The sequence below is a fragment of the Ambystoma mexicanum genome, chromosome 2q (genome assembly GCF_040938575.1).
Source record: "Ambystoma mexicanum isolate Mex_15411 chromosome 2q, UKY_AmexF1_1, whole genome shotgun sequence".
Lineage (NCBI taxonomy): Eukaryota > Metazoa > Chordata > Amphibia > Caudata > Ambystomatidae > Ambystoma > Ambystoma mexicanum.
The window spans coordinates 740,446,095-741,599,527 of record NC_090924.1 but is presented as its reverse complement, the minus strand read 5'-3'; the positions used below and the strand labels follow the sequence as shown (position 1 = coordinate 741,599,527).

The following is a 1,153,433-nucleotide window of genomic DNA, read 5'->3' as shown; positions in this document are numbered from 1 at the left end:
CTGCCCACTTTGTTGTGTGTTGTGTAGCAGTATTCCACTGGGTCGCCGCTGGGCTGCTGCGCAGCGCCACCGATATGTATCTCCTCTGTTACCCATACCGCGTTGGCCTCCGCTTCGGTGTTTCGTTTGCTTATTCGCGCTTGCTGCCCAAGCCCGATGCGGCCGAGTTGGTCTGGGGTGTGCGAGGCCCCACGTGTGGCCCACCGCCTCATCGGGCCCCAAGCAAAGGCAGGCAGTTGGCTCAGAGCCGTGGGCATACTTACAGTTCCAGCCGCGCCGGCGGCCTCACCTCAGCTCCCGCCGCTGGTCGCAGCACCGCAAGGATCAGCCAGTGCAGACCTCGGTGTGGCACCAGGCCCTACTTCAGCCACCCACGCGGCAAAGCCAGCCCAATAGGAGTAGGCGCTGCCTAGATATGCATTGGGTCTTTTCTCCTGCACCTCCTCTCTCACCCGACTCCGGCCGCTGCCCTGTCCGTTGCAGGATTATCGCGGTGTGTAGTTGCCCTTAGTTGGCCTTCTCCGTATCCGAGGAGTTGTGTCCGGGTCTCGGTTTCTCGCTACGTTTGAGTTCCTGCCCTCTATGGTCAGCCAGATAGAGTGTCAGCGGTGCAGCCCTGATATCTTCTGGTACTGGGACGTGGCTCGCGCCTCCGCCCAGTTTTCTCCACGCTGTAACTTCGCCCAAACTACACCGTTTTGCTCAGGATTTTCTCTGTATTCCGTCAATGTCTTCAGCTGCGCTTTCTACCCCTTTTTATGTTTAGTGGGGTGCTCTGAGTAAGCATAAATTTGATGCGGATGATAGCTGGGCCGGAGCTCTAGATTCAGGGGCCATTTTCGCCATGCTCAACAGCAGTCAGGCCTCCTTTTCTAACTACTCACACCTGTCTCCACTTGAGACTCCCAGGAAGTATAAAAGGCGGAGCAGGAGAGCACACTCTGAGCGAGATGGGGATGCTGGAAGGTGTTGAGACAGCAGAGGAAGATCAGTTGGGGGAGAGACCTGTACCTCCAGGAGGCAATGCAGTGAGGGGAGAGACCTGTACCTCCAGGAGGCAAAACCAGGGGCAGCTGGGATCTCCTGGCGGTGCCACACCAGCGCTCCTCCCCTGGGCCCAGCAGGCAAAGCCAGGTCTCTGAGGGACAGGTGATGAGGCCCTGACCTAAGGACACATCCCCCTTGAGACTCCTGCAACTCCCTAAGACACCAGACTGCTGTTTTGGGGAGCTTTGAAATAGGAGCGAAATATATTGCAATGCATTCTGGGCCTGGAAGTCTAAAACCGTTTTTTTTTTTTTACTAAATAAGTGTCCGCACCTGGAAGACGGAGACGCTTAAAGCATTGTCGAGAAGGTCTGAGCCTGGAAGAGGGGGGCCTGGGGCTCTGCACCCAGCAGAGGGAGAACCTGAGAGTGCAAAGGTCTGAGTCCGGAAGAGGGGGACCTGAACTGTAAGAAAACCCAGTGAAGGATCAGCAGCAGAGTGGTCCGGCGCCATGTGGGTGCTCATTCAAAGGACTCTGGTTGGTCCCCTTTGTTAAAACTGCAAATACCCAAAGGACCTAGGAGAGGCCGGCGTAAGAAGTCAAAGTGGTCCTACAAGGGTTGAGCAACAACCCTTGTAGACTCAAAAGACTTTGACACGCTGAGGAAACAAAGTGAATTGCGTTACTGGAGGCAAATGTGAATCCAACTGAGGGATGCCTACGAATTAGGGTGACCAGTTACAACCCTGGGGACATTGTGTTAAAAGAACTACATGAATCCTGGCTGGGGGCTTTAAGGAAAGCCTTACTCGAGGCTGAGACCCGGACTTAGATAAGAAGTGAACATAGGAGGTCTATAGTGATTTTCTTATGAACTGTGGCAAGTGTGAAGCCGAAGGAGGGCTGCCGAAAGAAAGCTAGGGCAAGGGAACCATGCTTTTCTGATGAGATGATAGAATTGTGAACTGTGTTAGAAAGGCTATGTGAACCAAATGGAGGGATGCCAAGAAGAAAGCTAAGGGAAATGAATCCTGCATTGTAATAAAGCAAAGTGAACACTGTAACGACAGATGAGGGATGTCCACAGTGAATGCTTGTTTAAAGAGACATTGAGACTCTTGAATGGTACAAGTTGCACTGGTATTTTGAATGAAGGGCCATAGTGCACCCACATGAGGGAGGCCCACGTTGCAAGAAGGATTGGAGCCCGGTTGAAGGAGATCCAAGGGTGAAGGGAAATCACCCGACGTGAAGATTACTGAAAGGAACCTTTGTTTTTGTTGGTTATGGCATATCAGGCACACTCTGAGGCAAGAGACTTTGGGCCTCATCACGAGTTGGGCACTAACCCCGGCAGTATTACCGCAGGGGCTATTAGCCCCACCGCCAACCCCCCGATGCTATTAGCGCCGGATCACGGGTTTGGTGGAACGGTAAGCCCCCATTCCCCATTGGGCCCATTTGGGAATTTCCCATTTCCCATTGGGCCCAATGGGGAATGTTTGGCGCTATTACTGCCACCGGTATTACCACCAGCATTAATAGCACTGACAATCAGCAAAATCACAGCAGATTTGCCCCCAGCTCAGAGCTGGGGGTAAATCTGCCATGCCTGTGATTTGGCGGACCCTTAAATGCAGCAGAAATAGCATTGCGAATATTGGCATGTCCAGACTTGGATAGAATTGTGAACGTTAGCCTGCGTCACATCTAGATAGGACTTTGAATGTTAGCATGTTCACACTTAGATAGAATTGTGAATATTGGCATGTCCACACTTAGATAGAATTGTGAACATTGGCCTGCGTTACAGCTAGATAGGACTTTGAATGTTAGCATGCCCGCACTTAGATGAAAACTGAATGTTAGCATGCCCGCACTTAGATAGAATTGTGAACATTGGCATGTCCACACTTAGATAGAATTGTTAATGTTAGCCTGCGTTGCATCTAGATAGGACTTTCAATGTTGGCATGCCTGCAACTGGGTAAACTTAAAAGTTGGCATATGCCACACTTAGAGTTGTGGATATTGGCCTGCGGTGCATCTGGATGGGCCTGTGAATGTTGGCATGGACACACCTAGATGGAATCCTAAGCATTGGCCTGCGCCGCATCCAGATAGAGTTGTGAGGGTCAACAGGTGCCACACTTGGACAGAACTGTGAATGTTAGCATGCTAAAGGTCAGGTAACCCACTAACCAATATAAGCTCAAACTCTGCATACTTATCTCACTCAAAAACTCACACAACCATCTCTCGCACAACAAGCCGCACGCACTTCACAACACTGCAACACCACATAAGCCGGAGCAACAGCACACATGGACTAACACCGATCCAATACCCGCACCGAAGCTCAGCATCTGGTGTATACCGAGTTGAAGCTGCCAACAGAACACCACTCCTCTCACTATCCTACTCCCTCTTCACCTTACTAACCAATCTCACCTTATCATTTACAGATCCGCCAGAGCACCTGGGGACCAATTCCGTTGGTGACGGTGCCCGGTACAAATACCTTTAACATTTAACATTTAACATTTAATGGTTACCGCCAAACTCGTGATGAGGCAGTTTGTATGCAGGGGCGTTGCTAGGGGGGGGGGCTTGGTTGTAGCCCCGGATAGAATCTCAGGAGCTACAGCCAAAAGACTAGCTAGCCCCCAGTCCCGACAGTTCCGACATCAGCATAGCCCCGGGTCTTTTCCAGACCTAGCAACTCCCCTGTTTGTGTGAAAGAGACTTGGCCACAGAAGGCCCAGATATTTTGGAAACTAACTGTAAGCTCATGCTGGTGATGCCCAGGAGTGTACTGGGCTTAGGCCCCACCTTGTCACATGATAGAAAACGTGGGGAAGGGAAACCCCAGCTAAACCATCCTGACTTATCATTTGTGAACATTTCTTTCTTTTCTTGTAAACACTATCCCACACTATTTGTATAACTTAGCAGTAAGGATTGGCAATAGGTCTTTTTTTAGTATAGGCCCTTTTATTTAACAAGACGCCACTAGGACTGCCTTATTATTATTTGATGGTCGTAGCTTGCTTCCATTTTAGATTTTGGTTTAGATTAGGTGTTAATCTCACTCACTTTACTGTTTAACAAACACCCTTGAACTGTAATCACTTGTGTCTGTTTTACTGTTGCCACCATGAGTTCCTTACAATTCACAGTCCCTGTCTTCAGAGCTCACTTCGCTCTCAGCACCGCTCCCAGCCGCTCCCATCTATATATAGTTTTTATATAAAATGTATGTTCACTTTATATCAAAACTGATCTAAATTAGAAAACACTTTATATCCAAACATTTTTTATATCCTGTTTACATCAAATTTATATTAAGTGTATATTAAAGCACATCAAAAGGGGGACAGACTAAGAACGGAAGCAGGGGGCATGACCACCTGCCAAATACTGACTACCCCACGCCCCTTTTTCTTCTGTGCGCCTGTGATAACAGCTAGAAATTAAACTGTATTCACCCTTTTCAAAATTTGCAAAAAAGAGCTAAACATATGTTCGTGCATGAAGACAATCCTAGTTTGGATGCATAGTAAGGGCCTGATTTACAAAAATGTTTTAACATGGGAAAGTCCCATTGAAAACATTTTTGTAAATCAGGCCCTTAGTGTGGTTATTCTTCCTCAGACATACAGTGAAAAGCACACTGCAACTTCAAGCACTTAAAACATTGGTTCAAACATTTCAAACATTTATGGAAATTTGAGAGTTCTCGAGGAGGCCCTAGAGAACTCTCAAATTTCCACAAATGCAAGCAATACATTACAAGTAAGCCAGAACAATCAATCACACAATCAAATCTAATCCCCTACACCCACAAAGGCACGTGGCTACCTTTAATATACCCTAGTGCATAATCCTGTTAAGTGCAGCCATAAAACCACAACTGATCCAACGTTAAACACCTCTTTATCTAACAAACTGTACTGTACAGTATTACCCGCGACCTAAGGCCACGTGAGAAAATTAATATTGACCTGCTATCACCATTACTATTTCAGCCGCAATTTTACTGCCTTCTCCGCCCCACCCCTTCCGGAAAATATTGGTACAGTCTTATGTGTCTTAGGTATAAGTGGCCGTCTTCAGCATGGAAAAAGCCTACAATCGCAAAAAATGCACATGCCTACTTGTGTAGCAGAGTGCGTGCTTGTGTATAGAAGGCATATGTTATATTTTGTCCAATATCTTATATATCCGCTAGAATCTAACTAGCACGATACAAATGTTTCTAGTTCCTACCAGGCTGAACTAGGTGACTTCTATTTCTGTTCTGCTTCTGTGTTTCCCAGGCTAGTGTTGCATCTGCTCATGCATGTGGCAGCAGATAGAATGATGGCTGAAATGATGCGTACAGCATGCATGGTCTTTGTGTTATAATTCCTTTTGGGCAATTTAACATCACACAAGTTGTAGATTTTGATATCTTTTATTGGACTAACTGAAAAATGTATGCAGAGCTGGAACAAACCATTAGCTTACAATGCCTCTTCATCACACGTTGCAATGTGAAATGATTTGTAAAGGAAAACCACTGCCCAGATCCTTCTCAGAATGAAAAAAAGAACATTTCATTGGCTGGAAGAACAGAATGAATGGAATTTGGGTCTGGAATTGTTTTCTTATCTAAAAGGCCATACAAACTCCTGGAAGTAAATAACACAATGGGTTGGAAAAAGTGCACATTCTGAGAGTTTCATTTAACAGAAAAAGTCAAAATAACTGATTATTTTCACATGTAACCATTAGGTTAAGTGCATGCAGTCTTAAGGTGGGCCCTGCTAGTTTCCTAAAATTATTTTTTTTTAATAATTCTGTTTATTACGTTTTAGGAACATAAACAACAAGATAAACATGAATCAAAGGTATACATCAGATCATGGTAGCAAGGCAGTTTTCAAAAGGCAAAAGAAACCCAGTCGGGTCAGGAACCATCAGGCATGTGTGGGATAGGGCAGGTAACCAATGTTAACAACTGTACATGTCTGTTTTCAACGACAGATTTCAGTTAGCGTCCAACCAATTACCCCATATTTTCCCGAATTTGCGGGGGCAACCCCGTGCATTATAAATCCGGCGCTCCACGGCCGCGCATCTGTCCAGCTCATTGCTCCAGTGGTTCACGGATAGAGGGTCGGCAGAGCCCCAGCTAGCCGCGATCAATCTTTTGCTTGCCCCCAATGCCAGTGTCAGAAATATTTTCTCATATTTCGATAGGTCCACTTCACCTCGGATTCCCAGCAGTATCATTTTGGGGTCCCTGGGGATTGTTGTCGCCAGGGTGTCTGCGATCTTGTTGATACAGCTCTCCCAGAAGACCTGTAAGACTCGGCAGTCCCATAACATATGGTAAAATGTGGCGGGTTCTGTTTTGCACCTGAGGCATGTCCCGTCTTCCAGTCCCCCCCATTTGGCCATGTCAGTGCGTGAATAGTATGTGCGGTGGAGGATCCTCAGTTGTATAAGCCTGAGCTTGGAGTCTATGCCTATTTCTCTAGGGGACATCAATGCCTCTACCCAGTCTTCTGGTTCCATTAGACCTATGTCCTTTTCCCATTTTTCCTTGAGCCCATCTAGCTGCGTCGCCCCAAAGGAGTTGAGAGCTTGATAGAGCGTGGAAGTGACCTTGGTGACAATGTGTTGCGAAAGGATGTTGGTCTCAATGGGAGTATAGGGGGGTATAGTTGTCGTATCAGGGAATTGTGTGCGGATGGCGTGGGCCAGTTGCGCATGTCGAAACCGGTCCATGGGAGCAAGGTCGAATCGCTCCTGCATGGTCTCAAAGTCAAGGAGGTGGCCGTCCTGTATCACATGCGCTAGTGTATGTATCCCTTTCACGCACCAGTGGCCGAAGGGGCCCATCTTAACAATTTCCGGGAGGAGTGCGTTGTGCCATAGGGGTTGGGATAGTGTCGGTTTACCTTTCCAGCCTATTAATTTGTGCGCGTCCCGCCAGGCCCGGCTAATGTGGCGTGTCATTTTGGGTAACAACGGAGGTTGGTCGTGGGTGGCGTACAGAATCTGTAGTGGGGTTAGTGGGGTCATGCTTTCTATTTCAAGGCGGATGTGGGGGAGTGTGGGCTCTGCGTGTATCCAGTCGTTTACCACCCCAATCTGGGCTGCAAGGTAATAGGTGCGTATGCATGGCAGACCGATGCCTCCCTCCCACACTGATCGCTGTAGCGTTTCAAGGGCGATCCTGGGTTGTTTCCCTCCCCACAGCAGAGTGCGAAGGCGTCTGTCTATGAGTGCGAAGGTGTCTCGGGGGATGGGAAGGGGGGCGTTTTGAAGTACATACAACAGTCTGGGGAGGGTCAACATTTTGAATAGCGCCGCTCTGCCCATTAGTGATAGTGGGAGTGATTGCCAGTGGGAGGTGTCCCTATTGAACCGGTCAATTATTGGTTGTAAGTTGAGTTGCAGGAACCCACCCAGTGTCGGGTCGAGTCTTATGCCCAGGTATTTGAGTTCTCTAATGGAGACGTGATATGGGCAGGATTCAGGGATCGCAGACTCGTTTCCCTTGACCGGGAAGTAAATGGTTTTGGTTTCGTTAACCTTAAGGCCTGCAAAGCGCTGGTATTCACTAAGGATGCGGGAGACAATCGGGCAGGATGTGCGTGGGTTACTGAGGTATATGAGGAGGTCGTCCGCGTATAGGGAAAGTCGGTCCTCCCCCCCCCCGGCCAGGCAAACCCTGACCAATTAGTGTTATTCCTAAGCTCAATTGCGAGGGGTTCTATGGCCAAGAGAAAAAGCAGCGGGGAGAGGGGGCACCCCTGTCTCGTACCACGACCCAGGGGAAATGATCGGGAATATCTGCCGTTCACCCTTACCGTGGTCTCCGGTTGTGCATACAGGAGTTTAACCCACGATATAAACGTCTGCCCCAAGTTCATCCGAGCCATGATTGCCCACAAGGCCTCCCATTCTACAGAGTCAAATGCTTTTTCAAAGTCCACTGCCAGGAGGGCCAATGGGGCTGGTATTTCCTTAGCTCTGCTCAGCGCCAACTGGACTCTGCGCAGGTTCATGCGGGTGGATTTGTTGGGCATGAATCCGCATTGGTCGGGGTGGACCAGGGCCTTTATAACTTGCAGCAGTCTGTTGGCTAGTATTTTTGCGAGGACCTTGGCTTCGCCGTTGATCAAGGATATTGGGCGATAGGAGGCACATTCCTCCGGGGGTTTCCCGGGCTTATGTATGACTATTATGCATGCCTTCCTAAGGTCCGGGGGGAGTGCCCCCAGCTCTCTGCTGCGTAGAAACATGCGGTGCATGTGGGAGGGCAATGACCCGCCAAGGCATTTCCAGGTTTCTGTAGGGAACCCATTAGGACCCGGGGTCTTCCCAGGTTGGAGCTGTGCGAGCGCCTCTTGCACCTCGGTGACAGTGATTTCGGCATTCAGGAGGTCTGTTTGGCGCTGGGAGAGCTTCGGGATCTCGATCTGGTCAAGGTAACATGCGGGTTCGGAAGACTGTCTCTCGGCCAGTGGAGTGTAGAGTTTCTCATAGTAGGCGGCGAATGCCGCAACAATGTCCGCGTCGTCTGTGAGGAGCGTTCCGTCTGGAGATGTTATTGCCCGCACATGTCCCCTGGCCTGTTCGCGCTTTTCCAACCAGGCCAGTGTCTTATTCGCCTTGTCGCCTCGTTCGTAGATTTGGGTCCGGACTAACTGATGGGCTATTCGTGCATTGTCTAGAGCCAGGTTGCGAAGGGCCTCTTGTGTTGTGATCAGCTCCTCCTTCGCTTCTTGGGTGCCGTGTTTTAGGGTTTGCCGTTCGCACTCCAGGACACGTGCTTCTGCCTCTTTGATCTTTTGGGCTTGTCGTCTTTGGTAGGCCGAAACTTCCGAGATAGCCTCCCCGCGGAGGACAGTCTTATACGCCTCCCAGAGTGAGATCGGGCAGTCCACTGATCCTTCGTTGTTTTCAAAATATTCTGTTGTCTTCTTTTCCAGTTCCTCCGCAATTTCGGGGAGACGTAGGTGATACGTGTTCAGGCGCCAATTACGATCCGGACCACGGCCGGAGTTCTTCATGGACAATAGGAGCGGAGAGTGGTCAGAGATACCTCTTGCGAGGAATTCCGCATCGAGGAGCCTGTGCTGTATATTGCGGGGGATGAAGGCATAATCGATTCTGGAGAATGACTTATGGACGCCTGAGAAGAAGGAGAACCCAGCCTTGTTGTTGTGGAGCGAGCGCCATGCGTCCGTCATACCCAGGGCTTCGGCGAACGTGGCGAGTGGTGTGGGGGTAGGGCAAGTGCCTGACCTCCTGTGAGACCTATCGGCTGCAATGTTCATTACTTCATTAAAGTCCCCGCCAATCACCCATACATCGGCCTCATCTTCTAGTAATCGGCTCTGTAGCTCGGAGAGTAATTCTTTCGTTTGTGAGGGAGGTGCGTAAATTGCAGCAAGGCCCCATTTCTCGCCCCAGATATCGGCCAGTATCATGACATAGCGGCCCCGGGGGTCGGTCTTGACCTTCTTGACCTGCAGGGGGACTCGCTTGTGAACCAGGATCATCGTGCCCCTGGCTCCCGTTGTGAATCCAGCCTGGAAGGCGTGGGAGTAGTTGGATCTTTTGAAGAAGTGTGTGCTCGTACCAAGCAGATGTGTTTCGTTTAAAAGGGCTATATCGGGCGAGTGACGATTAAGGTACTGGAGCACTAGTCTTCGCTTTATGCTGGAGCCGAGGCCGTTGACGTTCCAGGAGAGCACAGTTATCTTGTTGGAGTCCATTCTATCTGCGTGGGGCGCATATCTGGGCATCGAGGATCAGTGGTAGTCTTGTGCGCTCGAGAGATGTATGGCGTTGTGTTTTCGGGGGAGACGACCGGGGGTCGTCTCGGGTTGGTATATCTGCTGCCCGGATGATGATTATGTCTGTGATCTTGCCCACAGATTGTGTTTGATTCCTTTGCCAGTGCTACGATATGACTCGCCTTCATGTTTCTTGATTCGGTTTCTTTACAGTCCTTGAATTCCCCCCCACCCTGTACTTCCCCCCCAACTGGGAGCACCTGTCGCCCAAACATTGAACTTATAACTTTATAAACTTCTTCGGGATAACCCGGCTGTGATAACGCGCGCTCAGCCTTAGGGGGCGGCGGCCGCTAGGTGCTCATTTCCATTCTACCAATCTGCAGTTTGGTCCCTTCAGTACCGGGTATTCATCCTTTTCCCGTAGGAGTTCTTGACGCGTCGTCTTCCGCATCGGACGGGGGGTGAGGGGGCGAAGGTTTCCCAGGTCGGGGTCGCTGCGCGGGTGGGCCCGGTAGCACGCGTCTCCCACTGGGGTCCGTGAGGACATGAGTTTCAAGCCAGTCCCATGCATCTTTGGGGTTGTAAAATAAGTGAGTAGCGCCCTCATACTGGACTTTTAGCAATGCCGGGAAGAAGAGGGCATATTTGATGGATAGTGACTGGAGCTTCCTCTTGATGGAGTCAAAGGACTGGCGGGCTTTTTGGACTTCTTTCGTGTAGTCAGGATAGAAGCCGACCTTGTAGCCGTTGTACGTGATCGGGCCCATGGCCCTTGCCATTTGTAGGATCGCATCACGGTCGCGATAATTCAGTAGGCGTGCAATCATTGTTCTGGGCGAGGCACCCGGTGTTGGTCGGCCGGTGGGGACTCTGTGTGCCCTTTCCACCGAAAAGAATTTAGATAGCTTCTTCGGGGCAAAGATATGAGTGAGCCAATCTTCTAGGAAGAGTTCTGCGCTGGGGCCTTCCTCTTTCTCTGGTATACCAAGGATCCTGAGATTATTGCGTCGCGCCCTCCCCTCACTGTCTTCGGCGCGGTTTTCCAGTTGGGTCACTTTTTGGGTAATCGCGGTGAGCTGTTGTTCCATGCGATGGACTGCATCTTCAGTGTTAGACACCCTCTGTTCCGCTTCCCCCACCCTGGTCGACAAGTTGCGGAGGTCCTGGCGTATAAGGGACACCTCAGAGGATAGGCCACCTATTTTTTGTTCCAAGGACGTCCTCGAGTCCCCAATCGCTTTCATAAGATCTGACAAAGAGATAGAAGGGTCTCTGAGTCCTCCAGGGTTACTCTCTTCTTCTGGGGGTTGAGGTTCGCGCGGGGGCGGGGCCCCCACGGTGAAGAGGTCCATCTTGCTCTGTAGTGTTTGCCTCTTGGTTTTCTCCTTTCCCATGCTTCGGTCGGGCTCTATAACGTTGGGATCTGGCTGCCCTCCTTCGGTGCGCACTACGAGCCGCCGCCAAAGCTGCTTTTGGTATGGCCGCAGTGTCGTCGCTCAGCCTCGCTTAGTTGCTTGGTGTATAGTAGGGATGACGTGGGGAGGACTGTACCCCTTTTCTACCGCCGTTATGGGCCTGTTTCCACTATATAGGGTGGCCCTCCGTGAGTACTGCGTTTCGGGCGCTGGTTTAAGCCACTCGGGGCGGTCCCAAGAGGGGGGCAGGGCAGGTCTTAAGGTCCACCATGGACCGGGGGGGAGGTCCCCCACCCTCTCAGTGTGGCTGCGTTTGTGGCTCGTGGGTCTATGGTGCAGCTGTGCTCTGTGTCCTCTTGCAGCAGGCTGGTTGCCAAAAGGGGGTCGCGGGGGGGGGGGGAGCAAAGCAAACATCCACCCCCCACACCCGTGTACCTTGCCGCGGGTGCCTCTGGTTGCAGCTTGTCCTCCTTCAACGGGGGAGCGCAGCTTTGGGCTCGTGCTGCCGCTCGACCCCGGGTATTGTAGTCCTGCCGATGAGGGGGCCCCACTGGGAAGGCTGGCGATGCAGAGTCACAAGTGGATCGGGGGGTGTGTGGGCAGTCGGCGGGGCCTTGATCCAAGCGTCGGCCTCGCCTGGGAGCCGCAGCAAACTCAGCGTCTCCGGGGGGGAGGGGCGATCCTCTACTCCCGCCCGCGCCGCGATGGCCGCGATTCAACCGCCGGCGGTCCGCGGGCTGGTTCCGGCGTCTCCCGCTCCGATTTCCCCTCGGAGTGCGGCGACAGCAGCTCCAGCGGGTCCGCCGCCGTTGGCGGGCGGTTGAGGCGAGATTGGTTCTCGTGGAGTGGAGAAAAATCAGGATAATAGTAGCGGCCGCCGGGAGCCGTTGAGTTTAGTCCCGCATGCGTCGCGCGCGCATGCGCAGTCTTTCCTAAAATTATTGATGTTATTTTAAAGGGCGTATTGAAGGGAGGTGTTTGAAAACGCATAATTGGGAAATAGTGCAGTTTGTAGTTTAATCACAGAGGGCTTCATCACGAGTTGGGCAGTTGCCCTTAAATGTGGCGGTACCTCTATTACTTCCACATTTAAGGGTCTACCCAATCACAAGTCTGGCAGCATTTATCTCCAGCTCTAAGCTGGGGGTAAATGTGCCAACTTAACGCCCATTTTTGGGTGCAATTAGAGCAGCGCTATTACTGTGCGCTAATTGTGCTGAAAACGCCCCATTGGGTCCGCTGGACCCAATGGGGAATACCCATTACCTCCCAACCCTGGATCCGGCGCTAATAGCGCCGGACCAGGTGGCGGTAACGCTATTAATCCGGGCGGTATCCCGGCAGTAATTCTGCCGGGATACCACCCAACTCGTGATGAGGCCCAGAGTCTACAAAAGTGTTTTTCAGCCTCTACGTAACATCAGGGCATTTTAGTGATTGCAGTGCAGCAGCTAACACTTCCTTGGCACTACATAAATGTTCTCTGACGTTTAACTGATGTTGCCAATGTTACCTCACTATGCCTGAAGCTTCACAATGGTTTCCAGGCTTGATACAGTGTGGCAAATGAAAACAACGTTAACCATTTTCGGACGGTGTCTGCTGTTATCTCAGCTTGTCTCATGCTTGTTAATGGGTGCCAAATTTGAGCTTAGATGCTCAAGATTTCCATTGTTGGTGTCCTGTGCTCCTCAAGCATTAGGGATTCTGAACAGTAGTGTCTGCTAGCTGTTAGTGAGAAAAAGTGCTGGCGTGTGAATTCAGATGTTCCGATGTGATTGCACTGCTGAACCTGGACTCAAAGATGGACATAGTGTATCATAAATCCAATACTGATGTTAAGAGCACTGTCTTTTAGGTTAAGCAACTTCAGGATCTGGAGCTCCCATGTCCTTCTGTGTGAGGCATTTGAGAGGCCATCTTTTAAATCCATCACTGATAGATCCTGCAATTAATCCTCATCCTGTGTGAAGTGTCATCCCTCTGGTGGTTCAGTTTTGTGGTTTGTGATGGTGTTTGTATATAAATTCATACTTTCACGCAGCTCTTTTGCAGGTCTCACCCGCGTAATTCCCTTGAATGCATTTCTTCCATTGGATGAGGTATCCAAAATTGGATGATCCGCAGATGTATGTCCCTTGTTATCTGTATTGTTCCATTCTGGGGGGTTGTTATGGCAGATCTGGTGCAAATATGTTGGCCTGTTTTGCATCTCCTGATGTTGCAAGGGTACATTCCAGGTCTTCCTTGTTCTTGATCTAGTCGAAATGTACTCCTGATCAAAAACTACTCTAGCTTTCTCGGTTGCATGTATGCAATTAGGGGAACTTCTTTTCAGATGTCTCTGAGTTCATCATTTTCTTTTCTGGAGCCGCAGCACCACTCCCACATGGTCGCCCACCTCACATCGGCCCTGCATTCTACTGCAGGCTGTCCTGCAGACCTGCCCGCCAAGCGCCGTGATTGGCTGTGCCACCCTCCACAATCAACTGGATCCGGGAGTCCACCGGCACCCATTCAAGTCCCCCATGTAAGGCCTGCCTCTGCCTCTCTACGCCTACCGAGCCGGTGTCCAGCTCTCCCCTCTGCCTCCACCTGCTCAGGCCTTCTTTCAACCATCCTTATCCTCCTTGCCAACCAAGTGTTTCCCCATATTTGTCTTCTACCATCTCTGCCGACATCCCCCCTCTGGCCATATTCTCATAACCCACTCCCTTCTAGCCTCCCCTTCACTCTGGCCGAATGCCTTGACTTATCTGCAGGCTCCTGTGACCCGCTCCGAGCCTCGCACTGGTCCTGCCCGCATTGCTCAACCCTGCGTGCCACGCATATGTTCCATAACCCCCTTCATGCTAAAACACCAATGCTGCCAGCCCTTACAAAAATACCACAGGCCCCTCCTGCCTCACCCCACCCTTCGAACACACTCCTATAAGCCTTCCCCCACTTGTCTCCACCATTTTCCATGCTCAGGCGCATCTAGAGCGTAGAGGCTCTCATCCCACTCCACCACACCATTGACTCCATGCTCGCACCCAGTGCTTCCTGACACCAGAAACAAACACCTCTGCCCATGCACCACCCTCCCCCATGAACATACATCCCCTCACCCTTCCCAAGCAACAGTCCCGCCAACTTCACCCCACATCTATCCTGCGCACTCATTAATGCAAAGTTTATAATTGTGCACCAAACTGATATCAGAGACCTTATCACTCATAACAACCTCAACCTCCTTGCCATAACAGAAACATGGGTACATCCCACCGCAGGGCCCGTTCGCTCCATTGCCATTCCCACTGGTTACACCATCCTCCATTGCAACCGCCTCTTAAACAAGGGTGGAGGAGTAGCCATCATCCACAGGGAAATGCTGACCATCAAACCACACTCAACTAGTGCCCCCCTACCCTTCACCTTCTCTGTGCCAAGCTCTCCCTATCTCCTAGCATTACCATCACCCTTCACATTGTCTACCACCCTGCTGGCCCCTCTAAAACCTTCAAAGACGATCTCTCACAGAACCTAGGCACCAACGCATACCAGCCTCCAAAATACTCCTCCTAGGAGACTCAACTTGGGATTCAATGATCCCTCTGACGAAGATGCCCTCTCTCTTGCCAACTCCTTGGATTCCTTAGGATTCATATAATGCATTACCGGCCCATCACACTCACTATGCAGAACAATAGACTGGCTTGCTGACTTAACTGCAGCATCATTGTCACCTCCAACACCCCATACCCTTGGACTGACCATCAGATTATCACCTTCAACCTCCCCTCAGACCCACCACAGACCACAGCCATCTTCCCACTGTCCCCAGCAACCGCACGTTGCTCCCACAACCTCACCAAGGAACGCCTCCTCCACCTGCTAACTGCACACTCTCCCATCCCCTCTCATCCTCTAAACCCACTGCCTGGTCGACATCTACAACGCTGCCATCTTGTCAGCAGTTGACTGTATCGCCCCGCTCTAACCCGGCAAGGCAAAACCAACAGCTCATAAAAACCCATGGTTCACCCCTAGATATCAAACCCTATGAGCCAAGAAGCACTCTGTTGAATCTGACTGCCACCAATACCCCACAACCACAAACAAAACAGGTTTCCACAGCATCTCCAAAGAATATAAGCAGGACATCCATAAAGCCACAGCATCCTCCAACAGAATCTCAAAAGCCCAATCCCAATCACACAAACTGTTCACCATTCTATGTAAATTTGAAAAGACTATCACATTCACGGCAAACTTGATCAAAAATTATGCCTGGTGCCAAAAAAATCAGTACACTCTCCTGATGTCACAGTTTAGACAAACTTTATAAAAGGATACAGCCGTGTAAAGGATACAGTCAGCATCCACTTTCGGGCAGCCCTTCTGCTCTGGGGTATCTTGAACGTGCAGTGAACCAGATTCTTCCGGGACACCTTGCGCGTGATGCTAAACAAGACTTCCCCCCAAGAGCATACATAGCCTGTAGGAATTTAACTATAACTAACAGGCCAGGGGCTTGAGCGAAAAGGCAGGAGCAGCGACAACAGAGCTAAGGGAGCAAACAAAACAATGATTCAAAAGAGTAACTAAGGTTACCCAAAATGCAGCGACCAGCCACCCACAATTACCCTCTCTTACCTGCTTAGCCAGAGAGAAATCCCACAACCTTATGTAAGTCCAAACACACCACGGCAACCAGGTGATGCAGGAAGAAAGTCCCAGTTGGTAGAAGTTAGTGCAAAGATTCACCTAACCCGAACGGCACGAGGGCGCAGCTAGTGTCCAAAAAGCAATCCCTTATTCCATTCAGCAAAGCGTCCCTGAAGTGAAGGTAAGCAATCCAGATAGTGACCAGTAGAATCAGGAGAGCGTTCATATAGTCACGTTGATGCGTGGAGCGATGTGTTTTGTGACAAAATGAAAAGTACCATTAAACAATCCAGAATGCGTAGATAATGAAGGGGAATTAGGAAGTCCGTCAAGATAGCAGCCAGAGGGGACAAACGGAGCTTAATTGGAAGTTCAGTGATGGGGAAGCAAATCCGAAAGCGTCACAACAAACAGGAGCAGGAGAGAGCAATCTGTGTACAAAGCCAGGAGTTCGATTACCAAAGGGAAAACAGTTGAGGGTTTTGGCGCCAGAAATGGTAAGGGAGGAGACGTACGGAATAGTCCTTAAAGCATGAGCCGGGTCCAGGAGATTTCAGAAAACAGGATAACGAGAATCGGGCACTTAAACTAACTGCTTAGTTTTAGGAGCACCCGTTGCATGGACAAGCTGAGTTAAGTACGATTATCTTTCCCAGGAGGTCCGACGCGTTGCCGGCGTGTCACGTGATCGCAAAAAGGGGAAATGCTGGGAAATGTAGTGCGGCGTGTCCCGCGACTTGGAAATAGTCGCCAAGGCAACTTCCACATGGAAACGGATGATCCGAGTCATCCGTGTGCAGGAACGCGGGGCATGACACCTGAACAAAATCACCACCCTCCGGGGAAAAATTAAAAAGAAGCAAGCTGTCATCCTATCAAAATCATCCACTACTGACCCACCTCCCATCCCCTTTTCACTCCCCCCAACCTCCTCCATCCCCTTCAGTTTCCACCCTGTTACAGAAGCCAAAATCTCCAAGATCATCGCTGGTGTTAAAGCTTCACACTGCCAATGAGATGCTTGCCCTGGTCCACTCATCAAGGAGTGCTCTGAAGCCCTCATACCAATGATCATATTGATTGTCAACTCCTCCTTCAACACCAGCTCAATCCCAAACAAACTCAGGGAGGCCTGATCTTGCCTCTCATTAAGAAAGCATCCCGTGATCCCACCACTCCAACCAATTTCCACCCCATCACCACTGTCCCATTCTTACTAAAAACCGTGTACCGCAACGCCTACATCCAAATACAAACCTACTTTGAAAACAATAAAATCCTCAGCATGCGCCAATCAGGTTTCCCCCTGGTCATGGCCCGGAATCAGTGCTACTTGACCAGAAAAATAAAATAGATGATATTCGTGACTCTGGAAACCTAGCCCTCTTACTACTATTTGACCTATCGGCTGCATTCGACCTTATGAACCATCAATCACTCTGCCACCATCTCTGCTCCGCCACCAACTTCTCCCTTGAGGCAACACATTGAGTTGCATCATTCCTCGCAGACATAACCGCTTGCGTCTTCACAGGAAATGCATCTGCCCACCCTACCCCAGTACCCTGTGGTGTCCCTCAAGGGTCCTGCGTCCCCCCAACTTCTATAGTATTTACACTAAACCTCTCTTTGATTGCCTAGACAACCTCGACATTTTCTACACTAACTACGCCAAAGACACCAAGATCCTCCTCCCCCTCTCAGACAACCATGGCACAGGCACCATCAACAAAATCTATAATCTAGGATAGAATCCAGGCATGGATGGCCGCCTACCAACTCTGCCTCAACAATGATAAGACAGAAATCCTCACAACTAGCCAAGCTGGACCCCAGCTTTCGCATCTTCACCATTGATGCCTTCACCATCCCTGTCTCCTCTTCCATTAAGACATTGGGCCTCATTACACAGATGGCGTTAAGGGATTACCGGCACTGGTAAGGGCACCGGTGCCGGTAATCCCTTAGTGCCATACTACGAGGTCCCTCAGCGGGTCCCGTCCTTAACGTGTGGCCAGACCACACGTTAAGGAAGGGACCTGCTGAGGGACTTAAGGGCAAATAAAGGTACCGCTAATAGCCCTATGGGGGCTCAAATGGGAATGGGGAAGGGCCTTGGTGAATGGGGAATTACCGCCCCGCCAACCTTGGAATGGGGCGGTAATTCCCCCATTTACCAAGGCGGACTCGGTAAAATACCGGTGGCAACCATGGCGCTAATAGCGCCATGGTTACCACCATCCGTGTAATGAGGCCCATTGAGCGCTTAACTTGACTCCAGCCTCAGCATGACCCATCAGGTCAATGCAATTGCCTCATCAGCAGCATACATCATAAAACTCTTAAATGCCACCAAACCCTTCCTCTCCACACAGGACAACCTAAATATAGTTAGAGCTGTAATCAGTTCATGTCTTGACCACTGCCATTCGCGCCGCCATGAACCTTGCTAAGAGGGACCATGTATCAGTTCACAGAAGATCTGCATACTGTTTAGCTGTAAGAGAACGGATAGACTTCAAAATTCTCTCTATCGCCCATTGATGTCTCTCAAACCTACCTCTCTCGGAGAATTACCAAAACTACCTCTACCAGACCTACAAGATCCATCTACAGCCATTGTTTGACCAAACCAGGCTACAAGCGCACAAGACCTGGGGGCTTCAGCTTCCCAGCCACCACTGACCGTCTCTTGCATGCTCTGCCACAAAACCTGCATTCTGAAACATCCTACTGGCCGTTCAGGAAACAACTTAAAACTAGACTGTTCAATGAACTCTACTTCTCCATCCCTGTGATCCCCTTTACACATACCCCCCATACATCTCTGTTTACTTGGTTCTACAACCAGCGCATTGATGCCCTGGGATTTTGAGTGCTTTATAAAAGAAATAATAAATAAACAAATCATCCCTGTAATATATGTTAAATAGTGTATTATATATTTATAAATAGTCAAATCTTAAGTGGGGAAGTGTAGAGTTGGGAAAAGTGTCAATGGAATGTTAAATAGGTGTAAGGTATTAAGTAGGTAAAAAGGTGTAAGGGGAAGTGCCCTAGTGTGAGGTAGTGGGCGGACACGACAGCCTGCCCGATGCCCGATGCCACCAGGGAGATTGAACCGCTCACCGCTCACAGAGGCCATGCTCTGGCCTCACACTCCACGTGGGTGGTACTTGAGACCCTGAAACCCCCTCAAGGAAGGTTGGGCTGACATAGCAAATCCCTATTTTGCTGGTACTCTGGTGTTTGTTTTCATTAGTAAGGTAAGAACTCAGGTTGTAGCTCATCTCCTGTTAGCAGCAATTTTAATTATAAATGCAGCAATCCCCCTCCCTATCCATCCGGTCTTGGAGGGGGATGCTGGTTCCCATGGGGACTGTTCCTGGTCTGTGGTGAGGGAGGGGTACACCCTTAACCAAAACGGGGCCAGAAAACAGGGGCTACAGTTCGAAGGTAGTGCCGTCATCACAGCTCAACACCTCCATGCCACGGGAGGTATGGGCAGTAATGAAGACTGCTGTTGCAGCTAGGAGTCTGGGCCCCAGAATGCCTAGCAGGAGGCACAGGGCAGCAGAGCATAGCATGCTGATTCAGCTGTAGTTACTTTTGTGTTTGACCGGGCCTGAATACTGACATTGCTTCTGGTTCTCAATTGATTCTGGTGCATTTCCGGATTGTCTCCTTGTGCACCGACCTGCCCTGAATACCTAGCTAGCTCCTGGTTCTCGCTTGATTATTTGGCACATATCCTGATTGACTCCTTTTGCACTGATCCCGCCTGTCTACTGCACCTTGTTTTCTGGATTTTTTGTCATGGCTTGGTGACCGCAGGGTTTTCCCCAACCCGCGGATACCTTACCTGGAAGTTCATTCCTGCTGGCAATGTGCTAGGTCCCTGTTCCCTCTGCAGACTTTCTCATGAACCTTAACAAGGTTTTCTCCTGGAACTTGTTGGGTTAGCTCATAAACTGTGTGGGAGAGAAATCGCTTTACCATGAGCTGTGATTACTCCTGGTACCGATTTTAAAATTGGACTACTCTAATTTGAGTCCCTGACTAGAGTTAGATTGTGTCCTTGTGCTGCTTGTGAGTGCACTGCATCCACATTTGTTTATTATGTTAGACCTCATGCTATCTGAGGCAGACTCCCTGTACTTTCTCCTTGCCTGAAAATCTGACTGGTTCCGCAAAGCTAAGTCCCTGTCTGTTAATGGGCTTTTGATTGGTAATGAAAGCCATCTGTTGTAACGGTTCAGTACAGTTCTAGTTATGCGAACACCCACTTCTTACAATAATCGTATATAATAAAAGGCCAGATGTATGTTTGTCCGATGCAGTCACCTGTTGTCACTGCTAGAGGGAACTGTTGCCTTAGAGTATACAGTGGTCCTACTGTTTGTCCGATGCTGAAAAACTACTGTATAAGATTACATTGAGATACACCACATAATATATTAACACTCTGATAATGTCTTTCATTAAGCACTTTGGTCCGGGCACACAGGCTTTCACACTAGTTAGATTATATTTGGTAAACATGTCCCAACATGCTCCAATCACAAGAATGTCAACCTATGCCTCACTGATAATCCCCAATGCGGGTAAAATGGCCTGTTCTATCATATTGGTAATACATTTGATCTGAATTTCAGAAAAAAGTCTACATCTTTCCATATCGAAGACATTGATCTGTGGATACCCTTCAGCATAAGGAATCATACTCCAGATATTATGTGTTTTGTTATCACCATAAACCTTTAAATCCAACCCCGATGCAGCTGGGTTTTGGTATGCGATTTCAGATCATGCCTTACATAGCCAACATCTTCATGAACAAGCAACTAAACCATCTTCTCAATAATTCTTATCTCTTTCTATTTTCCACTTGCCCGTTAGATCATCATAGATTATTTGCTTTAAAGGTTTATTTTAATGGCAGTACACTTAGCATCTCAGAACAATATTATCTCTTCCTCACTTGAGGGCTTAGCTAAACAAAAAATCTTTTCAGAATGAAGCTCACCATTTGAACAATGTATCTCATATTATCCACCACATGATTAATTAAGCAAACCCCAGCTTTTTCATTGAAGATTATAGTGGCAGTTTTTTGTATTAATCTTCCAATGAGGTACTTTAAAATAAGTTAAGACTTCATTTATATTATAGTATATATATAGGAGAGAGGCCAGTAAACACCCATGTTTATTACCGTTATTAGTCATTATTGTATCAGTTAAACCCCCCTTCTTTGGGCAGTTTAACCGTCGTCCAACAATTTGTAAGGGGCTCAATGAACAAAAATAATACATTTTGTGTGACACCACATTTTACTATTTTTTTCCAAAGCATCACTCAATCAACTTTCTCAAATGCATTTGACAAATCATGCACAATATAGGGGGATGTATATTTGTGGTTAAGGTGATATATAGACAACACATTAGTGGAATCCCTTTTACAAAACCACACTTGGTGAAGAGGGATCAAATTATTTGCTTTAAACCAATCAAACAGAAATCTTAGTATGTATTTGCTGTTTGCTCACACTAAGGAAACAGTCTACCTATGAGTTTGATATTGTTTACACTGAATGTTTATACTATGCCTTATATCTGATATTTAAACTAAGGATGTATTTTCACAATCCTCAGTCACACAATCTCTATCGTTGCTGTAAACATATAAATAGCTGGGAGGTCTATTGAATCCCAATCCAAGATGGCGGCCACATGATGACGCGATCGCATGTAACAGACACGATTGCGTCATCACGTTAGTATAATATGCAGCCATTTTGTTAGAAAGGCGGTTATCATGCCGCAAACTTTACGAACTGAAAAATAAGAACGGGAAACCAAACAGAAAAATAAGATTTTAATCTTGAAGGTAAGCTTCAGATTAGCTAATACGGCTTCACAATATGTATATGCTGCAAACACTAGGAACAGTTCAAAGGATCTAAATATGGATTAGACTACAACTAATCCTTTTGACACTTGTGTCTTTAGGTATAAATGCTTTGAAGAACCACATTATTGGAAAATGATCTGAATTTATCAATTTGGAAAAGCAATGACCATACTTAATAACGAAAGTTTAATTACACTGTGTCATGAATCGACTAAATACATTGACTAAGTCCTGGTACCAGACAACTGCATAGTATATTGCTACTGAATGTGATAGCCCAAAGTTAAGAAATCAGAACTAAAACACATTATTATATTTTAGGAAATGTCAGAATAATGACTAATACCCTCCTTAGGAACCGCTTCAATTTTTTTTAAAAAAGCAGAGAAACACGTGTCGAGGGGGACACTTGTATCATTTACTTTTTCCAAAAGTGTCACAGAGTTTTTAAGACTCCTTTTTGTTTTCTGCTAGCAATTATCAAAGTCAATACAGATAAAGGGACATTGTGTAACGTCATGAAATAAAAATGTAGAGTGGCGCAACCTATTGGATCTCATCTCCTTCTTTCTGAATATTTTGATTTCTGGTCAGCCTCAGTTTCATTGATCCGAGTGCAGCCTATCTCTTACAAACAAGGAAAAATCAAGGAATCGCCAACAGTTGTTGCAAAGCTGACCTGCTGTCTAATATAATCATAATATAACATAATTGTTAGGTGTTAGCGCTCTATCATCTTCTCCTTCGCAGGTATTACCTTTATTCAGAGTTATCATGTGAAAGTTCTCATAATGCAATTTATTTTCAAAGTCTCTTGTTTTACTAACACATTCAACATGGTTGTTAAGTTTTTACTTTGATGATCTGATCCACTTAAAATTTATAGTAGAACCAAGTTATTGTTCTCTACTAATCTTTCTGTAGGAGTAGAGAAATATGAGAGTAAATGGCATTGCAGCAAAAATATCGAGTCATCCAAAAAAGATGAAGCTATCTCTTTAGTACAATTTGCAGTATGAATTTTTGTTGTATGGAGATAATGAAGTCATTGGATCTTCTAACGCATCACCGGCTACTGGAAAAATCAATATTTTCATGGTGAAGTATAACTTGTCAATTCCTGATCATTTTCTTTATTCGCTGTATTACCTTTGCATTTAATGGGTTTATAATCAGTTAAAGTATAATAACCAAAATATTGTTATACATTTATACAATGAATTTGGGTGCTATTGAACCTATTTACTATTTTTGATGAATCTTTTCCCCCTCACTAGTGGTCTTTTTTCACTCTTGTGTTGGTATGATATGATAAGAATGATATCTTTGATTAACCATAGTGTTATGGATCTGAGCCAAAAACATTGATACTTTTTCACTTTTACTTAAAGGTGCTGAAAAAGTGTCAGATTCCACATCAATTAACCTTTCCCCTTGCTTTTATAATTTCTAAGGGTTTAAAAAAGAGTATATTTTATTTTGCCCTTTGATTGTTACCACATTCTGAGAATTTACAACTTCCTCCAATCCTTTTGGATTAGTATGATAGTTGCAGTTTAAATAATCATGTATATTAGAATAGAGTTGCACTTTCCCATTATTGGTCTGTTGCGTAAATTATGTATGACCATAGTTACGTTAGGTTTTATGTGAGGAATGTGAAATGATACTTTTCACAACTCCCATTGAGCTTAGTTTTTTGCACAACAGGAGTTGCTAAAAGGATCTCCTTGCACTCCCTTTGCCCCTGCGGACTCTCTAGGGGACACTTCAGGAGCACCTAACAATAAACCTCACTCAACTTCTCCACCCTTCCCACCGGCTCCATCTTTCACACTTAATTTTTTTGTTTTAGTTAAATGCCTTGGTCTTTGCAAAGGAAAACACAATAAATTCCTAATTTAACAATTTTGTTCTCATCCTATTTCGTGCAGATCAACACTATCAAATCACCACAAATGAAACATTTCATATAGAGAAAAACGACCCTACCCTTTTTTTAACCAATTTAAAAATGAAAGCTTATTTTCATTTAAAAACACTATAGCCTACCAACACCCTAAAACGATCATGGGAAAAAGTGCTTTTGCAGAAGAAATGATGATAAACATGTTTGAAAACCCTACTTCTATTTATTGAGGCTGCGAGCCGAACCACTCGACAATGCCTTTTGATGCAGAAGAGAAACGCTCAACTAACTTGAGAAACTGCTGCAGTCCATCTCCTCCCCAGCATTTAATAAGATTACTTTTAAAATCAAAAGTCACAGCTGAATTCACACCTTTAGATTCCTCGGCTTGTGTTGGTCACCAAAACCAGCTAGCTCCATCTAAATCTATCGATGAGAAGATCCGAAAAACAATGCAAATAGTTGGTACTATTTACATATGCTGTAGCAGGGCTCTCCAGACCAGCTGAGTCCTACCCCCACCCCTACTAGCTGCCTGTAGCAAGTTTGGAAGCTACAGACAAAAACGGAAGTAGCTTTTGATTCAAGTAAAATCAACAATGAAAAATAAAGTTAATGCTTCTGCGTGACAGTGGATATGGAATAAACTTCAAAGTTCCAGAAATGAATTGAACAAGCTTATCTGAACAAACTAGAACATTGGTGAAACAGTGAACCCGTGTTAGGATCAAAGAAGCCAAAAAGAAAATCTTACTCCAGATTGCTCCAGACATCAACAGCCAACAACAGCAGATGACAGGTGAGGACACTGACTGGCTTGAGCACTTCACTGTGCCTTTCTGAATGTAAAAATGGTATCCTTCACATTCATCTTGCCTCCAGGCATCATCTCCTGTCTCAGCTTCCAGCTGGATGATCCCAGGGCTGCTTAATCTTTCCTCTGAGTAGTAAACAGCAGCACAGAACACACACTTGCATACACTAATTCCCCTTCTCCACTCGGTCATTCAAAGTCTGATAAATACAAGACTAGCCAGAAGGAGGACTGGGATGAGGAAGAATAGGACTCATAGCAATGAAGATTACTGTTAAATAATCTGGCATTACCACATCACCCCTCTTCATTGTTCTAGCCCCTTATCATCGAGGACATACAAAGGATGTGAGAGTTGTGTATTAAGAATAGACAATGACACAATTTAACTGCACACATCGAACTTATGCAAAAAGACAAAAAGATAAAAGAATGCAAGAATATAATATTAAAGGAAGACCTGGTGAGCAGTGGAGCCATGGTTATTTGAAGGGTCTACACCTAACTGTAACCTATAATGGTGAAGAAATCTCGATAATGAATCCAATGTGTGCGTCCTTCAAAGCAACAACAGTCATACACTTTTTACCTCCTCCACCCAAAAGGCAACGGAACTGTTAGTGAATCTACCCTGGAGAGACATGTGTAAAGGAATACAGTGTTGGTCATACAAGTTACCCAAAGAAAGTACAAATAGACCAAAGAGATGCCAGTTTCCTTAATGAGGGACTAGGAGATCTCCTTCCCTTGTGCCCTAGGCCAAAATAGAGAGATAATCCATCAAAAAAGTGAAAAGGAGCAATGCCATCAAGGAAAAATAAAGGAGTGAAAGAAAGCAACCCCAAACCTGTTAATTTAAGGACTCAAACCTTTACGCATAAATTCAGAGTTCTAATTGGTATAATAGTGTAATTGACCCCTGGGGGGGCATGTATTGGGACAAATCCACTTTTATTATCCATATACATGTGAACAAAAGAAAATGGTTTGTTGGGGATTCCACAAAAGCAATCTGAACACGTGTTTCTCACATCTAGTGTGTGTTTACAGAATGTTTAGCAATGTGTGTTTCTTCATAAAGGCTATTTAACTCATCACAAACATTTAGAGGCCGATTCATGGAATAATTAGCGCGGCGCAAGTGGGCAAAAACGTGCGAATCGCAGTGGAATAGCGAAAATCGCAGTGCAATTGCGAAAATCGCACGAAAAGCAGCGCACGTCGATTCATGGAAGGCCGTGCGCGAGAAAACCAGCGGATGTGCGATAAAAAAGTGTGCGGCGCACGTTGGCGCACAGGCCATCTAACAGCGTGCGCCAGGTCACAGCGAAAATCGCACAGGCCACAGCGAAATTCGCACATAGCGCGGCGCACGCAACAAAAGTAGGCGGAACACGGGCGTAACACTCGGAATGGGGAACAACTTGCCAAAACGTGGGCGTCACGGGGGAAGTACAGGGCACAAGTGCGCGGAACGCCCACACGCTCGCCTACAACACGTATTCATGGAATAGAATAGGGCAAAAAGCGCACGCTCAAACCAGCGCACAGGCACAAACACGACCGCCACAAGAAAGCAGGCGGTAGCGTCTCTGCGGCTGTAAGAAATGTGCGCCAAAAGGTGCGCCAACAAATAGCACCTATATACTGCCATGATGAATGTCCCATACTGTGGCCCTCCAGGAAAAATGACGTGCAAAGGGGTACCCACAAACACGGACACCCGCTGACAAAAAATACGTGTGCGTGTATACCGGGGTGCGCGGGAAGTCTAACACGCGATTTCAGCAGGGTACATGCATCACAGGGGTTCGCGTGAAGTTATTCACGCGATCGGGCCTGGGGGAGCGGGCTACGTGTATTTCAGGGGTTCGCGTGAAGTTTCACACGCGATCGGGTCTGGGGGAGCGTGCTACGTGTATTTCAGGGGTTCGTGTGAAGTTTCACACGCGATCGGGCCTGGGGGAGCAGGCTACGTGTATTACAGGGGTTCGCGTGAAGTTCCTCACGCGATCGGGCCTGGGGTAGCGGGCTACGTGTATTTCAGGGGTTCGCGTGAAGTTTCACACGCGATCGGGCCTGGGGGAGCGGGCTACGTGTATTACAGGGGTTTGCGTGAAGTTCCTCACGCGATCGGGCCTGGGGTAGCGGGCTACGTGTATTTCAGGGGTTCGCGTGAAGTTTCACACGCGATCGGGCCTGGGGGAGCGGGCTATGTGTATTCCAGGGGTGCGCGTGAAGTTCCACACGCGAATAGCCAGGGCGCGTGTATTTCAGGGGTGCGCGGGAAGTTCCACACGCGAATAGCCTGGGGGCGCGTGTATTCCAGGGGTGCGCGTGAAGTTCCACACGCGAATAGCCTGGGCGCGTGTATTTCAGGGGTGCGCGGGAAGTTCCACACGCGAATAGCCTGGGCGCGTGTATTTCAGGGGTGCGCGGGAAGTTCCACACGCGAATAGCCTGGGCGCGTGTATTTCAGGGGTGCGCGGGAAGTTCCACACGCGAATAGCCTGGGCGCGTGTATTTCAGGGGTGCGCGGGAAGTTCCACACGCGAATAGCCTGGGCGCGTGTATTGCAGGGGTGCGCGGGAAGTTCCACACGCGAATAGCCTGGGCGCGTGTATTCCAGGGGTGCGCGGGAAGTTCCACACGCGAATAGCCTGGGGGCGCGTGTATTTCAGGGGTGCGCGGGAAGTTCCACACGCGAATAGCCTGGGCGCGTGTATTTCAGGGGTGCGCGGGAAGTTCCACACGCGAATAGCCTGGGCGCGTGTATTTCAGGGGTGCGCGGGAAGTTCCACACGCGAATAGCCTGGGCGCGTGTATGTCAGGGGTGCGCGGGAAGTTCCACACGCGAATAGCCTGGGGGCGTGTATTTCAGGGGTGCGCGGGAAGTTCCACACGCGAATAGCCTGGGGGCGCGTGTATTTCAGGGGTGCGCGGGAAGTTCCACATGTGATTTGACAGTGTGGGTCCTCCCAGGTGTACCCTGTACACCCTCCACGGCCCCTGCAGGCAGCCCACACCACAGGGGACTACCCTGCATCCCTGGTCATGTCCCGCAGGCAGCCCACCCACCATGGGCATGCCCCCCAGCAAAGGCACATGTCTCCTTGAACTAATGAACACCAACTCATGTCCCCTTGCACCCCCAACCCCCAGCACTGTGGGGCACCTGCCAGCAGGCCCCCACCCATGTCCAACTCATGTCCCCCACCACCCCCACCCCCCAGCACTGTGGGGCACCTGCCAGCAGGCCCCCACCCATGTCCAACTCATGTCTCCCACCACCCCCACCCCCCAGCCACCAGGGGCACCCTCCACCAGGCCCCCACTCATGTCTCCCACCATCCCCACCCCCCAGCCACCAGGGGCACCCTCCACCAGGCCCCCACTCATGTCACCCACCACCCCCACACCCCAGCCACCAGGGGCACCCTCCACCAGGCCCCCACTCATGTCACCCACCACCCCCACCCCCCAGCCACCAGGGGCAGCCTCCACCAGGCCCCCACTCATGTCACCCACCACCCCCACCCCCCAGCCACCAGGGGCACCCTCCACCAGGCCCCCACTCATGTCTCCCATCACCCCCAAACCCCAGCAGTGCAGGGTCACCCTCCACCAGGCCCCCACTCATGTCTCCCACCACCCCCACCCCCCAGCCACCAGGGGCACCCTCCACCAGGCCCCCACTCATGTCTCCCACCACCCCCACACCCCAGCAGTGCAGGGTCACCCTCCACCAGGCCTCCACTCATGTCTCCCACCATCCCCACCCCCCAGCCACCAGGGGCACCCTCCACCAGGCCCCCACTCATGTCTCCCACCACCCCCACGCCCCAGCAGTGCAGGGTCACCCTCCACCAGGCCCCCACTCATGTCTCCCACCACCCCCACCCCCCAGCCACCAGGGGCACCCTCCACCAGGCCCCCACTCATGTCACCCACCACCCCCACCCCCCAGCCACCAGGGGCAGCCTCCACCAGGCCCCCACTCATGTCACCCACCACCCCCACCCCCCCAGCCACCAGGGGCACCCTCCACCAGGCCCCCACTCATGTCTCCCACCACCCCCACCCCCCAGCCACCAGGGGCACCCTCCACCAGGCCCCCACTCATGTCTCCCACCACCCCCAAACCCCAGCAGTGCAGGGGCAGCCTCCACCAGGCCCCCACTCATGTCACCCACCACCCCCACCCCCCAGCCACCAGGGGCACCCTCCACCAGGCCCCCACTCATGTCTCCCATCACCCCCACACCCCAGCAGTGCAGGGTCACCGTCCACCAGGCCCCCACTCATGTCTCCCACCACCCCCACCCCCCAGCCACCAGGGGCACCCTCCACCAGGCCCCCACTCATGTCTCCCACCACCCCCAAACCCCAGCAGTGCAGGGTCACCCTCCACCAGGCCCCCACTCATGTCTCCCACCACCCCCACCCCCCAGCCACCAGGGGCACCCTCCACCAGGCCCCCACTCATGTCACCCACCACCCCCACCCCCCAGCCACCAGGGGCAGCCTCCACCAGGCCCCCACTCATGTCACCCACCACCCCCACCCCCCAGCCACCAGGGGCAGCCTCCACCAGGCCCCCACTCATGTCACCCACCACCCCCACCCCCCAGCCACCAGGGGCACCCTCCACCAGGCCCCCACTCATGTCTCACACCACCCCCAAACCCCAGCAGTGCAGGGTCACCCTCCACCAAGCCCCCACTCATGTCTCCCACCACCCCCACCCCCCAGCCACCAGGGGCACCCTCCACCAGGCCCCCACTCATGTCTCCCACCACCCCCAAACCCCAGCAGTGCAGGGGCAGCCTCCACCAGGCCCCCACTCATGTCACCCACCACCCCCACCCCCCAGCCACCAGGGGCACCCTCCACCAGGCCCCCACTCATGTCACCCACCACCCCCACCCCCCAGCCACCAGGGGCAGCCTCCACCAGGCCCCCACCCATGTCTCCCACCACCCCCACCCCCCCAGCACTGTGGGGCACCTGCCAGCAGGCCCCCACCCATGTCCAATCCATGCCCCCCTGCACCTGGGTCCCAACATTCCCCAATCATGTCCGTAATGCCCATCCTCCCCTGCCAAAAGGCCCAACCAACTATCACACCCACCCACATATCAAAGGCAATTACATGTTACACCCCCAATTAAAATAATGCAATTGAACACATGTCTGTCACACACAATGGCTGCAAGTGAATGACAAAACACCCAACATGACATGCCTGAAAGCAATGAGATGATACGATACATTGAAGAATAAAAAAAAATATGTATTGAACAGCAAGTAGAATGGAAATGAAATAAGAAAAAACACAAAGCAAATCAAACAAAACAAGATGAATGTCCAAGAAAATAATCTGAAAAATTAAAATAAGCCAATGAAGAACCATGAAGAAGATCATCCTGGGTCCATGAGCCCAACCAAATTAAACCTAACTATGACTACTAACTAAAAACTGAACTATATACAAAAAAGTGGTGCATTGTCCAATCGCAACCAAAAAAAAATCTAAAAAACAAAGGAAACCTAACCCTAACTATACAACTATATACAAAGGCAGCAGGCTATTCGGACGGCTCACTGGTTGTTGTCATGGGCCAGGGCATCATCGAACTCCTGGTCAATGGCTTGGAGGCGGGCATGTTCCCTGGCCCCGAGGTCCCGCAGGGATAACGCAGTGTCAAGCTCAAACTCCCTGCGAAGACCCTCGAGGCACTCAGCCCGCCTCAGCGCCCTCCGCATGGAGTCCTCCGCCCTGACCATCGTGAGCCGTTCCTCCTCTGCCCGCTGCCGCTCCGCACCTATCCGCTGGCACAACCGCTCCCACACGGAAGCCACTCCCATTCCAGGGTTCTCCTGCCCTCCGGCCGATGCCTGCACCCCTGATGTTGATGGCCCCGAGCCATGATGCCTCCCACGTTGAGCCTGCTGCTGCCTCCGACGCAACTGCCTGTGCCAGCACGACGGCATCCAGGCTGATGGAAACCACTGACGCCGTCGTGCACGTGCCCTGCCTTATGATGCCGTCACATCCTCCATCTGCTGGGGTCCAGTTGCTGTGGTGTCCACCCCTGCTGGATCTCTGACTCCCGACTGTGGCAGGGATGGGATCCCCACCGAGCTGGCTGCATTGGTCGGGGCAGGTCCACAGGGGGCCCTGGTGGCATCTGGGCTGGAAGACGGCAAGGAGAACGACTGGTGGATAGCCTGCACAGAGGAGGAGAGGGCCGCCACATTGGCCAACACATGCAGGAAACCCCCGAACATGGCCGATCCCAATTGGGCCACGTCGGCACGGTGCACTTCGTGATGACGTGCGTGCTCCTCCCGGGAAGCACGCACGGCATCACGAATCACAGTCGTGCGCATCGCGACCCCAATCAGGACCTTCTCCGCACGGCCAGGGGTTCCCACGTCCGCAGGTGGAGGGGAGTCAGGTGACATGGACATCCCCTCTACCTGCGGACAGGCCTGGGACGGGGCATCCCTGCTGGTGCATGGTGGTGCACTCACAGGGTCAGGGACAGCGACATGCACAGGCCCCTCCACGGTGACCTGTGCTGCCTCCTGCCCCTGGCCCTGGACTGCACCACTTGCACCAGCAGGGATGCCCCCACCAGGCCCCATGTGTGCCCCAGTGGCGGCCTCCTCCTCCTCTGTGCAAACCACCAACCTGGAGGAATCCTCACCGTCTCCCACCGTAGCAGGCCCCTGTGGGGGCTCACCCACCCCTTCCGCTGCAGCCGTGGGGGCATCCCCGCCGCCTTGCTCCACAGCGCCGTCTCCGCCCTCTTCTTCACTAGCCGCTGCGTAGAGGGAGACAAAGAACACAAGCATCAGGGCACTGTACAATGGTCCCCTAGACAGGAAGCAATAGCAGATGAGCACCACTGTCAAAGTACACTTCCATCATGTCCCTCCACAACACATGGGTCAGTCCAGGCAAAACACACACAGTAACAGGCATGGTGCATGCCATGGACATTTCCATGCATGTCCAATGGACTCTTGAAACATTCAATGATATGTAACTCACATGCATCATGGCTCATGCCTATCACATGCACACACTTCACCTCAGTCACATCCATCTGGCCCCAAACACACCAAACACAGCGGATACAAGGGTAATTTGGCTGCTTTACTGAATCTGTGCATTGTCACACACATGTGTCATGCATCCATGGCATGCACAAGTCACAGACACGCAGGTCAGGCACACAGACATGGCTACCATATATGTACCTGGCATCAGCACCCATCCCTCACCCCCACCCATGTCCAGGTACAGAGACTGGCATGCTCTCATGTTCAAAATCTGCATAGGGCTCCCCATGCGGCATTTCAACACATGCAACAACCATGTGCATCACACATCACTGGTCGCACATGCATTACCATGATGTCCCTGCACACATACATGCATACATGGCCTATGGCACACATACAGGCAAGTATCATAGAACCAGCACACCGCAACATGCCCTGTCTCACACAGTAATGCATGGACACTTACCGCTCAACTCCAGACGGGCCTCCCTCTCAAGGATCTGGGCGTGGAGCGCTGGGCGTACGCGTTCCAGGACCCTCATCTGGATGGAACTCATGTGGCCCCGGCCCCCCTCCACGAGGCGCCGGGCCTTCACAAGGGTCCTGGACCTCAAGTCCTCCCAGCGCTTCTTGATCTTCAGGACGTCGCGGGTTGCCACCCCCTCCGCGTTGATGGCAACCACACAGTCGGCCCAGATCCTCTGCCGTCCTTCCTTGCTGGCGCGGGACGATCCAAAGAGGGCATCATACTGCCCCAGGACATGCTCCACCAGGACACCAACTTCGGTGACAGTGAAGCTGGTGCCCCTCTGCCCCTCTGGCCTGGGGTTGCCACTGGTGCCAGATGTGGAAGTGCCCGACATGGCAACCCCAGAGGCAGGTGTGGGTGGGCAACTGGGTCCTGGGGCTGGGCTGTGGAGCGATGTAATCCCAGTCGGGAGTCTTCAGTTCCAGCAGGGGTGGACACAGCAACTGGACCCCTGCAGATGGCTGATGTGCAGGCACCAAATGGCAGGGCACGGTGGCAGCAGGCAGGCAGGCAGGCAGGCAGCAGCAGATGGCACGTGGGAGGCTGCTCGGGGCACTGGGGGGCAGTAACTCGGCCTTCTGGGCAGGAGCGTGGTCTTCTGTGTGTTTTCGCGTGGCCAGCTTGATACGGAGTGATTTGGCACGTGAAAATCCTGCACGTCAGCGTGAAATCCGAGGAAAGGCCCTTAGCGCGTAAGCGCGTCAGCACGCATACGCGATTCCATTGGACCACAGTCCCTCAGCGCGTAAGCGCGTCTGTGACGTGACCCGCACGGGAGTTCCCCACTCAGCACGTGATGACGGGGCACACGTGGAGATACTGCACGTCAGAGTGTCATCGCGTGTAATTGGACAAAAGTGCGCGTACACGCGATTGGCCTATGTACGTGTATTTAATGGGTGCGCGGGCACTTACACACGCAAGTACGTCAGCGAACCTGTATCCCGTGGTGCGTGTGAATTTCCACACGCTATTGGACTGGGAACTGGATTCCAGGGGTGCGCGGGTCACACGCTGTATCCCGTGGTGCGTGTGAATTTCCACACGCTATTGGACTGGGAACTGGATTCCAGGGGTGCGCGGGTCACACGCTGTATCCCGTGGTGCGTGTGAATTTCCACACGGTATTGGACTGGGAACTGGATTCCAGGGGTGCGCGGGTCACACGCTGTATCCCGTGGTGCGTGTGAATTTCCACACGCTATTGGACTGGGAACTGGATTCCAGGGGTGCGCGGGTCACATGCTGTATCCCGTGGTGCGTGTGAATTTCCACACGCTATTGGACTGGGAACTGGATTCCAGGGGTGCGCGGGTCACACTCTCGCCTAGAACACGCGCAAACCATAAATTTGCGGACTTTAACAATAACAAGCTCAGACGCCAGGATGAACATACCGTTCCTAGCAGCAGTGGCAGTGGGCTACCAAAGGAGGAGGAGGAGGATAGTCAGGGCCAGAATATTCACACCCAGAACCAGCCTTTTCGGGATGCCTGATGACCAGGTGTATGGGAGGTACAGGTTTCCACCACACATTATACTGGACCTGGTGAGTGAGTGGGAGGATGACCTCACATCACCCACCCTGTGCTCCCAAGCACTCAGCCCCCTGGAGAAGGTCCTCAATGTACTGCACTTCTTAGCCACTGGATCATTTCAGCGGACAAGTGCCATAGTGGGTGGGGTGTCACAGGCCACCCAGTCACGCTGCCTACACCAGGTCTTGAACATCATCACTGCACGCCCATCAGTCCGCAGGCACATATACCTGCCCAGAACACCTGCAGAAAGGCATGCTGCCGCCCTGGATTTTTACGCTGTGGCACGATTCCCCAAAGTGCTAGGTGCCATCGACTGCACCCATGTGGCTCTACATCCCCCCAGGGCATCTGAGCACATCTATAGGAACCGCAAGCACTGGCATTCCATCAACGTGCAGGTAGCATGTAATGCCAAGGGAATCATCACCTCAGTATATGCCAACTATCCCGGCTCCACCCACGACAGCTTCATTTACCGAATGTCCACCCTAAGCCGGGACCTAGAAGCTGGGCGGCATGGCGATACATGGCTGCTTGGTGAGTATGTATGCCACTGCACATGCATGCATGTTGGATACTGAGCAAGGTCACAACCCCACTAATGATACCAATCACCACCTCCACAGGGGACAGTGCCTACCCTCTCAGCCCCCACATGATGACGCCAATTCGGAACCCCACCACGCCACCCCAGGTAAGATATAACACAGCCCACATTACAACCAGGGGCATAGTGGAGCGCACATTCGGAGTGCTAAAGTCACGCTTTCGCTCCCTTGACCGTTCTGGCGGGCAGCTGTTATACGCTCCCCCAGTAGTGTGCAGGATCATAGTGGCAGCATGTGTCCTGCACAACGTTGCAACACGCCGGGGCCTGGCCGTGGACATGGTGGTGGCCCCACATCCCCAACCACATGCACAGCCGCTGCGCATGGGAGGGGAAAGGGCACGGGGGGAGGCAGCCCGTACACAGCTAGTGGCTAATTACTTCACATAGAAATCACACCCCTGTGGAGTGCACACTGCCCTGGCACATTCCATCTGACAATCAATGATGACTCAACCTGACACTGATCCTGAATGTCTGGAGAATGAACCGGGAATACCATGTCAGCCTGAGATTGTTCACCTGGAAGTGTCACAATGTGTGCATCCCTACCCACACAGACACCACCAATGCAGTTTTGTGAAGTTACACATTGAAGCAGCTAAAATGAATACCCACTTGCAAAATGCAACAGGAGGACAGTGCCATGTCAGCCAACCCAACCCCAGCACCGCCACACGACACACCGTGCCATGTCATGCTAATTGCAGGTAAACAAAGTAATCCTCACAACATGACATCAGTCTCACTATGTACAGTGGCACTATTAGAAACCTGCAACACCTGAAATGCTCACAGCAATGCCGGACCAACAACATACTTGAGCACGTAGTACCATTAACATGACATCACAAATGTTACATATTAGTAGTCTCACCACCTGGAAATGCCTGCACTCCCACCACTACCAACTGTGCAGTGTTGTCGCCATGTAGAGTTGTAGGTGCACTGCTGCCAACATGGACCCCATCTCCAGACTAGAGGTCCTTGTGTGGACATGAGGAAGGGACCTGCTAATTGGGAGGTAGACACAGATGAAGAGTTACACATCAATGCAACATGCAGTGTACAACACAACAGCAATATGCACTAGGAATGTATACACAGTATTGACTACAGACTGCCCACACAGCTCATGGGAGTCCAACGTCACTGTGTAATTCACTGTCACTTGGGCACACCCTTTGCAAGCCCATGGAAACGGGAAGCAGGAGGGGTGTGTGTGACTCAAACCCAAGCATCTGAACCAAATACATTACAAGCCTGCATGTGCCCAGCCACAATGCAGCGTATGCCCACAGGAACCACGGAAGCCAACAGATCGTCCCAAAAAAATTGGGAATAAAAGAAATCAAAATAAAAATAAAAATAAGAAACAATCAAAAATGGCCATTGATGGGCCCGGGGGGGTTGGGGAGGCCACCCAGGAGGTCCGAGGACAGGATGCACACCAGAACCCACCTGCGTGGATCCTGGGAAGATAAAACACCTCCATGGGCTCATGGCCCACACGGCTACCCTATTGTGGGAGTATCACTGCTGTCGCTATTATCACCCTGTGCAGCTGCATCCGGAGGTGGTTGCACTATGGGAGGCAGCCCACGCAAGGCCCTAGTCTGCTCCTCCATGGCTGCAAGCATGCGGGTGTGGTAGGTCTGGTTCTGGAGGATGAGTGTGCGGAGGTCCCCATGCAACAACTCACGGGATGCCCGGACCTCCGCCCTCGTTGCCTGCATCTCAGCTGAGAGCGTACGGGTGAGACGCTCCAGCTGCTGTTCTGTCCTTTGGTGTGTTGAAGCCTCAAGCTCAACAAGAGTCGTCCTGAGGTGAAGGAGCTCCTGCCTCAGGGCTTCCCTGTGGCCCTGGGACTCAATGGAGATGGCCTCCTGCAGAGTCGCCAGTGCCGCCCGCCTGTCCCTGTTGGACCCCAACATGTCCTCCCTGTGTGACTGGCAGATGGAGTCGGTTGCCTGCTCTAGTCGCTCCATCAGCCTTTCTGGGGGGACAATGGAAGTGGCCACCCTATCCATGGCCTGAGCCATCATCTCGGATGATGCAGCCTGTTGGGTAGCCATACCGTAAATGGATTGCTCCCATGCGGTATTGCCAGGTGGCGTACGGCCACCACGTCGGCGGGCACCACACCTGTCTGGGGCAAGGCGAACTGCGCCTTGCTGTGCCGGCACTGCCTGAGGCTGCAGGACTGCATTCCCCCTCTGATCTGCTGGCCCAGGAACAGGATCAGATGTCGCGGAGTGTGACCCTGCATCCGTAACCACCGAAGGCATAGCTGCCAACACTGACATCCCCATGGAGGGTTCTGACCCTGGTGCAGGTGGGTGAGACAGAACAGAATCCCTCCCTGGAACACTCACCTGCGACGGCACGTAGGTCTCATCCGAATCAACACCTGAGTACAGCTCGGGGGAGGTGCAGCCAGAGACACCCCTTGAGAGCACGACCTGCAGCACTTGTGGGTTCTCCCCCACCACCACACCATGTCCCTCACTGGTGGTTGGTCGGCCCTCGGACCCCTCCTGGGTCTGCACCATCTCCACAACCCCAGCAGTATCAGGTGCGTCTTCCCCTGCAAAGACATGAAAACAAAGAAATGGAAACAGGCATTAGCACCATGGCACACATTGAGGGCTGAGAAGCAAGAGAACCAGTACTTGATTGACACATGTCCCACATGACTAAAACCCTCCCATGCATGCACCCTCACTGCGTATGAAGTGCAGGCAAATGGCACACACTGATGACACCAAGATGGAAGATGAACACATTTTCTGCATGCTGCCTGGCAGTGGCATCACACATTGGCCTGTGATTGGCAGGTGAAACACACATGCCATCACACAGATGGCATGTACCATTGCTATTGAGTGAAGATGGAGAGGAGGGCAGCACCTATTCATTCAGTCCAGTTCCCGCATGTAATTGCTTTTCTAATTCTAATAGGTCAGATTTTTCACCTGGAGCTGCCAGTCTGAAATGGTCCAATTGCACAGGGACATGTGTGTACAAATGATATCCAGGTAACAAAGTCACTCCACTTTACCATACCCATGTCAGACATGTGACTACTGGACAGCGACATGCCTAGTGAAAGTGGTGGAATGCAAACAAACTGACTGAATGAACAGTGAAAAAGAATCAAATATGTTGTGGCAAGGTGACACTTCAAGGGCAACTGGCGTGCAGTTGGGCTAGATGTCTACTGTTGGCAGAAGGGATACTGCTATGGCCAAATGCAGCTGCGCAGGAAGGATTGCATGATGCACATGGCTGACCCATACGACTCAGGCGCACACACTCTCACCTGGCACCCGAACAGAAGCCCTCACACACACACCATGCACATGGATGACACACACATGCATGTGCACTCACCGGACAATGCCTCGTAATCAGCCAGATCTCCCACGCCTTGGATCTGTTCCTCCGTGACGTAGGTCCCAGCGACTGACTCATGTGGAGTGAGTTCCATGTCTACTACTGGAGACCCACCTCCAGTCACTAGAGTTGCGGCATGACTTGAGGCCAGCTTACTCTTTGCCCTGCGCTTTAGGTCATTCCAGCGCTTATAGCAATCATTGGCTGTGCGCCTCACGATTCCAGGGGCACTTACGATGTCCGCAACGGTCTGCCAGTGTGCCTGGCGTTGTGCAGGTGTGGTCTTGGATCCTGCAACAATGACCATCTCGTTGTCATGTCCGGACACATACTCGACAAGTGCATTCAGTTCGTCATCCGTGAAGCTGGGCTTCCTGGACGGGCCGGACTGTGTAGCCGTGTCTGGGGCATCAGCCTGTGCCGGACGAGCACTCTTCCTCTTCTGCTTGGAAGGTGGTGGTGATCCTGAGTGTCCTGCGCCGCTCTGGACACTAGGGGCAGGAGCCCTGGTGGACTCTGTATCAGGAGTGTGGGATTGCACACTCAGCATGGGAGTTGGTGCAGGCATTGGCTCTAGTGTGATGGTGTCAGGGGGAATGTCAGCAGCATGGACTAGGACCGACACTGTCCTGGCTGGGTGTGTGAGGGCTGGGGTGGATGGAGCCGCAGCTGCCCCTGCAGCCTCTCCGCCCTGCCTCCTTGGTGCAGCAGATGACCTTGCTGCCCCAGATCCACGTGGCATGATGGCATCAACGTGCACCAGCGCACGTGTCGTAGCCCTGCTGACCTGGAAGTCAGCCATGGAGTCAGCCAGGTCTGGTGCCACAATGGGCTGGTCCAACAAGGGCTGAGCATGGATGGTGTCAGCCACATCAGCCTCAATGGGAGGAGGGGAGGGGGTGGATTATGGGTGCCCGTGACTGGTCCTCCACACATGGGGGGACAGGCTCACCCTGCAAGTTACGACCACGTCCCCTACCGGATCCACCACGGCCACCACTTGTGGCTCTTCCACCTTTGCCACCCTTACGGAATCCTCGCCTCCCAGCCATGGCACTGATGTTAATGTGCGTATGGGAGTGGATGTAGACTATTGTCCTGGGCAATTGGGGGTCAAAGGGGTTGGGTACCAGATGGTAATTGTACCCTAGTGCTCTAGCAAGGCTGAATGTAACCCCTGGGGAAAGAGGACGGGTCACGCAACGCACAGGAGGCCCAAAAAAGGGAGATGACGTGCACGCAACCCCTCCTAGACCACGTGTGCAGAAAGAAAAACCTGCACTACGCTGTGGCACCCAGAAACACAAGAATGAACGTATGCGTGTCACACGCAGCCTAGAATGACCTCTGAAGGGGTAGGCTACACACGGGGCAAGCACAGATGTTAGATACGTGCGTGACTCACCGTCTGCCTGGTAAACGAGTGTGTAAAAGGAGCACGTTTGGTTGGCAACACCCCCGCCAAAAGAAGATTTGTCCGCTGTCTGAGGAGACAGGACAACAGTAGAAGGGAACACTGTTTGAGGGAACAGGCCCAGGTAAACCAGTAAAAGAGAAAAAAGAGAAAAAGCTGTCAGAGGTAACAGGGAATACGAACTTGAAACGCCGTGAAGTAAATCGCGTGTGAAACGACAAGAAGTACAGAATTCACCCACTCGCTCTCAACGAAAAGCACGTACAAGGAAAACGTGTTCTACACCTACCTTTTATACAGGCCCACACGTCCAGCGTCACTTACGCGGCGTGTACGCGCTAGGGCCATTTCCACCTATTACATGCTTTGTCACTTCTGCGTGTAGGGCCATTTCCACCAATCACACGCTTTGTCACTTCTGCGTGTAGGGCCATTTCCACCAATCACACGCTTTGTCACTTCTGCGTGTAGGGCCATTTCCACCAATCACACGCGATTACACTCTGACGTGCAGTCTTTCCACGTGTGCTCTGTCATCACGTGCTGTGTGGGAAACACCTGTGCGGGTCACGTCACAGACGCGCTTACGCGCTGAGGGCCTTTCCTCAGTTTTCACGCTGACGTGCAGGATTTTCACGTGCAAAATCACTCCGTACCAAGCTGGCCACGCGTACGCACACGGAATACCACGCTCCTGCCCGGAAGGCCGAACTACTGCCCCCCAGAGCCCGAGCACGCTCCCACCTGCTGCTGCCTGACTGCCTGCTGCCCCTGCACTGCTGGGGGGTGGGGGTGATAGGGGACATGAGTGGGGGCCTGGTGGGGGCTGCCCCTGGTGACTGGGGGGGTGGGGGTGATAGGGGACATGAGTGGGGGCCTGGTGGGGGCTGCCCCTGGTGACTGGGGGGGTGGGGGTGATAGGGGACATGAGTGGGGGCCTGGTGGGGGCTGCCCCTGGTGACTGGGGGGGTGGGGGTGATAGGGGACATGAGTGGGGGCATGGTGGGGGCTGCCCCTGGTGACTGGGGGGGTGGGGGTGATAGGGGACATGAGTGGGGGCCTGGTGGGGGCTGCCCCTGGTGACTGGGGGGGTGGGGGTGATAGGGGACATGAGTGGGGGCCTGGTGGAGGCTGCCCCTGGATGGTGGGGGGTGGGGGTGGTGGGTGACATGAGCAGGTGTGCAGGGTAGTCCCCTGTTTTGTGGGCTGCCTGCAGGGGCCGTGGAGGGTGTACAGGGAACACCTGTGAGGACCCACCCAGCCTAATCGCGTGTGTAACTTCCCACGCACCCCTGTAATACACGTACCAAGCCAAATCGCGTGTGAGAATTCCCGCGCATACCTGAAATACACGTACCCTGCTGAAGTCGCGTGGAAAACTTCCCGCGCACCCCTGAAATGCATGCGCCCAGGCTATTCGCATGTGGAACTTCCCGCGCACCCCTGAAATACACGCGCCCAGGCTATTCGCGAGTGGGACTTCCCGCGCACCCCTGAAATACACGTAGCACGCTGGGAGACATGAGTGGGGGCCTGGTGGAGGGTGCCCCTGCACTGCTGGGGGGTGGGAAGGGTGGTAGACATGGGTGGGGGCCTGGTGGAGGCTTCCCTTGGTGGCTGGGGGGTGGGGGTGCAGGGGGACATGGGTGGGCGCCTGGTGGAGGCTGCCCCTGGTGGCTGGGGGGTGGGGTGGTGGGAGACATGAGTGGGGGCCTGGTGGAGGCTGCCCCTGGTGGCTGGGGGGTGGGGGTGGTGGGAGACATGAGTGGGGGCCTGGTGGAGGCTGCCCCTGCACTGCTGGGGGGTGGGGGTGGTGGGTGACATGGGTTGGGGCCTGCTGGCAGGTGCCCCACAGTGCTGGGGGGTGGGGGTGATAGGGGACATGAGTGGGGGCCTGGTGGAGGCTTCTCCTGGTGGCTGGGGGGTGGGGGTGGTGGTAGACATGGGTGGGGGCCTGGTGGAGGGTGCCCCTGGTGGCTGGGGGGTGGGGGTGATAGGGGACATGAGTGGGGGCCTGGTGGAGGGTGCCCCTGCACTGCTGGGGGGTGGGGTGGTGGGAGACATGAGTGAGGGCCTGGTGGAGGCTGCCCCTGGTGGCTGGGGGGTGGGGTGGTGGGAGACATGAGTGGGGGCCTGGTGGAGGCTGCCCCTGGTGGCTGGGGGGTGGGGGTGGTGGGAGACATGAGTGGGGGCCTGGTGGAGGGTGCCCCTGCACTGCTGGGGGGTGGGGGTGGGGTGGTAGACATGAGTGGGGGCCTGGTGGAGGCTGCCCCTGGTGGCTGGGGGATGGGGGTGCAGGGAGACATGAGTGGGGGCCTGGTGGAGGCTGCCCCTGGTGGCTGGGGGGTGGGGGTGCAGGGGGACATGGGTGGGGGCCTGGTGGAGGCTGCCCCTGGTGGCTGGGGGGCGGGGGTGGTGGTAGACATGGGTGGGGGCCTGGTGGAGGCTGCCCCTGGTGGCTGGGGGGTGGGGGTGGTGGTAGACATGGGTGGGGGCCTGGTGGAGGGTGCCCCTGGTGGCTGGGGGGTGGGGGTGCAGGGGGACATGAGCAGGTGTGCAGGGTAGTCCCCTGTTTTGTGGGCTGCCTGCAGGGGCCATGGAGGGTGTACAGGGAACACCTGTGAGGACCCACCCTGCCTAATCGCGTGTGTAACTTCCCACGCACCCCTGTAATACACGTACCCAGCCAAATCGCGTGTGATAATTCCCGCGCACCCCTGTAATACACGTACCTGGCCAAATCGCGTGTGATAATTCCAGTGCACCCCTGTAATACACGTACCCAGCCAAATCGCGTGTAAAACTTCCCGTGTACCCCTGTAATACACCTACCCAGCCAAATCGCGTGTGATAATTCCAGCGCACCCCTGTATACACGTACCCAGCCAAATCGCGTGTAAAACTTCCCGTGTACCCCTGTAATACACCTACCCAGCCAAATCGCGTGTGATAATTCCCGCGTACCCCTGTAATACACGTGCCCTGGCTAATCGCGTGTAAAACTTCACGCGTACCCCTCTAATACACGTACCCTGGCCAATCGCGTGTTAAACTTCCCGCGTACCCCTGTAATACACGTACCCTGGCTAATCGCGTGTAAAACTTCCCGCGTACCCCTGATATGAACGTTACCCGCTTTGCGTTCCTTGTTTGGCAGCCCTGTAAACTGGTCCAGGGTTAGCGCAGCCCTTTGCGATGATTTAGCGATTTTGATGGCTTTTCCTTGCGCGAGGGCGTTCTTGGGGGCGTTACTGGCGCTGCTGCAGGGTCGCTGCGATACTCTGCGCCACGGCTGGTTTGGGAGCCTAAAATCCATGAATACGCTGTGCGCGGAAATCGGTTTTAGCGCACGTGCCTGGCGCAGACAATCGCACGCGGACACTCTGCGCCAGCCGCTTGCGACACTTTTCTGCGAAATTCTATGAATTACCCTGTATGTAGTAAATTCAAATGAGTGTGTTAAACAGAAGTTACATATTGAATGTTAGTGATGAAATAAAAAGTTACACGAAACAAGTTGTGTATAGATTTACCAGTCCACTGTCTGATGCGCAGGGCAGAGAGCCTGAATGTACAGCCATGTGCATGAATTCATCCTGCCAGAGTAAGCAGATATTAAACAAAATGGAAGACATTGCAGGCCCCTGGGGGACGCCACAAGAGAGAGGAAAAGAAGCTGAAGGAAAAAGGGGTAACAAAAGGGATCTGACAGGAAAGAATGTAACCAGTCAAAGAGCAGGCCACCAATACCAACCTCCCTCAGGCGTTGTCAAAGAATCCCATGGTCAATGGTGTCAAACGCTGCGGAGAGGACCAACAAAATGAGGTCACCTACACCGCCCTGGTCTTACAGAAGAGAGAGGTCATCAATGACCGAGACTACCACTGATTCTGTACCCATCAAGGGGCGAAACCCTGATTGAAAAGGATCCAAGATGTTCTGTGATACCAGCAAAGCTCTCAGCTGTTGTGTCACTATGGCCTTGGCCCTTGAGGATCTTCATCAGGCCACGCAGTAGCCAAATGAGCTGAAAGTTATCTGGCATAGCTGGATCCAGGTAAGCCTTTTTCAAAAAGGGGGAGACCACAGTATGTTTTAAAAAAAATAGGAATACCATCAGCCGCATAGAGTAGTTCACAGCACCCATCAAGGACAAGTCCCTTATACCGCTCATTAATGACATCTTGGAAGAGGTTCAAGGGGCCAAGATATTCATCAAGTTAGACCCAAGGGGATCTTACCATCTACTAAGGGTACGCCATGGAGACAAATGTAAAATCATGTTTCAGACCCCTTTCGGATATCATGAAAACCAAGTGATGCCCTTTGGCCTTGTCTATGCCCCTGCAGTATTTCAAAGCTTCATGGACCATACCTCTTCTGACTTTTTATATTAGTCCATGATCGTATACTTGGATGATATCTTAGTATATTCTACCTCCCACATTCAACATAATAGACAACTACATGAAGTTTTACAGAGACTCCAGAAAAAACACCTCCTGTCCAAACCTGAAAAGTGTTAATTTGAGACTACTTTAGTTCCCTAACATGAATTCATCCTTTTAGATCAAGACATAAGTATGGACCTGCGAAAGATTGATGCAGTCCTAATACTGGCCACACCAAGTGCGCGAAGGACATACCTTTTAGGACTGTCCAACTTTTCATGTAAAATGTTGCCCATCAACAGACTACTACAGAAAGGAGTTGCCTTCAAATGGGACATTGAAGCCAACTCCGCCTTGTTTCTCTCAAAAAAGCCTTTTGTATTTCCCCTTTTTCTCTGAACTGGGTCAAGACAGGCTATTTATTGTGGAGACTGATGCCCCTGACTGCACCATTGACGCAGTTTTACTTCAAGTCGCCCTTGATAGTATCGAACATCCAGTTTCCTATGTGTCGAAGACTCTATCTCCTAGCGAGAAAACTACTCAGTACTTGAAAAAGAACTGCTTGCCATGAAACACGCTTGTACCAAATGGAGACACCTTCTATTAGCTTCCACACAAACATTTGAAATCAGAACAGATCACAGGAATCTGAGAGTCCTTCAGCAACTCGAATGTCGAACAGTCACCGGGCTAGGTGGGCATATTTCTTTTCTCAATGTGATTTCACTGTTACTTACATCCCGGGAAGCAACAACCTACTTGTTCATGCCATATCTTGCTGCGATACCACCCTGGAATCCCAGGACATTCCATCTGAAACTCTCCCAAAGGATCAATTAGTCATCTACACCACATCATCCTTCCCTGAGAAGGTTAGAGAAGCCTTCATTGAATGATTCATCTTGGACAGCCTTGACAGATGAGAATATGGAGTTATAGATAGACCTGTCTTTAGAGGAAACATTTTGGTGATACCTACCTTTGAACTTCAACAAGTCTTGCACTGCTGTCATGACACCCCCATAGCTGGTCATCTCGCTATGCCCGCTACCCATCATCTCATCTCATGTGTGTTCTGGTGGCCTAAGGATGTATAGGATTACGTCACCACATGTACAACCTTTGTCTGATGCAAGACTGTCTCTTCTAGCCCCTTAAGGAAGCTCCATCAACCTCCCTTACTTATGGGTCCATGGCAGACGATTTCTACTATATTCTACAGGCTTTGCTATTGACTTACCTAAATCTGATGGTTGTACAGCGATAATGGACACCATTAATTCATTTTCCAAGATGGTACACTTCACGCCCTTAAGAGGCCCTCCTACTGCTCCTGAAATGGGTAAGGTCTTTCTAAGACACATATTTTGTCTTCATGGCATCCATTCTACGATCATCTCTGCACGAGGATCTCACTTTACTTCCCACTTTTGGACCACCCTCTGTAAACTTCTTGGTATATCTGAAACACTTTCTTCAGGTTACCATCCGTATTCTACTGGTCAAACTGAAAGACTACACACAAACATGAAACAATATTTACGCTGTTTTTTGTCCATTACCAACAACAATTGGGTTGAACTACTTCCTGCATCTGAATTCGCCTTCAATAACACCATACACACTATTAGCAAGATTATCCTTTTTTATTGCTCCAATGGATACAGCCCTTGTATTCTTCGTTTTGCACAATAGATTCTATGAATATGCCTTCCCTGGATTCTCTTCTAGATGCCATTTCTAAGGCCCACAAAGAAGGAGGCCCGTATCTGGACAAAGTTTTATGTGGATAGGAGAAGAGGTGAAATGCTCAAATGGGCGATCGGTACCTGTGTTTTCCTGTCTACCAAATACCTCCCAAGATGTTAACGTAAACTAGCTCAACGTTCAATTTGCCCTTTCCCTATTGTTCAGAAGATCAACCTCGTCACCTATAAACTACAGCTGCCGGTGGCACGAAGAAAGATCACACAGTGTTCAATGTTTCATTGCGGAAGGAATGTCTTCGCTTTGAATGCTGAGAACACCCTATACATCAGGCGGCCACAGTCTCTACAGAGGACTTCTATGAAGTGTCCAACATCAGTGATTACAGATATAGGAAGGGCTGTTTACAATACATCAAGGATTGGAAGGGTCATCCTCTGGAACAAACTTGGGTACCTGCTTTACACATATGTGCTGACCACCTCCTTAGACAGTTTCATGCTTGACATCCTTGGAAATCGGGTCCTTCCCGCCTGGGAGGGGGGCTTGCTGGCACTGTGACCCGGTGGTCACTGTGTCAACATTGAAAACAAAGGGCGCCATACGCCGGTGCCATTACATTGTTAGGAAACCGCAATGTAGTGGTCTAGTCATTTTCAAGATGTCACCCGCTATTCCCCAGTCCACTACTTCAGTCTCGTTTTGAACTGCGACCAGAGTGTTACAACCATCTTCTGAAGCCTCCTTCTACCGAAGTAGTCTCTGTCCTGCTTCATGTGTCCCTTTTCCTCTCTATTGCTCATTCCCTTTGGTCCTTCTTGTCTTCCATTCCTCCTGAGTCCTTCTTCCTTGCTGTGTCATTCTGTTCCGTGCATACATTTATCTTCCTCCTGGATATCCTGCACTAATTGATTCTACTGCTTCCACCATCAGATTGTTTTTTTTGTTGGTGTCTCTGGCTTTTCCCCTCGAAATTTTCCTGCTTAATTCCGCCTTGCCTCGCCCATAAAACGTGTGGTAGGCTAACAAGGTGATGGCTGGTTAGGATCAACCCTTTCTATACTCTGACCACCAGCATTCCTGGAATAAGTAGCCCAAGACATCAGCATATCCAGGACACAGGGTAACTTAAGAGCCCTAAATGTGAGACTTGCAGCAGTGGATTGTAATTCAAGTATCTTCTGCTCTTGCCAGTTTAGCCTACAGTAGCTTGCAACAGGTGAATGAAATTAAGGTCTTTCCAGCTTGTACCAGCTTGTTGCTAGTGAATGTATTTAAAAAACCTCCCTCAGCCCTCTGCTCTTGGAAAACATACATCTACCAGAATGCATCAGTTGGTTTAACCAAAACACGTTATTAAGCATGAAATTAGTTTGGTCCAAAATGGCAGCATTTAAACAGGTAAATGAATGTCATGGTAGTTTCTGGGTTTTAACAAGGTTGTCATGCTCTAAACAAAGTTCATTAATGGGTGGCAGGTAGCAGGAGGGTAGAATCCTAAAAAAGATTTGTATGATTTTGGTACTATTCAGGTGTTCAGAGATGCGTTCATTAGTAATCGGTTGTAGACGGCAGGTGTTTTATGGACGCATAGCTGTTTATAGATATCTGGTCGGTATGGGTTGTTGTTTTCTTTTAATAGGTGGTTGAAGGTTTCCTCGCTTATTGGTTTAAATTGGTTGAATGTTTATTTATTTGCATTTTTAAAGCACTCACACAGCCCGGGGGCATCAAGGCGCTGTTACAGATTTATTTGTTTTTTTGTTTTGTTGTCTTAGTTGCACATTTATAATGCACTTAAATACCCAGAGGTTTCTACGTGCGGACCTGGGGATCGAACCTGTGTTGCTTTGTGTCGTCTTGCTTCCAAGGCAAGCACGTTGCCACTGAGCTATCCTCCCGGGATGTTGCGTTGGTTATTGTGGCCCTGGCTTCTGAGAGGGTGCTGTTTGTGGGCCTGTTGGATTGACTGTATTTTTGCTCTACGGTGACTAGTGACGTCACCCTAGAGCAAAAATGTCACATAACATTTGCGAGGGTACAGTGGTATTGCTGCATGAGGTTGGGTTTTTTATTTACATTATGATTCTGTACATTTCCTTTTGTGGGTCTTATGCCGATTGAATTCTTCCAGCGTAGTGGGCTTTTGTTGCTTTTCAAAACTGCCGATTTGTACAGCCGAATTTGTCGTTGGTAGTTAATTTTGCCCAGTTAGTTGGAACTGTTCTTCCATGTCTTTTCTAGTTCACGGTTTGTTTTCTTGAGTCGTCTAAGTTCCTCTGTAAACCATCAGGCCGCTACTTTATTCGGTGTCATTTTGAAAGTTTTTTAGAGTGCCAATTTGTCTAACGTGTCTTAGATCAAGGTGTGGAGGTTCTCTTCAACATAGGGGGTCATTATGAGTATGTTAACGACACCGGTAAGGGAGCTGCTAAGGTACCAGGGAGCTAATAACAGGCCCGCTATTTGCGGGCCCGTTATTAGCTCCTTCCCCATTCCCATTGAGCACTATGGGGGCTCGAATGGGAATGGGGAATGGTTTTCAGAATGGGGACTTACCGGATCCTCCGAGGTTGGAATGACCCGGTAAATCCCCATTCCGAGAACCCGGACCAGGACACGAGTTTGTAGGCAGCCATGGCACTAATAGCGCCATGGCTACCTCCAAACTCGTAATGACCCCCATAGTCTGGCATCATTTTGTTTAGTTGGAAGGTATTGGGTTTGGTGATTTCTAGTAGTTGTGTTTAAATGTCTAAATCAAGCCTTTTCCAGTTTCGCTGGTCGTCAGTTGCTTTATGTTCGTCGGTATTATATGGGTTGTATGGCCTCGCAAGAATGAAGAGCTGATGTAGTACCTGAGAACAGTTAGGCATGTTTTGAAACTACTGTACACACCATGTCAGCCATATGCTTCCCAGAAACGAACCACATGTTGCTCATGTGCTTTCACTGAGGACACCACCAGTGAAGAGGCAGGAACATTGTACTTAAGAATAAGTGGCATATCTTCTCCTGCAGCAAGCCTCAATGGCCACAGCACTGTGAACACCACAACCTCCAGAACCTCAGCACTGCACCTGCTGCCCAAACAAATAACCATCCACTTTCACCGATCTAGAGAGGAGACGCCCTGTGCCTATCATCCTCCTCTTCGGAGTGATTTCACACTATATTGGCGATGAAACAATGGGAGATGACTCTGCCACTCCACTTGTCACACTTAAAGGTGTAGGATTATATGATACTCACGGAGGCATAGGGGACACCAATGTTTGGTCCCCAGATGACCTCCCATGACAACATCCACTCTGACATAGGTGTCACCACCAGCTCCCAGCTACTATGGAGGCTCATAGCGCATCTAGTAGAGGATAGCCAGATGTATGGGGTGATGTCAGTGAAGCTCAAAACCAGCCCATCATCATGTGCCGCAGTGAAATGGAAACAAGCCTCCAATTTCAAAAGGACATACCTAATGATCACCTGCTAGAGCTGTGCGACATAAGCCAGGCCATCTCAGAGCATGCAAAGACAATGGGCAGGCATTGTTTGCAACTCTGTGGAAGAGTTGACAGCCTGGTGGGGGCAATAATCCTTCAGAGATAGCACATCCTAGAGAGTTCTGACGCCACTAACAAAGGCTTTCATTTGGTGTCCACCATAAAGGAGAGAATGGAATGGCCCTACGTCCATATGGAGTTGATGGTGCCTGCCAATTCCACACCCTCTACCTCGGTGAACATGACAGAGGAGTCTGTGTTTGGCAGTCCTTGCCAGCGCTTGTCTGGTGCTTCTCCTCCTCCTCCTCCCAACCCACCTTGGAAAGCAAGAAAACATGCGGTCACTAATCACTTGATATGACTTAAGCTGGATGTGTTGTGGGGGTTAGCAAGAGGGATGTGATGAAGGGGTGTTTTATGGGTGGTGGGATAGAAGGAAAGGAATGCAGGAGTGGCTTTGAGGTGTTCGGGGAGAGGGAGCAGCTGCAGTAGTGTTGGTGGGTGTTTGGGGAGGGTGAGCAGGTGGACACGGGTGTGGGGGAATGTTTGGGGAGGTGCAGGGGTGACGGTGTGCATTATAGCACTCATATATTTGAGTACATAGGAATAAGTGTCTTTCGCCACATTTTTGCATCGCTGGCATCATTTGGAGGTGTTTACTCTTTTATTAATACCAGGCTTAGAGTTCATTGCCTGTTAATGATATGTGTCAGGTCATATGTACATTCACTGCATGGCCTGATTGGCTGGCATGGCCCGATTGGCTGGCAATGATTTCCTTTCATTTGTGCTTACATAGGTACATCCACATGTATGCGTCATAGATTGAGGTGCCAAAGATGACTGTATCTTGTCCTCCTCTCCTCAAGATGGTAGTAGGTATACGCTCCCAAAACAGACAAAAATGTAACAAAACCTAAGCCTATTGGTCTCCCTTGAAGACTGCGGCAGCAAAGCTGGAGCGGTGGATCAGGCCAAGGATGCAGCTGTGCAATATCACAGGGGGATTGAAATCAGGATCCACTCCTCAGAACATGAATTCCTGCACATTGTATCTCATGCAATGCTGAGTCAGGGATTTCCTTGTATGCCCGGAAGTCGGTCATAAAATGGTGTATGGATGTACTTAAAACTAAGGAAGCATCTATAAGAGACGCACGCGAGAGGAACACAGCATCTTGGCAATGTTCACAGTGCAACTCTGCAGCTTTGCTGAAAGATCCGTTCCCGTGAACCTGTCCCATGGAAAATCTTGTAATTGGAATACAACAATTTCACATCACCCCTTATACCCTTCATGGATCGGGGTAGGAACAATGGGCCTCATTACAATTTTGGCAGTATTTCGGTGGTAAATCTACAGAAATACTGCCAAATGGAAATTACTGTTACGTGCCAATTGGTCCTTTCGCATTTACTGTGGGATTACTAGTGGCGGTAGGTTGGTGTGAATCCCCATTTTTGGAGAACATCGGATTTTGGCTGAATTAGCGCAAGCAATAATTCAGATGATTTTTTGTGGCAAGGTGATGACGTATTTACCTCCAGCTTTTTGCTGGTGCTTTATACTCCACTTTAGCACCAATCTCATAGTACAGCGGTACTGTACTGTGGCAATAACAGAATTATCATCACCTTACCTCAGTTGTTTCAAGCATCGTCATACTTGTGATGAGGGTCAATTTTTTTCACAACTAGGCACATAAGAGTGTGAAACTTTGCTTTCGTTCCACCTCTTCAGACGATTCTGAGAAGTACCCTCTTAAACACTTGTATATTCAAGAAATCCCTCTTCATTCTAGCCTGTAGAGGAACAGGTTAAAGGAATTTGATACACCTCCTTGGGATACCAAGGTACCCGGATCATCCGTTCCTCTATCTTGCATCCCCTGTGGAGTTCGTCATTAAACAGTGACAGACCAAAATACTGAATGAACCTTGATCCACCTGCATTTCAGACCAAACTGTTCCATTAGGTAAGAACAGGTCTGGCGGGCAGATGCTAGCAAGAGGAGGGTTGGTGTATAGTGAACCTATGCTGGTTTGTCCTTCAGGTCCCATACCACTACATTGCCTGAAGGGGGCGGGTGAATCTCATTTACAAAAGCGAGACTCTCAGTGCCTTTGCTTGGCGATTATCTCGTTCCTTTTTTTTGTTTTTTTTTGTTTTTTTTGTGTTTAACAAAATTAATTGTTTTTACAAAAACTGCTGATTGCTGTATTACTTCAGGTCTAGCCTGTTGACCCCCTGTTTCCTTTTTTTTGTTTGTTCATTTACTCATTTATTCTTGTACTTCTTTTTCATTTTCCATGAATGTTTCAATTTTTTCTAGTGCAGTTTGTAAGATTTTGGTGGTAGCAATTGCCCAAGCAGTCTTTTGGCCACCAATCATGCGGGGCCACCAGGTCGATTCTTCTCTATCTCCATAGGGCTCGAGAACCAACTTTAGGTAGCTTTCTCTTGCTGTTAGCAGTGCCGGGCATGAAGTTGTTAAGTGGCGGATGGATTCAACTTCGTCCTTCTGTTTGCATAGTCTGCAGACATTCGAATTTGAGAGCCCTCTGATAAGACGGATTTCATTGGTCGGAAGTAGGTTCAGTCTCGCTCTCAAGAAAAGATGACGGAGCGGTTTGCTGGGGAATTTTTTGTATATTTCAGCTGGTTCATTTATTTTTCTAACAGAGGGTGGAAGATGACTTAAAAGTTTGTTCTTTTCCGCCCTTTCTTGAGTTTTGATCCAGTCTAATTCCTTTAGCTTTTTTTTAATTCTGAGCGGGTTTTGCAGCAGCTCCTCTTCAGAACATACAATGGACTCTAGTTTGGCCTTTTTCTTATCTCGTTCCTTTTTGGGTGCAAGATAATCAGGGAAACAGATCACTGAGTGGTCCGGGTGTTTGTTCTTCTCTAGTTCCTGGGAACTCTTCGACCATCCCAGGTAAGGCCAAGCAGGTAGGAGCCAAACAGTAACTGACAGTGCCAGAGGTAACTGCCCATGTCTATAGGCAGTAGTAGTTCTGATAGGTGCCCCTCTGGGGACTCAGTGTGTTTTCTCTCCACACACAGATCTCTGTGGCAAGCGCATAACCTGCAATCCCATACCCACTTATGCTGGCAGTAGCTTCATACATGCCATGGTCGTATTCAATAATGCCAACTCACAATTCCCATCGGTCTTACCCCTGGTGTGGGGAAATCAGACCCATCCATACAGATACACACACAATGTTTGGGTGGCGCTAATCCCTTAGTTCAAAGGTCTGCGTTTACCAAACACTGGGGCTCATTATAAATTGGCCGGTGCAGTAATAACGTACCAGTATTAATTTATACTGGCATGCTACCACACCGGCCAACTGCATGTTTGCTGGTGGGGCACCTGATTTACCTCCAGTTTATAGCTGGAGGTAAATCAGGTGCCTTACCGGCAAAATTCACCGGTATATACTGGTGCCGGTAATAGGGACTCCATGGACTCCATGGAATGGGGATTTACAACCGTTGCCGGCAGCCGCGCTCACGATCCGGATGTCGACAAGGCTCAAAAGAAGAGCCATGCTAATCAGTTAGAGGACGGGCAATCGGGCGCACACTAGCGTTCGTGCTGCCGGCTACCCAGCACCATACAAGACTGTACCAGCTCACCCTGGCACGTGCATAGATTAAAACAAAAATTCTTTGAGCAGGCTCTTTATGGGCTCACCCTAAAAATTGCCTCCCTTTTTACTGTTTTACAGAATTTGTGAGACGCATTACAAAAGCTGCACATTAAGCTACCCGGCCTACCGTTTTGCATCTGCCAGAGTCTCCCATAAGGTAACCATCAGTAACTTTTACAAAAAAGTCTAACATAGCCAAAATAGCCGTTATGACTGTTCAGACATCTCTAAATTCTCTCAAATTTTTATTGATTGTCTAAATAACTAGAAAGTATTTGTGATTAAGACTAAAGAAAAGGAATTATAGAAACCTCAAGACTTAAAACCCATTTTGGTTTTCTTTCTCTTAGGCAGATGGGATGTTGAACCCAGTGCCCCTCATAAAACCTTGATCTCCTTTGAGACAAGTTAAAGAATCACGGTCCTGAAGAAGATGAGAAATAGTAATCATCGAAACCGGTCGACCACCTTTTAACCAGGGATATCCCAGAAACCAACCCGGGATACCCGTGAACTAGACATTGCTCTATGGATGAAGTTCCTTGTTTTTAATTTTCTACGAACACTCTGTTCATTTCTTCGAAAAATCGCAGAGTGACCCATAACTCGGGTACCACACACTTCTTATGAAGGTTAATAAAATCAGAAATAGCTCCTCTCTGAAATGTGGCCCCAAGTTTTGAAACAAAACCGCTGACTCCTAAAATGAGCAGTCTAACACACCCCATGCCCAAGGACAGAAATCCCCATATATTATGAGGAATCTTCTGTGAAAAAAGCTATTTGAGGTTACCCATTAATTGGTACCAGAATAAGAATCAGCCTCCACACTGAAAAAAGTGGATTCCAAAAAGTGTTCATGTGTGTTAAAAACATTGTCCTAAGTAACACTTTGGATAAAACTTTGAAGTATAATTCATCGTCTCCCTGAATGTGATCAAGTGGGGAAATCAGACCCATCCATACAGATACACACACAATGTTTGGGTGGCGCTCAAACCTTAGTTCAAAGGTCTGCGTTTACTAAACACTGGGGCTCATTATAAATTGGCCGGTGCAGTAATAACGTGCCAGTATTAATTTATACTGGCATGCTACCACACCGGCCAATTACACGTTTGCTGGTGGGGCACCTGATTTACCTCCAGCTTCTAGCTGGAGGTAAATCAGGTGCCTTACCGGTAAAATTCACCGGTATATACTGGTGCCGGTAATACCGCCAAATCCCCCCATGGAGTTCAATGGGATTCCATGGAATGGGGATTTACAACCGTTGCCGGCACTTGTAATCCAGCTGTAGTACTGCCAGACCGAGTGCTGGTAATGGAATACAGTTTTCCAATATCCTGCCAGATTTACCACCAGGATACTGGCAAACTTGTAATGAGACCCACTGACTTGTAATTCGGCCATCTCGTAGATTCCATTGAGGAAGCAAAGGTGGCTCATCCTCATCACCGTCACTGTCAGATGGGATAGTTACATTGGGTTGAAGTCAGGCACAGGGTCTATTAGTTTCCTCAAATATGAGCAAGAGGACATGGTCCAGGGGAAACCCACCTGCACTCAAAAAAAGTAAGAGTCCAGAAACGTGACAAAACTCTTTATTAAAAGCTTTCAAAACAGTGATCAAGAAGTGGATATCACATGATTGCCAATCCTCTCTCACTGTTAACAGGCATGTCAAGGAGGTTTTAAGGCACAGTGATGCCATAAACAAATGATACATTGCAAAAACCTAAGACAACATGGGATTGGTTAGTGAGGTAGAATACATATAGGATGTATATGGGGTTAGTAACTCTATTGGCTAAACTGTGTCTGGTGGCTCCTCCTGTGACCACCTCCTAAATGTTGCAAACACAGGCATGTCAGGCTAGCACATTTCTATTGGGTCTTGCAACAAAGTGTGAACTAACCTGGATGGTGGGTAGGGATTGGCCATTGTGGGCTTTCTCAGCCTGGGAAGGTTACCAGCACACAAGCACAATTAAGGGTGGGGATAAGGACCCTAGGGTGCCGCCTGTTCCAGTAAAGCTACGACTCTCTAACACCCCTTGCTGCGAGCAAGGACATTGAAGCTTTCAACTTCATGCTGTATTACCTTTGCACCATCTGTCTTCTGTTGAGTGGGAACAACGGTCTCTGTCTGGTTTGAATGAATAGACTTTGTCTTCTAGCTTCAGATCACGTGTGCAGGGACCACAAACTTAATTTTCCTCCACACATTTATGACGATTTTCAGCTTTTACAACTGCAGGTGTCCTATCTCTTCTGCTAATGTGCAACATTCTCTCCCTCAGTGTCCTTGGCAAGCACAATGGCTTCACTGACAGCCTGGTCTGCATTTCTCAGTGAAATCAGTGTGTCATGTCTCTCCCTGTGTTCTTGAGCTTCTTCGGTGCTTTTCATTCACTTCAATGCAACTGTGGCTCCCATCTTGATTTACATGGCCACTCATGTTAGTTGCATTCAGCATCAGTAAGCAGTTATATGTATTCTTGCGTGATTGGCATTTCTGCTTAAGAGAGATAAGGTGTATGTGATCAATATCTTAGTGATTATAAGCATGTTCTTCGTGTCTAAGAGCAGTTTGGCCTACATGTCTGTGAGGCTTTGTGCAGCGAGGCATGTGCAGGGGGTCTAGTTTATCTCCTGTTAGTTATGTGGCACCACTGACATCCACATCTTCAGGCCGTCCCTCTTGCCAACCCTCCAGCCACTGTCACCAGGCACTCCCTTTTGCCATTCCCCCAGGTTCCAGGTACTCCTTTATTTACACCCCCCTTCGCCAGGCACTCCCTCTTGCCAACCCCATTTGGCCCCAGGAACTCACTCATGCCAGTTCCCTTCCTCCCATCACACCCTGGCACTGTCTCTCTACATTTTACCCACCAGAGATGGTTGTTGTCCTCTGTTTGTGGCCATGTACATAGGCAGGGAACTGAAATGCCCTACCATGGATTCATATGTGGACCCATGGAACCTGGCAAAGCAGTAGGTGATTGTCACGTCCTCATCAAAGGTCATCCATACATTTAGGGTGTGGTGCTGTTTTGATTCGCCAAAACTCTGCCCCTTTCATGTGGTAGCATGAAAGGTACATGTGGACAGTCCAGGGCACAAATGCTGTTTCGGAATTGCGGTACATTGTAAAGCGACCTTTTATGGCATTTATGTCCTCTGGAGCAGAGCTGCTGCACACCACAGGAGAACTGTTAAACACTTGTGTGTACATGCATGAAAATGCTGGCTGTACCAGGCCATCCTCTATGCCAACAGTGTGTTGAAAGGTGTCTGTGGACAAAAAATGGAGTATGTCACCAACATCGACAGAGGGTGTATGGCAGTGTTTATGGTTATTTGGCTTTCAAGGTCCCTCTCAATACACTCGAGATGTAGATGATGGTTGGCCTGTCCATGTGGTAAATTCACAGGATATGTGTGCTGGTTGGGATCCATGGGCACTGTTTAACCAAGGGTATTGTAAGGAATGTTGGGGCTACCAGCAGCCCCTCCTGCTACAGCCATCATGAGGTGACCAATAAGCCTTGATGGTGTGGGTCTCTGATATGATATGATATGGCATTTGTAACGCGCCAATACACAAGGGTTTCAAGGCACGACGAGGCAGGGGGGGGAACAAGGGGAGACAGATAACGATCCTACTAGGCCAGGTGTCATTCAGATCGCGCAAGTGCAAGGGTAGAGGGGAATGGGAAAAGTGCAAGGGGAAGGGGAGAGGGGAAAGTGCAGTACATGGTTAGTAGAATACAAGAAAATAATAGGGCCAGCTGGTGGCAAGTGCAAGGTAAGTGCCGGGAGAAGGGGCTGTAGGAAACAGAGACAGTCCCGTAGTGCAGGTAGGCAGTGCAGGGAAGAGTGGCTGGGCCAAGGACCGAGATCGGTGAGTGGCCCACTGATTGCAGGGGAACCATTAATTCTGAACTAATACCATGCAGGGAGGAACTATGGTAATCCTAGTTGGTGTCCTCAGCTAGACACAATGGGCCTCATTACACGGAATGCAGTAAGGGTGTACCGGTACCGGTAAGGGCACCGGTACTGGTAAACCCTTACCGCCTTACTACGAGGTCCCTTTGCGGGACCCGACCTTAACGGCTGGTTTTACCAGCCGTTAAGGATCGGGCCTGCAAAGGGGCCTTGGTGCTAATTACGGTACCGCAATTTGCGGTACCATAATTAGCTCCTTCCCCATTCCCATTGAGCCCTATTGGGGCAAAAATGGGAATGGGGAAGTGTCTTGGTGAATGGGGAATTACCGCCCCCACTCACCTTCGAGTAGGGCAGTAATTCCGCCATCCACCAAGGAGGACACTGTAAAATACCGGTGGCAACCATGGCGCTAATAGCGCCATGGTTACCGCATACCGTGTAATGAGGCCCACTGTCTGAATTTATTGTATGTGTTGTTTCATTTCATCACGTGTCTCATGCCATTCTACGTTTCATTTCACCATGTGTTGCATTTCATCATGTGTCCTTATTCTTCGTGTTTCATTCGTGATTATGGTTTCATTCATGATTAAGGGGTCAGGTCTGGAGTATGAGAGTAGATGGGCAGGAGCAGGTACATTTAAGGAACTAGAGACAGGCGTTTAAGTACTGGGTTATCAGGAACTGCTAGACTGTTTTGGCACAAGTGAGTATAGTTGGGTGTATTAGGGTGTATATGACTTTTTCCCAAGAAATCCCCCTACCCATCCCTTCATGTTACCCTAACCCTCTTTCTGTTGTTCCTCCTTTCCCCCTAACTAGCCACAACCTCTCCCTAATGCCCTTCCCCATTGGCTGCCTCATGGTGACCTGTACTGCAAACACCGGGGACCCGTGCCAACCAAGGTGGGAGGGTCATACTGCATTCGGCTTCTGTGGCTAGGGAGGGGTTGTGGATACCCCTTTGGGTGTGACAGGTATGTGTGGTCTGAGCATTGTCTTCCTTCCTTCCCAGGCCCTCTGTAGCATAAGCACTTCATTTCGTCTGCCCTCAAACAGTAGGCGGCGCTCCACAAAGTATAGTGTGAGGTCTCCTTCAGCCTGTATGTCATATGTGTCTTTTGTGAGGTTTGGGTAGGCCTTTTCCATCCTTGGGAAAGATCAGCATGCACCTATGTCTCATTAGACACAATGCAAGACTCATTTCTGCCTTCTATAAGGTGGAGGTGATTTTTGGAGGTGTTTTCTGTTCTATTTTTGTTGGTGTCAGTAGTTGGAATCGTGCGATATTCACTGCATCCATTGTGGTAGGTTCTCCACATATAGTATTCTCTAGTACTCCTCAAATACAGGATGTGTTGTGTCCAGTCACGCTGTATGTCCAGATTTGGTGTGGGTCTTGGTATTGTGTGGATTGGTAAAACATGCAGTGCTCATAAATACGCCATGTTTTACCATTATCACCAAACTCATAATCAGACACATAGTTCACGGTTCAGCTTAGTCCAGGATGGACTTGTCTTGATCCCTACCTTGACACATTCTCAGACCATTCTTTATATAACTCTTCGTCGGGTGACACTTTCATTTAGTTAAAGAAGGTGCTCCCCTCGCAAAAATCAGGATGGTATCAGCCTCAGCAATGTGCAAGTCTATGGGCCTCATTACACGGTAGGCGGAGAACCATGGCACTATTAGCGCCATGGTTCATGCCAGTAAAATACCGGCACCGCCTTGGTGGAAAGGGGAATTACCGCCCCATTCCAAGGTTGGCGGGGCGGTAATTCCCTCTTCCACCATTGCCCTTCCCCATTCCCATTTTTGCCCCATAGGGCATAATGGGAATGGGGAAGGCGCTAATTATGGTACCGCAAACTGCGGTACCGTAATTAGCTCCCTGGGTCCCTTTGCGGGTTGGTTTTTAACGCCTGCAAAAAGCAGGCGTTAAATTCCCCAACCCGCAAAGGGACCTCGTAGTAAGGCGGTAAGGATTTACTGGTACCGGTAAAATACGGGTACCGGTAAACCCTTACCGCCTACCGTGTAATGAGGCCCAATATCTTGAAAGAAAGCCATGTGACTTGAAAAAACAAGGAAAGACCACTGCTACAGGGTAAGGTGGGTCCATCCTCTTGAGGGGAAGTGTGATTTGACTTCACAAAGAACAGTTCTAGAATGGTGAAAAAGGTTGCAAAAAGTAGTGGAACTGTTAACAGTAAATAATAAAAGGAGTGGAATGATGCTCCCGACCGTTCCTACTCACTTCAACCACTGCCTAAATTAATAATAGCCTTTGAAATTTGTCAGAGCAAAATATCTGTAATTAGTGCTAGAGTAATCGGATGCATTATTACACCTTGGTTCTGAAAAGCTTGTACAACTTTATGATTTCAATAAAGATTTCAAGGCCTAAATAACTTTGCAAAAATTAATTAGCAGACTTTGCACCTTAAAATGCCCTTGATCAGAAGCCAACTCATTTAGCAATTTTGTACACATATTTTGAGTGTAACAAGAAGTTATTGGTACCCAAGGCATAAAATGAGCAGCAAAACAGCATTTTTGTGAACTTCCGAAGTAAAATATTAGTGAGCTGCATATCTGTAAAATATAGGTTTAGCTGCACGAAAGGACACAAAAAAAAATAGATATGATCTGGTATTGTAGTAGTCATTTCTATAGCGCCTTTTCCCATTTTTATGGTCTCAACACACTTTGGGCCTCATTACGAGTGCAGTGGTAAGGGGTTAACGGCACCGGTAAGGATGCCGGTGCCGTTAACCCCTTACCACCGCATTCCGAGGTCCCTTAGCGGATCCCACTAAGGCCGGCTGGTAAAACCGCTAAGGGATCAGGGAGCTAATAACGGGCCCGTAATTTACGGGCCCGTTATTAGCTCCCTCCCATTCCCATTGAGCCCTATGGGGGGCTCAAATGGGAATGGGGAAGGGTTTTTTGAATGGGGACTTACCGGGTCCTCCAAGGTTGGAATGACCCAGTAAGTCCCCATTTAGAGAACCCGGAAACGACTTTGGAGGCAGCCATGGTGCTAATAGCACCATGGCTGCCTCCAAACTCGTAATGACTCACTTTGTCCTAGGAACACCCTCCACGACCGTAGTTAAGGTCTGGGGAAATTTCAAAGAGGGGATGTGTTTGTGCATTTGGCCGGGATAAGGACTTAGGAGGGCTGGAAAGTATACCACATTACACCTGCATGTGCTTTCATATGATAAAAAGGCTCTGAACACAGTTTTCAGTGCAAGGCTCTGTGCAGCTGGGTGTAATCATTACTGCACATAGCAGTGTCCCCATAACCTGTTCTGTTTGGCCCATCTTGTGCTGTGTAAAGAGAGTTTTAGAAATGTCATGAATAAAAAAGTTCAATATGTTAGAGGAAAATCCGAACTGGAGACTAAATATAGAGTATGTTGCTGCTGCAGGCAGAGTAATTGGCAGCTTCAGAGGCACAAGATGGCCCTTGCCTGTCATTGATTGCAACTGATTTCAATATAGCAATAAATGTCACTTTCTGGGGGTGCAGGGCAAGCAACGGCGACTCAGCCCGAACCAGGTAGGCCCAAACACAGTGTTCTAGCACTACCCGGTTACGGGAAGCAGGCTTTGCATGAATCACGTGCACCTGTTTCCCGTAAGAACAAATTACAAACCAATATATCTGCGAGTGTAATTACCTTTTCCAGGACCGGGAGATGGCCAAGAGATGCATAGGTGAAAAAGAGGGGAGGTGGGGGCGTGTGGTCTGGTGGTGCCCGGTTGGGTGGTTAAGGTGAGGGACTGCAGTGGAGACTTGGCCTGGAGCACCATCACCAAGATGAAGGCCAGGGTTGAGGAGCAGTGAGCTGGTTACTTGCGGATTCCATCTATTTGCTGGCCTCTTGATTGGCCAGCGCCACTGATATTTCATACAATCATAATGGAAGAGCAGAGAGAGATCTGGAGAGTAAGTATAGTGTATGTTTTTGCAGTAGGTCTGTACACGTATGTACACAGGATGGGACTACTGATTGAGACTTCTGGGCTCATTGCAAGTTGGCCGGTACACACTAAAAGTGCCAGTAATAAGGTTTACCAGCACATTTACCTGATCAGCCAAGCACAAGTATGCCGGTAGGGGTGGAGGCTTTACCTCCAGCTAAAAGCTGGGAGTAAATCTGACCCCTACCGGTAAAAATGTGCCTTTATTACTGGTAATACTGTGCCGGTAATTGTGTCAAAATCCCCCCATGGATTCCTATGGGACTCCATGGAATGGGGATTTACTGTGAATACCGGCACTTGTAATCTGCCGGTATTACCGGAAGACAAGTGCTGGTAACACTAACGGCATTTGCCGGTATTCCAACAGAATTACTGCTGGAATACCAGAAAACCCTTAAAGACGCTCTTTGTGTAAACATCTAGTTAGCCTTCTGTATTCATTGTGTAAGTGGAAAGCAAAGGCTAGAGACTAAAGGAGGATGGCATTGTAGCAGGTAGAGAACTGGGAAGACTGGGAGGAACATTGCAGTTTGCTGACATCTGTCAATTTCAGTGTAGCTGGTTTAAGGCGATAGGTTGATGACGAGAATGCCACAGAGTTTGGAATCAACTTATCACACAACTAGGTTTTCCATCAAAAGCATATGTGATAATGTAGACTTTCAAAAGTGTTCTCGCGTGCTTGTCAAAATGATACTGGGTTCCTGATTCTTTCTTTTTGGGGATTTCTGCTGCTCTAGCCTTGTGATTGGCCATGACTTCTGGTGATGCTCCGACCACCAGAAATGGGGACTTTGGCCGCCATACAGGAGGCAGCGTGCAAGGCTGGCTTTGAAGGTGCTGGTGGTTGTAGGGGCAGCCAGTGATGAGCAATGAGACAGCTTTCTGGCCTATCTGTCTTTTTGCGCATCTCAGGCAAGATGTTCAAGAAGCTCCAGCTACAGACACTTGGTACTTTGTTTATTCTATACTGCTTAGCTGGATTCCAAACTTAATACTCCATAGCTAGCACAGCCATTTTCTAAACCACCAAGGATTTTAATATTCGCAAGTAACTGATGGTGACCTGTATGTCTACTTGTAACAAACGCTATGTACAGTTTCATTGACCACTGCATACTACAGCCTGAAGACTGTTCTCCAATGCTGAATTTCACATTTATTGATAAACCGAGGAATCTTGGTCCGAAAACCTGTGGCAGAGTTCTCTATTGTTTACGGACCATTACAAAGAAAAGCGTCCCATCTCTGGCAGAGACAAGAGAGGCTCTGCAGTTCTTGTTTTTATTTCCGATACTGTTGAAGCATTTAGGACATTTAACAACCTATGCCTGACCCGGCGCATCTTCCACCACCAGAACATTGGTTTGCAAAACCAAATGCTTAGCTTATAGCAAATAGAAAGTCAGCCTCTCTGGAAAGCAGCAAGACCATTCAGGAAGTTCTTCCACCTCTGGTTTTTAGGTCTGATTGTGAGTCTCAATCCATGACTAAATATATGGGGCCTCATTACACGGACGGCGGTAAGGGTTAACGGTCACCGTTAATGGCAACGGTGACCGTTAACCCTTACCGCCGTACTACGAGGTCCCTTTGCGGGTTGGTGCTCTAACGCCTGCTTTTTGCAGGCGTTAAAAACCAACCCGCTAAGGGACCTCGGAGCTAATTACGGCACCGCAAAATTACGGTGCCGTAATTAGCGCCTTCCCCATTCCCATAGAGCCCTATGGGGCAGAAATGGGAATGGGGAAGGGCAATGGCGGAAGGGGGATTTACCGCCCCACCGACCTTGGAATGGGGCGGTAAATCCCCTTTCCGCCAAGGAGGTGCCGGTAATTTACCGGCATGGTCCAGGGTGCTAATAGCACCCTGGATCACCGCCTTCCGTGTAATGAGGCCCATAGTCTCAATAATCAAGAGACAAGATATTTATTACTGAAAAAGTTCTGCTCAACCACAAACCTGGAGGTCACTTTCATCCAGAGCCCTGTCAGATTTTGATGCCAGCTGTTGACTATGATATGATATGATAGTTTATTTATATAGCGCCTATACACAATGTGTTTCAAAGCGCTTCAAGGCAAGGGAGGGAACAAGGGAAAATAAAATGACATTCTTACAGGCCATGAACAGTAAGGATGTGAAATTAACTATCATACTCGGCCTGATGACATTTCAGATAGTGCAAGAGCTAAGACATAGATAAGGAAGGGAGGGGGAGAATGGGGAAGGAAATGGAAACAGACAGGCGACTACCGTACTAGGCCTGACGACATTTCTGGTAGAGCCGGAGAAAAACAAGAGGTGAGGGAGAGGGGTGCAGAAAGGTAGGGTGGAACAAAACAAGCGACTATCAAACTAGGCCTGACGACATTTCAGATAGTGCTGGAGGAGGGGTGGGGAGAAAAAAACCAGTAAGGGTAGTGGGGAGGAGACAGACAAGGTTGCTATCATACTAGGCCCAGGGACAATTCTGATAGAGTAAGTGCATAGAAGAAAGTAAGGGGAGGAGATAGGAAAAGGGAGAAGGGAAAGGAGGAGAGAACAGAGAGTTAGCAGTGAAAAGAGTGGAGAAGCAAGAGGGGAGAGTGAATACAATGCAGAAGTCAGTAGTAACACATAATGTTGCAAGCCAGGATACAAGATGAAGATGGGAACAGCATGATTCAGGGCCACCATGAGTCCAAGATGCAAAGGGAGTGCAGCATGAGAGTTGAGAAAGGGTGACGCACCGTGAATGAATGAAGTCCATAAAAGTCAAATCCAGCATTGGCCACAAGACGGTGATGGTGAAACCAGAATTTATCAGGACAGAGTCCTGCAGAAATAGGCTTTAGGGGGGTTAGGGGGGAGCAGGGTAGAAGAATCAAGCAAAACAGGCAACACCTGTGTGCGAGAACGGTGGGTGCACAAGGGACCATCAGGGTGAGACCAGAGTTGGTGGGGATGGCCTGTGGGGACAGAGGGAGTAACACATGTTGGTGCATGCTTACCTGCTGTCTGAGCAGGGGGTCGGGCCCTGGGTCCTCCTGGTCCGAACAGGTCCAAACAGGAATTGCCCTTTTCTTCGTCTGCCCCTCACTTTGCACGCCCGGGCGAGAGACGCCCTTGATCGAAGAGTTAAGAGCAGGAAGGAAGCGGCAGCGCTAAGAAGGTGGGTGGTGTTTAGGCCACGTGACCCTGATCCACTTGCACCTGCTACCCATCTGCAAAGTAAAAGAGGCTGTAGGGCTCCTTAAGTAGGGAAAAAGAGCAGCAAGCAGGAAGGCACCAGGTGGGCGGGGCTTGCTAAGTGGTGAAAAAGGGAGGCAAGCAGGAAGGCACCAGGTGGGTGGGGCTTGCTAAGTGGTGAAAAAGAGAGGCAAGCAGGAAGGCATCAGGTGGGTGGGGCTTGCTAAGTGGTGAAAAAAAGCGGCAGGCAGGAAGGCACCAGGTAGGTGGTGCTTAGGCCGGTGACCTAGATCCACGTGCACCTGCTCTCCATCTTGAAAGGAAAAGAGGCTGGAGGGCTCCTTAAGTAGGGAAAAAGAGTGGCACGCAGGAAGGCACCAGGTGGGCGGAGCTTGCTAAGTGGTGAAAAATATTGGCAAGCAGGAAGGCACCAGGTGGGCGGGGCTTGCTAAGTGGTAAAAAAGAGAGGCAAGCAGGAAGGCATCAAGTGGGCGGGGCTTGCTAAGTGGTGAAAAAGAGCGTCAGGCAGGAAGGCACCAGGTGGGTGGGGCTTGCTAAGTGGTGAAAAAGAGAGGCAAGCAGGATGGCAGGAGGTGGGCAGGGCTTGCTAAATGGTGAAAAAGAGCGGCAGGCAGGAAGGCACCAGGTGGGTGGTGCTTAGGCCAGGTGACCTAGATCCACTTGCACCTGCTCCCCATCTGCAAAGGAAAAGAGGCTGGAGGGCTCCTTAAGTAGGGAAAAAGAGCGGCAAGCAGGAAGGCACCAGGTGGGCGTGGCTTGCTAAGTGGTGAAAAAGAGAGGCAAGCAGGAAGGCACCAGGTGGGCAGGGCTTGCTGGCAAGCAGGAAGGCACCAGGTGGGCGGGGCTTGCTAAGTGGTGAAAAAGAGCGGAAGGCAGGAAGGCACCAGGTGGGTGATGCTTAGGCCGGTGACCTAGATCCACTTGCACCTGCTCCCCATCTGCAAAGGAAAAGAGGCTGGAGGGATCCTTAAGTAGGGAAAAAAAGCAGCAAGCAGGAAGGCACCAGGTGGGCGGGGCTTGCTAAGTGGTGAAATAGAGAAGCAAGCAGGAAGGCACCAGGTGGTCGGGGCTTGCTAAGTTGTGAAAAAGAGCGGCAGGCAGGAAGGCACCAGGTGGGTGGTACTTAGGCCGGTGACCTAGATCCACTTGCACCTGCTGCCCATCTGCAAAGGAAAAGAGGCTGGAGGGCTCCTTAAGTAGGGAAAAAGAGCGGCAAGCAGGAAGGCACCAGGTGGGTGGGGCTTGCTAAGTGGTGAAAAAGAGAGGCAAGCAGGAAGGCACCGGGTGGGTGGGGCTTGCTAAGTGCTGAAAAAGAGAGGCAAGCAGGAAGGCACCAGGTGGGCGGGGCTTGCTTAGTGGTGAAAAAGAGAGGCAAGCAGGGTGGCACCAGGTGGGTGGGTCTTGCTTAGTGGTGAAAAGGAGCAGCAGGCAGGGAGGCACAAGGTGGGTGGTGCTTAGGCCAGGTGACCTAGATCCACTTGTACCTGCTCCCCATCTGCAAAGGAAAAGAGGCTGGCGAGCTCCTTAAGTAGGGAAAAAGAGCGGCAAGCAGGAAGGCACCAGGGTGGTGGGGCTTGCTAAGTGGTGAAAAAGAGTGGCAAGCAGGAAGGCACCAGGTGGGTGGAGCTTGCTAAGTGGTGAAAAAGAGTGGCAGGTGGGTGGTGCTTAGGCCAGGTGACCTAGATCCACGTGCACCTTCTCCCCATCTGCAACTGATGAGTTATTGTTTGGTAACCCGCTGTAGACGGCATCTGTCCTCCAGCCTTTAATTCCATAACGGGGTAAGCACATTATGACCCTAGCAAGCCTGGCTTCATCAGTACTGGTGCAGAATAGAACCCCCCCCCCCTGTTCTTCCCCTAAAGGTACAATGTGGCTTCATCGGGGGCGTTAAAGGTGTTAAAGAACATATGACGGGTGATGAGCCTGTCCCGCCAGAAGGCAGTCTAATGGTCCAGGCATAGTCGGTGCAAACTTTATGAAGAGGAGTAATGCATGTGAGGTCCCCAGTCACCAAGCCTGTGGACTAGGAAGAATTGCTGGCAAAGATGCCAATAGCAGATTACACATCAGACAGCTCAGTGGGTTCATGAATCCGCTACAGAAATTCATTGCTTCTCAATGAAATAAGTGTCTTCAAGTTGGCTAATTGTAACAACTCCACTTTATGGCATTACAAAGACTCAGGACTCTGTCAGAGAAGTTTATGTTTTTTATGTTATATGTTATTTGGACCAGCTATAATGTGACTTTTTCCATTTCTACGGCCAAATGACAATTTCGGTCCTGCAAGCAAAGGAGATGGAGTTGCAGATGGGTTAGTGGTCTCACAGGGATTATAGCAGAGATTGATATCTGATTGGCCAATAATGACCTTTACCTCCATACAGTGTTCAGCGGGCTGGCCTCTGTTTCCTACGTGCAGGTGAAAGCAAGGTGTGTGTGATGTGTGATGTGTAGTCAGGCTGCCACTGGGGGCAGGCGTTCAGCACGGTGAACCCACTGGCGGTGTCAGTAAGTGTGGACAGCATGGTGAGTTGATAGGAGTTGGTGGTAGACGTCCGCAGAGTACTTTTTCTGGGGGATGCATGATGCAGAAAGGCAAGCGAAAGGCACTAGAGTAGCAGGGATATTGGTTAGGGCGGGAGTTTGAGTGTTAGATGGCAGTCACAGAATAAAGTTGCATAGCGTGATATGGCTCAGTAACGTCGCCCGAAGCAGAAGTCTTCAGCTGGTGGTTGAATCCACAGCACACAGCACTAGGTATCACAGTATAGCAGGACATGGCAGATAACGGCACTTCATGACACTGCACGTTGAATCGAGGCATGCCATGAGTCTATAGGGTATTAGCATTATGAAATATATTCTGAACTAGTACATCACAGGAGATCGTGTCATACCGTACCACAGCCAAACACAGGATTAATTCGAGCACTGCAGCTGCTCCAAGCATGACATTATCCTTCACGACAGGTCTTATTGTGAAGAGCCTCACAGGGCAGGCCTAGCATAAATACACATTGTGTACAACTGCAAACATGGCAAGGCATATCGTGCCATAATATGGCACAAAATGCCATAACGAGGCAAAACCTCAAATGTAGAATGATTGAGAGTCTGTGTGAAAGTCCATGGGCATATGTGAATGTAAAGATCTATGCCCATGTTCAAAGAGTCAGGGCAAGGAGTGTATGGATGCCCGGGAGGTTTGACTACTTCAAGTAATCGCATGTAGAATATAAGGATTATGAAATAATCATAAAAGGCAGCAGCTCTATCAACAGGAATGGAGCAAAAGAGGGCTCCATCATGTCTGGACTGCAGTGGACGTCAACAGCGAATTGGCTTTACAGACTGTGCCATGCATTAGTGGGATAAGTGCTGGACAGGGATACAGCCAATATACTGTTCTCAGATAGGTACAAAATAATGATATTGCATTTGGGGCTTTCCAATGGCTGAGTGGGTCTCCAGACCCACTACCCAGTTGTCAGTTTTACAGGAGGCATCTTTCTATCAGCGGGCCTCTTCACCCCGCTCAATTCTCCTGATCGTGGTCATGACGTGCTACTGTCATCATTGCAGGGTCCGGGCCCTGTAGAATAGCTGCTGCCTCCTGACCTGTGAGGGTGACCCTTACCTCCCATATGGGAGATATACCCTATTAAGAGATGAGTGAGAGAGTGGACGTCAGATTGGTTCAGACTGGATGGCTAAATTCCCGGTTGCTACTGGTTTGTGGGGTGTGAGTGTTGCTGCTGGTGTTCAAGGTTATTAGGGTGAGCTTGGTGCTGTAGGTATGCCTAGTCATGTTGGCAAGACTGATTAAGGTGTGTTGGGGGCTGTAGGTGCAGTGTGTTTCTGGTGCTGCAACGAATGATGAAAAGGAAATACAAATAATAACAAAAAAGAAAAGTGAAGTACAAGGAGGCAGAGGTAAATATGGGCAAACATTTTAATAGGGGGATTCCCCCTATTGTGAAATAAAAAAAGGAGGGATATAATAAAAAATAAAAAACAAATCCCAAAATTCAGTGAGATAACTTGAGGCGAAATGTCCAGAAAGGCATTTAATAGAGCCGGCTTGAATTGAAATGGCTGCACCGAGTTGAGCTTGATGTGAGAATGTTTTCATTGAGATGCAAATACAGCCACAGTAGGTGGGCTTGGTGGTGTAAGTGAGTGAGTGACTGTAGTTCTGCCGAGTGGTTTAAGTGTGTGAGTGAAAATAGGTGTGCGTGAGGCTGCAGGTGTGTTGGGGTTGCAAATGTTCAAGGTAGGTTTGCAGGGTGATGCTCGTGGTATTTGATTAATTACAAAGGAAGTTCATTGAATTGTAGCATGGCCTATTACTAGAAGCAGTAGTAATCAGATGCTTTGCTTGTATGGACTACCCATGTCTCCAAGAAACATTGCTCGCGCCACTTCCGTCATAAACGTTTATTCGAAAGGCGGCCTGTCCAGAAACGTTGTATGCGCTTATTGCGCAGACGTGGAGGAAGACAGGGTGCAAGGTAAGGAGGTGGAGTGGGACAGAGGGGTGTGTGTGTGTGCGTGCGTGGATATTAACTATTTCAGTAACCAAATAAAGACCTACGGTATAGACTAGAGTGTGATAGAAGCAGGTCTAATAAGATGCTGTCACTGGAAATGTTTGGGTTTTAACTATTCAAGTACCCACACAATTTGCTATGATATAGGCTAGAAGGTGCTCTGCCAGCTATTCTCAAGAGATCAAGTGAGCGTCTGGGAGCTTGGTAAGGACCTAGAAGTCGGCTCCAGTGTGCCCAGTTCTCTCCAAGTGTGAGTTATGAATCCAAGATGGTGGCAAGCCAACCTATTGGCTCAGATGCAAACCATGAGGGAGTCAGGCACAGGAACACAGTAGGGAGGCTGCTGATTGGCAAAAAACAGCCAATCATGATTAATGAGAAGACCCACACCTCACCCCTTAAGCAAGGCAAAGTACATGAAGGTTGGATTACCCTACCCTACGGAAACTAGTAAAAAGCTGTGGGGCTCTGGAGAGAGTGAAATTGCAGTGAAGGGGGCTGGAGCAAGGGTTTCAGAGAGGAGAAGGTGAAGCTGGAGAGGAGTGCAAAGGGAAGGAGACTATAGAGGAGGAGGTTATGTTGGAGAGGAAATGAAAATGTTGAAGAAAGGAGGGCAGAAAGTAGGAGGTAATGGTGGGAAAGAGAGGATGATGTGGAGAGAGGAGAACAGAGGGGAGGTGGTGGAGCACTAAGAGAAACCCATTGAGGGGAAGGGAAAGGTGACCAACAAGACGGGGGAGATTAAGGAAGGGGAGGAGAAACATTTGGGCGGGGTGGTGTTAAGGTATAAAGAGAAGGTGAGCAACAAGGACGGGGAGAATTAGGATAAGAATAGTAGGTGGAGGAGAGCCGTAAGGGGGAAGGAAGGAGTAGAGAAAGTTGAGAGTGATTTCACAGGAAGAGAGAAGGCAAACAGCACAAGAGAGGTTCGAGCCTTTGCAAGAAAAGTAGAAATGCGCTGAGCCTGACAGGAGAGAAGTGAGGAGGAACAAGCACAGGTGGAATGTCAAGAAGGTGGTGGAGAAGAAAAGAATTAAGCGTTACTACCCTTTCAGCAGGCCGGATAGGGTATCGGCCCGGGGCCAGAGTTGAAGGCCTGAGTGTAGTGAGGGCATTTAACAAGGGTCTCCGGGCTGATACCACCTGATCTGGCATGCCAGAGAGGGTAGTAATGCTATTATCACCCCAGCTTGCCTTTCCAGTAACCCATGGTGCTGAGAGCAAAGTATTTCATATGACGGCAGATAAAGTAATAGTGTCTCACTTAGGAACAAGACCGTGCTGGAACATGGAGGAGATAGAGGAACCCTGGATGGTGGGAGACAGAGACGGCTCCTAATGAAAGGAAATAACTAAGATCCTGCACCCAGCCCCTCAACCATCTTTAGTGGCATAGAGCTTGGTGGAAAGTCCGAGACCTGCCCTGAAGGCACACATCCATATTGCTTGCTGCTGCCGAGGCCTAACATCTAGGCATACCAAGGCCTTAGAGATGGTCCCAGGAATAACATAAATCAAGGACCAGAAGAAGCATGCTATGACCAAGAAAAGTCATAACCAAGAAGAAGCGTGTGGCCACTTAAAACCTCAGACTTTTCCGGACCAAACCCCACACAGAGAGGCTTCGTATGAAAACAACAGAACTGCCATCACAAAGACTTTCTGCTATGTGGAGACCATTGAGCAGCTATCCCATGTTTACGTTGCTTTACCTTTAATTAACCCACACCACGCGGTGAACTTTTATTTTTATCCAGTCTTGTAGATTTACAAGAAATCACAGAGGAGTCATCCATTGTTATGCTGCTTTGACCATAATCAGCCCAAAAGGAAGAATCTACAAACTAGTGGTGAACCCCAGAAGCCACATCCCCTGCGAATTCCTCGTAGTGGCAGGAGGGAAGCCCAGGGGCTCAGAGATGGTCTCTGGGTATCATCTATCTATATGCTGTTTCCATACAGCTAATGACCATCCTCAATAACCACTTATATAAAATACTAACAACTACTGTCTGTGTGTTATTGATCTTACTCAGCCTTGTGACATGTCTTAAGCAATATGTTCAAAAACACGTTTTTGTTAAATGTAAATCTTGGAGGACTGCTAGGCATACATAGGTCAATCTGCCATAAGTCATATTAGGGGGTTCACCAAAAGGAGGAAGCAGAAGACAGGTAGGTACAAAGGCATAGGCAATGGGTAAACCCAGTAAAGTTATTGAAGCAATACGAAGCCGGTCCTGAAAAGAGGGTGTTGAGCAGGATCTGGGTGGGGTGGCAGGGTAAAGTAGCCTATTTCCAGAGGGTAAAGTATAGTCCATCAACTGCGCTGTTTGACTACCTAATTTTATTTTTAAATAATGTGTGTTCTATTTTCCACTCCGTGCCACGAATCGGTGGCTTGATCACACTGTAGATTGTAGGGGTATCAATATCGGAACATATGAAAGTCTTTTTGTGTAAGCCTTATTTATGGATGCCTGAGGGCCCACTTCTGAAGTTGCATGTAAACCCAACATGATCCTCACCAATTGCCTGCACCACATTTCTGTGGTGGGAAAAGGAGTGGTGGGGAGATGTTCTACTGCGGTGCACGCAAAGGTTGAGAAGAGGAAGTGACGGGTTCTGGCCCACAGGGCCACTTTCATAAGAGCAACAGTTTTCATATAGGACTAAAGTGTTGCCAAGCATTGGAATCATCTGCTGAAACACTTTGGTTCGTATTGAAAATTGTCGCTGGCAGTAAAGGCTGGAAATATTGAATCATTAATGCACTATTTAGTACCATGCTGTTAGTAATAGTCTGCAAACACATGCTATGGTAGTGACTTTTTCAGCGCTTTCCTTCTATTTGTATTGTTTCCTTCTGCATCAAGAAGCCCTGCTGATCCACCCCCTCACTAGCAAGACAGCTAAAAGGGTGCTGTACTTTAATAAAACTATTGCAGTTAAACAGGCACACAATGAGGAGAGGACCTTTGCACAGTCCCAGCTACGAGTACACTGGTCACTTGGGCATTTATAGTGTCATCAGGCAGGACACCACATTCTGCTTAAAAGTGGCAGATTGCACCATTTCCTGCTATATTCAATATTAATCAGAACGAGGTGTGTAGAAGAAATCAACCTCTGGACTTGAATCTTGGGTGAGGCTAATTTGGAAAATCTTCCATAGCAGCATTGCAGGTGAGCACAGGCCGCACACAGCCCCCAAACAATCCCAAGAGTGTGTTCCACGTGCCCTTTGTCCAATAACTTAAGCAGGTTTCTTGATACATGGACACTAATTCGAGGAAGGGAAGATTGTATCACATCTATAGGCAGGATTTCAAGACTTCCCATTGGTACAATAGTACAATAGACTTCTATGAAGAGATGGACAAACCTGGTCTTTCAGGGTCACTCATGCTGCCTTCAAGAGACAACACTGGTGTGTGTGTGTGTATTCATGATGTAATCAAGGCTCACATTTTCTGATCATTATTTGTTTGAAGAAGTTTCAGTTAGTGCATAGTTGCACTGCTGGCAGAGTAAATGAGGTTACAAGAAGGCGTGCTGAAAATGCAGAAAGCTAGCATGAGCATAAAATATAGCTTCAACTCACTCATTTTCAAACGATTCAAAATTGACAGGCCGCTTCAGGGAATTAATGTGCGCTGAAATTTTCGGCGCAAGCGTGCAAAAGCGTGCGAAAGCGTGCGAATCGCAGTGCAAGTGTGAAAATCGCAACGAAACCCGCGGACAGTGATTCATGGAAGTCCGTGTGCCTGTAAATCCCTGGATGTGCGCTAAAATTCTGCGTGGCGCACGCTGGCGCACACGTCTCCAAACAGCGTGCGCTAAGCGCACAGCGAAAGCGCACATAGCGCAGCACACACAACAAAAGTAGGCAGAACAGGGGGCATAACACGCGGAATGGGGAACAACGCGTGAAAATGTGGGCGTCACATGGGAAGTACAGGAGGCAAATGTGCGGAACGCCCACACGCGTGTCTACAACACGTATTCATGGGATTGAACAGGGCTAATGCGTGCGCCAAAAAAGACGCACTAATCCGGAAACACGTACGCCAGCAGGAAGCAGGCATACGTGGACCCGTGCAGCATAAAAGTGCGCGCAAACAACAAACAAGCTCAGACGCCAAGATGAATATACCATTCCTAGCAGCAGTGGTCATGGGATACCGCAGGAGGAGGAGGAGGATAGTCAGGCCCAGAATTTTTACACCCAGAACCAGCCTTTTTGGAATGCCTGATGGCCAGGTGTATGGGAGGTACAGGTTTCCACCTCACATAATACTTGACCTGGTGAGTGAGTGGGAGGATGACCTCACATCACCCACCCTGTGCTCCCAAGCACTCAGCCCCCTGGAGAAGGTCATCAATGTACTGCACTTCTTGGCCACCCGATCATTTCAGCAGACAAGTGCTATAGTGGGGGTGGTGTCAAAGGCCACGCAGTCACGCTGCCTACACAGGTGTTGGCCATCATGACTGCACGCCCATCAGTCCGCAGGCACATATACCTGCCCAGAACACCTGCAGAAAGGCAGGCTGCCATCCAGGATTACTATGGGGTGGCACAATTCCCCAAAGTGCTAGGTGCCATTGACTGCACCCATGTGGCTGTACGTCCCCCCAGGGCATCTGAGCACATCTATAGAAACCGCAAGCTCTGGCATTCCATCAACGTGCAGGTAGTATGTGATGCCAAGGGAATCATCACCTCAGTATATGCCAACTATCCAGGGCCCAACCACGACACTTTAATTTACAGAATGTGAACCCTAAACCAGGACCTAGAAGCTGGGCGGCATGGCGATACATGGCTGCTTGGTGAGTATAAATGCCACTGCACATGCATGCATGTCAGATACTGAGTAATGTCACAACCCCACTAATGATACCCATCACCATCTCCCCAGGGGACCGTGCCTACCCTCTGAGCACCCACATGATGACGCCAATTCGGAACCCCACCACGCCACCCGAGGTAAGATACAACACAGCCCATATTGCAACCCGGGGCGCACATTCGGAGTGCTCAAGTCACGCTTTCGCTCCCTTGACCGCTCTGGTGGGCAGCTGTTATATGCTCCCCCAGTAGTGTGCAGGATCATAGTGGCAGCATGTGTCCTGCACAACTTTGCAACACGCCGGGGCCTGCCGGTGGACATGGTGGTGCCCCCACATCCCCAACCACATGCACGCCCGCTGCGCATGGGAGGGGAAAGGGCATGTGGTGAGGCAGCCCGTACGCAGCTGGTGGCTAATTACTTCACCTAAAATCACACCCTTGTGGAGTGCACACAGCCCTGGCACATACCAGCCGACAATCAATGATGATGACATAAGGGACACTCAACAGTCACAACCATACCATCCTGAGATTGGTCACCTGGAAGTGTTACATTGTGTGCATCCCTCCCTACCCAAACACCACCAATGCTGTGTCATCAAAAGACATACATCTATGCTGCGAAATTCATTACCCCCTTGCTAAATACAACATGAGAACAGCGCCATGTCACCCAACCCCTCCCCAGCTCCACCACCAAACACACCATGGCATGTCATGCAATGTGAAAGCAAACAAAGCAATGCACAAGACCTGACACAAGTGTCACAAAGTACACTGTCCCTAATGGAAACTGCCCACACACAATATGCTCCCAGTAATGTATAACTAACAGCACACATTACCAAATACTTACCATCAAAACAATGCTGCAACACACCATGGAAAAATGCAAAAACATGACAGTACTAAGTTCAATTAGTGGTAGTCTTACAACCTGAATACACCAGTACATCGACCCCTTACAACTGTAGGGTGTTGCTGCCACGCAAATGTCTCAGTGTACTGCATACAACATGAACTGCATCTGCAAAGTAGACGGCCTTGTGAAGATGGATGGAACCTGCAGATTAGGAGGAAGACATGGATGCACAAGCACATATCAATACACCATGCATTGTACAATACAACAACAATATCCACTAGGGATGTCTACAAAGTATTGACTACAGACTGCCCACACAGCTCATGGGAGCCCAACGTCACTGTGTAATTCACTGTCACTTGGCCACACCCTTTGCAAGCCCATGGAAATGGGAAGCAGGAGGGGTGTGTGTCTCACAAACCCAAGCATCGAACCCAAACTCAGGACAAGCCTGCATGGGCCCAGCTGGAATACAGTGAATGCCCAGGGGAGCCACACAAGGCAACACACTGTAAAAAAAAAAAAATCAAAAATCAAAAATGGCCATGTGAGGGCCAGGATGGGGTGGGGGAGGGAGGTTCGAGGACAGGGTGCACACCAACACCCACCTGCGTGGATGTTGCGGAAAAAAAATACCTCCTTGGGCTCATGGCCTGCACGGCTATGCCATTGTGGGAGAACTGCTGTCGCTCTGCTCATCCTCTGCTGCTGCAGCAGGAGGCGGTGGCACTATGGGAGGCAGCCCACGCAAAGCATGGTATGGTCCTCCATGGCAGCAAGCATGCGGGTCTGGAAGGTTTGATTCTGGAGGATTAAAGTGCGGAGATCCCCATGGAGCACATCACGGGTTGCCTGCATTTCTCCATGCATGGCCTCGCGTGATGCCCGGATCTCCTCATGTGTTGTATGCAGCTCAGCTGAGAGCAAACGTGTGAGCTGCTCCAGCTGCTGTTCTGCCCTAACATTTCAGGAAGCCTCAAGTTCAAGCAGACTCTGCCTGAGGTTATGGAGTTCTACCCTCAGGGCTTCCCTGTGGCCCTGGGACTCTATTGATATGGATTCACGCAGAGTCTCCAGTGCCGCCTGTCTGTCCCTGTTGGACGGCAACATGTCCTCCCTGTGTGATTGGCAAATGGAGTCTGTTGCCTGCTGTTGTTGCTCCATCTGCCTTTCAGGGGGGATAATGGAAGTGGCCACCCTCTCCATTGCCTGAGCCATCATTTTTACTGATGCTGCCTGTTGGGTTGCCATACCGTACATGGAGTTTTCCCATACAGTATTGCCTGGTGGCGCACGGCCACCGTGTCGACGGGCACAACACCTGTTTAGGGCAAGGTGATCTGCACCTTGCTGTGCTGGAACTGCCTAAGGCTGCAGGACTGCATTCCCCCTCTGATCTGCTGGCCCAGGAACAGGATCAGATGCTGTGGAGTGTGACCCTGCATCCGTAACCGCCAAAGGCGGACTTAGCAACACTGACATCCCCATAGAGGTTTCTACCCCTGGTGCAGGTGGGTTGGACAGAACAGAATCCCTGCCAGAAACACTTACCTGCGACGGCACATAAGTCTCATCATCCGACTCAGCACCTGAATAGAGGTCTGGGGAGGTGCACCCAGAGGCACCCCTGGACAGTATGGTCTGGAGTAACATTGGATTTTCACACACCACCACACCACATCCCCCACTGGTGCCCGGTCGTGCCTGAGATTCCTCCTGGGTCTGCACCATCTCCTCAACAGCACCAAGTGCGTCAACACCTGCAAAAACATGAAAGACAACAAATGGAAACAGGCATGAGCACCATAGCACACACATAGGCCATGACAAGCCAGAGATCCAGTACATGATTTACACATGTCCCACATGACTATAACCCTGCCATGCCTGCACTGTCAAAGAGTTGGAAGTGGAGTCAAAAAGGCAGACACTGGGGAGAGCAAGATGGAAATGCAACACATTTGCAGCATGTTGGTTAGCACTGGCATCACACATCAGGCTGTGAGTGGCATGTCCAATACACATACATGACACATGCCAACACACAGATGTCATGTAGCATAGCCACGGTAAATTACAAAACTACAGCAATATGTCAGTGAAAGAGTACTGTCACACATCCATGTCACATCGACATGATGCGAAGATTGATGCTGAATAGTGTTGCAAAATATGCATGTGCCACACACTGAAACACATCCAGTGTCCAATAACACAGTCATTCTGGGCTGATCAATGGTTGGTCACTTTAACATTACAGGAAACATCTGTCATCTTCCACATGCAAACAGGCCCTAATAAAAAAATGTCTGCAGCCCAATACTCCATCGGCCTGAATGGTGTAATCATTAACATAACCAGGTAAAAGTAGTGGCCCAGTGTGGGCTGTAAACAATGACCGAAGCATATCACATATGTTGCAATAGGGCAGAATAATGCATACAAAAAATGGGAGAGTGGAAACAATCAGCCTGAATGAACACTTACAAAATCTGACCAATGTAGTTGCAAGATGACAGTTCAAGGTAAAGTGCACTAATCTGGGTGTAATTGGCAACTGTGGGCAGAAGGGATACAGTCATACCCAAATCCAAGGCACGTGAATGTATGGGAGGAAGCAAATGGGTGACCCATAACACTCAGGAGTACACACCCTCACCTGGCACTCAATCAGAACCCGTCACCCAAACAACATACACATGGATTACACACACACGCATGGGCACTCACCGGACAATGCGTCGTAATCAGGTAATTCTCCCACACCTTGGATCTGTACCTCTGTGACGAAGGTCCCACCAACAGACTCATGTTCAGTGAGTTTGTCATCCTCTTGTGGAGACCCACCGCCAGTCACCAGAGTAGCGGCATGATTTGAGGCCAGCTTGTTCTTTGCTCTGTGTTTCAGGTCATTACACCGCTTGTAGCAATCATCAGCTGTGCGCCTCACAAATCCAAGGGCACTTATGCGGTCCGCGATGGTCTGCCAGTGTGCCCTACGTTGACCAGGTGTGGTCTTGCACCCTGCAGTCACCAACATTTCGTGGCTATGTGCCGACACATAGCTCACAAGTGCATCAAGTTCTGGGTTATTAAAGCTAGGCTTCCTTGACGTGCCGGAGTGTGTAGCCGTGTCTGGGGTCTCAGCCTGTTGTGCCAGAGCTCCCTTCTTCCTCTTTTTCAAAGGTGGAGCGGAGCGTGAGTGGCTTACGCCGTTCTGGTCCGTAGGGGCAGAGGCACCGGTGGACTGGGTAGTAGGAGTGTGCGAATGCACAATGACCATAGGCTTTGGTGCAGGCATTGGCAGAAGTGTGATGTTGGCAGGGGGAATGTCAGTTTGATGGACCTGGACCGACACTGTCCTGGCTGGGAGACTCAGAGCTGGGGTGGATGGAGCTGCAGCTGCCCCTGCAGCCTATCCACCCTGCCTACTTGGGGCAGCAGATGACATAGCTGCCCCAGATCCACGTGGCTTGGTGACACCAACTTGCACCGCCACACGTGGACTAGACTTGCTGACCTGGAAGTCAGCCTGGGAGTCATCCTGTGCCAGGTCAGGTGCCACAATGGGCTGCTCCAACAAGGGCTGAGCTGGGATGGTGTCAGCCACGTTTCCCTCAACCATGGGGGGGGGCATGGGTGTCCCTGATTGGTTCTCCACACATGGGGGTCTAGGGGTACCCTGCAAATCCCGGCCACGTCCCCTACCGTGCCCACCACACCCACCTTTTGAAGGTCGGCCACCTTTGCCTCCCTTACCGCTTGGTCGCCTCCCAACCATGACACTGATGTTGTTGAGCGTATGGGAGTAGCAGTAAACTATTGTCCTGGGCAATCGGGGGTGGAAGGGGTAGGGTACTAGATGGAATTCGTACCCTAGTGCTCTAACAAGGCTTTCTGTGACCCCTGGGGGAAGATGAAGGGTCACACAACGCACAGGCAGCCCAATACAAAAAATAACGTGCATGCAACCCCTCTTAGACCACGTGTGTGAAAAAATGAACCCACACTATGCTGTGGCACCCAGAAACACAAAAATAAGCGTATGCGTAATACATGCAGCCTACAATGACCTCTGAAGGGGTACGCGACACATGGGGCAAGCACAGTTGGTAAATACGTGCGCGACACACCGTCTGCCTGGAAAAAGAATGTGAAAAAGACACGCGTGTGCACGTTGGCAACACCCCCGCCAAAAGAAGAATTGTACACTGTCTGAGGAGACAGGACAAAAGAAGAAGTGAACGCTGTTTGAGGAAACAGGCCCAAAAAGAATAAAGAACGCTGTCAGAGGTAACAGGGAGTACGTACTTGAAACGCTGTGAAGTAATCGCGTGTGAACCGACAAGAAGTACAGAATTCACCCACTCGCTCTCCACGAAAAGCACCTACAAGGGAATGGGGTCCTACATGTACTTTTTAAAGCGGCCCACACGTACAGCGTCACTTACGCGTGTACGCGCTAAGGCCCTTTCCTCCAATTACACGAGCTGACACTCGGACGTGCAGTTTTTGGACGTGTACGATGAACATGCACCCGTGTTGATGGAAACGCCTGTGCGCATCACGTCACTTACGCACGTAGGCTCTTTCCTCGGATTACACGCATCCACACGTAGACGTGAAGTTTTTCCATGTGCGCTGCCACGTCACGAGGGAAACGCCCGCGCGAGTCACGTCGCAGAAGCGCTTACGTGCTAAGGGCCTTTAGTCCAATGAAACCGCGTACGTGTGCTGATGCGCTTACGCGCGAAGGGCCTTTCCTCGAATTACACGCTGACGTGCAAGATTTTCATGTGCCAAGTCACTCCGTATCAAGCTGGCCACGCAACAACACACGGAAGACCACGCTCCTGCCCAGAAGGCCGAATTACTGCCCCCCAGAGCCCCGAGCACGCTCCCACCTGCCATCTGCTGCTGCCTGACTGCCTGCTGCCCACGTGCCCTGCTATTTGCTGCCTGCACGTCAGTTGCTGTGACCACCCCTTCTGGAACCGAAGACTCCCGACTGGGATACCATCGCTCCACAGCCCAGCCCCAGGATCCAGTTGCCCACCCACTCCTGCCTCTGGGGTTGCCATGTCGGGTACGGCACCACTGGCAACCCCCAGCCAGAGAGGCAGAGGGCCACCAGCTTCAGTACCAGGGAAGTTGGTGTCCTGGTGGAGCAAGTCCTGGGGCAGTATGATGCCTTCTTTGGAAGTTTGCGCGCCGACAATGAAGGACAGACCAGGATCTGGATGGACATCGTGACTGCCATCAACACGGAGGGGGTGGCAGTCCGCGACTTACACCATGTCAAGAAGCGCTGGGAGGACTTCAGGTCCAGGACCCTCAACAAGGCCCGGCGCCTCTTGAAGGCAGCGGATGCCAAGGTGCGCCGGGGCCACCTGTCCGACCACCAGATGAGGGTCCTGGAACACATATGCCCAGCGCTCCACGTCCAGGTCCTTGAGAGGCAGACCCGTCTGGAGTCGAGCGGTAAGTGTACATGCATACTGATTGGACGCTGTGCGTGTGGTGGTGTGCCAGTAGTGTGCAGGTTGCACATGTGTTTTCGTAGGGCCATGTAGGGATGTGTATGAACAGGGGCGTGAGGCTGCCACATGTGAGTCCTCTTAGGTGTGAGACACATCGATGGTGTATGTGTTGGTAAGCATGCTGTGCAAATGCAGGTGTGGTAGCACACATGTTTGAATTTCTGTGTCTGTACGTTGGCATGGTTGTGGTGTCACACATGGATGGTAGTTACTGCTGCATGTATCGGCACTGTGTACATGTGCATGTGTGTGTATTTGACAAGTGTGCAACTGTGATGCAACATGGATGCACGTGACACTGATATGTAGAAGGCTGAATGCCAGATGTGACATGTATGGCGATCGCATCAATGCGACAGTTGGAGGAGATGTAGACATGCATGTAAGTGTGGTGGCATGTGTGCGTGTCTAGTGCACTCTGACATGTGTGTCGTGGAGTGTGATGCCATGTCTGAAGTTTGACACTGCCACACATGTGCAACTGTCATGTGTGTATCAGTCCATTGTACAGTGCCCTGATGTCTGTGTTTTATCACTCCCTGTCTGCAGCGTCAACTGATGAAGAGGACAGAGAGGTTGCTGTGGAGCACAGCGGCAGTGATCGTACCACCAGCCGGAGACACAAGGCCCGGCTCCCCTCCCAGATTGTCATCTCGTCGGGGAGTGAGGAGCCTGGTGCCCCGTCCCAGGCCGCAGCTGCCGAGGGTAAGTCCAAGAGGCAGAGGTTGGAGGTGGACTCCTCGGCAGCAGAAGGGGCAGCTGAGACCCCACAGGGTCCAACGGAGGAAGATGGCATGGAGTCATCCAGGTTGGTGGGGAGTTTGGTGGAGGAGGAGGCCGCGGAAGGGACACACACGGGGTCTGGAGGTGGGGATTCCACTGGTGCTAGTGGTGCGGGGCAGGGACAGGAGGCAGCACAGGCCGCCGCGGAGGTGCCTGTGTGTAATCCTGTCCCTGATCCTGTCACTGCATCATTTGGCACCAGCAGGGATGCCTACGTCCAGACCCGTTTTCAGGGAGGGGGTGAGTGCACGACAACTGGCCTTCCTCTCCCTGCAGACGTGGCTATCCGGGACCGTGTTGAGCCTGTCCTGAGTGGGATAGCATTGCGTCAACGGGGCATGCGAGGTGACCTGCAGTCTTTTCGTGGAGAGACTGCACGTCGCATGCCTCTTTGGCCACGTTGACCTACTGGGACGGGTCACCAGTGCTGGATTCCTCCGTGTGCTGGACCTTCTTGCGATCCCATCCTCACCTGAACCCCCTACGTGCCAGTCGTCCTCCATGCCATCTTCCCACCCATGTGTCACCTGGGTACCCTGTGGAGCTGCCCCTGACCCAGCGGCCAGGCTGGTGTAGGACACATCCCTGCCACAGTCGGGAGTCGGACGTCCAGCAGGGGTGGCCACCACGACAACTGCACCCCAGCCGGGGGAGGACGTGCAGGCAGCAAGAGCCAGGGCGCAGGCACAGGCACAGCAGCAGCAACATGGTGGGAGCATGATGGCTCGGGGCCTTCAACATCGGAGGGGCAGGCATGGGCCATAGGGCAGGAGGACCCCAGATTTCAAGTGTCTTCCGTGTGGCAGCGGTTGGGCCACGCCATAGATGCGGAGCGGCAGCGGGGGGAAGAGGCACGGCTCACAATGGTCAGGGCGGAGAACTCCATGCGGAGGGCCCTGAGGCGGGCCGAGTGCCTCGAGGCAATTCGCAGGGAGTTGGAGGTGAACATGTCGTCGTCCCTGCGAACCCTCAGGGCCATGGAAGAGGACTGCCTCCAGGACATTGAGCGGGAGTTCGATGATGCCCTGGCCCGGGACATCAATAAGTGATCCGTCGGACTAGCCCGCTGCCATTGTAAATAGTTAGATAGTGTTAGGTTTCCTTTCTGTTTTTGTTTATTTTGGGGCGATTGGACAATGCACCACGTTTTTGTATATAGTTCTTTATTAGGTAGTCTTTTTTGTAGGTTTCATTTGATTTATTGGGCTCATGGACCCTGGATTGGTGATTTGTATATAGTTGAACAGTGGATTTATTATTTTTTTTTCATTTCACCATGGAGCAATGGATTTCACTTATTTTTTTCTCTTGGATTTGCTTTGTTGGACTGAGACTTTGGACACATTTTCATTTGGATTTCTTTGGATTCTGATTTCATATTTTTGATTATTTTCTGGACATGCTGCGTTTTATTTCTTCTTCACATTATTGTGTGTTTTCTTTTCATTACATTAATTTTGGATTCAATACATTTTTGTTTCATACTTCGGTGTGTGGTATTCTCTCATTGATTTCATGCATGTCATGATGTGGGTTTTCACATTCACTTACACCCATTGTGTGTTTGTGACGGACATGTGTTCATTTACATACTTGCCATTCGGGTTGTATCATGTAATGGGCATTTCTATATGGGCGGATGCAATACTTGGTTGGGTCTTTGTGCTGGGGTTGCATGGGGTGTGATGTGGCTGGCCATTAGGCCCATGATTGAGGATCGTCATGACGTGGGGGCAGGGGGACATGAGTGGGGGCCTGCTGGCAGGTGCCCCTGACTGCTGGGGGGTGGGGGTGCTGGGGGACATGAGTGGGGGCCTGCTGGCAGGTGACCCTCACTGCTGGGGGGTGGGGGTGCTGGGGGACATGTGTGGGACATGAGTGGGGGCCTGCTGGCAGTGCCCCTGACTGCTGGGGGGGTGGGGGTGCTGGGGGACATGAGTGGGGGCCTGCTGACAGGTGACCCTCACTGCTGGGGGGTGGGGGTGCTGGGGGACATGTGTGGGACATGAGAGGGGTCTGCTGGCAGGTGCCCCTGACTGCTGGGGGGTGGGGGTGCTGGGGGACATGTGTGGGACATGAGTGGGGGCCTGCTGGCAGGTGCCCTTGACTGCTGGGGGACTGGGGGACATGAGTGTGGGCCTGCTGACAGGTGAGCCTCACTGCTGGGGGTGGGGGTGCTGGGGGACGTGTGTGGGACATGCACGGGGGCCTGCTGGCAGGTGCCCCTGACTGCTGGGGGGTGGGGGTACTGGGGGGCATGAGTGGGGGCCTGCTGGCAAGTGACCCTCACTGCTGGGGGGTGGGGGTGCTGGGGGACATGTGTGGGACATGTGTGGGGGCCTGCTGGCAGGTGCCCCTGACTGCTGGTGGTGTGGGGGTGCAGTGGGTCATGAGTGTGGGCCTGCTGGCAGGTGACCCTCACTGCTGGGGGGTGGGGGTCCTGGGGGACATGCGTTGGTGATCAGTAGTGCAAGGTGACATGTGGCTTGGCTGGAGGGCATGCACACGGTGGATGAGCTGCCTGCGGGACATGACCAGGGGTGCAGGGTAGTCCCCTGTGGTGTGGGCTGCCTGCAGGGGCCGTGGAGGGTGTAGAGGGAACACCTGGGAGGACCCACACTGCCAATTCACGGGTAGGACTCCCCGCGCACCCCCGTAATTCACGTACCCCGCTCTGACAGCAAAATCACATGTGAAACTTCCCACGGACCCCAGTTATACACGTACCCCACTCGCACAGGGCCAATCGCGTGTGAAACTTCCCGTGCACCCCCGAATTACATGTACCCCACTCGAACAGGGCCAATCGCGTGTGAAACTTCCCGCGCACCCCCGAATTACACGTACCCTGCTCCGATCACATGTGAAACTTCCCGCGAACCCCAGGAATACACGCACCCCACTCCCACAGGGCCTATCGCGTGTGAAACTTTCTGCACACCCCAGGAATACACATACCCCACTCAAACAGGGCCAATCGCATGTGAAACGTCCCGCGAACCCCAGTAATACACATACCCCACTCGCACAGGGCCAATCGCGTGTGAAACTTCCCGCGCACCCCAGGAATACATGTACCCCACTCCCCCCGGGGCCAATCGCATGTGTAACTTCCCGCGCACCCCAGTTACACATGTACCCCACTCGCACAGGGCCAATCGCGTGTGAAACATCCCACACACCCCCGATTTACACGTACCCCGCTCCGATCGCGTGTGAAACCTCCCGTGCTCCCCAGGAATACACGTACCCCACTCGCACAGGGCCAATCGCATGTGGAACTTCCTGCGCACCCCCGATTTACACATAGCCCGCTCCGATCGGGTGTGAAAACTCCTGCGCACCCCAGGAATACACGTACCCCACTCGCAAAGGGCCAATCGCATGTGAAACTTCCCATGCACCCACGAATTACACGTACCCCGCTCCGATCGCGTGTGAAATCTCCCGTGCACCCCAGGAATACATGCACCCCACTCGCATAGGGCCTATCATGTGTGAAACTTCCCACGCACCCCCGAATTACACGTACCCCGCTCCGATCGCATGTGAAACCTCCCGTGCACCCCAGGAATACCCGAACCCCACTCGCAAAGGGCCTATCGCGTGTGAAACTTCCCACGCACCCCCGAATTACATGTACCCCACTTCGATCGCGTGTGAAAACTTCCCGCCCACACCCAAAATACACGTACCACGCTCCGATCGCGTGTGAGACTTCCCGCAAACCCCAGTAATTGATTGATTGATTGATTTATAGAGCGCCTTACACCAAGGCACTGTAATACGCGTTCCCCGCTTGTCGTGTGCTGTGTGGCGGCCCAGTATACTGGTACAGGGCTAGCCCAACCCTTTGCACTATATTGGGGATTTTGATGGCTTTTCCTTGCGCGAGGGGCGTTCTTGGGGGCGTAACTTGCACTGCTGCAGGGTCGCTGCGCCACAGTGCGCCACGGCTGGATTTGGTAGCTAAAATCCATGAATACGCTGTGTGCGGAAATGGATTTTAGCGCACGCGGCTGGTGGAGAGATTTGCACGCGCACACTGTGCGCCAGCCTCGTGCGCCACTTGTGCGCTGAATTCTATGAATTACCCCGTGAGTCTTTTCTACCGTATATTATGCCTATGCGTTGAATATAAAGCCCGGTTCTCTCTCATTGGTATGCTTTTTCTCATTTCCGTTTGATGTCTCTAAATATTACATTTCCCATCTGCCTTCTTTAGGCAATCATTTAGAATTGTGTTTTTCCTCCACAGGTGCAAAGAAGAAAAAAGTAACTCAACCACAGAACAAGACTTACGTTATTTTGCACAAGCCACAGTATCGGGCCTGAGTTGGCCCACCTATAACCTGAATCTAGAGCGGTCAAGTTGCACGCATCTGTCTACTAGGGCTGTAAAATGCAGTCATATATGTCATCGCATATGAACATTGCCCCATGAATGCGCAATGCCTATGTGCTGACAAACTCGTGACAATTCATATAAATATATATTATCTATGTGTCCATCATGACACCAATATGCTACAAGTTCCGAATCCTTATTTACTGTTCTAAAACCTAACCACTAATATATCATTGCTCGTAGGGCCAATGTGCAACAAAGCTCCATTTATTATGCAACATTTGAGCAATTTCTGAAATCAGACGCCTTCTTCAGGACAAAAATTCTATGCAATGCATATTTGGGGGAAAAAAAGTATTATCTATGAACTGATTCCCAAAACAGAGATCATGTTGGGTGCAAAGAGGCAGAAAACTGTGACTAGTCATGGTGGCAAAATCCCATAGAGGACCTGATTGATAAGAGAAGGTTGCAGCTATGAGTATCGTGCCCAATAAAACATCAATAAATGCTGTGGGAAAACCTGATCTTGGCCCATCCACCTTAGACCCTTGCATTAGGCCACATTTAATACCATGGCATTAGGTAGGTACTTGCCAGTCACTGCTATCCTGTGCCCAGGTAATCACACCATGTTCCAGCTGTTACCATCTTATGGCCAGAGAGTGCCAGTCTAGCAGTGCCTAGCAATTGCCTATCTCATGCCCACACAAAAGCCAAAACTGTTGGCTTTGGCAACGCTTGTTTCAAGTGGATGAGCAGGAGTTGGGAATCCACTTCTGCTAATTGCAATTGAGGGGCAACGATGTATGGACAATGTTAAATATGAATGACTATTATTTTGGGAAATATTTTTCGCCTTAATTGTTTTTTCAACTCTATGGTGAGAATATCAGGTTTTTTATAAAGCACTTAAAGCCAGATTCTTCCCGTTTCCAAGCACTGTAGTAATAGCAGTATTATTACCCAATATAATGGTACTCAGCGCATCAATCTAGGCTGGATAAAGTAAGAAGGCAACTTTGATAGCTCTCAAGCCTTTGCCCTGTAGGCTGTACATAAGTGCTAGACGTCAGAGCTTAGTTCACTGAGCTAGATTGCTACCACTGATAATCATAGCAATTAAATATCTGTTTAGTGTACAAAATCATGAACTATTAATTGTCTCCGTTTTCCCAAGTGGAATATTTGGCACCTATTATATTCATGTGCCAAATGTCTGTAACCATACTCGCATGGCAGAAAATATGCACTCAATGCCAGTGCTGGCGTTGAAGGCACACATTTAAAAGCAATATGATTTGTTAGAGCAGATGTCTAAAAACTCAGGTATGTTTATGAAATACGAACCATGGCCAGGCCACGAGGGAATGACATATGGGCTACTGCACTGCTGCTGTTTACATTTAGTTTCACGCGTTTTGCCGCCGCTCTTTTGCTGAAAAACAAGGGGACTTCTGCTCGCTCAAGAGGACGGGAAATACCACACCTGGAGCTGCAGGGAGGCCCTGCAGTGGCTGAGCAGTGTGCGCTAAAGGGGCCCAGAATACAATAGTGCATCAGGTTCCTAGAAAAACTAGAATTGTAATCATTAAAGTCAAATCGTAAGCTTACAAGTTGTGTTCGCCTCAGTGGTAAAATGGACCAGGCAGTTGAATATTTGCAACGTTCAGTTCCGGGGACAGACATAGTTAATTTATAGGTTGACCATTTTTGACTCCTCAATACGCACTTCACCTGCTCTGCTTCACTCTTATCAGCCACTGTCAGGTCAGCATAGCTCTCTGATGTTTTAACAATTAAGGCCTAATAATATAAGGGCGGGAAGTATCATCTACACCTACTGTTTGCGATGAGGATATTTAAGTCACTGAGTAGTTTTGTAACTAAATAGAGAGATGAGGATGAGGACTTGTATTAGGTCACAAACCCCCAAGTTGTTTTACAATATCCTGTCCACTTGCTGGGAGGAAATGTATTCCTCATAAGGCAAAGAAAGCTGCACCATCACCCCCCTCAATACTTGGTCTCTTCCAATGGTTGATGCATATAATCAGTGTAGAGTCTGTTCAGGTGAAGGTGAAAACAATACTATGCAGCTTGTAATGTGTGCACAACATATTTTAATCTGTCTAATACAATGCATTTAAAAGCCTTTTTGTGGTTTTAAATAAATATATAACTATTGATGGGTAGTTTTCAACTACAGGATATTCTGCTAAGGGGTTCCTAATGACATTTGATAGATGACTTCAGCACAGCTTGAGTTGTCTATGATGTCACTCGGAACGCCGAGGTGGAACACACTCCATGGTTGGAGCTACCTGGGTATGATAAATGTTGTTATTGACCACATGTGTTCCTTTTCCATCCACTCTGCTGTTCCCAATGACCAGAATTGCAGGTGCTGAGGAGGGAGATTGATGAGGGGGAGATGCAGTTTGACGCGGCTGCGCTTTCTCAGTTTCCCTTAGGTCTTGGAGACACATCCCTCGGCCATGACAGAACAGCAGTTGATTATGAATTCCATAGTTCTCTGCAGTCACATCACAGCTGGAGGGTATGACATTTTGAAAAGATAATAGTTGCTTATTGTTTTCAATGCAGGCCATAAAGAACATGCTAAAAGATTCTTGCTCTCCTCCATTAGACTTTAGTAATGCCCAAAACAAACATAATACCATAAACAGTTTCTTATGAATAAAAGACGGTCAAGTGTCCTAGAAAGCTACTATAGTAGAAGGGAACCTGACATTGCTCCAGGGGCAGCTGGACTTCATTGCACTAGCAGAAACATCAAGCATTGAGCTGTCACAGCTAAACTCTAAGCTTCAGAGACCTGCTCCAAGGGCCCGGAAGTGCCAGTTAAAGTCTGAACACAGAGAGGACATTCAACAAGGTTTTCATGCCCATACTGCCCAGTATGACCCAAGGATGTGATCTATAAAGCTATTACCTGTCCCACGTTTGATAGAATAAAGTACATAGAAGTACATAGAAGTTCACCACACACATCTGTCTAGGTGGTCCCAGGAAATTGGCTTTGGCTACACTTCACGCTGCCAGTAGACTTTGAATGTTGTGTTCTGAACAAAGTATGAGCTACATGAACCAATCTATGAACTATACTTGTTTGTGTAGCCTAGAGATTGCCCAATGAGAACACTTTGTGAACATTCCAAGGGTTAAAGTATTGGCACCGGATCCAAGCCTGTGCTACGAGCAAGCTCACCACTGCTCGCAACCCGCCCTCTGCCTTCCTGCAGCTTTCCCTTCCACTCCCCTTTTGTCACTACCCTTAATGGCTCCCAATTAACTTTCGGTGTTCCAGTGCCACCGTGCAGCTCCTCAAGAGTCCCCGGAGCTGCCATCGGAATGGTACCGGGGCTCCTCATGGTGCCCAACCCTCCATTCCCATGCAACCATGCTGAGCTTGCTGTACCCACTATTCCAAACACATACATTGCTGTCTGCACACCGTGTTGTAAACCTGGGACCAGATTACAGCACGTGTGCACCGGTGCAAGTACAATTTTGCACTGTATTAGCAAAGGGGACACGTTTGCCCTAGTGCAAATAATATTGGGGCCATATTAGAAAACATTTGCCCCATGGCAAGTGAAATTTTGCATGCATTATCACTAAGGGAAAAACTGCCAAACTGCAAGTACTTTCAATGCATTTTTGTACCAGGGCAAACGTTGCCCTAGGGCTAATACCATGTAAATTGCTCTTGCACCAGTGCAACGCTCTGTGATCTGACTACTGGGGTGCTAATAGCCATAATCCCTGGTTCCCCAGGATGCACCTGGTAGTAATGTCCCAGGCACCCCCGTAGAGGCCACTGCTACACTAGGAAATATTAGCTCTGGCCCCCGACTGTTACCACCAGGTACAACCTGGGGAACCAGTCATTATCACTAAACTGCAGTTGGGTAATGGTCTGATGTAGAGTAGTGATACCTCTACGATACTGTAATTTAGACATTGTGTACATGATTTTATATGGATATTGAAAGTGACACGCACACTGTACATTGTATCCAGTCCCTCATTCAATAGGTCTCATTATCTCGCAAGTCTGTGGCACTGATTTTAAGGATCTGATCAGGATGAAAGTCTGAGCTGGACCTGGATTCATTAAACCTGTGACCTCTGGGCGGGAGGTCAAATGAAGGATCTTGCTATTGTATCTTTGGTTGACAAAGAAAGCAACAAGGAAAGACGTTTTAGAATATGGCCTTACTTGTAGCCTGTGCTTCCGTCACTCGCATTTGGTTCATTTGGTGCTTTACATGCAGATATTAAATATCAAGAGACATGAAACATAAATAACAAAGGAAATGTAAGCTAGCATTGTCAAAGCCAAGTGTTTTGGCAGTCATGTAAAATGGAACCTCAAATGCTCCAATAATGGCAACATATGGTTGGTATAGTCGCCATATGGTAAGTGATAACCCCACGTACACCGCTCCTGACGATGCATGCTGTTATGTTTGCAGGGGTGTGACAGGGGCCCCCGCCACCATTCACACGTGCGCTCACACACTCGCACAATGAGCCACGCCGGAGACGTGTGACTTGCTCGGGTCCCCGGTGGCGACTGCCAGCGGACTGTCTTTATTCTCAACTGCGCATGTGCGAGCCTCAATCCCGCCCACGCATGCGTACATTGGCGTATTCACTACGCAACATCCCTCCCTTTTCCCTTGAACAACAAACATTATCAAACATTAGAATCAACAGTGTTCTATTCCAACTGCAACTGACAGTGTGCCACGGGTTACGAGGCAGGGTCCATGATAAAGTCTTGGAACCTCTGTGGCGGCTTGCGCCCCGCCCGGCTTGGGTACCTGCGTGCCTCAACATTGGGCGTCTCTGGTGTCCCAGGAGTCTCTGGCGGTCCATCGTTTCCCTGTGGCACTTCTGTATCCAGACCAGGGCCTTGCGTGACGACTTCTTCCAGGTACGCCGCTCCTATTCGCTTGAAAAACGATACGTTCCTGGTGACTGTCCATTCTGTGTTGGCGGCTGTGACCATAGACCCCTTGACGTGCGTCACTCCCAGTGGTTGTGTTTCGTAGGGCACCGACAGCTTTCCTTCAGGTCTCCGATTCCGCACCAGCATGATGTCTCCCACTGCAATCTCTTTCTCTGGTAATCCTCGCCGTATTGTCTCTCTTTTGTACTGAGTGGCCCTCTCCATTCACACGTGGTTGTTGTCGATCTCTCCCGGACGTTGCCCTTCCACTTCCGTTAACAGTCCCCTTGGTACCCGGTCGAAAAGGGCCTCCGCAGGAGCGACTCCCGTGGACTGGTGCGTCGTTGTGCGGTATTCTCGGAGAAAGTCAAACAAGTTGCGTTGGAGCTCTTCCCCCTGTTCATCGATATGCGGAACACTTTGTTGAGCGTTCGCATGAAGCGTTCGACTTCTCCGTTCGCTCTTGGCCAAAGGGGAGTGACTTTGCGATGTTTTATCCCCCTTTCCTCACAGTAGCAAGCAAATTGCTGTCCTTTGAACAGTGCTCTGTTGTCCGAGCATATCTCCAGGGGAAAACCATGGGTGGCGAACATCTTCTCCATGGCTAAGATGGTGTGGTCACTGGCCATGGATTCGACCAGCTCCACCTCTGGATATCGCGACCACTGGTCTGTCACCACCAGGAAGTGTGTTTCTCTGCCCGTGGATCCGAAATCAGCATGCACCGGGCCCCATGGGCGGTCACTCCGTTCCATTGCCTGAATAGGTGGCCCCCTCTCCACGGGACTTGCTGCTTGGCAGGGAATGCAGGCCCTCACGAATTCTTCGACCCTGCTTTCCAGATCAGGAAACCAGACCTTCAACCTAAGCCGTGCTTTTGTCTTAGCCATCCCCTGGTGACCTTTGTGGGGGAGCTGCAGGACTTTGTTCACCAGTGTTCTTGGTATCACGATCTGGTGGCCTCTCAGCAGGAGACCGTCATTTGCAACCGACAGCTCATGGCGCGCCTTCCAGAGCGCTTGTAGGTCCTTCTGCGCTCCTACATTTCTCCGGGAGTTATTCTGGAGGACTTCCCACCACTCCCCACTGGCTACAGCTTCTTTCATTACGAGGAATGCCTTGTCTTTGTTGGATTCGTCTGCAATCTCGTGGCGCGCTAGGGAAACAGGCAGTGCCGACTCAACCACCAGGTGTATAGCCTCTATGCAGTCAGCCACTTCCTGCGAGTCTCTGGGTCGTCCGGTACCCGGATGGCGGGACAAATAGTCTGCCGGGTTGTGTGTCCCTGGGTGGTAGAGTAGCCTGACCCCATATTCCATAAGCGAGAGCATCCATCTTTCTATGCGAGGCGGTGGTTTGGACGATGTACCTGACAGAATCGGGATGAGAGGTTTGTGATCTGTCATCACGACAACTGGCTTCCCTAGGATGTAGATCCGGAAGTGTTTGCACCTCCACAATATGGCTAAAGGCCTCACGTTCAATCTGAGAATATCTCCTCTCTGTCTTGGTGAGCGCCTTGCTCGCGTAGGCGATGGGTCACATGGTCCCCTGATGGTCTGCCTGCATGAGGACTGCACCCAGCCCCACCGGGCTGGCATCGACCACGATCTCCGGGTTGAAATAGGCCATGGTCTCTTGTCCGGACAGGGCATCCTTGATGGCCGTGAACGCCCTCTGTTCATTTCCCGTCCAGGCCCACGCTATGTCGTTTCTGGTCAGAGCCCTCAGGGGTTCCGACAAGGAGGCTAGGTCACGAATGAATCGTCCGCAATAGTTGACCATCCCCAGGAAGCTCCTGATTTCTGCTGGGGACGCTGACGGTGCTGCCTCTCGAATGTCTTTCACCTTTTCGGGATCTGGGGAGATGCCACCAGCGTGGAATATGAATCCAAAAAATTCCAGCCTGTCCTTCAAGAATTCACACTTTTCTTTGTGCAGAGTCAGACCGAGGCAGCGAAGTCTCTCGAGGGTGTTTTCCAGGCACTTTAGATGTTCTGCCTCTGAGCGTGCAAAGACCAGGATGTCGTCTGACATATTTATGACGCCCTTGAGTCCTGACAGGGCCCCCCTGATGGCATTTTGGAAGACCTCTTCTGCGGACGAGACCCCGAAACTGACAGGCCGATTCATGGAATAATTAGTGCGGCGCAAGTGGGCAAAAACGTGTGAATCGCAGTGGAATAGCGAAAATCGCAGTGCAAGTGCGAAAATCGCACGAAAAGCAGCGCACGTCGATTCATGGAAGGCCGTGCGCGAGAAAACCAGCGGATGTGCGATAAAAAAGTGCGCGGCGCACGTTGGCGCACAGGCCATCTAACAGCGTGCGCCAGGTCACAGCGAAAATCGCACAGGCCACAGCGAAATTCGCACATAGCGCGGCGCACGCAACAAAAGTAGGCGGAACATGGGCGTAACACTCGGAATGGGGAACAACTTGCCAAAACGTGGGCGTCACGGGGGAAGTACAGGGCACAAGTGCGCGGAACGCCCACACGCTCGCCTACAACACGTATTCATGGAATAGAATAGGGGAAAAAAGCGCACGCTCAAACCAGCGCACAGGCACAAACACGACCGCCACAAGAAAGCAGGCGGTAGCGTCTCTGCGGCTGTAAGAAATGTGCGCCAAAAGGTGCGCCAACAAATAGCATCTATATACTGCCATGATGAATGTCCCATACTGTGGCCCTCCAGGAAAAATGACGTGCAAAGGGGTACCCACAAACACGGACACCCGCTGACAAAAAATACGTGTGCGTGTATACCGGGGTGCGCGGGAAGTCTCACACGCGATTTCAGCAGGGTACGTGCATCACAGGGGTTCGCGTGAAGTTTCTCACGCGATCGGGCCTGGGGGAGCGTGCTACGTGTATTTCAGGGGTTCGCGTGAAGTTTCACACGCGATCGGGCCTGGGGGAGCGGGCTACGTGTATTACAGGGGTTCGCGTGAAGTTCCTCACGCGATCGGGCCTGGGGGAGCGGGCTACGTGTATTCCAGGGGTGCGTGAGAAGTTCCACACGCGAATAGCCTGGGCGCGTGTATTTCAGGGGTGCGCGGGAAGTTCCACACGCGAATAGCCTGGGCGCCTGTATTTGAGGGGTGCGCGGGAACTTCCACACGCGAATAGCCTGGGCGCGTGTATTTCAGGGGTGCGCGGGAAGTTCCACACGCGAATAGCCTGGGCGCGTGTATTTCAGGGGTGCGCGGGAAGTTCCACACTCGAATAGCCTGGGCGCGTGTATTTCAGGGGTGCGCGTGAAGTTCCTCACGCGATCGGGCCTGGGGGAGCAGGCTACGTGTATTCCAGGGGTGCGTGAGAAGTTCCACACGCGAATAGCCTGGGCGCGTGTATTTCAGGGGTGCGCGGGAAGTTCCACACGCGAATAGCCTGGGCGCGTGTATTTCAGGGGTGCGCGGGAAGTTCCACACGCGAATAGCCTGTGCGCGTGTATTTCAGGGGTGCGCGGGAAGTTCCACACGCGAATAGCCTGTGCGCGTGTATTTCAGGGGTGCGCGGGAAGTTTTACACGCGAATAGCCTCGGCGCGTGTATTTCAGGGGTGCGCGGGAAGTTCCACACGCGAATAGCCTGTGCGCGTGTATTTCAGGGGTGCGCGGGAAGTTTTTCACGCGAATAGCCTGGGCGCGTGTATTTCAGGGGTGCGCGGGAAGTTCCACACGCGAATAGCCTGTGCGCGTGTGTTTCAGGGGTGCGCGGGAAGTTTTACACGCGATTTCTGCACGGTACGTGTATTTCAGGGGTGCCGGGGAGTCCCACATGTGATTTGACAGTGTGGGTCCTCCCAGGTGTACCCTGTACACCCTCCACGGCCCCTGCAGGCAGCCCACACCACAGGGGACTACCCTGCATCCCTGGTCATGTCCCGCAGGCAGCCCACCCAACATGGGCATGCCCCCCAGCAAAGGCACATGTCTCCTTGAACTAATGAACACCAACTCATGTCCCCTTGCACCCCCACCCCCCAGCACTGTGGGGCACCTGCCAGCAGGCCCCCACCCATGTCCAACTCATGTCTCCCACCACCCCCACCCCCCAGCCACCAGGGTCACCCTCCACCAGGCCCCCACCCATGTCTCCCACCACCCCCACCCCCCAGCCACCAGGGTCACCCTCCACCAGGCCCCCACTCATGTCACCCACCACCCCCACACCCCAGCCACCAGGGTCACCCTCCACCAGGCCCTCACTCATGTCACCCACCACCCCCACACCCCAGCCACCAGGGGCACCCTCCACCAGGCCCCCACTCATGTCTCCCACCACCCCCACCCCCCAGCAGTGCAGGGGCAGCCTCCACCAGGCCCCCACTCATGTCTCCCACCACCCCCACACCCCAGCAGTGCAGGGGCAGCCTCCACCAGGCCCCCACTCATGTCACCCACCACCCCCACCCCCCAGCCACCAGGGTCACCCTCCACCAGGCCCCCACTCATGTCACCCACCATCCCCACCCCCCAGCCACCAGGGTCACCCTCCACCAGGCCCCCACTCATGTCTCCCACCACCCCCACACCCCAGCAGTGCAGGGGCACCCTCCACCAGGCCCCCACTCATGTCTCCCACCACCCCCACCCCCCAGCAGTGCAGGGGCAGCCTCCACCAGGCCCCCACTCATGTCACCCACCACCCCCACCCCCCAGCCACCAGGGTCACCCTCCACCAGGCCCAGACCCATGTCTCCCACCACCCCCACCCCCCAGCCACCAGGGTCACCCTCCACCAGGCCCCCACTCATGTCACCCACCACCCCCACACCCCAGCCACCAGGGTCACCCTCCACCAGGCCCCCACTCATGTCTCCCACCACCCCCACACCCCAGCAGTGCAGGGGCACCCTCCACCAGGCCCCCACTCATGTCTCCCACCACCTCCACACCCCAGCAGTGCAGGGGCAGCCTCCACCAGGCCCCCACTCATGTCTCCCACCACCCCCACCCCCCAGCAGTGCAGGGGCAGCCTCCACCAGGCCCCCACTCATGTCTCCCACCACCCCACACCCCAGCAGTGCAGGGGCAGCCTCCACCAGGCCCCCACTCATGTCACCCAGCATCCCCACCCCCCAGCCACCAGGGTCACCCTCCACCAGGCCCCCACTCATGTCACCCACCACCCCCACCCCCCAGCCACCAGGGTCAGCCTCCACCAGGCCCCCACTCATGTCTCCCACCACCCCCACATCCCAGCAGTGCAGGGGCACCCTCCACCAGGCCCCCACTCATGTCTCCCACCACCCCCACCCCCCAGCAGTGCAGGGGCAGCCTCCACCAGGCCCCCACTCATGTCACCCACCACCCTCACCCCCCAGCCACCAGGGTCACCCTCCACCAGGCCCCCACCCATGTCTCCCACCACCCCCACCCCCCAGCCACCAGGGTCACCCTCCACCAGGCCCCCACTCATGTCACCCACCACCCCCACACCCCAGCCACCAGGGCCACCCTCCACCAGGCCCCCACTCATGTCTCCCACCACCCCCACACCCCAGCAGTGCAGGGGCACCCTCCACCAGGCCCCCACTCATGTGTACCACCACCCTCACCCCCCCAGCCACCAGGGTCACCCTCCACCAGGCCCCCACTCATGTCACCCACCACCCCCACCCCCCAGCAGTGCAGGGGCATCCTCCACCAGGCACCCACACATGTCCCCCTGCCCCCAGGTCCTGACGATACTCAATCATGGCAGTAATGGCCAGCATACCCAGCACAAACACCCAGGCAAGGATTGCATCCACCCACATAGTGAATGCAATTACATGATACAACCCCAATGGCAAGTCTGTAAATGAACACATGTCCGTCACACACACATACTCAATGGGTGCAAGTGAATGTCAAAACCCATATCATGACATGTATGAAACCAATGAGAAAATACCACAAGTGAAAGTTAAAAAAACATGTATTAAAGATGAAAAATAAGTTAAAAAATCAAACATACAACAATGGGGATAACAAAATAAATGGTCCATGTCCGAGAACAAATGTAAAAATAAAAAAACAAAGTAATCCAAAAACAAATGTTGTCCAAAGCAAAATCATGTGGAAGTAAAATAATGAAAAACCATTTCCTCATGGTGAACACAATAATTAATAAAAAAAATGTTTCTTCAAAAAGCAAACTATATACACGAAAATTCCAGGGTCCATGAGCCCAACACCATAAATGAAACCTACTACTACCTAATGAAAATAATATATACAAAAAAGTGGCCATTGTCCGAGCGGTCCAAAAAAATAAAAATGAATAAAGGAAACCTAACACTAACTAACTAAATAACTATATACAAAGGCAGCGGGCAAGTCCTGCGGCTCACTCGGTGATGTTGCTGGCCAGGGCATCATCGAACTCCATGTCGATGTCCTGGAGGCGGGACTCTGTCCTGGCCCCGAGGTCTCGCAGGGATAACCCCATGTCCAGCTCAAACTCCCTGCGAGCTTCCTCGAGGCACTCAGCCCGCCTCAACGCCCGACGCATGGAGAACTCCGCCCTGACCATGGTGAGCCGCTCCTCTTCCGCCCGCTGCCGCTCCGCACCTATCCGCTGGACCAACTGCTCCCACACGGAAGACACCACCATCCCAGGGTTGCCCTGCCCTCCGGCCGATGCCTGCCCCTCTGATCTTGAAGGCCCCGAGCCATGATGCCTCCCACGTCGAGCCTGCTGCTGCCTCCGACGCCACTGCCTCTGCCAGCACGACGGCATCCAGGCTGATGGAAACCACCGACGCCGTCGTGCACGTGCCCTGCCTGATGATGCTGTCACATCTTCCATCTGCTGGGGTCCAGTTGCTGTGTTGTCCACCCCTGCTGGACCTCCGACTCCCAACTGTGGCAGGGATGGGATCCCCACCGAGCTGGCTGCATTGGTCGGGGCAGGTCCACAGGGGGCCCTGGTGGCATCTGGGCCGGAAGACGGCAATGAGAACGACTGGTGTATAGCCTGCACAGAGGAGGAGAGGGCCGCCAGATTGGACAACACATGCAGGAAACCCCCGAACATGGCCGATCCCAATTGGGCCACGTCGGCACGGTGCACTTCGTGATGACGTGCGTCCTCCTCCCGGGAAGCACGCACGGCATCACGAATCACAGCCGTGCGCATCGCGACCCCAATCAGGACCTTCTCCACACGGCCAGGGGTTCCCACGTCCGCAGGTGGAGGGGAGTCAGGTGACATGGACATCCCCTCTACCTGCGGACGGGCCTGGGACGGGGCATCCCTGCTGATGCATGGTGGTGCACTCACAGGGTCAGGGACAGCGACATGCACAGGCCCCTCCACGGTGACCTGTGCTGCCTCCTGCCCCTGGCCCTGGACTGCACCACTTGCACCAGCAGGGATGCCCCCACCAGGCCCCATGTGTGCCCCAGTGGCGGCCTCCTCCTCCTCTGTGCAAACCACCAACCTGGATGGCTCCTCACCGTCTCCCACCGTAGCAGGCCCCTGTGGGGGCTCACCCACCCCTTCCGCTGCAGCCGTGGGGGCATCCCCGCCGCCTTGCTCCACAGCGCCGTCTCCGCCCTCTTCTTCACTAGCCGCTGCGTAGAGGGAGACAAAGAACACAAGCATCAGGGCACTGTACAATGGTCCCCTATACAGGAAGCAATAGCAGATGAACACCACTGTCAAAGTACACTTCCATCATGTCCCTCCACAACACATGGGTCAGTCCAGGCAAAACACACACAGTAACAGGCATGGTGCATGCCATGGACATTTCCATGCATGTCCAATGGACTCTTGAAACATTCAATGATATGTAACTCACATGCATCATGGCTCATGCCTATCACATGCACACACTTCACCTCAGTCACATCCATCTGGCCCCAAACACACCAAACACAGCGGATACAAGGGTAATTTGGCTGCTTCACTGAATCTGTGCATTGTCACACACATGTGTCATGCATCCATGGCATGCACAAGTCACAGACACGCAGGTCAGGCACACAGACATGGCTACCATATATGTACCTGGCATCAGCACCCATCCCTCACCCCCACCCATGTCCAGGTACAGAGACTGGCATGCTCTCATGTTCAAAATCTGCATAGGGCTCCCCATGCGGCATTTGAACACATGCAACAACCATGTGGGTCACACATCACTGGTCGCACATGCATTACCATGATGTCCCTGCACACATACATGCATACATGGCCTATGGCACACATACAGGCAAGTATCATAGAACCAGCACACTGCAACATGCCCTGTCTCACACAGTAATGCTTGGACACTTACCACTCAACTCCAGACGGGCCTCCCTCTCAAGGATCTGGGCGTGGAGCGCTGGGCGTACGCGTTCCAGGACCCTCATCTGGATGGAACTCATGCGGCCCCGGCCCCCCTCCACGAGGCGCCGGGCCTTCACAAGGGTCCTGGACCTCAAGTCCTCCCAGCGCTTCTTGATCTTTAGGACGTTGCGGGTTACCACCCCCTCCGCGTTGATGGCAACCACACAGTCGGCCCAGATCCTCTCCCGTCCTTCCTTGCTGGCGCGGGACGATCCAAAGAGGGCATCATACTGCCCCAGGACATGCTCCACCAGGACACCAACTTCGGTGTCAGTGAAGCTGGCCCCTCTGCCCCTCTGGCCTGGGGTTGCCACTGGTGCCAGATGTGGAAGTGCCTGACATGGCAACCCCAGAGGTAGGTGTGGGTGGGCAACTGGGTCCTGGGGCTGGGCTGTGGAGCGATGTAATCCCAGTCGGGAGTCTTCAGTTCCAGCAGGGGTGGACACAGCAACTGGACCCCTGCAGATGGCTGATGTGCAGGCACCAAATGGCAGGGCACGGTGGCAGCAGGCAGGCAGGCAGCAGCAGATGGCACGTGGGAGGCTGCTCGGGGCACTGGGGGGCAGTAACTCGGCCTTCTGGGCAGGAGCGTGGTCTTCCGTGTGTTTTCGCGTGGCCAGCTTGATACGGAGTGATTTGGCACGTGAAAATCCTGCACGTCAGCGTGAAATCCGAGGAAAGGCCCTTAGCGCGTAAGCGCGTCAGCACGCATACGCGATTCTATTGGACCAGAGTCCCTCAGCGCGTAAGCGCATCTGTGACGTGACCCGCACGGGTGTTCCCCACTCAGCACGTGATGACGGAGCACACGTGGAAATACTGCACGTCAGAGTGTCATCGCGTGTAATTGGACAAAAGTGCGCGTACACGCGATTGGCCTATGTACGTGTATTTCATGGGTGCGCAGGCACTTACACACGCAAGTATGTCAGCGAACCTGTATCCCGTGGTGCGTGTGAATTTCCACACGCTATTGGACTGGGAACTGGATTCCAGGGGTGCGCGGGTCACACGCTCGCCTAGAACACGCGCAAAGCATAAATTTGCGCACTTTAACAATAACAAGCTCAGACGCCAGGATGAACATACCGTTCCTAGCAGCAGTGGCAGTGGGCTACCAAAGGAGGAGGAGGAGGATAGTCAGGGCCAGAATATTCACACCCAGAACCAGCCTTTTCGGGATGCCTGATGACCAGGTGTATGGGAGGTACAGGTTTCCACCACACATTATACTGGACCTGGTGAGTGAGTGGGAGGATGACCTCACATCACCCACCCTGTGCTCCCAAGCACTCAGCCCCCTGGAGAAGGTCCTCAATGTACTGCACTTCTTAGCCACTGGATCATTTCAGCGGACAAGTGCCATAGTGGGTGGGGTGTCACAGGCCACCCAGTCACGCTGCCTACACCAGGTCTTGAACATCATCACTGCACACCCATCAGTCCGCAGGCACATATACCTGCCCAGAACGCCTGCAGAAAGTCATGCTGCCGCCCTGGATTTTTACGGTCTGGCACGATTCCCCAAAGTGCTAGGTGCCATCGACTGCACCCATGTGGCTCTACGTCCCCCCAGGGCATCTGAGCACATCTATAGGAACCGCAAGCACTGGCATTCCATCAACGTGCAGGTAGCATGTAATGCCAAGGGAATCATCACCTCAGTATATGCCAACTATCCCGGCTCCACCCACGACAGCTTCATTTACCGAATGTCCACCCTAAGCCGGGACCTAGAAGCTGGGCGGCATGGCGATACATGGCTGCTTGGTGAGTATGTATGCCACTGCACATGCATGCATGTTGGATACTGAGCAAGGTCACAACCCCACCAATGATACCAATCACCACCTCCACAGGGGACAGTGCCTACCCTCTCAGCCCCCACATGATGACGCCAATTCGGAACCCCACCACGCCACCCGAGGTAAGATATAACACAGCCCACATTACGACCCGGGGCATAGTGGAGCGCACATTCGGAGTGCTAAAGTCATGCTTTCGCTCCCTTGACCGTTCTGGCGGGCAGCTGTTATACGCTCCCCCAGTAGTGTGCAGGATCATAGTGGCAGCATGTGTCCTGCACAACGTTGCAACACGCCGGGGCCTGGCCGTGGACATGGTGGTGGCCCCACATCCCCAACCACATGCACAGCCGCTGCGCATGGGAGGGGAAAGGGCACGGGGGGAGGCAGCCCGTACACAGCTAGTGGCTAATTACTTCACATAGAAATCACACCCCTGTGGAGTGCACACTGCCCTGGCACATTCCATCTGACAATCAATGATGACTCAACCTGACACTGATCCTGAATGACTGGAGAATGAACCGTGAATACCATATCAGCCTGAGATTGTTCACCTGGAAGTGTCACAATGTGTGCATCCCTACCCACACAGACACCACCAATGCAGTTTTGTGAAGTTACACATTCAAGCAGCTAAAATGAATACCCACTTGCAAAATGCAACAAGAGGACAGTGCCATGTCAGCCAACCCAACCCCAGCACCGCCACACGACACACCGTGCCATGTCATGCTAATTGCAGGTAAACAAAGTAATCCCCACAACATGACACTAGTCTCACTATGTACAGTGTCCCTATTAGAAACCTGCAACACCTGAAATGCTCACAGCAATGCCGGACCAACAACATACTTGAGCACGTACTACCATTAACATGACATCACAAATGTTACATATTAGTAGTCTCACCACCTGGAAATGCCTGCACTCCCACCACTACCAACTGTGCAGTGTTGGCGCCATGTAGAGTTGTAGGTGCACTGCTGCCAACATGGACCCCATCTCCAGACTAGAGGTCCTTGTGTAGACATGAGGAAGGGACCTGCAAATTGGGAGGTAGACACAGAAGAAGAGTTACACATCAATGCAACATGCAGTGTACAACACAACAGCAATATGCACTAGGAATGTATACACAGTATTGACTACAGACTGCCCACACAGCTCATGGGAGTCCAACGTCACTGTGTAATTCACTGTCACTTGGGCACACCCTTTGCAAGCCCATGGGAACGGGAAGCAGGAGGGGTGTGTGTGACTCAAACCCAAGCATCTGAACCAAATACATTACAAGCCTGCATGTGCCCAGCCACAATGCAGCGTATGCCCACAGGAACCACGGAAGCCAACAAATCGTCCCAAAAAAATTGGGAATAAAAGAAATAAAAATAAAAATAAAAATAAGAAACAATCAAAAATGGCCATTGATGGGCCCGGGGGGGTTGGGGAGGCCACCCAGGAGGTCCGAGGACAGGATGCACACCAGAACCCACCTGCGTGGATCCTGGGAAGATAAAACACCTCCATGGGCTCATGGCCCACACTGCTACCCTATTGTGGGAGTATCACTGCTGTCGCTATTATCACCCTGTGCAGCTGCATCCGGAGGTGGTTGCACTATGGGAGGCAGCCCACGCAAGGCCTTAGTCTGCTCCTCCATGGCTGCAAGCATGCGGGTGTGGTAGGTCTGGTTCTGGAGGATGAGTGTGCGGAGGTCCCCATGCAACAACTCACGGGATGCCCGGACCTCCGCCCTTGTTGCCTGCATCTCAGCTGAGAGCGTACGGGTGAGACGCTCCAGCTGCTGTTCTGTCCTTTGGTGTGTTGAAGCCTCAAGCTCAACAAGAGTCGTCCTGAGGTGAAGGAGCTCCTGCCTCAGGGCTTCCCTGTGGCCCTGGGACTCAATGGAGATGGCCTCCTGCAGAGTCGCCAGTGCCGCCCGCCTGTCCTGTTGAACCCCAACATGTCCTCCCTGTGTGACTGGCAGATGGAGTCGGTTGCCTGCTCTAGTCGCTCCATCAGCCTTTCTGGGGGGACAATGGAAGTGGCCACCCTATCCATGGCCTGAGCCATCATCTCGGATGATGCAGCCTGTTGGGTTGCCATACCGTAAATGGATTGCTCCCATGCGGTATTGCCGGGTGGCGTACGGCCACCACGTCGGCGGGCACCACACCTGTCTGGGGCAAGGCGAACTGCGCCTTGCTGTGCCGGCACTGCCTGAGGCTGCAGGACTGCATTCCCCCTCTGATCTGCTGGCCCAGGAACAGGATCAGATGTCGCGGAGTGTGACCCTGCATCCGTAACCACCAAAGGCGTAGCTGCCAACACTGACATCCCCATGGAGGGTTCTGACCCTGGTGCAGGTGGGTGAGACAGAACAGAATCCCTCCCTGGAACACTCACCTGCGACGGCACGTAGGTCTCATCCGAATCAACACCTGAGTACAGCTCGGGGGAGGTGCAGCCAGAGACACCCCTTGAGAGCACGACCTGCAGCACTTGTGGGTTCTCCCCCACCACCACACCACGTCCCTCACTGGTGGTTGGTCGGCCCTCGGACCCCTCCTGGGTCTGCACCATCTCCACAACCCCAGCAGTATCAGGTGCGTCTTCCCCTGCAAAGACATGAAAACAAAGAAATGGAAACAGGCATTAGCACCATGGCACACAATGAGGGCTGAGAAGCAAGAGAACCAGTACTTGATTGACACATGTCCCACATGACTAAAACCCTCCCATGCATGCACCCTCACTGCGTATGAGGTGCAGGCAAATGGCACACACTGATGACACCAAGATGGAAGATGAACACATTTTCTGCATGCTGCCTGGCAGTGGCATCACACAGTGGCCTGTGATTGCCAGGTGAAACACACATGCCATCACACAGATGGCATGTACCATTGCTATTGAGTGAAGATGGAGAGGAGGGCAGCACCTATTCATTCAGTCCAGTTCCCGCATGTAATCGCTTTTCTAATTCTAACAGGTCAGATTTTTCACCTGGAGCTGCCAGTCTGAAATGGTCCAATTGCACAGGGACATGTGTGTACAAATGATATCCAGGTAACAAAGTCACTCCACTTTACCATAGCCATGTCAGACATGTGACTAGTGGACAGCGACATGCCTAGTGAAAGTGGTGGAATGCAAACAAACTGACTGAATGAACAGTGAAAAATAAGCAACTATGTTGTGGCAAGGTGACACTTCAAGGGCAACTGGCGTGCAGTTGGGCTAGATGTCTACTGTTGGCAGAAGGGATACTGCTATGGCCAAATGCAGCTGCGCAGGAAGTATTGCATGAAGCACATGGCTGACCCATACGACTCAGGCGCACACACTCTCACCTGGCACACAAACAGAAGCCCTCACACACACACCATGCACATGGATGACACACACATGCATGTGCACTCACCGGACAATGCCTCGTAATCAGCCAGATCTCCCACGCCTTGGATCTGTTCCTCCGTGACGTAGGTCCCAGCGACTGACTCATGTGGAGTGAGTTCCATGTCTACTACTGGAGACCCACCTCCAGTCACTAGAGTTGCGGCATGACTTGAGGCCAGCTTACTCTTTGCCCTGCGCTTTAGGTCATTCCAGCGCTTATAGCAATCATTGGCTGTGCGCCTCACGATTCCAAGGGCACTTACGATGTCCGCAACGGTCTGCCAGTGTGCCTGGCGTTGTGCAGGTGTGGTCTTGGATCCTGCAACAATGACCATCTCGTTGTCATGTCCGGACACATACTCGACAAGTGCATTCAGTTCGTCATCCGTGAAGCTGGGTTTCCTGGATGGGCCGGACTGTGTAGCCGTGTCTGGGGCATCAGCCTGTGCCGGACGAGCACTCTTCCTCTTCTGCTTGGAAGGTGGTGGTGATCCTGAGTGTCCTGCGCCGCTCTGGACACTAGGGGCAGGAGCCCTGGTGGACTCTGTATCAGGAGTGTGGGATTGCACACTCAGCATGGGAGTTGGTGCAGGCATTGGCTCTAGTGTGATGGTGTCAGGGGGAATGTCAGCAGCATGGACTAGGACCGACACTGTCCTGGCTGGGTGTGTGAGGGCTGGGGTGGATGGAGCCGCAGCTGCCCCTGCAGCCTCTCCGCCCTGCCTCCTTGATGCAGCAGATGACCTTGCTGGCCCAGATGCACGTGGCATGGTGACATCAACGTGCACCAGCGCACGTGTCATAAGCCTGCTGACCTGGAAGTCAGCCATGGAGTCAGCCAGATCTGGTGCCACAATGGGCTGTTCCAACAAGGGCTGAGCATGGATGGTGTCAGCCACATCAGCCTCAACGGGAGGGGGGGGATTATGGGTGCCCTTGACTGGTCCTCCACACATGGGGGGACAGGCTCACCCTGCAAGTAACGACCACGTCCCCTACCGGATCCACCACGGCCACCACTTGTGGCTCTTCCACCTTTGCCACCCTTACGGAATCCTCGCCTCCCAGCCATGGCACTGATGTAAATGTGCGTATGGGAGTGGCTGGAAACTATTGTCCTGGGCAATTGGGGGTCAAAGGGGTTGGGTACCAGATGGTAATTGTACCCTAGTGCTCTTGCAAGGCTGATTGTAACCCCTGGGGAAAGAGGACGGGTCACGCTACGCACAGGAGCCCCAAAAAAGGGAGATGACGTGCACGCAACCCCTCCTAGACCACGTGTGCAGAAAGAAAAACCTGCACTACGCTGTGGCACCCAGTAACACAAGAATGAACGTATGCGTGTCACACGCAGCCTAGAATGACCTCTGAAGGGGTGGGCTACACACGGGGCAAGCACAGATGTTAGATACGTGCGTGACTCACCGTCTGCCTGGTAAACGAGCGTGTAAAAGGAGCACGTTTGGTTGGCAACACCCCCGCCAAAAGAAGATTTGTACGCTGTCTGAGGAGACAGGACAACAGTAGAAGGGAACACTGTTTGAGGGAACAGGCCCAGGTAAACCAGTAAAAGCGAAAAAATATAAAAAGCTGTCAGAGGTAACAGGGAATACGAACTTGAAACGCCGTGAAGTAAATCGCGTGTGAAACGACAAGAAGTACAGAATTCACCCACTCGCTCTCCACGAAAAGCACGTACAAGGAAAACGTGTTCTACACATACCTTTTATACAGGGCCACACGTCCAGCGTCACTTACGCGGCGTGTACGCGCTCGGGCCATTTCCACCAATTACACGCTTTGTCACTTCTGCGTGTAGGGACATTTCCACCAATTACACGCTTTGTCACTTCTGCGTGTAGGGCCATTTCCACCAATTACACGCTTTGTCACTTCTGCGTGTAGGGCCATTTCCACCAATTACACGCTTTGTCACTTCTGCGTGTAGGGCCATTTCCACCAATTACACGCTTTGTCACTTCTGCGTGTAGGGCCATTTCCACCAATCACACGCTTTGTCACTTCTGCGTGTAGGGCCATTTCCAACAATCACACGCGATTACACTCTGACGTGCAGTCTTTCCACGTGTGCTCTGTCATCACGTGCTGTGTGGGAAACACCCGTGCGGGTCACGTCACAGACGCGCTTACGCGCTGAGGGACTTTCCTCGGTTTTCACGCTGACGTGCAGGATTTTCACGTGCCAAATCACTCCGTACCAAGCTGGCCACGCCTACGCACACGGAATACCACGCTCCTGCCCGGAAGGCCGAACTACTGCCCCCCAGAGCCCCGAGCACGCTCCCACCTGCTGCTGCCTGACTGCCTGCTGCCCCTGCACTGCTGGGGTGTGGGGGTGGTGGGAGACATGGGTGGGGGCCTGGTGGAGGGTGCCCCTGGTGGCGGGGGGGTGGGGGCGGTGGGAGACATGAGTGGGGGGCCTGGTGGAGGGTGCCCCTGCACTGCTGGGGGGTGGGGGTGATAGGGGACATGGGTGGGGGCCTGGTGGAGGGTGCCCCTGGTGGCGGGGGGGTGGGGGTGATAGGGGACATGATTGGGGGCCTGGTGGAGGGTGCCCCTGGTGGCTGGGGGGTGGGGGTGGTGGGAGGCATGAGTGGGGGCCTGGTGGAGGGTGCCCCTGCACTGCTGGGGGGTGGGGGTGATAGGGGACATGGGTGGGGGTCTGGTGGAGGGTGCCCCTGGTGGCGGGGGGGTGGGGGTGATAGGGGACATGAGTGGGGGCCTGGTGGAGGGTGCCCCTGGTGGCTGGGGGGTGGGGGTGGTGGGAGACATGAGTGGGGGCCTGGTGGAGGGTGCCCCTGCACTGCTGGGGGGTGGGGGTGATAGGGGACATGGGTGGGGACCTGGTGGAGGGTGCCCCTGGTGGCGGGGGGCGTGGGGGTGATAGGGGACATGAGTGGGGGCCTGGTGGAGGGTGCCCCTGGTGGCTGGGGGGTGGGGGTGATAGGGGACATGGGTGGGGGCCTGGTGGAGGGTGCCCCTGGTGGCGGGGGGGTGGGGGTGATAGGGGACATGAGTGGGGGCCTGGTGGAGGGTGCCCCTGCACTGCGGGGGGGTGGGGGTGATAGGGGACATGGGTGGGGGCCTGGTGGAGGGTGCCCCTGGTGGCGGGGGGGTGGGGGTGATAGGGGACATGGGTGGGGGCCTGGTGGAGGGTGCCCCTGGTGGCGGGGGGGTGGGGGTGATAGGGGACATGAGTGGGGGCCTGGTGGAGGGTGCCCCTGCACTGCTGGGGGGTGGGGGTGCAGGGGGACATGAGCAGGTGTGCAGGGTAGTCCCCTGTTTTGTGGGCTGCCTGCAGGGGCCGTGGAGGGTGTACAGGGAACACCTGTGAGGACCCACCCAGCCTAATTGCGTGTGATAATTCCCGCACACCCCTGTAATACACGTACCTCTCCAAATCGCGTGTGATAATTCCCGCGCACCCCTGCAATACACGTACCTGGCCAAATCGCATGTGAGAATTCCCGCGCACCCCTGTAATACACGTACCCAGCCGAATCGCGTGTAGAACTTCCCGCACACCCCTGTAATACACGTACCCTGGCCAATCGCGTGTAGAACTTCCCACGCACCCCTGTAATACACGTACCAAGCCAAATCGCGTGTGATAGATCCCGCGCACCCCTGTAATTCAAGTACCCTGGCCAATCGGGTGTAGAACTTCCCACGCGCCCCTGTAATACACGTACCCAGCCGAATCGCATGTAGAACTTCCCGCACACCCCTGTAATACACGTACCTGGCCAAATCGCATGTGAGAATTCCCGCGCACCCCTGTAATACACGTACCCTGGACAATCGCGTGTAGAACTTCCCACGCACCCCTGTAATACACGTACCAGGCCAAATCGCGTGTGATAATTCCCGCGCACCCCTGTAATACACGTACCTGGCCAAATCGCATGTGAGAATTACCGCGCACCCCTGTAATACACGTACCCAGCCGAATCGCGTGTAGAACTTCCCGCACACCCCTGTAATACACGTACCCTGGCCAACCGCGTGTAGAACTTCCCGCGCACCCCTGTAATACACGTACCCTGGCTAATCGCGTGTATGACTTCACGCGTACCCCTGATATGCACGTTACCCGCTTTGCGTTCCTTGTTTGGCAGCCCTGTAGACTGGTCCAGGGTTAGCGCAGCCCTTTGCGATGATTTGGCGATTTTGATGGCTTTTCCTTGCGCGAGGGCGTTCTTGGGGGCGTTACTGGCGCTGCTGCAGGGTCGCTGCGATACTCTGCGCCACGGCTGGTTTGGGAGCCTGAAATCCATGAATACGCTGTGCGCGGAAATCGGTTTTAGCGCACGTGCCTGGCGCAGACAATCGCACGCGGACACTCTGCGCCAGCCGCTTGCGACACTTTTCTGCGAAATTCTATGAATTACCCTGTGAGCCTTTTGTACTGGTATAGCCCCTCGTGAGTTGTGAAAGTGGTAATATACCTCGACTCGGGGTGGAGCTCTAGTTGGTGATAACCAGATCTCAAGTCCAGTTTCGAGAAGACCTGAAGTTCGCCAACAATGTCGTCTAGGGTGGGCGTAAGGTGGCGTTCTCTCTTGATTGCTACATTGGGCAGCCTCATATCCACACAGATGCGTACGGCGCCCGGCTGTGGGGCCACTACAATTGGGGAGACCCACGGGGTAGGTCCTTCCACTCTTTCAATAATGTCTAAGTTAACCAGTGACTGTAGCTCTTTCTCGACCTGAGCCCGCAGATGGAACGGGATGCAGCGATGTTTGAGCGCTGTCGGTCTCACTGACCCATCGATGTGCAAACAAATGGGGTCGGCCTTTAGTTTCCCTATGCCTTCGAAAATCGTCTCAAAGCGGTGCAGCAGACGTTCCAGATCGGCATGATATACCGCCAAAGTGAAGTGCACAATGTTCAGCGCTTCTGACGCGACACAACTTAAAAGGGAATGTGGGCTTACGCTGGTGACAAAGAACCTCGCTTTAATTCTGTTCTGTCCATGAGATATTGGAGCCACGAACACTCCTTGGATGGGAAGGGGTGCATCTCCTCCAAATGCGTATATCCGTGCTGTGGACTCAGTCAAACCTGGCGGGCCTGGGAGTGCATTGTAGTGTTCGGTAGCTAGCACACAGACAGATGCCCCGGTGTCTATGAGGACCGGAGTAGGGACTTCTCCGATGAGTACTGTACATTTTGGTTGTCGACTTTCGCCAAGGCCTTTGGCAATGCTGGAGATGAAGAAAATGTCCTCTTCTTCCTCTTCCTCTTCTGCGATGTTGAGGTCTTGCATACTCTGTTCAACAGCCGCTACACCCATCACTCTCCGAGCGTTGCTTCTGCCAGCTCTCTCTGACCCCCTTGAGGCCGCTACTGGTGTCGCTGCCCTGCACACTCTAGCATAGTGTCCTGGTGTGCCACACCGGCCACATACCCTTGATTTGGCTGGGCACTCACCCACGTGCAGCAGGTCATACCCGCAGTAGGAGCAGGACGGAGCAGTGCTTGGTGTCGTGGAGCTGTCCCCACTCCTTGGTGTCCCCCTAGCTCTCCCTGGATCAGAACGTCCGATCGCAAATGCCTCTTCCTCCTTTCTCGAGTGCGTGGCTGCATCCATCTTCGCCCCCCTGGCCTCAGCCAGTTCGTAGGCTCTCCCCATGTCCACAATCTGCTGCAGCGTCAGCCCAGGTTCTCTTAGGACTTGTCTCCTCAGTTTCCCGGAACTGCACCCTTGCAGCAGCTGGTTACGAACCATTTCTTCTTCATTCGCCCACCGGCAGGAGCTTGCTAGGTACCTTAGCCGCGCACAAAACTGGTCTAGCGACTCTTCTTCCAGTTGCTTTTCGGCGCTCATGACAAACCTGTCAAAGTCTACATTTGCCATGGGAAGAAAGTGGTCTCTGAGCGCTTGTTTTACTGCGTCATATGTGACTACTGGGATGTTGAGCGAGTCATATATTCTGTGGACCTCCGTCCCTGCCGAGTATACCATGATGGCTATCTTCGCCTCATCCTCTATTTCCCCCGAGGCTCTGAAGAACATTTCTAATTTTTTGACCCACAGGAGCCATTTCGGTCCTAATTTGGATGGAGGGCCCGAGGTATTGAATTCGGGCAAGGGAGCCAAAGTACTGTGCATCCTGCGTGGGACAAGGCCATGGCACCCTCTTGCTCTCCCTCCTCACCCATTGTGATGTCTGGTACTCACAGGGGAAAGTAGTCCTTCGTGGGTGTCGAGGTGGTCTGGCCAGGTGGGCCCACTTGCGACACAGTGTCCTCCTCCGGCACTCCTTCCCGACTGGTTCACTTTTCTTTAATGCCACAGCTCTATGGCAGCACAGGCTGTGTAAGTTCCACAACTTGGTCTCGAAAGACAGACAAAATGCAGCAACCACTGCGATCTGCGTGTGATACAAAATGGTGGTCGGCCGTGCGTGTGGATCCGTGCCGACACGGAGTGACGTTTTTCCCTCTAACGCCATCGGAGTGGAGAACTGCTTCGGAGTCGTCCTCATCGCCAATGTTATGTTTGCAGGGGTGTGACAGGGGCCCCAGCCGCCATTCACACGTGTGCTCACACACTCGCACAATGAGCCACGCCGGAGACGTGTGACTTGCTCGGGTCCCCGGCGGCAACTGCCAGCGGACCGTCTTTATTCTCAACTGCGCATGTGCGAGCCTCGATCCCGCCCACGCATGCGTACATTGGCGTATTCACTACGCTACACATGCCACATAGACTCTCAAAAAACCACAATAACTTACTTTATAATACTTTTAAAGAGGTGAACACATTAATGTATATATAATCAGGGAATCTATGAGCAAGTTGTGAGTCACACGCATGCCGTATTCCTGGGAACTCTACTGTGACAGTTTTGCCTGGCAGTATCCAGACTTGCAATCTATGAAGAAACTCAATTTTTAAAACTACTTGTAAATATTCTTTTTATATACATGTATATCAATGTAACTTACCGAAAGTAAACTAGTGGAAGAAACACATCTCTGTCATCGACTTGATGACATGCAAACTAAATAGTGTCTGTGTGTGTGTTTGATGATCTCACTGTCATCGATTTAAATTTGTTTTTTTTTTTGCGGCACTAGTGAGCCTGCGACTAAGATGGGCGCCCTAGTTTGAGCTCCACACGGACCATCTGGTGGGGCGCCCTGAAATACATCCACCGGCAAGAGCAGCTTAATCCAACAGCAGGGGCTTGTGTCTGATATTGTAGCCCAGCTGCTAACGGAATTTGACAGCAGTCGGTGGCTGCGAGGGGTGCCTGCAGTGAGGAGGAGGCCGTGTGGGACCGCTCGTACTAGTACTTGGTGCCGGAAATCAGCGAGCCAAGAGAGTTGTGGTGTTTGGTGGTGGGGCCCGGGCTGACGCTGAAGACAGGCTGGGTCTGCAGTGCTACACAGACGGACCTCTGGGGTGGGGCAGCCCTGGGCCGCCTGCAGCAAAGTAAGGAGTGTGGCTGAGGATACCGGATACTGCTGGTGCAGTTGCTGGGACGCATATCCCGGCTGGGCTCTGGAGCCCGGGGGATCTCTTCTGACCACATTTGAGGTGGGGGCATGGGTGGGTGCGCCACCACCGAGAGCGGCCTACATCGAACACTGGGAGCCAGCTGGGGTGAAGCAGCTCACCGCATACGATGGGAGGCGTGCTGCCTAGAGTGAACAGCGGTACCCAGCTTGTATACGCAGCAAGCAGACAATTCAGACCCACGGGGTGAATACGTTGGAGTAACCGCTCCGCCAAAAATAACTCTGATGCATACTTGATCCCGATGGGGACCATAAACACAACAGTGGATGACTGAGGCATAGTGCGTGGTGCGATAAGAACTGGAGCCGTACCTAACAGGTGCTGGGGAGGAACATTGGGTAAACATGGCACTACGATCCTGAGGTGAGGCGCAGTGCTTGCAGAAATTTGGAAGGCCGGTAACAGTTGCTCCAATTGTTCGGGCCCCTCCCCCTGGGCACCCAGATTTTCAGGACCTGCCTCCTGTGGACGTGGGGTAGCCTCAGCGCTCAGGCTGGACCCAGGGGGGCCATGGGTCTGTCGGAGATCAGTCCTCGTGAGGGGACAGGTGTGGGACTCACGGCGCACCTCTGGCCCCCAGTGGGGTGAGCATGCCTGCATTTTGGTGCTTGGGGAAGACTGCCATCAATTCATCTGCCACCCTGATACAGTCTGGTAAACCATAACTGCAGTAGTCCCCCGCTCTGCCCGTGCACGTGGCAGGTGTCAACACAGACTATTGAAAGCTGGCACTGGATGCACTGGGCAGAACCCTCGCCCTGGCCTGCCCGATACCAGCTTAGCCCAAACAGGGCAGCGAGGCAAGCTTTCTGGTCATTCTGTGCCCAGCAGGTCTGACTACTTCCAACATCGGACCTGCTTCCCTCTTGGCCTTGAACCCCACGCTGATGGTCCCAAGCTCCTGCAGTGGCCCTGGAGGGCTGACCTTAGTTCTAAGGGGACACCACAGCCATATGTGAACTGACCTGACATGGCTGCTGACCAGGGAGCAGAGAGATAGTACAGTACAGATATTTGTCTGACCCTCCCCCTCTGGGATTGCTGTGGGCGGTCCTGGGACCTCACTGCCGGGGCTGTGCTGGGCATTTCCAAATGGCTGTACCTCTCATAAGGTGCACACTGTCGGTCGCTGCCCCCCCGCGGAAGAGCTTGAGTCCATCACTGCTGAGTAGACTCTAGATTGCGCTGTTGACTGCTAGATACCGACTGCTGTGGTCTTGGGGGCACCAGTGATTTTTCTGGGTGGGGTGCCCCGCTGGCAGCCACTCTGGGTTGCAGGGGGGGCCAAGAACCACATAGCCAAGGGTAACAAGCAGCAATCTCGATTGCCTTTTACCCAGAGGGAAGGCCTTAGCAGTGGGTGAGAGAAGATGCTGTCACTCTGTGACCAAACGTAGAAATCCAGCTTGTCGGAACGCAGAGAGGGTCCCGCAGGGTCCACCACAGGGGCGCCAGCCTCAAAGCTTGGCCTGGTGCTGACGGAAATGAGGTCTGACTTTGCATCTCTTAATACAAAACTTGACAGCATGGCCTACAAAGTAGACCGCATGCAGGAAAGGATTGAGAAGGAGAGTGGTCGTATCTCTGAGGCCGAGGATCGGATGGTGGCCATAGAGGACTCAAGTACGAGACTACGCAGGCGATTCATTCCCTGCAACGGGAGGTCTCTGCAATAGAGGAAAAGAATGAGGACGTGGAGGCGAGGTCCTGGAGGAACAATATCCGGGTGGTGAGGGTCCCGGAGTCCATACCGCAGTTCATCTGGGAAGTGCTGCAGACGCCCCCACTTTTGACCCATTTCTTGATCGGGAGGGCGCATAGGGTGTTGCACGTGGCCCCCAGACCTGGCTAGAGTCCGCACCCAAAAATAGCACGTCTCCAAAAGTACAGGAACCACAACACTATCCTTAGGAGGGTCTGGGAACTGGGCGATCTGACGTACGAGAACTTCCGTGTGTCGTTTTACGCAGACTTCACCCCAACAGTGCAGAAGGCCGGTTTGTCCTTCCTGGCGGCAAAGCAGGCTCTCTGAGAGAAATGGCTGCAATATGATATGCTATACCCAGCCAAGCTACGTGTACAGCATGGAGGCCGAGTGCATTTCTTTGCAGACCCGTGAGCAGTGCACGACTTCCTGGAGACGCTGCTAAAGGAATGATCAGGATACTGTGTCTCCAGCTAGGGGTCTCCAGCATGGGAATACCCCAAAATTACATAACTTGTGAGATGAAAAGAATCATGGTTTGGTGATCAAAATAACCGTGCTGCCTTTGTGAATTGTTCTCAGCGACTTGTTCCAAGTCTCTGCCGGTGGGTTATACATTAGCGGGCCCATGTAATGAATTAATCCAGAAGCAAAGTTAAATGGGCAATGTAAACGTCTCTCTCCCAGGTCCTGGAGCGGGCAAGCCTCTTAGTTGTGGTGTCCGGTGTCCCCGGAAACAGCCAAAGATGGTTGACAAGTTGGGGAGAAATGTGAGGGGGGTCAATCCACTGCTAGTTGGGGTGGGAATTTTTGTTACTTGGGGAATGTTTGAGGGTATGGGTGGTGGGGCAGGGGAATGCTGGGTATTGTATTTCAAAATGGTACACGTCTAAGGTACACGGTCTGCTGTGGTGAGTGTGAGCAAATACACACAGGAGCTGGGTGGACTCATATGAAACAAGGCAGGAGAAATAGCTAGCTGCAAGGTCATTAGCTTGAATGTAAGGGGGCTAAACAATCCCTGCAAGACCCGCAAGGTGATACAGTATTGTGAAAAGTATGGGGCAAAGACAGCCCTCCTACAGGAGACCCACTTGGTTGGGAAAAGTAATGAGGGGGTGGCTAAGTCCTGGGCGGAGTGCAAGTATTATACCTCCTATTCCACATATTCATCTAGGTCCATGATACTGATACACAAATCGCTCCAGTTCCGTACCAAGAAAACAGTGGTTGATCCTGCTGGCCACTTTGTGATCGTTTCGGGGTGTTGGGGCTCCATGTCGCTGACATTTGTTAACCTCTATGGTCCAAATGGGGATGGCCCATCATTCTTTGAATCTCTGCTATCCCTTTGCCAGAAATATACACATATCAACCTGGTCTGGGCGGGAGATTTTAATTTAGCTCTGAATCCGTAGAGGGACAGGACGACAGGGGGCACCTGACCAAGGTCTAGGGCTGCTGAGATGGTGAGGAACTGCATGATTGAGTTGGAGATGGGTGACATGTGGCGATTGCTTTTGCTAGAGGGTAGGGAGTACTCTTTCCACTCCACAGTCCATAACACATCCTCATGTATAGACTACGCACTTGCAAGTCTCCCCTTGGTCCGTATGATGGCTGACTGCTCCCTCCTCCCTAGGACGCTGTCCGCCCACTCACCCGTCGTATGGTCCCTGGATATGGCAGGTGAACCCATTCCCCGCCCTTTTTGGAGGTTCAGAGCGGCCGCCCTACTAGACATAGTATTTAAGAGTGGAATACTTAGCCTGGTTAAACAATACTTTCAGGAGAACCTCGGATCAGTTCCAACAATGAGCACCACATGGGAGGGGTTCAAACTGCTGCGGAAGGGGGGGTACCTGTCACTGGAGCTGGGGATCTTGAAGACAATCCATAGGCAACTATCAGAAACCGAAGTGGAAATTAAGGACCTTGAGAGTAGGGTGGAGGTCGTGGGTATGCTGCATATAGGAGTAGTAGATCACTTTAAAAGACCTGGCTGACCGGGAGATCAAAAACCTGGTGCGCCCGGAGATGGCACGCTGCTACAGGTAGGAGAGTAGACCAGGCCGGCAACTTGTGGCAATGATTCGGCGAGAAAAGGGAGTTGCAAGTATTGCTGCCATAGGAAATGAAGGCAGTGAGGTAGTGGTTAAGTCAGAAGCTATCGTAGACATTTTTCGCCAATACTACGAGTGATTATATGAGTCCAGGGGATCAACCCCAGCCTCGGACTTGGTGCAATATGTACAGGAAGCGTCTCTTCCCACACTGCAGTGGACATGATCGCAGCCCTAGCTGTACCTATTACGCAAGACGATATCCTGCATGCTATCCGCACCTTCCTGTGGGCGAAAGGACGACTCCTGGTACGGACGGGATCACTGCTGAGTTTTATAAAGAAATGGGCCGGAAGGAAGCCGGAATCTTGTTAGCTGTCTGGGAGGAGGCGATGAAGGTAGGGTATCCCCCTTCGACTATGTGGGAGGCAGTGATAATCCTGATACCAAAACCTGAGAAGGACCCGCTGGAGTGCTTGTCATACCACCCCATTTCCTTGCTTAATCTAGATAAGAAGATTTTTGACACAGTGCGGGCAGACCAGCTACTCCCGTATGTTACCAGTCCAGTTACTAGTCCATACAGACCAGTCAGGTTTCATACCTGGGAGGTCGACTTCACCGAATTTGCGCAGACTCTTCACTATCCTTGCCCAAATAGACTCCAGTCGCAGCGTTGCTCGATATGGAGAAGGCGTTCGACTCCGTTCTGCGGCCGGTGGGTGTCTCTGGGTACAAAGCCCAAGAAAACATGAGGCAGATAAACTTACCCAGGCATAGCCAAACTGATACAGAAGGTCAGTTCTCATCTGAGATTGAGGAGTATTCACCTCTATTACACAGAAGGAAAAGTGGCTGAGCCACTGTGTCCTGGGAAGTTAAGAATAATCCAGTGAATACTTCCGACCATGAAAACTCCCTTGATGAGAAAATTAGGGAGTTGGACTTTGTGATTGCAGAGAAACCATCTAGCTCGCTTCGCTGGAGAAGAACATTCAAATCTTCAGCCCAGGAGCGTCATATTAAAAACCTCCTTACAATCATGGAGATGGGTGAATTTTCCCAGACTATATGGAAGGGGTGATATTACAAAGTTGAGTCAGTCTGAGGAAGAGACTGAGTATTATCCTGTGCCAAAAGGTGACTACAGGGTAAATGACGCTGAGAATTCACAGCGGCACAGGCAAGAGGAGTCTAGACCCTGTGGTTCTGGGAGGCATTCCCAGTCTCATAGAGATAGGGAGCGCCTAGAAGACAGGCAATGGAGTACCAATAGTAGCTCTGAGTCAGAAGGTGAAATGACTCAGGTGCAGAGAAAAAGGAATACAGGGAAACAAAGGAAGGGTTTTGTCAAAGACCCAATTAGACAGATCAAGGCCAAAAAGAGCTTCATGATCCCCTACCATAAAAATACCAAGTATTTGGTGTGAGGACATCTAGAATTGTATGAACAAATGATATCCTCATTTGGAATAAAAAATGATGTAAATTGTATGGAGTTTGTGAAACAGACATTCTCTCCTGAGTACTCCAGTTTCTTTTCGGGACTGGAGGACCAGAATCATCATATATGGTCCACCTATAACAAGGCCATTTTGAAGAAAAAATCCAAACACAGGAACCCACAAGAGGCCCGTAAGGCTGCATATCATTTGCAATGTGGGGAGGGTAAGGCATCTAGGGAGTTTGTGCAGGAGTTAAAGCAGGCATTTGCTCCGACTTCCTGGTGAGTGAACACAAATAGTAGGGAATTCATAACTACATATTTCCATGCGCTCCCAAGATACATTATGACTCAGTTGGTGCGTGATTTTCATAAGCACAGGACCCTGGATTGGGTGATTGAACAGGCCACCAGGATCTATGAGGTCCAGAAGCCGACAGAGTGGAAAATACCCCCATAACCCCTGCACCATCTAACACCCCTGCTGCTGCTAAGGTGGAGGAGGTAAAAACGTCCCCTCCATTGGATCTGCAGACAGGGGCCTAAAAACACTCCTTCTGCCAACAAGCAGAATGAAAGGCGGAGGAGACCCTTGGACCCAGCCCAATCAAATGGTAGTCAGGCAGGATCTCAGACCAATGACCCCTCTGACCCTGCCACCTATTTAAGTCCTTGGTACAGAGTTACAAACCAATCCTGGGGTATGTATACACTCCCCCCGCCCAAGGGGGGGGGCAATCAGGTAGGTACTGCCCCTGGAAACTTCCCACCAATCTTCCCTTAGGAGATAAATATCACTCCACCTCCCAACCTGAACATTTTCCCCAGATATCCCCCAAACCAGAATGTCTCTCTCTTCGGTTTCAGGATATAGATCCCTGAACCTGGGAGAAGGGAGATTCAGGATGGAAAATTATGGGGGAAATTTCCAGTACCTGTGCTACTCTGGAAGAAGGAACAGTTACCCTTTTCGGGTACAGCAGGGGTATGACTCGAGACCTCTCTACAACCCAGAGAAGGTCTCCCAGCTGGAGCGACAGGTCCAGCAACTGACCGACGACCTGGGGTGTATGCTGATGGCTCAGTCCAACCCTCATGCTAACCCTACTTCCCAGAATGCCCCAACACCCAGGGCTGATGCCCTAGGGGGAAATGACGGGAGGAAGCATCCGACAAACCTCAGGTTCCTGAGGAGGGGGGGCCGGGTGGAGGAGAGATGCCAAGTACTAGAGGAAGCTTCCTTTCTCACTCACACATAACCCCCAACAAATTGTCAGCCTGAAAGCGACTCTTCTGCCCCCAAAATGTTAGAGCCCAAAAAGCAAAGGCTAAGTAGAAGAGGCCAAAGAAGAACCCACTTTGTGATCGAGCTCAAGATTATCCCCTTTGAAAGAGAGTAGTCCCTGGAGGACTCCTGTAAGCAGACCTTCTCTTTCAGAAACATAGGGATGCCTCCCAAATAAAAATGGGTCCCAAACGTCCCTGAGTGGGACAGGCTAAGAATGGAGACCGATGCAAAACAAGAAACTATTCAACCCCTAAAATGTGAGCCAGATAGAATAGAAACAGAGGTGTCATTCCCCCAAAAAGGTTCTGAGAACTGCCCCCAGGAAAAGGAGGACAGCAAAGAATCAGAGGAGAAAGTGGATTCCCCTAATCCGCCCATTCTTAGTATTAATATTTTATTTACAGACTCTGACATTTGCCTAAGATCACACAGTGTTGAAGTTCAATATTAAGAAAATGACCGCCAGGCTGGCAAATAACTCACACTTTCTTTGCACAGTGGAGGAGAAAGAAGGCAGATTTTACACACCGGTAAGGGTGCAGGCTAGTGTGAATTACTGTATCCCAAGCCACCCTCCTGTCCAAAAAGGCATTTGACCAACTAAACTCAGGACGGGGGAGGGCCACCAAATTCCCCCGACACCACTTCCCGCACAATTCCAAAATGTTGACAGGAATGACATTTCCGTCTGAGGGGCTGCGGATCTGGAAATAATAATTAGGGGACATCGACTGAAACATCCGATGATATTCGTGAGTCCGGAGGGCACACCTTGTTTACTGGGGAACGATCTCCTGAGGAGGCTATCACCTCGGATCAAGTTTGCAAACAAGGTCCTCTGGACCCAGACTAACGGGCCGATAAAATTAAAAGAGTACCAGTTATGCACGCATGAATGGAATCTGTCATTGCATTCATCAACTTTTTGAGAAAGTAGAATTTAATTTCAAGATTGACCAAGTCCCAGACCTCACTGTCATCTCTGTAGGAGAACAAACTGGTGATGGGAACCCTTCTCCATTCTAGAAAATCAATCTTCCTCCCAGTTTTAAGTGGCAATCCACACTGGAAGGGGACACCCTAACATTTTACACTAGTCCAAAATCAGAAAAAAACTTGAGTGTGTGAAACCAGACAGTGAAGAACTTGCTCAAAGTCTGAAGCACAGTTGTATTTCCCTATTCAGTTAAAAGAGGGGGGAAGAACCTGTGCTCGCCAGAGTATGCCCGAATAATGGAAGGAGCTTCATCAGCGGAGGATTATTCAGTAAACTCCCAAAAGATCAGACCACTCCCACATTTAAATTGATTGACACATGGGAACTAGGTCTGGAAACCCCATATTCCAAATATCTCCTGCCTAGCAGGTAAAAGCTCAAAATGTTCATTGGCAAAAAAAGCATAAAGCATAATTGTTGGGTTGTGAGAGAGGTCCCTTCTGACTTTTATTTGGGAAGTGACATTCTCAACCGATTTGCAATCAATTTGGACCTTATTAATACTAAAGCCTGGTCCTGACTGGGGGGTAACCCCATGGGCTTTGACAACACCGAAAAAGCATTCTGGCCAGCTCAATTGCTGCCTTGTGCGGTTGAAATTCAAGTGCGAGAAGAGGTTAACATCCCAGGACAGGTGAAACAATTCACTATTCCCCTCAAAATTAAGTGACAGACAGAACCTCAAACATCAGGACATCTATATAAATTTAAATTCCCCTCTCCAACAAAAAGGTTTATATTTAAGCCCGACACCTCTAGTAGACCTAGTACACACCACCATTAGAATATTGGTGGATAACAGTGACCCTCAAAGTATACTTTGGGCGCAGACACCATTATTGGAATGGCGGTTGATGCCCAACATTATTCTATTGATTTAGGTAATGAAATCATGGGACCAATCCCAAACAACTGTTTCAACATCAGCATCTGGCCCCCACTCACATGTCACCACTCCTGAAACAACTGCACTGGCTTCTGATTGAACAATGGATTTTGTTTAAATCTATGTGCTTGGTGCACCGAGCCTTCTATAAGGTGGGAGCGGAGTATCTTCAGGAGAAATTTGTTCACTATGTTCCTGCTCGCCCCCTTCGCTCACAGGCTGACTTACTACTTTCGGTCCCCCGTGTTAGACGGACTTGAACCGGCGGTCATGCTTTCTCTGTGGCCGCCGCAAAAGCATGGAACAAACTGCCATGGTCCCTCCGTGTGACCCCCAATCACTTGGCCTTCCAGCGTCCCTTGAAGACTCTTCTCTTTTAAATCGGGTCTGCCTCACCTGCTCCTCCTAGCGCCAAGATGCCTTCGGGCGTACGTGCGCTCTATAAGATCATATAACATAACATAACAACAGTATTCCTCCAGAAAAGATTTTTACCAGGCATGTGGGGAATTTCTTTGTGTACTGTTCCTGCCCCTACGGGGGAGAAGAGGTGACATCAGGAGGAAGGAGGTAGTGTTCAGGGTCAAGGACCACTACCTCGAATCCCTGGAACCTACTGTTCAGGTCAGCAACGTCAAAAGAGATCTCTCCACCCAACTGGAGGATCCTGATGAAATTGCCAAGCCCAAGGTCTTTCCAGGTTTCAAGCAGATGGTTGAGGAAAGGATCGATCTTGCTGATGCCTGTGAGACCGAGGAGCAAAGACAAAAGCAGAAACAGGTCTTCCTGGAATTCCAAGATAGCTTTTCAGTGGACTCATATGACTGTAGAGGCACATCTATTCATTCAACCACCAAACCACGGACCCTGAGTTGGCTCCTGTATTTGTGAAACAATACTGGTTACCTCTCACATCCATGGAATCCCTCACACAGATTATTAGCTTATTAAGAATTTAGAATCCTGTGGGATAGTTCGTCTGATCCACAGTAGCTTCAAGAATCTGGTACTGGGGATGCTCAAACCAAATGGCCAATGGAGACTATGTGCAGACCTGAGGGAGATGAACAAACGGGTCCACATGTCAAGATGGCCTGTTGCCTACATCGATCAGGGGCTGGCACAGATCCAAACGTCAAAGGTGTAAACTGCCATTGACCTGACCAACGGCTACTGGACAGTAACCGTGAGTTGGGAAGACCAGTATAAGCTTGCCTTTACCTTTGACGGGCAGCAGTACACCAGGACCCGAACCCCCTTTTGATACACAAACTCTGGCAATTAGTTCAACTTCTTTCTACATAAGGCTATGCCCGACTTGGGTGAAAGGAGAAACCTGGCCTATGTAGATGATGTTCAGGTCAAGAGCTCAACTGTGGAGGAACATACAGCAGAGATCTGCTATGTTCTAAGCCAGTTGCAGAAAACGGAGCAAAACTGTACTTTCAGATGGCACATTGGTGTAAGACCCGAGTTAACTTCTTAGGGCACAAGATCACCCCTGAGGATCTTAATCCCCAGGCAAAGAAGTTGGAAGCCTTAATGAAATTGAAGACCCTACTACTCTGCGAGAATTAAGAAGCCTTCTTGGGCTCACTAATTATAGTCAGAAGTTCATTGAAGACTAGGTAAACAGTGTATTGGTGGGCAAAGGGCCTGTGAATGCGCTCTGCCTACGTCTAGAGTATGTGCGGGAATGAGCTGCGTTGCTAGCATCAGGAACCAGGCGTACCCACTTACACCTGGTAACGAAGAAATGCTATAACAATGTGACACGCTTATCGCGCTCTTCCCTTAAAGAGTTTTTTCTTTGATCACTTAATAAATCACATGAACATTGATTTGTATTCAATATTTAATCAACACTGTTCTAATGTTGTAGTTCCCTATCTTCTTTTAAATATGCGCACTGTTAGTGGCGCGTGATTCTCTCAAGTAGCTCTTGTTAATGCGGGTGCAAGAGCGTGATAAGCGCGTCACATTGTTATAGCATTTCTTCATTGAAGACTACGTAAGGGTCCATTTATTAAAGGCCGGAGTCAAGTGGGGTCCGGAACAAGCCGAGGCAGTTAAACAACTGAAAATAAGCCTTTCCAAAGCTCCTTGTTTGGCTTACCCCATAAAGAACAAGGAGTTATTCTTGGAGACTGGGTTCTCGGATACTTGCCTAACAGCGGTGGTGTATCAAAAGCATGATATGTTCAATAAAGTCATCTTGTATGCGAGCAAGACTTTGTCCTCTGTGGAGGAAACATTCAATGCCTGTGAAAAGGCACTCCTGGCAACGGTGTGGGCATTGAAAAGTTATCTCCCATTCATCCAGGGGGAGCACATCATTGTCGAGACTCCTCACCAACCCTTGCAATATCTCCAAAGTGACAGAATCTGGGCGGGGAATGTCAGTCATTCCAGAATGACTTCATGGATTATGTCCATTCAAGGCTTTCCTGTGGAGATCAGATATGCCCAAAACAAGAGTCCCCTAGCGCAAGGGCTGGCGGACTTGCATGATTGTGCTCAAGTAAACTGTCTCGAGGACAAAAGTCTAATGACCAACAACAACAAGGTGGCGTGGAGAGGCGTGGCCGGAGCTCATGGAGTGAGGCTGCGACAGGGCTGAGCTCCCGTCCTGAACCTAACATTGATCTTTGAATTCGCCGACAATTACAATTAATCCGGCTAAAAACAGCAACGCTTACTAATACAAGTGCCTCTGTAACTCCCGACCGAAGATCCGAAGAAAATCAGAGCCTGCATCCAGTCAAACGGGACCTTTGAATGAGGCCCAGGGGTGCCAAGGAAATGGCGACCTGAGAGAGGAAGAGGGCTGCTGCGGGGGAGGAGCTCATCCCGACATTTGGCCCCAGCGACTCGCCGAGCGGCGACGGCCCGTGGCAACTACCGCAGGCTGAGACCGGGATTGATGGTACTGCGGGGGTGGCGGACTTGAGCTGGCCTGCTGAGGAGCGAGAGCGGTCTTGCCGCGAGTGCCAGACCCGCTGCGACTTCCCCCCCCCCCCCGGCTTGCCACATCGGCAGAAGAGGCCCGCGGCTGGGCCGGGGAGGAGGGACAGAGGGGGTGCACTGAGGTGAGCGGCGGTGCAACGGCCGCCCCCTACTGCACCCGCGCAGCCCGGAGGCTCACGGGGAAGCGAGGAGTGGGCGAACCGCACAGAGGTCATACATGCAGGTAAGTGAAAGTGCCGGCCGAGATATACAAACTGAACAGAAGCGAGCGCTGGTGCCCTGATGAGCGTGAGGACAGCCGCGGCGGCGGGCAGAAGGTGCATTGTGGGCACAGGAGGAGTTCCGTGCACCTTGAAATAACACCCACCCCTGGGAGTGACTCCCCACCCAGCAGGCCCCCCACAAGAGATCAATAAGGGCTCTCGGCGAGCATCGGTTGGCCCGGGCAGCATGGACATAGTGAGGGCCCAATACCTCGGAGCACGCTTAAGACATCCGAGAGATACAGCACACAGACACGCCCACAGAGTGTGAGGGACCCCAAAAGGCTTGCAAGCCCAGGTCATACTGGGAGCCAGAGGCAATAAGGAAGACCCAGGTATCCAAATAGCACAAGCTCTGGCACTGCGGCAGTGGACCTACACCGGAGTGGGGGAGGGAGACACACCGCACAACACCAGGAACTACCTTGTCGAGCAGCGAACTGCAGCGGAAACCATTAAACAACCTACACAAGACACTGCAAGTTGTCCTCCTCAAGGAACAAAACCAAATCAACAGCAATAATGGATTCCTTCACGGTGGCAAGACCCAAGCAACAAGCCTACCATGAGACTAACACACAGGCGGAGTCACCCCCATCTGAAGACGATCCCAAGGACACACAGGTACTGCAAGCCATCCCAGCACTCGGGACATTTATTGATACTAAAATAGAAGAAGTCAAAGCTGACATGCAGCTCATGCGACAAGATGCCAGCAACCTTACAGAAAGAGTGACCAAGGTGGAAGCAGACCTGCAGGACACCACATAGACCACCTCAGACTTGAAGACTAAGGTCCACAAACTTGAAAGGCAGGTTGCAAGATTAGAAGCAAGATCGGAGGAGGCGGAGGGGAGGGCCCGACATTATAATATACGCATACTGGGAATTCCGGAGGACATCGAAGGAACCAACCCGACCAAATACGTGGAATCCATGATACTACAGGAAATTGGGCCCGGCAACCTCTCTCAGGGATTCTCAGTCGTGAGAGCCCACAGATCCCTACAGAAAAGACCTCCACCAGGGTCGCACCCATGCCCAATGATCGCGAAAATCCTACATTTCCGAGACAGAGAAATCATACTCAAATTCTCAAGAGAGGGTGGCGAGATTAAAAGGAATGATGCCAGGATCGTCATGTATCCTGTTTATACCCCCAATGAACAACGAGATAGAAATTCCTTCATACCAATCAAATCCAGATTACGAAAAACTCAATCTCAAATACATGTTGCTATACCCCTCACGCCTCAAGATACTCTACAAAGGGAAAACGGTCTTCATGGAAACCCCGGCTGCGGCCAACATATGGCTGGAGCACAACAACCTGGCAGAAGGCGATGAACGCGCCTTAAGGACTGAAGAGCTAAAATCATGAATCACTAATCCCGCACATCAAGAAACTTCAAGATCCGACAATGCAGGATTGCACTTAAAAGACGATCCTCCGTCACGATGAAAGAGGGATTTCAGGTGACCACACATGAGCATTGCTACGACCGACCCCACCGAAACCTGTGCCGGCCTGTTTCCAGCACTACATCCGCATCAAGCGACCTGGATAGGCCCACGAGATGTGGAAGCCCCTGAGCGTTGCCCCCTCAATGCAACTGCTGGGGGCAGTTCATGGTTGTTTTGTGTTGTTAACCCACTTACCAGAGTGGAATTTGAAACAGTTAGAATGTCTCAGAAATCTAAAACAGTACCTGCAGCGAGGGCACGGGGGAGAGTCCCGATCACCATGCAAGAGAAGAGGAGCAACAGGGAACAAACACTTGAATTCCTCCCTGAACTAACATGGCCACACGCATCAAGATCTTAACCTGGAACGTGAGGGGACTAGGTGCCTATCTTCGTCAAAACAGGATTAAATCCTACCTACATAGGAAAAGGATCGGACTGGCCCTATTGTAGGAAACCCACCTAACGAACGAGTCCATCGCAACACTACAAACTCACTGGGGCGGGCAAGGATTCAGAGCCACATACTCCAAATATGCCAGAGGAGTGTTCACATGGATCAGCCCTCAAATCCCCTTCCAGCTAACTAAGGCTGAATCAGATCCTGAGGGATGGTATGTGATATTGTGGGGACATATTGAGCAAACCGAAATATGCACTGTGAACTCATACCTCCCCAACAACAACACACCAGCAAACTTAAACCTGATGTATGCCAAAATCACACAATATAGGCATGGTTTTTTCATCTGGGGGGGTGATTTCAATTGCGTCAGCAACCCAGAACTTGACAGATCCCACCTCTCCCCGGCGGGTAGCCAGCATCCACCCCAGCACTGAATACCATGCTGAACTGCCTCGACTTGGTGGACATCTGGCGAGAGCTACACACGGATGATCGGGGCTACTCTTTTTACTCGGCTCCAAACAACCTCCACACCAGGATCGACTAAGTTTTCACTGGCAAAGAAAACCTGCCCCAGATTGAAACGGCACAATACCTGGGTTGGACCATCTCAGACCACTCACCATTAATGGTAGAGTGGAGCATCATGGGACCCAGACCCCCAATACCCACATGGAGAATGCCCATAGAGGCATTAAAAGACCCAGCATTTAGAGAGGACCTCAGAGATTCCCTAGAGAATTAAATAGCAGTAAATATGGGCAGTGTGGACCACCTAATCATGTTATGGGATGCCCTGAAGGTAGTTATGCGAGGAAAAATTATAGCAAAGGCTGGAGGCATCAGGAAACAAACATACAACAGAGCTAGAACAGTGGGAAAATGAAATTGAACAACAGGAATCCGGCACCCAGGGCACCCAGCAGGAGGAAGACAAACTGAAGCAAATCAGAACCGAGTGCAAAAAGCCTTTGGACAGACTATCCAAGTTTGACTACACCACCAGAACCAAGAGGGCACACACCGAAGCAGACAAGCCCAGCAGACTTCTAGCCTGGCTGTGCAAAAGAGAACACCCTAAGCACCTAACCACAGCTCTGAAAAGCAGAGATGGCACATTGCATCAAACCCAACAGGGCATCAACGACACTTTTAAGCTGTTCTACGCTCAGCTGTATTCCCATGACGCCCTGATATCCCCGTACGAGATCTTGGATACACTAGAGGAGATAGGGCTGCCCAAGCTAGCACCCATGCACAGAGATCTCTAGATGCGGACATTACCACGGAAGACATATCTGAAGCAATTAAGTCCCTGGCCACGTGCAAGGTTCCGGGTAGTGATGGGCTACCTTCCGAATTCTACAAAACTTACGAACCTAACCTAACCCAACTACTCCACGAGGTAGTTCAGGAGGCGTATGAACTGGGGATCTTGTCTGGGAGCATGCGTGAAACACTAGTGATCCCGGTGCTTAAACCCAACAAACCACCAAAAGATTGTGACTCCTACCACCCACTTGCAATGCTCAACTACGACGTAAAAATATTGATCATGATCCTAGCCAAGCGGCTCTCTAGGGTAATAGGAGAAATAGTGCACCCATATCGGAATGGTTTTGTGCCAGGCCGTAACACCACTGCTAATCTCCGCAGACTCCAGCATTTCATGTCCCAGATTACTCGAGACGAAGGATCCAACACCCTGCTATCCTTAGACGCCAGCAAGGCGTTTGATTCCATCTTCTGGGAATGGCTATTAGCGGTCCTCTGGAAATTCGGGTTTGGGGAAAAATTCATTAGATGGGTCAAAGTACTCTACACCAAACCAAAGGCACGAGTGAAATCTGGACGGCTTGTTTCTGCCGCATGGGATGTACAGAGAGGCACCAGGCAAGGATGCCCCCTTTCCCCCATGCTTTACATACTGGGGCTTGAACCCATTGCCATCTACTTCAGAAAACAGTTCTTCGTCGCAGGTATACGACAGGACGGGGTAGATCACATAATCTCCCTGTACGCAGATGACGTCCCCCTCTACGTAAGAGACCCACACCAGAACGTTCTGACTATGCTGGAGGTCCTCGACAATTTCGCCAAAGTTTCGGGAATACGATTCAGTAGACACAAATCCAGTCTCTTTCCATTGGCTGGCCTCAAAGACAAACACATTGATGACCTACCTTCACTGGAGGTGCAATGGCAACTGTCCTCATTTCGCTACCTCGGAGTCAACACACTACATACACCTGAGCTCATGCATGAAAATAACACCTTGGCGGCCCTGCCTCCTCTACGCAAATCAATAGGGTTCTGGTCACGACTCCCCCTGTCCATGATGGGAAGAGCGTCCATCATCAAAATGATTGTTCTCCCCAGGTTCCTCTACGGATTCCTAAATGTGTATTACTACATCAAAGCCCCCTTTTTTCGCTTACTCAAGACAATACTCAAGGACTTTCTATGGGGCAGAGGCAGACATAAGATGGCGCTAACCACATTGACCCTCCTGCACAGACAGGGCGGCATTCAACTTCCAGACCTGGAGAAGTATTACCTGGCAGCCCAGCTCAGCTTTATAGCCAAATGGTTGGTTGATGACACTACCTCGGAAGCAGCATTACTGCAACGCCCAATCGCCCCAATCCGGCTGAAGGAACTCATTTGGGCACCACAGCACCTCCCAAGCGAAACACCTTTACTGGCCACCCTGGGAAGACAAGTATGGCACACAACAAAGTCACTTCTCCACATTAAGTATGTATACACTCCGGACATCCCGCTCCTCTTGGACCTGTGTCAGAATAGCGTCGACCTAGCAACCATCAGGTAGTGGGAGAGAAAGGGCGTGTACACATGGGGAGAGTTATACAACGAGGGCTCCTTCCATGACTTCTCCTCAATGCAATCCGAGGAAGACATACCCAGCAGCCAGTTCCTGTGGTATCAAAGGATTCAAAGGATAGAACGAGCAAAATGGGACATGTTTCTTGAGGAACCTGCGCCCAACCCCTTCGTAACACTACTGTACAATCTGGGAGAGGGCTGGAGACCGGTGACCCAAATATACAGCCACCTAATAGACAGGCCTAATCCCCGTAGTCCTGACCTAAAACTCAAATGGGACAGGGATCTGGGGTGAGATATGACCGACGGAGAATGGGAGAGAGCTTTGGCGTTCCCCAAGGAGGTATCCAGGAACTCCAGATTCAGATTGATCCAACTGAAGGTGCTTTACCGCTCCTATCTAACACCGCATAGAATATCGAAGTTCAGCAAGCAGCCCCACCACAACAGCCCATGGTACAACAGGTACAAAGCGGATCTTCTACACATGTTCTGGGAATGCACCAAGACCCAGCAGCTTTGGGCCGAGGTAGAGCAAACCTGCAGGAAGGCAGGTATGACCAGGTACGAATGGACCCCCGGCGAGTGTCTCCTGGGGACTTACCCCAGATTAGCCAAAATAAAACACACTGTAAATCTCATGGACATGGCATGTATCCTAACCAAGAGGACCATCGCAATGGCATGGAAGCGGCCGGGCGGCCCGAAATTCCAAAAATGGCACAGTGAACTGGAACGCTGGGTTGGGGCGGAAACCTCAGCCTGAGAGGACAGCGTCGATAAATCCCCAGTGGATGCCAGTCAGGCACTGGACGACTGGAAGGCCCTGACATGGGCACTGTTCCACCCCGCCAACGACGAAAAGCCCCCTTGAATGATTTACCCCCACGCTATCTGAACTGACCACCACAAAGTCACTAAAACAGACGATCGCCAAAAACAGAATTAATCTCTAAACTGCATGCTCCTTCTCTCCCCCCGCGGCCCTTGCCCTCCCCACCCCATCCCCTGCTAATTCTCCCAAACCAAAATATTCTTCAAACATTAGGAGACAGTTACCGTTACAGTTAACCGTTTTATGTTAATGTTGTTCAATGTTTAATTTATCGTCTGGCTTCATACTGATTTGCATATAAAATGCCGCAGTTGGCAGCTACTGTCACACTGCTGTTGTACACGTAAGAAATGCCAATAAAGAAATTTAAAATTAAAAAAAATTAAAAAAAACAACAAGGAGGCATACTTAACTTCTCCACACAAGGTCTATGAAGAAGACACGTGTCAGGGCATACCCACAGTTTATGTGGATGTGTGCTCCTACCATGTTGATAACAACAGGGAAAAAGAACTAGTGGCTGGCATTGGGAATGCCAAGGTGAATGATACCCCAGAACCCTCTAATGGTTACAAAATAGGACCCCGAAGTAGTCAGGTTGCAGAGTTAATGGCCGGTCATCAAGCCATCCTCACTGTAGCGCACCACCAACTCAAAGAACTGGTCATAATCACAGACTCTGATTATGTCAGGAATGGGTTTGAGGCGCACCTAATTAACTGGAAGAATTGAGGCATGCTTTATGCCAACAATAAATGCTTAAAGCATGCCAGACTGATCCAGTCAATTGACGGTCTGGTGACCTCCAATGAGATGACCATTTTTTGGAAGAATATAAGAGGTAATTCCAAAATAGAGAGGCCAGATAAGACTGGGAATGACCTGGCTGGCCAGCTGGCTAAAACCAGAGCCCTGCAGGGAGATTTCAAAGAAACAGAATCCCTGCTAGGGGAAATCCAAGTTGCCACTGTCACCAGGTCACATACTTGTGAGAATATGAGAATAGTGCACTCTCGACAGCCCAGTGGAGTAAAGATACACCTGATGTAGATTTGATCCCTGCACAGAAAGAGGAACCGACCATTGGAAAATTCTATCAACACATTTAAGACCCCATGAGCTTTTCTCTAACAGAGTCGGATTACACTGGTAAAGAGAATCTCTGGGGGGTGTTGAAGTTTTCCAAGATGTTTTGGATCCAAGAAAGTTTGTTGGTAAGGAAAGCCCTATCTGACTGTGACCGTTGGGTGGTACCTACCACATTCAAAAGCCTGATGTTGAACCACGCCCATGACGCGGTCACTGCCGGTCATAGGGGATTTCACATGACATTAGAAATCTTGTGCAAGGTTGCCTACTGGTCACACATGCGCCAGCATGAGCAGACACTGATAAATGTGTCCACTACTCATGAGTACATAGAAAATTTAAGGAAGCACCTCCAGCATGCTTTTGCTTGGGCTCAACACAATGTAAAAAAGTCGACTGACGGAATGAAGACCTATTATGATCTAAAGACCACCAAGAAAGAGTATGAAGTAGGTGAAGTAGGTGTTCAATTTTTAAAGGAATCAGGCCAAGGAGTGGAAATGTCTTCCATCTGTAGAAACTGTAGATAAAATATCACCTGTTGCCTACAAGATCCGCATCCCAAAAGGAAAACAGAGAAGAAAAATGGGTCCACATCAATCAGTAAAAAGCTGTCATCCCAAACAAGCTTTTCGACCGATTGAAGAGCCAAATGGAGGTTAAGCAGAGGAACCATCCGAAGAGTGAAGACCCCGGATGGGGACTTATAACAGGTGAGTAGTTTAATTAATATTCTTGAGAAATGTTTTAAAAAAAATGCATTGAATTGACATTCTGAAATGTTGTGTCTAGTGTTATGTAAAGGTTTCCTCTTTCAAATGGATGTCTTGAAATTTTATATCTATTCTTATGTAATATTTTTCTCTCAAATGTAATGTCCATCTTCTGGGGAAATATGTTGTGTTAAAGTACTGAATCTCTCTTTTTTCTATTTGCTAGATATATACCTTAATTCACTTCCAACCTGGAGGCAAAAGGGGAGTCCGGGAAGGACGCCAGGGACCCTGGAAAGAAGGAAGAAAGTAGGTGCTTTGCTACACTCCCCAACGCAAAGACGGAAGCCAGGGCTGGAGTGCCCACTGCCTAATGGAGGAAATTGAGCCAGAAAGACTCCAAAAGAAAGCAAAATATAAGAAGAAAAGGGGACATTCGGATGAAAACCGCAGTCTGCCTGCTCTTCCTCATGAAAGAATCATGGAAGAACCGGAGGGGCATGTGGGGTTTGATCCAAGGCCCCAACAAACAGAACTGAAGGGCCCACTGGAAAAATGACTGGTCAGCCTTCATAAAAAAGACCTTCAGATGGAAACTGTGCCTATTAAGGAAGGCTGTGGGGGTTTATGCAAGCAACACAAATAAGTGCTATGTGAAAATGGCCTATCTATCATTACAAAAGTGAAAGCAGCCTTTTAATTCACAGTGGGAGAAGAAATGTGATGCCCCCTTTCACACGAAAAGCAGGATTTGCAAACACTGACACAAAAATGGCTTTGCATGCGTGTTTACAGTTTTAAAGCAAGACATGAAAAAATGTTCCCCAGCTAAGATAAAGATGACAGGGAAAAGACATAATGTGTGTTGGCCAGATGCAATATGTATTATGCTTCAAATGCAAAATACTGCCAACAAGTGAAAAGAAAAGGGCACTTTATTTCCATTGGTCACATGAAAATTTAATTTAGGCCTGAGGCAGACCCTTTTGCTTTTTTTTGGGCAGACTTCACAAAGGACTTCCCCACTGCAAGCCTGGCTTTTGCATCCCAGCTATTTACAACTGCAATAATGTTTCCCCCAGACCGGTGGTCTCTGAAGGCTCATTTCGGTGAATGGCAAAGTGCCAAGCCGGTGCATGACTGGAATGTGGGAGGCGCTGCAATCAAGAGAAGCTGAACACTAAAGAAAATACAAGAAAACAGAAGTTTTTTCAGATCAAAATGGTGGTACACTTGAGATAACAGGGCAGGATGCACAATGGCAGCAGGGCCTGGTGATATCACTAGCTCATTATCTGTAGTGGGAGATCTCTGTATAGCTGATGTCTCCCAAGCATTTACGACCGGCAGCCTACCAACTTCAAACAACAAAGAGGCTAAAAAAAAATGGTTGAGGAAGCTCTGGTCACATGCTGTCCAGGAATGGCAAATGGCCTGGAGGAAAGGGAGTTCGCATTTGCATAACATGAAGATTTCCCATTAGTTTAAAAGCACTATCATAACTTATGCATATTTCTCAGTAACCAAAAACTTTACTGCATTCATTTGTGCTTCATTGTTAAGATAAATTCCAGGCGATTTTGTTGAAATTAAATTCATCCACCTGCGACTTAGGGAATTATAATGGCAAGCTAAAATGTGTTCCTAGCTGCTCGGAACATGTCCCAAATGTAAAAGTTGACAAACAGGTGGAGGTTAATATTAGGCATTTGGAGTGTAAAATTATATGTTCCTAACTATTATGCTTTTTGTATAAATGGTGGGAAATTGCCCACGCTCCTAAATTCCCCATGATTAGCTGAAGCAGAATATATATATATATATATATATATATATATATATATATATATATATATATATATATATATATATATTATGGCAGTTACTAACTAGTAAATGATTAAGTAAATTATGAAGTTTTGCCACATAACTACCGTTTGCCAAAAAGTTGACACTAAAAAAAGGGATTTCAAATGGGAGTTGCCATATTTATGTGCTAGACTCCTAAACCAATCCTTAGAGAGAGGCTGTACTTGGGGAAAGAGAGAAGAGTAACTGCCCAATCCTGATTGTGAGAATTCTTGCAGGACACCACCCAATATTGAAATCTTGATGGTGTCATCACTGGTATATAAAGTGGATGCACTAGGAGAGAAGGGGAGGGATGCTAAAAGTTACCACTTGACAGCCGGAAGGAATCTCCAAAAGGAGATTTTGCTGAAATTGCCTCTGGATGGAGCTGTCTATTGCTGGGAAGGTCTAAAGGCTGACTGGGCCTTATGGCGAAGACCTGGGGACCATCCTTGAAAGTGGAGTGACCAGACCCCTGCCCTGTCCTCCAAGAGGGTCCTGAAATGCAGCTGTCTTTCCTGTACGTTAAACAGAGGTTTTAAATGTAACTGGAATTGAGCCATTTAATACCAAAATGTGGAGGAATCTGTTTGCTTTAAAATCCTTTCCCTCTATAGTGTGGGTGGGGGCACAAAGCTGTGTAGATCTTTAGCCTATTTAACTAAAATTATTAATTTAATTGAACAAACCTCATTCCCAGTGTGCAATGAAAACTATAGACTGTTATGTAACTGAGTAATCCTATTTTGCCTGTTAACCGTAACTTCTTTTAGGAAGAGGGGTTTATTTGTCCCTAAACTAAAACTAAAACAATCCCTAAACTGCTAACATCCCCAACACCGGCTTTTTAGTGGAGGGGGGTCAGAAAACTCAAAATTCCTAAATCATCCCATTTTATCTGTCCGACTTCCCCAACACAGGCACTGAAGTGGAGGGGGGTCTGAAATCCAAAATTCCCAAATCATCCCAATGTTTCTGTCCAGCTTCCCCAACACTGGCCTTTAGGAGGAGGGGTGTCTGAAATCCAAAATTCCTAAACCATTCCAATTTTTCTGTCTGACTTCCCACAACACAGAGCAAAGTAGGGGGGTCTGAAAAACAAACTGCTAAATCACTCTGGGCATCATCATGAGTTGGGCTGTATCCCGGCTGTAATACCGCCCGACAGTAATAGCCTCAGCACCGACCAGCAGTGGTATTACCGCTGGATCATGAGTTAGGCGTCAATGGTAAATCCCCATTGGATCCATCGGGGCATTTTCGGCCCTAATTCTGTGGGCTAATACAGCCAGCGGTAATACCACCGAAAACATGGAATTTTCACCTCCAGATACAAGCTGGAGGTAAAACAGCCCATTTAGAGCCCAACTCATGATAGGGCCAGCCCTTCAATGCGGCGGTAATACCTTTACAGCCGGATTTAAGGGCTGCAGCCCAACTCGTGATGAGGTCCCCTGTGCTTATTTTAAAGCAAAAGTGTGGGTGAAATAAGGTTTAAGTTACTTACCTGTAACTCTTGTTCTCCAGCATGGTTCTGGCATGGATTCACATGCTCATGAATATTCCTCGTCGTCAGGCTGGGAATCCCGAGAAAAAGAAAAAACAGTTTCACTTTAGCTTTAAAACTTTTTTTCTCCTCTAAACCAATCACTGTCCTCTGGGTCCTAGTACCCCCATCCAATGACAGTCCTCTCCCTAAACTCCACCCCTGGTGGCCATGTTCGGATTTGGTAAGCACGTAAAGTGGCAGTATGAACCAAGTAGGCCCATCAAGGGGAAAGAGGGAGGGTTCCTATGTGAATCCATGGCAGACCCCTACTGCAGAACAAGAGTTATAGGTAAATAACTTAAAGCTTCTCCAGCATGGGGTCTGGCATGGATTCACATGCTCATAAATAACAATTACACAGCAGTACATATACACAACCACGGAAGGTGGCAAGGCCCAACAGAAGCAATAAACACTTACCCCTGGAAGAGACTCACCTCAAGTGAACAGGTTGCGTAGCACCACTTGGCTGACCCAGGACTCCTCCCAGGAATCCCTGTTGATGCAGCAGAACCTCATGAAGGTGTGCGTGGACCTCCACGTAGCAGCCCTGCAGATGTCTTAAAGGGGCACACCAGAGAGAAATGCTGTCATTGCTGCAATGGCTCTTGGCCAGCCTGGAAGAGGCCTGTTAGCCAGCGGATGACAGTGCATGATGCAGCCGGTGAGCCACCTGGAGATGGAAGCCTTTGACAATGCGTTTCCATGATTCACAGGTCCAAATATTTGAAGTCTTCTGAAAACTCTTTGTGCGTGCCACGTAAAACTTCAAGGCACGAGCAACATCCAGCGATTGCAGCACCCTCTCCGCTGGCAATGACGGGATCGGGAAGAAGGCAGGCAACACCAAATGATCATTGAGGTGGAACTCCAACAGCAATTTAGGCACAAAGGTGGGGTGTGTAGGCACCACCACCCTTGTTGCGTGGAAGGATGACTATGGCTGTTTGCAGGACAGGACATGAATCTCTGTGACCCACTTGGCCAAGGTGATTGACACGAGAAAACCTGTCTTCCACAAGAGGAATTTTAGGGGAAGCTGATGCATTGGTTCAAAGGGTGCCACCATGAGTTTAGTCAATATCACATTGAGTTCCCAAGCTGGAGCCTTCACCAGCTAATATGTTTTGAAGAGGCCCCTGATGAACTCCTTGATGAGTCTATGAGACTACAGGGCAGGCCAACCCGGTGTCCTGGTGTAACGGGATATGGCGGCCAAGTGCACCTTGATAGTGGCGTGAGCCAGTCCAGCCTTGGCCAAGGAAAGCAGGTATGGCAAGAGCTGCAGGGCTGTGACACACAGGGGAGTGATCTTCTGCACCCAGCACCATACAGAGAATCGCTTCCATTTATGGCTGTAGCACTTTAACGTGAAAGAGGCTCTGGCTTTGGCCTGGATGTCCTTACATTCTGTTGGCAGAGAAAAAATTCGAAATTCTGGGGCTGCAGGAGCCAGGCACTGAGGTTCAGTGACTTTGGGTCGTGATGTAGAATCGCTTCCTCTTCTCTGGTAAGATCGGGAAGTAGCAGCAGCCTGATGGGTGGCCCCATCAACAGGCATAACAGATCCGGATACCATATCTGTCTCAGCCATGTCGGAGCGACAAGTACCATCCTGCAGTGACATTGTCTGAGTGTGTTGATCACTTGTGGCTGGAGTGGGTAAGGAGGAAGGTGCAAAGGAAGAGTCCCTCCCATGGGTATGAGAAAGTATCCTCCATGCTTTTCAGATGCGGGAACCTGCTGGCGACCTCTGACACTTGGAGTTCATCGCCGTTGCAAAGAGGTCGATCTGGGGCTGACCCCATTAACCGAATGGAATAACCACTTGGTCCTGGTGAACCTCCCACTTGTGTCAAGAACGTAGCTCCCTTATGAGCAAGTCTGCAATGGTGTTCTTGGCGGCCGCCACGTGGAAAGGGATGAGAAACATCTTCTGACGAATGGCCCAGCACCACAGCTTCTGGGCCTCCTTAGAAAGAGCTGGAGAGCGCGTCCCACCCTGCTTCCGGATGTAGAACATGGTGGGGGTGTCTTCTGTGAAGATCCTCACCACCTTGCCCTTCAGCAACAGCAGGAAGAACTTGAGGGCCCAGAAGATGGCCCAAAGCTCCAGGACGTTGATGTGAAGAGCATTTTCTTCTGGCAGTCAGAGGCCTCCAGCATGCAACTGTCCGGTGTGGGGTCCCCAACCTTCCAGGGAAGCATCCATGGTGACAGTCTCCTGGTACGGCAGGACTTGGAATAGAGCCCCTTCTGAGAGGTGCAGGGGCACGTCCCACCACTGTATCGCCCGGCGGACCTCCTCATTGAGGATGATCTTGTCCATCCAGAATCCTGAGACCGGCAGTCACCTTGCATCCAGAAACTCCTGGAGAGGTCTCATCTGCAACAGTGGATGAGGTTGATGCAGGAGGACATCATGCCCCGCAGCGACTTGCCTGCTCACACTGTAACTGAGCGCGCCGCCGACCGGTGCTGTACCTTCCCCATGATGTCTACCACTATCTCTTCCAAGGGCAATGCCAGACACATAACTGTGTTCAGTTGGGCGCCCAGAAACAGAGCGTTCTGTGATGGCTCCAAGCAGGACTTCAGATAATTTATCAAAAATCCCAGATCCGTCAGCAGATGGATGGTCCTCGTTGTGTGTCTGCTCACCAATGTGTTCAATCAGACGAGCCACTCGTCCAGATAAGGGTAGACGTGGATGCCCTTGAGATGAAGGTGCACTGCCACCGGAGCCAGGCACTTTGTAAAGACCCTTGGGGCCGAAGGGGAGCGCCTTGAACTTGTAGAGTTGTCCCTGTACCATGAACCGCAGGAATATGCAATGCTTCCAGTAGATGGGGATGTGGAAGTAGGCTTCCTCCAGAGTCAGAGATGCCGGGGAGTCGCAAAGCTCCAGCTGGCCGAGCATGTGCTGCAACATGACTATCTTGAACTTCTGGCACTTCAAGTACTTGTTGAGGCATCTCAGGTCCAGGATCAGCCTCCACCCTCCTGTCTTCTTTCAGACCAGAAAGTATCTGGAGTACACTCCAGAGCCCCAGTGGTGGGCTCTATCGCCCCCTTCTTTAACATGGCGTTGAACCTCCAGCAGCAGCTGCGCCACATGCTGTTCTTGCCGAACCACAGGGGGAATATGAGGACACCTGCATTGGAGCTCCAAGGTGTGCCCCTGTCCGAGAGCATCCAGCACCCATCTGTCAGTGGTGATGGTCTTGCATGCGCTGACGAACCTCGCCAGCTAGTCTCCTACTGGGGTGCACAAGTGGGGGCTCAAGTCCACGGGCAGTTCAGGCCTGTTTTGTTGTCAAGTCCAGCCTTGTGGGCAGCGCCGACGCTGTCATCCGGTACCATACACCTGTGAATGACCCCTGTAAGCCTCTTGCATCGTGGAGCAGGAAGGTTGTCGATAACGGGTGTTTTTTCCCTTGGAGGACCTGCCAGACTTTCCTCTTGAGTTAACGAAAAGGACGATGACCGACGTTGCTGCAGGGTACCCAATGAACATGCCGTCTCCGTGTCTGTCTTGATCACTTGCAGGGACTCATCCACTGCCTTGCCAAAAAGGTTATCACCATCAAATGGCATGTCCAACACTTTGGACTGAACGCCCGGCCTGAAGTTGGTGGCTTTGAGCCATCCCTGCCGCCGAAGAGACACTCCGTTGCCCATTTGCCGGAAACCTGTGTCTGTAATGTCTACTGCCACTGTAATGGCGTGGTAAGAAGTCCAGAAAAGGGCTCAGTTTATACCATAGTTCCAGTCATAGTGGGAAAAATGGCTAGGGTGTTAGCGGCTTTCATGATGCTGGCAGCAGTGTATATGACCCTTTCCCAATCACATCCAGCTTCTTCCCCACCTGGTCTGGGGGCACCGTGGACGAAGACGACGGGTTTGCCGACCGTTTCCTGGCTGTGGCTGAGACCACAGAGTCAGGTGAAGACTGGGACCTTAGGCACTTGGAGGCCGAGTCCGGGACCCTGTATTTCTTCTTGAGCATATCCCACTTGGGTGGAGTGGTGCTCGGAATACTCATTAGGGCCAAGGCCTCCTCCCAGATATCGTCCAGCAAGGAGACAGACATGATGGTCTTCTGTCTGGACTCACATCTTTGGTAAAGGAAACCTTCCTTTTTAGTCTCATTGGGTACCAGATGAAACATTTCCGAGGGCCTGGACATCATAGCGTGAAATGAGCCAATCTCATCTGGTCCAGAGGCCCTGTGGAAGTCATCCGTGCCCAACAGTTCCCTGTCTGCTGTTACAAAGTCATCTGCCTCATCAGTGTCCGAGGCCACTGTATCCATGCCTGTGTCCATGTGTGTCGCTGAGTCCCTAGTTAGAGTCAAATCCTGAGGGGGAGGTGTCGGTTGATGCCTTGGACATTGTGGGTCCTTTGCCTTGCACTTGTGCCGGGGTGGGCTCCCAGCCTGCAGTTTTGGAGGACTCCTAGACAGTATACGGCCAGGTGTGGAAGGCAGTCTCTGCTGGATTTCCAAGACCAGCATGTGCAGCGTTGTCAATATGTCCAAGGACATATCCCTCGGTTGAGGCGTGAAAGGAACGAGTGGTGGAGGGTCAGGACCGATGCCTCTTCTTCAGCGAGACAGTGAACTGGACTCCCTTCGTGTGGACCCCCACTGAGACGGGTCCTTTACCCCCTTCGTGGTCCAAATAATAATCTTCGGGCAGATCACCCTTGTCTGAGCTGGTTAAAATCTGCACCGGCTTCTCCAGGGCAGCCTTTGGGCCCGTACCCTTCTCAGGTTCGGCAAGAGTTCTCTCTCTTTCTCTCTCTCTCTCTGTCTCTCCTCCCCCCCTCCCCACAGGGGAGCTGCCGCCATTTTAGGGTCCTTCGCAGGCACCGCAGCAGCTGCCTCAAGCCTTGGTAGCATTGACACTCTAGGAGTATCTGTCGTCGTGACCGTGGTCACCACCATCGTGGCCAGCCCACCCCCCCTTTGACAAAGACGTGATGGCCATCGACGAGAATACCCGCCACATACCATACAGAGAGCACGGAAGAAAGCCAGGCATATAAACAGAGAGCTTTGCCTTACTCCACTCCCTAGAGAAAAACAAGCAGACAAGATCACATGTCAGTACTTTCACCCCTCTTAGCAACCTACTAAGAAAGATGATACCCTTCAAACAGACACTTTCAAGCCAGCAAAACCACGATTTACCTTCAAACGCAGTAGAAATCTCAAAGACCGCCTAGTACACACATGAGTAACCTAAACCACCAGCTACCACCCAAACTACTTTATGGCATCTTCCTCCAGTCATCTGTCATCACAGATGCAGTACTTGCTCTGTTTGCTGCCTTACTAAAGACATGAAAGCAATTGACCTTAATGAGACCACATGGAAATTCAATACTTTTACCAACTGCAAGACCAAATGGTCAGTATACGGCATCAAATGCCCCTGTAGCCTCCTATATGTGGGTAAATGCAAACAGGAAATACGTCAACGTATATGTGAGCACAAATCATGCATCAAAAACGACGTTGATGATAAGCTCATGGTGGCTCATTTCAAGGCCAATAAACATCACCATACAGACCTGTTTTGGTTTGTAATACAGACAGTCCCTTTCAAGGAGGTGACCGTGATCTCATGTTGTGCAAGCTAAAGCAAAAATTGATATATCGTCTGGGCTCTGTAAAGAAAGGCCTCAATGTATCCATAGAATGGAATCTCTTTTTCAACTAAGCCACTTCCCAATACTGAGCCAGTAGCCACATCGTTCCTAAGCATGATGTTGCCCGACACATTGTTACGTATCATATAGGCTTCGATCACTGTTTTATGTATAATACTAAAGCCACACATCATCACGATGTCACCTAACAGATGAGTATGCTTTTGTTACACATTTTATCGCATAGGACTAGATTGAATGCAACGCTGTGTCGGCATTTGGATGTGGTCTTTCCAACATCTGTTCTCTTTTGCAGTACTGCCTTAACTGCACTTTTAATGCAAATGTCCTAATGTTTTTCTGTGTTCTGTACGAGGACTGATTCCATGTTGTATAATGTGCATCTTCACACCACCCGGATATACACCATGGCGGTGTCATTACAGTATATGGTCCACTCTTTACTCATCTCATAGATATATGTTTTTTGTTTATCATTCAAACAACATTCGATTCCTTCTAATTATTGTTGATGGAACAACATGCTGTTATCTGTATGTGCCTTGACCAATACCTGACTTGCAGTACCTTTCTCAACCACTCATGTAATGTTACTGCTTTGAATGTACAACCAAACAACAACATCATTATATGTCACCTTGCAATTCTTTCCCCCAACATCATTCTGGATGCACAGTTAGAACATGCCCACCTTGTGAACCCATTGCCAACCAATTTGGAGTCCAAACATAGCCTTCACAGCCTTATCCAATAACCCTAGCAAAGAGCAGTAAAACACAGCTCTCAGAACATTATTATCCTTGTGAATAAAGCTAGGTGCGATCATAAAAAGATCCCTGAGGTTTCGCGCATGCGCGCACATCGAGCCACTGATCGTTGGACCCTGCAGCTCGCCAGCGTTTTGGTAAGCACCTTCCCGACACCGCATTGCATCACCGATCGAGATTTGTTGTTAATCCAAGCACTTCATCTTGCCCTCCTACTTTGATCTAAATTGCTAGCCATATATCAATCCGTTTTGATAGTTAAACACCACGTTGAATAATTGTTGCAACACAATGATCCAGTTGCTAGGCAATATCACTCATCCAGCTATTAACTACTGCATGCTCCGAATCCTACCAGACTTTTTCACACCATATCACAGCACTTAATATGCCTTTTTCCCAATCACCAAGCCACCACTATTAGAGGGTGTCTACGTGCACCAGCCTCACCACGCTTGCCAAACTGTGCTACTTGATAATAGATACATCTTTTGAGATATTGCACCGAATCTATTTTTTTCAAGCAGCGTCACACTGTTGGGCTTTTTTTTAATAGATGTTGAATCTGTCTGAAGACACCATGTAAAAGCCGATTTTACAATTACAAATTGCCCTACTTTGTCTACAGCACTATCTGTGAAGAACCTTTGTCTTCAAGTGCCCTCCAGGTTTCCTTGTACGTGTTCACGACGCCACCAACAATTATCAACTCGTGCAACCCTGTTTGGAAAACCAGGTACATATTGTTTTCTCAACTAACTCATAACTGACTTTGGCTAATGATATACTTCACAAGCAGGTCCAACTTTAGCCCACCCGCCCCAGCACACAACAACCAGGAAAGCCACTATAACACTATTGCTCACAGGTCATTCCCTGCCATATCACGACACTTTGTATGCCGCCTCTCCACTTAACCACCTAGTCATCACAATTAGAGGGTGCTTACGTGTACTAGCCTCACCACGCATGCCAAAAAGTGTTATTCGACAGTTTTGAAGTTCTTGCACCTAATACATCTCTCTGGGGCAGAATTATACTGGTAGGCTGCATGGCACCTTAATTAATCAGTTCGTACACAACATAGATGAGCTGCATCTAAAAATTGCTCTGTTTCGCCTACAGCACTACTTGTAAAGAACCGTTGTCTTCAAGTGCCCCCCGTGGTTCATGCGCACGTGTTTATGACGCCACCAACAACTATCAACGCGTGTAACTCCTTTTTGGAAAACCAGGTACATACTGTTTCTTCAAGCAACTCGCAATAGAGTCCAACTTAAGCCAATGACTTACCTTACAAGTAGGTCTAATGTTAGCCTCCTTTTCCTCTATAGCAACCATTAGAGCCTCTAAGAAATGTCTGCCTGTACACGAGACAGCCTCTAGTGACCCAGTCTCAAGACCCCACCTGACTTGTGTAGGTAGGTGTTAACCTACAGTCCTTCTTCCAACCCTATATTAGGTTGTTTTGATCAGACTCCTATCATTTCTCTCCTTTTAAACAACATTTTATACTTGATTATATTTTTTAGATTCAATAGACACATCTGCTTCTACAAGTCCTTTGCTAACAGCATCCCATAGTGCCCTGAAGACAGTTCGGAGCAGTAGACAATCTGTGTCACTTTGAGAACTTGTTTCAAAATTACTTCCGAACCAGAAACACCCACTCTTTTGTATCGACAGTAGATATGTGCTGCTAATGTTTTGACAGTAAATGAATGATCACCTTTTGTGCTACTAACCACACCATATACAGAATTGTATATTTTTTTGATCAATGCATGACCAAGAGTCTCGTCCCCATTTTTTAATATGTATCTTTAATGTGAATACATTTGGTTTTACCAGTATTACTCCCACTATGTTTGTGTGATCAAATGGCTAGTTTATAATAATACCTAGCTTTCTGTAGGCTTCCTTACACCTCCTGTGCGTCAAATAGAGGGTTAGCCTTTGCCTCTATGTCCTTTTGTCCTATTACTTACCCTCTAGAGTCAGGCCCCCCCACGAACAAAAAAGAGGGTTCCCATGCCCCATTTTTTCTGCATGTGAATTCATGCCAGACCCCATGCTGGAGAATTGCCATATGCCTTTGTTCAAATCTTTAAACCAAACTGCTAGCCTTTTAAGCGTGCAGGAAAATCCAAATTGCACATTGCATATGTAAATTGATTTTGTTCATTGTTAGTTATTTCTTGAAGTGAAATCTGTAGAAAGTAAAGTATTGTGATTTGTGTTTTTCCCAAACAGCTTGTGTAATTTATTTATGTAACAAGAAGTTTAATTGTGAGCCACAAAGAAGGTTGAGTGTGTCGTTTTAGTGAGATCTCCATTATCTATCATTCAAATAAATACACATATATTTCCTGTACACCAGCCTGGTTCTTGGCTCATTTTTTGTTCAGGGGGATGGATCCAAAGGGTATGATATCAATCGGAAATAGTGCTGAATCAAGAATTGACATTAAACAGTTAGTCGTATGAAACCTTGATTTGGGAGGGCAGTACCTTTCCAGTTTGTTAGTGGCCTCTCAAACTGTTATAGAGTGTTTAGAGCTGGGGTTTTGGATTAGTAAGGTTAATGTATTAGTAGGACATGGATAGATTTTAGTCATGGAGGTTGTTTGTGAACTTGCACCTGCCACGTTAAAGCCACTGTTTTCAAGCAGTCTGTGTTGCCCGAACGTGTACACAGACTGGGCTTCTATTCTGTGGAGAAATCCTTAGATAGCGTGCTGAAGTAGGGTGAGCCAGGGCTGGTCAATGGGCCAGCTCTTGCTGGGTCCAAGATCTGGCATCAGATGTCTAGCCGGATATGGGGACGCGGCCTGCCTCAGACCCGGCCCGGTTTGGTGCCTGGCGCTGCACCAGAATCACAAGGGTTGCTGGCAGTTCGTAGAGGAAGCTAACCCCTTGTGGTCTGAAATACTGCATCAATAAATTCTGATGACAGCTCTTAACATGCTGCTGGCACCTCCATTTATTTCAGGAATTAAAGTGGCTAGGCGGCACGCTGCTTCCTGAGCTATCTTTGCTCCCCTCGTGGTGGATTCAGTTTTAGCATTGCATCTAGAGGAGTGGAGGTCACTAAAGCTCACGCAGCACTTTTTTCCTTCATCATCACTCCTGGACTTGCTCTTTCGTCACATATCCAGCTATACATGTTTGCAGCAAAGCTAAACACATGACATTCTGCAGCAAAGCATGGTGGAGAGAGGGTACATTTTTTTAGTTGGTTGTTCTATGGGAGCTGAATTGGATTCTAGTATTTGTAGTCTCCACTCTCAGTCAAGATGGGGGGGAATGTCACAATTGTACACATTTTGCCTAACATATTTCTCCTTATGTTTATAAAAAGATGGCTTGAAAAGTACACAAATCATAGTAAGGTAAGCACACAAATATAAATCCTTAAATATATTTGTGTGTGCGTACCTTACTATGGATTGTGTACTTGTCAAGCCATCAATATTTGCCCAGGGTGTGGCAATCCTGGAGACTGGAGCAGTTATTTTCCCTGACTGGGCCCTGTGCTGCTTTTTAGGGAAAAAGCAAAGGATACATGTGGGTCGACAGTGTTGCTCTTTTCAGAGGGTAGACGAGCATCCCTGGGTGTATTTGAGGCCAGCAAACTTGCACGAGTGTTTGGCTACCAGGACATCATCCAGGTTGTCACTTTGCTAGTGTTGACACTTACCCACAAGACCACATAAAATTGGCATCAAAGCACGTTTCATATTTGGAGATTTGTTTTTCATGGAATATTGCACTAGATTGCTGGGTTTAAAAGGTGAGGACCTTGTATACTTTACCATCCTAGCTATAGCAAAGAAGCAGCATGAAAGAAATTGCACCACTTTTTAAACTATTGTTTTGAACATTTCCTTTGAGCGCAGTTCAACTGCCAGCTCCCCCCCCTCGGACCTCTGCATCCTCAGAGCTCCCCCCTTCGCAAAACTGCCCCCAACCCAGCCATTGTGGTATCCCCCTTTAAATGTTTTCCATTTCCACCACTGGGGTGACCCAGTGACTCCCTGTCGCCGTTATAACATTTGAAACAGTTTTAAAAACGCATGTCAATAAGGTTGCTCTGAATATTAAAAAAAAAAAAAACAATTAAGAAAACAAAAGGGATGAGAGGGGCAAAATCTCTGCCTTCCCCATGAGGAAGAAAGAGAAAAAACAACCGGCCCGAGAGAAACCTAATTCAGTCGACCTTATCGACAAAGGCCTTTAACAAGGAAAGCAACGTTTTCACATGGAACCGTCATGAGGACACCACAATTCCAAACTGCAATTGCAACTACCTAGCACATTCTTGGAGATCTACTGTTGCTCAACTTCAATTTACCAAACGGACTTCTTAGCTTATACCTAATTCAGTCGACCTTATCGACAAAGGCCTTTAACAAGGAAAGCAACGTTTTCACATGGAACCGTCATGAGGACACCACAATTCCAAACTGCAATTGCAACTACCTAGCACATTCTTGGAGATCTACTGTTGCTCAACTTCAATTTACCAAACGGACTTCTTAGTTTATTTATTTATTTTATTTTAATTTATATAGTGCACAGCAGCTCTGGGGCATCGTGGCACTGTTACATAATATTTGCTTAGTACATGCAAAGGTGAATCAAACACTACAGCAAATAGACAAGAAATGCATACATTACACTGCATCAAATAGACAATAAATAAAAATACAGAAGAGGAGGATGTGTGTGTTCTTAGTTCCAGAGTAATGGCATCATGTGCCAGTGAGATCGTTGCCAGTTGCATGGGGATGACATGGTTAATTGAACAATTTGGTTTTTAGCAATTTGCGGAAGACGTTGTACAATTCTGCATTTCTGAGTGCAGTGGGGAGGGCATTCCAGTTCTTGGGGGCTAGGTGTTGGAAGCTGGAGCCTCCTGCTGTTGCCCTTTTGAAGGAGGGGACAAAGATCTGCTTAGAGATGTGTTCTGGTGGGTCTGGAGGAAATGTTGCGGGTGATCCTTTCTGAAAGGTAAGGAGGGGCGTTAAGTGACAGGCACTTGTGTGTGATGGCCATTGTTTTAAAGAGGATGCGTTCTCTAATAGGTAGCCAGTGTGCGTCTTTCCTGGCCTGGGAGATATGTTCCCTTTTGGAAATGCTCAATGTTGCTCTAAGGGCATTGTTTTGTGCTACTTGGAGCTTATTGAGGTTTTTGGCAGATGTGCCAAGGAAGAGTGCATTGCAGTAGTCGAGCTTGGTGCCTACTGAGGCTCTGGCAATTGATAGGCGGTTTTTGATTGACAGGAATGGCTTGACTGCGTTGAGAATTTTTGTGGTGAGAGCAGCGGAAGAGGCTATAGCACTAACCTGGCATGTCATGGTCAGGGAGGAGTCAAGGTATACACCTAAGGTTTTTACTAAAGATGACACAATAATAGTGGTATTGTCAATGTTGAAGGTGCTTTATTGGGGGGAGAGTTTCTTAAGCATTTCTTTAGTGCCTACCACAAGGATCTCCGTTTTATCTCAATTGAGACAGAGGCCATTGGCTGCCATCCATGTTTGAATGGCCGTGTAGATATTGGTTAGCGCAGTAGCGTCTTGTTCCTATATGCCGGTTAGGGGAAGTAGGACTTGGGTATCGTCGGCATAGTTTGTGTAGGCTATGTCACACCAATCCAGGTCGTTGAAAAGGGGAGGGTAGTTTGGGCAGTTCACAAACCTTGTGGAACTCCACAGTGTATGGTGGTGGGAGAGGCACATGCAGAGTCGGAGAATACTCTCATGAGTCTTCCTTCGAGGAAGGACTCAATCCAGGCTGTGGCTTGTGGGGAGAAGTGGGTTGTGTTTATTAGTTGCATGCTGAGAATATCGTGGTTGACAAGATCAAAGGCAGCTGACAAATCTAGCAAAAGGAGAAGTGCCACTTTGCCTTTGTCCATAATGTCGCCCAATTGGATTTTAAGATAAAGAAGGGCAGATTCTGTTCCATGGCCTGGGCGGAAGCCTGATTGCCTTTTGCCTAGGATCTTGTTTTCTTCTAGGAATTTCTGTATTTGAGTGTATGCCACCTTGTCCAAAATTGTATGCAAGAATGGGACGCTGGTGATGGACCTGTAGTTGTTGGCTATTTCAGGGTACACAGATGTTCTTTTTAGAATTGGGAAAACCCATGCTTCTTTTAGGCTGTCAGTGACTATGTTGGTTTTGAAGGATGCATTGATGAAGGTTTTTAGAAAAGGAGCAAGGGTTTGACTAGTTTGGCTGGGCAGGCATCACCTTTGCAATTTTATGGCTTAATTTTGTTGACGATATCTATGACTTCAGATTCAGTGACCTCCCTGAATGAGAAGGGTTTTATATTGTCCGAAGTGCTTTTGATATCGGGACAGGAGGCTAGGTTGATCTGTTTAGAGAGGTTTTTGTGATGCTCATTTATTTTCTTTTGCAATAACTCAATTTTATTTAACAGAGCTGTCTGTACGTTGGTACACCATGCTTTGTCTTTAACGATCTCTTGAGATTTAGTGGCTGGAGTGGATAGTTCTTCGAAGATGGCAAAGAGTTCTTTGGACTCGGAAGTGGCGTTGGTGGTGCCTTTGTTAGAAGAGGAGGATTTGGCCTTCATTATTGCTTTCTTGTATTGCGTGGCTAGAGTCTTGTAGGAGGATAGCGTGGATTCCTGTGGGGAGCCTAGCCATTTACTTAGGGATTTGCGTTTTTGGGTATGCAGTTCTTTCAGTTCTGCGGAGAACCAGGTATTGCAGTGTTACATTTTTTGGGCTTTTTTACTTTGTAGCGGTGCAATGGTATCGACCGCCGTGGTCAGAGTGGCGTTGTAGATGTCAGCCAGTACTGAAGGGTCTGGGGATGTAGGGAGGTTACGTGTTAGCAAGTCTAGGTGAAGGAGGATCCTTTCTTTGGTAAGGTTCCTTGCACTTCTGGCTAGCGCAGGTGAGATAGGGCTGAGATTTGTAGGTGAGTTGGCACTGGTTGGTATGAAGAAGTGTATATGATGGTAGTCAAATCTTCTTAGGTATCTGAATGGTTTGTAACTTGAAAGCCCAGAACTGGAAAAAATGGTGTCCCTGTGTCATCTGACTGCTCTGCTTGCAGGCGTAAGCAAGCCTCCCTCCCTCTTCCTGCTCCCACCTGTGAGGCTAAGAACCTCAGGGTCATCTTCGACTCCATACTCTCCTTTTCTTCTCACATCTCTGATGTCTCTAAGAAGTCAAACTACCAACTTCACCTCCACAGAGGTATTCTTCCTTTCCTCTCCTTCCCCCAGAAGCTCACTGTCTCTAGAGCTCTGGTTCTCTCTAGGCTGGACTACTGCAACAGCCTCTTTCTAAATCTGCCTGCTTCTACTCTCCATCCTCTGCAACTCATCCAGAACAGGACTGCAAGACTTGTGCTTGGCCTCAAGCCCAGGGATTGTCTCTCTACAGTACTGAAATCTCTGCATTGGCTCCCAGTGGCTGCAAGGATTAAGTGCACAAGGCATTCTGGGCCCTGGGGCCTAAACACCTCCAACTCTCTCTTCATAAATACCTTCCTACTTACACTCTTCGCTCCTCCACCTCCAACTCCCTCAGGGGCAGTCACTTCTCCAAGCAACAAGTTGGTGGTAGATCTCTTTCTTCGGCTGGGGCCTCCCTCGGCAACAGCCTCCCTGCCTCTCTGAAGGTCGAGGCGAACCATTTACGGTTCCGGAAGCACCTCAAGACCTTCCTCTTTGCTTCTGCTTTCTCTCTTCCTCTCCCCTGCTGATTTCCTGTCTGATACTGCACTGGTAACCTGGCTACCCTCTGATTTCGGGCCCAGGTCCCTACCCACCCAGTTGTACACCCGCTCTGCCTCTTGGCAACCCTTGCACTTGGGTCTGTATCTGTAACCCTACAGTCCCCCTACCTGCACTTTTGGACACCTACTGTCTGCACTTACCCTTGCACATGCCACCTGCTCTCCACACTTCTTGTTATTGTTTGGATTCCATGTACAGCACTGCCCCCTCTCCTTTGCCCTGGCACTTTCCCACTCCCCTGTCCCCTGCACTTGCGCGATCTCAGCGTCACTTGGCCTAGTAAGATTGCTGTCTCTGCCCCCCTTCCTTCCCTTGTCGCGCCTTGAAACACGCGTTACAAATGTCATATCATATCATAACAGATTGTAATGAGAAATTATAATGTTCTACCTCTGGTGAGAGAGAATGGTTCTGGCCCATTCATTTTGATGATCACATCAGTAAGGCATGCGTTAATAGGCCGTCTGCGGTCTTTCGCATTTGCATCGTCTAGTGCTAGTTTACGTAGTAAATCTAAACATATCGAGCCGTCTGCTGTCTTCAGGTACGGAGAGTTCGGGAGCATGCGGAAAAGGGCCGCTTTTATGACGTTATAGCGCAGATCTGCACAGCCTTACAGCGCTGCAGCTGCTTTATATGGGACAGATGTTATGAGCGTGGCTTCAAGCCTGGAGGTAAACCAAGCTTTATTGGAGGGGCCGAGTTTCTTCATGAAGATGAAATCATGAAAAGGGACATGTGGCGAAGCAATCGGATGCCACTATCCCGTCGGACCTGCACATTTTAAGACTAACCGAAAACAATTGTGAAGTCTAGGATGAAAAAAAATGGAACACTGAAACCTGCACAAAAAGCAACACCAGAGAAGGTCTGTATGCATCCAATCAGCCTCCTTTGCAACAAGGCCAATCGGCAACAAATTGCTACATTTGAACCTAGAATTTAGTCAATTTGGGACACATTCTACCTACAGAACTGCGCTAATGCTCGGTTTCAAAGTGAAAATATTGGCAGCATTAGTATTTACAACCATAATGTTACTTTTGGGTTATTATTTTGAAACTGCAGTGTACACATAACAGGAAATCAAATGCGTGAAATTAGTTGCAGGTGTTGCCTATAATTGGCGCACACTATGGCTGCATTAGCAGGTGTCGTCTCTTGCTAAGGACTGTTTGGAGCTGTCCCTTCCCAGAGCCAATGAAAAGTTTACGTCAGCGGTAGCTCTTCAGAAATGAAAGCCATGTGTGCAACTGCTGGAAAACCGCTGCCTATGGGGAGCCCTCACCAGATGAATCCATGCAGCCCGCTTTCACAACCAGGCAGAAGACTTGCCTTCACGCCTATGATTCTTATTTTACTGAAAATAGCAAAGATCTTAAGTTGGTGGCCTTTACAATCGTTAGTGTCACATCACAAGGGCAAGCTTAACCTTGCAAGTGGTTAGACGCAACCAGTCACATGAACATTTGTCGGTGCCTCTCCATTCGATGAATTAGTCTGCAATTAAAGCATTGCAGACTAATTAATCTAATGGAATGGCGCTCCCGCAAGATCGCTGTTGCCAGACAGCAGCTCCGTCTTGTTCTGCCCCAATTCCTCCCCTTATCTGCCCTTTGTTAGGGAGAATTCTAAGAAATGTACTAATTCCCTTCTACCTTAGAGACCCGCAGCTCTTTTGCTGGACTTTAGGACTTTTTATCTCTTATGTAATATTAATGTGATTTTATTTTGCTGTTCTTTGACAAGTCTGACAAACTCCATGGGCCTCATATGTCACATAGCACCTACACTGCAGTAGCACAGGGAAGTCTCCTAGATTTCTCAAAGATTTAAATAACTTCTCTTGGCGAAACTACTGTTTCCAAGAGCAGTGAAGTGAAATTGACTTTACTTTCAATTTGTAACGTTCTAGACCCAGCACACACTATGTTACAATAGAGTGCTGAAGGGGTTACTTAGTATCCCCTTTGTCTAGCTTCTCATGTAACATTTTTATGTTACCCTACCTACAATTAATGGCTGGTGGCAGTGGTTTACTTTTTACTACCATTGTGTTTTTAACACAGGCTGTGTTCGGAGCCACGGTAAGGCACCCATGGGTGACATTTCATCAAAATAGCCCCGGTCTTCTTCTTTCGCCATTTCTTGGCAGGAAGGTCCTTCTTGAGATTTACTCTGCGCACCAAACCAGGTTTGGTCTCTTTGTTCATTTGGTCTTTGGCGGGATTCACGAGTGAAGCATGCCTCTGGCACCAGTATGTATGGCAGGGGCAGGAAGTGAGGGAGGTGCCTGAACCTCCCTGTGCTTAATCCCCTTGGTTACAGGAATGCACCCAAAGGTGATTGACCAGCTGGCTGTCCGGCAAGGACAGTAACCCAGCTGTGTGATTGACATCTAGGCTGGAATGAATGGGAGAAACCTGCCTCAAATGCAAGGCTTTTTGACTTGGAAGGCAGAGTCGACCACTGGACGAAGGATCCGAAGAAGAACTTGGAAGAGACACCTGCTGCAACTCCTGGACCGTTGGATTGCCCGGTGAAGCCCTGCTGTTGTGCTGAAGCTCCGAATTCGCCTTGACTAGAGAAGTCCTACAAGGACAATTTCTCCCTTTGGGTTGGTGGGACCAATCAACTCCAAAGTAAGCCCGTCTGGACATCCTCTCGAAGCTGGTTGTATTTCCACTGAGTTGCTGCTGGAACCAAAGAGCCAGGGAGAGGAACAGTAGATTGTGTGAGTTGCTTTTAAGTCGGACCCGAGCGCTAGGAAGATCCTCCGGACTTCCCTGTTACAGGACTGACCAAGCCTGAGCCACCTCAACAGAGTGCTGGACCCCTACACACATTGTGCAATACATTTTACCCTTCTGCAAAGAAGATCTCCATCTCCCCTTGACTTTGTCCTGGTTCCCTGAGAGACTTCTCTTTACCTCTGACTTTGGAAGGCGTTTAAAAGTACTTGCCTGTTTATTAGTTATTTGTTAACCCTTTGTTTTATTCCTCTATTTTATATTTTTCACCTAACATAGTATTGCTCTAAATGTACCAGTGTTAAATCAATGTCCACGGTGTCCTAGCTATTTAAGTCACCTGAGGGTTAGGAAGTGTATGTGTGCCAGCCACAAAGGTTGTCATATGATTTAGAGAAACTAAGAGTGTGTTTTGAAGTATATTTAAGTGCTACATGTTTTGCTCCCTTTCTGAAGAAGACTTATAAAATGGACTATGAAATACATTAATAATTATTTTATCAAGAAACCCTGTGTGTAAGTGTTTATTTGGATAACTGTACTGTGAAACTCTGTGTCACAATCTTATGGCTCACATTGACCCCTCTTGAGATAAGACTGGCTGCTCGACCACACTACCAACCTGTGTAGTTCAGACTTATACCAAAGGCTGGGTCCCTATTGCCAGGAGGTCAAGGTTATTGTAGTGCACCCAAAGGGTACTGCATACAAACTTTCCTAACACTGGAGGCAGGCGGTGAGGATCTATTGTAGAGTTGTGACAGAGTGTTTGCTTTACTTTTGTTCAGATAAAAACCTTCACAAGGTTAAGCTCCACTAGAAATAGCAATTGTAACATGCCTAGTATGGATAACGTCAAGCAGGAACCTCTGCTCATTCTAACAGTAGAACAACTGAAAGAAACGTCAGGAATCTCCCTGTTAAAGGAAAGAAAAATGAATTGATGACAAGGTTGTTAGATCACCATAGGTTGGACAGTAGGCCTGTAACTCCTACTACTCCAGAAAATGTGGAAATTGATAGTGAGGATTATAAATAAGAGTCTCACTCTAATGTCTTAGAAGAGTCAGGAGAGGGAGAGGAGTCCCAGGATAGGAACCCCTCTATGACTCAGCCTGCCCTTTTACCTCAACCTGTGTCCACTGCGACCCCACAAGGTCCATCACTGAGTCCAGAATATGTGTCTCTTGAAAAAATGAGACTTGAGTCAGAATTCATAAGAATACAGGCTCAAGCTGGAGCCAAACATCAGGACACCAAACTCAGGGAACTAGAAATGCAACATGCTTTTGAAATGAAAAGAAATGTCTCTCGAAAATGTTTCTATCTCAGAGTCCTCTAGGTCTTCCAGTCCAAAAGGCCTTGCCTGCCCAAAGAAGCAGTGAGTATGTATAATGCAAAACTTGATATTTTGGATTGGTTGAGTGCTTTTGAACACAATCATGGGATTCATGGTCTCACAGGGAATCGGCAGATTCCTTGGCTGTTGTCTAGGGTTCCCCAGGTTGCAACTGATGCTGTAATGGAGGTGGGGGAACTTGAAAGATTGGAGTATGAGAATGTGGAACTAGCTTCGATAGCTAGATTTTGGAAAACTCCTTCCCAGTCATTTAAGAGGTTCAGGACCCTGGAAAAAGACTGATGGTACCCCTTGGGCTACCTGGGTGTGTGAATGTTTGAAAAACGTAGATGGATGGGTTAAGGGTTACAGAGTTACAGAGATTTCTCATTTGATGGAATGAGAATTCAATTTTTGTTAGAATCTATTTTTGATGCCTGCTCTCCTGAGCGGAGACAGCATTTGGCTGACTCAAAAGAGATTGATCCCAAGAAGCTAGCAAAGGCTGCTAACTTGTGGTTTGCCAACAGGGCTACTCACAAGGATTCTGGGGCCACTCAAAAAAACAATGAGGGGAAGCAGCACAAGAAAGATGACAAAGAGAATTCTAAAACCTCCCACCCAAAAGAGGGCTACAAACATCAGAAGGGTAAACCATTTGGGAAACCAGGTCAGTCTAGTGAGACCTCTGGTGCCACACCAGAGGGAGGTCAGCAGAAACCCCCATTCCAGAAAAACACTTGGTAAATGTTATGCTTGTGGGTCTACTAACCATGTGAAAGGGGATCCCAGATGCAAGGGTAAACCTCCATTGGCGCACAATGCCTCCTTAGCCTTCACCCCTGAGGGAGAAGTACATATGGCAAGTGGAAACTTTCATCTATTGGCGGAAGACCCCATTGGAGTCTCAGCCAGTGTGTCTTTAGTGTCCCTGGGTCTGTGGGAACAGCAGAATGTAGATGTGTATAACTCTATTCCAGATAACACCAAGGAATATTACAAGGACAGTGTACTTGTTAATGGTCAAGGGGGCCCTGCCATTAGAGACACTGGGCCCAGCATTACTGTAGTTGGTGAAACCTTTTTCAAACCTGAGGATGTTGCTAAGGCAATCAAAGGTCCCACTAAGCTTGCTGTAGGCCCTATGCAGATGGCTCCAATACTACCAGCTCTCATCCAGTGCAACAATATGACTGTAATAATACCGGTCAGTGTTCAGAATGAGGTGCCTGGGAGAGTCCTGTTGGGGAATGACTTAAAAGCTCTTGGAGTTGTATCAAGCACCCCAGGCTTCCCAGTAAAAGGAAGCAGGAGCAGACTAGGAAGGCCAGAGAGCTCATGTTGGATGACTCTCAATGGGTTGTTACAAAGGTACCTATAACACCCAGTCCACAGGAAGAACAAACTTCTAATTCCAAGAAGAAAGAGACAAAGGGGAAACCCAATGTCTCAGGAAGAAAGAAAAGTATCACTCCTGTGCACAGAACAAGGACATCCCTGAGAGGACAGTCCTGGGTCACACCTGTGAGCCCTCCACCAGCTGCGGCTGAGTGGGAGGACCAACCAGAGGATGTTGAAACAGTCACTGGTGAAACAGAACTGGAAGAAGAGCTTCCCCCTGTTGGAGATCTGGATCCTAAAGACCATGCTGAGCTGCAGACTTTGCTTGCAGAAGGTGGACCCTGATGGGCAGACTTCAGCAGAGGTCAAAGAGTGTCTGACTCTTTAAGGGCTTTGCCAACAGGCAGCTTACCAGCTGGAAGGGCAAGAGCCAGGGAAGCACAGGCTGTACTGGGAGGACAGACTCCTTTACAGTGAGCCTATAGAGTCTACCCCAGGGGACTACAGAAGACTTGTAGTGCCTCAGGAGGTGAGACCCCCGTTTCTACAGTTAGCCCACGAGATTCCTTTAGCTGGTCACTTAAGCTTTAAAAAGACCAAGGAAAAGGGGGGGGCGCTGTTGATCGCACACGGGACTAGCTGCCTAAACATCAAGCTCATCTCCAGCTCACATCCTAAGCTATCAAATATCCTCCATGGAGCCACCCAGAGAGACGAATCCACTCGGAATAGATTCATAAAACATGGCAGTTCCTCCTGAGAAACTCTGAAGCAATTCCGACGAGGCTGCGCTGAAAAATCAGTGTGACAACATCTGGTGGACACTAAGAACGAGCGGACGCCGGTGGTGGGCACCATAGTGAAGCAACTCGAGTCCGCAGGAGAGGAAACCATCCCTGGGCCGAGCAGTGAGAGGAGCCCAGGATACTGCCGGACTGTGGACACATGACATGCCCTCTTGAGTGAAGGATGGCTTGCACAGTGATCATGGGGTTAACAGCAGCGTAGCTACCCTACACACTGCCTCAATGTTACGCGGGCCACGACCAACAGACCCTGATCCAGCAGCTGGTTCGAGCGAGAATTACAGGAGCGTGGAACGGTGCAGCGGGCGCACATCCGAAAGTGCGGCTCCCCCCGGAGACACAACAGGGGGGAGCTTTAAACAGGACACAGGTCAATGCATGCACTTGCCTGCATATAAGATCTCTAGACCGGGAAGGGGTGTGAGGTACTTATTCAGCCTCCGGAATCCTTTTCGTCCCCATGTGGACCCTGGCGGGAGCCACCATAACAGACCTGAACCCCCCCCCCTGCTGAGACCCGTGACTGAGCAGACCGTGTGTTATGAGTGGGGCCTGGAGGCCAGACTGTATCACACCCCGGGCGGGAGAGTTTGCCCCCTGTTGAGTGGGAGAAGACCCTGTAGTTTGCGGAACATCGGTTGTACCTGCAGCTGCATGAAAGCGGCAGAGCACGGACAGCGCCGGTAAGACAGCCTCATTTACATCTCATAGCCAAAGGGGAAGGAGGCCACAGTCATCAAGCTTAGGCACCGGCTAAACCCACAAAAAAAAACACTGCCACCATACGCATATCGTGAACCCGGTACGGTGCCACGACCCACAGGCTCCTAAAACTTCAGGAGGCCCCAAACATTTGCCACAACAGGGAAGCATGTGAACATGTGACCAGAGGGGGGAAACAGTCTACCCGGCGCATTATATGGGCGAGATATTGTGCGGCCACTGCAGCATTCAGACACAAGAGAGACATAATTCACAAAACTGTGCAGTGAGCCGCCAGGTCCTGAGCACAACAACTGAAGTAGTGGACGACTTCCCCACCACACCGCGATAGACACCACCTGTGGTGTGTGTAGGCTCACATCAACTACACCTGGGGTAACACGAAGACAGCATCTATCCACTGTCACCAGGCATTGCTAAACTGGAAATGCACAGCCCCTAAATATCCGTAAGAATACAGCATCAGAGCCGCAGTCCTGCGCCCAGACACCCACCTGCACAGCTTTTGGACAGACAGGTGGAACACAGACTCGAAGGGGACTCGTTACCAGCTGTGCCGCATAGACGGTGACAATGATAACCTACATGGAAGCCAGGATATAGAGCACTGTACTGCAGTGCTCACTCAACCCGGGTGAGGTGGGTCACAGTACAGAACAGCGCATCAAAGAGATGACTAATACACAACTGGCAGAATACAGAAGAGACGCCGAGCTGGACGACATTGCTCCCTCCTGAGTTGCAAACCACAACAACCTGCACAGAACAATATCAGTTCTGAGCCACTAATCCACGTCATAGTGCGCCCGCTGTGGTGATACCTACATCCGCAGTGTACAACGCACACCTGTACAGGCACACCTAGTGAAATATACCCTGCTAAAGGAAAGGCACCAGTGGAATACTCCTGAAGGAGCATGACGACAGACCGAGATCAGGACGTATAGGCGGCTTCAAATATCGCCTGAGAAAAGCACTTGTTGGCCCACGTGGCTGCAGTACAACCAGACAGAGGCCACAAGGCTCCACTAGGCAATCTGTGAATGGTAAAATGCCTGTTTTTGATACGTGGAAGAGCACAGTCCATTTCACAGACAACACCACATGGGCTGAAACAAGAAGAAAGGCGCAGGTGCTAAAAAGAAAGGCCCGATAGACTCCTTCATGCACTCCCAGCCTCAGGGACCCACTGCAACGATATCGGCAGCTATTAACACTCACACCGAGATGCCCGACGACTCAAGAGAAGACCGCCTGACGGCAATAGTGCAGAATGGTTTCACAGCAGTAAACGTCAAATTAGACGATATAGTGGCAACCATCGGCTCCCTCAAGGCAAGGGTGAACGAGAAAAGTGCCTGTACTACCGAAGCAGAAGGCAGGATCAGCACGAATGAAGATGCTATAGCCCAGCACAGCCGAGACATAGCACAACTTAAAGGGGACTTATCCAAGATGCAGAACAAATGCAAGGATCTCGAATCGAGATCCAGAAGAATCAACATACGGATAGTCAGGGTCTCAGAAGTCTTCTGCAAAGGTCCAATGGAAGGTCACGTAGAAACCCTTATGAAATCCTTGTTCGGCACAGAGTCTTTCTCTGAGCATTTTGTTGTTGAGAGAGCCCACTGCACCCTTGCCCCGGTTCCCACGCCCAGAGCACCGCCCCGCATAATTATTGCCCGCCTCCTGAACTACAGGGACAGAGACACTATACTCAGACTGGCCAGAGAAAAAGGAAGGCTACACTAGGAGGAAAACAGAATTCACATCTACCCAGATTTCGCAGTCAGCGTACAGGCACAGAGGAAATCATATGAACCAGTCAAGAGACAATTGTGGTTGCGCCATGTCCTCTACGCCTTGATCTTTCCGGCCAAAATGAAGATTCAACGCAGGGGAAGGGCACACTTCTTTGAAACCCCATGGAGTATGTAGAGGCCCTCATCCCGCTACAGCCCAGAGTCCGTGGGGTGGATCAGAACATGAGACCCCAAATGGGCGAGGAACGACGTGACCCTGCGGACTGATTGACACAAAGGTCGATATCCTTTTTAACAGTTGATTACTTGTGATATTGGGTGGTTCAGACCACAACTTGTAAATGCCGGATCGAGAGGGCTCGGGGGCGGCAGCTTTGTAGCCGCTGCAAAGAAGCCCCAGGAGTACTCCACAAGTTAGAAGGGATGCATCATCAGGTCGGGGATGTTGATGCGGGATCGGGGTGGAGGGGGGAAGAATGTTGGGGGTTCTACAAGACATATAAAGGGGGGTGGGGGAAGTTGGGCAGTTTGGGTCCTGTCAAAATGGTTAATTGTATTAAAATGTATGGTCACGCCGCTGCAGGCGGCACACATTTTGTAACGACAAGTACGATTGAAGATCACCGAGATCTGCACATATGGCACATAACAATCCAGCAACCAAGGGGCTAAGTGTAAGAATTCTGTCTTGGAATGTCCAAGGGCTTAACAACCAGACAAAATAAAAATAAGTTGGCGCATACATCGCCAGACATCACCCACACATCCTGATGTTACAAGAGACACATGCACTGCGTAAAGTAAACACTGACCTTATCCCAAACTGGGGCCCATGAAGGTATTGCACTGAATACTCCACTCAGGTTAGAGGGTACTCATACTAATACACCCCTCATTGGGCTTTCAATGCACGAAGAGCACAATAGACCCCCCGGGCCGTTATGTGATGGTGTGGGGCAATATAGCTGAGAAGGCAGTGGCTCTAGTTAACACCTACAGGCCAGACATAGACAAACCCGATTTCTACATAAACGTCTCAAATGTACTTGCCCCGGTAGATGACACGTGGATATTGCGGGGAGGCGACTTTAACACCATTTTGGATGTCTCCCTCAACTGATCCTCTAATAAGCACAGGGAACCCACCAGGGCGGCCAACACTTTACACCAGATTTTACTGCAGACACCCCTCATCGATGCGTGGAGGACACTACACCCACTAGAAAGGCAATATTCGTACTATTCCTCTGTACATGATACTGAATCCCGCATTGATTATTGGCTTATCTCCTCCCATCTCTCCAATATGTTGATCATCTGCGATATACACCCCCGTATGTTGTCGGACCACTCTCAGATACCCCTGGAGGTGGAAATACAGGATGTGCAACCACCAGTTTGGAGATGGAGAATGCCACCCGCCTGCAAGACCAAAATGTAATAGAGTCACTTCACACTGAGATTGGCGAATTCTTCACTATAAACAAGGGCTCTGTAGACCGACATGTGACACTTTGGGAAACTTTCAAGGTCTGGGTAAGGGGGGTCCCAATGTCTAAAACCACTGGGTTACTGAAAACGGTTAGATCGGAATTAGCAGATGTGGAGAGGCACCCGCTGGAACTGGAACTAGGATATAGTGAAATCCATGGGAAAAAAACCCTTGCGGGAATCAACAACTTGCTGCAGGAATTTAATAAGTTGGTGGTCAGGGAAATGAAATACATGGTAGCCCCTGAACGAGCGCGCAGATACGGTGAAGGCAATAAGGCAGGGCGCTCCTTAGCAAACTTGCTGAAAGCTGAACGACATCATATACCCATCTCTAGCATAAGTGAGAAAGATGGCATCGTAATTACTGGGAGGACGGTATTAATCAGGAATTCACCTTCTACTTGGAGCTTTATGCAAACCGAGATGTAAAATCCGACATGGAAATAGAAAACTATGTAAATGGTAATGTCACTACCTAAAACAAACCGGCCTAAAGACATATGGACTTCGTTCAGAATATACCTATGTGATATGATCCCAGAGGAGGACAGTCCTGTAAGACCATAATTTGGAATAACATTGTATATGTCGCATAATATATAGTGTGAGTGCCTATCTTAACTGTATACTGCCCTGCTGTTTTTCCTTGTATTGATGCAACAAAGTGACCCACAATTGAAAAATAAAGGTTTTAAAAAAAAGAAAACTATCTAAACGTATTAACCCTCACCAAACTCCCTTCAGAAGACAACCTTGCCCTAGGCCAACCGATCACATTTGAGGAAATAACGGAAGCAATAAAATCCCTGACATCTGGGAAGGCGCCTGGGTCGGACGGCTTGGGCGTGGAATTATACAAGGAGTACCACACCGAACTCGCCCCGATATTGCTACTAGTCTGGGAGGAGGCGATGGAGCGGGGAACTCTGCCAGAATCTATGAAGGAATCTTTTATAACAGTGCTACTGAAGCCCAGACGCCCACCCCATGACATGTCTTCATATAGGCTCCTCTCTTTAATTAATTCTGATGCAAAAATATTTGCTAAATTACTGGCTACCAGGCTCCTACCGAACATGCCCAGGTTGGTCCACCCTAACCAATTTGGCTTCATCCCAATGAAGTCGACTGCGTTGAACCTACGCAGATTATTTGGGTTTATGGCACAGATCAATCCGGAGGCGCAAGCGGCGGTAATATACCTTGATGCCGAAAAGGCTTTCGGTTTTGTGTCCTGTGAATACTTGTTCACTGTGCTTGGGAGATTCGGGATGGGCCCTTACTTTCTCAAATGTGTCAAGTTATTATACACTGAACCTAGAGCCAAGGCCCTCACCAACCGTACTGTCTCCAAAACCTTTCCACTGGGAAGGGGTACTAGACAAGGCTGCCCGTTCTCCCCCATCCTGTTAGCTTTGACAATAGAACCAGTAGTGGCTGCTATCAGATAACACCAGGGACAGAGAGCAATTAGAATGGCAGGGTTGATCCAATAAATTTTGTTATACGCAGATGACACGCTACTCTACATCCCAGAACCTAAAGCCAACCGCAACCCCAAAATGGGGGTCATGCATGAGTTTGCAGAGTACTCAGGCTACAAGATCAACAACTCCAAGCCTGAAATTTCCCCATTGACGCCTGTAACCAAATGCCCAACCAACACGTGTGGCCTCAAATGATCACCTACACAAATACGATACCTGGGCATCCTTGTGTCTAGGGATAAAATATCCCTGTATACTGACAATCACGACCAGCTTCTACACACACTTGCAACCAAACCATAGTTATGGACCAGACTCCCCATATCATTGGTAGGCCGTATCGCAGTCCTGAAAATGGTGGTCCTCCCAAACTCCTGTACATTTTTGATAGTTTGCGGTCAATGGCCCCTTCGTTCATATGGAATGGTGGATCGGCCAGGATGAAGTGGGAGAAACTGGTCGAGCCATACAACACAGGGGACATTGCAGCACCTGACTTCGAACTATACTATTTGGTGGCACAAGCCCAATACACTAAGCACTGGTATGACCCACTGGACACAGCACCACATATCCCGATAGAACGCCACTCTGCTCTCCCGATCGACCTTTGTTCCATCATTTTCAAAGTACAACATGAGGATTTTTGTAAATTTGACCCTGTAAGAACAACTGGCCATGCCTGGTCCATGATCTATAAACGATTGAAGATAGAGACACCCTACGATCCGGTCACCCCCTTCTGGAACTTCCCTGGTATTCCGCCGACATGCGATGCAGATATACAGAGGATGTGGGACCCCAACAGGGAAATAAAAATGCGGGATAGGTTTCCAAATGGGAAATATGTGACCCTGGAAGACTTTGTGAACACTGTTGGGGGAGGACAACTTAGAATGCTCCAATACCATTGCATGAAAGCAGCATTCAGCGACAGATGGACGCTATTTCCAGACAAACCACCCTCACATGAATTCTTACAGTCCTTAACCTCCGGGGCCGTACCCAGTGTTTCCAAATTATATGCCACAATACAAACACACACACCCTCACCCCTCACTGAATATGGTTAAAGCCACCTGGTAGACAGACATGGGGATCACAATCGCAGATGAGAAGTGGTTAAAGTTCTGTCAACTGTCTAAGACGGTATCACTTAATGCTGGCCTCCGCCTGATCCAATGCAAAATATTGATGAAATTGCATTATATGCCAGCCAAGATGGCCAAGTTCACAGAGAATTGCACTCGGGGCTGCCAGAAGTGTGGGAACCCGCTGGCGGACGCGTTCAACATGTGCTGGGCCTGCCCACTGATTACTGGGTTTTGGAGGGAGGTAGCTACAATCATAGAGGAAATAACACAGATTCCGGCCGTTCTTACAACTCAGAAATATTTGTTCGGGGACATAAGGAAAACAGCGGAAGTAACAAGAAGACAGTTTAACGTGTCTTGGGTGGTAGCGAAAAAATGTATACTCCAAAGTTGGAAAAGCCCTCAAGCACCACGCATAGACCACTTCCTTAAGGAACTCACGTATGTAAATGAATGCGAGGAACAGTACGTTATGACACTGCCTAGAACGAGTCGACCTAAAGACATATGGACCCATTTAGAATATACCTCTGTGAATTGATATCTGATGAAGGTTCTCCAAGGCCCTACTTTGAAAATGCCTGGTATATTATGTAATGTGAAGTACTTGCCTTGTTTATGTACCTCATATTTATATTGTGCTGTTGCAAAGTCGTGACTATTAATAAATAAAGTTTAAAAAAAAAAAAGAAGAGCAAGGAAAGGATTTCTCTTTATTTCTACTGCCCAAGATGGGGTCTGGTGTAGATAAATTCTGTAGAAGCTAGAGTGGAGCCAAGAACGTGGCACTCTTGGTGCCTCTCCCAGTGGTGGGAGTTCCTTGTGAGAGGGTAGGGATTAACATTGTTGGTCCCCTAGACCCTCCCCACATCTCCAGGCATCCGATATATATTGGTTGTGGTAGACCATGCTACCAGGTATCCTGACACAATACATATGAGAACTGTTACTGCTCAGACAGTGGCTAAGGCCCTACTTGGTATGTTTACCAGGGTAGGTTTTCCTAAGGAGGTTATCTCAATCAGGGGGACCAATTTTCTGTCCCACTACATGCAAGCCATGTGGAAAAATTGATGAGTGACCTACAAGTTCTCAACAGCCTACCATACCCAAACCAATGGGTTGGTGGAGATGTTTGATAGAACTATGAAGAGCATGATCGGTGCTTTAAAAGAACCCCTTAGAAGAAAGTGGGATCTTGTACTGCCATGCCTTCTCTTTGCTTATAGAGAAGTCCCTCAAGAAGGGGTTGGCTTCAGCCCCTTCGAGCTTCTCTATGGTCATCCGGTTAGAGGTCCATTGGCCCTAATCAAGGAGGGGTTGGAGAGTGCTCCTTCCCATACGCCACTGAGAGTCACTGACTTTGTGTTAGGTCTCCGAAGGAGAATGACACACATGATGACAGAAGCTTCAGAAAACTTGAAAGCAGGTCAGGCTCTGGTTAAACATCGGCATGACCAGAAGGCCAACATGGCTGAGTTTACTCAAGACCAGCTAGTTCTAGTTATGGTACCTACAAGGCAGAGGGCCTTACAGGACAAATGGATTGGACCCTTCAATGTTGTGGGCAAACTTGGAGAGGTCAATTATTTGATGGACTTGGGCAATCCCATGGTGGCCCCCAGGGTCTTTCACACCAACCGCCTAAAGGCATGTGTATCCAGACCAGAAATGGGAGCTTTGCTCTTAACAGCTGATCAAGAGGAGGAGGAGAGTGAACCTCTGCCTGACCTTCTCAGGTGACAGCCTTTAGATGGAAAAATGGAAGGAGTTAATCTATCTTCTGATCTGACTTTGGACCAAGAGGAGGAGTGCAAAGTTCTGTTAAATCAGTTTGCCTCCCTGTTTTCATTGACACCAGGTGTGACCCCTTGGGGCCAGCATGATATTCTCACTGGTGACTGTCTACCTGTCAAAATCAGGGGGTACAGAATGTCAGGCCATGTAAGAACCCAAATAAAGGAAGAGGTCAAGACGATGCTTGATCTCAGGATAATAGAGCCATCTACAAGTCCATGGGCTAGTCCTGTTGTACTGGGAAGGAAGGATCCAAGGAGCTGAGATTCTGTGTGGACTGCTCTTAATGCAGTCACCACGAATGATGCCCATCCTTTACCCAGGACAGATGAACTGGTGGATAATCTTGGCTCAGCCAAATACCTCAGTACATTTGACCAAAACTCAGGCTATTGGCAAATAGCTCAGACAAACCATGCCAAGGAGAAAACTGCATTTTCAACCCCAGGAGGCCTCTACCAGTTTGAGGCAATGCCTTTTGGACTAAAGAATGCACTTGCTACATGCCAAAGGATGGTAAATCATGTTCTGAATGGGATGGAGGACTTCTGCATGGGATACTTGGATGACATTAGTGTTCAGCCATATTTGGAAGGAACACATTGACCACCTAGGATATGTATTGCAGGCTCTTGAGCAGACCCAACTGACCATAAAGGCAAGCAAATGTCAAATTGGTCAGAGTAAAGTGGTCTACCTTGGACATGAGGTAGGGGAGGCGAAATAAGGCCACTGCCTAGCAACGTGCAAGCTCTACAAGACTGTGCAACCCTACTACTCAAACCCAAGTGAGAGCCTTTCTAGGTCTCACTGGTTACTATAGGAACTTCATAGAGAACTATGGGATCATAGCTTCTCCCTTGAATGTGATCTCCTCACCCAAATTCCCCAAAAAGGTCAGGTGTAATGAGGAGCGCACAAAGGCATTTGAAGGACGTAAGAAAGCCCTTTGTCAAGTTCCAGTCTTGAGAGCTCCTGACTACAACCAATCCTTTATTGTACAAACTGATGCATCCAATACAGGTATAGGTGCAGTTCTGAGTCAGCTGGATGAGAAAGGCAGGGAACACCCCATCTGCTTCATCAGTAGGAAACTGAAGGACCGAGAAACAAGGTGGGCAACCATAGAACGTGAATGTTTTGCCATTGTGTGGTCTTTGAAGATGTTTACACCATAGTTGTATGGATCTACTTTTGTAATTCAAACAGGCCACCAACACTTGAGATGGTTAAAGCAGATAAAGGGGGAGAATCCTAAATTGTTAAGATGGTCAATCAGCCTTCAGGGGTTTCATTTTACTATAGAACATAGGTCAGGATGCAATCACCAAAATGCTGATGGTCTCTCCAGAAAGTTTTACCAACTGGAGTAAGGAGATTCATCCAGAAGTGGATTACATCCTCCTGTCCCTTAGTCGGGGGGTAGGGGGGGGGGGGTGAGTGTTAGGGAGAATTCTCAGAAATGTGCTAATTCCCTTCTACCTTAGAGACCCCCAGCTCTTTTGCTGGACTTTAGGACTTTTTATTTCTCATGTAATTTTAATGTGATTTGATTTCGGTGTTCTTTTTGACTTTGGAGTCTGACAAACTCCATAGACATCCTCTTTACATGGTGTCACACAGCACCTTCACTGCAGTGGCACAGGGAAGTCTCTTAGATTTCCCAATGGTTTACATACCTTCTCTTGGTGAAACTACTGTTTCCAAGAGCAGTGGAGTGAAATTGACTTTACTTACAATTTGTAACTTTCTAGACCCAGCCCACACTATCTTACAATAGAGTGCTGGAGAGGTTACTCACTTCCACTGCAGTTGCTGCTGGAACCGAAGGGCCAGGGAGAGGAACACCAGATTGTGTGAGTTGCTTTTAAGTCAGACCTGAGCGCTACGAAGATCCTCCGGTCTTCCCTGTTGCAGGACTGACCAAGCCTGAGCCACCTCAACAGAGTGCTGGACCCCAGAAGCAAGGAAAGTCTGAAGTGGGATCCGAGAACCGCAGTGTTACTATTTGCTGTCAGACGCGAGGAGCTGAAACACTGGAGAACCGCTGAATTGAAGTTTGCCCATTGCTGCCGCTGACCACCACATTGCAGAGCAGGAGACCCCAGATGTCCTCCCACTTGTCCCCACGACTGAGGCTCAGGAACAGCAGGATCTTCAGAGCTGCACAAGAACAGAAGCCAGCTGGAACCATTTCTTCTAACCAGAGGTACTGTAAAGTCTAAGAGAATGCACCTCTTGTTGTGTAGCCTTACTTGCTCTCAGACCTGTCTTGGGTACCTTGCAGAATCGCTAAAGCTTTGCCCCACACAAGCCTCTCAGCTTGTGGCCCTTCAAGTGTTCTATTTTCTACAAACCTTTCTACAAACATTGTGCAAGACTTTTTAGCTACCTGCAAAGAAGATCTCCAGCTGCCCTTGACTTTGTCCTGGTTCCATGAGAGACTCCTCTTTACATCTGACGTTGTGCTTTGGAACGTGTTTAAAAGTACTTGCCTGTTTATGAGATATTTGTTATCCCTTTGTTTTATTCCTCTATTCTATATTTTTCACCTAACTTAGTATTGCTCCAAATGTACCAGTGATAAATCAATGTCCACAGTGTCCTAGCTATTTAAGGTACCTTAGGGTGCATGGGTGTCATCCGATTTAGAGAAACTAAGAGTGTGTTTTGAAGTATATTTAAGTGTTACATGTTTTTCTCCCTTTCTGAAGATGGCCTATATAACTGACTGTGAAATAAATTAATACTTGTTTTATCAAGAAACCTTGAGTGTAAGTGTTTATTTGGAGAACGGTACTGTGAAACTCTGTCACAACCTACAACCTTACTGCTCACATTGACCCCTCTTGAGATAAGCCTGGCTGCTCAACCACACTACCAACCTGTGTAGTTCAGACTTGTACCAAATGTTGGGTCCCTATTGCCAGGAGGTTAAGGTTATTGTAGTGCACCCAAAGGGTACTGCATACAATCTTGCCTAACCCCCTTGATGACAAACCCTTATGTGAGAAGTTTCATTTGCAGTTAAGAGGTGCAAACTAGCTAAAATTTTACGCAATGGCCAAACATGTCATAACATCTCTGTTGACAACTAAGCAATAGTCCTAGACAGCGTGGCGATTACACAACTGCCAACGATTTCCTTTACTACTACCAACACGCCCTGGTGGATTGAGTTGGGTGGGACTTGTGCACGATTTTACACTTGCCCCAGCGTTACTGTACAAACAAAGAGGAGGGGGGCCAACACACACCCATGGCGGACACTGCTCTCTACAGCAAAGGAATCTGGCAGCTCACCGTCTAACCCCCATCCCACTGATGCCCTAATGTAAGGGTAAAGGTTCTGAATAGCAGCCAATAAAGGCACATCCCTTCTCTCTCAGCACAGACCACAGTTTGCAATGGCAAGCGCTTTTGAACGGAGATCTATAAATATGGCAGAGACACTAACTTGTTGCAAAGACACATATTTGGCCAGTCTTACAATCAAACTGACACATTGGTCTATTGTGCTCATACCAGGGGAAAACCCAGCTTGGAGGTGATTAATAATACTGTTCTCTAAAGCCTAATCTTGTAGGTGGGTCAACATCACTTTTGCATACACTTTGCCCAGTGCATCCAAAAGAGATATGGGTCTGTAGTTATCCGGATTCTTATTGTCACCCTTCTTATACAAATTAATCATTATGGTGTTGTGCCAAGATTGCGGGACATCCCCTATCCCTGTCACAAAATCGAACACACATTTCAACAGTGGGGACCATACATGTGGCTCATCTTTCAGCAAATCAATAGGAACTCTGTCAGTCCCAGGAGCTTTCCACCACCCAAACCCTTAAGGGCCTCTTGCACCTCACTAATTGAAAAAGTAGCAATGCACATTAGTGTGTTGCAGAGGTAGTTACTGTTGATCGCCCTGTTAATTTTTGTAGAGCACATTAAAATGTTTGTACCATATATTCGGGGGAATATTACATGAAATTAGCCCCGCTGATTTTGATTCTTTACCACCAAAAATGTTCCCAAAATTTACTTGGTCACCTGTTTCGCTGCAAAGTAACAGTTCCTCCCATTTGCTAGCAGTGTACTGTGTCTTTTTTCATGTTACCATTAATTTATATTTCACCCAGAGAATTCATAAGTAGGGTTTATCAATCACATTTTGATTTGTAAGGTAAGAGGTCATTATTGAAGCAAGCTGTCATCCTATCTGTGAACAGGACTCCAATGCGGGGGTTGGGGGGAGAGGGGGTATCTGCCATACAAATGTCCTCAATGCAATGTATCAATGCTTGCATAAATGCGTGGTTTAATCACTCCTATTTCTAGCACCACCCTTTTTATCCCTTTTTTCTATTCCCAAGGCAGTGAACACACTTCTACTCCTTAGACCTCGCAGTTTGCTACCTTGCCCGCTCAAAACCTACAGCACAGCTTAATGGGTAATGGTCAGTATTACTTCGAACAATCACCTCCATATGTGTTACCATCTCCCAGCCAGCCATACTGATTAGGACGTAGGCTATCCTTGAGCTGCCCATGTGGCCTGCATATGTTACTCCTGGTAAGACCCTCCAATTACAGGAGCGCAAACCCACCTTATACATTAGCCTAGCTACCTCTAGAGCACCAGGATGTGTCCTGGCAGGCTTAGCTGTTTCTACTTTGGGAATCCCATGCGCTGTATCTTGATCGTCCCACAGACCGGCCAGTGCTTCCACAGGTTCAAATTGTACATTAAAATCGTCCGTAGCCAAAACCACCAGCCGATGATTGTTAAAAGGCTGAGCATTTTTAATGTGACGACACATTACCTTAAGACTTTCCAATGGTGCATTCCCTCCAAGCCTGTTATAGATGTTATATATCAACAAACGCCTCCTGTTACTCCTAGTCAACTATAGGCACATTAGCTCATTAGAACCCAATGGGATCATTTTGGCCACAAAATCTGCAGCCGGGATAAGAACATAGACAACCCTCCCTTCAGCCTTCCTCTAGAGCCTTTGTTAGCGTTCAGGCAAAAGGAGCCAGACCCCCATAGTTTAAAGGGGCTCAAGGCCCATGTTTCCTGGAGGTAAACAATGTCAAATTGGTGGATAAATCTAACCCAATCAGGGTCTGCCAATAGCTTGTTAACCCCTGCCACTTTCCAGCATAGTACCTTTAGACCCCTGTTATCATCAGCCTCCGTTGATACTACTCGAGGGGTAAGTGAGGGGTCATGTTGCCTATACTAGGCCGTCAATCCACATTGTCCAATCCCCTCCTCCTCCCCACTACAAACTATGCAGCATTACGCATCCCGTCAGAGGTCCCCTTATTATAATAATGATCCACAAATATGGACAAGCGAAGATTCAAATATCTGAACAGTAAGACAAATCATTGTTATACGTGAAGTAGAATGCTGAACAATCTGATGTGAACTAAGAATGAGCTCCTTAAGAATCCTTAGGAATTATGAGTATAGGAACAGAAACATGTTGAGCGAATAAGGATGAATTACAATCTATAGTGTAATATGTTGTAGATTTATCTAAATGATTGTATGGGTCAATCGAATAAGAGTCACTGGGCCTCATTACAACATTGCCCGTCCGGAAACAATGGTGCCAGTAAGCTTACCAGCACTGTTGTTTCAGGACCGGCAAAGTACAAGTCTGCCTGCCGGAGCTGCTGCGCCAGACAGGACGGACCCTACTGGGCACAGCGGCCATGGTAGGCAGACTTTCACTTCTTATGTCCTATGGGACTCTATGGGAATGGGGCACAACATTTTACCGGCGCCTGAATTTCCGGCAGGGTTGAAATCCCCCGGTGTTACCGGCAAGCCAGGCACCGGTAAAATGTACAAGTCCAGCAGCAACCTGCCAGTTTTACCGGCACAGTTACCGCCAGACTTGTAATGAGGCTCACTGTTACATAAATGTTTAGTACATTTAGTTAATGTGTGAATATGCCAATTTGCACAGTGTTAAACAGTGACCCAATCCATATGTTTTTAATTTGCACACGGATGTACTGTTGTTGGGGACAAACTCCCAGGTAGATTTGAGGGCCACTAGGAGTTCGCAAACTCTTGGAAGGCCAAACATCTTCCCCCCCCCCCAAAAGGAACGTAGACCCAGCCAGACAGCAAGTTGAAACTGCAGTATGTTACGGCAAAAACCAACAGGCATCAGTACAAGGATAGAAGGAATCCGAGGACCACTCAACGTCTCCTGGCTCGCAGGCCAGTTTTGTCCTAAAGTTGTGTCATAGTGACACCACAACCTGGGTCCCTCTCCAGAAAACCTATTGCACTACTGGATTGGGTACCGAGTAATAGTCCAATTATAGTGGACACTATACATGTTAATCTACTGGATCTCGCATGTCAGGTGGCTGGCCTGGTCCATCCCCAAATTGCTATCTCTAACAATGTTGCAGTGTCAGGGTCTTAGCGTTGGTTCTTGCCCGTTGCTGGCCACCCCTAGGAGCCTGAACTGTGATTGGCTAGAGCTGACCTCCCCAGGACTGGGATCCGCAAATGTTCTCAGCTCTTGGTGTACTGTCTCAAGGTAATAAGAACGACTATATGCCTGGACTGTAACTTGTGTGTACCATCTCAGACTATGAGAGTGCTTGTTCGTCTCGTGCAACACTTGTCTCACATTGTAACATCTTTGTTGCAAGCTTCTGTCTGGCTGTGTGGGATCAACTCTGTCCATCGTTTAAGTTGGCCATGTCACATGTTCGGAGACCATGAATAGGAGCTCCTCCGCTCTGAATTATGAAGAATTATTAACATTTATTGCAGCTGTTGTTACTATCGTTCAGAGAATGGAATGTCACTCATATCTAGTGGCCTTGGCAGCAGGTCCTGTCTCACATGTTTGCTCTTGTCCATCCTGAATTCAACTCAGCTCAGCACTTGCTAAGATGTTGGTGTGGCCTGCTGTAATTTTCCTAAACCATTATGCGATTCCTTCAGTGTCCATGCTATTCTATATTCTCAATATGTTAGTCACACGTGGCTCTGTCAGGTCCCATAGGTGCACCTGCAGTTCCATGAGGTTATTTGCATTTAAACATCTGCAAGCTTCACTCAGGATCTCTTGCTTTTTGCGGTTTCTGAGTTGTTGCATTACGCTATTGACAAAATAATGAAAGCAATGACAGTATGTATATGTATCTGTCCTCAAACTATAGAACTGTACTCGTGTTCTTCATGTATTCGAGTGTGTGTTTGTGTCCCAATGTGCGGATGGCACATGTGCTTCCTGTCCAAGACTGCTAAGTAGTGGTGTCTCCAAGGATGTCAGCAACATAGCTTCTTGGTACTTTAATCAATACTGTCAATTGAGGTCTCTTTAGTTGCAGACTGGGGCTCTTCGTCCACTCTGGGGAAGATTTGCACCGCTCCTGGTCTGTAGGGTTGGCTGAGTGGGTACCTCTCGACACTCTTGTCATATTTTTGTCGATCACTGAAGCACTAGGAATTGGTCTGAAAAAGTAGGGCGTTCACGGTATCTCCTGTCCTTCTTCCGTGTCAAATACCTTGAAGGAGGGGGAGGAGGGGGCAAATGTCCCCATCACTCTTCAGTTTCCCCTCTGGTCGACTTGTCGACCACATCCTTTCGCCCTGGGCTGCCATATCTTCACTTTTCCTCCAAGGTGTCCATAATACGTTGTGTGGTCATCAAACGACAAGTGCATGTAACAGCATACTCCTTCAGGGTTGCACCAAACCCACTTCCCTTCATAGAACTTTGGATCATGCGGATTGTCCAGCTTTATGGCCCCTGCTGGAAATCGTTAACACTGCGCAATCTTCGATCTCAACTTGCCTCGTTCTGCAATCTCATCTTTTGTTCACATCCATCAGGATCTGGATTCCAATTGCCTCTTCTGCTGTTGTCCTGAACCTTGTCATGCAGATCTTGATCTCGCACACTGATGCTGCTCCCAGCACGAGTGCTCCTGCTATCACCTTCAGTCCGTCTGACAGCCATGATGGAATCCATGACCATAGCCGGTCAAGTGGCACAGCGAGTAAAGCGCTTGCTTTGACATTCATGCAGAGCCTGCTAACGCAGGTTCGAATCCCGGCGGGGCCAAACTCAGCCTTTCATCCTTCCGAGGTCGATAAATGAGCACCACACACCGTGGGTAATAATAAGCAGCGCTCAGATACCTGAGGGTTTGTAGCGCTAAATAAATGCCAAATTATTTTTATTATTTATATATACGCTAACCAGCTCTTGTCCTTCCCTGTTTCTCGAGCTTCCTCTTCCATTTTTGCATGCATTTGAGCTAACTGCGCTACTGCATCTGAGAGAGTTCCGTTATCTTTGTCGTTAGCTGGCAAAAATGTGCAACAGGAACTCTTGATCTTTGCGCAAACTCCTCCTTCCATAGCTGTGAGGAGATCCAGAATATACCTATTCTGGAGCGCCACCAACCTTATTGCTCTGAGCCCATTCACTGTAGAGCTAATCGTTACCATCAGCTCCCAATGAGTGATCTGTAACCACTTGGCATTTGTGTACATTTGTACTCCTGGTATTACTGATGCAAAGAACATTTGTGTTCTGCTAAACAGTTGGTGTTCTGCTGGGATCTTGTCCAGTGCCATTTTTAATGCCTCCGAGAAGTAATTCCCCCCTCTTTTCACTCTGCTCAATCTGGCTTGCTTCTCCGTCTTCTCTATCTGGGCTGTTGGTGCCACTTTGACCGATCTCCTCCTTTTCTTGTTGTTGCTCATCTGTGGGAATTCATCAAGTTTTACATCCTTCTTGGGTACAAACATCGAAGGCCTGTTGATGTGTCCCAACAAACATATTCCTCCCCACTTAGGTGGCATCTTCTCATATGCCTTTGATCCACATGCCCAGAAGTGATCCATCAGCACTGCCGTTCCTACTCTCATGACTGTAATTTGTTCAATTGCCTTGCATCCTACGTTCTCGCCAACTTCAACATCGCCATTCTTCTGATAGCACAGTGCTGGTGTCTTCAGGGGAATTATTGGCATTGGACCAGCTTTGTTCTCCATGATTGTCAGCAACTTTGCGCTCGCATCCCATTCCTTCAGGCACTTGTCATTTTCTTCCTGCATCATCCCTTGCTTCCCACCACTCCATCTTGCCATCCATCGTTAGTGTACACATCCATACACAAATATCTTTGGCCTTTCCTAGCAAACACGCTCTCCTCCTATCTCCTTCACACTTGTCCAGGGACATTGTAAATCCTTCAATGTGATAGTCTTTGTTTCTCACTTTTCAGGTCCGTCCGTTATGTACTGCAAACCCTCCTGTAGCTGCCAATAATTGTTCCTCATGTCTAATGTCTTTATGTAATTATCTTCATATGGGAATGTCCCTTTGGACATCAGTCTCAATGTTTCTTCCCTTGAAATCTTTCTTGCATTAGCACCATCGAGAGATACATCAGGCACTGTGCTTTTGCTGCTGGTATTTCAATTGCTATGAACATTCTAGAAGCACTAATGGCGTAGGGGATCAAAGAGCAGATCTAGCAGCTCTCCCGGTGGTTTCCTTACTTAGTTGGTGTTAGATACTCGTGCTGTGTCAGTGAGATACATGTCAACTCCCTTCATGTCTGTGTCAACACTGCACTTACCTCTCCTTACCTTATCAGCAGTGTCTTCTCATCTAACTGACATGGTCGTCCCTCCTGCTTTGGTCAGGGAAATGTTAGTATAGGGTACAGGGGTAGTGCTAACAACAACATATAATTGCCAAAATTCAAATCCCATCAAGTCACTGGGAATTAATAGACACACCATGATAATAATGTTCTTTATTTTTTCTTTCATACCCACTTACGCTGCTTGATCAGTGCAGCCCGGTGATGAAGTTGACCACCTGAAATTCCCAAAAGAAGGTGTTACTGTGTTAGTACTTGTCAGTATCCTCAAGCCCTGAAAATCAAATAATCACTAATGGCGAAGGCAAAGACCTCCTCCAAGACCTTTCTATTGAGGGGTCACTCAATGTAGCCAACACTGGGAATTCACTGTGTTCAAGTTGTAGGTATGTTTGGGCCAAATACTCTACAAAGACAAGATAATATACTGCAGGGGATCGTGCTCTGAATCGTCTGGGTCTCCTTATATAGTGCACAAACTGGTTAGAATACCTTTCGGGGTGATGGATGGGAGATAACATCAAGATAACAACCTATACAATCCCAACACTCACGTCAACCTGCGTGTGCAGTAAGGAAAAATAACAGACAGTGTTTCATTCATCAATATGTACAAGTGTTCCAGTAGCCACCTATGCTGCTTGGGATAGTCGAACCATGGGAACTCGATGAGGTCCGCACACACTTGTAGTTCATCGAGCTCCTGAACATTGGCCCTGTCGGCCACTGAAACTCTGTTGCCAAGTGAGGCCACTGCTTTGTGGGGCTTGACGTCTTGAAGGGGATTCCAGATGGACTTCCCTACTAATTTAACAGCTCTGTCTGCAACGGCCTCAAGCACATGAACCGAGGCCCATTCCAGCACCTCAAGAAGTTGCGCAGGAGAACTAGATCTCCCACTTTCAGAGAATGCTTTAGTTCATTGTCTTGTGGTGTGTCATCACTGTCGATGTCTTCGCTGTCTTGTGGAACCCCCCCTGGATCTGCTGTATCTGGCAAGAGATAAAAGAAGGACTAGAAACCAGAGAAGTAATGTACTCTTACATTTCCTGTCCTAACACATCTGCACTGTTCTCACAATCTTTCAATGCTCTTATGGGAGGAGCCAGGGGAAGATGCATGTGCCGTCCTGTCACCACCTTATGCAGCACTAAATTGTGGTCGGAACCTGGCTTATTGAGCATTTCAAAAAAGGCCAAAGGTAAACAATATAGCCAGTTCTTCTTGGTGCTATGCTGAGTTTTGGCTATGCACTCCTTTAGGAGTCCATTCAAGTGTTCACACATTTCATTTGCTTGCGGGTGGTACACACAGGCAAATTTGTGCTTGATGCCTAGCAAGGTTGTGATGTGCTGAAACAGTTCATTGGTGAAAGGAGGGCCGTTGTCAGACCACAGGACCTCAAACGCCCAGTCACGGGAAAGCTTCCCTGACCAGAAGCTCTGAGGGTCAGCATGTGAGCAGGGACCAGGCTCTAACCACCTAGAGAATGGGCAGACAACCACTATCATGCAGCGGTAACCTTGGCAAACTTGAACCATGTCCACATAGTCCACGTGGAGATGCAGCAATTAGCCCACAGGTCTTGGTATGACTCTTGTCACAACTTCCAAAGTATGCCCTGCTGTAAACTGCTGGCAGGTCAAGCAGTTACTTATGAAATCAGCTACATGTTCATTCAAATTTGGGCAACACCATGTTTCTCAATTACCTCCTTCCCTGTGTGTGTTGGATAATGCAATTGTGCTAATGTGGTCTTCAATAATGCTAGTGGCATGACCACTTTCCCTGTATTGTTCTGTCACCATAAGGCATCTGTTGGAGACATGGAGGATCCTCTCCTTACCCACAGCTCCTTCTCCTCCGGCGGTGCAGCTCCCTGCAGTTCCATAATCTGTGTCTCTGATAGTACATTGTAACCTTCCCTCATCACCATGTTCCTCACTCCTCCCTGAGCCTTTGGTCTCTCCTTCAGTTCCCACAATTGTCCAAAATATGCTGAACACTTTGCCTCATTATCTGCTGCTTCATTTTCTCTTGAGTTAGGGTCTTCCCCCTTTGTGTGGGCCTGACACTTCACTAGTGCTACCTGTTTAAGATATGCAATCACCTCGATCAATTTGCCCAATAATAGCGCATGCTGCACTGGGGTGCCGTCTGCTCTCCTGAACCCTCTCCTGAGCCATCGCGCCAATCCTGAGTGTACTGTTGACATCACGTAGGCTGAGTCAGAATAAATTGTCACATACTTCTCTATGCTGTGTTCTAGTGCCAATATAAGAGCTACTAGTTCTGCTGCCTGTGCAGAGTAATTAAATGGTAGTCGCATCCTTACAACCACCTCGCTTGTCCCATCCTCCTTCAGTCTCACCATTGCAGTCCCAGTACATCTGATCCAATCAGTTTGATCAATTGTTGTTGAACTGTCAATGCACAGCATGTCTCCCCATTAAAGTGCCTCCTCCTCCACCTTGCGAGTCTCATTTAACATCTCTATGTTCTTTGTGCATCATGGGCATAGTCTCCTGCCTTGAGGACATCTGCCAAATAAATTGCTGGATTTACAGTCTTACACCTTACTATCTTCAGTCCTACATTTGATAGTATCACCTCATACCCTGATGCTCTGTGTGTGGTCACCCTGCGCTTTGGCTTATTCACTATTGCAAAGAGGGCGTGCTCCACGTACAATGTGGTGGTGCACCCCATTGTCACTGCTGATGATGATGATTTTTCCACTGTGAAGGCTGCAGTATCTGTTCACACAGATACTTTCCTCTAATCACTGGGTCAAGTTGTCCACTGTAGTAAGCAATTGGCTAATGGCCCATGTTTTTATTCTGAGTCAGTACCACCTTCATCACTACACTGTCAGTGTGTGAAAATAAGACAAATTTCTTCTTAGAGTCAGGGGTCCCTAACCCTGGAACAGTACTTATGGCCTTAAATTCTTCAAAAGCCTCAGTCATTTCTGTGGTCCATGTCAGTGTCTTTGTTCCCATTTGTGCCTCTTTCAGTGTGCCTAGTAGTGGCCTGGTGTATGTTCTATAGTCAAAGACCCATGCTCTGCAGTAATTGCACAACCCCAAAAATTGTTTCATTTTCCTTACTGTCGTGAACTGGGGTGTTTTGCATATTGTCTCTGCTCTCTTTGGGGTAATGTGTCGGCTGCCCTTAGATACCATCTGTCCAATGTACAGCACCCCCTTTCGACAGTACTGTAGTTTTGCCTTGTCCACCTTGTACCCTTTGTCAGCTAACATGGTCAGCATGTGTACAGAGTTCCTTCTGCACTTGTCTTCTGCCTCACTGCAAATCAAAATGTCGTCTACATACCGTAAAACTGTGCTTTCTGTCTGTATGTTACTTAGATTCGTCTGTATCACTCTGTTAAAGATAGATGGTGACTTGCAGTACCCTCGTGGTAAATGAGTGTGTTTGCACTTTTGGTTTCGGTAAATGAAGCTGGTCAAGTCTTGTGAGTCTGAGTGTAGTGGCACTGAAAATAATGCATTCTTTAAATCAATGACTGTGACACAGGTGGTTTCTGCTGGAATGCTGCACAAAATTGTTGCCGGGGTTACTGCTATAGAATACTCTGCTTCTACAATGTGGTTAAGAGTTCTTAAATCCTGAATAAAATGCCATGACCCCCCCGTTGGCCTTGCACATGGGGTACACTGCTGTGTTGCATGGAGATTTTTATGGTACCGGAATGCCTCTGTCAATCAATGCTGAAATTGATTCATAAATGCCTTAATCTGCTTCCTTGATTAGGGGTATTGCTTTACCCTCCTGGTTTCAGTTTAATCATCACTTCCCTATGCTCCTATACTCTTTATGCAGCCCATGTCATAAGGACTTGTGGTCCATAAACTGCTGGGCACTTTGGCCTTGTCCTCCTCTCAAAATGAGTGTGGCGCCTCCAGCGCCATATCCATTCTCTGTGGCAACCTCCCTGTAATGTATCTGTAACCAGTATGTTACTCTCATTTCGAACACCATCTCCAATTCCCGTCTCTCTTCTCTGATCAGCTCACCATCTGTCACTGTGGTTACCCTGCACCCTTCTGCAACTGCAATTATTGCTCTCCATGCCCTCCCAGTGTCATCCACCCCGTGTACTGCAATCCAATCCTCCCTTGCCAACACTGCCTCTATCTCTATGGACACTATTGTTCCTTCTGGATCGTCCAGTGGTGTCTCTGGCCTGAACAGGTATTCGCTTGGAACTCGCCACGCCTTCCCTGAAATGCCTGGCATCCATGCAATGGCAATGGCAGTCCCATATTTAAACATCTCTGGGTCCACTTGCACCCCCCTGTATACTGCGCATCCACAATATGCTTGCCTGATCTGCTTTACATTTAACATGTGTATGCTCTTTGTCTGTGTGCTTCTGTGGCCGTACTGAGGTCTCACCCCTCCTCTCTCTAATAAAGGCATCTGTGAATATGCCTTGACCTCCTCAGGTGTCCTTCGATACAGTCTGATTTGTCGAGGCCCCTCTCGTCCTCCATGTCTCTACATATATCTACTGGTTCCAATGTGGGCACTCTCCTGCTATCGTCATAGGCTCTGGACAATCGTCCTCTCAAGCAGGCTATAGCCGTCTCCCCTCCTTCATCCTGTGAGATCCCTTAGTCTATTAACATATGTGTTGTGTGTGGTGCAAAGGTCGTTCGTCGGCTGTCTGCTCATCTGAATCGGCCCCTCCTTCTCCTTGCCTGTGGATCCTAAATTCCCATGACGCCCTTTTGTCTGTCCCTGTGGACTGTGACAGGCCCTGTTCCCCCCCTCTCGTCCCTGCTGTGTCTGTCATCATTGTTGGATGCTGTGTCCATGTTACTACATAAAACATCAGCAAAATGTAGTCTCCTTGATGTCAAGTCTGTGTTAGGTTTCATGCTAAGATCGATGTCCACTAAATCATATTTGCTACCTTCTGCTCAGCCTCTAATCCTGCTCCTCTTCCCTCTGTCAAGCTCCTGCCTCGTGAGTTTGTTCTGTCTGGTTCTGTTAGTCTGTCCACCTCCTGTTTATTCCTTTCCCTATCCAATGCTGAATGCGTCTTCATCGCCCTTATTGCTCGCTTGTCCTCCTCCCTGCACAATCGTTCTCTCGCCAATCTTGCCAACTGTGACTTTCTCTGCTCCCTCTCTGTTAACATGCGTTGTTCTTGCTCTAATATTTCTCTCCATCTCAACGTCTTCTCCAGTTCTCTCCTTTTTCTCCCTCATCTCCCTTTCCGCTCTCTTGCTTTCCTTGAGATCCCCCTCTATTCTTTCTTCCCGCTCCTTTCTAAATATTCCTTCTCTTCTTCCCTTCTTTGATCCCTGTCTTCCCGCTCCTGTTTCTTCTCTCTTCTTCTCTGTCTGTTTTAGCGCTCTAATCTCACTTCGCTGTCCTTCTCCCTTCTATCCTCATCCTCCATTAGTTCTGTTCAGTCCATCATTTGCTGTCCCTCTTCAGGCTTTCTATTGCCTCAGTCACCCTTTCTTCCTCCCCATTTGTCTTTCCTTGAAGCTTTAAGAGTACCTGCGCTGCTATCCATTCGTTTATGCTCATACCCTCGAAATCCTTCTTCGCACGCTGCTGCGTCTCACTGCTTGCCCCTGCATCACTAGCTAGCTGACCTGCGACTCTCTGCTTATCCTCTTCAGTGTATGGTGGTGGCCTATATATCGGATTTGAATACCCCTCTGCTGCCCTTGGTTCCCTCATTGGATACATTCCCTGTTAATCATCTGTGTCATCAGATACCACACTTTGAGGGGTAAGAGGAGGTGCAGAGGGATGGTCCCTTGATCCTTCACCTCCTGCTGGCTTAGCATCCACTGATGCCTCGCAACATCCCCCTCTCCCTCCTGAAACACCCGCCACAACTCAAATATAGACATGCGTTTGGTTGATTTCTTCCCCTGTAGGCACCCTGTATGTGTGTCAATAGTGATTGCTGCACGTCTTTGGAGAAACTTCCACAAGGTGGCCGTGGTGTGGTTAATTTACCTTCTGTATTTTTGGACCATTCTATACTATATTTGCATATTTTTTCCTTACAAGGTGGAAGTGTCTTACACAAATGCTGAAGGGGAGTAGTCCCCACCCACTGTTACCTTGATACATTTCAATATCCCTTTACCTGACCTCTAGTGAAGTGTTTTGATAATCCACTGTTCAGGGATAAAAAGTCACAATGCAGTTATAATGCTTTCCAGTTTCTACGAGCCCCTCTGTCTCTACAACTTATCAGGCGTGCTCTGCGCACCGTCCCTCCTTCACAATTGCCTCCTCAAGCACACAACCAGAATCCTGCACATTCGCCTTCCGCGCATCACCACTGGTTCACCTCGTCTGCCAATCCCAAGTTCTCAATGCTAGCTCCTCACCGTCTCAAATTCTGTGTACTATATTCAAACCTAAGGGTGACGTCACCAAGCTATCAACACAGTATAGGTAAATCAAATATCACCCACACAAAACCCCCACATCTGTATTCCTGCTCTCCAGGTAGAGTGTACCAATATTCTCTTGTGATCAAACTGCACCCATTGTGTCGCCTAATGTGTGAAACGCCTCTCTCCAGGAGACTTAACCAGCCAACTCACCTTCTGCAATCTAGGCTAGCTCCCTTGCTAACTCTCACGGAGATACCATCATCTATGACCCGAGCTAAAACGCCCAACCCACAGGAATACCCTACTTACATAACTTTTGTCATCCAAGCCTTTAAGTCAATAGTCTAGGTTATTCACCAGAACCTTTGACCTCGAAGACCCAATGTGCCCTAAACATAGAAAAGGGACTTCTACCTCCGCTCCTGTCCCTACTCACTACAGCGACACAAAACAATACTATAACACTACGAGACTATACTCAGTACCCTCCCTCACACCCATAGTTGCTGTCGGACTGGAATAATTACATTCCGTGCTGTGCTGGTGCTGCTTGGCTGACGGCTACCCATCAAGCTGCTCGCCTCTCCAACCTGGTCTGCCTGGACAACTCACTGATCTTGGGCAAGATGATTTCCAAGGGGCTCCCGACAACCTTTAAATATGGACACGTTTTCCCGTCTTTCTCGAAATATGTGATGGTCCTGCAGCCTCTCGGGTTCGTCGGTAAAGGAGTCGACCTAGTGCTGGGTTGGCGCAGCCAACCATCCTCTGGTTACCAACTTGAAGGGCACAAACTCCCAAGTAGATTTGAGGGCCACTAGGAGTTTGTAGACTCCTGGAAGGTCTAACACCTTCCCCCCCAAAAGGAATGTAGATCCAGCCAGACTGCAAGTTCAAACGGCGGTTTATTACAGCAAAAATCAACAGGGATCAGTACAAGATTAGAAGGAATCCGAGGACCACTCAACGTCTCCTGGCTCACAGGCCAGTTTTGTCCTAAAATTGCATCATAGTGATGTCACAACCTGAAAACCTCCAGAAAACCTATCGCACTACTGGATTGGGTACTGGGTAATAGTCCGCCTATAGTGGACACTATACATGTTAATCTACTAGCTCTCACATGTCAGGTGGCTGGCCTGGTCCATCCACAAATTGCTATCTCTAACAATGTTGCAGTGTGAGGGTCTTACCATTGGTTCTTGCAAGTTCCTACCCACCCTTAGGAGCCTGAACTGTAATTGGCTAGGGCTGGCAACCTCAGGCCTGGGATCCGCAAAGGTCCTCAGCTCTTGGTGTACCTTCTCAAGGTAATAAGAACTATGTGTCTGCATTGAAACTTGTGTGTATCACCTCACACTATGAGAGTGCTCGTTCATCTCGTGCAACACCTGTCTCATGTTGTAACATTTTGTTGCAAGCTTCTGTCTGACGTTGTGGGATCAACTCCCTTTCCCATCACTGGTTTCTGTCCATTGTTTTAGTCGGCCGGGTCACGTGTTCGGAGACCATGATTTGAAGCTCTGAATTATGAAGAATTATTCACATTTGTTGCAGTTGGTGTTACTGTCATTCAAGGAATGGAAGGGCACTCATATCTGGTGGCCTTGGCAGCGGGTCTGTCTCACACATTTGCTCTTGTCCAGCCTGAATTCAACTAAGCTCAGCTCTTGCTTAGAGGCTTGTGTCCTGCTGTAATTTTCCTAAACCATTATGCGATTCCTACAATGTCCATGCTATTCTATATTCTCCATATATTAGTCACACGTGGCTCTTTCAGGTCCCATAGGTGCTCCTGCAGTTCCATGAGGTTATTTGCATGTAAGCATCTGCCAGCTTCATTCAGGATCTCTTGCTTCTTGTGGTTTCTGCGTTAAGCTAATGACAAAATAATAAAAGCAATGACAGTATGTATATGCATCTATCTTCTAACTATAGAACTGTACGATCGTGTTCTTCATGTATTCGAGTGTGTGTGTTTGTGTCCCGATGGGCAGATGGTCCATGTGCTTCCTGTCTAACGCTGCTTAGTAGTGGTGTCTCTAATGACGTCAGCAACATGGCTTCTTGGCGCTTTAATCAATACTGTCAATTGAGGTCTCTTTAGGTGCAGCCTGGGGCTCCTCGTCCACTCTGGGGAAGATTGGCATGATTCTGGTCTGTAGGGCTGGCTGAGTGGGTACCTCTCGACATACTTGTCAATCACTGGAGCACTTGGAATTGGTCCGAAATAATATGGGTGTTCACTGTATCTCCTGGCCTTCTTCTGCGTCATATACCTTATAGTAGGGGGAAAAGGGGCAAATGTCCCCATCCCTCTTCAGTGTACCCTATTTGCACCAAGCATTATGCACTTTACAGATGTAAATAAGGACGTCATGTCAAGTGTCTGCATCAAGCACAATCACTATGCACTTTATGGAGGAATATTATAGATAATGAAGTTCCTAGACCTTTTAATCCTCTTAATTGTATAAGAGGTGTTATATAATAGACATTAGGCTTTGGATTAATTTAGGCTGCAAAATCAGAAACATGCAACCTTATGAGGCTGAACACCTTTTGCACAGGCACCATGCACTTTATACGTGAAACAGTAGTATAGGTGGATTCATAGCTGGGTTGCAGGTGAACAGTATAAAACGTATGGGTCATCATAATCTTGTACATAGCACACTACTATTTTGACAAAAAAAAATGGTTGTTGTCAGGGATTAGGAGAGACATATTTGTGTTTATATATATATATATATTCAGTGAAAAAACTTTGTTAAAGGGACATTATGGTTATGTTGCGCTACTAAAAAACCTATGAAATTCAGTGAAAAAACTTTGTTAAAGGGACGTTATGGTTCCAAGTAAAACCGAAAAACCCTTGAAATTCGGCAGTTATGGTAAGCTAAGCAACCATAACTCACGCCACCACCGTGCACTGCTAAGCCTAACACCCAGGACATCAAAGATGACATCACAAATGTCAATGATGACATCACTGATGATGTCACATGTCTGACTACCCCTTTTTTCCTTTGCTGACATATTTAGGCCACATGATTTTCTTCAGTAACAGTCAGGAACTAAAAATTGTAAATGTACTATATTTGTAGACTTATCCTTCAAGTATGTTCTTACAATAATTCCCTTATAGTCCAGTCATATCATATGAAACATATACATAGGGGAAGACACAACCTTGAAATACAGCAATCCTTTTTGTGCATTAAAATTATCAGTAGAGTTATCAGCACTTTCTGATAGTTTTGATGTTTTTTATTACTGTACTTTCCCTGTATATGCTCATATTTTTATATGTTGTACTCACACTATTTTCCTTAGGGTCCAGACACATCATGTGATATATATAGATAGGGTAAGTAACAGCTTTGAAACAGAGCAATCATTTCTCTGCATAAAGGTAATTAGTTAGGTTATGAACACTTACTGCTACTATTGCTGTTTTATTTCTTACTTCAATTCCCTTGTATATACTCATATTTGTATGTGGTGTTGTCTCTTTGTGATTTGTCTATAATAATGCATTTATGTAGTAAGTGGGTTTTATTACCAACTTATCACAAGTTTTACTGTACGCAAAACTAATATGAAAACAGTTATCATTTCACTATTCAACATGGCAAGCGTATGAATATTGCACCTCCATCATGTATGCTGCACACAATGCCTATGTTTCTACATGAGTACCTTAGTATACTGGATTGAAGTTAATAATAGAATGCTATTTATAACAATGCATGGCTTAATGCACTGATTAGCACTTGATATTTATTCCAATAATCTTTGACACTTTTTTAATTAACATTACACTAATAATCCCTTGTACAGACTTTTCATGAAAGGTAAATGCACATGTGATGTCATCAGTGATGTCATCAATGACATTTGTGATGTCATCTTTGATGTCCTGGGTGTTAGGCTTAGCAGTGCAAGGTAGTGGTGCGAGTTATGGTTGCTTAGCTTACCATAACTGGCGAATTTCAAGGGTTTTTCGGATTTACTTGGAACCATAACGTCCCTTTAACAAAGTTTTTTCACTGAATTTCATAGGTTTTTAGTAGCCCAACTTAACCATAACGTCCCTTTAACAATGTTTTTTCACTGAATATCATAGGTTTTTAGTAGCGCAACTTAATCATAACGTCCCTTTAACAAAGTTTTTTCACTGAATTTCATAGGTTTTTAGTACCACAACTTAACAATAATAACTTTGACTTTATGTACATGTAATATGGAACATACTGAACCCCTTCTACTGAATTTGATGTCCCCGAACTTTTTTGATGTCCGCGGACATGTTCGGACAACAGTACCACTACCTAAAAACTCTGGGAGGGTATGTTTAATTGTTAAAGCAGCACACATACATATTATATGTAGTAATACATAAGAAATGTAACCCACATATGTAACACACTAACCATTCATTTAAATAAAATATGTTCTAAAATGGAATATAGCAAAAAAAGATAAATTGTCTTCCAACAAAATTACCTCACAGACACTCCACAACTAAGAGCAAGACCAGACCTACAGAGTACTCAGAACATATCTTACCCGAAATAGTAAGTGTACTTCATTTTACTCATATATTTATAAACTTTCTGTATTAGATTAAAAAAAATATATTATCTTTTTTTTTCTCACAGAAATGTCTAGTACTCTGGAATGGCTAGAGGAGCATTTCCCACATGAGGAAATGTCAGAAGATAGTGAAACTAATGGTACACACTTTACAATATAAACCATTTAATTATTATTATTTTATATACATTTAACATATATATATATATTTTTTGTACAGAGCATACCAAAATAGAAAATACCTCTGAAGAAACTGTTACGGATAACACTCTTGACAGCATAAAAGAAAAAATTGATATATTGTTGACCAATTTTAATAATTTGAAAACTTTTGTTGAGGAGCATTTTAAAACGAAAACCTCATACCATTGTCCCACATGTACTTGTCCCCCTTCACCATATCCCAGTCAATTATCCCCAAACCCTCTCCATAACCCAAAACGTTTTGATGAGACTTCCATCCCTTCTTCACCTGATACCAATCATGTTGAAACCCCTAATTCTCCTGTTTTTTGTTTCCGTTTCTGCCTCACCTTCTCTGTCATGAATTGTTAATATATGTTAAATAAAGTTACATTTTTATATTGTGTTGTAATTAGTTTCAGTTAAAAAAAAAAAACAATTTAGGTGTCCGCAGACAGCGCGGTTGTTCTGAAATGTTCGTAAATAAACGAAAATGGAGGTGTCCTGAAGAACACTATACCTGTCTATACTGTTCGCTAGCAAGTTGAAACTGTTCTAGAACACACGCGATGTCCTGAAATGTTTGTAAATAAATAAAATGGGGGTGTCCTGAAGAACACTATACCTGTCCGTATTGTTCACTAGCAAGTTGAAACTGTTCTAAGAACACAAGTGGTGTCCTGAAATGTTTGTAAATAAACGAAAATGGAGGTGTCCTGAAGAACACTATACCTGTCCGTATTGTTCGCTAGCAAGTTGAAACTGTTCTAAGAACACAAGTGGTGTCCCGAAATGTTCGTAAATAAATGAAAATGGAGGTGTCCTGAAGAACACTATACCTGTCCATAATGTTCGCTACCAAGTTGAAACTGTTCTAAGAACACAAGTGGTGTCCTGAAATGTTCGTAAATAAACGAAAATGGAGGTGTCCTGAAGAACAGTATACCTGTCCGTACTGTTCGCTAGCAAGTTGAAACTGTTCTAAGAACACAGGCGCTGTTCTGAAATGTTCGTAAATAAACAAAAATGGAGGTGTCCTGAGGACGCTATGTCTGCCCGTATTGTTCGCAAGGAAGTTAAACTGTTCTAAGAACAAACGGTTGTCCGTAACTGTTCGTTTGACGTGTGACACACTTAATTACTTCAGGACCCGAACAGTGTCCGTAGAACATCAACGTGCATGCGCAAACCAATGTCCGTGCATTTGGTGTCCTGAGGACAGCCGCTTCCTTTGCGAACATGTTCACGAAGCGATCATGTGACCGCGCCCATGCTGATCGCGTGTTCTGAATGCAGACACTGTTTGTGTCCCCGAACAATTTAAAAGTACATTTTCAAGTAATCCACAATATTTGTCAATAAAAACTCACCATAGCAAAAGTCCAACATACTAATCCTGAGTTTCTACATACTTTTTGAAAGTTTTTGAGCCTTTTTTTGTGTTCGATCTGTCCGCAGACAGCGTGCATGTCTGTGAACCGCGTACAAGCACCCCTGTAAAAGACCACGCCCTAGAGCTTATTCTCATTGTGTTTCTGGCTATTCTTCAGAGCACAGCTATTTTTCCTGCAACTTGCAGATTACACCATCATTGAGATGGCATCCATGGCTGCACTACTGCCACCTGGTGCTGCACCTGCTTCAGCCCCACCCCCACCCCCTCCACCACCACCACCTCCCCAAGGGCCTGAAGAGGGCAGCAGGAGTGAGGATGCAGAGGAGGAAGAAGATGACGAGAATGAGGTAGTGGAAATCCATACTACCCGCACTCGTCATGAGTCTTGGGTGTGGCGGTTATTTACAATTCATGGGGATGGTCCTAAGGCTCGTGCGAACCGAGTCACCTGCAATGAGTGCAAAATGGTACTCAGTCACGGGAGGCATGGTTCATACAGCTTTGGGACCACTACCATGAAGCGACACCCAAGGTCATTTCACTCTGGGGCCATTCGCAAGGTTGTACCTTGCGAGGAGCGTAGTAGGTTGATTTCCTCTACTTCATCCTCCGTTTCTAATCCTGTCACCTCAAGGAACACCTCTGTGGGACAGCATCTTCCTCAAGCTGCCTCACAGGCCATACATAATGCTGATGACCCTTACCTTTCGAGGGTCACAGTTGTGTGTATGTACTGCGACACAGTACTCTGCAGGGGGGAGCGACTTCGTAGTGCTTTTGAGACTATCGTCTCAGAGCATGAGAAGACCTGCTCACTACCCAAATAAAACCCACTCTACATCTTCCTCTCTCAGCTCGCCCTTTCTTATCCCTGTGGTTGGTGTCCTCCCCTTTCCCCTCCTCTCCTAGTGTGTTGTGTATAAAAAACCCACAAAAATATAAAATAACAAAAATCAAAAAGAAATAAGGCTCTTTTCAGAGCCGCCTTTCACAGTTAAAAAATAGAAGTGGAAATAAATGAAGCAGGGCCCTTTGTATTTTTTAGAAGTCCGCGGACATCTACATTTTTTGGGGTGCTACCCTTTCAAAACCATTGCAATTTCCTCTGGGAGGAAGTGGTGGCTCTGAAAAGAGCCTTTGGGTGGTGTTTGTGTTTCAAAAATTATAAATACTCAACACCTACTTCAAAATGGATGCTGTCATTCTAAAAAAGGTTGCAATGCATTTTGTATGTTTCTTAGAAAAATCTGATTGCCAGCATAAGTTAGATGTACTCCATCTCTGCGAAAAATGTCTGTGCTACGAAACATAATATTTTCATTGTGAAAAGAGGACATGCCAAAATCTCTTAGAAAGGCAGAAACAGCCTTATTGACATTGTGCCTTGCTTTCTCCATTTGTGGACCAAATGAAGAAGAACAAAGCCACATTTGTCTCTGCGCAATCTGTGAAAAAATTACTTGAGAATTTGGAAACATGTCCATGACCTTCCCAAGTCCTTCTTTCATTGCAAATTGCAAAGAAATTCCAGACACATGTCCTAAACTGTTGCCTCCACAATGAATTATAATTATATCTGGATGCTGCTCTGTCTCCAAAGTAGCACAGAGAGGTAACAAGTCCAACCACTTCATTCCACGTACTCAATGCCAGTTTAATTCCACATGCGGGGATCCAAGATCTACAGCTACTCCACAGGTTTCTGCATGCACCTTCAACCAATGTATCCACGAGTCTCCCAAAATCCAAACAATCTGTTTTCTGAAACACATAGCCATATCTATCTGTTCTTCTCTCAGAAAAAAGAGTATCTGAGAAACTCTCTCCTGGCACAACACACCCACTATACTTTCCTGAGCAATCCCTTTCAGTGCTCATTCTCATTTGCATGACTTCTGAACCCAAAAATCCCTGGATGTAACACCCGATTTCCGCGAACTACCGCCATGTCCGCGGACATATCGTAACATGAACGGCCCTTCTACCATTTCCAGTTCACTCTCTGTGCCATTCCCTCATTGGATGTATCTAAGAAGTCACATGACCATCCACCAATCACATTCAAGACCTTTACATCTAACTGCATCATCATAGATCAGCACTGCAAATGTACTGTGAATTTCTGAGTACAAGTGTCATGTCATTGGCAAGCACCATCTACAAGAAATACTGTACAAGTCTCCAGGATTTCTACTTGCAGCTCCATACATATCCATATGCATGAACACAAACTACAGGTATGCATATTTTCTATACAGTACATGAACACATTTTCTAACTGACATTTAGCTTGTATAATCTGTAAAATGAATCTACTGTCTTTTTTTCAATCTCCTAAAATCAACTGTCACTTACAAATATTTATACTATTTAATTTCTTTATATACACACACACTCAAATCATGTTAAACTAACATTTTTGAAATGTAATATATAAACTACATATAGTCAAACAAAATTGCATGCACACTATGTTCAAATCTCAAACAATAATACTTGTACAATTACATATTTTTTAAAAATGTCTTTATTTATTTGATTACTTACATTTATATAGGACAAGCAGCCCATTACATTGAGGCACTATTACTTGGAAGAGCTTAGTTACAGGAATAATGGTATTCAGTGGTACATTATGAATTTCACAAGACATAGTAAAGATATTTTGTTTGCTACAGTTAGTCATTGCAATACAATTTGTTCATTAAGAACATATCATATGTATTCAACTGGTGCAACGTATCTTATGTAAATAAAATAGTTTTAATGGTTTTGAAGAAGGCGCTGAGGATTTCATTAAAAAAAATCAATATCTAAATTAAAAACAGTGCTATATAGAAATAAAATTACTAATTTGTTTCTTTTACAATTGCAGTGAAGACCATTCTCCTGAAAAGAAGCAACCGAATTTCAAAAGAACTACTAAGAAGTAATCTGCTCATTTTAGAAAATAAGTAAGTAGAATATCACCATAATATTTGTATTATTACTCATACACACTAAGGTTAATTCATGCAATTTCTGTGCCTAAAAATAGAGATTCTGCACCATTCTGTCCAAAAATCCTCATGTCTTAAACAGCGATTTACAGCCAGAATGGCCCACAAATTCCTATTTTTGACACACAAATTACCCAAGTCAACCGCTAGAATTTAGATGTTATAGAACAAACAACTGTTTTAATTGTATAGCATTAGATATACTATTTATACTTCTCCACACCACTAGCTTACTTTTTTCTGTCATCTGAACCCCAGTTTAGTAACAAATTAATTCAAGAATACCCATCCCTACTAGTTGTAGTTCCCAATGCACAATCACACACCATTACATACATCTTTATCATCTTACTCAAACACTCATGCACACAGCCCACATACATTGCAGAACACCACAACCCATACCTTCTTTATTTTTTTCAACAGACCCTAAAGAATGCCTACCAAAAATCAAGTCCGTAGAAAGCAACGCAGAAGTAGAGCAAATGAAAATAAGTGTCCAACATAAGCATCAATCTCTAGCACAATTTGTAAAAAAAAAATGTTGAAACAAAACAGCTAATACATTCATTTAGTGAAACAAAAGAAGTTTCAAGTACAAAAACTTTGCCTCCTCTATCAAAATGTAAACCAAACCAAAAAACAATTAGCAGAAAATCAGCTATCACTACAGATAAAACTGCTTCTTTAAATCTTGATATAGTTCAAAGTAAGCATACCAAGAAAAGTATTTTAGCCAAAATGTTCCGTCACAAAGTTCTTCAAAATCTTATAAAAACAGGAGAGAAACCAGGTTCAACGCTTAAAACCTATCGTAGGAAATTAATCTTAGAAGCGTTGATAGACAGTGAAATTGTTCTCAAAAGAAAGTTATTTATTTTAGTGTTAAACAAAATGAAACTGCTAACAAAACTAATAACTAAATTACAAAAAAGACTTCTCAATAAACGAAATGTCAACAGAAAGAACTTCTTAAGTATCTGCATGGGTGAATGGAGTCACACTACAAGCACAGAACCATACTTTAATGAAGAAGCATGCAAACAAATACAATTGCCATACATAGCAGTGGTCGAGGTTATGAAAAAGTTAATACCATAATGGAACAAGAAGTACTCCTTACAAAAATATGTCCTGAAAACTTAGAATTACCCCTCCATTCAACTAAATCAGAATGTCTAGTGTACAAATGGCCATGCACGTCAATGTGCAACATTTCCAAACAATTTTTCAAGTCTTTACGCCAATTCCTCAATCAATATGTGAAAAGCAAAGAGAAAATGAAAATTAAACTACTGCAAAATATGGATACCTGTCCAGTACGCAAGTACACAGGACTACAAGGACATTCATTGGCCTTCATTACAGGACCTACTTGAAAAACCACCTTCCATGATATCAAAAGGATATCAACACATCATTCAACTATAAGAAATCTAGTTTATAAACTGTACTATGCTAAAGGTCCTGCTTTAGCACTAGCCAATTTAAATAACATTCTTCTACATGGTACAGCAAAAGACCTACTAGATGAAATCGACTATCCAGAAAAAATATTTTGGAAGTGAAACCCACTTACAGAACGAAATAGCTGTAAACCAAATTAGTAACAATTCTACACATGGCAACCTTTTACTACAGACATACAAAAAATAAATACTAACATTTAAAAGTACATCAGCTGAAGTACCAAACCATATGTGTGTATGTTGCTGCAGAACTTTTTATAAAAGTAACACAAAAACTGTAGACCTATCATACAAAATAGAAGACAATGAAGATTCTAAATGGTTTGAATTAGCTCTCTACCTTATAGCAGAAAACAAATACGAAATAACTGACCCCGTAATACTTTGTAGTTACTGCACTACAAAACTTGACAACAACCAAACTCCTTCACGTGCTATCACAAATATTTTGGAATTATATCCACTACCAAAACCCCTTCAACAACTTAATTTAAATGAGAGCATCATAATTCAAACAGTGCACCCATTTCAAGCAATAATACGCCTTCAACCAAAAACTGCAAAATTACCTCCCTCTGAATTAGTGAAAGGTATTCATGGAAAAGTAGTGTATTTACCATTAGATCTAAAAGAAAATGTGCACACTCTAGGAGTGCAATGTTCAATTCAACAATCTTTAATTATCTTGGTAAATGGAGTACCTACAAAAGACAAAAAAAAATGGCAACAGCTGGTAGATTTACATAAAGTTAGAGAAGCCTTGCAATATCTTAAAGAGAATAATGAATATTACAAATAAATTAATATTGAAGAAAACTTGAAGGATACAACTGAAATAATTCGAGACAAGAAGCTGGTCAATTTGAGCTCCTAGATCCTGCTACAATATCAAACACTTTAGACCATTATACAATTCATCCATTGCACTCTAATGACACCATAGAAGATGCACTGGAAACGTACCAAATGCGTCAAACAAAAGGATCACCAATCAGCATATGGGAAAAAAGTACAGAAGCACATGCTTTTCCTCTACTCTTTCCTACTGGCAAAGGAGGAAGGTACGATGATAGACCTATTCAAATATCAGCATCAGAATACCGCTCATTAAGGATGTATTCTGAAGATCCACATTTTGTCTAAATCTGGGAATACATATTCCACCTACTCTTTGAAAGTGAACTTGCAACTTTATGTTACGGATTTGCACACATTAAAATCAGGGTCACACTTTCAAAATATGACAGCTACTCAATTATTACAAAAAGTGTAACAAAAAGATGAGGTTTTACAATCAAATATTACAAATCTATTAGCAAATATGCGTGGTACTAAAGAGTATGGTTTCGACGTTGTTCTCTGGATCCTGTTAATGTTTCAAGATATTTTCACCATCGCTTCATTGCTATGCTACATTTTATTTGTAATAAAACTGTTCCTCCCCTTGGAGAAGTGCAACACTTCTTTTGGAGAAAAGAATACCGAGCCAGAGGAGCACCACATATCCACATGCTTTTATGGATTAAAGATGCTCCTAAATTTGGTCAAGACAGTGATGCCACTGTTTTACAGTTTATTGAAAAATATGTCACTTGTGAAATTCCATCGGAATCCAAAAATAGTGATCTTTATGCACAAATTTTACATTTTCAAAGACACAAATGTGGCAAACATTGTCATCGCAAATACAAAAACAAAGGGAAATACTACACCAAATGCCGATTTGGTTTCCCTAGACCAGTTACAAATACAGGTCAAGTGAACAACCTCATGTCTTCAGTTAGACATAGTGTTAAAGGTAAGTCACCTAAAAATACATATTACATAAAAAGAAAAGAAGAAGAAAAATGTATCAATGATTACAATGCAATCATTGCCCACTTATGGAATGCAAACATAGATGTGCAGTACATTGCAGACAATTCTACTGCAGTTGCACGATATGTCACAGCATACTTAACCAAAGTAGAAAAGAGAGAGTTGCAAGACCTCTGGAATTACCTGTCATCAGATAAAACAGTGTCTCAAAAACTATAGAGCTTGGGCATAAAAATGCTGTCCCATAGAGAATGTGGATCCTATGAAGCAGCTGATCGTTTAACTGGTACTGCACTGTATGGCAAATCTGAAAATATAGTATCGCTAAGTCTTGGTCCAGCTAAATCTAGAAAAAGAGTTCTAAAATCATACGAAGATATAGAAACAGTAGCCAAACATGATCCCAACAGCCAAGACATTTTAAAAAACAATTTATTGGACATATACTACCCAAACAGGAGTACCACTTTGGAAACCATGTGTCTATACCACATAGCCCAAAACTACACATACAAAAATAATATAAAACCTGATGAAAAAAACGGTAAATACAAAGTGACAAACTGTTAAGGCAGCTTAGTAAAACTCACCAAACCAAATTTAATTAATCATATCAAATTGTCATTAACAACAACTGAGGAGTCAACAAGACTCCTCAACATAAAGAAGTATATTACATGTCCCTGCTACAACTCTTTAAACCATGGAGAAAAGAAGAAGAAATACTAGATAACTAGGACTCATGAAGACGCTTTCAAAGCAAATGAAAGCACTATAACTGATGTAAACTTTACACAGTACAAAACAATGTTGCACAATGAACAGCAACAGGAAGAACTACTCCAGGCACAACTAGATAAGGACACTCCTGACAGTAGTCAACCTTCTGTAACAGGAAGCCAAGAACCACTGGGAGAGCCACTAATAACAAATGAGGCAGAATTAGCTATGATAGAAGTAGAAAACACCATGTGTCAGTATGAAGATAAAGAAGACTTAACTATACTACAATCAAAACTAAACAATGAGCAACATAGCATTTTTCAAGAAGTAAGAAAAGAAATTGCACATGGTGTACAACATGAAAACAAAGAATGCACCTGCCAAAATTACAAACCTATACTATTGTACGTCAGTGGTGAAGCTGGTTCTGGCAAAACATTCCTAATCAAAATCATCAGTAAGTTCCTTCAACAACTGACAAACAACAAACTGTCAGCTGTTGTCACTGCCCCCACAGGTTTAGCTGCCTACAACATAGGTGGTGTCACTTCACAGGGATTACTACTCCTGCCAATAGAACACCAAAACAAATTAGACTATTACAAACTTTCTACAGAAGCTGCAATGGAACTACGCAGAGTATTGAAACGAATGAAAATGCTTCTAATAGATGAAGTGAGCATGGTGTCCAACCTAATGTTGGCTTTGATTCACCTCAGATTACAAGAAGTACTCAAAACAAACTATGAAGAGCTCTTTGCAGGAAAACACATTATTGTTTTCGGAGATCTTCAATTGACACCAGTAAAAGGTGAGCCTATTTTTAAAACATTAGGACACAAACTTTGCCGTAAAACTGTTGCCAGCATTGGAAATGTCAACCTTTGGCAACATTTCCAATACAGAGAATTAACAGAAAACATGCGGCAATCTGCAGATCTCACTTATGCCAACATCTTAAAAAGTATCAAAGTTGGTATACTTTCTAAAGAAGCAGAAGCAATATTAAAAACCGGGCACATTCATGCACTTGTTGGTGATAATGCATGTGCTAAACAAAACAAAGGGACTATTTGTGGGAATTCCAAATGTGGGTTGCCCAAAATCGTTGTCACACTAAAGAAAACACAGTTTTATCGAATGGGACGGGTTTCAAAGATCCAGTTGGTCTGACTGCGCTTTCCAAATCGTTTCTGGTGCACTGTGTTGTGCTAAAAAACACATGCTCAACCACTTTGGTTTTTGCATGTGCTTGCTGCCATACAGATGAAAGTTTAATTAATTTTAATGGGTTTTCTCTGTGTTGGCAGGAGCAGGTTAAGTCTAAAAACAAGGAAGAAATTTCTTCAGTAGATTTCTCTCTGGAGGTTATTCACCTCAAACAGGAAGGACCCCTAGGTGCTAAGTCTGGAGGTCCTTTTTCAGAACGAGATAGACCTGTGCGGATAGCACTGTGCACTAGATCTGGTCGTTCTATAGCCGACCGGTTTCTGTGGAACAAGATGGATGAGCCACATTCATCAGGGCTAGACCAGGCATCTAGGTATATGCCCGCTGTTATTCATATGCAGGTGGTCCTGCGAGAAGCAACCTCACGTGCGCGGCTCGCAGGACCACCAGAGACGTTCGCTCCAGGTCCCAGGCCGTCTCACCCCCGTGGAGAGCATCTATACCACACGGAGAGGGGAGAGGTACTGAAGTTAAGCAGACATCGCTGCTGCATATGAATAACAGCGGGAATATACCTAGATGCCTGGTCTAGCCCTGATGAATGTGGCTCATCCATCTTGTTCCACAGACAAATACTAATGCTATTTTCTTTTATCACAGAAATGAACAAGAAATACATGTACTCCAGTTACTAAACCAAACAGTAAGTATATTATAATAAGTACAACCATCGCAGCATATCACACCTATAGTGGCTTATAACTTTGTCCCTTATAAATTTGTTTTTGACTCAAAGTTATAAGCCACTATGAGTGTGATATGCTACGGTGGTTGTGGCCAGGGCATAGAGTCTTGGGTGCATGGCCAAATGGCCATTTTGTTTATTTACGAACATTTTAGGACACCACGAGTGTTCTTAGAACACGTGGCCAAATGGCCATGCACCCAAGACTCTACACAACATTTAACCTATCTCATACTCTCCCACCCTCCCCAAACACTCTTACACACCAACACACTCTACTAAATACAAATTTTAAACCAAGTTTCACCGCACTGTCCGCGGATGTCCACAAATCCAAGATGGCGGGCGCTACCGAAAATCTGACGCGCTTCACGCTCCACGTCGTCCAATCAGCAAACACGGCGCATGTCTGCGGACATCACGCAAGCCGATTGGCCAATCAGGACACTGTCCGCGGAGCAAACAGGGAAGTGTGTCCGCGGACCGAACACATATCACTAATTTTTTATGACCTACTTTTTGGTCATTTAAAAAAAAACTACTGGACGGATTTTCACCAAATCTGCAAAAGCACGCTTTCGGGACCAAGCCGCTACTCCTGGTCCAAATTTGGTGAACATCCGTCCAGCGGTTTTGGCTGTAGGCATGAGCAAAGTTTTTTCCCCATTCAGTCTATGGGAAAAAAAAAGTTTTGGTACCCCCCCTATAACTTTGCCCCCCTGGACGAATCCTCACCAAACTTTGCAAAACAATTCAGAGTGGGCCATGTACTTTTTTGCAAAGTTTGGTGAGGATTCGTCCAGGGGGAGCAAAGTTATAAGCCGCCCAAAAAGTGCTCTTCCTATGGAAACAGCAACTTAACCCTAACTACATGGCCACTACCGTGGCCATGTAATATATATATATTCACTACAAAAAAAACTTTTTTGAGGGGACGTTATGGTTAAGTTGCCGTACCAAAAACCTGTGCACTTCACTACAAAAAAATGTTTGCCCTCCCCTTTATGCTTCACATTAAAAACAAAAACAAAAAATGAAATTCGCCAGTTATGGCAGACTGAGCCCCCTTACTTGTCATCACCACTGTGCGCTGTTAACACTAACACCCAGAACATGAAAGATATCATCTCAAATGTCACTGATGACATCACTGACGGCATTACATGTTTAGCCCCTTTGTTTTTGTTCCCTGCCATATATAAATATGTACATTTCTAAAAAAACTTTGTTAAAGGTATGTTATACTTCACAGTGACACCAAACAACACTGCACATTCCCCCATTTTATTAAGCTTATCAACCATAACTCGCACCATCTACGTGCATTGCTAAGACTAACACCCAGGACATCAAACACAACATCACAAATATCATTATCGTTTTCCTCCCACATTGATGTGCAAGACGACGTCAACCGTTATGATCTACACCAGTGGAAAGGATGGAATGTCACTTTTTATGACGGCAGAAGCGTGTCTCTTTGGGTGACAATGAAAATTTGAAAGGCCACGTTGTTTATTCACACACAGAAAGCAAGCGGTGCTGCCAAAGTAGTCATTTTTCTCCCACATTGATGTGCAAGGCGGCGTCAACCGTTCTGATCTACACCAGGGGAAAGGATGGAATGTTACTTCTTATGATGACAAAAGCGTATGGACACAGAGGGCCGACACGATCATCCCAGTGTATTATGACGCTCAGACAACCGGAGATAAACAATTGGAGTTGACGGGTGCAAAATCCGTCACTCGGTAGCTGTAATCCGTGACAATGACAATAGGGAAGGAAATATCTGATGGGGAAAATGGGAAAAAAAGATGTATGAATACGCAACCTTTGGATAAACCAAAGTTATGACACAACATTTTTATTGAAAATGTAATACAATAGGACGAAATGCAGTGGGACCCTATGTAAGGCAACACGTGCAATGTCCATATTGGGGTTAGAAAATGGAACGGTATTGAAAGATGGAATGTAGTTATTAAAGGAATGGTTTGGTCAACATTTTTTATTGCCCCTACGGGTCCGCCATGTGTTTTTAAGCCTAAGTCGCTCGATTTTAGAAAAAGTTCCTATGGACCTCACCCGAGTTTTCGTCCATTAAACGCACACGAAAACAGGCATCAGGGAGCTGCCATTTTGTGATAATCCTATCATTTCCCCCATCGCCCTGGCTGACCTGCTTTTGCGGCACTAAATCATATCCCCCGCCCCTGAGCCTGACAGTATCAAAACATTCATATTCCCCGCCTCTCTCCATGACGTTTCTGTGCTGCGTAGGCAAACGCGCCCAGTAGTCTTCTACGCGACTTCACACAGAACCCGGAAACCAACACAGATCAACTCACAACACAGCGTGCCACAATTCAGAATATGAAACTGTACTTTAAAATCAAACAGCAACACGGTACATTTGGTAAAGTACATTTATTTGACATTAAATGTTTATAGAATATTCAGCAATTGACATATGAACTTGGAATGCCATTTTCTTTTATCTCTATCTGAAAATCCGTAAAAGTTTATCGTGAGTCACGTGCTGTTCCTTTATGGTACACAGGGTGTTGGTTTTCGTTAAAAGAAGCACTTTGGTTGCACGTTGAACCGCAAGGTTGTTCCATCAAGTAGGCACTAGGCCAGCATAAAGGTTGATATGTTGCTTCTAGCCGCTAGTACCGCGTAAGGGCAAATGGGCCCTTGGTGATCGTCCCATAAAATCATCAAAGTGGTGCAGTTGATTACAAGAAGCTGCAGCTGGCGGTTGAAAAAACCATCTGCCGGGGTCTGAAACTGGTGGCAGTAGCAGTAGGGAAGGATATACCTGTTTTGAAAACATAAAATTTATAATTAGTCTCGCCAGCCGATCTTTATTAATATTATTCATTTTATTTATTACGGCCGAGCTGAAACTATTTGCTTTCAAGGATAGTGCAATGGAGTATGTTTGGCTCTAAAATCAATGCGAAAAGTAACGAAATAAATTGAGGTTAGCACACAATGAGAAACGACTGTTTGTCTACATGCGTGTGGAATGTGGACCTGCATGCCCATGTGCCCGCTACAAGGACGATCCCACACACGTTTTCCTAGCTCTTCATTCATTAATTTATTCATGCATCCATTCATTAATTCTTCATTCCGGTATAAAAGCATCTAAAGAGTTGCTTACATTATATTTGCAATTTCCATTGTGTCTCTGCGTAATGCAGTCCGTAAATCCCACTTTGCTCTTGACGATTTTTCGTATACTGAACTAACATGAAACTCGGTCTAGTTTCAGAATTTTCTGCCTTATCGTCTCTTACGTTATTTCACCCCCCCTTCAAATGAAGTTCTTTCGGCATGGTCCCTGTCTCTCAAGGTCAAAAAACAATAGAACCTTATACTGCCAGTGCGAGTTGTGGGCCTCTTCAGGGCGCGAGCTGAAAATCAAAGCTGCTGACCTTCACTAGAAATTAGCATACATTCTTTCTTTGCAACATCCCGTAGTAAAGCCATCTGTGAGAACTTGAAGTTTAGAATCCATTTATGTACTGCGCCTCAATGTGCAAATGTGAACTGGCTTCTCTCCCATCTGCAACGGCTCGTTTGGCATGTTCTAAGGCCCCCAATTTTGTCCTCGTTGTCTGCGAGCTTTGAAGCCCCAAAGAACCATAACTATTGAGACTTTACATTTTTGGGGGAAGGTCAGGGAAAGTATAAAGTACCCGAAGAGTTGAGTTGAAAGTGAGATTTATTGTTTTTTTAAAATTATTTGCAATACGCAAGCCTCCCCTCGGTTAACAGTGCGCAGCATTTACATGAGATTGCTAAAATTAGTTACATCAACAAAAATATATACATACACATATAGACAAGGTCAGCAATATGAGGTGAATAGAGAGAGAATTCAAAGATGACACCCAGGTTGTTCGCCACCCAGGATGGTGAAGGTAGGGGTTAGGGTTCGCGTACTTTGTATGTACACTGTACAATAACATTTATTTACAAAAAGACAATCGTATTACAATTATTTAAACCGGGATTTGTACTTCACAACCAGCTCTCCTTTGGGTGGACATGGCACAGTGGCAATGTTGGGTGGCAATGGATCAGTGCTCTGCTCAGAAACGTTCAAAATTCCATATCTGTGCTTCTCTAATACAGCAACAATAAGGCCTTTGACAAAGTCGAACTCCATTTCCTCATAGACTGGTTTGATCACCCATTGCTTACTTCTTTTTGAAAAGCCCTTAGTGTAGCGAGGCATCCTTACATTACCCGTAGTCCTAGATTGTTCACGGCCGAGATTCTCGTTATAGGCCAAGACGGCAAGTAGAGTCCTATGTCTCATGCCCTGTATGCTGAAATGCAAGAGTTTTATCGAAAACAATCTTCTCAATGGCTTTGTGTCGGTTAAGATGGATTCAACCACTTCTTCCGTGCCTCCACAGGGGACAAAGGGCCATGTTCACATTGGTGGAAATGTAGGTTTTCTGACCAGCGGTGCACGTTGGTACAGTGTTGCATCAGTGACAGCCATTTTTCAAGTAGTATTTCCACTGACCCTTCACAAGTTTTGGAGCTCCACCAAAGATGGTTGCTGATAGACTGGGACCACTCTGAAATACTTTCCAAACCTTTTTTTTTCCCTGCAGCCGAGATTTTCTTATTGATTGATTTAGCAAGATGCCATACGTCAAATTGATGTTTAATATGTGGGAACTGCTCTCTCATTGTCTTGGCAATTGAAACATGTCTGTCCGTGGCTATGAGGTCGATGTGCATTCCCCTCGATTGTAGATATTCTACTGATTTTATAAATCCTAGTTTCTCCATGGCCACTGAGGATGTACATTGTGTTACCTGCACGACCACCGAACTCACAATTTTCTTACTATCCATGTCCTGAAAGTGGTAGGTGCAGTACTTGGCAGAGAATCCAGGGCTGTCGCACTGTCCATCGCCGGCTAGCCTGAATCATTTGCCTTTGAATGTACTTGCTAGAGACAATTGTTCAATTTTCCAAGCATCACTAATGGCCGGAAACAGATAATCATGTTGGTATTTGTAGTAATGCGTTTTTTAAATTAAATGGAATCCCACAAACTGAAAGAAAGACTATAACTTTCCAAAACTGGAGCCACTAAAAAGTGATGCAGCTGCACACAGTAGATTGCCTGCTGGCAGTTTCCCCAGCATCGGTTGTGCAGACCATGAGAACGTACGATTTAATCTACAGGCGGCATGTATTGTGACGTTATTGCCTTGTTTTTGACGAGTCACATGAATCAATGGCTTCGCACATACTTTCCCTCTGATGGAATGCCCACATTTCAGCATACTTATAATATCCATCAAACAACTGTCGAATACTAGACTGTCATCCTGTGTCAAAGTTGTTTCAGCCTGTGACGTTGAGGACATATCACCACATTTGAAAGAAATATTGCTGCTATCAAGTTCCGATGCGTCGGTGAATGCTGCTGCTGGTTCATTCTCTGTCATTTCAACATCTGCTACTTCAACATTGATGGGAGGACACAATAATGTTGACAGCTTTTTTGGTGGCAATTTTTTGGCGGGTGTAGATTGTGTGAATTGATCTGTGACTACTTCAGAGCTATCTTCAATGCATCCAGTATCATGCAGTTGTGGTGGTGCGGTCGCACTGTAGCAATGGTCCTTTACCACTTTACTGGATTCTCCGGACACATTCATTTCATGTTCTGGCCATTGGACGTGAGCATCTCTAGTCTCAACACGCGGCGTCTGAATTAATAGTTCCTCCATAGTGTAAATGGTCTGGCAAGCAACATCTCTCATTCGCTTCACTGTCTGTGTATGTATAGTTCGGACACCCACGGGTAACCAGAGGACAGATTGGAAAAGGGATGTTCAGTTTAAACACAAGATAAAGTATAGTACAATTGACTGGAAAAAAACATAAAATAGTCCCCAGCACAAAAAAATTATGAACTGTTTGTAGCTAACCTTACTTTTGTTTCTTTTCTTTGCAACTTTTTTGACTCGACCATCAACATCTGCACGCTGTTTCTCAGATTCGTATCCGCATTTCTCCCCTTACTCTTGCGCTGCAACGACTATATTTTCTGTATCTGCATAGACAGCATGGAATGAGGCTCCACCGACTCCCTGAAACATAGTATTTTCATTACTGTGTATCAAAATATTGTTAGCATAAAACACGCGAGGACGAACACACAGGTACATCTCAATAGCCAAACACGATTTAAACATTGTGTGGAACAATCAAACGACAAGTATTCGAGCACTGATGACCTAGTTCGATGGAGCCGTCAGTATCCATACCTCTGGCACTGCATGGACTGCCACGAATGATTGTATTGAAGAGGAGGCATCAGCAACTCCCTGAAACACAGTACTTGCATTAGTATGGTTTTCAATATTGTAAACATAACACACACTTGGGGTCGACGGCACAGGTACATCTAAAGAGATAACAACAAATGTTGCATTGTCTAAAAGAATCAAGGAGTATTTAAATATGATCAGATTTAATCGACTTATTTCTCCGATTTCTTTACATCTGCATCATCTAAATGGGATCTTGTGATTGTAGTGGAAGCTCCATCGTCTCCCTGAAACACAGTACTTGCGTTAATAGGGAAGAAAGTATAGCAAATGGAATCACGTTATATGATCACGCTCAGTGGAGCTGTCAGTATCCATACCTCGTGCTGCTGAAGAATATCTAGGGCTGTTGTCAAAGTGGTGCGCACTTCCGAAAGTTGTTGCGCCGATTCGTATCCGCATGGTCCCGCTTCCACCGGAATTACTTGAATGTCAGGCTCTGCATCAAGTGCGTGGGTTGACGCTTCAACAACTGCCTGAAACATAGTATTTGCATTAGTATGGATTACAATATTGAAAACACAACACACACTTGGGGTCGACCACACAGGTACATATCAATGGCTAACCACGAATGAAACATGGTGTAGCACAATCAAACGACAAGTGTTCCAGTCCTGATGATCACGGTCGATGGAGCTGTCAGTATCCATACCTCGTGCTTCTGAAGAACATCTAGGCCTGTTGTCAATGTGGTGGACGCTTCAGCATCTCCCTGAAAGACAGTACTTGCATTAGTATGGATAACACTAATTATAACTGAAAACAAATACCAGGGGACGACAACTAAGGTGTATATCAATTGGAAAGCACTAACCAAACAATTTGTAAAATAATCACACGATACATAAAAACAATTACTTGACATGCATAAAACAAGTCTGTAGCGTAATAACCAAGTATGATTACCTGACACGCGCTAGAAGTGGTTGATAACTGCGGGCACGTCACGGATGTAGAATGTTCTTGCTTCAGATTCAGTGGATAGTCAAGCAGTTGTAAAGGTAGATTATTGTTTGATGATGAAATGCAAATATTAAAAAATTGCCATGTAAACCGGCAGAATACTTGAGAATAATGCTATTGAAAATGCGCAATATAGTACAGTTCCCTGTGCCCATAAATAGATTTCCTTTGGGAGTTATAAAATCGAAAAATAATGTATTGATAAATGTCATTATTCTAAAAGTTATACACTCATATCAATATCGAAAGTATTACAAGGTAGCATTACAAGGGACACAACACCTAAAATATCAATTAATCCATTCGGATACCTACACACTACCGCAAGGCCTAAAGCTAAATCCGGACACTTGACACTTGACTCACCAGTGGCGGAATGTGGACGAATAGAGTTGGAATAGCATTTGCGAGCAATTTTCGTGTCGTTCGCCGTTTATTCTTCTTTGTTACCCAAGATGTGGCGTACATGTTCGAGGAAAAGTGCCAGCTGCAGATGCGGTATCAATCACCCCTCTTGTCCTCTAAGATTTGTTGGACTCTACTTTCCAGCTCATCCAGTGAATATCCGCAATCCATTCTCTTATTCGATCAACAGTTTTCGGGAATACATGCATTGCAGTGCCTTCAGATTTAGCATGGGTCTTCGAAGGGCAACCGCTAATCGAACAGGCAGGCATTGTTGAAAATTCTGAAAAGTAAATATCAAGATTATTATAAAAGCTTGATGAACAAAAATGTCATAAAAAAGTAAATTAACCATACCATGGTCGCCGGAACTATACCAGTTCATCATGTGCGGCTTAGTATTTGCATAAATTACATAAATGTTTTAAATTATGTGACTAAACTCTGAACATATGACTCGTCCTTTGGATGTTCTGTCTTGCACGAAACATGCTTACATTATAGACTGGACCCCCGAAGGATGCAATTCGATGACAACTGACACAGGTGAAAATAAATAGATTTATTGATAGCATAACTATTGAAACTCAAGTCAATAGCAATGAGACCAATGACCATAGCTCTATTCGGTACTGTAATCGCAAATAGATAGAAATGTAAAAATGACCAAAATAGGACTAGGATACATGGCCTTACCTTGACCAACAAACAGTTGGATTCAGCAGGCCGAGCAGTATGTTGCAGGAGAACAGGTAGATGGCCACAGGTAGCACACTGACGAGTTTGCTCGAAACGCTCACAGATAGCACGACGACGAGCAGATTAGCATAGATCTCAGTGCTTCTCAGGTAGAAGGTTCAGGAGTTGACTGCAAAGCACAAAGATGTTCTCATGAGACATATCAAGTGGTTTATAAAGTATTAGAAACAGGGGTGTGTTTGCGAATGAATGACGTGTGTATGTCGTGGTATTATGTGGATATCAGGGGGCGGCTTGCCTCAGGGGAGGCCTGCCTGGAGACACAGGGTCTGAGGAGGCCATGTGAGCGATGGCCCCTAGGCGTGGGATACCTTTTGAAGTGCACATGCTGTTTGGCACCTTGGCCGTTTGCGCCGTGACAGCCCCCCATGCCAGCGCTCATCCCCGGGTGCGAACCGACCGCCTTTGATAGAGGGGGTGGGATGGATGGGCCTGGGGCGTGCAGATAAGGCACAGGAAGACTGCTGAATGGAGACACACTTATGTGGATTGCAGGGTTCGGCCTGCTCAGGGGAGGCCTGCCTATAGACACAGGGTCTGAGGAGGCCATGTGAGCGATGGCCCCTGGGCGTGGGATACCTTTTGAAGTGTACATGCTGTTTGGCACCTTGGCCATTTGCGCCCGTGACAGCCCCCCATGCCAGCGCTCATCCCCGGGTGCGAACCGACCGCCTTTGATAGAGGGGATGGGATGGATGGGCCGGTGGGCATGCAGGCAAGTGTGTGGGAGCGAGGGGCTATCAGGCCCCTCTCATCCTTTACTTCTCAGTAGAAACTCAGACCAAGTGCCTCCAGTAGTCGGTTCGCCCCTTGCTCTTATGTGATGTTAACTTTGGTTGACATTCTCGTAGATGGGACCGCTGAACAGGACACGGGGCATCCATTTTTGTACCCCCTTTCCAATCCATCTTGGTGACCAGGCCTCACTGCGCACAGCACATGTCCCCCACCCTTGTTCCCTCTCTGACTGGAAATCTTCAGAGGTATTTGCAACAGCTAATAAATGTAACACATCACTCTTCCTCTTCGATCACTGTCCTGCATGTGAACCAGCCTGAACTAAGCACATAGCTCGTTCATCTCCACAAATGTGACCTCAATACCTGCATGCATTATTGAGAATATATTATGTTAGCTTAGATAGTGACCACCCTGCTTCACAGCAACCTGACCTTCACTCATTCGGAGCACAGATGTCTGACGTCCATCCTTGAATGGAGACACACTTGATTCATTTAAAAAAAACGAAACAACCGTTGTTAAAATATATGTGGTGTTTTATTTTGTATCTTATTTTGATGACACAAAAATACAAGACTTTACACATTGTACAGGTCAGGTTGCAGCACAGTGAGAGAAAATCCCCTGTACTGACCGCTGTCACTTGGGAACGTTTCTCTTATGGCACGAACGACACAGGCGGGTATTACTCTTCGAACGCGGCGTCCAAGCCTCCCGTGAAGCCACCATGTAAAGGAACGATAGGCCACCAGCCTTTACCACCTGTGAAAAGGAATGAAACAAACTGTTTTTAAATGACCAAGATAAGTTTAATAAACGTTTGTTGTCAATGACAATTCTTGTAACTAATGGCATTCTGCTCGGACAAATGCTATCTAGACACTGCACACTATTGAACGACTTTCATGCGTTACAATGATATGTATATGTAATTTTGGATACAGTAGAAGACCATGAAATAGGAGTAGTATGACAAGCAGAGTATACTTACTCGTTACTCGGATTACGAGGACGAACAGTTGCGCGAAGTTTGTGCACCATCATTATCCTCAACACGGACCGTGTGAGGCAGGCTGCCCTGAAGTCTAGCAGCAGGTTGATGCATTGCGGTCGTGGCTCGCCTTCCGAAATGTAGGCCACGCATCCCGAGTTTTCACAGCAGCAGCAGTTCTCGTCCTCGGTTGGCATTAGCTTGCACCGATTGCAGTGCATCAGGTGGAAACACCGTCCATGCGACTAGGTCCAGGCTCTTCAGCTGTTGAATCGTCCTCCCAACTGCCGTCCGAAGACCCATCGTTTTCGCGTGTTTCCCTTTCCAGTAGTTCCTCCTCGGTATACTCGGGCTCGTACATGTAGGGCATTATTGTAGCCATAGTGTGTTAAACTAAAATAATTTATAGCGGTGGTACTCGTATCTGTTCACACGGGCTACAAGCAACGAAGGTAGCTGACCAGAGCACAGAAACGAGTCACAGAATACTCAAAGTAACACAGAGAGAGGAATGGAATCGAAAATCTGCTGCTGTGTGTTGTGAAACGGTCTGTTTATACTTATTGAGGAAAGAGGCGTCCTGCCATTTCCATGGCGACACATCATTAGCTGAAGCGCAGCAAATGTTGACACGAGACGTGCTTTGGCGTTGTGAAATGGGCCATACGCGTCTGCTGATGACAGGTTCAGGGGCGGGGGATATGATTTAGTGCCGCAAAAGCAGGTCAGCCAGGGCGATGGGGGAAATGATAGGATTATCACAAAATGGCAGCTCCCTGATGCCTGTTTTCGCGTGCATTTAATGGACGAAAACTCGGCAAGGTCCATAGGAAATGTTTCTAAAATCGAGCGACTTAGGCTTAAAAACACATGGCCGACCCATAGGGGCAATAAAAAATGTTGACCGAACCATTCCTTTAATAATAAAATTATTGTGTGGAGGTAGCAGCGCGGTATAATGGCAAACAAAATGTGTATCACCATGCAACCTTACTACAAAACAAAATTTTAACACATTTTTTAATTAAATATTATTATAAATTGGGAAAATATAGTGGTATCCTACAAACGGCAACAATGTGCAATGTCTATAATGGGCAAAAACATGGCACCGGAACATTAATCTTGTGAATCATTAGGGATTTTTTTTAATGCAGGCAAAGTGAAGAAATAACGTCAATGTGCTATATAGTTGGCAGACAGAGACTTACATGATTTGGACGGCCTCCATTGCATGCGCTGCAGGCAGACAGTAGTGTATGGGGATCAGTAGCTCTTCGGGAACTAATTTTGCATGGTCGGAGCAAATGTTTTTGAAGCATAACCTTATCAAGCGATATGTTTTTCAAACTGTTACTCCCTACATTCTTTCTACTCTTTCCCTGTACGTCAAGGTTAAAAAACAAGGGACCCTTATGGGTGTCGACAAATATGCGGCGGTACTGAGCTCGTATTGAAAACAGAAAATGCAGTGGCCTTGACTCTGAATGCAAATACATTCTCATTTTGCAACAACATATCAGCGGCTATTCATGACAATGGCTAATCGTCGACACGTGCAGAAGGGCTGTGTGTATGAAATAGTGCAGGTGGCAGTCTCAGATTTCAAACAGTAGGATGCCAGCCTGACTGCAGTAATGATGTGTATGTGTTCTAAAATGAACGCAGTAAATTCATTTCGTACAATGAGTTGTAAGGCGCACCGTACGGTATGACAGTGCTAACAATAATTATTCAATATTTGTTTTTCGTCTACCATGTCTCTCTAATTTTCACCTTTCCAAACAGTGTTCCATAAGTGCAACAAGTGCATTGGTGTCTTCTTGGGTTAGGTTTGTTAGCGCCGATGTTTGCGTTCAACAGAAAACGAAGTAAACATGGCGGCCGTATCGAAAGATGACACACTTCACGCTGTGCCACAGCCAATCGGTGCAAGCGCAACATGGTCGCGGGCAGCACGCCACAGAATAGCCAATTGCAATCTTGTCCACGGAGCGAGCAGGGAAGTGTGTCCGCGGAGCGGACATAGATCTCACAAATTTTTTACATACATACTTTTTGTTGGTTTTTCAGGGAACTACTGAATGGATTGTCACAACATTTACAAAAGCACGCTTTTGCGCCCAAGCCCCTGCCACTGGCGCAAATTTGGTGCAAATCTGTCCAGCGGTTTGCCCTGTAGCCGTGCGCAAAGTTTTCCCCCATTCAATCTATGGGGAAAAAAGACATTTTGGAACCCCCGCTATAACTTTTCCCCCCCTGGACCAAACATCACCAAACTTTGCAAAATAATTCAAAGTGGCCCATATACTTTTTTTGCAAAGTTTGGTGAAGATTAGTCCAGGGGCAGCGGAGTTATAGGCCGCCCAAAAAGTGCTCTTCCTGTGGAAACAGCAACTTAACCATAACTACACGGCCACTACTGTGGCCGTGTAATATATATATATATATATATATACACACACACACACATACACATATATAAATCATCTATAGTAGGGCATTATCTTTTACACTATGCACTTTACTGAGGTGAGGTTTGAGATAATGGTACAGGCTAGAACAGGTTGGGACATGTATTGCTGGTCTGACAGTGTAGGATCACAAAATTCAGCATAGGTTTAAAATTAAGGTTACATCTATAGAGGCCTTTCCACTTACTAAAGATACGTTGTGTTTAAACAGGTGAAAGATAGGGAGTGAATAGCCTCAGGTAAGAGCTAGCCCAGTACCCAAATGCGTAATGCATGAAGCAACAAATTTAACATTGGGAACTAGGGGTCAGCCCTCCCCATCAGGTTAATACCACGCAAGAGTAAGATTATGGCATTAGCCAGGTTAGATCTATGAAACACAGGCAAAAAGCACTTGATTATAGCATGTTAATTACCGTCTACAATATGCAACTGCATTATGCAGTGGCAAGGCGATAATATTTAAATGTTCAGGCACTCTATGAATGAAACCTACGGAAACTGTGATCCCACCAAATCAGACCAACAAGCTTGTGTAACAATGGATAACAAACATGTTCCAATATGGCGCTCAATGTGTTCTTTGCTAAAAATGAGCAAGTCCTAGAAGGGTGCACGAAACATACAATGCACTCTAGTATGGCTAAAAGTATGTTCTCTGCAGATGTAAAGTGTTTAATCCGACGAAGCCTGTCTAGGGTAAAAACGCGTTCTTTGTGTTGTTATGTTTGTGTTGTCCACATGAAGACAATCAAGAATATATTTAACTTCTGAAGGGGTCAGAGCCTTTTTAAATCAACTGGAGCGAGTGCTGCAGCTTTTCAAAAGAGGAGGAATCTTGTTGCACCTATTATACATTTAGTTAATGCACTGTGTATCTGGTAGCACAGATGTCCTCACTAATGTATGTAGGGTGAAAGAAAACAATTGTGCATGTTACTCTATGGGCATTTTTCTTTGAGTAATAAAGTTGCGAAACGTTTGTCTTAAAAGGTATTAAAAAAGAAAACAATATTTTCAAAACATGATTTTCTATAGATTTTTAATTAATTATTGTGGTTAATACATTGATTTGTGTATCTAAGATTTCAATAGTAGTAAAATTGTACTCAGAATTATAAAGACTACTGTGGCGGGTAGGAAGTAGAAGGCGGGCACTTGAGTGACATTTGCGTGTGATTTGTTAAAACATTAAGAATAAGGCCCATCTTTCCCTGTCGCTTGTGGGGTTTGCCACCTCATATAAATAACTCAGGGTGCTTGTCAGTCATCAGAATGTTCAAAATGAAGATGTACCCCATCCAAAACTTATTCTAACTGACCCCACCACTATTTCACTAACTTAAATCCTCTTGTGGCAATGTCTGTGTGTTCCATAGCTCTTCTTACTAAGATATATTCAGACAGTCTCTTGTCACCTCCTGGCCAAGGTTCTGTAGTTCTCTTATAATGTACTTAGGTTTACTCTCCCCTCTTTGGATAGTTATTCCACAAGGCTCCGCAACTGTCTTTCTTATACTCTCTCCCAGGTGTATTTGGCTTTCTGATCTCTGTAGTTCTGGCCTTTTTCAGTTGGCCATCCTTTGTAGCAACGTGAGCCTTCCCCTTTCCAGGCGTAGCTCAGTTTGATGACTTCTTCTCTGTCCTACTTCGCTTGACTTCAGTTCCCATTTAAATTCCCATCCTTTTTCCTAGAGTGTTTGCCTCCAGTGCTTAAGACCTTCTCTTTCAGGTTTATTCGCCATTCTCTGGAGCACCTTAATACAGTTCAACTTTACCAGCTTTCTACTTAGGGACTGGTCACTTTCACTGGGACAAGTTTCTCTTAGTATCCATTCCTTAATACCTTCTCTCTCAGGCTTATTTGTTATTCTTGTGGTTACATTCATACAGTTCCACTATACTGGTGTTATTTTCAATATCTCGTCAATTTCACTGTGAGGAGTTTCTCCTCTTAGATAGCTATGCCCCGGTGCCCTACCGGTACTCAAGTTTTCCCTGTTCCTTCTGTGTTCGCAAGGGAACACTCGGGCTCACTGCTCGCTCTGGTTCTCTTCCTCTACTCGCGGCTTTGGCGTTGGTGGCGTTGGTATCTCACACTCAGATCTCTTTCTTTTTGTGACCATGTTGCACTACGGGTCGCAAGGTCTCTTGTGGACTCTCTTGCTTGGTAGTTCCGGCACTGTTCAGCAGGTTGACTGCCCAACACAAAGTGCTTGTGATCATGCCACCATGGGGATAATGCTTCCCTTCTTCGTTGCTCTCTCCTTAGAAATGCTGGGTTTCTTGCGTTTCCCTGCTGCCTAGGACTTCTACAAAAAACGGGGGCTCCATGGCTCTCCTTGTCTCCGCCTCCTTCCGACGTCCCCTCATAAGGTGGCTTCCTAGTTACGCTTTTCTCTCTCTGGTTGTGCTTCACATGTACTCAGCGTACTCCTCTCCTCCAGCCGACTTGTCTCAGGTAAATGCTAGTCTCCCCTTAAAGAGACATATCCTCCTTTTTGTGCACACTGGGAGGTTTTAGTTTTATCTTCAGCGAAGTCCCGGAGCTTACAATGTTTTTTACATCTGGCAATCCCATTTCTGCCATTATGGTGGATGGTCTAGGAGTTCCTCATGGGTACGGGAGTCCTAGTCCCTTAATGGGGAGTCTCTCCCAGTGAGATCCCACTTGGCAAGACCATCGGAGGAGGGTTTTGCGGTGCAGGCTCACTTCCCTAGGTTCAAAAGGGGGAGGTTCTCCCTTGGGGAGAAGGGACGAATGCCTTTGATTCATCACACCACTCATAGGCTATATTATGATTTAAGTGGATCAGAGTTAGGGACTATCTTGTTTTTATGTTTATTTGTATTGAGAGAGGGCATTACTACATACATGTTCAATTCCCAGACTTATATAATTGTAGCAAAACGTTATATGACAAAGGACATCTTCCCCTTAATAAACAAGGAAATACCTGGAGATTACTTTTTAAAGTTAAAATGACCATCTGTAAAAAAGAAAATGGAAGTCTATAAACATTGGGAATGCCAACGTTAAGGTTTGATCTGTTATATCATTAACACTAAACAAAACATGTAATAAAATACACCATTGTTGGACCCTTAAAGCACCTTAAAAAATAACATATGGAAAAGTAACATCAGCATATAGGTACACTTTTACAACAATCCGCCAGCAACATACATAGCAGACATACAATACATTCTACAAATAGACATTACCATTTAAACAAAAATGTATAATATACACCTTGCATTAAATGATCTCATCACATACACCCACAATTACTAAAATCACTAACTCATAACATATATTCGCACTAAAATCTTCCTAACACAACTCACACCAAACAACAACTAACACTAACATTCCAGCATTCAAAATCTAACAAGCTAAAAAAAGGGAAAGTTAAGGTTCAAAACATGTCGATTTTAATGTTTTTATTTTGTCATGTTTAGTTCTGTCAGTTTAGTGACCTTGGCTTTCCAAAAATCAAACAAATTCTTCACTGATATGTTTATATGCACATATGAAGAAATCATTTCATAGACATGTTAAGCAAAAACCTTATGATTGTAGCACTGTGTTCATTATTTTGCAAATGGACGACTACAAGGTGTTATACTGTACTTCTAAAGTCCAAAACAACTAAGAAAACCTGCTTGATGAGGCTGTCTGTTTATTCAAAGAAATGCTGCTGGTTTATAATGAGGTGAAAACCCGAAGTTGTACAAGAAAAGCAAACAAGGCCTTTTTAAGAAAGAGGGCAATGTTGTGATTGACTTTTTCCTTTAAAGAATTCACAGATATGGCAAGTAAAGCTTTGTGGGGGTTTTCTTTACAGGTGCATCCTCTCTCAGCTATAAACACAAGAATGTTAGCATCCATTCAGAGAACTACTCGCAGGTAATGATCACTCCAATAGACCATTACATATGTGTTACTAAGTATTTACTAGCTAGCATGAGGACGTGCCTGCAGGTTTTGTCAGATAGACAGGCCTGTAGCTAACTAGACCAGGCCCCACAAGGCCTTTTGATGCATCAGGCTTTCCAGGAGAGTTCCCGAATTTCAGATCTTCCATGCCATCACTGTCCTCAAGGTAGTTTTGTATGAGTGATGATTCCTGCTCCAGGAACTAGCCCCATCTTCCCACCAATACTCCTTACCGTCCCTCTTTGCCATCCCATCCGGACTGCATTTTGGCCAAGGTGATAGCAGAACTTTTCTGCAATGGATGCATCAAGCTGGTGACATTTCTAAAGCTACTTTGGTGTTATAATGTACAGCGCTTTGGATTAAAGCGCTATATAAACACAATAAATACAAATACTTTATTCCCAAGAAATGTTCTGGTTTGAGGCCTAATCCCCTGGGACAAAATGGCATGCTTAAGGCTGGGGGATGGCGATGTGATGAATCTTGGGGACGAGGAGCACCACCTGATACATGATGCAGGCCCTGTGGAGGTACATGGTGTATCCGAAGCCCGTCTCTAGCCTTGTGAATATGGCAAGCCCTGGTAGCTAAAAATAACGTGCTTGTGGCCCGGGAAACCTTCACCTCATGGACATAACACAGAGCTTCAGCTAAGGATCAAGCTGCTCATGTACCCATTGCTAGCTATCCACAAGCCACATATGCAGTGTTAATTGCAAGAAAGAGGTTTGAGAGTGCTACTTGAGGAGTGAACTGTGGTCCCGCGACAAATCTGAACAATTAAATTTTACAGAGAGGGAGAGCAAGTTGATGAGACTAGCACACATGAACCCTTGCATGCAAGTAGACGGCATACACACGTATTCAAGTTGGTGGATGCATAGGTTATAGTTTCAAGTACCAGAGCAGTAGGCTGGTCCATTAGCCATATGGTGTCACCTGGGTAATCAATAGATTGGAGGAAGCAATATCAAATCATAGGACATGCTCACATGGTGAACTCAGATGACCACACATACAGCCTGGGCCCAGAGGGAGCAACCCTAGGTGAAGGGGTGGGGGAAAAAGACTACAGAGAGTGGTGCGGATTAGAGAGTAGCAGTGCTGCAACAAGATAAAGATGAGGGCAGGAAGTAGAGTGGGGAGAGAATGGATAGGAAGGGGGAGAGGAGGGAGCATAGAGAGGAGGAAAAGGACGCGAGTGACAGTAAAGATGGGAAGGAAGAGGATCAATATAGTGGAGAGGAGGTGAAAAGAGAAAATATAGAGGGGGTGCGGAAGAAAGAATGGGAAGGAGGAGGAAGAAGGAGCAGCCAGCGAGCTATGCAAAAACATTGGGGCACAAAAGAATCCTACCCTAGCGAAGGAGGCGAGTCCTAAACATAGAAAAGATCTAAGTAGGGGGGTTGGGGGGGGGGCTCAGAGCAAGAATGGGAAATGTGTGCCACTTTATTGGGGCCCAAACAGCAGCAGCTATAGAGAGGGTGTGAGGAGTGATGATTTAAAAGACCCATGCCGAAAGAGGCTTAGATGGCCCAGAATGTGAAGTACTTGATTCACATTGGCTAAACGCGGGACCTGAACTCCATTTTTCGCATAAGGGAATCCCTGCAACACTCATGCTGCATCTGTAAGATTACCTGGTCACTTCACGGGCTCTGCGCCATCAAAGCCCCGATAAATAAAAGTATCATTGTTTAATCATTTCATCGACGAACGGTTTTTGTTAACTAGCAGACTTGTAATCAATTGATTTCCATTGTATGCACTCCGAGCCCAAGCACACCCATCAGTTTTAGCCTCAGCACTTCCTAGCAACGGCCACTTAACTCTGTAGACCCTATTTAGTAGTCACATATTCCTTTATCTCACTGCTCCGATACCAGCAACTAGCACTGAGACATCGCCTTCTCTTTAGATGGCACGTCCCACCTCAGAGATCCAGATCCTTTGACTACGGATATTCAATCTTTCCCAGTTCCAACAGCAGGACCTGGTCCATTTATTGCGAGACGTACGTTCAATCTTGTCTATTTACTCTTTTTCTTATGAACAAACATTATTGTAAGAAGATTCAATCCAGCACTACAGCCAAGTCAATGCCTAGCCTGGGATACTGAATGAAAAACCCTTATTGATATATCTTTATGTCCAGGTTCATATTCTGGATGACAATCCCTATATAACACCCCTCTCTTAGAATCCCCCTAACCCCACTGAGCCAAGAAGTAGTTCTGTTTTGCAAGTTTAAAAGGTTTATTTGAGAAAAATTAAACAATATATATATATCACACTTTTATGATAAATTAATAATTAATATCACACTTCAGAACATGAGCAGGTAACAACAATGGGTAATGTTCTACTAATAAACTGATTTGGTTACTCGGGAGTAGTATAAAGGATGAGGTAGCACGCTTGGGAATAGGAACAGAAGAATAAGGTGGTAGAGAATGCTTTATCTAGTTTCAGATGGATGCAATGTTGAATGAAAATGCAATACAGAAAATACTCAATATGATTTCAACAAACAATGTAATCACTTTTCTCTGGCAATCCACTCCCCCCCCCCTTATGCAATGTAAGGAAATGAAGAGGAGAGCCCACAGTTCTTAGAAATGCAATCAAATGTAATTCAGTTCACCCCAGCAAGCTTAGACTACAGAAGTTTGAAACACAGGCCCAAAATGCTTTTATATGTGCTGGCAATGAAGTGATGAATATGCTGAAAATGGTTTTAATTCCCTTTAGGAGGTTCAGGGTGAGTGAAATATACTTGGGATGAGTTCAGGCTCACTTTAGCAATGACCTAGGATTAACTAGCAGGTTAAACAAATTTTTGGCAAAGGAAAGCAAGGAAGCTGCTGTTTTCACACGTGGCTGGATTTTTAACCAAATCGCGAATCGCGGCAAAATTCGCGAATGTGTGAATCGCGATTACGGCAAAAATATAAAAATACAAGTCGGTTCTAGGTTTGTAGAAAAGCTGAGATTCTAAGCTTTCAGAGGAAAGTTAAAGCAAAGTTATAAAGTTATAGACCAAACGGTTCCAAAGATATGAGCGATTTTGTAAAGGTCGTTTTTTGAATTTAAAGTAACTCAAATTGACAGGTGACAGCTTTTGAAAGGACAGGTGACAGCTTTTGAAAATGACAAGTGACAGCTATGCAGCTTCAGAATTGACAAGTCACAGTTATGAGGCAGTTCTACTTAGGTTAAATAGATTGAATTATATCACTTGAAACTAAGAGATTTGGTTTCACCCCGTCCTAGCTGTACTCACAATGTGTTTTGGAAGGTCAAGGTCTCACGGATCGGGTCAAGATGGATTTGGGTCTGGTTTCGCCCCGGACGGTCTCTGCGCACAGCACTTCACAGCGATCTGGTCTCTGGTTCTGTCCGGCACCGGTTCTGGCACAGTCTGGTCTCTGGGTACAGCGTCTCAGCACAGCTCCTGGATCTTTCTGCACAGCTTTCTCTAGACACAGCGCTGATCTGCACGGCTCCTGGATGCTGCTACCGCTGTTAGGTTTGCTGGATGCTGAGGCCTGCTGAGAAGAGTTCTCAGTCTGTGGGTTTAGGCCCTTACTTTGAGTTCTGGATCAAGTTCTTTGGAGTTTTAAAGTCCAAGTGTTGGATCTGGTATCTTCTGGATGTTGTGTGGTCCGGCAGAGCGCGTTGCAGCAAATGGATTTCAATGTCTCCATCTGGGTTTCAATGTTCCTTTTATATGTTTTGAAAGTGGTTGTGTGCGCAGCATCACTAATCCAGCCCCTCTCTCAATTTATCATTGGTCAAGCTTTCCTTTCTCTCTTGATTGGGGGAAAGAAGTGGAGTGTCAGAGCGATGTCATTATATGGCCTGCAGAAAGGACACTCCCCTGTCAAATTGCACACTAATCTATATTTTATCAAAATACACATTTCTCAAATACATAGTGGTTTGTCATTGCATGTACATATTACCTATCACATGAGGTAGTCTCTGTCCCAAATCTGCTCTTCCTGAGGGCTTGCATTCAAAAATGGCAACTTATTTTTGATTTTAGTAGGTTATGCAACCTTGGTTCTTCATTAAAAGTTAAACACATATACACAGGCTGTCCATACCTACTCCAGTAAATTCCCATATCTCTAGCTTAAACACAGAGTATGTGGTGTCAATAAATAGCAGGGTTTTGCCCCAGAACATCACACAAATTGGAGTTTGGGCTTGAATCGAAGGTACATTTTTTAAATTAAGGCTCTCAAAGTTATACATTCCTGTCATTTGAATACAAAGAGTTATCAGTATTTTTATAAACTGTATTTTTACTGCAATTCAGCTCTCAGAGTGTTAGTCTCCTCCTCCTAGAGACTTAGGTGGGTCAGAAACCATGCCTCTGCTGGCAGGCAGGCTTTTGTTGACAGGAAACAGTCAAAATCAACATATTCTATTCAAGTGCAAGAGTCTATTGTGTGGTCTCTGTGAGGCTTAGGTCAGCAGGGGGCCACTTTGCATTAGGTTATTATGACCATGTGATATCCTGGGCTGTGGTGTGAATCTCTTGAGGTGAGAGGGTTTCCCAGGCTTCTGGCCTTTGGGAACAGCAGGTGGCTAATTTTTGATTAAAATGCAGCCTTTGAAGTCAGCTGAGTCAAATTCCTTTGTCAGCAACTGCACTCAGTTCTCCTGTCAGTGTTTAGACCGCTAGCGCCGCCTTGAGGATTTTGTTGGTACTGCATCCATTTTTGGGATCTTTCTTGGATTAATGCATTCCAAACAGGAATGGTTCTTACATGGTAGTAAATAATCCTTGCTTAACATTGTTTTGATGGGGCTCCTTACAGTAAAATGGTTATGTGGAACCCCACAAAAGGGTTGAATCTTTAAAGTGGTCCGATGAGCCACGATTTCAGCAACTTTTTGACATCAGTAACAGTGGATTTTGTTAACAAAGATCTTTCTTTACACTGGTGGGTGGCAAGTTAGGTAACCATTTTGGTGTGCGCACAAACTGCGTGGTTCTCCTGGATTCTGGCGCACATGTGGGCTTTTTGGCCATCTTGGATTTTCTAAGCCCACAGCACCAAATGTTGCAGCATGATAGCTCAAGACACCCAACAAGGCCCCCCCACCCGACTGCACTTTAAATCTGAGTCGATGGGGAGTCGGGTGCAAAGAGTGTTTTGACCCACGTACTGGTATGTCCGCATAATCTTCTTCCAATTCTGCAAATGGCACAGTTCAGCATCTTTTCCTCCCTCCAGTCGATCAATCAGTTCTCCTTGCTGGTCCTGATGGGGGGATTGGGCGGTACCCCGGGCCCCTCGGGTCTCTGCTCCCGGTCTCCGGATCGTCCTCCTTGGCCAGTCTCCAGGTTTTCTTTCTCCTAGGACGACAAAGGAAGAGCGGCAATACCTATTCATGGACATTTCTCCCCCACCATTGATATAGTGGGGTGGCATATATATTTTAGAACTCAACAGATATGAACATGCACATTTTTTTAAATTAAGAGACAGGAACACATAAACTTGAGAAACACAGAATTTGATAGGCTATATGTAGGATCTTTTAGGGTTGGAATTGAATTACTCTGGAGCGGTACCCTCTGGGATTACCGAGGACTCCTCCAGTTGCTGCAAAGTGTGCCTGGGATGGCAACACTTCAACTGGTTTATGTGGACCCACTTGTCTTCCCCTCTGCCAAACCGCCTTTTGGGATGCGGATCTTGTAGGCCACAGGGGAGATCTTGTCTATAATCTCAAAGGGTCCCTTCCATGTAGGCAAAAATTTGCGCCGTCTTGCCTGGTTTCTTTGGAAGTTGTATAAATAGACCCGGTCCCCCACCTGATATTCCTTCTGGGAAGTTTTCAAGTCATAGTGGGTCTTCATGCTATCAGCTTATCTTTCTAGATTCCGCTGAGCATAAGCAAAAGCATGTTGAAGGTGTTTCCTTAAATTCTCTACATACTCATGAGTTGTGGAGGCATTTATCAGTGTCTGCTCTTGGGTCCTGTAGAGCAAATGCTGAGGAAGCACCATCTTGCGCCCAGTCATCAACTCGAATGGTGACATTTTGGTTGCAGATGAAGGGGTAGATATGATGGCCATTAGGACCAGAGGTAATCGGATATCCAGACTTGGCCCAGAATCTGCCACAAACTTTTTTAAGATGCTCACAATTGTCTGGTTGTAGTGTTCCACTGCTCCAGAAGAAGCTGGCCTGTAAGCAATGTGTAGCTTTCTCTTGACCCCCAGTATCTCCCACATCTTTGTCATCACTTCACTGGTGAAGTGGCTACCTCTGTCTGACTCAATCCTTTGAGGTAGACCAAAACGGGAAAAGATGTGGTTAATCATCAAGGCAGCGGCCGTTTCTGCCTTGCAGTTTGGGGCTGGGAGACATTCCACCCACTTGGTAAACAAGCATGTCACAGTCAACATGTACTTATTCCCCCTAGCAGAGCGAATCACGGGGCCTACAAAGTCCATTTGTAAATCTGACCATTGGAGTGTCATTCCCCTCTTTTGGAGAGGCGCCAGGTGTGTGAGGGATGTTGGCTGAAATTGTGCACACACAAGACAACCCTTCAAATATTGGTTGAGGTCCTGGCCCATGTGTGGCCAGTAGGCAACCTCTCTTAAGATCTCAAGTGTTGTATGAAACCCCCTATGACCGGCGGTAGCCGCATCATGGGCGTGACTTAACATCAGGCTTCGGAAGGAGGTAGGAACCACCCACTGATCATGGCCAGCTTGGGATTTCCTTACCAACAAACCGTCTTGGATCCGGAACATTTTTGGACATTTCATCAATACTCTAAGGTCCTCTTTCAAGTTGTAATCGGTATCCGTCAGGGGAAAGTTCTCATGGTCCTCAATGTGTTGGTAAAATTTACCAATTATTGGATCCCCCTTCTGAGCGGTAATCAAATCAGCATCAGGGGTCTCCTTACTCCATTGTGCAATTGAAAGATCACTGTGAGCATTTGTCTGGGACCTAGTGATAGCAGTGACCTGGATTTCCCCCAACAGGGACTCAATCTCAATTAGATCCCCTTGGATGGCCCCGGTTTTGGCCAGCTGATCAGCTAAGTCATTTCCAGTTTTGTCTGGTCCCTCTACTTTGGAATGACCCTTGATCTTTTTCCAATAGATGGTCATCTCATTCGAGGTGACCGGATCATCAATGTTTTGGATCAACTTCCCATGTTTCAAGGGTTTGTTGTTAGCACATAACATGCCTCTGGTTTTCCAATTAACCAGGTGCTCCACGAACCCGTTCCGTACATAATCAGAATCTGTGATTATGACCAGTTCGTGGAGTTGATGTTGGACAGCAGTGAGGATGGCTTGATGCACAGCCATCAATTCTGCCACCTGACTACTTCGGGGACCAATTTTGTATCCAGCGGAGGGTGCTGGGGACTCATTCACCCATGCATTCCCTACGCCGGCCACCAGTTCTTTCTCCCCATTGTTGTCAACATGGTAAGAGCATCCATCCACATAGACAGTGGGCATTCCCTCACACTTGTCCTCTTCAAAGACTTTGTGTGGGGAATTAAGGTATGCCTCCATGTTGTCCTTGATTTTTAGACCTAACCCAGACGTCCGGCTCGAGCTCCCAATTTGTAAGAAGATTCAATCCAGCACTACAGCCAAGTCAATGCCTAGCCTGGGATACTGAATGAAAAACCCTTATTGATATATCTTTATGTCCAGGTTCATATTCTGGATGACAACCCCTATATAACACCCCTCTCTTAGAATCCCCCTGACCCCACTGAGCCAAGAAGTAGTTCTGTTTTGCAAGTTTAAAAGGTTTATTTGAGAAAAATTAAACAAAATATATATATATATATATATATATATATCACACTTTTATGATAAATTAATAATTAATATCACACTTCAGAACATGAGCAGTTAACAACAATGGGTAATGTTCTACTAATAAACTGATTTGGTTACACAGGAGTAGTATAAAGGATGAGGTAGCACGCTTGGGAATAGGAACAGAAGAATAAGGTGGTAGAGAATGCTTTATCTAGTTTCAGATGGATGCAATGTTGAATGAAAATGCAACACAGAAAATACTCAATATGATTTCAACAAACAATGTAATCACTTTTCTCTGGCAATCCACTCCCCCCCTTATGCAATGTAAGGAAATGAAGAGGAAAGCACACAGTTCTTAGAAATGCAATCAAATGTAATTCAGTTCACCCCATTTGGGGCCTTTGGAAGGTACCAGCTTTCTGGCGCTCCTGATCAAACGCTGCCTGGGTATCCAGGTCTTTCAGGATCAGTTTATTGCTCTCCTCTTTCTCTCTGTCTATTTGGATTTGCAGGGTGGCTACCTGCTCTGTGCATGCCCTGTTGAAATTGATCTGTTGCTCCAGCTTTTTCTGGCTCTGCAGTAGGGAGTCCAAACTGTCTTGGCGTTCCTTCTGCAAAGCCAGAATTCTGGTATCCTGGTCTGTCTTTTCCTGTTGCAGTATATCCATGTTCTCTTATTTTAATGATATACTGCCTACTATCATTTTCTGACTTCTGGCTACTCTGCAGCCTCTGCTCAGAAGAGACCAGGTCAGATTGGACCTTCTCTAACGCCAGCAGTTGCCTACTTGCCAGATCCTGGCTTTCAGTATATTTATCCTGCATGTCTCCCATATATAGGTACAGGTATGCCGCTATCCTGGCAATCTTATTGTGTTCATCTTTGGCTTTAGGAGCCATATATAGTTCACTCAGGGCCACATGTAATGGACCCTGATCTCTCCATATGTCTGACCCTGTTTCAGTGACCTGTTGCGTGATGGCCTGCAACCAGACCATTTGGTCCTGGTGAGTCCACTCACCTCTCACAAATAGCTTATGTAAGAGGTGCTCCCTCGCTATTTTCATGTCTACCAAGGTCGTCATTCTAGAGATTGATCTCTGTCCTGACTTACAGAAATTATTATTTTATTTTTGCAAAACAGACCTTTTCCTTAGAGTGTCCCTTTGAAGAGTGCTTTACAGCGTAAAACAGCTTGGTGATCCGACCGGATGTATGTATCCCGTCAGTTAGCACACTGTATTAAGCTGCACAAGTGATAGATCTAACCCAGACGTCCGGCTCGAGCTCCCAATTTGTAAGAAGATTCAATCCAGCACTACAGCCAAGTCAATGCCTAGCCTGGGATACTGAATGAAAAACCCTTATTGATATATCTTTATGTCCAGGTTCATATTCTGGATGACAACCCCTATATAACACCCCTCTCTTAGAATCCCCCTGACCCCACTGAGCCAAGAAGTAGTTCTGTTTTGCAAGTTTAAAAGGTTTATTTGAGAAAAATTAAACAATATATATATATATATATATATATCACACTTTTATGATAAATTAATAATTAATATCACACTTCAGAACATGAGCAGTTAACAACAATGGGTAATGTTCTACTAATAAACTGATTTGGTTACACAGGAGTAGTATAAAGGATGAGGTAGCACGCTTGGGAATAGGAACAGAAGAATAAGGTGGTAGAGAATGCTTTATCTAGTTTCAGATGGATGCAATGTTGAATGAAAATGCAACACAGAAAATACTCAATATGATTTCAACAAACAATGTAATCACTTTTCTCTGGCAATCCACTCCCCCCCTTATGCAATGTAAGGAAATGAAGAGGAAAGCACACAGTTCTTAGAAATGCAATCAAATGTAATTCAGTTCACCCCATTTGGGGCCTTTGGAAGGTACCAGCTTTCTGGCGCTCCTGATCAAACGCTGCCTGGGTATCCAGGTCTTTCAGGATCAGTTTATTGCTCTCCTCTTTCTCTCTGTCTATTTGGATTTGCAGGGTGGCTACCTGCTCTGTGCATGCCCTGTTGAAATTGATCTGTTGCTCCAGCTTTTTCTGGCTCTGCAGTAGGGAGTCCAAACTGTCTTGGCGTTCCTTCTGCAAAGCCAGAATTCTGGTATCCTGGTCTGTCTTTTCCTGTTGCAGTATATCCATGTTCTCTTATTTTAATGATATACTGCCTACTATCATTTTCTGACTTCTGGCTACTCTGCAGCCTCTGCTCAGAAGAGACCAGGTCAGATTGGACCTTCTCTAACGCCAGCAGTTGCCTACTTGCCAGATCCTGACTTTCAGTATATTTATCCTGCATGTCTCCCATATATAGGTACAGGTATGCCGCTATCCTGGCAATCTTATTGTGTTCATCTTTGGCTTTAGGAGCCATATATAGTTCACTCAGGGCCACATGTAATGGACCCTGATCTCTCCATATGTCTGACCCTGTTTCAGTGACCTGTTGCGTGATGGCCTGCAACCAGACCATTTGGTCCTGGTGAGTCCACTCACCTCTCACAAATAGCTTATGTAAGAGGTGCTCCCTCGCTATTTTCATGTCTACCAAGGTCGTCATTCTAGAGATTGATCTCTGTCCTGACTTACAGAAATTATTATTTTATTTTTGCAAAACAGACCTTTTCCTTAGAGTGTCCCTTTGAAGAGTGCTTTACAGCGTAAAACAGCTTGGTGATCCGACCGGATGTATGTATCCCGTCAGTTAGCACACTGTATTAAGCTGCACAAGTGATAGATCTAACCCAGACGTCCGGCTCGAGCTCCCAATTTGTAAGAAGATTCAATCCAGCACTACAGCCAAGTCAATGCCTAGCCTGGGATACTGAATGAAAAACCCTTATTGATATATCTTTATGTCCAGGTTCATATTCTGGATGACAACCCCTATATAACACCCCTCTCTTAGAATCCCCCTGACCCCACTGAGCCAAGAAGTAGTTCTGTTTTGCAAGTTTAAAAGGTTTATTTGAGAAAAATTAAACAATATATATATATATATATATATATATATATCACACTTTTATGATAAATTAATAATTAATATCACACTTCAGAACATGAGCAGTTAACAACAATGGGTAATGTTCTACTAATAAACTGATTTGGTTACACAGGAGTAGTATAAAGGATGAGGTAGCACGCTTGGGAATAGGAACAGAAGAATAAGGTGGTAGAGAATGCTTTATCTAGTTTCAGATGGATGCAATGTTGAATGAAAATGCAACACAGAAAATACTCAATATGATTTCAACAAACAATGTAATCACTTTTCTCTGGCAATCCACTCCCCCCCTTATGCAATGTAAGGAAATGAAGAGGAAAGCACACAGTTCTTAGAAATGCAATCAAATGTAATTCAGTTCACCCCAGCAAGCTTAGACTACAGAAGTTTGAAACACAGCCCCAAAATGCTTTTATATGTGCTGGCAATGAAGTGAGGAATATGCTGAAAATGGTTTTAATTCCCTTTAGGAGGTTCAGGGTGAGTGAAATATACTTGGGATGAGTTCAGACTCACTTTAGCAATGATCTAGGAGTAACTAGCAGGTTAAACGAATTTTTGGCAAAGGAAAGCAAGGAAGCTGCTGTTTTCACACGTGGCTGGATTTTTAACCAAATCGCGAATCGCGGCAAAATTCGCGAATGCGTGAATCGCGATTACGGCAAAAGTATAAGTTTAAGCAAGTTTCTAGCCCAAACGGTTCCAAAGATATGAGCGATTTTGTAAAGGTCGTTTTTCGAATTTAAAGTAACTCAAATTGACAGGTGACAGCTTTTGAAAGGACAGGTGACAGCTTTTGAAAATGACAAGTGACAGCTATGCAGCTTCAGAATTGACAAGTGACAGTTAGGAGGCAGTTCTACTTAGGTTAAATAGATTGAATTATATCACTTGAAACTAAGAGATTTGGTTTCACCCTGTCCTAGCTGTACTCACAATGTGTTTTGGAAGGTCTAGGTCTCACGTATCGGGTCAAGATGGCTTCGGTTCTGGTTTCGCCCCCCGGACGGTCTCTGCGCACAGCACTTCACAGCGATCTGGTCTCTGGTTCTGTCCGGCACAGTCTGGTCTCTGGGTACAGCGTCTCAGCACAGCTCCTAGATCTTTCTGCACAGCTTTCTCTGGACACAGCGCTGATCTGCACGGCTCCTGGATGCTGCTACCACTGTTAGGTTTGCTGGATGCTGAGGCCTGCTGAGAAGAGTTCTCAGTCTGTGGGTTTAGGCCCTTACTATGAGTTCTGGATCAAGTTCTTTGGAGTTTTAAAGTCCAAGTGTTGGATCTGGTATCTTCTGGATGTTGTGTGGTCCGGCAGAGCGCGTTACAGCAAATGGATTTCGATGTCTCCACCTGGGTTTCAATGTTCCTTTTATATGTTTTGAAAGTGGGTGTGTGCGCAGCATCACTAATCCAGCCCCTCTCTCAATTTATGATTGGTCAAGCTTTCCTTTCTCTCTTGATTGGGGGAAAGAAGTGGAGTGTCAGAGCAATGTCAATATATGGCCTGCAGAAAGGACACTCACCTGTCAAATTGCACACAAATCTATATTTGATCAAAATACACATTTCTCAAATACATAGTGGTTTGTCATTGAATGTACATATTACCTATCACATGAGGTAGTCTCTGTCCCAAATCTGCTCTTCCTGAGGGCTTGCATTCAAAAATGGCAACTTATTTTTGATTTTAGTGGGTTATGCAACCTTGGTTCTTCATTAAAAGTTATACACATATACACAGGCTGTCCATACCTACTCCAGTAAATTCCTATATCTCTAGCTTAAACACAGAGTATGTGGTGTCAATAAATAGCAGGGTTTTGCCCCATAACATCACACAAATTGGAGTTTGGGCTTGAATCGAAGGTACATTTTTTAAATTAAGGCTCTCAAAATTATACATTCCTGTCATTTGATTACAAAGAGTTATCAGTATTTTTATAAACTGTATTTTTACTGCAATTCAGCTCTCAGAGCGTTAGTCTCCTCCTCCTAGAGACTTGGGTGGGTCAGAAACCATGCCTCTGCTGGCAGGCAGGCCTTTGTTGACAGGAAACAGTCAAAATCAACATATTCTATTCAAGTGCAAGAGCCTATATTGTGTGGTCTCTGGGAGGCTTAGGTCAGCAGACCAGGGGGTCACTTTGCATTTGGTTATTATGACCATGTGATATCCTGGGCTGTGGTGTGAATCTCGAGGTGAGAGTGTTTCCCAAGCTTCTGGCCTCTGGGAACAGCAGGTGGCTAATTTTTGATTAAAATGCAGCCTTTGAAGTCAGCTGAGTCAAATTCCTTTGTCAGCAACTGCACTCAGTTCTCCTGTCAGAGTTTAGACCGCTAGCGCCGCCTTGAGGATTTTGTTAGTACTGCATCCATTTTTGGGATCTTTCTTGGATTAATTGTCATGATCTCTGCTTCCAAAAGATCAGGACTTGCCCAACTCCCTTGGAAGCAGACCCATAACCCCGGTTCCGAGTGCCAGCCAGTCCCAATTGGGACCTTTTGGACCCTGTCCTGGCGCCAGTGGCACCAGGCTCATAAAGATGCCAAGTCCCAGCGCTGGAAGTCTCATAATGCTTGGGTGGACTTACCTGCAGCAGACCATGCTGCTTACTTACCTGCCAGTTGAACCCCTGATCCTCTTCTGTTTGGGACTACTTTTCCTGTTGGGTGGGGCAGGAGCCACTCCCTAGGTTCAGAACACTGGAACTCTTCTGGAAAGCAGGAACTCTTTTCTTACCTAGGCGTGGCTGTGGAAGGAGACACCTAAGCACTACAGGAGGCTATTTAAACCACACCCGATGGATGAATCTTGCTTTGCGTTATTCTGCATTCTCTGCAGCAGAACGCTCATCGTGTCTTCTGCTTCTGATCCTGGGCCTAAGGGAACAAAGGCTTACCATCCTGGAATCCAGTCTTCAGCAGCACCTGTAAAGACAAAGAAAGAACAGGTTAGCACTACGATCTTCAGTGGCAGCGCATCTCTTACCTAGTCCATCGGCTGTCACCAACGCCTCGCGCTGCATTCCGGCATCTGAAAGACAAAGGCTTACCTACTCTTCGCATGCTCCGGAGGTCTTCGCACTGCATTCCGGCATCTGAAAGACAAAAGCTTACCAGCTCTTTGCACGCTCCGGAGGCCTTCGGCGCTGCATCCCGCATCTGAAAGACAAAAGAAGGTGCGTTTAAAGACATTGGGCAACTTTATTACTCACGTGCCATTACTCCTTCCCACGCCGAATCCAGTGGGTATTCCAGCACCCTTCAGCTTCTCTAAAGCTCCGAACTTGTACCTGCAAGATAAAAGGGACAGTTAGTGCGCATCGTGAAGCAGGCTACAAGCGCTTACTTACGTGCTTCCAGGCGCTTCTATTCCTCACGCGGGTTTGATCCTCAATTCTCATCAGCCCGCCATCCGCCATCGCCGGAACCCTGCAAAACAAGAGATATCATTACAAAAGACTTTTAAGACATTTGAAGTGCCCAGAACTTACCGTTCGTGCAGTTAACGACGGACAGCAGTCCTCTGAGGTCAAGAGGCCTGCACCCTTATCCAGTGAAGAAACTGGTTACGGCACCCTGCCCCGAGGCAGATGGAGAGCCCGGCGTTCACTTACCTAAGGTGAGGGTGTTAACCTTTGGGGTTCTACAGGAGAAGAGAAAGGGAAGAGGAGAGAGGCACCCAATAACCCCAGTTCATTAATCCCATATTTTCTATCTGCAAACATCTTACTCTTCGAGTCAGACATACAGTGCACAAAGGTCCAGCCCAAAGAGCCAACCGTGTGTTACACATCACCTTTGAAGATACGGCATTCACCCAGTCAAGACCGGCGCCTCTGCGGGAATCAGGTGAGCGTTACAGAACGCAAAGCCAATCGCAAAACTCCCACCCAGGTACTATGGAAACCTCAGATACCGACCAGCTAGCCCAGTTACTTGGGGAACTAAGAGCAGAAGTGCATGCAGCCCGTCAGGAAACGAATGCTCTAAGAAGGGAACTGATTATTTCCAAGGAGCGAACAGACGATCTCGCTAGACAATTGCTACAGTCACAAGCCGGACAAACTCCGTTACCCGCATCAGGGGCAAATCTTCCTTCAACATCCTCTACGAACCCAGTGCAGATCAACCTACCTGGGAATGTACCTCTGGCTCCGCCCGAACGATTTTCTGGTGACCCAAAGAGGTTTGCAGTATTTATTAATCAGTGCCGGTTGCACTTCTTATGCCAGCCAGCAGCCTTTCCAACTGATCAAGCTAAGGTAGCTTTCGTGCTTTCGTACCTTAGTGGCAATGCGGCAGACTGGTCGATCCCTCTAGTTAATCAAGATGATCCGGTTCTCCATGATTTTCAAGCTTTTCAGCTCAGTATGGAAAAACTGTTTGCAAGACATTCACAGGGGCAGGCCTTGGACAATGAGCTCCTTTCATTGCGACAGGGTAATCAAGACCTTTTGGCTTATATTGCGTCTTTCAACAGACTGATAGTGGAAACTTGATGGCCTGAGGACAAAAGGATTACGCTGTTTTATAGAGGTCAACGTGGAGAGCTCAAAGATGTGTTAGCCCAAGTAGTGAATCCCCCGCAAGACTGTTCGGACTATATTGACTTAGTCGTTCAAATTGACCACAGACTGCAGAACAGGAAGGCCGATCGTTCCAAGTTTGATGCTCGAGCATTTTCCAAACCACCAACTCCTACCAAAGGAGTAGACTCCGGGGAACCCATGCAAATAGGGGGCCTGAAAGGACCACTAACACAAAAGGAGCGGCAAAGGAGAAAACAGCTGCAATTATGCCTCTATTGCGGAAACTCGGGGCACTTTCTTCGAGACTGTCCGGTGAAACCAGCCAAGAAGGCAGTAGGAGCTGCAGTTACCAGGGTCACAAACTCTGAGCAGGGAAACGACCTCGCCCGACAAGAATAGAGGTCCTCTTGCCGAGCGTTAAAACCAGTTCCGTGACCTCGCATTTCGTGATACCTATGGTCCTCATTAGCCCTGAACATCCGGATCGATTACATGCGATTGAAGCTTACGTCGACAGCGGTGCCATCGGCAATTATGTGGATCATGAAATGGTTTTGAGGATGAATCTGACTCTTTGTCCAAAGGCTGTAAAGGACGTCATTACTACGGTGGATGGTACGGAGATAGCCTCCGGACCAGTAACGCATACCACCCAAGAAGTGACGCTAGTAAGTCAAGATGGACACCATGAGAAGATCGTGTTCGATGTGATCAAGGCCCCCCAGTTCCAGATTATTCTAGGAATTCCTTGGTTAGAGAAGCACAAACCTCAGATCGATTGGCGAGCAAGAACGGTTCAGTTTCCAGAATGTGTCTCTACTTGTCACCCTCGACCTGGTGTTGCACTGGCAGCAATTTCCTCGGAGGCTCCTCCGTTACCTCCTGAATACCTAGAATTCCAAGATGTTTTCCGGAAGGATCAGGCTAACTCTCTACCTCCTCATAGGTCTTATGACTGCCAGATAGACCTGATACCTGGATCTACTCCTCCTTGTAGTAGAATTTATGCCCTCACCGAGCCTGAGAATCTTCACCTCCGACAATACCTGGATCAATACCTAGCGAATGGGTTTATTCGTCCTTCCAAGTCCCCTGCTTCCTCAGCTTTGTTCTTCGTTCCAAAAAAAGAAGGGGACCTTAGAACTTGTATAGATTATCGCGCCCTGAACCAGATCACCGTTAAGAATAGATATCCGTTACCTTTGATCCCTGAACTCCTGGACCAAGTCAGAAAAGCATGCATATATACAAAGCTGGATCTTAGAGGAGCCTACCACTTGGTACGAGTAAAAGAGGGCGATGAATGGAAGACGGCCTTCCGCACCAAGTATGGGCTATTTGAATATCAGGTCATGCCCTTCGGACTTTGCAATGCCCCGGCCGCCTTTCAATATTTTATGAACAATGTCCTCAGAGAGCTCATAGATGTGTGTGTTGTTTACATTGACGACATCCTCGTTTATTCTTCATCGGAAACTGAACATCGGAAACACGTGAAAATGGTCCTCGAGAGATTGCGTCAACACAAACTTTTCGCTAAGTTGGAAAAATGTGTTTTCAACGTGACTGAAGTTGAATTCTTGGGATTCATATCACCTAGCGGAGTGCGTATGGATTCAAAGAAGGTCGATGCAATTCTCAAATGGCCATCGCCATCCTCCGTAAAAGGTGTTCAAAGCATGTTAGGCTTCGCTAACTTTTACCGCAGGTTTATCCCCGAATTCTCTCGAATAGTCCAGCCATCACCGCCTTGTTAAAGAAAAACAAACGTTTTGAATGGTCTACCGAGGCGGAATAAGCTTTCCAGAATGTGAAGACTAGATTTATCTCTGCACCGATCTTAAAACATCCTCGCCCAGAACTCCCCTACATCGTTGAAACTGATGCTTCGAGCCTTGCCATGGGGGCAGTTCTATCACAAAAGGACCCAGTAACCAATCAGTTGCATCCCGTGGCATTTTGGTCCCGCAAATTCTCGCCTCCTGAAATCAATTACACTATTACTGATAAGGAACTTCTAGCTATCAAGTCCGCCTTTAAGGCTTGGCGGCATAATCTTCTGGGGGCCCGACACACCGTTACTGTGATTACAGATCACCGAAACCTGCAATATTTGAAAACCGCAAAAGCTCAATCCTCTAGGCAACTCCGTTGGGCACTATTCTTTGCCGAGTTTGACTTCATAATTACCTATCGACCTGGTACAAAAAACGGTAAAGCTGATGCCCTTTCTCGGATGGGAGTGGAAGAACATTTGATCAATCTTAAACCTGTACCTATCATTCCCGAACAAAGAATTCTAGGTGTAATCGCCACACAATCCATAGAGGAAGTTAAGCATAAAGCCAGGCTACTGGTAACTCCAGCAGACATACAGAATTGGCATCTGCAGGGAAAGGACTTTACGGTGAAGGACAACCTATTATATTTCCAAGAACGGTTATACCTGCCCAGCACAGATTTACAGAAAAAGGTAATCTCTTGTTATCACGATTTTTTAATGGAAGGACATCCCGGTATGACCAAGACCTCGGAAAAGATCAAGCGCTACTTCTGGTGGACGTCTTGGAAAAAAGATATCAGAGACTTTATAATGTCCTGTGGAGTATGCGCCCAAAACAAGAGTCAAAAGGAAAAACCAGCCGGCCTCTTACGCCCTATTGACATCCCGCCTCGCCCTTGGCATACGCTTTCTATGGACTTCATCACCGATCTACCTCCATGCTCCGGATACAATACGATCCTAGTAATCGTGGACCTATTCTCCAAGATGGCGCATTTCATTCCACTCAAAGGCTTACCAACAGCAGCAACTCTGGCCCGAGAATTTCTCGAAAACATCGTCCGACTGCACGGTTTTCCTTCAGTTCTAATTTCGGATCGAGGTAGTCAATTTATTTCTCATTTTTGGCGAAGTTGCTGTCGGTCGGCTCAAATTGATGTGAGACTTTCGACCAGCCACCACCCTCAAACCGACGGACAAACCAAGAGGACCAATGAAACTCTGGAACAGTATTTGCGCTGCATGCTACAACAAACTGAAAAAACTTGGAAAGATATCCTTTGGATAGCCGAATATGCCTACAATAACTCTGTCCACTCGGGAACTGGGAAGACCCCGTTTTTTCTTTTATACGGTAGTCACCCTCGAACCTCGGAGTTGGATCCACTCCAAGATCTTGGAACACCAGAAGTAGACCACCTGCATTCTACAATCACCCAAGCCTTTAAGGAAGCCGTTTCTCACCTTCAAAGGGCTAAAGAACAATACAAGAAAGGAGCAGACCAACATTGGAAGGAAGCCCCCCAATATTAAGTAGGAGATCAAGTCTGGTTATCCACCAAATATCTACCTCTAAAAGGACCACGCACATTCAACCCAAGATACCTTGGTCCCTATTCCATCACTACCATAGTAAATCCAGTAGCGGTCAAGTTGGACTTGCCCCCTCACATGAAGATACATCCGGTCTTCCACATCTCTCTATTAAAACCCGTGCAACCTCAAACCCGACTAACTACATCTCCAAAACCTATTCTAGTTGATGGAGAACTCGAGTTTGAAGTCAAAAGCATCCTGGATTCCAAGATCTCCAAATCTAAACTATTTTACCTGATTGACTGGAAAGGCTACGGTCCCCAAGAAAGATCCTGGGAACCTGCAGAATATGTCCACGCGCCTCGTCTAATCAAAAGATTTCATCGAACATTTCCTAACAAGCCCAAACCCCCGGAGAAGCCCGGTTTGGGAGGTGCCTTCAGGGGGGGTGCTGTCATGATCTCTGCTTCCAAAAGATCAGGACTTGCCCGACTCCCTTGGAAGCAGACCCATAACCCAGGTTCCGAGTGCCAGCCAGTCCCAATTGGGACCTTTTGGACCCTGTCCTGGCGCCAGCGGCACCAGGCTCATAAAGATGCCCAGTCCCAGCGCTGGAAGCGCCGGGCTCATAATGCTTGGGTGGACTTACCTGCAGCAGACCATGCTGCTTACTTACCTGCCAGTTGAACCCCTGATCCTCTTCTGTTTGGGATTACTTTCCTGTTGGGTGGGGCAGGATGGCTCTCCTGTTGGGCAGGTTGGGCAGGTGGGGCAGGATGGCTTTCCTGTTGGGTGGGGCAGGACCTATGGAGTGGCCATAGGTTCAGAACACTGGAACTCTTCTGGAAAGCAGGAACTCTTTTCTTACCTAGGCGTGGCTGTGGAAGGAGACACCTAAGCACTACAGGAGGCTATTTAAACCACACCCGATGGATGAATCTTGCTTTGCGTTATTCTGCATTCTCTGCAGCAGAACGCTCATCATGTCTTCTGCTTCTGATCCTGGGCCTAAGGGAACAAAGGCTTACCATCCTGGAATCCAGTCTTCAGCAGCACCTGTAAAGACAAAGAAAGAACAGGTTAGCACTACGGTCTTCAGTGGCAGCGCATCTCTTACCTGGTCCATCGGATGTCACCAACGCCTCGCGCTGCATTCCGGCATCTGAAAGACAAAGGCTTACCTACTCTTCGCATGCTCCGGAGGTCTTCGCACTGCATTCCGGCATCTGAAAGACAAAAGCTTACCAGCTCTTCGCACGCTCCGGAGGCCTTCGGCGCTGCATCCCGCATCTGAAAGACAAAAGAAGGTGCGTTTAAAGACATTGGGCAACTTTATTACTCACGTGCCATTACTCCTTCCCACGCCGAATCCAGTGGGTATTCCAGCACCCTTCAGCTTCTCTAAAGCTCCGAACTTGTACCTGCAAGATAAAAGGGACAGTTCGTGCGCATCGTGAAGCAGGCTACAAGCGCTTACTTACGTGCTTCCAGGCGCTTCTATTCCTCACGCGGGTTTGATCCTCAACTCTCATCAGCCCGCCATCTGCCATCGCCGGAACCCTGCAAAACAAGAGATATCATTACAAAAGACTTTTAAGACATTTGAAGTGCCCAGAACTTACCGTTCGTGCAGTTAACGACGGACAGCAGTCCTCTGAGGTCAAGAGGCCTGCACCCTTATCCAGTGAAGAAACTGGTTACGGCACCCTGCCCCGAGGCATATGGAGAGCCCGGCGTTCACTTACCTAAGGTGAGGGTGTTAACCTTTGGGGTTCTACAGGAGAAGAGAAAGGGAAGAGGAGAGAGGCACCCAATAACCCCAGTTCATTAATCCCATATTTTCTATCTGCAGACATCTTACTCTTCGAGTCAGACATACAGTGCACAGAGGTCCAGCCCAAAGAGCCAACCGTGTGTTACACATCACCTTTGAAGATACGGCATTCACCCAGTCAAGACCGGCGCCTCTGCGGGAATCAGGTGAGCGTTACATTAATGCATTCCAAACAGGAATGGTTCTTACATGGTAGTAAATAATCCTTGGTTAACATTGTTTTGATGGGACTCCTTACAGTAAAATGGTTATGTGGATCCCCACAAAAGGGTTGAATCTTTAAAGTGGTCCAATGAGCCACGATTTCAGCAACTTTTTGACATCAGTAACAGTGATTTTGTTAACAAAGATCTTTCTTTACACTGGTGGGTGGCAAGTTAGGTAACCATTTTGGTGTGCGCACAAACTGCGTGGTTCTCCTGGATTCTGGTGCACATGTTGGCTTTTTGGCCATCTTGGATTTTCTAAGCCCACAGCACCAAATGTTGCATCATGATAGCTCAAACGTGGGTCAGGACACCCAACATTATCTAGGTAACCTAATAGGTCCCCCTTTCTCTGTAGACGCTGCTACGGACGCCTTTCAACAGGCTGTTTTTTCAATTTTCCCAAGTTCACCGCGGACACGACCAAGGTAGGCCCTTTGCTCGCAGCTGTTTTTCCACAATTTAATCAATTGTGCAGTCACTCTTCCCTGACACATGTCTTTCTATTTGTCATCTGTCCCACTAGGCATCCATACCTTATTGGCCAACATCAAATAACGTCCTGATGACAGTTCGGACCCTTCATCTGTTTAAAGCTAAATCTCAATGAAGGCTGACTCCATCCCGAACCAGAAACATGACTATGTGTCAACCCTCACTTAACTGTGGAGTAAAAACATTTTGTATTTGGTTTGTTTGCCCGTTAGGGCTCACATGTGTTTTTTAAGGTTAATTTGTGTATTTATGAACCTACCGTTTTTAAGATGTGTGTCTAAATTCATGAATACATTTCAAAATTCTTTCATCAAACAACTCTTTGTGACCTGTAACAGCTAGTATTTACATAAACTAGCTAACTGTCTCTTAGGCCTACCTATTTCTGCACGGTGAACAGGGGTAGCTAATGACTCAATGCTTTGTTTTCCTTCATGTCAATTGCCTTTCCGAGTCAAGCCCCCCTTCAAGAAAAAAGGCCCCATTTTCTGCCCTATTTTGACCCTATTCCCTGATCTGTCTACTTGTGTCATAAACGAAAATTTTTGAGAAATGGCATGTGGGTAATTGAGTGGTAGTGAGGTAAGGAGAAGCATGCATTTCCATCTATACTAGCTACAACATATTTGGAACCAGCAATTTCCTCAGGTGCATTGACAGTTAGCTCATGGAGTCACACCTGTGCATCTTACTGACTTTGCAAGCATTTCTAAATCTAATTTGCACCTGGAGTTATTTAAAAGTTTGAAAATCTTTGCGAGGCAAATTGGATCCATCTCAAAGAACATAACAAAGGTAAGTAATGTGTTCTTTGCCCAACACAACATATAATGAGATTAGCATAGCTACATTTAGGTATTTTCTCAAAATAAATGTGGTACAGCAGATGTCCTCCCAATGACTTGGCAAAGCAAGTTATTTTCCCTATATAGCACCCGTGCATGTTTTATTAAGATCTCCCTGCATGGTTCATTGTTGTTTTTGATGTTTTGTCTTGATGAGTATTAATCCCAAAAGCCTATCAAGCATGTAGACCCAATGTGCACTCCAGCTATGTAGGTCCTGAAGGCAATGGTTGCACCCTGTACCAAATGTTGCCAAAGATGAGTAACACATCTACTTTTCATGTTTGTGGTTATGTTAATTGACTTTAAGGAGTCAAGCATAAGTGCTGTCTGGGGAGGAGTCTACTGGCTGTTCCTAGTAAAGTTTAGAGGCGAGGTACTGAAATTGGATGGAATGAATTCCCTCTGATTGGGGTTTGGGAACTTTACTCTCAGACTAACTTCCCACATAATAGGGAGGTGCTGTCTGAGTTACTAGTATTTGCATGGTAGAAGACGCACAAATTTAGAAAATGAATATGCGCGCTGCAAGGCCTTCATCATAGCAAGTCTTCACCTGGGACCCAGAGTGAAACAAGGAATGGAGCTTCCTTCTCTTGCCTTCTCTTGCCTCAGCAGGACTAGCTGGGATGAATGCCTAAAGCCCTTGTGCTACCAGAGACCTTTCAGCTCAGGTCAATGAATTGAACTGATTAGTTGGATTGTGGGTGCAAGAATTGAGCCAGCCATAACTGGCAGAGCCCGAGAGCTGCAGTTACAAAGATCCTACCAGCCCACTATAGCTCTTCTGGTACCTTAAAGTGTTTTCCTATTTTCTCTCCATCACCAGCATCCATTTCCATCTAGTCCAGAACCATTGACACTACAGCCAATCTGATCATGTGCCCAAGTCCTCACCAGTATGCTGACCCTAGAAGACTAGGCCTTTCACACAGCCAATGTTCCTGAGCCTCATTAACCCACTGCGCCAGACCTTGATAGCCCTTGACCCCAATGAGCTGAGCACTTGACAGCTCAAATTTCCTGTAGAATCCCAAAATCTTCAACAATTAATCTAATAAGCAACCTCAGGCAGCAAAGGTAGACGTATGATTTATTTCCATACAGCTGTGCAGAAATGGACAGGGAAACTAGTATAGTATCCTGTCTCAAGATTGCGGCCACCGAAAACAGAAAACTCAGTGAGTTTATGGAGTTTTATACAATGAGCCTCCTACAGAAGTCATTACGACAAATTTAGTCAGTTACAAACAATTAACTTCCTAAAGGAGCATCCTCTGGCCTAGGATGGCATGGTCTTACAGCAAGACCTATACAATTGTCCTTGGCCTTCCCACATGATACATAACAGAGGCTCCAGTGGATTTTTCCATCACACATAATCAGACCTGATCATGCAGTTAGTGCCCACATGACCCCTATTCAAGTTCTCGGGCAGCTAAACAAGCCTTCATGTGATGACATGGGGGTGTTGTTGCGTTACCTGCGCCTTGGATCAAGGCTAACAAGTTCTTTCCACACCACCTTGCCAAATATGGCTGCAGTCACCACATCATTCCCCAGTTATGGCTGCATTTCCGCGCTCTGTCTGTGGCTCATGTATGGCCTTGGTTCATCAGAAATAAAACATTGTCAGATTCAACAGTAGATACCCCAAAACACTGAACCACAGGATACCGACCTAAAACTTTGAAAACTCGATACAAGTAGGGTCAAAGGGACACAAGGTACCATCCACATCATTATTTTACTTTGTACCTAAATTCAGCCGTTTCACCCAAATACCAGACAATGGGAAACAGATCTTCACATGGTGACAATTAAGAGTGAGACTGTGGGGTCTCATCCCAAAAGCACATGCAATTTGGGAATCACAGTACATACCTCACCATAGACCCAAATGCTAAGCAAGCGCAACATCAAGACAGGCTAATTTTTTTTAAAAAAAGCACATCCCATATAGAATTTAAATCATAATGAGTGAAAACAATTTTGAAAGCCATAAGTGTCACATGATTACCCAAAACTACAATCATGAAACACAGGATGCAGGGAATACAGTTAGAGAAAACTGAGAAAAATAAACATTGGCCATACAACTTGGGGACAGGCATCTTCAGGAAGTGGCAGAATATCCACATAAGGAGGCGAACATGTGCTAATGAAAAGAGTGGGTCACCAGCAGCAGAGAGCACACACATCTGGATAGGTACCGGAAACAATGGAACACAGGCTAAGGGAACCTGGGGTAGAATAGGCATGGGAGTGGCATGGTTACATGAGAAGCAAGGAGACGATTTTCCAGTGAGTACGTATGTCATGTGCCCTGGAAACCTGGAGTGGTGAGACTCACCGGCTGTGATGAACCGATTGGCTTTTCTTGTCGCTAGAGTCAAGGACGGTACCATGGTGGCAAGTGTCTCTCCCCAGCACAGGAGGGTCCCGTGTACCGTTGACATCTGCTGCAACACACATCTGCTATTGCTCACATTCTTACGATTCCTTCCATGGAGGTTGCCCAGGCCTGTGTTGGAAAGGCCAAGGTAGAGTCTTTCCTTCTCACCCTTTCGGTTGTGGCTGCCTTTCTCATCCTCTTGAACTGCTGTGCCGGGTTAGCCCTCTCGTCATGCGGTCTGCCTTTCACGTATTGTGCTCTCGTGTTCCACCTTTTATCCCTGTGGGGAAGGTAAAGGGCCATCAGGTGTGTGTAATTCAGGTCAATGGCTTGACTTTGCCTGATACTTGTGTTAGGACATGTCAGGTAAATGGCTTTGGTGTTAGTCAGTTGTCTTTCGTGGTGTGCGAAAGTGTTCATGTCGGAACAAGGGGGATAGAGTGTTTAAGTATCCTACATGGTAGGATGGGGAAAAGGTGTTGTAAGAAGGGGGATACCGCGTCTCACCCGTCGGCGTCCCTCCACGAGGACCCCCCATCCAGGTGATCCTCCCTCACTGGTCGACCCCATGAACTGGATCCAATATTGATGGCCAAGTCCTGGCCACCTGGATGACCGATCCCGGGGGACTAGTCAGGGAGACCCATTCAAGTTTCTCACAGCTTGCTCACACCATGTGTCAAAAATCGGTGGACTCACCTTTACATATCAGGCAAGTGTGTGGTGTTTTTGTGTCTTTCATACGAAGTATCTGTGGAGTCATGTACACCCGGTGTATAGTATTGAATTAGTTTAAAATCGGCATTGCGTGAAACCTTTCAGACTCCAGCACAAATGTTGGACCATGTTTTCTATTCTAACAGCATTCCCACCAAATCTTGTTCCCATTTCTCTTAACCTTAAGTGGAGGGGGGAGGGGTGGTTTCACACTCTCTTTCAGCGCTGCATATAGCTTGTGATCGCATGTCTCTCTGTTCCTGAGGATGACTTGGAGAACTGGGGGGTTCCTCTGGAATGGATTCCCACATACTAGCTAGGGCCCTTGTTGGTCTAGCAAAATTTAAAAACTGCCCTCCCGCCCCCAGCATGTGATATCTGTGCTGCACCCATTCTGACAATGACATAAGGAGGCCCCCTTATGATTTTCAACATTTTTATTCTACTTTTGTGTTTTATTTTAACATAATGATTGAGAAATTGTCGTAAGGATTTGAACTACTGTTGGCGCACATTGCATATTGTGCTGCATGTCTATTTGCACGCTGGACGACTGGTCTGGACAGAAGGAACAGTTGCTTGAAAATTTGTTGGGTAAGATTTCTCTAATAAGGTTTCTTTTGTCATAATGGTACCTGTTAGTATTCCATAGCCTTGTCCATTATTGTATATGGTAATTGAGTTTCTTTGTTCTTGTTTATATGTATCCTCATTGCAGTACGGTTCTGCAATACTGGTGTCAAACCTTCAATCAATATTGTCATTGCGCATGTGTAAAAGTTGGTTTTGTAGTTTAATTTAGTTAGTGGTTTCATTCAGTTTAAAAGTAGTATAAAACAAAATCTTTTTAGTTTGAATGCACGGTCATTCAAAGCTTCAATGATCATTTATTCCTGGTAGTTTTTAAGTGCAGAACGTGACTTTTCAAATTTTCTTATGAGATTCGCAAGAACTCTGTGCCAGAACATTTTCTGCAAAATTAATGTCCTTGAATGTCTTACTGTGGCTATATCGACATTGGTAGACATTGGTAGATATAGTTTGAGGTTGATCTTGAGGTGTAGTTTCTTTACTACATATTTGTTTACATATTTGTTTATTTATATTTTTTGAAGGTGGATATTACTTTTGTAAGTGCTGACTGTTGTACTTTGCATGAGTGCAGTTACTTGTTCTGTTGCTTTTAAGTTTTCTATAAATTGTATTAGTGGAGGGTGACTATATGACTTTATCGGCTCTATCTCTTCTTATTTTTTAGCATCTGTTACAAAAAAGGAAGTGTGTATTTTAAAGTTGTCGTCGGTTTATGTGGGCGTTATTGTATAGGGATGAGGCTTCTGTGGGTGTAACTGGAGAGGATGGATAAACAGTGGTGTATGATTGTGTAGTGAGATATGGAAGTTGAATGCCTAGATAGTGGGAGGCATGTAGCCAAATATTTGGAGATGTAAATATGATGGGTGCAGTACTAAAGGTTGGTACAGTGAGAGGTTGCAGAAAGTAAGTTTTTTTAAAAAACAATTATTTTCTTAACCACAATATAACATACAGACTTCCATGTACATTTGCATGATCATATACTGCCAGATTGTGTCTGCGTAATCCCCCCCAATTGCCCCCTCCCTCGTCCCAGCCTATTTTGCCCACCTTATTCTTCATTGCATCGACTGCTCCTTATGCACATTGACTTAATCTGCCAATCATGACAGGGCTTCTACTGCCCTTTGCATTTCAGCATGCCTTGAGGCCATCATTTCCTGCACTATCTGCTTCCATTACTCTAAGTTCGCATTATGTTCCCTCTGGCATCCGCATGCCACCTCTTGCCATACTGTGGTTTCTGAAAGTGTCAATTTCTTAAGGTCGCTGAGCGAGGCGTATGTTATGTTTTGTCCTTCATGCCCACTGTTACCACTCCCATGGGCTCCCAGTACCTCCTCACATTTAATCTGAGTTATGGTACTTCCTCTCTTAATGTGACTAGTGGGATCTGAGGTGAGTAGGGTGTGTCCTTCTCAAACAAGCGCATGGTCCTACGCCATACTGTCTTGCCTAGTGTCAACAACAGCGGGAGTTGCAAAATTCTCTGCACCGCCGTCCATATCACCTCCTTTAGATAAAATGGGGTACATGGAGACTGTAGAAACCGCTTTTAGTGGGACTGCTGGTCCAACAACCAACTCATAACGTACTTCAGCTGGCACGCCAGAAAATATTACTCAAAATTGGGCACTTTAATAACTCCCTGATCATACGGCATCTGTAATTTTGACAGTGCCATCCTGCATCTGAGTTATTCCATAGAAAGCTACAGCATATTCTATCAAGTTTCTTGAAAAAACCTTTAGCTATATTGTGCAGGATGTTCGTAAAGAAATGTAAAAGCCTAGGGAGTACCACCATCTTTAACAATGCTGCCCTGCCCATCACTGAGAGTGGTAACCTGGCCCAGAATTCCAGAATGACCCAGATTTCTCAATATTTCCAATCGTGTTCTGTGCGTATTCTGTTTTAGGATCATGAAAGATGTCTACTCCCCGATATCCAAATGAAATTGCTTCCCACTTGATCGGCAGTACTGGTAATGTATTCAGGGGTTTCCCTTTATACCCAGCTAATGGGAGCAAACAAGATTTCTGTGCATTAATCGTGATGCCGGATACATTCGCGAGCACGTCCAAGATATACTGCAAGTTGGTTTCAGGGTGCTGTAAATATAATAACATGTCATCGGCGTATAGATAAATCAGATTATCGGTGCCCCTTACTGCTATGCCTGCTTCACGATATTCTTTTCTAAGATATGCTGCTTGCGGCTCCAAGGCCAAAATCAATAACATAGGTGACCATGGGCAATCCTGCCCTGTGCCTTTCTCCAGCAGCCATTGATCCAAGATGTGGGCTCCCGTCTTGACCCTTGCTATTGGGCTGCTATACAGTAACCACACCCACCTTATGTATGTGGGCCCTATGCCGAACCTCTGCAGGACCGCAAGCAGCCATGGCCATGTGACTGAGTCAAATGCTTTTTCCGCATTTAATGAGGCCACTGCATACTGACCTGAACTGTTTTGGGTGTGATCAATGATATGGTGTAGTATCCTTAAATTGCATGCGATATTCCTGTCTGGGACGTATCCTGACTGGTCTGGGTGTATTAGCTTTGATATTGCCAGTTTAAGCCTGTTGTCCATTAAGGCCGTTAATATTTTCTCGTCTTGGTTAAGCAGAGACAGGGGTCAATATGATCCGTAGTGTGCCGCTGGGTTATTGGGCTTCAATAGCGGAACAATAACGGACTCTCGTAACAACATTGGTAACGTGCCGATTTCAAGTGCCTCATTTAACATGGCTAATAACGAGGGTACTACATCCGTTATGTATTCTTTATAGAATTTGCTGGGTAATCCATCCGTCTCAGGGGCCTTGCCAGTCGGCAACCCTCTGATGGTATTTTCCAGCTCCTCTTTAGTTATGGGGGCTTTCAGCTGGTTCGCTGTCTCTGCATTTAAGTGTGGGAGATCTATCTGTTCCAGGGCTTCATCTATGCCCCAGGCTTGTACTGCCGATGTTTCAGTGTATAGTGTCTCACTGTATAGCACTTGATAATACTCCTGAAAGCGCTTTCTTATGTTATCCTGCATCCTATGGACCTCCTGCGGTGATCTTGCTTATCATTTCCTGTTTGTGTTCGCTTTTGCACAACCAGGCCAACAGACGTCCCAGCTTATCTCCTTCGGGATGTTGCCTTTCTACATATTTCCTGTAGTTCAGCATGCCTAGTCTGTCCCAATGCCCTAAACATTCCTGCTGCAGATGAGTGACCTCACTGGCCTGGTCCTCGGTAGTGTCTCCTGCATTCTCTAAGATTTCCAATTTGGTTTCGGCCCTATGCAAATCCCTTTCAATTTCAGCCTGCATTCCTTTCGCTTTAGCTATCGCTGTCCCTCTTATCACTACTTCAAAGGCTTCCCACAAAGTGCCTGCCGATTTAACACTCCTTGTGTTGTTTATAAAATACTCTTTCACCCCCTCTCAGGAGTTCCCTGAACATTAGATCTTTTAGAGATTCACTTCTAAGCCTCCAAGTCGGTATATGTGGTCTGCGTGGTGGGGGGGCCCTGCCATGTGACCACCAAAGAAGCGTGGACTGATAGTACCCATGCTTTGTATTCAGCGGTCTTAAACTTAACCAACATCTTGTCTCCCGTGAAGACAGTCTAGTCTGGTATCTAAATCCTTGGGTGTCGTATAATGGGAATAAACTCGAGCTTGTGGGTGTAGTGTTCTCCATATGTCCGCTAAGTTGAATGCTTGTAACAAAGTATTTAAGGCCTTAGCCACAGGGCTTGGGTGTTTCTGCTTATGGTCTGATCTATCAAGTTCTGGGTGCAGTGTACAATTGAAATCTCCTCCCCATACTACTGCATCATCTCTAAATGAGCCGATACAGGGTTATAACCAGCAAAAATCAGCTGCTGTATCGTGATATGGTGCGTAAGTGTTCATAATACACATACCTCCCTGCACTATAATTAACCGCCCCCCCCCCGTCCGCGAAGGTCCCAAGAACTTTAAATGGTATCGTCAGTGCTATCCATATTAGGACTCCTGTGGCGTTTGCAGAATACAATGATCCCCACGTTGTCCCCCTTCATTTTTGGCCTAGAACAGACAGTTTCTCTGGTGTGAGAGGAGTCCCCTGCAGGAGCGCTATATCAATTTTCTGACGCCGTAAATAAGTAATTACCCTCTGTCGTTTAATGTAACTATTTAGTCCCCTGACATTCCATGAGACTATTCCAAGTTCACCCATCATAAATTGGAGTTCCCCCGTTATAGGTTAGCGGTCCTCCTTGTCGCAGCAGTCCATCATACATACTATACATTTCTTGTGTGTATCCATAGGCTAACCCCCAACTAACTACCCCAACTCCCACTCCCCCCACCCAACAATTGCCCAGCTCAATACCTTGTGCTCAGGCATCCCTGCTTCTCACCCCAACCCCCATTGCTTGTCCTGCCGTCGGAGTGGAGCAGGCGTATACGTAACCGTTAGTATCCGTAAAGAATCCACTCTTCAGTGAAGAACACCTCCCCACAGTGCGTTCCCGTATGGGAACTACATCACTGGCTCCTGTTTCCGCAAAATTATTGGTGCCTGAAAATTGTTCAAACTAGAAAGTCGCTCCTCACCGCAAGCCATGTGCTGGGTCCTGCAACCTCCTTGCCAGTCCTCTATAGGTTGCTGTGGTGAATCACCTTTGTCCGGCGTTCGGTCGCCCCTCCTGTTGGCATGTTTTCCGCATCCATACATTTGTGGGCATCCTCCGGGGTATCAAAGAAGATGGCCTTTCCTCTACTTATTACTTTCAGCCATGCCGGATACATCAGCATGTACTTGAGGTTCGCCACCTGCAGCCTCCTCTTTACTGATGTAAACTGCATCCTCTGTTTTTGTACCTGCAGAGTGTAGTCTGGGTACGTGGTAATAGTGGTTGAAGCGCGCTGAATCGTGCCGCCTTTACGGAAGTGTTCAAGAATCTTTTCTCTATCTTTGTAATTTAGAATCCGTGCTATAATGGGTCTTGGCGGAGCTCCCAGTGGCGGTTTCCTCATCAGGGATCTATGTGCCCTTTCTTCAGTGAAGCCCTGGGTAAGGGTACCTGGGCCGATTTCTTGTAGCAGCATAGTCTCAATGAAATTGGTGGGGTTTGTGCCTTCCTCTCCTTCCAGGAGTCCAATAATTCTGACATGGTTACGTCTGGCTCGACCTTCTCCATCTTCCACCCTGCCATCCAGGTTCCTCACTTGCTGTTGTAGTATTGACATGTCTCTCGAGGTGTCCTTCAGGCTAGCAGTGTTCACTGCAACTTCCTTCAATAGGGCTCTGGTACGCTCTGCAAGTGATCGTACATCTTGCCGCAGGAGGTTAACATCCAGGCTGATGCCATCCATTTTGGACTCCACTGCTACCTTCAGGGCTACTATGACGTCCAGAACTAGCTGGTCTCACTTCCTTTGGCACTGTTCTCCTTGTGAAGGTGGCGTTGCCAGCGTTGCATTCTCCATCACACTTGTAGATTTAGTTAAATTGTCTAACGTAGGTTGCTTTGACATGTTCTTCTGCGCCTTGGACACCATGATTAGTTAACTAAGTGCCACCCTCATTGTTCGCCGTTCCGCTAGTCAAGTCCTATTATTGGATGGAGGCTGCCTCAAACAACTGGTACTGTAATGTTGTCGTCCCTGATGTGTACCGAGTCATTTGCCCCTGGTCAGCGCACCCTGTCCCGATCAATGGCTGGCGTGTTATTACCCTGCACAGAGGTGGGTTATTGCCCAATTGCGTATCACTGTTACGCTCACTTGGTATCCACGGAGACGCTCTGATGCCCTGGTTGCCGGATTTCCCCCCGGATGTGCTCAATTCGGGATGATGTCTTCTATGGCAGGTGGGCCTGAAAACACAGGAGCACTGGACTTAGGCACAGATTTTGTTTCCTCCCACCAGCCCCTTGGACTCGACCTGATGGCCCCCTCCTCACCTTGTTATGATGTCTGGCGTGCTCTCCGTCCTGCTTTCTGCGCAGGGGCGCGTAGTTTTCCACGGGTTGAAGCCACCGAGTTAACTTCACTGGTGCCAACCCATTCAAGTGTCTTTTAGGAGGTAAGTTTGATTATAGCAGTCTCTGAAGGCCTTTGCTTTTCTTTCGTGCTATTAATGTCTTTCCCTGATTGTTTCCCCCTTAGGTGTGCAGAGGTTCGCTGGGTGCACTGCTTGGGTCAGGCTCCTGCCGGGATTTATGGACACGGAGCGTATGAAGAAAGGTAGGTTCAGCGCGAAGTGCGGCGCGCTGTCTTTTTGGGCTAACCTGTATTATTTATTCCTTTTCAGGTCACAATGGTCTTTCGGGCGTGCAGTGATTTCCGGAGCGGAACCGGCCAAGATATGCCCCGCCAGGTGAGGTGGTTACTGTTACTGCTGTGATTGCCGTGAGTAACCTGTTTAACGTTGTCCCTTTTTCTCTCTCCCCTCCAGGTGCTTCGTTCCGGTGCGTGCGTGATGTCCTGAAGATGCTGCCAACGGGATGGAAGACCGCGAGCAGCCAGGATCGAAGGATGGAAAGCTGCAGGTAAGCTGGGACTGCTAATGATGTTCTTTTGTCTCCTCTGCAGGTGGTCTGCGATTACAGGAACGCCGGGTGCTGGTCTCTGAACACGATGAGCGTCACGCTGCTGACTGGAGAATAACACGAAGCACGTTCTTTAGCTTGGGTGTGGTTTATAAAGCCTACCCCTGTAAAGTAGTCCAGGTAAAGTAGTCCGGGCTACCACACCCTAAAACACTGCACAGCACAGTCTGGTTCTTAGGGACTAGACTGTGTGGGTGTCTCCATGTTGGCTGCAGGCTTCCACACAAAAAGTAGTCCCCTCAAGTCCCATTCCAACTATGAGCCTGGCGCCAAAGGTGCCAGGACTGACTCCAGGAGAGTCCGTGGTGATAATGTAAGGCCCTTAGGGCCCCAAATGAACCCCGAGTCCTAACCCTACCTGGCATGTGACCATGCCAGTGGGGTTCTGGGTCACGGATCGTGACAGTCACCCCCAAGGCGGTGTCCATTGTACTTTGATCACACCCAGCCTGTGGCTCTTGTGCCCTATTGGGCCTCTGTTTGCCCTGCTGGCCAATTTGCTTTGCAGCGCACTCCTATTGTTCCGGCGTGTTATCCCGTGTGCCACCGCTACATTACCGGCACTAGACTACGTGCACTTATTATTATCATGCCTTGATTTGTGGTCCAGCTTGTGCCTCTGCTAGCCCCCGCTTTAGGTTCTTGTCTGCAGGGATGTGGATTGCAGCGGCCTCCAGCAGCTTATCCTTCGATAAACCTTTGGTACTCTGCTGACAGGGGAATTGTAAATGCTCCCGTCCCTTAATACATCAACCGTGGTCAGCATCCTCTCTTTATAGTCATTCTTAGGGTGCCTGTTCTGGTGGCGGGAAGGGGCGGCCGGAGGGGGCGATACCAGGAGTCTCCTTATTCCCTATGTGCACCCTAAACCTCACACAACGCACCAGGTTGTCTGTCTCTGCCATAATGATCTGCAGGGCAGCCTGTCTCAAAAAATCACAGCCCCCCCCCTCTCACCATACTTCCTTATGTGGTTCAGCCGGAGCACCCCCTGCAGTCACGACTGCATGTGGCACTCCAGCTTGTGTTTACTCAGACCGCGCTGCCGGGTCGTTCCTGTCTGGGCGTGGACTGCAGTAGCACACTGTCCATATCGGCGGATGGGTGGCACTTTATTTTACAGTCCTGTTCCTGCCGACAGGGGTCTGCTTCTGTCTATGTGCACCAATGGACCCCTCCGTGGTCCGCCTCGCACAATATCTGCGTCAGCGGATTAATGTATTTTATCATGCAGTCCTTGGACCTCTTGCATGGGCCTGCTTCACTGTTGTGTACGAATGGTCCCCTCCGTGGTCCACCTCGCGCACTATGTTCGTCAACGGCCGAGTGTCTATTGTTTAATACTTGCTACGCAGGCAGGGGCCTTCTTCTATCTGTGCGCTCCAATGGTCCCCCCTGTGGTGAGCCTCACTTTCTATTTGCATCAGCCCATGGGTTTATATTGTTGTGCAGTCTTTACGTCGCATGCCGAGGCCTTCTTCCTCTTTGTGCACTAATGGTCCCCTCTGCAGTCCGTCTCTCGCCCTATTCACAACAGTGGATAGGTGTTTCGTGATTGTTAGTTCACATCCAGCGCACTCGGCCCGCTTTCACCTTTGCATACTGATGGTTCCCTCCTTGGTCCGCCTCAGTGTTACTCTGAGGTATGAGTTCAGTGGCAGGGACCGGGGGCCTTGTCTGGCACCGGGCACTCCCGTGCCTTCATGCCCTTTGTGTTCCCTCCAGCTTGTAAGGCACTGCAAGCCCACGCTTTTGCTCTGCCGGGTGGCTCTTCAGACACGTCCCTTACCGCTCTGTATGCAGCTTCCACGGCGGTTGTTGGCACCCACACTAGTCTTCCTTTCTGCCTTTTGGGTCACAGTGCTCGGCTTGTACAGAGTCTACTCCGTCCTCCTCTATCTGCTCAACTCAGAGCCACACATCTCGTGGTGGATTTACAGCAGGGGCCAGCCGGGCTCCTCGGATGTTCACTCGCCACTCCCTCTTTGTCATCATGGCTTTGTTCTACTCATACGCTGGCTCAAGCCGAGCGTCCGCCCTCTTGTGTTCGCCACTACGGGCTAAGCTCCCAGCTTTTCGAGCCTGTGCTCGGCTCTCCGCCACCTTTTGTTTTCGCTCCCAGCTCTGCCAGCCCACTTCAGATGTCTGTAGTTGTGTTGGCTGGAAGCTTCCCCCGGTAATGCCGGTATTACAGACCAGAATCGTTCAGGATCAGCAGGAGCTGTAGGAGAAGTGCTCTTACCACGCCCCCTCCATGTTTTAAGTAAAGGTTACTGTTGTATCTAATGCATTTTAGCTGTGCATGCTGAGTGAGTGAGCTGTGAGATCATATGGGAATGCCATGAGGTATGTGGAACTTGGGTGTGTTCTGGGTTCCATGAAGGTCAGTTGGGGACTAGAGAAAGAGACCAAACTATCAGGATGTACCTGCCCTGTTCTCCTGCAACCTTCCACTCTGAATCGTTTAACTAATAAAGACGTTTCTCTTGTTATACATACCTGCATCTGCCTGGTCCATGCTTGATGTCTGACTCACCTGTGACCCAGGTACATCAGTTACATTGTAATAGGGAAGAGTGGTGTGGAAGAAGGATGTGGTGGGGAATCTGTACAGATAATTTGGCCATTTGATTTTCAAGGTTATGTAATTTTTGTTGCTGTTTTCTGCTTTATGTCCCTTGTGATTATTTTCCAGTGCTTTTTCTTGCTCTACATTGTGGGCTATAAGATACATAAGAAAGACATAATTTAATAACTTAGGTATAACATGGATTATTTTATTGGGTTGTGTGAGAAACCTGAGGGGATCCTCGCACCTGCTTCCCATGGATTCCCTTCTCAGGTGGCCAGGGTAAGGCTATTGCTTTTGGATCCTGACCCTGGGGATGGAGCAGCGAGGGAGGATCACCTAGGTGGAGGGTCCTTGGGGAGTGGGCAAGTTTAGGTGAGACATGCTATACCCCATTCCCTTATCAAAATGAAGCATCGGTACCCAAAACCTTTATAGGTTGTCAGCCTCACACTGTTCATTCAGATAAATCTCTGCCAAATACCAACGTGAGGAGAAGAAAAAACAGGGTTGTGAATAATTCCTTTTATGCAACCCTCCCAAAACACATCTCTGGTACTGAGACGAAGAAGAGGGCTGTGGAGGAGTTCAAATGGAGAAGCCAGACATGCCCCTTTAACTATGGTCAGGCAATTGGACTAAATTACCACTACCTATGGTCACTTAGTAAGAACAACAGACATATAAATGCAGGCTATTCACAAGAGGGAGACACAGCAAGCTGGAGCAGGGAGCCGGCTGGAGCTGGAAGCTGGTGGACTGGAGAGACAGGAGCGGGAGATGTGTGCATGGGAAGCCGTGTCAGGCAAGGACCAGAGACGCTGTGGCCAAGGCAGGCCTAGAGAAGTTCGGAAAGTCCTATGCCCCTCCATGTCAGGCGCAAGCAGGCGCTGTGGACGCCGAAGCAAGCAACTCTCCCCGACCTACGAGAGAGAAGAGCAGAGATTGTGGAAGCGGGAAAGGCACAGCGTGGAAAGGAACGCACCTGACGGGAGTTGCCACTTGAAACTGATGAGCGCAGGTGGGAAACACTCATACCGGGGCGCTGCAAAAACCTGAAAGAAGCCTTTCTTGAAAGTCAAACGTTTTGGAAACCGATATAAGCACTTTTGAATTCTGAAGCGAGTGCTTGTTGGGTTCACGGGTGAAACAGATGAGTTTTGAATAATGAATGGACTGAAAGCATTATTGAATGCTGTACAGAATTAAAGCAACATGAAAGTATGATTGAATAAGCATTTCTGAATGCTGCACAGAGACAAAGGAGATAGTGAGCATGTGTTGGGTGGAATAAAAGCAACGTTGTGCAGGTGGTAAATACCACAGAGTGAAATAATAGTGTTGGAAAATCAAGTAAAATCCCAAAAACGTTGCGAGAAGAGAAACAAGTATTGACACAAGCCAAGTGGTCAAGGAATTACAGGTTAAGAGGACACCTGTATTGGCAAGAGCCAGAGAAGTGTTGAAAGTGTAACAAAGCGAACGGTGACCAAACTAGCCACAATAAAATGGTGGAAGAAAATAATCCTGATGCAAGAAATCCACTTCAGTGTCAAGCAAAATCAGTGGACAACTGTTGATAAAACAGATGGCAAAGGATTATTGGTGACCTGTAATGAGTGGACCGTGTGGTCCGACAACCGCACCTAGACTGAGTGCCGTGCATGAAAAATAGACGAAAGGAGCAGGAGTCAACAGCGTGAATATCAAAAGGAGCAAGGCAATGAAAATATAAATGGAAAGACTGATGGTGTAACAGGCGTGTGTTGGTAAACCAGAGAAGTTACACATGGTAAGAAGGTTGGGGATCCCAATCCGTGGAGAACTGTTTTGGTTTTACACTTTGGACCTTCTATCTTAAACTTTGGGAAGGGAAACCCCCGATACTTTGTGGAACTCTCCTGAACTTGGGGAAGGGAACCCTAAGAGTTTTGTGGAACTGCTTTGAACTTGGGGGAAGGAGAGCTGAAAAGTGAGCCAGGAGCTGGAAGAAGCTCAGAGCTTTATTTGGAACACTATTTCTATTATTGCTGATATCCCTGCACATTATTTAGCTTTAGTTGTGAGGGCAAGTATAGGTTTTGGACACGGACAGACTTTCATGTTGAACTTTCTGACTCAGACTTTCCTTAGTTTCTTTAGGTAGGAAAATCCCACCTTAGCATAGGGAAAGTTAGGCCTTCAACCATCCTGATATTTAAGTTAATAAAACCTTTTTGTTGGAATTTTGAATCTGCTGTCTGTGTCCTGCTTCTTGATGCCTTCACAGTGTAACACATATCAATGTATTTACCATTAGTACATTCTTCATGAATTATCTCTTCTTTGGGAAAGTACTGCTCCAGCCACTCACGTTTGCTTGCCATTTCTATAAGAATATATAATGGATATGTTTAGTTATAGTAATAATGTTTAGAATAAAAAATAAGGTATTGTTTACTAAGCTGTGAGACAATGTTCTGTTCTGTTAGATTGTTGTACTTCTGTGTGTGAGGTGTTGAAGTTAATTGTTGACATAATGTGTGCAGTTATGCGAAGTGTTTGGTATAATCCACAATAGAGTAATTATTTATAAATGAGTTTGTTATTGTGGCAGGCATAATTTTATATGCATCTACATTTGGGTTGTATTAATTGTTGGTAGTGTTGCTTTATGTATATTTTTTGTATGAAAAGAAAGCAAAAAAGAATATTGTGTTGTCCCCTCTGATTTTCAGTACTATAGATATTACCTGTCCCCAAATACGTTCACAAAGTGGCAATACTGTCCACGGACATCATATCTATTATATGGCAGGGGAGAATGATTTTTAGATATAAAGATTAAATATAGAAATTAGGAACTTACAGGAAAGTAAGCAAATGGTATACATTTATGAAATTCAGTGAAAAAACGTTGTTAAAGGGACATTATGGTTGTAAAGTAAAATGGAAAAACCAGAGAAAGTCACCATTTATGGTAAGCTATGCAACCATAACTAGCGCAACAACCATGCACTGATAAGAATAATACCCAGGAAATCAAAGATGACCTCACAAATTACAAGGGAAATTATTCAGAGCCTTTGTTATCTCTGCTCTCTAACAACTCACTCCTCTTTACCTGTACAGTTTTATCCAGGCAATTTTCTTGAATTTGTGTAGATATCTAGTGTCTGACAAGCTGCATTAATAGTTTTTAACAGAAAATCATATTGCACCAATTCCCTATCATCTGGTAATGTAGTTTGAACCTACATTTTAACATATGGTGCTAAGCACGCAATATCGAGGGGGCAGGAGTAGAGGTAAGATTATGTATATTAGGTTCTGCATTATAAAGACTCTCAAACAACTGGTTATTTGGCAAACGTGAATGAAAACTATCTGTGCAATTACGATAATAGTTGTTGGTCTACCACACATTTTCTTATATTGTTACACAAAGTTTGCAGCAGACTTCACGAAACACACTCTCACCTCTCCATTCTGTATATTATTGATTCTAGTTTCCCCTAAATGCAATGTTTCTTCCCCTACTGATCATTACAAATTCACAGAGTTCCGTTCATCCCAAGAGGTGATCAAGCGCTTTTTGTTTCACACAGGAATATTCCCAACCATTTAGCTCTCCGATGTACCAACCTGAATAAGTAACGACAACTCTTGTACATTCGAACGCTCCCTCTTTATTAAATATGGAGTAATAAGATGTTTGTCTCCTCCTAATGTTGATTTTCTCTGTTCAACGTTGTTTCCAATGGGGAATCAATCAAATCTGGATCATATAAATCCGGGGCATTTCGAGTTCTTTCCAGTGATAATCTATCTGTCCTGTTCACATTCTTTCCAACAATTAATCACTCGCTTCTATCCCAGTTTGCTTTGTGGCTTTTGCCACTCCCCGCCTTCTTTGATTGCATCCATCAGTCACCAAGCTTAAACTTACCACTGCCATATACATAAAACCAAAGTTACCAAAGTTATTTCATCAACACAAACTTGCCAACTACACCAACAGTAGTAACTGCATGCCAGTGCTTTTCAATTGGCTGTGAGCAGGTTTTGCAAGCACCATTAGAAGAGGCTGGCTGACTTCTGATAGAGTTCAAAAGGACCGTCAGATCAGGTACACTTTTCCTCAGATATAGGCAAGAAGGTCCACTCCAAATTTCATCAAGCATCAGGTAAATGGACCACTTCTAGATTTAACAAAAGGGTTGTATGTTCAATAATGAGCAAACTCACATTCAGTCTGCAGAAGTCACTGAACGCTGCATACCACAGCATTAGCTGCACTTCACTGCATTTTTCCTCGGAGAATAAGAAAATGCCACTTGATTGATCACTCATTTAAATCATGGGCTAATGCTTAAGAAAACAAAGGAGATAATACGGATTGCGTTTGGAAGCACTCCCTTTGGAGTATTTACAGTTGCCACTGATCCACAATACTGCTCTATGCTATTCTCCAAGACTAAAGATACACTGACAGTGAGACATATCCAATGAAGATACCATTTACCTTGATTACTTCAAATCAAAACTGATCGCACACTTGGAAATATTGATGGCATACCGGACATGTTTGTTGATTTATAGACAGACATATGGTTAGTACTGATCTCAGCAGAACCTTCTTGTGTTGGGAGAACAATGCATAACCTCTGAAGAGCCATATCCCAAGATCTGGTCATTCCACAGAATATTAATACTGCACAATGAAGCAAGGTACAACATGGTTTAACAACCTGCCCTTTAGTAAAGAGTAAATAGACGTGCCAGGTTTTTTGGATGTCATTGGGGACACATTTTTCTCAGCCAGGAACAGGGGAATTACATTTAAAATAATGAACGGGGATCACTTCACTCCGACCTGACTTCATAGGCTGGGTATTGCTTATTTGGCAGAGTGCTGAAGAAGTGCGGCAGAAGAGGGTTATGCAAACAAACATCTTCTGATTCTGGCTATGGACACAGCCCTTTTGGCGATAAGTAAAAAGTAAGCTATGCTCTGTGTTGAACTGTCCATTTATGGCTTATGTAAGGGTGTTGAAGAAGTAAGCTGACACAAGGGTGGCATGTTTGTTGCTATAGACGTTTATTGATATAAAAGAAACCCTCACTATCCCTATCAGGAGTGTCCCTGCCTCAAACGAATACTAAAGGATCTGTCAGTATGTCCGTCCAAATAAAACTCTGCCGTGTCACAACATACTTCTATCCCTTACACTACAACTGAAGACTAATATGAATCAACAGAAAGGAATGACTCCCTTCTCCTGGTATATGGGTAGTGTTCCCAAAAATGTAAACAAAAGCATTGGGGGAATGACTCCCTTTCCCTGGCTGGTACTTCCAGTACTTTGCACAGTTAAGGTTCTGGACCAGGAACAATGGCTCCCTTCTTGCTACTGGTCTGCACTTTCCAACAGAGCTCACAGACTTCCTTCCCCTTCCGTCTCTTCAGCGTACTTTAAAGTATTCAGGTTTCTCACCACAATGACTCCCTTCTGGTGCTTGGCAGTTCTTTTACAACAGTTTTTTTTTTATTCTTAGTCTTCTTTCACTGGATCCAACTTCTATCGGGGTCCCAGACCCTTTTCGGGTGGTAAGTAGACTTATCCCTGCCACTGGTATGAGGAAGATTTCCTTGGATGTACTCTTGTATTTTGTTCAGGTCCCAGACCCTTATCGGACAGTCAGTGGGCTTATCTCTGCCACTAGCAAAAGGAAGATTTCCACGGCTGCTCTCTTCGCTCCCCCCACATTCCTACTGGTCCACCAATGCTTCCCGTTATCTACTGGCACTTGCTTGCACTGTGTCGGTCTCTCCACGGACTGGGGATGGTCTCTTTTCCCGCCTCCTGCAGCCATCTGCTTTGTCGCTGCTTCTGCAGCTGCTCCGCGTGTTCTGGCTTCTTGCAGTCTCAGCACCATTCAGGGACTACTTGGTCCACCTTGGTCATGCCACTGCCTCGCCTGATTCCCGCTGGGTTCGGTCCCGCTATCACAGGACCAGTCATGGACTCCCTCAGATACTTGCTGGTGCCCTCTGCAGAGCCCTCTCTTCAGGTCGAGTGCAGACTTCAAAACCCCTGGGTTCTACGACGCGGAGGAAAAGCGAAGACCTGGAGTCCTCCTTCTCTTCCTATTTTATGGGACTTACTTCGCCCCAGCATAACGTCAACACCTGTTGTCAATGGCTCCTGGGCATTCCTCATGCTTCCTGTGAGCCACCTTGTCTCAGAACTAGGACAGTCAGTAATCCTCATGTTGATTGTGCTCTTCTTTGTACTAGTACTTTCTGTCTTCGTTGTACCCAGCTGACCCTTATTGCCCAGCTATCGCCTGATCTCCATCACTCCTTTCCTGGGCAAACTCCTGGAAAAGCTGCCCATCTCACAGCTTAACCTTGACACCGATTCTGTTGGTTGTCTCCATGACCATCAGTCCGGCTTTAGAGCTGCCAAAAGCACAGAAACTGAACTCCCGTGAAGACCTTCTCTCCAACCTTGACTCTAACATCCCCTCTGTCCTCATTCTTAATCTCTCTTCTGCCTTCGACAGGATCAACCATACCATCCTGCTCAACTGTCTCAGTGACAACCTGGGTCTCACTGATCAGGCTCTGGCCTGGCTAACTTCTTTCCTCTCTGATTTACCCTCCAAGGTCCAAATTGGGTCCTTCCTTTCCTCTCTCTCTCTCTCTCTCTCTACCTGCGGTGTTCCCCAGGGGTCGAAGGGGTCTAACCTCTTACCCTGGCTTTTCAACAAATAACTGGCAACTCTTAGCCAACGCATTGCCGCTCTCTGCTCCAATTTTCATTGCTATGCGGATGACAACAAATGTTCAGGCTTCCCTCGGCCACCTCTTCTTCTCTCATCTTGGATTGTCTGTCTGCTATTCAGGAGTGGTATGCCGCCAAAGATCTCTGCCTTAATGCCAGCAAGACAGAGATTATCCTCATCAGCACACCATCGCCCTGCTTTCCTGTAACGCTCGGTCCGGCCTCCCTTAGCCTCGCAGGTAGAGTGAGAAGAGGGCCAAGAACCTCTGGGTCATTTTCGACTTCACGCTTTCCTTTTCCGTCCACATGTCTGATGTGTCTAAAAAGTCAAACTTCCAACTGCACCTCCTCAGAGGTTTTCTGCCTTCCCTCTCTTTCCCCCAGAAGCTCACACAGCCTCTTTCTAAATCTACCTGCTTCTACTCTTCGCCCTTTGAAACTTATCCAGAACAGGACTGCAAGACTTTTCCTTGACTCAAGCCCTGGGATCGTATCTCTCCAGCCCTGAAATCTCTTCATTGGCTGCAAGGATTACATTCAAGACTCTTTGCATTGTCCACAAGGCTTTCTGGGGCCTGGGTCCAAAATACCTTAAACTCTCCCTACGTAAATACCTTCCCACTCAAGCTCTTCGCTCCTCCACCTGCCTCAGGCACCCCTTGTCTGTGCCATAAACCTAGCACTGCCACTTTGCCACTTGATGGCTACACTACCACTTGTTTTTTATCCTTGCTCAGCATTTTCCACTTCTCTGCCCCCCTGCACATGCGCGGTCTCATTGTCACTGGGCCTAGTAAGATTGTTGTTTTGTTCCCCTCATTTGCCTCATTGCGCTCTGAAACACTTGTGTATGAGCGCGATACAAATAAAATATCATATCACACTCCTGGAACTACAGAAATACATCCATTTACTTTAAATGTAGTGGTTTGAAATGGAGGGGGGGCTAAGGAATGTGGGGGTCGGATGTAACCAAGGTGGTCAGCCTTAACCCCATAGGGGGAGTCCCTCCCGCATTAAACGAACCCTAGGGGGGCTATTGGGTAGTGGCGCACCTCGTTAGCCTCATGGGAAAGGGCTCGCCCTCGGGGAAAAGTGACAATACTTGGCAAATCATCGTACTAAGAACTGCAATTCTTAGACATTTCAAATGCCATTCTGTTTTCTACTCAGAAAGCTATACTGTTGCGTTGGAAAGATGCTAAAAAATGGGCATCAACCCTAACCAAATATATGGCAGAAAACTGCCTTTTGAAAAATACCTGCCGCTGATCAAGTAAAAGCAGAGAGATCTATACGATCGAAGAACACAGGACGGTTTATCATATCAACATTTACAGATTTAATTCAAAACGGTAATACAACGCACTTGGGAATCAGAAATTGTAGTCTGTATTTTTCAGGTTTATGCAGTCACTCAATGAGGTTGAAATTGCATTTACATTTGCTATGCATCTTCTTCTTTTCTCATAAAGGTTGATTGCATTTTGCACAGATATGTTATTTTTTCTTATGACTTAGATGCATGTTATCATAAAGAGTAACACTAATGCATATGGAACACAGGAAATGTTCTTTGGGATTATCAAGCCCCATCCACTAAGTGCAGTTCCATATGACGTACAAAGCCAAACTTCAACAGACGGATATTAAATAATAATTTGGATCTTGACATATGAATTCTTGAAAATTAAGACCAGGTGAGTGGGAGACCCTGGGACCGCTTTGAGGTATTTTAAAATAACTATTCAGCCCCAGCTGCCCGCGTGCAGCCTTGCCCCCTCTTCCCTTCCCGACCAGCTTCCTGTGTTTTCACACCTTCTCCCGCCTCCCAACCCGCCCCCCCAGTGATTGGCTACCGCCTCACAGCAAATGCAGGCCAGCCACCAGCCGCCTCACCATTCTTGAAAATTAAGACCAGGTGAGTGGGAGACCATGGGACCGCTTTGGGGCCATTTTAGAATAATGATTCAGCCCTAGCTGCCCACGTGCGGCCTTGTCCCCTCTCCACCTCCCAACCAGCTTCCAGTGTTTTCACGCCTCCTCCCGCCTCCCAACCCACCCCCCCCCAGTGATTGGCTACCGCCTCACAGCGAGTGCAGGCCAGCCACCAGCCGCCTCGCCAACCTTGAAAATTAAGACCAGGTGAGTGGGAGACCCTGGGACCGCTTTGGGGCCATTTTAAAATAACTATTCAGCCCCAGCTGCCCACGTGCAGCCTTGTCCCCTCCCCCTCCCAACCAGCTTCCTGTGTTTTCACTCATCCACCTGCCTCCCAACCTGCCCACCACCCCCACCCTGTGATTGGTCACCTGATAGACAAATCTGAAATCCATAGGGCAGCCCTCTGCCCGGCAGCCCCTTCAGCTAAGGGCCCCAAGGCAAAGGGCGGCTCCAGGAGGTGTCGGGCAGGTGTCAGCAGGGGAAGCCAATGAAGCCAGCAGCCAAGAGACACCAACAAAAACCATAAGTGTGGCTTGGGTGGGGTGTAGAGTACTCTACTCCAGAAAGTCCCCGTCACTTTACCTTACCTTTTCATAAAGTACACCACCACATACTTACACCATGCATATTTAGAGAGATTTCGGTCCACCGATCGAAATCTACGCATGACTGGACTGTAAATGTTGTTTTTGCATTATTTAAGGACATAATTCCCATTGTTAGCACATGCCACACCTAGATGGAACCTGAATTGTTAGCATGCGCCACACTTAGATGGAATCCTTGAATTTATTCTGCTCACTTCTAGATATGATTGTTAATGTTAGCATGTACCACGCCTAGATGGATTTCTCAATTTTATCTTGAGTCACATCTAGACAGGATTATGAATGTCAGCATGTACAACACCTAGATGTAATCCTTGAATTTAGTCTGCGTCGCTTCTAGAAATGATTATTAATGTTAGCATGTACCACACTTAGATGGAACAGTGAATGATGACAAGTTTGACATCTAGACAGAATTTGAAATTAGCAAGCGCCACACACTCAGATGTATTAGTGAATGATAGCAAGCTTCACACCTAGACATAATTGCAAGGACAGAAAGACCAACTAACCAATCCACTAACAATTTCATCCCTCTGCATACACCTCTCAAACTCTAACCAAACACAACCACAAGCCTAAAACGCAGCAATCCGCACAAACTTCACTACACTGCAACAACAAAACAAACCACACAGTCTTGCACAAGAGCAAACGACGACTACCGACCATAAAACACCCCAAGCCCAGCCAACGGACCCACCGGGCTGAGGCTGCCAACAGCAAATCACTGCTCTCGTGCACTTTTCCCGCTTATTCCCACTAACTTACCCCCCATCCCCCTCTCTCCCTCTTTCAGAGCCACCAGAGCGCCAGCGGACCACTCCGGTGGTAATAGTGAGCGGTACAAATAATCTTTAACATTAACATATATAGGTAATTAACTGTACCAGATTTATTTAATCATAGGATACAATCATTGTGTTCAGACTGTTCCAAATCAAGTGTATTGCTTTGTTAATCTTTACTTACTAAAAATGCAATCAACGCACGCTAAATCTCCAGGGAGCAATGTTCTACTACGACACTCGCATAAATGATGCCATTTGCACAAACATTTTCTCCTTAAACAAGGAGTCCTAGGCAGAGGGAAGACTAAAGTCCTTTCTTCCACTTCATCTTTCAAATAACTTTAATCTTAAGGTTAGTATAGCTAATGCAGGTGGCAATGCAGTACTTTCCCAAAGTATGGAAAGATATCCTGGTAGATTACCTCATATCCACCCCTTGTTATTTAGTTCTTGATAGAGAAGTGTGGGAGAGCCAGAGGGTGCATACTCACCTGCGGGTGAAGTTTTGTTTCAATCAGAAAGCATATCTAGCACTATCTTATCCAGAATGTAGTTGCGAATATGTGCTGCATGAGACGAAACAGATTTAGCATTAATGAGAGCACATCTAATAGTTTCTCAGTAACTCTTTGTGAGTGTAGTCGGCATAGGTTGAACTACCCAAAGCCATTTAAAACACATTACAGTCATTAGCTACATTTTGGCCACTGTTCAGATCCAAAACATGTGCCTCGGATAATGTAGGAAAAACCGTTACTCTATTTATTTTATTTGAATGTTTACCCAACGTTGCACCTTACAAAGTTCAAAAGGTAAGGGGTGAAAGAAACGCTACAACATTTTCAGGATAGGATAGGAATATCAGGATAGCAGGCGAGAAGGGGTTGGCTGGACTAGGTGTGGGGAAAGAGGTATGGCTCGAGGCTTTTTCGGAAAGTGAAGATGTAGGGTGCTGTAAGGATTTTATTAGGGTGTTCCAGACTCTTGGTACGCCCATTGGGTGAATGCAGTTTTTTTGTGCAGGCTAGTTTGCACAGTGTAGTGCATTTTGGTTAGCTTGTCTGGAGTTTGTGTGGGTTATGGATATGAGAGATAGGAGGTTGATGGTTGTAAGGGGAATGACATTTATAGAATGAATAGACAAGATCAAAGAAACTCCAAAGGAAAGATCCAACAGGGCGATACACTCTACAAAGCTCTATGAATCTTATACTTCAGGTGATGGTCTATTGCCCCAAAGGAACTCAAAAGTTCAGTGCATATGTGGCGAAACCTCCAAGGGTAGTGAGCAGGCGCTGGGTGGCTCTGCACATCCTTGTTGGCCCAGTCCCTCGGGAGGAACAAAATGCGGTTAGCAGGAGGATGCTGGGATGTGTAATTCATAGATGGGGCGGCCCGCACCTTCGCTGCCCAGGCTTCGACTCTTTGGAACTCTCTGCCATGTACAAATCAGAATTAAGCTGACCACAATATTTTCAGGAGACGCTTGAAGACCTGGTTGTTCACCAGAATTTGACTCTTTACTGCCGGCCTGCAATTTGAGATCTGTTTCCTGCGCCTTGAAACCTCGACTAAGGCTATTCTGTTGTGCTCTACAAGATTTTTACCTACTGTGATGATTCAGCAATGATTCCACCACAAAACCTGGCCTGGGACCTTTCTCATGTGACCAGGTAAAGGCAGACGCTTCCTGATCCAGACTCTCGGGTTGGTGTTCTGTGGGAGGATCACATGGGGAGGAAAGCAGGTCAGGAGGAATGGAGACCCCCTTGTTTAACTTCCCCTGAAGCCCCACTCTTCTAATGGCTTATTGCAGTACAACAGAAGAAAATCTCATTTTCCCTTTAAGGACTTCAAATCCCTGAATTCCCTAGGTACTTGATCAAGGAAGAGGGCTGAGGAGGCACAATGTTGTAGGTTTGGTCAGTTCATTAGTCTAGATGGCTCACACCTGAGAAAGACTGGGAGGCTTAAACAATCCTTCAGGTGCAGGCCATAAAGAAGAGGTTGACTCTGCTAGTAGAGAGCAGAGGAATTCAGAAGCAGAAAGCACGTTGTTCGAGTTGGCAGCCTGACCAGAAGCTGGGGGAAGGAGAGGACGCCGGGACCATTGCAAGGCAGATTCCAGCTGCCGGTCCTGAGAGGGTCAGTATCCCCAGAAACTTGAAGTGCAGGGGATGCGCAGTGGGTAACATGCAGAAGGAAGGCGTTCCCCCTTGTGTCACGCTCTACAGAGTCTGCGCAGCATGAACGGTGCAGGAGGATGTTTAGGGTGGCTGGCGTGCACCTGTGATCCTCAACGCTGTGTCTGCTGGCTGACATGCATCAGGGTGCCTCCAGAGCAAGAGAGACGGTCCAAGTGGAAGCGGTGTGAACAAAGGCAGGCTTACCGAAGGGGTTTGCTGCATCGTGAAGAGCCGGAGCAGCAGAGGTCCTATGGAAAGCAAGGGGAACAAAGGTGCCCGTATGAACCGGTGCGTGAACCTGGAGCACTCTGTCCCCGTTGGCAGGCTGGAAGCAGGCGTGCGAGTGAGAGATACTTGCGTAGTAGAAGAACGAGTGCAAAGCAGCGCTGGCATGTGAATGAAAGTAATACACACGCTGGATTTGTATACTGAACAGTTACAAAATCACATAGGCAACACTTGTATGAGAATGAAAGTGGTTCCCAAGCTATTTTTGAAAATCTAGCTAGGGAAAAGCAGTGAAACCGAAGTGGGAGGTTTTGAAAACACAACCAACACTGGGGGCAACTTTATTGGAAGTTGATGTCAGTAAGCATTGCCCAAGCCAAGAGCGGATGGAAATAAACAAACATTATCTGCACAATATTGTAAACAGCAGAAGGGTGCAAATGGAAACAATGTAAACTCTGGAACTAGGTGCCCACATTACATACAATATTGGGAATTGTACATATTGGGAATACCACAGCTTGTCCAAATCAGGGGATGAGGTAGAAGGAGACCCTATCCCTTTCAGTCTTTGGTTGTTTGTGAAGTGGGGAAAAAAAAAAGAGTATCAACAAGGTTACCCTTCTGGGAACAAGTGCCCAGAAGGAAGGAAACATCAATCATATAAAAGTGTTGAAGGATATCAATGTAAATCCTGTTTTCCGAAGAAGGTGCTGAAAGTCTTAAACTGTCCTCTGTTGAATGTTGTGAAGCTTTTGAATCATCTTGTCAGTTGACCTCGAATATAAAAACACTTGTGGTGAAAAGCGGTTTGGCCAAGGAAGTATACCTGAATGGCAAACCTTTGAAGATTGTAGGCCTGACAAGGAAGCAGGCCGAGTGAAAATTGGCGAAGTGTTATAAGGTGTTACTGACAGACATTGTTTGTTTTAGTAGCGGTAGAAGAAGAGCCAAGCATGCTGTTGTGAAGAAGCTATATTTTCTGGAGTTGTTAAAGTGGCAAATCCTTCTGACCAATATAAACATTACTGCTACTGACAAACAACTTTTGTTCAAAGAAGAATCTTATAATTTGTGTGTTGGAACTTTCTATTTACAGGTTGAAGTGACATCAGAAGATATTGGAACTTTGTTTTGCGAACTTGGATTTCCTTATGTTCTTTTCTTGAACTGGAAAAACAGAATCACGTTTGAAATCTGGGGAAGGGAGTTCACCCAGGTTGTAAAGACAAACTTTGGTTATTCTATTAACTTAATTATTATTGTTTGAACTGCCACGCGTTTGATTGTTTATTTATTGTATGTATAAGTGCGAGGGCCAGATAGCCTTTGTTAGAGTGTTTTCCTTTAGTTTATTTTAGGTACCGAAATCCTCTTCAGGTTAGGGATAGTGAGGCGTTCATCCAACCTTACATTCTAATAAAATGGCAAATGTTGAGATAACCTTACAAAGTGGTCCGCATCACATTTCTTACCCCTCACACTACATAATTCCCTTTCATCGCTGGGTCTGAACATCCCCAGCTACTAAATTCATTGTTCATACACAAAGTAAATCAAAACATTCACACTGGCAGGGGCAGAGACTGTGGAGGACTGTCAAAATACAACTTAAAAGAAGGGCTTACAAAATGTTATTTTCTTGTCAGGCTATATGATATGATCTGATAGGTTATTTATAACGCTCTCAGTACCTAGAGGTTGCTAAACGTGGACCCGGGGATCAAACCTGTGTTGCTCCGTGTCGTCTTGCTACCAAGGCGAGCACGTTGCCACTGAGCTATGCTCCCAAGACAGAATTAGTGTTGCAAAAAAAAAAAATGCATAGTGGGGCCCTATTTACAATGAAAAATAGGTGTTCCTGTCTTGGAATTATCTAAATAAAAGGTGTCAGGAATAGTCAAAATTAGAAAGTGTCAGGGATGTTGGTACATAGAAATCACAGAACTCCTAGGATCTATAAATCGCCAATCGGTACTTGATGGATGGCGCTTAGTAGGCTTTTCAATCCTTACAATTAAGAGGGAGATTTAAATCAATGACCTAGGATATTTCTCAAGCAGAAAAGGATGTTGCACTTCTTTAACAATCTATGCAAAAGCGGTCAGGATGACAAAGTGAAATGTTTCTCTCTCTTTTCTTGTCAATAGGGATACTGGTTTCCCTCTGGATTACTACTCTTTACAGTCCCAGAGATATAGCGCCCAGAACGCTTCTTTATCACAAACAGCCTCTTTTTTGCTTTCAATTCTCCCTACTGGGCTACTGGTACATACTCTACAGTGTCCCAGGGATATAGCACCCAGCACTTATCTTCAGCACAAACACGGTCTAAAGTTTATAGCACAAAGCTGCTTCTTTGCCCCAATCACACTGCACAGCTCGCTATTTGTAATCTAGCCAGGGTTATAGTGCCTAGACCACCTTCTGGTTCCAAAGTGCCCCTCTCGCTGCCAGCCAGCAGTCCCAGGTTCTCTCTATGAAGCTCTGGGCATTCAGCCTATAGAAACACCTCAGCCATTTCCAGTCCTCAAAGCATCTCTGTGCTCCTCTTCTCCTTCAGTGCGCTGAGCCTGTGGAGGTGGTCTTGCCTCAAAGCACCCTTGAACTCAAGCTCGCAATCTCTGGGTAGGCTATGCTTTCTGTTAGTCTCATCTGCCTTAGCTGTTGTGGGCCCCTGGTGTCTCGAGGCTTGAAAAGCCTTGATGTCCATCTGGGTTTGGGCTAAGTCCCAGCATGTCCACCCTCGCAAACTGCACTCTTTTGGTGTCTCTCTGGGGTTAACTTGCCCTGCTGGTATCCAAATCTTGATTTCTCCATCGGGTGTTAGTGGGAATCCCTTGGGTTGCATAGGGGAACCCCCCAGGTCACGAGTTTCAAAGCAGTCTAGTGGGTTGCACACAATATCTAACACTCTGACCTGTTTTTTGGTGAATAACTTCTGCTAGTCTCTCACTGGCCCCCTGCGGCCTGTACTTTCCGCCCCTGTCCTTTCACTGCTCTGAGTGCTAACAGTAATGGCCTCCTTAGCCTTCGGCAACCCCTCCTACGTCTACATCCACAAGTGGGGCCCAGGTACGTCTTCTCCTTCTGCCCCCGACTCCTCGGGGAGGACATGATGGTACAGAGGGGAACTCTGCAGCTCCTGTGCTGCGTCTGGTTTTGGGAGGGAGTATTGCACCCGATTACATCTGGATGTCCAAGCATACGGACGAGTGAATCTGGAGAAAGGACGTCCTATGAAGTATAATATGAGAATATGGATGTGGCCAAATATCATGAAGTTGGCATGGCTACTGATCTTGGGAAAGCGGGTCTCCGCCTCACTGTCTGGTGGCAGCCGCAGAGCACGTGCAAGCCAAGAGGTCACTTGGGAAGAAGCAGGTGAGGTATGGCGGATGATGACCAGCATCCTGTCTCCCTGAGAGAATTCTCTGCTCGGAATGGTGATTGGCAGCCCCCATCGAAGGCCTAACACTGCACCTTTTTAGTGGCAGCCTTCTGAAGGCTCTTGGAGATCTTCTCCGAGTGACTTTCAGGGTGAGGCCGGCGACGCTGTTATCATCCCCCGTCTACGCAGGTACAGCCAAGACCCCTCATCTCGACCATCAGATCCTCAATCGATATGCCACCTGGCCAAGAGACCCCGCAGCGAAAGACTGAGCTATACAAGAAGTGAGCCCACCAGCTGCTGACTGCAAGATAAGGGCGCGCATCAGGCCTATGGTGTAGCTACCCCTGCGCACCAAGAAACTACCCCTTCATTGCGTTCGGATACAAAGGTTCACAAACAAGTTACTACCCAATGCACCTCAATCATTGCCTCACAAATCATTCCAAATATTGGACCAGTCACTGTTTTTTTGTTTAAACAAATGGCAGGTTCTGTTACGTACCCGCAACGCATGAACAGACGTGTAGCAAGAGCCCAGCGAATTCCCATGCTGTCAAAGGTGATTGCCGAACAAAAGAAGGACGGAAAGTGCTATTCTTAGCGTTTCAGTCCGCAAAACGGATACACTTGTAATGCCCCGTGACTACTTACAACAAACCACAGGGACACGTAAGTAATACGCATGCAAAAAGCATCAGACTAGCCGGCTGCGGAAGAAAAATAGTATTAAAAACAGAAAATGTTCATACTCAGTGGGGAAGGAAAACACGTACTTTTTTTTTTAATACATAGAGTGCCATCTTCTGGACACTTTTAGAATCGCCTGCTCCTACAAATGATAGTAAACTGTAATTTCTACAATTGTATTTTTACATATTTTAGCGAGCGTTACATAAACAGGCGTTTACAATATTCACAGACACACAACTCCTTCAGTGTCACTTATTTTACAGTCATTGACAGGTGACAGAAAATGTGTACATGTATTTACAAAGCAAAAAGGATTAAAACATGTAAAATACTGTTCGTGATTGTAAAGATGTGCATCGAAAGCTAGAGTTTCAGCCTGGAGTCCTTGGCCTGCAGAGCCGAGGAGGCCAGAGCAGCTCTCTCCTGAAGTAAACTGGCTTCTTCGGCGCTTTTCTGAGCACGAGCGTTCTTCAGAAGAAAGTGTGTGATGAAAAGCTTCAAGCCTTCACGCATCATCGCCAACTTGGGTTTGTCGGACACCCTAAAAGGTTATGCAAGAAGAAATGTCACTGACAGCGGACAAACTAATACGTTAAACATTGTTTTGCTCCAATTAGGTTTTCATACAACACTTTCATCTTGATGGTTCGGGGAACCGTGAGCCTGACTCAAATCCCCCCCCCCCAATGATATGCTATGATATATGGCATTTATAATGCGCGTATACACAAGTGTTTACACATTGGCAAACGCACAACTTTACCTGATTTACCACTAATGGTGACGAAAGGAACTAAGAAACACGATATTGTTGACGAGCGTACATTGGATTACAAAGCACCGAAGTGTTTCCACTTCTTTCACGACACAGACTCCGGCATCAATGTAATCGTTTAGCAGCCTCTACTCGTGGCTGCTGCAATGTTGCATACATATTCGGCGTCTATAAACAAAGCGGGAGCACTCAAGCCACACGCATCCTCGCTTCGGTGGTCGACTTGCACCGTATGGAATCACTTCTAATTCTGCAGTGGCTCCGAATTATCATGACCCCACTCTGCCCTGCTGCACGCTTATGGGATATTGCTCCTAGTACTGCGCAGAAAGAGCTGGCTAACTGTGCTTTTTGCATAGACTTGCATAGTAGCGTGGCAGCTGAGAGGCTGGATGGCCGATAGGGGTTTATAATAGCATTGTTACATATATTGTTCTTCCCATTCTACTGGTGTCAGCCTCTTGTAATCCTGAGGAACCAGAAACATTATACCAAGAGCTAGCCATCACAACTGCTGAATGTGTCACTAAACCCGCCAAAGATGTTACACAATCGGCCCACGCAAAGGACTCTTGGTTCGATAATAAACGCCAGGCGGCAAAGGGAGCTCTCCAAAGGGCACTGGAAACCGAAACAGACAAACATCAAATAGTAACGCTGCGATGAAGCTACACGCAATGGATTAGCCGTAAAAAGCCAGAGGGTGAAAAGAGAAACAGGAAGGCTCCCAGGTGTGCTACTGACGGCAATGGCCCTTAGAGGTTTTGGAGGTAATCGCCAAATGGCCCGGAGGGAGGATAGCTCGGGGGCAACGCGCTGGTCTTGGAAACAAGACTGCGTCAGCAGCACCGATCTGATTAATGGACCTGCTCTTATAGGACGCAATCCAGCATGAAGCGCTAAATAAGGACCGAATTTAATTTTGAAATATACGGGTCAGCTCAATATATTGGCCTTGAATAGAGACTTCAACATCTATGGATGCATGGTACAATAATTTTAGCAAACTCTACGTGCCCGAAAATGTTGATAGTATAGTGCCTTATGTTTGAAGTATAGATAACTGCCACGGAATGGGAGGTACTCCGCTTTATTGGCACAGCGATCAGGCAAGGGGTTTGGGTCCCGGTTTTTAACTGTTTTGTTCAATAGAATGAATACATTAAATGACGTTCCAAATAGTTGGATTGGAAAGAAGCAGAACTAGTCCCAATCTTTAACAAAGGTGACAGACTGCGCCATGCAGCTCTCGGCCAGCATCTCTAGCTGATAGTCTTTGCAAGGTCTATGGCAGCATTTTGCTGAGATACGTGGAAGGAAGGCTGAGGGGAGGAAAATTCAATTTGCGCTGAAATAGGGGCACGTTTTAGAAAAGCCAGGAGCATGATCGATCGGGCTATTTTATTGTTCAGAGTTTTAAGTAAGTGCGTTATTTTAAAAAGTGAAACGTTATATGTTGCTTTTATAAATTTGAATACAGCCTTCAACCGAGTTAGTCGTAATATTTTATAAATTGTTCTGGAAAGTTTGAAAGTACAAATAGAAATTTTAAATCCTATTCGCAGACTATATAAAGATAAACCTGCTGCCGTTCACTACAGACAGGGGCGGGCGGGGTACCGGGGTGGGTAGACGTGACTACTAAAAGATTTCCCATCACAAGTGAGATTAGGGCGGGGTGCATTTTGTCCCCAGTGCTATTTTTACATATGTATAACTAGCAGTCGGACTCTTAAACTTGAATTTAATTTATAAAGCGCTTCACATCAAAGCGCTGAAAATCATTATTTAAAAAACAATACAAAATTAGGTGTAAAATGACATGTAGACACAATATTAAAAACCAAGCAGATGGTCTTTAAGACCAGAGAGAGAGCGGGAGTGAGTTCCAATGTAAAGGGGCCAAGAGAGAAAGCGGTCCTGGGCACAAGGGGGGGCGAGGCACAATTAAGAGGAATAGAGACGGAGGACGAACAGAGCGAGGTGGAGAATAAAATGAAATCAGGGAAGAAAGGTGTGGGGTGGGCGGGTCTGGGGGTAAGGCTGTGAAGGGACTTAAAGACTATGCTGAGAAAGTTGAATGTAAGAAGAGAGTGAAAAGGCAACCAACAGAGGGAAGAAATAACAGAGGCAATGCAATCTTAAGGGGAGAGTGAACACAGAAGACAAAAAAGTGAATTATAGATAGATATTAAGGCATTAAAATGAGTGATAGGGAGATGAAGAGAAGAGAGGAGCAGTAAAAGAGCCTGGAAATAAATAAGAGGCGATAAGGACCTTGGGTCGCATGAATTGGAAGATATGTTTGTGCGTTCTGAATATTAAAAAGATGAAACCTGCAGGCACGAGAGAGAGTGGCGATATGGAGAGCAAATGAAAGAGAGGAGTCTAAGTGAACACCAAGGTTGCGGGCAGAAGGACAGCCAGAAAGGGAAGATGGAGGAAAAGACACTGAAGCAGGAGGCAAAGGGGGAGAAATGGTTGAAGCAGGGAAAAAAAAAAACTTCAGTCTTAGAAGAATTGAGATAGGGATCAGCCATCCAGCATTGGATGGGCAGGAGGTCAGAGTAGCGTGAATGGAGGAGGTGAAGGCTGAGAAAGACAGAAAAACATGTGTCATCAGCGTAGAAGTGGTGGCACAGACCAAAAGAAGAAATAATGGCGGCAACAGGGAGGAGGTGGAGAGATAGAGAAAAATAGAGGACCAAAGACAGAATCTTGGGGAACACTGTGGTGGAAACGGAGAGTGGAGGAAGATTTACCAGCCCAGGAAACAGAGTAGGTGCAATCAGATACGTAGCTCTGGAACGGATTTAGGACAGTTGCAGAGAACCTGAGTGAAGGAGAGAAGAGAATGGTCTAGCGCACCCACCAGGCTGAGGCCGCCAACAGCAGCATATCACTGCACTCTTGCACTTTTCCAGCCTCCTCCCACTAACTCACCCTCCTTCCCTCTTTCAGAGCCGCCAGGGGACCACTCCCGTGGTGATAGTGCGCAGCACAAATGTCCTTTAACTAGATCAAGCAGAATCAGGAGGCAAGATTGCTTGGAATATGCATGCTGAAAAGTGTAAGTCACAGTCTGAGAGCAGGGTGGTTTCTGTAGAATGACAGGAACGGAAACTGGATTGAAATCAGGGATGAATAGATTAGAGGAAATCAAATAAGAGACTTGAGAATAAACAGCATGATCCAAAAGCTTTGAAAGTTAGGGGAAAAGTGATAGGGGACAGAAATTGGAGGGCATTGAACAATCCAGTGAAATTTTTTTAAGGATCGGAAGGATAGTGGCATGTTTAAATTTGACTGCAGAAGCCCTGTCAATTGCCAAAATAAAACTAGGCATCTTTGTCTATGCTGATCACGTTGTCATAATTTCAAACATGCTCATGGGGTAAAATAAAAGTGCAACAAAAGCTATTAGAAGTGGCATCATCTTTCTGTATGGAAACAAAACGTATTATCCACTCCAGCAAGCGTGGGGTTATATGTCTATATGTCACCACTTTGACAAAATAAATCAAATTCATCTCTTCAAGCTGTCCCACAGAAGCACGTCAGCAGTTTTGATTATTTAGTGGTCTGCTTTCAAAATTATGCTAGTTAGATGTCCAAAACAGGCTAACGTGAACACATTTTGAAAAGTCGTAGTGGGGCATTATGCTCACTCAGCCATCAACCGGGGAGCAGTACACCATTGTTAACAATGAACAGCCTTGCTGCATTTTACGACAGCGAAATACAAGGTTATCACAGTGTATGTAACCTTTCTAAAGTTGGAAGTAAATTTCTGAAGCAAACCCGTAGTCTCCCATTAAGCACTCCTTCAGTCTCATTGTATTTGGAAATACGAGGTGTCCCTGCAAACTATCAAATTGCTTTCAAGATAGTTTTATATTGGATATGGTTTAAATCGACAAAAGAATTGCCTCTTGATAAAGAAGCAATGTGGGATGTCATTAATTCGCAAGGTGGTAGTAGCTAGAAGTAGTTTAGGCATGTGAAGAAATTATAAGTTACTCATTGTAGTGACTAACATAACTCCTAGTCCATAGTCCCTTTTCCTCCATGCTGCATGGGCGTCCTTTGCTAGGGACGGGAGACAGAACCCTTTTCACCGGAAAACATCTTCTTCCCCTTTAAATTTAGAGGTGTGCGAGGGCGCAGTCATGGGTGCATGCACTCCCCCGACTCCACCCACCGGCACCACTCCTCACTCACCTTTGACGCGTCGACAATATTACCATTGCCTAATGGCACCAGTTTTATAAAGGGGGAGGATGGTGGGACGTATGGAAGAAAGGGGACTATGGACTAGGAGTACATTAGTCACTACGGTGAGCCGTCTAGGTATGGATAGACATGGGGACCTTGGGCCCCGAGAAGGGCTGCCACTGCATTCATGAGCCTGGTAAAGACCCTGGGGGCTGAATTGAGGCCAAAGGGTAGAACTTGTATTGGAAATGGAAGCCCATGATCCCCAGGAAGGACCGATGAGGCTACCACATCGGGACGTGCAGTTATGCATCCTTCAGATCAAGGGAGCACATCCAGTTCCCCTTGCACAGTGTCTCAGCAATAAGTGCTGGGGTAACCATCTTGAACTTTTGAAGAGGGAGGGAAAGGTTCAGGGTGGAACAGTCCAACACAACTCTCAGGCCAGCCTGGTTCTTCTTGTGTATGGTGAAAATCCAGGAGTAGAGGCCCATACCCCGCTGGGAGGCTGGGACTTCTTCCACTGCCTGGCTCTCTACTAGCGATTGAATTTCCACCAACAGAGTCGTCGTGGGAAGGAGAGAGGAGAGGGAGGAACCAGTAGGCGGTAGTCCTTGGATAGGATCCAAGGGTCTGCGAACCTCACGCACCAATAATGTGTGTGAATGGCAAGCCTGCCCCCACCCACCGGAGACACGTGGACCCGGAGCATCATGCATTTTTTCCCTCTGAGGCTGGGGCTGAGGAGGGGGACTGAAAGAAGCCCTTATCCAAGCTTTGTACTGTTTGCAGCAGTGCTGACTTGGAGAGCGGTCCAGCTGCCTGGACCTTTGTTCCTGGAAGCCCCGGAACCCACCAAAGGCCTACCCCTTGTCGGAACACTGGTGTGTCTGGCTGTACGTCTTGGGCATGGACTTTGTGAGGATAGATAAGGATTTTTCAGTCTGGGAACTGTTTTTCTTCTTATCAAGTTCCTCATCAGTGGTGGAATGAAAAAGGTTGCTACCCTCGAATGGAAGGTCTAATATGTGTTCCTGGACGTCCGGGTTGAACCTAGTAGCCCAAAGTCAGGCAGTCCTTCTCATGTCCATGGCGATGCAGATGGCACAGCCTGAGGTGCCTATATGTGCCACAGTGGACTCCATAATGTCTTGAGCCACCATCTTTGCTTCTGCCAGCCCTGCCTTGAAGTGCGCCTGACTCTGCACCGCAAGTTCCAATGCTATTTCCCACCAAAGCCTTTAACGACTGCAAGCATAGCGTCTGCATTTGACTGACAAAGGTGCAGTGAGGTGTTGGAATAGACCTTCTTTCCATATGCCTCCAAGATCTTCTCCTCCTTGCCCAGTAGCGCCAAGGACGAGGTAGGCTAGGAAGACTGCGGCTTGGAATAGATTGAGGCCCCAGCAGTCAACGAAGAGTGAGGTTGAGGGTGTGACGACAGCAAGAGTTTATCCCCCTCCAATTGCCTGTACTTGGCGTCGAGGCACCGGTTGGTAGGCTGCAGCAAATGGGGTTTAAGCCATCCCTTTTGGCCAAGGCGACAACATCCTTCTGCATAGGAATCCCTGTTCTAGCCGCAGGGCGCAGAGTGAGGGCCTCGGCCAGGACCCCCGCCTGTGGTTATTCAACCTCGGGTTGTGGAAGCCCCAAGTATTCGGCCAGACCTGAGAGCTGTTCATGGAATGCCTTCTCTGAAAAACGGAGTGTCGGGGTCCTCCTCCTCATCAGTGTCCACCAGGGTGTCCTGCTGGTCTGACACAGGTGGAGGATTACTGGGTGCCGCTATAGTAGGTGTGATGACCAGAGGCTGCTGTGGAGGCTGGTATGGAACTACCTGGGGTGCAGGTGGCAGAGGCGCCGGCACCGTGGGGAACGGCGCAGGCAGCTGAGGCTGCACAGGGGTCTGAGGCACTGGATGACTATGGGCGCAGGTGGTGGGACAGGGCAGGAGGTAACATGTCCCTGATCACATCCCGAAGGATGGTTACCATCTAAGGGGATCTCATAAGCGTGAGGAATTTCTCAAAAAAACCTGTCCTCACAGCCCGGTGGGTGCTAGGAGGCGCAGGAGTACGGCCCTGAGGTTGCCGAGGTCTGGGCATACTCTGCCTTGCTGGCTGCGGGGTGTATCTGCCCTGCAATGCAGAAGCACATGCTGTAGGCCACGTACCTGGAGAAGACCAGTCCCACCTCGAAACTTGTTCTCCCACCTGCTCCCCAAAAGGGGGTGGTATCGGAAGAGCAGCCATCTTGTCTGGCGTGGAGGCCATTTTGTCAGGCTGCATGCCACGTGCCTGCGCCGTGGTGCTCGTCATGCTGGGCCCGGCCTCCTCCAGGACTCTTGGCCGTGGAGCTTGAGGCCGACCATGCACCTCAGGACGGGGCCTGGCAGGCGTTGTGCCCTTGGCTGCGTCGCCAGTAGTGCTGCATTCAGGCTCCACCGTCAGACATTTGTCTGGTAGTAGGGCGTAGCCCCTCGGGTGGACACCCGGTAAAAGAACCCTGCGGTCCCTCAGCGACATCAACGGCAGGATCAAGCGAAACCTCGGCCTGGCGGCCGGTAGCTGAAGCAGCCTCGGTACCTGTGCTGGTGCTAGAACCTGAATGGTCCCTCCCGCTCGAACGTTTTTTGGAAGGAGTCGCCCTTGCGGAGTGTAGATGAAAAAAGTGGCCCTTCCTTGGGCCTAGACTTGTGCTTGATGAAGTTCTTCAAGTCCTCTGGAGGCAATCGTTCAAAGAGTTCCCTCCACTGAGCTAATCTGGTCTTCAGAGCGTGCGATGTAAGCGCGTCACAAGTGGTAGAACCCTCCCAGCCATGATCGGGGCCAAGGCAGCGGAGGCAAAGAGTGTGGGGGTCGGACGGAAGGAAGAGCCCTTCAGAGGCTGAACACCTGCTGAAGCTGGGGAAAGCAGCCCACTCCCGTCGTGGAAAAGAGGACTGAGGAGTGGCGCTGATGGGCTGAGTCAGCGGAGTGCATGCTCCCAGGGCCACGTAACCGCACGCCTCTAAATATAAACAGGAAGAAGATTTTTTTCTCCCGTGCCTGGCAAGGGACGTCCATATAGTATGGAGGAAAGGGGACGGGAAGTATTAGTACATCTTGGAATCTATTAGCAAGTGTAACCTGCTTCAGGAATCAAAGGTAATCCCAAGAAAGAAACAGAGAAGTAAAAGATTAAAACATTTCATCTGGAGAGTACATTTGAAAAATCATTCACATTATCCAGTGTTGAAGGGTATCTTGTACATAAGTCTTCCTTTTCAGACAAACAATATCTGGATGACATTCTACCTACCAGGAAAAGTGTTTCATATCTAAATCTTAGATTGCATATTTTTCCTGTGCCTGAGCACAGGTGGTGTATTTATGACTCGGTCAGATCCTGCCCTTCTTGTGCAGCTACAGTTGAAAGGGAGTATCACTTTGTGCTAGTTTGCCTGCGATATGAGTTCAGAAAAAGAAGGATGGTGGCAAAGTTTATAAAATATTGTGCAAGATCTTCTACCAGGGTTGGATGGGTCATACATTTGTCTCGGGCATGAATGAAAAAGTGGCCCACAGTTGCAAATGGCAATTCATTCGTTTTGTGACACTGATTGATTTGTACCCAAGGGTGATGCAAATTGTGCATTGTAAAGAATATTTATTCAGCAACACTGGTCAAAACTAGTAGCCCCATAGTGAAGTAACTCATCAAACTGGCCCATAATGACCAAGAAAGTGGCCCACTTTGACCCAAAAAACTGGCCCACACCAGCATTTTGCTTTTTTGTTTTTGGCCATGGGCCTATTGCCCTATCAGCCAGTCCGAGCCTGTCTGCTACTGATGCATATGTCACATGTGAGTCAACACTTCACCCAAAAGTTATCACTGTTTGTAGCATCATTGCCATTCCCTGGTATTTGCAAATGAACAATTTGAGAAATATGAATTGTGAAATATAACTATGGTGTGTCACACAAATATGCACTTTACCTTCAGCTTGTTTTACTGTATACATCTTAGAAATATGTATTTGCATTATTTTCAACCAGTTTTATAGTGTAGAAATGCTTGAAATATTCATGTGTATTGCTTTTGCTTGTGCTTGTGCTTTTATGGCTAATTACCCGAAATAAAGCAGATTTGACTGACTCCTCCCACTGCTACACTCTTCCAACCACTGCTACTTTACGCCTCCTGCTGGTGCTACACTCCTCCCTCGCCCTGCTGCTACACTCCCCCTCTGCCTGCTGCTACACTCCTACCTCCACCTCCTGCTACACTCCTCCCATCAACTACACAGAAACCTTTCTTTCACCCAGTATCAGCCTCTGCACATCCCCTCCTTACATTAATGCCTTCTACTCACATGACACACAAACACATACACTCAAACTGCAGAAAAACGTTAACCCCTAATCCAATTCCGCAACTGCTCCAACACTCCACAACAAGCCCCTAACTCCTCCCTTACTCCTGCTGCTGGTTGTCCTCCATCTCTGACCCCACCCAGAAAACCCACACTTCCTGCTTCCTGTTCCTGCACCGCACACCTCCCCAAAAGGTACTTTTCCTGGCCTTAACTGCATTATTTGCAGGTGTGGATCTTGGCTATTGTTCAGCATGTTTGACCTTTTAGATCATAATGGTTTCCTTTGAGGGTGGGGGTCACCACACATCCCTAGGCATTCCCGTACAATTGGATTATTTGTGTGGATATTGTTTTCATCCCGTTTTAGTTTTTCATACGCGCATAGGGGAGAAAATCAGACTTGAACATTATGCTATAATATACAGTTCCCTTGTGGGATATATTATGCTGGAGAATCTAGATGTAAAGCCAAGTAAAGATGGAATTAACACCCTTCAACCTTAAGAACCAAGAATTTGAAGTGGTCAGTCACCAAGCACGTTATGGACTACAAACATCAAATGACTGATGCAGTTTCAATCATATTCTCGTCATACCAGTGTAACAAAATCTTCTTGATCAAAGAGAAGCTTTCTGGGTCGACTGGCAACCCACTGTTATACTAAGGGAAAGAATGAGCAAAAGTGATTGGAGGTCATTACAACCTTGGTGCTAAGTGCACCAACTTTACCACCATGGTGTAAACTCCGTTTACACTATGGTGGATGGCGGATTTACCGCCCCATTCCAAGGTGAGTGGGGCGGTAAATCCCCATTTCCCATTTTTGCCCCATAGGGCATAATGGGAGTGGGGAAGGCGCTAATTACGCCGCCGTAAATTACGGCGGCGTAATTAGCACCATGGCGGGTTAGCGCCATGGATTTTAACGCCTGCTAAAAGCAGGCGTTAAAATCAGAATCAGGCGTTAACCCTTAACGCCGGAGTTGTAATGAGGGCCATTGACATTGCTTTATCTCACTGTACTTATTTAATTGCCTTCTTAATTCAGATGTTGGTTAAGCATGAAAAGTTGACATTCCCTACATTTAAGTGACATGTAGTGGCTCACTGATCTACATTTGTGAAGGCTCAATTCCTAGAGGACACTTTCATGCTTCAAACTATTAAGTGGACAATTAATAACCCAATCTGTGTCTTTCATGCAACATTTTATTGAAGGACATTCATTCTGTATCTGTTCAGGATAGACTTTCTTTCCTGAACTGAACATGGTTTCATCACCTCATGGGAACGTACGAGGTAAACATTGAAGTTGTTTATGTTCCTCCCCGTAAACATGTGACTTTTTTATATTTAAATTCAAACATTGTGATATTCTTGCAGTGGCTTCCGGTTATACCTTTATAGTGAAACCGACGTTTCCCACCACTAAAAACCCATCCCGACTGTTTCCAATTCTTTTTAACCCTTTACCCCACCCTAAATGCATTCACTATAAAAGTTTTCAATATAAAACATTCGATATATGGGGATTCAATATACAGGATTCGATATAAACACTGTATACCATGGATTCCGTGTTATTTGTGTACTTCGTCTAATGCTTGATGTAATTTGTTCAATTCATTGACTTAATTTTGTTTTAATTGCCTCAGATCCTTTGGCTCATATTTTGTTTCGTTTTTGTATTGTAACATTTCCTTACTTTTTTCTGGACTCACTAGCCTTCATTTCCTTGTGACAATGAAATCCATGGTTTTCATATAAATTCCTGAGCCACGTATTGGAGTTAGAATATCATCTATGCAGCTGTCATTTGGTTTATAAAGAGACATACTTTTGTCCATACTGTGTCGGTTACAATGGTGTTCTTAATGGTAAAAGTCTTGTTTCACTACTTTATTGACTTGCTTCTGTTACACAAGCACAATTTAATTTTCTTTGCATAGGACTGCTCTCCTTATAGAATGTTTATATTATGTACTTATTTATAGTGCTCTCACCAAAATGCTGGAATTCAATGCTATACATTTGAACATTCACTACAAGAATATGTACATTACATTGAAATAGGAGTGTTCAATTGCTGTTTAAATTCATTTCAAGTGGCTAAACATAAGGTACTTTGTATTTAGCAAACCTCATAGCTGTAGTCTCCACATCTTTACGTTTCTAGCTCTTGATAGGTTATTTCGGATACGCTTTCTGCACACAAGTTTGGTAACGTTTTGCCCATCATGGGTGATGAGACACCAACAAAAGATACATTCTATGAGACAGGTATGGGCGCTGCCTTTTTCTCTTGGCCTAACAGCGCTTGTAAAAGGATGTAAAATCACAGTGCCTTACCTATACGTGCAGTCTTCATCTTGTATTCTTTTATCATACTCTTCAGTTTCAATTTCTACTTAATAGTATCTAGATTCAGTAATCCCTCTTGTAGGCCACACAAAATGGTTAAGATGTAATACACACATGGACAGGTAGGGCCTTTCTATTATACTATTTGGCTACAGGGTACATATCATGCTGTGTTTTCCTTGTGTAGGGGTTCGAGTACGTCACACTGATGGTCTGTATGAATTGCCAATTAAGGGTTATTTACCACAGCAATATTGACTCGTATGCCTGCAAGCACGAATTATGTGCCCAAGCAATGTGAGGGGTGTATAAGGAGAGCCGAGGGTCTCCTGGGATGCTGCATTACCCATTGGTGCTGGCAACACCATTATAAACAGCTGCCCAGGTGCTAGGTGGCCAGGTCTGGGGCAATCAGCATGCCCACCTCTCCAGCTCACTGCGGCACCGTCTCATGAAATTGAAAGGGAGAACAGATTTCAATGTCTCAGCCTCCAAGCGTCTTCAGCTGGACATCAGAAGCAATGCTTTCACTTCTGGCTCTCTAAGGAGCTAAAGTAATTTGCATTTACTTGCCTCAGTGATCAGACCCTGCCTTTAATGATGCCCAAGACCTTCCTAAGCTTCTTTACACCCCTGCTGAACATCAAAATGTTATCTTGTTAGATCAATGTGCCTGGAATGCCCTTAAATAGGTATGTCACATGCCATCACCCTCTGGAAAAATGATGCAACCAACGTGAGACCAAAAGGCATCCAGCAGTAGAATTACAGTCCAAAAGGGAGTTCTTGATGATGGCAGATGTTTTCAATCCTGTCAAGGGCATCTGATGGTAAGCGATGGCTAGATCTAAGGTACTAAAAGATTTGCTCCTTGCATGCAATTTAACATCGCAGTGATGACTGGTATGAAAAATGTATCAACTAGAAAGTTCTTGTTTACATGTCTCAAATTCATGCACATCCAGATTTAGACATTTTTCTTAATGGCCACTAAAATAGGGCTTACCCACTCAGGAACTTATGGATTTGTGGACACTCATGGAAGAGTCACTAAAGCTCCTTTTCAACTTCATCTCTCAAGATAAGCAGTACTCCTCTGACTTTGTGACCAATTGGTACGGGATTGGTAAGGCTCCTTCTCAGAGTATCAACCAATGTCTGTATCCCTTCAGTTTGCCAATTTAATTGCAGAAACTCCACGGTACTTCTCAGTCCAGTCCCCTTTGGCCCGGCACATTATTCAGGGTCCTTCAAGACTCCTTTTGTACAGTTCTGTTGATAGGGGTCAGACTCAGTACTGGCTCCATGATCTTGGGGGTCAAGTCTTATGTTTAGGGCTGCTTGGATTCTCCAACCAAGAAGGTTAATGCCTTTTTCGGCAACAAACCTTTGCACGTGTAATCATGTGTTTTGAGGCATGGAAATGGCCCAAAAATTACAATTTGGAACCATTAAATCCAACATATACAAGGGGCCTCATTACGACTTGGGCGGTAACGGTAACGCTATTAGCGTGGCCGGTATTAGCCCTACCGCCGAACTCCCCGGCGCTTATAGTGCCGGATCACGAGTTCGGCGGTAATGTAAGTCCCCATTCCCCACTGAGCCCATTCAGGAATGCCCCATTCCCCATTGGCCTCAATGGGAAATCTTTGCGCTAATACCGCCAGCGGATTTCCCGCAGGCGGTAATAGCGCGAATATTCGGCGGATTTCCCCCCAGCTCAGAGCTGGAGCGAAATCCGCCAAAGCCCTGATTCGGCGGACCCTTAAATCCGGCGGTAATAGCGCTACCGCCGGATTTAAGGGTTACCGCCGAAGTCACGATGAGGCCCAAGGTCTCTGGCCCCAAATTGCTTTGCAATTCTGTACCCCTGGAGAGATTTCCATTTCCCTTTTGTTATTATAGCGCATGGGGGCATCTGTCAACTATCACGACTGTGGGTGTACTGTCAATTGATAGAACACAACTAGGGTAATTTAAATGCAAAGGCTCTTCAGCATGTTCTCCAGTGCTTGTTACACATTCATCAGCCAATCTGTCATTTTCTTGGACACAGGATATACTTTTGTTCCTCTGACATACAGATGTTAAGTGACCCTTACTTCCAGTTTGCTCACCTCTGCCTCAATGCTGGACAAGAACGTGAATTTAGCGAAGTACCCTAGCCTCCTGCAGCAGAAATACTTTTTCCAAGTCGGTGGGTATCCAGTTCTTCTGCTTTTCCCGCCTTTCCTGTGGTCTCACTGGTTTTCCAAGTAGCGGTCTCACTGCTCTTATTCACTATATTGACTTTTATGTTCTGTTCTGTACTGTCCACTTTCGTCTTTTCCTCAACAGCTCTTGGCCATTGTTCAGCGTGATGACCATTTAGATCATAATGGTTTCCTTTGAGGATGGGGGATCACCACACAACCAGAGGCATTCCTGTACAATTGGATTATTTGTGTGGATATTGTTTTCATCCCCGCTTAGTTAATTTGGCTCTACCCCAGACCTGAATTTGCAGGATAAGGCAGGCTTGCAACGGGCAGATACATAATCCGCAACAGGCTTGTCTGTTCTCTGATTTTGTGAATAGAAACTGTACCCGTTGGCGGCAACAATTGTTTTGGGCAATAGTTATCCAAATGTTTTAGTGTCACCTTATACATGCTCATGTCACTCCTGCTCATATCGGTTGCAGAATATGGGGTCAAAGGCTATCTCCTGGTATTTCCGTGATCTTTCTGGACTGAGGTAATTAAGCAGTAGGCACTTTCCATGTGGTCAAGAGCATTTAAGAAATGTTTTCAATACTTCTTCCATTTCCCCCAAAGGATTGATGTGTCTCTCCCCCCCACCCCCTCTCCTCTGGGTTGACAGGAAGTACTATGAGGGGTGCGCCGTCAGAGATTGCATGTTCAAAGAGTCTACACTATTACCACTTATGGAGTCTGTATTTTATTGCTATGATCCTCCCTACAAATGTCCTGCTTCAATAGTGGGTATGACGTCTTGATAGGGAAATATATTTTGTTCTTTCAGTATTGCAATGTTTTACTGTAATATCACAGTGAAAGATTGTAAATTGTGGATTCTTGGTAGTAGGAGGCGCTGATTTGATAATGGCTGCTGCAACAATGATTGGGATCTTTGTGCCACATACTGAACTAGCAGGAGAAGTAGGAAGGAGGCGCCTAAGTTGTGGTGCCATGCGTACCAAGGTCCTTTCGCTTTATTCCTCAGGGCTGACAACGAACAAGAGTAGGGCTAAGGTGGGGGCGGGAGGGGCACATGGATGCACTGGCAGTTCACGTAATGAAACTTTGTAAAATGCCCCAGGGGTACCTTCATGCTCAAGGACAGTGATGGGGTAAGGTATGCAATGTACGTGCCAATGCAGGGTGAAATAAAATCCTGGGTGGGTCTGTGGCCCGGTAATGGCAAAGCAATGTGGCAGGACAGTACTGGGGTTCTCCCTCACTTGGCTGCTGTGCCACACCTTGGGAGGCATCAGGAAGGTGTGCTGCACAGATTGGCTCTTTAATCTCATCACCAAATGCGGTATGCAGGCACACTAAGTAAATAAAAGTTTATTTTTTGATACAGGTTAAGCAGCCCTCCAAAGCTGCAGGCTCACAGCTTCGCAAGCACTCAATTACCAACTCAGGGAATCCTGGTTCCCCTCACAATCTAGAATGATGGGAAGAGAAAGTAGGCAAGGAGGAAGTACAGTGTGTTACATGGACATTGAGTCCATCAACAAATGCTGTAGAGTCAGCCAAGACTACGTACTATCCCACTGACCTTTCAATGCATACATTAAACCTGTGGGTGATCTCATCATCCTGCATGCCCACATTTTTCAAACCTACACAGATAATACAAAGATAGCCTTCAGTCTTCAGGAATCTGCACAGGTTCACCATCATATCCTGGGATGCCTGCTCCGGATTAAGGATTATATGACAACGTGAACTCTGCCTGAAGGCTTTGACAGATCTGACAGATCATCTATTTTGATAACTCCATGCCCTCTGCCCTACCCTACACATGGTTACCCGTCCTTGTATTCCCTCCCAGACCGGTCTCATCGTCAGCTTATACAATCATTTGTGCTTTCCAAGCCAGATTTATGAAGTTAAAAATACTTTTCACTTCCATCTAAACGTTCACTCTCTCCTCATGTCCCAAAGAGTTGAGGCTCCTTTACTATGGTATTCTCATGCCTTAGCTACTGTAACAGTCCCCTCTCTGGGCACTCAAATAACCTCACACCAACTACAAGTGATCGAGAATAAAGCAGCTAGGCTGTTATTGGACCTCAAACCAAGGGTATCATGCCTGCTCTTCTATCCCTGCATTTCCTCCCTGTCAGAGTGGCATGCTTTGGCCTCAAAGTTCTCTGTCTTATGCCTAGAGCTTATTGGAACAAAGCTTCTCAGACAGAAAGTAAAACAAAAGAAATACCTGCTTTCCAGGTATTGGAGACACTCAGAATCCAAATCATGAATTGCTCCAGCCTATAGGAAAACAAAAAAAACAACTGGGAAGCAGAAGGCTGGGTGCAGCGGATCCTGCCTCTTGAATAGCCTGCCAGTCCCCATCAGAGACTGGGCGAACCACCTCTATTCCCGTAGAAGACTCAATACCTTCATCTTTAGTAAATCCTATGGTCCAAAACCGTGAGCGTCAGCCATATGGACTTCCTAGCCTTGTAAACTTGCCTGGCCTTATTGTTTTGGCACTTGTTTTATCTATTCTGCTCTTCCCCATCCCACTGTTTTACGTATGTGTGAAATGTATTAAGTTCTTCTGTCCATTTAATTCCTGTTGCACTGAACTGATATAAATAAATAAATAAATTAAATACAAATAAATAAACGTTTCCTGAGCCTGCCAAAGATTGGACACACAAAGCCTTTTCCTTTGCTCTGAAGGCGCTACGAATGGCGATGCTTTTTTTTTGGCTATTGCCTTATAAAAACCCAATAAAATAAATCAATTTCCTCGGCACTAGGCTTCATGTCCAATAGGGTGCGTGCGAGCAAAGCTATTCGGTGCTTACCAAGAAATGAACTGTACAGCGAAACCATTTACTTCTCCACCGAGATGTTCCAGCCACCAATACCAAATAGCCCTTGAACACCTTGAACTACTTAGTCCGTTTCACGGGAGATTTCCCCAGGCACTTGCAAGATCAAGTGAGTTGGCACGAAGATATAATTCATGTTTACGTGTTTGTACTGCTCACTTGCTTTATGCAATTCACCAGGCACCTTGATTATATCACAATGTCCGCTTGTGTGCACCACTGTTTTCTTCCCCAGTAACTATGAATTTTGTTGATGCAATAACACAATCCTTCTTTCTTCACTGCAGCTGAAGTTTGGCAAAGCTACCCCTGTAGCATTGGTCTGGGAATGTTGAGTCACAATGGCTTCTCTCCCCCCACCCTCACAGGAATTAATATAAGCCTGCCGAGTTTCCGATTGGTTGGGAACCAGCTGTCACTCATACTCCACACAGGGTTGCTTAAGGCCTTTCTCTACCCACCCCACCCCTGATTGGCTGGGAATTAATTGCTGCTGCCCCAATGAGGCTACTACCCTTTACAACTAGGCCCAACTGTCCTCATTGTGCCCTCGGCAGCCAGGTTGTCGTCCTGCGTCCCTGCCACAGCATAACTAGTTTCACCAGGGGCGCTCCGCCACCCACATCACACTTACTGGGCTTGTGGGGTGTCATGGCTCTCCACCGTGGAAAGCCCATCCTTGGAGCATGGACTAGATCCGGAATTGGTGTTTTTTCCAGACGCACCTCATCTGTACACTCCCACTCAAAATATGTTAATCATCTTCCAGCACACTGCACTATGCACCTCCTGCCATCCTCATCACCAGCAATGTAGTGCTGACACGGGAGGTAGCCAGTAGCCGCAAGCAGTAATTTATTAGCAACCACAGCAACATCCCACATCAAGAGACTAACATCATACAATGTTTCCCAACATTCTCACACACCATTCCAACAAATGTGCCCACCAACTAAACCACCACCTGCCCGAACAAGCCAACAACATACTTTGCCTTTTTTTCTCCAAGATAAAGCAATGCTTACCCCCTTCATGCTATCGAGTTAATTAATTTTGGTACCATTAAAGATGGTAAAAACAAATATTACAGACCTCAAAAGCGGAAAGAATCCAGCATTAAGCTGGGTGAGCAGAGTGAGAAGACTTTAATTTTGTGTCTGAATTTTGTGTCAATTTTAATCAAAATCTTGGTGGGAGTGAAACAGTTCAGACTAATTGTAATATAAATCTGACCAGTGCAACTGCTAAGAAAAAGGACAGAAACAAAGGCTAATATGGTGTTAAAGTCGCATTAGAAATTACATATTGGCACCTTTAAATAGTTTATTTGTAATGGATTTGCTGATAACATTTTCAGATTCAAACGTCCAGTACATGCAAAACTTAGCGTCCTAATGATAGCATTGTGATTTTGCCCATTTTCCCATCCGCTGGTTTTTAAAAAAAATATATGTATTTTCTGAGCAAATGTTTTCTATTTTAAGGTGTTTGCTGCCATGCCAGTACAAGAAAGATGGGTTTAAATTGTGCCACTGATTAAAAGAGTACACATTTTATACTAAAATGAGTAAAATGTTGTTGATAAAATCATTGTACTACATTCACACAATTCATAACGTGAATGCAGTGAAGTAACCATGCAAAGGTACCAATTGAGAATAAAATCAATCTCTTTCTTTCTCAAAATAATTTTAAAACAACTTGTAATGAGGCTCTCTGCTCTGATTTATAGAGACTTCGAGTTCTCCATAAGCATCTTATAACTGCTCAGTTCTTCTCCATGCAGACTGCTGTGATGAAGACTTCTGTCTGAGTTTGGGGACCAGCAGTGGATGTTGGGCATATGGGCGCTATCAGGAGCATTCCCAGGTCACCCGAGCTTTGTCACTGTCACATAGCAGCGGACAATCATATTACAACCCCACAGATCGGTCCTGAGGGTGTAGAATTTCCCCACACTGCTAGACTAGTAGGGCAGGCTAGGTCCAAAAGCTCTTACTCAGCCGTCCCGGACCATGATGGTACCCAGTCAAACACTGTCGAACCAATCACTGGGCTGGAACGCACCTTCCTTGTTCATTCTTTCTCCGAGGTCGTGTAACACAGCAATTGCATGTGATAGTGTCTCGTTGTCAGCATCTGAAGAAGGTATAAAAGTGCAACATGCGCTCCCGATTTTTTGGCAAACACGGCCTTCCATTGCTGTGAGGAGGTCCAAAACGTAGCGGTTCTGAATCGTCATTAACCGCCAGGCCCTGAGTTCTACCTTGATGACATTGAACCCCTCCTCAGTGTCGCTGGCCAATTGAATCAGCTCCCACCTCACGATCTGCAGCCATTTGGCATTTGCTCGAGTTTGGATACTTGGTATGAGTGATGCAAAAAATGTCTATGCTGGATTAAACAATTTATACTAGGACCTTGGCCACTCCAATGGAGGGCGGTGGCTTTGGTGCACCTGATTTCCTCAGATACTAGTTGGTAGCACAACTCCAATTCCCTTCACATTGGTTCAATACGGTGCCCCCCCCCCACATGTCAGGATCGAAAAATTGATGGTCAGGGACCGGGACTTTCGCTCCCTAGTTATTAAACCCATTCCGAAAATCCTGGATTCACTTGACCCGGTGGCTTGCACGTCCCTAGCCCTAACTAAGACATGGAAATTACTAGGCATCGCCCACCCCTTCCATGGTAACCTTCCACTTTGGAACTTCCCCCAGGAGGTCCCACGTGTACCACCGTTCATAGTGTGCTGATGGGCCGAGGCAGGGTATGAGCTGATCCGAGACATCTTTGAACAGGGTAACTTCATTGAATGGCCAGACCTCCCATTGGCCCTGAGACATAAGCCGTCTATATGGCTCCAGTACTCGTCCCTTCGGAAAACCCTTAAGTGTAAATGCCCCACTTTTCCAGCGATGCCACCAGACAATCCTGCAATTGCAGAGCTAACCTCCCCCATGCCCACGAGGGGTAAAGTATCCAGACTCTATACCATGGTTCAAACCAGGTCTACCCCTCTATTCACCAAACTGAAACACGCGTGGGAAGTCGACCTGGGGATGGAAATGACCGGCGAACGTTGAGCCCGTATGTGTGCACGCATACATGGGGTATCCTTCAACTCCCGATTCCAATTAATTCAGTTTGAGGTACTTCATAGATATCACTATACCCATTTTACTCTGCTGGCTTCAGCCTACACCACCTACTCATGCGCAGTGGCTTGAAACACTTGTGTATAGGCGCCTTACAAATGCCATATCATATCAGAGCGGTCACTTGGGCCTTAGACTTTGAAGAAACCTGGGCCATGCTACAACCAACTCACTCAAGACCCAGAGATATTTGGCTCAAGTTTTGATCCTATACGTCTTCTATGGACTCTGTGTCGGACACTACATCTCCAGCTCCCTCTCCTCATCCTCCCCGTTCCCACCCTGAACTGCTGTCTCTCCAGTCCCGCACCCACTCTGTATATGCCCCCTATGTGTATAATTTAGATGTAAGCCGACTCAGTGTACCTGTATTATTTACACTGTTTCTGTTTTGTACCTGCCTTGTATGTTGCTCACCTGTTCCTGTGCTGCCAAGCTCAATAAATAAAAGTTTTTTTAAAAAAAAGAAAATGTATACTGATCCGGAATTGGAGCTAGAAGGTTGGAGTAGTCTTTAGAGAGGTAATTGGATGCTCTTCTTTTGCGCAATACCTTATCTTGCAGTTTCTCTTCTGATAACGCATTACAGATGGGGGGTTCTTTGTCTGTTGACTGGGCTGCCGATGACTGGGCTGCCGATGACGGTCTGTCCGGGCACCCTCTGCCCCCGGACATGGCTCTCAGGAACCACCATCAGGGCAGAATGCAGCGATGCCAGAGCACAATCGCCCCTCTATGATTGCAGGAAGGTGCAAGCATGCCTGGTTGCCACACACCCAATAATTGTCCATCAAGGCAGCAGTTCCTTTTCGCATGTCAGGGATAACAAGTGTTCTATTGCAATGCCAGTTTGATCCCAGGGGCACCTTTCCTTCTCCATGAAAGCAAAGTTCGAATGTTTCTTCACGCTGTATTTTGATTGGTTTTTCAAGAGCTGTGATCCAATTGAGCTTTGTGATGTGTTTCGACCACGTTCCAGCACGTGTCTTCCATCCATTTCAGTCTTTCATCCGTCTGTTTGCATAGTGCTTCAGCCTTGCACATCACTGTTGCGTCATGCCATTTGCTTTCAGTAAACATTGTCCCTTTTATAGCAAAGAACGGCTCCTTGAAGTATGTGGCACCTTCGGGTTTCTTCTTGCATAATTTTTCGTCAGGAGGGAGTAATTGTAGTTTCACTGTGTGTGCCTGGAAGGTACTTCGAATTCTACGCAATGCAAGATGAAGGAGACACTAGGCTCCCACTATAGGAGTTTCCTGTGGTACTAAAATCTCAGGTGTTCCTGATGCGTGGGGAATCAGTGAACACACCGACAGCCTTCATTGGTAGCCTGCCTACGGTGATGCTCATATCGGAGTACCATTTGTTAGACTGTTCTGGGTGACGGGGGTCTTCAATTGTATCTAGCCCCAGTCCATGGTAAATATATTTGTGCTGTTGTATTCCCCTTTCCCTCCTCCCTTTCCCCCCTAGGCCATCGTGGACATGCATAGCGTTTTGGAAATAGATGGGAAAAATACCGGTGTTCAACATTTCCTTTCGATCATTATTATACTGCCAATACTGTGCATTTGGAGGGGTAGTCAATGTGGTAGCTTGGGACATAGTATACATAAACTCGACATTTGAGATAGGATCAGAGGTTGTCTGAGTGAGTGTGTGGTACTGCAAATGCTGGTGAGGTTGGTTGGTAGTCATCATATACATATATTACATTTTCACTGACATTCGTTATGGGAAACACCGGCTGTGGTGCTTTCATTGTGCGGTTCTTATGCAATGTTGTGAGATTTGCAGAGGTATTATGGTCCCATATCAATTTTACCCCATACCATATTAGCTGAGTTCCCTCTTATATCAGTCCCCCCCTTCTTTTACATCTCCAATGATAAAAGAAACGCTCCAATAAACACCTAACCATAATAATAAAACAGAAAAAACAATGGCCGTAAAATAAAGGCCACATTCAAAGAAGTACGCCCTAGTGGCACTAATGTTGTCCCTACTGCTATCTAACTCTTTTTGCTGTGTTCAGAGGCCCTGTCCCTGCCATTGTTGCTCCTACAGAGTGGAATAAAACAGGTTAAGCACACCTTTAGTCCAAAATCAATCATATTTTTAAAGAATATTTTACTAGGGATAGAGGAGAGAGAGAGAGAGAGAGAGAGAGAGAGAGAGAGAGAAAGAGAGAGAGAGAGAGAGAGAGGGGGGAGGGAGAGAGAGAGAGAGATACTGTTTCATGTACACATAATATATCTTCATTATTGTTTTCCTTCTTTTTTCCCTATGATCACAAATATGTTACTATCTGATGGGACACTCCTTATTACTGCTATTCTCGTCATTTCAGTACCATGACAGCCACTTTTTCCCTACTCAATATCTGTCACAATATCTGTCACAGGTTTCCCCCTTTCTCACCTGAGTTTGATGTTTGCTGGAATTCTTGGAAGGAGTCTTCTTGCGTACGGTTCGGGTTTTGTACAACGGGTTCCAGCGTGCGTTCAGCATTCTATGTCCAGGATCGCCAGGAATCTCCAGGAAGTCCAGGAAAGGAAGGAGGTGTACTCGGAGGCGGGTAGACGGAATCCGGAATGTAAGACAGGATAAGGAGGAAGGGAAGATAGGAGGAAGCGAGGGTCCGGGAACCAGGAACTACAGAGTTCAGTGAAGGCGAACTACGGAGCACACGTCTAGCCACAGCGATCAGTAGCGTTGAGACGCACGGGGGCGTGGCTTCTTTATAGAACGTGCTACATCTGACGTGAAAGCTGGTAGACAGCGTTCTGTGTTTAACGGCCATGTTGGAAGTACAGCAGAGTGTAAGCCCCGATGTGTCAAGGACCAGGAAGTCCAAAAGGGACGTATAGGACGGTTCATGACAATATCCTCATTAAGGCACTGCTACTTCATGTTCCTCTGGCATTACTGATTGTGGTGCTACGCAGTCATGTGCTTTCCTGACATCTGATAGATGGATCTAGTACTTCAGGCCCTTCACTTTTACTGCTGAAATCACTTAATAAGGGCTGTGAAATCTTGGAGATTTCCATCTTCTTACAAAGCTGCGTACGTACACCAATTCTCCTGGCATTGGGGGTTTTGCTGGGCTGTCAACCGCAGCTGTTGCTGTGTCTGTCTCGTCCTACTTTGTGAAGGGCCGGGCAATTTGTTTAGCAATGCTTCTTACCGCTCGTGTGAGCTGTTCAGATACTCCTTAAACGACTCACCTAATATTGTTTTGTAAGTATCCAATACTGTTCTCACTGGTGATGGGTGTTTGCATGCATCTTCCTGTCACTATCTCGTGGGGGGACAAGTGGTGGTCTTTATTAGGCTGTGTGCGTATTTGGAATAGGGCCAACGGGCAAGCAATACACTCAATTCTTTTTAAGAGTGTGGCACAATTTGGATAGTCTTCTCTTAAAGAGGCAGTTTATCTTCTCGACAACCCCATTCGCTTCTGGATGATAAATTGAACACATTTTATGTTTTATTCCCAATAGTGTAGTGACCTCTTCAAATAAGTCATTAACAAAATGTGTTCTGTTGTCGGAGCATATGATGTCACATATTCCACAGCGCGGGAACACTTCTCTTACCAAAAATGTTGCTGCGCATTTTGCATCTGGGTGTGCACAAGGTCCTGCTTCCACCCAATGTGAAAAGGGGCAGACCACCACTATTAAGTATCTCGCTCCATTGCATCTTTATCCCATGTCCGCATAATTAATGTGCAGCTCAGGGAAAGGTCCAATGGGGCGGGTAGTGTTCCTTCCAATGTTCGAAGTGTCATTCCTAAATTGTATGTTTGGCATGTGACACACTCTATTGTCATTTCATTGAGGTGCTTGTGGAGGTTTGGAACGAACCGGTCCTCCTGAATGTCTGCAGCTATGTGCTGTTTTATTGTGTGGGCAGGGAAATGCAATTGTTGGAATGCTATTTGTAACAATTCTACAGGCATTACTACTTTCCGTGTTGCATCCTGTCTCCCTAGGAGATCCGTTGGCGATTGTGTACAACCCCTTTTTAACCACAGGTCCTGTTCTGCAGGTGGAGCTCTCTTTTTAATTCTATTATTTGTCCTATAGGCAAAGCATTATACCCGTCCTCCTTCTCCTCCTCCTCTTGTCTACTGTTTTGCACGCATTCTGCAGGCAGTGTTTTAGTAAAATATACTGCTTCTTGTGCTGCAGCATCTGCCGCTGTATTTCCCAGTGATATTTTGTTGTTTGTGTGGGCTTGGCATTTTGCCAGTGCTACTACAGATCGTTCTGCAAGTGCTTTAATTAGTTCGTTTAACAATTCTGCCTGGTGTACTGGTGACCCGTCTGCCCTCCTGAACCCCCTTCTTCTGCGGGACAATCCAGCGTGCACCGTAGTGGTTGCGTATGCTGAATCTGATTATATCGTTACCGCACAGCCTTTTGCTGCACGCAGAGCCTCAATTGGTGCTACCAGTTCTGCTGCCTGCGCTGAATAATGCATGGGTAATGGTTTTGGACCGAAATCTCATACTTCCCTTTCTCCAATCTCAATACTGCTGCACCCACATGTTTTTCCCCAGTTTCTGGACAAATTGATGCTGACCCATCTACGAAGTACACTTTGCCCTCATCTAATGCATTCTAACTTGCTTTGAGAAAGTGGCCTCCTTCACCTTCATAAGGTGAAGGAGGCCACTTTTTTTGTATGTCATCCACTGTGCATTACTCTGAGTAATGTAGCTGGGTTCACTGTTTTGCAACGTACTATATGAACAGTTGGGCTTGAGATTATTATTTTTGTATGCTGTTGCTCTTTGTGTAGTGAGTGAGGATTTAGATCGTTCAAGGATGGCGAACAAGGAGTGTTCCACAAACAACGTGATGGAGCAAACCATCACAATTGTGGAGCTTTTCTCAATCGCGAAAGCGGCGGCTACAAGGGCCTGTTTGCACGCGAACTGACCCTGCATCACTGAGTCAAGAGTTCTGCTGTAATAAGCTAATGGCTTATGTCCCAAAGATGTTTTTTGTGTCAGTACTGCTGTCATTAACGTTCCATTAGAATGCGGGAACAGGAAAAATTCCCCGTTCATAGTCAGGCATTGCAAGGAAGGGTGCTGTGCAAATTCAGGTCCTTTAACTTGTTAAAGGCTGTGTGCATTTCAGGGGTCCAGGTTTTGTTTTCTTTTTGAGCCTCTTTCAGCCCTTGCAGTAACGCCTTGTGTATGCGGCATAATCTAGAATCCATGCTTGGCAATAGTTGCAAAAGCCAAGGAATTTCTGAACGTCTTTCACTGTATGAGGTCTGGCTGTAGCACGCACAGTGACAGCCCTGTCTGCTATTACTCTTTTGCCATCTTTGGAAATGAATTGACCCAGGTACAACACTTCTGCAAGACAGTATTGAAGTTTATTTTTGTCCACCTTATATCCCTTGTGGGCCAGTAAGGGGAGTAATTCAAAAGAAGCTTTCCTGCACATTTCTTCTCCTTCACTACATATCAGTAAATCATCAGCGTACTGGATGATCGTACTTTGAACAGCAATATCGCTAACGTCTTAGTGCAATATTCTGTTAAACATGCTCGGGCTTTCGCAGTTCCCCTGGGGCAGTCTGCAGTGCTCACATCTCTTCCCCCCTAGGATAAATGCTGTCAAGTATTGTGACTCTGGATCGAGGGGCACTGAGAAGAAGGCATTCTTTAAATCAAAGTAAAATGTGTTGCCTTCTTTGGGATGCTACACAAAATGGACGCAAGAGGGAACACCTTTTGGACAGTGTCATTAAGTGGGTGAAGGTCCTGCACCATCCTCCACGACGCCCCTTTTGCTTTCTTAATCGGATAAATCACAGTATTGCATGGGGAATTGGAGGGGAGAATGGTGCCCTGCTGCAGCAGTGCATATATTGTTTTTTATTCCCTCCTCCGCCTCCCTTGATAGGGGGTATTGTCTCACTCTGGGCAGGACTGTTCCATTCTTCAAATTTATTTTTACTGGGGTCATTTCTTTCAGCAACCCAGCATCATGTGGGTTTGTGGTCCATATACTTGAGGGCACTTGTTCCAAGTCTGAGTTGCAGAATGACGGTGGTGCGTCGACAATGGCCAAGAGGAGGTTTGTCACTTGCCTATTCTGCACCATTACATCACAATGCATGTATATTTCCATTATTATCTCCCCATCAGTGTCACTGTTAGTGAACAACTCCTCATCTGTCAAATCCTGCGAGTCTATGTTTGGGTCCATGCATAACACTGTGCGCCATTCACACCCGTGCATGTCCAGTCCAATCGCCACAATACCTTTTGTTGACACCTGTACACCTTGCAAATCTAGTGAGGGGACTGTACCAGATAGTATTTCAGGGGTAGCCACTGGGCAGAAAAAAAGAAACGGAGGGCACTCTCCAGTCTTTTTGCATTATTTCTGGCACTACTCTCACCAACACTTGTATGCCATAGATAAACATATCCCCATAAATGGGAATTCCTCGCACTGCTGCTTCATTTGCTAATGTCTGTATCACTAACATTGCTCTAAGAGTGCACATACCGGGTGTGGAGCACACCACGCCCGGTCTGTAAATGCTATGGCCATGTTGAGTTTGCTGAGGAGGTTTCTTCCTAAAAAGTTTACAGTTGAATTTTTGTGGTAAAGTAGGTGTGCTCGTACCGTTCTTCACCCCACTCTTACATCCAAATCTTCAGTGTAAGGAACCGTGACCACAGCCCCAGAGAATCCCTGCATCTCGTGATGTTTGCCCGACAGCGGAAAATTGCCTTCCCATAGACATGATTTCTCCGCCCGAGTCCACCATAAAGATGAACTGTTTGTTACCTATCTCTGCCCCCACCAATGGTTCCTCGTCTGGGCATAGGGTAGTTGACAGGACTGGACACGCAAGAGCTCTCTGCGGGCTGTCCTAGTCTGGGTGTGTGTCTGTTCCGGGGCAAGAGAAGACGTTGTCACCGAGCACACACGTTCCTCGAAATGGTGCTGGTGCGCCATTGGCGGTTGTAGCGAAGGGGTTCGTGTGCTTATGTGTCATCTGGTTTTGACGAGTGAGACATGTATGCATGTTTTGTGGTTGCTGCCATTAGGCCCTTGTGTGTGTGAGCTATCATGCTGTTCATTCTGCCCGTAACCTCCCATAGGTAAACCATACGGGCTGCCTGGGTGTGGGTGCCCATACTGGTATCCATTTTTGTACCTCTGATCATTTTGGTAATTAGTCATAGGGCGGACATGACATTCCCTCGCAAAGTGGCCCCATCTCCCGCACGACCAACATGCACCCTGTCGTCCTCCCCTAGTCACTTTGCCTCCATACCCTCCCCTGCGCTTCCTCTTGCAGGCCTCCCTTGCCACTGGGTTCCTGCATACTGCTCTTCTCCGCCCCATTGTTCCTGACCATTGTTTGTCCATGTAGCTGCCATTCTAGCCTGTAGTGCTACTGTTCCCTCCCCCTCTTCTCCCTGCCGCTCCGTGGGCGGTCCTGCTGTTCACGCTGCGACCTTCACCAACGTACTCTGTACCAGCTTTGCCTTGTCGGCTAATCTTCTTTGGGCTATTTCTTTTTCCCTTTCTTTGATCCTCCTGCAGTTGATCCTCCTGTACTATGATGCTGTGTATTTCTGGCCATCCCTTGGCTTCTATCCCAGAAATGTTATCAAGGGCCTTCTATACCTCCTTTGGGAGGCCTTTTTTGATAATGAAATATAACAGGGAGGTGGACTGGTCCCACGCTGTACCAGTCTCTGCCCGCCACATATCCTGCATCCGAAGAATGAACTGTGGAGCCTCTTCCACGTCCCACATAGTGCATTGCATGACAGAATGTAGATCTGAAGTGTCGGGGAAGGTTCTCCTCAATGCATCCCATACTTGTGCTCTAACATTGTTAAAAGATGCCCCATTATGTCGATCATTGCCCATCGTTACCGCTGGGAACCCCACCTTCACCCACACAACATCTGCCTGATCACCCACAGCCGATACCAGGAGGGTTTATATATCCCCTATGGCAGGGGGACCCCTGCTGTGTTTTTCTCAAATGGGTATATCCATTTTACCTCCCTCCCTGAAAGTGGAGGGAGCGCTTTTAATAAGTTTGTTTTGTCCATCAACACCCAAGGAACATAATGGGGGCGTCCTGCTCCTTTGTGAATGAGAGGCATTAGCAATTTTGACCTAACCTTTCCTCTACTTACCTTCGCTCCTTTCTCTTTTGCTATTGCCATTCACCCTAGTCTGGTACAGAGCCTTCCTTCCAACCCTTCTTCTCCTGCTTCCGTCGCTTGTGGAGTTGCCCACTGTATCTGTTGTATTCCTCCCACTGCTCTCTCGTCTGACTCATCAAAGTCACTCCAACACTCCTCTTCCCTTTCAGATGCTACTGTGTCGTATCCCACACTTACTGTTTCTCCTTCTCGCTCCACCCGTACTGTTTTAATTGGTGCACTGTCTATTCAAAAAAGGAAATCCCCGGATTTCCATTCATCCTCTAATAACACGGTGGAACTTTGTAATGGGGGCAGCAACTGTGGGTGTCCTTCACCCTGTGGTGGCAATGTTGTTTCGCACACTGTCCACAGTCAGGATAGCTCTGCTTGTGTTTGTCACTAATATGTCTAAATCTTGTGTCGTTGGTCCTACGGGAGCAGTACTAGTTGGTGCATATAAACCTACAGGGGCGCTATAGGAGATCGCTGGAACATTTGGGCGAGGTGGTGCAGTTACTGGGGTGGCCGGTGCACTTGGCTGTGGCAGGTAAAATGGATCGCAATACCCCTCAGTGGGTCTTGTAAGCACCAGGTATAATTTCTTTGGTTCTGCCCCCCCTTTGTCCTCATCTCCTGCCTTGCCATTTGACACTACTGGAGCCTCTGACTGCTTTTCCTTGTTATTTGTAGTGGGTGTTTCTTTGAAAATCCTCCACAAATCCAACACTTCTTGTCTATTCTGGAGCTGCTTCCCTTTATACTTAGCCATTAAGTACGTTTCTACATGGTCCAATACTACTTTGTCAAAAGACCCTTCTTCTGGCCAAACCCGGGGTTGCCCCTCCCCTTTAACTTCTGTCAACCACTGCCCATGATACTTCTTTATTTTGTCACTATAGAGGGGGAGGTGCTTACAAATATGTGGAAGTGGCGTGTCCGCACCCATATTGTCGCTATATTTGCTCCTCCCTCCTTAGTGTGCATAGGTGTGCCCTCATTACCTCCGAACCTTTATTTTATCACTTACACTTTTTATTCTGCACTTAAATCAATTACTTATACATTGCAATGATAGACATATAAAAATATAACAAACATGTAACCAATTAACGTAGGATACAAATTGACAAATATACTAACATTGAACAGAGGACATAATACCTTAAAACAGCCCCCTCATCTCCCAAGCCCCTGCTTAATTAAAAATCTGCTTTCTCCCATTCACACTCAACATTCACACCATCTCCGCGCCTCCTGGGCCTTCCTCCAATAGGTTATAGATACTAAAAAGAAGAGCTAATACTATTTTCCCGAGCCTACTAAATATATGAGGCTCCTCCTTTGATCTTTTTTCCTCACTTATATTCCAGCACTGGTCGGGACAATGCTATACGGTGCCGCCTTCCACCCCCTTTCGGAGATAGGTTCCTGTATCTCCTCTTACTTCATTACCTTGTTCATAAAAAACCTAATGGCCATGAAAGAACAACCAAACCCCTCTGCGTTGCACAATCACTCTGCTCACTCGCATTCAGCCCAACCCATAATGCTGTTCCCCTTAACAAATCTGCTCCATGCTTTTCAAACTCCCACCTTTAATTCTTCTTGCAATCAACACTCTAGTGTCCGTGGTATTCCGAGAGCCTCCGTTCGCGGTCTATCCAGAAGGGTGGCCTCCCCGGCTCCGGCGAGCAGTTGGGTAGTCACAAAGCCAAGACCCACAGAACCTGCTCAGGAGTGTATGCTTTTTGTAGAATTCTGGACAGCTGTAGGTGGTGATGGCCCTGCCAGAGAAGCCCTGGATCTCGCTGCAGTACAAGGACGTCTAGAAATAATCACGTCAGACTGGTCACCACCTTGAAGGCGCCTAGTCCCAACACGATACCAAAAGAAGCCAAATAAAGGACACACTCCACTAGGGAATGAGACCAGGAGATGGATTGGAAGTTGAAGAAAGTTTTATGCAAGATAAAGTTGTGCATGCAGAGAACTCTGCTGCCCTGAGAGGGCTCTGCTAAACATTACACAGGCAGCACATTATAAGGTTTGGAAACATCACTACTAACGCGCCACTATAGGTGCATAATACTTGAACACGATAGGATAGACATATGGTTACATTATATGAATATACGAGCCGGCCACACAGGATTGGTTGGTAGCTGGGATGTTCTGTGGGCAGCACGTGGGTCAGCTGGACTCGTCTTCGCGGGGTGAAGGTCAGACTCACAGAATGCAACAATTCTGACTGATCTATTCTACAAGAACAGGCACTAAAGACATGAGACAACTGACCATCATAAACGGTTGACATTAACGGGGGTGCTGTCAAGTCCATTCTGACAAGTATATGGTTAATCTACCTTTTACCCATAAGGACCCATAAACCACAGTACCCCGACCCAGGTGTCCCCTTTGGGGGTTTTGATCTTTCTGATGCCTCATGATATAAATGGACATATGTTGTTTGTACAACAGATATATGGTGTGGGAGATTACGGCTGTGGTGGGTATTCATTTTTGGCCACTACAAAGGGCTAGATGTATATGTGCATCAAAGATATAGAGGGTCAGTGGCTCTGTAAACTGTAACCTCAGACGTTGGAGTAGGGTGAGCACAAGCAGGTTTGTGGAGACAGATTGGCACGCAGGCCAGGCATTGCTCCGGTCACACACAGGGCAGTGAGCTCATAGGAAGAGAAAGGATACTGGGTATTTGTAACAATACATGGCTGAGCTTCCATGAGAAATGGGATTGGGCAGAGCTGTGAAGGGGGAGGCTGGGCTCTCTGGGTGCGGGGATGGACAGAGGGAGGGATGGCCTTTTAGAGATCATTGTATGGCCTAGAAAAAGATGGTGTTTGGGGTGGCACAAAATGGAGCCTGTATGTCTCACCAAATGGTTTTGTTTACTGTCTTATTTGTGTTAATACTTAGTCCAAATCATAAAAACAGATGAACAAATGCGGGGATGTCTCCCACCATTGGGTAAACATGAGATCCATTTCACGAGGGAATGTCGAGGGGGTCAGACAGTCCTTTCCTCCCCAACACCCTCAAGAGACTCTATAGGGAAAATCTGGTGCACTCCAGCCCCAACAGAGAGCCTGAAGCTCTCCCTAAACAGGCGGGGGAAAAAAACGCTTTGCCTTTAAGTGAAATTATTTCCCTGCACTCAATGATGGTGGCAAGTGCTTGGCTACATCTGCAGCTGCAGCTTCACCCAGCACATCAAAGGACTCACTCTGTGGTTCAGCTGAAACAATGCTTTTCAGTTAATGACTTTGTGAACAGAGAGTGCAGCACAGGAGGAGGATTGAGGAATTGGCCCCTGGCAAGACATTCTCATGCTGGGGAAACAATGTTTCTATTTCCCTCCAGGCGTAGTGAAACGCATTGTTGTAAAAGCATAACCTGTGCGTTTTCAGTCTTTAAAACACATGCTGAAAATATCAAACAGCCCAGCACAGACGGGAGGGTGAATGGAGAAAGACAAGAAACTAAGATGGCAGGCAGGCCAAATATAGATTTGGGGCAGCCCACTATGCCCAGAGCAGCTCTGTTAGCACTCAATGACAACAACCAATCAATCCTTATGCAATGTCAGACTATACCCATATATAGTCACCCAACAAATGTCTGCTATTACAGCTTCTCAATGAGTATACTGCCATTGACATAGCGTTCTTAGGTTGCTTGCTTGTTTCAGATCTCCCTTCTACTTAGCACCGGCATGCACATACCCTATCGGTATAACATTAAAAGGGGAAATTGATAGGATGGTTGTGGTGGTTTCAGGCCATCGGACATTGGCAGTCATAAATAACCAACAACCATATATGATCATGCTCTAGCTGGCTGTGCTTCACTTGGCTTGTGTTGTTGTGGTATGTATTAAGTAGTCACAATAGTTCCATTGTTGCACCTTTTTTATCCCTTAATGCCTCCACCTCTCAAAGTTTCTCTGTGTTTGCGTCAGATCTCATATAGTTACTTGTGTCAGATCTCTCATGGTTGCTTGCTTCAGATTTCCCTCCTGCTTAGCATTGGCATACACCTACCTATCTGTACATGATTACAATGAGAAATTGACATATTTGAGGTGGTTTCAGCCCATTTTATATTGCCAGTGAGAAATAACCAGTTCATTCTAGCTGGCTATGCTTCACAAGATGAGTTGTTGTGGTTGGCCTGTGATAAGTTATGTAGTCTGAGTGACTTAATAACATTTTTAATTTTTATAAAAAAACTTTTTGGTGTGTAGTTACAGAGTTTGATATTTGATTAAATATGCTGTTTTGAGGGGTATCTGACCAAAGGTACCGTAACACACAGGCAGAGTGATTCCTAAAGTCGAGAAACGAACATAGGTCTTGTATGGGGATGAATCTCTTGGCCTTTAAACACACCCCATAGTCTTTCATTGTGGCCTGTGATAAGTAACATGAATATACCTCTACATGTACGAGTTTTTCTGCAAAATAAAATACAGGATCATTTGTTCTGCATAGAATAATTTCGAAGAGCTGTAACTAACCAGGTTTCTATAAATGAACTAAACGCTAACTTCTGTAGAATCAATCAAAAATTAAAATGTTAGTCTTCCTGTCAGGCAAGGAAGTCATTTAGGGGTTACCAGGGGTCACAGCTTCGACCCCGGAGGTCTCTCTTGCTACCCCTAAAAAATATGTATATCTTGTTTTAATGGACGCTCCTGGGCTGTGGCCAACGCCATGTGGCTCTTTGTTTCTGTAGTGGTTGGCTTTCTTGTTCAGGCCTAAAAAAAACCAGGGTATTCCACAAGTGTAACACCTTGAGCAGTCACCCTAAATAAGAAAGAATGGGAATAACAAATAACTTATCTTTCTGGAATTCTATACAATAATTGCTAGACTCATTAAACGTTTATTTCAGGTATTTCTGGTAACCTTCAGGGAGTGCGTCACTGATTTAGTCTGTTCGTAAACACCCCAAATTCACGGGGGCGCTGTTGAGCGCGATACAAAATGGCTGCCTAGAGCGCGAGCTCCATTCCGACAAATATCCTTAATAAAAACGATCCTAACTTGGAGCACCCTGCAGATGATTTTGAAGAGTGGAGGCTGTAGCGGAACAATCCTGCATTCAGCGGCAGAAATCCGGAAGAAAAACGCTGTTGTAGGACGGAAATAGAGCGCACGCAACTGTTGGCGGTGAGAGTGGGAGACGCGGGCCGCCTCCCAGATCCACGCGGATATTGGAAGCAACCGCAGACGCTCTAGCCGGCAGACCATAGAGGTTCGGCGATCCAACACCAACAAGCAAGTGAATCGAAGGACGCTTCATACAAGCTGAGGCGGCCGACGTGTCGGTGGTGGGAAGGAGAACAGCGAAGGTACGGCAGGAACGGGAGAGGAGTGTGGACGGCACATTAACCCTGTGAGACGGTCAAGCGGCACGTACCGAAACCGCCATTAAGCCACGTGTTGTGAGTGCTGCGAGGAGGAGGTGGTGCTGAATAGACTGCTGGCCCTAGCCACGAGGACAAGCACTAATGCCTGATAAACCGACAAAAAGGAGCAGGGGCTAGGAAAAGGGGCCCAATGGACTCTTTTCATCAGCAGCCAAGGGATGGACTCGATGGCAGAAACATCCGCTGCCCCCAACGTCAGAACTGAAGTTGTAAGTGAGGTCGACAAGCTAACCACGATTGTACAAAATGGCTTCCTTGCGATAAATGTGAAACTGGATGACATTGTCTCAACTATTGGGTCATTGAAGGCCAGAGTGGATAAAGAAAGCTCCAGAATAACAGAAGCTGAAGGCAGAATTAGTAACAACGAGGACACTATCGCAAGTCATAACGCAATTAAAAAACAACTTTCTCAGAATATAGTCTAAATGCGAGGATTTTGAATCTCGTTCTAGAAGAAATAACATAAGAATGGTTGGGGTATCCGAAAAGTTCGGCAAAGGAGCAATGGAACAACAAGTAGAAGCTCTCCTACAGACCCTCTTCGGACCTTAAATTTTCTCAGAACACTTTCTGATAGAAAGGGCACATCGCACACTGGCTCCAACACCAACACCAGGGGCGCCGCCCCGCACGATCATAGCGCGCCTCCTAAATGACAGGGACAGAGATGCGATTATCAAAAAAGCTTGTGAGCAAGGTACACTACACTATGAGGAGAACCGTATCCACATATACTCAGATTTTTCGGCAGGCGTACAGGCCAACCGACGATCCTACGAACCAGTGAAAAGACTTTTACGAGCACGCCAGGTCCAGTATGCATTAATATTTCCTGCCAAAATGCGTATTCAGCACGGAGGAAGAGCACATTTCTTTGAGAATCCGGCGGCTGCAATGGCCTATATCGTGTCACATATACCTCTGCCCCCAGTAGGCCGAGGCTCGGGTCAAAATGGCGGACCTCACCCCGAGGCGGACTGATGATACTCTGATGCAAGAAGAACCAAAGCACATGCCTACCACAAAAAACGGAACAGGAATAAGACAAAACAAGCGGTGGTGCACCACAGGAAAATGTGGAAGTCGGACTGAGAGCTCGAACGGGCGGTCATACAGCGACAACATGGCAACCCCAGGAGATCTCCAACAGTTTGTAAGGTTAAATCATCCAGTTGGGGCGGATGATGGGGGTGGGGGTTGGGGGGGAAGGGGAGAAGACGGACCTTTTGTTGAACAGTTGAAAAGTTGCTTTGCTGAAGGTCGCACAGATAATTGCACTATGCATGTTGAACGGTATTTGGATAACACTGCAATGGTGAACAGATACCATGGCGGGTGGCACTGACAATGGCAAAGGGATGAAAATCAGACTGCTGTCATGGAACGTCAGGGGGCTGAACAATCCCTCCAAAACTAGGAAAATAGGAACTTACATTACCAGACACTCACCCCATATAGCCATGTTACAGGAAACACATACACAGGGCCCCAGCAACGCAAGTATACTGGCCGCATGGGGCAAGCAAAGATACCACACAGAATATTCCACTCAGGCACGAGGAGTCATGACCATACTACATCCATCACTGGGATTCCAGACCAAAGGACATAAAGAGGACCCCCTGGGGAGATATGTACTGGTTTGGGGAGAGGTTGCGGGGAAATCGATTGCATTGGTTAACACTTATGGCCCCAATATAGATGACCCGGACTTTTATCTCAATATACTGGAATTACTGATTACTCTTGATACTACTAGTATTATCTGGGGGGGGAGATTTCAATTTAATACTAGACACAAATCTAGACAGATCCTCCAGAGCCAAGCGGGTGCGGTCTAAAGCATCTATAGTCCTAGATCAGGTTATGTCACAGCTGATGCTACGAAATGCCTGGAGGGCACTGCATCCAGGTGCGAAGGAGTACACGTACTACTCGAGCATACATGACTCGGAATCTCGTATAGATTATTGGTGGGTATCGGAAGACATGCTGGGAGGGCTAGAAAGTTGTGAAATATACCCACGAACATTATCAGATCATTCCCCAGTATCCCTGGACTTAATGTTTGGGGATGTCCCAAACCGCAGAAGAGATGGAGAATGCCCATACATATACTCAAAGACCCTAATGTTACAGAGGCATTACATATAGAAATGGAAGAATTCTTTAACAACAATATGGGAACAGTGGATAAATATTCAACAGTATGGGAGGCTTTCAAGGTCTGGGTAAGAGGAACTCTGATCTCCAAATCCTCGGGGCTGCTTAAAGCGGTGAGACAGGAACTAACTGAAACGGAGACGCGACTTCGGCAATTAGAGAACTCTTATAGCGAGACCCGAAATAAGGATACTTTAGCTGAAATAAATCACCCCCTAAAGGAATTTAATGAGCTGGCCACAAGAGAACTGCAATACATAGCAGCCCCAGCATGGGCACGCAGATACGGGGAGGGGAACAAGGCGGGAAGAGCTCTGGCCAACATCATCAGGGCGGACCGCCAACACACTCCGATAACATGCATTGAAAGCACGGAGAGTGAATTGGTGACCGGGGGTAGATCCATTATTCTTGAATTCCTGAAATTTTACCAGAAACTGTATTCAAATACAGATGAGAAAACTGTACCTGAAATACAAGCATACTTGAATGACCTGGAATTCCCGACCCTCCCACCAGACACAAAACTGGCTCTTGATAGCCCAATCACAGAGGAAGAAATCATAGAAGCCATAAAAGCATTGCATTCAGGAAAGGCCCCGGGATCTGATGAGTTGGAACTATGCAAAGAATTTGAAAAGGAACTTGCCCCAATTTTGTTAAAAGTATGGGAGGAAGCGCTGAGAAGCTGTAATAACAGTACTACCGAAGCCCCGCCGTCCCCCACAGGATATGTCATCATACAGGCCACTATCACTCATTAACGTCGACGCTAACATTTTCGCTAAAGTCCTGGCAAATAGACTATTACCAAACATGCCGTCTCTGATTCATCCGGATCAGAACGGATTTATCCCTACAAGATCCACTGCGTTCAATTTGCGCAGTATGTTTGCAATAATGGCGCAGATCGACCCAGAGGCTCAAGCTGTAGCGGTGTCACTGGACGCCAAGAAAGCATTTGATTCGGTGTCCTGGGTGTACCTCTTTGAAGTATTAGGAAGATTTGAAATGGGCCCCAATTTCATTAGCTATGTTAAATTATTGTACAGAAAAACCGGGGCGAGGGTCCTTACAAACACTGTGGTCTCTGAGTTCTTTGCATTGGGCAGAGGTACCAGGCAGGGTTGCCCATTCTCACCAATATTATTTGCACTGACTATTGAACCAATGGCCATAATGATTAGGCTAAAACACGGGGATAAAGGAATAAGAATGTCCGGCCCGCCCCAATCGATCTCGTTATATGCAGATGATACTTTACTGTACCTTAGGAACCCTGAGACTAACCTGATTCCTGTAATGCAAGATATAAATGAATTTGCTAAATACTCGGGATATAAAATAAATAACGAAAAATCCGAAATACTACCGCTGACACCTCAAACCACATGCCCGGGATCCACTGGAAACCTTAAGTGGGCAACCGGACACATTCGATATTTAGGCGTGCTGGTGTCTCGAGACAAAAAAACACTCTTTGCAGACAACTATGAAGCAATAATGCAGACTTTGAAGGCAAAATTCCAAACGTGGGCCAAGCTACCCATATCCCTGAATGGCAGGGTTGCGATCCTTAAAATGGTCGTACTCCCCAAGTTACTTTATTTATTTACTAATATACCAATCTGGCCAGGCAAAACCTTTTTTGAGAAAATAAGAACAATGGTGGTCTCCTTTGTGTGGGACAGGTAAACCCCTAAAATGAAATGGGGAAAAAGCACAAGCGCAGTTCGCGAAACACTGGTATGACCCCGAGGATAGATCGCCCCATATATGGCTTGAGAAGTTTGCGGCACATCCGATAGACCTCCGTTCTATAATATTTTATTCTCAAGACAAAGATCATTGTCCCTTTGACCCAGTTGGGACCACTGTACGCGCATGGAAGGCATTATATAAAAAACTGAAGATAGATACCCCATACGACCCAGATGTACCCCTTTGGAAATACCCCGGTATACCACCCACATTGAATAAGACAATACAAAGACACTGGGACCCAGACAGGGAAATCCAAATGCGAGACATGTTCCCGAATGGCAGATTTGTAACGCCCGAGGAACTCAGGGAGGCAATAGGGGGGGGACCAACCAAAACACTTGAATATCATAGGATGAAATCTGCATTCAGTGCACGCTGGCCACTCTTTCCGGACGAGCCACCATCCCATCCTTGTATACAAGCCGCCACATCTGGTACGGGCTGGGAGTCTCTAAACTTTATGCACTGGTACAACTACACACCCCCACCACAATTCAGGTAAAAGCCAAATGGGAAGAAGACCTGAACTTAAATATCCCGGATGAAAAATGGGTGAAATATTGTATGCTTACCAAAGCAGTATCCATGAACGCGGGGCTAAGACTTATTCAGTTCAAAATCCTAAATAGGTTACACTACACTCCTGCAAAGATGGCCAAGTTCTCAACGACTCACTCTGGGGACTGCCCTAAATGCAAAGATATTGGGAATGCCCCGCTGTTGCTGCATTCTGGAGAGAAGTGTAGGAGATGCTTGAAGACATTACACAAATCCTTGCGGACATGCATCCATCAAAATATTTGTTCGGAGACATAGGAAAACAAGGTGAGAAGATCAGACGGCTGTTCAATGTTGCATGTGTTGTAGCCAAAAGGTGCATACTGAGATGTTGGACAAGTACCTCTCCGCCAAAAACTGAACATTCTATTCGAGATCTGGCCTACGTAAACGAATGTGAGGAACAATATACCATGACTGTGACAATGAGATGTCGCCCCAAGGACATATGGGCCACGTTTAGAATGTACTTATGTGAAATGGCCTCTGATGAGGAAATGTCTGTGTAAATTGTTTTGTGATACCTGAGCTATGTCTTTAACAACTGTTGAATTGTATGTACCGACATATGCAGGTGCAATGAGTTTAATCTGTGTTGACCTTGAGTAATAAAAAGAGTTTAAAAAATAAATAAACACCCCAAATTCACAATGCGGACAAAAAGCATTTAGAGTAGAATTACCATCCGTATCGGACTATGTATTTTTCTTTTTGCAAGTTGCAGCTATAGCATGTTTTTTCTGCCGTCGTCTCTGTTATAATCATTACAAGACATTCCATCTCGACGCCCTCGGTCACTTGACAACATCCTTGTGCCTAAAAGCCTGTGTACAGTGTAGAAATGTTTGACTATAGCACATAAAGTGGCCATTGATTTCATAGTGCCACAATAAATGCTTTGTTGTAATGTGTCTATCTTGCCTATCTCCCTGGCATGCTGTTCAGGATGTTTGTTTGCATATATGAGGTAACGAGTGCCCAGAGTACGGGATGCCATGAGTGCTCTGCTTTTCCTGCGCTACTCTAAATTCTTTAATACACAGTTATGAACCCTCCCAATTGTATGTATTTTGCCAACCTCTGAAGTCTGAAAATTAGATCCACGCAGCCTTGACATGTGGCCAACTTTACACCAGACCTGCAGATGTACTGGCCTGCTGTTAAATCTGTTACCAGTTTAATGGTATCCACTACAGAGTGTAATTTGCTTTCTGACTTTGAGAACATTCAGATATGTAATTGTTTATTTCACTATAGCCAGTAAAATAGCTCAGGGGGGTGAGCGCTTGCTGCAGCGATGCGTGTGTGATCTGCAGGTTGCAGGTTTGAATACCGGCAAGGCCAACTCAGCCTTTAATCTTTTAGAGGCCGATAAATGAGTACCAACACAGGTTGGGTGATATTGTATGTATATTTGTTCTATAAAATGCGCTTAAGTGTAAGTGCTAAATAATAACAAATCATTGCCATTTGGCCTTGGACGTCTGCTTGCAATCACAGCAATTTGGTAATATGGGCCTATACACAATGATATTAACGATATATATAGTGATCCATTCTTGTATGAAATGTTTATGGCGCCTATACACTTGTGTATAGACGCCATACAAATGTCCAATAACAAAATAATTATAGTGATATGGTCACCATATTTTTCGGAGTGCACTTCGGAACAATGCCATGTGATGCCACTTTGTTTTGCCATGGGGTGAAGGGTTGTGTTACATGGCTTCCCGTGATGTCACTTCGGGTTGGGTCCAAATGACATCACTTACTGTGATGTCACTTACGCTACCCCTGGCATTTTGGTGAAAGGTCAATGCTGGCAGGTTTAGGGTCTGCGACATGGCAGTTTCACACACATCTCTGCGTGAGGGGCATTAGCCACCTGAGTTATCTTTATGGGTTACCGTGGCTATGCCATTCTTACATTGCGCTTTACCTCTTTCACCACATGTCTGGAGTGGTTGCTATTGTTGCAGCACCCACCTGCTCTTCTTTAGCGCCTAGATGTCTCTGGGTTATGTGTGCGTTACAAATGTCAAATAAATAAAATATTACATCCATCTTTCTATTGCAGCGCCCCAGCCCTTCGGGCCAGTGGATGTTGACCTAAATTAGGACTTGTATCAAGAACGAATGAACGCAGGCGAACGAACACCCGCAGACACGCACCGCCCCCAACTATTCATAGACTTAAAGCAAACTGTGAAAGAGACATTTCTATTTAGGACCTATAGAAAGGGGAACATAAAGTGTGCATATATTCTGAAGAGGATAGAGCTGTGGAATTTAGTGACCGCAAAACAAACTGCAAGAGCACTGTAAACTACTGCAAACACCACTTTATCATCAATGACTTGCCTGCCAAATATGAGAGAAAGATCCTCAGCTTCCGTTTCCATTAAAAGTTTATAAAGAACTTGCCGCAAAAAGGAGACCTTTGTTTTATTCAGCTCACTGAACTCGATTACCTAGGCAGAGAAGGAAAAAGAGCTATTTTAAAAAGATTTGGTAATTTTACTGCAGCTGTTTTATTATTTTTTTTTACAAGAGAAAATCTTAAAATCATCCAATTTAATAAATGTCAAAGAAATATGCCCCTGGACAAGTACAATTTAGCCGCCTTGCAATATACAGATTATACTACATCATTTTACAATACACCATTATCTATAAATTCCCTCTCTGCTTTTAACCATAAATTAGGGTTTCACGGCTTTCCTGCAAACGTTCAATTACTCTCATCTGAGTTATGGATCCCGCCCAGCCCGCACAAAAGAAAAAGGGCTCCCAACACCTGCGATGATAGATAGAACTGCGAAAAACATTACTTCAATATACAATACTCAGAGGTAATTTAAAAAGTAGTAAAATCGGAAAACTGCCCAATTAGGTGAAATATAAAATTAATGCCAGGTGAACCAGTGTCAACACTTATTAAAGTCATTGTTGGATGTTAAAGTGGCAGTGCTGGCTACATTTTGCAATCTTTTAAACTGTATGGAAGAGAAATCTGAATCAAGTTACGGCTTTTTGACATTGCTGCCTTTTAAAAGGAAGTGGCACGCAATTTAAATCGCTCCTGCCAGGGTGGGACTGGGGCCTAAAATTGACTCGGGCACCAATGGAAAAGTGGCCCACAGTCGCAAATTGCAATTCGTTCCTTTTGTGATAGATGGTTTGAGTAGCGGCCAAGAGGGAATTTATTGGTAAACTGTTGAAAATGGGGCATTTTGAAGAATATTTATTCAATACAACTGGTCAAAACTACTCGCTGCACAGTGCAGAAACACATCAGCCCACTTTGGCCCAGAAACTGGCCCACTTTGACCCAAAAAAAGAGGCCCACACTAGTACGTTTGCCCGGTATTTCGGGCATTGCACTGTAGGCCTGCCCACTGCCCCAAAATGAATAAGTAGGGCGCTGCAACTAAATTCCTACTGAGACACATTCTAACACTAGCTCAAGATACAATGTGAACGTGCAGGAAACGCCAAGGAAGAAGATCTTTGAGGAGGATATCAAATCTATTGATTAGGGAAATTGTAAGTTACGTTTCCACTCCATCACTTCAGGCAATCTATTGGGCAAATTGTTCCACCTTGCCAGCACATACATGGTTAGCTATTCATTGTATGCGCTTAGACGGTGTATAATAATGATTAAACAAAGTGGCTCAAGAACTGCTGCCTTGTAAAAGGTCCTCCTTGGTGACACATATGAGGGGTGTGGGGCAGCAGGAGTTCAAGCCAGCATAGCCAGAGGAGAAGGATCATATGAGCTGTGGCCTGAAACATCTGGAGGGCCACAAGTTGAGCACCCATGGGACACTGCAAGCAGCCTGCTGACATCAGAACTCTTCCTCTAAGAACATCTTAAATTGAAGATCTTTATGATGAAACAATACAAGTGCTAGGATTTTGTTTCACAATGTTTAATGGGGCCAACCTGATATTTAAGCAACACCTATCCTGCCAATTTCTTCCACTAAAAAGCGCACTTGTGTACTGAGAAATCTGCAAAGGAAGGAATTTCAGCAAAGACACATGAACAGGAAAAAGCTAAAGGCAATCATGTTGACTTGTGTAAAAGTCCAGAAGTAAAACATTGTAGATTACCTTTTCAAACATACAAATGAAAATTCTAGTTCACTTTCCTTTCTCCAAAAACGTAGGATGTTTTTGTCACTAATTCAATTGTGGATATGTTCTTGACTCGACCTTCTGTAACCATAAACCTTGTGTATACAGACCTGAACTGATTTGTTCTTTAGGCCACTGGGTTCTTAGAGGTTAAGTCAATTAAGTACAATGCTGACTGGACAGGAAAGTGCGTCCAGTCCGCTCGTCTTGCACCAAATGGAAAATGTCCTCTGCAACAATCTTCACAAACAACTGGGAAAGGACCATGATTAAGGTTCAATTGAACAAAAGTCTCAACCAGAGCAATGAAATGGTCATAATGAACAATGCTTGGATGGAGAGCAGCAGAGGCAGACAGGAGGGCCTATCTAAGACATGTATAGCAGTGCCAAGAGTCATATGCCACACGGTATACAGTCTTTATAATGAAAAATAAATAACAAAATAACAAAAATATATGTTGGTGTGGGGTAAAGGGTTAAATCTTGTGGATGGGGTGGGTTTTTAGCATAGGGAAACAGGAGTTTTGGGGGAAGACCCCTCCGCCCCCCACCCCTCAAATAAGACATATAACCATGCCACAGTGGAAATGGGTGTCGGCAGGATCATGGCCAAGCCTCACATTCTGGGTAGTTTGTTCACAACTTTGTAAATAATGTGAAAAGGAGTAACCACAAAGCACTTCACTCAACCAATCCCGCCGACCCAATGGTCGGCGGGATTGGTTGAGTGAAGTGCTTTGTGGTTACTCCTTTTCACATTATTTACAAAGTTGTGAACAAACAATGAACTTTCCAGAAAGCATTGAATTTAGCACAAGATGAAATGTTTTAAGACTCTAAAAAAGATCGCACAAATCTCTAAAAAGCACGCACAAATCTTTAGGTCTTTCTACGAAGACTGCTTCATTAACAGACTCACATTTTGAGCCCAGTGTGGATGCTTTGGCCATAGGGGCAGCATCACAAGAACTATTTATAAAAGGAACAGCTGTGTCCTCCCATACTACATTGCTTGTAGGGGCCAAATTATTCTTAAAGATTGCTGTATGCACAAAAAAAGAAAGCTTTATGCTTGGAGGGTGAACCCTGGAAGCTTCCCTCAAGTGTGAAATGGATACTTTTTAAATTTTTTTTACACAATACCTTCTTCATGCAGCAGGCTAGGCTCTGTGACAAAGGCCAATATCGGAAGCTAGGTGATGGGTGTGGGGAGATCCTAAAGGCCGGGGACTGCCACCCGTTCTGTGAGTCAGGCTGTTATCACAATATAGACAACCCAACAGAATGGCAGATCATGCAAGTTTGTAGGGCTACTATCTCGGTTGTTTGCGGAATAGTTACCATCAGGAAAGCTGGTTCATTGAAAGACACGTCGGAATGTCTTGCTCACCTGTTTGTGGGCCCCACACGCATACGATTGCAGGTCCCGCGTGTATCAGAAACCCCTAGTCGAATAAGTTACTTTCTTATCTGGTAACGTTCTTTCGATGGGATGGTCCGACGACGTATTCCATATCTATGACAGGTAATGTCCACAGCTGTGCTGCTTCGGAAAATTTTTGGCGTCTGCGTCCTGCGTCGATAACGTCGATGCGCCGTCCCCGAGGACCTCCTCCGACGGCACCCGATGTGATAAGTAGGACGCACGACGCCCATAGCCTCAGTTATAGTTTTTTCCCAGAACGTGTTCCACCAGTTTTCTGCCAGTCAGACACACAAGGCCTTGCTGAATGCAAGCTGCAATCGCAACAAAAATTCTGCAGCGGGGAAAGCAGGGAGGGAGCGATATGGAATACGTCGTCGAAAGAACGTTACCAGGTAAGAAAGTAACTTGTTCTTCGAGGGGATTGGGTCCTCCGACGTATTCCATATCTATGACAGACTCCCAAAGCAGTACCAAGCAAGGAGCTGGGAAAGAATTTAGAATACAAATTTAGCATGCCCAATCAAATTGCGGAATAGAGAACTGCCTTGCCAAAGGCCAGATCTTGCCCTCTGATGGAATCGAGGGAATGGTGACGTACAAAAGTATGTACTGAAGCCCAGGTGGCTGCATCACAGATGTGACGAATAGGAACTCCCCTCTGCAGGGCAGTAGACGCAGCCACTCCTCTGGTAGAATGGGCCCGCAAGCCAGCCAGAGGGTCCTTACCCGCCAAGCGGTAACACTCGGAGATAGCTAAAATAATCCAACGAGACAAAGTCTGTTTCGTCACAGCTTGTCCCAAACGCTTTCCAACGTAACCAATGAAAAGTTCATCGTCCACTCTGACCCGGGACATGCGCGGGATATAAAAGCTCAACGTTCTCCTAGGATCAAGCCTATGGAGCCTCTCCTCTTCCTTAACAGGATGTGGAGGAGGATAGAACGCCGGAAGAACAACCTTCTGGCTCAAATGAAATTCCAAAACCACCTTCGGAAGAAAAGAAGGACGAACTCTAAGGACAACCCTGTCCTTGTGAAACACAGTGAAGGGTGACTTAACTGAAAGTGCCTGTAACTCACTCACTCGGAAGTAACCGCAACTAAAAACACAGTTTTCAGAGTTAACAGCCTCAAAGGGCAAGAATGTAAAGGCTCAAACGGAGCACCCATAAGAAACTTAAGAACAAGGTTCAAATCCCAACCTGGCACCAAAAAAGGTGACGGAGGGAACACATTAGTGAGCCCTTTCAAAAACTGCGAAATTAAAGGAATCTTAAAATATGAACACTCTTCAGACGAGCGCTTAAATATGGACAGCGCCGCCAGGTAACCTTTAATGGCCCCCACTTGCAAGCCCCTGTGGGCCAAAGAAAGCAAAAAAGACAAAACCATGGGAATGTCTCATTCAAAAGGATCCACAATCTGAACTCTGCACCAGTCGCAGAACTTTCTCCAACGGCAACGGTACAGAGACTTTGTTGCCGGCCGCCTGGCCGAGAGCAACACCTCCATCAAGTCTTCAGGGAGGTCCCAAACCTTATACCTCAACCTTTCAGAAGCCAAGCGTGAAGATTGAGGGATCTGACCTCTGGATGGAGAACCTGACCCCCCCTCCCGTGAGAGCAGATCGTCTCGCTAGGGAAGACGACGTGGAGGGCAGATGGACAAGTCTAGAAGGTCCGGGTACCACGTCCTCCGGGCCCACGCCGGAGCAATGAGGATCATCCGGGAACCGAACCTCCGTAACCTCCGCAACACTTGCGGGATGACGGGGACTGGAGGAACCGCGTACAGCAGTGGGAATGACCACTCCACCACAAATGCGTCTCCTAAGGCTCCTTTTGGAGGAAATTCTGCGAGCAAAACCTTTCGCACTTCCAGTTGACACTGGAGGCGAAGAGATCCACTTGAGGGGTCCCCCAAAGGGCGAAGATCTCCAGGAGAATCTCCTGAGCCAGCTCCCACTCGTGAGAGATCGTGCTCTGCCTGCTCAGAGCGTCCGCCGTCTCGTTGTCGTCTCCGGCCAGATGAACTGCCGAGATCGAAACTTCCTGCTGGATGGCCCAGAACTCGAGCTGCATCGCCTACCTGCACAGCGGAAGTGACCCTGCCCCCTCCTTTTTGTTGAGGTAGTGCATGGCCAGTGTGTTGTCCGTCAGAATCAGGACACGCTTCCCGCGCACAGTCGGCAGAAAAGCCTTCAGGGCAAGCCTGACGGCCCTCAGCTCCAACAGATTGATATGGAGTCTGAACTCCGACGGAGACCAACGGCCGCTGACTGTCAGCTCGTTGGCATGAGCTCCCCATCCCGTGAGGGATTCGTCCGTCACGATCGTCACCTCCGGCCAGGGCAGTCAAAATGGGGCACCCTTCATCAGATTGCCCTCGACGGCCCACCACAGTAGGTCCCGGGCTACCGAGGGCGGCATCTGAACAGGGTCCGACAGCCTGCTGGAGGACTGAGATCACTGGAGCTTGAGTGCCCACTGCAAAGATCTCATCCGCAGACGAGCCTCTGACACTAGAAGAATGCAGGATGCCATGAGGCCGAGCAGTCTCAAGAACTCGGACGCTGAGAGAGTCTGGGCAAACTGAAACTTGTGCACCATCTGCTGAATGTGAAGAGCCCTCACCTGAGGAGGAAAACACTGCCCCAGGGATGTGTCGAGCACTGCTCCGATGTACTGGAGCCGCTGCGTTGGTGTCAAATGGGACTTCTTTAAATTGAGGGAGAAGCCCAGCCTGTGAAGGGAGTGGCAGGTGACGGACAGATGATCCAGGACTTGCTCGGGAGAGCTCCCCCTGATCAACCAATCGTCCAGGTAGGGGTAGACGTGAATCCCCCTTTCCTGAGATGCGCTGCCACCACCACCATGAGCTTCGTGAAAACCCTCGGGCGGAGGTCAATCCGAACGGCAGGACCCGAAACTGAAAGTGCGAGTCGCCAACCGTGAACCTCAGGTACTTCTTGTGCTTGGGATGGATCGGCACATGGAAGTAAGCATCCTTGAGGTTGAGAGACACCAACCAGTCCTGAAGTTGAAGGGCCTGGAGGACTTGAGAAAGAGTCACCATCTTAAACTTGTCCTTCCTGAGGAGTTTGTTCAAACCACGCAAGTCCATGATGGGTCTCAATCCCCCGTCTTTCTTTGAAATCAAAAAATAAGGGGAATACCATCCCTTGTCCCTCTCCGCTACAGGCACCAGTTCTATGGCGCCTTTCTCCAGCAGGGCTTGAATTTCCTGCGCAAGGAGCGAATCCGGACTCTTCAAAGAGAGGTTCCCTGGTGGATTGTCGTGAGGCCTCTGCCGAAAAGGAAGACAGTAGCCGTGGGTTATGATCTCCAGAACCCACACATCCGAAGTAATGGCTTGCCACTCTACAAGATGCTGCGCCAGCCTTCCCCCAACCGGCGAACCATGGGACCTGGCCTCATGACTGAGTGGTAGCCGCTGCGGCGTTGCCTGAGGGCAAAGAGGCAACTGCCCGAGCGGCCTTGGCACCTCGAGTACCTTTGTTTCCACCTCTGGCACTCTTACGATGGCCTCTTTGACTGCTAGCTCCTCTCGCTTTACTGAAGGACGAGTAATAGTGAAAGGAACCTCCCCTCCATTGCTGTCCCCTAGGACGAAAAGGCGGAGGTTGGCGAACTGCAGCGCCCAACGACTTCGCTGCAGCTTTGGAGGTCTGCAACCTCTCAAGGCTCACGTCAGCCTTGCTGCCAAAAAGGTGTTCACCGTCAAAGGGCATGTTGAGGCGGGACTGCACATCAGGAGCGAACCCAGACTTCCTCAACCACGCAAACCTGTGCATTACGGTGCTCGCCGCCATGGACCGGCTGACACAATCCGCCAAGTCCAAACCCAACTGAACGGCCTCACACATGGCATCCTTGCCATCCTGAACCATAGCAAGGAAACCATCCTGTTTGTCCCCTTCGGGAATATGATCAGCCGCTAATGCAACACAGTTTCACAGTGTGTGTGTGAAACGAGACAAGGCACATATGGAGTTGGCTGCCTGAAGCGCCATACCCCCAGAAGAAAACACTTTCTTCGCCCAGCCGTCAAAATGTTTGTCGTCCCTATCCGGAGGCCGTAGCCGCCTGCACCACCAAACTCTCCGGGGTGGGGTGCCTAGACAAGTAGCAGGGGTCGTTACTGGCTGGACGGTATTTTCGCGACAAAGACTTGCCCACTGCCGGGAGACTCTCCGGAGCAGTCCAAGCTGCCACCACCCTTCTCTGCAAAGCCATATGAAAAGGCAAAACCGGGTCAGTGGGTGGACCGAGACCAAGGATGTCCGTGAGATCATCCTGAAGGAACTCCCCTGGGGGAGCTGACCAACCCAAGTACTCGGTAACCCGAGACATAAGGCGCCGATATGACGAATCGGCATGAGTGCCAGGCTCCGGCCGACAAAACTCCACCTCCGGAGAGGTGTCCAGTCCACTGGCATCATGCAGACTGCCTCAGGTCATCAAACTGACTATGGCCCGAGATAAGGTCATCCGGAACCGTAACCGGAGCCTTCATCACCCTCTGAAATGTACTCCAGGCGGGGAAAGTAAGACCTCTGCGGACCAAAGCAGTGCCGGACCTTAGCCATAGCCTTTTTAGGGACAAACCCCGTGCCACGGGGCCCCTCCGACACCACCGCCTCGAAAGACGTTGAGGGCGCCGAGCGAGTCGGCATCGACAGAAAAGTCACTGAGGGCGCCGAGCGAGACAGAAAAGGCGTCGACGTCAGCTGCAACGCCTTCGGCATCTGCGGCGTCGACACAGTCCTCGAAGCCGGAGCTCCGAGCGTGTCTCTCGACAACCTTGGCACCGACGGCGTCGACGACCCCCTCGAAGACGGAACCTCGAGAGAAATCGTCGACGTCTTCTTCGAAGACGGCACAGGATCACGTGGTCTCGAGCGAGTCGAGGACCGGAACCTGGAACGGGCATGGCGAGAATGGCTACCCTTGTCCGAGCGGGACCTCTCCCGCGAGCTGTGCCGACCACCCAAGCCCGAAGGCGTACGGGCGGTGTCTCTCGATCGGTGCCGACCGACCCCACTCGGAGGCGCAGACCGACCGGTGCCCTGCGATTCCAGAATCGCTAGCATCTGCTTCCCGAAGGAAGCCCATTCCTCCGGTGTCGCTTGCATGGAGGGATAAGCGACCCGCCGATGGGCGGAGTCCTCGGAAGAGGACGGGGAAGGCAACCTATGCCGGCGCTTCCTGGAATGCCTAGAAGAGGTGGAGGAGTGGCGAGACCGACTCCTGGAAGGAGACCCACCGGACTTCCGACGACGACGCAGAGATTCACCCCTCGAGTCATCGGTCGAAAGCCCAGCTGTGGACATTACCTGTCATAGATATGGAATACGTCGGAGGACCCAATCCCCTCGAAGTACATATTCATAAAAGGAATGAGAAACTAGTAATGGAAGTCAGCAACGACAGCCACAGACCTCAATTTGAATCCAAAATGTGAGATGAAGTTGAATTACCTTAGGCTAGCAGAGCCGCAATGCGGCCTGCCAGACAATTCGTAAAACATGCTGGGACTGACATAGTACCAAGCTCCCCATCACAATAAGCGCTTACACGTTGAGTGCACCAGAGCGAGAGCGAGAGCGAGAGGACGGATGGGAGAGAGGCGGAGAGCGCAGAGCAGAGAGGGAGAGAGAGAGTGGGATAGAGAGGGTAGAGGGGGGGAGTGGGGAGAGGGGAAGGAATGGGGAGGGCAGAGAGAGATCGAGAATATAGTGTGCGGCGAAGCAGTGAGGAGAGCAGAGGTTGGGGGAGAAGTAACACTAGAAGTGAAGGAGGGAGAAGCAAGAGTCGTAGTGAAAGAGAGAATTAACAGTGAAGGTGAAGGTGGCAGAAGTGAAAGCAGAGGGCAAGGAGGGAGAGTTAAGACCGTAGGAGAGAGCAGTGTAGCGCGTTGCAGAATGATGAGGGGTTAATGAGGAGAGGAGAGAGGAGGTGAAGGGCAGTGAGTTTGAAGTGGTGAGCAAGAGGAGAAGAAAGGCCCCAAAACAGAGGTCAGGAAGAAAGAGGGGCGGGTGAGACCTAAGCTTGTGGACAAACTCTTCAGTATGTGGAAGAGAAAACTCAGGAAGGCTACTGGGAGCCTGAAAGTGGGGATCAAGTCTGTAAACCCCAGAATCAGCCGATATTTAATAGCCTGAAGCATGACCCAAGTACAGATGACCATAGGCACACCAAGGGAGGTGGATGCAAGGTATATAAAAGGAGACAACAGTAATCAAGACATCCAAATAACTTTAATGCAAGACAAAAAAAGACTCGACCAAAGACCAAGAAGGACGTGTGGAGGACTTTAAACCCCAAAGCCCTGAGTGGCCTTGATGATGCAGAGGCGTTAAGGGAGAGTGTGAAGGACTGAGACCCACTGTTCTAAGAGGAGCCTAACAAACCTGCACTTTATTTTGAGAATCCCACCCATTGAGCTCAGGGAAACCGAATCTCTTACTTTTCAATTTTCTTTGACCAGGAGTCTTTCGGAAATCAGCACAGAGTTCAACAGAACAGATGGTAACCAATCATACAAGCCTCACCTCAAGCATACTTGTAAGAAATGCAATCTGTTCTGCTGTTCCAACTAATCACTTGTATCTATTCCTGAATTAGCAGATTTGCCTATAGGACTAAAAATGTGCTTAAGCTCAGCCAAGTATGTTAAATTAAACGTTTAAGATCACAAAGAAAAATCCTTGCCTCAACAAAATTTTGGTTAGAATGGTAAGCTTCATGAGTTACAAAATGAGGAACCAGTCCTGTCCCTTCAGACACCAGGGAGCCCTCCCTCACTAGACAGAGCATAGACAGAGCGTAACCAAATACGACAAGCCATGTTCACTGCAACTCTTCTAAACACGGTCTCCGAGTCTTTCCTCCATTGCAAGTGTTTTCGGACTGAGCCTGCGGACCAAGCAGGGATTCAGAAAGCTCAATGGAATAACTCTTGTATTCAGAGTGTAACGCTAGTTCCTCCGGCAAGGAGAATTCCACAGTGAACTGTGGGGGAAGAAGCACATACTGGCACACTCAGTTCTGCAATGAAGGAACCATGAAGCTTCACTGCACTGCTCCTCAGGCATGTCAGATACTTAGGTGATCACTAGAGGAATTGCAAAGACATCTCTATGGTGAGGACCAGATGCTAGTTCATCCATGCTAGTTCATCCACACCAAGACAGGAACGCAAGGAGCAGCACCACAGAAAAGGAGGTGAAGTGGTTCCAAAATCGAATGCTCTGGCAGCACGGTGCAAAGGGGACAATGGGACTACGGACCAAACTCAACAGGCCAGAACACTCAACAGGTGCACAGAAAACATAATGCAGTGATAACCAGTTTATTCCTGAAACTGCTGCATGTACGAAAAGTGAATTCCAAAGACCACGGCAAATTGAGAATGCATTTGATCAGTGAAAACCTGCATGTTGGGAAACTTTGTTCAATGCCATAACAAACTAAGTATTTGATCATTTAACTACTTTATTATTGAAACATTAAAGCCTGGGAAACTGGGTGGTAATACCAACAACAAACAATTTCAATTGCGTGGGAAGCTGGGTTTCAAAAGCCTACAGTGAACTGAGAGAACAACGGAAGACGGATAAATCACAGATCGCTAAAACCAGTCCCAAGCCCTTTCAGAAAGATTAAAATACCAACTGGACAATGTGATGACACACCGAAAACCAAAACACTTCCTTATCCACATCTGGCTTAATGAAATGACGCGTAACAAACTCCTGAGTATGTCACATGAATACACTATCATCTGGTCTGTCATATAAAACACATGTATTGGTCTGGTCCCGAGAAGCGCTAAAGAAGCAGTAGTGGGTAAGACAGGGTGTGGTGATGTACCTTAAAAGAGTTAGAACAGTAACATCCATTTCCGAAGCGGCGAGGATTCATGGCCTAGAATGGTAGGTGACTCTTTACACCTCAAGGATCCTATAATCTACATAGCCGCTGAGCATATTAGAGAAGTCGCATTAAGTACACAGAGAGCAGAAACAACCCCTCCCAGGGAACTGGCCCTTTATTCAATTAACTTGTCAAAGCTATCAACCTGCTCTTTTTCCTGGTTACTGGACTGAGCACAGGTCTTCACTTCAGTGGAGTTAAGACAATAAGAATACATGGATTACCACTGAAAAAGATGTAAGAATAAAATGCGGAATAAGGAATTTACTTAAAGTGACTCGTGCTACTAGAGTAAAGCACTGGAAAAATGGAAGTACGCGTGCAGAAATGGCTCAATCCATAAGCATGTTCTGCCACCGTGCACAAGCAACCAGCCACCATAAAGATGCGCCAGCAAATGCCTCAACAAGCAAGAATGTGAGGAGGGTAGCTGGGCTGTCAGTGGTGAGTACGACATTGGCCTACCAGGACCAGAGTGACTAGAGAGTAGTTTACATGCTCAGTCACTCTGCTGATTTTTTTTCTTTCTTTTTTTACGAAAAGAAAACTTCCTCGTTTCTTCATTGCTTCATAACAACTTACCAGCTAAGTAATACAAATGAGAAACAAGCCTGTTGATGGTTAGGGACAGGGCTAGGGAAAGGAAAAGAGAAGGGGAAAGAAAAAGAATGGCAGAAATGTGTTGGAGGGCCACAAATAGGGTTTGCATTAGTAATATGCAAAGTGTTATGGCTAGAGTTAGAGGACTAATACACAAGGAAAAGTATGAATTTGTAAGGGAGAGGTAAGCACAGAGAAAAGAGTTGGATATCTGGCGCCCCTTCCAATATAAAAAATAAGAAAATAGTTCAACAAACATTCCATCAAAAAGTGAAATTTTTTTAAAAATGTGTCAGTATTTCCTCAAAATTACACAGACCCATTAACTTTTACTTATTTGTGTTATTATATGTGTGTAGTTCTATTAAGCGCAGATCAGGCAGGCGCTTGTGGAATACAGATGAATTGGTAATTTACCGCGAAGCAGTAAACCATCTGTTATCCCTGAAAGGGGCGCACAGTGTCAAATGGGTCACACATTTGACACACACACTGAGTGTGTTGGGAATAAGTGACCTGAGAAACTACCCTAGATCCTGCCCCGGTGTAAGGTCAACGAACCTGAAGGAGGTGATAAAACAAGAATAAGAGAGAGGTTAAGCTGCAATGTTAAAGTTAGGCCCAGATTACCTATCTCAGTGGTCACTAGACGATCGGTATACCTATCTTGACTACATATCGCCCCCTTTTGAACAATCGCTATATGGGATTCTGCAGACTGCTTCCTTCACCAGAGGGTAGCATGAAAACACTTCTTCATTGTGTCCCATGTGTAAATCAGCAGACAAAATGCTAACTCGCTACTTACTGGCATGTCCCTGTACAATCAATCTGAGACACTGTTATTTGAAGCCAGTATTAAACTAAATGAGGATTCGTTGCACAGGCCATTAAGCTACTGAGAATCTTTACAACCACAAGTTATTTTTGCAACTGCTAGATATACTCAGAGTGTGGTTGCACAGATCAAAGGTTTTAAAGGCCTTAGGAGCAGGAGTTCAGCTTTTTCAGCCTCATAACACTGACACTGGTGCTGCGAGTTTTCTCTCCCCACCATTATCTATGCAACCGACCATCAGTGGTGTTTTATGAACTATGGCCCATTGTCAATGAGGTTTTACTCTGCGAGTCTATTTACTTCGCTGGTATCCTTGCATTTAATTATAGCTGCCATTTCATGAATGAAGACTTATTTGATAATGTTCCATTTTTTTTATTACATTTTTAGTCACTCGTACATCTATGAATTTTACCAAGATAATTGTAGTGTGTTTTATTGCTGTATAACTTTAAGGTTTTCTACAACCGAATAAAAGTCTGTTCGATTGATTGCATCCGATAGCTGTACAAAGAAAGACAATTTGCTGAAAAAGTAATCAGTGATTATGATAAAAAACATATTTACAAATTAAATATGCGGTATAACCAAAACACTAAATTGATCAATTGAAAGCATTAGAAACCGCTAAGAAAATTATACGATTCAAAAGGTAGTGTAGGAAGAAAGGTGAGAGAGAGTGGTTAGATATGGTAGGAATTCTATGTCAAGACACGTCGGTTCCTATTACGCTTTAATTCTTTAAATACCACTTGGGCGGCGTACAATCACAAGTTTAATCATCAAAGCACTTCTATTTCTATGAAGAGACAGTCTTTCCATGAAATTGACTACCATGACCTCAGCTGTCATGTCCTCCAATCAGCGCTCTCTCTTCTTCCTGATCTTCCTCTTTCTTCGCTGCACCTTTGACAATAGAATACAGTGATTTTTGTGTTTAGAGAAAGTTATAGTGCGCTTAGAGCATACGCTGCATGGCTCGTTGTGTGCTATGCATCACAGCAGCGCTGCGATTTACTTGCAGGGCGAAGCTGCAAAGACCTTGCTTGGGGCGGGAGGACGAGGGCCGCCGGGACCGTTTTACATATTTTTGGGCGCCCGTCGAGTTCCCTCCACGAATGAGGGTGCGGAGTGTTCGCCTCCTCCCATTCTACCGGCAACAGCTTCAGCGAGACCCATAGTATTACTGAGAAAAAAAGTGCCAACGCCACCTGCTGTCAAGTTATGTGTATATATTTATATACACATAGCGAAGCACTGATAGAGACGTTGGCGTCACCTGTTGAGTACAGGATGACACCACACTTGCACAACAAGGTAAGTTCCTAAAACTGTCAAATAGCTGGTGAAAGTGGGCAGCAGTACTCTGCTGGGGTCACAGCGTGCCCTTTGGAGAGATTGAGAAGTAGCGGACATGGCATTTGCAGGCGAATCATCTTCAGACCCCAAGTCAGCTGGAGAGTGTCCTTCCAATGTGTGCTGGTTACCTGATGAGCAGAATTTGCTGCAACATGTGCTTTGGGAGGGCTGGCGCCACTTTCCTGCAAAGCAGTCCTTTCTAAGTGACTGGTTGTCTTTTTCCCAGGGCCCCAGGGCTTTTCGCCCCACGCACACAGAGAACGGCATGTTGTCGAAAGATCGTGCTGCCAAGCGCAGAGTCCACAAGGCGATTCAAGCCATTACACCACCCCTCGCGGCTCACTTCCCAAACGCCAGCATAAAAACTCCCACTACTCCAAGCATCTGCTGCAGTCCAGATGTTGCGCTCACCGCGAGAACGTACCCTCGAGTCCAGAAGAAGATCAACAGGGCGATGAGACCAGCAATACAATACGGGTGATGAAGAGTCAGTGGTGTCAGTCAGCTCAGACAGCACGCAGCAGCGCAAGAGACCACTTAAACGCAAGAGGAACAAGAGCTCCGCCGGGCAGTCAGAGGGTGAATTTGATCCCGATATCCTGGTCCACCCTTTGTCATCCGAGTGGAAGACCCCAGCCAAGGTAGCGATGTATCTCAGCAAGCGCCACTTACCAAAGAAGCATGCAATTAGCTGAAGGCAGAGTGCCCCAGGCTCCTCCCGCCTGACAAAGCAGCTTACAGCCCAGTGATCAACGCAAAGATGCTGACATTCATGGCGAAGTATGGCAAAGACATCCGCAAGGGTATAAATCGATCATGGTCCACCTGTCAAGACAAGCTGCTGTACATAACAGGTCCATTAGCAATGATCAAGGAGATGGCGGAGGAAGCCAAGGAGACAGCCGCCCCCATCGCGCCGGCAGAGTGGGCCCAGTGAGGGGCATGCCTGGTAGGCAATGCGAACAGCACCATTGCGGTAGAGCGGCACAGATCCATACTCGTCAAGATCAACCAGAAGCTGGGAGAATTGACGTCTTCTGAAGCAGTCACTACTGCAAAGGGCTGCCTGTTCGGAGAAGCATTTATCAAGGACATGACTAAGTTTGTCCACACCTATGCAGTCCCGGATAAAGCACAAGCTTTCCTTAAGAGAGTTTTTGGACAAGCCGGCAAAAGCATTGGCTGCTCTGCCAACTGAAGAAGCAGACATGGGCCTCCCTACAGAAGATCCTGGCAGCAGCAAGACTCAAGGAGACCCAACGCGAGGCAAGGGACGATGCTGGAGTGGTGCCGGTGGCGCCGCAGCCCCCAGAGTAGGTGAGCGCACACCCCTTTAGAGTGCAATATTACCAAAAATTGGCAGCAGATTAGCCACGCATTTAGATTGGTGGCGCAAGGTTACTGGGGATGCCTTGATATTGTCTCAGGAGCCGAGCCAGCGCGTACCGCCCCTGCCCTTAATTTTCGTGGACCAAGATCAAGGGCTTCAAGGCGAGGAGGTAGTCAAGCTTCTAAAAAAGGGGCCATCTGTCAGGTTGCAGATGGAACAGAAGGGTTCCTAAGCAACCGCTTCCTGGTGAAAAGGAAGGACAAGGTCAGGCCAGTTACAAATCTCAGGGAACTCACTAAGTTCTTAACTTACAGACATTTCAAGATGGAAGGGATACATCTGCTATGGGACATCCTGCGAGAGGGGGATTGGTTGGCACATATAGATCTGAGGGACGCCTATCTAGCTGTTCCCATTTTTGAAGCTCACGGTCGCTACCTGCAGTTCGACTAGGGAGGACAGAGGTGGCAGTTCATGGTCCTGCCATTTGGCTTATCTTCGGCTATTTGGTGCTTCACCAAGGTCTTGAAGCCAGTGCTGCTGTTTCTTCGGTAGCAAGGAGTGAGACTGATCATTTACTTGGATGATATCTGCCAGATGGCGCAAGACGCTGTAACAAAGAAGCACGACACCAAAGAAGCTTGTAAGAGCTTTATATAAGGCCCCCGGAGGTGAGGACCGCCAGTGCAGAAATGACTGAGTACGTTCTCGGGTGAGAGCGTAGGAGCGCGCGGGCATTCCAATGGAACACGAGTACATTGAGAGTGTCTATAACATCATAGCATCTCCTTACCTATGGGAAAGAAAGGGACGGAAGGAAGGGGGGGAGAGGAACACAAGAAAGGAGAGAGAGAGAGCTAAAGGGTAAATATGGAACATTTATGTGGCAACTGCTGGTTAATAGTAGATGTAGTCGCTGTTGAAATTTTCGGATGATCTTCCGATTTCTTTTCGACAATCTCCCGACAGATGCTTCATCGTTGTCGGAATGGAGCTCATCTTCCATGTGCCTGTGATATGACGTACAATCAGGAATAAGGTATTTTCTTGACAATGTGCCACAGTTAATGTCTTTGGATGTGCTGGGTCTGCAGATGTCGTTTGTTATTTTCACAAGATCCTCTCCAGACCATCTCTTTCCATCGTCCAATACGACAGATTTTCCTTGACAACGTGTGACTCTTTGTGGAGACCTGAAATTGGATTCGCCCAGGAGTGTTTTCTTCGGTTCTTTCACACAAACCCAGTCTCCTTCTTGAATGGACATTTCTTTTACTCCATTCCTTGAATCATAATATGCTTTGTATTTTTCTTGCTTCTCCTTCACAGTTTTCCGACTTTGGTCTATATCCATTCTTGCCTCACCGGTATCCATGAAGATCCACGCTGGCCTCAGTTGGTTGGATGCGACTCTGCCCCGCATCATGGTAAGGGGCTCCACGTTGGTGGTGGTGTGTTCGGGTTGTTCTGTACGCATATAGAGCTTTCTTGAGGGTTCCCCTCCACGGAAGGGCATTTGCTGTGGCTAGTTGGACTACACTCTTCACTAGTCTATTTATTCTTTCCACCAGTCCATTGGATATCGGGTGGTACAGGGACGTTGTGATGTGGTTGATGGATCTGTTTCTGAGGAACTCTTGAAATTCTGATGATGTAAACTGGGACCCGTTGTCCGAGACCAGGTCTTTGGGGTCACCCTCTCTGTTAAAAATTTCAGTTAGGAAATCTGTGACACTTTTTTGTGGTTACACTCGTTTCCACTACCCCCATTCAGTCCATTTGGAGGTATAATCTATGATCACAATAATGAATATTCTCACTGCCTCTAGGTTTTCAAAAGGGCCCTTGATGTCTATTGCAAGTTTTGACCATATGTTTCTTGGGGGCTCCATAGGTTGAAGGGGGGTCTTCCTTAATACCTTTGATTTGTCACTGGTGGCGCAGGCGGAGCAATTTTTGACTACTTCTTCTGCTTATTTCCACATGTTGGGCCACCAATAGTTGTTCCTCACCCTATTTTTTGTCAAACTCCTCCCTAGGTGTCCCTCGTGTGCCGGATCAAGTAGTCTCTTCCTAAGTGCCACAGCTGGAATTACTCTGTTGCCTCTATAGATGTGTTTTTCATCCATGGATATTTCCTCCTTGAAAGGTGCAAAGTCCGCTAGATTTTGCCCAACTCCTACCCAGTCATTGGCCACGGCTCTCCTGATTTCTTGTTGTTCTAAGTCAATGTTGGTGATGCTTCTCCATTCATCTGTGGGAATGGCGGGATTGATGACGGCTATGATGTCCTCATCAAGAAATTCAGTCTCAATGTCTTGGGTGTCTTGGTTAGCCGGTAACCTAGAGAGGCAATCGGCTACTTGGTTTTGCGGACCAGGGGTGTAACATACTTGAAGATTGTATTGCATGATGTCAAGGAACCAACGTCTAATCCTTGGTGATATAAGGTGCAGTGTTTTGGATTGAAGGATATTCACCAAAGGTTTGTGGTCTGTTTTGAGTAGAATGGGCAGACCCCAAATTAGGTTCCTGAAGTGTTGTAGAATCCATTTGACAGCTAGGGCCTCCCTCTCGATGGTGGAATAGTTCAACTCGGCACCTCTTAACACCCTTGATGGAAAGGCGATGGTCACAGTCCTTCCATTCTGTTTTTGTTCCAGGACCCCACCAAGCCCGATCTCACTGGAATCTACTGATACAATTGTCTTAACTTTATAGTCAAACATGCTTAAGGCTGGAGCTCGATTGATATCGGATTTGAGGTCTTCAAACTCGTTTTTACATTCTGTGGACCAGTCAAACTTGGTTGTTTTCTTCATGAGGTTCCTCATGTTTTTTGTTTTGTTGGCATAATTACTTACAAACTTGGAGTAATACTCCGTCATGCCGAGGAAACTTCTCAACTGATTTTTATTTTCGGGTTCGGCCAAGTTCAAGATGGTGTCCATGAGTTTCTTCTTGTGACTGATGCCTCTGGCATCAATGGAATGGCCGAGGTAGGAAACTTGATTACACTTTATGTTGCATTTCTCCAGCTTAAGGGTGAGCCCACTTTTTTGGATCACCTGTAGGATACCCATAAATTTAGCATCGTGCTCCTCTTCTGTTTTGGCAGATATGAGGATGTCGTCTTGAAAACATTGTACTCCATCAAGGCCTCCGAATAAGTGTGACATTAACCTCTGGAACACCGCCGCCGCGAGTCCAAAGGGCATTCTGTTGAACATGAACGCTCCCAACGGTGTAACAAAGGACGTGAGGGCTTTTGAGTTCTCCTCCAAGGCAATTTGGTGATATGCCGAGGAGAGGTCCAGGGTGCTGAAGTATTTTGCTGGCTTCATGGTTGAGAGAAGTTCAGATATATTGGGAAGAGGGTGCCTGTCGATCCATATGTTTTTTGTTCAGGTCCCTCAAATCGACACACATTCTTATGGAGTTGTCAGGTTTTCTTACTAAGACGATCGGGGCGAACCATTCAGAGCTTTCTATGGGCTGGATAATGTTCTCATTGCACAGACGTGCAAGTTTGTTTCTCAATGCTTCTTTAGTTCCGAAAGGAACTCCACGGACTCGATGGGCCACAGGAATGGCACCCCTCTTCAATACAATTTTGTGTTGGAAGCCCTTGAGGAGTCCAATTCTGTTACAGAATACCTTGGGGAATTGTTCAGCCAAAGCAGATTTAATGTCGGTGTTGCTTTTGAATACACTCAACACAGGGATTTCTTATCCAGGGTGGATTTTCACTTGGAGGGCAGCCTGTTCTTCCCAGCCTACTACTGAGGATCCGTTCCTGGCCACGAACAGTTTACTGTATGTTTGCCTGTTATGGAACCTAAGCTTAATCCAAGTATACACAATGTCGATGGGGGTTTTCCCATAACCCGTGGCTCTCACCAGGGAGTTCCGTAAATCATGGATTTTGCCAGACAGCACCTTCAGGAATGTCTCGACATCTACCATGGTGTAGGGGGAACCTGTATCCACCATCACTTATAGAGGTATGTCATTCACGTATATGTTGACCCAGGGACCATTGCACTCCTGTAGAGAGGGGACAGTGAGGATTTGTACTTGTGGGCATGCTTGATTGATGGACAACATGCTGTCAGACACTTGATCGCTGTCCACTGTTCTCACAGACCCAAATTTGCTGAAAGGCCGTCTGGTGACATTACCAAATCTACCGGATCTCCCTCGGGTATTTCTACAGACTTTGGCAAAATGCCCTAGCTGGCCACATTTGTAACACTCAACATTCGTTGCGGGACATATCTTGCCAGTGTCATGGTGTTCATACCATCCGCATTTTTGGCAGCATGCAGGATTTTGACTGTCATACATTGAGACTCTCCCTCTTCCGGTGCTGAACCTTGAACTTTGAGGCGCTTTTCTCACAGCTGCCACCAGGGTTTCTCCAGAGTTGACTTTGGGGCTGACCTCTATAGATTTCACTTCAATATTCTCTCTCTGGACCAGCCTTTCTTTCATGCAGTGATCTCTGAATTCCATACTCCTCACTATTTCGGTGGCTTGGCCCAGTAAGGGATTCCTTGTCTGCCATAGCCTCTGCTGTATGCGAGGATCGGCCACCTTAAGTACAAGTTGGTCTCTCAAATATTCATCACCGACAACTGTGAAATGACAAGTGGATATGAGCACCCTGAGGGATGCTAAGTATGAATCAACCGATTCACCCTTCAATTGCTTCCTGGAAAATAACTTGCATCTCTCTAGCACTACATTTGTCTTATTGCCGAAGTGTTTGGTGAGCTTGGCTAAGGCAGTGTCAAACTTGCGGTTGCCATCCCCTCCAAAATCGTCAGGCTCCGGGAGTGCCCTAAACAATCTGAGAGCCTCTGCCCCTATGCAGTTTAGAAAGGTTGCTTCCTTGAGGTCATCGTTGAATTTATTACCCCCAATGGCTCTCAGGTAGACCTGGAAGCCGTCGAACCATTGTTCCCAGGGGCATACCGGAGTTTCAGGGCAGGGGAGAAACTTCGCAGGATGTGGTATATTCTGCATGCTTGGCAATGCGTAAACTGTTGCAGGTTATCCTTGTGCCATGAAAGGGTACGAATGAAATGAGTGTCTAAGCCGTGGTGTGGACAAAGTTCAATGGTTGTCAGCTGAGCCTATGTTGTTCACTAGCGGCGAGAGAAGGGCGAGCGGCTGGCACGTTTGCGAGCAGCAGCAAAACCGGGACAGGGAAGAGCCACCACTGAGAGGAGTCAAGGCAATTGTGATTTTTGAGAGGATTCGTATTGACACATGTGCACATTCATGCAGGTAACTTTGTTCGCACTCCTGAAGTGTGAAACAACTGATTTCTGTAAAGCAGGGAAAGCCACACCCTTCTTTCAGCAAAACTCCGGTTTTAATGTTGAGTTGAGATAGGCTCGCGGAGGAGAGTAGGGCGAGGGAACCACAAATGGTGTAGTGCAGAGCCAGTGGGCGCAAGGCGTGCAATGTTTGTTGTCTGTTGGTTTTACTTAATGAGGCGAGCCGGCTCACGTGTGTGACAGTACTTAGTAGCAGAAAGCGAACTCTGTGGCATTTCGTTGCTATGGAAACCAAGGCAGAAATACAAAATGGTTGTGCGCAATCTTACGTTCAAAGGTCCTTTCCCAGAATCACCGTTGGCGGTGATTCGTAAGATGCGCTTATAGTTCTGCGGCCGGGCCCCTCGCAAACCCTCGAAATTAATACAAAGGGTTACCTTAATCAATGCGGCGCCCACCGCTGGGTTGTCTGCAGACTGGGATCGCTCTCCCGGTGCAGCCGGTCAGGATAGGAGGTCACAGCAGACTGCGGCGCCAAGTGCTGCCGTGAGCGTGAGGCTGCTGTTTGCAGGGCTGGCCGTCGGCGCATAAGACGCACTCCGGGGGCCACAGGGGTGCCTCGTCGCCAATTGTAACAAAGAGGCACGACACCAAAGAAGCTTGTAAGAGCTTTATATAAGGCCCACGGAGGTGAGGACCGCCAGTGCAGAAATGACCGAGTACGTTCTCAAGTGAGAGCGTAGGAGCGCGCAGGTGTTCCAATGGAACACAAGTACATTGAGAGTGTGTATAACATCATAACAGACGCCCAGTTACTGAGAGAGCAAGTAGCAGAGACGACAGAGCTCCTGGGGGAGTTGGGATTCCTAGTGAACTGGGAAAAGTTCTGTTGGGGAGAAGTTGACCCCCACCAGGGCTTCTGGGGGTCCCAGCTATGGGAGGCCCCAACACCTCGCATTTTGCCCAAAGAAATGCAGCAGAGTTCCAAGCAAGCAGCAACATGTTCCAAACTTAGTTTATTTCTGGGCAGCAAAAAAACACACAGAGGGCTTTGTGCACAGCAAAATTCCAGGCACCGTCTCCCCAGGGCTGGCTTGCGAGCCAGCTTTGTAACACACTGCAGGCTGACATCACAGAATTGGACCAGCTCCCAGAAACCTATCCCATCCTGAGATTGGCTGCTAAACTGATAGGTTATCTATTGTACCTCTATAGGACGCCTGATCATTGGTCCTCTGGACCTTGGTGTCAATGGGCTGGTTTAACTGTGCCTCCCCCATTACCTAATTCTAAAATTGTTGCATTGTGAATTTGTTCCCATTAGTTTTAGCTTGAACAAGCTTTTCGCCCCTGGGCCCTCAGCATTCATTGGCCAGAGCTGAGCCATTCTTGTTACAATTATGTTTCAAATGATGTGTGGGTCTTGTGAAAATGTCTTTCGTTACCAGAGAAAAAACACTGGGCCCTGGATGTTCTACTCTGACTTACTCGTATTTGTGAAGAATTAAAAATGCTTGTCTGCCAGAGTTCACGGTCATTCAAGGAAAGGAATCTTATCTTACTGTAAGACCATGGGCTGCTGCTGGGTTTGCGAGGCGCATTGCTGAAGTCAGCACGAATCCCCACTGCGGCTGGTGTTCAGTGAGACATGTGTATTTTACACTGTTGCATTAGATTAGGTTAATTCATCTGAGCATCTGCAAGCTTTTAAACAGGAATTCTTGTGTTTTGTAGATTCTGCTATTGCTGCATTGAGGCTAATGTAGCATGTAGGTTGCAATGTTGGTGAAGTGGGTGTCTTTCAGCATATTTGTCACCCATGTCCGCACTGGATCCTGGTGCAATGATGAGTGCGCTCCTTATTCTTCCTGCTGTTCTGTCTGTTGATGTGCCTGGGGTGAGGGGGCAGGAGTTTGATCTCGATTTTCCCTCTTCAGTTCAAAGTCAAGCCATCTCAGAAGATGGAGTTTCTAGATTTCGCGATAGACCCCGTGAAGGGACCTTTGAGCTTGCCACTGAAGGTGGTCAACAACATCAGGAAAGACCTCCCGGAGGTCCTGAGCAAAGACCAAGTGTCCCTGAGGGAGCTAGCGAACATAGTGGGGAGGCTCTCCTCCTCCATCCAAGTAATTTTCCCGGGGCCTCTGCACTATCAGGAACTGCAGCGTCTAAAGACACAACACCTTCGAGAAGGGTTCTCTTACGAGCAGAAGGGGCCGCTGACGCAGAAGTCGAAAACTGAGCTGAGCTGGTGGATCCAGCGCATGGAGGCATGGAACGGGAAGGCCATTTTCTGGTCTCTCCCAGACATGATAATATATTCGGACGCCAGCCACATAGGCTGGCAAGCGAGATGAGGAGTGGTCATGACCTGGGGTCATTGGTCCTCAAGGAGAGCAGACTTCATATAAACTGTCTGGAGCTCCTGCCTGACGAGTGACAGGGTGCAGAGTTGCATCCTACTCAGAATGGACAACGTGTCGGCGGTCCGATATATCAACCGACTGGGCAGCACGAGATCCAAGCTGTTAGCGGAGCTGGCCAGGGATTTTTGGCACCTCTGTCTGGACAGAAAGGTCAGCGTCACGACAGAATACCTCCCAGGTTTGGCCAATCAAGTAGAATTGGAAGGACTCTAGCAACTGGCTGCTGGACACAGCAGTCTTCTGCAACCTAATGAGGCTGAGAGGGCCATGCAAAATGGACCTATACGCATCCAGGCTGAATCAACAGCTGACTCGCTTCTTCAGCTAGAGGCCTGACTCTGAGGCAGCTGCGACAGACGCATTCCTTCAGCAGTGGGGTCTGGGCATGGATTACGCTTTTCCCCACTTTGCGTTGACTGCCAGGACATTGGCGTATGCAAGGTGCCAGAAAGTGAGGCTGGTCCTAGTAACACCGGCCTGGAGGGGGTGGGGTGGGAGGGGTGGGGTGGGGTGGGTAGAGCCTGGTTCCCCAACCTGCTAGACCTCTCGTTGCGACACCACGATCCTGTTTCCCGACAGGACAGAGCTTTTCCTAGATCCGACAAGATGGTTTCACCCGCTGATCATTCAGAGATGCCTCAGTTTGATAGCCTGGGTGATTTCAGGCGATCCTGGAGACGGGCAATCCTTTAGAGATGCCGACAAGCTCATTGGGGAGTCCTGGGCACCTAAGACAACCATGGCATACAAGTTTGCTAGGGCCAAGTGGAGTAGTTGGTGTCTGGCGAGGGGCATACATCCCGCTTCTGTGGATGTGACTCCTATTGTTTATTTCCTAGCAGCCTTGGCAGCTCAAGGCAAAGCGTACAGGACGATAGGTGAGCATGCGCTGGTGACGAGGCTGCTCAAAGGAGTAAAAGCCATCCGACCTCCGGGACCAAAGTATTCGAGGCTATGATATGATATGATATGACATATAACGCGCCTATACACAAGTGTTTTAAGGTGCAACGAGGCAAGGGAGGGGAACAGAGGGCAGATGAGACAACGATCTTACTAGGCCAGGTGAAATTGAGATCGCGCAAGTGCTGGGGAGGTGGGGAAGGGGAGAAGTGCGAGGGGGAACAGGGAGCGGGAGGGGAAGTGCAGTACATAGGATAACAGGAATAAATAGAACAATAAATAGGAACAATAAATAAGAAGTGTGGCCAGCTGGTGGCAGGTGCAAGGGTAAGTGCAGACATCAGGTGTCAAGGGCTGGTAGGGGGCTGTGGCATACAGAACAGCCCCAGAGTGCAAGGGTTGCCAGAGGGGCATGTATGTAGACGTAGTACTCCGGTTCCTGCAGAGATGGACGGATAATTCCGAACTATTCAGGAAAGAGCTTTCGGCAAAACTTGCCATGCTGTTCGGCCTGGTAGTGTGCAAGAGGATTTCAGATGTAGGGGCCCTCGAGGTGGAGGCCAGGCCTTTTCCTCCAGAGGGAGTTACCTTCCACGTGGGGAAGAGGACTAAGACAGCTATCAGCACAGTATCATTTCCAGCTTTTGTGGAGCAACCGAGGTTGTGCCCAGTCAAGTCCCTGAAGGAATATAGAGGACAGCAGCCCTCCTGCCAGCGGCAGAGAGCAGGTTGTTCATCACGTTGCAGAAACATTTTCAAGGAGTATCAGCCGCTACATTAGCTTGCTGGGTAAAATGGATCATGTCCCTTTCTGGTATTGATGTGGAATGCTTCGGCTTGCACTCGGCGTGCAGGGGCATGGCCTCCAAAGCTTTCATCTGTGGAGCGTGCCTGCAAGACATTATGAAAGCTGTAGATTGGTCTAATGAGTCGACTTTTAAGACCTTTGATTTAAGCCAGTGGAACAGTGGACCTCCTATGTGGTAAGTAAGCTTTCAACAAGCATAATACAAGTTGATGTGTCTTGACATAGAATTCAAATTTCCCATACTATCGTTACAGAAAGTCATAATTCTATTAAAGACACAGAGGTGAAGTATTATCCCACCCACGTTATCGCAAGCTGCGAGGAAGACCAGGCATAGGAATAGCCAAGCGTTGCCCGAGGCACGCGCGTAAGAAGAGAATGGTGCAAAGGTGCAAGGTCAACGGTTCTGATTACCCACTCAAGAGAATGCCGAGTGCTGTATTTGTCCTTTTCCAGGCGCAGAGGTGAAGCCTGCAGGTTTGTGAACTTTCCACCCGAGGTGTAAGAAACTGAGTTGTTAGTAGCATATGCCTCGTTGGCGTGGACAGTTCATTGGTTTGTTCTCGTTGGGCCACGTTGGCTTCAGTCCTAAGAGTTGCAAAGCGCTTCAGAAAGAGGAAGATCAAGAAGGACAAGGAGCATTTATGAGGAAGAAAGAGCAGATTGGAGGACAGGAGCACATGACAGCTGAGGTCATGGTATTCAACTTTCATGACAAGACTGTCTCTTCATAGAAGTAGCAGTGCTTTGACAATGACACTTATGATTGTACGGTGCTCAAGTGGCGATTAAATACTTCGCTGATGTGCCTTTAAAAAAATTATGACTTGAAAATCTGAATTGGTCCACGATATGAGATAAGAATACAGGAGAAGCTTGGTTTTTTAAAGCGCTGGCCAGACCTGGAGTGCATGTGCAAAGCGGCTGCTTTGGTTTGCTTTGTGGTGTGGCTTGACAACGTTATGAGGTTCTTTCCTCTAGTGAATTCAGTGAACAGGCTGGTTGTGAGAGAGACAGCACCCGAACGAGCGAAGCAGGGAAGGAAGGGGATGTAAACATTTGGCTGCAGGGTGGAGACCTGAAACTTGATCCCTTCAGTCCAGGAGCTTGGAGCTCTTTAGCTAGGAGCGTTGTCATTTCCTTCTCCTCTGTGTTGGTGTTAGGTTGAGTGATTAAACACCCTGTGGTGGGATGAGGTTGAGGACGGTGGAGCGTCCCTTGTGGGGCACCTGGAAAGTGGGACAGCAGCGGGGCTCTTCCCTCAGTACATCACCCTGTACAGAGCCGATGTCATTTGAATGCCAGAACAGGCTGCACAGACAAAACCAGTCGCTCCATAGCTCTCCCAGAGCTCCCTGGGCCTTTAGCGGTGTTAAGGATAGCGGCCGGACCAAGATCAGAGCATAGGGCACCACTGGTGGATACCGTGCATTGGTGGTGAGCGTGGTTTGGGTGGACAGGGTGCTGGCTTTGGCAGTGTGTTCCTCTGAGAGCTGTTATTGTAGATGGTGCAGTGGTTGTTGCACATCAATATTAGAGTATTCACAGTGTCTGAGATTGCTCGGAGTGCTGGAGTGCTGTCACCGGAGGGCTGGAATGATCAGTTACTATTTTTGCTGCTATTAAAAGGTGCAACCTTCAAGCTACTGCCACATATCACAGTGAGTAGCCTATTTTCTCAAGCTATCCAGATGTATGAACTACACGGCAAAGCAATGTCTGAGTTGCCTTCAGATATCTCTCGGATCTCTGCAATGGATCAGGCGAGATCCTTATCTCTCCAACTGTCTCCTATTGACTGTCAGCACTCAGATTTTTTTAGGTTCCAGGTTTCTGTTCTCTTTGATTTTCCTAGAACTTCAGCGCTCTAGCTACATCCAGCAAGTGCAGAGTCCTCTCAGCCGGCGACGAAGGAGACGGGAAGAAAACTGGCAACACCAAGGGCTTGTTGAGGTGGAAGTCCGACGGCACCTTGGGCATGAAGGAGGGGTGCGTCCTCAGCACCACCCTCGTGTTGTGAAAAGTCAAGTATGGAGGCTTGCAAGACAGGGCCTGGATCTCTCCCACTCGTCGTGCAGAGGTGATGGCCACGAGGAATGCTGTCTTCCACGACAGAAACTTCAACAGCACTGAATGCATAGGCTCGAATGGGGCCCCCATGAGCCTAGTTAGCACCACGTTGAGCTCCCATGCCGGGGCAGGGGCCTTCACCGGCGGGAATGATCGGTACAGTCCTTTCATAAATTCCTTCACCAGTCGATGAGACCACAAGGACGCCCGTCCTGTAGTTCTGGTGTAACGTGAGACGGCAGCCAGATGTACCTTGATGGAAGCGTGAGATAGGCCAGCCTTGGCCAAAGACAATAGGTACGGCAATACTTGAGGGGCCGTAATCCGCAGAGGGTTAATCTTCTGTGCACGGCACCAGACAGAGAACCTCTTCCATTTGTGTCCCTAGCACTTGAGAGTTGAGGATGCCCTGGTCTTGCAAGAACCTCTCTGCAGTCGGCCGGGATGTCATATCCTCCAAACTCTAGTGCTGCAGGAGGCAGGCCTGCAAGTTCAGCGACTGTGGGTCGTGATGGAGAATGACGCCTCCTTCTCTGGAGAGAAGATCTGCGTCCGTCGGCAGCTTGACTGGTGTGGATGCTGACAAGTCCAGAAAGTCCGGGAACCAGATCTGCCTGGGCCACGCCGGTGCAACGAGGATCATCCTGCACCGGGACCTCTTGAGCTGGTTGACGAGCCGGAGTAGCAATGGCAAAAGCGGGAACGCATAAAGGAACAGGCCGTCCCAGGGGAACGAGAAAGCATCGCCCATGCTCCTCGGTTGGGGAAACCTGCTGGCGAACCTCCGGCACCTGGAGTTTGCCGCCGTCGCAAAGAGATCAATCTGGGGTTCGCCCCATCGTCGGAAGAGTCGGTCCACTTGATCCTGGCGCAGTACCCACTCGTTGCACGAGCGCAGCTCTCTGCTGAGTGAGTCGGCGATGGTGTTTTTTATCCCTGCCAGATGAAAGGGTACCAGAAACATCCCTTGGGCGACGGCCCAATGCCACAGATCCTGGGCTTCCTTGGATAGGGCAGGGGATCTGGTTCCGCCCTGCTTCCGAATGTAAAACATCGTGGTGGTGTTGTCGGTGAAGATCGTCACCACCTTGCCCTTGAGGGACGGAAGGAAGGACCTGAGGGCCCAGAACACTGCACAGAGCACCAAGATGTTGATGTGGAGTGTGTTCTCCTCCGGCAGCCAAAAGCCTCTCGCGTGGAGACCCCTGGTGTGCACTCCCCAACCTTCCAGGGAGGCATCCGTCGTCACCGTCACCTGGTGGGCCGGGGCTAGGAAACCTGTTCCCGCCGTCAGATGAGAGCGGATACCCCACCATCGTATCTCGCCTGACGGAACGCTTCGTCGGGTGGGATCCTGTCCTCGAAGCTGCCCGTCGGCTGGATCCGGTGGGCGTCGAGGAATTCTTGCAAGGGCCACATCCGAAGTCTGCAGTGGCGCACCAGATAAATGCAGGAGGAGATCATTCTGAGGAGGGACTTGATAGACCTCACTCTGGCCACGTCCGTGGCCAGCAGACGTTGCACCTTTCCCAGGATGGTCCTTATCCTTTCCTCCGACGGGGAGGCCCGCCGCGCCACTGTGTCGAGCTGTGCTCCCAGAAACAGGGCGACTTGCGACGGGACCAGGTGGGATTTTGGAAAGTTGATGGAGAACCCCAGGTCCGTGAGCAGCTGGACGGTCTTCGCAGTGTGTTCCACGGCGAGCTCCTTTGTCCTTGCCCGTATGAGCCAGTCGTCCAGGTAGGGGTAGACGTGGATCCCCTGCAGGTGCAGCTGCGCCGCCACCGGTGCTAGGCACTTGGTGAACACCCTGGGCGCCGATTTTAATCCGAACGGGAGGGCCTTGAACTGGTAGTGTCACCCTTTGACCACGAATCTGAGGAACTTTCGGTGGCTCTTTAGAATAGGGATGTGGAAGTATGCATCCTCCAAGTCCAACGACGACAGGAAATCGCCCTCCTCCAGCTGTCCCAGCACGTACTGGAGGGTGACCATCCGGAACTTCTGTGCTTTGATGTATTTGTTCAGTCGTCGCAGGTCCTGGATGGGACGCCATCCTCCTGTCTTCTTCTTTACGAGGAAGTATCTTGAGTAAACTCCGGAGCCCGAAGCCTCTTTGGAACGAGCTCGATGGCACCTTTCCTGGGCATTGCCCTTACTTCCAACAGCAGTTGAGAGACGTGATGTTCCTTCCTGGCCACGGGAGGAATGCAGGGGCACTTCTTCTGGAACTCGAGGGCGTGCCCCAGGGCCAGGGCGTCCAGCACCCAACGGTCGGTGGAGATGGACTCCCACACGCCGACGAACTTCGTCAGCCGGCCTCCCACTGGGGTGCTTCGGCGGGGGCCTGACCCGACGGTCGGTTCAATCTTGCTTGGAGGCCGCTTTGCCTCCTTGGCCACCTTGGTGACGACAGCTGGATCCACCTGACTTGCCGCGTCCCCTGTAGGCCTCCTGCGACCAAGATCTTGCTTCTTGACGGTACGTAGCGGAGCTGCTGCCGGCTCCCTTGGAGGCACCCTGTCTGCCTCCGGAGCTCCGAAAGGACGGCCGTCGCTGTTGGAGCACACCCAGTGCACGGGCCGTCTCCGTGTCCGTCTTGATCGCCTGAAGGGACTCATCAACCGCCTTGCCAAAAAGGTTGTTCCCATCGAAGGGCATGTCCAAAACCTTGGTCTGTACATCCTGGCGGAAATCCGTTGCCTTAAGCCATCCTTGTCGTCTCAGGCAAACGCCGTTGCCCAACTGACGGAAACCGGTGTCGGCGATGTCCGTAGCCACCGTAATGGCGTGGTCCGAGGCAATCTCACCTTCCTGTAAGATTTCCAGGGCCTCAGCCCTCTTGGCGTCCGGAAGGAAGTCCAACAGAGGGGCGATCTTGAACCACAACTCCCCGTCGTAGCGGGCTACGATGGCCAGGGTGTTGGCCGCCTTGATGGTCGTCGCTGCAGATGAGATGACCCGTCGTCCCATCGCATCCAGCTTCCTACCCTCGCCGTCCGGCAGGAGGTTGAAGTCGAGGCCGATGCCCCCCCGCTTTCTTCTTGGCCGCCGCCGAAACGACCGAATCCGGGGTAGGTTGCGCCCTAAGGCACAAGGGGGCAGTGTCGGGGACCCGGTACTATTTCTCGTACCGGTCCCTCTTCGCAGGAGCCGTGGCAGGGTTCTTGAGGAGGGTGAGCCCTTCATCCCAGATGTCATCAAGAAGCGGTACAGCGAGGACAGTCTTCCTTTTAGCCTTGCGCCGTTGGTAAAGGAACCCTTCCTTCTTTTCTTCTGGGCAGAGCTGGAAGAGCTCGGATGCCCTAGAAATCATAGCATGGAAGGATCCAATCTCGTCAGGTGGAGACGCCCGGGCAGGGGGCGACGCGGGACACGTCCCTTCGTCATCCGTACCCGTCGTAGTCGTGTCCATGCCTGTATCATCCCCGTGCGTAGTGGACCAGGGGGAAGGCAGAGAAGGCCGCAGAGGCGGGAGAGGAGGCCTAGGATGCGTCCTCCTCCTCTTAAGTGGTGGGCTCTCCGAAGGTCCTGGCTCCGGTTCCCCGGTCGGGTCTGGCTCAGGTACCTCCGTCGGGGGAAGGGGCAACCTAGTCCTTATCTCCGAGCATAAGGACTGGATGGCAGACAAAATGGCCGCCGAGGTGTCCTGCGGCGCCGGAAACGACAGGAGCGAGGGCTCTTGAGGAGCCTCGTCTGCGACACCGTCGCTCTCGTCGTCGCCCTCTTTGGGATCCCTCCCGATGGGCTGGGCTTCTTCCACGACTTGGATGAGCTCCTCTTCAGTGGTCGTGTTCGTATCCACGATGGCCACCAGCCCCTCCCTCACCCTTTTCAACGAGGACTTCGTGGGGGTCTTCTCGATGGGCCTGAAAGACGACTCCCTTCGCGGTGGCAGGGAGACTCTGGTACCTGAGGGCGCCTCCACTGGTGTAGCCTCCACAGGCTGAGCCAGGGCCGCGGCGACATCCTCAATCGAGGTCTTAGCAGGGTGAATTAAGGCCAACGTCACCTTCTGTACGCCTGGGGCCTTCACCTTGGGGGGAGGGTCCGAGCCTCGCTCCCCCTCTGCCGGAATCTTCGAGATTGACCTCTCCAGAAGCTTCGCCGGGTTCTCGGACTTCCTCTTACCCGAGCCAGAGCGTTGGCTAGTGGTTGATGGCGCCGGGGAGGATGCGCCCTGCCTGGCAGCCAAGGAGCCCGACCGTTCGGCGCTCCCGGTGCCCTCGGACTTGCGGTGCTTAGCCTTTTGTTGGGCCCCCGTCGCTGGGGCGCCCTCACAGGACTTAGAAGACCACTCGGACTTCTTTTTCTTCTCGCCCGACGGGCTCTTACCTTCCAGCCAGTTGGCGAGACGGAGGTGGCGATCCTTCATGGTCCGCTCCGACATGTTCCCACAAAACGCGCAGTCCTTTTCCTTGTGCGTCTTGTCCTCATGGAGACAGTAGAGGGATAACGAATGCTCGTCCTCCTTGAAAACGTTCTGAAGCTGGCATCCAGGGCAGGTCCTGAACAGCTTCCCAGGCGTCAAGCTCCCTTTCTCCTGGGCCATGACTGGGGTAGGCCTCGGAACTTCTGGAATCCTCCAAAAGCGTAACTCGACGAAATCTTCACCCTTGAGGGGCGTAGAAACTCCGAAACGGATCCCCGTTGATCGGATGTAGATACGGTGGAGCTTGAGGCTCTATTTAACCGAAAAAATTAGAAAATCTCCTGAAAAAAGCGCGAAAACGCAGCAAAAGCTCGAGAGCTACAGCACGAGGACTCCCAACACTTGAACGTGCGGTAAAAATCTGAGGATGGCTGCCAGGGGCGGGGCTTAGGGAGAGGGCAGTCATTGGCTGGGGGCAGTATGACCCAGAGACCAGTGATTGGTTACTACTGAGAAAGACAGATCAGAAATGAAACTGATACTGATTTTTTCTATACCGAGGATTCCCGGCCTGACGATGGGGAATATTCATGAGCATGTGAATCCATGCCAGACCCCATGCTGGAGAAGTGAAGTTATACCAGTATACACCACTAAACCCTAAATTAATTAAATAGTGGATATTATGTAGTAGCAAGGTTAAACACTGAGTCTTAAAACCAGTGATCCCACTGTTGAAAAGACTGAAGGGGGGGAGTGGAGGGTATCTGTACTTCTGCCAGATGGTTGGGACAGAGCACCCCCAGCCAAGGTTCTCTATATGGTAGCTTGGACGAGCAACCAAGGTTTAAGGTCTCAGGAGGTGATGCAGGCCGGTTGGTTCTTAAGTATAGTGTGTCCCCCATGCCCCACAAAGGAATGTCCACACACTATGTTAGGTGATAACACAGCTTCTTTTGATAAAATAAGGCTCAGTAGAATATATAAATACTGACACTTTGTACTTTAGCAATTCGATTCAAATAATGGCAATATGATATATTTAGACTCCTCAAAAATGCACCAACTGCTGGCAGTCTTTAAAAGCATGTGAAGGGCTAAGCAAGGTGTAACGTCATAGATCAAGGAAGAAAGGCAGATTTGTTTCAGAACATTGGCGGTATATGCTCTATAGACTTAAATAGTGATACTGTGTGAGGATCCCCTCATCCGGCCAATCTGTAAAGGTAAAGTTGAGGAGTACTTTATCTTGTCTATTACAGCCCAGTCCAAATAAGTTCAATAATGTCCTGCTTTTATTTTTATAGGTTCTACCACTCCAAAGTACCCGAGATGCCACTGGAGAGCTACATCCATGACGAATCTGGGACCCCTGGATGATTCCTGAGACTGGAAGACACTTGTCACAGTACCTTTGGTGCCTTGGCAGGCGAAGTGGTGGAGTTTCCTGGCATTAGTCGACAGGACCCCCTTTGCAAGACAGAGGCCAAGAGAATCGGAGGAACCAGACTGTGTCGGAAAGGCAGCAGTTTCGTTCTTTGTGGTGGTCTCAGTTGGCGGGTTGTTACACCGGCTGTGGATGTCCCACAAAGGCGAAACTTGCTCTGGACTCTGAAAAGGCCTGGCTCAAGAAGTTAAGACACCTGGGGACCTTGGATGACTTTTAGTGGCGACGGGTGTAGTGTCAAAAGTAGGTGTCGTGTTTCAGGATTTCGTGGTTTACAGAATTTTGGTTCTTCGGTTCTGCAGCCGCAGAAAAGACCTCAAGATGGCTTCTGGCGACCTGGACTCGACCACTGGACTGGGCTACCCTCACCAAGGCTGGACCCTTGGGATGTCGTCTTCATATTCTGGTGGTAGGAAACCCACCAGCGGACTTTCCTGTACACACAGCGAACTGGGATCTTCTTCAGCTGGAAAAAGTGGTCAGATGTTGTGTCAGGGATGTCCCTTGAAAGATTCTTTGATCAAGTGGAACATTCGCAGCTCCGGGTGTCAAGCAGCACCATGCCAGGGTACACCCTCTTCTGGGTGGTAGACAGCAATCTGGCTTTCAGCGGTCCTGAACACTCTTCTGAACCCTGGGCGACACCAATGGACTTCTTCGGATCAAAATGTCCAAGCACTTCTCTTCTGCACTCACAAAGACCCCTTCTCCGGATGGCAGGCACACAGGACGGGCTTCCAGGGTGCTTCTAATGAAGAGTAGCAGGTGCACGATAGTCCCTCATGGCTTGGGACGGGGTCTCATAACCAGGTCCTGTCTTGATTCGGTCGTTGGTTCAACTCAGCAGTCTTCAAATTCCTTGAAGAAATGCAGCTGCAGACTCCTTCCTCCGATTGGACTCAGAATTCAAGATTCAGGTTTCAGCTTCAGAACACATTGGTGGGGGAGAAGTCCCTAGATATACACATTTGTTCCCCATTAAGTCAGGCTGAGCCAGACTCAGCCAGCCAATCAGTCACAAGTGCATTCATGCAGGCAGTCAGCAAATCGAGCTCACAGGTATTCAGGCCATTCAGTTTACCCAGACACTGAACACAGAATGTGGATCGGAGTAAGCACCCGGCCATTCAGACTGCATTCACACCAGTTTCAGTCAGGGCTGTCTCAGGCATTGTTTCATACAACCAAAACCAGACACCCACAACACAGAATGTGGTTTGACTTCTCACCCCATTCATACAGGTGCCACCCCAAGGGTGTACCCACAACACATAGCCACTGGGAAGGCTCCAGTCAGTCTGACAAGAGGCAGCCCCATAGCCACATATGGTCTTTCCAACACCCAATCAGGGAGAAAGGGACAGAATCAGGGTTTCCGAGGATTTTGGGAAACAAGGTGAAAAGGCAATAGAAACCAAGAGGCTACAGTGGGCATCTTGCCTTTGTCCAGGAATCCATTGAGGCCCTGTCCCTCCAAAAGGCATTTACAGCATCACACTATGGAAGATACAAATGCTAGAGAACAGGAGTTACAGAGAAGTAACATTCATTCTCCAGCATTGGTTCTTTCATAGATTCACAGGCTTTGAATGGATTACAAAGCATGACCATATAACCATAACGGGCGGAGGCAAGCTCCTTGTAAGATTCACTTACCACTGGAGACCTACTAACCTCACACAAACAGGTACGAAGAACAGATTGGCAAACACTGGACTCTGCCGCAGAATCCCAGTCGATACAGAAGAATCTACTAAATGTGTGGCACATGGCTGCCCAGAAAATGTCTAGCAGGGGTACCAGAAAAAAAAGTCGTTTTAGCGGCCACTGCTCTGGTAGAGAGAGCTCTGGGTCTGCCAGGGATAGGCCTGCCAGCTTGCCTGTGGCAGAATTCGATGCATGCTGATATCCATCGGGAAATGGAAGGCTCGGAGAGTGCTTTCCTTGCTCCAGAGGGACCAAATCGTTATGAAGAGCTGAGGGGTTTGACAGAAAAACCTTGTGCGGGAGACGTAGTACTTGAGCCTACACAACATCTAGCGAGTGTAATGAACACTCAGCTGGAGATGTAGGGATAATGCGCATGATGACCTTGGATTTGTGTAATTATAAGTAGGGTGCATCGGCAGAAAGAGCTTGTATCTCGCAGACTCAGCGGGCCGATGTTATGGCCACCAAGAAAGCGTTCTTCTTGAGAGAGGCTCTGTGCATCGGCTCAAAGAGTGGTTTCATGAGTCTGGACAGGACTGCATTGAGTTCCCAGGCCGGGGCAGGTTTCCTGGCAGGCGAGAAGGAACAAAATAGCCCTTTTTTGGAATTCCTTCACTAGTCTGTGTGACCAAAGGCAAGGAGTGTCAGGAGCACGATTGTACCTAGAGATGGTGATCAAATGCACCTTGATTGAGGAATGAAAATCAAAGGATTGGCTACAACCCTAACGAGCCATCTACCACAACAATGAATGGATGTCCTCCAATTTTCAAACTGCCTTTTTCTGGTGTCGCAGGTTGGCTAGAACTGGTCAGAATGACGTAACCACAACCCAATGTCACCAAAGTTAAGTAGTAATATTGCAATGACCACTTGCGCCATACCACACTTGGATTCGGGATATTATATTCAATGTTACATTGACTCAATAACTGCACCAGTCGGTTTTGAAAAATCAGTACTTAGTAGCTTTACTGGACAGCCAACACATGTTTTGACCTTGTTAGACAAGGTCTTCCTCAGGGCAATTGGTCTATATGGCCATTTGCATCAATTACCGCTCAAAAGTGGGGTTTGAGTCCCTTAGTTCACTTGCTCTCGGGTGTTAACATATAGACAATACCTCCTTCCTAGAAACCTCAATGATGACATATGCTGATGCAAAATCTTATCCAAGTTCAATTCCAACTCCAAAATCCGTTGCATCGGGCTACTTAGGCCCAGTCACCTCATGGGTGTTTCACTCGCAGCAGACCTATGTCCATGAAGATCCACACCTTTCCACAGAGTCGCAGGAGGAAGGACTTGAGTGCCCAGAACACAGCCTGCAGTCCCAGGAGATTGATGTGAAGATGTTGGCATGAAGGTCTCCTGAGTGAGCTCCCCAGCCATCTGGAGAGGCGTCTGTGGTGATGATGATCTGGTGATTGGGCAGCCTGAAGGGGGCGCCCCCCACCAGGTGTGCCTTGATGGATCACAAGCTTAGACTATCCCTGAATTGCTGTGTGAGATGCGGTCCTCCCAAGACCCAGAGACTTGCACCAGAGTGTCTATGACCTGCTGTATAAGGCGCATGCGCAGTCTGCAGTGGTTGAGTAGGGGGCTGCATGACGGCATGAGCCCAGTAGGGACTTGTAACTGCGGACTGACACAGCAGAGGAAGTGGCTAATTGGTTCACCTTGCAGAGGAGGGCAGTCGCCCGCTCCTCAGACCGAGTTGTGGTGAAGGATAGGGTGTCGAGTTCTACACCTATGTAGAACGCTTGCTGTGAAAGAATGAGGCACGACTTCTGGAAACTGATTAAGAAGCCGAGGGACTGCAAGCAGCGGATGGTTTAGGACGTGCTCTGTGCAGTTGCGGTGTACTATGGTGTTCTTATCAACTAGTCGTCCAGATATGGGTAGACATGTTATGTTATTTTAAAGGTACTTATATAGCGCACTGTCACCAACGGAACTGGTGCCCAGGCGCTCTGGTGGATCTGTAAACAGGAGGAGGGCGGGTAGGGTTAGTCAGGAGGAGAAGAGTGGGAGAGGTGATGTGCTGTTGGCAGCTTCAGCTCGGTATACACAGAGTGCTGGGCTTTGGTGCAAGTATCGGATCGGGCGAGGCCTCGTGTGCTGTAGGTGCTGTATGTGTTGATGCAGTGTGGTAAAGTGTGTGCGGACTGCTGGGAGAGAAATGGTTGTGCGAGTTTTGTGTGGGTTGAGTATGCAGGAAATTAAGGGTTTGGTTAGTGGGGTCTGTATCCTGGTTCAGATACTTCTGGTTCCATGTGAGCTGTATCCCTGTGGGTGGGGTTGTTGTTGGTTACTTATGGGCTGTCTCGCTGCGGTGGTGCTGCGCGTATCCAGCTGGATCATAGTGAGTCTAGTATGGGGTGGTAGGTGTGTCTGAACTATTTCTTCGGGTGCGGACCTGGGATGGTGCTATCTATTCTCTTGTTATCTAATGTGACACTGGTCAGTTGAAGCTTTGAATGGTTCAGGGTTGGAATGCTGTTGATGAGGCATTCTAGTGTGTCAGTCTTGGTCAGCCTGTGTTTTCCGTCGTCAGTTTCCTCCTATCATGACTGTCTTCAGTTTATTCTTTGGTTTCCGTGGGGTGACTTCCTTAGGGCTATTGTTAAGTTGTGGTCTGTGTGTGATGGCGCATTGTGCTTCCCGCTGTGTCTTTTTGAGCATTGTGTAAAGTGGGGCCTTTTTCTGTTTCTCACGCTCTGGATAGAGCTAATGGTACGGGGTTTCCTATTCCCCAGCTGTCTGCTGTGATTAGGTCTGTTGGCAATGGCTATAGTTTAGCACATGAGTGCCAGCTCGGCATATATGTGCCAGCACTGGAGCAAGACATTTGGGAAACACTTGTGGGGCTTACCGTAAGCCTGAAAGGAAGAGTTTTGAATTAGTAATGGGCTCCGGCCACTACAACCTGAAGGTAGCAGCGGTGTGAGTGTTGAATAGGGATGTGAAGGCATTTGACCTCTAGGTCGAGGGATGCCAGGAAGTCTCCCTGCTGCAGTTGAGATGGGACCTGGTGCAGCATAACCATGCAAAATGTCTGTGCTTTTAGGAACTTGTTTAGCACCCTTCGGTCTAAAATGTGCCTCCGACCCCCTGACTTTGTAGACACCCTTTCCTTGCTGTGCAAATGGGAACGTCTCCACGGCTCATTTGGACAGTAATGCCTGTACCTCCCGCTGCAGCAGATGAAGCTGCTCTGCCTTGCATGGCAGAGGAATGTTCCGTGGTGTTTTCACAAACTCCAGTCTATGTCCCCACTGGACGAGGGCTAGCACCAATTCGTCTGAGATGATGTTTCTCCACTCCTGGACGAATTCCGACAGTCTGCCTCCCACTGAGGGGCTGATGTGAGAGGAAGGGGCACTTCGTGGGTCAGGGCTGCTTTGACGAGTGGCCCCTGGATTGCGAGGAGCTGCCTCAGTGTTGAGTACCTATGTAGGACAGGGTTTTCTTCTGTACTGGTCTGTGGACGTGTATGACAGGGTCTTGTATGATGCAGACAGATAGGAGGGATGGTAGTCCCGTGATGTCCTGCTGAAACGGGATTTTCCGGTCCGAAAGGACTGGAGCTTCTGTTGTAGCATGCCCAGAGCGCGGGCAGTGTCTGTGTCAATTTTATAGACTGCAGGGTCCCATCAACCTTTTTGCCAAAGAGATCTACGGCATTGATTGGCATGTCCACCACCTTGGATTGCACCTCTGGATGGAAGACTGTTGCTTTCAGCCAGCCCTGCCTTCGCAACACAGCCCCTTTTCTGAGCTGGTGAAAGCCAGTATCAGCAATGTCTACGTACACCAAGATGGCATGGTCCGAAGTATACCCATCCTTGTGGAATATTACCTGTGCCTCCTGTCACCTGTCTTCAAGGAGGAATTCAAGAAGATATCCTAACTTGAACCACAACTCAATGTCATATCTGGCGAGTATGGCCATGGCGTTTGCCACCTTGATGGTGGTGGTGGCAGCCATGGTGGTGGCTTTCTTCCCGAAAGGCACTGAAGAGTTTACCTTCCTTTTCTGGAGGGACAGATCATGCCAAAGATGGGTTGGGGGAGCGTTTACAGGCCACTGTAGACATCACTGCATCAGGTGTGGGTTGTGTGCACAGGCAGACATGCACAGCCTGAGACCCTGTATTTTTATTTGTTTTTTGATCAAACCTGTGTTTCTTGGCGCTGTGGAAGGATGGGTCATGGGTTCGAGGCCTTCTTCAAAAATATTTTCTAGGAGTGGTATAGACAATATAGACTTTCTATGTTGTTCCCTCCATTGGTATAGGAGACTGTCTTTCTTCTGTTCCTCCGGCGAGAGACCGAAAATCTTTGCCGCTCTGCCCATTAGGGCATGGAAAGACCCGATTTTATCGAGAGGCGAGTCCCTGGTGGGGATCTCCTTTGGTTTGCCATCTGCCACGATGATGTCATCATACTCATCCATGTCAGTAGCGTGGACAAACACTTGATTGGCTTGCATGTTACGATCAGTGTCGATATCTGTTAACTGCAACGGCTGTAGCAGTTGCTGGTGCTCCCTAGCATGGTGAGGCAGTGCAGGAAGACCACTAGGGATTTTGTTAGCAGGCGTCTGCGGTCCAGCGGCGGCAATGGTGACGGCAGTGGTGATGACAACCTTTGTTGAAGAGTAGACACCCAAGTGGTTAATGTATTAAGAATGTCCAAAGAGAGATCTCTGCAGGCGTCAGTGGAGGTGATACCCTGGTAGGTGGTAATGGCTCCTTATTTGGCCTTGGCCTCCCCTGGGGCCGTGTGTGTGTGTGCAACATTTGGTGGGGGAAAATCAGCAGGAGGAGGAGCACTGAAAGGCGAGAATTCTCCTTCTACATCATCTGAGGACATAGAGGATCTGTCGGTTGTACTGGGTCCAAATGAGTCACCACAGCAGAAAACTGCAGCTTTGCAGATCCACCTATTGCCAGGGGGTGAGACGTCCATGGAAGGGCTGCCAGCGCAAAGGGTTGTGCAACCTGCAGACTCTGGGAAACGCTCACTTTCTTGGAAGTAGTAGGCGAGGACACCAAAGTGTTTACGGCCATCGACGGTTGTGGCTTAGTCGGCAGGGTGATGTTCGTTGACAATGTTTTAGTCATCAACAAGGTCGGCTTGGTGGTCCAATAGGTTATCTTGGTGGCAGCCGAAGAGAAGTACTTTGCGGTCGTTGACGGGGTAAAAAACCTCCGCAGTGTGGGTGCCATCAACAAAGGCATGGAGGACGGTGTAGCTATACTTTTGTCCTTGGAGGACATCTATGTAGGTCCACTGGTTTTGGACGTTGATGGTCTCGAAGATTTGTCAGAAGATTTTGATGGTGCCCTTGGCCTGTCTTTAGGAGGGTCTTTTATGTGCCTTCTTCCTTCCTATTGCGGCTGGCTTGTCGTGTGATCTTGACCTCTTACTAGAGGTGGTTCGCTGGGTAGGCCTACCCTGCGTAAGTGAGGCATCACTCCGTAATGAGGCAGAGTCGTAGGTCCCCCCCCCCCCCAACGTCATCAAGGCACGCGACCAGCCTGCAGCGGCAATCCCCCATGGTTTTATTAGAAAAGGATTAGGAAATGTTAAAATCCTTGACGCAATGGTGCGGTTGAAGACAGTACAGGCAGTCATGAAGGCCCTCCACGAAGACCTTTTTGAGGCCTCATCATGTGCAACCCTTGAAGAGGCTCTTCCCATTACTTTCAGCCATGGTAGTAGGCCCAAAACGATGCGGAAAGCGAGAAAATGGGCAACCGTAGGCAGTGAGGGCCCCGGTTGATTGCTACCGTTCCCGCAGATGAGGATGTTGACGACCTCATTGAAGAAAGTACAATTAAGATTTTATAAAAATATATGTAAAAAGAGAGATTTTCGAGGACTCCCACATGAAAGGTGCGGTAAAAGAATTGAGGCTGGAGCTATGGGAGGTTTTCCAATTGGCTGCGGGCATTAGGACGCAAAAGTGAATAAACTAGAGCCCAAAAGTGACTGAAATTCAATTAAAGTTTAAACTGCTCTATGTTACTAAGGATTCCCAGCCTAACTAAGGAGAATATTCACAGCATGTGAATCTGTGAAAGATCCAATGGTGGAGAAATTTAGAATTTGACAAACCTTTGTTTAAATGTTTCTCATGGAAAAAGATCCAGAGTTTGACAAACTTTTCTTTAAAACATTCTTCTGGAACGAAAGCCAAAACGTAAGGAACTTGTTTTTAAAAACGTGCTGAGGAAAAGGAAACCGTATGAAGTATATTTATAAAGATTGAGAACCTGCAGAGAGGCTTAGGACTGTATTGTATTGTGAAAAAAAATGATTAACTTTTAATGAGTGAACTGGAGAATAGATCCAGGTGCCTCCTCCTTTCTGTTAACGTTTCTTAAGTGGTAGGGGCGAGTTAGCAGAATAGGATTTGGACTACGGCTGTTTTTCGTTTGACAAGCACCATTAGTTTAAGTTTCAAGGTAGGGATCGTCCCTCTTAGAGGTAGGACTGGATTGGCATTTTTCTTTTAATAAACACCCCATAACATGTCAGTCAATAGTCCAACTCCTTCTGCTGGTTCGCCATAGCTGGGACACAAGGGCCAAGTCCTGATTGAGTGGTAAGAAACAGAACAAACATCCTGTGGAAAGCAAGCAAAAAGATAATTGTTCTGGGCCACCTGAAAACTCTTCAAATCATAAAATGTTTGACCTCTATATATCTTGTATGGTCAAGTGTTTGTCATGATATTAGCAAAACAGAGTCCTAAAACAAAGACCAAGACCACAGTTGGGCAACATGCCCCACCGCATAGCGCGAGAGAAAAAATATCAGCGGAATCGGAAGGGTGTCCTGATGGAGCTGCTGTGCTGGTATACGCGGCGGCAGTTGAAAGTCCAAGAATGCAAGTTGAGATGAAAGGAGTCACAGTGTTAGGGAGAATTCTCTGTTTAGGCTGAATTTCCCTACCTAGTGAGTCCCCCAGCAGCTTTGCTGGATTTCTGGGGTTTAATTTTTTTCTCCTGCCAAGAGTGAGACTCTTTTACCCTCACTCTTGGACATGTTGAAGTGTGTTTTCTTGGTTAAACCTTGTGTTGAATGGGCTATGGGGTCTTTTACTCCATAGGGCCTCATGTATTTTTGTGATGTGGGTCACACAGCACCCTCTGTGCCGTGACCCAGGGGTGTCCTAGGGACTCCCCAACATAGACTCCATACCCTGGGACTGACTACTGTCTCCCAGGGCATGTAAAGTCACCAAAGACTTTGCTAGTCTTGAATCCTGAACAGAACCAGTACAAACCATCATATTGTGGACGTACTGGCTGGGGCAATTCGATTGCCCCAGGGTCTGTTAGTCGAGGGGGCACGTCTCCGTCCCCCCTGATCGAGTTTTGGCTGGTGGCAGTGGAAACTACTTTTTATATTCGACCGCGAATATTTCCCTATGGGATTTCCCATTGTTTTAGGCTAACACATTTAATTATTTATTTACGGTAGCCTTAAACATACCACCGGTTTATATATTTATTTTTATAACTCCGGTTGGGACTTTTTGCCAAAACTTGATTCTAAAATGGCGTTGGTGTTCGCCTCTGTAACTCTGACCCAAAGTGGAGCCCTTTGTTCCACTTTTGGCGGGCTTCTCCACAGAAGCCCTCCAAAGTGGTGCCACTCTGTCTGGGGTACTTAGGAGGGGTGGAGGGGGATTTAGGCACCCTGGACTGAGTTACCTTGGTAACTCAAGTCGCACTCCGTCCTGATTGGCCCAAGTGGTGAGCCGCCCGGCTCACCACTTAGCATGGTTGAGTGACAGCTAGGCTGGGTGAATGGGGGTTTGCTGCATAAAAGCAGGGCTTTGGGGACTGGGACTTCAGAAGTCGCCACAGGACCAAGAATCCGACGAGGGAAGAGCTGAGCCGACCTGCTTCGACGACACCACCCGGTGGAGCCCTGCTGAACCGTCTCACCACTTTTTTTTCCCGACGACCGAGGAGAACTCTTAACGGAGTGGCTCCTTCCCTTGACTGGTGGGGACAACCAGTTTTCGCCTTCTTTCCGTTCTTTGAGGTATCTCGTGGCCGCCTTGCCTGTGCCAAGCACCCCGGCAACCGGAATACCACACTTTACCCCCATACCGCGAAAGTCGGCACCAACCCTTTAACCGGAGGACTCCGCGGCTGGTTTCTTCCCGGGCAGTGCAACGACCCTCTTCTTCTGCTCTTCAGCGAGAACTTCTTCTCCCCTGACCGACGTCGAGCCCTGCTGCCACTGCCTGGAACAACTGCCACCGCTGGAGGATCCTTTCCGCTTAAGGTACTGTGTTCTGCCTGGCTTCCCTTGCTACCGACTGTACGGGGTAGATTTAGTCCCCGGCTTTCGAACCTGGGAGTGCCTGGGACACTTTGGCTAAACTTTCTGAGCCACTCTAACCTCTTTTTGACTCTTTGCAAGACTTTGAATCTCTAACTAACAGTGTGATCTTGGGCACATTTTCGCTCCGGCTACTCTAAGAGTGGGCCCTGCCTAGTGACTTTTGCTCACCTGTGACTTTATTCTTCTGTAAGCCTATTGCAAGTGCTCTGGACCTTAGAGTGGTGTGTCTAACCCATTTCTGCTTTTTCTCTCCCTTTCTTGGAAACTACTAGAGTGTCATCTAACGTTAAGCACTCACCTCTGTTTTAATTAAGTGGTGTTTTACCTAGAGTTGTCTAGATAGGAGAAAGGATTGAATCTACTTTCATTATAACTGTGTTGAAGTGCTTTTACTATATTTTTGCTAGAGTGTTTTTAACTTATGTGTATTTTAAATAAATAACTATATACTTTTGAAACCAAGCTCTGGTCAGTGTTTGCTTGTGCTATTGTGTTTTGGTACATATTGTGTATACTTTACATACTGCCTAACTCTTCTTGAGAGAAGTCTGACTGCTCAGCCACAGCTACCAGGTAAATCTGGGTGGTACAGACTGCTACCAAAGGGGTTTACTGCTCTACCTGTAGTCTTAAATCTTTTGCAGTGTTCCCCAAGGGAACTGCACAGGTTTCTGCCTAACACTGGTGTACAGCGGTGGGATTTGTATTGAGTATACATTTTATTGTGCTTTAGATACCTTAGTGCAACTAACCACAAAGCTTAGCACTGAAAAAGTAAAACCTCTAACATGTCAGTTATAGAAAGCTATAGTCAAGAGTCCCTTGCAGCCAAAACTGCTGATTGTTTAAGAGTGCTCTGTAAACATAAGGATCTCCTGACTAAGGGCAAGAAAATGGAGCTGATTGAAAGATTGTTAGCTAACCAAAGTCTGGGTGATGGTTCAGAGGAACCTACCACTCCAGCGACTGTAGATGACAGTGTTGAAGTTAACATGGAGCAAAATGTTGATGTTTCTGAGGAAGAGTCAGAAGAGGAGGGTGAGGCTGTTGTAACTGTCCCCCCTAGGCCTCTGCCTGCTCTACCTGCTGTACCTACTGGACCTTTACCAGGTCCCACATTTAGTCCTCAGTACTTTGAACTGGAGAAAATGAAGCTAGAATTGGAGTATAAGAAACTTAATGCTCAAACTGACAAAGAACTAAGGCTAAGGGAAATGGAGCTCAAGTATGACTTAGAAATGAAGAAATTATCTGTTGAGAATGTTTCTCTCTCTGGCTCCTCTAGAAGTTCCAGTCCTAAAAGACCCCGGATGCCTAAAGAATTGGTTGGTATGTATGAGCCTAAGTTGGATGTGTTGGATTGGTTGTCTCTGTTTGAATATAATCATGGGCTCCAGAACATCACAGGAAATGACTTACTCACCTGGTTGTTCTCTAGGCTTCCCCCTGTTGCAACTGATGTAGTAATGGAGATGGGGGAGGAGGATAGGAAGGACTATGAATGTGTGAAACTAGCTTTGATAGCTAGGTTTGGGAAGACCCCTTCCCAGTATCTTAAGAGGTTTAGGAGCCTCAAAAAGCATGATGGTACCCCTTGGGCTACCTGGGTGAGTGAATGTTTGAAAAACTTAGAGGGATGGATTAAGGGTTACAAGGTGAACACTTATGAAGGTATGAAGAATTTGTTTATGTTGGAGACTATTTATGATGCCTGCTCTCCTGAGCTCAGACAACACTTGGCTGATTCCAAGGAATTGGATTCCCGGAAGCTAGCTAAGGCTGCTGACTTGTGGGTTGCCAACAGGGCCACTCACAAGGATTCTGGGGTAACTCAGAAGAAGGATGGGGAGAAACAGCCAAAAAAAGACTCCAAAGAGAATTCTAATAATTCCTATCCCAAAGAGGGCCCCAAACCACAAAATAACCAGGGTAAGCCCCAGGGTAAACCGAATCAGGCTAGTGTACCTTCTGGCCACAAGCCAGAAGGAGGTCAGAACAAGCCACCCTTCCAGAGAGCATTTGGACAATGCTATGTCTGTCAGGGTACTGACCATATCAAAGGAGATCCCAAGTGCAAGGGTAAACCTGCAGGGATCAGTACAGTCTCCTTAGCCTTCACTCCTGAGGATGAAGTACAGATGGCTAGTGCCCACTTTGAACTCTTTGCTGAAGAACCCTTGGGTCTTCAAGCAACTGTAAACTTAGAGCCTATGGGTCTGGTTAGTCCCCAGAATAGGGTTGTGTATAACTCCCTACCTGTTAACTCTAAGGTGTATTATGTGGACAGTGTTCTTGTCAATGGCCAGGATACTCCTGCCAGGAGAGACACTGGGGCCAGCAGAACAGTAGTGGATGAAAGCTTCTTTCAACCTGAGGATGTGGCCAAAGCACCCAAAGGTCCCACTAAGATGTCTGGAGGCCCTGTCCAAATGGTTCCTATTCTACCAGCCCTCATTCAATGTAACAACATGACAGTAAGGATCCCTGTCAGTGTTCAGACTGAGGTACCTGGGAAGGTCCTGTTAGGGAATGACCTAAGAACTCTAGGAGTAGTGTCACATACCCCCAGGCCTCCCAGTATGGAGAAGCAGAACTTAACCAAATTGGCTAGACAGGCTACCTTGAAGGACCCTTCTAAGCCTGTGGGACCCTCTACTGAGAACCCCACTACAAGCCCTGGGTTTAGTAAGTTGACCTCTGACCCAGGCACCTTTCCGGATAGTATGCTAGGAACATGGGAGCCCCAACCAAGCTCCATCATTGTTCCCCTAGTCTCAGAGTCTCTGACTCCCCCTGCTTCTGAGGAAGAGGTGGCTAGACCAACTAGGCCCCTATCTGGACCTGAGAGAACTGGTAATTCTCAGTGCTGGTGGAAAACCAGAAAGGAAAAGTCTAAGGCCAAAAACCTTCAGACTGTTGGACCTTCTACTGAAGACCCCAACTCAACTCCTAATATTAGGGGGGAAACTCCTAAAATAGGTAAGGGTAGATCTAAGAGGAAGGGGAAGCAGGTACATTGCCTAACCCCAACCCCTCCAACCAAGAGGCCTAAGACCCAACCTGCTCCCACAAGAGAGGTGGTGAGGAACCTTGGAGGCCCCTCTAGATCTAAGGGAATCCTTTATAAGGACCCCTTCAAAAAGCCTAACATAGGTTCAGAAGTTGTCCCAACTTCTGAGGGACTGGTCAACCAGATCCCCTATAACAAAAAGACTGATGTTCCTCAAAGGGTTTGTAGGTCCTTTAGCTTGCAAAAGAAAACCTTTGAGTTCTCCCTTAAGCATAGGTCAAGGTGTCACCATCAAAATGCTGATGGACTCTCTAGGATGTATATCATCGACTAGAGGTATGAGGTTCATCCAGGAGTGGATTAAATCCTCCTGTCCCTTAGTCTGGGGGGGGCGAGTGTTAGGGAGAATTCTCTGTTTAGGCTGAATTTCCCTACCTAGTGAGTCCCCCAGCAGCTTTGCTGGATTTCTGGGGTTTAATTTTTTTCTCCTGCCAAGAGTGAGACTCTTTTACCCTCACTCTTGGACATGTTGAAGTGTGTTTTCTTGGTTAAACCTTGTGTTGAATGGGCTATGGGGTCTTTTACTCCATAGGGCCTCATGTATTTTTGTGATGTGGGTCACACAGCACCCTCTGTGCCGTGACCCAGGGGTGTCCTAGGGACTCCCCAACATAGACTCCATACCCTGGGACTGACTACTGTCTCCCAGGGCATGTAAAGTCACCAAAGACTTTGCTAGTCTTGAATCCTGAACAGAACCAGTACAAACCATCATATTGTGGACGTACTGGCTGGGGCAATTCGATTGCCCCAGGGTCTGTTAGTCGAGGGGGCACGTCTCCGTCCCCCCTGATCGAGTTTTGGCTGGTGGCAGTGGAAACTACTTTTTATATTCGACCGCGAATATTTCCCTATGGGATTTCCCATTGTTTTAGGCTAACACATTTAATTATTTATTTACGGTAGCCTTAAACATACCACCGGTTTATATATTTATTTTTATAACTCCGGTTGGGACTTTTTGCCAAAACTTGATTCTAAAATGGCGTTGGTGTTCGCCTCTGTAACTCTGACCCAAAGTGGAGCCCTTTGTTCCACTTTTGGCGGGCTTCTCCACAGAAGCCCTCCAAAGTGGTGCCACTCTGTCTGGGGTACTTAGGAGGGGTGGAGGGGGATTTAGGCACCCTGGACTGAGTTACCTTGGTAACTCAAGTCGCACTCCGTCCTGATTGGCCCAAGTGGTGAGCCGCCCGGCTCACCACTTAGCATGGTTGAGTGACAGCTAGGCTGGGTGAATGGGGGTTTGCTGCATAAAAGCAGGGCTTTGGGGACTGGGACTTCAGAAGTCGCCACAGGACCAAGAATCCGACGAGGGAAGAGCTGAGCCGACCTGCTTCGACGACACCACCCGGTGGAGCCCTGCTGAACCGTCTCACCACTTTTTTTCCCGACGACCGAGGAGAACTCTTAACGGAGTGGCTCCTTCCCTTGACTGGTGGGGACAACCAGTTTTCGCCTTCTTTCCGTTCTTTGAGGTATCTCGTGGCCGCCTTGCCTGTGCCAAGCACCCCGGCAACCGGAATACCACACTTTACCCCCATACCGCGAAAGTCGGCACCAACCCTTTAACCGGAGGACTCCGCGGCTGGTTTCTTCCCGGGCAGTGCAACGACCCTCTTCTTCTGCTCTTCAGCGAGAACTTCTTCTCCCCTGACCGACGTCGAGCCCTGCTGCCACTGCCTGGAACAACTGCCACCGCTGGAGGATCCTTTCCGCTTAAGGTACTGTGTTCTGCCTGGCTTCCCTTGCTACCGACTGTACGGGGTAGATTTAGTCCCCGGCTTTCGAACCTGGGAGTGCCTGGGACACTTTGGCTAAACTTTCTGAGCCACTCTAACCTCTTTTTGACTCTTTGCAAGACTTTGAATCTCTAACTAACAGTGTGATCTTGGGCACATTTTCGCTCCGGCTACTCTAAGAGTGGGCCCTGCCTAGTGACTTTTGCTCACCTGTGACTTTATTCTTCTGTAAGCCTATTGCAAGTGCTCTGGACCTTAGAGTGGTGTGTCTAACCCATTTCTGCTTTTTCTCTCCCTTTCTTGGAAACTACTAGAGTGTCATCTAACGTTAAGCACTCACCTCTGTTTTAATTAAGTGGTGTTTTACCTAGAGTTGTCTAGATAGGAGAAAGGATTGAATCTACTTTCATTATAACTGTGTTGAAGTGCTTTTACTATATTTTTGCTAGAGTGTTTTTAACTTATGTGTATTTTAAATAAATAACTATATACTTTTGAAACCAAGCTCTGGTCAGTGTTTGCTTGTGCTATTGTGTTTTGGTACATATTGTGTATACTTTACATACTGCCTAACTCTTCTTGAGAGAAGTCTGACTGCTCAGCCACAGCTACCAGGTAAATCTGGGTGGTACAGACTGCTACCAAAGGGGTTTACTGCTCTACCTGTAGTCTTAAATCTTTTGCAGTGTTCCCCAAGGGAACTGCACAGGTTTCTGCCTAACACACAGAGCATCAGATACAAAGCCTGCAAATAGCAGTGATTATGAGGGGAGGAACACATCCAGATGACAGGAGAGTAAGACTGCGCAGAATAGGATTAAGACAGAGGTGCTGAGGGACCAGATGCTTGGATCATGTACAGACACCAACATTTTCCCTGGCCTGAATGAGTGTGCAAGACCAAACCAGGAGATGGAGAAAAAACAGTGAGCAGAGCGGTACAGGAGAGAGTGTCACAGACGCCCACCCAAAAGAGAAGATGACCAAGGGCAGGGCCACTGCACATAAGGGAGACGTCCAAAAAAAGTCAGAGTCAGCCCATTTAAGATAGCAGCTGAGAAAGACTAAATGAAAAATGTTGCATGCTGGAACCTGGAGAGAAATTTCCTAGAGCCAATTAAGAAAGTGAGTAAGTAGAAACAGTGCTTTTTGAAACTTGAAGGCTAAGTCCCTAGGTTCAAATATGAGAGTGACTGCAAGAGCAAGAGGCTGTAACATGAAAGGAAAGTTCAGAGAAACAAAGGAGAAGGTAACAGTATGAAGAAAAGCTTCATGCTGGAAAATTGATGCAATGTTCCTGAAGCCAATGGAGAAAGCAATAATCTAATAGAAGTGTTACATGCGGGAAGTCGAAGACAAAGTTCATAGATCCATTAAAAATGTGATTCGAATAACTGTGGCTAACCAGACTTCAAACTTTAAAATTCCTGTCGAATTGACAAACCATATTTTACAAATTATTGTTGAACTCTATTCTTTGATGTCATAATGTTTAATTTTTGTCCCACTGCTCTAGCACACTGATATGATATGGCATTTATAACGCGCCTGTACACTAGTGTTTCTAGCATTGTATGCTTCCTACTACGCCATACAATCGGAGACATATTTCTAAGATGCTTATTAGGGGAGGCATTACGCATGATCTTCCCTCTGGAGGTGTGAATGGGCAAACCCTCAGGAGTGAGATGTGTTGTGAGAAATACTGATTTGCAGATGCTGGCCTGTTTTCTGCAGGCGTCTTGCATATAGGCGGTGCAACAGAAGGTATCTTCTACAGCACCAGAACAAGCTCTAGTAAGGCTGGGCAGACGAACACGGGGCTTGCTTCTAATGAAAAGCTCCCCTCACCCTCTTCCTCCTACCACTTTCCAGACCATGCCCACACACTGACCCTCTCAACTAGAACCCTCTGAAGTCCTCTCCTCCGAGTGTTGTGTTATATAAAACACCAAATAAAGTAAACATTCGATTCTAACCTTCAATCTAATAACATTCATACCCACAAAATATTTTGTGTACAGATGAGTTTGCTCAGAGCGAATGCTTAACACTACCAACATTGAAATCAATCACATGAGGAGTACTTAAGGAGGGACAGAGGAACAGAGTACCAGAGGAAGAACATGCAGAGTTTTCCCAGCAGATAAATGAAGACTCAATGGAACTGAAAAAGTGAGTGAGCCGGAGGTCATTTGCTGAAAGAACTGAACTGTTACGATCGTGGGTAAAAACAAGGATTTTTTAAACTGATTTCTTTACTGCAAAATGCGGGGAGTAGGGAGTTGGGAGTTGGGAGTTGGGCAGGGACGCCTCGCCACCCCCATCTCACTTGCCCTCAATCCCCCTGGTTATAAAGCTGACCCCAACCCACCTGTTAGCGGGAAAAATAAATAAATACATTTAAAAAAAGAAAAGCAGTAAAAACAATTCACCACCAACGTGGTGCGTTCCGAACAGGAGTTGGCTGGAGGTTAAGATTGACAAAATATGGAATGAATCACATTCCCATGAGGGAACATATATAACACCCAACAGAATATTTCTCCTGGATTCAATCACCACAGGGCCCTCTCCAATTGTACCACGGTACATAATACTTGAGAAGAAAGCCAAACCAAGCAGATGTTAAGAGGATGCTAACGCAGACCAATAATAAAAAGTAAACATTAACTGTTCATTTGCTATAATAGCATGTCCAAAACTGGATCTGCTGACCTTAAAGACAGAAAGTTGCAGCGATTTCGATTTCAGCAACTGAACTAGTAGCTGCACCAAGCTCGAGAAGGCTGTGGCTGTAAGGTTTTCCAAATCACGAAATTTGTCCCAAACACTGAACTGGAACGTCATCTAAAATATAAAAAAAAACATGATTAGGGCTAGCGTGATATGCATACCATTGAGCACTCATTTGCTTGCTTATCCGCTGGGAACTTAAATAATATTAAAAGGAAATATACTGTTACATTAGTGAGGTCAGACCGACACCAGTCCCTTGCAGGCCTCAAAATCATCACTCACCACTAGCTATTGGCTAGTGATGATTGACTCTTGACAAGTAATACATTGTGTTATGTGTGCATTTCGAGAATTACAACTTGGCATTTTTACTCGTGGTCCCATGAATGCTGTTCCCCTCACTTTGAAATATAGTCCAGAGACAACCTGCTTTGGCTTGGACTTCACTTTTAGAGACATGTGTTCCAAGTAAGAAGAAAAAACAGTGCTGATCAAACGCTGTGCTGCTGATGGTAAGATTTTTACCCTGGTGACCACCTTTGATGGATTATGCAGTCTCTGATCCTAAACTAGCCTTCACATTGGTCATTCCTCTTTAAAAGCAAAGATATTTTAAGCTGTCAAAGCTCCCTTCAAAATATTTCACTTTCATACTGGGAATGCCCTTGGTCAAGGAAGTCCAGGTGCATTACAACTCTTGATCAGGCTTGGTCCCAGGCCACAGACATTTTCTCTCCTCAGACCGAAACCCTGCTTTTTCATAATCATGAAAAAGATGCACTTCTGCCCATAAAGTATGCATCAAATAAACACCACATTAAAATATTGCAACATACATACATCTGCTAGCATGATAGCACCACATCGATCTTCACGTAGAGAAATACAAAGCTGATGGCACACATTTAACATCAGACCTAATCAATCAAAGCTAGCAGCTCAATTCACATCACTAATGCTATAGTACTATACAATGTAATTGCTTGACAAAATGTTTTTCACACTGGCTCGCACTTCATCAAGGAATACAATTCTCGTTTCACCCCAAGGCAACACGCTCTTTTTTTCTCCCAATGATCCTCAAATCGTTTGCTTTGTTATTTAAAAAGGTTAAATGCAGTGTGATAACTTGGTTGTGGCAGCATCCTGTTTGCAATTCTCCCAAAGACACAAGACTAAGGACAAAACCGGCCCAACCATTGATAAACTGTCAAAAACATTTCAGATATGTAATATGAAACTCAGGTGTTTCTCAATAAAGTTAGGCAGGAGAGAGGGACAGATTAATCTGAATCTTGCGAGTACCTATTTTATCCATAGGTACTGGAAACACGGCACACAGTGTTTCGTTGATGCTGAATATCTAATATGGATGCTAAAGAAATCCAGGGGCAAACACAAACACGAATAAACAGATGGGCCTAAGTGTGAAACTGTGGTTTGCAGCATTGTGATGTTGTTTCCATTTAGTATTTTATTGTATGCAATGCTTTTTCAATGAATTGTGGAGTCTTGATAAGGGTACGAAGGAGGAGACACGCGTAGAAGTTCATCACACACGTGGTAAAAAAACGATTTGTCTTTAAAATCGTGGCGTTAACTACAAAACATTGTACTGTTGCTTATCTACAGTTCGGAAAAAAAATTAAAATGCGATAAAAACTGGTTGCAATTCCGAAAACTGGTAGGGTGCTAAAGAAACAAAAAAGAAAAACATCATTAAAGGGAATTAAGTCTCATACGCTACTGTCAGTGTGATTCTCTGGATTTTGGTATTTTATATTCATTTTGAAATATGAAACAATAACTTATTAACTTTGGAAAAGTCCATATGTCTGGCATTGTCTATTTATAGAGAAAGAAAGTCTGTCCTGCCAGCGCTTTGCCCTGGCCAGTATAGTCAATGGTGAGGGATCATGAGGGCCACTGGTTGTCCCGCACTGCTCTACAGTTACAAAGACAGATGTATTGACTCTGTCTCAAATTATTTCCTGCAGCTTTCATCCACTGTGCGGATTTTATTATGGGGCACTACATAATAGCTTGTGCAGTGCAATCCTACTGCTGGTCTAGGCCCATGGTTACACGCATCTAAACAAAGAAGTGCAAAACTTTCTTAGAATAAAAAGACATTGCGCTGTTCCCTGAATGTAATATCAAAGACATTTGTTTAAAAATAAAAAGAAAACACACGCTGTTATATGACAATTAAGAACACATCTGCTCACCATTTCTAGTGTGATCACATACATCCACGGCCATGTCTCGCTTTGCATTATCACAATTAGCTGAGCTCCCATGTGTGCAGGGTAGTGAGTCAATCAGTTTAGCTCTCATATTGTTGAAGCCTGTTAACATGACCTGCAGAGACAGACATCTGATGGCTAAGAGCACAATACCTCATGTCCAGTACAGGAAAACGGAATTCCTACATGGCCTTTACTGCATTGGAGTAATCCCTTGGAGGAAAGGTTTAAGTTATGTACCTGTAACTATTGTTCTCCAGCAGGGGTCTGGCATGGATTCACATGCTCATGAATATTCCCAGTTAGGCTGGATATCCTTGATAAAACAAAAAACAGTTTCACTTTCACTTAAAAACTAGTTCTCCTCTAAACCATGCACTGTCCTCTGGGTCATACTGCCCCCATCCAAGGACAGTCCTCTCCCTAAGCACCGCCTTTGGCAGCCATCTTCAGAGTTGGTTTGCACGTAAAGTGGCAGTATGACCAAGAAGAGCTGCAGAGGGACCAGAGGGAGGGTTCGCCTGTGAATCCATACCAGAACCATGCTGGAGAACAACAGTTACAGGTAAGTAACTTAAACCTTCTCCCCCATGGAGTCTGGCATGGATTCACATGTTCATGAATAACGAATACACAACAGTACAACATTACACAACCATAGGAGGTGGCAAGGCTCAACAGAAGCATTTAACACTTTCCCCTGGAAAAGACTCACCTCAAGCAAACAGGTTGCGTGGCACTGCCTGGCCGCCTCTGGACTCCTTTCTGCAATCCCTGTCGACGCAGTAGAATTTCGTGAAGGAATGCGTGGACCTCCGCATTGCAGCCCTGCAGATGTTAAGCAGAGGCACACCAGAAAGGAACGCTGTCACCGCAGCGATCGCTCTGGTAACATGGGCTCTCGGACGGCACGTCAGAGGCCGGTTCACCAGCCGATGACAGTGCATGATGCAGCCAGAGAGCCATCTTGAAATGGAAGACTGCGACAAGGCCTTCTCATGGTTCACAGGACCAAAGTTCAAACAATTGAGAAGTATTCCAAAAACTCTTTGTGCATGTTACATAGCACTTCAAGGCACGAGCAACGTCCAGTGAAAGCAAGGTCCTCTCTGCCGGCATCAAAGGTTTCGGGAAGAAAACGGGTAACACCAAGGGCTCGTTGAGGTGGAATTCCGACAGAACCTCCGGCATGAAAGAGGGGTGTGTACGCAGTATCGCCTTTGAATTGTCAAAAAGTCAGATATGGTTTCTTGCAGGATAGGGCCTGAATCTCACCCATGCATCTGGCAGAAGTGATGGCCACAAGGAACGCTGTCTTCCATGAGAGAAACTTGACTGGGGCCTGATGCATAGGCTCAAAAGGAGCCCCCATGAGCCTCATCGGAACCACATTGAGTTCCCATGTCGGGGCTTGAGCCTTCACCGGTGGGAAAAAACAGAAAAGTCCCTTGAGAAACTCCTTCACGAGTCTGTGGGACCACAGCAAGGATCTCCCTTGTGATCAGGTGTAGCGTGAGATGGTCGCCAGATGTACCTTGATGGATGCCTGAGCCAGTGCAGCTTTTGCCAAGGACAGCAAATATGGAAGAATCTGTGGCACCTTGACCCTCAGAGGGATAATATTCTGTGACCGGCACCATGTAGCAAAACGCTTCCACTTATGAACATAGCACTTCAGAGTTAACGATGCCCTGGCCTTGCCGAGGACCTCCCTGCAGTCAGTTGGTAACTCATAACCTCCAAAATCTAAGGCAGCAGGCGCCATGCCTTCAGGTTCAGCGATCCTGGGTCGTGATGAAGGATTGCACCTTCCTCTCTGGTGAGCAGATACGGAAGCACTGGAAACTTGACTAGAGGCGACGCTGACAGGCTAAGAAGATACGGATACCAAATCTGTCGGGGCGATGAGTATCATCTTGCACTGACACCGAGTGTGTTGATGACACATATAAGGAGAGGGAATGCGTACAGACCTTCCCACAGGAAACTGGCAAACCTCTGGCATTTGGAGTTCGCCGCCATGGCAAACAGATCAATCTGGGGCCGGCCCCATTTGACGAACAGGAGGTCCACCTGATCCTGATGAAGTTCCCACTCATGGCAGGAGCGCAGTTCCCTGCTGAGGGAGTCTGTGATGGTGTTCTTGACTCTCGCCAGGTGGAGAGGGACGAGGAACATCCCCCTGTCCGCTGGCCCAGTGCCACAAGTGCTGGGCTTCCTTGGAGAGTGATGGGGATTGTAACGCTCACCTGATTCCCACGGAGGCGCAGGTCTGGCTTCGAGTGCTGATGCTTCTTCAATGGTGAAGCGCAGGACTCTGAAGATGGACAGGAAGGGCCCTCTACTCTGGCTTCTCCGGCTCGCAGGAATATTCCCCTGTGCGTGAAAAGTGAGTGTTACCTACTGACTGAGTTATGCCTCAGCATCCCACTCTCTTCCAACCCTCCACGATACCCTTCCACGATTCCCTGTGAAGTCTCACCTTAGGGTCAGGAAGGATGAGTTCTCCATCCTGCTTCTGATGCAGGGGCGCGTTGAAACCCAGTTACTTCACTGGATTGAGGATTGGTGGGAGTTCAGGTAAGCTTGACTATTCAGGTAAGGCTCTGTAAAAGTTCTGTTGCAAGTTCAAAAGTCCAAGCTTAATAATAATGTTCATTGTCTTTTGCAGCAAGCGCTAATGCTTATGTCTTTTTTCCCCTTAGGGGCCGGAGTTCGGAATGCCGGAGATATGGCACCGACCCGAAGTGAAACGTGCAGTTCCAGTAAATGGCAGGTTAGATCTGGATGAGCGCTCGGGAACTGTCTTTGCATACGCTCATTCAATGTCTGTCTTTTTTCCCCATAGGGGCCGGGGTCAGGAAAATGCCTGGAAGCGGCAAGACCCGAATTGAAATGGGAATGACCCAACAGGTAAGTCTTATTCCCTTCCTTCTCTCACCTCTTATTCTTGTCTTTTTCTCTAGGCTCTGGGAAGTGGCTGTGTATCCGGATGATCGCTGCTGAAGATGGAGGAACCCAGGAAAGGTGAGTGAAATGCAGCGCTGCAGCGATCGTAACGAAATGCTTTTTAAAAAATAATGTCTTCCCTTTCAGGATCGTCGGTGATGTCTCCGTGGTGCAGTTTAGCTGGTAAGGTCTCTTGTCTCCCTTTGCAGGTGACCCAGGATGCTGACAGGCGTGGCTGAAGTCCAGATGCAGGAGCTGACACGGTGAGCGTCCAGCTGCGAGGAGCAGAACAACGCGAAGCGTGAGTTGCTGATCGGGTGTGGTTTAAATAGCTTTGGAAGAAGTTCCCAGTGTGTATCCTTCCATCGATCAGGTATGTATCCTTCCCTGACCACACCCGGGTGGAAAGTAGTCCCACAGGTAAAGTAGTTCCATTCAGGCCTCAAGAGGGCCTGGATGTAGCAGCATGGTCTGCATCAGGTAAGTGCACATTAAAACACTTGAACACATGCCTAGCTTTATGAGCCTGGCGCCTAAGGCGCCAGGACAGGGGTCCAACATGAGCCTGGCACCTAAGGCGCCAGGACTGCGTCCAAAGGGCCCCAGCTTGGGCCCGCTGGCACTCTCCTGGGGGAAATGATGCCTGCCTCTGGGGTTGCTGGGTCGGACCTGGCTCCTTGGAGGTAGGCATCATGACAGTACCCCCCCTCAAGGCCCCTCCCAAGGTTCTTCCCTCCGGGGGTTTGGGCTTGTTCGGAAATCTCCGGTGAAACCTTTGCACTAATCGAGGTGCGTGGACATGGTTACTAGGCTCCCACGATCTCTCCTGAGTTCCATATCCCTTCCAGTCAACAAGATAGAAGAGTTTCGACCTTACCACCTTGGAGTCTAAAATGTCTTTAACTTCGAATTCTAATTCCCCTTCAATTTAAACTGGATCTGGAGGCTTGGACAATCGGGTTCCTGGTTGTACTGGCTTCAAAAGTGATGCATGAAAAACTGGATGAATATGCATGTTGGACGGTAGATCCAGTTTAAAGGCAACTGGGTTGATTATAGCTTTGATGGGATAAGGTCCTATGAATCTGGGATTGAAGGTTCGCGGGCCCTTGAGGGGTAAATGTTTAGTTGCTAGCCATACCTGGTCTCCTACTTGGTAAGGAGGAGTTTTACTTCGGTGCAAATCAGCGTTTTCTTTATAGTTTTTCTTGGCTTGCTGTAAATGAGTTGCAGCTTCTTTGAAGGCTCGGGTTATTGTGGAATGCAGATGATTTACTGCGGGCATTTCCAGGGTCAGAGGTGGATCTAGGTCACAGGTCCGAGGATGGTGACCATACAAAGTATAAAAGGGGGTTTGTCCGGTTCCAGAATGCACTGAATTGTTGTATGCATATTCTGCGATCCAAAGGATGTCTTTCCAATTTAACTCGGATTGGTGTAACATGCACCGAAGATATTGCTCGAGAGTCTGATTGGTTCTCTCGGTTTGTCCGTCGGTCTGGGGGTGGTGTCTGGTGGATAACCGCACATCTATTTGTGCTAGTTGGCAACACTTCTTCCAAAAATGTGAGATAAATTGACTTCCACGGTCCGAGACTAATATGGAAGGGAAACCATGTATGCAAACTATATTCTCCAGGAATTCCTTGGCCAAGGTGGAAGCTGAAGGCAAACCCTTTAAAGGGATAACGTGGGCCATTTTGGAGAATAGGTCCACAATTACAAGGATTGTGTTGTAACCAGCACAAGGAGGCAGATCTGTTATAAAGTCCATTGACAGGGTGTGTCATGGCGCCGGTGGAATATCCAAGGGTTGAAGTAGGCCGGCTGGCCTCTTCTTTTGAGCCTTGTTTTGGGCGCAAATTCCACAAGACAGTACTTTATGTCTTTTCTCCAAGAAGGCCACCAGAAGTGGCGTTTGATTTTTTCCTCCATTTTAGCGATACCAGGGTGTCCTTCCATTAAAGATTCATGATGATGGGCAATAACAAGTTCTTGCAATTCTTTACTTGGCAGAAACAACCGCTCCTGGAAGTAGGGTAAGTCATCCTTAACGGTGTAATGAGGACCCTTTTGACTCCATTCCAGTAAGGTTGAAGAGTCTAGAAGTTGTTTTACTTGCGTTTGGATGTCCTCAATAGTTTGCAATGAAGTTAAGCCTAAGATTCTATGCTCAGGTATGATGGGCACAGGTTCTAAGCTCGAATTAGGTTCTTCCATGCCAATCCGGGATAAAGCGTCCGCTTTTCCATTCTTGCAGCCAGGGCGATAGGTAATTACAAAATCAAATTCCGCAAAGAATAGAGCCCATCAGAGTTGTCGTGAAGATTGAGCTTTGGCCGTTTTTAAATACTGTAAGTTTCTGTGGTCCGTAATTATGGTGATGGTGTGTCTTGCCCCGAGAAGGTAGTGACGCCAAGCCTTGAAAGCAGATTTGATGGCCAGTAACTCTATCGGTAATTGCGTAGTTGATTTCAGGAGGAGAACATTTTCTGGACCAAAAGGCCACTGGGTGTAGTTGGTTAGTTTTTGGGTCTGTTTGCGACAGAACAGCTCCCATGGCCGAACTGGATGCATCGGTTTCCACTATGTACGGGAGATCTGGGTGCGGGTGCTTCAATACAGGTGCAGAGGTGAATTTGGTTTTCAGGTCCTAGAAGGCTTGTTCGGCCTCAAGAATCCATTCGAAGCGTTTGTTTTTCTTTAGGAGAGCGGTGATGGGTTGGACTGTTCGGGAAAATTTCGGGATGAATCTTCGATAGAAATTGGCTAAGCCGAGCATGCTCTGAACTCCCTTCACCGAGCTCGGAGATGGCCATTTGAGGATGGCGTCCACCTTTCGCGAGTCCATTCGGACTCCTTGAGGTGTCAGCATGAATCTGAGAAACTCAACTTCTGTGGTATAAAAAACGCATTTTTCGAGTTTTGCAAATAATCTGTGCTGGCGCAGTTTCTCAAGAACTGCCCTAACATGTTTTCTGTGATCAGATTCTGAAGAAAAGTACACCAGGATGTTGTCAATGTAAACAATGACACAGACATCGATAAGTTCCCGAAGAACATCATTCATAAAGTACTGAAAGGCGGCAGGTGCATTGCACAAACCGAAGGGCATCACCCGATATTCGAAGAGCCCAAACTTGGTGCGGAATGCAGTCTTCCATTCGTCGACTTCTTTTATGCGCATCAGGTGATAAGCTCCTCGGAGATCTAACTTGGTGTACACACAAGCGTCTTTCACCTGGTCGATAAGCTCAGGGATCAAGGGCAGAGGATAACGATTCTTAATCGTTATTTGATTTAGGGCGAGATAGTCTATACACGTTCTAAGGTCGCCTTCTTTTTTCGGCACGAAGAACAGAGCTGAAGAGACAGGAGACTTGGACGACCGAATAAAACCATTGGCTAGGTACTGATCTAAATACTGACGCAAATGCAGGTTCTCAGGTTCCGTAAGAGCATAAATCCTACTACAAGGTAGTTGAGCATTGGGTACCAGATCGATTTGGCAATCATAAGACCGATGGGGAGGTAACGTGTTAGCCTGTTCTTTCTGAAAAACTTCTTGGTATTCTGACGGTAGCTGTACAGGGGTGGAAGTTGCTGAGGCTAGACCCATAGCTGGATTTCTTGGATAACAAGTTGGTTCACAATCAGGAAAACTTATCTTCTTTGCTCGCCAGTCAATTCTGGGATTATGTGTTTCTAACTAAGGAATTCCAAGAATTACTTGAAATTGTGGGGCCTTGATCACATCAAACACGATTGCTTCCAGATGTCCATCCTGACCCACCAGTGTCACTTCAACAGTGGAATGCGTTACAGGCCCTGAGGCTATTTCGGTTCCATCTACTGTAGTAATGACATCTTGGGTTACTTTCGGGAGGAGAGGAAGCTTAATCCTGGAAGCCAATTCACGGTCTATGTAATTCCCAATAGCTCCACTGTCGATGTATGCTTTTATAGCATGCAACTGCTGAGGCTGTTTTGGGTCCACGAGCACCATTGGCATGACAAAATGCAAGGTCAAAGAGTTAGTTTTCAAGCTCGGCAAGCGGACCCCTACGCTTGCCGGGCTAGGTCGTTTCCCGAATCAGGTGTCACTAATTCGTTATCAGTAGCTCCAACCACCTTCTTAAGTGGTTTAACTGGACAATTTCGAAGAAAGTGACCGGAAGTCCCGCAATACAGACAAAGTTGCATTTGCTGCCTTCTCTCTCGTTCTTTCTGCGTTAATGGTCCTTTAACACCACCGATTTGCATAGGTTCAGATACGTCGGTACTCTTGGAGTTAGCGTGGGTTTTGATCGGTGCTCGGTTTTCATACTTGAACCGATCTGCTTTTCTATTTTGAAGTCTGTGATCAAGTTGAACCACCAAGTCAATGTAGTCTGCGCAGACCTGGGGTGGGTTTCCTATCTGAGCTAGAACATCCTTAAGCTCTCCGCGCAGGCCTCGATGAAACAATGTGATCCTTTTGCTTTCTGGCCATCCAGTTTCCACAACCAGTCTGTTAAAGGTGGCTATGTAGGACAGAAGATCCTGATTACCTTGTCGTAAGGATAGCAGTTCGTTATCAAGGGCCTGTCCTTGAGAGTGTCGAGCGAACAATCTTTCCATGCTGGCCTGGAAGCCCTGAAAATTCCGGAGAATGGGATCATCCTGATTTACCAATGGAATAGACCAATCGGCAGCACTGCCACTGAGGTAAGATAGTATAAAGGCTACCTTGGTCTGGTCGTTAGGGAAGGCCCCGGGTCTGCATAGAAAGTGTAAACGACATTGGTTCATAAAGACGGCATATTTCTTGGGATCCCCCGCAAAACGTTCAGGCGGGGCCAAAGGCATGTGTCTCCGGAATTAGGTAAAGGAGTGTGCCCTGCCTGGGCCTGTAATAACCTTTTGGCTAGGTCATCTGTTCTTTCCTTGGATAAGATCAGTTCTCTTTTGAGAGCGTTAGTCTCCTGGCAGGCTGAGTGCACCTCTGCCCGTAATTCCCCCAAAAGCTGGGCCAGCTGGTCAGTCTCGGAAGTCTCCATAGCGCCCGGGTGGGAAATTGTGGGTAGGCTTTGCGTTCTGTAACGCTCACCTGATTCCCACAGAGGCGCAGGTCTGGCTTCGAGTGCTGATGCTTCTTCAATGCTGAAGCGCAGGACTCTGAAGATGGACAGGAAGGGCCCTCTACTCTGGCTTCTCCGGCTCGCAGGAATATTCCCCTGTGCGTGAAAAGGGAGTATTACCTACTGAGTTATGCTCAAGCCTCCCACTCTCTTCCAACCCTCCACGATACCCTTCCACGATTGCCCGTGAAGTCTCACCTTAGGGTCAGGAAGGATGAGCTCTCCATCCTGCTTCTGATGCAGGGGCGCGTTGAAACCCAGTTACTTCACTGGATTGAGGATTGGTGGGAGTTCAGGTAAGCTTGACTATTCAGGTAAGGCTCTGTAAAAGTTCTGTTGCAAGTTCAAAAGTCCAAGCTTAATAATAATGTTCATCGTCTTTTGCAGCAAGCGCTAATGCTTATGTCTTTTTTCCCCCTTAGGGGCCAGGGTTCGGAATGCCGGAGATATGGCACCGACCCGAAGTGAAACGTGCAGTTCCAGTTCCAGTAAATGGCAGGTTAGATATGGATGAGCGCTCGGGAACTGTCTTTGCATACGCTCATTCAATGTCTTTGTCTTTTTTCCCCATAGGGGCCGGGGTCCGGAAAATGCCTGGAAGCGGCAAGACCCGAATTGAAATAGAAATGACCCAACAGATAAGTCCTATTCCCTTCCTTCTCTCACCTCTTATTCTTGTCTTTTTCTATAGGCTCTGGGAAGTGGCTGTGTATCCGGATGATCGCTGCTGAAGATGGAGGAACCCAGGAAAGGTGAGTGAAATGCAGCGCTGCAGCGATCGTAACGAAATGCTTTAAAAAAAATAATGTCTTCCCTTTCAGGATCGTCGGTGATGTCTCCGTGGTGCAGATTTAGCTGGTAAGGTCTCTTGTCTCCCTTTGCAGGTGACCCAGGATGCTGACCGGCGTGGCTGAAGTCCAGATGCAGGAGCTGGCACGGTGAGCGTCCAGCTGCGAGGAGCAGAACAACGCGAAGCGTGAGTTGCTGATCGGGTGTGGTTTAGATAGCTTTGGAAGAAGTTCCCAGTGTGTATCCTTCCACCGATCAGGTATGTATCCTTCCCCGACCACACCCGGGTGGAAAGTAGTCCCACAGGTAAAGTAGTTCCATTCAGGCCTCAAGAGGGCCTGGATGTAGCAGCATGGTCTGCATTAGGTAAGTGCACATTAAAACACTTGAACACATGCCTAGCTTTATGAGCCTGGCGCCTAAGGCGCCAGGACTGCGTCCAAAGGGCCCCAGCTTGGGCCCGCTGGCACTCTCCTGGGGGAAATGATGCCTGCCTCTGGGGTTGCTGGGTCGGACCTGGCTCCTTGGAGGTAGGCATCATGACAGGGATTGAGTACCCCCCTGCTTCCTGATGTAGAACATGGTGGTGGGGTTGTCCGTGAAGATCCTCACCACCTTGCCCTTCAGAGACGGCAGGAAGACTTGAGGGCCCAGAACACTGCTCGTAGCTCCGGGATGTTGGGTGTGCAGATCCTTCTCCTCCAGAAGCCACAAGTCTCTGGCATGTAGATGTCCGGTGTGCGACCCCCCCAACCTTCCAGGGAGTCGTCCGTGGTAACCGTCTCCTGGTATGGGGGGTTTTGATCCTGTGCCTTGGGCGATGTGGGCACAGACCCCCCACCACTATCGCCCACCGGAACTCCTCGTTGAGAGGGATCTTGTCTGTGAAACCTCCGGACACCTGTATCCAACGGGCATCCAAGAATTACTGTAGGTGTTGCATCTGCAACCTGTAAAGAGGGACGATGTAGATGCAGGACGTCATCATGCCCAGTAACGACTTGATGGCATGCACCGTAGCCGTTTTCACTGACGACAGCCGCTGCACCTTTCCTTGAATGGCTGCTAGTCTCTCCTCCGAGGTAGATACTAGGGAAGCCACTGTGTTGAGTCGGCGCTGAGGAACAGCGTGTTCTACGATGGCATTAAGCAGGACTTCGGATAATGATAATGTTGTGTTATTTATATAGAGCCTTTATCCAAAGTGCTTTACAGAGCACATATTTACATACACACAATATCACCCAACTGAAGTTGGTACTCATTTATCGCCCTCAGAAGGATGAAAGGCTGAGTTGGCCTTGATGGGATTCGAACCTGCACCTGCAGATCCAGCTCAGATTGCAGCAGCGAGCGCTCAACCCGCCGAGCTATCTTACCGGCGATAGTTGACAGAGAATCCCAGATCCGTTAGCAGTCAGACGGTCGCCTTTGTGTGTGCGACTGTAAAATTAGATCATATTAGGGGGGTGTTTTAGATAATATAAATTCTATGGGGTAGCAACATATATGTGCATTTTTAAGGTTATATAGGGTTTTGTCTAATGGGGAATTAGAGAATGTTATGATCTCATATGTTAATTCCACAGGTTTACCGCAATAAAAACATGTAACTTGTATGTGTAAGCCGAGCGAATGATAGTTTTCAGTTCCAAGGAGTGGACTACGCTCCCCGGCCAGGTTTGCATGTAATAGATCTTGCTATCCTTGCAAGAGCTTGCACTTGTTATTTGCTACATGGATTTTCCTGTTCTATTTTGGACCTGCCCCACAAACAGACCACAGCCACTGTGTATGTGTCAAAGAAAGGAGGTAGTTTACTCAGTTGGTATGAACAAAGTGAGATGGGCATCATCATTGATCATAGTGTGCCAGGGCATGTTGCTGCAGTAGAACGGAGGCAGGCAGGTAATCCAGGAGTCTTTAAAGATTCTTTAGGACGCTTAAGAAATTTTCATCACAGGATAAAACTGAAAGAAGGTGTGGTTAGTATGGCAGCTAAAGTGAGGAACATGTCAATAGCTTTAAGAGAGGATGTCACATCTGATATCAAAAAGTGAATGAGAGATGGAGAAATAGAAGTTGCGGAGGCGTATGAGTGGGTGTCCCTGTGGTAGTGGTAAAAAAAGCCAATGGGCAGGTTAAGTTGTGTGTGGACCTCAGGGGTCTAAATCATTTTGTGGCAGTTGAAAAGTTCCCACTCCCCAATATAAGGGAGCTTGTTAGTATGGCAGCCAGAGGTAAAGTGTTTAGCACACTAGATCTAGCGTTGGCTTACCATCAAGTAATTCTCCATCCCAACTCCCCAGACTACACCACGTACATTACACATGGGCACATTCAGCATCAAGAGGATGCCTTCTGGTCTCTGAAGACTCTTTCTTCTAAAGAGTGATGCATAGCCTACCGGGAGGTATAAAAGGAGTAGAGTACTTCCAAGAGGTTTTGGTGACTGTATCCAGTGTCGAGGAGCATAATCAAAGACTTAAGCAAGCGCTCCAAAACCGTGCAAGTGCTCGTCTCACTTTGAGGAAGGAAAAATTCTGTTTCAGGGTGCCAGCGATAGATTATCTGGCAGGTAGGCTCAGCGAGATAGGCCTTGAAACCAAGGATGCGTTAGTTAGGGCCATGGTGAACTTGGAGCCGCCAAAGGACAAACAAGGAGTGATGTAATTTCTAGGTATTGTGGAGTATTACTCCAAGTTTTTTTAGGCACTTTTCAGATCATTGTAAGAATATCAGGGTGCGATGTAAGAAGGGTCTGGAATATAATTGTACAGGTGGTTGTCAAAGTGAATGTCAACACATTCCTTAACAAGTAAGGAATGTGTTGGCAGATCTTCTCTACAGATCTGGGGAACAGAGCCAAATAGAGGATGCAGAGGTACTTGAAAAGTGTGAGGAACAGGTATTTCGAGCATGTGCCATAGTGGAAAGAGGCAGATAGAGAGGATTTGTAACTCCATAGAGTCAAAGACTTTGCGCAGAATTGGGCCGGTTGGACTATTGACGACAGGCTAGGGGCATTTCACATAGGGGCACTACACAGAGTTAAGGATGAGTGGAGGGGGGGCGTGGCCAAGGAGCCATGTGAGAGGACGGGATTTCCAGTGGGCTCCTGTAGATCCTACAATCATCCGGAGAAACATAGTGCAAAACTGCAGCATTCGACACCAAAACATAGGATTGTGCATGGGAAACCTGTGAGAACGAGGAGGTGCACTGCAAACTTGATCCAGAAAAGGGAGAGAGTAACGGTGTCCAGGAGAAGTTGGCGAGAGGTGGGCAGCTGGATAAAGGAAGATGGCCGCCGAATGAAAAACAAAAGACAAAGGACCCGTCGCGGGCGCAGGAAATGCAAAGGCAGCCCCGAATTACTACACGGTGCCCTGGGAGGCACCGGACTCTTGTATGCACATGGCCTTGGACGGCGCATGAAGAGTGAACGCCACGCACACACGGAATTGAAGCACAGGTCGGAGGAGGCTGGGGGATAAAAGGCCTCCCGAAGTGTAAGGAAGCTGAGCTAGTGTCTGGAGCGTGCGGGGCTCACAATCGATATCTTGCGGCATGAAAAGACGAAGCGGAATAGCAGTAGTGGGACTCGTAAGGAAGGCTCGGTCTCATGACGGCGGAGACAAAATGGCGAACACCTGCAGACAAAGGGAGGCTAAGTAAGGCGAAGACGGACATGGACGGTCACCGCAGCGAAACATATATCAAGTCGGGCAGTACCAGCCTGAAAGCCGCAACATATTTATAGCGAGGAATACTCCGACTCCAGCTGGCCCTTAGAACACGCACGCTACGGTGATACATTGTCGAGCGACACCACGGTGCTACATTGTTACGAGGGGTAGACTGGGCTTCTGCAGAGTGAAGCCCGGGGAAGTAACAATCACAGCGCGCCTGAAGACACTGCACGGTGGAGCCCTGGCACACGATCCAACCCAGCAGCACTGGGACAAGAGGCATGGGAATCCGACACAGGGGGGAGCGGACCAACGCTGGCATATGAAGGAGACTGGCACACAGAGCGGAAGGTCACTGGAACGCAGAGAAACCACGGATCACCCCCACTCAGTCGGAGGATATCTGCAGAATGTAATATAATAACATCCAGGGCGACGACCCGCAAGTAAATTAATAAGCCACGAAACAAGTGTCGCGGACGCGGGAAGACACGTGGTGGGGTGCCCTAGGCGAACAATGCAGCACTAATAATAACAGCAGATGTAACAAACTGCGGTGGACCGGAGTGAAATTACACAAGAGCAGGGCGCCAACATTATGCAGCAGTTAAACCTAGAGTGAGTGCTGTGAGTCCCAAGTGCAGTAATAACAAGGCGCACTGTTAAGAGTTACGGCAGCCAAAGACCCCAGATCACTTGTGGATATGGGGATGATCCGAAAGTGACCGAGATAACGAGAATGCACTTGGTAAGTGCTCAGTAGCACAAGGGCAAGCTGCTGGGCACATCGTAGCAGGCGCGCCAACACAGCAAGCGGACGGAGGAGATGACGGCAGCGCAACACAGGGCACAGAGTGAATGGGAAGCTATGCGGTGCCACTAACAGTGAGTGCGGGCCTGCGGAAGAATCCACTAGAGCCAACCTGCAAGAAACGGCACCAAAAGAAAGGGAAGCACGGAGGTACACTTGAGACCTCACAGCAGACTCCCATCCACAGGCACAAACAGGATAACAGAGTGTAGACACGGAGTGTGCTGGCGCCCAGACTGTGAACTGTCGTTGCATTTGAGGTCACAAGCCTCTGCGAAGTGGCCATTTTGGCCAAGCAGGAGGCGCAGCATCGGCGCCCCAAACAGCAGCTGCGTACATTGGCGCTGGCCCCCCGATAAGAGGCGGATAGCCCGAGGCAGGTTGTTATTACGCGGGAGGGCACAACCCATTGCAGCATTAGACGGCTGGCAGAGCCTTTGAGATTCTGAGGCCCCCAAGCTTGGGTAAGGCCTAGGGCTCTGGAACAGAGGGCGTGCCCTTCTCCCCCTAACTGCAGAGCATAAGGGGTGGGCTGACCCACAACGTGCGGCTGCTAAGTCATGTCTACTAAGCCTTCGAGGCAGAAAGTGAACCAGCCCACGCTGGACGAATTCACCAGAACACCGCCCGGCCCGGAAGGTGCCAGAAGCAAGGACAAGCCCCCCACAGGTAGCATGGCCGCTGCGGGCACTAATCAAGAGGTCCTGGCTGCGATTGCGGACTTGAAAGTAGACTTGAAAGCGGACTGGGAGGCCAAGCTCGAAATAGTTGTGGCCGAATTAAAATCAGCGCTGGACCTTAAGGTTGGTGAAGTGCAGGAGGAGGTGAACCTACTCCGACAGGACGTGAGGGCCCTGTCGGAGCGTACGGAGAGCCTGGAGAAGGAGGGGAGTCTGAACACAGCGGACTGTGCCTCACACAAGTCGGCACTGCATGCCCTGGTGCAGAGTGGGCAACTTGGAGAGTAGGGCGGAGGAGGCGGAAGGACGCGCCCGAAGGAATAACATCCACATTGTGGGTATACCGGAGGGAACGGAGGGCCATAACCCCACGGAGTTTGTCGATGGCATGCTGCTACAGGAGATAACCGGAGGAATTCTGTCTCAGGGATTTGCTGTGGAGCGGGCACACAGGGCCCTGATGAGGTGGCCGCTGCCGGGCAATCCGCCTAGGCCAGTTATCGCCAAGATCCTCAACTATCGAGACTGGGAAAGGATTTTGGAGTACTTCCGTAAGGGTGGAACTATTAAGCGGGGGGAGGCAAGCATAACCGCCTACCCGGGCTACACCCTGATGGTGCAGCGGAGCCGAATGAACTTTGGGGCTGTTAAAAGGAGACTGAGGGAAGCGGGCCAGAAATACATGTTACTTTATCCTGCGAAACTGAAGGTCTTTCATAAAAACAGAACTTTGTTTTTTGACACCCCGGAGGATGCCATGGGATGGCTGGATTCGCAGGGATGCCCTCAGGAGCCCGACATCCAGGCGGACGAAGGAGGTAGACGAGATAAGTAAAGTGTTACGACAGCGCTGGCAGTAGGTGCGGCTCTGGACTATGGGACTTGATTATAGTCATTGATGTGGCCCGTTAGCAGACGGGGTAAGGGTAGTATAGATATGTATGGTGTGCACTGGGACTGTAGCTTTAATAAGGGGCCCAGCGGGGCTAGTCCTTACACTCCCATTTAGTACCAATAGTTAAGTGGCCATTAGGGCGCTTCACCCTACTGGGCTCTGTGTGCATCAGACAGGGCTAGATGTGGGGGTGCCTGAGATCCAGGGATGGAGCTGGGCAACAGTTGGGGAGGGAGTTATTGGGGAAGGGATGGGTGGGGGGAGGGGTGGGAGGTGGGGAGTTGGATGTGTACATAGTTTCTAGCGGGTGTTTTTTTTAGGTTAAAGGGGGTTGGAATTTGGGAACGAGCCTATGTAGACGAGTAGAGACCTCGGAGTCGGACTGCGCCTGTGGGAGGCGGAAAGACACTCGGAGAAGTCATGGGGGACCTTAGAATAATATCGTGGAATGTTAGGGGGCTAAACAGTTATTTGAAAAGGAATAAGGTTATGCTTTACCTGCGCAGGCATAAAATAGATATTGCATTGCTACAAGAGACCCACCTGACATGCGAGAAAGCGGATATGATCGCTGGGAAGTGGAAGGGAGTGATGGTGGGCTCATCTTACTCTGCTTATGCCAGGGGCGTGCTCATTTGGGTGGCACCGCATGTCCCTTTCCAGCGGTTACAAGAGGTGGCAGAGGCGGACGGGAGAATGGTCATTCTGAGAGGGCTAGTGGAAAATAGGGAAATAAGCATAATAAATACATATGCCCCGAACCAGAATACAGCAGCGTACATTAGGACGTTGTGTACTAACGTGAGCAAGTGCGTGGGGAGTGCCGTGATTTGGGGGGGGTGATTTCAACTGTGTGTTGGACCCAAGGGTAGACCGGTCAGACGGGAAGATGGATAGACCAGCTCCTGCGGCCAAAGCGCTGCAGGCATTGCTGAATGATTTCAGGCTGGTGGATGCATGGAGAGCGTGTCACCCCCTAGTGAGGCAGTACTCTCATTATTCTGCCCCGCAGCATCTGCACACTAGGCTAGATTATTTCTTTACTACGTCTGAAGTGACAGCAGAGTTGGTACAAATAGAATATAAAGCAAAGGTCCTTTTGGACCACTCGCCCCTGATTCTCGCTTGGCGTTTCAGCCCCTTGAGAGCGAGGATTCCGACGTGGCGCCTGCGAGCTGAGGCATTGAAAGACCCCCTCTTTAGAGAAGATATGAGGGAGGAGATTGTGAATTTTTTTGAGGAAAATACAGGTAGCGTAGACTCAGCGGGAACGCTGTGGGAGGCCTTTAAAGTTGTGATGAGAGGGGCAGCTATCGCTAAATCTAAAGGGCTACAGGGTGGCATTTTGGCTGACCTACGGGAGACAGAAGAGAGACTAGAGGAGGCTTTGAGAGGTGAAGACGATACTGGGGAGAAATTAGGGCTAGTGCTTATGCTGCAGCAGAAATGTGCGGAGCTCTGGGACAGATTGTGTAACCTGAATTATCGGAAATATGTAGAGAGGCAGCACGCGGGGGGGGATAAGCCAGGTCGACTCTTAGCATGGTTATATAAGAGTGAGAACCCCAGAGTCACGATTAGAACTATTACAAGGGAGGACGGTAGTGTGGCAGATACTCAAGAGGGAGTTGACCAAGAATTTGTGGACTATTACAAGATATTATATGCAGACCAGGGGGAAAACTGCCGTGATACGATAGTGGAGACAGTGGAGGATATCGGGCTGCCCAAGATAAGTGAGGAGGAGAGAGAAGAGTTGGATGCACCAATCACCCTGGAGGAACTGGGGGAGGTAGTGAGGCAGTTACCCACCAGCAAGACGCCGGGGACGGATGGACTCCCCAGTGAATTTTATAAAACATATGCGGAAGAGATTCTCCCTCCGCTGCTGGTAATGTTGAATGAAGCATTTGAGACAGGATATCTGCCAGAGTCACTGAGGGAGGCGGTCATAATACCGCTTCCCAAGCCCAATAAGCCTGGGCACAGCTGTAGCTCGTACCGCCCCTTATCAATGCTTAATCAAGATGGTAAAAAATTGACGGCTGTATTGGCAAATAGGTTGAAGAGGGTGATTGGTAGATTGATACACCCATATCAGACGAGATATGTCCCGCACAGGAATATTTCGAATAATCACAGGCGACTTCAGCGAATCATTGAGGGCAGCAGTGAACACACCGGGGAAATGGCGATAGTGTCCCTGGACGCAATAAAGGCCTTTGATTTGGTTAAGTGGCCATGGTTGTTGGCGACCCTAGAAGGTTACGGGCTGGGGCCAGGATATGTACGGTGGGCGCAGATCTTGTATAAGGCGCCGCTGGCCAGGGTCATGACAGGATCAGTGATATCGGAAAGGTGCCAGCTAGGTCGGGGCACCAGACAGGGTTGTCCGTGGTCCCCAATGCTCTATATACTCGCCCTGGAACCTCTAGCGATATACCTGAGACAACAGTATGACACAATAGGCATTGAGGTAAAAGGGGAAAACATTTGATCTCTCTATACGCAGATGACATGTTGCTGTACCTGAGGCACCCGGAAGAGAATCTCCAATACATCCTGGAGGTAATGGATAGATATGCGGGTCTTTCCGGTATAGCAGTGAATCCCCAGAAGTCAAGCATGTTCCCGTTGGGAAGGTATCTGGGGATCCCGGCGGAGAGGTTACCTGTATTGCCGGTGCCATGGGCGGTTGATACGTTCCGATATCTAGGATTAGATATCTATCACACTGTGGGAGAAGCGCATAAGCATAACACTGAGATGGTGCTGGGGAAAGTTGAGAACTGCATGCGGATTTGGGTGAGGCTGCCCTTAGCTATGATGGGGAGGGCAGCGATGCTCAAGATGGTGGTCCTGCCTAGACTCCTGCACTATTTTGCGAACATTCCATACCTGATACCCAAGAAGTTCTTCACCAGACTGAACAGTATGTGTAGGGATTTTTTGTGGCATGGCACACGGAACAGAGTGGCATTGTGGAAGCTACAGAACTTCCATGAAAGAGGAGGGATAAAATTACCTAACTATGAGGTGCATTATGTGGCAAGCCAACTGCAGTACGTCGCTAAATGGCTTTCTGATGAGGAAACCTCTGAACACAGGTTGTTTGGGCAGGATTGTACACCCTTTTACTTGAAAGAAATGATGTGGGTACCCAGAGCCGAACTGAAAGAGCGTCCGGCGATGATGTTGCTTGGGTGGCAGGTGTGGCGTAGAGCGTGTAAGATGTTAGACAATGCAACTCCATGCTCCCAGCAGATACCACTCGTTACATTGACGGGGGCGGATGTACAGCTAAGGAAGATAATCAGGAACCTCTGGGAGCCGGTGGGGCTTGCAACCATGGGAGACATTTGGCAGGAGGGCTCAATTGTTGCCTTTGAGGAGTTGCGGGATGTGTCTGGGTTGCATGCGGGTCAGTATATTACGTACTATAGACTGGTGCAGAGAGTAAAGGAAATGTGGCCTGAAACCGTGCTAGAGGGAGAGCCAGATGCCACAGTGGATATGATTTATGACATAGCGGAAGGGGGGCATGAGATATCCAGATTATACGAGATGTTGATGCTTAAAGTGGGGAAAGAGATCACCCAACTGAGATTGGATTGGGAAACTGAAGTGGGGACCCCGATGGAAGACAGGATGTGGGAACGGGTGCAGGGGTATCATAAGAAGGTGTCTAGAAATGCTAGATTAAAACAGATACAACTGTATATCACGCATAGGGCATATATGACACCCCAGATGATATCGAGGTTTGCGAATACAGGTCGACAGGCATGCCCCAAGTGTGACGAGGAGAATGCGGGCATGGTACACATGTTCTGGTCGTGCCCGGTCATTGCACGATTGGCGTGAAGTGGAAAGTAAACTAGCAGAGAAGGGGGTCAAGATGGTAGTGGACACGGTGTGGGCTTGTTTGTTAGGGGTGTTCCCGAGGTCTGATAAACTAAAACATGTGAGCAAACTGAAAGACTTAGCATATGTGCTGGCAAAAAGAAGAATAGCCATAGGATGGAAGACATGTCATAGACCACGGGTGGAGGTGTGGTGGAGGGACTTGCAGAAGTGGGCGGAGGCAGAAACTATGGTATGGCAGGAGGCTAGCAATGTCAGGGGATTGGGGGGTACGGAGTCCCTGATGGCCTGGAAGTCACTAATAGCGGAACTGTTTGGGCCACTACCGGACCCAGTTGACTCCACGGGGATGGAGCATCTGTCACAGGATGGAGTAACGGAGAATGAAGATGGTTAGGCTCGGACCGGGGGCGGGGGGGTGGGGGAAGCAGCATATTGATGCTAAGTGTATGTTGTTTATGATGATTTATGTTTTGGTTGTTTGGTGTGTATTGTTTAGTTGAATTTAATCAAAATTATTCACAAAAAAAAAGGATGAGTGGAGTATAGGAGGAGTTTTTTGTGAAAAGTGGGACACTTAATACTCCATTGGCAGTGAGGCCAAAAATAGTGGAAGTAGGCCATGAAGGACATTTTGGGATGACCAAGACGAAGGGTAGGTTGAGAGCTGACTATTGGTGGTCAGGGGTGGATGAGGAAATAGAGGAGATTGATAAGGGTTGTGCCACGTGCGGAAAATCTGATAAGCAATTGCTTACAGTCGCTGTACAGCCGCTTAGGCCCCTGGAACTACTTACAATGCCATGGGAGTTTGTAGCTTATTCTAGGTCCCATTACTCGGGGGAAGGGCAAGAAGAAATATCTCATAGCGCTCATGGATCACTATTCAAAATAGGTTGTGGTGGAGTTCGTTCTGGAAGCAGATTCAAAGGCAGTGGTGGTATTTCTCAATAAGACTTTTCAGAGGGAGGGCTTTCTGAAGAAACTCCTGATGGACAATAGGATCTAGCTCACCTCAACAATCATTTAGTCTTTTTTAAGGAGCATTGCGGTATACCACCACAGGTCAGCACTCTACCACCCAGAGACCAATGGTGCAGTGGAGCGCTTCAACCGCACCCTGATGCAAGGTATAAGGATGTTGAAGGAAAGGTGGTGTTGGGAAGAGACCATATGTTAGAAGGCATATGCATATAGGTTGTGTGGTGAACCAGAAGGGGGACTCAATGGGCCATGTTAAAGTTTTATTTAAATAAAAAGGAAAAACGCTTACATTGCCCTAGAACTATTAGGGAGTTTCAAGTCCAAAGTAAAAAGTCTTCAGTCCAAATCCTAAACAACTAATTGGCCCTACAATTTTGGTAAATACCTAACTACAAAGGAAAAAGGCGAGGCTTGCACAATTGCCCTAGTAGGGCTTCTGCCTGGCCCAAGCTCTGTTAGACTTGTTTTCAGTCTTCAAAGTTCATTTTTCACTACAGGATATCCTTCCCAATCTTTGGATCAAGTTATGGCTTTTAGTCTCTCCTTTTAACAAAGAAAACTGTCTCTTGGAGCAACCCTTTCCATAATTCCAGGATTTCTTGGAAATAAACACTTTCACCTTTGAGGTGCTGGGACTCTCTTAAAGTCCTGAGGTCCTCAGATAGGTTGTTTTTCTTTCACCCAAGTTATTTCATATAGGGCAGCTGTCCACTGTGACAATTCACCTACTCTCGTCACTTCTGCCCAGGGGGGAACCCCTTTCCATATGGCTACGGAGGTGAGGCTGCTACCCAATAGACCCCCTAGGATTGGTTTAATGGACGACAATCTCATGTGGAGTGACCCCCCCCCCTCTGGGGACAAAGGCAATCACCTGGGGTACAGCCCATTGAATGTTTTCACTCCCCAACATTCCCTAGCCCTTCCCACTGTTGAAAGTCAACCCATGTACTATTGCCATAACAGAGATAAACCTACAGCCAAAAGCACTAGGACGCAGAAGAACACAGGTCTCATGTCTTCCATCATGTGGGCACTGAGAGGCTCTTTTTCTTCTCACGCCGAATGTTAGAAAACAAATTAACTATACTCCTACTATACAGCTGTTTATCACCCATACCATGCACTTGGTAGGCTTAATAAAACAGACGCACAGGAGGTTCCAGGGCACTCTAACCTTCACCCGCACATGTCACTCACTCCCTCCACGTCATCCGACTCCCACGTCTTTCACCCTCGTTTGAACTATAATGTATCCCTTCCAGCACCTCGCAATACAAATCACTTAATTGTTGCTGCAACGATACATCCTGTCCATCCTCTTAGAACATTTCAGGACTTGTTACTTTGGGGTTGATGGTCAAAGGGCACCTTGTGTCATGGAATTTGGGAATCTTAGGATTTAGTCAGCTATATGGGCTATAACTTGTGGTCACTCAGGAATGGGCTGGGTCCTGCTTTGGCTGAAGTGAGACAACATGCCCAGCAGGTGCCGGATGCGGATTAAGGCCTTGTAGGGCACATTCCGTTTGGGTGAAAGACACATCTTCGCAACACTTTCAAGAACAATGGACAAACAGTGTGGTGGGTTGGGGTGCGAACTGTCCTCATGGGAGCTCGGGCATGACTGGAGATTTCCATTGCCTTGTGGATTTGTGCCTAGTGCATGCAATGCCGCCTTTACAGTGCTTACCGTGCAAGCCTTCTCTTCTACCTAAGAATATTAATATTTATGAAAAATAGTGATGCCGCCCGCGCCTTGGGCCACACCATATGAATATGCTATAATTGATGTTAGCATGGGGTCTTACTGGATGGGAAAGCGCTCCTTTCACTTACCACCCGATTCATTACAATGCCCTGAAAGCATCTCGCTTTACTTTAAAGCGCCTGGGTTGGGGGATGGGGCTGTCCCCTTCTCAACATTCCCCCCTTTCGTTACTTCTACAGTAAAAAATTCTGGAATTGCTCTGCGCTCCCACTCCCAGTTTCTACATCCACATATTGCTTATTCCTTTTTACTGGCACCACGCCCTACGCACTGATTGCAAACTCTCCCCCCTACGTGGGTAATCTTCAAGTGAACAAGTCATGTAAATGCATCCCCACTCCCCCGCCAGGTCCACCCAAACCTCTGTGTAGTTTTCTGGATCAGGGGGTTGGGAAATGACAGTGTGGTATAAAGGGTCAAGTTAATCTCCATACGGGATGAGACACATTTCATACTTCAGGTCACCTAGTGGAACATCGGTTTGTACTTCAATGCTTTTTGTTTTGCGAGGTGCTTTTGCTCATAGCCATGATGGGGCCCCCGTTGAAAGGCATGCTAAGCCAAAAATTGTCCTGAATTCCTCCCTCCTTCTTCATGCGAACACATACGCCATGGACAGCTGCAATGATGTGGGATTGTGATGCATTTTCTGCGTCTTCTGGAGGTACGAACATGCAACAGGAATCCCCAATTATCTTGCAAACCCCACCCTCCGTTGCTGTCAACCTATCTAGCACATATCTATTTTGCATTGTCATAAGTCTTAGCGCTCGTAACTCAACCTTCATCACACTGAACCCATTCTCTGTTTAGCCATTTGGCATTGGCTGCCACCTGTACCCGTGTCAAGAGTAGGGAAGCGAAGAAGGATTCTGCTGAGCTAAACAGCCGATACTCTTCTGGTATCTCGGCAAGCAAAATGGAAGAGTCATTAGATATGTAATTCGATCTTTTCATCCTCTGCGGTTGTTGGAACTGTTCTTTTCCTAGCCGGATGTTGGGCTCTTGCGTGGGCACCAAGCTATTATCTTCAGTTTGCATTGTGGGGAAACTCGTTGGCCCCTCTGCAGGCAGTACACCCTCCCGTTCAGGTGTTCTTCTGGGATTACTAATAGCGCTGAAAGCAATGTGGGCAGCGAACAATAGCCCGTCCATGACGCTGGGAGGTGCAAGTAAGCTTGACGACCACAGATCCACAAGTAATCCATCAATGCCGCAGTTCCTTTCTTCATGTGTGCGATCAAGAGTCTTATTACAATGTTCGTTTATGCCAACAGAGACTGTACCCTTGCTGCGGAAACAGAGTGTGTATTCTTCCTTGTGCACCTGCACCGGCTTGTCCATTGTTGCAATCCATGTCAGCTTTATGATATGCGCTGTCCAGATTTGTGCACAGAAGTTGATCACTTGTGCTATTCTTTACTTGCTGTATCTTACCAGTCCTTCTGCCAAGCAAGGTAGTGTGCTGTCCTGCCAGTTATTATTGATATTTTCCGTCCCTTCACCATCAGATAAGAGGTACAACGTCCTTTCATCGCCGGATGTATTTTTTTTTAACGCAAATTCTTTTTCGAAAAAACCCATCTCATTTTTTAGGGGGGTAGTAAATTATATATATGGGGTGTGTGTGTTTGGGAATAAAAACAAATTAAAGAATATGGGGGGTTTGGTGGGGGGAACCCATCGAAAAAACATCCCGAGATGAAATGACATGGAACCCAGATAAGGTAACTCCACACACTTGATGTTCCTTTGGTCGTCGGGACACTTAACGAAATCTGGGCCCACCATTTGCAATTCCCCAGTGTGTGCATGGAACGTTCCTTTATTCTGCATAGCGCAAGATGAACCAGGCATTGTGCATCTATAATTGGGAATGCTTGCGGTACTAACACCTTGGGAGCCCCTGACGCGTCTGGAATGAGTGAACACACATAACAGCTTCCATTTACAGCATTTCTCCCCTAACCACCCATATCAAAGTACCAGGAATTAGAGAATTCGGGGTGATGAATATCCTCAATCACATCAAAACCCAACCCTTGATATGTGTCATACTTTCGTTGTACTTCTCTTTTCGTTCTTCCATGCACATTTGCAAGGATAGTCGCTTTAGTAATACTGTCAGAAATACCATAGTATCCTTCCATAGTCGGAGATAATTCCCTATTTATTGCAACCAACATGTTCTCTACCTCCTTCACAGACGGAACTTGCATATTGGAGTCATTGAGGCTATTACCATTGTTATTATTGAATTAACTCATTATTGACATTTATATGTATTGTTCCATTTGGATAATTACAATCTTTTTCTCCCACTGCCCCCTTTGTAGGACCTCCCTCTATAATATTCTCCCCAATACACCCCCAGTAATATTAGCAATATCCTACACAATCCTCCAGCAAGTGCTAACCAACAATAATAGATATATTTCCATAGTCTTTCATTTGCATCTCCACGCCTCAGGTCCTTACTTAACAATCTATGTGCATGAGCTGCGACCATCTTCTTTCCACCTGTAAAAGAAGGACAGACGCACAAGATAACAAAAGGGAGGGACGCACGAGACGTACACTGTACAGCACAAAAAGAAACAAGAGGAAACACTGGGGAAGTAGGGGGAGAGAGAAAGAGAAAGAAAGAGAAAAATAGTGAAAGAGAAAGAGCTCCTAAAAGGATAAAAAAAGGTGTGGTGTTAGCAGCTGAATGTTGGCCTGCCACTTGAGCGTGCCACCACACCCGTGTCCCCTTTGGGCAGGCCGATAAGGAGCTCTGGGTAAAGTTACTGTCAACCCTGTTTTTAGGACAACTGGAGCACCACTGTACTTTCGGGAGGTGCCCTACGAGCATCAGAGAGGTGCACCCAGTAACGCAGCTACTTCACTTTAACCGCGAGGGGAGTGCAAAACACCTCAAATGGGCCTTGGAACGAGGGAATGTTCCAGCGGCGCACAAAGTTTCGGACCTAGACATAATCCCATGGTAGCAGTGGTCTAGCCGTTATATATTCAGCATCTGTTCCTGTTGTCTGTGCAGCATAGGGGGGGTCTATGTAGTCGCAGTTCTGGGAGGTACAATTTGGAGTCGTATTAAATGGCCCGAGTTAATGTCATCAAATAATCCCTGAATTCCACTCCTAACACTGCTGCAGTCCTATGCGCATCCGAAAACCCTTCTCACAGGGGACACCGCGAGGATGAGCCCAGCCGACCCAAGTGGAGGTAGATCGACGGAGAAGAACCAGACAGTTATTGCTTGGCATCCCCTATGGAGCAAGCCCATGTATATGGTGCCACCAATCAGGAGCACCAAAATGTTTCTTATAGAAATGGCCATGTCTGTGCTTATTATCCTTTGTTCAATTATCTAAGAGCAGAGCGCTCGTGGGCAGCAGAGTCCTTTGCTGGCACTTGAATTTTGTATGAGTAAACCTTGTTATCCTTCAACAGCTATCGCTTGTCCTCTTTCCCTAATGGGTTGTATTTACTCTGGAGTGTGTGTGTCGAGGTCTATGCCTTCATTTGGTGAACCCGAGACCGGGTTCCTCAGCCCCCATACTGGCAGCGACATCCAGATGGCCTCCCCGGAAGGGCCGCAGCCACCTACAGTGACCAGTACCCCAAAACGCATACGCAGCAGAAGTGGTCCTTGTGGGTGCCAGCTTTGCAAATATCCCACCTGCTCGTTGGAGCCGGGTAAGGCCCCAGGGAGAGACCCAGACCTGTTGTGGGTTACCCGCAAACAGAAGCTGTTGGAAGAACGTGGTCACGTGAGTATAGACTGCAAGGAATAACCATGCCTGGGTAAGGGTATGGAGCAGTATCGTAGAGGGGAACACACGATAGGTGAAAGTGGACGAATCATGTGGATTTTTTGAGTGTTGAGGTTTCTCTTTTATATATGACCCTTTTCTTAAATTCATTTATTAGTTTTAAAGTTCTACGAAAAGTACAAAAGAGTAAGGAAAGGGAACCTATCCAGTCAAGGATAGAAAGTGGCAGCCACAGTGCACTGTCCCGACCAGTGCAGGAGAATAAAAATACAAAGAAAGTGTAGGAGCCCGTATAGTTAGAAGGCTCGGGAAAAGCGGTAGTGGTTGCCGTTTTAGCTTGTTATTTTAGTTTGTTGTTTTCAGCGTACTTTTTTTCATATGTGCCGAGGCGGTCCAGGAAGAGTGTGAATGGTGTGAATGGACAGTGAGCAGAGGAAGTGTGGAGGGAGTGAATGTGGATGCTCCAAGAGGGAACAAAAAGAGTAATGTATACATATGTTTCAATATAATTACGATTGTGACAATATTAGTTGACAATACAGAAGATAATTGTGACGTGCATGTAATAAGGTTTTTTTGATTGACAGCACATGACATTGAGTGCGGGCTGACGGCGAAAAACCCTATGCACATACAGAGGTGCCACACCTACATAGACAACGAACATGGGGACAGACACACCTCTAACAGTCAATGGGTGACAGAGACTAAAGGGGGGGGGGATGCCTCACTCCTGGCTAGAGAAGGGATCGTTCGATAAGTGTGCGTTGGATCATATTGCAAGGTACCTAACTGCTAATACAAGGGGAGGCAATTACAGAACCGGGAGGAGATATTAGATTTGTGCGGATGTTTGAGGAAACAGAAACCCCCCCAGGTGGGAGGGATGACACAGGAAAAGGAGACAGTGATGACCAGGAGGAGGGTGATAAGGAGAAGAACCACCAAAGAAACTTTATCCGTTATTAACTAAACCTGCAGTGGGATACACAAACCCCACTTATGTCTCTGGGGGAACAATGGTAGCCGACCACAGTACAGCTCCGCCCCTCCGTATGTAGTACCGCCACCCCTGCAGTGTCCACCCATACAGGAGCGAGTGCAAGAGATCTTGAGGTGGCACTGTCCACCACACGTACACAATTAGCACAACTACGAACTGCATGCGAGAACACAAGGGCGACGGAGTACAAGTGCTGCCCCCAGACACACCCTCACCACCTGGGGAGGAATGGAAATCAGGGGACTTCATGCTCACGATTGATAGTGCACCCATATGGGCTGTATGCGTGGAAAAGGAGGGGGAAACAGACAGCATGGGATATGAGAATGTATGATCAAGAAGAGGGGATGAGGAATATTGGAGCAATTTTCGAGGATACCGAGGAAGGGGCAGTGGGAGGAGTAGAAGAGGTACCTCTGACAACACCAAGAGTGGAACGTTTTTGGGATGGGAGGTTAAGGGAGTGGTTTGGGAGAATAGCTTTCAGGTGGCCTCAAAATTGGAAAAGGAAAGCCAAAAATGCAAATGCCCCTGATCCACAAGGGAGCAGGCCGGCCACAATATGTCCCCTGGGCATCAATGGATAACAACAACCTTCTCAAGTGCCTCCCCCACTCATGGCGGGGGCGGGAAAGTGGATTTTCGTGTTTGAAAAAACACACTGCAGGGGTGCCCCTTGCGATTGGAGACATCAAATGTCTATTGGTATTAGCAGTGGGAGACCAAGCAGACTCCATGTGGGTGAAAGCGGGGTACCCGGGAGTGACACAGAGTAATGACTCCCACGATGGGGCATCTTTTAACAACATTAGAGCACATGTTTGGGATGTGCTGCGGAGGATCTTCCCTGATACTCCCGATTTACAATCTATAATGCAATGCACAATGCAAGATGAGGAAGATGCTGCGCAGTACATTCTTCGGGTGCAGGAGTATGGAGATTAGAGACGGGCACTGCTTGGGACCAATCAACGTCCTTGTTTTACTTTATTGTGAAACGTGGGCTCCAAAAGGAAGTACAGAAGGCACTGGACAAGATAGCGGGGGTGGAAGCTAAGGGCTGGCTAGAGATTCAGAGCATCATAGTCCACCATTGTAGGAGGATCAAAGAGCGAGAAAAAAACTATTCAAAGACGACAGGCAGAAGAAGCTAAACTAGCTCAGAATAAACTAGTGAAGGTAGCCACAGTGTCAGTAGCACCACCCCCAGAACAGATGGGAGAAGATGGGTGTGCCACGGTAGCAACCCAGGCGAGGATGGCAGCAGTGTGGGCGGACAATGGTCAAGGACAGTGGGAAGGAAATCAACAATACGCAGGACCCCAATTGCAAGGAGGGCAACAAAGAAGACGAGGTGGGTTCTGAGTGCAAAGAGGAGGGGGCTATGGGAGACAAGGACAGCAATGGGGCAGCCAGGGACAATGTTGGTCCTGCGGGAGGTGGGACCATTTTGCCAGAGAATGCCGTAATAGACCAGGAGGTAACTATAACTATAATCAACCGCCCTACGGGGGCCTCCACCCTGGGAGCTCACAGGGACCCAATCCAGGGGTACAAAGTGCACCAAGCATATACGCAGTTACCTCTCCGCCCCCAACCACCTACCGCCCTCCACCTCAACAACATCAGTGCCACCCAAACGCACAAGCTGAGGGAAGCAGGCACCCTTTCGCCACTGCACCCAACGGTGCTGTGGCCCCCTACTAAGGAGTGTCAGTTGTGGGAGGGAATCCATTCAGACTAGGACAGCCCACAGGGAGCACTTGCGTGTCCAGTACTATCGACGACCTTACATCCAGAAGAGGAACCACTGGTGGGGGCAGAGATAGGAAATAAGCAATTCATCTTAATGGTGGAATCATGGGCGAAACAGTCATGCTTAAACAAAGTCGACTTCCTGCTATCAGGAAAAACGCGACACGCAGGGTTTTCTGGGGCTGTAGTAACGGTTCCCTATACAGAAGATTTAGATAAGATTGGAGGGAAAGTTGTACGAGCATCCCTCCTTTACTACGACAGCTCCCCCATCAATTTACTGGGTCAAGACCTAATGAGCAAATTAAACATTACCATATAATTTACAGATAGAGGGACTGTATGCACCACTCCAAGAATGTGCTCCTTCCAAGCTATGCTGGCAATACACACAGTGGCTAATGAGATGATGGTGAGAGGGATCCCTGTAAAGCCCAGATATGTTTGTGTATGGCATCAAAGTGCTTGCCAGAGCAGTGCTCGAAATCACAAGGAAGGAATGGAGAGTACCTTCTGACTTCATTTTTCGAACAGTAGCACTCTGAAGTGGTTTCTGGTACTATCTTGTCCCTAGACTTGGAAGGATTACGGGTGTCCGCAAAGAGTATTGTTGTACTAGGAACAGACATCCATGGGTGCCAATGGCGCACAGTGGTCTGCATTGACCCCAATATACTCCAACGTGAGTTACATGATGAAGAATTTTTTGAGGACGATAACAATGACGGGGAAATAGTGCTTGAGATCTGCATACCTTGTTAAATAATGGTACAATACCGAAAGGTACAGCGTCCCTGCATGGCTATTGTCAGTGGGCCACTCCCGTTATGAAGTTGACCTGCAGTAGGTTCCCCCACACTTATGGACCACCAACCCCAATGATGTAGGGATGCTAAAAGAAGTGACCCCAGTAAAAATAACACTCAAACAGGTGCAGTGCTACCAAGGGTCAAGCAGTATCCCCTGTCCAGAGAAGCGGCAGAAGGAATCCGGGAAACATTGCACACCCTATTACAGCAAGGGATCATAGGGCCATCCACTTCACCGTGCAACACAGCTATATATCTGACCAAGAAAGCAACAGGGAGTTGGAGAATAATCCAAGCCCTGCAGCCTCTAAATTATATTGTACAAAAAGAGTTCCCTCTTGTCCCTAATCCGGCATCCATCCTATGTAGCATCCCGAAATGGGTCACTGTTTTCACTGTAGTGGACCTGAAGAATGCATTTTTCTCAGCCCCACTCGCCCCAGAATCAAAGCATTTGACAGCATTTACCCTGGGAGGAAAGAGATATGAACACCATTGCTTGCCCCAGGGTTACTGTGAAAGAACAGAATATTACATGAAGACCTTGGTAACATTCAGGTGCCCAGCAAGATTATTCATTATGTAGATGACCTACTGGTCTGTAGCGACAGTGAGCATACTTGTCGCAGGGACTCCATTGCCCTACTCCAGTTGTTAGCACAGAAAGGGTACAAGGGAGATAAAAAAAACTCCAATACTGTCTGCAAGAGGTACTCTACCTTGGCCAATTGATCTCTAAAGATGGTAAAAGAATCATACCTGGCAGAGCCGCCACAGTGCGTGCAACTCCCACCCCAACTACAGTACAAGAAATGCAAAAATGTTGTCGAGCATGGATCCTGGACTATGCAGCCTATACAAGGCTGCTCCTGCAAGGTCTCAAATAGGCGCAGAAAGAGGGAACTCCCATTTCATGGACAGCAGAAATGATGACAGCATTCAATGACCTGAAACATTTAATTTCCACAGCTCCAGTTCTCGTGACCCCAGACTATAAACAAGAGTTCTACCTATTTTCGCACTCATATGGAACCCTCGTGACTGCAGTGCTCACACATAGAGCTCTATGGGTCACAAGCCTTTGTCATATTACAGCAGCACACTCGATTCTGTAATGTAAAGCCAGTTCGCTTGCGAACAGGCACTGGCTGCAGCTGCCTTTGCTATTGACAAAAAGTCCAACAATCATGATGGGATGCTCGGTAACATTATACGTCGAGCACTCACTATTTGCAATATTGGATCGCTCCAAATCCACCCTGACTACACATAGCGTCTGTTACGAAATAATCTTGTCCAAGCCAAATATTCATGTGGTACGGTGTAGAACAGTAAATCCTGCCATCTTCCTAACTGAACCATGTACAGCTGAAGACATGCAGCAGCATGATTGCGCCACATATGAAGGAGAGGAGGATGATATCCCCAAAGCAAAAGACAGCGCCATAGAAGAAAGGGAAATATTTTTTGTTGACGGATCAGCATCAATTGACCAAGAGACATGAGAGAAACATGTTGGGGCGGCTGTAGTGAGATTGGAGGAAGGGGAGTACGAAACACTCATTATGAAAAGGTTACCCAGACACTTCCTGCACAAAGAACTTGTAGCATTGATAGAGGCACTAAAAACAGCAAAGGGGTGTTGCATTACAATTTATTCAGACTCTGCATACGTCATCACCACAGTGCACGCAGGTCTATCCAGATGGAGAAGGAGAGGATTCAGGAGGGGAGATGGGTCTCCAGTACAACATGCAGAATTACTGAACACATTAATCACCGCCCTTGCAGAGCATTCACTGGTAGCAGTAGGGCCTCTGCTAATTACTTTTGAATACATTTAATTTGAATAATAGCAACTGTGGACTAATTGAAGATTATTGCAGCTGCATCTCTTTAATGAAAAAGAAAATTATCTACTAGAGACTTTATATTTGCAGTAGTATTTACTACACAACGGGCATCTCCATGCTCAGTGAGAGTTTCACTGAGCAACCCTTGCCTGTTCTGTTTGTTGTGACTAAGTTTACGCCACATTTGCTGGATGGCGCCCTAAACCGCAACTAAAGACCCATCACAAATTCATAAAGCTTTATTAGCTGAAGCGGTGCCCGTCCCTACGCCATCTCTTCTTGATCACCCAATTGCTACACAAAATTGAGGTGGAGGCACACAGAAAATAAATGTCATTTGGAGACATTGCAAATATTACCAACAAACATGCAGACACCCTTGGATTTTCATCCGAAGAAGCAGAGGCCATTCTGAATTTGATATCAGACTCAGTACAAAAATGCCATTGAAGAAAGAAGAGATGGATGGAGCACCAAACACCTTTCCTTCTGGTTGGTAGAGAAGCAGAACTTCCCCCATCAGACTTTTCAGAGCATCAAAAGATGCTGGTGTAGAGCTTCCATGATCCTCCTTAGATCACTTGCCTCTCTTTGATGCTTCTGTATTCAATCCAAACAATTAACAAAGCTCCCCGTGGAGTGTGTCTGCTTTATGCCAAACTAGAGGGTAAAGGATAGCCCTATTCACCAATCAAACGCACAGAGCATTCAAACTTTTGGGGTCAGCCAACCAGTTCTGGCAACCACACACATACCTTTATGGGCATTCTCCCAGGCAAACTCAGAGGATGTGGGTTCCAGAGGAATCCCAGACAGACAACACCTGTAATCACTTCGAGGTAATCTCACATATCCCTCCGAGCTCCTGGCCGGTGCTCACCTCAGACAAATAACCTTACATTGCCATTCCAGTTCGAACTCAAATCCCATTCAAGAGCAACAAATTAAATGTGCCCGCTTACAGGATTTCACAACATTAAAGGCTCCTTTCTTAAGCCCCCATAAAGAAAAGGCTTCCTGTGAGCTGAAATGGCTACACATTTTGCAGCAGCCACTGTACTAAAGTACACCCAACCAGAACTAGTACAACTGTCAACATCAGGTTACTGACCCTGGGTAACTAGGGGGCATCTTGAAGGCAACCCTCACCTTTAGGGCCCATAACAATCCATAATGGTCCCCAAAGGGCCACCAAATTAGTTGCATCATAGTATCTATCTATCTAGTTGTATATATAGTGCTAACTCACCCGCAGGCATCAAAGTGCAGAATAACAGTTGATATTATCTCACTGCGTGGTACTCAATTTATCAACCTCGGAAGATTGAAAGGCTGAGTTGCTGGGATTTGAACCTGCAACAGCAGGCTACACACACATGTCAGCGGGAGCGCTCAGCTCGCTGCGCTATCTGACCGTTCTTATGGAGAACCTATATGGGTTTCACTGGAGTACAATTTTGAGAACATCATAATAATTAAAGTGTGGCGGGAACTCACAAAAGTGAGCAAAAGAATAATATCTTCATTACATTGCATTCCTATCTTGTCCAGGTGCTGATCTTTATTTAGCAGCACAAAGAAAGAAGTTATTGAGCCATTATACCAAAGAGACAGTGTGGCCCCAAGAGAAGATTTAGCCTTACTAAGCAAAAACAAGGATATCTTTTCAGTGTGTAAAAGTCTGTAGCAGGCACCAGTTCCTAACACACTGATTGCCCGAATTAGGCTTTTGCCAAATTTGCAATGCCTCTGGGAGCACAACATTCTGCAGTGGCATGGGTAAGCTATAATAACCAACCACCTTGTTTTTGTCTCTTATTTTTAAACTTAATTTATATGAAGAAAATGTTCATCATGGAACAAATGGGAATTGAAGAGGTAAAACGCACTCTATGACAAACTTTGTGTGCCCTAATATTAGATATGTCCTAAGGACATCTCAACAGACTAAAATATTCTAAAAGGTACAGAGTAATGAGGTAAGAAGGAATTATTGTTTTGTGACTAATGTGAAGGTTGTAATGTCCTCATTTCGTATACTAATACATGCCCTTTATTTTTTTGTTGGTCCTCTATCAGGAAGATGTCCCTTTTAGTTTGGGCTATTAGGTGGCTTAGTCACCTATAAGCTAAGACTTGCATAAGAGTGTAAATAGTGAGAAATTGCATACGAGTAGGCACACAAAGCTTGAAGGAGTTTGGTTATTTGCCCACCCATTGACTGCCCATGGCCATCCTAATTCCATTTTCACCAGAGTGGAGAATAATTTTTTCACTCTATTGATACAATATGGTATGGCATTTATAATGCCCCTGTACACAAGTGTTTCTAGGTGCCACTAGACAAGGGAAGGAGGACATAGGGAGGACAAGACAAATGATGCTACTAGGCCTTGTGTCATTCGGATTGTGCAAGTGTGACAATAGAAGTGCAAGTGGAAGGAGAGGGGGAAGTGCAAAGGAGAGGAAAAGGGGGGATGTGCGATCAGGGCTGCATGGCTCAGAGTAAGTGGAGCTAGGGAAGCGCGGCTCTAGGTAAGTGCAGGAGGCAGGGGGGCTGTAGTGGTTACAGTTACAGCCCCAAGTGCACGGTAGGCCCAGAGGCAGAGCAAGGCAGACTGGTCATGGAGGAGCCTGGTACCCAGGTTGAATCAGGGGTACAAAGAGACCTTTATGTCCCATATGTTAGGGTGGGTGCCTTAATTTTGTACAACAAATACATGCCACAGGGAAAAGAGGCCATAACGACGAAGCAACAGTTTTCCCTGTCCTGCTAAATCACCCGCCTTATTAGTAAGCACGCTGACATTCGGGGCATCCTTTGCACTATCATTCATGTTAAACCCCAAGTATCTGTAGGTATACACCCATAGAATTGTTAAATTGTTCAGATGCCAATTATAATTACATTTCTTTTTCGACATAAAGGACTTCAGAATCAGTACATTTGATTTTGACACATTTAACGTTAGATTATTTTTAGAGGCATAAATCTGGGGCACATTTAGCTGCCTATGCAGACCCACTGGCGTTTGGTGAACCAAGGCCAAATCATCTGCATATAGTAAACAAAAAATCAGATAAACGTTAATATGTGGAGGAAAGGCCTGTGCTTGATCCAAAGTCTCTTTTAGATCTGAAATAAATGGTTTAAATAAGGCAGGGGCGAGGATGCATCCCTGCTTTAATCACCTAAACGTTGGAATTGGTTTAGAGAAATTCCCATGCTGATTTAGACTCACTTGCAGAGAGGTACAACTATACAGTTCAATTAGAATTTCTAATAAGTAAGCTGGACAATTCCAAGTCTGAAGCTTTTTCCACAGCAATGCCCGGTCTATGCTGCCAAAGGTCAGATAGATCGCTGATCCCTCACTCTTGGTTCTTTTTAAAAAGATTTCAAGAAGCCACCAGGGGGCGCACAGGCAATGGCTGCCTAAGTGCGTAGCTCCCGCCGTGACTGGGCTTCGGCAAGGGATTGAGCCCCCCCCCGACCCTCCCGGCGGGCCCGCCCCAACGATTTCGCCGGGCGCCCCCCCCCGAGCACCTCGGGAGCGAAAGAGCGGCTCTCGAGGCCCCCGGGAGAAGGAAGATCGGGACTCGGGACTTGCGCTGGGAGGGGAGCGCGGCCCGGAAGGCCACGAAGACAGAAGAGAGGTGGGCCCCGCCCACGGCAAGACAGGTCCACAGCCCGGCCCGCCCTCCCCCCCCGCGACGGGCATTGTTTCCCCGAGGACACCGCCGGGGCCTGGGAGACACGCCCTCCCCCCACGCTCTTCGCCCCGGCCAGGCGGAACAAGCCTGGGGACTCTCCCTCGAACAGGAGACGGCGGGACCCACCCGGAGCCCGGGGACCCGTGGCGGGCTCTGGGGACCCGTGCCTTCCCCTCCACCCACGAAGACCGAACGAGGCAGACGGAGCGAGGCGAGGTGGGAGGCCCCCCCTCCACCCCGGATTCTCAAACGCGGGCTGCCATAAGCCCAACGAAAGAAGAAGGCGGCAGAACCTCAGGAGGCCCGGGGACCGCTCCCCGCGGGCGTGCGGGCCTTCGGATCGCTCTGGAGGTGAGAGCCGCCCCCCCCAGGAGGATCTTCAGACAGGGGGGTTACCAGGGTGTGAGGCCCCCGCCTGTCGTAGGTGGGGCGTGTGCCCGCCCGGGGGTGGCCCACCACTCCCCCCCCCCAGTAAAAGCAAGCCACGGACGAACGGCTGGGACTCCGCTGGGCGGGCACTGGCTCTGGATCGCCCCCTCCCCCCCAGCGGAACCTAAGAAACCCACGAAACTGACCACACGGGCTATCGGGCCCCCGGCGCTCCTCCAAAGGGCACCCAGCAGAGGCCCCGATCCCCCACGAGGAGTCTGGACAGGGTGTGAGGCCCCCACCAGGTGACGGTGGGGCGTGTGCCCGCCCCCCCGGCAACGTTTTACAGCCCCGGCTGGTGTCGGCCCGGGACGGGTCCGCCCGAGGGGTCGGTCCCTCGGTCTAGGGGGCCCCCCCCTGCGGACGTCCCTGGGAGAGCGTTCTCCCCGCTGGGAACATTGAGGCCCAGACAGTGGACCACGGGAAGGCACCTGATGAGCTGGCGGGAGTCACTGCAGGAATATCGCTTCCAGGAGGGCAAAAAAGGCGACAAAGGTACAAGCCTGAAAAGAACCATGGCCCAGTCTGAAGACGCAGCCCCCTCCTCCTCAGCCATGGAAAGGGGCTTCGCCTCAATTTTGCAAGATAAAGGACATGCGTTCGGATATCGCACAGAAGTTTGAAAAAATAGACCAGAGGGTGGAAAATATTGAGGACAGATTGCTCCAGGTCGAGATGCAGCAAACAACCTCAGCACCCCAAGAGATTCAACTCAACATGAGGTTGGAAGCCCTGGAAAAGAGGGACGAGGAGAGAGCCCGCCAGATGGACGATTTCGAAAACAGGGAGAGGAGGAACAACCTCAGGATTTTCGGGGTGCCTGAAATGGAGGGGGAAACGGAGAGGGACGTCACCAGAGCGGTGCGGGACATTATCACTCTACTGTTTGCGGAGGAGATGACCACAGAGCCTACATTTGACAGAGTGCACAGGGCGGGGGGCAGAGCGGGGGGCCCCCGTTCGATCTTGGCACGGTTCCATTACTACTCGGAAAAAAGGTGCTGGAGGAGGCCAGGAAGGCCCGAGAAATCACTTATAATAACGCCCAGGTCTCCATATACCAGGACCTCTCCGCATATACGTTGGCAGCTGCTAAAGGAAAAAGGGATACGCTATAGATGGGGCTATCCCTTCTCCCTGACATTCGAATACATGGGCCAAAGATCTACCCTAATCACAGAAGAAGACATCCGCGGTGCGATCCAGGAATACGTGGTGGACACGAGCCCCCGGAGGGGCCCTTCGGGCCCAGGGGGGGGCGACCCCGTGGACCCCGGCCCATCGAGAGACAGGAGAAAGAGAACCGGGTCGCGAAAATTTAGGAAAATGAATACTCCATCTCCGGCGAAGGAAGGTGTTCGGAATGGTTCCGAGGACTGAGAACGGACTCGATCCGTTATGACTCAAAATGGCACTTGGAGGAGTCGGAGGTGTATTCGCTATCTGCATCCCCACGATCAGCAAGTATATGGGTCTCACAAAAGGAATGCAGCCGTGGGAGGGTTGGGGGGGCTCAAGAAGATCAGCTTTAAGGGTGATTAGCCTGGCCACAGGGGGCAGGCTGGTGGTTCAGCCAAAAGCCAGTGTTGGCGGAACTATTTGGCTGGACGCCGGGGAGGGGGGAAGGGGGTACACGAGAGTTAAAGGGGTTCAGTTGGGAGTTGGGGTCGGGGGGCAGTTGGGGTTATGTTTCATGCCCATCCGGGGGGGAAGGGTGGGGGGAAGAGGAGAGTTCAGAGCACAATTCAAGGAGCATTCGGGATCGAGCATTACAGAGTCGTCGACAGTGCGGGAAAATTACTTTGACCATGGCTGAGAGTCTGCCGGCCCTGGGTGTGGGCTCCCTCAATGTCCGGGGCTTAAACTCCCCCACGAAACGATCCCTGGTTAGTAGGGAGTTCCGAAGAGCCAAGCTCGACATCCTCTTCTTGCAAGAGACCCATTGGCCCCTGGGGAGGGAGCCCAAATTGCGGGGTGGTGGGATTGGGGAGGTCTTCAGCGCCTCCCACAGGGGAAAGAAACGAGGAGTGGCTATACTACTAGCTAGAGGAGTCAACTTTGAAAAGGATACCACATTGAAAGACCCGGGGGGCCGCTTTCTGCTAGTCCGGGGAACCCTGCAGGGGGCCCCACTCACCCTAGCGGTCATTTACGGTCCAAACGAAGGCCAAGCACAGTTCTGGGAGGAGATGAGGGAAAAAATACAACTCTTTGTTCACGGCACGCTGGTGGTGGGTGGGGATTTTAACATGGTCCTGGACCCAACCCGGGACGGGAAGCGAACAGGCCCCCAGACCCTCAGGGCAGCAGATGAAATCATGGCCCGAACCTTCCAGAGGGTCAACTCAGAACTAGGCTTGGTGGACACGGTCCCAACCCCCAGAGCCGAGACCCCCTCCTTTACGTACTACTCAGCAATCCATACATCGTTCTCCAGGATAGACTACATCCTGGTAGACGAATCCTTGTCCCCATTTATATCTGGCTATGGGGTGGAGCCGGTCCCCTGGTCTGACCACGATCTAGTCAGGATTACTATAGCAAGGGAAGGGCTGAGTGAATGGGGGGGGAGATGGAAGTGTAATGACTTTCTTCTAAAAGACGATGTACTAGCGCAGGAGATACTTGAGGCCATCACCGAATTTTTTGAGTTTAACGACAATGGGGAGGTAGGCTTACACACCCTTTGGGCCGCCTTCAAGGCCACCTTACGAGGAGTCCTGATCAAAATAGGATCCCGGGAAAAGAGGGTAAGGGCTATCCAGGAAAGGGACCTGAGGGAGAAAATTGCCCAATTCCAACCAGGGGGTTCCCCGGCGGAGCCCTTAGACTGTGACAGGATGGCCGCCCTGGCCGATTATAGGCTCCAGTTGAAGGAACTCCTACTCCAAAAAACCGAGAGAAGTCTCCAGCTGGTCAGACAGAGGTACTATGAGAAGGGGGACAGGGCGGACAGGATCCTGGCCTGGAAGCTGCGAGAGGTCCAGAAAAGCAAAATGGTGAGAGCGGTTAAAAATGAGGAGGGGAAACTAGGCCAGGATATACCCCACATAGGAGAGGCGTTCCGCAGATACTATGAGAAATTATACTCATCCGAATATAATGGGGATCAGGAGGAAATCGAGGGGTTTCTAAACTCTATACAGATCCCGGCCCTTTCCAGGGAGATGGCAGAGGGGTTGGAGGGCCCGGTGACCGAGGATGAGGTGGAGCGAGTGATTAGCGGCATGAAGGGGGGTACCTCCCCGGGCGAAGATGGTTACTCAGTCTCCTTCTACAAAAGGTTCCGGTCCACCCTGGCCCCGTACCTGGTAAAGGTGTTCAACGCAGTGCTGGAGGGAGGGTCTCTCCCGGACTCCATGATGGAGGCGATCATAGTGGTGCTCCCCAAGGAAGGTAGGGACCCCTCGGAGTGTGCCTCCTACCGCCCGATATCACTGTTGAATACTGACGTGAAGATTTTGGCTAAGGTGATTGGGAGGCGAATAGAGGGGGTCCTGCCGAAACTGGTCCACGGAGACCAAGTGGGTTTCATAGGAGGTCGTCAGGGTGCAGACAACATCCGAAAAACTATAGACTTGATCCACCATGCCCAGAGGGCTGATCTTGACGCGAGCGTCCTATCCTTGGACTCTGAAAAGGCGTTCGACAGGGTCGAATGGAGATTCATGGCACTCACCCTCCAGAGAATGGGCTTTGGACCACAGATACGGGACTGGGTGGCCGCACTTTACAGGGCCCTGAAGGCGAGGGTTCAGGTGAATGGCAGGCTATCGGACCCGTTCTCCCTCTCGCGGGGAACCAGGCAGGGATGTCCGCTTTCCCCCCTGATCTACGTTCTTGCTATGGAACCCCTGGCCATCGCAGTCAGAGCTCACAGAGATATCAAGGGGATCGAGAGAGGCAAGGTGGAATTTAAGCTATCCCTCTTCGCAGATGACATCCTGGCCTACCTGGTGGACCCGCGGCGCTCGCTTCCCCCCCTCTTGTCTCTGTTGGCCGCATTTGGGCGCTTCTCGGGGCTCAAAATTAACACATCCAAATCGGTCCTCCTTCCCATGAGAACATTAGACCCGGGTCTGGACCCCCCCTGGACAGGTTGGAGGGGATAGCAGTGGGGAAGGCCGCTGTCCGTTACCTGGGTGTCCTCATCCCCAGGGACCTATCCAAACTCGCCCCTATTAATTACGATCCTGTGATGGCGGGGATTACGGCAGACCTGAGGAGATGGGGCTCCATGATCTTGTCCTGGTATGGCCGCATGACGGCAGTCAAGATGAACATTCTACCAAGGTTGTTGTATCTCTTTACCTCGCTTCCCGTTGTCGTCCCTGACCAAACCTTCAGGGTCCTCCAAAACGCGGTCCGTGAGTTTATATGGCAGGGTAGGACACCGAGAACCGCAAAAAATGTCCTGACTCTACCTAGGGAGGAGGGAGGGTTCGGGCTGCCAGATTTCCAACTCTACTATCGTGCCGCCCAGTTGAGGGTCCTCCTGGAACATATGAAAGAGGGGCTGGGCACATATTGGTCCTATCTGGAGGACATAGATGCCCATCCACTAAAGGTCCGGGACCTCCTATGGACCCCGCGGAAATTTATCCCGAATAGATTGAAGTCCCACCCAACATTAGGCGTTCTCTGGGCGATCTGGCGGGAGGGCCCCCAGACAGCACACTTAACGTCATGGCCGTCCCCGATGTCCTCTCTATGGAGCCAACCCCTCAAGTTGGGCAGTAGGGGGTTCCGCTGTGCACAGTCCTGGTCCGATTTGGGAATGGAATGGGCAGGGCAGATGTTCAGGGAAGGAGAATTCCTACCATACGAGGAACTGAGGGAAGCCCTTGGTCAGGGGTCACTATCCATTTTTGAATATCTCCGCTTGAAGGGCATCCTATGTGACCAGGCCTGGGGCCAAGACTTGAAAAGACAACTGTCCCCCTTTGAGAAGTTCCTTGATACAGCATCCTCCAGGAAGGGGGCGGTTTCAGGGATATATAAAATTCTGAACACTGTTAATTTGGGAGAGAGGAGGCGGTTCCGCTCTTATTGGAACGAGCTGGCAGGGGAAGAGATCTCGGAGGATGCATGGTCCAGGATATTTAAAATAGCATTCCACGGGAACTTATTTACCGCGGACATGGAACACAATTTTAAAATCCTCCAAGGATGGCACAGAGACCCAGCAAAGTTGTCAAAAATGTTCCCCGGGGTGTCCCCAGCATGCCCAAGGGGCTGCGATCAGGAGGGTTCGAGGGCACACATGTGGTGGCACTGCCCGAAGGTACAGGCATATTGGGAGGAGGTAAGGGGCTGGATCGCTGAAATCTCTGAGGAAATGCTCCCCTAGAACCCTCTGACCATGCTGCTGGGCCTCCCCCCAGAGGACACGGACACATTGAGGTATCCAAGAATGTGGGAAACAATGCTACGAGCGGGTAGAGTTGCCCTCGCCCAAAAATGGAAGAGCCCAGAAACTCCCTCCAAGGTGGAATGGCTAAAGAAGGTCAAAAATATGTTCTTGATGGACAAACTGACGGCAATGGTGAACAATGTCCCGGCCTCCTTCCAAGCGGACTGGTACGGGGTGCAACAGACCTGGGGATGGGATGTCCATTGATCCGTAACGTGGAACTGGGAAAGGTGTGGGTGCCCATGGCCCGGGAATCGGCAGACGAACAACAACCATACGAGAAGTCAACGCTCACGCTCGCTTCTAAGCTCCAGACTAGAAAAGCTTGCAGCTCAAAGCCCCGATGTGGGGTTTTTGTTCTTTTGGGTTAGGGGGGTGGGACTGCATTGGGGTGGTGGGGGTGGGGGGGCAGAAGCCTTCGGGCCCGTCATTTGATTTCATGAGAATAAGCTTGATGCCCCACTGTTTGTCTAAGAAAATGTTAATAAAACCAAAGTTTAAAAAAAAAAAAAGATTTCAAATAAAACCATTCAGTGAGGTACTTAGGCCCTTTAACCCAGACTGATGAATATCAAATGTCAAGCTTTGCTTTAACCATTCACTCAATTTAGCTAAAATCAAAGATGCAACATTTTATCCAGGAGCATCAAGTAACGCTATGGGTAAATACTTCTTGGCACATGTTCGATCTCCCTTTTTAAAATAGGTATCACGATTGCAGATTTCCAAGACGAAGAAACTGGTTTATCACTCAAAACTTGGCAGAAGATCCTGTATAAAATGTCCATCCAAAGATTTAGTTTGAAAGCCCATCCGGGCTAGGCACTCTGGAGTTGTCCTCTTTCTCAAATGGCAAGGTCCCGTCAGGTCTGATCTCGGATCTCTGCACTCCAAAATTGCCCACCTCTCAAGAAGTTAAAGCACATTGTCATTAAAGCAAGTTTATTTCACAGCGGCCACTGGGGAGAGGCTAGAGAACTGCTTGTAGATTGAACTAACCTCGGTCTTACTGAAACAAGGAACAGATAGTTTCTATACATTTCCAGAACAGTTAACACACTCCCACATTTCCCCCATGTTCCCTTACAAAGCCATCACCCAAAATACAAATGGTTAAGCCCTATACAAGGAAATCTAGACCCCACAATCTCATTGGCTGCCTTCACTGTGGCACCATCCCATCAGACATACAATTTCATGACATTGCAAATGCAACACCAACCCTCTTTTTGGGTTTCTTCCTGCAGCACACACAACCCTAACATGGGGCATACAATACAGTTTTAGTGCTGATTCCACTTGGTCACAGACCTGCATTGCTAAATCTGACATGCATGGTTTATGTATTGGCACTTCACTTTATGAGGCTATCGAGAGCTAGCAAATGGATCCTTTGATCGGGCACCAACAACAAACACGCAAACACCCTGAGTATTTATTCTTGGCGTCCTCTCACGCCCTTTCAATATGCGACCACCATTTCAATGCATCTGGCCTACAGTCCCATTATAGCCCTGTAGTCATCGTCGCTTCCAAACACCCTTCTACGGTTTTAGCCACTAACACCAGATTGACCCTCCGAGGGGGCAGATGCTTCTTCGGTCACTCTCACAACAATTTCCAAGTTCAAAACCCTGGACCCATCGCTCTTAATTCTATTTCAGCTCCAAATAGCCACTCCATGTTGTTGCAGCTGCCCCTGAGCCAAATCGATACATTCCCCCTTAGCTAGCCAGTCTTTCAAAAAAGCTTGCTCCTCATGTATTTCCCATGTGTGCATGTTTATATTTATGTACGTGTGTTCAAAACAGATGCATCCCCTCATAATGGAATTCCCATTCAAGACCCTTTACCCACTTTGTATGAAGCTCTGCACTTTAAATCTCATTGGCCTCAATTGCACAATGTGCTCCCATATTATGCTACTACGTGTATTCAAATTTAAATGCATCACGATAGACACAAAGACACACTAAAGTAACCTTTAAGAAACCTCAATTAACTTTTCTAGATACATGAAAAACTGATAGATTGTAACAATATTGCATCCATGCTTGCCCAATCATAACATTAATATGGTGCACACAATGTAAACCTCTCCTATTCGAATCAAATCCATCTACCCCAACAGTCCAATCCATGCTACAAGATAGGAGACTAAAGCTAGTTTCAGGCTGAACCTTAGCAAAAATATTTTGAAAAAACTCGACCCAAGCAGGTCTCAGATACCATGTATATCTACAAAGCCAAATGCGGAGTATCACATACCTTTATTAACTTCCATATTTCTGCTGTACGTCTACAGAGGCTATTGCTTTTAACATTACTTCTGCATCTTTCTGCGCCATAAAAGCCTTATGGCAACAATGCTCATTTTCTTATTTCAATTTCAGCTTTTTGCTCTCCAGAATACGTACAGAATTTAATGGATTATCAACATTCCTTATCAAAGCCTGAGAGCCCTTTTTGTGCTGAACAACCGAGTCGAAGGAATGTCTATGTTTGTAATAAGGTCTAATAGATGCGGGCCATTTGGTCAAAAATAAACATAGAACCATTACATTGCTCTCAGCTACAACCTCTTTCACCACACTGGCTCTGCCATACACTGCAGCTAAACTAATATTTAGTTTCTGCACACTCTCTTATGCATTTATTTTATTTAGTGTTTGCTTGTTAGGTGCTTATACAATAAGAATATACTATTTCAAAGCGCCCACAGAGCAGGGAGGGCGCAAGGGTGGGAAATACATTACAACACAATATATAAGAGCAGTGCGTGGGGAAAGAGGGAGAGGGCCAAACCTACTATGCCTTGTGAGTATTCAGAACGTGCAAGTGCAGAAAGGACTTCTCTCGAAATAGGCTATCAAGTCACCAGAGTCTAGTGAACCCTAGCAGAGAAGAACAATGATTGATCACATATAGAAGGCACCAAGAACTCCTGAGTGGAAGTTTATTTCTGAGTGATTCTCTAAATTCTTGATAGCAGGAAGCCTCAGGAGAGCTTCCAAAAGGTCAAGGGTTTCGGGTCCTGAATGTGTAAAGGACGACGCGATGTGTGTAGAGGCTAGAGCCCCATCTTCTGATCTATCCCCCATTTTACATACCACGCTCACGTTTGGTCTAACAGAATGCCCAAGGGTCAAGTGGTTCACTGGTATCCCCTTCTTGTCTTTATTCTTTCGAGAACTCTCTGGGCATTGACCTGATAACAGGAATGATGGGAGATACAGGGCATTTCCTTGTAGTAGGCCCCAGAGGACTATAGGGGTGAGCTTTGGTAATAGCCTGGGTCCAGAAGACCTTAGAGCACTTGTGTGCTACCTCAGATAATCCCAAAATGCGAAGACTCAAGGTTGCCTACAGTAGAGGAGCGGTCAGCTCCCGAAAGCAGAACAAACCCTTTGTAACAGACATACAGCCCATGCTGCGAGGTGCTGAATAACAAAATCGCAGAAGAATGTATCTTTTTGGAACCTATGAAGTAGTCGAATAATGCAGGGCAGAAGCTGAAACCTGTCAGCAAATGTGTAAGTTTGTCACTGGACGCATAGAGTATCCATCGATATTTGGGGCTCAAAAGACTTTAATCATGGCAATCAGGCCACACGAGGCGTAATGCACGCAAGCCAGACGGTGAAAACTATTGACCTTGAAGATATTGGATGGAGGTGATGTCTAAACAAAATAAAAAGGCAGGGAGAAAACTGGCTGTTGTGTAAAAAATACATCGTACCCCACCAGAGAGAAAAGCAGTGGCAAATGAAGCCAAATGACAGTGTAGGTGAGTACATGTGTGATTGCCTACATGCATGTGTCTCACTTTCCCATTCAAAATTAAATATTTTATTGCGCAAAATTCTCCAGTGCCACTTCTGTTGACCAGCATCCCCATAAGTATTGGGGCAGGGCGACGGGATGAAGGATTCCTAGGCTTGAGCTTTCAAAAACCTCATAGAATAAGACAGCCTTAGGGGCAGAATCACATGCAAGTGTGATACTTGAAAACTCTGTGAAGGTCAAGTCGATGCTGGAAACACGTTTCAGGCTGGAGGTAGGTCACCAGGCCTGGTGAGTAGAGGAGCATGACTGGCCTGCACAGAAAGTAGAAAGTGAAGAAAGGCCAACTTGGATCATGTTATTTTGTAGTTTGTTGTCTTCAAGGTAATAAAGCAGACAGTGTACACATCAGAAGTCATGAACTTAATATATATCCCCAATAAACAGGCCTCTGATATAGGATATGGCAGAACACCTGCTAAAAATAAGAATGTCTCAAGCCCAACGTGCACTGAAAAGGTCTGCTTAGGCTCTTCGGGTAAGCAGGTATTGCAATAAACACAGAACTGAACAGACTTGATGAATAAGGAAAGGGAATAGATGCCGTACCTATCAGTGACTAATGTACATACATGTTTTTTTATTTTAAATAAAGCTGTTCAAAGCAGCCACACGTCCATAGATCTTGACGCTGCTACGGCTCCAAAAAAGCATCAGTACCAGTTATAAACATGTCTGAGACTTTTGTTTATCATTTCACCACCAGGTGGCCATTTGCCATTCAATCATGGTAGAAGCACCCGCACCTTCTAGAACCGCTCTGGCCACAAGCGAGTCATGAGGGGCCAGGGGATTGTGATGTAGACATCCTTACAATCACATACATGTTCATACATCTGTCGATCTCTGTAGCAACAATAGCTCCGAGGCTTTAAAGCCAACCTGGTATTCCAGTGATACGAATTTAGCCTGGTGTGAGTCATTAACTGGGTGAATGACTGTGTGACATCAAAATGTATTTGGTCCCACGATTCGGTCCACCCCATCTTATAAGGAGATGGTTTTTCCACAGTCCTCTAGTGAAGGATGTGAAACCATCAACGCCTAATGGCAAATCAGGGTTCAAAGAAAAGGGTAGAACAGACCTCTCTAATGTAGAAGGTGTGGCTGTGCAGCCAGGCTTAACTAACAGGATGGAGGGAGGCTAGTAGTACTTTAATCGGCATAATTACCCGCAAAAACAGCACACTGCAATACCTAGAACATAGATATATACATTTTTTTTAAATGTCCGCTTATTAAAGCATTATAATATTTTCAAGAAATACAAAATGAAAACATCACAACAAAAATACAATCATAAACCTTTCACCCGTCCCCATCTACCTCACCCCAGCCCAAACCAGATCCAGAGTATTCTGTGCACAGTACTAGAGGATCAATAGTATTAGACGTACAAGAGCGCAATCGGCTCTATGCAGTCATTTCCTTCACCACAGTGATCTCCTTCCCACATCCCTCCAATTCGAGCCATCTAACATTCTATATCATTCTCGCGTCACCATTTACCAGGTCGTACATCAAGAGTACACGGTGTGTTCTTCGAACAATATTGTTGCAGAAAGGGTGCCCACTATTTCCCTCGAGGGCCCCCAAACCATGCAACAGGGTCCTAGTAGTCTCCATATTAAATAGCTCCCCTGGTTTAAGTACCCAGTCACCCTCATTCAGCAAAACATTATTTTTCCATTTCATTGTCAAGCAAAATCTAGCAGCCAATAACCAAAAATTTACCCAATATAAGAGAGGAGCCGAACTGTCATGACACTTCTCCAAGCCAAATAGAACTAGCACTGGGTTAATTTCTCTACCTGTCCCCTCCAAACTCCTGATAAATTCCAGCACTTCCTTCCAATAGCTCTGGGTCTTCTCACAAGACCACCACATATACCGTAAGAAGAAATGCTACCTGTGAGAAACCGGACTGTGTTCTCCCACCCACTCCCTTGGGATCTTCCATTCAGGTGGCCAGAGAAGGGCCTTCACTCTTGGATCCTGACCCTGGGGGTGGACAAGTGAGAGAGGATCACCTGAGTAGAGGGTCAGGAGGGATTGGAAGGAGGATACCCAACGTCGTGACATAGTATTACCCCAATCCAAAAACTACCTCAACCTACTCTCCCTCGGCCTTTATGGGGTGTCTCCAATCTCACCCCATCTCCCCTCCCCATGTCCAACAAATACTGAGACGAGGAAGAGGCAACTAATATATTTAAAGAATACCCATAGGAATAACATGGAAGGAAGGGAAACCTACCCTAGAAAGAACTCAAGTTTTCCCACTAATAGAGTCAGGCAGGGTCAGGCATTCAATAGTAACTATTCACACCTGACTCCACTTGACTGGTCTTTTTGCTATAGAAGGTTTTGTCTTACACAAATGGATGAGCGAGTAGGAGAGCAAGCAAAAGAGCGAGTTGGGAGGAGAGCCAAGACGCCAGAGCTGCCAGGACCAGAGCCCAGAGACCCGGACGCCGAGACGCTGATGAAAAGCTGCAGTTCGCAAGAGCAGAAGTGTGGCGCGGGAGCCATGGGCGTAGGACATGGGGGGAACAGGGGGACAAAGCCCCCCCACAATTGTAAGTGGGGGGGGTGTGATGTCATTTATCCCCCCCCAGAATAGGTTTGGTGTGTCGTACAGGGCAGCCCTCTCCCCCCGACCCCCAAAGCATGGGGGCAATACCCTGGGGGCAGATGGGTGATCAACTGGCCCCAGGGAAGGGGGCAAAAAAAAATAATATATAAATTAAACATAGTTTGGGTGGGGGTGCATGTGGGTGGGGCCACTAGCCACCAGGGATTTTTGCAAGGGGGTGGCCCCCCCCACCCTTAGTGGATGGGGGGACCTTATGTAGCCCTCCCTGGGGGCAGATTTCTGCCCCTAGGAAGGGGTACATGAGATGCCCCCCATCCATTTGGGGTGGTGTAGAGAGGCCACTGTAAATATTGGCAGAAACCCCCCCCCGCCCAAGATTGGGGCAGTACGTTTTGACCCCCCTGGGGGCAGATGGCAACACATAAGTGCCCATTTGCCCCTAGAGAAGGTGGAAAAACATTTTTTTAAAACCATTATTACAACTTGTTTTTGGTGGGGATGAGAGGCCCGGTGGGGTCCACTAGACCACTAGGAATGTTTTGTGTGTGAAAGGGTGCCCTCTCCCCCCAACCTAAGTGGATGGGGGGCACCTTATGTAGCCCTCCATGGGGGCAGATTTCTGCCCCTAGGAAGTGGTACATGAGATGCCCCCCATCAATTTGGGGTGTGGGGAGAGGCCACTGTAAATATTGGCAGAGCCACTCCCCAAGCCTGGGGCAGAACGTTTTGCCCCCCCTGGGGGCAGATGGCCACACACATTTGCCCCTTCCCTAGGGGCAGATGGGCACAACAAAACATTTATTATATCTTGTTTTGGGTGGGGGTGGGGTAACCGGGGGGACCCACTAGACCACCAGGATTTTTGGTGTTTGAAAGGGGGGTGGCCCTCTCCCCATACCCTGAGTGGATGGGGCACCTTTTGTAGCCCTCCCTGGGGGCAGATTTCTGCCCCTAGGAAGGGGTACATGAGATGCCCCCATCCATTTGGGGTGGGGGGAGAGGCCACTGCAACTATTGGCAGATCCGGCCCCCAAGCCTGGGGCAGTACATTTTGCCCCCCCCCCCCGGGGCAGATGGCCACACACATGTGCCCATCTGCCCCTAGGAAAGGGGCAAAACAAAAATAAAACAAATTATAACTTGTTTTGGGTGGGTGTGGGGGCCACTGAACCACCATGGATGCTATTAGTTGGAAGGGGGTGGCCCTCTCCCCCCACCAAAAATGGATGGGGGCATCTCATGTAGACCTCCCTGGGGGCAGATTGCTAGATTGGGGTTATCAGTGGGTTAGCCTTTTCCCTTTGCGCCCAGGTAGGTGCACGCACACATATGAGGTACAGTTTTCATCGAGACACCTGTGGGAACGCGGGAAGGTAGGACATCTGTTGTTGGCGGTATGTTTCGGTGGGTGGGCAGAGGGAAATGTCTCTGAAATTTGGTGGTCAATTTTCAGACATTTCACTCTGGACACCCACCGAAACACGGCTCCAACAACACATGTCCTACCATCCTGTGTTCCCACAGGTGTCCCAATGAAAACGGTACATCACATGTGGGTGCACCAACCTGAGCGCAAAGGGAAAAGGCTAACCCACTGGTAACCCCAAGCCTTTCGGCAGAGCAGATTTTGCTCATGTGGACAACGTACAGATTTGGGCCTATGGTGTCGAAGCCACCAAGGAAAACAGGGAACCTCATGCATTTCCGAAAAGAGGACACCCGTGGGAATCCACAGAGGTCTGACTTGCGCGAATTGCCCCAGAATGTATTACCCACAATCCCCGGCAAAGTCCGAAATGTTACGACCGCCTTCATTTGGGGAAAAAAGGGTCCAAATTTGGCCGAGATATCTTATGTAACAAAAAAGTTACAAGAGATTGAATGGCGACATACTGAAATCACCAAAAAAGGACTTGGCAGAAATATCTATGGCAGTTAAGGGGTTAAGACGGTAAATCCCCAGAAGAGATCATTTGTAAGGTAGCTCAGTGAGTTAATGCTCCAAATGCAGATTGTGCACAGGAATATGTAATACCTGTGTTCAGCACCTGCCTTAATCTTCCGGTGGGATAATATGCAGAGTGAATGCATTCAGCTTCCGATGCAACACAGCATTTTCCAGGTCAATTGGTTCAAAAAAAGTGGTGGAAAACACTATTACTGTCGCTTTTTCTAATTGGCAGGATTTCCGTGCATTTTCTGGGTGGAGTTCGGGAGCCTAGTGGACACACCAGGACCCCCTGTATTTCCTCGCTCGACCAGACAAATGCAGCCTTACTGCCAGCATGGATTCTCATGCTGGAAATAAGGAAAGGGATTCCTCTGGTATCTGCTTGGAAATTAAACCTTGTAAAAGTGGGCAGAGTCTAGAGGAAGCCATTGTCAATTCCGCCAGCAATCGCTAATTGTGCGAGGTATTTACACTCTTCCAGAGTGGAAAAGCAATGTGATTTCACCTGCCTTTTGCGCTAAAATCTTCAATTTTATGGCAGAAAAGTAAAAACTTGCGCCAATGGAAGTGGTCCACTCTGTGCAGTTTACTTTGCCCCTTGATGCTTGTGGGTTTTGCGTGATGCTACACATGTAATAAATAAATATATTTAACCTGACCCCAGATAAATGGCAATTCGTGATCAGAATGAGTGAGCATGACATGTCACTGCTAAGAGGGTGTCCTGTGCTTCTTGAGTGTTGGCAAATGCCCTTAATTGCCATCTCACATTAAACAGTTGCTTAAACCCATCAATGTGGATTGTGCAATAATAATTCGACAGAGGTTTTTCAAATGGCCAATTTAGCTCTTTGGGTGAAATTGTCAAAGTGGGAGAATATTGCCCAGAATGTGCCACTTTCTCTGCAGAGTGAATTGTGCCCACCCCGAGGAAGAAGTGTGAAAAACCCACAAGGGCACCGTGCCCTACTCTTTCTGTGTGCGTCTTCCCACAGGGTGACAGATGCCGACTCAGACATGGGTAAGTCTCAGGTGGCAAGCCTTGTACCCTAGTTGATGTGGCAAAGCATTCCAGACTTCCGAGGCTGATAAAATTAGTAGCATTGAGTTACATGCCATCTGACAGGTATGTGTGATAAAGTTGCAACAGTGCTGTTAGTGGGCTAAAGCAGGAGGTAATGTCTGCCCACCCTCAAAGGGTACGTACGACCAAAAGTAATAGGCCCCTCCCCCCATCATGGCTGTAAGGGCCAGGCTCCAAACCAGGGCAAGAATGCCCTCCAATCATCCATGCCAACAATTAGGGTACCCCTCATGCTCCAGGAACCCTGTTGAGCAACCTCTGTGCTTTCCAGGTGATACTAACATTATTTAAAGCCAGATGTCTAAAAGGTAATTGCTTCATTGCAGCTGGAAATTAGCTCCTGGCGTGATCAAAATGTCTTAACCATCATCCCCTTCATTTATAAGCAATATGTGTGTTCTCACGTTTCTTCATCCACTGAATTACTGTTAGAAACAAAGGCAAGAGTTGTGTCTCTTGTGTAGGCATTAGGAACGCAGTTGCCAGCCTCTGGCATAATATGCCCATGTTCTTCCAATATTGGCTAGCTGTTGCCCTCTTATGGCCAGGTAGAACCATTATGGCAGTGACTGGCAAATGCCTTTCCCCGGCAGACAGTAAAGCGGAAATAAGAGGCCAATTCAAGACACGGAACAAATAGCAGTTAAGACAGACTGCAGCTGCCATTGCTGTGTTAGGGAGAATATGCTGAGTGTTCAAGCAAGGAGGTATGTATTAAGCAAGCAAGCAGTGAGACAAGGGAGAGGCAAAGAAAGGCCAGAGGGGCTCTTTGAATAGTGAAATAGGGAAGAGGACCCATGCTCTGCCGTCCTAGTAACATGTGAGAGAATCAAATAGAGCAGGCTTTGCAGCAAATGCTAAACGAGAAAGGAACAGTGTCCAGCCCTGCATTCAGAATAACAAAGGCAAAGAAAGGCTAAGCTCTAAAGCCAGCATGAGATGGAATAAGAGGGACCAGGCTCATCGTGAGAGGCTGGCCCGGCCCTCACAGGAGCGCTAGAGGGGCAGCCCACATAGCGGGCTGCCCCTCTGGCCACCCCCCCGGGTCCTCATACACCCCACTTACTAGGCATACCCCGGGTCCGACGCATCCGGCCACGGACCTGGGGAGTGTTTATAAGGGGGTGGGCTTGTGTTCGCTCATGCTCCTTGTTTGCTGTACCGCCCACCTCCCCGGAGGACAGTCAAAGCAGCAACATCACACACCTGGTCCCTCTACTCTAATAACAGGGCTTACTCAGAGGTACAAGCAAGATTTTCTCTTTCTTTGAAACCGCCATCCTTCCATTCCAAGAGACACGCACGTCTCCTTGCCCCACACAAAAAAGTAGCAACTTGCAGTTGGTAGAAAAGGCTGCAACTCCTTTATTTGGCAGGAATCCACTTACACGTGATCTGCCTCTTAACAAGCTGGCATCCTAGCTGTGGCCCACTGGAAGTAATTGTTATTTCCTCTCTCTTACCATGAGCTCATAGTCAGATGACAAATCCAGAAATGCAACATATAAAGACATGTTCTTTGCTGCTGCATCCTTTAATTTTATTCAGTTTTCTTTTCTTCTTTTCTCTTGTTTTATACAGTGATGATATTTGTAATTTAATACGTACTGCTATTTTAATTTTAATGTTGTGAAAAGTCGAATTCTTTGACTAAAACACAATAAATAAATAAAGAAAGCAAAGTCCCCAAGGTGTCCCCTGTCCCCCCCAAATCTTATGTGTCTCCTACGCCCCTGGCGGGAGCTGTGTCTCCAGGGAGACCAGGAGAGTCTGTTCATGGGAGCCCAAAAAGGAATTCTGGTCTCCTGCAGACACTGCAAATGCGAGTGCTTGTACCCCCTGGGCCGGCGAGGCAGCCTAGGAGTGTCCAAGGGGCAGGCAGTGAGATACTGACCTCGGAATGAAAAACCGTTGTGAAGCCGAACCGCAGAAGTCAGCCCAGTGAGTCTGAAAGTATTGCAGAGCCGGGTTGTTAAGGGCGCGAAACAAAGTAGCATTTGAAATGCGTAAGAGAGCGGAGCTCATTTGTGTGAGTGTTCGAGTGAAGTTAAAGGGAAGACTTCAATGATGGAAAAGTAAAGTGAAAGTAACAGTGTACGCACGAAACTAGGGAGACACGCGTGTGCAAAGTAATAAGTGGAATCAAGTTGGACACTGAATTGATACAAGTAAAAGGGGCCAGGAGCCCATGGAAAAGGTGCAAGAGGCATGAAAGGAAAGAAAGTGAAGAAGCGTGCAAGAGGCACAACAAAGAGGAGGAATAAAGGTCAGTGGAAGTGTGCACAACAAAGGGAAAGGAAAGCATGAAATTGGTGCAGGAAACACCTGAAGATAAAAAGTGCAAATAGTAAGAAACCAAGAGAGGGGCAAATGGTCAGAGTGGTCGCGCTGAGGAAATGAAAAGAAACTGGCATTTTCGAAAGCCTCTGATTCTACCTCATGATAGGATAAAGGTATAGCCTGACCAGCTGAATTGGTGTTTGGAACTAGAGTGGCCTAAGCTTGCGGAAAGGTGCCCTGTGAAGCCAAAAGGGACTGTGATATATTGTGTTTTGTTTTGAAAGCTGAAGAAGCATGAGCTTGGGGGAATGGACCCTAAGAGGCCTATTCAAAAAAGTAAAGTAAACAAGTTGAAACTTGGGGAAGGGAATCCCAAGGAACTCAAGGACACTGAAGGTATTTGACATCAGTGTACGGGTGTCTTACAAACAGCCCTGTTGAGTGAAACCATCTTTGTGATACTGACCAAATCGCACCTGGTGAGAAGACCACCTAAAACCAATTCTGGTTTTGCAATTTTTGTTGAACCACCATTTTTCCTTTAAAAAACAATAAAAAAATGTCCCATCACATTTTTGGAAAGCGTGAGGAAAAGCATATTTTTAAACTCAGACAGGCTTATTTTGGACTATTAGACAACGAAGGCCATTAGAAACATCAGTTAAGGGAACTGTTACACTCACCTGGTATCCACAGGGACGCCACCCAGCCGGGTTACTCGCTGGTATGCTTCTCAGCTTTGCCCTGATCTGGTGTGCGGGGAAGGTTCTGCCTGAAAATACAGGAGGACTGTGTTCAAGACTGACCGACTGGGGTAAGTATCCTCCCTCCACCCCTGTATTATTTCAGTCCCTCTGGCGCCTAGAATTAGGTACGCTCTCCGTCCTGCCTTCTTTGCAGGGGCGCATTGTCTTTCATGGGCGAGTGCGGTCCAGTTACTTCACTGACGCCGGCCCGTTTGATATTGTTCAGGTAGGTCTTATTGCTGTTCTTTAGTTTTGTTGCTATCCTGCATGCCTTTCTTTGTTTAAAATGTCTCTTTTTTTCTCCCTTAGGTATGCAGAGCTTCAGCGCGGCGAACTGGCTTGGTTGAGCCCCGCTGGTAAATGATGGCGCATTAAGAGCGCTATGATGCGGTAAGTAAGCGCTATGCGCAGCGCTGCAAAGTCTTGCCTTAGCTAACCTGTAGGTCGCTGTGTTCTTCAGCGCGAGTGGAATGTCCGGAGTGGTGCCTGCCGAGAGGCGACCAGCTAGGTACGCCTTTTGAGCAGTTCGTAATTTGTAAATGTCTCTACTGTTTTCTTTAATGTTGCCTCTATCTTCCTCTTTCAGGTCGTTCTGTCCGGAAGGCGTGCAGATTCGAGGAAGCTGTTCTCAGTAGCTGCGAGTGTTTAAAGATGAAGACTGCAGGTAAGATGCTGCTGCTAATGATGTTCCTTTTGTCTCCTTGCAGGTTCTGCTTCTCCGAGGTTCGAGGGAATAGCTGGACACGGTGAACATCACGTTGCAAGCTGCAAAGTAACACGAAGCGTGTTGTCTTGCTCGGGTGTGGTTTAAATAGCACCAACAAAATAGTCCAGGTAAAGTAGTCCCTAGGCTACCACACCCAAAACACTAGACCGCATAGCTTGGTTCTTAGGAACCAAGCTATGTGGATGCCTCCATGTTGGCTGACAATACAATAAAGTATTTCCCCAAGCACATTGTTTTTCATGGTGCATGGGTCACCAGGACTGGCCCCATGAGGGCTTTTGAAGAGGATGCCAGGCTCTAGAGGCCCGAGTCCTGACTCCACCTGGCCAATGGGTTTGCCAGAGGGGATTTTGGGAGAGGGTTGTGACAGGAACCATCTCTTTAGAGTTAGGGCCAGTCAGGCATTCCACCAACCCAGGAACCTTAGCAAATAAAGGTTTTAAAACAAATGTTTCTGAGTCTATGTCTCTCTTAATAAAAATAATAATAATTTAGCATTTGTATAGCGCTACGAACCCTCAGGTATCTGAGCGCTGCTTATTATTACCCACAGTGTGTGGTCCTCATTTATCAACCTCGGAAGGATGAAAGGCTGAGTTTGGCCCTTCCGGGATTCGAACCTGCGTCGGCAAGCTCTGCACAGATGTCAAAGCGAGCGCTCTACTCGCTGTGCTATCTGACCGGCTCTTGCCATGCCTGTCTCACATACCACATTTGCTCAAACAAAAGGGACTCATTGTCTGGACCATTTTAGAAACTTTGACCAGATAATACTTCCACCTGTGCAGAAATTATTCCATGCAACTTAAATTGGCAGATGAGTGATGTCTTATGTGCCCTGACACACAGCAGCTCCAATAATTCCCCCCTCTGTTACTATCCCCAGGTCTTTCTCCCATTTACTCTGTAGTCTCTCTGAACTGTCCCCCTTTGCAAGGATTAAGGTAGTATAAATACGTGAGATAAGCCCTCAAGATCTGGTCTGTGTGCTTAATATCTGTTCCATTGGAGTAATCCCTCTGGATTCCCTTCTTCTACTTCTGAGCTGTAAGCACGCCCTTGAGCTGCATGTATAGGAACGTGGACAGCTTTCCGATGTTCAGGCATTCTTCAAATTGCTGAATAGTGATAAACTGGACATCCCGCCACAACTGTCCAGGCCTTTCCAACGCCACTTCAAACCATCCCTGGAACCGCAGTGGCTGTGAAAAGGCTTCCCTAATCGGCAGAACCCATAGATGACTGCACGGGGAAGGCCATGATTTAACGTTTTCTCATATTTTTCAGCAGCTTCCAGATCGCCCATAGCATACCCAGTATGGGATATGCTCCTTACTTTTTTTCTGTACTTTCCCCGCCGGTACCAATAGCCAATCCCCTTCAGTGACCGGCCGCAACCAATGGTTTTCCAAGAAGACCCATTGCTTAGCAGTGTCGGCCCAAAGGTGGGGCACTATCGCTCTCATTTGAGAAGCCCTATATTTGGGAGTCACGTCAGGCAACCAAACACCCGCCTCAACATTTGCGGAGGATCAGCGCATCATAAGCACGCATTGTTTCTTACCTTGCCACAGGAAGTGCAAGATGCTACTCTTGGCTTCTTTCAAGGAGAGTTCTGGGACCCTAACCGGTAACATCTGAAACAAATATAGGATTCCTGGGACTATATTAATTGGTAGTACGTTCAATCTACTCATTCATGACAATGTGAGAGTAGCCCATTTACCCAGATCTTCAAATATCTTTTACCAATAAAGTTGGAAAATTTGCCTCAACTAACACCTCCAATTTTCTTGTCTCCATTACCCAGAGGTATTTAAGGCTGTTTCTCAAACTGGAACTCCTTTAAATCATCAACAGCACTGTCGCAGTCCCTGCTGAACTGGAAAATAAAACGGATTTTTTTAACATTTACCTTAAACCCTGACAGTGCACCATACCTCTCGATTACCAACAGTGTCCCTGGCATGGACTCCCGGGTTCCCAGAGATGAAGCATACTTTCATTCGCGTACATTCCAAGTTTAAATCTCCTGTCTTACATGCATTCCCTTTATACCCACATTTTGTCGTATGCTTTCAGCCAGCAGCTCCAGCGACTGACTGGTCCCCCTTAGTAGGGCAAAGTCACCTTGACTTCTTCCCATTCACCACCACCCATGTTTTGGGATCTGAACATAAGGTCACTATTTTGTTCAGAATTCCCTTGCCAAATCAACATTTTTCAACACCTCATATAAAAAAGAACTATATTCACTCGGGCGAAAGCCTTTTCAGTGTCGAGTGCCAGTAGTATCGGGTCCTCTTTGTCCCCTCTAACAAGGCTCATCAGTCAGGTTAAGCGTCTTTCTCAGTGTATAAGCACCCTGCCTCCCCGGAATGAAACCAACCTGGCCCAATATCACTAATCTTGGGAGTAAGCTCTTAAATCTGGATGCAAGCGTCCTTGCTAAGATTTTAGCATCCACATTCAAAAGGGATATCGTTTTTTAAGATGAGCAGTACTGCAGATCTGTCCCTTTGTTGTACGACTTCAATCAGTTCCCTACCGAGCAAAGGTGGGGCAGTCCCTTCTTCCAGAATGTGGTTAAATAACTTGGTTAAGAATGGCACAACTGACATACACTTTTAATAAAATCACGCATTATCTATTGTGTCATATAAGCATTTCGGTTTAAACAAATCACAGACAAACACAGTGTGCATGTATAAAAAGATAGCAATTGTCAGTGAAGACGCTGCCCACTCATAATAATAGATAGAGCAACTACTCAGTAGGTAGAGACAATACCAACAGGCTAAGCGGTGGAAAGAAAACCTAGACAACAAAAACATACCTTTTTACAGTCATGAAGAGGAACCAAAATGCCCCACAGAAAACAGTCGCAATGATTTCCCCTCAACTCAAGTACCTAGCAGCATAAATAGCACAAATGTACTCTATCCATTAATATAGCTCCTAGAAGGAGGAAAATAAGTTACTACTTTAGCAACCTGCCCCAGTGGGCCACTAAAATGTAAGACACAATTAGACTTATTGCACCACGCCCACAAGGTCTCATTACCCTCTTAGAAGTAGTACATACAATCAACCAGAGGTTAAACACCATAGCACATAGTTTCCACAGACAGGAGTGTGATGCATAACATCAAAAACACATTTAAAATGAGTGGTACATGGTAAAATTCCAGATCTAAAGGTCAAGGGCAGTACTTTTTATCCAGGCATGAACAACACAACATTAAGAGTTGATAGCGACAAAACAAGATGAGCTGAGTTGCTCCAATTAGGAGATGTATCACCACTGTATGGTGGTATATACTGCTGCTCACTGTCATCAAGCAAAGAACATTTAGTGATATCACAGATACATCACCAAAGCCATTTTTAAATGGAGCAACATTGGCACTATCTGCGGACATCTAAATGAATAGCCCAGTCGCCCCTTGGAAGGGAGCTTCTTTTGAATTACATTGTTTCATTGGGTAGATGGGAAAAACAGCTGAAGGGAGAAGCTTTGGTACTGCACCCTTTTAGATTGATGTCACTTTTTAAAGTGATCCGGAATAACACAATGATTTGTTAAACTTGGGGGATCTGCAAACTTTGACTGTCGAGATGTTTCAGAATAAACTCCAATCTGCCCAAGCCAGCATTGTCAATGATGTTACAGGAGTTGTAGTCCAAAATATCAGGACAGTCACAGTCCACAGGTCCCCATGTAAAAGACAGAACTAGTTTTGCTGGTAGCAATGTGAATAGAAGTCTTGCATGATATTGTACGGTGCAATGAGATTATCACTGTGACGTACAAGGATGGATTGTTCATCTTGTACACCTCTCCTGGCTTTATTTTCATATCATTGGTGGTGAAGCATTCAGAGGTTTTGCCTCTAGAGGGAGACAAGTGGTGCTGGACTAGATTCTCACACCCGACAAAGCATTTTTGGAAGGACCTTTCAAGAAAAAATGTTGCTGCTTTTGTTTTACTGTCTTTAAGTAATTAAAATACAAAAATTAAAATACTAGTTGCAGAGTACAGTACTGCATCAGGCCTTGCAAATTCTTAAAAATCCCACTAGACCTGCTGGGGCAAGTTCCTAAGTTTACATACTTGACCTAAGAGGAATACACTTGCCCCAAGGTGACTGGTGACAAAATATTTTCCAGTGTTTTTTGTAAAATGGTGCATGTCGCCATAGTCACAGTTCATCTACATTGCTGATAAGCACCACTTATTCTACCCATGTGGCTGCTTCTGCACCATTATATTCTTTTGCTATCATGCAGCGCCGTTCCCGCATGGCTGCCCGCATCTCTTGAATGCCTCTCACTGTGGTGCCTGGCCTGCTCCCACTGCCATTGGCTGGCCACCTTCTCATCAACCAATCCTGCCAACCGGGAGGCAAGAGCCGGGCCATTTGCACTAAGGCCAACAACGAAGGCCCCTGTCTTCTCTTCATCCGCCGTCTACAACGAGGAGCAGCTGATAGTGCTCCGAAGCAGGAGGAAGCAGCATGTGGAACCTTGGCCAAACATCGTGGCCTCAGGCTGGGTAAGCCTCATCCCACCAGTGGCAGCCTCGCTCCACATTTGATAACCGCTCTGATTCTACTTCTAAAGAATCGTTATCCACATTGCTGATAAGCACCACTTATTCTACCCATGTGGCTGCTTCTGCACCATTATATTCTTTTGCTATCATGCAGCGCCGTTCCAGCATGGCCGCCCGCATTTCTTGAATGCCTATCACTGTGGTGCCTGGCCTGCTCCCGCTCCCATTGGCTGGCCACTTTCTCATCAGCCAATCCTGCCAAATGGGAGGCAGGAGCCGGCCCATTCGCACTATGGCCCACAACGAAGGCCCTTGTCTGCTCCCTATCTGCTGCCAGTTCGTTCTGAGACCTTCTTTAGCTCCCTCATGAATGTTCTAAGAAGTCAATGCCTCACATTGCAGTGGACCCTAAATTTCAATGACTCTTCGCCCCATCTACCTTGGGTTAGTTCCCTCTGTCTGCTCCTTCCCTCTTTCCACCCTCCTGATCTATTCTACATCGCGTCTATCTACCGTGTCCTATACCTTATGTTGTGAGTGAGTTTCAGCTTGTTTTCATTTACTGTTGCAAACGCGAATTTGTCCTACTTTCAGTGGCTGCTGCCAACTCAAATTTAGCCTGTCTGCAACTACTGCTGCAAAGTCGAATATAGCCTATTTTTAGTTGCTGTTTGCCACTCTGAACTTAACTGGTTGTAAACTGTTGTCGCCAATTTGAACTTATATTTCTCCCTTGCTTATTTTCACAAACTTGGTCTAGTGAATGCATTGTGCTATCCTACCATGCTGTTTCTAACTTGATCCCCCCCCCCACTTGATCCCCCTTCGCTGTACTCCACCCATGGCACTTACTGTTTCTCATATCTTGTCAAATATTTTTCATCTCATCACCACATGATCTGATCCAGCCGCCCTGCAACATGAGGTCAGGCTTTCCATTTCATGTACTTGGACCTTGCCATTTGTAACTGCATGTTCTGATGTAGCCACCTTGCAACATGAGGTCAGGCTTATCCCTATCATGTACCTGGACTATCCATTTGTAACTGCCTGTTCTGATGTAGCAGCCTTGCAACATGAGGTCAGGCTTTCCCATTTCATGTACCTGGACTTTTCATTTGTAACTGCATGTTCTGATGTAGCCGACTTGCAACATGAGGTCATGCTTATCCCGATCATGTACCTGGACTATCCATTTGTAACTGCCTGTTCTGATGTAGCAGCCTTGCAACATGAGGTCAGGCTTTCCCATTTCATGTACCTGGACTTTCCATTTGTAACTGCATGTTCTGATGTAGCCGCCTTGCATCATGAGGTCAGGCCTTCCATTGCGTGTACTTGGTCCGTAATGCACTTTGTAACTGTTGTAACCACATTCTTAAGCTTAAAGCGCCCAGATGCCTCAGGGTTCGATGCACTACGACATGCATTGATGTAGCCGCCTCGCAACATGATGTCAGGTCTTCCCATTTCATGTACTTGGACTTTCCATTTGTAACTGCATGCTCTGATGTAGCCACCTTGCATTATGAGGTCAGGCCTTCCATTGATTGATTGATTGATATTTTATTTCTATTGCGCTCATACACAAGTGTTTCAGAGCGCGACAAGGCAAGGGAAAGGGAACAGGGGAGAACAAAAACAACAATCTTACTATGCCCAGTGACATTGAGAACGTGCAAGTGCAGGGTAGAGGGAGAAGGGGGAGAAGTGCATGGAAGGGGGAACAAAAGGAGAGTGCGGAGCGAGAAGGAAAAAACAAAAATAATAATAAAATAATAAATAAAAAGGCAACAAACAATGGGAGTGCAGCCAGCAAGTGGCAAGTGCTGGGTTTATGGCAGCAGGCCATGTAGGTCTGAAAGTGCAGGAAGAAAAGGGGAGGGCTGTATGGGTACAGATACAGACCCCAGTGCAGGGGGTGGCCCGGAGGCAGTGCGTGAGAGTGGCAAGATGAGCAGGTACCTGGGCCCATAGGACGGCCAGGTGATGGTGCCGAGGGAGAGTAGAATCAACAGGGGAAGAGGGGAGGAGAAGGCAGAAGCAAAGAGGAAGGTTTTGAGGTACTTCCGGAACCGGAGATTGCGTGTACTTGGTCAGTAATGCACTTCGTAACTGTTGTAACCACATTCTTAAGCTTAAAGCGCCCAGATGCCTCAAAGTTCGGTGCGCTATATAAATGTCAAAATACAAATAAATAAATACAATATTTGGTGCAATGCTGTTATGCATGCAGAGTGAAACTTTTATTTGCCATTTACTGTGCTTGCAGTAAATGAAAAATAAGTTTCTAACATCCCCATACTGGCCAGCACAGACGAGTATCATGCAAATTGTACTCGCCCTTCATAAAAACTATTCGCCAATGCTAGCGTGCTAGTAGATTTTATGAGCCCTGTGTATGTGTGCTTATGCATACTTGGATCAGAAATTACAGTCATGGCTTGGGCTAAGGGTTCAGTGCATTCACTTGCTAGCTGGACTTAAACACTCCATTTATTGAGATGCATAGAGATCACTTTAAATGATTCCTCCACCGATCAAATAGCACTGGTTCTGAAGTGCTTGACAAGCAACGTCAATTTTGGGTTAAATATTAAGAACCACAATAATTGGAATGGTACCTCTATTGTGACTTTTTTTTTTTTTTTTAAATGTGCCCTAGGTTAGAGAGAATTCTCTTATAAGGCTAATTTCCCTTACATATAGAGTCCCCCAGCAGCTTTGCTGGATTTGAAGGGTTTATTTTTTTCTCCTGCTAAGAGTGAGACCCTTTTTTCCCCACTCTTAGACAGATTGCTGGTGTGTGTTTTAGGCTATCTTGTGTGCTTCTGGTCTATGGGGTCTTCTCACCCTCATAGGAATCATCTTTTCAACATGTGTGGTACACAGCACCCTCTGTGCCGTACCACAGGGGAGTCGTAGCGACCCCCAAACAGACTCCATACCCTGGGACTGACTACCGTCTCCCAGGGCATGTAAAGTCCCCATTGACTTTACTAGTCAATTCTTATGAACTAAACCAGTACAACCCATCTTACTATGGAAGTACTGGGAAGGATTAATAGTTTTTCCCTAATGTTCATTTTTGAGGGGGTACCGTACAGTCCCTCTCTCAAAAGTTTCTGGCTGGTGGCATTGTTTACTACCATAAATATTCGACCTCAAATATTTCCCTATGGGATTTTCCCATTGTTCGAGGCTACCACTTTTACTGACAGCCTCTAACATACCGCCAGTTTATTTTGATATTAACTTTACTCTGGTAGGTTTTTATTGCCAGAACTTTGATAATATTTCTTTCTCGTGTCTTTCTCTACAATCCTAACGCAGGTCGGGGATCCTTTGTTCGTCCTTTTGGCGGGCTTCTGCACAGAAGCCCTCCTCTGGGCGCCACTGAGTCGGGGGTAGACAGGATGTGTGGGAGGGGGAATAGGCACCCTGGACAGGGTTGCCTACGCAACCCAAGTCGCACTCTGCCCTGATAGGCTGGGGGTTTCTCCCGCCAGGAGAGCCACCCTACTGTGTGAGTGACAGCTAGGCTGTATGAATGGGGGTCTTGCTGCACAAAAGCAGGGTCCTGAAGACTAGAGGACAAGACGTCGCCACTGAAACTAAGAAACCGAAGAGGAGAGAAGCTGAAGACATCTGCAACGACTGAACCACCGGTGAAGCCCTGCTGCAGATCCTCACCACTTTTCTCCAACGACTTGAGAAGATCTTCCTCGGAAAGAGTCTTCTTCCCTTGAGCTGGTGGGGCCAACCAGTTCGCCAATCGCCTTCCCGGACCTGCCTTGGTTGACTCGCCCGTGACAAGCACTAGGAGACCGGATAGCCAGGCACCCGTCCACCCAGACCGCGATTTAAAGGAGCTACCTTTTATTCGTTTGGCAGCACCGCGGCTGGTTTCATCCCTGGGCAGTGCAGTAACTCAAATCTTCCTCCATGACAGGAGCATCTCTTCCTCTGCTGGATCTCCCGAACTGCAGGAACTGCCAGGAACTACCGCCACCTCTTCTACTTTAAAGGTTCATTGTTCCGCCAGGCCTCCCATTTCGTTGGTTATCGCTAAAGGTGTTTTAAATCCTTTACTTACCTACTGGGTTGGCCGCCCCTCTCGTCTAACATTGTCTTTCACCTTCTGCAACCGCCTTTTTGAATCGTTAAACAAAGACTTGACTGTAGCTACCAGATCATTTTGATCCTGGGCACATTGCCTTGTACCATTGACACTGGCACAGGCCTATTGACTCAGGCTAAATCTGTTACAACTGCCCTCTCTAGATTGATTCTCACCTAGAAATGTGTTGGTGCACCTAACTCTTATAACCACCTTTTCCTTCCCTCTTTTTAAACTTGTCACCTCAGTATTGCATATGCTAAAGTACTGCCTTGCATAACTTGTTCACAATCTACTTGGGAAGTGTTGCTGGTGTGTTAAAGAGTCTAAACCTGTATAACTTGTCCTTTCCCTCCCTTTTGAGAAATTGTTAGAGTGCCATTTCTGCTTGGTTTTCACTGTGCCGTTTTGCTCAGTTTTCACTCTTGCTCAAACTTGTCTACAATTTAAATAGGGAGTTGTGTATACTTTTCTTGACTGATTTAACTTGCTTTAATAATAGTGATTTGTGTGTGAACATCAAAGTGTGTAAAATAAATATATATATTCTTTTTGATACCAAGCTTTGGTCAGTGTTTCCTTGGTCCATAGTACTGTAGTCCTAATGTGTAAACCCTGAATACTGCTCATCTCCCTCTTGAGATAAGTCTGACTGCTTAGCCACAGCTACCAACTCAATCTTTGTGGTATGGACTGATACCAAAGGGGATTTTCTTGCATATAACTGTAGTCTTAATCTTCTGTAGTGCTCGCTAAGGGAATTGCACAGGAATCTGCCTAACACCCTACAGTTTAAGCATTTCTTAAAGTACCTTCAAAATCTGGTGGATGTGGTAAACTCCAGCAGAGTGCTTAAAGGAGAGTTCCGGGACTTTTTTTTTATTGTCCCTACGGGTCGGCCATGTGTTTGTAAGCATAAATCGGTAGATCGTAGGAAACTTTCCTATGGACCTTACCCGACTTTTCGCCCCTTATCGCACTCGAAATCAGCCTCCATTTTGTGATAATCCTATCATTCCGCCGCATCGACCTGGCTCACCTGCCTTTGCGGCACTAAATCAAATCCCCCGCCCCTGAGCCTGACATCAGCAGACGCGTACTGCCCATTTCAAGCACGTCTCGTGTCAACAATCGCTGCGCCTCAGCTATTGACGTGTTGCCATGGAAATGGCAGGACGCCTCTTTCCCCAATAAGTATAAACAGACCGTTTCACAACATACAGCAGCAGATTTTCGATTCCATTCCTCTCTCTGTGTTACTTTGAGTATTCTGTGACTCGTTTCAGTGCTCTGGTCAGCTACCTTCGCCGCTTGTAGCCCGTGTGAACAGATACCAGTACCACCGCTATAAATTATTTTACTATCTTTACCGCACAATGGCCACAATAATGCCGTATATGTACGAGCCCGAGTACACCGAGGAAGAACTACTGGAAAGGCAAGCACGCGAAAACGATGGGGATTCGGACGGCAGTTGGGAGGACCAGTCAACGGATGAAGAGCCTGGACCATGTCGCATGGACGGCGTCTCCACCTGGTGCACGTGCAATCGGTGCGAGCTAATGCCAACTGAGGAGGAGAACTGCTGCTGCCGTGAAAATTCCGGGTGCTTGGCCTACATTTCGGAAAGCGAGCAAAGTCAGCAGGAAGGCGAGCAAAGTCCGCAATGCATCACCGAGCTGCCAGAGTTCAGGGAAGCCTGCCTCTCACGGACAGTGTTGAGGATGATGATGGTGCTTATGCACGAACTTCGTGGCACTGTTCGTCCGCGTAATCCGAGTAACGAGTAAGTATACTCTGTTTGTGATGTCAGTGATGCCACCACTATTTCATGGTCGTCTCCCACATATAAAATTACATTTACATATCATTGGAACGCATGTAAATTGGTTCCATATAGTGCATTTTCTAGATATAATTTTTTTCTAAGAAAAATGACATGTGTTACCTGAATCGACATTGATAAGAAAGTTTGGTCAGTTTAATACAGTTTGCATCTTTTTTTTTCACAGGTGGTACAGGCTGGTGGCCTATCGTTGCTTCACTTGGTGGCTTCACGGGAGGCTCGGACACCGCGTTCGGAGAGTAATACCTGCCTGTGCGGTACTTGCCATTAGACAACATTTCCCCAGTGACAGTGGACAATACCGCGGATTTTCCCTCGATGTGCTGCAACCTCAACTTTACAATGTGTAATGTTTATTATTTATGTTTAATTAAAATCTAAAATAAAGCCCAACATATATTTTAACAATGGTTGTTTTGATTTTTTAAATGAATCTAGTGTATATTCTCCTGGGAGGGTGAGGTATTTATAAACTCACCCCCCTGCCTTCCATGTAGTAGATCCTGCAGCCATCCTCTTACATTCAGTTAGATGGCCTCTCCTTGGTGAGGCCCTGCGGCAAACGGGTCTTGTCTGCACGACCACCGCCCCGATCCACCCCCCGCCCTATCAAAGGCAGTTCGCACCGGGGTACTTGAGCTGCTGGCAAGTGGAGCTGTCAGGGAGCGATAAAGGCCAAGAGGTGCCAAAGACCATGTACACTTCAAAGTGGTCTATAGAGCATGGGTTTGTTGTTCCCATGTCTACCTCCAGACCCCGTGTCTCCTGCCAAGCATCCCCCTCACGCTGGACGGCCCCCTGCAATCCACATAAGTGTGTCTCCATTCACGAGTCTTCCTGTGTCTTGTCTGCACGACCACCGCCCCGATCCACCCCCCGCCCTATCAAAGGCAGTTCGCACCGGGGTACTTGAGCTGCTGGCAAGTGGAGCTGTCAGGGAGCGATAAAGGCCAAGAGGTGCCAAAGACCATGTACACTTCAAAGTGGTCTATAGAGCATGGGTTTGTTGTTCCCATGTCTACCTCCAGACCCCGTGTCTCCTGCCAAGCATCCCCCTCACGCTGGACGGCCCCCTGCAATCCACATAAGTGTGTCTCCATTCACGAGTCTTCCTGTGTCTTGTCTGCACGACCACCGCCCCGATCCACCCCCCGCCCTATCAAAGGCAGTTCGCACCGGGGTACTTGAGCTGCTGGCAAGTGGAGCTGTCAGGGAGCGATAAAGGCCAAGAGGTGCCAAAGACCATGTACACTTCAAAGTGGTCTATAGAGCATGGGTTTGTTGTTCCCATGTCTACCTCCAGACCCCGTGTCTCCTGCCAAGCATCCCCCTCACGCTGGACGGCCCCCTGCAATCCACATAATGCCACGACATATACACGTCATTCATTCACAAACACACCCCTGGTTCGAATTCTTTATAACCCACCTCATATTTCTAATGAGAACTTCTTTGCGCTTTGCTAGTCAACCCGTGAAGGTGCTGGTTATCTGCTCTTCGTCTCTGTGAACTTCCGTGACCACTTTGAGCAAACTCGTCAGTTTGCAACCTGTGAACTGCTCCCTGTTCTACGACAAGAAACTACTCTGATCCCTGCATCTAACTGTTTGTTCGTCAAGGTAAGTCCATGTACCATAATCATTTTGCGTCCAATTTTTTAATTTATATCTATTTGCTAGTAGTCATCAAATTGCATCCATGTTTTCTTTTCGTTCACGACAGTACATGCAAGGAACTAGTCACATGTTCTGAGTTTAGTCAAATTACTTTTTCTATTTTTTGAAAGTTATTGAAATACTTATCCGCATGTGAATAACGTGTATAGTTCCAAGAACCAAAACGGACCTTGCATTGAACCTTTTATGTGTCATTTACTGTTTTAACACATTGGTATTCATAGAGAATTGTTGATCTTTACTTTTCAGAACTTTCCATAATGCCTGCCTGTTCCATTGGCGGTTGCCCTTCGAAGACCCATAACAAATCTGAAGGTACTATAATGCATGTTTTCCCTAAGACAATAGATCAGATAAGAGGATGGGTCCGATATTGCGGATATCCAGCCTCTGAGCTAGAAAGTAGAGTCCTAGAAGTCTTTGCGGACAAGAGGGGTGATCGATACCGCATCTGCAGCAGGCACTTTAGCCCAGACATGTACTCCACATCATTGCTAATAAAGAAGAAAACACCGCGAGCGAGGCGAAAATTGCTCTCAACCGCTATTCCCACTCTATTCGTCCACATGCCTCCACTGGTGAGTCAAGTTTACGGATCTAGTTCTCGGCCTTGCGGTAGTGTGTAGCAGTAGCTAACAATAATTTCCCCATTTATGTATCCACTCAATATGAAGGCGGAAGATTCTCCATCCGTGTCGTTATTGCAGTCATCAGCCACTTCAAGCGCCTATCGGGTAATCTTACTTAGCTATTCTGACACTGACTTGTTTTAGGCATGTAAATCAATAGTTTTAATTGATCGTGTAATTATTTTACCTAATGGTACACCCTTGTACTCGTCCTCTAGTCTTTGTTTTCAGTTATAATTATTGTTATCCAAAATAATGCAAGTACTGTCTTTCAGGGAGATGCTGAGGAGTCCAACGCATTGACGACAACCGTAGATGTCACTCAGATGCTCGAGGTACGTTTCTTTCGTTTTTAGCCATTGATATGTCCTTCTGTCGTCGCCCTCCTATTTGTCTTCTTTTTTCAATATTGTGTTCATTACTAATGAAAGTCCTATGTTTCAGGGAGTCGATGGAGCATTAGTCCAAGTAGAAGGGGGAGCATGCAGTTACGGGTCGGCGCAACAGCTTGCAGAAGTGTGCACCGCAGTTACATCGTCCCTTGATGTTCTTATGCATTTCGAGGTATGGATACTGACAGTTCGATCAAGCGAAATCATATGACGTGATTACATCCGCTATACTTCCTTCTTTATTAACGCAAGTACTATGTTTCAGGGAGATGACGGAGCTTCTTCTACAAGAACATCACCCCTAGTAGTTGATGCAGATCTCTGGGTGGTGACACTTCCAACGATCGAGCAAATCGAATCATATTTACATATCCATTATTTATTTTAGACAACTGATCATTTGTGCAGGTCTATTTAGATGAGCCGTTGACGCCTGCTCAAAGTTTATGTTCTTTTTAACAAAATAGAAAAGCATACTAATGCAATTACTGTGTTTCAGGGAGTTGCTGAAGCGTCATCTTCAATAATATCATCAATGGAAGTCTATGCGGAGCCCGAGGTATGGATCTTGACAGTTCAATCTAACTAGATCAACAATGCGTGAACTATTGTCGTTTGAATGTTCTACACAATGCGTTCATTCGTGTTTTGCTATTGAGATGTACGTATGGGTATTGGTCCCCAAGTACATTTTGTGTTTTCAATATTATTATACATACTAATGAAAGTTCTATGTTTCAGGGAGTCGATGGAGCCTCAGTGAGTGATGGATGTGCTTATCATGAAAATATAGTCGTTGCAGCGCGAGAGGAAGTGGAGACATGCACACACGAGTCGGAGCAACAGCGTCCAGATGTTGAAGTTCGAGGCAAGAAAGTTTCAAAGAAAAGAAAGCAAAAGAAGGTTAGTGTCCTGTTCACTATATTATGTTGTCTTTCACTGTCAATAGTTCAATACTGTAAGTTGTGTTTAAACTGAACATCCCTTTTCTAATCTGTCCTCTAGTTGCGAGTGGGTGTAAGAACTAAATCTACACAGACAGTGAAGCGAACGAGAGATGTTGCTTGTCAAACCTTTTGGCAGGGACTTGAGACTGGAGATGCATCGTGCCAATGGGAAGAATATGAAGTGATTGACAACGGAGCTATACCACCACCAGCCATTGATAGTGAATGTCCTCCTGGTAGTTTGGATGCAGTCGGAGATCAATTCACAGAATCCACACCCGCAAAAAATAAGAGCGCGCGAAAGTTGAAGACATTGTTTTTTTCTCCCATCTCCGGACAAGGAACAGATGTTGCAATGGAAGAGAATGACGTGGACGACAATGAAACACCATCAATATCACTCAGCATAGCGGAAGACGATATCAGAGATTGTACCTTTCATGCGAGTGACATGTCCTCAACGTTACAGGCCGAACCAGCTGGGATGCAGAGTGAAAGTATAAGGAAAGAGGCCAAATTCATTGTATTCGATAGCTGTTTGATGGATATTATTATGATGATGAAATGTGGGCATTCGGTTGGTGGGGAAGTATGTGGGGAGCCATTGATTAATGTGACTCGTGCAATTCGAGGCACTAACCTTAAAATACATGCCACCTGTACACAATATCATCCGTTCGCATGGTCTGCACAACCCATGCTGGGGCAACTGCCAGCAGGCAATCTACTTTGTGCAGCGGCCGCACTTTTTAGTGGTTCAAGTTTTAAAAAGTTACAGTATTTCTTTCAGTTTGTGGGAATCCATTTCATTGCGAAAAGTCAGTTCTACAAATACCAAACCGATTATCTATTTCCAGCCATCAGCGAAGCTTGGAGAATGGAAAAAATGTCAATGGAAAGTACATTCGCGGGCAAACGCTTCAGGCTAGCCGGTGATGGACAGTGCGACAGCCCAGGATTTTCAGCCAAGTACTGCACCTACCACTTTCAGGACATGGAAAGTAAGAAAATTGTGAGTTCGGTGGTCGTGCAGGTGTCACAAAGTACATCCTCAGTGGCCATGGAGAAAGTTGGCTTTGTAGCATCATTGCAAGAACTACAATCGCGGGGAATGGTGATCGACCTGATAGCCACGGACAGACACGTTTCAATTGCCAAGACAATGAGAGAACAGTACAAAAATATAAATCACCAATTTGACGTTTGGCATCTTGCAAAATCAATCAATAAAAAATTGTCTGCTGCAGGTAAAAAAAAAGAATTGCAAGGTATTTCACAGTGGTCCAAGTCAATCAGCAACCATCTTTGGTGGAGCTCAAAAACATGTGAAGGGTCGTTGGAAATTCTACTGGAAAAATGGCGGTCAGTAATGTTGCACTGTAGCAACGTACATCGATGGTCGACAAATGAGCATTTCCACAAATGTGAACATGGCCATTTGTCCACAGAGGAGGCACGGAAGAAGAAGTGGTTGATTCCTTCATCACCCACTCACAAAGCCATTGAAAAGATTGTATTTGATAAAACTATAACAAAAGCTTTGAGGGGACTCACGGAATTCTGCCACACAGGAGATTTGGAGGTGTTCCACAATATGTGCCTCAAGTACAGGCCCAAAAGATTGCATTTTGGCATGGAAGGCATGATAAATCGGACTCTTTTAGCGGTCTTGGCACATAACCATAATGTTGGCCGTCAACAAAGTAGGACGACCGGAACTTTAGGGACGCTTCGCTACAATAAGGCCTTCACTAAAAGAAGTAAACAATGGGTGATCAAACCAGTGTTTGAGGATATGCAATATGAGTTTATTGAGAGACTTATCGTAGATGTCCTCGATAGGCACATACATGGAGTGGTGAACGAACCTATGCAGGGGACAACTGCATTGCCACCCAACATTGCCTCTGTTCCATGTCCACCTAAAGCAGAGCTCATTGAGAAATACACATCACGGTTTAAATGATTGTAATTTGATTGTCTGTTCTCTCGAGTCTCCTCATGTTGCAGGCCCATTGCAATTAAACCAAACAGTAATATAAATCATTTTTACAAAAATTATAGAATGTTTCCGTATTGCAAAAACATGGCCGACCCATAGGGACAATAAAAAAAAAGGCACGCAGACAAGATGTCCCTAAAACTAACTGCAGCTAACTAGAAATGTGTGCTCGCTCAAAGTGAAGGTCAGCTGCTTTGATGTTTTGCTCGGGTGGCGGAACGGCCCACGACCCAATATAAGGTTCTATTGTGATTTGACCTTGACAGGCCGGGACCATCCTGAAAGACTAAGAAAAGATAATGAATAAAATTTCAGAAACGAAACGATGAGCCACGTTCATTAGAAGAAGTAACGTCGGCAAAGAAGGAGTGGTGTTTCGGGTCTGCCCTACACAGAGACACAATGGAAAATGCAAATATAATGTAAGTAACTTTTGATGAGTTTATACCGCAATTTCATTACTATACAGTGGCTTTAAAGACGGGTTCAGTTGTACTTGTTCGTTCTATGTGGCATATTGTTTTCTACCGCGCACTATCTTGAGGAGAAACATCTGCTTTTACTGAAGCACCTCAAAACCTTCCTCTTTGCTTCTGCTTTCTCTCTCCCTCTCCCCTGCTACAACTGGTCCACTGTCTGCGACCTCAGTCCTGGGCCCTTCCACTCTCCACCTGCACTCCCCCCCCCCTCCATGCCTCGCCACGCCTTTAAACACTTGTGTACACCCAGTAGCGCTGTCCTCGCTATGAAATGAATAATTTTAATAAGGATCTGATGGTGAGACTAATTTCATTTTTTATGTTTTTAGGTACATCATTCACTACTGTCTGTGTCACGAGTACCAGACACCGGCGGACGGCTTCTACAGCCGCCAGTTGCTTCTCCGCGTGAACAACGTTACCACCCTGACCATTTTATGGGACGATCGCCAAGTACAAGTATGCCCTTACGCGGTACTAACGGTTAGATGCAACATACCTACCATTGTGGTGGCCTAGCGCCTCGTTGTTGGAACAGCCATGCGATTATCAGTGCGACAGAAGAGCTTATTTTTATCGTAAACCAACACCCTGTGTACTGCACACGAACATCGCTTCCCTCAAGACGAACTAATTTGGATCGAGAGCAAAGAAAAATGCAAATCGCTGAATATTCTCTAAACATTTGATGTCCAATAAACGTACTTTGCCAAATGTACAATCTTGCCGTTTGCTTTTAAACCACGGTTTCACATTCCGAATTGTGGTGCTGTATTGTGAGATGCTCTAAGACCCTGTGTACAGCAAAGGACCATCGCGTTCCTCAATACGAACTTTTTGGAACATGAGCAAATAAAAATGCAAATCGCTGAATATTCTCTAAACATTTGATGTCAAATAAATGTACTTTACCACATTTACAATCTTGCGGTTTGATTTCAAAGTACAGTTTCATATTCCGAATTGTGGTGCGCTGTATTGTGAGCTGATCTGTGTTGATTTCCGGGGTCTGTGTGGAGTCGCGTAGAAGACGCCTGGGCGCGTTTGCCTACGCAGCACAGTCACGTCACGGATAGAGGCGGGGAATATGAATGTTTTGATAAAGTCTGTTTCAGGGGCGGGGGATTTGATTTAGTGCCGCAAAGGCAGGTGAGCCAGGTCGATGCGGCGGAATGATAGGATTATCACAAAATGGAGGCTGATTTCGAGTGCGATAAGGGGCGAAAAGTCGGGTAAGGTCCATAGGAAAGTTTCCTACGATCTACCGATTTATGCTTACAAACACATGGCCGACCCGTAGGGACAATAAAAAAAAAGTCCCGGAACTCTCCTTTAATACAGCCATTTTTCACATGGGAATCAGTTGATGTCAGATGTGAACAGTTGGTGAAGGGTTGTGAATGAGGGGAAGGCAGCTTGAGCACTTAAGAACAGTGTATTAAGCTTCGACATTACAAAATCAAGAAAATAAAAATGCATTAAATATAAAAAGCTAATAAAGGCCATCAAAGGTGAATATGGAACTGAAAAAGAAATAATAATACACGTTAGTTGACATAGGAGGTTCTAAATGTGACGATTAACGTGGAGGAGTTTCTCTTAGCACACATTTGACTTTTCCTCTCATCATCTAAACCATGTGATTAGGTGCATCCAGGATTGCCTATGACACCAGTTTGCTTATTTTAATGCTGTAGTTCTGTAATAAATACAATTAAAAAAAGGGCATTTGCAAAAAGGCGTTAGCGGAGGTGGCATTCGGACCCAACTCTCATAACTTCTCATCTTTCAGAGGCCATGTCTTAAGCACTTGCTAATCCAACGTGGTGCGAGTAAAGCCCACAGAAGCGCAGATGAACTTTAGCACATCCCCATACTTCGCCATGTACACAATAGGAAAAAGACATTAATCAAGGAGAGGTCAATTAACGGGACAACTGACAATTGGGGGGTTAGATTAAGTTAAGTATGGACATGGTCGTCGTCTTGCAGAGGGGAATTTACCTAATGCCACCTGCATTCATGGTATAATAAACAGATACTTTACCCTTTGGTATTACTTGGAGCAATTTGCCCTACACAATATTTCACAATAAAAAACACCAATACATTTAAAAATCATTGCACTGAATCTGAAAGGCAAATGTCTGCTTTGGTGCTGTTCTTGTTGAGCTATTGGGTGTCTGGGGTGAGTCTGTTTGTGAGTGGACCGAGGGAAATGGAGAGTAGTTAATATGAAAGATTCCCTTTCTGGTGATTCAGGTACTCTTAGTCATCCTTCACAACTTGTTGGGAACGGCCTGCATGCAAAGGCAGGCTGGAAAGCCAACTACAAAAAGATGCCATCACTTTAATCCACCGTGCCTCTATCAGTGCGTCAACTAACTGCCAGCCTCAGCGCCATACCTTTTTCAACCATTCCCCTAAGGCAGTTGTAGCACAGTATATGCTGTTGGGGATGGGTGGGTGTTGGGAATGGGGAAGAGCAAGGATTAAAAACCTGAATCATCATGAGGGTACTTTTTTCATTTCTCAAACTAGACTAAAAAGTCAAACTATTGGGTGGAAGAGAAAACAGTAAATGCATAGCAGCCTTCAAGGTTACGAAGCATGTCATAGCTTAAAGGCGCCGCCCCACAAGAGGAAGTGTTCAATGCATAATGAAAAGGCCAACAGTGTCACCATGTAGCTGCTTTGTAGATCTCTTCAACAGGTGCATGCCTTTGAAACAAGCCCGGCTCCAGCAGAGTGGCCAGGCCCCCCAAGGTCATCCCCTGCCCCCGCCCCTAAGAAAGGAGGCATTGTAAGTGGAACCTGAGGGAGTGGAGACATTGGGGGTCTGTGAGGGTAGGGAGGGACGGTATTTCACTCTAAACATGTGGCAATGGATAGAGATTCGCATTCTAATGGGCTGGACTGAAGGAGGCCTGGCCAGGATTGGTTTGCTTGTCCTGGACAATGATCTATGCCCTATAGCCATGAAAGCACAAATGACCAGGGAGATGAAGGGCCATTTCCACCTCTAAGTGAGGTAGCACTTACTCGAGAAGGCTGCATACAACTATTTTCTCAAGCCTAAAGTCGCAAAGTTGGTTTCTGTAATTTAAAGCACGTTTATTTTTTGTGGGATAATAGCATTTTTTCACATAATGCTTAATAAAATGGTTAACTATGTCAAACAATAAATGCCAGGTGATGTTGACTGCACACAGGTGTCTGCAGAAGGTGCATCAACTGACTGGGGACCCGTACAAATATATTCTGCTGCATTAACTACTTGAGTGTAAGTGAAAAAATAAGGTTGGTAGTAACAAAAATGTAATTCTGGAGGAGAGAGCAGTATAGTGAAAAAAAGATGGATGCAGGGCTTTGAATTAAACATTACCACTATAATTTCTTTGCACAACTGTCCTGCCGTTACAGAAGGGGACAAGTCATTAGCAAATGACTCTTGGTCCTATAACCAAAAGGTGCAGATTAGTCTCAGTTGTTAGGCCATGTACCCTCTGCACTGGAACACAAGCAACCACAGACCATTTTTGGCCTTGTGGTCTAGCAGTTTAGGCAGGGCTGCTCACATTAATGGCAGGGCCGCTCACATTAATGGCAGGGCCAAGGCTGATTTGCAGACAATGTTATGGAGGGCTGACTAGAGCAATGCTGGTGGTTATGACTGATTCAGAGACAAACATGCATCCTTTTTTAGTTTTGCCTCCTATATGCAAGTCAGAACTCTTGCAGTGGAATACAGATAGGATGGAGATAGGATGTCAGGAGAAGCACACATCCTATGGGCGTGTTTGGTCATTCATCCCCTGAATGACTAGCAATGGCTATGTGAATGCCTATGGCATTACTACCAACTACCTGCCCCTCACTGCCAAAACTTACACTTTGGGAACTCTCGGTGCAAGTTCTATCACAAACTAGCACCAATCTTTGTGCTGTATAGGAACTGCCAGTGTTATATCTAAGCATTCTTTTGAGTGTTTAATTACTTAATTGCCTCCGTAAATAAGCTCCTGGTGTGATAGAAATCTCTTAATGTGCGTCTTCAGCCAGTTCATTTTATAAATAACTAGCAAATGGTGCCCGTACTTCGCACGGGTTCTGGAGACAGACATGATAACACTCGTCAATTGTTGACAATCGCGGAGCAGACGTGGAGGGGAGCAGCAAAATGGGACATTCTGTGTTCTCTCCCAACTTGTCGCCTCACCCTGTCGCGGTGCAGTATGTTGCAGTGCATTGTGGTGCAGATATTTCTGAACCAGAGTCCTCAGGCCTTGAAACGTGGGTTTTGAGCCAGAACAAAATCTTTTTCCTGACCTCGAGACGGTTAAAAATAGCTGTGTCCGGACATTCTATGACCACATTGAGGTTTTGCACGTTGCCGCGTGTATATCTCGGAAACGGTGCATCCTAGGGCCTGGAAACGTGGTTGACCTTGAAATTCTGTTCCTCATGTCCTGACACTTGAAATTAGCTCTGCCTGGTCTTTCTACGACCACCTTGATGTTTCGGCGCTTCCAGCCAACCGTCTCATGTGCGCAGAGGCTTAAATCCATGGAATGGAGTGGGGTGGGGTGTCCACATGTTATGTAGCCAGTGACATCCGGGAAGTCCTAACAGGTAACTGTGCAAAATATGGTGCAGATTGGCTGAACGGTGTGGAATTGTATGAGGAACTAACGAAAAAACAAAGATTTTCCTAATATATATGATACATTACTCACCGTAATCGTATTTCTGATGCTTGTATCTGCTTAGATTCACATGCTGTGCATAGGCCGACATCTAGTAGAAGCTGCAGAGTATTACAGTTTGTTTTTCGAAACTCGAAAATGGGCGTCGACACAGGGCGTGCCAGTAATACTATCCCTAGTGTGACGTCCACTGCACCCTAGATCCCTCACGCGTCTAGGATCCTCAGATTGTATTTTTTCTGACATGAGGTAGCATGAGGAGTAGCGCGAGTACAGATAATCCAAGCCGATAGATAGAAAGGTAAGACTACAAGCAACCATGCGCCTTCTCTCAGAGGGGAGGAAGGGTGGGTCGCATGTGAATCTAAGCAGATACAAGCATCAGAAATACGATTACGGTGAGTAATGTATCCCTTCTGAGGCTTGTGGAATCTGCTTAGATCACATGCTGTGCATAGATTAGCGAGCAGTACCTGAAGGAGGTGGGATGTGAGAAGGGTCATGAGCAAATAAGTGTCTTAGAACCGCTTGTCCCACTTGTGTATCTGCCTTGGAATGAGTGTCAATGCAGTAATGCTGAGTAAAAGTGTGAATAGAGCTCCAAGTAGCTGCTTTGCAAATGGTGTCAAGGGGTACATTTGCAATGAAAGCCAGAGTGGCCCCAATGCCTCTAGTAGAGTGGGCTCTTGGCGTGAAAGGCAGAGTTCTTTCAGAGAGTGAGTAACACAGCTGGATACAGTTATTAATCCACTTCGAGATGGCACCTTCAGAGACGCGATCCCCCTCTCTGCCTGTCTGCCTGTAGCTACAGAGACAAACAGTTGATCTGTTTTCCTTAGTGGTCTGGTTTTATTTACATAGTAGAGGACCGCCCTACGCACATCTAGGTTGTGTAGTTTCACCTCAGCTGAGCTTTGCGGGTCCTGGAAGAAAGCCGGAAGCTCGATGGACTGGTTTACGTGGAATTTAGATATAAACTTAGGTGAGAACCTACGGTGTGTGCGTAAAACCAGTTTGTCTTTATGGACAGTAAAGAAGGGATCCTGCACTGAGAGAGCCTGAATTTCACTGACCCTTCTTATAGGAGTAATAGCTACTAAGAAGGCCGTTTTATAAATCAGGTGTTTGAGACTGCTTTTATGCATGGGCTCGAAAGGGGGACCCATGAGCTTAGATAGCACCACATTAAGGTCCCACCCTGGTGGTGGGTTTGAAATAGGAGGGTGAAGTCTCTTTACTCCTTCCATGAAGGCTTTAACTACTGGTACTTTCCACCACAAGACCTTGTTATGGCAAGTGGTGTATGCCGACAGGGCTGCCAGGTGTACTTTCAGTGAGTTAAAAACCAATCCTGCATCTAGCAGGTGGAGCATGTATGTAACAGTAGAAGGAGAGCAATCAACTGGGTTGATTTGTCTACTCTGGCACCAGATAACGAATCTCTTCCACTTGTCAAAGTAACAGTGCCCTGTGTTTGGTTCCCTAGATTCCTAGATTCCTTTAGGATGTCCAGGATGTCCATACACCTCTGTGGTAAATTGAGATGTCCAAACTCTACGACCTCAGGAGCCATGCTGCCAGGTTCATTGAGTTGGGTTGCTGATGCACTGTTTGACCTTGGTGCTGGGACAGTAGGTTGTACCAGGCTGGAAGTTTGATGGGCTCGCACACCGCCATCCGGCGTAGGTGTGGGAACCACGGTTGTCTTGTCCACAAGGGAGCAACTAGGACGAGCGTCATCGACTCTCTGTTCATCTTGTTCACCACCTTCCTGATGAGGAGTTGGTGGAAAAGCGTACGCAAACATCCCTGACCAGTTCAACCACTGGGCATTGTCTGTTTTCGCTTGTGGCGAATAAATCTATAGTGGGGAAACCCCACTGAGAGAAGATATTTTCTATGACCTCTCTGTGTAGAACCCATTCGTGTTCCTCTGGGAGGGAGTCTCTGCTCAGAGCATCCGCTAGGGAATTGAGCTCCCCTGGAACATGTTGTGATGACAGGAAGATGTTCCGTCTGAGTGCCCATATCCAGATTTTCTGGGCAAGGTTGGACAGATTTGGGGAACGAGTCCCTCCTTGCTTTTTCAGGTAGAACATGGCTGTTGTGCTGTCCGTCCGGATTTGCACTGACAGGTTTAGTAGGTGGGGCTCGAACGCTTGAAGCGCTCTGAATACTGCCAGAAGCTCTAGCAGGTTGATGTGGTTCTTGGCCACTGAGGGAGACCAGAGACCCTGAGCTGTGTGGTGGAGATGGTGAGCTCCCCACCCCGTCAGACATGCATCGGTAGTGACTACTGCCTGTACCTCGGGATCGTAAAAGGGTTTTCCCTGTGCAAGATTCTCTCTTGTCCACCAGTGAAGGCTTTGTACTAGTGTTTGGCGAAACGACCACTAGATCGTCCCACTGACCACTTGCCTGAGACCACTGTTTCGCCAACCATTCCTGCATGAGACGCATGCGCAGGCGCACGTGAGGGACCAGGTAAATACATGACGCCATCATGCCCAGTAAACGCATTGCTTTGAGTACCGTTATTTGGTGACCGGACTGATATTGCGGAATTTGCAGTAGTATATTCCGAATTCTTTCGTCCGAAGGAAATGTCAACCCCTCTTGAGTATCTAGGATTGCTCCTAGGAACTGTTTGGAGGTGCTTGGCACCAGGCTTGACTTTTTCTCATTGATTGAGAAGCCTAATCCGTGGAGGAGGTCGATAGTCCTTTGAATGTTTGTCCTGCAAATTACTGGGGTTTCCCCCGTTATAAGCCAGTCGTCCAGATAAGGGTACACCGGGATTGCCTCCCTGCGTAGGTGTGCAGCCGCCACCGCCAGTACCTTGGTGAATACCCTTGGTGCCGAAGCTATCCCGAAGGGCAGTACCTTGAATTGGTAGTGCCGACTGTCCACCTTGAAGCGCAAGTACCTTTTGTGCGCTGGGAACATGGAAATATGAAAATAGGCATCTTTCATATCCAAGGTTGCCATATAATACCCCTTTTTTAGGAGGGGGATTACCTCTTGACGCACAGTCATACGAAACTTTTGGGGCTTGACATACTTGTTGGCAGGCCGTAAGTCCAATACTGGGTGCATTGTCAAATCTTTTTTTGGCACAAGGAAGTAAGTTGAATAAATACCCTTGTTTACCTGGTGTCCCGGGACAAGTTCTTCTGATGTTCTAAAGAGTGTACCCTTTGTCGTGGAGGATGATTCCGGAGACGCTGCAGTAGTTCTATACAGTACCCTGTGGATACTGTTGACAGCACCCATCTGTCTGATGTGATCCCTTCCCAAGCCTGGGTGAAGTTGGAAATGCGTCCCCCTACTGGGGTTGCGTGAGAGGGGACCCTGAACTGAGCGTCACTGCTTTGGTGGAGGCGTGCCACCTCCTTTGCTGGGGCTGCCTCTGCCTTTACCACGTCCTCTCCTATTACCCCTGCCGTAACCCTGGGTAGACTGTTGGCTGTTGTTCCACTGTGTACCCTGCCCCTGGGAATAGTTAGATCCTCTCTGTGAATTTTGGCCGCAAGGGCGACGAAAATTACTATTCCCTCTCTGGTTAGGGGGTTTATTGGTTAATTGGCCAAGGGACTTGAGTGTCTCGAATTCGTCCTTGGCATTTTTCAGTGCGTCCTCGACCGCCTTACCAAACAGATCGGCTTCCACCGGTTTGTCCAATAATGATGCCTGGGTTTCTGCCTTAAAACCAGACTGCCGTAACCATGCATGTCTCTTGATAACAGTACCTTCTGCTATCAATCTGCCTGCGTTGTCCGCGGCGTCAAAAGTTGCTTTTAAAATGCAACCAGACACGGCTCTACCCTCTGCGGAAATCCGAGCTAACTGGCCCTTTAAGGGTTCCGGTGCAGAGGCTATGAGTGCCGCAACTTCTTCCCACTGATGGCAGTTGTAGCTGGCCAACAGGGTGGTGGAGTTTGCAAGCCTTGCCTGATAGGCGGACGTTGAGGCTACTTTCCTGCCGAAACCATATAGTTTTTTGCTCTCCTTGTCTGGAGGAGCTTCGGACGATGACAAGGGTGTTCCAGCCCTCTTACGAGTGTTAGTGACAACTAGGGAGTCTGGCTTCAGATGTCCTCTTATATAGAGAGGGTCAGACTGGGCTGCCCTGAAAGGTCTTTCAACTCTGGGATTGACTGCTCTGGTGAGGTTCGGGTTCACCAGGGACGGGTCTATTCTTTGCTGAATAGACTTGAGGATAGGGATGGTCTGGGCAACAGGCCTCCTTTCTCCTACTAACTCCTCGGCGAAGTCCCTCTCCTCCTGGACACCGTGGGTGTCAATATGGAAATGTTCTGCTGCACGTGCGAGAACCTCGTTCAGGAGGGGTTGGTTATCGACAGGGGAGTCGGTAACCGGGGCTTCCTTTTCTACCGGGGAATCTACTCTGTAGGTTTCAGGGTCTTCCTCTTCCTGGTCCTCATCGTCCCCATAGTAGCCTGTCCCGGTTTGCTCTTCTACCATGCCAAAATCTTGGTCCTTACCAAAGGAAGTCTCTCCTTGATATAGTGAGTATGGTTGTACCTCGAAGGGGTCTGTAGACCTCATCGGTGTCTCAAACCGGGGCTTCTTACTCGGGGGGATAGGATCATTAGAGCTTGAGGCTGTAGCCCCTTGTGGATCATATGAAAGGAAATGGTCTGGATGTTTATCGTAAAAGTCTGCCAAGGAAGACATCCTCGACATGACCCTATCTATGTCATCACTGGACCATTTTTTGGAACTGGGAATGACTCTCTCAGAAAGTTTTGGAGATTTATCTTGAGTAGATTTGCTCTTTGAAATATCAGCAGACCTGGCCTTGTCTGCCTGTTTAGGAGGAGTGGAGTGTTTTACAGGTGTGGAAGAGTGCAGAGGCTGCTTCTTCTGCTCTTTTCCCCCCTCCCCGTAAGTGGAAAAGTGTTTTCCCTGTCCCTTTGTGGCTCCGGAGGTTTTCGGCGCCTGGCGTCGAGGATCGGGGGTAGAGTCCCTGTCCTTCGAACGTCGGGCCGTGCTGATCTTGTCTGCGGGCTCCGACTCCTGGTGTGCGGCCTGGGGATGGAAGTCGTATTCGTCTTCCGACGATCGAACTTCCGTTAGCCTAGGGAGCGAGGCACTCTTGGCAAGAGTGGATGATTGCCTGGAGTCATGCAGCGATCTCGATCTCAAACGCCCAGAGGACACCGATTCGGACCGTTCTGTTTGTACCTCTTTCCGAGCACTCGACGTTGTTGAGTCTCGGTTGGACTTTGTGTGTTTAGTGTGTGTGGTGTGTGAAGCGCCTGTGTCGCCGGGGGTCTTCCCCATAGCCGCCCTGTCGGACGACCTTCCGAGGTCGGGGACCTGCGCTCGACTGTGTTTCGACGCTGTAATGCCCTCGCCGTCCGAAAGCACGGCGTCGCTGCCATCGCTGAAGGCACCCTCTACTGCCATGGCCGCCTGCCTGGCGTGGTGGGCCCAACGCTTTGTCGAACGGTCCTTAAGTGTCTTAGGTTTAAACCTACTACACGCTCTGCAGTTCACTTCGGGGTGGTCCCTCGGCAAGCAGAGATTGCACGTGGCCTGCCTGTCGACCCAAGGGTATTTGCGATTGCACTTGGGGCAGAATTGAAAAGGGGTACCCTCCATACGCACCTTGAGGCAGCGGGCTGTTAAGTGAAGGAAATGTATAAGGTGTACCTATATACCAAGAGTGTAGAGTATGTCCAACCCCCCACTCTCCCTACTTGCAGAGGCCTTCCAAGGCCCGGGCCGAGGACAGAGGCCTTCCGAGGCCCAAATCCGTCGTGCAGCAGCCGACGGTCGATTTCTTCTCCAGCCGGCGTCGAATGTCGAAGTTCGACGTTGGGATGGGGAAGGATGTCAATTAATCAATATTTTAGCAAAAGTATGGCTAAGGCCAGGGGACTCCGCAAAATGCTTTCGACCAGTATGGTGGAAAAAAACAATCTGAGGATCCTAGACGGGTGAGGGATCTTGGGTACAGTGGACGTCACACTAGGGATAGTACTACTGGCACGCCCTGTGTCGACGCTCATTTTCGAGTTTCGAAAAACAAACTGTAACACTCCGCAGCTTCCACTAGATGTCGGCCTATGCACAGCATGTGATCTAAGCAGATTCCACAAGCCTCAGAAAAATATATATATATATATAGAGCGAGAGAGAGAGAGAGAGAGAGAGAGAGAGAGAGAGAGAGAGAGAGAGAGAGAGAGAGAGAGAGAGAGAGAGAGAGAGAGAGAGAGAGAGAGAGAGAGAGAGAGAGAGATCGGTCAATGCCTGCCCCTTGCACTGGAGTCCTGTCTAAAACAAGCATTTGCAAAGCCAACAGTTTTGGCTTGCGTGTAGGTATTAGACATTTGCCACGCAATGACATCATATGCCCAGGTGCTCACAAAGTTCCCCAGCTGTCCCCATATTATGGCCAGGTGTTACCCTTATGGCAGTGACTGGCAAATACCTATCCGTGCCTAATCAAAACCCCAAGCTGTTGGCTTTGCCAATGCATTTTGGTTTCCGTTTTTCTCCCCAAGTAAAAGGGCGTATGCTTGGATGTGGGTGTCTTGTTTGCTATGCCTAGGGAAACAAGCTGCACCTCACTGAGTTGATCCAACAAAGCCTTACCTGAAAATGACAAGGCTAGGATGGCAAGTATGGACCACATCCAGATCATCTTTTCAAGCATGCTTACCAGTGGGGTTCCAACCTATGTACAATGCATCTTTTTCTGTGTGGAAGAGTTGCCTGAACTGCCAGGACTTTTCGTGATTCAAACGGATAAGTACTGAACTGACAACCTCATACTGTTTGAGTAATTTAACAGTGTTTGTATGCAAACAAAATAAATCATGTGTTTTGTGGGTCTTGTTTGGAAAGTATAATGAAATTCCTGCGTGTTGGGTTTTTAGGAAGTGCCGGAAATAGAAATTATTTGCTTTGGGACTCCATCAGTGATTGTGGGAGGGGGTTGGGAGGATTGCTCCCACCACCCACTAAACCTTTGACTCTCAGAAAATGAATCATGAACACTTGGAAAATAACACAAGAGCGAGGGCATTTCCTATAATGTTGCTGGCAAAATATAAAATATGAACATTTTAAAACAAAAATACAGTATTTAAATATTTCCTAAAGAGTGCAATCAGAGGTGGATTTCACATTTGGACAAGGGACAACTGGCCATACCCCTTCTCCTTGCTCTGCCTCTCTCCCCTCAAACACAGTCAGTGCTGAAAAGGTCATCCCATTGAGGTCTTATTTTTTTAATGTGTCTCAGAGGAAGATTATTTACAACAGGAAGTGATTCGAGATGGAAAAAGGTAACTGGCAGTGACCATGGCTGTGGCATATTTTTCTTAAAATTATATAAGGTGTGATTGTTGGGCAATTAGAAATTGAGGTGATACAGAACAAGCTGTGTGAAACAATGAACTTGCATGACATTTTTTGTAAATTCTCAATTTCTTTGCTGGAGCTTGTAGGCTTCCATTAAGGATGAGTAAAATAAAGCACCAATTTTAGGGGGTCATTTTACCAAGTCAAGCAGAGCTTTTGACACTTTTTATGCGCTGGAGGATTTTGTATGATTTGGCAGTCAAAGTTGGAAAGCAGAGCGGACTTAATACGTTTATCTGCTCTTACAGGTCCCCCTGCCCGATTGCGGGAACCCAATGGATTCCTATGGAATCAGATTGACTTTTACACCTGGTAAAAGCAGGCAGATTCCAAAAGAAACCACCGTGGATGGCTCCCACAATCATTAATTGTGGGAGAGATTTACACTTTTCCAGACATGTAGTAGAAAAGTGAAGATCAAAGGTGATATTTGACAGTGTTTTATTCTTTACTATTCCAGTACTTGGTGGAAACACTTTGCATGGAGGGGTCCTTTTGCAAAATACTTCAAACACAAGTGGTCCTCTCAGTGCAATTTAAGGTTAAAAACAAAAAGGACTCCCTTACTGTTTTTTATCAACATATTTCCACAATGATGCATACATTGTCAGGTTGGTTTATCATGTGACTTTTTAAAGTAATCTGTATAAAATAGAGTATTATTTTAGGTATTCAAAACCAAACTTCAACGCATATTTGTACCAACTTGAGCTTGCAAGATGAGTGGTCAAGTATCAACATTTCAGGATAGGTTCAAATTCTGGCTTTACCACTTAACCAAAGTGTGTGATCCTGGGCAAATCATGTAATCACACTGTGCCTTACATACCAACATTAGATCCCCTAGAAGTGATTGAGTTCATAGTATAAGCTATTTAAGAAAAGTCTCACTCATGGTTTGAGAGATGGGCAGCGCATGTGTCAGGACCGGCCAAGAACACACCTATCTTTCTTTGAAAATATCAAGCCACATTTATTCAACAAAATTGTTAAATTCAATAGCAAATCAAAGTAAACACATCAAACAAAAAACCCTAATGGACAATTAAATATAGTAACCAGTAAGTAAACAGTATGTAGCAGACAATGGCATATAGGGAAGTGGCAGCGGAGAAAGGGCCCCTACTCCCTGCCAAGCCCCACCGGGAGCGATACCAGGAAGACCAAAAACCCTAAACCTGCCCCATCAGCCTCTGGACCCCACGTCTCCCACCCTGGCTCTCTCCCCTGCATGCTAGCACTCTCTTGTGCAATCAACTGAATTAAAATGTTTTGCAAAAACGCAACAAAAAAAGAAATTGTGCGTAAAATGTTTCTTTTGTAAGAAACAAAATGTCCTATTCCTTGCTTCAGTATACTGGAGTGGGGGGGTGGAGGGGGATGTCTTTCGCAACAAGGTGGTGGAACCACAAGCACCTCCCCCAAGGCCTACTGGGAGTAGTCACAGTGTTCAGGGAGGCATTGTTGAGAGCACACCATCTGAGATGGAACAAACACTGGTGTCTTGTTCCTCAGCCCTTGCAGAGGAGGAAGCATCTCCCTTGATTCTCCCCAGCCAGGCCAAGAAAGACAAGGTAAGGGTTTTTGTGGGTAGTTGGGAGTCGAGATAAATGGTAATGGTTGTCAGGGGGAGTTGATGGAAAGTGACTGGGGAGGTGAAAGGTGAAGGAAAAGTGGATATAATAGAAAGGGGAGAACAGATGGCAAGGAAATATAGGTACATTGATGTTGCAAGACTATTTTCCTTGATTCTCCTGTGCTTCGTACTGTTTTATAGAGCTGTGCAAATGCATTTATTTTGGATCTGGGAAGACATTTTTTATTGAATTGCGGATCTGGGAAATCTGGATTAATGTCAGCACTTTGTTTAGGGTACTCCTACACCAAATGGAAATTGGGCCCCCTTGATCACAAACCTGGCCCACCCAGATGTAAATTCCTGGAGCCGAGCCTGCTTTGAAAAGACAGTTATGTTGCCTTGGCTCTTGTGGAGTCCCCACATCATCTCCACTGCCCCAATGCCATACTCTTTGGAGACGCAAGACACTAATAATCTAGCGATGGAGACCTTCGCAGCATTAATGCCTGGAGTTAAATCCCCTAAGTAATGAACAAACAGTGTAAACGCTGAAACGACCAAGTGCATTCTTCTACATAGAACCTCAAATGTCTGGAATTATCCAAGTTATGAAGAATTTCCTCCCCTGGCGAAGAACAATATCTCAGGAGGAAGACTTAAAAAAGATTTACATCTAGGCTGAGATGAAAATGGGACACTAGTACTGGGGGAAAGGAAAAAAACTGTACATAATATCACCTTATCTATATGGAAAACTAAATAAGGTTCTTCAGTCGATAGAGCCTGCAATGAATTAATTCTCCTGGCTGAAGTAATGACCACTAGGAAAGAAGTTTCCCAAATTAACAAGTTGATGTTGCAGAAAGCTATAGGTGCAAATGGTCTGTACATTAAAGAGACTAGAACCAGGTTCAAATCCCATTTGGGAGCTGGTTCCACGACAGGAGGATGTAAGCATAAGATACCATCAAAATGCTGTTTAACAGCCTCCTTAGGGAGACAACACCTTTTTTTGTCTGGTCTTTTAAAGTATGCACCGATAGCTGACAAATAGTGCTAACACGTGTCCACTAACGCCCCAATACAAACAAGGTATCAGGTCAAGGACTTGGTTATCCTCTTCGTAAATACTGAGATGAGCAAAGCTAACTTTTCAGGGACCAGGTTTTCAATGACTGTAATGGGAGGGAGAGATGAAGAATCTGGACCACCAGACCTACAGTTCGAGGGAGATCCATAGTGCCCTATAGTGGCATGGTCTGAAGATCAGGAATCTGTGATGATTCACAGGATAAAAGCCCTTCCCAGTGAGGCTAGATTAATGAGGCCACTACCCAATAGTCCCCCTAGGGCTGATGGAAAGCGGGACCTCCCAGGGAGAGAATCCCCCCATGGGGATAAAGACTCCCATTCCCTGAAGGACCTCCCTAACCCCTTTTCCCTTGGGACCAAGTCCTTATAAGAAATCCATTAGAACACTTCTTTCTGTTATGTTAATGTCTATTCTGCCCTTGATTCAAAAATGAATATGACCAAGACGAAGAAGAGCCAAAGAAACCTGTAGAGTAATAACAGTTTGCTTTAACATAGTAGTGAGAAGCGTTGGCCCCAAAGAGGCATAAATATTATCTTAACTGTCAAAAAGGACGTTGACTTTACGCTGGGTAGGATCCAACCACAGGGAATAAAGAGCAAGAAAGGACTGGGAAATAGAGAGAGCAGCGGCTTGAAGCCTGCCCAGCCCAGGAAGTTCGAACCAGGGAACACTAAGCAGCAAGAAAGCTGATCCCCAGTGGCCAGGACATCCAAGAACGGTCGGCAAAGTACTGTGGAGGAAGCCAAACTCCTGAGCAGTGGCGTGACATTGGGGAGGTGGACCGTGTGGTCTGCAACTGAGCCGGAGCCGTGTGGCCCAAGTCGCAGCGTAGCGGCAAGGATGAAGCGGGGAGCGCGGAGTGAAGGCCACGGGAGGTGCTCAAGCAATGCAAGTAAGCCCATCACCCCAGGAAGAACCAGCGACGCGGCCCTGACACCTAACAGGTAACAGGAGTAGCAGGAGACATGGTAGGGGCTTGGGGCAGCTTTACAGTCAAGAGAACCTCTGGACTAATCTCTCTCGTCACAGTAGTGACACCCAGAGTACCAAGAATCAAGAGCGTCGGGAGTAATCTCCCTTGTCACAATAGTGATACCCAGAAGATAGCCTTGGGAGTGATCTTCCCTCATCTCAGTAGTAAGATCCAAGGATCTAGGGGTCAAGAGTGCATTGGGAGTTATCTTCCTCGTCACAGTGGTAATCCAAGTAAGAGTAAAGAGGATACTAGACAGCAAGAGCTGTCTGGAAGTTATCTTCATAACGTCATAAGACAGGGAAGAATTGCTGTAACTAATGCAAGCTTTCAGGAGCCCTTGGGAAGAAGTGAAGAGACCTTTGAGGACTATTGAAAAAGTTTATCCTAAAACAGTCCTCAAGGCTGTGCAAGGCGAGTCATTCTCCTGACCATACTCTCTTTGTTGAAACAGAAACTAAAGCAAAGGATTGTTGGAAAAGAGATAAAGACTGAGCCTGTTCTCCAGGAGAAGGGAGTCATTATCCTGGTACTATTTTCCTTAGGATGCTGAACCTTTTTGTAGATTAGTAGTAGGGTTACAGCAGGTTTTTGGATAGAGGACAGACACTTTTTATTTGGCCAAACATCCAGACCAGCACCTGCGATATTTGTTTAGGTAGGGATAAGCCCTTAGAGATAGGGAGAGGTAGGTTATTTACTTAATGAAACTTTGTTGAGACATGTCACCCCTTTGTTCGACTCCTTACTCCACCACACCACAGATCCAGATCTGACATGGCTACAACAGAACCACCAGGATCATTATTGACTGTCTCCAGTTCAGGAACCTTCCTATCTCTCATCTGACTCCCCTAAAATCCACCTACCACTCCTCTATCCGTACTCTATGTCTCCTCAGCCTTCGAGAGTATTTCTACATCACTCTCTCAACTCGGCTGGCTCCCATTCCACTCAATTGAAATTTCAATTCCTCTGCCTTGTCTACAAATCTCTCGATGACTTCACCCCCCCAATCTTTCCTCCCTCCTCTCACTCTACTCTCCTTCCCGCCCTCTTCGCTCAGCTGCCCAATACCTTCTCACTGTACCCCCAGCCCCTTGTGCCTCCTCACGCTTCTGCTCCTTCCAACTCTTGGCCTCCCTCCACTGGAACTCCCTTCCTCTCCCTATCTGTTCCTCCCCCACCTACCCATCTTTCTGCTCCTCCCTGAAAGACCTTCTTCACTCCCCCCTGACTCTCCTTCCCTACCTCTCCCCTCCCATACCCTCCCTTCTTCCCCTCCCTGACTCCCCCTCCAGATGACCATATTGGATGCTGTAACCACCCTAGGGCATTAAGACCTCCGGGATCTTCCCCCCTCCCATTTTTCCTCCCTTCCTCCCTCCCTCGAGCAAATTGTTCTGTATACTGTACCACTGGTTTGTTTCAAGTTTGTAAATATGCTTCTGTCTTTTTTGTACTGTTATAATGTAAAGCGCTTTGGAGTAAAGCACTATATAAACTCAATAAACATAAACATAACATGAACCTCAATAAAACCCTGTGAATGAGCAGAGGCAGTGGAAAGGCATATATAGACATTTGTTCCATCAGTCAAGAAGTGCATCTCCCAGAGAGTTTTCTCTCATTGCCATCTGGCATGCATATTGAGAACCAAGTGCATTCCACTGAGTAGTCAATAGATCCACTCGTGGATGACGCCAAGTAATGAAAATCATCTATGCCACCGACTGGTTCAAATACCATTCGTAAATAATATGAAGATGCCTGTTCATTGAATCCACCATCACATTTTTCATCCCTTCCAATTGGTACACAATTAAGAAAAGATGGTGCAGGAGGGTCCAATGTCAGATCTATTCACTAGTATGTAAAGGGGGCGAGATAGGGCTCCCCCTGTGTTGGTTTATAAAAACCATTGTTGTGATGTCTTCAAAAATCTTCACGACCTTTTCCTGACTGATTTAGAATGAGGTTTAGTCCATTTCAGGAAACACTACCATCAGAGAACTCTACCTCGAGAGAAGGGTTCTAGCTTGATGTGAAGGAAGTTTGAGAAAAAAAAACAGCTGCCTCGGTAAGCTCCAAAGCTTCCATTTCCTTAGGAATTTCTCATTTTATTGCTTAATTGGAGACAATAGAATCCTCATCATCTGTGTAATGGGTCTCGGCATCACCAGTAGTATTCTGCCTCTTACTCAATGGCTCAGAAGGAGCCCCGTCAGTAATAAGATCAAGGGAACCCTATAGCGTTTGAGGCTCTGCTGCAGGAGTCAGGTGACATAGAACAAGCAGCGAGTAAGGGCACCTTCATAGTAACCACAGTTTAATTGCAAACGTTAAACAGCATCGGTCTTGGGGCCTGAACGTTTGTTAAAAACATAGCCAACGGTCGATCGGAATTAAAGGACACCAGAGATTCTTCTGGGGATAATTGGTGAGAAAACAAACATGTGGAACCCCCTGACAGGAGTACTACAAAAATCCTCTGGAGGAACAGAAAACTGATTACTTGCATCAAAACACTCTGAATCTTATCAGGCTTACAGAAGCCGAATCCTTGGGACAAGTAATCCCATCCGCTACCAACATGCTTGTATGCTCCTTCGGTAGACAACCGGAATACGTGTTTTCTTTCCTATTGCGTTTTATTATGATCACACAGATTTAGAACCCACTGTTACTGAAAACCCATGAAAAGAGGGCTCTGGAAAAGAACCTCTCTTCAGCAAGGGAGATTTAGCCGAGCCCTGTTCAACCCCAACATTAAACAAGCCTGTTCAGGGAATCCCCCTGCTGCATTTCTTCTCAGTGCCATACCAACATTATCTTGTCCAGTATGACAAGGGCATCTGGTACTGAGGCATAGGCAGTACCGATTACTTCCAACTGCCAACAAAAGGTACTTGTCTGCTCTCCCCAGTAGGTACAAAGGTACCTCCTAGGGAGGTAAAGGGGCCTCACAAGAGGGTGTTTATGTATGCCTCACAGAGGGTGAGGGAAGGGGACTCTCTATAGGTTACCTCCCCTCACCCTCTTGTGAGGCAAAAAACCTTGGTGTCATCTTTAACTACTCTCTCTCCTCACATCAAGGACCTAGCCAAGAAGGCCCACTATCAGCTGCACCTCCTCAGAGGCATTCTCCCTTTCCTCACCTTCTCTCAGAAACTCAATAGGCATCATTATAAGTTTGGCGGTAGCCTTGCCGGTAAAACCGACAGGCTGCCGCCAAACTTGCAATTTTTACCACCACCGGCGAATGGGCGGTTACCGGATCATTACGGCCCGAGAGACCCAGTAATTGCCCTTTCGCGGATGCCGGAATAAAATGTTCCCCATTCCCATTTGAGACCCATAGGGCTCAATGGGAATGGGGAGGTGGGAGGCACCGGCACCCTTCGTGAATGGTGCCGGTGCATGCAACATGCTCAGCTCGCAGGTGCCGGTATGCCCGCCAGGTCAGACCTGGCGGACGGGAAGGCAGCCGCAAGAAGAACTCGTAGTTTGCTGGTCCGGTAACAACGCTACTGGCAAGCTTACCAATACCGTTGCTACCGGACTGGCAAACTTGTAATGAGGCCCAATGTCTCCAGAGCTCTGGTTTTCACTGGGCTGGACTACTGCAACAGCCTCTTTCTCAACCTCCCTTTATCCTCCCTTCGCCCCCTTCAACTAATCCAGAATAGGACTGCGAGACTTATCCTTGGCCTCAAGCCCAGGGACCGCAACTCTCCAGCCCTAAAACTCTTCACTGGCTCCCGGTTGCTGCTAGGATCAGGTTCAAGACCTTCTGCATCATCCACAAGGCTTTCTGGGGCCTGGAACCTTGCTATAACCAACTCTCTCTCCCTAAATACCTCCCTACTAGAGCCCTTCGGTCCTCTAGCTCGAACTCTCTGCAGATCAGATGCTTCTCTAAGAAGAGAGTTGGGGGTAGATCTCTCCTCTGCAGGTGCCTTCCCCTGGTCTCCCTGCCCCTCCCAGGCTAGAGCCAGATCACTGTAAGTTCACTGTAAGACCCTCCTTTTCTCTTCGTCCTTCCCTCTCCCCCTCCCTCTCCCCTGCTAATACCCCCGTCTGCCGCAGCGACTGGCTGCCTGGTTCCCTCTGAGTTCTACAGGGCATCAGGCCCCCCCCTTGCCAGTCCACCCCCTCCTCGCACTTGGCATGGGGACCCTCACCCCCTACCCCCCCATGCAATCCCTGGCACTTGCCCTCCTAGCCTCCCCTTAGCACTCACCCTCTTCACCCCACATCCCCTCCTTTTCACTTGCACTCTCACCACTTACCTTGAACTTCCCCTCCCACCCTTGCACTTCGCATTTTGTGTAGACCGGCACTATCCTCGCACTTCTGGTTACTGCACTTGCAATCCAAAATGTCACAAGGCCTAGTAGGACCGTTGTTATCTTTCTCCCTTGACCCCCACACCCCTTTGTCTTGTGGCGCATTGAAACACCACTTGTTTTATAGGTGCCTTACGAATATCCAATAAATAAACCACCATGGGGTACTCCAAGATTAATTTGGCCAGATGAATGTCCTTCTGAGCAGCCATGTGAACAACCTGAAACTTGGGTTATGGTTTTCACACCGTACAGAGGCACGAAGAGACTGTCTTTTTCTTTTCTTTTAGACAGCTTTCCGACTCAACTGCAGACCCAGGCTGTTCCTAAGCAAGTGAGAATGAGGGAGAGCAGAAGATAGAAAAATGCAGGGAAACGAAAGTTGAAGGGAGGAAAAGGAGTGAGTAGTTAAATGATCCCTAAAGTGAGCTTTAAGGGCTGGCACCCAGATTCATTAAATTAGCAGGCCCCTTTGGCCCGTGTGTGACATGATGCTCCTGCCATAATGGCCTAAGATTGAAACAGCTGACATCTTCACACAAAAAGGCTGACCTTCCTAGTGCACGCTGGGAGATTTAAATAACCTATTTATATTTTTTTTTTAAAAGAATAAATCTTCATTTCTAGCAGTTGCATTGAACCACGAACATCTCGAACAATGGAAATGTGTGATCAAGCAACTTGGTTGAAAACTCCTATAGCAGACAACGTGAACCAGAGTTGACGCAAGACAACTCCTCACCAAAAGAAATCAAAATAGAAACAACTGACTAATTCATCCCTTCTCCCCAGTGGGGAGCCACCCCCTTTGAGGTTAGGGAGGTGAGCCAGCAGTGCAATACCCTCCCTAAGGGTCTGGGCAAGTGGGACCTCAGTGGGAGTGACTTCCCTCTTGGGGACAAGGACTCCCATTACATGAAGGAACTCCCAGTCCAAACAACCCTTTCTGCACATATGGGATTGGAAAAGGCCTTGGCATCTTCTGTTATACCTATAAACAACAAAGAGCCTTCTTTCACATTATTGGCTTCAGGTAATGCTGAACATCCTCTGAGGGCCATGATCAAAGAAGATGGGCTCAATCTTGTTTGTTGCAATGACGTGCATAAGAGCAGTGCGGGCTGCAAATGGAGAAGAGGCTCCTACAGAGGGAGGAGAGTCCTTGCTATGCAGAGGCGAGCCGCTGTGGGGACACTGTACTGGAGGGTTGGAGTGACGCGGAGCCAGCATTGATGTGCAAGTAGCGAGACCCGCTAGCTGGAGGCTGCGAGGCAGGCAACCTGACTGAGCAAGTGGCTCCGGTTAGGGAAGAAGCAAAGACCGGAAGAGAACCATCTTCCCTGGTGGCGCGATCACTGGTAAGCAGTGGTGGGCTTGGCACATGGCAACCAATGCCGAGACCAGGAGCGAGAGCGGAGCCCGGATCCCCGAGATCCACGAAGCAAGACTGCTTGCTGAAGAGACAAGAACCCAGAGAGAAGCAAACGCTCCCAATGCGAGGACGCCGGCGAGCTTTACGAACTCTGGGTATCAAGAGGGTTGAAATCGGAAACCATACAAACGCCTGGGGGAATGAGACCGAGCCCTGACACAAGGAAGCTGCCAAGATTACCAGAAGCTAAGAGAATGTAATAGTCACCCACCCTGTGTGAAAAGGGGTGAAATAATCATATGCTTTACATCAAGGGTGGAAAAGGCGACAAAGGGTAAAGCAGAGTGAAATATATGTGAATTACGAGAAGCAGAGAGAATTCATTAGGCAGGTAAAGCAGAGTGAAATATATGTTAACTTTATATGTCAAGTTTGGGGAAGCCGGCAACAAGATGAGAACCTAAGACAAGCGAACGTGCATTCACCCTATTTCTTTTGGTTTTGGACCAAGACCCAATATAACTACTGAAGAATCACAGGACTTTGGAGAGTCCCTGTGTCACGAAGTGGGACAGAGAAGTGTGTTCAAAAAGTATCCTGGAGGGATGTGACTACAAGTAATCTCTGAGAAAAGAAAGAAGAATTATTTTACCCAAAAGGAGGGGAAGAAAAAACAACCCAGAGGACATTTGTGTATTTATATTGATGAAGCCTATAAGAAGTTTGGGAACTGTGACAAAATATTCCCAAAGAAATTTAAGGCTGAGGATAAGTCAATCACGAGTTGGGCCAGGCAGAGGCTTACTCTGAGGCTGATGCACAAGCCTCCATTTTCCATTTTAGTTAGATTTTCTAAAGTAGTAGGGCCAGTTAGCTGTTTAGGATTTGGACTTTGGACTATTTTGATTTGGACTTCGACGAGCACCCTTAGGTTTGGTTTAGAAGGTAGGAAACTTCCCCTCTTAACGATGGGATCAGGCATGTTTCCTTTCATTTATATAAATCAAGTTGAGACATGATCCGCTGTAGTCCGAGTCCTCTTCCTGGTTCGCCACAAAACACTATATAGCTAAAGGCAGGAAGAGCACAGTTAATTATTATTATGCCTACCTCCTTCCTGGGGATAACTATAGACCAGTATTATGATTCACAACAGTCACCCAAGTTTGGGATTTTATAGCAGCTACTGGTTGATGTTAAAAATCATATCATGAATATTAAATGATAATTAATTACAACTTTATGAATACGACTAAACACATAATTCAATCAATATATTATTATGACCTCATTGTATTCTTCTTCTTCTGTGGACATGTGGGTGGAATTTCAAGAGAAAGCATTTTATAAATAGAAAAACTGATTAATAAGGTCTTCGGATAGTGGGTAGTTAAGGTTGGAGAAATTAGCAAAGCTCTCACCTGGAACCTTCGGTCATATTCACAAAACTTAGCAGACAGGAACGAATAGAAAGGGTTGTAGGTCTTCTCCTGAAGGCAGCAGTCAATGAGAATATGAACAATCTCACGCTCCTGCTGATCCTTAAGGCCGAGTCTGCATAATGTGAGTAAAAACAAATTAGAGCACATTTACTCGTTACAAAGATTCTCTATTTTAAAGAACAGTAGCTAACGAGACTGCACATCATTGGTAACTTATATTGTTTGCTCTACATGTATTTGAAGTGTACTTTCATCAGAAAGGGTCATATTTGCATGTTCCACTGCATCAACAGGCACTTGTCTCGTAAAATGTACTTTGAACCGGCTGGGGAAATAATGCTTCTGGTACAGTAAAGTCACTCCAAACCACGAGCATCTGGGTGTTAGGTAAGCAATGAGGACAAGGTTTGGGCTGGGCAAAGTCAATCAATTAATATGCAAATAAACAAAACAGGAAACAGGATATGTGTTGGAGATGGACCGCACTTGGGAATTCATAACAGACCTTTCCTCGCCTGTATAGAAAAACCACACTCCATGTACGATAACCCTGCCCATATTCAGATTTTGGCAGGTGCAAAAGAAGGTGGCAAGATGAGCCATAAGAGGGTTATGTGGGAGGGTGGCATGTGAATCTATGAGAGATACCCATGCAGGAGAACAGGAGTTACAAGTAAATAACTTATTCCTTCTTCAGCATTGGATCTTTCAAAGATTCACATGCTGTTTGAAAAGATTACAAAGCAGTACACACACAATACCAATAACGGGCACAGGTGAAGCTCAGCTGAAGGGGAAACACCTCAGAAAAGATTCATCCCACCCAAACAGGTTGGGCAACACTGCTTGGGCAACCCTGGACTCCTCACTGGAATCCATGTCGACTCAGTAAAACCTTGTGAAGGTATGCACTGATATAAACGTGGCAGCTCTGCAAATGTCCAGCAGGGGAAACGCCAGAGAAGAAAGCTGTGGTAGCAGCCACAGCCCTTGTGGAATGGCCTCTGGCCATGCCTGGAAGGGTTTGGGGTTGAAAGACTGAGTTACAAATGTCTGAGGACAAAAGACTGAAGATTATTTTTTTCGAAAATAACCTTCAGTCTTTTCTCCCCTGAACATTTATGACTTGGCAAAACCCCTCCATTCGTGTGGGTAGACAAGTCACCTTGGCAGACGTCACCCTCTGTATCAGTATCCGTGAGTGTAGCAGGAGGAGCAAGCGCATGAAGGGCAGGCAACGCAGGCCAGAAGAAAGCTCCTGTTGTGGAGGCACAAATGGGGCAGGAAGCCTATGCTGCAACTATGATGACAAAGACATTTTGCAGGCATTCTTTAATAAACCAATTAGAAAAATGATCAAGTATTTTTAACCAATACAGTAAATAGATCAGTAAAAATGTACAATATACTCACACTGTACATTTTTACTGTATGCAACATTAATCTCTTCCAAATTATAAACCGTGAATTCCAATAAAATAAAAGTAATTTAGGAAATAAATCGAATCTGCTAGTGCATTTAAATGTCTTCTATCATTATTGGCATATACTACATGGATATACTACCCGTGTAAAAGCCTGTAAATAATGTTATAACAGGCTAGTTGTGACAAAACTACTGACCTGTAATAAGAAAATGACATCACAAATGTCCTATAACAGTTATTACACTTCAGTTGTGATGTCTGTAAGGAACTCATGGCGGCAACAGTAAAGACAGACAAGTGATCACAGTTCAAGGGTGTTTATTAAACTATGCAGTGGGTGAGAAAATTGCCTAATCTAAACCTAAAGCTAAGATGGGATCAAGTTACGACCATCAAATAATAACAAGGCAGTCCTAGTAGCGTCTTGTCAAATATAAAGGGCCTATACAAAAAAATATTATTGCCAATCCTTACCACTAAGTTACAAAACCTTAGCACTAAGTTACAAAAAGAGTGTGGGATAATGTTCACCAGAAAAGAAAGACGTGTTCCCAAAATGATAAATCGGGATGGTATGGCTGGGTCTCCCTTCCCCACGTTTCAAGCACGAGACAAGGTGGAACTCCTGAGCACAACACACTTCTGGGCCTCTCCAGGATGAGGCTCACAATTCCAGTTCTACAAGTTGTAATGTGCTTCTTCCCTCAGAACATAGAACCAGGACATGGAATGTTATCAGCAAGGCATGGAATGTTATGTTCTGAGAAGGAGAGCGTTTGGAGATCAGGGCTCAGGCAGGATATGCGGAAGGTTTTATGCTGTGATCTTAAACAATAAAGTTTGTTTAGTAACTTAATGTGGAGCAGCCTCATTTCACTGGCGGAGAAGATCAACCCTGGAGAGCAAACCCCTAGCCGGGACCTCCGACACGTGTCTACTGCGAGCGTCTCTGATCATTTTCCATCCCATGCTGAGAAGGGAGAGCAGAACTAGCACAGATCGGTGTCCAGCGGACCAACGCTGGCCCCCCCGGTGAAGGGTCACAGAGCGCAAAGATAGCAGTGAGTGCGGCCCCAACCTGTATCAGAGCACCCATTGGGCGTTCCCAAGCGAGCGACAGGAAGAAGCAGGAGTTTGGGTTGGGGGACGTGTGTCCGTAGGGGAGCAAACTACCCTAACACTGAGGGCACTGTGCGCATGACCAACTGCTAGTGCGGAGGGTGAAGGTGCGCACACCCACATGATACTCTGCGCGTGAGCCCACACGCAACACAGAACAGCTGACCTCAGTGTTCAGCGTATGGAAATTCGTCCGCTTTAAAGACTACAGCGTGCCTTGGCAAGTTTTGGGCACTAGAGGAAGGCACCTAGCAAGGGCTTCCATAAAACACACAGAATGGCAATATTGTCCTCAAGCGCATTAGTGTCAGTACTCAAAAGTTTTGTGCGCTCTACAAAAAGACAAATTATTTAAAAAATAATTGGTGCAGCCCAGATCGTGCACCAAGTTAATTAACTATAACAGACTGTTGCAAACACTGGAGTTTTCATAGAGAAGAAAACTATTGACTCTCCTTGTAAATGGCTATGTCGGGTGTTCCGGGTCCCCCAGTCTTCATACCAAGCGCGGGCCCCACCAGGATTAGGTGGGCTTCCGGGAAAAATGTTTTTTTGCATTATGTAAGGGCAGTCTGTGGGAACACCATATCGGCAGAGCGGAAAGTATCTCTTTTAATGCACTTCTTGGGGTACGAGGGCCAGCAAATCTACGAAACCTTGCCTGAGATTTCTGAATTGGATGAGGAAGGTGGCTCCAATGAGCTTGATGTGGCCTTGCACAAACTGGATCTCCATTTTAACATTAAGACTAGCACTAATCTGGAGAGATATAATTTTGGCGGGAGGGAACAAGGAGGAGAGTCCGTAGAGGGGTGTTTAAAGGCTTTATGACATTTGTCCACCAGCTGTAAATTTGGCTAAACGTTGGATGAACACATAAGAGATCAATTTATGATTCAATGTTGTAACGATAAAATAAGAGAAGAGTTATGGCTCAAGGATGAATCTAGTCTGGATGAGGTGGTGTCAATAGCAAAACGAGTAGAGCACACCATGACATGTTTTGCCAAACTAAACAAAAAGCAAAATAAGTGTGTTGCCAGTGAGATATTAAGGGTGGGGTATTCAGGGAAAGAGAGCACCAATGTAAAGAAAAAATATATAAAAGGTAATGGACAAAGGTCATGGGATGTTTCAGATGGTAAAATTGATAAACAAAAGCTTCCAAGACGGAGGAAAGGCTTTGCTTTAGATGTGCCAGTGCTAACCACATGCAAGCTCCCCAGTATGTCCAGGGAGAAGAGTAACATGTGCCAAGTGCAAAAGGTGGGGTCACTATGCTAATTGCTGTAAAAACGATTCACCTGGAGGTGGGAGAAAAGTGCTGTATGTGAATAAGGAGAGTCAGCAGCCCTCAGGTGAAGAGGAAGAACTAGTAGAAGTGGTAACATTAAACATGGTCATGTGCAATGAAGTTGATGATTGTGACAGTCCATTCACTAAGATCAGAGAGAATGGAAGGACTGCACAGATTATGGCAGATTCGGGAGCTAAATTGTCGTTAATGTCACGCAAAGTGTAAGAGAAGGAGGTGGGTGGAAAAGTGGGTGAGCGGTTACCTTCAGATAAAAGGCCCGGTGGGTACAATCTAGGAGAGAAAAAAATGTGATAGGATGTTTTATTGCCCATCTACAATTCAAAGGAAGAGAAACGCATGGGAGGGTTTGCGTCAACAAGAGTGGCAAAATGTTACTAGCATGGAGAGAAGAAAAGGGGCTTAAAATAAGACTGGATCCCAACACTGATGAACAAGTATTGCACATGGGCGAAAATGTTAGCATGGTAGAATGATATCCAAAGGTATTCTCAAAGGACATTGGGTGCGTAAAGGGAATGATGCATAGGATTGTCCTCAAGGAGGGTAGTTTACCAGTAGCAGTTACAACCTGTGCCAATGGTGTTGAGAGATGGGGTAAAACATGAACTAAGAAAATTGAGGAAATCTGGTGTAATAGAACCCGCTGGAAGTGTTGAATGGGTCTCTCCTTTGGTAGTAATGAAAAAGACGAGCAGTGATTTAAGACTGTGTGTGGACTTAAGAGAACTGAATAAATGTGTGGTGGCTGAGAGGCACCCTCTCCCAAAAATGACGGAGATGTTGGTGATGGTAGGAAAGGCTAAATATTTCTCAAAGTTAGACATGGCTACCGCATACCACCAGGTAAGGTTGGATGAACGGTCTAGGGTGTTAACTACCTTCATAACTCATGAGGGGAAATTTAAATTCTGCAGGATGCCTTTTGGTCTTGTTTCGGCCTCATCTGTTTTTCAGAAGGTAATGGATAAGCTTCTAAAGGATGTTCCTGGTGTGCACTGTTTCCAGGATGATATTCTAGTCGGTGGAGAGAGTTGGGAAAAACATGAGGAAAATTTAAAGAAGGTTCTGACCATTCTGGAAAAGAGTGGGATCATGTTAAAAGCTGAAAAGTGTATGTTTGGAAAGGAGGTGGTAGAATATTTAGGGCATGAAATATCAAGCGAAGGTTTGAGGCCCAAGAAAGAGTTGGTGGATGGGATCAAGAAGATAAAATCCACGGAAAGCAAAGGTGATTTGAGATCTTTTTTAGGGATGGTAGAGTTTTATCAGAAATTTGTGTACAACTTTTTAGACAAAATCATGAAAATGAGGAGTTTGCTTAAGAAGGTTGTAGAATTTGTGTGGGATGTGGAGTTTGAAAGGGAATGTCAAAAGATAAAAGGGGAGATTGACATGGCAAGACCGCTGGCCATGTCCAATACCAGGAGGAGAACATCATTTCTGTGGACGCCAGCGACTCGGGTTGTCACGATGCCTGCCCCCAGACATATGGAACAGATCCATCTATCCAGGGAACAGACATCCATGAAGACCCAAGAATTCCCAAAACCCCGTCTAGGGGCTATATGGGTTCAGTCCTGGCGCCATAGGCGCCAGGCTCATATTGCCATCTTTAAATTGTGCAGGTCATCCTGCAAAGAACTCGCATACAGGCCATCATGAGGCCATGAAGGTACTACTTTCCTTTAGGAACTATTTTACTACTTGGGTGTGGTACTGGAACTCTTTACCTAGGAACTACTTTTTTGATGCTATTTAAACCACGCCCGAAGAGCAGCACACGCTTCGCGTTATTCTGCATCTCAGCAGCGTAACGCTCACCGTGTCTGCAGTCCAGTATTCAGTCTACAGTACACCCGTTTGTGTCCGGAGCCGATCCTAGAGAAAAGGAAAGAAGAAGAGAAGGTTAGAACAGGAAGATTCCCATTTGGTCATCATCTTCTCCTGGAGCAGCCGCACCTGTGAGAAAGGGAAAAAACATTTAAAACAACCGCGTCGCATTGCCAACTGCAGCGCCGTGCCATACTCACCTATCATTAGAGCATCTTCACGACCCAGCGCGGTGGCCGTTGAATTGCCGCTCGCAACATCAGCATCTGAAAAAACAAGAACAAAAAAGGTGAGTGGGGTTCCGCCGAAGGCATTCACTTACTTACCGCAAGATACTTACTTGGCATATTACCTCTCGAGGCAGCGCTGGTCACCATTCTTCATTTTCGCAAAGGCGCCGCACCTGCAACGAGGATAACTATTGGTTAATCGCACTTAGAACAATATTACTTGCTAAACAGTGCTTGGTGCAAATTGACTCTTACCAAGGCGCTACCTTCATCCATCGAGGCGAACTCGCTCCTCGGACCATGCTGCATGGGGAAAGGTATGAAAGGAGCATGAGTGAATAGATAGACATTTGAACTCTAAAAGAACTATACATTTGGTTTACACGCAACTTACCTCAGAGTCATTATTTGTCTGGAACTCTGCCAAATACCTTCGGATCAGTGAAGTAACTGAAGTTCTACGCGCCCCTGCACTCCAAACGCAGGATGGAGAGTTCATCCTTCCTAACTATAAGGTGAGACTTTACGAAGGGAAATACTAGAAGTTTTCGGGAAGTTGGTGTTCGTCTTAACCCCTCTACCAGGGGTGGCTAATTCCCTTTACTGCTTCTAGGAAAATCCTCTTGCGGGCCAGGCAGACAAAACTGAGTGGGCAAGTCCAGTCGATCATCACTTCGCTACGAGCCACACTGGTGGAGACCGCAGCAGTCCAGCTTCGTTCGGTGCCCCCGTGGAATCCAGGTGAGCGTGACAAGGGTATCGTGGCAGTACAGATTATGGAAGATGGTCGAGAAGTAATTGTGACTCATGCGTCAAGGATGTTGAGAGGAGCAGAGAGGAATTAATCAGTTTTAGAGAAGGAGGCTTTAGCCTGTCACTGGGGTGTGGATACATTTCGAAATGTTGTGTGGGGTGCTGAATTGACCATCAGAACTGATCGCAGGCCATTAAAGGTAATCTTTGAAGAGAGGGGACTAATGAAAGTGCTAGGATGCAAGGGCATATGTTTGTCATGGAAGTGATTCCTGGTAGGGAAAACATTTTGGAAGACGGTATCTCGAGACTATACAAGATTGGGTGAGGTGATGATGAATGTCAGGTGGAGGATGTGATTACCGACACAGTGTTTGTGACTCATGATGGAGTCGTGACTCAGGAAGAGTGGCCAAGGGCATTGAAGGAGGAGGATGTGTTTAAGAAAGTTGTGCAATTTGTACAGGATGACTGGCTGGAAAAGAGGTTACTCAGTGGGGAGGAGAGCAGTTTATGGCAGGTGAAATCAGAACGGTGTGTGAACGGTGTGTGAAAAATTGTATCTTGTACATGTGGGGCAGAACAGTTGTGCCTCAGGCCTTGAGGAGGAGGATGGTTGACATTAACCATGAGGGACATATTGTAGTTTCCAAAACCAAAGCTGTTTTGAGTAGTGAATATTGGTGGCCTGGCTTTGACCGAGATGTGGAGAGGATGGTGGGAAGGTGCATTGAGTGCGACGCTTCAGGAATGGGTATTGTGGCGCATCAACAACCAATGGTGAAAGTAGACACTACAGAGAAAGTGTGGTGTGACATAGCACTGGACATTCTGGTCCCGTGGATATGGGGAGTGGACGTGGGAAATTCTTTGTGATAGTTGATTTGTTTTCACGGTCGCAAAGTTCCAAATTGTGCGAGATATCTCGGTCCAAGCAATGGTGGAGTTCCTAAAGTGCCTGTTCGAGAGGGAAGGTTTGCCCAATTCTGTTCTGACTGATAATGGTAGACAGTTCATTGGAGAATGCTTCCAAGAGTATCTTAATTGTTGTTGGGTAAAGCACAAAAGGACAGCAGCCTATCAACCACAAACCAAAGGAATGGTGGAGAGGGTAAATTGCTGTGTGATGGAGGCAGTGCGTATAGCAGGAGCATGTGGAAGGGATAAGAAGGTGGCTGTCAGGGATAGATTGTATGCCTTGCGTCTGGCACTACATGCATCCACTGGAGTGAGTCCCTTTGAATTAATGAGAGGAAAGAAACCCAGCACAAGGATAACACTTCCCTGGCTGGGCAGAGCACAGGATTCTGACCTTGTTGTGGAAGAGTTGAGTGGGAAGATGTATAAGAAGAAAGGTGAATGGGTGAGCAAGATGAATGAAAAGTTGGGCAGAAGAAGGGTGGAAATTGCTGCGGGTTACTGGGTGCGTATCAAGAAAGGGGTTGTAAAAAGAAAAGGAGATCATATATATTGCAACCCGGTTCAAGTAATGGAGATTCTGAGAGAACATGTACAGTTGCCACGGCTGAAGGCCATGGTTAGTGGGCCTAAAAGAAACGTATTAATGCAACATGTATAGTAGCCACAGCCGAACGCCGAGGCCACTGGCTATGGCTGAAGGCCATGGCTAGTGGGCCCTAAAGAAACCTGCTGGTGCAACATGTACAGTGGCCACGGCGGCCATGGCTAGTGGCCCCAAATAAACCTATTAACGCAACTAGTATAGTAGCCACGGCCGAAGGATGAGGCCACTGGCCAGGGCCAGAGGCCATGGCTAGTGGGCCCGAAGAAACTACATTACAACAAAACCCTTGAAATTCAGTGAAAAAACTATAGGTAGGAGACAGTTAAGGTGATCAGATTTAACACAACAAAACATGTATAGCAGCCACGGCCGAAGGCAAAGGCCATTGGCCACGGTCGAAGGCCATTGCTAGTGGGCCCCAAAGAAACCTATTGGTGCAATATGTACAGTGGCCACATCCGAAGACCATGGCTAGTGGGCCCTGTAAGTAACTCATGGTGACAAGAGTAAAGACAGACAAGTGATCACAGTTCAAGGGTTTATTGAACTATAAATGCAGGGTGGAAAAACGCCTAAACTAAACCTAAATCTAAGATAGGAGCAAGCGTCAACCATCAAATGAAAAATAAGACAGTCCTAGTGGTGTTGTGTCAAATAAAAAGGGCCTATACTAAGAAAACCTATTGCAATTCCTTACCAATAATTACAGAAAGGGTGTGGGATACGGTATCAAAATAAAGAAGAAAGTGTTTACAAATAATAAGTCAGGATGTGATTGCCTCGGGGTCCCCCTTCCCCATGTTTGTTTGCATGGGTCAAGGTGAGACTGGAGCACAGCACACGCTCGTGCCTTCCCAGCATGGTTCCATATCAGCTATCAGGTTCTTTCATGGTTAAATCTATTTACAATGAAAAGTCTCTTACCTTCGAGGACTGAAGTACTCAACAAACAAGCACTGAGTTCTGTTCTACAAACACCTTGGGTGATGGCTTCATCCCTGGGCCCCCCTCTTCTGTACGCTGACCCCTCAGAAGACGTATTCAACAAATTAACAAGACTGTTCCTTTCTCACCAAACTTTGGGTGGTAACTTTCCACCCATGGATCTCCATCGGCTGGGTAGGGACCCTAGAAAACAAGGGGGACACTTCCCTTCCCCTTGTTTTACAATGTTTCTCGCTTTCACAAATAATGTCTTTTTAAACAAGTTTCCAGCATTTGTGCAGCAGAAGGTTAATCGGCTTCCCTCTGCCAGGTTCGCGCTCGCCGACTTATGTAACATACTGTTCATGTGCTTATTTTCAACATGCAGGATTCACTTCCCTTAGTTTTCATAGTTCCCCATCGGTCAAAGACTTTCAACAGTACAGAGGATTTTACGAGATCCCTGTATGACGACTTTGACCGTTCTTCGCCTCTTCCCAAGGCCTTCTGGTTACGGTAGTCTTTTTACTGTTGGGTAATCGCCCAGAGTTTCCTCCGGGAACACCCACGTGGTGTCGGACTCCTCTATCTTTTTTTCCCCCCTCTTTCTCAATAGTATACTTTTGCTTTTCAAAGTTCAATTTATCCTTCGGCTACTTTTCATTCAACACAGTTCGGTTTCTTATCGAAACTCCCCTCGACTCACTGGCTGTGATGAACTGCTTGGCTTTCTGATCTCTTGGAGTCAAGGTTTTTACCACTGAGACCAGCGTCCCTCCCCGGCATGGTAATCAGCGGAGGACGGTCTGGCATACCGGGCACATCTGTTTCAAAACACGCTGGTTATTGTTCGCTGATTTATCGATCCCTCTGCGGAGGTTCCACGTGCCCTTGTTGTAAAGGGCAAGGCTGACTCTCTCCTTGTCTACCGCTCGGTCTGTGCCGTCGTTCTCCTCCTCTTGAACTGCCGTGTTGAGTTAGCTCTTACGTTGCCTGACCCTGGTATTGGGACACGTCAGGTAAACGGCTCTGGGGTTAGTCCATTGCCTTTCGTGTTGTGCGAAAGTGTTTGTGTGGAAATGGGGGAGAGGGGCAGTGTTTTGGAATATTCTACATGGTAATATCGGAAAAAGGTGTTGAAAGAAGGGGGATACCGCATCTCACCCGTCCGTGTCCTACTCCCATTTCCCAAGGACCCTCCCCATCCAGGTGATCCTCCCTCATTGGTCCACCCCCAGGAACTGGATCCAATAGCGATGCCCGTGTCCTGGCCACCTGGATGACAGATCTCCGGGGACCAGCTAGGGAGACACCGTCAGGTTTCTCACAGCCCCCAAAGAACCCATTGGTGCAACATGTACAGTGGCCATGGCTTGTGGGCCCCAAAGGAACCTATTGGTGTAACATGTAAAGTGGCCGAGGCCAAAGGCCAGGGCTAGTGGGCCCCAAAGAAACCTATTGGTGCAACATGAACAGTGGCCACGGCCGAAGGTCATGGCTAGTAGGCCCCAAAGAAACTATAGTATAACAAAACACTTGAAATTCAGTTAAAAAACTTTAGGAGAACGTTAAGATCAGATTTAACGTGAAAAATACGTAGCAACAAAACCTTTGAAATTCAGTGAAGAAACCTTTGTAAACAAAGAGCTATCAGATTTAACACAAAAAAACCTAGGTTTCAAAATAGGTCAACCAAAATATTCAAACTTATATAATCAGTAATGTCATATATGATGTAATTATTGATCTCATCAGTGAAGTCATGTATGATGTCATTAGTGATGTCATCTGTGATGTCATCATTGTGGTCATGCGCTTCACAACAGAGGGCGGCATAGTTAAGGCGGACAAGCCTGAAATGCAAGTGCTGAATTTCAGGGGTTTTGATGCATTAAATTGGATCACCTTGACTCGCTCTGAACCAAGAATTCTCAATAAATGTATATATGCACATACATATACAGGGTTGCAACTTTGGATCAAGACGTGGGCTCATAGTGCCCAACTAAAGATGTTCAGCCAATTCCTGCTTTGGAACTCCCATCACTTTCTATTTTGGTAATTCAGCGTTTCCTTTTTCCATTATCAATACAGTACTACAAAAAACAGAATTAAAAGTGCTGTGAACTAAAAAGCCAGGACTGATGAAACAATTCTCACCGAAAATCAGACAACTAGAGAGCTTTATGGTCTAGATATATGCACGCTAACACAATATATCAAACCAATACATAGGTAACCAGAAGGCTTTATGTAACTGACACAGCACATTTATTTAATAAACAAGTGCACTCTGAGGAGCTGTGAACCTGGTTAATTTTAAAATAAATTGGTTTTCAGCATAATACCAGAGATTTTCAAAAAGGAGCGTGCAAGACTTGTAGAATAGCGCCCCAGAATAATTGTGTCATCTGGTTACCCTATCCTCTAGTCACTCTTCAATGTTTCATCTGAACAACCCTTAATAACCTGTGTACACCCCCTCCCTCCATCATGTATTTTAGGGTTTGCCCATAAAATGTCAAATGAGACATGCTTAAGTTTGTAAAGGTATGGTGTCATACTACAGACTTGTTGTTTTGGGTGAACACTCTCTAACAACTTTAACTTTTGCTGTATGATGAATTTCGGAATAATTGCCAATTTAAAAACAAAGAAAAAAACAAAAACGAATTGGTCAGTCTTGGGTCACTTAGTCTTGGCAACAGAGCAACAGAATTGTGATGAAAATAACAGAGAATTGGGAGTCTATCTTCACTTGTCATGGTCATGTGACACAATCCCCCAGCACAACAGGACAGGTATGTAGAAAGAAAGTGGGCGGATCCGGAAAGAATTGCACTGCCAGAGAATGAAGAGCGGCGAAGAGACCAAGATGAAACTTTGGATTTAAGAAACAGCCTATGTCAGAAATGCCAATAGCATAATTGAAGACAAGGCGAGCACAGTACCAGATGTGCTCAGAATAAGGAGCCCACCTGCTCTACACACTACATCCATTTCTCACAATTTCCCCTCCCCCTCGTTGGCTTCAAAGCTCTGGGTCCGCTAAGCATGTCGATATGTCTCTGCAAGGATTGTCCCGACGGAACCTGTGGTACAGTTATACAGGAGATCCTCCTCCAGTTCTTCCACTGCATTTCAGGCACCAGTGAGACGTTTCTGCAAGGTCCCATCTGGCATACAAGATTCTATGGCAATGGATGGTACGCTGTCTTTCCTCTCTGCTTTCTTCCAGAATCTCTGTGAGGGTGTCCTCTGATATATGGGGCCCCACCGTATAGGAGGGCACTGTGCATTGCGCTTTCCATCTTTTGGGTTACAGTGTTCTTAGGATTCAGACCCCGATTATCATTTCTTAAACATGCTGTCCTTGCCACTGACTTCATGTATGGCAGGGGAACTGGGCTTAAGGAGAGAGGATTAGGAGTCCTATAATATCCAGAATTCTTAGGTGCTATTTTCTCTGATTTAGAGAGGGGATGTGAACTAGAAGGGAGAGACTGCAGATCCCACCATTCACCACCTTCAGGTGACTCTCGGCTCTGGCCTGAAGGCTCTCAAAACCTGGCTTTCCTGATCCAGAGCCACTCAATGCACTTGGATGGGGCCAGGACTCCCACTTCGTCACAGAACTGAAAAACGTCACCTCAACAATGCTGATCCCTGGGAATGTGAAGGGCATGGATTAAAAGATTCACTTGAGGAACGTTTGCCCTGGAACTTGGGGAAATATTCCAACTGAACATTTAAAACGTGGTGGAACTGAAATGCAATGAACCCATGAACTTGGAGGTCGAGTACCTGGCGCCAACTGAAAGTCACTAAACTGAGAAATGAATTCTGGAAATTATAGGCAAAGTTCTAATCAATTTGGATCAAGGGAATGAACAAAATAATATTCAATTGGGACTTAGAGGCCAAGTCCCTTATGCCACCGAAAGTGAGATGACCCAACAAGTACGTAAAGTCAACGTCCCTACTATTACCTCAACATCTTTATTTCACATTCTGGGCCCGTTCGAAAAAACAAGGCAATTCTAGGCAGCGATCTACATTGCTAGCTGCAGGAGTGCAACGTGGGGTGGCGGGATGTGGTGGACAGGCTGATATTACAGTGTTTAATGCAAAGAAGGGGCTGCCTGAGTCAGAATACATTTCGCGCACTGGCTCTGACTGCTATTCCCAAGTAAAGAAATGAAAAAAGCTATATGAATGTCGGTTCAATCATGTTTTCATTCAGAAATACAAAACAAAGAATGGGACAAAAACCCAGCAATTAAAATCAGGAATATAAACAAAAAGAGCATGAACATGAAAATATTCCACTGATAGCTAGGTGAAAATCTCAACCTCATGTCAATCCTCTTTAACGGATGGCAGGTGAGTAGTGCTAATTAAGTATGGCCGTTACATACATCAACTAAATGTTCAAGTACATTAGGTATATTGATCACGTGCATATTATTAAGAGCAGCCTGACAATTACAGATTAAAGCATACAAAGACTATTAGTCCCTTCCCAAGCCACCTAGACGAAAGGCTCTAAGAGCCAACAAACATGTAATGAATGTACATGTTAGAGAGCTCCTGGGTAATTTGATAGATTTCTTTTCACTTAGTGGCAAGCGTTTTAATGCAAGGCCCTACTCCATTAGGAGTCTGCACTTGTCTATCCACTGTAATGTGTATTCAAGACAATTTGTAAAAGCTGCTATCAATATGCACACAGCTGAATAAAAAGGATTGTGATTGTGATTGTTTCGTGCTTGGAACCGCTCCCAGACAACACTGTTTAGCCAACATGCCAAAGAGCAAAGTACTTACTTCAGAAGGTTTTCAAAAGCATCCAGAAAATCTTCACTGCTCATCAGAACACAGAAGATATTCCTCCTGATATCCGTGTTCATTCGCTGCTTTCGCGCAAGGGCCATCATCTTAGAGCTTGCCTGCAATGCAATAGTAATAGAATGCTTTTATTGCTCTGGTAGGGCTCCAAAGAACACCAGTCCTGGTCAGGTTACCAATTAGAACACATCCGACTCTAAAAAATGAAGCATACTGCAAACGCAGCTCTCAAACAACTGCAACAGTTTGCCCTTCTCTATTTAGCAGTTAAAATTGTTGGTTAACAGTGATCAACAGGGTATCTATCATTCATGAGTGAGCTGCGTCTCCTTTGAATTCCCTTATCAATCCTATTTTTTGGCTTCCAAAATGAATTTATTTTATCCTTATTGAAGAATATTTTTTTACCGATTCTTGTGCATTCATCAGGGTCAAAGGCTGTGTGGTCATATCTCGTGAGAGGATGAAAAGTCATTTTAGGCTTCTTCTTTGGAGGCCATCAACATCAAGTGATGTCCAATGTCACATTCGTAAACTAGGATTTTGTCAAAATTACATCAGTGGTGCACTTTGGGAAGGGTCTAACGAGCTACCTCTGGCTGGCGAGGGAAGCCACCGACCTCTGTGCTGGCCAGTTAATTTACAGTGGTTTTTGTCATGCCAGAGGACCAAGGGAGGTCAATCTGAGCTGCCAAATGCAGCAATCCACACCCACGCATATGCACTTTCAGTTTCTGTGAGGATTTAAAAACAATGCAACCAGGCGCTGACCCTTTAAACCGATTGAAAGTGCCTCCACAAACCAGACCCTCAAAAGGACCACCTCTGGGGGAAAAACCAGTTTGCCTCATTGACCAAACCAAAGGGTTCACCCAGCTAATGTGTCCTACTACAGCAAACCCCTGTGCCCACTCTTTCCTGCCTTGCAGCCCTTCTTCACTACCATCATGATCATGGCTGGGAAAAGCTGGAAGACAAAGTTCTCAGATTATGTGCTCTGAATCCTTCTGGATGGAATCAATGAGGAGGCAAGCTCTGAGTCAAAGACTTCGAATCCTTTGACAAATGTTCTTCCCAAGTTGCATGAGGCCTTACTAGTCAGCATGGAGCCTGCGACCCTGCAACATGGAAGATCTAAAGCAGCCATGGAATCTGTTGTATCTGCAGCTGGGTCATGGAACACAGAAGGGTGCGCATAACCACCTACCACTGGAGATCCAGCCATCGGAGGAGCTACCCATGGTAATCACGTATTGGATGGGGCCAGGGGGAGTTGGTAGGTGGTAGGGGGCCCACAGGACTTGAAGGTCAGTACAAACCAATACACACAAAAACACGAGCCCAACACAGTCCTACTTGTTTTCATCAATGTATAGGTTTTGTGTTCCTTTAAGAAGCTACATGCAATCCAAATGCTTTCTCGAGAGGCCCTGACCCGAGATGTAATAGAGGCATAACTAAAGTGTGGAAAAAGGCAAGGGGTGCCTTCTCCCACATCCACCAAATTTCAGTGAGGGTGTTTGAGAATTCTCTGCATGGTGAATGAACCTCATACAGGAATTCAGAGCCAGAGTTTCCATCCAGGGACCAACTTGTACGGAATCCTCATGCCAGCCCATGGGGAGCAGTATTCTGCTCTACATTGACTGGCTTGATTTCTGTAGACTGTGCCTGGCATTCCTGTGCTTGGGTAAAGAAGGTGGAGTCCATGAAAATCAATGATGCCTTTATGGTCACTATATCATGCTGCCTGTAAATGCATAGCTCGGCCACATAAGTGTCAATGCGGCAGAGATCCCCGAATGATTTGGCAACTGTACGATCTGTCATCTTGTACAGGGATGAATCAGAATCCACATACAAGGGTAGACCTTACAGACGTACAATGACTTGGGCTCAATTCCTGGGAATTTTACTGGCTCATGAAAAAGAGACAGAGACCCTGGACAGGTATTGGATGGGAAGGGGAGCAGAAAGGAAGAGAACACACATGGTGAGCCTCAGTGAGCAGGAAACTGGGAGGAGTCCATAATGTGGTAGCCTAATGTGAGACAAAATGGGAATCTTTTCAGTGATCCTTTGAACTTTAGTCTATCTGTATCTTTGTGTAGACAAAATGGGGGAGAGTTCAACAAAGATGAACCTCGACAGTGCAGATCATATGATTTTAAACTGGTGTGTAATATGTACACATGTATGCCCATGTGCATACTGATGTCATACTATCACTTATAGGTGTAACACAATTACCACAGAGCAGACACTGGCAGTTTTATTCATTTGGGGGGCGGGGGGGTAATATAATGCACCTCTTCTAGAGCTGCTACAGAGTGCAGATGGCCTACCACAACACCTCAGTAGTAAGCCACATTTCGAAGTGATTATATCGTGAACAATTACAAAGAGGTATTTTTCAGAAATTTACATTGGAAAAAATACAATTATTTGTAAATCTTTTTAAGTGGGGGGATCCCATCATTTCCCTATGCTTATAACCCTACCTCAACCCTCTCCTCACCCGTTATTACCCCACCCCCATATACATAAAGAAAATGAAAATATCGGTATTTTGTTGCCAATTGTCTCTGAAAAATATCTCTTTTTTCGCTGAAATCACTGGATACCCTTGCTACACAGGCTGAAACCTTTGAACCCACCCTCCAAAATCTCCTTTCAAGTGAGTCAGCCATGAAGGCAAGTAATGGGGTGGATCTGGTGGCAATGTGCAGCTACAGGAGCATGAATAAGCAGTCCACACCAGACCTGAGGCATATGTTATCACTTGCCTGCTGGAACTATTTCCCTGTAAAGAAATGTTCTTTGCAGGAATGTCATGCACGGGCGCGAGTTCCTACAAAAAAGTGTTACTTCGGAGACTGACAAATTCCATCTGCTGGTTTGTGTCAACTGGTCGCCCATGTACTCCTGGACGGGTCTCATTATGAAATCAAAATGAATGAGATTATAAAGAAAAAAGATGTCAGGATTCCCAAAAGGGTATTACATGCCTTTACTGCTGTTATTTAGGACTTCATACAACGATCTCCTGGGCAATACAGAACTGCAACTCTAAGTATAGGCCTGTACCAACCGTGGTAAGTAGCAATGGCAGAGCAGCCAGGCTTATCTTAGGAGAAAGAGAGGGCTGCAGGAAGGTACAAAGAACTTGTAGCATAAAGAAACACCTGCACACATAGTTATGTAAAAATAATGGTTTATTATCTATTTACATAGGTAAAAAATTATTTAGAAAGGCAAGTACTATCATAAGCAATAAACACCAGAAGTATTGTATTGGTTTAATACTGTAAGTAAACCACAGTAAAAATGACGTATAGCATGGCAGTATGCAATTGACAGTAAGGAAAACTACTTTGTAGTAAATTGAAGATACTTTTTAGAATAGTATACACAATTGAAAAGGTAAGTAAGAACTTGGCAATTACTTTTCAGAAGGGCAGTATATCAATCAAAAGGTGAGTAATAACTTTGTAATACTTTGTTTTTCCGTTGATAAAACAACACCAACACAAGGTAAGTTAGCATATGTCATTTCCCATCTAATTCCGAGTCTCTTTCAGGGTCAGAATGGGGATCGAAAAGGCAGACACATGCTGAAGAAAGGTCAAGAGTTCATGTGGAAATCTTCTGTAGCAGTTAAGTAACAGTTCTTGCAGGTAAAATGGTTCAGGGACTTCATGGGAGGCTTCCTGAATGCGCGCCGGCGTTAGGCCTGGGTGAACGTGTATGGGTGAACTTCGAAATGTACGAATCACCACCCCAGACACACAGGAGCAGCACAACGACTCCGGGTAAGTATTACTTCGAGTCTCACAGTACCTCAGTAGTGAAGAAGATGATGCAGGTGGACGCCCTCACAATGCAGCAGCTACAGGACCTGGTCTCTGGATTCTTGGTCTTCAGATGAAACACTGGATGGGATTTTGCATCAGCAGTTGAGTGGAAAGGCTCTCAGCAAAGGATTCTTCATTGCTTCCCGTGGCTCTGTGGTTTTGGTGCCTTTTCTAGGACACCAGATGAAGAACGGTTGTTGTCTGAACGATTCGCTTCACTTTCTCAGTCCAGCACTCTGGTGATGGGGCTTCAATGAGTGGAATCCTGCCTGTGGAAGCCCGGAAGGAGTCCACCAAAGCTTCAGAGAGATTTATTTGGAATATAATGCACAGTACTCAGGCTCAAGGTCCCAGGGTATTGGCGGTTTGCAGCTCAGAAAGGTCACAGCTCGTCGTGGGATGGTTCGAAAGGCAGATCGTCTTGAGACTGATTGGTCCCTTGGTCATACCAGTCCAAGGGAAGGAGGCGTCCTCTTTGGGTCTCCTCTGTCGCATCAAAGGAAAAGGTCAGCACAGCAGCTCAGTAGCCATCTCTGGTCATTGGAAGTACCTAAAGGCATTTTCTCTTCTTCTTCATCGGATTAAGCTCCAGTAGTCTACTTGTCTTCAGCCTCAGGATCCAAGCCATTTATCCAGTAACCCAGCTCATGCTACATTATCAAACTTTGGGGGGTGGTTGTCCTTTCAGGAAAGCCAGCCTCCCAGTTGGAACTGGTTCCAGGCAGGCATGCCAGAAGACAAAGGACAGCACAGTGTTGGACTCCTCACTCATTTCCTGTCTTCACAGGCACTCCAGAGCCTCGGCAAGCTTTACAAAGGATTCCTGCCAAAGCCAAAAGTCAAACCAGGACCTCCCTGACCCAGCACAGCCGAAGAAGGACCAAGAAAGTACAAGCACACAAGAAATGGCAAAAAAAGAATACATTCACCATTTTGGGTCAATGGTGACCCTTCTGTGTATTGCCTGTCTGTGAACTCAGCCTCCAAGTAAAAATGACACAACAATCAGTAGAACAGGTCCACTGCCACTAGCCATTTCAGGTATGCTTGTCACTAATAGAAATGTTACAGGAGCAGCGAGAAAGGGGATACAGTGTAACCCTCAGCATTCCACATAAGGTGGGGTGGGGTGATCTCACAATATAAAATGTAGAAACCATAAAAAGTATCCGTCTTGACTTGCGAACATTCATTCTTACAAGGAAAATAAAAGAACATACAAAAGGGCTCCCAGCAACACTGCACAGAGAGTGTTGCAACATTGAAATGTAGATGTCCCAAAAGTTTGAGGAAAGAATGATTCCGAAACAATAAGGTATGTAGAGAGACAGAAGGGACTCCCATAGCCAGAGTAAAAGAAGGGGTGAGTGGGGGAAAAAGTTCCCACTCACCCAGGAACATAGATTAAAAATAAATCAAGTCCAGCAAACTGTGCTGGGGGGCTCACAAGTGAGGGAGATTTGGCATAAAATGAAAAATCTTACCCAACAACTGCCAAAGAGGCCCCTGTTGAGAAACGCATATTGCTTTTTGGCAAAACTTAATTCTCTCATGGGACTTTTACATGAAATCTGTAGACCTGCGAATGGGAGATTTTAGAAATTGCATCAAGTTCAAAGATACAAAAATGGGTTTTCCTTCACGTACGCTGCTCTGCTATTGGCATTGGAGTCAAATCACCTAATGTGTCGCTTTATAAGTCTGTGCATGTCTTACCATTCCCTACACAGGTGTTTTGCAAGGTACGTGATGAACTATCAATAATCTTGATGATGTATACACCTGCCAGGTATACAGACAAGAAAGGTCATTCTTCTGAAGGGATTTTCATATTATGCAGAGAAATCAGTCTGATCTGAAAGGACATCCGTAATGATTTTCGAGCTGTGAGCCTTTACAGATCAAAGAATGGACAAAACAATTCCCTTGTCAATGGTATGTAGACAAAAGTGAGTCAATTCATCAAAAGTCGGAGTCTATTGGAAAAACCCCTATGCATATGTTTAGAGATGTGTTTCATTATCTTACTAATGCAGTTAGTGGTCCACTTCTTGGTGCTCATAAATTGCTGGGCAAAAATATGGTTTCTCCACTCTGCTCTCTTAATTCTAGCTCGATGCCATGCAGTACAAGCTTTTCTAAAACTCCATAAAGAGTCGCAAATAATCTACCTGCTGCGTCTTGACACACAAGAGATTTTAGGAGATCTGGTCTGAAACCTTAAACTCATTGAGTGGAGCCAAGCAGCATGGGCATCCAGTGTCCACTAGTGCAAAAAGATGGGATTCTGACCCCATCTAGCATACTCCTTTGCTGCTGGTCGGGTGGTGGGAAGCACTTAACTAAGCAGTCAAGCAGATCTATTGCAATCCTGACTGGGCGACACCAAGAAGCTGTACATTTCTCTTGACCATAAACCTGTGGATATAACAACAGGTCCAGCTTTATGCTGTTGGTGTTCTTGGTCATCCTGAAAGACAAAGTTCAGGTACCTACATCAAATGGTGGGTTCCTAATCTGAGCAGCATGTGCAGTGGTAATGGCAGTGGGGGACTTGCAGATCACTGCTGCATACTTAATTTGTGAAAGGAACTATTCTGTTTAAGTGTGGAGCAGCCCTTTCACATTAGAAGGTAGGGACAACAATCCAGTCGCAACTATCCAGGAGCACCGAGATATGTACAGATGGTACGACTATAGCACAAACCTAGTTGGGAAGCAATGGAACCCTCTAAAATTGTTGATGTTGAATGGGAGTCCAAATGGGGTTACTGCCTGCAGTTCCCATTGTGCACAGATATGCTACTGACATGTCTTGAACACCGAGGACTCCAGTTCTTTTCCGAACTTCAGGAGTGATGGATCCATGCGTAACTGGAATGGGGTGCTATTCCAGCATGCATGTCTGTGGGTATTTTCTTTCCAACACCAATTATTTTCCAGTTTAGAGATATTGCTGCTTCTGGAGTTGGCTTGGCTTCCCGAGATCATCAGTTTAGCGGCTACATACTGGGGTGAATGAGTTCCAATAGCCTTACATGTAATATGTTTCTCAAAATCATCTGAGATGGCACTGGTAGCCAGTGAGGGAGATGTGATCAAATGTGTTAATGTAAACAATTAGTTGGACTGTGGCATGTTGGACTGCTTTGAGTGGTTCAAGGGTAATGGTATTGATGCGGGGCAGGAGTGCATTTCCTTGGTTGAAATGAGAGCAAACTAGCGATTGCACCTCAGTCCTCAATTAAGGGCGTGGTAGAAAAGGCTTGATTTTACACAACAATGTAAATTGGTACAAAGACATTGACATTTTCCTGGTGACTTGCTCTTTGAAGTTGAGGTTGTAGGTGATCATGAAGCCCAGTGATTTGCCATATGGGGCAAGCTTTGGCATGAATACTTTGAGATTCATGTTTGCTCCACTGGATAGATGTTGTATCGTGTGCGCAAATGCTGACTTGAGTCAGTGACAGGTTTATGCAAGGGAATGGAATGTTGAGGGTCCTGGATGAAGGTGTTCCGTATGAGCCAGTTGGTGCCTCAGAGCTGCATCAGATGTTCTGCTATGTCCCATATCTTCTCAATACACTCTACCAGATTTTTACCTATCAATCCTGTAACCCAAGAAGCAAACAAACCTAGGTGGACTAGTACCTGGGACTCTTGCCTCATTTGTGCACTCTGCTTTACTCCAAACAGAGACAACCCTTCAGATAGTAGATAGAGAACCAAATCGGAAGCAAGTGGTGGCAAGGTAAGCATGTCTTTTCATACAGATGTCTGTGGCTGCTGTCTGTCTGTCATGTCTTTATCAACTTGCAGTTGCTGAATAGCTCCCCAGTCCTTTGAGGAAGCTAGGAACAAGCATACGACGGAAGCATGTGAATATACAGGGCAGTGGTCATTACAATTACCGCCGAGGCTACCCCCGACGCGGCACGCCGTTGTCCTTCCGTGCTCGTTGGGGGTTGCCATGGAGACAGTGGCCCAGGACTACGTTTCCTGTAATGACTGCAAATACGACCAGGGTCACGTGGGACATCACGTGTCACTTGCTCCACAATAAAGCCACGCCCCTAACAATGCTTCAACGTTTCTGGCCCTGTTTGTTTTGCATCAGCAGTGGCGTTTTGTTCTTGCTTCAGTGATTTCCTCGTTTTTTACCCTCGGCCTGTTATTCTGGACTCCCGATTCTTGCCTCACCCTTCGGAATGGTTTTGGAACTTTCATTCTCGCCTCGGACTGCTCACGACCCACTCTTGGCCTCTTGTTTTTGCTCTCTCAGCCATCACGCTACCGACACGGACCGCTCATTCGTCTGCTCCTGGATTTTGAATTAGGTGATTCTTCTTTGGATATTGTACTGTTGGAAAAGGCGTCCTCGTGCCGGCGGAATTAGGGTAATAAGTGCTGGACTACAGATTGCCTCATAGCACTTGTGGACTTTAGGCGTCCTCCTGCCGTCGGGCATAGGCTTTTCCTCCAACATTAGGAAGGACTCTACCATGAACACCCTTGTATACAAATCTCTTTGGTCACTCTGATAAGCTTTAACATTCCTTGGGTTTGCTGATCATGTTATTTGTCACCCAGTAATAATAGTCTTTTACCACTTGCATATCGTTCTGACTGCAGGTTGGTTGATAGCACACCCCTGGCTGTGTATACTGGTGTCATTCCCTGTTCCGTTTTAGTAAGGTTCTTCCATTGTTTCAGGTTAGTCTGGTTTTGTACTTGCCTGGTCTGTATTACTCTGTACTGAATCTGTACTAATCCAACCTTTTGCTTAGCAGCCAGCGGGTTCCAGTGTGTCCACTCATCTTCCAATCAATAGAACCATCAGTCTGTCCTTAGGTACTCCTGAGAGTTTCACTGGTTGGAAGAATTTGTCCGCTACACGAGTCCAGGTTTTCCGCTATTATTGATTACGAGGTTGATCTGACACCATGACAATCAAGGGATTTTCCCTCGGTGTTTCATATTTAGCATCCAGGTATTTAGAGATGGCTTATTCAGAATGAGGTGTAACCTACTGCATCAGAGCCGGTTCCCATCACAGATTAGTCCATAGCAAGAAGGGGATAGGCTTGACTTGACACAAATGAAGCTTTACAAAAAACCCAGCTGCCTCTGGTTTCTCCACTGGAGAAGCTCCAAGACTTCCATGGCCTTGGCAGTGGTCCCATTATATAACAAAGTGGAGGCATAGTAGCATCCCCAGCGTCTGTGTCATTGGTCTGAGCCTCATTAGTAGTCTTCTGCCCTCTTAGGCAAAGGCTCCAAAGAAGGAGCTCCATCGGTAATTCATCAGAACTGTTGTATACCTCTGTAAAGGGCTCTGTTATGTATCTGTATTTGTGTATACCTCTGTAAAGTGCTCCGTTCTGTATTTTTGTATACCTCAGTAAAGAGCTACGTTGCTTCTCGAAGCTAGGTCCGTGCTCAATAAATACCATAATAATAATGGTAATAGGATCAACCTAAACCTGCTGAGTTTGAGGCTCCGCTGTAGGTGCCATGTTTTCTTTAATCCTCTCTGCAAGTACTTTCAGGGAAGGATCAGAATGCATTGTTTGTAGCAACATACTTGTGATATTTTTTGATGGGTCTGGAGTGATATGCTCTTCCTGTGACCGCAAAAGTAAATTAGAAAAATCTGTGGTTAAAGCACCTCAATGTTAGCTATAAACAGGGTCGATGGTGGCTCAGTATTAATGGAAATCCTAAGAGAAAACAAAGGTTTGGAACCCCTGACAGGAATACTAAATAACTTGTCTGGAGAAACAGTAAATGGAATACTTGAATACAAGTCCTCTGAGTCGAATATTGGGCTTATAGGAGCAGACTCCTTGGTACAAGCAGTCTCATCCCGTACTTGTGGACTTTTTTAATTTGTCAGTACAGCAGCAGGCTCTTTCTTTCTTTGATATTGTGTCTTCTTTCGACCAGTACAGATTGTGCCGATTCAGGAATCAACCATAACAGGATCCAAAGGGGGAGCCAAGATCAACCGATCCTTGAGAAGATGGCTTTTGAACAGAACCTCTTCACCAGGAGGGAATTAGCCAAGGCCTAACAAATTCCAACATTAAGCTAGCCTGTTGTGGGCATGCCAGAGGCTTCCACTCTTCTTCTCAGTACCAACATTAACTTGTCCGACGTGAAAAGATCATCCAGTCCTGAGGCACCGACAGTAACAGCTCTTTCTCCCCAAGAGGGACTTGTGTTTTCCCACCCATGGTACTCAAAGATGAATTTGCTGGGAGAAATGTCCTCCTAAACGGCCCTGTGAAGACCCAGAAACTGCAGCCGTTGGTCCTCACACCTGTTGAGGGAGATGGCCCCAGAGTACGTAGCTTGCAAGACATGGTTCTGCTGTTGCTCATTTTGGCTTCTTTGAGGTGTCTCAAAAACCGTCTCCTTTGGTACCAATCCCAGCTGTTACATGGAAAGAAAGAGATTATTCGGAGACCTAGGGTGAATCCCCCCCCCCCCTCACACACAGGGCCCCAGCGGTGTTAAGGGTCGGCAGCACAGTTCTGATTCCTACACCACATGCATTGCTTGAAGCCGGTGATGTGTGGAATGTTATGTTATGATGATTTATACTGTGCACCGTTGCCATTTGCATGGTCACCAGGTGCTCACGTGGCTCTGTAAGAAAAGTGGGTGGGGTTGGTAGTGGGTGAACAGGGATAGAATAGAGGTTCTGCTCTTTTCTTGATGCTTCCAGAACCAGGAGAAACTGGTGTCTGTGCATGCGCTTAGTTGTGTGGACTGTGCTTTTTGTGTCTGGGGGGGGCTTGGGGGGGGTGTGACGCCCAGTGTCTGGGTTGTTTGAAACTATTTGCTTTTGTTGCATGGTTGGCGGTGGGTGTGTGGTTTGCAAGTTTTGGGTGTCTAGTTTTTCTGGCATGAGAAGTATGATATGGGTGTGTGGTGGTGTTGCTTCTTTAATCCATCTTGCCCCATATGGCACATGCTGAAATGTAGATTGGAGAAAAAAGCCTTCCCAAAAAAGAGTAGCAAAGTCTGCAAAGCCTCAATAAAAGAAAGCACCATGGAGCAACAGCTAACCAATCTTTCATATTGGCTATAAAAATCAAGAACTGTGAGTTGCAGTTGGGTGGCGCACCAATCAAGCAGAGTTTTTCTCAAAGTGACAGCATCTTTTTTAGAACGCATTTCAAACTCCCCTGCAGAGACAGGCTGTCCCAACAAGTTGGGAACAAGGCAAAGCAGTATGACTGCTAAGCACTATTATCTTTGGCATGTATATGGAATATTAACCTGTGCTTTATGTTTCGCTAAAAGATATATAAGGGAGGTATGACTAAAGGAAATGAGAGAGGAGGAATGTTTTTGAGATATTTACTTTTAAGCTCGGGTGTTCTGGTTTACTGTTATTGACTGATGAAAATCAATAAAAAAAGGTTTTGTAAAAAAATAAAATAAAAATAAGACAAAAAAAAGATTCCAGAGGGGGAGACCAATTACAAGGTTAAGCAAATAAACCATTTCATGAAAAAAAGCAACTGCAGCTGAAATACTATTGAAAAGAGTAGGAAGAAGGAACACAAAAATAATGCCATGAGCTTGTGTTTCCTTCATTTGATGATGCAAAAGCTGTGCATCATGTGATATCTCCCAATGGTCATAGCTGAACTGTGGCCCCTCACCAATAGAGGCCCCCAACAGGGAAACAATATGTTATTTCATCGATTCATTATTTTACCATTTCTTCAAAGTTCTAAATCGGCAACTATATCTTGTAATTCATGATACCCAACCACTCTTCAAATCTTATGACACAAACTGTCTACCTGCAATATTCATGAGCAAGTAGGTCAGATTATTGGGGCTAAAAAGATTGGATTAGGATTTTATCCTCAACAAGCAACAATGTTTCTGTTTGATCTTTCTATAGTTACCAACTTACAAACCTTCAGATACTTCCATGAATTATTGTATGCATTCATTTATTAAACCTTATACTGGCCCATTCTACTTAATCTTACACAAAAACATAATTGAGCCATCTGTTTTAGGAGCTCAAAAAACGGGAAATAATATTAGTTAGAAAATGATGCCCAACCAAATGTACTCCAAAATACTAAGGTTACCCAATATTTAACCTAAAATGGGTCAGTCAATATGTTGTATGTGCTGACCAGAAACAGATGGTAATGGTAAAGCAACAATGCAAGTTTCTAGCATCAATTGCAATAGGGGAATGGGGACCAATACACAACCAGCCAGGAGCCTCCCAAGATGTTCCAGCAGTAAGTAAGCTAAGCAACAACAAAAAAAAAAAAATCACATTGCATGTGAGATAGGTGCTCATTTTCTTCCACAATTTGATTAATTAAAAAATAAAAAATAAAAACGTATAAGCATACTTTTCCCTCAGGTAACTTCGGCTGGCCGCTGCTGTTGGATTGTCCAATCATTGGTACTCCACTCCAAGATGATCCTACAATCCACCATCGTCCAACCTGCTCTGCATCCAGGAGGTTCTCCAAAGAGACACGAAGTTGAGTGGCACTACCAGATGTAACGTTGCTAACCTTAAAGGCAAAAACAGATACGAAGTAAGGTGTGCTGTTTTTTTCAAAGTTTTAGGTTATACATCACATTTTCAATCGGTACCAGAGTATAGTTTAAAACACAGATTGCACATTCTATTACAATTGAAACGCTATTATTAACAAGCCCTAGGACAGAAGTTGCTTTCTACTTCGATATCTTGTAAACGGACTAAAATTACTATATCATCCTTAAGCTATTTTGTAGTTTGGTTTCATTGAAAATCTATTTCTGAAAGACACTTGCAGGAATTTTACATTTGGCTTTAAGGGTGGATTGCAATTTGAGAGATGTAATTAAAGCCTACCTTTAGTAAAATTCTTGGTTTCAAATGGCAGCAATTGCTCAGCATGCCTCAGTAGGATCATGACTCAGATGTAAGTTCAGTTGGTATACTGCTGAGGAAGCATACTGAGGGGCTCAGGCAAGTGATTATATTAAATTTGCTTGAACTGAAAAATCCAGAGCCATTTGTCTCAACTCTGCAAGTTAGGTTTCATCAAATTTAACATAATCAGAGGATATTGTGACTTGGCTGTAAACCCTTTCAATGGTAAACCTTGATGCTAGTCAGTACATAAGATTATGGTATGTACTCGGTAGACTGACACCTCTTCACAAGTGATTGTGTTAATGAAGAATGAGTATCTGACTACATGGCATAGAGTGGAAGAGGACGCCAGAACATCAGAATTATCCAATCCTTTCTCACACCTTAGTCTGAGCTCAGCCATCTTTGAGCAACGGTCAATTGGCACTGTGGTGGGTTACGCTAAAAATCACAAGTTACTCACTGCAGTGACTAACGTACTTCTAGAACATAGTCCCCTTTCCCCCATAATGCATGGGCGTCCCTCGCCGGGGACGCTAACTGAACCTTTTTCACCCAAAAAAGTCTTCCCTCTTTAAATTAACTGCGTGGCCCGAGAACATGCATTCCCCTGACTCCACCCTCTGGCCCCACACCTCAGTCCCCTTTTGACATGTCGGCTGCCTAACTACGTTCCTCTTTTGAAAGGGGTAGGATGGTGGGACGAATAGAGGAAAGGGGATTATGGACTAGCAGTATGTTAGTCACCACAGTGAGTTACTTGTAATTACTCCTACGTCCTGTCCCCTTTCCTCCATACTGCACAGGCAGTTACCCCCGATTATAGCCCAAGGGAGGCGAGACGCTGATGAGCTTAAGAGAACAGGTTCCACAGGACTGCTTGCCCGAAGGCCGAGTCTGAGCGTGCACTGCCATTTAGACAGTAATGCTTGAAGAATGCTGAGGGGGTAGCCCAGGCAGCCACCCTGCAGATTGTTTGCCACAGCACATGCCTCTGGAAGTCAACCACCATGGCCTTGGCCCTGACCGCATGAGCATGAAGATTTACTGGTACCTCCTTATGCTGGTCCTTGTAGGCCTCCTGAATTGCCGCCACATCCACCTAGCTATCGAGGCCTTTAACGCCGAACAACCTGGCTTTGAACCACCAAAAAAGATGAATAATGCATCTGACGTGTGGAAGCCTTTCGTCCTGTCCAGGTACAACTTCAGGGTTCTCCTGACATCAAGACAGTGCAATACCTTTTCTGCCTCGTCCTATGGGCTGAGAAAGAACGTTGGTAGATATATGATATGATAAGTCATTTATAACGCGCCTGTACACAAGTGTTTTTAGGCACGACTATTCCTCGTTGAGTATAAATGAAGACACCACCTTCAAAAGAAACGAAGGGTGGGTGCGGAGCACCACCTTGTCCGGATGGCATGTGCTATATTGTTCCGAGGCCAAGAGGGTGTGAATCTTGCTGACCCTGCATGCTGCAGTAAGGCCCACCAGAAGAGCTGTCTTAATTGTGGCCATCCTGATGTCAATGGACGCAATGGGCTCGAATGGTTTACATGCCATGGCGCTCAGCACCACATCGAGGTCCCAGACCGAGTGTGGACGTTTGACACAGGGGTACAACCTTGTCAGACCTGTTAGATGCCTCGTGACCACAGGGTTGGAAGTGGAGAAGGAGACTGTCTGATTTTCTGTAAGCTCCCATCGCTGCCAGGTAGGTACGGCACGTGTCGACCTTCACACACGACTCAACCAGATGTGCAGAGAACAACAGCACCTGATCCAGTGTGCACTCCAATGGGTCTACACCCCTCTGCTTGGCCCAGCAGCAGAACCTGTCCGGGTACATTTGCTCTTATATTGTGCCTTCTGGTGGAGTCACTTCTTGCCTTTTGTATTATCATCAGGTTGTCCTGATACAGCTGAAGGTGCTGCAGGGTTACATGCTCGGAACCAGGCTCCTAGGGCTAATTTCTTCGGGGCATGGTGAACCACTGCCCCCCACTGGAAGAGGAGTGGGACTCCCCCCCCCCCCCCCCACCCCCGTCTGCCAAAGGCACCAGGGTCTGGGTTGTGAGCCTCATGAGATCTGAAAACCATGGGCTGGCCGGCCACTGCGCCACTATCAGAATTAAACACAAGGGCCGAGCTTCTCTGATCTTGCAGATGACCTTGTGAATTTGTGGAGGTGGGGGGAGAGGGGGAATGCGTAAACTCACATCCCGTCCCATTGCAGGTGTAGGGCATCCCCTAGTAAGTCTCTGCCCATGCCCAGCCACGAAGCAAAGCTGGCATTGCCGGTTCTGTTCCGTGGCTTATAGGTACATGTGGGGCTGGCCCCAACTCCTGACAATCTCCAGCAGGACCTGTGTGTGTCCAATTGCCAATCATAGTTGTCAACACCCAAACTGCTGAGCCTGTCCGACTCTAGATTGGACTCCCCCGGAAGGTGGATTGCAGACAGCCATATATTGTGGGATATAGCCCATTCCCAGATCTCAATGGGAAGCCTGCACAGGGGGGAGATCTGGTGCCTCCTTGATTGTTGATATAATACATACAAGTGGAGCTGTCTGTCAGAATGCAAACAGAGCTGTCCTTGACCACCTGTAGGAGGACCCCGAGTGCCAGTTGGATGGCCGTTAGTTTGAGCAAGTTGATGTGACTCTTCCTGTCCTCCTTTGACCACAGACCATGTGCACTGTGGTCGCCGAGATTGGATTCCCACCCGTGCAGGGAGGAGTCTGTCGTGATGGCATGGGTAGGGTAGGGGCTGTCTGAGTGGTCTGCCCACCACAGGATTGGTCTCTTGCCTCCATCATACCAAATCCTGGTGGAGTTCTGCCGGAATGGTGACTGAAGTTGCCTGGGCGGCCCCGGCTCCTAGTTCCAGGGGGCTGCAAGGTGCATCTGAACCCTCCTCATTTTGAGCCTTGTATGGCGAACGACCAGCAGGCACGCCGCCATAATGCCCAAAAGATGCTGGAACAAGCAGGCTGAAGTAGTCAACCTGCTGATAAAATGCCCAGTGGCTGCATGCAGCGGTCCAACCCTCTACAACTTGGGGAAAATCCTCTAGTCCTTGGCATCCCAATTCAAAACCAAGGAAGACCAAGGCTTAGGTCGGCTGGAGCAGAGACATTCTGTGGTTGATGGAGAAGGAACAAGTTACTTCCCTGTAACTGTTGTTCTCCAGCATGGGTCTGGCATGGATTCACATGCTCATGAATATTCCCCGTCGTCAGGCTGGGAATCCTCGGTAAAGAAAAAATCAGTATCAGTTTTGTTTCTGATCTGTCTTTCTTAGTAGTAACCAATCACTGGTCTCTGGGTCATACTGCCCCCAGCCAATGACTACCCTCTCCCTAAGCCCCGCCTCTGGCAGCCATCCTCAGATTTGGTAGCATGTAAAGTGGCAGTATGACCAAGTGAAGAGCCGCAGAGGGGTAGGAGGGAGGGTTCGCATGTGAATCCATGCCAGACCCATGCTGGAGAACAACAGTTACAGGTAAGTAACTTGTTCCTTCTCCAGCATGGGGTCTGGCATGGATTCACATGCTCATGAATATAAGAATACATAGCAGTATACACATGCACAAGCACGGGAGGTGGCAACAGGCTCAACATTAAGTAACACAACACCTCAACATTAAGCATCTCTTACCTCCTCACCAGGCCCACCTTCAGGCGAACAGGTTGCGCAGCACTGCTTGGCCGACTCTGAACTCCTCCCTGGAATCCCGGTCGACGCAGTAGAACTTTGTGAAGGTGTGCGTCGACCTCCACGTAGCAGCCCTGCAGATGTCCAGCAGGGGCACACCAGACAAGAACGCCATAGTAGCAGCAATCGCTCTGGTCGAATGGGCTCTCGGACGGCCGGGCAACGGTCGGTTTGCCAACCGGTGACAGTGCATGCTGCAGCCGGAGAGCCATCTGGAAATGGAAGCCTTCGAGAGTGCCTTCCCTTGATTCACAGGTCCAAAGTTCACAAACAGCTGTGATGTCTTCCGTAAACTCTTTGTGCGGTCCACGTAGAACTTCAGCGCTCTAGCTACATCCAGCGAGTGCAAAGTCCTCTTGGCCGTCGATGAAGGCGAACGGAAGAAAACTGGCAGCACCAAGGGCTCGTTGAGGTGGAAGTCCGACGGTACCCTGGGCATGAAGGAGGGGTGCGTCCTCAGCACCACCCTCGTCTCGTGGAAAGTCAAGTATGGAGGCTTGCAGGATAGGGCCTGGATGTCTCCCACTCGTCGTGCGGAGGTGATGGGCGCAAGGAACGCTGTTTTCCACGACAGAAATTTCAATGGCGCTGAATGCAGAGGCTCGAATGGGGGCCCCATGAGCCTGGTCAGCACCACATTGAGCTCCCACGCCGGGGCCAGAGCCTTTATCGGCGGGAACAACCGGAACAGTCCCTTCATAAATTGCTTCCCTAGGCAATGAGACCACATGGATGACCGTCCCGCAGTTCTGGTGTAATGGGAAATCGCTGCAAGATGGATCTTGATTGAGGCGTGAGCTAGCCCCGCCTTGGCCAGAGACAGCAGGTACAGCAGCACTTGAGGGGCCGTAATACGCAGAGGGTTAATCTTCTGTGCACGGCACCAGACAGAGAACTTCTTCCACTTGTGTCCGTAGCACTTGAGAGTTAAGGACGCCCTGGCCTTTGCAAGCACCTTCTTGCAGTCCGCCAGGATATCGTACCCTCCAAACTCTAGTGCTGCAGGAGCCAGGCCTGCAAGTTCAGCGACTCCAGATCGTGATGGAGGATGACGCCTCCTTCTCTGGAGAGAAGATCTGCGTCTGTCGACAGTCTGACTGGGGGGGACGCTGACAAGTCCAGGAGGTCCGGCAACCAGATCTGTCTCGGCCACGCCAGTGCGACGAGGATCATCCTGCACCGGGACCTCTTGAGTTGGTTGACGAGTCGCAGCAGCAACGGCAACGGGGGGGAACACATACAGGAATAGGCCATCCCAGGGGAACGAGAAAGCATCGCCCATGCTCCTCGGCTGGGGAAACCTGCTGGTGAACCTCTGGCACTTGGAGTTCGTCGCCGTCGAGAGCAGGTCGATCTGGGGTTTGCTCCATCGTTGGAAAAGTCGATCCACTTGATCCTGACGCAGCTCCCACTCGTGGCACGAGTGCAGCTCCCTGCTTTACTTTACTTTATTACATTTATATTGCACGACCATAAACCTGTATGTGTGAGGGCTCGGACAAAACAGATAAAGACTTGAAGAAGCCGGGGAATCCAAAATCGGAAAGTTATAACTGAGGTTCAGAGACTACTACTTGAAGAGGAAGGTTTTAAGGCCCTTCTTGAAGTTCCTCAGGGCTACAGAGTTTCTCAGCTGACCTGGAAGGGTGTTCCAGAGAGCCGGTGCTGCAAAGGCGAAAGCACCACATTGTGCTTTTTTGGTTTTAGATTTGGGCTGGTGAAGCAGATTCTGATTATTGGAGCAAAGATTTCTGAGGTTGGATTTTATTCCGATATACCCTTGTAGGTAAGTGGGCATAGTGCCCTTAAGGCATTTAAAGGTGATGACCATGAATCTGGAGGTTATTCGTGGTTCCATGGGCAACCAATGCAATGCACAACGTGCTTCCGATAAATGTGCTGTCATGGGTTTTGACCCATGTTGAATCAATAGACTGGGTAGATGTGGGGATGAGCTGTCGCCGCCCATTATTCTATCCAGGAACGAACTAAATCAATAGACTGGGTGGATGTGGGGATGAGCTATCGCCGCCCATATTCACGCCAGAATAGGAGAACTGCGCAGTTGGCACGAGACCACTCAAAAGATACAACCTTCTTGTGGGGAATTCATTTTCTTAACCCCAAAAATGGTTGCATTACCAGTACTCACCACTATCAGAAAGCCGGTGTTTTAAAACCACCAGACTTTTGTGTAAAACTGAACAAATGAAACAAAACCAGACCAAGGAAAGACTTGCTAAGAGGTGGATACAATGTAAAACTATATTCTGAAATGACTTGAAGGAAGTAATTATTTAATGTATATGTAAAAATTGTCAGTTTGATTTGAATGTAGAAAACTGGGAACAAAAAGTGACATTTAGCTGAAACCTGGCTTAATGAAACTGAATTCTGCCTGACAACTACCCCCGACAGGAGTTGATACTGGATCAACAGCTGTGTTCCCAGGCCTGGCTGCCAGGCCTGGCTGCATCCTGAGGTCACATGGCCCTGTTGATTAGATTAGGGGTGGAGCAGCTGGGGACTACAGGGAGTTGAACAAAGGCCTGTCCTGGACTCAGGCAAATGTTATATTGGGGGGCCGTAAAGTGGCTTCCTCTTAGGGGAAACTGGGAGGGGCAGTGCCTCTGCTAGCAGCTGAGCTTGGGGGTAGTGTGTAAACCAGTTATTTCACCCTGTGATGTGGGAAGCCACACCCCTTTTTGACCAGGGCATAATTTTAAAAAGATAGATAACTCATAGTGCGGACTTGTCAGAATTATATAAGTAATATCATTATTTTTGTGATTTTTCTGTGAACATTTTGAGATGCGTCAGGACCCTGTGGTGTATTCTGGGGGGTTGCTAGCGGAAAATACGGTCTCACTCCAAATGTCTGCATGTTAAAAATCTGACACTTCATCAATTAATGTCCATACTCCTTGCGCACATGTGTGTAATTTTGGGTAAATGTCCGATATTGCAAAACCAGTTAAAAAGCGCAAAATGTTGTTAGTTTTGAATGCAAGCCCCCACGAAGATCAGAGGCGGATAAGCATGGACCATAAGGAATATATAATGTGTACATGTAATTTCAACAAATTGTATATCTGGGAAGGATGTATTTGAATCAAATATAGATTTGTGGGCAAACTGACCAGGGGAGGTTCCTCTGACCATAAAACCTACAGCATCACTCTGACTCACATTTCCTTCCCCCAATCAAGGGAGAGAGGAGGAATTGGCCAATGATAAGTGAGAGGGGCAGGTTTAGTTATGACCAGGCACACATCCATTGTCAAAACACATAAAAAGAGCCACTGGAAGCTAGAGAGGACATTCAAATCCAGTTGCTGCGGAGCGTTTTGCCGGACCACACAACATCCAGAAGATACCAGTTCCAGACTGACTCCAGCTACATACTCCAGGACCTAGAACTTATACTTTAGAACCTAAATCAGAGGCCTAAAACCACAAGCTGAGTTCTCTTCACCAGGCCTCAAATCATTGCAAGCTACTCACAGCCAGGCGAGCTGCTTGAATCCCTTGCCAAGAACTTTTGCCAGGACCAGTGCAGAGATCCAGGAGCCGTGCAGAGACCGCTGTATCCGGACAGACCAGACCAGAGATCCAGAGTGACCCAGACCGCTGTGAGCAGAACCAGAGAGCTGACCCAGATCACTGAAGTGCTGAGACCAGAACCTGAGTCCAGTCCAAAACCTGACCAGATCCGTGGCGAGGCCTATTTCAAATTTATATTGTGAGTACCTAGCAGAACTGTGCAGAACCAATCTCTTAGTTAAAATAATCTAATCCACACTATTTTAACCTAAGTAGAACAGCCTCCTAGAAATTGTGTCATCTGTCATTTGTAAAGCTGCATAACTGTCACCTGTCAATTCTGAAGCTGCAAGCTGTCACCTTCCTTTCCTCTGAACGCTTAGAATCTCAGCTTTCCAACGAACCTAGAACTAACTTGCTACTCCTTATACTTCTGCCGTAATCACGATTCACGCACTCGCGAATTTTACCGCGATTTGGTTAAAAATCCAGCCACGTGTAACCATCAGCAGTCATTTCTTTCCTTGCTAAAAATTTGTTTGCCTCTTAATCACCATCTCTGAATCATTGCTAAAGTGAGCCTGAACTCATCCAAAGTATCTCTCACTCACCCTGAACCTCCTAAAGGGAATTAAAAGCATTTTCAGCATATTTCTCCCTTCATTGCCACCACATTCAAAGCACTTGGGCCTGTGTTTTAAAACTCATACCGGTTTTCTTTAAGCTAGCTGGGGGGGAACTGAATTTCGTATTGTATTTGATTGCATTCCTGAGAACTGTGTGCTCCTCTTTCCATCTACTTCCATGTCTTACATTGCATAGGGGAGGGGGTGAATTGCCAGAGAAAAAGTGATTATATTATCTTTTGCTAAAATCATCTCAAGTATTTCTGTACTGCATTTTATTCCTCATTGCTTTTCCCTTGAAATCATTTTTGCTACTTGATCCATCCTATACTAACTCCTCATTGATTATAAAGAAGTGTGTTAGTGTCAGATTACCCATTGTTGATTAACATTATATTTATAAGGGCAATATCGATTATTAATTTATTATAAAAGCGTGGTATCTATATTTTGTCTTATTTCTCAAATAAACCTTTTAAACTTGCAAAACAGAACTACTTCTTGGCTCAGTGGGGTCAGGGGGATTCTAAGAGAGGGGTGTTATATAGGGGTAGTCATCCAGAACTCATGAACTGGACATAAAGATATATCAATAAGGGTTTCCATTCAGTATCCTAGACTAGGCATTGACTTAGCTGTAGTGTTGAATTGAATCTTCTTACAAATTGGGGGCTCGTAGCCGGGGATTCCGGATTAGATCTATCACTTGTGCAGATTAATACAGTGTGCTAACTGACAAGATACATACATCCGGTCGGATCACCACGCTGTGTTACGCTGTAAAGCACTCCTCAAAAGGAAAGGTCTGTTTTGCAAAAATAAATTACAAACTTCTGTAAGTCAGGAAGGAACTCAAATTCCAGAATGACGACCTTGGTAGATATGAAAATAGCCAGAGAGCACTTCTTACATAAGCTATTTGTGAGAGGTGAGTGGACTCATCAGGACCAAACGGTCTGGCTGCAGGCAATCGCGCAACAGGTCACTGAAACAGAGTCAGATATATGGAGAGATCAGGGTCCATTACATGTGGCCCTGCGTGAATTATACATGGCTCCTAAAGTTAAAGATGAAGACGACAAGATGGTTAGGATAGCAGCATATTTCCATCTATATATGGGAGCCATGCAGGACAAATGTGCTGAAGGCCAAGATCTGGCAAGTAGGCAACAGATGGCATTAGAAAAGGCCCAATCTGACCTGGTCTCTTCTGAGCAGAGGCTGCAGAGGAGCCAGGAGTCAGAAAATGATAGTAGGCAGTATATCATTAAAATAAAAGAGGATATGGATATACTGCAACAGGAAAATCGGACCAGGATACCAGAATTCTGGCTGTGCAGAAGGAGCACCAAGACAATCTGGACTCCTTACTGCAGAGCCAGAAAAAGCTGGAGCAACAGATCAATTTCAACAGGGCATGCACAGAGCAGGTAGCCACCTTGCAAATCCAACTAGACAGAGAGAAAGAGGAAAGCAATACATTGATTTTGAAAGACCTGGATACCCAGGCAGAGTTTGATGAAGAACACCAGAAAGCGGGTGCCTTCCAAAGGCAAAGGGACGACCTGGCGGCACAGATGCAGACTCTTAGTCAGGAAACGGATACCTTAGGCCCAGTACTCCAGGACCAATCAGGAGGCACAGAGAGAAAATGAGGCTCTCTGTCAGCACAATGATAGGCTCCAGCAACAGGTAGCGATGCAGGAGAGACTGATAGAGTCTAGTAAGGCCTTAACTGAGGAACTGAAAGCGCAGGCTCTTGCATTGCAACAGGGACGGATAGAGACCAGGTTCGCTGGGAGAGGGAGACTCCTGAGCATAACCTCAGGTGCCCTAGTACCAGAGGCCTTCATATCTCTCAGTCCCTGGACTCTGCCAACCCCATGTCCCCTGGCGCACATGAGCACCAGGCCACAGGGATGGCAGATTACTATCCAACCAGAAGTATGGGGCTCATAGGCCAGTACCTCCCAGGAATGAAGGGGCAGGCATCCGGGTATGGGCACCCAAGCACAGTGCAATTTAGTGGGGAACCCCAGGAGAGTAGGCCCATTAAGGGCATCCTGAAAACTTCTGCCCAGTTAGGACAGTGGGGGGGGGGGTACCCATCAAATCCTGGCAGCAAGGAGGAATCTGAAGACTCCTCTGAACGGCGCAGGACACAGGAGACCAGGTCCTCACATTCTGCCAGCCATTCCCAGGCTCGCAGAATCCGGGAAAACCTGGAAGATCAGACCGGCACCTCTGGGAGCAGTGCTTCTGAGTCGGAGGATGAATGGACCAGGGTTACCCGAACCAAAAAGGCCAATAAGGCAAAAAGGGCCTTGCTTAAGGACCCCTTAAAGCAGATCAAGGCAATCAGGAATGTCATCACTCCTTATCATAAGGACGCCAAGTATTCCGTTTGGGAACACTTGGAGCTCTATGAGCAAATGATGGAGACTTTCCATTTGAAGGACAGCAGTAGCTGCATCCAGTACGTCAAATGGACATTCTCCCCAGAATACTCCAGTTTCTTTGCGGGGCTGGAGGACCAAAATCATTTAAGATGGTCCACCTATAAGGCGGCCATCTTGAAACATTTTTCTGTTCACAGAAATCCTCAAGAGGCTCGCAAGGCAGCCTACAATTTGCAATGTGGGGAGGATCAGGCCCCACAAGAGTTTGTGCAAGAATTAAAGCGTGCTTTTGCGCAGACCACCAGAAGGGTAAGCACAGACAGCAAAGAGTTTGTCAATACATTTTTCCATGCTCTCCCTAAATATATAATGACCCAGCTCGTGAGAGATTTTCATGAGAAAAGATCTTTAGACTGGGTCATTGAACAGGCTACCCAGATCTATGAGGTGCAGAAGCCTATCGAAAATAAAAATAACGTGCCGAAAAACCCCAAAACCAACAGCACCCCTGCTGCTGCCAAGGTGGCAGAGGTAAAGGTTGCCCCCGTTTTAGATTTGGAGATGGGGGGCCTAAAAACCTGCCTGCACCAAATAATTCACAGCCCAGAAGGCCCTCGGGCCAGTCACAGACAGGGAGTCGAGGAGGTAGTCCCACAAATGGGGTCCCCCGCTCCCCTGACTATGTAAGTCCCTGCTACAAGGGAAACTGACCAATCCTGGGTTATGTGTGGACTCCTCCAGCCCAAGGGGGGGGAGGGGGGGTGAATCCAGCCAAGCACCTGACCCGGGGAACTTCCCTCCTAACTTCCCCCAGGAGGGCAGAAATTCACCAAATCCTGGGCAGAACTTTTTCCCCAGGTATCCACCCAATTTCCAGCCCCAAAATCATCCATCCTTCTTTCCCCAATTCCCTGAGCCCAGACAACCTAATCCGGGAGAGGGGAGGCCAAGGGTGGAGGGGTACCAAAATCTTCCCAACCAGGGGTACTACCAGAGAAGGGATAGCTACCCTTCCCGGGATCAGCCCAGGGGAGAGAATAGAGCCCCGTATCAGCCTGAGCGGGTTTCACAACTTGAGCGCCAGGTCCAAAATATGGCACGAGATCTGGGTCACATACTGAGGGCTCAACAGAACCCTCAGATGAGCATGCCACCGCAGAATGCCCCAAACTCGGGACCTGGTGCTCCAGAACAATGACGGGGGCAGCACCCCGATAGCACACCGGTTCCCAGGGAGGAGGAACAAGGGGAAGGGGGGTGTAAAGCCTTCGAGGACGCTTCCTTCCCAACTTGTAAACAGCCCCTGGAAAACCAGGAACCGGAAATAAAATCTCCTGCCCCTGAAAGCCTGCCTCCCAAGGAGCAGAGGGGGGGTAGGAGAAACAAAGGACCCAAACAGACCCACTTTGTGGAGGAGGTACAGGTCTCACAATTTGAGGGAGAGGGATCCTCAGAAGATCCTGGGAAAAGGATCTTCTCCTTCAGAGATGGGGGAACTCCTCCCAAAGAAAAATGGGTCCCAAGGGATTCCAATCCAGACTGGGGAGATATGGAGACTGAGCTACCGCCGCCCATCATCTCATCCTAGAACCCACAATACCGAAATCCCCTGGTTCAAACCCATCCTGGGGACTGCCTCCAAAAAGGGGGGGCGGACCAGAACCGGAACCAGGGGAACCCACAATGGCTCTGATCTCCAGTTGCCAACTTTTTCTTTCAGATTCCCAAGGCTCTCCACAAAATTCTGCCCAAATCTCTTCGCTAGCAATGTCCAAAACCAGAAAGTTAGCCCACCAGTTGTCCAAAAATGTGCATTATCTGTGCCCCCTTGAGGAGAAGGAGGGAAGATACTATGCCCCGGTACAAGTACAGGGGCAGGGTACAATTTTGGCACTGGTGGACACTGGATCCCAAGCTACCCTTCTGTCCAAAAGGGCCTTTGAGGAACTAAATGCAGGAAGGGGGGAGAATTACCGAATTCCTCTCACCTCTCTTCCTGGACAACTGCAGAACATTGACGGGAAGGAAATTCCCGTTGAGGGGACTGCAGACTTGGACATTAAAATTGGGCAACACAAGGTGAAACACCTGGTCATAGTAGTGACTCCAGAGGGCACCCCTTGTTTACTAGGGAATGACCTCCTGAGAAGGTTGTCACCCCTAATAGATTGTGTAAACAAGGTCCTCTGGACCCAGACTAGCCGACCAATAAAATTAAAACAGAATGTCAACCATGTTAGTTTAAACGGCACCTGCCACATGGTTGAACAAAAATCTGACCAAGTAGAATTTCACTTCCAGAACAACCAAATTCCAGACGTGACAGTAACAGCAGTAGGACAACAGACTGGTGATGGGGGGTCCTCTCTATTTTTGAAAATCAACCTTCCTTCCAGTTTAAGGTGGTATTCCACACTGGAAGGAAACACCCTGAAATTCTTTACTAATCCACAATCAGAAACTCCCACTTCTATAGTCCAGAAAGATGTGAAATCAGTTCAGAGCCTGGCTGATATTCAGCAAATTGGAGAGCAGTTGTTCATCCCTGTCCAGTTAAATGATGGGAAGGACTCTGTTCTCGCTCGAGTGTGTGTGAACAACGGTAAGAGCTTCATCAGCGAAGCCATGTTCCGCCAACTCCCAAAAGATCCAGCCATGACCACATTCAAACTGATAGACAAATGGGAAATGGACCTGGAAGCACCTAATTCCAAACATCTCCTGCCAAGCAGGTGTATGCTCAAAATCTCCATTGGCAACAAGAGCAAAGTCCATAATTGTTGGGTCGTGCGAGACGTCACTGCCGCCTTTTACTTAGGTAGTGACATTCTCAATCGCTTTGCCATTAGTTTGGACCTAATAAACTTCAAAGCTTGGTCCCGATTAGCGGATAATCCCATGGGCTTTGATGATCCAGAAAAAGCATTTAGGTCAGCTCAATTGCTACCTTATGCAGTTGAAATTCAGATCAAAGAGGAAGTCACCATCCCAGAAAGGACCCGACAATTCTCCCTGGAAGTGAAAGTTAAGAGGACAAAAATGGCAAAATCCTGATGCTTATATACATCTAAATGCTTCTCTCCAACAGCAAGGGTTGGGGGTAAACCCAACACCATTAGTCAACATAGAACATGACACCATTCTAATAGAGGTGGATAACAGCGACTTAAAGAGTATTACTCTAGCCGCAGGCACCATTATTGGAATGGCGGTTGATGACCGACAATTTTCCATTGATTTAGGAAATGAACTGTTAGGACCAATCCCCAAGGACTGTTTTGACAGTGACAGTGATGACAATACAACACCAGACAGGATTTTCACCCGGCATGGGGGGAACTTCCTGGTGTACACTTCTTGCCCTTATGGTAAGGAAGATGTGACTTGTGACTTCAGGAGGGATGAGGTGATTTTCCAGGTCCATGAGGGCTGCCTTTCCCACCTGAAGCCTCCAGTCCAAATCAGCACTCTGACCAGGGACTTCTCCACCCAGCTGGAGGAGGCCGCTGAGATAGCCAAACCAGAAGTTTTTCCAGGCTTCAGGCAGATGGTGGAAGAGAGAGTCAACCTAGCTGATGCCTGTGTGACTCTGGAACAGAAGCAAAAGTTGAAACAAGTTTTCTTGGATTTCCAAGATCTCTTTGCGGTAGACTCATATGACTGTGGTCGCACCGACATCCACACCACAACAATTCCCACGGACCCTGGAATGACTCCAGTGTTTGTGAAGCAATATCGCTTGCCTCTCGCATCCATGGAGTCCCTTACTGAAATAATTAAGAACCTAAAGTCCCGGGGAATAATCCGTCCAGTCCACAGCACTTTCAATAATCCGGTGCTGGGAATATTGAAGCCAAACGGCCAGTGGAGACTCTGCGCCGACCTTAGGGACCTCAACAAACGGGTCCAAACTTCCCGATGGCCTCTGCCCTACATTGACCAAGGGCTGGCCCAGATTCAGGGGTCACAGGTATTCACAGCAATAGACCTGACCAATGGATACTGGACCGTGCCTGTCAGTAGGGAGGACCAATACAAACTGGCTTTTACCCTTGGGGGCCAGCAGTACACATGGACCCGGACTCCCTTCGGATACCTCAACTCCGGCAATGAATTCAACAATTTCCTAGATAAGGCCATGCCCAACCTGGGTGCGAGGGGTAACCTGGCTTATGTAGATGATGTCCTCATCAAAAGTTCATCTGTGGAGGAACACATAGCGGAGATCCGTTATGTTCTGACATAGTTGAGGGTGTAATGCTCACCTGGTTCCCACGGAGGCGCAGATCCTGGCTGGACAGTTACCGTGTCTTCAATTGAGAAGCGCAGGACTCGGATGGTTCTCTGGACCGGACCTCCTCTTATGGAATGTCTGACTTGTAGAGTAAGGTGTCTGCAGGCGGAAGAAAAAGGGATTAATGGCTGGTTGTTGGTTGGGCTTCTCCTCCTTATTCGTTTTTTCCCTGAGGCCGCCCAAAGTCTGAATGAGCTCTCACCTTAGATATGTAAATGCTGGGCTCTCCATCCTGAGACTGATGCAGGGGCGCTGGGTTCCAGTTACTTCACTGGGATTGCTTTAAGTCTCTTGTAGCCTCAGAGGGTTTAAAGCTGCTGAAGAAGCAATGCCGTTGTTTTCTGCACGAGCGGATGCTGGTCGGTTTGTAAAGTTCGAGAGCACCTTTTAATGAAGTCTTTGCCTTTGTTTCTTAGGTGCCGAAATGCTATATGCGGAGCATACGGATGCACGTAAGTATCAAGGTCCGTGCACGTGGAGGAGCATGTAAGTAATATGCTTGCTGACAGGTTTATTCGCACCTCTTAATGTCTTTTTCTTGATTTGCAGGTGCGGAGATGCAGCAGAAGAGGAGATGGCGAGGAGCGCACAGCTCCGGTAAGTGAAAATATAATTGTGTCCAATTTCCCCTTTTTTTGAACTAACCAGAGTTCTTTGTCTTGCAGGTAGAGGCCGCGGGATTCGGGAGATGCCGTGGATTCAGGTAAGTAAGCGCGGCTGCTAAAACGTTGCCCTTTGCTAACCTGATGTTCCTTTGCTGACAGGTGCGGCCGGAGACTGGATCCCTGGATGGTAAGTGAAGATCTGACTTGTTTTCACAGGCTGGAGCAGAAGATATCACTAGAAGACTGGAGCTGACTCGGTGAGCGTCCCTGCTGCAGATGCAGAATAACGCGAAGCACATTCTTCCAATTGGGTGTGGTTTAAATAGTGTTGAGGTGATTAGGTGTCTTCCTCCTCAGCCTCGCCCAAGAGAAAAAGAGTTCCTGTGTTCCAGAGTCAAGGAGTGATGCCAGCCCCACCCAGGTAAGAAAGCAGTTCCAGATTGGAAAAATAGTCCCACCCAGCAGAAGGCTGGAGCTTCATTTTGCCAGGACTTGTGAAGGTGAGTATGCAGCATGGTCTGCTACAGGTAAGTCCACCCAAGCACCTTTACCCAAAGTATGAGCCCGGCACCTCTGGCGCCGGGACCAGTGATTCTTATGAGCCTGGCGCCAACGGCGCCAGGACATGGTCCAGAGGGCCCCGATAGGGGTCGGTTGGGACCAGGGGCGGGGGTTGTGAGCCTGCTTCCGAAGATGTTGGGCTTGTCCTGACTCCTTGGGAACAGCGCTCATGACAGAGGGCCGCCGGAGCAAAACTTTCCTTTCAGAAAGCACAGTGGTGTAGAATCCGTGTTAATTTCTTGGGGCATGAGATTACTCCTCAGGGTCTCTGTCCCCAAGAAAAGAAAGTGGAAGCACTCCAGAAACTGAAAGACCCCACAACTCTGCGGGAACTAAGGAGCCTCCTTGGACTGACTAATTACAGCAGAAAGTTCATTGAAGGCTACGCAGAGATCACTAGACCCCTGATTCATCTCTTGAAGGGGGGGGTCAAGTGGGAATGGGGTCCAGAACAATCCGAGGCAGTAAGACAACTCAAAAGAAGCCTCTCACAAGCGCCTTGCCTAGCTTACCCTGTCAGAAACAAGGAGTTCTTCCTGGAGACGGGGTTCTCTAATACGTGCTTGACGGCAGTATTATACAAAAGCATGACAAGGTCAATAAAGTAATCTCCTATGCGAGCAAAACTTTATCCTCTGTGGAGGAAAAATTCAACGATTGTGAGAAGGCACTCCTGGCAACGGTGTGGGCATTGAAGAATTACCACCCGTTTATCCAGGGGGAACACATCATAGTGGAGACTCCACACCAGCCTCTGCAATATCTCCAAAGTGACAGAATCCGGGCCGGAAATATGAGTAATTCCCGAATTACTTCCTGGATTCTGTCAATGCAAGGCTTTCCTGTGGAGGTCAGATATGGCCTAAACAAGAAGAGTCCCCTCGCGCAAGGTCTGGCTGACTTGCATGATTGTGCCAGAGAAAACTGTCTCGAGGACGAAAGTCTAAAAATCAAGGACAACATGGAGGCATACCTTAATTCCCCACACAAAGTCTTTGAAGAAGACAAGTGTGAGGGAATGCCCACTGTCTATGTGGATGGATGCTCTTACCATGTTGACAACGACGGGGAGAAAGAATGGGTGGCTGGCGTAGGGAATGCATGGGTGAAGGAGTTCCCAGAACCCTCCGCTGGATACAAAATTGGTCCCCGAAGTAGTCAGGTGGCAGAATTGATGGCTGTGCATCAGGCCATCCTCACTGCTGTCCAGCATCAACTCCATGAACTGGTCATAATCACAGATTCGGATTATGTACGGAACGGGTTCGTGGAGCACCTGGTTAATTGGAAAACCAGAGGCATGTTATGTGCTAATAACAAACCCTTGAAACATGGGAAGTTAATCCAAAACATTGATGATCTGGTCACATCGAATGGGATGACCATCTACTGGAAAAAGATCAAGGGTCATTCCAAAGTAGAGGGACCAGACAAAACTGGGAATGACTTAGCTGATCAGCTGGCCAAAACCGGGGCCATCCAAGGGGATCTAATCGAAATAGAGTCCCTGTTGGGGGAAATCCAGGTCACCGTTATCACTAGGTCCCAGACAAATGCTCACAATGATCTTTCAACTGCACAATGGAGTAAGGAGACCCCTGATGCTGATTTAATTGCAGCTCAGAAGGGGGATCCAATTATTGGTAAGTTTTACCAACACCTTGAGGACCCTGAGAACTTTCCCCTGACGGATACCGATTACATTGGGAAAGAGGACCTAAGAGTGTTGATGAAATGTCCAAAAATGTTCCGAATCCAAGACGGTTTGTTGGTAAGGAAATCCCAAGCTGGCCATGATCAGTGGGTGGTTCCTACCTCATTCCGAAGCCTGATGTTAAGTCACGCCCATGATATGGCCACCGCCGGTCATAGGGGGTTTCACACAACACTGGAAATCTTAAGAGAGGTTGCATACTGGCCACACATGGGGCAGGACCTCGACCAATACTTGAAGGGGTGTCTTGTGTGTGCACAATTTCAGCCATCATCCCTCACACACCGTGCGCCTCTCTAAAAGAGGGGGCTGACACTGCCATGGTCAGATTTGCAAATCGACTTTGTAGGCCCTGTGATTCGCTCGTCTAGAGGAAACAAGTACATGTTGACCGTTACATGCTTGTTTACCAAGTGGGTGGAATGTCTCCCAGCCCCAAACTGCAAGGCAGAAACAGCAGCTGCCCTGATGATTAACCACATCTTTTCCCGTTTTGGTCTACCTCAAAGGATTGAGTCAGACAGGGGTAGCCACTTCACCAGTGAAGTAATGACAAAGATGTGGGAGATACTGGGGGTGAAAAGAAAGCTACATATTGCTTACCGGCCAGCTTCTTCTGGAGCAGTGGAGAGATATAACCAAACCATTGTGAGCATCTTAAAAAGGTTTGTGGCAGATTCTGGGCCAAGTTGGGATATCCGGTTACCTCTGGTCCTAATGGCCATCAGATCTACCCCTTCATCTGTAACCAAAATGTCGCCATTTGAGTTGATGACTGGACGCAAGATGGTGCTTCCCCAGCATTTACTCTACAGAACCCAAGAGCAAACGTTGATAAATGCCTCCACAACTCCTGAGTATGTGGAGAATTTAAGGATACACCTTCAGCATGCTTTTGCCTATGCTCAGCGGAATCTAGAAAAATCAGCCGAGAGCATGAAGACCCACTATGATTTAAAAACTACCCGAAAGGAATATAAGGTGGGTGATCGGGTCCATCTATACAATTTCCAAAGAAAGCAGGCCAAATTTTTGCCTACATGGAAGGGACCGTTTGAGATTATAGACAAGATCTCCCCTGTGGCCTACAAGATCCGCATCCCCAAAGGCGGTTTGGCAGAGGGGGAAGACAAGTGGGTCCACATAAACCAGTTGAACTGTTGCCATCCCAGGCACACTTTGCAGCAACTGGAGGAGTCCTCTGCAATACCAGAGGGGACCGCTCCAGATTAATTCAGTTCCAACCCTAAAATATCCCACATATAGTCTCTAAAATATTATACTCTTGTAAGCCACTGTCTTTGAACGATAACTTGTATCTCAAAAGTAAAACGTTAGGTATGTTAAAGTATAAAATGTATATGTCTGCCACACCATTAATAGTGGTGGGAAAATGTCTACGAATAGGTATTGCCGCTTTTCCTTTGTCGTCCTAGGAGAAAGAAAACCTGGAGACTGACCAAGGAGGACGACCAGGGACCGGGAGCCGAGACCCGAGGGGCCCAGGGTACCGCCCAATCCTCCCATCAGGACCAGCAAGGAGAACTGATTGATCGACTGGAGGGAGGAAAAGATGCTGAACTGTGCCACCTACAGGATTGGAAGAAGATAATGGGGACATACCAGCGGAAGGGCTCAAACCCTCCTTTGCACCCGACTTCCCCTGGACTTGAATCAAAGCGCAGTCGGGCGGGGGGATTTGTCATGGGTTTTGACCCATGTTGAATCAATAGACTGGGTAGATGTGGGGATGAGCTGTCGCCGCCCATTATTCTATTCCAGAACGAACTAAATCAATAGACTGGGTGGATGTGGGGATGAGCTATCGCCGCCCACATTCACGCCGGAATAGGAGAACTGCGCAGTTGGCACGTGACCACTCCAAAGATACAACCTTGTGGGAAATTCATTTTCTTAACCCCAAAAATGGTTGCATTACCAGTACTCACCACTATCAGAAAGCCGGCGTTTTAAAACCACCAGACTTTTGTGTAAAACTGAACAAATGAAACAAAACCAGACCAAGGAAAGACTTGCTAAGATGTGGATACATGTAAAACTATATTCTGAAATGACTTGAAGGAAGTAATTATTTAATGTATATGTAAAAATTGTCAGTTTGATTTGAATGTAGAAAACTGGGAACAAAAAGTGACATTTAGCTGAAACCTGGCTTAATGAAACTAAATTATGCCTGGCAACTACCCCCCGACAGGAGTTGATACTGGATCAACAGCTGTGTTCCCAGGCCTGGCTGCCAGGCCTGGCTGCATCCTGAGGTCACATGGCCCTGTTGATTAGATTAGGGGCGGAGCAGCTGGGGACTACAGGGAGTTCAACAAAGGCCTGTCCTGGACTCAGGCAAATGTTATATTGGGGGGCCATAAAGTGGCTTCCTCTTAGGGGAAACTGGGAGGGGCAGTGCCTCTGCTAGCAGCTGAGCTTGGGGGTAGTGGATAAACCAGTTATTTCACCCTGTGATGTGGGAAGCCACACCCCTTTTTGACCAGGGCATAATTGTAAAAAGATAGATAACTCAAAGTGCGGACTTGTCAGAATTATATAAGTAATATTAATATTTTTGTGATTTTTCTGTGAACATTTTGAGATGCGATAGGACCCTGTGGTGTATTCTGGGGGGTTGCTAGCGGAAAATAGGGTCTCACTCCAAATGTCTGCATGTTAAAAATCTGACACTTCATCAATTAATGTCCATACTCTTTGCGCACATGTGTGTAATTTTGGGTAAATGTCTGATATTGCAAAACCAGTTAAAAAGCGCAAAATGTTGTCAGTTTTGAATGCAAGCCCCCAGGAAGATCAGAGGCGGACAAGCATGGACCATAAGGAATATATAATGTGTACATGTAATTTCAACAAATTGTATATCTGGGAAGGATGTATTTGAATCAAATATAGATTTGTGGGCAAACTGACCAGGGGAGGTTCCTCTGACCATAAAACCTACAGCATCACTCTGACTCACATTTCCTTCCCCCAATCAAGGGAGAGAGGAGGAATTGGCCAATGATAAGTGAGATGGGCAGGTTTAGTTATGACCAGGCACACATCCATTGTCAAAACACATAAAAAGAGCCACTGGAAGCTAGAGAGGACATTCAAATCCAGTTGCTGCTGAGCGTTTTGCCGGACCACACAACATCCAGAAGATACCAGTTCCAGACTGACTCCAGCTACATACTCCAGAACCTAGAACTTATACTTTAGAACCTAAATCAGAGGCCTAAAACCACAAGCTGAGTTCTCTGCAGCAGGCCTCAAATCATTGCAAGCTACTCACAGCCGGGCGAGCTGCTTGAATCCCTTGCCAAAAACTTTTGCCAGGACCAGTGCAGAGATCCAGGAGCCGTGCATCCGGACAGACCAGACCAGAGATCCAGAGTGACCCAGACCGCTGTGAGCAGAACCAGAGAGCTGACCCAGATCACTGAAGTGCCGAGACCAGAACCGGAGTCCAGTCCAAAACCTGACCAGATCCGTGGCAAGGCCTATTTCAAATTTATATTGTGAGTACCTAGCAGAACTGTGCAGAACCAATCTCTTAGTTAAAATAATCTAATCCACACTATTTTAACCTAAGTAGAACAGCCTCCTAGAAATCGTGTCATCTGTCATTTGTAAAGCTGCATAACTGTCACCTGTCAACTGTCATTTTGAGGTTACTTTAAATCCGAAAAACTACCTTTATTTAATCGTCCGTATCTCTGGAACCGTTTGGGATAGGAACGAAATTTAACTTTCCTCTGAACGCTTAGAATCACAGCTTTCCAACAAACCTAGAACCAACATGATACTTCTGCCGTAATCACGATTCACGCACTCGCAAATTTTACCGCGATTTGCGATTTTGGTTAAAAATGCAGCCACGTGTAACCATCAGCAGTCATTTCTTTCCTTGCTAAAAATTCGTTTGCCTCTTAATCACCATCTCTGAATCATTGCTAAAGTGAGCCTGAACTCATCCCAAGTTCTCTCACTCACCCTGAACCTCCTAAAGAGAATTAAAAGCATTTTCAGCATATTTCTCACTTCATTGCCACCACATTCAAAGCACTTGGGCCTGTGTTTTAAAACTCATACCGGTTTTCTCTAAGCTTGCTGGGGGGGAACTGAATTTCGTATTGTATTTGATTGCATTCCTGAGAATTGTGTGCTCCTCTTTCCATCTACTTCCATGTCTTACATTGCATAGGGGAGGGGGGTGAATTGCCAGAGAAAAAGTGATTATATTATCTTTTACTAAAATCATCTCAAGTATTTCTGTACTGCATTTTATTCCTCATTGCTTTTCCCTTGAAATCATAAAAGTATTTTTGCTACTTGATCCATCCTATACTAACTCCTCATTGATTATAAAGAAGTGTGCTAGTGTCAGATTACCCATTGTTGATTAACATTATATTTATAAGGGCGATATTGATTATTAATTTATTATAAAAGCGTGGTATCTATATTTTGTCTTATTTCTCAAATAAACCTTTTAAACTTGCAAAACAGAACTACTTCTTGGCTCAGTGGGGTCAGGGGGATTCTAAGAGAGGGGTGTTATATAGGGGTAGTCATCCAGAACTCATGAACTGGACATAAAGATATATCAATAAGGGTTTCCATTCAGTATCCCAGACTAGGCATTGACTTAGCTGTAGTGTTGAATTGAATCTTCTTACAGTGCCCTGTAGGCAAGTCCAGAAATCACTCTTACCGCTCCATTTTGGACCACCTGAAGGCGGCTGATCGTCTTTTTTACTAGAACCTGCTACTAGGCTACAGCAATAATCTAGTTTTGATCCTATGATAGCACGAGCGATGGACTCTGCATTAGGCTGAGAAATAAGTGGTTGCAGGTGGGACAGCAATTTAATGTAGTAGGTAGCAGAGGACACAGTACTAGCCACATAAGGCTTCATGTTGAGCGATTGGTCCAGAACCACCCTTAGAATGTTTACCTTGGAAAGAGTGGGGATTAGAGCATCTCCCAGCTGAAAATGTTTATAAACTGGGTCTAATTTAGCTAGGATACTATCAGATCCCACAACCATAAATTCCATCTTTCCACGGTTAAGAGCAAGATTGTTCAACATCGTCCAATGTTCGATGATGGTGAATATGCGGTTAAGTTCTCTTTCGTCCTGGTCATGCTGGCCCATAATAGGGATGACACATTGTGTGTCATCAGCGTAGTTAGAGAATAGTATGCCCTCATGGGGAAAGAAAGGGGTCATGAAAATGTTATAAATGCATGGCGACAAGCTGGCTCCTTGAAGCATTGTTGGCACATACTCTACTGGATCTATTAGATAAGAATGAAAGTAGCCAATTAGTGGCAGCCCGAGAGCAGTTGGCTATCGACATAAGCCTTTCTGCCAGTATGGCGTGATCGACAAGGTCGAACGCTGCCGATTGGTCCAAAAAAATAAGGAGAGAGAGCTTCTGGGTATCCAATCTTTGGAGAAGTTGTGATTTGAGATCCAATAATGAGGTCTAGGTACCGAAACCTTGTCTGAACCCTGACTGAAAGGGATTGAGGATGGGGTGGGAGTTGAGATGTTGAGCCAGTTGAATATAGGCAACCCGGTGCAATATCTTTAATAAGAATGCAGTATTAGTTATCGGCCTATAGTTCGTAGGTATATTTTGATCCAAATTGTTTTTTTTCAGTAATGGGGTAACCCAAGCTTGCTTCATGTCATCTGGGACCATACAATTCCGAAGTGAGGCATTAACAAATTTGCATATGGCCTGTATCAGAGTTGGGAGACATATTTTAATAGTAGAGGCACCTGGATCCCCTGTGCAATTAGTTGCTTTAAGTTTGTTAATGATGGAGGCTAGCTCCTCCTCTAATATGGGTACAAAATCGAAAATGGGGATGTCTGGATCCCTAGTAAAGGTGTTACTGACTATATGGGTACCCTGTGTGTCAAGAGCACTTTTTTTAGTGGCTATGGATTCTCGGATACCATCCAGTTTATTTGTCATGGCATTCTGGATGTTCAAGCACCAGTCATTTTTAGTTATCATCGATACTATAGGTTCTGGAACAGCCTCCTGTTCTTTCAGAATTTTAAATAATTCCTTGGAATTTGAGGTTGCCTATAAAATTCTAGAGTCCAGGTATGATTTCTTGGCTTCCGTGATAATTATTTTATAGTTGTTGGCGGCTTCTTTATAGTTAGATAATGCTATGGGTGATTGATTAGTTTTCCAGATGTCGAATAACTTGAGGGAGGCAGCTTTTAAAGATTGAAGTTCAGAAGACAACCATGGATTGGTTAGTTTCCTTTCTGATGAGTTCTTTTTAACTTTCATGGGTGCGAGAGAGTCAGCTACCAGTTTAAGGTTGGAGCTAATTCTCTTAGAGAGGGCGTCAATGTCGTCTGTCTCTAGGGTATGTAAGGTCTGAGTGGTGAGGGCTTCTAGTTTATCCAAAGTGAGGGATTAAGTATTGCGATATGCAATCGCTTCTGAGTGGACTAACTGAACTTTGGTGACAAACGGTACAGTGATCGAGAAGTGCACAGCATTATGATCCGACCATGGACAGGGAGATACCAATACGTCATGATGAGGGCTATTGATGACTGCTACACAATCCAGGGTATGTCCTAGGTTATGAGTAGGGACTTGAACAATTTGTGTGAAGCCTAGATCTGTGAATGACTGCGCTAATTCAAATGTGGTCTGGTCATCTGGATGACCCAGCCAGTAGTTGAAATAGCCAAGCACTATGTAGCGGGAATTGGGTTTCAATATTGGAAGAAGATAACTAGCAAGTTCAGTACCAAATTTGCCTAGGCATGATGGGGGCCGATAGATAAGGACAATATTCACAGTTGTTTTTTGAGTTCATTCCTATTTTTGTATGAAGGAAATCTGTTCCTTCCATGGAATGTCCCTTGATTTTCCAAGTTAGTAGAGATTTCCTTAAGATATAGGCAACCCCACCCCCCCTCCCAGTGTCTCTATCCTGTCTAATCATACAGTATCCCTCCGGAATGGCAAGCTGTAATGAAGGTCCTGAAGCTGCAGAGCCCCATGTTGCTGAGTGAGTCGGCGATGACGTTCTTTACTCCTGCTAGGTGGAAGGGCACCAGAAACATCCCCTGGGCGATGGCCCAGTGCCACAGATCCTGGGCCTCCCTGGACAGGGCTGGGGATCTGGTGCCTCCCTGCTTCAGGATGTAGAACATCATGGTGGTGTTGTCGGTGAAGACCCTCACCACCTTGCCCCTGCGGGACGGGAGGAAGGACTGAGGGCCCAGAACACGGCTCGGAGCTCCAGGATATTGATGTGGAGTGACCTCTCCTCAGGGAGCCAAAGGCCTCTCGCGTGCAGATCTCCGATGTGTGCTCCCCATCCCTCCAGGGAGGCGTCCGTCGTCACTGTCTCCTCATGTACCGAGGTCTGAAAGTCCTTGCCCGCCGCGAGGTGCGCACGGGTGCCCCACCATCGGATCGCTTGGCGGAAAGCCTTGAGTGGGACCCTGTCTTCGAAGCTGCCCGCCACTTGTATCCAACGGGCGTCGAGAAACTCTTGTAGAGGACGCATCCGTAGCCTGCACAGGCACACCAGGTAGATGCATGAGTACATCATTTCGAGCAGGGACTTGATGGACCTCACCATGGCCATGTCCGTGGCCAGCAGGTGCTGCACCTTGCCCAGGATGGCCTTCGTCCTTTGCTCCGACTCCGAGGCCAATCACGCCACTGTATCGAGCTTGGCTCCCAGAAACAGTGCGACCTGCGACAGGACCAGGTGGGATTTCGAGTAGTTGATGGAGAATCCCAGGTCCGTGAGAAGCTGGACGGTCTCCACTGTGTGCTCGACGGCGAGTTCTCTTGTCCTTGCACGGATGAGCCAATCGTCCAGGTAGGGGTAGACGTGGATCCCCCGCAGGCGCAGCCATTGGGTAAATACCATGGGTGCCAACTTCAGCCCGAATGGCAGAGCATTGAATTGGTAATGCCGCCCCTGGACTACGAATCTGAGGAACCTTCGGTGCCCCTTTAGAATGGGAATGTGGAAGTACGCATCCTCCAAGTCCAGCAATGACAGGAAGTCGCTCTCCTCCAGCTGTCCCAGCACGTGCTGGAGGGTGACCATCCTGAACTTTTGCGCCTTGATGTATTTGTTTAACCGCCGCAGGTCCAGGGTGGGGCGCCAACCGCCTGTCTTCTTGAGCATCACCCTTACTTCTAACAGTAGTTGAGGGATGTGATTTTCCTTCCTGGCCACAGGAGGAATGTGGGGGCACTTCTTTAGAATTTCGAGAGTGTGCCCGTGAGCCAGGGCATCCAGCACCCAACGGTCGGTGGAGATGGACTCCCACACGCTGACGAACCTTGTCAGCCAGCCTCCCAATGGGGTGCTACGCCGGTTCAGTCCTGCTTGGAGGCGGCCTTGCCTCCTTGGCGACGACAAGATCCTCCTGACTTGCTGCGTCCTCTGTAGGCCTCCTGGGACGAAGAGCGGGCTGCCTGGCGGTACGTCGAGGAGCCACCGCTGGTTCCCTTGGAGGCACCCTGTCTGCCTATGGCATTGCGAAAGGGCGGCCATCGTTGCTGCAACACTCCCAAGGCCCGAGCCGTCTCCGTGTCGGTCTTGATGGCCTGAAGTGACTCATCCACTGTCTTTCCAAACAGGTTGTTCCCATCGAAGGGCATGTGCAAAACTCTGGTTTGCACGTCCTGGCAGAAATCAGTTGCCTTGAGCCATCCCCGCCGTTGAAGGCAACCATGGCCCAACTGGCAGTATCCGGTGTCAGCGATATCAGTGGCCACCGTTATGGCATGGTCCGACGCCACCTCACCTTCCTGTAGGATCTCCAGGGCCTCCGCCCTCTTGTCGTCCGGTAGAAAGTCCGGCAAGGGAGCGATCCTGTACCACAGCTCCCTGTCGTAGCGGGCCACAATCGCAAGGGTGTTGGGCGCCTTAATTGTCATCGCCGCAGACGAGATGACTCGTCCCGGCGTCTAGCTTCTTTCCTTCGCCGTCCGGTGGGGAGGTCGAAATTGAAGATGACGCCCCAGCCGCCTTCTTCTGGGTTGCTGCCGAGACGACCGAATCCGGGGTCGGCAGCGCCCTGAGGCACAACGGGGCGGAATCGGGGACCCGGTACTTCTTCTCGTACCGGTCCCTCTTGGCAGGAGTCGTGGACGGGTTCTTCAGGAGAGCAAGTCCCTCCTCCCAGATGTCGTCAATCAATGGTACCGCGAGGACAGTCTTCCTTTTGGCCTCGCGCCGCTGATATAGGAAACCTTCCTTCTTCTGTTCCTCCGGGCAGAGCCGAAAAAGTTTGGATGCCCTGGCAATCATGGCATGGAAGGAGCAAATTTCGTCGGGAGTGGAGGCCCGAGGGAGTGGTGATGGAAGGCCTATCCCATCGTCACCACCGTCGTCATCCGTCCCCGTCATGGCCGTATCCGTTCCCGTGTCCTCCTTAGGTCCAGGGGAAGGAGGTGAAGGCTGAGCGGGCCGCAAGGGCTGGAATGGTGAGGGGGGGTGAACTCTCCTCCGCTTGTTTGGAGGGCTTCCCGACGGGCCCGGTTCTGTGGGTCATCTGTACGGGTGAGGGGCACAGTCCTTATATAGTCCCCATCTCCGTGCATACGGTTTGGATTGCCATCAAAATGGCCACCGAGTTGTCCCGAGGCTCGGGCACTGGCTGTGACGGGCGCAATGGTTGCTCCTCCTCCACGGGAGCCTCATCGGCACCACCGTCGCTATCTTCATCCGTGTCATGATGCCTACCCCCGGAGCACCAGGCCAGGCCCAGCACCCCCGGGAGCAGGCATCACGCTCCCGGGTAAAAGCCCAGCGGCCTTTTACAGGGGCTCTTTGGACTCTGTCCTGGCGCCGTTGGCGCCAGGCTCATGTTGGACATCAGTCCTGGCGCCATAGGCGCCAGGCTCATAAGGGGTAGTGTTTGGTGCACTTACCTGAAGCAGACCATGCTGCACACTCACCTGATGCAGACCATGCTGCATGAAGAACCAAGCCAAATGAGGCTTAGGAGGGACTATTTTTTCTGAAGGAACTATTTTGTTACTTGGGTGGGGCTGTGGAAGAATACTCACCTGGAACTTCTTCCAAGGCTATTTAAGCCACGCCCGGACAGCCACACGTGCTTCGCGTTGTTCTGCATCCCAGCAGCTGAACGCTCACCGTGTCGGCTCCTGCACCTGGACTCCAGCCAGGCCCGCCTTGAACCTGGAACACCTGTAAGGGGAATAAGAGAAGAGAAAGGTGAAAACCAAGAACTTATTCAACCTTCTTACCTGCATCCGGAATCTTCACGCCAGCATTCCTGAAGGAAGACTTCCATTTAAAAGCACCGCGTTGCTCGCTGCAGCGCCGCGCTTCACTCACCTGTTCCCGAGACGCCGCCCGGCTCCATCGCGGCTCTCAGCACCGGTCGCCACTTCTCTGCACCTAGAGGAGAGAAGAAGAGACAAAAGGTGAGCAAGGGAACACAAGAGGAAAGCCGAATTTTCAGCCATATTATTTACCGGCTTTTCTTGGTGAACTATACCACATTTCGGGTCGGCGCCGCATCTTTGGCAGGTACCGCAACCCGGCCCCTATGGGGAAAGGACAAAAGACATTACTGGGGAATTATAAAGAAATTTAGAGGGGTCGCCCTCATCACTAACTCACCTGATTTTACCACCGGCAATTTAACCCCTCAACGCATCGCCTTTGTTCTGCACCTGAAATAAAGGACAGAAAAGACAACATAAAAGGAGGCTCATACTTGAACATACTAACGGCGTATCACTCAGAAAAGTCAAGTGGATTTGCCAGCGCCATTCTGAAAACCAGTGAAGTAACTGGACTAACGCGCGCCCCTGCACCAGAAGCAGGATGGAGAGTTCATCCTTCCAAACCATAAGGTGAGCTTAAACCGGGGGTTTTGGAGGAAGTCGGAGAAGAAAGAAGGGGGAAAGGGGGAAGCAAGCACACTATTCAGCAGACAGTTAATCCCCTTTTTCATCTGCAGAAGGATATTCCTACGGGCCAGACAAGCAAGATTTGGGGGTCATGTTCAATCGGTGGTCCGAATTCTGCGCATCATGCTTGAAGAGGCCACAGCAACCCAGACCAGCGCCTCAGTGGGAGCCAGGTGAGCGTAACAATCCGCCTTCTCAGGGTTCCGGACCTCCTCGAGCCTCTTGTTGAGGCCCTTCACGACTTCAACCAGCTCCTCCTCAGAGGCTGTATCCGTGTCCGTGACAGCCACCGGCCTTCCCCCCCCTCTTTTTCCACCGGGGTCTTCATGGGGGTCTTATCGATGGGCTGAAAAGAGGATTCCCTCTGTGGTGGCAGGGAGACTCTGGGCCCTGAGGTCACCTCCACTGGGTTAGCCTCCACAGCCTTCGCCAGGGCCGTCGCGACTCCCTCAATAGAGGCCTTTACAGGCTGGATCAAGGCCTTCACCACCTTGGGCGCGCTTCAGGCCTTCCCCGGGGCCTCTCCAGAAACTTAGCCGGGTTCTCGGATTTTCTCTTCCCTGAGCCAGAGCGTTGGCTCGTGGTTGATGGCGTTGGCGAGTGTGCGCCCTGCCTGGCTGCCAAGGAGCCCGACCCTTCGGCGCTCCCGGTGCCCGCGGACTCGCAATGCTTTGCCTTCTGTTGGGCCCCCGTCGCAGGGTGCCCTCACATGACTTAGAAGACCGCTCGGACTTCTTCTTCTCACCTGCTGAGCCCTTCTCCAGCCAGCTGGCAAGGCGGGTCCGACGATCCCCCATTGTCCGTTCCGACAGGTTCTTGCAAAACACACAGTCCTTTCCCACGTGCGTCTTGTCTTCATGAAGGCAGTAGAGACATGTCGAATGCTCATCCTCCTTAAAAACATTCTGTAATCCGCATCCAGGGCAGTTCCTGAACAGCTTGGATCCGGGTGTCGAGCTTCCCTTGTCCTGGAAATTGTCCACGAGGTAGGCCTCAGATCTTCTGGGATCTTCCAAGAAGCATAACTCGACGTTGATCAGAAGTAGAAACGGTGGAGCTTGAGGCTTGATTGACCAAAAAAATGAGATAAAACTCTTTGAAAAAATGCAAAACACAGAAAAAGCTCGAGAGCTATAGCACGAAGACTCCCAACACTTGAATGTGCGGTAAAAATATGAGGATGTCTGCCAGGGGCGGGGCTTAGGGAGAGGGCAGTCTTTGGCTGGGAGCAGTATGACCCAGAGACCAGTGATTGGTTACTACTAAGAAGGACAGATCAGAAACGAAACGGATACTGATTTTTTCTTTACCAAGGATTCCCAGCCTGACGACGGGGAATATTCATGAGCATGTGAATCCATGCCAGACCCCATGCTGGTGAACCCAGATCGTAAAAGATGTCCATCAGTCTGGAAGCTGTATTCCGAACCTCCCCAGGGGATTCCGTCCGGACCAACCAATCTTCGAGGAATGGGTAGACATGGTGGCCCACTGACCTGAGTAGCGCTATCACCGCGTTCATGAGCCTCGTGAATAGCTGTGGGGCTGAACTGAGATGAAATGGAAGGACCTTGTACTGGAAATGGGAGCCCATCACTCTGACCCATAGGTAGGAAGGGTTGGGTTGCCAAATTGGGACGTGCAGATATGGATCCTTCAGGTCCAAGGAGCACGTCCAGTCTCCCCCACACCAAGACTCCGCTACCAGAGTTGGCGTAATCATCTTGAACCTTTGGAGGGGTAGGGCGAGGTTTACGAAGGATAGATCGAGAACCTCTCACAGGACTGCCTGGTTCTTCTTCTGTATTGCGAAAATTCACCAATAAAAGACCAAGCCTCTCAGAGAGGGAGACTTCTTCTACTGCTCCACCTATTACAAGTGTATGAATATCCACAAGGAGAGCTGGTGTCCCGATATGAGGGAAGGGTGGTGACAACAGGGGTTTTGGGGGGAGAGGTAGGCGTAACCCATGCGAGACTACTGATAGGATCCATGGATCAGCGAAGAAAGTCTGCCAGGACTGAATGCAAAGAGCAAGTCGGCCCCCCACCGGAAAATCGTGGACCTTGATGACAACATAATTGCTTTCTTCCCTCTGAGGCTGGTGCCTGGGAGGGGGACTGTAAGAAGCCCTTGTGTGAGGTCCTTTGTTGCTTGCGCCTGTGTAAGCTAGGGGACCTGTTAGGCTGCCTGGCTCTCTGCTCCTAGGAGCCCCTGAATCCTTTGAATGTTTTTTTCCTGGTCTGATCGGGCTTGCCCCTGACCGTATGGCTTGGATGCAGGCTTTGCCAATGTAGGCAATGACTTGACGGTTTGAGAACCGTCTTTTTCTTGTTAAGTTCCTTGTCTGTGGATGAATGGAACAAATCTCCCCTTCAAAAGGGAGATCTAGCATATGATCTTGAACGCCCGGGTTAAATCTGGTAGCTTTGACCCACCCCGTCCATCTCCCATCAGTGAACATGCAAATGGCCCTGCCGGCTGTGTCGATATGGGCCACCGACGATTCCATGATGTCCTATGCCAGTAGCCTGGCCAATCCTGCCTTGAAGGATGCTTGTCTGTGTACTGGAAAATCTGGAAGAAAGTATGCAATTTCCCTCCAAAGTCTCTGATTAATAGTGGCCGGCATTGCGTCTGCGTTTGCTTGCCGCAGGTTCAGGTTGGCGTTGAAAATCATTTTATTTCCATAGGCCTCCAGAGTTTTCTCCTCCTTACCAAACAGGCCCTCGCTGAAGACGAGGCATCTGGATCCTCCTCCTTGTCTGTATCCCCCTGGTCTGTGGCCCCTTGGTCCGAGGGTAAGGGGCCGCGCCCCATTGGTCTGCAGGATCACTGGGCAGAGTTGCTGGTGGACCTACCGTGGTCTGAGGCGCCGGAGACAGCGCTGTGATGCTAGACTGCGTGGAAGACGGGGGCCGGTGTAGACAGGGAGAGCACTAGGACTAAGGGTGGAGCCGGCTGCAGCTGAGGAGCCAGAGGCTGTGGAGGCGTAGGTGGAAGCATCTCCTTAATAATCCCTTTCAGGATGCTCCCCATTTGAGGAGACTTCATCAAAGTAAGACATTTTTCGAAGAATCGTTCCCCGCGCGCTGGAGATGCACGCTCCTGCACAGGTGCAGCCAGCGTAGACGGTATGGAGGGCTGAGCTCTTCCCGTGCCATGCCTGCACTGTGAGTAACTCGCACAAACAATGAGGGCACCCGGTTGGCTATGCACCATGGTATCTGTGGCGTGAGCATGGGGGACCATTCCACCCTTGGAGTGAAGTCCTGCCCTTGGGGTTCGTTTGAGTGGCGTGCTTTGTGGTGAGATGACATTTTGTCAGCCTGAGCAGCCATATTGTCCTGGACCGATGAGCATAGGATCTGCATATCCATCGAGGGACTGGCTCTGGCCCCTACCGGTTTGCTTGACAGCATAGTTTCGGCCTTCTCTGCACCTCAGGTGTGGCCACAGTAGGCTTACCGACCTCGGTCATGGAGCCAGTAGTGCTGCTGCGTGCAGGCGCCTCCTCAGGCCTAGGTCCAATACTATGGCGAGCCCCTTGGAGGATTTACCGGTATAAGAGCCTACTAGCCCCTCAGTGTTGGGACCCGGTGGATCCGTGGATCCCTCGGCCATTGAGCCTTGGTACCCTGACTGGGGACAGGACCCAAGCGGCCCCTCCCGCTTGGCTGCTTCCCTGGGAAGGAATCACTGTTGCGGGGTGCATTTGAAAAAAGAACACTTACCTTGGCCTTTGCTTTCCTGTGCACGTACTACTTGATGTGCCCCAGTGGAGATCAAGCAGACGGCTTCCTCTGCCTCGTGAGCTGGTTTTTGGGTGACTGTGGAATAAGGGCTTTGCATGCCCAACAGTCGTCCCAGCTGTGATCTTCTGCGAGACAGTGAAGGCAGAGAGCATGCAGGTCCGACGCAGGAAAGGATCCATCGCAGGGAGGGCACTTACTGAACCTCTGCCGGGGCGGAAATGCGCCGGGAGGGGTGAGGCACCGGAGGCCGGTGTATAACAAAGTTCGTAGGAATGATAAAATATAAGAACAAATGGGAGGGACAAAGGGCCCTAGACGAAGAAAGAAAGGCGTGGAATTAAGAGGGAAAAAGGACTCAACCACCTGCATAGGTAAAGTAGGTACGCTTCCGTCGACGCAGAAGATGACTGGGGTGTGTCGCCGGAGGGCGGAGTCAGGGGAGCTCATGCTCCTGGGGACACGCCCCCACGCACAGCTAAATTTAAAGAGGCAAGACTTTTTTGGGTGAAAAAGGTTCAGTTCCCGTCCCTAGCGAGGTACGCCCATGCAGTATGGAGGAAAGGAGAGAGGACGTAGGAGTATGGATCAGTAATCCAGACATAGTAAAACATCTGCAAAGAAAGTAGTCTGTGCAAGTTGTGTATTGTTTGTAAACAAGATAATGGAAGAAAACAAATGGAATGATTTCCAAAATTGTCCAGAACAATAATAGCTGCAATGGTGTGAAAACATAATTTCTAACATTGTTTACAAAAGGAATGCACTATTGAGCATCAACCACAAAAGTCCTCCTCTTACAGAAAATAGAAATGGAGCTACCTACTGAAGGAGAAGTACCAGAATTAAAACAATGACATGACAGGGTTAATTAACATTTAAAGAATAAATATTTATTTGAAATATAAAAAAAAGAAAAAAGAAAAGAAAATTGAGAAACAGGAATCATGGATGCATTTAAGATTACGCACCCATACTCGAAACACTATCCTAAGCTTACAGAAAATAATTCAATAAATGTATCAAAACACTAAACATCAATAGTATTCAACCCTGGTTGTGTTAGCAAGCAGCAGAAATGGAGTAGTCAAATCCCTGGTGCACTTCTCTGTGACACACAAATATTCTTTAATAGCCTGAGTTGAACAATCATAAACCCTCAATTTCAGCTAGATTTATGCTTTGGAGAGAAGGTAACAGCATCGACAGTGTCTTGTCTTGGGCAAGAGCTGGAAGGAAGGGAAAGCAAGCCAGAAGAATGCCTGCTCCAGTGCCACTGGGCTGCAGACCGGCGAGTCGGTCTGGCAGACCTGTACAGGGGAGCTGGACTGTGTACTGCTGAATGGGCTCTCCCGGCAGGGTGTGCGAGGTGGCGATGGCAGTGATACTGTACAATGGTGCTTAGCATTAAGTGGCGGCCAGTAAGGAGAAGGATGAGGCTTAGATAAAAAGGATCCTTACGCCATTGGTCCCTGAACATATTTGTAGGGCAGTAGGCCGCCACAGGGGCTGACCCTCGGCTACTCTCAATTTTGCGAGGACAGTGGTACAGCAGCGACATCAGTTGGGTGCCTTGATGGGGGCCACAATTGTGGTGTTAAGAGTGGACAGTAATGAAGAGGTGGAGGCACAATGAAATAAAGTAGACCATTTTTCTTCTTCATCTGTAACCAAACCTCCCCCGCCCAGTGGATTGGCAGGACTACATGCCTATCCTGGGGAGCCAATACTGAGCTGGTTTACTGGACTCTCTCCTGGGGGGAGAGTGGAGATGCTGGGATACAGGTGCTGCACCTAGATGAGGGTGGCAATTGAGGTGAAAGTGGATGCCTCCTCCCCCTCATTCACTGTGCATGATATCCTTAGAGCTGGTGGCAAGGACACGTGAGCACCTCCGAGACTGTGATTGGTGTGTGGATGGTTCCTAACCTTTTGCCAGCAGAAGGGATCATGTAGCGGGCAGAGTCCCCCTACCGGAGATGACATGCAACAATAATACTGGGGATTCCTGGACAAGACAGTGGACAGATCTCTGCACCCAGGTCGATGTGGCGGATGCCCATTTTGCTGAAAGGAGGGTGCCTGTAGTAGGGGGAAGCTCCCATCCCGGATTTGACCTGCAACAAGAACTTAGTTGTGTTCCTGGACAAGACAGTGGGCATATCTCTGCACCTGGGCCCACCCTTATGTCAAGGGATAAGCACAGATGGACACCTTGTCAATAGTCACCTCCAATGTACCAAATCATCCCAAAATCTCTCTGGAACACAGTTTCTGGCCCAGAGCCAAAGTCCCATTCAATTTGGGACATTCTTAAGGCAATTTAATATTCCAAAGACACCACGGGGGCTTAGATCGATGCTGTGGGTCTGGTTGCTGGACTGCTTAGGCAAGATCTTCATAATGTCTCATGCCGGCAAGGCAGAAAAACATATCAACAGTAAAAGACAATGATAACCCATAAAAAAAACTGCACATTCTCCTATATAAGATTCTTGCACTGTAAGAGCAAGCAGAAGATCTGGATGGGCAATCCAAACAAAGCAATGTCCAGATTGTTTGCCTCCCAGAGCCATAGACCAAACTGTACTTAGAGCACTGGTTCCCGGAAGGTGATGAGACCTCATGGTCACATTTTTGTCAGTAGAATGGTCTCAAAGGATCTCCATGATTACAACTAATTGTTTTTGTCGAATTCCGAAACATCCATTTTTTTTCCCTTTTAAATGCATTTCACCGCAATTTAATGCTGGGGGAAGCCCCCTGCAGCCCCTCCCACACACCCCCACTTTAACTATTACCCTAACCCAACCTCCCATACATATTGAAGTGAAATGCATTTTAAAAACCCCATGTTATGGGATTTGAAAAAATGGGATTGAATGTTTTGGTAAAATACCGTCTCAAAGGGTGACCCAAGTCCCCGCTGCTCCCACTCCCAGTAGTTCACCAAAACCAGTGGCTGCAAAAATCCTAAAGTACTGGGACCTTCGGCAGGTGGTGTGTAAGAAAGGGAACATGGAGGTTGATGGAAGCAGAGTGGTGTGATTCCCAGATTTCATAAGAGCTACCCAAATGTCCAGGTAAGCTCCATAGCATAAAACTTAAATATGCTATGCAGTAACCAGTCACACTTAAAACTGTGGAGGATAGAGAAACCTTATGTTTTAAAGTTCCATAGGATGCCAGTGACTAGGCAGATCTAAGGCGAAGGATGGGTGGTGACAGGGCAAGAAGTGGTGGTGGCATGAGGGGTAAGAGACGTGGACATGGAAGACAGGAGGATACATCCAGAATTAACTCCACTGGGCCTGAAGTTGGGGCCTATCTCTAGTGGGGAAGTAGGGACCTGTGAAGATGAACAGAGTAGGGCAGCTGACCGGTGGAAGGAGGACCATCACTCATCAAGCTATGAAGATGGCAGAGTGGAAGCCGTAAACAAGCTTTACACCATCACATTTGTTTTCTTTATTCCTGGTTGTCTTAGTGTTACATCCATACATTGACTAATGTAGAAAGCATTTAGAGGGACGCAGATGATCAAGGTTCGGAGGAAGAATGGAGCGGATGGTGGGGAAGGGAGTATGCCATTTAGTTTGGTTGTTTGTTTAACAATGTCTTTGAAACATGCCCCCGAAGGCAGCTCAAGTCTGGCGGGAGGTAACAGATATAAATTGAGAGAAGTTAAATGACACAATCGACACATACACATGATACATTAAAGCAGCTCACTTCCATCTCATGGAATACTAATGGCCTTAATTAAAGAAAAGTAAAACGGGCACAATTCTGCAGATTCTGGAGCTACCGCTGCAGTGGTGCTGCTCTAGGAAATACACTTGGAGGGGACACAATGTAATTTCCTCAGAAGAAAGCAGAATCTGGTAATGGGGAGCACAGGAATTTACAAGGACTCTCGAAGCGTGGTAGTATTGGTACATAGATCCTTGCCCTTTAATATGTCTGCTATTATCAGGGATACAAGGGGGCGATACATTCTGCTGACTAGGAAGAAATGCTTACCATGATGAATTTTACACTGTCCCATCTCCATCCTCTTGGAATGGATGTGTTGCAAGAAACCCAATAACTACTAGTGAAATACAGTGCTGAATTAATGTTATTAGGAGGAGAATTCAATGACGCCATGAATCTGAATTTGGACAGATCTTTTGTGCAGGCAAGGGTGGGCCCACACCAAAGAAGACTGTTTTATCATCTAGACTAGGAATCTTGCTGATATATGGAGGAAAGTCCACAATGAAGAGAGGGGTGGTTTCCTTTCACTCAGGGGGAAATTCAAAGATGTAAGGACATCCCTCTCATCTACTCCCCTTGGGTCTTCCTCTCAGGTGAGGGAAGGGCAATTGCTCTTGGATCCAGACCCTGGGGGTGGATATTCAAGGTCCTTGGGGAGCGGAGGCAAGGTGCCTGTAGGTGAGGCATGTTATCACCCTTTCCCTTATCAGAATGCACCCTACCCTCCCTCCACCCTTGTAAGATTCTATCAGTTTTCCCCATTGTCATACACTCCAACTGCCCCATATGCATATCCCTTTAAGACTGGGACAAAGAAGAGTAAAGTCCTTTGTCAACAAGCCCCTATTGGGAAATAAAAGAGGACACATGTTGTAGCAGTCTGCTCACTGTCTGTTTCACTGGGACAAAGAAGAGGCAACTAGGAGTAATGCACACTACCCTCTGTGCACACCACATTGGTACTGGGACAAGGAAGATGACTGTAGAACACTACTATGATGGTCAGGCATGTCCCAATGAAAGAAGTAATCATGGTCTGGCAAAGGTCTTGCACCTGCAGTCAATTAAGAGTTTACAGGTGCTCATAAAGAGAGGCCGGTGAGAAACACAAGGAGATTTATCTGGGCAGGAGAGCGCGGCAATCAGAGGTGGAGCAGGCAGACAATGCGCCGGTTAAAAGGATGCCGATTACTGCAAGGAAGCCAAAAAGAAGCTGAGGCCAGAGTGAGCTATGAGAGGGTCAAGAGGTCTGCAGAGCCCTGCGCTGTGTGTTCCCCATTGGGAATGGGGCACACAGACGTCTCCCAAATGCCACTGACAGCTGCCGGAAAGTCTGAAGGAAGCAAGCGCTGCTTGCTGGAGCTCGCGGAGAGAGAGAGAGCCCGAGAGGAGAGAGCGCGAACCGTAGAAGAAAAACAAAGCACCCGGAGGAGAGACGCACACCAGTGAGTGGCGGGAAAAGATCACTCAGGCTAGGGGTGCTCCTGGGGCATGGTGTGTGTAATGGCTGATGCCGGTCAAGTAAAAGTATGCAACAAATCGGTCTGGAGCGCAAATGTGAAATATTGAAACACGAACAAACAGCAAAGTATTTACCAAGTTATTGAATACTGAACTAATGAAAGAAATTTACAATGTATATGAAATACTACACGATGTGAAAGGAAAGTGATGAAAAGTTCCAAACGCATTGAAACCAAGTAAAAAGCCTTTTTGGAATGGAGTAAAAGTGCAAATCAACTCCAAGCAATTACCGAAAGCCTGGGAGGCAAATGAAAAGCATATGAGAAGCACTATGGGATAGTGTGAAAGCAAGGTGGTGACAAGAAGAGATACCACGAAGTGAGGTCTGTAAAAGTCATATGTTAGCAGAGTTAAAAGGCTGGCCATGTAATACAAGTGTACATGGACAAATGACAGTTGCAGAAGGAAACCTGCGTTGACAAGGAAGTCCAAGGAAAGTCACTGAACATTACAAAGTGCCAAGGGTTATCGGTTGCATGACCTGTGATGGGTGGACTGTGTGGTCCGACAACTGCGCCTAGACCGAACAACCCCTACCTGGAGCGAACCAAGCAAAGTCAAGAGGCTGAAGTGGTTTTGCCCAATAAATGTTCACGAGAATAAAAGGAAGGCAGATATAAAAAGTTAATGAAAAGCCTGAAAGGTTATAAGATAGATTTGCTGATAAAGTTGAATTGAGTGAAGTGCAAGTCTAGAGAACTGTGTTGTCCTTGTGGAAGGAAACACCAAAGACGTTTTTTGGAACTGTTTTGAACCTGAGAAAGGGGAAGCTGAAAACAAGCCAGGAGCTCGAAGAAGCTCCAAACACTATTGTGAACACTGTTTCTTTGGTTGCTGACATCCCTAGACATCCCTAGTATATCTTTAGTTGTGAGGGCAAGTATAGGTTTTGGACACAGAGACTTTTGAGTTGAACTTACTCAAACAGACTATCTTTAGTTTTTTGAGGTAGGGAAATCCCATATTTGCATATGGAAAGTTAGGCGTTGCTCTATCCTGACATTTAAGAAATAAACCTTTGCCTTTAGAAAAAGTGAATCTGTTGTCTGTGTCCTCCTTCATGATGCCTTCACATAGGGTCCTGGAGGTAAGATACGTGCCTAGTGATATATCTGACCATCTCCTCTCCTTTTCAGACTCAGTGGATACTTATGAGACCCTTTGTGAAACATTCAAGACAGAGCATAGGGAAAGGGCTAAATCCACCCTTTCTGCCACACCCATAGATTGATATAAGTTACAGGGCTTGAAGTATACAATAGAATGTTTAGAGCTGGACATAGCCACCAAAAATACTCTGGAAAGCCCTAACAAACTGCTCAAAGTAAAAGATCAATATAAAAATGTGCATATGAATACAGCAGAACATGGCTATTGGGAGGTTAGGGATAGAATATATGAGATGGGAGACAGGGCTGGGAAATTGTCATTTTTGTATAAGAGAGAAGAGGAATTCTGTTGGGTTTAGGTTATTGGTACCCCTTGGGGAGGTACGCGAACTTCAGATCCAGATAGCAGAATGCAAATAATCACAGTCAATTGTATGAGAACAACCAAGCTGTACAAGTTGCTGACATAGAGGATTTACTTAAGGATGTGCAATTACCACAGCTGACTGACTCACAGGTACAGAATCTGGAGGCTGATCTCGTGGTGGAAGACGTGGAGAGGGCAATAATGAGGTTACAATCAAAGAAAACTCTGCACCGCATAGGTTTCCCAATTGAGATTTGGAAGCATGGTAGGGGTGGGGAGGGAGTTTGTGGTGGAATTAGTACACATACATTAATTATGTTTAATGCCAGTTGAAAGAGGAATGACCTAGGGATCTAGTCATTAATAGAAGAGGGAAGCCATCAAAGGCATTCTCCATGTATCATCAGATATTCCTCCTTCATAGAGTCTCAGAAATTATTGCCAGGATTTTGCCAGAGAGACTTTTATCAGTAATCCCAGGAGTGGTTCATACGGATCAATGTGGCTTTATCCCTGGGTGGGCCACAATGATGAATGAATATGATAAGGTTACACAATGCATTATGTGAATGAAACTTGATATAGGGCGCTCTGGTCATCATGTCGCTTGATTCCCAGAAAGTTATAGATTGATCAGCCGGCAGTACCTGTAAGTGGTAATGAGGAGAATTGCGTTAGGGAAACATTTTATGGCCTGGTTACAACTGCTGTATAGCAAATAACAAGCAGCCATGAGCGTTAACAGCCATACCACATCTTGGTTCCCACTACAGCGTGTTACTTGACAAGGGAGCCACCTCTAATCGTTATTATTAACAAGAGCAATGGTACTGTTGGCCGAAAGGGAGGGGAGGGACTCTACTGTGAGGGGATTTAGATGGCCGGTACTTTGGGGGGGGGTAGGAGGAGAGTGAATAGGATGATTGAATCTCACTTTATGAAGATAATCTATAGATATTCCCAGGTGGCCATAGGTTCTCTGGACACAGCGTTATGGATATGAGGAGGGAATGTGGCAAGCACAGCAGTCTCAATATCAACTGGGATAAGTCTGTCTTATTCCCTGTGCAAGGAGGAGATGATGCCACGCGAGGTTGTTGTCTCTTGCAAATAGCACACAATTACTTCACATATAAAGTCATTGAAATCTGTGCGGGTAGAAAAGACTTCCTTGCTTAGAACCTGGACCCCGTCCTATACAGATTACAAGAGGACACACGTCATTGTGCTATACTATTCTCCATATTGGGGTGAAAAGGCTTATTCAAAATTATCTCTGCCAAGGCTGTTAAATGTTCTCCAGAACATGCCAGTGGCGATCCCAAGGGCGGAATTAGACATCATTAAGGGTATGGTGAGGAAAATATTATGGGCCTTCCTGTGAATGCTTTCCCATTCAGTATGGGAGGGAAGATTGAGCTCAAACACATTTCAAATTATGATTGGGGCTCTCAGTAAGGAACAAATGGCTACATAGGGATAAGAACTGCTTGCACCTTAAACTGGAAATCTCCCAAATGGGCAGATCTACACCACTGTACAGGACAACGGGAAGACTTCTTCTGCAGGGAGCAAGTCTCACCAATAATTCCCTCGAGTACTTTATTTTGAAACCTGCCCATATAGTGCGATTTAAGTATCCTATTTCCACACTGCATCTTTGACATGAGGGTCTGGGGGCTCATCCCACCCTGTGTAAAAGCTCCCTTGAGTAATAAACCTTGTGTCAAATTTTAAATTATATCAGCCTACATTCATTTTAACTTGCTGTCTTCCTTCCTAGGCGTTCAGGCGACAAGTGTGTGTGACATCACTTCTGAACTCCATAGGGGCATCCAGCCAATGGCACCCCAGATCAGGGCGGAATAGTGAAGGGTGAAGACCAGCTGTTGACCAGCCTCTTTGCCTCCTCACCAATGAGCCTTTGCTTCTGCCTTTCTCCCTACAAGTACCCAAGCTTGCTAATTATTATGCTATCTCTCCACTCAGCGGTACTCACCTATAGTGCATTCACTCCTGCTGATCTTCCTACTCATCTCTCCCTATCCTTTCTCTAATCATGCTAAAACTTCCTCCTTTCCTATCCCTATCATAAAACACATATCTCGAAACTCCCACTACTTAATCTTTCAAGCACCTCCAACTTCCAACAAACAAAGCCGACATGCTAACCATGCCTCCCTTAAAACCTATCCAACTTGCCACTATTCATTTGAGACTCAACTTCTCTGCTCTTCCTTACTGCATCGGTTGAAAATTGCACTCCGGAATGCTCAGTCTATATACAACAAAACATCCCTTATAACAAACTACATTCACGCCAGAACTCCTCCCTAAAACCTCCATGCTAACACCGAAACCTGGATTTCTCCATCTCACACTGCCACTCTGGTAGCCCTACATGACTCCAAACTATGCTTCTTTCACTCTCCTGATTTGACTGGCAGAGGTGGAGTCGTCTGGCACCTTCTCTCTTCCTGCCTCAAAGCCTCACAAATCTCCAATACCACGTCCTCTCCTACCCAGTAGCGGTTGGTTAATTTCTTAACTAGTGTGATGTAAATGTATGTGCCTAATATGCATGAGCGACCGAGCACAGCAAGGGAGCCCAAACCAAACCAGAGGTGTTCAGGAATTCTCCCCCCCCCCCTTCTTAAATGGCGCCCCCTCTCAGTAAGAAAATATTAAAAATAATGGGTTAAAATGGTGAATTCTACAGTGCTTTGTGAAGAACTGGATAGAAAGCCACACAGTTTGCAATGAATTTTGTATGGTAGTACATGAATAAACCCAATAGATACAAGCTACCAACAGTGCCCAGAACCATTTTCCAATGACTTTTCATTATTACTTTGCCCACAACATATTCTAGTATACAACATAGGTTCATGCAGGCTGTCCCCTTGCATGTTCAAGCATGCTGCACCAATATATGCTGATATTACCGATGTAAGGACTCACAGCCAGTTAAAACATGTCATGACACAGAATAAAAGTTTATTCAGCTGGCTAAACTGGCTTACATCTGGCCTTCATCTTCACTTTAATAGGACCCCGCTACCACACCAGCTTGGGGCAGCGGACCCCTATTAAAGTGAAATTCTTCCTGCTCCAGCACTAGAGCGTTGATCTTTTCACTTTAATAAGGCGCCGCCAGCTCGGAGAAGCCTTGCAAAGGCTTCCCCGTGCTGGTGTGGCCTCGGACCCCTTTATAAGTTAAAAGCTTCCTGCTCTAGCACTGGAGTGTGGAGCTTTTCACTTTATTAAGGTGCTGAAACTAGAGCGAGCTGGGCATGCAGTCTGATCCAGTGAAGTCCAAAAGGTTTGAGAAGCAGAAGCAGCAGGCAGGAGGAAGACGGCGCACAGAGACGCTGGCCCGGTGTGTGTGGACTGCAGCATGGCGAGGGAGCCGGAGAAGCAATGCCTGCATTCTGCAGGGGAGGACCAGCAAAGTGCTCATTCCCTTGAGGCCAGTGCTGACCCCAAGGATGCCTGAGGGGCAGGTGGGGAGACCCCAACCTCTATCCCACACTGCCTGAAGGAGCTGCCTCTCTACGAGACGCTGCCTGGTGAGTTTCAGGAAAGAATGTGATAGAAACCCCGGGAGCGTGCGTTTAGATGGGAGCAGAGCGGGAGAAAGGCACGGACAAGAAAGCAGCATATAAATCGTAAAGAAAGAAAAGTGTGAACATAAAAAGTGACAAAAGTGAAAAGGCTGGGGGCGTGGCCTGGAGCGCCGTCAATGAAGACGCTCCTTTGATGGCGTCCGTGGGACGCCCGCTGCATATGGCTTAAAATGCAGCAATAATGCTCTGCCGCACCGCGTGAACTCCTGGGGTGGTCCATGAAGGCTTGGAGCACCGGCTGCCCGTGCCCTACACATCTCCGAGGCGGCAGCAGTCTGCACGAGCGAAGGTTTGTCCCTGCGGTACGGAGGCTTCAAGATGGCGGACGGACCCGCTTGGCTCGGGATCGGCTGGGGGAGGGACGGAGCAGAGAATAAGATTCGCCTGCCGTGAGACCTTCGGCGGCAGCTGACCACTGGGCACCGCTCACTTATGAGCCCTGACACCTCTTCGGAGCTGCTCCCTGGCCCTCCCCTCCTTTCCCGCTTCAGTCGGCGGCCAGCCCGCGGAGCTCCATCGCCACCCAGTCAGCCCTGACTCTCTCTCCCCATAGCTCCCCCTCCCCTCCAAACCACTGCTGTGGCTGCCTGGGGGACTAGAGCCCTTCACCGCCCATGCCCTGATCGGGTGTCCCACCCCCCCCTGCTCTGGCAGATGGGACACACCTGCTCTCCCTCTCCTCGCACAGACCAGGGAGGCACTGAGGCCACTTCCCGCGCTCCCTGATCTGCCCGGCCCCTCTCTCCTCCTCCTCCCTGGGGCGCCCGGCCCACATCATCCTGCGGCGGCACACCTCCAGATTGAGGGGTAATGGAGGGGCAACCCTACCAATCCATGGGCTACACAGGCAGCCCCCAAAAGTAACATAACCCCTGCTGACTCAGGAACCCCTCGCCTGGTGAGAGGTGCCGGGGAGGTGTCAGGAGGCCACACTTGGGGTGGGGGCAGGAGACGACCCCCCACGCAATGGGTGACGGCGGGGGTCTTCCTCGGGAGCCCCTGGAGGACATTTCATGACACTTCGCCACCTCTCTGAATGAGCAACCAACGTCCACCTGGAAACTCGGTGCCTTCCTAAAGGAACTCAGACTTGAGATTGAGGTAAGCCTGCCTCGCATGCGAATCGCTTGACCCCTCTCCTCCCTTCTTCTCCCTGAACTCTTCCTGGGGCACCCCGGCCCACAGCCCTGATTCCCGCGGATAGAGCCTATAACCCACACGGGTGGCACACCGTAAACTCCCGGGCGACTTCCGAAGCAACTCGCCACTACTGCTACAGTGCTACCTGCGGCCGTTGACCCGCCGCTGTCAGCCAACACAATGTCCAAACAACCGAAATCCACCAAGACCTCGGACATAGCAACAATGCTAATGTCATCCGACAAAGCGAAGAAACAAGACCCCCACCCCTCCGCTTCACAGGAATCCCTAGACAACAAGGGACCTTTGGCGACTAAAGAGGATATCCGTGAATTTATGACTGACATTAAAACAGAATTCCGGTCCTGTATGACAGAGTTTACTACCAAGCTAGAGAGCACCGACAAAAGGGTCTTAGAGGTGGAACAGAGACTGTGAGAGATTGAGAATCGCACCCAAGACCAGACCTCAGCCCTAACCAAGATCCAATGCTCTATTAGACTTTTGCAAGACAAGTGCGAAATCTTAGAATACAAGCAGGCGGACCTGGAAAATAGGGCCCGGCGCAACAACCTCCGAATTCAGGTGGGTTCCTACATCAATCCAGGACAAGGGGTTGGCTGAATACGTGGGCCTCTTTTTCCAAACTCTCCTCCCTGACCTGGATGACTCATAACTTCTTCTAGACCGCACCCACAGGTTGAGCCCCCGCCGCGGAGTGGAGTTGGACGCCCCGCCCGATGTTATCACCAGGGTGCATTTCTTTAGCACAAAGGAAGCCATTTCGGCAATAAGCCGCTCCTGAGATGAAATCACCTTCCAAGGGGCCGCCCTCCAGATTTACCAAGATCTATCTCCTCTTACTCGCCAGAAGAGGCGAGCCCTCCACCCGCTAACCACTCTCCTTCAAGCTCAAAAAATTTGCTACAGATGGCTTTTCCCCACAGCTTTGCAATTTTCCTACAAGGGCACACTAAGGAAAATTAGCCACCTAGGCGACCCTGAAAACATTTTGCATCCAGACTCCTCCGGGCCCTCGCCTCCACCTGCCACTGTGGCGACAGCTGACTCGGCCCCTATGGCCTCTCCTAAGTCCAAACAAAACTCGTGGTCAAGGGTTCCGAGATTCAGGAAGAGGAGATGATCCGGCGCAGTCCCATAATGGAGTCCCTTGTACTCTATGACCCGACTCACGGGCCCGGCGCCCTGGAGCCGACATCACCTGCAGGAACACAGACGAGCCCCATCTCTAATGCAGTGGGCCTCACCCCACGGTCCATGCCCAGCTCCGAGGCACAGTCCACCTATGAGTCCTTGGAGCGATCCACCAAGACGGTTTGTAATCCTAGCCATGTTGGCTACACACTGTTCTATGGCCCCGTTGGCCAGGGGAGGTTTTGAACCCATAAAGGGTCCGCTGTCCCCAGTTAAATCTTGGACTTCCCGTTGGTGGTCCGAGCAAAAACCCCAAAGGCAGGTTAATAAATGGTCACATATCCCACGACATGATGGCTGACCCTTCTGCAGCTCCCCCCCCTTCCTCATAACTTGTTGGCGACTCCAGATCTTGCCCCGGAACATCAGTCTCTAAAGTTTGTCTCCCTGAATGTCAAGGGACTGAATTCTCCAGCTAAACGCAAGTCAATCTTACAAAAACTCTAGAATGACACTGCTGCAGTAGCTATGCTACAGGAAACTCACCTACTGCCGGCAGACCTCGGACGCCTACGCTCCCGAAACTTCCCGAAGCAACTCTTCACATCCGGGAACTCCAAAAGGGGTGGCATGGCAATCCTATTCAGGAAGGGGCTGAACCCTCAGATACTGGACTCCATAAACTGCCCGGAGGGGCGGTACATAGCGGTGAAGTGTCTGCTGTTGGGACAATTATACTCCATAGTCTCAGTATACGCGCCAAAATCAGGCCAGGCGCCTTTCTATGAGTCGCTGAGTACAACTCTCTCTCCCTTCTTGGAGAGCCAGATAGTGATTGGCGGTGACTTCAATGGGGTCCCGGACCCCATGAAAGACAAGTCGCGTCCACCCTTTGCCGGGGACCTCGCTACAGCCCTAGCTCTCCTGCAATTATTTAGAACTTTAGGGGTAGTGGACTATTGGAGGGTACTCGACCTGTCTGAAAAAGACTTTTCTTTCTATTCTTATGTTCACAGGACGTTCTCCAGGATAGATCTTCTCCTAGTATCTCCGCAAATCTTCGCCTTCACCAACGATGTGACTATGGGCTGCAGGATCCTGTCTGACCACGCCCCGGTGACCCTGTAAATCCGAGCGCAGGGACCACCCGATCCCCAACAGCGCAGCTGGACACAATATGACCCAATCCTTAATGAGATGCCACTCAGATGCGATTGCAACTACAATTAACAACTTCTTTAAGGAAAACTCTAGCGGGGACACCTCCTTCGCCAGCAAATGGGACGCAATGAAGGCAGTGGTGCGGGGGGAACGGATTGCCCAAGGGGTGGCCTATCACAGGCACAAGCGACAAATTTGTCAGAGCCTTGAGGAAGATCTCGAGAAAGCAGAAAGGATCCATAAGGAGAAGGGCTGGACGCCTAGAACACAACGAGCTATCCGGATAGCGCAATAGAAAATCGAGGCTCACTACGCCGAGCAAACTGCCCACCAAATGGCAAAAGCTGAACAGTTTTACTATGCTAAAAACAACAAACCGAACAAACTACTGGTGGCCAAACTTGCCAAGGCAAAAAAGGAATAACACGATCGTGGGCATGCGGGACCAGCATGGCAAAACCCAATACGCTGACCAAGACAAGCTACGGCTCGCAACGGCCCACCTAACTCCCGATACGAGACATAAAGGAACACAGGAAGTACCTGCGGTGGGCGTGCGCTCCCCCGACTGAAAAACGCAGCTTGTGACTCTTTGGAGGCGCCGATTACTGACGAGGAAGTGGACGAGGCGATAAAAGCTCTTAAATCCCGGGCCCTGGCCCAGACGGATACACAACCAGGTTCTATAATATTTTCAAACCTCAACTATTAGCACCTCTGGTACAGCTGTTTAATTCATTCAGGACCACAGGCACTATAACCCCGTCTATGCAAGAGTCAATCACAGTCTTGCTGCCCAAAGCCGGAGGCGACCCGAAGAACCCTGCATCATATAGACCCATCGCCCTACTCAATATAGATGCCAACATATACTCTAAAATTCTAGCAACACGCCTGTCGCAGATTTTGCCGGAAATAATCGGCGCCGACAAGAGTGGTTTCCTCAAACACCGCTCAACAGCCAACAACATCCGTAGAGCCTTGGACCTGGTGGAACCTGCCTCCCGAGACTCCCGGGAGTTGGTGCTTCTGGCCCTGGATGCAATTAAGGCATTCAACAACCCTTCTCAGAGTTAATGGCACCCTCTCCTCCCCTATCAGCTTAACCTGTGGAACCAGGCAAGGATGTCAACTGTCACCACTCCTTTTTGCATTAATTATGGAACCGTTAGCCCAACGGATCAGGCTGAACCCTGCGATCAAAGGCTTCCAGTCGGGCGCAGCGCACCATAAACTGGCCCTCTATGCGGACGACGTCCTTCTGACCATTACGGAACCCCATACTTCCCTCCCCCAAGACCTGGCTGAGATTGAAAGCTATGGAAAGGTCACGGGTTTTGCCATCAACTTCCGGAAATCAGCTGCAATGGGAGTGGGTCTGTCCCTGGAGGACCGGGAAGCCCTAACCCCGCTATGCCCAATACAATGGACGACCAGGGGAATCAGCTACTTAGGAGTCCAGATCCCAGCTAACCCTAAAGAGGTCTATCGAGCAAACTTTCCTCCACTATTCACAGACATGGAGGCAGACTTAAAGCGTTAGGCGGCACAAGGCGTAATGGGCCGCATTATGGACTGTAAAATGAACTTGTTACCGAGATTCCTGTACGCTTGTTCCTCGCTCCCGGTACCAATCCCGGCGCCAGCCCTTCAAAACCTAAAGAAGAAAATGTTGCAGTTTATTTGGCGGGGGAAGAAAGCCAGAATCCTAGGATCACGATGGTAAGCAACGCAAAGCTCGGTGGCCTTGGAGTCCCAGACGTACAGAAATACCAGATGGCGGCCCAGCTGGCCTGCATTCAATCATGGCAGATACTCACCAACCGCCCCAGATGGGTGGATCTCGAACAGGCGCAGCTACCTCTCCCACTACGCTTTCTCCCACACATCCCTCCTCCGGAACGCAGACGGTGGCAGGAACTCCTGGCGACCACCAAACATACCATCTCTGTCTGGGACAAAGCGCTGAAACAAAAGATTACTCCGGTGGGACTCAGCCCCTGCTCCCCGGTGTTTAGGAACCCAACTTTCTCACCCGGTCTGTCCACCCGGAACTTTGGGTCCTGGATCGCGGGAGGCCTGGAGACCCTGGGACAACTCTTCGAATGGGGACAACCTTGTACCTTTGAGCGATGTAAAGAACTCTTTCAACTTCGGGAACACGACAGATTCACATACATCCAGTTGCGCCACTGGTGCCCTCACCCACAGACCCGCCAGGCAGCTACCCCCCACCCCCCCCACAGCTATTGAACTGACCCACAATGAGCTCCAAGTCCGAGGGAGAATCTCTACTCTATACAAACGCCTCCAAAATGACTTTTTAATCTCCAAGACCCGGAATATGGCCCAATGGGAAGCGGACGCGGGCCACCCAATCAAAGACCGGCTATGGGTTGACATTTGGTCCCAGGCCCACACCTCCTCATCCTGCATCACAAACAGAGAATGCGCCTACAAGATCCTCCTCCGCTGGTATTACCCTCCCCTAAGACTTCACCATATGAATCCCACACTTGACCCAAAATGCTGGAGACAATGCGGCCAAATAGGGTCCTTCTTTCACATGTGGTGGTCCTGCCCGAAGGCCCCAACCTTTTGGAAACAATGCATAGCGACGATTGCAGACATTACTCAGGTGCGGCTGCCCCTAGACCCCGATCCCATTCTTCTTGGTGCTCTGATCCCCGTAACCTACCCAAGGTCCGGACCCAGAACCAAACTACTATCCCAATGCTTACTGGCGGGCAGAAATGTGATAGCCCGCACTTGGAAAACAGCAGAAGGCCCTCTTATGCCTTTCTGGTGGGTAAAAGTCTGGGACATCCTGATCGCTGAGAGGGTGACGGCTGCCAGGGCAGGCCACCTACACCGCTTTAACAACATTTAGGGCCCGGTCTTAGACTTTGACCAGAACTTTCCGGCCCCGACATACAAGCCACAACTAGCCAGGAGAACTCTACGAGATGGTGATCCCCAGCGGGGACGGGAAGAGGGACCTTAAGACCCGGGGGAAGGGCGACCAACTGTATTGTTTTCATGCCACGTCACGATTGATCAAGCCTTGTATTGTTATAACCTGTCTGTTTAAAATAAACATATTTAAAACAAAAAGTGAAAAGGCTGAAAGTGCAGCAAGGAGACAGAAAGCAAAAGGAAGCTTGCCAGAAAAGAAGATCAGGATCAGGACAAAAGGCAAATAGAAGCCCGATCGAAACTTAAGATGAAAGAAAGTGGAAAAGAAACAGTGAAGGGCCCATAATAAGAGGGCATAGGAAAGGTAAAGAAGAGTGCTTGGGGCACGCAAAGGAAGGTGCAAGTGTGCACAGAACCAAAAGAGGGTGCACAGAAGGAAAAACAGATCAACTAAGTGCAGCGGGCGCGTTAAAGAGGATGCAAGTGTGCACATAAAGGAAAGCAGAAGAAAGCAAAGTGTCAGGGGCACATTAAAGAGGATGTAAGTGTGCACGAAAAAAAAAGCAGAAGAAAAGGAATGCAAAGAGCATCAGAAAGAAATAAAGAGGTAATAGAAGAACGGGAGAGCCAAGGGAGGGGCAAGAAGGTCACAGTGGTCACGCCAAAGAAAAGCAAAAAGCATGGTGTTTTTAAAAGTCTCCGATTCTAACCCATGAAAGAATGGTTTATTTGAGAAACCAAAAGGTGTCTTCACTTGATAATCCCTGGGGATCTGTGTCTCAGGTGGCCAGGGCCCGCTCATCGCCTTTGGATACAGACCCTGGGGGTGGACCACTGTGGGAGGATCACCTTGGTGAGGGATCTTCAGGGAGTGGGGGGTGAGGCAACCAATGGCGAGACGCAGTATTTCCCCCTTTCTTGTGCCCATACTACATCCTATTTTATAGGATTCTCCAAAATCCCAACTGCGCCCCCCCTTTCTACACAAACACTGGGCCAAGAAAGAGGACGACAAGAGTAAAGAGGCTAAGGAACAAGTTACTTACCTGTAACTGTTCTTCTCCAGCATGGGTCTGTCATGGATTCACATGCTCATGAATATTCCCCATCGTCAGGCTGGGAATCCTCGGTAAAGAAAGAAAATCAGTATCAGTTTCGTTTCTGATCCGTCTTTCTTAGTAGTAACCAATCGCTGGTCTCTGGGTCATACTGCCCCCAGCCAATGACTGCCCTCTCCCTAAGCCCCTCCCCTGGCAGCCATCCTCAGATTTGGTAGCACGTAAAGTGGCAGTAGGACCAAGTGAAGAGCCGTAGAAGGGAAGGAGGGAGGGTTCGCATGTGAATCCATACCAGACCCATGCTGGAGAACAACAGTTACAGGTAAGTAACTTGTTCCTTCTCAAGCATGGGGTCTGGCATCGTCTCACATGCTCATGAATATAAGAATACATAGCAGTACACACATGCACAACCACGGGAGGTGGCAAGGCTCAACATTAAGCATTACAACAAATCAACATTAAGCATCTCTTACCTCCTCACCAGGCCCACCTTCAGGCGAACCGGTTGCGCAGCACTGCTTGGCCGACTCTTGACTCCTCCCTGGAATCCCGGTCGATGCAGTAGAATCTCGTGAATGTATGTGTCGACCTCCACGTAGCAGCCCTGCAGATGTCCAGCAGGGGCACACCAGATAGAAACGCCGTGGTAGAAGCAATCGCTCTGGTCGAATGGGCTCTCGGACGGCCGGGCAACTGTCAGTTTGCCAACCGGTGACAGTGCATGATGCAGCCGGAGAGCCATCTGGAAATGGAAGCCTTCGAGAGGGCCTTCCCTTGGTTCACAGATCCAAAGTTCACAAACTGTTGTGATGTCTTCCGTAAACTCTTCGTGCGGTCCACGTCGAACTTCAGCGCTCTAGCTACATCCAGCGAGTGAAAAGCCCTCTCAACCGGCGACTAAGGCAACGGGAAGAAAACTGGTAACACCAAGGGCTCGTTGAGATGGAAGTCTGACGGCCCCTTCGGCATGAAGGAGGGGTGCGTCCTCAGCACCACCCTCGTCTCGTGGAATGTCAGGTAGGGTGGTTTGCAGGAGAGGGCCTGGATCTCTCCCACTCATCGTGCGGAGGTGATGGCCACAAGAAATGCTGTTTTCCACGACAGGCACTTCAACAGTGCCGAATGCAGAGGCTCGAAAGGCTCCCCCATGAACCTGGTCAGCACCACGTTGAGCTCCCACGCTGGGGCCGGAGCCTTCACCAGCAGGAATGAACGGAACAGTCCTGTCATAAACTCCTTCACCAGGCGATGAGACCACAGAGATGATCATCCCGTAGTTCTGGTGTAGCCAGAGATCGCCGCTAGATGTATTTTGATGGAGGCATGAGCCAGCCCCGCCTTGGCCAGCGACAGCAGGTACGGCAGCACTTGAGGGGCCGTAATTCGCAGAGGGTTAATCTTCTGTGAACGGCACCAGACAGAGAACCTCTTCCATTTGTGTCCATAGCACTTGAGAGTTGAGGAGCCATGGCCTTTGCAAGCACCTCCAGGATATCGTACCCTCCAAACTCTAGTGCCGCAGGAGCCAGGCCTGCAAGTTCAGCACCCGCGGGTCGTGATGGAGGATGGCGCCTCCTTCTCTGGAGAGAAAATCTACGTCCGTCGATAGTTTGACTGGGGGGTACACTGGATAGGGCTGGGGATCTGGTGACTCCCTGCTTCCGGATGTAGAACGTTGTGGTGGTGTTGTTGGTGGTGAAGACCCTCACCACCTTGCCCTTGAGGGACGGAAGGAACGACCTGAGGGCCCAGAACATGGCTCAGAGCTCCAGGATGTTGATGTGGAGCAACCTCTCCTCTAGGAGCCAAAGGCCTCTGGCCTGGAGATCTCCGATGTGCGCTCCCCATCCCTCCAGGGAGGCGTCCGTCGTCACCGTCTCCTGATGTGCTGGGGTCTGAAAGTCCTTGCCCGCCACGAGATGCGTGCGGGTGCCCCACCATCGAATCGCTTGGCGGAAAGCCTTGTTGAGCGGGATCCTGTCTTCGAAGCTGCCCGTGGCTTGTATCCAACGGGCGTTAGAGGAACTCTTGTAGAGGACGCATCCGTAGCCTGCACAGGCACACCAGGTAGATGCATGAGGACATCATTCCGAGCAGGGACTTGATGGATCTCACCCTGGCCACGTCCGTGGCCAGCAGGCGCTGCACCTTGCCCAAGATGGCCTTCATCCTCTCCTCCGACGGAGAAGCCAATTGCGCCAATGTATCGAACCAGAAACAGTGCGACGGAACCAGGCGGGATTTTGAGTTGTTAATGGAGAAACCCAGATCCGTGAGCAGTTGGACGGTCTTCGCTGTGTGTTCGACGGCGAGTTCTCTTGTCCTTGCACAGATGAGCCAATCGTCCAGGTAGGGGTAAATGTGGATCCCCCGCAGGCGCAGCCGCGCCGCCACTGGTGCTAGGCACTTGGTAAATACCCTGGGCGCCGACTTCAATCCGAATGGCAGGGCCTTGAATTGGTAGTGCCGCCCTTGGACGACAAATCTGAGAAACTTTCGGTGTCCTTTTAGAATGGGGATGTGGAAGTAAGCATCCTCCAAGTCCAGCAACGACAGGAAGTCTCCTTCCTCCAGCTGTCCCAGCACGTGCTGGAGGGTGACCATCGTGAACTTTTGGGCCTTGATGTATTTATTTAACCGACGCAGGCCCAGGATGGGTAGCCAACTGCCTGTCTTCTTCCTGACATGGAAGTACCTTAGTACCTTGAGTATACTCCGGAGCCTCTTTGGGACGAGCTCGATGGCACCTTTATTGAGCATCGCCCTTACTTCTAACAGCAGTTGAGGAACGTGATTTTACTTCCTGGCCACGGGAGGAATGCGGGGGCACTTCTTTAGAAATTCTAGAGTGTGCCCGTGGGCCAGGGCATCCAGCACCCAACGGTCGGTGGAGATGGACTCCCACATGCTGACGAACTTCGCCAGCCGGCCTCCCATCGGGGTGCTCGGGTGGGGGACCGACGCTACGGCCGGTTCAGTCCTGCTTGGCGCCGGCCTTACCGCCTTGGCCTCCTTGGCGATGATGACGAGATCCTCCTGGCTTGGCGCGTCCTCTGTAGGCCTTCTACGACGAGGAGCGGGCCGCTTGGTGGTACGTCGAGGAGCTGCCGCCGGATCCCTTGGAGGCACCGTGGCTGACTCCGGCATTCCGAAAGGGCAGCCGTCATTGCTGCAAAACTCCTAAGGCCCGAGCCGTCTGTGTCGGTCTTGATGGCCTGAAGTGACTCATCCACTGTTTTTCCAAAGAGGTTGTTCCCGTCGAAGGGCATGTCCAAAACTCTGGTTTGCACGTCCTGGCGGAAATCTGTTGCCTTGAGCCATCCCTGCCGTCGAAGGCAAACATTGTTGCCCAACTGGCGGAACCCGGTGTCAGCGATGTCTGTGGCCACCGTCATGGTGTGGTCCGACGCCACCTCACCTTCCTGCAGGATCTCCAAGGCCTCCGACCTCTTGTCGTCCAGTAGGAAGTCTAGCAGGGGAGCGATCTTGTACCACAGCTCCCTGTCGTAGTGGGCCACAATCGCTAGGGCGTTGGCCGCCTTAATTGTCGTCGCCGCAGACGAGATTACTCGTTGTCCCATGGTGTCCAGTTTCTTTCCCTCGCCGTCAGGTGGAGAGGTTGAAGTTGAAGCCGTCGCCCCCGCCGCTTTCTTCTTGGCCGCGGTGAGACGACCGAATCCGGGGTCGGCTGTTCCCTAAGGCACAAAGGGGTGGAATCGGGGACCCGGTACTTCTTCTCGTACCGATCCCTCTTGGCAGGCGTTGTGGACGGGTTCTTCAGGAGAGCAAGTCTCTCATCCCAGATATCGTCAATCAACGGCACCGCGAGGACCGTCTTCCTCTTGGCCTCACGACGCTAATAGAGGAAGCCTTCCTTCTGTTCTTCGGGGCAGAGCTGGAAAAGCTTGGATGCCCTGGCAATCATGGCTTGGAAGGAGCCAATTTCGTCGGGCGGGGAGGCCCGAGAGAGTGGTGATGGAAGGCCCATCCCGTCGTCACCACCGTCGTCATCCGTCCCCGTCGTGGCCGTATCTGTTCCCGTGTCATCCCTAGGATCAGGGGAAGGAGATGAAGGCTGAGCGGACCGCAAGGACTGGAAAGGCAGGGGGGGATGAACTCTCCTCCGCTTGTTTGGAGGGCTTCCCGACAGGCTCGGTTCTACTGGGTCGTCCGTTGGGGTTAGAGGCAACCTCGTACTTATCTCCGTGCATACGGTTTGGATTGCCATCAAAATGGCCACCGAGTTGTCCTGAGGCTCGGGCACTGGCAGGGACGGGCGCAATGGTTGCTCCTCCTCCACGGGAGCCTCGTCGGTGCCACCGTTGCTCTCTTCGTCCGCCTCCTCGGGGTTCCTCCTTTGGGACCGGACCTCCTTGAACCTCTTGTTAAGGCCCTTCATGACTTCAACCAGCTCCTCCACAGAGGCTGTATCTGTACCTGTAATGGCCACCGCCCCCCCCTCTTTTTCCATCGGGGTCTTCACGGGGCTCTCATCGATGGGCTGAAAAAAAAAAAAGAGGATTCCCTCCGTGGTGGCAGGGAAACTCTGGGCCCCGAGGTCGCCTCCACTGGGGTAGACTCCACAGGCTTTGCCAGGGCCTCCGCGACTCCCTCGATTAGAGGCCTTAGCAGGGTGAATCAAGGCTTTCACCACCTTGGGCGCGCTTGAGGCCTTCACCTTGGGGGAGGGGGAGGTGGAGGTCACCGCCTCGCTCCCCCTCGGCTGATTCCTTCAAGAGTGACCGGGGCCTCTCCAGAAGCTTACCCGAGTTCTCGGACTTTCTCTTCCCGAGCCAAAGCGTTGGCTCGTGGTTGATGGCGTCGGTGAAAGCGTGCCCTGCCTGGCAGCCGAGGAGCCCGACCCTTCGGACCTCCCGGTGGCCGCGGTGCTTTGCCTTCTGATGGGCCCCCGTCGCCCGGGCGCCCTCACAGGACTTAGAAGATCGCTCTGACTTCTTCTTACCTCCTGCTGGGCCCTTCTCCAGCCAGCTGGCGAGGCAGATCTGACGATCCCTCATAGTCCGCTCCGGCAAGTTCTTGCGAAACGCACAGTCCTTTTCCACGTGCGTTTTTTCTTCGTGAAGGCAGTAGAGACATCTCGAATGCTCATCCTCCCTGAAAACATTCTGTAATCTGCATCCAAGGCAGTTCCTGAACAGCTTGGATCCGGGTGTCGAGCTTCCCTTGTCCTGGGCCATGTCCACGAGGTAGGCCTCAGATCTTCTGGAATCCTCCAAGAAGCGTAACTTGACGAAACTTTGCCCTCGAGGGGCGTAGAAAATTTCGAAATGGGTCCTCATTGATCAGAAGTAGAAACGGTGGAGCTTGAGCCTCAATTGACCGAAAAAATGAGATTAAACTCTTTGAAAAAACGCAAAACGTGCGGTATAAATCTGAGGATGGCTGCCACGGGAGGGGCTTAAGGAGAAGGCAGTCATCGGCTGGGGGCAGTATGACCCAGAGACCAGTGATTGGTTAGTACTAAGAAAGGCAGATCAGAAATGAAACTGATTTTTTTCTTTACCGAGGAATCCCAGCCTAACGACGGGGAATATTCATGAGCATATGAGTCCTTGCCAGACCCCATGCTGGAGAACACTTACATATCTCATTGGACATGTCCCGTTAATCAGGTCAGGCAGAGTCAGGCACTTGACCTTAATCACATACATCTGATACCCATTAGCTCCCGCCTCACGGCTAAAAGGCGGAACAGAGAGACACTTTGAGCAAAGTGAGACATGAGAAGGAACAGATCTTCTGTGGTGAAGGCAAAGCCACTGGAGCAGGATGACCGTTCGAGGGACTAGAACGAGGGATAGAGAGACCCTGAAGATCCCTGCAAGAGGTCGTTGCATACAGGAAAACGTGAAGGATACAAGAGAAAGCCAAATTCCAGAGGAGAATAAGCCTGCGTTGTGTTTCAAGGATGCCAGCGACCCTCCCAGGCGAACAGCAAAGTTGGGAAGGAAAGGCCAAGCCTGTGGTATCAACTTTGACTCGTGAATCAAAGCCACAGAGAAAAGAAAGAAATGCACACAACCGGTGAATTCGTGAAATACATGAAAGGTCGGTTTGTATCAAGGAAAGATTGAAGCCGCAAGAGTGTATTTTACAATTGAAGGTTGCGTGTGTGGCGATGAGACGCGAAAGAAAGCACATCAGTAATGAACTTTAAAGATTCCGATAACTGTGAAGCCAGTGATACAGAGTAGCACAGTGGTCCAGAGAAAGGAAGTAGCTCACTCTAAAGTCTCCGCAAAATGTTTGATGTCTTGTTATAAAGCGACAAGTGAACAAACTCAGAAATGTGCAATGGTCAAGATTAATCCCGCAGAGAGGAGAAGTTAAAAAGTGATTGTTTTAAGAGAAAGATCTCTTTGAACTTTGCTGATTGTGTTATGGAACTACCAAGAGACACTGGCGAAAATACTTTAAGGGAGAGATAAAGTGAAAGTCGAAGTGGTCCTGCAGACGTCTATGGAAAAAGCCTTGCACATTCGAAAGTCTTTGACATCAGTGAAATGTCCGAGCCCGACTGAGGGAGACCTGGAATATGAAATAGGTTAGGGGAAGGGAACCCCCAATGAATGTGAATAAAGCTTGGGGAAGGGAACACCTGCAAGTACTGTGATTGCGAGCTCCGAGCCAAACTAAGTGAGTCCTACGTGAACATTTGGTGAACTGTGAAAGAACTTTTGGAAAACTGGAATAAGTGACTTAAACATGGAAGGCCAAGCGGGCCTCGACCCACGTTTTGAACAGCCTTTTTTTGATAACCTGAGCCAGAGTGTGTCATCCTGTCTACGGGGGCCACCTTACTCCATGCTGTCCAATGTGGGGAGGAGCGCTGACTCAGCCACCTTGATCCTTTATGTTATAACACTGACTTTCTTTTGCATACACATTCCCCTTTACACATTTTTTGTAAAAGAGATAGGGCAGGCATTCGTTTTTGTTAGTATAGGCCATTTTGATTTGACAGACTGACTACGACTGTATTTTCTTTATTATTTGATGTCAGAGACTACTCCCATCCTAGCTATAGGGCAAAGGAGGAGTTTTTCCAAACCCCAAGAATTTAATAAAGGTTTTCAAATGTGTAGCTCATGTGTCAAAGTCATACTTGTGATACCATACCCATTTTACACAAGGTGTCAGCAGAAGGTGGATACTACTCAATTGATAGACGTTGAAAACCCATGCGATTATCTTGATACCACTAGAAGGGGAGACAATAATCCATATCCCTATCATCCAACAAGATTTATTCTTTCAAGAGCAAGTTTTATTAGATACCGTTCCTCTTTCTCATTACCACATACAGCAGTGGGATCGAATAGTCCTAAAAGTAAGATCATCTCAGGTTTTTATTAGACCTAGTGCATTAAGCCCCCTTTTCCAGAACCTTTTTTCTTGAATGCCGAATTACTCTCTGGATCAAGCTTGTCGGGTATAAATCCCGATGCTCTGAGGTCTCCTTCTCAATCAGTATATTATTTTGTACTGTTGGGAGGAGACCTCAATGGCTAAGTGTATAGATGAATTACCATGTGCACCTTACAGAAACGTGGTTAAACAATGTAGCTGTGAGGAAATGGGGAGTGGGGACTACCCTTGTTGCTGCCGGAGCATGGAAGCTCTGTGTGCGGGCTGCAGCAGCCAAAAGACTGCACTTCACATGAACACCATGGAAGGTTGGCACGCACGCAGGCGCACATCATTATTCCTATAAAGCCCCTCCCCGGCCCGTGCTGCTTGTTGGTGATTTTGGCTTTCTGCAGGCACGGGCCGGCGGAGAGCGGCGAGAAGCTGTGCGAGGGCCAGATGGAGAGCGGGGCATTTCCCTGTGGGGGCGCGCGGCAGCGCCACCCGGACCGCTGGTTTCCTGCTTCAAGGCTGGAATTTCAGAGCCTGGGGAGGAGGCGGTCGCCCCTCCCCTCCCCCCAAGCCTCAGTCAAGTTCCCTCATGTTGTGTGTTCTTAGTATCTCCTTGTGAAAGAGTGGGGGAGGACTACAGAGTTGGCACTTGGCCCGACTGAGCTGTGGGGGAGGAAACGTTTCATCTGGCATACGAAACGTTCCCTCGAGTGCCCTGAATAGGCACATTGAAAACGCTGCAAGTTATGTATGCTCAGGACATGGGCTACAATGCAGCAACGTTAGTTTGTGTGTTGCAAGGTCTCAGCACTGCATTGGGGCAACAGTAAGGCCAGAAGGGTTTTTTCACACATTGAACTTATTCCCTGCTTTACGCTACGTTTTCAGTACATGTTAATGTGTTCAGCAAAGGACTCAGGTGCTGAAAGATTACACTTGTGTTTGTAACTGTGTTCATGTAACTGTGTTCATGTATTGGCTTATGCAGGGTTCCCTGGTGCTATGTGCTTGTTGTGAAGTACTAACTGTCCGTTTTTCCACGTGAGCAAAGTCCTAAATTAAGGAGGAGTGTTCTCAGGCTTTGTCAAGAGAGTATTCCAGGAATTGGGAGGTCAGGTGAAGCAGGAGGCTGCTAGTGTTTTCATGATTGATGTTGTATGTACCTTTCCTTACTTCTCCACTACCCATCCTTTACACAAGAATCCTTACTCTCATTCCAAACACCCCCTTCTCTATCCACAACTTCTCCCTAATCCTCTTCCCCCCCATTGGCTTGCTCGAGGTACCTGTGTTAGGGAGAATTCTCTGTTTAGGCTGAATTTCCTAACCTAGTGAGTCCCCCAGCAGCTTTGCTGGATTTTTGGGGTTTATTTTCTTCTCCTGCCAAGAGTGGGACTCTTTTACCCTCACTCTTGGACATGATTTGAGTGTATTCCTGTGACTTGTAATGTGCTTATGGGCTTTGGGGTATTTTTCCCCATATGCTATCATTGGTTTTTTGTATGTGTGTTACACAGCACCCTCAGTGCAGTAACACAGGGGTGTCATAGTGACCCCCAACAATAGACTCCATACCCTGGGACTGACTACTGTCTCCCTGGGCATGTAAAGTCACCATTGACTTTACTAGTTTTAAATTGTGAACAGAACCAGTACAAACCATCATACTGTGGAAGTACTGGTAGGGGCAATTAGATTGCCCCTGGGTCTGTTTGTCGAGGGGGTACTGTCCCGTCCCCCCTCGCCGAGTTTCTGGATGGTGGCAGTGGATACCACGGAAATATTCCACCGGAATATTTCCCAATGGGATTTCCCATTGATTTTAATGCACCACTTTTTGGTGCAATGTTAAAGATACCGCCCGTTTATTTATTTAATATTAATTCACCGGTTGGGATTTTTTGCCAGAACTCGTCGCCAAAATGGCGTCTGGGTTCACCACAGTAACCCTGAACCCGAGTCGAGCCTTTGTTCCACTTTTGGCGGGCTTCTGCACAGAATCCCTCCAAAGTGGTGCCACTGTGTCTGGGTCTACAGGATATGTGGGAGGGGGATTTAGGCACCCTGGACTGAGTTGCCTTGGCAACTCAAGTCGCACTCTTGTGTGATTGGCCCAGTGGTGAGCCCCCCGGCTCACCACTTAGCATGTTTGAGTGACAGCTAGGACTGGTGAATGGGGGTTTGCTGCATAAAAGCAGGGCTTTGGGGACTGGAACTTCAGAAGTCGCCACAGGACCTAAGAAGCCGAAGAGGGAGAAGCTGAGCCGACCTGCCACGACGACACCACCAGTGGAGCCCTGCGGGACCGTCTCACCACTTCCCAACGACAGAGGAGATCTCCAGTCCGGAGAGTCTTCTTCCCTTGACTGGTGGGGACAACCAGTTTTTGCCTTCTTTTCACCTCCCTGGAGCATCTCGTGGCCGCCTTGCCTGTGTCAAGCACCCCGGCAACCGGAATACCACTTTTTACCTCTACCGCGAAAGAGGGGTAACATCCTTTTAACCGGAAAACTCCACGGCTGGTTTCTTCCCTGGTAGTGAAACGACCTTCAGCCTTCCTCCACGTCGAGATCTTCTCTTCCTCTGGAGGACGCCGCGACTTGCACCCACTGCCAGGAACAACTGCCACCGCTGGAGGATCCTTTCCATTTTTAAGGTACTGTGTTCCGCCCGGCTTCCCTTGCCACCGATTGCACGGAGTAGATTTAGCCCTCGGCTCTCGAACCTGGGTTAGCCTGGGACACCCTAACTAAACTTTTCTAAGCTTAACAGAACTTTTCTACTCACCTGTAAAGACTTTGGAGACTTTGGGACATTGTGTGATCTTGGGCATATTTGGCCTGGCTCTCCCTAAAGTGGGCCTGGCACTGAACTTCCTTGCTCCTCAATAGACTGCCTTCTCTAATACTTACTGTGGTTCTCTGAAAAGTGTTTTGCTGTATTGCTTTCTTAATTCTGCCTTTTTCCTCCCTTTTTAAACAATTTGTTGGAGTGCCATCTAACGTTAAGCGCTCACCTCTCTCTGGAAATAAGTGGTGTTAACTAAGACTTGTCCAACAAATAACTAGGGATGTATATATAGTAATTAGGACTGTGTTTTGAATTTACTTACCTTTTTCTGTGCTAGTGTAATTTTACAAGTGTATCTTTTAAATAAATAATTATATACTTTTACACAAGCTCTGGTCAGTGTATGCTTGTGCTACTGTGCCTCTGTACCTATTCTGTATGCTCTTTATACTGCCTAACTCTTCTTGAGGGAAGTCTGACTGCTCAGCCACAGCTACCAAGTGAATCTGTGTGGTACAGACTGCCACCAAGTGGGTTTACTGCCAAACACCTGTAGTCTTAAATCTTTTGCAGTGGTCCCAGAGGGAACTGCGCAGGTTTCTGCCTAACAACCTGTTATTCTGAATCAGGAGCCTGTGCCAACCAAGGTGGGAGAGGTCAACTGCATTTGGCTTCCGTGGTCAGAAAAGAGTTGTGAGATACTCCAGGGGTGTGACAGTAGCATGTTGCAAGGTACAAGTAACAGAAAGGGTAAGAAGTGGATCAAGTTCCTGAGAACTTGGGACTTGGCAATGTTAAATGGCCGGAGAAGGGGTGACATCCCAGGAAACTATACGTGGACTGGGAATAATAGCCAGTCGACGTTGGACTACCCGTGCCGAATGGCTGCTATCGAATTTAAGGTGATTGCTAACGATAGCAGTGATCACGACATCTTCGCATTTACTCTTATCCTCCAATCCTTGGCCATTAAGCTACGGGGTGAGGCCGGGATGTTGCCAAACCATGGGGGCAGCTCCATACGTTGGACCACTAGACAAATACATAAAGTGGGTGAGTATATAGCAGACCTTTCCAGTGAGGCCATTGAGGGGTTGGGTCTTCTTAGTCCTAATCGCATAGAAGCATGGATTAAAGAGATAACAGAGAAAACTGGTTCCTGCACCAGGGGCCCACTTACCAACTGTGCGTAACCAGCCAACACATTTGATAGTGCCATTAGAGACGCTAAACGTTTAATGCGCAGCAAACTCAGGGTAGTACAACGTATTAAGATCCCAGAAATGCAGATGTCCCGTAGAGTGAAACAGATTAAAAGGGATTACAAGTGCTGTCTTAAGTGTTGGAAACGATCTTTACAAAATGCACACTGGCAAAGTATGTTTACGGTGCTATGTAGTGGTAACTCTAACATCATATGGGCTGTGTTAAAGGCTAGAGCAGATCCCAGAGCCAAGATACTTAACCCCATACAGGAAGTCAGGTGGATTGGTTACCTAAAGGAGAGAGGAGGTACCTCAGTTGACGCATCGCTGCCCAACTTTATGCTGAAGAGTTGGCAATTGGAAATTGGAGTAGATGCTATTCAAAATGTCATACAAAGTCTTAAGGATTCTAGGGCTCCTGGCCCAAATGGCTTGGCCAACCTTGTCCTAAAGCAAAACCCTGGTAAGTGGGCTGGAATCCTTAAGATTCTATATGATAAAGTGTGCAGCGAGCATCTGATACCAACCTCATGGCAGCAGTCTGTATTGGTGCCGGTGTATAAGAAAGGGGACAGGACCATGCCGGATAACTACAGGCTCCTGTCACTCTCGGATGTTTCCAGGAACATTTTCTCTATATTTGTACTCAGGGCCCTGCAGAGTTGGATAGCAAGCACACAGCTACTTCACTTTACTCAAATACGGTTCCGACCTGTATGTATGTCATGATGCCTACCCCCGGAGCACCAGGCCAGGCCCAGCACCCCCGGGAGCAGGCATCATGCCCCCGGGTAAAAGCCCATCGGCCCCTTATAGGGGCTCTTTGGACTCTGTCCTGGCGCCGTTGGCGCCAGGCTCATGTTGGACATCAGTCCTGGCGCCATAGGCGCCAGGCTCATAAAGGAAGGTGTTTTGTGCACTTACCTGATGCAGACCATGCTACAAGATTCAGGCCTCCCTGAGACCTGAAAGGGACTATTTTTTCATTCGGACTATTTTTCCACTCGGGCGTGGCCAGGGAAGGATACTTACCTGGAACTACTTTGGGGGCTATTTAAGCCACGCCCAGACAGTAGCTCACGCTTCGCGTTGTTCTGCATCCAAGCAGCTGAACACTCACCGTGTCTGCTCATGCATCTGGTCTCCAGCCACGCCCGCCTCGATCCTGGAAAACCTGTAAGGAAAGAAGAGAAGAGAAAGGTGAAAACAAAGAATTTTATCAAACTTCTTACCTGCATCCGGAACCTTCACGCCAGCGTTCCTGAGAAAAGACTTTCATTTAAAAGCATTGCGTTGCTCGCTGCAGCGCCGCGCTTCACTCACCTATCCTCAGGAGTTCTTCTGGCTCCACCGTGACTGTCTGCACCGGTCACCACATCTCTGCGCCTAGGGGAGAGAAGAAGAGACAAAAGGTGTGCAGAAGGAACATATGAGGAAAGCCTAATTTTCCACCTTAACACTTAACGGTCTTCTGTTGGTGGATCATTCCTCATTTCGGGTCGGCGCCGCTTCGTTGGCAGGTACCGCACCCCGGCCCCTATGGGGAAAGGACAAAAGACATTACTGGAGGAATATAAAGACATTAAGAGGGACCGCCCCCATCGCTAACTCACCTGAGTTTACCATCGGCAATTCAATCCCTCAACGCATCGCCTTCATTCTGCACCTGAAATAAAGGACAGATCACAGGTTAGGAAGGCAACAGAAAAGGAGGCTCAACACTTGAACTTTTGTAATCTTCATACTTACGGCGTTCCGGTCGGAAAAGTCAAGTGGATTTTGCCAGTGCCATTCTGAAAACCAGTGAAGTAACTGGACAAACACGCGCCCCTGCACCAGAAGCAGGATGGAGAGTTCATCCTTTCAAACCATAAGGTGAGCTTCAACCGGGGATTTCGGAGGAAGTTAGAGAAGAACGAAGGGGGGAAGGTGGGAGCAAGCACACTATTCTGCAGACTGTTAATCCCCTTTCTCATCTGCAGAAGGATATTCCTACGGGCCAGACAAGCAAGATTTGAGGGTCCTGTTCAGTCGGTGTTCCGAGTTCTGCGCATCACGCTCAAAGAGGCCACAGCCACCCAGACTAGACCAGCGCCTCCGTGGGAGTCAGGTGAGCGTTACAATGTAATAGGGTACATAACCTGAGGATCATGGATGTGTTTTGTGCAGCTTCTGCCCCCGTGGGGTCCACACTATATGTCATTTATATGGACTTTTGGGCGGCCTATGATGGTGTGAATCGAGGGAAGCTGTGGGCCAAAATGGAAAAATGGGGGTGCCCAGCATGGCTCCTGAGTGTCCTTAGGGGATCACACCTAAATACCCAAGCCAGAGTTTGCTTGGATGACCAGGGTGCAATGACAACTGCTGCAGACCTTTAGGGGTGTCAAGCAGGGCTGTACTATCTATACATGGCTGACCTCCCTAGGTGCTTTAAACCAGGGGTTGGATGTTTCCCCAGGATTGGTAATTACCCTATCCCATGCATGTTATATGCAGATGATTTGGTTATGTTTAATCGTACATTCATGGGTGCTTGTGCTATGTTCAATATTCTAGTTAGTTACACAAAAGCCAATGACCTAACAATTAACATGTGAAAGACGAAGGTAATGACAATCTCGTCTAAGAGAGTTCAGCACCTGAGATTTGATACCAGCCTAGGGACCCTTGACTATGTGGACTCATACCTCTACCTGGGTTTGGAGATGAGTGCCAAGGAACAAGTTACTTACCTGTAACTGTTGTTCTCCAGCATGGGTCTGGCATGCATTCACATGCTCATGAATATTCCCCGCCATCAGGCTGGGAATCCTCAGTAAAGAAAAAATCAGTTTCAGTTTCGTTTCTGAACTGTCTTTCTACTAGTAACCAATCACTGGTCTCTGGGTCATACCACCCCCAGCCAATGACTGCCCTCTACCTAAGCCCCTCCTCTGGCAGCCATCTTCAGATTTAGTAGCACGTAAAGTGGCAGTAGGACCAAGAGAATAGCCGCAGAGGGGTTGGAGGGAGGGTTCGCATGTGAATCCATGCCAGACCCATGCTGGAGAACAACAGTTACGGATAAGTAACTTGTTCCTTCTCCAGCATGGGGTCTGGCATGGATTCACATGCTCATGAATACAAGAATACATAGCAGTACACACCTGCACAACCACGGGAGGTGGCAAGGCTCAACATTAAGCATTTCAACAACTCAACATTAAGCATCGCTTACCTCCTCACCAGGCTAACCTTCAAGCGAACAGGTTGTGCAGCACTGCCTGGCTGACTCTGGACTCCTCCCTGGAATCCCGGTCGACGCAGTAGACTCTCGTGAAGGTGTGTATCGACCTCCACATAGCAGCCCTGCATATGTCCAGCAGGGGCACACCAGACAGGAACGCCATGGTAGCAGCGATCGCTCTGGTCGAGTGGGCTCTCGGACGGCCGGGCAACGGTCAGTTTGCCAACCGGTGACAGTGCATGATGCAGCCGGAGAGCCATCTGGAAATATAAGCCTTCGAGAGGGCCTTCCCCTGGTTCGCAGGTCCAAAATTCACAAACAGCTGTGATGTCTTTCGAAAACTCTTTGTGCAGTCCAGGTAGAACTTCAGCGCTCTAGCCACATCCAGCGAGTGCAAAGTCCTCAAACCAGCGACAAAGGCGATGGGAAGAAAATAGGTAACACCAAGGGCTCATTGAGATGGAAGTCTGACGGCACCTTGGGCATGAAGGAGGGGTGCGTCCTCAGCACTACCCTCGTCTCATGGAATGTCAGGTATGGAGGTGTACAGGAGAGGGCCTGGATCTCTCTCACTTGTTGTGCGGAGGTGATGGCCACAAGAAACGCTGTTTTCCACGACAGGAACTTCAACGGTCAGCATCACGTTGAGCTCCAACGCTGGGCCGGGGCCTTCACCGGCGGGAACGAGCGGAACAGTCCTTTCATGAACTCCTTCACTAGGCGGTGCAACCACAGCGACGACCGCCCCGCAGTTCTGGTGTAGCGGGAGATAGCCACCAGATGGATCTTGAAGGAGGCATGCGCCAGCCATGCCTTGGCCAGCGATAGCAGGTACAGCAGCACTTGAGGGGCTGTGATCCGTAGAGGGTTGATCTTCTGTGCACGGCACCAGACAGAGAACCTCCTCCACTTAGGTGCATAGCACTTAAGAGTTGAGGACGCCCTAGCCTTTGCAAGGACCTCCTTGCAGTCCGCCGGCATATCGTAGCCTCCGAACTCTAGTGCTGCAGGAGCCAGGCCTGCAGGTTCAGTTATCTCAGGTCATGATGTACAATGGCGCCTCCTTCTCTGGCGAGAAGATCTGCGTCCGTCGGTAGTTTGACTGGGGGGGGACGCTGACAAGTCCAGAAGGTCCGGGAACCATATCTGCCTCGGCCAGGCCGGTGTGACGAGGATCATCCTGCACCGGGACAGTCTGAGTTGACTGATGAGTCACAGAAGCAACACCAACAGTGGGAACGCATACAGGAACAGGCCGTCCCAGGGGAAGGAGAATGCATTGCCCATGCTCCCCGGCTGGGGAAACCTGCTGGTGAACCTCCGGCTCTTGGTGTTCGTCGCTGTCGCAAATAGATCTATCTGGGGGTTGCCCCATCATCAGAATAGCAGATCCACTTGATGCTGCCGGAGTTCCCACTCATGGCACGAACGCAGCTCCCTGCTGAGCGAGTCGACGATGGTGTTCTTTACTCCTGCCAGGTGGAAGGGTACCAGGAACATCCCCTGGGCAACGGCCCAGTGCCACAGATCCTGCGCTTGCGTGGATAGGGCTGGGGATCTGGTGCCCCCTTGCTTCTGGATGTAGAACATTGTGGTGGTGTTGTCAGTGAAGACCCTCACCATCTTGCCCTTGAGGGACAGGAGGAACGACCTGAGGGCCCAGAACACGGCTCGGAGCTCCAGGACATTGATGTGTAGCAACCTCTCCTCCGGGACCCAAAGGCCTCTTGCGTGGAGATCGCTGGTGTGCGCTCCCCATCCTTCCAGGAAGGCATCTGTCATCACCGTCTCCTGATGTGTCGGGGTCTGGAAGTCCATAACTGCCGCTAGATGCGCGGTTGCCCCACCACCGGATTGCTTGGCAGAACGTCTCGTTGAGGGAGATCTTGTCTTCGAAACTGCCTGCTGCTTGCATCCAACGGGCGTCGAGGAACTCCGGCAGTGGTAGCATCCGCAACCTGCATAGGCGCACGAGGTAGATGCACGATGACATCATGCCGAGTAGGGACTTGATGGACCTCAACTTGGCCATGTCCATGGTCAACAGCCATTGTACCTTTCCCAGGATGGCCCTCGTCCTTTCTTCCGACGGAGAAGCCAATCGCGCCACTGTGTCGAGTCTGGCTCCCAGGAACATGGCTTCTTGCGACGGTACCAAGTGGGATTTCACAAAGTTGATCGAGAATCCCAGATCCGTGAGCAGTTGGACAGTCTGAGCCAATCGTCCAGGTAGGGGTAAACGTGGATCCCCTGCAGGCGCAGCCGCGCCGCCACCAGTGCCAGGCACTTGGTGAAGACCCTGGGTGCCGACTTCAAACCGAAGGGCAGGGCCTTGAACTGGTAGTGTCGCCCTTGGACCACGAATCGTAGGAACTTTCAATGTCCTTTGAGTATGGGGATGTGTAAGTAGGCATACTCCAAGTCCAGCGCCGATAGGAGGTCACCCTCCTCCAGCTGTCCCAGCACGTGCTGAAGGGTGACCATCCGGAATTTCTGGGACTTGATGTACTGGTTTAGACGACGAAGGTCCAGGTTGGGTCGCCAACCGCCAGTCTTCTTTCGGACGAGGAAGTACCGCGAGTACACTCCGGAGCCTCTTCAGGATGAGTTCTATTGCGCCCTTTTTCAGCATTGCTCGTAACTCCAGAAGTAGCTGTGGCACGTGATTTTCCTTCCTGGCCACAGCTGGTAGACGGGGACACTTTCTTTGAAATTCCAGGGTTTGCCCATGGGCCAGTGCGTCCAGCACCCAACGGTTGGTGGAGATGGACTCCCACACGCTGATTAATTTCTCCAGCCAGCCTCCCACCGGGGTGCCTGGGTAGGGGCCCCGACGTCACAGCCGGTTCAATCTTGTTTCGCCGAGGCCTTGGCGACGACGTCCTCCGGCCTTGCTGCAGCACCTGTAGGCCTCCTGCGACGATGAACAGGCCGCTTCGCGGTACGAGGAACTTCCACCAAATCCCTTGGAGGCACCTTGAGGCTTGCCTCCGGAGTTCCGAAAGGGCGGCCGTCGTTGATGGAGAGAACCCAAGGCCCTGGCCGTCTCAGTGTCCGCCTTGATGGCCTGCAGTGACTCATTCACTGCCTTGCCGAACAGGTTGTTCCCGTCGAAGGACATGTCTAGTACCCTGGTCTGAATGTCCTGACGGAAGTCGGTGTCCTTGAGCCAACCGCATCGGTGAAGACAAAACCCCATTGCCCATCTGTCAAAACCCAGTGTCGGCGATGTCCGTGGCCACCCTAATGGCGTGGTCTGACGCCACCTCAACTTAAATCCAGGAGGGGAGCGATCTTGAACCACAGCTCCCTGTCGTAGCGCCCTACGATCGCGAGAGCGTTGGCCGCTTTGATGGTCGTCGCCGCCTATGAGATGACTCGTCCCATGGCGTCCAGCTTCTTTCCCTCGCCATCCGGTGGGGGAGTGGAAGTTGATCCCGTCGACCCCGCCGATTTCTTCCTGACCGCTGCGGAGACTACCGAATCCGGGGCCTGTTGAGCTCTAAGGCACATTGGGGCGGAATCTGGGGCCCGGTACTACTTCTCATACCGTTCCCTTTTCGCAGGAGCCGTGGATGGGTTCTTGAGCAGCGACAGTCCTTCGTCCCAGATGTCGTCCAGTAACGGTACTGAGAGGACGGTCTTCCTCTTGGCTTCCCGTCGTTGGTAGTGGAAACCCTCCTTCTTCTGCTCTTTCGGACAAAGCTGGAAAAGCTCTGATGCCCTGGCGATCATGGCGTGAAAGGAGCCAATTTTGTCTGGAGGGGAGGCCCAGGCAGGGGGTGATGGGAAATCTGTCCCGTCGTTGTCATCCGTCCCCGCCGTCTCCGGTCCCGTCTCATCCCTCGGTGGAGGGGAAGGAGGTAAATACTGGAAGGGAGGGGGAGGATGGAGTCGCCTGAGCTTGTTCGGGGGGCTTCCCGACGGTCCAGGCGCCGCTGGATCGTCCGCTGGGGGGGGGGGGGGGAGGGCAACCTTGTCCTCATCTCCGTACACAGGGTCTGGATAGCCATCAAGATTGCTCCTGAATTGTCCTGTGGCATAGGCATCGGTTGCGACGGCTGGGGAGTGGGTTCCTCCGTCTCCTCCATGGCCCGCGGCTCGTCAGCTCCACCGTTGCTTTCTACGTCCGCCTCATCGGGATCCCTCCCATAGGACTGGACTTCCTCGAACTTCTAGTCAAGGATCTTTGCGACGCCAGCCAGCTCATCTTCGGAGGTGATATCTGTGTCCGTTATGGCAACCGTGCCCCCCTCTTTCTCCTACCGGGGTTTCACAGGGGTCTTCTCGATAGGCTGAAAAGATGATTCCCTCTGGGGTGGCAGGGAAATTCTAGGCCCGGCAGTCGTCTCCACTGGGGTAGACTCCACCGGCTTTGCCAGGGCCGCCACGACTCCTTCGATCGAGGCCTTTGCCGGGTGAATCAGGGCCTTCACAACCTTGGGCGCGCCTGAGGCCTTCACCTTCTGGGGAGGGTCGCTGCCTCGCTCCCCCTTGCTGTCGCCGTCGGGATCGACCGGGGCTTCTCCTGAAGCTTACCCGGGTTCTCCAAGTTCCTCTTCACCGAGCCAGAGCGTTGGCTCGTGGATGATGGCGTCGGTGACATAGCGCCCTGCCTGGTAGCCAAGGAGCCCCAACCACTGGCGCTCCCAGTGCCCGCGGACTCGCAGTGCTTTGCCTTTTGTTGGGCCCCCGTCGCCAGAGCGCCCTCAATGGTCTTAGAAGACCGCTCGGACTTCCTCTTCTTCTCACCCGCTGGTGGGCTCTTACCCTCCAGCTAGTTGGTGAGTTGAATGCGACGATCCTTCATTGTCCGTTCGGACATGTTCTTACAAAACGCACAATCCTTCTCCGCGTGCGATTCGTCATCGTGAAGGCAGTAGAGGCACAGAGAGTGCTCATCTTCCTTGAAGATTTTCTGTAATCCGCATCCAGGACAGCTCCTGAACAGCTTGGGTCCAACAGGCGTCGTGTTTCCTTTGTCCTGTGCCATGTCCACGCGGGGTAGGCCTCAAAGATCTTCCGGAATCCTCCAAGAAGAGAAAACTTGACAAAAAGTCGCCCTTGAGGGGCGTAGAAAAATTCCGAAATTCCGAAACAGGCCCCCATTGATCAGAAGTAGAATCAGTGGAGCTTGAGGCTCGATTTACCGAAAATAAGAGAGTAAACACTTTGAAAAAAACGCAAAACGCAGTAAAAGCTCCAGAGCTATAGCACGAGGACTCCCAACACTTGAAGGTGCGGTAAAAATCTGAAGATGGCTGACAGGGGAGGGGCTTAGGTACAGGGCAGTCATTGGCTGGGGGCAGTATGACCCAGAGACCAGTGATTGGTTACAGTTCAGAAACGAAACAAAGTGATTTTTTCTTTACCGAGGATTCACAGCCTGACATCGGGGAATATTCATGAGCATGTGAATCCATGCCAGACCCCATGCTGGAGAATAGGGCCTACACGGAAATCAAAGAGGCTAAGGTTATAAAGGCTCAGCGTTTCACATCATTGGTATAAAAATGCGCCATTAAAACTGTGGGTTACATATTAGATGGAACAATTTCCCTGTACACACAATGCTTCTGTCCGATGGTGCTATATGGACTGGAGGCACTGAGGATTGGAGTGTTCAAGTGGTTGGAACAACTAGAGGGACACTTTTGGAAGCACTTACTAAAATGTAGTCCCTCCGCCCCTATAGAGTATCTCCAATTGGTTGGTCTCCCTGAAGGGACAACAGATGGTGGCTCAAGGCTACATTAAAGGACACAGACGGCCCTCGCTTTAGGCAAAGCGAAGCTGAATATGGTAAATGAATGTCTAGGATGTATGAGAGGATTGGCTGGTACCCCGATTTTAAAAGTGGCACTAGGGTCCACATACTCAACCAATTGTTTAAAAACAAATTGAGGAATTGGGATTGGATTAATAATTATTTCCACTTGTCTACCCTACGTAGTTACAAGTCTGCAGCTAATGTGACACACACATATCTACAAACACAAAGATACATACCTGAGCCAATGTCCATGCCCTGCTATGCATACCTTTCTATTGAAATTGCAGACAAACCAACTGCCCCTGTTAATATTTCTTGGCGCTAGGCTCAAGACACCGGAGGAAGACAGGGCATGTCGCATATGTATGGTACCTGGGGTCCTGAAAACGCCTAGGCATGTCTTTACTGGGTGTAAACTACTTGGCCTGGTGTATATGACAACAACAGGCAGTTTTGTGCACGACTATGAGGCGATAAAGCAATACGCTTTCTGGAACTATTGTATTAACACTGAGTCGGAAAGAGTCAAGACAGCGTTGTTTCGCTTGTGGAGCTATATTTCTAAAATACTTGCGGACATAAATGCAGAAAGGTCACAATGTAAGCTATTGAGCTACCCATATAGGTGTAGGGCAATGGAATTGCTACCCGCAAAACTTAACCACATTGCTAAACTAACTTACTTTAACATGGAGTATATCCTGCTTGATTGCTTTAATATTTTTAGCAATATTTATAGAGCATTGAACTGGACAGAACCTTACCGATTTTAATTGTAAACACTCTTGATATATTATTTTACCCAATTTATTAAATTGTATAGATTCCAACTTCGTAGCCATGTAGTATGGTACACTCATTGGTAAATGTATTGGTCTTAAAGCACTGGTTTTAAGGCACTATGTTGAATTGCATTGAAATATGCTTTGTAACTAAAATAAATCTGCACTCGTAAATTTGATTGTACTTTTCTGTGCATATATATGGATATATATGGTTAATTTTTATTATTTATTTTATCACTATAAATTGTTGTGTTTTGCAAAATTTATTTTCACTGTATACAGATGAATAATGATATTTAACGCTGAATTATCCTCTTAATCAGGCTTGTCGGGTATAAATCCTGATGCTCCAAGGTCTCCTGCTGAATCAGAATCAAGCCACAGAAGTCTAGAAAGTTCTGAAACTTCCTTGGAAGAAGGGGAGACCATTTATTTTTCAGAATTCGAAGGTACGACAGAGGGAACTCTCACACATCCCCCCTCCCGAGAATATGGCCTCAACAGTAGATGTGCTAGCACAACTGGCAGCCCATCAGAAACAAGCCAAAAACCGTCTCCAATGAAGCTTAGAACAATTACTGGCTTTACAAATCAAACCCCCATTACCTCACAGGGTATTGCAACCATATCAAGATGGAGAGGAACTGGGGAATTTCTTTTTGAATGGCTAGCAGAGCAATTCAGATGGCCTGAAAATCTAAAAATGTGTAAATCTCCCGGGGGGGGGGGGGGGCTTCACCTTTACCTTGATTAAAGAGTGACTTCTTAAAAGAATAGGTCAGACCAGCAACTTCTACAGGCGAAAATGTAAGAAGTATCTGACTGAATACAATAGAAACCCCATTACAATTAGGAGCACAAATAAAAAATACAATGGGCCTCATTGCGAGGAAGGCGGCAGAGGGTTAACGGCGCCGGTAGAGCTGCTGGCACCGTTAACCCTCTACCAGAGGTGAGGTCTGGGGGCTCAATGGGAATTGGGATGTATCGGGTCCGGGAAAGGGAATTACCGGGCCCTCCAAGGTCGGAATGGCCCAGTAATTGCTCATTTCTGGAACCCAGACCCGATATGGGGGGTAGCGTTTGGCCGCCTCCATACTCTTAATGAGGCCCAATATCTTTGTGGGTGGCTAAAATAAATCTGGATTAACTGATAGAAATGATGACCCTGGAACAATTTGTTAACTCCTTACCTCCTTATTTACAAAAGGCAGTGTTGCAACTAAATAAACCAAGTTTCATGATAGTCACTGAAACGGCCCAATCCTGTTCGGAGGCAGTGAAAAACTTCCATAACCTGCAAAGAGGAGAGGATAGAAAAGATCAGAAACCATCCTACCGCTCTATGCTACGCACATCAGAGCAAGGTGGAATCTTTTCTAAACCAAAAGAATGGATGATGAAAGAAATGGTAGAATGGAAAAGACTAGAACCTAGACTTCGAGGGGAGACCAGAAGAGAGGAGTCAAATAGCGTTCCACCTCCTCCCCTATCTGTTTCTCAGGCAGAGAAACCGGTTATATCGCAAGACACTGTCCAAAACAGCCAAGGGAAGAACCTATGGAGATAGGATGTCTGAGAGAGGAAGAATGGGAAGATCCAGAAGAAATTACAGAATCAGTTAGCATATGTTTGTGTCAATCACCAACAGAATTCACCTATGAAACGGCTGTTAACGGAAAGGTGGAAAAAGCCTTAATAGATTCCGGTAGCAAACAAACCACAGTAAGAGCCGATCTTGTTTCACAAGCAGACCTTGAGAAGTCACCCCTCATTAGGGTTACTTGCGTGCATGGGGACAATGAAATCTACAACAAAATACCTGTGTCGATTAACATTAGAGGGGAGCCAATGGTAATTTCTTCAGCCGTTATCCCAGGGCTTCCAGAATAGGTTCTCATAGGCAGTGACTTCCCTAATTTTTCCACCTTCCTTCAAGACCAAACCCCCTCACCATGCAAATTCTCACCTTAAACCCAATGGCTAACTGATTTTTGTTCTCATACCTCTCCCACATGGGACTAGACAGAATTGAACTTCCAAGATGAGATGACCCACTGTGAGTCCACGGTTAACTCTGATAACGAATACTTAAAGAAGCAAACAACTCACTCAAATTTGATGGGATATTCAAGAAATAGTACCATCAGATTCCAGTGCATAACAGGGCCAAAGAAAGAAGAACAAAGAAGTGTGCAATGGTCCCTGCACCTTTCATCTAACAGTTCTCTTCAAAACCCTAGAAAGGGGAAAGTCCAGAAGAGAACAGATACGGCCACATCACATAGGGGAAGTGTATGTGAGAAACCAAAGGGCATTTCACTTGCTAGCCCCTGGGGATCGATCTCCCTCTCTCTCTCTCCCTCCCTCCCTCAGGTGGCCAAGGCACAGCCATTATCTTTGGATCCAGACTTTGGGGGTGGACCAGTGCGGGAGGATCACCTGGGTGAGAAATCTTCGGGGAGTGGGGGTGAGGCAACCGATGGTGAGATACTGTATTCCCCCTTTCCCTTCCCCATACCCCATCCTATTTTATAGGAGTCTCCAATGTTGCCACTGGGCAACTTTCTACACAAACACTGGACTGGATCGAGGAAGGGGGCGCTGTTGCGCACACTGCCGGATGGGATGGAGCTGTGTGTGTGAGCTCTGCAGGCAAGCTGAGGCCCGGGGTTCATAACTTGTACAGCATCGTCCGATTTTGGACCAAACTAACAGAAGTGGTATATGAAGATGGCGCCAGCTTGTCTACCAAAAATAGAGCTGTTTGTGAGAAATACTGAGTTATTTGCATGGCTCTGAGAGGCCTACTGGATAGCCCGGGAGACCGCGGGTGTTGAGGAGCAGCGGCGCCACTTATGGCCGCAGTGCGGAAATCAACGTGCTGCTATGCCCTTTAACTCTGCTCGCCCGAAGCTCAGCAGGGGCTAGAGACACAATATTGAGGTTCTCCAGCACAGGAGGCACGCTCCGCTGAAGGTGTGCATGCGGGCGCTCCGGTAACGCTACTGTCTAGCGCCTGCACACGCACGCACCATATGGGAGGAGTTTCTTACCTGTAACTCCATTTCTCTAGCGTTGGTATCTTTCATGGATTCACATGCTGTGAATATTCCCCGTCGTCAGGCTGGGAACCTCTGTGATTTTAACCTAGCGTGTTCCTATGGAAAACATTGACACTTCAATGTCCTATCAACGTCCTTTTTGGGTGCCTTAGTCCCCACCAATAGGAGGTAGGGTATAAATAGACCCGTCCTGCGGCTTCCCTTCAGATTTTAACCTCCAAAGTAGAGGGAACCCGAACCAGGTTTGCCTGCAGGGGCGGCCGGAGGGCGCATGTGAATCCATGAACGATACCAACGCTAGAGAAATAGAGTTACAGGTAAGAAACTCCTCCCATATGGTGTGTGCGGGTGCAGGCGCTAGACAGCACCCTGCAATGCATGCCCCCCTGTTTCCCAAGATAAAACATAGTGGTGGTATTGTCTGTCAACACCCTCACCCCCGAATCGCGTATGCGCGGCAGAAACGATTTTATTGCCCAATGTGCCACTCTCAACTCAAGCACATAGATGTGGAACAGAGACTCCACCCGAGACCACAGGCCTTGAACCTGTGAGCCACCGAGATGCGCCCCCCATCCTGTCTGAGAGGCATCTGCCACAATTGTAAATTGGAACTCCGGTTCCAGCAACGGCATGCCCCGAACCAGATTGTCTGAGCACTGCCACCAGCGAAGAGCTTCCACCAGATTGCTCTTGATCACCACCTTGTCGGACTACGAGCCGTGACTCTGTGCCCACCGGTCCGCGAGGAACTCCTGCACCGGCCTCATGAAGAGATAACAGTTGGGCAACAGCAGAATGCATGACGCCATGGCCCCCAGCAGTGACATGTAGGTCCAGACCGACACCCTTGCACCAATCTTCCACACTGCCGCCCTTTGCCGGAGCTTCTTTACTCCCTCGCCCAAGGGCTTCACAATTCCCAGATGAGTCGGAAACTCTGCCCCCAGAAACACCAAGTCCTTGGAAGGCGACAGAAAGGACTTCTCAAGAGTTTATGGCGAATCCTAGCCGTTGCAACAGCTGCATGGTAGCGCCGAGACTTTCCTGCACCTATCCTGGCGACGAACCCCACATCAGCCAGTCGTCCAGGTACGGGTATATGTGATGACCCTCCTGTCGGAGCCACGCCGCCAAACATTTTGTAAACGTCCTGGGGGACGTCTTTAAACCAAACAGGAGTACCCGAAACTGGTAATGATCTTCTCCTAAGACAAACCGCAGAAACTTGCTGTCGACGCATGGGAAAAAATCCAAAGACGACAAACTCGTTCGGCTGTACCGACCGATTGACTTCCTGAAGAGTGAGCATCTTGAACTTCAGGCGTTGCAGAGTCTTGTTCAACGCCCGAAGATCCAGAATGAGTCGCCACTTGACGTGTGGTTTCGTCACCACAAAGTAGCAGGAATAAACCCCTAGGCCTTTCTCGGCCACCGGAACCAATTCTATAGCCGCTTTCTGTAGCATAAGCACAACCTTCTGCCACAGGATGTGAAGGTGTGGTTGCACGCATACAATGGAGGAATGGAAACCGGGGAAAACTTTAACTCCAGCGAGTGGCCCAGACGCACTGTGTCCAACACCCAACAGTCCGATGTAATTTTGCACCACTCGTCCACGTGCATCGCTACCCTGCTGTAACGCTCACCTGATTCCCGTAGAGGCGCCGGTCTTGACTGGGCGTATACCGTATCTGCAAAGGTGATGTGTAACACACGGCTGGCTCTTTGGGCTGGACCTCTGTGCACTGTATGTCTGACTTGAAGGGTAAGATGTCTGCAGATAGAAAATATGGGATTAAGGAACTGGGTTATTGAATGTCTCTCTCTTCTTCCCTTTCTCTTCTCCTGTAGAACCCCAAAGGTTAACGCTCTCACCTTAGGTAAGTGAACGCCGTGCTCTCCATCTGCCTCGGGGCAGGGTGCTGTAACCAGTTTCTTCACTGGATAAGGGGAGCAGGCCTCTTGACTTCAGAGGACTGCTGTCCGTCGTTTACTGCACGAACGGTAAGTTTCGAGTAATTCTAATGTCTTTAAAGTCTTTAGTAATGATGTTTCTTGTTTTGCAGGGTTCCGGCGATGGCGGATGACGGGCTGAAGTGAGTTGAAGATGGAGCCCGTGTGATGAATAGAAGCGCCTGGAAGCACGTAAGTAAGCGCTTGTTGCCTGCTTCACGATGCGCTCTAACTGTCTTTTTATTTTGCAGGTACAAGTTCGGAGCGGCTGCAGGGTGCCGGAATACCCACTGGGTTAGATATGGAAAGGAGTAATGGCACGTGAGTATTAAAGTTCCCCAATGTCTTTAAACGCACCTTGTTTTGTCTTTCAGATGCGGGATGCAGCGCCGAAGGCCTCCGGAGCGTGCGAAGAGTTGGTAAGCTTTTGTCTTTCAGATGCCGGAATGCAGTGTGAAGACCTCCGGAGCGCACGAAGAGTAGGTAAGCCTTTGTCTTTCAGATGCCGGAATGCAGCGCGAAGCGTTGGTGACAGCCGATGGACCAGGTAAGTGAAGAGCTGTCACTGAAGACCGTAATGCTAACCTGTTCTTTCTTGTCTTTATAGGTGTTGCTGAAGACTGGATTCAGGATGGTAAGCCTTTTTCCTTAGGCCCAGGATCAGATGCAGAAGACACTGAGGATGCAGAATAACGCAAAGCAAGATTCATCCATCGGGTGTGGTTTAAATAGCCTCCTGTAGTGCTTAGGTGTCTCCTTACACAGCCACGCCTAGGTAAGAAAAGAGTTCCTGCTTTCCAGAAGAGTTCCAGTGTTCTGAATCTAGGGAGTGGCTCCTGCCCCACCCAACAGGAAAAGTAGTTCCAAACAGAAGAGGATCAGAGGCTCAACTGGCAGGCAAGTAAGCAGCATGGTCTGCTGCAGGTAAGTCCACCCAAGCATTATGAGCCCGGCGCTTCCAGCGCTGGGACTGGGCATATTTATGAGCCTGGTGCCACTGGCGCCAGGACTGGGTCCAAAAGGTCCCAATTGGGACTGGTTGGCACTCGGAACCTGGGTTATGGATCTGCTTCCAAGGGAGTTGGGAAAACCCTGACCTTTTGGAAGCAGAGATCATGACACCTGCCCCCCAGCAGATTGTCCTGAAGGCAGCCATTGATGTGGTTTAGCCTGCCTCCCCTTAGAGGTGGAGGGCTGCTCACCCCTTTTCCGCTGTGTCTGAAAGTCCCGACTCTTTTGCGCCGATTGCGCTGATCTCCGATACACCTGGGAGGAAAAATTCCGGTCTCTGGTCGAAGAAAACCGGGCATTACCCGAAGCCCCCCGGAATGGTCGAAAGGAGCGAAAGAGCGCCCACTCTGCAAAGCCCCCAATGACTGAGCAGTCTCAGTGTCTTCCTTCATCCCTTTGAGGGCCACATCAATTTTCTCGCCAAACAACTGCGACCCCTCACAGGGCATGTCCAGAACCTTATAAAGCACCTCCGGGTGAAAGTCTGTGCACTTAAGCCAGGCTTGGCGACACAGCACTACGCCGTTGTTAATCTGCTTAAAGCCGGACTCCGCCAGGTCAACTGTAATATTAATACTGTGATTGGAAGCTTCCTCCCCTTCACGCACCAAAAGCATGGCGGTCTTGCGGTGCTCCTCCGGCAGATGTTCCAAAATAGGTGCTAGCCGATGCCACATCTCGCGATCATAACGTGCCATGATCGCTAGGGAATTGGCCCCTTTCTCCGTCGTCGCCCCAACAGTCAAAACCTTCTTCCCGAAGGCATCCTTTCTCCTGGCTTCACTGTCCGGCGGAGTAACACACTTGTGCTGACTCCGTGCTTTACGGCTGGCCACCGCTGACACCACAGACTCAAGAGTGGGCTGCGACACGAAGCACTTTGGGGTAGAATCCGGGGCTTTGAACTTTTTCTCCAGCCTCCCTTTGACAGCCGGTTCCGAAAAGGGATGCTGCATCATGCGCAGACCCTCCTGCCACACGTGGTCCAGAATAGGCACAGAGAATACCGCTTTCCGTCTCTTGCCCATGTAATCAAACAGGAAACACTCCTTCCGTTCTTCCCCAGTTGTCAGCCCAAATTCCACACACGCCTTCGCCATCATGGCGTGGAACGCCCCAACATCATCGGGAGGGGAAGGCTGCGCCGGACTCCGAAGCTGTCCCACGCATCGTCAATCGTCGGCGATGATGAACCAGTAGACATGGTGTCCCGAGGCACACTATCCGACTCCGATTCCGGCAGTTCACCCTCCTCAGGGTATGAACGTGGACGATCTTCACTCACAGGCCGCGGCACCGGCAACCCAGCCGTGGCCGATGAACGCGGCGGAACACCAGCAGCGTCCATGACAGGCCCCACCGGGACCCCACTCAGCGGAGGCAACCTCGCATCCAGCTGGCCTAGCAATGATTGCAGCGTGGACAGAACCTGAATCGACAGCATAGACTGCGGGTTCAGCATTGGGTAAGTAGCAGGACCAGCACCCACATCCACCAATGTCGACGGTCCAACACTCTGCAGTCCCAAGGCCGACGGGCCCAACACCGGCTACCGGTCGTCGTCCACCTCTGAAGACACCGAAAAAGCTGCCGTTTCTTGATGTAGAATGGTGTCGGGCAGAAGCGAGTCAAAAGCGGAAGACTGCCAAGCCCCACTCGTCAGAAACAAACCGTCCGTGTCCATCCTCAACGACGAGAAAAGCATCAGGCCTTTATCCAACATCGTTGTCGCCGTAGCTGATGACACAACCGTCAAGGACGGAACCCCCCCACCCCCTCCGTCGACGCGGACATCGTCGGGACCGCCACCTGCAGTGTAGATTTTGCAGGTGACCCGGCCAGCATGGCAGCGCTGGACCGGTGCTTCGAGGACTCCCTGCTAGAGGACCCCCGAAGAGGCATGCTTCGAGGAAGAGTCCTTCTTGGCCTTCTCCTGCGACGCCGACTTCTCGGGCCTACCACCAGACCCTCGGGAATGGTCCGACCGACCATGCTTGGACGAAGAAGCCCCCTTCGACAACTGCTTACTCAAAACGGATCTACCGCTCTTCCCCACCTCAGACACAAGCCTAGGACGGCATTTCTTAAATGGAGGCTCGGCTGAGACCGCCCAGTGATGCTCTGCCGACTGCACAGGCCACTCTGAGGACAGGCTCCAGACTGACCCCACCTCCAAGGCCGGGTAGGTGCCCTCATTAAGCCAACAAAACAACCGCTGATTGCGGTCCTTAAGAGTCTTTTGCGAAAACCCTCTAAAGATCTCGCAAGAGTCAGCAGAGTGATGAGGGTAAAGGCAGTAGAGGCTATCCATATGCCCGTCGCCCTCATACACCTTCAACCCACAAGTGGCACAGGGCCGGAACAGAGACTTCTTCGGAGCCCCAGAAGCCATCTCAATACCAATAGTACACACACACTTGAAAAAACACAACGAACACGGGGTGATCCCAACAGTTTGGAGACGGTTGAAATCTGAAGGGAAGCCGCGGGGGTGGGGCAATTTATACCCTACGTCCTATTGGAGGGGACCAAAGCACCCAAAAAGGATGTTGATAGGACACTGAAGTGTCGAAGTTTTCCATAGGAAAGCGCTAGGTTAAAATGACAACGGGAGAATGAAAGGACCCAGACATCGCTTAGTACAACCTTCTATGGACACCATTGTCAAAGGTGAGGCTGGCCCACGATCACTCCCTGAACTAAGCATACAGTGTACCCCCACGACCAAGTGTGCCACTGGCTGCACCATCGGCCCCAAGCAATGGGCAGAAATAAGACTTGAGATCCCTAGCATACCACATCACCACCTGGGATAAGCCCCCGATCAACACTACAGCACGGGCCCTCCATTGTACTCGCTGGCCCCTTCTCCCACGCGTGCACTGCAGCCCATAGGCACGGAGGGGGACTCGCTAAACTATGTGCGGGAGTCCGCTGAGGACTACGGAGCTCCACTGGGGGGACACTGCAACACCCAAATGGGGCGGACTGGACCCCTTGGATGACACGGAATCACATGGAGAAACGATGAGACCAGCCCGCGCCGCAGAGATGTTAAGCGCCGACAATAACAAACGCAGGCGACACGAACGATGCTGCAGGGCGCCCGGAGGGGTCAACAGCTGGAACCTGAGGTCCCACACAGGCCACAGCAGCAAAACGGAAATATAAAAACTGGTATGAGATGAGCTGCTCCCCCCTGCCCTACATGACTTGCAGCACAATGTTGGAATAGTCCACCCAGGTACACAGAGCACCAGCATGTTAATGACATATTACCGCCAACAGCTCATCTGAGCACAACGTTGCCCACCCGCACCCACCAGCGTACTACGCCACTTGAACAAGGCAGCAACTGGAGACGGGGGCCGTGTCAGGGCAAGGAAGCCAGGCCTCACACTACACGGAGCGCCCCCAGGCAGAAGGAGCAACCCTGTGCTATTTCGTAAAATGTAAGGAGGCTTAGGCATACCACAGAGTTGGAACACAGCCTGTGCCACAACCATACTGCAGCCGAATTGAAGCACCAAGAGTGATCAGGACTGCGGGAACCTGAGACCCGGGCACGATCAACACAACAGACCTCAGAGGTCATTGAGATGCAGGCAGAAACAGGCACATGAATTATAACTAGAGCGGTACATGTCCCTGGAAAGATACACCCCACCCTTCAAAGATCACCGCGCCCATATCACAGAAGCAAGCAGCGAAGTATGGCCACTACCACAAAAATGAGGTGGTAGTTACATTTTTAGGGCAGACCGCAGACACCCAGCACGGCTGAGGCGGGGTGTTGCATATAAAGACTGCGACAGTGCTCGAGACTTGCAGCCCAGAATCCAAAAGGCCCAGCACTCCATCTCAACGGGCCCGTAAGTTACATTAGGACCAAAGTGACACCAAGACCATCAGCGCATAGCCCCACAATCCTACTGAGCATTCCCCTTCCCCAGTTGGTGTGGAAGAAGATAAATAATGCCCAAAGTGGCTATGCCCAAAAAAGGAAAAGACGCCATTGAGAAATGCACGCCAGACCCCAAAAGCAAGTGACAAGAGCAGCACCTGGTCTTTGCCTCAATGCAGCAAGGCTTTACAGCCCTGAACGATAGATTAGACGGAATCAACACAAACGTAACCACGGTCAGAAACCAACTTGAGAAAGCCACCAACCGCATCACATAGGCCAAAAATCAGATCAGCACCACGGAGGACGTGCTTGAGTCGTTACGGAATACTGTGACAGAAATGGCCAAAGATCTGGGAACAGTGAAGCTGAAATGTGAGAATTTGGAAGCTAGCTCCCACCGCAATAATGTGCGCATAGTGGGGATGCCGGAAGATGCGCTGAAATGCCTGATGGAAGTAGCAGTGGAAGAATTACTAGGGACTTACTGGGCAATCCTGGCTGGTCCTCAAACCAGGGGCTTACACGAGACCCATTATAGCTAGACTGATGAACTATAGGGATAGGGATCTGATCCTCCGGACAGCGAGGGACAAACAGGAACTAAAGCTGGGCTCAAGTGTCATCCGATCTTCCCAGATTACACGTTGGCTGTTCAACAGGAGCGACACTCATTTATAGGCGTCAAGAAAATGCTATGAGAAAGGGGAGAGCCCTATGCAATGCTGTATTCTGCTAGACTCTGTCTACAGCATAATAACAAAACATACTTCTTTAATTTTCCTGAGGAAGCTGCCTCCTTTGTTGATTCCAGCATTCCAATTCCAGCTAAGCAGCCGCTCAGAGCCACCGGTGTAAATGACGGCGTCACTACCAGGACGGGAAGGCTCAAACAATTGATTTAATACCACAATTCGAAACAATGGACATAAGGCTACAGTAGCAGATGCCCAAGATCTGTATATTCATTCTTTATATATCCTTTCTGTGACACATTACCATACTACTGAATGCCTCTGTTCATAATGTGTACTGGAAGCATTCATGTTGGAACCTAATGGACAGCCACATTATGTTCCCTGCCTCGGCAGCCGCGGAAGCGCCCCCCGATGCAGGTGCACGGTTTTGTTGAGAGGAGTGGGATAAAGGTAATCGAGGTATGCCCTGTCTGCATATGCTCTCAGGGTCCTAATAACCACTGACTGTGTTGTGCCTTATGGTCGCTCCTAGACCTCACTGTAATGTGTTGCACCTCCTGGTAGCTCATCTGAGCTCTTGCCTCCCGCTGCTCGCCAGCCACATTGACATTCCCTGGTACCCTAGGTTGCTCCCTAGCTTTCCCAGAACCTAACCGTTCCTGCCCTCCTGGACCACCCCACCTAACCCGACTGTGCCAGTAGCGTACCGCAGTTTAAAATCATGCTTCTAGCGTCTTCAAAGCCGGCCACTACCACATAAGTACTGAGCCTCCTTACTATCATGACTCCTGCACCCTCTGCCACGTGCCCACCCAAAGACAGAAACATGAGACTAAGGGCTAGACTATCCCAGCTACATGAACCTTCATCCTATCACACTTTTAGGGGCTATACCAACCAAACCAACCTAACCAACAAACGATCTCAACACCCTAAGCCCGCTCCACTGACACCAGGCGCCTTACCCACCAAGCAGCCACTGTCACAAGCCACAACCTCAACCAAAAAAATACAACCCGCTACCACCTTACCAACTAGCACCCTGCCACTAACTGCCGCCCTCATTAATGCCAGATCAATGGTTGCCCACGCTACCGAGATCTCAGACACTCTAACAAACGAGAACCTAGATGTACTATGCATTACTGAAACCTGGCTCCATGAGGCTGCTGGCCCCGCCATTATGCTAGCAATACCAGACGGCTACCAACTGCTAAGAGCTGACAGACCCAACACTAAAGGAGGTGGCCTTGCCATTATCCACAAAGCCAACCTGCCTATCCGTCTAGCCACTACCACGCCACTCCAGTCTTGTGAACTCCTCACTGCCAAACTCCAACTTTCATGCAACCGCACTCTTACCATCCATGTGATCTACAGACCACCTGGACCATTAGGCACCTTCGAGAATGAACTAACCAGCATCCTAACGAATAATACAAAAGACCATATGCAAATCCTACTATTAGGAGATTTCAACCTTGGTTTTAACGACTGCAACGACAAACATGCCACATCTGTCGCTGCACTACTGCATGACTACGGACTAACGCAAAAAGTCACCACCCCCACCCACTCCAAAGGCAGAACTCTTGACTGGGTTGCGGACCTGAACTGCAACACTAGCATCACTAATATAACCCCGCAAATATGGACAGACCACCATCTAATTTCATTCTCCGCCGCACTTGACCTTAACCACCCTAAACCTATAGTAATGGCCCCCTCACACCCCACTAGAAGTAAAAAAGAAATTTCAGCAGAACAACTCCTTCCACATCTCCTCCCCACCCTCAATAACATAGACAACATTACAGACCTGACCTTACTTGTAGAAACCTATAATAATACCATGACCATGGCATTAGATCTGATAGCCCCCACCAAAATCCGTAAAGGCAAACAACTCTCCCACCTGAATAACTGGTTCACACCCCAACTGAAAGACCTCAGAACTCAAAAAAGAAAACTGCAATCTATATGGCGACATTCGCCCTCTGAGGAGAACAAAATCAAATTAGCCACCCTTGCCAAACAATATAAAAAGGAAATCATTAGTACAAAAAAAACCACTTACAACGACAGGATAACCAAAGCCAAATCGAATACTAAGGAATTATTCTCCATCCTGCGGGAAATGGAATCGCCCATACCACAAACAGACAATATCCCCAAAAATAAACTCTGGTGCACTAACATACAAAACGCCCTAGCAGGAAAAATCAGCTCTCTCCAAACTAAAATTGCAATTAAAAAAGCCGCCTTGCTAGTGCCACCTGAGCCCACCCCCAAGGCACAGCCCGCCCCTAACCAGGCCGCTAACACTCCACACCCCTTCAGCTTCAAACAAATAACCATACTAGAGACAGAAAAAATCATACTCTCCCTAAAACCATCCAATTGTAAAGGCGATAGCTGCCCTCCGCAAATTATAAAAGATGCAGCGAGAGACCTAGCTCCCTTCATCTCAAAACTGATCAACGCCTCCTTCAAGACTAACCTAGTGCCCAATAACCTTAAACAGTCCTGGGTCCTACCCCTGCTAAAAAAACAAACTCTCGACCCTTCCATCCCGACAAACTACAGACCCATCACCACCATCCCATTTCTACTTAAAATCATCGACAGGGCAGCCTACCTGCAAATCCAGGACTACCTTGAATCCAATAACTTACTTGGCTCACGACAATCTGGCTTCCGACCCCTCCACGGCACTGAAACAGCCCTGATTGACCTCAAGACTCAAATTGACGAGTTGAAGGATAATGGAAAATCAGCTATGCTACTCCTCCTTGACCTATCGGCAGCCTTCGACCTGGTAGATCATGCAGTTTTATGCAATCACCTCGGCTCTGCTGCCCATTTCTCAAGCGATGCCATAACCTGGGTTCAATCCTTCCTTGCTAACCGGACTATGAGAGTCTTCTCCCCCCTTGCAGCTGCTGATCCCATACAAGTCTCCTGCGGTGTCCCCCAGGGATCATGTGTGTCTCCTACTATGTATAACATCTTTACCAAACCCTTGTTTGACAAGTTGGATAGACTGGGTGTCATCTACACTAACTATGCAGATGACACTCCCCCTTTCGGGCAACTTCTTGGAAGACTCAGCTTTGGTAAATAAGATATACCTCCTCATTCAGGCATGGATGGCATCCCACGGCCTGTGTCTGAATGACGACAAAACAGAGATTCTGATCCTCGGCACAGAGACAGCAATTAAAAAACTAGACCCCAACTACGCCTCATTTAACATTGACAACAATGTCATCAAAGTGATGCCCGCAGTCAAAACCCTTGGGGTCTATCTGGACTCAGCACTCACCTTCAAGCAACAAACTAATTCCCTAGCCTCCTCCACTGCCTATACTTGTAAACTGATCCGAGCATGTAGACCATTCCTAACGGAGGCCAGCTGTATTACCCTAGCTAATGCACTTATCATATCTAGATTGGACTATTGCAATGCCCTATATGCTGGATCTAACAAGTATATCCTCAACAAACTCCAAACTCTCCAAAATAACGCTCTTAGAGTAGCATTAAACTTACCCAACAGAGCCCATGTCTCCACCGCCAGAAGGAACATCCACTGGCTCAAAATTAATGACAGGATCACCCTCAAAACTATCTCACTCACATCCAAATGCCTCAACAATATAGCTCCCCCCTACCTAGTTAACAGAATCAACAAAAGAACCTCTAATCGCCCCACAAGAATATCTAACGCCTTCACCCTGCTGGTGCCCAGATATAAAAAAAGCACAGCTGGCGGCGCCAGCTTTCCAGTCACAGCGGCCCAAACTTGGAACAAACTCCCCCTAGAACTCAGAAAGGACCAACCTTACCCAAGTCTCAGACGCAAGGCACTCTTATGGCTACGATCTAACGACATCTAAGGTGATCCCCCTCCGCAACATTTCCATTCGCCTGAGAGACACCCTCTTGACTATGCCCTGCTAACTTGTCCCTAGGTACCCCTACCCCCACTGCCAGTACCCAGCTACAAACTGCGGCTGACCACCACTCAGCTCCTTCTTGCTTCCGACACTTGACAATCAACCGCACTAGTTCTCTCTTACTGCACACCTCACTGAACTGTACCACCTTCCACTCTCTTTCCGTTTTCAACATCTGGCATTAACTGTCCAACACATGCAATCTATAATGTTTCTGAATCTGCTCCTACCGCTTACTTCTGTGTTTGTCACTGTAACCAAGTTCTCAAGTATTCTTGTAATGTTTGCGCCCAGCTACCTGCGGGTTTGGTTTTGCGCTATATTAAATAAACAAACAAACAAACAAAGGTGGGGGGAAATGCATAGTTGATGTTCGACATTGGATGGGGTATGGCTGAAAAGGGCTCAAAAGGATTTACACTAACAAGCTGGAACGTGAGGGGGCTGGAGATGCCAGTGAAAATGCGGAAAATAATGTCTTACATTAACAGGAAGGACGCCCAGATCGCATTCCTCCAAGAGACACATCTACTGGGATACCAAGCGGATAAGTTTGCTCCAGGATGGGGCAACCACCGCTTCTATACGTCTTACTCCAGCAGGGCACAGGGGATACTCATTTTGATACACAAAGTGCTACCGTACACACACTTAGCTGCTGTGAGCAACACGGAAGGATGGTATGTGATAGTCTACGGGAGACTTGCTGAAACAGAGGTGCTTCTCATTAATCTCTATGGCCCAAACAAAGACGAGCCCGACTTCTATACCAAAATCTTTCAGAAGTGCGCCAAATACCCCACCGCTCACATCATCATGGGTGGAGATTTTAATACAATACTGTGCACTCAATTGGACCGTACGTCCAGCAGCCCCAGAACACTCATCCAAGCTGCGCGCACAATACACATGCATATAGCCGACCTGAATCTGCGCGATGTATGGCGATCCCTGCATGGGGAGAGGCAGGCATACACCTTTTACTCCTCTAGGATCGACATGTGGCTGACATCGCAGGGAGTGCTAGGTTGTGGATCTGAAACAACAATATTACCCAGGATGCTATCGGACCATTCCCCGGTCCTGCTGTCCCTGCACATCCCCAGATTCTCCCCACGGAGACCCCCTTGGCAATTTAAGGCAGCAGCATTAACAGATCATGTGTACAAGACAACCCTGACCCAACACATTGCAGAATATTTCGAGAACAAGGACGGCACGGTTGAGAGTCAAGCGACTCTGTGGCAAGCCTTCAAGGTATATATAGGGGGAAGGGGTTTGCCATGTCGACAGAGCCGAGAGTCCTTAAAAATATTTGCAGGGATCTTGGGAGGCGTGAGGAAAATATAGCAAAATTGCAGGAACAATATGCCATTAATCCAACAGCCCAAATTAAACTAGACGTTAAACCTCAGCTAGAAGAGGACAAAGAAGCAGCAGCAGAACGGGAAATTCGCTAGTTTGATTGGCCAGCGGGAGCTCAGCGGTACAGCGAGCAAGAGCACCCGGGTAAACTCCTAGCTAGGATGGTGAGGGGGAGCATGGCAATTCCAACATCCCTAGTATAACACGTCCAGACAGAGTGGTGGTCACTGATGCGGAAGAAATAGGGAAGGTCTTTTATGACTTTTACGCTGCCCTGTACTCTCCCCAGAGTTTGGCCACAGACGACGAACGAGATAGATATCTAGCCGGGATTCCCACTACTCTCTTGTTGCCCGAGACAAGGGATGCCCTTGAAAGTCCCCTGACACAGTTGGAAATAGCCAAAGCCATCAAATGCCTCCCAAACAGGAAGGCACTAGGGTCTGACGGACTGGGTGCCGAGTTCTATAAAGAGTTTGCCACAACCTTGGTGCCTCGACTTCTCGAAGTCAGGACCGAGGCTCTGGAATCCGCTGAATTACCCGAAACAACACAAGAAGCAATCATCACTTTACTGCTAAAACCCAGGAAGCGACCTGTGGTTCATACAGACCCCTCATTAATAAACACAGATGCGAAGATATTCGCTAAGATATTGGCCACACGATTGAACCCTTTAATGCCACACATGATCCACGAGGACCAAGCTGGCTTTGTCCTTGGTAGATCCACAGTGACTAATATCTGGTGCCGTTATAATATTATTGCATCGATACCTAAAGACACACAAGGGGTGGCGCTGGCATTGGACATGCAAAATGCCTTCGACACGGTCTACTGGCCCTTCCTGTTCAGGGTACTCAATAACTACGGATTTGGGCCTAATTTTGTGAGATGAGTACGGATACTTTATACAAACCGTATGCCAGAATCAGTATCAACGGAATCCTATTGGTGATCCTGGAGTTGGCCGGTGGCACCAGGCAGGGATGCCCACTATCCCCATTATTATTTGCACTGCTTATAGAACCACTCCCAGATCTGCTGAGAGCACGGCATAGTAAGATGGGAATTTCCCTGGCGGGCAGGATAGAGATTATTACGCTATATGCAGACAACATAGGGTTTTATTTAAAAGACCCTGAAAATACCCTTGGCAGGGCGTTACGATCGGTAAAGGAATTCAGGAAATATTCTTGGCTGAAGCTAAATTCGTCTAAATCCGAGATCTTTCCCCTTACTGATGCCCCTCAAAAACCTTCAGAGCTACATGGGCTTTTATGGGCCCCCCTACGGGTGAAATACCTGGGCGTTAAAATAGCATGTAATACGCAGATCGTTCGCGCTTCAAATTATGCATTAATTATAGACGTGCTATGTGCCAAACTTGAAAGGTGGCGGTCCTTACCTATCTCGCTAATGGGCACGCTTGCCCTGGTCAAAATGATCATCTTGCCAAAAATATTCTATTTGTTCAGCACTATCCACGTATGGCCGGGCAGGTCATTTTTCACTAGAATTCATGGCATTTGTCTGGAACGGGCAACCCAGAGTGAGCTGGCATAGGCTTACCCAGACATACCCACGGGGCAGCCTATCTGCTTCAGATTTTGAACTATATTATATTGCGGAGCAGGCGTATTATACCACATATTGTATAGAGGGGAATCCCCGTGCACCACACGCTGCGATCGAAACACATACACTTGGCCCATTGAAACTTCTCCATAAAGCTGCAGAAGCCAGAATCAGAAATGACAACACTATTAACACGGTATTGGTGACAACCTCTGTCTGGACCAGAATTGTTGGCCATCCGGGGACACGAGATCCTGTATCATCCGAATATGCCGCTATGGGAGGCTCATTATCTCCCACCCACACAGGATAAGATCCTCGCCATGCATTGGAGGGAAAGGGGGATACACAGGTTTGGAGATCTATTCGTAGATAAACTGTTCGTCAGCTGGGAAGAGATCAATAAAACCATAGGGGGGGAACCCTCTGCAGAAGCTGCAATACCTAAGATTGCGGTCGGCCATGGCAGGAGTATGGGAGGTATTCCCTATTGATCCCCAAATACACCCCGACTTAGGGTACATGTTCCTCGCCAACGTAACTAAGACATATCTCCATATTATATAAAATTGTGCAATCCGTTAAAGAGGCATTACCACTGGAGGACAAATGTAAATGGTAAACTGATCTGGGTCACACTATCACAAACCAATGGGCAAAACTGTGTGCGCTAACAAAGACTGTCTCCTATAACTCACGCTAACGACTAATACACTACAAGGATTACACAGGGCCTACAACACCATGGGCAGGATTAGAACTTTATACCCCACGGCAGATGGGAAGTGTCCTAGATGCGGGAACGAGGAGGCTGGCATTCTCCATATGTTATGGTCTTGCACGCGCCTCTCCAAATACTGGGAAGATGTGTGCAACGCACTTGAAGAAATGTCGGATCATCCTATTGTGTGGGACCCGGGTATATGCATGTTAGGCACAGTAAGTAAAATTAATCCTACCTGGCATAAACTACTTAATCTCGGTCTGATACTAGCAAAATAAACAATATTAATGCGATGGAAAAGTTTGGACCCACCCACAATTAATGACTGGGAGAGAGATATGATGTGGGCCAGCGACTGTGAGGAGGTGTATGCTGGCTTATTACCCGTGCACAGCCGCTCCAGAGACATATGGAGCAGATATAGACAATACTTGTCCAATAAATGTACAGGGGAGCAGGATTCTGAGGCAATGTAATATGTATCGAAGTGTACCGGCACTTTGTAAAGCAAATGATAATGACAAGGAAACAGAATGTCATGTAATGTTGTTATGTCTGAATAAGTTAAAATAAAAGTTTTTTTAAAAAAACACTGGGCCGAGGAAGAGGAGTACTGAGAGTAAAGAGGTTAACACTTACATATCTCATTGGACATGTCCCATAACTCCGGTTAGGCAAAGTCAAGCACTTGACCATAATCGCATACATCGGATACCCATTAGCTCCTCCCAAATAGATAAAAGGAGGAACATAGAGACACACTGTGAGGAAGGTGAGGCACGAGAAGGAGCAGATCTTCCGGGGCGAAAGCTAACCCACTGGAGCAGGATGACCGATCGAGGGACTACAGCGAAGGATAGAGAGACCCTGAAGATCCCTGCAGGAGGTCATTGCCTCTGGGAAACCGTGAAGGATACGTGCAGAAAGCCAAATCCCAGCTGAGAAGAAACCTGTGTTGTGTTTCAAGGATGCCTGCGACTCTCCCGGGTCAATGGCAGAGTTGGGGAAGCGAGGATATTCCTTTGGTATCAACCTTGACTTGTAAATCAAAACCGCAGAGAAAAGAAAGGAATGCACACAAACTGTGACTTAGTGAAAGACATGAAAGGCTGGTTTGTGTCAAGGAAACATTGAAGCTGCAACATTGTATCTGAAAATTTAAGGTTGCACGCATGCTGATGAGACACGAAAGAAGGCAAATCAGTAATGAACTTTAAAGATTCTGATAACTGTGAAGCCAGTTATACAGAGTAGCAGAGTGGTCCGGCAAAAGGAAGTAGTCCATTCGAAAGTCTCCACGAAATGTTTGATGTCTTGTTAAAAAGCGACAAGTGAACGAACTCTATAATGTGCAATGGTCAAGATTAATCCTGTTGAGAGGGGAAGTTAAAAGGTGATTACTTTAAGAGAAAGATCTCTTTGAACTTTGCCGATTGTGTTATGGAACTACCAAGGCCAAGTGACACTGGGGCAAATACCATAAGAGAGAGATAAAGTGAAAGTCGAAGTGGTCCTGCGGAGGTCTATGGAAAAAGCCTTGCACATTCTAAAGTATTCGACATCAGTGAAAGGTCCGAGCCCGACTGAGGAAGACCTACGTGATGTTGAATCAGGTACTTTTTGTGTTGCGAGGTCCGAGCCCGACAGAGGGAGACCTACATGAACTTTTGTTGAATTGTGAAAGAACTTTTGAAAAACTTGAATAAGTGACTAATGTGGAAGGCCAAGTGTGCCTCGACCCACGTTTTGAACTGCCTTTTTTTATTCCCTGAGCCAGAGTGTTTCATCCTGTCTACAGGGGCCGCCTTACCCCATGCTGTCCAAAGTTGGGAGGAGAGCTGACTCAGCCACCTTGATCCTTTATAACACTGACTTTCCTTTGCAGACATTAGGTTTTGTTAGTATAGGCCATTTTGATTTGACATAAACTGACTAGGACTGTGTTTTCTTTATCATTTGATGGTAGAGAATGCTCCCATCATAGATATAGGGCAAATTAGGAGTTTATCCAAACCCCAAGAATTTAATCAAGGTTTTGAAACTTGTAGCTCTTGTGTCAGTATCTTACTTGTGATACCATGCCTATCTTACATTTATGAATTTAAGACGGAACTGTAATAAAACATATGTTGCATTTGGAAGCTGGCAGAGGCCTTGAGCTTGGGGAAGGAAGGAGACTCAGAGAGGCCTATTTAAGAAATCTAAGTACATCCGGATAAAGAACTAAGTTTTGTGTTTCAAAGTTGAAAGGGGCCTGAGCTTGGGGAAGGGAACCATAAGAGGCCTAACCAAGACTAAATCAGAGACTCTAAGTTTTCTTGAACTGGTAAAGAGGATTGAAGCATGGTGAAGGAAACCCTGGAAAGCTTACAAAAGAAAATGTGTTATTTTTTAATCGCATTTTGAAACTTGATGAAGCTGAAGCTTGGGGATGGAAACCCCAAACAACTTTAAGACATTTGAAGGTAGTTGGAATAGCTACAAGGGACCTGTGGAGAAGCTCTTATGAATAGCTCTATTGATTGAACTTATTTGTGTGACATTGACCCAACAGCATCTGGTGAAAGACCACCGGAAACCAATCCTAGTTTCCATTTTTGCTTAACTGCTATTTTTCTTATTTTTGAAAAGACTTCCTATTACATTTTTGTATACAGTGAGAGCAAGCATAGGTTTAGACACAGTCGGACATTTAGACAACAACGGCCATTAGAAACATCAGTTGAGGGAATTGTCCCTTTAGAGTTAGGGCCAGTCAGGCAATACACCGACCCAAGAACTTCAATCAATAAAGGTTTTTGAACGAACCCACTTGAGTCTGTGTCTCTCTTGATAACATGCCTGTCTCACATAATCCATAACCTACCGACGCACACCAGGGTTAACTATTTGGATCTCTTATTTATCTCCACCTCTCTGTCTGCACTAATACTACTTCCACGCCACCCCTATTCGCTCACTCCATTGTTTCCACCACCATCTCTTTTTCACCACTTGCACCCACTTATTACTAAAAGGAAATGTAAACCTTCTGCCATTCCTTCCTTTCACCCTGACCTACAGTTCTCTCTCTCCTCCTTCACATCTGATGCCTCTTTCACTAACGCTGCCTTTTGCGTCTGAGATCTAATGCTGGTCTCTTTGTTTTGTTTTTCTTGTGGACTAAAAATAAAGTGAATAAATGCCCATGTCTTCCTGATGCTGCGGGTCAGGCTTGATGGCGTTCTTTTGCAGTAGACCCAACACTTCTTTCTCTAGCAGCTCGAGGAATTTGTCTCTTGCGCATTAGTAGGTTGCACAGTTTTCAGATAAATTCTATGCAATAACAATGGGCTACCATGCCTAACACCCACTGGTCTGTTGTCATAATCTCCCATGCGTGGGTGAATCTGTTGTGCATTCCCCTACTGTAGGAGCATGGGAAGGGATCTGTAGGTTTGAGTCACTGTTTAGAGGACAAGGACGCTCCTCCCGAGTCCTCATGAGGTTTGTTCCCTTCCTGTTGATTTCCCCCTGCATGCATGGCGTGAGGGAGTAGAATACGTGTATTGGCAGTATTACTGTGGTTGCTAACCTGCATACCACCCTCACCAAGCAATTTGGTTTGACAAGTAGCCCCTTGTTTGGAGTGGTATACCTGGGATTTGTCACAAAGATTTAAGGGTATCATGGACCTACTTTGATCTTTCCAGCACCTCGCCCACTGTGTTTATAAAGAGTTGAGACTCTTCAATTGGTTTATCTAGCAATTAAGCTTGTCTCTCTGCCTTGAAACCTGTCCCCCAGACATGTAGTTTGAGCACCATAGCTTCTACAACCTGGTGCCCTGCGGTTTCAGCTGTGTGTCGTGTTTCTATCAGCAGTTTCAGCTGTATGTTGTTTTTCTAGCAGCTGTTTGCTTCGCTTAAGGATTTTCTGGAAGTCTCCCTAAAGACCTGCTGGGATTTTCTTGTTCAATTTCTCCATGTCGGACCATTGATAACATTTATATCTAGTCATAGGAGACATGGCATTGGTTGTTTTGATGCTATATGCTGCTTAAATTACTCCTTTCCTACAAAAAGCATTGATGCATCTGCTTTCCCTGTCTGGGTGTGCTGCGGGACGGTCATGGATAGGTTTGATCTTTTCTGATCAGTAAATACTACCAATGAGTCAGGTACTAGCTGTCCCCTAATGTATATTGGGTCTGTGGTGGAAGGTTTATGTTTCTTCTCTACCCTCCGGTGAACAGCTTTTGTTATGGAGGGTTGATTTATTTTCTTTATTGAGACTAATAGAGTGGTACAACGAGAGATATTCTCCTGCAAGATATCCTCAATAAAATCGACATCCTCTGTTGTTTCCTAAGTGAGGATACCAAAACATTTTGCAGCTCGCATAGAAGATCCATGTACTTGAAATTGTTCTCCATTGGGGAGAATGAAACTGGGGGTTCCTCTTTATCTGGTGACACAACGTAGCCATCCGAGTCCATGTGATCCTGGAATCCCTGAAGTGAGTCACTGTCCCCTGTGTTGCCATGGTATTCCTGCTCTTACTCAGGGGCAGCCTGTTTGTAAATTAGTGCCTCGGACCATGCTTTCTTTGTAAGTGGTTGCTCATATGACCAATCTAATTGCCTTTTACCTCTCCTTTCCTGCTGTTCCATGAAGGAGACCATCTTTGACATGGTGTCCTTGAGATCCCTTATGGGCCACTCTTTGTGGCATCGAGGAGTATCCGGTAGAGGTTAGGATAGCTGGAGTTTCCGTTTTTAAACATTCAATCAGATATTACTTTCCTCTTCAGAGTCTGTGGTGTCTACCAGGGCTTTCTGCCACATTACTGCACCGATTGTTGATCCTCCCCATGTGCAGGCCTCCTTAACCAGTTTAGAAAGCCATGGATTTGTCTAAATAATGGGAGTGTGTTTTGAAACCCTATTGTCAGTATGTCATTGGTTATGTTTAAAGCGTGTGTCTTGTTTGCCTTTCTCGTCTCGAGGCCAACTGCTCTCCATGAGTAGGAGACTGAAGTGTCCTTGTGCATATGAGTAAATGCCGACTCTTCTTTGCCCTGGTCTCGACTTTCATCCTAATGGGACTTTTGTTTGTGCTTGTGTGTCTTTGCAGTCTCACGACTGGATGGGGACACCATAACTCGTTTTGCCAATGAGCCATCGGAGCAGGGGATCAGCCACAAGGCCTTGCCTACTGCGGTGTCTTTGGTAAACTGGTAAAACCTTGACCTCTAGTTCCAACGTGTGTATGCAAAACCTAGCCTGTGCACATTCTGCCTGCATGGCGTATGCCGCACAGCACTTCTGGCGTGCTCTGAGTGTTTTGGGTTTACATTTCAGGCATAACCGACAGTGATCCTTGGTGTGGTCCCATGGCAGGCGACTACTGGCAACTTTTTGCGTGTCCTGCCCTGGCAATTTTGAATTACATTGCAGACAAAATTCAAAAATAGTGTTTTCTATTTGGGAGTAGACAGAGTCCTATTGTAGGGAGGGGAACGGTGAATAAGCATTCTCTAAGCATAGAAAGTGTATAAAAATGCTCGTCTCCACTCTCGGCACTGTACGCCTTGTAGTGGCCGCGGTAGCTTTTCTCAATGTTTCTTTGAGCACTCTGCACTGAAAAAAGGCATTTTCATGTGAAATGGCGTACAACCTTTCTTCTCCATCATGATGTTGAATCTGAGAATGTCAACGCGTGAAGGATCATGGGTCTCTGTACACTTAGGATAGGGATATAAGGCCAGGCACATCAAACCGCCTACTTTTCGAATTCGAAAACATAAATGTAGTACTCTGAGCCAACCACTAGATGGCGGACTATGCAAATCAAAGCTGGCTCACAAGCTCCAGAAATATATATGTACCTCAACATTTGCCCTCGCCAATAGCCATTGGCAAGTGATAATTGACTCTCTTGGTGACTAAGAAGTGGTGTGGTGTGTGCGTGTGGAGAACTGAGGTAGCAAGTGATTTTTGATGGCTGGCTAGTAGCTTGGAACTTGAAATTTAGTGTGGAACAAACCCAACAATGCTAGAATTTGACATTAAATCAATGTGAAAATGAACACACTTTGGAAGGCTATGCATGCTAATCTTCTCATGATGAAGATGGTAAAGTAGAAAGTGGTAGCACTCTTACCCGTGATCTCTGCAACTTCCTCAGTTTCTCCACAGGTTCAGGGTCATAACCTGGGATTTTTCGCATGTCATTATTCTTTAGTGCCAGCATTGTCTCCAACATGAACCGGACCTTAAAAGAAAACAGCACAATATAACAAAATGCCTATTATATATGGCTTTCTGCAGTAATGGCTCACATTTAAATCATTAGTAAACACCACGCTGTCAGTTAAAGAAACACCCCTTTGCAATACCTTAAGGATCATCAAGGCAACTTTTAATAGCTCCTTCAGCAGCAGATGAGTACTATACACAATATGCATTTGCCGTGAAACATTACAGCACACTACCACACATCTAATAAAGCACAGATCAAAATTGCAGGGAAACATTTTGCTCCAATTTTAAGCCTACAACTTAGTGCGTGACACCAACCAGGATCGACTTTTGACTCCTCAGGTCAACTGGTGCCACATAAAAATGCCTATGTGATAATATGAATCCTGCAGAGTCATCACTGATTCCCAGCCTAAAGTCTCCTCCCATGTGGCCAGGGGAAGATAGCCGCTACCTGACCTGATACTGATCCTGGGGGTGGGGCTGGTATTCTGAGGGTGGATCACATGGGAGGAGAGGGATGTCAGGGGAGATTGGTGACTCCACAAGGAGAGAAGTGATACAATTCTCTTTATTGTAAAGAGGATCCCTTAATTCCGGAATTCTTGATGGCTTGCTGCCATTACTCAAAACCATCTGATGGCAAAACATTGAAAACTATGTTGTGAAAACACAACCCTATTCAGTCTGCATGCGTACATGATGAACCTAGAGTATATGAAAGATCTGATTTTTTGGTGATTGTATTTCAAACACAACTGTTCAACAATGTGATCCAAAATCATTTGAAACTTATTGGAACTGCAAGTCCCAGAAAGCTTTAAGTACTGTGACGAGAAGGAGGCATAAGGAGTTCATGTGTCCCTGTGATTGCCAGATGTCGTGCTACACTTTTGATGATTCATATTTGCCACCTTAATTTGTTTTTTCATTGCGGCAGCATGTTCTTGCCTGCGCTGTACTTGGCGCGCTCTCCATAACGCTCTCTCCCATACACCCACGATGCTAGCAAGCACACTTCCAACATGGCTGCCTTTTGTGCTGGCACCAGAGTTTCTGTCCTCATCTTGCCTTCCCCGCTCTGATTGGCCCACTTTCCCATTTTAGGGACAATCAGGAGTGCAGGCCCCCAAAAAAGGCCCATACAAAAGGCCCCTGTCGGAGCATGATGGAGCTCCTCTAAAAAACATTTATGGGACTTTCTAAACTCATGACTCCACTTGATGTTTCATCTTCACTGGTAATCAATATTAATGCACAAGGTTCCAACTTCCTTGACTGGACATTATATTATTATTACTGTTGCATGCGTTCTCCCCTTTGTCCTTCGCTAGATGCCCATCTACCCCTACCCATACCCATACCAACACCATGTTGGCTTGTGTGAGAAAATCGAATCTTGGCGTTCTGTGATCTATGCAAGCATTGTCCTTTTGCTTAGAGTTCCTCCATTTGCCATTAAGGGGGTTGAGACACTCCACCCACAAGACCTGTTATAGCCCCCCCCGTAACATGAGGTGAGGCTTCGCCAGTCCTTGTAATCAGACCACTGTATGTCTGTAATCATATGCTTATGCGTCATGCACTTTCTGTAACTAGCGCCTAGATGCCTGAGGGCTTTGTGCGCAGAAATAAATGAATAAATAAAAACATAAAAAAATGTGGATGAAATGTGACTTTGAAAACAATGTGCAGTCTATTTGTTGTCAACCTAGTCAACTGCGCAGGACATTTAAATCTCCAGATCAGCTGTGGCAGATAGAACGAGTGGAATGTTAAGTACAAGAAGAATGAAGGAAGAGAGAGAAGGCAGGCTGCAGAGTGCGCGGAGAAGGAAGCATGACCGTTGGCTGAGGAAAACCCATGGGGGGCTGGGGAAGAAGGAGACATGCCTCCCAGAAGCAGGTTTGCGGCACTCAACATCGGAGGAGAGGAACTCCGGGAGAGAGGGAGCAGACTCCTGGCAGCAAAGGACCGCTCTGGAGAGCCGACAGGGACCCAAAGAGACTCTGCCCAGAAGGGGATGCTGGCCCCTCGTTAGCACATCTCAGTCGACGTATGCTGAACCGGTGAGTCAGCCTAGCAACGAAGGGGGGGCCAGGATATGCACATATGCTAAAAAGCATTTTGAAAGTACTTTTGAATACAGAACAAATAGAAGTCTAGTGAAAGGAAAAGGCGATTATGGTTCAATTATCCTGACAGGAGAGGTCAGTTGGGGGAAATCTGTGACCAACAGTGCCTAAGCGAAAAGACATTGCCAAAAGAACAATAGGGGCACATTTGGTGCAATTCTCCTAGACACAGGAGGCCAGTTGGGGGAAACCGGGAACCAACATTGCCTAGAGCCAAAAGAGATTGTAAGAGAATTAAAGAGGCACATTTTGTACAATTCTCCTGACATAAGGTGTCAGTTGGGGGAAACCTGGAATAAGCGTTGCCAAGAGACATTATAAAAGAGGTTGACAAAAGAAGCTTGAACAAACCCTCATAAAAGGGATACCAGCATGAGGGATAATGGCGCAAGTGCTCACAACAAGGGTTGTGCCGGGGGCGCTGTTGAGCAGCCAACGGATGCAGACGTAGTTCTCTGCTGCTCCTTCTAGGCTGCTCGTAAACCTGCAAATATCCTGATCTTAACCCTAAATTTACTTCAGAAAGAAGCCACTTTCAAAAAGCAGTGAGGACTGACTGCATACTACCGAAATCTGGGCGAAAATCGGAGATTCCTTGCTGCAGAAACACTGACCAATGGCCTTGGCGGCGCAGCGCGGGAAGGAGGCTGAACACCAGCGCCGAAGTGAACCCAGCTGGCTGAAGAACAGGAGGACAGAGACTCCCCAGAGAAACAGCACGGCATCCTCTACCAGGCGGCAGGGAACACAGTGAAGGACTCCCCTCCCTCCCCGGATCCCAGCGGACCACGCGAGGTGTAGCCGAACGGCAGGGGCCTCAGAGAGAGGGAGATGCGACATGAAAGGAGACTGTGTAGCCATAAGGGACACCGCGCCCCGACAAGGGAGCCTGAACGGCAGACCTGGGCTGTCAAGTCACTCCAGGCCACCACTCCCCTCTAACCCCCCTGCTGGACCACACCATGGGCGGCCAGGGTGCTGCAACCTCTGCGGGGATGAAACGTGGCACAGAGAAGGACCAGGCAGACTCAGGTAGAACACCGACTGCCCGCATCAGATCCTAGGCCCGCGGACCCGGGCTGCCACGGCCCCCCAGGCACCATTCTCCTCCGATCCTGCCAGACTGCACCGGGGACTGCCAAGGAGCCGCTGCCTCCGAGGGGGTCAGGCGCGGCAAAGGAGAAGACTGGGCAGACCCAGGCTGCCATCCTCCTCTGACCTGGTGCCTCCGAGGGGGTCAGGCGCGGCAAATGAGAAGACTGGGCAGACCCAGGCTGCCATCCTCCTCTGACCTGGCAGACCATGCGGGTTGAGGCCAGGAAGCCCAAGCCCAGGCTGCCACGAGCCTCAAGACCGTCACAGCGACGGCACACAGTAGACACCCACCAACCCCCCCCGGGCCGCTGGAGAGGCAGCAGAAGACCTCCTGGACAGACCAGAGGGCGGCTGGGACGCATAACGGCACCGGAGCAGACAGGGAGAACCAGAGCTGCAGCACACAAGTAAGGGGGACAACCCAGGACTCGGGAGGGGGCGCAGTGCCCTTGAGACAGCACCTGCACAAACAGGGCAAGGGGAGGACCGGACCCACGGAAGACAGTGAAAGGCAGAGACCCGGGGGGGGGGGGGGCACAGCGCGAACAAGAAGAGCTCCCTAGCATTAAAGAGTCCACGGAAGGCATACAGGCCTTGGGACCCCTCCCTCTATTATGTTTATTGACCTGAAGCGGCCAAGAACATAATGGGGCGACCACTAACAGCGACCCCAGGATCCCCTGACACCATCACCGTGTCCATAATACCCTTGGATCTGGGACACTAGCTGGGGCTGCACACCTGGCCCTGAGGGGCGTGAACTACCCCCCCTCCCCAAATGGGGCAACACATGCTCCGCAAGACCCCAGCACAGAACAAAATAGACAGATACACCATGTCTGTCCCGGCGAAGGTCCCCACCGCCGCTGACCACGCTGGAAAGGGCACTCCAACTAGCGAAACAAGTAAGGCACTGTCATTCACAGACATAATGACCGCCATTGGGGAGTCAAGGACATCCGTGGAAACGAAAATAGATAGCCTGTCCTCAGAGGTCTCCTTCCTCTGCCAGGACTTGCGGAACTGGACATCTCGTGTGGGGGAAACTGAGCAGAGAATCTTCGACGCCGAGGACACGGCCCAAAGAGTGGAGGAATGCCTAGTGCAGGTGGAGAAAAAACTCACCAACCTCGAGGCCAGGGCTGAAGACAGCAAAGGCCGTTCCCGGCGCAACAACCTCTGCATCGTTGGGCTCCCGGAACGGGAGGAGGGTCCGTCCATGGAACTCTTCTTTGAAGACTGGCTTGCAGACCTAATGGCTCCCCAAAAGCTTTCAAAATTCTTCTCCATCGAGAGGGCAATTACTGTTCATGGGAGTGCCCCCATGAACAGTAATTGCCAAACTCATGAATTACCGAGACCGGAACACAATCTCCCACAAGGCGCGCTCAAAGGGCCCAATCACATACAACGGGAACCGGATAGGGTTTTTCCCTGACTACACGCGAGAGGTCCAAAAGGCCCGCCAGTCCTACAACTCCATTAAGCGGAGCTGGCAGCATTGAGCATTAAGTATGCACTTTTCTTCTCCGCCACACTCAAGCTGTATCACAACAATACCGTCCATGTGTTCCAAAACCCGAAAGAAGCATGGGACTGGCTCGAAACCCATGTTCTATCCTCTCCAAGATCCAGAGACCACACACAGAGAAAGGAGAATGGCCGCATCACCCCGACTCCGGGTCAAACACCCATCCCAAGCATGGACAGCACAGAGGATAACTTGCCTGGTGGAAATGGAAAGACTTGAGAGTCAAAGGGGTACAAGATGACCCTCAACGGGCCGAGCCGTTCTGGGGGATGTTGCATATCATTCCCCTCGCTCTTCCTTCCTGCCTAAGCAAGAGACGCCTAACATGTGGGACACATGTACTCAAACGGGCAGCCCAGGATGGGTAGACGAAGCAGCGACCTAACCCCCTGGGGAGCTCCCCGAGCAAGTTCTTATTGTTTATGGTTGTAGGTTTGGTGACAGGTACTTCCGGTTGGGGGGCGTACAGGGTGGGGGGAGTTCACGGGTGTTGGCCAACAAGCATCGTAAAACCTGATGCTAAAATAGCGGGTGTTATGGGCGCTAGTTGCGCCGTGACAAGCGATCCGGTGTTGCAGATACCAGAGAATGTTTCAGTTCATAAAGTGCAGTGTTTTGGTGGGGACGGGATGGACATTGGCGTGACTTTGGGGGGTGCAGTGGGGTACACACATGGACCACACAATCCTCCTTGATGGTCGACTTAACTCAACACATTAACGGGCCGCAAACCGGTCAGTTGTCTTTGCTGGCCTGGAATGTGAACGGCCTTGGCTCAAGCATCAAACGGAAGTTAATACTGCAGTACGTTAACAGACACTCCCGAGGTGTGGCCTTTCTCACAGAGACCCACCTGGCTGGAACAGAATGCAGGTTTTTCAGGAGATCCAACTACCCGCAGTCATACCAGGCGGGATTCTCAATGGGCGCTAGGGGCACAATGATACTTTTCCACAAGTATATCCCCTTTCAGGTAAAAAAGGTCCGAACCGACCCTATGTAGCCCTGGGAGGGGATTTTAACGAAGTAATGGAGGTAGCCAGAGATAGGTCACACAGGGGTGCCACAACTCGGGAGGGCACTGCACTCTACAGATTCACTGACTCCACTGGGCTATTGGACACTTGGAGGGATCTACACACAAATGAGTTTGGGTTCTCATTCTACTCCCACGCGCACAAAACAATGTCCAGAATTGACTACATCCTCATCACCCAGAACTCATCCCACAGACTCATATCCGTGACCCTCCTGGCCAGAGGAATCTCAGACCACTCTCCCCTACTACTGACCCTAAAGAGCAAACACCAGAAGCCAGACACCACCTGGCACCTGAACGCATCCTACTTGGGGTTCCCGGAGATAGCTGAAGGGCTGACAAACAAAACCAATGAATACTTTGAGCTCAATGAGGGCTCCGTTGATTTTCCATTCACGACCTGGGAGGCCTACAAATCCGTCCTTCATGGGGAAGTTATTTCCTTGGTGACCTCTCACCGACGGAACCACACTCGGGAACTCACATAGGCGGAGGGACAGGTTTCCGAACGGGAGGCACAATTTTTGGAATTAGACACCGAAGCCTCACAAGAGGCCCTGGAAACAGCACAAGAGACCCTAAGAACCTGGCCCTAGAAAACACTCGGACCGCCCATTGGTCGATCCGGAGCCAGATCTATGAACGGGGGACAAGGCGGGGAAAGCACTGGCCTGGCTGGAGAGGCGGGAGTAACGTAAAGGGCATGTCTGAGCAATTTGAACGCTGAACGGGGATCTGTTGACGGAGGACTCTGACATAGCGGACACCTTTACCAACTACTACAAGCACCTCAATTCCTCCCCCCCATGGGTGGGAGCCCCGAGACTGAGCACTCGAATTTCCTCGATACGATTAAACTCCCGCGCCTCACCACACAACAGAGGGAAGCACTTGACCTCGAGTTGACGGAAGACGAATTACAATCTGCGCTCACACAACTACAAACTGGAAAAACTCCGGGACCCAACGGTTTCCCAGTGGAAACTTGGAAACGCCTTGGCGGTTCACTAATTACACATGTTCCTCCGGAGCAGAGAACCTGGCGCCCTCCCCTCCCAGACCTTAGGGAAACCTGTATTGTGGTATTGCCTAAACCGGGCAGTCCCCCAGCACAGTGCACCTCATATAAGTCCATTTCACTGATAAACGGGAAGGCCAAATTCCTCGCCCGAGCCCTAGCCAACAGGCTACTAGGAGCAATCGAGTCTCTGGTCCATCCCAACCAGTGCAGATTCATGCCTAATAAGTCCACCCGCATGAATTTACGCAGACTTCAATTTGCCCCAGAGATACCTGACCCGCTAGCCCTACTAGCGGTCAACTTTGAGAAAGCATTTGATTCTGTGGGGTGGGATGCTCTGTGGGAGATCCTGGAACGAATGAACTTTGGACAGGGCTTCATCTCCTGGTCCAACCTTTTATATGAATCTCCCGTTGCGAAAGTTAGGGTGAATGGCAGACAGTCTAAGTCATTTCCAGTGAGGCGCGGGACTAGACAGGGCGGCCCCTTCTCTCCCCTGTTCCCCCTCGCAATAGAACCACTTGCGATCAGGCTCCATGCGGACGGCGATTGGTTGGGATTCGTTTGGCATGGGGAGGGGAAGACCGACGATTATCTCATTTACCTCAGTAAACCGGCAGTCTCATGTCCTGTGGTGTCTCAAATCCTTACGGACTACCAACTGTATTCCGACCTCAGGGTGAATACCCAAAAAACAGTGTTCTTTCCAATCCAAGGGGGAGTGAACACGATCCCTGACCCCTGCCCATACCCGGTTTCCATCCACAGTTTCATGTACTTAGGCATATGACTTGGTGCCTCGCTAGAGGAGTTCCTCCAACTGAACCTGCAGCCGGTCCTGGACAGGCTTGTCACAGACGTTTCCCACTGGCAATCCTTACCACTGTCCTTAATGGGCAGGGCCGCATTATTTAAGATGTCACTTCCGAGACTACTATACGTTCTATAGAACGCCCCATTACCCATCCCCCCTGGTATCTTCGCATCAATAGACAGACACATACGGACTCTCCTATGGGGGGAAACAACCTAGAATTGCCCTTAAGACACTGCAACGTTCAATTTGGGAGATAGGGATAGGACTACCATGCATCCGCACATATTATCTTGCGGCACAGACTGGGGTGGTAAATGACTGGCTACATGGCAACAGCGCACTCCCCACATCAGTACCCAGCTATCCGCTATGCACCCGCTTTCCCCCCTCCAGGTCCTGTATGCCCCCTGAGACGGAACGGCTAAAACACCACGCATGTCACTTCATATCCGTCGTACATGGGAAGAAGCACACAAACACACTGGCTGGGGCTCCAGGCCTACACTGGCCCAACCCCTATGGCACAATGCACACCTCCCCGAAATCCAAAAAATGGGGCCCCTGGGGAACTGGGAGAGACTCGGGATACACACATTGGAACAAGTGATTCAGGGGGGGCGCATGGTTGAGTTTGACACCCTTAGGGAGCACTTTGACCTGAGGCCTGGCGACTGCTTCAGATATACACAACTCGTTCACGCCATGAATGCACAGTTCCCGGACCTGGGGGAAGTCCCGCCTTGCTCCCCTTGGAGACTAACGTCCTTGCAGAACGTATCCCCTCCAGGCTTACCTCCACGGTAAATCAGGCTCTCAACTCCTTCGGCACCAAAGAACTCACCACACTGAGGGAGAAATGGGAAAAGGACAGACAAGCTGGAACAGGAGGAATGGGTGGAAGCTTTGATGTTCCCTCGCGAGATAGGCATAGATGCGAAACTACGCCTAAGCATAGATGCGAAACTACACCTGATCCAGCTCAGGATACTGCACCGATCATATTATTCCTGCACCATGCTGGCTAGATGGAGTGGGGCGGGCGTGGAGGTCTGCTTTCGATGCAAGTGCGAAAGGGGAACCTTCTTCAACACAATTTGGGATTGTACTGTGGTACAGACTTTCTGGGCAGGTTGCAATCGCACAATCTCCGCAACGGTGGGATCCCATATACCACTAGACCCAAAGTTGATACTGCATGGGATATGTGGAGAAATGGGCCTCACTAAGCATGAAAAACTGTTCACGGCCGTGGCACTGGGGGCGGGCAAAAGGCTGATCGCTGCAAATTGGGGATCTGCTGCAGCACTGAGCCTAACCCGATGGTCTAATGATGTTACCAGGTGCTCTTCCTTGTGTTATCTGTTATGAGTTAAAGTACTGACTAAATCTGATCTTATTCAGAATATCACATAAGAATAATCATTGGGCATACTCTCACCTTGGCAGACAGCAAAGTATCCAGTGGAGGAGGCAGACGAAGCAGTGAAGGACCTCCCGGACAGCCCTCCCCTCCTCACCTCGAAATGTACAAGAGAGAGAGAGAGAGAGAGAGAGAGAGAGAGAGAGAGAGAGAGAGAGAGAGAAAGAGAAAGAGAAAGAGAAAGAGAAAGAGAAAGAGAAAGAGAAAGAGAGAGAGAGAGAGAGAGAGAGAGAGAAAGAGAGAGAGAGAGAGAGAAAGAGAGAGAGAGAGAGAGAGAGAAAGAGAGAAAGAGAGAGAGAGAAAGAGAGAGAGAGAAAGAGAGAGAGAGAAAGAGAGAGAGAGAGAGAGAGAGAGAGAGAGAGAAAGAGAGAAAGAGAGAAAGAGAGAAAGAGAGAAAGAGAGAAAGAGAGAAAGAGAGAAAGAGAGAAAGAGAGAAAGAGAGAAAGAGAGAAAGAGAGAAAGAGAGAAAGAGAGAAAGAGAGAAAGAGAGAAAGAGAAAGAGAAAGAGAAAGAGAAAGAGAGAGAAAGAGAGAAAGAGAGAGAGAGAGAGAGAGAGAGAGAGAGAGAGAGAGAAGAGAGAGAGAGAGAGACAGCCAGCCAGGGAAACCCTCTGGGGAAAATAACCATGAGTTGAAGCAGATTATAGAACTTCGGAATCAGGTCTTGAGGATTAATGCCGCCGACTGGATAATGCAAAGTCTGTAGCTTGAAAAACTTCCTCTAAGAGTGAAAGACAAAGAATTGTAAGTACACTCCCAAAGAGAGAAAGTGAGAAAAAGGCGGAGTCCACAGAAGCTAGAAAGTTAGACCTCACCTATTGATATTAAACAACCCTAATTATGTTGCAGGAGAAGGATCCAATCCCAGAAACCATACTGACTGGAGCCTAACGCCCTCGGGCGAAAAGGGTCCTACAAATATAAAGAGAGGTTAAACTCTAGAGCAACAGGTGCTGAAGGGGACGTGAAGGAGGAAGACCACCTAATGACCGAAAGGTGAGAACTCACTTTGGGAAGGAAGCTGAGAGGATTAAGCCATAATACATGGGAACTAGGTTGAGCAAAATGGTTTGGCTGAATGATGGTAAGCGGGTGGAGCCACAGAGAGAGATTGGCAGGAGAGATCCGCTGAGAAAACCTAGACAGGTGGGAAACACAGAAATAACATTACGGAAAGGGGAAAGCCCAAGGGAAGAGAGGATATTTGAAAACCCTAGATACGAACTCACGGAGCGCCGGTGAACACAGTAGCGACGCATTGAAAAGCTGCTCCTCTGTCAGTATATGTAATCACATGAGCAATCACTGACGTCTCTTGTGGACGTGACACAGCTGCACTGCTGCATTCTGAACAGTTCACCAGACCGCCAACCATATTGGACGTGCTCCTCAGAGTCAATCCACATAGGCGACTGCGCTGCCAAAGTGACCAGCGTCCAAAATGTGTAACACCTTGGAGCGGCGAATTTACACAGCAAGAGGCTGTCCACGCAAGTTTCAAAAGGTCTGGGGAAAATGGATGGGCAATCAGTGAGATCCACTCCCTCTCACTCCTTTTCCCCCCCCCACCTTCTTTTCTCCCCTTCCCCCCTCTGCTGCCCTGGGCAACCCTCCGCCCACATACGACGCAGCCTATGCTGCAACATGACTATGTATCACTGAGTTAACTGCCTTTTGCTCAACTCACCTGTATGTTCCATGCACCTGTTAAAAACAATAAAATGTGTTTTTTAAAACTAAACAAGGGTTGTGCCACTGAAGAGATGCAATTGTAAGAATACATAAGAAGAGAGTGATTGTTGCAGAGAAGCCTAATACGGGTATCAGGTAGTGAAACCTTATTGGAAGGGGATACTTGGCAGGAGAGTACACCAGGAGATATAAGTGAACCAAAATGGGGATATTCCTTGCAGGAGTGTAAACCAGGATATCAAGAGCTTTCAGATGAAGTGAGAGGTTCCCTGGCAGGAGAGAGTACCAGAAAACTTACTTTAAGAGTTTGTGTTTTGAAGAGGGACTTGGTCATATTAAGTTCTTGTTTCAACTGAACATTTTGTCAACCAGAAGCTATAAAAAGAGATGGCATTTACCATGCTTGAATCATTGTTATGAAAAAGACATTTAGTTGAGCCATTCTGAAAAGTAGAAAAAAACCTTTGTTTGCATGATCCCGACCAGCGTTGTGAAATGAACATTTGTGGTATCATCCTGAGGAAAGTATTAGGTGAAAGAGGCATTTGTAATGCCTTTATGAAACTGGTCTTTTGATAAGAACATTGTGAATAATTTACCTGAAGCAATCCCGGGTAAGGGAGACAACCCTGGATACATGAAGCATTTTTGTTGAACTTCTATGTTTTGGGTTGTTGCACTTTTCTAATAAGGTGAACTTTTAAAGATTTATCTTGCACTGTTTGCTTGTATATGTTAGTGTGAGGGGCACATCGAGTTTGGACACAAGGTCATCCTGATTTTGTTTTAGTTTCATAGGAAGGGACATTCACGTTAGGATAGGGAAACTTAGGCCTTCACCCAAAACCCATTTTCTTTAATAAAACGGATAATGTTGAGAATAATACCTCTTTGTGTCCGCCTCTCATCGCTGACCCCTCACAGTGACATTAGCACTGTATGCTTGGAAATGCATATAAAGGGGCATAAAGCCAGATCTAGAAGACATTTAAAGCATAATGGGTCATATATAATGGACAATAAGTGGCAATACCATTAAGTTGACACAGCAGCACGCTACGTATTGGCTGTTCAAGGTACAGAGGTAGCTCCTACACATTTGGTGATGTCTGACATCTGGGAGCTGCTTTTAGCATATGCTCATCACATTATTATTTTGATTCCCAAGCAGGGAGTGTGTCTAGTCTTTTGACCACATACCTTTTATAGGAATATAAAAAATACTGATGCCCAAAGATCATTTTTTTTTTTTTTTATTGGTTTATACAAAAACCTTTAAAAGGCAAGGCAAAAACAAAAAAAAAACAAAAGGACACAATTCATCCATTTCCACATTCAGAAACATACATGAGATCACGTTTCAAAATACAGACATAAGAGAGGAGAAGTCCACAGCAAATGCCAAGGGAACCTTGACATGTAACTCTAGGTGAGCTGTGTTTGATAACAAGCCATGTGAGCCTGTACCGTCAACCTTCCTCTTCGGTGTTCACTGAATCAAGGCTCGCTTCAATTTCATGCAAAAACACGGTTAGCACCCTTGTCAGTTTTGTGTTGGAACCGGAATACATCAGCTGCCACCATTCTTCTGCATTCCTTATTGTGTGTTCAGAGACTATTTGTCCCAGATGTTTAGTTCTTTGTGGTTTAAGAATGGGCAGAATAAGACAAGGTGCTTGAGTGATTCAACGCACATTTTGTAATACATACATACGGTGATCGAGTCAGCTTTTCCTGTCCAGTTCTTTGTCCTTTCTTTAGTTCTGAATAGGTTTAGGCGAAATCTCATGTATGTGGCCCTTTTTGTGTTGTCCGGAAACAAGGCTACATAGTTTTGTAGTGTGTTGAAAGCTCGTGCCTCAGGTGGAGCATCCTTCAATGCTTTAGACATTCTTCTGTCTTCACTAGTTAGAATCCAGTCTGCTTCCCAGATCTTTTTCTTCACCAGATCTGGGTTGTCCTGTAGAGTTTTGATATTCGTTCCATAAGTGATTAACAGTTCTTGGCATCTTTTGTACCACAATGCTAGGAGACAGTCTGGGTTGGCATTGCCAGGATTACTTAATATTTTAAATTGAGGTGCTGTTACAGGCATCACAGTTTTCCTAAATAGGGCCAAGGTGTTCCACAGGATCCTAGCTTCAAGCGAGATCAAGCCTAACTCGTAGCGTATGCAGGATGTGGGTGTGCTGTTCGGAAGATGTAAAATTTTTACCCAAAAAATGTGTTCTAGGGTTGACCAAAATTCAGCCGAGCATCCAAAGGCGTTCTCTGCGCCGTATATCAAGACTGGAACAACCTTCTGCTGATAGAAGGCTATCACTGGCTTGAGTGAAAACTTTCCGTATTTTTTATTTAGTATAGATGCTTGGGAAGCTAGTTGTCGACATTTAGTCTTCGTGATCTCCATCCAGGGGCTATCGTTTATGTTTGTGTTAATGTGCATCCCAAGATATCTGGTACTTTCCACCGTAGTAAGTGTTTCCTTTCCCAGGTGCCATCTGAATTTGTTATTTTTCCGGTGGCATCCAGTATGCAAATTCTGTAGTGTTAAGATTTCACTTTTTATGTTGTTGATGAGCAGTCCGTTGTTTTCCACGTAACGTTCAACTGCATTTATTTTACGCTGAAGGCCGATTGGGGTAGAATCCAACAAGATCAAATCGTCAGCATACAACAGCCAGCCTAATGCAGAGCCGTGTAGCGTGGGGGAGAAGGATCGTGGCTCATTAATTGCGGAGCCAATGTCCGAGAGAAAGAGGTTGAAGATGATCGCCGCCAGAGGACAGCCTTGCTTGACACCACAAAAAGTGTTAATTTCTTCTGTGAGCAATCCACCTTGGTCAAGGCGTACTCTGATGGTGGTGGCAGAGTGGATTTCTTTGATGGCGGCTAACAGACTCTCAGGACACCCCCAATTAAACATTTTTGTCCACAGTAGCTCGCGATCGATGGAGTCAAACGCATGGGAAAAGTCTATCAGAGCAAGATAGACCTTTCTCCCAGCTCTAATGGCTTCCATTTTCAGCAGATTTATCATTAAAAGGTTAAGACCGCAGCCGACCCCCTTTACGAAGCCTGTTTGTCTTTCATCCAGGTGACCACTGTCAACAATCCATTGTGAGAGTTTTCGTTGCAGCATGGTTGCATACACTTTGCCCAGTACATCCAAAAGAGCTATTGGTCGATAGTTTTTTGGCTCGAGCCGATTTCCTTTTTTGAAGATGGGCACGATTATTGCTTTCTTCCAAGACTTTGGGGATTCTCGTCTTCTGCATATTCGAGTGAAGAGTTCCTCACAAAAGTCCGCCCATAGCTCTGGATTTTGTTTTAGGGTAAAGTTAGTCAGACCATCAGGTCCAGGAGCCCTTGAGGCACTGGCGTTCTTGATTATCTGTAGTATGTCAGCTTTGGAGAAAGTCAGGTCCCATTTGGTTAAATTTGGTGTTATAGGGGCCTGACAGGTGCCTTTTTTACTGTACAAGTTTTTGAAGTGTGATGACCACCTTGCTGCTGGTACCATATTTGACATCAATGCGGATTGAGGAGCCCCTTCGTTGTTTAGAAGTCTCCAGAACTCAGCTGAATTTTTATTGTTCATTTTTTGCATCATTAATTCTGCATCGTTTTGGAACATAATGGCTTTATGGGATCTTATCCAATTTTTGTATTTCTGTTTTGCGACGCGTTTTTCTCGCGCTGAGTCTATGGAGTCTCTGAATCTCAGGCGTCTGATAGAGGCGCGTAGTTCTCTCTTTTTTCTCATGATCTCAACATCGAATTTATGTTTGTTAGCAAAGCCAAGGTTTCTCAGTCCCTGTTTTTTTTCCACAAACAGATGTAATAAATGTGCGTATTCGACTCCACAATCCAGTTTGATGAAAGTTTCTGAGATTGTGGAGACTTCACAGAGAGCAGTGTTAGTCTCACTCTGTTTGGCTCAGCCAATATCCGATGTTCCCATCGTTCTTGTGGCAGTTGATTTACGGCTGACAAGGTGAGAATTACCATGTCGTGGTCGCTTTGAGTCATCGGTATTACCTCGAGCGACTTGGTGGATTGTTGGATCTTTTCTGAGGCGAAGAAGTAGTCCAAGATGGAATTCTGATCTGCTCGTCGCCACGTAGGTTTTGCTGGTATATCACCGACAGAGTTTCCATTGAGCATTGCTAAGTTTCTAGCTTCCATTTCCCCCATCCATTTTGAAGCCACGTTGTTAGATACGTACACAACTTCGTTGTTTTTCATTCTTGTTGCCAAACAATTGATATTCAGGTCTCCACAAATTATTATGTTTGTTGACTCATTCTCAAGTAAGAGGTCGTCGATTTTAGATGAGACTAAATCTATGAAGGAAGTTGATCCAGCCTGAATGTGATTCCAGTATATATTGAATATGTGGAAAAGAGTCGAGTTGTCAGATCGAGACCCGTCTGAAGCTATCGTTGACAGAAGTATAAAGGGCGATAGGTTTAGAGAGTTAGTAATACGGTAGCCCGAGCTCTTTTTTACAATTGTCAACAGACCTGCCATTGGTCTTCCTCTAGTTTTTTTAAAGGCTGAATTGAAGGCCACTTCATAGGTATCCATAATTGGGCAACTCGTCATCCACGTCTCTTGAAGGCAGACCACATCTAGCGCGTCCAGCCAGGGTTCTACAAATAGGTGGGAGAAGCCCCTGGTGTTCCAGGATCCGAACTTAAATTCCCGAGGCTCCTCTACCATTTGGCGTTATCGTTTTGAGGGTCTGCCTAATGCTTCAGCCAGCCAGGACCAATCCTTTTGTATTCCGCTTTGGGCTTGTGGGCTTTGCGAGTCACCAAGACTCGGATCCGTCGTGCCAGCTCCTTTAATGGTAATTTTGATGGTATCCTCTGTGGGGAATTTCCCTGGTACAGGCTCAGGGGAAAGATTGGCCGTTGTCTTTTTCATGGGTCCAGAGACACGATGCATATCACGTTCTGACAACGATTCCACATTTCGGGAAAGCTCATTTTCCTTGGTTTTGTTGGAAGACAGTGGTTCCTGGTAGAGCGAGTCGCGTTTAGTTTTTTGAGAGTCTGCTCTGTGATTGAATTCAGCTTGCTCAGACACTTCTGAGATGTCAAAGCCCATAGACATGAGAGCGGGGCCCGCATCCAGTACAATGTTCAGAACAATTCTGGATCTAAAGTGAAGGATGATTTTATCGTCTTGATCCTCATTTGTGAATTCCACAGTCTTGATGTCCTCAGAACGTATCGTTCTGAGAGAAGGCACGTATTGAAAGAGGCATAGCACGTTTGTGCGATTTAAAATGAGTTTCTCTCCATTTTCTATACGTTCTAGCCTCGCCTTGTGGGGAGTTTGACTTTTGTCGCCAGCGCTTTTATTCGTCCAGTTCGTTTTGCGCCATTCCATTCTCTCATGGCAAAGCCGTGTGTCGAAAGTCTCGTTTCTGGCCAGTCCTACTCTGTTAACGTCGTCTTTGTTGTAGCCAAGGTCATCCAAAAGTGTATCTTTTGATTTATTGTGAGTCCACAGGCCCTCTTTGAGAGCATGCTTCCTTTCTGACGATGGTTTAGACAGCGTCTGAGATTGAGCAAGGGCATTTCGCCTTTCTTCCAATGTTTTGAATAAGGGACTTGAGGGAATTTTGTGAGGCTCATCTTGTTTAGTCTTCTTTTCAAAGAGAGTGCATGTTCTTGCCGCGCCAGCTGGGATCTGGATAAGCGCTGAGTCATTTCCGTCACTTGACACTGCCGGCTGTGCATCCACAAGTGAGGTATCCTCAACTCCCGTCTCAGAAACCTTCTCCTCTGAATCCAAGTCTTCATACACAGACAGGTTAATTAAGTCGATGGATTGATCCTCGGTAGGTTCAGGGAGAGGGACAGATTCTACAGGCTTTACAGAGGTGTTTGCAATGGTAAGGTCATTTTTCTTTGTTGAATCTCTGTCGTCTGTTCGAGTGCTATTAACAGTTACATTGACAGTTTTGAGATTCCGAAGGAATTTTCTTGAGTTGTTACCAATTCTTTGGTTTTTAGTTCTTAGATTTTTAGTTTTTTTCAGCGGTCCTGGATTGGGCCTCTTGTGATCTACTTTCAGGGGAACAGTTCCCTTGAATATGTCAAATATTTGGTTTTTGGGCTCTGTTGTTTCTGGAATTAGTATCACCTCAGGAGTGCGGGGGGCTCCCTTGTCGATCATGGTTGCCAAAGAGGAGGGTTTTTGGGGATCCAGTGTCGCCAGATTTTTAGAGCCCTTACTGGTTTCCAGGACACTAGCAAAGTTCATTTGAAGAGATGCTTTGGTTATTGTTCTTTCATGGCTGGGGCCCAAGGTCTCATTCATAGGATTTTCAGGCACAGGTTTTGAGCCTTGGCTGCCCTGAGTATCAAGCACTAAGGGAAGCGGCGAGTTTTTTTCGCTACTCGGATTATTGGCCTCTCCACTATTCTGAATTGTTGGTGCAGTTTTTATTGCTTCTGTGATTTCTCTAGAGTTGCTGAAATTGTCCAATACCCCCATGGTAGGGTGGAGCACCAGCGAGCCAGTGACTATGTCGGAATTTCTCATTGAGGTGTCGGACGGAGAATCCATGGAGATTTGCCACTTGTCGGTTTGTTGACCCGCTTGGTGCTCCCGGCTAGGATGCCGATTTGAATCCTGTGTCGTCATGTGACGATACTTTAGCACGCTTAGAGCTTCTTTCGCTACCTCTGCAAGGAGTTTTTTTATCCAATTTGTTGTTTTCTTTCTGTTAGAGTTTGCAAGGCGGCGGTCAAGTTTGTTTTTATTGTTCCGTTGTCTTTTCTTTCAGCGCGCAATTCTTTTTCTATGTTGATTATCTTTGAATTCATAAGCGCCACTAAAGTTGTCAGGTCCTTCACATTATCATTTAATTGCTCATAGAGCTTTAGAAATGGAGCAAGCGAAATTCCAGTTGCTGACATTAAGACCGATTGAAGGTCTTTGATAAAGTTCTCGTCAAGCCTGGCTTCTGAGTTGCGGACTTTTTTGTGTGATTGAGTTTTGGATCTCCTGACTTTTGGAAAGTCGCGTTCTATAATTGAAGAAGCAGTTGAACTAATCTCGGAAGAGGATGAGGTGGAAGCGTGAGAGTCACGCTCACAAGTGTTGTGTGCGAGATTTTGTTTAGCACTTCTGAAGACAGTTGGGCGTGTTGTCGCGTTTGCCTGTCTTTGAGGGGCACGAGCCTGAGAACAGGCTATACGGGGTGAAGCCGGACAAACAGCATCTTCTTCATTTTGCAGAGCGATTTTCCAATCACGCAGAGCATCAGAATTTGTGATAGCCCAGTCTGCCCCTGGCTGAGTCTCACGGTTGGGTGCCATAGGCGTCCGCTGATTTTGCTGATTAATTGTGCTACGCTCTCCTCTAGATGTAAAATTGCAAATTTTGTTTATTTGGGAAAAATCTTGCAAGGTTTTGTTTATTTCAGAGAGATCATGCAGAGTTTTGTTTACAGCTTCTGTCGAGACTCTTCTATTTTTAGGGAGTGCTGGTGAAGCGCGTCCCTTGTTTGGGACAGATGAGTGCTTGTCAAGGATGCAAAATACTTCGTCTTCATCTTCCAGCACAGTGTTTGACTTGACAGGGTCCAGTTCAACCGTTCCGTGTATAGAGTGGCCGTATGATTTCTTGGTGGGCGGGAGTGATGAGGTGCGCAGTTTTGACAGAAGGGCCTCTTTCCAGATTGGGTCCGGGCTATCATCACAGTTGCCATTATTTGTGCATCCTCTCATAGTGTGGGCACGCCACGCCAACACCATCAATTTGGGTAGTTTATTTGAAGAAGAGTTTATGGAGTGGGCGTCAGTGAGGAGAGCAGCGTTCAGATCGCTTGGGCGCGGACTTGCCGCAGCCTCAGACTCTGTGTTACAGGCGTCCACCTCGGTCGGCACAGCAGGCGTGGCGACAGGCACACGAAAATCAACTCTGCGTCTTACCTCTCTCTCAGCGCACACGGAGCTGACAGTTGGATCAGACGCCGTCAATCTGACAGACGAGGCAGTCGAAGGCTCGGGGTGGGAGGGTCTGCTCCAGGGATCGCCCGCAGGCAAAGAGGCCCCAACTCCCGCCAGAACTGGCCCAACATATCCCAGGGGGGGGGTGATCCCCAGCCCCACGCGGTCATCCATGCAGCCACCCCCACGGCCACCAAGCGTACATTCCCTCTCACCTCGCTCAGCTGTCCCACCACTCGCCGAGCATAGTGACGTCACACTCGGTGCGCACTTGCTCGCGTCAATGGCCGGTTTGTGTAACACGGGGGGAGACAGGTAAGGGGGATCGAGGGGTGAGACGGGCCCTGCTAGGTGATTGTCACTATTGTCAGTATTTGACAAGTCCACTTGCAGGGTAATGGGGGCTATTGGAGATGTAGAGGGTGTGGAAAGTAAAGAGTCTATCGTTGGAGTGGCGGTACATACTGCTTTTCTCCTTGTGCTTTTATTCTTCAAACACATCAGTGATGATACCACATCTTCAGGTTCTCCCACAAAAGTTCCGGTACACTCACTTACGATGTCATTATGTCTAATCAGTTTTGTACTTACTCGTTGGCCAGTGCTCGCGTCAGTCAGGTTAGATGTTGATGCGGAGGTGGAGTTCCAACGTCGCAGTTGCAGCCTTGTGTGGGGAGGAGAGGGCAAGCGGTCTCCTGTTTTCTCGCGTCTGTGCGATGGTCCATCCATTACAACAGGCCCACATGCCCTCGCCCGAACACCAGAACACCAAAACACACTGCGCACACCGCGCGCTCCGCGTGTGCTAGGGGTTTTAAGCTACTTCCTCCTGGAAGCAGTAATGGAAATGGCAAGCAGACTTCCAAATAGCCGAGAAGCAGCAGCAGCAGAAAGAGCCGGGGCAGTCTCAGGCTCACCAAAACACACTGCGCACACCGCGCGCTCCGCGTGTGCTAGGGGTTTTAAGCTTCTTCCTCCTGGAAGCAGTAATGGAAATGGAAAGCAGACTTCCAAATAGCCGAGAAGCAGCAGCAGCAGAAAGAGCCGGGGCAGTCTCAGGCTCACCAAAACACACTGCGCACACCGCGCGCTCCGCGTGTGCTAGGGGTTTTAAGCTACTTCCTCCTGGAAGCAGTAATGGAAATGGAAAGCAGACTTCCAAATAGCCGAGAAGCAGCAGCAGCAGAAAGAGCCGGGGCAGTCTCAGGCTCACCAAAACACACTGCGCACACCGCGCGCTCCGCGTGTGCTAGGGGTTTTAAGCTACTTCCTCCTGGAAGCAGTAATGGAAATGGAAAGCAGACTTCCAAATAGCCGAGAAGCAGCAGCAGCAGAAAGAGCCGGGGCAGTCTCAGGCTCACCAAAACTCATCTCTATGCCCACTCTCCGCGAGTCAGCGGCCACCGGAACCCGGATGTCGCCATGGCCTAGAGCCGGATTTAGAGAAGGTAGATGTGTGATGGGGCTGGGGTTTTTAGCAGGCTGGATGGAGTGAAGGTGGTGTGCAGGGGTCAGAGGTGACCAAGGGTGCTGGTGCACAATTGCAATGGTGCTGCAAGCACAGGGGAAGCAGGGTGGATCGGGAAACAGCTTAGAGGTGAAAGCCCAACAATGAAGCAGAATCACACCCGCAAAGGGGAGAGAGGAGCTGGGTTCTGGGAGGGAAACCACCCACGTTCTGCACAATCCTGACAATTGGAGCCCACTGGAGGTGGCCTTAAAAAGCCAGTCTTTTTGGGGCGCAATGAACGGGTGGCCTAAAAATACCAAACGGCATGAAGGTATAGGTCTTGGGAGACAGTATCAGGATCTTGGACGTAATATGTATTGTCATCTGGATCATATTGGTCATTCTGGAAGCTATCTTCAGGAGGATCAGGCAAACGCTGCCTAGGTGGAAAGGAAACATGAGCCCCTGGAGAGGTGCCTTGGGGAATTAGAAGGCCTAGGACAGTCATCCATAGAAAGTTGCCACTTAAGAATGTCGTCAAATTTGCCACTCTGACATCCTATTACGCAGGCCTCAAATCTTTCCCAGGTCCATTCAGAAGAAGAGGGATCTTTGGGAGGGTTGAAAGATGATACAGAGGGAACAGGGTCCTGTTGTAGGGCCTGTGACAGAAGTGGAGAGGCTAGGGAAACCCCACAGGCAAAGGAGAGTCCTTCTTTGGGCCGGAGCCATGAGAAGGGGCCTGGGAAAGCTTCTCCCGGAGTTTCGGGAGTGTTTTACCAAAAGGTGCACCTTTTGGCACGTCTTGACGCCTCTGCAACATACACTGAAGTTTTAGGGGAGGCACCCTCTGAGGCCGAAGACTTAGGACCCTGTGCCTGCCGTGATGGCAGGGGCGCAGCGGGCCCTGAATCGCGAGGCTCAGTAGGCTCTGCTGAAATCTTCGAGGGGACTATGGGCGGCGATGGCTTCTTCGACAAATCCGTCTAGGTAGGCCGAGGGGTTGTGTGCTGTGCCTTATGTGTAGGAACTGTGCCTTTGTTACTGGGTTGTGATGTCTCAATCGCACTGCCGGTGGCATGCTTATTGGGGCTGGGGACGTGCATGTGGGTATCATAGACACCACGGATACGTCTATTGGCTCCAAATCGGAACTGCGGCTGCATATGGACTCCTCGTCCAATGCACCAGCAGGAAAGTGACTCTCACCCTACATGGCATAGGCCGCCCACCACTTGGTATGCCTGTCTTTGACTGAAAGAGCTTATCTTATAGGCCTTGCAACGCTGTTCATCGTGGTCACGAAGGAGGCACCGGTTACACTCCTTATGAGTGTCCTTCCGCAGGAATTTACTGTTGCACGACGGGCAAAATTTAAAAGGATTTAAAACTAATTTAAGTTTTTGGTGATGGGGCACTGCGCTCTCCTAACATCAAATTGTATTTGGACTTTATTGCAGTGGCGATATCCTTGATAGACAATAGTGAACCAATTATGGATGAGATTTTGGATGATTTACGGATTGAAAGCACTGTCCTGATAGATACCAATCTTAAACCTAAATCCAAATGTATGCCACCGGCACACAAAGTTGTCTAATTGACACATTTTACCAAGCGGTAATCAGTGACATACACAAACTTCTATATAAAAAAAGCAAGAGGGCAAATACATTTGTAGAATGTAAATTATTGATTTGGTGTATCGTGCGCTGCCTAAAGATTGTATGCACCAATTATGAAACAAACTCAATTAAAGTAAAGGCAATTTTGCATCAATAGTTGGTTTACTTCTCGAGAATGTCAGCCGACACGTGTTTCGACCTGGGTCGTTTTCAAGGCTGACAGATAGTCCATATCACCAAAAATGTTCTAAGCATACATGTAATGTTCAAATAAATACAGTAACGAGACAGATAGAATGAAACGTTATAAATCAATCAAAATATATCCTAACATAAGTGAATTAGTTGTACATTAATGGTGAATTCAAACAAGTTTTACATACCCAATATCAGCCCACGGTTGGAAAGGTATACAGAAGCAGAAGGAACTAAAATAAGCATATTAGCTTGAATTATTCCTGATTCAACTGAAGTATTGAATAAATGTTTCAAATAAGAAATGGGGGGTGAAGTGAGAGAAACCCGGTCCATACATGGCCACTAAGTGATACAGTGACTGAGTTAAAAGAGTTTTAACGTCATGTTAATCACAAGTCCCGAGTGTTTACCATTAATTCCCAAATAAATGTGAAATCTGGTGCTGGCCCAGATATCCACATAGAGAATATATAATTAATGTTATCCGGGTCTGACATCCTGGGAATGTTCTTTGTGCTAGGCGCAACAATGCATCCGTGGATTTCAATGCTAAGGACTGTCCTATTTGTATGCTTGAATTTCAGGGGCATCTAAATCGATTAATGCACACGTGCAGCTGAATTTTGAAGAGTGTATGACAACACCAGCTTTTCAGCATTAGATTCTGCTGTTGTCAAATATAATGCACCTATACCATTTAAAGGTAGAACTTGCTTCCTTTAGCATATATCAATCTCCAGCCCCTTTTAATTATATATTCTCTATTCTGATGGCAATTTTGCTAATCTTGCAGGTAAACTGGTATCCTATACAAGAATTACTAATGCGAACAATCCATTATCCAATTATATATTTCTTCTAACAGACCCATCAATGTATGACTTCTAATATATATTGGCACTCATACTAATCTGTAGTCTTGATATTTGATACCTGAGTTCAGGATTTCAATCTGTCAGTATTTTTCAGATTTAACCATTGGAATTCTCAGAATAGGGTGAGCCCCTACAATAGGTGTACACTACACCCATCCTATGACACCATTTTCATCACATGGTACAGTCCATACAAGTTTTTTTAACAATCACACCAGTGACCACTGCACCAAGCACTTTCCCATGCATCATCCATATAATCCTTCAATTGTACCACAAGATTTATTAACCATAGATGGTTTTATGGGTTACACGTCTCGATGGCATGTCTTACCATTCACTAGGTGTTTCTCTAATCTTTTTGACACAATAGTTGGTTGTTTATAATTTACAATTATACCTTGTATTTTGTTTTCTTTAGGATTATCTTATTGAATCAACCATCCGGTTCCATCCCGAAATGTGGTATGTATGGATTTTTGTTTTTAACATTTATTTCCATTTGCTTTTGTTTATGCATAATATACATTGGATGTAATGTCATCATGCAATTTTGCCAAAACAATAATGTCTTTTGTTGTACTATACACAGCCTTGAAAACGACCACGTAAAGGTCGAAACACGTGTTGGCTGTAGTATCTAACTGACTTGTGGAATAAACCACTGTACCAGCACAACAGAACTTGTTATTCTACATACTGCTCACAACTCTGATCATTTATCTGAACGCAAATTGCCCGACCCATTTTTCAATTCCTCTGTTTATATTTGTACAGATCATAGTGGGTGATCTGTGGGATAAGGGTATTTTTGAACATTAGACATACTTCCTCTGCCTTGTCTTTAAATCCCTCTATGGTCTTGCCCCACCTTACCACCTTTCCTCTCCTTCCATTACCCCCGTGCCCCGTCCACTTTGTTCTGCTGATCTCTTCCTTCTCAACTCTCCTCCCCTGCCCTGTGCCCGATCCCACCTCAGATCTTTTCAACTTCTTGCCCCTTTCCAATGGAACCGTCTTCCCCTCCCCATACGCTCCATCTCCTCCTACTCCTCCATCTGCACTTCTCTCAAGTCTTATCTCCTACAATCTCCATCATAATACCCGAGCTATCTCTTTCACGTTGGTCCTACATCGCTTCCTACATTTTTACTACCTCCCCCACCTCGGTCCCATTCGAGTTATGTAATACCTTACTGTTCAAGTAAATTGTTCTACGTGCTGTTTTCTGATACATGTTTCATTGTTGCTAATGCTTGTTATGTATTCTTTTGTCCCCATGTAAAGTGCTTTGGATTTAAGTGCTATATAAATCCTAATAAAATACAAAAATACAAATACTTAATTGCAAGGGTGGTCAACAGCGCATAGGAACTCAGATCGAGCCCACTATTTCTAATTCACTGTAGTCAAGAACTGGTTCAACACTCAATTTACCAGATTCGGAATTATGAGTAATATGGATATAATCCTTGCAATAAATATTTGTCAATTTGAAAGAAATGGTTTTCACCTGAATCAGTATCCGTAAAACAATACACCAATGACATAAGCTAAGGGACACCAAATAGCGCTCTGCTAAAATATCACGTTTTTTTCTGTTGTCCCATTGAAATGTATTGATCAAATCATTGGATCATTCAAAATGTTAACAGCCTAATCATGGTTAACTGTTAAGAAAATACCAAATTTATTATAAAGTGCACAATTCACCCGGACAAGTAAATGGAGGTTGCGCTAAAAAAAAAAGTGTAACATCCTGACGGATTGCACCTTACCTAATTGTGCATAGTCGCAGGGAATATCCCTGCTCCGGTGCGCGTGTAACACTGTATCGCCGCCATAAGTACAATGTGAGCAGTGAAGATTTACGTCTGACGTATCGCACACCATCTGATTGCTGTGCGAAATGTCAAACGCATGGTGAGCGGCTGAGATCAAGCACCTTAAACCTGCATGCGTACCTCTCGTATTTACATTCTATATTTGTCGTTCTGGGTCTCTTTTGGGTAGACCCAATTTTGAATTGGTGACGCAGCCAGCCATTTCTGAACTTAATAGTGGTAATAGAGCTCTATAGGGTTTGTACCCATTTATATCATTAGGCATATACATTTGGTTACAGTTTGAATCATGTGGAAAAGGTAGCGATCAGAAACCTGCAAAAAATATGATGATTTGATTATAAAAGAGGCTGATAAAGGGGGCAATATAGTGGTGCTTAATAAGTACGACAATATCCAAATGGCAGAAAGGCACTTGCAGCAACCCTGTTACATCAAGAATTTGTGAGGCAAACCGTCTGTGATTTCAAAGAACTCATAGGGAAATTACATCGATTACAATTGCTAACAGATGATGAGTTGGTATTTCTCATGCGTAGGAAACCTTGTATTCCAACCATATACTTTCTCCCCAAGGTGTATAAAACGTAAATTGACCTTCCAGATTTATGTCCAATTGTGAGTGGTAATGGACGATAACCGAAAATGTCATCATTTGTAGACTTGATGTTGATTGAGACCTGAAGTTTTAAAATTGAATTCTTATATTAGAGACACAATGCAGGTGCTCGACATCCTAAAGGGGATTTAATGGAATGAGCAATTGATATGTGAAGGCGCTTACACATCCATAGATCACCAATTAGCTTTGAAAACGATTAACTACTTTCATAATAACAAATCTGCTTGTTACTTGAATAACTATGATGAAGGCATTTGTGGCTTTTACTCTTGACCATAATATATTTATTTTTGCAAACACCACGTTTAAACAAACCAAGGGGGTGATGATGGGAGCATTCTACGTGCACTCCTTGGCAAACCTCTTTATGGGTGAATTATGAATACACTCACATGTTGAAATATCCACAAGTGACTGATAAAGCACTCATTTAGACCAGGTACATTGATGATATTTTACTAAACTTGAAAGGTACGGAGGGCGAGGTAAGAACTTTCAACCAATATCTCAATACCAACCAATTGTGTTTAGAATTGACCCTGGAAATGAGAACCACCCATATCACTTTTCTGGATTTGCACATTAATGTCAAAGATGGTGAATTATGCGCACAGACTTTTAGGAAGGAAACAGAAGTTAACTATTTTACACTCAACAAGCTGTCACAAGACGAGTCTAATTGATAACATACCAAAAGGGGATTTCTTGCGTGCTAGAAGGAATTGCAACACACCTAGTGATTTTAACATTGAAAAACTACTGATTGAAAAGAGATTCTTGGAAAGGGGATATCCTAAGAAAAGCGTTGACGAGGCTAAGGAAAAAGCTAAACATATCGACAGGGAAACGCTGCAAAGACCAAAAGTTAGATCTCAGATAGAGGGCAATAGGCTGAGGATGATTACACAAATTTCAAGGGACAACAAGTAGATACAAAAAATGTTTAAGAAACATTGGCCAATTTTGCAACTGGATGATGATCTGAGAAGGTATATTACTGACAAACCTGATTTTATTTATACCCAGGCTATCACTTTGAAAACCATTTTTCACAAAGAGGTTTCATAAGTGGGAAGCCAGTCAAGGGATTTAAGTGTATGAACTGCACCATGTGCAAACATGCCTTAAGTAACATACAAACTTATGTCACTGGAGGTAATCAAAGGGTACAGATACAGGATAGAGAATTAAAATTCGTATTAGGGAACACCTTAATATGATCCTGAGAAGAAATTGCCACTAAAGGTACATTGGACTTTGGAGCATCAGATGGACAAAAAACGCCAGATGAAATTCATTGGAATGAAACACATACACCCAAGCATCAGATAGGGAGACCGTGAATTGATCCTGAGACAGGAATAGGCGAAACTCATTTGCAAACTACAAAGTACAGTATATGGGTTAAAGAAGGATACTGAGTTGCAAACATTTATATAAGGATGGATCTCATTGAAAGGGGCCCTTAGGGGTCCCTCGTGCTATGGAAACAAGGTAATAACCAAACACGAAAAGATGCGCCAGACACGAGGTTCAAATTCCCAATGCTAGGGTTTATTGCAAGCAAGAATAGTCCCAATTGGGGGGGCGTGGCTACGAGAGCCATGTAGGAGGACGCGTTCCAGCGGAGCTCCCGAGATCCTGAACAGATCCGGGCAAATCAGTGCAGTACGACCGCTTATTGAATACCGACGATATGCATGCCAGCATGTGAAGGTGCTACCGAAGTACTGTGAACTTTTGGAGGTCATAGCAGCTACGACGGCTAAGATCGGAGAAGAAAAGTCGAGAGACGCTGAGAACAAAGGGCGACTCAAAATGGCCGACATAGGCCCGAGACGGGATTGAAAAGAGTTGCGGGAAGACCTAATCAGATCAGCGTGCAGCGCGCCCACTCATCATTCGGTAGACCTGCACGTCCTCAGAACCATGTCCAGTAAGGCAGTGCGACCTAAGGCGAAACAGCCCACGCTGGACGACTTCACCAAAACGTCCCCGGGCCCGGACGCTACCAAGAATAAGGATGCACCGGCCGTGGGTAGCGCGACTACTTCGAGCTCTAACCAAGAAATCCTGGCAGCGATTGCGGACCTGAGAGCGGCCTGGGAGTCGAAATTGGAATTAGCTGTCTCTGAATTAAAAACGGCATTGGACCTCAAAGTTGGGGAGGTCCAGGACGATGTCAATCTACTGAGACAAGACGTTAGGGTTCTGGCGGAGCGCACAGAGTCCCTGGAAAAAGAAGTCGGCCCGAATACGGCGGACTGCGCCACCCACAAGGCAAAACTGCACGCCCTAATCCAAAGGGTGGGGAACTTGGAAAGTAGAGTGGAGGAGGCGGAAGGACGGGCCCGTCGCAACAATATCCGCATTGTGGGCCTACCGGAGGGCCGTGACCCTACTGACTTTGTTGAGACTATGTTGCTGCAAGAGATATCCGGAGGGGCCTTGTCCCAAGGCTTTGCAGTAGAGAGAGCACATAGAGCCCTAACGAGGAGGCCGCCTCCCGGAAACCCGCCCAGACCCATCATTGCTAAAATTCTTAATTATCGTGATCGGGAAAGAATATTAGAACATTTTCGAAAAGGAGGCACGATCAAGAGAGGAGCAGCAAACATCACGGCGTATCCGGATTACACCCTAGCTGTGCAGCGGAGCCGCATGAACTTTGGGACGGTGAAACGGAGGCTGAGAGAGGCAGGTTACAAATATATGTTGCTTTACCCTGCGAGGCTGAAGGTCATACAGGCGCATAAAACTTTATTTTTCGAGACCCCAGAGGACGCCATGGAGTGGCTCGACGCACAGGGGTGCCCTCAAGAATCGGCGGACCGGCCCCAGAAGGACTCGGAGGAGCTGCGGAAGACGTAAAATGGCGCAAGATGGCGCGACTCATGGACCCTGAGACTTGATTATAGTCGGTTCGGAACCTTCGGTATGGAAGGTCAGTTGGTTGTACTGTTTGTCACAAACATTGAGATTATCATTGAACGGGAGCCCCATGGAGCGATACTCTCTCCCCACAATAGTTTAGGTTAGGTGGCCATTAGGGCGACCTCACCCTACTGGGCTCCGTGCACGGACCGGTGTTTGCGGAACCAGATGTGGGGGTGCCTGAGCTCTTTTGTTGAAGCTGGGCAACAGTTGGGGTGTGTGGTATTGGGGGGAGGGTGGGAGAGAGAGGGGAAAGGGAGTTGGAGTTTGGTTGTGTGTGTGGTTAGTTTGGGAATGAGCTTATTCGCGGAGTGGCTGCAGTGGGACGCCTTCTGTGTCATGAGAACCGCTGGAGGTTCCCGTAGATGGGGTGGGAAGACACATAGCTGCCATGGGTGACCTCAAGATTGCCACCTGGAACGTCCGAGGCCTCAATAATTACCTGAAAAGAAATAAAGTCATGTTGTATCTTAAACGACAGAAAATCGACATTGCCCTACTACAAGAAACGCACCTGGCCCAACATAAACTAGACCTTGTAAAGAAAAAATGGGGTGGTACAGTAGTGGGCTCCCCGTACTCGGCCTATGCCAGAGGTGTGCTGATCTGGGTGGCCCCGCATGTCCCACTCAGAATTGTACGAGAGGAGGTAGACACGGAGGGTAGGCTGGTAATACTGAGGGTACTGATTGAAAACAGAGGACTGAGTATTATTAATACATATGCCCCCAATCAGAATACTGCTGTATACTTCAGGACTCTATGTACACGCCTGGGCCTGTGCGCAGGGGAACCGATCATCTGGGGGGGGGGACTTTAACTGTGTTCTTGACCCCAGGATAGATAGGTCCGACAGTAAAGTAGACAGGCCCACCCCAGCGGCCAGGGCTCTACGGGTACTATTAGACGACTATGGACTAGAAGATGTCTGGAGATTGAAACACCCCACGGCCTTGCAGTACTCTCATTATTCGGCCCCTCAACAGTTGCACACGAGACTAGATTACTTCTTTGCTACGCCAGAAGTGGCGATAACAACTACACCGGTTGAATACAGAGCGAGGGTCCTGTCGGACCATTCGCCCTTGGTGATGGCCTGGCAATATGGCCGCCCCAGAGGGCGGATTCCAACATGGCGCCTTCGGGCGGAGGCGCTCAGAGACCCGGTCTTTAGAGAAGATATTAGAGAGACGATTACAAGGTATTTTGAGGAGAACACGGGCAGTGTGGATTCGGCTGGGACACTTTGGGAGGCCTTCAAGGTGGTAGTGAGGGGCGACGCTATTTCTAAATCAAAGGGCCTTCAGGGGGGGGTTTTAGCTGAGCTGGAGAAAGTGGAGAAAGAATTGGAGCGTGAATGTACCAGAGGGGGAGGGGACACAGACCTAGTACTCGAATTACAACAACGATGCTCAGGGCTTTGGGAGCGGCTTTGTGACCTCAATTACAGGAAATACGTGGAGAGGCAACATGCAGGAGGTGACAAAACTGGTCGCCTACTGGCATGGCTTTATAAGAGGGAAACCCCCAGGGCCCCGGTCATGATGATAGAAAGGGAAGACGGAGAGGAGGCTCACACTCAGGAGGAGGTTAACGCTGCTTTCTTAGATTATTATAAAGCGCTGTATGAGGACAACGGGGAAGACAATCTGGATAAAATCAGGGACACACTGGAAGATATAGAACTGCCCAGGATTAGTGCAGAGGAAAGGGAGGAGTTAGATGGCCCCATTACGCTAGATGAACTGGAAGAAGTGGTGAAAAGGCTGCCTACTTGCAAGACCCCGGGCACTGACGGACTCCCGAGTGAGTTCTACAAAACGTATAGCGCAGAGATACTCCCCCCTATGCTGGAGATGTATAACAAATCATTCGAGGGAGGCCGATTGCCAGACACGCTCAGAGAAGCGCTGATCGTACCACTACCCAAGCCTAACAAGCCGAGACAACACTGTGGATCGTACAGACCGCTGTCGATGTTGAACCAAGACAGTAAGATCCTGACAGCGGTCTTGGCGGACAGGCTGCGCAAGGTCATCGGCAGACTGATACACTCGGATCAGACAGGATATGTCCCTGGCAGGAATATAACTCATAATCACAGGCGGCTCCACCGAGTGATAGAAGAAGGGAACAGAAGAGATGAGGAAATGGCAGTGATCTCCCTAGACGCAGTTAAGGCGTTTGATTCGGTGAGGTGGCCGTGGCTGTTTGCGGTCCTGAGGGAATATGGTTTTGGGCCAGGCTATATCAGATGGGCGAGACTACTGTATAGCCAGCCAACGGCTAGGGTGCGTACGGGATCAGTGATATCCGATAAGTGGCACCTAAGTAGGGGTACTAGGCAGGGATGTCCTTGGTCCCCGATGTTATACATATTGGCCTTGGAACCTTTAGCGGTATATCTTAGACAGCAATATGACCTGGTAGGCATCGAGGTGGGAGGAAAGAGCCATTTGATATCCTTATATGCCGATGACTTGCTGCTGTACTTAAAGTATCCGGAAGAGAACCTCCAGTATGTTTTAGAGGTCATGCGGAGGTATGCCGAATTGTCCGGCATAGCGGTTAATCCCGGCAAGTCGAGCATGTTCCCCCTAGGGTACTATTCGAGGGTCCCCACGGAACGCTTGCCGGTATTGCCCGTACCATGGGCAGCCGAGTCCTTCCGATACCTCGGAATAGACATATCACACTGTGGGAAACGAACATCTGCATAACACCGAGGTTGCTGTGGATAAAATCCGTGCAGCTATGCGATTTTGGGAAAAGCTGCCGCTAGCGATGATAGGGCGAGGGGCGTTGCTTAAAATGGTTGTCTTGCCTAGACTGCTGCATTTCTTCAACAACATACCATACTTAGTAGCTAGGAAGTTCTTTACCAAACTCGACAGTATGTGCAGGGACTTCCTATGGCACGGCACTCGCAACCGAGTGGCGCTGTGGAAGCTACGAAACTTCTACGATAAAGGAGGGATTAAATTACCACATTTTGAGGCCTATTATGTAGCGAGCCAATTGCAATATGTTACACAGTGGCTCTCTGATGAGGAATCTCCCGAGTCCAGCTTGGTTGGGACAGATTGCACCCCGTTTTATTTGAAGGAGATCATCTGGGTCCCTAGACAAGACTTAAATCTTCGCCCTGGTATGCTATTACTTGGGTGGAAAATGTGGCGTAGAGCATGCCGGCTACTGGAAAGCCCGGATCCATGTTCGCCGCAGGTGCCACTGGTTGCCTTGACTGCGGGGGATGGTCAACTTAGAAAAACGATCAGAATGTACTGGGAACCGGTTGGGTTGGCCACGTTAGGAGATATATGGCAAGATGGGGCCATCAAGGATTTTGCAGACCTAGAAGAAGAAGCTGGGTTACATGGGGGCCAATACGTTACATACCTCAGGTTGGTACGGATTATCCGAAAATCTTGGCCTGAGACGGTGTTAGCGGAGGATCCGGACACCCTGATTGATACAATATATGACATATCGGAGGGCGGACACGAGATCTCCAGATTGTATGAGGTGGTGATGTCCCGAGTGGGACAGGACTTGACAGACTTGAGACTAGAATGGGAAATGGAGGTGGGGGTTCAGATGGGATGTGGGAACGGGCTCTGGGATATCATAAAAAAAGTGTCCAGAAATGCTAGATTACAGCAAATCCAACTATATATCACACACAGAGCGTATATGACCCCCAAGAGAATAGCTAAGTTTGCGAACTCGGGCAGGCAGGCATGCCCGAAATGTAACGAGGAGGACGCGGACATGACGCATATGTTCTGGTCCTGCCCAGTAATCGAAGTCTTCTGGAGAGAAGTGTCACATAAGTTGGCTGACAAAGGGGTCCCGATAAGCATTGACACGACCTGGGCTTGCCTTCTAGGGGGGTTCCCCAGACCGAAGAACACCAGACATCTTGGGAAACTGAGAGACCTAGCGTATATACTCGCTAAGAGGAGGATAGCCATGAACTGGAAGCAATGCTACAAACCTAGGATAGAGATGTGGTGGAGGGATCTCCAAAAATGGGCGGAAGCCGAAACCATGGTCTGGCAAGAGGCATGCAGTAAATGCGGGGAGGAGGATGTGGGCAACCTAGTAGCCTGGAGGTCATTGGTCACTGGTCTGTTTGGGGTTCGAGGAGAACCTACTGCCTCGGAGGAGGAAGTCACCCGGCCACACCAGGTCGATACGGAACTACCCTGTGGATGAGCTCTTGGGGGGGAGGGGGGGGAGTGTAGTGTTGTGTTTTGTTAATTGTTTATTGTTTTATTGTATATAATGTTACAAGTTTGTCTATACTGTTTTCACTTAAAACAAAATAAAAATATATTTAAAAAAAAAAAAAAAAGAATAGTCCCAATTGGTCAATTCTGGTCTCACGCCCCGCGACGTGAGTTTCCTAGACCTCGAGGGACGCAAGAGAGCGAATTACGTACACCAGTTACATATATACAAAATGCATATCATACAATCAGCAATGTCATGTTTAACACCCCCTTTGGTTAGCTTCTTTGAACTCGGGATGACGATGGACATTTCCGACGGGTATGACAATTATGACACTTTCGATGTCTATTCTAGTAACAATGTGCAATTTAGAAAGTGCGGAGGCATCTTTTAGTTGTTGAACAGAACACAGAGGTTCTGTTCTTGGAAGCAAGCTGCACACGGGGGAAGAGCCACATTCCATACTTTGCTATCTATGAGGTACTATTCGTGTCCTGGGAGCCGACACGCTCTAAAGGGTTTTGCGAAGGGGGGCCGTAGGAAGAGCATAATTCAAGCCTTCAGCTGTTTTATTCTAACATATTCTACCACCGTACGAGACTGGCTGGCAGCTGTGAAGTGATTAAATGCCCTGCAGCTCTCTCCCAAGGCTACAGAGAGGGAGCGTGGGCATTCCTTTCTGAGCTACTCATGAGGAGTTTCAACAAACTCCTCAGTCCCGCGACCTTGTCCTTTCATATTCAGACAACAATGTTAACAGTTGAGCAGAGTAAGCAGAATTCGCAAGAATTGCAAGCTGCAAAGCAGTTTAGACAGAAAGCAATGAGCAATGGTTAACAAGCAAAATGGCGATTCTTGCTACGTTTAAAATGGCCGCTTGTTGGTCAAGCCTAGCAGTCTATATTGCTATAGTTCGGTGCATAAAACGGTTGGCCTACGGCCATCAAGTTACGTCTGTCATTCAAATGAAGAGTATTCACTTTTCCAGATTGACAAACCCTCCTTTTGGCCGTATGCCAAACGTCTTATTCATTCATTGAATCCTCCTCCAATGAGGATAAGTCTGGGGTATCTATGTCTGAACCATCTTCATCATTAATGTCTATAGCCATGAATTGTTTTACTGTTTTTGTTTCCTCAGTGTCGCTGTTATTTTGGCCACGCTTTTTTTTTCCTCTCGACACCATGTGCATACATCACTTAGTACATCCATCAGTTATTTCAGTGCAAACTATTGGTAAGCATTGTATGCAACAGCAACATGTTATGAATATCCCAAGTACCATCATTAGTATCGAAATTAACTTCCATCCCCAAGACCGCAATAATACCCAAAACCAAGATCCTATCCCCCAACCCCCTTCTTCAGTAGAGAGTGTGGAACTTATGACATGTAATTTCCGGATTGCTTTAAATATCGTACGGGAGTAATCATCTATATACACACAGCATGCAGTTTTTACGAGTTTGCAAACTCCCCCACGATCAACTAATATTATATCGAGAGCCATCCGGTTTTGGAGTGCCATTAGTCTTATTCCTTTTTCTTCGAACGTCATATTCAATAAAATATCCGTTGTTGAATCTATTGTTTTTTTAATATTCCAGACAGTTTTCTTATATTGTAAGAATGTTCTATTTGGGACAAGAATGGTATAAATGATTTGGCTATATCCATTGCTATCATTCCTCCTCGCTACTCCTTTGAGTTCTACCTTTTGTTCGTCTGGCTACTTCTGCTGTCTCCAAGAGGAACACTCGTGGAAACAGTAGACCTAGGTAGCATGTACCTCCCCAGTTCCTAGGTAACCAAGGATATGCTTTTTCACCACATATAAAGTAAACAGGGTCCCCTACGTACACAGGTTCTATTTCGTGTTTTAAAACCACTGTGTTCAGGCAGTTGCTAAACGTTCCTACTTTATAGGAACCCTTTTTCTGTAAACATAGGGGAGCAGTTTTTGGGCTGTGATCCACTGTATAGCTAGGGGGCACAGCATCTTCATTCCATTCATCCCTCATTCGAAATGTCATTACTGATGTTTTTCTGCTGGCGGGGTTGGTCTATTTTGCCTATGTAATCTATCTAGTCTTGTTATCTTTCGTGTATTCTTCCTCGTGGGTTCTAGTGAAAACACGCGAGCTTTGTGGAATATGGAACAACCCACAGGTCTCATGATCACTTCCTCAAATTCATTCATATTGGTCTCATCTAGCTGACCCGTATTACTCTTGTTCCATTTCCCAAAGAACATTGCACTCAATGTTACTTCGCATGAATAAATCAATGGTAACGGTTGTACATACCAGCCTATCCCTTTCCCACCATGCTGTGGTAAATGGGCGCAAACCCAGCAATCTTTTTTCTTTAAAACCTCATGGGTCATGTTCATGATGAGCAACAATGTATTGTTGCCGTATCCTTCTCTATGTCTCTCTTCCATTGGGGGCAAAGTACCAATGATTATATGAACCGGGCTTTCAGTAGCTGCTTTTGGCAAAAGTGTTTCTAATGGGTGCGCGTACTCCAGGAACCATAGTGTAATAGCTGTTATTGTTGGTACTACCATACTTAAGAAACACATCATCAATGTCCAAATCAGTACCTTATTTCTTTTACCATGATTTTTCCCTAAATTTACAGTCTCTAAATCTATCATCTTTTCAGCAGGGGTGCAGGAGGCTGAAACCGGTCTTGACTTGTTCTTCATCGTCCTTTTTGCTGGCAAAGTTCGTCGCAAATGTCTCTCGTTCTCGATGCCAGAAAAGTTCAACGAAAAATGTCACAGTTCAATTCTGCCAGCCCTTTCACAGCCTAGATCACTAATCCACTCCGAACAAGATTAGTTGTTCTTTCTCCCACTGCTCAGACAATTTCTGAACAGTTCTTTATTGATAGAGTACTATGTGCATCCAGCTTGTCCCGCTCTGGCTTAGGACACATGTACTCCATCAGCCTTAGTACTTATGTGCGTCCAGCTTGTCCTGCTCTGGCTCCTGACACATGTACTTTTATATGCGCACCGAGGAGCCGTGAGTCTTGAATTGTCCGACTTGCACAACTCTCACACTTATCTCCTCTACGCCCCTGGCTCCTACTCTGTCCGTGAGTGGAACCAAAGGCAAAAGAAAAGCACCAAAGATCTGTGGATCACTTTGCCTGTCGACATCGCAAATTATACCGATTCACTCCTGGTATTGTATGATCCGTGAATAGTGCCGTTGCACTTCCAGTATCAGGCTCAGTGTCAGCCTGTGGCACAATGATGGGTAGCGATGAGCGCCGTGGCAATGATGTAGTTTCTTTCTCTGGCTTTGGTGCATTTGTAGAAACTGGTGGGCGCCAAAGGGGTACGCGCGTTGTTTCTGCTCGTGTTTGCAATGCAAGGTTTTTTTTCGCTCGGCAGTGATGTTGTTTCTGCTGAGCAACGTTGGGGCACTTTTCGCCCTCTCCCCTTACTGGCAGCCTCCTCAGGCTCTGTTTCGAGTTTCACTTCTCGCTTGTTTCAACTTTCACTTCTCCCTCAGGCTGATGCTGTGGCAATGGACTGGCAACAGTTTCTTTCGTTTCCGAGACCGTTTCCTTTCTCTGGTCGTCGGAAGTTGTCAGCAGTCCTGGGAATCTTTTTGCATGTGTCGCGTGGATCCATGCCTTCCGTCCGTCTACTCGGATGGCCGTTTGCGTCGCCAAAAGTACTTGGTAGGGGCCGCGCCACCTGGGTGCTAATGATGTCTTCCGCTCAAAGTTCTTTATTAAGACCCAACTTCCAGGCTCCAGCAAGTGCCCCGGTCCGGTATATCGCACTGGTAACGCCTCCTGCACCTGCTGATGAATCAAACGCAACTTCTGTATTAAAAGTCCACAGTACGTGCTTAACATAGGATGCTCGACTTCACAATCTTTTGGGCTGCGGTGCGCACCACACATTTGCCGGTCTCCCCATTATAATCTCATAGGGGGAGAGCCCAGTCTTAGCCTGCACAGATGTGCGCATGCACAATAGCGCTAGGGGTAATGCATCCACCCAACTCAACTTGCTCCCAGCGTAGATTTTAGCTGTCTTTGACTTTAAGATTCCGTTATGTCTCTCCACAAGCCCGGCAGAACTGGGATGCCTGGAACTGTGGAATCGCTTCTCTATCTGCAGACCTGCACAGATCTGTAGCACTACTGCGCCCACAAAGTGTGGGCCGTTGTCTAACCACAGGACACGGGGCAACCCAAACCGGGAGAAATACTCCTTTAACATTACTTTTGCCGTTGACATGGCAGCACAGTCTTTTAAAGGATATGCCTCCACCCACTTGCTGAATGCACAAATCACCACTAACACATATTTGTAGTTCTGGCACCTTTCCATTTCTATGAAATCAAAATGGACCACCTCAAATGGCATAGAGGGTGGGCCGAAACTACCTACTGGAGTCACGGTTTCCTTCTCTACATTGTGTTGCAGGCACGTAATACAATTCTGCACTAGTCTTTCTGCATTCTTTTTTTATGTGCTCATTTTACCATACTGTGGATAAATGCTGTACCATCTTCTTCGCGCAAATGTGGGTAGGGCTATGCGCCATTGTAACCATTGCGGTTACGTAACAATTTGGCAACATCCAGTTCTTGGCCTCTTTGTCCACCCAACATCCCTCCAAATCCAACTCAGCAGAGCCCTCAGCCCACCCCTGAATCTCTTCGGTCGTGGCCTCAGCCTGCATTTCTTTGACTGTAGCAACTCCATTCTCTATCATACAAGGTACTTCCTCAGTCTGTACTGTCATCATTTTATTTCCCACACCTGTGGCTGTTTGCTTTGCAATCCTGTCTGCAAATGCGTTCCCCTCTCCCACTTTACATGTTACTTTTTTATGCGCCTCGCACTTCACTATAGCTAGGCGCTTTGGAAACGTGAGTGCAGACAACAATCGCACAATCAAAGGGTCATGCTGAATCCTGGCTCCATGTGATGTCAAGAAACCCCTCTCGGCCCAAAGTCGGCCAAAGTTATGAAACACGCCAAAGGCGTACTGGCTGTCAGTATAAATATTCACGTTTAAATTCTCGGAGAGTTCACAGGCTCGGGTCAGTGCTATTATTTCTGCGGCTTGTGCCGAATTGTAGGGGATTCTTCTGCTTTCTACAACACTCTATAGGGTAGTTATTGCATATGCGGCCGTTGATGTGCCGTCAGGTAATTTAAAACAAGAGCCATCACAAAATTACTCCCCATCTGGCTCTTTCTGTGGGATGTCGCTCAAGTCAATTCTTCCCTTTGTTTCTTCTTCAGTGACCATTAAACAATCACGGGGTGGTGATTCGTTGTCACCAATTTCTGCTATGGGCAGTGGCATTAATTCTGCAGGATTCAAGGCGCTACACCTCATAATTTGGATGTGGGGTGCAAACAAGATGAGCTCATATCTTGTCAGTCTAGCTGAGGTGAGGTGTTGCGTCTGTGTCCTATTTAATAGAACGTCTATAGCATGTGGCACCATCAGAATTAAAGTGTGCCCCAATACCATTCCTTCCGTTTGTTTCACTGACGCAGCAGCCGCTGCGACAGATCGGAAACATCGTGGTAGTGCGCGCACTACAGGGTCCAGCGCGGAAGAGTAATAGCCGCACGGCCTATTTCCTCCACCGTGTTCCTGTATCAAAACCGCCAATGCACATCCTTCACTCTCACTCACAAATAGTCTAAAGGTATTTTTATAGTTAGGAGTGCCTAAAGCTGGCGCAGCACACAATGCAGCTTTCAATTGCTCAAACGCTTTCTGACATTCCTCATCCCACTGTAAAGGCATCACTGCATCCTTTTTAGTCAACTTTATCATCGGCTTCACAATCAACGCAAAATTACTGATCCACTGCCGACAATAAGAGGCCATGCCTATTACAGCTCTCACTCCTTTTTGAGTTTTTGGAATAGGCATACTAGAAATACTTTCTATGCGTTCTGGTGTTAATTTTCTCCCTTCTTTCGAAAGTAGGTAACCCAAATAAGACACCTCTTTCTGATTATACTGGAATTTCTTCAAACTTGCCTTGTGACCATGGGTCGCTAAGTGTGTCAATAGTGATATAGTACTTTCTTTGCAGATCTCTTTCGTGTCAGCAGCTAATAACAAGTCATCTATGTGCTGCAAGAGTACGCAACCTTCGGGTAATTCTAGCATGTCTAGCTGCTCTTTTAGCGCTCTGCTGTAAATGCTCGGGCTTTCTGTGTATCCTTGTGGAATGCGTGTGAATGTGAATGATCGACCTCCTAGAGTGAACGCGAACAGATATCTACTGCTTTTATCCACTGGAATGCTAAAGAACGCGTTCTTCAGATCAACTACACTAAAGTATTCTGCAGTGGCCGGTATCATTGTCAGTATCGTTGTGAGATCCGGGACCAAAGGGAATTGTGGGTCTACCACTTTGTTTAATGCGCGCAGATCAATTATGAAACGATAGGGTACTTCATTGCCTCCTTTCTTGTAAACTGGAAGAATCGGGCTGTTACACGTGCTACCTGCAATTTCTTAAACCACCCCCAATCTCACCAGGTCAGTAACAATACTTTTTAATCCCTTCTCACCTTCAACAGAAATCTTATACTGGGGAATTCGTGGTAGTGTAACACCTTCTTTCAAAGTTATTTTTGCTGGCTCTATTTTCAAGCATCCTACATCGTTCTCATGCATTGCCCACAGACAGGTTGGTACTCTACTTAGCTCTTCTGGTAACGCTTTTGACATAAATTCCGTCACTGGTATATCGTGAGACCACATCGTGAGGAACACCCCATCTGCCGTACAATGTATGACTGCCCCCAATTTTCTCAACAAATTTAATCCTAGGAAGTTCTCTCCACAATTTTCTGTCAAAAGAAATGGACACTGTTCTGTAAATGGTCCTATTGTAATTGGGACAGCTTCGGACATGGGGTTAATTACTGGTGTACCTGCGAACCCTACAGAAACATTCTTTTGCCCCGACAGTGGTATCTCCGGAACCAAGTGGTGGTCTATCGAGCACTTCTGTGCCCCTGTATCTACAAGGAAATGGTGCTCCTTATTCCCAACTCTTATTTCTACGTAGGGTCCTCTCTGATTCACGGGAATAGACACTGGTTCCGACCTCTGCCGTGGGCTGTCCTATCGCGAAAATAACACATCGTCCGATGTGTAGTCACCGCTGCTGCTATAATACGTGTTTGGCTGTGTATCAAAAATATTCCCATTTCCCCCCCCCCCCCGATGTCCTCCACTCTGATCATTTCTCTGTTGGCCCTGCCCACCCTGACTTTGGTTCGAAACACTTTGGTTCAATGCCTGGTTCTGTTGCGCTTGGTTTTGACCATAGGATTGGTTTTGAGTACCTCCATTGGTATATCCCTGCTGCTGCTGCATGCTATTTCTGCTTGGGCCGTTCGACCCCTGATGTCCTCTATGAGGCCTTCTCTGATCAAACCCACCTCTATTCTGTAGGTGCGGGGATTGCGCTCGCCAGTGTCCTTCCTCCTTACAGTACGCACATTGATTTACTCCCAATGACACCCCATGCATATTATTCAAATTTCCTCTGCCTTGTGCATTTCCTCTACCTCTATTGTATCCAATGACCTGCTGCATTAACACCCTTGTTTTTAAATTTACTCTATCCTTCACCTCTCTTTCTTTCGCCACATTTACCCTGTTCTTGTAATACTGGGCTATGTGTAATATCTCACTCACCCGTTTTGCTGCCCAGGAACTTTCCGACGTCATTAACATACCTTGAATTGGTGATATTAGCCCCCTCACATATTTATCAACAAATAGCCTTTTCCCCGACTCGGTGCTCATATCCTGCCCACTGATGTCTGTGAATACTCCTTCAAATCTATTGAAATAATCCGTTACTGGCTCATCCTTGCCCTGTACACATGTAGTTAATTTGTCCCACTGAATCCTTTTTGCTGGAATTATTTCCCTCAATCTCTGCATTATCCGTTCTAGTAGATCTGCCATGCGGGTTCCCGGATTTTCCCCTACTTTCCTATTTTTGTCCTCCAATAGGAACTCCACCCATGTGGTGCCAAAAGCCCCCACATCATCTACCGTCCTCATCTGTTTCCATTTATCTGCTGGCAAAATGACTGGGAAAATCAAATCTATATCGCTCATAGTAAGCACTGCTGATCTCAGGGTTGGCTCTACTTCCTTGTAGAAACCTTCTGGATTCTTTCTTATATCGGGAATCGTCTGTTTTATAGTATTCACCTCTTGCCTGGAAAAGGGGACATGCACATACTGGGCGGTGAAATGGGCTGGTGCTACCTGCGCTCCTACTGTACCCGTCGCAGGGATCTCTACTTTTGGTACAAACGTGGGCGGAACCTCTCTCATCGGAAATGCCCCACTCATGATCCCTCCCCCTTCTCTTAGGTTCAATAGTATTCCTAAGTCCAGTGATAAGCCCGTTTCTCCTGTACTTCGCTCGAATGCTCTCTTGTATACCGCTAGTATCTCAGGTGGGCTGGCCTTATTATTTTTTATATCCTTCTCCATCAAATGTCCAGCCATCGATTGCAGTGCTTTTCTTTTCTTTGGCATGGAATATTCGTCAAATATGTCATGTATGACCATTGTTGGGATACTAGGAATCGACACCCATTTTATCGCTTCTCGTATACACACTTTCAGCTTGTCTCCCCTCTGTACAGATGACATTGGATGTCTCCGCTGTATGTATGATTCTACCGTCCCTCTCCCCTCTCTTTTAATATCCCAACCCCTGTATCCAGGTGCAGCAAACATTTCGGCATATTCATTATCCAACTCATTTTTAAGATCAAAAAGTCCATTCACATGTTCCTTTACTTCTTCATCTTTTATTCTACAACATGCTAATTGGTTCAAATCTAACAATCGTTGTGGCGGTAATTTGTCAAGTAACTTTTTCCATTCTCCCACCAAGAATTTCCCCATGCATTCCAACACTACCTGTCTCTTGTTGCTTCTCCGGTACCCATATAATGAGGCCAATGCTGCTGTCCCATCATTTCTTTCTATGTACATTTCTGCCTCTTGCCGTAATTCAATCTTTTTTTCTTTGCTGATCGCGCTTCGAGTTACCCGTCCAAATCCTGTTCCTTCAGCCCCGCCTCTCGCCTCCCCGGTCTCAATTTCGACTTCGGGACGGATGGTGCTGAATCTGTCTCTGGAGCGGGAGGTGCGGATGGGACAAGTGACACAGGTGGCATCTGTGAAGGGCCTTCCTGGATGCTGGGAAATTGCGAGTCCGCGGTCTGCGCTTTTGGGAGTGCTCGAGCTGTGGGTGGGGCTTGGGTTAATGCTTGCGTGAGGGGAAGTGCTTGGGCTACGGTAGGGGGTACGAGAGCTACTGATTGGGCCTGCGCAGTCACTACTGGCGTGTTTGGTTTCGATTCTGGTTTTGGGCCCCGACCCGTGTTAGTTAACAAATGTTCCATTAATTCGTCTGCTATGTGTAGTTCCCGCATCCGGTATATTCTTTCTATGTTCATTTGGTCACGTCTCCCTTCCCGTCTTAGACTTGCCGTCCACTCCTCCTCCTCCTTTTCTTCTGCTACCTCAAGCTTTGTTTTGTACCTACGTGCATGCTTCTCTCTACTCCTAAGTCGGAGCATTGCTTCCCTCCTCCAATCTTTGACAGTCTCAAAAGCTGCGGGTCGCAATTTTTTCCTAATTAGCACCCTTTCTAGGTCATCTATCCTCGCAATCTCAAAGCTACCATTAATCTGCCACTGATGGTCGGGTTGCTTTCTAGTTTGCCTATGCCAAATTTCACAAAATATTATCGCACCCACACCATATTTTGCATACATGTCATAAACCGGCATTCCCCAAGGCGGTGCACTTTGGCCATATTCCAAGGACTGTCTACCGCTGCTGAAAAGCCCCGTTATGTTTCTTTAACCTTCCCCTTTGGTTAGCTAACCTTTACCTGGACGTTTGAATTTGCAAAATCAACACTCTACCAAAAATCAGGTTTTTATTTGAATCGGGGAATGACTCACCTGATAAAACAAGTCGCCTGTCCTAACGCAACCTCTCCCAACGTTGTGTCTGCGCTCCTCTGGCTTCTACCTCATTTCGGGACCCTCGCCTCCTTTGCCCCCTAGCCCGGTACGTCGATCAGATGTGTGCAGATCTGCGGAAGGAATCTCTCCACACTTCTACAGGGCGCCCCGTACACTTCTTGATCCCGGCTCGATCGTCCCGTCCTCGCCATTCTTCTGCCTTTACTCCGTTACAACGTATACGATGGGGCAAGTGGGGGAGGGTCCCTATTCGGGCGCCATCTTGAAAGGGGCCCTTAGGGGTCCCTCGTGCTATGGAAACAAGGCAATAACCATACACGAAAAGATGCGCCAGACACGAGGTTCAAATTCCCAATGCTAGGGTTTATTGCAAGCAAGAATAGTCCCAATTGGTCAATTCTGGTCTCACGCCCCGCGACGTGAGTTTCCTAGACCTCGAGGGACGCAAGAGCGAATTACGTACATCAGTTACATATATACCAAATGCATATCATACAATCAGCAATGTCATGTTTAACACCCCCTTTGGTTAGCTTCTTTGAACTCGGGATGACGATGGACATTTCCGACGGGTATGACAATTATGACACTTTCAATGTCTATTCTAGTAACAATGTGCAATTTAGAAAGTGCGGAGGCATCTTTTAGTTGTTGAACAGAACACAGTGGTTCTGTTCTTGGAAGCAAGCTGCACACGAGGGAAGAGCCACATTCCATACTTTGCTATCTATGAGGTACTATTCGTGTCCTGGGAGCCGACACGCTCTAAAGGGTTTTGCGACGGGGGGCCGTAGGAAGAGCATAATTCAAGCCTTTAGCTGTTTTATTCTAACATATTATACCATCGTACGAGACTGGCTGGCAGCTGTGAAGTGATTAAATGCCCTGCAGCTCTCTCCCAAGGCTACAGAGAGGGAGCGTGGGCATTCCTTTCTGAGCTACTCATGAGGAGTTTCAACAAACTCCTCAGTCCCGCGACCTTGTCCTTTCATATTCAGACAACATTGTTAACAGTTGAGCAGAGTAAGCAGAATTCGCAAGAATTGCAAGCTGCAAAGCAGTTTAGACAGAAAGCAATGAGCAATGGTTAACAAGCAAAATGGCGATTCTTGCTACGTTTAAAATGGCCGCTTGTTGGTCAAGCACAGCAGTCTATATTTCTATAATTCGGTGCATAAGACGGTTGGCCTACGGCCATCAAGTTACGTCTGTCATTCAAATGAAGAGTATTCACTTTTCCAGATTGACATCATGATTACCAAAAAGAAGGCAGGTAATGATGTATAGTATTCTGTAGGAATGTACATTAATGAACAATCATATGATCTAAGATTATGTAATAATACTTTATGTTGTGATTAGGAGGCAGCTGCATTCACCAACCATTACTCATATTGCATGCACAATGGGGTGCCTGTGAATGATTATTATGAAATATTTCTAGCAGGACCAAATAGGAGACTAATATTAGGTTGCAACATTGTAAGTCAATGAATAGACAATTCATATTTTAAGGGATTGCCATTTCGTTCTTAGCGAAATTACATGTTATGGGAAGACAGGATTACACTTATGAATAGGACGGGTACCTTTGTGTAAGAATAATTCACATTATGGAATACCATCACTCACGGACGCGTTACCCCAAAAACAGGCCGGTTTTTATATAAATGGCTGATGAACGCGGCAATGCGATGACTTCACGATACGAATGACATCACTTTGCCAAAACGCGCCACAGCGTAACACTATAAACTATGTACAATAAGATAGCAGCAGCGATCCAGAATGCGGGACGCTGCTGCAACTGTTGAAAGAATGTAAGACCTGAAAGGTAAGGTTAATGGTTAGGATAGAATTTCTTGGCGATGTTGCCTTGGTCCACCCTACTACTTACGAAGGTGGACTTTTGCACCATTTCAGATGTGAATGTTTAATGTGGAATGAAACAAGAAGTTACTAATCAGTGCTGATGAAGTCCAAATTGGAAGATTCACTTAAGGTACAATATGATTTAAGATGGGCTAGCTTCAAGTCAGCATGTAGATTATTGGTATCCAATAAAATGGGGTCTTCACTTTTGTGTTTTTATAGATTTTCATGCAAACCTTAATATTGAACATATTGGAAGAATGGATACTCTATATATACATAGTTGCTTGCAACAAGGAATCAGCTAACCACAGGTATACACTTGCTCACAGTTACTAAAAAGGAACCTCGCAACTAGTGCAACTTACAGATTATTCATATCTAGAAGTACAATTGGAATCTAATTAGCTAATATTTTCTTGTTATACAGCAGAATACAGGAGTACAACTGATTTTCTAATACTGAGTGGAATGGATCCGTTATGGTTATATTTTAAGTGGTGGTTGGAAGTACATTTAGTGAGGTAAGAAATGGGTGCAACACCCACTATTGACTTTTCATATGGTCTATGTTACTGATCACAAGGGAATAGGTGTCAGAAAGGTTCACATGTAAACAGTACCTTGTGTCCAGATTGTATTAGTGGGTGCTGGACAGTGGTGTGGGTTTGGAATCGCAAGTAGACAATATAGTTAGATGATATTAGTATTTTGTGTACAGGAATGAAACTGGGCATGGACAAGTGTCAGTAGGCAAAGTAATAGTGTGCCATTGTGAATGAATTGTTGTAGAATATTTGTTTTTTTTTCCTTTTTATCTCCTGTTATTGCCTCTTAAAACCATTTGTTATTTTCTCTCTTTTTAGATTACACTCATAAAAAGAACTGTGGATTAACAGGGTACACAATGTGTAAATGGCTGTGATTAGGATTTTATGCCTATTTTGATTTTGTGCTTTCAGGAGCTAAGTAACATTGCTAAGAATTTCATTGTGTGGGTATATTAATCGATTGTGAAAATACTGCCTGGATAAAGCCCTGATGGGCGAAACATTTGCACATGCTCGCTAATGAGTTAATGTAGGTTTTTGATGATTTTTGTTGAGATTATAAATGAACTTTTTTTTTTTAAACCACAGCGCATGGAATTGTCTGGATTTGATTTAAAAATGTTAAAGGAGTTTGCTGCATAACAGACGGAAAAAGCAACCAGACGCAAAAAGGGAAAAGGGGAGGGGTAAGGAAAATGCATTCTCAGGGAGAATAGTCAGTAGAAACGTGTCCCCACTCTCCCTACTGTAAGGCCGGGCCGGAGGCCCAAGGTCGAGAAAGAGAAACATCAGTCAAGTCGCAGGAGTCAGCAGGACGTAGAATTTGCAAAACTGGATCAGCTGTCTTGAGGACGCAGTAAACAGCAATATAATCTTGATAGTCTAGCTCCGCATTAAGCGACCGACCAGAAAGGTGGGAAAAAACAATCTGGGGAACTAAGGCGGTGAGTAACTTATAATTACTCTTACGTCCCGTCCCCTTTTCTCGTTACTGCATGGGCGATTACAACTGAGTGTAGCCCCAGGGTGGAGAGGAGACCCTTCTTAAGCAAACAGGTTTCCAAGAACCATCTGTCCGAAAGCCAGTCTGATCTAGAGCCGGCCTCCAAACAGTAGTGCTTGCAGAAAGCCAAAGGGGTGGCCCATGTGGCCACCCTGCCTATGACTTGCCGGGGGACACGCCGCTGGAATGCGATGGCCGTTGCTTTGGCTCTGACCGCGTGGGCGTGCATGTTGGCCGGCAGTGGTTTATGCTTTACCTCGTAAGCTTCATTGTTGATGGCCAAGACCATCCAACGGGCTTTGGAGGCCTTGGAGGCCTGATACCCCGGTCTTGACCCACCAAAGGTGACAAACAGTGCATCCGACTTGCAGAAGCCCTTGATGCTGTTTAAGTAGAATTTCAGGGCACGCCTGACATTGAGGCAGTGTAGAACTCTGTGCCTCGTCTTTAGGCTCAGCAAAATACATAGGCATTACTATTTTATTTATTTATTTATTTTTACATTTATATAGCGCACATACAGCCCAAGGACATCTGGCGCGGTTACGTGTGGCAAGCTTAGTTACAGAGGAAACCTATGCATGCGAGTCATTTAAAACTTGTCAAAGCAGATGAGAACAATAATGAAGTACATACATTAAGACATTACAGAACATGTGGTGAAGGATCACCCATTGGTTGATGTTGGTCAGTACTGGTCAGTGCTTTCTGTAAAGAGCAGTGTTTTCACAGCTTTGCGGAATGCTAGGAGAGAGACTTCTCTTCTCAGGGGTGGTGGCAGGGCGTTCCATCGCAGAGCTGATAAGTATGGGAAGCTAGTGCCTCCGGCTCGGGCTCTCTTGACTCTGGGGATTCAGAACATGTTTGCATAGGGTGTTCTGGTCGGTCTTGTGGAGACTGTAGGGTGTATTCTCTCAGAGAGGTATGGGGGCAGTGTGGTGGATACACTTATGAGTAAGGGCAAGGGCTTTAAAGAGGACTTTTTCTTTAACTGGGAGCCAGTGCACCTGTTTCCTGGTGGCTGTGATGTGTTCTCTTTTCGGGATTCCAATGGCAGCACGCAGAGCGTTGTTTTGTATTACTTGTAGATTAGCCATGTTTTTGGTGGAGGTACCAGAAAGAGGGCATTTCAGTAGTCCAATCTAGATCCTGTAAAAGCTCTTGCAATGGTAATGCGGTTGTTTGGCCGCCGCCGAGGAGGAGGAGGCGATAGCATTGACTTGCCTGGTCAGGGTTAAGTTGGAGTCAAGATAGACACCCAATGTTTTTACTGCGTTAGCCACAGGAATTCTAATGCAGTCGATCATAAAGTGACTGAACTGAGAGTCGAGGATCTTAAATGTTTCCTTGGAACCTACCAGGAGCAATTCGGTTTTGTCAGAGTTCAGATAGAGTCCATTGGCTGCCATCCATGCTTGGATAGTGTTCTAGATGTCGTCGAGTGTCTTGGAGTCGGTGTCACAGTCTCCTGTCAGCGTGAGGAGGATCTGGGTATCGTCGGCGTAATTAGTGTACGAGATACCCAGTAAGTCAAGGATGTGGAAGAGGGGCCGTGAAAAGGTATTATAGAGGGTGGGCGAGATGCAGGATCCTTGTTGGACTCCACATACAATGATGATAGGTGAGGCTGAGACCAGGTCAGAGAAAACCTGCATGGTCCTTCCTTGCAGGAAGGGAGAGATCCATGCAGTGGCTTTGGGTTAGAACTTGGCTGTGGCGGATAGGTGGTGGCATAGGACCTTGTAAGGACAAGATCAAATGCCGCCGACAGATCGAGGAGGAGGAGGAGTGTGTGCTTCCCTGAGTCTCTCGCATCATCCATTTGATTTTTTAGGTCGGGTAGGGCAGTCTCAGTCCTGTGCCCAGGCTGTAAACCGGATTGGCCGCTTTGTCCAGTATCTTGAGCAGGAAGGCAACCGTGGTAATGGGCCAGTAGTTATTCGGTGCAGAGGGGTCAGGGGTAGGTTTTTTGATGAGGGAGCAGACCCAGGCTTCCTTAAGGCAAGAAGGGACCTTGCCGGTAGCAAAGGAGGCGTTCACAAAAGCTGTAAGAAAAGTGGTGAGAGGGGTTGTGCAGTCCTTGATGAGTGCAGCTGGGCAGAGGTCACCTTTGCAGTTAAATGGCTTGATGGATTTCATGATATTGATCATGTCACATTCTTTAAATTTCCTTGAAGGAGAAGGAATTGGAGGTGGCTGGGGGATGAAGGGGGTGGTAATCTCGAAGCAAGGGAGGGGGGAATATTCAGGGACTGTCTTGTCTGGTTGTCTGTATTTTGGTTTGGAGGGTGTTGAGCTTGCCGATCATGGCTGTTTGGATTCCGTCACACCAGGTCTTGTCTTTGGTGAAATTCTGTGGAGTGGGCGTGGGGGTCTCTAAGTCCCTGAAGATGGAGAAGATCTCTTTGCTATTGGATTGGGCTTCCTGGATCCTGGTTTCAAATGAGATGGCTTTGTCACGCATGATAGCTTTTTTGGACATTTTGGCCCTTAGTTTGAAGTCAAGTTTTGCTTCATCTGTGTGGGTGGTTATCCATAGGGATAGGGCTGCACGTTTCTTGGATCGTAGTACAAGGTCGTCTGTGGTGAACCAGGCGTTGGTGTGGCTGGTCTGTTTAGCCTTGCGTGGTTTAAGAGGGGCAATAGCTTCAACTACCGCTTTGATGGCTATGTCATAGGTGCATGCTACGATCTCTGGGTCGGCCGAGAAGGGGGGCCTGAAGGCTGGTCCCGATAGGAATGGGAGAAGATTTTCTTTAGTGAGTTGCCGAGAGCTTCTGGAAAGGGCTTTGGGCAGGGGTGGTGCCAGGATTTGCTTGTTCCTGGCAGTGGGGATACTAAAGTGAATAACATGGTGGTCCGACCATGGGGTCGGTGAGTTAGCTGTGATAGTAATGGGGCATTTGTTTTGGGCTATCAAGTCTAGGGCGCGGCCTTGAATGTGCGTAGGTCCAGTAATAGCGTTGGTGAACCAGAGGGTCTCGAGTGCAGTGTTGAGTGACTTGGCTGCAGGGTCATTAGCGTGACTGAGCCCCATGTTGAGGTCCCCCAAGTAAGATGGCTTTTATTGATTGTTTTAGGTTGTCAGAGAGGTGGTGAGTGAGGGCTGCTTGAAGTCGCCTACGGGCCCTGGTGGTCGGTAGACAAGATGTAGAGTGATGGTGCAGTGGTTGGATGGGTTAATTTTGGCAAAGAGGTAGTCGATGATGTTGTTTATGTCTTTATCTGTTTTTCTGATAGAGAGGGATTATTTCGCTATCAGAGCTACTCCTCTGCCCATAGTGGGGCTGTCCTGTCTGATGATGGTGTAGCCTGGCAGTAGAGCTAAGGTTAGTGCAGGGCCTGAGGCCTCGTGTAGCCATGATTCGGTTATCATGAGGATATCTAGATCATGAGTAGTGATGAGGTCATGGATATCTAGGGCGTGAGCATTCATGTAGCGGGCATTAATCAAGGAACACCTTAAATGTGAGCTGTCATGATTGCTCTTAGTGGTAGTTGCAGCAGGGGCATCATGGGGCATACAAGCAGCACCAGTGGCATCAGTAGTGGTGGTCATACCAGGGTCATCATGGGGCATACATGCGGCAGCAGTGGAATTATTGCTAGGAACCACATCATGGGACATACATGTGGCAGCAGTGGCATCAACGGCGGTCATCATACCAAGGGCATCATGGGGCATACATGTGGCAACAGTGGCATCATTCTTAAGAATCATTTCATGGACACTATTTCTTCGTTCAGATGGAATGCGGAAGGCACCTTAGACAGGAATGCTCGGTGTGTCCGCAGGACTACTTTATCCTTGTGAACCGTAGTATAGGGCTCTGAGGCGACCAGTGCCTGGATTTCACTGACTCTGCGAGCCGAGGTGAGGCAGACTAGCAAGGCCGTCTTAATGGTGACCAGCCGGATGTCCGCGGACGCCATTGGTTCAAAGGGTTTGTGTGCCAGGGCACCCAAAACTATGTTGAGGTCCCACACTGGGTGTGGCCTCTTGATGGGTGGGTAGAGCCTGGCGAGTCCCGTCAAATGCTTCTCGACAGTCGGGTTGGAAGAGGAGAACACCTCTTCCTCTGAGTGTCTGTAAGCCCCAATGGCTGCCAAGTAAGTGCGGCAAGTGTCTACCTGCACGCCCGAGTGGGCGAGGTGCACCGAGAAGGAGAGCACGTTGTCCAATATACATGCAAGGGGGTTGATATCCTTAGAGTGTGCCCAGTGGCAGAACCTGGTCCACTTGCTCTTATACTGGATCCTGATCGCTTTGCACCTAGCACCCTATATGATCTCTAGGTGCCCTAGCGTGACCTGCTCAGGAACCACGCTGTGAGGGCTAGTTTCTGTGGCGCAGGGTGGATGACCCTGACCCCCTGCTGCACCAGTAAATGGGCTGGGCCCGTCAGAAAGGCGAATGGGTGGTCGCTCCGAGAGGCTGAGCAGCTCCAAGAACCAAGGCCTGGCTGGTCACCATGGACCTATTAGAATGACGCTGAGTGTTTGGCCGAATGTGGCCACGAATGTTGCTGCAAGGAGTCTGCAAGGAGTCCGTTTACCCTGCAAGGAGTCTGTTTACCCTGTTTTTTTTTCCTGGAGGAGGAGCCATCTGAACAAAACACTCGCCACTAGCGGATCGTTGCGGAATCTTTGGCCGAGTGTTCGGCTCGAGTAGAGCTTGTGGAGCCCCCAGCAGAGTTATGCACATGTGTGATACAGAAAACATGGAAATTATGTCTGATTCCCCCCCGACGGAACCAACGTTAGAGGCTTCTTCTATAGCCAGTGATATGGACGCTACGAGTGAGGCATTTAAGGTGAGCGATATATGCAATACAAACTCCAAACTGTCCGTATGTCCGCTGAACAATTTGCATATTATTATTGCGGCTCAAACTACCTCACCACACATGACCGCGCTACCGACAGTGCCTTCCCAACCTTGCAGGTCCCCCAATTGTACAAATGAAACACTTACATATCCACTAACTAATCCGGCTTCACGCCCCGGCAATAATTACATTAATTCAAGAAACAAGAGCGCTGTGCAAATCACACCAACTGTTCCCTCTGCTGCGCGAGTTTGTGACCTCAGTGCATATGCAATCAAAAAAGATGGCTGAAAACATTGACGGTACAGATGGCAATGACAGCGTAAACAGCAAACATATCTTGGAAACACGGGCCACAAACAAATACACCTTTAATAGTGCCCTTAGACTTTCCGGCAATTGCACTGCAGCTTAATGACTTATGTAAGGCAACTGAAAGTATGTCAGCACACAATCAAAACTCAGTACGGCACAAAATGATGCGTTGCCGGCTATTGCCGAACACATCAGAGTTGAACATAACGCTTCTAAAACTGAAACAAATCTGCCTCTTCCTTATCCAGCCAAGGGGTAGAGAATGTGTTTTTCTTCAACGTTTGAAAGAGTGGCTGACCTCAATACTGCCACACCCGCTCTCTTTGCTGTTTCTGGTGAAAATCATCGATCATTTGACTTTGATATAATGCCGCAGCAATTAGAAGGTCAAGCCCAAAGATGCCTTAATGATCCATTGCTAGGAGGCGGAAAGTCAAAACATCGAGTTCTCATGCCCAGGAAACAGCTGTCCATGCCTTACCATCTTCCTGAAAAATGTATATGGCATACAGGACGACATGAATAAGGGCACCCGCCGTACCAGGAGAGGCCACCACAAAGTAACAAACACTTCTACACTACTTGTTTGCACGCCTCACCATTAGGTGACCCAGAAGTCTCGGACCAACAACTGCTAGACTCGGCTTCAAAATTGGAAGCCTTAGAAAGCCGTTTGAAAAATAAACCAGTGGGCGCTACATATTCAACGCAGCCACAGAGTTCAAGCATCTTTGGCCTCAATTCAAAACCACGTAAGGCACCTGCTTACGCAACAATAACCTCACAAGAGAGTTTTCTGGGGAAACCAATCACCTTACTAAGGGATGCCTCGAGTCAGGCCTCAAAAGAAATTCACAAGACAATGCTACACAAACTGCATGTGCATTGGGAAATGATACTCATGATAACTCCCCCCTTTAAAAGTATCTACGGAAAACAACTTTGCTATAATATAGCAACCATGTCTGCTGTCATGGCGCCATTTATGAAGTTTTACGAACAATTGGCAGATCAATTGAAAGATCAGACGACGGTGGTAGCCATGATGACCTCAAAAATGATATTAGTTGAAGCCTTCATTACAGCCATAAAAAAGGACCTTGACATGAGCCAAGCGAAAGTGGCAACTCTGCTTTATACTATCCTTGATCCCATCATCAAAGATAAAGAAAACCACCGGTTATCAAGACCTTTTGAATCAATTGATGTTGATTCAAGCATTCACAAAACTAGTCAACAGCTAACAGATCCATTTGAAATTTCAGAGCAAATTCCAACAGGGACTATTTCAGACCACAAACCCAAGGATCCCGCGATTAATGCCATTCCACCTCCTTCTGAAATTAATGACACACCTGAAATCAACACGTTGCATAGCAAGGAAGTTATAATGGGATCAGTTGCAGCACATGGCATAGGTCTGGCACAAACTTCGAGTGACAATTTGTCTACACAAATATGTCCCATTTTTGTTAAAGGAGCAAAGTCAATCAATTTAAAACCGACAACCAAAAAAGCCAGAAGTAGGGCAAATGTTAAAATAAAAGCACCAGATGCAAAGAAAGTGCTTACCATTCAAAATCCAAAGGCACAAGTATCAAGTATCACTCTGCCACAGACTAATCTAATACACTTGCATAAGCAAAATAAACAAAAGAATGACACCCATGAGTTTTCTGGAAAAATGATGCAGTCCATTCCAAAGAAAATAACAGCACCGAAAGTAATTCATGTCGGATCCTCACACAACAAGCATGATAACTGTATCAAACAAAACCGATTTGAAATGCAGACACAACCAATTAACATCCAAAAGCGTTGTGAAATAGAGGAAATCAGTGAAGACATACAATCACCTAAGGACACAAATGGAAAACAACAGAGTTCACAAGACATGCCTCGCCAATTCGTTGATATGGAAAACTTAAGTGTGCTGGAAGAAACTGTCAATGAATTTGATGATTCAACATGTGACATGATGAACTTGTCAACTTATTCTGTAGATGACTGTACATTGTCGAGTGATGATCTTGAAGACGAAGAGGAAGGCAATGGGAACGCCCCTACAAACCAACTAAATATAGATGATTGTCAATCGAACCCACAAATCAATTCTGATCAAACAAGAGCTCCAAAAGCACCATTTCGATTACACAGTCCTTGTCAAACCCCACACCTAACGAGGCACGTGACCTATGTGAGGAGTTAAATACTTTAATTCAAAAGACTTTGAAAATAAGTAAACCGGTGCCTAATATACAAAAAGACAGTCTCAGATAAGGGGCAAAAAAATTCTGCACCAAACGAAGCAGTTTTGAATCCTGCCCCCAGCAAACAACAATATGCACAATGACTCTGAGGCTGATCTTACCGAGGACTGCTACCAAATCTCGCCTCTAAAATTACCATCCCTCTCACCAAAGCAAGCGGTACACAAATCACGAAGTCTTGGATTAAACTCCAACTACCTCGAAGATGGACTTCTACTTGAAAGCATGAACACAGAAGAAGATGGGCTGATCATGAATCGAGCCAATGTCATTAGACTATTGCACCATATCCCATCCCTTCGGCTATTAACATCTAATGACATAGCGAGAGTTGAATTTCCGGAAGAAAACACATTGTTCCGAGTGCTTATTTACCCAATGACTCCTCTAATTACACAAACCTTAAAACAGGAAATATCCCAATTAAGATCACTAGGCTTTGACCTAGCTGAGTCGAAAATAGCACGTGGTCCACCGAAAAACATCCATTCCTCTACAGAATGAATCCAAATTCTGAACAAAAAACCGCTTATGGCCGTTCAAACAAATAGCCAGCCAGAAATCATGGAAGGAGGTATAGCACAAATGACACCTACGACCGACGATACTACAACAACGATCGGCATCGAAATTCATCTCATCATGCAGATCGTTATAAGTCGGACAGATCTAACACACACCAGCGGAGAAACTCCTACAAACATAGAAGATCACCATCGCTACATCCGAGGCCTGGCCACAGCCAAGAAAGAGCTTCTAATAAACACGAAACAAGGCTCTCAGTGGTTGGCACAGAAGAGAACTGGAAATGGCTTATGGGGCTGGTGGCTAATAAAATCAAGATGCCATAGGATGAACTCCCACCAACACTGACAACCCTAACTATAGCATCATGGAATACAAGGGGTTTCAATCATTTGTTTCAGGAAGGATCGGATCGAAAATCATGACATTTTCTGCTTCCAAGAAACATGGATGCGCATTCCACCGATTGTCGAAGGCTATTCAAGCCACCTTAATCCAGCAATTAAAGGGGCTACTGGCAGACCAACGTCAGGTTTACTTAGTCTCATTAACAATCAGCTTGACTTTACAGTAATCACAGAAATTATGCCATCCTCCTTAATTCAAATCATAGTTGGATCCATTCAAACTGCGGCACAACAAACGAGGAAAACACTCATAATCCTGAATGTGTATTGGAATCCTGCCTCTGTTGCAAGCATACATTTTCCAGACCAGATTGAAAAATGGCTAGTGCATTGTAAACAAAAATGGATAGATCCATGGTTCATTATTTGTAGTGATTTCAACTCGAAATGCTGGGATCAATCTAGAGGCCTCATAATACTCAATAGCTTTTCATTAACACCACCAGAGAAGTGAGGCTATCAGTGGCACATCGTCATGAATGCAAATAAATTTAACATACTGAATGGCAATACTACTGGAGACATTCCAGCTAATATCACCAGAAAACAAGGAACCGGTGGGCATGGGATCGATTACATTTACATCTCAGCCGAACTGATCGCCGCAGAAAACAAAATGGTGGTCATACGAATGGATAACAGTGATCACAATTTACTATCAGCCAAATTATTACCAACTCAGAATAACATAACCTTCACAAACATGAAGTTGGTAGAAGTCAACATGGGAAAAAATTGAATTAAAGTCCCGTCCACTCGGCTCCCTCTATTGACTGAAGATTCCTCCATTCTTGTAAACCACCTGATCTCAACCGGTGCCAAAGAACCTCTGAACTACCTTGGACCGTTCAGAATATATGAGAAAAAATCAAAATCCTCCCATTTGAGTTCCATTACACACCGGCACGCCTTTGACCATCAAGTGATCCTTCGAAAAAAAAGCATTGAGGAAAGGCTTAAACGAGCTAAATAGTAATAAATCAGTTTTAGCCTCGAGTAAAAAAAAAACAATTACGACAGCAATATCGGAATTGGTTGCGTCTTTATAAAAAGACACTAGACCGCAATGATGCAGAGAAAACGTTATATAACATCAGATCATCTAATACCGCAGACATGTGGAGATTGATAAATCAATTACAGGTAGATCAAAATTCCCTGACGTCAACACCAATTCTTCCAGGAGCCTGGATTTCTCATTTCAAGGCAATCTTCTATCAAGAACAGGATGACATACCAATGTCACAAAAAAATAAGAAATGGCACCTAATAGATACTTCAACAGACACCATCGAGAATGTCATCAAGCAACTGTCCAAATCAAATGCATATGGCCCAGATGGGATAAGCAATGCTGTTTTCAAAGAGAATCCACAGGAATGGGCCAAACTTTTATCAATTCTATTCAATTACATCACATCGACCCAAAAGATACCAACTTCATGGAAAGAATCGATAATTATACCTATTCACAAAAAGGACAATCGTCAAATTCCAGCTAACTATCGCACTATAGCATTGTTAGATTCCATGGGCAAAGTATTTGGCAACTTGGTTCTTCAAGCATTATGAAATTGGGCAACATCATCCGGCCATTTTGACCCATGGCAATCAGGCTTTGTTCAAGGTATTGGGACAGCGCTCAATATATTTATCTTAAACCTGTTGAAAAGCCGCAAGGAGATCAGTAAAATTCAAAAATATACATAGCTTTTATTGATTTAACTCAGGCGTTTGACAGCATCTCGCGCCCTAAGTTATGGACTAAACTAGAACAATGGGGCTGTCCTGCTTCCTTCACAGATCCCATTAAAGAATTTCACCATCATACCACCCTAAGAGTCCGGCTGAATAAAACAGGCTTACTAACTGAGCCAATTCCAACCAATAAAGGCGTCAAACAAGGCTGCCCGATGACCTCTGAAATATTTAACATCTTCATCTCCGACATCGACTCTGCAGCTAATAACATAAGATGCTTTCCACCATCTATAGCACACATCCAAGTTAGCCGCTTAGTCTATGCAGATGATGTGGTTCTTATAGACCAGACCCCAATTGGTCTTCAAAGACAATTGAATGCTTTACAACTGTACGTCGAAACCAATGGACTTCTAATCAATCCGCACAAATCTGCCATCTTACCCTTTGGGGTTCAAAAGAGCCAGCTGCGAACAAAAACGATGCGTTGGTCGCTACTGGGAACAGAAGTACCCGTAGTACAATCCTTTATATCTAGGAGTTTGTATCAACACAAGTAAGATCGACGCTCCACGACTGGAAACACTAAGAAAGAAAGTGATGAACCTCACAGGTTTAGGAAAAATCATTTTGAAGCGCTATTGTGGCTTTAGTCTAATTCCGTTGATTAAATTTTATAAAGCCAAGGTGATTCCGATTCTCACCTACGGTGCTGAAACTTCTTTCAATTTCAAAGTTAAAAACTGGGCAATTCTCGAAGGTCATTTTTGGAAAAACACCCTGCGCCTTCCGAAAGGCACGCCAATACAGGCAATCCGCAGAGAACTGTGTTTAACCTCTTTGCTAGCCATTGTAGAGTGGAAAACATTGTCCTTTTACAGAAAATGCATTGAGGAAAACCCCAAAGGGGGTTTTAAATGTCTAAAAAAAGCCCTTATGGAAGAACATGACCCACTTCTGACTGCATGGAAAGCCGAATGTCAGACTTCTTAACATCACAGGAGAGCAAGTGGACATTCTCATCAGTAACCCGGACAGAGTAAAATAAAAGCTATATTCCTGTGACTGGTTCAGGACTGAGAATGAATGGCTAACCTGCAAAACTTATGGGAAACCATGGGAAGACAGTAAAAAAACAAATTCCCTACCTAACTACCTGAAATTGTTTCCCCATTGGTATTTCAGAGTTCAATTTCTCCGATTTCGACTTAACCTGATCAAAACAAGAGAAACTACATGGACACGAAATCATGCTGCGCCCCTGAATTGTAGACCATGTCAGGATCCAGAGTCAATAGAAAATCTGTATCATTTGATGATGGTCTGTCCAACTTTATCATTGCAAAGGAACACCCTCATGATCCCGATCACCACAAAGTACGGATACAAATCAAAGGAGCTATGGTGGAAAATGTTACGATCTGGGGAAAAAACATCAATATCCTTGGCCGTAGTCAAACTCTCTATTGCCATCCAGAAGCAGCTATCAACACTTGAAGATCTGTGACCTTGATTCTGGACGTTAATTGAAACTTATGTCAATAGAACTGTTTTTTTTCCTCTCTTTTTTATGGAGTATACTTGATAAAAGGTTGCCAATTGCATAACCAAATATCAAATAAATTTAAAAAAAAACTAAATAAAAATGACGCTGAGGTGGCGGGACTCTTGCATATCACTGTGTGTATCAACGGTGTGGGCGGGAAGGCGTATGCCGACATGCAGTTCCACTGAATCTGAAATGCGTCACCCAGGGAGCTGGGGCCCTGTCCCTGGCAGGAGGCGTACTGTTGGCACTTCCTGTTGTCCCAGGAGGCAAAGAGGTCCACCTGGGGGTGTCCCCATCTGCTGATCTCTTGCAGTACAAGGTCGTTCAGTTGCCACTCGTAATTGTCCGCTCGCAGTATGCTGAGCCTGTCCGCCTCTGGGTTGGATTCCCCCGAAAGGTGAACGGCCGTGAGGTAGATGTTTCTCTCAAGGGCCCATTCCCACATGCTGACTGGCAGTCTGCACAGTGGAGGTACGGGTAGATGTGATGGCCCCGAGGAGAGGCGCCACTGTATTCATCAGCCTGGTAAAGACACTGGGGGCCGAGTGGAGGCCGGAGGGAAGCGAGATGTGTAAGTACGCGTCCTTCAGATCCAGGGAGCACATCCAGTATCAATTGCACAATGTCTCCGCTATTAAAGCTGGCGTAACCATCTTTAATTTTTGTAGAGGTAGGGAGAGGTTGAGGGTGGATAGGTCAAGCACAACTCTCAGGCCCGCCTGGTTCTTTTTCTGAATGGTGAAAATCCTGGCATAGAAGCCCAAGCGTCGCTGGGAGGCTGGGACTTCAACTGCCTGGCTCTCGACGAGCGACCGGATCTCTGCCAAAAGAGTTGCTGTCCCAATCTGTGAGAGTGCAGGGGAAGAGGGAGGCTGGGATGGGTAGGCGGTACCCAGTGGATACTACAGAGGATCCAGGGGTCCGTGAAATTCTGGAGCCAGAAATGTGCATGGAGAGCAAGGCCGCCCCCCACTGGACACACGTGGACGCGGAGGGGCATGTCATACCTTCATTCCCTCTGGGGCTGTTGCAGGGCAGGAGGACTGGAAAAAGCCTTTACTCCCGCCCACCTTTTTGTTGCTTGCGCTGATGTTGGGTCAGCGAACAAAAGCTGCGGAACTCTCCGTATGTACGTCCCTTCTCCGAGCGCTGCTGTGACTGGGTGTACGTTTTGGGCTTGGTCATTGTAAGGATGGATAAAGACTTCGCCGTTTGTGAGCTGTTTTTCTTTTTATCTAGCTCCTCGTCCGTGGTGGAGTGAAAGAGGTCACACCCCTCGAAGGGCAGGTCTAAGATGTGTTCCTGGACATCCGGGTTGAATTTAGCAGCACAGAGCCAGGACGTTCTTCTCATTTCCGTGGCAATGCAGATGGGCCGGCCAGAGGTGTCAATGTGGGCCACGGTGGACTCCATGATGTCTTGTGCCACCCTCTTGGCCTCTGCCAGTCCCGCCTTGAATCATGATTGGCTGTGCGCCGGAAGCCCTGGGAGGAAATCTGCAATTTTCTGCCTAAGCCTCTGGTTAACAGCTGCCAGCATAGCATCTGCGTTGGCTTGACGAAGATGCAGAGTCACGTTGGAATACAGCTTCTTCCTGTACGCCTCCAAGATCTTCTCCTCCTTGCCTAGCAGCGCCTCAGACTAGGAGGCAGAGGACGACTGAGGCTAGGAGTAGAGTGATGCCACAGCAATCACATAGGAGTGCGGCTTAGGATGGGCCGATTGCAAGAGTGTATCCCCCTCCATCTGCCTGTACTTGGCATCCAGGTGTCGATTGACTGGCTGGACCAAGTGGGGCTTGAGCCAGCCTTTTTTGACCAAGGCGACAATGTCCTCCTGCATCGGGATCCCTGTTCTAGCTGCGGGACGTAGCATAAGGACTTTGGCGAAGACCCCCTCTGCTGGTTGCTTGACCTCGGGTTGAGGGAGGCCCAGCTACTCGACAGCCCTGGAAATTGTTTGTGGAAGGCCCTGGCTGACGAGGGTGTGTCAGGGTCCTTTTCCTCGTCTGTATCTACCTGTGGGTCCAGTTGGTCCGGCACCGGTGGAGGGGTGCTGGGAGCCGAAGGCTGATGTGTGAAGACCGGAGCCAGAGGCTGCAGCTGAGGCTGGTACAGAACGGCCTGGACTATCGGTTGGGGTGTGGGAGCAGGTAGCAGAGGTTGCACAGGGACCTGCGGCATCGGAGCCATTGGCGGGAGCACGTCCCTGAGGATGACCACGTCCCCGATGGCGTCCACCATCTGGGGAGATTTCATGAGCCCGAGGAATCTTTCAAAGAACCTGCCCTCACAGGCCTAAGGGGTAGTAGGCGATATTGATGTGGTAGCGGACGGCTGCTGGAGATGTTGCATGCCCTGCCTATACGGACACAACAGGAACCTGCCCTGTACAAATGAAGCATGGGCTGTAGGCCATGTACCTGGTTGACACCAGTCCCACCTTGACACTCGCTCCTCCACATGCTCCATTCCTTGGTGCGGTATTGGACGGGTGCCCATAATGTCTGACATGGTAGCTATCTTGTCGAGATGTCTTCCATGTGCCTGCCTCGTGTTGCTTGGCTCACTGCACCCAGCCTCGTCCAGGACACTCAAGTGTGGATCATGAGGCCTACCCTGCTCTTCAGGCCGAGGCCTGGTAGGCGTTTCGCCCTCTGCTGATCTGCCGGTAGTACTGCATATAGGCGCCCCCTCGGACATGTTGCTGCTACTAGGGCATGGCCCCTCAGGTGAAGACCCGATAAAAGAACCTTCCGGTCCCCCAGCACTGTCACTGGGAGGATCCACTGATCGCTCTGCCTACTGGCTGGTAGCTGAATCAGCCTTGGTACTCGTGCTAGTATGAGAACCCAATAGGTTCCTTCTGCTCGGGCGTGTCTTAGGAAAGGAGTCTCCCTTGCGGAGTGAGCTGGAAAAGAGTGGCCCTACCTTGGGCCTAGATCGATGTTTGACGAAGTCCTTCATGTCCTCTGGAGGCAATCTCTGGAAGAGCTCCCTCCACCTGGCTAGTCTGTTCTTCAGAGACCTCGAAGAAAACACGTTGCACGCGGTACAAGCTTGCCAGCCGTGGTCTAGGCCAAGGCAACGTAGGCAGAGGGCATGGGGGTCTGAAGTCGGAAAGAGCCTGTTGCAGAATGGACACCTGCTGAACCCTGTTGAAGTCGACATGGGCCGGGGAGGAGCGTGGCGCCTGAGGACCGAGGACCTGAATAATAAAAAGACAAACAAACAGAAGAAGTTCCCGTCGATGTGGAAAAGGTGACTGAGGTGTGGCGCCGGAGGGCGGAGTCAGGGCAGCACATGCTCCCAGGGTCGCACCCCCGCACGCCTCTAAATTTAAAGGGGAAGGTGTTTTTTTCTGGTGAAAAAGGTTCTGTCTCCCGTCCCTAGGAAGGGACCTCCATGCAGTATGTAGGAAAGGTGACAGCGCGTAAGAGTACTGTGATGTATGAAAACCTCAAGACGTAAAGAAGAATACAGGTGAAGGGAGCTACCCCCAAGCACCAATAACTTAATCCTTGAAGAAACCTTTGTTTAAGTCATTTATCCTTCCTTTACAAACACTTTTTTCAAACCACTGCAAATTAAAGACGCTTTCCTTTTTAACCTTCGAGCTAAGTTTCTAGTGAGTGGGTCAGAATAGAACATTGGACACAGGACGTTTTGTTTTTGACATGCTGACTCCTCACAGACTACTAGGGTGGACTTAAAGACCGGCTCTTGAAGGAAGGAGCCCGAGCTACTCTGGGTCACACAGACAGACACGTTGCACAGATTGGAAGCAGGATTTTGCCCAGCCCCCGGACGTTATAGGGAGGCAGGCGCACACTGGAGACGCCGTTAGACGCTGTGAGCTGTGTAAATATTGACTTGTGGAGCATTGCGTCACAAAGAGGGCTTGGAGGCGGGTCCGCAGGCGTTATAGTGTGCTGCCATACTTACACTATGCAGACCGTGAGGACATCGCTATGAGAAAGGCACCCTAATTGAGGAAGCATCAGCAGACGGGGCGCGGGACAATCTAGCTGCCGTGTCAGTGTCCCTGAGACACATGCAGGAATTCAAGTAGACCCCTGCAAAGCCAAGACGAGCTAAAACGGATGTCTTTGCGAAGAAGAAAAAGTTAGGGGCGGCCACACCAGGCACGGACGAGTGATCTTATGGGACAATATTCAGACGCAAAAAGATGCAGACACTAGGTTCAGGATCTCACAACAAAAGTGCAGATGTTCGAAGACCGAGCAGAAGATGCAGAAAAAAGAGCGAGGAGGAGTAACATCCACATTTTCGGCCTACCAGAGGTGGAGGAAGGCAGTGACATCACCATGTATGTGAAGAATATGTTGCTCCACAAGACTGGCCCTGGGAACCTGGGGCAGGGATTTACAGTGGAAAGAGCCCATAGATCACTGGCGAAAAGACCTCCCCCAGGGGCACCACCGCGGCCGATCAAAGCCAACAACCTACATTTTAAGGTTGGGGAAAAGATTTTTGCCTGAAGGAAGTGAGATCCAAAGGGTTTCAGTCAGACTGGCTATCCAAATTATGCCTTACAAGTACAGAGGACGTGAAGTCAGTTTGTCCCTTTACGAAAGACACCAACGCAACAAGGCATCAAATACATGTTGCTATATCCGGCAAAGTTAAAGATGTTGCATGACAGAAAGGCCCTTTTTGTTTTGATACCCCAGAGAAGGTTAATACTTGGATGGACTAGAGTCCTGGCACCCATTGTGGAGCAAAGGCACATTAAAAGAGGCTAGAATGTCGCAGAAGATCCAGAGAATGATACAGAACAAGACGAGCATGTGTATTATCTGAAGTGCACCGGTTCAGGATTGTGCTCTAGACCAAGGACTACCTCTCATGAGCAGTTAGATCCTGTTTTGTGGGGTTTTGCAGGGGTCCCCCTGTTGCACTATTAGGATATCGGAGGGGGATATCCAGCTGTCAAGTCCTACAGAAGGAGGTGTGATAAATGATGGTTCAGCCTGAATAGGTTTTGGTGTGGTGTGTGGGAGGGAGCAAATCCTGGAGCTAATGAAGCTAATGGGGTTGGGCGGATAAGGATAAAGGGAGACAAGTTGGGTGCCTCTCAATGGCATGGGGAAGAGGGTTACAGTGATATGGGAGGTGGAGGGGATGCACTAACTCGGTCATATGGCAGATCCTTTGAGAGTATCCTCCTGGAATGTTAGGGGACTAAATCGCTACATTTAACATATGTGTGGAGAAACAGGCAAACATGCCTGGGAAGTGGAGAGGGGTAGGATTTGGGTCCATCTACTCTACCTATACCAGGGGTGGTGTTTTTTAGGGAGCACCAACAGTGACTTTTAGGGTATTGGAGGTTAGCAAGGATAATGAAGGGCGTATGGTTCTGGTGCATGGCTACGTTAATAACAGAGGGGTGTCTTATCAACATTTATGCCCCTAATCATGATGCATCCTCCTTTTTCACCTCCATATATGCTAGACTGGCTCCTTCTAGGGGACTGATGTGGAATTGTACACTGAATCCGTTCCTAGATAGGTCAGATGACAAGTACAACAAGCCGGCCAAAATTCTGAGGACATTGCTAGAGGACTTAGAGTTAAAGGATATTTGGAGGTGGCTGATGGGTACCAAAAAGTAATTCTCATATTACTCGAGGGTGCACAGAGTTTACACGTGCATTGACTATCTCTTCACCAGCCTGGAACAACTGGGGGAATGTATAGGTGCTTCATACAAGGGGCAATCACTTACGATCATTTAACCCTGTTTGTGGAATGGCCAGTACATGTGGACCCCTTGGGGATTATATGGCGGAACAGACTGAAGGCAAATTTAGGGCAGGCTTTAAATGTGTTGGTGTGAGGTGCGGCTATAGCAAAAGCAGGGGGGGTACAAAGGGAGATTGACGAGTCCATCAGACTCGGAGGAACGGACTAAGCAACTATAGAGTATGCATCCTCAGAGCACCAGTATAAAGGAGGATCTCCTTGCACTCAGACCAGAATGTGTAGAGCATTGGGGAGATACAACTATGCACGGCATACAGAAAGGCTACATGGACAGCGTGTAACGCTCACCTGATTCCCGCAGAGGCGCCGGTCTTGACTGGGTGAATGCCGTATCTTCAAAGGTGATGTGTAACACACGGTTGGCTCTTTGGGCTGGACCTCTGTGCACTGTATGTCTGACTCGAAGAGTAAGATGTCTGCAGATAGAAAATATGGGATTAATGAACTGGGGTTATTGGGTGCCTCTCTCCTCTTCCCTTTCTCTTCTCCTGTAGAACCCCAAAGGTTAACGCCCTCACCTTAGGTAAGTGAACGCCGAGCTCTCCATCTGCCTCGGGGCAGGGTGCCATAACCAGTTTCTTCACTGGATAAGGGTGCAGGCCTCTTGACCTCAGAGGACTGCTGTCCGTCGTTAACTGCACGAACGGTAAGTTCTGGGCACTTCAAATGTCTTAAAAGTCTTTTGTAATGATATCCCTTGTTTTGCAGGGTTCCGGCGATGGCGGATGGCGGGCTGATGAGAGTTGAGGATCGAACCCGCATGAGGAATAGAAGCGCCTGGAAGCACGTAAGTAAGCGCTTGTAGCCTGCTTCACGATGCGCACTAACTGTCCCTTTTATCTTGCAGGTACAAGTTCGGAGCTTTAGAGAAGCTGAAGGGTGCTGGAATACCCACTGGATTCGGCGTGGGAAGGAGTAATGGCACGTGAGTAATAAAGTTTCCGAATGTCTTTAAACGCAACTTCTTTTGTCTTTCAGATGCGGGATGCAGCGCCGAAGGCCTCCGGAGCGTGCGAAGAGCTGGTAAGCTTTTGTATTTCAGATGCCGGAATGCAGTGCGAAGACCTCCGGAGCATGCGAAGAGTAGGTAAGACTTTGTCTTTCAGATGCCGGAATGCAGCGCGAGGCGTTGGTGACAGCCGATGGACCAGGTAAGAGATGCGCTGCCACTGAAGACCGTAGTGCTAACCTGTTCTTTCTTTGTCTTTACAGGTGCTGCTGAAGACTCGATTCCAGGATGGTAAGCGTTTGTTCCCTTAGGCCCAGGATCAGAAGCAGAAGACACGATGAGCGTTCTGCTGCAGAGAATGCAGAATAACGCAAAGCAAGATTCATCCATCGGGTGTGGTTTAAATAGCCTCCTGTAGTGCTTAGGTGCCTCCTTCCACAGCCACGCCTAGGTAAGAAAAGAGTTCCTGCTTTCCAGAAGAGTTCCAGTGTTCTGAACCTAGGGAGTGGCTCCTGCCCCACCCAACAGGAAAAGTAGTCCCAAACAGAAGAGGATCAGGGGTTCAACTGGCAGGTAAGTAAGCAGCATGGTCTGCTGCAGGTAAGTCCACCCAAGCATTATGAGCCCGGCGCTTCCAGCGCTGGGACTGGGCATCTTTATGAGCCTGGTGCCACTGGCGCCAGGACAGGGTCCAAAAGGTCCCAATTGGGACTGGCTGGCACTCGGAACCGGGGTTATGGGTCTGCTTCCAAGGGAGTCGGGCAAGTCCTGATCTTTTGGAAGCAGAGATCATGACACAGAGGGACACGCCTGGTAGGATGCTAACATGGCTTTGCCGCAAGGAGATAGCCTGCAGTGAAATTACTGAGGTGGAAGATGAATGTGGCACATTATAGAGGTTGCAGCAGGACATCAATGATATATTACAGGGTTTTTAATTGAGACCTATATAGCGAAGGAGTGACTAATCAGCAAGAGATCAGGGAGACATTGTCCCAGATAGATTTGCCAGTCATGGAGCATGGGCAAGCAGAGATTTTAGGAGAGCCAATCACAAAAGAGGAGCTCACCGCAGTAATTTGGGCATTGTCAACAGGCAAAGCGCCAGGGGGGGATGGTTTGCCAGTCGAATTTTATAATGAATTTATAGAGGAGGTGGCCCCAAGGTTGCTGAAAACCTTCGAAAGCACTTATGAGTTAGGGAGTTTACCACCGAGTATGGGAGAATCTATAATTGTTCTGATACTGAAGCCAGACAAGTCGATGCTTTGCTCTAGCACGTTGAGCGTCTTTTGTGCTAGATGGGGTTACCAATAAAAATAACAGACCAAATAACCGGACAGACTGAAAGAATACAGCAAATGACTACTTAGTCTCATTTTAATAAAAAGCAGGGCAAACCGGCAGATATCGGACTGATGCTTGCACACCCACACACAAACTTGATTACAGAGGTTTTAAACCCCAATATGTGTCATCTATGACGTCATTCTACGTGGCAAACTATAAAACCTATTGGTGGGAGGGATTGGTTAGGGGAACATATCTATTTATAGAATACATGGGGATTAGTACACCACTGGCTGTCTTATTTGTAAGACGTGCCTCGAACAACCTCTAAATATGTACAATATTGAATATAGCGGACAAAATAGCAGCGGATTGGTCTATGCAACATTGAATAGCAGGTTACCACATAGACCCACCGATTGGTTGGCATTCTCACCCAAACTTGAACCTTCGGCTCGTTAGCAGCACGTAAGCAAAGCTAAACCCAGGTGCTCGAGTCAAGTCAGATTACGCCCCACTAACCTAATAAGTCCATCATCTCTCATCAGTCCAACCATGAGCCAAGGTTTCCCCATCTGTAGCTGACCTTACAGCCTGGAACATTCAGGGACCTTACAGACAATCCTGGAACATTCAAGGGAGTGTCAGCACATCACAATCTTCATCCACAGCCTAATGAGTAGTCCTTGTTTTTGACTTCAGAATCACGTGAGAAGAGACCACAAATGTGTCAATTTCGACAAGACAAACACAAGTGATCACAGTTCAAGGGTGTTTATTGAAATTCAAATGGATTGGTTGAACGCCTATCTAAACCTAAATCTAAGAATCTGAGCAAGTTACGACCATCAAATAATAATAACACAGTCCTAGTCGAGTCTCTGTCAAATAAAAGGGCCTATACAAATAAACCTATTGCCAATCCTTATTTCTAAATACAAAAGGGTGTGGGACAATGGTGTATGCAAAAAGAAAAGTGCTCAAGAAATCATATGTCGGGACGGTTGAGCAGTTGGCTTCCCTTCCCCCCCACCCCCCCCTGTTTTCAGCATGGGGCAAGGCGGCACTTGCAGGCTTCGCACATACTTTGGCTTCTTGGCCACAAGGTAACAATTCAACATGTAGGCATCAGGGCCTTCCGCCAAAGTCTCTCTCCCAACGACAGTCTGTTATTGCCATGGGCCCGATGTAACAAACAAAACACAAACGTTCCTTTCCTTTGTCAGGGTTTTCACGTTCGCAACTGTGGTCTCCCTCGTTCAAGCTCAGACCACGGGTCCCCCTTGTTCGGGCTCAGACCCCTTTTCCACAATGTACACAATTTGTCTCCCTTGTTCGGTCTCAGACCACGGATCACCCTCATTCGGGCTTGGATCCTCTTGATATCAGAATCAAATACTTTCGAATGTGCGATGGGTTTTGCTTAAACCATTGCAGGACCACTTCGATTCACTTCACAAAATTGTATTTCACATCAATCTTCTACTTTCGTTTGTCTTTGCAGGATACCTTACAGAGACCTTCAAGTAAGCACATTCATGGTGCCGGACCATTCTGTCAACGGTATTGTATTTTTCCTTCATCAGCAATTTAGCTTTATTCGTGTATTTCATCACATCCGTTTAACAATGTTCTTTCCAGTGCTCGTTATACAATGTTGCCACTTGCAACCTTGACTTCAACACAGAGCGGTCCTTGCATTGGTCTCCCCAACTCACCAGTTGTGTTGATCTCTTTGTTGCTTCTTTGTTCTTAAAGCTAAGGATGATACCATGCTGCTCCTCCCCACCTTGGTCAGTTACGAGGGAGGGCCTTCGATATCTCCGACACACAATGCAGGATTCTTTAGTCTGGTTTCCTGGCCTTACACTTTCTGTCTTGAAGGTTTCTTGAAAGCAACAGTGTGTTGCTGTAAAGGTTAAGGGTAATTCCCTTCTTACGAACCCTTCATGATTTGCCGTCTTTCTCCCCTCGTTCAGCTGCCGACTCGAAACTGCTGTTCTTTCATGTGCTTTGCCTCACTCAGAGTGTGCTCTTGTGCTGCGCCTTTTATCCGTGTGGGGAAGTTTAATGGAAGTCAGGTATGAATGATTGTCAGTAATTGCCTGACCACAGTAGCGGGACATGTCAGATACACTGCTCAGGTGTGAGTGTTTTCTCCCAGAGTGGGCTATCCGTGTGAAAGTGTTGGAGAAGGGAAAGGCGGGGGGGTTTTGAGGGTGGGGGGGTGGTGGAGGAAGCTGCTACGTATACTACCTGGTAGGATGGGGTAAACATGTTACAGGGGGAGGGATTCCGCGTCTCGCCATTCGGTGTCCCACTCCCCTTCCCCAAAGACCCCTCACCCAGGTTGATCCAAAGGCGATGGCCATGCCCTGGCCACCTAAAAGATTTGCGGGGACTAGTGGGTGAGACACCTTCTGGTTTCTCACACAGCTCCCAGCTTGTAATCTGCAGCCACTTGGCGTTTACTGTAGTCTGTAGTCCTGGCATAAATATAGATGTCTTTATCATTGTCGTCTTGCTGAACAGTTTATGCTCATCTGGAATATCTTCCTAGGCCTTTATTGATTTTGATGAGAAGTAATTCTCCTTCTTCAACTGGCAGAGTTTTAGCAACCTCTTCCTCTCCTCTGATGTTCATTCATTTTTGGAAATCCATCAATGTTGAGATTACTTTGAGCAATCACTAATGATGGAACATGTATTACTACAGTGGAAGATATTCCTTCCCAATTCTTAGGCATCTGCATGTAAGCTCTGGATCCAAAGGGCCAATATCGGTCCATCAGTACGGCAGCTCCTCCATTCATTTCTGGGACCTCAATTGTCGGTCCACATCCTTTGTTTCCTCCAACCAGGACCAGGCCTTCATTCTTGAAGCATGTTGCTGCATTATTTAGTGGCATTATAGATACTGGTCCTGCTTCATTGTCGACCCATCCTAGTAACTTAGAGTACTTGGCCCATGATTATAGGCATTTGTCATTCACTATTTGCACTATGCTTACTGGTTCCTTATTCAATAAGTGCGCAGGGCAAGATAACGGTCCTTCCTCCCATCCAGTACTGTTGGCAATACGTCCATACACCAATAGCCGAGGTCTCTCCCAGCATCCTGGTTCTCCTGCTCTTTCAGTCATATCTGAGCAGTCCATCCTCTTCATCTGCACATTTTTTATTTGTTCTCAAATCTGGGATGGTGTAAGGGAGGCATGGTATCACAAGTATGACACTGACACAAGAGCTACAAGTTTCAAAACTTTTATTACATATTTGGGGTTTGGAAAAACTCCTACTTTGGCCTATATCTATGGTGGGAGTAGTCCCTGCCATCAAATAATAAAAGAAAACAGTCCTAGTAAGTCTATGTCAAATCAAAATGGCCTATACTAAAAATAAACAAATGCCTGCCCTATCTCTTATACAGAAATGGTGTAAAGGGGAATATGTATGCACAGGAAAGTCAGTGTTATAACAAAGGGTCAATGTGGCTCAGTCAGCTCTTCTCCCCACGTTGGACAGCACAGAGTAAGGCGTCCCAATGGTTATCAAAAAAAGGCAGTTCAAAACGTGGGTTGAGGCCCTCCACGTTAAAGTCACTTAATTTTCAGTTCACCAAACGTTCTTTCACAGTTCAACAAAAGTTCACGTAGGTCTCCCTCCGACCTCTCAACAAAATGTACCTGATTCAGTGTCACGTAGGTCTCCCTCAGTCGGGCTTGGACCTCGCAATCCCAGCACTTGCAGGGGTTCCCTTCCCCAAGCTTTACTCACATTCGTTAGGGGTTCTCTTCCCCTAACTTATTTCATATTCCAGGTCTCCCTCATCCTTTCACTGATGTCGAAGACCTTTGAGTGTGCAAGGACTTTTCCATAAACTTCCGCAGTACCACTTCTACTTTCACTTCAGCTCTCCCTGATGGTATTTGCCCCAGCGTCTCTTGGTTTTGGTAGTTCCTGTGAGAAACCTGAGCGTGTCTCCCCGACTAGTGTCCGGGGTCTGTCATCCATATGGCCAGTACATGGCCATCGCTATTGGATCCAGTTCCTGTGGGTGGAGTAGTGAAGGAGGATCACCTGGATGGGGGGTCCTTGTGTAGTGGAAGTGGGACACTGACGGGTGAGACACGGTATTTCCCTCTTTCCGACAACTTTTCTCCAATTTACCACATAGGATACATTAACACTTTACCTACCTTCCCCCCCCTTTTCCCGCGCGAACACTTTCGTAGATTACGAAGGATGACGGACTAACACTCGAGCCATTTACCTGGCATGTCCCAACACCAGGGTCAGGCAATGTCCGGCAATTGACCAGAACCACACACCCGGAAGGCCTCTTCCCTTCCCCACAGGGATAAAAGGTGGAGCACAGGAGCGCAATACAAGCAAGGCAGACCGCACAACGTGACAGCTAACTCAGCCCGGCAATTCAAGAGGAGGAGAAAGACGGCACATACCGAGAGGGTAACAAGGAGAAAAGTTATCTTGCCCTTTCCGACCAAGGCCTGCAGAAGGAATCGTAAGACCGCGAACAATAGCCAGTGTTTATTGCAGCAGATGCCAACGGTACGCAAGACCCTCCTCCACTGATAACCAAGCCAGGGAGAGACGCTTGTCTCTGTGGTACCAACCTTGACTCCAAAGAGAAGGAAAGCCAAGCGGTTCATCACAGCCGGTGAGGCGAGGGGTGAGTTGATAAGAAACCAAACTGTATTGAACGAAAAGTAGCAAACAGCTAATTGAACTGTGAAAAGTTAAAAGAAATATTGATGCTGAGTGGGGGAAAATCAGCAACAGAGGAGTCTGGCACCACATGGGTGCTCACGCAGGAAACTCTGGGCGATTACCCAATTGTTGAAACTACCATAAACAGAAGGCCTTGGGAAAGGCAAGAAGGGGTCAAAGTGTTCATACAGGGGGCTTGTTAAGTTTCTCTTTACAGTCGAACGTCTTTGACCGACAAGTGATTGTGAAATTAGGGAAGTGAATCCTGCATTTTAAGAGTTGAATGGAAAAGGTGCGATTGACAAGATTGGCAAGAGTGAACCCGAATGAGGGTTGCGAGTAAAGAGGGTGCGAAGTATAAGGTCGCGAAATACAGTGTGTTGACAAGAGTGAACCCGACCGAGGGATGTCCACAGTGAACTGTACAAAAAGACATTAAGATTGTGAATGTCGCAAAGAAGATTTTGTTGAAAGCCATAGTGAACCCGTTCAAGGGAGGCAAACAGTCAAGTCAGATCAGAGCCTGAAAGAGGGGGATCCAAGGATGAGACGCCAACACCCACTGACTCGTCAATAAACAAAGACAAAACATGAGCAGGGTCTTAGCCCGGAAGAAGGGAAGCCCATCAGTCAAATAAAGCAACAGGTCCTCGAAAGCAAGAGAACACAAAGATCAGGGGTCCTGGTATCATTAAGGAACTTTCTAGGGATCTGCACCCGGAAGAGGGGGATCCAGGGGTGAAAACCTTTGCCCAATGTCAATATGAAAAGGAACTCTGTCATTTGAATACATCAGGCCCACGGCGACAAGAGACTTTTTGGGTCAAAAAAAGACAACCACTGATTGCTGAAATTGGAGCTGTTAGCTTATGCTGGGAAAGCTCTAGCGTGTGCTGTGCTCCAAAGTTCTACCTTGTCCCATGCTGAAAACGTGGGAAAGGGGGGCCCCCAAGCACTGCATCCTGACTTATTTGTGAACACTTCCTTCTTTCTTAAGAGCATCATCCCACACGTATTTTTGTATTTAGCATAAGGATTGGCTTAATGCACTTTAAATTATCCAACACTTGGCTGTTGCAGATGTTTTCTTCTTCTTTAATATAAGAGAAATATGTCTCATGGACATGGTATATCCATCTGCCCCCCTTTGTGCTTTGCAGCTATTCCTTAAAAATAGCATCCGTGACCCCAGCCCAACAGAGACTCCTCTTCGTTTGGCACACTCACACACACAAAGCTGTTTTCCAACATCCCCTGACTCTGCAACCTCTGAGGTAGCTGAATTGAATCTGAACACGAGCCGGTGCCCATCTTCCAATTATGGCCGTCCTAGCCACGTTATATATTCCTCTATAGTAAGCTTCTACAGGTCTCATCTTTCTTGCCTTACTGCGTATTTACACTTATTGGTCAGCAAGTTACTTTATCTTCTTTTGCATACATGATTAATCTTATTTCATACATGTTTCTCTTGTTGCTTTCAGTTACATCATCACTCTTAAGTATTTTCATATAGTTTCAGTATGTCTTCATGCATCTTCTTCATGACGTCACTCTGGCCTCATCAGATTTCACACAGCGCTCCATGATGTCCAATTGTGCCTGCTGACATCCTTCTACACAATATCCTTCCACTCTCTCAGTGTGAGGATACATTTGATACGGTTGTCTGAGTGCATATCATCTTTCATACACTCAATGCAGTATAGGGACAACACATGGAGTCCCATATAGGGCTCTTCTCCTACTGTTCCAATATGATGGCAGTGAGGGGGCGGGAGCTAGGGAAAATGCGTCCAACTGCTCCCCTACAATGCGTAAATGGAGGGCAGAATGATGTAGTATATTTGGTGAAGGTGAATATACTTCTCAAAGATTCACATTTGGACCAGGGACTACATTTGATTTTGTACTATCAACAAGCAACTTAGTTTAGTTTTGGCTAGTAAGGTAACTCCCCATTAGCAATAGAGTTAGTGAGGTGTTTTTACTTTGAAGTTGAATAAAGTTACTTGAAACCTATGTCCTCTGGTCCAAGTCCTTCTGGCTTGCCACATATGGTGTCGGAGGGGGATCGGTACCACTTAATACAAAGATGGGATCCATGCTAGTTTGACGCTTACGCTTGAATGCTAACATTCCCAATCAGGCTACCCCACAATCTTTAGGGTTTCACACGTTTAGCACTGATCAGGTACATATATCCCCTAGGGAAAGGTGCCCAATTCCCACATACGTTAACATTTCCCCACGTAGAGGGACATATTTGTCTGGCAACCAAATTTGAACTCACATGGCAACATTCCCTGTATGTTGCAGTGGGAGTGGTAAATTCTGACTATAGAGGGGTGCTCAAAGTAATCCTGCATAATCATGGAAACGACCCCTATGTGGTCAAGGTAAAAGGTGCAGTGACGCAAGGGATATTAGAACAAGACTTAATTGCGGTTCCCCAGAAATTGAGAAATTAACAGAGACCCTAAGAGGATCCCTAAAATGTGGAGAAGTTGACATTTCCCTTGTTAAACCCTTTAGACCAGAATGCGAATCCCCCCCCCACCCCCCTTCTTTTCCTGACCTGGCTTTTGCCCAAAGAAATGACCCGGTTCGTACAGAAGCCTTCGGGAGAGTCAGAAGATCAGGGTCACAGTCAAGCAGGACAATAAGCCCTTTTTCATACAAAGGGCTTATTGTATTGATGGGATACCATGAGAGACAGCCTCTACAGAACCCAATTAGTAATCCCCCAGGAGTCATGGGAAAAGTATTAGAGCTTGCCCACTTTACAGCAGCTAATCAGGGGATAGGGAAGACACAAAGTCAGGCGGTACCTCGATTTTGGTGGCCTGGGTTGTATTTGGCTGCATAAATAATGTTGCTGCATGTGACCTATGCCAGAAAACGTCAACTACTCCAGTACCACTATGCACCATTACAACCACTCCAGATTATTGAGGTTCCATTCTCCCGCATAGCTATGGACATTATAGGATCTTTAGAAACATCTAATTTGGGGAATACATTTGTATCAGTTATAGTTGACTACACAACCCAAAGCATTTCTAATAAGGGTGAGGGGGGGGAATAGCTCAGGTGCAATGTGTTTGTCTTGGAAGCAAGACAACGCAGTGCAACACAGTTGTGAATCCCGATCCTGTGCTTAAAAACCAATCTCTGATATTAAGCTCGGTATAAAAGAACAATTATAATTATAAGGAATAACACCAGACAACCAATTTTTGAAACACCTACTCCTCTTTCTCTCTCTGTGGAATTCCCAAAAGAGGTCCTTATGGATGGATCATGGCACCACCTTCATGTCCAATCTCATGCAGAAGGTAAAAGAAATGCTGCATATCAAGAGCTTACGAACCTCGGAATATTACTCTCTGACCGATTAGCTTGTGAAGCTATTTAATCAGACTCTCAAGGTGATCCTCCACAAACTAGTAGAGACCGATGGCCGTAACTGGGATGTAATAATTCCATGGGTTCTTTTGCCATTAGAAAAACCCCCCAGGCATCTTTGGGATGTCCCCCATTCAAACCATTGTTTGGGAGTTAGCCATAAGATTTCTTAGACATGCTGAGGGAACCTTGGGAGGAAAGGAAAGAGGCTAACTTACCCATCTCCCAGACAGCCCAGAAGCTTAAGACTCATATGGCCACAGTCAGAGAAATTGCAAAACATCATCCAAGTAGAGCCCAGGAACACCAAAAGGCTCTACATGATAAACAGATTGTGGCCCGGTCCTAGACTCTGTTTTAGTACTGTTACCAACATCAGAAAACAAAAGGGTCTCCAATGGTATAGCCTTGATAAGATTTTAGACAAAAAAAGGTCTCCTAAAATAAGTGGTCGCGCAGCCAGAACGACGTCAAAAAATTCAAATCCATCACATCAACCTCTGAAAGGGGTGGAAGAGCCTTCCTTAGAGAACACTACTGTTACCATCGCCACTCTTAAATGTCCAAGAACAAAAGATTCAATTAATTCCCAAGAACCTACCCCTTCAGCAACAGGAAGGCCTCCGTGATCTATTACAGCAATTTCTGAAAGACTTCTCTGAAGAACCTGGTCGAGTACGCAACTGCTTCCATTTGATTCATATTCAACCAGGACAAATGGTCAATTTAAAATCATAAAATTCCGGATGCTCAAAGAATTTATTAAGGAAGAGTGCTCATCCATGCTGAAGGCAGATATAATCAAACTAGACTTCTTATACTTTACTCTGATTTAGCAGAAGGCATACCTTGACGATGTGGTCATACATATTAACGCCTGGCCAGAACATATGCACCATATACACGAAATAACTTGTGCCTTTCAGAAAGCAGGCCTGTGCACAAATCCCCCAAAAGTCACTTTGCGCAATCAGCAGTGCAGTATCTATGATACTTTGTGGGAAACTGGTTAATCCAATCCCAAGCTGAAAAGGTCAAGGCTGTCCAGTCATTACCAATTTCCAAGAGAAAACAAAGTCTCTGAGCCTTCCTAGGACTGACAGGATATTACCAGCGGTTAATTCCTAACTATTCTACCCTAGCCACCAGTCTCACAGATAAGTTACAGAATTCACAACCACAAAAGCATGTCTGAGGGAAGGCAAACCAGAGAAGCTTTGAAGGCCTGAAACAAATACTCTGTCAGGAACTTGTGCTAAAGATGCCCGACTTCAACCAGGACTTTATACTGCTTTCCGAGGAAAATGAAAAAGTACGACATCTGTCCTATTTACAAGCAGAACACTGTTTTCTAGGAAACAGGCCTATGCCGCAGTCGAGTTGGAAGCCTTAGCCATCAAATGGGCAGTAGTCAGCCTTCAATACTATTTGACGGGAATGAAGTTCCGACTGGTGACCAACAATTTACCCCATAACCGGATGATGCGCAGAAAATATAAAAATCCCTGGGTTTTGAGGTGGTTTTTGGATCTACCCTTTTTGATTTCCTCAGCTGTTTCACACTTATTTCGGAAGGGGAGGCCCCTCACTTATCAAGCAATCGACAGGAAAAGATCTTAATGAAAATACTCCACAACATACCAAACAACTACCAGAGGGACAGCCGTAATAGGACCCAAAGACCAAATACATAGCGTGATCAAGACGGAAACACCAGGACGACCCGTCAATAACACCCGGGCCGAACCATAGCCATTCCTGACAGACCTAGTCACAGCAGATAGCAAGGGAATAGGGAATTCCCATCCATTAGCTCCCAACAATAAGCATTCACATTACACAATGCTCCTCAAGAGATGGCTCTCAAGGAAGTCACCCCTCGGAACACTTAAGGACTAACTGAAAGATAGTCATGATAGGAGGAAACTAACGACGGAATACACAGGCTGACCAAGACGGAAGCACTAGGACGCCTCATCAACAGCACATTGACCCTGAACCACTCCAAGCCATAACAGACCACTGTCACTATAGATAGCAAGAGAACAGGTAGCACCAACCTCAGTTCCACCCCCGAAGGAAAGGTTCAGACTTACCTATCGCCCGATATAACACTGACTAGGATACAGCTGGATCCGATCCGCACCATTACACACCACAGTGAAACGGCCCATAGGGAAGTAGCAACAACCCTACCCACAGGGATACAGCTCAAACAGAACAAGAAATATCATAATCAGTATACATACCTGTGATGCTGGAAATGCATCAGAGGGACAGAGCCTCCGTATCCTTATCCTTTACTGCTTTTAATCATGTGTTCTGTCGTGTTTTCCGCGCAGGAGTTCATGTGGGACTCCTGGCGGTGCAGCTCTCTCTCTTATGGTTTGGTGAACAGACCCATGGGATACCCTTATGGCACCCATGGGTAGACGTACAACCCTGTACCCCTAGTGTATGTTTTTGGGCACCTGTGTGTGACCCACAGAGCAGGGTACGGGCTGGTGGCAGCTCTGTGCTGAAATGACTGGTGCCCTGAGCGTCCTCGATTTTGGGATGCCCAGGCCCTGTCATTGGAATCGGTAGATTCCCGATGGAGACAAAATGGCCCCCATGGCCTCTTGCCTTCCATCACCTGTTACCTTGATCTTCCCGAAGTCCCGGGAAGCCCTGCCTCTGTCCCTTCCCCCTGACTGGCTGTTGGGTGGAAGTTCCATATATGGTAGTGTGGGGAAGTGCCGACCAGACTGGCTGCAGCCTTCTCAACGACCGTATGTTGTGGGTACACCTGTGGGTGGGACCTGGGTGAATGGAGTGTGTGACGAATACGCATACTGTGTTGTGATTGTCTAGTATCTGGTGTTTGACACAATGATTGAGACAGCCCTGCCCAAAACTGGTATGAATGCAGCTTGGAGTGTTGAATGGCTCGGTACTTGTCCCAATACACATAACTTGTTGCGAGTGTCTGGAGAGAAGTGAATGGGCTGAATACCTTGTGTGCCTGATTGGCTGCCTGCCTGCCTGAATGCCTGTGGTCGTGATTGGATGCTCAAGTATGACCCAGCAGAATGAATGGGAGATCAACAGTATATCTGGGGACCTCTCACTGCTAGGAATCGTGTTCGGAAGCTGAAGTCCACTATGACGAGTAACTGGAGTAACTGAAGCTTAACCTTGAGCCCTGCTGGACGAGAAGAATTGCTGTTGCTCTCCTCTGCAATCTGAAAGCTGTTGTGCCACAAGAACTGACCCAGAGAGGACCTGGTAAGGGACCCTCTTCCCAAGCTACGAGGGACCATCGTGCACAGCTGATCTTTTCCTACGCTCCCTGGTAGACAGACCTTCGACAGGCTGCCGACGCGATACGGGGATTGCTGCGGAACTCCAAGGAGAAGCGCCCGGACTGTTGTCCACCACTGTCGCCGACCGCCATCGCCGACTGGAGCCGCTGTGCTCCCGTTGCCTAAGAACTTCATTGATCCAAGGACGCTCTCGTCTGCATCGTCGCCGCTGTATCCTGCCGGAGAAGGCCTGACCGTCGACGCGCCGAGGAGCATCCACCGGTGGGTTTCCCGCCACCCAAAGACCACAAAGACGCCGACGACTCGACGCCCTTGCTGGCCACAGTTCTTCAAACTCTTTGACATTGAGGTGCCCCGCACGCCTCTTCCTTGCAGGACGTTTACGCTTCCCCATCAACGAGCACTGCTAGGAACGACGCGACCACTTCACCGTCGTAGCTCGACCTGTTCTGCGTCGGACGTTCGATGACCCGGGACTCCTGCCTTAATGGGAGGGCACTCAAGAAGGGTTGTCGATTTCCCCGACAAGGAACGCTACAACGCCAAGGTACTTTGGGGTTGTAAACTATTGGAAAGTCTAGTAGGAACAATATATGGACTGGGCTTGTATCTTTCTTCTACAGGTTGTCCAGGTGGGGGGATCTCCACACAGAACTGTGTTTAATGGTAGTTACCAGTATTCTGCCAATTGCTCAACCATCTTGCTTTTCCTTCCTCTCTCTACTGCTGGTTTCCTCTTTATTTTGATCTGTGTGTCATTCAGACCGTATGCACTTTAATAAGATCTAATAACGTTAGTGGTACCACTTTAGAATTGTACATATTTACCATTGTGGATTTTCGGAGTACAAAGTGAAGTTATCGTGATCGTGTATATGACTTTGAATATTAATTATATAAAGACTGTTTTAACTGATACAATGTGTGGACATTCCTTCGTGGGTGCTCGGGGACTACACTGTACTTAAGAACCAGCTTGCATCTCCTCCCGAAAAGCTAGGCCTTGATTGCTCGGCCACAACTACCAATACTAGAGAATCTTGGCAGGGGTCTCCGTGTCTCTCTTCTACCATATAGAGAGCAGGAGTGCAGACCCCTCCTCCGGTCTTTACAATACCCACTAAACCAACCTTCATATCTCTGCATACTCGAACCACATAAAACTCACACAACCATCTCTCTCCCAACAATCCGCACGCACTTTACCACACTGCATCAACAACACATAAACAGCACCTCCAGCACACAAGGTCTCGCCCGATCCGATACTTGCACCAAAGCCAAGCACCAGGTGTATACCGAGCTGAAGCCGCCAACAGCACACCACCTCTCTCACTCTCCTACTCTCGCTCCATCCGATTAACCCTACCCGCCCTCCTTGTTTACAGATCTGCCAGAGCGCCTGGTGACCAACTCTGTTGGTGACAGTACGCTATATAAGTACCTTTAACATAACAAATTAACAGGAGGGGTATGTGACAAATTTGGAGACTTCATCCCTTCTTCCCTAGGGGGAGCCACCCCCATAAGGCTTAGGAGGTGAGCCTGCTAAACAAACCCCCTCCCCTAGGGGTTTGGGAAAGCAGGTCCTCAATGGGAATGACTCCCCTCCAGAGGACAAGGACTCCCATGGGTAACTTCCTATACACAAGATATTGTCTGCCTATATATGAGTAAGTAATGCTGACAATAACTCTTTGTGATTGGCTCAAGATAATGATGAGCCTTGCACTTGTTTGACAACCTGTGGTAAACAATACACCGTCTCGTTATAGGAACAAGAATAAAGGACCAACGACCCTTGAGTGGAGGAGGAGAAACCACATGCAGGCGTGAGTATGTCTGCGAGGGGCATAGCTGTGCTGAACAGCAAAGCCGGCTGTGGCGCAGAGCGAGGCCAACGCCGAAGGGAGAAACCGCCGTCCCGCTTCAGACACGTACTGAGCCTGAGAAGCCAAAGCGAAGCTTACCTGCAGGCACAACTAAGCAGAGGACGTGGTGGGCTAGTGCCCGCATCCTTAATGTTGAAACCAGGAACCGAGGGAGGAGTGAGTCCTCAGGTCCCATCGAGAGAGCGTAAGGGTGAGCAGAATATGAAAACCGCTTGTATCCAGTCCAGAAGAACGGCTAGTCGTGGAGAACACCACTGATATAGAAAGACACACCCTGACTAGAGCAGACCCTACAACGCTGAATGTACGTGGGTCACCCAGATAGGAGAAAATAAAGAGCGAGTGGGAAAGAAGGAAGGAGTGTCCTAACCCCATACTAGGGTCACAGAGGCCGGGAGAGAGAGACTGAACGAGAGAAGCAGAAGGGTTAGGGAAGCCTGAGATACCTGAATAGGATACACCTACAGAGGGTCACAGAAACCCACAAGAGCTAAGAGAGCCAGAAGAACAACGGGGGTTACCGATACTCCACAGAACAAAGAGAGAGTCATTGGGACAGAGCAACCCAAGGTAGCCAGAGCAGACCAATAAACAAAGCGAATAACAGTTACGAGGGGAGCACAGACAGCCATACCTGAACCAAGTGGGGAGAGAAACACACAAGTGGTGGAGAGGGATCAGGGAAATATCTTTCATCTAAAGAAATGTGGCCATTTTGTTTGTTTTTTTGGCACTCAAGACTTTTTGTTGTTGGACTTTGGGAAACTTTAAGGAACTTTGATGACTGACGAGAACTGTTGTATTTGAGAATTGTTACTTCTAACCATGTGATTCAGACCCAGGAGAGATTCCTGGGACAACCAGAGACATCTTTGGGGAGAACCGAGAGTGCAGGACTAAGTGGTAAGGCCAGTTTAGGGGATATATTTGGACAGAGGACTACTTTGGATTTTGGACTATCAACAAGCACCTTAGTTTAGTTTTGGTTAGGAAGGGATAGGTTTAGTGAGGTGTTTTTACTTTTAAGTCGAATACAGTTACTTGAAACCAATGTCCTTTGGTCAGAGTCCTTCTGGCTTGCCACAGTTCTCAGCGATACTATATCATCATGTATGCAAGTCCAACATAAGAGTCCATTGACCCCCAAGCCACATGTACACATTTGTCAAAATTACAATTGCATGGTTCCATTGGAAGGCAGTTCATCCTAATACGCAAGGGGATCAGTCCACATCTAGGTTCTCAAATTAACAAGCCAATGCTCTCATAACTATTGTCAGAGAAGGGGAGGCCTAAACAGAAGAGGCTATACAGTTACATTTTCTGGAGTTAGAAGATAATATGCAGGAGAAAATGGGGAATTACCTTTTTTAGCAAAAGTGTTCAAGTTTTTGTATGCATCCAAGTACATCTATGAAACTATCTGTGAAAATGGAGAACATCTTGGATACTCACCTTCTAAGAGATCTATGTATAGTCCTCTCCCTAGGACCAGTGCGTTGCCTTGGAATGCAGGAGCATATGCTGGAGTCTTGAGCCTTACCAAATGTTTTACCAGCTGAGTTTGAATGAAATGCTCCCATTAATATAGGAGAGCATCTATAAACTTCCCCATTAGTTTACGTTGTCTCAAGGACATGATTATGTCTGTAATATCAGGTGAGGGGTAAGGCTCCAGTAACCAGTTTCCGGTACCCTGGTAAGTCATTATGACAAGGGTCCACCAGCTGTCTCCAATCTGGAGGATAGGCATCTGTTTTCAGGGGGAATGATTGACCTCCAATGGAATGTCTACATCTCTTGGCTTTGACGATTCCTCTTCTAGAGTGCTTCCTTTCTTTATTGCAATCCAACCAGCGGGTTGCATGTGAGTTTCTGCGGTTCTCTTCTTCCTGTACCCTCGTGCCAACACCTGCACATTCCATTCCAAGACCTGCATTCTCGAGCCCAAGATTACACCACAATGCATCCACCTTCCCACAAATGAACAAGCCCAGAAAAAATAAACAGAACATGTCGCTATTAAAAAACACACACCACATTAACATGCCCCTATGATAACATACAGAACATTTTCCCCTCCGCCCAACTAAACACGCCCATAGATGATTGCAATACTACATTTTTATAACAGTACTGTATGTGTTACTTTCACAAATAGTCATTCCACCTTTTCGGGAGACAGGTTGCCTGTTACTATGTCTGACAAACACCCCTCCTTGCAGGCCCCTCACTGGGTGTCACCGAAACATCGATAAACGTGTGATGGGCTTCACCTCTGGACCTTTAGTGCCCCTGTTCATGTAACTTAACAAATGTCCTTGTGGCCACACTTCCCCCACCTTCTAACGCCACGTAACCACCAACATTTTCTTTGGTCCCACTCTCACGAACATTTTACAGTTCACCTCAGATTGCGTATGAAGACCAAATCCCCGATATTTCACTTTTGTTTAACCACCTTTTGATCTCAATCAGATCATTCCATATAATACAGTATCTATCCCCTACATTATTTGCCACCTGTCAATATGCACAGAATTTGCTAACCCGACCCAGCTCGGACACAAGGTAGCATCTGGAATTCTTCACTTGAGAGAGACAAATGGTACTTGCATGGTACAATACCCCCAATACCATCAGTCTCATAACCTTTCTCCAAGGTAACCACACCTTGCAAGCTAACTGGAGTCCATTTGCCCTTTCTACAAACCCATTTGGCCGGGGATGATACAAGTCAGTCCTAAAATGCTTAATGGCTGTTCTCTTTAGGAATACCTGCATCATCTCAGACAAATTGCACAGTATTGTCCGCAGATATTTCTTGGGGGAAAACCGTCCCTATAGAAAATCTCCTCAAGAAATGTAATTATTTCAGCCATGGTAGCTTCCTCTACGATCTGCCATTCAATCCATTTAAAGTGGTAATCCACCAGAACAAACAAACTAAGTGCACTACCCAAACCCTTGTATTAAACCCATTACATCTACAGCTACTTTAACCCAGGGTTCAGAGGGTAGCAGAACATGTCAGAGGAGGGATGTGGGGATCCTGCTAATGTCTCGTGGCAAATTCTAAACTGACTGTCCACTGTATGTATCAATGCCCCACCACCAAAAATGTTGGCAAAAAGCCTCCTTTTTGTGAGATTCCATCCCCAATGCCCCTTGTGCGCTAACCCTATGATGCACTCACGTATCCCAGCTGGAGCGATAATTTTACTCACTCTTCTAAGCTTACCATCTATGATCCACAATTCATCTTCCACCTCATAGCATGCCCACACTCACTATCCAAGATGGCTTTACTGAGCAATCCACCTTAGTCCCTTCTTTGATACACTCAAGTGTGTTATTCTCGCCTCAGCTTGGCCCCATGCTTCAACAGTAATGGCTGCTAACTCAATGCTTGCTATCACTATTTCACAGTCTGTTTCCCCCTGTTCCTTTACTTCAACTTGGATAGCTCTGACAAGGCGACAATCAGCGGCTACATTTGATTCGCCAGGAAGGCAAAGTACAGTAAAATCAAAACCCTGCAACTCTTACAGCCATCTAGAAATGCAAGGCGAAACATTCCTCCATCACGTACTAGAAAATATTTGTACTAGTGGTTTGTGATCTACTCTCCCTATAATGTAATGCTCCAAAGAGAGACTTTGAAATAGTTGACAGACTAAGACACAGCTAAAACTTCTCAATCAATGAGTAGCAAACTTAAGATTTCTTGAGGCAAAAGGGGCCATGCTCTCTCCTAAGGAACCTGCTTGAGAGAGAGTGGCCACGAAACCCGTACACTGACATCTACTGTCAACATCTATGCTTACACCTGGTACGAAACGTCCCACAATGGGTGCCCTAGCTGGGTCATCTTTAATGTCTTGGGAACACTTGAGCACACTCGCCCAACCAGCTAAAGTTCATCCCCTTCTTCAAAAGGAATCTGAGAGGAGTTGATTTTGTGACAAAGTCATTAACAAATCTGTGATACAATTCTGCTAATTCCAAGAGCGAAGCTGGTCCTTATCACCTGGGGCTAGTGCCCCTTTAGTCACCTCAACTAAGCTGGTACAGGGCCATAAAGCAGCTGTTGGAAGAAAATGTCCTAGATATTCAACTTCCAGACCTCCCAACTTGCATTTTTTCTCCTTTAAATGGTCAACCCAGTCACTGTCGATCTATCCAGAACTCTTCTGAGTGCTGCATCCTCTCTGTAGACTAGCACATCCTCTTGGAAGACCAATACATTGGGCAAATCCCTAAGCACCTTCTGCATGATCCTTCAGAAGACCTCTGCAGCTGATACCAGAAGGAATGCAACAAAACATGAAGGGTCCTAAAGGGGTGATAAAGGAAGTAAGATGAAGCAACTCTTTGGCCAAACTCTGATGATAGGCTGATGTGAAGTTCAGCACGCTGAACATTTTGTCTGACCCCATCATTGAAAGAGCATCTGGTATATTTGGGAGGGGATATCTGTCCATCCAGATAGAATTATTGAGATCCAGTAAGTCTACACCATACACATAGCTTTCTGTACGGTTTGGATACTATTATCACTAGCGCAGGCCCTTCAGAATGTTAATTCTCCTTTATGCCCCCTTGTAATACCAGGAGATCCAATTCTTGCCTGAAGTTTTTATTTTGTGTGGTATTGGGCGAACATCGTCTACTGCAAGTATGGCATTTTCGTTAAGCATCATACAATGTTCATAATCCTTCAATTAGCTCAGGTTCTCAGGATAACTCTCGTACCACACATTGCTTAGCTCGGACACTGATAACCGCTTGTGCACTCAATTCTCTACCCAAATGTGTAGTTTCTCCTGTTCCTCCCATCCCAAGAGAGTAACACCTGCCTGCTACATATATCCCAGCTATGCACCCTTTTCCTTTGTCAGATATATTGGCCTAAAATCTTCTAACTAGGTCAATTGTAATGTCCCCATATGAAACTTGATAGATCTCGGGGGTAGAAAATCTTCTAAATCTCTCATCGGCATATTGTTGTAAGTCTCATTAAAGAGAATAGTTCGCAATTATCCACTGCTCAACTTGATAGCAATTTCCTTATCCATTTTGAAAATGTCCATTGGCCCCCTAGTCTTCAGTGGGAGGGATATTTCAAATACATGTCTTCCCTTTTCTTGTTTGAATTCTTCAACCAACTTTACTGTATTGTCTATGCCCTTTTGCACAAAGAACTCTGAGCACAGGTGACCAAAATATCCCGGTTTCCTGCAATTGAGGCATACTGCCGTTCGGGTCGGGCAGAACTGGCCTGTGGCTACATGTCAAGGAATACCACATCTGAAGTATTTTACTTTTTTATTTGCCTCATGTACTTTCCTGTCTGCCAGCTTGACTGGGCATACAGAATTGTGATCCTGCTTGTCCAACTTAATTTACTTCATATACTGCTGTTTGCAATTGTCATCGCCTCGTCCAAGGATGGATCTTTGGCCAAGAGACATTCCTGTATTTTGATATTGTTTGTGCACCTTACCAACTGGTCCCTTATTAGGGAGGACGCAATATCGCCAAAACTGTATGAATGACTGAGAGCCCTCAGTACATAGTTAGCAATCGGTTTATTTGGAACTTGCCTTCTCTGGCAGAATCGATGTTGATCAAAACCTTTTTCAAGTTTGAAGCCAAAATGCCTTACGAGCAGTCATATACTCATCCAGATCTCCAGGACCTTGTTCTGCCCATTCCGGTAGCCCATCATAAATGCTGCACCCTTTGCTGCCCAGGTTCTGTAGTAGAATGGCTTCCTACCTGACTGCAGAAAAGCCACCCACCCCCAATAGCAACCAGATATGTATCGAACATTTTTCTATACCTTTTCCGAAGAATGGTTGGTGGTCTTGAGTCTGCCAGCAAGGATGGCATTGGCGGTGGCATACTGGAGTCAGCCATGGCTTTTTTCCTCAATTGTATTGTTAGTTGTGTGTGAAATAGGTAACATAGGTCCTTCTTTTGATCTGTCCACACTATGTCTACCTACTTTTTGTGTGTATTGCTTTTAATTTCTCTTACCTTTGACCAAAATCTTCTGTTTGTTACTTATAATTAATATTCCCTCTTTCTTTTTTTCTTGAATGGTTTGGCTGTTATTAAAACAACCTTTCAAATTCATTATCGGGTAGCATTACTTCATTTTAAGAAAAACACGTTTTTCCTCCCAACAAATTTTTGTAGAATTAAACATTATTACATTTGACGAATTACAATGTTGTGCTGTGGAATTAAACTGGTTGATATACTTTTGCAAGATACAACCGTATAACATAAGTATCAAAACATTGATCTTGTACAACATCTAAAACATGTACAATAGCAAGTACTATCAAAACATTAAAATATGTCATGTACAGTAAGACAATTACTAAAACTGACAAAGATAAAATACAGTAAAGTTAAAAGGCAAATCGTTCAAGGTTGTAATCTGTGATAATAGTTGTACAATATTGTGTTCGTCAAGGCATATCCTTTAAAAATTCAACTATAATATCATGGTATTTCTGATATCTCTAAAATCTATTGGGAGTTTTTAAGGCTAATCTATTAGCAATTGCTTCACTCAGGTGAGTTCAAGGGAATTCAGAAATTGAACTGTGGCTATTCGTAGAGTAGTTATATTTGTACAGAAAATATGTTTCCATGTCGACTCACTTGTCAAAATTTGAAATTAAGTTGCAGCTTGAAATATAAACAAGGTTTCGATGTTAGGTTTGTACATTATGCTATCAAATGTTATAGAGTTTCCCTCTGACCTTCAACATGACAGAAGCAACATATTTTCATGCTTAAGAAGGATTCTTCGCCGTGCTAGAATATCTTGTTGGCCATAAATTGAGTCTGAATCTAAGAAATTGATTTCTCATTTGTGCAGTAGGACTTTTAATTAAGTATTTTTCCATTTGCCAAAACTTTTTTTTCCCCAAATGGATTAGATCCAAAATTTAAGTATGTATTACATTTTGCCAGCGTCATTATCCAGTCAACTTGATATAGGTTTTGTTGAGCTTGTGCTGGGTTTTGTATTAGAAGTGCAATAGATCTGTCTGCATCTACTAAGCTGTCCAAAATGTAATTTCTCCATTTGGAGAGAAAATCATGTTCAGATGTTAGAAGATAAGACCCCAAGGTATTTAGTAGATTATGTGTGTTCCCAGCTCGCAGACACTTCCTCAAAAGGGAGCATAGCTTCCACATGTATATGACATGTAGAGACAGAGCTCCCAATTCGAAGCGCATCATTGATATTGGAACACACGATGGCAAGCTTAGAACGTTCCACCAAACTTTGCTCTCAATCTTATTCCAAAAGGGTTGTATAATGGGATATTTTGTCTCTGCACCGTAAGTCAAGATAGGCACAGCTTTCTGATTGTAATAGATAAGCACAGGGCTACAGGAGAATTTCCCATATTTGTACAATATCACTCTAGCCTGCGATGTTACAGCGATCAGCTTGTTTCTAATAATAATCAGATATGATTTCTCATTGATTTCGTCGTTAATATTAATGCCGAGGTATTTATATTGGTGAACATTCTCTTATTTAGTGGCTTGCAATATCCACAATAGGGGCTTTCGTTTGCTCACAGAACTCTTTACACACTGCATCGTCTGAGTGTTTTCTAAATTAATTTTCATATTTTTCTGTGCATAAAGACCAAATGCGTCTAACAGTTTTTGAAGACCTCTTGACGTTTTTGACAATAGAATGAGTTCGTCAGCATATAATAACCATGCAACTGGCTGGTTTCCCAACTTTGGAGCATCAGATGTTACAGAGAGGAAATCTTCTTTTATGTCGAATATAAAAAAGTTAAACATCGAAGCAAGAAGGCACCCCATTTTGAGGGCTCTGTGGGTGGGAAAGGAAGGAGAGAGGAGGCCATCAAGGGTCTTTCGCACTTGAACTGAGGTGGATGTATGCAGCAGTTCGATAAGAGACCGTGTAGAGATTGGACATTGTTTCTTTCTTAATTTCTTAAACAAAGGTTGCCTGTCTATTGAATCAAACGCTGTTCGAAAATCTACAAAAGCAAGATGTAAAGCTTGTTTTTGAATAATGCATTGTGCTTGGAGTGCATGGAGAGCTATAGTGTTTATGGGAGTACCTAGGCCTGCAACAAATACTGTCTGATGTGGATCTCGATTATTGGATTGCAAGGTTCGGTCATTCAAATCACAGAGTATCAGCTGCGCAAAGATCTTGCCTGGTGCATCCAGGAGGGCGATCAGTCTATAGTTCAAGGGATTTTGCCGATTGCCCTTCTTATACACCAGAATAATTACAGAGTGTGTCCAGGATTCTGTTAACTTGTTTGTATAGTTTATATGAGTAAACAGGTTAAACAAGGTCTGTGTACACGCTTTGGGATGTTGTTTGAGCATGGCGTTGGACAGCACATCAGGACAGGGATTGACTGGCTTTATTAATAAGATGTTCATTATCATTTTTATCAAATTGTAGCTGAAATTGACTCGGCAAATGAGAGGTATAGTTTGTAGTGAATTGTATGGAAAGGGCATACAATTCGGTAAAGTGTGTCATCCACTTTTGTGCCGAAACCCCATTTACCTGTACTGCTAATTATGTTTGGGGATTAACCAAACTAATTATATTCCAAATTTGAGCAGTGTTCTTATTATCAATTGCTCTTAGCATTCTTTCACCATCATTTTGGTATCCCATAGCTTTTTGAGCTCTCGTCCAATTCCTATATTTAATTTTGAGTGTTCTTAGTGTTGAGGCTCTTTGTTTAATTGGTAACAGCATAGTTATTCTTTTTTCACGGCGCTACAGGGCTTTCCTTTTCTTCACTACTGGATCAAATTTTTGAGCATTTTGAAATATCCTTCTTGTGGTTCTATTACTTCCAATTTTAGGGTTGTAGCCGATCAGCATATTGGAAAGGTTTTTCATATAGTGATTTGCCAGATAATTCACAGCGTTAATTAAGTCATTAAGATTTCCCAACAAACGTTCTGTCCAACTAAATCTGTTCTGACCATTGTTAATTATCAGAGTTCCTGGCACCCTACCATGAGAAAGCAACTTGGAAGGTAGTGGAACATCCCATTTTAGTGTTGATATCTCATGATCACTTTTGGATTGAGATTTTATATGAAATTGCTCTGCCATTGCAAATAATATCAGGTCAACATAGAGGTAATCAATGATTGCTTTACTAGCCCCTCTCGTCCATGTATATTGTGGGGGATTGTCTCCAGGTAAGGCGCCATTCAGCATGATCAAGTTTCTAATTTTGGTGAAATTATTCCATAGCATCAATCTTGGATTCTGTTGGCTTATCTTTGAATCAAAACAATGTAGGTTCAGGTCCTCTTCTCCCCTTATAATTATGTGTGATATATTTGAGTCAAGAATTATCTTATTAAATAACATGTTTATATCTTTTTTTTTTTTTTTTAAATCGGATGTTGGAAATTCCAATTGGATTCCAGAATATGGTGATTACTGCAATTTCTATGTTGTGATGTTTCATTTTCACTAGTTGCATAAATGCGATTTAGGCGGCCCATGGTTCAATTAGCAGCCCTGTACTGATTTTGGTAACTGTCATTAGCCCAGAGATGGGTGTTCTCTTATTTGCCAACTTGGCAGCCTGTAAAATTATGTCATGGTTGTTCCACACCAGAGTTTGTTAACCACGTTTCTTGGAACAAGATTATGTCGTATGTCTCTAGTTGACTTTTGTCATTCCTCAATAAATGCGTAAAGCCCCTCATATTCCAGCTGGCTAATGTTAGAGATTGCATTGATTCATTTGTGTTATATTTGTTTTGAGGAACTGGTTGGGGCGGGGTTATCCTGTCGCTGGACCTCAGCGCCCTTGGTTATGCTTCTGGATTGGCTTATCAGGGTCGCACGGGAAAGTAACAGCGGAGTACTTGGTTCCTCAACTCCGCTTTGTTTAATGCAAGTTTTGTGTTGTTACATTGGCTTATTCCCAAGCGCCCACATTTTACCAAAAAGGATGACAATGACTCCCTTCTTGGTGTTCAAAAACTCCACATCTTGTGGTTTTATTCTTTCAGTTTTAGAATATTCTGGTGCCCTATGTGACATAGAAGGGAGTCATTGTCATCCTTTTTGGTAAAATGTGGGCGCTTGGGAATAAGCCAATGTAACAACACAAAACTTGATTCATTTGTGGCTAGTTATGGTTTGGTTCCGCAACAAATGCAAGGATGTTGAACTCTATTAGTATTTGTATAAACTTGCTTATCCATTGAGGTTTGATTTTGTATAGAGTTATACAGTCTTGCATTTGTGAAGGGCCAACCAGAGTTATTATGTGTCTGTTTCTGAGTATCTAGATGGACTTCAAATCCCAAAGCAAATAGTTCAGCGTTTGCTAGCCAAAATGCATTAAAAACCAGTCTTGAGCGAATCCATAGTCGCCAGGCCAATACGTTTTTGTCATTTAAGAATTAAATATGGTCTAAATCAATTGAGCTAAATTCCTCCAAGTTTGATATTTCAGAAACAATTGCTAATATGCTTGATCTATTTAGGTCGTATCTTGGGTAGGGTGTAGGGCGACAGTTTATGAGATATTGATCATTATAAGGGCTCTGTGGTTGAGTACATTTATTTCCATTCTGCAAATTCGCTTGTACATTAGAACCCTGATTTATCTGCGCAAAGACACCCTCCTGTGGAATAACTATTTTGTGTGTTAAGGTAGGTGAGTTGTTCAAAATCATTATTGTATCTTTTATAGTACAGTGTTTCGTTTGCTTAGTTGTACTTAATTAAGTCTCCAAAATAGGTTTACAGGAGATTGTGAAGTGAGAAGCCATGTAATTATCTACTGCTTTTTTTAATTCATCCTGTCTGATTTCATTCAAGTGTTTATCACTAACATTTTCTCTGACTATTGGCTTAAGTATCGGCATCTTCACTGCAAGTAAGTCGCAGTCGATTGCTGCTATTGTTAACTGACTTGGCTTTTTTGAGATGTTTTGTTCCAAGCAGGATTTATCATTATCATGTGGTCTCATAAGGTCCCGTTTGTCTCATTTCATTTTGGGTCACAGATTGTCTTAACGGAGAGTCCATATATGAGCTGACTGCTTTTCTTATTTCAATGAGTCTGGATTCTACTTCCAGACTTTTCACGGAGCACTGATTTGTTTCTTTTTCTTTAGTCATTTCATCATGCTGTTGAGAGGATCCTGCAGCTTTCATTTAATCTAAAGGGGTAGGGGCTAACTAGGGAGCTTCTCCTGTCCTGTAGGCTCTTTTCTGATTTGTGACTTTTTGAGAATATTTCTTAATTACAGCTTCTGATGCTATAATGTTATTCTTTTTTGGTAAAGAAATGGATTTAAAAAACTGCTTAGTTACTGAAGCAGCTGCTTTTTGTGGAGTTTTTAAGGTTTTGATTTTTTCCTTGATTCAGTTGAATGACCTTTGTTTTGCTTTTGTTTTTATTTTTGTCTTTAACCCCTTAAGTGCCAAGGATGAGCTATCTCGTCCTTAACATTATGTTTGTGTTGCCAAGGACGAGATAGCTAGACACCAGGGATTATGATGAATGGAAGAGGCCTGTCTGCTTTGCAAGGAAAGCAAGTGCATTGCTGGGTGAGGATCGCTGGATCTACGCCTAGCAATGGCACGGCACATTGGTGTGCTGCTTACTTCCAGTGCACAATATTCCGACAGGGGAAGTGAGCACCATAGTAAGTGTGCATTGGGCATTGTGAAGGAATGAACATTGTGACTACCCCCCAGTGCTCAGTAGCGGAAGTTGAAGATGGGAGCATGGCAGAGTTGGTTGGTTTTTGTTGGGCTGACACGGATGATAAATGTGTTTTTTTCCGTTTATAGGGTTTGTACAGTTCAAGCTTCTCCTTTGTTATGCAAGTATGGAATTTGCATTTTTACAACATGGTATATTTAGCAGGGGTGAGGATTGTTAGTTGGGTGGGTGGGAACAGGGGCTGGATTGTTGGTGGTGTGAGCGGGAGTGGGTGCTTGGCAGAGTTATTGTGGTGGCCTGGGAAACACTTGCAGGGGCAGGCCAGAAATTGCCCCCCATACCAGCTGAACAGTGCTGTTCCCCTGGGAGGGCAGTTTGCCACTATGCCATCTGCACAATGTTTAGTTTGTGGTGGGAGTTTCCATACGCCATTGGTCTTATTCCCATTTCCTAAGAGTGTGCAGTTCGCCCTTCATTGGTGGTAGATGACTGGGATGGGCCATGCATCTGGTTGAAGAAATCGAAAAGTTTGCAGATAGCAGCATGAAAGTTTGGATGTGTTATTGGTGGGCTGAGTACAGATTGTAATTCTTTTTTGTTTCCTTTGCAGGTGTGGCTAATCGAAAGCTTTCGCTGACTTATGTAAGTAGTACGAAATGTGCTTTTCTTATTATGCATTGTAATGTGGGGGTGGATGGTTACTGTGATGGGAGGGACTGTGGCTGGCGTGTCCGTGGTATGGGTGGGAACGGGTAGTGGGAGGTAATGTGGGCAACGATGGGTGTGCCCTGAATAGAGGATGTTGGCTGCTTTGTATGAATAAAACCTTTAGTAAACATAATGACTACCACTTTCTGAAACATGTTTGCGCTAGTAATGCAGATGTTAATTTCTTCTGAGCATGCAATGCACGCTTGGTATGGAGCGCTTTCCTTTTATTGGAATGGTCACCATTTGTGTCGTCCAAGTCAAGCAGTGGTCCCAGTCAACACCGCCAGGGTCCCCATCCTTTACCAGGGGGCAAAGCTGTAACGCAGGCCAGACAGAGGTCCAGGACAGTCGGGGTGATGTAGCTGGCCTTGGGCGCCTGTCTCCCTTGTGGGTCTTTCATCCCCCAAGTTCAGTAGCGGTAGCAGGGAGCCACGGCAGGGTCCCCGTTCCTTCCTGGAGGGGAAAGCTGTAGCACTGGCCAGCCAGAGGTCTAGGATGGAGAGGGTTGTGTCTGACCTTGGGCGCCTCTCTCCCTGGTTGATCGACTGCCCCCAAGTTCACCAGTGGTCCGAGGGAGCCCCAGCAGGAACCCCATCCCTTCTCGGAGTGTAGGGCTGTAACGTAGGCCACCCAGATGTCCAGGGCAGTCAGGGGTGATGTTCTTGGCCTTAGGTGTCCATCTCCCATATGGATCAACCGTCCCAAAGTCCAGCGGCGGGCCCTGAGACCCCCGGCAGAGTACCCATCCCTCCCTGGAGAGAGAACCTGCAACACAGGCAAGCCAGAATTGCAGGACGGTTGGGGATGATGTCCCCTGCCTTTGGTGTCTGCCTCCCATATTGGTCGACCATCCCCCAAGTCCAGCAGCTGTCCCAGTTAGCCCCGGCAGGCTCCCCATCTTTTCCCAGGCAGCAAAGCTGTAACGCTGGACGCCCGAGGTCCAGGACAGTCAGGGGTGATGTCCCTAGCCTTTGGGCACCCGTCTCCCATGTGGGTTGACCGTCCCAAAGTCTAGCGGCTGTTCCAGGGTGGCCTGGCAGGGTCCCCATTCTTTCCTGGAGGGGAAAGCTGTAACGCAGGCCACCCAGAGGTTCAGGACAGTCGGGGTGATGTCCCTGGCCTTGGGTGCCCATCTCCCATGAGGGTCTCTCTTCCCAAAAGTCCAGTGATGGTTCCAATGACCCCGGCAGGGTCCCCATTCCTCCACGGAGGGAAAAGCTGTAACGCAGGCCACCCAGAAGTCCACGACAGTGGAGGGCGATATCCCAGGCCTTGGGCCCCCATCTCCCAATAGGAAGGGGCAAAGTGTCTGACCGAAGCCACAAACGGCCTGGACAGGCACAGACAGGCCCTTGCTCTATGGCCCTTGAGGCGTACGGGTTACGCCTGACGGTTCGGGTGATTGGTGAAAATAGTGGCATCAGGCCAATCAGAACCTGCTATTCAAATAAACAGGAAGCAAGGCGAGGATCAGGGGCTAATGCCTGCAATGCACCACATTGAAGGTGTTGTAGCCGGTGTAGATAACGCTGAGGGGGGCTCCGCTGGTCAATGAAGCGAGCTGGAAGCAACACAGTATTTCAGGACTCCTCGCACTCGTTCTGCATAAAACAGCAGATGTTGCCGTAGAACGTAGATGATGGTGAGAGGGTCATGCCCTCTCACTTCGACAACGTGGCTGCAGAGTGAAGATCAGGCAGCACAGACAGGCCCTTGCTCTACCGCTCTTGAGGCATATGGCTCCCGCCTGACGGTTCGGGTGATTGGTGAAAATAGTGGTGTCAGGCCAATCAGAGCCTGCTATTCAAATAAACAGGAAGCAGCTAGGTTTCAGGCAACGCTGCGGTCACGGCTGCCGAAATTGGCGTCGCCTAGCAACAGACAAGGCAAGGCGAGGATCAGGGGCCAACGGCTGCAATGCACTACGTTGAAGGTGCTGTAGCTGGTGTAGAGAACGCTGAGGAGGGCTCCGTTGGTCAATGAAGTGAGTTGGAATCAACGCAGTATTTCAGGACTCCTCACACTCGTTCTGCACAAAATAGCAGATGGTGCCAGAGAGCAGAGTAGAACGTAGATGTTGGTGGGAGAGGACTCATGCCCTCTCACTTCGATGACGTGGCTGCAGAGTTTCCATGTCCTGTACCATCCTCCAGTACTAGATGCACCCACCTATCCAAATAAAGAATGTGGTAACATGATGCAAATAAACAGCATCATATGTATGTAAGCCTCCAAATGATCTTTTACCTTTCTAACAGAGCACCATGTGTGTCTCCATTTCACTTTTTCCATGCCATGTGCCATGTCCAGAGCACGAAGAAACCACGCTATGCGACATTGTTATGGCATATAGAACTCACAATCAAGGTGGTTCATGACTGATGCTCGAACTAACCATCCTGATGAAGGTAACACTTACTTTTATCCCACTGAAACCGATTGATGACATTAATGGATGTGTGAAAGCATAAACGCACACCAGGCAAAATAACAGTGATAATGGTTTTACAAGTGAAGGCTATTCCCCCACTTGCTGTTTTCTTTCTTTGTCAATCAATAATTTCTTTTTTCAAAGTTTCTGTTTTTAATAGTTATTGGTACAACGGTCACAAATAAAAAGGACATAAAACCAGTTGAGAACCAATGCAATTTCAGAAGTAGGTCAGACAAGGATAGCCTCTCTCGGTCTTTCACCTAGATAGGCGGCCCACCACCACGACTAGGGATAGCACACCATAACACAGGGAAAGTTAGCATCTGTGTAGGGGCATTTACCTAGTTGACCGGTTTACTAAATAAAAGTTAAAATTCCTCTCTCCATGATACATTTAGGGCACCAAAGAGGTAACGTGCCTTGCCCTACAGGCCCAATTGTTTGTTTTTTGTAGAAAGAACTATGAAGCATTGAATCATATGGCAGTTTCTATTGATGTTACTAATATGCATCAACAGTATTGTGCCAAGAAAAAACACACTAGCAATTCACCATCTGTTTTGGATAAATACACATGATGTTCCTAAAAAATGTCATCCACCGTGAATCGTGGCTATAAATTACACATACAGTCCCCAATATGAATTACCATGTATCTGAATAAGGCTACAAAACCCCCAATTGTAAATAATTCTAATATGAATGTAGTCTTAGTACTGACACTAAAGTATAAGCTGTAATGATATGTTTTACATAAATGAAAAACATTTAAAATCACAACATGGAAAGATATATGTAATACTCAGTGTTTGTACAAAGGTTGAGTGCAAAAATGTATATCGATAGAAAAACGCACATGCACAAATAAGATTCTTAAAGCTGATTGAAATCTGCATAACTCTGTATTCAATATTCAGATTCTGATATCGGAGAGGAATTTCAATGAACATTGCCCATTATCGATAGATAGTTTACAGAAAACATGTTAAATCTAGCTCTGCGTTCTGCGAGGGGTCAGTAATGCAAGGCAGACAACTGCTTGTAGTTTTCTCAAGATTAGACATTTTATTAAAGGAAAGGTTGCAAATAAATCCCTGCTTGTCCTACTCTATCAGGGAATTCCCTACCTGGTCTAAAGGCTAAGGGAATAACTCCTAACATGGAAAATCTGGCTAAACCCCAAAAACATTCAAAGGAAATCATAGAAAACAAAGCATAAACAATATTTGTATGACCTTCACCTGTCATAGGTAAATCCTTTAGTCAGGGATTTCCCAAATCCACTTTCCATAAGCTCGAAAGAAAAGTCTTGAACCAGTTCTTGTTATTTCGTCAAAACAAAAGTGCAAACAAAAATCCACTGGCAACACATTATTTAGCTTTCCGTTGAAAAGATCCCCTTCCAATTCCAGCCAAGAAAATAGCACCAATGGTAATCCTGCAGATCTTCTTCCCAAGATTATTTGATACAGTTCAAAGAATAGGTGAACAACTTTTTCTCCTACAACTTTACAATTGATTAGGACCTCTGAAGTAGATTTGGTATAATTGTCAAGATGCTTCTCTTTGGGTTGTTGCTTTCTTCTTGACAACCACCCTTCTACTACTGGCACCGTGAGAACAGACTCCTTTGTTCCACAGTATGCCACTACTCCAACCAACTTCAATGTTGCAGCTACTGACAGTTTTATACACCATCGCAGTTCAGGTACGTCTGCTTCAAATTGTATACTTCAGAATTATTAGGCATATAAAGACAAGGCACTCTTCTTTCCTATCCACCAAGAAAAGGGCAGCCTCTTTGTCTCTGCTGTCTGCCTTACTGTCACAAGTATTACCTGTCTCTGCCCCAATATCGATTTTCTCTGAACTTCAGCATTACAGATTATTTTCTTAATCTTCTTTACAAACACCCAGCTCCCTTCCCACCTTCTTGGTTCCAGTAACTACCCAGAAGCTGTATTGCCACTCTTCCAGCTTCAGGGAACAATGCCATACGTGTATCAGAGGGCACTGGACCTTTAACAACCTTGCAGATCAGATGGATGGATTTCAATAGAACTCGTTTCTCTATGGACAGGGTTCGCCTCTTGGCTTGGTTAATGCTTGTTCCCGTCAGTACAACAACTTCTAGACTTAAGGAATAATTGTTTAGATCTATAAGGTTCAGTCTTCAAAGAAAAAACAGATTTAGGCAAACACAACCAAGATCTTTAACCTTCAAGGGTTGTAAGTGATTATATTTCCATGTAACATCACAGAGAGGATTACAAACTCCTTTCGGAAAATACAATTGGCCACACGCTGTCACCCTTTGATTCTGCATTCACCTGTAACTCTTGTGAAAGTTAATGTTAGCTTTTCGGAATGGTTTCTAGCAGGCATTGCCTTTCTAATTAGAGATATGCGACCATCAAGCAACAGTAAATTGTTCAACAAGTGAAATGAGATGCTTTTCTTCTTAAGCGAACACTGCGGTTTACAGATTTAGTGCATGTGTTACATTCCCATATTTAGAATGGATTTTTACGACTATCAGTTTATACTTGCTTTTGGAATTACGCAAGTTACTTTAAACCTAGTAACAGTTACGGCAAGGCTTGCTGAATGAACCTCAATGTCAAGCTTCACTCACCGGCTCCAGGAACACTGCGGTTGCGGCTGCTTCACTTTCCTGACTTCTTCAGCTTCTACAACTGCTTTGGGCACACTTGGGACCCAAGCCTTCTGAGGCACGGGTGTCTCCAGTCCGGCCTCGCCAATTGGGAGTTTCCTTCACTCAGTCCCTCTGCTTGCCTGCTGCTACGGGCCTCAGGCTTCAGCACAGTCACGCTAGGCGCACATTGGGAAACTCCACTCTCAGCACGTCTTCCTCGGTGCAGCCACGGACAAGCAGGTTTTGAGATCACAGGATCCTCTCAGAACTTGCAAGCAAAATCTGCTGTCTCCATGTTCCTACACCCTTTCTGTGATCACACTTCCTCATTGGATTGCCAGCATCGCACTCTTCTACTACTACTGCTAGCCTTCCAACTCCTGCTCCTTCCTTCTCTCCTCTCCTCTCCTCTCCGGCTGCAGCCTTTTATGCCTCACGGGTTTGGCAGTTTGCTTCACGTGTGAGCCATTAGTTTCAATTGCCTGACCCTGGCAAAGGCTGTTAGGCTTACTTGCCTGACATCTACATCTGCCTGCCTCTTCAGCCCTCTTTTTCGTCACAGTCAATCTAGGATTCTGGGACATGTAGTTTACTTCATCAAAGTTAGGTTTTTCTACTTCTTGAGTAATTTTAAGGGTGCATTTAATTACCTTAGTAATTTTAACGGAGGGGCTGTAGGTTTTAACTTTGCTAGAGGAAATTAGTTTAGAGAAGACCACATTTCCAACGTTCCTTGTAATGTACCCTTGGTACTGAGAAGGGCATTTGATTTTAGGATTCTTTCTTTTGGTATTATATGCTTCGATATTACAACCTTAAGGTTTACCACCTTAGATTTAATAAGAGGATGAGAGACATTAAAATGGCAATACGCCATAACCTCTTCTGGCATAGTGATAAGAGTCTTCCTGGTAGAGGAAAAATACTGTCTCATATCTGTAAGGAAGGAATGGTATCAAAGTAAGACGGACACAAGTGATCACAGTTCAAGGGTCTTTATTAAACTGTAAAATGGGTGCGATAAAGGCCTAATCTAAATCTAAGAAGGGAGCAAGCTACGACCATCAAATAATAATAATAATAATAATAAAACATTCCTAGTGGAGTCTAGTCAAATAAGAAGGACCTATACTAAAAAACCTATTGCCAATCCTTACCGCTATTCTACAAAATAGAGTTGGATAATGTTCACAAGAAAAGAAAGAAGTGTTCACAAAGGAATAAGTCGGGATGTTATAGCCGGGATCTCCCTTCCCCACGTTTTTAGCACAGCGGAACCCTTGAGCACAGCACACTCCTAGGTTTCTCCGGCACGAGGTTACAGTTCCTATCATCAATATCGGGGCCCTCTGTGCCAAAGTCTCTTCTATGCAGTCTCTTGCTTCAGAGTGCCCGATATGCCATAAATCACAAAACAAAAGTTCCTTCTTTTTATCTTCACGTCGTGCGATTACTCTTCACCCTTGGATCCCCTTGGTCGGGCTCAGATCCTTCTCTCAACGTTAGCCTTCCTCAGTCGGGCTCAGACCAACCACTCACGTTGGACATCCCTCAGTCGGGTTCACACTTGTCGTCACAATGTTCACGGGTGTATTACTGCTCACCCTAATTCGCAGGCATCCCTCAACAGGATTCACATTTGCCAAAATATACAGTGCACTTTGCTTTACCACAATGCGGGATTCACTTCCCTTACATTTCTCCTGGTATCCATCCATCGGGTTCACATAACCATTTTAGCATAGTTCAACAGAAAGTCATTCTATACCCCTTAGGTTCTTCACTTACCTAAGTCCAGATCTTAGCCCCCAGTCAGGCTTTCCCTAAATCGGGTTCACATTTGCCCCATTAACACAGTTCACTTTGCTTCCACGAGATGTCAAAGACTTTCAACTGTACCAGGGGTTTGGCTTGACCCTCTTATGACCTCTGGGTAGTTTTAGTTTCAACAATCATAGTTCAATACTTTCCTTGTTCAGGAGAGGTGCACCAGCCAGAGACCTTCGAATAAGTGCCCCGTGGCACAGGACCACTGTCTCTGGTGCCAATTTCACTCACAAAGTTTGCAAGGGTCTCCCCCTTTGCCAGGCTCGGACCCCTCTTAGGGTTCCCAAAGGGCCTACCCTCTACCGGGATCGGACCCTGCTCCCAAAAGTTCTCTCCAAAAGTCCACAACGGGTCTCCCTCTGCCAAGGTTCTTAAAGATCCTCCCTCTGCCAGGCTCGTACCCGCCTCCAAAGCTCACATGGGTCTCCCTCTGCTGGGCTCGGACCCCTCTCACAATTCACAAAATGGGCTTTGGCACTAGTTCCAGAATGCACTGCCAGGATTTTGGTCCCACTTCTCAGCTCCTCAAAAAGGAATTTTTGGCATTGGGAGCTGCTGGAGCTAAAAGGGTATATTGTTCTGAGGTCAGGGTCTCTTCTGCTGACCCTCAGAGACCTGGGTTCGCCTGACTGGCCCAGGGGAAGAGTCTTCCTGTGGGGACTACCAGGCAAACCCAGCTGTCCCAGATCTTGCCTACTGGAGGTACAGCTCCCTCTCGACAGTGCAGACTCTCCTGGACTCACAGGGACAGTGTCAGGGCGGTTGTCTCCTCCCTCCAGGTCTCCCTGGGTCTGTGCAGCTCTTCTCGTCTTCCTCTGGCTTCATGCACCTTCCAGCATGCCCAACTCACACAAAGTGTGCTCTCCTGCTCCGCCTTTTATACTTCCTGGGAGTAGTGATTGGATTCAGGTGTGCATGGTTGCAAGGGAATGCCTGACCCTGCCTGTCCTTGTTAGCGGGACAACATGGCGGTCATCCATAGGAGTTAATGGCATAGGGGTTCCTATGGGTAATCCTTATTCCTCCTTGTGGCTTCCTCTTCATTGCAGTATTTGTAGAACAGAGTGAATGAAGGGGATTCTGGGAAATGTAGTGAGTTGTGTATTTTGGGAGCCGAATATTTATAAAAAGGTTTGTCAACAAAACAACAGTGATTATGGAATTTGTAGAGTTCAACTAAGAGGAGGATAGGTTATTGTCAGAAAGAGGGGGACAGATGTATCGTTGTGGATGAATGGGTATTCTCCTGTCTTTTCTTAAAGGAAAGCATTGGGGTAGGATGGAACTGTGGTAGCAATATCCTATAAAGACTGATGGGTTGTCGGGTAGGGGTTTATCACAGAAAAGGGGACACTACGTCTCCCCCGAGTGTGATCCTTCCGCGGTCCCCAAGGGCCCCTTACCCCAGTGATCCCTTACCCCGGTGATCCTCCCTCGCTTGTCCGGCTCCAGGATCAGGATTCTAGCGAGATGACCCTCCCCATGCCACCTGAACAAAGGATCCCCAGGGTCTACCAGTGAGAACACCCCCAGGTTTCTCACACATCCCACAGAAACTCATTACCCTGGGCCCAGTCTCCACCTAGGTGATCCTCCACCCACAGGGTTGGGATCTGGAAGCGCCTGCCTTCCCCTGGCCACCTGAGAGGAGAATTTAGGCAGGATTTCAGTGAGGGGTCCAAAGGATTCTTCTCAATTCATACCACAGGGAGCTAATGCGTCTAAAAGTTCGATCCAATAGACTTGTGACTTGTAGCAGATATTGTTAAGTCATCCACCTCTCTTTGGGATTGTTATGTGTTCTAATATTAAAAACTGCATCTGGTCAACCGAATGGTGTGCCTTTAAAAAAAAATGTTGCGCTACCAGTGACCTATCAGATCTGGTTCTAACATTGGATTTGTATATTCTGGCTACCGTATTTTGGCATTTCTGGTTGTCATCCAGACACAAAAGATTCCACACAGGCACCTAATACCATAGACAAGAAAAATCAGATGTAGTAGAATGATTCAGTAGAATCTTTTTGCCACTGTACGGATGGCTAACAAAATGACCTCTAAAAACATTGTGACAGTATTGGCAATTATTGCAAGGGAGTGTACTCCTTGTAGTCAATCCTTTGCGATTCCGAGGGGCAATTCTAAGCCCATAATAAATAATCCCTTACTAATTTAATGGTGGGGTCATTAAATAATTGAACAAGAGTTGGATCAAGCTTCAACTTGTTCCAATTACGCTTCAGGATATTTTTAAACTTGAAACTGTGCTGAGAGTATGTGGGTCACAGAAACCAAATTGGCTTGCGGGTGTTTGGATGCTAATTTTAAGGCTGTTTCATGAGTAACTGCTGATGCTTTATCAGCACACTCTTTCACTAATTCCTGGGAGTAACTTTTCTTGAAAAATGTATCTTGTAGGAGAATAGTCTTTCGTGTGTATTACTTATCCTCAGAAATGATCCTCCTATAACGTAAAAATTGATGGAATGGTGTGCTCTCAATCGTTTTCCTTGTATGTAAGCTTGATGATAATAAAATAATGTTTTTGTCTGATGATTTACTGTAAACAGTAGTATGTAATTCTACATTCTTATTATATACCTCAACATCCAGAAATTGGATGTTGGTGGTGCTAAAATTAGTCGTGAATTTAACCCTTGGCGCTAGACGGTTAATAAACTCAAGTTCATCAAACCATCCAACGTACTACTTTTGAAAAAGTAATGGCACCATGTTCTGTAGGACCTTCAACTCAGAACCATGTGTTTTGGAAGAAGGTCAGCCGCCACCTGGGCAATGACATTTTACCTGCTTAGTATGCTGTAGGTGAAATATCCATGCTATCAACAAGATCTAAATATACTCATACTTTGTAGAACCAATGCCAGTGTGGTCTTAGGTAGAATGCCTAGTACAGTCATGTTTAATTCACAGATAAGTCAAGAGATAGATATACTATGTGCTGTTAAGGAAGAGGTTCATCATGAACAGTCTAGTTGCAAAGACACATGCTCTTAACAAATTGAAAGAGGGTGTAGGAGATGGCCAATGCGTACCCCAGAGGAAAGGATTATAAAATGCAGGACCTACACTACTTACACCCAATGCTCTAGGTGACTGATCATACTACAGAGATAGGCCAGAGTGAAGTCAAATGGGGACTGCAAAATACTCACAGAAATAGTTAGAGGTTTATGCACTCAAGTACATTCATAAAACAATTACCAACTGAATGTGTTGGTGGGGAAAAACAAAACACTCAAGGCCAATACGATGTTAATCCGAACTAGTTTCTTGTAAGGATGTTAGTCTTATTTGTATAACAGGGGTAGGGAGCTCCTTACATTGAAAAAGTACATATGTTGTACAGATGTATTTTGTATAAATGTAACCAACATTTTTAAGCAACTGTAAAAGGTTACCATACATGGCACAATATGCAGGCTCATAGAACAAATTGTCACAGAAACCCTTTAGCTTTCTATCAAAAAGCACAAATGATTCCACAAATCAAAGCAACCCCTCATTCATGCTGTGAGGAGTAAGGACTGGCTGTGAGGAGTAAGGACTGGCTTGTGAAATATTTTGTTCAGCAAAGGAGAATAAGCAAAAGTAGTACTTTCCTCTTGTGAAAAAAAAAGAAAGACAACCAATCGTCTGGGGCTGGGAAGTGCATACTGTGTCTTCATTCTGTACTTCACAGGACATTAAGAGATTAAATGAAACTGCTGCATGGCTCTGAGGCTCAATTTGTCTGCAGGATCTGTGCTCTGGCATACCAAAGGAAGGGGGCTTGCAGCGAATACCACAAATCAACTGCTTCAGAACTGATTGTTGCCATCGGTCATTCCATTAGTAGCATCAGATGTTTAGGGATATGTTTTAAGAGAAATTATCCGTCCCATTCTCTTATCTTGCACACACAAACTAAACAAAAGATCCTACAAGCCACAATAACTATGAACTAAATGTTAACAAAACACAAAGAAATGCAATTCGCAACACTTTCAAGAGATTATTTCAAAGTGGATAAATGTCGATGTATGTGGTATTACTGTCTGGGGTTGCTGTTGGTACACTTGTTCAGAGGAGAATTGCCTAGCATTTCGGTGCTGGACTGCCCCAGGGCAGGGCAAAGACTGATATGCTTTGGATATTTCTCCTCTGTGAAAGATAGTGAGCTGAAGAATCTGGGTAAGGGCCTCATAAACGGGACTAATGTCCAGCAAAGGGACTCCCAGGACCCCACTTGTTTTGTGGTATTACTGAGTCAGGTAATCATTAAGAGAAGACAAAAATGTCAATGTCCTTATCATTAAATGTAAAAGTCATGCCTTACAGGTTCCACACGCAACAAACAACAAGAAAATAAACATTTTGATAAATAAAAGAACTGCATTGCAATGTTTCCACATACCCTTGATTGATCCAGAAACATCTTCCCTGCATTGTTCGCTTTGTTCTGGGCTTCGCCAATCAACTCCTTCAGTGCCAAAGCATCATCTTTCCTCAGCAAAAAGCCCACATTTTTTAGCAACAGCAAAACCAGTTCAATATCCCTCTCACTGAAAGTGCCAACAAGCTTCTTCAGAATGTCAAAGATCAGCAGCGATTCCACCACATGGAAATTATAGAGATGAGCCACCAAGATGAGCAAATTATCACACTCTTTTCCAATGCTCCCAACTTTATACAGTTCATCAAACTTCTTCACAAAGGACTCCAAAACATGTGCTCCGACCTGTAATGAGAACCAAAAATTATAACTAGTTAATAGTCATGGCTAAAGACTGAGTTCATGTTAGTTTCAATGCCGTATTAACAGGATAATGATAAACATTTGCAAAGTGCAACATTCGGAATAAAGATGATCACTCAACACCATGTCCAAGAAAAACAGATGGCAGGCAAAGTAGGTAGGGACTGATATCTCTCATAAATGTGTAAAAAACATGAGACAGTTGTCACAAATATTTAATATGCATGTTCAACTCAACGTATGCACCTTTTCAACTAGCAATACAATCAATCAAAACCATATAAGGACTACTGAATTGACAGAAAAGGGTCTTCATTATTGATTATTCTAACTCTGATGAGTAATGTAGAATTGCTTTTATCACTCAGGCTGGATGTTCAACATTTTCAGCAAACTGTTTAAGAGAGAGAGATTCAGGGAGGACACTCGCTACAAGACCAAAAAGGACTTCAAGGAACCACAGTGCAACACTCTCTGGGATGTCAGCAGGGATGGTTGCATTTTCTCTCACACCGACCATAAAGGGACAGCCAGGAGTGTATGGAACATTCTTGAAGAAGGATCAGCACTTCCTGGGATGCCACACTTGCAGACTGCATGAATTCAAGGATTGTGGGGGAGACACTTTGGAGATTGGGAAATGAAGAACAAAGCCATGAAAGCAAGAACAAAGGAGTTGTTCACGAGGAGTCTTGCCTCTTCAAGTGTTGCAGAGCATGCGTCAAACTGAAGTACTACAAATATTCTGGTAAAATGGAGAACCACCAGTCAATGTCACTTTTGATATTTTGACATTTCATCAATATCGATATTTCAGAAGGCGCTGGTCTCTCTTGCGACCACCTTACTCCTCTGCCAGATCCTTTGTCTTTTGTTTGAATGGCTTTCTACAATCCTTGAACCCATAGTTCCTTTTCTTTTCTTTTGTTTTGCATGAGCGCTTTTGGCTGCATTTACTTTAACATCTCCCCTCAGCTCAGCTCATTTGGAAAATGTCCTTGTTTCTCGCTTGCCAAATTTCGGAGAGAAAAAACTAATTAGAAAAACATACATTTGAGGTTTCTGTGATGAATCAACTTCTGGGGCACCAGTGGTTCAGGAATGAATATCGGTTTCTAAACGATCAATCAGCCCCACACCTCTAGTACACCAGAAGGGATCCGGACAGATTGGAAACATAAGTCAATTATGAACCTCCTTGTCCAATTTTGGCAATGTGGACGGAACTGCATGCTCATCTTCGAAAAGGTTGTGGAACGTTGGTTAGTTGGAACACAGCGAAAATACAATTATTACCCAATGATAAAAGGGACTGTCCAGTCAAGGTTGTATACAGATATCCTCATTATTCTCACAACAGACAGTTCTAGCACACTACAAAATGCAACCCCACCTTGAGAAGGAATGCAGAGGACAGACAGTTTCAGAGAAGAAAAAAGGGATGCACTCTGGATACTGACAGGTGGGTAGTCGGTATAGTAATTCATTGCAACAGTTCAAGGATACTTGGTTTCAACATAAAGGGAGCAATGAATCATAAAATTTCACTAGGGGCCTTCGGAGAAGGACTGGGGGACAGAACCAGAATGTACCTTTTGCTGTAGATGTTCTTGGGGTTTGACAGGGTCCAGCCAGTTTCAGGGCACTTTTGCGACAGAGCTCAAGACGGGAGACAGCTGCAGGTATCAGGCAGGAGGCAGTTAGGCAAGCGAGGCTGTACGGACGGCTGCAGGCTGGCCTACATGGCGGCTCAGGGTCAGGGATTGTCTCAGTGCTGGCCGGCGGTTCTGAAGCACTGGCCGAGGCGTCTCGGACGGCTTTAGCGACTGCGGCATTACAAGTCAAAGGTGCAGTCAGTTGCAGCTCAATGGGCTTGACTGGCTCCAAAATGTCATTTAAGGCAGACATTGGTAGATGCTTGTCGATGCACTTCTCCTAGCTTCTTCACTGGGCTTGTGTCGTCCTTTAAGGCGGACGGCCCAAAGGTGAGGAGAGTGTTGCAGGCAGCTGCCTTGTCCTCGGATTGGTTCAGAGACTCTCTGGCACTTCCCACCTAGGAAGCTTGCTGCAGAGCGTAGCAGGGCACGCTGTGTGCTGGCTGGGTACCAGTTCTGGAGCCGACTGAGGGTCCTATGGACTCAGTATCTCCCTCTGTTCCCTGGGAGATGTTTAGGTGAGGGATTGCGCTTCCTTCTTGGAGGTCCTGGCCTTCCTTCACTAGCGGCAGATTTAAGGCAGACTGTACCTTCAGCCAGGGTCCAATGCAGGTATTCTTACTACTCCTTGCAAAGTCTTTAGATGGTCTGCCCAAAAGAGCGGCTCAACCGTCATTTAAAGCCAAATGGGCCACAGTGATTGGTGTAGGCTAAGCCTACCTTAATGTTCCAATCCTGGTTCCCCACCAACAATATCCTGCATGCATGAGGTCATAACCAGAGTGCTTTGCAACATAAAAGGTAAAGGGGTGAAAACATGTAATGCTAATTCACTTCCTGTCTGTTGTTGATCAAAGGGTCTCTCTGTGGTTCTGATTAAATCCGCAGGTCTCCCTTGAAGCTGCGGTGGGACCCGACTTTCTGGCGCCATCAATCCACATTCTCGTACCTTCTGAATGGGGTCCCCTGCAGGGAGGACTATTGTAATATACGCAGTCCCAGACATGGCATTTCACTGTCCATTGATACTAAGGGCAGGAGCTGGCTTCAGGTTGACACAGTGCATATCAAAGGTTGTTGGAGTTTCCCGTCTCCTTGGTTAACCTCTGCAGCCAGGCCCCATGTGGGCCTGTTTGAAGTACACTCAATTAGTATGTTAATAATGTTAAACGCTGAGATCATCTGCAGGGCTAAACAAAAGGACAGGGTGGACCCATGAAGCCTTTGTTAATTAGGCTGGCCATGGCAGGAGGAAAGTTTGGCCCTCCCCTTTCTGAGATGCATTTTGTACTCCACCAGTCAGATCCCAACAAAATATGACAGGGGGGACTACACCTGTAGGATGAGTCCACCCAGAGTATACAGGTCTATGGGTATGTCGTGCGGTGAGCATAGGAAAATGTGCGAGGATCAGCCCTACACAGTTTCCGGAGGTTGATCTACCATCATTCAATATAAAAATTTCAAAAAAAGCCCAGGTGAGCGCTCACCCACCGTGCAGATGGTCGAATTCCTCACACTGTGTCTATCAATGTTTCAGTAATGTTTCTTAAACAAATTATTAAACTTGTTTATTTTGTATCATGAAAGCATGCAATGGTAACAGAACCGTTATTCAATGGCTTGCACAGAGAATTTTGGAACAGTGACTATCCTTGTTCTACTTTTGACAAGTCTGGCGCCATGAAGAAACCAAACTACAAAGTCATATCATCGTCAAGATAAGTAGTCTTTATCATGCGTCCATTAAAACGAAGATTGACACTATGTGACACACTTAAAATACAGACGAATAGGCATGAGAATGTGTCAAAATTCAGTGGGAGAAGAAGCATCCATCTTTAAGGAATGTCTGGGCTCCATCAAGAGTCACATAATGACAGTGACGTTCCTCTGGAGCAATCATAGTAGGAGGGCACTCAACACATTTCCAGCACAGCAGCATAGTGAATGGGGCTCTGACAAAGGCTCGGATTGGTTTGTTCTCCCACCTCACTCCAATGAAAAAGTCCCTCCAATTGAAGTATATTGATAGCAACCAGCAAGGTCTCTCTAGCCGCCTTGCATTTAAGCAGGGCTCAATTCGGGGTTTTGAACACACAGTTTTTTCTGACTGCTTCCAGAGACTAAGTATTCACTTCAGTGGAATGAGCCACCATCGCCACACCATCCTGAAAGCATGGCTCCATCAGGAACCTCTGCTACTATATTATTGCAGCCCGATTCAGTAAGCAACCAAGTCTGCATGGGGCACTTCAGCAGATTAAAATCAATGCCACAAATCTACCAAGGTATTGCTGTACTAAGTTCCTTCAAGGTGATATGATAGAATAGGTTATTTATAATACGCTTAATACCCAGAGGTTTCTAAGTGCGGACCCGGGGATCGAACCTGTGTTGCCCCGTGTCATCTTGCTTCCAAGGCAAACACGTTGCCCCCGAGCTACTCCCAAGACATGGTGTTTTGAGCGTGCCAACTGTTATTTTCTGTAAAGTTGGTAAACACACATAGAAGACTATTTTTGATGCTTTCAATTTGCCTCCCAATTTGCTCATCCTCAGTTGTGTAATTTTAATGGCTGTTGCCCTTTTTAGTTTTGGCTATTAGGTGGCGCTTAAAGCGCCACCTTTAAGCCGAAACTATTGTCATTTAAATAAGAGCTTTAACATAAGAACTTCAAATAGGGGCTTTGAATGAGGGGTTCTAATGCTTTTCAATGCAGATGACATATGAGGATGGATTTGGGTTGTTTGGCTATGTGTCCCGCCCATTTAACGCCCATCTCCAAGTGAAATCTATATGGTTTTCGTCCCATTCCCAACCATCTTCACCTTAACCACACTCCTTTTTGCGTGTTTTACCTGCATTTGTATTGTGTGCTGATTTTGGCAGCCATTTTTACTTCACATGGTGGCCGCCATCTGTTAATGTTAATAAATGTTATTTGACTTGATTGATGCTAAAAAAACATTAACTACACCTTTTAATTTATGTTTAATATTTTAATGTATTTTGTATGAAAAATAACTAAGTTACTTTATAGTTACGTTTTGATCTACAATGTCTCTCAAAATGTCCATGGACTTGCTTGTGGGTGTGGTGTCTAGTGTTTTCTGCTGTAATACCCGATTGGATAAGCTGTATGTTAGTAGTCAGAAGGATGTAATTGGATCTCCAGTCTGTGTTTGTTTCCCTCACACAGCCCTTTTATTTCAGCATTAGAAGAGAGATGGAAGGCTTTTTATTTTGTAGTTATTTATAACCTCCATGCCTGTTGCTTATTGGTAACTGGCTCCCGAAGGCTGCTTTTATTTTTCAACTACTCCAACATCCCTCCAGTCTGCCTGCCTTGAGTCACTGGTGAGAAACCAGAGTGTGAAACTCCTTCCCTCTATCGAGAGCCTGCAAGAAAGAGGAGAGGAGAAAAAGCTTGAAGAAAGGGGCACACGCTGGGGCTTCCCCAGCCAAGCAAAATTATCACCCTGTGACTGTCTCTGGGAAGAAAGCACACCATGCAGCAGCAGGGTAAACAGAACCGGTCATCACAAACTACGTCATCAAAACTAGAGCATAGAAATATATCGTATTTTGATGGAATCAGACATACTGATCCTTTGTATGATTCATACATTTTATATTGCCAGCCCATGCCTCCCATTTAGAGGATTTGTCTGACCCAATATGGAGGTGCTGCATTGTGCCGGCATATAGTACAAAAAGAACTATAAGCCACAGAAGACCAACTCACAGTGCTTTTTCTGTTTACGAGTATCCGACTAGCCAATTGAGTGTCACATAAATGGCAATATTCGCGAAGCTGCACGGAATTTGAAGCAGGACGAAGGCGGCCAGCAGGTACACTATGCCACGGCAGTGGTCGAACTGGGAAGAGACCTGTCTAGGCACCTCTCCAGTTTGTGCTGGCCGAAGGTCCTTCAGCCCAAGGACAAGAAAGAGACTGCAGCATTAGCCCTACAACCAAACTAGTTACACATGGAGTCGTTTAATTCAACTCTGTTGAATATAAAACCAGGCTCCTAAAAAACAAAAAAACTCCTACTTTGCTTGAAGTGAGCTGTGCAACCGGCTATCCCAAGAACATCCTGAACACATTTATAGTGTGTCATCAGAGCATTTTTCCAGCGTGGTGGGCAGCTGAAAGGCTGGAATTTCCAAACACACATTTGCAAGCAAATCTTCACCCACTCAAGTAGCAGTATGGCGTCCCTTCTAAAGGCTTACAGATACATGACTTCTGCTAGCGTGGCATGCAATAAGAACCAAAAAACGGGAATGGTTTACTTCAAGTAAAGTATCTCCACACCAGTCTTAATTTTATTACACAACGTTTTCTGTTTCTGAAAGTGGTGAAAGTAACAGTGCTCTCCATTAAGAGATGTGGTTTGGGATGCATTATTTTGTGTTGTGGGACCGACAGTTTTCTTTCACAGTGTGGGAAATAAAGCTATAGTGGTATTTATTTAGCTTAATTTTCAATAAAGTTTTCGTGTCTGGTCTGTCTATTGTCTCTCTTTGTGCATTGTCACTCTGTCTCTGCGCTCGCTCGCGCTCTCTCTCTCTCTCTCTCTGCATGCTCTCTCTCTCTCTCTCGCGCGCTCTCTCTCTGCGCGCGCTCTCTCTCTCTCTCTGCGCGCGCTCTCTCTCTCTCTCTCTCTGCGCGCTCTCTCTCTCTCTCTGCGCTCTCTCTCTCTCGCTCTCTGCGCGCTCTCTGCGCGCTCTCTCTCTCTGCGCGCTCTCTCTCTCTGCGCGCTCTCTCTGCGCGCTCTCTCTCTCTGCGCGCTCTCTCTCTCTGCGCGCTCTCTCTCTCTGCGCTCTCTCTGCGCTCTCTCTGCGCGCTCGCTCTCTCTGCGCTCGCTCTCTCTGCGCTCGCTCTCTCTGCGCTCTCTCTCTGCGCTCGCTCTCTCTGCGCTCGCTCTCTCTCTGCGCTCTCTCTCTCTGCGCTCTCTCTCTCTGCGCTCTCTCTGCGCTCTCTCTCTGCGCTCTCTCGATCTCTGCGCTCTCTCTCTCGATCTCTGCGCTCTCTCTCTCTCTCTGCGCGCTCTCTCTCTCTGCACGCTCCCTCTCTCTCTCTCTGCGCGCTCTCTCTCTCTCTCTCTGCGCGATCTCTCTCTCTCTCTCTCTCTCTCTGCGCTCTCTCTCTCTCTCTCTCTGCGCTCTCTCTCTCTCTGCGCGCTCTCCCTCTCTCTCTCTGCGCTCTCTCTCTCTGCGCACTCTGTAGGGAAGGCATGGTATCACAGTATGACACTGACACAATGGGTACAATTTGTAAAACTTTTATTGAAATTGTTGGGGATGGAGAAACTGCCCTATAACTAAGATGGGAGTAGTCTCGACCATCAAAAAATAAATAACAGTCCTAGTGGAGTCTAAATCAAAAATGGCCTATGCTAACAAAATGCCCCATCTCTTGTACAAAAAAGTGTAAAAAGGAAAAATGGAGAGACCCCTAGGGGGCGCGGGATAAGATGGCCGCATAGTATTGCAGCTCCTGCTACCTCCAGCAAAATGGAGATGAGATTGAGCGTTTACACCTGGGAAAACTGAATCGTAACGCATCCATCTAGAGAGGATGACATCCCCCCGGTGCCCCATTAAGCAAGTCGAACGAGACACCCTCTCGTGAAGTTGCAGGCATTGCCAATAGAACTCCCCGATTCACACTTTGTATAACTTAAAAAGATGATGGTACGGTTCCTGTGGCAAGGGTAAAAACAAAGTAGCCTACAGGCTGCCGGTCCAACCCAAAGAGAAAGGAGTGGGGTTACCCGAGATGCGCCCATATTACAGAGCTGCCCAATTCAGGGCCCTTATTCCCCACCTACAGATGGACGGAGATAAGCAATGGGTGGTTATAGAAAACATCCCGTTCTGACCAGTCACCCTGGGAGAATGGCTCTGGGCAGCCCAGGTTAGGGTTCACCGGCATAAGATCCGGGGCCCACTCTGGAGGTTGTGGAGGATCAAGACAGAGATGAGCAGGGTCACGATGTGGCCTTCACCATTGAGACACATATGGTCCCCCTCCCCCCGATATATGACTTCATACCGGATCATAAGAGATTTCAGGGCTGGGTTGAAGCGGGGCTGGAACGGGTAGGACAGGTCCTAAAGACAGAGACATTTGTGGAGATAACAGAACTGGAGGAATCTCTGGGGATGGAGAACATCTCAGTTTTTAAGTACCTACAACTTAAGGGGTTGTCGATGTTAGAAGAGTGGAAGGAGGGGTTAGAGAGGGAACTAACACAAACAGAGAGGTTGTTGGATATGGAGAGGGGGACAAGGGAGCTCATATCCAGAATGTATCAAGCATTGCTGGAAGCAAAGGGGGAAGACATTACTAAGAAAAAAAAGGGGCAGTGATATGGGGCTGGAAATGGACCTGGAACAGCGCAAGAGGTTATGTCTTAATGCACACCGTACATCAGTGTCTAGTCAATATAAACTACATGGGCTCAAACTCCTGTACAGATGGCAATGGGACCCAGTGCAGATATCAAAGATGTTTTGGGGCCAGACCCTCACTGCTGGAGGAGATGTGGGCAAATGGCAGACTACTAGCATGTATGCTGGGCATGTGATAGGGTGCATAAGTACTGGAAGGAGGTGCTGGGATGGATGAAGGCACTGGAGGGAATAGACAGGGACCATGGACCCCTTACTGGTAATGTTTGGTATGGAAACAGAGGGGGAATGGACTAAACTTCTACACATGCCACACTACCTACTGTTGCCAGCCCGAGCATGTCTGGTTGGGGGCTGGAAGAGAGAGGAGCTCCCAAAAGAAAGGGAATGGGCTTTGAAGGCACTGGACCTATACAGAATGAAGGAACTCGCCAGACAACTACATGACCAGACCCCAACAAGGGCTATAGAATGGGCGGCCTTTCTGGCAAAATATGACCCTTATAAACCATAGCCGAAAGGAGGGAGGGAAGACAGGAAGAGAGAGCAGTCTGGCACAAAACAGGGAAATTTGAGGGCCCAGTAGAAACATGGGAGAGCTGGTGAGGCGAAACGATGGAAGTGCCCATGAAGGGACAGGGGTGTGTACAAAACGGGAGTGCCCCAATCGGGACCCGGATGATGTAACCCAAGGAGAGTGCGTGGTAGGGACTTTTTTTTCATCTATGAGTGTAAAAAAAGCAATGGGATAAACTGGAATACGGTGACCAGAAAAAACACTGAGGTGACTGCCCTTGAGCCACAAAGGACCCAACGATAAAAGGGATAGGGGAAGGAAGGAGGGTGCGAAGGGTAGGGGCGTTTAAGTTTCTTGTTGGGGGGGAGAGAAAACAGAAAACCTAAATGCTGAATGTATGTTTGGAATATTGAGTATGTTGTAACAATACAAATTCACAAATAAAAAAATATATTTGAGAAAAAAAAGGAAAATGTATGCAAAAGGAAAAATCAGTGTTCCCATGAATAAATGTGGTTGAACCGGAGCAAGGCTGTCCCTGCAGGCAGGATGACACACTCTGGCTCGGCTTCCAGCACAATAACCAGTTCCAAAACGTGGATCGAGGCCTGTCTGGTCTTCCACATTTAAGTCTCTTTTCTTGACTTCCAAAATAAGGTTTCAACCAAAATGTTCCCTCTGCGGGGCTCAGACCTCTCATGATTAGAGTTCAACACAAACATGTAAGGGAGCTCCGTTCCCCAAACATACTTCACTTCAGGTCTCCCTCTGACGTCTCAGCACACTTTCAGAGGTCGAAGACTTTCAAATGTGCGTGGCGTGGCTTTCTTTACAGACCACTGCAGGACCACTTTGACTCAAAGTTTACAGTTCAACATTCACTTTCCCCTTCTCTAGGAGTTAAATTTCTGTATTTCAATGTTGCTGTTCATTCGCTTTATCACTTCACACAATTTACTTTTCACGAAGACTCTCGAATGGGCTACTTCCGTTACTTAGTATTGCTGATTTCATAGTTGTCTTTTACTTCGAAGTTAATTCACAGGCCTGCCTTTCCTCGCGTCTCATTCACACATGTGCAGCCTTCACTTGCGATTATAATGTTGCTACTTCAAACTATAACACACACCGGTCTTTCAGGTTGCTTGCCAACTCACCAGCTGTGTGCGTCTCTTCTTGGTTTTGCGATTCCCAATGCACGAGTCAAGGTTAGTACACAGGTTTGGCCTCGCCTTCCGAACTCTGCCATTCACCCGGGAGGGGCGCTGGCGTCCTTGAACCACAAAACAGTCTTCACTTGTGGGATCTGGCCTTCTCCACAATGTCTTTCACAGCCTGTCGAAGGAAACGACCTCCAATAGGGAACTTTTGGAATTTTCTACCTGCTGCTCTCCCCCCTTGGTCTGTCGCTCTGCTCCAGTAGGTTTGCCTTCGTCCCGGAAGCCCTGCTCGTACTCGTGTTCTGCCTTGCTCCGAGTGGGTCTTTGGGTTTTGCCTTTTATTTGTGTGAGGAGAGCTAATTGATATCAGGTGTATGCACTTGGAATCAAGTGACTGACTTTGTCTGACCCGATTAGCGGGACATGTCCAGTACGATGTCTGAAAGTTAATTTTGTTACTCTCAGTCACACTCTTCCTCAGCCCAGTGTTTGTGTAAAAAGGGGGCAGGGGAGTTGGGGCCTCGGAGCATCCTAAAACATAGGATGGGTTGGATAAACAAAATAGGGGGGAATACTGCGTCCCACCATCGCCTGCCTCACCCCCACTTTCCGAAGACCCCTCACCCAGGTGATCCTCCCGCACAGGTCCACTCCCAGGAACTGGATCCAAAAGTGATGGCCGTGTCCTGGCCACCCGCATGGCAAGTCCCCGAGGACTAGCGGGTGAGACACTGTTTGGTTTCTCACAGCTCTCTCCCTGTGCGCGCTCACTCTCTGTGTTCTCACTCTCTCCGTCTCTCTCTCACTCACTCTCCCTGTGTGCGATGTCTCTATCGCACTCGCCGTCTCTCTCACTCTCTCTGTGTGCGCCGTCTCTCACTCTCTCTGTGTGCGCCGTCACTCCCTCTCTCTGTGTGCGCCGTCACTCCCTCTCTCTATGTGCGCCGTCACTCCCTCTCTCTGCGTGCGCCGTCACTCCCTCTCTCCGAGCGCCGTCACTCCCTCTCTATGCTGTCACACTCTCTCTATGCTGTCACACTCTCTCTATGCTGTCACACTCTCTCTCTCCCTCTGCTGTATCGCACTGTTTGTGCTGTCACTCTATATCTGCGTCCATTCACGCTCTCAATTGCTCTTTGCATTACTTCCTCCTCACACCCTTGAAGATATTCCCTCTTGCACCCTTATTCCATCTTCTCCAACTCTCACCTTTACTTGCAGCTCTTGTTTTTCTTTTCAATCATCCTGTCACAACCTCACTTCTTCGTTTACCTTCCCACTCTCACCATTTCTTGCTAATATTTCCGCTTGCTCATCATCGACCCTCTCTCAATAGATTCCTCCCTTTATCTATTCCCCTTCTCAGTCTCTTGCAGCCCTGTGTTCCTTCTCACATCCTCCACTGAAACGTTGCGCTCTTCTCCATGCATATCGATACCCTTAAATGCGAAGGACAGCAGTAAACGCCAAAACTATTGGCTTTGCCAATGCTTGTTTAGTCTGTTATAACATTGAATACATTCCTGGTTTTTTGGAGGTAGGATTTCATTTAGTACTGCATTTAACTCTGCTACATTTTATCACCAGTTGCAACACATTGAGCAGTTTTGCATTCATGCTATCTTTTCAAACATGCTTTGAGACTGGCTTGAAGAGACTTCCAATCATCTATTCATTTCGGAACTGTGCAGCGTTTGGGCAGCCTCAGAGCATGTGGGCAGATGCGAGAAAGTACACAAGGGTGGTAAGCACTATCAAGAGTTTATAAGATTGCAACTGCCAAACTGATTTGAAAATAGACATCTGCTCGTGCATGTCATCCTTCAAGTCTGCTTTACATTGTTAAATGCACGTAGGTTGGGAGGAGCCCACAGTTGGAAGTGGGTGTGGCCATCTAAAGCTTGGGTGGGGCGAGAGAAATCCTCGCTCGCTTGTACCAGTATTCACTCTAGACTGCAAAAATGTGTCACACCCAATATGATCACAGATGTACAAGCAAACAATATTCAAGTCTGTGGTGTACAACACTATGCATCTACACAAGAGAAACTATGTCACAAGGCGCATCCCATTTCATTTTGAACGAGGTGTGGTGTCCAAAAGTTGTACCGCAATCATCAATCTTTTACCCACAACTGCCCTATATTAATCCACCCCAAAAAAGGTACGGATCTAAGATTTGGTGTCCCACAAAAAGACATAGGTCGTTAGTGTCTTGGTAGCCATAGTATTGATTTCCTTACCCTGAAACGACAGCTGAATGCCTGCTGCTCTCCAGGATCAGCACTATTAATCTGCTGATATTCTCCCCAATAAAGTGCAAAGATATATTAGAGGGACTCACTGGTGCCAGGTATGGCTAACACTTGAAAATCAAGCTTTGGCGTTATCTGCAAGTTATAGGCATTTCTACTTGTACATATGAACATTATGCCCCCACAACATTTTGCTGACCAGAGTGAGGCCAAGCCATGCACTCTAAAGTCCCACCTGCAAAGGGAAAGATCGCTTGCTCCATTTCATCATTGCTTTGTTGGTTCTCTAGAACACCATCCTTGTAGCACCCAGATTGCTCCAAGTCTCTGTCAGTTTAGGAAATAACTGAAGACCTGGCTCTTCCAATAACAACAAAACCTAGATTCCAGCTATCTTGTGAAAACCCCTTCAGTATATTGTACTATGATAAGTATAACTAATGCTTACTTGATGACTTGTTAAATTCCTGATACCAATGTTTTGCTTTATGATCTTATATGGTGCTCTGTTGGTTCCCGGATAGTTTCACACTATAAAAATAAATAATAGTAATAGCACACGAAATTCAAAATATGCAGAACCCTGAAGCAGCATTTGAGAGGCACAGAACGATAAATTAGGGCTTGGGATTGAAAGGGGCTTAAATCTTGAGAGGCACTTCAGCATGAAATGTGCAGAACCCTGAAGCAGTGAGTAGCTCCTAAAGTAACACTTCAGAGGCTTTGAACTCTAATGTGATGTTTGAGTGAGAGGTATGGAATCCTTACATTACTGTGCGGAACCCATACTGATTGAGCTAAAGATGTGCGCTGACTCTAGAAAAATCTCAGAGACATACAAAATCATGGAGTGACTCTGAAACTTGAGGGGAGCACTAGAACCTGTGACGGGAAGAGATAAACATGAAGAGGTACTAGGTAAAAAGAAATCTCACATAGAAAATGAAATGAGGGTGCACAGAAACTTTGCTGGGCTGTATGTGACCCCATTGTCAATAACATCCTAATAAATGGATAAAACCTATAAAAGAAGACAGAGCTGCCAGCCTGAGGCTCCATGTCTAGAGGCAAAGTACAACACCTGAAGTAAAGTTGTGATGAAAAAGAAAACATGAATCCTTTTGTCGACATCTCCAGCATAAGTAAATTGTTTTTAATATTGTAAGTAAAAGCTACTTCAGAAAAAAAATCGGCAGACTGGGAAGTCATCGTTTCAAGAGACTGCAAATTATTTTTTTCTAAAAAAGAGAAACAATTGACTACAATATGGCCGATAAGATGATTTGAAGAAACCGAATGCAAGGCAATAATGATGCACTTACATTACTTAACTACGTTGATTCAGAAAAATAAAAACGCAAATTATTCAAATAATCAGGTACTGACTTGTTTAAATACCATTCTGTCACAGTGGATTTGGAATTTCAAACACAACCTGTCATTGCTTATCTGGGGTTTGGACTTGGCCAAACAGATGGATTAGACATAATTAACTGTGTTTTACATGCTTTTAGTTTGATATGATATCTTTTATTTATATAGCGCTCGTGTTTCAGAGCGCGACATGGCAAGGGAGGGGAACAGGGGAGAACAAAACAACGACCTTACTAGGCTCCGTGACATTGAGAACGTGCAGGTGCTTGGGAAAGGGAAAGGGGAAAAGTACTTAGAAGGGGGGAGAAGTGGAAAGTGCAGAGCAGAGGAGAAACAGATAAATAATAAATAAATGAAATAAATAAATAATAAAGGCAGTGACGGTGGTAGTGCAGCCGGCAAGTGCTGGGTTTAAGGCAGCAGACAGGGTATGTCTGGTAAGTGCAGAAAGAAAAGAAAGGGAGTAGGGGACTGTATGGGTACAGATCCAGACCCCAGTGCAAGGGGTGGCCCGGAGGCAGTGCAGGAGGTTGGCAGGGTGAGCAGGTACTTGGTCCTGGAGGACAGAGGGTGGTCAGGTGCATGGTGCAGAGAGAGAAACAGATAAGCGGGGCAATGGGGGGCGAAGGCAGAAGCAAAGAGGAAGGTCTTGAGGTGCTTCCGGAACCAGAGATGGTTCTCAAGTTTCAGAGTGGCAGGGAGGCTGTTCCAAACAGAGGACCCACCCGAAGACAGATCTACCCCCCAGCCCATTTCTTAGAAAAACGACTGACCCTGAGGGAGTTAGAGGTAGAGGAGCGAGGAGCTCGAGAAGGGAGGTATTACGGAGGGATAGTTGAAGGTATTTTGGATCCAGGCCCCAGAAAGCCTTGTGGACAATGCAGATGGTTTTGAACTAATCCTTGCATCCACAAGGAGCCAATGAAGGGATTTCAGTGCTGGAGAGATACAATCCCAGAGCTTGAGGCCAAGGACAAGTCTCACAGTCCTGGATTAGTTGTAAAGGGCGGAGAGTAGAGGCAGGTAGATTTAGAAAGAGGCTGTTAAAATAGACCAACCTAGAGAGAACCAGAACTTGGGAGACAATGAGCTTCTGGGGGAAGGAGAGGAAAGGCAGAGTACCCTCTGAGCAGGTGTAGTAGGAAGTTTAGATGTCAGAGATATGGACGGAGAAGGAAAGTGTGGAGTCAAAGATGACCCTGAGGTTCTTATCGTCGCAGGTAGGGGTAGTTTTAAACACTTGGTGCTCATCGTTAATAAGACCTATACAGGCTGTAAATTGCTGCAGTCCAAAAGGTAGCCCTGCAATTTTCATACTTACCTGTCGCCACGAACATAAATGATGTAATACTAAACTATATAAATCAATAAGTTAAATCAAGGAACACAGGTATGTAATGATAAATAGGTGCAACATTACAAATAAGTAGATTAAATTGAGAGATACAAGTGTCTGGGGTGAATTGCCCTCAGCACATATTCAATCACTGGAGCTGCATTAGTCTGGTTTTCATTCTGGTGATCTTGTGAGAGCTATCAGAGAAACACTGGAGGAAATCAGAAAAAGAGCCAATGACCAATACTGCAAAGGCAGAGGGGAGCCGGGAGGATGCTGCAGAGACACTGAGTGCAGATAAAGGTCACTGATTGCCATAGAGGCAAAAAAGTTCAGAGCAAGTGCTACAAGCGGATTGAGCGGTAGAGGATACTGCGATGAATCAGTGATGATTACTCCCAGAAACCTGGTCTGGGACCCTCCTCATGTGGCCAAGGAAAGGTAGACTCCTCCTGATCACAGACCTTGTGGTGGTGTACTGTGGAAAGATGACATGGGGCAGGGGCAGACCAGGAAAACTGGGAAACCCCCTGTTTAGCTTTACCTGCAATCCCACACTTTTAATGGCTGTTTGCCCAACTGCAGAAGGTGAAAGAAACACCTTAGTTCAAGAGGACGACAAGTCCCATAATCCCATAACTACTGGGATGAGGAATAGGGCTGAAGAGGCATGCTATAGCAGTAGTTAGTAGTAAGCCTAGCAGCCCACACCTGAAGGAACCTGGGAGGCATAAAAGGCCCCCCTCAGGTGCAGGCAATTGGAAGTAGCTGAAATTGTGACTGGAATGAGAGTTGTAGCAGTAGTAGCAGAAGGAAGAACAGGGACGTCATTTAATGTGGTTTTTTTTATTGAGGATCCTGGGCTGTGGCCAGCAGCATGTGGCTTTGTTTCTGGAGTGGCTGGTTTTCTGATAGCTATAGCAGTCAAGATAGCTCAGTGGGTTGGGCGCTCGCTGCTGCAATGTGCGTGTGATCTGCAGGTTCGGCTCCCTGCGAGGTCAACTCAGCCTTTCATCCTGCTGAGGTTGATAAATGAGTACCAATACAGGTTGGGAGATATTGTATGCATATTTGTTCTATATGAAGTGCTTAAGTGTGAGTACTGTATAATAACACCTCATCGTTTGGCCGTGGACGTCTGCTTGCATTCACAGTAATTTGGAAAATGGGCCTATACGCGCTGATAATAACGGTACATCTGGTGATCCATTCTTGTATGAAATGTATATCACTTTACAGTGATATTGTAACTATATTTTTTGTAGTGTACTTAGAAACAATGCTATGTGATGCCACTTGCTGTTTTGTCAAGGAGTGAAAGGCTGTGTTCCATCGTTCCCTTGATATCACTTTGGGGTGGGGTCAAATTACATCAATTCCTGTGATGTCGTCAGAGGTCAAGGGTCGTGTGATGTCACTTCTGCTACCCCTGGCATTTTGGTGAAATGATGTCCCTGAGGAACAAGGTATGAGGCTGGCAAACCAAGCAGACGTGGGAGAACAAAAGAGACGACAAAACATGGACACAGCAGATTTCACCTGAAACTGGTTGGACACAGACAGCAAACCACAAAGACCATTAAAGTTCACGAGCAATTGTGCGGACACGAGAGCAAACATATGGTTACGAGAAGTGAGTCAAAGAAACTGCTGTATGTTAAGTGGTCAGGCAAGTGGAGATATTTCAGGAAGCACACTTGGGGACGAGCCTCCACCTCTTCCACCTTGATTTACATCGTTGTCTCTAGAAATATCCTCCGCTACATTCATACCTTGGTGATCGGCCCCATTGAAAGTAGTGATCATGCCCTACTAAAACTAACCTGGAATTCATGGACCAACAAATCTGCAAATCTTTCAGTGGGAACACAAACGATAAATCAAGGGAGAAACAGATAAAAAATTGCACAGAGAGACGTAGAAGTTATTACATCCAGATACTTCGAATTGGTAAAGATGGGCAATCTGGGTTTGAATTATTCCCACTTTAAGTGACTATAGAAGAGGTGAAAACAGGATTCAGATGTTCGCAATTTAATCCCAAGCATCCATATAGCAAAGTTGTGGTTGAGCAGAGGAAACTTCTCAGATCAGACCTTAGAAAAGAAAAAAGAACCAAAAGTCTGTCAGCGTGCGCAGACCTAAAGAAAAAGGAAGCAATGATACAAGAACTGGCTAAAAAAATTCAAAATGATCCGATTCCATGAGGAGGTGGAGACGATGCTGAGAGCAATTTGTAAAACGAACTCAAGAGACACCGTCACTCAACAACCACACCACTGCTCGGCAGCAAGCGCTCTTAAGCAGTGGGGTTACAGAAAATCACTGGATCGAGCACTAGACAAATGTTTTAACTGCAACCTTTAGATATACTGATAGGGTGAGCAAAACATCTTCTGAACCTTGGTCTTTTGAAATTGAAAGTGAAGGCATCAAAGATCGAATATCAAAATTAAAATCCTCACATGCACCAGGGCCTGATGGTCTAACAAACTACATGTTAAAAGCCGCCACAGAGGCATGGTTTGTATTATTTATTTTATCCTTAATTAAACAGATCATGAACATAGGAGATCTGCCTCCCTCTTTGACCACAGCCATCACGGTTTCAATTTTTAAGAAGGGAGACAGATCCGCTCCCAGGAATTACAGACCTATCGCACTCTTAAATGTGTTGGGTAAACCTTTTGTGTCCATCTTCCTCAACATTCTTACATTTTGGGCAAATAAAGAAAATCACACTGACCAGAGACAAATGGGATATACAAAAGGAGTTGGTACCAAACTCAATCTTTACTTGTTGAATGTCCTAAAACTTCTAGCCATCAAGACCAAAACCAATTAAGGTTTGGCATTTGTTTATCTACAACAGTCATTCGACAGTGTAAATAGAAATAAAATCTTGAACAAGCTCCGATCCCTGAATTGCCCAAAAGACCTGCTTCGGGCGATTGAAGCTTTCCACACAAACACCTCAATCTGTATCAGACTTAATAATGAGGGCGCGCTATCAAAGATATCAAGACTGAAAGAGGAGTAAAGCAAGCGTGCCCACTAGCGTCTGCACTCTTTAATATGTCCCTGTCAGTTTGTACGCTAGCTTAAACCAGGCCAATGCATCCCCCCCGACACCAAGGATCAGCGGGCGTGCCATTTCTTGGCTACATTGTTCTCTTTTTATTCCTAGGAAATGTTTCAAGATGTTCCATTGAACGTTAATGAACTCAAGTGGTTTGTGTTTTAACGTGTAAAAAGTTTGTAATAAACTAATCACTAATAAAACAAATCTGTTGGGTCTGCATACTGTAAGGAAGGCATGGTATCAAACAGTGAAGACAAAAGTGATCACATCTTAAGGGTGTTTATTGAATTTCAAATGGGTTGGTTGAATGCCCATCAAACCTAAATCTAAAGATGGGAGCAAGCTACGACCATCAAATAATAATAACTCAGTCCTAGTGGAGTCTGTCAAAATAAAAGGGCCTATACTAATAAACCTATTGCCAATCCTTACTTCTAAATACAGAATGGTGTCGGATTACAATGTATGCCAAGGAAAAGTGTTCATGAAATGATATGTCAGGATAGTTGAGCAGTTGGCTTCCCTTCCCCACGTTTTCAGCACGGGGCAAGGTGGCACATGCAGGCTTTGCACACACTCCGGCTTCTTGGCCACAAGGTAACAGATCAACACATAGGCATCAGGGCCTTCCACCAAAGTCTCTCTCGCAATGACAGTCTCTTATTGCACAGGGCCTGATGTAACAAACAAAACACAAAAGTTATTTTTCTTTGTCAGGGTTTTCACATCCACAAATTCACGACTGGTCTCCCTCCTTCATACTCGGAGCTTAGGTACCCCTCACTGGACTCGGACGCCTTTTCTACAATATTCACAACTTGGTCCCTCTCGTCCAGGCTCAGATCCTCTTGAAAACAGAATCAAAGACTTTCGTACAATGGGTTTTGCTTAAACCGTCGCAGGACCACTTCGATTCACTTCACACAATTATACTTCACAACAGTCTCTTCTCAGGATGCCATACATAGACCTTCGATTGAGCACATTGATGATGTCGGACCACTCTGTCAACAGCATTGTATCTTTCCCTTTTAATTTCAAACATTGACCAGCAATTTAGATTTACCCATGTCTTTCATCACACACTTTTAACAATGTTCGTGCCACCGGTCATTTTACAATGTTGCAGCTTGCAACCTTGACTTCAATGCAGACCGGTCTGGCATCGGTCTCCCCAACACACCGGCTGTGTTGATCTCCATCGCTTCACTGTTCTTGGAGCCAAGGACGATACCAAGTTGCCTGCTGCTCCTCCCAGCCTTAGTTACGCAGGAGGGCCCTCGATATCTCTGACACACAATGCATGATTCTTCAGTCTGGTTTCCTGGTCTTACGCTTTATGCCTTAAAGGTTTCTTGAGAGTAACTGCTTCCTGCTGAAAAGGTCAAGGGTGTTGCCCTTCTCACGAACCTCTCGTGCCTTGCTGTCTTTATCCGCTTGTGCAGCTGCCGACTCGAAACCGATGTACCTTTGTGTGCTTTGCCTACATCAGAGTGTGCTCTCGGAAGTCAGATGTGAGTGATTGTTGATAACTGCCTGACCATAGTATTGGTACATGTCGGGTAATTGTAGGGCAGTATGGTTGTGACAGAAAAGAGTGGTATGGCCTGCGCAGTTAGGTGAAGGAGGGGCCCGGATGACACACCAGAAGGCCGGACAGAGTCAGGCAGTTCGTGAAGCAGTCCCACCTGACCAGAGAGGAAGTAGCGTGGCGTCAACATGAAGCATTGGCCTCCACTCAGTTGAGAGAGGAAAGTACCGGTTCAGAGAGAGAACTGCAGCAGGACATTCCTGGAGACCAAATACCTGCAGGTGAATATTATTGGTAAATAAGAATTCACAGGGATAAGGAGAGATACAGGAGCGCTGGACAACTCCGGAGCAACAGAACAGTGGTTTGGAACATAACTAAGTGGTAGGAGGCAGTTCATAGACAAAGAACAGCAGTGCACAGGGAGAACAACGAAGCAAGGAAAGGAGGTAAAGGGAATGGAGTGAGGCAAAAGAGGAGAAACCAACCCAAGAGGGGATGTGTAAAAGAGAAAGCAGATGAGAGAGGAAGTGTGAACAAACTGCCGGGCTGGCAACTGTGGCAGAGGTAGACAGGTGGTGCCAGGCATTAGAAAGAGTTGGCGACAAGATCAATAAGAGGAGGCCAATGACGAAAGCAAGCAGGGCTTTCCAGTTGGCAGGCAGCGGCAGCTCGCATTTACTCCTCATGAGATAGGCCTGGTTGCTCAGTCACACTACCAACTTGTGTAGTACAGACCTACAGTCGGCGGAGTGAGCTGCAGAGTGAAGCCTGCAGACTGTGGCAGACCGTGGCCTGACCGGCGCCTGACCACGATCTACAAGACCAAAACTACCAGCATTCAACGTCAGGGATCTACAATCTCGTGCAGAGGAGGCCGTCAAGATGACCTCCTCACTGGACAATATGAAGACACCACCTCCATCGAGTGAGCCGGTAGTGGTTGCAGGTATGGCGCTTTTGACCTCTTCTCTTTCGGCAGTTGCAGGCGCCGCAAGGTGTCCCTTTGCCTCTGGTATCTCCCCTTCCCCAGCTTTCCCTCCGTCGCCCTCCCTCTTCTTTCCTAAATCTTCTATTCCTGTAACCCTCCCCCCAACTTCTTCCCCCCTCCTCGCTCCCTGTCCCCTTCTCTCCGCCTTACCTGCCCGTCTGCCGGCGTGAATGCTGAAGATAACCGTCGGGTGCTCCGACCGCCGAAAGATTATCTAGCGGGAAAGCCTAACTCTAGGAGGCGAGGAGAAAAGGCTTTGGTACCAAAGAGAGTACCGAAACGTACCATCTGCTCAGACGAACCCAAACCCGCCACGGACTGTAAAGCAAAGAGTGCAAGGCTCGAGGTGAACATCTCCAACCGCGGCGACTCAATTGCTGAGATTGTCTCGACACCGCTCTCGGGGACGCAGGGCAGTAATCGACAAGTAGAAGCTCTGCCTGCAATATTCCCCCGAGGCGAATGTGTCAACCTCCAGGCGCCCAGGCCAATCAGGACATATTGAGCGAGATGAAATTGCCACTGGGCCGCGCTCTCAGATGATTATGGACACTGAAGGCGAAGTACCTCAGATCCATAATAACGTAGAAAATGGACAGGATGAAATGGTTCACCCATTAGGGGGATCAGCAAAGATTGTTTGTGCTGCTTTAGTGCACAGCACATTAACATTAGAAGACAGGGAGAGTATTACAGTCTTGTCCCACATACCAACCCTGGCCCCCCATGGGAAATAATGAAGACCTGAAGAAATGTAAAATGCTGCTCCGAAATCTTGCCGTACACAATCCTATCTTGGGCAAATATAATGATGAAATTGAGCTTGCAACTGAATCGGGTACTCCCTTCAAGAACTCAAAAGGTACAGAAATGCCTGCAGTTGCTTGTATACAAATGAGGACTATATCAAAAAGGATAAAAGGAAAGCAAGGAGCACAAAACGAGGTCCAACATTACCAAATTCCAACGGTGAGTACGAAAGCGCACTGATACAATCATACTAAAGGGAGAAGACGACCGACCTCAAAACCAAAGGTCCCTTTAAGTAAAAAATGGGCCCAAAACCTGGACTTACAAAAGACTGCACAGCGGTAGCTCTGAATGACTTTTTTAAGAAAAAGACGGACCTCCGCTTTAACCATCAGCAGGAGCTATCAGATTGTGAAATTCTAGAGAGTTTGGTCGAAGCAGAGGTAAATCCATCAACTGCGGGCAGTCTAACTACGAAACAGGCAGACGGGGTGCCGCCACTAAGATGGCATTACTTAAACAAATCTGTGACGAGGGTCGAAAATCTTGATCTGCCGGAAGGAATTATGGTAATAAGTAATCATGAAAAATCCCTTGAGGAATCAAGACTGGAGTCAGAGAGTACTGAAGTGTGGAACCTGAAACGAAAGCCTAATACTAGTCTGCACAAAGCCCTTCCTGAGCAACGCTATCATATTCCAGAGCCACGAAACAGAGACTTGGTGAACGTGGAAAAATATGAGACGTAGACAGTCTTCACTCAAACATCAATGACAAGAAGCTCTGTGCAGTCAAAGAAAACTGACCAAAATCTCTTGCAGAAAGATAATGATAATAAATTGGCCAATACGTCGCCGCTGACTTATATTCCAACTCCCATGCGGAAAATTAGTAAAATCCAACAATCCTCTCCGCAAAATGTTACTCGGCAAAAGGTGGATCTTGCAACTATAATGTCCACAGTAACGATTGCCATGGCCCCGTTCACAAAGATGTATGAGAATATTAATGACACGCTGCGTGACCAGATATCCATGTTGGCTTCAATGCAATCAAAACTACTGTACCTGGAAGGTTATATTATGGGATCCCAAGACTCTGAATTAGGCAGAAGAGTGAGCAGGACAAAGTTGACCGATACCTGCCTATGTTCCCAACGATCCGAACCTCAGCCAGCTACTGATGATTTTTTAAATCAACAGTCGCAACATACCACCGGCCCATCGACACCCTTGTCAGACCACATAGGTGAGGCAGTCAGATCGACATCTCACCAGGACAGAGCTCCTGACACACAGACTTGTAAACAAGGGGCTGAGCCTCTAGAAGACGCCATCATTGCCATTCTAGAGGAAGAAGAAGAACATCCAGAGACAACTCAAACTGTGGATACAGAACCAGTGGAGAAACAAAAGTTAAACCCCTTTTCTTACACAAAGAATGGTGAAGGTGGGAGAAGATCAAATAAAGGCCTTGTCAGAAATTCTAAGAACTTCACCTATGGCATATTCACTCAACAAAAATCGATTGTTTATCCGTTACCCGAAGAGGAACGATAATATGCGACAGGCCACACCAGTTTCTCAAATCCAGCAGAAGCAGCTAAAGGTGGCCACCAGGAGAGAAGGCCCCTCTGCAAAAAGCGAGAAGAAAGTCTCCTCCCGCCAGAATTGTGAACCAGAAAAACGAGCCTATTGTGCTAAGGAAATTAAACCTGTCTTTGTTGTTGAAGAGCAGTCAGACTGGAGTATTCTGACAGTAAATGAAATAGGGTTCGAAAATAACCCAAAGAAACCAGTAAAGAGAAAAGTGAACAAAGAGATCACAGATTTTGCTAAAAATTAACCTCCAAACAAGGTAAAAATGTACGACATCTCTGATTCGCTATCGATGTCCTCGGAGGAAAGCCAAAAACCTCAAAAAGTGGAGTTTGTAGACATTACAAAATCGAGGTCAAATGTCCTTGAAGAAAAAAGATCTGACCGTGTACGCAGACCGAGCACAAATATTTGGAAGAGAAAAACACGTGCATACACCTGTCCATTCTCGAACCCATGGTGAAAATGAAGACCAGAAAAAGAATACAAAACCTAAATATGAAAAAGAAAAAAGGACCACAAACTCATATCTTCAATAGGTTTCTCAGGTGAACAAGAAGAGGAAAGAAGAGAAAGTAGTGGAAACAGATAGAGAACGGAAAAATGAACCTAAACAAATTGTGAGTGCTCATACGCTAAAGTTGAAAAACATCAACCGAAAACAGGAAGGTCTAACTATGAAGAGAAACAACATTATTAAAATCTTAACACAAATTCCAAACCTGAAGCACTTAGAAAATAAAGATCTCTGGATGGTGGAACCAAGTACCTCAGGAAGAACTGATTACTCCTACATTCACCTTACTTCGGAAGCCACCAAACTTTTCCTACTGAGAGAATAAGAAAATCTGCGATCAGTGGGCTTCGAACTAACAGATATCAGACGTCCAAGTGAACAAGTGATCTCTGTAAAAAGGATTGAAAGAGGAATAAGTAACCGAAAGGATACTCCGAAGCTGAACAAAGAAAACCGCACTCACTTCATCAGCAAAATGCGTCATGCCAGACCGTCACAGACCACTCAAACAACAAAAAAGTTTGGAATGTGTAGCGTTAATCAGAGTGATGGAGAAAGACTGGCGATAAACCTTCAGACCGATTCAAATAGGGAACGGACTTCCGACCAGAGCAAATGTTTCCAACAATCCTCTCGCAACGTCCAAGTTCGAAACAACCATGGAACTTCTGGGGCAAATCAAACTGAACCATGGACCTGGCATAAAACAGATACCAATTCCAGGAAAAATCACTAGCAACGAGTACCGGATAAGAAGAACCACCTTCAGATACATCAGGAAAATGCCAAAGAGTTGCAAATACCCCTGTTAAACCCATTAAAATTTGGTTGTTGGAATACGAGAGGATTTGCGCACCTCACTAAGGAAACCGATGTCAACCTGGGAAATTTTGACGTCCTGTGTCTACAGGAGACCTGGCTAACCACCAAACCACAGCTGGATGGTTATGAAATAATCTTCACGAGTGCCAGAAAAGGAGTAACAGGATGGCTCTCAGCTGGTCTAATAACGGCGGTCAGAGCTGGCTCGGGCGTGGAAATTTCTGATATTCTCACGACTCCGTACTGGATTCAGGCCTTAGTACTTACAAGAAAATCTACTCCTACTGACCAAACGGAAACTACATTCCTTCTAATAAATGTGTACTGGAATCCTCTGATAATAACAAATGAAGATTTCACAAATGAATTTCAAAATGTCCTGGACGAAGCTTTCAAAAAAAGGACTGACTACAGTACAATTATAAATGGCGATTTCAACGCCATTTGCGAAGGGATCGGAAATCGCTCTAACACGCTAAGTCAAATATCCCCAGAACGGGAGAGAGGAAAACTCCTCGATAAGATAATGTCGGACAGGAATATGTATAACCTTCATTGGCAACGTTCTAAAGCAAACCTTTTGATCCCGTCATGGCAAAGAGGTGACCAAACAGGCACAATAGACCATATATTTGTATCAAGAGATATCCTGCCGGAGATCCGCTCCTTTGTGATCAGACCTACAACTTTTAGCGACCATAACCTCTTAATAATAGAAGGCTGGTCGGCTAGACTACAAAAGATCTCGTACCCTATGTCCCTTGAAATAACGGAATAAGGTAAACGAGTTAAGATATCTGACAAGGGACTGTTGGAACTAGAAGCACAATACACACGATCCCGAATTAAGATCTCGACAAATACTAAAAGGAACGGAATCGACCTGGACTACACACCCTTATTAACCAGATTCCTTATGGCTCCAGCTAAAACATCGATTTTAAAGAAAGATCATTCACACTTATACAGCAAAGAACTAGTAGAGAAAAGGAAGGAGCATAGAAGACTTAAAAGACTATCAAAAGGTACCATCTTCTGAGAACCAGCAAAACTGGTCAAAGGCAGTGTGGGATTACAGAAGCTGGCTGTTACACCACCGCCATAAACTATACTTGAATGACTCCCAACAAATGCTGTCTGCCATCTGTGGAAATAAGCCAAAGGAATTCTGGAATCTAATTAAGGGAACACAAACTAACATCAATGACAACATCCAGAACAACGTGGGAGAGACCCGCTGGATTGAGCATTTTTCAAAACTATTTGCACCAACCGCAGAAGTGACCACAACCAAATCTTTTACCAGAGATGGCCGGGAAAGAAACACCACATGGAACATCCCCGATGACAAAGATTCCATCTTAAACAAGGTAAAAAAATTGAAAAATTCGAGGGCACGTGGTCCTGACGGCATCAGTAATCTGGAACTCAAAAAACATCCTGAGCTGTGGGCTAACTTCATGAGCAAACTTTTCTATAATTGCAATAAGACCAAGGCAATTCCACCGACATGGAAAAAAGCAAACATCGTCCCCATTTTCAAAAAAGGTGCGACTGATGACCCAAACCAGTACAGACCTATTGCCCTCTTAGATGTAATGGGGTAAGTCTTCTCGTCCTTTGTACTGGATGCATTTCAAAACTGGGCTCGTTCTGCCAACGCACTGGATCCCTTTCAGAATGGGTTTATCAGAAATTCTGGAACAACCACCAATATCCTGCTAAAAGGCTAAAGTCCTCCAGGGCGGCCACCCAATTTACATTGTCTTTATCGACCTGGTCCAAGCCTTCGACCAGGTCGACAGGCAGCGTCTTTGGGCGAAACTGGAAATAAAAGGTTGTCCTAATGAAATCCTAAACCCTGTAAGGGCCTTACACCAGGGGACTTCTATACGAGTGCGCCTTAGTGCAGACGGCTGATTGTCTGAGGAAATTGGCACAGCACGCAGAGTCAAACAAGGCTGCCCCCTGGCTCCTTCGTTATACAACTCCTACATTGCAGACTATGGAGAATCAATCCAGACGCTCAGACATTTTCCACCTTCGCTGGGCGGTGAAAAAATTGATCGTTTATTATATGCAGACGACATCATCCTAATGGATTTGACTCCAATAGGCCTCCAGCACCAATTGGATAACATGATATCCTATATGTCAGAAAACAACCTCCAATTAAACAACGAAAAGACAAAAGTGCTCATATTGGGCAGGCCCGCAAAGAAGAAGCAAAAACCCATCTGGCATTGCGATGGCAAGAACTTAGAAATAGTCGATGCTTTTAAATATTTGGGAATAACAATAAGCAACAACAAGGACGAAAAGACCATGCAAGAGACACTCTGGCTAAAGCTAAAAAACCTTACAGCACAAGCAAAGGCTGTTGATAAGAAGCATGGCCGCTTTTCGATTATGCCTATTCTAAGATTCTATAAATCAAAGGTTGTCCCCGCCTTAATTTATGGCACGGACGCAATGCCATTGATTCCGAATACCATATGGGAGAAATTTGAAAGTTTCTTCTGGCGAAACGTACTTGGCTTAGCAACATCTACACCGATTGCTCTAATAAGGAGGGAGCTCTGTACATCATTATTACTGGCAATAAAAATGAGAGCCACCTTGATGCTATATCGGAAAGTCATCAACAATCCGGAAGCCCATGTGTTGGACCTTATACGAAAAGAACTTGTGGTTGCCGGAAATGTGATGCTCGCAAAATGGGAACAAACAAACTTAGCGATCTTAAAAGAACTGGATCTGTCGACCGAGACACTCTTTCAAAATCCAAACAGAGTGTCGAAAAAACTGTTTGAGGCAGATTGGATCCACACCCAAGAAGTGGCACACACGTATTCCCTGACAACCAACTTACCAACCGCCCAGATGAAACTCAACGCTACACGTGGTTACCTGCACAGCTTCCCAGATAAGAATCTTGGTCGTACGTTCCTAAGATTCAAACTAAACCAACTGAAAACCAACGAGATCCTGGCAATTCGCAAACAAGCGCCTTCAAACACCTGTCGCTTCTATAAATCAAAGGAAAATATAGAAAGCTCAAAGCATCTGATAATGGAATGTTCTAGCTTAGAAACTGAAAGGTCGCGTTTTCTTAGGGATCCACTGAAACACTACTCAACCCTTGACGGAGAAAAGCGATGGTCACTACTGACCAATGGGAACAATAAGCGATGCGTCATAGGAGTGGCCCTGTTTCTCAAGTCTTTAAATTTTTGACCTTGCAGTTGTAGAATATGTCCTGAGAAGATGGCTTTTGGGAAGACATGAAAACAAATCCATCGAAGGCTTACCGTCTTTCTGTACGATCGGACTCAGGATTAAGGATCAAGAAGAATAAGTCAAAGACTAAACAAGGACTAGATTATACGGAATTTTGCAGATAGGATTCTGCAAATTATTTCCTGTATCTTTTTGTAAAAATTGTTATACAATTAAATAAAAAATAAAAATAAAAAAATAAAAAAGCAAGCAGGGGAAGGAAAAAGAGTAGACCAGGAGGGATGAGAGATAATGGGAGGGCAAGAAAAGCATTGAAGTGAAATATGAGGCTTTTGATAAATTTGGGTCTGGTAAAATATGAATCTGTAAAATCTATAATAAAATCATGTCTATACTAAATAGGGACACAAAATACAAATGGAGGGTTAGTGTTAAGCCTATAAGAGCCACTTAGTGTCTCAGGTACCTGAATGCCCTCCTTCTCAGGGTTGCAGAAATATTGGCGTTATTGTGCATTTGGAGGATGAGTAACAGAAGGATGTGTGAAAGGAACTGCAATCTGTGACAAAATCAAAACGGATTCGAAGCAAGTACCCATACCACCCAATGGGATGCCAGCACATATTACGTTGACCAAATATAATAGTGCAGCATGCAAATATTTAGAGGCATGACGCAATCTTACACAGGAGAATCAGCTTAGGTATTTCCTGGCATATTTCATCTAGACTGGCTAGAGAACTAGAAGCGTGCATTAGAATCATGAAAGAGAAAGGTGGGCCCATAAATAGTGGTGGTGGGGATCTATGCCACCAAGTATGAGGAGGCATCCAAGAGACAGAAAGCATCTACAACTAGGGGGTAAAGGTTTCCAAGACAGGCTTACACACTTCATTAAAAACGTGATGAATAAAGGGTGATCAATTAGTAAAAGAGAAGCAGAATGAGGAGACTGCATGTGTACCCCTGCAGACAGTTACAGCAACTACATGCCCTCTCAGACAGCAGGACTACAGCAGTCTTAGGAACCAATCGTCCATCAGCCCATGTCTGCCCAAAGACGGACTGCCACTCAATATCTGCACACAGATTCCCTTGTCTTTCAGATAGTTCTATGTATTTTCAATGAAGCGCAGTACCCCGAAACCAGAGTCCCCAAACTGGACGTTTTGAATCCCAACCACTGACCTCCCCTCTTAGCTGAATAGATTCTGCTCCTTTCCTCTCACCTTTTATGGGGGTTCTGCCCTATAAACACCTCATTCCTCCTATCACTTCTCAAAGGGGGACACAACCCCCATACCACCAACCCCACTCCATCTCAATGTGGCCTTTCAACCATTTCCCCATATTTCATCTGCCCTCCCTCAACCTCAACAGTCACACACTCATGCCCTACCCGGGCATCTGCAACATTTGGCTCTTCAGATGTTTTGGACTATAACTCTCATCAGTCCTAGACAGTATAGTCAATTCTGAGGGGTCAATCGAGTTGAAGTCCAAAACATCTGGAGAGCTGCAGGTTGTAGACAACTTGCCCTACCCTCTTGCCAACCCACACCATCCTCTACTTACCTCATCTTCTGTGCCACCATGTTCCCTTTCCTCCTCTGCACAAAGTCATAGAAAGTGAACTATGCTTTCTAGGATTACGAGTTCGGCAAGAAGATGGGTTAGATGAATCAGTTTTAGCCGAATAGGAGTAGAACCTTTAAAGACACCCAGATGAGGTAGGGAACACCAGCCTATGCCCCAGCACAGATGCCTTGGGAGTTCTGCCACTAGGTTTTCAAGGATACCCATTTTGTTTCCAGCCTCACTGACGAGAAACGGCATCAATTGTGGGAGGTATCATCTAACATTTCAAGCACCTTAGAGCTATGTGCCCGAGACAGGAACAGGCACAGATTGTGGAGTACAACCTAGTGACATACACACCCCATGGTCCCCTGGTGACTTGAACTTGGTTACAAAATTCCTGAATATTAGGGAGGAGCCCCTGAGATTTGTCAAAGAGCTCCAGGCTGTTATCCAATGTTACAACCCTGCTTGGGCTTGGGCTAAAATTAACCAGCTCATCCAGGTAATTATGCCGATGGATGTCAGACAGACACTAGTGGATCAGAGTCTGTGGCCAATTGCAGAACGAGAAATGGGAAATTGATTAGAATAAGCACTAAACAGACTGCCTCCGAGGTATGCCCCTGGAAGACTGAATGGGACAAAACTAATAAATGCAAGCAAAATAAAGGGGAAGACCCATTTGAAAATTGTATTCAGTCATGATTTAAGCATAGTCAAATCGGAGGCTACAGCCAAAGAGGCAGTAGCCAATGCATTTGTTACAGGGCTGCAACGCAAGCTCCAGGCCTAGCTAAAGAAGACAAAATCAATTGTTTTCTCAACTCGTGAAGGTGGCAAACCACTGTGTTGCTTGTCACGAGCAAATGAAAGAAAACAGAACAAGTTGATGGCTTTACAGCTGCAGAATCTCAAGGGGCATGCCCCTTCAGGGAGGAGGGGGTCATTCAGCAGGGGCTGTCGGGAAAGAGGCTTAGGCAGGGCAAGGGATGTCCACAGGAGGAGACTTCCCCTGTACACAGCATGTATTGTAAGCAGGAAGGCCACTGAAGATTAAATGCCAATATAGACCATACACTGAATAATCTGCCTCCTCTCCCAAAGCAAGACACTTTTCCTAATCCCAATACCCCCAAGTTCAGACCAAATAAACCGACACACTATAAGATGAACAACAATACTGAGGAAGGCAGAGAGAACACCTAGCCATGAATCCCTTAATTTATGTAGATCGAATGGCCCATATGTTCCGTGCAAAGTCATTGGGTAAACGATTTCATGTTTAGTTGAGTCTGGAGCTAGCAGATCAGCAATCCATTCTGACTATTTCCCATCCTTTCCCCTGTCCTCCAAGACTATTAATGCAGTTGGCATCTTGAATAAACTTGTACCACACCCTGTCACTGAACCAGTATCCATTATGCTGAGACATAGAAAAAGACAACCATGCTTTCTTAACTAAGTCCTTCAGCCGCAGTGAATTTATTAGGTAACAACTTGCTATGTAAACTAAATTATACCATACACTGTACACCATATAGTTTTCTTGGATAAACCCGGCATAAATGCAGCACCTCCACAACCCACGGACCCTGCAGATGAACAGTTCTCCATAGTGTGACACCAGCTGTTACATTCAGTGCCCGATTCCCTTTGGTACGCTCATGTCAAAGAAGCAGAATCGGTTAGGATTAAGGTAGGTCAGTCCAGACGATTACCCAGAATTTCACAATATTCATTATGCCCAGAAGCGTAAGAAGGATAAGTACCTGCAATAGGCTTCTTATTGATGCAGGGAATAATAGTACCAACAAATAGCTCATGTAACACCTCAACATTGGCAGTTACGAAACCAGGGAGAGATGCATATAGCTTTGTTCAGGACCTTAGAGTAGTTAATGTTGTAGTTATACTAGCTTTCCTAGTAGTGCCTAACCTAGAAACCATAATCTGTTGTATTCCCCACACAATCATACACTTTACAGAAGCAGATCTGTGCTCAGCATTTTTCTAAATACCTATACAGCCAGGCAGCTAATACCTGTTTGCATTTTTTAACCACGGAAGTGAGTAAACATGGACTAGGCGCCGACATTAGTACACAGAATCGCACACACACACTCTCAAAACAGTTTAAGATGGACTGTTCAATTTCATGGACAGTCAATTTTCATTCAGTACATAGATGATCTCTTACTTGCCACCAACTCCTACAAAGCTTGCAAACAAGACATTAGCGTAATATCAACTGTATTAGTTAAAAAAGGACACAGAGCATCCTGATACAATTATGTTAAAGAAGAATCAATTAGGTAGAACACAACCTTATTTTAGGGCACATATTGAAATACTTTGTACAGAAGCTGTTCTTAAGTTATCCAAACCCCAGAGGATAACACAGATGGGAGCATTTTTAGGGTTTACTCTAGGCAGTGGATATTAGGTTATGCTGAAAATGTAAAACCCCTTCAGCAGTACACTAGGAGTAATACAACAGAGCCCTTATAGTGAACACCAGAAGAGGTATATGATGAATCTAAAAAAGGACCATCATATGCGCCAGCATTAGGGCTGCCAGATTACAAAAATAAATGTACACTGTAATGTCATGAAAGTTATGGATTTTCAAAAGCCGCCCTCACATAGGCACACAGACACAAAGAATGACCGAATGTGGATTACTGTACAGTCTTAGACCCAGTTGCAGTGGGGCTGCCCTCATGCCTTAGTGCTGTTGGAACAGCTTCCAGAGCAGCCCAACATTGTCAAAATATAGTGCTAGAATCACATTTAGGTAGCAGTCCCCCAAGCCATAGTCGTTTTGCTACTGAAGTTAAAAACACACAAGTCCCTGTCACAATCTATAAAGTTGAAATACAACTGTTAAATTCATCAAATGCAACCCGCCACATGGCCCAGTACTCAATCCAGCCTCTCGATACTCCCTAACCCTACTGGATAGAGATCCCCAGGAGACTTGTGACTGTGTGGCCACCACAGACTAACTTCTTCAACCAAGGCAGCACCTATTTGATACACCAATTCAAAGTAAAGGATTGTTGTACTTTGTGGGCAGATCTTGTTACAGGGATAAAACAGGTTGACTAGTGGCTGGGTCTGCTGTTAGTTACTCAGTGGACTTAACAGAGTAGTAGTTTGCTGAATGTTATTTCAGCACCAGAAATAGGTACAACTGATACCTGCATGCAAATTGGATGAGCAACAGACAGTCATCCTAGTCATAGATCCATCAACGCCTTTGGTGTGGTACATGATTTTGGTCAGTTGTGGCAGCAGAGAAGGTTCTTGACATTGGCTGTTTTTCCATTTCAAAGCAAAACACCTAGAAGCACTGATGCTGTCCAAACAGATCGCCATTATAGAGTGCGCAGGACAACAACCTCGAACTACAAGGTCTCTCACAGAAATGCATTGGCAGATGCAGCAGCTAAACAGGCAGTCGTTGGGGACTCTCAGGCTGATGTCTCAAGAATAAAATGTGTGCACAAGCACCTCCATTTAACACCTTGGAAGAATTAGCATATATTCAGGGCCCTGTCCCTAAAACAGAGAAAAACTAATGGACAAAGAGGGTATGTCGTTTGCACAAGGATCCCCTTTGGGAGTACGAGCATGGTTGCATAGTCAACAAGAAAGTACTTTTTTCTTACCTGGCTTGCATTTATCATGAACTCGCTCATGTAGAAAGGAGAGTATGATTTCAAGCCTCAATCAAGACTGGTATGCCCCAGATTTTTCTGCTGTGGTTCAAGTGTATTGTAGACTGTGCATCATATGCCAGACAAATAACATGGGGGGAAAACTGTTAAAACCATGTCAGGCGCAAAACCGCGGTCCTATGGGCGTTTCGTAAATCTGCATGTCAACCGAGTACCGCTTCCGAAATGCACAAATGTTTCTATATATATTCTCACAAAGGTAGATACTGCAGGCTGGGTTAAAGCCTTCATGTGTGCAGATACCGTTGCCAAGCTATATTACAAAGGAATTTTCGAGTGCAGTAGCTAGGCCGCTACCTCCACAGACCAACAAAAGGCTGCGTCCGTAGGTGAACCTGTATGGGCACAGCCCGAGGAAAAGCCAGAAGGCTTTGATCCAGTTGAGGTAAGTTGAGGTGGTGAGGGGCAAAATGGATAGGGAGATCGGTAGAGGGGTAAAAGACCATCCTTGCGGGGGAGGCTAGCCTTTTCAGTTGTGTTCCACAAGGTCTGTCTTTTGTTTGAGGGATTTAGACCTGAAACTGAATTTTATTTTAAAAAATGGAATTGCTTGCCAGCATAAACAGCGATAGAGGAACTAATTACACTGGCCATAAAGGAACTATGGGCTGCCCCCGATTATCTAGCACAAACTCCACTATCCACACCAACCGCAACTGCAGAGGAGAGGCCACTGGAGTGCTGGACAGTAGGTGAGTGAAACTCTGCTCAAAGATTGGTCTCAAGTAGCTTGATGAACTACCATTGGTATTTTTAACATTTTCAGTACATGAAACTGGAAACCATAGCTAAGTCTTCTCCTCAATGTCCAGTGCATCTTCCCTCATCAACATCAGTCAATAGCACATTTAATAGTGTTCAACTGATAATTATGTCATTAAGTATTGTAAAAAAACATAGCTTTGATTAAGCGTGTCCACCTGAAGGTACAGGATACTTTACTAAAAGAACAAGAGGAAGCCTGCCACTACATCTAGCTCAAAGAGTATGTGCTTGTCAGGGAGTTTCAACCAAAACAATACTGGTACAAAGTTGGTGCAGATCTTTTCTTAGCATAGGTATTTATTTGGAATGCAATAAAAGTAAGAGGGGGCCGCCTGTATGCATGCCCTCACAGCAAGAGAAGATTAATACCAGAAAATGTAGAGCGTGCTGATGATTAGTGTTCTGGGAGGACTTTGGTATTTGCCTGTGATATTGAATGACATCTGTCAATGGCAGGAGCAAGTAAAACTGCAGAGGCTATTAAGGTCAACAAGGAGAGTTAATTTAACAAATATTATCACAACATCTGATGTTATGTTACTTGCCATTTATATAGCGCCTTATGTATCATTGGTATGACTTCAAAGCACTGGTAGGTTGAACGCCCTCGGGAACCGTAGTTCAAGTCAGTAGAGAGAAGGAGTGTCGTATGGTGCATGGGTGCACCGGATATGTGTGCAGCTGGTGTGTTTGTTGGATTGTAGCTGCTTTATAGCGATAGGTGTGGTGTTGATGAAATCAGTTGGATGTGTTCAGTCTGGTGGGTGGACACCTAGACTGGGTTCTGGCTGCGTTAGGCCTGCGGAACGCCTAAGCTAGCCGGAATGTGCTCAGCTAGCTGTGTTTTATTAGGGTGATGAGGTGTTTGTGGGGTCGTGTTCGTATGAGAACAGCTAGGCCAAATTATCAGGGTGTAGCGGTGTTCTAGTTGAATGATGGTGTATAGAAAAGAGTAAGCATAGTGGTGTGAATGGTGGATATCAGTACCAGTGCCTGAGACCGGGCACGTGAGCAGGACAGTGGGGACGTACATAGCGACATACATATATATATATATATACAGCATCAGCTCCATGCACTTCTTACGTTCCATCCACTGGGTCAGTTTCATCCACTGCGTCTGTTCGATCACTCCATTGGTTCCATCCTTTCCATCCACTCCAGCCACATGTCCACCTGCACACACCATTTCATCCGCACCTACCACTTCATGAGTTCCAACAGTATTACCTTTCCCATCCGCACCAACCATTCCCATCCACGCCAACCGGTTCCATCCGCACCAACCGGTTCCATCCGAATCCTTCGGTCACATCCACTCCATCAGTCGCATCAGCTCCATCTGTTCTTTCCACCTCGTCTGTTCCGTCCGTTCCGTCCATTGTCTGTTCCGTCCGTTCGATCCATTCAGTCCGTTCTGTCCACTCTGTCCATTCCATGCGTTCAATACATTCATATGTTCTATTCACTCCATTCCATCCCCTCCCAGGCAGTCCATCCGCCCCCCCAGGCATTCCATCCCCCCCCCCCCCGAGGCATTCCACCCCCCCCCCCGAGGCATTCCATCAACCCCGCCAGAGGCGTTCTAAAAGCCCCCCCAGAGGCATTCCATCCGCGCCCCCGAGGCATTCCATCCACTCCCCCCCAGGCGTTCCATCTGCCCCCCCCAGGCGTTCCATCCGCTCCCCCCCAGGCGTTCCAACTGTCTCCCCCTTTGCCCCTCCGAGGCGTTCCATCCGCCCCCGAGGCGTTCCATCCGCCCCTGAGGCGTTCCATCCGCCCCCCCCGAGGCGTTCCATCTGCCACCCCCAGGCGTTTCATTCGCCGCCCTTCTTCCCCCAAGCATTGCGCTCCATCCGCTCCATCCGTTCCATGCACACTTCCTTCCATCGAGTCCCTGTGTGCTATCGACTCCCTCGGTTCGTTCCACTCACTCTGTTCCATTCATTTTCTCTGTTCTATGCACTCCAACCGTATCATCCCCTCCCTCTGTTCGCTCCCCCTTATCCTTTCTGTCCGCCTTGTGGGATCACGGTGAGCGGGTACAAGGTGATGAGCGTCCATTCCATCCGTTCAGTCCATCAGCTTCATCCCGACCCTTGGATGGGGGCAGAGGTTTGACTCTCAGGTGGTTAGTTTCGTGTGCATCATTAGGGTGATCATTGGGGTTAAGGGAAGAGCCATGTTTTTGGATGTGGATGTGATGTGGCATCATGGCCATGGTATCGAAGATGGTTTGTGATGTCACAGCAGGGAGGGCAGCCCTACAGATATGGGTCTATCGAACACTTTTATTCCCTAAAAATAGGAAAATGCGCCCAATTTCTTTTTTTATTTGTTGTAAAAATACACCCAACAAAAAACGGGAAACAAACACATAGGACATTGTGCACCTGCTTTCAGCCACACCGATCCATGAACATGTTTGGAACAGTAGTGCACGTAGCAACCAAAGATGAAACTGCTATTACTGCCTGATCAGAAGAAAAAACATGTATCTTTTAATGAGTATGAATAACTAGGTGCAAAGGAATCATTATTACAAAAACCTTCCTGTTTCACAGTTAAGACATATTTTTTACTCGCTTACAAAATACTTGCATTGGGAATTGGACTTACATTTTTACTCCCTAAAAAATCATTTTTCTCCCAACTTTCAAAAAATAGGGAGCAGTATACACCTACTTCAAAATCTTGTCTGGAGGACTAAGGGAGGGGCATAAGACGTGGAGGGCACATGGGAGTGCATAGTGGATATGCTTTCGGGGCTTATACCATACCTGCCAAGTGCAAGGAGGGGAAATTTGGGGCCATTTGTTACGCACTTCCAACGAGGACTACACCAAAGCTTTAGCAGCAACTGAATCCTGATTGACAGCTGTATCAATCCATCAGCCTCTGGCCCCCATTACTGTTTTCCATATTCCAAGTGTCTCAAATGAACATTTGTCTAATCTGTTTTCCTATTTTGTTTCTACTATACATTTCACAGATGGTGATCGGAGAGAGTCGTTATTTGGAACAGGAACATTACCTTCTGGGTATTGGTATGGGGCATCACACTTCGAGTGGTATCCTGACAGAAAACAGGGAGGCTTTATTCTCAGAAGCAGTGGAACATGGTGGCCACATCATGATTTTGTGATGTCGAGAGTGAAGAAATAGAAGTGGTTGGTGGAAGTTGATAGGAAAAATGACAACGATTGCCATCACATAACCATAGGGAATAAGACGGTATTGGAAAGGATATGTGCAAGTAAGCCTTACTTGTATTATTATCATGATGTCAAACCACAAGATTATTATTGCTCTTTAGTGCAGGCATCTGCTTCTCATGTTATGAATGCGAGTTCAAAAGTGTGAAGTATCACCCCAGTCATCATGGTCAATCACATGCTCCTGGTCTACCTTTCAGGTAACTTTACAGTTCCCTAACGGCACGAAGGGTGTGGCCATTCATGTAGCTCAATGGCGGCAAGTACTTCAGTTCCAGAGATGTATGAGAGATCTGGGGGATGGAACATGGAAAGGTGCAGAAGCAGCACTCGAAACATCAAGCCTGTATCAGGGTCAGTCACTTAGTGACCATGTGAGTAGTTTAGAAGGGTAACTGGGCTCATCAGAGAGGCACAATTAATGAACAGTGACACAAATGTATAGAGTTAAGAATCATATGTACAATAAGCTCACTGACAAATCAACTGGTAACAAATCTGAACTATTAACACTGCAAGAGCTGCCCTGCAGTGGGACTTTGCATGTGCAGAAGTTCAAGAGTTTCTAAATAGTTTGTGAGCATCCATGAAAAATGTAGCACCAAGCTTTGCTGCAAGAGATTAGTAAGAATTCGGGGACACCGGAAGATCAGTGGCCCTGGAGGAAGATGTGGAAGTACAATAGCTGAAGATGTCGAGTGATGCTGTGCACCTTCCAAGCAAGAGGACACATTGAGTCTGGGGGACGACCCGTCCGATCTTACATGGTCCCTGGGCTGGCTGAAGTTGGGACTGGGGAGCGGGGGGGGGCTCACATATAGCAGGAAAGTGAAAGTTCTAGGATCACAGGCACAATACTGGACGAGTGCACCGGGAATAACCTCAACATCTGAATAGGATTAGGAATGGATTGGTTATTACAGCCTGTTAAACATCCACAGTTGCAGTGTCTTAGTAAGCTAGCTAGAGGTCAGGTGATGCTAGTTTGTAACAGAATATGTTGGTAGGGACACATGGGTTGTTTGTTAGAGCCAACGGTAGTTACAGCTGGATGACCTGAACCGTGCCAGTTGACATTCACACAATGCGTTCTGTCCAATGGGGAGGTCCGAGATGGTAACTCTCAAACCTGATTTTAGCAAAATACTGGACACACTTAATACTTAGAAATAAGGTTTGATAAAGAGAAACTGGCTTTTCAGATTGCCCACAAGTATTCCTTCTGATGTTATATGCATAAAAACTGAAAGTGTGCAAGAAAAACAAATCACTGCCACCATAATAAATCATATACTCTTTTCTGCTCCAATAGCAGGTCCAATAATCTGCTGCTGTAAGTGTAAAGGGAATAAAAGGAAGAGCAATGTGTATATGTGCATTTTCTCTAGCTTCTTCCAGGTAGGGTTAGAATCTTAACACCTACCCCCCTCAAAGCAACCAACTTGGAGCTTGGCGAACCACCAAATCAGATCTGTAAAAGGGCCATTTTCAAACTATTGCTGTACTCCGACTGCATACATTTTGTCTTTCTTCTAATTTTAAGTAGGGTTAGAATTGTAAACCCGCCGCCCCTTCATTTCAAAGCCACCAAGCTTGCAGCTTAGAAATCCCCCAAAATGCATGCACTTATCTTGCCGCTTGAAAACCCCTTTGCAACCCTTTCTGCAGCTCCTTACCTCCATTCTGCGACGCAGCTGCTAATGGAGAGACTGAAAAGAGGACTGCCTTATTATTCCCGATTTGTATCGGTTTCCTGTTGAACTTCTCCCAAGTCACTTTGGGAATATAAGCTACTTCGCCTGGGCATCCAATCGCCTCAGCATCCTGAGCAAAAGGCAGACACAGCAAGGGAAGGAGTAAATATTTTCTTTCTGTAGCCACCGTTTGTCACTGGGTGCTACAAACAGGGCACAAAACATAAAGAGCTATATCTGGCGAATATCAAACCTAATATCAATTACTGATATATATACACACGGGTATCAATCAATGAGTACAAATCATTCACAGATGGTAGGTATTCAGATAGTAACACATGTATTTGTGAAAAAGAAACCAAAGAATCTTTTGGCTGACACTTGTACAATGTTTCACGTAAACATACATCAAAGCAATTAACTCGTTTAAAAAATATAATTTGTTCTTTAATGTGGTCAGTGAAAAATAAGTCCACTGTTCGAAAAAAACACTAATTATAGAATGTCTAATGTTGAATAATATTTATTTGCTGCACCAAAATCAGCCATTATGGAAAATATTTAGATCTGGTGGCCATACTGATGGCACAAAAGCACATTTTGAAGGGCTCCCTGTAAATTGGCTAAATATCAAAACCTATACTATCTTAATCCTCCTGAACCAAGTTATATGACATGCATTACTCAACGTAATAGCATTTCTGATGATTGTATCGGCTTAGATTCACATGCTGTGCATATAGTCCGACATCCAGTGGTAACCGCAGAGTATTGCATCTCGTCTTTCGAGGATCGAAAGGGTACGTCGACATGGGCGTGCCTGAAACACTATCCGTGACGTGTAGTGTAGTGTACCCAAAATCCCTCACGCGTGGAGGTCCCTCCGATTGTATTTTTTCTGCCATGAGGGAGCCAAATGACTATCGTGATGGAGTACATAAAAGAGAGAAAGTAGTAAGACATCTACGTTCCTTCCACCCGAGTGGGGAGGAAGGGTGGGCGCATGTGAATCTAACCAGATACAATCATCAGAAATGCTATTATGGTGAGTAATGCAAGTCTTCTGATGCTTGTTAATTTGCTTAGAATCACATGTTGTGCATAGACTAGCGAGCAGTACCCGGAGTTGAAGGTGGGTTGTGAGAAGGAACAGTAGTCAAAAGATGTCTTATTAGCTAGTCCCACCTAAGAATCAGACCTAGAATGAGTGTCTAGGCAATAGTGTTTTTTAAAGGTGTGTACAGAAGTCCAGGTTGCAGCTTTGCAAATGGACTCTAGGGGAACATTTGCAATGAATGCTATGGAAGCCCCAGTGCCTCGAGTAGAATGTGCTCTAGGCTTGAAGGGCAGCTCTCTTTGCGAGAGTGTGACAGAGTGTGATGCAGTTGACAATCCACCTTGAGACGGCTGATTTAGAGACAGGATCCCCTTCTCTACCAGGTGCCACTGAAACGAAAAATTGGTTTGTTTTTCTCAGTGGTTTAGTTCTTTGCAGGTAAAACATGACTGCCCTGCACACATCCAATGTGTGTAGGCTTCTTTCGGGCCACGTCAGTGGGGGTCTGGAAGAAAGTAGACAGCTCTATTGATTGGTTCACATCAAACTTGGAAATAAATGTAGGCGCAAACCGAGGCTGAGTGCGCAGAACCACCTATCTGTATGGACTGTAACCAAAGGGTCTAGTACTGAAAGGGCCTGTAGTTCACCAACTCTTCTTATAGAAGTGATGGCCACTAGGAAAGCTGTCTTATGTGTAAGATCCTTGAGACTTGCTTTATGCATAGGCTCAAAGGGAGACCCCATAAGTCTAGTCAATACCACATTTAGGTCCTATTCGGGAGTCGGGTTAGAAATGGGGGGATGAATTCTTTTAGCCCCTTCCATGAAAGCCTTAATAACTGGTACTTTCCACCACAACATCTTCTGTTGTGATGTGGTGTAGGCTGAGAGGGCAGCTAGATGAACTTTCAAGGAATTAAAAACCAGACCTGAGTACAGTAAGAGAGTCAGGTACAACACAATATGTGTAGGAGAGCAGTCAATGGGATTGATGCTCTTGGAGCTGCACCAGATAAAGCGTTTCTATTTACTGGAGTAGCAATATTGGGTGTTAGGTTTCCTCGCCTCCCTAAGTATGTCCATGCATCTCTGAGGGAGTTGTAGGTGCCCAAACTCTATGACCTCAGGAGGCAGGCCGCTAAGTTCAGGGTTTGTTGGCATGGGTGAAGTGTTTCTCCCTTGTCTTGAGATAACATGTTGTAGGGACAAGGCAGTTTCATTGGAGGGGATAGGGACATCTCCATCAGATGAGAGAACCAGGGTTGGCGGGCCCACATGTGGGCCACCAATATCATGGTGACTGGTTCCTGGTGCATCTTGTGCACAATCTTGTTGAGTAGGGGATTCGGGGGCATGGAAACAAATTTCCCAGACCATGTTATCCAGAGACCGTACCTCTTGGATCGGTTCTGGGGGTATCTGGAGGCGAAATCTTGGCATTGACCGTTCTCCAGAGTTGCAAACAAGTCTATCTCTGGGAGTCCCCATAGCGCGTAAATGTTAGAGACGATGTCTTCGTGTTGTCGCCATTCGCACTCTACAGGCAGTGGGAAATCTCTGCTGAGCACATCCGCCAGAAGATTGATTTACCCTAGAACGTGTTGGGACAACAGGAACATCCTGTGTTTGAGAGCCCATTTCAAAATTTTCTGGGACAGCTTGGATAGCCCTGGAGAGTGTGTGCCCCCTTGCTTGTTCAAGTAGTGCATGGCAGTGGTGCTGTCTGTGAGAATCAGGACGGTCTTCCCCTGTAACTGTGTCTGAAAGGATTACAGTGCTTTGAATACAGCCAATAGCTCCAACACATTTATGTGGTTCGATGCTACTTCTGGGCACCACATGCTGTGTGCCGTCTGCTGAAGCAGGTGAGCCCCACCCCATGAGAGGGGAGTTTGTTGTGAGAGTGGCTTCTACTGCAGGGGTGGTTAAGGTTTTCCCCTTCAAGGGGTTTTCCCTCGACCACCACTGCAGAGAGAGAATGAGGGCTGGTGAGACAACCACCAGATCGTCCCATGGTCCGCTGGCCTGACACCAGTGGCTGTTGAGCCACTCTTGCACAGCGGACGCATGCGCAGACGCGCGTGAGGAACTAAGTAAATGCAGGACACCATCATTCCTAATAGTCGCATGGCTTTGTGTATGGCCACCTCTCGACCGGCTACATATTGAGGGATCTGAAACAGCATGTTTTGAACCCTCTCGTTGGAGGGGAAGACAAGGCTGTCTTCTGTCCGAATCAGAGCCCCTAGGAACTGTTTGACTTGACTGGGGTCTAGGCTGGATTTCTTCTCGTTGATGGTGAATCCCAGGCTGAATAAGAGGTCTATCGTCTTTTGGGTGTTCAATAGCCATGTTCCATAGAAATCTCCTGTTATGAGCCAGTCATCGAGGTAAGGGTAAAGCGGAACGTAATTTCTGTGCAGGCGCGCTGCTGCCACTGCCAATACTTTCGTAGACACCCTTGGTGCTGAGGCAATGCCGAAGGGGAGTATTTTGAACTGATAGTGCTTGTCCTCTATCATGAACCATAGGTATTTTCTGTGTGCCAGCAACATTGAAATATGAAAGTGTGCATCTTTCATATCCAGTGTTGCCATGTAATCCCCCCCTGTTTCAGCAGAGGGATTACCTCCTGCAACGTGATCATACGAAACATTTGCGGTTTGACAAATTTGTTTGCTGGGCGCAAATCTAGCACAGGGCGCAAAGATCCTTTTCGGGTACAAGGAAGTACACTGAATAAATACCCTTGTTTACCTGTAGAAGAGGAACGACTTCTATGGCGCCCTTTTCCTGCAGGATCTCGACCTCTTGCAGCAGGATACGTAGGTGTTCCGGAATAAGGGTGTCTTCATTTTGGCAGTCTGAATTGAGGTGGTCGGCATCATTCTATGCAATACCCATGGGTCGACGGTCTTGAGCACCCACTGGTCTGTTGTGATCCCCTCCCATGCATGAAGGAAAGATGTTAAATGTCCCCCGACCGTGGAGGGATGGGAGGGAATCCGGATCCAATGGGCATTTCTGACCTGAGGCCAGGGAGCCTCTGGGGGTGGAATTCTGGCCTCTACCCTTTCCACGGCATTGTCCTCTAGGTAGATACGGGGTGTTGGTGTTGAAAACTTGAAGACCAGTTGTTTCCTGAACCATACAGGTTTTGAGGGGAGCGAGAATGACCATAAAAGGAACGACAAGAGCCGCCCCCTCCCTGTTGTGAATGCCTTTGGCCGGGGTTGATTTGCTTGCCTTCCGATACAATCGCGAGCAGCTTAGCCCTTATTGGTTTGGGGAGCTCCTAAAGGCCCTCTTGCAGCAAATTCCACTGTACATCCGAGTAGCTAGCCAACATAGTGTTGGTTATTCGGATGGAGAATGCAGCAGCAGTCGTAACCCTTTTTCCCAGTCCATACAACTTTTGGCCTTCTTTATCAGGTGGTGCCTCACCTGTAGACAGAGGGACACCTGCCCTCTTCTCTACCCTGGGATTAACCGCCCTGGTCTGGGCTGGTGTTAACAATGAAGGCACCAGACCTCTCTTGATAGAGTTCAGCAAGGGAATGGCCTGACTGGCAGGAGACTTTTCCTTCAGTATGTACTCTACCAAATCTGAATCCTGCACAGCCTCCTGTGTGGCTATCTGAAAATGTTCAGCCGTCTTCTTTAAGATGGCGTTAAACACCATTTGATCATCCACCGGTGAGATCTGGCGGAGAGTATTATACTCCCTGTTTTTAAACTTTGAGAGTAAATATGATTGAGAGTAAAAATTACTTTTCTCCTTTGCAAGAGTAAAATGTATGTGGCATCCAGCCGACGCATGCACAAACTGTATGGAAATCATTACCGTATGGCAGCTTTCTGCACTGACAGAATACGCCTTTCATTATTTCTCTATGGTCTGGCCATTTGATCTCTGCTGTATAGATTTAAATGTTGAAACACAAAAACCTAGCCAATTACATAGTAAAGTAAACATGAATTGTATTGTGTGTTTTGAGGTTTGATAGCAGAATTGTAAAGTCCTCATTTTCTGGAGCTATTACTACCTAATGGTAAGCCAATGTTATGATACAACAGTGCAGCGAGGCAAGGACTCCATGCTAAATTCTATATCTAATCTAACGGTCAAATGGTTATTTATATATCGCTTTTGGCAAAGCGATGTACATAGAACATATTTATCACAATTATCACCAAACCAAAGTCGGTACTCCTTTATCGACCTTGAAAGGGTGAAAGGCTGAGTTGGACTTGCCGGGATTCGAACCTACAACCTACAGATCGCGAACATATTGCAGCAATGAGTGCTCAACAGGCTGAGCTATCTTATTGGCTAACATCCTTCAGAGGTCGGTTAACTGAGTATCGACTGAGGTATAATAATCACAGTACCTAGATGTTGGACAAACCATTCATGAAGCACTGCATGAAGTTAAATACCTATCTGGATTATCACAGGCACACGTTTTGCTGAGTTTTTATTTCAATTACCAATGTAAGTTTCATTTGTTTGTTTTTGAACAGCGCTTGCACTTCCTGGAGAGTCAGGTTTTGGATGTTTTAATTGTTGATTTGTGTAATGACAATCACTCACCCTTGAGCAAAGACTCTGCTGCCACTGACCATTTATAGTACCCCATTGACTGCACGGTTGAATGGATGTAAACTAGACTGTGCATAGTCATCATTTTACACACTGTTCTTATAATTAGAGTGTAAATTAAATTATCAGTGTAAACATGATCTGCCTCTGCATGATTATGCACACAGCACCAGAACTCTGAAAAATACAATTGTGCAATACTGGTTTGCTTTCACTGGGGAAAAAAAAAGCATAATTTGTTACAAAATATTAATTCTCAATTGCAACTTAGTTTTCCATCTTATTAATTAAACAATCCTAAAATTCTAGGGAAATATGCACAGTGCTTCTAAAGCTGAATGAAAATCAACTATTCCTTTTATCACAGTGTGCAATTTCTTTTTTTGAGAGCCTTCAGAGAAATGCATTCTGTTTCAGAGGTGGCTTGCAATTACATCCATGTAGATAAAAATCAAAAGAAGCCTTCTGGTTTCTGTCAAGTAGCCTGACCTTTGCACTGCCCTCTGCTCTAAACCTGTGTGTAAATGTACACAGGAAAATAATAAAGCTGTCGTATTTGCAAGATTTTCATGAGTAAAAAGGCCTCGTACGCACCTTATCGGGAGGCCTGCTACCAATTATCCATGGGATAAGCAGGATCATCAATAGGGTCCCCAAAGGGATCATCATCCTGTATGTTGGTAATGATAGGCATCTCGGCATCAGTAAGGTCAAAAACGTTCTACTCATGAGGATCTTGAAAGGTCCTCTGAAACTAAGCCATAGTCGTTTAAGGAAGCTCCTCCTGAGGCCTCTTGAGGGCAAACCTCTCTGAAAAATCAACAAACCTCTCAAGTCTGTTCATGCACCCCTCGAACTTCTCCCTGGTCCATGATGATGAACCAGAGGAGTCCAGGGGAGGAAAGGGGTCTTCTGGACTATCTTCCTCTCCAGAACGTCGAGATGTTCGTTCTAAAGTGTTGGATAAAGACAAAGGGCTCTCAGAGTACTCTTTTCGAGGCTCCGGGCGTAGTGATGTGTCTCTAGACGCGTCTTTCGGCTGTTCTATGTGTTTCGACTGTTCCTTTTGTTTAACCGCTGAAGCGCTCCTCGCGATACTATCGCTGATGCTCGGGGTTTGAGGGAGGTGTGACTGTTGAGCCGGTGGCTGCACCACTGGGGCCTTAAGCAGTGTTGGAGCCTTCTTCTGAAGCGTCTTGACGGCCGCATGTGATTTGGTGCTAGCGCCCTTATTTTTGGATTGCCTGGGCGCATGCCGCGGTTGCGGGGAGGGCTGCCGATCATAATGGTCAGCGGGCACCGCCAAACTATCTGACGTGTCCGATTGCACTTTGGAACGCTTCGTCTGGACCGCCGAAGCAGAACCTTGGGTTGTGTGCTTAGTGTGGGAATCGGGTGCATCCCTGTCGCCGGGATGCATCGTCCGCATAGCAAGACTCACGTCATGCCTATCAGGGCCGGGGACGGACTATGTGGATCGAGAACTCTCCACAGTCGGGTCAATGGCTTCCCAAGTGGAGCCTTGGTCATCGCTAATCCCTTCGTCACACTCGGAGGCTGTGGCGGTGGGGCAATTACTTTCGGCCTGTGACATAGCATAGGCCGCCCACCTCTCCAAACGGCGCTCCTCAGAGGGCGCTAGAGAGCCATTCAAGATGGCGGCTCACTAGCGAGCTCAGTGCGGACCCCGGAAAACATCATGAAAATATTGCTCATTAAGCTTCTAAACTTCCCTCCAGCAACTAAGTGTGCTGCCTAAACCCCCCTGGTAGCCCCGAGAGCACACAGCTGGGCTCCATGTGCGGCACCACTCGCCATCACACCGACCGATTCAACAAGTGGTGGGAGAAGGGCCCCATCCCAACAGCAGCACTGCGCGGCAGCGACGCTGGAGCCGGGCACCAGGCGTGCCATACCAGCGGGCCTCCTCGGCTACGGCCCCTGCCGACGCTCCACACACCACTAGTGCAGCGCCCAAACCTCATCTCAAGCATCCCACGAGGCAGAGGGATGAGCCGCCAACAGACCAGCACCCGGAGGAAGCACACAGCAGTCCGAGCCCGTAACAGGCGCGGCGGAGGCAGTGGGGAGCCCACCAGAACAGGCGAACAAATTAAGACCCCCAGGTGGAGAGCAGCACAGGGCGTTGCTGTGCACTGTCCACCCTCCAGCGTCACACGGCATTGGATAGGTAATGAGGGAGGCAGAATCCACTGCAGCCCAGGGACGCTACATTTCAAGCACCAGGTAGGAACGGCGTTGCGCCCGGCCTCACCTGTCCCGCTCTAGGACGTTCCCCAGGGCCAGCAGTGCATGCGGGTGGAGGAGGTCCGGGAAGCAGAGCTGCCCGCTCCAGCAGTCATTGAGCCCTCAAACCTGAAAACCAAACCAGGAACCCGCCCTAACACCAGAAATGGAACAAGACAACATACCCCCAAACCCTCCATATACAAGAAATCCTTCTTGACCTAAAGGCAGGCATAGGCAATCTTGACTCGAATATTGATACCCTGTTGTCCAAAGTAGACCAAATACAACACCGTCTCGACAAACATGGTGAACGGTTGGACACCGTTGAACAGACCAAGGTAACATGACTAGAGCGCCAGGTGAAGGAAATCGTAGCTAAAAACGAAGATTTGGAAGGGCGCACCTGTCGAAACATCAGGCTGGTGGGGGTAAGAGAACAAGCAGCCCCAGCAAAGATGGAAGACTTCGTGGAACGGATGTGCAGAGACATTTTTGGAGCGGCCGCTTTCTCCCCGCTGTTCGTCGTGGAAAGGGCACACAGAATACCAGCTAATCGCCCGATCCCAGGGGCGGCACCTCGTCCCATCATTGCCAAACTACTAAATTTCAGAGACCGTGACCTAATACTCAGGTTGGCCAGAGATAAAGACGACATTCAATGGAGACAAAATCCTGATTTTCCCAGATTTCTCCCCAGTGGTACAAGCATCGCACAGAGCCTTCGGAGGGGTGAAACGCCGCTTACGAGAGGGGCAAATACAATACTTAATGCTGTTTCCAGCTGAACTGCGCATCCTCCATTCAGAAAAAACACAGTTCTTTCTGTCCCCCGAAGAAGCCAACTCCTTCCTAAATAATATTTGGTGCTGCCCACTGCAAGAATTGCCTAAGCCACAAAGAAGAGAGAAATGGGAGAGAACCACCATGAAAATAATCAACAGACACACTTAGCACCATGTTAAAACCCTGAGAAAGAAGCATGAGCACACAATCCCGGTAAATACTCCGGGATCAGCAGTTCTTGGAGGGCACTAGCACCCCGAGCACAGCACTGTGTGTTACTACAGGGGGAGGGATCCACATCGGGCAGGTTGGAAGTTGCCCGACAGGGGGGAAGTGACAGGGGTTGGGGGAGACCGAACTCAAGTTGGGGGAAGGGTTTCCAGTTGAAACCAGCAATCTGAAACATGCACCAACCAGAACCAAGACATCCTGGACCCACACCCGACCAAAACCACCTACCCCTCACATCAATCGTCAAGGCAGCTAAGCCAAAACAATCTATGGCCAGGGACGACCACCCAACCCCACAAGGTCAGTCGACTCAAACCCACGCAGGTAAAACGACAAAAGGAACCCGGACAAATTCAAACTAGTCACATGGAACATTAAAGGAGGCAACCAGCCAATCAAAATGAGGAAAATAATTCAATACCTGTGTCAGCACAAAATCGATGTGGCCTTCATCCAAGAGACACACCTACACCCCACTTCAGAAAACCATTGGGCAAGAGAGCGGGAAGGCCACAGATATTTTGCCTCTTTTTCCTCTTACGCCAGGGGCGTGGCCGTGTTGATCAACAAAACGACCAACTTCAAGTTAAATACAGACCCAAAAGGACTCCGAGGGCACAACACTACTAGTCCACGGAACTATCGATGGGGAAGAATTTATCCTGATCAACTCCTATGGCCCCAATATAGACAGCCCCAACAACTTTGACTGGGTACAGACACACCTTGAATCTAACAGAGAAGCCACAATAATCTGGGGCGGCGACCTCAACACACCACTTGACCCACGCAAAGATAAATCACAAAGAACAGCGTCCTCACCCTCCAAGGCGAGTTTACAAGTCACAGAAATATGCAAAGCCTTCAACCTCAGACATCGGGAGAAGCAAACACTGGGATTCCCAAGAATAAACTTTCTACTCCTGGGTCCACAAATCCAGTTCGAGACTCGATTACATACTCATATCAGCACACAGTAGACTCCACTGGGGAGTCTGCCAGATCCTGCACAAATCATTCTCGGACCACTCAGCAGTCACCCTTGAGTGTATGACATCCCAAAGTAACACCACTACGCCCCAATGGAGGTTTAAACACAGATCCCTCCTGAACCAGGTCTTGGCCGACGAACTACGATCTGAACTGACAACCTTTCTCCAAACAAACCAAGGCAGGGTGTCATCAGCGGGTACACTCTGGGAAACACTCAAGTGCTTCGTCAGAGGAGTGAGCCTGTCTAAGGAAAATAGAACCTTAAAGTTGATACGAAGAGAATTGTCAGCAAGTGAGAGTCCCCTAAAAACGCTCAAACAGACTCTTGTCCGCAAATCACCCCAGCACGCTGGCAGCACTCAAACTAGAACTGGAATCCTTCAGAGCAGCAGCAGAGCGAGAAGTCAAGTTCCTAACGAGGCACCACAAGATCCGTCAATACGGCAAAGGACAGAGACCCGGAGCACTCCTAGCCAGACTAGTCACAGCGGAGAGGAAGCCCACGACAGTTGAATCAGTTTTAGACCAATCAGGCAATCTCGTATACTCCGATGAAGATATCGTAGAAACATTTTGCAAGTTCTACCAGAACCTATATGGTTCCCATTACATCATGGACCCCAACAAAATAGCGCAATATCTAAACACAATAGAACTCTACTGGACAAACGGCGAACTTCGGGAGCCCCTGAATGCACCCATCACAAAAGAAGATATCCTAGAAGCAATTAAAGAACTACCAAACACCAAAGTCCCTGGCCCAGACGGCCTGGCGGGCAAATTCTACAAATTCTATGATCCTCAACCTAGTCTGGGCGTGCAAAGTTGCCTGAGTAGCGCACAACACCATGATTCTCCCCGTAACACAGGGCGGACTTGCCCTCCCAGACCTAGAGAGCTACTACTGGGCAGCACAGGCACAATACCTCAGCCACTGGTATGCTGTACAATTTATCCGACCCCACGTACAGATCGAGAGAGCCTTTGCAACTCCCCACCTCCTCCGAGCGATCATCTTTGGCCAACAACAACCACCTTCAACACCAATGAACACCACTTACTCTACTTACGCAATCTGGAAAAGAATAGCCAAAAGAAGTGGAATCCAGTCCAGATATTCCCCTCTCCTCCCAGTGAGAAGCATACCGGGAATTCCAATTACGTCGTAAAAAGTATTCCAACAATGGACAAAACAATTACAAATTAATACGCTAGGTGACTTCTTTCCAAATGGAACATTCCTTTCCATGCAACAAGCTCGTGAAAAGGGCTGTAATAATGCCTTAGATGCCTTTATCTACTACAGGATCCAGCACACCATACAGACCGTGATTCCTACCTTCACACTTCAACCCCCAACTTGGCCACAGCTACATGGCGCAATACAAGCTCAAGGGGAAGGCCGACTAGTCGCAAACATTTATAAAGCCCTACTGGCCGAAAAACACTCACGCTGCCCAAACTCCAGAAGAAGATAGGAAAGGTCCCTAAATACTACGATATCCGAAGAGGATTGGGCATATGTACGAAGACTCACTAAGAAAGTTGCAATAAAACACAAGATACAAACATACACTTCAACTACGTCCACCAAACTTACTACACCCGAGCAAAATTACATGCCCAGAGAACAACGATATCTGCTGCATGTACCCGGTGTGGCTACCCAGAAGCAGACTTCATCCACCTTGCATGGTCATGCCCCGCGATAGCAGCATTTTGGAATTCTGTACTAGAGAAAATTTCAGCAATAATCGGGGTACAATTGAGCCCCGACCCGATGCTGACTTTGCTGAGCCTAACCAACCAACTACCCGAACACGGCAGGAAATTGGCAAACCTGCTGCTTGTCCTGGCACGCAGACGAATAGCATGCAACTGGGGGAGAGGCCCACCACCGAATACACACCAATGGTTACGAAACGTCACGTACTGTCAAGACGTTGAATCCAGCTACATTAGGACATTACCTCTCCACGCCCGTCCCCCAGGCATCTGGGGCCTGTACATATATCTAATGACAACAGATGAAGCGCTATCTCAGAATCCAACTCCAACACTAAGCCAAAATGAATCACCAGAGACTGAGACAACACCATCGGATGCTGCACAACAATCAGACCCGTCACCCCAAAACATCACGGCCGACCGCTTGGCAGAACATGAGAAGAGGCGGGAAGAAGAAGAGGGAGGGGGGTCAAGGGAGACTTGGTTTATGAAGACCGGTGCATGGTCTTGATGTTTACTGTTTAATTGTGTTGAAAACCCAATAAAGAATTTTTTTTTTTTTTTTTTTTTAAACGTCACTCCTTAATAGGCCGTAGGGGTTTATAGGCCGCACAGGACGCCTTGTTGCTGTCGAGGGGAAGACAATTATTTCACCGACAGAGCCTGTCTTTCCACGGGTATTTTGCCTTACATGAAGGACAAAATCTAAATGGAGTCCTGTCCATAGCGCAGGATCCTGATAGAAACGACAAACCCAAGGGAACAAAGAGAGGGGAAAAGGAAAGGCATTCTTGAAAAGAATATGACCACCTCGACCCCACTCTCCCTACTGTAAAGGCCGGCCAGAAGGCGCCGACCGGATGAACAGCTGTCGAGATTCCGTCGTCAGCAGTCTTCGGCGGTGGCACAGGAATCAGCCATCGAAGGGAGTGACAATGAGAATAAACGACCGAAGGTCGAGAAATATAACAATAACGCAATGTTTTATGAAGAGCTCTGCATTAGAGCAACCAGACAGCTGGGCAGAAAAAAACTGAGGGACCTCGACGCGTGAGGGATTTTGGGTACACTACACGTCACACGTAGGGATAGTGTTACAGGGACACCCATGTCGACGTCCCCTTTCGATTCTGGAAAGACAAGATGCAATACTCTGCGGTTACCACTGGATGTCAGACTATATGCACAGCATGCGAGTCTAAACAGATTAACAAGCATCAGAAATATACATATTGAGTATCATTGAAAATGTATGCAATAAGGATTCTAACACTTCGTTATAATGTCAGTGTGGGTCAAGTGGGTGCTTCTTCCTCCAGCCCTAGACTCTAGTGCATTAATGCTGGTTGTTGTGAGGTGTCATGGGGGTTATAGATTGTTCAAACCTCTAATATCAACAGATATCATGCATCCAGTGCTCAGCTGATGTAAGTCACTAACCCATATAATTAGTGAATACTAGTTGCAAGGCACATGGTAAATGTACAGATGGTTATGACACAGTGAAATGTAGACTAGTTGGTGGTGAAGCATGTAGCTTCTTTTCTAATGTTACATTAGTTAATAGAGGAAATATTGCTGGAACATTACACATACATAGCAGATCGATGTGATCCAGATGGCCTTATATATACAGCGAGTACAGTACTTCATGACAACAGGTACATTGTTGATTCCACATTCAAAACTGAGTTAAAGAAACACATTTATTTCATGTTCTGTATTGAGGAATCCTTAGTTCCTCTGCATTTACAAATGAGTCAATTCCATTTGGCGTAAATTAAGTGTACGGTTACCCCCGCTTTTCTTGGTAATTGCTTTAAGTAGCCCTATAAATTGGATTTCTCTCTTGTCTGACAGTTGGTGATTATTCTGCCAGTGTTGTGCAAGGGTTAGCCTTGGGTCCTGGCTGCTGAGATTAGCCAGATGTTCTTGGATGGAAATTCTATGACAAGACAGGAGGCTCGCATTATGCTTTACTTTCTTTTATTTGCTGCCACACCAGCACTTTAAAACTTAACTTTAATACTGCACATTTATGTTCTTACAAAACCACAGTTATGGAAAACGAAAATGGACCAGTTTAAACATTTGTTTCACATCTGAATGTGATCACTGTAATCACCCGGGAACTACTAGTCCCATGATACTCATGTCTCTGGTAGTCCAATCCTATAAGCTCTGCACCTATCAGAGGGCAGCCTCCTGTATAAGAACCCTTGTGCCCAGGTCCTTTCCTCTTTCTTTTTGCTGCCTGAAATAACTGACATTTTTCTCTATCTTTGCTTATAGAAGGATTGTTAGTCACGTATATATTTCTATAATTTCTATAATGTGTATATCAGTACGGCATTACACCGTAGCGTGCATGGAATTAGTTTCATTCTCCTCAAAAGAGTTTACCTGAACGCGTAGCGCGAGCGTTGCGCAGCGTATCACATTCAGTTAGCGCGCGTTAGACTTCTTTCACGAAAGTTCGAGTGTTGTGAAGAGCGGGCGAGGGCCGGAGCCGCAAGCAATTCCGCTCGCTTCAGGCTGCCGAGCCCCACGCTCTGTAATAATCGGCGCCAGCAAAGTCGGCGGCCGTTAGGACCCGTGGGAGCGGGAACCCCTCAGGTTTTCCCAGCTTCCCCAGGGATTCTAGCTTCCGCTCACATTGCACCTGCAGTCGCGTATGAGGGAAGTAGTTAACCAGAGCTCCAGATTCATTTTGAAAAAAAAAAAAAAATATATATATATATATATATATATATATATATATATATATATATCTTTTGAATACTTTATAAATCGCAAGAAGCGGTTTACAGGCACACACTACATTAATCCTCAGACGTGTGTAGAGCCTGAAGAGCCTTCATCTGCAGACTTCCACGCAGTTGGCCCAGCCAACACCTCGATTATGGCTCAGTTTGTCACCCCCACCAACACCCCCTTCCACTTCTCCGGAGTGGAGTCAAGAAGAGTGGGAAGAGGATCCTTCCCAGCAAGAATCAGACTTGACAAAGAGTTTTAAGAAGGTACTCGGAGACTCCTTGCAGCAGGCGGTCTCTCAAGGGGTGCAGCCCATTACAAAGAGATTGGAGACTCTGGAAATGATAATGGCTGAACAAAAGAAACAGATCACAGCCAGGAAAAGACGGGCTAGTAGCCCTGATGAAGGAACGTCAGCAGGACACCCCCAAAGAGGGGTTGAGAAGAAGGGGTGTAAAGTAGCCCGGAAGAGCAAGCACTCTTTGACCCCCCCCCCGGGCAACACTGAAAGGGTTAATACTGTTCCCCAATTGACAGGCGACCCTGTCGCCAGGCTTAAAGAAGCCTTTCTGGCAAAGAACAGAGACGGCCAGGATAGACCCCCTACCCCAGGGGTGTACAATTTAGGGGATGATGACGAGGGCTATTCGCCCGATGATGAAGGGGGCGAGGAAGAGGAAGATATCAGTAAAGGTGTGGAAGACCCTCAAATCATAGAAGATACAGCAGACATGTTCGACCCTGAAGCCATCCGGCACCCTAAGTCGTCAGAATGGGTACCTTCCCCTAGAGTGGCACTTTACATGGCTCAGCATATCAGAAAACCTCTAGAAAGAGAGGTAAGATCGAGAATGAGATCTGAGTGTCCTAGACCAGAGCTGCCGAATAAACTAACAGAAACCCCTGACTTAGACCCCAAGATGGTTACGTTTGTGACCAAAACAGCTAGAGACGTCAGGAAAGGTGTGGACCGAGCCTGGAAAGGATGTCAGGATAAGCTCCTAGACATTTCAGGTCCATTAGCAAAACCTCGCTAAGACCTCGCTAAGAAGTCAAAGATACAGGTACGCCAGTAGACGCAACCGTCCTGGGCAACTGGGCGCAAAGAGCAGTATGCCTCTTGGGCAACGCCAATTGTGCCTTATGTTTGGAAAGAAGAAGAGGAATCTTATTGAAGATTGACAACAAGTTGAGCGACCTAGCCACCTATGAAGCTGGTCGAAGGCGCCAAAGGTCTGTTGTTCGGTGAGGCGTTTGCTAAAGAAATGGCGCAGTTCGTAGGAACTTATTCCGCTTTAGAGAAGGCCCAGACTTCCATCAGAAAAATCTTTCCAGGGTGGATTTTTGCCGGGACCGGACGACATAGGGGTCGCTCGTCCGGTCGCTATAACTCCCAACGAAGGCCCTACAATCAGCGCGCCCAGTACTGGGACTCCAGACAACAAGACTCCTTCTTCCCGGCTAGATCGAGGTTCCCTAGAGGCCGCAGGGGAAGAGGATCTTACAGACAACCAGGGGCAGCAGCCGGTGAGTACACCATGTTGGAGTGTAGGAGGAAGAACCCTCCACTACCTGCGCGAATGGCAAGCATTATCAAGCGATGCATGGGTGCTACAGGCAGTAACAGGCCTACAGATAGAGTTTATAGGTACGCCAGTGCAGAGAACAGAACCCCGCCCCATAGTTATGGCGCAAGAGGAAGCAGCGCTCCTGCACAGCGAACTCAGCAAACTAGAAAGCAAAAATGCGATATAAATTGTCTCGAGCTGTTAGCGGGCTCCTTCGCAGTGCGCGCTTTTACGAAAGACAAGGTGAAATGTTGCGTACTGCTCAAGATGGACAACATCTCCGCAGTGCGATACATAAACAAATTGGGAGGCACAAAATCCAAAATGTTAGCCGAGTTAGCAAAGAATTTCTGGCATTACTGTCTTCAAAACAGAATCTCCGTATCAGCGGAATACTTACCAGGAAAGCAGAACGAAGTAGCAGACTGGAATTCACGTTATCGTGTGGACTCCAGCGATTGGAAACTACACCCCCAAGTCTTCCAGCCATTACAGAATCTATGGGGGCCCCTACACAGATCTGTTTGCGTCCAGACTGAACGCCCAGACATCAAGGTACTTCAGCTGGAGGACAGACCCGGATGCAGCGGGCACAGATGCCTTCCTGCAACCTTGGGCAAGGGCAGTACATTATGCCTTCCCGCCGTTCATTATGATCACGAGAGCTCTAGCGAAAGTTCGCAGAGACCAAGCAGAGATTGTGATGGTGCTCCCCCTATGGAAGGCACAGCCTTGGTTTCCAGTGGCGATGGAACTTTCTACGGATTTTCAGAGGATAGTGCCTCAGCTGCCGGACCTTCTTCTCGACCCATCCAGCCATCCTCACCCGCTAGTGGCCGCGGGCTCGCTACATTTGATAGCATGCAGGGTTTCAGGAAAAGATGGGACTTGCCAGGAATTTCACAACTCGCTGCAGATTGCATCAGAGACTCCTGGGCGCCTTCCACCCTTCGGAGCTATAGTGCGGCATGGAATGGGTGGTCCGGGTGGTGTTCGGAGCACAAGTTGGATCCCGTTTCAGCCCCTTTAGTAGAAGTCCTCAACTTCCTAGCTTTCAAATTTCAAGAAGGCGGCACCTTCAGAACGGTGGGAGTGTATAGGTCAGCCATTTCAGCGGGCCACGATGAAATAGACGGTACCGCAGTAGGCGAGCACCCAGCAGTTGTACGTCTACTCAGGGGGATGAAGCTCAAAAGACCACCTATGCCCAAGTACAAAGTGTTGTGGGATGTTAGAGACGTTTTTCGCTTCTTTCTTACATGGCCCGATAACGAGAACTTGTCACGATCACAGTTATCGGGAAAGCTAGCCATGCTGCTTTGCCTTACAACCTGTAGGAGAGTTTCTGATGTCAAAGCTCTTGAAATCGATAGGAAAATATTCTATCCGGACGGCATATATTTTACCATTACTAAAAGGACAAAGACAGATTTGAGAGTGATTGACTACCCGTACTTCACTAGTAATAGAAATCTTTGCGTAGCGCAATGTATCAAGGATTATGAGAAAGCAACAGCGCATATTAGGCCACAGGGAGTGTCCCAGCTACTCATTGCGCGCAGGAAGCCCTATCATGCAGTATCATCAGCGACCATTGCTAGATGGGTGAGAGAAATAATGCATTGGGCAGGGATTGACTTGTCTCTTTTTGGCGCGCATTCAGCCAGGGGGGCGATGGCTTCAAAAGCTTTTACTACAGGAGTGTATCTACAAGACATTATGAAATCAGCAGATTGGTCCTCTGAGTCGACCTTCAAGACATTCTATTTTAAGCCTGTATCTGAGATACCTAATAGGGTGGTGAACAGCGTTGAGCAAGCATAATACGAGCCTCCTGTCTTGTCATAGAATAAAGATTGCCCACGCTATAAGCTCAGGAAGTCTTCATTCTATTAAAGACAAGGAGGTGAGCATTATATCCCACCCAGAATAGTAACATATCAGTTGCATTGTCATGTGGTTAACTTTGTAACACCGTTGCTCATTCCCACCCTCATAATGACTCTCCATTCCTTTTAGGAGATACCAGAAAACTACAGGATGAAGAAACTCGCGGAATTGAGGAAAGTTATTTCAAGTTGGTCGCTCCGGTGGCGAAGAGACTATTGAGCTCAAGGGACAGACACAAAGAAAGAGGAAAGGACCTGGGCACAAGGGTTCTTATACAGGAGGCTGCCCTCTGATAGGTGCAGAGCTTGGAGGATTGGACTACCAGAGACATGAGTATCATGGGACTAGTAGTTCCCGGTTGATTACAGTGATCACATTCAGATGTGAAACAAACGTTTAAACTGGTCCATTTTCGTTTTCCATAACTGTGGTTTTGTAAGAACATAAATGTGCAGTATTAAAGTTAAGTTTTAAAGTGCTGGTGTGGCAGCAAATAAAAGAAAGTAAAGCATAATGCTTGCCTCCTTGTCTTTAATAGAATGAAGACTTCCTGAGCTGATAGCGTGGGCAATCTTTATTCTTAGCTGCCTTATAGTGCTCCCAATGTACAATTCTTTGCAGGTGCTTATGATTGCGTAAGCCACATGTGTGGTCTTGCAATTAATGAAGTCTTTTATCATGATTTCCCCTCCATGCGTGGAGGAGAATCGGTCACAGTTTCCATGTGCATATTGGCACATGTTCCACAGCGACAGAAGCCAGGTGGTGGTGTCAATCAGTTGGTGCCACTGCCTGTTTTGGACATGTTGCTGCTTCAAAATGAGTGCCAGAGCAGGTTTCTGATGGTCAGTGCTCTACTGTAGACGAATTTGGGTCTTGAAGATATGTGGCTAAGCAAGTCTTTGCCAATACATAGTAGATACCAATGCTTCTGAACAGTTTTGTGCAATGTGTGAGCATCACTTGAGTATTGTGTGATGATACCTGTTGTGTGTTTCTTGGGTTGGTCTTGCAGTTTGGGTTGCAGGACCTTTGACCTTGTGCGTGTATGGACAAAGACTTTCTTAACCAAATATCTCCCAGACCCAAATTCTCAGTCTGAAGGATGAATCAATTTGTAGTGGGCTGAATAGTTTTATTTAACAGTTTTTTATATGAATACAGCCAGGATTGCATTCGTTTGGGATTGCTTCATGGCCACGGTAAGAGGGGAGCTCATTAGTAGGACTGCTTACTACAGAAAACAGAGTGTAGCCGAGATAAAATCCTTGGAGGATGCATTAAGAACACTTTTTTTTTGCACTTAAATGGGCAGATGAGAATGATGGATTAGAAATCCATAAACTTCATTAACAACTTCTCCAAACGGAGAGGGGACTTTTTCACAAGGCAAACATTTTGGCATGGGGGGAAATTAGCGGTACACTGTAGGCTTATTTGCATTGTTCTGTAATTAAGAATAGAATACGTGATGATGGTACTTAAGTTCTGATGACTAATGAAATATGCAAAAGTGTTCAACAATATTATGAATCTCTTTATTCTGAGAATTTGACACCTACTTATGAGGATTTAGAATCCTTTTTTGAAAGAATTAACCTAAGCAAGTTGATGAAAGCAGATAGTTTGGGGCTTGAGAAAGAGGTTTCTGGTGCTGAGATTCTTTTGGCAGTCAACTGCAAATTAATACATTTCTGGGTTTAGATGGCCTTTCTGTGGAATTCTACCATTAATTCTCTAATTTACTAACTCTGATTTTATGCACTCTATATAATTCTCCAATTGCTTAAAGAGAGTGGTGGTCGACAATGAAAGAGCACTTAAATAATTTGCTTCCAAAACCTGGCAAAGATCACTCTAAATATGAGAATTGTCATCCAATATCACTACTTAATGTAGATATGAACATTTTAGCAAAGGGATTTGCAAACAGGTTAAGTGGTTATATTGTGGAAGTGATTCATATGTCACAATCTGGTTTTGAGGGCCAAGTTAACAGTAAGTTGCAGACATAGTACAGACCATTGGCGGAAAATGTCATGCACTAAAGAAGAGTGTTGGTTGTCGCAGGTTTCCCTCTTATATTGTGCTTGTCCAATAATCAAGAGTTAAATCGATACAAAGATGAGGTAAACATTCTGCGCCAATTCCCCAAAAAATGTGTCCCAATGGGTGTAAACTTAGTTAAGAAATGAAAATTCAAATGGTAGTACAATTATAAAAAATAGTTTTGCTTTATTCAGCTTTCTTCTTTTACAGTTCTTATTTAGTTATTTAACTTTTGCTTTGATTTTTTTGTTGACTGTTTTGTTGACTGGTTATCCTTGTTAGGTTATCCTCATGTGTCTATTTGATTGATTTTCTTAAATCTTTGTCATTTGATTATCTTCATAACTATCCTCTAAACATGTTTCACCATCCTGTGTGCAATGGCTCTTCAGAAGAAGAAAAGCAATGCTGCTATATTTAGAGTAGATTCAATATAATGTATGGCTTCTTATTGTCCGTTGATAAAAAAAACAATAATGTCATTCAGACAAAGGTAAATTAATGTTGCAAATTAAAGTATACTATTGCTACTACCAACAGAAAAATACTATATAATTGTTTAACTCACCCATAGGTGTTCTTGACCTTTTATACCAACAGAGATTGAGGGGATTCCCTGGTCAGGTGAAAATGCCAGTGAGATAAAATAGAAACATAATTGGCTGTTAGGTTCCTTTTTAGCACATTCTAGCATCCCTAATGCCTTAGAGCTCTTTGTTATTGGCAAAGTGGAATTACCTTTCAGGATAGAATAGACAGACAATGGATTGTTTTTTTTCCAGTCATTTGCTTTCCGATTGCTGATCCTTTTGGATGCGGCATTCTAAAATGCCTGCTAATTATTTACGGTAAGAGTCCTTCGCATGATGACCTATTCATTAGTCATGCGACTTTCGGCCATATTGTTAGTCAAAAAATGATAGTACTTTTAAACTTGTCAAGAATTACGTGAGCAGTATGGAAATAAGGAAGGAAATTAATCGTGCAAGTTTGATAGATCATTTGTTTTGACTTAAGATGATAACTGGCATATTTCTGAAGGGAATAGTTTAAAAAATAGTTTTTACGTGTCTGATTTCATGAAAAGGTTCACGAGGGACTTAAGTTATTGTCTATTGTCAATTATTACTAATATGTAATACTGTAATATCAGGTATATTTTTTACATAAGCTCTTGATATTAGGGCTGATCTGCAGCTGTTCAGTTCTTATTATTACATTGTGGGTATATTGTATACATTAACATTTTCCAAAATATCTTAGCAAAAAAAAAACTTTAAAAAATCACTAAAAGTTTCTAAAAATTACATAATGTAGCAAAAAAGCTACAAAAAGTTTTACAGTTTATTTTCCTGGTTCAAGCCAGATAAACATGTGTCCATGATATGTATCCATTATGCCTCTCTATGGTGGGGAAGTCATTCTCTATTCCCACCCCTGGGCAGGTGGTGAATTATTTCCAGTCCAACACATTTTATTTCCAATTTGCCATTTAGGTGTTGTGAAGTATCGACCTTCAGGCCTTTCTATTAAATTGGAATTTAGGGGGGCCCATATAATACTTGCACGCAACTTTAACACCCACTGCATCCAGAACAAAAGTAATGGGGAAGGGGAAGATTGCAAAGGATTTCCCCTAGGGGAAAAAGGTGGCTAGAATTCCTACATGACTGGGACATCTTAAAGCTGCAGCAAACCGCACGCACTTCCCCACACCGCAACAACCACACCACACAAACCCCCACACAACAGCACACGACGGACTCAGAACCGAATACCACACCAATATGCTCGGCGAACGGTGTTAACCGAACTGAAGCTGCCAACAGTACTTCACAGCTTCCTTTCTCTTCGCCTAACCTACCCTCCCCTTTTTGTTTCAGATCCGCCAGAGCACCAGGGGACCACTCCAGTGGTGATAGTGCGTGGTACAAATATCCTTTAACGTGAACTTCAAAATGACAAATAGGGCGAGACCACCAGTGGTCGCTAAAGACAATGGTGGTCTGAGGTGCTGGTCCGCACCTTGAGGGAAGAAATAGAGATGAAAAAGAGCACTTCCAGACGGGAAAATTAAAAATAAAAAGGACAGATCGCACCCCGAAATTGAGGTGAAACGTTAGAGAGACGGGGAAAGAAACTTGGTTGAGGTGAGGAGGAGAAATACAGAGGTTGCTATCCCCCTCCAGGGGTCGGGAAATTGCCGTCAGACGGAGTATGCAGTGATAACAAGAGGGACTACCCCGGGAGGTCGTAGCTGAGAGACAGTGGTTGTAAGCGGTGACTAAATCGGAGCTTCCAGGAGACAACAACATTGTGTAAAAAGGGACGGAGTAGAAGGTTCTGCAGGTACGCCGGGAGAAGAGAGAGGGGGCGAGACCAGGCGTGCGGAGAAGGCAGAGGAGCTGCAGCCAGCAGTGCGTGTCATACGGAGGAAGCACGGTAAGAGGGGCTGTGCTGAATACGACACTGGCGGACCTCTATGAGGGGGCCTGTAGAAGCAGTGCTGCAGCAGTGGGAGACTCCCGGGAGACGGGGAATAGAGCTGAAAAGCAAGGGGTCCCCTGAAAGAGACGCTACCCAGTGGGTGCTTGGAAGGGGATCGCCGGTCCGCTGCGTGGGAACCGTGGCTCTGAGGGAGCTAAATGAGCAGGAGCAGAATTAGACTGGCAGGCTGCGAGTACCAGCAATGCCACTGAACGAAAAGGAAGAGGACGGCTGTCCACGTTGGAGAGAACTACTATATGCCCAAGTGAGATCGGAGCATAGGTACCGAGGAGGTGAATGGTTGGTTTAAGCTTGATCGGGTGCAGGGGAACGGGTGCCAGTGCTGCGGACCGCGTCACCCTGTGTATGAAGATGAGGTTTTTTTTTAATTATTATTATTATTTTTTTTTTTTTTAAGGGCGCACCAGCCAGTAGTGGTTCTCCCATTGCAGGCGCGGAAGAGAAGGCCAGCCAAAGAGTAAAGAGGGAGGTCTGGTGAAAAAGCCTGCTGAGTCGCAAGAGTGGCGATCAAAAGGACCAGATGTATGAGGTGAGGCGCGGCAACAGGTGAAGAGAGAGGCCTGCCTCCACATAGGATGCGAGAAGATAAATAAATACTGGCATGCTTGAAATGAGACTGAAAGGGTCTATCCCGACCTGGAAATACAGAGGACCTGTAAGGTCTGGATCTAGACCCCGGCAAGGTAAAGAAGCTAGGGTCCCTGAGGCTTGAGGAAGGACTTGCGCAAATAAGGAGCCGGAGACAGTTATAACAGGGAGCTTTGGGGTGACCCTGACTAAGAGTGAAGAGCAGGAAAATAAAACAAAAGGTTTTAGGGCAAGAGCGAGAGACAAGAAGGAGATCAGCCTAACATTGAAAGACCTAGAAGGGAAGAGACAAATATATGTAACCCCCGTGCCGAGAGGGGGGATACAAAAGCTGCAAAGCTATAGCAGAGACCAGCAAACTGACTCAATATTGCAAGTAAGGGAACCAATAGGGAAGAGAATGGCTGTGACAAAGGAAGACATTGCTGGAATCTTAGCTGAGATAAAGGCGTTACGATCAGACATTCAGACATCCATATCGGAAATAAGGGGAAAAGTGGATCGGATGGAGGGCAAAGCTGAAAATCTGGAGAATAAACAAGCCAATATTGATCTAATAGAAATGAAGCTAAATGCGAGAATGACAGACATTGAACTACGTGAAGAGGAAATTACATTGAAAATGGATGACCTCAAAAACAGGGAGCGGAGAGCGAATCTTCAGATTCTGGGGCTGGCGGAGAAGGATGGGGAAACCCCGCAGCAAGTTGAGCAGAAGGTACAGGACATTATTAACCTCTTATATGAAGCAGGAGGAGGAAAGTCGGTGGCAATAGAAAGGGCCCACAGAGGGGGAAGAGCATTTGGAAGGGGCCCGCGATCGATTGTGGTCAAATTTGTGAGCTACAAAGAAAAAACTGAAATCTTGAGCGGAGCTAAACAAAGAAAGGAAATTGAGTATCAAGGATCGAAGATTAGAATATATCGGGATCTTTCAAGTATGACCCTGGCGAGAAGGAGAGCATGTAGACCGCTCACCATGTGGCTCAGGGACCGAAAAATTAGATACAGATGGGGCTAGCCGTTTGGCCTTACGTTTGAATATCGAGGTGAAGATTACAGGATCACCACTGCGGAAGAGGCTACCAGGGTTCTAAATGGACTGAAGGAGACAATGGACACATGTGGCCCGACAGGGCCTCAGGAAGGTCCAAGTTTGCAAATGGAGGGACAAGGAAGGGGCCCACTGCAGCAAAGGGCGTAAGTCGGAAGAAAATACTTTAAGCCAAGCCCTGTGTCCCCGGTGAAACTATGAGAAGAAGGAAATGGATATAGAGAGAAAAAACGGAACAAGACGGGGTGTGAAATCCTGAAACCCTGAAGGGTTTAATGATCTGGATAGGTGAGATAAATATAGATTCCCTGTAAGGAATGCAGATCAGAAACTCCGATGGCCCTCAACTGGAGGAGGGCGTCTCCAAGAAGGGACCTAATGCAGCCTGCATGGGCTGTGGTTCAGTTTATTTGGTTTATCCAGGTTGTGGTTAGGGGTTAAAAGGGGGGAGGGAGGGAGGAAGCGGGAGGTGAAGAGAACAACGTGGAAGATAATGAGGTTGGGGCGTTGGTGGGGAGGTCCTAAGGAGAGCAACAATATGAAATGGGATCTGACGTAGTAATGGTGCAACAGAAGGGGCCAAGAAAAGAGAATGGTGCTGAAGGTAGGGACCTTGAATGTGAAGGGGCTTAATTCCCCGGCCAAGAGATGCCTTGTAAGCAGGGAATTTGCAAGGGCAGAGCTGGATGTCCTCTTTGTTCAGGAAACCAGACTAAAGGTGGGTGAGGAGAGACCCATAAGGGGCAAAGGGGTGGGTCAAGCTTATTGGGCCTCAAGGAGCCAAAAAAAGGGGGGAGTGTGGGTTCTCCTAAGTAAACGAATCAGGATGGAAAATCTGACGGTGGAACGCTCACCAGCGGGCCGCAGAATAGTGCTGAGGGGGAAATGAGAGGTAAGGCGAATTACATTGGTAGGAGTTAACGCTCCTAATCAAGGGCAGGGGGCGTTCATTGAAGGGGCCTTGGCGGCATTGGGAGGGAGTGAGGAGAATCTGGTGATAGTAGGGGGGGATTTTAATACCTGGGCGGACCCATCAAAGGATAGAAAGCAGGCAAAGACCCAAATTAAAGGAGTCCAAAAGGGGGAGTCCAATAGATTTGCTACCACCTTGCTCGAGGAGGGGCTGGTTGACATCTGGAGGGAATGCAACGCGGGGGAAAGGGGCTATACCTTTAAGTCAGAGGTCCATGAAACATTTACGCGAATTGATTACCTTTTGGTTAATAAAGAGCAGTGCTCCAGTTTACAGTACAGGAGGCGAGTATTTGTCCAGTGGGATGGCAAGCATAGATGTTAAGGGGATGGGTCACAGAAACAGTAAGTGGAAATGCAATGACTCTTTGTGGTTGGATAAGCTTTATGAGAAGGAATTAAGAAGGGCTATAGAAGAATATTTCCAAATTAACAACAATGGTGAAGTGGAGATGGCTATGGTATGGGATGTGTGCAAAGCGGTATGGAGGGGCCACCTCATAAGAGAAGGACCAAGGAGAAAAAGGGAACATACACTAACTGAAGAAAAGCTGAAAGGGGAAATAATAATGCTAGAGAAGAAGATGCATGCTCTAGGGACACACCATAAAGAGCATCTAAGGGCCCTCAAGGAAAAGCAGGAAGAATTGAAAAAGTTGGGACACGGGGAGGTGATAAGAAAGTTGAAATTGCTAAAACAAAAATGTTATGAGAAAGGGGATAAGGCGGATGGAATGCTTGCTTCCAGACTTCGGGCTCAGAGGATGGAGAGGTGGGTGGAAGCCCTTCAAATGGAAGAGGGGGGACTATCTAGAGAAACACAGGATATAGCGGACCAATTTGCCAAATATTATGCAACTCTATACAGGTCAGAGATGGAGCAGGATGAGGAAAAAAATGGGGGAATATATAGCAAAGCCAGGCTTGACGCGATTACTGGAGTCTGAAAGAGCCAGGTTGGAAGCGGATGTAACTCCAGCAGAGGTCCCGGAGGCCATAAAGAGATTGCCGCCAGGGGGGGGGCGCCTGGGGAGGATGGGTATGGTATGAGGTTCTATAAACACTTTGGGGACATCCTGGCGCCATACTTAGCGAATTTGTTCAACGACATACGTGAAAGGGGAGTTGCGCCGCAATCATTTTTCTGAAGCAATTATAGTAGTTATCCCTAAGGAAGGAAAGGATCCCAACTTATGCAAATCACATAGGCCGATATTGCTCCTCAATACGGATGCAAAAATCTATACAAGGGTTTTGGCCACGCGAATGGAGGGTATTATGCCACGACTGGTTCACCCAGACCAGGTGGGGTTTATAAAAGAAAGGCAGGAGGCAGATGCAATACAGAAGACTCTAGACATAATGGAGTATAAGGTGGGGGAGGAGGGTGATCAGGCGCTTTTAAGTGTGGATTCCGAGAAGGTGTTTGATCGCGTGGAATGGAGTTTCCTATGGGGGTGATGAGACATGGGGTTTGGAGAGGCATTTTTAAGGGGGCTCCAGGCATTGTATAGATCTCCATGCGGGAGGGCGGTGGTGAATAATCAGGTATCCCAGGAGATACGTATGACGAGAGGGACAAGGCTTATGTCCCTTGTCACCGCTTTTATATGCGATTTATATGGAGGTGCTTGGAAATAATATAAGGGTGGACCCTACTATTAGAGGGATAAAAGTAGGGGCAAATGAATATAAATTGGCAATGTCTACTTTATCTGGCGCATCCATATGAAGACACCCCAAATATCATTGAATTTATTAGGAAGTTTGGGAAAATGGTCTGGTCTTAAAATAAACGTGGATGAGTCCACTCTTTTTATACAAAACTGTGGGTGATGTTGCAAATGGTAGCCCATTAATAGGGGGAATCCCGACGAATTATAAATCTCTTATGTATTTGGGAGTCAACATTGCAAGATCTACGAAGGAACTCTTTGAGGCTAATTTCCCACAAATGGTTAGAAAAGTTAAGAAGGATATGGATAGATGGACACGGTTAACCATATCGTGGTTGGGTCGGGTTAATGTATTAAAGATGGCGGTGCTGCCAAAATTACTTTATCTTTACCAAATGCTCCCTATTACTGTCCCGAAAGAGCATTTTGTGGAAATGAAGAGGTTAATTAACAGGTTTGTCTGGCAGGACAAAAAAACAAAGAATAGCCTATGAAATCCTTGCCAAGCCGAAAGCCGAAAGAGGAAGGGGGAAGTGGGTTTGACCGACATGTATGAGTACTATCGAGCTTCCCAGTTCAGGGCGCTAATACCTCACTTAAGGGAGGAGAACCAAAAACAAAGGGTGACGATTGAAAATTATAGAATGAGACCAGTATAATTTGGGGAATGGCTGTGGGCCCCAACAAAATTCTTCCCGAGTAGTGTAATTAACCATTTTGCGTTGGGTACCCTCTTGAGGCTGTGGTGGAATAAAAAGGAAATGAGGAGGCTCACAACATGGGCGTCGCCGATGAGCTGTATATGGGCTCCCCCGATCCGAGATGAAGTAAGCGATCCTTTGAGGTTTCAAGGCTGGTATGTATTTAAATTTCTTCAGCTGAAAGGTGTCCTGATGGCGGGTAAATGGAAAGATCAATTGAAGAGGGATCTCACCCCGATGGAAAAAATACTCAGTGAATGGGTTAGCACGAAAGGTCTTATATCTAGATTATATGCAATCTTGTTGGACGCAAGAGAGACTAAAGCAGAGGGTCCGAGTAAAAAGTGGGAAAAAGACATGGGGTTTCCGATCCCTGATGCTCTGTGGTCCCGAATGTGCATGCCGGCGCATAAGACGTCCATTTCAGTACAACATAAAATGCACGGAGTGAAGTTACAGCACAAGTGGCAGCTAGACCCTAAAAGACTTTCCAAGATGTATGCTCATATAAGCCCTAAGTGTTGGAGGGGATGTGAGGTAGAAGCGAATTATTGGCATGTATGGTAGTCTTGCCCGAAGTCGCAAACTTATTGGAGGGAAGGTTTGAGCTGGATCAAAAAAGTAGAAAGGGTTTTGAGAGTTTGTGATCCGAGGTTGGTCCTTTTTGGTCTTGAACAGCATGGCACTCGATGGGAAATGGTGCCACATATGGTGCATTTCCTCTTGCTGGCAGTGAGAGCTTTTTTAGCAATGGAATGGAAATCGGAAACCCTCCCAACAGAGCAAAGGTGGGCCAAAAAGGCCAAGGAGCTCTATGAAATGGAGAACTTTACAGCTCAACTTCATGATATGGCCTCTGTTAGGGAAATGGAGTGGGTCTCCTTCAATGAAGTATATAAATGATGGAAGAAAGGGGGCGGTGTGGGGGGGTTGTTGCTACTTTTCATTTTTGAATCCCCAAATGAGGTTATTTACTTCCTGTTGTTCCTTAGCTGGAGATGGGATATAGGGAGGGTTGGGGGGAAGGCATGGGGGGGTGGTCTGTTTGTTGAGGGGGTTGGGAGGTGTTGGCTATTGCAGTGATGTTGTCTCACGGTAAAAGTTGAAGGAAAAGGATAATAAAATTTAATTTATGAAAAGAAAGGGGAAATAGAGAAAAGGAGGGATAGGTGCAAGACTGTGTTGACGGGGAATGGGGGAGCTATGTTATTAATGAGACATTGTTTTATTGTTGATGTTTACTACAAAATGCTAATAAAATAAAAAATAAAAAAATGACAAATAGGTCAGTGGAGGGGGACGTTCCACCATCAATAACCTGGCAGCAAGGCAAACCAGCCTCCACAATTGATTACATTTTTCTGTCACCCGACCTATTTCTATGCTGTCCCTCATTGAAAATTAAAAAGGGGGGTACAAGTCATCATGCCCGCTTGGAGCTGGTGCTCGGCGCGTTGACCATTAAAAGCATGGATAGGCATCCTCAAGCAACAATTACTAAAGGGAAAATTCCACTGGTTAAATATTACATTTATGGTAATTGGTTGTACCAGAAAAAGCCCTAGAAGAAAACTGTCATCCATTAAAAATCATAGAATTTATTTGGTCTACCATTTCACAGAGCACAGGGAAGTCAGGTAATCAGGCCTCCCACTGTCACGCATTTGATGAGGAAACTTGAGAGAGAAAATAATTTTAAGACAAAGGCTTACAAAATTGGGGAAGTCGACTCTGAGCCCTGAGAGACACAGCAATGAAGCTAAGAAACTAGTGAATGAGTACAAACACTGGTCAAGAGGGCAAATAATAGTACGACTCCAAAAGGATGGCGAGCTGATGTTGGGCCTAGTCTGCAAAAGTAACTTGGGAAACTTTTGGGCAGTAATCAACCTGCTAGAAACATACCAAAATAGTACCCAAAGCAACCTTGTTCCAGAATCTAAGTGGACTGAATATCTTACACAACACCTTAAGAATTCATCCACTGAAAATACGAGAACGTTTGCAGATGTCCCCTGGGTAAAACACTTTGATGAATTCGAGATAGCAGACCTAATAAACAAATCCCCATCATCTAGAGCGGCCGGCCCAAATGGGTTGACATACCAGGTCCTACCAGGTCCTAAAAAAACAATGTGGACCTCTGGTCCAGGTTGTTGAATTGGCTTTTCAAAAGATAGTGTAAAGAGAAAAGTGTTCCCTCCATCATGGAAAACAGCCATTATCATCCCGTTTATCAAGGTGGGTGATTGGGTGAATCCAATGACCAATCGCCCTCCTTGACATTGAGATTAAACAATTTATGAGATTGTTGCTGGCAGATCTGGAGCACTGGGTTGAGAGGGAGCACATCCTGCCCAAGTTTTAAACAGGCTTTAGGAAAGGTCTATCAACTGCCCTTGATGGGTTAGTTTTGAGTATTGTTAGTGAGAAAGCAAGGGAAAAGGGAGATTCCCCATTGTATGGGGCTTGGACAGACATTGCCAAAGCTTTTGACCAGGTAAACAGAGACAATCGGTGGAGTAAGCCATCAAGATGGGGGATCCTGGCACATATCTTGGCCATACTAATGGAACTAGATAGGGACACTACAATTAGAGTGAGACTAGACGAACAAGGCCATATGTCAGAGTTCATTAAGGTGAAAAAAGGAGTTCGACAACGGTCATGGGAGCGCCTCTCTTTTTCAACCTCTCCCTGTCAGATATGGGAACATCACTGGATGCCGCACCATTGGCCAGCCCAACAATTGATGATAGTAAAATCAGTTGGCTGGCTTATGCTGATGATATTGTCTTACTTGATAAAACAGCAGTGGGATTACAGCGGTTATTAAATGCACTATGAGAGTATGCCAAGCTTAATGGTCTTTCCATTAAAACAGGAAAATCGAATATAGTGGTGTTTAGAAAGGCGAGAAGGAATATCTAGTATGTACAATGGTCACTGGAGTGCCAAGTAATACCAAGAGTGCAGGAAGTTACACACCTGGGCTATATAGTGTATACATCACCAACCACTGGGCAAGCGGAAATGGACGTAAATGGAAAGATCATGTGCTTGGTTTCTCAAATTAAGAAAATCTTTGCAAAATATTACACATTTTCAGTATCCTTAATAAAATATTATGTGGCTAAAGTAGTTCAAATGTTTTTAAATGGGTTAGAAGCCAAACCTTTACTCTGGAAGACGTACTGGCAAAAATGGGAAGGTTTGACCCGTCGTTTGAGGTACAAACTGGGGTAGAAATCTTTGGGATCCTTGGTGAATTAGAACATAGCTTCTTTCTATCAATTAATCATAACATCGCAATCGTATACATTGTACGCAGATATCAAAAACTACCTCGAGTAATCTAAATCAGCCATATTAAATAACTTGGACTCCAGGGTAAGCAAGATCCTCTCAAGTGCAGACACAGATCCTGAGACACTGATTGTCAATCCCCTAAAAACTAAAAAAGCAATAGAAAGGATGGACTGGATTAAAACAATTGAAGCTATGCGTAAAGCAACTTTGGCAAGCTCGCTCTCAGCATTTGATAAAAAGTTGGGGTTTGTACCAAGATATTTTAAGAAATTCCCTGATTGGAGGGTGAGACAAAACTTCCTTAGGGTTTGCTTTAATCTAGTGCAGACTGGAGAGGTCCTCTCTAAATGGGGGCAGGGGAGGTGGCACAAAAAATGTGTGCTATTTTTAAGGATCCTGAAAAACAGACACTAAGACATCTATTGATGGAGTGCGAGAGTACTTGGGATTCAAGAACGACGATTCTACAACAATTTGTAGACAGATGATGGTATCCTAACAGAAATGTTTTGGGATAGGTTGATATGTGGTCATGAGACAGCCCTCACAATACAAGTGATACAGGTCCTTCATAATAGCAATGTCATTATTTAAGTACAATTTTTTCCTGGTTTCACTTTTTCCTCTGCTTCCCCTTTTTGGGAATTGGTTTTTATTAAGTAAACCATTTTCCCTTTGAAGGTGGTAACTCCAAGTAAAGAGTATTTTTAGTTTTTCTTTTAATCTTGTGATGTTTTATAGGATGTTCAATGGATTTGAAGCAATTACGTTGAAATAAAAAAGAAAGTTGTAATGAAACCAAAAACAAATAAATAAAAAATAAAAAAAGAAGTGAAATGTTCCCCCAGTGGCCCATACCTTTGTTTTTTATGTTTCTCATATATTCTTGTGGACCCTCGATTTGGCTATGACAATATAAGAACATTACTCAATATACTAGGCTCCAAATTTGATCTAAAATCAAAAGCAGCATTCATTTTTTTAGATGCAAAAAAGGTATTTGATAGAGTTAATTGGAAGTATTTGTCGTTCACATCAGGTAAAATGGGGTTTGGTAAGGCTTTTATTAGTATGGTTAATTGCCTACAAACTGGAGCTTTGGCTAGGATTTAGGTCAATATTACTATGTCAGAGTCATTTCGGTTGTATAGGGGCACACGGCAGAGCTGCCCCTTATCACCTTTTTTTATTTAATATTGCATTGGAGCCGTTACATTAATATGCCAGAAAGTAGGGATTGAGATTTGGACCTGTAGACCTCAAAGTTCTGGCATATGCTGGTAATTTAGTGATTGCACCGTCTGATCCTTGTATCTGTTGCCCAATTTTGAGGGATATTTTGAATGATGTTAGTATATTGTCTGGTGATAAGATTCAAATGGACTAAGAGTGACATTTTCCCATTAACTGAAAGGTACTGTCGAGGAGATTTTGAGAGTTGCGATTGTAAATGATCAGATAAGGGTGTTGTATATTTGAGAATAACCTTGGTGCAAGATCGGGCGGGGAGGGGGCATGGCTTAAGAACCATGGAGTAGGAGGTGATTCCGGGTGCTCCTTTGGATCCTTCATTATCCTGGAGAAAAGCTGTGAATATATGAAGAGCCAACGTGTGAAACAGGAGATGCAGGCAGGTGAAGTAATGCTGGAAAAAAGGGGCAACATTCTCTAAGGATGCACAGTACAGCCCAGGAGATACAGACCAGAGAAGGAGCAAAGCATTCCTAGGCAATAATATCAAGATGGCGGCATTGGTCATAACAAAGAACATAACAGACGAGTCGCCATCAGCAAGCACAGAGAAGCATTAGTGCTGCATCACGGGAGAGAGGAGCTCGGAACCCTGCTGTATTGAAGGTGCGAGCGCGTGGGGGCATAAAGCAGGCGGGCGAAACATAGCAACGACATGTACAAGTGCCCCCGCAGTGATGAGAGTGAGGTTTATAAGACAGGGACGTAAAGCAAGGCTCAGACACGGAAGAACGGGAGCAGTGTGACGGTGCGCTGAGCTCCTGAGGCCGCAGGCAGCCACGTAGTGCAAGGAAAAAACACAAGGCAGTGCAAAAGAAGGAGCTGATGCTATAAGGAGCGGCAGAGTTTGCAGGATACATTAGTAGCACCAGCAGCACCTCCGGAACGTTATAACATCCTGGACGCGGATACATTGTGACTGCAGGCGGGTTGGTAAGGCTGGGATCGGGCGGACAGACAGACTCAATAAAGCACTGCCATAGTGGACGGCAAAGTGCTCACGAAGATCACAGTGCGGAAAAGAGGAGCCAGCGGGGAACGGGTTGGCTTCCCAAAAGGCGTGCCCGAGTAAATACAGGGGACACCGGTCTCAATAACTCCTCCCTGCAGAAAGGGAGAGACTGACACACTAAGGTAAAACGTGCGCCAGTGCTGAGTGAGAAGTTTCGATGCAGAATTCGTGCATGCACAGCATGAGCACTGCAGCTGTCCCGAACGGAGGTAACGCAGAGCTCCCACCAACAGCAGTTGGAAACAATATCTTGTGACTGCACTGCAGCTCGGCCCGGGAAGACTGAAAGGGCCAGAAGCCACAACGACGAAAGGGTGTCATCCCAGATCACGGGCCCCACATAACCCACCTTGGACGTGGCAGGCTGGCACAAGCCTGTTGCCGGACACAAACAACCTGAAATGCGGAGGTAGAACGTGGTGCTGCCTAAGTTCGAAGGTTCCACACTGAGTGGACGCAGTGTCCTGGGGGCGGTGTCACAGAAGGGTGCCAGTAAAGGCCCAAGGAGCCTTCAACACCCAGAGAAGGGCTGCAGCACCTGGTTGAGAGGTCAGCAAGATAAGGGGTGGAAGGCTGGGGGAAGAGGATCGGGACAGTGCAGTGATGTATTTGGAGGAACACCTTACGCTGGTGAAGTGAGAAGAGGAGAAAGGGAGCAAGGATAGATCAGCTCCCCTAGAACAAGCAACCCCGTACCAGTAAGGACAGATACCCTCACCGACAGGGCACAGACACACGGTTATAACCTGGGAACCAAAGGGATCGGGCTGTTGGCATTTACTAGAACATTGTAGACCCGGAAGTGAAATTCAGCACAGAACAGACGGGGAGATCCAGAGGAATAAGGGGAGATATGAGCATCAGCGGTTTGAGGAGATGCAAACATTGCCAACAGACACCAGGATAGACTTACAGAACGACTCGCAGAAACAGTGGAAACACTGAGGGCACCGACATTGAGAACAGTAACAGATACCCCACAAGTGGACGGGGCTAGTAGAGCACACCAAGGAACGACAGGCTTGCCATGAACTAAAGCCTTTTCTGGAAGGGAGTCAACCCAGTACTGTGTAGGGCAACGGAAATAGGGCCAACCATTAGCAAGACCGAAACGTACAAGGACTGGCACTGAGTCTGACTCAACGGAAGAAGGCGCTGCTGGATAGGTGGGCGCAACTATGGCATCCAAGCCAAATAAGAGCAAAGGGAAACAGTCCTCAATAGATACAGTCACCAAACCTGCACAAACAGCAGGTAGCGAGATGGCGACAGCACAGGGGGCGCAAGGCGATGGGGCACCAGGAAGAAGCGATCAACAGATACTGGAGGCCATAGCGGAACTGAAAGCCACACTGGAATTTAAAATCGACGCAATCAGCAATGACATGAACCTTTTAAGGCAGGAGGTCAGGGCGTTAGAGCACACCGGGACTTTAGAGAAGGAGGTGCAGGTGAATGCAAGCAGCTGCAAAGAAAACACCCAGGAAGTGTCCATATTGCAGCAACAAATGCGGAATCTGGAAGGCAGAGCAGAGCAAGCAGAAGGACGGGCAATGAGAAGAACAAGTTACTTTCTTACCTGGTAACGTTCTTTCGATGGGATGTTCCTCCGACGTATTCCACAACTATGACAGTAATCACCACAGCTGTGCTGCCTCTGGAATTTTTTCAGCGTACGTCAATACGCTGTCCTCGCGGGCCTCCGTCAAGGGTCGACGTCACCGGATGTTATATCTAGGACGCATGGTGCTCGTAGCCTCAGTTGTACTTTTTTCCCAGAACGTGTGGCACCAATCTCCTGCCAGTATGACTGCAGAAAGCCTTGCGGAAACGTAAGCTGCAATAGCATAAGACATTCTTTAGAGGGGCAGGCTGGGAGGGTGCGATGTGGAATATGTCAGAGGAACATCCCATCAAAAGAATGTTACCAGGTAAGAAAGTGACTTATTCTTCGAGGGGATTGTGTCCTCCGACGTATTCCACATCTATGAGAGACTCCCAAAGCAGTACCCAAGTATCGAGGTGGGAAAAGAATTTGGAATTTTAGAATGCCCAATCAAATTGCAGAATAGAGGACCGCCTTACCAAAGGCCAAATCTTGCCCATGGATAGAATCCAGGGAGTAGTGTTTTACAAAAGGATGGACAGAGGCCCATGTGGCTGCTTCACAAATATTACGAATGGAACACCCCTCTGCAGAGCAGTCGAGGCAGCCACACCCCTAGTAGAATGGGCCCGTAAGCCTACCGGAGGGTCCTTACCCACCAAACGGTAACATTCAGAGATCGTCAAAATGATCCATCTGGACAAGATCTGCTTGGTAACCACTTGACCCAAATGCCTTCCAGCGTATCCTACAAATAGCTGATCATCCACTCTGACCTGGGACATCCGTGAGAGATAGAAGCTCAAAGCTCTCCTCGGATCCAACCTATGGAGCCTCTCCTCTTCCTTACCAGGATGCGAAGGAGGATAGAACGCCGGAAGAATTACCTTCTGGCTCAAATGAAATTCCGACACAACCTTCGGAAAAAAAGAAGGACGGACCCTAAGGACAACCCTGTTCTTATGGAACACCGTGAAAGGTGGCTTGGCAGATAGTGCCTGCAACTCACTCACTCTGCGAGTGGAAGTAACCGCAACCAAAAATACAGTCTTAAAGGTCAACAGTCTCAAAGGACAAGAATGTAAGGGCTCAAACCACAACCAAGTTCAAATCCCATCCCGGCACCTGGAACGGGGACGGTGGAAACACATTAGTTAGTCCTTTTAAAAACTGAGAAATCAAAGGAATCTTAAAATAAGAACACTCCTCAGACGAGCGCTTAAATATGGACAGCGCCGCCAGGTAACCCTTAATGGTACCCACTTGCAGGCCCTTGTGGGCTAATGAAAGCAAAAAAGACAGAACCACAGGAATTGAACACTGAAAAGGATCCACATTCTGAACCCTGCACCAGTCGCAGAACCTTCTTCAACGGCAATGGTACAGGGATTTTGTTGCTGGCCTTCTGGCCGAAAGCAACACCTCCATCACGTCTTCAGGGAGATCCCAATCCTTGTACCTCAACCTTTCAGATACCAAGCATGAAGGTTGAGAGACTTGACCTCTGGATGGAGAACCCTACCCCCTCCCATGAGAGCAGATCATCTCAATAGAGAAGACGGAGTGGAGGGCAGATGGACATGTCGAGAAGGTCCACGCACCACGCTCTCCTGGCCCATGCCAGAGCAATGAGGATCATTCAGGAACCGAACCTCTGTAACCTCCGCAACACTTGCGGAATGACAGGGACTGGAGGAAACGCGTACAGCAGTGGGAAGGACCACTCCACTATGAACGTGTCCCCTAAGGCTCCTCTTTCGCACTTCCGGTTGACACGGGTGGCGAAGAGATCCACTTGTGGGGTCCCCCAAAGGGTGAAGATCTCCAAAAGAACTTCCTGAGCCAGCTCCCACTCGTGAGAGACCATGCTCTGCCTGCTCAGAGCGTCCGCCGATGCGTTTTCGTCTCCGGCCAGATGAACTGCCAAGATCGAAATTTCCTGCTGGATGGCCCAGAACCAGAGCTGCATCGCCTCACTGCACAGTGGGAGTGACCCTGCCCCCCCCCCTTTTTGTTGATGTAGTGCATTGCCACTGTATTGTCCGTCATGATCAGGACATGTTTCCCCCTCACAGATGGCAGAAAAGCCTTCAGGGCTAGCCTGACAGCACGCAGCACTAACAGATTGATGTGGAGTCTGGACTCTGACGGAGACCAATGACCGCTGACTGTTAACTGGTTGGCATGAGCTCCCCATCCCGTGAGGGATGCGTCCGTCATGATCGTCACCTCCGGCCAGGGTAGCCAAAACGGTGCTCCCTTCATCAGATTGCCTTCGTCGGCCCACCACAGAAGATCCTGGGTGACTGAGGGCGGCAGCTGAACGGGATCCGACATCCTGCCGGAGGACTGTGACCACTGCATCTTGAGAGTCCACTGCAGAGATCTCATCTGCAACCTGGCCTCCGGCACCAATAGAATGCAGGATGCCGTGAGGCCCAGCACCTCAAGAACTCGAACGCCGGGAGACTCTGGGTATGTTGAAACTTGTCCACCATCTGCAGAATGTGATGAGCCCTCACCTGGGGAGGCGAACACTGCCCCAGGGATTTGTCGAACACTGCTCCGATGTACTGGAGCCGCTGGGTAGGTGTCAAGTGGGACTTCTTTAAGTTGAGAAAGAAGCCCAGCTTGTGAAGGGAGTGGCAGGTGATGGACAGATGATCCAGAACTTGCTCGGGAGAGCACGCCTTGTTCAACCAATCGTCCATGTAGGGGTAGACGTGAATCCCCCCTTTCCTGAGATACGCTGCCACCACCACCATTAGCTTAGCTTGGTGAAGACCCTCAGGCGGAGGTCAATCCAAACGGCAGGACCCAAAACTGAAAATGCGAGTCGCCAACCGTGAACCTCAGGTACTTCCTGTGCTTGGGATGAATCGGCAAATTAAAGTAAGCATCCTTGAGGTCGAGAGACAACAACCAGTCCTGAAGTTGGAAGGCCTGGAGGACTTGAGAGAGATTAACCATCTTGAACTTGTCCTTCCAGAGGAGCTTGTTCAAACCACGTAAGTCCATGATGGGTCTCAATCCCCCGTCCTTTTTCGGGATAAAAAAATATGGGGAATACCATCCCTTGTTCCTCTCTGCTACAGGCACCAGTTCTATGGCGCCTTTCTCCAGCAGGGATTAGATTTCCTGCGCAAGGAGTGGATCCGGACTCTTCAAAGAGAGCTTCCCCGGTGGATTGTCGTAAGGCCTCTGCCGGAAAGGAAGACAGTAGCTGTGGGCTATCATCTCCAGAACCCACACATCTGAAGTAATGGCACGCCATTGTACAAGATGATGCGCCAGCCTTCTCCCAACCGGTGAACCATGGGACATGGCCTCATGACTGAGTTGAAGCGGCTGCGGCAGTGCCTGAGGGCAAAGAGGAAACTGCCGAAGAGGCTTTGGTACCTCGAGTACCTTGTTTTCCACCTTTGGTACTCCTACGTTGGCCCCTTTGGCTGGCAGCTCCCCTTGATCTACCAAAGGAAGAGTAGTATCGAAAGGAACCTCTCCTCCATTGCTGTGCCCTAGGATGAAAAGGAGGTTGACGTACTGCAGCGCTCAATGACTTCGCTGCAGCTCTGGAGGTCTGCAACCTCTCAAGGCTCTCGTCAGCCTTGCTGCCAAAAAGATGGACACCATCAAAGGGCATGTTGAGAAGCCAGGACTGCACATCAGGAGCAAACCCCGACTCCCGCAACCACGCAAACCTGCGCCTCACCGTGCTCGCCGCCATGGACCGGCTGACACAGTCTGCCACGTCCAGACCCGACTGAACGTTTTCACACATGGCATCCTTGCCATCCTGCACGAGGGCCAGAAAACCATCCCGTTCCTCCCCTTCGGGAATATGTTCAGCCGCCAAAGATACACAATTCCACAGAGTATGAGTGAATCTTGCCAAGGCAAAAACAGAGTTGGCTGCCTTTAGAGCCATACCCCCAGATTAACATACTTACTTCACCCAACCATCAAAGCGCTCGTCGTCCCTATCCGGAGGGATGGTATGGTACGCAGCCTGCTTTGCTAGGGCTGTAGCCGCCTGCACAACCAAACTCTCAGGAGTGGGGTGCGTAGACAGGTAGCAGGGATCACCACTGGCTGGACAGTATTTTTTTGGTAGCGATTTATACACTGCAGGGAGACTCTCCGGAGCAGTCCAAACCGCCGCCACCCTTCTTTGTAAGGCCATATGAAATGGCAGCACCGGGTCAGTGGGTGGACCTTGGTCCAATATATCTGTCAGCTCATCCGGCAGAAAATCCACAGGTGGAGCAGACCACCCCAAGTACTCAGTCACCCTCAACATGAGACGCCTGTACGAGGACTCGGCATGTGTACCAGGCTCAGGCCTGCCAAACTCAACCTTCGGAGAGGTGTCCAGACCACTGGCATCATGCAAGGATTGACGCAGGTCTTCCATCTGGCTGTGATCAGACAACAGGTCATCAGGAACCTCAAGAGGTACAACCCCCTCATCTGACCCTTCTTCCACCTCTGAGATGTAAACCAAAGGCTGGAATAAATCCCTGGATGAGGGTACAGAAAAAGGCTCAAACACAGGTCTCACTGATTTACTGAGGGCCTTCCTCGAAGGTTCCACCGCTCTCCGGGGTACCTCCGGCAAATTCTCCTTGAAAGGCGTCGAGGGCACCGATGGAATCGGTGTCGGCCGAGGCGTCGACAACTTTGACAACGGCTTCAAGGACTGAGCACGAGCGTGTCCTTCGACAGCCTCGGCGCCGACGACTTCCTCTGAGCTAGAGCCTCGAGAGAAACCCTCGACAGACATGGCACTGATGGCATCTATGCCTTCTTAGAAGGCCTCACAGGCTCCAACGTTCTCGAGGGCGTCGAGGACCGGAACCTGGACCTGGCACGGCTATGGCGATCAACACCTTGTCTGATCGGGACCTTGCGGGCTCCAGATGATCGCGCCGACCGCCCGAGCACAAAGGCGTGCGAGCGGTGGCCCTAGCTCGTTCCTTGTCAGCTTCTCTCGAAGGCGCGGACGGAACGATGCCCTGCGATTCGAAAATCGCCATCGTCTCCTTGCGGAATGAGTCCCATTCCGCTGGCGATGAATGCTTGTTGGGACAAGCTACCCGCCGTCTGGCGGAGTCCTCTGAAGAGGACAGGGAAGGCGACCGGTCACGGCGCTTCCGTGAGTGCCTAGAAGAGGCAGAGGAATGGCGGGACCCACTCAGAGAACGAGACCCCCCTGGACTTACGCCGACACGGAGAGTCGCCCCTCAAGTCGTCGGTCGAAAGCCCAGCGGATTTCGACTTATGGGGTTTGGAAACCCTACCTACAGACAACTTCTTCCGCAAGGCCTTGGACGTCAAGGACTGGCATTTATCGCAGTCGTCGGTGGCGTGGCTCTCGCCTAGACACCAAAGGCAGACGTCGTGCAGGTCCGTAAGAGACACCTTGGAACCGCAGTCCCGGCACTTCTTGAAGCCCGACCTTGGGGTAGAAGAAGACAAAGACATATTCTCACTATCCAAGTTAGAAGAACCGATTCACCAGGAGAAGAATCGAGCGTGCCGAGATTCAGAGGCGAACACATTCGCGGAAAAAACAGAACTGAGGCTACAGGCGCCGTGCGTCCTAGATATAACATCCAGTGACGTCGACCCTCGACGGAGGCCCGCGAGGAGAGTATCGACGTCATCGACGCAGGATGCCTACGCCGAAAAGATTTCTGCGGCAGCACAGCTGTGGTGATTACGGTCATAGATGTGGAATACGTCGGAAGACACAATCCCCTTGAAATAATGTGCAAATCGTTGGGCTGCCAGAAGGAGAGAAAGGTCCAAATCAGACGTAATTCATCGAAAATATGTTGCTGCAAGAGATAGGAGCGGGAACACTTACCCAAGGCTTCACAGTGGAGAGGGCACGTAGGGCCCTGGCATGGAAGCCGCCACCTGGAGCACCACCTCGGCCAGTAATATCCAGGATTTTAAACTACAAGGACAGGGAGAAGATCCTGGAACATTTTCACAAAGGAGGTACAATCAGCAGAGCATCAGCGGCCGTATTAGCATACCCGGATTTCACTTTCCTGGTTCAAAAACAAAGGATGAACTACGTGGCAGTCAAGAGGAGGTTACGTGCGGCCAATTTCAAATACATGCTGTTGTATCCAGTGAAACTTAAGGTCCTATACAAAGATCGAGCTGTCTTCTTCAAAACTCTGGAAGAGGCGGACAAATGGATGGGCACAGTGAATGTGCCGACGGAGAAAGTGGACCAAGTGGGAGGCGGGAGTGATAAGTAACCTGTGTTATTGAGCTAATGTATATTTCAGATGCATACTTGATAGTTTAGAAGTACTGGTAGCGTAAGATAGGTGAGAGGACAATGAGCTAGACAATATATATGCTAATTGCAGGAACCGCTGGTGACTCCCCGCGAGAAGGGGTACCAAGATATTACACTACAACCCACGTTAGATAGGTTAAGATACTGGTAGCACAGTATCCTCCCGCTGCACTCTAAATACCAGCATTCGCGCAGGGATAGGAGGCGGATTTGGGGATGCCTGAGCTTCAGATTGGGAGCTGGACAAAAGTTCGAGATTGTTGGGAAGGGGTGGAGGGAAGGGAGTTGGGGTAATTAGAGGGGAGATGGCCTACAGATATGCACAAAGAAGGAATAAAGGTGACTAGGTGGAAGTGGCTACGAGAACCAAGAAGAATGATGGGGGAACTTAAAATAGTGACCTGGAATGTCAGAGGCTTGAATAGCTATATTAAAAGAAACCGGGTAATAACATATTTGAGACGCCAAAAGGTAAGATATAGCCTTCCTGCAGGAAACCCACTTGACTAGAGAAAGACAAGACACCTTGGCAAAGAAATTGGGAGGACTGACCTTATGCTCAACATATTTAGCATATGTGAGGGGGGTTCTGATATGGGTGGCACCAACGGTCCCATTTAAGGTCCTGCAGTCCCTGAGAGATACAGATGATAGGATGGTAGTGGTATGGTGTAGAACAAGGAAATGTGTGGTTAATACATATGCCCCGAACCATGACACGGCAGCCTACTTTAGGTCCTTATATTCCAAGATAGAACCGCACAGGGACTGTGCATTGATATGGGGAGGGGGGGGTGATTTTAATTGTACGCTTGATCCAGTGATGGACAGATCAGATGACAAATTCGCACATCCAAACCCCCTCGGCGCGAAAGCTTTAAATATGCTGGCATGCACATATAAATTGTCAGATATATGGAGGACACTGAACCCACAGGGTAGAGGGAACACACACTACAATGCTCCTACGAACCTCTATACGAGGCTAGACTACATGTTTGTGGGGGAAGAGAATCTAGGAGAATTCATAACGGCAGAATATAAAGCAAGGGTCCTCTCAGACCATTCCCGCCTGGTAGTAACTTGGCAGATCCTCCCCCTTTGGTCCAGGATTCCAACATGGAGACTGATGGTCGAGGCACTCAGAGATATAGGGTTCCGTCAAAACCTAAGGGAGGAGGTATTTTGAACATAACACAGGAAGTGTGAAATCAGCATGTACACTGAGAGGCCTTTAAGGTGGTGGAGAGAGGAGCGGCAATGTCGAAGTCAACAGGGATGCAGGACGACATAGTATGGGATTTACAAAAAACAGAAGAACGATTGGTAGCCTTAGCGCAGACAGGAGAAGGGACCCTGGAGGAGGCACAAGAGGTGACCCGCCTACAACAAGAATGTCGGAAACACTGGGACAGGTTGAGCAACCTAAGCTATAAAAAAATATGTTGAGAGACAACATGCAGAAGAAGACAAGCCGGTGCGATTGTTAGTCTGGCTTTATAAAAGAGAGAGTAAACGGGAAACAGTCAGAGCGATTGTGGGGATACACGGAGAGGTGAGAAAGACACAGGAGGGGGTGAATACATTTTTTTATGATTATTATAAGCATTTGTATGAGGAGACCTCAGACTGTGATAGGTCGGAAGTACAGGAAGCATTGTCTGAGATCAATCTACCCAAGCTAAATGGAGAGGAGAGAGAGAAGCTCGAGGTCCCCATAACGATAAAAACTAGAACATGTGATCAAAGAACTGCCAACCGGCAAAGCCCCAGGAGCGGATGACTCCCCAGTGAGTTCTACAAAGAATACAGGGGGGAGATCCTAATTCCACTACTGGCAATGCGGAATGAAGCACTGGACACTGGCAGATTGCTCGCAACCTTGCGAGAGTCGATAATTATCCCTCTCCTTAAACCCAATAAGCCGTATACAGACTGTGGCTGGTATAGGGCCCTTGCGTTACTGAACCGAGACGGGAAGATTCTTACAGCAGTAAAGGCACAAAGACTTATACCAGTTATAGCCAAGCTTATACACCCGGACCAGACAGGATACGTCCCGCATAGGAATATTACTAACAATCTGAGAAAACTGCACCACGTAATAGACTGCACCTGGGGAGAGACACAGCAGTTTGTAGTGGCGTCTCCAGATGCAGTCAAGGCATTTGGCTCGGTCCGATGGCCCTGGTTGTTTGCGGTGCTAGAAAGGTTCGGCACTGGGCCCACGTACATAAAGTGGGTGAGAATGCTGTATACAAACCGATAGCCAGGGTCAAGACGGGCATGGTCATCTCAGAAAAATGGCGATTCGGCAAGGGCACGAGGCAGGGATGTCCGTGGTCTTCGATGGTCTTTATCCTAGCGCTGGAGCTACTAGCAGCCTACTTGCTAGAAGAACACGGGGGGGGGGGAATAGGCACTCAGGGGGAGAGGCATTAGATTTCATTGTACACAGATGACATGCTCCTGTACTTGCAGCATCCTGAACCAAATTTGCAATATATCCTAGACGTGATGAAACGATATGCTGCCTTATCAGGCATAACGATCAACCCACTGATGTCGAGTCTGTTCCTGCTGGGAGGGTGCATCGGAAAGACTGTGCACACGTTAGCAGCACTGCTAATAAAATGGACGGCAAACGCATTCCGGTACTTGAGGGTGGATATTTACCATGATCCTAAGATAGGGCACGCACAGAACACGGTGGAGGCCGTGAACAAAATCGAAAACTCCATGGCCTTTTGGGCCAGGTTGGTGTCGTCCAGGATGGTGCGCGCAGCATTGCTAAAGATGGTGGTGCTACCGAGGCTCCTGCATTACTTTGCAAATGTCCCGTTCACAAAACCGAAATCGTTTTTTAAAAAACTGAATGGTATATGTGGGAGTTTCCTCTGGCATAGTGCAAGGGGCAGGGTGGGCACTGTGGAAACTCCAGAACCCAGGAGATACCCAGGTTGTTGCGGAGGCGAATGAGGAAGATGGCGTGGTTGACTGTGTGGAACGCAGAGGATAGATTGAGCAGAATGAGGACAGAAGGAAGGTTAGAGTCGCGATTAGACAGCAGGTCTTCACCGGTGTTCAGGAAGCAGTTTCCATGCTTCTGGCCACACTGAAGCCAGACTGATGGTCATGGAGACAACCAAAAGATTCAGTATGGAGATCAAGCTGGGAGATGGCCAACATTACAAGGAGTTTGCCCAGGAAAGGAGTGATGGGGATTGGGCTGTAGTTAGCCGGAGAGGAAGGATCGGCAGAGGGCTTCTTAAGAAGGGGTGCACAAGGGAGTGCTTAGGGGACAGGGGGTTCCTATGGCAAAAGAATGATTGCAGAAATCGCACAAGGCTGGAGTAAGAGTGTCGATGTGGTCCTTGATGGTTCTGGATGAGCAGGGGAGAACCTGCTTTGACGATATTTCATAGATCGGACTTGTCTAGAAACATTGTCAAGGTTGAACAGGGGAAAGAAGGAGAAACGGCCAAAGAGGGGCAGGGTTGGGAGAGGAGGAGGAGGTGGTAGAGGAAGAGAGAGGACAGGAGTATCCCCATTGGGGAGATGGGGTGGGAGTCTCTCCCGGTGAGGTCCTGCTTGCCTCAACCCCTAGGGAAGGTATTGATTAGTGGGCTCACCTCCCTAGCCTCACAAAGAGTGGCTCCCCCCTGGGAAAAGGATCATTCCTATGTCCTCTCCTATTTAGCCTACATTTTGAAACCCTCACACAGACTCTTAGCAACCACAATCTTCACTTTGAATAATATGCAGATGAAACACAAATATACTCCCAAATCTTCTCACCCTCATAACGGCACATCCTCAGACACTATCATCACCTGGACAGCCACACGTTCTCAAACTCAACCCACCCAAAACGGAATAACTCCTAATCTACCCCCCCCACCCCAGGTACAAACCCAACCACCACCCATGGTTCAAATAACTCGGCAAATGCAACCCACAGATCTCCCTCGGTAGACCAGTCAAATCCCTAGGCTTCACCATTAAACCCCACCTATCTTTCACACAACTCACAGACGCCATCCCCAAAACCAGTAACTACAACTACTATACAAAGTAAGACACATGGATCCCCCGGAGGACTTCCGTATGTACCACAGTCCAGGCACTAGTGATCTACCAGCTGAACTACATAAATGCTATCCTGACTGGACTCCTCAGTAACACTTGTCCCCCCAAAAGCCATACAGAATGCAGCAGCAAAACCAAAGTCATTCTACACCTACCCAAACACTTGGACACTACCCCAGCTCTCTCCCAGCTCCACCCAGAGAATCACTTTCAAAGGACTTACATCATATTGCGGGCTATTTACCTCAAAACCCCATCCTATATTTACAACAAACTGAAACCCTTCGCCCATACAAACATCAGGCAAGCCAACCAAAATCTTGTGGGCATTCCACTCAGCAAGCGAACCTGCATGCACAAACAGGCCATCACCCAATGGGCACGGGGAACCTGGAATGCCCTCCCACCTCATATCAGTGCCGTACCTTCCATCAACACTGTCTAAAAACGTACCTCTTCCCCCGCACCTAACCAGCCAGCCCAGCACCCCCCTACTACCTTTGCCCATCCTAACATTCCTAACCTGTTCTGAAAACATGTGTACTTCTTTTTCACCTCTTTCCTTTTCAAATGTTGTAACGTGCTCCAAGACCTTCTGTGTAGGGCTCAATAAAAGTTTTAATAAAATAAACTAAATAATAGCTCCAGACCTCCAACCAGTACCAAAGAAATTTCATTTTATTCTAGTGTCACAATTGACCATGATATATGAGAGTGAAAGCAAGCTGGAAAAGGTATACGAGACCCTGTTGAAAAGTGAAGTTTAGAATGTAATCGAGGGGATTAATAAAGTTCTGTTAAAGTAAATCTGGTTCCGATTAAACCCTTTTCTAAATCTAAGAGGGCGAGGGACAAGGTGCACTTTATTCCAAAAAGGAAAATATGGGTGCAGATTATTTCCTTATGCATTTATGATTGGGTTACATAAACATGTTCAATTAATTTAAGGTCGGAATATTTTGGTTGCTTTCTTTCTAAGCTCGGAGGATAGCTCAGGGCCAACACGTTTCTCTTGGAAGCAAGGCAAAGCAGAGCAACAAAGGTTCGAATCCCGGTCCCGCACCACGCTACAAAAGAAAAAGATTAACTAAACTAACAATTTCTCTTTAAAGCAGACTCATTTCAAATACATCTTAAATTGACTATGTTGGCTCTTAGTAGTGCATGTTCTGTGTCCCTGTTTGGTTTGTCATTATTTACACAATACCCTGCATGTCAGAGCCTAACCTGCACAACAAAGGTGGTCTAAATGCTCACCTGGTTCTGTGGCGAATTTGGTGGCATAGAATAGTGCTGTACGCTATGGAAAAAGTAGGGTCTCTGTGCTTTAGTGCAAGGGAAACTCCTACGCTTGAGCACCTGACAAGCTAACTATTGGACAGCAATATTGTTGTGAGTCTACCTTCTGGGTGAATCAATGGATCAATGCTTATTACCATAGTGTGTATAATAAACATTAGATGCTATCAATATCTTCCCTAAATAGTTATATAACTAACCTAACAAGTGCTTGCACGTTCATAATAGTGTCTTTTATACTCGTAAAAATAAACCCATTAATAGGGCTCTCACGCTGTTTAGCATTTGTGTTTATTTACTGTCATGTAGTGATATAATATGAGCATTAAAAATAAAATAGTCAAACAATATACAGTTACTGATATCAGCAATAAAGTAGTTGAGTTCAGCATTCTACTGTTCTTTTCACTTTTACAATTACCAACAACCAATCAACAAATGGAAGAAGCCACTGTGGCCCAGTAAAACTTAAAATTGTACTCCCATTTCTTATACCGTGGATTGGCAAGCCAGGGGTCAGGTGAGGTTATACAGACCAGCCTCTGGATATCCCATTAGGTAGAAATGATTCTCTGTCAAAACGTCCATGGCTTCTATGGTCAGTAAACTAAATAACCTAAAAGCAATCTAGAGCCATGGATCAAAAAAGATTACAGATAAAGCATTTTAAATCCCCCTGGAAAGGATTCCTCTCGCTCTTCCTCTGTGCTTTGATGTTATCCACTTGCCCTGGCCAAAGAATTATAAGCCAACACAGGTTATTTATGAACACTGTGCCAAAACGTAGTACGACCCTAAACTCATTGTGTCCCTTGCATAGGGAAGACTGAAAGGCTGACCTACCAAAAATAAATCATAGTGTTTTTTAATAGGTCTCCTGTGAAAAAAGAAAAATATATGTTGAAAAAAGATGGATACAAATGGCTTATTTCAGCCCACAAAATAGTGAAACAGTCAAAACGTTAGAATTTGCAAAATTTGGCAAAGTGTTCATTTTCTGCCCCACGAGCAGTTTACTGTCTCAGAATTAAGGCATCTGAAAGCTCTTTGTTGCTCATTTCCAAGGCAGTTGAACTTCTGTCTCCAGATTATTGAAGCTGGTATTATAAATTAGAATTTGGAAAAATGTGCAAAGTGACAATTTTTAGGATCATAGACAGTTTACTATGTCATTGTGGTGGCATTACAGTGTTGGTCTGGGTATTAATATTTCTAATTGCTTCCTGGCCAAGGCTTGCCAAGAACCTGTGGGTCAGCCATGTCCTCTAAGCCCATGACCCTTTGTGGTCCACAGTGGCAAAGCCTTCAGTAAAAATGTCCCTGTTAGCCAATCGAATTCCAAAAGATAATGATGTAATTCATGTAATCAGTACAAACAGTGGAACTGACCGTCTTATTTAATTACATTTGAAATTAAGCCCATCTTGTTATCAGTCGCTTACATGTGAGCTGGCATGTTCAAACAAGATGGGCCTTTTGCCAAATGGTACAAGATGACAATGTTACTCATAACATATTTGTGGCTATCAAGTTGCATTAATTAAGCGTTTGCATGGGTTGGTTTATTTACATTAGCTTGAACGTGTGTCTTCTTCATTTGGAGAAACATCTTCAGATGTGGATATGCTTGCAGCCCATATTGCGTTTGTTTTGCAATTTACAAGTGAATCTTTTCAAAATATTGTTCTTGTTTAAAAAATAGTGCGTTTTGTTTCGTAAATGCTGTGCTTTCTGTGATGTTTTAACCTTTTAACTGCCATGGGTTTTCCCCCCCAGTGCCAAGGCCTTTTTTTGGTGATTTCGGTATTTCGCCATTCAATGCCTTCTCATGTTTTCTCTTTCATTAGCCCCTTAAGTGCCAAGGACGAAGTATCTCGTCCTTGGCAACAGGGAGGTAATCCCAAGGACGAGATACCTCGCCCTTGGCACTTAAGGAAAATAATACAAGTATGCTGCCCTGTAATTATTACAGCAAAGCAGAGATCATTTTAAAAAAAACATTTTCAAGCAGAAGTTAGAAGCAAGAACTTCACACAGATCTTGTGCTTTTCACATAGCGAGAAAAAAATGCATTTTTAAATGCACCACAATTTTTGTGGCTTCCAGTGAACAAAATTAACCGGGTCATGCATTTTGAAAGTTTAAGTAATATTCAACATATTTTTAATTGTGCTTTAAAAGAGGTTAATTCAATAGTTGGAATGCACAAGTGTAAAATGTATCTCTTTCAAAGTCAATAGGAATATTACATTTGTCAAATGCATTCCTGCCAAAGTCAATAGAACCAGTCCATATGTGGCTGCATGCTCCATGTGACCTGGCTTGGCGTTTAGAGCTATTCAAATAAAAGGTATATAATGCAATGTATGACATTTCTCTTTCCTGCGCGGCAAGACTCAAAACTGCTAACTTGCGCTTCCCAATGTCAAGGTCTTTTGTAAGCATGTGGCATACACCAGTGTAAACAAAAACGTTTAAAGTGGACATTGTGAAGGGATAAGAAGCGGTGCTATGATAGGCGGGTTTGGTAAATTCCATTCTGCAGGAGCATTCTTAAGATCATGTAATTAGTTTGACGGTCATCAACATTGACTAAGGACTACTAGGTAAAAGTTTGATTGCACTTTATGGGGTGGGAGGACCTTTCCACTATGCAGGCCGAAGACATTCCGTTCCAGAAGGTTCTTTTTAGGTTTTATTTTCCTCGCATGACTGTGACAAATAAAGGTGGATGTCTGAAGAACAGGTTGTTGCAGTTTGTTTCAGCACGCTGAAGAGGTTTTCCCTGGTCTTTGTGTTGCAAGAGAAATAATGCAGTCTGTGCTAATATTCTCGGACAGCACCTAGCTTTGCTGAATCCAAGCTCACTCTTTACCAACCCGCTCACAACTTGAGGTCTGCATCTGCAAATCATTCCATAATGGAACCACAAATATGAGGTTGTTGTTCCCGTTTTCATTGCAGGCTCCTCTGCTGTAGAGCATCCTTACTCTTGCTGCAAATAACACTGACAATTCACCTGAAGTTCTGTAAATCATTGAAGACAGTCACAGGACCCAATTTGACTTCTATCTCAGTTTACAAAGAGGTCAGCGCTAAGGGGCCACAACTGGTGAAGAATTTTACAAGTCACTAATGACATAACAAAAGTACCGGACGTATGCTGCCAAAAAATCCAATGCACAGCCAGAAACGGTTCAATTATCTGGGTTTAGTCTCAGGATTAACTTTGGATTTAAACAAGTGAAATTTCACACAATTTTATTTACAAATCAATGTAATGTTCTAATGTTCGATCCTAAAAGAACCACCTTTTGTTTTCCTTCAGCTTGCCCATGGAGGGACTCTTAAACATCGGGGCAAATAAGATATTTTACGGTTTTCCTTATGTAAGTCAACCTACCGATTCTTAATGCTTGGTAGCACATATCCAAAGTAAGTCATGAATTCGATTATTTTTAAACTGCTTCACAGAGAATTGCAGAAACTAAATGCAATAAATGTGCCTATCACTCTTACTGTGGGTGAGTACAACAATAAAAGACTGATGACAATCGCAGACCTTCTCAAACCCATCAAATTGAAGATGTAGTGTAAGTGCTCTTGATAACCGGTGTTCCAATATTCGCGACAAGAAATAAAATGCGTAACCCTTTTTTTTTTTTTTTTTAAACAATTTTTATTATTTTAAACAAACAACACTCCAAACATTACAACCATTTCGGACGTACATTTTCAAATTGAAATCATTACATTATTCACTGCTCTTTTCCGACCTCCCCCCTCCTGCCCCAAAACTTTGAGCCGTCGTTTCCGTGCCATCTGCCTGAGGATCTTCAGGTGTCTCAATTATCATTATCTCATCCTGGACTTCCATATCATGATTAACCTGGTGGGGGTTCGCCATTGAGGTCACCAGTTGCCTCCAGGCTATCAGGAGGCCTACCTCCTCCTCCCCTCCTCTGGTGACTGCTTTGCACCAGACCGCTGTTTCTGCTTCTGCCCATTTTAGGAGATCTGCCCACCACATCTCTACTCTAGGCCTGTGGGCCGCTTTCCAACACATTGCTATTCTGCGCTTGGCCAAAATATAGGCCAAGTCTTTCATTTTGCTAGTATGTTTTAGGGTACGTGGCCTAGGGAAGCTCCCCAGCATGCATGCCCAAGCCGACTCCACGTCAAGCACCACCCCCCGGCTGGCCATTTTCGTCTTCAGTTCTACTCAGAATCTCTTCACCTCTGGGCAAGCCCAGAACATATGCAACAGCCCCGCCGTCTCCTCCTCTCCGCACCTGGGACATTTCTGTATAGCTGAGCCACCAAACCTGGCTATTCTGCCGGGGGTCAAGTACGCTCTGTGGGTGATATATAACTGGATCTGCTGGAGTCGCGCATTCCGGGACACCTTCTTATGGTATCATTGGGCTCTATCCCATTGCCCCTCTGTCATGGGTTCACCCACCTCCACCTCCCAGTTAAGCCTCAATTGGGACAACTCCTTCCCCGCCTTCGTACTCAAGAGTTTGTATATCCAAGATATTTCGTGCCCACCCTCTGAGACATCGTACATCACTTCTAAGGTGGCATCGGGTTCTTCTGCAAGTACTGTTTCAGGCCACCTTTCCCTCACCCGTTTCATGATCCTGGTGTAAGTGATATATTGGCCCCTATTCACCCCAGTCTCCTCCAGCAACCTTTGGAATTCTACTGCCTCCCCCTCCTGCCATATGTCTCCAAGGGTAGCCAGGCCCACCGGTTCCCAGCATCTGCGGACCCCTTTGATCAGTTGGGAGTCTTCACCACAAAGCACCACCAGCGGGGCCTGCAGGGAGAGCGGGTCCGGGTCCCCCACAGTTCTCCATGCTCTACGCCAAACCTCCCAGCCCAGCCTCAACAATCGCCCCATCTTCGCCACTTTTGTCTTATGCAGCCATATTGTCTTTTAGAAAGTATGGGGACGAGTCGCCCCGCAAGAGCCTGGCTTCCACAGAATCCTCTGTGGCCAACCATCTGGATACATATAATAGCTGTAACGCCAGGTAATATAATTCAAAATTCGGTAGGTTTATGCCTCCCCTGTCACACGAGTTTTGTAATTTCCACAGGGCCACCCTATTCCTGGAATTATGCCAAATGAAGCCCCTGCACTGGCTATGAAGTTTAGCAAAGAAGCGTCTGGGCAGCAAGAACGGGACATTTACAAAAAATGCAGCCGTCTGGGCAAAACCACCATTTTGAGCAGCGCTGCTTTTCCCATCATGGCCAGGGGTAGTTTGGACCAGATCACCATGCTATTTTTTATGCTTTCAACAGCTTTCTCTGTGTTGTACTTGTGCTCTGCCTCAATCTTATGGTATATCTTTATGCCTAAATATCTAAACGTCTCTGTCTGCCAGGGTATCTGTAAAACGGGCAGTTTTTCCTGTGGAACACCTTTGTACCTCCCTAAGGGGAATATGCTGGACTTCGCAGGGTTTACTGAAATGCCAGAAAGGGCTGCGTAACGGTCCATCACTTCCAGCACATATTGCACGTTTTCCTCTGGGTAGCGCAGATAAAGGAGCATGTCATCTGCGTAGAGTGATATCAAATGCGTATTTCCTGTTGTTTGTATCCCCACCTCCCCGTATTGCTGCCTTAGGCAAACTGCCAATGGCTCCAGAGCAAGAATATACAACATGGGCGACCAGGGGCATCCCTGCCTAGTCCCTCTGCGGAGTTGCCACTTATCAGAAATTATAGTACCCGTTTTAACCCTTGCAATTGGGGATATGTATAACATTTTGACCCATCTAATATACCCTGGTCCTATCCCATACCCCTTCAGGGTCGCCATCAGCCACGGCCACCTCACTGAGTCGAAGGCTTTGACCGCGTCCGACGACACAATGGCCAGTTCGCCCGGGTCTTTTTCAGTATGATCGATAATGTGGTGAAGCCTCCTATGGTTATCCGTAATATTTCTGCCGGGGACGTATCCCGTCTGGTCCGGGTGTATCAACTTTCCAATTACTCGCTTAAGCCTATTGGCAAGCACCGCCGTAAGTATTTTGCTATCTTGATTAAGCATCGATAAGGGTCTATAGGACCCACAGTCCGCATTCGGCTTGCTCGGTTTCAGGAGCGGGATGATTACTGCTTCACAGAGAGATTCCAGCAGTTTCCCTTGTTCGTAGGCCTCATTAAACATAGCCAGCAGTGGCTGGAGTAGCTCCTGCTTATATGCTTTATAATATTCACTGGGCAACCCATCCGACCTAAGCGCCTTACACGTGGGCAGATGTATGATCACTGCGTCTAGTTCGTCTGGGGTGATTGGGGCCTCCAGCTCCGCTCGCTCAGTCATCTAAGGTGGGAAGCTCTAAATCTTCTATCGTGTCCTGCATTTCTTGACCCACTTCTCCGCCTGCGTCCTCATGCAAGCATTTATAATATTTAAGGAACTCCTGATTTACTCCTTCCTGGGTGTTACAAATCTGACCTTCCGCATTTTTTACTTCTCTGATCACCAGTCGGGGTGTCTCATTTTTGTACAACCAGGCCAGTAGCCTACCCAGCTTGTCTCCTCCCACATGTTGCCTTTCTATGTATTTCTGATAATTTAGCTTACAAAGTCTATCCCAAAGTTCACTGCTAGCTCTTTGTAAATCTCTTATCTTAGCGATATTCTCCCGGGAGGCCTCCCCCTTCGCATCAAGTCCTCTAGCTCTCTCTCAGTTTCCTGAAAATCCCGCTCTATACCCCCCTGGAGCCCTCTTGATTTCGATATGGCCACCCCACGCACCACCACCTTAAATGCTTCCCATACTGTTCCCATGGATCGTAAACTGCCAGTATTAATAACGAAATATTCCTAGCCTCCCTCAGGTCCTCTCGGAATCCCGGGTCCTGTAGGGCCTCAGTTCTGAGCCTCCATGTCGGGATTCGCGCCCTGTGGGGGCGATATCGCCACTCCACGACCAAGGGCGAGTGATCCGAAAGCACTCTAGCTTTGTATTCTGCGCTCGCCATTTCTCAAAGTGCGGAACCCTTATGCACATGCTAGAACATTTATGTTATACAGAGTGATCCGAAAGCACTCTAGCTTTGTATTCTGCGCTCGCCATTTCTCAAAGTGCGGAACCCTTATGCACATGCCAGAACATTTATGTTATACAGACTGCTCAAGTGTCCAGACCTCGACCATGAGCAGCACCTTCCACAAAGAGGACCTCTGATTAGGTGCAGAATGATGTGAAGATCGCCCATGTAATGCAAAACACTTATTTTCAATCTCTGCAATTGCCAGCTACAAAATATTTATGCATTGCAAGAAAAAATGCTTTATTTTTTTAATCAAAATGTAAACTTGTCAACAAATACACTACGCGGTATGATCGTTCTGTTCTCTACCACAGTGTAATTTGGTGTGATAGCGCACTAGGCTTTTTATTAGGAGTTTGGTGGATTCTGCAAGAAAGTCTCCACATACAGTAATTATAGTTAGTGCATGCAGAGATCAGAGTGTCCCTGTCCAATTGTGGCGTTAAAGTGGCAGTGAGATATTGAGGTAATGGAAAGGATTGTTAAAGCAGTAATATAATTTTCACAAAAACAGGACAAGAGAAAATGGCGGGTCAAAGGCCATTTTAAAAATCTGAATCCATTTTGAATCTTATCTTTCCATCATCCATCAGTCAGAAATGAATGGCCAAAGTGGCTCTGGAGGTGATGGAGCAGGCGCTGTTGACAATACCTACCACTGCGTTCTATGATATGCAGCAGGAGGACCAAGTTGGGGAAGTTACAAAGGAGGCACTATGGTCATTTGGCCACCTCATTTTTCAAATAACCGACCGGAAGCGAGCACTTGAGAGGTAACTTGGGATGCATCGTGACAATTTCGAACCAATACCATCGTTGAGGGGTTGAAGCGGTGCAATGTCCTTAAATGGCTTTTACAAGCACCTGTTGCACACCACTATAAGGAGTCCACAGGAAGGGGTGAAGTTCCACCATTTCCTTCACTCCTGGGTAAGGAGGCCTCCTCGTTTATCTAGGATGTGGCAAGCTTTAAAGGAAATGGCGACCTAAGGGTCGGAGCTGCAACATCTGCAGCTAGTGGTGAGCACATCTGTTGCAACCCCACTAGTATAGAAAATACACTATACTCTAATTCCGACGACATGGCATCTGGTGATCCAGAAAGCAGTTCTATCTAGCAAGCCCTAAACTGGAAAGCATCTGTCTAACCCAAACATGCAAACCTGTAACAAGTCTGGGGAATATAGTGTCAAACAAAATAAAACTAAATAGGCCAGATGGCAAGTCATGGCAGGATCAACCTCTGCAATCCCCAACTACATGTCACCATCTATTTATAACAAAATAAAATGTTATAAAGGCATTTTGTTCTGCAAAATATAAACAACTGCGGGAAAACGGAACAGAAAGGTTACTGGGAAACAATTGAAAACTCCAGCAACTTTGCATTCTGCTGAACTGTCTGTCCCCCAGTACCAAAATGATCATCGTTTTAGGACTCTTGATTAAGCAAAAATGTACCATTTTCTTTGATCATCATCCTGACCAGAGTCAGGACTTCATTTAGACTGGCTGCAATGCGGCTAGCATCAGTAACTAACAGCTATGTTGAGCACAATGTGCAGACCAGTTACAAACATGCTGATACAGGGTATGTATAGAGTTCAGGGCTAAACACTTCAGTTGTAACGACAGACGGAGAGGCCTCCAATTGCTATCTGTGTCTCAAGTGTATTCAGCCCAGGTATGTACAGACACTAACTCTGAACCACCTACATTCGCAACAGATTCAGCCAAAGCAAGACTGCCAGGACACGCTTCAGCCAAAACAGAGCCTCTGGAAAAGGTGCTAGGAGAGTGGAGACTACCTGCAGACACAAGCACCACAAGACAGCCACAGCTAGAACAGTTGGAGGAGATGTGTGGCATCGAGAAGGCAGTGGTGAACTGTTGGGAGAAGAAATCTAATAAATGCGCTAATTCCCTTCACCTTAAAGACCCCCAGCAACTTTTCTGGATTTTGAGGACTTGATTCTTTTAGCCTTTTTTCCCCACTCTTTCATGTATTTTGTGTGTGTTTTACTCTTGTCTTCTTTGATTATGCAGTTTTAAGATAACTCCATAGGCATCTTTTCATGTGTGTTACACAGCACCCACAGTGCAAAGACACAGGGATGTCTTTTTTAGACTTCCAAAAGGTTTAAATACCTTCGCTGAGATAAACTACTGTTTCACAGAGAATGTAAGGTTAAATTGACTTTACTAGTCATTTTAAATTCCTAGACCCAGCACACACTTTCTTCCTATAGAGTGCTGGAGGGGTTACCTCGTATCCCCTGTGTATATAAACTCATGTAGCAGTCAAATGCTACCCCTTCCTATCGAAATGGCTGGTGGCAGTGGTTTTACCATGATTTTTCCCGACCGCGAACATCGGTAGCTAAAAATCGCGGGAGCCATGTTAGATGGCGCCTTAAGCCCCTTTGTTTAAACGCGTCCCTGTCTTCTTTTTTCGCCATTTCTTTTTGTAAAGTTCCTTCTAGAGTCTAGAGGACTGAAGACCGCCTCTGGCGTCTGATTGTCTGGGGTGGGTAGGAAGTGAGGGAGGTGCCCGAAACTCTCTGTGATTAGTCTCCTAGGAGGCCCAAATGCACTCTGACGTGATTGGCTGGCTGACTGTCCGGCCAGGACAGCCACACTGCTGGGTTAGTGGCAGCTAGGCTGGAATGAATGGGAGAAAACGGTTTAAAAGGTGAGTCTCTTTGACTAGAAAAGAGAGTCGACCACTGGAACGAAAGAACCGAAGACGAGCTGGAAGAGGACGGCTGCTGTAACTCCTGGACTGTTGGTTTGCCAGTGAAGCCCTGCTGCAGGTCCGAATCGCCAAGTTCATCTCGACAGAGAAGCCCTTAAAGGACGACTTCTCCCTTTGAGTTGGTGGGACCAATCAACTCGTAAGCCTCCTGGATACCATTCTCTAAGCTGGTTAGGTTTAACCAGGGAGAAGGACACTAGCTTGTGTGCTTGACTACAGCTACTCAAACTGAAGCGACTCCATTTTGTCAGCGTTTTCCGATGATCCCGTGCAGGAGTCCCCCTACGTCCTTCCTCTTTTCCCCCATGACTGAGGCTCAGGAACAGTGAGATCTGCAGGAACTGCCAGCAACCAACGTCTTCAGCTGCATCTTTTGCTTCATATTAAGGTACTGTGCCAAGCCGATTTGAGAGAACGCATCTGTCGCGGTGAAAGTTCGTGGAACTTTCCCAACTTGCAGGCCTAATCAGCTTATGACCCAACAAATTATTCTTTTTCCTACAAACTGCTTCTGATAACACTGGCAAAGATTTTCCATTTACTACAAGAACTGCTCGTTCCTATCCAAGACACTAGCCCATTGACTTTGGCCTAGGCCTATTGAACTGAATCGAGTCCTCTAGTGAACTGAAACTATTTGCACTGCCTAAGAAAGTATTTGTGATCTATTCTATTAACTTGTGCCTTTTACTCCCATTTAAAGTAACTGTAATGCCATTTTGGTCCTATTTCAGGGGAGCCTAATTTACTCAGAAACGTATTGGTTTGGTATTGAAGTGTATAATATTAAGTTGCATCCTTCTAGTGAATGTTTTCTAAATGATTGTGTAATAAATTAATAAGTGTTTTACCATGAAACCTTGTGTGTAAGTGTCTACTTGAACCACTGTGATTTTAAGACCTATGTGTAACATCCTTGTACTGCTCACATTCCCTCTTGAGATAAGCCTGGCTGCTCAGCTCACTACCACAAACTGTGTAGTACAGACTTATACCAAAGGTTGGTTTTGCTTACACCTGTAGTCCTAATTGTATGTGGTGGTCCCAGAGGGTGCTGCATGCAATTCTGCCTAACATGAACTAAAGAGGAAGCTGGGGCTGTACCTTTCCCTAGCATTGCAAAGTAAAGGAAAAAGCAATGGCAGCAGCAAGTCAGCAGGCAGTGAAGAAAGAAAGATGCCGTGGCTCTGGTTTTGCCCTCCTTTCTGGCATCTTGGTAAGGATGGAGTAGGACCTGAAGACTGCTCTATACAGATCCACTCTATCTCTACAACAGAGAACAACGATCAGAATACTTGTTAGAATACATATGACAAACTCAAAATGATGATGAATATGGTTATATATACAGTAAATAAAGGGTGTGGGCTGAACATCCTAAATAAATATAGGTTTATCATTATGTGTAGCTACATTAAAAATGCATTGACAAAGACATGTTTGGCTTTTCTGTAGGCATGGGATAGGCATTTGCCAGGCACAACCATGAGGGTACTACTGGTCCATAACATAGTTGCAGCCGTAAAAGGTGTGATTACCTAGGCATTTGACAGCAATGCCTGGAAAATCCCATTCTTAATCTTATACACGCGACAACATTCTTGGCATTGTAAAAGATTAATTTTAACAGAAATACATTACAAGGAACAGATATAAAGGCACACGTGGTTAAGACAATTGTATTATAACCGTTGCATATTTACAGCTGCAATGAACCCATTAACTCTCAGCAGACTGCGTGGAAAGAACACTGGCAGGCCTAGGTTTGATGTTAGCTTGACTGAAGTAGTTCACAGAGATCCTAGCACTGTCCCACTGGCCACCAAATTATAGACCGAAAGGAACGTCCAATGCCTGCTAAATGTGCAGCTGTGTATTTCTAAACTCGCTGCTCTAGCCACATACGCTATTTTGACTTTCTATGTTGCAGTAGACTCAAACACTTCAGTTTATAGTACAGCAACACGTTCAGCTGTTCTGCAGAAGTACACCGTTTATAACGGTCACTCAGCTCAAGCTCATCGGCAATAGAACATGCTGAAATATCTATGGCACCACGATAACCGATTTTTCTATTGCCAGAGATTGTTCGCTATCTGAAATTGTGCTACCACCACACAGCAGGCACACTGTTCTTTTACTAACCAGTGCCGCAACTAAAAATGCAAAGCTGTAGCGATTTAAGGTCATACTGCATTTTGAACCATACACCAGAGCTCAAGGGTAAGGGTACTGTCCTGCACGCTTAAATATTCTTCCTCGCTCATACATATGCTCACGTTGCCGTCACTAATTTCTGCTGGGACTGTAGGGAAATGTTTGTCTGATGTGGTGTTTTGGGTATGCAGTTCGTCCTTTGGTCAACTCAAAATGCTTCAACAGCTGTGCTCATTGCTTGGACATCGCTAGCAAAATGTGGCACCAAAATATGTTCCCTAAATCAGGTAAAGGTTATGCCGGTGGGAAAAAAGGAAGACTACCAAATATATAAGAAACGTCACTGCTACAAGACCACAATCACTGTATAAAACGTATACTCCCTTGAACGGGGGTGGAAGACAGGTGGATAAAAAGCTACAAATGTTTACAATAAACACAAGAAATAAAATGTACTGCACTCCAATGTGCACGTTTATTAAAATTACAATGAAGAAAAGTAGCTGATAGAACAGCAGCAGACTTGAAAAAATAGCTCAATTTGGCCATGTCGAGCCATTCAGTTGGCTTCTGTCGGGAGAAATTCTGCTGCGCAACTATTGTTACAGAGTATTAATGTCAGGCTTCACTAGAGGAAACGCGTTCTTATTTTATAATTTATTTAATTTTTGAATGTATGCTGCCATCATTGTACGGTAACATGAAATGCAATAGAGACAGAACAGCTACAGAAAAAGAATATAAATTGGGAACGCCCCCACATTACCAGTGCAAACAATTCCAAGTTAAACGAAATATGACAAGCATAATGCCCTAAATACTTTCCCCACACCCACACTAAAGTGCCCAGCTTCCCACCATTCCTTTGCACTTGGTTTCCTAGTACATTTCCATCGTCATTTTCTTCAACTCATTACCCTCACTGCACTTAGTAGTTGAAGAAGGTGTATCCTTTAGTTAAGTTTAATATGGATATTTTTTCACGTGAATGCGACAGCAGCAATCTTTGAAATGACTTCGATCATGTTAACCTCGTCCCAGGAGAATAGCTCAGCGGCAGCGTGCACGTCTTGGAAGCAAGACGACATGAAGCAACAACAAGTTCGATCCCCGGGTCCGCGCTGGGTGTTTAAGCACGTTATAAATACTTAACTAAGGCAAAAAAAAACACAATTACGCAACTAAGAAAAACAAACGATGCCTGCGGGCTGTGTGAGCGCTTTATAAATATAAAAGAAAAAAAGTAGGCATGGAGTGTCTGTTTACATGTTTACTAACGGACTTTCTGGTCCTTTGACATGCCCCGCCCCAGGACTAAACCATTGTTTTGGGGGTTAATAAAACAGTCACATCAATTGAGCTCTGTATACAGAACCAATGGTGAATTACGGACCCAGGATCATGCCCTCCCAGTTGCACACCTGCACTGCCTCCTGGCAATGCCTGCACTTGGGGATGTATCTGCAACCCTACAGTCCCCCTACTTGCACTTATCCAACACCTGTTGTCCACACTTAACCCCTGCACTGCCACCTGCTGGCCGCACTTCCTCTCTATGCCCTGATCCTATGTCTCACACTTCTCCCCCCCCCCCCACCTTCCCCTGACACTTTTCCCCCTTCCCTCTCCCCTGCACTTGCGTTTCTAATATCACTTGGCCTAGTAAGAGGGTTGTCTTGTCCTCCCTTGCCTCGTCGCACCTTGAAGCACTTGTGTATATGTGCGCTATTAATAAAATATCATATCATACAGAACCCATGGTGAATTACGCAGCTGATAGGTCACAATTTGAAGGAAAATTGGAATGTTCCTCATTAACTTTATATTTATAGGTTCCCATCTCTTGCAGCTCTTGCTTACTGTCTAACTCCTTTCAGACTCCCATCTTTTACACCACAGGGAGTTTCTACATCGTCCTGACTGTTCTGTTCTTTTTGGCTGTCTCTTCACTCTCAGGGTCTTTACTGTTCCTATTCTCCGCCAACATTAATACCTACTATTTGAGCACTGTCCCCTCATCTCTCAGGCATCCCTAACTCACTGCCCAAGATTTTGCTTAGAAGCACCTTTCATCACAACAATTTCTTCTACTGTGCCGACTCCAAATATTGACTCCCCCACATTCAAAAACCACGTATGGTTGACCTGCAAGGTGAAAATGGGCCATGCACAAAGACCATTAACAGTACTTCCAGTCGCATAAACGTCCAACTTTTTGTGTTACTGTGTAGAATGCCCGAAGACCAGACCATAATGAAGAACAGCCATTTAGAGGAATAGATTAGAGGTCATATTTTTCATCTCTTTTTGCATTTGTTACTTTCTCCATTTAAAGTGAAAATATAGCCATAAAGACATTACCTCAATTCCAACTGTATGATGAAGGATGCTAACCAAAAGGACATGTTCCATCATCAGCCGGTCAGGCATTGTGGCGGGAGTGACACAGGCATCCATTAGAATATTTGTTAGTGTTTCATTCATGTCGTTCCTGCTGTGCGTCATGTACAGCTCCTCCAACTGTCCACTAACGTAGGCCATGTTTGGTTCACTCAACCTATGGAGATAGGGGAGAAAAATAAAAGCATATCACCATTTTGTATACCCATCCAAGAAGACAAAATACAAAAGGATAAATTGGAGAGTTGGCCTGAACCACTAAGCCAAATCCATTTAAAAAGTCATAGTCTGACAAACAGACTTCTGCCCTGCAAAAGTACAAGAATGAGCAGAGGCCAAAGCGCCTACTCGGCCCTCACACTTTCACAAACCAAGAGCCAACTATCAAAGGAAAAACATTCAAGATTAATAGATATACCTCCTTTGCCTTTTGTGGTAACGTGGGCTGAGGGAAGACTATACCCTCAAGAGTGGTGTGAATGTGGTACAGTAGCAACCCAAATACCAACGTATAACAGTCCAAAATAAAGGAATGACCAATCAGGGTTCTATAAAATGAATTAAACACACCATGGGCAATAATACCCAACTAGAAAAACACTACACAAAAACCCACCCGAGGAAAGAACACATAATTAGGAAAAGTTGCAAGATGCAGCACTTGGAGTAGTTAATCAAGGGTATAAGGCAAGTAATAACCACAATGTTTTTTTAAAAGGATATTTTCTTTAGTGCAAAAGGGATGTGACCTAACCAGTTTTTAGGCACCAAAATTACTAGAAGCTTTCAATTCCATAATTTTTAAGACTGATCCGCCATTAAAGAAAGGAAAAATCGAATTGCAAATCAGACTTGGTCCGGCCCCAAACGATCATACCCCAACTCAAATGTCTAGGTTACAACCCTTCTTCATAGAAATACAATACACTCTAACTTGGAACCCATGCCTGAGCATACACGTACCCACATAGTGTGACTCTGCAAAAATAAAGAGATAAAACACTGAATTAGTTATCCCTAGAATGGAAGCACCTATTTTGATTTATTGCACAAAACGTTACAAAATGCAGGCATGGTCGATTCCAACACACAAGCTAATCAATCACTACATGGTGTCATTGAGATATCCGCAGGGATCGAAATGGAGATTTGAACCCTCTATCGTGCATCATGAACTTACTATTCACCATTATTCAGATGGCACCAGACGTCACAGACGACCTCAAGCACATACAAAGTCTCAGACGTTGCAAGTTTTGTTTTTTTAAGTTTTAATCTCTTGCTCTCAAGATTTGGCTGGACAATGTGAGGGTCCAAATCCAACCACCTTATCTCTTACTTTCTCTGTGGTCTTCTAGGTTAATCCTAGCCCGGGTCCCACAAGAAGAATTATCTTAAGGAGAGGTGCCTTCCAGTCAGTCAATCTGATATCAGTCTTTCTTCACCTCTTACATTCTTGCACTCCTTGCCCCGATGTTCTTTCCTTCTTTTTCCTTCCCCTACTGTCATCCCTTCACTCCTTCCCACTCTCCCCATTCTCTCCCTGTGTGTCCCCAATGTTCTTCTGCCCACTGCCACTCTCCCTCTCGACTTCCGTCTCCCTTTGCAGTGCTTTACACTATACTACTCTCCACTACATTCTCCTTCCACTACATTCTCCCCAAACTCCTCTCCCCCCACTAAACTATAACCCACCCACAGCTTCTCCCAGTCACCCTACTTCCAGCCACCTTCTCCACCCAATCTCATTGACGTCCCTACTCTCTCACATACCTTACACCCACTTCACTAAAGCAGCTCTCAACCCACTACCCTTTCCTAATGCAGGTCTGAGAGCGTTCTGCAATGGCAGACCAATAGAAACAATTTTAGAATTTGTTATCGTGATTGAAGTTGCTGGTCTGTTGTGCGCAATCTTCCAGTGGGTTTACGTTAGTTGTCGCCTCTCTCACAGGTGAGCAGTCTGATCAGGTCTCCACCCTAAGGAATCCTGGCCTCAGCGGTCCTCTGGGACAAATGGAAAAACCCTGCCAGCATGTGGTACAGCAGTAAGAGATAACAAAAAAAGTGGTATTTTACATTTTCACCCAGGCACACACAAAAAATGACAGAGATTGAGGCCCTCCAAACTCCCTCACCCAGCCTCAGGAGTAGGACTGGCTCTAGCAAGCACCACTAGGCCTTCTGCCCCAGGTTGAGAGGTATCCCCCCCCATCCTTCCTGGACAGGGTCAGCTACCTGACGCTATCACACCCCTCCAACCTTTCACCCAAGTCACCCTCTTGCCCAGGGTATCTCACTACCCAAGGTTAAGGAAAAGAGCCTGTGTCTGATCTTTTCTCCCCATTTAACTTTCTGAGACAGAGATCCAAAAGAGAATCACTGTCCCTAAGTAAACCTCTTCAGGGAATACTGGCAGGACTTTCATTGGCATTGCAAGATTTGTCCCTAATGCTCAGATCTTCAACATGGCTTGAAGGTAAAAATCAGCATCTCCACACAGGGACCTTGGTTGAAGTTCTTTCAATGCTATCACGTTAGCCCAAGTGGCAGCCCGCTTACTTCCCGAAAAGAAAAGGGCCCTAGCTGGGATCCGCTGCACTCTTACAGGCATGTTTAACTTTCGATCAGACTCACCTGCAGCATAAACTGTCCAGGTGGGCGACACCAGCACATCTTCCTTGTCTAGAACAGGTCAGGCAGAAATTCCGGATTGGTTAGTTATTCCGCCCATTTAGGGGTTGTCTCATCAAGAGGTGAAGTTGAACCCCTGGGTTCATAAGCCTGATCTCCATAGGTTCTTCATTGGGTTTTTCTGGGAAAAACCTTGTGATATGCCCCGGTTTTCCACAGGTATAACATCTTATTACTTAAAGAAGTGGACTGGACCAGGGTTTCTCCACTCTGCTGCTAAGGAAGTTCTAATCTTTGTTTCTGGGACAGGTTGGGCAGGACTAGATTTCCAAGGGCTAAACACCGTTCTCTCCCCACAGTGCCACCTTTCATATTCCTTGGCCCAATAACTGGTTCCTGTGAGCATAGAGCTTTCTGGTGTACATTAGCCGTTTGGATTCCTTCCTCCAAGGATGGCTCATGTAGCTCCTAAACCACTTTTTGCAGGTATGGGGCAAGGAATCTCCAAAGTGTTCTAAGACCAACATCTCTTTGGCCTCCACGTATGTTTTGTTGTTCAATCATTTGTTCAATAGGTCCTTCACTCTATAAAGCAACTGGCGGTGAGTTTCACCTAGTTGTAATTGTTGATGTACTCAAAGCCTATGGTGATCTCGATCCGGCCCCAGCTCTTCATTTGTCCCGTTGGGGTTTGAGGCTTGAAAGGCTTGCTGGGCTAATCCAGTTAGAAGAGAGGAGACATAGCAGGGCAAGCAATCTCAGTGCCTGCCTACGATCTTGGCCAATCCCTCAAAATTCCAGAGGAATGTCGCTGGATCTTTCCAATTACTCCAATTTTCTAGGATTGTAGGTGTTACCATCAGTTGATCCAATCTCTTATTGATACCTCCTTGCAAGGCCATAAGGTCTCTTGATGTTGATGGAAAATAGCCAGTTAGCTTTCTACTGGAGCATGTTGCCAATCAGTGTTGTTGCAGCGTCTACTGTCTTGGAATTGGGACCCTCGTTGGTGGTGCAAGTGTGAGTCACAGTCTGAGATTTCACCACTATTGGAATGTAGCACTGCTCAGAAGGCTTGGCAGAACACGTCTGCTGGCTTGAGTTTGTTTAAAATCGATTCGTTTTTTTTCCCCTGGCCTCCCGTATCTGTTATAACATATTCTTTGGTTCCTCTGCCAGAGTGATGGATTCCGCTACAAGGTTTACTCTGGTTGGTTAGGGTACTGTCAGACCTGGCAGAAACCCCAGAGTCCTCCGATTCATCTGGTAGGGGTTCTATCCTGGAGGTATTTTAGTGCCATTGCCACTTCCCAGATCTCTGAGTCGAGGGTTTCAGTGCTTGCAGTCACCCAGTAATCTCAAGCTTCTGACTTCCCATCTATTTTTCTCTAGTAGGGCAGACTCTGTTTCAGGGCTTGATGAATCCCATGAAGACATCAATTGTTGCAGGTGCCCTCCAGAACACACCAACTCTCGACGACAGTCGAAGGGTTTCAATTAAAAGTTTTAATAGGGTTTAACGAAGGACTGTCCCTTTCTCTCGCTCGTCTTCCTCAGGTCTCCCTTCACCCTAGCCCAGACTATCCCCAAATCCCAAGGTGGTCCCTAGAGATCATTAACCCCTAAAGTCTAAGATCTGGCTTGCTGGTCGGAAAGGCCTAAAGGCAACCACCTTATCGCTCTTAATACCTCCATGGTATTCTAGGGGATGAATCCTAACCCAGGGTCTCACAAAAGGATCTTAAGGAGAGGTGCTTTCCAGTCAGTCTGTATCTCTCACGCTCTTGCACTCCTAGCCCTGATGTTCTTTCCTTCCTTAGCCTTCCTCCTACTCTCCTCCCTTCTCTTTTTCCCCACTCTCTTCCACTCTATCCCTGCAATGCTCTTCCACCTTCCACTCTCCCACTCTCCCCCTCTCTACTCTCCCCTACCCCTCTTCCCCCATCCCCACTGCTCTACACTATAGTACTTCACTCTACTCCGATTCATTTACTATACTCTTCTCCCACAGCTCTCCATCACACTCCTTCCACTACACTCTCCTCCCACACCTTCACTTAGTCACACTTCTTTCACTCTCCCCATCACCTTCTCCACCTAATCTCATTCAAGCTCCTACTCTCTGAAAGAGTCTTCTTCACTCACCTTGCACTCACTCTCAAGTACCACTTTCTTTAATCCTCCTCCATGCTCCGCTGCACCATCCTTTCTCATTCTGGTCTCTAGGTCCCCTCTTCTTCCTAGACCTCACCCGACCAACCCACACAGCACAGGTCCGCTGGCATTCTGAAATAGCAGCTCACTACAAACAAAGTACATTTTAGAGTATATATTCGTGATTGAAGGAGTGTCTAGATTCTCTGCCTATTTTTACACAATTTTCTGCTGGCTGTCTGTCGCCTCTCTTACTGTTGAGCCCTCTGGTCATGTCTGTACCACAAGGAATCCTGGTCTCTATGGAACAAGAGAAATAACACTTGCACGCCTGTTCTATGGCAGGCAAGGAGAAGCAAATGTAGTACTTTGCGTTTTCAACCAGGTACATGTAGAAGGGACAGAGACTGGGACCCTCCCAACTCCCTTACCTCACCCTACCTCTGTGGCAGGAGTGGCTCTGGCAAGCACCTTGCTATGCCACCTGCCCCAAGTTAAGAAGGGTCCTCAATCCTCACTTAACAGAGTCACGTGCCTGACCCTTTCACACTTATTTTACCTTTAAGTTATGTGGCAGGTCAGAAGAAGGACGCAGACACTGATTATTCATCTCACTAAAGGTTTTATTAAACAAAATAATAAATGCCTAGCTCAGCCTATACTATGGGGTTTCCCTACATAACAAAACTAGCTACGGTGCTCGTCAGTCATCAGTGAGAGTAAACAGAATCTGTCCACCACCTGATCTAACCTGTTCTGACCCGAATACTATTATAATAACTAAAGGCAGGAAAATGACTCCATTCTCCTGAAGGATTCTTTTTCCACAAAGTTCATTAACCTATCCTCAAGTAGTTCCTGGTGACAGTTTTTATTAATTCATGCAGCTCAGTTACATGGTTCACCTCAGAGTCTTCTCTCTTTGGTGACTATTCTCTGATTCTTACTTATTTTTCCCTTGAACCGTTTTACTTATCGTTTTCCTTCTCTTTTCACAAGGTAGTGTTATCCAACACTTAGAGTTCTCACCTCAGACTTTCTGATCTTCGGTATATAGTTCAGTCTTTGTTTTCCCTTTGGACTTTACTTTTAATCTTGGTTTCAGCCTTGTCTTCAGGCTTGCTATTGTATTTGTGCATCTTCTCTTTAATTAGACCTTCTTTGTCTGGTCCAACATTAATACAAAGATTGCAGTCTTTGGGCTTATTCTCTCTGTTACTTTGCAGAGAGCGAAGGTTTAAAGTTTTCTCCTTGACTGGGATGAGTATGTGTACTCCCATAAAGATTCTCATCCACTTCTTTAAATGTCAGTACTTTATCTTGACTGGGACGATTATGAGCATTCTAATAATGATTCTCCGTCCCCCCTACCGGGTCTCCAGTCTTCCCTGTTACCTGCAGTCGTTAGGGATACGTCACCAGGTTTATTATTCTCTCTGGTTTGTCAGGTTGGCCTCTTGTGATCCTTCTGCTGCTCTTTCTTCATGCGGCTGCATAAGCAGTCTCCTCATTATTCTAATTAACAGTAGATTCCGTGTTTATGTTGGCAGAGTGGTATCAGCATTGTTCACGGGACCTCTGGTCCACCACGAGTCTGTTGTGGTCACACCACCACTCTCTCTCACGCTCTCTCTCTGTCTCTCTCTCTCTCTCTCTCTCTCTCTCTCTGGGTTGGGACACCACGCGTCTGTCTGGGTTGTCCATGAAATAACCAAAAATGTTAAAAATGAAAGGAGAAATGACCAAATGTTGGGGTCGAATAACTAATTTTTGTACTTTTCTTTTTTTGATAATGCAGGGGGAGACCCTCACACCACCCCTCAAGTCCCTTACCTTAACGAATACTCTTACCACCCCACCCAACTATTATTTACTTAAAATATACAAAGATCCCTCCAAAATTAGATTTTAAGAACCCTCATTAATTTCTACCTTGTTTTTTTTGCATCTTGTCATTTCTATGGATAACGTCCAGCTTGGTTTCTCTCTTCTGTCTCGTTTCCAGATGCTGTGCATCTTCTTCTGCAGTTGGCTTCTTCGCGGCGACAGGACGCCGCACATCCAGCCTTTGTGTGAGCGAGCAGGCCTATATTTAACTTGCGGGCTTCCTCTATCCTTCTCCAGTCTCCAGTCAGCTCCCCTCTCATTTATACTCTGTGACTCAGGAAATGTAGCCAAACAGGGACTTTGGGCTAGAGTCTTGTACTACCAGTAAGCGGTTCAGGAGGGAGTCACAAAGCACCTCTCCATGTCTATATCAAACATTTCCATCACATCAGGTAGACCCAACAACGTCCGGCCCTTTTCCCCAACTCCAATACCTAAGCTCTTATAGGTCAGTGGGGTGGGGGGGGTGTAGGGGAAACCACGGCAACAGACAGCAGAGCAGTAGACCCGCCCTCAGTATCATAACCACAGAGCAGGAACTATTGTAACACTACTCAGGATAGACACACTCGGCATCCTGAATATCAACAAACACCATTGGGCCACATATTTCCACAATCACCCCCCCAGTTCTTCACTAAAGGGCACCAGCACATAGGAAGTATATACAGAAATACCCCTACCTGCCACACCTTACTTTGGGGGCAGGATACAGCAGTCGGGACCCTATCAGTCACACTGTCATATCCACCAACAAGGTGGCTGTCACGCTCACCCGATTCCCACGGAGGCGCAGGTCTGGCTTCGAGTGCTGATGCTTCTTCAATGGTGACGCGCAGGACTCTGAAGATGGACAGGAAGGGCCCCTCTACTCTGGCTTTTCTGGCTCGCAGGAATATTCCCCTGTGCGTGAAAAGGGAGTATTACCTACTGACGGAATAAAGCTCAAGCCTCCCACTGCCTTCCAACCCTCCACGATACCCTTCCACGATTCCCCGTGAAGTCTCACCTTAGGGTCTGGAAGGATGAGTTCTCCATCCTGCTTCTGATGCAGGGGTGCGTTGAAACCCAGTTACTTCACTGGATTGAGGTTTGATGGGAGTTCAAAATAAGCTTGACTATTCAGATGAGGCGCTGTAAGAGTTCTGTTGCAAGTTCAAAAGTTCAAGCTTAATAATAATGTTCATTGTCTTATTGCCGCAAGCACTAATGCTTATGTCTTTTTCCCCTTAGGGGCCGGGGTTCGGAATGCCGGAGATATGGCGCCGAACCGAAGTGAAACGTGCAGTTCCAGTAAATGACAGGTAAGTTCTGGATGAGCATTCAGGTAATGTCTTTGCATTCGCTCATTCAATGTCTTTGTCTTTTTTCCCCATAGGGGCCAGGGTCCGGAATGCCAGGAAGCGGCAGGACCCGAAATGAAATGGGAATGACCCAACAGGTAAGTCTTAGAAGGAAACTGAGCTTTTCCTATTTCCCTTCCTTTTCTCACCTTGTTTTCTTGTCTTTTTCTTTCTAGGCTCTGGGAAGTGGGTGCGGATCCGGATGATCGCTGCTGAAGATGGAGGCGCCCAGGAAAGGTGAGTGAAATGCAGCGCTGCAGCGATCAAAGCGAAATGCTTTTAAAATGATGTCTTCCCTTTCAGGATCGTCGGTGTGATGTCTCCGTGATGCAGCTTTAGCAGGTATGGTCTTCTTTCTCTCCAATTCTCTCTTATCTCCCCTTGCAGGCGACCCAGGATGCTGACAGGCGTGGCTGAAGTCCAGATGCAGGAGCAGACACGGTGAGCGTCCAGCTGCGAGGAGCAGAACAACGCGAAGCGTGAGTTGCTGATCGGGCGTGGTTTAAATAGCTTTGGAAGAAGTTCCAGGTATGTATCCTTCCACCGATCAGGTATGTATCCTTCCCCGACCACACCCAGGTGGAAAGTAGTCCCACAGGTAAAGTAGTTCCATTCAGGCCTCAAGCGGGCCTGGATGTAGCAGCATGGTCTGCCACAGGTAAGTGCACATTAAAACACTTGAACACATGTCTAGCTTTATGAGCCTGGCGCCTAAGGCGCCAGGACAGGGGTCCAACATGAGCCTGGTGCCTAAGGCGCCAGGACTGTGTCCAAAGGGCCCCAGCTTGGGCCCGCTGGCACTTCCCTGGGGGAATGATGCCTGCCTCTGGGGTTGCTGGGTTGGACCTGGCTCCTTGGAGGTAGGCATCATGACAGTGGCATGATCCAGGAGAAAACACATAAGGCACACAGTGCGACACCTGTATGCTAGCAGTGACCCTTGCAAACGTCCACTCATAACCAGCAAGGTCTATACATATTGCCAGAAACAACACAATATGCCCCATTGAGCCGTGGGATCCCATATCCACAATGTGATCCCTGCAGAAGCTTACAAGAGGAATGGAATACCCAATGCAGCAAGAGACGGAGGACCAACCCTGAATGTAAGATCCCATATGCCGTATGCCAGATCGTAACTGCATAGACGTGCCGGTGAGAGTAAGGAGCTCTAGGCAAAGACATGATGGGAGCAGGTGCAGCAAGGAGCTACCGCAGATCTTAGGTGACTTTCCCCTCAATAAGAGAGCACACAATGCTTTTGAAGACTCTGGGCCAGGCCATGGACTCATGGGGAAAATGGCGATAGAGTCGACAACTCAGAAAAACCTAATACAATTCCCAAAACTGATCAAGCAATACCAGGGCATGGAAAAGACAAAACCCGAAGGCAAGGCCTATAATAATCTTAAGAATCTAGTCAAGATAGACCAGTCACCCAGATCAGAAAGTCAGCAAGTCAGCAGTCGCTTGGGTGAGGTGTGGAGAACAGGAGGGCAGGCACCCAACCACGGAGTCACAACCAGAGTAGGAAGCAACCCTGAAACAACTCATGACCTGCAGGAGACAGCTGTGTGACCTTAAGAGCTAGAGCCGGAGCAAAGAGATCAGGGTTACTAGGCCAACTGAAGACTGGTACCAAGTGGTGTATTTGGCACTGCATCCCTACCAAAATAACAGCATGCTTCAGAGAGGAAGAAGTGAATGAGACGAGAACTAGGAACTTTTCCCATGGATGGATTACAAATGGAGTGGTCAATTCTATATCCCCTAGGTCCCGCCTTGTGTATTCAAGAAAGAAATGTCAACAATGTCAAGATGTGAGCTGCAAGCTATATCCCTGAGATAATACTTAAATCTGAGACAGAGGGAACGCAGTAGCTCTCAAAGATAGAATTAATGAAGAGGCTAGAAGTTCATGCCTTTCCTGGACCTGGACTGTTCGGAGACATTAACATCCCTTCCTTTGATTGATCCAACCCCCATCCTAGAACCTATATATGGTTATCACAGTCTACACCTTGGTGAGATTACCTATCTTCTCTCAGAGGAAGGGATAGGAAACAGAAATGAAGGTGGTTGTGCGCTACATCGTTGAGACTACTTAGATTACAGATCCTGAGGGAGACAAGTATCATACTATACAGTTAACGTGCATGCACTGTAGTTTGTCCACGTCCATCTTTTGCATAGATTGTTACTTGTACTTCATAGATAAGACCCTAGTAGTTCTTTGCTTCTATCCTACGCTACATCCTAACAGAAAAAGAAACCATGAAACATTTCCTTCTACGTCACATGCTTCTGTTGATCCACCAGAGCTAACTAGATGGCATACATAGGGTGACTACCATGGTAGTCTAGTTTGCTGGATGACTTCTTTCAACATAAACTAAACGGTTCCATGTCTTAAAAATCAGGGCAAAAATGGCGGTGAATACAAAATATCGCAGCAAAATTGCTGTGGTTTTTTGCGCCACAATCATGTAAAGGATGCGGGGGACACCCTGCAACCCCTGTACCCATTATACCATTTAATGGGAGCGGGGGACACCCCTGCAACCCCTGCCCTCCCTTAAATGGTATAATGGGGTACACCTTTACCGGGTCAAACCACGACATTTTTGCCGCGATTTTATTACCCGATACCAACTAAACTCACTCAACACAGAGTTCCTTCTTTACTGAGGAGATTTACAGCTTCCCATCTAAACCTGGCATAAGGATGGGTGTTTTTAACAATATTGAGCCTTTGTATAAAGGATTCAGCTTTACTCTTGATGCAAAATGGACGAGTTGGTCCTAAGTCCACAAACTCTAAATCATAGTGTGCATCCTTGCCGCTTCTGAAAACATAACTCTGCTACAAGAAATCGCTTGTCTGCAGTAAAGCACAGAAACAACCATAACAGATGTAGTGATCCTCCTCTTCAGATGACTTTCCATATTAGGAACGTGAGTTTCATCTAAACTTGTTGCATCCTGAATGCCAGTCTTACTCAGCAGAGCATTTGTTAGTTGCAGCAGTGTATTACCCTTGCCAATTCTGTACTTGATATTAGTCTTGTTAGAAAAAAGATAAACAACAGCAGCAGCAGCCTAAAAAGAACCATACAAATATAAAGAGGCTACGTGGCACAGAATTGCAACAGACGGCCATAATGCTGCGAATAACTTTCATAAACCACAGAAGACAAATGGGAATCTTGCCACTTTTTTCCTGTAGACAGTGCGTTGGTGGATTTACATGAGCCGAAGGTGGCCTACCCCCTTTCCAAACGCAGTCTGCACTCCCACCATATCTAGTGACAGCCCATGTCTTAGCGGGTTAGGGGTGAAGCTATTCCACCACTTTTTCACCAGTCAGAGTTTGGTTTGGCGATCCATGCCTGGGCTAACATCCCCGATCACTTTGTGCTGAAGACCTGACCAAGTAACATTTTCAGAACACACCCGATTAATTAGCCTTTTAAAAGGGGAGTGAACTTGTAACAAAGGCACTGGCGTTGTTGATCAGATCAAGGTCAAGCTCTTTAACTTGCCCTTTGCGCACTGTGAACATCTCTTTATCTTTACAGACATCTGTTGTTAAACTCTAAAGTGGGAGCAGATCACAAAAACAAATCGGTTTCAGAAAACATTTTGCTGAGCGTACCTACATAACTTGAAGCAACCCAAGATCACTGAGCTACATTTTGCGAAAAAGCAAAGAACAAAAATGTTTTTATGCAAATGGTGAAAACGAGAAAAATGTACTAGAGAGATTCTACATCTTCTTTTAACTTTTTTAAATTGCACTACCTACCGTGCCCGATACCTTTTCCAATTAACATCTTATTTGCATGCAACTAAAGTATCAGTCTGTATTGTACGGATCAGTAAAGGCTGTTAGGCAAATCAAGAATAAAGGATGACAATAAAAACAAGTGTCTTGAGTTCTAACGCTCACAATTGAATCCCTCTAGGGATGAGCTGCATCCGTTCCAGGCCGCTTTAAGTTTGTAGTTTGATATCAAATCTGTTTGCAGCTGGCCTTTTTAACCCTGTTCTCCACACCCCATCTTTTTGGGAGCAATCTGCTGACTTCGACACCCGTTCTGGGGCATTCACAGGGCCTTCTCCTTATAGCAGCACGTCAGCAGAATTACTTTTGGCCACACTGCAATGTGCCGAGCCACGCTCCAGCTCTGACTCAATCTCATTATCATTGAGCTATCATTTGAGGAATATTTTCCAATTAAAAAAAGGAAGATATTTTGAAATATGTGCAGATTTTTAATTAAAGGATTCTTTCAATACGGTTTCAATGATAATTAAAACGTCCTCTGTAAATTCAAAAAAAAAAGAAACAGATATTCTGTTTCAAATCAAAAGCTCAGGGGAGACAGGAAGAAACCTGAATACATGAAAATGTGTTGATTGGGGGCCGCGGGTCTCAGTATATTTGATGCTGGTTTGTAATGCAATGTACACCAGCCTTAGACTGCTTCTGAGCGCTATGCAAAGAATAAAGGTGGGGACTGGGAGTTGAGGTGAAAGAGGGTGAAAGACTTAGGCAGGAGAAGAAAAAAGCAAGTTAAGAGTTCTAGAAAAAGCAGGCATCTTTCAGAGATAAGCATAGGTCACATTCTGTTTGCCTAGAAACTTTATATAGTTCATATAAGTCCCGTAGGAGATCTAAATAGGAGTAGCAGCATACACTTAATATTTATGCTTTGTTTGGAAGTTTGCTGGAAGAGGGAGGCCTTTAAGGCATGTCTGAACTTTAGGCTCCTCTAAATTCTTCCTGAAGTTATAGAATTTGTGGCCCAAAGTGGCCAGATTGCTGCCACCATACAATGCTTTATTTGCTTACTGCTGGATGGCGCCTTCCTGCATTGGATAATTTTAGGGTTCTTGTTCGTAAGTGGTGGGTTACTGGTTTGGGTATGTACTCAAGGCATTTAATAAGTAGGGTTGACGAGTGATTTTGAATATATCCATTTGATTAATATGGGGCAGTTGCAGTGCTTTGGGGATGGGTGCAACGTAGTCCTGGTAGTCGGATATTAAATTGACTGCTTGATTTCGAAATAGATGTATTCGCATTAATGACTGTTTAGGAAGGCCTGTCTGAAGGTTGCTACAATAATTTAATCAAGGTAACACTAAGGCTCCAAATCGTGGAATGCATCACAACAACTACACATCTGCACAAAGATGTTTAAAATCATGAACAAAATGAGAAATCCAGGAGGCCACCAGGGGGCACATGGATGGCAGTCACATGAACGCACTCCTCCGTTACCCAGGCCACCTTGAGTGATTTGCCCCCCACTCATTGCCCCACAGGTGAGGAGCAGACCCCTGCGGTGCATGTTTGAGCAGGCAGACTCCACCGTGTGAAAACCCGAAGGAAATCACACCTGGCAAGGGGGAGATCTAGCTCTATCCCTCCCACGCTTGCCGGCGGGCAACAGAAACGAAGAGGAGGAGCGGGGGAACGGTGCCGGAGCTCCGGCGGTATAGGCAAAATAGGACACTGAGGGGGACCGCCAGGCTCCCACGCCCTCTCCAGTCCCAGAGGTGTGGAGGTGAATGTGTTTTACTCCACCGCCCACGTTATGCAGGGCCATCAGCAGGGCTTCGCCCCTCCCCCATCAGTGTTGAGAGGAGGAACGAACCGCAGGCCCTGAAAGACACGGTGGCGGCTCTCTAGAGTCTCTGCGGATTAGTGGCATAGCCGACATCCGGCCTCTCAGCTGGGGATAGCAGCTGGGACCCCTGTGGCTAGATGGGAAACACGGCCAAGGATTGAGGGATAACCTGGACCACGCAGTGTACAAGGACTGAACAAAAGCGGACAGAGGACCAAAGAGGGCCCAGTAGAAAGGTGCCCAGGAAAGGTGCAGTGAGGCAGCGAGGTACATCTGGGCCATGGGGCCACAGGGACCATTTTACTTCCCTCCTGCTGGAGTGGGCTGAGACTGTGAGCTGCTACTGACCAAGGGGCCCACCAGCTGATAAGGGGCAGGATTCCAGAGGACAGCGCGGGCCCGAGAGGTGAGGAGACCAAATGCCCTGAAGGTGTAGGCCCCCAAATAAAGGGGCGTGTGCCCGCCTTCAGGGGTGGATGATCAAGTGGTGGAGAGCAGTCTGGAGGGGCTTGGAGGACCTTGGTGCAACGGTGGTGGCCTGCAGGAGGATCCCCCGAGGCAACAGTCAGGCCCGGTCACGATTTTGGAAGGAAGGAGGGTGGCACTGACCCATGGGGCCACGCAGGTGACCCTAAATTGGACCGAAAGAGGAGGTGCATCACGGGAGGTGTGGGGGCCCAGTTCTGGGGAGTGTGCCCGCTTCCCTGACTCATTTGGGGATAAGTGGATCCAGCGACATACTGGCAGCTGGAGATTGGTGGAGGAGCTGTGGGCCCCTGAGCACGGGGCGTGTGCCCGCCTCGCCCCTGGAACATAGGCCCGACTCCCTCCAATTGGGTGGCAGAGTGGAACACTCCCCTTGGGTGACCTACATTCTGGCAGTTCTTCATTGAAGGGGATCCCGTTGAAGGGGAAGCGCCCAGACAGACTGTAGCCCCTGGCGGAGCGTGTGAAGAAGTGAGTCCTGGTTGGGATGCTCCGATGAGGTGTAAGGTTCTATGGAGGCCAGAACAATGCTGGTCGCATTTGTGTACCAGATCCCGCGGCCTCCTCGGAACCGCGGACGATGGCGACGGGAGGAGAGGAATCGATGGCACCTAAAAGCGATGTGGCGTCCGTTCTCAATGAAATTAGGAGCATGAGGGTTTATATTGGTGGTATGGTGGACAAGTGCAACGTGCAAATGGACAAGATGGAGGAGAGACTACAGGCGGTTGAGCATAACCAAACATCCTTGGACACTCTGGAGATGCAGAGGGACATAAGGATAGTGGAAATTGGGTAAAGGGAAGCGGAAATGGTCCTGAAGATGGACGATATTGAGAATCGCAAACAGAGAAATAACCTGCGTTTCTTTGGATTACCGGAAGCAGAGGGTGAATCGGAGGGTCATACATGACATAATTAGGGTCCACTTTGAAGATTGACTCCATTGATGAGACGAAAATAGAAAGGGAAGGGGCCCGAGGTCAGTCCTGGCACGTTTTCATAGCTAACCAGATACACTCAAAATTCTGGAGTTGGCGAGGGCCAAGGGGCCCGTATTGCTGGGGGAGGCCAAGATCATGATTTTTCAGGACATGTCGTCACTGACCCTTACAAAGAGAAGAATATCTTCCCTTCACAAAATGGCTAAACGAGAAAGGAGTTCAGTAAAGATGGGGATTTCCGTTCTCCATTACCTTCAAAGTGGAGGGCCTGAGGTACTGTCTTGCTTCTGAGGATGAGATAAACAAAACAATTGGGGAGTTGGTGGGTGGGGGCTCATGCTCACAAAGGCACATCAAGGGCCCTCGAAGGAAGGGGGTCGCCGGATCAAGGAAGTTTCAGAAGCTAAATATCCCCCCCGACTGTCACACCCTGAACACTAAGGGGGCCAGGGTTAAATACCAGCCGTAGCTGAATGTTGGTTGTCGGTTTGGTCGTCGCGTTGCGGGGTCTCGGGGGGCAGGGGGGTATAAAAGGGGGAAACAGCTACCTTGGGAGACCAGTTTTTGGGGTCCCATTGTTGAAGCTGGGCTATTTGGGACCAATGGGTCTGAATTCAGATACAAGTTTGGAACGTCAGGTGAGGTTGGTGGTATGGGTGAGGGCTTTGGGGATTGAGGTGACATGAGCTGGGGCCTGGGTTTCAGGGCTTGCTTGTTGGTTCGACACTCTTCTAGTGAACATATCTGGAGGGGGCTGGGTGCCTAAGGGGAAGAGGGGTGGGATTTTTGGGAGTCAATGGGGTTTTGAAATGTCTTGATCTGACACTCATATATGCACATTTCCGCTCTCAGAATGCACAACGGGAAGGGTCACCTCCCATGCGGTTAACTAGATGGCAGACAAAACAGAGCTATGGCTGATTCAAAGGTAGGTGATGGGGCGGACACCCTGAGGGTATGCACGCTGAATGTGTAAGGGCTGAACTCCCCGTCCAAGAGATCTCTGGTCGCGAGTGAATTTAGAAGATCAGGGATGGATGTGCTATTCCTCCAAGATACAAAACAATTAAGAGGTGAAGAACTGGGGGATCCTCTGTAGACAGGTGGGGGAGAGAATATTGGGACTCGGATAACAAGGAAGGCCGGGGTTAGGATTCTGGTCCGAAAGGAGCTCTGACTGGAAGTCACGAAAGTGTGGTCCGATGTTGTGGGAAGGGCGGTTCTGGTCTGAGGTCTGATTCGGGGACTCTGGTCAACATTTTCCACGATGTACACTCCCAATCAAGGTCAAGGGAGGTTCTTGGAGAGAACCCTGGAAAAAATAATGAACAAATGGGGTGGGGGGGCGGGATGGGCACTTCAGATTGGGAGGAGAACTCACTATCAGGAGGGATATCAGCTTGGACCGGCAGTCTGAACACCCCGGGGAGCAGGAGCCCAAAATCAAGCGGGCTGGGAAATGGGTATGCTGATGGAGCGCTATGGGGATGCAGGATATATGGGGGCACTTCCACCCACGGGACAAGGGGTTCACCTTCTATTCCACCCCACATGGAACTTTTTCGAGAATAGACTACCTTTTTATTTCAAGGGGTCTATGGGAATCCGCACCGAGGTCAATCATCCATCCTACTAGTTGGTCTGATCCCGACATGTTATCGGTCGATATTGGATTGGCTGGACTATGTCCCAGAGGCTCGTAGTGGAGGTGCAACGAGTCCCTATGGAAAGATCCATGTTTTAGGGAAGAGATGAAGGGTATCAAAGAGCTTTTTTAACTGAACGACACAGCGGAGGTATGTAAGCACATTGTCTGGGATGCGGCAAAGGCTACATGGAGAGGGACACTGATTAGAGAAGGGGCTCCTAGAAAGAGGGAAAGCACACTCATGGAAAGAAGATTGAGGGACAAAATAAGGGCCTTGGAGGAGTGGGAGCACAGGTCTACAGAGGGTAAAGGAGATCTTATCCAAGAGGCGAGGGTAGTGAGGGAGGAACTGAGAATCCTAGAGGAAGGAAAGATAGTTTGCAACCTACAATTCTTGAAACAGAAGTTTTATGAGAAAGGGGATAAGGTGGATGCCCTTTGGCAGCTAGGCTAAGGGGTCAGCGGGCAGAGAGGTGGAGGGAAGGGAGGACCCCTGAGAGATCAGAAGAAGGGATGCAGGAGGCATTTGCGTTTTTTTTTATAAGGACCTATACAGGAGTGAAGGGACAGCGGTCAGTGAGGAGTTTGGGAGCTACCTGGCGGAATCTAGTCTCCCCCGGCTCATAAAACTGGGATCAGAATGCCTGGAAGCTCCAATCATTGGTCTAGTCTTGGTTGTAGGTCATTTGGTCGAAAACCAAATGATCGAATGCCATTTGATCGAGAGTCAAATGGTCGAAAAAATGGTCGATTTTTTAAAAAATTTTTAATTTTTTAAGGGGGAGTTTCCCCCCCAATCCCCTTTTTACCAAACAAAACTAAAAAATATATATAAATAAATAAATAAAAAATCGACCTTTTTTTTTCGACCATTTGACTTTCGATGAAATGGTCATTCGATCTTTTATTTTCGACCATTTCACCGGACACCCTATTGAGCTGTTGGAAGTTGGATAAAGCTCCGAGGGGTTTTATAAGTTCTTCCTACCAGCTCTGCTCCCCTTCCTAACATTGTTTAATGATATTCTGACTAAGGGGAAAGCACCAGACTCTTTTACGCAGGCTCTAATCACGGTGATAACGAAAGAGGGAAAGGACCCCCGCGCGTGTGGTTTATATCGTCCGATTTCCCTGCTAAATATAGATGCAAAAATGTACGCCAGAGTACTAGCCGCAAGGCTGGAGGGACATCTCCCGAGACTGGTCCACTTAGACCAGGTGGGGTTTGTGAAAGGGAGGCAAGGAGCTGACACCATGAGGAAGATGCTACACTTGATTAACGAAATGCAGGGTTGGGAGGTTGGCCCCACACTTCTTTCCGTAGATTGCGAGAAGGTCTTTGACAGCGTGGAGTGGGGTTTCTTGGAGGCGGTACTAATCAAGTTCGGGGTCAGTAAGGGAATCCTAAGGGGTATTATGGCGCTCTACTCCTCCCCCAGGTCATGTGTCGCTGTGAATGTGGGATGCTCACAATGGTTTAATTTGGAAAGAAGGACAAGGCAGGGGTGCCCACTCCCCCTGACTCTATTTGTGCTATCATTGGAACCACTGGCCAACAGGGTGAGGGAGGATGATAGAATTGAGGGAATTAGGTTGGGCGAGAAGATGTATAAGGTACGGTTATATGCGGATGACATGCTCCTCCACCTAGTAAACCCATTTACATCGGTCCCAGCAGCGGTGGAACTGATTGAGTATGGGCACCTGGCAGCCTTTAAAATTAATTAATTTATTTATTTTAGCATTTGTAGAGCGCACTACAGCCCACAGGCAACGAGGCGCTATAAGGACCTTTTAAGAAGGCTTGCTTGAGGGTTACAGTAAGCGGCCCCAAAAGGTATGTTTAAATAAATTCGCTTATGCGCATTTGCATGGTTACAGACGATACAAATTGATCGTTACAGTTAGTTACTAATATTCTTGTCTAGGTATATAGTCTCCTATACATGGTGAATACAGTAATAATGCATACCTAGAATGACGGGCTCTTTAGATGAAGAGCTTGGTTTTTAAGGCCTTGCGGAAGGCCGTGTGTGAGTCGATTGATCTAATCTGAGCTGGGAGGTTCCATAGGGTAGCCGCCATGATGGCGAAGCTGGTGCCTCCTGCACGCATTCTCTGTGTGTGTGGAACAGTGATGCGGTTGGCATAGGCTGCCCTTGAGGGTTTGGCGACTGTGTCTAGTTATCCTCTGTGTCAGATAGGGAGGGGCTTGGTCGTGAAGACACTTATGTGTAAGGGCCAAGGTTTTGAAGACCACCCTGTCCTTGATTGGAAGCCTGTGTACCTGCCTTCTGATCCCTGAGATGTGTTCCTTGCGAGAGGTGCCAGTAGCATCTCTTAAGGCATTATTTTAATACTTAATACTTTAATAATTTAATTAATACGGGCAAGTCTGTACTGTTTTCCCTGGATAGAGGTAAGGATCTTGGACGCTTTAACCCACTGGGCATGAAGGTTAGCGTGGGGTCTCTGAGGTATCTTAGTATCAATGTCACAAAGCTGGAAGGTTTGTATGAAGACAACTTTCCCCCTCTAATGACAACCCTGGAGAAAGACCTGGAAAAATGGAAGGGACTGACCATCTCTTGGATGGGACGGCTGAATGCTTTCAAGATGGTAGTGCTCCCTAAGATTCTGTATTTGTTCCAGATGCTACCTTTTCAGATTCCCGACCAATACTTCAGAGTGACAAAGGGGGCTCTTTTACGGTTCCTGTGGCAGGAAAAGAAACCCAGCGTCTCTAGTGATGTTTTGAGTCTTCCAAAGGAAAGTGGGGGTGTTGGGCTATATATATTTATACTACAAGGCCACCCACTTGAGAGTGCTGATTCCACACCTTAGGGGACAGAGGAACCTACAATGGGTGGGACTTGACAACCAATACTTAGGGCCTGCTACGGTGGGAGAGTGGCCATGGGTACCTAGGGCAAAGTTATTGCAAAATATATGCGAGCACCCTATCCTGGGCACTATCTGGAGTATTTGGAGACCGGTTAAGTGATGTCCGGGGTAACATCGTGGCCTGCACCCTTAGGCCATCTTTGGATGCCGGGAGTCCGGGATGAATTCCCGGATCCCTCCAGATTCCAGGCATGGTATGAGGCGGGTCTGGAAAGGATGGGGCAAATGTGGAAAGATGGGTCATTTGTTACAGTTGTGGAATTGGAGGAGGCCCTCAGGATAGGTACACTCTCCCCCTTTTCGTATTTGCAGCTGAAGGGGGTCTTGACTAAGTAGGCATGGAAAAGTAAGATACAGAGAGAGCTCACGCCCTTTGAAAAACTATTGGATACACTTACAGAGTCCAAGGGAGTGATTGGGATGATGTATAGGGCCTTGGTGGATACAAGAAGGGGGTCGGTGGATGGGTTGAGGAAGAAATGGGAAAGGGACATGGGGATGGAAATAGACCCCGAAGTATGGCTAAGGATGTGTCGGTGGGCCTTCAAGACCTATTTCCTGCAAATATAAATTGCACGCTATAAAGCTGTAACACAGATGGTAATACGACCCGGTTAGGCTGTCAAGAGTCAAGATGCAAGTCAGCTGTGTTGGCATGAATGTGGACTGAGAGCCGAGGATTGGCAGAAGTGGTGGGGATGCCGGGAGGTCCAGTCTTATTGGGATGAGGTTTTGAGCTGGATCAGGGATCTGGATGGGGTACATAGAGGGAAGGCTCCTATGCTGGTTTTTTTCAGAATGGAAGAAAGGGAGGGAGAATATGTTCAGGTGCCACGTATGGTACATAGCCTTCTCCTGGCGGGCAGGACGTTCTTGGCAACACGTTGGAAGGGAGTTCAGCTGCCATGGAAGAAGGAATGGATTAACGTAGACCGAAATATATATGTGATTAGTAGATAACAGCGGCCCTCCATGGGGGGCAGGGGCGGAGGCGTTGGGTTAACAGCAGTTAGTGGGATTGTTAAGATGCTACCTTTGAGATGTTGGTAATGTGGTGATCTGCAATGTGGCTGTGTAGCCTTGTTTCTGTTATGCTTAAAAAGAGTTAATAAAGCAGAATACAAAAAAATGATGGACTTCAAGATGGCCGCTGACACTAGACAGACAGGTCGACAGCGCTCCGGAGCCCCACAGCAAGACAACGCGGTTCCACCACTCTGGGGAACACCTCTGATAAGGCTATGGGACAAAAGGAGTGCGTGTGGAGCACCTACGAGGCGAGAGAAGGAGCGTGGCTGGCCCGAAACACAGGACAGCAGGGGGCAGAGTCACAGACTACGTGCCCAGTGAAGGAAACAGCAAGAACGGACAGCCGCAGGTGAATGAAAGTGGCCGAGCCGAGGAAGAGGCAGTAGCACCCAACTACGGCTACAACACCAGGACGGGCCGGCACTGAGGGAAAGCGGACCCGAGAAGAAAAGCGGGACATTGGCCGCCAGGCTCGGGAAGAGGAGCAGCCTAGAGGGTGAGCTAGCAACTCTGAAAATAGGGAGGCGGTCGGAGGAGCACTGCCCGGTACACAGACACAGCGGACGGCCCGGACCCCTGCGGCAAGCTCCGGTCGAACAGAGGACAAGGACAGCTGAGGCGACCATGCCTGCTAGAGAGGAACCACATTGCAGGCGGGCAGAAGAAGCGTGCTAGAACAAGAGGTGAGAGCCCGGGGCGAGGGAGAAAGGCAGTGGAGGCCAGGCCGTGGTAGAGCCCGAAGAAGGTGGCGAGAGGCCCGCCCCGGCGAGGGAATACGAACTTGAAGAGCAGGCTGGAGCACCGGAGCTGAGGAGGAGCCCGGGCAGTAACGGAGCAGCGGAAACCACGAGAGTGAGGCACAACAGGTGAGCCTCCCCCCGGGGCACAGGACACATTCCCAAACTGCACCAAAGGGAGGGAGAGCCCAGTAGAGGAGGGCATCCCCTCACAGGGCATCCAATGAGTAAGGCGCCCCACAGGGGCCACAAACAGAGGCAACCCCTCCCCACACATGGGGCCCCCAGGGGCAAGGCCCCTGTGAACTTGGGAGGATAAGCACCCTGAACAGAGGAAGGGACACCCGGCAGCCAAAGCGAGGAGCAACAAAGGCAGCGCTCATGCCTAGCTGCCCACCCCCCAACTAAACGGGGGTTAGAGGGGACTGGGCCGACGAAGTACAAAACACAGTAGACTGGCAAGGGGATCGAGGGCAGGGACAGCCCGAACTCCTCCAAAAAGGAGCAAAGGCACCAAGAGCCAAAGCACAGTAAGGACTACATAACCACTACCCAAACACTGTCCAGAGGGGAATACTCCTGACAAACAGAGAAGAGGGGACCACGACAACACACCGGAGCACAACTTGCATGAAGTGGAGGGCACCCAAGGCGGAGGCAACCCCAAAAGGGAAGAGGGGCACCAGATTACGACAGAAGCACAGGAGGGGCCCACCCACGGCCTAAGCGGGGATACCCCACAAAGAGGAGGGGTAAAACAAAAGCGCACACGAAGAGGAACTCCTCCCCCGACCACCCCTCCTCCAAAAGGGCACAGCACCCCCCAGAGGACATGGATCCAATGGCACAAATATCATATCAGGACCTCCACAGAGAAGAACAAGTTACTTTCCTACCTGGGAACGTTCTTTCGATGGGATGGTACGACGACGTATTCCATATCTATGACAGGTAATGTCCACAGCTGTGCTGCTTCGGAAAATCTTTGGCGTCTGCGTCGATGACGTCAATGCGCCGTCCCCGAGGACCTCCTCCGACGGCCGACGTCACCCGACGTGATAAGTAGGACGCACGACGCCCATAGCCTCATTTATAGTTTTTTCTCAGAAGGTGTGCCACCAGTTTTCTGCCAGTCAGACACACAAGGCCTTGCGGAACACAAGCTGCAATCGCAAAAGAAATTCTGTAGTGGGGAAGGCAGTGAGGGAGCGATATGGAATACGTCGTCGGACCATCCCATTGAAAGAACGTTACCAGGTAAGAAAGTAACTTGTTCTTCGAGGGGATTGGGTCCTCCGACGTATTCCATATCTATGACAAACTCCCAAAGCAGTACCAAGCAAGGAGGTGAGAAAGAATTTAGAACACAAATTTAGCATGCCCAATCAAATTGCGGAATAGAGGACTGCCTTGCCAAAGGCCAGATCCTGCCCTCTGATGGAATCGAGGGAGTAGTGACGTACAAAAGTATGTACTGAAGCCCAGGTGGCTGCATCACAGATGTGACGAATAGGAACTCCCCTCTGCAGGGCAGTAGGAGCAGCCACTCCCCTGGTAGAATGGGCCCGCAAGCCAGCCGGAGGATCCTTACCCGCCAAGCGGTAACACTCGGAGATAGCTAAAATAATCCAACGAGACAAAGTCTGTTTCTTCACAGCTTGTCCCAAACGCTTTACAGCATAACCAATGAAAAGTTGATCGTCCACTCTGACCCGGGACATGCGCGAAATATAAAAGCTCAACGCTCTCCTAGGATGAAGCCTATGGAGCCTCTCCTCTCCCTTACCAGGATGTGGAGGAGGATAGAACGCCGGAAGAACAACCTTCTGGCTCAAATGAAATTCCGAAACCACCTTCGGAAGAAAAGAAGGACGAACTCTAAGGACAACCCTGTCCTTATGAAACACAGTGAAGGGTGGCTTAACTGAAAGCGCCTGTAACTCACTCACTCTGCGAGCGGAAGTAACCGCAACCAAAAACACAGTTTTCAGAGTTAACAGCCTCAAAGGGCAAGAATGTAAAGGCTCAAACAGAGCATCCATAAGAAACTTAAGAACAAGGTTCAAATCCCAACTGGGCACCAGAAAAGGTGACGGAGAGAACACATTAGTGAGCCCTTTCAAAAACTGCGAAATTAAAGGAAACTTAAAATAGGAACACTCTTCAGACAAGCGCTTAAATATGGACAGCGCCGCCAGGTAACCTTTAATGGTCCCCACTTGCAAGCCCCTGTGGGCCAAAGAAAGCAAAAAAGACAGAACCATGGGAATGTCACATTCAAAAGGATCCACATTCTTAACTCTGCACCAGTCGCAGAACTTTCTCCAACGGCAACGATACAGAGACTTTGTTGCCGGCCGCCTGGCCGAGAGCAACACCTCCATCACGTCTTCAGGGAGGTCCCAATCCTTATACCTCAACCTTTCAGAAGCCAAGCATGAAGGTTGAGGGATCTGACCTCTGGATGGAGAACCTGACACCCCCCCCCCTCCTGTGAGAGCAGATCGTCTCGGTAGGGAAGACGACGTGGAGTGCAGATGGACAAGTCGAGAAGGTCCGGGTACTACATCCTCCGGGCCCACGCCGGCGCAATGAGGATCATCCGGGAACCGAACCTCCGTAAACTCTTCAGTACTTGCGGGATGACGGGGACTGGAGGAAACGTCTACAGCAGTGGGAATGACCACTCTACCACAAACGCGTCTCCTAAGGCTCCTTTTGGAGGAAATTCCCGCGAGCAAAACCTTTCGCACTTCCGATTGACACTGGAGGCGAAGAGATCCACTTGAGGGGTCCCCCAAAGGGTGAAGATCTCCAGGAGAATCTCCTGAGCCAGCTCCCACTCGTGAGAGATCGTGCTCTGCCTGCTCGAGCGTCCGCCGTCTCCGGCCAGATGAACAGCCGAGATCGAAAATTCCTGCTGGAAGGCCCAGAACTCGAGCTGCATCGCCTCCCTACACAGCGGAAGTGACCCTGCCCCCCCCCTTTTTGTTGAGGTAGTGCATGGCCACCGTGTTGTCTGTTAGAATCAGGACACTCTTTCCACGCACAGTCGGCAGAAAAGCCTTCAAGGCTAGCCTGACGGCCTTCTGCTCCAAAAGATTGATATGGAGTCTGGACTCCGACGGAGACCAACGACTGCTGACTGTCAACTCGTTGGCATGAGCTACCCATCCCGTGAGGGATGTGTCCATCACGATCGTCACCTCTGGACAGGGCAGCCAAAATGGGGCCCCCTTCATCAGTTTGCCTTCGACGGCCCACCACAGAAGGTCCTGGGCTACCGAGGGCGGCACCTGAACAGGGTCCGACAGCCTGCCGGAGGACTGAGACCACTGGAGCTTGAGTGCCCACTGCAAAGATCTCATCCCCAGACGAGCCTCTGGCACCAGAAGAATGCAGGATGCCATGAGGCCGAGCAGTCTCAAGAACTCGGATGCTGGGAGATCCTGGGCAAGTTGAAACTTGTGCACCATCTGCTGAATGTGAAGAGCCCTCACCTGGGGAGGAAAACACTGCCCCAGGGACGTGTCGAGCACTGCTCCGATGTACTGGAGCCGCTGCGTTGGTGTCAAATGGGACTTCTTTAAATTGAGGGAGAAGCCCAGCCTGTGAAGGGAGTGGCAGGTGACGGACAGATGATCCAGGACTTGCTCGGGAGAGCTCCCCCTGATCAACCAATCGTCTAGGTAGGGGTAGACGTGAATCCCCCCTTTCCTGAGATGCGCTGCCGCCACCACCATGAGCTTGGTGAACACCATCGGGCGGAGGTCAATCCGAACGGCAGGACCCGAAACTGAAAGTGCGAGTCGCCAACCGCGAACCTCAGGTACTTCTTGTGCCTGGGATGAATCGGCACATGGAAGTAAGCATCCTTGCGGTCAAGAGACACTAACCAGTCCTGAAGTTGAAGGGCCTGGAGGACTTGAGAAAGAGTCACCATCTTGAACTTGTCCTTCCTGAGGAGTGTGTTCAAACCGCGCAAGTCCATGATGGGTCTCAATCCCACATCTTTCTTCGAAATCAAAAAATAAGGGGAATACCATCCCTTGTTCCTCTCTGCTACAGGCACCAGTTCTATGGCGCCTTTCTCTAGCAGGGCTTGAATTTCCTGCGCAAGGAGCGGATCCGGACTCTTCAAAGAGAGGTTCCCTGGTGGATTGTCGTGAGGCCTCTGCCGAAAAGGAAGACAGTAGCCGTGGGTTATGATCTCCAGAACCCACACATCCGAAGTAATGGCTTGCCACTCTACAAGATGCTGCGCCAGCCTTCCCCCAACCGGTGAACCATGGGACCTGTCCTCATGACTGAGTGGTAGCGGCTGCAGCGTTGCCTGAGGGCAAAAGAGGCAACTGCCCGCAGGGCCTTGGCACCTCGAGTACCTTTGTTTCCACCTCTGGCACTCTTACGATGGCCTCTTTGACTGCTAGCGGCCCTCGCTTTACTGAAGGACGAGTAAAGCGAAAGGAACCTCCCCTCCATTGCTGTCCCCTAGGACGAAAAGGCAGAGGTTGGCGAACTGCAGCGCCCAACGACTTCGCTGCAGCTTTGGAGGTCTGCAACCTCTCAAGGCTCTCGTCAGCCTTGCTGCCAAAAAGGTGTTCAACGTCAAAGGGCATGTTGAGGAGCCGGGACTGCGCATCAGGAGCGAACCCAGACTTCCGCAACCACGCAAACCTGCGCATTACGGTGCTCGCCGCCATGGACCGGCTGACACAATCTGCCAAGTCCAAACCCGACTGAACGGCCTCACACATGGTATCCTTGCCACCCTGAACCATAGCAAGGAAACCATCCCGTTCGTCCCCTTCGGGAATATGTTCAGCCGCTAATGCAACACAGTTCCACAGAGTGTGTGTGAAACGAGACAAGGCACATATGGAGTTGGCCGCCTGAAGCGCCATACCCCCCGAAGAAAACACTTTCTTCGCCCAGCCGTCAAAACGTTTGTCGTCCCTATCCGGAGGGATGGTAGGATACAACGCCTGCTTTGCCGGGGCCGTAGCCGCCTACACCACCAAACTCTCCAGAGTGGGGTGCCTAGACATGTAGCAGGGGTCGCTACTGGCTGGACGGTATTTTCGCGACAAAGACTTGCCCACTGCCGGGAGACTCTCCGGAGCAGTCCAAGCCGCCGCTACCCTTCTCTGCAGAGCCATATGAAACGGCAAACCGGATCATTGGGGGGACCAAGATCAAGGATGTCCGTGAGATCATCCTGAACGAACTCCCCTGGGGGAGCAGACCAACCCCAGTACTCGGTGACCCGTGACATAAGGCGCCGATATGAAGAATCGGCATGAGTGCCACGCTCCGGCCTACAAAACTCCACCTCCGGAGAGGTGTCCAGTCCACTGGCATTATGCACTGACTGCCTCAGGTCATCAAACTGGCTATGGCCCGAGATTAGCTCATCTGGAACCGGAACCAAGCCGTCATCAGAGCCTTCATCACCCTCTGAAATGTACTCCAGGCGGGGAGAGGAAGACCCCTGGGGACCAAAGCAGTGCCTGACCTTAGCCAGAGCCTTCCAAGGGGCTAACCCCGTGACATGGGGCCCCTTCGACACCACTGCCTCGAAAGGCGTCGAGGGCGCCGAACGAGTCGGCGCCGGCGTCGACAGAAATGGTGTTGATGTCGAGCGAATCGGCGTCGACGTCAGCTGCAGCACCACCAGCATCGGCGGCGTCGACACAGGCCTCGAAGCCGGAGCTCCGAGCGTGTCTCTCGACGACCTAGGCACCGACGGCGTCGATGACACCCTCGGAGGCGGAGCCTCGAGAGAAATCGTCGACGACATTGGCGCCACAGGCGTCGACGTCTTCTTCGAAGACGGCACAGGATCACGCGGTCTCGAGCGCGTCGAGGACCGGGACCTGGAATGGGCATGGCGAGAACGGCTACCCTTGTCCGAGCGGGACTTCTCCCGCGAGCCGTGCCGACCACCCGAGCCCGAAGGCGTACGAGCGGTGTCTCTCGACCGGTGCTGACCGACCCCACTCGGAGGCACGGACGGACCGGTGCCCTGCGATTCAAGAATCGCTAGCATCTGCTTCCCGAAGGAAGCCCATTCCTCTGGTGTCGCTTGCATGGAGGGATAAGCGACCCACTGACGGGCGGATTCCTTGGTAGAGGACGGGGAAGGCGACCGATGCCGGCGCTTCCAGGAATGCCTCGAAGAGGCGGAGGAGTGGCGAGACGACTCCTGGAAGGAGACCCACTGGACTTCCGACGATGACGCGGAGAGTCTCCCCTTGAGTCATCCGTCGAAAGCCACGCAGACCTCGACTTCCGGGGCTTAGACACCCGGCCTACCGACAGCATCTTCTTGCGTTCCCGCAAGGCCTTTGCCGTGAGCGACTGGCAGTCGACACAGTCGTCCGTATCGTGGGCCTCCCCGAGGCACCAGAGGCAGGCGTCGTGCGAGTCTGTGACCGACATCTTGGACCCACAGTCCCCGCATTTCTTGAAGCCCGGACGCGGGGTTAAAGACAAAGTAGACATCGCCACGAACAGGTCTTCACAAAAAACTGAACAGGTTCAACGAACCGAGAATTGAAAACAGCAAACTCCAAAGAGTCGAGGCATACCGAGATTCACGAAGCGAACACGTTCGCGGAAAAAACAGAACTGAGGCTATGGGCGTTGTGCGTCCTACTTATCACATCGGGTGATGTCGGCCGTCGGAGGAGGTCCTCGGGGACGCGCATTGACATCATTGACGCAGGACGCAGACGCCAAAGATTTTCCGAAGCAGCACAGCTGTGGACATTACCTGTCATAGATATGGAATACGTCGGAGGACCCAATCCCCTCGAAATGCTCTCTCTACAAATCACGTTAGCAAGAACATTTCAGGACCAATTTCAGCTGATAAGAACAGACATTAACCAGGCCATGGCGGAGATGAAACAGGAAGTGGGGCAACTGGGAGAGACCTCCTGGAAAAAGGCCTACAGGAGGTTGATAGAGAAACAATGCCAAACAGCGAGGCGATCGAAAGACTGGACAAGGCAACGCGAAACCTAGAACTCAGAATCGAAGACATGGAAAATACATCCAGGAGAATCAATATTAGGCTGAAGCTGCTGTCGAAAACAGTAATGGACAAAGATCTGAAAGGGACTATACAGGAGATCTGCACACTCACTAGGAGAAGAGAAACCAGACAAGGTAGAATCGGACAGAGTCCACAGAGTGGGACGCTTTAGCAGGAGCCAAAACACTAGACCAAGGGATGTGCTAGTGGCATTCGTGAGATACGGCCAGAAGGAGGAAGTACTGAAGGCAGCCAGACAAAGAACCAGTAAAACACAAGGGACAACAAATAGAGCTGTACCAGGACCTAGCTAACAACACCCTAGTGAAACAATGCCAAATGGGGCCGGTCCTCACAATACTCAAAGAACGAGGGATCAGATACAAGTGGACTTTCCCCTTCGGCCTTATCTTCGACTGGGCAGGCTCACAGAAACGAATAACCATGCTGCAAGACGGGCGGACATCCTTCACATCGACTTGGAGCAAGAACACAGAATAGACAGACCAGAGAAGTTACCCGAGGCAGGAAACAGACCGAGACCCAGACCATGGGAATGGACCACAGTGGGTGATGGGAGAAAGAGGAGGTCCACGCTAAGGGGCACCCCCCTGGAAGGAGAGGGGTGAAGAGCAAATCACAGAGGAGGGAGAAGAAACCAGCAGGAAGATACCCAGAATAGGTAAATAGACAAAGGGTCGGTGGACAGAAAGGAAACTAAAGGGGCAGAGGGGTGAAGGGAGCAAACCACATGAAGTTAGTAAGGGTGATGAGGCCCGAGGGGAGGGAAAGGGAGGGACGGACTGGGGAGGGAGTCTCCAGGGAAGGGGGGTGGAAGGGATTGCCAGGGGGTATGGGGGAGCAGAGGGGCAAGTTAAGGAAAAAGAGCAGACAAGTGCAAAGGGAAGAAGGGAATCAGGAAAAAGGGGCAAACGGAGAAGACAACAAAGGGGTCCACATGGGAAAGTGAAGAGGAGGTAAGGGACGAGGGGGGATCAGAGGGGGGGGTGCCCTGGAACACTTGCAGAAGTAGGAAAAACGTAAGGATATACCGTTCAAGTGGGTGACTCACAATGTCAGGGGGTTTAACTGCCCCTTGAAGAGGAAAAAGCTAGAGAAGTTTACAAGAAAAGAAGGACCAGACTTCCTGGGGCTACAAGAAACACATCTATTACACAAGAATCAGACAAGGCTTAAATTGCGTGGATTCAGTCAAATATTCCAAGCCTCAGGGATGACTAAGACAGGGGGGGTAGCCCTGGCTATCAAAAACACAGTGGACTTCAGAGCAGAGGAGACATTAAGGGATAAGGGAGGCAGATACATAATTGTGAAAGGAACACAATGGGACATCCCGCATACACGATAGCGGTCATCTTCGCACCAAACTCGGGCCAAGAAACATTCCTGAGGCGTTTCCTGGAATACTGGATGAAAGCGTGAGGGGCCAAATGATTATAATGGGGGACTTTAATATAGCCTTGAGAACGGGATAGCTCAGGGGGTAAAAACAAAGGAGGGGGGGTGGTAGCCTCGACAGAACTGAGGGATAGAATGGCACAGTTGGGCCTGAGGGACGTGTGGAGGGAACTGAAGGGAAACGAGGATAGATACACCTTCCTTTCGGACGTGCATGGAACGCAATCAAGAATAGATTATATATGGGCTACAGCGAGCCAGCTGGGAAGGGTCAAGGAAATAAAGGCGGGCCCCATCGGAATAGCAGATCATAAAATCGTCACAATGCAATTTGAACTAGGGAACAGAAGAAAGGGGGGCATGGGGCTGGAAATAACCAAAGTTCCTCATGAGGGACCCCAATAATTAGAAAATAAATGGAGGACAAGATGAGGGAATTCTTTGAGAATAATAAAAGGGGGGGGCACAAGGGAAGACACCATATGGGACGCATTTAAAGCCACAATGAGGGGGAAACCCATAGCGGCCAAAACACAGAGAGAATGACAACTGGGGGCACTGGAGACACAGCTAGAGACTAAGGTGGAGGAGGCAAGGAAGAAGGCGGGAGAAACACCCAATAGATCCTCCCTTAGGGAATACAGACGGGTGGGGGCCCAACGAACAAAGAGAGCGGAGGGGGCATTACTCTTTGTCCGCCAAAACCTTTATGCGAAAGCAAACAAGGCAGTCGCCCCATTAGCACGCCTCCTGAGCGGAACAGGGACCAAAAATGTGATCACAGTACTAAAGAGAGAAACAGGGGAACGCGTCACACGCACTGACGACATCCAAGAGAGTCTAGCAAAATTCTATGAGACACTGTACATATCACAGAATCCCCAAGCCCACGTGCAGGAGGAGTTTCTGGAGAACAACACTATACAGAAAATAAGTAGGGAAGTCCAAGCAGCATACACTGAGAGATAACAGAGGATGAGGTGAGGAGAGTTATCGGAAGCTTGTCCACGGGCAAGGCCCCGGGCTCATAGTGCTATACGGCAGCATTTTATAAAACCTTCTCCGTGATCTAAGTACCCCAACTGACACACCTCTTTAACACATTTAAAAACGCAGGACACACAGCCCCGTCCATGGAAGAAGCCAAATTTACCCTAATTTTTAAACCTAATAAAGATCCCACAGAGCGAACATCCTATAGGCCAATCGCACTAATCAACATGGACGCAAAAATGTATACCAAAATCCTTGCGAATAGACTAGAGGTGCTGCTCACAGACCTGGTCCACCTGGACCAGGCGGGCTTCATTACAGGCAGGCAGATGGCAGATAACATACTGAGGGTAGCACACCTGCTGGAAAAAGTGAGGAAAACAAACACCCCTGCGGTGCTCCTATCACTCGATGCCGAAAAAGCATTTCACTGGGTGGAGTGGTCTTTCCTGTTCAAGGTCACGGAGAGGATGGGGCTGTGGGGTAACTATTTGAAAATGGTGCAGGCCAACTACAAGGGACCACTGACACGGGTGGCAGTAAACGGGACAATGTCACACCCATTCAAACTGGGAAGGGGAACGAAACAAGGATGTCCTCTTTCCTCGTTGCTATAAGCAATCTACCTGGAACCCCTCTTGCAGGCAATACGGGAGGCAGATGGCCTCCATGCCATCCCATTTGGAGGCAAGCATGATATGTTGCTCACCCTGATCAAACCCTTGGAATCAAGCTGGGCTAGTAGGAACCTCTTAGAGGAATTTGGGGAGGTGTCAGGGCTACGTATAAATACAGGTAAATCAGAGTTGATGAGCCTCACCCTGGGAACAGAAGATCATAGCAGGCTGAAAGAGGCCACGCCGTTGAGTGGCGCCCAGGAGGGATTAAATACCTGGGAGTACAGATCACCCCAGCGCTCACAGAGTGGTATGCGGCAAACTATTCCCCCTACTGAAGGAAATAAAGAAGGACCTCTACAAATGGCGGAACCTCAGAATCTCATGGCTAGGGAGACTGGCCGCAGTGAAGATGGTCATGCTGCCACGTATGCTGTACCTCTTCCAAGCAATCCCCCAAGCTTCTTCTTGGAGGTGCAGACCCTGACAAACGACTTCTTATGGGAAGGCAAGAGAGCAAGGATTAACAGGCACTTACTTATGGCTCCAAGGAGGGAGGGGGGCTGGCCCTTCCCAACTTTCAACAGTACTACGAGGCTACCCAGCTAAGGGTAATTAGGGAGTGGCTCCATGAGGGGGAGGAGAAACAGTGGGTCAAGATGGACATGGCAGTGACAAGACACGATTTGAGAGATGTACTCTGGCTAACAAAACAACACAGACTGAAACATATGTACGAGAGCTTCATCACTAAATTAGTGGCAGATAACTGGACAGGCTAGCAAAAAAACAGAGAATTACGACATTCCATCTTCAATAACAGCGATTTCACGCCTGGGACAGAGAAGGGCGCATTTAGGAATTGGCAGGAGGGAGGATGTAGGATGCTGCGAAATATGTTTTCGAGGGGTGGAGATCTTCGCCTTCACAGATTGCAAAAAGGAATTTGCAGTAGGGGAGGGCGACAGGCTTCGATATGCCCAATTACGTCACAGGCTATTACACCCAACAAACAAGGAGGCGGCCACCAGGAAGGTGACACTGCTCGAAAAATTCCTACTGACAAATGATGGGGCTAAGGGATTGATCTCCAACCTGTATATTATACTAGACAAGGCCACTCCGAGACAGCATTGGACGTACGTGCGTAGATGGGAGCAAATACTAGGTTGGGACATAGAGAAGGAAGAGTGGGAGAAACTGTGGGGGAAGATTCCCAAGCTAGCAAGAGCAGCTCAGGTGCAAGAGGCCTGATACAAAATACTCTATATGGGTGGCACTACACGCCAGCCCGCCTTCATAGGATATACCCAGGGACATTAGGGGAATGTTGGAAGGGGTGTGGGAGAGAGGGCACAGCAGAACATTTATGGTGGAGATGCCCAAAAATTGAGCCCTTCTGGGAAGAAATGCAACAGGCACAGGAGCAGGCATGTGGGACAGGGGGGAGCAGACCTCCGGAACAGATCCTGTTGGGCCTCAGGGGAAGGGAGGCAGCGGGGGACCTAGAGCTCAAGAAAAAGCAAGAGTGGTGCTTACCCTAGCGGCAATGACTTTAATTGCACAAAGATGGAAGAGCCCAACTATACCAACAATCCAGGACTGGCTGCGTAAAGTGTGGGAAATAGTAGCCATGGAGTGGGCCACATACGCCATGAATGACGATGTGCAGAAATTTGCAAAGACAGGGGAGAGACTATGACCTTCCTCAAGGACGATTACAGGGCCGTGTGATGCCCACAGCACCTCAAATTATTGGACCTACAATGAACTTATTGAAACTGCTCACACAGAAGCGACATAGGGAAGAACTTGAGAATGCCTCTACGGGGAGGGAATGGGAGAGAGAGCGGACAATGTTGGGGTCTATGTTACATGTTGTGAACTTAATTTTTTAAAAAAAGAGAGAAATCCAAACCCATGCAAGAAAACTGATAGCATCACAAGAACTACACAACTAAACATTTTCAAAACTAAGTCAAAGCCATCAAGCCAGCCACAGGTGCATTGGGAACAAAGAGGAAAGAAGAACAATCTCAGAAAGATCCTAGGGCAAACCCACCATTGCTCCATTTCTTCAAAACCCAAAACTGTAGCAGAATTGACTGGTAAAGAAAAGCAACAATAGGCTTGCCAGCTGTCCTCTGTCCCCAGAGAATCTAGAAATACTTTCTTCTCAAGGAAATGCAGGCAAACTTTACTGGGTACTCATGAACTCCTCATGGATGACAGGAATCGTACAATAAGACTTCAAGGTGGCCCACACAAAATAAGCTGCTCAAAAACATAACAATCCTAGAACCTCCAAACACCCCAAGCTACGGACACGTTGTGTCAAACATCCTGGGCCACTCCCAAGTAGGATTCAGACCAATGAGAAAGAGAAACAACACACTTATTTATATGGGGCAACGAAAGGACTGATGCCCACAACAACTATGCCCTAATGCTTTTAGCCATCGCTGCAGCATTCAATACAGTAAACCACTCATCACTAATCAAAAGGCTCAAAGAAGGAATAAGGAACAAGTTACTTACCTGTAACTGTTGTTCTCCAGCACGGGTCTGGCATGGATTCACATGCTCATGAATATTCCCCGTCGTCAGGCTGGGAATCCTCGGTACAGAAAAAAATCAGTATCAGTTTTGTTTCTGATCTGTCTTTCCTAGTAGTAACCAATCACTGATCTCTGGGTCATACTGCCCACAGCCAATGACTGCCCTCTCCCTAAGCCCCGCCTCCGGCAGCCATCCTCAGATTTGGTAGCACGTAAAGTTGCAGTATGACCAAGTGAAGACCCGCAGAGGGGTAGGCGGGAGGGTTCGCATGTGAATCCATGCCAGACCCATGCTGGAGAACAACAGTTACAGGTAAGTAACTTGTTCCTTCTCCAGCATGGGGTCTGGCATGGATTCACATGCTCATGAATATAAGATTACATTAGCAGTACACACATGCACAACCACGGAAGGTGGCAAAAGGCTCAACATTAAGCAATACATAAACTCAACATTAAGCAACTCTTACCTCCTCACCAGGCCCTTCAGGCGAACAATTTGCGCAGCACTGCTTGGCCGACCCTGGACTCCTTCCTGGAATCCCGATCGACGCAGTAGAATTTCGTGAAGGTGTGCGTCGACCTCCACATAGCAGCCCTGCAGATGTCCAGCAGGGGCACACCAGACAAGAACGCCGTGGTAGCAGCGATCGCTCTGGTCGAATGGTCTCTCGGACGGCTGGGCAACGGTCCGTTTGCCAACCAGTTGTCACCGTGTCGTGCTGTATCATGTCGTGCATGATACAGCACGGAGAGCCATCTGGAAATGGAAGCCTTCGAGAGAGCCTTCCCTTGATTCACAGGTCCAAAGTTCACAAAAAGCTGTGACGTCTTCCGAAAACTCTTCTTGCGGTCCACGTAGAACTTCAGCGCTCTAGCTACATCCAGCGAGTGCAAAGTCCTCTCGGCCGGCGACGAAGGCGACGGGAAGAACACTGGTAACACCAAAGGCTCGTTGAGGTGGAAGTCCGATGGCACCTTGGGCATGAAGGAGGGGTATGTCCTGAGCACCACCCTCGTGTCGTGAAAAGTCAAGTATGGAGGCTTGCAAAATAGGGCCTGAATCTCTCCCATGCGCCGTGCGGAGATGATGGCCACACGAAAAGCTGTTTTCCACGATAGAAACTTCAACAGTGCCGAATGCATAGGCTCCAACGGGGTCCCCATGAGCCTAGTCAGCACCACATTGAGCTCCCACGCCGGGGCTGGGGCGTTCACCGGCGGGAACGAGCGGAATAGTCCCTTCATAAATTCCTTCAATAGGCGATGAGAGCACAAGGACACCCGTCCTGTTGTCCTGGTGTATCTGGAGATGGCAGCCAGATGTATCTTGATGGAGGCGTGAGCTAGTCCAGCCTTGGCCAGGGACAGTAGGTACGGCAGTACTTGAGGGGCCGTAATCTGTAGAGGGTTAATCTTCTGTGCCCGGCACCAGAGAACCTCTTCCATTTGTGTCCGTAACACTTGAGAGTTGAGGATGCCATGGCCTTTGCAAGAACCTCTCTGCAGTCGGCCGGTATATCGTATCCCCCCAAACTCTAGTGCTGTAGGAGCCAAGCCTGCAAGTTCAGCGACTTCGGGTCATGATGAAGAATGGCGCTTCCTTCTCTGGAGAGAAGATCCGCGTCCACGGGCAGTTTGACTGGTGGGGACGCCGACAAGTCCAGAAGGTCCGGGAACCAGATCTGTCTCGGCCACGCCGGTGCGACGAGGATCATCCTGCATCGGGACCTCTTGAGCTGGTTGACGAGCTGGAGTAGCAGTGGCAACGACGGGAAAGCATAGAGGAACAGGTTGTCCCAGGCGAACGAGAAAGCATCGCCCATGCTCCTCGGTTGGGGGAACCTGCTGGCGAACCTCTGGCACTTGAGTTTGTCGCCGTCGCGAAGAGATCGACCTGGGGTCTGCCCCACAGCCTGAAGAGTCGATGCACTTGATCCTGGCGTAGCTCCCACTTGTGGCACGAGCGCAGTTCCCTGCTGAGTGAGTCGGCGATGGTGTTCTTTATCCCTGCCAGATGAAAAGGTACCAGAAACATCCCCTGGTCGACGGCCCAGTGCCACAGCTCCTGGGATTCCTTGGACAGGGCTGGGGATCTGGTTCCACCCTGCTTCCTGATGTAGAACATCGTGGTGGTGTTGTCGGTGAAGATCCTCACCACCTTGCCCTTGAGGGATGGAAGAAAGGACCTGAGGGCCCAAAACACTGCGCGGAGCTCCAAAATATTGATATGAAGTTGTTTCTCCTCCGGGAGCCAGGGAGGCATCCGTCGTCACCGTTACCTGGTGAGCTGGGGTCTGAAAGTCTGCGCCCGCCGTCAGATGAGTGCAGGTGCCCCACCACCGGATAGCTCGTCGGAAGGTCTCGTTGAGAGATATCCTGTCCTCGAAGCTGCCAGTCGCTTGGATCCAGCGTGCGTCGAGGAACTCCTGCAGTGGACGCATCCGAAGTCTGCACAGGCGTACCAGATAGATGCAGGAGGACATCATCCCGAGAAGGGATTTGATGGATCTTACCCTGGCTACGTCCGTGGCTAGCAGGCGTTGCACCTTGCCCAGGATGGCTTTCGTCCTTTCGTCGGACGGCGAGGCCAGCCGTGCCACTGTGTCGAGCTTGGCTCCCAGAAACAGGGCGACCTGCGAAGGGACCAGGTGGGATTTGGGGAAGCTGATGGAGAACCCCAGGTCCGTGAGTAGCTGGACGGTCCTCGCTGTGTATTCTACGGCCAGCTCCCTTGTCCTTGCTCGGATGAGCCAGTCGTCCAGGTAGGGATAGACGTGGATCCCTTGCAGGCGTAGCCATGCCGCCACCGGTGCTAGGCACTTGGTGAATACCCTGGGTGCTGACTTTAATCCGAACGGGAGGGCCTTGAACTGGTAGTGCCATCCTTGGACCACGAACCTGAGGAACTTCCGGTGTCCTTTTAGAATGGGGATGTGGAAGTAGGCATTGTCCAAGTCCAACGACGACAGGAAATCATCCTCCTCCAGCTGTCCCAGCACGTGCTGGAGGGTGACCATCCAGAACTTCTGAGCCTTGATGTACTTGTTCAGTCGCCGCAGGTCCAGGATGGGACCCCAACCTCCTGTCTTCTTCTTTACGAGAAAGTATCTTGAGTAGACCCCGGAGCCCCGAAGTCTCTTTGGGACAAGCTCGATGGCACCTTTCTTGAGCATCGCCCTTACCTCCAGCAGCATCTGGGGTACATGGTTTTCCTTCCTGGCCATGGGTGGCACGCAAGGGCACTTCTTTAGAAACTCGAGGGCATGCCTCTAGGCCAGGGTATCCAGCACCCAACGGTCGGTGGAGATGGACTCCCACACGCTGACTAACTTTGCCAGCCGGACTCCCACCGGGGTGCTTCGGTGGGGGCCCGACGCCACGGTCGGTTCAGTCCTGTTTCGAGGCCGCCTTTGCCGCCTTGACCTCCCTGGCGATGACGGCGGGAACCTCCAGACTTGCCCCGTCCTCTATTGGCCTCTTGCGACGAGCCGCTTGACGGTAGGTAGAGGAGCTGCTGCCGGAACCTTTGGAGGCCCCTTGCTTGCCTCCGGTGTTCCGAAAGGACAGCCATCATTGCTGGAGAACTCCCAGAGCCCGGGCTGTCTCCGTGTCCATTTTGATGGCTTGCAGGGACTCATCGACTGTCTTCCCAAACAGGTTGCTCCTGTCGAAGGGCATGTCCAACACCTTCTACGTCCTGGCAGAAATCCGTCGCCTTCAGCCATCCACGCCGTCTGAGGCAAACACCGTTGCCCAACTGGCGGAAACTGGTGTCAGCGATGTCCGTCGGCACCGTTATGGCGTGGTCCGACGCCCCCTCGCCTTCTTGCAGGATTTCCAAGGCTTCTGTCCTCTTGTCGTCCGGCAGGAAGTCCAACAAGGGAGCGATTTTATACCAGTTGCCGGTCGTCTGTGCTCTAAGGGATAGAGGGGCCGCGTTGAGGACCCGGTACTTCTTTTCGTATCGGTCCCTTTTTGCCGGACATCGTGGACGGGTTCTTCAGGAGGGAGAGCCCCTCGTCCCAGATGTCATCCAGTAGAGGTACCGCGAGGACCGTCTTCCTCTTGGTCTCTCGACGTTGATAGAGGAACCCCTCCTTTTCTTCGGGGCAGAGCTGGAAATGCTTGGATGCCCTGGAGATCATCGCATGGAAGGATCCAATCTCATCAGGCGGGGAAGCCCGGGGAGGGGAGGACGACGGGAGGTCCACCCCGCCGTCGCCGCTCTAGTCGTCTGTGCCCGTCATGGCCGTGTCTGTGGCCGTGTCATCCCCGCGGACCATGGATGGGGAGGAGGGTTGAGCAGGCCTCGAGGGATGGAAGGGTGCAGGAGGATGTGTTGTTCTCCTCTTGGGTGGCGGACTTCCTGACGGCCCTGCCCCTGGCTCCTCCGTCGGGCCTGGTTCTGGCTCCCCCGTCGGGGGTAAAGGCAATCTAGTCCTCATCTCGGAACATAAGGATTGAATTGCCATCAAAATGGCCGCCGAATTGTCCTGCGGCACGGGCTGCGACGGGCACAACTGTTGGTCTGGGGTCCCGTCGGCACCGCCGTCGCTTCCGTTGTCCCCCTCGTCGGGATGCATCTCGACGGGCTGGTCCTCCTCCATGCCTGCGTCGTGGCTCTCAGGGGCTTCGACAAGTTCCTCCTCGGAGGTTGTGTCTGAATCCACGATGGCCAGTGCCCCCCCTTTCTCCGCCGGGACTTTCCTGGGGGTTCTTTCGATGAGCTTGAAAGATGCCTTCCTCCGAGGTGGCAGGGAGACTCTGGGCCCCGAGGCCGCTACCACAGCTGTAACCTCCGCAGGCTGCGCCAGGGTTGCCGCGACCTCCTCGATAGAGGCCTTGGCTGGGTGAATCAAGGCCTTAGTCACCGACTGCGTGCTTGTGGCCTTCACCTTGGGGGAGGGCTCCCTGCCTCTCTCCCCCTCAGCCGAAATCTTCGAGATCGACCGGGGCCTCTCCAGAAGCTTGGCCGGGCTCTCGGATTTCCTCTTACCCGAGCCAGAACGTTGCTCGTGGTCGATGGCGCCGGGGAGGATGCGCCCTGCCTGGCAGCCGAGGAGCCCGACCGTTCTGCGCTCTCGGTGCCCGCGGACTCGCGGTGCTTAGCCTTCTGTTGGGCCCCCGTCACCGGGACGCCCTCACAGGACTTAGAAGACCGCTCGATTTCTTCTTTTTCTTCTCACCTGACAGGCTCCTTCCCTCCACCCAGTTGGCGAGACGAAGATGGCGGTCCCTCATTGTCCGCTCCGACATGTTCCCGCAAAAAGCACAGTCCTCCTCCACATGCGTTTGGTCCTCGTGAAGACAGTAGAGGCATAAGGAATGCTCGTCTTGCTTGAACACGTTCTGCAGCTGGCATCCAGGGCAGGCCCTGAACAGCTTCCCGGGCGTCGAGCTCCCTTTCTCCTGGGCCATATCCGGGGTAGGCCTCAGATCTGGAATCCTCCAAAAGTGTCGTTCGACGAAATCTTCACCCTTGAGGGGCGTAGAAACTTCCGAAACGGGTCCCCGTTGATCGGATGTAAAGACGGTGGAGCTTGAGGTTCAATTTAACCGAAAAATTTGAAATTCTTTGAAAAAGCGTGAAAACGCAGTAAAGCTCGAGAGCTACAGCACAAGGAGTCCCAACACTTGAACGTGCGGTAAAAATCTGAGGATGGCTGCTGGAGGTGGGGCTTAGGGAGGGGGCAGTCATTGGCTGTGGGCAGTATGACCCAGAGATCAGTGATTGGTTACTACTAGGAAAGACAGATCAGAAACGAAACTGATACTGATTTTTTTCTGTGCCGAGGATTCCCAGCCTGACGACAGGGAATATTCATGAGCATGTGAATCCATGCCAGACCCCATGCTGGAGAACAGAAACAACCTGACTACCGCCCTACATATGACCTTGGACAACATAATCAGAGAACCACAAGAGTAAGCACTGCTGCTCCAACAAATACATGGCAGCAATCATGGGACTCAAGAAGAGATCATTAAGTGCTTAAACTACAAAGACAACAGACAAATAATCTTCAAACTCACAGCCAATAAAGACACATATGCCGACTTCACAAAGATGCCTCGAACAAGTGAATTCATTGATGATGAGAAACATCAAGCACAACCCTGACGAGAAGGAATCTATGATTGCCACTGCCAACGCTACACTTCACGCAACAATTTCACAATCTGAATAGATGGGCCAGAGACATTGAAAGTGTTCAGGAGCTAAGGGTTTCAGATGGAGAGCTAACCAATCCAGAAATCCGAAATAAATGCCAAGTGCAAAAAGTACTTTTTTGTTACCTATGCTCAATTAGGCAGATGATAGACTGCCACCTTTCCACATAGACCCCTTTCAGTCAAAAGAAGAGCTGTCAATAGCATATACTGTGGCTTTCCAGATAATGTACTAAAGGAACTAAAAACGAATCTAGAACACATCTGCAAGTCTGTTACGGAGACTAAATAGGAGGAACCAGATCACACCAGCAATTAAGAAAGCTCCACTAGCTACTGGTCAAGAAAAGATTATATTTCAAAGCGCTCTGCATAACCCACCATGCCATTCAGGCCATGGAGGTGAATTCATCAGAGGGAAGTTCATCCTATACCACCCTAAGAGAGCTTTAAGAAGCTAGCAAACCTAACATTCCAACGAGAAAAAGGCATGGAGACACTGCCTTTTCTCAACATCACGGACAAACTCTGGAACTCTATTCTAAGGGGAAGTTGCACAATCCAGATCACCTTAGATTCTGGAAATATTGAACACCTGACTGTTGAATAAACCATAACTAACCACGACCCATTCAAAGATTCATCTACAAGCACAGGTACCCAACTAAATACAACATACAGACGCAGGAGAACTATTAACTACAGAATGTCTCAAAGCATAAACTCTCGGCAGATCAAACACCAAGAACATGCAAATAAACCCCCTTGGACTCAAATTGCACACCACGCCTCTCATCACAGGAAGCCCAAGGATCTTAACGATAGGCATAGGGTGAAGTACAAGGGAGATGCCCTTCTGGGAATCACTGCAAGAGGTAGACCCTGGCGGTTACCACAATATCTAGTTCAGGTATCTCCAATTGATTCCAAGGTAACCCAAACATAGGGGTGCTCTACGGATACCTCACCCTTTGGTGTCACCCACTGACCTAGCCCTTAGACACCCACCCGCTTGCCCCAGAATTTCCCACATCAAAGTGCATCCACCATGGCCCTTTTATAACCATATAACCAAATATATTTGTGCCTACCAAGAAAAATAAAATTCTACACCGGCAGGGAGTGATCATCCAAACTTTAAAATGGCTATAAGCCACCTTTCATAAAAATGCTTTACCTGTTGATGCAGTGAAATACAGAAGCGTGCTTGGATTTTAAAATCCCACCAAAAATTGTCGTAATTTTTCTGGTTGAAAAAGTACTCATAAAACATACTTGGACCCACAGATCTTCAGATTACACATAAGTACAGACCCTCAAATTCAAAGAATAGCTACGTGTGGGACATTTTTCCAACTCATTTGATAGAAAATGCGAAAGTTCTCAATCCAAGTAAGTGGTTATGGTCAGCGCCACAGAAAACCTTGAAAGGTTTATGGGGATTCTGTGAACAGCACATAAGTACATATCTACATTGCTGCATATTTAGAAATGAACTGATTAAACAAAAAGTGAGTCTATGAAGAAGATAAAAAACGTGTTCACAATGTTGTGCATTTTGATTGGCCAAAAAGAATAGGAATCAGATAAAACATAGATCATATAATCCCTGGCTAGGTTACATCATGTGACGAATCCGTAGATTGCGTCCCCTTTTCACTAGAGGGAGCCCCTTTTCATGACAACAGCGATGAGTATCCCGAGGGAATGCTGTCTTCTGACAACACATCACCATCCCACAAACACTCCTCCTCTGTCCCCCTTCACCTCTACCAGACTCCCCTAGTGTTGAGAACGCAAAAAGTACTGGGGCGAGGAAGAGTCCAATTGACTCACTAGTAGTCCTCAAGATCAGTCCGGATACAAAAAAAGAATCCAGCTGACTCACTAGGAGTCCTCAAGATCAGTACCGAGACGAGGAGGATGCACAAAGGCATAATGATTTCCTCAATGAACCAAATTGAACTGTCTAGTGGTTGCCAACTTCCTACTGGCCAAGTTAGAGCAGGGATAGAAGAGGGAAACCAGAAAGTATTGTCAAGCTCTCCCTGGAAGAGCAATGAGCAGGAAAACAGTGTTCTCATGAGAAGGGACTGTAAACTGGTTTGCCTGCCAGAAAGAGGGGGAACCATTGTGAGCTGGCAAAGTACAGAGAGCTGGAAGAAGTTGGAGAGTTTATTACTGGTGGAACTAAGGTCAAACCCTCCCTCAAGGAACAAAGAATGGGGAAGCTCTGCTGTGAGAGAAGGGGTTGCAGACCAGTTCGCCTACCAGAAAGACAAGGAGCCGCTGCAGACCCTGTAACACGGGTGAGACAGAAAGCAAGAGAAGAGCCCCAAGGACAGCAGCAAGAGACTGATGAGTACCCAGAGGAGGGTTGGAGGACCGGAGAGGCTGTCGGGGACCTCGAAAGGCAGAGAGATAAGATAGCAAGGGTCTGGGATCCATGTGTGAAATTGAGTGGCAGTACCTGGGAGGTTAGTGCACCAGGCTGCCACATTCCCAAAAAAAAAGGAAATAAGGGTCTGAGACCCACCTTTGAAGCTGAGGTGCATCCAGAGCGATCTTCTTCGTGCCAGTACCTGGAAGGGTAATGCACCAGGTCTGCAAGATTCCCAGAGAAGGGTCTTGGACCTACATGAGGAACCAAGATGTATCCAGGGGCATCTACATTGTGGTGGCACATGGGAGGTTGGTGCACCAGGGCTGCCAGATTCCCAGAGAAGGGTCTTGGACCTACATGAGGAACCGAGATGTATCCAGGGGCATCTACATTGTGGTGGCACATGGGAGGTTGGTGCACCAGGGCTGCCAGATTCCCAGAGATGGGAAATCAGGATCTGGGACCCATACCTGTTTACTTTAAGTTGTGTTATGAAGAGCAAGACCTAGCAGGAGAGTGAACTAGGGTTTTGCCAGAACACTGGGAGAGAAGCCAAGAGAGGAGAGTCCCTCTGAACATTGTGAAACTTTAGAAGACCCGGGAGGAGAAGCATACCCGTTGGTGTTGCTTTGGAAACCTTGTGAAAGACCCAAGAGAGGAGAGGCATGCTCTTAACATTGTGGAACGCTTAAGAAGAAAGGGAAGGGTGTCACTCCCCCTGGTGGTTGTGAGGCCTGTCTAACATCAAGAGAAGGGCGACCTTCTCTTGAACTGTGGTCAATGACAGAAGTTGGACCTTTCTTTTGCACTTGTTTTGAACTATAAGTGTTATTTTCGCAGTGGAACTTTGCTTTGCACTTTTTGATGAAGACTCATATCCTAGGGGAGGGAACCAAAAGCTCAGGAAAGAATCCCTTGAAGCATAGGAACTGTGAGTCGTCCAGATGAAGGGAGCCATTCTCCTTGACCAAGAACATTGGCATATTAGTTAGTTTAGTTACAAGAGTAAGGGTTGGAAATAGAATTTGACACAGGACGAAGGGCGGTTTATTTCTTGGACATTCTGACAGTTTCCTTAGTTATTTTTTTAGGCAGGGAAACCCCTCATAGTTTTTAGGGAGCGATAGGGTTTTCACTTTATTTTTTATTAAATAAATGTTTATGCCAACAAACATGACCATCCTGTGTCAGTCTCCGATCTCTGCACCTTTACAATGGGTCAACATTAGATCTTCTATAGGGATTCTAGAACAGCAATATTCACAAAAAGTTGGTAATACAGAGTTATAGTGACACGAAAAAAACATTCTTTAACAAATTATAAAAATCAAAACACATCTCTCAGTATAGTCCTGTATAATGAATATGCTTTGCCACCATTTCATACGCAAGCTTTTGGTGTTTCCAATCTTAAATACCAGGCCATATTTATTCCATAACTCAAAGACAGATGCACTTAAAATGCCCATGTTCGAGTATAGATTTGGGAGCATTTGGAATGAGTCAGTACAACGACAGACCGATACTCAGAAGCACAATTCTGGGTGTCTGCTACTCTAACCTCGCTTCCAACCTTCCTTTTATTCGGCCTGTGCCATCCTTCATTGTATCCCCCAAGTAAACTGTAAAAAGATATCCTGAGGTGGAACAGGCCAAGTTTTTGGATGAGACAAAGGGCAGGCACCCACTTTTTGCTTCATTAAAGTGGGAATCAAGGAAAAAAGGTTAGAAAAAGGCCTCAACCTTCATCTTTCCCTGACTAACTCAATTTCACAATTAGGTATTCCCAGAACTCACATGCTTAAAAAGCAATCTACACTCCTACATCATGCAATCTAACAATGCAACTCTATGAACATGGACGGAAGAAGAAAAAAGTGTTATTTTCAGAAAAGCGAGAACTGCTGTTTGCAGGGGAACGAAATCCAAAGGGGGTTGGGTGGCTTAGAGTCTAGACAGATGTTGGCACCAAATAACCAACCACCCATCTAGGTATAGCCAAAACACAAGATCATATCCTTAGCAGCTTTTATTGGCCTGGGATATATAGTAGATTTAAGCACTCCTGCTAGATTGTGCTTATTAGCTAGAAACCGCAAGGATATACCCAAGGCTCTATTATAGCCATTTACAACTACAAGGTATCCATTTGAGTGGACCACTATATTTATTTATTTGTATAGCGCAAACCACGCCCAAGGGCAACCGGGTGCATATCTTAGAAGAACGTTACAGACATGACATATAGTTACAGTGGTCACAATAAATTGTGAACAGAATATACAATTGACGTTACAGTTCAGAGCAACAAACAGAGCAGTAGTGAAGGAGCAGAGCATATTAAGGACCCATTGGGCCAACCAGGATCAGAAGAACGGTTGTTAGTGAGATGTGGCTAGCCAGAGCTTGGCTTTGTGTTTGAATAGGTTGAATGAAGGTAGGTTTCTGATAGAGAGAGGTCCGGTGTTCCTGAGCTTGGCCGCCAGGACTGGGAAACTGGCGCCCCCCGCAGATTGGAGCTTGTATCTAGGGATCGCAAGATCTGGGGATTGTGCAGATCTGAGTACTCGCGATGGAATACGCTGTGTAAATCGTGAGGCAAGGTACGTTGGGCCTGATGGTTTACGCATTTGTATGTGAGGGCCAGTGCTTTGAGTGAGATTCTTTGGGCGACAGAGCCAATAGAGGCTCTTCCTGGTGTCTGAGATGTGAGCAGAACGGGGGATATTGAGGGCCGCTCTGATGGCATTATTTTGGGTAATCTGAAGTTTATTAAGATTGCCCTGGTTAGTGCCTTGGTACAGAGCATTGCAGTAGTCCAGTTTGGACATAACCAAGGTCCTGGGCAGGGTGATGCATTTCTGAGTGGTAAGGAATGGGCGACAGGCTGAGATCAATTTGCAAGTGTAAGCAGATGCGGTAGCTACTGCATTGGTTGAATACGAATTGTTCGTATTACAACTGTTCGAATGACAATTGACCTTTTCACAATTGACCGAATTGTGAAGGTCAATTGTAACATATATGCGGGGGGAAACCCCCCACCCAACCCAAACCCGCCCAAAACTAAACTAAATTCGGTCAATTGTTCATTCGAACAATTGTAAACAAACAATTTGGGTAATACCACTGCATTGATTTGCCTAGTGAGAGTCAAGGAGGAGGAGTCCAGATAAATACCCAAAGTTTTAGTATCTTTGGATACTTTAATTAGGTTACCATCAATGTTAAAGGAGCCGAACAGAGAACTCAGTTTGTTGATTCTGTGTTGTGTACCTAGGATGAGAAGCTCAGTCTTGTCATCGTTGAGGCACAGCTCGTGTTGGGCCATCCATGCTTGGATGACAAGGTGGATATCATTGAGGGCTTTGGAGTCGGCATTGTAGTCACCAGTGATGGGTACGAGTATCTGGGTGTCATCCGCGTAATCTGTGTAGGTGACGCCCAGATAGTCAAGCACATCAAATAGTGGTCTGGTGAAGACATTGTAGAGAGTTGGGGAGACACAAGACCCTTGAGGGACTCCACAAGGGACTGGTGTGGGATCAGCCGATGAGGATGGAGAGAAAATTCATGTGCCTATTGTCAAGGAATTACCTGATCCAATTGGATGCATTGTCGGAAAAGTGGGCGGCGGATTTCAGATGCCGACATAGCATTTGGTGATTGGCCAAATCGAAGGCCGCGGATAAGTCCAATAGTAGTAGAAGGGCCAGTTTGCCGTTGTTGTTAATGTCCTCAATTTGAGTTTTGAGGTCTAAGAGAGCCGTTTCAGTCCCGTGCTTGGGTCTGAAGCCAGATTGTTTTGAGCCGAGGAGGTTGTTAATTTCCAAATAGTTCTGAATCTGCAGGTATGCTGCTCTGTCAAGTATTTTGAGTAAGAACGGTACGGTAGTGATAGGTCTGTAGTTGGTTGGTGTTTCGGGGTCTAATGTCATGATCTCTGCTTCCAAAAGGTCAGGGTTTTCCCAACTCCCTTGGAAGCAGATCCATAACCCAGGTTCCGAGTGCCAACCAGTCCCAATTGGGACCTTTTGGACCCAGTCCTGGCGCCAGTGGCACCAGGCTCATAAATATGCCCAGTCCCAGCGCTGGAAGCGCCGGGCTCATAATGCTTGGGTGGACTTACCTGCAGCAGACCATGCTGCTTACTTGCCTGCCAGTTGAGCCTCTGATCCTCTTCTGTTTGGAACTACTTTTCCTGTTGGGTGGGGCAGGAGCCACTCCCTAGATTCAGAACACTGGAACTCTTCTGGAAAGCAGGAACTCTTTTCTTACCTAGGCGTGGCTGTGGAAGGAGACACCTAAGCACTACAGGAGGCTATTTAAACCACACCCGATGGATGAATCTTGCTTTGCGTTATTCTGCATCCTCTGCAGCAGAACGCTCATCGTGTCTTCTGCATCTGATCCTGGGCCTAAGGAAAAAGGCTTACCATCCTGAATCCAGTCTTCAGCAACACCTATAAAGACAAGAAAGAACAGGTTAGCATTACGGTCTTCAGTGACAGCTCTTCACTTACCTGGTCCATCGGCTGTCACCAACGCCTCGCGCTGCATTCCGGCATCTGAAAGACAAAGGCTTACCTACTCTTCGTGCGCTCCGGAGGTCTTCACACTGCATTCCGGCATCTGAAAGACAAAAGCTTACCAACTCTTCGCACGCTCCGGAGGCCTTTGGCGCTGCATCCCGCATCTGAAAGACAAAACAAGGTGCGTTTAAAGACATTGGGGAACTTTAATACTCACGTGCCATTACTCCTTTCCACATCTAACCCAGTGGGTATTCCGGCACCCTGCAGCCGCTCCGAACTTGTACCTGCAAAATAAAAAGACAGTTAGAGCGCATCGTGAAGCAGGCAACAAGCGCTTACTTACGTGCTTCCAGGCGCTTCTATTCATCACACGGGCTCCATCTTCAACTCACTTCAGCCCGTCATCCGCCATCGCCGGAACCCTGCAAAACAAGAAACATCATTACTAAAGACTTTAAAGACATTAGAATTACTCGAAACTTACCGTTCGTGCAGTAAACGACGGACAGCAGTCCTCTGAAGTCAAGAGGCCTGCTCCCCTTATCCAGTGAAGAAACTGGTTACAGCACCCTGCCCCGAGGCAGATGGAGAGCACGGCGTTCACTTACCTAAGACATCTTACCCTTCGAGTCAGACATACAGTGCACAGAGGTCCAGCCCAAAGAGCCAGCCGTGTGTTACACATCACCTTTGAAGATACGGTATACGCCCAGTCAAGACCGGCGCCTCTACGGGAATCAGGTGAGCGTTACATCTAAAGTAATTTTTTTTTTAGGAGGGGGATAACCCATGCGTCCACTATAGACTTCATTGGACAGTTGAAGCTCTTAAATTGATGCAAATACATTCTGGTCATGTTGGATTATGCTATGCAAAATCCCCAGGTTTTTCTTATTACGAGTAATAGCTACTACAACATCCTGAAAGCTGCAGATCCACGTTTCACGCAGGAATGGTTCCCCCTAGTGTCTTGAATGATTAAGGGTATCATATATGTCAAATGTCATCAAAGTTCTAGGGGTAAAAGCCCCCCCATACCTCCACACAAAAACAGTTTTGAAAAAAAGTTGACTAAAATACTCGAACATATACTATAAACGTTTGTTGATAAATGCATTCAGAAACAGGAACCACTCTTTCTTTCAGTCTTGCTCACAGTATTAAAGAGCTTTTTACAATCGAGTTGTTCTATTGTCAACAATCCTGCAATGTACTTAAGAACGGAAAGATCAGGAACATTATCACACCCTTACAAATTTTGTATAAAATAAAATGTCAGCTATTAAAAGGTACCATTAAGAACATTTCAAGAATGTGATGCCTGACAAGAATAACTAGCTCATAGCCCAGTGCATAAAGATTCATTGAAGTAATAGGAAAGCTAAAACTATTGCACACTTCCTCCCAATCAACAACAGAAGAGCATCCTGAACCACAGAAATATGCTGAAGGCCTTCAAAGAAAAAGACTGTGAAGAGACCGCATGCCCCACCATCACAGGCTACAGAATGCACATAGAAGATCTTGAGCCACTGTAGATCCCCCACCGAGATGCCTGAGCTACGATTCCAGTGGAACTAACAAAATGCCAAGTACAACTCCTGAAGAGATTTCTTGGTGAGTTTCACAACTTTTCGGACTAATCTGTTGGGTTAAAACTATACAACATTGTAAATGATCATCTCCAGCCATAGTGGTCTAAAAGACAACACACAGACTATGTGAAAAAAGTAGATCAGTATAGAAAGGTTGAGAAAATGCTCAACATGGGAGTGACCGAGTGTTCCTCACTGTCAGTTCTAAAGATTGAAAAAACATGGAGATTTTGGGTCGATTGCCAAAAATGAAATACCGAGTTCAGGTTCGATGCATAACACATGCCAGGGATAGACTAACCTTTTCAGTGTTTAGGCAAGCAGTGACTGGGTATATGAACAAGGACTAATATTGAGCCCCCTTCCTCCAGCCAATAAAGAAAAGCTAGCCCTTGCCACACCGAATGGACCCGTCCTCTTTAAGGTCCATCCATTTGACCTGCATGGTGAGCCAGCCACCTTTCTCCACCTAACACGTTTAAAATCCAAAGATGTTAACAGTGCCTATTAATATGTACTGAAGACATTCGATTTTATGTCGGAAAACGGGGAAAAAAATAGCAGATAAGGAGACCAGCACAGAGAGAGAGTGATTTGTGCACTGTGGTGAACCAGAAAAAGGACTCTGACTAAAAGGTGCCATGTAAATTGGATCTTTATTTAAATAAAAAGAAAACGCTGGGTGGGGGATGACACGGAATACAATGTCATACATATGGAGAATAGTTGAGAACCTGGGGAAAGAGGTGCTATTCAATGAGTAGACTAGAAGTCTGTATCATTGTTATGTTGGTATTGGGATTCCAATGTATGTTTCATGCTGCACGGCCGGTACCTAAAAATATGTTTGGATTATGAATCTGCAGTAACTAAATAAACAAATACTAAATAAATAAAAAGAAAACGCCCATCTATCCCTACTGCTATGAGGGAAGTTCCCTGCCTAACCAGCTAACAGTAAGGTGCTCTCCAAATTGCCCCCCCCCTAACCCCCAAAATTGTCCTTCGTTCCAAATCCCATTATCTAGCCGGCCCTACCACTTAGGAAAACTAACAAAAAAAGGAGACCAGAGCAATAGCCTCTGTCCTTGGCTTCTGCCTAGTGCAATCACTTGGATCTCTTTCTCCAGTTCATTTTTAAAAGCTCATCAGTTGTTCGCAATACAGTTCAATACAGTTCTCAACCTCCCTGCAGGTTTTGCGTGCCAAATCATAATTCCACATTGTTCCCTCGTTTCAGGAAGAAAAGGTTTTCTTATTAGGATACCGCTATTTCCTACTTGGTGGTTTATAATGTTCTGGTTTGGTGTTTAATATCTTGAATCATCTAGGTTCTCTCTCTCCAGTTCTGCTCTTTATGTTTCGTACTTCAAGGGCTTCCCAAAGGCCTCTTGCCCTCAGACAGGCTTACTTCAGCGGGACCTCAGTGGAGTGTCTGCCCATTCAGATTGTTTCGGCTCCCGTAACCCTTGTGGCCTTCCCAGCTTTTAAGGTCTCTTGTTTTTTCAGGGCTCTCAAAAGACCTGTGGGGCCTCTGATATGCTTGCTTTATCTCTATTGAGGTTTATCTGGCTCCCTTAATGCTTGCTGCTTTCCATTCTCGATTATCAATGGTCACCCCTCTCAACCGTGTTACCTCTTTGGGAGCCTTTGCCTCCCTTCCGCTGCTTGGCAGCTAATGCGCTTCACATGCGTAGCTCGGATCTGATCTCTCCTCTGCAGTCTGGTCTTGGCCTCTCCTCCGCAGTCTGGTCTTGGTCTCAGTTAACAGGCCCCCAAGACACACCACAGCTTCAGTGTGGTTGCGCCACCAGGCGATACGGTCGCTTTACTGTCCCGGTCTCCTTCTTGTCCCAGGCTTCTTTGCTGGTCAGGACACCAGCATTCTGGCATCTTGCGAGCATCTTGTTAGCTCTCCATGCTACCGCTGACTCTAGCGTGGCCCTGCCCATCCAGGACACCATCCAGTCAGAGGCTCTCCTCTGCATAGGATTCTCTCTTTGCTTCCACGTTCCTCATAGTTTTATGTATGTCATTACAAACAAAAGGGTTGTGTCATTGCTCTTTGACTGTGGATGTCAGGCGAGATCCAGCATTACCTGAAGCCAAAGAGATTGAAGAAATGTCACTATTAGAAGAGTCCAAAACAGAAGTAACAGTCTTTCTGATTCCCATGTAGGCAGATAATGTACTCTGGACAGGGAGTTCCTTACCGTAATGGAAGTCCCTGTCCCCAAGAGTTGAGTGACTCCCAGTGAGGTCCCACTTGCCCAGACCACTAAGGAGGGTCTTGCTGAGCAGGCTCGCCTCACTAGCCTCAAAGGGGGTGGCTCCCCTCTGGGGGAAAAAGGATGAATAGTCCAGATTCATCAGAGCACATTCAAATAAAATCTTCGTCACTTAGGCAATCGGATCCAGATATTCTGGTACCAAAGTCAGTAACATGTCACTTCAACTAATCCTTTAGACCTTCTTTCATTCTCGTGCATTTCTCTGTGTTTAATAGTTTTTACTAAGTGATTTCCTAAACGGTTTAGTAACAATATATGGTAAACATATTTTGCATTTTAACAAATTAACAATTATACTTTTTTTCTTTTTTGGAGCATAAAACTCATGAAGATTGATAACAACATTTAATAAAATAAGTTAAAACAGTTATTTGATTAATTGATTAACTAAGTTTTAGACAAACAGGGGGAGACACACAAAACACGACAGAAGACAATAGGGAAGGAAAGAGGTGGGGACATCAGTGAATGAAACATTGACATAGCCTAATCACGATTATTGACATACTGAACAAATACATTCCAATTTTTGTTAAATTTGAGCGAGCAGTCATTAGTATTTTCAATCCGATGAGTGGATCAGATAGAATTCCACCAGATATTATAAGATAGATTAGAAGTATTCTTCCAGTTACATGTAATATTATGAAAAGCAATACTGACAAATAAGTTAAATAATGTAGGAGATTCAATGTGACATATAATCGGGTTAATAATAGAGCCAATCATAAGGTTTGCAAGAGACAAAGGTTCAGTGAAAGATGAGGTTCACGACAAAACCAGCAATTGTTAGATGAGTTACTTGTAGCTTTGGAAATTCGCTGGGGTGTAAGGAAAGCACGGTGTAGCATGAATAAATGGGTTAGGGTAAGATTGGCAGCTATAGGAGGTAGAGTGACATTTTCCAAATTTGGATCCACAAATCTGGGGTAGGCTCAAAGTTCCAATCAATTTCCCATTGTCTGGTAATATTCGATGTTAATATGTTGGGAGAGGGGGATCATTTAGGAATGCATAAAATGTGGCTTCTTAATGGAAGGGTTGCTGGTTAAAAATGTCAGAAATGAGGTAGGGGACTTTTGGGTCATCGAGGGCAGTGATTTAGTTATAGCTTTGAGAAGGCTTGTGTGAAAGCGAAGATCAGATTCTGGGATATTGTATTGTGTACAAATTTGAGCTAAAGGGATTTCTACGGAATTGTGGAGTAATTGTTTGATATATTTAATGTTTGATGAGTACCATCTATAAAAGGTAGTGGTATTAGATCTGGTGTTACTGTGTTTATTGAACCAGAGAAAGATATCTCCTATACTGGTTTCAAAGAAAGAGTTGGCAGGGAGTTTATTCCAAATAGATTTTAAAAAGTGCAAAGAAGAAAATTAGGTAATATTAGGCCATGAGGAAGTGATTAAGAAATGGGAGATGGAGAGCAGGGAAATACTGGATTCTATACTGACCCACAAAGGGTCGTTTTCAAGACGGGATTCATAGTTTTTTAAAATAGATAATTGCTTTAGGGTGAAGGCTTTATAGTACAATTGAAATTTAGGAAATGTAACTCCACCTAAATGTTTAGGGAATCTTAGTTTGTTGATAGCAATTCGTGCCATTTTATTGTTCCATAGGAATTTAAGAAGTAGGGAGTCAAGGTTGTTTGTAAAAACTAGTGTGAATTGCGACAGGGATCATAGATAAAAAAAATAGAAGATGTCGGGACTGATCATTTTTATGGTATCAAGACGACCCCACCAAGATAAGAAAAGAGGTGACCATCCAGAGATCATTTTTGCTACTTTATCTATTAAGAGGTTGGTGTTAAGGGTAATAGTGGTGTGAATATCTTTGGCAATAGAGAGGCCTAAATATTTAATGTGTGAGGGTTGCCAAGACATGCCAAATCAGTTGGGTTACAAGCGTTAGTGAGCGGCATAATCTCAGATTTGTCCAAATGTAATCAATAGCTTGAGACAATGGAGAAGTCTTTAATGGTAGATATTAAATGCTGAATGGAGGAGCCAGGGTTAGAAAGAAAGCAGAATGTCGTATGCATATGCAGATAGCTTTATTTCTATTTTATTAATGGAGATACCCATGATATTGGTATTGGTTCGAATGCTTTGAAGGAGAGTTTTAAAGCAAGGTTAAACAATAAGGGTGAGAAGGGACCTCCATGATGAGTGCCTCATTTTATTTGGAAAGAAGAGGAAAGAGAATTGTGAATGGGAATTCGAGTGGTAGGGGATGAATATAATACACGGACCAGATTAATAAAATAAGGAGAAAAGCCATGCCATTTTAAGGAATGAAACAAAGGTCCAGGATACATGATCAAAAGCTTTCTCAGCGTCAAGGGCTAAGAGGGCATCCGAATTCTAGGAGTGAGAGCGAATATTAAATTAGAGCCTAGTGTTAGATGAAGCGTAACGATCTTTGATAAAGCCAGATTGGTCTGAGTTAATACGTTTAGGAAGGTATTTATCTAAATGCTTAGCCAGGATTTTAGCAAATATCTTTGAGTCGAGTTGATAAAAGAGATGGGACTGTAGTTTTTAACAAGAGAAGGATCTTTATCGGGTTTAGGGAATAATACAAGTAGCACGAGCTGGGGCTTTGACCAGATTCAACAAAGTACGAATATAATTGTAAAAGTGTTGGAGCAAAGAAATCAAATGTTTTATAAAAGTCTGAAGTGAAACCGTCGGGACCTGGAGCTTTATTGGGTTTGAGATATATTATAGATTGCTTAATTTCTGTTATGGATATAGGGGTGTCAAGATGGGAAAGGTTAATGGGATTTAAAGATGTATTTTTATTTTTTTCAAACAAAGAGTGGATTTCAGAAGTCTTAATGGAGGTATCAGAGGAATAAAGGTTGATGTAAAAGTCTAGAAAAGCTGCATTTATATCCTTTTGATTGGTTAGTCTATTGCCATCAGAAGAGATAATGTGGGTGATGAGTCATTTTTCCTTTTGCTTTTTTAAATAGGATGCTAACATTTTGCCTGTTTTGTTAGATCCACTGTAAAATTTTGATTTAGAACGCAGTATAGAATTGGCAGCTTCTAGAACTGTCAGCTAAAGGAGATGGCAGCTTTAGGGCTCTGCTCTGCTCTGTCCCTGCGACCCTGAAAATGTCAGAAACTGTTTCTATTGAAATGACAGACCCATCCTCCTCCAGAAAGTCCAGGTAAGGAGGTGAATCACCAGAACCTCAGGAGAGAGATAGCCAGCCTTCTAAGAGAGTTAAAGAGGATTTCCTGATCATCTGGGGAGCTGAGGGTCAATCTGCAGAAGACAGAAGACTATCTGGCAGAAATTATGGATCCTGTTTTTTTGTCTATTGGGAAGATTAAAGAAACTGTTCTGGATATGAAGAATTATCAAGCCCTGGTTAAAAAGAGGGCTGAAGTATTGGAAACTAGAATATCTGTATCTGATGACCGGCTCCATGAATTGGAAGAGAAGGTTTCTAAGTTATCCCTGTCCCTGGATGTTACCCAGAAGAAGGTCTCTGACCAGGAAAATTATTCTAGACGCTCAAACCTAAGAATCACAGGTTTTCCCGAAGGGGTTGAAAACGGGCGCCCAGTTGTTTTTTTTGCAAAAAACCCTTCGCAAATTACTGAATTTGCAACCTGGAAAAGTATTGGAAATTGAGAGAGCGAACTGTACCTTGGTCCCTAAACCTACCTAAGGCCAGCCCCCAAGGGCTTTTCTTGTGAAACTGCTAAGATTCCCCACCAAGGAACAACTGCTCAAGAAAACAAGAGAATTGACAAACCTTAAATGGAATGAGCAGAAAGTAATGCTTTTCAACGACTACAGTAGTGACATTTCACCCCTGAGAAAGCTTTTTATGGATCAAACAGACTAGCAAGGGAAAACAAATCTTACTCATTATATGGTCTATCCAGCCCTTTTTAAGGTTGTAGTGGAAGGAGCGACACACGCCGCCACTGACCATCACAAAACCAAGAACTTTTTTAATGCCTTCAATGCGGGGAAAAAAAGGGAAAGCTCCCCCCTCAAGGGCAAGAAATTGGCGTGTACACTTGATTTACTTATTCTTGAGAGTTTTTAGTAATAACAATATAACATGTACTGCTTTTCTCCTGGTGGTAAAACGTTACTTTGCTTTTTTTTTGTTTTTTACGTGCTGCTGCCCTTACAGAAATTCAGTTTGACTATCTCCCTCGAGCCTCCATTGAATCATCATATGTCCCTTTCTTTAATGTGCTGTTTCCGTACTCTTAATCCGGAAGCCCTGGTGAGGACGAGAGCATTGTGGGTAACTTTGCTGCTGCGGGTGAACAGAAGTGAAGAAGCTGATCCGTCCCTGTAACTGCTGGGATAACAATGAACGTTACGTCTTTACGTCGGAGCAGGAGCATTTACCATGGCGGCTCCCTGCCTATTGGCACAACAGTGTTGGAACGTTCGGTCGTGTGTCCATATTTGTGCTGTCCCGGTGAGCACCCGAAGAAATCAATATGCGCGGGTGTACACTTACCGGATTTATTGTTTTAATGTCTCCAATGCGTATTGTAAAGCGTTCGGCGCGCTATGAAATCCCAATTATTGACTTGGGCTTTAATTTCAGCCAAAACTCGTAGTCGCAGCAAAGGTGCAGCTAATTGCCCACATCGTTACCGGAAATAAGCTCGAAAATATTCTCGTTTTGAACCCAACTTGATGCAGTGTCCCTGGATCTCACTTTTGTTTAAGAAAGCCCATTAGTTATTTCTGCAACGTCACAGGCTCATGCTTTCCTAGACTGCTCAGATGTACAGAGGTGCATTCCATGTTCTCGGGCCACCTACCAGGAAAGACTGGTGTTACCGGTATACTACACTTTTGTGTATCACTTTGATGTTCTCTTGGAGTCCTATGCATTGGGAAAAGAGCCACACTTGTTGCTATGAACAGTAGTTATGTTTGCGGAAACCAGAGAGCTGTTTTGACTTTCTACTGCAAACAAGATGAGAATTTCAATAGCAAAGTAAAAAGGGGGGCAGGAACGGTTACTGCTGCAGTGCAGAGTTCTAGTGCTCATTCATATTCCCCACTCATGACTCTTCTTTTGATTTAGCTTATGTGAGATTATTTTCAGTGACTCATACGTTCACTATAGTTTACATGCCTTATATCTACCCAGTTTTAGCCTTATTTGAGCTAAGTCTGCGCAAGTTTGACCTGAAAACTGCTGCATATATATAGTATCTACTGTGCTTTAACACTTTCCCCTTCCTCTATCTATTTAGCTGAGAAATGCTGTTGTTGATCTCAAAATAGATAAGTATGTAATATTTAATCCTCCTAAACCCCGAAAGTGATGGAACACACCCATATGATCGTTAAAAAAATGTTATTTTTGGGTTGACTGCGAATTTAGGTGGCTACCTTATGAACTGTGTCATGTTAAACTGTGCTGGGGCTTTTGGGATTCCTCCGCCTCCTGAGAAAGGGTGGGCTACACCCCGAACTGTTGATTTGGGATGACTGGTTTACAAAGCACCCATAGTGTTACATGGTAAGGCGGCTCATTTATAAAGTGCACGCATGAAAATATGTAGGCTACCGTCTTTAACCTTGGAAATACATGCAGTTTCGGGCAAGCGTGGTCTTGCATCGGTTCTAGTCCCAAATTACCTTGCCACTTATGCAGTTTTGAGAGATTTGAAGGAGTTAGTCCTGTATAATACAGACCGTGCAGACACCTAGGCCTAATTAGATTCATTTGGTTCAGGAGATTCTGGATGCCTAACTGTATGTACTTCGCTGTGACAAAACTTTGTATACCGTTGGCTGTAGCCTTGCTATGGAGTGCACTGTAAAACAAGATTTACGGCTATGAATACCCTTTTCAATTGTGTAAGGGTTTTTTGACATTTGTGGCCACCTGTTATTTGAGAGGGCACCCTCGAAAATATTTAGAGTATGTTGTTTTGGGGAGTAGAAAGAGCAGCCTTCTGTTAAAGGGAGTGATTCAAGGTATGAGGAAACATACTGGAAGAGGCGTACGATTACTCAGGATGGAGAGTTGGGTTGATGGGTCTTTTCTCAGGGTGAAGCACATTTTTGGTCACTCCTTTAGCAGGCATCATCATTCTGATAACCAGGAAGGGAAGCCTTGTACGCTTTTGGGCCCATAACCGACACAGTGAAGTGCCAACATCTATGTTACCATTAGTGTGCTATTGGGGTTTGGACTGACATATATTTGTATGTAAAATAAACATAGAATAGGTACCGGTGATGTTTTTGAGGATAAGAAGTCCATGGGAAAATAATGGGACTTAGTCAGTGGTTATATTCCTGCGGATGAAGAGTTTGTGTTGTAAATGCTTGGAGATGGCTGGCCTCGTCATGATAGATTTAGAATGGAATAGGATATAGGAGGAGGAAGAGAAATAAACTTTATTTTATTGTTAGTAGAGATTGCATTTTAAGACTAAAGTTATCATCCTAGATAACAATGATATACTAAACAAGTTTTACATTTGTTTATTAGCATTGTTAATGTATGGGGCAAAGTGGTTATTTGCTCTCTTTTTTGCAGCCCTTCTGCCATGTTCAGATTTCCACTCTATTTTACTTACCAATATTCTTATTTTTATGAATTATTTACTTTACCCTTAATCTCTTCTAACACTTTTTTCATTGCGTTTCGTATCTTCCCTTTTTGTCTTTTTCATCCTTATAGGGAACTGGTCTTTTGCATTAATATTGAATATGTTGTAGACTGGATTTAAGCTTGCTCTCGCGAGTTGAGACCAACCTTGTGTTGGAGTCAGAACTATAGACATCTTGTTGAAGGTATTGATCCAGGGTGATGTCTGCTCTTTTTCATGCCTAAATGGTTGACATTTTAACTTTTGCAAGTTGAAACGTAAAGGGAATTAATAGTCCAATAAAGAGAAGGAAAGTACTTAATTTCTTTATGTAGGGAGAAACCGGATATAGTCTTACTACAAGAGACTCACTTCCAACATGATAAAACAGAGTCATCGCAAATTCATTTTTTGTGAAGGAGTATTCGAGTACATTCACGAATAATTCAAGGGGAGTAACTATTTTGTTTAAGAGAAATTTGAAGCTCTCCATAGATAAGGTGAAAATTGATTCGGACGGAAGGTTTGTAGCTTTAGAACTATTGGTGGAGAATGTCTGTCTTATAATAGTCAATATTCATGCTCCCAATGTTGGGCAAACTGATTTTTTTGGAAGTGTGGACGATGTCCTAATGGAAATGGGAGATGGTGCAATTCCAAGAAGAGGTGATTTTAACACTACTCTGGACAAAGTGTTAGATAGATCGGAACTGTCGTGGTCATATGCAGAAGAGAAAGCTAGAAAGGGTCTGTTCGGTCGTAGTTTATGCAAACATGGGATCTACAGGACATATGGCCTGATCTGAACCCAGATAGCTTTCACTCTATTCCACATAACACTTAATCTCGGATTGATTACTTTCTAGTGAGCAGAGACCTTCACAGGAAGGTGAGGTCTGTAAGAATGGGGGAGGCAGCGATTTCTGATCATGCTTGTCTCTTTTTAGAACTTGGTAACTCCGTGGGTAATGCTAGGAAGGGTAAGCAATAGAGACTTGATACCCGATTGCTTTCTGATGGCTTTGTTAAACAGATAAGCACTGACATTTCACTCTATTAATGATAATGTAGGATCAGTAAGTAACTTGAGAACTGTTTAGGATGCGCTGAAGGCGCATTTACGTGGTAGTATTATTAGTTATGCCTCGTACAAAAAAAAGAAGGCTGAAGCTGAGCATAAGGAGGCTGAGTGTGCTTATAAGCGCAGCATTGAAACTCATAGGAGATCCCACTCTGACACATCTTTATCTGCCATGTTACTAGCCAAACGTGTGTTGGACGGTATAATTCATAAAAAAGCTGAGAGGGATGTATATTATACTAGTCAAGCATTCTGCGACAGAGGGGATAAAGCTGGGGCCCTGCTGGCTAACAGATTGAGAGCTAGAGATTGTGGAAGACAAGTGCTATCTATATCAGAGGGTAATGGATTACCTATGAGGAAAAATGAAGAGATATGTGAGGTGTTTAGGAAGTATATATACCTACATACCGGTTCCCAATTCCAAAATTAAATAGTGGTGATGTGATCTCTTTAGATAGAGAAAATTCAGTGCTGAAAGTTGTGGATGCCATGAATCTCTTCACCAGCGGTAAATGTCCATGACCGGATGGTTTCCCAGTCGAATTCTGTGTTACATTTTGTGCTACAGTAGCACAATTCCTAGTAGATCTCTTTAGAGAGATCATTGATAATGAACAGGTGGCTGACTCCATGCAGGCAGCAGTTAGATCAGTGATCCCCAAACCAGGTAAGAGTCGGTCATGTTGCAGTAATTACAAGCCGATTTCCCTTCTGAATGTTGACATTAAACTCTTGGATAAGATTTTTGCAGTTAGGATCAATCCCATGCTCCGAAAATAATTCATCAGAATCGGACGGGATTCATTGTGGGGAGAAATAGCTACAACTACTTAAGGTAACTTTGTGATGTTATTTCTTTGAAGTGTGATTCCTTGGAACTCTATGCAGCTGTCAGCATTGACACCGAAAAGGCGGTTGATAGGGTCAATTGGGTTTATCTGCGACAAGTGTTAATTGAAATAACCTGTGGCCCGGGTTTTTTAAAATTATTTGCTGCCCTTTATAAAGATGCTTCAGCTAGAGTTTCAGTGAATGGATGCCTGTCGAACAGCTTTCAAATTTGTTGGGTAACTAGCCAGGGATGCCCCTTGTCTCCACTTCTGTTTGCCTTTTTTTTTTTAGCCCTTGGCGACTGCAATTAGAGAGAACGCTGATTTCAGGGGAATCCTAGTGGGTGATGGCCTCTCCGAAGTTCTTCTCTACGCTGATAACCTTTGTTTTGATGTCAGACCCTGCATCTTTGTTTAAAGAATGAATCTCGGTTTTGACAAATTTTGGCACCGTTTCAGAATACAAAATTAATGTGTCCAAAACGCTCGTCTTTCCCATATCGAGTTCATGCCAAAGAGGTCTCTTTAAGGTCGGGCGAGGAAGCTGGGCGGATAAGTAAGTCCGATATTTGGGAATACAAATATCTAGGCGCATAAGTAGCTCATTAGCAATTAATATTGGGTATAAGATTGAAGAATTAAAAACGCTATGCTTACAATGGAAAAAGCTGAAACTTACACTCTGGGGAAAAATAAACGTTATTAAGATGACCCTGCTACCGAAGCTTCTCTGTTTTCAGTATGCTCCCTCTTCCCCGAACAGGATATTCGGGTTGTGACATGAACAAAGTTCTACATAATGTCTTGTGGGGGAGTGTGAAAAAGCTGATTCCTATGGATGTACTTATGAAGTCGGTGGGTTTGGTTTGCCCGACATTGTCTCTTACAAAAGAGCTTTCTCATTAAGAACGTTACATTTTTGGATGAGAGGAGATAAGGTCGGATCCCCCAATTGGGTTTGCATAGAGAAGAGTTTAGTTTGTCCAACCCTTTTAGACTGTCTGCTCAGCATGGAAAAGAGAATACAACTAGCTAAACCCCCCCGTTCAGACATATCTCGAAAGATTGGAAATGTGGAGGCACGGAATGCCATTCTCCTGGCGCTGTTAAACCCGTCAGACGACAAGCCCCTGTGAACACTAGAATGTTATTTTTCATTGATCATGTATTCAATTGGACTCATGTTTATATGTGACACCCTTGATGATACCCTTTCCCACACACTTGCTTGAATTGGTCTCTTTCTTTGGATGGCCAGAGGCTATGGACATACCATGGATGGAAACTTTCCCCCCTAGCCCCTGGACTACTTGCCCGAGGACTCTAGGATGCCCTGTTTTTTGTTGGATTACCTTTCGTTTATCATTACAATTTGTGCTTTGCATGCTATGTCATTAACAGCGTTTCTGTTTTTGTTGCTCATATGATATTGTCTGTGGATATTGTATTGCGATTGCCTATTACCAATAAACTGAGTTTAAAATATAAAATGTTTAAAAAAAAAAAGGTTTTAGTGGCAAACTAATCAGGCTGGCCCTAAAATTTGCCAATGGGTCCACCAAGGTCCACCCATACAGTTTGTGTATTAGGGCTGGCTGGGGCAGTGGACCAGTCTAAACTAGACCACACGGCATCCAGTCACATTATCAGTTGGAAAAAGTCGATTTAAAAAATATAGTTTTTAAAAATGTCGTTTTAAAAAACATCTTAATATTGTGATTGGGAACAATTACATGACTGGATACCATTCTAAAGTAAAGGCGTTTGGTTGGGACGGTTTTGGAAAGGGACAGTAAGGTGGGGGGGGTCAGCGGGACTCTGGGATGGATTGTCTGAAGGGATAAGGATGGGCATGGGAAGAGGCAAGGAAAAAGGATTCGGTGGTTTCATCCGTAAAGAAAAAAAATAATATGAACTACATTAGGCAAAAAATAATAATAATAAGTGTGCAGAATAAGTTAACATATATTGTTTAACTGTTTTGTTATGCCATACAAATCCACTAGATGGCACAACACAACGGATAAACAATATACAATGTAAATGTCTAGTAGTTTTTCAAAACGTTATGGTTGATTCGTTAGTTGGTTTTAAAGCTTTTTTCCAGCAATTTAATGACCTATATCCGACCAAAGCATTACAGAGGCGCAGGGTTGAGCGCAGAGTGGTCCAGTGTATACACAGTGGGCATTTTAGCCTTCCTTAAGGTTCCCACAACAGGAATGGCCCAAAACAAAGTGGCTGAGTAGGACAATAAATGTGTTAGTAACCCAATGGATACCATATATTAGGCTACTAATGAGGAAAAATGGGCTGTACCCTTGGTGAAGCCAAAACTAAGCCACAGCTGCCACAATGCTACTTCACAACCCATGGGTATGGCGATATACTCACTCAGGGGTTGAAATGGGGTGCTCAAAAAGCAACACTTGCTAAGAGCAATCTGGTCTACCATAGATAGGGCAGCATAGGAAAAAGGGCTGCATTGGCAAGGTGGCGTCAGTAGAAGTCCCTCTGGCTGCAAAAGTAAGGTCAAAGATCAAATGAAACCAAAGGAAAAATGAAAATGTTTAGGGGTGGGGGATCATAGCAGAAGCCCCAAAACAGAATTCTGCCAGAGGCTAGACTTATACAGAACAATATAAAGTAGGCTCCTAAGGACAGTACTTGCTGCTTTGTCCATTTCCAATTGTGTAAATGGCATCCTGACCAGTGGTCTTAGTGTACGAAAAGAAGTAGTGGAACTATGTTCCCTGGTGGCCTGCCCCCACTCCCCACAAATCATATCCCCACTTCCCCTCCACACACAATACAAAGCCCCAAACACTTGCACCTGTTGTTTAAGGGAACGTTCAGTGCATAGCACTGAAAGTGCACGTTTCAACTTCTTCCTATACTTTCATTTTAAAACGAAACCATTCCGGAACGGTTTCTTTTTTTAAAAAAAGTATAGGAGCTGTAAAACGTAATCGACCACTGATCCTGACCTCTACCCTGTTCTTATCAAATGAGGATCTATGGCCAATAAGCCCCAATGAGCCAATGAGAGGGGAAAAGGTCAGCAACAGAGAAATTCGCACTCCCTAAATTGTGGACCTTGTTTAAGTTAATCTTTCGTAACAGACTTAATGGAAACCAGTCTCCAAGCACGTGACCGGGATTCGAACCTGTGTTGCTTCCAAGACAAACGCGTTGCCCTGATCTATTCTCTGGCCCTTGCATCCCAAATCCACAGGCAGAATGGATGAAAACGATACCGATGGCAGGGGTAGCACAACTCTCCCAGTGCTGTTAGCAGTGCTAACTGTATGCCAGCCTCCTACTCCTAATGTAAACAATAACTATTGCAGTGCCTCTCTTTCCTATTTATACGACGACATTGGGCACATGCTCAGAGAGGACATGAGAGATGATATACACAGCTGTGGGTGCCTTCAAAAACACGATCTCTTACCAAGCCCTTCAAACTACACATATCAAGGGATTACACCAGCACCCACAATTCCAATGGGTAACTGACAAACTGTGGTCTTTGAACGCATACTATGAAAGGACTTTCCAATGTAAACTGGTATTCATGTGCCACAATAAACGGCAAAAAATAACCTGCATGGAGGAAGCAATCAAAATATTAGGCATGGATCTGAATTACCCCAGTGGCAAGAGCAATGAAGAGCGGAGACGTGTGCAGAGCTGAAGGCTACATTCTTCCAGCAGCAAAGAATCAGCAGGAGACACAACCTTAGCCTTGTAAATTTCACATTTGGAGGTATGAAGCCTACAATCTTTCCTATTTTTCGGTTTTATTTCTATGACGTTTCTGAACGCAGGGGAAGAGGCGCCCCATAGGGTCCTGTTATTTTCATCCTACCTCTAATCCCCTTTGATTACCACATGTGGTGTTGATGGGGACACCTTACCTTTGACTCGGATGTAGATATGTTATGGTAGAAGAAATAGATTTTCACAGTTCTATTGATGTTAATATTTCCTGGAGAGAGGCGTTTGACTGAATGGTACCACACTGGAGAATGGGGTTATATGGCAATGTCGAAGTAAGCTTAGGGAAGCAGTATGATCCATTTACACTACTGCAATGTTAGAAAAACGTGGAGGGTGGGAAACTGGGATGGGATTGCCGCTGCCAATTTATACTTGCTGGGATATATTAAGAGACCTGATTTCCACCAATACCCTACTGTGACAAGTCCACACAGACCAAGAAGAATTCAAACCCTCAACCCAAGAAGATGGAGCAATGAGGCTCATGAAGCTCAAGCCTAGGTATCCAAAAATCACAGCTGGTGGATACAATCTATCAGCAAGAAGAAGACAGACAGGACCAATGTGTCTAGCTCATTGCTTGGGTTATGCATATGTTTAACCTTCATGATGTTTAGTTCATATGGGGGGGAATGGGCAAGAACGTTAGCGTAACACTTTTGTACCTCCAGGGGGCGACCCCAACCCAGCAAACCGATGACTTCTATGCTTGATTAAAGGCTGTGGCATGCACAGGGTCGTTATCAGTGGTCGAAGTGTACTAAAAGAAGCAGTGCAACTATGTTCCCTGCTGGCCTGCTCTGCTGCTGACAAACCCCATCGCCACACCCCCTCCTACGTGCATTACAAACCCTTAAACAAATGAGCTGCTGTTTAAGGTAATGTTCTGTGCAGTGCACTAAAGTCCAAGTTTCAACGACTTCCTACACATTTATTTAATAACTAAACCATTCTGGAACGGTTTCTTTTTCAAATAAAAGTATAGGAACAATAGAACTTAAAAAAAAAAAAAAAGAAGCAGAGTAGTACTGCTCCTGCCCACTTCCACCACTTGTCGGCATCCAGGCAGTCACTTGGAGACTCCTGGAGGGATTCCCTATTCAATACTGTGCCACAGAAAAGGGGAAAACAGCAGGTAGGTATCCTTTTGGCAAGGGATCTCCCATGTACACTGGTGGAATAAATATCGTAATAAAAAAGGCCACTCCCCGATTCTACGTGGCACTTGTCTTAAAACAGCAACAAACGGCCTGGTTAACTTCACGCGATTTAATATGTTTCTAAATAAAGATATACAAGTCTTTGAATCAGTCAGGGATGCAATCAAGCGGCCAAAGATATTTTACAGGAGTTGGGGAGATGGGTCTGGGGGGCGAGGGGGAGTGGGGGGATGTCCGTCAAGTATCAAACTGACAGAAATGGAATTTTCATGGGAGTCACATTGAGTATGTGATTATTGACAAGGATTTAGGGATTGCTAACAGGTAATACTGATGGGTCTTAACCTTTTTGATCACTCCCCAATATTTTGTGAGTGGTGAGGGGTTTCGTTGAGCCAAGACCTAGAACCTGGAAATTAAATCGGTTACTGTTACCTGACCCAATTAACCTCAGGGAAGTAGAGAACGGCATAGGGGGGTTCGCCAGATTAACAGCATTACCAAAAACAGCCAAACCAGTGTGGCAGGAAGAGCTAAAAGTAACTAGGGAGGCAACCCATAGAGCAGAACTCAAAACTTGAAAAAATGTAGAGAAACAGTATAATTAGCCCTTCTTGGCTAAATTAAAGGTTTAGGGCTTCCACGTGGACTCAGGGGCTCCAATAAAGGAGTCTGATAAAAAATAAATGGCAGGACAACAATATAAAATGACTGCTTTTTATATCCTTTCACATACTGCACTTTATCCTATGGTTATTACCAATTTAATATTGATTTTATGTTAAATCGAGGTGACCGTTTTTCTAATCTTTTAATCTAACTGTGACCATTCCCTGCTGCTAAGATTTAGAATATATAATTGAATGGGTTTGTTTGCTTAGCTTTGATCTGCTTTATATGAACTCTAGCAGCACAGAACTACAACTCTCATCATGTTTGTACTTCCGGCACGCATTTTGTGAGCCCACTGGCACGTTTGCAACAAGCCGGTTAGTGCCGGTTTGTGTCCGTGGTGTCCGCAAGCTGATCACACACCTTCATATTCAGGTATTTTTGTTCTTACATTGAAATACGTCTGCTATACCTGAAATACTGACTGCATTGCGCAATGCCCCACAAATCACCTATATCCATAATGGAGACGCTTATTGTGTCAAATGTAATGATATCTTAAGCTCCCGTTTGGTACCCTCCGTCCGCAGTGTACTATCTTCCATTATAGCCTCCGCAGTAATTTCTTCCGTTGTGCCTTGTCGACAATTAAATACCCAGCCTTGCCATGCTTTACCGACACCCAGTGCACTTCATAATGGAGCCATGCCTCCCCTCACACAAGCCCACAGAGTTAAGTCCATTGACCTACCGGGTAATACTCAACCTTCTTTGGTAGTTCCAATGGTTAATCCTACCTCTAAAGTGCCATTACATATTTACAGTCAAGGTGGTACAGACCCCCAAATTACCAAAATATGCTTCGCACTCTTAAATACTCGCTCCTTGCTAAAGAATGGTGTCGAGGTATCAGATACCATCGTTGACACAGGATCTGATTTCATGGTTATAACTGAGTACTGGCTCACCTCAGATACTCCTAGCTCAGCCACTTTGGACATAACCACGGGATTCTCAATGTGTAGAGCAGATCTTATTATGCATAGAGGTGGAGGAGTTGACGCTCTCACCTCAAATTGTTTGAATATACATTTTAATACTCATGATACTCTTGATGGCTGTGAAAACTTAGTAGCCAAGATTAAGTTAAATGAGAACTATCCCCTTACGGTAATATTGATCAACCCCAGCCCCTTTTGATACACCACTCTTCGAATAACAATTTACTGAATAAAACTACCAAGGCTAATACGCCAGTAATTGTTCTTGGAGATTTTAATCCATGGTGTAATAACTCGGATGACACCTATGCAATCTGTTTACTTGCCACACTTAAATCTATCGGTTTTAAGTCCTGGGTCCCACACATAAAGCTGGTCACGCCCTGGATTGTGTTCCGACTCATCAGGTTACCCTTTCTGACATGTGTGTCGTCTAGTGCCTCTGGTCAGATCGCTATCAAGTGAATTTTAATTTCTTTCCTCTGTGATCGCTTCTGTTGCCCAGAAAACGACTTGCCGACAATACGTCCCTGCCAGAAATATTTTTTAAACACACTCCCCAATTGCTGTCCTGCAAGGTATTATGTGAATTGAGACCTGTGCACTTCTTCACAAATTCTGATGATCTGGCTTCCTACTGATACACTAAAGCATGTCATTGATAATTTGGCACCCAAAGAATCCTGATTAGTCAAAACTAAAATTAATGCAAACGTGTGGTTTAATGATTCCATTGCCACTCTACAGCATGATAAACGCAAGGCAGAGAGAGAATGGAGGAAAAATCGAACCTCCCTACCTCCCTACCTGCACCATACTGCTTACAAATATTTAGCTGCCAGCCTTAAACAAGCCATTATTTCTGCCAAATCTGATAGCTATAATACCAGGATCGCCTCTGCAAAATCCAACTCGTGAATTATTTACAATTCTGAAGGAATTTGAAGGCAAATCTCGACCGAGCACAATTATACAAAAGAATGCTGATTGGTGTCAGTTGATACAAAATGAACTTGACCTAAACATTTTGGGGCATTAGAAAACTAGATTCTCAAGTAAATCAAACTTTGCACATATCATCTGGTCAGCCTAATGTGTCATACATATATACAGTCTCCTAACATGGGTCCAACACAGATGCCTTTTTACTTTAAGCTCTCTACTGAGGACCAAATATGTAAGATTGTATCCAGCATGAAACCAACTGTCCATCTAGCCTTTTTAGGGACTGTATTGAAACATTGGCTCCACTAGTTGCTCATCCTGTTAATGTCATTCGAGGAAGCCAATGTACCTATGGCCCTTAAGAAATCCTAGGTGGGGGGCGTGGCTTGAGGCGCCAGCAATGCGGACGCCTCATTAGGTGCTCCGTGGGACGCCCGGGTTCTCGCTGATATATGCCCACATAACGTCTTTAAATCCGGCACAGAGACAAATCAGCGGGTGGCGGAACTCCTCCTGGTGAGACCGCTCCATCTTCGAAGGAAATCGGAGCACAGAAGCCTCGATTTTTGCATACTGAAGTGGCGCCGGGTTAGATGTCCTGATCCCAAGATGGCGGTGCCCTGACATTGCCGGGCTGTGGGAGGAGGAGCTGGCCGCACCAACGCTGCAGCTCCCGCCCGACGGTTGGGCAATCTGAAGCTGTGGAGCCCTCACCCATATCCCTGCAACAGTGGAGCTTGAGACTCACCTCGGCCATCGAGACGCTGCAGGCATTCTGGTGACATCCCCGTAATCTAGCTTGAGCAGAACCTCACGACCCGAAGCGCCGGTGCATGAGGGAGCTCCGGAGGACCGGCAGGGACTTGTGCAGTAAAGAGCGCCCTCACTGCACCTTGAGGGGGCCCGTTCTCCCTGTGCACCCTCCCCTCAACCCGCTGGAGCGCAGGAGGGGAGAGAGGAGCCCACAGCCTTCTGGTCACCCATAGCTGCCGGACCCATCCAGCGAGCGTGCCCGCATCAAACAGACTCGACATCTCCGCCCTGAGCACCCTGCTGGGAGGACATTACCATACCTGTGGAGGCCTCGGCAAGGGGGGGGGGGGACAATGCACACCCATAGCGGCCGGGCCCCTCCAGGCAACAGGACATATCTGCAGAAGCCCCGGAGGAGAGACGTACCTGCCGCACCGCTGCTGGGTCCGGGGCCCTAGGCTCCCCGAGCACCCCCCCGCCAGACCGTGGCGGAATACAGCGGGATCTGCCCTCCAAGATGGCGACCCCCACAGACCTGAACTGAGGCCCTCAGCCCAGCCGACCAGCCCAGCACGGTCTCCCGGGGCCGAGGACTCTAGACGGGCGGTGAGCATTGAGGGGCCGCAGCACCTGCCCCAACCCTGCACCCCAGCACCAAACACCAAGGAGAGGAAAGGGGCCTGACGCTGGCCCCCCAGGACAGCGGACGCTCTCCCCGCCAGGGGGGCTGTGGGCTGCAGAGAGAACCACAGCAGCTCCCTCCACCCGCGACCTTCGCACCAGCGGCGGGACGCCCCCGGCACCCCCTCCCAAGCGGCACCACGCACCATCACGCAGCACGCATCTGAGCACCGAGACAGCCGGGAGCTGCGGAGGACTTCCTGACCTGTCCTCTCCCTGGGCCAGAACCATCAACGCCCGGGCCAGACCCAGGGTTGGCCCAGCCGCGGCTCCCCTCCTGCAGGAGCTAAGCCGGCAAGGCCCATTGTGGACCCGCCACACCGTCCCTGGGTCCCCGGGGAGCTGCAGAGGACCCGCAGACAGCGCGCTCCCTCCCAGCACGGGCCCAGCATCGGCCAAATTTGGCCCACCTACGGAGCGAACCTGCACCACACCCCCAGCCCTGCAACAAACCAACGGATCCTGAGCCGCTTGGGTGAGAACCAAGACACTTCCCCCTCCCTGGCCCCCACCCACCCAAGACAACAGCCCCTCAGGGCCTCTTCACCTTGATCCCCAACGGCCCAGCAGACTTCCTTAAGGGCCCCCCCCCTCCTTTGCACAATACTGGGGGCACAGGGACACAGTGTCAGCCCATCCTCGCCACACATGGCTGCCAGGCAGTGGGGTCCCCGTCCACACGCCTGACACTGGTGGCCCCTTGTTAACATTGACTATACAGGAGGGTCTGCCAGGACAGCCCCATCACACCAAAACAGCGAGAACCACAGGCACCCAACAGGCCAAACGAAACGGACAAAACAGCTGAAAACTCAGTAAACGCTGGCCTGAGGAGGCTCCTGGGGGGTCAGCGCAACCGGGGACTCTCCCCAGAACCCCACTCTTGGCACCAATAACTCTCTATGATTGCCCGGCATCGGGCCCCTGTTTCCATATTGAACGCCAGCAGATATTGACAGGGGCGAGATCCTAGCTCTACCCAGATGCCCCAGCCTGGACCAATCGGTCCCTAAAGAGTGAAGGGGAGCCGGATTTTAGCGCTCACCTGGCAACCTGTCAGAAAGCTACCGGGCACACACTGCAGTTGGCTCCAGAGGCCCCGGAAGACATGGTGCGCCCCACCTACGAAGACCCGACAGTTGAAACTCTCAGGGTGGGTCCCCCCTCCCCACATGCCCCCCATCAGAGATACAAGCGTCCAGCAGAGACGGGGAAGGGACCGCACTTGGAATCCCCCGCCGCCTAATACCAACCTGTGGATAGCACGCAACTGGGTAATCGGCGATCCGGACACCAAGATGTCTAGGCAGAAGGGTCCGAAGTCAGCAGACATAGCCAATTTCCTCCACCTAAAAGAGAAACCCAAGCAGCCGGACCCCCCCTGGCCCAGCCTTCCTGGGCAAGGCCCCAAGGACAGTGGGCTACGGAGGACGATATCCAGGGCCTCCTAGCAGACATCAAAACGGAGTTCCGCAACTGCATGGCCGAGGTCACAACCAAGATGGAGGGCCTGGAAAACCGTGTGGAGGAGGTGGAGCATAGGGTCCGGGACACGGAGGACCAGGTCCTGCAACACTCAGCACAGATCGCTGAGCTGCGGCAGAAAATTCAGACACTAGAGGACAGCGCCGAATCTATGCATCGCAAGCAGGAGGACCTGGAAAACAGGACCCGCAGAAATAACATTCGCATCAAAGGGGTTCCCGACTCGATCCCGGACCAGGCCCTCCCGGCCTACATCGAAGACCTCTTCCAAACTCTCCTCCCAGACTACGAAAAGTCTTTAGTCCCTAATCCTCCTCCTACTTGATCGCACTCAGACTGCGAGGCCGCAGGAACACCTCATCGGCGGCTAGCCCTGAAGTCATCACCAGAGTGCATTTTTTCTTGACGAAACAGGAGATCATGGCAGCAAGCCACTCACAAGGCGACCTGACATACCAGGGAGCTGCCATACAGCTGTTCAAGGACCTGGCCGCCCCCAGGGTCCAGCGGCGGAGGGCCCTTCGTCCTCCAACAACCTTTTTGCAGGAGCGGAAAATCAAATACCGTTGGCTCTACCCGGCTTTGCTACAGTTCACGCTTGAGGGCCAAACGAGGGTAATCCATGCCCTGGAGGAGGCAGGCGGCATTATGGGATGCGAGCCCTCGACACCCGAGGAGGACACATCCACCTCCCCGACAAACAAACCATGCAGCTCAACACCGAAACCCCAACATAGCCGCTGGATGAAAGTCCCAAAAGGGGGAAACCCCCCCCGCCACACACGATCAGTAACCGACATTCAGCACTTCATGCAGGAACCTGCCCTCCTGGCACCCGGGCGTCCCACGCAATGCCCCAGCCAAGTGGATGGACAGTCACTCCGGCCCGTGGCCCATCTGGGTCAGTTTGGTTAACCTTTGTTCCTTCTGTTCTGTTAGTTGGGCGGGGACCCCCTCACCCCCAGTCCCTTTGGTTACCTGGGCCCAGTTGGCCCTGAGTTATACGAAGTTAAAACTCGGTTGCAGCCGACGCGTGCAGCAAGGCCCACCTACACCATTGAGAAGGCATGCTTCGCTCGCATCTGTCCACCCGCGGCCGGAGCCTGTAACCTGTGCATTGTTTGAAGACTCGGCTCGCGAGTGATATTTTAAGACGCAGCCTTTGAGCTGCGTGCCCCGTGCACTCTGGATCACCTACTTTTGGCCCCACTCGAACCTTAGCATTAGGCTGTGCTCACTATAGCACTGGATATTCCCATGTGTCTGGAGGACTTTGGTACCACTGGGCACCACCTTCAGCCCACAACATATTCAAGAGCATTGTTACGATTTTGGACCTTACAACACGTGTAAGGAGAGTTTGCAATTCACTTGGCTCTAGAAGAAGGGACAGGATCCCGAAACGCGTCAGCCATTTTTTAGTTGTAATTGTATATATACTTGGTTCACATTGTTCTAAACAATTTGTATATTGTATATTATTTGACATTTATTTTTGGTCTCAGCATCAGAAGATTTATTGATGTATATCATTTTTTCAAGAAAACGGTTTTTCACCATTAAATTCTTTAATTTGAAACGCCTTGTAGCTTAACTGATTATATGACTAAATATTTACATTACTGTATACCTATGCTTGACTTTAGATTTATTATTAACCGTTAATACACGGGATACTAATAGTGTGCAGGGGACGGGAGGGCTCCTACCTATGGATCCTCTTTTTCTTCTCAGTACGGATAGGTACTTGTGATCCTGTGCCAGGATTACGTTTCCTCCCCCGCACCTTAAAAGGTTACTTAAAACTATCTAGAGTCTCTTCTCAAAATATTCTTAGTACGTTAGGTGTGTGCATCTACAATCCCTTTCACAGCGTGCAGACACCGTTCCCTCGATGGGCCCCCCTGAGCATAGGATTGCCCACCATCCATCTGAACCATAATGGCCACCCGCTGACCTCCCCCCGGAGCACACCAAACTCTGCTAATCTCACTAAACATCGGGGACCTGAAATCTCCCACAAAACGGAAATCCATTCTCCGACGCCTGCAGGACCTTCAGGCCTCAGTGGTGTTCCTCCAGGAGGCCCACCTCTTAGTAGAGGTACAGTGATTCTGTTAGCAAAAGGCATCCCCTTTAGAGAGAAGGAGACCCTGCACAGCCCAGATGGCAGATTTGTGGCGGTTAAAAGGGAGCTCTATGGGCAGCTGCACACTGTTACGCTCACCTGGCTCCCACAGGGGCGTCGGTCGGACCCGGACTGCTGCGGCCTCCACCCACGTGATGCGTAGTGCAGCGATGACTGACTGGATCTGCCCTCCTAATCTTGTCTGCTTGGCCCGTAGAAATATTCTCCTACAAGTGGAGAGATGGATTTAGCCACTTGTGGATTCAAGTGATAGCACCCCCACTGTCCTCCCCACTAATCACCTCTGAAGCGCCCTCTCAGCAATCTCACCTTATATTCTTGAAGGATGAGCCCTCCATCCTGCGAAGCACGCAGGGGCGCGTTGATGACCAGTTACTTCACTGGCTTGAAGATATTGGAAGAGTTGTAGACGAATCCTGACTCCAAAAGATCCTGGCGAAGAGCCGCAAGTATATAGTTCGTAAGAGTTCAAAATGTCTGGAATTCACTCCTGTCCAATTCCTCTTATCTTGCAGCTTTGACCCAATAAGAAGATTGTCAGCTGAAAGCGCTCCGGTAAAAGTCTGTTACCCAACACTGTCCGGTAAATAATGCCAAGGGTTAAACTTGCTGCTTTCTCCTTATCTTACAGGTGCGGCATAAGAAGATGTGGCGTGCTGATGAATTATACCACCGGCGGTAAAATCAGGTAAGCATATGGCGGCTAAAGAGATTGTCTCTGTCTGTTCTCTCTGCTCACCTTGTTGTTTCTTGTCCCCCTTCAGTGCCGGGATTCGACGATGTAAAGATGGACAGCACCGATTCGAAGAGATGCTGCGTGGAGAGGCGAGTTTGGCGCGGCGCTGCTGCTGCTGGCGATGCGACACGTTTAAAACAATGTCTTTCCTCTGGTTTGAAGATGCGATGAATCCGGAATCAGGTAAGAAATCAGGTAATACTCTTTGTTCTAACCTTTGCTTCTTTCCTTCTTTCTAGGTGCTCCAGGTTCGAGGCGGGCGTGGCAGAAGGCTGGATGCTGCTGCTGGCACGGTGAGCGTTACGCTGCTGGATGCAGAATAACACGAAGCGTGTGCTGCTCTTCGGGCATGGTTTAAATAGCCACCAAAGTAGTCCCAGGTAGGTATTCCTCCCCGACCACACCCGAGTAACAAAATAGTCCCTAAGGTAAAGTAGTCCCTTCCAGGCCTCACATGGGCTTGGATCTTCTTGCAGCATGGTCTGCATCAGGTAAGTGTGCACCTATGAGCCTGGTGCCTATGGCGCCAGGACTGATGTCCCATATGAGACTGGCACCAGGACTGAACCCAGACAGCCCCTAGCAGGGGTTGCTGGGTTTTCTCAAGGCAACATAATGCCTGCTCCCGGGGCTGATGGACGTGGTCTGGATGCCTGGGGGTATGCATCATGACACACATGCCGATTGCCAGGCGGCCTTCTACACTGCCCTTGAGTCCTCTCTCCTCCCCCTCCTCGACTTCAGGTTGGCCCTGGGCCTCTGACGCCTGTTTAAAGCACTGGACGTGGTGGACACCTGGAGGGTCCTCTTCCCAGAAACTGTGGACTACTCTTTTTTTTCTCACATGTCCACCGCTCCTCATCCCGAATCGACCTAATCTTGGCCAGCCCTCAGCTCCTGCAGTTCACAGACGACATGGAGATCGTCACAAGGGTTCTGTCGGATCACGCCCCAATTCTCCTCACTGCAAGGATCTTTGACCCGGAACAGTGTAGATGGTCCCTATACGAACCAATGCTGCATGATATGACGGTACGTGATACTATAGCCAAGGCGATTGGCAATTACTTCAAGGAAACCCCCCCCCCCACCTCACCTTTACAGCGACAAGATGGGAAGCCATGAAGGCCGTAATCAGAGGGGAACCGATAGCTCAGGCTGCCGCATATACGAGGAGGCGTACCATGAACAGAAACCAACTAGAGAAGGACATGAGGGAGGCTGACATTGCCCTAAAACAGAAGTGGACACTTAAAGCGGTCAAGATGGTCAGACTAGCTCGTACAAAGCTGGAAGCCCACTGCACCGAGGGCACAGCCCAGACCCTGCTCTGGAGCAAACAGAGCTACTACGCGAATGGCAATAAAGCCAATAAATATCTGGTGAACAAACTAGCGAAGACTCGCCGACGGAACCACATCACTGCATTAAGGGACCCGAATGGCAGAACCCTGTATGGAGAAGGCACGAAACTGCAGGTGGCGACAGCTCATCTAACCGACACTCTGACCTCAGCCCCCGCCCACAGTCCCTCCTGGAATGGTATGTAGCAGACGCCCGGCTCACACACTTCTCAGATGCAGACAGAGCTTCCCTGGAAGCCCCCCATCACACCCGAAGAGGTGGAGGAGATACTCAAAAACCTGAAACCCAGGGCCCTAGGCCCAGACGACTTTCCACCACAATTTTACAAACTCTTAAGCCCCATGTTGCTGCACCCAATGACAGAGCTATTTAACTCCTACCGGGAGGGACTCGGGCACTATCGCGCCCTCTATGCAAGAATCTACCACAATTATGCTGTAAAGGGAATCACAGTAACTCATGTAATGCATAGATTAAGGTGTAACCATAATAAATCAAGTTGTTTAAAAAGAAAAAAGGAATCCTGGGTAACCCCCTGATTGAAAAAGAGAACTTTGGATCTGCATAACACTAAAAACTATCGACCAATCACAAATGTGCCTTTCATGTTGAAAATCATGGATCGGGTAGCATATCTACAGCTGTAGGACCACCTGGAAAGTAATCACCTCCTTAATCCAAAGCAGTCTGGATTCAGGGCCAAATATGGCACTGAGACGGCACTTTTGGATCTCAAGTCAAACGTTGCAGGCATTGTCGATAGGGGTAAACCAGCACTCCTTATGTTACTCGACTTGTCCACAGCGTTTGACTTGATTCATCATCTCAACTGGCTACTAGACTGGTTGATCAGGCACATTGTTCCCAGCTAGCCTTGCAGTGGATTGCATCCTTTCTCGGTCCCAGATGTGCACGAATGGCAGTGCATAATGTTAGCTCCACCCCTGCACTTGCCACCTGCGGGGTACCGCAGGGTTCCTGTATTTCACCCACATTATTTAATGTATATACTATGCCCCTTCTTACACTTCTTGAAGACCTGGGAGTCCAGTTTACTAACTATGCTGATGACACCCAGGTCATAATTGAAGTATCAGGAAATCATCTTAGCGACATTTATCAAACCATTCAGGCCTGGATGGCTAATGACTCACTTGCCCTGAATGGCAAAAAAAAGGGAACATTTGATTATTGCTTCGAGGAACAAAATAAAAAGATTAGGCTACGACTATGATAAAACTATCATTAACGATAACAAAATAAAAGTAGCCAGAACAGTCAAGACCTTGGGCATCACAATTGATGCTGAACTTACCATGAAATCACACATTGCTCAGGTCAAAGCCACATGTAGCTATGTGACTAAACTTCTTAATCACATTCGACCATACATTTCCATGCAAACTAGGTTTCTGCTAGCTACGGCATTGGTTAATTCACACCTTGATTACGAAAATAGTCTGTTGGCTGGTACTGCAGAGGCAAATGTGCATACGCTGCAAACTATACAGAATAATGCTGTTAGAGCCATGTTCTGTCTTTCTCGTAGAGATCATGTTTCAGTGGCCAGACAGAAACTTCATTGGCTACCTGTGAAACAGCGTATTACGCATACAATTCTTTCACTGACTTATAAATGTCACAATTTTGATATGCCTCAGTATCTGTCCGGTCAGTTATTCACTTGCAGAGTGGGCCGTTCATTGCATTCCTATGACCCTTCTAAACTAGCACAACCCAGATTCAAACTCACTCATTTGGGTGGCACTAGTCCCCCATAGCCTGGAATGGGCTTCCTACCCACTTGAGGCAGGCCAACTCCATTGCTGATTTTAAGAAGGGAGTGAAAACCCATTTATTCAAACATGACCCAGACTACTTTTATGATGGCCCTCTCCTCTTAATTCTTAGGGTTCTTCTTTTTGTTTGTCTGTCTCGTTTGGTTTTCTTTTGAGGCCAATGGGCGATTTAGCACATTATAAAAATTAAATCAAATCAAATATATAATACAAAGCAGAGTTCCGTATTTGAAGAAATATTGAAAAGTTCTACAAGCTGGGGAAAAAAACCTTCCAGGCTACTGGCGTTTCAGTTTACAGCTCGTATGAAGACGAATAGAGTTTTAGTTTTGTGAAATAAAAGTGAACAGTGTCGAGTATCGTCCCCACTCCAGTTGCCCCCTACCATTGCCTACTGAGTTCACACCAAATTATGTGACGTATGAAGAACAGTTAAATCAGCATTGAACAGCACATGGGCTCTGCACAGTACCTATCAGGATGACAGCACCTATTAATATACCGACACCTAAGAAAACCTGGACAGTAAGGTATCCATTAAAAAAGCCATACCTACATCCTAAACAATACGCCGGTTGTTTGAATGAAATACCCGAAGAAGCAAAGAAGATAATGAAGGAAGATGAATGGTGACGTCATAAGAAATCGGATTTACGCACATATAGAAGATATAATGACCAGAGAACACTGACAAGAGACGAAATATAGAGAAGATACCATGGATAAGTGACATCTTGAGTTAGTTTAAATGTGTACAGATGCAAGTAACTGCAAGAGGCAAAGAAATCGTGAAGCTTACTTATACTAAATATTCGATAGATTGCGGCAAGCGCCAACGTTTACAGTATATACCTCAAGAAGCACTTTATGTATGAATGCAAGTCCACTATGCATATGAGCAAAATTGAACAAAGGTTACAAAAGGACTGAGATGGAGTGTGTCGCAGTAAGGAACTAGAGAATCAAGAAAGAGTAAAACCCAGCTAAAGGATGACCATGCCAAGAAGCCAAGGTCTTAACTGGCTGGTATAGGCCGACAATGCATACAATTAAGGAGAAGAGAACAGAGGATCCAGTTCAGAAAGGTCAAGATGAGCCACAGACGTCAGAACTGGTAGAATTAAATCTAATATACGAAAAGACACGGAGAAAAGCCGATTTTACGGTGTCTGTCAGTCTAGAAAATTAGACACCCCTCGAACGGAAGGCAATGCAGGATAATTGGTTGGCCGAAGACCAAACGAATCATTTAAAGTGTTAAGAATATATGCTCATTAGTCATTACACAATTACTAGCTTAACTAGAGTGCGGCCATTTTAAGATGACCAGAATCGCCATTTTGTTTGCTCTCGCTGTTCTCTCTAACGTTGCCACTTTGCCTCATGTAAAACTGCTTTGCTGTAGATATTATTTCACTTCAATGGTCCAAGGCTAAAAGACATGTTGAAACATTACACTGGAGAGCCAGACAGAAATGCCCGGTTCCCTCCCGCACATATCCTTGAAGGCAAGGAGCAAGGCATTTTAATCAGTACACGGATGCCAGTGAGTCTCCTTACAAGAATAGCAATGCACGAAACTAATATTAAAGGGTTTGAATTATGTTCTTCTTTACGGCCCCCCTTCTGAGCGCTGTGAGGCCCCGGAGAGCAAGCTGACCTCTAGAGCGTGAATCGAAACCAGGAGATAGTAAGGCCTGGAATGTGCCAGTCCCCCTACGCGCAGCTTGTCCATGAAAACAGAAGCGCTGTGTTCTCACAAATAAAGAATAGTGTCTGTAAATTTCGAGATTGCAAACGGTTACTAAATATGGTGATCTAAAGTGTCATATTCGTCACCATGGTCAATCATCGCCTCCACTTCAAAGGGAATGAATTCGGGGCAGCATTGAATGTGTCAAATGTGTCATTACTGATTGTAAGATGCTCATTTTGTATATATGTAACTGATGTACGATTTTCGCTCTCTTGCGTCCCCCGAGGTCTGTTATACACACGTTGCGGGGCGTGGGACCATTTGGCCAACTGGGACTATTTGTTTTGCAATAAACCCTAGATTTTTGGGAATACAACCTTGTGTCTGGCGTATCAGTTCGTGTGTGGTGATTATGCCTTGTTTCCACATCCGAGGGTCCCTCAGGGGCCCCTTCATGTCCAGTCAAGTGACAGAGGCAGGCTGGAAGAGTGAAACTTTCACACCTACGCATGGATCCCCGCCATGCTCATACTCCTTAAAAGTTCTCAGAGCACAGAGCAGGCTGAAGGCCAAACTACAAAAAAAGTAATTGACGTGACTACTGAGGTGATGATTTATAGCATAATTGGTGGGAAGCTTTGGTGTAGATGAGCTTCTCTGTACCTGGATGTTCTTTCTGCGTGCTGCTAGACACAGGTCTAAAAGTATGAGTGGGGTTGATGCCAACCCAATCATAGTGGACCGTGTAATCTAGGGTCCTATAGGGAGTAGAGCTAATGGGACATCGTACTTTTAGTGATGTTCATAGTGGCCATTTTGAAGGGAGGGCTTAGTTGCCCCACCTGACATTGATTATCCAATCCCCTCTCCCCGTTACCATATACAGATATAGTACCTATGTTAAATTACCTTCCTATAGGCAATCACATTGGATGATAGGTTTTTAAGATTGCCACGTAGGATGATGTTAGTACGTGGGCAGGTTGTACGTCAGCAATGGCGAGTTTTTGCTATAAATATTGTGTTTTTTCTAAAAGTAAAGAGAGCTAGAAGATCGAGCAATTGCTGATGTTCGTTGTACTCCCCGTTTTATGAACTTGTCATTAAACGGACTCACTTTGCCAAACTATTGAGTTGTCTTAATAATTTGATGTATGAATCTGCATCCCCATCTATCTCGAGGGTACTGCTAGTCATCTTAAAGGGCTGTTTGGAGATCATCCAGTTCACTTGGTAGCAGAGGATGGTTAGATTAGATAAAGATACCCATCGACCGTCGACATAATTAACTTCGGGTCCTTGGCAATAATCACACGTCCTTTGCCATCCAGCTGATAGAACGAGAAGCTCCCCGTGGATAGATTAATTGAAAAACCCTGCAGGTTAGGTGTGATGGGTTCCTTGCTTTCCCCAAAAAACCCTCCCACTTCTACGAGTAGCAGATCAGACAAGTGGCACAGAGAGGCAGTAACAAAGGCGGTGATCCCGAGCATCCGTAGATGAAAGACATGCGAACGGTGAGTAAAAAAGACTGCATGTTTTGGCAAAGCATGCATGCTTGGAAAACAAATAAGGGAAGGTAACGGAGGGAGGCAGAATAAAATATAACGTCAGCATAAGAGTGTAATGTATATATAAGGGGAAAGATGTTGACTCGAGTGTGGCCGAGCAATATAAAGAGATATCGCGAGTGTGGCCGCGATAGAGTATACACCAGTTCCGAGATTTTAAAGAATTCTAGCAGAAGCCCTTATCTAAATTCCTGTTAATAGGATGATGTTGGAGACCGGATTGATTAAAGGCAATCCGAAAGAGATAGGCTTGAATTCCATGTCGGAATAAACATAGGGATAAGATGCGTTTGAGAGAGCAGACAATACAAGATTTATGTGGCCGCCAGAGTTTGTCTGTTTGTTTTATGTGTTTGAATAAAATCGTGACGTCATAGTTGAAAACAGTTTTTAATTGGAAAAAAGGTATGAAAATTGCACAATTGTAGAAGGAAATTGTTGCATGACATGGATTGATGGTTGTTTTTTTAGCAAGATTTAAGTAAAAAATATTGTTGAAAAAACGGGATTGGAGCTTGCGACGATTGGTGCTTGCTCATATTGTTGATTGTGGAGACGCAATTGTAATAAAGTGCAAAGTGAAAAAATAAGCAAGTGTTATATGAATAAGGGATAAACGAGTTAATCATAGAAGACATCACTCGTTAATACACACGTGCAAACAGTTGCCGAAACACGCACCTAAGCTTAAACAGTACAGTGCAGAATGGGTTAAAGGGACTGCAGACAAAATGTTTATGCCGTGGCCCCCAAGGTGGATCGATATCTAAAATGGTCCTGCAGCACATGACATATTTACATGCCACGTACACTGGCAAAAAGTTAGACAAGGGCCTGGCTAGTTTAGAACTTTGGAAGATGTACCAGGAAGAGAGAGGAGGAGCCGCCGTTAGATGGGATACTGAATATATGTAAAGAGGGGGGTGAAGAGCCTTCTGCGCCACCCGCCCTGTCTGACATAAAAAACAAAGCTAGTAAAGACGAAGAATTGTACCCATTAAGAGAACTTAAAGCAGCAATGGTATATAGCAACCCGTCACATGAGTCACCTATGCAAAGTAGTGACGAAAGCCCAGAGAAGGACAGGGAAAGCAATATTACCTCCAAAGTCCCGAGGGACAAGGAGAGATGCGAAAAGGAAAAAGCTGATCAAGTACAAGCAAGTACATCTCTAGGTACGGGAAGAGAGGTAAAGAGATGGAAAGGAAATGAGGATAGAACTGATGAGATGGCACTCTCACAGAACAAATGGATGGGAGGTCAGATTTTATTGAAACTCAATGGTAAAGGCATTGAGGACATGAAACAAAGGTCAGAACGAGACAAACAAGAGAGAAAGGATAAGGACAAAGGACGATTGAGAGATGAAGGGATGAGAAAAAAGGATAGGCAGAAACGGGAGCAGTTATACCATGATGAACAGGCCAGAAAACAGGAAAAGGCGGAAGAAAGAAAACGTGATAATAAGGAACAAGTTACTTACCTGTAACTGTTGTTCTCCAGCATGGGTCTGGCATGGATTCACATGCTCATGAATATTCCCCGTCGTCAGGCTGGGAATCCTCGGTAAAGAAAAAACCAGTATCAGTTTCGTTTCTGATCTGTCTTTCCTAGTAGTAACCAATCACTGATCTCTGCGTCATACTGACCACAGCCAATGACTGCCCTCTACCTAAGCCCCGCCTCTGGCAGCCATCTTCAGATTTGGTAGCACGTGAAGTGGCAGTATGACCAAGTGAAGAGCCGCAGAGGGGTAGGCGGGAGGGTTCGCATGTGAATCCATGCCAGACCCATGCTGGAGAACAACGAAGAGGGAAAATTATTTCTCTGCAAAATCCATAGAAGCTTTCGATGCTATCCCATACGAGCACATGTTGTTCAGCCTGACCTCAATGTTTACGACGATCCTGATGTCAAGAAATCAGGTTGGAGCAAATACTAAATGGTTGCAGATAACCAGATGGGAATTACTGCAGACCATCAACACAACCATGAAAGGATTCAATGCAATCAGAGAAGAGTTGAGAGCAATCAGACTGACGACACTCCAGAACAGATATGTCTTAGACATGATCACAGCTATGGATGGAGGTGTTTGTGCACATTTATACCGTCACACAACGAGAATGGAACCTTAACAGAGGCTATAGATATGGTGAAAAAACTACAGAATCAGATGATAGATGAAGTTGACGAAGTTGATGACAGTTGGTTTGGAGCACTGCTTTCATGGATTCCACATTGGATGGCAGATGCATTCAAGTTCTTAGGAGCCCTGTTGGTGATGATATTACTTAGATTTAGTGTGATCAGATTAATAATCTCCCAATGCCAGAAGACTGCAAAGAAAGCCATAGGGATGAAGATCATGACTGATGTCGAGTCAGGATGGAAGCCCAAACACCGAACTGATGAAGAAATAAGAGACTTTGTGAAGGCCAGCATTTATGCACCAGAAGGAACCAAGTTCCTGTATCCAAGAGATCATAGAAAATATGTGTAAAGGTGGATCTATTGCAGTCCAATTGGAGAATGCCAACTGATGACATGGAACAAGGATGAGCACGTGATAACAGCAGGATGCTTGAAAGGAGTAATAAAGATATGGACCCCAAGGAAGCATCTCTTCAGACCAAAATGTCTGGATCCAGAGGACGAAATAAAAGTGAAGGATGAAGAAAAAGTAGATGCAAATAAAGAAGTGAGAGTGGACGATGAATCGCCCAGAGGGGGGAGTGAAGAGGAAGTGTCGAATATCCTCCCCACTCCAGTTGCCCCCTCCCATTGCCTACTGAGTTCACACCAAAGTATGTGAGGTATGAAGAACAGTTAAATCAGCAGAGAGCAGCACATGGGCTCTGCACAGTACCTATCAGGATGACAGCACCAATTGATATACTGACACCTAAGAAAACCTGGACAGTAAGGTATCCATTAAAAAGCCATACCTACATTCTAAACAATATGACGGTTGTTTGAATAAAATACCCGAAGAAGCAAAGAAGATAATGAAGGAAGATGAATGGTGACGTCATAAAAAATCCGACTGATGCACATTTAGAAGATATGATGACCTGAGAACACTGACAAGAGACGAAATATAGAGAAGATACCATGGATAAGTGACATCTTGACCCTAAGGTGAAGAGGTTGATGTCAAGCTAAAGAAACGTATGCTACATACATGATGAAGATATTTAATTAGTTTAAACGTGTACAGATGCAAGTAACTGCAAAAGGCAAAGAAATTGTGAGGCTTGCATATGCTATAGATTGCAGCAAGCACCAACGTTTACAAGTATATACCTCAAGAAGCACTTTATGTATGAATGCAAGTCCACTACGCATATGGGCAGAATTGAACAAAGGTTACAAAAGGCCTCAGATGGAGTATGTCGCAGTAAGAAAATCGAGAATCAAGACAGAGTAAAACTCAGCTAAAGGATGACCATGCCAAGAAGCCAAGGTCTTATCTGGCTGGAATTGGCCGACATTGGATACATTTAAGGAGAAGAGAACAGAGAATCCTGTTCAGAAAGGTCAAGATGATCCACAGACGTCAGAGAACTGGTAGAATTAAATCAAATATACGAAAAGACACAGAGAAAAGCCGATTTTACGGTGTCCAGTCAAGTGACAGGGGCAGGCTGGAAGAGTGAAACCTTCACACCTATGCATGGATCCCCGCCATGCTCATACTCCTTAAAAGTTCTCAGAGCAGACTCAAGGACAAACTACAAAGAAGTAATTGACACATGACTACTGAGGTGATGATTGATTGTAGCATAATTGGTGGGAAGCTGAGGTGCAGATGAGCTCCTCTGCACCTGGATATTCTTTCTGCGTGCTGCTAGACATAGGTTGAAAAGCTGAGTGGGATTGATGTCAACCCAATCATAGTGGACCGTGTAATCTAGGGTCCTATAGTGAGTAGAGCCAAAGGGACGTCTTACTTTTAGTGACATTCATAGTGGCCATTTTGTAGGGAGGGCTTAGTTGCCCCACCTTACACTGATTATCCAATCCCCTCTCCACGTTACCATATACAGATATAGTACCTATGTTAAGTTACCTTCCTATAACCAATCACATTGCATGTTAGGTTTTTAAGATTGCCACGTAGGATGATGTTTGTACGTGCGCAGGTTGTATGTCAGCAATGACAACTTTTTGCTATAAATATTGTGTTTTTTCTAAAGGTAAAGAGAGCTAGAAGATCGAGCGATTGCTGATGTTTGTTGTACTCCCTGTTTTATGAACTTGTCATTAAACTGACTCACTTTGCCAAACTATTGAGTTGTCTTAATAATTTGATGTATGAATCTGCATCCCCATCTATCTCAAGGCTGTTTGGAGATCATCCAGTTCAAAAGAGTGGAAATATAATAAATTATGGGAATTCTAGAGAGAACTATACTGCAGTGACCAAGATGAAAACAAAAACATTGCATCTTTTCTGGATAGGGCCCGTCTCCTCGGATGGATCCTGATCGTGACCCTAGGGGTGGTAATATGAGGGAGGATCACATTAGAGGAGACGACTGCCGGGGGGGGGGGGGGGGGGTCTGAGGTGGTGACTCCATCGGAAGAGACTGAGTAGTCCCCACTTTCTTCTGAAGAAAACACTACGATACCCAAACTCCTAATGGTATACTGTCCCTCTAGTCAAAATCCTATTTGTACCTCAAACATATACAACACATCGCAAGAGCTATCATCTTATCTCGCCTAGACTATGGCAATGCCCCAATGCTAGGATCTAACACAAATTGCTACCACAGCTACCAAGTTCTGCAAAACAATGCAGTGAGACTCATTAAGCAAAAAACCAGGAATCAGCACATCAGCGAAGCCAGGAAAGAACTTCACTGGATAAAAATTGAAGAGAGAGTCCAATTTAAGTCCCTCACGCTCACACATAGATGTATTTTTGGTAAAGCCCCTGCATACCTGAAAACTAAAATCATTCCATACAAGCCCGCCAGAAAGCCAAGATCAGCCGAACAAGGATTGATTGTGGTGGCTCCTTTCAGACGTAAAAACGGGGCAGGTAAATCCTTCCCTATAAATGTAGCAGGCCTATGGAATAACCTCCCAGGCCAGCTAAGGATGGAAGCTTATTATCAACGCTTTCTCAAACAACTGAAAACCCACACCTTTAAGTAATATACACAATACAACCTGCCCACCTATTCATGTAGATCTAATGTCTCATGCTACGCATACTTTGTCATTTGTCCTTCATGTTCTTGTCTCTGCGCCCCAAAGCTCGAGAGATACCGGCGCAATACAAATAAATAATACATAAATATATATATAATATCTCCCGTTTCTGATGTTTTTTCTCTAAAACCTTTGAACAACAATTTCAAAAAGCCAATATATGCACTTCATCTCCCATAATCCCTCTGGTACTTAGACAAGAGTTTGTACTGATCGTCAAGAGCTTAAATAACAATAAGAAGAACTAGTTGTTTTCAAAACCCTGAAGTGCGCAACACCTTTAAATTCAGAAGCTGCACTGTGGAAGGAGAGAGCGCAGGAGAGGACGTCAGGTCCCATCTGGAGGCTCACCGACGTGGAGCACACAGGAACCGAGAAGGCTGCCGGTGCTGAGGGAGAGATGACTCTGACGAGCACGGAAGGTCCCGGGGGCATTGCGAGCAAAGCAGAAGTTCCCACGTGGTGGACCGCTCGAGGGTACAGGAATTCCGTACCCGGACCGAAGGGGCCAGTCGACCTGTAACCACAGAGCCACGCAGACAGCTAAAGACACTTTTGCACACTCAAAGCTGGAGAATGGATGAAGGAATCATCCCACCAAGACGCAAACCGCATAGGAGGCGTAAAAGAGACCCAGTGAGTCCACAAAGTTCGGGGGCAACCCGTGGCACTCCGAAAACAGCATCAGCACGTGAATGCAGGAAATATAAGATTGTTTAAATACAGACAAAACCCAATGTTAGCGCAATACCTAAAAGGAAGAATATTTGAATACCGACAAGATAAAGCACAGCAGCAAAACCTGAACGAATAGCTAGGCGTGAAATGTCAATGTGGAGGGGAAGCTGGAGCAAGTGTTACTAAAGTTGATACGACTGTGGCATTGTGGAAAAGGACAGTGAAGCTTATCAGAACTCCTGGAAGAGTAATACACCAGGCAGTTGACACTTGGGGGAAAATACCTAGCAGAGAAGTATACCAGGGGATCTGCAGGACCCCAGAGAAGGATTCCTGGCACAGGAGTATATCAAGCAATCCACCCACGTTACATAAAGTCTCTGCAAGATACCTCGCAGGAGAGTAAACCAGGGTATCTAAGAAGTATCTAAGAAGTCCATAAAAAGAAGTCCTGGCAACCAAAAATACCAGGATTTGTAAATAAGACCTGTGGCAAGATACCTCGCAGGGGAGTATACTAGGAGATCTGAAGAGCACCCAAGAGAATTCCTGGTAAAGGAGTACACGAGGCAATCCGCTAAAATACAAGAGATGTTAAAGAAAGCTTTTTGTGGAACTTATCATATGAATAAGAACTTTATGAATCTATGAACTTTGTGACTCCAGTACAATGAAACCAAGGAAGTATTGGATGTCATGGAATGTATTATTTGAACAGGAACTTCCGGAATCCTTATAAAGAAACACTTTGCGATACCATGAAACTGTTGTTCGAAAGAGACACTGGTCATCCTACCTAAATATCCAGGGGAAGGGAACCACCCTCTGCATCCAAGGGTCTCTCCTTTGTAAATGTTTTCTGTTGAATTATCTTTGTATATTGGTTAGAAACTGTTTACTAAACAAAAGTCCAAGACACTTTCTTGCACCGCCAGGTTGTTTGTGGTGTGAGGGTCAGACTAGACTTCTTTAGGATAGATCAGAGGTGTTAATCCAACCCATTTTTTTTTTTTTAAATAAAAATGTCTGACAATGAGAATATTACAACTTTGTGTCTGCCTCTCATTTCTTACCCCTCACACTATCTAGACACTCTTACAGACAGGATGTATTTAGTGAATTCTATAGCAGCAGCGTAGGTACTCAAACCCATTTCTTCCTTAAAATGAAACAAAGACCACTGTTTACCAAATAACTATAGTGGCCCCTACTGAGCACACAGACTAGCCTCTTCAATTTGATGAAATTAACTAGGCTTGACACTAACATTCTGAGTGAAGTTATAGTATCGGAACTTTGCAACCCAGGTAAAGACTCGGGGCTTTGCTCCTCCAATAGGCCTATAGCTATGTCAAGTATTGATGCTAAGCTATAGACCAATGCTTAAGAAAATACTTTGGAGGCACTAATGCATCCATGATAAAGGAGGATTTATGTGGTTTTATATCGGGCAGGTAAGCAGCTGACAAATATCCACAAAACAGAAGACCAGATAAATGTTGCTAAAGGGAGGACACCCTTCATCCCAGACTCGTTAAATGCCGAAAACGCATTTGACCGAGTGAAATGGAGTTTTCTCATGAGTGTTCTGATGGAAACAGGAGCGGCCTTTCTAGATGCCATCATGCCAATAAATATACACAGACTGCTCAGCATGGATACGAGTGAACGAATAAGTCTCAGAATTATTCATGTCTTCTTCCAACCCTACTGTTTGTACTGACAGTAGAAACCCTAGCCAGTCTCATAAGGGATAGCCCAACATACATGGCACTCAAGATGGGGGACAGACCTTAAAATGATCACTATTAATGTATGGCATTTTAGTATCCTTAACTAAGCCGGCAGACTCTGTCCTTCATTCTTTGTTAATCAATTTTAAACAAGTCTTTGGGTTTAAGGGGAGGTTAGAAAAAACTGAGCTTTTGAATTTGAGGCTCGCAGTGGCATAACAGGAATCCTTTTAACCGCCCCCTTTTAGATGTCCACAAGTCTAACATATCTGGGGGTGCATTTTATCCCCAGACTTTCTAGATGGAATGTGCCAATTACACCAAACTGCTTGCTTAAATAAAGGCAGATGTGACGATTCATCAGAGGTCATCTCTTCTCCCCGAGGGGGAGCCCCTTTCCATGAGGCCAGGGAGGTGAGGTTGCTACCCAATAGTCCCTCTGGAGGTGGTACAATGTGGAAGGAACTTATGGGAAGGGACTTCCATCCCCCCTTAGACAGCCCCAAGTGGAAGGAAGAACACCTGGGTAGAATTAGGCACAATATCACCAACCTAAGCCTTCCAAAACTCTTTGCCATCTTTTAGCCAACCTCCACTTGCTAACACTTTCATTTACTATTGTAGCATTGTACCATTTACAGACTCTAGTACTGAGACGAAGGAGAATACCTGGGAGGCAGGTACTGACATGAAGATGCAGGAAGAGCACTTCTGTGAACTAGGAGGAGCATTCTAGCCTTACAGGATACCTGTACGAACTTTAAAACCTGAAGAGGGACTTGACATGAAACCAAGCCGTCTCTGGAGCAACAGGACGTCATCAGAGGAGACGCCTCTCTAGCAGGTCTGACACAAGACAATTAATAATCTATTTCCTTTGGTTTTTTGGTTTACAAAATTGGGGAGTTGACCATGAAGTTGCTTTTACCAACATCGGCAAAGCTTCCGATTGTGAGCTTGTGAACACACACAACAGGCATTTTACTTGCCCAATGAAATTAAGCGCCCTTGGCCTCTTTGATTTCCGACTGACAAATTCTGAACCGACCTGGGATCAGACTTGTGATCTTTGAGTGCAGCACTATAAATGGCTCAGAAGATTGTTTATATACTCATGTAAAACGTTACCTCTGATAAAACAACGTGACGATCTAAGTAGCACCCTATATACTCACTTTCTTGCCCCTGAGGTAAAGGGTAAGGAAAGGTGGGGTGACAAATTCGTCAATCACTGGGGTGGGATGGGATGCATGGGTAACTTTGATTATTAGAAAATCTCTACTCTCAAAATGGAATCCAGACTTTTACATTTCAACATTGGTGATTTTAGGGTTGCAAAGACTCAGGTTAAAATATCTGTTGGTAAAAACCATTATAGGGTTTGGGCCCTCTAAAGTTTGTAATCTATTCCTATTTGTTTTATGTACACTATGAAATATTCAGTGAAAGATTTCAAACAAAAACCTAACAAGGAAGCGTGCCACCTCCCATCCAGCCTTCTGCCTGCTTAAAGGCCATTATGACAATATCATTATTAATGATCCGCAGAAATTCTGGGATGTTGATCTGCGTGCATTTACGCTCAGATTCAGGCACATATGCTGTTAGCCAAGATTTCAGAAAATTATGTCATTGACTTTCCAACCGAATGTAATGTATAACTTGTTTTCAGGCTCCCCTCTGTCACCTCTTCTCCCTCCCTCATCTCCGACTGTCTGCAATTCAGGAGTGGTGAGCCACCAATGACCTCTTCCTTAATGCCAGTAAAACAGAGATCATCCTCATCGGCACACCTGCACTTTCCTTTCCTGTCACACTCTGGCCGGCCACCCTTGGCCCTCTCCCTACTCCCACTTGCGAGGCTAAGAACCTCAGGGTCATCTTTGACTCCACGCTTTCCTTTTCCCCTCACAACTCTGACGTCTCAAAAAAGTCCAACTACCAACTGCACCTCCTAAGAGGTATTCTTCCTTTCCTCTCCCTTCCCCCAGAAGCTCAATGTCTCCAGAGCTCTGGTTCTCTCTAGGCTTGAATATTTCAACAGCCTCTTTCTAAATCTGCCTGTAACCACTCTCCGCCATCTGCAGCTCATCCAGAACAGGACTGCAAGACTTGTCCTTGGCCTTAAGCCCTGGGATCGTATCTCTCCAGCCCTGAAATCTCTTCATTGGCTCCCTGTGGCTACAAGGATTACACTCAAGACCCTTTGCACTGTCCAGAAGGCTTTCTGGGACCTGGGTCCACAGTATCTTCAACTCTGCCTCTGTAAATACATTCCCACTCAAGCTCTTTGCTCCTTCACCTCCAACCCCCTCAGGGTCACTCGATTTTCCGAGCAACAAGCTGGGGGTAGCCCCCTTTCCTCGGCTGGGGCCTCCCTCTGGAACAGCCACCTCCCTGCAACTCTGAAACTTGAGGAGAACCATCTTCTGTTCCGGAAGCACCTCAAGACCTTCCCTCTTTGCTTCTGCCTTTCCTCTTCCTCTTCCCTGCTAATCTGTCTGCTTTGGCACCTGGTTACCCTCCGATTTCGGGCCCAAATCCGTGCCCTCCCAGCCACACACCCGCACTGCTTCCTGGCAAACCCTGTACTTGGGTCTGTATCTGCAACCGTACAGTCCCCTTCCAGCACTTACCAGGCACCAGTTGTCTAGACCTCGTTTTCACACCACCTACTGGTCGCACTACTTGTTATTGTTCTATCACCTGTTAAGCACTTTCCACTCAACCATGCCCCTCGCACTTCCCCCCCCTCCGTCTCCCCTGCAATTGCACATTCTCAATGTCAATGGGCCTAGTAAGATCATTGTTTTGTTCTCCCTGGTTTCCCCTGCCTTGCCTCATCGCGCTCTGAAACACTTGTGTATGGGCGCAATACAAATAAAACATCTTATCAATGTGGTTGGGTTATGTGAGTCGCAACATTTATGGAATTTTTTTGGTTGCCAAATACAGAAGTAGAAGCTTCTATTATAGTATCTTGAGTTACACTGCCCTGAGGTTTCTCATGAAATGGAGAAGCCAAGGGAGAAGATATAAGAGCAACACACTTTTTTAAATAAAATGTTTCTACACAAGTATCTGAATATGAAACTTTACATAAAGCCACAATAAAAAGAACAATCTTCCTGTTGAGTGATTGGGAGGATCATTGCTTAGGGGGCTGTGCATTCTTTGAAAAATGGGTCAAAACATGCATTGTAATCCTAGAATTAGATGGAAAGCATTTGGTTATTAATTTAGTTTGGTAGGAATGTGGCACATTTCTGGGGACTGGCCCGCTTATATTAATGAAAGTTCGTATTTTTTCCTTTTTTATTTTTAACACCAAAAAGCTCAAACTGTTAGGTTTACTTGTGCAATGTAAAAACTTACTGAACATGTTTTGACACAAAAACAATCCCAAAAAAAATGTTTCCCATGAAAGTGTTGACAGTAACGATACAATGCAAATAAATATCTCATACAATACCTATTTATTAGCCCTTTTACACTTTTCTTCAGTCTTTCCAGATCTTCTCTCCTCTTGGCATCCATTGTGGTTAATGATTGTCTCATATGTGGTGGAACATACTTTGTACCACCCTTCTCTCCCTTTACAGAAAAAGAGAAAAAATGCTCTCAAGACTACATTTGAAAAAATGCCTTTTTCTGCTCCTCTGTAATCAATTTACAAGTTAATCAGAAACTCAAAATGTTCATTAGTAAGCACCACAGTCAATGATGCACATTAGCACATGGAGTTATTGGCCTCCTCTCAGCCAATCAAAATGTTTAGAATGCAGTCAATAACTACTGGTATTGACTGTGCTCTGAACATCTAGTCTTCAAAAGTAGACTAGGAAGGAAGAATGCAATTTCCATGCAAGATTTCTTTCAACAAGACACTTCCTCTCTGAGGGGACTTTTTTTTGGCTGCACCATTCAACCTAACACCAAGATAAAGCAAAAACATGGGGAAATGCTTTTGCTTTCTTATAGGTAACCAGTTTGCTTTTATAAGATACCAAATGCATGCTCATGTTAAACCTGATTCGTCCTTATCATTGGTACTTTATTTCGTCAAAAGACAGCCATGAAAGTTGCAGTGAAACATGATACACAATTTAAAATATTCAAGACGAGTTCAAATCAAATAAGATAAATACAGTATTAAAATTGTTTGTACGGTCATATACAAATACAGATAACTACCTCGGTGCAACATCAATGAACAATCCATGTAATAATAAAAAACAGTTTATCGCTATTGCATCAGTTTTAATGAGAAGGCACATCAAAAAACATTTTCAATAACTTAAAAAACGCGACCCACATGCCATCTGCACCCACGACCTAAAAAGGCTCAGTTGAATCCCAGAAGGAATGTGCCCTGCAAGGCCACGAGAGCTCTCTGCGAAAAGCGATCCCACGAGAAGGAGGCGACCTTCCCTGTTTTAGCTCCAAGTAATAGCACCCACATGCCCCCATTCCAAGACCCGACCATTCCAAGGTAAATAGTCAGTCCCAGACCACCGACCATAAAACTGTTGGGCCCCCAATCAATCAGGAAAGATAAGAAAGCAGGGACCAGTTGACTTCACCATGTGGCACGTGATTTGTGCTATGAGGTGCAGGGGAGCTTAAACAACAATTGCACGAACAAGGGTGGGAAGCTTTGGATGGGCACTGATGTGTCTGGAATCAAGCTGTAGTCTGTTAGATTCAAGGACCTTGCAATATCCTCTTAGCCCTTGCCGGCAGTACCAGGTGCGCATTAGGTTAGAGATAGAGCATTTCTTTCTTTGCGTCATTGCCAATTACTTCTATCTTTGTATACTTGATGACGCGCAAGGAGGGGGCCATATGGAAGAAGATGGACAGACGGGGCTGGGACCAATGGCCTGGAATTCCTTATGGAGCAGGTAGCCTATGTATAGGGTCACACCCACCAGCCATTTAGATGTGTACATTATGTAATTTACGTCACTGATGACGCTGTGTGCCTTCATAAAGTGTTACTCGAATTGATTTTGCCATAACATTTGGTGGCAGCAGAGTTCTTTGCTGGCGCACTTCTATTTTTGTGGAAATAAAACTTTGTTCTCCTTGCAAGAGGCGTGCTGGGCCTTTTTCCCTAGTGGGTTGCATTATTTCTCTCGTGAGCGTTGAGGGGGTTCTCTACAACAGTATTTGCCAGTAGAAAGGTTCCCAATGTCTTGGGTGATCAAAACGACAGAAGAAATGTTCCACAATGTATAATTCCAAGGATTAGGAGTTAGGCTCCTTTCACCTGGATTCCTTCTGGTTCTACGTTCCTTTCTTTATCTCTTTGGGTACCAGACCCTTATCTTCTTGGATGAACTTCACTGTACCTTTATATTTTCATATGGTTGCGACTCACAGTTCTGTACTATACCAGTGAAAAAGGTTTGAGGAACTACTCGGGGATACCAACTACACGACCCGCGCCCTTGTATTGCTCAAAGTCTTGTGATGTTGTCGCATGTATGTGAAGATTAAAACAGAGACATTGGTTCCTCTGCTCCGTATGGCAAAATTGAGACTGGGTTGTCTTCACATGTGGACATGCGCCAAATAAAGTACTGTGCTGCTTCACAATTTTTACTCGTACCAATTTGTATTTAATATTGACAAGTAAACAAGAGTGTTTATTGGCCCTTTGTGATTGCACATGTTTCGGCAAACACTATGCCTTTTTCAAATCAGGGCAAGTCTACAACACACTATATGTGCCAACAAAGAATAACCACCAAGGGGTGGGGTCGGTGTGCCCTTTTAGGAAAGTGTAACAGTATTGGGCATATATACAATATATCAACCAGAAAAGGTACTGCTACACTTAGGGTTGGTTACATCTGTGTTATATCATTTAGAAACTCCTTAGACCAACCATTGTTTACGGCAAAGGCGTTATAACAATCATTTATACATTTGTCAAAGAAAACACCAATGAACCAAAAATAAACAAAATATATATATATTTTTGAAAAAGCAATGTGAATATGCAAATACATCAAATTAGAACAAACCAACATACTCAAAAACAAGTGGAAGAAAAATAAGATTGTTAAAGTCATTTACATATCCATATACCAATTGAAACGAAAGAAAGGGGATAAAAGAGGGAAGGCGGGGAAAATAAACACATTCTTTTTTTTAACTTGTTTATTTTTGGTTAGCGTACAGGAAGACAAATTAGCATTTCAGATTAACACTTCATAACAATCTTAATATATGGTTGCATAACCCCAGGCACCCCCTCTCACCCTTTAGTTCCGGCAGTCTCCTGAGGACTATCTCTTTGCCCGTTAAGTCCGACCTCTGACTCATCAGCCCCTGTTGTCCCTTACCCCGCTCCGTCTTCCTCCTCCCTCTCCGTGCTTACGTCACCAGATCCTGATTCCGGCTATCCTCCTGGGCCTGCTCCTCTATCGATTGAGTCTGTTCTCCATCTGCCGCCCGCATGGCATCCATCACTAGGCGTGGTTTGTATGTCAGCGCCGGGAAGCGGAGGTCATAGTCTATCACCGGGCACCAAATGTTTGTGAAACGGTCGGAGGCGGCCTCTATTTGCTGCCATGATTTTCTCAGCGATGAATATGTCCCAGATCTTCAGCCACCACAGCACTGTTAAGGGGCCTTCCGGGGACTTCCATGTCCGGGCTATTGTGATTTTAGCGGCCAAGAGCAATTGAGTGACGAGGGCCGTAAGAGCACCCGCTTTTGGGTAAATGTCTGGAATTGGGGACCCCAGCAGGAGTGGTTCCGGTTCTAGTGGCAGCGAGACCTGGGTAATGTCTGCGATGATAGCTATACATTGGGTCCAAAAGGCCGACACCACATGTGTAGGTAAGAGCCTGGGGAGCCACAGCGTCGCCAGCACTGCAGATCCAGCGACTGACTGAAGTGGTGTAGTTGAAGCGGTGGGAAATACCATCGCAAGAGAAGTTTATGTGCGCATTCTCGGTTGGTGATGTAGAATGAGGCTGAATGCGTGCGGGACAAGATATCAGTCCAGGCCTGATCTTGGATCGGATGTCCTAGGTCCTTCTCCCACTGCGACATATATGTTGCTCTGGCTGATATTAGGTTCACCTGGAGTAGTCGGTATAGCGTCGAGATCCGCCCTTGGGCTGGAGGGTCGGTTATTGTTAGTTCCAAGGCGTCCAGGTCTCGGGTGGCAGCCTCTCGTGTTTGGGGGTGTGAGCACCAGTGCCTGATTTGGCAGTACGAGAACCTGTCTTACTCCGGGAGATTAAATGCTCTTTTGCATTGGACGAATGTCAGTGGCTGGGATCCTTCAAATAGTTGGCCTAGGGAGCTGAGGCCTCCGGCGATCCAGTTTCTGAAGTTCGAGGGGGAAGATCCAGGTGAGAATGCCGGATTGTGGAAGACTGGAGCTTCAATCCCATGCCTTCAATGTCTGCTTGGTCGAGGATAAAATGGCTGGCCACGACCGCCGGAGTGCTGTTGGCAGGTGCAAGAGAAAGCGCAGGGGGAGAGGCAATCGGGATTGTTCTACGTCCATCCATTTGGGGCGGTCTGACGCTATGGTCCAGGCCCGGGTGTGAGCTATCTGCGCCGCCATTTGGTATTTCTGGAGGTCCGGGACCCCCAAGCCACCCTGGTTCGAGGCACAAAGCATGGTCCTCCGCGGAATGCGAGCTTTCTTCCCCTTCCATATGAATTCAAATATCTTCCGCTGCAGTCGCTGCAGCTGGGGGCGGGGGACAATGATGGGAAGGGCGGAACAGGCGTACAGAAATCGGGGCAATAAGTTCATCTTGCAGGCCGTGATGCGCCCTATTAGTGATATTTCTTAGGTGAGCCAGGCGTCCAGGTCTTTTTCCAGCGTTTTAATCAGGGGCGGGAAGTTAATCCGATAAGTGTCACCAGGGTTAGCGGGGATCCGCACCCCGAGGTATGGGATGGAGGATTCACTTAGTGGGATCGCGCACTGGGCGCTGAAGGAGTTCTTTGTCTCTTTGGTCCAAACCTATCCCCAACGCTGTTGATTTCGCAAAATTGATGGCAAATCCGGACACCCTCCCGAATCTGTGGATTTCCGCTAGGGCGGTTCTTAGGGACTGGGAGGTGTCTGATGGTTAGCATCACGTCGTCCGCGTAGAGCGCGATCTTGTGCTGGGTGGAGCCCACTTGGGGACCTTTGATTCTGGAGTTGAGGCGAATCCGTTGGGCCAGGGGTTCCATAACCATAGCAAAAAGCAGGGGAGAGAGGGGGCAACCCTGTCTAGTGCCGCATGTTAAGGAGATCGGGCTGGTTAGTAGGCCGTTCACCCGGAGAAGGGTAGTCGGGGTTTGGTAGTTTGCTAAGATTAGCTTTACGAAGGTGGGCCCCAGGTGGAAAGATTCCAGGGTAAGGCTTAGAAACGACCAGTCCACTTTGTCAAAAGCCTTGGTCGCGTCCAAGGCTAGTAGGGCGAGTTTCTGCGAGCCTAGCCTCACTATCTCAACCAGGTTGAGGACTTGACGGGTGTTATCCGTGGTGGCTCTGTTTAGAATAAATCCCGTCTGGTCCGGGTCTATAATGTCCGGGAGAAGCTTCGCTAATCGGTTTGCCAAGACCTTCGAATAGATATTCGCATCCAGGTTTAAAAAGGAGATGGGACGATATGCTGCAATATCCCTGGGGTCTTTTCCTGGCTTCAGCGCTAGTACTGTGATCGACTCTGTCATCGATGGGGTTGTTGATCCAGAGATGGTGAAGGAGTTGAAGAGGGTCGCCATTGGCGCTAGCAGCTAGGGCCGAAATTTTATAAAATCGGGACGGGAAGCCATCCGGGCCAGGGGCTCTAGTTTTCAAGCTTTTAACAGCCTTGTCAATCTCTTCGCTGGTAATCGGGGCCTCCAATTCTTCTCTGCTTGCCTCTGAGAGTCTGGGCAAGGCAGCTTCCCGCAGGTAGGACTGCTGCTCTCCACCGGGTTTTGGAGTCGCTGTCATAGTCTCGGTTACGTGAGCCTCTGCAATTCTCAACTTATCCTGATCTGTGAACTGGACTACACCCTGGGGATCTCGGAGGCCTATAATAGTATTCCTCCTCTTGATTCTTGCCAGTTTTTCCACCAGGAATTTATTCGCCTTGTTTCCTCCCCATGTATTTGCTGGGGAGGTATCTTCATTTTTATTTTCTTCAAAGAACTGTTTTATTGTTTTAGCTACTATGTCCCTGGTGGCCATATCGTTTAGGATCGGGTCATAAAGAGATCATCTGCGTCTTGGGGATGGGTCTGGGTTATGCGCTCTTAGCGTTAACATTATGGGCGCGTGGTCTGAGTGGATTCTGGGACCTATGAGGACATCATCTGTGTATGCCAGGATCTGCGGGGATGCCAACAGAAGGTCGATGTGTGAGTAAGTTCTATGTACATAGGAATAGCACGAGTAGTCTCGCTCCTCTGGGTGGAGGATCCTCCAGATATCCACCACGTCGAAGGTTCGGAACAGTTTAAGTAAGGAAGTCGCCACTCCACCATCCCCGCGGGCTGGGGGGTGTGATCTGTCTACTAAGGGGTTGGGGACCCCGTTGAAATCTCCCCCGAAGATGGTCTGGCCCTCAGCGAACGGTAGAAGGGTGCTTTCCAGGGTCGAGTAGAATGCCTCCTGCTCTTCGTTCGGGGCATATACAGAGATCAGAGTGTATAGTTGGTCGAGAATTCGGCACTTCACCGCTACAAAGCGGCCATCGGGGTCCAGCTTAGAGTCCAGGATTTGCGGCTTCAGCACTTTGGCGAATAAGATTGCTGTGCCACCCCTCTTTGTTCCGTTCGTTGCCAAAAACTGTTGTGGGAATTGTCTCGGAGCCTCGTGAAATCCGCCGGAATCAGGTGTCTCTCCTGTAAGAAGACAATGGAGGCCTTGTCATTCTGAAGGCGTTTTAGGATCGCTTTCCGTTTCTGTGGGGCGTTGAGTCCTCTAACGTTCAACGATAGAAACCTTAGTTTCTGATGTGAAGGGGGAGCCTCCTGAATGTCCTCTGGGGTGGCATTCTGTTCCTCGTGGGGGGTCTGGGGGTATTCAGTCCTCATTTTGTGACTCAGAGTTAGCTAAGTCTTCCTGCGGCTGGGTTTCCTGTATCCTCCAACGGGACGGTAACCATTTACATGAGCAGGCCAACTGGGCCCTAACTGTTCTCCCGGCCAACGGGGCTGGGATCCAACCACAAAATCGGGCTGGTCTACAAGGGTGAGTTGGTGACATACTCCTTGGAGAGGGGTATGGGCCGCTCGGGACCTGCGGCAATATCAGAAATTGGGTTCATCTCTGGATCGGTCTGCCTAAGTGGCCCGTAGGGTGGACTCATTTTATCTTTCGGCGTCTGAGGCTTCGCCCAAGGCTGCTGCTGCTGTTGATGGGATAGTCGCTCCGACTCCCCTGGCGAATGCTGCGGGGACTGAGCCGTCGGGGCCTCCGGGGAGCATGGGTGTAGGATTGACTCGGCATCTTCTAGGCGGCTGATCCTGCGTTGGGTTCCTTGAAACGTGAATTGGAGCGTGGCGGGGAAAAGCCATCTGTAGCGAATTTGCTGGCTCTGTAAGAGTAGTGTTAGGGGTCTAAGTGACTTTCTTTTCTGTAAGGTCGTTAGCGAGAGGTCCTGGAAGATTTGCAGTGGGGAGCTCATGAAGGAAAGTTCGTCTTTGGTGCGGCTGATGGCCGAGATGGCCTCTTTCGTAGCGTAGAAATGACCCTGGTAATTACGTCGGGGGGGCCGTCTGAATCTACTCCCCGTCTTGGTCGTAGCCTGCGAGTACGGTCCAGGATAAGTTGGGTTTTATCTATATTTGGGAGAAGGGCCTGGAAGAAATTGCCAATGTATTCAGGCAGCTCTTTGTCTGAAATGGTCAATGGGACTCCCCGGATGCGTAGGTTATTTCGTCGTGCCCTGTTTTCTAGGTCTTCTTGTTTAAATTCCATCATTTCATTCTTGTTTTGCAGAGCCAGAATCTCCCGTCTCATGTCTAGGATCAAGGCGTCGTGGCTCTGGGTCAGGTCCTCCACTTTGCCCAGCCTCTGTTCGGCCTCGGTCAGTCTTTGATCCGTTTGGTCCATCCGCGTGGTGAGCTCTGACATACAAGACCGGAACTCCGCCTTGATGTCCTGCATGAAGGCCTGGATGTCTTCCTTAGTGGCTAATTTATCTTGCTCCTCAGGGGGTTTTTGTGGGGTTAGTTTAGGGGGAGGGTCCGGTTTCCTCGTTCTGTCCGCTGCCAAGAGCATAGTGGAGATGTCCGAGGCTTTGGCTGGTTTTGTCGGCTTCGACATTGTGTCGGGATTAGGAGCTCTGGGTTGCAGTGACTGCGATGGTTAAGGCTCTCGGGGTGAGGTTTATTAGAGCCCAGAGGCCAGGAATCAGGGACCCAGGGTGGGGGTAGGTAGGTTCAGGTGAAGAGGCCGAGCACCAGATGCAATGAGTATCACTAGGCCTTGTTTTCGTGGCGTCAGAAAGCGGGCCGCAGGGGCGGCGGAGCTGATGTGGGGGTCTGTTGGAGGGCAGGTAGTATGTGTCCAGCTGGGGGGGCCTCGGGGCCGGGACTCAGGATCGAGTATGGGCCACTGGAGTGGGCTGGGGCGCCCCAGGAAGTTCCAGAGGTCAGGGGGGGGGTCTCAGGCAGGGTATCTGGAGGTCTCTGGTCGGACGGGGGACCTGGACCGGTTCTGTGGACCACCGCGGGTGGATATAGCTCTTTCAGGTCTCGGGAGGTTTTCATACCTCCTCCGGGTTCGCTGGGTTGGGCTCAGGGCTCAGGAGCTGGGGAGCCGTGTGTTGGCAGCCGCTTCCATGTAAGATCCTCCGGGATGTCTGAGGGAACAGCTTGTGGGGGGCCCAGCCAAGGAGAGTGGCCGCGGTAATCTGGAGGTCGGTCGGCCATCACTAAAGGCAGGGCTGGAGCTCCAGAGATGCGGCCCCCGAGTGCAGCTGGAGTGGGCCGGGACGCCCCAGGAAGTCTCCAGGACCGTGGGGGGGTCCTCAGGTGGGGCACCAGGGGATCTCCGGTCGAATGGGACACACACAGAGCTGGGGAGCCGCATGTCAGCAGCAGCTCCCGGGTAAGATCCACTGGGATGTCCGCGGGCTCGGCCTGTGGGGGGCCCGGCTCAGGCGGGAGGGCCGGGGCGCCTCTGAAGGGAACCGGGTCGTCCGATGGAGGGGGGGGCCGTTGAACGCCTCCATTCCCAAGTCGGGATCCTGGAGTCGGGTGGCAGGGCAGCACCCGTGGAATCCCGGGGGAGGCCGCCCGGCCGCAACCCGAGGCAGGGCTGGAGCTCCAGAGACGCAGCCCCCGAGTGTCGGTCGGGCCCTCTCTTCGCACGAGGAGCGTCTGTCTTTCCCCCAGCCGACCCGGAGGCCCGTGGATCTTCAGCGCTCCCTGGCCTCAGGTAGGATGGATCAGCGGGTCCACTCCCGCAGACACCGGGAGAGCGGGTGCCCGTGCTCGGCCTCTCTGCCTCCTCTGTAGGGAGCCGCGTCCTCGCGGAGTTATCTGGGCCTCCGGGCCACTGTGATGGGGGGCGGGGAGGCTGCTACGTCGCTGCTGGGGGGTCCGGTTAGCTGGTATCAGCAACAGGGAGGTGGGGGTCTCTCAGTGCTTGCGGTGGGCAGGCCGGGAGCCCATGTCAGGCCGGGTCCAGCCGTCAGGCCTCTGGATCGCGCTTGCTTCGTTCCGTCTTGGGGACGACTGAGAAATCACTTCCCGGACGCCATCTTGGGAGCAGTGCCAGGGGGCAGGGGGCCTCCGGGGAGCAGGCTGGATTCGAGCTTCGGGGATGGCAATGTCGTCTTACAGGGTAGCCGCCGACGCCTCAGGGGTTCGCCTTGCCTGTGAGCCTAGGCATGCCGCAGACCGATCCTTTCAGAGTGATTTATTTGTCATCCCCGCGAGTCTCGTACGGAGGCCATTACAGGAGCGGCTTCATAGATCGCGCTCCAGGCCATGCCCCAACAAACACATTCTTAACATCAATTCCAATGGGGAATCAAAAAAGACAAGAAATATAAACTGTGTACCAATTTCACAAGTTTATAACCTGTGAACATGTCTAGGTTGTGCCCATTAGTGCTTGTAGTGTTGTGAAAACAAGCGTTATTTCCAAAAATCAGATTTTCATCAGCCTCGAAGTGAAGACTATCTTTCGAGGTAGGGTCTGCCAACGCGGTAGGGGGAGCAGAGAACAAAGAAGGAAACTATTTATGATGCTGAAACGGCTGTGTTCCGAAGTCTGGATGTGCAGCCTTAAATGTAAAGACCTTCAGTCCCCTCATGCAAATTGCATTTCGGCGGCGATGTAGGTAGAGGTACTATAATCCGCCTTCATTAGGGCATTGAATAGGAGAACCACATGAAGGAGGCAATAATGTTCAAATTTCCTTTGCACCCTCACAGAGAAGCACACCATACTGTCTGCACTACATGTCCGGCCCGTCCCACAGGTCAATTGCTGGATTGTTACAAGACGTTCCTGCCTGATCACAGTCAGGAGAAGAACACCCTCGTCTGGGATGGTGCTGTTTCGTAGCTTGGGGTGCAGCAACGGCTGGTCGGGCGTGATCGAACAAGGGGCCAGCTGCAAAATCAGCAGACCCGGGCGCCCGATATTCGCATGTGTCCTGGCTAAATAGCCCAAATAGGTGTCAGGTCGGTTGCTGAGAAACTGGCGTATTTGCCATAATCATTGAGTTTACATAAGGTGCGGTTTCCCTCATAGAAAGTGCATGTTGCCGATAGCTCTAGACATTACGGGTCCACCTAGTAAAGCAACCCTGCCTTTGTCTGGCCTACGTGATACAACACACAATTTTATTCATTGCATTTCATCATTAATACAATGTGAGGTTAGTGCCACAGTTTGCAACAATTAGACCCAAAAAAAATCAAAATTAAAATATATAGTCCATCCATCATATTGGTCCATTTATATAAGTTTGTCATGTCATAAAGAAAATGATTGGAAACAAATGAGTTCAAGCATGTATTAAAATGTAGTCCACAAAGATGCGGGAGGGGGTCAGGGTAGGATAGTAAGGAAGGTTCAGAAAAAAGTAAAAACGAAAAACCGACAAAGAATTATGAATATTAGGAAACAAGAGAATATTTTCAATGCATACTGTCAAATATTACAATGATTTATGGCTGTGTTCTTGCACAATTCACAAAATCAAATTAAGATTCAATTGTTGTACTCTTTGTGTGAGGATTGATCAAATACGTGCATGCATGAATGTAACTAATTTCAAATAGGTTAACATTGTCATATATAATCCATTTGGCGGTTAATAAATTCCAATGTTTAAGAATTACGAGGCCCGGTGTGCCTCCTTGCACCCGTGCCCCACGAGCACACAGTAACTTTGTTTTACATATATCAATTTAATTGCTACTTACCTAGCAGCTTTGGACATTTGATTTTATGTATAACACAAGTGAAGTGTGTCAATGTATGATATAGGCTAGCGCAACCAACCAGACCTATATTCTTTTTTGTAACTAGTAGGTTCAAGTCCTGCAGTTTCTCAGCGGCTGAGGAGGGGGGGGGGGGGGGGGTGTCAGAATGATCGTCCAAGAGGGGACAGTTGCCTTTTCTCAGCTTACGAAGGAGCTATGAAGAAATTTCCGGTGCAGCTGGCTTCAGGGCAGAGGAGAGCAGAACAGCAAGGGGCCTATAGTGGCCGTCACCACCAGGTAGTGACGCGGGAATCGTGGTTGCGGGCAGCGTTACACACTCTCCTAATTCGGAACCCAGAGGAGCTAGGCCTGCGAAATTCGCCGGGAGAATGCATGGGACCCTAAGCAAGCGATGTTCCAAGTCTCGGTTTTGCACTAGCGACAGTGAAGGTGCAGTGGGTGACCCTGAGGTAGAGCTTGACAGTTTGCTGGATGGCCCAGGAACAATTCTGAAGGGGCTCATTCAGTGGGTAAGCAGGGGGTGCCGAGAGTAGTTGTTTCCACTACTCTAAAGGGGCAAAGCCCCTTGGCAGGCCGCCTTGATTGAAGAAGAAAGCAGGGGTCTGACGGGACAGCAGAGGGCGATGGGGGCCAAAACCTTCCAAAGCATCTCTGGCGGCTTCACAAGTCTGTTTCTTCATGCAGGAGGCTTGGCTCCTTTTGCAGTTCAGAGAGAACATCGACCTGGAATCTGTGCAGAGCGCCTTCTCTTATCCAAGATTAGCTTTGGGCCAAAATCGAGGACTTCCAATAGAAGATCTGCTCTCTTGTAGGGATCTCGGACATGGACCAGTCGCGGTCCACAGTGGTCACAGTCATTCAGGCACTCAAGACATCCTGGCACCAGTAGTGTGGATTGGTACCAGACAGTCCCAGCCCGCTTCCTGGGCACACACACGTGACAGGCAAAAGCCTGCGAAAGAGATCGGTTTTCGCGGGAGGCTGCATGCCCAAACAAGGAAAACCCGGGTTACTCAACCTGGGTGAAAGCAAGCTACTAAATGGGCATGGGACAGAACAAAAGACTTTGTGGCTCGCCATTTTCGGACCTGGCCACAGTCTTGAGCCAAACGCGGTAAATGCGGTTTGACCCAGTAAAAAGAAGTAAAACATTATAAAAAGTAACTGCTGCCACCAGTTCGTCCCAGGCCCACTCGTACAATCACCTAAAAATCCTTCGAGGGTGTCTAGGGCCATGAAACAAAAAGTGACCCTAGCGCACGGTACTGAAAGGTACATTGTGTACTGTTAAAAAGTTAGCAAGAAATGCCAAAGTTTCCCAGTACTGACAGTCTGAAGGATGTGTCAGTTTCCCCATAAGCGAGCAAAGGGGGAGTTCAGCTGAAGGTTGGGCTCTGCTGGAAAAAAATAGAAAAGCCAAACAAAAAGCAAAAAGTTTGGGGGGTCCATAAATGGAGGGAAAATTGCACATGTTTCCTAACAGCTTGCCAAAAGAAAAAAAACAGCGTGCTTAGAATTAAAACCAACCTGCTCGGAGATGGTAGTGCTATGATGCATTCATTCCACTGCGTTCCACCAGTGAGCACAGTAACCACTTATTCACACTTCTGTCTGTACCGCGCTCTGCACCGGACTGAGATAGTTATAGGAAATGCAGCAGAGCTCCGGGATACATGCTCCACGCCACTGCATGGACAAGGTAAAAAGACATCAAGAGGGCCGGCCACAGCAACCACTTACTCCCACTTCTATCCGGCCACAAATAATACACGGGAGACCAAAGGTAGAGAAAAATGGTCTGTAATGTAAACAGACCACTGCATGGGAGGGCTGCTTACTGCTCTCCATCTCCAGGCCTGGCTCATTCTTATATACAAATGAGAGTGGTTAAACCCATTCTCCACCCATGAAACAGCACGTATAATAACAAAAAGGTCAATTTCGGAGAAAAGGGGGAAGGAGCATAGCCACAGTTGTGAAATGCTTTCTCTGTCATATCTGCGAGATAGACTCTGACCTTGGGGATTCAATCCAGCAGTGTCGTCAGCTGTGTACTTCTCAGGGGGAGTTTATGAGCCGGCCTGGGCAGTCTGAGGCATAATACGCTCTGCAAACTTGCTTGGCATGGCACATGTGTTCAGTTGTAGGCCGGTCTCATCGCATCAGATCGGCCTCAAAGAAACCAAAAGAAAATGCAGCATCAGAGTTGCTAACGTGTCCATTTATTTCTCTTCTCTTTTTCTATGACCACTATAACCACTGTGCAAAACCTTGCCTAGTTGCAAAAGCACACTACAATAAAACTATTCTCTTATATACATACTCAATAAAGAAGCAAAATAAAAAACATTATCAAGACAATGCAACTAATGTATGTCCCAACTCATCTAAAGCCATTAATTCCAGCATTGCACTGCATAACCAATCCCCACTATCATCATCAGCCATTACCTAGCGAGCATCTAAAACAACAAAACAGTCATAATTACGTGTCCAACACTTTCTACCTCTGAGCATCCCGGTTGTGTGCAAGCTGTGTCTCAGTTTCCAGTATAAAGACATCCTCTAATACCTCCCAGTCCTTAGGCGCAACCCGCAGTCAGTGGCAGCAACAACTTGTCAGTGCTCGGCATATTTCTCCCAAATAGCTCAGCCGCCGGGCTCGATTAGCTATCCCTAAGAACCTCCCACTCCACACTACGAGGTCCATGATTCGCCGTTGTTACCTCGCTTGTTTCAGTAACTGCGCTCTTTGAACTGTATAACCTGTACATCTGGCTGCCGCACTATTACTCTTATGATTTATCTGTGTGCACAACTGCCTGTACTGCCTTCACATCACTGTTTTACATGTTCCTAAACTATCATATGCAGTAGCAGCCTCTCGTAGTGACCACTAGATTAGCGCATCGTCACACTGCTATTATTTGCATTAGTATGTTCTCACCCTGCCTATCATGTTAATTATTTCATATTGCCCATCAGTTTAGCTAACCATTTTGCAGACCACATTTGTGCCTCCCTGACCATAATCTAACGTGTGCAATAACCCCTCTATTACAGTTAATTGTTTTTATCACATGACCATGTGCATACAGATTTGCTATAACTTCTTGTTGGGCTGTCACCTAGAATTCGTGCCTACCATCCAGATACTGATGTACCTGATGAGCACAGCATTTTATTCTATGCCTAATGTATCACATATCATCCTGCATTAATGGGTTAACATGCACCTTTGCTAACATTCCGTATCTAAGCACAAACATTAGTCAGATATAACTCCTACACTAATATTGTCGGCCTACTTAAGTCACAGTGTTTTAGTTTGCTCCTCTGGCCTCAGAACTAGGTTACACTGAGTTGCCACAACTTATCCCCCTCTCTGTGGGACATAGACTTGTTTTTTGCCTTCACCATTCGGCCTGCCCTCCTTCAGAGCACCTATTCACATCCGCCCTATACATTACAATGTGTAGGCTTATCTGGTCATACTATACTCTCATCTCGATACTTACCACATCACTAGCTACTTGCCTTACTCCCAACACTACCTCAGACAGACTGATTTTCAATACTGCCCAGCTGTAATACACACAACAGAACCTTGCTAGCCCAGGTTTTTACACCAACCCCCTATCCTCTCATCACTGCCCTTTACTACCTCCTACCACTCCCATCTCTTGCCTGCACAGTCTTGTGCCCATAATCACCATGCCAGACACCAACCCACACTTGAAATCGCCAGCCCCTCTGGTTACAAAACTTTGCATCCAAACCAACGCCAAGCCTACCTTGCGCCACACTCCTCAGAAATCAGAGACTAGGTTCTAGACTTTGCCATAAAACTCCACTGTCCACACCTTCGAACTAACAGTAAATCATCATCTAACTAGGACCCCCACCCCCACTAATGCGATCATTCTCACTGACACCACGACTCCTGCTTACAACACTGTCCCAACTATCCCGGACATTAGCCATACCAGCTCCAAAACCTCACTAATCAAAGGTGCCCTAATTAATGCCAGATGCCTCCCAGCGCACGCCCTTGACATTGCCGACTTCATCATAACTGAAGACCTTGACCTCCTTGCCATTACGGAAACATGGCTTCATGCTGCATCTGGCCCTGCACTGTCCTTGGCTATACCAGATTTATGCCATCATTAGATGCAACAGGAGTACAAACCAATCTAAATGTGGCGGCATTGCCATAATCTTCAAAAGCTCCCTTGGGCTTAGACCTACTCCGCACCCTAAGATCCCCTCTGCTGAACTGTTCTCATACCTATTTTGCCCAATCATACTGCGTCAAAGCACCTCATCTACAGGCAGCCAGGACCTATCTCCTCCTTCGCCGAGGATATTTCCACCATCCTTGCTGCCAACAAAAAGCCTAACTCACAAATTATACTACCTGGAGATTTCAATCTAGGCCTCCAAGACCCAAATGATTCTATAGCCTTTGACCTAGCTAACTCCCTAACAGAGGATCTAGGCTTCACCCACCTCATCCAGGAACCTACTCACATCAAGGGGAGAACCTTTGAGTGGCTTGCGGACTCGAATTACACAATTAACCTGTCAGTCACACCGTGCATGTGGTCGGATCATCATAAAATGATCTTCACCATCAAAGCCACCCCTTTAAAGTACTAAAACGAGCATAGCGCCCGCCATTCTCACTCGCAATAAGGAGGACATTACCAAGGAGAAATTGCTCCCTTTAATCCTACCCCCTTCTTAATAATAGCTCATCATTTATCTCTGACCTTACAGTCCTAGTGGACAGCTATAACCTTACTATCCTAAAAACTGTAAACGTTATAGCCCCGCTAAAATAGTGTAAAGCAAAACCACGTCCACATCTTAATTTGTGGTTTACACCTCATCTCAGAGACCTCCGCAAAGCAAAAAGAATTGCAGCGGCGCGTTGGAAAAGCATCCCATCTGGCGCCAATAAAAATACCATGATTACTGCATCGTCTAACTACAAATAAGCTATATTCCTTGCCAAAAAAGATGCCTACAACAAACGCATCTTGTTGGCTGAATCCAACACTAAAGAGCTCTTTGCTCTTCAAGATTCTTAAAGAACTTGAGTCTCCTATAGCCCCATTGGACCGGTGTAACATGGATTCCTCCTTGTGCACCAACATCCAAAAAGCACTCCTTGATAAAATGTCCATATTATAAACTAAAACTAAAAGCAACATGAAAAAATTAGCTTAGTCCCAGATCCAGTAGTCAACTCTCCTGCATATAACACCACAGCAGCATCATATCCTGCTAAACCATTTCGTTTCTCACCCCCATCCACATGGGAAGTAGAAAACATTATTAGAAAGCTCAAACCCTCCAAATGTCAAGGTGACTCCTGCCCAGCTCCGATCATCAAGGAGGCCGCCCATGACCTTGCTCCCTTTATCACTACCTTCATAAACGCTGTCTTTAAATCTGGGATTGTCCCCGACAACCTCAAGGATGCTTGGGTTATCCCCTTAATCAAAGCACCAACCCTTGATCCTTGTAACCCTGCTAACTATAGACCCATTACCACAGTGCCCTTCCTATTAAAAATGTTGGATAGGGCAGCCTATTTACAAATTCAAGCCTACCTTGAATCTAAAACTTCTAGGCGTTCGTCAATAGTGCTTCCTAGACACGGAACAGAAACTGTCCTTATTGACCTAAAAACACAAATCGAGGGTTTAAAAGATAAAGGCAAGCTGGCCTTACTTCTATTGCTTGACCGATCGGCAGCTTTCGAATTGGTCAACCACCAAACTATGTGCCAACATCTTAAAACAGCTGCCCACTTCTCAGACGAAGCCACCTCCTGGATCAGATCCTTCTTGGCAAACAGAACCATGCATGTCTTCTCACCGTCTGCTTCTGCTGAATCGTCACATGTCCTGTGTGGGGTCCCACAAGGGTCTTGTGTCTCCCCGACACTGTACAATGTATTTACGAAGGCCCTCTTCGATATTCTCTACTATCTGGGTGTCACCCAGATACTCATCCCTATCACAGGCGACCATGCTATTGACTCTAAAGCGTCTTAACAATGTTTACTCTGTCATCCAGGCCTGGATGGCGCATCATGGACTGTGTCTAAAAGATGAAAAAACTGAGTTACTCATTTTAGGCCCACATACTAGACTCAGTAAACTAGACCTTGCCTTCAAATCATTCATTATCAACGGGAATACCATGAAGGTCTCTAATGATACTAAAACACTAGGTATTTACCTTGATTCCACCCCGCCACTCACAAGACAAACCAATGCTGTGGCATCAGCTTCAGCCTACACCTGCAAGCCTATAACACCACGTAGACCTTTCCTAAAGGCCCCCAACTGCATTATCCTCTCTATAACACTTGTTATGGCTAAAATTGACTATTGTAATGCCCTATATTTAGGGACCAGCCATAGAAACATTAACAAGCTCCAGGTCACACAGAACAAGGCTATAAGGGCGGCTCTTAACATCCCTAGGAAACATCACATCTCTGACACTCGCAGAAGTCTACACTGGCTCCCTGTTGCCTCTAGAATATCACTCAAAACTCTTGCTCTGACTCACAAATCCCAAGCCAACCCGGCACACATCTATCTTGCTAACCGCTTCATTGCCCATACCTCTAACAGACCTTTATGATCTGCTCAAGTTCCCTCACATTCTATACCCAGATTCAAGCTCCAGAGGCAGGTGGATCCTGATTCCCAGTCCTTGCCGCTAAACTCTGGAACACACTACCTTCTACACTTAGAGCTGAACCCTCTTACCACGCATTTAAAAACAAAGTCAAATCCAGGCTCGTCGAGCAGGACCACACTGCTTCACGCACGAAAAACTTCTTCACTTCTACATCCATCTCACTTACCTTCCTGTAAATACATATACCTATTTTGAAACAGTGCCTTCACTGTAAATATGTTTATCCACTCTAGATAGTATGCCTCTATGTAAATGCATGTACTTTCTGCTGCACCTTGTTACTGATGTAACTCACTGTTAATGTATGTACCTTTCCTTGTAACCAATTGCACCGTTCCTAAGAAATGCGCCCAGATGCCTTCGGGCCAGGTGCGCAATACAAATAAAATAAATACAAATAGCATCTCGACAGCCAGTCGCCCCACTGTGTACCATTCACATCCATCTGCTTGAACAGCTGCTTCTTTGAGTCTGCTTGCTGTTTTTTCTTCCAACAAGTCACACAAATGTCCACATGCTACTGCCAGCCCTCTTTGGACGTGAGCCACCAGGCCATCTCTGTCAGGCGCTGATACGGATTGTCTTGCTCTTTCTCTGCATTGATACATTGCATTATTTGTTGATTTCTCCCTTTTCAGACCACCAGAAGCACCTCACATTTCCTTTGACCATCCTTCTTGCCCTTCTGTAGGATAATCTGCATCACTTCAAGCTGTGGGCACTCCGCCACATGCAATTCGTTATCCTCTATGGAAGCCATTGGCTGTAGGTAATTGTCAGGTGTCATGGGCCCCTCTCGCTCCAACGGAATTCTCTTCTTTCTTTCCAGAGCCAACACCACTGATTGTAATTCAGCATACTTTGCTCTCCCCCACCCCCAAATACTATAGAGTCATGCTGCCACTGACCACTTTTATATGTGGGCCTGTCAATGTCCTTCTCTGGTGCACATGCCCTTAAAAAGGCCTATTGTGTTTTGACAGTCTGTGACATGCATTCATGTAGTTCGCCTGACACAACCCCTTCCACTGGCATTTTGTTCACTGCCCCATATAAGGTGCACACTGCTCAGTCACCTGTCCATCCGAAATCCAGCTTATTTCTTGCCCTTTTGTCCAGCTAGGTCCCCCCCCATGCTGTCAGGGCTCCGTTCGTGTGTGTCAAAATGTGGGGGTACTCTTAGTAGCAGCCGTTACCACAGCTATTGGGACTACCTGTAACCTGCCTCTGTCCACAAGACCAAATGTAAAGAGAAACGGCCTGTAACGGAAACAGAACAGTGTATGTGAGGGCTGCTTACTGCTCTGCCCCCCCAGGCCTGGCTAACACGTATATACAAATGGAGTGGCTAATCCCATTCTCCATCCTGGAAACAGCATGTATAATAACAAAAAGGTTAATTTCAGAGAAAAGGGTGAAGGAGTATAGCCACAGTTGTGAACTGGTTTCTCTGTCATATCTGTGAGTCAGCCTCTGGCCTTGGTGATTCGCTATAGCAGTGTCATCAGCTGTGTACTTCTCAGGAGGGGCTCATGAGCCAGCCCGGGGAGCCTGACGCATAAAACGCATTGCACAGCTCTGCAACCTTGCTTGGCATGGCACAGGTGTTCAGCTATAGGCCAGTCTCATCGCATCAGATGGGCCTCCGAGAAACCAAAAGAAAATGCAGTATCCGAGTTGCTAACAATTCCCCGTCATGAAGAAGAAAGCGGAACGGAGAACCAGCCGTGCCCAGGACCGGAGTCAGCGTGGCTCAAGAGGCACCTTGGGGAGCAAAATGACCCAGAAGAAGTGACAGACGGAGCGGCCAGGGGCAGGGGAATTTCACAGTCAGCATGCAGAGGATTGCACTTTCCTGTGCAGGCTGAATGGTACTATGACAGCAGGTCCCGAGTCGTGTGGGTGGAGGCGAGAAGGGTGAAAGGGATGTGTGGTGCAGTGTGTGAATGGGAAGGGCGGGTTGAGTGTGACAAAGGCATGGGAGAGAGCAGACTTGCCCGCTCCAGAGTCACACAGGTACGTTGCCATGAGAGAAGCATGCCCAGCTCACTAGAGACTTTGCAGAGGCAGAGTGCATACCTCAGTGTTTTGGCAGAATGGTGCTAGAAGAGCAGAGATGGGCATGCCTATGAGCGGGCCTATGAAGGAGACTGTGGGACATGACATTATGTGCACATGGATATAGTTAGCAGGGCCAGGATGGGGAGGGCCAGACACATTTCAACAGGGTATGCTCGGACATCATGGCACCCTTGCTCGCTGTGCTAAGGGAATCTAGCTGCAACTTACATGTGCCCAAACGAGTCTAAAACACTTCTAATGTTTCTTTACCACCCATGCAAAGGAGAATGTGCCACGAAGGTCTGCAGCAGTGGGTGAAATCTGCCTCAAGGAACCCCCCAAACCACAGGACACCCCTTACCCAGGGCCTAGCTTCCGTGGTTACCCCAGGCACCCTCTCAACAGCTCTGTTTGAAGGCACTGCCATACTTTCAGGATTCACCGCTATCTTGCCCATCCTATACCATCAAGGCACTACACTGAGGCACAAGCCTGTTTGTGCCTGATCTGCATTGCTCACAACAGCAGCAAGTCAGGAAGAAACGCTGAGATCCAGCATTGAGGCGAGATCTCCTGGGGTCCATTTGGATCTCCAAGAGAATGCTCACCAGCTAAAGATAGCCAATGAAATCCCTGTGCACCCCATTGACACCTACAAAGTCCTGCCGTCCTATTGCAGGCCTTCCTCCCCTGTTGCCTCTCCCCCCTGCACTCAGGATTGGCTGCAGGGAATACATCCTGATTCTGTGAACCAACACCGGCATACCATCAAGGCACTACACCAAGGCACACGCCTGTCCGTGCCTGGCCGGCCGCTGCTGCAATGACCCCTGGCCCCACAACCTGAACACCAGGTTCCCTCCTGAGCCGCACAATACACCTATACAGTCTAGCTACAGCAGCAAAATCCCTGTTCCTCTTGAACCACACACCAGCACCAAAGTTAAGGAGCGCACCACTATACTGCTGTGATCCCATTACCCGTACAGTCCCATGCAGCTTTCTACCACTGCCTATTCCTTTCCTACCCCCTTGCTCAGAACACTGGCCCGTAGGGTCCCACTACACCAGAGTACCAGACTGCCCAGTCCAGCTTCCAAAGGTTCAGTAACCACCCCGCTGCCAGCCCATAACAGCAGCACCAGCAACCCATCCTACCACCCACTGTCAACCCCATCCCCTTCTTACCTCCGCTATTCCCCCACCCCCTGATGTGCCCAGCCCCACTCAATACCATACAGCTCAGAAACACTGAGCACAGCTGCCCCCCGCCATGTTTCCTACTACGGGACACCAGCTCAACATATGGCAAACCTGACAATGCCCGCCACCACTGGGCCACCTGACTGCCCCCTGCCCTCACTGTTAAGGAGAATTTTCAGTTTCTGTGCTGATTTCCTTTAACCTGAGAGATCCCCAGCACTTTTGCTGGACTCTGGACTATTTTGATTTTAATCTCCTGTGTAAGTAAGCCATTTTTACCACTCTCTCTTTCTGTTTCTATGACTGGGATGTGTTATTCTAACTCTTGTTAATACTCTTGTTATTCTTGTTAATGGAGTCTGGTAAACTCCATAGGCATCTGCTTTTGCATAGTGACACACAGCACCCTCTGCGCAGTACCACTGAGAAGTCTCTTGGAATTCTCTTAATGTTTAAATACATTTTCTTGTGTGACCTACAGTTCCCAAGAATAGTGAGATACCTTTTATCTTACTTACTTTCTCTTTTGTTGGTCCAGCACACACCACCCTATGAGGAGTGCTGGGGGTTACATAGTTACTTCTTAACCCACTTCTCATTTAACTTTTTGTTACACTGACTGACTTAAATGGCTGGTGGCAGTGGTTACGTTTTACTACCTTTTGTGCAGGGTACTAGCAGGCCGATTTCTCAGCTGCAGTACAGCACCCATGGGTGACCATTTTTCCAAAATGGCCGCCCGGGTTTTCTATTATTGCCATTTATCGTTTGTCAGTTACTTCTGGGTTTTTCATTTACGCTAGGTTTGAGTTCTGTATGATTTGCCTTTGGCTGGCTTCAGCCCTGAAGCCCGGCCAGGCTAGTGTGTCTGGGAAGGCAGGAATTGAGGAAGTAGCCCGAAACTTCGCTGGCCTTTGTCTGTAAGAATGCATGACTGAAACCAGTTCTAACTGGGTGGCTGGCTGTCCCAGAGGACAGCTGTGTGCCTGTGAATGAATGAAATTCTGCATAAAAAGTGAGGATTTCTGGACTACAGACCGAGTCGACCACAGATCTACCAAGCACATCTTCCTCCCTTAGGCTGGTGGGACTAACTAGCCTCGAGACCTGCTTTATTTTGGCTCAAACCCTGACTTGCCCCGACCTACCAGGGCTGCAATATCCCAATACCCAGGGTACCTGGACAATCATCAAGTGCATTGTCTTCCAAGGAACAAATCCGGTCAAAACTTCCAACCGGGGATATTCGTTCCTCCTGGGCGCTGAGAAAAAAGTGCCAAAACTACAAAGCGTTGCTGAAGTGAGTGGAATCCATTGCTGGCCCAGTCCCTCTCCAGAGTGCTGCCGCAGAAACCCGCCAAAAGGTTCCCCCTTTTCGTCACCCCGACCAAGGAGCAGGAATCAGGGCTGCATCACTGCATCAGGAAGGAAGCCAGTTGGAACATCATCTTCATTTTTAAGTTACTGTGGGGCTTGCAGTGTAACTACCTTGTACAATTTTAAGTGCTTCCTAGCTTGGGAAGTGCTGTTTACACCCATCTAGAATTGACCTCAACTCACTTCTGTAGGCCTTTCAGCTTGTGCACCCTCAGCTAGGCTCCTCTTGAGCGCCTGGGATTCTTCAAGAACTACTGACTGTGTGAATAACTTTTTCTCTGAAGAACTGCATCAGAACTAGAACTATCCACTTGACTTTGGTTATCCTGGTTCCCTAAAGGCTACTCTTCTCAACCCTATTGGCTTTGGCAGTGCTGGTTCCCCCATAGGTTTTAAATCGTCTAACACTTTTTTTCTGCTATGAAACAGACTACTTACAATAATGTTTTCTCTCAGATAGAACACACTTTAGCAACTGTTACATCCCTCTAACTCTGAAACTTTCCCTCCAAAACTCAATGTTTAAAGGTGAAATATGTATAAAGGCTATTACTGACATTGATTGATGTCACTCTGTGTGCTGGAACTGTGTAGCATAAAAAGAAATTGCTCACCTGAATTATTAATTCTTATATTAATTTAATTCCATCTACCATTGAATGTTATTGTTAGTTGCTGGCTTTTTAGTTTGATACATTTGCCTTGTGTGGATATAAATAAATAATTTAATATAACTAAGTGTGTGTTTACTTGGATACTTGTGTTTACTGATTTCAATGTACTGCTCTACAGCTCCCATTATCCCCTCTAAAATAAGCCTGACTGCTCAGCCACTCTACCGACTTGTGTAGTACATGCCTATATTAGGAGTTGGGACCCTAATACCAATAGATAAGTCTTATAGAGTCCCACACCAGTTGGACTTTAGAAAAACGTACCCAACACTCACTCACCATGACTCGCGCCTTAATTCTGTCAGGAACTACTAGGTACCCACCACAGCGGTACTCAAGACCCGAGTCTCAGGTCTAGCTCCTGCACCTTTAACACAAAGACCACAAACCCATGCCAGCCCTCCCGCCCATGCTCTGGTCCACTCCGACTATCCAAGCTACGATCACGTACTTTAGGTGCTGTGCCACACCCCTTGAACTTCACCCATCCCTCCATGCTGTATGAGCCAGCAATGACTTGCTAGACTATCCTCCCAAACCACCCCACCACCCTACACTTCCCTTCCCGTACCCCACACCCCTACCCAAGCCCCCACCCCCTTCTGCATCCCTACCAACCAAAGGGTGACCATCAGCTGCGCCTCCATAAATGCACGCTCGCTGTGCGCCCACTCTATCGGAATCAATGACATCATCAGTGACAAACACCTTGATATTCTGGCTATCATTGAATCCTGGGATGGAGGCGTGGCTAAATGGCCACGTAGGAGAACGCGTCCGTGGGGAGCTCCTGTGATCCAACATTGATTTTTATAGAAACTGAAGTTTCCAGTGGAAATCGCACACCGGCAAAACACTGCCAGGTTTGCATGAATAGCCGAGGCATGTTCCGAGCGCTGGAAGGGTCATATCGGGTGCTGGTGCGGAAAGCCCCGGCCGAAAAAGAAAAGCGGGGTGCTCACGGCCTGGACGCAGACAAGATGGTGGACCAGAACAAAGGGTCATAAAAATGACCACAGCGCCATGCTAGGAGTGCTCGCTGGAACGGCGTGCCTGTGCGCGGCACCGTAACAGGAGACGAGGGGTGCCTAGCCTGGAGGCTTACCAGCGGACCCAGCCGGTGGGAAGGCCGGCAGGGCCAAGAGACAGACTCCGGTGTCCCCAGCGGTGCGGAAAGGACGGGGGTCCTGCACCGAGAGCTGGTGCGACCGCCCCTTGGAGCGGGCGAGGCGGGCGGACCGGCTGGCAGTGTGCGCCCGCGGCCCGGCAGCAGGATCGTGATCCCAGACAGAGGGGCGACCCCCGCGGGGACCGGGCCCGAAGGGGTAGGAGTGAGGAGAGTGCGCCGGCCCGCATTGTGTTAGTGAGAAGCACCCTGGCATCCCTTGCGTGGCTGCAGCGGGCTCCGCAGTGGATAGTGAGCACGTAGGCTGGGACTAGCCTCGCCCAGACCCGACGAAAACGGGGCTGCAACAGTGCTGAAGGACCTGAAGAGGGGTCCCCCACCAGATCTTGCGGACGGCGAGGGCGCCCTGCGGGAGGCGCCGGACCGGCCCTGTGCTGCGCCCGCCATCTCATCTCCCCTGAATCCATCATGTGCTCTTCTCTTATAGTTTACATGAATATGCATGCAGCCGGAAAGAAATGATGACAGACATCTCAGTACTCTATCATTTCAGATGCTAGCGGGAGGAGGATGATGTGTGTTTAAGGAAAGGATGGTGGAGAGCATTCAATCAGTTTCCATTACCATACTTGGTAGGCTGCACTACTACTATTCGGATTTGTTATCTCAAGTGGGGTCCACACCCGAACCCGGACAGTGAGGTGGGTTAGGACCCTCAGTGGTACATGACTTATTGATAGGGTGGGCACGGCCAGAAGAGAGGAAGCCTGGGAGCCCGGACCCGGGGGCGGATGTGAAGCGCCCAGAAGCCGGTGAAGCCGCGAGCAGGGTACCGTGCAGCACCGGAGCGTTCAGCCCAGACGGATATGCGAGACATGGCCACCTGAGGCCTGAGCCCCTACATAAGTCAAATTAAACGGATCCACGGACCACCACGACACAGTCCTGGTGTGGAGGATTTTGGGGCACCAAAAAAACTCTTGGGAGGGCAGTGCACAGGCCGGGTGGGTCGCACTGGCACCAGAGGACAGATCGGGGCCAGAGCCTGGGCCTTTTGAAAGAAGGTTGCAAATATAGGTGCACGTGGGAGGACACAGTCCACTCTGATAGTGTGCTAAACTACCGGGATACCCAGGATACGGTCAGGCCTGGCCCTGACACTTTGGGGAATTTAGTACGCCTGAAAAGAAGATAGCACGCTGTGGGGTGGGCCCGCTTGCTCCCGGCGCACCAAGATGTCTAATAAACCCCTTAGACAAAGGGTCAAGCAGCCCACACTGGATGACTTTGCTAGAACGCCATCAAGCACAGAAGGGGCCGGGAAGAAAGAAAAGACCCCCAACGAGGGCTCCGGCCCTATGGGCAACCAAGAGGTATTGGAGGCAATCGCAGACCTGAAGGTGGCCTTGGAGACCAAACTGGGCCTAGCAATGGACGAACTGAAATCTGCACTTGAGCTCAAGGTAGGAGCAGTGCAGGAGGACGTGAACCTCCTCCGGCAAGATGTAAGGTCACTAGCGGAGCGCACAGGGGCCCTAGAAAAAGAGGTGGCCCCGAACACGGCGGCCTGCGCGACCCAACAATCAGAACTCCACGCCCTAGCGCAACGTGTGGGTAATCTGGAGAACAGGGCAGAGGAGGCGGAGGGACGCGCCCAAAGGCACAACATTCGCATTGTCGGATTGCCAGAGGGTGCTGAGGGAACTAACCCCACCGAATTCATCGAATCCATGCTACTGCAGGAGAAAACCGGGGGAGCCCTATCCCAAGGGTTCGCCGTGGAGAGGGCGCACAGAGCCCTGACGAGGAAGCTGCCGCCCGGGAATCCCCCTAGGCCGGTGATCGCTAAGATCTTAAATTACCGGGATCGGGAAAAAATCCTTGAGCACTTTCGGAAAGGAGGCACGATACAGAGGGGGGCCGTGCTTATAGCGGCATACCCGGATTATACCTTGCAGGTACAGTGTAGCCGTATGAACTTTGGGTCGGTGAAAAGGAGATCGCGGGAAGCCGGCCACAAGTACATGCTGCTCTACCCAGCTAAACTCAAGGTATTCCACAAGAGCAGAACCTTGTTTTTTCACACTCCTGAGGATGCCATGGGATGGCTGGACACGCAGAGTTGCCCCCAGGAATCGGAGATCCAGGAAAACGATGGCGAAGATAAGTAGCATGGGTTTGGAGTTTCCTGGGCGCTGTAGCAAGAGACTTTGGGACTTGAATATAGCATGGCATTTAATTGGCAGGTGTACATGCCGGGAGTAACAGTTATAAATATGATCCGGAGGCACTAAGAAACTTTTGACATTAATAAGGGAGCTACACGTAGCCTGACCTCATAACCCCCACTGAGTAGCTTAGTTAGGTCACTGGTAGTCCGGTGACACCCTGCTGGGCACTGGACCTGAGATTCTAGGGCAGAGCCAAATGCGGGGGGGCCTGAGATCCAGGGATGGAGCTGGGCATTTGTTGGGGTCGAGGTTGGGGGGGGCTGTGGGGGTGTGCAGTGGTTTGAAGTTGGGGATTTGGGAGTTGGGCAGTGGGTTAGGGGGGGCTGGGGGGGGAGGGAAAGGGTAACGAGCCAAAATGTGAATCTCCGTAGGCAGGATAATAGGTGGAGGAGGCAGGTGGGACACTGCAATTATGGCGCCAGGGTGCCTTAGAATGGTCACCTGGATCGTCAAGTGCCTAAACAGCTATCTGAAACGAAACAGGGTGATGATGTATCTGAAAAGGATGAGGATTGATATAGCATTGTTACATGAGACCCACCTCACTAGGGAGAAACTGGAGGTGGTCAAGAAGAAATGGAAGGGGTGCATGGGGGGAGTCACGTATTCAGCATATGCCAGAGGGGTCATTACTTGGGTGGCACCGCATGTACCATTTCAGCTGCTCCAGGTTGTGGCGGACCCGGACGACAGACTGCTTGTTATTAAAGGGATGTTGAAAAACCGGGAAGTGGGCATTGTGAATCTGTATGCCCCCAATCAGGACACAGCGGCCTATTATAGGACGCTGTACAGCAAAATTAGCCCCCTGCTGGGGGGCGGGATCCTATGGGGCGGAGATTTCAACTGTGTACTTAACCCTAGGGTGGACAGATCGGATGGCAAAATAGATAAACCCACCCCAGCAGCACGGGCGCTACGGGCCCTCCTGAGAGACTTTGACTTGACCGATGTCTGGAGGCTGCTGCATCCTGTAGACAGGCAATGCTCCCACTATACAGCACCGCACGACCTTCACACGAGGTTGGACTACATGTTCACCTCCACGGGGCTGGCAGAAGAGATTGAAGGTGCGGAATACAAGGCCAGGGTGCTCTCACACCACTCTCCCCTGGTCCTGGAGTGGCGACATCAGCCCCCAAGGGCGCGGATCCCCACCTGGAGACTCAGGGCCGAGGCCCTGCAGGGTCCGGGATTCTGGGAGGATTTAAGGGAGGCGATCACTGAATATTTTGAGATTAATACTGGTAGCGTTAGCTCATGGGGACTGTGTGGGAGGCGTTTAAGGTGGTTATGCGAGGGGTCGCCATATCGAAATCCAGGGGACTCCAGGGGGGCTTAGAGCAGGAGTTGAGGGGAATCGAAGAAGAGCTGGAGGAGATGGCACAGTGGGGGCACCTCCAACGAGGACAGAGATAAGACAAGGCAGCTACAACAAGCTAGCTGGGAATGTTGGGACAGGCTATGTAATATAAGCTACAAGAAATATGTGGAAAGACAGCATGCAGGAGGAGATAAGCCGGGCAGGCTGCTGGCCTGGCTATACAAAAGCGAGAAGCTGCAATTGGTGATCAGAGAAATTGAAGGGGATGGAGGGCAGACCCGGAATACCCAGGATGAGGTGAATGCAGAGTTCTTGAAATACTACAAACACCTCTATGAGCACCCAGGGGGTCCGAGAGACCATGCAATCAAGGAGACGTTGGAGGACGCAGACCTCCCCACCCTAGATGACGCAGAATGTGCAGACCTAGATGCCCCTATTACAATAGAGGAACTCGAGCTGGTAGTCCAGCATCTGCCCACCTGTAAAGCCCCCGGATCCGACGGGCTGCCGAGCAAATTCTATAAAGCTTACAAACAAGAGCTGCTCCCCCACTGCTGGCCATGCTGAATGAGGCGTACGAGCAAGGCAGACTGCCAGAGTCCCTGCGGGAGACGGTGATCATCCCGCTTCTGAAGCCGGGCAAGCCCAGCACAAACTGTGTCGTACAGACCCCTTTCAATGCTTAACCAGGACAGTAAAAGCCTTAGTGCCGTGCTAGCGAACAGGCTAAAGGCCGTTATTGGTAAACAGATACACACAGACCAAATAGGCTATGTCCCGGGCAGGAACATAACTGATAACCTCAGGAGGTTGCACCATATCATTGACCAAACAAAAGAAGACCCAGGGGAAATAGCTATAGTCTCATTAGACGCGGTCAATGCCTTTGACTCATTTAGATGGCCCTGGCTGACCGCGGCCTTAGAGGGCTATGGAGTGGGTCCGGGGTACCGCAGGTGGATGAAAATGTTATACAGCTCCCCGATTGCTAGAGTTAAAATCGGGGCTATCATCTCGGATAAATGGCAGCTAAGTAGGGGGACCAGACAGGGTTGCCCGTGGTCACCCATGTTATACATACTGGCGTTGGAACCACTGGCCATCTGCCTGAGACAACAATACGGAGAGATAGGCATCTGTACCGTGGGGGGCGTGCACCTTGTTTCCTTATATGCTGATGATATATTGTTGTATATGCGCTTCCCGGAGGAGAACATGCAGTATATACTGGATGTTATGGAGCAATTTGCTGCCCTCTCCGACATAGCGGTGAACTCCAGAAAGTCCAGTGTGTTCCCCCTGGGGAGGTACAGGCATGTCCGGCCGAGAGCTTACAAATATTGCCGATACCCTGGTGCACGAAGTCGTTCCGATATCTCGGAATAGATATATATCATACAGCAGGAGAAGAACATGCACATAACACGGTAAAGGCAGTGGCAGGAATCAAAAATAGCATGGGAATTTGGTCCAGGCTACCCTTGGCGATGGCGGGGAGGGCCGCTCTGCTCAAAATGGTAGTCTTGCCTCAATTGCTGCACTTTTTTTGTTAACATCCCGCACATAATCCCAAGGCGCTTTTTTGCTAGTCTCCATGGCCTGTGCCGGGGCTTCATTTGGAACAACTCCAGGAACAGGTTGGCCCTCTGGAAATTGCAAAACTCGTGTGACGGGTGGGGTGGGGACGTCTAAACTTGCCGAACTCTGAACTGTATTACCTGGCAGGGCAGCTGCAGTATGTAGCTAGGTGGCTGTCTGATGACGACACAAAATCTAGACTGCTGTGTGGGGAACCGGCCCCCTTCTTCCTCAAAGAGGTGGTGTGGCTGCCTAAACCAAGGGTCCGGGAGATAGCAGGGCTTCTAGTACTTGGCTGGGAGCTATGGCATAGAGAGTGGCAGATATCGGGACACCCGGTTCCGTTCTCCACGCAGGTGCCGCTGGTGGCACTATGCACAGAAGACCCCCAGCTGATGCAGGGGGTCCGCAAGTACTGGGAACCAGTTGGCTTGGTCACCTTGGGAGACATGGCAGGAGGGGGAGGCGGTGGAGTTTCTGAGACTGTCAGAAGATACGGGGCTGCATGAGGGACAGTATTTTACCTACATTAGAATATTGAAAAGGGTGCGTGCAAGGTGGCCACCGGCGGTGCTCACAGCGCAACCGGACGCCACTATAGAGATGATATATGATGTCTCGGAGGGCGGGCATGAGGTTTCTCGTATATATGAGCTGCTGGGGACCATGGTGGGGAAGTAATTGACTCAACTGAGACAAACGTGGGAGGAAGAGGTGGGGGAACCCATGTCAGATGGGCTCTGGGAAAGGTCCCAGAGATATCATAAAAAAGTGTCCCGGAACGCCAGGCTCCAACAAATCCAACTGTATATCACGCATAAAGCATACCTCACCCCCAGTAAGATCGCCAGGTTTGGTGGTCAGGTGGCTCAGAAATGCCCTAGGTGTGGGGAAGTGGAGGCCGGGTGCTACAGATGTTCTGGGCCTGCCCGGAGGTGGGAAGGTTTTGGTTAGAATTAAAGATACATCTAGCGGGATGCAGCATCACTATGGAGGTGGAGTCGGCCTGGGCATTCATGTTGGGGGGTTTCTCTAGGCCACGTAACTCAAAGCACATAAGGAAAATGAAAGACCTAGCATATATCCTGGCCAAACGACGGATAGCAATGGGCTGGAAAGCGGCCCAGAGACCAAAGATAGAGCTGTGGTGGGCTGACCTCCTGAAATGGGCAGAGGCAGAAACGACAGTCTGGTTTGAAATGGTATGTAGAGGAGGGGAGGGGAGGAGGAGGTAGGACCCCTAATCGAATGGAGACAGCTAGTGGCCACCATGAAAGGCCCACCTCAGCCCGAGCAGTGATGTTGAGACAGATAACGAGACGACAAACCCACCTGAAGAATCACAGGCTGATGACAGGAACAAATTGGCTCAAGTTAGGGGGTGTGGGGGGAGCGGGACTTAAGAACACACCGTCTAACACTATAATGTTGAACTATACGCGGATGTCCCAAGTTTTGTAATGTTTGGTGTGTTATAAAATAATAAAAATGTGTTTATAAAAAAAATAAAATCACTGAATCCTGGCTTCACAATACCTCTGGCCCATCCCTCTTGCTAGCCATCCCACCCAACTATTCCTTCTTCATATCAGACCGCCCTAACTCACTAGGATGCGTCGTTACACTCATCGCCAAACCCTCCCTGCCGATCAGGTAGCTCCCTGCCTCCCTGGTACCAGACTATGAAATTCTTCAAGCCAAACTCAGTATCAGCCCTCAAGCCTCTTACAACGGTATCAGGTAATATTATCGCCACTAAAAATATCGCCGTACATATGGTCGTCGGGAAGGGCCATAGGCGATATTTTTGGTGGGGATAATTTATGGGGTAAATGGATGGGGGGCTTGCGGGGGTGTCCCCCGCTACCTTTTAAAATATATGGGTTTGCGGGGGTGTCCCCCGCAGGTTCCATGGGGTAATATCGCCGCAAAAATATAGCGAAATTTTTGTATGGCGATATTTGTTCAGCGATATTATCACATGGAACCCTTACAACCTCCTACTCCTCTACTGCCAACCAAACGCATCCAGTTCGCCCGACTGACATCTCCCTGCTACTAACCCCCCATCATCAAGCCCACCACCAAATTCTTAGTACTGGGAGATTTCAACCAGGGCTTTAACGATACTGCTGATACCAAACTCACTTACAGACGTGAACTTCACTCACTTACAGACGTGAACTTCACTCATCAGGTCTCCTCTCCCACGCATACCAATGGCTGTACCAGTGACTGCATCGACACCAAGAAAGCTAGCATCAACATCTCATCCATCAATCAATCCGATACCTTGGTCAGACCACTGTGAGTGAATTCATTTAATAACCCCAGCAATCTAGCCACGGTGTACACTCAGAGGCTACTCCTCACCATGGATATGCATGGCTACCTTCTGCCAGTGACTGTGACTGCTGGGCTCACTTGGACTTTGTTGCTGTGTTAGCGGAAAAAAAAAAGTGATTGACGGTGTGGCGCCTTAGACCACCAGGGATTGGCTCCCGCTTCAAACATTGTACTTCCCTATATATTGTGCACGCACATGCACAGGGCGCGCACACACGGGCAAGTACTGGTATAAGTACCACTTTGCCGCTGCATCGAGCTGCTACCTTCTGCCAGTGACTAACTGCTGGGCTCACTTGGACTTGGTTGCTGTGTCAGGAAGGAAAAAAAAAGTGGCTTTTGCTGGCGTATCTGTTACGTGCCTTTAAGGAGTGGACTTGTCTCTGTGAACAAGAGTGTATTGACGCCGTGCTCTTTCCTTTCCATAGTGATTGACGGTGTGTGCTAGTCCCGCCTTGGACCACCAGGGATTGGCTCCCGCTTCAAACATTGTACTTCCCAATATATTGTGCACGCACACGCACAGCGCGCGCGCAGATGGGAAAGTAGCGGTATAAGTACTGCTTTGCTGCTTCGCTGAGGATTAGAGGTCCCCCAGGTTCTGCTCGTGTAGAAAATAAACTCTGCACGCCTCGGCCACAAGCTTGTGAGGTGTTCACTGTGAGTGAGAGACTAGCAGTGAGCTGAAATGATGTTACCAACACTTAAAACTGGAATGCCGGTAAGAAGCCCCCTATGCAAGGGGAAAGAGCTGGGCCCAAGCAAACGTAGACTTGCGTCCCTTGCATGCTCCACACCCAGACGTGGTGATTGTGTTCAGGGCGTGCTGGGAAATGGAGACATCTGCCAATTCTGCAGTGGATCTTTGTCAGCGTTTAGAACAAAAACAACTATATCAATACAGGATACGACAGACGCGGAGGCAGAAAGAAAGGAACTCCTCGATCCAATACAGAGCGGTTCCCGGTTACATAACAATACAGTAGGTATTGAGAAACCTGTTGAGGAGTGGGGTAGGAGAAAAACAGGGGAGGGCTCACCAACTGATAAAATAATCCTCGAGTCGATGCCGGTCTCTGGCGCTGTATGTAATTTGCCGAAACCGCCACAGGTATTATGCATTGATGTAGTGGTGATTGATTTAGAGGCTAATGATTCAGCTTTTACAAATAATCTGCTGCCAGAGAACCTTTCAGGTTCGCCAGTGATGTTTTCTGAAAGCAGCCAGAGCATAGGCGAGTCTTTGACTATTGATGATACTCCGTCTCCAATTAAACTCATGGTCTCTAATGATAGCACCAATACATCCCTTATTGTCCATCACCCTGATAATATGGTGAGCGTAACACTACAATCAATGAATATAGCAATTCAATCATTCTTCAAGATGTTAGAAACATGCCAACAGATATTGATTGCTCAGGAGGAAAGTTTACAAAAACATTTGTTATGGCAATCATTGAGGCCTCTCCCGGCGGTATGTGTGCCAGTGGAAAAGTGCCTAAATGAAGCCGTAAAGAGTGGTGTAGCTTCTGGGAAACCTCACACCGAAAACAGAGTAATTAGTAATCTCCTTGTTACAAAGAGCGGCCAAAGAAAGGTAGCCAAAGAAATAATTTGTATTTGTATTTTGTTTATTTGTAACAAGCACCATCCGGCCCGGGGGCATCAGGGCGCAACTTAAGCTTATATACATACAGGTAATATACATACATGGTTATATACAAGTGAATGTGCAAACATGAATATATACATAACTTACAATAAAAGTCAACAGCTAAGGCTTGGAGGCAGAAGTGCCTTAGTTCTGATCAAAGAGCCAAGATTTCGTATTTTGCTTGAAGGTGTTAAATGAGTCTTCAGAACTATTCACAGCATGTGATCTAAGCAGATTCCACAAGACTCAGAAGGGATACATTACTCACCGTAATCGTATTTCTGATGCTTCTATCTGCTTAGATTCACATGCGCCCGCCCTTCCTCCCCTCTAAGAGAAGGCGCATGGATGCTTGTAGTCTAATCTTGCTATCTATCTGCTTGGATAATCTGTACTCACGCTACTCCTCATGCTACCTCATGTCAGAAAAAATACAATCTGAGGGTCCGACATGCGTGAGGGATCATGGGTACAGTGGACGTCACACTAGGGATAGTATTACTGGCACGCCCTGTGTCGACGCCCATTTTCGAGTTTCGAAAAACAAATTTTAATACTCTGCAGTTTCCACTAGATGTCGGCCACTAGACGTCCACTAGATGTCGGTATATATATATATATATATATATATATATTTCTGCTGTACCATGTATCAAAGAAATTGTTTACACTGAGGTTACAAGTGGAGAAACTTTGTTAGTCCCAGAAAATACTATAGCTAAACAACTTATAGATATTCCATGTAAGAGGAAGCCACAGAGAAAAAAGTTTACGATATTCACTCCTGGGATGCCAGTAGAAAAAAAAGAGAAAATATCCAAGAAAAAACTCACCAAAAATCCAGACACTCCGAAAAACATAGGTAAAACATATGTGAAGCAATTCTTTAAAGCTATTTCTCTGCCAAAGCGAAACACCATAATGGCAACCCAGTCAAACAAAAATACCTACAGTACTCATGACTCGAAGAGATCAATCCTTTAAGGATCAATCTGTTCACGCAACGGAGTATGCTCCGCTAGATGATCTAATTGAGGTGCTAAGTACGAAGAACTTAGAGAGCGGGAAAGCGTTAAAGAAATAGTAAGAGTACAGGAGGCTTAAACCAAAAAAAACATGTTAAAGTGGCAGAGGACGTTGCATTGATCACTCAGAGATCTGAAATTAGGAAAGCAGTAGACGCATACATGGCTGGTATTACACCCCGAAGTTTGATTCTGCATGCGTCTAATGTTTTAAACCCTAATGAAAGTACCAAGAGGTCACAGTGTAACATAACAAATACAGAAAACACGGAGAAGGAGATCGAGACACAAAGTAACATAAGAGAGGAGAGAGAAACCATGGCAAAAGCCTTGGATGAACCATTAAAGAAACATATGCTACTGACCCCGCTAGTCTCTATTGAATCAACACAAGGGTCTGGAAAAAGTATGAAAATTGGAGAGGGTGGTGACCAGATGGACATGCCAAACCCCATTGTATCACTAATTGAGGGGGCTCCAAGTAAAGTCCTAGCACAAAGCTTGCAACTAACCCAATTGGGGTCCACAGTGAAAAATCAACAGAGCGGGCCTGGAATTGTAAAGATACCTGTAAGGAAAGCCCATGCGGCTTACTCCTTGGTTTTGGCGTGTCTATCCCCACCGTCCACCCAATACGACTAAAACAGAAGAGCAGTGATGGCCATATTCTCTGAGATCCCACTGCTAAAGGAGATTGTGTCGGGTGATCTGGCTCTAGTCGAATTCACTACTATGGGTTGTTTAAATTCGTTAAAATCTAGGGTAGTGCAAAACCTAATATGGCAGGCAAAAGAGAATCTGTCTAAATTAGGGTTTGCCCTGACGATTGAGCCAAGACTTACCCTGGTGAAATCCCTGTTAAATGCTGAAGGGAATATGCTTACAAAGATGTCAGGAGAAACTAACAAAGAAATATCAACAGTCCAAAACACCTAGCATGTGCTGTTGTGCGCAGAACCAGAACTGGTAGGAGGGGAGCAGGGGTGTCGAATTTCCTTCCTAAGTTGGAATACAAGGGGGTTTAAACACCTTATAAACAATGACCAAAGCCAGCTAAGTAAATGGGATATAATTCTCCTCCAAGAGACCTGGCTGTCATCATTACCTATCTGGGAAAGTCATGAAATACATCTAAATGCTGCATATAAACCCCTGCTTGGTCGCCCTAGTTCGGGTCTTTTGACGGTGGTAAAAATGGGAAGGGAGCCAACTTCGTATGTTTGGGCCACTCCAAATAAGTACATGCTCCTGGTTAAAGTCATGTCAGCAAATGAAGGATTTGCGATTGTGAATATTTACTGGAACCCGATTGCCATGTCAGACGATAAGTTCTTTAAGGATCTAAACTACATTTTAGATCTGGTAACTGAAGAGCCAAATGTGAGCACGCTGGTAATAGTGGGAGATAAAACCTAAAATTGTCTGGGGAAAATATACAATAGAAATGGAATTCCTTAATTAAAGAAAGGCCTGTGTATGCTCAACGGGGTGTTTGCTTCTGATACTCCTCCGGTAGAGACATGGCAAAAAGGCAAAAGTTAATCAATAATTGACTATATATATGTAAATCCAGTACTATGGCCAGTGATGTTGAATTTTTCTGTGATTAAATCTAAGGCAAGCAATCACAATATGCTACTGGCAGAATGGGGTGTGAGATCGGTCCCCGAGGGTAGGGAAGAGAAATGTTTAGAAAATTCTTGTGTGGTAAATGTCAGAGGAACTCGGCTGTGATGTTCGGAAAAGGCGGTAGTCCAACTGGATAGACTGTTAAGCTTGGATAAAGGGGAAAAGTCAGACCATTTGGGAAGGAGGGTGTATGTATACTCTGATGTAATGCAAGTACTTCAACACCAAAGCATTAAAAAGGAAAACCCCATCGGGAACATCTCCATACTTATGATTGGGTGGTGAGACATAAGAAAGCTCAATTGAGGGCAGACTTGAGACACTTGAGAAACGAAACACATGCTCCGAGTACCCACCTAAGTAATAGGTTGAGAACGAGATACAGAAACTGGATAAAGATGCACCGGGCGGAAATGTACCAACATGATGGTTCCAATATGTTAAAAATATTAGCCAGTAAAAATATATCAAAAATGTGGGCGGCTATCAATTACTCAGTAGCAGCTCTGTAATTAATTATGCAATCCACTGCAGTGCATACGTATGTCTGGGTTGCGCATTTTTCACAGCAGTATGCTCCGGTAAAGAACACAGAGCGTGGCGCAACTAGGGATACCGACCACCTTTCATTTAGAGTTTGAACAACCGGATATACTGGAACTTATTAGAACTGCGAGTAATTCTAAAGCATTTGGGCCGGACAGTCTCTCTAATCATCTTTTAAAACAACATCCAGAAATATGGGCATCAATCTTATATAAGATATTCACAACAGTGAATATATTCCAATCTTTACCCGAGAGCTGGACACAAGCAATCACGGTCCCCATATATAAAAAAGGTGATAGACAATCCCCGGGTAGTTACAGGCCTATTTCGCTGTTGGATGTACCGGGCAAACTATTCTATAGGTTAATTCTGAAACAGTTACATGGGTGGGTAAGGAGTAAAAATCTAACTGACCCTCTACAAGCAGGGTTTGTAAAAGACTTAAGGACTATCCCAAATATTATGACCCTGAACATGATACAAGCTCAACAAGTAGAGCGGAAACTGTCCCTATACGTGGGGTTTCTTGATTTTAGAGCTGCTTTCGACTCTGTCGATAGGATCTTACTATTCAAGAAACTAAAGCAATATGATTGCCCCGAATCCCTCCTCTCGCTAATAATCGTGTTTCACACAAATACATCAATGCGAGTATGCATTACCATGGATGGGAAGCTCTCACCCCATATTGAGACACATCATGGTCTAACACAGGGCTGTGCTTTAGCAGTCTTTCTGTTTAATTACTTTATATTAGACCTGTGGGAGATTTTCAGTAATTGTATGGGGGATCCACCAAGACTTGGAAACCAGAAAATACCATATCTGCTTTATGCAGACGACCTTGTACTGCCATCACAAACACCACAAGGCCTCCAACGAATGCTTGTTCAGTTGGGGAGGTATGTACAAATAAATCTTGAAATTTACACTGCAAAATCCCAAATTATGAGATGTGGAAGGAAGAGTATTGGAAAGAGTTCGAGGTATATATGGAACTTGCAAGATGCTCATTTACTAAGTGTGACCCATTACAAATATCTGGGGATATCCATTAATAATAAGATAAACAGTAAGGTGGAAGGGCTTGCTGTAAGGAATAAACTTCAGCACCTTGTTTTGCAATCACAGGTGCTAATCAATAAATATGGGAAATTCACCTTAAAACATAGTATTGTTTTTTTACAAAATGAAGATGATCCCAATTTTGTTATATGGGGTGGAAGGATTTATACCAAAAGATCCTTGGGATGTGCTAGAGGCGATGTACTGTAAACAGATATTACACCTACCAAATAGTGTCCCTATTGCTATTCTACGCCATGAACTTGGTCTCCCATCCATGTACTCACAGGTATCGTGGAAGCAGTGCGCATTTTTCCGCAAATGTCTTCTGGGTTTAAAAAGTAATATCATTTTAAAGGTAATATCCTATCAGTTGATTAAATCTGGTGGTCATTTTGCAATGGACTGGAGAAATCATGTACTGGATAAATTGGCAGATGCAGATGTCCCTATAGAGATGTTGATATCGAACCCGGATAAGGCCAAATCTAAACTCTATAGGTTAGATTGGTCTGAGAACTCGGAGAAGTGTGCCCAATATAAAGACTTCAACATATTCCTATTCGGAATGAAAAAGTATGGAGTCATGGCGACCTATTTGTTGAAAAGTCCATTGCAAAAAGTGCATACTCATTACCCAAGGTTCAGATTAAATTTATGGAAAACCCATGACGTTTACTTTGTAAAAGAAAATACTGTCTCATGATCAAGGCTTTTGTAGATATTGTGAGCTGTGGCATCAAAGGGAAACTCTCCAACATCTAATAGTAGAGTGTGAAGCCCTAAAGGAAGTTCGGGCAAGATGTTTTGATGGGGTGATAACTTTTCAGAATTGTATGACGAGTGATCAGGTGTGGCAAATATTGTTCTCAAGTACGCGTTCAAGGGTTCAGATAGCCATTGTCCAAAACCTACAGATAGTGATACCTGACTGTAAATATAACAAAAAGGAAACAATCTGTAATTTGCTATCGAAGCCACTGATTACAAGGGTGGTGTTTTTTTTTCTTTGGCCTAGGGTGAGTAGCTGCGTGTACTATGAAGCAGTTGCTCCATAAGATGTTTATTTTATGAAACTGAATGTAATATGAAAATTGCATTTTTATACTTCTGTTTGACCAACATGGCTAAAGTGAAGACCATGTATTTTTGAATATGGATGTTAAATATGTATTATGGTTGAATTATTAGTATGTATTCTTGTTAAAGTCAAAGTATGATGTAAATATGTGAGATACAATTTGAAAAGTTATGACAACTAAATCAAATTAAAAAATGTTTTAAAAAAAGATATGCATGCCCACCTCAAATCCAAAATCCCCAAACCCACCAACCTCTGGTTCGTGGAAGAGCTGGTTATCCTCTGCAGATGCAAAAGTACAGCGGAACATGCTTGGAAAAAGCATCACACCTCTTCCAATTGTGACAATCTCCTTCAACACATACAAAAAAGATATAATCTTGTCAACTAACGCCAGCTCCAATGCTAAAGAATTATTCTCCATCCTCAAAGAGCTTGAAAACCCTGTCCTTGCCGACTACCAGCCTTGATTAGACAAAGACTGGCGTTGCACTATTTAAACTTCCCTAGCTACCAAAATCGACATTCTAAGAGACAAATTCTCCCCCAAAAAATATTTACTTGCTACCAAATACTCCACTGAAACTCCCCCGGCGCACCCAACCATACCCACCCGCATCGCCCGTTCCCTTCTTCTGCTTCTCCCCTGTGACGCAAGCAAAGGTACTCAAAACCATTTGCTCCCTCAAACCATCTAACTGCAAGGGAGATGCCTGCCAGGCTCACATCATCATACTTTTCACCCCCACACTCATCCCTGTTATCACAGAGTTCATAGATGCATCCTTCCACTCGAATTCTGTTCCTACCAACTTCAAAGTGCCACACTACTTAAGAAACCATACCTTGACCCTACCAACTACCGCCCCATTACCCCTGTCCCCTTCCTCCTCAAAAAACTGGATTGCATGGCCTACGCAAAAAATCCAGTCCTTTCTTGAACTCTATCAACTACTAAGCGCAATCCGGATTTACACCCAAACACAGTACTGAAAATGCCCTGCTAGATCTCCAAATCCAGCTAGAGATGATTCAGCTAGACATGGGTGCAAGTAATAAAATGCGCTAGCGCATCCCATCGCTTGCGCCCAAAAAAAGTGCAACCACATGCACAAAGATCATCTGAAGTTTTGGATCTTAGATGCTCACATTCAAAATGCATTTATGCTCATTTTAGGGGGCCTTTTTGAGCATTTCAATATGCATCCCAAATCCACAAATAGGATGCACTTTTTAATGCACAAAAACGAACGACCTTCAGTTGTGCCCATTTGAACTAGGCGCAGGAGAAGGGGCCCAATGCTTGATAGGTTCATTTCAAAACCTTTCCTGCATTATCTTTCACCCACATTCATTTCTATCCTTTAAACAAGGATTATAAAAATGTATATTTAATGCATTTATCAGAGCCAGGCAGGCCTGTCACTATAAAATATACTCCAAGCACACCCACATGGGTGCTGGGAGCCTGTAATACATTAGTATTGGGCGCACACTTCCAACACAGATGTATTTAAGGGCACTCTGCAGTGCATCTTTGTTTGTTTGTTTTTATTATTTATAATGCGTGAGCGTACCCGGGGGTATCAGGGCGCAGCCTTTGCAAGAATTTTCAAAGCTTAGTTACAGTACAAAGAATATACATAATGCAAGAATAAAATACACCAAGTTATATACAAGTCTGTGGTACGCTTACAGGCCATTATATACAAGTAATCAGGAAGGCACACAGGCAGGTAATCAGGAGGCACATGTGGTTACAGTTTGTGCGGGTGGCTCTGGACACATCAGTCTCTTAGTGGGTCTCGAGTTTCAACCAGGAGACTACCAGTGAGCGGAAATTCTGGTAGGGCATGTCAATTCTGAGGTTGGGAGGCAGGGAATTCCAGAGCAAAGCAGCTTTTACTGGGAAGCTGTTGCCCCCTATGGTGGCCCGCTTGTAGTGGGGAACAGATAGACAATTTTGTAAGCGGTTCTGGTGGGTCTTAATGAGGCCTGTCGGTGGAATCTGTTGATCAGGTAAGTTGGGGCTGCAATATTCAGAGACTTATGAGTAAGTGTTGCCGTTTTTAATAGAATTTTATCTTTAGTTGATAGCCAATTTTTCTGTTGGCTAAGATTTGTGATGTGTTCCCTTCTAGAAATGCCCAGAGCTGCTCTGAGAGCATTGTTCTGAAGGGTTTGCAATTTACTGGTGGTAGCCTTGGTAGATCCCAGGTATAGGGCGTTGCAGTAATCAAGGTGAGACAGAATAAGAGCTCTGGCGAGTGTCAGGCAGCTGGAGTACGACAGGAAGGATTTAGCTGCGCGGATTAATTTGCATGTATATGCCATGGAGGATGCAAGGGAGCTCACTTGTCTTTTGAAGGAAAAATTGGAGTCTAGATAGAATCCCAATGTTTTGACCTCCTATCCAAATTTGATGTGTTGCCGTCAATCATAAAGGAATTGTAGGCCGGGCCTAGTTTCCTTATGTTGAGTGTGGTACCTAAAATGATAAATTCTGTTTTATCATCATTCAGGCATAGTCCATGCATGGCCATCCATGCCTGGATGATGATGTACACTCTATTTAACAAGGCCAAATCCTTTCCATAATCTCCAGAAAGCGGAAGGAGGATCTGAGTATCATCTGCGTAATTAGTATAGGTGATACCGAGATGATCCAGATCATCGAAAAGGGGCTTAGTAAATATGTTGTATAGTGTGGGGGGGACACAGGAGCCCTGAGGGACACCGCAGGTGATCGGTATAGGGTCTGCTGCGGCCGAGGGAGAGAAGACCCTCATGGTCCTACCGTTAAGGAAGGATGTGATCCACGTGATGGCCTCTGTTGAGAAGTGGGCTGCAGTGTGGAGGTGTGAACATAGGACAGAGTGATCAACCAGATCGAAAGCTGAAGATAGGTCAAGGAGAAGGAGTAAGGCGGCATGCCCATTGTCTCTGAGCGAATCGATCTAAGCTTTCAAGTCAATGAGAGCGGTTTCGGTCCCGTGTTGGGGCCGGAACCCAGATTGTCTAGAACCAAGGAGGTTGTGTTCTTCCAAGTGCTTCTGTATTTGTACATAGGCAACCTTGTCCAGAATTTTTAGGAGAAAGGGAACGGTCGTTATGGGTCAGTAGTTGGTGGGTATGGCAGGGTCGAGAGTGGGTTTTTTCAATAATGGGAGTACCCAGGATTGTTTTACGTTAGTAGGGATGGATCCAGTGACAAAGGAGACATTTATCAATTTTGTGATGAAAGGGGAGAGGTCCCGGGCAGCATCTTTGATGAGCTGAGCAGGGCACAAGTCTCCCTGTCAATTGGACGGTTTCAGAGATAGAATGATTTTTTCCACTTCCAAAATATTGACTTTGGCAAACTGGAAACGGGCTAGGTCAGTGGGCATGGGTTTGTCATGGATTTTTGAGTTGAGAGTGTTATTCAGGGACGCTTTTTTGTTGGAGATTTTACTTTGAAGAGTCACAATCTTGTTTGCTAGGGCATTTTGAATTTCTGAGCACCAGCTTTTATGTTTGGTGCAAGTATCGGGGGGTGGTATGGGGGGTTTCTATTTCTTTGAGGATTGAGAAAAGTTCTTTCATATTAGATTTAGCTTGGGATATACGAGAGTCAAATGAAGTACGTTTGGCCAGGTAGATTTCTTTTTTTACAGTGTAGTTAGTTTGGAGAGTTTGAGTTTGTTTGAGTCTGAAGGCGATTTTTCCAAATGGCCTCACAGCTTCTTTTTTGCTGCCTTAGGTTTTTGAGGAATGGAGTATACCGTTTGTTGAGGTGCGTTTTTGGTTTACTGGATCTGAGTTTGAGGGGGGCGATACGGTCCAACGAGGTGGCCACAATCTTATTATATTCTTAGACCAGGGACTTGGGATCCAAGTCGTCTGGCAGTGTATTGAGAGTGGGGAGTAGATTAGGGATAAGTTTTTCTGCTGTCATGTTTTTCTTGTTTCTGGTGAGGGTGGCTGGTGCCTTGATAGTAGTCTGAGGTGGCGGTCCATCAGTGGAGAGCATGAATGATATTAAATGATGGTCAGTCCACGCTAGAGGTGAGATATTTGTGATATTCGCAAGGCAATTGTGGTCAGCCACCCAGTCGAGTGTTCTGCCTTTCGAATGTGTTGGTACCGTGCATCTTTGCGTGAAGCCTAATTCAGTGAGAGTGTTGGCTATAATGCTGGCGGGATGGTCTTCCGGGTCATTGTAACCCAAGTTGAGGTCTCCTAGGGTGAGTGCTTGGGTGGAGCTCTTGAGGTTGCTGGATAGAATAGAGTTAAGGTCTTCATCGAAGGTACCAATGGGGCCTAGTGGCCGGTAGATCAAATAGATGTTAAGAGTTTGGGTGTTAGTGAGAGGTATTTTGACTGCTAGTATTTCACAGGAGGGGGCATCTATAGAGGTGGCTAGTCTCAAGGTAAGACTGCACTTATGGATGATGGCGACACCACCTCCTCTCGAGTTGGGACGGTCTTCTCTCAGGATAGTGTAGTTGTCTGGGATAGCCAGCATGAGCATAGGGCCTGCTGCTGGGTGTAACCAGGTTTCGGTGATGGCGAGGAAGTCAAGGTCTTATGTCAGTATTAAGTCTGCGATTTCTATAGCATGGGCTACCAACGATCTGTCGTTCATCAAAGCTCCCTTGATCTTAGGGCTTACTGTGTTATTGGGAGTGGAGTCTCTCTTTTCTGAGGTAGTGTGGTGCTTGTCCTGTGGGGGTTCGGGAGTGTTTTCTGAGAGGGTGTGGAATGGTGTTTTTGTGAAGGGTTGCCGATTTGTGTGGCGAGATTGGGTCGGAATGGTTGCGTTCTACAGTTGTGTGTTGGGCAATGAGCGGGCCAGGGGCTAGCCTAGCACTAAGTCCTAGGTTCCTTTCTATGGTGGTGCGAGGGTGACTGGAAGGTGACAGTACCTGAAGGTCATTTAACACTAAATAAGGTACTTGGTTATTGAATCTAGGTAAGATTGGCAAATTAAGTAGTTGTGGAGCCATTTTAGTAGGTGGTGCACTGTTGAGGCTAACCAGAATATGGGCCAGCAGGTAGGTGGTGAATAGACACATACTAGATAATAGCATCAGGCTATGGTAGATAATCTAAGTTGCAGGAGTAAGCAACTACGGACAGAATGAGGCAATTTGGCTGAGATGCAAAGAAAAACACCTAAACATGAGATGAGGCCATTTGGCAGAGGTGCAAAATAGATGCCTAACATCAGGATTAGGCGGTTTGGCAGGGATGCATATATAAACATCTAGATTCGAAATGGGGCGAATTGGCAAAAATGCATCAATTAATACCTAGATTTGAGATTAGGCAAATTGGCAGGAGTGCATAAATAGCACCTAGATTTGAGATGAGGCAGATTGGCAAGAATGCATAAACAAACACCTGGATTCAAATGAGGCAGATTGGCAAGAGTACATAAACACCTAGATTCAAGTGAGGCGAATTGGCAAGAATGCATAAATAAACACTTAGATTGAAATGTGGCAGAGTAGCGAGAATGCCTGGAAACAACAAGGTTCGGGTGAGGCAGTATAGTTGGGATGCAGAGATATGCAGTTAGCGAGTAAGCAGATTTCAAACGGGCTGCTTTAAGTTGATAGCTTGAGGCCACTTTAGAATGTGGAGACAGGAGCAACAACAGTCACAATGCAGCCATAGGTCTCGTATGCATTTGTGTAAAAGTGCAGCGTATGGCACAGCTAGAATTAGGTTCACGCATGACAGGTAGTACGGCGCAGAGGCAGCACATTTGGATTAAGTCTGAGGTAGCCTTCCAGCTGGGATCGAGTCATGCGCGCTTCGGGAGTGTAATGCATGTACAACAGGTAGAGACCAGTCGTAGGGTCAGAAGGCTGAACAGTGCAGAGTACGACCCTGATAAGAGACAGTGTGCAGATGCCTCGAGATAGTGAGTGCAAGTGCAGAGAGGAGTGACACGGCGGGCAGAGTGTTGGACCGGGTGGCAGCGGGTGGATTCACAGTGGAAGGGAAGCGGCCTATTGGTTTAGTCTGTGGTATGGGGATGAGGTGGAGGTAGCATCGGACAGCTGGGCTGAGTGATTAGCGGCGCACGGGATAGTCACACAGGTAGTTATGCGTGAGGCGCGGTGGCCTTACCTTGTGCAGAAGGGTGCGAGTATGCCACTGTTAGTTGTATGGACGGCAGGGGAACGGGTATAATGGCATCGCCTGGCACCGGCTGCGCTCGGTCAGCTCAGTCAGCGCCGAAGCCTTATTCCTCGCCTTGTTTCCGCAGCCAGCTTCCGCCTGTCGGTGCGTATGATTGGATTAAATGCAGAAGAAGGCAGCCAATCGGAAGAAGGCTATGAGCCTGTTGGAGCCGGGTGACGACGAGGATACGTTGTAGCAAGGGCGGCGGCCATCTTTGTACTACTGTTCAAATCTTAAAAGCAAATCCTCAGTGCTTTTTTCATTTGCACTTAATTTTGGTAAGCAGCCTCAGTTAGTCCCGTCACTATAGATCAACTCCTGTAGAATTCTCATTGTTCTGTGGGGAATATATTGATATTGTGCAATGCATATTGATACATTGAATGCCAGGATTTTTCAGAAGATCGCTCAGTTTGGTAAACATTCATTACAGAGCTATGCTTTCCTATTCAGATATCACAGTACTGAATTTCAGCAAGGTAGACTCAGCCTTTGCAATGCCGGAGATTGATAAATTCACATGCATATATACTTTTGTGATAGTAATCACTGCTGCCCTGCAAAACAATGTCCCTCATCATACAGATCTAGCTATAAAATGAACATAGCATCAGTATGGGAGTTGTAAAAACTAGCAGTCACCCCAATAAAGAGCATAAAGTGTTAGCCGGGAAAGGTGATTAGGTAGTCAAATTCAAGCGTGTGGAACCAAAGCATTGAGGCTCAAACCCTGGCTTTGCCAGCAGACGATACAGGGATCTTGGAGAAATTATCTCATCTCACTATATAGTACTCTGCTGCCTTCTGTGAGAAGGATTGCCTTCTCACATGCTGGTGACTATGTTCAGACTGTTGCCTGCTCTTTCTTTTTATGTAGGCCATTGAGTGGAGGAGGCAGATACAGAAGAGAGCGGGCCAAATGTCACAGGCCTCTAGCAAAAATATTTTTAGGTGTGCTTATTTAGCATTTTTTGTGCACAGTCAACAGTTCTGAGTGTTGGATGTATGCAAAGCTTTAAAATACAACTGAAACCCCCAGATTAAATCTTTTAAACTCATCAGATATTCTGGTACATTTATACTTATCTTGTTGATGGAGCACATGAAGATGGAACTATTCTCCTTTTACATAGTGCTTCTATAAGGTTTTGTTTTTAAATATCGTCATGTCAAGTTATTATACAATGTGTACTTTCCAAGTCGGTTGTACATAACGGGGTATTACGTTAGTTTATGAAAGTCAAACATTCACAAATAATTGTACATTGCCCTTTGATAAGAACGGGGACACAATGTATCCACTGCAAAAATTGCCTCATGTATAATAATAGTGGCCTTGATATATTGCACACAACAAAGCCATTGGTTTCTTCGCTGACTGATATCAATACTGCTTGGAAACAATAGTTCTCATCTAATCTCAGTCTAGGTTAGCATACATTCACCTTTTTGGTACCTTCTAATTTGCATACACTACCTCTTCTATGCAATGGTATATGCACCTTTCCAACGGTTTCCTATCTGTGTACATATGCAAGTACTTTTACATTCTGCCTATAGAAGTCCTATGTCTATGCTAGGGTATGTGTACCTTTCCATACCGCTACTGATCTGTGTCCTGCATCTAATACGACACCGTCCTTGTGGCTGCTTTTTTAATTTTGGCTTTTAGTGCCACCTATAAGCCAAACCTATTGCACTGGAGTACAGCAAGAAGGGGATGTGAGGAGTGATACACAGCCTGTGGGGGGTGTTTGACTGTTTACACACTTTAACTGACAGGATGTCGTCCCTACTTCCCTAGGGGAAGCCCCTTCCCATGAGGCCAGGGAGGTGAGGCGCTAACCAATAGTCCTCCCTGGGGGTGGTACTCAGCGGGTGGATCTCATGGGAAGGGACCGCCCAACCTCCATGGGACCAGGGATGACTAAGAAGAATGTAATAACCCAAAATATATCCACACCTCCCTCACTCTCATACCCTACTCAGGGATCTATAGCCCCACATACGTCCATATAAACCTGTAGGGTAGAATACTTAGCCCCCATAGACAGTATTGAGACGATCAGGACTAGGGACGACCATGTATACAAATATTGGGATGAAGATGATCACAAAAAACCCACTTGGAAGTAAAAGGCAATAACAGACAAGGAGGAGGCAGAGAGCAATATGTAGTACTCTGTAGAACCAACTTGAGCAGTACAGATAATGTGAGATGAGACAACAGGTACAGAGAATAAAAAGGGAAGAAGGGCTTGGTTATGGGTCAGTCCCTCCTAGTAGGAGCCACAAGTCAGCAGGACGTTGGGCTTGGAGCAGGGTATAGAGCGCTTCCCGGGACGTAAAGGTTGCTGCTGAGACGTCCCAAGCCGGTCCGAAGTCCGCAGACCGACGAGAGAACAGGATGAGCGAGGTGAGAGAAAGTCACCTGGCTGCCCGGGCGTGGAGAGAGCCTCCAAACACCCAGCCTCCTTTGCTGCGGAGCCGCTGCAGCGTGTGCAGACCCAGCAAATGAAGGCAACTGTGGGAGACTGAAGAGAGCAAAAGGGACATTCTATGCTCAAACCTGAGACCCAACAAGAAGTCATAAGGTACGAGGGACATTGAGGAAGGCTCCGGAAGCCAGAGCAACACGGTCTGGCAACCAAACGAGAACCGGAAAGAGCCGGGAAGCCAGAGCAACAGGATCTGGGACCCATATGAGAACCAGGAAGGCCTTGGAAGCTGGAGGAACAGGGTCTGGGACCTGCATGAATCCCAGAGAGGCCCGGGAAGACCACAAAAACCGGTCTGTATCACTCTACTCAGAGAGAAGGACGCCAACAACCTTCTCCTTCATCACAGTGTCTGGCAGGTTAGTGAACCAGACCTGTTACACTAAGAAGGCCTAAGGGAAGAGCCATACCCTTTGCCATTGTGAATTGCGAAAGCCTCAAAAGGCCAAGGCAGGAACCATAACTCCTGACATTGTGAACTGCGAAAGCCTGTGAAAGGTGAAGGGAAGAGGGATACACCCTGACGTTTCACCAGGCAGAAAGTGGGCGGTCAATCTCTCTCATCTGCAGGTGCCACCCTGCCCCTCTCAAACTTGTGTCAGATCACCTGAGGTTCCAGAGGCAGCTCAAGACCTTCCTTGTCGACTCAGCTTTCTCCCGCTCTCTCCCCTGCTGACCTTTGTGGCAGCTGCACTGACTGGTTGCCTGGCTACCCTCAGAGTATCACTGGGTACCAGGCTCCTCCATGACAAGTCTCCCCTGCACTGCCTCCGGGCCCAGCGTGAACTTCGGGGCTGTAACTGTAACCCTACAGTCCCATGCCTAATTGTAATTACCCAGAGCTGCCTTCCCTGGCTGATCGTCCTCCGAGCATTGCTGCCCTGATGGCACTTCCCCCTTGACTCTCCCTTGCACTTCCCCCTCTCACTCACCCTGCACTTGGTGTCTGCACTTGCACAATCTGAATGACACATGGCCTAGTAAGATTATTTGTTTTGTGCTCCCTCGGTCTCCCCCCATCTTTGCCTTGTCACACCTAGAATCACTTGTGTACAGGCACGTTATAAATGAATTATCATATCATTGAGATTGGTGCAAGACAAAAGAAAAACATCAGGGGAAGGGAGTCATTCCCCCTGGTGCTCGTGACCACTGCGATAGAAAACCAAGAGATGGGAGGCAGTCCCTTGATGACTAGAGTTTGAGCTGGAACTTTTACTTTATTTTCGGAAAAGAGACATTTTGTTGCTAAACTGGAACTTTGTGTGCCACACTTGAAAAGAACTGCAACCTGGGGAAAGTGATCTCTCCCTCAAGAAGTAGTCCTGAGAGACTAATGACATGGTATTTCGACACTCAGAAGACGAGATCCAATTCTCTGCATTAAGAAGACTCACCAAAACCTTTTTGTTTATTTACAAGTGTAATGGAAGGAAATAGGTTTGACACAGGAAAGTAGACTCTGCTTTCGGACATTCTGACACATCCTTAGTTTAAGCTGAGGCACGGAATCCCTTCTTAGGAATAGGGCAAGATGGGGTTTTTCTTTGCCTTCATTGGAAAAAAAGTTTATAGCCAAAACTATGTACCTCTTGTGTCAGTCTCCTACTTCCGCACAATTTCAACACCCATTGATTGCCCTTGGCCATCCTAATCCCTAAAGCCCTTTACACCCACTACTGGCCGTTCCCTGCCCAAAACACATCCTCCTGGGATCTCTTTGAGGTAGTTTTATCAAGCTGTAATATCGAACTTTGGCGTGCCAGTGTTCTTTCTAAACAGTTTTCTGAGAGTTAATGGCTTAATTCCGGTTGTAAATGTGTTACTGGTGCAATAAACATGTCTTAACAAGTGTGACGTTAGACACTTGATTGATAAGCATGTCACATGATCTTGCAATCAATGAAGGCCGGTTAAAAACAAGCATTGGCAAAGCCAGCAGTTTCAACTTGTGTTTAGTTATTAGATAATATTAACAGGCACTGCTATCGTATGCCCAAGTACTTTCACCATTTTCCAGCTGTTGCCATTTTATGGCCAGATGGTACCATTATGGCTGTGCGTGGCAAATGCCTCTCATTCCTACACAAAAGGATTGACTTTGTCAGTGCTTGTTAAAATGTGTCCTGTGCCCTCCTTGTGGACGGCTAATGTTGCCCTTGAAATGCCACATTTATTATTCTGATTACAGCATTCCTTAAGATGTACCTGCTTTTGGATGTACACCAGCACCTGGTTATCGTGGTACACTGCATTTCCTGATTTGTCTATGTAGGGATTCTCATTCTTTTTTCGATTTTCGAGAAGTAACTAGTTTGTTCAAAACGTGGCTGACATGTTTGCAAACGCATTCTTTAATTGACGAGCAGCGCGCCAATGCCCTCAGGTCCAGAAAACATTAAAACACAATTGAGCAAAGAAATGTAATAATTTCTGGCTCATGGCGCTGTGTCGGGGGAAGCTGCTAACAGCCACAAGCCTACCAAAAGCAGCAGAGCAGGTATGAATGGCCAGCAATAGATTCAAGCCTCTAAAGTCGCTCTTTGGGTAGCACACCTGCTACCGAAATGCTGTTGCAAGCCGTAGGCCTCAGGGTTGATGAACTCCCGTCGGCCTTTCTCAGCCTTTCACCCTAAATTAATTAAACAAGCACAACTGGGTCCTTAATAAAAAACATCAATCATTCAAAGGTCAGCTTGAGTACAATCCAATCATTTAATACATTCTCTCCCATGAATGTGCAAATGCAATAAACAACTGCAAACGTCAAAACTATTGAATTTAACACGGCTTACACCTTAAGCTACATATAAACCTCTGTCGAAAAAATAACACAACTTCTCAAGGGGATTTCCACGTTCGACGTCTGAGAGTCCAATCAGATTGGACAGTTCTGAAACATCCTGCATTTCGACAGGGCGGTGGCAGTCATCGTTATATAAATGTTCATAATAAACTCTAGTTTCTGGCGACTGCTTCGTTTTCTAATACATAGCCAGGAGTATCCACATACAAACGCTATTAACAGGGATTTCTCAATTTGCTTTACTGCGCAAGCAACCCTTCAGAAGGCAAATACTCGGAATAAATCTATAAAGGTAGGGAGTAAATATAGACGCAAGCAAAAATAGGGAACAAGCAGCTCATTGGCGTCTACCGTGGCTTTCTTTCACATGTACAGCTCTACAGATAATCCCTGTACTGGTACTAGCAGAGCAGTGGCATATGAAGGAGCGTTGATATTACCGTGTGAACAGAAGAGGAACTTTCCAGGTAAAAGGCCTTTTATCATTTGGGTGCATTTGTTGTATAGTGCTTCCTGTGAGTGAGTGCCATGAGAGACTGTTGGTGTGTATTGTGGAATGTTTGGATGCAAGTTTATGTGAAGGTTCCTATTCAGTCAGTTGGGGACCTGCAGCCTGGGTGATGGGACCCAGTGTATTCCTCTCCATTACAAGTTAATGTAACTTATAATAAATACTTATTTAAGGAACCTACAGAAGACGTACAGACCATCATTCATTACAGCATTACTAAACGCAAAGCAGCATGGATAATATTTAAAATGAGGTTTTGTCTAAAAAAAGATAGACCGTTTAAAATGGGATGTCCTGGTTTACTTCCTAAAAATGACATTTTTTTCACAAATTCAAAAAGTAGGAAGCAACACATTCCCACTTCAAAATAGTATCTGGAGCTCTGCTTGGCAAAACTGCATCAGTGTCACGTGTGCTTGGGTCTCCATGATGCTCTGGAGCATTGCAGAGCCAGGGCCATAAACCTACGTGGTGACAGAGAGCACCAGTCTTTCCAGTTTTCCAAAATATAAATATTTTAAGATTCTTTGCAAAGACTTTGCACTGCAACTGACAATGCAAAAAGAGTTAGAGTCTTGCAGGGGTTAGGGTGTGACAAAAAGAGAAAGGGCATTGCCCGCCCACCAAGAACAAATGAGATGTCCCATGCACACCATAGTGATCTGCAGCACACAGAAGAACAAGTTACTCTCTTACCTGGTAACGTTCTTTCGATGGGATGGTCCGACGACTTATTCCATATCTATGACATGTAATCACCACAGCTGTGCTGCTTCGGAAAATCTTCGGCGTCTGCATACGCCGCCCTCGAGGACCTCCTCCGACGGCCGACGTCACTGGCTGTTATAAGTAGGACGCATGACGCCCGTAGCCTCAGTTGCAGTTTTTTCCCAGAACGTGTGGCACCAGTCTTCTGCCAGTCTGACACACAAAGCCTTGCGGAAACGTAAGCTGCAATCGCATAAGAAATTCTGTAGCGGGGAAGGCAGGGAGGGAGCGATATGGAATACATCGTCGGACCATCCCATCGAAAGAACGTTACCAGGTAAGAGAGTAACTTGTTCTTCGAGGGGATTGGGTCCTCCGACACCAACCAGTCCTGAAGTTGAAGGGCCTGGAGGACTTGAGAGAGAGTAACCATCTTGAACTTGTCCTTCCTGAGGAGTTTGTTCAAACCGCGCAAGTCCATGATGGGTCTCAATCCCCCGTCTTTCTTGGAAATCAAAAAATAAGGGGAATATCATCCCTTGTTCCTCTCCGCTACAGGCACCAGTTCTATGGCGCCTTTCTCCAGCAGGAGCGGATCTGGACTCTTCATAGAGCGATTCCCCAGTGGATTGTCTTGAGGCCTCTGCCGGAAAGGAAGACAGTAGCCGTGGGTTATGATCTCCAGAAACCACACATCTGAAGTAATGGCGCGGCACTCTGCAATATGCTGCGCCAGCCTTCCCCCCAACCGGCGAACCATGGGACATGGCCTCAGGACTGAGCTGAAGCGGCTGCGGCGTTGCCTGAGGGCAAAGAGGCAACAGCCCAACCGGCCTTGGCACCTCGAGTACCTTGTTTCCCACCTCTGGCACTCCTACGGTGGCCCCTTTGACTGGCAGCTCCTCTCGCTTTACCAAAGGATGAGTAATAACAAAAGGAACCTCCCCTCCATTGCTCTCCCCTAGGACGAAAAGGCAGAGGTTGGCGAACTTCAGCGCCCAACGACTTCGCTGCAGCTTTGGAGGTCTGCAACCTCTCAAGGCTCTGGTCAGCCTTGCTGCCAAAAAGATGTTCCCCGTCAAAGGGCATGTTGAGGAGCCGGGCCTGCACATCAGGAGCAAACCCCGACTTCCGCAACCACGCAAACCTGCATATCACGGTGCTCGCCGCCATGGACCGACTGACGCAATCTGCCATGTCCAAACCCGACTGAACGGCCTCACACATGGCATCCTTGCCATCCTGAACCATGGCAAGGAAACCATCCCGTTTGTCCCCTTTGGGAATATGTTCAGCCGCTAAGGAAACACAGTTCCACAGAGTGTGTGTGAAACGTGACAAGGCACAAACAGAGTTGGCTGCCTGAAGCGCCATACCCCCCGAGGAAAACACTTTCTTCGCCCAGCCATCAAAACGCTTGTCGTCCCTATCAGGAGGGATGGTAGGATACGACGCCTGCTTTGCCGGGGCCGTAGCCGCCTGCACCACCAAACTCTCCGGAGTGGGGTGCTTGGTCAAGTAGCAGGGGTCGCTACTGGCTGGCCGGTATTTTTGTGGCAAATACTTGCCCACTGCCGTGAGACTCTCCGGAGCAGTCCAAGCCGCCACCACCCTCTGTAGAACCATATGGAATGGCAGTAACGGGTCAGTTGGTGGACCTTGGTGTCACGCTCACCTGATTCCCACGGAGGCGCAGGTCTGGCTTCGAGTGCTGATGCTTGTTCAATGGTGAAGCGCAGGACTCTGATGATGGACAGGAAGGGCCCCTCTACTCTGGCTTTTCTGGCTCGCAGGAATATTCCCCTGTGCGTGAAAAGGGAGTATTACCTACTGACGGAATAATGCTCAAGCCTCCCACTCCCTTCCAACCCTCCTCGATACCCTTCCACGATTCCCCGTGAAGTCTCACCTTAGGGTCTGGAAGGATGAGTTCTCCATCCTGCTTCTGATGCAGGGGCGCGTTGAAACCCAGTTACTTCACTGGATTGAGGTTTGATGGGAGTTCAAAATAAGCTTGACTATTCAGGTGAGGCGCTGAAAGAGTTCTGTTGCAAGTTCGAAAGTTCAAGCTTAATAATAATGTTCATTGTCTTATTGCAGCAAGCGCTAATGCTTATGTCTTTTTCCCCTTAGGGGCCGGGGTTCGGAATGCCGGAGATATGGCGCCGACCCGAAGTGTAAGTTCTGGATGAGCGTTCAGGTAATGTCTTTGCATTCGCTCATTCAATGTCTGACTTTTTTCCCCATTGGGGCCGGGGTCCGGAATGCCAGGAAGCGGCAGGACCCGAAATGAAATGGGAATGACCCAACAGGTAAGTCTTAGAAGGAAACTGAGCTTTTCCTATTTCCCTTCCTTCTCTCACCTTGTTTTCTTGTCTTTTCTCTCTAGGCTCTGGGAAGTGGGTGCGGATCCGGATGATCGCTGCTTAAGATGGAGGCGCCCAGCAAAGGTGAGTGAAATGCAGCGCTGCAGCGATCGAAGCGAAATGCTTTTAAAATAATGTCTTCCCTTTCAGGATCGTCGGTGTGATGTCCCCGTGATGCAGCTTTAGCAGGTAAGGTCTTCTTTCTCTCTAATTCTCTCTTATCTCCCTTTGCAGGCGACCCAGGATGCTGACAGGCGTGGCTGAAGTCCAGATGCAGGGGCTGACATGGTGAGCGTCCAGCTGCGAGGAGCAGAACAACGCGAAGCGTGAGTTGCTGATCGGGCGTGGTTTAAATAGCTTTGGAAGAAGTTCCAGGCATGTATCCTTCCACCGATCAGGTATGTATCCTTCCCCGACCACACCCAGGTGGAAGTAGTCCCACAGGTAAAGTAGTTCCATTCAGGCCTCAAGAGGGCCTGGATGTAGCAGCATGGTCTGCATCAGGTAAGTGCACATTAAAACACTTGAACACATGCCTAGCTTTATGAGCCTGGCGCCTAAGGCGCCAGGACAGGGTTCCAACATGAGCCTGGCGCCTAAGGCGCCAGGACTGTGTCCAAAGGGCCCCAGCTTGGGCCCGCTGGCACTTCCCTGGGGGGAATGATGCCTGCCTCTGGGGTTGCTGGGTCGGACCTGGCTCCTTGGAGGTAGGCATCATGACACTTGGTCGAGGATATCCGTAAGGTCATCCTGAAGAAAATCCCCTGGGGGAGCAGACCATCCCAAGTACTCGGTGACCCTGGACATAAGGCGCCGGTACGAGGAGTCGGCATGAGTGCCATGCTCAGGCGTACAAAACTCCACCTCCGGAGAGGTGTCCAGCCCACTGCCATCGTGCAGGGACTGCCGCAGGTCCTCAATTTGGCTATGGCCCGAGAGAATCTCGTCCGGCACTGTATCCGGAACCATGCCATCATCAGAGCCCTCATCCACTCTGAAATAAACTCAAGCTGGCGGTAAGAAGGTACAGAATGTGGAACAAAGCCATGCTTCACCTTTGCCAGAGCCTTTCTAGGTGGTTCCACCGAGCCCCGGGGAACCCACTTCGAAACAGCCTCGAAAGGCGTCGAGTGAATCGGCGTCGAAACCGAACACGGTGCGGACAGCATCGATGGCGACGACACAGTCCTCGAGGCCGGAGCCCCGAGCGTGTCCTTCGACAGCCTGGGCGCCAATGGCGTCGACGACTTCTTCGGAGGCGGGTCCTTGAAAGAGTCCGTCGACGACCTTGGCGCCACCGGCATCGACGTCTTCCTCGAAGACACCACAGGTGCACACGGTCTCGAGCGCGTCGAGGACCAGGACCTGGAACGGGCATGACGAGAACGATTCCCCTTGTCCGAGCGGGACCTCTCCCTCGAATTGTGCCGACCACCCGAGCCTGAAGGCGTGCGAGCGGTGTCTCTCGACCGATCACGACCGATCCCACTCAGAGGCGTGGACGGACCAGTGCCCTGCGATTCGAGTATCAACAACATTTTCTTCCCGAAGGAAGCCCATTCCTCTGGCGTTGCATGCTTGGTGGGGTAAGCGACCCGCCGACAGGCAGAGTCCTCGGATGAGGACAGGGAAGGCGACTGATGACAGCGCTTCTGGGAGTGCCTCAAAGAGGCAGAGGAGTGGTGGGACCGAATCCGGGACCTAGACCCACTGGACTTCTGACGACGACGCGCAGAGTCGCCCCTCGAATCGTCCGTCGAAAGCCCCGCAGACCTCGACTTCCGTGGCTTGGACACCTTACCTACCGATAACTTCTTTGTGCGCTCCCGCAAGGCTTTGGACGTGAGCGACTGGCAGTCGACAGTCATCAGTGTCATGGGCCTCCCCGAGGCACCAGAGGCAGGGGTCGTGCGAGTCCGTTACCGACATCTTGGACCACAGTCCCCACACTTCTTAAAGCCCAGATGCGGGGTGGAAGACGAGGTAGACATCTTCACGAAGAATATACTTCATAATACGAACAGGTTCGAAGAACCGAGAAAGAACAGAAACTCCAAAGAGTCGAGGCGCGCCGAGATCTCCGAAGCGAAAAAATTCGCGGAAAAAACGGAACTGAGGCTACGGGCGTTGTGCATCCTACTTATAACATCCAGTGACGTCAGCCGTCGGAGGAGGTCCTCGAGGGCGGCGTATCAACGTCATCAAAGCAGACGCAGAAGATTTTCCAAAGCAGCACAGCTGTGGTGACTACGTGTCATAGATATGGAATATGTCGGAGTACCCAATCCCCTTGAAAGGGTCTGTCGGGGCCTATGCAGAGTCGGAAATGCTGCTGCTGTTGGGCCAGTTTCCCTGCCGCAGAAAAGGAATGTCTCGGAAAGGAAAAAAAAAAACAATGGCTATGGATCTACAGTCCGATGTAGTTTACAGTAACACAAGTGGCTCTCAGTTTCTAGAAAGAAGCAGCAGGTTTTATAAAAAAAAAAAAAAAAAGAACGCTCTCAAAGGGCACACCAAGCAACCTATACTGTAGGTTTATGCAAAAACCATAAGTGCACACCCTTGAATCGCCTTACAATGCCACTTGTTCCCAGGGATGTGCAATACAGTCCACTGTGTCAAACCACTAAGGTATACTTTGCAGAAGCCTTACCGCAAGCTACCACTGACATGGATTCTTCAAACAAGTGCTGGGCACTTTCTTTTACTACATTATACAGTGTTTTGAGTGCTGCGTGTGCATGAAAGTGTCGCTTAGAAGCAAAACAAATTTTGTTGTCTCCCTGTCATGTGGCAAGGTCAAACCGGTCAGGTGGGAGCTTTGACTCCGACCTTGCGCTGGGCGTCTGGACCATCAATATCTACAGAGCACGGTGGGGCGGTGGGGGTCAGCCAGTCAATTACTGCAAGAAGGACTATGCTTCCTGGCAATCATTTTTAATCACGGAAGGAGTGGAAGAAAAGTCCCAGTGCGCAAGAATAAGCTCCTGTAAGGCCTTGCCAGTTTCTTTCCCTGAAGTCAGACTCTAGAATGTCTGTCAATTTGGTCACTGACCAGAGTGTGAATGGGAAAAACAGCGTAAAATAGTCTCAATTGCCTTCCTCACCACCATTACAAGGAGAAACCTCATCTGAGGGTGCAGTATAACTTCAGTAAAATAAAGTTTATTTCTTCATTTATTCTTTTTAATTAAAAAAGAAAATGTTTTTAGTACACATGGTACTTTTACATCATATAACATACAATTCACTCTCAGTTTCCAATGCACACAAGGAACCGACAACACAAAATCAAATCAAAACAGCAATTAAGTCATCTAGAATAATTATACTAATTTGAGCTTTTTCCCATCCCGATGAATCAATAAGTCTATAGCCGGGCCAAATCACATTCCGCAATTTCCATGATCGTTTTTCCACCTTCTCCCAGACACTTTACACTGTGGGTAATCCACGGGGTTTGGGAGTAATCCCAAACACCCCCCGAATTAGACACCCCCAATTTCTCACCCTCTGCTTTCGCTGCCCTCATCACGTCCTCCAATCTTCCAAAAATCAGAATCACAAATTTCACCAAGGCCAGTGTGAGTGACGTTCTCAAGAGCCTATGCCATAAGTCGCCAAAACCCAACTATGACTAAGAATTACTCAGCAGCCACCTTTTCCCCTCAGGTGAACTCCTGTCAGTAAAACTATCACTATCAGCTTCGCGTACCATCAACATACACCTCATATACAGGCCACTCAGCCCCATCTCCACGTTTGAGGAAGACTTACCTGGCCTCCTCACCACCAATACAAAACCTGGCTCACAAAGAATATTACTGGGAGACTTCAACCTCGGTCTAATTTACCCAAATGATGCCAATGCCACTACCATTGCTAACACTATCTCTGAGGCAGGCCGCACCCTCAGAATCAACACACACACTCATATTAAAAGGCGCAGATTAGATTGGATTCCGGACCTCAACTGCATGACCTCTATAACACCCATTGAACCCTGTGCCTGGACTGATCATCATCTTATCTCCTTCTGTATTCAAGACACACAACTTAACTCTGCCATTCAAATGGCACCCCCAGCCTCAACTAGAAACAAGTGGAATATTACCGTTAATAACTTACTACCGCTTCTCCACCCCATCACTAACACCACAGACCATAGCACAGTGCTAGTGGAGGTTTATAACAACGCTTAACCATGCCATTGACAAAATAGCCCCACTTAAATTATGTAAAAGGGAAACCTCGAGCGACCCTGAACTCCTGGTTTACTCCTAGTCTTAAAGCTACACGGAATGAAAAACAGCATGCAGAATTGTTTTGGAAAAATAACCCCTCAAACTAGAATAAAGAAACTTTACTAAAATATCGGCTAAATATAAATCTGAGATACTGCAAACCAAAAGAGACACCTTCAATGAGAGAATCTCTAAAGCTAACTCTAGCACAAGGGAACTCTTCACGAAGAGAACTTGAATCTCCTGCCACTCCAATTGACACTTGCATCAAAAGCTAAATTTGGTGTACTAATATTCAAGATGCATTATCCAATAAAATCACCATGCTACAAGACAAAATTGAAGTAAAAAAAGCTAATCTGCTACACAACGAAACACAGATGCATGAACCCCCCCTAGTACTAATACAAACAAACTGTTACGCTCACCTGGTTCCACGGAGGCGCCACCCAGCAATTGGGGTTCAGATGTCCTTCCTTGTGGTGCCCAGATGCGACCAGCGAGAGAGTTCTACCTGGAACACAGGTAAGCTATGTTCAGGACTGGGCAACAGGGGTAAACAGCCTCCCGCCTCCCTGTAGGTCTGCAACCCTTCTGGACTTCTCACCTTTTTTTAGATGTTGGCGGGTTCTCCGTGCTGCTGTCTTGGCAGGGGCGCGTTGAGCTTGGTGGGCGGGCAATCGAGTTGCTTCACTGATGCCAGCCCGTCTTGAGTCTTTCAGGTAGGTCTTATTGCTGTTCTTGCAAGCCTTTTAAACAATGTCTTTTTCTTCCTAGGTACGCGGAAGTCCAATATGTGACAAGGCGGAACCTGTGTTTCGCCGGTAAGTATGGGCGTTTTTGGAGCACCTTGATGCGGTGAGTAGGCGCTATCCGCTGTGCTTAAGATGCCTTGCCTTTGCTAACGGGTTATCTTTTCCTCTCCACAGGTCGCGGTACTCGCCCGGAGTATGGAATTTCCGTCGTGATGCTGATTGAGGAGCGGCCGGCGAGGTAAGCCTTAAGGCACAGTTCGTTAATTGTATAATGTCTAATGCCTTGTTTCTTCTCTTTTACAGGTCCGTCGATCCGGGGGAGCGCCGGTTCCAGGATGATGGTCGGAAGAGCTGCGGACCGCTGGCGATGAAGTTCAGGTAAACTGCTGCCTTTTTCTCACGATGTCTTCTTCTTTCCTTTGCAGGTGCTGTCCTTACGAGGTTCGTGGCTGAAGCTGAACACGGTGAGCGTTAGGTTGCAGTAATGCAAACTAACGCGAAACGTGTCAGTCTATTCGGGTGTGGTTTAAATAGCTTCAAGAAAGAATTCCAGGTAAAATAGTCCCCATGGTACCACACCCAAAAACACTACACTGCAAGCCTGGTTTCAAGGAGCCAGGTTGTGAGGATGCCTCCACATGACTGGCATTAATGAAAAGTAGTTCCCAAGCACAAGTCCATATTCAAACATGAGCCTGGTGCCAAAGGCGCAAGGACTGGCCCCAAGAAGGCCTATCCTGCAATTTCTTGGGTTTAGTGGGGGCAGAATCAAGACTCTCCCTGGCCCATAGGTTGGCCAGGGGGTCTTCAGAGTGTGGGTCGGGACACAGACAGACTACTCAATTTAAATTTGCACCGGTCTCCATCCATTAAGTGGAGAATATAATAATGTCTCTTAAACCTTCTAGATGGCTAGCGGATTCATGTCCATCAAAGAAGCAGCTAGGGATCTAGCGGCTTTTTATTACTAAACTAATTAACTCTTCCTTCGACACTTGCATAGTGCCAACTAATCTTAAAGATGCTTGGGATTGCCCCCTCTTAAAGAAACCGAACCTAGACCCCAGCATCCCCACAAACTACAGACCGATAACAACAGTACCATTTCTCTTAAAAATATTAGACAAGGACGCCTACCTCCAGATCCAAACCTACCTAGAGACTAATAACCTGTTAGGACTCCGTCAATCAGGATTCAGACCGAGACATGGAACAGAAACTGCACTCATGGACCTAAAAAACCAAATGGATGAGTTAAAGGACAAAGGGAAACTAGCCATTCTCCTTTTACTAGACCTTTCTGCCGCATTCGACTTGGTGGATCACAAAGTGTTATGTAATCATCTGACTTCAGCTGCCTATTTTGCCAGGGAAGCCACTGCATGGTTCCAGTCCTTCTTAGACAATCGTTCCATGAGAGTCTTCTCACCTACATCATCAGCAGAACCTGTACCGGTAACTTGCGGAGTACCCCAATGTTTTTACCAAGCCTTTGTTTGATGATCTTGACAAATCTGGGTTTCTCCTACACTAACTATGCGGATGACACCCAGATTCTCATTCCCATCTCAGGTGATCTAGCTTACCATACAAGCATGGATGGCCACACATGGTCTCTGTCTTAAAGAAAAGACAGAGCTCCTGCTTATTGGCTCTTCAGGTAGTCTCAACAAAATTAGCAACCCATTTAAGGCAGTCAACATTGGTGGTTTAAACATCAGAGTTTCCACCGAGGTAAATACTTTAGGCTTCTACCTAGATTCAGCTCTGAACTTAAACAAGTTAATGCAACCGACTCAGCCCCAAGCTATACATGCAAACTCACCAACGCTTGTAAACCATTTCTTTCCACTGACAGCTGCATCTCTCTAGCTAGAGCCCTTATCATGATTAAATTAGATTTTTGCAACATACTTTATTTAGGTACCAGCAAACATAACATTTGCAAATTGCAAACGCTCTAAAATAACACCCTCAGAACGGCGCTTAGCATCCCCAGAATGCAGCACATTTCAAATGCCAGGCGTACCACCAAATGGCTAGCCATTAAAGACAGAATTAAACTTAAATCAATTTCCCTTACCCACAAATGCCTTGCCAACTAGGCACCCAAATTACTAATGGATAAATTCATTAAACACACCTCTGAACGTCCTAGAAGGTCCCATTATTCAAACTCAAGAAAGCAGGGGGAAACAGCTTCCCAGTTATGGCAGCCCAGCTGTGGAACTCTTTACCTGTAACATTAAGAGCAGTCCCTTCTCACTACTCTTTTAGGAAAGAAATAAAAACCTGGCTATTCTCCCTGGATTGTTAAACCTCACATCTTGTAATTTCTATATGCCTGTATATACTTTTGCAAATATCCTTTCAACTGTTATGTAAAGTTTTGGAATCTTCAGTCACATGTTTTTTAAATAATTTTATTACCTGCTAATTTTGTAAAATTGCTTCTGTAACCATGTAACTTGCAATGCGCCCTTATACCCCTGGGTTCAGCGCGCTATACAAATAAACAAACAAACGTGGGCAGGCAGTTAAATCTAAACTTTGGGAACCACTCTCAAAGTTTAGCTGAAGGGAATTTTTTAACATATATTCTGGGTTCCCCAATTGGTAGAAATACTGCTTCATAAACCCTGTACCTTCTCAATCGTCTTATGTCTCGCATGTCTGCTATATTGTCCCATCTTTTGATTCTTGCTTTTAGTAGACCATCTGAGACAGGAACCCGTAAATCCAGCTCTTCTATAAACTTGTCACACTTTTTTTTAGGAATTTAGAGAGGAAGGGATTCCTTCCTTTCCCGATGGTGAGATGAGATTTAAGAAGCAATCCATCTGTGGGTGTGCTTTCTCCATCTTAAAAACACAGTGAGGCTGCACATCAGTTGCGCCCACCACGAAACAACCCCAATTCAAATCTAATCAGACTCACAGGAACCGAGGCTCGCAGCCCTAGGATTCTCTTCAAGATCCTCCCTTCCAGGATATCGAAACACGTTCAGCACCTGCCAGTTGTTAAATCACAGTCATACAGAACCACAGCAGATATCTTGGCCCGATAGAATTCTTCTATACGAGGGAGTGAAAGTTCACAAAGTGCCCTTCAGTCTTTTAGCTAAAGACAATCATATGCCTACCCTTTCTTCCATCGTGCCATCCTCCGTTCTCTTTTTCCTTTTGAAACACATGGAAACACCCAAATATTGCAAACATGCCACCTTCTTGATCAGTGAATCATTGATCCTCCATGTATAGCTAATTTGTTTCCTCCTCTTACTACATGTAATTACAAGGGATTTGGCTGGGTTTAAGCTAAGTGTTGATGCCATTGCTATTGGCCTCCTGGAGCCCTAAGGGGTCTTGGCCAGCAAGATGAGAAACATGCTCCTTAACAGCCAAACGAGCCTGAAGGGAAATATGCATTGTTAAATACAACATTAATCAAAATGCTCCTAAGACGAGGTAAGACCTGCTGCCTCCACGAAACAGACGCTAAAATGAGAGCTTGACTCCATAATCACACCACACTGAGGCAGTGACAACTCCAGGCTGCAGAAGTCCAAAAGGTCTGATGTCGGAGGATTGCAGAGGAGATCGAATGTCAGATTGTAAACATTTCTTAAGCACAAATTACACCACAGGTGGTTTCTTGACACTAGCTTAAAATATTACCAGGAGATTTCATCCCCAAATACCACTCTTTATTTAAGGTCTAATAGTTTAATTAAATCTTTGCACTATTACAATATACAAATCGTACATATGAAAAGAATTAAAATCAAAAAATGACATTTAAATTTAGATATCACAGCAATATAATGATCTTAATCCATTTCAAGTAGTACACAATTTCAATAAATCCTCATCAAAAGTGTGTTTTATGGCGCTCTGCATTATTGAATACTGCATTCCTCAGAGGACCTAAAAGAACCATCCATGGAACCCCATTACAACTACAGCTTTTCTAATTTCATCAGGACCTCCTTCCACACTGTTAGGGAGAATTCTCTGTTTAGGCTGAATTTCCTAACCTAGTGTGAGTCCCCCAGCAGCTTTGCTGGATTTTTGGGGTTTATTTTTTCTCCTGCCAAGAGTGAGACTCTTTTACCCTCACTCTTGGACATGACGAGAGTGTTTCTGTGACTTGCTATGTGCTTATGGGCTAGGGGGTATTTTTTCCCCATAGGCTATCATTGGTTTTTGAATGTGTGTTACACAGCACCCTCAGTGCAGTAACACAGGGGTGTCAGAGACCCCCAAACATAGACTCCACACCCTGGGACTGACTACTGTCTCCCTGGGTCTGTAAAGTCACCATTGACTTTACTTGTCTTAACTTAGGAACTTAACCAGTACAAACCATCTTACTGTGGAAGTACTGGTAGGGGCAATTAGATTGCCCCTAGGTCTGTTGTCGAGGGGGTACTGTCCCGTCCCCCCTCGCCGAGTTCTGGCTGGTGGCAGTGGATACCACGGAAATATTCCACCGGAATATTTCCCAATGGGATTTCCCATTGTTTTTAATGCACCACTTTGTGGTGCAATGTTAAAGATACCGCCGGTTTATTTATTTAATATAAATTCACCGGTTGGGATTTTTTGCCAGAACTCGTCGCCAAAATGGCGTCTAGGTTCACTTCAGTAACCCTGAACCCGAGTCGAGCCTTTGTTCCACTTTTGGCGGGCTTCTGCACAGAAGCCCGCCACAGTGGTGCCATTCTGTCTGGGTACCACAGGGGGTGTGGGAGGGGGTTTAGGCACCCTGGACTGAGTTGCCTTGCCAACTCATGTCGCACTCTGGTGTGATTGGCCCAAGTGGTGAGCCACCCCGCTCACCACTTAGCATGTTTGAGTGACAGCTAGGCTGTATGAATGGGGGTTTGCTGCATAAAAGCAGGGTTTTTGGGACTGGTTCTTCAGAAGTCGCCACAGGACCTAAGAAGCCGAAGAGGGAGAAGCCGAGCCGACCTGCCAAGACGACACCACCGGTGGAGCCCTGCGGAACCGTCTCACCACTTTTTCCGACGACAGAGGAGATCTCCCGCCGGAGAGTCTCCTTCCCTTAACTGGTGGGGACAACCAGTTCCTGCCTTCTTTTCGCCATCCCGAAGCATCTCGTGGCCGCCTTGCCTGTGCCAAGCACCCCGGCAACGGGGATACCACTTTTTACCTCAACCTCGAAAGAGGGGTAAAATCCTTTGTGACCGGAAAACTCCACGGCTGGTCTCATCCCTGGTAGTGCAACGACCTTCAGCTTTCCTCCACGTCGAGATCACCTCTTCCTCTGGACGACGCCGCGACTTGCACCCACTACCAGGAACAACTACCACCGCTGGAGGATCCTTCCCACTTTTAAAGGTACTGTGTTCCGCCCGGCTTCCCTTGCCACCGATTGTATGGGGTAGATTTAGCCCTCGACTCTCGAACCTGGGTAAGCCTGGGACACCCTAACTAAACTTTTTCTAAATTCAGTAAAACCTTTTCTACTCACCTGCAAAGACTTGTGACATTGTGTGATCTTGTGCATATTTTCGCCTGGCTCTCTCTAAAGCGGGCCACGAACCAATTCTCCTTGTTCCACAATTGACTGCCTTTTCTAACCTTAGGTGAAAAGTGTTTTACCTTGCTGCTTTCATTACTTCTGCTTTTCCCCCCCCTTTTCTAATAACTTGTTGGAGTGCCATCTGGCGTTAAGCGCTCACCTCTGTTTGGAAATAAGTGGTGTTAACTTAGACGTGTCCAACAAATGACTAGGGATGTACATATAAGTAATAGTGACTGTGTTTTGACTTACTTACCTTTTTCTGTGCTAGTGTAATTTATGAGTGTGCCTTTAAAATAAATAAGTATATACTTTTACACCTAGCTCTGGTCAGTGTTTGCTTGTACTATGTGCCTCTGTACCTATCCTGTATCCTCTATATACTGCCTAACTCTTCTTGAGGGAAGTCTGACTGCTCAGCCACAGCTACCACAGTGAATCTGTGTGGTACAGACTGCTACCAACTGGGTTTACTGCCAACACCTGTAGTCTTAAATCTTTTGCAGTGGTCCCAGAGGGAACTGCACAGGTTTCTGCTTAACACACATATATGCTGCGGCACCACTAATCACAGATCTGAATATTTCTGAAAACTGAAAAAGATGGAGCTTTCCCCATAATGGTATCTTTCAAAAATTCATGAACCACCGTTGAAAAGGCAGTCTCGCTTACGAGCATTTCTAAAGCAAGGGACTGCCAATAGATCAGAGTACTGGGTTCTAGTGCAAAAGAGCATAGACAACCATTTGCAATGCAAAGCATCTTAAACATCACTCTTGTTTTAGCCGGAAGCCAGAGGAGGGGAGTCAAACATGCAGAAATTCAGACGAGATGATAAGTAGCATTTGCACTCTACGTATACAATAAACATGCAGTATCCAGTAAAAATCTTGCAATGTAAAAGGTTGCCACGGGTGATATTTAATACATTTTGCACCCTGACTACAATCAAGCAACTTACTCCAAATAATCTAAGTCTCTCGAAGTTAGAATAGTAAATAACACCAGTCCTAGAAAATGCAGAGAAGGTTTTTAGGAGTCGATGTGACGAATTGAATTCCGCTACACAGGAGTAAAAGGATAAGTAGGGGTAAAATAGCACACTCACTTCTATACACCGAAACCCAACGCAATCATAAAGGTAAAACAGGAACTGTTAAGAGATGTTCCTCCTTCGTCTTTTGTGGTAAGGTGGGCAGAGGGAAGGCTTTGCTCCAAGAGGGGTTTGAAGGTGAACCAGTAGTGACCCAAACAATACAGTATCACAGTCCAAAATATAGGGAATGCCCAATCTAGGTTCTATACAAATATAAATATATATTAATCAAAATCACACCATTTGCAATAGAACAAATAGAAAGCACTGTACAAACACCCAGCGCAAAGGAAAAACAAAGATGAAACATGCTGAGGAAAGTAGCACTCTGAGTGTAGTTCCAGGGGTGGTAGGGAAACTGCTAGCCACAAAAAGGATGTTGTGGGGGAAAACAGGAAAGATCGTGACCTAACCGGTCTCTAGGGCCCAAGTGAAACAAGGGCAGTTCAGGGTCAACAGTACCCGGATTCAGTTCTTGGTGGGTTGAATGAGCCAGACAGGGTGTTGAACGTTGATGTGAGCAGGTCAAGCTCACTTCAGACACGTTGGATTGTGAAGGCCCAAGAAGCAAGCGGGCATCGAGTGGTTCTCAACGACGCAGGTTGGGGCGCTCCCAGGATCGCTTCGCAGTTGGGCCAGGCTGAGTCAGGCTCTAGTCGCCAGGAGGGGTCGATGACTGATGCTCCAGCAGTTTGAGTCGGCGGGCGACAGTCGTCAAAGTGGTGAACTAGGGTGCATCGAGGTGTAGGTCGATAAGGTGGGCGTTCAAGGGCTAGCTGGGTTGAGCCAGGAATATAACCCCTGGTCAGATTCAGCACATGACTCGCCAGTTATTCGGATCAGGTCTCAGCATCGAGCAGTCGATTAAGTCCTAGCAGGTGACATGCTTATCTAGGGCACGATACAAGGTTGAGCTAGTTCGAAGTGCAAGCAACAGTTTTGGATTGGAGGAGGAGCGCAAAAGCCTATGCCGGCGCCTTCCGTCTTGTTCAATGTGCGAGAACACAGAGTGCCCTAAGTGGGTAGGGGACAGATCTTCATTTTGCCTTGGACTGCTGCTTCTTCATCTGACCGTATGTTGTGGGTACGCCTGTGGGTGGGACCTGGGTGAATGGAGTGTGTGACGAATATGCACTTCTTGTTGTGGCGGTCTCGTTTCTGGTGTTTGACACAATGACCGAGACAGCCCTGCCCCAAACTGGTATGAACGCAGTGTGTTGTGTTGAATCGCTTGGTACTTGTCCAAATCCACATTCTGTGTTGTCAGTGTCTGGATGGAGAAGAATGGCCTGAATGCACCGTGCGCCCGATTGGCTGACAGACTGCTGAATACCCTTCGTAGTGATTGGATGCTAGAGTGTGACCCAGTGGAATGAATGGGAGATCAACAGTATATCTGGGGATCTCTCACTGCTAGGAATCATGTTCAGAGCTGAAGTCCAAACTATGAAGAGTAACTGGAGTGAAACTGACGCTTGACCTTGAAGCCCTGCTGGAAGAAAATAATTGCTGTTGCTCTCCTTCATCAATCTGAAAGCTGCTGTGTCTCCAAGGACTGACCCAGAGAGGACCTGGTAAGGCACCCTCTTCCCGAGCTACGAGGGACCATCGTGCACCAGCTGAACTTTGCCAAAGCTCCCTGACAGACAGACCTACGACAGGCTGCCGACCAGGGATGGGGACTGCCGCGGAATCCCAAGGAGAAGCGCCCGGACTGTTGTCCGCCACTGTCGACAACATCCGCCGCTGACCGGAGCCGCCTTGCTCCCGTTGCCCAAGAACTCTTGATCCAAGCACGCTCTTGCCTGCATCATCGCTCGTCTGATCCCGCTGGAGAAGGCCAGGCCGTCGACACACCGAGGAGCATCCGTCGGTGGGTTTCCCTTCACCCAAAGACCACAGAGACGCCGACGACTCGACGCCCTAGCTGGGCCCGAGTTCTTCAAACTCTTTGCGGTCCAGAACTATCGACATCGAGGTGCCCCGCACGCCTCTTCCTTGCAGGACGTTTATGCTTCCCTGTCGACGAGCACCGCTAGGAAAGAAGCTGCCACTTCACTGTCCTAGCTCACCCTGTTCTCCGTCGGACGTTCGACGACCCGTGACTCCTGCCTTAAAGGGAGGGCACTCAAGAAGGGCCATCGATTCCCCGACGAGGAACGCTTCAACGCCAGGTTCTTTGGGGTGGCAGAACTATTGGAAAGTCTCTTGTGAACCATATATAGACTGAGCTTGTGATATATCTTTATTCTACAGGTTGCCCAGGTGGGGGGCAGGAGGGGATCTCCACACAGAACTATGTCTAGGTATCAGAGCCAGTATTCTGCCAATTGTTCTAACCAACTGCTTTCCTCTTATCTCTATCGTTGGTTTCCATTACAAACTGATTTGTGTGACATTTAACCGTACAGTTGATGCACTTTAAAGAGGTCTAATAGTAATTGTGGTACCACGTAGAACTTTATATTTGCCATGATTACTGTGATTGGTCGGGTGCCTTCCAGCAATGCACCGTAGCACTGCTGCACTGTGGGGAACGCCACTTCCATCCGGCGTCCCCAGGTGAGCAGTCTTGGGTATCTTGACCCTGTGTGCCCAAAATGACCAGGCCAGCGTTGCGGGTTGCCTCCAGGCCCCGCGTGTAGCAGCTCCCTCTTTCCTTTCATTTGCACTACGATCCATGCAGAGGTGAGTGGCCAGAGCCCAGAGCCATGCCCCAGCCCTGTTTGCTTAATTTCTCCAATACACCATGGCTGGAAGCACGGCAAACGCCTCCTACACGCGGGACTCCCTCTCCGCTTCCTGATTGCCTTGCGCCTGCCTCCCTCCCCCGACGTGATTGGCCCAGCACACCTTATAATGGACATTCAGGGCATCCCTCTGCCTGGCAGCCCCGTCGGCAAAGGGCCCCAAGGCCAAGGGCGGCTCCTACATTAGCAGCTCCAATATGTGTCTGCAGGTGTCCACAGGGGAAGCCAAGGAAGCCAGACACCAACAAAACTGAGTGCGGCATGGATGGGGTGTAGAGCAATTACAATACTACAGAAAGCCCCCGTCACTCTACCTTATCTTCCATAGCGTAGACTGCCATAGACAAACAATACATACTTAGGAAGACTTGTGACCACTGTAAATGGATTGTAAATGTTGCCTTGTTATGTTATGTTATTTTGCATTTATATAGCGCCTTATATACCATTGGTATGGTCTGAAGGCGCTGGTAGGTTGAACGCCCTTGGGAACCGAAGTTCAGGTCAGTAGAGAGAGTAGGGAGAGTCAAAGGCGCGTGTACGCACTGGGTATGTGTGCAGCAGGTGTGGTATTCGTGAAAAAAGCTGCTTCTTAGCGGTAGGTGTGATGGTTGAGATCAGGGGTATGTGTTCGTTCTGGCAGGATTTATCCAGACCGACTGTGGCTGCGTTAGGCCTGAGGAAAACGCCTGGCTGGGGGGTGTGTAACCAGCAGTGTTTACTTAGAATGATGGGGAGTGAACGGGAGATGTTAGTATAAAAACAGTGATACCGAATGGTGTCATAGTATTTCTGTGTTCTAGTTGAGTGGTGGTGTAAAGAAGAGAGTAAGCGTGGGGTGTGATATGGTGGGTTACATGCTCTTTCAAACGTTACTTGCATTCCAGACCATACTATGTACGTCGCGCAGTTCTATGCGCTCCAGTCAGTTCTATGTACTTTTATTTATTCCATGCGTCCCCATCTGTGCTACACACTCCGGTCCGCTTGACGCACTCATGCACTCCAGTCCGCCCCGTGCGCTCCTGTCTGCCCAACGCATGCACTCCTGTCTGCCCCTGAATTTCGTATTCACCCACTCTACGCAGTCACCCGCTCCCCGCATTCACTCTCTCCGGCACTCGTGTGTTCTCGGCACTCATCCGTTCCCCGCACTCTCCAGCTCCCCACACTCATCCGCTCCCCTGCACTCGTGCTTTCCACGCATTCAACTCGTCCGCTCCCCGCACTCACTCGCTCACTTCATTCATCCGCTCCCGGCGCTTATCAGTTCCTCGTACTCATCCACTGGCCGTACTCATCCACTGGCCATACTCATCCACTGGCCATACTCATCCACTGCCCATACTCATCCACTGCCCATACTCATCCACTGCCCATACTCATCCACTGCCCATACTCATCCACTGCCCATACTCATCCACTGCCCATACTCATCCACTGCCCATACTCATCCACTGCCCATACTCATCCGCTCAATGCATTTGTGCTTTCCACCCATTCAGCTCATCTGCTCCGCACACCCATCCGCTCCGCACACTCATCCGCTCTAAGCACTTATACGCTCTATGCTTTCGTGCTTTCCCTGCGTTCAACATTAATAAGCATTCATCAGCCCCTTAGAGACATTCGGTAATACGTAGTAATCCTGGTCTATAAATTCATCCGTTCTGTAGCCTCGTTCGCTCTGTAACCTCTTCCGCTCCACACACACTTCCGCTCCACACACTCTTCTGCTCCACACGCCCCCTCGCTCTACCCGCTCCCCCATTCTATACGCTCCTCCTGTCTACACGCTCATGCGTTCTGTACATTCATCAGTTCTACATCCGCTTCTCCGTAATTATGCACTCATCCGCCATACACGCTCGTCCGCTCTTCACACCCAACCACTCCAGGCGCCCATCCGCTTAACATGTTCATCCATTCTATAACTTCATCCGATCTACAAACTCATTCAATTTACACATTCATTTGATCTATGTAGTCATCTGTTCTTCCACTCATGCATTCTTCCATTCAGTGCATTCAACTGTTTATACTCAACGACTCTGCACACTCAAACGCTTAACAAGTTCATTCGTTCTATACACTTATCCGATGTACAAACTCATTCAATTTACACACTTATTCATTCTATATAGTCATCAGTTCTTCCACTCATGCATTCTTTCACTCAGGGCATTCATCTGTTCAATGGGCTTCATCTATTCTAACTATTTCATCGACGCCATTCATTTCGTTCCCTCTTCATGCATTATGTGCGTTTCAGCAGTTTACATCTTATTACATTTTCCCTATGATTTATTCTTATTATCAGCATCACTGTTTTGATCTACATTACTCGTTTAATTCTGTTTGTCTTTCTAGTTTATATTCGAGGTCATTAGCTGTCAATTTCTCGCCTCGGGTAGTTTGTTGGGTTGGTGTCGTTGAGATGCCGATTGTCTGTTTGGGTTAGTTTGGTTACCGGTTGGCTTTTAGGGGGAAGAGCCAGGTTTTCAGCAGTTTGCGGAAAGATGTTAAATCCTCAGTTTGGCGGATGTGGGGCGGGAGTGAGTTCCACAGGGTGGGGCCAAGGCTGAGAATGCTGATCCGCCTAATCTGACTGAGTTTGTTTTAGGAATGACTAGGAGGCCGGCTGAGCTTGATCTTAGGGTGCAAGCGGGGTGATAGGGTTTTAGTTTGTCTTGAAGATATTGAGGTCCGGTTTTATGCAGTGCTCGATGGGAGATGCATAAGGTTTTGAAAGTCACCCTTCGGGCTACTGGAAGCCAGTGCAGCGTCTTAAGGGCTGGGGAGATGTGGTCTCTTGGGCCGAGCGCAAGTAGCAATTTGGCCGCCGCGTTTTGTGCCCTTTGGAGTTTATTCAGTTGGTACGCGTGGATTCCGAGGTATAGGGGATTTGCATAGTCCAGTCTTGACATAACGCTTGATTGGACCGCGGAGAGTCTGTTAGGAAAGGAGAGATATGGAAAGATGCGCCTAAGGGTTTTAAGGTGGTAGCGGCAGGATTTTGAGACGTTGACTTGGCGCGAAAGTGTTAGGTCAGAGTCAAGGATGCACCCAAGATTTTTCACTGAGTTGCAGTGGTTCGGTGAGCTGCCCATGGCTGATGGCCAGGGTAGTGGTTGCGGAAGAAGCTCAGAGTTGCCACATACCATGATTTCCGTTTTGGAGGGGTTTAACAAGAGGTGGCTTTGGGTCATCCAGAGTTCTATGTCGAGGAGGCAGGAGGCCAGGTCAGGTCAGGAGTTGGGATTTGAGTTCATTAGTTTTAGAATTAGTTGAGTGTCGTCGTGGTAGTTGTAACACAGGATGTTGTGTGAATTAACTATTGGAGGGAGGGTGATCAAGTAGAGATTGAACAGGAGGGCAGATAGGCATGCTCCTTGTGGGACTCTCGTGTCGACTGGTCGGGCTTGGGAGGTATAGGTGAAGAGTATAGTTATTTGGTACCTATCTTTTGAGAAATTAAGCTATCCATTTAAGAGCGGTTCCGCAAATTCCTAGGGAGTGGAGGCGGTCTAGGAGGATTGAGTGATTGATTGTGTCAAAGGTGGCAGATAGGTCAAGAAGGATTAGTGCAGCGCATCCCGCAGAGTCTGCTGTCATTTTAAGGTCATCCCAGATTGAGGTTAGGGTGGTTTCGGTTCTGTGATGGACTCTGAAACCTGATTGTGCGGGGTCTAGGAGATTGTTAGCTTTGACAAAGGCATTTAGTTGAGAGTAGGCGGTTCGGTCAATGAGTTTGGCAAGGAATCTGGTGTTCGAGATGGGGCGGTAGTTTTTGGGCTGTAGAGGGTCAAGGGAAGGTTTTTTAATTAGCGGTTTGACATGAACCGTTTTGAATGCGTCCAGAAAGATACCAGAAGAAAGGGAGGTATTTATGATGGATCTTGCGTGTTCTCCTGCGCAGGTGGAAGCAAACATTTCTTTGAGGGTTGTGGGCGGGCAAGGGTCCAGCGGGGAGCCAGATGGTTTGCGGGCAGATAGAAGTTTGAGAAATTACTCTGGTGATATTGGAGTAAAGGATTCAAACGTTGGTTGTATAGTGGTCGCAGCTGGTGGGCTGGCCGTTATGGGAGGGGGGGGGGGGTGGGAAGTATTGCCTGGTGGATGTAAGAGAGCCAGTTTGGTGGCTAGAGTATTTATTCTTTCGAGAGCCGTGGTGTAAAAGTGGAGGGAGAGTGAGTCGCACAGTGATTGTGAGGGGGTTGGGACGGCCGTGGTGCAAGCCGGTTTGGTGAATTCAGAGATGATTTTGTGGAGTTCCTTGCTTGGGTTTTTGCAGTTTAGTATTCAGGAGTTGTAGTGGGCTTTTTTTGCTGTCCGGATTTCGGCCTTGTACTGATAGAGGTATCGGGCCAAGGTGGCCCTGTTCTCCTTGGTTTTGTCTTTCTGCCATTTGCGTTCTAGCTATTTATATAGTTGTTTAATGGTCTTCAGCTCAGGAGTGAACCATCTGGGGAAAAGGCCACAGCGGGTTGATTGTTTGCAAGGGGGTGTGAGCTGCATCAGAGATGCGTTGAGCCATGAGTCAAAGGCATCAGGGGTTAGTTGTTCAATGAGTTGGCTGGTAGGTGGTGGAGATTGGAGGAGTGTGTCGGCTAGGTCCGGGACGATTATTAGTTTTTTCCAGCATTTGCGTAGATTAGGTGGTTCAGATTCGAGTACAAGAATGGGGACGGGTGAGCGAATGACAAAAGAGAGAATGAAGTGATCGGACCAGATGATGGGGGTGGGGGTGTTTAAATGAATCAGGGAGCTGAAGATAGCATCAAGAGTGTGTTCTTTATAGTGAGTCGGGCCATTTATGTGGGGTTGGAAGTTAATTGCATCTAAACCGTCAACCAGAGAGTGTGTCATAGGGTTGGTGGGGAAGTCGAGCCATATGTTGAAATCTCCAAGAAGGGTTAGGTTGGGATGGTTTAGTTGAAGGGTGGCAATTGAGTCGCAGAGGTTGTTTGCAAATTGTCCATTGTAGCCTGGGGACCTGTAGATTATTAGGAAGCTGTGTGAGAGCGAGGGAGAGAGGGATAGTTTAACCAGGAGTGATCGCAGGAAGGAATGGAAGGTTGGTTGTCGATTGAGGCGTGGAAGAGAGACTTGAAGACGAATGCTACTCCCACTCCTCTAGAGGGACGGTTCAGTGGTATGAGGGAGTAGTCAGGGGGAAAGGCTTCACTGGTGATTGGAGCAAAGTCGTCAGAGAACCAAGTTTCGGTGATGAAGACCAGGTCTGGTTTTTCAGAGGCGAGGAGGTCATAGATGGAGAATCTGTTTTTTGCTACGGAACGGGCATTAAATAGGATGCAGTTCACATCGACAGGCGAGGTTGGTCTCGGGGGTGGAGCGGAAGGAGGTAGTGGCAGGGAGAGAGGAAGCTGGAGAGGGAGAGGGTAGGCGATGATCGGTGGGAATAGTGGGCGAGCAGAACAATTGGCGGGCTTCGGCGGGATTGGGTGGCTGCGTGTGTTCGGATAATCGGATTTGACTCGGGGGAATTGAGGGTGGGGTGTGGGCGGTTAGGAGTATCCATTTCAGTTGATGAGAAGTCGAGGGAGATGGGTTTCAGAAAAGGTGAAGCTATGGGGGACGGAGGTGATTGGGCGAAAGTGTAGGTGGGTCGAGACAAGGGAGGCGAGGAGTGCTGACAGATTGAGGGGGACCAGGTGCGATTCCCTTTTAGTATCTTTGTTGCGATTAGAGTGGGGGGTTCCGAGGGGGAGAGGGATGCGGCTTCGGTTCTTGCTAGGGCTAGGCGTGCAGTTTTTAGGGATGGGAAAGGGTGTGTTCGGGGGGGGGGGAGGTGATGGGGGTTTGTGGGCAGGGCAGAGGTGGATGCCTACAGGGCAAGGTGTGCCCGCTGTCATAGTGAGGGGAGCAGGGAACGTGGACTGGCCGGTGGTGGGGTTTGGGGGTGGAGTGGTCTTAGGTTGGTTGGTTCGCCATCGTGCCCCTTTGGCTTGGTGTTTGGTTAGGGGAATGGTAGGGAGTGCAAAGGAGGGTGGGGTGATTTGGGAAGGGGGGTAGGGGACACCTTGTGATATACATATGCTAGTGCCACACATGTAGAGAACTGACCTTTAGCTTGCACCGCATCTAGATAGAAATGTGACAGCATGTGCCACACTCAGGAGTCTTAACTTTAGCTCACGCAGCATCTAGATAGAAATGTGATTCTTAACATGCACCACACACTTAGAATTCTGAACCATAGCTTGCGTCGCATCTAGATAGAAATGTGAATGTCAGCATGTACCGCACCTAGATGGAATCCCATAATTGCAAGGACAGCAATGCCAACTAACCAACCAACTAACAATTCCATCCCTCTGCATACACCTCTCAAACTCGAACCAAACACAACCACAAGCCTAAAACGCAGCAATCCGCACAAACGTCACAAAAATGCAACAACAAAACAAACCACACATAGACCTGCACAACAGCACACAACGACTACGGACCGTAAAACACCCCAAGCCCAGCCAACGGACCCACCGGGCTGAGGCTGCCAACAGCACATCACTGCTCTCTTGCACTTTTCCAGCTTATTCCCACTAACCCACCCCCTCTCGTCCCCTTTTTCAGAGCCTCCAGAGCGCCAGGGGACCACTTCGGTGGTGATAGTGCACGGTACAAATGTCCTTTAACATTAACATGATAGATAACCGAGTACAAAGTGCGTTATCGTGATATTGTATATAATTTTGAATATTAATTATATAAAGACTGTTTTACCCGATACAGTGTGCGGTCATTCCTTTGTGGGTGCTTGGGGGCTACACTGTACTTAAAAACCAGCACGCATCACCTCCTGAGAAGCTAGGCCTTGATTGCTCGTCCATTGCTACCTTATAGAGAATCTTGGCAGGGGTCCTCTTTGCCTCTCCTCTACCATAGAGAGCGGAAGTACAGACCCCCCCCCTCCAGCGTCTTTACGGCGACCATGATGAGAAGTAGCGCCATGCACTACGCCTAAACTCGGGCATAGATTTCTTTTTAGAGTTTATACTGCCCCCATTATGGCCTATTCATGGTCACCAAAGTTTTGGGTACAAAGGTGCATATCATAAATGCAGCCCCAGCGCTGCAGAGACTTGGCTGTCCCCGCAGGTGTCAAATGGGCAGCTGTGACCTCTGAACCTGCTCTGTACCACTGATAAAGCAGGTGCTGAAAATCAAGATACTGATGCAGCAGGGCACGGATGCACACTATGCTTTTGGCATGGAGCTTTTGAAAGTGGAATCTGATCAGCAGATTAGCCTTTCAGAGATGGAATTGCCTGCATAATTATTATTATTTAATAAAAATGAAAAAAGCCACGGCTTTCACACCCTTGACAAACGGCAATACGTTGCAGTCGGGGAAATAAAAATCACCTCCCTGGTGACACTTTCCAGGAAACATTTTCACATAGAGCAAACAAACGCTGTGGCTGCCAAAATACAGGCCGCAAGGGTCATTAAAGGACACATTTGGCAAAGCACTTTAGGTAGTAAAAGCAAGATTGTCAGGTAATTGGTGTGTGCTTCAAAAAGAAAGTTCACAGCCAAAATTGAACCCTGGGTTTTTCAGTACTGAATTAGGTGCTGGTCATGTTCCCATACCACGAGGTCAGAAGGTGTCACACCAAAGTTCCTCCTTACCTTCACTTTCATTTTGTCAGTATTAAGACGAAGATTGCTATTATTCATCCAAGCAACTAGAGCGGACAAGCATTTTTGAAACAGGGTGGAAGATGTTGGTAATCTTCCACATAGAATCTTTTGAGTTGCAATTTATATGCTACCAGCATTGCCAACGGTTGGACATAGAGGGAAGGGGGTTTTATAGGGGCACCATGTGGGACTCCAAACTTCACCAGTTTTGCCGTTGGGGAAAACAATGCTGTGGCTAAACCTCCCTGTCCAACGATCTGGAAGAGCAATATGGCCAACAGCCAGCCAATGCCCCCAAACACCATGTCCTGCAAAGTAAAAGTGAGTTTTAGGGTTCTCTGCTGGAAGATAGCCATCATGAGGTGCCTAATAGCCTCCAGGTCAGCCAGGAAAAAAAGTCTTAGCTGGGTACCTGCAACTTTTCTAAGACGGGAATCAGTTCCTGTTCCGAATTTTGGTTTGGGGGTGGGGTTCTGTGGCACTTGTGATGAACCTGAGGGCGTCCTCACTTCTTTTCTCCCGGCGTCCTCTGCTCAAGTGACCAGGCAATGGCCATTGCTTTTGGATCCTGACCCTGGTGGTGGATATGCAAGGGAGGATCACCTGAGTGGAGGGAACTCGAGGAGTGGGAGAGGACATCCTGGGGGAGGCATTGTATCCCCATTCCCTTTTCACAATGAACCTTCTGTCCTAACAGCCTTTGTAGGTTATTGTCAACCTTTCCCCTTTTCATCCTTTCAAAGTGGCCCTAAAATAGGTCAGTGTTATACTGGGACAAGGAAGAGATCAACTGGGACGACACATCCTCATTTGGGAGGGATAAACACACATCAGCCTCCTCTTGTTAATACAGAAAAATATCAGCCCAGTACCAAAACAAGAAGGAAACAACTGGGAGTGATGCACACTTTCATTTATTTACACCACTTTGGTACTGAAACGAGGAAAAGGGTTTTACAGGGGTTCCACTGTAATAGCCAGGCATGTTCAGCTAATAGTAGAACCATGGTCAGGCAACTAAAGTGAAGGACTTGCACCTGCAATCATTTAACAAGTCCCAAAATGAGGGCCGCCCAGTAGAAGGAGAGAGACGGTTTGGAGAGAAGGACGTGGCTTGGAGTGGAGCCGGCTAGAGGGAAGTTGTGCTGGGCAGGAGGGTGAGAGACACGCAAGGGCGAAGGCTGGTTGTGAGAGGGTTGAAAGTCCTGCTGCCCTCCTGTTGGGAAGGAGGGACTATCGTCCCAGGCCCCCCAGAGTTTTCAGATAAAACAGAGGCCTGGAAGGTGCAGTAGAGGCTAGGGCAGGTAACAGGGGGGGGAGGGAGGTGTCGCTAGGGGCAGAGCGGGGAGGGTGGTATATGTTTTGCCCTAGTATACATGGGGGAATCAAACACCATTTTAGATAGTAGCAACCAGATTGGAACAGAGGCCTAGTGTTGCGCAGGCCTGAGCCACACACATACAAATAAAAGCGTATGCAGACGGGAATATGTTGTAGCTTGGGCACTGGTGAGAAAAGACAGAACTGCAGAGATTCATAGACCCGTCATTGTCCCATGTTGCCAACATTTCGTATCCCAGAAGGAATGCGCCCTGCAAGGCCACGAGGGGGTTGAGAGCTCACTGTGAAAAACAATCCCACAAGAAGGAGGGCACAAGCCTCCGACCTGTCCCAGCTCTAAGTAATAGCACCAGAAAGCTCCATCCCAAGACCCCCAGAATGCCAAGATACCAGCCAGTCACAGACCACCAACTATAAAACTGTTAGACCCCCAATCGATCAGAAAAGGTCTGAAAACAGGGATCAGTTGCCTTCACCATAAATTCTGCGATTCGTGCAGCGAGGTGCCGAGAGGGATAAAACAACATAGCTAAAATGAGGACGGGGAACTGGTTGGGCGCCAACGTGTCTGGAATCAAGCTGTAGTTTGGTAGAAGCGATGGCCTCAAAGTATCCGCTTAGCCCATGTACCAGGTGCACATCAGGTTAGTGATGGAAATGTTTTTCTTCACATAATTGCCAATTAGTTGCAGCTTTATGCCGGATGACATGCAAGGAGAAACCAACGTGGAAGAAGATTGACAGACGAGGCTGAGATCAATGGTCTGGCATCCCTTATGGAGCAGGTAGCCTATGTGTAGCGTCTTGACCAACCAGTCACGTGTGTTTGCACATCATGTAATTTAAGTCACTGATGACGCAGTCTGGCTTCATAAAGTGTTGTTCATACTGATTTTGCCAGAACCTTCCGTCGTAGCAGAGTACTTTGCTGGTGCATTTCTATTCTTGTGGAAATAAAACTTTGTTTTCCTTGCGAGAGGTGTGCGGGACCTTTTTCCCCAGTGTGTTGTATTTGTTCTGGTGCGAGCGTTGAGGGGCTTCTCTAGATTTTTGGTGACCCCTGACGTGGTCCCAATGACCTTCGTGAAGACAGAGGCTTTCAGGCCACATCTCTGGAGGGGCTGCACCCACCTACAGTGACAAATCCCAAGCCTGTAACCTGCAGTGGTGTACACAAGCTGTTTTTACAGAATTCGTGTCTGCTCTTTGAAGTGGGGAGGGGCTCCTAGGAGAGTGCAGGCCATTGTTGGGACCCCGTGATGGAGGAGCTCGGGTGAACATGCAAATGTAAGTAGGGTAAGAGTGAGTGGGGAAATGAAGTGGGTGTGTGGGTGACTGGAGAGTGTGGAAAGGCCACGTTGCGTTTTACTTATTTTTATATTATTATTAAGGATATTACAAGGAGGAAAAAAGGAGTGTGTGTGTGATCCTCTCAGAGTGAGGGGAGCAGGTGGTGCTATTTTTTACAGTGATAAGGAGGATACAAAAGGTAGGAGCTTTGTATAATTAGATGGCTCAGCTCCCTGTGCCCAATATATTCCGGGTGGGGGAAAGAGGAACAGTAGTATTTTTTTAGTTTATTGTTTTAGTGTATTGAGCTATTATCGTGAACTTGGTGGAGGCCAAAGAGCCGGTGAAAATAGTGAGTGTTTGGTGTGAGAAGGGTGGGAGTGAGTGGAAAAGTGGGGGTGGGAGAGGACGTGAACAGGGGGCGACAGGGAGGTGGGAACTGGGGACTGGTAGTGACAGTTGCCACAACATTGTGTGCGACGTACAGCTAGAAGCTTCTTTTGAATATACCACTGTTGATATGGGGGAAATTACTCAGCTGGAGTATATGTATAGTGTGTTGCTATTGTACATGGATAAAATATAGAAGTTCCACAAGCAGTGGTTGTTAGAGACCCAAGGGGAAATGCCCCGCCACTGGCCAGAGCACGGTTCTAATAAAAGAAAGATATTCGAGCACATGGGCAGGTTTCTAACTGCTAAGTATAACGGTAAACAGCTGCAGAAGCGACAAGACATTTTAGACGTGTAGAAAATGGTGGAGGATGTAGATGATACCGCTGGGTGTATGCCCAGACGCGAATATAATGCCCTCTCAAATGTAGTAATCATAACAGCGCCTGAGGAAGCGCCTAGAGAAGAGCTCTATCCATTCACCACCCGCCCAGCCACAGGATACACCAACCCAACATATGTGACCCCGCCTTGCCACCGCCCCACCCCCACATGAGCCAAACCAAAACGGCATTACACAGCGTGATGTCAATTCACAGAAAGAATCAGAGGAGGAATTGGAGGCAACGCAACAAGAGTTGGCCAGGTTGAGGGCAGTGAAACAAGAGGAGAGCAAACCAGGGTGTGGGTTGGACGAGTGGAGGGCCGGGGACACTTTGTTTTTGTATTGGATAGCACCGTTATTAAGGATGTTAATGTCAAGAAGCACGGGAGTAGAGATTGAGGGGCAGAAAGTGCAGGTTATGGGACAGTGAGGTCGGAGAGGGAGGCGCACCAAGAGGTACAGGAAGGAGACTGGAACAGTGTGGAAGAATTTGATGACGAGTGAGTTGAGGCACAAGGGGCTCCAGAAATTACGCGAAGGGTAGAAAGTTTGTGCGGCGAGCGATTGAGGAGCAGATTTGGGTGGGCAGGAAACAGGGAAGTTGCAAGCAGAGAGCAGGGCGAGGACTAGGCAAGCAAATGCCATTAATATACAAGGGATATGGGAGGGCGAATTCTGTGCAAGGCGCTCCCGTCCCTTTATGCCGGGGCTAGGAAGTGGATATATGCATTCGAGAAACGGACAGCTGGGGTTCCTTTGTCGGAAGGAGACATGAAAAGAAAGTTTACTTGTTGCAATTGTAGGGGACCAGGCCGGGGACGTGGTGGTCAAGGCGGTGTACCCCAGAGTAAAAGTAGATGATGATGCGCATGATGGGGCACCTTTCAACAACATTAGGGCACAAGTGTGGGATGCAATGCGCCAGGCTTACTCCGATACACCTGGCTTACAGTCCATAATGCAATAGACTATTGGGGACGATGAAGATGCTGCTCGATACATTATAAAAGTGCAGGAGATGTGGCGAACGGAGATGGGTGACCAGTGGGACGATCAGTACCTCTTTTTTATTTTGTTATTAAAAGATGATTGCTCAAGGAAGTTCAGAAAGCACATGACCAAACAGTTGGCCTAGATTCAGACTATAATAATACACCATTGCAAAAGGATTAAAGAACAAGAAAATGAAACGGCTCATAGGTTGCAGGCGGAGGAAGCAAAACTAGTACAAAAGAAGTTAGCTAAAATAGCAGTGAAAGGGGCAGTGATGGTGTACACGGAGGGAAAATTCAGCAGAGCAAGCAGCAGCTCGCGCTGATGTAAGGATAGCAGCGATTTGGCCAGGTGGAGGACAGCGGCAGTTGGGTGGCGGAACCCCGCATCAGTATCCTGAGTGGCACCAATGAGGTCAGCAGCAGGGGAGAGGAGCGTTTCAAGGGAACAGAAGGGAGTCAGGGGGGTTAAGTGGGATGGGACCCAGAGATGGTATGGGACCATCTCAGAGTTGGAGCTGCGGGAAATGAGGACATTTTGCAAGAGAATGCAGAAGTAAGCAGGGGGCAGGGTATAATTAATACAATCAACCAGCCTCAACACTACCAAAGCTGCCCAGGTTAGCCTCCATACCTCAGGAAACACATCAGGCCTACACCCAGTTGCCACCACACCACCCACATATGCAAGCCCAAGCACCGCATAGTGTGAAACCACAAGCGGCCCAGCAAAAACACCTTGCACAGAGGCCAGATGCCCACACCCAATGCAGTGCCGCATGAAATGGTAGCACCTTACCAAGGGGTTAGTGTCATGGGAGGAAATCCCTTCTAGTTCCCAGGTACTAATATGTACCCTGATTAGGACAGCCCACAGAAAGCTCTTGCATGCCCAGTCCTGTCCATGACTATCCACCCTGACGAGGAACCCTTGGTGGGCGCCGAGATAGATAATAAGCAATTATCTTTATGGTCGATACAGGTGCTACTAAATCATGCATCAGTGAGAGAAACTTCCCGCTATCATGTGAAACTCTCGACACAAAGATTCTCTGGGGCTGTCGCCACAGTTCTCTACACAGAAGAGGTAGCTATCAAAATAGGAGGAAAAGTGGTGCGTGCACCCTTACTGTACTCCGAGGTCTCCCCCATAAATCTGTTGGGATGGGATTTGTTGAGCAAGCTGAACATGACCATTTCCTTTACAGACCACGTGGAGGTGTGCACCACCCCAGGTATGTGTGCTTTAAGGGCAATGGTCATCATTCAGGCTCAAAGAGGATTGTTGGTGGTCCGCGGCATCCCCGTAGACCAAGCCATGTTTGTCTATGGAATAACAGTATTGTTTGATGCAGTGCCCCAGATTGATAAGTCAGATCGGCGGGTATCATCAGCTTTCATTTTCCAACCCGTGGTAACCCCAGAGCGGGTGCCATGTATGATATTGTGCCTAGATTTGCAGGTCCTAGTTGTGTCGGCCAAAAGGATCGTTGTGGTTGGGACAGATACTCATGGGCACGAATGGAGGACAGTGCTGTGAATTGACCCAACTATGCCCCTCAATGAAGTGACAGATGCAGAGTTGTTTGAGGACAGGAGGAATGACTATGGAGAAATTGTGTTGGCAATTTGTATCCCTTGCAATAACGGAAGGTACATTGTTCCTTGATGGCCCTTGTCATCCCACCCCCATTTACTAAGAGTGACTGGGAGCACCCGAAAGGTTTAGAAAACTAGTGCCACAATGTAGGGCCTTTGCAGGGGGTGTCGCTGGTTAGAATAAAACTGAAGGCTGGTGCAGTGCTGCCTATTTTGGCCAGCTGGTATCTGTTCACTGAAAGAAAAGTATACCTGATTGTGCCACCTCTATGTGTAGCACCCCACAGCCCAAAATTGGAAAAGAGATGCAAAAATGTTTAGGGTTGTGTAATTACTGTAGGTCATGCATTCCAGATTATGCAGCATACACCAGGCCCCTGCTACAGGGCCTTAAAGAGGCCAAATAGAATGACCATGAAATTGCATTGACGAAGGACGCTCTGAAAGAAGTGATCTCCACGGCCCCAGTGCTGGCCACCTTTCATTACACGCAAGAGTTTCATCTTTTCTCCCATTCAAATGGCCAATTGATGGCTGCAGTATTGACACAAAAGAGCATGTTGGGCCACAAGCCATTGGCCAACTACAGCGTGCTGCTAGACTCTGTAATGCAGTGCCAGTTCCCACGCAAACAAGTGCTTGCGGCAGCTACATTTTCAATTGAAAGGATCTCCACAATTATTATGGGGTGCTCTGTAACCCTGTACGTGGACCACAGAGTGTTCACCATTTTGGAACGCTCCTGTAGAGGCTCGAATTTCCTTTAGATTGCTGGTTATTACCTGGAAGTGTCGCATGGGGACTATGCCCCCTTACCTACAAAAGCACATTAGGGAAAAACCCTGTTACAGAAACTTAAGATCTAACAATCAAAATCTCCTCTTTCAGCCCAGATGCAAAATTAAGAAAGTCCAAGTGGGAGCATTCTTCTGCGTGGCTCCTATGCTTTGGAATGCTCTCCCAACCCACTTAAGAAATCCATCCTCACTGAGCACCTTCAAAAAAAAGAGCTCAAGACCCTGCTCTATAATTAGTTTCTGCTTTCTTTCTGCACCTTTCTGTCTCTCCTGTGTCTCGGGACAGCTTTTTTGTACTTTGTTCTTGTATGTCTTGTCCGCGCCCTCACACCCATGGGTCTATGGCTGCGCATTATAAATGTTTTAAAGTAAAGTAAATGAACTTAACTCTAACCACGCAGTGGGTGTCCGCATATGAAATCATCCTGTCCAGCCCCAACATTCATATTGTGAGGTGTAACACTGTAAAATCCTGGCACCTTTTTAACAGAACAGTGCACAGAGGAAGATCAGGTAGCGCATAATTGTGTGTCATTCGAGGGGGGAGGAAGACGATATCCAAAGGGCAGCGGATAGCCCCCTTGAAGGGGTGGAGGGACGTGGGAGTGCTTTTCGTAGATGGGTCAGCAACTATTGACCAGAATTGAGGTTTGAGGCATACTGGGGCAGCAGTAGTATGCCTGATGGATGGAGTATACAAGGTATTGGTGCAGACAAGATTATCTACGCACTATTCTGTCCAAGCAGCAGAACCTATACCGCTTATTGAGGCACTTGTAGCATCTGTAGAGAAACCCCTCAATGCTCACACAAGAAAAAATAGAATGCACTAGGAGAAAAAAGCCCAGCACATCTCCTGCAAGGAAAACAAAGTTTTATTTCCACAAAAATAGAAATGTACCAGCAAAGAACTCTACTGCCACAGAGCGTTCTGGCAAAATCAGTACAACACTTTATGTAGGCATACAGCATCATCAGTGACGTGAATTACATAATGTGCAAACCCACGTTTCTGGTTGGTCGAGACCCTATACATAGGCTACCTGCTCCATAAGGGATGACAGGCCATTGGTCCCAACCCCTTCTGTCCATCTTCTTCCACGTGGGTTCCTCCTCTCGCGTCATCGGGAATGCAGTTACCACTGACTGGCAAATATGTGAAGAAAAACAATACAGACTATCTCTAACCTGAGGTGCAACTTGCACTGTAGACATGGGCTAAGAGGCTACTTCCAGTCCATTGCTTCCAACAAACTACAGCTTGATTCCAGACACGTTGGTGCCCAACACAAGTTCCTCACCCTTGTTTTAGTTATGTTGCTTTATCCCTCCAGGCACCTCGTAGCACAAATCACGCGACCTATGGTGAAGGCGACTAATGCCCGTTTTCAGATCTTTTCTAATCGATTAAGGGTTTAACAGTTTTATGGTTGGTGGCCTGGGAATGACTGGTACCTTGGAACGCTGGGGGGCTTTCAGGTGCCATTACTTAGAGCTGGGATAGGAAGGGTTGGAGGCTCATGCCCTCCTCAGGGGATCGCTTTTCACAGTGAGCTTTCAACTCCCTTGTGGCCTTGCAGGGTGCATTCCTTCTGGGAAATGAAATGTTGGCAACATTAGTCAATTAAGGGCCTATGAATCTCTGCAGCTCGGGCCTTCCTCACCAGTGCCCAAGCTACAATCCATTACGACCAGCATATACTTTATTTCTATGTGTGCAACTCGGGCCTGCTGCCCTGGCTTCAGCGCAAAACTAGGCCTTGATTCCAATATGGCTGCTCCTCTTCAAAGTGGCGTTCGATTCCCCATACATACTAGAGCAAGACGCGCAACCCCCTCCCTGCATTATGGCTCCCAACGACACCCTGCCCCCCCCCCAGTAGCCTCCTCTAGCTATTGCTGTACCTTCCAGGGCCTCCGTTTCATCTGAAAGCGCTGGGGGTATAGGACGGGGTCCGGAACGACCATCGCTGCTTCCCAACAGTCCCCCTTTCGTTAGTACTACATTAACAAACTCCTGTGTAAGCCCCGTCCTTTTCACCCCTTCTTTCCATTTCCAAATATGGAGGAGACCTTACCTTGGGCAACTATGCTTTGCATGGGGGGCGTGGCTTAAGGGCCATGTAATAGGACGTGCTCCGGAGCTGCTCCGATTGATCCTGCAGGATCCTGCGATCTCAACATGCCCACAGACAGAGTTCATTGCCTAAAAGACACTGACGTGTGTAGGAAACTCTGGGGCCAGCTGTGACGGAATACGGAAGGAAAACAAGACAGGCACAGGCTACTAGGGCGCTGGGAAGTTTGTATCTGTTCGGGCATAGAGATACAAAATGGCTGGCGGAGAGAACAGACTGCTGCAGTAGCCGACATGCACCAGAATAAAAAACAGCTAATCAGTGAGGAGCAAAGCGCAGAGAACGGGCGCCTGAACACTGGAAGCAATGCAGCCTCAACATAAACGCCCTGCAGACCCGGATGCAGACCCGGATGAACTTGGAGGCGGACGACCGCCAGGCGAGCGGTGAGGTGCGGCCAAGATAGTAATGCGAGCGTCCGCTCGAGGCGCCCATTAAGGGAGGATCGAAGCACATCAGCTGTTCACACATCCCCAAGCGCTCCCGAGAAAACGAAAAGCCACCGGCACTCCAGGCATTGGGGGAACCTTGCAACAGTGTAGCCGGGCACAGAATGAAGGCCGGCTACGAAATGATAAGTGCTGTGGTACTGCAGACCTGAGCTAGCTGGGGAGAGCAGATAATACAGATCAGCAGGCGTTTGTGAGAAGGAATGACCACTGAGCCAGCAGAAACCACTAGACAAGTGCGCTCCTGGTTCACAGGGGCCAACAGCTGGTAAATTTCTCAAGTGTCTAAGACGGAGCCCCAAGAGAACCACACAGGGCATGCAAGCTCTGAAGTGTAGGTGTAAAGGAGCACTGGCGCCATGCCGCAGGGGGACAAGTAATGCACCCAAGAAGCAGAAACTGAACAGCAAGCGAGCCTGCGGAGCTGCATAACTCTACACATCAAGAATACAGCAAAGGGACACTAGCCAGACACCACGACCCTGCAAGAGGTGGCCATAAGTGGCGGGAGGCCCCCCGGGCACTTGGAGATGGAAAGGACCTGGAGGATTGGAACACTGGGATCCACACTGGATACTCATTGCGGTTAGAGGTGGAGACGGAGGCCGAGGAGGTACCCCATATGATCTAGGACCGAGCGTCATTAGAAAGACTCACCACACTACGCCACGCACGATTGAACCCCATAGACGGTGTGGGCAGGGCCCAGAGACAAAAACTATGCAAAGATTGGAACAGCGGCTCTGAGGCACGCCCAGGGGCATAATCCAGGCCAGTTGAGCCAGGACCAGCAGACAGATCCTGAGCCCTAACACGGAGGGGCAAGGCCTAAATATAAGCAGATCACATGAGATTGGCACGGTATTGCCTCGCAAAGTAACCCTGCTGGAGAGACTAGCAGGGGAGGAAGAACTCTGCCCAGGGGGAGGGATGCAGGGCCGCCCACGCTCACGTGACAACGCCCGAGACAGGCAGCCGGCCTGCACAGCGTAGCGATAGATATGGCGACCAAGCTCAACAAAACCAAAGGAAAACAGCCCACGATCGAAGATTACGCCAAGACCCCGCAACCCACAGAAGGCGCCAGAAGCAAGGACAGCAGCGCCCGGCAAGAGGTCTCCCCTGCAAGGGAAGACCGGCATATCCTGGAGGCTATCGCAGACTTGAAAGCCTCGTGGGAGACAAAATTGGAGGCCGCCATGTCTACACTGAAGGTGGTGCTGGAATCCAAAATTGACGCCGTGCAAATAGACCTGAACCTCCTTCGACAAGATGTGCGGCTGATAGCTGATCGCACGGGAGAACTGGAAAGGAAAGTGGAGGCAACACAGCGGCCTGTGCTGCGCACGGCCAAGAGATCCACACTTTGCGGCAGCAGGTGGGCAACCTGGAGGGCAGAGCTGAGGAAGCGGAGGGAAGAGCACGAAGGAACAACATACGCACTGTAGGGCTTCCTGAAGGAGAGGATGGAGCAAACCCCACAGAGTACGTGGAATCCATGCTCCTGCAGGAGATCAAAGGGAGTGCTCTGTCTCAAGGATTCGTGGTGGAGATGGCACACAAAGCCCTGGCAAGACGACCCCCCCCCGCAAGTTCCCCCGAGACCCATCATCACTAAAATATTGAACAATCGCGACAGGGAACGCATACTGGAATACAACCGCAAGGGAGGCACAATCCAAAGGACATCCGCCTCAATAACAGCATACCCTGACTACACTCTTCAGGTGCAACATAAGAGGTTACATTTTGGTGCAGTTAAGAGGAGACTACGGGACTCGGGACACAAGTACATGTTGATGGACCCAGCGAGAATGAAGATATTCCACAAGAACAGAACACTGTTTTTCGACACCACAGAGGAGGCGTCGGACTGGCTGGATGCACAAAACTACCCTGAAGGACGGAAGATCAGAAGGGAAGCAGCGCGGAGAAATAATGCAGTGTTTCAACGAGTGAGGTGCTGTATAAAGATGAGCCAATGGGACTTGATTATAGTTGCACTAAATAGTGGGAAGGCAGAATATGATGCATGACCAGGAGCAGTAGAGCACCGGACCTCAACCCCCTTAGATAGGTTAGTTCGGTTGCCAGTAGTACGGTAACCACCTGCTGGGTGTCCGGTACCGGAGTAGGTAGACTGACCCAAATGCGGGATCGCCTGAGATCCAGAGATGGAGCTGGGCAATTGTTGGGGCAGAGATGGGAGGGGGGCGAGGGGTGGGAGTTGGGGAGTGTGTTGGGGTAGTGGTTAGAGAACGAGCATGTACTTGCGCGCCTCCGCGCGAAACTCGGGATGAGCATCCTCGGGCTGGGAACCCCGGAACAAGGGTAAAAAAAGAGAGACCGTAAAGGGGATGGGTGACCTCAGAATGATAACCTGGACATCAGGGGGCTCAATACTTATCTGAAGAGGAATAAAGTGATGATGTACTGGAGGGACAAAAAATAGATGTAGCCCTGTTGCAAGAGACCCACCTTACAAAGGAGAAACAGGAGGTAATAATAAAAAAATGAAAGGGCACCACTGTGGGCGCCACATACTCAGCATATGCCAGTGGGGTGATTATATGGGTTGCACCTCAGGTGCCTCTTCAGATAATGGTGGCAATTTGCGGTCTCCTGGAAAATAGAGAAATAAGTATCATAAATACATACTCTCCCAATCAGGATACTGTGTCATACTATAAATCGCTATGTAGGAAGATTAGCCCCCTCGCGGGCGAGCTGGTCATTTTTGGGGGGGGGGGGGATTTTAACTGCACATTAGACCTTGTATTTGATAGATCGGACATGAAATATGATAAACCCACACCCGCAACGAGAGTATTTAGAGCCCTCCTGGGGGATTTTGGGCTCGAAGACATATGGAAGCAGCAGCACCCGACAACGAGACACACTTCCCATTACGCGGCCCCACATAATCTATACACAAGGTTGGATTACATGTTCACCACCCCCGGAGTATCTGGGGAGGTGGCGGGCTCAGAATACAAAGCCAGGATTCTGTCGGATCATTCCGTTATGGTCCTGGAGTGGAGACATCAGCCCCCAAGAGCCAGAGTCCCCACATGGAGGCTCAGAGCCGAGGCTCTGAAAGATGCTACATTCCGAAAGGATCTTCGAGAGGAGATAATTAACTACTTTGAACTCAACACGGGAAGTGTGGAATCAGGGGGGACCTTGCGGGAGGTTTTAAGGTGGTAATCAGAGGGGCAGCCATCGCCAAATCCAAAAGGCTCCAAAGAGACAGAGCAGGAGTTGAAGGATGTAGAAAAGAGATTGGAAACAATAATGAAAGAGGAGGGGGCCTCCCTAGAACACTCTGAGAGGGCGAGCCAGCTACAGCTGGCGGGAGGAGAACTATGGGTCAGGCTCAGCAACCTAAATTACAAGTAATACATTGAACAGCAACACGCGAGTGGGGACAAACCTGGGCGGCTGCTAGCGTGGCTCTATAAAAATGAGGTACAAAAGCCTGTGATTAGGGAGGTAATGTGGGATGCGGGACAGATCTGTAATACCCAGGAAACGGTGAACGAGAGATTTCTCGAATTTTACTAACACCTCTATGAAGAAGTGAGGGAAGACATGGAAAGCGAAACTCGCAAGGTTCTAGAGGACATAGCATTCCCCCAACTAAACACTGAAGATGGAGAGAACTTAGAAGCCCCGATCACGCTGGAGGAACTAGAGAAAGTGGTAATGCACCTACCCACGTGCAAGGCCCCTGGGATGGACTGGCTCCCCAGTGAGTTTTACAAAACGTATAGAGAAGAGATCCCACCCCCTCTGCTGGCCATGCTGAATGAGGCACACAAGGTGGGAAGACTGCCGGCGTCCCTGAAGGAGGCGATGATCATCCCTCTTCTCAAGCCAGGCAAGCCCAGCGCGGACTGTGGGTCATATCGGTCACTGTCCATGCTAAACCAGGACAGTAAGATCCTTACTACAGTACTCGCTAATAGACTTAAGCCTATGATGAATAAAAAGATACACCCTGACCAAACAGAAAATGTCCCAGGTAGGAGCATATCCGACAACCATAGGAGGCTTCATCACATCATAGAGCAGGCAGAGGGTGACCCAGATGAAATTGCAGTGGCCTCACTGGATGCAGTCAAGGCATTTGACTCGGTCCGGTGGCCATGGCTGATGACGGCCTTAAAGGGATTTGGGTGAGACCTGGGTACCTGAGGTGGGTGAAAATGCTTTATAGCTCCCCCACAGCCAGAGTAAGAACGGAGAAGATCATATTAGAGAGCTGGCAGTTGGGCAGGGGCACGAGGCAGGGCTGTCCATGGTCACCTATGTTGTATATATTAGCTCTTGAGCCCCTGGCCATCTACCTTAGACAACAATATGGGGAGATAGGGGTGCGCACCAAAGCGGGACCACACCTAAAATCGCTATATGCAGATGACATGCTTTTATACCTGCGCTACCTGGAGGAGAACCTGCAATATATCTTAGAAGTGATGGAACGATATGTGGCCTTCTCCGGGATCAAGGTTAACCCTGATAAATCAACTATGTTTCCCCTGGGCAGATACGGAGACACCCCACAGATAAATCTGCCCTCCTTACAAGTAACATGGCAGATTGAAACATTTAGACACCTGGGGATCAACATTTATCATACGGCAGCGGCAGAGCACAAATATAACACGGAGAAAGCGGTGGAAGGAGTTAAAAATAGCATGGAATTCTGGGCCCAGCTTCCCCTGGCTATGGTAGGTCGGGTGGCCCTGCTGAAGATGGTGGTTCTGCCCAGGCTACTGCACTTCATTACAAATATCCCATACATGGTGCCCAAACGCTTTTTCACTAAACTACACAGCTTGTGTAGGGGCTTCCTGTGGCAGAACACTAGAAATAGGGTGGCCCTGTGGAAGCTCCAGAACGCATATGATAAAGGGGGGATTAAGTTACCAAACTTTGAGGTATACTACTTAGTGGCGCAACTACAATATGTAGCCAGATGGCTAGCGGAAAATTAAACGGCAGAATCCAGGCTATTGAAGGAAGATAGTGCCCCTTACTTTTTACAAAAGCTAATATGGCTTCCCAAACGAGAGATGCGAGAGAGACCCAGATTACTCAGATTGGGCTGGGAAGTCTGGCACAGAGCGTGCCGGTCCATGGGGGGCAGGCGCCACTGGTGGTGCTGTTAGATGACCAACTCAGAAGAATGATCAGAAGATACTGGGAGCCTGTGGGCCTAGCCACCCTGGGGGCCATCTGGCAGGAGGAAGGGGTCTTAGAGTTCCAAACAATAGTGGATGAGACCGGGGTACAGCCAGGACAGTACATCACGTATAACAGAATTGTCAAGAGTGAAAGAAACATGGTCTGAGCTGGAGCTTGCGGAGCTCCCTGTTACAGCCATTGAAACAATGTACGACATCTCGGAGGGGGGCACGAAATATCCAGGATTTATGAACCAACTATGCGGAGAGTGGGGAAAGAGCTCACCGATCTAAGGAGGGATTGGGAGGAGGAGGCAGGAGAGGCCATGCAAGACGGACAATGGGAAAGGGCCCAAATATATCACAAGATGGTTTCCAGAAACGCCAGGTTACAACAAATCCAACTGTATGCCACTCAGAGCATACATGACCCCCCGTATGATAGCAAAATTTGTAAATGCAGAGGCACAAAGGTGCCCCAAGTGTGGCGATGAGAACGCCGGGATGATCCACATGTTTTGGGCATGCCCAGAGGATGGGAAATTCTGGGAGGAGATTAAACTCAAGCTGTCCGAGAAGGGGATCAAATTAGACGTAGAATCCATTTGGGCATGCATGCTGGGGGGGATTTACCAGACCTAGAAAACTGAAACACGTATGCAAATTCAAAGATTTAGCATACATCCTGGGCAAGAGGAGAATCGCCATGGGCTGGAAAGCCGCTCACAGACTCAGGGTGGAGAGGTGGTGGGAAGACCTCCCCAAGTGGGCCGATGCGCAGACAATGGCATGGTATGAGGCAGCCAGCAAGGGGGAGGGGGAAGAAGTGGGACCACTGATGGAATGGAGACAAATGATAGCCTCACTGCATGGGTGCACCGTAGTGACCCCAGCGACGAGGACTTGCCTGAGAACCCCGAGGAGGGCTTACCCTGAGTGACTAATAGCGGAGGTACAAAGATTAGTGCTCGAGTTTTTGGGGGAGGGAGAGGGGAAGACATTAAAGAAACAAACATGTACGGTATACTGTGAAGTTCTCGGGGTCAGGTGGCCGAACTGTGGTGGCCACCTGAAGTCCCAGCTGGCAGGTGCATAATATTATCAACATGAACACGACAACAGAAACCAGCATCTTCACGATCACCCCCATCCAGGATGGTGCCCAAGGAAAAAGTTCAAACCAATCAGTGTCTTGTATGCCCATTTCTGTTTGCATAGGAGTGCCGAGAACATGCACGGCCCCCATTATATTGCTAAAGGACCAGTTTTGGGCGTGGCTTGATGGCCGCGTAGAAGGATGAGCTCTGGAGGAGCTCCCGCGATCCGACATCGATCCGGAGTGAGAAAGGAGGTTTGCAGGAATACCACACTTCTAGCAGCATGCCCACGGACGTCTGAATAGATGGAGCGTATTCTGGGCACCTGGAAGGAGTAGCGGAATGAGCGAGATACGGCGTCTCGCGAAAAACTGGGTGCCCGTGCCGTGAAGGAAGACAAGATGGCCGGCGGCGGACAAAGGGTCATAAACTGACCAAGGTGCCGCAAACAGGAAACCTGCAGTTGTGGCCGGGCCCGGGTCTGCCGTGATGCTGCACCGCCTGCGGGGGCTAACCCAAAGGGGACGGGACGCGGCTGGCCGGAGGAGATCCACAAGTAGCGCCGCAGCGACGGAGCGCAGTGGTGCCGCAGAAGATGCACCAAATGGCTGCCTGAGCCCTGCCAAAGTATAGAAAACGGGCCTGTTTGGCGGACCTGGCCGGATGCAGACACGGGCCAGTGGCGAGTGAGAGCGTGGTGGGAGTCTGCGCTGCCCCCGACTGCTGAGCACTGAGGGGGCTAGAGAAGTGAGAAAGCTGTGGCGCTGCCAGCACCGAAGGAAGCTGGCAACACAGGAACCCGGCGCGTGCTGCGCTGCGAGGATGGAGCCCCGGTGGGTCGGTGGCCTTGCACTACGGGAGCCCTGGAGAGTGCGCGACATAACGCGTCGACCCCCGCAGTTGCCAGGAGCACGAGAGGGCTGGGACCGGACTCGATGGAAATCAAGAGCGGGCGGGCGGTCCCTGCAGTATCCCGAGTGGAGATGAATAACTGGTCCCAATTGAGCACAGCGGCGTCTGAGAAGGTCGCCCTTGCGCGGCGAAAGGGAGCGATCGGCCCGGACACGGGCTGCCCGACGCGGGCCCCTAGCTTCATTCCACAGCCCCTGCACTGGAGCGGATGAGTGAACAAAACACGGGCCGGAGGGAGCAAAGTGGAGCGCCCAAGTCACTGGGCGCATATAGTGCCTAGGAACTGGCACCGGAGGCCCAAGAGAGGGCCGGCGAGCTTGAGCCCTAGCGGGGCACACCAACCGCTGTACACACGTACATGATAGCAGGTGGAGGCCCAAACAAGGCGGTCTGAGGATAAAGGGGGTTGACCCGCTATTGAACACATCCATAAGGGCCAAGGAGCCAGAGGGAAGTACCTTATACAAGACCAGGAGCAGCAGGTCCTGGGGCCAACAGAGTGCCGGAGTGGAGGTGAGCAGAGTCAGGGTGGGCATTTAACCACCGGCCTCTGGCATAATTACGGCAGGGGCTGGCTGAGCAATACCACATGCGCACAGGTACGTGGGAGGACACAGCCCATTCTGGAAGAGCAGTGTGATAAGGACACACCCAAATATGGCTGAGGCGGCTCCTGAGCACAGAGCGGCCTGGTGCTACGCTGGCTGTTTCAAGTGGGGTGGAACTGCTGGCTCGCGCCCGTACGGCGCAGCACGATGTATACCAAAATTGTCAGACCCAGGAACAAGCAGCCCACACTGGACGCCTACGCTAAAACATCCCCAGGTGCAGAAGGGGGCAAAAGCAAAGACAACACTACCTTGGTAGCGGCGGAAACACCAGGCACGATCCAGGAGGTGCTTGCAGCAATTGCGGACCTGAAAGTTGCATGGGGGACCAAACGGGGCCTGGCAATGAACAAACTAAAAGTGGGACTGGACCTCAAGATTAGATTGGAGCGGTCCAGGAAGAAATGAACTTACTGAGACAGGACGTCAGGATGCTAGCAGAGCGCACAGGGAACTTGGAAAAGGAGATGGCTCCAAACACGGCAGCATGTGCCGCCCACGAATCGGAACTCCATGCCCTAGTGCAGCGTGTGGGCAACTTAGAGACCAGGGCTGAGGAGGCAGAAGGACGCGCTAGACGCAATAACATTCGCATTGTGGGACTGCCAGAAGGAATGGAAGGGTCGAACCCGACGAAATATGTGGAAACCATGCTTCTGCAGGAAATAACTGGAGGAGCACTGACCCAGGGGTTTGCAGTCGAGAGGGCACACAGGGCTTTGACAAGGAGACCACCCCCGGGATCTCCACCGCGGCCGCTGATTGCAAAGATCCTAAACTACCGGGATCGGGAGAAGATACTCGAATTCTCCGGAAGGGAGGTACGATCGAAAGAGGGCCGTCGAAAATCACAGCGTACCCGGACTACACCTTGCACGTGCAGCGCAGCAGGATGAACTTTGGGTCAGTGAAGAGGAGATTGAGAGAGGCTGGCCACAGATATATGCTGCTTTATCCGGCCAAACTGAAAGTGTTGCACAAGAACAAAACTCTATTTTTTGAGACGCCGGAAGACGCTATGGGCTGACTGGTCATGCAGGGTGGCCCCCAGGAACCCGATATCCAGATAGAAGCCGATGAAGATAAGTAACATGCACTGGGGCATCTCTAATGCCATAGCACAAAATATTGGGACTGGATTATAGTACTAAATAAAGCCTGTGGGGAATGTGTTGCAGTAAACATACGCCTGAAAGACTCGCTAGTACCAAACCGTCTGCCAGACCCCCGGCATCACAGCCTTATCAACTACCCTTATCTAGGGGCTACATAGACCATCCCATCCACGTGCGGCCACCCCAATTCAGGTATTATTTAGCGCTCCATAACACTCTCGACCCCACCATTTAGCATGTATCTACTCACCTCCATCTTGCTTGCCTACTTCATGATCAGCCTCAATAACACATTTCCGACCAAGATGGCTCCACACCTACCTAACATGCCAGCCCTACCCAGACACAACAACCAAGTACCTTACCTAGATTTAAACGACTCTCAGACACTGCTACCTTCCAGTCACCCTCGCACCACCACAGAAAGGAACTTAGGACTTAGAGCCAGACTAGCCAAAATCCATGAACCACTTGCCCGCTCACTGCCCACTACACAAAACTCTAGATCGCTGCCGCCGCGACCAAACACCTCCACACAATCCAGTAACCCATTACAAACCCTTCAGAACTCCCGCAACCAGAGTACCCCTAAACTTACACAAGACAAGCGCCATACTTCTACTACTTCAAAAAACATAGCCACTATCTCTAAAAACAAAGCTAGCCCCAATATCAAGGGAGCCTTGATCAATGCCAGGTCGCTAGTAGCTCATGCTACAGAAATTGCAGACTTAATACTCACCGAAGACCTTGACTTCCTCGCCATCACTGAGACCTGGCTACACACAGCAGCAGGCCCTATGCTTATGTTGGCAGTCCCAGATAACTATTCCATCCTGAGACAAGACCGCCCTAATTCTAGAGGAGGCGGTGTCGCCTTTATCCATAAGTGCAGTCTCACCATGAGACTAGCCACCTCGACCGATGCCCTCTCTTGCGAATCACTAGCAGTCAAAATACCACTCACTAACTCCCAAACTCTTAACATCTACTTGATCTACCGTCCGCCAGGCCCCATTGGCACCTTCGATGAAGACCTTAACTCCATCCTATCCAGCAACCTCAAAAGCTCCACTCAAGCTCTCACCTTAGGAGACTTTAACTTGGGCTACAATGACCTAGAAGACCATTCCGCTAGTACCATAGCTAATACTCTTACTGAATTAGGCTTTGTGCAAAGATGTATGACACCCACGCATACGAAAGGTAGAACACTTGACTGGGTGGCCGACCACAACTGCCTAGTGAACATTACAAATATCTCACCCCAAGCCTGGACTGACCACCATTTGGTATCATTTATGCTCTCCACCGACAGACCCCCACCCCCGCCCACCATTAAGGCCCCACCCACTCTCACTAGAAACAAGAAGAACATGACAGTAGAAAGACTTATCCCTGACCTACTCCCCACTCTCAACTCACTTCCTGATAACCTGGACCCGGAGTCCTTAGTTGAAGAATATAACAAGATTATGGCCACCTCACTGGACCGCATCGCCCCCCTTAAACTGAGATCCAGTAAACCGAAAACGCACCTTAACAAATGGTACACACCATTCCTCAAAAAACTAAGACAGCAAAAAAGAAACTGCGAGGCCATCTGGAAAAAATCCCCTTCAGTCTCTAACAAACTAAAACTCTCCAAACTAGCTGCACTCTACAAAAAAGAAATCTACCTGGCCAAACGAGCCTCCTTTGACTCTCGTATATCCCAAGCTAAATCTAACATGAAAGAACTTTTCTCCATCCTTAAAGAAATAGAAACCCCCATAGCACCCCTTGACACGTGCACCAAAGATAAAAACTGGTGCTCAGAAATTCAAAGAGCCCTAGCAAACAAGATTGCGACTCTTCAAAGTAAAATCACCAGCAAAAGAGCATCCCTGAATGACACCCTCAACTCAAAAATTCCGGACAAGCCCATGCCCACTGACCTAGCCCGCTTCCAATTCGCCAAAGTCAACATACTGGAATTCGAAAAAATTATCCTGTCCCTGAAACCGTCTAATTGCCAGGGAGATCTATGCCCTGCACAGCTCATTAAAGATGCTGCCCGCGACCTCTCCCCTTTCATTACAAAATTGATCAATGCCTCCTTTGCCACTGGCTCCATCCCTACTAACCTAAAACAATCCTGGGTACTACCTCTACTGAAAAAACCCACACTTGACCCAGCCATACCCACAAACTACCGTCCCATAACTACTGTTCCCTTTCTACTAAAAATTCTGGACAAGGTTGCCTATGTACAAATACAGAAGCACCTGGAAGAACACAACCTCTTAGGCTCTAGACAATCTGGATTCCGTCCCCAACACGGGACTGAAACCGCCCTTATTGACTTGAAGGCGCAGATCGATTCCCTCAGAGACAACGGGCAAGCCGCCCTACTCCTCCTCCTCGACCTTTCTGCAGCCTTCGATCTGGTCGATCATTCTGTCCTTTGCTCACACCTCCACACGTCGGCTCACTTCTCCAGTGAGGCCATCACCTGGATCACATCCTTCCTTAACGGCAGGACTATGAGGGTCTTCTCTCCCACGGCGGCAGCAGACCCTATACCCATCACATGTGGTGTACCTCAGGGCTCCTGTGTCTCCCCCACATTATACAACATATTTACCAAGCCCCTTTTCGATGATTTGGATCATCTCGGTATCACCTACACTAACTATGCAGATGATACTCAGATCCTCCTTCCGCTTTCAGGAGATTATGGAAAGGATTTGGCCTTGCTAAATAGGGTGTACATCATCATCCAGGCATGGATGGCTACTCGTGGACTATGCCTGAATGATGATAAAACAGAACTCATCATCTTAGGCACCACAATCAGTATAAAGAAACTTGGCCCGGCCTATAACTCCTTCATGATTGACGGGAACAACATCAAAGTCGGACAAGAGGTCAAAACATTGGGATTCTATCTAGATTCCAATTTTTCCCTCAAAAGACAAGTGAGCTCCCTTGCATCCTCCACGGCTTACACGTGCAAATTAATCCGTGCAGCCAAACCTTTCCTGTCTGACACTAGCTGTCTGACACTCGCCAGAGCCCTCATACTGTCTCGCCTCGACTATTGTAATGCCCTCTACCTAGGATCCACCAAGGCCACCACCAATAAACTGCAAACCCTTCAGAACAACGCTCTCAGAGCAGCTCTGGGCATTTCCAGAAGAGAACACATTACAGGTTTCAGCCAACAGAACAATTGGCTCTCCACCAGAGATAAAATTCTCTTAAAAATGGCATCTCTCACCCACAAGTCTCTCAACAACGCAGCCCCAACCTACATGATCAACAGGTTCCACAAACAATCCTCCTCAAGACCCGTCAGAACCGCATACAAAGATTGCCTATCTGTCCCCCACTACAAACGGGCCACCATAGGAGGCAACAGCTTCCCGGTAAAAGCTGCCAAGCTCTGGAACTCCCTGCCTCCAAACCTTTGAGTAGACTTGCCTTATCAGAACTTCCGTTCCAAGTTAATCTCCTGGCTGAAACTGGAGACCCACTAAGACTAGGTAGTGTCCAGCGCTACACGCACACATCGTAACCACGTGTGCCTCTTGCTTACCTGTATATTACATTACCGCCTGCTGGCCTTACTGATGATTTGTATATACTGTATATAACATTTGTGCACCTATTTTTGTATTATGTATATTCCTCGTGTACTGTAACCAAGCTTCGAAAATTCTTGTAAAGTCTTCGCCCTGATACCCCCGGGTACGCTCGCGCATTATAAATAATAAAACAAACAAACTCCCAAGTGGACAGGAGGGAGCTCCTAGGAGACATTCCTTGAACCCCATAACATTAAGCTTAGTTAGGTCACTGTTAGTCCGGTGACGCCCCGCGGGGTCCTAGCCCTTGGTTTACAGGACGGGACCAAACGCGGGTGGGCCTGAGATCCAGGAATGGAGCTGGGCATTTGTTGGGGTTGGGTAAGGAGGGGGTAGGGGTTGTGTGTAGTGGGGAAGGGTTTGGGAAAGGGGGTGGGGGGATTTGTTGAGGTTGGGAAAGTTAAGAGTCGGGAAATGGGCCATCGAAGTAGACATCAGAGGGAGTGGGGGAGGGAAGAAAATCAGGCCAATGGCTTCGGGTAATCTCAGAGTTGTGACCTGGAATGTGCGGGGCCTCAACAGTTACCTGAAACACAATAAGGTGATGATGTACCTAAAGAGGATGCGGATTGACATAGCCCTGCTACAGGAGACTCACCTCACCAAGGAGAAGTTGGAGGTGGTAAGGCGAAAATGGAAGGGTAATGTAATAGGATCCACATACTCGGCATATGCAAGAGGGGTGATCACATGGGTGGCACCGCATGTGCCATTTCGGCTGCTTAGTCAACGACAGACCCTGAAGGTAGAATGGTGGTGGTGGGGCGCCTGGAGAGCAGAGAAGTGAACATTGTAAATTTGTATGCCCCCAACCACGATGCAGCGGCATACTTTAGGTCCCTATATAGTAGAATTAGCCCCTGGGTGGGTGGCGCAACAGTGTAGGGAGGGGACTTTAATTGTACCCTAAACCCCAGGATAGATAGGTCAGATGGCAAGTCAGTTAAGCAGGCACCAGCAGCTAAAGCCCTGGGGACAATGCTGACAGATCTCGGCCTGGAGGATGTGTGGAGAAGGTTGCACCCAAGGGACAGGCAATACTCGCATTACGCAGCTCCACATGACCTTCATACGAGACTGGATTATGTGTTTGTCGCCGCCGAGATAGGGAGAGAGATGGTGGGGGCGGAATACAAGGCCCAGGTACTTTCTGACCATTCACCTTTGGTCAAAGAGTGGCGACACTAGCCCCCCAGAGCGTGAATCCCGATGTGGAGGCTTAGAGCTGAGGCTCTACAGGATGCAGGATTTCGTGAGGATTTGAGGGAGGCCATCGAGGAATACTTTGAAATCAACACGGGCAGTGTACGCTCTGTGGGAACAGTCTGGGAGGCATTTAAGGTGGTGGTGCGTGGGGTAGCTATATCCAAATCCAAGGGGCTCCAAGGGGGCATCAAACAGGAATTGCTGGAAACAGTAAGAGTACTAGGGGGCCTGATACAGAGCACAGGGACCACCCAAGAGGACAGCGCCAAGATAAGGGATCTACAGATGACCTGTAGTGAACTCTGGGATAGATTATGCAAGCTAAATTATAAGAAATATACAGAGAGGCTACATGCTGGGGGGGATAAGCCGAGTAGATTACTGGCATGGTTATACAAGAACGATACCCCCCCGCGCCGTGATCAGAGAGGTAAGAGACGTGGAAGGCCAAATATGTAATACACAGGAGAGGGTAAACGAGGAATTCCTCAAACATTACAAACGATTATATGAGGACATAGGAGGAGATATGAGCCAAGAAATACAGGAAACAATAGATGATATAGGTTTGCCCACCTTGGATGACCTGGAACACGCAGAACTAGAGGCCCCCATCACTGCGGACGAATTGGATGCGGTGATCCAACACTTGCCCACATGTAAGGCGCCCGGTCAGACGGGTTACCCAGTGAGTTTTATAAACATACAAGCAGGAGTTACTCCAGCCACTGCTGGCCGTGTTTAATGAAGCCTATGAGCAGGGGGAACTGGCGGTGTCCCTCTGGGAGGCTGTAATCATCCCGCTCCTAAAATGGGGCAAGCCGGATGTGGGGTGTGGGTCTTATAGGCCCTTGTCTATGCTCAATCAGGATAGCAAGAGATACTTATGGCGGTGCTGGCTAATAGACTTAAGAGAGTAATTGGCAAGTTGATGCACCCAGACCAAACAGGCTATGTCCCCGGTAGAAATATTACAGACAACCACAGGAGGCTGCACCACATCATCGATCAAGCCGAGGGAGACTCGGGCGAGCTAGCTATCGTGTCTTTGGACGCGGTTAAAGCCTTTGATTCAGTACGATGGCCGTGGTTGCTGGCAACCCTGAAAGGATATGGGATGGGACCAGGATACATCAGGTGGGCCCAGCAGTTATATAGTTCCCCGATAGCGAGAGTTAAAACAGGAACAGTAATTTCAGATAAATGGCAACTCAGCAGAGGGACCAGACAGCCATGGTCACCCATGTTATATATTCCCTGGTCACCCACGTTATATATTCTGGCATTAGAGCCTCTGGCAATTTGCCTGAGGCAACAATACGGGGAGGTGGGGATTCGCACGACAGGAGGAACACACCTAGTATCACTGTATGCAGATGATATGCTCCTCTACTTGCGCTACCCGGAGGAGAATCTACAATATGTGCTGGAGGTGATGGATCATTATGCCACCCTCTCGGGCATATCGGTGAACCCCGGGAAGTCCAGTTTGTTCCCCTTGGGCAGGTATAAGGGTATCCCATTGGAAAGGCTACCCATTTTGCAGATACCCTGGCAGACCGAAACGTTCAGATATCTGGCTGTATACAACTACCATAGTGTAGAGACAGAGCACAAACACAATACGGAAAAGCAATTGAAGGAATTAAAAATAGCATGATGTTCTGGTCTAGATTACCCCTTGCTATGATGGGAAGAGCAGCGTTGCTCAAAATGGTGTTTTTGCCCAGACTCCTGAATTCTTTTTGTGAATGTCCCGTATTTGATCCCCAGGCGCTTTTTTGCGAGACTTCATGGCCTGTGCAGGGGCTTCATATGGCACAACTCGAATAGGGTGGCCCTGTGGAAACTACAGAACGCATGTGATAAGGGGGGCATAAACCTGCCTAACTTTGAATTGTATTACTTAGCGGGACAGCTGTTGTATGTGGCTAGGTGGTTGTCTGCAGAGGATTCAGCTGAGGCTAGGCTCCTATGAGGTGATTCAGCCCCATACTTCCTTAGAGAGACAGTGTGGTGCATAAAAATAAAATGGCGGGGATGGCGAGTGTTAGGCAGAAACCTGTGCAGTTCCCTCAGGGACCACTGCAAAAGGCTTAGGACTACAGGTGTTGGCAGTAAACCCAATTGGTAGCAGTCTGTACCACCCAGATTTACCTGGTAGCTGTGGCTGAGCAGCCAGACTTCTCTCAAGAAGAGTTAGACAGTATATAGAGTATACAAAATAGGTACAAAGATACAGTAGCACAAGCAAACACTGACCAGAGCTTTGGCATAAAAGTATATAATTATTTATTTAAAAACACACGTGTAAAATACACTAACACTAATATGGCAAGCAAGTTCAAACACAGTCACTATCAATATATATACATCCCTGATTACTTATTGAACAAGTCTTAGTTAATACACCACTTAGTTGCAGACAGAGGTGAGCGCTTAACCTAAGATGGCACTCCAATAAGTTAGTTAAAAAGGGAGGGAAAAGGCAGAATTAGGAAAGCACACAATACCAACACTTTTAACAGAACCACAGCAAGTCAGGAAAGGCAGAGTCTACTGTAGAGCAAGAAAGTTCATAGGCCAGGCCCACTCTTGGAGAGAGCAAGGCGGAATGTGTCCAAGATCACACAGTTGAATAATACTTTAAAAGTCTTTGCAGATAGTTCAAAAAGAGTTGGATCAGTTCAGAGAAAGTTAGTTAGCAGGTCCTAGGTCACCCCAGGATAGAGAGTCAAGGATTTACAGGACACCTTGAACAGTCTGTTGCAAGGGAGACCAGGCGGGACAGTACCTGAAATGGTGAGAAAGCTCCAGCGGGGGCAGTTGTTCCTGGCAGCGGGTGCAAGTCGGTGCTTCGTCCAGGGGAAGAGAAGATCTCGACGTGGAGGAAAGCTGGAGGTCGTTGCACTGCTAGGGAAGAAACCAGCCGCGGAGTTTCCCGGTTAAAAGGTAGTACCCTTTTTTTCGCGGTAGTGGTGAAGCGTGGCTATCCGGCCGCCGGGGTGCTTGGCACGGGCGATTCGACCACGAGACGATCCAGGAAGGCGAAAAGAGGGCAAACTGGTTATCCCCAACAGTTCAGAGGAAAAAGACTCTCCGGGATGAAGATCTTCTCTGTCGTCGGGAAGTGATGAGGCGGTTCAGCAGGGCTCCACCGGTGGTGTCGTCGTTGCAGGTGGGCTCAGCTTCTCCCTCTTCTGATTCTTTGGTCCTGTGGCAACTTCTGAAGTTCCAGTCACCAAAGCTTTTATGCAGAAAACCCCCATTCATCAGTCCTAGCTGTCACTCAAACATTCTAAGTGGCGAGCCGGGCGGCTCACCACTGGGCCAATCACACAAGAGTGCGACTTGAGTTGCCGAGGCAACTCAGTCCAGGGTACCTAAACCCCCCCTCCCACACATCCTGTAGACCCAGACAGAGTTGCACCACTTTTGGTGGCTTCTGTGCAGAATCCTGCCAAAAGTGGAACAAAGGGCTCGACTTGGGTTGGAGTTACAGAGGCAAACACAAACGCCATTTTAAAACCGAGTCCTGGCAAAAAGACCCAACCGGGGAATAAATATTAAATAAATAACCCAGTGGTATCTTTAACATTGCACCTAAAAAGTGGTGCGTTTAAAATGAATGGGAATATCCCACAGGAAATATTCAAGTGGAATATTTCGCATGGTAACCACTGCCACCAGCCAGAAACTCGACGAGGGGGGACTGCACAGTGCCCCCTCGAAAAACAGACCCAGGGGCAATCTAATTACCCCTACCAGTACTTCCACAATATGATGGTTTGTACTGGTTCTGTTCACAATTTAAGACTAGTAAAGTCAATGGTGACTTTACATGCCCTGGAAGACAGTAGTCAGTCCCAGGGTATGGAGTCTATGTTTGGGGGTCACTATGACACCCCTGTGTTACTGCACTGAGGGTGCTGTGCAACACACTTACCAAAAACACATGAAACCCTATGGAGTAAAAGGCCCCATAGCCCTTAAAACACATTACAAAGTCAAAGGATATCTCAAATCATGTCTAAGAGTGGGAGAAAAAGAGTCCCACTCTTAGCAGGAGAAAGAAATAAACCCCAAAAATCCAGCAAAGCTGCTGGGGGACTCACTAGGTTTGGGAAATTAGCCTATACAGAGAATTTTCCCTAACAGGGAGACTATTGGTGTTGGGCTGGGAAGTCTGGCGTAGAGCATGGAGGACTGTGGGCGACCCAGACCCGCACTCTCAAAAGGTCCCGCTGGCGGTGCTATGCAGGGAAGGCTCCCAACTGTTCAAAGTGGTCCGGAGATATTGGGAACTGGTGGGCCTAGCCACCCTCGGAGATATATGGCTGGAGGGGAAGGCACTAGAATTTCAGAGGCTGCATGAGGAGACAGGGGTGCATAAAGGGCAATATTTTACTTATGCCAGGCTCATGAAACGGTTGAGGGAGAGGTGGCCTGAGACGGTGTTACCGGAAGAACCTGATGCCACCCTAGAAACGATGTATGATGTCTCGGAGGGTGGGCACGGAATATCTCAAATATATGAGCTCTTGAGCACGAAAGCAGGGAAGGAGCTGCTGCAACTGAGGCATGACTGGGAGGAGGAGGTGGGGGAACCCATGACAGAGGGACAGTGGGATAGAGCCCAGAGATGCCATAAGAAGGTGTCCCGGAATGCGAGACTCCACCAGATACAGCTGTATATCACCCACAGAGCTTATTTGACCCCCGGAAGAATAGCCAGGTTCGGAGGCTCGGCTATACAGAAATGCCCCAGGTGTGAGGATGTGGAAGCAGGGCTGCTGCACATGTTCTGGGCTTGCCCTGAGGTGCAGAGATTCTGGGAAGAAATAAAGATGAAAATGGCCAGGGGAGGAGTGGTGCTTGATGTGAGGTCCGCCTGGGCATGCATGATCGGGTGTTTCCCTAGACCACGTAATTCGAAACACATCAGTAAGATGAAGGACCTGGCCTATATCCTAGCCAAGTGTAGAATTGCTATGTGTTGGAAGAGGACCGTAGGCCCAGAGTGAAGATATGGTGGGCAGACTTCTTGAAATGGGCGGAGGCGGAAACCGCGGTGTGGTATGGAGCTATCACTAGAGGAGGAGGGGAGGAGGAGGAGGAGGAGGTAGGCCCTTTGATAGCCTGGAGGCAACTGGTGACTACAATGGCAAACCCCCACCAGGTCAATCTTGAAACGGAAGACTCATAGGAGTTGACAAATACTGAGAAACCTGAAAAACCCCAGCCAGATGGCACGGAGGAGACGGCTCAAGTTTGTGGGGAGGGAAGGGGCAAAGACGAGAGATGATACTGTATAAAGTGATGTTTTGATACGGACTACGAACGTCCGAAATGGTTGTAATGTTTGATGTGTTTGTTAAAAATAATAAAAATTGTTTTTAAAAAAAAAAAAACATGAATCACCAGTTGTTTTGCAGACCACTCCCTCCATGGCTGTGGAGGTGGTCCAGAACGTATCTGTTCTGCAGCATAGTCAGCCTTATTGCGCGCATTTTCATCTTGATTGTATTGAGGCCTTGCTCTGTGTCATTGGCCAGCTGGATCACTTCCCACCATCTGGATCCACCTGGCATTTGGAAGTGTGAATCCCTGGTAGCAACAGCGATACATACTTTTTTTCTTCTTGGCTGTACTGCTGGTACTGATCTGGTATTTCTTTTAGTAATTGAGAGGAATCTTGCAATCGGTAATTCGATCTTTTCCTCCTCTGCAATTCTTCTCTTTTTTTCTTTTCCTGGCAGGATGCGAACAATAGGTTTCTGCAGTGGCACTGTGGGTGGAGGGGGGGGTGCCGTACCTAGGTGTGGTTGTTGGAACCGACAACCCCCTTGGTCCCACTACTGAATTTTCTTCAGGTACCACTAAGAGCGCGGAGTGCAACAAGACCAACAAGCATGTGCCCCACCATGATGGCGCGGTGCATAAGTGGATGGTGACCACACACCCAGTAGTTTTCCATAATGGCAGCTGTCCCTTTTTTGAAATCTGGAATGTACAATGTTTTGTTACCCTACTATTGACCCCCACAAGGACGCTCCCTTCATCATAAAAGCATAGTTCGTACTCTGCCTGATTTTGCACCTTCACTGGTTTTTCCATTGCCTCAATCCATGTATCTGCCACCCACACTGTTCACTTTACCCATCACTTCTTCTTTGAACCGTAGAGCAGCGATTAAACAAATTCACTCCCAGCCGGCTGATCTCTCTTCCTCACACAAGATGTATGTTTGCTGTCAGAATGGCTGGCTACAGAGAATTATGGCCGATAATTAATCTTTTAACAGCAACATTTTTATTTATGACAGAGGTATACTTGTTTTGGTATATGTTTTCTTAAATGTCTTTGTTAAGATGTTAAAAAACGGTCTATCTGCAGTTGACCATCAATTTCTAAGATTTTGACATGGGGATGGGGTATTATTTGGCAGGCTCTTAATGCGCATTGATTTTGGGCGGGTGGTGTGGCCTGGGGTGCTTTGTGAACATCACATAAGTGCACCCAGTATCATACTTTTACCGCAAGAGGGGTAGCATACACCACCTCAAAAGGGCCGTACATATCTTGGCTCATTCAGACGGCGCACAATGTTTTTAGTAAAGTCGTGGCCCCCAGGTAAGAGTTGAAGAGGAGGAGATGTGGGTAGAGTATCAGATGCAGCGCTGGTTGTCTCCTCAGTCCTTGAAGGCATGATCCATTGAGAGTTAATGGCATTGGTTAGGGCACACAAGTAGATACGAAATTCGTCCCCTAAAATGGACGCAGCCCTTTGAGCATCAGATGCTCTTGTGAAATAGAGGCGTGTGCATGCAGCACCCCGTTACCACCTTGTGTGGTGATAAATGAAGATCCTTACACGGTTGCGTGCGCATGCTGAACAAACCGAGAGGCAAGAAGTGTACTCATTTTTTAGGTTGCTGCAAAGCTTGGAAAGTTTACTCTTGAGAAGACCATTGATCCTCTCCACAACTCAGTTGGCTTGGGGGGGTACATTTTACACATCCAATGCTTGATGCTCAACAATGCAGTAATTTCCTTAAAAAGCTAATTGAAGAAATGCGTGCTGTTATCAGACCTTAAATGTTCACACATGCCCCATCGAGGAAAGCCCTCTCACTAATAATTTGGCTGCACAATTTGCATCAGGGTGTGCACAAGGACCGGCCTCCACCCACTATGAGAAAGGACACCACCACTATCAGGTAGCGGGATCCATTACACCTTTCGGCCAGGTCCGCTTATTCGATGGGCAACTCGCGGAATGGCCTAGTAGGGCAGGGCAGTGTACCTCTGATAGTTTGTAACGTGAGACCAGCACTATAACTCTGACACGTGGTACAGTTGATGACCATTTTAGTAATTGCCTCCTGCAGATTGGGGACAAACCAGTACTCCTGTATGTCTGTGGCGATGTATTGTTTGGATACATGGGAAGGGTGGTACAGTTGGTCAAATGCGACCGCCAGCAACTCATATGGCATAACTGAGTTTGCCAGATGTTGGTCACCACAATACATTTGTTGGGGATTGCTTACATCCTCTTTTTAACCACAATTCTTTCTCCTCCTCTGGGGCTCGTCCCTGCAATTCTATTAGGTGGCCAATCGGTAGGGAATTGCAGGAGTCTGGCAATTGCTCCTTGCTTTGTGCTGACACTCCCCCACTCCCTCAAAGGGCTATTCCTTGCCTTTGGGATATCATCTTCCTCCTCCTCAAATGACACACAATCATGTGCTACCAGAACTTCCTCAATGCACTGCTCTGTTAAAAAGGTGGCAGGATTTACAGTTTTGCACCTTACAATATTAATGTTCGGGCTGGACAGGATGATTTCATACGCAGACGCCTGCTGAGTTGTCAGAGTAGATTTGGACCACTCCAAAATGGCGACACAGCGTGCTCCACATACAGTGTCACAGAGCACCCCATAACAATTGTTGAGTTTTTCCTCGATTGCAAATGTAGCAGCAGCAAGTGCATTACGGAATCTAGCAGTCCGCTTTAGTAGGTTAATGGCTTGTGGTCCATCATGCTTTTTTCTGTCAGAACTGCAGTCATCAATTGGCCGTTTGAATAGGAAAAGAGGCAGAACTCTCAAATGTAATAAGGAGTGGCCAGCACTGGGGCAGTGGAGATCACTTCTTTTAGGGCGCTAAAATTGGCGAGCATGTCCTCCGTCCATGCAATTTGATGGTCATTCTTTTGTGCTTCTTTGAGGACCTGGAGCAGGGGCCAGGTGTATGCTGCATAGTCTAGGATCCATCCCCACCAGTAATTGCACAACCCCAAAAATGTTTGCATCTGTGTAACAGTTTTGGGCTGTGCGGAGTGATCTTTCCATGTACAGATATTAACTGTCCCAAATAGAGCACTCCTTGGAGGCAGTATTGTAGCTTTGCCTTATCTATCTTGTACCCATTGTACACCAGTACATGTAGGAAGGTGATGGAGACCTCCCTGCACTGCTGTTCATTGTCACTAAACACCAGCAAACCGTCAACATACTGAATGATGGTAATGTCACATGGGATACAAATTGCCCAAATTGCCAACACAATTTCTCCATCGTTATCCCTGTCCTCAAACAACTCTGCATCTGTCGCTTCACAGAGGGGCACAATTGGGCCAATTCACAGCACTGTCCTCCATTTGCACCCATGAGTATCTGTCCCAACCACAACGATCCTTTTGGCCGACACAACCAGGCCCTGCAAATCTAGGGACAATATTGCGCCTGCCACAAGTTCCAGGGATCACCAGAAAATGAAATCTGATAGTACCCGCCAACACGCCTTGCCAATCTGGGGCACTGCATCAAGCAACACTGTTATTGCATAGAAAAACATGTCTGGGTCTTCGGGGATGCCGTGGATCATCACCTCTCCTACTCGAGCCTGAATGATTACCATTGCCCTTAAAGCACACATGCCCGGGGTAGTCCTTAAAGGAAATGATCATGTTCAGCTTGCTCAACAAATCCTGTCCAAACAGATTTATGGGGGAGACCTCAGAGTACATTAAGGGAGCATGCACCACTTTCCCTCATATTTTGATAGCTACCTCTTCCGTGTAGGGAACCATGGCGACAGCCCCAGAGAATCCTAGCATGTAGAGAGTTTCACCTGAAAGCGGGAGGTTTCCTTCACTGATGCAGGATTTGGTGGCACCTGTATGGACCATAAAGATGAATTGATTATTACCTATCTCAGCACCAACCAAGGATTTCCAGTCAGGGTGGGTAGTCATGGACAGGACTGGGCATGCAAGAGCTTTCTGTGGGCTGTCCTAATCAGGATATGTGTTGGTACCCGGAAATGTGAAGGGAATCTCTCCCATGACATCGACCCCTCGATAGGGTGCTACTGTCCCATTCAGCACTACATTGGGTGTGGGCACCTGACCTCTAAAGTATTCTGCCGGGGTGCTTGCTGGTGGATACTAGCCAGTGCTTGGGCCTGCACGTGTGGGGGGCTTAGGGGGTAAGTGGGTCTGGGCCTGAGGTATTTCATAAGGTATGTAGGTGAACCCGGGCAGGTGCGGTAGTGTTGCGGCATGTTAACTGTATGCGTTATATCCTGCCCCCTGCTTGCTTCCACTTTTCTTACAAAATGTCCCCATTTCCCACAACTCCAATACTGAGACAATCCCATACCACCTCTAGGTCCCATCCCAATGAACTCCCCTCAGCCCTCTCTGTTCCCTTGAAACCCTCTTTTTCCCTGCTGCTGATCTCCCTGATACCAAGGAGGATACTGATGTGGAGGCCCACCACCCCACTGCCATTGTCTTCCACCTGGCCAAAGCACTGCTATCCATATGTCTGCGTGAGCTGCAGACTGCTCTGCTGAATCTGACTCAGTGTTTGCCGTCACCACCCCTTCCACTGCTATTTTAGCTAACTTTTTCTGTACTAGTTCACTTCCCCCGCCTGCAACCTCTGTGCCGTTTCTTTTTTTCTCATTCTTTAATCCTCTTGCAATGGTGTATTATTATAGTCTGAATCTTAGCCCACCTCTTCGCCTCTATGACCACTATCTTATCAAGTGCCTTCTAAACTTCCTTGGGCAACCCCTTTTGATAACGAAATAAAAAAGGAGGACCTGATCGGTTCCACTGGTTACCCATCTCCGCTCGCCACATCTCCTGCACTTTTAAAATGTATTGACCGCTATCTTAGTCGTCCCCCGAAGTGTACTGCATTATAGACTGTAAATTAGGTTCATCATGGTACGCTTGTCGCAGTGCGCCCCACACTTGTGCCCTAATATTATTAAAAGGTGCCCCATCGTGCGCATCATCATCTAGTTTTACTACAGGGTACCCAGCCTTGACCCACAGGTCCCCAGCCTGGTCCCTGTAAGGGACGCATGGTATCACAAGTATGACACTGACACAAAAGGTACAATTTGTAAAACCTTTATTGAAGGTTTCAAGGGGGTTGGAGAAACTCCTACTTTGCCCTATAGCTAGGAAGGGAGTAGTCTCTACCATAAAAAAAATCAATAAAAACATTTCCCTTTGAGTCTGTCAAATCAAAATGGCCCATACTAACAAAACCTAATGCCCCATCTCTTGTACAAAAAAGTGTGTAACGGAGAACGTGCATGCAAAGGAAAATCAGTGTTCAAATATAAAGAATAAATGTGGCTGAGTTAGCTCTCCTCCTCACGTTAGACAGCACGAAGTAAGGTTCTGAACACAAAGGCAGTTTTCACAACGTTAGTACCACAGGCTTGGCCGCGCCTTCCCAACTTTGCCATTCACCCAGGAGGGTCGCTGGCATCCTTGAAACACAATGCAGCCTTCTTGTTTGGGAGTTGGCCTTCTCCACGTGTCTTTTGCAGCCTTGAGGAGGCAACAACCTCCTGCAGGGAACTCCTGGGGTTCTCCACCCGTGGCTCTCGTTCCACGGTCCGTTGCTCTACTCCAGTACGATCGCCTTCACCCCAGAATTTCTGCTCTTACTCGGTTTCCACCTTGCACAAAGTGTGTCTCTATAGTCTGCCTTTTATCCGTGTTAGGAGAGCCAATTGGTCAAGTCAAGTGCCAGACTTTGCCTGCTCAAATTAGCGGGACATGGCCAATGAGATGTGCAAGAGTCAGCATTGTTACTCTCAATCGCCCTCTTCCTTGGCCCAGTGTTTGTGTAGAAGGGGGCAGGGGGGGCAGTTGGGACATCAGCGAATCCTATGAAATAGTCGGGATCATTGGTACTGGAAAGTGAGGAATACTGCATTCCACCATCGTTTGCCTCACCCCCACTTCCCGAAGTGATCCTCCCTAAATGTTTCACGCCCAGGGTCTGGATCCAAAGGCGATGGGCGTGTCCTGGCCACCTGAGGGAGAGATCCCTGAGGACTAGTAGGTGAGACACTCTTTGGTTTCTCACATCCCGCACAATTATGACAAGTAGGTTTTTCATGTCTCCTATCTCCAAAGGAGCCCCCACGGTTTGTTTCTCGAAGGCGTATATCCACTTCCCATCCCCGGCAGCAAGGGCCAGGAACGCCTTGGTCAGATTATTTTTATCCATCTACGCCCATGGCACATAATTCGCCCTCCCAGGTCCCTTATGTATTAACAGCATTTGCTTGCCAAGTCCTCACCTCGATCTCAGCTCGCCACTTCCACCTGCCCAAACCTGCTCCTTAATCACTCACCCCACATACTGTCTACCGTTGGTGTTATTTCTAGAGCCCCTTGCGCCTCACCTTCGTCCTCAAATTCTTCCACATTGTCCCAGTCTCCTTCCTGTCCCTCTTGGTGCGCTTCCCTGTCTGACCTCACTGTCCCATAACCTGCACTTTCCGCTGCTCGATCTTTACTACCATGCTTCTCGATAGGCAAATCCTTAATGGCGGTGCAATCCAATCTGAACAAGAGGTCCCTGGCCCTCCACTCGTCCAACCCACACCCTTGTTTACCCGCCCCTTCTTTTACTGCCCTCAACCGTGTTAACTCTGCTTGCGTTGCCTCCAATGCCTCCTCCAACTCCTTCAGTTTTTTGGCCTCCTGCTGTGTGATGCTATTTGGGGTTAGTCAATATGGGGGTGGGGCGGTGGCACCTATGTTGGATTGGTATAGCCTGTGGCGGGGTGGGCAGTTAGTGGATGGAGCCCCTACATTTGGGGGGGGGGGCACTACCTTCACATCGGGACATGTACTTGGCATTATCCTCCACCATCTTCCACAGGTCTAAGATCTCTTTTCGCTTCTGCAGTTATTTATCCTTAGCGGTTAAAAAGGTACTCGTATGCTCCAATATCTCTCTATTATAAGGACTGAGCTCTGGCCAGGGGCAGGGAATTCCCCCTTGGGTTTCTACCAACCAATGATTGTGGTACTTCTCAATTTTATCCTTGTATCATGGCAACGTACTATACATCTACGCCAGCTGAGTCATTTCCCCCCATTTTAACGATGGTATATTCACCAAAAATGTTTAGTTGTACGTCGCACACAGTGTTATTGTAATCGTCCCTACCAGTCCTCCCAGCCCATCTCCTGGTCGCCCTCTGTTCACGCACTCCCCCCACCCCCTTCTTCACTCACTCGCACCCTTCTCACGCCACATACTCACACAATTTTCACTGGCCCTCCCTTGGCCTCCACCGAGTTCACAATAACAATTAAATACACTAAAACAATAAACTAAAATAATACGCTAAAAACAACAACCACGACTTTTCCACTTTCCACGCCCAGAATATATTGGGTACAGGAAGCGGAGTACTCTAATTATACAGAACTTCCACCCTTGTTTCACCTTATCACAAAAACAAATGGTGCCAACATCTCCCCTTGCTCGGATAGGTTCCCACACTCCTTTTTCTTCCCTCCTTGTAATCTCCATAATAATAATAATAATATGAAAATACAAAGCCTGCCAAGAGGCCTTTTTCATAATCTCCCGTCACCCGCAAACAAACACACTTTACTTCCCCACTCACCCTTACCCCTTTTGTTGTTGCTCACAAGAGGTGTACTTACGTTTGCATGTTCACCCGAGCTCCTCAGTCACGTGGTCACACCAACAGCCTGCACTCTCCTAGGAATCGCACCCCGCTTCAAAGAGCCGACAGGAATTCTGTGCAAACGACTCCTGTAAACCACTGTGGTTTGAACGCTTGGGAGTGGTCACTGTAGGTGGTCACAGCCCCTCCAGAGATGCTGCCTTCGCTGTGGTCACTGAAATCACGTTGGGGTCACCAAAAATGTAGAGAAGCCCCTCAACGCTCACACCAGAAAAAATACAACCTACTAGGGGAAAAAGCCCAGCACACCTCTTGCAAAGAAAACAAAGTTTTATTTCCACAAAAATAGAGATGTACCAGCAAAGAACTCTGCTGCCAGGAACATTCTGGCAAAATCAGTACGAACAACACTTTATGAAGGCATACCGCATCAAGGCATAAGTGGTATCACATCGTAATTGCAATACAATACTGCTGGTTTGCGGTTTAATTGAACAATCACCTCGCACCAACTGTGATACGATTTCCACACAGATTATAAAGTGTGTGCCTAAATAAAGTGTGCGCCTTTAAACTGTGCCTCTGTGCACAGCATGCAGGCAAAGCATAAGGCCCCGGGCTGGGATAAATACATTGCATCAATGTTATAAGGCCAGCCTGGGTGCGGCATCATGACATGGAGAGACGTCAACAGCACAAGGATCTCTGTGCCCCACTCCCACATTCGGCTCAGACTTCTTCCTAGGTAAGGTGGAGTGCTGGGGTGGGGGAGCCCTTCTGCAAGCAAATGACAGTAATAACAGCATGCAAGCATAAGGCTTTCAAATATTCTTTCATTCTAATGACAAGCGCCGCTTTTATCACGAGAATGAAAGAATATTTAAGGCCTTCTGCAAGCAGGCTGTGTTATTACTGCGGGCGGCGGGTGTTAGCAAGTGGCTGCCAATAATATTTCTCCCGCCCGTTTGGGAGAATATTATTGCCAGCCACTTTCTAAAACCCAGGCCCGCAGTAATAACACAGCCTGCTGCTTGCAGAAGGCCTTTCAGGTCGGACTGGACCATAACCTTGCCTCAGGCACCAAAGAAAAAGTGGCCCACAGTTGCAAATGGCTATTTATTCCTTTTGTAACACTGTTTAAATAACCAAAGGGGATTTTTTCTGATAAATTGTAATGCAAATTGTGCGTTTGAAAGAATATGTATTCAGCAACACTGGTTAAAACGACTAGCCGCAGAGTGAATTAACACATCATACTGGCCAAATCAGTGGCCCACTTTGCAGACCCTCTGGGATACTGCGGCACAAAAAAGCACATTTTGCAGCACAAAAAAGCACATTTTGCAGCAGACAACTGCATTTATTGAGGCATTTCCAATTGCCTGGTGATGATTATTGGGGGGGGTCAGGGGAGGCGCACTGCCTCTACTTCTCAGGGTTGTTGTGTTGGTGGACCAGTGGTGTTGCAGAGGCCATGGTTGGTAGTGGAGAGGGCGTGAGTGATGGTGTTGGTTGCACTCTCCGCATGGTCTTGGGTGGGAGTACTGGTGGTGTTGATACTGTGGCCTGCGTTGCCACTGAGGTCCAGGGCGGTGGCATTGGTGGCGCTAGTTATGCTGCTGAGGGCCATAAGTGATGGCGTTGGCTGCACTCCCAGCAAGGCGTCTGGTGATGGTGTCGGTTGTGGGGCTGGTGCTCCCCCTGTAGAACAAGATGGTGGTGCTGGTGGATCTAGCACAGAGGGCATGGGTGGCAGTGTTCGTGGGAGTGATGTTTCTGCGGGGAGAAACATTGGTGAGTGTGGGACTGCCTCTGAAGGCGATGTTGGTTAGGTTTTTGCTACTGCTTAGGGCATGGTTTGTGGCGGTGTCACTGCCATGGAGGGCATTATTGGTGGGTGTGGTGCTGTGTGTAAGGCCTTGGGTGGTGGTATGTGTTACACTGGGCCCTGCATGGTGGTGGTTTTGTTGCCAGTGGTGCTGGTGCTGCCACTGAGGTGCTGGGCGGTGGTGGTGCCGGTGCTGCCTCTGCAGCCCTGGGTGGTGGTGTTTATGGGGCTAGTTCTGGCATTGGAGACTATGGTGAAGTACTGGTACGTGCAAAGATGTGAGTTGGTGAACATGCATGCAACGCACCAGGAACAAGAGCGTGCATGCAAGCGTTTGAGAGGGTGAGTATGTGTGCAATGGTGTGTGAGATTTTGAGTGCAAGGGGGAGTGTGTGTGTGTGTGCATGCTGAGCCAGTGTGCATGCTGAGCCAGTGTGAGTGTACTGTGTAAGTGTACATGATGGACAAGACACAAGGTAGTCAAAATAAACACACGGGATAGAAGGCAGATGGGCGTTCAGATTTGAAAGGGGGAGGTACGGTGAAAGGGTGACGAAGTTGAAGGGGAAAGCAAGAGTAGGGACAGTTGGGAAATAGATATAGGTGATATGGGAAAAGAGACATGGGGCACTGTAAACAGGGGTGAAGAGAGAGGGCTTCAGGAGTAGCACAGAGAGGAAGGAGGAAAGACATTGTTGGGAATAGGATGGGCAGGTTTGGGGAGAGGGTGCTCACAGGGGATGGAGGCATAAGGGGACGGAGCAGGGTACGTCATAATCGGCACATGGGGTGTCATATTGGCAAGGAGGGAGAGTTGAAGCGAAGAACGTGCAAAAAAATGGGACAGGGTAGCCGAAAGAAAGGAAGGGCTGACCAAAGCAATGGACAACACTGACAATTTGGGGCACCGTGTGTTTGTGTGATAGGAGTAAGCAGGAGGGGGTGAGAGAGAGCTGGCATGACTATGCATAAGGATGATGCTAGGCAATTGTCACGAGAGAATGCACGTAAGAGAAGAAGATTGTTCATGCAAGGGTGCAAATGTGTGCATGCAATGTTGGTGTGACAAAAGTGCACATGAGGATTGTTAGGCAGAAACCTGTGCAGTTCCCTCTGGGACCACTGCAAAAGATTTAGGACTACAGGTGTTTGGCAGTAAACCCACTTGGTAGCAGTCTGTACCACACAGATTCACTTGGTAGCTGTTTCTGAGCAGTCAGACCTCCCTCAAGAAGAGTTAGGCAGTATACAGAGTATTCACAATAGGTCAAGAGAACACAATAGAACAAGTAAACACTGACCAGGGCTTGGTGTAAAAGAGATATAATTATTTATTTAAGACCACATCTAGAAAAACACACAGGCACTAATAGTAAGCAATTCAAAAACACGGTCACTAAAAGATATACACTGCCTTAAAAGAATATTAGACAAGTCTTAAGTAAAGCCCCACTTATTTTCAGACAGCGGTGAGCGCTTAACGTAGATGGCACTCTAATAATTCGTTTTAAAAAGGGAGAGAAAAGCAGAGAATAAATTGAAACAGATCCCAACACTTTTTCACGAACACAACAAGAGAGGAAGGCAAAGTAACACCGTGAATTCAGAGTCAGTAGGCCGGTTCCGCTTTAAGAGGATCAAAACGAAATGTGTCCAAGGTCACACGGTTTCAGTGCACAAAAGTCTTGTAATGGTTCAAAAAGGAGTTGGACCAAAGAAAGGGACCAGTTAGAGGGTCAAGGCGGCCAGCCCAGTCCAGAAGGTTAAGGGGTTATTATTACCTTGTAGCAATCTTTAGAAAGGGAGGCCTGGCGGACACGGTACCTTAAAGTGGTGAGAACACTCCAGCGGGGGCAGTTATTCCTGGCAGCAGATGCAAGTCGGTGCTTCGTCCGGGGGAAGAGAGGATCTCGTCGGGGAGGAACACAGGAGTCCGTTGCACTGCCAGGGAAGAAACCAGCCGCGGAGATTCTCAGGTACAAGGAGCGGTCCGTTAATTCGCGGTTCAGTGATGAGTGGCTATCCGGCTGCCGGGGTGCTTGGCACGGGCAGTTCGACCACAAACCGGTCTGGGGTGCGAAGAAAAGAAGGTAAACTGGTTGTGCCCACCAGTCAGGGGAAGAAGCCTCTCCAGCCGGGAGATCTTCTCTGTCGTCGGGAAGTGGTGAGTCGGTTCCGCAGGGCTCCACCGGTGGTATCGTCGTGGGAGGTCGGCTCAGCTTCTCCCTCGTCGGATTCTCAGGTCCTGTGGCGACTTCTGAAGTTCCAGTCCCCAAAGCCCTGCTTTTATGCAGCATACCCCCATTCACTCAGCCTAGCTGTCAATCAAACATGCTAAGTCGTGATCCGGCTGGCTCATCACTTGGGCCAATCACACAAGAGTGTGACTTGAGTTACCAAGGTAACTCAGTCCAGGGTGCCTAAACCCCCTCCCACACCCCCTGTGGTACCCAGAGTGGCACCACTTTTGGAGGCTTCTGTGGAGAAGCCTGCCAAAAAGTGGAATAAAGGGCTCGACTTGGGTTGGAGTCACAGAAGAGAACACAAACGCCATTTTAGAATCGAGTCCTGGCAAAAAATACCAACCGGCAAATTAATATTAATTAAATAAACCGGCGATATGTTTGAGGCTATGAGAATTAAATAATTAAAGTTCGCGGTCGAATATGAAAAGTAGTTTCCACTGCCACCAGCTAAAACTCGATCTGGGGGACGGAGACGTGCCCCCTAGACTAACAGACCCCGGGGCAATCGAATTGCCCCGACCAGTACGTCCACAATATGATGGTTTGTACTGGTTTCTGTTAATAATTTGGGACTAGTAAAGCCAATGGTGACTTTACATGCCCTGGGAGACAGTAGTCAGTCCCAGGGTATGGAGTCTATGGTGGGATGTCACTATGACACCCCTGTGTTACTGCACGGAGGGTGCTGTGTAACACACATAGTAATAACACATGAGACCCTATGGAGTAAAGGACCCCATAGCCCATAAAACACATTAACAGTCAAAGGAACACCATAAATCATGTCCAAGAGTGGGAGAAAGAGTCTCAGTCTTGGCAGGAGAAAAAAACAAACTCCAGAAATCCAGCAAAGCTGCTGGGGGACTCACTAGGTTAGGAAATTCAGCCTAAAGAGAGAATTCTCCCTAACAAGGATGGAAGGGGCACAAAGGGAATCGGAATAGATACACTGAGCAAAGAAGGTAGATGGGGTTCAGACTGGCAATGGGTAGGAATATTGGAAACTGTGGGGCAAAAATGATAAAGGAAGAAAAAAAGGAAAGCGTGACAGAGGCGGATGAAAAATGAAGCAATGCCATGTAAACGAAAGGATTAAAAAGAGAGAAACAGGTCTAGCAGGGAGAGGAATAAACAAAGAAGAGTTGCCTGCAGTATGATTTACATGCCTGGGAGGGGCTGCTCACCTTTGACCAGGGTCAACAGAGGGTCTGCTGAAAACAGGCAAAGCAGATTCAGTTCGATTACTTTTAGGTATTCTCTTCGAGTTGACATGGACGGTTATTTTATTCTGTTGGCAGCCGTCCATTCGTATTTAGAATACACTTACAATCTTTATGCTGAAGTGTGTAATTTCAGCAATATTGCAGTAGTTTTCCCCATAAACTCACACACTCTGATCCAAAAGAAGCTTTCACTTGCTTCATTGGTGTAAACAATTTACAAGCGTCTTTTTCAAGATGACCAAATGCATGTTTCAGTCTAGTATTCCTAAAATGTTGTGAAGGTGGGGGGCGTGGCCAGCCGAGTACCCATGCAGATGGCTCTTCGGCGAGCTCTGTGATTCCACCCATCCCCGGGACCCCCGACTCCCTAAAAACGACCCGAAAATCATGAGAAGCTACCCAGGTAGTCATAACTGCCTTGTGCACCGACGGAGAGGGAAATCGGCCGCCACCAAGCACTTAGTTATAGGCGAAATTCCCGCGTAGCGATCTCCCACCAAGATGGCGGCCGCTGTAATCCTTGCGTAAGGTGGAAAGCCGCAGTATCCTGAAAGGACATGAATATGTCCGAGAAACGTACCGCTGCTCTGGGGTCCCCCTTGCAGGCCCTGGCATCGTAGCTAATTGCAGATGAAACGAGGAAAAGAAGATTTGCGCTCCCTCCTCTGAGGCGCGTAACACGAAGCATGGACTGCTGCTGGTAGAGGTGGCACACCCCGGAACCTGAGGTGTGTTGCCGTCGGAGAGCCGCAATCCACGGAGGAACCGGAGGGAAGGAGGCAGGTGGTATCCGACCCCGGCCCGAAAGACCTGCGGACTGGAAACCCATGAGTGAGCTCAGCGGTGAACAGAGGTGAGCAGCCCAGCTGGGGGGAAGGTAACGGCTGCAGCGGGGGACTCCCGCGTAGTGGAGAAGCCATAAAAGCAGCTCTGGGCGCAACTCATAGCCCCCCCTTCCTGAAACCTCGCACACAGCCGCGACCGAGACTCTGGGGGGGCAAGGTACTGCAGAGACAAGGTGCCGGCAGCGGGAAATGGCGGATCCAAATGGCAGGATCTGAGTATTCCAACCGCTTCTGACACTCGGAAGGGCTGCAAACAAAGCAGCTCTTCTCAAACGCCACTGCAGCATACAATTCATAATAAAAAGGGAGCAGAATGCACAAGGAAGCAAGGAAAAGGGCCACACGACAGGAAACTAATTTGGGCGGTCTCAAAGCAGGGAAAAGTCAGATGCACTGTCTGCCCTCCTCACAGCCTAAAACCGGGAAATACGAACATGGTGTGACATAATGACATGCAACCCAGCCAAAACAAATGTGAGTGAAAGATATTGTGGTGAAAGGAAATGAACAACAATTATGCTGCGTGACAACTGCTTGGTGAACCCACATACATGACTTCCGATTTGTATGGATGTGGCACCAGGCCCTGCAGGAGGTAAACACTGGCAGCCAACCCTCACCGGAGTCACAATTAACTAGGCACAAATAGGTTTGAGGGGCAGTGGCCACAAACAGAAGTAAGTCACATACCCCTTCCAAGGTTTAACAAATTGAGACACGCAACGGTCTAAGGGGTGACAAGAACGGAACCCGAGCTCCTTGGGGGGATTCTAATTATATAACACACGCCTTGGCCCACAACGCAAACAGAAAACAAGTAGGGAACCACACTCGGCCCGTCTGTAAAGGACTTTTCAAAGTCGTGAAAAGAGGGGAAAACACGCCAGAGGAGCAACGGCAACAAACAACTCTGACCCCAACACGCCAAGTCTAATCTGAAGCAACAAACAAGATCATCATAATCCGACCAAGATGTCCAAACAAACCACGAAAACTAAAAACCAAGGCTCGGGAGATATTAAAGCTATGCTGCAGACGACAGACCCTCAGAAGCGCAATCAGGTGCAAGCCCAAGTGCATGCCCCCCCCTCCGGAGTGTGCTGTAGAACCTGAGGACCCACCTATCCGGAAATCTGACCTGCTGGAAATGCTGCAAGAACTTAAAAAAGACATCAAAGGAAGGGCAAATAGCCTAGCTAAATCCATTTCGGATCTCAACAAAGGGGTCGTGGCAATTGAAAAGAGGACTGATGAAGTGGAGACAGTGATGACAGAGCAAAGCCATGAGCATGACATCTTGGCAAATAGAGTCCTCGAGCTGGAACAACAAATGGAATGGATGCAGAGTAAACAGGAGGATTCTGAAAATAGATCCAGGCGAAATAACATTCGCATCCGCGGGGTTCCGAAATCGATGCCGGACCCTGACCTGCAGCAGTACGTCGTGGACCTGCTCCGATACATCCGGAACGTAGACGAGACCAAAGAAATTATGCTGGATCGGACGCATAGAGTTTACTCTGCATTCTAACTCAATAAGAATCTAACTCCAGATGTCCTAACCAGGACACATATGTTCCAACTGAAAGAGGACATCATGCGAGCGGCCCGTAAAAAGGAGCCCATTACGTTTCGCTCCACCTCAATCCAATTATTCCAAGATCTGACCCAAGCCACACTCGCTAGAAGGAAAAAACTGAGGGTGGTCACAGACTGGCTGAGAACTAAGGAGGTTCGGTATCGCTGGGGACATCCGACATGCCTACGCTTTGAGTGGAAGGGCCGAAAATTGTCTGTCTCCAAAGAAGAAGATATGGCAGAAATCATGCAGGAAGAGGAAGAGAGTACCCTCACTGACAAAGAAGGATCCCCATCCCGGAGTGAAGAGACAGTAGGAAGACTTGAAAGGGATCAGTGGAGGCCAGGACGTCCTCGACTGCGAGGGCGTAATAAGGAGCCTAAGCCTTCGGATCCCACCTGAACAACCGCCAAAAGCCAGGAGATCAGGGAAGATCTTGAAAAAAGGTGGATGCCGATATTATAAAAAGGGGAGACCTACACTTAGGATGTGATTTCACGCTGTACCAGATGCACAAGAAACAAACAAACCAAACATCAAACCGAAAGGGGGGGGGCAAAACAAGGGGGGGGGGGGGCGGTGAGACAGGAGTCTGGATCCCAAATCTCCCGGGTGAGTATCGAACCTGGTGATAAACTGTGAAAATTCTATGTTGGAAATGTTTTTGCGAAGTTCTGATTCTAGAGTTGGGACGGGGGGGGGGGATTTTGTTTTTCTGTTCTTGGGTGATAAAGTACCAAAAGTACTTATAATAGGTAAAAAAGTTGTGAGTGGGATCGCAAAGAATGGGACCAATAGTTGAACTGTAGCTATGTCGGAGTTGACATTCGTCTCATTAAATGTTCAGGGGCTCAACTCCCCAATTAAGCGGAAATCTGTGGTAACTAGGCTAAGAGACATGCACGCTTCAGTGGTATGGCTGCAGGAAACACACTTGCTACCAGGGGATGAACAAAGGTTGAGACACAGAGCCTTTCCCGTACAATACCTGGCCTCCAGTGGGACTAAAAAGCGGGGAGTAGGTATTCTATTGGCAAAAGGCATTCATTTTGCGAAAAGATTTATCAGAAGAGACCCGGAAGGCCGCTACTTGATGCTCGGGAGAAAACTTATAGGTCAATTGGTTACTTTGATCTCAATATATGCCCCCAATGCGAGACAAGATCACTTTCTACTAAACTTGTTGCCCAAAATTGTACAATGGGGGATTGGGAAAGTTCTAATTGGAGGCGATTTTAATGGAGTAACGGATGCAACATTAGACAAAACCCTCCCAGCCACTTCTAATGATCGCACATTCAGACAGGCTCTCGCCAAATTTCTGAGGGACCTACACCTCCTAGAGACTTGTTGTTTTTTTAACCCACACGATAGATCGTACACCCATTATTCTGCAGTACACAGGGGCCATTCCCGAATCGATATGATACTCGTTTCCGAAACAGTGATCCCACAGGTCACGGGATTGGAAATCGGAGTGCGGTGCCTATCAGATCACGCCCCGGTACTACCTAAAATAGAGTTTGACCACCCTCAACAACAGCCCCATAAGCCCTGGCGACTAAATGAAGTATTGTTGAAGGACCTGGGGGTCCGAACGAGTATAGAACAAACCTTACAGAACTACCTTCGGGAAAACATGACTACGGGGATGGATTGGTTGACCATTTGGGACGCCATCAAAGCTGTGATACGGGGGGAATTCATTGCCCAAACATCACACTATATTAAGAGTCTGGAAAGGGTGACACGCAATATGGAAGCCAATATACTGAAGGCAGAGGTGGAATATAAGGACAGGGGCTCACAGAGGGCATGGCGGGAACTAAAGGCCAGAGCAATCCTAGACACACACCTAGCAGATGATGCAGCACGCCTCCTGGTGCAAACAAAACAATTTTACTATATACATGGTGGTAAAGCGAACCGATTCCTCGCTGCCAAGTTGCGACACCAGAAACTCCGGAACCGGATAACCCAGCTCCGCAACCGGAACAGGGATGTAGTGAAGGGGGAGAAAGAGTTAGAAGAGGTGATGTTCTCATACTATACTAGCAATCTAAAAAAAGAAAACTTGGAGGAAGACGCCCAAGTCACCTTTTTAAACAAAGTTGTATTGCCACAAATCAGTGAGGCGGATAGGCAACAGTTGGAGGGTCCTATAACAGAGGAGGAAGTGGGGAAGGGAATAGAGGCACTGAAAGGACATAAGACTCCTGGCCCAGATGGGCTCAGCAACGCATACTACAAAACTCTTAAGACCATCTTAGTAGGCCCCCTGACGCAACTATTTAACCTCATTAGAGACAAAGGGTACACATTACTCGTATTCACTCGTATGGTAATGGCCAATTTTACAAACCCATCCACAAGACTAATGGTCAATGGGAAACTGACAGAGAGTATCTCCATCCAGAAAGGCACAAGACAGGGGTGCCCATTGTCGCCCCTGATCTTTGCCATGGCTATGGAGCCACTTGCATGTAGGGTCCGCGATCATCCGGGAATCCATGGGGTTGAGGTGGGCAATATCGGACCACAAAAAATAGCCCTCTGTGCGGATGACATACTTCTATTCCTGAAGGGCACCGGGCACTCCCTACCGGCAGCCATACAACTGCTGGAGGAGTTCGCGAAAGTCTCAGGATTTAATGTTAACCACCACAAGTCCAAAGCTCTTAATATTTCTGACATCCCAGAACGAATTCCGGAGTGGGAGAACCAATACCCCCTGAAATGGGAACACAAGGCAGTAAAATACCTCGGGATACAACTGACCCCCAGCTACAATAGACTATACGGGGCCAATGTCCCGGACCTCCTGAAAACACTAACAGGGGACCTGAAACGATGGCAATTGCAGGAACTATCCTGGTTGGCACGCATTACAGCGGTTAAAATGACTCTACTCCCTAAATTTTTATATGTAGTGGGTGCTCTCCCAATCAGAATCCTGGGCCCAGCAATCCAATCCTTACAGAAAGAAGTGATGAATTTCATATAGGGGGGGGGGGGGGGGAGCCGAGGATTCCCAAAAAAACACTTTAGACCACAAGCCTTGGGGGGACTTGGGGTCCCAGAACTCTGTAGATATTTATGGGCAGCACAGGTGGCCCCAATGCTACAATGGGCCGCTGGAGAAGATCAAAACCAGTGTGTCACATTAGAAAAAGCAGCTACCAAGATACCCCTTAAAAACTTGGGTGTCATGATCTCTGCTTCCAAAAGGTCAGGACTTACCCAACTCCCTTGGAAGCAGACCCATAACCCAGGTTCCGAGTGCCAGCCAGTCCCAATTGGGACCTTTTGGACCCTGTCCTGGCGCCAGTGGCACCAGGCTCATAAATATGCCCAGTCCCAGCGCTGGAAGCGCCGGGCTCATAATGCTTGGGTGGACTTACCTGCAGCAGACCATGCTGCTTACTTACCTGCCAGTGGAGCCCCTGATCCTCTTCTGTTTGGGACTACTTTTCCTGTTGGGTGGGGCAGGAGCCACTCCCTAGGTTCAGAACACTGGAACTCTTCTGGAAAGCAGGAACTCTTTTCTTACCTAGGCGAGGCTGTGGAAGGAGACACCTAAGCACTACAGGAGGCTATTTAAACCACACCCGCTGGATGAATCTTGCTTTGCGTTATTCTGCATCCTCTGCAGCAGAACGCTCATCGTGTCTTCTGCATCTGATCCTGGGCCTAAGGGAAAAAGGGCTTACCATCCTGGAATCCAGTCTTCAGCAACACCTATAAAGACAAGAAAGAACAGGTTAGCACTACGGTCTTCAGTGACAGCGCATCTCTTACCTGGTTCATCGGCTGTCACCAACGCCTCGCGCTGCATTCCGGCATCTGAAAGACAAAGGCTTACCTACTCTTCGCATGCTCCGGAGGTCTTCGCACTGCATTCCGGCATCTGAAAGACAAAAGCTTACCAACTCTTTGCACGCTCCGGAGGCCTTCGGCGCTGCATCCCGCATCTGAAAGACAAAAGAAGGTGCGTTTAAAGACATTGGGCAACTTTATTACTCACGTGCCATTACTCCTTCCCACGCCGAATCCAGTGGGTATTCCAGCACCCTTCAGCAGCTCCGAACTTGTACCTGCAAGATAAAGGGACAGTTAGTGCGCATCGTGAAGCCGGCAACAAGCGCTTACTTACGTGCTTCCAGGCGCTTCTATTCCTCACGCGGGTTCGATCCTCAACTCTCTTCAGCCCGCCATCGCCGGAACCCTGCAAAACAAGAGATATCATTACAAAAGACTTTTAAAGACATTTGAAGTACCCAGAACTTACCGTTCGTGCAGTAAACGACGGACAGCAGTCCTCTGAGGTCAAGAGGCCTGCACCTTTATCCAGTGAAGAAACTGGTTACGGCACCCTGCCCCGAGGCAGATGGAGAGCTCGGCGTTCACTTACCTAAGGTGAGAGCGTTAACCTTTGGGGTTCTACAGGAGAAGAGAAAGGGAAGAAGAGAGGCACCCAATAACCCCAGTTCATTAATCCCATATTTTCTATCTGCAGACATCTTACTCTTCGAGTCAGACATACAGTGCACAGAGGTCCAGCCCAAAGAGCCAACCGTGTGTTACACATCACCTTTGAAGATACGGTATTCACCCAGTCAAGACCGGCGCCTCTGCGGGAATCAGGTGAGCGTTACACTGGGCTTCCTTGCCACACGCCACAGGGAACAAGGTGGTCAGTTGTTAGAATCAACTAAAACCACTATCTGGTATTGGGATAAGGTACCGAGAAACCAAAAGATCAAAGTGGGGGGGGGGGGGACCACTCACACCAATTGCATGTAACCCAGACTTCACCCCAGGAATGCAGACCAACTTCTGGACACACTGGGGGGGCAGAGAAAACAGTTTGGTTTTGGAGGATCTCTACATAGATGGGTCACCTCTGACATTTGAGGATTACAAATCCAGGTTTAACATGCCAGAAAGAGAACGTTTTCATTATGTCCAGCTCAGGCATTGGGTCTCAAATGCACGGGTGAAAGAGGGGGCAACCAGGAATCCAACGGGGGTGGAGCTAACAATACAAGAAGGCCTACCAGATAACAGAATAACCAGATTATATCGCCTAATAGGGGGAACAGACCCTGAGGAGAATCTCACTTACATGCAAAAGTGGGAAACAGATCTAGGCAGAACAATCTCCGGGGACACCTGGGGCCACATTTGGCATAGAACCGCCAAGAGTTCTAGATGCACCTCAATTAAAGAAGCAGCATATAAACTATATCTCCGTTGGTATATCACACCCGTTCGAATACACTCCATCAACCCAGAATACCCTGCAACCTGCTGGAGAAATTGTGGCCTCCCAGGGGACTTTATTCACATGTGGTGGTCCTGCCCACTAGCCGAAACATATTGGAAGGAGATCTTAAGTCATATTAAAGAAAAAACTGGTGCTCAACTTCCATTCGACCCACTAGTGGTGCTCTTGGGAGAGGCGGTGGAGGGTTGTTATGCAAACTCTGGGCCCACAGCCACGCTTATCCCTCATATGTTGAGTGCGGCCAGAATCACGGTTGCACAATTATGGAAAACCAAGGATGGACCAATAGTAGCCATGTGGTGGGTAAGACTGTGGGGAGTAATGGCTATGGAGAAGGTGACAGCAATAGACCTTGGCTCATACTCGAAATATTTAAACACTTGGCTACCACTTCATGAGTTTATGGACGGTAGAGGGCAGATGTACTTCAAACCCAGAGCGCTCCGAGCAATCTCTATTATTTGACAAATATGAACATTGAACCTGAGAGCGATGAAGAAAGACAGGCAGATGCTAAACACGATGAGCAGTTGTTAAACACTCACTCTCCAGGCAGCCTGGCGCAGAATGTTTGATGTGTAGATTTTTGCGGCCATTAACATAAATTTAGCGGGGATAGCGGCAAACAGCTGATTTTGCGATGTTATTGCAAATTGCAAAATCGCTATAAGCTGGAGGGTCTGACTTTGACCACAAAAACTGGCCCACACCAGCATTTTGTGTTTTTAGTTTGGCCAAGTGCCTATTGCCTTATATTCCAGTCCGAGCCTGCCTGCTAAGAGCGAAAACAGTGGTACATGGAGGTTAGCTGCTGAATTTATCACAAGGCAGGCAGCCAGAGCCAGCGGGAAGTTTTACACTGTCCATAACTTTAATGCAAGCACTGCAAAGCTCATATTAAAAGCCCTAGAACGAAATTTGGCCACCAGGGGGCGAAGAGACTAACATGGTCCCTGCGTGAGCTCCGCTGTTGCGGCCCCAGCAAGTGGACTGAGCCCCCACTTGTGACCCCCCCCCCACAGACTGAAATAAAGTGGCAGACGGATAAAGGCCCCACCGCCCCGCGAGAGATAACCTGAGGGGAAAATGAACCGGGTATCGGTCAGAAAATACATCCAAAAGATACGGCCCATCGGACCACGAAAGTGCGTCTGAACCTGCGCACTCAGATCAGCAAGAGAGCCGCCCACCTCTCAGGACCCGGGGCACTCAAGCAGCCTCAAGACAATAGAAACCTCGAACACCTCTGCAAAAGGCTGGGCCAAGAAGCGAGGCGTCCCCCCGCCGCAGGACACCCGACTCACAGACGCCGGAGACCCGCTCCGAACATCGGTGGTGCTGGCATCAGATCCGGTCTTCCGGAGCGCGATCCTCGTGTGGGCTGGTGCCCGCTCCACGCACAAAAAGGTAGAGCGGATAGAAAGAAGTGCCTAAGGGCTCCCCCCCTACCAAACAAGGACTGGGTCCGGCACCAGACATCCCCGAATAAACTGGCATTGAGCGGAGCACATCTGCGTAACACACGCAGTGCTCCGCTCGACGGAGGACCTCAAGTGGCTACATATAAATAAAGCCCACTCCACCACGGGGCACCCATTTGAATAACCCCCGCACCTACTTCCAAATCAAGGCACGAGTGACAGATGGGATACGCTCCGAATTTATAACATAAAAGTACCTCACCTGCAAAACGCTCCTGGTGGGAGACCAGCAGATTGACTGAGTGCGCCCACGGGCAGCCCAGGACCCACAGGGGGCACCCAGGTAAAGCACCAACGCCTCCCTCCTGCCATATCCTTCCGCCCCACTGCAGAGTAAACCCAATGCACCCCAGCAGAGCAGACCAAGCACAAGCCTACTCGGGCAGATACTGCTCTGCAGGTCTTCCTCATATGGACTGGATCAACAGCAGGTACTCAAACAACAAACCACCCTCGACACCCCTGTGGGCACATAACAGGCCACAGACATTCTTACAAGGTCACGGACACAATCGGAGCGGACCTGGGAAAGCCCTAATGCCGCACCCCAGATCCTGAAATCATTCTGGAATCCTCCTTTTATGAACCTAAACATTCTAATGTTACGTCCTGCTGCCTGGACTGAACCAGTAAAGAAGGAGACCCAACTAACCACAGCCTAGTGCATAAAGCTGAGAAACTCGCTGCACATGTGGACAACACCCCAGAGAGAGACAAAAGTGAGCCGTCTAGACTCACAGGCAGTGGAGAAAGTGACGGTGCACCCAGTGAGAACTGTGCTATAACACCCTGGGCACGGACTACAACTGAGACACACTCCAACAGGTCACAAAGCAAAGCAACAGCATCGTGCTCGAAACTCCTGTGAGCAAACAACCCCACAAACCCTCACAAGAACCATAATGCTCTACCAAGACCAGCACACAGAGATCACATGAGTGTGAAGCAAAAACTGTGCCCATTTGCGTACGCCTCCACACCTATATGAACATACAACTCCGTCATGGCGACTGGGGACGCCACAGGAAATGACCCAGTGGCCACAAAAAGCGACATTGCAGCCCTACTTGGAGAAATCAAAAATATGAGGGCAAACATAAGAGGCAAGATAGATAAAATCACGCAAAGGCTAGACAATATGGAAGAAAGGCTTAAAAGAGTTGAGAACAATCAAGCATCCATAGACACTCTAGAAGCACAACTCGACCAAAGAATGACTGAACTAGAACAACGGGAGGAAGACTTCAAGCTCAAATTGGATGATTTAGAAAACAGAGAAAGACGGAACATCCGCATCTTCGGAATTCCGGAACGGGAGGGGAAAAACGAAATCGACCTAAGGAAAATACATTATCAAACTACTAGTCGCCGACGATGCCATTGATGAGCCCATAACAGAACGAGTTCACAGGGCTAGCTGCCCCCCGTGTGGCCTGAGATCGGTCCTTGCCCAATTTCATTGCTTCCAAGACAAAGCCAGAGTACTTGAGAAAGCAAGAAGGAGTGAGTCCATCACTTTGGGAGGTGCTCAAATTTCAATATACCAAGACCTCTCCTCCCTAACACTCGCCCTCAGGCGGATGTGCGGACCCCTCACGAAAAGACTGAAGGAAAAGAATATCCGATACAGGTGGGGCTACCCCTTCTCCCTCTCCTTCGAATATGAAGGGACTAAGATCAGACTGAGATCCGAAAAAGAAATCAAGACCTGCACCAACAAAATAATCGGCCCACGAGAAGGAGAAGAAAACAACCAAGATAAGCCAAGACGGGAAGACCGAGAATGTCGCATTCAAGGCCCAAGAAGAAAAAGTGTCAAAGGCTCAAGGAAGTACTGGAGAGGGAACCACATTCACAAACTGGGTAAGAAAGAACTTAACCCCCTGTTGTTAAAGTGTTTTGAAAAAAGAAAAAAAGGGGAATCAAATCAAAGACACCACTATGATCCCGAATGATCGTTTGAGGAGGTGGGGGGGGACACAGAGGGCTCAACCGAGACTGAGAGGTCACATCAGACCAAGGGGCTTGAAAAAACAGCCCCCACTGGTGGTTCGATGCAGACCTGGTGCCTTCAACCGGGCCCAATTGAATGCCATCAGCTGGGAAGGGAGGCGGGTGGGGTGGGAGGGTAGGCAGGGCAAAAGACGGGGTCGAAACAGCATTATTAGCGATCCAAAGCGCAGAACGCAGTGTGGAACCTAGGGTAAGAATGCAACAATCGTCATGTCATAAAAGCCATTCCCTCATACAAACAAAAAATGACACCGAACATTGAAGCAAAAGGGAGGGACTCCCTGAGGGTGGGGACACTTAACGTGAAGGGACTTAACTCTCCTTCTAAGAGATCACTTGTTGCCAGAGAATTCCATAGAGCCGAATCAGACATCCTCTTACTACAAGAAACAAAATATATCAAGCGGGAGGAAAGGCATATCCTTTGGAAACGCAAGGGGATGGAATTCTGGTGATCAGGGCCACTCAGAAGAGGAGGGGTCGGAATCCTCATCAGGAAGGGTATAGATTTTTGGGAAACCAAAACTTGGTCCGACGTAGATGGGCGAACCCTGCGGGTAACGGGAAACATAGGCAAGGTGAACGTAACGATAGCAACACTTTACTTGCCCAACACGGGGCAAACCAGGTTCATCACCAAAACCATCTAAAAAATACTATTAGAAGCTTCAGGCCACGTCATTCTAGGAGGGGACTTCAACCAATGGGCTGACCCGGTCAAAGACAGAAAATCTGGTAACCCTGACATAAGAAATCAAGTCAACGGAGACGGCACGGACCTTGAAGGAGTGATGGAAACATATCAACTCAGATGTGTGGAGGGCCATGCACCTAAACGATCAGGGCTATACCTTCTTTTCCGCCCCCACAATACACATACACGAATCGATTACATATACCTATCCAAGGACCTAGCCAAAACCACAACCCGCTTGGACATACCTCCGATCACATGGTCCGATCACGACATGGTGATAGCAGATAGTCAGTGGGACAACCTACTAATGAGGGGAGGGAAATGGTGATGCAATGAAAGCTTTTGGAAAAACGCAGTTTTCAAAATAGAGATCGAGACTGAAATCAATGAATTCCTCAAAATAAATAACACTGGGTAAGTACCCAAACAAATAGTCTGGGAGGCGGGGAAAGCCACATGGAGAGGGATCTTGATAAGGGAGGGATCGACCAAGAAGAGGGAACGCAAAATCATAGAACACAGAGTAAGAACTGAACTTTGCCAGCTTGAGGAAGACAGCAGGAGGGGTACGGGATGTGACCAGATTAAGATCGACGAAGTCAAAAGGAAAAGGGAGGAACGGAAACTGTTGGAACATGAGCAGGTAGTGCGCAAACTTAGACTCCTGAAGCAGAAATTTTACCAAAAGGGACACAAGACATTCCCGCTACTATCCCAGAATGCTTTGGGAAATTCTATCAGACCCTATACACCTCAGAAACAAATCCTGATCAATCCGAGACAGAGACTTACTTGTCCTCGATCAACATGTCCAAGATACCGAAGCAGGACTCGGATCTCCTCGAATCCCCCACAACCGAACAAGAAGTCCAGGATGCAATAAAGAGGCTAACAATAGGCAAATCCCCAGGTGAAGACGGCTATACAGCTGTTTTCTACACATTTTTAGTACACAACTAACACCTTTCATGGCCAAACTTTTTAATGAAATACTAGAGACCGGGAAAGCCCCAGCCTCCTTCACTCGTGCGGTGATCACGGTAATTCCAAAAGAGGGACGAGACCCTAAAAAGTGTGAATCCTACCGTCCCATCTCCCTACTCAATCTCGATGCAAAAATCTACACGAGAATCCTGGCCGCCAGATTAGAGACGTTAATGCCACAAATTATACACCCTAACCAGGTCGGATTTATATTGGGGAGACAAGGAGCAGACACAATGCGCAAAACACTTCACCTCATACACACATCCCATTCCATGTGCAACTACCGAGCCCTCCTCTCGATAGATGCAGAAAAAGCTTTCAACAGAGTAGAATGGGGATTCCTGATGGCAGTCCTACGCAAGATAGAAGTAGGCCCCAGGTTTAGAAAGGGAATACTTGCCATATATACGACGCCCGAGGTATCCATATTTGTGAACAGTGAATATTCCAGATGGTTCACGCTAGAACGCGGGACCTGGCAAGGATGCCCCCTCTCTGCAATCCTTTTCGCGCTCTCCCTCGAACCCCTAGCATTGACGCTGAGGGCAGACCCCTTGGTAGAAGGAATTCACCTGGGAGCAATGGAATACAAGGTGGCCCTCTATGCGGATGATGTACTCCTACACACCACTAACCCTATGATAGCCATTCCTCTGGCCCTTACCCTACTAGAAAAATATGGTCAACTCCCGGGATTCAAAGTAAATAAAACAAAGTCCCCACTCTTCCCCCTATAGGGACAGACAGAGGAAAATGAAACCAAGTTCTCCCCACTAGGTCTTAAGATCGAGCACTCCAAATACTTGGCAGACTTATATGAAGACAACTTTCCCCTGCTCCTTCAATGATTCCGTAATGACCTAGCTAGATGGAATAAGTTGACAATATCTTAGCTTGGAAGACTCAATGCCATAAAAATGGTATGCCTCCCCCGATTCTTGTACCCCTTCCAAATGTTACCAATAAAGATGCCAAACAGTTTCTTCTCCGAGACCAAGAACACCATTGTGAAATTCCTCTGGCAGGGGAACTAGGCAAGAATTTCCTATGATACCCTGACACTCCCCAAAGATAAGGGCGGGGTGGGTCTACCTGACCTTAAAAAATACTATGAAGCGGCCCAGCTGCGAGTCCTGATCCCCCACCTGCGCAATTACAAAGACCCGCAATGGGTCCACATGGACAACCACTACCTGTCCCCGGCCACAGTCTCGGAGTAGCTCTGTGCCCCTAGGAAAACACTCTTGAACAAACTCAAAGATCACCCAATATTGAGCACCATATGGGATTTCTGGAGGGAGGGCCAAGAAATGCACAAAATCACCACATGGCCATCTCCCCTGAGCCACCTGTGGTCCCCTGGCATCAATAATCACATTCCCAACGTAGAAAGATACCAAACACGGTATGAAGCTGGACTATAAAGGGTGGGGCAACTACAGAAAAAATACTATTTTATCCCTCTTCCTGAACTTAGAGGCCCTGGGAATAGGCCCCCTGTCCACCTTCCAATATATACACATAAAAGGCATCCTAATGAAAGCAGTGTGGAAGAACAAGCTGAACAGGGACCTCACCCCCTTTGAAAAGATACGACACCAAGGCAGAAACAAAGGGTGTGTTATCAATGATGTACAAGGAACTAATTGAAGCAGGAAAGGGGACCACAGAGCCCTTGTGCGGTAGATGGGAGACAGATCTGGGAGCACAGATTAGTCTGGATCTATGGGGAACGATATGCGCAGCCGCCACACAAATATCCATTTCCAATCAATATAAGCTGCATGCAATCAAACTCTTACACAGGTGGCAATATGACCCCTTAAGGCTCTCCAAAATGTTCCAAACGGCAAACCCAAAATGTTGGAGGGAATGTGGGGAAAATGCTGATTATTGGCATATGTGGTGGGGCTGTACCCAAGTGAGGATGTTCTGGGACGAAGTCCTGGGCTGGATCAAAGATATATGTATGTATGTATGTATGTATGTATGTATGTATTTATTTTTGTATAGCGCCGGTAGCCCGAGGGCATCAGGGCGCTTGAACATTACAACACAGAAGAAAAGAGGACAGGCATAATGTGACGCGAGCTGTTGGCTCGGGAGACCCGGCAGCCACTAGCACCAGAAAACTTATCTAAAGAGGTGTGTCTTCATCAGTTTCCTAAATACAAGGTGGTTTGTTTCTAATCTCAGAGAATCGGGGATGCTGTTCCACAATTTAGGTGCCAGCACCAGAAAAGATCTACCCAACCCAGATTTCAACTTGAAATTGGGTACGACCAATCGTAGTCTTCTCCTGAGTGTGTAGAGAACTAGGCTGTTTTTCAAATACTCTGGTGCTTTACCATAAAGGCACTTGTGGACCAAGGAGAGGGCCTTAAAATGTATACGTTCCTCTACTCTTAGCCAATGAAGGGAAATCCTATCGGAGGTGACATGATCTTTCTTCTTCAGATTTTTGACTAGCCTAACCACACTGTTCTGAATCACCTGACATCTAGATAAGTCCTTAGACGAGGCCCCCAACACCAGTGCATTGCCCTAGTCGAGCCGTGATAGGATAATGTCTCTGGCTATGGTGGCCAGGTTGCATTCATTTAGGAAAGGCTTGATATATCTCATTAGCCTAAGATAATAAGCCGTATTTTTTTGGAGATAGCTGGTCTGGGCATGAAAATCAACCGCAGAGTTAACCATCATGCCCAAGGTTTTCACTTTAGGGGCCACCGAGATGATGGCTTTCTTAATTTGAAAAGATTTGTACTCTGCCCCTAGATTAGCCAACCGACGACTGGAACCAAACAGCATCAATTTGGTTTTTGAATCACTCAGGCACATCCAATTAGCCTGCATCCAGTCGTCTATTGTCTTATAAACCCTTGAAATCCCTTCGCTGTCAGCGGCGTGATGGCTACCCCCCAGTTCCAAAATAAGCTGAGTGTCGTCTGCGTAATTCGTGAACGACACGCCAGCTTTCACCAGTATGCTGCACAAAGTGCGCATGTATATGTTAAACAGCATTGGTGACAAACTGGCCCCTTGGGGCACTCCGAAGAGGATGTCGCAGGGATCAGAGATGTTGCTGCCCCAATGGACTCTGGCTTGGTGGTTCGATAGAAATGACAATAACCAGTCAATGGCTCCTTCGGAGCAGCCCACGTTCTCTCTGAGTGCCTTAATGAGGAGTTGATGATCTACCAGATCGAAAGCAGCGCTTAAATCAAGAAGCATCAGCATCCCTAACTTATATAGATGGCATCTCCAGAGTGGCAGACCCCTACCTCATATTGTTTGGTCTCGAGAAAGAGGACGATGACTGGAACAGAGTCAGAGGGTTGGTGTCTCAAATTTTATTTGCATCCCGCGCAATACTAGTAATCAAATGGAAATCCAAATCACTTCCCAGTAAAAGCAAATGTATCAAAGTTGCCTCTAAAATATGTGTAATGGAGCAAATAACAGAGACACTACATGACAGAGCAGCACAATGTGAGGCTCTATGGATGAACTTCACAAATAATCACCTGTCAAGTGAACCACAGTCCCAAACAGACTAGTTGTTCTAGAACGCATAGTAAACGGATCACCTCCAAGGACACCATAACAAGATTGAAAGACCATTCACCCCTTTGGAAATCCCTATACCCAATACTACCCGAAAGCAATAACTCCCTATTGACACACGCTGCAAAGACCTAATAAATGCCTGCTTGACCCAGGGAGGGAGGCAGGAGGGAGAAGGGAAGAAACAAGTGAAAGATGTACGCAAAGGACACTAACTCAATTCCTGCCTTGCTCTGTATTTCAAGGCTTGTAATGTTTTTTTATGCAATGTGACTTCCAATTAACAAAACTTAATAAAATCAAATTTACAACAGAAAAAAAGCCCTAGAACGAAAATTGAGACGTTCTTGCTGTGCTTTGCGGACTGGAAACATGGGGGCAGTTGCTGGGCCCTCAGAGGCTCGAGGCCTCTTTTGTTTGTAAGGGTTGAAAGACCCTGATGCTGTACCTGAATGAGGGGGTGGGTGTTATCAAGTGGCTGGGTGTGAGAAATATTATTTGCAGCCATTTTCTAAGAGCACAGCCTGCTGTTTGCAGAAGGCCTTTCAAAAAGGCTTCTGTAAGCAGGCTGTTATGTGCAAACAGGCCCGGCTGAAGATGTGCGTCCTCCTGCCCTCCCTGCTGAGAGCGAAAACAGTGCAAGGCACTATTATATTATTTCCATTTCATAGTGGGATGCTGAGGGGCCCTGTCGATTCTCGAGCCCTCCCTTAATGAGCTTGTGCATTGCTGTGGGTAATCAGTTGCTTTTTGCCTATTTTGTAGGAATCGGACTGTGTAGAGGAAGATTAGGCAGAGTGGACCTTTCCACTGTGGCTGAGAACAACACAGGCCCTCAGAAAATATCTTTTGTTTTTGGTGCCACGGGTAGCGCTTTAATCACGAGAATGCAAGACTATTCAAAGGCCTTCTGCAAGCAGGATGTGTTATATCTGCAGGGCTGTTAGCAAGTGTGGGAATTAATTTTCTACCACCCGTTTGGGTGGGAGAAATATCAATTCCAGCCACTTGCTTGCAGTCAGCCCCACACTAAAACCACAGTCAGTGCTGGCTTAAAGCCTTCTAAAAATCCTATCAACCACAATTGAAAGAATATTTAGAATGCTTTCTGCCACCAGGCTGTGCTAAAATTGCAGAGCTGTTTGATCCCATTGGGTGGCAAAATATTAGACCCAGAGCCATTTGCTAGCACGCAGCTCTGCACTGATAACAAAACCTGCAGAAGGCTAAATTATTTATTCTTTCCTGTTGGCTAACTGCACAGATAACAAAGGCCTGGCATTTACTGCTGTAAACTTGTCCGCAACAACCACGACTTGCAATATTTGATTTGTGATCAGAGATGTTAGCACTTGCACCACAATAGTGCTCAGAAGCAAGAGGAAACAGGAGACCCGAGAGTTCATGCCGATTTAACGTTAAAGCTAACTGTGAAGAGTCTCACAACGTGTAAAGAAGCTAGATGCCTTAAACACCATATTTACACAGAAAAGGACTCAAAGCTTTTTTTTTTTTAAGTGAAGTTCATCCATGAGGTCAAACATGGTTTTGCATTCTGTGATATGTAGTCTTCTTTCAGGGTGGTGAACATTCTCCAAGGGGGTTGCTTTGGGTGTACTCTGCAAATAAACAAGACCATTGTGGTTCTTGAAACCAAAACACAGACGTGTACTAATTAGAGCTTGGAGGTTTGTGGCAGGAAAATTGCTTAAATTGCTGGCAATTTCTGGCTTCACTGCCTAACCAAATTATGTGATCCTGGGTAAATCATTTGACCCAACCTAACCACACCAGTGGTGGCAAGAACAGAAATGTGCATTTTATCCTTAGGCAGTGTCGGTGGCCTCAGCCCAACAGATAAGGGTTGTATCAGCCACTTTTACTCTCTAAAGAAAGGCAAATACTCCCAAAAAATAAAAATAGGGAGTACAAATACTCCCAAAAAAAAAAATAGGAAACTGACCTTGTGCCCCTGCTTTCACCCACACAACTCCATGGATATGTTTGGACCAGTAATGCAAGTAGTGCCACTGGACGAAACTACCGTTATAAACGCCCGATCAGAAGTCAAGCTGTAGCTTTTATTGTGCAATAACTAGGTGCAAAGAAATATTATTACCAAGACCATTTCATTTTCCAGTTAGAACAGCACTGTGCTGCAAGACCGACTGCATGACCCAGCCACACAGAGCCTTGAACTGAAAAATGTTTTTAGAGCATGCTTTAGCATTTGTTTGTCCATTAATGCAGCAAACCTTTACATTTTACAGACATTGCACCAATGTTATACTTCAGGAGGTACATAGAAATCATTTCTGCATTCTTGCTAATGTTATGTCTCTGAGTACAACTAATTCTGGTGACATTAAATGTTAGTACAAAATTGCTAATCAAATAAGTTTGTTTGCTAATCAAAAAAGTTTTAATTAGCAAATTCTGCGAATCAATTTTTGAAAACTAATTTATGCCTTGTGCATCATGAGTGACGTGAATTACATAATGTGCAAACCTGTGTGGCTTGTAGGTCGAGACACCATACATAGGCTACCTGCTCCTTAAGGGGTGCCAGGCCATTGGTCCCAACCCCTTCTGTCCATCTTCTTCCACGTGGGTTCCTACTCTCACGTCATTGGACGTGAAATTACCACTGATTGGCAATTATGTGAAGAAAAACAATACAGGCTCTATCTCTAACCTGATATGCACTTGGTACTACAGACATGGGCTAAGCAAGGCCATGGCTTCTAACAAACTACAGCTCGATTCCAGACACGTTGGCACCCAACCAACGTTCCCCATCCTTGTTTTAGCTATGTTGTTTTATCCCTCCCGACACATCGCAGCACAAATCACACAGCCTATGGTGAAGGCGACTAATCCGGGTTTTCAGATCTTTTCAAATCGATTGGGGGGTTTAACAGTTTTATGATTGGTGGTCTGGAACTGACTGGTGCCTTGGAATGCTGGGGGTCTTGGGGCTGGGGCTTTCGGGTACTATTTCTTAGAGCTGGGACAGGAAAGGTCGGAGGCTCGTGCCCTCCTTCTCGTGGGATCGCTTTCCACAGTAAGCTCTCAAACCCCTTGTGGCCTTACAGGGTGCATTCCTTCTGGGATACGAAATGTTGGCAATATAAGGCAATGAAGGCTCTATGAATCCCTGCAACTCTGGCCTTCCTCAGAGGTGGCCAGGCTATAATCCATTATTGCATGCATATACCTTATTTCTGTGTGTGTGACTCGGCCCTGTGGCCCTGTCTTCAGCGCAAAACTAGGCATCGATTCCAATATGGCAGCTACTCTTCAAAATGGCGTTTGATGGGGGCGTGGCTTGGAGTCATGGCGGTCGGAACGGCTCTCAGAGCTCCCGGCTGGCGCCACGCATCCCTTATCTATGAACCGGTAAAACTTGACGAATCTCACCCAGAGACTGCGTATGAGGAAGCCGGCGAGCTGCGGCAGACACTGATCATTTCGCATCCCTCTGCAGCTTGGGGATCAGACATTTACCCGCCCGAGGCTCCACCGCAATGCAGAGATGCAGCTGGCGGCAACCAATGCAAGCTGACTCTCCCTCTGACAACAAACGCTTGTACACACCCGTGCTGCCTGGAGACGACCTAGCCGGGCACCCCGATCCCCTCCCTCTCGGGGAGACCCAACCCGTGATCTCCGGACCGGAGCACCCCCGGCACTTTATCCGGGCAGACTGAGGGCCCATGCACACTGCACCTCCAAACGCTGCTGCACCTCAGCCACCTAAAGCCTGTACTGGGGGAGACCAGAGTCCACACCACTCGCGCGGGGTGAAGCAGAACAAGTCTGGAAAGCCATCGGGGGGGGGGGGGGGTCGGCACATCCCCGAAAGCATGCACCCCGAAGAAGTCCACCAAGGGCTGAGCCTACATCGGAGCGGGAGAGAAGCGCGCAGTCTTTACAGCCCTCCTCCTTCACTTACCCAATCCGGGGCACCGTGCTGCAGCTACAGCTAACAACCAACCACCAGCCGGAACAGGTGAGGGCATACGGTGCGCAACCCCCGCTGCACCTCAAGACTGCACCCAAACCCCGGGTCCCGAACGCTCCTCACCGCAGTCCCAGCACACAACCTACACCTCCCCGTGAGCATCTGGCTTGGGGGTGCACCGAGACGCGGAGCAAGGCAGCAGGACTGAAGCGGAGCCCCAGGGGGACTTTCCCAGAAGCAGTGCACCATGAGCGGCGCCATCACTGTAACAGGAGTGGAGCCCGCTCAGTGGATCCAGCCCTCAGCCTCCAATCTCTAAGGTGCATCAAACACCAACAGCCAGCTGGATACGGTGAGGACACAGAGCGCTACCTCACTGCACCCCAAGCCTGCATTCAACCCCCTGGCCTCAAACGCTCCTCATCTGATTCCCAGCACACAGCCTGCATTATCTGAGACCCCTGCCCGGGAGGCCCACTAAAGCGAGTGGGTTCCCCATCAGACTGCCTGGGGGGGCCGTAACGCTATGCCCGTTCACAACAAGAACGGCACTTGCCAGGAGACAAGCGGCAGCCGACACCAACTCACCTGATCCCACGGACTGCTGTACCCCCTGGACCATGGAAACCATCAACGTGGCACACAGGGCTTGCACCATCGCGCCCCCACACCACCAGATTTCACAACGTGGGCAACAGCGATAAGGGGTCTGACCGAGCATCAGTGACCTCACTTCAGTGATTCCCCCACACAAAGCACGCCCAGAGACCACAAGCCCCCAGCCTGCAACTGACGTACCCGAACGGGGACCCGACAGAAGCAGCCCCTCCCCAGCACAAGACACTCCAGCTGCTGCAGAAGCCCCCAGCCCGTAGCCAGCAATCACACACCCCGAAGTCCTAAAGCAAGGTAAGGCGGCACCTAATGCACTGCCAAGGGGGCACACCCACACTGCAATGCAGTCCCATCCGCCACCCTCACCCCCCCAGCTCACTGGACACTCTAAGGGCACGGACGGCGTAGGGGGGGCTGCACCCCGGGGGGCACACCAGCTTGGCAAGCAGAGGCCGCCAAGCCAGCGGATTGGAACCGTTCACCAAACCTCAGCAACAATCCCCAGTGCCATCCGCCACACTGGCAAAAAGAAAAGCTCTAAAACCTATCACAGAATGGCTCAGAGAGAGGAAGATCACATACCGCTGGACCTTCCCTACAGCTATAATTTTCACCTGGGAGGGAAAACCTGGCACATCCTCTCCCCAAGGGAAGCAGATGCCCTCATGAACCAGAGGCAGACAAACACTACAGGGGTGAGCCCCATTACAACTGCTCAGAGAGAATCCCTGAGATCCTGGTCCCAAGTGGAGAGAAGGCACAGAATCAGGGGGGCCCTCATTCAAAAGCACAAAAAAACAACCGCTGAGCGCGGAGCGTCCATACAACTGCCCCTTCAGGGCACCGATACCAGCACCCCTGAACCCACAAGGAAGGGACGACAACCACAGCAAATCAACAATGCAGGTGCTGGCGGCACAGCTAAGCTGCTACGCCGCAAGACAACACGACTTCTACTTACTTGCTGCAAAACACCAATAGGAATCCCACAAAACAGGTGTCCCAGGCCCCCAGCGGCGGAAAAACACACAAACCAAGCAACATAGAAAGCACAAACCACAGTCAACCACCAAGTTATACCCGAGTACGAAGAGGCGCAATTGCCTCCACCCGAGTTGGATGCATTGGCCCAGCCGGATGCCATGTTGGTTGAAGGCTGGCCCGGACAACCAGTTATGCGTTTTGGTTTCATATTGTTTGGGGGAGCGGAAGGGGGGAGTGGGGTGGGAGATTGGAGGGAAGCACACTGAGGGGACCTGAACTTATACTCAAAAGGAATACGAGGAGTAACAGTGAATGCCATAAGGGAACCACATGCTTGAAGCCGCCTTCAGCCGACAGCCTAGCAAGGGGGCACCTACAAGATCAGAGGGGCGCACGACACATTCCAACCAGACACCTCCTCAATGGCTACCAATAATGGAGAACTCGCCATGATGACATGGAACGTTCAAGGCCTAAATTCCCTGGGAAAAAGGAAATCAGTGGAACACAGACTCTCCCAGGTGGCAGCAGACATTGTATGTCTACAAGAGACCCACCTCCTTGCAGGGGACGAAAAGCGCATCAAATTCCTGCAGTACCCAAAGTACCCAAAGCGATACTTTGCCTCTTCAGGACAAAAGAAAAGTGGAGTACCTCCCAGAAACGCAAATTACAATCAAAAGAGATCGGAGGGAAGGTACCTCCTATGGAAGGGAAACCTAAGCGAGCTGAAAATTACCCTAGCAGTAATATACTGCCCGAACAAAGCACAAGACAGATTCATCTGCAACATCCTGCCTATCATATCAGCCGTCACCAAGGGCCACCTACTAATAGGTGGCGACTACCATCTTACTCCAGATCCGAATATCGACAAGACGTATCCACCAAACAGGGAAAACTTTTCCAAAGCACTGGGAATGGCAGAATTCCTATGGGGGACGGAGACAATTGGCATTTGGAGATTAACCAACAGAGGGACCCGAGACTACACGTTCTATTCCCACGTCCACAAAGGATATTATAGGATCGACCTACTTCTGGCATCCAGTGTTACCCTCCCCTGCATTGAAGACATCCAGATCGGGAACAGAATAATATCAGACCACGCACCAGTCACCCTGCGCCTGTGTGTACACGGGTTACCGGATCCCCCACAGAGACATTGGAAACTGCCGGACCACATCCTGGCAGACATCGCATCTAGTGCAGAAATGGAGGAAGCCCTCACAAACTACTTCAAGGAAAATATGACACGCGACACACCCAAGGCAACCATTTGGGATGCAATGAAGCCTGTAATCAGAAGGGTGGCAATAAACTGCACGGCAAGACACAGACGACTGGCCCCGAGACAACAAGAGCTGTTGGAGGAGAAAGTAGAGGAGCTAGAAGCCAACTTTAAAAGCCGCCAAAACATGAAAACAAGCAGAGAGCTCAAAAAAGCAAAAACAGCATTGCATATGCACCTGGAGGACTGATTAGTGAGGGCCCTAGCCTACACAAAACAATATTATTACCTGAATAGCAAAAAAGCAAACCGTTTGCTGTCGCATAAGCTTAAGAAACTGCACTCACGGAACATCCAATGCCTGCTAGAACGAACCGGTAAACACTGCTATGCGAGCTCTGAGATACAGAAGATAATGACGGAATACCAAGCAAATATTATGACGGGCACCACGACAGAAAGACAGCGCAGCTAAAATACCTAACCTCTGCCCCAAAGGGCCAGCCGCACCCCCAAATGGAATCCCTCAAACTCCAAATCGCAACTGAAGAAGTGGACACCATCCGCTGCCTGAAGAACACAGCACCAGGCCCGGACGGACTAACAACCCAGTTTTACAAGAAGTTCCTCCACATCCAAGCCCCTCAACTAACAAGCCCATTTAACTCATTTCTCTTAACAGGCACCACTACCCCATCCATGGAGGTCTCCCTGACGGTCCTCATACCAAAGCCAGGGGAAAGCCCAGACCAATGCTCATCCTACAGGCCCATAACGCTGATGAAAAATTATGCCAAAGTGGTCGCGAAAATCTTAGCAGGCAGGCTAGCTCGTCTCCTCCCAGACATGATACGTCCAGATCAAACAGGATTTATCCCGGGTCGCAGCACACAAGACAACACAAGGCGCACCATCAATACAATAGAATCAGCAAACAGAGCGGGGCTAGAACTGGCGATCATATCACTCGATGCCCACAAAGCATTCGATATGCTGGACTGGGGCTACATCAGGGAGACCCTCCAACACTACGTATTTGGCTCAAATTTCACAAAGTGGACGTTAGCCAATTATCAGCACCCCTCCACAACACTTCGAATCAACAGCACCATATCAGTCAAAATCAGCATCTCAAGAGGTAACCGACAGGGATGCCCCCTGTCACCTCTCATATTCGCACTCTCGATGGAGCTGTTCACCAGCAGTACCTGCCAGAACCCATCAATACACAGACTGGAATTTAGAGGGGAATCCTATAAAGCTGCACTATATGAGGACGATGTCCCATTAACGGTCACCCAAGTCGAAACATCCATGAAAGCGCTGTGGCAAGAACTGGCAGCATTCCGGGAAGCATCTGGATTCAAGGTCAACCTAGCCAAATCCACAGCAATGGGGGTGAACATGCCAAGGGAACTCAGGAACTCACTAGCAGGCACATACTCGATCGCCTGGATGAAATCCCAAATCACCTACTTGAGAGTCCAAAACCAAACAAAATCAAGAGAATATACAAAGCAAACTTCCCCCCACTGTTTAAAGATCTGAACAGTGACCTCAAACGCTGGCAGAAGCAAGAAGTTTCATGGTTGGGCAGGATAGCCGCACTGAAGATGAATCTGATCCCCAGCTCTACTACTTTGTAGCAATCCCAGCTGCCATCCCGAAGCAGGACATCCAGAAACTACAAGTGAACGTGCTAAAATACGTCTGGGAAGGAAAGAAGCCACGGATTCCGAGGCGCATCATGCTTCGAGGGTCGGCGGCGGGCGGCCTAGGGGTCCCGGATGTAGCCAGGTATGCCCCTGCGGTGCAACTCTCACAGGAGTTCACATGGAACAGAAGCATGTACCAGCCCTGTGGGACCAAGCTGGAGCAAGACTGGAGTCGGACCCCACTGCAATATCTGCCAGATATTGTGAAACCCTGAGATTCCCCCTAACTCGGGCCCCCTAGCCGTGACTAAAAACACAGTGGAATGCTGGAAAAGAGCCGCCAGCCTGTGGAACTGCAGAAGCACAGTGGGCCTACTAACACCGATCTGGGACAACCCGGATTTCACTCCGGGAACCACACCTAGCAACGTCGACAAATGGAAGGAGGGGGGTTTGAAGTGTATAGCAGACTTTCTAGAAAACGGAGCCCCCTTCACATGTGTAGCCTGCAAAGCCAAATTCCAGGTCCCTGAAACGGAGAGATTCCGGTACACACAACTTAGACACTGGCTATCTCACGAAAAGATCATGAAAAACGGAAGCAGAGACCTCACAGCATTAGAGAGGACGCTAACAACACACACCCCTCCCCCACAGGCAAAATATCCACCCTGTACAAACTCTAAGACATTTCAGGCCCCAGTAATAAAAGAGCCCTATCGTGAGCGGCAGAGCAATCATGCTGGTAGGCAAGATACAAGGCACCAGTATCACACTCGCATCCATATATGCACCCAACACTGGCCAATCCCGGTTTCTCCAACAAACGATCCCCAAGGTTATGACCGAAGCGGAGGGTGAAGTGATCCTAGGAGGGGACCTCAAGGTGGATAGGCAAGCAGGCAATCCTTCTGCAATCCCCCCCCCCCCCCCATCTGGCGGTGCCCGCTCACGGGTGGCAGACCTGATGGACGTCTACAACCTTACAGATGCATGGAGACAAATTAACCCAACTCGAACAGGCTTCACCTTCTACTCGACGCCGCACGCCACGTACTCCAGGATCGATTATATATACTTAACGGCTGCACTCACCACGGCAATGATAGAATCCAGCATATCTCCGGTCACGTGGTCGGACCATGACATGGGGACGGTCACTCTCGACCAAATGGCCCTCCCTCGGAAGTGCTCCAAATGGCGCTGTAATGAATCGCTCTTTAAGGATCCAGTTTTCCGGGATCAACTGGAACAAGATATCACCCATTACTTTGAACAAAACAATACAGGGGACATCTCCACAAACACAATCTGGGAGGCAGGCAAGAGCACCTGGAGAGGAGTTCTCATCAGGGAGGGAGCGGCGAAGAAAAGAGAACGCCAACTCATAGAAAGTAGGCTTAGAAGTGAAATCACCCAACTAGATCGCATGGCCCAATCTGCGACCTCTGATAGATTACACAAGATTGAACAAGCCAATGCCAAAAGAGAAGAACTACGGCAACTGGAAACAGGGGACATTGTGCAAACACTCCAATGCCTGAAACAGAAACACTACGAACATGGAAATAAGGCCGGGGCCCTACTCGCTGCAAGACTCCGCGGCCAGCGCCACGAGAGGTGGGTGCCTACTATATATGAGGAAGAAACACCCCACGACCATCACCCCCCCAATATCCCCGAAACTTTCGCCAATTTTTATGATAAACTATACACCTCGCAGGCTGCACTGCACGCAGAAGCGATCACAGACTATCTGTCCAAAGTATCCATGCCGTCTCTCCCGCCGGACATCGCACAAGCCATGGACACCCCTATTATGGCGGAAGAAGTAGAGGACGCAATTAAAAGACTCCCAGTCGGGAAGGCTCCTGGGAATGATGGATACACAGCAGGATTTTACAAGAATTTTCAGAACGCCCTACTCCCATTCATGGTTGACCTCTTCAACAACATTCTTCTCTCCGGTGTGGCCCCCGAATCCTTTTCCGAGGCTCTGATAACAGTCATTCCCAAAGAAGGAAAGGACCCTAAGCACTGTGCCTCATATCGTCTGATATCTCTTTTGAATATTGATGCCAAAATGTACACAAGAATTCTCACTGCACGCCTAGAGTCACACATGCCCTCGATAATCCATAATGACCAAGTTGGCTTTATCCTTGGTAGACAAGGTGCAGACTCCACACGCAAGACCCTCCACCTAATACATGAAACCAAAACATCCCCAGATATGCCAGCATTGTTATCGATTGATGCTGAGAAGGCGTTTGATAGAGTCGAATGGCACTTCCTAGAGGCCATGTTGAAGCAAATAGGCCTGGGCCCTACCCTCCGCCGAGCGATTAAAGCTGTCTACACGACCCTGAAAGCTTCTGTAACGGTGAACTGCCAGTTCTCGCGCTGGTTCCCGCTCACTAGAGGAACGAGACAAGGCTGCCCCCTTTCGGCGATACTTTTCGCGCTATCCCTGGAACCACTTGCCCGAGCTCTCCGAGCGGACACTGCCGTGGAAGGAATCCGAGTAAATGGCAGAGAATATAAACTGACCTGGTGTGCAGACGACATCCTGCTGCATGTACTAAACCCGCTGTCGTCAATCCCACGGGCGATCCACCTCATAGAAGAATACGGGACACTCTCCGGCTTTAAAATCAATAGAACCAAATCCATCCTCTTTCCATTCCATGAAACCTCCCCAGAGCAACGAATAGAGCTTGAATACCTTGGCATGACCATAGAGGACTCTACACTGCGCTACCTTGGGATTAACATAACAAGAGACCTGGCTCAGCTCTACGAGGCAAACTTCCCCCAACTTCTCATCGCCCTCAAGGCTGATCTCTTGAAATGGAAGCCACTTACAATCTCCTGGATGGGACGCCTAAACGCGATCAAGATGGTGACCCTCCCAAGTTTCCTATACCCATTCCAGGTCCTCCCCATCACGATCCCGGAACACTTCTTTAGACAGGTCAAGAAAGCCATACTCTAATTCCTCTGGGACGGAAAGAAACCCCGAATACTGTACGATATCCTGATACTACCGAAGGAACTGGGAGGAGTTGGCCTTCCAGATATAGAAAAATACTATCAGGCAACCCAACTGAGAATTCTGGTCGCACACCTACGGGATAAAAAAGGAACTTCAATGGGTCCAGCTCGACAATGATAACCTGGTCCACGTGACCCTCGCAGAGTGGCTATGGATCCCTAGATCGAAGCTTACAAGACGCCTGCGTGACCACCCGATATTGGGCACTATGTGGAACATCTGGAGGAAGGGAAAGGTCATGACTGGAGTCACAACATGGCCCTCGCCCCCTGAGCCACCTCTGGTCTCCCGGGATCCGTGAGAAAATCCCCGAACACGCCAGGTATCAAACCTGGTTTGATGCCGGCTTAGAGAGAGTTGGCCAACTGTGGAGGAAAGAGAAATTTATATCAATCTCGGAATTAGAGGAAGCCCTCCAAATCCACCCGATTCCGATCTTCCTATACCTACGATTGAAAGGGGTGTTATCGAGAGAAGAATGGAAGACCACCACACGCAGAGAACTGACACCATTCGAAACGACCAAGGGGTTAATATCCCACATGTACAAAGCCTTAATCACCAAAGACCAATCTCCGAGCCTCTGCCTCAAAGAAAAATGGGAAAGACTTCGACAGAGAATTTGACCAGCAGGCCTGGGAAGGAATCTGTGAAACGCCAGCCAAAGTATCAATTGCCACCCAATACAAACTGCATGCCGTGAAACTACTCCACCGGTGGCAGTATGATCCGCATAGACTGTCTAAAATGTTTCAAACCTCCAGACCAAGATGCTGGCGACATTGCGGTACGGAAGCCGACTATTGGCACATGTGGTGGAAGTGCCCCAAACTGCGCATTTATTGGCAGGTGGTCCTGGGGTGGATTAAGCGACTAGATGGCATAGAAAGAGAACCATCCCCCCTCCTGATGTTGTTTAGCCTTGAGGAAGAAGATGACGAACTGGTGCGGGCGAAAGGTCTAGTATCCCCACTCCTACTGGCAGCCAGAGCAGGCCTAGTCATAAAATGGAAATACCCACGACTGCCAAATGAGAAGGACTGGCTGAAAATTGACACTAATATTTACACAATGGAGAAAATAACGGCAGCCCTCCACGGCAAGGCCGCGAGACACGAGGAAACTTGGAGCGACTTCACAAGCCATTATATTTCGGGACCTGCCACTGACCCATCACCTAGTCATTGAAAGCTTTGACTAACCGGCTCTAGCGAAGAATGAGAACCGAGAACCACATCACCTAATGCCCGTGCCTGTCACAAACCTAATCTGTTACACTTGACAACAACGACCATTGAAAGACGTCACATCGCCTGTTCTAGTACATTACAACAAGCACCACGCCCTGGAAGTCCTATGAGCAAGGACAAGGGCAGGGAGGGAGGGAGGGAGTGGGAGTTACACTGTTCACCCGTCACAAGGGGACGCATATTTCATTGTATTTTTGCTGTCTAAATGTTGCTCGGGTGGGATGCAATATTCTTATGTGGTTACTATGTATGTTCAACTATGCATCTACCCCGTGGTTCACTTCTGATGTTAAAAATGAATAAAATTGAATTTGGAAAAAAAAAAAAAGCCCTATGTGCAAAAATGGGAAAAGGATACAGGCAGAGAATTCGAACTAGAGGAATGGAACCGCATCCGGACTAGAGTACACAAGAGTGCAAAATGCGTCACTAACAAAGAAGGCACAATTAAAGTCTGCTACAGGCTGTACTTAGCACCCGAGATCCTCAACAAATGCAATCCATCAATCCCACCACTTTGCTGGAGGGGATGTGCGAACACAGACACACTGTTCCATCTCCTGTGGTCCTGCCCCAAGGCCACCCAGTTCTGGAAGGAAGTTCTGGAACACATCAGCACTCACGGGCCACATAGCAGACTTGTGCTTGCATCTCCTCACAGTGGCACATAGCACGACTATGGAAACACCCAGAAGGCCCAGCGACCTCGATGTGGTGGGCCAAGTGTTGGGACATTGCAGTGGCAGAAAAAATTACAGCCTTTTGAATTCGGAAACAGGAGCAAGTTCTTCCAAACCTGGGCACCCTTCCTGGACTACTTGCAGCAATACCCAGGTATAGCAAGAAAGCCTCCAACCCTTCGATGGATGGAGAAGCAGGACTAAGAGCGCCACCCAGAATGCTGAGGGAACAAAACAAGAATCCACGGGTCTAGCCTAACCCCTAAGTAACAGATGACCCGACAGACATAAGACAAGTTCCCAACCCATACCGTAGAAGTACAGCATCAGAACACCAAGAGGTAAGATGCTCCCCTTATATAGCAGCCTGTGAAAGTAGCGGTTCCCCTACTGTCCTCCTTGCCCCTCCCCGGACCCCAGCCCAACCCAGGAACTTTTATGGTTTGTTTGTTTGCTCCTTAAATAGCACACCTAAACCTTGCTTAGATCAAAGTATGTCTAACGATAAATCTGTAAGCGTGCACTGACAAAACCAATAAAAAGAATTTTTGAAAAAGAAACATAGTGTTTGATTCCCCATGCATACTAGAGCAAGACGCGCACCCCTCTCCCCGCATTATGGCTCCTAACGACACACCCTGCCCCCTGTAACCTTCCCTTTCCCCTACTGTACCTTACCGGCCCTCTTGTTTCATTCAAAAGCGCTGGGAGGTATGGGACGGGGTCCGGGATGACCACCCCTCCCTCCCAACAAGTCTCAAGGATGCTGTGTCACCACTGTGTCACCACTGACATCGCCGGTCAGACAGCACAATGAGCTAAGCGCTTGCCCCCGATATCTGTGCACAGCCTGCTATAGCAAGTTCGAATCCCGGCAGGGTCAACTCAGCCTTTCATCCTTCCGAGGACAATAAATTGAGTACCACTCAATGGGATAGTGTCCTCTGTTATTTCAGCGCTCTGCGACCTATGCGTGTGTAGCGCTATGTAAGAAATACATTATTATTATTATCATCTAATCTGATTCGGTTTACGTCATCACTATGGTGCACGCAGGCCTGGCACGCTGGAAAAGGAGGGGATTTAGGAGAGCGTACGGGTCCCCAGTACAAGATGCAGCACTGTTAGATAAACTAATTGACGCACTATCCCCCCCAGCCATCCTTAAAAGAGGTGGTGAAATGCACCGCCCATACTAAAGATACAGACAAGGTCTCACTTAACGCTGCCGCGGACGCGGCGGCCAAGCAAACAGAATATTTACTGGTAATGAGTGTCCCTGAATACCCAGTGGTAGAGCAGCGCAGGGAACAATTGCCAGACTCCTACAATTCCTTACTGATCGCCCAACTAATAAAATTGCAGGGACGAGCTCCACCGGGAAGAGAAAGAATTGTGGTTAAAGAAAGGATGTAAGCAATCCCCTATCTTGTGGCGCCAAGAAACATTGGGCAAAGCAGTTATGCCATATGAGTTGCTGCTGGTCGCGTTCGGCCCGTTGCATCACCCTTCCCATGCATCGAAGCAACGCATTGACGCAGACACACAGGAGGAGCGATTGTCCCTATCTGCAGAGGGCAAGAACTAAAATGGTCATCAACTGTCCCACGTGTCAAAGTTACAATACTAGTCTCACTTCACAAACTACCAGGGGTACACTGCCCCACCCTACTGGGCCAATTCTGTGAGTTACACATCGATTATGCAGACACAGACGAAATGTTTAACAGATCCCGCTACCTGATAGGGGTTGTGTGTCCTTTCTCACGGTGGGTGGAGGCTGGTGCTTGTGCACACCCTGATGCAAAATGTGCAGCCACATTTTTTCGGAGAGGTCTTTCCTCGATGGGGCGTGTGTGAAGTTTTAAGGTCCGATAATGGCACACGCTTCTTCAATGAGCTTTTTTAAGGATGTTAACACATTATTGAGCATCAAGCATTGTATGTGTACAATTTACCACCCTCAGGCCAACAGAGTAGTGGAGAAGATCAATGGTCGTCTCAAAAGTAAACTTTCTAAGCTTTGCATCACCCCAAAAAAGAATTGGGTGCACTGCTTGCCTCTTGCTTTGTTCAGCCTGCGCATGCAGCCCTGTAAGGATCATCATTTATCGCCCCACAAAGTGGTAACCGGGCACTGCATCTACACACCTCAAGCTCCAAACAGAAGAGCATATGATGCTCACAGGGCTGCAACCATTCTAGGAGACTAATTTCATATCTACTTGTGTGCCCTAACCAAAGCCATAAATTGTATCTCTCAATCCGCAAAGGACTGAAGAAACAAACAGCGCTGTGTCTGATACTCCACCCACATCGCCTCCTCTTCAGCTTTTCCCTGGCAACCATGTCTTTATAAAAAACGGTGTCCGCTGGTAGCACAAGCGTAGATAGAATGGGCTCTTTGAGGTTATTTATGCTATTCCTCTTGCGGTAAAGGTTAGTGAATTACACTACTGGGTGCATTTATCTAATGTTCGTAAGGCACCCCAGGCCAGACTCCATAAAGTACTAAAGCAGCATGCTTTAAGTGTATGCCAAATAATTCCTCTTCTCCAGGTAAAACTCCTATAAAACATCAACAACTGCAGAATGACTGCTGGTGTCTCCCCAGTGTATTTTTAACATTACTGGGAAAAGAAGAAAAAGAAATATGGGCGGGGCCTACAACAAGCATACCTCTCTGATAAATAAAAAAGCTGCTATGCATTATTTGCAACGAGAGCTCTCTCTCACACTCTCTCTCTCTCTCTCTCTCTCGGTCTCAGTCTCTCTTTCTATCGTATCCTTCTCTATCGTCTTGTTTCCATTTATTTACATTGCAATGGATATAGGTTTACCAACTCCATTCATAAAAAAAGCAGCGTTTTCATTTTCAGCAAGATCCTATTGCAACTGTGTTTTCTCCAACGTACATATGTATAGTGCATTGGGTAGTTGGTATATTTGCTATTTCTATGTTTGGATTAGGAATATATTTAGAATGTAGTTTTATATGGAGTAATGATGTAAAACGAGGAGGATAGGAAATGCAACTAGTATTAACGGATCAGTTACTAATAGCTCTATGGGATCTTTAACACATGACAATTATGCAAATGCAATTATAAATACAACTGGCACAAATAATACTGCAACCGCAGTCCATGCTAAACAGGTTGATACATTTCTAAATTATACTATTGTCACCCAGCAACGTATGGGGAGTGTTGCAAATCTGCTCACGTTATAATGATTTCCTAATGTGTTCACTAACATAATTGTAAATGACACTTCCTTTTCTAATGTTTCACATTTTGGTGGATCACGTTTTAAAAGACAAACTAGAAGGAAGAGGTAAACATGATGACTTGGGTTACATACAATGAAGATGTGCATCATCCAGAGTTAAGTAATAGTTGGTACTGGGAGAAACCAGAAGGTGTCTCACTCACTAGTCCCCGGGCATCTGTTCTCCAGGTGGCCAAGACACTGCCATTGTTTTTGGATCCAGTTCCTGGGGGTGGACCAGTATGTGAGGATCACCTGGGTGAGGGGTCTTCGGGGAGTGGGAGTAGGACACTGGAAGGTGAGATGCGGTATCCCCTGCCCTCTACCAGCTTTACCCCATCCTACCAGGTAAGATATTTAGGAACTCTACCCCTGTCCTTTTACAACAAAAACACTTTTTCACTACCAGCCCGCTCTAGAGGAAAACAGACTAACACCCGAGCTGTGTACCTGACATGGTCAGGCAATTATCGACTAGCACTCACACCTGACTTCCATTACACTTCCCCACATGGATAAAAGGGGAGCACGAGAGCTCACTCTGAGCGAACCAAAACACACGAGGAAACCGCAATTTCGAGATGGCAGCTGAGCAAGAGAGGAAAGGGGATCGCAAGGAGGGAAATTCCCTTGACCTTTTCGACAAGGAAACGTTACTTTCCCGAAAACCTTGAGAGAAAGCCTAAGACCAGGAAACCAGGCTGAAGAATAGAGTATTGTGTGTTGGAGACACCCGGGGCCCTCCCGCATCAATAGTCAAGGAGGGAGAATCACCAGCCACCGTGGTACCGTTCTTCGCTCCAAGAACAAAGCCGCTTTTGTGAAAGCAACACAGCCGTTGAATTGGGGGGACCGATACAAGACCGGTCTGTGTTGAAGCCAAGGTTGCAAGCAGCAACACTGTATGGCGAGTGCTGGAACGAACATTGGTAAACCGCGTGTGATAAGAGACGCGAGTGAACTTAAACTGCTGAGGAGTGATTGAAATTTAAAGCACTTTGACAAAGTGGTCCGGCACCGTGTGGGTGCTGAATCGAAGGTCTCTGTAAGGTATCCAGCTGAGAAGTAATAAGGGTAGATTAATTTGGTCAGAACCTGGCAGAGGGAGACCAATTGAAATAGAACAAATAAACGTGAATCAAAATGGTCCCACGACGGGTCAAGCAAAATCCTCTGCACAGTCGAAAGTCTTTGATTTTAATGAAATAGAGAAGGTTTGGAAAACTATGTGAATTTGGTTGCAGCCCGGCAGGGGAGACCAATTGAAGCTTTTGTGTTAAAGTGGGTCTGCGCCCAGCAGACGGGGCCACGGGGTGAAAAGTAAATAACCTGAGAAGTTGTATACGTGAAAATCCTAAGAAAGGAGCTTTACTGATTTGTCGTGTTGCATCTGGCCCAGTGAAATAAGAGACTTTGAATGACAAAGACTTTGGTACAGAAGGTCCTGATGTTGAAGTCTTGAACTGCATCCTCCTGTTAGAGAAGCCAGAGAGTTTCCTAAACTTGAGTATGCCGCCTTATCTGGTGCTGAATACATGGGGAAGTGAAGCCAATAGCTTGAATATCCTGACATATCATTTATTGAACACTTTTCTTTTGCATAACATTGTTTCCTACACTATTTGTATTTAGAAGGATTGGCAATAGGATTATTAGTATAGGGACTTTTATTTTGGCAAGACACCACTAGGACTACATTATTATTATTTGATAGTCGTAGCGTGCTTCTATCTCTAGATTTAGGATTAGATAGGTGTTTTTCAAACCCAGTTGAAGTTCAATTAACACAATTGAACTGTGATCACGTGTGTCCGTCTTACTGTTTGATACCATGCCTTCCTTATAGTACGCAGACATGAGCTCAGTGGGGGAAATAAAAGTTAATGGAAGCGGTTACTTGTGCTCCTTGATTGCACACGTGTCAGCAGCCCCCAAAGTGTTAATGCCACAGGAAATTCTGTGTCTGCAGGCTCAACGTTTACTGCACCTGGCATTGTGCAGGCTGCGAAGCACTTTCCAGGCACGAAGCATACGACTAGAAGTGGCAGTTGCTGATCAACTGAAATGTGCCCAAATCCCCAAGTGCGTGCAGTGCTTGCAAAGATTGCATCTACAAATGGAAGTTATCAAGTTGGTGGTGAACAGACGGCAAGAAACTACAATGAGCTTCATGGCAAGATGACCAGTAGGGTTCGGAGAAGAAGTGATAAAGTGAACAGTGCGTGCAGCAGATAATGGAATGAACAGGTGGTGAAACTGAGATGGATAGAGGCAATGGAAAAATCAGTCAAAGTGCAAAATCAAGAGGAATACGTACTGTGTTTTTACAATGAAGGGAGTGTCCTCATGGGGATCAATAGTAGGCGCAATAAAATATTATGGATTGCGGGCTTGGCCAGGAGAGCCAGCAATGTGGCAGCTCCCTTGATGGCCTCTGCACGATGCCTGCAGTTTATCATGCATAAATGGTGTTCCTGCCGTCCCTTCTCAGACGAATGATACTGTGGCAGCAATCGGAAAATCTGAGTCATTAGCTGGTGCCATGAGCAGCCTTTAACGCTCCCTGGAGCCCCGAATTAGAACTGATGAACTCTGTGCTCTCGTCCGCCGCCTCTAATCCAAGATGGCGGGCGACCCAAGAAGAAGAGGCTCACGTGCCTCTTCCGAAGCCCACATCTGAAGCCAGTGCTGGCGATCCACTGGAAGCGGGACCACGGCTTCTTGGTGGGTCGTTATTTCCCTGATCCTTCCTGCAAGCAGCCGCCTCATTGTCATTCGCTGACCACAGCACAATCACATTGAGATCCCGCTCTGTCAGCCCCGGCGCCTCTCCCACCGATGGAAAGAAGGCTCAGCGGTGACAACGCTGCAGCAGGTAAGGAACCCTGCCGCAAACTCCATCGGCCCCCGCTACCATTCTGAAGCGGACGACAAGGCTCTCGTAGCCCCAGACAGCCTGGCGCACTCAGAGCGCTCTCAGCCTTCTCAGCTGGCCCCCTCGAGCACAGAGAGCTGACGCCTCGTGAGTGGGCACCTGCAGGACTTTCCTAATTGCTTGGGATCATTTGGAACCTCCTCCCCCCCCCCCATCAAAGAGCTCCTGCAGGCTGATCCTGTCTCTGCTCTCCTGCTGGGCCCCCGCTGGGTCCCACCAGTGGCGCGGCTACCCCTGGACTGCCATACAGCCTTTCTCGACCTCTTCTTGACGGTGGGCTTGCCTCACGACCTCTTGGTGCCCCAAGTTGGCGAGAAGCCCATCAGCAGCACAACGGCTCTTAGGGGGCTCTTCCCCAGCCTTCTGACGCTGGGTTCCACCTCCTCCAACTTATTCTCGGCCACACTTTCTGTACCTGCTGCTTCCAGGGGCGCCCCGGGCCACTTCCCTATCCTCCGCCTGGAGATGCAGACCCCGCTGCTGTCCGCTGGAGGGGGCCTTAACCCCCCCTCTTCACCTGCTAACAGCGAGAAGCGGCCCCTCCTGGAAAGTCACCAGCCAACAGGTGGGTTCACTGAGACCCTGAAACCAGATGCCTGACCTTACAGACTCCGGCAACAAGTAACAAGTCGCATCAGTGTCCACTCCCAATGACTCGCAAGCCCTGACCTCAGACTTCCCTCCTATCTTCTGCCCCATCTTACGAAGAACCAGCCAGGGGCCCTACTAACCATCCAAGCCCTTGACTCACCCATGTCTTCCCTCTTTCCAAATTTCAGCCTCTCGTGTCTGTGAGGTTGCTACACTATTCAGCGTTGGACAGGTACCGTGGACCTCGCCCACGCACCTCCAACAACAGTCTCGCTTGGGTCCTGCTTGTCTCTGCTGTTTTGCATCCGAGTTGGCACAAGTGGCCCTGGAACTGAGACCTGGAGCAATGGCTAAACATCTCAAACCTCCCAGGAGCTCCGACATCTATACTATGTTGCTATCGGCGGATAAAGGAAAGAAGACCGACCCCCCGAAACTCACACCTCAGAGGATAGGGGCATGCTGGCGACCAAGGAGGACATCCAATCCTTCATATTAGACATCAAGTCGGAATTCAGATCGTGCATGTCGGAGCTCACCACTAAGCTGGAGCGGACAGACCAGAGGGTCACTGAAGCGGAACAAAGACTAGGAGGTCGAAAACCTGACCCAAGGACATGCTGCAACTCTCGTGGAAATGCAACGCTCGATCCAGTCCCTGCTTGACAGAAGTGAGCTTCTTGAATTTAAACCGGAGAACCTCGAAAATAGGGCCCGCCGCAATAGCCTTTGGATTCGTGCAGTCCCCTCTTCAGTGTCCGATAAAGATCTGGCTAAATATGTGGGTGATTTGTTCCAATCGCTGCTCCCGCACAAAGATAAAAGGCACTGCTCATTCTGGACCGCACCCACAGCTGTGCCCGAGGTGGGGGGTGGGGGGAGGACTCGGACACCCCCCCCCGATTTAATAACAAGGGTTCATTTCTATACCACCAAGGAAGCGTTCTATAGTGACTTGGAAGAATATCTCCTTCCATTCATCGAGGGTCAGACTATCATTGGCGGCGACTTCAATGAGGTCCTGGACCCGCTACAGGACAAATCGCATCCCCCGACCCACAGAGATTCCAGATTGGCGGCAGGTCTTCTCCATCTATTCAGAACCCTTGATATGGAGGACACATGGAGAGTGCTCTATCCCAATGAAAGAGACTACGCGTTCTATTCTTATGTCCACAGAACCTATTCTCGGATTGACCTCCTGTTGGCTTCCCCCAAAGTCTTGGCCTTCGCTGATGATGTCACCATTGGCCCCAGGGTGCTCTCCGACCACGGTCCAGTCATCCTGACGCTCCGGGCCCATGATCCTGACCCCCCTCCCCGACGCCGATGGACCTTATATGACCTTGTTCTCAACGATATGTCACTAAGGGATTCCATAGCGAAGAATCAAGAATTTCTTCAGGGAAAACCGGAATGAGGACACATCCCCAGCTAATACCTGGGATGCTATGAAAGCAGTGGTGCGGGGTGCACTAATTGCTCAGGGAGCAGCCTTCCACAAACGCAGGCGGCAAACTCGCATAGTCCTGGAAAATGAGGTCTGTGAAGTGTAGTCCGTCTGCAAACGCAAAAACTGGACCCCAAGAGCCCATCGGGCCCTACAGGTAGCGCGAAAGAGGCTGGAGGCACTCTATGCTGAGGACCCTGCTCAGTGGCTGGCTAAAACCTAACAAGGATACTATGCTAAAAGCAATAAGTAGAATAAACGTTCAGTTGACAAACTTGGCAAGGCAAAGAAACAGTACACTATCATGGGCCCCCGTGACCCCCCAGGGCAGAGTCCAATTTGCAGACCAGGACAAGCTACGACTGGCGACAAACCCACCTCTCGGACATTATGTCAGCTTCCTGAGGAATCTCGAAGAGCAACAGAACTACCTGCAAGGCACTGCTCTTCCTCACCTTAAGGACATGGCGAGAGAGAGCCTGGAGACCCCTATCACAGGTGAGAAGATCGACGCAGCCATTAAGAGTCTGAAACCCAGAGCCCCATGCCCAGACAGACACACAACACAGTTTTAAAAAACTTTTGGCCCCCAACTTATAGCGTCGCTGACAACCCTATTCAATTCCGTCGCCATCTCGGAAACTATCACCCCCTCTATGCAGGAATCAATTACAGTCCTCGTCCTTAAGCCAGGGAAAGACCCCAGAGATAATAATTCAGATAGACCCATTTCATTACCCAACCTCGACGCCAACATATTTTCAAAAGTCCTGGCAACTCGCTTGGCAGGCGTCCTTCCCGGTATTATAGACCCAGACGAGAGGATTCATATTGCACGGTGTCCAGTCATAATGTCGAATACAATAATTTCGAAAGTCAAAATGTCGAAAATATTTAATCGAAAATAAAAATGTCGAATTACAAAAATGTCGAATTTTTTTCGAATTAATGTTTAAATAAATAATTAATTATAGTTTATAAAACATAATTTTTTAAAATGGTTAAAGGTATATCCATGGTGGGTGGGGGGGATGGGGAGGAGGGGGGGGGGGGTTGGGGTAGGGGTTTGGGATGGGTTTTTTTTAATAATTAATTATTTAATTAATGTTTAATTAAATATTTTTTTTTAAAAAATTAAAGGTATATCCATGGGGGATGTTGGGGGGGATGGGGTAGGGGTTTGGGGTTTGGGGGGGGGACCCCCCCAATAAAAAACGTTAGTATGTGTGACATTTTACATATAGTTATTTTAACATTGGTTTTTCGGTTTTTTTTTCGACATTTTATTTTCGAATTAATGACTTTTTCTATTATATGTATGTGTTTGACATTTTTGCATTCGACATTTTTGTAATTCGAAATTATTTTTTCGATATTATGACTATAAACCATATTGCACATATCGACTGGGGACAATATTCGCAGAGTTCTGAATCTTATAGAGGTTGCGAACCAGGATTTGAGGACTGTGGCCTTACTGGCCCTAAACGCAACCAAGGAATTCGACAAAGTGGATTGGGGATTCTTGTGACTCTCCCTCGAGTCCTTCCGACTTTGAACCACCTTGCAAAAGCTTGTGTTAGCTAATTACTAATCCCCAAAAACCATCCTTAGAGTCAATGGCCTCCTATCGGACCCGATCCCTTTAACCTGTAGAACCAGACAGGTATGCCCCCTTTCTCCCCTACTTTTTGCTCTGGCCATGGAACCCCTCACCCAACAAATCAGCCTGAACCCTCAGATCAAAGGCCCCCAAGTGGGCCCCTCCCAGCACAAGATTGCACTCTATGCTAATGATGTGTTGCTATGTATAACAGATATTCCTGCCTCACTGAAGCCAGCCCTCGTGGAGATCCACAAGTTTGGGAGGGTTGCAGGCTTTACTATTAATTTCAGAAAATCAGTACCCCTGGGGATTGGATTGGGGCAAGGGGACCAGGAATCCCTTAGATCCCTATGCACAATTCGACTGAGTGAAAAGGCTATTCCCTATCTTGGGGTCCAAATTCCTGCCCAATCAGGAGACGTCTATCTGGTGAACTTCCCTACACTGTTCAAAGAACTGGAAAGGGACCTCGACCGATGGCTCCCACAGGAGATCTCCCTCCTAGGCTGCATCACTGCCTGCAAAATGAATCTCCTTCCACGGTTCCCCGCCGCCTGCATGTCCCTCCCCACTACAATCCCACGGCCCCCGCTCCAGCGCCTACAACGGAACATTTTCCAATTCATTTGGAGGGGTAAGAAATCGTAAATCCCCCAGAAGACCATGTTGAGCAGCTCCAAGCTCGGTGGTCTGGGGGTCGCCGACCTCCGGAAGTATCAAGTAGCTGCACAGTTAGCTCACACTCATGCCTGGGCCATTGCCTCGGGCGCCCGAAATGGGTAGAGAGAGAGCAATCTCGTCTGCCCCTCCCCCTATGCTTCCTCCCATATACCCCCCCCTGCGCCAGTCCTGGCCAGAAACAGTGTCGTCTTCTAAACATACCTTGAGAGCATGGGATTGGGCTCTGAAAAATAAGGCACCCCGAGAGGCCTGGGCCCCTCCCCCCAGTTTTTCACAACCCGGCCTGCTCTCTTGGATCCTGCCCCTCAAACTTTAGGAATTGGGTGGCAGGTGGCCTCAAATCCCTGTGTCTGTTAAGCTGTGCGTCTCTGGGGCGCTGCGTACCTGGGGTTTCAGTTGCTGGTCTCACTGGTGACGCCAGACTGGTAGTCTCCAAACCGAATGTAGATATCGCAACGCTAGGAAGCGACCCCGACCCAACCCTAATGGAACAGGGATGGATTGGAATCACCTCCCAACGCCACTGGCTCACCTCCCTGTGGATTACAGTGACGTCGGGACAGTGCAAGCACTGACAGGGAGGTGACTAGGTTGAGCTGGTGCGGTCCGGTAGAAAGCCACAACTGGAGGACGAGAGGTCTTCAGCACGATCCACCAAGGCAGTTGATAATCCGGAGGGCTGGCACCCAGAGCCACAGAGACAAAAGGTTCAAGGCAAACAAGGAGGTCAGGAAGAGAGAATGGACCCAGGAACAGGGAGACCCAAAGAGAGGGAGAAGGCCAAGATGGGAATCCCTCCCAACCTCCTAAGAGCCACGGAGCCAAGGGAGCTAATCCCAAAGGAATTGGACCCAGGGAAGGGAGAGGAACTGGCGGGTAGCAGGAGTAAGGCAGCCCGTAGCCGGGAAAAGGAAACAGGAACCAAGGAGCAGGGAACTGAATGCGGGCACCAAGCAACGGTAAGTGGGGACAAACCGCGTTAAGACGCGAACAGTAGAGGGCTGGACGCTATTTACAGCGTCCAGCACGAAAGCGAGGCGTGGACCGCTAGCGGGACAGCGCATGCGCGATGACCTAGCGGGCACCGGAACGAGGCTTGGAACACAAGCTTTCCTGCCCGTTCCTGGTTACCCGCGGGGCTTGCGTACGCAAGCGAGCGCCGACCCGCTGCCCACAGCCACGCTTCCCAAGCTGGTAACAGGGGTAGAACCGCCACGTCCGGGAACGGATGCGGCGAGAAGGCCAGGTAAGTGTCCTAACAGTGTCAACTTTTTGAGGCGAGTCAGCCGCAGTCTTTTGAGCAATGCAAGACAGTATTCCAACTGGCAGAAACGGATAGGTTCACCTATTCACAGCTTCGACATCAGTGCTTTCACCCATTGACCCGCTCGGCAGCACTACGCGCCCCTAGCACTCTCAAACTTACCATCAAAGACGTGCCATCTTGGGGGAAAATCTCGACTCTCTATAAGTGATTGCAAGTGGACTTCCTCGCTGCTAAGGCCTCCTATATGTCATAGTGGGAAGCAGACCTGGGTCACCCTGTAGAGGACGAGACCTGGTAGACATCTGGTCAAGGATGCATTTGTCCTCCGGGAGTGCATACTACCCTCCGCTCCACCTGCACCACTTCCACTGGTCTCTGGACCCCCTATGCTGGTGTTGTTGTGGCCTTCCGGGGTCCTACCTCCATATGTGGTGGACATTCCCAGTAGTAAAAGAGTTTTGGTCCCAATGCATTGCTACAATTAAAGAAATCACCCAGGTGGTGATTCCACTGGAACCGGAACCTATCCTCTTGGGAGTCCCAATCCCAAGCACCTACCGGGGAACCGGCAAGAGAGCTGCCCTCTTAATGCAACTTTTGCTGGCCGCAAAGATCACGGTGGCGTGCACTTGGAAATCCGTTGAGGGCCCCCTGATGACTTTATGGTGGCTAAAACTCTGGGACATTCTGGTAGCAGAGAAAATCACTGCAGCCAACGCTGGCCTTCTTCACCGCTTTTCAAACATCTGGGTGCCTGTTTTAGACTATGACCAGAACTTTCCGGCACTAACCTATAAACCGCGCCTAGTCGCAAGGCACCTCCAGCCGGATTGCGAGGCGAGGGGTTGGTGCCAACTCAGGCCCTGTCGGATCCCAATGACAGCTGACGGGGTGTAGGGGGGGAGAAGCAGTGTGCATGCTCATATATTGAACTGGAGGCAATTTGTTGTTTAATGTTTGCCAATTTCACTGTTATCTGTATGCTGGTTTAAAATTAACAAATAAAAAAAATATATATATTATACATTCCAGATCTGAAATAAGGGACAGCTGCCGTCATGGGTACCTAAAGGGCATGTGGCCAGCAGGCGTTTCTGCACCTCGCACAATCATGGAGGGGTACCTGCTCGCTGGCCTTGCTGCACTAAGCGCTTCTGGTGGTCGCAAAAGAACATTTAATAGTGGGACCAAGGGGCTTGTCGGTTCCAACAACGACACCAATGTACAGCATCCCCACCACAGTGCCACAGCAGAACCACATCTTTAGCATCCTGCCAGAGAAGGAGAAAAGAGAAAAATTGCAGAGAAAAAGATCAAATTATCCATCACAAGATTCCTCACAATTACTAAAAGAACTACAGATCAATACTGGCTCTACAGCAAAGAAGAAACATTTTTTGCATCGCTGTTGCTACCGGGAATGCCAAATGGCTCCAGATCGTGCGGTGGGAAGTGATCCAGCTGGCCAATGACACAGAGCAAGACCTCAACGCTATCAAGAGGGACACGTAATCAGACTGATGACGCTGCAGAATAGATATGTGCTGGACCTCCTCACTGCCATGGAGGGAGGGGGTCTGCAAGAAAATTGGTGGTTCATGCTGGACCTACGTACCCCCAACGATGCAGAAAAAGGGTCCCTTACCAATATAATAGGGGCCTTGTACGTTGTCTGCACTCATATGCAAACAAAAGTGGAGATACCAGAGACGGACTGGTTTGACAATTTTCTTGGGCACCATCCTGCATGAGACAATCATGAAGATGTTGGTTCCCGTGGTCTTGCTCGTATTGGTAATATTCTGCACCTGCCAAAGCAATTCCTAGCAGCGCAATGATGGTTTCATTTGGGATACAGGAGGCACCCTGTGGTACAAAAGATAGCGCAGTTCAGACTGACGATCCAAACAAGCCACACATGGTTGCGATGGAGCAACGTCTTCTACCCCCAGATACCACCGCAGTTCCCCAACCCTGAGAACTATACAGAGCACTGGGTAGATTTAGGAGGGGATGATGATATATATATTGCATGACTCTCCAATTGTGGATTGAAGCCAATGGTAGGAAAAAGGTAAAATGTCAATTTGTGCCATGTTACAATTTGTGGTGCAGACTCAGGCATTTCTACACAGAGAATATTTAAATTCTATGTATTTGACATTTATATATGCTGGACTAAATTTCAATCTTGTAGAAACTATAAAATGCATATACCTTGAGAGTAATAGGAGTCCTCTCAAAGATGGCCGACAGAAATAGTAGAAGTCATTTAAGTCACCTTTTCACTGTTTATTATGTGTATGGGTTAAAATGGGCTCCCATTACAGGGTGGAGTTACTGTGAGCAAGCCACAGGAGTGTGGCGAAATGCGTCAGTTAGCCTCTCAAGGCATTGAGAAGCCTTTTAAAACTGCAATTTGCTAATAAAAGTTTTTTACCTCATACAATTTTTTGCTGTTTCCCAACTATTGGAGATGTTTTGGCAATTTGTGCCATACTTTGGTGGAATCCAACGCAGATGGGAGTGCAGCTTCAAAGAATAAAGGCTTTGCGGTCTTTTCTTGGCAAATCTATCCGTGCTGAGGACATTGCAGCATTAAGCAGCACCGGCGAATATTTGACCAATCGCACTCGGAAGCATTTCAAATGTCCAACACACCTTGCGGCATTGAACTTCCTGGAAGCAGCGAAGAATGCACACTGTGAGGACTTCCTTCAGTTTCACCCACAAGGCGCAAGGAGCTGAAAGAGGGCTGCCGTCCGGCTCGGTGGAACCTGACAGCGTCGGAGGACGCAGCCAGAGGACACTGCGGGGCTGCGGGGGTAAGTGCATCAGCCAGCCCATTGCGCTGTTGAAACTAAACAGAGTTTGGGTGTTTAATGTGTACTGTTCTTTATTTCACCTAACTGCACAGATATTTATTTCAGTGCAATTTAGTGACCTCTGCACGCACATGTGTGCGCTTTCTTTCTTTGGATTCCACAATTCACTAAGCACTGTTTGTGCCGAGGGAATTCAACACCCTATCAGATATAATTACAAATGATTCATGGCTTCCCAAGCCAGTATAGAGGCTACAAGAAAAGAACAAGCAGCCAGCCTGTTCAATGAAACCCTACCAACAGCTAAAGAGAAAGATACAGCAAGAACGGAGAAATCAAGGGATAACACTGAGATTTCATTATTGACAGAATTGGAGAAATTAAGGAAAAGAGAAACAAGCAAATGGTGGGAAGAATTATTTGGATGTGGGCAGGATTCCACGAGGATTGAGAATCCTGATAATACCATATTTTGAAGAACAGGATCCAATTATGCTTAGAGAATGGGGGGATGCTTCTGACCAATGTTCCAGAACCTTTCTGTGCATCCTAGTAAAAGTAAAATACGCTGGGAGCGATCGGAATAAAATTCTCGCACAAATAGGAGCGCTTGAAGAAAAATTAAAGTTTATGAAGGAGAGGGAAGAAACTCAAAATCAATACAGAAAATGGTTTAAAAACATACAAAGAGGAGATAAAATTGAGGAAACAGCGAATGTTTTTGCGAGACAAAGGTGACTACGAACAGGGCAGAGTATATACCGTTGCACACTGTTTTAACCAAATGAGACAAAAGGTAAAGGAGACAGTGGTTCCTTCAGAATCTGTAAATGAAACAAATCAAGAATCTATAGCATCTAATTCTGAATCGGACATTACAGAAAACGAAGATGAAGAACCCACAGTTCGCTTAATTTTTTAGAGGAAATGAGGCTGCTATGTCAAGATGGCCGCTCAAACAACAGAAATAGTAGAAGTCATTTAAGTCACCTTTTCACTGTTTGTTATTATGTGTATGGGTTAAGATGGGCTCCCATTACAGGGTGGAGTTACTGTGAGCAAGCCACAGGAGTGTGGCGAAACGCGTCAGTTAGCCTCTCAAGGCATTGGGAAGCCTTTAAAACAGCAATTTGCTAATAAAAGCTTTTTAGCTCATATCAGTTTTTGTTGAGCAGTTTGTTGGAGTTTACCAACTATTGGATGTTTTTCCGGCAATTTGTACAGTACTTTGGTGGAATCCAACGCAGAAGGGAGTACAGCTTCAAAGAATAAAGGCTTTGCGGTCTTTCTCTTGGCAAATATATATCTATCATGTCCCCATATTTATCATTTACCTGGAGCAATATGCACAATCGGGCGAAAGTTTGCAGTCCATATGAAAGGCATGGGTACCAAAGGAAGGGTCACCTCCATATTTGGAAGCTGAAAGATTGGAAAGGGAAAGAAGGGGTGAAAAGGACATGGGGCTGACATGGATGTTCGTTAATGTAGTATTAACAAAACAGGGGGAATGTTGGGAGGGAGGGACAGACGGTCGTCCAAGGCCCCCCAGCGCTTTCGGATAAAGCAGAGGCCTGGGAATGTGCAGTAAGGGCTAGGGGAGGTTACAGAGGGGAGGGGCTGTACATTTTTGCCCTAGTATACATGGGGGATCAAACCCCATCTTAGATAGTAGCAGCCATATTGGAAAAGAGGCCTAGTTTTGTGCTGAAGCCATGGTCGCAGGCCCGAGCCACGCACATACAAATAAAAGTGCATGCGGGTGGGAATAGGTTGTAGCTTCGGCACCAGAACTACAAAGCTTCATAGACCCTTCATTGGCTCATGTTGCCAACATTTCGTATCCCAGAAGGAATCCGCCCTGCAAGGCCATGAGGGGGTTGAGAGCTCACTGTGAAAAACAATCCCATGAGAAGGAGGGCACAAGCCTCTGACCTTTCCTGTCCCAGCTCTAAGTAATAGCACCCAAAACCCCCAGCCCAAGACCTCCAGCATTCCAAGATACCAGCCAGTCCCAGACCACCAACCATAAAACTGTTAGACCCCCAATCGATCAGAAAAGATCTGAAAACAGGGACCAGTTGCCTTCATCATAGGTTGCGTGATTTGTGCCGAGAGGTGCCGGGAGGGATAAAACAAAATAGCTAAAATGAAGTCGGGGAACTTTGGTTGGGCGCCAAAGGGTCTGGAATCGAGCTGTAGTTTGGTAGAGGCGACGTCCTTGAAGTATCCGCTCAACCCATGTCTGCAGTACCAAGTGCACATCAGGTTACAGATAGAGTTAGTGTTTCTCTTCACATAATTGCCAATTAGTTGCAGCTTTATGCCTGATGACGTGCAAGGAGGATCCCAGATGGAACAAGATTGACAGACGGGCTGGCATCCCTTATGGAGCAGGTAGCCTATGTATAGGGTCTCGACCAACCACCCATGCCGGTTTGTACATTATGTAATTAATGTAATTTATGACGTGGTATGTCTTTATAAAGTTTTGTACGTACTGATTTTGCCAGACCGTTCCGTGGCAGCAGAGTTCTTTGCTGGCGCATTTATATTCTTGTGGAAAAAAAACTGTTTTTCTTGTGAGAGGTGTGCTGGGTCTTTTTCCCTAGTTGGTTGTTGTATTTTTTCTGGTGTGACCGCTGTGGCATTTCTCTACACTCCCTGCCCGGGTGACCATAGCAGGCGCTGTGGGACAATGAAACTGCCGGATCGCTGCAGGTCGCTGAAAGAGCGAGAGGTGCTCCTAGTAGCTCCCGCTGAGGAAGAGCGGAGTTATGCAGTGCAAGATTCTAGAGCGGCGAGCGCTGCTCGCTATGGCTCCCGCAAGGAAAAGGCGCAGTGCACAGCCGGGAAGCTGAACAGATGGAAACAAGCATGTCTGAATGCCAAACGAACTGAAAACTATTACAGTTGCTATGGAAGGACAAACCAAGTGTTTTTGAATACCAAACAAGCTGCAAGGTATTTCAAGTACTTTTGAGAGTTGAAACAAATGGTGGTCAGTCATAATGTAGAATGCAATAATGTCGAAAGTCAAAATGTCGAAAAAAAAAATTTAGAAAACAATGTCGAAAACCAATAATGTCAAATTTTTTCTACATTTTTTCAAATTTTTTTAAAAAAATAAATATATATATATATATATATATAATTAAAATGTGTTGAGTATGAGGGGTGAGAGGGGGGTGGGTGGGGGGAACCCCCCCCCTAGTAAATGATACTCTTCTTGTTTATGTATTTATTGATAGTGCTAATTGACATTTTTTGTATGTATAGGTTTTCGACATTATTGTTTTCTACGTTTTTATTTCGACATTTTTGTAAGTCAACATTTTTTTTTCTACATTATGACTATAAACCGAAACTAATATTATTGAATACCAAACTAACAAAGATATGAGCATATTTGAATACAGCACAAAAGAAAAGCAAGTGATGAGCACTTATGAATGAAGTAAAAGAAAGGTGGTGAAAAGGTGTGAGTTGTGTGAGATACAGGTTGTGGCAAAGCCAAAAGACTGCAGAGGAGAATCTGAAATAAGTGTTGGCCAGAGATGCACCCAAGGAACTACAGGTTCAGAGAGAACACCTGGATACAGAAGCATAACAAAGTGCCTAGGGTCATCAGTTGAGTGACCTGTGAGGGGTGGTCCGTGTAGTCTGACAACTGTACCTAGACTGAGTGACCCCTACTTGGAAAGAGCCAAGGAAAGCAAATGTGAAGAAGATTGTATTTTGCAACAGTGGCTGAAGTGAATGGTAAATGCAGAAACGGAGCAATCGATGAGAACTATTGAAAAGCCTGGATGACCAAGGATTTGTGCTGGTACTGTTTTGAAAGGGAATGGGCACCCGAGACTTTGTGAACTGTATTAACTCTTGGTGAAGGGAACACAGAGGCCTTTCTTTTGAAAACTAGACAATTTGAACTAGTATTGGTTACTTTACTTTTTTTGTGAAAGCAGGAAAGTTGAACAAAGGGAACCCTTGAGACCTTCAATAAAGAAAAGCCTGAAGGACCAGGAAGGTTTAGAATTGGTACACTGTTTTTGAAAGCTAGAAGATTTGAATTGGTATTGTCCTTTTTGCAAGCGGAAAGATTTGTACCTTTGGTGGCGGGAACCCCAATACTTTGTGAACTGTGTTGAACTCTTGGGGAAGGGAAGCCTGAGGCTTTTTGGAACGTTTCTGACTTTGGGGGAAGGGGAAGAAGCGTTCACTACACGTTAATAGTTGGTTGTGAGGGCACGCATAGGTTTTGGACACAGACAGACTTTTGAGTTGACCTTAGTAAACACAGACGATCCTTTCTTTTCTTTAGGTTGGGAAATCCCACCTTAGCATAGGGCACGTTAGGCCTTACTCCATCCTGACATTTAAGTAAAATAAAGCGTTTACTTTGACAGTTTAATCTGGTGTCTGCGTCTTACTTCATGAAGCCTTCAAAACACCCCCTGGAGTCTGTCACTATCTGTAGGAGGAAAACTCACTCAGAGAGCTGGGCCTCCAATGCTTCTTGTCCTTCTGATCCTTCCTTAATTGCCCTGCAACCGATGCCAGCAGGGATCATGGTCATGAGTCGGGACCCAGGGAGAGAGACAAGCACCTTCTGGCCAGATACTTGTCGAGCACGAGTAAGACATGGACAAAAAAAACTTTTTTTTTTTTTAGAAGCATCTACTGACAGGAACCTCATACATTAGGTATCTTGCATTCCAGCCAAGCACTTGATGCCATTGGTGCCGGTCCAAGACTGACATCTACCTCTTGCATTTTTGGCAACGTTTAACCCCAAAATCTTCAAGGAGATATTCAAGCAATCAATAATTAATCCAAAGTCTCAGCACACCAACTAGTTAAAATTTGGGAAATAAAATTCCAAAGATGAGAACAAGTTGCAATTCTCTTAGTTCAAAAGCAGTACAGATTATTTAAAACCACAGAATTATTTATGCCCCAATTATTCACTTTTGTGAGTACCATTTTGCCACCTACCTAATCCGGACATAATTAACAATTAATTATCTATTTCACAATACTAAAACATCTATAGAGTGAATGTTCTGCACATCCGTTTCTGCCCAAGCAGCTCTCAGATTTTTGGCAGTTGAGAAACGTACATGTAGCTTAGTAGTCAAGGGTACAAAAATGTAACATCTCTTAATCATGCCTAATGATGACTAATAAAAGCACTGGTGTCAGACACTGCTTTGTGGCTCTGTAGTACACTGGGTATAGGAAGAGTGAAAGTGTTTCTCCTCGGGCCAATAAACACATTTGTCAGTGTTGTCAGAAGACCAATTACTTTTGGATTCAGTGATGGGGAGAATGCCTAAGATACACCTGAGGTGCATAACCTTGTTCATAAATGGTTCTATTTGGACAAGGTAACTTTCCAAACCATTAGGCACTTTGGCTTCAAGATACAGGAGTGCTAACTCACTGCTCCAGCATCTTGTCACCATATCATGAATATCCCAGTTCTAGTAGGCAGTTACAGCTTTGGCTAAAGTGTGTATCACCAATTGCTCTGGGTTAGGCCCTACATCTGGTAGACTTGGCAATGAATTATATGTTATGACATCTTTGAACCAGGCATATCCAACACGTCCATCAGAGCTTCCTTGACTTTCTAAGACATTGGGATATCCAGATCTAATCCAGTGGATAACGGGACACAAACAAGAACCATACATTATGTTTCCATCTCGGATGGAGGAGGAGAAATGGGAGTCCCTTTAGCAGATTTTTAAGAAAGTCGGTCTCATTAGTGGTACATTTTTCTAATCTGCCAAAACAAATTAATTCCACCCAATTATGGGGCTGAAATAAGTGGGGGGGGGGGAAGAGTGCATGGATTAGTCACTGTGCCATCTGGAGGAAGGTGAGGTATGGGGGCAAGTGCAAATCCATATATGTACCAACCCGTTTTGCTAAACTTTCAGGCATCGCCATCAGTAGAGAAAAATAATGCTGGTTCCTGCTCGCGCACCAAATATGGGACGAGAGCAGAGAATCTGCCGGTCTTGAACCTAAAGTGGTCCGTAGATACCTTTAGATATCTAGGCGTCGACATATATCATAATGTCAAGACAGAACATGAGTGCAACACGCTAAGAGCCCTAGATGGGGTAAAGAAGTCCATGGGTTTTTGGGAGCGACTCCCTTTATCGTTGAAGGGCAGGCCAGCACTGTTGAAGATGGTGGTTCTCCCTCGACTTTTTTTTTTTTTTCTTTTTTAAACAATTTGTATTATTTTTAAAACAAATACACCAAACATGGCAACTTTTTAGGACATACATAATCAATATCAAAACATCACATTATACAGTGTCATTTTCCGTCCTCCCCTCTCCCTCCCCACGAACTCGAGCTGTCTCAACCGCATCATCTACATGAGCATTTTCAGGAATCTCTGTGTTTTTTGACTCATCTGAGTCTTCTGTTTCATGATTGACCTGGTGGGGGTTTGCCATTGAGGTCACCAGTTGCCTCCAGGCTATCAGGGGGCCCACTTCCTCCTCTCCCCCCCTGGTGGCAGCTTCAAACCATACTGCAGTTCAAACCATACTGCAGTTTCTGCTTCCGCCCATCTCAAGAGGTCCGCCCACCATATCTCCACTCTGGGCCTATGGGCCGCTTTCCAACACATTGCGATTCTGCGTTTAGCCAAAATATAGGCCAAGTCCTTCATCTTACTGATATGCTTTGAATGACGAGGCCTGGGAAAGTTCCTAAGCATGCAAACCCAAGCAGACCCTACGTCCAGTACCACTCCCCCACCAGCCATTTTCGTCTTTATTTCTTCCCAGAATCTGTGCACCTCAGGGCAAGCCCAGAACATGTGCAGTAGCCCTGCCTCCTCCTCCCTGCACCTGGGGCATTTTTGTATAGCCGAACTTCCAAACCTAGCTTTTCTACTAGGGGTCAGATAAGCTCTATGGGTGACATACAACTGAATCTGCTGGAGTCTCGCATTCCGAGACACCTTTTTATGGTACCTTTGGGCTCTATCCCACTGTCCCTCCGTCATGGGTTCTCCCACCTCCTCCTCCCAGTCATGCCTGAATTGGAGCAGCTCCTTCCCCGCCTTCGCCCTCAGGTGCTCATATATCCTAGATATTTCATGCCCACTCTCCGAGACATCATACATCATTTCTAGGGCGGCATCGGGTTCTTCCACTAGCACAGTCTCAGGCCACCTCTCTCTCACCCGTTTCATGAGCCTAGTATAGGTAATGAATTGGCCTTTATGCACCCGTCTCCTCCTGCAGCCTCTGGAATCCCAACGCCTCCCCTTCCTGCCATATGTCTCTGAGGGTGGCCAAGCCCACTGGATCCCAGTATCTGCGGACCGCTTCAAACAATTGGGAGTCGTCCCCGCATAGCACCGCCAGCGGGACCTGCTGAGAAAGCGGATCTGGGTCACCCACCGTTCTCCCTGTCCTGCCCAAGACTTCCCAGCCCAGCTTCAATAGTCTCCCCATCCTCGCTATTTTAGTTTTATGCAGCCATACCTTCTCCCTCAAAAAGTATGGAGCTGATTCACCTTACAAAAGCCTAGCTTCTGCCGAGTCTTCCGCAGACAACCACCTAGCCACATACAACAACTGTCCCGCCAGGTAATACAGCTCTGACTTTTATATTATTTAGTAAATGTACTGTATAATATGCCTAAAAAAATATTTTGCGAATTGGACACCACAATCACTGGTTTCCTTTGGAGAGAGGGCAAGCACAGGATGGCATTAAACACCCTTCAAAGAACCTATGAGGCAGAGGGGTGAGGGGGGGGAATCAGGGTACCCCAGTTTGAATTTTATTTCCTAGCTGGACAATTGCAATTCATAGTGGGCTGGCTGACAGACGACCCGACAGACACTATACTGTTGCAACTTACCATAGGACACTACTTTATGAAAGAAATTCTGTGGGTAAATGAATCACATCTTGGTCAACTCCAACATATTTTGATTTTGGGCAAACAACGGTGGCACAGGGCGTGCCAGGTGTTGGTCATGACAGACCCTTTTTCCCCACAGATTCCTTTGGTTGCCATAATGGCAGGGAAGCAGCACTGTGTACTGGGAGTCCACAGATACTGGGAGAGTAGCAGTGTTATTATGGTGAGAGACCTGCTCCGAGACAGGAAGTTGATGGATTTCAGTACAACAGTGGAAGAGTCTGATATTCATAGGGGGCAATTTTTGCTGCACCTTGATCTGGTGTGTACACTAGAAATGAGGTGGCCGGAACTCAGGGAGGGGCTCGAATCAATATATTACATGATGCAGAGGGGGTTGGGAGGGAATGTAGTGTCCAGAATACGCAAGCTGGTTTTGACAGGCCTGTGTGCTTAAGACTTGGGCGTGCGAGCTAAGTGGGAATGGGACTTGGAAAGACCTTTCTCGGATGTGGAATGGGATAGAGTAGTGAGGCATCCAAAACAAGTTTCCAGGAATGCCAGGCTGAAACTCATACAGTTATACATAACACACAGAGCGTATCCGACGCCCCGCAGGATTTCCCAGTTCTACGGTGCAGGAAGGCAATATTGTCTCAGATGTAAGGAAGAAAATGCAGGTATGTTGCATATGGTTCTGGTCTTGCTGGAAAATAAAGACATACGGGGTGGAAAATTGCAAATAAAGTGGCCAGGGGAGGGATAGATATTGACATCAGGTCCCCGGAAGCCTGCCGGTTGGGGGTGTTTCCACGCAGGCGTGGCACAAAGTAGGTTGCCAAAATGAAAGACCCCGTCTATGTGCTTGGCAAGCGCAGACTTGCGATGGCCTGGAAGTCTGTCGAGGGCCCCAGGGTGAAAGCGTGGTGGAGTGGGAGCGTGGTAGAGTGACTTACAGAGGTGGGCGGTGGCCGAGACAGTGGTATGGCATACGGCACTGCACTAAGAACTTAAGAGAAACAAGCAATGACATCACATCCTGTAATGTGTCAACACACATTGTTTGTGCCCCCAGAAGAAGTATCGGAAGGCCTGGAGAGCCCCACATGAAGCAAAGCGTGTAGAGACATGGCATCCGAATGGCGCACAATGAGGCGCACGGGGGGGCAATAGAATTAGGTTTGGACAGGATAAATAAGGCAAACTTTGGGGGGTTGGGGTGAGGGCTATGTGTTCATGGGGAGTTTTGTGTTGACCATGTTAAAAAGTTGTACACTACTGATGTAATGGAAAATAATAAAACTGCTGTTGTAGAGGGGCACGACACAAAGAACACGCCACAACAGAGGATAACTTCAAAGGGGTTTATTCAAGCCACAAGGTAAGACAACCCCCAGCCTGGAAGCCAGATACCAACTGCTGTCCAGGCCTTCAGCCTCCAACCCCCCCCCCCACCATTCCAAATTCCAAATCACAACAAGTGTACATGGAGACCGTAGTTAGGCACCCACTATTCTAAGAATAAACAAGCCCCCGATGTGGGACTTACAATGCCAATATACAGCATATTTACATGGAGAGATCCGCATGTGTCGGATCCTCTCCCAACATCTCCCTTCTTTACAGTTTGCAAATCCTTTTTGGAAAGAAGGTGTGAATCTGACCATCAGGATTCAACTCACTACATCTCCTCCCACCTCCCTCACACCACCTTTGATGACCGCCACTCTCTCCATGTTCCACACAGCTCCTCCTTCCACTAAAACAGACGAACCAAGGTCTTTTACTACCAATTTGGGTTCCGAATACACAGCCGCTCCCTTCCACACCTTAACAGGTAACTTTATCTTAACCCAATCACCTTTCTTCACTACCAGGTCCCTGCAGCAGTTTACACGATCATAATGGATCTTGGACTTGACCCCACTCACAATCATCCTCTCTCTTACTCCCTCAACATCGACATTCACCATTCGGGCCCTCCCAATCCATGGAGGACACAAATGAGAATTAGGTTTCCTTCCACGCAGCAACTCGAATGGCGATACCCCAGTGACACTAAGGGAGGCTAAACGATATTGAAACATCCTCTCTATTATTGTCCTAAGCCAATCCCCTCCAGTGGCTAATGCAATTCTTATAGCTTCCATGAGCGTTCTATTGAATTGCTCGGCACAACCATTTCCTTGGGGGCGATAAAGCGCTGTGTTCACCTGTTCCACCCCATACTTTCTAAGAAAATCTCTGAACTCTCTAGATACCAGTTGTGTTCCATTGTCAGATATGCACCTCTTTGGGAAACTCTCTCCAAAACAGCTGTTCAAGAAACTGTATAATCTTGCAGCTCGATATCTCCTTAAGCACACACACCTCTGGCCACTTAGAAAACAGATCCATTACAACAAGTGTACATGGAGACCGTAGTTAGGCACCCAGTATTCTAAGAATAAACAAGCCCCCGATGTGGGACTTACAATGCCTATCAATGTAAAAGAACTAGATACAGCATATTTACATGGGGAAATCCACATGGGTTGGACCCTCTCCCATCAACTGTGTTACAAATGTACCAACTACATCAAATTCAGAGTGAAACTCATCCATGGCACTTGACAGTCGTGAAGTTTCACAAGCAGGGTTTGAAACTGAGGGGAGCTCGGAGCCGTTTAGCTCCTGCTTGTAGCCTAGTGTCACACGCCTGCGTTCCTGGCGCTTGTGGCATTCCTGGAGGCTTCGCCGCCATTGACTGTCCCTTTACGTTTCTCACGTTTTTGCCTTGCTGAGCTCTAGCTTCTGAGGACGGGTGCCTGCTTTCCCTTCTATGCCCCACGTTCCTTTCCGGGCTTTGCGTTGCAACCCCACTGTGTTATGCTTTCGCTTTGTGTCAGACGCTAACAATTGTTTTTCCTCTTGCGGCCGCTGCCGTCTACTTTCTTGTCTTCCTTTCTCCTGGGTGCCTTCTTGTCCTTCTTGCCATTCTTCCGGTCTCAGCCGGTCTTCCTCATCCTTGCTCCCCAGCCTGTGTTCTCCGTGGTATCTGTTCGGTACCGCAGAGTTCTTTTCCTCTCCACCTTTGACTTTTCTGACTTTCTCCTCTTCGCCTCTCCGCTTTCTGGTGTCTGCCTCTGCCTGGGCACTGTTTCTCTTTCAGCGGTCCACCCTTTATTGTTCCGCTGGTCTTATCTTCCTCTCCTTCGTACAGGTTTTCTATCTCTTACCACGGCTTTCCACGGTATTAGTTTTTCTCTTGTTCTTGTGAGCTTGCAAGTTTTACTTGTAGTGCATCTGTCTGTACATAATCTATAGGCTTCCTGCCTGTCCTAATCACCAGCATGAGGATTGTTTTATACCTCAAAGCCACCGCGTACCTAAGGCTTCTTCAGAATCTCCTTACCTGTATCACTGAACTCCAATTCCCAGAATCCTTCAACTTCACCACCTACCATCAAGCAACTGGATGCGTACAAGAGGTTTTTTTAGCCTTTGGTTTTGTCCTCTTTTCCTAGGTGCTTGCGGGTGGGGGTCCTCTGTCAGCTGTGCTTTGTACAGTGACATTGTGGCTTCCATCCGAGGGAGGCCATATCTCTTCCAAAAGAAGAGGGTATCACGAAGAAGAAAATAAAGGAAACCTTCATCAACTTCGGAAGAATCAGGTGAGGAGAAGGAGGAAGGGGTACCAATTGGGCAAAGTGAATCTACAGAGAACATTTCTGACAGCAACACTATCAATATGGCTACTGCAGAGCAGATTACAGAATTAGTGAATGCCGTACAGGGTCTCTCACAGGAGGTCCAGACCCTGAAGTCAGATAACGCAACACTGCGGCAGATGGTTACAGCCCGGGACCAACCACGTGTGGAACTACCACCTAAGCCTTTAGCCTCAGGCAAATATGATGGTAACCCAAGACGCTTTAAGGAGTTTATGGAGGCATGCATCATCCACTACACCTTTCGGCCTAATACATATGCTTCAGACCAAGCCCGGATAGGCTTTCTGGTCTCTAATCTCACTGGCAATGCTCTGGCTTGGGCCACCCCGCTCGTTACCAGCGCCGGTCCCCTCTTGCAGGATTATGGGGGATTTACTGCCCAGTTTAAACAAGCCTTTGAGAGACAAGAATCTACACAAATTGCCAGTGAAGAGCTACTCGATATCCGACAGGGGTCATCCGATCTACTCACATACCCAGTTCAAGAGAATTGCTGCAGATGCGGGATGGCCTGGAGCTGCTCAATATACCAGACCAGGTCTTCGAGAAGAGCTTAAGGATGAGCTGGCACGTACCCCCAGGCCTACTAGGTTCTCAGAGCTGTTGACCACCACCTTACAGATTGATTTTCGCTTATCTGAGCAAAGAACGAAAGAAGGAAAGGACGTACCCCCATGCTTCTACCCGACGTGTCTACCTTCCTCCCTCCCCACCTCGTCTTCCGATGGAAGAGCCCATGCAGATAGGTTGTACCAGAGGCCCTTTGACACCAGATGATCGAAAGAGGCACAAGGAAAAAGGCCTATATATGTACTGCGGCTCAGACCAGCATTTATTAAGGGGATTTCCTGAAGTGCCTCCTCGTTGCCCGGGAAACGGGCATCCTCGGAACTGATGGGGACAAGTTACAGAGGCCTAATTACAAGTCCCTATGTTTCAATTACAGTCTCTTCTGCTGTTCCCACTGAAGACAACAGACCTATGGTGGTTCTCGTGAAACAAGAACTGGTGGACACACTGGCACTCAGACTGTGGTGCCGCCGGCAACTTCACGGATAGCCTGTGTGCCAACAAGATGGGAATTAACCAAGTGGACCAAAAGGTGGAAGGTGTTGATGGCACAACAGTAAGTTCTGGTTTGATTACCCATACCACCATCATGATGGAAATGGAAATTCTAAAACACACTGAGGTCATCCAGTTCGACCTCATCAGAGCAGCCCATTTTCCGGTGATCCTGGGAGTGTCATGGCTTCGCAAACACAACCCGGTGATCGACTGGTCTAAGAATGAAATTGCCTTCACTTCCAGGTTTTGTTGCAAGTCTTGCTCCGGTGGTACTGCCTATGAAACAGTAAAGGCTATAGAAGGCACAACAGCTTCTTCGTCTATCGGAGTTCATCATATACCCACTGAATTTTGCAGATACAGTGAGGTCTTTTTGGAGAAGATTCCCCAAGAATTACCACCACACCGACCGGAGGATTGCACCAGAGACTTGGTACCCGATGTTTGGTACCGCTTGAGTGCATGTTTTTGCTCTCCTTCAAGGTGAAGGAGAAGCTCCGCAAGTACCTTGATTTAAACCTTCACAGCGCTCACCCTCTGGTGCATCCCTATTCTTCGTTCCAAAGTAGGACACCCTTGAGTTAAGGCCATGCATTGACTACAGTGGTCTTAACCGAGTTACCATCAGGAATAGATATCCCATGCCTCTGATAAAAGACATCCTGGAGGCGGTCCAAGGAGCAGTGATTTTCTCTAAACTTGACTTAAGACGTGCCTACCATCTGCTACGTGTTTAGGCAGGGGACGAGTGGAAGACCGCTTTTCGTACCCCGTTCGGTCACTATGAATATAAGGTTATGCCTTTTGGTTTGGTGAATTCACCCACCATCTTTCAGCGGTTCATGGACCACATTTTTTCCGACCTACTTTTTCATCATACTACTGTGTACCTCAATGACATCCTGGTATATTTTACGACCAAACACGCTCATCGGGAACATCTCCATCAGGTCCTTCAACGTCTCCAGGATCAACACTTTTTGGTCAACCCCGAGAAATGTGTTTTTGAGGTATCCAAGGTACCTTATCTGGGCTTTGTCCTTACCGAACAAGGAGAGGAGATGGATCCTAGGAAGTGGTCTGCAGTTCTTGAATGGCCTTCACTTACCTCCATCAAAGAGGTCCAGAGATTCTTGAGATTAGCCAATTTCTATTGTCACTTCATACCCAGATTCTCAGAGGCTGTCCTCCCGATCACAATACTCCTTAAGAAGACTTCACCTCAGTTTGTCTGGTCAAGCAAGGCTGAAGAAGCCTTCCTTCTCCTTAAAAGGTTGTTCTGTTCTTCACCAGCCTGATCAGACTCTTCCTTGTATTGTCGAGGTCGACGCTTCAGCAGCAGCCCTAGGGGCAGCCTTATTGCAAGAACATGACGGGGTGGAACAACCTGTGGCTTATCGCTCCAGAACGCTCAACCCAAGCCAGGTAAATTACTCTGTTATAGAGAAGGAACTGCTAGCCATGAAAACCGCATGTGAAAAGTAGCGCCACTTGCTGCAAGACGCCATACACCCTTTCCAACTCAGAACTGACCATAAAAATCTCAAGGTCATCCAACAGATGGAGTGCGTCAACTCCAGGTAGGCCCGATGGGCACACTTATTCCCAATATGATTTTGTTATAACCCATCTATTAGGAAGTAAGAATGTCCTGGCCTATTCCCTTTCCAGAATACCACTCCAGGGGTGTCTATGGAACACACACCAGAATACATTGTTTCTCGTAACAAGATTGTGTGTTCCGTTTCCTCATTTTTTCAGAAGGTGAAGGAAGCCTCTCTTGCTACCCAGAAGGTACCTCAGCTTAAACCTCATGATACGGTCCACAGACAAGACTAATTTATATTCATCAACAAACGCCTCTTCCTTCCTGATCCTGTCTCAAGGCGGTTAGCCCTGAAATGGTGCCATGATAGTACCCTGGCGGTCATAGAGGGGTTTCTTCCACGGTGGATCTCCTTCAGCGACAGCTCTGGTGGCCGGGTCTTACCACTGAAGTCAAACGATACGTCACCTCCTGTCCCACTAGAGGAAAGTACAGTACCCAAAGACCGCTCGGTTTGCTCCAGCAGGATAAGCCCCCCACACGACCGTGGAGCCATCTCACCAAATACCTAATTGTTGATCTTCCGCCATTGGATGAGTGTACCTGTATCATGGTCACGGTGGATGCCTTTACCAAGATGGCTCACTTCTCTCCATTGCCTGTGGTGCCTACTGCTGATTCTATGGTGACTGTGTTTGCTAGAGATGTTTTCCGACTACACGGCTTACACGATAAGATCACCTCTGATAGGGGAGGCCAGTATACCTCGGTTCTGGAAGGCTCTGTGCGGCAAGTTAGGCATCTAAAGAGCTCTCTCCTCAGGATTCCTCCCGCAAACCAACGGGCAGACCGAGCGTTTGAATTCGTCTTTGGAACAGTATCTCCACTGCTTCACTAATAATCAGCCAGACAATTGGGTTTCGCTGTTATCTACAGCAGAGTTCTACAACAACTCTAAGCATTCTGCCAATACCCTAAGCCCTTTCTACTGCAACTATGGATTCCATGCTCTCAATCTCCTCCCTAAGGATCTGCAAGCCTCCTCTGTGCCTTCAGTGGATGCTGCGATAGCCCGCATTTCAGAGGCTCACAAGGTCGCTAAGGAAGGTCTTCTTGACAGCCGAAGCTGTTACCGGGCCCAGACCAACCCACATTGCCAAAAATCCCCTACCTGGTCCCCTGGTTCCCGAGTTTGGCTATCCACTAAATACTTACCGAGATGGTTAGATCCTTCAAAGCTGTCACCCCGTTACCTGGGTCCTTACCCAATCCTTAAAAGGATCAATCCAGTGGCTTACCGTCTGAAATTGCCAAGTAGCATGAAGCGTATTCACCCCATTTTCCGTACTTCCTTACTTAAGGAGTACCATGAGGATCCTTACTCGAAAGCGAATCTGTCAGCGCCTCTACCTGTTGATAATACACCAGAGGAATATGAAGTGGCAAGAATTATGGACTCCAGATACAGGAAGGGGCGTTGAATACCTGATCTATTGGAAAGGTTACTCGCATGCAGAGGATTCCTGGGAACCTGTTTTGGTTCGGTTGTATCATAGATCACACCCTGGCAAGCCTGGTAGTTCGCCCCTGGGAGGGGGGCATACCGTCACGCGCCTGCCTTACTGGCACTTGTGGCATTCCTGGAGGCTTCACCGCCATTGACTGTCCCTTTACGTTTCTCATGTTTTTGCCTTGCTGCACTCTAGCTTCTGAGGACAGGTGCCTGCTTTCCCTTCTTAGCCCCACCTTCCTTTCCGGGCTTTGCGTTGCAACCCCACTGTGTTTTGCTTTCGCTTTGAGTCCGACGCTAGCAAGTGTTTTTCCTCTTGCGGCTGCTGCTGCCTACTTTCCTGTCTTCCTTTCTCTTGGGTGCCTTCTTGCCCTTCTTCCGGTCTCAGCCTGTCTTCCTCGTCCTTGCTTCCCAGCCTGTGTTCGCTGCGGTATCCGTTCGGTACCGTGGAGTTCTTTTCCTCTCCGCATTTGACTTTTCTGACTTTCTCCTCTTCGCCTCTCCGCTTTCCGGTGTCTGCCTGGGCACTGTTTCTCTCTCAGCGGTCCACCCTTTATTGTTCCGCTGGTCTTATCTTCCCCTCCTTCGTACAGGTTTTCTCTCTCTTACCACGGATTTCTGCGGTATTCGTTTTTTCTCTTGTTCTTGTGTGCTCGCATGCTTTACTTGTACCGCATCTGTCTTACATAACCTGTAGGCTTCCTGCCTCTCCTAAGCACCAGCTTGAGGATTGTTTAATACCTCGAAGCCTCTGCGTACCTAAGGCTTCTTCAGAATCTCCTTACCTGTATCACTGAACTCCAATTCCCAGAATCCTTCAACTTCTCCAACCAGCATCAAGCAACTGGATAGTTTTTTTTAGCCTTTGCCTTTTTCCGGGCTGGGTTCCTCCGTCAGCTGTGCTTTGTACGGTGACATTGTGGCTTCCATCCGAGGGAGGCCGTATCTCTTCCAAAAGAAGAGGGTATCACGAAGAAGAAAAGAAAGGAAACCTTCATCGACTTCTGAAGAATCAGATGAGGAGAAGGAGGAAGGGGTACCTATTGCAAAGTGAATCTACAGAGGACATTTCTGACACCTAGACGCAGTGCTCCAGATAAGATTTGGAAGTGGGAGTATTTTACTCCCTCTTTTTTTAAAGTTGGGAGTCCAAGTTGCCAATGGCAGTATTTTATATGTGGGTAAACATGTGTTTTAACTGAAAATCGGAAATGTTTTTTAAAATAATTATTTCTTTGCCCCTAGTTATTCATGCACATAAAAAGATGCAGGTTTACTTCTTCACATCAGGCAGTAATAATAGTAGTTTCTTTCTGGGGCACTACGTGCGCTACTGGTTCAAACATACCCATGGACCTTTGTGGATGAAAGCAATATTTGTACTCCTCGTTTGTATTTTTTGGGAGCATTTGCCTATTTTAGGGAGTAAAAGCGGCCGATACACCCTTTATCTGTATGGCTGCAGACAAGCAGCCATCGGGAGCTACTTCTGGCTCCACTGGCCAACTGATGCTGAACGAACCCTGTATGTGAATTTAACTCTGTGGGATTGGGACAATCTATAAATGCATATTAAGACATATCAAAACAACATTTAAACCATAAGGGGTCATAGATAATGGTGTTTGCATCTTATGTGGAAATTAGATTTGTGCAACGATATGGGCTAGCTCCTCGTTCCCCAGTGGAAGCTCCTGGTCACTGGTTACCCAGAAGCTGCTTTTAGCTCCTGCTTATCCAATCTTAATTTCGATCCCTGCACAGGTGCTTGCTGTTTGGCGCAGAATGACTTTCCTGATAAAGCTACTACAAAGATGTGGAATCTATGGGAGGAAGGCATCCATAAGAAATATTTATTGTGCATTACGTTATAGCTGGTGCTAGGGGTAGTATTCAGTAATAGGGGCCAGGCCAAATGCAGGTCTTCTTTATTCAGGTATAATTCTCTTTACAAGGACAGAAAGTGTGCTGTAACAATAAAGGATTTGGTTTGAGAGATACACTAATTCACTTAGTACTTTTAGGTACTCAGGACACCTAGCACTATACACTACAGACATTTGCCAATTCTTGGACAGTGACATTTCATTTTTCTCCTCAATGTAGATGCCTGCCTGGAATTAACGAGGACCTGTTATGGAATGTTATTTGCAAGGGTGTAAAAGCCAGAGTTATCATATTTAGCAATACAATGATGCAGGCAATTGTGTCTCTAGAGGTGTGATATACTAAGTAGGTTTGCTTTCATAAATGTTCAATGCCAAAAAGCATAGTGTTTCATGAATCTGGCTGTGGTTGTCTACTGACATCCCCCAGTTGGTGCCCTACAGTGGCAGCAGTGTAGGCTCAAAGGTCACATTTGGATGCCTGAACGGCTGCTTGAACACAAAGTTCCAACAGACGGAAGTAGCTTTTTAAACATCTGCACCTCTGGTTCAAAATTCTTATAATTGTGTAACACGGCAGCTTAGTGCCACATTCATTTTTAAATATAAGCCATGTCTGGTTATGACATGGTGACTACTGAGATTAGACAATTCTAAAGCCATGAGAACTTAGGGGTCATATTGTCAACTTGGCAAAGTAACCGATTCATGAAAGGGCTTGGTGTGCATTAGGTGTCTGGCCTGGGTGTACCGACAACAACCACGTGGACCACTACCCAGGAAGCTTCTTTTTTTATCCTCTAGAGCAGTGGTCTTCAAACATTTTTGCCCGGGGCCCCCCTGAGCAAAGTTTTTGGCAGGTCGGGACCTCCCAGAAATGCTAAATGGACAGTATGTATTGCGCGCCGTCACCTGCTCCCAAAACAGTCGCTGGGCTCCCCTATCCCGTTTCCAACACAGTCTGAGGGACAGTGGCGGCTGGTAATTTTTTTAAGTGGAGGGGCATAACTATTTCCGCCAAAAATGACATAGCGACCGAGCATAGTGAGGGAGCCCGAACCAATAAAGAGGGGTTCGGGGGGTTTCCCCCTGTGAATTTTTTTTAAATAATAGGTTAAAATGTTGCATTGTAGAGCATACTTTTAAGAAAAAAAAATTGGTAAATAGCCAAACAGTTTGCAATTGGTGCTGGGGGGCCCAGGTGGCAGGCATGACATTTTTTACTGGACATCCATGATAGATGTCCAGTAAAAAGATACCATCCCTGTCCCCTGGGCCCCACTGGGCCTAACACAATCAACATGATTATGTGTGTATGCAAGGTGCTGCACATTCATACAGCAATCACTCAATCATTCACACGAGCCTCCATCACCATACACTCACTCATAAAATAAGCATACACGCATCCATACACGTTTAAATAGAAACAATGAACATAAACGTACCTTCTACATTGGCCTGCGTGTGGGTGCTGAAACGCCCTGCTCCAGGCTGCTCTGTCCATATGTGAGAGGAGGCGCAGGAGTTCCCCCTCGGACATACAGACATACAGTGCCCCAGCCAGCATTTCCAATGAGCTATGCAATGCTGGCGAAGCAAAACGCCCCAGCACTTGCATGGCTCAGTGAGCATGTGCGGCTGGGGAACTAAACTGAACTGTCAAAGGGAAACAGTGTTTCCCTTTGACAGTTCAGCCAGCCCAGGAGCACTCCATCAGCTGGAAAGAGCAGCTGAGGAAGTGCTCACTGTTTCACTAGGCTGGCTCCTTAGCTCCTCCATAATGGGTGAGGGACCACTGGGTCGGTGCCCCCTCGCCATTATGGATGAGCCCCCAGGCTCGGACTGGCCTATACGGCAATGCCTGTGCCAAAAATGTATAATGCTACTGTGGGCCAGTCAAAATGGGCCACCATTTTGGCCAATGTGGACCAGTTTGATGAGTTACTTAACTATGCAGTTAGTAATTTGGACCATTGTTGCTGAATATATCACAATTTACTTACATTTTAACACAAAGCACCCCCTTGGGTACTATTGAAACAGTGGGCCTCATTACAACCCTGCCGGTAGCTGTGCCAGTAAAACCGGCACGGCTGCCACCGGAGTTGCATCTGGGTCCGGCAACCGCGAATTGGCAATTACTGGGTCATGCCGAGTTAGGCGGACCTGATAATTGTCCTTTCACGGGTGCCGGTACCGGTAGATCCCCATAGGGCTCAATGGGAATGGGGAGCTCGAGTGCACCGGCACTGTAATGGTGCCGGTGCATCCGACGAGCTGTGCTCGCGGGTGCCGCACGGCCTGCCAGGTCAGACCTGGCGGGCTGTCAGGCACCCGCGAGCACAACTCGTACTATGGCGGTACAGTAGCAACGGTGCCGGTAGCTTACCGGCACGGTTGTTACCGTACCGCCATAGTTGTAATGAGGCCCAGTCTGTGACTAAAGGAATGAATATCCATTTACAACTGCGGGCCACTTTTTCATTGTTGCCTGAGACAGTTTCATGCTTCAGCCCGACCATTTGAGCCACCCCTGCCCATTTCTTCCAATCTAAAAAATATATATATATATATTATTTTTAAAAAATATTTCATGCTGAGCTCCCAGGGCCTTCCAGGGATGCACCCACGGACCTCTGGGGGGTTGCGCCCCACAGTTTGAATACCACTGCTCTAGAGGAAGGTCGGCCTGCTTCCTCTAGGAGATGAAGGACTGTCTGAGGGAGGTCCCCGTTGGACTGGTGCTTTAAATACAGTCCTGACATGACAATGGCTCACTGTTTGTTTGTTTATTTATTTATATAGCGCTCCGGACACGGGAGTAAAAGGGCGCTAGTACAAGTTACAAGGCACAGTACATGATAATTAGCAGAAATACTTTAACATGGGTTATATACAGCAAGTACAGGCAATGACGGTAAAGAACATCCAGTAGTGACATAAGTGCATGTACAAAATATGCAGAATATAACTAGGTCTGGCTTAAAGGTAGACTTTTAGTCAATAGCCAACCAATGGCAAGTTTCCTGAAAGACTGGAAGGATTTGGCCGACTTGATGTTCAATGGCAGGGAGTTCCAAAGTTGGGAGGCGAGGACAGTGAAGCTTGAGCCCCCGGCTCTTTTGGAGGTGAATCTGGGCACCGTGAGACATAAAGTGTTGGAAGATCTAGTAGTTCTGATGGAAGGCTTCATAGTGAATTTGTTAGTGAGGTAAGGTGGGCTAGGTAGTTGATTATAAGTGAGGCAGAGAGTTTTTAGATCGATTTTTTGTTGAATGGATAGCCATTTGCATGCGATTCTGGTGGCAGAGATATGCTCTCGCCTTGGGATGTTTAGTGCTGCTCGTAGCGCATTGTTTTGAAGGACTTGGAGTTTGCTGATAATAGCTTGGTTGGCCCCTAGGTAAAGGCTATTGCAGTAGTCTAACTTAGATTGTATGAAAGCTCTAGCTAACGTAATGCAGCTGTCAGTAGATAGAAATGGTCTGCAGGCTCCAATTAATTTTCCTGTATAGGCGGTGGCTGAGGCGGTCGAATTGACTTGTTTAGTGAGGTTGATATTGGCATCAAGATAAAAGCCAAGTGTTTTCACATTTTTGGCGACAGGGATGGTGTTGCCATCAATGATAATTTTGGAATAGTTGGGGCTCCATTTTTGTAAGTTATTCGATGAACCAACAATGAGCAATTCAGTCTTCTCGTCATTCAGGCAGAGGCCATGTGTGGCCATCCATGCCTGAATGATAGAGAAGATTTCATTGATCCTGTTAACATCCGTGTTGTAATTGCCGGAGAAGGTAAGGAGTATCTGGGTGTCATCCGCGTAGTTTGTGTAGGTGACACCCAGACGATCCAGTTTATCATTGAGAGGCTTTGTAAAGATATAGAGGGTAGGGGAAACACATGAGCCTCGTGGGACACCACAAGCGATGGGGATGGGGTCTGCTGCTGCCACAGGGGAGTAGACCCTCATGGTTCTGTTGGCCAAGAAGACAGCAGAGGGGGAGAAATGGGCGGCAGAAGGGAGGTGGTTACAGAGTATTTTATGGTCGACCAGGTCAAAGGCTGCTGAGAGGTCTAGGAGGAGTAGGATGGCAGCCTTACCCTTGTCTTTAATGTCGTCAATCTGACTTTTGAGGTCAACAAGGGCAGTTTCTGTTCCATGTTGAGGTCGAAAGCCAGAATGACGCAGACCGAGAAGTTGGTTGGACTCTAAGTAATTCTGAATTTGCAGGTAAGCAACTCTGTGAAGGATTTTTAGCAGGAAGGGAACGGTGGTAATGGGCCTGTAATTAGTAGGAATGGCTGGGTCCAGGGTCTGTTTTTTCAGGAGAGGGAGGACCCATGACTGTTTCAAGTTGTTGGGTACTGAGTTAGTGGTGAATGATACGTTTATACGTTTGGAAATGAATGGGGCGAGGTCTCTAGCTGCATCTTTTTTGTAATCTGTGCAGGGCAGCTATCCCCTTTGCAATTTGACGGTTTGAGAGAAGTTATAATTTTTTGCACTTCAAGTGCGGTTACCTTTTTGAAGGTGAAGCCAAGGTTAGTATTGGCGGTGGTGGGTAAGCTGGGGGTGGGGGGTGTTACTATTGGAGAGTTATAGTCTTTTGTTTTCAATTTTCGTATGCAGGCTGGTGATTTTGTTTGCAAGGGCATTTTGGATGTTTGTGCACCATAGATGGTCCTTCACAGACATGTCCGTCGGTGGATTGGAGTTTTCTAACTCCTTCAGGATGGTGAATAGTTCTTTAGCACTGGAACTAGCATTACTTATTCTTACATTGTAGGCTTCCTTTTTTGTACAAATTATTTCTTTTTTATATAGGGAGGGTGCATTCATAAGATTAATGTTATGTTCCTCTGAAGGATTCATTTTCCAAAGGGTTTCCATTTTGGTTTTCTTGTTTCTTAGTATTTTAAGTTCTTGTATGTACCACGAATTAAGATGGGCTCTAGGTTTACCTTTACGTAGTTTAAGGGGAGCAACGGTGTCAATAGCTTTAGACAAAGCGTTGTTGTAGGTGTCTACTAGTAGGTTAGGGTCCGATGTGTCAGGCAACGAGTTAAGGGTAGGTAGAACCAATGGAATGAGGGCTTCTAAGGTAATGTTGCGCTTATTTCTAGTCAGACATGCTAGTGTCACTCACACTAGTGTTCTGATGACTGGACTTCCTTTGAAGTAGGAAGACTGAGAAAGGGGTGGTGTTAGAGTGGGCCAGAGGAGAGGTCTGGCCAGCCTAGGATTCTGCTAGAACTCCCTAAACCTCTACAGACAAGGCACTCTGGGTATAAGTTCACAACGCAAAGGACACTTGTTACAGCAGCTTGGATTGGATCCCTGACAAGTGGCTTGCTTTAGACCAATCTGCTGTAGCATTTTACCTTTGCTGGGGAGCAGGTGTAAATGGATCTAGGTCACCTGGCCTAAGCCCCGCCCACCTGGTGCCTTCCTGGTTGCCGCTCTTTTTTACCACTTAGCAAGCCCTGCCCACCTGGTGCCTTCCTGCTTGCCGCTCTTTTCCCTACTCAAGGAGCCCTCCAGCCTCTTCATTTGCACCTGGGGAGGAGGTGTAAGTGGATCTAGGTCACCTGGCCTAAGCCCCGCTCATCTGGTGCCTTCCTGGTTGCCGCTCTTTTTCACCACTTAGCAAGCCCCACCCACCTGGTGCCTTCCTGCTCACCGCTCTTTTCCCTACTTAAGGAGCCCTCCAGCCTCTTCTCATTTACAGCTGGGGAGCAGGTGTAAGTGGATCTAGGTCACCTGGCCTAAGCGCCACCCACCTTCTTAGCCCTGGCTCTTCCTTCCTGCTCTTAAATCTTAGATCAAGGGCGTCTCTCGCCCGGGCGTCCAAGGGCAGTCAAAGAAAAGGGCAATTCTTGTTTGGACCTGGGCAGTCAAAGAAAAGGGCAATTCCTGTTTGGACCTGGGCAGTCAAAGAAAAGGCAATTCCTGTTTGGATCTGTTTGGACCAGGAGGATCCAGGGTCTGGCCCCCTGCTAAGACAGCAGGTAAGCATGCACCAACACGTGTTTACACCCTCTGTCCCCACAGGCCATCCCCATCCTCTCTGGTCCCCCCGTGTTGTTCGCTTGTGCCCCCCCGTTCCCGCACACAGGTGTCTGTCCCGATACATTCTGGTTTCACCATCACCGTCTTGTGTCCAATGCTGGATTTCAACTCTCATGCTGGACTTCCTTTGTATCTTGTACTCATGGTGGCCCTGAATCATGCTGTTCCCATCTTCATCTTGTATCCTGGCTTCCAACATTATGTGTTACTACTGACTTCTGCAATTGTATTTGCTCTCCCCTCTTGCTTCTCCACACTTTTTGACTGCTTACTCTGTTCTCTCCTCCCCTCCCCTCTCCCTTTTGCCCATCTCCTCCCCTCCTCCCCTTACTTTCTTCTATACACTTACTCTATCAGAATTGTCCATGGACCTAGTATGATAGCAACCTCGTCTGTCGCTCACCCATCCCCTTAATGCCCCCCCCTCCAGCACTATCTGAAATGTTGTCAGGCCTAGTACGATAGTCGCTTGTTTTGTTCCTCCCCTCCCTTTTTGCACCTCTCTCCCTCACCTTTTCTTTTTCTCCGGCTCTAGCAGAAATGTCATCAGGCCTAGTACAGTAGTCGCCTGTCTGTTTCCATTTCCTTCCCACTCTCCCTCTCCCTTCCTTATCTATGTCTTATCTCTTGCGCTATCTGAAATGTTGTCAGGCCGGGTACGATAGTTAATTTCACATCCTTACTGTTCATAGCCTGTAAGAATGTCGTTTTTTCCCTTGTTCCCTCCCTTGCCTTGAAGCGCTTTGAAACACCTTGTGTATATTGTGTATAGGCACTATATAAATAAACTATCATATCATACCTTTAAAAGGGGAGAGAAAACCTCTGCTTAGAAGATGAAAATGATTCACCTGGAACTCTGTTGGGGATACAGTCTATTCTAAAGTCCTCTGCCATAAAGCTGAAGACAGAAGGCTCCAAGTAAGAGGAAAGCTCTTCTCTCTACCCACCTCAAAAGCACATTTGGGGTGAAACTGCTGAAGACCAAGGCTTCTCTGCTGTCTTGCACTGGAACAAGGATCATGACTCCCTGCAGGTGCCGGAATATATTTGTTGCATGGAGGTGCAGAACAAAGGACTTGTATTGCCTCTGGAAACCCAGCACCAAACCCAGATTACCGCCTCAATACAGTTTTCAGCCAATTCCGCCATGATCGACTCACTTGGAGCCGCTACAGTGCCTATTGTGCTGCTTTTGGCCCTTTAAGAACTACAGTTTACCTGCTTCTTCAAGCCTTCTCAATGGCAACTTGACCCAGTGAAGAGCATCACTGCTGCAACTCGATCACCGGCACACCACTGTGAAAGCACTCAACTCACCACACCTGCAGCACCGGCTCAAGCCAACTAAAGCATTGTACTGATCCAATTCCGACTCGATCCTAAAAGGTATTTGCAGTGATCCTGGTCACCTTAAATGCCAGTAGTGGTGCACTTCTTGCCTTTTCTAGACACTTTCAAGTACTTTTGATGTGCTGCTCAAATCACTTGCCTGCACCCGTTTCTTCACCCAAAGTGCACTATTTGCTCTAAAAGTAATTATTCCCTGTGCATCCTTAGCTGGGGTAAGTCTTTAGTTATTTAATTACTTGCGTGCATTGCTAGTTTTAGTTAAAGTTTTATTGTTATAGAATCTTGGCTGGACATTCTTTTAATTTGATACCACTGTACCAAGTTGTTTGTGCTGCCTCTGTACCAGCTCACACCGCACCTGAAGAATATAGCTCGCCCATGGAATGTGTTACCAAAAGAGGTGAAAGAGGTATACCTGTAGCGCCGAGTCTGTTTCACCTTTATGACTGCTGCTTTATTAGTGTGGACTGAGTAGATGTTTCAGACACTACTCATCCCTGTAGTCATTTTCTCACAGGTCTCTTTTCCTTGTAAAAATGATAGAAGAGTGCACTTGTAGTCTGTAGATTGTTAATGTATTGTTGAGCATGCCATGCACTCTCCTTCCCCCACAAATGTAACTTGCGTGCGTCTAGTATCTTACAACTTGACGTTCTGCACTCAGTCAATCGCATTGTAACAATTCGATATAATTACAATAATGATTCCTTATTGCTTCCATACACAACTGGGCGTAATTACATAACAGCCTTTACATGTACAGTTAGAGTAAGGTGCGTGAAATGAAGAGATGTTACCTCTATTTGTGTTAGGTCTGCCTTTTCTACTGATTCAGCAGCATCACCATCTGACTCAGACTGAGCTTGACTTTCCTCCGACTCCTCATCAAGATCTTTTCCCAACTCTTCCTTCGTACTCTCTTCGTCTTCTTGTACTTCCTTTGCACTCTCTTCTTCCAGGTCTTCCTCTGCGCTCTCATCTATATCTCCTCCGTCCTCGTCCTCACTGCTGTCACCCCCAGATTCCGATACAGCCTTCTCTGAAAGCTCCTGCAGTTTCTCGGCGGTGTTGGCATCGTCGTCGCTTTCATACAGCCCAGAAACCGTGGCCCCGGGCTCCAGGGCACTCAAAATATAATCCAATCCATCCTGCGCAAACGATTGCGGCAGGGTGTTCTTATTCTTCCTCTTATTCAGCCTCAGGATTTTCTCCAACCGGCGGATCTCTATCTCTTCCTGTTCATTGGCTTCTATCAGTGCCATCTTCCTAGACTCCTCTTTTCTGCTCTTCCCTTTGGAATTGGGTTTAGCAGGAAGGGCTTGTGTATTTTGTTTCTTCTGATCTGCACTCCGTGGACGACTGGCAGTGCGGTCTGTGCTAACTTTTTCAGCCAGTCCTTTTCCAACTTGTTTCCCCGTGTGGGTGCTTTTCCCTGCATCCTTAAGCTGATGAGAGTCTTTACTTGCCGTATGGCCAGGGGGGGTAGCCTGGCCTCCAGTGGTACCATAAGGGTGCATTTGCTTTCCTTCATAGTGTTCCTTCCTCTTGTACTTCTTAAGCTTACGGTTCTCCTTTCTCAGTTCCTTCCTGCTCTTCCTCCTGGACCCTGGAATTAGGATGCCATTGCCACCGGGCACACTGTTCGAGCAGGGTTCCTTTTGTGTAGTGCTCTGAACAAACTCTTCCACTGACAGCTTAAGTTTCTTAAATTGTTCGCTCCCGCGCCCTCTTCCTTGCTGTTGTTTCCTCTTCATATTGTGTGGCTGTGCGCACAGAGGATACTTGTTACAAGGAAAAGTGTATACATCCCATGCCTGAGCAGGGCGCCGCCATGTTTGCATCAAACATCGGAAAACGCTCTCTAAAAGCCTGGAAGTGTATCTTTCACTTTAGCAAACAGCAGAGCGTGGCGGCCATGTTGGAAGGATAACATTTTCAAATAATTGTAGCAGCAAGTTTGCAGACCTGCCTACATTTGAAAATCAAAAACCCTGGGATTTCGCTGGCCCGTCGTGTGCGCACGCCTCGAAGCACCTATAAGTACTATACTCTCTGCCTTCGACATCCGTCCCAAACACTAATGCAAATGAACATTTATTTTAGTATGACAAATCTGAAAAGAAAGAATGCAGCAATTTTAACTTACTACAAGGATCTCTTAACGATTGCACACATCTATGCTGTTTAATTATGTGATCATTTATTTGACGCAAATGTAGAGCTTATACATCATTGAAACTCCTTAAATAAGGCACGGGGAGTTACAATTACTTTCCCAGGATCGCACGCTTAGTAGCTACTGAAGCCACGGTTTGAGACTTGTCTACAGCTTAAGCACCTGATCACTTATCTTCTCAGGTCTAGTTGTTAGGAGTATGTATTAATGTTTGTCTTTCAGAATACTGTGTTTTGAAAAATATAAAATCCGTAAAGAAATATGTTAAGCAAAAACAGTATAATTCTAGCTCCACATTCCCCACGCACTCCCATGAAAGTACGAGTACAAGTTCCAAAATAAAAAGTAATCCAAGTCTAAAAAAATGACCTTTAGGTTTTGCAAAAGTACTAGCCACGTAACAAAAGATAATGTGATAAGTTGACTGCTTATAGGCATAGGGATCCTGCTTACATGTGGTGTGAAGACCATGTTAAATTCTGCATAAATGTAAACCCTTGTTTTTGTGTGTCTAATAAGAACACAAAATGAAAATGTGAGCAAACTTAAATGCGGTTGTCTTTAAATAAGGCACAGCATTGAATATTTCACAGGGGCTTGATTTGGTCGTTCTGGTGGAAAATCCTTAATGCCCTTCTCAGTTCCTATGATTAACCATCAACAAATACTTTTTGAGTGTTAAAATGCCCCAGTGGGGCCCTGTGGACTTTGCTGCCTGAGCGGCATGCACTGTGTCTCTCACATGCATCCTTTGATCTGTGCCGAGGGAAGACAACAACTGCATTTTATTGCAGCCCCTAATAAAACTGGAGGTTTAAACCCAGAGACTCTGGGACAAACCTGGAGGTTAGTTAGCAGGTCTGGTTTGTACCAAGAAGAAACATGGTAGATTTAGGATGCTTTATGCCTAGCATTTGTGTATCCATTGTTGTATCGGGCTTGGGGGGCACCCAGGCCCGACACGCATTTCCTGGGGGCACCTAGCAATGTCAGCTTCTGCCGCGATCATGTGGCCACCAAAGGCAGGGGGCACCCTGTTGTGGGATTTTTAAAGGAGCACTGAGGAATTCCATCAAACTCAAGAAAATGAGCATGGACAGTGACCAAGGAGATACTGGGTCGATGTCAAGGACAGAAGGATAGGTGGGAAATAACTTACTGTCCCTTCCTAGTCCCAAAGGGGAAACTTTCCATAGAAAGCGCTGGTGGAATGCTTACAAAAAAGGGGACAGTAAAAGATGGCAAAGAGAAGTCATTTTTGAAAGATCGTAACAATTTAGAAATTGCTAGCCTCCTGTATGTCACAGGTCACTGGTGTCCTCATAGAGGAGTGTAGGCGAAATACGTGTTTAAAAAGAGTACACACCTCGGGCTAAGAAAGAGGGGAACGATCTGTCTACTATGGGTCCAAACTACTTTAATATCCCGTAGGCAGGTTGAGCAATCCCAAGGTAGCTCTGATTAAGAACTAAAACAAAGCTCGAGACAGTGCTGCAGATTGTCACTATTATTCTGGAGCAAGTACTCCCTAATTAGGATGAGCTTCTTTTCAAATTGAAGACAAACAAGGCCCACAGTACCCGTCCAAAAAGATACTGAGTAGTTGAAGAGGGCATGGGACAGTTATAAAAAAACATATACAAGGTTGTTCATGGTATAGGTAGAACTACTTTTGGCCCTCACCATGTAACAACCACTGTCTACCGGTTTCAGTGATGTATACTTTAGTGAAACCACTTTCGTCAGGACAGTCTTTTTAAAAACGGAGATACTTGGTGATTCTCAACAATCAGTCACCATTTTCTGCCACACGGTGCATATCTTACCCTGCTTCTTAACGCCAATGCAGGGAACTTCAAGAGGAGAACCTATGGACAAACAAAAAAATAATACATGGTCACTCCCCAAACACTGCCACAGGCTCAAGTGCTCAAAGACTACAGTCTGAGTATCTGTGTCTCTCTACAGTTAGATGAAACTAAGACCTATCAATTCTACACACTTTAGATAAGGAAAAGTACAAGCAACAGTTATTTCTGCATCAAAAACAAAAAACTGTGCAAAACTACTATTAGGTGATTTTGTCTTGAGATATGTATATTCTCTCAAGTGAATGTTGGTGAAAAGCAATCCTGAAATAGCAACCAGACAAAGTAAGCACAAGATATGTACTAACCTTCCAGTTGCAATGGGTCTGTTCAGCGGTTTTTAATCATGGTTGGCAGAGTCTTATTGACATGTTCATTTGTCCGTGTGTGTTGACTATCACAAACAAGTCACTAAAAAGGATGGAAGCAAGACAGCGTGCCGACCCCCTGCTTCCCTCCCTCCACTTTGTAGGTTTGAGGATGTGCCCAGCTCATATCATGCATTCTATAGTGTTACTGCCTGGGAGTTAGGGAAAGCACTTATGCTCTCGTGCTCCCAGGCTCGAGCGGGCAGACACGGTAGTGCAGTGCATAGACATGCTCTGCCCCACGGCCTTATCCAGCAATTCGTTTGGTGTCAGGGTTCCGTTTGATTCCTTTTTTTCTTGTCATAGATCTGGTACACACAAGAAGAAACATTCCCGACTCCCCAGTAGCTTTAACAGTATACATTCAAATTCGGGATTCTCATTAAACCCTCAGAACCCTTGTTCGTCCCTGTTTACGCGTTCCTTCAGAGAACGCTATGGGTTGCCCTGGAAACGTTGGCGAACTTTGCATTCACGTAGACATTCAAGCCTACGGCGGCGCGTTGTGCGTGCGGTCAGCTGATCTGTATATTTAGCCCGCCTCCGCTGCACGGCGCTGCTTCTGAATTTGTAATTCCAAGCTTCGTATTTTGTGCCTTGTTATCCTGTTCTTCGATTCCCTGGTCTGCTCTTTGACCTCCCTTACCCGTTCTTTGTCATTGCTTACTTGGTATCTGTTGCTGACCCGGAAAGTCCACAGACTGCCTTCGTCTCATCCCTCACGTCTTACCTGCCTGCCGCCAAACCAGAAGTCTATTGGACTGCAATCGTCTCATCCCTCACGTCTTACCTGCCTGCTGTCAAACCGGAACGTCTATCGGACTGCATTTGTCTCATCTCTCAAGTCTTACCTGCTCGTTGCCAAACCAGAACGTCTATTGGACTGCATTCATTTCATCCCTCACGTTTTACCCGCTTGCTGCTAAACCGGAACGTCTATTGGACTGATTCATCTTCAAACCATCGTCAAGTCTTCTTTCTTTTTTGGCCCAAAGTGTCAAGCTTCCCTCACGCTTCATGGCAGCCCGGGCTTTACCCTATAAACACCGTAATCCAGGCGTCCCTGTGTATAGTAAACAAAGAATTCCACGTTCTCAGCCAGGCGCCTGGAAGTTGGCATGGCAACGCTGGCAGCCTGTTTTCCGTCACGTGACACGTTCGACTCGAGCGTGGTTGCCGGTTCATGTGACTTAAGCACCTCCCATTGTTGTTTCGGTGCTTCTGAATCTCGTTGCGAACAGTTAGCGCTATTCTGCCTCGGTCCCTTGAAATTCCTTGCTTCCTGTTTTCCTGTTTTTGCTCCTGTTCCTACCCGTCCTTATCCTGCCCTCCTACCTTCCCTGCCTCTCATCCAGCTTGCTCACGGAGTGTCTCCGGACACGTTTTGCCTTCTCTGCTGCCCGCCTCCTGCTGACTACGGAACTCCAAACGGACTACTTTTGGACACGTTTTGCCTTCTCTGCTGCCCGCCTCCTGCCGACTACGGAACTCCAAACGGACTACTTTTGGACACGTTTTGCCTTCTCTGCTGCCCGCCTCCTGCCGACTACGGAACACATACGGATTGCCTTTGAACTTCCTGTTAGGATTCACAAAACCAATCAGTGACTTTTGGGTTTTCGGCACACGGACTAGAGACTTCAAATTGGTGTGCCATAAGTCTAGAGGCGTCCTCGTGCCGTCGGGAATAGCCAGTTGGGGTTTTCAGCATAACTGCAATTACTTGGACATTTCTTTCCTGCACATCTTTTCCCTACACCATCCAGACAGGAAACTATTGCACAGACGTCAACCTACCTGGTTATTTCCGCATCTTGTGTGTATCAGGTCAGTGGTTACTTGAATTACTGTGTGGTTACGCTTGTTTACCAATCAGTCTTGTTGTCTTGTGATGGTAAACGTCTGTTGATAAATTTATTATTTGTAACAGCGGAACCGCGGTATCCCGTGTTCCAGGCCTGCGCCTCCTGTGTCTCGTCTTGCATCCTGTCTTTCATATAGTGAATCCCTCAGCTTGTCTATTTGCTTTGTCAAGTTAGAGGGGTACATCACAGGAAGACCTCCTCGGCTACACGACGGGGCTAGTCTCGGCTGGACATAACATATTCAGAAGCCTTATATACCATGGATGCAAACGAGACCTTGGCCACTATTTTGCAATTAGTGGCAGAGTTACGTAACGATATGACTGCAGCTCATACGGCTACGCAACGGCGCATAGACGACCTACAGGTCGGGCTCCAGGCGCCCATTGGCGCTGATGCATCACCACAGGCCATGGCTTCTGGGTCAGGGGTACTCCCACCTCGACAAGACGCCGGTCCGGTGTATATGACCGCTCAGTTTCCTTTGGCACCACCAGAGAGATTCAATGGTGACCCAAAAACGTACAGAACTTTCTTGAATCAATGTAGACTTCATTTTTTGTGTCGTCCGGCTTCTTTCCCTGACTCCACTACAAAGGCCGCCTTTCTATTGTCCCATCTGGGGGGAACTGCCGCGGCTTGGGCTAATCCACTACTAGAAGAAGGCAGTCACCTCCTCTACGATTGTGATGCCCTAATTGAGGCGATGAGCCGTGTTTTTGACACCCGGTATGCCACGCAAGCTACAGATTTAGAGTTGCTTGGGCTTCAACAGGGCGACACGCCTCTCCTTTCCTATCTTGCAAGGTTTAACCAATTAGTAGCTGAAACAGGATGGCCTGAAGACAAAAAGGCATCCCTGTTCTACAAAGGGTTGTCTGATCCATTGAAGGACACCCTTGCTACCGTGCCGATCATACCCACTGCTTTTCCTGAGCTTTTGGATCTTGTTCTACAGATAGATTCAAGGCGCGCAGAGAGGAAAGGGGAAAAACGGCCACTTCCTTTAACACCAACCGGTCTTCCGGCCGCTGCCCCAAGTACCTCAGAGCCCATGCAAATAGGTGCCATACGAGGTCCTTTGTCAGCAGAAACAAGAGAACATAGAAGGAAAAATGGCTTGTGTTTCTATTGTGGGGGATCAGACCATCTATTACGTGCCTGTCCCAAGAAACCTGTCAAGAAACAGGGAAACTCCAAAGCCCGGCAATAGAGGGAGTCGTATTGCCGGGTACTCCGAAAAGCGACTCCATTTGTTTAACTCCCTGTTGTTTGACTTTCACTCTTGCCTTTTCTGGGAAGGAAAAATCAGGTGTTTCGGTCGTTCTTGATTCAGGTGCCACGGGCAACTACATCGATAGTGCCTATGCTCATGATTTAGGGATCCCATCTGTCACGAAACCATGCCCTGAATTGATTAAAGCCGTTGATGGTACCATGTTAGTGTCTGGCCCTGTTACGGATTCCACTGTGGAGGTAACCATGGCAACAATATGCGGCCACCAGGAAAACATACAGTTTGATCTAATCACTGCCCCACAATACCGTATTATACTTGGCCTTCCCTGGTTGCGGTTACACAATCCTACTATCGATTGGCTCACAGGGGAGGTAAGCTTCCCATCTGTGTGTTGTGAAGCGAAATGTTTCAGTACTAACCAGGAGTCCTCTAGTCCTAGTCACGCTCTTCTGGACTCTGCTTCCACGATTGGGGCAGTGGTCAGCAATGTACTTCCTAAAGAATATCAAGCATTGAGAGGCGTCTTTGATGCTGGTGGGGCTGAGGTCCTGCCACCCCATCGGCCCTATGATTGCCCAATCAAATTGGTTCCAGGGGCCAAGATACCCTCTGGGCGTGTCTATTCATTGACCCAAAAGGAAGACATCATTCTAAAGGAGTACATCGACAAATCCTTGACCTCCGGTTTCATTCGTCCTTCCCGTTCCCCCGCGGCAGCTCCTTTTGTTTTTTGTACCTAAGAAGGAAGGAGATCTCCGCCCCTGTATCGATTACCGTGCGTTAAATGCCGTTACGATCAGGAATCAGTATCCACCCCCTCTTATTTCTGTACTGTTGGACCAGTTAGGATCCTCAGTGATCTTCACAAAGTTGGATTTGCGAGGGGCTTATAATCTGGTGCGCATACGCAAGGGAGACGAATGGGAAACCGCATTCAAAACCAAATACGGCCTTTTTGAGTACTGCGTTATGCCGTTTGGACTCTGCAACGCACCGGCTACATTTCAGTATTTCATCATCGATGTGTTCCACGATATGCTAGACCAGTATGTGGTAGTATACTTGGATGACATCCTCATCTATTCTCCCTCGTATGAGACTCATGTATCCCATGTTACCAATGTATTGCAACGTTTATTGGACAATCAATTATATGCCAAACTGGAAAAATGTTTGTTCCATGTCCAAGAGGTAGAGTTTCTTGGTTATAACATCACGAGTCGGGGAGTCCAAATGAGCCAGTCCAAAGTGTCTGCCATTCTTCAATGGCCGATACCCAACGGTCTTAAGGCCCTGCAGTCTTTTCTGGGTTTCGCCAAATTTTACAGGCGGTTTATCCAAGATTTCTCTCTCATTGTTTCCCCCCCACTGCTCTAACCAGTCCCAAAGGAACATTTCGGTGGAACCACCAGGCTCAGCAAGCCTTTGATACTCTCAAAACCGCATTTACCACTGCTCCTGTGCTCCAATACCCTAATCCCGCTTTACCATATATTGTGGAGGCCGACGCTTCGGATGTGGCTCTAGGAGCCATTCTCTCACAACAATGTCCGGACGCCAGTTGTTTGCATCCTGTTGCTTACCATTCAAGAAAACTCACTTCATATGAAAAGAATTATACCATCACCGAGAAGGAATTACTGGCGGTCCGCGACGCCTTCTTGGTATGGCGACATCATCTTTTAGGTACCTCTGATCCGGTTCAAGTATATACTGATCATACGAACCTATTGGCACTCCAATCAGTGAAGTGCACTACGGCTCGGCATGCCCGCTGGCATGAGTTCTTCTCGATGTTTAACTTCAATATAACTTACCGTCCTGGTTCACTGCATTCCAAAGCGGATGCCTTGTCTCGTATATACGGAGGCCCTGGCACAACCCACCATAAAGGGGAATTAGTGTTACCCCATCAGGTGGTTTGCGGCTGTACTCTAGGTGCGTCTCTCAAGGATCAGGTACAAGATTGGCTAAAAACCGACCCTTCTGAGGTGGTTCAACATGGCCTAAAGGTATACCATTCACTCCCCTACAGACAGGGTAAAATATACCTGCCAAATCGTGACACTAGGCTTACCGCAATGAAATGGTGTCATGACTCAGCAGCAGCCGCACACCCAGGTATCAGAAAAACGATGGATCTCCTGAAACGCTGGTGCTGGTGGCCTTCAATGGAGAAGGACGTTACTGAGTACCTTTCCACTTGTGCAGTATGTGCACAGTGCAAGGCATCCCATGGCAAACCCGTTGGATTACTGCACCCTCTGCCTGTTCCGGATCAACCTTGGATGATGATATCTATGGATTTCGTCGTCGAACTGCCTATGGTGGACGGTCACGACACCATATGGGTAGTAATAGATTACTTTACCAAGTTGGCCTTATTCGTTCCCTGTCGGGGTATCCCTTCGGCTCCCAAATTAGCAGACCTATTCCTGGGGACTGTTTTTAGGTCTTTTGGGCTGCCTTCTATCATAGTCACGGATCGGGGGCCGCAATTCACCTCACGCTTTTGGAGGGCATTGACTACTGCCTTGGGTGTCAACGCGAGGTGTTCTAGCGCTTATCACCCCCAAACTGACGGTCAGACCGAACGTCTAAATTCGACCATGGAACAGTACTTACGTTGCCTCACCTTGCAACTCCAGGGCACTTGGGTGTCGGTGTTGGCACTGGCAGAGTTTGCCTACAACAATTCTCTGGACACCGCAACAGGGGTCTCCCCTTTTTTCGCCTTGTATGGGAGGCACCCTCGTTCCTTGCCCTTGATCCCGGGGCTTCCCCTACATGCTCCTGCCGCTCTTGCCTGCGTTAAGGATTTGTCTGCACTACACTTCTCAATAAGGGAACATCTGCTGAAGGCTCAGGAGCGAACCAAGACAGGTGCCGATCGTCACCGTTTACCAGCCCCAATATACCACTCAGGCATGATGGTATGGTTGTCTACTCACAACCTCCGATTACCGGGTCGCAAATCACTTCTTCTGCGTTTTGTGGGCCCCTACAGGATCACGGAGGTCGTCAACCCCGTGGCGGTTCGTCTTGCACTCCCCTCTTCATGGAAGACCCAGCCTGTATTCCATGTTTCCTTGGTAAAACCCTGTCACCCTGCGACCCGACTGTCGTCGCGTCCCCCTCCTGTACAGGTGCAGGGCTCTGATGAATATGAGGTGGCTGGTATCTTGGACACTAAAGTTCGGAGGGGCAAACGCCTTTATCTCGTGGATTGGAAAGGCTATGGTCCCGAGGAGCGTACGTGGGAACCCTTTGATCACATTCATGCCCCGGTTCTTCTGTCGCAGTTCTGGTCCTAATCCAGGCGTCCCTGTGTATAGTAAACAAAGAATTCCACGTTCTCAGCCAGGCGCCTGGAAGTTGGCATGGCAACGCTGGCAGCCTGTTTTCCGTCACGTGACACGTTCGACTCGAGTGTGGTTGCCGGTTCATGTGACTTAAGCACCTCCCATTGTGGTTTCGGTGCTTCTGAATCTCGTTGCGAACAGTTAGCGCTATTCTGCCTCGGTCCCTTGAAATTCCTTGCTTCCTGTTTTTCCGTTTTTGCTCCTGTTCCTACCCGTCCTTATCCTGCCCTCCTACCTTCCCTGCCTCTCATCCAGCTTGCTCACGGAGTGTCTCCGGACACGTTTTGCCTTCTCTGCTGCCCGCCTCCTGCTGACTACGGAACTCCAAACGGACTACTTTTGGACACGTTTTGCCTTCTCTGCTGCCCGCCTCCTGCCGACTACGGAACACATACGGATTGCCTTTGAACTTCCTGTTAGGATTCACAAAACCAATCAGTGACTTTTGGGTTTTCGGCACACGGACTAGAGACTTCAAATTGGTGTGCCAGAAGTCTAGAGGCGTCCTCGTGCCGTCGGGAATAGCCAGTTGGGGTTTTCAGCATAACTGGAATTACTTGGACATTTCTTTCCTGCACATCTTTTCTCTACACCATCCAGACAGGAAACTATTGAACAGACGTCAACCTACCTGGTTATTTCCGCATCTTGTGTGTATCAGGTCAGTGGTTACTTGAATTACTGTGTGGTTACGCTTGTTTACCAATCAGTCTTGTTGTCTTGTGATGGTAAACGTCTGTTGATAAATTTATTATTTGTAACAGCGGAACCGCGGTATCCCGTGTTCCAGGCCTGCGCCTCCTGTGTCTCGTCTTGCATCCTGTCTTTCATATAGTGAATCCCTCAGCTTGTCTATTTGCTTTGTCAAGTTAGAGGGGTACATTACAGGGAAGACCTCCTCGGCTACACGACGGGGCTAGTCTCGGCTGGACATAACACAAAGACTCTAAGGAACTTAAAGGACACTAGCGCAACAGCGCAAGGATCCAAAGACATTAGCGCATCGGTGCACAAGGATTAAAGACTTCTTTAGATGTCCTCGTTCCGGCTGGAATAGGAAAACAAGACTTTGTGTTCCCAGGACTACCACTTAATTTCAACAAATTCCTCTTCAGAATTCCTCCAGGACAATCATTGGTAAACACACAACTGCCTGATTCTTCCTTTTCTTACTATCCTGTACTAATGGTAGTAGCTACCTCTATTGTTTCAGGATACTCGCCAATCTAGCTTGGAACTATCAGTCCCAGGCTTCATTTCTTGCTTGTGAGTATCTGCTCATCATGTTGCTTAGTTATTGCATCGTCTTGAGTCTTATTTTAATACTTGGTAACTTTTTCTTGCAGCCAGCTGTCTAGGTACCAGGGTGTACCAATATTTTCGGGCAATACTCACCTCAATCTGTCCTTTCGTACTCTTGAGGGGTATATTGTCAGAAAGACTCAATTGCATCACAACATGTCAAGCCACCACTGCTGGATTTAGTCCTTGGGCCCTAACATTTGGAGATCCAGAGTTACAGTACACACTTACTTGTCCTCCGAAGTGAGACCAGAGCGTAACTCCCCGAATGGTCTTTGGTCACTGTGCAGGTCCCGGATATGGGCTAGCGCGTACACACGTCACGTGTTGAGGTCACATGTTTGTGTAGTGAATCACGTGTCTACGCGACCCGGAAGGCATGTCTTGCCGCAATCCAGCCTGATTTGAAAAACGTGAGTCAGGCAAGTCAGGCATTCCGAAACGAGCTTTTACGGAAAACAACAAATGTGCAAAACCCCTCTAGTGTGAAGAAGGTGTGATGGCAGATATCCAGCCTCTATGTTTGAAAGTAAGCCTGAAAAGCCACTGCATGCAAGAATTTATTTTGTGCATGTCGGGTTGGATATACGACCATGATGTTGTATATATTCCTGGAGTTTGGTATATTCCTGTAATTGGATATAAAATGTGCTGGAAAGGGGGAGCAGGGTTCTAGATGCTCCTGTGTAGTTGAAACAGTCTGATGATGATTAGTTATTTATATAATAACAGACAGAGCTTGCCACGGAATGGACTCATTAAGACCCCCTGTGTACGTTTTTAAACAGAAGATCCAATTCTGTTCTCGTTTGAGAAGCATGCTGGCAATGTCACCTCCGCTTCTGGGGCATTTAACCCTTTCCACAATGTTCCATCTGATGTCCTTTGGTGTATGTTTTTGTTGGAGAAAATGAGCCACTAGTGGTGCATTTTCACGTTTAGTCCTCATACAGGACATAGGTTCCTGTATTCATTTCCTTATGGGTCTGCTAGTCATCCCTATATAGATGAGATTACAGGGGCATTTTATCATATAAATGGCATTTGCTGTATTGCAATTGGTGAGTGTTTTTTGTTTCCAAACTGTGCGGAGACCCAGATCAAGGGTTTTAGTCCGTGTGGTAAGGTTACATACATTGCAGTGACCACAGGGTGAGTGTCCTACTACCGGTGTGGTATCCCATAATGTGGTTTGTGTGTCATCACTGGGTCCCTGATAGGAGTGCACAAGGGCGTCTCTGAAGTTTTTTCTTTTTCTGATAGCAAACCGAGGGTGGATGGGCCAGACTCTGGCCCTAAACTCTGGCCCTACATTAAGGATGGGCCAGAGTTTAAGGATTTCCCTCTTGATTGTATTGGTTTTAGTGGAATATCCAAAGACCGCAGTGATGGATTTCTGTCCTTCTGGTCGTATCACGGACAAATGAACATGTCAATAAGACTCTGCCAACCATGATTAAAAACCGCTGAACAGACCCATTGCAGCTGGAAGGTTAGTACATATCATGTGCTTACTTTGTCTGGTTGCTTTTTCTGGATTGCTTTTCACCAACATTCACTTGAGAGAATATACATATCTCAAGACAAAATCACCTAATAGTAGTTTTGCACAGTTTTTTGTTTTTGATGCAGAAATAACTGTTACTTGTACTTTTCCTTATCTAAAGTGTGTAAAATGGATAGGTCTTAGTTTCATATAACTGTAGAGAGACACAGATACTCAGACTGTAGTCTTTGAACACTTGAGCCTGTGGCAGTGTTTGGGGAGTGACCATGGATTATTTTTTTGTTTGTCCATAGGTTCTCCTCTTGAACTTCCCTGCATTGGCGTTAAGAAGCAGGGTAAGATATGCACCCTGTGGCAGAAAATGGTGACTGATTGTTGAGAATCACCAAGTATCCCTGTTTTTAAGAAGACTGTCCTGACGAAAGTGGTTTCACTAAAGTATACACCACTGAAACCGGTAGACAGTGGTTGTTACATGGTGGAGGCCAAAACGAGTTCTACCTATACCATGAGCAACTTTGTATATGTTTTTTATAACTGTCCCACGCCCTGTTCAACTACTCAGTATCTTTTTGGACGGGTACTGTGGGCCTTGTTTGTCTTCACTTTGAAAGCAAGCTCACCCTAATTAAGGAGTACTTGCTACAGAATAATAGTGACAATCTCCAGCACTGTCTTGAGCTTGGTTTTAGTTCTTAATCAGAGCTACCTTGCGATGGCTCGACCTACCTACGGGTTATTAAAGTAGTTTGGACCCATAGTAGACAGATCGTTCCCCTCTTTCTTAGGTGTGTACTCTTTTTAAACACTTATTTCGCCTACACTCCTCTATGAGGACACCAGTGACCTGGGACATACAGGAATCTAACAATTCCTAAATTGTTACGATCTTTCAAAAATGACTTCTCTTTGCCATCTTTTACTGTCCCCTTTTTTGTAAGCGTTCCACCAGCGCTTTCTAAGGAAAGTTTCTCCTTTGGGACTAGGCAGGGACAGTAAGTTATTTCCCACCTATCCTTCTGTCCTTCACATCGACCCAGTATCTCCTTGCTCACTGTGCATGCTCATTTTCTTGAGTTTGAGGGAATTCCTCACTGCTCCTTTAAAAACCACACACAGTTGTGTGTTGCCCCCTTTTTTGTGTTAAAACACTAGCCTGTTAGGGCTTCACCCTGTACACTGTACCTTTCAGTGCCCCCTTTGTTGTAACTAGGCACCCTGTTATGACCATGATCACCGAGTTGTATGTAGGGGTTGGGATAATCCAGCAGACAGTCCCTGGCTCTGTGGGCACACGGCCAGGGGGTTACACAGGCCGTGATCACACGGCAAAGCCCACACTAATGGGACACGGACACCAGTTTGCCACTCAGGGAGTCTGCAGCCGTTCTGGCACACGTGCTGACTGAGACTACTTTTATTAACATCCAGTCATGACTATGTCATGACACCCACTCTTAAAAGGGTAACACCACACTCCTCCTTTTCAATAGCAAAAGCAACAACAACTGTAAACATAAAACATGTGAATCAACATTAAAACCTTGCATGCTTTCCAGCCCATGCAACCATTCCATTATGCAAGGCCAAACAGTCCTCTCGTCACGCGATGATCCTAAATCCCTTGGTCCAGTCATATCATGCTTGCTGGTGACGCCCCTGATCACCTTCATCGGCACAAACTAGGAAGAGCACATCCTCATCATCGTCCTCCTCCCAGGCGGGTCCTCTTACTTCTGGTGGCACCAACTGAGCCACGGATGGTCTGGATGGTCTCCTTCCCGCTGCTTGTTGAGTTTCCTCTCCTGATGCAATGGCTGGTACCTGTGCGACTGGGGTGGCCGGCGATGGGGCTGGAAAGACCCTTGCAAAATGGTCCTCCTTTCTGCACCTCCGGCACGTGTGTCCTTTGGCCATACACTCATCTGCGTGCGGCAGACCCCAACCACACTGTGGGCATTACACTGCATCTCCCACGCCAGCATTTTTCCGAGGCCACTCCCCTTTCTTGAAGGCCTTGCTTCCCTGCCATTTTCCCACAGCCCATACATCCTCCAGCTTCACCCGTTGCATCAACATGTCCATGGTAGACGCTCTTCTGCCAGCTCATGGGACCAGCCTAACTCTAGGATCCTGGCCAATGTTATACCAGGCTCTCTGAAGACCTGGTTCCTCAGATTGGCCGAGCTGCAGGCAAAAATGATTTGTTGCCTAATCTCGTCGTCCTCATTGTTGCCCAACACACAGGATAGTGCGATGTGCCGCACTTTTCCATGGAACGCGTCCAGGCTTTCTCAGTCTTCCTGCCTTGCTGACCTCAGCCTGAACCGCTCACAGTCACGGTTGATCATGGGCATAACATACTCATTCAGGACCTCAATGGTGGCTGCATATGACAAATCTCTTGGCTGCAGTGTCTTAAATAATCTTTGGCCTACGGGACCTGCCGAATATAGCAAGGTCTGCCGTTTTGCCCGCTCACTGATCTCAACAGCCTCGAAGTAGAGTTCAAGATTTTTGACCCATTCGGTCCACCGAGGCCCAAGGCTGGCTGATGCTCCCATTATGTCGAATCCACTCAGCAGCGCCAGATGACCTTGTTTATAGTGAGCTCCGCCAGACACCTGTGCTCCATCTCCATCATCTCCCATGCCGTCTTACCCAATGCTAGTATGGCCTGTGCACATGCAATGCTGGTGTGCCCTCGTGCTTCCGTGTGCATTTGGATGTGCCCGTCACCCCAATGCCAGACGCTGGAGACTGGTCTCAGGTGTCAGCATCCCTCACGACCACTGCACATATTCTGTGAAAAGGGTGCACAAGCACTCACAAGGAGCTACAACACCCATGTGCACCTGCACTGAGCCCAGAGCGTGGTGCTGGGTACCTGCAATGTATGTTGAACATTCTGTGTCCTCCAGACTAGAGCACACAACAGGGACGTGCCTTGGGAGCACACACCCTCCTCCAACCACCACGTGAACACCGCTTGACCAATACCCGTTGTGAGGAATCTGAGGGCACCCTCACTTCTTTCCCCAAAAATATCCTCCTCCCAAGTGGCCAGAAAAAGGCAGTTGCTTTTGGATCCTGACCCTGGGAGTGAATGTGTGAGGGAGGATCACATGGGAGGAGGAGACTTGGGGAGTGGGTATGAGGCACCCTTAGGTGAGACATGGTATCCCCCATTTCCCTTTCATCAGGAATCAAACATCCCCCAGGCTTTTATGGGATATTTCAAATCCCTTCCATATTGTATTAGAAAAGCATCTCCCAATGTAGATCACTATGCTACTGAGACGAGTAAGAGGGATGCCGAGTACCAAGATCATTTAGAAACTGTGAATGTCCTGCACCAGAAGCCAGAGGAGCACTTTTAATGCCCCGCTCAGTTGGGACTATTACAGAGCTTGCAGTGGAGATCAAGATCTCCTGTGCAATGCGTGCAGATGGAGAAGCCGGAGGTGAAGGCAGGGAGACGCGTGTCCGAAGGGCTGAGGTGCTGCAGAGTGGTTGCAGCTGAAGCAGACTGTGGCTGACGTGGGAAGGTCTCCAGGGCCAGGGTCAGGCTGCTGACCTTCTGGAGTCAAGAGGACTCCCTCTATAGTAGCCCGAGTTGTCGGATACCCAGGAACAGGGGCTTGCCAAACTGGAGTAGCAGCAGCCACGAAGAACCGACTGGAGCGGAGAACGGCACACGAACACAGCTTATGCGATGGGTCAAGTGAGGCTGAGTGACTCCGGGATGCTGTGGTGTGGGCCACGTGGTGAATCGAGGTTGGAGCGATCGCGAGTGACCAAGCGACAGCAGAGGCAATGTGATTGATGGTTCAGAAATGGAAAACACAGATGTTTGGTACAGTTTCAGAATACCGAACTGTAGTAAAATAATTGATACCCACAGTCCTAGTATTCATTTTATCACCACATACCTACATTAGACTGGCTCCTAAATCGGGGTTAGCATGGAGATTTAGGATTGATGTATTAGCTGGAGTGATAGATCCAGACTTCAGGGGAGACATAAAAGTGGTACTTCAGAGCCACAGGAAAGATCCTTTTCAGATCCATCAAGGGGACAAAATTGCACAGGGAGTGATTAAGAGGGCAATGTTCCCTAGGGTAAAGGAAGAGGCCGGAAGAGAGGTAACAGAGCGGGGCACCCATGGGATTGGGGAAGCTGACAAACCTCAGGACATCCCACAAAAACTAAAGCCCCGAAGGGTCATGTAGGAAGAACCGTAAACTCTTCCTGACCTAGTCTCTGCCCAACGAAACAACACTCTGTTAGCAGACGTCTTCCTTCAAATCATTCTAGAGAGAGAGGGCTGTGAGAGAGGAGGACCTTTTTTCTTTCTGATTCATAATCTATTGTATAGAGTGGACACCACCCCTGATGGCCTACCTAGAACGTGACTGGTTATATCCAAAAGCCATAAGCAGGTGGTCATGGTAATAGCTCACTATCGCTTAACGGGTGGTCATTTAGGTCAAACCCAAACACACGGGCTCAAATTCTGAATACATTTTATTGGCCCGGTATTCATGCCGATATTAAGACTTTTAACCAATCTTGTGACATATGCCAAAAGACCAGTGCCCATATACCATCTCCAGTACCATTACAACCTCTCCCAATAATTGAAGTCCCATTCTCACAAATAGGGATCAATATCGTAGGTCCCCTGGAAACATCAAAGTTAGGGAACAAGTACATCCTGGTCATAATTGACTATGCCACACAATATCGCAAAGCCTTTCCCCTTAGAGCCAACACCACCCAGCAGATCCTGAAACACCTACTTCCTTTTTTCTCAAGAGGTAGGTTTCCTAGAGAAGTCTTAACAGATCAAAGCTCTACATTTATGGTATGATATGATATGATATGATATAGCATTTATAACAGGCCTGTACACAAGTGTTTCTAGGTGCCACAAGACAAGGGAGGGAAGACATTTGGAAGACAAAACAAATGATTCTACTAGACCTGGTGTCATTCATATTGTGCAAGTGCGACAACGTGAGTTGTAGGGGGGAGGGAGCGGAGGAAGTGCAGGTGAGAGGGAATGGGGAAGTGCGATCAGGGCAGCAAGCTCTGAGTAAGTGCAGCCAGGGCAGCAGGGCTCTGTGTAAGTACAGGCAGCAGGGGGGCTGTAGAGGTTACAGTTATAGCCCCTAGGTGTGTGGTAGGCCTGGAGGAAGTGCAGGGAAGTCTGGTCATGGTGGACGCTGGTGCCAAGTAAACACAGCAGAACAGGTAAGTTAGCAAGGAAGCGAGAGAGAGAAGGCAGAGGAGAAAAGGAGGAGAAAAGGAAGGTCTTGAGTTGCTTCCTGAACGTTAGGTGGTCCAGCTCAAGTCTGAGAGGGGCAGGGTGTCACAATCCATGCCCCTGACCCCCTCAGGTAGAACAGCCCCCTGGCAGCAGTGGGGCTAAAGCCCTTCACACTGGCCCCAAGGGCCTTATAACTCTATCAGAAACATACATGAAGTAGGTCCTAGCTCCTTTGGCGCCAGGATCATTATCAGGCATAAAGCAATACCAGTTTTGGACCTTAATCCAACATGGAGACCTATTACACAGCTCATTTCTTTAGAACCAAGCCATGCGGTCTAGTGTTTTGGGTGTGGCTGGGCCAGGAACTACTTGGCCTGGAACTACTTTATCTGGGCTATTTAAACCACACCCAAACAGCAGTACACGCTTCAAGTTATTCTGCACTCCTGCACCGTAACACTCTCCATGTCCAGCTCCTGCTTATCTGCTTCTCCGGCGGCCCGATCCTGAAGCCCTAGATTCGGATTCCATTAATAACCTGGAAGAACAAGAACAGCATTAGCAAGCAGGAACACTTATCTTTGAAGTAACCGGCCTTGAATCCATCCTGCGCTTCGCTTACCTCGCCCATCTCCGGAGTTCGCCGCAACCTGCAAAGGTAAAGAATCAAGGACAGCATTAATACAAATTCTTACCTGGGCAAGCAGCGAGTCCTGGCAGCACCCTGCGCTTCTCTTACCTCGCCCATCTCCGGGTTTCACTGCAACCTGCAAGGGAGAAGGAACAAGGTCAGCATTAACAAAGCACTTACCGGGCAAGCAGCGATTCGATCGCTCATCACTGCGGAACATCACCGCATCCTGTACAAAGAAGAGAAGAGAACACAGGTTAGCAATTAACCCCAATAAACAGCGCAGCGCTCCGCGCATCAATAACTCACTGTGGTCTTCGCCATCGGCGCGGCAAATCCGAGATCGCAACCATCCCTGTGAAAACAAAAAGAGACATTCTTAGGGAACAGCGTAGTGGAGCAAGACACTAAGAAGACAGAGAAAACGGAGGGAAAGAAAGAGACAAAATAAAGACGGAAAATACATTATAACTCACCTGGAAGACAGCAAGCAGAGTCGGAGTCACAGCCGGTCTGGACCCGACAAAAGGGCACACGGACCAGTGAAGCAACTAGGTCCACGGAACGCCCGCACAACCACGCGCCCCTGCACAGAGATGCAGGACGGAGAGTTCAACGCACAAAAACGTAAGGCGCTACCCAACGTCTGGCACATAACCAAGCAGAGAGGGGTCCGGGATAGCGCTTAGACCTCCATTCAGCATCGTGTAGCGCCCCGTGGATACCAGGTGAGTGTAACACAGGGAGGCCATTCCAGAGGGAGGCAACTGTAGAGGAGAGCGATCTACCCCCCACTCTCTGCTTGGAGAATTGTCTGACCCTCATAGAGTTGGAGGTAGCTGAGCGAAGGGCTCTAGAAGGAAGGTATTTCGGAAGGGGGAGTTGGATGTAGTGCGGGCCCCGGCCCCAGAAAGCCTTGTGGACAATGCAGAAGGTCTTGAACTTGACCCTTGCAGCCACCAGGAGCCAGTGGAGAGAGTTCAGGGCTGGAGTGACACGGTCCCTGTGCTTGAGGCCAAGGATAAGTCTTGCAGTCCTGTTCTGGTTTAGTTGCAGAGGGCGAAGAGTAGAGGTAGGCAGATTGAGAAAGAGTCTGTTGCAGTAGTCCAGCCTGGAGAGGACCAGGGCTCTGGAGACGGTGTCATGGGCTCTACTCCCGAGGGGCCAGGAGTGGCCCAGCGCCCTCGGAAGCAGACCCATCTTCCACTACTCCGGACCCAGCAGACCCCTACAGGGGCCCTTTGGACCGTGACCTGGCGCCTTTGGCGCCAGGCTCATGAAGGGTTTCAGTCCCGGCGCCATAGACGCCGGGCTCATATTGATAAACAGTGTAATAATGCTTGGGTGGACTTACCTGAGGCAGACCATGCTGCATATTTACCCAGAACAATCCAGTCTGGTTGAAGTCCCCAGCCATCAGGGCTGGGAGGAACTATTCCCTTCATTCAGGAACTCTTTTCTTACCTGGGTGGAACCAGTGGAAGAACACACACTGGAAGCACTACTCTGCTATTTAAACCACGCCCGATGGAAAACACGTGCTTCGCGTTATTCTGCAGCAGCAGCAGGACGCTCACCGAGTCGGCTCCTGCATTCCAGGTCCAGAGTCAGCTTCCGCGCAGCAACCTGTGGATGAAGAAAGACACAGAACAATACTTACCAGATCCCGGAATCCAGTCACCGGCAAAACCTGCAAAGAATAAACATAAGGTTAGAAAAGTGCAACTCGCTCGCAGCCGCGCCCGCTTACCTGATCCATCCGTGATTGCAACGGAGCTAACCGCAGCCTTCTCTTCGGCAGCTTCTCTGCACCTGAAAGGCAAAGGACATAATTAAAAAGGGGTTCGGGTGAAGGCAGTCGCATTCATCTTAACTTACCAGTTTTTGCACGCGCAGAAGCGGCCGCATCAGCCGCAGCATCCCGGCACCTGAAAACTAGAAAAAGGACATTATTAGAGGTGCCATTAAAAGCGGCCAACGAATATTATACTTACGTGCATCGGCACGTGCAGCAGCAACGGAAAACTACGCCCACAGCATCCCGAGGCCTGAAACAAAGGAAAAGGGACATTATTGAGGTGCCCATCTTTTAAAGCCTAAAGACTACAGTATACTTACAGGCATCCGCTCGTGCAGTAACGGCGGCATTGCTCTTCGGCATCCCAGCACCAGTGCCACAACTAAGGCCACAAAAGACTTGAGCCTCAACACTGAACTCATCCAGTGACATAACTGGAATCCACGCACCCCTGCACCAGACGCAGGATGGAGAGCTCAGCATTTATACGCCTAAGGTGAGAGCTCGCCGAGACAAGTAGAAAGCTAGGCTGTGGGAGAAACTGGCGATTGGTGGCAGAAGGAATCCCATCAAACGGTGATTAACCCTTTTTCTTCCACCTGCAGAAAACTTACCCTGCAAGTCAGACATTCGATAAGAGGAAGCCCAGTCCTGAGAGTCGTCCGAGCTCTACGCTTCTCAATTGAAGAAACGATAGCAGCCCAGCCGGGATCAGCGCCTCTGTGGGAATCAGGTGAGCGTTACAGATGGTGAGCTTCTGGGGGAAGGTGAGAAAAGGTAGAATACCACTGAGGAGGTGCACCTAGAAGTGGGCCTATTTGACAAGGTCCGTGATGTGAGCAGAAAAGGAGAGAGTGGAGTCAAAGATGACACCAAGGTTTTTTGCCTCACAGGAAGGTGAAGGTAGAGGCTCAAGGAGGGCGGCCAGAGTGATAGAGGGAAAGCGGGAGCAGGGGTGGCAATGAGAAGGATCTCCGTCATACTGGCATTAAGGCAGAGATAGTTGGAGGTGCACCAGCCCTGAATCACAGTGAGACAGTCAGGCATGAACGAGCGAGGAGAGGAGGCTGAGGAAAGCCTGAAAGAGAGCTGAGTGTCATCTGCATAACACTGAAAGTTGGAGGAGAAGGTGGAGATCAAGTGGGTCAAAGGGGCCAGATAGACATTGAAGAGCCAGAGTGAGAGTATAGAGCCCTGGGGAAAACCACAAGTGGAGAGAGTTGTGGTGGAGAAAAAGTTGGACCTGGAACGGTCAGTCCAGGATGAAGAAGGTCAGCCACGCCAGGGCCTGATCTGTGATGGCCAGGTTCTCACTGAGTCAATTGATCAGGGTGGCCTGATTGACTTGTATCGAAGGCAGAGGAAAGGTCAAGCAGGATGAGGACAGAGGGTGAACTGAAGTCAAAATTAGAGAGCAGATCTTCACAGGTGTTCAGGAGAGCAGTTTCCGTGCCACTTGCTGCTCTGAAGCCAGACTGATGGTCCTGGAGACGACCAACAGATTCAGTGTGGGGAGTAACCTGGGAGATGTCCAGCTTTTCCAGGCATTTGCCCAGGAAAGGAGTGATAGAAATCGGATGATAGTTTGCCAGACAGGTAGGATCGTCAGAACAGTTTTTTTTAGGAGGGGGTGCACAAGGGAGTGCTTGAGGAGAGAGGGGAAAGATCCAGTGATTGCAGGAATCGGCAAGGCTGGAGCAAGGGTGGCAATATGGTCCTTGATGGTTCTGGAAGAGCAGGGGAACACCTGTTCAGATGAAACTTTCATAGATCAGACTTGTCTAGAAACACCTGCAGCTGTTGTCGGTGAAAAGGAGGAAAAAGCAGGAGGAGAGGGAGAGGTGAACAAAGGGGGCCTGAGTGAGGTAGAGTGAGAGGAAGAGGAGGGTGAGATCAGGATGTCCTGAGTTTTAGTGGTGAAATGAGAAGGCAGAGCCGTACAGAGGGTCTGCGAGGTGTGAGACACCCAAAGGTGTCTCACTCGCTAGCCCCCAGAGATCTGTCATCCAGGTGGCCAGGATACGGCCATCGCTATTGGATCCAATTTGTGGGGTGGACCAGTGGGGAGGATCACCTGGATGGGGGCGTCTTCAGGGAGTGGAAGTGGGACACTGACGGGCGAGACATGGTACCCCATTCCCTGTAACACCTTTTCCCCATCCTACCCCGTAGGACATCGAGAAACTATACCCCCATCCAACACAAACACTTTCTTACACAGAGAAAGACAACAGACTAACACCAGAGCTGTTCACCTGACATGTCCTTACACCAGGGTCAGGCAGAGTCAGTAAATTGACCAGAACCACATACACCTGACGGCCCTTTACCTTCCCCACAGGGATAAACGCGGGGAGCATGAGAGCACACAATGAGCAAGGCCAATCGCACAAGGGGACAGCTATTCCAGACCGGCAGTTCAAGAGGAGCAGAAACGCAACAAGCCCTTTTCAACTTAGAAACGCAAAGACTCCGATAAAGGATTTACAAGACTGGGGAGTACAGATGGCGTGTGGTGTGACAGGTGTGAACGGTGCACGGGGGCCTTCCGCACGGATAACACAGGCAGGGAGGCACGCTGGCTACCGTGGTACCATCCTTGACTACAGAGGCGAAACAGACCAGCGGGTTCAACACAGCCGGTGAGTCGGAGAAAGCTGATAGCAAACCGAACTGTGTTGAGCCCAAGGTTGCAAGTGGCAACATAATATGTGAACAAAGAACTTGTGTTTAGAACTTTTAAGAAAACTGCGAGAAGGGCCATCTGCAGAGTGGTCAGGCGCCACAGGAAAGACTAGGGAAGAGCTAAGAAAGTAAATCCCAAATGTGATAAAGCAAAGTGAACTGTGAAATTTGTCTGCGAATCGGGGTGAGATCTGATACTCCTGAGAAGATTGTGTTAAGAGTGAAAGGCCGTATTAAACCCAACGGAGGGAGGCCCAAGTTGCAAGAAGGATCCCCGCTCGGCAGAGGGAGAACCAAGGGGCGAAGAGCAATTGCCCATGGTGCAAGATCACTGAAGGAACTTTTGTTTGTTTGTTATTTTGGTCCAACAGGCCTTGTAAGGCAATAAACCTTGGCAAAAGAGACTTGGCCTCTGAAGGTCCTAATTTTGTTGAATGGAATAGTGAACCTCGTGCTGGTGAGGCCCAGGAGTGTGCAGTGCTCAGAACTCCCTGCCTTGTCCCATGCTTAAAATGTGGGGAGGGAGACCCTAGCCATACCATCCTGACTTATCATTTTGTGAACACTTCTTTCTTTTCTGGTGAACATTATCCCACACTCTTTTTTTGTAATTTAGTGGTAAGGATTGGCAATCGTTTTTTTTAGTATAGGCCCTTTTTATTTGACAAGACACCATAAGGACTGCCTTATTATTATTTGATGATCGTAGCTTGCTCCCATCTTAGCTTTAGGTTTAGATTAGGCATATTTTACTCACCCATTCATACAGTTCAATTGTAACGCTCACCTGGTATCCACGGGGACGTCACTCAGCCTGTTCTGACCTCTTACAACCTCAAACCCTTCCCTGTAGGCCATTCGACTGGAAACTGGGCCTGAAACACAGGATTGGTAGAGTTTAACTCCATATTGTGTCTGTGTGCTTGAACCCCTTCTTCCCCGGGGTCGAACCCTTCCCTTTGATCCACAGCTCACCTTGTTTTCTTGGATAGTGTGCTCTCCGTCCTGCTTTCAGCGGAGGGGCACCTTGATTGATGTGGGCTCGTTGCTGCCTAGTTACTTCACTGGCAAGAGTCCAACAGGTAAGTATAATGAGTCTTTTGAACAGTTCTCTAACTTCGTTCATTTCTTCCTTAGATGATGGCTGGCGTCCGGGGATGGCGGAGTGCTGCTGAGATGAGTAGCGCTGAAGGTAAGTGAGAGCGCGATGCGCGATGCACCCCTTTTGTATTTGCATTGAACTGAGTTCTTTTTCTGTGTCTTTTAGGTGCCGCAATGTTTTCAGCGTGGATGCCGGTTATGAAGAACAAATGCGGTGGGTAAGCACGGTATGCTGCGCCTCTAGATGTTTCCACGCTAACATGGAGTGTCTTTTCCCTCTTGCAGATGGATGAGAAGTTCCGGAGACAGAGTTCCCCCAGAGCGGCTGGGGTTCAGGTAAGCGTTTGAAGCTCATACAGTATTTAAAAATAAGCGAAGATTTGCAGAATGCTTACTAATGCCTTTTTTCTGTTCTTTTCCCTTTTCCTTAGGAAGCGGCTTGCCGGGATGGGAATGACACAGCCGAAGATGCCCGCAGAACAGAAGGAGCGATGAATGATGGGCAGAAGCGCCGCAAGGTAAGGCTGTTCCTAACGGTGTTCTTGTTCTTGCAGGAGCTGAGCGCAGTAGAAAGATGCAGGCCTACTGGAGACCGATCCGAACACGGTGAGTGTCACGCTGCAGGTGCAGAAAACGCAAATCATGTTTCTCAGCCTGGGTGTGACTTAAATAATCTCTGGGTATCCCTGGTGTCTCTGGGCTGAACCACACCCAAAAGACTAGACCGCACATGCAGTTCTGGGAACCGAAATATGTGGGGGCATCCATCTTGTCCCCATCAATGCAATACAAGTCCAATCCCCAATGTTATCCTATGGGAGTGAGTGAGTTTGGTGCCACAAGTGCCAAGTATGACTTCAAGTGGGTCTTTGGAGGGATGGAGAGGCCCTTGAGGGCCATGTAGGTGATCGTGGCCTAGCTCCAGCCTGACATCTTGGAGGGCTGGGGACATGAGGGGCAGGAATCATCACATTAATAAACTGTCACGACTTACTGGCACCGGCGTTCCCTGTGGCAACGCTGGAGAATGCGAGCACTTTCCGTTTTCCCCTCTTCCAAGATGGCTCCTCGTCCTTTGGGTTACAGTGCAGTGTTTCCGCGTTCGCAGGACAGACGTTCACTGACGTCATCTCGTTCTCTCCTGGATCCCAGATATGGCCCAGCAGGGCCGAAGCTCAGTGCGTCGCTACTCTCCACAGACGCTACGTGAGTTCGCATCTAGGAAGTCTATTGTTCTACACCTTATTCCTATGCTTATCTTTCCTTCCTGCTCTTTCCTACAGCCTTGCCTTTCTGCCCAGCCTTCCCGTTCCGCTGCTCACGAGTCTACAGGACACTCCGGTAGCCTCCCCTTCCAGAAACGTTAGGTACATCACCAACCTTTACAATCATTCCTCTCGTACTAGTTCTTTCACTCATCTCTTGTTTACTTATCTAGAATCCGGAATTCTACGCGGTTCTGTGACCAGATCCAGTGAAGTCCAGTACTGCCAGCGGATACAGCAACCGATTCACCTCCACATCCGTTCCAGCAGGGTTTTTTCCCCCAGGAGGGTTTCCCTGGGATCCCTCGCACAACCCTTCGTTTCCCTTCAGGGAGGAGGGAGGTGTTAGGGGCCTCAGGGGACTCTCCATTTGCCTCGTTGATTGCTGCATGAGTCAGGTTAGTGTTGAATCATTACAGCTAGCGACGCCAAAAAGAAAAAAGGCTTAGACAGACATCATGGCTACTTTACAGGCAGCCTTAGACCAAGTGCAGCAATTAACGACCGCAGTACAAGGATTGTCCCATGAGGTACAAGCCTTAAAGCATGAAAATGCAATCCTCAAACAGCAAATGTTAATTAAGGCCCCCACTAGTTCAGAGATTCCTCCTGGTCCTCTACCAGGTGGGAAATACGACGGAAACCCGCATTCTTTAAGGGAATTTTTGGATGCATGTACAGTGCAATTTGCTTTTAAGACATCCTTGTTTCCCTCGGACAGAGATAGAGTGGGATATATGATTACTCATCTCACAGGTCCCGCGCTAGCTTGGGCCACGCCTATTGTCACTTCCAACAATGCCATATTGGATTCAGTGCCCGCTTTTACGGCGAGCCTAAAAGCGATGTTTTCTCGGAGGGAATACAATGTCTCCTCCCAAGAGAAACTTCTAGATTTCAAGCAAGGGTCTTTAGGAATTCTAGAATTCATTACCCGTTTTAAACAAATGGCCCTAGGCACATCTTGGGCCGATGATGCGCTTATTACGTTGTTTAGGAGAGGGGTTAATGAGGAGTTGAAAGATGAACTAGCTCGAGTTCCGAGACCAAACACATTAGCTGAACTAATTTCGTTAACCATGCAGCTGGACTATCGGCTGCAAGAAAGGCAAACGGAGAGGAGAAAAGGGAGAAGTCATCGTTCTGCGCCCGAATTAGCATCCTTCCCTAAAACAGCTATTCCGGAAGAACCTATGCAGCTGGGCACTACCCGGGGTCCTCTGACTCAAGAGGAACGCGCCCGCAGAAGAAACCAGGGACTATGCATGTATTGCGGCTCTTCTGGCCATGCCGTGCATGAGTGCCCGGTCGCTCCTCTCAGAAAACCATTTCGTTCGGGAAACGCCAGACCTCAACCGTAAGGGGACATACGGTCGGGGTAACAGATACAGGTTCCCAATCTCCTACTAAGTTGTCTCACTCGCTGGACATGGTAGTCCTGCGTGTTACTTTTTCTTTGTCAGAAGAAAACATCGTTACTTTCCCAGCCTTGGTTGACTGTGGGGCAGCTGGTTTGTTCATGGACGATGTTTGGGCGAGAAAACTGAATATTCCCCGATCCCCTAAAGCTATGGCTATACCTGTAGAAGGTGTAGACGGAACCCCACTAATATCGGGACCTATACGAGAACAGACTCACACTTTGAAGATGTTCATTGGATCACACAGGGAGGACGCAGTATTTGACATTATAAAAGCAGCTCACTACCCTGTCATTCTGGGCTTACCATGGTTAAGACTACATAACCCTTACATAAATTGGACAGCCGGTTCCATTTTTTTAGGATCAGAATACTGTACCCAACACTGTCTTGCTGAAGGATCGGTCGGATTTTGTTCCCCTTCTTCGAATCCTGTTGCCCCTCAAAGGATAGTAGACTTGATTAGTCTTGTTCCTCCTGAGTACGAAGAGTTTCAGGACATTTTCTCCTCTTCTCAATTTTCTGAACTTCCGCCTCATCGTAGAGACGATTGTTGCATTCGTCTAGACTCCTCTCAGCCACTCCCTTTTGGAAAGATGTACATCCTTTCCGAGAAGGAAAAATCAGTCCTACGACAGTATTTGGATACCCACCTTAGAAATGCTTTGATTGCGGAATCGACTTCCCCTGCAGGCGCATCGTTATTTTTCATAGCAAAGAAGGACACGGACGAGTTACGTCCCTGCATTGATTATAGGGGTCTTAACAAAATCACGATTCCTGATCGATACCCAATGCCCTTAATACCAGACATCCTAGAAGCAGTAAAAGGGGCAACGATTTACACAAAGTTGGACCTCAGAGGGGCTTATCACCTCATCAGAATCAAAGAAGGGGATGAGTGGAAGACCGCGTTTCGTACCCCCTTTGGTCATTTCGAATACCGGGTGATGCCCTTCGGACTCGCGAATGCACCTGCAGTTTTTCAAAGATTCATTGACCATATATTCTCAGATCTCCTTCTTCATACGGTAGTGGTGTATCTTGACGACATATTGGTGTTTTCCAGCAATCCTACAGAACATCACCAACACGTGTGTCAAGTATTACACCGATTACAAAGTAACCACCTCTATTGCAAGCCAGAGAAATGCAGATTCCATCAGACGACGGTTACGTACCTGGGGTTCGTTCTATCCCCTACTGGAATTTCCATGGATCCCCGCAAGGTAACCGCTATTCTGGAATGGTCCTCCCCTAGTTCTACCAAGGAATTACAAAGATTTCTGGGGTTTTCGAATTTCTATAGGAAATTTATAGCGGGATTTTCCTCAATCGTTCTGCCCCTTACAAGTCTACTCAAGAAGGGAAAGCCTTTTACTTGGACAGAAGACGCCCAATCAGCCTTTGATACTTTGAAGACTCTATTTACTTCCGCTCCTCTCTTGCGAACCCCAGATCAGAGCTTACCGTTTATTGTTGAAACTGATGCCTCCCATTTTGCTTTGGGTGCGGTACTTAAACAAGCTTTTGCCCAAGGAACAGAACACCCTGTGGCTTTTCTGTCCAAGACTTTTTCTCCCTCTGAGATCAACTACACGGTGTTAGAGAAAGAGTTGCTGGCTATAAAACGGGCCTTTCAAGAATGGAGACATCTCCTTTTGGGCTCCCAACATCCTATTGAGGTCCGCACCGACCATCAGAATCTCAAGAGTTTACAATACGCTGAGACTCGCAACAGCCGGCAAGCAAGATGGGCCCATTTTTTCTCTCCCTACAATATCACTTTCACTATCATTCCAGGTAAAATCAATCTTCAAGCAGATGCTCTATCTCGAAGAGATCCCGATTGCAAATCTGGTTTTCAGACCGAAAGACTGTTTCCTCATGCTACATTCATATCTATAGTACAGGACTTCCTTCACTCTGTAGCAGCCCAAACTCATGTCTTGATGGACTCCATTAGATCTCAGGCGGATAAATGGGGACTAAGTCTCGAAGACGGATGTTTCTACCGGGGTCATCAGGTGTACATTCCCTCACTCCAGCTTCGAACTGAAGTAATGCACATGTGTCACGATTCTAGTGCAGCTGGTCATCGTGGAATAGCCAGCACCCAGGAGCTCATACTGAGACATTTCTGGTGGGAAACCTTAAGAAAGGACGTGACTGATTACGTCTCTTCCTGTGTGATCTGTCTGCAAGTCAAAGTTCCTCGCAGTAAACCGTTGGGAAAGCTAGCTCTAGTCCAGATACCTATTCGTCCTTGGCAATTGATTTCTACAGATTTTATTGTTGACTTACCTGAGTCTAAAGATCATACCACCATTATGGTAACGGTGGATTATTTCACCAAATTGGCTCATTTCCAGGCTCTGCCTTCAGTACCGACAGCTCCACAGATGGCCAGACATTTCATAGACACCATCTTTTCCCGGCATGGTCTCCCTGACAGCATAGTGTCGGATCGGGGTTCCCAATATATATCCCGATATTGGCAACAAGTGTGCTCTGCCTTAGGCATAAAGAGAGCCTTGAGTTCGGGTTACCATCCTCAAACGAATGGGCAAACGGAACGTTTAAATCAGACTCTGGAAACGTATTTGCGCTGTTTTGTATCAGCGGCACAGGACAACTGGAAGGATTTGTTACCTTTGGCAGAGTTTGCCTACAATAACGCTCCTCATGCTTCTATCAAGACTAGTCCCTTTCATTGTACCTATGGGTACGATCCTTCCTGCTATTCATCCTCTCTTCTCAGATCTTCGGCCTTTCCAGATGTGGACGCTTTAATGGGCGACATTCAACAGGGACATCTTTTGGCCAGATCCGCATTACTGGAAGCTCAAGAGCATGCGAAACGTTATGCTGATTTACATCGTTCACCATCTCCTGTGATTGTTCCGGGGGATTTGGTCTGGCTCTCTTCAAAGTTTCTGCCCAGACATCTGGTTCCTTCTAAATTGTCTCCGAAGTATTTTGGACCTTTCACGGTATTGAGAGCTAAAGGTCCCTTGGCTTTTGAGTTACGGCTTCCACCTTCTTGGTCTAGAATCTACCCAGTTTTTCACGTATCACAACTCAAGCTTAACGTATTGGATCGTTTTGGTCGATCTACTACGGCCTGCCCGCCTCCAGTAGCTACTACGGAGGGTCCGGAGTTCGAAGTCTCGGGCATTTGTGATTCCCGTTATCATCGCGGTCGACTGCAGTATTTGATCCATTGGAAGGGTTACTCAGTGGCTGACCGTACATGGGAACCGGCTTCAGCAGTCCACGCCCCCGTACTTGTTCGCCATTTCCACAGGTGTCATCCGGGCAAACCAGGGGGTGTTACCCTCGGAAGGAGGCATACTGTCACGACTTACTGGCACCGGCGTTCCCTGTGGCAACGCTGGAGAATGCGAGCACTTTCCGTTTTCCCCTCTTCCAAGATGGCTCCTCGTCCTTTGGGTTACAGTGCAGTGTTTCCGCGTTCGCAGGACAGACGTTCACTGACGTCATCTCGTTCTCTCCTGGATCCCAGATATGGCCCAGCAGGGCCGAAGCTCAGTGCGTCGCTACTCTCCACAGACGCTACGTGAGTTCGCATCTAGGAAGTCTATTGTTCTACACCTTATTCCTATGCTTATCTTTCCTTCCTGCTCTTTCCTACAGCCTTGCCTTTCTGCCCAGCCTTCCCGTTCCGCTGCTCACGAGTCTACAGGACACTCCGGTAGCCTCCCCTTCCAGAAACGTTAGGTACATCACCAACCTTTACAATCATTCCTCTCGTACTAGTTCTTTCACTCATCTCTTGTTTACTTATCTAGAATCCGGAATTCTATGCGGTTCTGTGACCAGATCCAGTGAAGTCCAGTACTGCCAGCGGATACAGCAACCGATTCACCTCCACATCCGTTCCAGCAGGGTTTTTTCCCCCAGGAGGGTTTCCCTGGGATCCCTCGCACAACCCTTCGTTTCCCTTCAGGGAGGAGGGAGGTGTTAGGGGCCTCAGGGGACTCTCCATTTGCCTCGTTGATTGCTGCACGAGTCAGGTTAGTGTTGAATCATTACATAAACACCCTTGAACGGTTATCACTTGTGTCTGTCTTTACTGTTACCACCATGAGCTCCTTATATATGGTGTCAGGAGTGGGATGTGACTCAATTGAAAAAAAATGGGGAACTCTGCAAGGTCAAAAACGTAGTCCTCGAACTTCTAACCGCTCTGTTGCCACAAAAGAATTGATAGGTTTCGATATTACTAGCAGTAGGGAAGCTGTCATTCGCCCAGGGAAAAGAAGACGGATTCCTACCGATTTGGTTTTAATACCCCCTCCAGGGTGTTATAAAAAGACAGCCCCAAAATCTGGCCTAGCATGGACGTTCGGCATAGACGTTTTAGCAGGCATCATTGATCCCGACTTCTGGGGAGATGCAAAGGTTCTGTTACAGAATCATGGTGAAATCCTGTTTGAAGTACATATGGGGATCAAATTGCCCAAGGAATTTTGGAAAGGGCGTTGTTCCCTCAATTTCAAGAAAGTGAGCCAGACGAAACAGAAAGAGGTACATTGGGTTTTGGGGAAGTGGATAAGTCTTCTAACATCAAAGAAAAGCAGGGAGATGAACCTTCCATCTACCCCGATCTAGCCTTCGCCCAACGAAATGATCCTTCTGTTGCTGAAGCCTTCTTACAAGTTATACCGTAAGAAAAGGGTGTGTAGAAAGGAAGTCAGTTTTTCTTCCTGAAACCGGGTTTGTTGTATAGAAAGGAAACATCTACTGAGGGATTAATAAAAACACAACTAGTAATCCCCAAAACTCACCGAACGATTGCACTGGACATTGCACATTCTCATCTTACCGGGGACCATCAGGGACAATCCAAAACCCAAGCACACATCAGTGGGAAGTTTTACTGGCCAGGTCTCCACGCTGATATAAAGACCTTTATCCAGACATGTGTAATATGTCAAAAAAACAACCCACACATCCCACCACCTGCCCTTCTGAATCCCTTACCATTCAAAGAAGTCCCTTTTTCAAGAATCGGGATGTACATTATTGGACCTCTAGAAACCTCCAGACTAGGCAACAAATACGTTCTAATGATTGTTGATTATGCCACTAGATACCCCGAGGCATTCCCCATGAGAAACAATACCACACAGCAAATCCTTAAACACATACTACCTTATTTTATCAGAGTTGGCTTTCCCAAAGAAATACTGATCGACCAGGTTTCAAATTTTATGACCAAGCTTATGGCAGAAGCCAAAGAGCTACTCCACCACCCTACGAACCTCTGTGTACCATCCCCAAACCGATGGCTTGGTGGAAAGATTCCACAAAACTCTCAAATTAATTTTGAGAAAATTGGTAGACAAGGACGGGAAATAATGGGACCAAATGATCCTGTGGGCACTATTTGTGGTGAGGAAAACGCCACAGGCCTCAGCTGGGTTTTCCACTTTTGAACTCCTTTGCGGCAGAGAGCCCAGAGATGTCCTGAATATGCTCCAGGAAAATCGGGAAGAACAAGAAGAGGCACCCATTCTGATCTCGCAAACTGCCACCCAAATGCGAGAACATATGAGACTTGTTCGAGGTTTAGTCTGTACTCATATGGAAAAAGCCCAGAGCCAACAAAAATCCAATTATGACAGGAAAGTCAGCTTGAGATCGTTTTCTAAGGGACAAAAAGTATTGGCCCTGTTACCCACCTCAGAAAACATGCTGGTTTCTAAGTGGCATGGACCGTATGAGATAGTAGAACGAACGTGAACCTGTATGTATAAAGTAGACCAACCAGAGAGAAAACAGAAGGTGCATTTATATCATGTAAATCTCCTAAAAGAGTAGAAGGAGAATCGATCAGCCACCCATGCCAAAGTAATATCCTGTTTGGTTCCAGAAGACAAAGACAACTTTGAACTAATTCCTTTATAATTATCTCGTCAACAACAAAACGATCTAAAAGATGTGGTCACATCATTGCCCAATGTATTTTTAGACAAACCAGGAAGAATCAAAGGTACATACCCTTACACATACCCTTACATTAGAACACCAAAAGGCAAAGTGGTTAATTTAAAACGGTATATACTCCCGGAGGCCTGTAAACAGATAGTGGTCGAGGAAATAAACAAAATGCTACAGGCAAATATTATCGAACCTTCTTCAAGCCCATGGTCCTCCCCTATCGTATTGGTCTCTAAACCTGACAATTCCTGGAGGTTTTGTATAGACTTCCATCAAGTCAATGCAATTTCTGACTTAGATGCTTATCCCATGCCACGCATCAATGACGTAATTGATAAACACAAAGCAGCAACCTTTTTATCCACCCTAGACCTAACAAAGAGATACTGGCAGGTCCTAGTATATGGGCCAGATAAAGAAAAAACAGCGTTCTCAACGCCCTTAGGACTATTCCAATTCAAAGTCCTCCCCAGCCACTTCCCAACAGCTAATGGATACAATCTTATATCCCTATTCCAATTTCTGTGGAGTTTACATTGACGATATTGTCATTTATAGTAACACATGAAAAGACCATCTTTTTCCATCTTCACACATGAGAGTTCTCAGAGAGGCCGGCCTAACTGCTAATCCATCCAAATGCAGACTGGCCCAATCAGCCGTAAAATATCTTGGCTTCTTTGTAGGGAATAGGAACATACAACCCCAAGATGAGAAAGTGAGAGCCGTCCTAGATACACCTATGCCCAAGACAAAAAGGGATCTTAGATCTTAGATCCTTTCTAGGGTTAATAGGATATCATTGCAGATTTATCCCAAGAACAATCGCCCACGGTGCAAGATCATCAAAGGAACCTTTGGTTGCTTGTTATTTTGGTCCAGCAGGCCTTCTAAGGCAAGAGACTTTGACACAAGAGACTCAGCCCCTGAAGGTCCTGATACTGTTGAATGGAATAGTGAACCTTCATGCTGGAGAGGCCCAGGAGTCTGCTGTGCTCAGAAGTCCTGCCTTGTCCCGTGTTTAAAATGTGGTGAAGGGAGACCCCAGCCATACCATCCTGATTTATGATTTTGTGAACACTTCTTTCTTTTCTGGTGAACATTATCCCACACTCTTTTTGTAATTTAGTGGTAAGGATTGGCAATATTTTCTTTTTTAGTATAGACCCTTTTTATTTGACAAGATGACACTAGGACTGCCTTATTATTATTTGATGATCGTAGCTTGCTCCCATCTTAGCTTTAGGTTTAGATTAGGGTTTTTTCTCACCCATTCATACAGTTTCATAAACACCCTTGTACTGTTATCACTTGTATCTGTCTTTAGTGTTGCCACCATGAGTTCCTTAAGGGGGAAAAGGAAAGGTGGAGACTGCAGTAGGATTGGCCAGCTCCTTGCAGATTTTAAAGAGTTTGGCTGTGTTGTTAGAGGCCGCAGAGATTCAGGCTTTAATATGGACCCTCTTCTTGTAGAGGACAGAGAGTCTGTAGTGCTTATGGAGCAGGGGGCAGGCCAGGTTATCAGAGGATGCCCTAAAGCCCTTCACTTCCTCTAAGCCACCCTGCACTTGCGTTTCAGGGCGGCAAGGTCAGAGTCATACCAAGAGGTAATGCTCATGGGGGAAGTGAAGCAGCTATTACACATCACCACACTTAGGACTTCAGTGTACTATACCCAAACCAATGGCCTTGTGGAGAGATTTAATAAGACACAGAAGACAATTTTGCGGAAGTTAGTGGAACAGGACAGAGGAATTTGGATCAAATGGAAGCCCCCAGGCCTCTACAGATTTTCCCCGTTTTAATCACTTTATGGGCGGGAAGCCTGAGACATCGTAGTGTAAGAACAAGAAAATATCGAGGCTGAGTACCACAAAGGAAATACACCAATCACAGGCTGAAAAGATTCACAGATCTTTTATTACTGTACAGTTTACAAAGTAACACAGATAGCTATCTGGCTCTCAACACCCCGTATTGTGTACCAGCCCGACAGAGAGAGGTGAGAGAGAGCTGGACGTCTAAACATTTGTGCTTTTATCCAATTTCGAGTAATGTTGTCCAGCCTCTCTTCACGTTAATAATTCGTAGTCTAAAGTTCGTGCCTAGTTCACATACGGATCATACAATATTATACAAAGGATTACATAGGTTTGTATTTCCGCTGAGGCACAATGACAATGTGTGTTTTCAAATCCTACAGCAAGCACTATTCCCTTACAATTGCGTTCGGCCTGTGTACACGCTCGATGTTTGCTTTACATTGTCCCCAGTGTGTATTCTAGGATGAGTCTTGTGAGCGCAGACAACACTTAAACAACAGTTCATATGCAGTGCAAGGTCTCATTGCCTAGTCTAAACATTAACAGAACTCAAAGGTCAGGAGGCTTGGTTGCAAGTTGAAAACATAGTCCACCATTTTAGAACAGAAAATACACGAGTAGAAATCAAAATGGCGGATGAATCTTAAAATGGCGGCAAAGTCAATCCAAAATCGGAACTTTGTAATGCGGTTTTTCTCGTGGAGCAGCGAGGCTTAGGCCAATATAAATATAAAGGAGGCACTATACAATTACAGTAGACATGTTAGGGGAAAGCTCGGAGAAAAGAGAGGAAGCCCAAATCCCACTTTCTCAAACTGCACACAGGCTTAAAGAACATATGACCACAGTGAGATCCTTGGTTCAAACCCATATGGCCAGAGCACGAGAACAACAGAAACCATCATATAATCAAAAGGCCACCTTACGTTCTTTTTCTGTAGGACAAAAAGTCCTAGTCTTACTGCCAACCTCTGAGAATAAACTGATATCTAAATGGCATGGACCATATAAACTGCTTGAACAAACAGGTCCCTCTAATTATCCAGGGGTGCACAATTGATTTTGGCGGAGGGCCGAATGTACCTTATATGATGCCTATAGTGGGCCGAAAAGTAAATGTGGGAGAGGCCGGAGGCGGGCCGGGGAGGTGTGGTGGGGCAGGGAGGGAGGTCTTTTCAACCCCCAATTTTTATAAGACACATGGAAAAAGAATACCTTTGGGGAGGTGTACCGGTCTTTATTTGTATTTCAAATTGTCCTTTTGTAGTACACATTTTCCATTCCACTTTTATCATTTCTTTTTTTGCAAAGGACATATTGGCACTAGAATAAATATGCAAATCATACAGGATGAAACAGTGAACCAGACATACTTGATCAGTGAGAAACATTGAAGCGTTTATCAGCTGTCAGTTTCTGGATCTCTGGCTCCAGTGATATTGTTCTTACTCTCAGGATAGCATGGAGATGTTGGTCAGTGAGTCTTGTCCTTAGGCTGGATTTATGTAGTTTCATTTGCAAAAAAACGTGCTCACAAATTTAAGTACTGCCAAACATAGATACCATCTTTAATGCTTCCTGTGACAGATTGGGGAATTGATTGTGTTCAGAGACTGATAAAAGGCTAATAAGGGCATCTCTCTGTGATTATTTCTAGTTGAAGTTCAGGTTGCACACTGTCAACATCAGCAGAGAAAGGGTCCGCAAAAAGCTTAAAAGTGGCTCGCTGTGATTTGTGTGAAACGATTCTCAAAAACATTTTGCAGTTCCTTCAGGACCTTCACATGTGGATACCATCCTACATACTTGCCATGGGGGAAAACCTATGCACATGCTGGGAAGTGTCCCAGCATCCTTTTCTCCAGTTGGGCTGTTAGAAGTCTTAACTTTATTTCAAAGGCACAAACTGCCTCGAACAGATCCAATATTATATTTTGGCTTCCTTGCAACTTTAAATTTAAATCATTCAAATGGCCTGTCAGGTCAGTCAGAAAAGCAAAGTCAGCTACACAGTCAATGGGCCTCATGACGACCCTTGCGGTCCGGAAATAACGGTGGCGGTAAACCCGCCGCCACCGTTGTTTCCGGACCGCCTGATCCCGACCCCTGCAGGCGGGAGGTGATGTTCCTGCCAGGTCTGACCTGGCGGGTTTAACACCGCCCGCCTGCAGGCGGACGAGGAAACACCGGCAGCATTACAAGATGCTGCCGGTGTTTCCATGATCCCGATTCCCATTGAGTCCCATAGGACTCAATGGGAATGGGGATTTACACCATTCTGCCTCCGTGATTCCCGGAAAGCCGGGGTTGTGATGCCCCGGTAATTCCGGGAATCACGGAGGCGGAATGGTAATACGAGTCCGGCGTTAACCAGGCGGTTTTACCGCCTCGGTTAACGCCGGACTCGTAATGAGGCCCAATGTGTCAGAAGTGTCCATTCCCTTTTCATCAAGGAATGCTTTTATTTCCTGCCGCAAAGCAAAGAATTGCTCCAGAACATTGCCACGACTAAGCCATCGAACATCAGTGTGATATAGGACATCACTATAATCCGCCTTTACCTCTTCTAAAAATGCCTGAAACGATCTGTGATTTAAAGAGCGTGCACGGATAAAATGAACAGTTTTCACAATGAAGTCCATGACTTCTATGACTTCTGTGAATTTCAAACATTTTGCACATAATGCCTTCCTGATGTATGAGGCATTGAACATTTCTTTAATGGACAGCCTTCTCGCCCAAGTGTCTTTTCAAGCAGCCAATAAAACCATTTTGCTCCCCAACCATGGCTAGCGCCCCATCAGTCGTGACGTCTACCACAGTATCCCATGGCAAATTTAAATAATCGATTACTTTTTGAAAGGCATTAAAAATGTCAGCAGCAGTAGTCCTGCCATGCAAAGATACCAGGGAAGCCAGTTCCTGAAATACTTTGCATTCATTATTGACCTCTTGAATGAAAATTAAGAGTTGGGCTGTGTCACTTGCATCTGTGCTCTCATCAAGGGCAGCTGAAAAGAACTTGACATCCTTACATTGCATTTTCAGTTGGCTGTAACAATTGTCAGCCATGTCTACAATACACTGCTGGATGCTCATCCGTGAAAGGGGAACGTTTGTAAAAGCATATTTTTTTTCTTTACACACAGACTCGCAAATCTGCATCAGGCAGTCTTTTACGAAATCCCCATCTGTGAATGGACGTGCTGACCTTGCAATAAGCTGTGCAACCTTATAACTCGCAAAGGTGGCACATTCAGATTCTTTTTTTTCTGGGCAAAAACCCCCTGTTGCTTAGTCAACTGTGTTTTTAGCTTCCCAGCTTTCTTAATTCTCACTTCCCCCTGCAAACCTTATATTGTGAATGTTTCATTTCACAATGGCGGCAGATATTACATTCCTTGGGGACTGCTATGCGCTCGAGGCTGTCATGATGCCTAACCCTGGGGACCCAGACCACGTCCAGCAACCCCGGAAGCAGGCATCAAGTTATCCTAAGCAAGCCCAACAACCCCTGCTAGGGGCTATTTGGGTCCAGTCCTGGCGCCCATGGCGCCAGGCTCATATGGAGAGTCAGTCCTGGCGCCATAGGTGCCAGGCTCATAGATTAAAACTTGCCTGATGCAGACCATGCTGCAAACTTACCTGATGCAGACCATGCTGCAAGAGCTCCAAGCGAAAAGAGGCTTGGAAGGGACTACTTTACTTAGGGACTATTTTTTACTTGGGCGGGGTTGGGGAGGAATATTTACCTGGGACTACTTTGGAGGCTATTTAAACCACGCCCGAAGAGCAGCACACACTTCCCGTTATTCTGCATCCAGCAGCGTAACGCTCACTGTGCCTGCAAGTCTGCATCCAGCCTTCTGCCACGCCCGCCTCGAGTTTGGAGCTCCTAGAAAAAGGGAGAAAGAAGGAGAAAAGGTTAGAACAAGAGCAATACCTTTAATCCTTACCTGAATTCCCGATCCATCGCGCCTTCGAGCTGGAAGAAAGAAGTTATTATATGCGTGTCGCCTCGCCTGCTGCAGCGACACGCTGAACTCACCGGCCTTCACAGCATCTTCACATTCCACCGCATCCTCCTGAATGTTCCTGCCGCACTCCAGCACCTAAGGAGAAGACAAGAACAGCAAGGTGAGCCAAGGGAATACACAGAGGAATATTAGTTACCCCCCCCCATAGACTTACCTGATTTTACCATCGGGGGTACTATTCGTCTTCACGGGTCGGCGCAGCTTCCACTGCATCTTCGCCACACCCCGGCCCCTAAGGGGAAACAAAAGGACAGCAAGGTGAAACAAAGGGACTAACAAGGGGAACCCTCCTCACCACAATAGACTTACCTGATTTTACCGCCGGAGGTATTATTCCCCAAGACTCCATACTTTCTCTCAGCGCCTGAATAAGGGAGAAAGCAACAGGTTACTTATTGACATTATTTTATCAAACTGTGTTGGAAAATACAAATCCTTACCAGAATACTACCGGTTGCCACGAGGAACTCTTCATTAGGGTCAAGCTGCAACCTGCAAGGAATCGGACAAGAGTGAAAGTCAGGCATTTGTACTCTTACGAACTTTATACTTACGGCGTCTTGCCGGGAATGTCGGAGTCAATATAGTTCTGGAACTCACCAATTCCTTCGAGCCAGTGAAGCAACTGGTTATCAACGCGCCCCTGCGCTCAATGCAGGATGGAGAGCTCATCCTTTCGAACCATCAGGTGAGACTATAAGAGGGGACATCAAAGGCGATCTGTGGGGATCAGCGGGGGTGGGGGGATTTACGCTCAACTCCATGGGTGGTTAATTCCCTTTCTCCATTTGCAGAAGAATATTCCTACGGGCCAAGCAAACGAAGCTAGGTGGGCCAGTCCAGTCCGTCATCTCGGCCCTATGCGTCACATTGGTGGAGACCGCAGCTGTCCAGTTCCGATCGACGCCTCTGTGGGAGCCAGGTGAGCGTAGCAGAGACACATGAGACACGAGTACACGTTAGGTTTGGACTTGATGGAAAAAAAACTTCTCAGTCCACTCATCCTTAAATTGACGGTGCTCCTGATCAATCTTTCTTTTTTTAACTGCACTGGACATTGGCAGGGACATCTTTGGAGCACAAACAGGGATGCAATGTACCCTGGGACCTGTGTACTGAGATGAAGTACCATCGGTAAAGGGCAGGTTCAATGGTACTTCGGTGAAGATACAAACTCCACTATTATGCTCCCACTACGACGGTCCAAGTCTAGAGCATATACAAATTATGTACTTTTTCGAGAAGCCTAGAAGCGACAAAAGAACAAGATCAGATTAAGAACATAGCCTTGCCAGCATACCTTTTCATGCACTTATTGATGGGTGCTTCCTTCAGGAATAGCGGGCTGCATAGCATATCAAACTGCTATGTTTGAGATTAAGGTGGTGAATGCAGGGATTGGCTGGCCCTACTACAGTAGCCATTTGAAATTGAGACAGAGCTGCGCCGTACATATCCCACCTTCGAAAACAAACATTCAGCCAGAGCACAAAATGTAGAAACCGGCACAAATGCACTGTCGGAGGTCTCAAGTTTATAGAAATGTCTTTTTTGCAAAACTAAAACTGCCATAAGGTGTACATGCCCTGGAAAGTGTGTGCTCAATATAGGAATACAGTGGCGGGGACAGTATTTGGAATGCTATACTTTGCTGTTTGGGTCAGCCATACTCTTGGGAGTATAGCCTTTGTTGGGTCTCATTTCAACAAAAGGCAAAGGAGGTACATATCTTAACTATGCCCATTTTAGCTTTATGTTGTTCAAAGAGCCACACAGAGAACCCAAGCTACTGTAGTGTCATAAGAAAGAGTTTTTACCTTGTCATGGGTCTGAAGTCTACATTTGTTCCCAGTTTCTAGGCTGTCTGCATGAAGGTGGATCCGGTCACTTTCTTGATCGTTACCATGTCTGCTGCATTGTCTATCTGGAATTGGGAAATGAGATTGCAACATTACAAAACATCACCCAACACCACATGACGGCTACCAACCGAAAACGCACCTACGCAACTTTGAGAAGCTCATCCAGACTGCTCCCACAAAACCTTTTAACAATCGGCCACACTTCAGAATGAGTAATCTGTTCTCACAATGCACCTTTTCAAAGTGTGAAGCAGGAGGAAACATCCCACTGGGGGACCAGGTGGACATTCCCTACCAAATGGAAAGAGGCCAAGCCCAGCCAGAAGTCCAGCCCCATGAAAGTATGGCCGGCCTCCTACTCCCAGGGCACAAAAACACTGCTCCCTGCCCTCTGTGCCCTTGGTGCCCTTTTTACAAACTTATTTACAGGCACTTTAATAGGTGACCTTATTTATTCAGGAACCTGTGCATCTGTTTATCTTTAAATTAGCAGGTAATGAAGCAGAAATGCTGCCTGGTCCTCCCACGAGGAAAAAAACAGTGTTTGGGTGTTGAGCTGCAATTACCCATACGGGATCTGGGAAAGGATGCAAGGGATCAAAATAGGCCTGGAAGGGATTACTTCACCCAGGTCATAAGCAGGGAGAGAAATGTACAGATGTGTAGGAAGAGGCAGCATCCTAAATAACCATAAGTGCTACATTTGCAGTTTCTTTTGTCTCTAATGAGATGTGCTATTCACAAGTAGCATTTGAATGTGTGCATTCAAAAGTCCTCCCCTCTGCCCCATTACACATTTGCGCAAACCAGGGGGCGTTTCTGCACATTTTAAAGCAGACCCTGAACTGACAAATGGGATGTGCTTTAAAATGTTTAGAATATAAACTTTTCCCTGGGGGTCTTTCAGGAGGCACAGAGGGGTGTGCATTGCACAAGCATACACCATGCATACATGCACCCATATAGACCTGTAACACACACCAGCATACAAACTAACAAGCATACACCATGCATACATACACCCATACAGACTCGAACCCCCACCCCCCATCTCAGCATACAAACTAACAGGCATACACCATGCACCCATAAAGACCCGAACCCCCCCACCCCAGCATACAAACTAACAAGCATACACCATGCATACCTACACCCATACAGACCCGAACCCTCGCCCCAACTCAGCATACAAACTAACAAGCATACACCATGCACCCATACAGATCCGAACCCCACACCCTAGCATACAAACTAACAAGCATACACCATGCATACATACACCCATGCAGACGCGAACTCCCACCCCCCAACTCAGCATACAAACTAACAAGCATACACCCATACAAACCCGAAACCCCCACCCCAGCATACAAACTAACAACCACACACCATGCATACATACACCCATACAGACCTAAACTCCCACCCCACCCCAGCATGTAAACTAACAAGCATACACCATGCACCCATACAGACCCGAACCCCCCACACTAGCATACAAACTAACAAGCATACACCATGCATACATACACCCATACAGACCCGAACCCCCATCCCCCATCTCAGCACACACTGCCCATACAGACAAAACAAACATACAGACAGACCCTACACCCCCCACCCCAGCATCTCAACGTACACTGCCCATACAGACAAAACAAACATACAGACAGACCCTACACCCCCCACCTCAGCATCTCAACATACACTGCCCATACATACAAAAACAAACATTCAGGCAGACCCGAAACCCCCCCCACACCCACATCTCAACATACAGACAAAAACAAACATACAGGCAGACCCAATGCATCCCCCCGCCCCACATCTCAACATACACACAAAAGCAAACATACAGGTTGGCCTGACGCAGACCCGACACACCCCCCCCACCCCCGCATCTCAACATACACACAAAAACAAACATACAGGCAGACCCGATGCAGACTTGACACATCCCCCCCTTCCCTGCATCTCAACATACACAAACTAACATACATTAAGGCAGACCCGACACACCCCCCCACCCCACATCTCAAAATACACACAAAAACAAACATACAGGCAGACCCGACGCAGACCCGACACATCCCCCCACTACTGCATCCCAACATATACACACAGACATACATGCAGGTAGGACACCCCCCCCATCCCCCAAAATATGTACTTACTGCGGACGAGCTGCAACGCTGGCGAGGTCTCTGGTACTACGACTGGAGTGGCAAGGCTGAAATGCCTTCCGGCATCAAGCCTTATTGACCATGCCAGCAGTAGTGCTGGCCCTCCATTGGTGGAGCACACACACACTACGTGACTCATAGGAGCTACGTGGTGCGTGTGCACTGAGCCAATGAGGGTCAGTGTTTCGTCCGGCCTGGAAGAGTTACAAAGACTTTTCCGAAATGGAGGGTGGCCGATGCTGCTTGCGGGCTGCCCTCCGTTAGGAAAGTCTTTGTTCCTGGCGGGCCAGACAAAACAGCGTTGCGGGCTGCAACTGGCCCGCGGACCGGAAGTTGTGCACCCATGAATTATAACATTTCCCAAAATGACCGCTGATTGAAAACCCAAGTATGCCATGTAAATCTCCTTTAAGAGTGAAAAGAAAACCCCACAGAGTCCACTACCAGCATATTAACCTATGTATTGCCTGATGACTTATAACTTATCCCTACTGATCTTAGTAACAAGACCTGTATGATTTACTCAGCCAATTTATTGATGTATTTAAAGAGAAGTCAGAAAGGGTAAATGGATTTTATCATCATATCTGCATCCCTGAAGACAAAGTGATACATCGAAAACCTTATAGGCTACCCAAGGCAAGGAAAGCCACCATCATCTAGAAAGTCAAGCAAATGCTGGACGCCAATATTATTGAACCTTCCACCAGTTGCTGGTCTTCCTCCATAGTATTAGTAGCAAAACCAGACAGAAGCTGGAGATTTTGTATTGACTTTAGACAAGTTAATGCAATTTCAGCCTTTGATGCTTATCCCATACCTCGCATTGACGATTTTATCGACTGCCTTGGTAATGCTGTATATCTCTCTACAATATACCTACGGTCCTGATAAAGAAAAAACAGCCTTTGCTACACCTCTAGGTTTGTTCCACTTCAAAGTTCTCCCCTTTAGGCTATTTGGGGCACCTGCAACATTCCACCGGTTGATCGATAAAATCTTGCAACCTTATTCTAACTTTTGTTGGCCTATATAAACGAGATTATGATCCATAGTAAGACCTGGAAGGATCATGTCTATCATTTATACACCATCATGGGAGTCTTAAGAGCCATAGGATTAATAGCCACTCTCGATATATGTAAATTGGCTCCTCTGCTGTGAAGAACTTGGGCTTTTTTGTGAGAAATGGTATGAAACATCCACAACAAGAAAAAGTTAGAGCCTTTATAGACACCCCACACTCAAAACAAAGAAAGATCTTAGGGCATTTCTAGGATTAATTGGCTATTACCATAGATCTATACCCAACATTTCAAGTAAAACAGCCAGGCTCACGGATAAGTGAAAGAACGCAGAACCCCAAAAGATTAGGTGGAATGAGGAAGATCAGAAATGTTATACAACTTCGAAAGAGACCGTATGTCCGAGCCCTATCCTAAAAGTGGCTGGTGCCTCAAAGGAGTTTATCTTACAGACTGATGCTTCCCTAGCGGGGTTAGGAGCCGTTCTTTCACAAGATCATGACGGCCTGGAACATACCTTACTTTACATAAGTAGGACACTCTTTCTCCAGGGAAAGCACTATTCTGTGATCAAGCTGGAGTCCATGGCCATACAATGGGCGATCATACATTTAAAATACTATCTTTTGGAAAGACAATTCAGGCTAGTCACTGACTATTCACCTTTGGTGTGGATTAGCCAGGGAAAACAATCCAATCCACGGGTTTTGCAGTGGTTTCTATATCTGCAACCCTACTGTTTCACAGTGGAACACAGGAAAGGTCAGGATCAAGGAAATGTTGACTTCCTGTCTCGATTCCCCTGGGAAACAGCCAGATCCACCAAGCTTAGGAGAAGGGTATGTGAAGAATCTGAGGGGGTCCTCACTTCTTTCCCCAAAATATCCTCCCCCCAGGTATCCAGCGAAAGGCTGTTGCTTTCGGATCCTGACCCTGGGGGTGGATATGCGAGGGAGGATCACCTGGGAGGAGGAGATTTGGGGAGTGGGGGTGAGGCACCATTAGGTGAGAAATGGTGTCCCCCATTTCACCCCAGCCCTATTTCCAGTCCCTTCCCTATTGTATTAGAAAACCATCTCCCAATGTAGACCACTATGGTGCTGAGACGAGGAAGAAGGATGGCGAGGACCAAGACCGTCGTGACACTGTGAATGGACTGCACCTGAAGCCAGAGGGGCGGTATAAATGGTCCACTCAGGTGAGGATAATAGAGAGCTTGCAGTGGAGATCGAGATCGCTTGTGGAATGCGTGCAGATGGAGAAGCTGGAGGTGAAGGCAGGGAGATGTGTGTCCAAAGCGCCGAAGTGCTGCAGAGTCGTAGCAGAATGTAAGGAACTCATGGTGGCAACAGTAAAGACAGAAACAAGTGATCACAGTTCAAGGGTGTTTATTAAACTGCATAGGTAGGTTGGAAAAATGCCTAAACTAAACCTAAATCTAAGATGGGAGCAAGCTTCGATCATCAAACAATAATAAGGCAGTCCTAGTGGCACCTTGTCAAATAAAAGGGCCTATACTAAGAAAAACCTATTGCCAATCCTTACGCTAAATACAAAAAGAAGTGTGGGATAATGTTCATAAGAAAGAAGGAAGTGTTCACAGATAATAAGTCAGGATGCGATAGTCGGGGTCTCCCTTCCCCACGTTTTAAGCACGGGACAAGGTAGGCTTCTGGAGCACAGCACACGCTCGATCTGTCCCAGCACGAGCCAACAGTTCTGCTCTCAGCAATCAGGGCCTTCGGTGGTTAAGTCTCTTTTCTACAAAAAGTCTCTTGCCTCCGAGGACCTGATGGGTTTCAAAATAATAAACAAAAGGTTCCTTTCTGCTTGTACTATGGGTGATGCCTTTTCACCCCTGGGTCCCCCTCTTTCAGGCTCAGACCTCTTTTCAACACACTGTATATCAGGACTTTAGACTTCGCCCCTGTTTATCGGCATCCCTCCTTCGGGTTCACTCTTTCCAACTTTGTCAATCACACATTTTCTCAATTAGTTCTTACGATACAGGATTCACTTCCCTTAGCTTCACGATCATCTGTTGGTCAAAGACTTTCGACTGCACAGAGGATTTTACTGCACCCCTGTATGACCACTTTGACCCCTTTCTCACCTTTCCCAATGCCTTCTGGTAACGGTAGTTTCAACAATCGGGTAATCGCCCAGAGCTTCCTGAGTGAGCACCCACATGGTGCCTGATTCCTCTGCTGCTGGGTTTCCCCCTTCTGGTATTAACAGTTCTTTGTACTTTCACAGTTCAATTAGACGTTTGCTACTTTACTTCAACACAGTTCGGTTTCTTATCAGCTCTTGCCTCGACTCACCGGCTGTGATGAACCACTTTGCTTTTCTTCTCTCGGGAGTCAAGGTTGGTACCATGCAGGCAAGCGTCTCTCCCCGGCTTGGTTATCAGCAGAGGAGGGCCCTGTGTACTGCTGACATCTGCTGCCACACATGCTGGCTATTGTTCGCGGTCTTACGATTCCTTCTCCAGAGGTTTCACAGGGGTTGGTCGGAAAGGGCAAGGTAATTTCTCTCCTTGTCACCCTCTCGTTTCACGCCGTCTTTCTCCTCCTCTTGAACTGCCGTACTGAGTTAGCTCCCTTGTCGTGTGGTCTGCGTTGCTTGTATTGTGCTCTCGTGCTCCACCTTTTATCCCTGTGGGGAAGGGAAAGGGCCATCAGGTGTGTGCGATTCTGGTCAATTGCCTGACTTTGCCTGACCCTTGTGTTGGGACATGTCAGGGAAATGGCTCAGGTGTTAATCCATTATCCTTCCTGATATACAAAAGTATTCACGTCGGAAAAGGGGGGGAAAGGTGTTATAAGAAGGGGCATACCGCGTCTCACTAGTCGGTGTCCCAATTCCACTCCCCGAGGACCCCCCCCTATCCAGGTGATCCTCCCTCACTGGTCCACCCTCAGGAACTGGATCCAATAGCGATGGCCCTGTACTGGACACCTAGATGACGGATCACCGGGAACTAGTCATGGAGATACCTTTAGGTTTCTCACATAAAACGTTGTCGGAAGGTCTCCGGAGGCAGGGTCAGACTGCCTATTTCTTGGAGTCAAGAGGACTCCCTCCCCGGTAGCCCGAGTTGTCGGAGACCCAGGAAGAGGGACTTGCCAAGCTGGGAGAAAGAGCAGCCACGAAGAACCGAGTGAAACGGAGAACGTCACATGATGACAGTGTACCCGGTGAGTCAAGTGAGGCTGAGTGACTCCGGGACGCTGTGTGGCAAACCGCATGGTGAAGGAGGGCCGGAGCGCTCGCCAGATTGTGAGCGACAGCAGAGGCAATGTGATTGCTGGTTCAGAAATGGAAAACACAGATGTTTGATGCAGTTTGAGAATACCAAACTGTAGTAAAATTAGAAAGGCCGCTGAAGGACCAAGAAAGCAGGAAATTTGAAACTGAATGAGATGCCCGTGAGCAGGGTGCACATTCTCAGTAGGAGAGTGAACTGGGAATTTGTAGTTACGTTGTTTTGGATATGAATGAACTACAATTTTGAATACCGAACCAAAGGAAAGTAATAATGAATGAGCCACATGAGTGGAAAGCAGAAAAAGCGTTCCCTGATACAAAGGAACTATGAATCATGGAAACTAAAGAAAGCAAGCATTAGTAAAGAATATAAAGCATTGTGAATTGTACAAATTGAGAGAAAGCAAGCATTGGCAAGAGCCAGAAGGAAAAGAGGGACTGTACAAGTTGAAATTTGAAACTGTGGCAACACTATGCAAAAGTGTGACAATCCAACAAGTGAATGGTGGCAAAACCAATGTTAAAGAGAACTGCAAGAATATAAGTTCAATACTACTGTTGAGCTGAAGCAGTGGTCAAGTAACTGTGGAAAAGAAGCCAATCAGGTGTGTTGGTTGCATGACTTGTGATGGGTGCACCGTGTGGTCCGACAACTGCGCCTAGACCGAACACACCCCACTGAAGAGAAGCCACTTGACTCATCTATATGTTTATGGTTGAATATCCATAGAAGCTTGTGCATTGTGAACTTACGATGTTGATGAAAGAGCCAAAAGCCTGAAAGCTGGGAAGACTCCTGAAGAATTGTGTTGTTGTGAAACCAGTGAGAGACTTGAAAGTGTGGGGAAGGGAACCCCTTGTGATTAAAAGTGAACTATTTGGAATCCTCGGAAGGGAGAATCCCTTTCCACCCAAGAGCTGGAAGAAGCTCTGAACTTTTGTTTGAACACTTGTTCATTTGATGCTGACATCCCTATGCAGTTCGAACAAATAGATGTGAGGGCAAGGAAAGGCTTTGAACACAGACAGACTTTTACTTTGGACTTCCTGACACAGACTATCCTTAGTTTTAGTTAGGCAGGGAAATTCCACCCTAGCATAGGGCAAGATAGGCTTTATTCCAACCCCCTTGAGATGTTAAATAAATGTGTGTATCCCAAACGTTCCTCAGTTGTCTGTGTCTACTTTCTAATGCCTTCACTCCCTCCTGTCAAGCTCCCGAGCAAAGATAAATATGGTCTTGAATTCCTCACTCTTTAAAAACTCCAAACACAGAGTGCGGGGATGAAATGCAAAAGAAAGTACCTTAAATCATGCCCTTAACTGTAAAATCTGATACTGTCCTGTCATTCAGCTCTGTACAGGGAGCCCAACGAGAGTCTCCTCTCCCCCACTGTCAAACTCTGTTCATGAGCACACTGATTTGCTCCTCCTTTAATGCGCCAGCATGGAAGAATACAGAAAGACCCTACCGGCGTATAGCAACGAGCGAGGACAGCCGTGCAATTTCCTTCAAGTGAAGACCTTCATGCGAAACTCTGACCACGCAGCAAATAGCCATCACCGCCAGCAACCCGGGAACAACCAGGGCACAGCACCACTGCCGGCATTCAAGAATGAACGCGGACCGCCATGCGACTTTTAAAATGATATTAATTATGTTCCTTGTCTGTTACGTGGATATGAAACGGATGCCGACAACAATCACCTCTCTGCTGCAAGGGGTCCGCTCACCTCAGTCGCCAATGTTGCGTTTGGCTTGGGGGCACCTGGGCCAGACACACAGTTGCTGGGGGCACCCAGCAATAATAGCTTCTGCCGCGGTCATGCAGCCACCAGGGGGCACTGTAAGGAAGGCATGGTATCAAACAGTGAAGACAGACACAAGTGATCACAGTTCAAGGGTGTTTATTGAACTTCAAATAGGTTGGTTGAATACCTATCTAAACCTAAATCTAAGGATGGGAGCATGCTACGACCATCAAATAATAATAACGCAGTCCTAGTCAAGTCTCTGTCAAATAAAAGGGTTTATACTAATAAACCTATTGCCAATCCTTATGTCATGAACTGCCGATTACGTCCATTCTAGACATCGTGGTCCCTGACCCATAGAGGACTGAATTCCGTAATCCTTCCAACATGGCTGTTGATTACAAAATGCAGCTTACCAGCCTTTACACGCTACGTACAACTTCCTACAAAGCAGTCACGCCCCAGCGGCTCTGCGCACCTCAGCGCTTAGTGTGTTCAGACGTATGTTGTCGGAGTTCGCTCGGGGTCTCCTTCCGAGTCCCGTTTCCCATTTCCTTGATTAATCCCCTTTTTCCATTCCCTTTCCTTGAACTACCCTCTTCTGTGCTTTTCTTCATGGATTTCTCCGGTGCTCGGGTCACGGCGTTTCGCGTCTCTGACCTTAGATACTGTTTCCTTCCTGGTTCCCGGTCCTGGATATTTGAACGCTACTTGACGTAGGACTTGCAATCCTCACGCTGGAATCCCAAGACCTGCACACAGGCCTGTATAAATCCCAGACCGTGCGAAAGAACACATCCAAGAAGGTTGCAAGCAAAGAGAAACAGGTGAAAAGGGGAGAGACTTGTGACAGATTGAGACGCCTTAAAACCGATACAAATACAGAGATGGAAGCCGCGGTTCAAGACCTCATGCGAGGTATGCAGGAACTAACCACTGAAGTCCAGAACCTTAAGACAGAGAACGCCGCATTGAAGCAGTTAGTCTTATCTCGTGACTCTGCAGCCAAAGAAAGTGTCTTATTGGGAGGAGTAGTGGACAAATACAATGGCTCTTCAAAAACCCTCTGTGCCTTCCTTGATTCATGTTTGGTACATTTGACCTTCAAGTCATACTACTTTTCCACCCCATGGATTCATGATATCACATCTCACGGGCAATGTCCTGACCTTGGCAACCCCCCTAGACAATACGGGCGACGCACTCCTGGATGATTATGATGGGTTCGTGGAAGCCCTAAAGGTCATGTTTGATCGCCCAGAACTTGTTTACAGTGCTCAAGAAAGACTGCTCGAATTTCAACTAGGGTCCCAGGATATGCTCACATATGTGACCTGCTTTAAACAATTAGTAAAAGAGGCCAATTGGTCCCAAGAAGCCAGCTTCACCCTCTTTCGAAGAGGCCTAAATGAAGAGATAAAGGACGAGTTAGCAAGGGTAGCCCGTCCAGCTCCTTCCAAGCTCTCATGGACCTCTCCCTACAAATAGATTTCCGGATCCAGGAAAGAAAGCCAGAAATAAGGAAGTCTAAGCCAATATCACAAAAGGCTGCTATGGATCACCCATACAAACCAGAAACCGCTGCATCTCCAACCCCAGACCCAGAACCCATGCAACTAGGAGCCTTCCGAAGACCCATTACCCCACAAGAAAGGATGCGTCGGATTCATACCGGACTGTGCATGTACTGTGCCTGTGATAAACACCTTGTGAGAGAGTGCCCTATTGCTCCACCTCGGCGTTCGTGTAACGCCAGCTCCTGATCCTAAGTGGGGCACAGTTTCAGGAGAAAGATGTCTGCTCCTCACCAATTCCTTCCTTGAACTCTCCAGGACAGAGCAATCTTGTGATTTTACAGGCATTCCTGTCACCTTCTAAGAAAGAATCCTACCCCATCCTGGCTTCAGTGGACTGCGGAGCCATGGGCATATTCATAGATAATGATTGGGTCATCAGTCATAACGTTCCCCACGAAACACGAGAGACAATGCAACCTGTTGAAGCCATTGATGGGAGACCCTTGCCTTCACAACCCATAACCCACCAAACCAGAGAGATTCTTCTTTCAATAAACCACCACCAAGAGAGGAGTAGATTTGACATAATAAGATCTGCCCACTATCCCATGGTTCTAGGCATGCCCTGGCTGCAGAAACACAACCCCTACATCAATTGGGCAGCAGGCTCCTTGTTTCTTGGTTCAGAACATTTCATGTCCCATTGTTTGTCACTTACCACCTTACCAAGTTCCTTAGAAGACTCTCAAGAAACCCAGCAATCCCCAGTAACTGTATCCAACATTATTCGGATCCCCCAGACTTACCAGGCATACTCAGATGTGTTCTCAACATCTATTGTTCAGTCTCTTCAACCCCACAGACTTGAGGATTGTGCCATTGACACTGAGCCTTCAGCAGTGATTCCCTTCGGAAGAAAGCTCATTCTATCCGAACCTGAAAAAAGGGCCCTCCGGGAATATCTGGACACCAACTTGGCAAATGGAACTATTCGACCATCCAAGTCCCCAGTGGGAGCTTCCCTCTTCTTCGTTCCTAAGAAGGATTCCAAAGAGCTTAGACCATGTTTGGATTACCGTTGCCTTAACCAATGCACCCTCAAGGACCGTTACCCACTGCCTCTTATTTCGGACATCCTGGAAGCTGTGAGAGGTGCAGTCATCTTCACAAAACTAGATCTCCGGGGAGCCTACCATCTTATTCATATAAAAGAACACCCTTTGGCCATTTTGAATATTTGGTTATGCCCTTTGGACTTGCTAATGCCCCCGCAATTTTCCAACGTTTCATGGATCGGGTCTTCTCTGACATGTTGCTCCTCTTCGTCATTTTATACCTAGACGACATATTGATTTACTCCAAAGAACCTCGGGAACATGAAGAACATGTTAAGGCAGTTTTACAACATTTATTTTTTTTCCAAAATTGTTTTTATTGGTTTTTCAGCAAGCACGTTATACATTATGGCTTGTGCAATGTGGGTGCTTCAGTCAGCACTGTCTAGCTTGAAGATACATAACAGAAAAATAAACATGAAACATAAACAATAACTGTAGGTCAGTGGGTAAGGTGAGAATGTGTGAGGAGGTCTTGGTTCGGTGGGCGTGCACTTCTCGAGGACTCTCTTCGGGTTAAGGGCTCCTGGCAGTTGATGCTGCTCCGAGATCCTGATGGGCGAGGGGAGAAGGCCCCTTCCGGTTCCGGGGCTTCGCTGTTTTGGCTCTGCTTATGCCTGCGGGAGTTGAACTCCCCAGGAGTGTCCTCCAGACAGCTCTTCCGTCTTTTCTTTCAATCATATTTGTCCAACCACCTAAGAGAGGGGGGTTGTCGGGCCAGGCCTGGGTATGTCTGTGCGTAGTCCAGGAAGGGAGACCACGTAAGAAAGAATTTGTTCCCGAACCTAAGTGCAGTGATTTTTTTGGCCGCAATTATGTCCCAGCATTTAGTCAACCACATTTGGACCGATGGGCCCTCCGGGTTTTTCCAGAGCCTTGCCACTGAGATCTTGGCGGCCGTCAGCAAGTGGGAGCAGAATTCTGCTCTGTGGCCTGAGCGAGGGAATTGGCCTTCACCGCTTGCGCCCAACAGTACGATACCTGGCTCCCAAGGGATTGACAAGCCCGTGATCATGTTGATTTGTGCGAGCACAGCTTTCCAAAATTGAGTCGCCTTGGGGCATGTCCAGAGCAGGTGGTATAGTGTGCCTTTGTCTGGGCACCCTCTCCAGCACGACGGTGGGATCGCCGGGTTGCATTTGTTGAGCGATTCTGGTGTTCGGTACCACCTGTAGCATACCTTGATGGTCCCTCCTTATTGGACACACATTTCGAGCTTCTATTTGCTCTCGCCCAGATTTGGTCCCATTCTTCCGGTTCGAAGGGTCTCCCAATGTCTCTCTCCCATTTGAGGATATACGGTTCCTTGCGGGCCGGGTCAGTTCTATCTTGAATCTTGTAGAGGGTGGAAATCTTGCCTTTAGGGGGAGGTGATGTGAGGGTTTGCTCCAGGGCTGTCAGGTCTCTGCTTCCGAGGATTTCATGCTCCTGCTGGAGAGCCAGTGTCGAAGTTGGGTGTATCTGAACCTCTCGCGTTCAGCAACCTTGAATTTCGCCTTGTAGGCTTCGAAGTCCAGGGGATTTCCCTCCTCGAAAAAGTCCTGCACTCTCTCCAGTCCTCCCTCCCTCCACTTCGAGAAGTGCTTGGGGATGATGCCCAGTGAAAATTCCGGGTTCGCCCAGATCGGGGTGAGGGGGCCTGTTGTGCTTTGGACTTTCCACAGCCGCGCCGTCTTCTTCTAGCTCGCCACCGTGTTTTCAGTTGCCTAGAGAGGCCCCTTGTCTGCCCGGGCCGTGGAGACTTTCAAGTGAGGTAGTGCGCTTATCAAGACTGGACTCCAGCTCCAGCCAACGGGGCTTAGGCGAGGCAGGAGGCCAAGCGAATGCATGCGAGAGCTGGGCAGCTAGGATATAACTGGCAACGTCCAGTGCTCGGAGTCCCCCCACCGCCCTGCCCTGCAGCATGAGTTTCCTTGGAATGCGTGGCTGTTTTCCTTCCCAGATGTATCTCATGATGCTCCTTTGTAGTTTCTGTGACGCTTGCTTCGGGATAGCAGTTGGAAGGGCTGTGCAGTGGTATCGCAATCTTGGAATGAGGTTCATTTTAAGAGCCGTGATTCTTCCGAACCAGGAGATCTCCTGTTTCTGCCAGCGTTGTAGATCGCTCTTGAGTTCTTTAAACAGCAGCAGGAAGTTGGCTTTGTATAGTCTGTGCGGTGTGCTAGGCAGCTGGACCCCTAGGTATGATAAGTACTTTTCCGCCCAGGGTATGCGATACTCGTTTTCCAGGTCTGTGGCCAGAGGCCGGGGGAGGTTGATGCCCAGCGCTGATGACTTAGACCTGTTGACTTTGAACCCTGATGCTTCACCGAATTCTTCCAGTTCGGTCCACAGAGCTTTCATAGATTTCCTGGGATTGGTTAGTGATAAGAGGACATCGTCGGCATATAAGGCGGCTTTGTATATTTGGGATTTGATTGTCAGCCCTTGGATTGCTTCGTTTCGTCGAACCCTGCTTGCGAACGGCTCCATGGAGAGGGGGAAGATCAATGGGGAGAGGGGACATCCTTGCCTTGTGCCTCTTGTGATATGAATTGTGTCAGATTTGGTTCCATTGATTTTCAGTCTGGTGGATGGATGCTGGTAGTTAGCTAGTGTCCATTTTATGAAGTTAGGGCCGAATCCATAGTGCTTTAATGATTTTTGTATATAGCCCCAGTCAAGCATGTCAAAAGCTTTATGAGCGTCTAGCGAGAGCACCATCAGCTCCTGGCCCTTCCTGCTGGCTGATTCAATGACATTAATCGTTCTTCTTATGTTGTCGTGAGTGCGGCGGCCGGGGATGAATCCCGTTTGGTCCGGGTGTATGATGTCCGGGAGTAGGGGAGCCAGTCTGTTAGCCAGAATTTTGGCGAAGATTTTAGCGTCATCATTCAGGAGTGTAATGGGTCTGTACGAGGCACAAAGGCTCCGATCCCTGCCAGGTTTTAAAAGCAGCACCGTTAGCGACTCTTCCATCAAGGGGGTGGGCGTCCCTGACGAGAGGAAGGAGTTGAAAAGGAGAGCCAGTTGGGGGGCGAGTTTGAAAGAGAACTTCTTGTAAAAAGGGGCTGTGAGCCCATCCGGACCAGGCGTTGAGTTTTTCAACTTTGCTATAACTTCACTCACTTCCTCTGACGAGATCGGGGCTTCCAGAGTTGCCATTAGTGGGTGAGGGACGCCCGCCTGTACCCCATCTAGATATCTTGAATGTGCTTCTGCTGCCGTGGGGGAACCCGACATGATTGCTCTGTGATGTGCCGTCATGATGTTCATCTTCTCTGAGTTGGCATAGTGAGGTGTTCCTTGTGTGTCTTGGAGGCATTGGATGGAGTTCCTCGAGTACAGCTTTTTCAATTTGTGGACCAGGAGGCGGTTTGCTTTGTTGCTGTGCACATAGTAGAATTGCTTGGTGTATGTAAGTGCTCTGGCCGCCTTGTCTGCTAGGTGCATTTCTAGGGAGCGTTTTGCTTTCTAGAGGACGCGACTCGCTTTCCTGCTCTGACCTTGTTTCAGGATAAGCTCCGCCTCAGCCACCTCCGCTTCGGGTTTGTCCTGCTGTATTTTGCGTAGACGTCGTAACCTGGCCGTGCAATCATTAGCCGTACCCCTGATCACCGGTTTCATGGCGTCCCAGATCGTGGAAATCGCTGTGTCTTTGATGGCGCTTTCCTTGAAGTAATTCTTAAGTGCTTCCGCTATTTCATTTCTGATCACTATGTATGTCAAGATCTGATCTTGCAGTTTCCATTGGCACTGGGTCGGTTCGGAGAAGCTCTGAACCGTCAATTTCATTATGACTGGAGCGTGGTCCGAAAGGGCTCTGTGTCCTATTTGGATAGTTTCCACACAAGGAATAAGAGAACTTGAAAGAAGCAGGAGATCGATTCTGGAGTGTCCCAGATGGGCATGGGAGAAGAATGTGTAATCCCTAGTTCCCTGTTGGCCCACCTCCAAAGATCAGTTTTACAACATTTACGAGAACATAAGCTCCTGGCCAAACCTGAAAAATGCCTTTTCCATGTATCAACCGTTCACTATCTCGGATTTGTACTTAGCCCGAAGGGGATTGGAATGGATTCTTCCAAGGTTGATTCCATCCTATCTTGGCCTGTTCCTACCACTGTGAAACAAATTCAATCCTTCCTGGGGCTCGCTAACCTTTACAGGAAATTCATACCCGCATTTTCTGAGATTGTACATCCCATTGTCGCACTATTAAAGAAAGACACTCCCTTTCAGTAGTCCTCACCTCAAGACTCAGCATTTCAACGGTTGAAGTCGGAGTTTACACAAGCACCCATCCTGGCTCAACCCGACACAGACCGTCCTTTCCTTGTTGAGACTGATGCATCCAACTACGCCATCGGAGCAGTTCTGAAACAGGAACTTGACGACAAGAAAGAACACCCCATTGCCTATCTCTCCTGCACCTTAACTCCCAGTGAAACTCATTATTCCGTCCTGGAGAAGGAGATGCTAGCTATTCGACAATCTTTCACTGACTGGCGCCATCTCTTTCTGGGAGTCAAATACCCAGTACAAGTCCGTACGGACCATCGGAATCTTCAAGTCCTACAGTCCCTGGAGTGCAGAAACAGCTGTCAAGCCCGCTGGGCCTTCTTTTTTGCCCAATACCAATTTCAAATCCAACACTTTCCTGGAACACATAACATCATAGCCGATGCCTTATCCAGACGTCCTGATTATGAAACCCTTGAGGACCAGACCTTTCCCAAGATGTTTCCCAACACAATATTCGTAGCTCAAGCTGTTACCTTCCTGGAGGATATTCAAGCCCAAACTCAGTCCTCCGAACTCTGGAAGGAGTTTAAAAGACACAATCAGTGGAATCTCAAAATAAAAGACGGCTACCTATTCAAGGATACTCGGCTAGCCATTCCCACTCCAGGGTTGAGACAAAAGATCAAACACCTATGCCATGATACCCTCCATTCAGGACACCGTGGAATCTCCAACACCCCCCGTCTTATACAAAGACAATTCAGGTGGCCAAAGATGAAGGATGACATAAAAACCTATGTCCAGGCCTGTGCAGTCTGTAATCAGAATAAGCATGACAATAGAAAGCCAGCAGGCCTTCTACACCAACCAGCAATACCAACAAAACCCTGGGAAATCATTGCCACAGATTTTATCATGGAATTTCCTTCTTCCAGAGGCTACATGACTATAATGGTTACCAGTGATTTGTTCACACATATGGCTCATTTTACACCTCTATATAAACTACCATCCTCATCTGAACTAGCTGGGATTTTTCTAGAACACATATTCCAGCTTCATGGGCTACCTTCAAAGATCATATCCGACAGAGGGCCCCAGAACATATCCCAGTTTTGGAAACAACTATGTTGGATATTGGGGATCCAACGTGCCTTGTCCTCGGGCTATCATCCATGGACCAATGGAGCTTCTGAACGAGTAAACCAAACCCTGGGACAGTATCTTCGCTGCTTCACAACCAAAGTCCAGGACGACTGGTCACTTTTGATACCTGTGGCCGAATTCGCTTACAGCAATTCGGATCATTCAGCTATTAAGACCAGCCCCTTCTTCTGTAGCCAAGGATTTCACCCTTCAGTTCTACCATCTATTCTCCCACATCCTACCCCAGTTCCTGCGGTCAATTCATGGATTGAAACTCTGATCACTGTACACAAAGAAGCAAAGGAACACCTGGAAAAGGCTGAGATGTTAAACAATTTGCAGATTCCAAAAGAAGTCCTGGTCCTTCCTATTCAATAGGCAATAAGGTTTGGCTATCCTCAAAACTCCTTCCTCGTCACCTACGACCTAATAAATTGGCTCCCAGGTATTACGAAAGGACACAAAAGAAAGTCATCCTCTGAAGAATCAGGTGAGGAGGATCGGGGTTTGGAAAGGGTTGGTACGACACGATTTGACACTTTTCTATAAAGGAAATTGTTAATCCAGTAGCCTTCTGACTCCGACTACCAGAGTCATGGAAAAGGATTCATCCACTCTTCCACACTTCTCTGTTAAAACCATATGTGCAGTCCTCTCGAACTGCTCCAAGATCTGCTCCAGTGATTGTCAATAACCAACTTGAATGTGAGGTCTCTAGAATTTGTGACTCCAGGTACCGAAGAGGTCAACTACAGTATTTGGTCGAATGGAAAGGGTATCCTCCCAGTGAGCGCACTTGGGAACCCGTCTCAAACATGAATGCCCCTCGGCTGATGCGAAGATATCATCTTATCCACCCAGGCTAACCTGGTGGTGCGGGGCTTCAGAGGAGGCATGCTGTCATGAACCGCCAATTGCGTCCGTTCTGGACATCGTGGTCCCTAACCCATAGAGGACTGAATTCCGTAATCCTTCCAACATGGCAGTTGAATACAAAATGCAGCTTACCAGCCTTTACGGGCTACGTACAACTTCCTACAAAACAGTCACGCCCCGTGGCTCTGCGCGTCTCAGCGCTACTGCTTAGTGTGTTCAGACGTATGTTGTCGAAGTTCGCTCGAGGTCTTCTTCCGAGTCCCGTTTCCCATTTCCTTGATTACTCCCCTTTTTCCATTCCCTTTCCTTGAACTACCCTCTTCTGTGCTTTTCTTCCTGGATTTCTCTGGTGCTCGGGTCACGGCGTTCCGTGCCTCTGACCTTAGATACTGTTTCCTTTCTGGTTCCCGGTCATGAATATTTGAACGCTACTTGGCATAGGACTTGCAATCCTCACGCTGGAATCCGAAGACCTGCACACGGGCCTGTATAAATCCCGGACCGTGCGAAAGAACACATCCAAGAAGGTCGCAAGCAAAGAGAAACAGGTGAGAAGGGGAGAGACTTGTGACACCTTATTTCTAAATACAAAAGGGTGTGGGACAATGATGTATGCAAAAAGAAAGGTTTTAAAGAAATAATATGTAAGGACGGTTGAGCAGTTGGTATCCCTTCCCCGCATTTTCAACATGGGGCAAGGCGGCATGTTCGAGCTTCGCTCACACTCTGGCTTCTCGGCCACGAGCATACAGTTCAAAACACAGACATCAGGGCCTTCTGCCAAAGCCTCTTTTCCAATAACAGCCTCTTACTGCAGAGGGCCTGTCGTAACAAACAAAGTCTCAAAGTTCCTTTCCTATCAGGGTTTTTACATACACAAGTTCTCGCTTTCAATGTTCACTGCGGGTCTCCCTCTTTAGGCTGAGACCTCCTTTTATCACAATGTTCACACTTGGTCTCCCTTGTTCGGGCTCGGACCACGGATCTCTGTCTTTCCGGCTCGGATCCTCTTGATATCTCAATGTTTACATTTGGTCTTCCTCGTTCGGGCTCAGACCATGAACTTCCTTCGTTCGGGCTCGGTACTCTTTTTACCAAAATCAAAGACATTCGAATGTGCAATGGGTTTTGCTTAAACCATTGCAGGACCACTTTGATTTACTTGTCTCGATTGGTTTCATCAATGTTCTACTTTCACTTCTCTTGGCGGGATACCTAACAGAGACCTTCGATTGAGCACATTCAAAGTGCCGGACCACTCTGTCAACGGTATTGTATTGTGCCTTCTTAAGTTCACAGATTTCATCAGCAGTTCAGGTTTACTTGCGTCTTTCATCACACGCATTCAACAATGATCGTTCCAGCATTCGTTATACAATGTTGCCGCTTGCAACCTTGACTTCAACACAGATCGGTCTTGCATCAGTCTCCCCAACTCACCGACTTTGTTGATTTCTCTGGCACTTCTTTGAGCAAAGGACGATACCGCTGTGGTTGCTGCTGCACCTCCCCGCCTTGGCTAGTTACACAGGAGTGCCCTCGGTATCTTCGGCACACAATGAAGGATTCTTCAGTCTGGTTTCCTTGCTTCATGCTTTCTGCCTTGAAGGTTTCTTGAAAGTAACGGCCTCTGGCCGAAAAGGTCAAGGGTATTTCCCTTCTTACGAATACTTCTGGGTTTGCCGTCTTTCTCACCTCGTTCAGCTGCGGACTCCAAACTGCTGTTTATTAGTGTGCTTTGGCACGCTCACAGTGTGCTCTCATGCTCCGCCTTTTATCCGTGTGGGGAAGTTTAATGGAAGTCAGGTGTGAGTGATTGTCAGTAATTGCCTGACTTTTCCTGACCATAGTAGTGGGACATTTCAGGTACACGGCTCGGGTGTATGTCTTGTTTTCTCCCAGAGCGGGCAGTCCATGTAAAAGTGCTGGAGAAGGGAAAGGGTGGGGTAAGGTTCCCACATATCCTACCTGGTAGGATGGGGTAAAGGTGTTATAGGGAAGCGAGGGATACAGCGTTGTGCCATCTAGTATTCCACTCCCAGAAGACCCCCTCTCCCAGGTGACCATCCCGCACTGGTCCACCCCCAGGACTGGATCCAAAAGCGGTGGCCGTGTCCTGGCCACCTGAATGACAGATCCCCAGGCACTAGCGGGTGAAACACCTTATGGTTTCTCACATACCCTTACCCTATGCAAGGTGGATATGCTTGGTCTTTTCCGATGTCCTCTAATTTTAGGACCGTGGAGAGAACAATGAAAAGATGTATCAATGTGCTTGCGCCTATTCCGTGAGTTTCGTTTCCTTTGGTCGAGTAGAGGCGGGGTGTTCATGTTTGCCTCCCAAATGTATCCTACAAATTGGCATTGAGGTGGTGATTTTGTTGTTATGTGTTTCTGAGGTTTGAAAGGTACCTCTTGGCGAATGGTAGATTCCTGAAATTCAGTTTCCACTCCCACACCAGAGAGATTTGGGAGCAGCAGTCTTGTTGCCAACAGGGGAGTTGCTAGGTCTGGAAAAGACCTGGGGCTAAGCTGATGTCGGAACTGTTGGGACTGGGGGCTAGCTAGTCTTTTGGCTGTAGCTCCTGAGATTCTATCCGGGGCTACAACCAAAAGATCAGGGGCTATAGCCCCCTTAGCCCCCCCCTAGCAACGCCCCTGGTTGCCAACAATCCTGGGGTACAAACTCTCTAGGGGAATTTGGGAGATCTTGTAAGAGAGTAGAAAATGCAGGCAAGTCTCTTCCTATGATGACTTTTTCGGGGAGTCCAGGAATAATGGCGGATGACACCAGCCTTGATTCTCCCCTGATGTTAATGTACACAGGTATCTTGGGGTAGGTTTCATTATCTCTGTGTACACATGCGACTCTAACTAGACCTGCATTTTCTAGGTCTGCTGTTGTCACCAAATCAGCCCTTATAGCGGTCTGTTTGCTGCCTGAATCAATTAGCGCTTTTACTGGCCTCCCTTTTACTAGGGATTTTTCATATGTAAAACCAGTTGAAGACTGGCATAGACACATGCTGAAGGTTTCTAGATCAGCCTCTGTTTCCTCCCACTCGTGCCCTGTGAGGTACCCTATATTCATTGGTTCTTCTTTTAGATTTTTATGTTGAGCCAGATGGCCAGTTTCTTTACACGAAAAACAAATAGGGGGTGACGGTTTAATCCCTTTAAATTTTTCTCTCCTGCTTTCCTCTCTACCCTTCTGGTCTGGTCTTCTGATTTCTATTTTCTTCTTTCTGGGTCCATTCTTTGCGTTTAGGGAGCCCTCTATCTAGTACCTGGGTTTGGGAACGGTATGTGGGTTTGTGATCCTTCCGTTCTTCACCTCTATGTACAGAGTGAAAATGTTTTGCTGCAGCTGAGGGATTTTGGGCAGTTTCAATAGCCATTAGTAAGTTATGTCGGTTTAGCTGTAATACTGCTTTCTGTAAAAAGAAGGTAGAAAATTGGTGAATTGCTCCAGAATGATAACATCAACCAAGTCTTCCATGGTCTTGTTGTTAATCCAGAGGGTTACCATGTTCTTAATTTGTTCCCCCAATTCGAGGCCGGTTTCCGCGGGGTTTAATCTAATAGCTCTTAGTTTCTGTCAATAGAAGTTGCAGGTTTGGCCTTCTCTTTTAAGCAGTCCCTCTTTTATGGATATAAAGGTGGCTCCCTTGGCAAGGTTAAGTAGCTGGTAGGCGGTCTGTAGCTCGCCTTTCAATAAGGGTCCCAAATAAAAAAAAAAGAGATTTTCTTCCCACCCCAATTGCTCAGCTAATCGCTCGAATTTCAAAAAGAAATTCCCTAGATCTTCACCCTCCTGATAAGATTGTAGTATCTCTTGATGTAGTATGGGTCTGGCCTTTAACTAGACTCATTTTGTTAAATTCCCTTGAAAAGGGATTTCGGCCTGCATCTGATGGGCGGCCAGTTGGGCCAAGATATCTTCAAGGTCGGCCATATTTTCGGGGGGATTAAGGATTCCCTTCGTGACACTTTCTGAATTGGAAAAAAAGGGTCTCAACTTCCGAAAAGGTTTTGAAGTCCTCTTTTTCCTCAGAACTGGAACCTGATGGAGGAGAAGATCTGGGGGGGTTGATTTCTATACCCGATGGGTCAGGAACTGAGACTAATCTGGTACCAAAGGGTTCTGGGAAAGATGGATTTGGGCGCCTGGTCTAATGAAGATGTGTGTAGGCCTTATTTTTAAGACTATTCAATCCCATTGTTGGATATTATAGTGGGAGAGCAGAAGGGTATCTAATAATACCTGGGATTTGAAAAACAAATCTTGCTGGCCAATTGGGATTTGAAGCTAGGAGAACAAGACCTTTATTATGGTGTATATTCCATCAGACTCAACGTGTTCAATAATCCTATTTTCTCCTTCTGGTGGTATGACGATTATCACATTTCTGTCAATTGAATCACACCCCACTCTGACACCACATGAAAGGGAGACATTGTATCAAACAGTAAAGAGAGACACAAGTGATCACAATTCAAGTGTGTTTATTGAACTTCAAATGGGTTGGTTGAAAGCCTATCTAAACCTAAATCTAAGAATGGGAGCAAGCTACGACCATCAAATAATAATAATACAGTCCTAGTCAAGGTTCTGTCAAATAAAAGGGCCTATACTAATAAACCAATTGCCAATCCTTACTTCCAAATACAAAAGGGTGTGGGACAATGGTGTATGCAAAAAGAAGAGTGTTCACGAAATAATATGTCAGAACGATTGAGCAGTTGGCTTCCCTTCTCCACCTTTTCAGCATGGTGCAAGGTGGCTTTGCACACACTCTGGCTTCTTGGCCACAAAGATACGATTTAAAGCACAGACATCAGGGCCATCTGCCAAAGCCTCTTTTCCCAATAACAGTCTCTTACTGCAGAGGGCCTGTTGTAACAAACAAAGTCGCAAAGTTCCATTCCTATCAGGATGTTTACATGCACAAGTTCTAGCTTTCAGTGTTCATTGTGGGTATACCCGTTTAGGCAGGGACCTCCTTTTATGACAAGGTTCACACTTGGTCTCCCTCGTTCGGCATCGAACCACAGATTTCCATTGTTCGGACTCGGATCCTCTTGATATCTCAATGTTTACATTTGGTCTCCCTCATTCGGGCTCGGACCATGGACCTCCATCGTTCGGGCTTGGATCCTCTTTTTACCAAAATCGAAGACTTTCGAATGTGCAATGGGTTTTGCCTAAACCATCGCAAGACCACTTCAATTTATTTCACACAATTGGTTTCATCAATCTTCTACTTTCACTTCTCTTGGCGGGATACATTACAGAGATCTTCGATTGAGCACATTCACGGTGCCGGACCACTCCGTCGGGTTCACATAGCCATTCTATCACAATGTTCACTTTAGTTTTCTAATGCCCTTCATGATTTGTTCATCTCATCAGAAAGAAGGCTTCCCTTCCCCTAGCTTTCTTTGGCAATGGGTCAGAGACTTTTGATTGTAATAGGGATTTGACGTGACCCTTGTAGGACCACTGCAAAATCTCACGACGGCCTCTCCTAAGATGTTCTGGTACTTGTTGTAGTAATCCTTCCTCACATATCCATCCCCAGGGTTAGGATCTGAAAACAATAGCCTTTCCCAGGCCTCCTGGGAGGAGGATATAGTGGGGAAAGAAGTGAGGACGCCCTCAGATTCTTCACAGTACACGCGATTTAGTTTTGAAAATAAACTACCACTTTAAAGATGTGCGTTCCCTCTTTTCTGTCAGCGTTTTGCTTGAAAGGAATTTGGGAAACACAGTTTCATGTGAGCAACCTCTTTTGATGTTATATGGGCTTGTAACATTGTGGGAAAGACAGTTTCTACTTCATACGAGTTACCAGCAGCGTTCTCCTTTTTAATAGGCAGCAACAGTTTACAGCTAACAATGGGAAAAAGAGAAACTTTCTCTTCTTGCGGGACCTTTAGCTTTGATGATATAAGGATGTGATACAATTCTGTTGCAAAAATGACTTTCCATTCTGCAAACAACTTTTACTCGCTCTCACTTGCATGCAAGTATAATGTAAGCTGGCTGCAGTTAGCAGCAAGGTATTCTGAATGATTTGGATTACAGAGCTTCCTTCACCGACTTCACAATCACAGCGGCTGCGGGCTGCTTCTACTTCCTGCCTTAATTTCTTCTGCTGCTACTGCTACAGGCACTCTTGGGACCCACACCCCTTTGCCACACGGGTGTCTCCGATTCTGCCTCATTATTGGAGAGTCTTCCTTTCTCCAGCTTCCCTCAGTTGCTTCTGCACACGGGCCTCGGGTGGATGCACGACTTCAGCTCTGCATTCACAGCAATTAAGCGCCCCTGGAAACACTACCTGTTTCTCCCATTCTCTCCCAATGCTGCCACAGCCAAACCGGGTTTGTGAGCACTGGACCAACTCAGAGCCTGCAGGTGAAATCTGCTCGTCCTCTGCTCCGGCTTCCCTTCTCTGGTCACACTTCCTAGTGAACTGCCAGCCTCTTGCTCTGCTTCTCTCTACTGCTTCTTCCTGCTGCAGACTTTTATGCCTTCCAGGTAGGTTAATTGGTTTCAGGTACAGGCCCTTAGGACTAATTGCTTGACCTTGCCAAACGCTATTAGGCCTGCCTGCCTGACCGTGGCTCCTACATGCCTCTTCAGCCCTCTTCATCATCACAGTCCCTGAGGGATTATGGGACATAAAGTCTACCTCAGAGAAATCTAGTTTTCTTATTTCTTTAAAAGGTATAAGAATGATTTCTCCTCCCTTGATGTTACTGAAAGAGGAGTTATAGGGTTTAACCTTTTGAGAGACAGATGGGACAGGAAAAGTCACATGTTCGCCATTCCTTTTGGTATACTTTTGGCATTGTGGAGGATATGTGATCTAGGGGGAAACAAGAATGGTTGTGGAGATGTGGCAGCTTTAGACATTTTAATTCTAGGTTTTTCTAGCTTAGTTTTAACCATACACTGAAATTCATCAGAATGGCAAGAAGCTATACCCCCCTCAGAATTATCTTACTAGCATCCGAGGAACAATACCATGTCTCAGCCTGTGAAATCACCCCACTACCCTGGTCCTTGTCTCCACCCATATGATCCTACCGCAGTACACAACTCCCAGGAATGGGATCAGGAAGCATCTACCCTCTCCTAGCCACCTAAGAGGAGACTTTAGGCAGGGTTTTAGTGGGGGCTCCTCAGGATTCTCCACATACCCTTTCCCTAAAGACCTGACCTCCCAGTCCAGATTCTATTTTCCTTTCTACCTAGGTCTTATAGCTGTTTGACGGCTTCCAGAATCAATTAAGGCTTGAACTGGAATACCGTTCACTAACACATTGTCATGTGTTCTAAATGTTTCTCCTCCTTGGAAAAGATTATTTATAGTTTCTATGGGATGCTCTTTTTCTTGCTCTTCATATAATTCTTCTTCTTCCTCACGTTCAACCATATATCCTATTTCCAAATGTTCTTCCTTTCTATTAGAGGGACAGTGTCTAGCTAAATGACCTGCTTGTCCACAAGAAAAAAATAGGTTGGTTAATATTTTGGGGTTTAAAATTTCTTCCACCTCTGGGGCTCCCTTTCCTTTCACCTCAGAGGCCCTTCTTGCTTCACCTCCATCATCTTCAGTTGAGATTTTGGCAAAATGTCTTTGGGGTTTATTGCTTTCTGTTTTATGAGAGGAAATGGATATCATTTTAGATTCCTTCTTCAGTTCCTCATTTTTATGTAAACTGTACGTATTTGCTGGCTCCTAAAAAATGTGAGCCGTTTCTATAACTAATGATAGATTAGGCTTATTTATTTGTAAAATGGCTTTCTGTAAATACAGGGAAACTTAATTAGTGAATTGTTCGATGGTCACTGTTTCTAGTACTTCTATTAAGGTCTTTTTCCCCAGTCATAAGCACAGGATATTCGGAATCCTCGCAGCTTATTCTGTAGGAGTTTCACCTGGATTTAATTTGATATTGCGTAATCATTTCTGTATATAAAAGTTTTCAGTGTGCCCCACTTTCTTCAATACACCCTCTTTGATTTCAGAAAAAGGGGTAGTACCATCTGGGTTAAGGAGGTGATAGGAATTTTGTATTTCACCTTTGAGAAGGGTAGCCAGATAACACGTTTTTTAACTCTAGACCCCATTTTAACTGACGGGCTAACCTTTCAAAGTTGAGAACAACATTTCCCAGGTCTTCCCTTTCCTTATATGGCTGGAATCACACGTCTCTGGGCTAATGCTATGATCCGCTCCAGTCCTTCTTGGAACCTAGTCTCAGCCTAAATCTGATGTTCGGACAATTTTGCCAACCGTTAATTTATTGTAGCCATGGTGACACATTTCAGATACCAATTCTCTTACCGCTAATTTCAGTATCACAAGGAGTTGTAGAAAGGGAGGAAGACATTTTAGTTTGGGGGACTAATATCAAAGTAAGGTTACTGTAGGATTTTAAATGATAGTCAATACCCTTTTGTTATTGAACAGGGGATTTCGACAGAAAAACAATTTTTGGTGATCTAGGGGAAAGGCTTTTGTATCAACTATTTGTCTTTTTATTGCAAAATGGTATCTCTAGATATTACATGCACCACAAATTCCTCTCCCTCAGTAGTGCAGATTATTATTTTCATGCAGGAATCTTATTACCACACTGATGAGTGGGCCCCTAGTTTGTATCAGGCAAGTTGAATCCCATTATGAGAGGCCGTAATGTGAGACTCACGACTATGTTTTGTTTTCTCAAGGTTTGACATTTTCTTTTACACAAAAATAGATAATAAATCCTAACTGAACCTCCTCTACCATCGGATTCCCTACTTAGTCTAGCATACACAAAACTAAACCTCACACTAAACAACAGAAACATTCAAAATAACATGTGAACAACATACATAAAAGGTTAGCAGGTGACCAGTGTCTTGGATGACTTCTACTTGTTCTGGGCAGATTTTGCTTCCCCAGGAATGTCTCAAAGTCAGTTTTTTCCAAGGAAATGACAATCTCAAATCAAGTCTTCAAAGGTTTCAAAGAAACAAAAGGTTGTGGAATATTTTTATCCATGCCACTGCGCCACACTGCACCCCTTTGCCAATGGGGAAAGGAAATTGCCAAGAATGGAGGCAATAACCCCTGTGCGCACTAAGTTTGCAAAATTGCGCAGAGTTCATAACCCACCAAAAAGAGCTGCATGCCCTGCCAAATACACCGGCAAAGTGGTGTAAAAGCAGGCATCACTGCTGTAATCTGTCACTGGAATCAAGCCCACAGAATGGCTAAAATCCGAAAATGCCCCTAAATACAGTTTCCTAAGGAAGGGCAACCTTCAAAGTGCTGTTTTGGCACTAAATTCAGTTATTTTCCCCAGTGAATTATTGAAGGGAGAGTGTGCTGGAATAATGGATCCTCAAGGCAGTCAGAGGAACCCAGGCATCACAGCCTGACAGCTGCCAAAAGAAATTGGCTGTAAAACGTATCTTAAATGTATTCTTTGTCCTGTAAAGTTGCAAAATCTACTATTTCAAGTATGTTGGTGAAGGGCTAATTCTTTTAAAATGGTTACATTCTTTATACTATGTACTTACATTTTATATGTGAACTGAAAAGATTTTAATGTCACAGATCCCAGTCTGAAGCCAATCCACATGTGAACTCTGATCTGACAGGGCCTGCCCTGGGAAAAATGACATCTCCTGTTGACACTTCCTTGAGAACAGGAAGACTAATGGCTGTTAATGGGTCACACATAATCCCAGCAAGCCACTCAAAGGATTTGCATTAGCCATTTGTCTGCTCACTAATTAAAGAACAAAGGACATGCTGAGAATTGGCCTCTGCCAGGAGGAGCAGGAAGTGGGGGAGGTTCTCAGTGAACTTCAAAAGACCGGGCATCTGCTCACTTTGGGAAGCAAGAGAAAAAAAAAAATGTGGACTGGATTTTGAATGGAAATTACTTGTTTTTGCCTAAGAACTTTATCACATTTAACATGACAGCCAAAATATGTAGACAAGTGAAAAGTACAAACTTATAAATCTGAACTCATGCTAGACAAGTGAAGAGGTGGTAGGAGTTTTTACTACATCGGGAACCAAAGATACACTAAAACACTGATTGTGGCAAAAATATTAATGTTGCAAGCATATAATTGTATGTACACAATCCACTGATCAGCACCCAGAGGTGTATCGAATTACAAATAATGAATCCAAAGTGTTCTGGGTAAAATTGATGAAAATCCATAAAATGATCAATACAGCTCTCACAAAGATGGAAATTGGATGTAAATGCAGACAATCAAATGTGAAAAATGTGTGTCTAATTTTGTGAGGGTACATAATGGAACAAATGTACATTTGTGCAAAAGTATGTTTTGAGTAAAAATCAGGGGGGAGTTCCCAAATCCTGTCATAAGATCATAAAATGACAGCTCTGTTTAAGCTGCCAACCAAAACGAAGTGCACGCTTGTAGCCACTCAGAGATAGGGAGGTGTGTTCTGAAGTTCTGCCCATGCCATAAAATGTATAATGGATAAATACAGGAAGGGCACTACACATAGGGGCTACTCAAGCCTACACATTGCTTCCAGAACACCCTGCTTCCAGAACCCATCCAGATGTCCGCGCAGCACCTTATTCCTGGACTTTTCACTTTGTAGCTGACTCCAGAATTCTTTGAGAGACCCAGAGTTCATTGCAGAATACAGACTCTGTCTAGCCTGACCCAATTGCCAAAATCCCAAACCTGAAGGGATTTAATTTTAATTCAGCTTGGCTGGCTACCACTAGGCTTGTCCACTGAAAACTTGTATCCGGCTATCCACTGTGTCCAGTCACCAGAAGGGGCTTTCAAAATCCAGTATGAGGTGCAGTCCCAATGTTATAACAGTACCTCAAAGTAGGACGTATACCAAGAGGTCTTAGAATATGTATATTTCCACCATTTGATGAAGACGACATTGAGAGTCTACAAGACTGGGAGGAACTACTCACAAACACATCGAGACAAATGATTCAGAAACTGATTGAAAATGCCAAAAAACAACATGATAAAATAATTAAGGATATAAATACAATCAAAGAAAATATTGAAACGCTAAATATCCCGGAAAAAGCCTTTAAGAATTACGAAATATTGGATGATATTATTGAAAAATGTTCACAAGAAATCAAAATTAAAAAACAACGCCAATTTTTACGAGATGAACTAGACTATAAGTTCAAAAGGGTGTACATCTTCAACAAACCTGCAGGCAGACGAATTAAATCACAGAATTTACAAAAATATGTCATGATCTCTGCTTCCAAAAGATCAGGACTTGCCCGACTCCTTTGGAAGCAGACCCATAACCCCGGTTCCGAGTGCCAGCCAGTCCCAATTGGGACCTTTTGGACCCTGTCCTGGCGCCAGTGGCACCAGGCTCATAAAGATGCCCAGTCCCAGCGCTGGAAGCGCCGGGCTCATAATGCTTGGGTGGACTTACCTGCAGCAGACCATGCTGCTTACTTACCTGCCAGTTGAACCCCTGATCCTCTTCTGTTTGGGAGTACTTTTCCTGTTGGGTGGGGCAGGAGCCACTCCCTAGGTTCAGAACACTGGAACTCTTCTGGAAAGCAGGAACTCTTTTCTTACCTAGGCGTGGCTGTGGAAGGAGACACCTAAGCACTACAGGAGGCTATTTAAACCACACCCGATGGATGAATCTTGCTTTGCGTTATTCTGCATTCTCTGCAGCAGAACGCTCATCGTGTCTTCTGCTTCTGATCCTGGGCCTAAGGGAACAAAGGCTTACCATCCTGGAATCCAGTCTTCAGCAGCACCTGTAAAGACAAAGAAAGAACAGGTTAGCACTACGGTCTTCAGTGGCAGCGCATCTCTTACCTGGTCCATCGGCTGTCACCAACGCCTCGCGCTGCATTCCGGCATCTGAAAGACAAAGGCTTACCTACTCTTCGCATGCTTCGGAGGTCTTCGCACTGCATTCCGGCATCTGAAAGACAAAAAGCTTACCAGCTCTTCGCACGCTCCGGAGGCCTTCGGCGCTGCATCCCGCATCTGAAAGACAAAAGAAGGTGCGTTTAAAGACATTGGGCAACTTTATTACTCACGTGCCATTACTCCTTCCCACGCCGAATCCAGTGGGTATTCCAGCACCCTTCAGCTTCTCTAAAGCTCCGAACTTGTACCTGCAAGATAAAAGGGACAGTTAGTGCGCATCGTGAAGCAGGCTACAAGCGCTTACTTACGTGCTTCCAGGCGCTTCTATTCCTCACGCGGGTTCGATCCTCAACTATCATCAGCCCGCCATCCGCCGGAACCCTGCAAAACAAGAGATATCATTACAAAAGACTTTTAAGACATTTGAAGTGCCCAGAACTTAACGTTCGTGCAGTTAACGACGGACAGCAGTCCTCTGAGGTCAAGAGGCCTGCACCCTTATCCAGTGAAGAAACTGGTTACGGCACCCTGCCCCGAGGCAGATGGAGAGCTCGGCGTTCACTTACCTAAGGTGAGGGCGTTAACCTTTGGGGTTCTACAGGAGAAGAGAAAGGGAAGAGGAGAGAGGCACCCAATAACCCCAGTTCATTAATCCCATATTTTCTATCTGCAGACATCTTACTCTTCGAGTCAGACATACAGTGCACAGAGGTCCAGCCCAAAGAGCCAACCGTGTGTTACACATCACCTTTGAAGATACGGCATTCACCCAGTCAAGACCGGCGCCTCTGCGGGAATCAGGTGAGCGTTACAGAACGGAAAGCCTACCGCAAAACTCCCACCTAGGCGCTATGGAAACCTCGGATACCGACCAGCTAGCCCAGTTACTTGGGGAACTAAGAGCAGAAGTGCATGCAGCCCGTCAGGAAACGAATGCTCTAAGAAGGGAACTGATTATTTCCAAGGAGCGAACAGACGATCTCGCTAGACAATTATAATAATAATAATAATAATTAGGCTTTTATATAGCGCTACAAACCCTCAGGTATCTGAGCGCTGCTTATTATTACCCACGGTGTGTGGTGCTCATTTATCGACCTCGGAAGGATGAAAGGCTGAGTTTGGCCCCGCCGGGATTCGTCAAAGCGGGCGCTCTACTCGCTGTGCCACTTGACCGGCTACAGTCACAAGCCGGACAAACTCCGTTACCCTCATCAGGGGCAAATCTTCCTTCAACATCCTCTACGAACCCAGTGCAGATCAACCTACCTGGGAATGTACCTCTGGCTCCGCCCGAACGATTTTCTGGTGACCCAAAGAGGTTTGCAGTATTTATTAATCAGTGCCGGTTGCACTTCTTATGCCGGCCAGCAGCCTTTCCAACTGATCAAGCTAAGGTAGCTTTCGTGCTTTCGTACCTTAGTGGCAATGCGGCAGACTGGTCGATCCCTCTAGTTAATCAAGATGATCCGGTTCTCCATGATTTTCAAGCTTTTCAGCTCAGTATGGAAAAACTGTTTGCAAGACATTCACAGGGGCAGGCCTTGGACAATGAGCTCCTTTCATTGCGACAGGGTAATCAAGACCTTTTGGCTTATATTGCGTCTTTCAACAGACTGATAGTGGAAACTCGATGGCCTGAGGACAAAAGGATTACGCTGTTTTATAGAGGTCTACGTGGAGAGCTCAAAGATGTGTTAGCCCAAGTAGTGAATCCCCCGCAAAACTGTTCGGACTATATTGACTTAGTCGTTCAAATTGACCACAGACTGCAGAACAGGAAGGCCGATCGTTCCAAGTTTGATGCTCGAGTATTTTCCAAACCACCAACTCCTACCAAAGGAGTAGACTCCGGGGAACCCATGCAAATAGGGGGCCTGAAAGGACCACTAACACAAAAGGAGCGGGAAAGGAGAAAACAGCTGCAATTATGCCTCTATTGCGGAAACTCGGGGCACTTTCTTCGAGACTGTCCGGTGAAACCAGCCAAGAAGGCAGTAGGAGCTGCAGTTACCAGGGTCACAAACTCTGAGCAGGGAAACGACCTCACCCGACAAGAATAGAGGTCCTCTGCTTCCAAAAGATCAGGACTTGCCCGACTCCCTTGGAAGCAGACCCATAACCCCGGTTCCGAGTGCCAGCCAGTCCCAATTGGGACCTTTTGGACCCTGTCCTGGCGCCAGTGGCACCAGGCTCATAAAGATGCCCAGTCCCAGCGCTGGAAGCGCCGGGCTCATAATGCTTGGGTGGACTTACCTGCAGCAGACCATGCTGCCTACTTACCTGCCAGTTGAACCCCTGATCCTCTTCTGTTTGGGACTACTTTTCCTGTTGGGTGGGACAGGAGCCACTCCCTAGGTTCAGAACACTGGAACTCTTCTGGAAAGCAAGAACTCTTTTCTTACCTAGGCGTGGCTGTGGAAGGAGACACCTAAGCACTACAGGAGGCTATTTAAACCACACCCGATGGATGAATCTTGCTTTGTGTTATTCTGCATTCTCTGCAGCAGAACGCTCATCGTGTCTTCTGCTTCTGATCCTGGGCCTAAGGGAACAAAGGCTTACCATCCTGGAATCCAGTCTTCAGCAGCACCTGTAAAGACAAAGAAAGAACAGGTTAGCACTACGGTCTTCAGTGGCAGCGCATCTCTTACCTGGTCCATCGGCTGTCACCAACGCCTCGCGCTGCATTCTGGCATCTGAAAGACAAAGGCTTACCTACTCTTCGCATGCTCCGGAGGTCTTCGCACTGCATTCCGGCATCTGAAAGACAAAAGCTTACCAGCTCTTCGCACGCTCCGGAGGCCTTCGGCGCTGCATACCGCATCTGAAAGACAAAAGAAGGTGCGTTTAAAGACATTGGGCAACTTTATTACTCACGTGCCATTACTCCTTCCCACACTGAATCCAGTGGGTATTCCAGCACCCTTCAGCTTCTCTAAAGCTCCGAACTTGTACCTGCAAGATAAAAGGGACAGTTAGTGCGCATCGTGAAGCAGGCTACAAGCGCTTACTTACGTGCTTCCAGGCGCTTCTATTCCTCACGCGGGTTCGATCCTCAACTCTCATCAGCCCGCCATCCGCCATTGCCGGAACCCTGCAAAACAAGAGATATCATTATAAAAGACTTTTAAGACATTTGAAGTGCCCAGAACTTACCGTTCGTGCAGTTAACGACGGACAGCAGTCAAGAGGCCTGCACCCTTATCCAGTGAAGAAACTGGTTACGGCACCCTGCCCCGAGGCAGATGGAGAGCTCGGCGTTCACTTACCTAAGGTGAGGGCGTTAACCTTTGGGGTTCTACAGGAGAAGAGAAAGGGAAGAGGAGAGAGGCACCCAATAACCCCAGTTCATTAATCCCATATTTTCTATCTGCAGACATCTTACTCTTCGAGTCAGACATACAGTGCACAGAGGTCCAGCCCAAAGAGCCAACCGTGTGTTACACATCACCTTTGAAGATACGGCATTCACCCAGTCAAGACCGGCGCCTCTGTGGGAATCAGGTGAGCGTTACAAAATCTCAAACCAATCCGGTACAAACTACAACCCCACCATCTTCAGAATCAGAATCCTTTAGTGAATCTGAATAAATATCATCATAATCTATCCCGGAAGCGGGACAAGAGACAGCAAAAACACAAAATCCAACCCCATCCTCTTCTTTTTTAGAGGAATACAGACATTTCAAGAAAACTCGTTCCAATTCAAAACAAAATCAAAAATGGGGATTTAGTACGACACCCAACACTTCAAGACAAAGAGGGGACACAGAGGCAAAGGTGAGCAACAAAGAAAACGGTTCAGGCAAAAACAATGGCGTACAGACAAGGTCGATGAACCAACCTAAGAGGAAAACCTAGTAATTAATCTCACCAACCAAGTGATACCTGAAGACTTAATCTCAGCACTCAACAAAGGTCTCACCTTTTGTCCAACCAATACCTACGACTATTTTGAAACCATTACGGATGTATATCGCTTTTGTAGGAAACTGAAACTAAGGAAATTCTTTCTCCACAATAGCAAACAAAAAACACTGGTGCCCGCAGCTATGTGCTCAGAACTTTTTTTAGACCATGTGGAAAACACAATCAATCTATTAAATCTTGCCGAAGAAGAGGATAGCCACACAATTACTTCCTTTGCACATGAATAAGATATTTCTTTGGGTCTTGCGAAACATACCAAACTGAAATCTCGATCTCAATTTACCCCAACATTGCCAACAGAAAATGCAATAGATTTGTTCCAGAAAGCAGTACAAGGAGAACTGAGACAACTATATTTGTGAAACCAGAAGCCTAGAGTGAATCACAATCTCAACCATGACCAAATATCAGCCATCAAAAAATTGAAAGAAAATAATGATATCACAGTGAGAACCGCTGATAAAGGGGGTAACATTGTACTACTAAAGACAGAAGAATACATACAAATAGCAATGGATCATCTTAACAATACATAATGCTACCTACCACTCAAAGTAAATCCGATCAAAGAGTTACTAGCAGATTGGAAACTAATGAGCACCCACTGGCATGAACAAGGTCTGATTTCAGATGAAGAACATGAATACATGAATATCTCACACCCAATACTTCCGACAATTTATTTCATGCCCAAAATTTGCAAACCTTTTACAGTTCTTCCTCAATGTAGACCCATCATAAACAGCATCAGTTCTCTCACTGAAAGGATTTCAGAATATATAGATCATTACTTACAATCTCTGGCCTATGGTTTGAGTTCATTCATCAAAGATACAACACATGCATTGAAACAACTAGAAAATATATATTGGGAAGACAACCTTTGGTTCGTCACGTTAGATGTCACAGCATTGTACACACGTATCATCCACAACAGAGGAATCTCAACAGCCAACCATTTTTTGAAAACCAGATCAGTTTCACTACAAGACCAAAATCTGATGATTTTAGAAATGATGCATTTCACTTTAAATAATAACATTTTCTGCTTCAGAGACAAATTATTCAGACAGGTTCAGGGAACAGCATGGGGACTAAATTTGCCCCTTCATACACCAATCTGTATATGGGACATTTGTAAACACAATTTGCTTGGTAACATCCAGATTTCACCACCAACAATAGGATTGCTTTCTGGGGGAGATATATTGACGATATCATTGTTATATGGAACGGTTCGGAACAGCAAATACAAAATTATCACTCATTTCTGAACAATAATGACTACAATTTGAAATTCACTATCACCTACAGTCAACAGGCCATAGATTTTCTGGATCTTCATCTGTACATACAGGACCATACCATTCACAGTACTCTATATACAAAAGAGACGGCTGTTAACAGCATCCTACATGCTACAAGTAACCACCCTCATCATATCATCCAAAATATTCAGTTTGGAGAATTTTTGCGAATTAAAAGAAACTGTACATCAGAATTCCAATACATAAAACTCAAGAGACGATGATTAGAAAATTCAAAAATCGTGGCTATCGTCCAAAACATCTGAAGAAAATGGTTCACAAAACTATGGAGAGATCAAGACAAGATTTACTACAAGATAAACCAGCACAGATACCAGAACCAGACAAACTCAGGTTCATCACAACCTACAGCTCAAATAACTCAGGTCATCAACAAAATCTTAAAGAGAAATTGGAAAATTTTAACGGCAGACCCTGAGCTGAATACAATTTTGGATAACAAGCCTAACATGGTTTTTCGTAACTGCACGAACCTAAAGAGAATGATAAGTCCATCTTATTTTGATAACAAGAAATACCAACAATTTATATGAAATCAGAACAAAAGCACAGTATCCTGGCTTGTACCTCCTACCAAAGGGAATTTCAAATGTAGTAACTGCCAGATCTGCCCTCATATGTGCAATGCAAAGAAAGAATTTGTACAACCAAATGGTAAAAAAATTACAATCAAGCAATAAATCAATTGCAACAGCCAACTCGTCACCTATGCCATCATTTGCGTATGCAAAAAAACATTGGCAGCACAATAAGAAAACTAAAAATCAGAATAGGAGAACATCTGAGAGCAATTAAGAACAGACACATGAAATTTCCTTTAGCTGTTCATTTCCATCAACAGCACTTGGACTCTGTCATTGATCAAATCAAATGTTATGGTTTAGAGAAACTCTCCCCACCAAAAAGAGGAGGGAACCTGTCAGGCCTCTGTCCCCCTTCCCAAATCTCCTCCTCACCTGAACCTTCAGAGGACTTGTCCTTGGTTGTAGAAGTAGTCTTCCTGCGGGATTTCCTCTTGTCTGTAGGCTGTTTCTCCTGGGACCTTCGATCGTGTAAGTAGGGTCTGGCTCCCTCGGAGGCCACCTTGGCAGGGATTGGCACCTGCCCTTGGGGGACCCCGAGGAGCCAAGCCCAATTCAGGGAAAAAGCCAATGGGCGTAAAAAAACCCTGATCCAAGAATGCACTGAAGAATGTCTGTTGTGGTAGGCAAATCCGGATCCTGTTCTAACAGCACAAAATCCGGAGTCCAGCAAGAAACAACAACAAAGGATAAGGCTCTCAAGAATGAACAACAGCAGAATAAGGAATGAGGTAAGAAGAAGGCATAAAACAAGTCATATACTGAAAGAATACTCCTTCAGGTATGGGTACCAGATACTCCAAAAGTGAAAACAAAGTAGGCAAAAGGTAAGAAAGGTGAAATGTAAAAGGAAGGCAAAAGGCAAACCGAGAAAAACCTAAAAGAAACCGAAATGGCGAGGTAGGCACCTAGAAGGCTGTAAGGCACCCCCGCCCCTTCTACAGAAGTAGCCGCGGAGAACCACGGAAGAAAACCCGAAAACGAGGGATGATCTCAGGTAAGTTCGAAGGGCAGTAGAACGCCAAGAGATAGAAAGGAAACCTGCAGCGCCTTTCTGAAAGACGCTGATACTTACACCAGCAGAGTCGCGGAAACACCGCGTACGAGCAGAAGATGCCGAGAATCGGCAGAGCGATAACAAACAGCAGCAGGACTGCAAGACAAAGAAGCGGAACTCTACAAAGAAACAAAGCATGGGGGAAAAAAGCAAGGAGAAGGCAGAAAGGCACTGGTACGAATACCGAGTAGATAGCAGAGCAGTGTAGGGTGAAAAACAGATACAACGCACAGACAGGGGGGCGGAGTCTGTTTAAATACGGAAGTCCACCATCTTGGATGAGGACTACAGCGGAAAATAGTTCCTAAGGCTAATGCCTCCAGCTATGCCACAGCCTCCACCTCTGATTCCTGACAGTATACCCCCTCCCCCTTGGGGGACCCCCCGGTCTTCCAGGGTATAACTGGTGGAACTTCCTCACCAATAGTGGGTCATGTATGTGACTCACTGGTTCCCAAGACCTTTCTGCCGCCTGGTATCCTTTCCAATGGACCAGGTATTGGACTCGGCCCTTGCGATACCTTGAATCAACAAGATAGGCGACTTAATATTCGTCTGGAACCTGAACAGAGGGTGTTTGTACTCTGCGGTAGCATCTCTGATAGGGGTCTTCCTTGTATGCCTTCAGCAGGGAAGTGTGAAATAATGGGTGTACCCTCCGGAGATGCTGAGGCAAACTAAGTTTATAAGCCACTGGATTGACTTGAGATTCTATGGGATATGGACCCAGAAATCTTGGGGAGAATTTGCCAGAATGCCATTTAGGTAGGAATTTGGATGATAACCAGACCAACTGGCCTGTCTTCCAGTCAGGATTGGCACGTCTCTTCTTGTCAGCCCATCTCTTCTGCGACTGTTGACTAGCCTCATGGGCTCTCTCGGCTAGATTATGGGCATCTTGTAGGTCGGACAGTACCCTGTCCAGAGCTGGAATACATGTAGGTTGCATGCTGGACCAAGGTAAGTTTTGGGGATGGTAACTGTCAGGAATCAGATCTGGGGTAAAGGAAGGCGCTTCTTGTACCCAAAGAGGTGGTAATTAGCAAGAAACTACATTTCCCAGCATGCTTTGGGAATTATGTAGTCCTTAGCGTTTCACGTGGTACGCCAGCTGGTCATTACTGAGGTTTGCTTAAAGACCGCCGCCGCCCGTGCCTCAGTGCAGGTAATTACAGATTATCAGCACGGGTGGCGGCAGCTGAGGACGCAAGGTAATGCATGAGCGCTGGGACGCCGGAGGACTGGGGAGCTGTATTCCAGGCCGCGACGGTGAATTTCTTCATTAGAAAGTAGGAGAAAAACCAGAGCTGGGCCGCGGCGGTGAACGGCTTCATCCTCAGTGTTGGGCATCAATCTTCAGGGTCCGGATGTCCTCGGAAGGCATCCGGACCGTCAGTTAAGTCCATTACGCTCTTGGCATGTTTGTGTTTATACAGCCTGAATTCTTTGCTTACTTATGATGCCACGATAAGGGAGAGCGTGTGAAGGAACACGCCATGTATTTCTGAATAGACAAACATTAAGCCTGGCTAATAATTTGTTTTTCGAGGAGAGTATCATTTTGAGCTAAAAACGTGATTTCAGGGACCACTCCATTGGGCCCACACAGCAAGAGGGCATGTGCTTTGTGTCATTGTTTTGAATAAGTGTTTGTTGCTTCAATGGGCCCACTGGGCCATGAGTCTCGTAACTTCATTGTTTGTGCCATTTTGCTTGTCTGCAAACCCTCCGTGTTTCAAGAGTATGTTGCAAAGGGTGCTTCAGTCTTATGTCATGTCTAAGTTTCTAACCCTATTTTGTTGTGTGCAATGTGGTGTCTCGTATGGACACTAATAAGAGTATGTAGAGCTTGATAATTACTGTTTCCTAGGAGGGTATGTAATAAGTTCATTGCAGGTCTAGGAGGTTAGGTTTTCAGGATTTAGGATACAGGTATAGGAGTATTGACCTACACAGTATTATATTGCTATGTACTTGCTTGTTATGTTTCTCCCTCCTTTCCTTTGTCACTCCACCCCCTTTCCCTAACTCCGTCTTCCCCCCATTGGCTGCCACGTGGTTCCCTGTGATATTTTATTCAGGAGCCCGTGCCAACCACAGTGGGAGGGTTGATCTATTCGGCTTCTGTGGTTCGGGAGAGGGGGTTGAGTCCCCTATTCCCTTGTTAAGTTGACAGTAACCGTAGGTAACCGTAGGTGCAATAGAATGGGCTCATCTGTATGGATGTGTGGAGTGAATTGTTATAGGCGAATTCTGCCTGAGATAAAAAGCTAAACCATTCCTCTTGTTGGGAGCTGCAGAAGCATCTTACATATTTTTCAAGGCTGGCATTAAGCCGTTCAGTTTGCCCATTGCTCTGGGGATGATAACCTGATGAGAGGGCTCTGTGTAAACCTAGTAACTGACAAAGGGCAGACCAGAATTTAGAGGTGAATTGGGTACCCCTGTCAGACACTATGGTCCTGGATAGACCATGGAGTCGAACTATCTCCCTCAAAAAGGTGTTCACAGTCTCAGGGGCTGAAGGGATCTGAGTGAAGGCTGCAAAGAGGGCCAATCTGCTGTAAGAATCTACCGTAACCACAATAACTGTCATGCCATAAGACTTGGGGAGGTCAACAATAAAGTCTGTGGATATGTGTTCCCACGGACATCCTGGTAGCTGAGGTTGTTGTAACAACCCGATAGGTCTACCTGTTTGATATTTACAGGATGCACAAATGGGGCAAGAAGACACATACTCCTCTACATCCTTCCTGAGTGTGGGCCACCAGAACCCTCTGCTGAGTAACTTGTAAGTCTTCCTTATTCCTGGGTGTCCTGTAAAGGTTGAATCGTCACACCAGGAAAGGATACGTTCCTGTAGCTTCTTTGTGGGGACATACAGAGCAGAGTTATGGTAGTAGAGCCCATCGATTCCTTGTGTGACCATGGAGGGAAGGTCTGTCAAACCTTGATAAACTGGAACCAATTCTTGGAGAAATGGAGTGGCTGCAGCAATTATTCTCATTTCTGGGAATATCCGTTCATGGCCTGGTAGATCCCAGAATCCTCACTATGACAACGGGATAAGGCGTCAGCCTTCTTATTCTCAGACCTAGGAATGTAGGTGATTAGAAAATCAAATTGTAAGAAAAAATAAGCCCATCTAGCATGGCGTGCATTAGAACATTCCATTTGTTGCAGTACACGAAGGTTGCGATGGTCTGTCCGAATGAGAAACTTGTGAGCCGCTCCTTGTAGAAGATGGCGGCATTCTTGGCAGGCTAACTTCATGGCTAAGAGTTCTCTTTCGAGAACTGAGTAGTTGCGCTCACTGCTGGTCAAGGTCTTGGAATAGTAAGCCACCGGGTGCTCCAGGCCATCGGTTGATTCTTGAAGAAGAATGGCTCCGACAGCTCCTATCGAGGCATCTGTTTCTAGGATGAATTGTCTGCCTTGATCTGGTTGTACCAACACCGGTGCTGAAGTGAACAGCTTCTTGAGAACTTGGAAGGCTTCTCTGGGTTCCTGATTGAATGCGAACTTGACTCCCTTCTTGAGTAGGGATGTAATGGGTAAAACTATACCAGAGAAGTTAGGGATGAAGCTACAATAAAAGTTTGCTAGCCCAAGAAATCTTTGTACATCCTTAACATTCTGGGGTTCCTTCCACTCCAGCGTCACCTTGATCTTGCTGGGATCCATCTCAATGCCCTCTTTAGACAGAACAAAACCCAGGTAAGAGACTGATGTTACCTCGAACTGACATTTTTCAGGTTTAACTAGTAGTCTATGTGATTGCAGGCGGTGTAATACCTTCTTCACCTGATGGTGGTGATCCTGTAAGGTCCTGGAAAATATTATCATTATCATCAAGATAGACTACTATAGACAGGAATAACATGTCAGCAAATACCTTGTCCATAAACCTTTGAAAAATCGCAGGGGCATTTACCAACCCGAACGGCATCACTTTGTATTCGAACAGACCCAACGGGGTACGGAAGGCCGTCTTCCATTCGTCACCCTTCCTTATTCTTAGCAAATGGCATGCCCCTATTAGGTCAAGTTTAGTGAAATAGACTGCGCCCTGAACAGCTTCCAAAATGTCTCGTATCAAGGGCATAGGATACCGGTCACAAACTGTAATCTGATTTAGACCTCTATAGTCGATACATGGCCGAAGTTCAGTGGATTCCTTCTTGGGAATAAAGAACAGCGATGACCCACAGGATGACTTCGATTCCTGGATGAGGCCGTTCTGCAGGTTGGCGTCTAAGCATTCCTTTAAGGCACGCCTCTCTGGTAATGATAAAGGGTACATGCGCCCAAACGGTACCGTAGTCTCAGGAATCAGGTCTATGGCGCAATCCTCAGCCCTGTGAGGCGGTAACAATCTGGGTAAGGTGTCTTGGAAGACTTCGGAGTATTCTTGATACTGAAGTGGGACTGCAGATATCATCATGGTTCCGCAAACACTGGTCTCTTCCTCTTCTGTCTTCTGGAACGAAGTTGCCGGCAGCTCCACAGTCTAACATAGCTAGTACCTCCTTGGGTTCTGAACCAGGCAACCAAAGTAAGAGCCTGAAAACCATAAGTCGGCTGTCCTCTGTGCTCTCTATTGGCCTTGAAGTGTTGTAAGGGTTGAAGGTAGCTCAACAGATATTTCCCTTGCAGCAGATCGGGGGCTGTAGTTTTCCTTCCTCCTAGGGGATACTTCGGGATAATTTCTTAGTAGGTGCTTGGAGGAACCACAGTACATACACAGACCTGCTTCTCTACGTCTCCTTCATTCTTCAGAAGTCAAAGGTCCTCGTGTAGCACCAATCTGCATGGGCTCCTCGGCTGCTTGGCTGTTTTTAGGAGATCGGGAACGTAGGTTAGTCGCCTGAGGAGTGACTCGAGGTCTTCGTCTCTCTTGACGTCATTCTTGCAATCTGAACTCTATCTGAAGAGACAAAGTCATTAGGTCTTGAAAGGATACTGGTCTTGCCACCCTTGCCAGTTCATCCTTTATATCATCATGAAGACCACATCTGAAGATCGTCTGTTTGGCTGAGTCTGGCCAGTCCGTTTTAGTAGCCAATCTCAAAAAGCGGGAAATGTATGTCTGTAGATCTGTAGTTCCTTGACGCACATCCAAAATAGCTTCCAAGGAGGTGTATAAGACTTCAGGTTGGTCAAATCGCTCCTTAAGTGATCCCACAAAACGGTCGTAGTCATTTAAGGAGGGATCGTTGCCAGTCACCAAAGGAGTAGCCCAAGTTAAGGCATTTCCCATCAGATTTCCAATTGTAAATCCAACTCAAGATCTTGCCATCTCGTAGGCATGAGGTCTGAAGGTAAAATATACCTGGCAAGCATCCAGAAAGTCCTTGGGCCTCATTACGACTCAGGCGGTAAGGGTTTTACGGCGGCGTTAACAGCGCCGACCCTTACCGCCTGAGTACGAGGTCCCTTAGCGCCATGGCGGACTTAACACCTGCTTTTAGCAGGTGTAAAAATCCATGGCGCTAAGGGACCATGGAGTTAATTACGCCACTGTAATTTACGGTGGCGTAATTAACGCCTTCCCCACTCCCATTATGCCCTATGGGGCAAAAATGGGAATGGGGAAGGGTAAATGGGGATTGGGGACTTACCGCCCCGCCAAGGTCGGAATGGGCGGTAAGTCCGCCAACCACCATGGCGTAAACGTAGTTTACGCCATGGTGGTAAAGTCACGGCCCAGGCGGTAACTTACCGCCTGGGTCGTAATGAGGCCCCTTGAGTCCTCCTGGATGACCATCGTACTTGCCAAAGGATAGTGTCATGGGTGGTAAATCCCCATGGTCATCCCGTTGTAGAACAACCTGTTGCCGAAGTGCAACATTCTCTGTCCTCAATGCCTGGACTTCCACAGTGCGGTTCTGCATAGCTGCCACCAACTCCTGGTACTGCTCCAAGGATGCCATGGGTAATATTGGGCGTTGTATGCTGTCGGGCCTCTGTCCCCCTTACCAAATCTCCCGGTGCGAGTCAAGGGCGGTGCTTCGTTTTGTACCTACGCTGTTTTGCTGCTGTGGCTCTGGTCAGGACTACAGACCACTGGAGTGTGAGCTACAGCGCTTTGTCCATCGTGTTAAGTGGAAACTTTGGAACTTTTGATAGAGAGCCTTTCTCCTTTAAGGCTTCCCGAGCAGCAGGCCACGCCCCCTGGAGCCAGGAAGTAAAAAGCAGTGTCCTGAGCCCTTGCGGCGTGAAGCCCGGTGCGAGTCAAGGGCGGTGCTTCGTTTTGTACCTACGCTGTTTTGCTGCTGTGGCTCTGGTCAGGACTACAGACCACTGGAGTGTGAGCTACAGCACTTTGTCCATCGTGTTAAGTGGAAACTTTGGAACTTTTGATAGAGAGCCTTTCTCCTTTAAGGCTTCCCGAGCAGCAGGCCACGCCCCCTGGAGCCAGGAAGTAAAAAGCAGTGTCCTGAGCCCTTGCGGCGTGAAGCCCGGTGCGAGTCAAGGGCGGTGCTTCGTTTTGTACCTACGCTGTTTTGCTGCTGTTTGGCTCTGGTCGGCAGCAGAAAGTGAAATCGCGGAGTCCGGCAGCGAGTTCAGTCTGCCCGGTCCGCCTCAGTGCGCGTCTGAGCGTTTTGGTGAGTGGCGTTAGCGGCTCGGTCAGATAGAACTGCCCCCAGGCGAGGAGATCTCAGGCGTGGGAGTACACGCGCGAAACCGGCTGCGGAAACAAAACTCTAAAAAGGAGCAAGGTAAGACAAACAAACTCCACCTTACACCATATGCGTTGCCACAAAAAGCAGATCTGTATGCCCTCGACTGCGCAGTAGAAACATCTTCAGAGACTTTGAACGATGGCTCACCTAGCATGCAACAAATTGCACCTCGAGTCAGACAGGTATTGCCATCATCTGTTACACGGCCGCCCTCAACGGCAGCCGCGCACACCGGGTTAGCCGTGGTTGAGGTCGAGGCTGTAGTTGCGGTAGAGGCAGGTGTGGGAGTCGGTGCGGGAGGGGACGACGCAGCCGACGTCCCTCCCGCAGCGGTCTACCTTGAGGCGAACAATAAAAATCACTCCACCTACACTGCCACAAGTTCTGAAGTGGCCCATCGCCAAACTGCAAATTCCAACGTGCAGCCTGTAATGTTCCCGGTGTCAAACACAAAAGGTTCGAAAACTCGAGAAAGTCACAATGAACACCCAGTACACAATAGGATCGAACTCACAGCGCGTTTGCCTGTTCTCCCTACATTTGTGCAAATCGATCTTCCAGAACATCCTCCAACAGTATACCTAGATGCCTCCGAGACCTTCTCATTTGACATTACTGATGCAGATTTATTGGCACTGCGATCTCCATCAGTCGGAAACCTAAAATCTCCCGAACAACAGAATAGTTCCATCCAGTCTGATGACATATCAAAAAATACAGGGGCCCTGCAAGGTTACTCCAGTATACAAGATCTTCAAAAAACAGCCAAACCATCTGACACGAGGCTTCCTATTCAAAAAGGTGCTTCTCAAGTGCACATAGCTACGCACGCAACAACATGCACTGCAAACAAGGTAGTTAGATGTGCACCAAACGACACGGATAACAATGCCGCATCAGCTGTCTGGGCAAGGTCCGAAAACAATACGCCCAAGTTAAAAGCACAGCTGATACCCAACGTGAGCACATCCATGTCTTTCGACATTGCTGCGCGTGAAGCATGGCTAACTGCACGACTCAAATCAGACTTTAATCTAATGCGTGAGTGCCTAAATGAAAGCTTTCCATCTAATAATGCCAATGTGGATACACCTGGATGCAAGGCAAGCACTATGCGCAAAGAAGCAAAACATACCTTTCAAAAAACACCATCTTCACCACACCCTGGTTCCATAGTATGCCACTTGAACTTGGACGCACCTGATGTCCATCAACAAAATAACAAACAGAATAAAACGGAGAACAAAAAACATGACGATTATAATGTTATTCACACTGCAAATAACTCGACAGAAAATGGGCCATTGGAAATAAATGAAAGTAATGGTCCCGAAAACTATACGAACACCAAAGGTAACATCTCCATCGCGGCCGGAATTCAGATTCACAATAATGTCTTAGCGGCCACCTCAATAGCATTAATGCCATTCATGAAATTATACGAGACCCTAAATGAATCCGTACAGGACCAAAACGCCATTCTGGCAGTGATAAACAACAAAATGCTGACTTTAGAAAAGAGAAATGAACATCTAAGCAATCGTTTGGACCTTGAAGCTGCGTCGACCCATCAATGGTACTCTCGTCTAAATGAAATCACACGACGGGAGGCACATGAAAAATTAGATCTCGCTGAAGCACTAGTAGAGTGCACAAAGTGGCTCAGACACAATGTCACTGTACAACCACTCATCAATTTAATGAGAGAGCCTGCAGCCGGCAGTCAAAACCGTGCTGATCATGGGAGGAAGTCTAAGCATCAAGGGAGTCATGATCACCCACAGATGCAATCAATAGATCTGGAGAAAAATCTCACAGACACTGAGATTAGCGGTGAAAAAACTGCAAACAGGAATGAAGAAATCATCCGACTCGAGAAAGCAACGCCCTCTATTGTTGAATCTACCATCAAAGTAAACAATATAGTGGGCTCCGCAACCTCGACTAATGTTCAACGAAGATCCACCACAAGAAAAGAGGCAGCAGACATGACAGTCGGAGCAGGGCAAAATGAAGTGCGCTCCATATCACTGATTACACCGGTGAACCAAGTAGCATTAACAGAGAAGAAAATCTCTTTTGACATTTTTTCAGGCACAGCGAAAACTATACAAGCAGCAAAACTATCAGATAAATCGAAGTCAATTCAATCCTCTACCTTGAAAACTTTAAAGAGAGGTCCGGCTCCAAAACGTCCACGAACTAACCAGGCAAAAAAATTCATAAGAAACTTGAACACACCACCACGACTCGTGGTACAAAACACCACTGTCGCGCCGAAAAAAGTTGACACACAAGAAACTGCTAGGCCAGGAGCAGTTTACCTTACAGATAATAAAGAACCACCCACCAAACGCAGAAGAGATGACATCAGTCCATCGGTTGATCAATCCATAGAAGAGGCAATTGAACTTTGTGATCTATCGACTTATTCTGTCGATAACGAACAAGAAACTGATGACGTCTCTAAGGGGCGCGATTCGTCAGAAAGAGAACGAGTCACTTTAATACCATCTACTAGAGAAGTAAGAGACGTTCATTCAGATCGCTATCCATTGGGCCCTGTTGGGAGAAGGATAAATGAAGTTGAAAAACGGCGAGAAATGTTCGGCATGAACAGGACAGAAATAAAGAGCCGATCCCAAAGATCACCTGAAAATTCACTACTAAAACTAAACCCGAAACACACAAAGGCCCAAACTAAAAATCTAAATCAACCTGGTACACAATGCAGAATTGACCAACAGACCCATTCTATAGGATGTCTGGATAAACTGGAGCTCGAAAATATACTAGAGGAAAAAAATGAAATAAATCTCAACAGAACAAATGTGATGAGACTGTTGCACAGTATACCTGCCTTGAGGAATATTCGATCTGATGATATCAATATCGTCGAATATAAAAAAGAATCCAGATCGGATTGGGTAATTTTGCACATGCGATCCAAAACAGTAGCGCGCCCAATTCTTGACGCAAAAGAAGATCTACTATTCTATGGTTTCAACTTAACCACAGCAATCGACTCTCCAGTCTTTACCAAATCGACACATGGGAAAGGCCAATATCAAAAGACATCTGTTACAAAAAGAGAAGACCTGAGAAACCAACTTAAACAACAAATGTCACAGGTCCCTGAAGCTCATAGACAAAAAAACAACGTATAGGATGACGCAGGGTCCAGGCACGTGACCCAATTATTAACAACTTGGAACACCAGAGGATTTGCCCATCTATTTCCCGAAGGAAGAGCGCAAGACATCAGAAGCCTGTTTATTTGTTTTCAGGAAACATGGCTTAGAAAGACGCCCTCCTGTGACGGATACACAACATATTTAAACAAAGCGGGCAAAAACACACTGGGACGGCCTTTTTCCGGTCTTCTTGCCATGATAAAAAATTTGTCAGGATGGAAAGTAATCGGCATCCAGAATCCGAATTTATTTGTTCAAGCAATTACCCTTGAAGCGTCATCCCATAACCTACATGGATTAGAAGGAAAACAACATCTGTTGCTGGTAAACACATACTGGAATCCCGCAATGATTACCGACGATGACTACTTGCGGTCAGTAACCACCCAAATAGATAGCTGCTATGCAGCATTTACTGCTCCACTCATACTAATCTGCGGTGATTTAAACTTTTCATGGTTCAAAAAACCCAATCAGTCCAACACAGACGCCACACAAGTGATTCCATATGAAGGGTCGGATCGTAGTATGAAATGGACATATGAAATATCAGCTCGCAACTGTGTGCTGCTGAATGGTAGCACAAAAGGAGATATCCCTGCTGCAGCAACGTGGCAACGTGGTGATATATCTAAAACCCTAGACTATATATGGGTATCTGATAACCTGCATGCCTTGATTTCCGACCTACAAGTAAGGAAAATGCCCAATAGTGATCATAACCCACTTATTCTATCATGGTATATGGGCCCTATAACAACGCAGCAATGTTACCCTATTCAATTGGATATCAACTCTTCCCAAAATCGTCTAAGAATAACCAACAAGCAAATTGATATCATAACCTTGGCCTTTATGGAGGCATGTTCTACAAATTTACACACAGAATATACTGCTTTCCTGGATCCATACAGAAATACAAACAAGAAAACGATTAGAGACCACACCCATCCATTTAGTCCAGCACTAAGTGAAGCGAAGAAATTACTTGCCAGTGACCTAAAAAAACTAAAATCTATCGGAGGGACTAACCTACCATTACATCTAACCACCAGGCGTCAAAATTACCGGAACTGGTTGAAATCCTTTAAAATCAGTAGAAGACAGGAACAAGCAGAACTAATGCTGCGTCTTTTAATTCAAAAAGACAGTTCCAACATATGGAAAATAATAAATAATGGTTGCCTGATTCAACCCAATTATCTAGCAAATGGTGTGAACGCATCCTCCTGGACAAATTATTATGATACAGTCTTCAATAACACTGGTGATGATAAAACCTCAAACCTAAAAATAGATCATTGTATCTGGGATGTAAGAGAATCACTTGAGAACATCTTACACGCAATTCAAAAGTTAAAATCATCACGCGCCGCTGGCCCTGACGGAGTATCCAACATCATGTTAAAAACAAATAAAGCAAGTTGGGCAAATCTCATCAAGGTGCTATTCGACCAGATTGCCCGAACATCAAAAATTCCCCACTCATGGACGAAAGCAATAATCGTTCCAGTATTCAAAAGAGGAAACAAAGATGATCCTGCAAATTATCGCCCCATAGCGCTGCTTGACACTATGGGGAAGATATTTGCCACATTCCTCCAAGAAAAAATTGAAAGATGGGCAAAACTAAATAAGATCCACGATGAGAGACAAACCGGATTCACCAAAGGAGTCGGCGTGGAACTCAATTTGGTATTGCTAAACCTGGCTAAACTAAATGCAATAAAACAGAAAAAAAGGTTGTTTTTAGCGTTTATTGATTTTAAGCAAGCCTTTGACTGCATAAACCAGAACTTGCTGTGGCATAAACTAAAAAAGTGGGGATGTCCCAATGAATTACTAGCCCCACTGGTGGCACTACACACTAAAACCAGTATCCGTGTACGTCTAAATGCAGAAGGAGAATTAACTGATGAAATAAAAACTACACAGGGTGTGAAGCAAGGTTGCCCACTTGCAGCCACACTGTTTAAACTTTTCATCTCAGATTTACCCGAAGCTTTTTCCCTAACGAGGTGCTTTCCTCCAAAAATCAACGGCACGCTTGTAACACATATAATCTACGCGGATGACATAGTGTTGCTAGATAGCACCGAAATAGGCCTACAACGATCATTAACAGCTTTGCAAGCCTACCGAACAATAAATCATTTAATGATAAATGTAAACAAAACGCAAGTGATGGTTCTTGGATCAAAAAACAACTTAAGAAAAGCGAGGTTCAACTGGTACATCGATAAGGAAATACTATCATGTACAGAAGCCATCCGATATCTGGGTGTTTCATTCAATGGCTCAATCAGAGAGTGGAGTTGGACAAACGAAATCATCTCGCGCATGAAAATGTTTGCTTTACAAGGTCGCAAATTGCATTTAAATTACTGGAAATTCTCACTCCAACCAGTAACGACTTTCTACTTACAGAAAGTGATTCCAGCATTATGCTTTGGGAGTGAAACAGGGTGGAATATCAGGGCAAGCCTATGGGCACAAGTCGAAGGTTGCTTCTGGCGTAAAGTCCTCCAACTACCACAATGCGTTTCAATGGTGGCTGTGAGGCACGAACTTGGTCTTGACTCCTTGCACTCTACTGTACTATGGAAATCCATACTACTGTTGAGGAAAATCAGAATGGTGCCGGTAGCAACTGCTTACACAATTTTGGCCAACAAAAAAAACGATACATCTGCATCCATGCTAAAAAGCTGGGAAGAAAACTTATTAGACATCCTGGAAGAAGCAAACATAAAAATGCCTCTGGTGCTACGGTCGCCGAAACTGGCAAAAATAAAATTCATGCAATCCAAGTGGATTAAAAACGCGGAAAGGCCAGCAGCACTATCCACAGGCTTAGACTATGGAATGTGCGAACAGGAAAGAGGTACTTTACCGAAATACCTGTCTAAGTTTCCCTCTCATTACCATCGGAATCAATTTCTAAGGCTTCGCCTTAACTTGACCAACACCAGGTTATACAAAAGAAGAATAAAAGATCCCATGACTATCGATGCCAACTGTCGTTTCTGTAAGCAAGAACCTGAATCTATCAAACATCTTCTAATCGATTGCACACAGATTAATGAACAGCGTACCCTCCATCTTGAACGTTATGCACCTAAAAACGGCAATATGGACGAATGGTGGTCGTATTTGATAACGGGACGAAACGTACAGCTAACCTGCAACGTGATTAACTTTATGGACATGATACTGACATAATTCACTATAAATCACTGGCTCCCCAGAACAAGGATTTAACTTAGATGATCCATTATGCCCACGCTTGCCTAACTCAAAGGAAAAATGCATTAATGGCATGACGTGGGTTGGGGATCGCAATTGAATTGAATCTGACAAAAAAGTTTGTTTTTCTTTACAAAACTAAAAGTCAAAAAAAAAAAAAAAAAATCTCCTCCTCACCTGAACCTTCAGAGGACTTGTCCTTGGTTGTAGAAGTAGTCTTCCTGCAGGATTTCCTCTTGTCTGTAGGCTGTTTCTCCTTGGACCTTCGATCGTGTAAGTAGGGACTGGTTCCCTCGGAGGCCACCTTGGCAGGGATTGGCACCTGCCCTTGGGGGACCCCGAGGAGCCAAGCCCAATTCAGGGAAAAAGCCAGTGGGCGTAAAAAAAAACCCTGATCCAAAAATGCACTGAAGAATGTCTGTTGTGGTAGGCAATCCGGATCCTGTTGTAACAGCACAAAACCTGGAATCCAGCAAGAAACAACAACAAAGGATAAGGCTCTCAAGAATGAACAACAGCAGAATAAGGAATTAGTTAAGAAGAAGGCATAAAACAAGTCGTATACTGAAAGAATACTCCTTCAGGTATGGGTAGCAGATACTCCAAAAGTGAAAACAAACTAGGAAAAAGGTAAGAAAGGTGAAATGTAAAAGGAAGGCAAAAGGCAAACAGAGAAAAACCTAAAAGAAACCGAAACGGTGAGGTAGGCACCTAGTAGGCTGTAAGGCGCCCCGCCCCTTCCACAGAAGTAGCCGCGGAGAGCCGCAGAAGAAAACCCGAAAACGAGAGATGATCTCAGGTAAGTTCGAAGGGCGGTAGAGCGCCAAGAGATAGAAAGGAAACCTGCAGTGCCTTTCTGAAAGACGCTGATACTTACACCAGCAGAGTCGCGGAAGCGCCGCGAACGAGCAGAAGATGCCGAGAATCGGCAGAGCGATAACAAACAGCAGCAGGACTACAGTAGAACCGCAAGGCAAAGAAGCGGAACTCTACAAAGAAACAAAGCACGGGGGAAAAAAGCATGGAGAAGGCAGAAAGGCACGGGTACGAATACCGAGTAGATAGCGGAGCACTGTAGGGTGAAAAACAGATACAACGCACAGACAGGGGGGCGGAGTCTGTTTAAATACGTAAGTGCACCATCCTGGATGAGGACCAGAGCGGAAAATAGTTCCTAAGGCTAATGCCTACAGCTATGCCACAGCTTCCACCTCTGCTTCCTGACAGAACCTGGAACGACTCCTTTGAAAAATAGAAGCATTTTGGATTTGGTCCATGGACACAATATATATGGGTCTAAACATTGACCAAGAGCTACATCATTTTTTCGAGTTGATTCAAGTTTTTATTATTTGCATTATCTTTAGGTGCTGTTTCTGCTATTTTATTTTGAATTATAGCTGCAAAATTGTACACATTTGTCTGCACAACGTCATGCACGTTGTACATACAATACAAGTAAAATTTAGTTAAAATGGGTTGTACGTAAGTGTAATATATGTTAAGGTTCTGGCAGTGTTTTCTAACTGCATGGTTTTGCTTTATTTGATCATTTCCACACTAGAAATGGATTTGAGTCATAAAAGCGGCATTTAACCAGATTGTATAACCGCCTCTGCTCGATACCTCTATAATTTGAATTATGTTATAACCACACGTTTCTTAGCCTATAACAAGTTGTATATTAGTGATTAAGATCTCCACGACGGTTTTCAGGGCGAAATTAGACGATGTAATCTGTGAAAGCCACTCTACACTCATACCACTTCTCACATGTTCGCACATTTAGATAATTAACTACATATCTGGATTTACAACAACATTAATTTTAAACTCCCATTAAAGTTCAGTTCACATAACAACAAGTCGTCCAAATCCCAATCCAACATGGCGCCTTACACGTCACGTCACGCTACACAATCATATGACATACGTGCGTTTTATTAGACGTCTTTTGAGCCTCGTCGCTAAATCACAACAGTGCTGGTTATACCGTGCACGGCAATCGGACCGCGTACATAGATTAACGTTGCGTAATGCAAATGCGATTCATCACAAAAGGTAAGCTCAACGAACTCAGGCATACAATCCATTTGTAAACTAATTAGATCCTACGCATTAGACTCTAAAGTCTAATTTATAACATTTGGCTATCGGTCCACTTACACCCATGTGTTTTCTTCGATCTAGTGCCATCACTCATTCAACTTACAAAGCATAGCCCCACTCTTCAACTTGGGTATCTTCCATTATGAATATGTCGAACATGTAAATTGCACATTTTTCAGTACTCGTACTAATTGGATCACCCATGAAAAAAAGCTTTGCAGATCCTACCGCAAAATTGTAAACTATTTTGTTTCATTTTTTTCTCTCGTTTCTAATAGGACACTATTGTTTACATTTTAATCAAGTTAAAGAGAATGATCTGGTTTATTTTCTAAATTCACTAGCCACCAAACCCCTGATGAACCGCCACAAACCAAGGCGGGGAAACATGTGTCAGGATTAGGCTGGGCACAATGAATTTCAAACCATATTAAGTTAAATTACCTAATGGCAAAAATGTCATGAATTGAATGACTTTACAATTCAAATGAATGCATTATCCAAGACAATTGCAGGAATAAATTGAGGCTAAGAAAACCACACCTTTTGATTTCTTTATAAGTGGACTGTGTATAAGTTGTAAAAAATTGTGTTGACTGCAAAAGTTTTTTTGTCTAAGCGCAGACCACAATAAGGTCTAGTTGGTTCTTTTTTAGGCAGTGCCAACTTGACCAGAACCGTGCCGTTGACCCAAATCCCTCCAGAGGTGCCTGTTTGCCAGTGGACCTGCCCAATCCATGACCAGAACTGACGGTCCAATTTAATAAATTATTCTGTGAGTATTGATAGGAAGAACAGTGATACATAATATATTTGCATTGTATGATCCCTATTTTAAACCTATCCCATCTCTAATTCAGAACCATCGTCTTGCTAGAACAATTTTTACGCTGATTTCTTTTCTCATCTGAAGAAGTAGAGTATCCACAGCAGGCGGGTTACGCTGATCACTTGACTGTAAAATCCTTCTGTGGCATTCTCTTTTTCATAGTCATAATCTATTATAATCAACCCATCTGTCACGCTCACTTGGTCTCCATGGGGGCATGCTCGTGTGTGAAGGATGATGTCTGTACTGGTGTTGTTCTGCTTAATGAGGGCCTGCTTGCGTCTTCCCTTCTGTCTTGCCTCAAGAGATGTTCGTCTTGTTTATTATATGGGTGAGCTCTCCGTCCTGCACACTCTCTGGCAGGGACGTGGTTACTCTGTAGTTCCAGGATCGAGTTACTTCACTGATCCGATGGAGGTTGCTGAAGTGGATGGACGGGAGTAAGCAGGTAAGTCCCTATTCCAATAACTCCTTGAAATAGCTGCCTTCAGCCCTTGCATGCAAGATATCTAATGTTCGTTTTTTTTTGTCTTTCAGGTGCGGCACAAAGCGGTTTTCGGATGATGGATGACTCTCCTGACAATGATGTGCAGGATTCTTGTCGGTAAGTAGAGGGCTGTGCGAGATGCGCTAATAGTTTGCTTTATTTTAGCCTTCTTGTTATGTGCGACTAACCTGCTTTGTCTTTTCTGTTCGGCAGGTGCGGCGCTTTTCCCCCGGAAGAAGATGGAAGGTCTGACTGACGGTGTTGAGATACGGCGTGATGCAGAATGATGGCAAACTGCTCCCTGGAGTTCCTGGAGGAGGCCGAGTCAGGCAAGTCGCTGCCCGAGAGGGTACCTTCTGTTCTGATCTTCTACAGATGCGGCGGCCCTTGGATAAGCGTAAAGACGAGGTCCGGATGTTCTTCAGGTAAGGCCTTCAATGCGTGAATAACTCTTGTTCTTCTATTTTGACAGGTGCCAATGGATAGAAGACTCTGGACGGGCGTGGCAGAAAGGAAGCAAGAACTGACACAGTGAGCATTACGCTGCAGAAGTGCAGATTAACGCGAAGCGTGTTCAGTTTGCAAGGTGCGGTTTAAATAGCCTTGCAAGTAGTTCCAGGAAAATAGTCCCCTTCATCGTATCCTGTCTCTCAGAAAAAGTAGTCCCAAGCCACACCCTGTACTGAATGGCTCAGCATCTCAGAGCCAAATAAATGGACCATGTATTTAACACTTACCATGAGCCTGGTGCCAGCGGCGCCAAGACTGAGCCAAGGAGAGCCTAGCTGGGGCCTGGGAAGTCCCAAAGTAAGCCAGGGTCTGGGCTGGGCTTGCGGGTTTCAGGGTTTTGGGGGCATGCACCATGACAGCACTCCCCCCGAAGGCCCCCCTAATGGCAGACTTACCCATTGGTCTTGGTTTGTTTGGGTGATTGCAGTGGAACCTTTTTAATAACCGTGGAGCATGTACATTCTCGCTAGGTTCCCATGATCTTTCATGTGGTCCGTACCCTTTCCAGTCTATCAAGTAAAATAGTTTTGACTTAGTGATTACTGAGTCAAGAATTTCTTTCATCTCGAACTCAGGTTCCCCGTTTACAGTGACTGGTTTTGGTGGTTTCTCAACTCGTGTTCCAGGTTGCACTGGTTTTAATAGTGAGACGTGGAACACAGGATGAATCTTCATGTGCGGAGGTAAGTCCAACTTCATAGCCACTGGATTGATAATGGCTTTAATGGTATAGGGACATAAATATCTGGGGTTGAAGGTATGAGGCCCCCTCACTGGTATGTGCTTAGACGCCAACCGGACTTCATCTCCAACCTGATATTTTGGAGCTTCACTTCAATGCACATCGGCTGATTTGTTGTACCTTTCCTTAGCTTGTTTTAGATGATCCGTCGCTTGTTTGAAGGCTTGGGAGATGGTATAGTGCAAACTTTTCACAGCTGGCATTTCCAGAAGTTGCGGTGGGTCAAGATTGGAAGTTCGCGGATGTAACCCGTAGATTGTATAGAAGGGACTTTGACCTGTACTGGAGTGCAGGGAGTTGTTATAGGCATACTTGGTGATCCATAAAAAATCCTTCCAGCTGCCTTCAGTTTGATGTAACATGCACCTGAGATATTGCTCTAAGGTCTGATTTGTTCTCTCTGTCTGACCATCAGTTTGGGGGTGGTAACTGGTGGAAAGCCTTATGTCGATTTGAGCTAAATCGCAACATTTCTTCCTGAAGCGTGAGATAAACTGGCTGCCACGGTCTGAGATTAGGATGGAATGAAATCCGTGAATTCGAACAATCTGCTCCAGAAATTCTTTAGCCAGAATTGAAGCTGAGGGCAATCCTTCTAGTGGGATGAAAAGGGCCATTTTTGGAAATAAATCCACCACTACTAAAATTGTGTTGAACCCGTCACAAGGAGGGAGGTCTGTTATAAAATCAAGAGATAGGGTGTGCCAAGGTGTAGGTGGGATGTCTAATGGCTGAAGCAGGCCCAGTGATTTCTTTTTCTGACCTTGTTTTGAGCGCAAACTCCACAGGATAGTACAAACCGCTTGATGTCTTTACGCCATGTCGGCCTACCTGGGTAGGTAGAGACATCCTCGAAAATAGGGTAATTGGTTAGTGACTGAATGGTGAGGACTTTTGGTCAGGCAATTCTTTAGGGTGTTGGAATCCATGAGATGAGGGATTTCTTCTTGAATGTCTTCTAGCATTAGAGACGTAGTAATTCCAAGAATCTTTTCACCAGGAATGATGGGCACAGGGTCGGTATTGGCGTATTCCTCGTCTACTCCTATACGGGACAGTGCATCTGCCTTGCCATTTCGACAGCCAGGTCGGTAAGTAATTACAAAGTCAAACTCCGTGAAAAATAATGCCCATCGGAGTTGACACGATGATTGAGCTTTTGCCACCTTCAGGTACTGTAAATTTCGATGGTCTGTAATTACTGTGATGGTATGCCTAGCTCCTAAGAGGTAATGCTGCCAGGCTTTGAAGGTCGCCTTGATGGCTAACAGTTCCTTATCCTAATAGCATAATTCAACTTCCGTGACCAAAAGGCTACTGGGTGTAGTTGACCAGTTTCGGAGTCCCTTTGGAGAAGGACCACTTCCATTGCCAGACTGGAAGCATCTGTTTCAACCACGTATGGAAGATCTGGACGAGGGTGTTTCAGGATCGGGGCTGAGATGAATCTTTGTTTTAGCTCCTGGAAGGCTTTCTCAGCCTCTTCTGACCATTGAAATCGCTTGTTTTTGCGCAGCAGAGTGGTGATGGGGTGCACCGGCTGCGAAAATCCTGGAATGAAACGACGATAGAAGTTTGCAAATCCGAGCATGTTCTGAACTCCTTTAATCAAAGTTGGAGATGGCAAGTTGAGAATGGCTTCAACCTTTCGTGAATCCATGCACACACCATGAGGGGTTAATGCAAATCCAAGGAACTGGACCTCCGTGACATGGAAAAAATATTTTTCCAGCTTTGCAAATAGTTTGTGTTGTCGAAGTTTGTCCAAAACGGCCCGGACATGTTTCACGTGTTCTTGCTCTGAACGAGAGTATATCAGAATGTCGTCGATGTATACTACGATACACACATCAATCATTTCTCGCAAAACATCGTTCATGAAATACTGGAACACCGCTGGGGCGTTGCAAAGGCCAAAAGGCATCACCTGGTACTCAAATAGCCCGTATTTGGTGCGGACAACGGTCTTCCATTCGTCCCCTTTCCTGATCCGTACCAGGTGGTATGCTCTGCCAAGGTCTAACTTGGTGTAAATTCGGGCATCTTTAACTTGATCCAATATGTCAGGAATCAAAGGCAAAGGGTAACGGTTTTTAACAGTGACCTGATTCAATGCGCGGTAGTCGATGCAAGTCCTAAGGTCACCTTCCTTTTTAGGCACGAAGAACAAGGGTGATGCCGCCGGGGACTTCGATGGGCGAATGAAACCGTTAGCCAGGTACTGGTCTAAATATTTTCTCAGATGCAGGTTTTCGGGATCTGTGAGGGCATAGATTCGACCGCACGGAATCTGTGCTCCTGATACAAGGTCGATCTGGCAGTCATACGACCTATAAGGGGTCAGTGTGTTGGCTTGATCCTTTTGGACTACGTCCTGGTAGTCTTGATATACCAGAGGGAGGGAATTGGTTGGTTTCATGATCGTCGTCGCTCCAGTGACCAAAGGTCCTTTAGATGGATAACAAGTTTGAGCACAGTCGACTGAGAAGGTCAACCTCTTGGCACGCCAGTCTATGCAAGGATTATGTGATACTAACCATGGCATTCCCAGATTTATTGTTAGGATTAAGGGCTGGAGCAAGAAAGGTGTGTGTAAAAACACGTAGACATGGAAATCAGGGGTAAAACTACAACTCCCAGCAGCACTTGGGAAGAGTGTAGTCCTAGTCGTACGCCCGTTGGTACAGCTGTGAACAATCAGCAAAAGCAATAAATGGGCAAGCGGCATACGGCAGGTGTGGCTTATTTTGTATTGGCAGCAGGAGACGGGCATGTTAGGACTTCGGAATGCGGCGGCGGCGGCAGCACGTTCTATGAAGGAACTCAGACGATTGGTACTGCAAACGCAGTGATTGTTGCGTCCGGGACAGCTCACAGGCCTCCCAGACATGAGATAAGTACTGGGGAAGACTGTGTGAATATATTGGGCGGCGCCGGGCGGAGATTCCTGGCTGCCAGTTATGGGCAGATTACTGTGGTGCCCGGGGCGAACAGCGGGTCTCCCGGACTTCCGATAAGTGTTACACGAGTTCGTTAGGCACTCGTTTGTACTTTTCAATTGCAGATAATGTTGGATTTATTGCACGGCATTTCTTGTGTTCAGGTCTAAGTGCGGGTCAGAGTTTAACCCGTTCAGAACAAGGAAGGACTCTGCTGGGGGTGTAGGGAACTTTCGGCATTTACAAAGGGGATATGGTGCTTTCAGTTATGTTATCAAGTCCACGTTGCACGTCATGTTTTATGTTCATTGCTTATACATGCCTGATGGCCATGTGTTCTTGTCTATCATTGTATTCAATGTCATTGTGATCAATGTGAGTATGACCAGTTTGGTAGATGGCAATCTACTTACATGTTGATATGAGACTAGTGCTGTCAGCCTGGCATCCTAGACCCAGATATACTGAATAAGGTGTATGTAAGCTTATGTTACTAGTACTCTGTGGTTTCGACACGTATTAAGAGTTGTCAAGCCTTAGGGAGAAAAAATGTATGGTTTGGTATGAACGCTACAAGTACAGAGTGTTACAAGTAGAGACAGGTAGGGTGTTTTCCCTGTGGTTTCCCTTCGTCCTATCCACATTAGGTGTTCCCTCAACCTCTTTCTGGTGTTCCGATACTCCCCTACCCATCCACAACCTCTCCCTAACTCCTCTTCCCCCCACTGGCTGCCACGTGGTGTCCTGTTTATACTATCAGGCGCCTGTGCCAACCACGGGTGGAGGGTCGACTTTCATTCGGCTTCTGTGGTTCGGGAGAGAGTGTCGAATACTCTCCCCTTGCATTGACATAATAAGCCACCCCCATATTGGGATACTTTTAACCACCCAAGCCAAATGGAAGCGACACCTCCGCCTTTAGCCGATGTGCTAAAGGCATTACAGGATATTCAGGTAGAGTTGGCACATGCTCGACAAGAGTCGGATAATTTAAAGACACAAGTTCAGAGTTTGGTAGCCCAGAGAACACCATTGGAGAGTAATCAGGCAACAGGAGCTTCTACCAGTCAAAGTCCCACAGTAATTGTTCAACCTCCAAGTAGTGTTCCGCTGGCAGCACCAGAGCGTTTTGCGGGAGATCCCCGAAAATATATCATGTTTCTCACTCTTATGTAAACCTACAGCTTTTGAGACGATACAGGCAAGAACCACGTTGTAATCTCCTATTTAATTGGGGACGCCGCTGCTTGGGCTATGCCATTGGTACAAAAGCACGATCCGTTGTTATATAACTGGGATGGTTTTTTAGCGGAATTTGGCAGACTATTTGACAGGCAGGAGGTGTCGCTAGCTCAGGATAAGGAACTGTTGGGATTAAAACAAGGAACTAGGGACTTGGTCACCTATGTAACACAGTTTAATTGGCTGGTAATTGGTTGCCAAGCAGACTGTGTTGTTTTATCAGGGGTTACGTGAGGAGCTTAAAGATGCCATTGCTCAAGTTGAGCCGCAACCCAGTACGTGTACGGTAATGATCGATTTGGCTTTACGTTTGGATCATAGGATGAATGAGAGAAAAGGGGACAAGAAAAGGTCAGAGGTAGTCCCCTTTGCACGATTGGATCGTGGGCAGGGAGGCAGGATGAGTGAAGTAGAGCCCATGCCGATTGTAAGTATAAGAGGACCATTATCAGCATGTGAAAAGGAACAACGTAAAATGAACAAGTTATGTCTTTATTGTGGGCAGGCGGGACATTTTATACGGACTTGTCCCAACACTCTGCAGAAGAAGGGGGAGGTGAAAAGAGTACCAAGGAAGCAGGAAAAGAGATGGGCCGACCTGATGGGGAACACAGGTGTCAGGCCCGGAAAATGTTTGGTTCCCCAGATGGGTGGCAAATACAGTGGGGGGTTAAACTTCTCATTTTTACATTTTGGTTGTGTGCAACTGATCAAAGTGGCTCCCGTAGGAATTTATAACCATTTATGTATTTTTGACCATATTTGGTGTTTTTGCTCAGTCAATTCTAAAGACAATTTTAAAACCAATCTGACAGCTGAAAATTCAATTCCGTTTTTCTCTTGTGTATGAAGGGGGAAGGGCGGACTGATATTCTGTTTGATTTGTGCTATTCCTGACTACCTGCTCTCTCCTCACATCTATTTAATTGCCTATTGGGGGGTTGAGGGGTGTTGCAGAGGGAACCTTTAACCATAGTACCATCTGTCCAAACCAACACAAAAGTATTCTGTTCTGTGCTACATTTGTTTTTGGTGCTCATTCCTTGATTCATAGTGTATTACAGATATTATTATGTGTTCTGTCACCCCATTGGTGATTGTTGTTTACCTATTAAAATATATTGTGATCAAATTTTAAACACATAAATAAATATTTACCTTTGCAAATTAGCCTGCATCCTGGTTCAGTGTGACCAGGGGGGTCGCAGGAGAAGGGTGTGATGTGAGTGGTATATCATTCAGAATATTGAAGTTATAGATAAAAATCAATAAGGGTTTCAGTTGCACACTACCCCAGGTGAGTGTAATAAAAACTTATACTGGAATGAGGGGTCACCTATAAATTGTTGGCAAACATATACACATTCTTAACCCAGGCCTTTGTGGGGGCAGGGGTGAGGCGGTACTTCCTCCCAGGTGCCTTATCTAGGGGTTTCGATCTGAGATTTATTCGCCCTGGTGCCTCATGGTTCAAATGAATGGATTGATAGGTGTTAGTCCATGGAAAATATATGATCACACAGGATTAGGTATTGTCACGCCGCCCGCATTGGGGTCCACTTACTTGAAGCGGCGCGCCCCGTCCTGGAGGCTGTACCCGCGCTTTCGCTTAGGGGTTCCTGGGTTGTTCTGGTCATCGCGCGCTTCCGGGTTTCCTGGGCAGGTTGGTCAGCGCATGCGCGGGCGGCCTTTCCGCGCTCTTCGCGCATGCGCGCTGCACGGAGTACTCGCTTTGGAGGACCTTGCGGTCCACGCCTCTCTCCGAGCCAACCAACGCTTGGGAGTCGGCTCGGCGTGCGTTCCAAACCTCCTAGGGGTTGGCAGTCCTATTTAAGGAGCCCGGTCGTTCATCCAAACTGCGTCTCAACGCGGTTTGATTAGGATCGTGTTTCCTCGCCGGTTCCTTGTGCCTACCTTACCTGTTACCTGACTCCTGTCCTCCTTGTTCCTGGTACCCTCGGGTCCTTACCTGTAACCTGACTCCTGTCCTCCTTGTTCCTGGTACCCTCGGGTACATTCTGCAGTTGCCTTGCCTTGTCCTTCCTTCCCTTGTCCTGTGGTAGGGTGGTTCCCTTTCCCCTCTTCTGAGTTGGGTGGTTCCCCTGCGGTTATTAGTTGGTCCTTGCCTTGTACCTTGTCTGCCTGCACTTTCAGCCTCCCTCTACCTTGTGAGCCATTCTTCTACCTTCCTTCCCGGATCCTGCCTCCTACCAATCTTCACTGTGTCCTCTCCCTTGGGACTTCCATCTTCCGGATCCAGACTTCCTTGGGACTTCCGTCTTCCGGATCCAGTCTTCCTTGGGACTTCCATCTTCCGGATCCAGTCTTCCTTGAGACTCAGTATCGTCATCTGGAAAGGCTCCCCCTGTCAGTGCTTGCACTGTCCTGACGCCACGTTAATCAGGGGTGAGCAGACTCGTGGCGTTGGGAGCTGGTTCATCTCCAACCCGGTTCCATTCGGGCGGGAGCTGGGCTGGCTTCTCGCGTCATCAACCACATCCACGCAGGACTCCTGACAGCCTGGCATCATCATCAAGGTCTTCAACCAGACGAACAGGTACGCAACGTCCTCGTGACGCACTCTATAACAGATTGAGACGCCTGCATTCGGATACTTCGGACACTGAGATGGAAGAGGACCCAGGTCTTCGTATTGAAGTACAAGCACTTCGTGCTGAGATGACAGCACTCCGTCAGGAGAACGTGGCTTTACGTCAAATGGTGACACAGAACATAGGGGCATCTACACAGTCTGAAAACACCATGGCCCACACTGCACCCATCAAGTTCGATGGAGACCCCAGACGTGTGGGTGAATTCTGCAATCATTGTCGGATACATTTCCTCTACCGTTCGACTCATTTCAACAATGACAAAGCCAAGATCGGCTACATCTTGGGCAATTTATCTGGGAATGCTCTTGCTTGGGCTACACCCCTGGTTGTTACTAATAGCCCCATACTTGGCGATTTCTTGGCCTTTGAAAAAGCGTTCTTGGATGTTTTTCAGTCTCCTAATCTGGCTTCCACAGCACAGAATCTATTGATGGACATTCAACAGGCAAATTCCGATATAATAACTTATATCAGCCGTTTTCGTCAACTAGCGACTGATTCCCTATGGCCAGAGATAACACAGAAGACCTTGTTTCGCCGGGGATTAAGAGAGGAATACAAGGACGAGTTGTTGCACATTCCTGAACCCGAAGATCTACAGAAACTTATTGAACAGGTTTTGAGGATAGACCAGAGATTGGCCGAGAGAAAGGGTGAGAGACGTCGGTTTGAGAAGGCGTTCCCCAGGCCATCAACCCTACCGACTGGATTGCCAGTACCTTCGGATTCCTCTACCGAACCAATGCAATTAGGCGCAGTAAGGGGTCCCTTATCAGAAGAAGAGAAGAAGCGCAGAAGAAGACTGCGATTGTGTCTATACTGTGGAGCTGCCGGTCACTATCTGAGTACCTGTCCTTTGCGCCCTATCAAGAAAGGGGGAAACTAGGAGGCCTGTCGTCTAATGGAAAGGCCACGACAGGTTCTTCTTTGCTACAAGTCCTTTCTTGTGCCAGTACGGCGTTTCCGCCTATGCAGCCAGCCGTCTTGATGACTTTGCAAATCAGTCTGAAGTGGCAGGAGAAGACAATTGATGTCCATGGATTATTGGACTGTGGGGCTTCCGGTAATTACATTGACAAGGAATTCGCCATCAACAACGGCATACCATTGCTCACCAGAAGAAATGCGATACCTGTGGAGGTCATTGATGGTACACTTTTGTCTTCCGGACCTATTAGATTGCATACTGTTGGCATGCTATTGCGAATCGAGGCTCATGAGGAGGAGATCGCTCTCGATGTCATCAAATCGCCTTCATATCAAGTGGTGTTGGGATTACCTTGGCTTCAGCGACACAATCCCTCGATCAATTGGGAGTCTCGTATTCTAGTGTTTACCTCTGCTCTTTGTATTCAGGAATGTTGTGGTTCCGGCACGTCATTGAAGCCACCAACCTCAACCTCTCTTACCACCGGTAAGAACCCGCTTGGTTTGTGCTCCTTGTCCCAGATTCCACATGCGTATGCTGACCTGAGGACAGTATTTTCTGAACCCGGAGACATACCCCTTCCACCTCACAGAACTTTTGATTGCTCCATTGACCTGATCCCGGGTGCGGTGATCCCACATGGGAAGGTTTATTCCTTGACCCAGACCGAAAGACTGGTACTTCGGAACTACCTGGATGAATGTGTCAAGAAAGGATACATCGTACCTTCTAAATCCCCCGCGGGATTCCCGCTGTTTTTCGTGAAGAAGAAGGAGGGCACTCTACGGCCATGTATTGATTATCGTCAATTGAATGACATCACCCTTAAAGACAGGTACCCGTTACCTTTGATTCGAAACATCATGGAGTCATTACGGTCAGCCAGGGAGTTCACCAAACTAGACCTTCGCGGAGCCTACCATTTGGTCAGAATCAAGGAGGGCGACGAGTGGAAGACGGCCTTTAAGACTCCATTTGGGCATTACGAATACAGGGTAATGCCCTTCGGGTTGTGTAATGCCCCGGCCGTCTTCCAGCGGTTCATGGATCACATCTTCAGCGACTTGATTGGCATCTCGGTTTGGGTTTATCTGGATGATATCCTGATCTTCTCAGAAAATCCGGAGGAACACGTTTCACATGTACGAGAGGTCCTTCTACGTTTATCACAGTATCAATTGTTCGCCAAAGCCGGAAAATGTTCATTTAATCGGAACAAGATGGAGTTTCTGGGGTATGTAATCAGCAAGGCTGGAATCCACATGGATTCCGATAAAGTACAAGCAATCCGAGACTGGAAACAACCTCATGACCTGAAGTCCCTCCAAAGATTCCTGGGATTCGCCAATTTTTATCGGCGCTTCATTCCTCAGTTTTCCCGTATCACGGCCTCGTTGACACGTTTGACCAGCGTTAAGACTCCGTTCCTTTGGGATTCAGAGGCATTAGCAGCCTTCAACCGTTTGAAGACGGCGTTCAGTACAGCTCCTGTTTTACGTCATCCCAACGACGAGATGCCTTACATCGTTGAGGCTGATGCTTCCAACTTCGCTGTTGGCGCTGTTCTCCTACAGAAGCATCCTGTATCTAACGAAGAACACCCGGTGGCCTATTTCTCACGAAAGCTCGCTCCGAGCGAACAGAACTACGCTGTCATAGAGAAGGAACTCTTGGCCATAAAGACTGCGTTTGAGGAGTGGAGGCACCACTTGCTGGGAGGACGTTTTTCTGTAGAAG

At 47.4% G+C, this 1,153,433-nt stretch overlaps 1 protein-coding gene across 1 annotated transcript; it reads right to left on the bottom strand.

Annotated features, from left to right (window-relative positions):
- Positions 1–261,146: 261,146 nt before the first annotated feature.
- On the bottom strand, positions 261,147–1,050,526 carry NOM1 (nucleolar protein with MIF4G domain 1). The gene is made up of 11 exons (XM_069647968.1): positions 1,049,465–1,050,526; positions 861,936–862,057; positions 771,524–771,719; positions 672,280–672,603; positions 569,444–569,554; positions 473,352–473,519; positions 461,078–461,199; positions 447,104–447,236; positions 351,766–351,897; positions 301,550–301,659; positions 261,147–261,620 (listed from the first exon to the last, which is right to left on the bottom strand). Exons 1-11 carry the CDS (start codon positions 1,050,506–1,050,508, stop codon positions 261,443–261,445), a joined length of 2,640 nt encoding a protein of 879 aa, XP_069504069.1. The 5' UTR covers positions 1,050,509–1,050,526; the 3' UTR covers positions 261,147–261,442.
- Between the last annotated feature and the right edge of the window lie 102,907 nt (positions 1,050,527–1,153,433).

Coding starts and splice junctions, on each gene's coding strand:
- NOM1 (XM_069647968.1), bottom strand. CDS start 1,050,508: ATGCAAACATGGCGGCGCCCTGCTCAGGCATGGGATGTATACACTTTT. Junction 862,058..1,049,464: donor CAGACCTAACACAAATAGAG/GTAACATCTCTT, acceptor TTTTCTGTAAAG/GGAGAGAAGGGTGGTACAAA. Junction 569,555..672,279: donor TGTTTCTGGATCAATCAAGG/GTATGTGGAAAC, acceptor TTTTCTTTTAAG/GTCCGGTTCATGTTGGAGAC.